The 988,376-nt window shown below is 41.4% G+C and overlaps 4 protein-coding genes, 1 non-coding gene and 1 pseudogene across 10 annotated transcripts in view; 5 read left to right on the top strand and 1 right to left on the bottom strand.

Annotated features, from left to right (window-relative positions):
* The first annotated feature begins 41,600 nt into the window (after positions 1-41,600).
* Positions 41,601-192,043, top strand: LOC126471111 (myotubularin-related protein 14). 2 transcript variants are annotated; one of them, XM_050099192.1, is made up of 10 exons: positions 41,601-41,762; positions 76,158-76,214; positions 101,753-101,994; positions 106,919-107,164; positions 119,866-120,088; positions 120,777-121,312; positions 135,527-135,688; positions 155,409-155,513; positions 166,091-166,177; positions 191,001-192,043. In XM_050099192.1, the coding sequence occupies exons 1-10, from the start codon at positions 41,676-41,678 to the stop codon at positions 191,161-191,163; spliced, it is 1,908 nt and encodes a 635-aa protein (XP_049955149.1). In that variant the 5' UTR covers positions 41,601-41,675; the 3' UTR covers positions 191,164-192,043. The 2 variants fall into 2 exon arrangements, with proteins under 2 accessions (XP_049955149.1, XP_049955150.1); XM_050099193.1 differs by lacking the exon at positions 41,601-41,762 and adding an exon at positions 53,767-53,900.
* Positions 192,044-284,560: 92,517 nt separating this feature from the next.
* Positions 284,561-284,666, top strand: LOC126472277 (U6 spliceosomal RNA). The gene has a single exon (XR_007586401.1). It is a non-coding gene; the product is annotated as a U6 spliceosomal RNA (small nuclear RNA).
* A 412-nt stretch (positions 284,667-285,078) lies between these two features.
* On the top strand, positions 285,079-366,208 carry LOC126471110 (adiponectin receptor protein). Of its 2 annotated transcripts, none has more exons than XM_050099190.1 (7): positions 285,079-285,262; positions 327,179-327,631; positions 344,370-344,640; positions 347,991-348,171; positions 348,478-348,665; positions 348,839-349,032; positions 361,486-366,208. In XM_050099190.1, exons 1-7 carry the CDS (start codon positions 285,239-285,241, stop codon positions 361,648-361,650), a joined length of 1,476 nt encoding a protein of 491 aa, XP_049955147.1. In that variant the 5' UTR covers positions 285,079-285,238; the 3' UTR covers positions 361,651-366,208. The 2 variants fall into 2 exon arrangements, with proteins under 2 accessions (XP_049955147.1, XP_049955148.1); XM_050099191.1 differs by lacking the exon at positions 285,079-285,262 and adding an exon at positions 322,546-322,670.
* Positions 366,209-393,714: 27,506 nt separating this feature from the next.
* LOC126471109 (filamin-A) lies at positions 393,715-925,618 on the top strand. Of its 4 annotated transcripts, XM_050099186.1 has the most exons (41): positions 393,715-394,084; positions 635,215-635,359; positions 635,892-636,001; positions 640,672-640,769; positions 641,082-641,209; positions 641,652-641,666; positions 653,735-653,873; positions 654,432-654,672; positions 667,039-667,239; positions 667,349-667,486; positions 677,401-677,658; positions 677,876-678,066; positions 678,247-678,351; positions 687,021-687,125; positions 687,311-687,473; positions 687,572-687,796; positions 691,931-692,497; positions 693,037-693,210; positions 693,621-693,785; positions 694,097-694,269; positions 694,897-695,053; positions 695,232-695,361; positions 695,472-695,628; positions 712,576-712,743; positions 717,038-717,168; positions 720,396-720,531; positions 843,270-843,405; positions 870,845-870,985; positions 871,739-871,867; positions 877,453-877,626; positions 887,808-887,972; positions 896,623-896,826; positions 898,315-898,487; positions 898,645-898,753; positions 902,465-902,629; positions 904,171-904,410; positions 914,189-914,382; positions 919,250-919,475; positions 920,808-921,023; positions 922,548-922,751; positions 924,559-925,618. In XM_050099186.1, the coding sequence occupies exons 1-41, from the start codon at positions 393,730-393,732 to the stop codon at positions 924,741-924,743; spliced, it is 7,236 nt and encodes a 2,411-aa protein (XP_049955143.1). In that variant the 5' UTR covers positions 393,715-393,729; the 3' UTR covers positions 924,744-925,618. The 4 variants fall into 4 exon arrangements, with proteins under 4 accessions (XP_049955143.1, XP_049955144.1, XP_049955145.1 ...); XM_050099187.1 differs by lacking the exon at positions 641,652-641,666; XM_050099188.1 differs by lacking the exon at positions 691,931-692,497.
* Positions 546,780-546,897, bottom strand: LOC126471766 (5S ribosomal RNA; annotated as a pseudogene).
* A 62,604-nt stretch (positions 925,619-988,222) lies between the features above and the next one.
* LOC126471106 (AP-3 complex subunit delta-1) overlaps positions 988,223-988,376 on the top strand; it is a 258,217-nt gene continuing 258,063 nt past the window's right edge. Inside the window, exon 1 of the mRNA XM_050099184.1 lies at positions 988,223-988,358. The gene's annotated coding sequence lies outside the window, so the exon portion shown is untranslated. The remainder of the gene's footprint in view (positions 988,359-988,376) is intronic.

The raw sequence follows: 988,376 nt of genomic DNA, 5'->3' as shown, positions 1-988,376 counted from the left end.
TATTTATTTACTCGTATTTCGTTCATACGGTAGACAAAAGAATTGTAGGTAAATGGAACAAGACAAATTTAACAAAGTATAAACAAAATAACCAAAAAAAAATTAGAGCTGAGATATTATAATCATAAATGTTAAAAGTAAACTGAATGTGCAATAACTATATATTGTGATATAACGTGAATATGAGAACAAAACACGGTTAGTATTGCAAACTTGAGCTTAGACTACAGTGAAACTGAAATAGAAAACAATAAAATAATAGATTATAGTTAATATATGGTATCAGTATATTAACAGTTGTAAAGTGCTAAAATTAAAGTACATCATTGAACATTTGCAAGTGGTAATAATAGATGTAACATATACAGTGTATCCTCCCTAAGCTACAATTAAGAAATAATTAAAATAACAAAACTGATTGAGACAGTAAAAAGTGTCTTTCAAATCACCTGGACCTCATGGCACCATCACGTCACAGAACCATCACATCAAGATAGGTACATTCACATTGTACGTCACGTCACAGTACATCAAGTCAATTCAAGTCATGTGATCTCAACGTGTATGGCTGTCTTCAACAATTTTTTTCGAGGGAATTGTGGTTTTTGTAAGATGATTTTCAACTGTTTTTACGCGCCAAGTGCACATACAGTCATACACAACGCGATATCCTGTATGCATGGATGCTGGACACCACATTTGTTCGAAAATGACATTTATTGGACTCAAATGGTCCGCAGCCTGCAGCTTGTACATTGCAGAAGGAAGACAGAAGTACAAAACAAGGCAAAAAAAAGTGTGGCTCCCAAAAACGTCATCACATGGTACAGAAGGGGAATTTCACACACTGTACAAGGGGCTCGAATATGAGGAACCTGCATTTTATGTTTTATGGAGTCAAAGCACTAGTATTATTCATTTCTTACGTCAGATTGCACCCAGAATTACTACCTACATCTACATCTACATCCATACTCCGCAAGCCACCTGACGGTGTGTGGCGGAGGGTACCTTGAGTTCTTCTATCGGTTCTCCCTTCTATTCCAGTTTCGTATTTTTCGTGGAATGAAAGATTGTCGGTATGCCTCTGTGTGGGCTCTAATCTCTCTGAATTTATCCTCATGGTCTCTTCACAAGATATACGTAGGAGGGAGCAATATACTGCTTGACTCCTCGGTGAAGGTATGTTCTCGAAACTTCAACAAAAGCCTGTACTGAGCTACTGAGTGTCTCTCCTGCAGAGTCTTCCACTGGAGTTTATCTGTCATCACTGTAACACTTTCACGATTACTAATGATCCTGTAACAAAGTGCGCTGCTCCCTGTTGGATCTTCTCTATCTCTTCTATCAACCCTATCTGGTACGGATCCCACACTGGTGAGCAATATTCAAGCAGTGGGCGAACAAATGTACTGTAACCTACTTCCTTTGTTTTCAGATTGCATTTCCTTAGGACTCTTCCAATGAATCTCAGTCTGGCATCTGCTTTACCGACGATCAACTTTATGTGATCATTACATTTTAAATCACTCCTAATGCCTACTCCCAGATAATTTATGGAATTAACTGCTTCCAGTTGCTGACCTGCTATATTATAGCTAAATGATAAAGGATCTTTCTTTCTATGTATTCGCAGCACATTACACTTGTCTACATTGAGATTCAGTTGCCATTTCCTGCACCATGGGTCAATTCGTTGCAGATCCTTCCGCATTTCAGTAGAAGTTTTCATTGTTACAACCTATGGATATACTACAGCACCATCCGCAAAAAGCCTCAGTGAACTTCCTACGTTATTCACAAGGTCATTTATGTATATTGTGAACAGCAACGTTCCTACGACAGTCCCCTGCGGCACACCTGAAATCACACTTACTTTGGAAGACTTCTCTCCATTGAAAATGACATGCTGCATTCTGTTATCTAGGAACTCTTAAATCCAATCACACAATTGGTCTGATTGTCCATATGCTCTTACTTTGTTCATTAAACGACTGTGGGGAACTGTATCGAATGCCTTGTGGAAGTCAAGAAACATGGTATCTACCTGGGAACCCGTGTCTATGGCCATCTGAGTCTCGTGGACGAATAGCGCGAGCTGGGTTTCACACGATCGTCTTTTACGAAACCCATGCTAATTACTACAGAGTAGATTTCTAGTTTCAAGAAAAGTCATTATACTCGAACATAATTCGTGTTCCAAAATTCTACAACTGATCGACGTTAGAGATATGGGTCTATAGTTCTGCATATCTATTCGACGTCCCTTCTTGAAAACGGGGATGACCTGTGCCCTCTTCCAATCCTTTGGAACGCTACACTTTTCTAGAGACCTGCGGTACACCGCTGCAAGAAGGGGGGCAAGTTCCTTCGCGTACTCTGTGTAAAATCGAACTGGTATCCCATTACGTCCAGCGGCTTTACCTCTTTTGAGCGATTTTAATTGTTTTTCTATCCCTTTGTCATTTATTTCGATATTTACCATTTTGTCATCTGTGCGACAATCTAGAGAGGGAACTACAGTGCAGTCTTCCTCTGTGAAACAGCTTTGGAAAAAGACGTTTAGTATTTCGACCTTTAGTCTGTCATTCTCTGTTTCAGTACCATTTTGGTCACAGAGTGTCTGGACATTTTGTTTTGATCCACCTACCGCTTTGACATAAGACCAAAATTTCTTAGGATTTTCTGCCAATGAACATTGTCATCACATCCTGTGAAAAACTGATTTGTTTAAGGTTAAGTTTAGTTGCCAATCCAGTGCAGATTTTTGCGCAATAGTCATATCTCCCTCAATACTCTTCCCTTAAAGATTTATAGGTTTTCTTTACATTTTGTATTTGGCTTTTAGTAGTTCAAGTGCGTCATTTGTACTGGGATTGGCTAGTGAAACCACATAAATATTTACCACTGATGCTTGCAACACTGTTTCACACACAATCCAGAGAGCTACTTAATATAAATAAGCCTGCCATGAACACATATTCAAACAAATAAGTTTCAGTGTCTGAGGATTTCAGTTCATTTCTTTATGAAACTACAAATCTCTGCCAACATTAAAATAAATTCCTCCTACAAATCAACCTGTTTCTACCCACACCACTTTTTTCACTTCAAGTAGGAGCCATATTGCAATTCATTTCATCATAAAATACACTCCTGGAAATTGAAATAAGAACACCGTGAATTCATCGTCCCAGGAAGGGGAAACTTTATTGACACATTCCTGGGGTCAGATACATCACATGATCACACTGACAGAACCACAGGCACATAGACACAGGCAACAGAGCATGCACAATGTCGGCACTAGTACAGTGTATATCCACCTTTCGCAGCAATGCAGGCTGCTATTCTCCCATGGAGACGATCGTAGAGATGCTGGATGTAGTCCTGTGGAACGGCTTGCCATGCCATTTCCACCTGGCGCCTCAGTTGGACCAGCGTTCGTGCTGGACGTGCAGACCGCGTGAGAAGACGCTTCATGCAGTCCCAAACATGCTCAATGGGGGACAGATCCGGAGATCTTGCTGGCCAGGGTAGTTGACTTACACCTTCTAGAGCACGTTGGGTGGCACGGGATACATGCGGACGTGCATTGTCCTGTTGGAACAGCAAGTTCCCTTGCCTGTCTAGGAATGGTAGAACGATGGGTTCGATGACGGTTTGGATGTACCGTGCACTATTCAGTGTCCCCTCGACGATCACCAGTGGTGTACGGCCAGTGTAGGAGATCGCTCCCCACACCATGATGCCGGTGTTGGCCCTGTGTGCCTTGGTCGTATGCAGTCCTGATTGTGGCGCTCACCTGCACGGCGCCAAACACGCATACGACCATCATTGGCACCAAGGCAGAAGCGACTCTCATCGCTGAAGACGACACGTCTCCATTCGTCCCTCCATTCACGCCTGTCGCGACACCACTGGAGGCGGGCTGCACGATGTTGGGGCGTGAGCGGAAGACGGCCTAACGGTGTGCGGGACCGTAGCCCAGCTTCATGGAGACGGTTGCGAATGGTCCTCGCCGATACCCCAGGAGCAACAGTGTCCCTAATTTGCTGGGAAGTGGCGGTGCGGTCCCCTACGGCACTGCGTAGGATCCTACGGTCTTGGCGTGCATCCGTGCGTCACTGCGGTCCGGTCCCAGGTCGACGGGCACGTGCACCTTCCGCTGACCACTGGCGACAACATCGATGTACTGTGGAGACCTCACGCCCCACGTGTTGAGCAATTCGGCAGTACGTCCACCCGGCCTCCCGCATGCCCACTATACGCCCTCGCTCAAAGTCCGTCAACTGCACATACGGTTCACGTCCACGCTGTCGCGGCATGCTACCAGTGTTAAAGACTGCGATGGAGCTCCGTATGCCACGGCAAACTGGCTGACACTGACGGTGGCGATGCACAAATGCTGCGCAGCTAGCGCCATTCGACGGCCAACACCGCGGTTCCTGGTGTGTCCGCTGTGCCGTGCGTGTGATCATTGCTTGTACAGCCCTCTCGCAGTGTCCAGAGCAAGTATGGTGGGTCTGACACACCGGTGTCAATGTGTTCTTTTTTCCATTTCCAGGAGTGCATTAAATATAGCACCATTATGTATAAAAATCCATTTTAGAAATGTAGTTGAGAGCAAGTAATTTAGTACGCTCATGTCAAAAAAATTAAGATGGCTACCTCACTGCTTCAATTAAGCTTTGGTTGTTTATTATAAATTTTAAAAAATTAATGAACAAAACAAAAAATTTATAACAAATAATGAACAACAAACAATAGATATCACCAACGAAAACCATGGTGAAACGAAATTTGGAAATCTGGGCATGGCCATGTATTGGATCATTAGATCAACAACAGATGGATGATGTCAACCATCAAAACTTATTTCCTGACGAACTTTGAAGGTGCTGTAATGTGATGGGATGGCCATTGTGGATGGCATCATTTGTAATGCTTTGCAGAAAGTTAGGAAGGGATGTGACATGAGGTGATGTGACGGCTAGTGTGAACTGCCCGTGGTCATTCAGTTTATTCTTAAATTGTGTCATTGCACTGGTAAGATTTTTATCCTCTATGGGAGTGCGCTGAACACCTTTGTACTTGAGTAATGAACTACCTTCTACACAAGACTCAAGTTTTTGCTGTCAATATGCAGGTCATGTCTAGATCTTGCATCGTGATTGTGATAGGGTACTATTGGTTTTGTACATGGAGTGGTTCGTAATTAAAAAGCACACAAGGGAAAGGATATACTGTGAGGTCATTGTTAATATTTTATGTTTTTTAAAAATATGTATGCAAGAATGATTTCTATTGACTTTACTTAGAATCCATCTTTGCATTTTTAGTGAATTCTAAAATGGTTGGTTCACATCAGTGCTTTAGACAGTTCATTGATGACATGTGGAAGTCACACATGTTGTGGAAAATTAGGACTAAAGTGTACGGTGATTAAGGTTACAGTGCTTTGATAGAGAGAACAAGAGTAGTTAACACTACAACAAACAGGGAAACTACAATTTTTTTTTAAATATCATTGTGGACTTAACACCAGGAAAATTATTATTTGAGGTTCTTTTGAGCTTAGAAATCTTTTACATCACATTCACATGCATTAGGATTTCTAACATACTTACATTCACTACTGTCCTATGCTATAATCCTTTGTGGAAGTGTAGATAAAATAAAAGTATTTATTCTACAGAAAAGTGCAATTAGAATATTGTGTTAAGTTGAAAAGAGTATCTTGCTGCAATATCATGAGGGAGAGAGGAATTCTTATACTTATATGTCAGTACATTTACATGAAATATGTGCTCCATAACAAGAGTGAATTAAATGTAAACTGTACAACCACAACATTACAAGTAAAACTTTTCAGTAGTCTATGAATCTTTATCTAGAATTCACAATCAATTTTTATACTCTGATGCAAAACTTTATAACTGGTTGCTGGTAGATTTTGGGGAGGGAATTGAAAATGTCCACATAGCAGTACCTCATTGCCCACTCCTAAAATTTATTAGAATATAAAGTGAAGCAGTCATTAATCCCAAATTTGTTTGGAACACCAGAGTTCTTCACTAGGCACGATCCTGTTGGAAGTGGAATGCTATTACATTATCTTCCTATGACCTTTGAACTTACTTACCCAGCCAGTTGTAAGAGGACCTATTATTTAATGTGGATTCCAAACCACACTGCAACTCAGCACTTCTCACGTCAAGAAACATTGCCAGAGGTGAAAGAAGTGGTAAGAGATAATATGGAGTTCGAAACACATCTAAAAATGTAAAAATTCTATCTGTAACTTTTCACAATTGATACATTAATTTACTGAGATACTTTCATTAAATCTCTCTTTGGACATTGTTGTCGAAAGTTTTAAACCAAATTAGGTGCAGTAGCACTGTTATAAACATAGTGACTTTTTATTCAGGAGAGTAGAGACTCCAATACTGTTTTAGCTTTCCTGTGGTTTCCCGAAATTACTTGAGGCAAATGCCAGTATGGTTCCTTCTACATGCTTACGGCCAACTACTAGTCCCATTAAGAGCAAGCATTCATACATACCTGTCCCATCCTTGTCATCTTAGACCTGTCAGTATTGGTACAGCATGTAAATGTTTGCATACATGTATCACTATATTTTTGTTGTCCGTAAACGTTAATATCAAGACCCGTCCAGTATCTTTGTAAAAGAGATCTACAGATGAATAAAACTCCTAAACAACAAAATCTTTGTAACTTCTTCCTATTGCCAGGAATTGCAGTGTCTTTATAAGCCATGCATATAGGGAAATTACTCTCCTCATACCAGTGTTAATAGATATTTATATGTCTCCAAGCCGATTTGAAAATAATTTTTTAGTCGTCAGGTTTGCTGTGTAAGTCACAAAGTAAATTGACACATGAAAAGTGACGTGGCCTAAGGAGCCACTGTCTAGGTCATTTAGATTGTTCTATCAGCCCATGGCATTTTGTTATGGCTGGTTGTGAACACAGATCAGAGAATAATTTCCTGTATTATGAGCTAATGTTCTAAACTGAAATTTCTTTTGCAAGAATGTAGCTGCCTGCTGCTGAAAGTTTTTTCCTACACCTGAGATTTGTGGTGATTTCTTGCATGCACAGGCATGTGCACAGGTATCAGCACAGACACATTGCTGGATGTGGATCCGCCTTCAGATGTCAAACACAGTCTGAATCGAATATATGTTAAAAAATGTTCCTTGTACAAACTAATAGGGTTCACACAAGCATTCATATTTATGTGCTCCACATTGGCAGTAAGAAAATTAGTAATATACAAAGTTAGGCTACAGTATCGAATAAATTCAGATCATTTCAGCATAGTAAGTAGTCACACCTGAAATAACACACAGTAAAAAAAAATCTGAGAAAGAATTCCATTCACTGTCTGATCATATGCAAAATACTTCTTTCAAAACTATTGTTTTGAGAGACATTAGATGTAGATATGAAGTGTGCTAATGTCACGGTTACTATATACCCGCATTTATACAGACATGTCCACATTTTTGACATTAAATGTAGTTTACACATGCATTTTCATATTTTCTACTAATGCCCAAATTTTCTTTTTGTTTTTGTTTTTCTCTTGTATCATCAACCATTCATATATATATTTTTACTTTGGTTATTGAATTAAGGCCAGTTCACACTGGCCTTCATGTCATGTCATGCCACATTACGTCAAAACATTCTACAATGCATTTCAAATCGTGCCATCCACATTGGCCATCCTGTCACACCATGTCTCAGATCCACAAGGTTTCTCGGGAAGAAAATTTTGATCGCTGATGTCATCCGTCTGCTGCTGGTCATGTGACCCCCAAGCTAATCTCCACCTGATATACAGCTATGTGCACATCTCCACTCTTTTCATCGTGGTTTTTATTATTGTTATCAATTGCTTATTGTTTGTTATTTGTTAGATATTCTTTTGTTTACTTATTTCCTTTATTAAAATTTATAATAAATGATGAAAGATTAATTAGAGTAGCGAGGCAGCAGTCTGAATCGTATGACATGGGTGTACTAAATTATTTGCCCTCTATTACATTTATAAATTGGGTTTTTATACATACCAGTACAATTTTTAATATTTTACAATGTATTGGATTGCAATATGGCTACAGCTGAAAGTGAAAGAAGTACTGTGAGTGGAATCAGAATGATTAGTAAGTGGAATTTATTTGTGCATTGTCAGGCATTTGTAATGTCTCATAAAGAAATGGACTGAAACCTTCAGAAATTGCAACAGTGACACAATGCTTTGTTGTGAAATATACAAGTAATGTATTGGATTTGTTTGTTTAAATCCATGGATTTTGGCAGGTTTATTTATTGCTCAGTAGCTCTCTGGATTATGTATGAAACAGTTTTGCAAGAAAAAGTGTAATTTCACTAGCTAACCCCACTACAAATGAGACACTTGAACTAATAAAAAACAGATACAAGGTGTAAAGACAACCTATAAATCTTGAAAGGAAGGGCACTGAGGAAGATATGGTTACTGCACAAAAATCTGCATTTGATTGGCAACTAAACTTAAACTTAAGCAAACCAAATTTTCACAGGATATTATGGCAACTTTTAACACTTGTTCCTTATAGCAATCCTGGGAGCAATCTGACAAAAAATGAAAAAAACTGGTATTTTGACACTCTAAAACATAAAATGGAGGTTCTCATCCTCAAGCTCGTTGTATAGTGTGTGAAATTCCACTTCTGTACCATGTAATGACGTTTCTCGGAATCACACTATTTTTTTGGGTTATTTTGCATTTCTGCCTTCCTTCTCTGATACACCAGCTACCCTGCAAGCTGCAGACCATAGAGGCGAATATTGTCATTCTTGTACAAATGTGAGCTCCAGCATCCCTATATATAAGCTACCGTATTGTGTATGTGCACTTGGCATGTAAAAAAAATATCTTACAAAGATCGCACGAACTTGGCTTGACGTGACTGACAGTGTGAATCCACCTTGACGTGATTGCGATGTGACATCATGGTGCTATGACGTCCAGTGTGAACTGGCCTTTGCATCATTTCTTATTTGATTTTAATCGATCTGTTGTGCTGAGAATATCGATTTATAAAGCTTACAATCAGTGTTTCTACCTTTTTTGTTTACAGATTGCTATAATGTCTACATTCCTTGACTGTGTTAGTCCAGTGAAAAGTGCACATTACCCATGGGTTCTAAAGTAATGTTAGTATGTGTGATGTGTGTAATATTTTTCATTTTGTTTGTTTCATATGTAATATAGTCATGTGACAACATAAAATTGAGCTAATAACCTTTCACTGTGCGGTCCTAAAGGGATTAGTCACGATTTCTATATGAAGATGACAGTCAGTGTTTGATGACAATCGTACTTCGCTATTTAAAACCAAGAAACATTGCAATGTAGTACCTGTTAGCTACATTATGCTACAGATAAGAGCTATGGCAATCATACCTTTTGATTTAAAGCAAAACAAAAAAAATCATTCTGGCACCACTATGTACCCTGCTGTAAAAAAGATAATACACCCTTTCAGAGGTTTCCAGTTCAATTAAGATTAATTATTGCAGCAGTGCATATAGTGTACATGAAATGATTACATTTACAGATCAATGGCACAAGCAGTTCTGTGGTAACAAGTATCGACCTATGTTGAAACACTCATATTAGTATATCGTGTAGCCTCCATGGGCAGCAATCCAAGTGGCGATTCTGGCATCCAGATTATCATACAGACGCAAATACTGCCCTGATATGTTATGCCACACCTGCTCGACCTGTCCACATAACCCTGTAAGAGTTGTTAGCTAACAATTCGCACAAGTCACTTCTCATCTAATCATATCCCACACATGCTCGATTGGAGACAAGTTCAGGAAAGATTCTGACCAGAGAAGTTCTGCACGTCTTACAGAGCATGTTGAGTTTCACGGGCAGTGTCTGGGGAGCATTATCTTGTTGAAACAACACATCACCTTTCTGTTGCAAGAATGTCAAAAGAACAGGGTAACAATATTCTGCATGTACCGAGCACTGGTTAGCGTCCCCACCAGAAACACCGAAAGTGAACGAGAGTTGTAGCTTATTGTACCTCAGACCATATGGCCTAAGGTGGGACCAGCGTATCTTGAACAAATGCACTACAAGACAATGCTCACCAGGTCTACACTGTATGCACAAATGACCGTCACTTGCCTGCAACCAGAATTTGCTGACATTGCTGAAGACCATGGTGTGCCATACCATTTTATATGTGATCCTCTGATGCAACCAGTCAAACTGTGCACGTCAGTGCTGTGGCATAAGTGGAAGATGAGCTAGAGGTGTGCATTCCCATAGCACCGCCGCGAATAACCGGTTTACGACAGTTTGCCTTGGCGCGATCCTGGCGGGCGTCTGTGCTGCATGGACATCTGTAGCCTCATCTACCAGTTTGAGAAAGTCCACTTGACTATTTATACCAGCATCATTGCAAAGGTGAAGCAGCATGTCCAACTTCTGTGGCAATGCTCCGAAAGGACCATACCACCACTCGGAAGGCCACACTTGAGCGCTATCAAACTCGCTCATTTGGCTGTAAGAAACATGAGTGCATCTCCATGGCATGGTTGCTTGTTTGCTTCACACACCTGCACCACTTTGAGCCTTCTGATTGTGAGCATTCCCTATTAAATGGTAGATACAAACAGCAATCTGGCAGTTGTTTCACTACGCTATCTGTTGGTGGACGATGTTGACACCATTATCAGTACATCCACTATCCCCCAGATGGCATATGCTGTCATCAGATCAAAATCGACATCATCTTTCCAGGCAGTGTACGATATGACACCAGCAATGTTTATCTTATTCCACCGTCTTATTGAGATCGAGAATAGAATCGTCCTAAAAACCTGTTGGTCAGTCCTGTTGAGGGTGTCCTTATTTTGGAGTTTCAGAATATGGTAACCCTAGCAAAAGTACTCAGTGTTTTACAATTATGAAGATAGCTACTGTCTTGAGAAGAAAGTGTCTGATTTCCACAGCGAATGGAATACAGCAGTTCAGTGTTTCACGTGACTGGAATGTCATCAGACATTGTACTGGTGGTTAGGGTGGCAGGTATAGGATAGGAACGACACCACGTGTGACCATGCCAAGGGGAAAGAGGGGACCGTGGGCCTCCCTAACTCTCAGGGAAAGTTAAAAATATAATGTAGTCTGGTATATTTTTCTTTCAATAAAATGATTTAAAAGTCATTATTTTGGAGGTTTTTAATGGAGTCAGAACTGAAACTTTTTGTAGTTACTTACAAGTCACCATTCATCTTCAAAAATATTAAAAATTCTCTTCATTCCAAGGCTTAGCCTCCTCCCCCCCTACAAACTATTGTATGGGTGCCTTTGTTGACAATACCTTATTTGATCGTACTTCATTACAGCCAAATCATGGGTGCTTGAGGCACACTTTACCTCTAAGCTTGGTGACTCACAAAGATTTTCATGTGCCACTGTGTGAGTATCTTACCTGTACAGTAACACAATGTAGGCGTCACAAACAAAGTCAGTTTAAATAGGCATGGGTCATCTATTATTTTAGCTGCAGACAGGAACATAGCAATGCAAATCACTCACCAATTCAGTGACTGACAATAACTTCTGGCAAGTAACCATAATTTATTTCAAAGGAAAATGGCATCACATATACCTGTGTCGGTACCTAAATCGTTTGGCAGAATTCGGTAATGTGTTGTTAACGGTATTAGATTATGTGCAGTAGCTTGTGTTAATCACCTCAAGAGCTTGAAAATATTTCTGCTGCTGCATGCACAATTAAAAGAGCTGCATCACGAGTTTCAATGAGAGCAAGATGAACTCCAAAAACATAATTAAATTAGCTAGTGTAAGCCAGATGGTTATGTGCTGGCAAACAGTTATTGCAGAAAACAGCATAAGGGCGGTGGTGTGACAATCTTTCTCAGCGAAAATATTCAATTTAAGAGACTTGCACTTATGGAACAGTGTAATGAAGAGGGAAGATTACAACCGAGTGATATTTTCATCCAAGTAAAAGAGCATGGAGTCAAAATAGAAAACATAAAATAGCAGAGGAATATACATCTTGCACCATAAATATTACGGAAATGGGAAGTGCTATTGATGTGCGGTTTTCGTGGAATGGATAGATAGTCGGGCTTGTATTGTTAGCCCATAAGCAGATTGTAATGACGCTTAGAAAATGTGTTTTTTTTTTTTGTACAAACACACACCATTTTAAATGTAAAAATGCCTGTTGACATTAACAAAGTAAAAGTAGGGTAAATTAGAATGTCAGTGATGTCTGTTGCAGGATTCTAGTGCCAGTCGTTTACGAGATATCCTATTCTGAAAAATTTCCACACTGACACTTGTTTGCGCCTTACAACCTGCGTATTTGGTAGATATGACGTTGTTATGTTTTATATGGAGAGTGTAGGAAGAATGCAAAAATGGTTCAAATGGCTCTGAGCACTATGCGACTTAACTTCTGAGGTCATCAGTCGCCTAGAACTTAGAACTAATTAAACCTAACTAACCTAAGGACATCACACATCCATGCCCGAGGCAGGATTCGAACCTGCGACCGTAGCGGTCGCTCGGTTCCAGACTGTAGCGCCTAGAACCGCACGGCCACTCCGGCCGGCTAGGAAGAATGCAGTTTGTTCTTGTACGGTGTATGTAGCAAGATAACCCAATAGACATCAACCATCTTGGCGATTATTTAGCAATTTCTTCAACCAGTTACGTGAGTGTGACAGTGTAACACCTAGACAACGTAACAGAAGTAAACAAGTGACGACAGAAGAAGGGAAAATTAATGTTCTTGCTGCCATTGCAGTTGGTTCGCAAGCTAGCTCCCGCGCAGTCACATGATGAAGTGGCATGAGTCCTACACATTTTCCATCGACATAGTTTCCATCCCTATCACATCTCTCTCCATCAAGATCTGTGTGGAAACGATTATGAGAATCGTGTTAACTTCTGTACATTGGCACTAAGACAGGATACTCCAGATATATCGTGTATCTTGTTTAGTGATGAAGCTGCATTTACCAATCTTGGCCAAGTAAATCGCCAAAACATGCGCTATTGGCCTGTCGACAGTCCCCATTGGCTTTATCAGATGGAATGTCAGTGTCCATGGAGTGTAAACATGTGGTGTGGTATAGTGAACCAAAAGTTCATAGACCCCTTCTTCACAAGCAGAACACTGAATGCGTACAAGTATTACAGTCTCCTAACAGACCATCTTTCACAGATGCTAGAAGACGTTCCTCTGCTTACTAGGAGGAACCTGTGGTACCAACACAATGGCTGTCTGGCCCATTGAGCACGAAGTACTACCGAATGTCTTCACCAATTGTTTCTCAGTATTTGGATTCGATGTAGAGGACCTGTACCTTGGCTGGCTCATTCCCTGAATCTGACGCCTGTAGACTTTTTTCTGTGGGGAAGCTGTAAGATACTGTCTACAAGGACATACCAACTACATCCAATGATATGCCACAATGTATTACTGTAGCCTGCTCAGACATCTCCACTGAAATGCTAGCATATGTGCAGCAGTCGTTCCATACCAGAATGGAAGTGTATATTACCACTGCTGGTGGTCATTTTGAACACAATTTGTGATGGTCAGCTATCTCGTTAATGGTCAGAATCCACATAGCTAGTATATGGACTTGTCTTGTTCTTTAGTGTGTGCCACCACAAGTACTGTATAAGTGTCAGTGCGGGAACTTCTCAAAATACGTAAACAACTTGCACTAAAATACAGCACCAAATACCACTGACATTCTGATTTACCCTAATTTTAGTTTGTTAATGTCAACAGGAATTGTTCCATTTATAAAAGTGTATGTTTGCACAAAAAACGCTTTCTAAGTTTTATAACAATTTGTTGATTCACTAATAGAACAAGCCTCTGACTACCAATCCATTCTGTGAAAACTACACACCGATAACACTTTTCATTTTCACAATATTTGCGGTATAAGTTTTAGGTGATTCACACTGTATAGAACATACTGTGCAGATATACTCCATTTTCTCTAAAGTTTCAGTGTCATGATTAGGCAGTCTGGTCCCAGTGACATTACTTTACTTGCAGACCTTAACACTGATGCAAACTACTGTAGCATAGCTAATATGAAACTTATAGACATATTAACTTCATACAATCTTAGAAAAATAGTTTCCATGGACACCAGGGTCTCAGATCCTAGTTCTACCACGATAGATTATGCAGTTATTAACAAAATTGCTGAAGATATTGTTAAGTATAGTAACATAGTCTTTCATTACTCAGGCCATCTTGCAAAAAATGTAGAATACTGAAAATCAGCTCCTAAAAGAATAATAAAAACTTTTGAAAAGAAAGGAGCTTTGAACAACAGTAACATCATCTCTCTTAAAATTAAACTAACTGAGAAAAGATGGGATGCAGTCTACTATGCAGAAGGGTGAGATAACAAACTGAATGAGTTTAACACTATGTTACTGAAACACTTTGACTCTTGCTGCTCAATTAAAGAAATGCAAACAGGGTCAACACACTTAGGGTGGAAGAAATAGCAGGTCAGACTTCCAACCAACCTTGTTACACTTGACCAGAATATTCATGATCTAGATGTACAAATCAACAAGGCTGCATCTTTTCAAAGTACTTATATATATAACACAGCAGAAAGTACCTTTAAAACAGACCTTGCAAACCTCAGAAAACAGGTTCAAGGCAATGTAAAATCACTGTCAACTAATGTAAGATAGGTTTCATGGAAACTGATGGATAAGTATCGAAAAACCTCTACAACTAAGGATAGCAAACTGTTATGCATTTCACAAGATGGTAATATTATAAAAGATCCACAAGCAGTATGCAGCCTATTTAATAAATACACTACTGGCCATTAAAATTGCTACGCCAAGAAGAAATGCAGATGATAAACGGGTATTCATTGGACAAATATGTTTACTAGAACTGACATGTGATTACATTTTCACGCAATTTAGGTGCATAGATCCTGAGAAATCAGTACCCAGAACAGCCACCTCTGGCCGTAATAATGGCCTTGATACGCCTGGGCATTGAGTCAAACAGAGCTTGGATGGCGTGTACAGGTACAGCTGTCCATGAAGCTTCAACACTATACCACAGTTCATCAAGAGTAGTGACTAGCGTCTTGTGACGAGCCAGTTGCTCGGCCACCATTGACCAGACGTTTTCAATTGGTGAGAGATCTGGAGAATGTGCTGGCCAGGGCAGCAGTCGAACATTTTCTGTATCCAGAAAGCCCCGTACAGGACCTGCAACATACGGTCGTGCATCACCCTGCTGAAATGTAGGGTGTTGCAGAGATCGAATGAAGGGTAGAGCCACGGATCGTAACACATCTGAAATGTAACGTCCAATGTTCAAAGTGCCGTCAATGCGAACAAGAGGTGACTGAGACGTGTAACCAATGGCACCCCATACCATCACGTCGGGTCATACGCCAGTATGGCGATGACGAATACACGCTTCTAATGTGCGTTCACCGCGATGTCGCCAAACACGGATGCGACCATCATGATGCTGTAAACAGAACCTGGATTCATCCGAAAAAATTACGTTTTGCCATTCGTGCACCCAGGTTCGTCGTTGAGTACACCATCGCAGGCGCTCGTGTCTGTGATACAGCGTCAAGGGTAACCGCAGCCATGGTCTCCGAGCTGATAGACCATGCTGCTGCAAACGTCGTCGAACTGTTCGTGCAGATGGTTGCTGTCTTGCAAACGTCCCCATCTGTTGACTCAGGGATCGAGACGTGGCTGCAATCGCGATAGGCTACAATCCGACCTTTATCAAAGTCGGAAACGTGATGGTACGCATTTCTAGTCCTTACACGGGCATCACAACAGGTCAACTGTTTTTTGTGTATGAGAAATCGGGCCGGCCGGATTGGCCGTGCGGTTCTAGGCGCTACAGTCTGGAGCCGAGCGACCGCTACGGTCGCAGGTTCGAATCCTGCCTCGGGCATGGATGTGTGTGATGTCCTTAGGTTAGTTAGGTTTCATTAGTTCTAAGTTCTAGGCGACTGATGACCTCAGAAGTTAAGTCGCATAGCGCTCAGAGCCATTTTTTTGAGAAATCGGTTGGAAACTTCCCTCATGTCAGCACGTTGTAGGTGTCGCCACCGTGGCCTACCTGGTGTGAATGCTCTGAAAAGCTAATCATTTGCATATCACAGCATCTTCTTCCTGTCGGTTAAATTTCGCGTCTGTAGCACGTCATCTTCGTGGTGTAGCAATTTTAATGGCCAGTAGTGTATTTCATACTACCAACAGGAAATCCAAAACGCACTAAAGACATGCACCGAGAAATACTGACTCACATCAGTCAAACAGAGGATTTTGAATCTGATGAGTTTAATGAAAATTAAATAAGCAAGGTAATCCTCACATTACAGAACAAACACTCAGCTGGATTGGATGGGATGTCAAATGCTGTAGTTAAAGAAATGTATAAAAAATAGCTAAACCACTAACCTATGTCATAAACTATAGTATTAGGGAAAACGTTTATCCTAGTAGTCGGCAAAAAAGTGTTATTAAGCCAGTGCATATGAAGGGAGTATGTAAGAGGCTTCAGACTACCGCCCAGTATCTCTTATCCCTATCTTTAGTAAAGTTTTTGAAGTGGTTATCCTTTCTCAGCTATCTGTACACTTAAAAAAAAAAGTCCGAACAGAAACACATCATGGTTTGAGGACTGCTTGTAAATGGCTTTCTTGGATGTGCCCTTTTGTTTTTCTCAAAAATCGATGATATCGAAAGTAGTTGAAACTAGGTAGTCAAAAGTATAGCGGCCCCCTTTTCGTACCTATATGAGGTGGTTTTTACAGACAAATACCGCGACACTGAATATAGACGGTGATCGCCAGAGTGTATATTATCAAACCAACAGTGCGGTTACACGTCGCCGACGCGTTTAAGCTCGTAATAAAATCAGCGCATTTAGAAAGTGATTCGACTAAGGAACGCTGTATGAAGTCAGTATTTACGACCATCTCATGCTGGACTTTATATTCTCCACTATTTGTAACGCATTCTGTCTCAATGTCACGTCAGAGGTTCTGCGATATATCCATTGGGCTATAGATGATGGTTGATTCAAAAGGACCACAAACAGTAGATGGTGTGCTAACTGAGGTCAGAAGAAATGTACACTAGCTTTTCAGATCTCTGGTGCTACACTTTCCGGTAGAAATGCTTTCTCTGATTTGGAGTCAACTCTTTAACCCCAACCATATACCTCCGTTGAAGCCTATGGAGAAGTGTTTTAATGATTACAGCTACTAGAGTATCATATTTCCGGCACACTCATGTCCTGAAACGAGTCACCTATTTCGAACCTATCTGCTACAGTAAAATTTTAAATAGTCCCTGTGCATCTTGCAACTGCACCTCAGATTCTGCACTGCCACCCTGCAGCTTTGCCCATGAGATCATTCCAATTTAAGTAGGAACTGAGTAGAAGTTGGAGAGAGCTATATTCTTTATTACCTCATTCTGCAGTCCGTGTAGAAACAGGCTAAGCTGAGTTAGTTGACAGGACCATGTTCTGACCATTCAATTGAAATGGGGAGATATCATAGTTATGCCAACACTGTATGATATGTAAGATCAGCGCCAAAGGAAACCCGCTCCTGGAACACGGAATAGTATAAAGACAGTACGCACAGTTAAGGTGGTATTTCTTGTCGGGAAAATTAGGAAGACTCATCATCATACAGGTACTGCAGTCTGAAGCAGATCCACGTCCCTCAGGGTCCATTCACGTCTATCATCCCAACATTCTATCATCGTTATTCCATACCATCCAATGGAGAAAATTTACGAACTATAAAATCTCAGCTAACTTCATCCGATAGAGAACTCGACAAAATTTTTACCGCATCTCTCTCTTCCCATATATCTAAAAATAATACCATCTGTGTGCTGGCATCGAGCACATGTGGCAGTCCTATTAAATATACAGGTATTGATCCACTGGAGCAGGCGGCCAGTGATAGAAGTCGCTTGCACAGACCAGAGCAAAGTGTCAATGCTCGTACTATAGGAAGATGACCGTATCCCTCAGACTATCTGTCAGTCTCAAGAGAGGCTCCCAGTGTCATTGTTTGAAACATTGTTTTTTTCTGCAGTAACACGCTTTGTACAGTGCCATACATTTTGTTTCCACCGCCACGACTTCAAGATCTGCGTCAGGTTCTAAACTGACATTAATACGTTCTGATCCATTGCCTCTCACAGAAAACTATACATCCCATGGTGTAAATCATGTTATTGCTGCTGCTACCACAACACACACACACACACACACACACACACACACACACACACACACACACACACACACACTGGATGATTTTAAATTACAGTTACAACATAATGAAACTGGAAGAGTTTTGCGGTGTTGTGGAGCGTTTCCAAACTGCTGTCCGAAGGTGATTGACGACCTCTACATTTAAACTCTTCTGTCACAGTGACAGGATAGCTGATGACTCTATGTTTCGTTTTGATTGATTCCTCATACTGCAGTCATGTATGTGATCACTGTTTCGGTGCTAGCCACCCCCGAAGGTGTTTCCCCTCCACCAAGACTGTTTCTCCATCTGAAACAAACGATGTCAGTCGATCATTATGTGCCTATCAACAGCATACCAGTGGACAGATAGGATGGAAAAGACACCATCGATGTACTGTAATAATAAGCATAACAGTTGATAGTGCGAATAATTTTAGCAATTTTACAGTAATTTCACCACCAACCAATGATGCGACAGGATGCTCCCAATTGCAGTACCTCCTCGACATGTGTGCATCTGGAGAAATCCTGTGCACTTGGATGCTCGTTTCGAGATATGAGAGTGTCAGAAAGACCATGTTCTGTCAGATGTACCTACAGACAGACGAAAAGTTCTGGATGTGAATACTGTTGTTGTTGCAGACTATTTTGGAAAAGCAACTGAACTGCGAGATAATATAAAAGTGAGGACAGCGTATTGACTGAATCTAGGCAATCTAAACTTGAAAATTTGAGTAGACTAGAAAGTTTTTTTGAGCACAAAAGTCTGGTGATGCGTATATAGGGGACAGTGTAGAAAAGAGCTGGGAATCCTTGTGTGATGAACAAGGGAGGACAACTGGAAGTGGCCTGGAGAACAGAGTTCCAGGGTAGAAAGAAGAGTGGCAGAGGAAAAGAAATGCAGTACTAACCTGACTATAGCAGGTGTTGAAAGTGACTACCATTCATCTCTTGGATCGTTTGGACCCTGGTCAGCAAGTTTCTGAAGGCAAATCGAAGTTGGGCTGTTGGAATTGCTGCAGTCTCGTTCTAAATGTTCTGCTGTAGCTCTTGAGGGTTTTTGAGGGTTGTCGAGATACACATTAGACTTGACAGCTCCCCACACTACGTAATTGCACAGATCAGGTGACCTGGGTGGCCAACTACGCCCACGATGATATTGACCTCTGCTAGAAACTCTGTCAGGAGTGAAAATTGTATAAATGTGCTCCAAAGTTCGGCCAGTTGTATGGGCAATTGCTCCACGCTATTGGAAGTAACTGTAGGTCTTTCCCTTCTGCGTTAATGCTTCCACAAATGGTTTCAAAACGTTGGCAATGTAATACACAGAAGTCAGCGTCTGATGAAAGAAAATGGGACCAATAATGCGGCTTGCAGATACTGCACACCAGCCCCAACTTTCTGATCACACATTCGTGTTTCACAGAACTTATGCAGATTCTTTGCTGCCGATTACCTGTGATTCTGTGAGTTGACACAATCACTCAGGTGAAGCCTGGCTTCAACAGACGTAAAGAACGGATCCATGAATAGGGCATTCAATGATGTCTCAGTGAACAGCCACTAACTAAGATGGAGGCACTTAGGAGCATCTGCTGGTTTTAATGCATGAGCAACAGACACCCGGTAGGATGCTTGTGCGCTTCCACGTGGAGCATTCATCTGCATGTTCGGCGTGATATGCCAATCTCTTGTGACAGGCGATGGATTGATTTGATAGGACTCTGAAGCATTTTCTGGTGAGCTGCAGCCACATTTTCTGGTGTGCGGGCGCATTTCCGAATGTTTTTTTTTTTAAATTTGTGCAAAGCAGATAGTGTTTGACACCATTTTTTACTCCATTGGTTATGGAGTAATATATATTATACTGCAACTTATAACTTTCTGAGCTGTTTAAACTGATACACCTACCTATTAAAGCTGGGGAGGGAAAGTGTGTGATAGTCACATAACACATAGAAAGTAGCATTAGCCGATTGGGTAGTGCTAAATAATGATCATCTTAATGAGCTTAGAGAAATGTGTGCATTTTTGACGATTTCTGGTCTCCCAGGTAAGGGAACTTCCAGTCTTCTATATTTCCTTAATCTCTATACATGATTCAGTGATTACGTTGGTCTAAATTTCTGCACATGCATACATTTAAGCTACTGGTAGCATTTTCCCAGAAAAATCATAAAATAGTGAAACAGTAAATTGAGTTTTACATGTGTGACTTTTTATTACCTTCTTATGGAATTTTATATTTTTGGACCACTGTACAATATTCAGATTTTATTTAACAAGTTACTTGTTCACAGAGCAGTATGTCTCACTTGTTCAAGTGATGAATGAATATTTCAAATTCCTCCAGTATTTAAAGGAAACGATTCTTTGAGGCTGTATGTATTATTCCCAAACGTTCTTCTGTATTTTGCGTCTTACGCTACACACAGTTTATGTGAGTAGCAAACAATGTTTTATTATTACTGTATACATGGTGCTTGAATTGTGTATGAAACTTAGGCCCTCTATGTCCTATGTAAAACTGATCACCTTCTGAACGTTTTATTTTATACTGGTAACCTATACCAGCTTTACACAAGTAGCTCTAAGCATCTGCACCAGAATAATTGTTTATAATATGTAGTAATATACACAAATCTTCCTTGTTAGTCAGTCTATATGTTAGTAAAATCGGTATAAATATCCCTACCATAGTTCCTGAGATAAGCCTTCACATACTAAAAGAAAAATGTGGCGAGAGTGATTTCTTCTATAACACAGGTATATGTACACTCCCGGAAATTGAAATAAGGACACCGTGAGTTCATTGTCCCAGGAAGGGGAAACTTTATTGACACATTCCTGGGGTCAGATACATCAAATGATCACACTGACAGAACCACAGGCACATAGACACAGGCAACAGAGCATGCACAATGTCGGCACTAGTACAGTGTATATCCACCTTTCGCAGCAATGCAGGCTGCTATTCTCCCATGGAGACGATCGTAGAGATGCTGGATGTAGTCCTGTGGAACGGCTTGCCATCCCATTTCCACCTGGCGCCTCAGTTGGACCAGCGTTCGTGCTGGACGTGCAGACCACGTGAGACGACGCTTCATCCAGTCCCAAACATGCTCAATGGGGGACAGATCCGGAGATCTTGCTGGCCAGGGTAGTTGACTTACACCTTCTAGAGCACGTTGGGTGGCACGGGATACATGCGGACGTGCATTGTCCTGTTGGAACAGCAAGTTCCCTTGCCGGTCTAGGAATGGTAGAACGATGGGTTCGATGACGGTTTGGATGTACGGTGCACTATTCAGTGTCCCCTCGACGATCACCAGTGGTGTACGGCCAGTGTAGGAGATCGCTCCCCACACCATGATGCCGGGTGTTGGCCCTGTGTGCCTCGGTCGTATGCAGTCCTGATTGTGGCGCTCACCTGCACGGCGCCAAACACGCATACGACCATCATTGGCACCAAGGCAGAAGCGACTCTCATCGCTGAAGACGACACGTCTCCATTCGTCCCTCCATTCACGCCTGTCGCGACACCACTGGAGGCGGGCTGCACGATGTTGGGGCGTGAGCAGAAGACGGCCTAACAGTGTGCGGGACCGTAGCCCAGCTTCATGGAGACGGTTGCGAATGCTCCTCGCCGATACCCCAGGAGCAACAGTGTCCCTAATTTGCTGGGAAGTGGCGGTGCGGTCCCCTACGGCACTGCATAGGATCCTACGGTCTAGGCGTGCATCCGTGCGTCGCTGCGGACCGGTCCCAGGTCGACGGGCACGTGCACCTTCCGCCGACCACTGGCGACAACATCGATGTACTGTGGAGACCTCACGCCCCACGTGTTGAGCAATTCGGCGGTACGTCCACCCAGCCTCCCGCATGCCCACTATACGCCCTCGCTCAAAGTCCGTCAACTGCACATACGGTTCACGTCCACGCTGTCGCGGCATGCTACCAGTGTTAAAGACTGCGATGGAGCTCCGTATGCCACGGCAAACTGGCTGACACTGACGGTGGCGGTGCACAAATGCTGCGCAGCTAGCACCATTCGACAGCCAACACCGCGGTTCCTGGTGTGTCCGCTGTGCCGTGCGTGTGATCATTGCTTGTACAGCCCTCTCGCAGTGTCCGGAGCAAGTATGGTGGGTCTGACACACCGGTGTCAATGTGTTCTTTTTTCCATTTCCAGGAGTGTATATTCGTGTCAGCTTTGCTGCTCTCTGCATTTGCTCTGGCTTTTAATTTGCTGCTTTTCCAGTTATATACCCGCCTCCTTTCTAGCTGATATCACTCCAAATGTCAGCAGTGCAGTCGCCGTAGTGTAATGGTTATGACAGATATTGAACATTTATGAGAGTGTATCATAAGTATGGAAGCAGCGATTAACGCTTTAAACAATGATCTAACGAAACTTCGAAATGAAAACACTGAACTGTTAGGTTATCTGAAATCGAGTGCACCAATCAAAACAAAACCTACAAAAACTGTAAACAGTGAGAAAGAAAAGCAGAATGAATGGATCAGAAGCAAAAATACTACAGCGGATACTCAAGTGCTTGTTTTATGAAGTGCCCTGATAAAACCAACACCATTAATACAAATGAAAACTGTAAAAAAAGCGATCGACCAGTGCCCCAAAAAATGATACACAGTGAAAACAAGAGACAGAACATATTAATTCTTTCTGACAGTCATGGTCGTCACTATGCAAATATTATGATCAGTTCTCAAAAGCAAAAACACTACATCGCTTCTGTAATAAAACCTAACGCACAGTTAAAGGACGTGGTTTGTAACATAGACGGGAAGACGAAAGAATGTACGAAAAATGACAGTGTCATCATTCTAGGTGGGACAAACGACATCCCATAGAAATTTCAGGATTTCAAATGTGCCTTAACAGATTCTCTTCATAAGACAAGCCACACAACAGTTATCTTGTGCACAATTCGGTACAGATACGATGTACCAAAACTGAACAACAGAATCTACGCTGCAAACGAAGTCACAATGAGGACTGCAAATGGAAGGCAAAGAGAAATTATGTAGACATTTACAGCTAGCAGTAGGTGCCAATCTGCAAATACCAGCTCTAACATACCGGGACATACAATGTGAAGACCTTTCAGAACATATGACAGTGAAAACACAAGAAAAATCAGCAGCAAAAACGGACTTATCCAACTCGATAGTTATGAAAGGTAAACGAGGAGCGGCAAAAAAGAATTGTACTACACCTTCATCACTCAACGAAGACACAGCGAAACAGAACTACCATCGACTAAACCAGGCTGTGATACCGGCAAAAGCATATAACCCAAAAAAAGCAGCAGAACCAAGTTCCACACACGAAGATATTCAAGATACAGCAAGAAGAACTGGGCACTGGAAACCAGAAGCAGTACCCATAGGAGACCCACTAAGGACATCAGCAGATCCAGTCTCAAAAGTATCACCAAGGACATCTAATTTTACATGTATTAGTGAACACCAATAATCAACTACTACCACCCCAGCAACAGGAGGAAGTTCAGCAATTCCAGTGAGAAGAAATGTAAGGCGACCATGTCATCTACAAGATTTTTTATTCCCAAAAAGCCTCAAGACCCAATTAGGATAAGTAGTGTACCTATCAACACCACCTCCAGTAGCAGTCCTTGCAGCATAAACAGAAATCACCTCAACATCGACCACACAAGTAAAATGACCAGAGAGGTGGAAAACTGCCCCTTTTCACCATCAGGACATTTTCTTATGACAAAGGAAAAAACCAACACATGCTTCTAGATGAGAATGAAGATTTCCCACATAATTTAGATTCAGGAATAAAGGTGAGTGGTCAACCAAGTACAATCAGAACAAAACTAAAATCTCACCAGGTCACTCTTCTTCATCAGAATATACAGTCACTGAGCAATAAAGTAAGAGAGCTTGAAATCTTGCTATCAAGTGAACTCAGATATGTTAATATACTTTGCTTAACTGAACACTGGCTAAAAGAAAATGAGTTAAAGTCAGTGAAAATAACTGATTATGTGTTAGCAGCACAAACTTGTAGAAATCAGTTTACACATTGAGGGAACTGCATATAAATAAAGAAAGATATCAAATTCAATAACTTAGACAATGTCGAATCCTCAAACACTGAGAAAGATTTTGAAATATCAGACATAGAAATTCCTGCATTCAAGTTAATTGTAATATGTTTATATAGATCTCCAGATACCCAACTAAAAAAATTCAACACTCAGCTTGATACTTCACTAAATAAAGTAGTAACAAATCGAAAAACAGTTCTTATATGTGGAGACCTAAATGTAGACTTTAATAAGCTAAGCAATTCAAAAGCTGAGCTAATGAACATATTAACAGCCAATAATTTGGAGACTATAATCCACTCCCCTACATGTGAAACGAATCATTCTAGTGCTACTATAGATCAAATGATAATTAGCTCCAAAACAAAATATAAATCATTTGTAATTAAAGCTGGATGGACAGACCATCATGCACAGGCTATAAGCATTTGTGTAAACAGTAATCAATCCTATAATTATATGAGGAAGACTACACACATGGGCAGAACTTTCAGTAATACTGCAGTACAGACATTCCAGAATTATCTCCAAGGATCATGGGAGCTAGTGTATAGTACAGAAAATATTTCTGATAAGTTTCAGACATTCATGAATATTTTTAAATATTATTTACATCTTGTTTTCCCATTGAAATCCAAATCACTAAAAGCAACAAGTGGATTACTAGTGGTATAAGGGAATCTTGTGCTAGAAAACAGTACCTTCACAATATTGCTAGAAGCTACACACAACTCAGGAGTTTGATAGTTACTTTAAAAAATATAAATCTATCTTAAATAAATAATAAAGGAGGCAAAGAAACGAGACAATGACAATTACATAGAAGATTCTTCAAACAGAACCAAAGCAATCTGGAAAGTTCTAAGGAAAGAAATCAAACCTTAGAAAAATAGAGTTAATAATATAGTATTAAAGGCTGGCTTGGAAAACATTGATAACCCACAGGAAGTAGCTAATATGTTTAATAACTATTTTATACATGTAACAGAGAAACTACTACACAGGCCTCTAATAGAAAACAGCATACAGAAACAGGGAAAAAAGTCACAAGCAGATCAATGTTTCGGTACCCAACAAATGTAGAAGAAGTACAGGTTACAATAAACAGTCTCAAAATGTAACACTCTGCTGGTGTAGGTGATATACCTGATTTCATTATAAAGAAGTGTGGGGACTTGATTACTGAGCCCTTAACCCACCTATGTAACCTATGTTTTGCTACAGGAAGTTTTCCTTCATGTTTGAAAATAGCAAGAGTAAAGCCATTATACAAGAAAGGAAACAAAGATGATATTTCCAACTACAGACCACTGACACTTCTGTCTGTTTTTTCAAAAATATTAGACAGGCTTTTCAATAAGAGGCTAACAGACTTCTTAGAGGCTAATGGCATTATGTCAGAATCTCAACATGGATTTAGAGCAAAGTGTTTAACCAAATCAGCAGTTCACTCCTTTCTATTAGAGGCACTGATAGCATCAGAGAACAAAAGACTTACCATGGGCATATTTTTAGATTTGTCAAGGGCATTTGACACCATAAATCATGACAAATTGCTACACAAGCTAGAAAATCTTGGCATTAGGGAAACAACTAACAACTGGCTCAGCTCTTATCTTAAGAACAGGGAACAATATGTGGAAATAGATCAAGAAAGGGACAATGTCATTAGGAAATATAATTCCAAGCTACTGACTGTTAAATATAGAGTGCCACAAGGATCAGTAATGGGTCCTGTTCTGTTCTTACTCTATGTAAATGATCTAAACATAAGCAATGACAGCGAATATTTCAATTTGTTGATGATACAAGTGTTCTAATTACAGGGAACTCAGAAGAAACTCTTGTAAAAAACATAAAAGAAGCCACTGACAGGTTAACATGTTACTTTGATGACAATGACTTAATAATAAACACTGAAAAACTGTAGCTATGGATATACACACATCACAAACAAAAAATCTGATATCACCCAATCTAGAGCCATATGGACAGACAATTGCCAAAGCAGCTCTACCAAATTTCTTGGACTTCATCTACAAGACAACTTGAAGTGGAATGCACACATTGAGCAAATGAACAAGAAATTAAGTACTTCTTGTTTTGTGTAACATACATTAAAAATTGTACCAGCTACAACACCCTTCAGTGTGTATATTATGCATTTGTACACTCACACCTCTGGTATGGGATTATGTTCTGGGGCAATTCTGGAGATGCCATCAAAACATTCAAAATTCAAAAAAAAAAATTATAAGCATAATGGAAGGGATAGATAATCGCAAGGCATGTAGACCATTGTTTCAAAAAAGGATGATCCTGCAACTTCCTTGCATATATATATATATATATATATATATATATATATATATATATATAGTTGAAAATAGAATGTATATAAAGCAAAATTTACGTACAAAAAGACCACTCAACACTCAAAGTCACACAATACACAGCTATGATACAAGACAAAAATTGGATGTACAAGTTCTAAGCGCCAACACAAAATTATTTCAAAATGGCCTTATCCATCCTAGTATCAAACTATACAATGCCTTACCAGATACCATTAAACAGATACAAAACATTGAACACTTCAAATCTAAATTGAAGTAGTTCTTTGTTGATCACTGCTTTTACACGATAAATGAATACCTACAAAACTAAATTTTTCTATGTTAACCCAATGTAGCCTCATTCAGAAGAACATTTGTATTTTATCTCTCTGTATACAGCATAACAACATTTATTTAAGTATTCATCATTAATTGGTATATTAATGTGTGTTATTATGTACTAAGGTATATTATATGTAAAATTGTTGATATTAACATAAAAATCCAAACATCTCTTGCACACTGTGCAGCTGTAGATGAAAATTGATCAATAAATCAATCAATAAATCGAAACTAGATTGTTGCATGGAGGGTCATGAGTTCAAAACTCACGTAAACTTAGACATTTTAATTTCTATATTCATTTCGAGTACATTCTAGAAGTATCCACAAATGGCAAGAATCATTGTACTGGGATGTTCTGTAGCTGTATATGTACCGTATGGGTTATGGTCGGAGGTAATTCACTCTTCGTTCTTGTATGTGCAAGTGCTGAATACACCTTCGTTAAGAGAAGTTAGTGTTCGTCATTCATCTACTTACACCTTCCTCTACGTGACATTATTCTGGTGGAGACGCTGGGCTTTGGAACTTGTGATACCGCACATTATCGACTACACAGTGGCTCCCATCAGGCCACGACAGAGTCGTCGTTTACGTGACGAGAAACCTGAGTTCGAACCATATTCAACAGATCGCAATACGTCGGAGACGGAAGAAGAAGAGGACGTCACGATGACAGCAACTGAGTGCCACCCCTTGACATATCCTTCCAGGTTCTCTGTGACGATAGCCAAGATCCAAACAAGTGGCTGACGCTATATGAGCGTACAGCAAAATTTAACAAATGGGATGATACTGTGTGTTTGACTAACGTATTTTTCTACTTGGGGGCACTGCCATCCAATGGTATGAGAACAACGAGGAGAAGTTCACAAGCTGGGAAGTATTCCAGATGGGGAAAAAACTTCACACGTGTCTGTGGAAGCGACTTAGATCACTGGTCGTTTGCTCCAATGGACCAATACATATATATTTAATGGGACCACCACATATGGTCGATTTCAACACACAGACGGTATTTGTTTCCCGATATATCGGAAGAGAGAGACGGGGTAAAATCTTATTGAGTTCTCTACCAGGTGAGGATAGCGAAGTTTTTATAGTTTGTAATTTTACTCTGTTGGATGTTACAAAAATAACGAGGAGAGACAGACTGAGAGAAACTGTGCTGTCAACGAGGACTTGGACACCATTACACGTCGTATTTCTAGCGTCGTAATCACTGAAACACAGTAAAGGAGATTAGGACATGTACAGAGTGATGTTTATAGACAGTCATTCGACTTCGATGAATTGTAGGTATTACGCTTCTGAATTTCATTGTCAAGTCAGAGGCAGCATGGTCCTCAATTTCCGCCTGTACGTTAGTGCGCTGTGATAGATTTCTACCTGTCAGTCTTCTAACCAATAAAACAGTGCTGTCGAAACGTGACGGGATTTCGAGAGAATTAGCAGCTGTCTTTGACTTGGAAGGGGACATGTCCTACTCGTGGAACTGATGTGGATTCAAATGCTATATATCGAAGACTGGAAGGTTCATGAGAATACGGTAGGTAAGCGATACTCTTACGGAAGGGGAGTTGAGCGGTGAGCTCTATACCGCATCTTCTAAGTGTTGAGGGCAAAAATATCACAACCTCTCACATACATTTAGCGAAGTGACTGCAACGAGAAAATTAGGAGCTAATACGAAGATTTTTACCGATAGACAGCAGCAGCATAAGTTCCGTCTTTTGTTTTCTCGTTAAATAAGAGACAACATTCTTCTGTGAGTTTTGTGTGCCTGTAAATGGATGGACTGACATCTTAATAGATAGACTAAATTTACATTTACATCTACATGCTTATTTCGTAAGCCATCGTACAGCGTGTGGTGGAAAGTACCCTGTACCACTATTAATCATTCCATTTCGTATTCCACTCGCAAACAGAGAGAGGAAAGAAGACTGCCCATATACATCCCTATGAGCACCAGTTTCTTTTATCGTGTCTTCGTGGTCCCTGTGCGAAATGTATGTTGGCGGCAGCAGAATCCTTTTTAGGTCAGCTTCAAATGTCCTTCTCAATAGTGTACCTCAAAACGAACGTCGTCTACCATCCAGGGATTCCCACTTGTGCTACCTGGCGAGTGCTAAAAATAAATAAATAAATAAATAAATAAATTACTCCCCATGCAAAGTGAACCTCATTATCAATGTAATTAATTAACCTATCAGTTTGATATCAATGACGTGCCACCTGGCCGATGGAGTCAATGGCTAGGATACCAGCGATACGATTCGAGGCCGGCCGCTGTGACCGATCGGTTCTAGGCGCTTCAGTCCGAAACCGCGCTGCTGCTGCTGCGGTCGCAGGTTCGAATCCTGCCTCGGGCATGGACGTGTGCGATGTCCTTAGGTTAGTTAGGTTTAAGTAGTTCTAAGTCTAGGGGACTGATGACCTCAGATGTTAAGTCCCATAGAAATTACAGCCATTTGAACCATTTTTTATGACTCGAGAATTGAAGCGATAATCAGGAGTTTTTTCATTGCGGCGATATCTTTGAACGAAATTTCAATCTCGCGCCTGCACAGGGAGAGATGACCATCGTAATAAAGTCAGATTCATTACCGAATTTATAAAGTGGTAAGTAGTATAAACATCATATTTACAACTTCTGTGTTGTTACCCTAAGAGACTTCATATGTGGCCAAGCATTTGGTTACTTTGAGGAGTTCGAAAGTGAGGAGCATCCTGTGACAGAGGTAGATCTTAGCACTCCGTCATGAGCAAAAAATGAGTTTAATACTCTAGTCCTGTGATGCAGGACGTAACAAGCATCAAGCTAATTAGAACAGATTTTTTTTTACCTAATGAGAGAATTCTCAGAGGAAATATAGCCTATGCCATACTGTTACAGTATTTTTACAACAAGTAACGATACTTAAGCGATGTGAAAACGCGTGTACGCCCCGATTTCTTTTGTCTTCGAAAATAAGTCGTACAAAATGGAGAAATCTACATTTCGCGCGAGGAATTCGAGGCGTGTGGTCAACAACATCCTTGTCTCGGATTGCAAAAGTGGTTTTTTTTAAAAAATGGGATGTCTATGGAGGTGTGAGGTTGCTTAGAACTACTGTATACATCCAAGTTGATGCTTGTCTCGCAGCGTGCTGCGGCAGGTGGCAGGAGTGGTCACGAGAAGTCGGTGGCCGGAAGTCACTGATTACCTTAGCCTGTGACAGGTGGTTGGGTACAAAGAATGCGCCGACCTGTGTGCTCTTGCCCGTGGCAGCATTGGCTAGCGAAGTGACCAGTGTGTTGGGTGAGCGGAGACAGAAGTGGACATGTGTGTTGCGTGAGAAGATTCAAAACCACGGGTGTTTGTGCTGGACGATGATTCATGTAAATTGATCAGTTGACTGCTTGGTGACAGTGTCTCTCCGACGTTGGAGGTGCCGACGTGTGGATGCCGGGGAATGGGCGGCAACTGCCGGCAAGTCGATACATGTGCGGTTCGCTCCTCACCGGACAACGAAACGATGCGATGTCCCTGCTGGCGGCTGCTCCCAGCAGTCAGCGGACGGCGCGCTCTTCACGATCGCGAGTGTGTGAGCAGTTTGATTTTTTCACATGATACTTTTTGTGGAAACATTGCGGTGGAGGAGGGTACTTGTGTTCTCAAATGTCATTACGTACAAGAGCTCAGAGATATTTAGCACTACGATCTATATGTGGCGGAAAGTTAATTACTCGATTTGTATAATGTTTGTGTGTGATAATCAAATGTTGAAAACATGTTTTTGTTACGAAGAAGGCTCATGGTAAGGTGGTGGTGAGTGTTTTAAGCGTTCTATTTAAGATCTGTAAATTGTTAACTAATTGACTTGCTAGGGAGGTGCAAATGGACTATTTCCCTCTATTTTTGATATCGAAATTGCATCAACTCTCCCATTGTCCCCAGCATTAACCAATAGGAACACATATTCTGACGAGAGACGAAGAGGCCAGATATCAGTTCCATGGTCGGTGGCATTTAGTATCATGATCTCTAATTAGGACATTGGACAGTTTTTTACCTCTGTGGCAGCACCCGAACCATAGACAAATGCGTGGGAGACCCCAAACAGTGGCCATTATACCGCACTTCATTCAATTCCCTGGTATTTACAGTTATTATGTTATGGCAAGTGGGAATGGGGGAGAGGGTGCAGACGAGCTCTACCCAAGTGGGGCAGCCCTGTCTCCCGCAAACTGATTAAAAGAACATGCATCGATATATTATTGACACAGATTTGAATTTTTTGTCGTCAGTTCCTTCCTCTCTAACACAGACTGACTCTTTTTCCCCCCAATTTTTTCTGGGAGGGTTGTGGCGGGAGGGGACGAGTGGTGAGTGGTGGGATATACTCTGGTGGAGGCACTGTACACGAACTCAGTCGATCCTTGCATGTCAAGCTGAGGAAACACAGGGAAATCTTCTGACAAGACAACACTTCCAATCTGCAGAAGTGTAATTATGTAATTAGGACAAGCAGTTGCTGGATGTGATCTTTTCCCATAAAATAAGAAGATCCAACACCTGGAAATTGAATTTATAAATAAGCAGTATAATCTCTGATATGTAATTGACATTGATTTCAATTTCATATCATCAGATCCTTCCCCTGCAAGACAGACTGAGCGCTTTTCCCTCCAGTTCCAAGATGGCGAGGGGAGGGGGATTGATAGATGGGAGAGAAGGGCTGGGGGGTTTCCCAGAGGGGAAGGGGTTAATTAATCGATCGACTTAATTAATTAGTCAATTAATATTACATCAAATGTGTGCTTGTATTGATGAGGGGGGTTAGGTATTTCCCAGAGTAGAGGGGGAGGAGGAGAGGGTGGAGGTGGGGGGTTTCTCAGCAGAACAAGAGGTTAAGGTTATAAATCAATCTAGTTTTCCCCAGAATGTATGTTGTGCCTGAATTATTGCAACCCGAACTAACAAAGAGGCTCAAACCACAGTTTGGCCCACTCTTCTTGCATCTAAAATCTTCTCCAGTACTTTCGACAAAGAGAGTAAGTAATGAGGCTCCTGCTTCCTGAATATGTCATTTTCCAGTTCAGATTAGTGTTCCATGTAACTAACTCTGATCTTGACAGAATACATGAAGAGCTTCTTCTGTTGAACAACCATATAATCTTCAAATGCCTTTCAGCTACAAGTTTCTTCACCCCAATCGACATTTCATCATGTATCTTACCTTGTCTGCTTTTTCTTTGTTTTATTGTATGAAGCAGTTCTATTGCTTTTTCTTCCAAACAAAGACCTAAAAATTTGATATTTCGATTACCTAGAGGATACACACAAGGTGATAACAGAAATACATCCAACAGTCTCAAATCGTTTTTCAGTACTTGAATCCAAGGTCTGACTTTCAAACTGAAAAAGAAAAACGGAAAATTTCTAGTGCCGAATCATTTTAGTTTTCTGTTCAAAATTGAGGTCTGTCCTCTTGATGATATTTCTAATTTTGACGATTTTTTCCTGACGTGTTGAAGTCTGGATTTTGTTTCTCACTTGATGTCATGTTGTTGATCCGAAATTGCACCTAAGTACTTATGGGAGGACACTTGTTCGAAGGTATTACGTTTCACTGCCATATCTGTTTGGATTTCCTGTTTACAAAACATCATGGTGCTTGTCCAGGAGAAGTCAGTAAAAAGAATGAACTTCTCACTGCACTGAACTGGGTGGTTTTCTATCCATTGAAGGGCAAATACAAAGTACGCTATGGCATCAGTAGTGTTTGAATATCTGATGTTATTAACCTTTCTATTTATTGTGATCCATCCAAAATCTTCTGTCAACACTTCCTTCAAGACTGCCTCAGATTAAATTTAGGACAAAAGAGGATATTATAAACAACTTTGAAGATCTTTAATGAATGAGGTCATTGGTCAATTTTGACACCTGTTATCTGATTGAAGCAAAGGGTAGTGATTATGTGCAGATCATTGTGGTGTCAAAGAATCTCTCTTAGATTTTCATGCTTGAGATAGACAAAGATCTTTTCCTAATTTATAAAGCAGTTGTAAACATCCATATTCACATTCTTGCACCACTGAACCGAAAACTTAACGAGAAACATTACTCACATGTCCCAATACCATTTCAAAAACTGAACTGACTGACTTATAAATTCGGGTGTGGTCTGCAGGAAAATTAGACATCAAACTAACCATAAATTCTGAGACAAGCTAAACATTTTTGGGATTGATATGAATGTTGGTTACAACCAAGCACATAGAATCACCCATAAGCTATATACATTATTGAATAATGATGTTAGATGATATAACCTGTAGATTCGCATACTGCCATTATTTTGAAATTTTAGCACAAGCTACATCTGGATCGGTGATACCACCTACCTTTTGATGTTTTGGAGCATGTTTGACTGGTCAGTAATTGTTAATATCTTTCTTACTGCTTTTCTTCTAAAGAAGTCTGTCAGTAGCACATCTCAGTGTGTCGGTAAATATCTTGTATGGTGAGCTAAGACATTATTACCACTGCCCAGCGTGAGACTTATTGCCACCATGTGGTGTTGCAGGCACATGATCGGCAAGTAAGGTATATCAGCGAAGGAGAGATGCTTGGGGAATCATTCTACATCTTCATCTGCATGACTACTCTGCAGTTCACACTTATGTGCGTGGCATATGGTTCATAGGATCACTTTCACACTATTTCTCAGCTGTTCCACTATTGAACAGCGCACGAGAAAAATGAACACCTAAATATTTATGTGCGAACTCTGATTTCTCATATTTTATTACAATTGTCATTTCTCCCTGTGTAGGTGGGGCTCAACAAAATGTCTGCACATTCAGTGGAGAAAGTTGGTGATTGAAATTTCGTGAAACGATCTCACCACAACGAAGAAAGTCTTTGTTTTAATCACTGCCATGCCACCTTGCATATCATATCTGTGACACATTCTCCTTTACTTCGCGATAATAAGAAACACGCTGATCTTCTTTGAACTGTGCAGCTACACTCCCAAAGAGGACACACAAGCATGATGCAAGTAGTTTCTTTAGCAGATTTGTTGCATCTGCTACATGTTCTGTGCCTTCCCTACAACGTTTGCTGTGGGATGGCTCCTGTTTATATAGTTCGTAATTGTAATCTATAGGTATTTAGTTGAATGGACAACCTTAAAACTCGTGTGATTTGTCCTGTAACCGAAATTGAAAAGATATCTTTAAATACTTGTCTGGTGGACCACACACATTTTATTGTTTAGGGTCAATTATAACTTTACATGGTGTACATATATCTAAACTTACTCATTTTACAGTTAGTATTGATCTTCTGATGATTTTAATAGACAACAAACCACAGTATGATTTGCAAACAACTTAAGTGGGTTGCTCCAGTTGCCTCCTAAATCGTATATACCATTTAGAACACGAACTGCAGTGGACTGATAACACTTCCTTGGGGAAAGCCAGGTATCTCTTCTGTCTATTCCAGTGAATTATTACCAATTGTGACGTTTCTGGTAGCAAACCACAAATCCAACTGGGAGGATACTTGAAAATTACACAATATGATGAGAGGCAGTTTGTATGGAACAATGTAAAAAACCTCCTGGAAATCTAGAAATATGAAATGATTTAAGGCTTCCTAACTATAAAACTCATCACTTCCTGTATGTGAAGACCATGGATCAAGGTAATGTGCCCCCCCAGTCATAAGAATTAAGTTTATTGTTACACCAGGTCAATAGTCATATCTAGATATGCCAAAGCATGCACCGCACCATAGACGCAGGATGATGTAAACAATTTGCTATTGGGGACATGTACTTAAGCTTTCATGGGACCTGTCGTGGTAATCAATAGCACCATGAAAACTGTGAACTACTTCTATGTCATTGTGGGTGACCCATATCCCATGTGGCACTTGAATATGTAGACCATGTTACTCTCTTAGAAAAGCTCACGTTTTATGGTACTGATGGATATACAAGCACCTGCTTTGAATAATACTAGACAAGGACAACACAAAAAGTTATAGTGAATAAGTCAAATAGTGTTGGAAAGGTAGAAAATATTTGTGACTAGAGAGAAATTACAAAGAGAGTCCCACAGGGTTAAATTTTGTGTTCGCCCCTATTCCTTCCATAAATGTGAATGACCTTAAGCTTAACATTCAACAAGAAGAAATGGATTTTTTTGGAGACTGTATTAGAGAGAAAGCAACAGAAGAAATTGTAAATGACTTTTCCACAGAATTATTAAATGGTTCTCAGAAAATGAACTCTTTCTTAAATTTTGAGAATACACACTATTCTCAGCTCTGTACAAAGAATAGAGTCATATCAACAATTCATACAGCACATAAGTAAGTGTAAGTAAAAAGGGTAGAATGGTCCAAATTTGTGGATGCACATGTTGATGAAATCTCTTCTTACTGAGGTTCTCAAACAAGTAAATTCAGCTACTTATGCTCTTCATATTATTGTTAATCATGGAAACAAACGAAGTAATCTTATGAGATATTTTTTTTATTTCCTCTCGATAAAGTCTTATGGAAAACGTTTTTTGGGGTTATCTCACCACTTAGCGAGATAGTAGTGATCGAACAAAAGCGAGCAGTAAGAATAATATGTAGTGTTCACACATGAATGTCATTCAGTTACCTCTTCAACAAGCTAGGCATTTTACTGTGATATAACGATACATATTTTTGATAATTAAATTCATCATTAATAACACATCACAATTTGACAAGAACAGTGAGATCCATACCTACAATACTAGAGAGAAGAATGACCTTTATTACCCATTATTAAACCTGTGGGTGGCTAAGGAAAGAGCTCAATATGTAGCAACATAAATCATTTGGCCAATAACATATACAATATTATAAATTCTAGATATTTGGGTTGATCTAGAATTTTACAATGTATAAATAAATGATTACTTTATTCTGATTTAACGATACCATAGCTAAAGTGTAATTATCAATCATTAATGTTGTTTTCCCACAGCCACTTGGTTCAATTATAGCACATCCACTACAATTTGGTAAACGTTTACCATGTGCATTTTTTATTTCATTTCTGGAATTCTAATTTTTGGTTTCCAATCAGTTTACATACAATTTAATAAAGTTTATTGATATAAAATCAGCTACTTACTTCAATTAAAAAGTAATTATCATTTCTCAAAAACGATTATCAGTTTCTACAGGAGTTAGTTACAAAAATGTTGCAGTAGTTGGTTTTCATTCAACTTTTTTAACCTGAAATGTTAGTGGAAAACGCAATAAACTGTATTGTGATGGAGAATCTCTAATTATTTATATTGGTGAATATAGCTTAAAAAGTGTAGAAAATTTATAAGAAGATGAAATTTTAAACAGAGCTATCATTGATAATGAAGTTAAATTATACATAGATATAAAATATAGTATTAGGGAAGTTGTAGGCTTTACAATCAAATTATTTAAGCTAAAAAAACCCATCACCAATAACTTACTGAAATTTGTTCAGTTCCAGTTAACTAGTTGAAAATTTAATTTAGCTGATGGGATGTATGTAGAGAAAGATAAATATCTTCATCAAGAAACTTCTTTTAAATGTAATTAAAAATTTAATGATCCTGTAATTTATAAACCAATATATCCCTTATTTCTTCCAGTTCATGACATACGAATTAAGGATTTGGAACTAAATATTGGTAATGAAAATGGTACCTTGTTCGATTTTAATGGTGCTACAGTAACAGTTAATTTAGAAATGAAGTAGTTGCAGATTACAGCCTGCTTTAGTTGACACTCACAGAGTTATTACTTTTAATAAATTTGTATTAAAATAATTAAAATTAAATAATTTATTAGTTTAAAATAAAAGTTTAATAAAATATAATCTTTCTAGATGAACAAAATTGAGAACCATCAACTTTATTCTTTGCAGTCAGTGGCGACTCCAAAAATAATGTGTGGATCATCTTACTCATGCGAGTTTACATGTAAGTTTTGAAATTATAGGTAGTCATGGCGTAGATTACCCTATATATGTTGGTAAACTTACAAAAGATTAATTGATAACTTTTTGGGAAAATTATTTGTTTTTGTACCTATAAAAAATGAAACCGAATTATTTCAATAATAGAACATCTTTATTTCTTCATTTGTTTTTATATGATCGACTTCATCTCTTGGTGATGCAATAGCTATGGGAGAAAGTATACACAATAATTGTAAATTGAAAAACAAATATTTAAGTTCCTTAGCCTTTAGAAATATGAGACTTTTTTAAAAGATTATAAGGAAATAATGTGGGAGAGAGATCTTGCTATATGTTTTATTTAGAGTATGATTTCAAATTAAGCTATTTTTTTATGGTCTTTGCGCAAATATAGTACAATTGCTATTGAAAATATGGAAATTCCAGTTCCTATTGCTAAATGTGAACCAAAATACGAACCTGAATTAGAGCAATAAAGATTAAAAATCCTAAAATACCAGTAGTTTCCCATGAATTAAAAATTATACAAATCACTGATTTGTGTTCTAAAAATAATTTTGTATTAGATATAAGAAATAGTTTTAATTGATTACAGCTTGATATGTGTCTTTTCATTTTTTTGTTTAAAAAAACGAGAAATTATCAGTAAGTCAATTCATCATTATTTGATAGTGTTAAAGTAAAAAATATTAATCAAAAAAATTGGGGAAATGGAATTTTCCTCAAGTAATCTTTACTTTATATCAACCAAACAACTTTTCAAAATCTTGTAATTCATTTTTTAGTTTAAAAAATTAACGCAATTAAAAGGCATTTTAATATAATAAATATAGTTTTATTGCAGATTATCATATTAATGTTATAACTATAAATCGAAGAAATTGTTATAGCATTACAAAAAACTGCTATGAAGTTACGCACTACTTTTAATGATACTTAAGATTATAAGTTTTTTATGGGAAAAAGAATTTCATTTATGATGTTCAGCACAGAATATTAACTGAGAATTTCTGAATTAAGAGAAAAATTTTTGGTTTTCATGTGGGAAACTTTTAAAAATGATGTATAAACATATATCTAATCTTTCATTATTTTTTGGTAAATTCAATATTCTTTTCAGTCATAATTTTAAAGATCGTGACGTTCATCCCCATAAAGCTATTTGTTATTACAATACTAAAATATTTTTTTATACTTCACAGATGTTCTATAATAATAGAATGTTTAAAACCATTTTTGCAAACATTACATTTAACTTGTTATTCTCTGTGTTGTTCAACATAAATTTTTGTGTCAAATTTAAATTTGGCACATGCATTATTCAGATTTAATTTAGAAGATAAAAATTTATTAGATTTTTAATAATGAAAAACAGAGTTAAAAACTTTTATTGGGTCTGTATTTTTAAAGCTTACAGTTTTTAAATCTTTTATATAAGTTGAATCATTTGTTAAGAAGTTCAAGAAGTCTACATCTGTCAAAAAATTAATGAGTTACAATTAAATCTGTATATAACATGACTGGTTGTGAATATTTAAATACTACATGTGGGCAGAAAATTTGTATAGAGATTAATAACGATCCTAAAATTAATTGCGTAAACAGATAATGAAATTTATTAATTGATATGGTTTTAATTATCTTGAAGAAGGTCATATGAAACTAAAATATAAAGGAATGAATAACTACGAAGATAGCGATATTTACAATATAGAATTTACTTGACGAATTTCATGAATATTATGTAGAAATATGATATAGAATTTTTAAACTGAAATTTTTTATCTCACTAGCTATGTGTGGGAAATTTTAAATATTTGTTAATCAAAAACATGAAGAATAATTCGCAATTATTGAAATCAGTTAAATAACCAAATAAAAAATTTAATCAAATTTTTCATGTGAAAGCATTTTATTATTTACAAGATGCAGTGATGTAATTGACGTTCAATCATTTTTTCATGTTATTTGTTTAAAATTTATCATTTAATGATTATAGTATTCAGATATCTAATAAATAAATGTGGTTAAAAATTCGTGATTTAATTAATTTTCGGCAAAAGTGTTCTCGTAATGCTATTTTGCATTTGCCTTACATGTAGTGAACGACTGATTTTGGTACATATAAAATAGGTACGATTTGTCGATCATAGATTTTCAGTTGTCAGTTTGCAAGTTTAAATGGCAATACCTGTGATTTTATAATATTGACCTTCGAAACCTGATCCTGGAAATAAGTATTTATTTGACTTAGCCCCTCAGTTGCAACCAGTGTTAACTCATCTTTTTGCTTACAAAAAAATAACAGTGAGGAATCATCTACATAGGGTACCTACTGGTAGCTGAGAAGTGACTGTCTCATTTATGTACACAAGGAGGGGCAAACAGCCAAAATGGAGCTAATTAATTCCACCTTTCTTGAGTGTTTCATATCTAGACTGAAAATTTATAATCTGATCATTGATTTGTTTATGTTAATTTTGTACACTGCTTACAGTTTACTAGGTATGTAGTTCACAAAAAATCTTTGGAATTATTTTAATTCGTGAAGCAAAGCAAAAAACCAGTGTTTCTTTAGTTGATTTGTAGAATATCTTCAAAATCATGTAACGGAGTTTTCTAGAACGTGTGTGTATGCCCGCTCTGTAACGATGTTCACAAGTACACTGGTTCCTACAAACTGACTTATCAGTTACACTGTTCCAGATAGTTAAGAAGAACCCCACTTGGCGATGAGATAGAACAATTGCATATGGACTTTCATATGCTCATATGTGCTCATTGTGGAACTTCGTCATGCATTAAGTGCCTGCAGGCAGAAAAACATTCTAGTGACTATCACTATTTTGAAAGCTATAACTCAAAGCCCAAGGTTTTGTAGACACATGTTGTAATGAATTTTTTTTACTCTCTATGTTTGCGCAATACATACTTAACTCTACAGTAGGCCATTCTTGAAACGGCCAGTATAACACATCATCTTTCTTCTTACACTCTAGATCGTTTATTACGCTGTGGTAGATCCATTTAGCATAGCATTAGCATTTCAGCATTACTAAGAAGTTCATAATGTAATTCATAAAGAATTAGTACAGTGAGAGACAACTCATATATCGAAACAATCTATGAACTCAATGGGTTCTTTGCACTTTGATATATGGTTTTTTAGAGTTAATATATCTGTAATGATTGTCATTGTAAGTATAGTAAGCGTAATGTAAAGCTTGTCTGTGATACTGTGAAACATAAAATACTTCTGAAAAAATTACTATGTTATGGCTTATTGGAAAAGACAGATTATTTATAGAGATAAAAACAGGAAAATGTGTGTTATTCCTATTTTCATCGCACTGAACATGGTTGTCTGGGCTTTTCGCAGTGAGGTAAGGTATTCTGCAGAGATACATGGAATATCGACCTACATTCGTCCACTTACAATGTTACAAAAAGCAAATTATGTTATCTCTGTTGATGCTCCATGAACAGGAACAAAAATTAGTACTAATTTTTCTACAGAAGATGTAGTTGACACTGAGCGAGGTGGCGCAGTGGCTAGCACACTGGACTCGCATTCGGGAGGACGACAGTTCAATCCCGCGTCTGACCTTCCTGATTTAGGTATTCTGCGATTTCCCTAAATCGCTTGAGGCAAATGGTGGGATGGTTCCTTTGAAAGGGCACGGCCGACTTCCTTCGCCGTCCTTCCCTAATCCGGTGAGACCTATGACCTCGCTGTCTGGTTTCCTCTCCCTAGCAATCCAAATGTTTCAAAATTTTTGTGTATATTTTAAATTTTGACAATGTCCTATAAATGAGTTTAGTACGTTTCAAGGATTCCATGCATTCAGAGTATAATCTGTTTAAACAATGGGATGCAAGGTGTAAAAATTGTTAAGTTTGGTTGCTACAAAAAAATGACAATCTCAACTGATAACTCGGCAGACTACGCGTATCTCCTTTGAAAACTGGTTGTTTTATAGCCTACACCATTACTACATATTCTAGAAGATATTCTAGAAGTTTTTAATGGGTCAGATATCAAATTAGTAAACTTCAAAAATAATAAGAAACATGAAAAACAGGGACGATTGATGACACATCAAAATAACGGCAGGACAGTAAAACTTAAATATTTTACAAAGATTTTTTAGAAGATTCCAATTTTAATTTCGGTTCTCAAACAGTATTCATTTATGGTGAAAATGCCGCTACCTAGTAGCTAGTTTGTATGTCATTTCTTAGAATCTGTTACCAGGAGATAAATTACTACAACATTCTCAACTCGAGACTTCCGATCTTAACTTTCTTTCTAAAGTCGATTTTGTAATTGAAATATATCGAAAACACATCAAATGACAGCTATGGTATAGTTGACTGGTTTCGTATAAATGCAGTAGACCTCTTTGGTGTAGCCTGTGTAGTGTTTTGTTTGTTGTGCACATGTTTTTTTCAAAAAATTGTATACACTATAAACAAGGGGTTTAATTTAAAATGGACTATATTAGACCTTTAGAACTGCAGCAATTGTTGGAGTACTTTTCAAAAAATACGTACCGTGCAAGGGAATCGGATCCGAAGGTGAGAAAGTTTAGTTTTCTTCTAGTCAAACTGGCTGTGTTTGTTGTCGTATTGCAAAAATCTGATAATTATAGAGAGCTATGCAGAGTTTTGTGATTTTTGAGATGGAGCTAACAGAATCGTACCGTAAAGTACGAGTGTATATGTAACTTAAGATTTATTTTTTCGTGGTAGGCATTATTTTTGTGTCCTGTGTGTGAAACAGTATGGTTCCCTTAAGTTTCTGCACTGTGTACTTGATGGTTTTGTTTGTTATGTCGGAAGATGGGGAAGGATGCAGATATGACCGTCATCTGATAGCACTGGTGAAGCGAATAAAAGAATTAGTTGGGGAGCACCAACCCGGTTATCCCTATTCTTATTGTGACAGAAAAATTCTGTACAATTCATTCACACTATATTAGGAGATAAAGACGTGGAAACTATGTGGCTGCCATTTTTATTAACACACAATTATTTCTCCACGTATTGAGAGAGACGTCAGGGGCATTTGAGCAGAATGTCACAAATGCACAAAACACTTTTTTATGACAAGTTTCGTGATTCTTAACACATGGTCTTTGCCATTCTCAACACATTGTCTTTGAAGTAAAAATTAATAAAATTCAACTCGTCAAAACGCTTGTTAATAAACTCATTATTGTTCATGATATGTCAACGTACAATTTTATTTGGGTACGTGATGTGTCAAAAGTTGTTTTTCTTAGAAGGACGAAAGTAGTCGCATTTAGTATGGTTTGGATATGCAGGATTTCGTTGTACCTTTAGCCTACTAAATTTCATAGACGGAAAAATCAGTGGTGTACTAATGTAACTAGATTAGTGATAACTAGGTACATGCTAGATGATGGACAATTGTCCCCTATTGTTTTTCGTATATCTTTCTTTCATCCCTATATATTCAGTCTCTTCCAAACCCCCCCCCCCCCCCCTTTCTTTTCCTCCCTCTGACTCAGTACCACAGAACACTTTTTCAATAGTTGCATTAACTAGTTTACAGTTGTGAAATATATATATTTGTGTATGTGTCTAAATGTACGGATGTATGGTTATGCCTTACTGTAATGTACCATTATGAGTGACACATACATGGCAATTAATAGTATTGAACCATTTTTGGGTTAGAATGTGGTGTTGGACACCCTACCTCCCACCCCAGTGACGTCTTGGTTGTGGTGACAGACTTATCTGTAGTACATCAAACGTTAATGCTAAGTTTAAAAGTGACAGTTTGTTTGGGAGTTTTTGGAGCCAGCGAATATTAAAGCCAAATAAATATTGTGGTAACAAAACACTACTGCCATTTGCAATCCCCTAGCCAGCCACTGTGGCTGAGCGGTTCTAGGCACCATGCGGCTGCTATGGTCACATGTTCGCATCCTGCCTTGGACATGGATGTGTGTGATGTCCTTAGGCTAGCTAGTAGTTCTAAGTCAAGGGGACTGGTTACCTCAGATGTTAAGTCTCATAGTGCTTAGAGCCATTTGGACCACTTTTTGCAATCCCCTGTCCATTTTGCTGACCAATGTCATGATTGTTTGCTCTCCAATTCAAGCGTGGATATTTCCCTCCCCTTCATCCCTTTCATTGTCTATGCCTGGACATCTTTGCATTTTTGAGCTAGGCTAGTTTGAATTCTTAGAATGAAGTGTTTGTGATATTGTGCAAATTGGCAAACAATCAGTGCATGTTTAGTTGATCAGCATTGTAGAAGCCATAAGTTAAATGCTCAGTCCCACATGGGATTTTACAATAATGGTTGACAGAAATTTATTGCTTTGAGTGTGATGAGAATGTTTGTATCACATTGAAGTGTACAAAATCAGTTTATGGATGGACCTATCTTTTTTTTTTTTGTAACTACACTGTATGTATTCATTGGTGTGGGCAGTGGTGATTTAATAAGAGGCTGTGCACAGCAATAGTTCATTCTGCTGCAGCCTTGTCTGCAGGACTGGCCACAGACTTGATGGAGTTGTCAGATGGAGATAAATCCATTGTGTGACCATTGTGACACCTCCCTACGGTCAGTGTGTTTGCAGTCACCAATGAGACAGAAAATGCTAGATTTTGTGTAGGTCTCTTTGAGAATCTGGAAAAAATTGAAAGGAAAAAATAGAAAGCTACTGTGTAGGAGAAAATTTTATAACTTGGGTCTTCACGCACATTGTGGTAGTAGACTTCATGTATCACAGTGCTGTTGAGCATTAATTGTTTCACCACATCAGATTGATTGTGCCATAAAATGTTCTATCTGTATATGATCTCATGGGCTTACACACAAAATATGCTGCAGCTTGCAGTCATAAATAAAGAGGGCAGAAGGAATGAGAGTTAGTTAAACATTTAGTAAGATGCTCATTGAACATATGGAATTCTTATAGAGTATTTGTGTTGTTTTCAGGTATCACCATTGTCTAGAATATGATTTGAGTTACCTTATTGCTGATATTTCTGATTGTTTGGGTCAGCCACACACAGTTTTCGAACTGCTTTGTTTGATCAACATAATTAAGCCTGTATGAATTTTGTACTTATATTAAGGCCACTGGAAGTTTTCTCACAGCATTTAAATTATGTGACATGAAAAGTAAATGATTAAAATATCTTCAGAAAATAAAACTTATCCCATAGTCTGAAATCTAAATTTATATTTTACTTTATTGTTGTAAGTATTGTGATGTAGACATTGATGACTGGAAGGGAGGCCAACAGATGAGGGCTAATTACACTTGGCATTGACGATTATTTAAGTTAAATGTGCACTGACCCTGAATGTTTGCATTTTACATCAGGTGAGATGCCTCGGCTATTCTTACACAGGCAATCATTTAATCTAAAGACAGTAATATAGATCTGTGGTTAATACATTGTACTGCTATTTTGCAGGGGAAGTCCTCATATTTACATCTGGCCACCCTGATAATAGGTTTTTCCGTGTTTGACCTAAATCACTAAGAGTAAATTATTTCAAGCTCTTGTACTCCCTAGAATGAAAGGATGTAAAAGGCCCATTATATGACATGAGACATCCACGTTTTATTCGCATGCACAACTAGATCATGTCCTCAAGGTTTTTTTGCACAACTAGATCATGTCCTCAAGGTTTTTTTTTTTTTTTTTTTTTTTTTTTTTTTTTTTTTTTTTTTTTTTTGTGGTATCCTTACTTGTATTTTTTGCATCAATGGCTGTATCTATATACACATTTTATTGCTGTGTTACAAAATGCAGAAACTTGACTTTTGAGATCTTCCCTGCCCAAAACACACCTATTCCTTTGGAGGCCCTATAATTTTTTGTCTTTTATTTTGATAATGTTTTGATATTTGTGTTATTAGTGACATCACCCATGAGCCAATTTACAAGATTAGTCAGTCACCATATTGAAATGTCATTGGTCTATTGGCATGGTATTATGTCATCCGCTAATCCTGGTGTACTCTATGTGTTTAGGATAAGATTTTAAAAATCTATTTGTATTATTTGTAGTGTACCTGTAGCAGTATTGCTAAATTCAGTGGTTGTTGAGTCCCACTTGTAGAATATCGTCTGTCTAAGGTGTTCTCAGAGTTAAAGTCCACTTGTCCACTGTGAGTCAGTGTATGGAATATTAGAGATCATTAGCTTCTCGCCAGTGCTTTTACATTTTTACACCAATATTCTTTCCTGTTATGATCTGAAACTGAATCTAGTGTCTGTACATAAACTTTCATTAGAACACCTTACCCATTCTTTTAATAGTGCTTTATGACATGCACAGTATTTCCAATTAATTGTTTTTTTACCTGAAATGTCTTTAGTGCTAAACAATTTTTCTTAAAGATTCTCTTTATTTCTGTTGCTAGCACTGAGAGGCAAATAGAAATTGATGGCATATTAACACCAAAATTTAATTTATTCTACATGTAGTTTACAAATTAGAGACAAGTGAAAACTTCAACTCACATGGAGGCTTACCTTATGGAGTCCTCAGATTGTATGTGGTAGAAACCGTAGAAGACTTTTAGTAGTAACATATCTTTAAAACTATCATCTGCACAGTATTGTAGCTCTAGGATTTTTTTTAAATTTCATCTATGCATCACAATGTGGATGAGAATTAGATGGAATTGTCACATTATTTAGTACATGATATTGCCATATTTGCCTCCAGAGGGCATGCTGCTGTACTGTACAGTTAAATCATGATGGCATTCTGTCAGGAAAATATTCTACAGGTGAAGTTGTCCCCCATGCGGATCTTAGGACAGGAACTACTCAGGAGGATGTTGTCATCAAGAAGAACAAAACTGTCATTTTGCAGTTTGGAGCATGGAATGCTAGACCTCTTAGTCATGTACGCACATCAAAAAAAAGTTTTGCATTGCTTTGGTTCCCAGAACTCCTGGAGATATATGTTGAATGTGTATATTGTATCACAGACACAGTCCCTTTGACTATTCAGAGATGTCACTAAACCCGCCCAAAGCTGTAAACAACCATGCATAAGCAGCGCCTATTAGACCGAGGGGGTCCAACAGCTAATCAGTTCCAGTAATTCCACCAGTTGTTGAATGTGTATATTGTATCACAGACACAGTCCCTTTGACTATTCAGAGATGTCACTAAACCCGCCCAAAGCTGTAAACAACCATGCATAAGCAGCGCCTATTAGACCGAGGGGGTCCAACAGCTAATCAGTTCCAGTAATTCCACCAGGAAGGAGGTACAAAGCTCATATTGTCTGTAGTTCAACCATGGCTAGACAGCCAATACCATGGTTTGATCGTGTCTGCAATGTTACTTTGTGCCAGGAAGGGCTCTCAACAAGGGAAGTGTCCATGCGTCTCAGAGTGAACCAAAGTGACGTTGTTCGGACATGGAGGAGATACAAAGAGACAAGAACTGTCAATGTCGTGCCTCGCTCGGGCCGCCCAAGGACTACTACTGCAGTGGATGAGGGTCGACAGAAGCGTCCGATCCCACGCGTCGCCTTTGACCCGTGACGTAAGGGTGTTGTCGTGTGTGACGTCATGATGGCGCAGAGTTTGGTTTGTGAGTGTGGCGTGTTTGTAGATGTCGTTGTGTTGTGGTTTGTTGTGCTCTCTGGTGGTATGTTCAGGGTTTTCGTTTGTGTGGTGTAATGGGCTCAGTTTGCTTTTGCTCATTATCCAGAATTGTTTGAGTGTTGGCTGTGTTTGTAGTGGAATTCGTTTCAGTGAGTTAACAATTTTTTGTGAATGTTAATTTAGTGTTGTTCGCTATACATCATGTGGTAATTTTAGTAAAATAAATCGGTTGTTGTTTTTGTTCAGGAATGGATATGACGGATAAAATTAACAGTGTGCAGGCCAAGGGAAGTGTTTGATCCTAATTTATGGGATCGGGAGCTGCTGTTGAGCTATATAGGTCAAGGGAAGTGTCAGATTCCAGATGATATTGTGTTTAGTGGTATTTGGGGAGTTTTGTGATTTCGGTTTTTTTCGTCGTTTTGTGTGGTTTTGTATGGGGGTGGGTGTCTAAATGTGTTTATATTTAGTTTGCCCCCACCCAAAAACACCCCATTTCCCGCGTTTGTCCCGTTAGTGCCATTAGGCTTTTAGTGGAAAGTTTCTGTGTTTGTTTTTCGATGTATTTTCGTCCTCATAATGTATACATACCGACTTTATATGCGCCATATTGGAATCGTGGTTTATGGTCATTTCCGCCATATTTGTGACGTCATGGGTCAAAGCAGACGGGCCAGGATCGGACGCTTCCGTATTTCTGTGGATGACCACTACCTAGGTATTATGGCTTGGAAGAACCCCGACAGCAATGACACCTTGTTGAATATTGCTTTTCGTGCAGCCACAGACCGTCGTGTTACAACTAAAACTGTGCGCAATAGTCTGCATTTTGTGCGACTTCGCTCCCGACGTTCGTGGCAAGGTCCATCTTTGCAACCACGACACCATGCAGCGTGGTACAGGTGGGCCCAACAACGTGCTGAATGGACCGTTCAGGATTGGCATCACGTTCTCTTCACTGGTGAGTGTCACATATGGCTTCAACCAGATAATCGTCAGAGACCCGATCATGCAGAATGCCTTAGACGCACTGTCCAGTGAGTGCAGCAGGCTGGGGGTTATGTGCTGTTTTGGGGTGGCATTATGTGGGGGCCAACGTATGCCGCTGGTGGGCATGGAAGGCACTGTAACGGCAGTAAGTTATGTGAATGCCATCCTCCGACTGATAGCGCAACCATATCGGCAGCATATTGGCGAGGCATTTGTCCTCGTGGATGACAATTCGTGGCCCCATGATGCACGTCTTGTGAATGACTTCCTTCAGGATAACGATATCGCTCGACTAGAGTGGCCAGCATTTTCTCCAGATGTGAACCCTATCAAACATGCCTAGGATAGAATGAGAAGGGCTGTTTATGGATGACGTGACCCACCAACCACTCTGAGTGATGTACACCGTTGAGGATTGGGACAATCTGGGCCAACAGAGCCTTGATGAACATGTGGATAGTGTGCCACGACGAGTACAGGCATTCATCAATGCAAGAGGACGTGCTACTGGGTATTAGAGGTACTGGTGTGTACAGCAATCTGGTCCACCACCTCGGAAGGTCTCACTACATGGTGATAAAACATGCAACGTGTGGTTTCCATGAGCAATAAAAATGATGGAAATGATGTTTATGTTAATCTCTATTCCAATTTTCTGTACAGGTTCCGGAACTCTTGGAACCTAGGTGATGCAAAACTTTTTTTGATGTGTGTAGATAGGTTAGAGATTTTAAAAAGGAGATGGATAGGTTGAAGTTGGATATAATGAGAATTAGTGAATTGGGTACCTTGGAAGGGCATGACTTCTGGTCAGGTTAGTGCAAGGTTATAAACACAAAATCAGGTAGAGATAATACAGGAGTAAGTCTGATAATGTGTAAGAAAACAGAACTTTACGTAAGCTGCTATGGAGACTATAATGAATGCATTATTGTACCCAAGTTAGACACAAAGCTAACAGCCACTATGGTTGTACACGTTTATTAGCCTAATAGCTCCGCGGATGATAAAGAGATTGACAGAATGTATGGTGAGGTAAAGAAAATTATTCAGCCATTTAAAGGAGATGAAAATTTAATTATGATGGGTGATTAGAATTTGGTAGTAGGAAAAGGAAGAGCTGGAAAAATAGTAGTCGAACATGAACAGCAAGAAAAGAATGAAAGCAGAAGCCACGTAGTAGAATTTTACTTGGTGTAAGAATAATGTAAGAATGTTGTATATGTGAAGGAGACCTAGGGACACTGGAAAGTTTCAAATTTATTATATGAAGGTGTGCTGAAAAGTAATGCTTCCAAAATTTTTAATGTGAAAACTTTTAAAACTTTTTCAATGAAACAAACATTATTAATAGTCTATGTCTCTGTTCTTCATGTCTACATATTTGCAGTTCCGTTCCACTAGAGATATCCAAATTGTGGCACATAACATGGCGGTGTGTAACCTAACTATGTAAGTGCAAGAGAAACAGTGTGCAGTAATCAAGTTTCAAATTTTAACAGTTCGTCCACACATGGAGCATCCTCTCCTCCAGCATACCAATGCCAGACCACCTTCGAGCAAACACTGCGACCTCTGCAACAATCTGATGCCTTGGGTTAACTGTCATCGATCATCCTCCACACAGTCCCAACTTGGTCCCATCCAATTTTTATCTGTTTCCTAAACTTATGGAACACCTTCGAGGACCTCAATTTGATAGTGATGAAATGGTGCAGGCAGAGGTGACTTTATGGCTCTGTCAACAAAGTCAAGTGACAGTATCAACAAACTGGTCTCTCATTGGGAGAAATGTATTCATTGCCAGGGCGACTGGTGAGAAATAAATATGAAGGCATGAAGAATAATGATGCAGAATATTAATAACAGATGTTCCATTTAAAAAGCTTTAAGAGTTTCCACATAGAATAACTGTATGCATTACTTTTCAGCATGCCCTCACAAAAGGTAGGAAAGAGTTTTCAAAATCAGCTGTGACAAAACTGCTCTACCTTGTGTGCAAGATAATATGACACAAGATATGTGCAAGATATATGCCAAACTAATACGGGCTCCTTGATGAAAAAGAATTGTGGGAGGGCAGGGGGTGGGGAACAGGAATGACAAAGATAGACCTCTCGGAAAGATTTGTCCAGTTTTACATTGAAACTTGTGTGACTAACACATCTAGATGAATTGAGGAAGCTGGTGTAGGGAAGACTTCTTTGTATTACTTTACAAGAAACCAATTTTAAAATGCCTGCCTATTAGGTTGCTATAACATATTTACCTTCACTGGTAACACGGTTCTCTTCATCAGACTAGATAAAGTGTGAGGAGGCACAGTATTGTTGTAGGGCTCCATGATGACTTTCCATCTTCATAAGACGTTACACATCAAATTATTCCTTTAGATAATTAATTTGTCATTGTTCTCTCTGGGTGAAAACCCGAAGATGTGTAAGTGAAACTTTTTAAAAAGTGTAATATGTAGTTGAGTCAGATTTAGAAATAAGCATGATGGTGGTGGGGCATTTGCTCATTGGTAAGCATTTAGTAAGAAAATGGTAGAATTGTTCAGCAAGAACTGATCCAGTCATTGCGGGTTGGAAATGGGTGCACTGAATGCAGAGTCAAAGTATGCCCATATGTTGCAGTGGCTTGAGCACCTGTGATGTCACAGCAGCTTGAGTATATAAGGGGATACCAACAGCCACTACATAACTGTCAAGCAGCGCTCAATCGAAAACCAGTTGACATGGTTGGAAGCCTGAGGACGTTTTATTCAAATTAGTGTATCAGTTGAGCAGATTGGCAACAAATGAACAACATTCCACCCCACCCAGTATATCATAGTGGGCTGTCTATAGCAGTCTGTGTTAGGATTGTTTATTAATCATGCACTTGAGCCCTAATAGAGGCTAGTGTGAAGAGTGGAGCAACTATACTCTACCTCTCATATAGACTGCAGCTCCCAGAGAAGTGCAGTAATTGAAGTAGCAATTGAAATTGCTTTATAAAGTAAAAGACCAGTGTAATGGCATATCTACTTATACCATAGATGCCAGTTTGCGTAAAAAGTATGAAGTTAAAAATATGTTGGGCAATGATGGTTGTTCAACCTCACAACTGCAGATTTCCCCCCTTCCCTCCCCCCACCTCTCGCCTCTGTGATTAGAAATGGAATTGAAATGCTAATGTTTCATAAACCCTGTGTGTGTGTGTGTGTGTGTGTGTGTGTGTGTGTGAGTGATTAAAGTGCAGGAGACTCGTCAAATTTGTAGTACAACTTCACCACTATTAGAGAACAGCTCACATTAATAACAGTATCATGATGATGATGATGATCAATACAGTTTTGTCAAAGGAAAAAATCTAATACTAACTTACACTTTGCTCAAATTATCAGTTTATCCTCCAATAATTCTTCCACCAAATAGTAGCATTTCTCTCGCAAAATGTCCTGCAGCCTTAATTTTAAGTGATCAGGCTTTATATTTAAAGGTATGCTTTTGCCTGTTAATTTAGTATGTAGTTTCATCACCACATACTGGGCAGACTGTGAATATATTTCAAGTACTGTGCGGGAAGCATAAATTCTTTCATTCTCTTGTTGTCTGTGTGCATAAAATGATTCTCATCAAATAATTTTTCTCTGGTGTATACTAACCTTAAAATTTCATAAATGTAAAAGGGAGGGAATAGTTAGGATTTGTTTTTACCAAAGTAATGGTTGGCAAAATTCATCTTGCTGTGCAGTACACATGTATCTGACAATTTTCTCCTATAGCTCCATTATCCAAGACACTATTTGAACTTCTCCTGAAAACTAAACCATACCTAATGACAAGATTCAACGTAACAGTGATATGGAATTTTTCGTGTGCTTACATCAATAGCATTTGCCGGTATCTGCATTCCAAATGCAAAACTCCTTAATTTATTTGATAGGAACTCAGCATATGTAACCCTGATTTAGTTCTTTTCCATATTTATTCCAAGGAATTTACCTATGACAACTTCTCCCATAGGTTGGTTGATATGCTGTATTTTAAGCTCCACACGTTTTGGTTGTTTGGGTTTAGTCACTGGCTGGTGTGCTGTGAGGTTCCCATTCAAACCTGACCACCAACAGTCATTTGTTATTTAGCTATTTATCATGTATGGAAAGTTCTTGAAATTTCTTATGTTTATGATGTTTCTATATTCTGGAATATTTGAAGTCTGTATAAATAGCAGCAATCTCCAGCCAGGAGTTCAGTTCTTTTCTGGCCGTATGTGCTTTTAGTACTAAATGTTGTAGTTCACTGATGAGCCCACTTTTGTATTTGGACTTGGGTGTGGTTATGACATGACATTGTCTTGTGGAGTTGCTGAGTACTTCAAAACATCTACATAACCGTGGCTCCAATTAGGCTATGTAAAAGGCGTCGCCTACATGGACAGGAACTGGTGTTCAAACTGTACATTGTTCCCAAAGCCCGTATACTCAGGATACCACAGGATTCTGAAACAGCAACAAGTCAGCTGCAAATCGGGCATCAGTCTGTGTTTTCCAGAGACACTGGCCAGGATTCGACGAAATGGCTAAAAAGATATGACTGAGTCACCAAGTATAATAGGTGGAGTGGCACTATGTGTTTGGAAAATATGTGCATTTACTTGGACAGCACATACCAGCATTGGTTAGAGGAATCTAGCTAGCTGGGACAAGTTCCAAGCCACACTGAAGAAAACATTTGGTGATGACAATCAACAGTAAATTAGAGTAGCAGAACAACACTTGCAGAATGGGACTCAACATTACAGGAAAATGATACAGATATACATACAGAATATTTTGGCCCTGTGCCACATTGTGAATCCAGATGTGAGAGAAGCAAACAGTCTCATACTTGACGAAAGGGGTTGCTGAAGACATGTACCAAGCTCTTCTGGTAAATGATGTCATAACAGCTGAGGAATTGATTAAGTGGTGCCAGTGCATTGGGAAACTGTAACATAAAAGAGTGACAAATGAAGTATTGTTGACACACAAATGTGGTCCCTATGGCAGTTGTGGTAGACCACCATGAACTCGATAGGTTGTAAGAGAAAATGTACAACACTTTTATGGCAACTAGAACTGTTGGACTGAGGAAGCGAGAGGTAGCAGCCATAACTGTCAGTGCCATACATCAGGAAGTAATAGAAGTAGTGCGTCGATCTTTAGCACCAATCTCTATCACCAGTAGAACATGCCAGGAAGATTGGACGTGGCTAACTCTGTCTCGTGTTACAGTCATCAAACAACAACATAGAACCTAGCCATGTAGGTTGAATCAACTCCACAAAGTATAATGCCACACACAAGGAGAGACATGTAGAGGATAGAGGACAATACGCTAATGCATTTCCATTGTGGCCATCCTAGACACATATATGCTAAGATGCTATCTGTTCTTTCGGACATGTCAGATACCATCGGTGACTATGCAGCTCATTAGAATGATATTACAGTGAAATGAACACCCTTAGCTGCTTCATGGCACGAAAGTCAGAGAAATGAATCTGTCCGGGCAGTAGCCGACTTGGGCCAACTTTTTGTAGTGTTAAATGTTTATCATTGTTAGCTAAAGAAGAAATCATTTTGAGGCACTGAGCACCCTGTGTGGTGATATCTGATTGTGGAAAAGTTTTCCAGTGGAGACTAGTATTGGAGGTGATATCGTGTTGCGACATGTTCTGCAGGATAACTACTACATGGTACCACAAATGAATGGTCCCACAGAACGCTTTAGTAAGATGTTGACAGATATGCTCTCGGCATACATTGGTGTTTGACAGAGATTTGGGTACTATACTGAACATCATCACATTTGTGTACAACACAGTGAGGCAAAACACCACAGGCTTCATTGCATTTTTTCTGCTCCACAGTTGCGAGGCTGAAATGACAAAAGATACACTGTTCCCGTTTCAACTAGATGATACTCAGGATAACTATGTGAAACACATCCACATCATCACTAAGACTGAAGGAAGGCAGCTTGCTTGCATACAGACCATGAATGCCCAGCCGAACGACCGAGAGTGCTGCGGTGTCAAACATTGGCCAATGGGATACTGCCCAGGATACTTGGTATGAATTTTTATGCCTGCATGGAAAGTGGGACTGTTGGACAAATTACTAAAGTGCTGTTTTGAGCTGTACCATGTCCTCCATTTTATATCAGATGTCACATATGAAATCAAGGATTATGACCCTTCATCAAGAAGAAAAGCACAGAGACATCACCCACACCCTCACAGTCTTGTGATCATGTAATCCTCTAGTGGAATTGCGGCAGTTTTTCCCACCACCTGGCTGAGCTATGGCAGCTGTTAAGCTTTACACCTGCTTTCTGCATTGCCCTCCAGGAAACCTGGTTCCCGGCAATGCGGACACCTGTCTTCCACAGTTGTAAGGGATATTACACGAACTGTAGCGACTATAATTGAGTGTCAGCTGGAATTTGTGTTTATGTCCTAAACTCAGTCTGTAGTGAACAGTACCCCTTCAAACCCCTCTTGAAGCTGTGGCGGTCAGAATACAGACGACACGGGAAATAACTGTCTGCAGTGTATATCTTCCTCCAGGTGGTGCAGTACCCCTGAATGTATTAGCTGCACTGATTTATCAACCCCCTAAACCTTTCCTACTTTTGGGAGATTTTAACAGGCATAACTCCGTGTGGGGTGGCGCCATGCTTATTGGCCAAGGCAGGGAGGTCGAAAATTCACTGTCACAACTCGACCTCGACCTCTGCCTCTTAAATACGGGTGCCCCCACATATTTCAGTGTGGCACATGGCACATATTCGGCCATTGATCTCGCAGTTTGCAGTCCTGGTCTTCTCTCATGTATCCACTGGAGAGCACATGATGACCTGTGTGGTAGTGACCACTTCCCCATCTTCCTGTCACTCCCACGGCGTCATGCCCATGGATGCCTACCCAGATGGGCTTTAAACAAGGCAGACTGGGAAGCCTTCACCTCCAGCATCACCGCTGAATCTCTCCCACATGGTGCCATCACTGTTGTCGTTGAGCAGGTCACTACAACTATCGTTTCTGCGTCAGAAAACGCGATCCCTCATTCTTTAAGTGAGCCCCCCCCCCCCCCTCTCCAATTCCCCGTGAAAGACAGTCCTTTGGTGGTAGCTGAAAGTTGCTGAGGCAATTAAAGAGCATTGGCGAGCTCTACAGCTACATAAGTGGCACCCTTCCCTAGAGCACCTAATAGCCTTTAAGCTGCTCCCTGCCTGCGTTCACCAGCTTATAAAATGATGCAAACAGGAGTGTTGGGAGAGGTACGTGTCAACCATTGTGTGCCATACGTCACCTTCCCAAGTCTGGACAAAGATCAGATATCATTTTTGGTACCAGACTCCAACGAGTGTCCCTGTCAGTAACATCAATGGCATATTATCTACCGACGCAAACGCGATTACTGAGCACTTTTCTGAGCACTATGCTCAAGCCTCTGTGTCAGAGAACTACCTCCCAGCCTTTCGCACCTTCAAATGGTGGATGGATAGGTAAGTCCTCTCATTCACTACATGCCACAGTGAACCCTATAAGGTCCCATTTACAGAGTGGGAGCTCCTCAGCGTCCTTGCACATTGCCCTGACACAGCTCCTGGGCCAGATCGGGTCCACAGTCAGATTATTAAACGTCTTTTGTCTGACTACAAGTGACATCTCCTCGTCATCTTCAACTGGATCTGGTGTGATGGAGTCTTTCCATCACAATGGCGGGAGAGCACAATCATTCCAATGCTCAAACCCAGTAAAAACCCACTTGATATGGATAGCTACTGGCCCATCAGCCTCACCAACTTTCTTTGTAAGCTGCTGGAACGTATGGTGTGTTAGTGATTAGGTTGTGTCCTGGAGTCACGTGGCCTACTGGCTCCATGTCAGGGCGGCTTCCTCCAGGGTCGCTCTACCACTGATAATTTTGTGTCCCTCAAGTCTGCCATCCGAACAGCCTTCTCCAGATGCCAACATCTAGTTGCCGTCTTTTTTGACTTAAGTAAAGCATACGGCACGACGTGGCAACATCATATCCTTGCCATATTGTGTGAGTGAGGTCTCCGGGGCCTGCTCCTGACTTTTATCCAAAACTTCCTGTCGCTCCGTACTTTCTGTGTCCAAGTCAGTGCCTCCCTTAGTCCCGCCCCCCTCCCCCCTATTCAGGAGAATGGTGTTCCGCAGGGCTCCGTATTGAGTGTGTGACTATTTCTAGGGGCTATTAACGGTCTAGCAACAGCTGTAGGGCCGTCGGTCTCACCTTCTCTGTATGCATCCGATTTCTGCATTTTGTACTGCGCTTCCAGTACTGGTGTTGCTGAGCAGTGCCTACAGGGAGCCATTCACAAGGCGCAGTCGTGAATGGGCTCTAGCCCACAGCTTCCAATTTTCAGCCGCGAAGTCGTGTGTCATGCATTTGTGTCGACATCACACTGTTCGTCCAGAACCAGAACATTACCTTAATGACGATCCACTCACTGTTGTGGAGACATATTAGGACTGGTTATCGACGCCCGATTGACTTTGCTACCTCACGTTTGTCTGCTTAAGCAGAAGTGCTTGCAGCACCTCAATGACCTCTGCTGCCTGAGCAACACCAATTGGGGTGCAGATCTCTCTACACTGCTGCAACTCTACAGAGCCCTTGTTCAATCCCACCTTGACTATTGAGTCTGGTTTACGGTTCAATGGCACCCTCAGAGTTGCGTTTACTCGACCCACTGCACCACTGTGGCATTCGCGTAGCGACGGGAGCTTTTAAAACGAGTTCGGTGACCAGTGTCCTAGTGGAGGCCAGAGTCCCTCCATTGAAGGTTAGGCGTGCACAACTGCTCACCAGTTACGTTGCACACATTTGTAGTTCTCCTGTGCATCCAAATTACCGTCTCCTTTTCTCAACCATGGCGTTTCATCTTCCCCATCGGCAGCCCAGGTCAGGGCGTACGATTTTAGTTTGCGTCCGGTCCCTTTGGTTTGAACTGGAGTCCTTCCCGTTACCACCCCTCCTTGAGGTCCATTCACGTACACTTCGATGGTGTACACGTAGGCCGCAGATTATTCTGGACCTTTCGCGTGGCCCTAAGGACTCCGTTAACCCTGCGGCTCTCAATTATAACTTCCTCTCGATTCTCAACATGTACCGGGGCCATGAAGTGGTTTACACCAATGGCTAGATGGCTGATGATCACGTAGGCTTTGCATGTGTTCATGGAGGACATATTGAACAGCACTCCTTGCCAGACGGCTGCAGTGTTTCCACTGCAAGCTGGCAGCCATATCTCATGTTCTTGAGCATGTCTGCTCATGCCCTGGCGAGTCATTTCTCCTGTGTACTGACTCCGTGAGCAGTCTGCAAGCTATCAACCAGTGCTGCCCTCACCATCCTTTGATAGCGTCCATTCAAGAGTCCATCTATGCCCTGAAACGGTCCCATTGTTCAGTGGTGTTTGTGTGGACCCCAGGACACATCAGAATCCCAGGCAAGGAACTTGCCAACAGGCTGGCCAAACAGGCTATACGGAAACTGCTTCTGGAGATGGGCATCTCCGAAACTGACCTGCGTTCTGTCTTACGCCGCAGGGTTTTTCGGCTTCGGGAGATGGAACGGCATAACAATATGCAAACTGTGTGTCACTAAGGAGACTATGAATGGGTGGAAGTCTTCCATGTGGTCCTCTCGCAGGGAATCAGTTGTCCTGTGCTGGCTCTGCATTGGCCATACGTGACTAACTCATGGTTACCTCCTCTGTCGCAAGGACCCACCTAGGTGTCGCGGTGGCTCACAAACGATGGTCGTCCACCTCTTGCTGGACTGCCCCCTTTCTGCCGCTCTGCAGTGGACTTTAAATTTTCCCAGCACCCTACCTTCGGTGTTGGGCAACAATGCCTCAACAGCAGCTTTAGTTTTAAGATTTATTCGTGAGGGTGGGTTTTATCATTTGAACTAAGTTTTAGCGCGTGTCCTTTGTCGCTCTGTGTTCTACGCCCTAGTGCTTTTAGGATGGAGGTTTTCATTTGTTGCAGAGTGGCTGGCTTCTCCTTTTTATTCTCATGGTCAGCCAGCCATGGTAATCTGCTCTCTTGTTTTGATCTCTTCTACATGTTTCTTGCATATCTCTGTGGTTTTCTTGTCCGATTTTGTCCATTTTAGTGTTTGTTGCCCTTCCGTCATTCGTGTGATTTTTCTCCTTTCTTCCAGCTGTGTTTTGTATGTCTCGATTATTTTACTCCCGCCTCTGTGGAATTATTTTAATCGGAATGAGGGACCAATGACCTAGCAGTTTGGTCCCTCCCTCTCTCTTTTAAATGAACCAAGCAACCAAACATGGACAAGATTTATATCAAGGGTGCTGTGGTCAGCTCCAACAAGAACTTCTGAAACAGTGGTTCGTTGTTTCTCCTAGAGAGGGAACAGTGGTGCGAGCTGTGTGGCGAACAGTGTGGCATATTGGTCAGTGTCTCTGGCTTGCATGCTGTCAGTCACCAGTTCAAATCTGACAACCAGCAATTATTTGTTATTTAGCTGTTATATTTTCTAGAAAGTTCTCAAAATTTCTATGTTTGTACTTGTATATTCTGAAATATTCAGTGTTCGAATAAATAGCAGTACTCTCCCTCTGTGTGGCTGTACGTTTATGTATTTATAAATGTGCATCCAGTGCTATGTTTCGTAGTTCATTGACAGCCCTGCTTTTGGATTTGGACTTCAGGGTGATTATGACATGACATAATTTTGTCTCAAAGGCATAGTCTGTGTTTTGGTGACAGACTTTCCTTACTATAGGCTGAACTCTGTGGTAGGTTGGAAGGTGACAATTTGGTTTGAGTTGGTGAAACCAGTGAATGTGAGTATGGAATCTATGTTATAGTGACAGTCTGATCTTTAGTGTAGTTTGAGGTCTATGTTAGGATGACAGTTGTGAGTTGTTGAAGCCAATGAATGTGAAAGTAAAATCTTGGTTGAGGTGACAGACTGATATGTTTCACAATTTGAGATCTATAGTTCCATTTTCTGGTATTTTTGTTTACTTGCACCCAGAGTCCAGTGGTACACATATCAGAAACAGAAATGTCAAGGTGCAGCAAAGTGTTTACTGCTGCAAACAGTGTTTTTGTCCAAAAATTGTTTGACACTCTAGTACCGAGTGCGTTAAGATTGTTGTGTACTGAGGATCTCTCCCAAGTTCAAAAGGAAAATATCAGATGTCATTGGCTATACACATCAGTTGTTCCACCATCATATCTTCTCATGACTGTTTGTGACAGGTGTTACCAATCTGTACTTTGATGTTAGTGTGTGGACAGCAACTCTTAAAGTTTTCAGCTGGTGACGCAATGTTACAGACTCCAACGCCTGTGAATTCTCCAGTTTCTTGATACTGTTATATCTGTTGCTGTGCAGTGTGCTCAGGAACTGCATGTGTGGCACAACTTCAAACAGTGTAAAACTCATTTCCTCTGTAACAACAATGCCATACTGTCACAGAAGGTCTGTTGGTGATAAGACCTGTCTCATCAAGCAACATGATGCAGGTATCTGGTCTTGAATTGTGCAGTGTAGTTATCATCAAATGAATGAAGCAGTTACACTGATGAGCCAAAACATTGTGACAACCTGCTTAATAACTTGTTTGTCCACCTTTAGAATGAAATACAGCACCGATTGCGTATTAGGGATCCGATGGGTTGTTGGTAGGTTTGTGGAGGTATGTGGCATTAGATTTCTATACTCAGGTCATGTAATTTGCATAAATAATGTACCGCTGATTTGTGTACGTGTTGATGGCTCCCGATAGTGACCATGGGTTCCATAGGATTTGCGCCTGGCAAATTTGATTGCTGACACATCAATGTGAGATCACTGTAATGCTCCTCAAACCACTGTACCACGCTTCTGGCTCTGAAACGCGGATAATTATACTGCTGAAAGATGACATCGCCATCATGGAAGACATAAAGCATGAAGGGACCCAGGTGGTTCATTGCTGTCAGTGTGTCGTCCCATGCAAGTGCAGGAGAATGTCTCCCTTAGCATAATACTGCTCCCACCATTCTGCGTCTGTAGCGCTGTTCATTTTGAATCGCCGTTCAGCTTCATGACGGCGTTTGTGGAGATAACCAGTGACCTATGATTCACCCGAAGAGCTGACACATTTCCATTGATCAACGGTCAAATCCTGATGGCCCCATGCCCAGTGCAATTTTAGTTGATGATGTTGCGTCAACATGTGAACACTTAGCGGTGGTCTGCTGTGGAGCTCAATGTTCAACAATGTATGGTGTACTATGTGCTCCGAAACACTTGTGCATGCAACAGCATTGTGCTATTTCATCAGAGATGTGACAGATCACCATATATCCTACTTTACAGAGCAGACAAGCCTCCGAACCCCACTTTCTGTGAAGAGTCGTGGACATCCAACCATTTTGCGCCTAGTGGTAGTTTCACTGTCATCCTACCTCTTTCCGTAGATGCGTATGAAAGTAGCACGTGAACATTTGACCAGCTTTGCCATTTTCGAGATACTCGTTCACAGGCTCTGTATTAATAATATATTAATAATAATATGGACTTTGTCAAAGTTGCTTACCTCAGTGTATTCCTCCATTTGCGGCCCATATCTTCACTAGGGTGATCCCCCATCCATGTCTGCTCCACTTACATACTTTTGTTACCGTGTCATATACCCAAAATGCCACCAAGGCGCCATCCAACATTGTGGTGGGCAGTGGTCATAATGTTTTGGCTTATCCGTGTACATACATAACTCATCATATATGCTCATTAGTTTATACAGCAGAATTAGGCTACCTTATGGTATGCTTGTTAACATTTAAAGCCACATGCTATTTGCCCAGTAGTCTAGACAAACCTATGTTTATGGCATTTGTAGGTGTAGGGAAAGCTTTTGATGAGGTGGACTGGACTGAAATTTTGAAAGTAGCAGCAATAAAATGCAGGGTCCAAAAGTTTATTTATGACTTGTGTAGAAACCAGACTACAGTTATGATTCGAGGGACAAGAAAGGGAAGCTGTAGTTGAAAAGGGTGTGAGGTAGAGTTATAGCCTATTCCAGATGTTATTCTATACATTGAACATGCAATAAAGGAAACCAAGGAGTTACTTGGAAAGGAAATTAAAGTTTAGGGAGAAGAAATAAGAACATTGAAGTTCACTGATGACATTGTAATTCTATCGGAGACAGCAGAGAACTCGGAAAAGCAGTTAAACAGAATGAGTATTGCCTTGGAAAGTAATTATAAAATGAATAGCATCTATAGTAAAACAAGGGTAATGGGATCTATTCAGATCAGCTGATGCTGACTGAATTGGATTAGGAAATCACAAACTAAGAGTAGCAGATGAGTTAGCTATTTGTCCTGGACATCCGTGGTCCAGATGAGAGCCAGCTGCCTTGATTCTTCGGTCTTGGTGATGATGTGTTTAATGTAGTTATTCTGAGTATCATTCGGTTTAAAAGAAGTAGTGTATCCATTGCTATTTCAGTCTTATGGCTGTGGAGCAGAAAGAATGGCATGATAGATGGAAAGTAGTTGATGAGTTTTGCTATTTGGTAGCAAAATAACTGATAGTGCCTTCAGTAGAGAGTATGAAAAAGGCAGATGGCAATAGCAAGAATAGAATTTCTGAAAAGAGAAATTCTTTAACATTGAATATAAATTTAAGTGTTAGGAAACCATTTCTGAAAGTATTTGTATGAAGTGTAGCCTTGTAGAGAATGCCGAAGTTTAGATGGATATGTTGATTAAATAATAAGGAGTTTTCTAGGTTTGTAGGCAGAGTGTGACAGAGTGCCCCACTGCTGACTGTCAGCGAAGGTCCGAGCATATGGAATAGGTCTTCAGATATGTGAGAGGCTCGAAGACTTCTTAAATGATAGTCCAATATGTTGTCATTGGTGTTCATCAGAGACAAGGGTATCATCCAGAGTATGATAGGACCACTCTTGTTCTAGACATGTGTAAACAATCTGACAAATAGGGTGAGCAGAAATTTGTGACAGTTTGCTGAAGACACAACACAGTGTACGGTGAAGTGTTATCACTGAGTGATTGTGAGAGGTACAGGATGACTAATACAGAATTTCTGTTTGGTGTGATGAATTGCAGCTTGCTCTAAGTGTACAAAATGTCAGTTAATACAGATAAGTAGGAAAAACAGTCTTTCACTATTTGAATGCACTGTAAGTGGCATGCTGCTTGCCACAAACACTTTGATTAAATATCTAGGTGTAACGTTGCAAAGCAGTGAAATGAGACGAGCATATAATAATTGTGTTAGGGAACCCAAATGGCCAACTTGAGTTTCGTGGCAGAATTCGCGGAAAATATTACTCATCTAGAAAGTAAACTGCGTGTGGAACACTAGTGTAATCCATTCTTGAGTACTGCTTGAGTGTTACGGATCACCTCCAGGTCAAATTAAAGGAAACTTGAAGCAATTCAGAGATGTGCTGCTAGACGTGTTACCTACCGGTAGGTTCAGAGTGAGTACTGTGAGTATTGTGGAAATGGTACATGATCTCAAATAGGAATCCCTAGCAGGAAGACAATGTGTTTTTTCACAAAACACTGTTGAGAATATTTAGAGAACTGGCATTTGCAGCTGACTGCAGTGATTCTACTGCCACCAATGCACATCTCACATTAGGACTGCATAGACAAGACAGGGTGAGAGAAATTAGGACTTGTATGGAAGCATACACGTGCTCATTTTTCCCCCCTTGCTCTAGTTCAGAGTGGACATATAAATCTGAGGGTAGAAATATATCTACAGGTATAAAAGCAGTAAAGTTCACAAACATGACTATTCACTTGCTTATTGACTATAGGATGTGAAGCTGAAAGATGTAATTATAATTGCCTATGAAACTAATGAAAAATCTATATATCATCCATTTGAGTTTGCTGCACTATTCTGGAACACATAAAAATGTCCAAATTTAATTTATGTTGGGATTAAACACCTCATTTCTTGAAATCAGGGCAGTGTCATAGTTCACAAAATCTGCAAAAAATACTATTCAAGTTGCTGGATAAGAACTGTTACCTGACTTTTGAAAGGTTTTTGATGAGAAAAATGTATTTGCTTGAAGATTATCGCTATGTAGTTAGGGATGGAGAGTCATAATAAAAACAAGTGTATCAATAGTACAACAAGTAGCCATTATTGGAACTCTACTGTTTGCAAATTGTTGGTGATGTCAGTAGCTTTCTAAGATTGTTGGCATGCACTACTGTCATTTCTTTAGTGAGTCTCCCTGAGAACCATCATGGTATTCGTTTCAGTACACAGTGAAGACCTTATGCAGTAGCGAGCAGCTCAACTGAATAAATAATGTGTGTATGTGTTCCTCATACATATAAATGATTTTCCATCTAATACCCAACAAACATAATTAAATCTTTTTGCAGGTGACACTAGTATTGTAGTCAATACAAGCATGCATACAGCAACAGAAGAAATGATAAGCAGTGTTCTTAAAAGTATCATGGACTGGTTTTATGTGAATGGTCTCACACTCAGTTTTAAAAAGAGACAATGTATTCAGTTCTGCACACCCAGAGGTGCCACATCAATGTTAAAAGTAACACATGGTGAAGAAATAATAAATAGGGCAGAAATGTCAACATTTTTAGTTTTACGTATTGATGAGAATTTAAACTGTTAAAAGCAGATTTTGGAACTCCTAAAACATCTTAGTTCAGCCTCATTTGCAAGTACAGTTATTGCAAATCCAGGGAGAAGAGACTAGTCAGTAAGTGGACATATTTTGCATATTTTCATTCAGTGATGTCATATGGAATAATGTTCTGGGTAACTCATCTTTAAGAGAGAAAGTCTTCATTGTTAAAAAATGTGCTGTATGATAATATGTGGTGCTCACCCACGATCATCTTGTAGACATCTGTTTATGGAGTTGGATATCTACAACATACAGCACTGGGTGACACATTGTGGAAGTCCTCAGCATAATGCAAAGACCAGCTTCTACATGTCTATTATAAGCAATGAGGCTTATTAATGTTGCCAAGTTATTATGTTTCAAGACTGAAAGTAATAGAATGAAATTAAGTATGTGTAGCATTAGTTGTTTGTTCATTTGCAGATCATTTTGCAGTTATATAATGTGAACCAGCTGATCACACCAATAAAATATAATTGTGATAACAAACACGCAGGTGTAAAATTACTTGAAGATATATTTAATTCTAGTGCTAATGCTACACAATTTTTTCTCATCACATTAAAAGTTGTTGCACTCGTCTCACACACTATGCACACATCCTTTTAGCTGACATCAGGGCCATGATGATACCTTTGATTCACCATTACATTTATTGTGTGTTCTCATTTTTCTGTCTGAAAAACTGAGTTAGCGTTCCCCAGTAATGGAATTTAACTTGTAATCTTAGGAAAACAAACAGCGGTTAGCATTTCCAGTGCAATCTTCGCACATACAATTTTATAGTAATGTGCATTTTTCTCTGAAGATACATGACACACATTTTTCATTTTCACCAACTTTTTATAACAGATCCTTGCTTTGTTTTTGAAGTAATCCTTTACTGCTTGAATAACTTACGGGAATGCAACTGGGTTATGTCGTCAACAACAACTGATATTTCGGTGGGTGACAGTCCTGTCATTTTCGAGGCGAAATGGCAGCAGTTAAATGCTGTGCCAGTGAACCTTGCTTTGCAGAGCAATATACATTTCACGGTGGAAATGGAAAAAGACAGCTACTTTCCCTTCCTTGATTTGTCAGTCAGGAGGAAGGTTGGTGGTACATTGGGACATTCTGTTTGTAGGAAGCCTACTCACACTGACTTGGGTCTGCAGGCAGATGTCACCAATGGCCTGGCATGTAGTGGCACTTTGTACCTTGGTTCACAGGGCCCACAGCATTCTGTATCCTGAGAGGTTGTCAGCTGATTTAATCCATTTTGAGGTCACCTTCCATCAGAATGGATATACTGAAAGACAGATTGGACATGCATTGGGCAAGTGATCAACCTTGCACCGATTGTGTGACTAGGTCTGCAAGACTGGTTGTATCTTGTGGAAATATGATGTGAAATGTTTTTTCTGCCTTCCATTTGAGATTATGGTCCTTTTAGGTTCCCTTAAGGATGATCTTGGTTTGCGTAAGGCAGGTGTCATATTCTTCATGGTCATAGTGAGTCATATATTGGTCGGACTATCAGGGCCACGGAGTACAAGTGTACTTGACCACAAGCATCGCACATGGTTACTACAACCGAGCAAATCAGCTATTGCAGAACATTGTCTTGCACTCGTCATCCTGTGTAATATAACAACATGGAGATTCTGGCATGTGCTTCCAGACATTGAGATAGTGTTATTAGGGAAGAAGTTGAGATTAACCCTCGAGCACACACACCTATGTATGAAGTGCACAAAACACAAAGAAAATTGTTTTACAGTGTTCCAATGTTGTTTCACAATTGCGGGCCCAAACCTATTCATTAATTGTTACTTCATTTAACTTGGTGATAAATTGTGTTGACATACATCCTTGTGAGTGGTAGTAATATAGAACAAACAGCAATCTAGGTCAGAAAAAAATTTACAATCTGTGCAGGAAAATGACCCACATTATGAGCTAGCAGCACAATCCCACAATGAGGCAGTTGCTATAAGATAATGAGCAATCAAAATAAGTGATGGGCTGGGATCTGATACAACTGCATTGTTACCGTGGGGTAATACCTGTCAGTGGCAACAGAGTGATATAATTAAAGTATATTTTGTTATTGTTTAATTAAACAGTGCTCCAGCTCATACAATGTATGTTTATTTTGTTTAATTAAACTAAGATTAGACTATGATTACACTCTTACATGTTTACTTTAGTAACATGAAGACAGTTATTATGTGTGTACAAAGTATGCAGATGCTCAAGGGTTAAATAACCAAGTATTCTTGTAAATAAAAATGGAGTTTTTTGCTTAAATTCTTCTTGGAATTCTGCTTTCTCCCCCTTGTCAAAAAACAGATGGGCAGAGTTAATGCTACCTCATCTGATGTGCTACCTCACCTGTTGTTGTAATTTTCAGTATCAATAACTTCTGGTGTTAGTCATTGCTGCTCATATGATGGTGCAAATTTTTACTGTGTGTTGTGTTGTGTTGCAGGAAATTCTCAGCAAACCAAGGTTTTAAATTCCCTTGCACAGTACTTACTTTCTACAGTTTGGCCTTGAAAATGACAGGGTGCTCACCTGTAGAAATGTCGGCGGTTGTCAATGATGTCACTTAGCTGCATTCCCGTACATTATTTGAACATTATATATGCTGAGAGAAACTCAGGTCTAATCCTTTACAGTATAATTATAATATGTACATGGGCTATCCAGAAAGTATGAATTTTCGTGTAGCATTGGAGGTAGTAGGAAAAGGGGAGGGGAAGGGGGGGGGGGGGGGGCTATGGTTGATCAGTTGCTCCATAGACTCATGCAGGTCAGTGTGCTTAAAGCTGCGGTATTGAGGGAAGCCACATTGCTATTGGTTGGCCTACTGTACTCATTGAAAATAAGTGTTGTAATTGAAAATCTCACCAAATGTTAAATGTATTCTGTAATGTGGTTTTTAGTGGCAAAGAACTCAAAACTATTGACATTTATTGCAAAATTTGTTGTATGTGGACCAGATGTGATGAGTGAAGATGTTTTACATTAGTGGTGTGTTTTGTGTAAGAGAGGAAGGGCGATTGTTCATTGTGACAGACTATAGATAGTCTGCAGTGAACCTGAACAGAAAATTGATTACAAGATATTTGAAAACCAGTATTTCATACCTTGAACAATCCAACAACTTTTCACAGACTTCTCAAATTGTTTGTGATGAGATTGTGGGTAAACAGTTAGGATACTAAAAGTTCTAAGCCTCTTGGCAAAAAAAAAAAAAAAAAACACTTTTCTGTGAGAAGCACAAAACTTGATGAGTGACTGCCTTTCTGGACATTGCTCTCCATAATGGTACAGAAGGGGAAGACCTAGGGAACAGAATTGTGGCTGATGACAAGACATAGTAAAACTGTGGAATATTGTGAAATAGGAGAATAGGAGGAAAAACCACCAAACATTCCCCAGTATAGCAGTTCAATTAAACGGAATGACTATAATGTGACTGATAATTTACAAATTGCAATTGGTGTTAATAACCACTGCATAACTGTAGCAACAAAAGTTAGGTCAAACTGCTCAGTAACAGAAACAAGGGGATATTTTGCAAATTTCAACCCACAAAAATTGAATCACATGCCGTAACACCAGTATCCTTCACTGAAATTAATAGATTTGTAGAAGTTCTCGTGGTATAAATGGAATTTTGAACAGAGTTTTGAAGAGTTGTTCTAATTAATCAAGTCACATCAGTGATGGAATGTTTAATGCATCACAGACACAGGGATTTTTTCAGAAAGATTAAAATATGCTGTTGTTAAACCTCTTTACAAGTAAAGTGACAGAAGAAATGTAAATAACTGTAAAATTTTTTTACTCACATTTTCTTCCAAAAATTCAAGGAAGTAATGTATTTTAGAGTAGTGTCACAGTTTACTCAGTACATCACAGTTTGGGCCCCAGAAGGGTTGCTCGGCTGAGAATGTCTTTTTATATGGCTATTCACCAGATTTTACAAGCCTTAATAATAACATATATGTTCCACTATGTCAAAGGCGTTTTGTTTGATAGATTATGACACATGTATAGAAGTTTTACAGAGCAAATAGTGTAACAAACTTCTTGTTTGAACTATGTTTAACGAAAATATTGCAAAAAGTGGTGATTAATAATTCTGGAAAGGGAGGAAATATTAGTGACTGGGAAAAATGACAAATGGAGTCATACAGAACTAGATTTTGGGCTGCCTCCTTAATGACCAACTTAACATACACCAAGCAGAATTGCTATTTTTCGATAAATGAAACACCTGTTATGTAATTAACTCTGAGACAGTAACAGAAGGAATCATTAATAACATTTTTTTCTTTTTTTCAAATAGTTGGGGTCAGGGAGGAATGTAGTCATCAGCCACATGTAATTAGTTTTTTAGGTACGACAATTATAAAGTTCCATGGAAATCTACAAATGTTTAAAAGAAAATAGAAACCTTCTTTGTTCTCTAAACGATAGTTTAATACTTTGCAAAGAGTGTAGTAGAACACTCAACTCTCTTTGTGCAATATAGTATTAATTTTAGTCATTTTAATTCAGATGTAATCAATAGTGACTTATGACTTGCATCTTGGAAAACAGTTCAGAATACGAATTGATAAGGATTTATGGTGAAATGCACTTAAAAAAGTGACAAGCATTTATAATTATAGGTTCAGTCATGGATAAAGCAGGTGGTAGATACTGGTAGAATACTGGGGAAGTGTAATCAGTCTACAAAGGAGATTGCTTACAAATCACTCGTGTGACTCATCCTAGAATATTGCTCAAGTGTGTGGGACACATACCATATAGGACTAACAGGAGATATTGAATGTATACAGAAAAGGGTGGCATGAATGTTCACAGGTTTGTTTAATCCTTGGGAGAATGTCACTGATATGTTGAAAGAACTGACCTGGCAGACTCTTGAAGACAGATGTAAACTATCTCAAGAAAGTCTGTTAACTAATTTTCAAGAACCGGCTTTAAATGATTACTGTATCACTTGCATAGGGATTGTGAGGATAAGATTACAATAATTACTGCATGCACACATGCATTCAATCAATCATTCTTCCCATGCTTGTTATGTGAATGGAACAGGAAGAAACCCTAATAATTGGTTCAGTGGGGATGTACCTCTGCCATGCACCTCATGGTGGTTTGCAGAGTATAGATGTAGATGTAGATTTTTACACATTTATGTATATGTAATGGATCACTCGGACTAATAAATTATTTTACAGTTTCTGCCCATTCATCTGTTGTGTATCCTATTGGACATCTGTTTGTTGCATACACATCAGAGCCCGATAGCAAGAGATATGTTGTATCTTTTGAAAATATCACCAGATGCAAGAGGTAAATCTGCAATTCTTGCCATCTGTTGAAGAAAGACTGAACTTTTTCAACAGAAGCTGAAGAGGACATTATTAAGTGTGTCTTAGCATGAGAAACTAAATTTTGAGAGAGAGAGGAAGGCTTATGACTATCTCTCTCTGACCCCATCAGTTAATAAGTGGGTCTCTTATTTAAGAACGAACTGTACCTTCAGATCTGTACAAGAAATAGAACAACATTGACAATTAATGTAGAATATGAAAAGCAGTCAGTGAGTAGGGTCAAGAAACACAATGACTCTCTCCAGATATCTGGAGATTTTAAATTGACAATCAATGCCCAGGCACAAGTTGAAACCTACCCTATACTATGTACATTGGGCCTCCTCAGGAGCCTTGTCAGAGGTGAATATTTTTCTAAGATAGACCTTGCCGACACATTTGCAGATCCTACTAGATGAGGACTCGCAATGCTTTATGGCTGTTAACACTCCCTTTGGCCTATACAAATACAAACACTTGGCCTTTGGGATTTCTTTCACTCCAGGGATGTTTCAGAGGTACTTGGAACACTTAACCATGTACATCCCTGCCTGTACCAGCTATCTTGACAATGTAATTGTCACAAGCCCTATGCATCAGGACCATCTGCACAACTGTTGTACCCTTTTTACTGCATTGTGTGATGCAGCGGTCAAGTGCTGCTTACACAAATGCAAGCTTCTTTTTTTTCCGCTCCAGTAGCAAGTGGAGTGAATACCTCCTTACACTTGTTCAACAAATACAGTATCCAGCCCACTGGTGACAACATTTATGCTATTGGCTCTTTTCCCCGCCCCCAAGATTTACAGGAACTGCAGGCTTTTTTGGGAAAGGAGAATTATTATTATTCTAAGTTCCTACTCCCACAAGCTATCCACATTATGCAGACGCTCAATCAATAGTCAAAGAAGGGCGTTCAGTACAGGTGAATGGCTGGCTGTGAACATACTTTCACATAGCTGAAGCATCTGTTGCACTTGACACCCTGCTTTATGCTCTTTTCTCCATCATGTCCACTGGTTTTGGCCGTTGATGCTTCTTCCTATGGCACTGGCGCAGTGCTGGCATATAGAAATGATGATGGTACTGAGCAGCCTATTGTCCGTGGGTGAAAGACTCTGACATCTGCTCAAAGAACTACTCACAAATTGAACAAAATGCTTTAGCTATCCTCTTTGCCAATAAGAAGTTCCATGTTTACCTATTTGGCACCAAGTTTGCCCTCATTAAGGACCACAGACCATTGTAAGCACTCTTTGGGCCTGGCTTCCAGCCTGGACAGCACAACAGGTCCAGTGTTTAATCTTTTTTCTCAGGTCCTACAATTATACCATTAAGTACAAATCCACAGTGCAACACGCAAATGCAGATGCCATTGCTCGTCAGCACTTGGGGCCCAACCCTGGCTTTTTATCCACAGGAAGTCTCATGTTTCCACATTTACGTGGAACAACAGCAAGCCTTGGACAGATTTCCCATTACAGCAACTCATATGGCTGCAGATACACGCCACTACCCTGTGTTATGGCACATTTTGCACTATGTGCTTCATGGGTAGCCCACAAATTTTTTGAAGTCCGCCGATCTGGGACTTGAGGCCTGGGTTCACCTCTACCACTGTTTGCCGGATGTCTCCAATGTTCTCCTGTTTGACACAGAGTTAGCTACCCATCGTGTCATCATCCCATCTACCGTGTACCCTCAGATATTGCAACTCCTCCATGGTGGACACTGGGGTATGTTGCAAATGAAAGCCCTTGCAAGGTGACATGTCTACTGTCCGGGACTAAACTAGGATGAGGTGGCCGTGGTGCACAACTGCTCTGCTTGTGCCCGGAACCAGATTGCTACTCCACAATCTTTCACCATTCCCCCCTCCCTGTTGTCCCTGGTACTGCATTCACCTGAACTTTGCTGGCACCTTTCTGGGCTCTATGTGACTTATTGTCGTGGACACTTATTCTAACTGCTCACATGTGGACAGCATAGCGACCACCACCACCACCACCACGAGCCCCGCCCCTGCTGCCGATGACATGATCCTCAGTGCCCTCATCCAGATTCTAGACATCTAAGGACTTCCCCGTAACATCATGTTGGACAGTGGGCCCCAAATTACACTGACAGCTTGTGAACAGTTTTGCACCTCCAGTGGCATCAAGCACCTATTTCATCTGCCGTTTCACCTGTCCTCAAATGGCAAATCGGAGCTTATGGTGTGTACATTTAACCAACAAATGTTAAAGGCAGTAGGCACTTTCCACTACCACAGCTGTGCTCACTGTGTTTCTGAGCACCTACGGGATCACCCTGCCCACGACCATAGCCTGGTGAAGCGCTCCTCTGTGGGCAGCAGCCATGTACTCTCCTCCATCTTCTGGCCCCACAGCCGAAAGAGGCCCGGACCCAGCACGCAAGGTGCTACTTGCCAGAATCAGCAGTATGGGCGTGCTCGTATGGGGCAAAACCATCATGGGTGTAAGGCTACAGTGATTGCCATCCACGGACAATGCGTTACCACAGTTGAGACTCAGAGAGGCTTGGTGCACCACTGTACTAATCAACTACATCTGCGCCAACTGACTGTACCACCATCGGCGGCTCAGTCGCATGTGGAACAGCAACCCTTCTCAATCCCGACACAGATGGGTGGGTACAACTTCTGCTGTAGGGCACCAGTGGTAGCTCCCATGAATGCGGGGTGGAGGTGGAGGCCTCCCTTTGTCACCCCCTGCCCTTGTGTGCCAGAACATTGCTACACACCCTGCCCTATAACTTCATCAAAATGATTATAATATCAGTGCTAAGTAATTCTTTGTAACTAGCCATGGAAAAAACTGATTGTGAGGGCACAGGAAGGACAGTTAAAAGAATTTGCAAAAGAAATTTTATGAAGACCCATAGGAAATCAGGTACTATCTGCATCAAATTTGTGTCAGTTTTGTAATGATAATATCGCCAAAGTTAATTTGTGTTTTATTTCAGAAGAGTCAGTAAGTCTGACACATTCTGGCCTTGCAGACCACTTTGCAGAATTCAAACCTTTCTTTGAAATATAAGTTTCCATAATTTTGAAGTGATTAGGCTGTTTAGAGATCTCGGGAGGAAGAATGATCACTGAGTGCAACTTGAAATATGATTCAAGGAGTAAATTGGCATCCTTTGAGAGAGATGAAAATTTAATTGCATCAAGATATGTACCTTGTAAATATTCCAATTTGTGCACTTTGGGGTAACCATTGAACTAAATACAAAAGAACATGGGGTTACTGAATAGTTTATGCATCCTTCAAGACTTTGCCACCATTCTGTTGGCCAAAATGAGAGAATGTTTCCTGATTCCCATTCCTTGTATCCTTCCTGTTATTCACCGTCCTAAAACGTGACCTTGGCGGGTTAATGTATGGTGTGGCATTATGGGAGGAAGGATAATTGGCCCCCATTTTATCAATAGCTATCTAAATGGTACAATGTATGCTGATTTCTTATGTAATGTTCTACCAATGTTACTACAAGATGTTTCACTGACATGACAGAATGGCGATGTACTTCCAACATGATGGATGTCCAGCACATAGCTCGCTTGCGGGTGAAGCGGTATTGAATAGCATATTTCATGACAGGTGGATTGGTCGTCGAAGCAGCATATCATGGCCCGCACGTTCACTGGATCTGACATCCCTGGATTTCTTTCTGTGGGGAAAGTTGAAGGATATTTGATATCGTGATCCACCGACAATGCCTGACAACATGCGTCAGCGCATTGTCAATGCACGTGCGAACATTTCGAAAGGTGAACTACTCGCTGTTGAGACAAATGTCGTATTGCCAAATGCATTGAGGTTGACGGACATCATTTTGAGTATTTATTGCATTAATGTGGTATTTACAGGTAATCATGCTGTAACAGCATGCATTCTGAGAAATGATAAAGTTCACAAAGGCACATGTATCACATTGGAACAACCGAAATAAATTGTTCAAATGTACCTACATTCTGTATTATAATGTAAAAAACCTACCTGTTGCCAACTGTTCATCTAAAATTGTGAGCCATATGTTTGTGACTATTACAGCGCCATCTATCACAAAGCGAAAAATGTGGTCCAACTAAAACATTCATGTTTCGTTATGTACTACATGAATATGTAATAAAAAATGGGGGTTACTATTTTAAAAAACGCAGTTGATATCAGTTTGACCTATGGCAGCACCATCTAGCAGGCTAACCATAGCCGTGGCATAGCAGTGGCATACTTCAGCAGGGTAACTGCCAGTGTTAAAAGGCTAAAATTGTGCTACAGTGATGTGAGGAGCATGATAGTGAACTTGTGTTGATATTGTGGTCACCAATTTTGCCTGATGTGAACCCTGTGGAACATATCTGGGACGCCAGCAGGCAATTTACGTGAATTATATGACTTGTGTTTAGACATCTGGTGCTAGATAACTGTGAAAAACTACCAAGGACTTGTCAAATCCATGCCACATAGAATCACTACTGTATTGCATTTCACACTTGGACCAATACACTATTAATATCATAATGTTTTGGCTCATTAGTATATATCAATAACAGAAATGCCTAGAGACAACAAAATCAGAATATAGCTTCCACAATCAAAATGTAAACATATTTACAAATGGTTCAAATGGCTCTGAGCACTATGGGACTTCACATCTATGGTCATCAGTCCCCTAGAACTTAGAACTACTTAAACCTAACTAACCTAAGGACAGCACACAACACCCAGCCATCACGAGGCAGAGAAAATCCCTGATCCCGCCGGGAATCGAACCCGGGAACCCGGGCGTGGGAAGCGAGAACGCTACCGCACGACCACGAGATGCGGGCCAAACATATTTACATTATTGTCCTTTCTGATCAGGTGTTCTGCCATCATGGCTTCCCATGACCCCTTGTAACAGGCACTGCAAACATAAATTTGGAGGTGAGAGTGTGGACGGCCCCTTGTGAAGTTTACCCAAAGACCTGTTAACCTTTAGCCTTAAAACTCTGATGTTGTTCATAATTTTACTTATGAGAAGGGATGTGATTTCAAAATAACTGTTTTTGTGATTTGGTTTGGATATGCTGTGGAGGTGGAAAGGTGGTCTGAATTGAAGATGAAGCTTCTCTGCTTCAGTCTTAGAAACTATGGAATCACTATCAGAAAAGATACTGCCTGCCTGTGGAAATAATCCAGTCATTCTAAACCGGTTGACTGATTTTCCCAATCTGCACTTCATTGGTAATAACTATCTTTGTCTCCAGATTGCCGTATATGGTTATATATAGTAGATATTCTCATTTTCCCAGTTCCAGAGTATTTTAAATTTACCTCCAAAGGTCCTATGTAAGGGTTAAAGTGCATGGAATCAATGGGAATAAGTGGAATAATATCAAATATATTCCTCTAGCCATACAAATACCACCACATTCTGAACACAATATCATATTTGCCTAAAGTCGACAGGACTGACATTCCTTCAAACAATACTTCACCAGCAAATTAGCGAGCCAATCTGTGACTAGGACAGCTTGCATGTTCCCTGACGGGTGGACTCTGATGACTGAACTACAAAGATCTCTCTTCATTAACATTTGACTTATGTTTGTGAGGGAAGAATGAGAACTCCAGAGACAATCGTGAATGTAAGTAGTTTTTATGGCATCTCTATCAACATAAAGAAAAACTGCTATCTTTAACTTCATGACAAATTAAAACTGTGTGCAAGTCCAAGCTCTCACTCAAAATCTTACCTTTTTCAGGTAATGTTCTTTCTAAGGTATCCAGGTGCACCTGATGACCTGACTGAAAGGTTTCAATATGTCCTTACAGTCTTTTGCACAGTTAAAATCTAACATTTTAAAGACGCCTTAGATTGTGGCTCAACCTGTCTTCACTATATCCTTTCTCTCTTTACTGCTAGTTCAACAAGGTAATCAGGAGTATATCTGTGGAGTCTGGAGACATGTTTAAAAATACTGGTAGACAAAGCTTTGTGTGTCCCTTTGTGGCGTAGCCTTAATGCTTGAGGGATGTTGTGCATAGGTGCACACACTAATCTTTATTCAGAAGAGCTGCTCATTGTCTTTCTCTTCAAATTACATAAGGAATTTTACCTTGATGTATAGATAGTCCAGTATCACCTACATTATGAGTACTGTCAGCAGAAAGTTGTACTTTAAGTTTTTTCGAAAGCCTTAAAAATTTTCAGTGATGTTTTCTTGGTGAAGCATGTTGTTATATTGATGAATATTTTAAAATATTTATGAAAACACGAATGACTCTTTTGATAGTTGAGACAAAGATCTGCCTTAGTTTTATGCAGCATTGCATTTTAAGGTAATATGTAGCCCACTTGTAATGGACAATGTGCTACAAATGCCTACTAGTGCACTCACAAAGTTCTTTTGTTGTACATCTGGTAAATGTGAGTCTATATCAATAAAAAGGAATAAAGTTTCACTATAGCTCGAACTTTATATGTTATCAGTAAAACCATATTAATGTAGAGAAGTAAAGCAGCAATTTATGGTAGAGGAGATGTTTGCTTGGCGCAACATTTAGCTTTCGTTTCCAAAATTTATTACATTTTATCTTTCGCCAGTATGTGAACAGAAAACTTTTCTCTAACATTTTCTATTGTGTTGTGTTTCCTGTCATGTTTTGTACGATAGTTTTAATGTTGTGGTAATCTCTCTCTGAAATATTCTGTTCAGATAACTAACTCCTCACTCTCCCCACAACAATTCACCCCTTTTCCCTGGCTGTGGGTCCCTATTGCAAATCCATATTAATTATCTTGTGTATTGTAAATCAAATAATTTCCCAGTAATTTTTGTTAAGTCAGTTTCATGTTGAAGCTCATTTATTTCTTGTGTATATATTCATTTTCACTGCTACTTTTAGGTAAACATGCTTTTTTTACGAAGTTTTAGATGCTAGTACACATACAGGGAGTTACTTGAAGTTGTGTAATATACTGATAATTAATTGAGGCAAAGATTAATGTGATGCTGGAGATGTCAGAAGTTTTCCAGACTTACCAATTGTTTTTGGACTCGTGTGTGTGTGTGTTGGGGGGGGGGGGTGCCCTTCAAAGAGTTTTCAAGATTCTAATTTTACTGGCATTTCTTTTTAATGTTTAGTATAAACATTTTTTTGTGACATATGTGCTTAATAGACCACCATGTCAGTTTTATTCATAATGAAATTTTGTCATTTTTTTCAGTCTCAAGAAATTTTGCAGAAGTGCCTGAAACTAATAGAGTTGGACTATCATTACATTGTAAGTTTTTCATGCATTTATGATAAAATTGTAAGTGAATTAAACTATGAATGTGTTCACAGCAGTATGTTGGCTTGCTGAAATATGTACAGATGTTGCAGAAATATTAGAGGCGAAGTATGATCTACTGTTTGAAATAATACTTTAATTTAAGGATACAGGTATTTGATTTAATCATAAAATTATTTGGAGTATGATACACACTGGTAAGCAACTGGAAAAGACCAGCCTCTCTAGCAGCTCATAAGTACACACTTTCATTCTGATCATGATTCATTATAGTAAGTGTTCTACAAGACACCAGAAGTGTTCGGGAGCTGTACTGATCAATGACTGCTTTATAACTGCCCACCCCTTACTGAGATTAATTAGAACAGTGCCAGCATTACACATATTTCTCCTAACAGCATTCCAGATATGCCAAAATGACTGAAGCAGTTGTCAGTTCTTTTTGTTTCCATTTGATTCACATTTGTCTGTTCTGTTGGTTACTCTGGGCTGTCCAGAGCTGGTCGACTTTATGTTGGAAGTTTTATTTGCCAATTGCTACCAACACAGTATAACTATGAAATGTATTGGGCAACTCGTGTGTCACTTTACGTTCACTATTATTTAGGCATGCATAAATGTGCTGTATGAAAGTTTGTCAGTTGAACAAAAGTTTAATTCATTTCTTCCTTTCCATCACTGTCCACTTGGTGTGTACAAAGTAGAGAAATTGCTTACAGATATTAACTGGATTAGAACTGGTATGGTATGCATGTGAAATTATGGTCTGTATAGTGTAAACAGTTCCTACTGGGTTCAATGTGGACCATGACTTTAGAATTGACATGCAAGTGCAGCTCATTGAAATGAAAATTATATCATTTAACAGTAATGACGTGTAAAAGGCTCTATATAAACTTCTCAAATAATATTTGGCATCTCTCTCGTAAGTTGCACAGATTGTATTCCTTTTATTGGAAAGTTGTTTCCTATGACCTCAGAAAATAACCATCCACAGTTACTTGTATAATAAGGGTGAAAGTAAACCTGTATTTTCAGTGAAATTCAGTATACACAGTGTGTCCCCAACCAAAAATGTCATGATGCAGCTTGTATACACTACTCAGTACGTCAGCATGACTCATTGTCATTAGGCCATATGTGCATTGTCACTTCATTGCAATAGGGGTTACCAAAACATCAAATTTCTCATCAAATGAGCATACACAACAGCCACATTATTCCAACATTCTGTCACTCATGACTATTCGCAGAGGTTCAACAACACCAGCTGATGATCGCTACATATGAATTGCGGCTTCACCTTAAGGAGAATGCAACAGTACTGAGCCCTGCATGTTTAGAGGTAATTGTGAAGGCTGTGGTGACTCAACAGTATCAAATCGTCTCCACATGTTCAGTTTGGCTTACGGGCATCCATTAGAAATAAGGGTACAAATACCCCTAGTACTTGGGTGTGTGAAAATTGTGGCTTAATGGAATATATCTAGTTCACTTCACTAACTAGAGCAGGATTTGTCTGAAGCCTCATTACAGCTCTAGAAGAGTGTACCAAGCTACTAACGTGTATGGATGTCAGTTGACTCTGATCTCTATAGAGAGTAATTTGTAAGCTGTACAGTATTAAGGATAGAATCCTCCAACCTATAGTCCACTCCTAAACTCAACATTGTGGTGAGGGTTCATATTTGAAACCCATTACATAAAAGCGCACTGCACACACTTTGTAAACACTTTCCTACAAAAGTTGGATATTGATCTAGTGGAATGGTCTGCAGTATCTGTTGATGTAACCCTGATTGAGCTTGTCTTTGACCAGTTGGAGCTTCCAGCGCATTATCGCAAGAACACTCCTTACATACTGAATGATCTCCGGAGAGCTTTTGTTGATGAGAGGTACAGGCTCGAAAAGCTATATCTTAAACACCTGGACAGTTTTTCAAGGAGGATACAAACATGCTACAATGCACAGATGGAGGAACAAGGTGTTGAATGTTACCCAGAAGCAGATTTTGATTTCACAGATATGCAGTTCCGAACAATGTGTGTTAGTTTTGGGTTTTGTTTCTTTTTATTTATTAGTGAAGCTAAATTTTACGGTTTCATAAGGCTTATTTTTTTATTCCCTGTTTCCCTTGAATGTAAGCCCCCACACATTTGCGGATATGTAGGTGGTGTAAAACTTATGAGCAGTTCACTTAAAACAGTGATTGGATTTTACAAATCGTCGCAAGGCAATGAAAACCTCGTAACTCAAATTGGTCAAATTTTACAGGAGGAACAAAAAACTCGTTATAGAAATCACATGGAGACCTGATTAGTCAAATCTAGTGGTTTCTTCTACACAATATGGATCCGGTCATTGGTACATAAGACTTTATTATGCACTTCAAATTGTGTGCCTGTTTTTGGAGTTACAAGGTTTTCGCAGTTATTTTTTTGGTAGTGATGGAGATAAGAGGCATGTAACGAGTGCACGCTTAAGAATTGAAATGAATGAATGTTAAATTTGTTTTAAAAAATACCTACTTAAACTACGCATTATTTGCGTGTCATGAAACATCTGTAAGGATATATTGTTGCAGATATAAAGTGAAATGAATAACTTGACAGCGATCAAAATATTGGAATCTGGATGTTAATAAATTACAGTGTTTAATTAAAGCTAACAACATTGTGTCAATGTATTTAAACTATTATTACTGTAAACATCTGTGCAGTTTATTAACATTTATTATTGTTACTATTACTGCTAGTATCACAATCACAGTCATAGGTGGCTGTAAACAAGTTTATTTTCGGCTGCATTTTTTTAGGCACGGCCATGTTCTCTCATTACAAATGTGAGGCAGTGTGTCATAAAATGAATGAACATCCTTAGGAAGGACGAGCTTTAGTTGTTGCAAATGCGTAAACTTTTCTGCACTGATCTTTAGTGGTGAACTGTAGAGAGGGGCACTGTAAATGAGCTGGGTATGTTTGACATCCTTCTTGGAAGTGGTTGCCGTGTATCGCTGAATTTCAATTTATATTCCATTTTTCCATAGGGATCATACTTGAGACACCGGATATCAGTCACCAATTTTGGATCATGCCCGAATAGGTGAAATTAATGAGAGTTTATCATAAGACTTGAAAACATGTGGTCCAAATAATTGACAACATAAGGCCTAGGACTTTGTCTTGTGGTAGTACAAACTTCTACATAGCCAGCAGGAGTATAAATGTGTCTGTTTTTTAACTTCCTTTCTATGGTGGAGTGTATAGAATCACACTCCATTTGAGAGTGACCTTTCTCCAGAAATTTTTACGCTATTATAATGCCTTTCTACCTTCACTCTCATGCCAAAGATAACAATAACCATCGTTACTTTTTAAATCGTAGATGGTAAAGTTGTGGACCTTTAGTTTGCTTTTATAGTACAGTGCAGATGCTTTTAGTCTGGAAGAAAGCAGAAGTGCTTGAAGGTCCATAGTAAACACTCTAGCTGGTCCTAATTTATCACTATTTTTCGCTTCCCTTGCCTCAGTTTTTCGTGCCATATGCAAAGAGTATTCATTGTTTGAGAGATTGCCTGTCTGGTGAGAACAATAAAGATCGCACTGGTCCTTTTAAGGCGAAAATAAGTTATTATTTTCATCGTATACCTCGCAGAACTGTTTGTATGCAGCTGGGATTTGTCTTCTTCTTCTTCTTCTTCTTCTTCTTTTTTTTTTTTTTTTGCAAACTTCTATGTATTCCCTATGTAGTTCTGATTTACTCTACCAGTTAGGTTCCAAGTAGAGTTTTGTGGAAGAACGACGGCAGTAATGCGATTCCAGTTTCGGCAACTCTGCAGAAAAATCTGATGGTGATTGTTGTCCACCTGAAACTTTCGTTGGTCTCCCCTGCATTTGAGGCCCTTCTGCAAGCGTTCTTCCTGCTGCACTAGATGCCAATGTTCTGACACTCCATTCACCTAAGCACAAAGTATTTAGAAACATAGTCTTGCAGACAGTTTTTCTCTGTCCTATTACAAAATTGTAATATAGTGTGTTAGAACGGTGAGATTTATTAGATTCTGAATTATTTCTGCGCCCTTTAATTGGAACGTAGTAGACATAGCTTCTAACAAAAAAATTTCGTTCACCCCAATACATATCCTGCCAGAAATGATTAAATATTAGCTGTCTCTGCTCTTCTGTAATATCCTTGCAATTCCTGTTCCGATTTAAGGAGTAATGTTTACAAGTACATCGTGGTTTCATTTCCCTCCTACTTCTGCTCGTTGTTGGTCTCTTTTTGCCAAATTCATCTTTCTGCATCCCTAAATAATTGTCCCCTCATACGTTTTTCTTTCTGCAAACTTTGAAGTGATTGATTACTTTTCCTTTTACGGCACTGCTTAGTACTTTTTACTCCCACATCAACTTCGTCATCATCGTCTTCCATGCTGTTGTTACTGCTATGGTCATTTTTGTTTTTATCTGGATCATATACATCACTAATGCCACTGGAGATGTCATCCTCGCTGCTGTGTTCGAAAAGACTTTCAAACTCAGAAGAGGAATTCGCCTCTGTATTGGCTTCTTTTTCCGCATTATCTATAGTGCAAACAATAATGTCATCAATAGTATTTAAATAATTAAATCACCTCAACTTTCAAACAAGGATCTTACTTGACGTTACAACAATATAAACTACGGTTCACCTTCATTTTGTAGGTATACTTTTTCTTTTGGTGCAGGACAAGGAGGAACCTGACTGGAATCTTCTTCCCGTGATTTTATACGATTGGACCCATTGTCGGCTTGTTTCCCAAGGTGACGAGTGAATTTACTTTTTTTACTCATAGCTGAAAACAAAGTACTTACTGTAGAATGTACACGATTCTGTAAAGTTCTAAAATTAAAACCTCATATGTACCGAAAGCAGTCTGCTTTATGCGCGATGAAAAACTCGTAAATCAACATTGTATTTAACGAGGTCATTATTAATTCTGTATATTAAAATACAGTACATAAATACCTAGAAATAATAACACGTACCTGTAGCAATAAAGCAGTGTTGGGTCTGTCAGTGAAAAAGGTTACTATCAGATCGAGAAATGTTTTAATCTCGGAGCATGTGTTCGCCCTGCACACTAACAATGGCGATTACCGGAGATGCGAGGTTTACAGCACAAGCTACATATCCCTGGAGATGTGAGTTTTTCATTATTGCCACTACATGGGGACACCGTACAACTCGAAGAAGGAAGGTTTCAACAGGCTATGTGGCATAATTGTCTACATTTAGTAATGGAGTTAAGTGGATTTTATTGTCAGATGGAGTTACGAGGTTTTCATTGCCTAGCGACGAAATTGTGTGTGTGTGTGTGTGTGTGTGTGTGAGAGAGAGAGAGAGAGAGAGAGAGAGAGAGAGAGAGAGAGAGAGAGAGAGAGAGAGAGAGCAGGTGGGGGGGGGGGTCTGGGGGCCTTCTGGCTCTGTCCCAGGGCAGTTTTTGCCAAGGGCGCTCCAGCATCAACAATTTGGACCACTTGGAGTCTGCCATTCGATCGGCCTTTTCCTGGCAACACCACCTTATTGCCAATTTTTTTTTTGACCTGTCAAAGGCTTACAATACCACTTGGTGACACAACATCCTCGCCACTCTGCATGCGTGGGGTCTGCAGGAGCCGCTCCCAATTTTTATGTGGAACTTTTTGTTGCTCCACACTTTCAGAGTTTGTGTCGGTGCTTCCCACAGTGCACTCCATATACAAGAGAATGGGGTACTGCAGGGCTGTTTCCTGAGTGTCCCACTCTTTTTAATTGCCAGTTTTTGTATTTCCTTCTGCTCCTCTTCTTTTGCTGTGGCAGAATGCTGGCTGCAGGGAACTGTAGGGAACTTAGTCGTGGGCCCTCACTCACGGTTTTCAGTTTTTGGCTGCCAAGACTTGTGTCATCCACTTTTGTTGTCGTCATACTGTCCAACCACATCCAGAACTTTTGCTTGATGACCAACTACTAGATGTAGTGGAGACTTACTGCTTTTTGGGACTGGTCTTCGACGCCAGCTTAACTTGGCTTTCCCAGCTTTGTCAGTTTAAGGGCAAGTATTCACGGCATCTTAATATTATTCGATGCCTGAGCAACACCAACTGGGGTTCTGATCACCCTACACTGCTGCAGCTGTACAAAGCCCTCGTACAGTCTCATATTGACTATGGGAGCCTGGTGTATAGTTCAGCATCCCACTGCATCTGCTGTACCCTCTCCCCCACCGTGGTCGGCTCGTGACGGGAGCCTTCTGAACGAGCCTTGTGAACAGCCACCTTGTGGAATCTGGCGTTCCTCCATTGTGACTGTGGCGGCAACTACTGCTTGCAAATTATACCGCCCACATTCATCGTTCACCTCATTATCCAAATTAACATCTTCTTTTCCTTAACATGGCGATCCATCTCCTACAGTGTCGGCCCAGAACTGGGAATCCCCTCGCTATCTGTGTCCAGTTGCTTCATACTGGACTTGACGCTTCTCTTCTACCACCTTTCCTGTGAGTCCACTTACGTACACCTACATGGTCCATACCTCAGCCACGGCTTTGGCTGGAGATATTGCAAGGCCCAAAAGGCTCCGCTCCACCTGAGGCCCTCTGCTGGCAATTTCCCTCCCTTCTCAGGAAGGTCGAGGGCTCATAAATAGTCTACAGAGATGGATCAATGGTCGACGGTCTTGTTGGCTTCCCTTATGCTCAAGTTGGCCATACTGAACAGCACTCTTTGCTGGATGGTGGCAGTGTTTACACTGCAGAGTTGGTAGCCATATATCGTGTCCTTCAGCATATCCACTCCTGCGCTGGTGAGTCCTTCATCATCTGTAGTGACTCCTTAAACAGCCTACAAGCTCTTGCCCAGTACTTCTGTCGACATCCATTGGTAATGAGTATCCCGGAGTCTCGTTATGCCCTCGGAAACAGTGGATGTTCAGTGACCTTCATTCGGATCCCAGGACATGTCAGGATACCAGCCAATGAACTTACTGACAGCCTGGCCAACAGGCTACTGGTAAGCCAGCTCCAGAGATTGGCATGCCAGAGACTTATCTCCGATCGGTCTTCCGCTGCAAAGTTTTCGCGACCTGGGATACTGAATGGCACACCCTCAGTTTGTTATCAGGGAGACAACGAATGTGTGGAGGTCATTCATGTGAGCCACTCACAGGGCCTCAGTTATCCTTTGCCAGCTCCACATCAGCCATACTTGGGTAACACATGGTCACCTCCTCCATCGCGATGACCCACCTCAGTGTTGCTGTAGCTCCAGCTCCCGTATGACTGTCGTCCACCTCTTGTTGGACTGCCCAATTTTAGCTGCTCTGTGGTGGACTTTTAACCTTCCCAACACCCTACCATCAGTGTTGGGTGACAATGCCTCAACTACTGATTTAGTTTTATGTTTTATTCATGAGGGGGGGGGAGGTTATTGTACAATCTGAGATTGGGAGTCTGGCCTTCTCTCCCAGGCCTCTACCCTCCCACCCTTTTACCTCTTCCTCACTCTTTCTTTGATTTTGTTTGCCTGGATGTTCATCTTTTCCCTAGGTGTGTTCTTCTTGCCTCGTATTTTAGGCTGACGATTTTAATATGTTGTTGAGTGGCTGGCTCATCCTTTTTTAATCCTTGTAATCAGCCATCCCAGGCCATCTGTTACACGATTTTAATACCTTCCTCTACCTTTGGTTTGATTCTTTCGTTCTCTCTTTTGGTGTGGTTCCTTGCTAGATTTTCATCCCTTTACTTCCCCAACTCCTTTGTTTTTTCCTTGAGACTTGTTTGCTTGAGGAAAAAGGGATTGATGACCCTGTAGTTTGGTCCCTTTATACTCCGAACCAACCAACCCATTTCGCCAGACTACTGAATGAGTGGGTGCTGTGTAATTCAGTTGCTGATATTGATTGGAACTGATCAGTTGATTGTGGAGCACAACAGCGACTAAGACTACAAACAGCTTCGACATGCTCAGAATCGTAAAACAGATCTTGTGCTGACAAGTTACTGCTTGAGCTTTGGCAATTTTTAACATATCACTTGAGGTGGGATCAGACACCTCTGAGCTTTCACAATAATGTCTCGATCCGGAACAAGGCAGATAATGATGTCACGGATCAAGAAGTCTGTATATGACACACCACATTGTTCACAGGGAAAGTCACACTTGCGTGCCAAGCCTTGTAAGTCAGCAGCTCATGCTGTGTAGGGTTGTTCTCGTTGCTCAACACATTGGTTAACCCTTGTGTCTATACTCAGAAAATTATAATTTGTTCTATAACCAGGTTACTGGGGTAAACCAGTGAATTTGTTGTTGTACGGTCACAGTTGGCAACACTCAGCTGTTGGTATATACGAAATCATCGCAACAAGGCATTCTACTTGTTGCTGGCTGCTGTTGCACAACATTATGAACTGTTCATTATTGTGTAAGCTTTGCTACTGTAAACCTCAGTTCTGGATTCTCATGGATAATAAACTCGAACTCTCCAAAACTGAATACAGCAGATTAAGCTATGAAGCGAAAGAAGAGTATATAAGAAAGTTATTGTCTACTGTTGATGCAGAAGAGGCTGACACTACAGATTTCAGTGCTGAAGATTCTTCAGACGAATGGATTCCAAGTGAGGAAGATGCTGCTACTTCAGATATTGAAGATGCTATTGGTGCTTGTAGTGATATTGAAGTTGAAAGTCAAAGAAGTGATGAAAATGACAGAGCTGATGAAAACAGTGAAGTGATTGTGTTTTCTGATGACATTGTACATGGTGAAGATGGAACTAAATGGCATGAGGAACATTTTGGGACAAGAAAGTTGCTGAAGCATAATATTGTGCAGGAAAGGGCTGGTGCGACAAGTACAATCACCACCCCCCTCCTGGGTCTTGCCTCTTTCTCTGACGGGTTCATGCTTGGTTACCACGGGACCCCACCCTTTGCAGCATCTTTTCCCTTCCGTGCTGGAAGTCTGTCCTCTTGTTATTCCTTTTCCCCTCCCTTGGGGAACATGTCTGCGTTGTTGTTGGAAATGCGTTCTGCATATTCAGTCGCCAATATCAGACCAGTCTCACCACTGTCTTTCATTCCTTCTTTCTTTTTTTCGTTCCCGTTTTCCTATCCTTCCTCCACTTCGGCATTTGACTTTCCTCTTTTTCTTCTTCCTCCCTGTGCGCTCCTGAAGGCCAGCCCATGTGTTTGACAGACTGGGCAACGCGCAATTGCCAGCCCTGGATTGACCGGTAGGGTTTGTATGTACCGCCTTGTAAAGGCCGCTCCCAAGGAGAGGTGATTGCCTGAGCTGCTACCTTCCTAAATTACCGATTGGTTCCTTTGTCAGGTGTGCAGTCGGAAGGAGCACGCCGTCATAGACGCTGGAAATCATGGGGATTTTCTCACAATAAGCCAGTCATCATCTTCGTAGTCCATGTCTACCAAACTTAAATGGAATGAAGCTCCCAATTCAAACACCCTCCCAGCTGCACCACAGTTCCTCATTGTTTCACATACTGAAGATGGTCAGTCCTTTACTACCGTAAATCCATTTACTATTCAGAAAGGTGTTGATGCAGTTGCTGGCCATGTGAAATCCTGCTCTTATTCACAAAATGGCACTTTGCTTTTGGAGACTACTTCTGAATCTCAAGCTCAACTGCTTGCAGCTTCACTCCTCCGTGGCTATCCTGTTTGTGTCGAGGGCCATCTAACACTATATTCTCCCTGAAATGTTATTTATGCTAGGCTTCTTGATGGTCTGACTGAGGCAGAAATCCAAACATACCTTTCTGATCAAGGTATCATTAAAGTCCATTGGGTGGCGAAAAAGATAGATGCCTCCTTAGTGCCAACACGCACGTTTTTTTCTCACTTTTGATAGAGAGGTGCTTCCGTCAAAGATCAAAGCAGACTATGAAGTTTTCACAGTACAACTGTACATTCAGAACCCGATGCACTGCTACCAGTGCCATCGTTACAACCACACTTGAGAGTCCTGTCAACACCCGGCTGAATGTGTAACCTGCGGTGGGGGTGCTCATGAGGACAATTGTTTTCTTCCTTCTCCCCACTGTATCAACTGCAATGATGCCTCCTCCCGAGATTGTCCCATTTATCTCATGAGCAGGCTGTCCAGGAGATCCAGGTGAAGGAAAAAGTGCCTTACCCGGTTGCTCGCAAGTTGTTGGCTAGTCGGAAAACGTGCTTTCTACCATCTGGCACTTACAGTACTGTTCTTGCTACATCTCGCTCCACGAACATGGCCAAGCAGACATGCAACCTCAGATTTAGCACTACAATTGTGAAATCACACAGCGTCATGGTAGTGTCCCCGTCTTCTCCTCCAGCTGTGCAACAAGCCACCAAACTTCCGCCACACGGAGCGAAGTCACCTGCTACACAACTGGCAGGACAGAAAGGACAGAAGGAATACTCCCACAAAGACGTCTTATGTCCCTCCTGCCAACAAACATCTGAGTCGTCCTGTGCTAACCAATGTAATACCCTCTCCCGGCCGACCTATGTGTCGCCAGTATATGCCACCAACCGTTTTTCTGCCCTGGACTCCGCAGACTGGCAGAAGGAGAACACTGATGCATCTATAGATCTCATGAAGCAGGATTCTGCAGCCTCTGTGCCCTGTAGCAGTAAGTCTTCTCAGGCTCCCACTTGCCAGCCGCCGCAGTGACACCTCTTCATTTTTTTGTCGTTGTGTGTCTCTTCCAATGGAATGTTCACGGGCTTCGATCCACCAAAGAGGACGTATGGCTGCTCTTAGAATTGCAGCATCCCCTTGTACTTTGCCTCCAGGAAACAAAATTGCATTCTTACGACCACTTTGAGCTCTCACATTTCTTTCCAGTCAGCTTTGACCTTTCCCCTGAGGACAGCATTCCATCTCATGGGGGATTCGTGCTGCTCATCTGGGACAATGATCACAGTCAACCCCTCTCCCTGACTACCTGACTCCAAGCTATTGCAGTCTGCATTTTCCTTCCTCACATGACCTTTTCCCTTTTTACCGTTTACATCCCTCTGTCAGTTGATTTGACCAGAGCAGACATACTCCAGCTTATTGGGCAGCTACCTTACCCCTTTCTGCTGCTCGATGACTTTAATGTGCACCATCCCCATTGGGGTTATCCCATAATCTGTCTGAGAGGTGCCCTCTTGGCTGACTTTCTCAGTCAACTTACCCTCATCTTCCTTAACATGGGAGCACCGACGTTCCTTCCAGACTCCATGCACACCTATTCCCATTTGGACCTGTCATTCTGCACTGCTCAGCTTCCCCTTTATCTTGAGTGAGTGGTCCGTTTTTTCTGACACATACGTGGGCGACCATTTCCCACGTGCTATCAGTTTGTTGACTCCTACCCTACGCCCGTGCACACCCAAATGGCAGCTTTTCTAGGCCAACTGGAGGCTTTACTCCTCCCTGGTGATCTTCAACGAGCATTATTTCCCCACTTGTGGTGACTAGGGACCAGTTAGAATATCTTGCAAACATTATCCTTACCACAGCAGAATGTTCCATTCCTCGCACTTCCTCTTTACCGCGCTGTGTCCCAGTCCGTTTGTTGACTGAGGCATGCCACGATGTAATTCGCACACAGAGATGTGCACTCTGCCATTTTAACCATCATCCTATGGTGACAAACTGCATTCAGTTTAAGTAGTCGCATGCACAGTGTCGTAATGTTCTTTGGGATAGCAGAAAAGCTAGCTGCATTTCATTTATTAGTTCTTTTAACAGTTCCACTCCCTCTTTCGTTGTGTGGACCAACCTTGAATGGCTCTCTGGGACCAAGGTCCATTCCCCAATTTCCAACCTGACCGTAGCAAACAGTGTCATAGTGTTGCTATCTCCAACACCTTGGGCCGCCATTTTGCAGAGATTTCGAGCTGCTCCCACTATCACCCTGCCTTTCTCCATCGGAAATGAGCAGACGAGGCTCAGGCGATACCCTTCTCTTTTCAGAATAGTGAGTGCTACAATGCCGCCTATACTGTGAGGAAGCTAGATCATGCTCTCACTTCATCCCAGTCCTCCACCCCAGGGCTAGATGATGATAACATTCAGATGTTGCAGCACCTTTCTCTTGTGAGCAAGCACTTTCTCCTTCAAACATATAACTGAATATGCGTGGAGGACACGTTTCCCAAACCCCCCCAGGGGGTCCACAACTCTTTCGTGGACACGTGCGTAGCGAGCACGGGACCCCAAGCTAATGTGGCCATCCTTCCTTTCCGGGCTGCATACCTTCCCTTTCCGCATCCTTCCCCGTCCCCCATCTTCGCCCCACCCCCCTCCTCCCTTTCTCCCCCTCTGGGAGTTTGGTTTGTGCCTACGTCTGGAGACGGACGCTCGAAACTGTTACAAATTCCTTGCTTTCTACACTTGCAAGTCTTCGTCCTTCCTCTGTTCTTCTCTTTTCCTTCCCTCTTCTCTTTGCCCTTTTCTCTGCTGCGGCGTTTGAGACCCCTCTTCTTTCCTTTCCCTTTCTCTTTTTTCCTCCCTGTGCGTGTCTGAAGGCCGACCCACGCACTTCCATCCGTAGCTGGTGACGGTGTAACGCGTAATTCCCCATCCCGGGTAGACAGGTAGGACACGTACGTACCCCCTGGTAACGGCCAGGCCCAGGGACGGGTGATTACCTGAGCTGATACCTTCCGAAAGTGCCGATTGGTCCCTCCGTCCGTTTGTCGGGAGGTGTGACCTGAGGTGTGAACAATCACCTAAGGCGGGAGTGCCCTCAGTGAGGGCCCCCCGGAAGGAGCGCGCCATTGGAGACGCCGGTAATCATGGGGGATTCTTCCGCAATGGTTTCCTCACCTTCCACTATGTCTGCTCACAAACGTAAGTTCACTGAGTCTCAGCCACAGACAGTTCTTCCATCGTTGCCACAATTCCTTGTTGTTTCTCGGTCTGACGAAGGTCACGACTTCTCCACGGTCAACCCTTTCATTGTTCAGAAAGGTGTCGACGCAATTGCAGGTCCTGTAAAGTCTTGTTCCAGATTACGGAATGGCACCCTGTTGTTAGAAACAGTCAGTGCCCTCCAGGCACAAAAATTGGTGCGTACTTCTCTGCTCCACACCTTCCCTGTCCGGGTGGAACCGCACCGTACCTTAAATTCCTCGCGTGGAGTCGTTTATACACGCTCCCTCGATGGATTGTCTGACGAAGAAATTCAGCACTACCTGTCTGACCAGGGTGTAACGGCTGTTCATAGAGTTATGAAAAGCGTTGACACGAACATCATTCCAACCCGCACGGTCTTCTTGACATTTGACAAAGTTCAACTCCCATCGAAAATCAAAGCAGGCTATGAGATAATTAACGTTCGCCCTTACGTCCCAAACCCTACGTGTTGCTATCGATGTCAGCGGTTCAATCACACCAGCCAGTCCTGTTCCAATCCGGCCAAATGTGTTACGTGTGGCAAGGATGCCCATGAGGGTGCTTGTCCACCTCCATCCCCTCGCTGCATCAACTGTATGGGTGACCACGCTGCTTCCTCTCGAGATTGCCCCGTTTTTAAGGACAAAAAGCTCATCCAGGAAATAAGAGTGAAGGAAAAGGTGTCGACCTTTGCTGCTCGAAAATTATTTGCCAGTCGACAGCTCACCGTGCCTCAGACAGGAAAATACAGCACTGTCCTTCCTTCTCCTCGGCCAACAAAGGAGGCAGCCACGCAGACTTGCGACCTCACCTTTAGTGCCACGGTCGTCAGATCGGCCAGCGCAAAGATCGCCCGTTCAACCTCACCACTTTCGCCTGCCCACTCAATATGGCTCACCCTTCATCGGGTTCTGCTAAATCTCGAGCTCAAAAGTCAGACATCAAGACTTCGAAAAAAGAGCATACTCGTGAAGAGTTTTTACGTACCGCAACTTCACAACCATCGTTTCCTCCTTCATCTAAACATCATACTTCCAAGAAGGCTACAAAGAAACCCAGTTCCTCTCCTTCTCCGCCAAGGCGTGTCCCATCTACAGTACCACCTGGCGGAAATCGCCCTCGGCCGTCTTCTGTGTCGCCGAGGCACACTGCTGGTGGCCGGTCAACCGGCCGATCGCTGGTGGCAGGAGCTGCTCCTGACCAACCTATGGATCAGGATCTTCTGCCTTAGGCTGAATGCCATTCCATGCTGTTGGTCGCAAGCTCTGAGCAGTCTTTGAGTTAAGGGCAACCTTGGTAACATTCTTCCATTTTCTGTCCACCCTATATCCATTATCCACTGGAATATCCGCGGTATTCGAGCCAATCGGGATGAATTGTCGATCCTCTTACGATCCTACTTGCCGGTCATCTTCTGTCTTCAGGAAACAAAGCTGCATCCCCATGACTGCTTTGTTCTCCCTCATTTTCAGTCCATCCGAAATGATCTCCCCTCTGTTGAAGGCACTCCAGCACATGGAGGACTCGTGATTCTTCTCCATGAAACTCACCATTATTACCCAATCCATTTAAACACTTCCTTCCAAGCTGTCGCCGTCCGTCTTTCCCTTTCCGGATACACGTTCTCTCTTTGTACTGTATACATTCCATCGTCCACACCAATGGCACGAGCTGATCTCCTTCATCTTCTTGGTCAGCTTCCACCCCCCTATTTGCTGGTTGGGGACTTCAATGCCCACCACCCGCTTTGGGGATCTCCACATCCTTGTCCACGTGGCTCACTATTGCTAGACGTCTTCCACCAAGCGGATCTAGTTTGCCTCAACACTGGGGTCCCTACATTTTTATCTGCCTCCACAACAAATTTATCTCATTTGGACCTTGCGGTCGGTACTGTTCCGCTAGCTTCCGCTGGTTCGCCCTTGATGATACACACTCAAGTGACCACTTTCCATGTGTCCTTCGACTGCAGCCTCAACTGCCATACATGCGCCCGCGACGCTGGAAGTTTGCCCAAGCTGATTGGACACTTTTTTCGTCTCTAGCGACATTCGATGACCGTCACTTTCCCAGCGTCAACGATGAGGTCACCCATATTACCGACATTACTCTTACAGCTGCGGAACATTCAATACCACGCACCTCCGAATTGCCCCGGCGCCCCCCAGTTCCTTGGTGGAACGAGGCATGCCGTGATGCAATACGTGAGCGGCGACGTGCTCTCCGCATTTTCCGCCACCATCCTACTTTGGCCAACTGTATCCGCTATAAGCAGTTCCGTGCGCGATGCCGTCGTGTCATCCGCGATAGCAAGAAGGCAAGCTGGAAATTCTTTATTAGCTCATTTAACACCTTCACTCCCTCCTCGGAAGTTTGGAGTCGGCTTCGACGGTTCTCAGGCGCGCCTAGTTTCTCCCCGGTCTCTGGGCTCACTGTCGTGCATGATACATTCGTGGACCCCATCGCAATTTCTAACTCGTTGGGTCAGCACTTTGCTGAGATTTCGAGCTCTTCCAATTACCCGCCAGCATTTCTCCCGAAGAAACGTTCAGCAGATGTGCGACCTCTTGCTTTCTCCTCTCAAAATCGCGAAAGCTATAATACTGTTTTCTCCTTGCGGGAACTTCAACATGCACTCTCTTCTTCTCGCTCCTCCGCCCCAGGACCAGATGGTATCCACGTCCAAATGTTGCTGCATTTATCAACCCATAGTCTGCGTTACCTCCTTCACCTTTATAATCGAATTTGGACCGACAGTACTTTTCCCAGACGATGGCGGGAAGCTATCGTCGTTCCTGTTCCGAAACCTGGAAAGGACAAACATCTCCCCTCTAGCTATCGCCCCATTTCTCTCACGAGTAGTGTATGTAAGGTTTTGGAGCGTATGGTGAATTACCATTTAGCGTGGTGGCTGGAATCCCGCAGTCTTTTAACACCTGCCCAATGCGGATTCCGAAAGCATCGTTCTGCAGTTGACCATCTTGTTGCTCTCTCCACTTATATCATGAACAATTTTCTCCGGAAACGCCAAACAGTAGCAATATTTTTTGATCTGGAGAGAGCATACGATACCTGTTGGAGGACAGGCATCCTCTGCACACTGTTCTCTTGGTGCTTTCGAGGTCGGCTACCCCTTTTTCTTCGCGAATTTATGGCAGAGCGCACATTTAGGGTGCGGGTGAACACTACTCTCTCCCTTACTTTCTCCCAAGAAAACGGGGTACCCCAGGGCTCCGTGCTGAGTGTTGTACTGTTTGCCATTGCCATCAATCCAATTATGGATTGTCTCCTTCCTGATGTCTCGGGCTCCGTCTTTGTGGACGATTTTGCGATCTACTACAGCTCTCAACGGACCAGCCTTCTTGAATGACGTCTTCAAGGATGTCTCGATCGCCTCCACTCTTGGAGCATCGAAACCGGCTTCCGTTTCTCTCCCAGTAAGACCATTTGCGTTAATTTTTGGCGACGTAAGGAGTTTCTTCCGCCCTCCTTACATCTAGGTCCTGTCAACCTTCCGTCTTCAGACGTCACTAAATTCTTGGGTCTTATGTTTGACAGAAAACTGTGCGGGTCCTCCCACGTTTCCTATCTTTCGGCTCGCTGTCTGCGATGCCTTAACACCCTCCGTGTCCTGAATGGTACCTCCTGGGGAGCGGACCGAGTGGTCCTTCTCCGCCTCTATCGCGCCTTAGTGCGCTCGAAATTGGATTATGGAAGCATAGTCTACTCCTCTGCTCGGCCGTCTATTCTTCGTCGTCTCGACTCTATCCACCACCGAGGATTACGTTTAGTGTCTGGAGCTTTCTACACCAGCCCTGTGGAAAGCCTTTATGCTGAGGCTGCTGAACCTCCGCTGTCCAATCGGCGAGCAGTCCTTCTGAGTCGTTATGCTAGCCATCAGTCTTCCATGCCTGCTAATCCAGCCCATGACATTTTTTTCGACGCCTCCTTTGATGTAGGGTATGCAGGCCACTGCGGGAGTCCGCTTCCGTCAACTGCTCCATTCTCTTTCCTTCCGCTTTCCTAAAACCTTCTTGACAACTTGGGGTACAGCACCGCCTTGGCTCCGTCCCCGGATCTGCCTGCTCCGTGACCTTTGTCAATTTCCCAAGGATGGTACCCCTCCACTTGTTTATCGTCGGGCATTTGCTGCTCTATGTGCACAAATGACGGACGCCACATTTATTTACACCGACGGCTCGAAAACATCGTTAGGTGTAGGGAGTGCCTATATTGTTGGCGACACCCCAAATCAGTTTCGGCTTCTCGACCAGTGTTCGGTTTATACGGCGGAGCTTTACGCTGTTCTCCAGGCTGTCCACTACATCCGCCGCCATCAGCGGATACAGTATGTTATCTGCTCAGATTCTCTCAGCTCTCTCCTCAGTCTCCAAGCTCTTTACCCTGTGCACCCTCTGGTCCACCGGATTCAGGACTGTCTGCGCTTGCTCCACCTGGGGGGCGTCTCGGTGGCGTTCCTCTGGCTCCCGGGACACGTTGGTATCTGTGGAAATGAGGCGGCTGATATTGCGGCCAAGGCTGCAGTCTCTCTTCTTCGGCCACCTATTCAATCGATTCCCTTCGCCGATCTACGGAGCGTTTTATGTCGTCGTGTCGTTCTTTTATGGCACGCACATTGGTCGACACTTCCCCATAATAAATTGCGGGACGTGAAAGCTCTTCCTTGTGCTTGGACCTCTTCCTCCCGAACGCGTTGTCGGGAGGAGGTAATTTTAACTAGACTCCGGATAGGGCACTGTCTTTTTAGCCATCGACATCATTTAAGCGGCGATCCTCCCCCACTCTGTCCCCACTGCTCTCAGCTGTGGACGGTAAGACACCTTTTAATTGAGTGCCCCTATTTTAATCCGTTACGCTCCCGTCTACAGCTATCGCCTGATCTATCGTCGATTTTAGCAGATGACACGCGCTCAGCCGACCGCGTTCTCCAGTTTATTAGTGCCAGTGAAATGACGTCAGTCATTTGAAGCTTTCTTTTGGGGACTACCAACCCCTTTCTGTAGTGGATTTTTAAGCCTTCCTTCTGCTTTTAGTTTCTCCAATTTTATGACTTTGTTCCCATTGCTGCTGGTTTTAAATTTCGGTTTTTTACTGTTTCCTAAGTCACGGGCTGGGTGCTAATGACCATAGCAGTTTTGCGCCCTAAAACCAAAACCAAAACAAACAAAACGTTTCCCAAATGCTGGTGTGAAGCCACTGACATACCCATACCTAAGCCCGATAAGGACAAATACCTTCCTTCTAGCTACCACCCCATTTCTCTCACCAGCTGTGTTTGCAAGGTGATGGAATGTATGATTCATTCCTGGCTGCTATGGTGGCTCGAGTCTCGCAATTTACTAACCACTGCACAGTGTGGATTTTGAGTGTGCCATTCTGCAGTTGTCCATCTCGTCACTTTGCCCACTCATGTCGTGAATCGTTTTCTGCAAAAATCCCAGACTGTGGCTCTGTTTTTCGGTTTGGAGAAAACCTATGTCACCTACTGGAGGACTGGTATCCTCCATACACTCTACACGCGGGTCTTCTGAGGCCGTATGCCTTGTTTCCTTCAGAAATTTTTATAAGACCATGTTTTCAAGGTACGTGTGGGTTCTGCCTTGTCGGATCCCTTTATCCAGGAATAAGGTGAGCCTCAGGGTTCCGTTCTGATCGTCATCCTCTTTGCTATCGCCATTAACCCTATAATGAATGACCTGTCTCCCACCAGGCATCTCCAGCTCCCATTTTGTTGATGATTTTGCCATCTATTGCAGTTGTCTACGGACTTGTCTCATTGAGCAGCGTCTTCAGCGATGTCTCTATCACCTGTACTCTTGGAGCATTGACAGTGGCTTTCGTTTTTCCACTGACAAAACCATTTGTATGAATTTCTGGTGGCACAATTGGCTTCTTCCAACATCTATGCATCTTGGGCCTGTTGCTCTTCCATTTGTTGAAACCGTGAAATTCCTGGGGCTCATGCTCGACAGTCAACTTTCTTGGTCCTCTCACATTTCTTACCTGGCAGGCCACTGTGTGCGGTCTGTCAATGTGATACGTGTCGTCAGTGGTACTTCCTGGGGAGCAGATCGAACCACACTCCTCTGTTTGTACCAGTCCCTTGTCCATTCAAAACTAGACTATGGATGTTTCATTTAGGCATCTGTTCGTTCATCCTTCGTATGCCGTCTCAATACTATCCACCATCATGACATCCGTTTGGCCACTGGCGTCTTTTACACTAGCTGAGTTGAGAGTCTGTATGCAGAAACTGCCGAACTACTGCTATCCTACTGCTGTGACTTTCTCCTCAGCAATTATGCATGCCGTTTGTCTGCCATTCATGGGCAGCTGTCCTATGCCGCCTCCTTCGATGACTCCTTTGATTACCAGTATGGGGCGTGTCCCTCTTCTCTGTTACCCCCTCAAGTTTGCTTTCGGCTCTTGTTCCAGCAGCTTAACTTTACACTACCTGCCACTTTCCCAATGAGTGTGAACCATTCACCACCGTGACTTTGTGTGGCAGCCCATGTTCACCTTGACTGTCATCCGCTTCCTAAGGACACTACTCCTATCTTGCTTTATCACCTTCAGTTTCACAACCTTCGCACGGAACTTTGCATAGTACCTTTGTGTACACTGATGGCTCTCGGACTGACCATAGTGTTGGATGTGCCTTCGTCATTGGGACAGATGTTTTTCGGTATCGGCTTCCAAAACACTGCTCAGTATTTACAGCAGAGCACTTCACCCTGTATCAGGCCACACAGTACATCTGGTGACATGGGTTTTTTCAATTGCGTCATCTGCTCCAACACTCTTCATTGCCCTTTGAAGCCTGTGGGTGCTGTACACCACCCACCCCTTAGTGCAACAGGTCTGGGAAAGCTGTCACTTGCTCATTCGTGATGGAGCCACTGTGATGTTTATGTGGGTTCCTGGTCACTTTGGTTTGCCAGGAAACTAGGCTGCTGACGCTGCTGCCAAGGCTGCCATCCTCGTACCTCAACCAGCTAGTTCTTACATTCCCTCAGATGATCTCTTTCTTGCCGTTGCCAGTGGTGGTATCACTTAGGCATCACCTCTGGTCCTCCCTTCATGGAACAAACTCCACGTTACTAAGCCTCTCCCAGTGGCCTGGACGACCTCCTCACCACCCTCTCGCCAGGAGAAGATAATTTTAGCGGTTGCATATCAAGCACTGTCTTTTTAGCCATCGCCATTCGTTAAGTGGAGCACCGTCACCACTTCGTGCTCATTGCCCTTAACCTTTAACAGTCTGCCAAGTCCTCACGGAATGTCCTTTGTTTTTTAACCACCTATGTTCTCATTTGTGTTTGGTGTCCGAGTTATCAGCCATTTTAGCGAACGATGCGTGGGCTGTTGACCACGTTTAACTTTTTATCCATCATAGCAACATGGCGAAGGACATTTAATCTTTAGTTAAATACCTTCGTACCTCTATGGTGTATTTTATAGACCTTTCTCAGTGTCCCTGTTTATACCTGTTTCTCTTCCATTGATTGGGATTAACGTGTATTCATTTTTAATTCCTCTCTTTTTCTTCGTGTTCTACAATACTGACATGGGCGCATATGCCCTAATTGTTCTTGCACCCTAAAACAAAACAAATGTACAACAAAACTTCTTTCTACAAGAGACACTTTGAGAGTATTTTTACAGAATATATGTGTGATATAATAGTATGTGAAACCAACAGGATGACAAAATAATGTTCGTTGAAGATCACCAGGGAGAAGTAAAGCCTCCAGTTGGCCTAGGAAAGCTGCCATTTGGGTGTGCACGGGCATAGGGTAGGAGTCAGCAAACTGATAGCACATGAGAAATAGTCGCCCAAGTATGTGTCAGAAAGAGCGGACCACTCAAGATGATGGGCAGGCTGGGCAGTGCAGAATGACAGGTCTAAATGGGAATAGGTGTGCATGGAGTGTGAAAGGAACGTCGGTGCTCCCCTGTTAAGGAAGATGAGGGTAAGTTGACTGAGAAAGTCAGCCAAGAGGGCACCTCTCAGACAGATTATGGGAGAACCCCAATGGGGATGGTGCACATTAAAGTCACTGAGCAGCAGAAAGGGGTAAGGTAGCTGCCCAATAAGCTGGAGTAAGTCTGCTCTGGTCAAATCAATTGACAGAGGGATGTAAATGGTAAAAAGGGAAAAGGTCATGTGAGGAAGGATGACCAATCAGGTATTCACAAACTATAATGTCAATTCAGGAGGAGCAACGAAAGTGGAAGCCATTGACAACTTAAGAATTTTATGCATATCTTGGTATACTGATTGCAGCTGGAGTAACATTCTCTAACACTGAACACACAAAGAAAATGTGGGAAACAAATGCATTCCCATTGTATCAAGCAAGCTTATCCCTCAACAAGTTTTCGCAGATTGGCAGATTTATAAGATTTGATGATGTGAGCACTAGGGCTGAGTGTGTGAAAAGTGACAAAGCTGCTGCAGTGTGTGACATATTTGAAATACTAAATTCAAATCTTCATAAAAACACTAAATATCTTCTGGTAGCCTCACTGTTGATGAGCAGCTTTTTCCTTACAGAGGAAAGACAAGATTTATCCAATAGATGGTCTGAAAGCCACCTAGATATGGCTCAAAGGTTTGGTGGGTTTGTGATTCATGAAATTCTTATCCAATAACTGGCCAAATTTATACAGGTAAATCTGCCTCCAGAACAGAAACTAATGAAGGGAAGAGGGCAGTAAAAGATTTATGTTACCATTTCGAAGGTACTGGCAAAAATGTAGTCAGTGACAATTTTTTCACAACTCTACCCTGAGCAAGGCTGTTGATGACTTGGGATTTGTCCATAGTTGGTACTGTGAAAAGAAACAAGCACTATATACCACCAGAAATGCAGCCTTCCTCATCACCCGAAGAACTGTCATCTGTATTTGGATTCAGTGAAGATAACATTTCTCTGTGTTCGTACATTCCAAAGAAGAAGGAGAAGAAGAAAGCAGTTCTAATTTTATCCACCATGCATTATGATGCATCCACTTCTGGCCCTCTCTCAAAGCCAGATTTTACACATCAATATAACTACACAAACGTGACATTGATAATATGGGCAAGTTGTGCTCTCATTACAGTGTAAAAAGAACAACAAACAGATGGCCACTAGCATTTTTTTTTACAATGCTCTGGATATGTTTGCTCAGCAGCATACATTATTTATACGGAAAACAATCCTCAAGGAAAAAAACTTGACTCATAGACGTAGACTGTTTCTGTTGGATCTGGGAAAACATTTGGCAATGTCTTCCATTGTCTCTAGATCAGATCCTAGTTGCATGAGAGAATTTTCTGTGAAATCGGGTATTGAGTGTGTGATAGGAGGACCTCAAATTCTGGTTCCTGAACAAGTGGAGGCTCAGCCAAAACAAGGTGCTTGTGGATGGCTGAAAATAGTTGGTGACTGTGTTGTATGCAAACCTCAATCAAACAAAAAGAAGAGCAAAACAAGAAAAAGTTGTAAGAAAACCAATATGTGATGAGCGTTGCATTACAACAACAACGTGTGGACTTTGTGAATAAATCATAATTCCAAGTTTATCTTCCCAGTATAATGAACAGCAAAATTTCATAGCTGTATAACATTAAGTAATTTACTCTGTCATATATAGTAAAAAATTGATATATTTTACACATATTTATGACTATACCTGTTGTGTTACTACTCAGTTATCTAAAAATTAATAAAACTATTAAAATATTATATAAAATATAGTTTTTTATTTATGAACTTCACACCTGTTCTAATGGAGATACGTGATTGCCTGGATAACCCAAATATAGATTAGAATGCATTATGTTCCTTCCCATTTAAATGCTGTTCTTTGAAAATATTTAACTTTTGCTTTTATTATGGTATATATGAACATGCAAATGAGGAATAACATGAGGCTTGTATACACTAGTTCCAGTACACCTGAAAAATTGGCAATGTGGATACAACAGTTAAACATGAATTTGGTGGCTATAATAGTCAGTCAACACACCACATACATCAAAAAAAGTCAAACTACTACGATCCAAATATGGGCAGAAGTTTTCCACCACTTCGTACAGTTTATTACTAGAAGACAGTAAGAGCACTCACTGATATTTCAGTTGCCCTCCAGTGAAGAACAAAATGATGTAAATAGACCTCCCAGGTCTTGTACGCCTCGTCAAAACAAGTGAAGGGCGGTGGGGAAGCAAGCCATCGTAAGCCTGCCGACTTCTGTCAGTTTTGCAGAAGCTGTTACAGCTGTGTCTGCTGTTGCTGTTGGAGTTCCCACTGCCTTTTTTGCTGTTGCTGCTGGTGCTGTCTCTGTTGTTGCCTTTGCAGCCGTGCAATACTGGAAGAGTTGCACGTTGAGAAAGTTGTCATCATCAATTTTCTATCCTTCTCTCTGTGGATAGAACAACAGTTTACAATTACTCTCACTAGGGTAACGAGGAGACTGGTGTAAAGAAACGGCAGTTCTAACGGTCACTGACAGTGGAGATGGTGAAATGAATTAATAACTAACGCAAGACCAGAGTGTATCTGAGTTGTCTAAGCATATACCACAATCCAGGGAAAAGTCCAAATCCCAAAATGTTAATCATGCAAGGTCAAAATACTCTGCTCTCCAACGGTACATACGTAAGGCGTCAGAACTAGCAAGAGGCTGGTTGTAATCGCTGGGCTGCATTAAATCGGTAAACACTCATCAGAAGGCGACACCACCTCACATGCTTGTTGTGGGTGCTGCACTCCACATAGGTGTGAGCTGCAGCTGTCACCTGGAGCTTAAGTATATCTGTCGTGTTCTGCCTATCAGTACTCGGGCTAGGCGAGGAATCCAAATCGCCCTCAGATACTAAGGTTTTCCTGTTATGGACATTTGCATTACTGATGGGGTGCCTTGGAATCCCAGATAGCCCTGCAATTCCCTGCTTATGGAGCTTCCTTTGTGTTGTTTTGGTGCTGACAGCTCACAAGTGCAACTCTGTTCTGTATTGACTTTTGCAGCTGTCATCATCTTATTTTTTGGCACTCTCCTCTTCAATGGCCATCAGAATCACTTAACACGCACATTGTGAATTAGTGAATGATGATTTTCTGCTTTCCCTTTATGCGGTATGTCTTCAATGTGGTGCCTCTCGAAAACACCAAACACTTCGGTTACCTTGGTTACGGAAGCACCCGTCGTATGAGTGGCAACAATTTTCTCACATTAGAATTCACTTAGCTCCAACATAATGCACTCACAACTACACAGAGCACTGCTCTGACCATGTCTGACAGTTGCGATTTATTGAGGATATTGCACAGATTCTGTTTGTGGTCAAATACAACAGTGCAGCCTGCAGCCTTAGCTACCACACATATTTATGTTCAATCATGCCTTTCTCACAGTGTTTCCAAATTTTTTGTCCAACCTCTGTATACAGTAGAATAAAAAAGAACCCTCTGACACACCCTTAACTTATTCTCAAAGTATAGAAGTGATGTGGCTGATCCATTTCTCCCTGCAATTATGATACATAATTTGTTGTCAGACATGTACAGGGGTTTCTCCTATCTAAAAAAACTCATATGCTCACACTTAGCTTACTCAACTAGTGACGTAGATGCTTCCTGTGTAGTGCATACCTGCTCCATTAAGGAGGCAATGCAGATGTTTTTGTGCAAAGTTATCCAATACCTTTCAGAAATAGAAAATGAGCACAAAATTCTAAGTAAAAAGACATTAAAGTGATGTGTCTGACTATAGACAGGGAAGAGGTTCACCTCTGGTGCAGTATGGCATGAGAATTCATTGATTTGTGATAAGTTTGCCATAGAAATTCAGCAAATATATAAGTATTTCATATTTATTAAACTAGTCTTATGTTTTCACATACATGAAAATTCTCTACCTTAAACACAACTTTCATGTACAAAATGTCAGAATTAGCTTTTTACATTTAATTGCTGTGTGATTAACTGATGGGAAACTGATATTGCTTTTTTACCAACAGAACTAATTCGAGAGTGAGTTTTTATCTATTCAGTTTTAAGATGAATCCATCTGCAGTAATGAGCTACCTGTGATGGATGTGAGTTATTGGAAGTGCTTAATTTAAATGTCACAAGAAATAATGCTCGTACACCCATACTATAGATTGCTATTCATAGTGAAAATCTAAGTAATTCTTCAGATTCTTCATTTTTAGATAACACTTTCTCATAATTGATTGCAAGAAAAATTGCCACTTTGTTCATTTATAACACTTTAGAAGAAAATTTTATGTTTGTAATTTATGTGCATGTAAGCTATGTAACACTTTTTAAGTGTATTCATCTGTTATAACTGTAAGTCATCTCATGTTTTTACATATCATTTGCTGTTAGAATAACATGCCTTTTTGTATATATATGCAAGTATTTCATGCAAGTGATTTGAGTAATTGATGTTAGAAGAAAAAGAAAAATTGGGATGTTTGCTGAATGACATCTGTGTTAATTCTCAGTATCATAAATTCATCTTTTTAGCAGACCCTTACACATTCTCTGGAACTTAAGGTTTATTTGCTTATTTTTCTTTGTCAAATTGTGCTTTCACAGGTTATCAGCAATGCTGGAGGTGAACTGAGTGCTCACTACCCAAGCCAGTTGATAATATTGGAATATGAACATTCTCAGAGCTGCAGCACATCAGCAAATGGTGTGACCCAAAACTCCACTATATATGAAAGTCTGTATGACAGTGCCAAACTGCGTGACCTGATAGGGAAGGCACGTTTTGCACGCTGCAGGGCACGTTTCCCACTACCTGTCATCCTCTATCATGGCAAAAACATTTGTAGGTCAGTCTTATAAAACATTAAAATTTTTCTTCTTCACAGCTCGTCATTTATTTGCCATGTACAGTAATATACTTGTTCAAAGAATGGCCTCAAGTTACAATTAAGTGGGTTGAGGAGAAGCTAATCATCAGTGAGAATAACATGTGGAAATCATATGCGTGTGGCTGTACCAGAGGTTTTTGCTTTCATTGGTATTGTGATAGAAAATAAGTGGCCTGCAGAAAAATGTTTTGTATTTGGGGATGTTGAAGAGTAATAGTTAAGAAAAATGATAAAAGAAGCAGCAGTGAAGAAGGAAGGAAATATAAAACTAGCTGATTACATTGTTTTTGTTTCAGAGAAATATAATTTCACCTTTGGAGTTGTTGCCAAGTGCATTTCAGCTTAGTGTATGTACTGTTTCTTGAAATGGAGTTCAGATATGTAATTGATTTTGTGTAGGTGAATTCACACTCGGCAAACATATTATATTATATTAAACAAGAAGAAGAAAATACTTCTGGTCATCAAAACTTAAGTGGATGAAATAATGTTAACAGTAACATGAATAAGAAAAGACAAATTGTTTAAAGTGCAGTCTTCATCAGAAGGTGAAGACAAGTTTGATGAAAGAGATGATATTGTGAAAGGTAAAACCAAAAAGAGAGGTTAGAAAAACATGGGTAAAACCATAAGAGTAATGAGACAGTGGCAACATCAGAGGTTAATAATACTCTGTGTAGTCTCAGTGATTACTCTGCATGATTCCCCCTAAGTGTTTAGTATAGATTGTCTGTTCACAGTTTCCATTTTTTCTTGTCAGTCACGTAGAGCATGGTGATGCAGGTTCTGTAGCTGGAATATCCCAAACCAATTAATTTAATTTATTTTTCTTTATTCTATCCAAATGATTACCTACAGATTGGTCCCCTCAGGTAGTTGCTTAATAACTGTCTTTTCCCAAATCTAAATTCAAGGGATGGTGTTAAAGCTTTAAATTACTACCTCAAAAAATAAATAAATAAAACTGTAACCATGAAACCTGGTAATGGTATTAATTCTCCTCTACAGTTCACCCTGCTATGCAAAACATACCCCAGCCATTTATGACTTTAGTTGCGAAGTCTGCATGTTGGCTGTTAAAGAAACATTCCGCATCCAAAAATCATGCTTCACCATTCTGGAAATGCCTGCTGCACAATGGTTTTTTTCATTTTAGGAAAAAGAAAAGTCAGTGGATTCCATGTCAGGAGACTATTCGGGGTGGGGCAGATATTTGCTGGTAGCCCAAAACAGCAGCATTTGTGTAGAATGAGCTGGAGTGTTGTTGTGGAGAAAAATCACTCCCCTTGGACAGCTTCCCACAGTGATTCATTGTGGCTGCCTCCAGTAATGTCATCAGGATATTTCAATAGTATGCATCTGTGACAATTTGCTCTTTCTGAGCATAATCTGTTAACACCACAGCATGCCAATTCCAAAATCACTATGCATCACGTTGGCTGCTGATATTTGGAGCTTTGTCCTTCTTGACAGTGGTGAATACATGTTTCCATTGCTTTGCTTTCTGTCTTTGTCTCTCTTATCATGATGCCCCCAGCACTTGTCTGTGGTGATTAGGCAGCTAAAGTAGTTGTCTGGATTGACCTAATGCAGCTGCAACATTTTTGCTGCTGTTTCTGTTAAAGGGCATTTTTGAATGGATGTGAGCAGCCATGAAACCACCACATGGGTACCTTAATCATGTTCAAAATATTGTATGAGATGTTGAAAATTGATCCTTGACAAATTTTTCACTTTTTTCTCCTATCACGTCAGTTGTGAAACACTGGTCTTAGAACACCAGGGCCTCCACTTCTCTTGCAGTTTGTGGTTCATTGCAGAGATAGACTACAATTACATTTTTCGTCACTCAACCTTGTTTGACAATACTGAAAACATCTGCACCACCTAACCCCTGTTTCATGCGTTGATACATCGTTGTGTACACTTCCACCAACTCACTACAGATTTCTGCAGCATTATTTCCCCTCAGCTGCAGAAAATGATTTACCACATGGTACTGCAGTTTGATCAGTGGGCTATACTAAATAGTTTTGGCTCCTCTAGCAACATTCTATGCTACTGTGGCACAGTGGTTTCACCGTGTACCAGGAATGCAGACATGTACCTGCAAACAAAGTATAAATTACATAACTTTATTTTCTTGAGATGATGATAAAAACCATATGACTATCCTTTGTACTTAATTTATGTTGCTGTTGATTGTATGAATATTAATATTGAGCTGTATTTAAGAAGTTCAGTAGCACTGATTGTGGAGCTCATTATCACAATTTTCCAGTTTTTACAGCAGTTTATTCAATAATTGTTTCTTTTCTTACAATATACTCCTCAAATCACTGTGATGTGCATTGTGATGGCAGTTTTGTTATATTCATGATCTACATTCTCATTTGTATTGTAGGTTGGGTGCCAGAATCATTTCTCGTGCCCATCCATTATAGGACGTTTGGTGACATAATCTCTAACACTGAATGTATTGTAGATAGTGTAAACTGTGCAGATAATATTGAGAAGATTTTTGAGTATTTGACATAACTGTGCAAGCATTACTCACATGTGAAGTCAGTCTTAAAATGCCTAGAACAATGACAAAGTTTGTATTACATAAGAGATAAGCAAACAATATTAATACTTCATTACAGTAGAATCACACTTGATCAGTGGGTGCTTCCATGAAGTGAAGGCAAAATGTAGCTGAAAAATGACTAATTTCAGGGGCAGCAATTATTTTTAACAGAATATTAATTTCAGCACCGGTGTTTGTTGGACATGCTTCTATGTGTAGATTTTTAATAATCTCACCCCACCCTTCCACCCACTCACTCACCAGCCCCATCCACCTTGCACGTAATCAACATTTGTGAATTCACTGAGACACATTAAATGTTACATTCATTTAAACTGTTGGCTTTTTGCCAGAATGATATTCTTGGTTTTATCTGACAGAATTATTTATTTAGTTACACATGCAGTCGTAAGCATTACTCATATCAGCAGTAGCCAAATGTAGACAAGATGAAACATTTGTCAAGCTTTCATTGATGGCAGATTGCTGTTGTGTTTTTAGTTGGATCAAGACCATTGGAAGCTGTCAGTTTTTCCACTGGAATGGGTGAGATACTGTACCAAGGTGGTCGTGACATACAGAACTCTAGGGAGGATTTTCTTTTACTGGATAACTCTGTATTCATGCCCCTCAGCCCCACGGTCCTGTTAAATAGTCTGTGGAAGTTTTTACCATGTGTACCCCTCAGCATTTGAGGGCCTTTCCATGAAAAGCAGCAAAGTCAGTAATCACACAGTCTCAGAAAATTGAAAAATAAGTTTTACTTGTATGGTTCTTGCACTAAAAATCTAAATTTTGAGTATCACATAAATTCTGTCCAGAGATTAAATTACTCCCAAACCCAAATAAGGTAGCAGTGTATATACATAGTATTAAAATCAGCATAGACACTGTCATTTCAATGCAAAGTATGCACTATTAGTTGTGTACAGTACGTCACTTTCTTAGGCATCATCTAACATTTCCTTGATGAACACAGTGTTCTCATTGCTATATTCTGCAACTATTGACACCTGTGCATGGTCATATATTCACTTCTAGATGCACATCACTTTGATGTAAGATCCAAGTAAGTCCAAAACTTACCTGTGTCTTGTCCCAAACCACAAGTCTATATTCTGACATCTTTTGGGCATACGTCCAGAACAGTGAAATTTCATCTTCTGATATTTTGGCTTTTAACAGTACAGTCATATTCAAGGTGAATAGGTAACTGAATTAAAACCACTTGATACAGTTATATATTCCACAGCATATAACACAAGACTTCACCAGCTTTGCATTTGGTTAAAAACTCATGGCAAATAAAGTAGTTTTTGATTGCATTATATTTCAGTTGGTCTCATTGAGAAAGTACACACAGTATGACAAGTTTAGAAAACTGTAAGCATGACTTCTTTACCAAGCTGCTACTTGACTTTAGGCAGTGTGCAACAATTACCAAGAAAAACTAAATTTCGTATGTATCAACTCCACTGCCGTACCAAGCTAAACACTCATAAAAGGAAAGGATGAACTAAGTGATATGATAGGTATTAATAACTATAACAGTGCAGTGGAGCCAGTTCAAAAAACAAAGCTGAAATATTGCATCTTGTGTTTGTCGCAAAATTTTCACTAGGTATACTTTCCCAATAAAGGTAAAAAAGTTTGACATAGCAGTAATTGTATATACTTGTTGTACATAATATTGATACTGAAATTATGACTCAAAATTGTTACCATCAAGAAAGGAATCGACAGACCACATGCAGCAAAGAAGTGTAGTTTCTCGTTTATGTGGTGTCTGTTGGCTTTTGTCCCTGGATCTGTGGCCAGCAAGATCCTGAGACAAAAGGCCAACAAGCAGGACACTAACAAGTGCCCGCAAAAACATCAAAAATGTTCTTTCTTAAATTTGTGTTATCTAGCATATGGATGTAACTTAATGAATGCATCCCTGTATACATTGTTTCTTAAACAATACCAGAGAAGGAAAGTTGCTACTCACCATATTCAGTTTCAGCTCTCCGAGACTGCAGATGTGTGTGCAATTTGCGTTTGCTTAAGTGAGTGTGTGTGCGTGTGTGTATGTGTGTCTACTGCTGACAAAGGCCTTAATGGCTGAAAGCTATGAGTGTGTTAATCTTTTTATTGTGCCTATCAGGATTCAGTGTCTCTGCTATATGGTGAGAAGCAACTTTCCTTCTCTGGTATTGTTACATTCCATCCTGGATTTTCCATTGTTTGTTTCTTAAAAACATAGTCAATATACTTACTGGCCACATCCTTTTGTGATTTGAATTCTGATGATTCTTTACGCCACATTTTTAGGTCAGCAACTTTGTCAGGAGGACCAGAAATATACGGTAGATCCGGACTTGACTATCTTTTCTCCGGAAGTGAAAATGCTGGAGATGACTTTACTTATGATGAAGTTGATCAGCCACCGCAGTCACAAAGTGACTGGCAGTTGTTTGACAGAGTGCGTAGTCAAGATATACGCCTACTGAGAGCGTTAAATGTTGGAACAATAGTGGATTTCATGGTTGAAAAGAAAAAAGTAAAATTTGGAGTAAAGTGAGTGTTTTCATCTTATATTTCTAAAGTTATATGTTATACCAATCAACTGTTTATATGTCGGGTGATATCTACTATTTCTCTTGCACACAATTCCTCAGGAGGTAGACTGAGTTTTCCTCTGATACAAGAGAATGAAATGTGAGGTTGACATTTTAGAGTTGTAGAAGGAAAAGTCAGAAATGCCCTATAGAGAAAAAAAAAAATTCAGAAACAGTGAGTAAACAGAAAGCAGTGGATGATTAATTTACTTTCAGAGATTTATGTACCACTTCATTCACACTTTAAACATTTAAAAACAAGCACTGACTTTGAATGCTGCTATAACAGGCTATCTGCAGTTGAATTTGGTTTTGCATGTGGAATTTTGATAGATTATTCTCTACTGTAGACTGATAATAAAAATCACTTTAGTAAATCTATGATACTTCCAATAGTCTTTTGTTAGTGCCAATTATCATTCATTTGTTTTGTGACTTGATGTTTGAGTTTGTGGAATACTAGTAGTTAACAAAATTCTTTGAGAAAATCCAGGAATTTGTGAAACAAGAATTGTAAGCTATTTAAATTATTTGGTATGGATAGTTATTCTATTATGTCCTGTATCTAATTTCACTTTATCAGTGTATGAAAAACATTTTCACTTATCCCTAATGGTGTATTTCAGGTTTCAGTTTGTGAGGCAATTATTTTATAGAATGTAGCTTTCACAGCTCGTATATGGAATATTGCTGATATTTGATTAACGGGTGTAATTCTCTGCCTAACATTTCATCTTCCAGTGCTGCAGGTTTCCTCAGAGGCTTTGACTCTGAAAGCTGTTGCAAACTGAAGACAAGCTGAACAAGCCAAACTATTTACATGTATGCATGTGATGGTTGGTTCATGACATCCTTCGATTGCTGCTTAATACCACGAAGTTGTGCCCACTAACACTAGGGCCCACAACTTGTCTAATTTCAATCCTCCTCCTTTTCTGTTGAAATGGTTTTTGTGCCATTGATTCTTTGTGACCTCTCTGTACATCCTAGCACAGTCATTAGATCTTGCTACAACCACAGTGTTGTAGAAATGAATTTGGTTGTTTCCTGGTCCTAGTGCATGATCTGCTATTGTTGATTTGTGTCTTTCCCAGGCAACAGTTGTTCTTGTGTCCCTTGAGGTGGGTGTTAATGCTTCTGTTTGTAGTTTCTATGTATACTTGGCCACAAGTGTATATAATTTTATATTCTACTTAAAGAGTCAGGCATTGGTCTTTTGCAGTGTCCAACTGGTTGTACACCTTCCTTGTTGGTTTAAACACTGTAAAAATTCTGTGTTTTCTGAGTACTTTACTGATTGCAAACTCTGATAGTCTTTACAAGTAGAAGAAAAACTTTCCCTTTAATTGCTCCTTTTTCATTAGGAACTCTAGACTTTTTAGGACATAGCACCCTATTTATCTCTTTGTCAGAGTAACCATTTCTTCTGAAAGCCGTTCTTAAATAATAATTGAGCTCATCCTCCAAGTACTCTGGTCACAGATTCTTTTAGTCCCATCAATAAATGTTTTGATCATTCCTCTTTCATGCTTGTGATGGTGATTGGAATTTTTGTAATGTACGTGTGTGATTGGGCTTTCTGTAGACTTTATGCCCTGAAGTTCCATCAGAGATGAATAAGTCAGAAAAAATTCCAAGAATGTTTGCAAATTATGCATAGCTGTGTGAACCATTTAATGATGATTGTGCAGTGAGGCTGCTGTTGAAATACAGTATTGTGTGCAATTGAGACAGTGAATGAGTGCTGCTAATGATCATATCAAGGGATCTAACGTGTTTCTCGTTACAATGAATATTGTCTAAAATATTGACTTCTTGGCCACAATTTATGTAGTCTACCCAGGGTCTTTAATGATATTCAACTGGGTGTTTTCCTTTTGCAATGGTGAGATAGTATTATCATCCTTATTTGTAAATTGGGCAAAAACTTGATTCCCGTTGACAGCTACCAAGTGATTAGCCTCATTGACCTGCTCTGAAAATTCCTTTGAAGTTATGGTAGCCCAAAGATTGTGTTGGGTCAAATTGTGGAACCTTTGGGCCCCTCAACAGCGTGGTTCCCACAAGCCACCATACAGTGCATGGAGGAGGGTACCCTGTACCCTGTTCCTTTCCTGTTCCACTCGCAAATAGAGCAAGGGAAAAACGACTGTCTATATGTCTTCCTATGAGCCCTAATTTCTCATATCTTATCTTCATGGTCCTTATGCACAGTATATGTTGGCAGCAGTAGAATCATTTGGCAGTCAGCTTCAGGTGATGGTTCTCCAAATTTTCTCAATAGTGTTTCTTGAAAAGACCATTGCCTTCCCTCCAGGGATTCCCATTTGAGTGCCTGAAGCATCACTGTAACACTTACATGTTGTTCAAACCTATCAGTAACAAATCTAGCAGGCTGCCTTTGAATTGCTTCGATGTCTGCCTTTAATCCAACCTGATACGGAACCCAAACACTAATGCAGTACTCAAGAATAGATTGCACCAGTACTCTGTATGCAGTCTCCTTTACAGGTGAACCACTGTTTCCTAAAATACTCCCAATAAACCAAAGTCGACCATTCACCTTGCCTGCCACAGTTATCACATGCTCATTCCATTTCATATCGCTTTGCAACATTACACCCAGATATTTAAACAACTTGACTGTGTCAAGCAGGACACTAGTAATACTGTATCTGAACATTACAGGTTTGTTCTTCCTACTCATCTGTATTAACTTACATTTTTCCACATTCAGGGCTAGCTTCCTTTCATCACACCAACTGGAAATTTTGTCCAAGTCGTCTTGTATCTACCTACAATCACTCAACTTTGACACCTTATGTACACCACATCGTCATCAGCAAACAACTGCAGATTGTTACCCACCCTGTCCGCCAAATCGTTGATGTATATAGAGAACAGCGGTAGTCCTATCGCACTTCCCTGGAGCACTCTGGATGATACCCTTGTCTCTGACGAACACTCACCATTGAGGACAATATACTAGGATCTGTTACACAAGGAGTCTTAAAGCCACTCACATATCTGTGAACTTATTCTGTATGCTCGTACCTTCATTAACAGCCTGAAATGGGGCACTGTGTCAAATGCTTTTCAGAAATATAGAAGTATGGAATCTGCCTGCCCTTCATTCATAGTTTGCATTATATCATGTGAGAAAAGGGCAAGCTGAGTTTCACATGAGCAATGCTTTCTAAAACTAAGCTGAGGACATAAGCTTCTCAGTCTTGAGAAAGTTTATTATCTTCGAACTGAGAATATGTTCAAGGACCTGCAGCAAATGGAAGTCAGGGATATCGGTCTGTAATTTTGCAGGTCTGTTCTTTTATTTTTCTTATATACTGGAGCCACCAGCATTTTTTTTCCAGTCACTATGGACTTTGTGCTGGGCGAGAGATTCACGCTAAATGCAAGCTAGGTAAGGGGCCAATGTCGTAGAGTAATCTTTGTAAAATTGAACTGGGAATCTGTACCTGATGATTTATTTGCTTTCAAATCTTTCAGTTGTTTCTCTACGCCAGGGATGCTTATTACTGTGTCATCCATACATAAGTCTGTCCGATGATCAAATGGCGGTATGTTTATATGATTTTCCTATGTGGACGATTTCTTGAACGTGAAATTTAAAAACTTCGGCTTTCGTTATCTTCAATTACCACACCAGATTGATCAACTTGTGACTGAATGTAAGCCTTAGACTCACTTAGCAATTTTACATAAAACCAAAATATTCTCGGGTTCTCTGCCAGATCTTTTGCTAAAGTGTGACGGTGGTAGTTCTATACTTCATGCATAGATCTTTTCACCGATGCATGAATCTCTACTAACCTTTGCTTGTCATCATTTGTGCACTCCTTTTGAACTGAGAGTACAACAGCCTCTGCTTCATCAGCATCTTCCAAATTTTGTTATTAAACCATGCTGAGCCTTTTCTGTCCTTTATCCACTTACTAGACATGTAACTCTAAGTGATGTCAGTTCACTGCCTAAGTGATAACATCTCCTTATCTGTCCAATCTAGCAGAAACACTCTCCTAGCCTTCTTGACTAATTTCTAACTTTCGTTATCTCATAGTTGCTATAATGACATCATGATCGCTAATCCCTGTTTCTATACTGACATTGTCGATATGGTCCAGCCTATTTGTCACTTCAAGATCTAAGATATTTCTATTGAATGAATGCGGGCTGCAGTGACTTATGGATGGTATAATCATGGGATACTATGTTTTTTTCATTTTGTAAAGTGCACAAATTTACATATTGGGACATTTAAAGCAAGTTGGCAGTCTTGGCACCGCTTTGAAATCTTATCAAGGTCTGGCTGAATATTTATGCAGCTTCTTTCAGGCAGTACTTCACTATAGGTAACTGCAACATCTGCAAAAAGTCTGAGGTTACTATTGATATTGTCTGCGAGGTCATGAATATGCAATATGAACAGCAAGGGTCCTGACACACTTCCTTGGGGCATCCCTGAAGTTACCTCTACATCTGATGATGATTCTCCATCCAAGATAATATGCTGTGTCTTCCCTAACAAAAAGGTCTCAGTCTAATTACAAATTGCACTAGGTTACCCATATGATTGTACTTTTGACAAAAAAATGAAGGTGTGGTACTGAGCCACTTTTCGGATGAAGGTGTGGTACTGAGCCACTTTTCGGAAATCAAGAAATATTGCATCTACCTGCCTACCTCGATTCAAAGCCTTCAGTAAGTCATGTGACAAAAGTGCAAGTTGGGTTTCACATGATTGAGGTTTTTGGAATCCACACTAGTTGGCATGGAGGAGATCATTCTGTTGTAAAAACCTTGGTATGTTTGAGCTCAGAATATGTTCTGAGAACAAATCGATGTCAGTGATACTGGACGGTAGTTTTGTAGACCACTTCTACTACACTTCTTGTAGGTGGGTGTGACCTGTGCTTTTTTTCCAAGAATTGGGCATGGTTTTTTTGATTGAGGGATGTATGATAGTTACAGTTAGAAGAGGGACTAACTCGGCCACAAATTCAGTATAGAATCTGATATGGATTCCATTGGGCCCTGTAGCTTTGTTCAGTTTTAATTATTTCAGCTGTTTCTTAACACCAGTGACACTAATACTTGTTTCACTCACTTTTTCAGTGGTACTAGGATTAAATTGGGGCAATGTTCCTAGGTTTTCAATAGTAAAGGAACATTTGAAAATGGAGTTAAGCATTTCAGGTTTTTCTTTGCTACCCTCAATTTCAGTTCCTCTCTCATTTGCTTGTGACTGGACCATAAATTTTGATGCTACTAACAGCCTTTACGTACAGCCAAAGTTTCTTTCAATATTACACTGATACTTCTGGGTTTCCTACAGCTATTGCTAACTGGATTGCATAGTGTGTCGACTAATCTAAAAATCACACAGAGTCAGCTACCAGAGTAGTGGCCTCTGATGTGTAGTGCACACTTGACCCATCTAAGGGGACCCTACAATTCTCAAACCTGTGGCACAGGTCCAGGAAGTCACAGCGTACCTTGTCATGGAACCTTTGGAGTGTCTCGTTCAGTCCTTCCACTCGACTCAGAACTAAAGGACCACCATCAGTTGTGGGGACAACGCTGCAAATTGTGAGCTTTGTGGAAACTCCTTGCACAAGGCTGATCTTCTCAACCTTCTGTGCCAGTTGCTAGAATGACCCAAGTACGACATCGGACCCCAGATAAGAGGCATTTGTTCCAACATGCGCCACAATCTGCAGTTGACTGTACCCTGTTCCCTCAAAGGCTGCCGGAATACCTCCTCAACATGTTGAATGAGGCTCCTGCGCATACACACTGAGTGCACCTGCTGTCCTTCCCTCTCCCTTGCTGCCATTTCCCTAAGGAGTACCATCATTTGCTGTACGTTTGAACTGCCATCGATTAATAGACCCTATCCTTTTGCATTTGCCTCCTGACACCAGACAAAACAGGTTTCCCCAAAACAGATGAAGTGAGTCCCACTGGCTCAGTTTCAGTGAAAGACAGAACCTCAAAGTTGTTGGTTTAGGGCTTGGTACAACACTCTTGAGTCCTCCCTGGTCCCTATCCACCTTGTAGAGGACACACAGCTCTACCATTGAAACGCCACTCAGTCAAATGGACAAGTAACAACAGGTGCCATACTTTCTGCCGAGGAGACAGGAGCGGACAGTACTTGAGTTACCCGTAGTACTGTTACCACAGGAACATGACTCTCATGAGCTCGCAGCAGCTACCAGATGTTTGACAGTAGTCAGGGGATTTCCAACTGCTTACAAATGTTAACCAACTCATTCCGAGTTCAAGAATGACACACACAGTGGGGCTGCATTTTAACTGGTGTGATGTACTGCAGGACAGTGAACAGATAACTTTAAATTATGCTCTCTGATTAGATTTTAATCGGTTGAGCTAAAAGGTTGCTAATTTCGTATAAGAACTGAAGCAAATACACAAAACAAGATTTCTGTTAAGGTAATAGAAAAACTTGTGGTAAAAATTATTAGTTTCCTAAAACTTTTTGAGGTTAATTATAGTTCTTAGCAAACTCTAAAGCAGTGTTAATTTGTGATAAATGTAGATAATATATAGGGCTACTCCTCTTTAAGGGAAAACTAGATGTAACACCATATGTTAGTTAGCATATCTACTATAGTAACTAAATCACAAATACCGATTTACTACAAATTAGATTTCGGGCAGGACAATGGTAGCTTCTGAAAATTCTCAAAACTGCACATTATTTGCACTGATATACAAGCCAATTCAGAGGTGATCTGTTCTTTGGCAGCTACTGTGAACCGCAAACGCTGATTTACTATGGAATGAGCTATGTATCCGAAACACTCATACCGGCAACTTACAAAAATATAATTTTGTGTGTGTGTCCAAAAATTCTCAAAATGACCTATTTCTCATGTATTGAGACAATGAAATTAGATAATGATTGTTCTGAATGAGGATGGGCCTACTGTTCTTAAAAAATTTAAAAGAGCACAAATAAGTTTAAGCCCACTATTGACGATAACAGTAAGAGTTTATTGCGGCACTCGTGAATGTTTGAAATTTCACAGTACAAACAGAAGTGATGCGAACAGTAAAATATGTGGATCTAGGATTTCAAATTGGTACATGAATCTTGTACAGCTAGTCTCACACAGAGGAAAATTCTCTTATATATAAATAAATGCACGAATTGAACAGATTTTTCACTTAGCCATTTCTGTGCCAACTTCTACACTGGAATGCCGAAGAATACTGCAGCATGAGTTTATCCCAGTCAAAATCGCTATAAGCTGCAGCACCAACAAAGCACATCTTGTGACTGTTGCAGCTTCAATGTCTCCCTTCTGTATGAACTGGTGGGGATCCCTGCCAAAATTCCTCCAATTAAACAATGTCGACCATTCGGCTTCTGTACTACCAACCTGATGTGCTCGTTTTATTTCATATAGCTTTGCAGTGTTATGCCTATATATGTAATCGGTGTGACTGTGTAAAGCAGCACACTATTAATTTTGTATTTGAACATTACAGGATTCACCTTAGTTCACAAAATTAGCACAATGACTACTATACGCACCTTAAATGGTTTTTTTTAATATTAGCACTCAAAAATTGTTGAAAGTTTCCTAAGAATTTGTGAGTAGTGCTCGTCTATTTGTGTGGTAGGTCGCCTGGCCTGGGTGCATGTTTGGCATGGATCAATGGCCGTGTGAATCACTTCTGGTTGCTTTTGACCTTGTCACTTGATTGGTCCCTATCATCTGCAATCCCTCATCTGGGATACCTCCTACTTTTTGCCACATGCACCACCTGTCTATAAGACTCTCACAAATGCAGGTATTCCTCTTCCTGGTCGAGCAGCCACACTTGCACTTACTCTCGTGTGCATAGCACTGAGGGCTATCATTTTACATGCAATTTCTGAACAGCCGTACATGACTAGTGCCTGAGGTGACAGACGTGTTTTTCATATGACCGTGCAAGATCCAACAACCACTTCATGTACCTTGAGTGAGGAAATCTTCTTGTTTTTGCGGCAAGACAGGTATCCGTGTTGGCAATGTAAAGATGTCTGGAGCACCACAGGGGGACATCATGGCAACTATTGCTCAACAAGATTACACAATACTGCATGTTTCCTATGCTATTCTGACCTACCTTGATGCAGAGAATGTTTGATTGTTGCCCTTGTCAGCACCTTCTTCGTATCTTTCATCAATTGAAAACATCTGGTTGTGGGCTGCTGAGAGACTGGTATGCGATCTCTCATTAGCCAGCTAGGTTAAACTATGGCATAGTGTTGAAACACGATGGAATGACACATCTGTATCTGTCATCTAAGCTCATTTTGACTCTGCGCCCAGCTGAGATAGAGCTGATGTTGCTGCCACAGGTGGCAGGACAGTATATGAAATTTTGCTTCCTGCAAACCCCAAATCACCTACAAATATGAATTTCTGTACTTCTTACTGTACTGTATATGCACCAGAAAGTAAAACTTCATTATTTGCTATCCTTCTGGGTGTTGCAATTCTACTAGCCACCAGTGAAAATTGAACATACCATGCCAAAGTAGTTGCATAATTTATGCTGTACAACTATATTAGCAGACAAATGTCTGCTTGTGTTTGTGTATGTGTGGATGGACGTGTGTGTGTGCGCGGGTGTATACCTGTCCTTTTTTCCCCCTAAGGTAAGTCTTTCTGCTCCCGGGATTGGAATGACTCCTTACCCTCTCCCTTAAAACCCACATCCTTTCGTCTTTCCCTCTCCTTCCCTCTTTCCTGGCGAAGCAACCATTGGTTGCGAAAGCTAGAATTTTGTGTGTATGTATGTGTTTGTTTGTGTTTATATCGACCTGCCAGTGCTTTCGTATGGTAAGTCACATCATCTTTGTTTTTAAATATATATTATTAATTTGTTATATAATGATTACATACATGATGTTCTAAACTTTGTACTTGCATGTTGTACATATATTCTCTAGCATTAGATGTGTGTTGTGTTGTTGTTGTTGTTGTTGTTGTTGTCGTCGTTGTGTATATGTTGCAGTGTCTACTTGAAAATGGTATAATGCCAATATTAGCAAATAGAGGCAAAACAAATAATTCAGTTGTTTTGGTGGATATGTTGCATGTAAACAATTCTATATGACTGTGGCACTTAACATAAAGGGGTAAAATCATTTGAGCTCCACTTTGTGTAAGGCATTCCCCATGGTTTTTTCCTGTGTTTTGAACAGCATCAGGAATGCAGTGCATCTGACATCACTATAACAATGCAACATATTTTACCAGAAAAGTTAGTTTCCTTCATTTGCCATTATTTTGTTTATGAAATTTATTCAGAATTTCGGAGTCTTCTTGACATTGGGTATGAAGGTATTACCTATTGATGACAAATGAAAATTTGTGCCGGGCCGGTACTCAAACCTGGATTTCTTGTTTGTCGTGAACTGTCACCTTAATCACTTCAGCTGTCCAAGCATGCTTCCAAGACTGACCCAAACTTCCGTATGTCCTACTGTCTACATCTACGACATACGGAAGTTTGGATTGGTCCAGGTTGTGTGCTCATATAGCTGAAATGGTTAAGGCAGCCATTCATGACAAACAGTAAGTCTGTGTTGGAGTGTGGTCACAAATATTCATGTTTCATCAATTGGTAGTATCTTCATACCTATGCAGCTAATGTCAGAAAGATTGCGCAATTGTGAATAAATTTCATAAATTTAGTACAGTTGCTAGATCATCACCAATGTCTGTCGCTTCAGATGTCAAAAATTGTTGAGGGATGATAACTATTTGAGAAATCATTTAAAATCTTTGAGTAGTGGTTCAGAAGGATATTCTGTGGAAATCCAGACCAGAATTGGTATTGGTTTGCCATGTGGTTGAGTATAATACTCCTTCTACATCACCTAAACTGAGACATACTCAAATTACATAATTTTCTCCTCATTTTTACCATTGTTTATTACATAATGATTGGTGGAAACATCAGTGTCAATGATTGTGTTGAGCCTGAAAGAACGATCAGATAGCCCAAGGGAGGAGGTTACTGGTCATGATAATCTGGAAATCCAGATTTGAGTCCTGGTCTGCCACAAATTTTCAGTTGTTGCTACATATTCAGTAATTCTATGTTGAAAAGTTACATTTTTAATGCATGTAGCACAGATCCATGAATAAGTGATCCCTACGATAGCTATGATTATTTAACAGACGGAAGATCTTGTAATGCCATGACTATCTGTGCCCTTCTGATGTTTTGTATTTCATCTAAAATGATGATATCAGCATCCGTTGAAATCAATTTACCTTAAAGTTCACACTTGTTATTCCTTATTACAACTTTCAGGTGCTGTATTTTCTAGAAAATGGCTAACAAGTTCTTAATTTGTAATATAGTGGAAGTAGCAACTACCGTAGTGGCACCATTTGCCCAACATATGTAATAGGTGGCAAGCTTTAGCCCTTTGCTGGGCACTTTGTTTTTTTTCTGATTTATTATGGAATTTATTTTACTATGACTAGCTTGTCAAGAAGACTGCTATACATATGAGAATTTGCTTCTGGAAGAACAGAAAAGGCACTTAGAGTTGAAATACACTGGACTGAAAGGATACATCCGATTTCATGTAGGACACACTGAGTGCATGGGAATGTGAGCATGTGTGCACATGTTGTGTGTGTGTGTGTGTGTGGGGGGGGGGGTATGGGGGGGCAGACGCGATGTTATAGTTTTTGTACAGTGCAGATGAAGGATGTTACGGGAACTTCGGGAATATTATATTTGAAACAGTTTGTGTGAAACTTAAAGCCAAGTGACAATGAAATTTCTCTCAGTAAGAGCTGTAATAATACTACTACCAGATCTTCAATAGAATTAAACTGAAATTAAGAAATGTGAGACTGATTATAGAGTAATTAATATGACAGGACAGAGGATCAAAGTTGGATCTAAGTTATTTCGTGTATGAAGGAAGAGTAGGATTTAACGTTCCAACGACAACGATGTCATTAGAAATGGCATGGCTTACAAACTTGGAGGAGAAGACTTCGAAAGGTCCAAGTTTATAAATACAGTCAGAGGTTCTTTTAGCCATACCATCGCTAGCATTGCATCCACCAACATTCATAAACTTTGTGTAAAGGTAGCACTTTTGTTGATTTCAAAATAAGCATTGTAAGTTGTATTTTGAGCCACCCATATGATTGTTAATGGTTTGATTTTAAACGTTGGACTGTAAATTTAACTTCCATCAACACTACTGCTTATATTGAATGTAGCTTTAAAGGTGAAATAAATTATGACTATTGCTTCCGCTTACTCCTCTTAGCTTTTATTTTCATATTGTCCCAGTACAGACCTAATTATGATCAGTGAATAATGCTTACGGAAGACTAGAATGACAGTGTTAGTCATGAGTTGTATAGCAACTTGTAAATATATTAACAATTCCCAAAAATAAGAATCTCATTCATAATCTCTTCTTTTGCCATCTGGCTGTAATTGCCACATGCTAATAGGTTCATTGCACAGGTAGTTATCCACAACCTAAATAGTTGCAGAGTTGGTTACATTATAAAATCAATATCTTAATAGTTTGTTGCCATACTAAGAAGGAGCATTTCTGTTATAATAGGGGCTGAAGTTTTGTTGTTTCTGCTGTTCCAGGCCTGATAGAATCTCCTTGTGGCCCCAGTCTAAGTCTGTGAAAACAGTGTGCCACATTGTTGTCCACCAACTAGTATAATATGGTTGTCCTGCAAGATGTTGCATTTCCTTCACTTTCTATAATTTCGTATCTTACTTGCATCAGACAGCACTGACAAACGTCAAACATTGCTGTCCACAGTCATCACATGTTTTGAGCTTGCCATATAAGAAACTCCATTAACTTTCATTAGATTTCATTAATGTTAGCTGGAATTAAATTTTGGGGCCTTTGAATCACCAGTGAAACATCTGAATTGCCTGATCCAGTAATCTGTTAAATCCTTTTGCTAATTCCTGTTGGCATGCTAGAAATCCTATTTTTTCTCTGTTACACCAAAATGTGGTGTAATTTATCTATTGCTAAAGTTGGTTGCAATCTGGAAACAAAGAAAACGTAAATTCCAAATAAATACAAATGTAAAAATTGTTAAGAAAATTATATATTTGACACACACTTAAAGACTTCTTTATTTGTCCAAAGACATGCTCCCCATTAAACAAAAATTAAAAAAGGAATTCACAAGCTTTATTGTCTGGTATGTTCTAGCAATAACTTTTGTCTCAAACACAGAATTGCTCTTGGCAGTTTAAGAACATTATTACAAATTGTTTGATCCTGGAGATAATCTGACACCTAGAGAAACAATGTCAGTAATTTGGTATTGATTTCTTAAATAATATTTGTTTAAGTCTAAAGGAGAAACATCCTTAGAAGCAACCATTTTCAGAAATGGAAATGTATTGTGTTATGAGGAATTAAATGCCATGTAATTTATGGCTATTACCTTCCTCTTTCTTTATTTTCTGTTGCATTGTTCATGTTTAATGCATTCATAGATTTGATTTTATTAATTGAAGAGAAGTTGCTGCCTATGCTTAGAAATGTGGTTTTACTCTTCCCCTTAGTTAATATTATTTTGCTAATTGTTTCAGTGTCACATCATCAGAAAAAGTGGACAAAGAAAACAGATACTCGGATTTTACGATTATTTCACTGCCATATCCAGGATGTGAATTTTTTAAAGAATATAGAGATAATAATTACGTTGCTAAAGGACTAGTCTTTGACTGGAGCCAGGCTCATGTAGATGCGAGTATTGGTGTACCAGATGATCAAGTTTCATCACAACTCAAAGTAGAGTGGAACAACTACAAGGTAAATGCTAAAGCATGGTGTTGTCATTATTATACTTAAATTGCATTCATAAACCTATTCTTTGACTGTGCCTCTTGACTAGCATTTTGAATGACTTGGCCTTCTCTTAACACCTTTACTAGATTGTTGTGGTAGTGACTTTAGTTCTTTCTTCTTAGTGTTTGAGGGAGAAACCTCTGGGTATATATGATTATTAACATATTTCCTTTCTTCTTGTTCTGCTTCTTTTTTTTTTTTTTTTTTTTTTTTTTAAAAAAAAAAAAGGCATGAGAGTTTGTTGAATATAGTCATTTTGTTGATCTTAAACATCATTTGATAGTCACTTACTATAATAATTTTCTGGAAATATTAACTAGGAGATAGGTCAATAATGTGTCAGTATACAGTGTCATTTTTGTACAATTACCAGTCTCAAATTTTGGTGACTTGAAAATAACAGTTTAATTGTTGTTATTTTGACATAATGCAAGAAAGTTCAGTTACTTGAGAAAATTCGATTAAATGAATTATTCTGAATCCTAGGTTCATGACACTATTTTGTAAAAAAAAAAAAAAAAAAAAAAAAAAAAAGTTATATGTATCATCGAATGGCATGTTTTAAAAATTGGCAAGATGTAAATGTAATTCATTTTTTGTAGTAGGTACCACAGTTTTCAGTCATTAACATTCTTGTTTGATGTTCTTATAGGAGTGGGACTTGGTACGACTTACTCAGAATTACCTGAAGCTGCTGTTGCGCTATCTGCAGGATAACAACACTGGCCTACTGATCCACTGCATCAGTGGTTGGGATCGCACTCCTCTGTTTGTATCGCTTCTCCGTCTCTCACTTTGGGCTGATGGGGTCATCCATCAGTCTTTGAATCCATACCAAATATTGTATCTGACAATTGCTTATGACTGGATGCTGTTTGGGCACAACCTCGAAGACAGACTTAGTAAAGGAGAAGAAATCTTTTTCTTCTGCTTTCATTTCCTGAAACACATGCTTAGTGAAGAGTTCAGTGTTTTGTCATCTAAGCCTAAGATCAAGAACATTGTTATGCGCAATGACTCTGATCTTCATCTTGATGGTGTCTTGTTTGAAGCTGAGTGTCCAGTTAGTTGTCAGGGATCAAATATAAGTCTGAACAGTTCATGCAGTTCGCAAAGCAGCAAGAGTCAAGATAACCCACCTGTGTACTTCCATACGCTTCCAGACAGCAGTGAAGATTCATCCAGTGGGTAAGCAAGTCCTACATCAAAAATTCATAAAATTTTCTCATGCTGTGGTAATACATTAAACTATTTTGTTTTTATATCAACACCAAAAGAAATTTTTTGTGCATCAAGGCTCACACCTATGACAATATTTACTGTTGAGCAGTAAAGATTTTGGAGTTTGTCGGCATACAAATGACGTTATCATTGGTGTGACATTCTTGGATACTGACTGAAATATCAGTGCATATATCATGAGCTTTGTAATTCACATTCACCATTGTATTACTTACCAGCAATAGTTCTAATTAAACATTGTACAGAGCCTTAAATTTTTCATCGAACATTAATTCAGTAGTAATTTGAGTCTTTGTTCTCGTACATCCTATACATGTGGCAAGGGTGGAATATAAATAACGGGAGGAGTAAAGGTAACAACTCACTGTATACTTGAGGCTCAGAACTTTTGGTAATAAAAATTGAAGTTGGTAGTCTTGTCAGCAATCACCAAATTGAGAAATCGCTCAGCACCTGAACTGACTATACAGTAACTGTCTAATAGCTATGGAATGATGTGAAAAGCATTTATTTCTCACCTAATAAATGTGTTCACCTTTATGTTATGTTATGCTTCCAATGTTCCCACACCACCTCAAATTATTGGCAATCATGTCAGTCTATGGCTTCACATACCACACAGTTTCTGTGATGCTGTGTAAAGCAACATCGTACCACCTTTGTACCTTTTAATTGGTCCAGTGTAAGTTATTAATTAAGCAGTTGAGACTGAAATGGCTTACTCCTGCATTGTCAGTTGGCAACATGAACTTGTTTTCACTACCTAATTCGGCCAGGCTGCCCCACGATAAATTGCCATTGTTGTAAATGATCATTGCATTTCATCTGCTCTACAATCTGCAGCATCTGAGATGGAGCTTTAAATCCTGCATAATTATTCTAAGTATGCACAATTGCTGTAGCAATATACAATCTTTGTTTTTGATGAAAACACATTGATTGGACCAAATGGTTGCTAGTATTGGGCACAGAGTGGTTGTTCAGTTAATGGTCTCATTGCAGTAGAAAGAGCTTCTTTTTGCTCTTATGGGTATTGTAGAGATGACTGGAAATTGTACATGCTGTTACAGGTGAAACTACAGTTGAAATTCTTGATAAGAGGTTTTCTTTAATAGGCTTCCACAACATGCAGCCAACATTGTGCGTGACTTCAGTGTTCTGCAGTAATTAAATGGCAAGAAGTGTGTTACATAGATTTATACATTGTGTAGTTCCTTTTACATAGTTCCTCTTATATCACAGTAGTTCTAGCACACAATTCAAAATTTCTTACATTTTTGAGAGAATCTTTATGCATTCTTACATAAATAGCTTGAACAAAATCAATTTTATTTTCAAAAATGTGGTATGTGGTCATGAGTATTTGTAAGTAGAAAGTTTGTCACTGCAATGGGTAGTGTGAACTTTTTATTTAGAAGTGACCTCTTAAAGGAATAGGTCATTGTACCACTTAATTAGCTGAGAAACCCAGCATTGCTTAGGTATTTACTTATAGCTGTGCCCAAGCCTTGGTATTTGTGGAATTTATTTCTGACTTACAGAACTTCGATGTATGCAAAGTTTGAAGTAGTGTGATTGGGGACATGAACAAAGAGCTCCTTTGCTTCACTAACACAAGATAGAACCACATTGAGATGCCCATGCGAAAACCAACTAAGACAAAAGTCCATGCCTGCAACATGAAGCACCTAGCCTTGTGCTTTGTTCATGATCACAGCATAACATGACCTCACCAAGAACTGTGCATATTTAAAGCGAAATGGTAAATTCTTGGAAATGAGTGAGATTTGGGGATGAAAACTCACTACCCATCAAAATTTCGATTTATATTATGATACATTGGAGAGAAGTAACTTCAAGCCTTTGTGAGTGAAGGGTTCTTGGGAGCAAGACAATGCATGATGATGCTCTTGATTGGAGTTATGTTGCATCTCGCTTTCGGTAGTAGTTTCCAAAGTGCAAGTTAAAGTGTGCCGTTTTCAAGCCTCGGCAAGTCTTGCTTCACGGTCTTCATTGGGTTCTTGAGAGTGCAAAGTCCCTAGCGTTTTAACTGTTCAGGTTTATTCAGAAAGACTCAATTTTTTCGTGATGTAGAGTGAGTAGCCACATAAATGACAAAGCAAACTTAATACATTTGTTTTTCATAACAAAGAATATAAATAAAACCTATCGAAAGAAGCTGTTGTGGGTTGATATTTGCAATTATAGACACTCTGACAATATTGGTTATACATGACTTGTATATTCCATGATGCATGTTCCTTTATGTGAAATAAATCATTGTATTGGAATCACTGTGCTGTGTGTCCGTAATATACTGATGCTGAAACTTGGTACAAATTAAGATTTCCTGCAATATTTCAACTCGCGCTGCAAGAAATGAGACAACATTGAACCACATCACAAGACAAGTCCATTCCAATATAATATAATCACTTAAACTGCTTGCTTCAGAACAATATTTGCAGCATGATTCAGGAAGTTTGCTTTGCAAATCTGAACTTTTGATCTGAGTAGCTAATTTGGTAACAAAAGTTTGTTTCATTTTATTTGTGTGCATACTGTCTGTCCGACATCTAAGCGATTCACAGATGCACTCGTAAACAATTTTGCATTAGCCATCTTTAGTAAGACATAATGCTGGACAAATTTGAAAAACAGCTAGTAAATTTCAAAAGAAAGCGAGCTGTGGAGAGAACTAATGCTATGCAGTTTTGTACAACTATTGGTGGACTTGCTACAAAAAGCCAATTTGATGATTGTCAACACTACAGGGAATGCCTTAAAGACACTTTAGAGAAGCTTGTTTCATTAGCTAACACTATTCATTATTTTCTCTGTGACTATGAATATTACGCACATGTTTCAAGCTGTGAGGAATGTATAGACAAACTAAACGCGCTGTGCAGAAGGCTACAAGTCTTGATTACAAGCTTTCGGCCTTAATGTCACAGATTAATATCATGTCACCTACAGTGTCCACACACCCCATTATATTCCGCTCTGTCAAGATACCAGCAATTAAGCTTGAGCTATTTTGTGAATATGTCAAAATGTGGACTCGCTTTTGGGAACAGTTTGAATCAGTCATTGATAAACACCCATCACTTTCTATAGAAAACAAATGTTTTCCTACGAGAGTATCTGTCAGGCAAACCGAAGCTGGTAGTAGTGGAATACCTGTAACAGCTAAGGCGTACAAAGGAACAAAGAAAATTTTATTGAACCGGTATGGAGATACCAGTCGTATTACACAGGCGCACCTCTATTATTTGGACCATTTTAGCCTGTACTCAGTGACCCCTGAAATGCCGAACAGTACATTCCTGGAATGTAACTGTCATATTCAAGCACTGCCCTAGGAGATGATGTGTAGCATATGTTAAAGATCTCACTGCAAAAATTCTGTGATTATTTCCTTCTGAAATGTGTCAGATGTGGATTATTGGTGCTAGAAGAACTGAAGTATTGGATAGAGATGTATTACAATTACTGAACTTTTAGGAAGTAGTAGTTCATGGTGCCCTTACTGTGCAAAAGATTCATTCAGGATATCTGCCATTCCCTAACTTCATGTGCACTGCAGCAACACTTCATATAAATTCAAAGCAAGCTAAAAACTCACTAAAACTTAAATGAGAAGTACAACCCTATTATGTGTTTTGCAAAGCTTGTACTCACAGGGCCCAAGGCTGCAACATAGTAACTGACAGCCAACAACATACCAAGACATTAAAGCATGATAGCACTTTCTTTCTCAGCATGTTATTAACTTCTGCTAAATCTACAGAGCAAGAACCAACTCATTTTGCCAACTTATTTATTAAGGAAACTACAATAAACCAACCACAACACACTCTTTAAAACCAACTAGACAATAAGGATTCCTTCTGCAGATCAAGCAAATAACAATTAATTCCTACAATCAGAGTTCCCTTTGACTATATACCCGTACAACTGTTCCACATCAAAGTCAGCTGTTAGCAGCTGGTAGATAGTGTAACACGACGGAAGCAATGTATCATAATCGCTGCAGAAGAGAGGATGGTTGAGGTGGCACACCACAGAACCGACCGATCTTCTCCACACTCAGCGAGTCAAGAACTGACTATTGAATGGCCGGGTGACAGTTTATCTAGCCCTGGGCGGAAGGATATTTCCGGGACTATTTGCACACACGATTGCCCGGAAATAGTTCATTGATCGTCACGCCCCTTTCCTCTGCTATTGGTTGATGCCCTCTGATGGACGGTGGCCACACCTACTTGTTTGTTGTCAACTGTGGTACTTGCTGGTAAACACTGTTGCGTCGGCCAGACTTCACAGTGGAGCCGGCAACCCACATTGCTGGCCTGTCTGCGGTGTTGCCGCTGCAGTAGGCGCCTGTGGTGACAGCAGCAACTTCCTTAGGGCAAATTGATGTATCTTCAGCAAATTTTACTTACCTTCAGACAACCTGAGTTTGGATCAGTGGACCTGGAGGGTCAAGCATACATACATGCTATGTTTTGGATAGTGGTAGTCAGTCAAGTTTCATTTCCAAGTTCCTCATTGATGAATTAGGTTTAAGAACTATAGAACACTGTGACCTATCTGTCAGCACCTTTGAAATGTCATCCGCAACTTCAAGGTGTTGTATCGTCGTTGAATTCAGGCTAAAGGGAATCTGGACAAATTCCTAGACTTCTGTAACTTTGCTTGACAGTGCATACTCATTTGCTGTGCACCCAACTGTACCTTTCAATATAAGAAAGCTATTTTACACCTGGGGACTTCAGTTAGTGAATCCAAAAGATGGTACAGATGGTCTTCTCATCAAGATTCTTATCCAGGCAGATTACTATTGGAAAACTGTTAAAGATTCCCCTCTGATTTTGCTAACACCATCCATTATATTGGCACCTTCCATTCTAGGTTGGATTCTTAGCAGGAACAAATCCTGCACCACGACAAACTTTGTGATTGCAAACTACATCAGTTTAGAGACGGTGACAACAACGGACGATATTGTGTGATCTTTCTGGATTTTAGAAATAATGGTGATCACAGAAGACTAAGTGAGAACCCTGAATCCGAAGAAATTGGCCTTATTACAAGATTTCTCAAAATCCTAATGCATTGAAGACAGAAGAAGAAAACCCAGTGTTATGGTGCCTCATAATCTTCAGCAAACTGAGAAAAGGTTTATTGCAGTGGAGAAGACATTTACAAATGACAGCACCCAGGAACACATTTACAAGGTGCAAATGATAGACCACATCAAAAAGAGACATGTGGAAATCATCGTTTCTGGACAGACATCCTGTGAGACATTTTATCTGCCACATCATGCAGTAAACAAAGAAAAGTAAGGTGTCATCAAATGGAGGATTGTATTCGATGGTTTGTCGCACAAGAAGAATGCACATTATCGAGCACACTGGACTAGTATTTGGGAGGACGATGGTTCAGATCTGCATCTGGCCATCTGGATTTACGTTTTCTGTGATTCCCTGATTTGTCCCAGGCAAATGCCGGGATAGTTCCTATGAAAGGGCGCAGCCGATTTCCTTTCCCATGTGTGAAACATTCCGAGCTTGTGTTCAATAACTTCGATGTCAGTGGTATGTTAAATCTAATCTTTCTCCCTCCCTTCCTTTAAGAATACAAATTCATTAAATGACGCTTTAGAAATGGGTCCTGATTTTCACCCTGATATTCTTTCAATATTACTGAGATTCCATCTGTATCCATTAGTCTTAATTGCTGATGTAAAGCAAGCATTTCCACAGTTAGTTCTTTTCAGGAAAGACAGAGGAATTTTGGTACAAAGTAATCATAAATCAATAATGAAACTATATTAGATCTGACGAAGTTATTACATACTGCTTCACCCAGCTACCTTTCAGTCTTACTTGCAGCCACACTGGAAGAACGTGCTACAATGCACAAAACAAATATTCCTTGAGCTGACTTGTATGTTTAAAACAACATTTAGCGGACTGATTTTGTAGCGGATGCTGAAGATGACAATGCCATGATTTACTTGTGTTATGAGCTTACATCACTCATGGGACATATCAGTCTGCCAGTGGCAAAGTGGGCCACAAATTCAAGCCCACTGATTGGAATCAGTGGTGCCCTGGTGAGGAAAACACAGTTGATCTGATCTCCAGAGGTAACACAGAACAACTACTTCAGCACACTGCTGTATGGATCCGTGGGGCTGCTTGGTTAATGAAGAATCGACCACTTTGACCACAATTTATGCCGACAAATGATCATTCCGTGCCAGACAAGAAGAAATCAACAGATAAAGTCTTCATGGTAAAAACACCACTCCTAATTTTAACAGCTATGTGGTATAGCATTAAATTTTAGGCCAGTTATGCAACGGGGTGAGGAATCTGAGCTACTGACACCTGCACATTTCCTTGGAGGTGACTGACTCTCAACACTACCCACAGGTCCAGAACCGCCAGTTAAAAAGGATTTGTCTAAGGAGTTTAAATGACAACATAAGATGGTAGGACACGTTTGGAACAGATGGAAGAAAGCGTACCTGTTTCTGCTCGAAAACTCCCATGAAGCTCGTCAACTGAGGACAGGTTCACGAAGGCTCCAGCAGAGTGATACCATTCTTCTACAGAAGGATGTTTGTCCATGACACTTGTGGCGGAAGGCACAGATTGTAGATCTTCATGAGGGAAGAGATGGGAAAATACGAACTGTAACCTGACAAACTTCTGAAGGGTCCATAATCTCGTGTCCCATTCAACTGGTCATTCCTCTAGAACTTTACCGGGTGGGGAGAGTGTTCAGGGTTATAAAGTAATTATAGACACTTCGACAAGATGTGTGTTCTGCGTTTCTGCAGAAGCAGAACTGACACAGGGTCATAGGTATTGCCAATCCCTTCTGTTGTAGAGTGAGGTTAGATTCTCTGTCATACATCAGGATTAGTGCCTCCTCTCATTTCAAACTAAGAAAAGAGTACAATGAGCAACACACAATATGTAGCAAAGCCGAGTATACAAAGTAATCCGTAACAGCTCCACACAAATGGTTGCTGAGATTGGCAGTGCTGAAAACAAAGCTGATCAGTCCCAGTCTCTGCTGGTATCGTACACAACCCTAGTTCAAAACACCTGACAATTAAACCTCCCACATTAAACAACCTTTGAACATCAGCTAGCGGACATACATACATTCATTTCCCCCTCCCAAGCTACTAGGTGCCATGGCTGAGTCCTATGTTGCCATACAGAGCATGTATCGTACAGGAACCATTCAGCATCCACAACTGACTTGGCACCAAAGCATAACTAACAAGCATAGTGATACATTGTTGCATTCGTGCAAATATGTGCTTTTTTATTTTGCACACGTATTCTTACCAGTAACTGAAAATTGGTTACTTTTGTGTACAGAACATAAAGATATTTCTAACTACATCTGATAAACTAGTTCATCCAGATATAATTCACTGTAGATATTGTGTATTAGCCAATTTTGCATTTTTGCATTGTGAAGCCAAATTTATATCTAGATTCACTTTTATCACAAATCCATATTTTTTCATGTTCCTAGTGGTGAGCATGTGGTATGGCAGTAGTAAGTTGTGTGCTAAAAACAAGGGGGTTTTGGCTTAACTGCCTAGATCACGAGAATGTTACAAACCTTTATCCAAAACATTCCCAGCAGTTTAGATGGGCCATTGGTCAGTATTAACATCCAACCCCAAAGAGACCTTATGGAGCTGTTCCACTTTAGAAGGCTCCCAATATCAGAAACGGCAGTAATAGTAACAGTCTATGAGGTGATACAAAAAAAAGGGAATTATTTTTAAAAGCTATATATTTTCAAATTGTTTATAAAACGACCATCTCCCCTTCTCAATACTCCCCGTTACAACTAACACTTTTGTCCCACTGGTGCTTCCACTGTTTGAAAAATTTTTTGTAGTCAACTTTACAAATGACTGACACCTCCTCCCTAACTTTTTTCTCAATTTCTTCAGCGCTTTCAAATTGATGTCCTTTCATATACATTTTCATGGGTGGAGAGAAGAAACGATCACTCAGAGCCAGGCTAGGCGAGTAAGGTGCGTGGGGACAACGGAACCATGGCATTTGTAGTTAAAAACTCTCCAACAGAGATGGCTGTGTGTGCAGGTGCATTGTCATGGTGGAAGAACCAATCTCCTGTCTGCCACAAATGAAGTCATTTTGAAGAACACTGTTGTGCAATCTTCTTAAAAAAAGGCTTGTTTGATGGTCTGACCTGGGGGAACAAACTCTGAATGAACTATGTATGCCCTTGGCATCATCAAAAAAGCAAATTGTTATTGTTATTGTTTTGATGTCTCATTGGACTTGGTGGTGTTTTTTTTGGGGAGGGGAAGGGGGGGGGGGCGAGATGACAATGGTATCGTCCATTGGTTAGACTGTTGCTTTGTATCTGGGTCATAACCATAGCGCCATGACTCATCATCACTAATGACCTTTGACAGAAAATTTGGATTAGTTTGAAGCTGTTGTTTCAAAACATGACATGTTTCAAATTGACATTTCTTTTGACTGTCAGTCAGAGCTGGAGGAACAAACTTGACAGCAACCTTTTTCATTCTGTTAAAATTCGATGAACCGAGCTCCAAGATAACCCACTAATCTGACAGTTCTCTGAGCACAGGCTTTTGAATTTGTTCAATATTTTTGTCGAGTCAGGCAGTTGATGGATGTCCAGAACGAGGTTTGTTATCAATCAACATGCCGCCATCTTTAAATTGAGCAAACCACTTATACACTTGAATTTTTCCTATAGTGTCACCTTGGTAAGCTTTCTTCAACGTCAAAACAGTTTCAGCAGCATTTTTACTGAGTAGAAAGCAGAATATCTATTTAGAGGCTGTGTAGCAACACCCTACTCGTCAAGGCAGTGAAGAGTACGCAAGTAAACACATTGGGAAGTACTAAATCTCGTGGAGAATTAGCTGTAGACAGTGAGTTACACACAGTGTCAAACTGTTGTAAAGGAGTTGTAACCTGCTGGGATATCACTAATATTGATGCCCAAGGACAACAACACGTATAGGAGAGTGAAGGTGTCACAGTAGTAAAAGCATTTCATGAAAAGGGAAAGTAGTGAATTTGGAAGACACCATAGTTTAGACACTAGGCTTTCTAAGGCTGCTCAAGTACACAGCAGCAGGCTTTATCTGCTGTAAAACAACATACAGAGTTAGGTATGTAGAGTCTAATTTTAGGTCAAACTTCAGTCACACAGCTATGGTTTGCAAAGAACATGCTATCTGCAGATGAAGCAGTTAAGGCACTCGATACACTGCCTCACTTCTGTGCATCAGTTGCTCTGTAACAATGCAATGTGGAATAAAGTGTGTCCATTATTCACAAATGGAAGAAAATACAGGTCATACTGGTTATGCAATGAATCTCTTACGTAAAGAAGGCATTTAAGGCCACACAGCCACCTACTTTTGTGGAGTTAGTCACCTCAGCATTGAAGCAGCCTGTACCAGAGACTAGTGACATTGACAGCTGAACAGAACACAACATGTACCTGTAAGTATAGCTGCAACCTTGCGTCACAGATTAAACCAACAGGCATGCATACAGCACAGACATTGATGGTGCATAATGCATTTTGCAAAAAAAAAAAAAAAAAAAAAAAAAAAAATAATAATAATAATAATAATAATAATAATAATAATAATACTCTCTCACTGCAAAGAGAATAACAGAACTAAAAGAAATGTTTCTGTTAAAGCAGCCTTACCAGCAACCACAGAATCCAAGTTTGGCATGAAAAAAAAAATCAGTCAAAAAGACAGGTCCAAAACCATCAGACTAACCAATCTTGGTCCTGCTTGATGAGTCAGACGATGACCATGCTTACAGTAGTAAGGACATTGATAACTGCTAGAGGAACTGGCAGCAAGTCCCTCAAGCATCCCCCCTCCCCATTCTTCCTTTCCTGCCACTGCAAATCCCAACCACAGAGAAACGACAAATGTAAATAAGAAAAACCACGCCACTAAGCTCCTGTCCTACAGTAGAACATAAACGGGTTCAGAACATGTGCTGGAAGTGAAACTCCTAGCGCAGGGAGGTCCCCTGTGTTTGCAAAACACACATTATAAATCTACTGATGCCTCTCTGCTTCACTGCAAGGGTGACCTTCCTGCAGAAAGGACCAGGGGAGGGCTAGTTTTGTTTGTCAGTAACACATTCCACTTCTCTGCTATATTCTGGTTACTGACCTACAAGCAGCTGCTTTTGAAATTGATGTCAGTTAAAGGATTGCCTTCCACCTCAAGAGACATTGGATTACAGGGCTCTCTCATAATACAACTCCGCTGACCGTATCCTATACAGGGAGACTTCAGTTAACATAATCTCATATAAGGTTCTTCCACTACTTACCCAGCAATTGAGTTTTAGAGAGCTTCAAGAATTTCAGGAGCTGTCTCTTCTCAACACGAGCAGTCTCACACATCACCAATGTTACTTGGATCATTCTCAGCCATTTACCAGATAAAGAAAATCCTAAAAGGAACCCATGATAAGTAAAGCAAACTGGACACTGCACTGCCTTCTGACTGTTTTTTGAGCATGGAGGCAGTGTTCAGGTATTGGTGGACCATATCACAAGTAAACAACATCACTGTTAATTTATCAATCTCAAAATCCTCAGGTAATATTAGGAGGCACCAGTAACATTGAATGATGAGTGATGCTCAGCAATCTGGCTCGATCACGCAGCTCTGTAACAGATTAAATACTGATCGACAGCAGAAAACTACGCAACCTTTTGGGTAGTGAGGGCTGAAGCTCCGATGTACAGTTCCAGAGAGCAAAAAAAATTATGACAAGTGTCTCTGGACCCTTCCACTTGTTCTGCAGAAGTTTGGGAAGCCATCAGTAAGATTTATGGTAAATGCAACTGGCCACCTGTAGCAACGATGCTGCAGCAGTGGTGTCTCCAAACAACACTGATGATCATCGCCAAGATAGTGGCAGGGCACATTGCAATGGCTGCTGCCACTGTGAGCCAGGATCGAGCATTCCACTACTACTTTGCAAACATGGAGAGGGGTGGATTGGACTTCAGATCCGACAAAATACCCTTTCTCCATATGGGAGATGGATTTGCCACTATTTCAGGCTTCTGATACGGCACCTTATTCACAATCACATCCAGTCCAGCGTGCTGTGAATCCTGTAAACAGAATCAACGTAAATCCTCCTAGAATGTTTTAATTCAGTATGACACACAGGGTAATTTCCCACACCGTGGAAGGAGGGGAATTTTGATGTGTGTGTTCAAACCAGAGAAGGACCAAATGTACTCCAGCAGTTAGAGCATTGTTCCATTAATGAGTTGTGTAGGAGAAACACAGGAGTGAATGGTCAGCCGTTTTCTAGTCCAGACATTAGAGATCAGGCATTTCTTTAGCTGCTCTCGGAGTAGGGTCAGGTGGTGTCGATGCACTATCAACAGTTTGACCTTACTAGAGGCAGCTATATGGCAGGCTTTCTTACATAATCAGCATCGTAATTGGCTATTTTTTGACATAAATAAGAAATACAAAACTGCTTGGAGGCATAATATTGTAGGACAGCTCCATTAATGAGGCTTCTGTTGGCATCCATCCACATTTTTGTATACATTTATGCATTTATTAATTCATTCATTCATTCCTGTGTGTAAACACCTTTTTTAAGTACCTAGTTGAAGTGCTGTTTAATGCTTCTGAGTAGGCTAATGATTTTTTAGAGGGAAGTGTTTTGTTATCCTCTTTTCCATAGCCATAAACAGTATAATGTCTAAAATTGGGGTCCTATGCATTGCTCCTTATGAGGATGAGTTTGCAGATTTTTTCCCCAGCCCTGAAACAGCAATTTGTTTGTTACAGTTCTTGGTTAGAAGTTGGAGGAGTGGACAATGGAGATAGGTTTCAAATTTTCATCAGATAAGTGTATGCATGTTAATTTTAATTGCTCTTGTTGCATTTTTTATTTACCCAATTTACAAATGAGAGGTGTCATTCTAAAGATTCAGTGAGAATTAAGGGCTCCATAGTTTATTCAAAACTGTCAGTTTTACCACACCTGAAAATACTGAACATCTTAAAGTGTCTTAGCCACAGGGCTTGGGGAGCTGACAAAGAGCATGTGCACTAGTTTTGTATGGCTTTTCAGAGGCTCCAGATAGACTGACTATAGGTACATAGTACTGTATTTACCCAAGTATAAGATGACCCTGGATTTAAGGCAACCCCCTCCCCCCTTTCCCTTTTTTAAGAGGCTCCTTGAGAAAAATTTGTTTTTAACATATTCTGACTAATCAAAATTACAAACTGTTTTATTGACATAGAGTACCTGCCAAAAAGTTAACATTATACCTACTCTAAACTTGTGTGATTTATTGATTATGTACATTTTGATAATAGTTGGGGAAATAAAATAAATGAAAAGAAATAGTTTACATTAATTTTCATGCCATTTTCTTTTCTACCCTCTTTGCTTACCAACCCTGTAGTCTGTGATATCACTATTTTTGATGACGATGTTTCTTCCAAATATGTTTGTATTCCTGAGGCTGCCATTGCAGCAGGACCTTAGAACAGAACCAAATACATAAATAAAAGATCACAAATACGATTCAGTCCCATTCTCGAAGTTTCGCTCATCCCACTATCTAGCAGCGTCTCCATGATGGGTCTTACTGCTGTAATTTATTTTCTTTGTTAGACATTCATTTTGGATTAATTTTCCTTCTTGTTTCAACGGAATGTCACCACCATGTTCTCAAGCTGACTAAAAGCTGGTAACGCTTTAACCCGGTATTCTAATACGTGAACAGCAACTGAATTTCTCATTTGTAATTCACTTTGTAACAATTTACTGTCTCTCATTATCAAATCAAATATTGGTCTGGGTTCTGAATCAACTAATGTCTTTTGAAGGACAAGATTTCCATTTTTCAATGTCACCTGAACTTAAAAAGCAGCATAAATGTTTTATACGGTATTCGTACATGTATGAGAACAGTTATTGCAAACCTGTTTAATTATAGCAAAAGTTTGTAATATTGTAGAATTTAATGCTATTTCCTCTTGTGTTTCACAAAATTGTCCAATTTTAATCAGAGCAATAGACTGTTGTAGTGGCTAGTTGATAGTTTCTCACATATGCCTGCACTCATGCCACATTAGTCAGTGTCAAATGATTGTTCGAGAAACATCGATACTGTATCTTCGGCTTATCAGGAAATCTCGAGCCTGTTGGACTGCGATTATTGTTTGCTGAGCCCTGCCCTTCCAAATTCTTCAAAATAAATCTGCATAACCTCAATGGTCAAAGCTTCCTCTCTAAATGTAAGATGGCCCCTATAAATGTAAGACTGTTCCTATGTACTGTACTAAACAATGTAAAAATGTTAACCTCGGCAGCAGAAGTTTAGTCTGTGAATATAAAATGACAAATTTGGGAAAAAACCTCATCTTACAATTGTGTGAATAACGTATATGGACCATTGAGACCTGAGTACCTCGAGATCATTGATGCTATCAACTATGGGGGGTCAGGCTGGCCACAGGTGCTCACAGGGCCAACTCCACACCCTCTCTCTGTGCTGAGGCTAGGGAGCTGCCACTTACTCCATCTGGGTACAGCTCCTCATATTGCATCAGGCATGGAAGGTCCTCACTGTTCCAAATTCACCAGTTCCCACCAATCTCTCCCTTCCCTTCCTAAAATCTGAGCCTATTTTTTTCTCCCTTTCAAAATGGAATCTACTTGATTTGTTGTCTTGGCATCTTGAAAAATATTATTAAAAAGGTCTGATAAAGCAACCCTAAATTCCAAAAGCACTAGAGAGTATTAACTTCCCCTCATACTCTTAAGCTTTCATGCTGTGAACAGGTTCTAGCAGAGCATACTTCTTTTCAGCCATGTACATAGTTTTGCTTTGGACATTGTACTTGATGCTCATATTTTTCTGAAGAATTAATTAATTGTTCGTTCATATTAATTGTTCATTCTTAATTAATACAATTTAGCAGCTCCTGCTTTCTGTATATTATAATAGTGAAGCTCTGATTAATGGTACTTACTATTTAGAATATTAATATTATGTGTTTGAAAACTTTTTATACAGCATGTCACAGCCACAGTGGCCACAGGCACAATATCACGTGTCCCAAATGCCTGAGCAGCCGCCTCGTTCACCACACCAGAGCAGGACAAGCCCAGTTGCTGTCCCTGTTTCCAGCCGCTTCAGACAGAGAAATGATTCTAGCAGCTCACTCAGTACTGGAAGGTAACAGGCAAACTTTGAATTTTCCCCCCTAATGCATTAAGTTGATGAATATCAAGAAGTAGAATATTTAAATAAGGATTCATAACGTTAAACCATTCATATTATCATGTGGGCAGGTATACCACAGTTGACACTAACATGTACTCCACAAAAAGGTAATGTACTAACAATGAGTAATTAATTAACAGGGCATTTGGTGCTTCTGTGAATTTATGTTGGATTGTGAAAAGAGAAGTGAGATATTTTTACATTTATCGTATACTTAACATTCAGAAAGACTTAACAAAACATCACAAAAATACTGATATACACAAAAGTCTTAAAAAACGAATGCTTTTAACATAAATTTGTACTTTCTCTCACCCGACATAGCTACAAAATGAGACATTTGCTTCAAAATTAAAACTACCTAAGTAAATGCTCAACAAGGCATATTTGAATGAGTTCTATGTTCAGTCAGTGTAAAAGCTTCCAGCTGAATATATATTACATCACCATTGTGAGCCATCAAGCTATTAATACAATCATAATGACATTGCCTTCTCAGATTTGCATGCAACATGCCTATTAGTGGAATAAAGCCTACCATATAACAATGGCGGGCAACTGTATAATGATATGAAGATTCAAAATCTATTAAAGTCGATAAAAGAAGTTTTCTATATAGAGAGAAATATTCGACAACTGAAAAATGGTACTTTAATACCTTGTTTACTTATTTAATGTTTCAGTATCACCATTATGTCATACTTAAGATATAGTTATTAACGGATTCAGTCAACAATCATAAATGCAAATAAACTTTATTGATTTGGAAAAGAATTATCTGAACACTGCTTATAGAAAAAGAAATTCATGATGATTAAGTTTGATGCCATTTCCAGTGTCACTATCATTTGTGCACCGTACACATGAAGCAACATGAGTGTTTTTTTAATCACCTCTTGAAATACAGCATTGTCTCTCAACTGATATGTTTTTGAGAATCTTCTCCTCGACATAAAATCACTTGCAAATATCTTTTGAAGATGCATTAATCAGCCAGAACATTATGACCACCTACTGAGCTCTGGTGCCATTTTCGATCAATCGCATCCCAGATGTGTTCGAACGGGGCCAGATCTGGCGAGTTGGGGGGAGGGGGAGGGCAGCATATATGTTGGAACTCACCACCGTATTCCTTGAACCACTCCATTAAACTCCTGGCTTGTGACATGGTCCATTATTTTGTTGAAAAATGCCACTACCATTGGGAAAAAATGGTCATCATGAGGAGGTGTACGTGACCTTCAACCGGTGTACAAAAATCATTTACCATAATGGTACCTTGCACCCATGGATAACCATGCGAATGCTCTCCTGAACATAATGGAGCCGATGCCAGCTTTTCTCCATCCCGCAGTATACGTGTTAAGGAGCTGTTGCTCTGGAAGATTACAGATTCACGCCCTCCCATCAGATTCATCGTTCCACGCAATACTCTGCCACTGCGCCAACATCCAGTGCCAATGGTCATGTGGCCATTTCAGTTGTAGTTGCTGATATTGTGTTGTTAACATTGGCACATGCTTGGGTCATCGGCAGTGGAGGCCCATCGTTAAATGTTCGGTGTACTGTGTGTTCAGGCGCACTTTTACTCTGCCAGCATTAACGTTGATGTTAGTTCCACCACAGTTAGATGCCCGTACTGTTTCACCAGTCTGCCCAACCTGTGACATCCGACATCTGTAATTAGGTGTGGCTGCCCAGTCCCATGATGTCATGACATGGTTTCATCTTGGTTGTGCAGTTTCCACAGTGCTCGTGCCAAACCTCTGGGCCATCACAATCTGCCCTCTGTCAGACTTAGATAGCTCGCGCACCTTCCCCTTTTACACACAGACAGCATGCACCCTGATACTATGTGCACCATGTGTGTGTGTGTGTGTGTGTGTGTGTGTGTGTGTGTGTGTGTGTGTGACCAGCAGTCATTGCTCACAAGGTAATGTTGCTATTGCCAGGACAGGTTTGTATTGATAGTAGGTCAGTGGTGGTAATGTTCTGGCTGATTAATGTATGTCTGGAAACAGCTTACACTGATTTCGTAGGAGATACTGAAAAACATGTGAATCATAAGGTGAGGAAACAGGTTGAGGATGGGGGCATAGAATATGGTCAGAATGCTAATTTTCAAAGGCAATGTGGCATGTTGTGCTATGCCCTCAGTGTACTATCACCTAAGTAAAACTGGAGGCTGGTAGCATATTCTTTGGTATGCAGATGTAGCTGTCCACATTAAAATGCTTAAAATTCATACTGTAGTCATTGACTTTGGGGAACAAAGAGCCACTGACTTGTCAGTGGTTAATTTAAAACAGTGTTGAAGGCATCTAAGAAATGATTGTGAAGTAATACTTTGTGTAAGAAATTCGTGGAATGCTTGTAAGGGGTGGTTTGGTTGGAGTTGTGGTAGAGTATTTGGGATAATGAATGACTCTTTGAAGGCTGGCTCTGTGTGAGGTTTATATAATACAAATAGTGAGGTTGGCAGACAAATCAAACTCTCAGTTCATTGTGAGTAAAAGAAAGTGAGTGCACTTTGGTAAACATCTGTAAGGTTAAAAGTGAGCTCTTCCAATAATACAGACAATCTAACATGAGGGAGGGCATACAGGGGCAGATTTGTAAGTCTATAGTGTAGCTGGCTTTTTGTGTTCTGGGTAGCCTCAAGTTCAAGTGTGTGTTAGTGGTTTAAGAATTAACTGAAACTAGATTTTCATGAGGAAGTGTGGATTGCTGCATGGTGTGTTATGTAGTTTGACATAGTGGGAAAGAAACCATTGTTAAGGAAGATAGAGTTGGATGGATATTTTTTAAAGATATGTTTGGTCTGCTGTAGAAATATTATTGAGTAAATAATAGCTTTTGAAATTTAAGAGGCACTCACAGACAGGTGTGAAACTGATCACTAAGTTGCTGCTGCTTCTGTGGCATATCTTCTTGTGTCAATATATAAGTTATCAACTGATTGATGCTGATAAGTTATTATACAATTACACTATAAATAACTTTATTATAGAATTTCATAACCAAATGGCAATAAAGATAACATGATTTGTAGGTTATGACTTCTTTTTTATATGAGGGCATTTGAAAATTATTTACAGTAGTAGTTTTTTTGTACCTTATTTATTAATGAACAGTGAATCAGTAGACTTGGGATCTCTCAATATACTCCCCACCAGTATCAGTACACTGCTGCCACCTTCCTGACAATTCCATTATTGCATCATAGAGCCATTGTTTGGGGGTACTATGCACACACTCATGGAGAGCTGCATGCAGCTCTTTGTTGTTGCGAAACCTCTTATATCACAGTGTGCCTTTCATTTTGTTGAGGAAATCAGATGGAGCGAGATCCGGGTGTCATATTACTCTCTGCTGTTGATAGTTGTTCATTGTGGAAGCCAGTCCATCAGCAATATGCCACAAATGTCTAAAGACAAAGATCGTCTGTTAACCTGTAGATAGAGCAACACAAAATTTCTTGGACCAGGGACTCCTGGCTGTTTCTGTTGCATAGATTAGGCTTTCTTCTCAGGTGTATGGTAGTGATACCATGAGTTGTCACCAGTCATTAGTTTATCAAACAATTTATATCTTCATTCTTCATTACAGTAATTGATTACAGACTTCAATTCTATTCTCCTTTTGGACCTCTGTCAAGTCTCATAGAACCCAATGTGCACAATTCTTTCATATCCAAATCGTCATTAATAATGGAGTGCAGAGTTGTGCGACTGAGGTATGTCTGTCATTTCAGTTCATCAAAAGTTATACATCTATCAGCCATAATAAATTGAAACACAACCTCAGTGTTCCCCAGAGTCCGCAATGTTGACAGACAACAAGTACTCACATTGTTGTATGCAAACTTCATTCCACTAGTGGACCCTGCGATCCGGTTGTAAACAGTCTTTTACATAGGAGCTTCTTGACATACTCCTCAGTTAAATGGTTTATGAATATCCCCTTCCTTCCACAAAAATGATGCTGTCCATCTTTGTCCATGACAGTTGGCTTCAATCATGTCCACACCTTTGCCTACTTGACAAGAAACAAGTACTAGCCTTTCACTATGACACTGTTTACAGATGCCATCTAGTGTCTGCATGGTCTACTAGAATCACTTTGTCGTTGTATGAGAGGATGTTGCCATAGCTGCAGCTTATTTGTAAAACAACATGATCGTAAACCAGCATTATCTGCGTAGTTCTCTATCTGTGAGGTGCATAAGTAGCAAAAGGTTGTTACTTTGAATACTGATGCGGATCGCTATTACATTCTCAAAAATCCTGTACTTACTCGTCTCCTGTAGTAAAACTAGCTATAAGTATATGAAGTGCACCAGGCCCTTGTACCTTGCAAACACAGGAGTCCATATAACTAGGTAGACAAAATCATCCAGGATTTTCCATTGTTTGATTTAGGTAGACAGTTTTTGTTAGATTGCTATATTATACTGTGGCAATGGCAAAATTTGCCTCATAAAACAATGCATATTCCTACAGTGTTGATTGTTACTTTGAATGGATGTTATTATTCCATTTAAATGTGGTGTCTGTTCCTCTATACATGTCTGAAACTGTATTTATATAAATTGAATACAGAGTGCTGTAGACAAAAGGCCCTGGTTGATCCCTTGTTCCTTGACATCTGGAATGCATTATATACAGTTCCTCGCCACCATTTAGTGAACAAAACGAGAGCTTACAAAATATCAGACCTGATTTGAGAGTGAATTCAGAACCACTTAGCAAATAGAATTCAGCACTATGTTCATAGTACAAAATTGACAGATGTAAAGGTAATTTCTTGAGTAGCCCCAAAAGTGTGTTATCAAGCTCTTACTGTTCATAGTATCTATAAATGATCTAATGGATAATATCAGAAGCTTCCTGAGGTGATATCTGTCAGAAGGTTGTATTGTGAGCAGGTGATAGCAAAATGAAGGATGAGAGCAGGGGAGAAACGATTGATGCAGTGACTTGTAGTCAGCAGCCATGAATATAAACCAACAAACAGAATGTATTGCATATAAATAGGTTAATTAGACAATCATGATTTGATTACCCTGTTGACGAAATACCGCCAGAAACAGTTACAACCATAAAATACTTAGGAGTAACCGTACAAAACTACCTGAAATTGAATGACGACATAAAACTGACTGTAGGAAAAGTCGATGACAGGCAGAGATTTGTTAGAAGAATCTTAACACATTTTGTAGACCAAGCCGAAGCATAGCTCGGGCCACAACTTGGTGTTAGAAAGACCACACCAGAGTATAGGTTTGGCCGCGATTTTCTCAATGTGTCATCCATCCATCTCTCTCTCAAAAACTGGACTTGTTTCATATGAGAACAATGTATGGGTGCATCACTACCTACCACTTGACTTGTGCTGCCTTCTGTTGTCAATTTGTGGAATTATTTTGAAAGAAACATTAGCAAATGTAACAGCTGCTGTTGCGAATGGTTTGGCCAATATGAATGCATTGACGGAATTTTGTCCGTGTACAAGTCTCCTACAGGTACAGTTCAGTAACTCACCTTGCACTTCTTTTTAAGATATATAATCATTATTTTAATGTTTGTAATTTCTCAAAGAACTAAAGTAAATATGAAAAATAAAACCTGAAGCTTGATATTTTTTAATATGTATTACTCTTGAAGATACATAGATTACATATGTGCCAGTAATGCTTTAAATAACAGCATAAATGGCTAGCTTCCTAGGCCTGATATTCTTGTAAGTGGTCGGTCTCCAAAATGTAATTCCATTATGAAAGAAGTGGCTTCCAAAACATTTACTTGACCAAGTCTTGAGTATTACTCATCAGTCTGGGACCCTCACAAAGTTGAACTAATAGAAGAGGTAGAGAGGCTCCAATGAAGAACAGCATGTTTTGTTACAGAGTCTTCTAGTAAGCGTGGGAGATTTACAGGAATGCTCAACAAACCCATGAGGTAGCTGATATGAGAGTGTCTTTTTGTATCACAGAGAGCTTTACTGTTGAAAGTCTAAAGGCAACCATTCCAAGAAGTCAGACAAAATATTACTTTCACGTATGTCTCTCGAAATAACTAGGAGGAGAAAATTGAAGTTCATTTGGAGTTATATATAAATTCGCTCTTCCAGTGCACTGTTCGTGAATGGAACAAAGAATGTAGAAATGATAATCGTACCAGAAGTCCCCTATGCCACACATCATAAGGTGATTTGCAGGGTATAAATATAGGAAAGGTAAATGATAGCCGGTGATTCATTGAATATGTTCTGTGATTGTGTATCTTCTAAGTCATATATAATTTTCATGTACACTGAAGCACCAAAGAAACTGGTATAGGCAGGCGTATTCAAATACAGAGATATGTAAACAGGCAGAGCACAGCACTGTGGTCGGCAATGCCTATAAGACAACAAGAGTCTGGCGTAGTTGTTAAATCGGTTACTGCTGCTACAATGGCTGGTTATCAAGATTTAAGTGAGTTTGAACATGGTGTTACAGTTGGTGCATGAACGATGAGACACAGTATCTCCGAGGTAGCGAAGAAGTGGGGATTTTCCCATACGACCATTTCATGAGTGTACCATGAATATCAGGAATCTGGTGGAACATTTAACCTCCGACATTGCTGTGGCCGGAAAAAGATCCTGCAAGAACAGGACCAGTGACGTCTGAAGAGAATCATTCAATGTGACAGAAGCGTAACCCTTCAGCACATTGCTGCAGATTTCAATGCTGGGCCATCAACAAGTGTCAGTGTGTGAACCATTCAACAAAACATCATTGATATGGGCTTTCGGAGCCAAAGGCCCACTCATGTACCCTTAATGACTGCACGACACAAAGCGTTGTGCCTCGCCTGTGCCCATCAAAACTGACATTGGTCTGTTGATGACTGGAATCATACTGCCTCGACGGACAAGTCTCACTTCAAATTGTATCGAGCAGATGGACATGTACAGTTATGGAGACAACCTCATGAACCCGTGGACCTTGCACGTCAGCAGGGGACTGTTCAAGCTGGTGGAGAGACTGAAATGGTGTTTGACGTGTGCAGTTGGAGTGATATGGGACACTTGATACACCTAGATATGACTGTGACAGGTGACATGTATGTAAACATCCTGTCTGATCGCCTGCATCCATTGGTGTCTATCGTGCATTCTGATGGACTTGGACAATTCCAGCAGGACAGTGTGACACCCCACATGTCTGGAATTGTTACAGAGTGGCTCCAGGAACACTCTTCTGAGTTTAAATGCTTCCGCTGGCCATCAAACTCCCCAGACATGAACATTATTGAGCATGTCTGGGATGCCTTGCAACGTGCTGTTCAGAAGAGATCTCCACTCCCTCATACTCTTACAAATTTATGGACAGCCCTGCAGGATTCATGATGTCAATTCCCTCCAGCACTCCTTCCCACATTAGTTGAGTCCATGCCATGTCGTGTTGCAGCACTTCTGCATGATCATGGGGGCTCTACACGATATTAGGCTGGTGTACCAGTTTCTTTTTGAGTCAGTCTTTCCGGGCTGATTCAAAGCAAGTGATCATAAAAGAAATTCTCCTTTTCCTGAGAGCATTAGATAGTTTTTTAGTTTGGATGTAGATTTCTCCATTACCACTTCTTGTCCATGTACTCTTAACTTTTCATGGCCTGAGTATTTTGTGTAGCAGCTTCCTTTCTTGTTTCTCCAATTCCTCAGTTTCTCCCTATCTGTTGAGGACTAAACATTCCAGAAAGGCACTTGATCTTTATGATAGTGTTGTAGCGTTGCAGTTAAGTTTTTTTTCTGAAAGTGATTTTTCATTGTATTTTTTCTTTGTTAACTGAAAACCATTTTCATTTCCTGGGCTGTATTTTTGTTTGCTTCTTTATACCATTTGTCCGTGTTATTTCCCCTCAGTACTTAAATTTATTCACGCTGCGGAAGGAAGGAAGGTGGGAAGATTGGGATTTAATGTCCCATGGCTGTAAAAGTCATTAGAGATGGAGCATAAACTTCGAACGATTCAAGGGTAGGGAAGGAAATTCTCTGTGCTCTTTCAAAAGAGCCTTCCTAGCATTTGCAAGGAGTGATGTAAGAAAATCACAGAAAACCTAAATCAGGCTGGTTGGATGTGGATTTAAACAGTCATCCTCCCAAATGCAAGTCAGTTGAGCTAACCACTGCACCGCCGCACTCAGTCACCCTCTCTCTGTTGAATCTTACTTATCTTGTGATTAGAAATTTTGGAGCATTTTTACAGTATGTTATGAATTCAGTCTTCTCAAAAGAAATTTGTAATCCAGCCTTTTCTGGTGTCGCTTCCAACAGGTTGATTAGCTCAGTTTTTGTATTAATTGTTTTGGAAAATATTGCTAAATCATTTCAGAGGCTAGGCTACTGAGTTTGATGTTAGAGTTTTTACATCCCAGTCTGATTTCTTGGATTCCTTTTCTCTTGATGTCTAAGATACAGTTCCGTAATTACCTTTTCCAAAATGCAATTGAAGATCTCTGGGGAGAGAAGGCCATCATCTTGCTTACACAAATTATTATTTCAAACAGTTCCAAAATTTCTCCATGAAATTTTCTTTGGGACACAGTGTTTCTGTGATTAAGCCAAAGTTTTCATTGTCCGTGTCAAATTCTTCTAGTGTATTGAAGAGCGTTTCTCTATCTATGGAATCATAGGCTTTCTTGATAAGTGTAAAGGTGATGACAAGAATTTTGCCTCTTGGACAGTAGCTCCTTATGATTAGTTTCATATTCACAAACTGTTCTACACAGTATTGACCATATCTAACTAAATCCCTTTGGTATTCACCGAACTGATGGTTGAATTGCTACTCCAAATAATTTTGAAGGACATTGGATAGGATTATGTATGTAACAGCTACCAAAGAAGTTCCTCTACAGTTGTTATTCACAACTGTCTTATTTCATTTCTTGTGTAAAGGGTGTATGACAGTGCATTTCCATTCCTGAGGATATTTTCGTTCTGTCGTTACAACTACAAGAAAATTTATGGTTTTGATTCTTTTTCCTTCCACTTCACTTCCAGCATCATCAGTGGGCTGTAATTAAAGATATTTACAAACTGATTTGTTTTTAAGTTTGAATGTGTTATATATTCAACACAAGATATAAAGAACACATTGGAGCATTGAAATACAGTGCAAACCATTCAGCATTTGCAAATCATCTAAAACAAGAATACCACATACCAAGCATTATTGAAAAAGATATGAACATCGTAAGAATCAGTAAAGCCCGACACCTCCTCCCTTTCCAAGAAAATTTTCACATACAGAAAGCATTAACACAAAATAAACAGCTGCTCAATGACCAAATAAATAGTGTAACAAGACACTATATAAAATAATTGAGAAACAATCACTTCTTGCTCGTCACCTTTTCCTCCAACTCACTCTCCATCACACTAATATACATTTATGCCCACTCGTTATTGCTTCTCCCTCCCCCAACTTAATAAAGAAAATCTCCATCATTATTCCTTCCTTACTTGTAGATAGTATATAAATACACAGCAAAATAAGTAAATGGAACAACACACATACACTTAACTAAAAAAGTATAGGTCAAAGACATCCTAGTGGCAATGTTATGTTGCCAATACTACAGAACACAATATACACTTAGAAGCATAAAAATAAACAGTAAACAGTGGTGTGCGAAAAAGTGTACTGTATAAAATGTAAGAAGTGCATAGTTCTGCAGAGCGATGAAAAATTAGACTAAATGTATCAGTGTGTAATGAAGAAAAATACCAAAGACGTACTAGCAGACAGAATTTCCTGATGTAGGCGAGAAACCGAGCAGAAATCACCATTAGTAATAACCAACACATTGTTAACAAACTGTTTTTTATCTTAAAAACAAATCTAATTATAAATATCTTTAATTACTGTCCGCTGATGATGCTTTACCTCAATAAAGCAAAACACGTCTGGTGGGGGGAACATGTTTTCTTGTAGCTGTAATGATGGAACAAATATGGACTCAGGAATTGTAAATCAACTATGGACAATACAGCCACACAAATGAAGCATTTCTGTTCTTTTGGTTTTTCTCTGTTATCCAAATTCCCTCTGGAAGTTTTTTGACATTCCTGTGACAGTTGAATCCTATCCAGAAGTGTAGTTATTTTTGAGTTCTTTGATTATAATCTGAATTTCAGTTTTATTTGGTTGTTTTGAATTAAGGAAAAACATTTTCATATTCTACTTTTTAAAAAGATGTCACTGGTGCGTGAGAATTGCAGAGCTTTTTAAAGTACTCTGCTGATAATTCAGTTTTCTTCATTCTTGATGACTAGTTCGCTGTTTCCTCTTTTAAAATGTTGGCTTGGCAGTTGATACTCTGTTAATTTAGTTTTGGAAGTTGTATAAAAATTTCTTGGGTTGTTTTTCTGGAAATTGCCTTCAATATCATGTAGAAGAGACTTTTCAAAATCTCTCTTAGCAGAACCCAAAATTTTTTGCCATTCACTTTATTTAGTTTATAAATTCCATATAATCAGCTTCTTTCATTGTAGAAAACCATCTCTCCACACTCTCAATATTTCCTCTATAGTGTCTTCAACGTCTTGATTCCACTGTCTGTGTTTCTTGTTCTTTTCCAGTGGAGCTGTTTCCTTGGCAGTGTCTATTATAAGGGCAGTCTAATGAAAATGAGACAGACTATATTACGAGCATGGTGCAGACATTGGTAGCACAGGTAGGTGTTGTATAGAAGTGCCCACTGTAGGGAATCAAGAAGGAACAGTGCAAACATTCACCAGTGTGGCATTTGTCTGTTAGATATGTTTCACTTGAGGTCAGTGAGTTGAATGTGTGTCCAACTTCACTACAGAGGCCAGGAAAGAGGAAAAGCATGGGGTAATGCTGTTTATGACTGCAGAAGGAGTGTCAGGAAATGAAATTGATGTCCATATGTTTTTGTATGTGGCAAACACAGTACATCACATGTGTGCATGGACTAAATGCTTTCAAGAACATTGGGTGTCATTGAAAGACAGCAATTGGCCAGGACAGGCTCATCATGTCATTTTCACTTCTGTCATTGCTGCAGTGGATGCTGCCATCAGAAATGATGGATGATGGACGGTAGAAGACATTCACTTCATGTTGGGCATCAGTTACGATACCGCTCATGCCATCATGACAGAGCATCTGAAATTCTGGATAATGTGTGCTCAGTGGGTTCCCCAGCACTTGACGGAGGAGTAGAAGTTCAACAGACTGTTGACAGCACTGCAGTACACAGAATGATATCATAATGAAGAATACCAAGCAAGTCATGATAACCTTTTTTCTTTGACTACAATTGCCTGCTGTACATTTATTTCCTGTGACATGTGTCATAGTTAACCCACAGCAATAATGGACACTTTGCAAAAATTGAAGCATGCCATAAAGTCCAAATGCCCAAGAATATTAACTGATAGCGTCATCCTGTTGTAAGATAATGCTTGCCCGCAATTTGCCAGCGTTGTATAGACTATGCTGTAGAAGTTTCGCTGGGATGCCATTACACATCCTCCATACAGTCCCAATCCCTCCCCATGCTATTTACATATTTCTTGGAGCCCTGAAGAAAGACGTTCGTGGCTGTCAATTTGCTTCAGACGCAGGGGTGCGTGCCTGGGTTCCATCGTCGTTCTGCGGACAGCTGCAAACAACTTTTTATGAAGACATTGACTGTCTCATTTCACAATGGGATAAATGTATTAACATTTCTGCTGATTACTTATGAAATAACAAATAGTTTTCTTACTTTTTTCCATCTGTCTTGTTTTCATTTGATTGTACCTTATATTTTGGTGCTAATGCTTTTCTAATCACCAGTTTATAAGTTCTTGAATTTGTTCATAATTTCTCTGCATCAGTCTTAAATATATTATTCCTGTGGCTTCTGGTCTGGCATTGGAATAAATTTTATTTTAATTGTAGGTACATAATGGCCTGTTCCAATGTTTGCTCCTGTCTTCACCTTGATGTTCATTATGTCTTTAATTTTCGTACTTGAAATCGCAGCAGGATCAATTTGGAACTATCGTAAATTTGGATTTGATGATCTCAGAGTTATTTGTGTTCTCTGGATTTTTTTTTTAAATATATGGACATCAGTTTTAAGTTGAAAGCTTTGCTCAGACTGAGTAATCTTTCACAGTTTCTGCTGGTTCTTTTGTGTGATGGGCAGTCACAAACGATCTTGGAAAGGGCCTTCTCTTTTCCAATTTGGATGTTAAAATCTCCTAGCAGTATTTTGAAATTTTCATTTGGGATTTTGCATACTTCATTTTCTGAGGTTTCCCAAAAATATTAATCAGGTTCTAGTTCCTGTTTCCAGCTCATAGTGGTGGAAGAAAAAGTCTTTCTGATGTAGAATAAAAATATTTCACAGATTCTATCACTTTAAAATTGATATCAAATGCTGTTTCTTGATGTGGAATACCTCATTTGTGACTTCTCCCTGAAAGGTGCGATAGTTCTTACATTCCATAGTATTTCCATAGTATTGTCATCTGAACCGTGTTTCCCTTAATACTAAAATATAAAGTCTTTGTTCATTTAAAGCTTTTGGTAGTTTTAAAAGGGAATTGGTGTTCAATATTCTAAGAAAGTACTTCATTTTGGGTCTGAATTTTGTTGGGTTTTTCTGAATGTTCAGACTCATTCTTGCATCCTGATTTAGTCTTTGCAGAGTCCATAGGCTCAGTTGCATTGTCTAAACTGACAGAGGATTCCATTTTCAGGACACTTCCTGGAATAGTTCTTTCCTGATAGTTTTTGACCATGCTTTCAAAATTTACTTGAACTTCAAATGGGGTAAATGAATTTCTTCATTTCAGTCATTGGGGTGTCACCTCTTCCCCTGCTATGACAGTGTAGTATTTATGGATTTAGTTTATTATTATTTTATTTATTATTACTATCATTCAGTCAGGTGGTTGTGTCAGCAAAATAAGGTCATTCACCTGGTATTTTTCAGGAAACTTGAAAAAACCCTGGCATAGCCAAAACAGCTATACAAATTTGAATTATCTTTCATGAACAGCAGCTATATGTGTCATTTCATTTTAGTGCGTTGCAACTACCATAGATGCATTAAATGGACTGAATGTAATCGTACGAGTAGTTTTGCATGCTATTCTTGTTGTTCCAATGAATTACAGTCTCATACCTGTGTTAAATGATCCTAATATTACAATAATAGAATGATGTGTGGCTCATAAACACACATAACACAGGAGAAAATTTGTCCGTTGTAAATCCATATCAAGTACTGTACACTGATGATGCCGGAAGAATTTAAATAAGGGTTGTGCAATTTATATAAAGTTTATGTGATTATTACAACTGGGATAATGTACAGAAAAGCAGTGTTTTGTTAGAACAACTGCTTTTAAATTTTTTGACAACCTGCTATCACAAGTATATTATATATATGTAACTTCAAATTATGAAAAATGACTATTCTAGTACAGGTTTGCCCCAAGTTCTGGAAATCAGAAAATATCAGGGAATTTCAGAGGTGTCAGGGAATTTTGAACAAAACACTGGAAAAATCTTATTTTTGTCTCAGTAGATGAAATGATTTGTGTACTGAAATGCTGTTGCTGGCTGGGCGCAGCTTAGTATATGCGCCACTTCCTACTCCCTCATTCTTACTGCTTCTTCCCTTTCTACCACTCCCTTCAGCTTGCAGTCAGTGCTGCCACCCCTTCTTGCCACTAGCCTAGCAGCTGCCGACAAGAGGCAGGGAGGCATGAGGAATGGTTTCTTTATATCTGATTCTCAGAGGCTGTTGATGCAGTGGCTGGAGATGGTGGTCATGTGTGAAAGAGTTGTGTCTGAGTGATATCGTGAATGTGTGTGTATGCTCTCGTTTTCCGGCAAAGGCTATGGCCAAAAATTTAGTTGTGAGAGTGCGATTGTCTTTTCTACGTGCTTGTCTGTGGCTCAGTGATCATTTTTACACGTGAATAGCCGACCGCATGAATGGATTTCCACAACAGACCAAAACCACAGGCCATTTCTGCAGGTATCTCCAGTGGAATCCCATCATTTCCCACTAATGTACAAGCCCTGCCCACCGGATCTAGTCTCACCGATCTGCCCGCAGGCGGGGTGTGTTTGTGTGTGGCATAATGCAGTGGATTTTCGTGGTTTATCCACGGTCCCAGGACTGTGGTGCTCCTCGGCAGGCCAGAGGCCATGGGCAATGGATTTCAGGAATTGCGACTGTCTTGCCGCAAGTATGGATGATAAGAAGAAGAAAATTGTGGCAGTTGTTGACGGTTTGTGCACTGTGCACTCATATATTTCCTGAAAGAAAAATCTCACAATACGTGTAAAATACTAGACATAAAACAGTAGCTAATAACCAACAATAATGAACAGAGTAGAACCAACATTTTATTGCTGGTCACCTATAGTGTTGGTTTACACAACTCTTCCCTGCCTTACACACGTCTTTCAAGAGGCCAACTTTTTTCTGAGGTGATTTATGAAATCAGTGAAGATATTTTAAATCTGCCTTGCAACTCCATGAAATGCATATTTTTGTCACCAAATGTGTTTTGTTTTATTGAAATAAAATAACAACAGTGGTCTAATGAAACACATACCATTTGGCTTGTTTTCTCCACCTAAAAACAGTTCGTTACAAAAGATGTTGATGTTAATACTTGAGATTTTTGCGGACATGGGGAAGAAATACAGAAGTTCTTACATTTTTGTCAACTTGTGACTTTACTTATCCTTAAGATCTCAAAATTTGTTAGGGAAAAATCCTAAAACTTGTCTGGAAATCAGGGAATTTCACTAGGCAAAACGTGTGGCAACAGTATTTAGGCATGTACAGAAACTTACAAATATTGTTTTCCTGTAAAGTATTGAAGAAGAAATTGTAAAAGAATAAAATGATGCTAATATGAAGTACCCTCCTTGAGTCACCGTGTGTGGTTTGTGAAGTATTACTGTAGATGCAACTAGAAATCGAACTTTATTTTTCCAATGGAAAGACTGTTAACTTGTAAGGAGGAGGAAATTTCGAATACGTTCAACCATACTGATTTAGCTGTTTCTGTATGTGCCTAATCCACTTCATACAAATACTGAGATGATGCTTTCAGCAAATCTATGGTCAGTTTCTTTCTCTATGTTTATCCTTTACCCTCTGGGGGCTAACAACTCATTTGTATGCACATGGCAAGCACAGGGCTATTTCAGCACCTGCTTCCTTTCTGGTGCTGCAGTCTCCTCTCTCTGACTGTCCTACTTCTCATACTCTCTGTTTTCTTTCATTTACATCTTTATACATTTGTTTTCCATCAGTTTTTTTGTGGTTGGAGACAGTTTTGGCCCCGTTTTGGATTTGACCACCATGTTTCTAAATATCTTCCAGTAATATGGTCAGATCAGAGAAGAACATGTTAAATAGCTCAAACTGCCTACTGCGTAAAAGATCCTATGTGTGTAATAGCTGTGTAAACTTGAATATGTACATACAAGCCAGCACTGTAACCAGCCTGATGTCGTGGGATCATTATGTACCCACTTCAAAGAGTCCCATGAAAACATAGGGATCACATTTTCATTGCTGAGCTTCTAGCTCGCCATACATGTGAAGGAGGTGCACATCATCTTGGGGCACCAGGATCCCCAGCAGTGGCCATTGTCCCAAATGACCTTCATTACGGTTCGGTGGCGACCCTGGGGAGAGCCCTTGATTGGAGTAGATAGCATCAAGACAGACGTTTTGCACATGGAACACGTCAAACACAACCAGCATAAAGGCCCTACTGCTCTGGCTCTCCCAGCAGATAGGTATAGACACTTCAGTGCATACAATTAAAATACAGCTACTTTCCTACACAGGCTACCTCATGTTAAGAAGGACAAACCAGAAATCTGGAAATGAAACAATTTATTAAATACTTGATGTGTACTAGAATAGATATATGTACTTGTACAATGACAAAACTGTTATTTTTCATGTAGCAAATACAAGATAAATTTGGAGAAGAGGAGCTATTAGAAGATGACTTCCTGAAGCTCATCTTTGTGAACAATTGCCTTTGTGTGTAAATTGTATGGCACACTGTCCTAGGAAAAGAAAATGCAATAATATAAAAAACAGACAGCCCGTTGTGCAGTAAGGCAATAAAAAAATGAGAATGTATGCATCTAGTCGATGTGATCACAAATTATCACAGCCATCACTCCCACACACCTCATACCTCAACATTTTCAAAAACAAATATACCATCTGCTATAAACAAAGGACATCCAACCAAAATGAAAAAAATATTTGCAAGAAATATCTCCACCCCTTGTAACTTTCAGTCTTACAGAGCCAGCTGGATCCTCCCAGCTGATTTCACAGGAGACACTTCATATATATTTGACAGCAAGAGAGAGGAAAACTCACTTCACAGCCACATCCTCCCAAAATGTATCAGACTGCAGAGTACCCAGCATTGCCTGGGTATATTTTGTTTTTATTGCAGTCTCCTCCACCTCTCTCTCTGTCCATCTCTTTCAACCCCTTTCTCTGTTCACCTCCTCCAAATCCCATCCCCTCGGTCCACATGCTCCTGCCCTCTCTCTCGCTGCCTATCAGCTTCTCCATCCCTTTTTCCAGCATCTCCAGCCTTCTGTCTCTTCACCACCTCGTCCCCTCTGTGTTCTCCACCACCCCGTCCCCTCTGTGTTCTCCACCACCTCGTCCCCTCTGTGTCTCCCCCCTCCCACCTCACTCCCTCTTTCTTGCCCCCCCCTCTGTCTAGCCCCCCCCTGACCGATGACTTTGCTGTTTGGTCTCTGCCCCCAAATCAACCCAATCTCCCCCAATACCTCGTCCCCTCTGTCCCCCCATGCCTCGTCCCCTCTGTCCCCCCATGCCTCGTCCCCTCTGTCCCCCCATGCCTCGTCCCCTCTGTCCCCCCATGCCTCGTCCCCTCTGTCCCCCCATGCCTCGTCCCCTCTGTCCCCCCATGCCTCGTCCCCTCTGTCCCCCCATGCCTCGTCCCCTCTGTCCCCCCCATGCCTCGTCCCCTCTGTCCCCCCATGCCTCGTCCCCTCTGTCCCCCCATGCCTCGTCCCCTCTGTCCCCCCATGCCTCGTCCCCTCTGCCCCCCCATGCCTCGTCCCCTCTGCCCCCCCATGCCTCGTCCCCTCTGCCCCCCCCCATGCCTCGTCCCCACTGTCCCCCCCCCATGCCTCGTCCCCACTGTCCCCCGCCATGCCTCGTCCCCACTGTCCCCCCCCATGCCTCGTCCCCTCTGTGCCCCCCCATGCCTCGTCCCCTCTGTGCCCCCCCATGCCTCGTCCCCTCTGTCCCCCCCCATGCCTCGTCCCCTCTGTCCCCCCATGCCTCGTCCCCTCTGTCCCCCCATGCCTCGTCCCCTCTGTCCCCCCCATGCCTCGTCCCCTCTGTCCCCCCCATGCCTCGTCCCCTCTGTCCCCCCCATGCCTCGTCCCCTCTGTCCCCCCCATGCCTCGTCCCCTCTGTCCCCCCATGCCTCGTCCCCTCTGTCCCCCCCATGCCTCGTCCCCTCTGTGCCCCCCCCCATGCCTCGTCCCCTCTGTGCCCCCCCCCATGCCTCGTCCCCTCTGTGCCCCCCCCCCATGCCTCGTCCCCTCTGTGCCCCCCCCCATGCCTCGTCCCCTCTGTGCCCCCCCCATGCCTCGTCCCCTCTGTGCCCCCCCCCCATGCCTCGTCCCCTCTGTGCCCCCCCCCATGCCTCGTCCCCTCTGTGCCCCCCCCCATGCCTCGTCCCCTCTGTGCCCCCCCATGCCTCGTCCCCTCTGTGCCCCCCCCATGCCTCGTCCCCTCTGTGCCCCCCCCATGCCTCGTCCCCTCTGTGCCCCCCCCCCATGCCTCGTCCCCTCTGTGCGCCCCCCCATGCCTCGTCCCCTCTGTGCCCCCCCATGCCTCGTCCCCTCTGTGCCCCCCCATGCCTCGTCCCCTCTGTGCCCCCCCCATGCCTCGTCCCCTCTGTGCCCCCCCCATGCCTCGTCCCCTCTGTGCCCCCCCCATGCCTCGTCCCCTCTGTGCCCCCCCATGCCTCGTCCCCTCTGTGCCCCCCCCATGGCCTCGTCCCCTCTGTGCCCCCCCCCATGCCTCGTCCCCTCTGTCCTCCCCATGCCTCGTCCCCTCTGTCCCCCCCATGCCTCGTCCCCTCTGTCCCCCCCCCATGCCTCGTCCCCTCTGTCCCCCCCCCATGCCTCGTCCCCTCTGTCCCCCCCCCATGCCTCGTCCCCTCTGTCCCCCCCCCCATGCCTCGGCCCCTCTGTCCCCCCCCATGCCTCGTCCCCTCTGTCCCCCCCATGCCTCGTCCCCTCTGTCCCCCCATGCCTCGTCCCCTCTGTCCCCCCCATGCCTCGTCCCCTCTGTCCCCCCCATGCCTCGTCCCCTCTGTCCCCCCCATGCCTCGTCCCCTCTGTCCCCCCCATGCCTCGTCCCCTCTGTCCCCCCCATGCCTCGTCCCCTCTGTCCCCCCCATGCCTCGTCCCCTCTGTCCCCCCCCACCAATGCCTCGTCCCCTCTGCCCCCCCCCACCAATGCCTCGTACCCTCTGCCCCCCCCCACCAATGCCTCGTACCCTCTGCCCCCCCCCCACCAATGCCTCGTACCCTCTGCCCCCCCCCACCAATGCCTCGTCCCCTCTGCCCCCCCCCCAATGCCTCGTCCCCTCTGCCCCCCCCCCCAATGCCTCGTCCCCTCTGTCCCCACCCATGCCTCGTCCCCTCTGTCCCCACCCATGCCTCGTCCCCTCTGTCCCCCACCCATGCCTCGTCCCCTCTGTCCCCCACCCATGCCTCGTCCCCTCTGTCCCCCACCCATGCCTCGTCCCCTCTGTCCCCCCACCCATGCCTCGTCCCCTCTGTCCCCCACCCATGCCTCGTCCCCTCTGTCCCCCACCCATGCCTCGTCCCCTCTGTCCCCCACCCATGCCTCGTCCCCTCTGTCCCCCACCCATGCCTCGTCCCCTCTGTCCCCCACCCATGCCTCGTCCCCTCTGTCCCCCACCCATGCCTCGTCCCCTCTGTCCCCCACCCATGCCTCGTCCCCTCTGTCCCCCACCCATGCCTCGTCCCCTCTGTCCCCCACCCATGCCTCGTCCCCCCTGTCCCCCACCCATGCCTCGTCCCCCCTGTCCCCCACCCATGCCTCGTCCCCCCTGTCCCCCACCCATGCCTCGTCCCCCCTGTCCCCCACCCATGCCTCGTCCCCCCTGTCCCCCACCCATGCCTCGTCCCCCCTGTCCCCCACCCATGCCTCGTCCCCCCTGTCCCCCCCCCATGCCTCGTCCCCCCTGTCACCCCGCCTGCCTCGTCCCCCCTGTCACCCCGCCTGCCCCGTCACCTCTGCCCGCCCCTGCCCCGTCACCTCTGTCCCCCCCCCCTGGCCCGTCACCTCTGTCCCCCCCCCCCCCTGCCCCGTCCCCCCTGCCCCTTCCCGCCTGCCCCGTCCCCCCTGCCCCTTCCCCCCTGCCCCGTCCCCTGTCTCCACCACCGCCCGTCCCCTCTGTCTCCCCCCCCCCCCCCTTGCCTCCTCCACCTTGTGGTTAATGTGCTCGATTGTGGAGTATTGTGTAATTAAATGCATATGTGCTGTATCAAGTGAAATTTTTGTTCTGTATGTTACAGTTGGCAACTCATTTCTGGCACAGGAAGTCTGCGTGGATCGGCAACATCCACAGTTGATACTTCATCTCTTCTGGCGGCACCACAAACAGGCAACCAACCACCATTGTAAGCAAGACTGTCCTTAAAAGAACATTACTCATCATGAATAAATTGTTCAAAATATTATCATTTATGTACACGATTAAACTTTGGAGAGAGAGAGAGAGAGAGAGAGAGTGAGTGAGTGAGTGAGTGAGTGAGTGAGTGAGTGGGGGTGTGTGTGTGTGTGTGTGTGTGTGTGTGTGTGTGTGTGTGTGTGTGTGTGTGAGAGAGAGAGAGTCAAATATGTAAGTGTGTGTGTGGTTGGGGGGGGTAGGTGGGGCACGTGCTTTGAGTTAAGAAGATAGCTTATTCGAATCACCAGTAAAAGAACCATGTGATGGCATTACGCGTATATCTGGTTATTGCACCTGGTTTCCTATTGTTCACTGTTATCATCTGTGTGTTAATAATTACCAGCAATGAGAATGAAAATGTGTTATATGAGGGCTATCCACAAAGTACATTACGCTTTGGAATTAAAAATAAATAAAGTATTGGAAAATTTTTTGATTATATACAGATGAAAGCCACACTTAAATACTACTATTCTACATAGTTGCCATTTAAATTAAGGCACTTATAGTAGCGATGGATGAGCTTGGAAATTCCTTCGTCATAAAATTCGGCCGCCTGCGCCTTCTACCACGTGGTTACCTCTTCTTGAAGCTGTGCGTCGTCATCAAAACGCTGCATAGCCAACCACTTCTTCATTGCTGGGAATAAGTGGACGTCGCTTGGTGCCAGGTCGGGACTGTACGGCGGATGAGGAAACAACTCCCACTTAAAAGATTCGAGAACTTCACGAGTGGCATTTGCTGTGTGGGCCCGGGTGTTGTCGTGAATCAGCAAGATCTTTGAGCCCAACTTTCCCCTGCGCTTGTTTTGTATTGCTCTTCTGAGATTGTGCAGAGTTTGGCAATACCTTTAAGAGTTTATTGTAGTGCCTCTTTCCTGGAAATCCACAAAAATCACACCTTTTTTGTCCCAAAAGACAGTCACCATTACCTTCCTAGCCGACATTGTCTGCATACATTTCTTGGGTTTTTGGGGGGAATTTGTGTGCCCCCACTGCATTGACTGCAATTTTGTCTCGCAGTTCACATGCTTAACCAATGTTTCGTCACCAGTAATGTTGCGATCAAGTAATGAGTCGCCATCTTTCTCGTAAACTTCCAAAAACGTTAACACTGCAGCCATTCACTGATTTTTGTGAATCTCTGTCAAGATTTTTGGTATCCATCTTGCACAAAACTTGTGGTAACTAAGCTTTTCGGTAATGATTTCGTGCAACAAACTTCGTGAAATTTGTGGAAAACTCATAGAGAGTTCCGTTATTGTGAAATTACCGTTTTCAAGGACCGCGGCATCGACTTTTTCGACAAGTGCGGCAGTCACTATGCTGGGTCTTCCACTTCGCACTTCGTCGTGAACATTAGTTCGGCCATTTTTAAATATTATGACCCATTGACGCACTCCGCCTTCAGTGATGATGTCCCCATACACTTCACAAAGCTGCCGATAGATTTCTATTGGTGTACAGTTTTTTGCAGGCAGAAACCTTATTACAGCACGCACTTCACACTTCGCAGCATTTTCAATTAATGCTGACATTTCAAACTGTCACAGTAAGTCAACGGAGTACAGCACGAACCTCTCACTAGCATGGCAGGGTGCCGACTGAGCGGCGGAATGCCATGACACCCAAGATGGCCGCGCTAGCATCGCCCCTAATGGACACAAACGAAAATGTAATGTACTTTGTGGATAGCCCTCGTAGTTCGAAGATACACAAAATTTATATAAAAGTAATTGATACAAAGTTTCTAGAATAATCCAGTTTGGTTATAGATTTGTGCTGAATCCACAAATGTTGAATTAAAAGTATTATCAAAGAGTGAGTCTCACTTGGATCCTTTGTGACAGTTCTGAGTAATTGCTGCAATGCGCTGAGCAAAATGTAGACTGCAATATTGCGCCGCCTCCTGAGAAAATAAAAGATCTCTTCAATGCTAATTACAACACCATGGATCTGAATCTCATCGAAGGTTTTATATCAGCAGTGCTCATTTGTCTTCACATTCCAGATTTGATCTCAGATAGCACCTTCTAGATAAGACAAAGATGGTCTTTTATTTCATGTGTGTCACCACTTTATTAATTTTTCTGATAACATGAGTTTCCTCATAGGCAAAAAAATATTGGCATGACATTATCAGATTCGTGTTTGGAATTATAATGCCTTTTGTTTTAATGCTGTATCATCTGTAATGATCTCATTGTTGATAGTGTATTACCCAAAGTCTTCCTTTCTTTCTCTTTGTTTGCATCCTAGGTCCTTATAAAAGCCAATGGTTTTGCTTTTTTTTGTTTTAGTGATGAGCCATGTCATGTTATTATTCTATCATCACCTTGAAATAGGATTGGGGTACCCACTGCATTTTGGTCTCTCGGCCATTCAGCAAGAAGACAAAACTGTTGTCATATTTAGATGTGATAGCCACAAAATTTTGTCAGGAGCAATATTATATTTCAGTCTCTGCTCATCATCATCATACGTTGGGACTATGCTTGTCAATGTCCCATTAAAACCTGCTTTCAAACGATGTATGTGGCAAATGTTGTAATAAAAAAATACCTCTGATCATATGGACTAAAAAACTTTCCCATGGTTGGATATAACTGTTATGTGGTGCTCTGAGCTTCAAATTCGTGTCTTCCTCAAGGGACTTGGTGATGTATAAAGATTCAGCAGTTGTTACAGTTGTGGTGACAGTGGAACACTCAGTTCCAATTTGATGTTCCATGAAGATGATTATAATTTAGTGGACTAGAACTACTGTAGTTACAGATGTTTCTAGTGTTCCAGGGTACCTGAGACACATGATTTTCTCTCTGGTAAACCCTCCATTGGCTTATGTTCTGCCTGATGGATCCATAGAAATTTGGTCAATGATACCTGCAGATTATTGTAATAAGATTCTTCAGGAATCGCAGCCGAACAAATGTTGTAGTGTGGTGGGAAAAAACCACAGGATGGTTAGTTGTGGCTGACCATGGATGACAAGTATCCATTCCTTACACATTGAATCATTATTCCTTCTATGGCATTAATCAGAATTCTCCTTCAGTGGCATTTTCCATTTCTAAGACCTGCACTGTCTTCAACAGTTTTGGGTATTGCATTTCTTTGCTACTGGAATCTGTTTATGCAGCAGTGATTGCAGTATCAACCATTCCAAGGCATTCCTTTAAGAGATCTATAAAATAAAGAAATAAAAAATCAGCAGCCTTGTATTTATGGCTGTTTTTGTAGGCCATTGTGACATTACATTCCATAAGTCCTAGAGCCAATCGTGCAAGTGTCCTTATGGATCCTTCAGGCTTCTTAGTCGACAAAAACAGTGGTGATCCTTTAAAAATGTTGAACAATTTGTCAGATAAATGGGATTGTAACTTACTAATTTTCCAAACGACTACAAGGTACTCTTTCTTGGCCATAGAGTGGTGTCGTGAGATTTGGGGAGTTCCTTGGGTACATATACAGTCACTTTTCTAGTATTTTCCTGAATTTGTACTATAATTGTGTTAATCCTGTAACTTCTAGTATCAGTGTATGACAATGTCTCAAAGGATCCTTTTTGCTTTTTGAAAATGTGAAGTTTTTCTGCAATAATTCTAGTGGTCATGCCTTGGTATATGAAGAGCCTGTCACAGAATCCGGTTCCAAGAAAGCTGTTCCTCTCACAAATCAGTTGGGAAATAGGAATCTCTGTTATGACTTATTTTTCCCAGATTAAGATACATTCCATCTCCACTAAATAGGTGTCCCAACACTTTGTCTTTTACTGATGTAGTACTATAAGAGATTATGACAGACTTCAAAGCATTAGCTGAAGTTACAAGGTTTTTATGTACTTTTACTGCAAACAGTTTAGCTGTTTAGTGATGGAAAAAACAATTACAACATATAAGTAACAATAGAAAGGATTTTTGTGAATGCTGATAGTGGTAGTCTTGCAAAAGTTGATGCATTTATGCTTCACCCATTTAGAGCAGGGATATGTACAACGATGGACATTCTTTTCCCTGCTTCCTGCAACATCATTAAACTCACTCAAAACTAAGGAATTGTAGAACTTCTGAAATGGGTCTGTATATTATAACTAGATTGTCAACTATCAGTCATGAGCTAGGATCCAAAGCACAAATTATTCTTAGTAAAACTTGGTGCTCGTTGCCTATGCAGAAGCCATTCGGCAGAGATAGTGCATCAATTAGGTGTTCCATGGCACAACGGACAGTGCATTCAACTGTAGGGCAAGAGGTCCCAAGTTCGAATCTTGGTATGGTCAAATATTTTTAAAAGTTTTACACGAAATACAAAAGTAGTGTTAGCAAGAATTGATTTTAGCAGTTTTGTCGATTGTGGTATGTATTATTCATAGCTTCACGTTAGACTAAGTGTGAGAAACAGGCGACAGAAGATAAATGCATTTACTTTGTGAACAAACAATTCACTTTTTTATAAGACATTGCTATTAGTGAAAATGTAAACATGTGTCCACAATACAACGAGGTGTAGGTCGATGAGGTTATACAGTGAGATACGAAGCTTGCGCAACATTCAGGTGACGCAAATGTAAGGGCTGTGATGTTTGTGAGTGTAAACTAACGTTAGCGTCTGAAGCAGACTTACTTCATGTAAGATGATGAAACTGGAAAAGTTTAAACAATAAGGGTCCTAATTAGACAGTGCAATGTTAAAAAGGTAGTTTCTAATATATTAAAAAGTGTGTGGTCACATTAACTAGACAACATCTTTTTGAACGCGATGTTTGTGAACAATGATTGCAAAAGTAAGTGCATGAAAGCAGCAAGGAAAACTCAATATTATTCTGTTTCTGATCGGTGTGGTGAAGTTTTGTGATTGTGATTTTGTTTTCATATGAGAGGACTGTTTACTCATTTTACAAATGAGTTAAAATGTTCTTTCAGCTTTGATTCAGACCAGCAACCTAAGTTAGTGAACTTGTGTTTCGATATGCTGTCAATTTGCCATTGCAGTGCAACCACATTTTTCACATCTTATCATTCTCTGAAACACTCAAAAACAACTTTTCATGAGTTTACGTAGATGTATTTTTACAATATTTGCGAAATCATTCCACACTCACCTTCTTCACCTGATCTTGTGCCTTCTGATTTTCAGCTTTTCCTCTCTCTATCAGACAACCATCAAGGAACTTTCTTGCCAGATAAAAATGTGCTCTGAACATGGCTCAATGAGTTCTTCATCTCGGAACCACCTGATTTCTACAGTCACAGAATCAAAAGTTACTTCAGTATTGGCAGACTGTTGTAATTGGCAAAGGGGACACTATTATTGATGACTAAAGTCTCTGTTGTGTTTATAAGACTTATGAAAAACACTACGAACTTATGAACCAACCTAATACATTAGTGATTAATCAGTGTGTCAAACTATCTCACAGTAAAAGAAAGAAGAATGATAATGCATGTTACGGTGCACCTTTTATTGGAAATCAACTGTTATTCAGTGCTTCAAGGAAATGTTTGCAATGTTTTGACTACTGTGTGGGTAAAACATTTGTGACAACCTAAGAATGTGTCAAACCTAGTTGCCTGTCTTTTCCAGATGGGGACCGTCCAAGTAAGCTATCTCCACATGCCCCAAGGATTTCAATTTGAAACTGATTATTTCCCTATGTCCCAAAATTCTCAGAGGACCCACCCTGCTATTGGATAAGAACATCTAGCAAAAGCGAGCACTAGTCTCATTTCATGTTCGGAATCTCCTCTGAAATCTGGACCAAGTGACGTGTGGCAACTGGAGTTACTAGTGAATCTTCTAGGACGGCACTGATATTTTAAAAGGAAATGCATTGGTTAGAAAGTTAGTAACTGATATTCAAGTTTCCATCTGATACACAGTTGTAATTTGCCTTGTAGTATTTAATTTTGTGTAAACTCTGAAGACGGGGAAAAAGAAAATGTGACAAAAACTATCCGGACACCTGGCTGAAAGTGACTTAAAAGTTCGTGGTGCCCTCCATCGGTAATGCTGGAATTCAATATCATGTTGGCCCACCCTTAGCCTTGATGACAGCTTCCACTCTCACAGGCATACGTTCAATCAGGTGCTGGAAGGTTTCTTGGGGAATGACAGCCCATTCTTCACAGAGTGCTGCACTGAGGAGAGGCATCGATGTCAGTTGGTGAGGCCTGGCACGAAGTCGGCATTCCAAAACATCCCAAAGGTGTTCTGTAGGATTCAGGTCAGGACTCTGTGCAGGCCAGTCCATTACAGAGATGTTATTGTCATGTAATCACTCCGCTACAGGCTGTGCATTATGAACAGGTGCTCGATTGTGTTGATAGATGCAGTTGCCATCCCCAAATTGCTCTTCAACAGTGGGAAGCAAGAAGGTGCTTAAAACATCCAGGTAGGCCTGTGCTGCAATAGTGAAACGCAAAACAACAAGGAGTGCAAACCCCTCCATGAAAAACATGACCACACCACACCATAACATCACTGCCTCTGAATTTTACTGTTGACACTACACACGCTGGCAGATGATGTTCACTGTGGGCATTTGCCATACCCACACCCTGCCATCGGATCGCCACATTGTATACCATGATTCTTCACTCTACACAACGTTTTCCACTGTTTAACCATCCAATGTTTACGCTCCTTGCATCAAGCCAGGTGTCGTTTGGCATTTACCGGCGTGATGTGTGGCTTATGAGCAGCCGCTCAACCATGAAATCCAACTTTTCCCACCTCCTGCCTAACTGTCATAGTACTTGTAGTGGATCCTGATGCAGTTTGGAATTCCTGTGAGAGGATCTGGATAGATGTCTGCCTATTACACATTACGACCCTCTTCAACTGTCGGCAGTCTTTATCAGTCAACAGACGAGGTCAGCCTGCACACTTTTGTGTTGTACGTGCCCCTTCACATTTCCACTTCACTATCACATTGGAAACAGTGGACCTAGGGATGTTTAGGAGTGTGGAAATCTTGCGTACAGACGAATGACACAAGTGACACCCAATCACCTGATCACATTTGGAGTTCCACGGAGTGCCCCATTCTGCTCTCTCACAATGTCTAATGACTACTGAGGTTGCTGATATGGAGTACCTGGCAGTAGGTGGCAGCACAGTGCACGTAATATGAAAAATGTATGGTTTTGGGGGTGTCCAGATACTTTTGATCACATAGTGTATTTCCCCCATCTACATCATTCTGCCATAGTTAGTATGTTTCAAAGGAATAACCTCAGTCTTAAAGGCATTCCACGGTTAAGTTGACCTTGTCCATATGCCATTGCATAAATATAGCTCCAATACAGAAAAACTGGGGGAGAGGGAGAGAGAGATGGGGAGAGAGAGAGAGAGAGAGAGAGAGAGAGAGAGAGAGAGAGAGAGACTACACACTCCTTTCCCCTTGATAGAGGAGAAAATGGCGCGTTATGTCCTATGGTGCAAAGATGTGCTCTCCAAATTCAAAAGTAATGAGTCTTGTTATTTAAACATCATCGTTATTGGCATTTAAACATGGCTTTATTACTGCAGTGTTCCAACTAAGTTCCAAAACTAAGTGTGATTGTTTGAAGATGTCACAGTCCAGTGGTCACAGGCTGTTGAGAAGTGTGTGGTTACTGTTTCCTTCATTTCCTTAAATGCAGTGTCAGAATTGGTTCTCATAAAAACACTGTATGTGCAGTACCATTGTCTTTAAGTTCCAACTTTTTCTGATGTGTGAATAGTATCTCAGAAATGGAGATACAATAATTTGGTGTTTCATCACACCACCAATCCAAGATATTAATGAGGAATGCAGGCTGACCAGCTGAAGTTGTACCAAAGATATTTTTAATTTCCCTATAAACTTGACCTTGCCCCCATATAACATGGCCTCTGTCCTGTAAGTGAAGACTGCCTCACCTGGAATGTCAGCATTTTTCTCTGTTTTCTTAATTCGCATTTCAAAAAAATGTTTTTAGTTACACGAGGATTGGAACTTTAATAATGGCAACTATTTATTTACAGCTCGTACAAAATAGATAAGTGTTTCAAAGTTTTACAGACATTCCAAGTAGTCACCAGCACTGTGTAAAACCCATTGCCAGTGATGTGGAAGTCGTAGAATACTCTTAGCAGTGCCAGTTGTGTTGACAGTTCGAGCGGCGCGGTCTATTGCCTGACGAATTTGTAGCAGTTCTGAAGCGAATGCCGTAAAGTGTTGCCTTCAGTTTAGAAATAGAGTTGAACTCACAAGGGCTTAAGTCAGGGGAGTGCAGTAGGTGGTATAACACTTAGCAGCCCCATCAGTCATACAAATGAGTAACAACTTGCACTTTACATGCTTGAGCATTGTCCTGCAAAATGATGTTAAAGTCCTGCAGAAAGTGTCATCACTTCTGTCTCTATGCTGTTCGTTTTTGGAACACATCCTACAACCAGCTTAGAGGCAGAAGTAATGACACTTTCTGCAGACTCTGACCATCATTTTGCAGGACAATGCTCAATCACGTACAGTGCAAGCTGGCACTACTAAGAGTATCCTACGACTGGCAGTGGGTTATACACAATGCTGAGGACTACTTTGAAGGTCAGTAAAACTTTGAAACATGTATCTATTTTGTATGAGCTGTAAATAAATAGTTGCCACTACTAAAGTTCCAACCCTAGTATAAGAATCAAAATGTGACACATATGATGTTGTGGGTTACAGTCCAGAGACTGGTTTAACAAGACTCTACACGTTAGTTATACTTTGCAACCTTATTCATTGCTAAATAACTACTGCAACGTGCATCCATTTGAACTTGCTTACTGTAGTCAAGGCTTGGTCTCCCTGTAAAATTTATACCTCTCACACTTCCTCCATTACCAAACTGAAAATTCCTTGATGCCTCAGGATGTGTCCTATCAACTGATCTCTTATTGTAGCGAAGTTTCACCATAAATTTCTTTCTCAGTTAGATTCATTATCTCTTCATTAGTTATCTGATCTCCCCAGCTAATCTTCGGCATTCTTCTGTAGCATATTTCAAAAGCTTGTTTTCTTTTCTTGTCTGAACTGTCTGCTGTCCACATTTCACTTCCGTACAAGGTTACATTCCATACAAATACCTTCAGAAAATACTCCCCAACACTTAAATTTATAATTGATGTTAACCACTTTCTCTCCCTCAAAAATGTTTCCTTGCTATTGCCAATCTGAATTTGATATCTTATCTACATTAAGTCATCAAAATTTATTATTTTTGCCCTAATAGTAATGCCTAGCTGCTACTTTTAATGTATAATTGACAACTGCTTCTTCTAATTCGCTCAGAATTGCTTGATTTAATCACACTACATCCATTACCTTTAATTCACTCTTGTTGATATTCATGTCATTACATCTTATGAAGAGAATCTACATTCTGCTCAACTGATGTTAAAGGCCTTTGCTGTCTCTGACAGAATTACAGTGTCACCTGCAAACTACAACTTCCCGAATTTCTCCTTCATTTCCTTTTCTGCTTGCTCAGTGTAGAGATATTCATTGTACCTGCCAGAACCCCGACTCACTCCTTTCTCAACTATTGCCCCCCCCCCCCCCCCTTCCTGTCTTCACATTCTGCATTCTGTACAAGTTGTAGAATGCCTATCACTCCCTGTGTTTTTGAGTCAACATTCACAAAAGATTTCTCTAAATTTACAAATTTTGTAAATGTAGGCCTGTCTTTCCTCTACCTATCTTCTAAGATAACTTGCAGGGCCAATATTGCTTCACATGATTCTGCATTGCTCTAGAACCCAAACTGATCTTCTCCAAGGTTGGATTCTACCAGTTTTTGCAATCTTCTACAAATAATTTTAGTTAGCATTTAGTAGTGACTTATTAAGCTTTCTTTGGAATTAAAATTATTTCATTCTCCTCAAAGACTGCAGTCTGGTATGTATTGCACCCCACGTGAAATAGATTTGTTACAGTTGGTTTCCTCAAGTAATGCCATCTATTCCAGGTGCCTTGTTTGCAACTTAGATCTCTCAGTGCTATGTCAAATTCTTCTCGCAGTATCATACCTCGTACCTCATCTTCATATACTTCCTCTTCCATTTTCATAATATTGTCTTAAAGTTTTTTTAGTTCTGTATTCCATTTTGCTTGCTTCATTTGAAAACTCTGAACAACCTTTGTTTCTCTTAACTTATCTGGGTCCTGTCTTTTTTATTTTCTATTATGTAGTATACATGCGAAAATAAAATAAAAGGAAAGAAAAATACGCAGCACACCATCACTGAAGATGCTTTGTTGAAAAGAGAAAAATGTGTGTAGTGCACCACTCTCATAAATTTCAGTTCACATTAGATGGGGGAAAACAACTAAACAATAATTGTTGTGTAAAAAGAGATCCATTATGTATAATAGACATTACATTTGAAAAGGAAAATAAATGCAACTGTGTGAAAAAATCTTTTCTTAGACCGTATGTACATACTTACATTAGCTACATACTCGTATATTGTTCATAAACTGTTGACCTAAATCTCATGAAATTTTTGTGTTTCTGTTTAGGTATGAAGAAACGACATCTGCTGATTCCAGTACAACTATTATTGATGATGATTGTTTCTCTGTCAGTGTGTCTTCTGATACTTCACTGTAAGTGTTTGAACTGTTTAATGCTATATATTTTTAAAAAATCATACAAATTCAGAATGGCTCTATAAATAAAATGTAAAAAAAGCATAGTTTACCAATCTCCAGCATTCAGGGGGGTGAATTGGATCCACAACTGTATCTTCAATGAAAGAAATGGTTGGAATACCATTGCAAGTTGCATTAAGAAGTCTCCTTTATTTATTAATAGTGACTGGTTTTGAACTTGCGTCAGTTTTCAAACCTTTTGTATTCATAAGTGACTGAATATAGTTATATATGCATGTGTGGAACAACTGTAGCAAATAATTCAAATAGTAATAAATATACCGTAGCATACAGTAGACAAGTTGCAATGAACAGTGCGACAAGATGTGCTAACCATTCCTTTCATGAAAATACTGTGTTATCAGGGGTTGTTTCTTTGGTGTTATAGTGTGGAAATAGTCTTCAGTTAGTTTTTGGTCCTTGCTTGCAGTATTATTCTTCACACTTTTTATGTATATTTTGAGTTTGTGAACTACTCGACTTCAAGAACATACAAGTATATTGGGCAAAAAGTTAAAGACCCTACCTTTAGAATTCTGTATATTGGCTGTTTTGAGAAATGTTGCATCTGGAAAATACTTGGTCATCATTCTGGAAATGCCTACCTCAAAATGATTTGTGCATCTCAGGAATGATGATGAAATCACTGGGTGCCATTCTAGGAAAATGTGGGAGATGAGGTAAAATTTGATACTCCAAAGGAGCTGCATGTGTGAGACTGCTTTGTGCAGAATGAGCTGAAAGGTTGTCATGGAACAAACACCTCCCCCGGCAGCTTCCCACAACGCTTCATCTTTCCATTATCCATAATGGCACATTTTATGACCTGTCAGAGGCATTTGACTGTGTAAATCAAATTATCCATTTTAGTAACTTAGAATATTACACTGTACAGAAAGGTCACAAAATGGTTCAAATTGCATCTCTCTGATGGGAAAGTAAATGTGTCAGTAGGAAAGAGTCCTGTGTTAAGCTATCAGTCTTTGTTGAACTGGGAATTAATTACATATGGTATCCCAAAAATTTCCATCGGAGGGCCCTTACTTTCTCTTGCATATATTGATGAACTTCCGTCAATAACTTATATGCCAAGTTTGTTTTGTTTTCAGCTGATGCAGTCATTGCAATAATTTGCAAATTAGTAGTAGTAGTAGTAGTAGTAGTAGTAGTGAGCTTTGAAAAGGAATTTCCAGAAGTACAGGGTGATCAAAAAGTCAGTATAAATTTGAAAACTGAATAAATCGCGGAATAATGTAGATAGAGAGGTACAAATTGACACACATGCTTGGAATGACATGAGGTTTTATTAGAACCAAAAAAATACAAAAGTTCAAAAAATGTCCGAGAGATGGCGCTTCATCTGATCAGAATAGTAATAATTGGCATAGCAAAGTAAGACAAAGCAAAGATGATGTTCTTTACAGAAAATGCTCAATATGTCCACCATCGTTCCTCAGCAATAGCTGTAGTCGAGGCATAATGTTGTGAACAGCACTGTAAAGCATGTCCGGAGTTATGGTGAGGCATTGGCGTCGGATGTTGTCTTTCAGCATCCCTAGAGATGTCAGTCAATCACGATACACTTGCGATTTCAGGTAATCCCAAAGCCAATAATCACACGGACTGAGGTCTGGGGACCTGGGAGGCCAAGCATGACGAAAGTGGCAGCTGAGCACACGATCATCACCACATCACCAAACGACGCGCGCAAGAGATCTTTCACGCGTCTAGCAATACCTCTTCCCCCCCCCCCCCCCCCCCCCAATAAAACCCCATGTCATTCTAAGCACGTGTGTCAATTTTTACCTCTCTGTCTACATTATTCCATGGTTTATTAAGTTTTCAAATTTATACTGACTTTTTGATCACCCGGTATGTGTGTCTGTATCAACATCTCACAAAAACAGATGGATAACAGCAGGTATTAAGAAGTCCTCCCAAACACTTAAACACCTCAATTCCATGAAAAAGATTCGCAATGATCCAAAATTCTCAAATTTCTGTCATAGATACAAAAGATCTATAGGAAGGTGCTGATTGTTGCAAGAAAGTCATTTAATGACAAAATAATGTATAATGCAGAGAATAAAAGCGAAGCAGTCTGGGATGTTATAAAAAAGTATATGTGGATAGGCAAACAAACACAGAATAACATACTGCTAAGGGAGGGAGAAAAGGTAATAAATGATCCACAACACTTAGCAAACTATGTAAACGAGCATTTTTCAAGTATTGCAGAGAAGTTACAACAAAAATTCCCCAAAACAAATGCAACACCAGTAAATAACGTTGCACTTAATACAATGATGTTACTTTCAACCACAGAGAGTGAAGTCAATAAAACTGTTCAAAAACTAAAAAGTAAAAAGCCAGTAGGCTTAGATGAAGTACCAATGTGTGAACTGAAACAATGCAGAGGGATTATACAAGACCCCTTAACAAATATAATACATGAATCCTTCACATCGGGGACATTTCCAGAGCAGTTAAAACAGGCCAGAGTTGTACCTTTGCTTAAGAAAGGTAATGCAGAAGACATAGAAAATTACCGGCCCATTTCCCTGCTGTCAGCATTCTCAAAAAATAAAAGAAGAAATTATGAAAGACAGATTAATGAATTACCTGAATAAATACAATCTTTTAAGCAACTCACAGTTTGGTTTCCGAAGTGGCAAAAAATACAGAGTCAGCAGTAGTAGAATTCACAAAAGTTGTACTTGATGCTCTTGATAAAGATGAGTGTGTCAGGCATATTTTTGAATCTTTATAATGCCTTTGATACAGTCAACCACAAGATTCTATTAAATAAATTAGAAGCATTAGGAATAAGAGGGGTAGCTAATGACTGGTTTCGATCGTACCTAACAGATAGGGTACAAAGAGCGGAGATAACACACACTTCAAATATATCTAAACACTTGGTAAAACACTTATCAGAATCAAAAGACATTAATATAGGGATTCCGCAAGGTAGAATATTAGGACCAATACTGTACCTGATATACATAATTGACTTTCCCGGTAGTGTTACTCATGGTGAAAAAATTCCCTTCACTGATGACAGCAGTATTATAGTCACTGAGAAAACAAGAGAACTCCTTGCCGAGAAAGCAAATGAAATTTTCAAAGAAGTTTGATTGGTCAATAAGCAATAAAGTGACATTGAACATAAAGAAAACTAATGCCATGAATTTCAGTTTGAAGAGGAAAAATAACGATGTTAAATTAAATGTAGATGGCACCTCTATAGACTGTGTAACAAATGCAAAATTTCTAGGAATGAATATTGATTCTCAATTGAAGTGGTGTGAACACACAAAGGTACTTGCAAACAGAATGTCATCAGCATGTTATGCCCTTGGGATCCTATAGTCAGTGTGTAACATGCAGTGTCTTTTAGTTACATATTATCCATATGTACACTCAATTCTTAGTTATGGCATTCTTTTTTGGGGAACGAACACACAAAATCTGAACACAATTTTCAAACTCCAGAAAAGAGCCATAAGAATAATAACCAAAAATACTAGTCGAGCTCATTGTAAAGATATGTTCAAAACACTGGGGATTTTAACTGCTCTGTGTGAATACATTTACCAGTCAGTTGTACGCATCAAAAATAACATTGGTAATTACTGCACAAACAGCACTGTCCATAACCTTGCTACAAGGAATAGACTCAACTTACATTTACCAAGAAAACATAAACATAAAACTCAGAACAGCATTTTCTACCAAGGAATAAAACTGTACAATAAATTACCAAAAGAGATTAAAGAAATTCCAAAAATACACTTATTTAAAAAGGCAGTTAAAAAGTACATGTTATGCAATCCATTTTATACATTGGAGGATTACTTAGATAAAACAGAGTAGGCATTTGATAAAAAATGTTAAAACATCCAACATTCCACATAACACCTTCACTTTGTTTTTTTCCTTCATTTTTCCTTTCTATGCATAGCACAATACTAACACCTCTTCCTCTTTCTGAGCTCTACATCTCACTCATTATGAAGGAATTCTAACTCAGTTTTTCAGGACAGCAAATGGGAAGTTGCAGTACAGAAAATGGCCCAGAGATCACCAGTGTGTGTGTGTGTGTGTGTGTGTGTGTGTGTGTGTGTGTGCAGTGACTGATGGTGAGATATTAGTGAACAGTGTGGCATTACGTTATTTAATAAGTTATTTGTAAAAAAAAAAAGTATTGTATACCAGGAGTAAATCTAATGATTGTCTCTAACTAGAAGCCTGTAAATATATATATGTATACAAATTAGCTTATTTTAAAGTGGTCTAAACTTGTAAATAATTTGACATGTCCTACATCCTTGTAAAAAGAGATCTACAGATGAATAAAGCTGCTGCTGCTGATACTACTACTACTACTACTACTACTACTAAATTAAGAATAGTTTTGGAGAGATTGAAATTTTCATAGACGTTAATAAATGGCTACTAGACAATTCTGTGGCACTAAACTTTGAAAAGACATGCAGTTCAGAAGTCAGAGATTTCCTCCCAGTATATGTCTAAAATATCTCACACCCAATTTCACTTACAATCTGTAGAAAAAACACTAGCAGTTCTTTTTTAAATATGTTTTGTGTATACTTTGGTTACAATGGGTTCCACACCCTTGGAGGATCGGTTCACTAAGAATCCGTGGAAGAAAACATACATATAACCTAATCTTTACAAGACACACTAGTCACTGATATTCAACCCAAAGGTAGGTAATGACTGCTATTAATCACTTCTGTGAAAAAAACTAATGGGACTGAGATTGTATGGAGCCCAGACATTCAGTTATTGAGTGGCATCATTTCCATTTAGGATCATGGGGAAAATTTACATTTCAAACCATGTAGAAGATTTACATTATATTACTTTCAATTCCTTTCAACTACAGAAATTAGATTAAGAAGGCAAACATCTCAAGACTTGATTCTGATTGAAACTTGGAGGTGATTGACAGGTCCTCTCCAATACTTTTGTCACATTCAGAGTTGGATTTAGCGAATTTTACAAGTTTTAATGATTTTATCTTCTTGTCTACAAAATGTAACTATGCAAACATTTTTGGATTAAAAGGGATCACTCGCCAAAAAGCAGAAGTGTTGTGTCAATGATAGCACATACGAAAAAAAGAAGTCTGCTAGCTTTTGGACTAATTCTTTTTTGAGATAGAGAAGGAAACACACACACACACACACACACACACACACACACACACACACAGAGAGAGAGCCAGCTGGACAAACAATACCATGCTGCATTTCCGCAGGTGGAGTAGGTTGTGCTGGGGATAATATCAGGTGGGGTGGGTTGAGGGAGGGGGGGGGGGGGGGCGGAGGTGGAATGCAAGGAGTGGATTTTGGGGTGGGTGGCTAGTGTCTCGGATGGAGGCAGCTGGTTTGCCAGCTACAAAGACGGAAGGCAGGGGTGGGAGATAGGCGGGTTAGGAATGTGATGCACAATTGTCGGAACCAGTAGGGAGTGGTGCACACTGAAGGCCATGTGGGAAGCTGAATTGAGGAAAGGTTACAGGACAGAGGAAGGGGAACCTGGGGGGACAGCGGGTTACCGGGCATGGAGGACAGGATGTTTACGGAAGCAGAGTGTGTGTCGTAAGGATAACTCCCATCTAAGTATTCAGAGAAACTGGTGATCGAGACATGGATCCAAATGGCCTAGGTTGTGAAGCAGTATTGAAATCGAGCATGTTGTGCTCAGCTGCATGTTGTGCCACTGTTGTGGTTGTCATACTGACATAAAAGACTGTGCAGTGTTCACAGCAAGGTTGGTATGTGACAAGGCTGCTTTCACTAGCGGGAACAATCTATCCTCAGTCTCAAGCTGTGCTGTGCACCAATGAGGTGTGTGGCTGTTGAGGTAGAATAGTCATTAGTGGGTAAATTCTGGGGAAACTGCCACACCTCAGTTGTAAAAGGCTTACTGAGGCAAGTGGGGCTTTGTTTGGTAGGTCCCTTGGTTCCCTAGCTGCTTGTTTAACCGAGCTGGAACCCTGGAACTCAGACATATCAATTGCTAGCCTGATGTGTGTACCATCTGAGAATACTTGCGGCCACTCATCCAAACAAATGAGGGAAGCTAGTCATCCATATAACCAAGTTTTGTTTAGTAACTGAGCTCAAGGAGTCATAAATCGGAATGTGTGTGAACTGATCAAGAGGAAAGTGGTAACATTTTGAAAAGTGTCCCCCTTCTATATTCATAAAGGTGTAGAAGGGTTTGCTGGTACCTCAAAGTCTATGAAGCGGTTACAAAATGGTTCCTTACTGGTCAAGACTTAAGAGGACAAAGCAATTGGAACTACTTAGTAAGTCATAAAAATTGAGTGACTATGATGTAATTGTTGTGTTGCATTACTTCCTTAACTCCAGCAAGGGTGTTGTCACATGCTGTGATATTATGGATGATGACATTGCAGAGCTTCAACAAGAATGGGAATCATAGGGTTTATTGAATGTGGAGCAAAGGTTGTGAAGGAATAGTGGAGAAATTGAGAAGGCTGCCACCTTCATTGTGACCTTAAATTCTCCATTGCTGCCTGAAGAAATCATGGTGGGTTCGGACACATACCTAGCCCTATGTACCGCTACAAATGCCAGGGTTTTGGTCATTTAACGCAGAGTTGTGGAGGTAAAGCAACCTGCAGGAAGTGTGGAAAGGCAGTCCATGAAGTCAGGGAGCCACACACTGTGGAGCCAAGAATGCCCTGTTTTTGCTGAGGAATGCAAAATTCGGGAACAAAAGTGACTGAGCAGATCCCTTAAGCAGAAGCCAGACAGGAATACAAGGTGACGAAACCACCTTTCCTTGCCACTTCTTATTCTTCCATACTGCTAAAACGTGTTCCCAAGGTGAACACACATGGTGTCTGGCATACCACTATTCACCAACAGCACCTGTGCTTACACCTGTACTTGCCAAAGCAAAAACTTTAATGCACGTAGTGCACTGTGGGTTTCTAACACCATATTCCCCAAGGATTGGACACTTGAGGATCTGACACGCACAACAGACTTCATATTGGTGAATGTGCATCAAGCTACACATTTTAGCACTGCTACTGGATTCATTTGTGGCCATAGGCCTCTCCTCCTGCATGCCTGCCCTTACAAACACTGCTCAGTTGGGAGTGAATGATGGCCTTAATGGTAGTGACTAGTACGCTATCTGGATCCATCTGCCAATGGAGCAGATCCCGAAAGGAAGCCATAGAGATAGCTGTTCAGAAAGGCTAAATGGATGCTTTACAGGCAGTTAGCTGTTTTCAAGCAGTGTGATGGCATCCTGGACTGGGTGGATCACATTACAGTTGTGATTCACCATGCCACTAATGCAGCCATCCCAATGTCAGCAGGAGCACCTAGGGGGCAGTGTGTCCCTTGGTGGAATGATGATTGCCGTTCTGCAATCAGGAACAGGAGGGCTACTGTGCACAGATTCAGTCAGTGCTCCACAGATGTGAATCTTGCAACTTTTCAAATGAAGTGGGCAAAGGTGAAGAGAATAATGCAGGAGACTACGCAGAGGTCTTTTCAAAAGTTCTGAACTCCATTAAAATGTTCACATCTACAAGTAAAGTACGGGAAGCCATCAGGAGGACCTCAAGGTGCAACTCATGACTACCAGTAACAGCTGTACAAGAGCATGGGTATCTCCTAACATCACTGAGTGTCATTTTGAAGATAATGGCTGCATTTTATAAGTCCCTTATGGCCGAATCTAGCTGGGATTCAGCTTTCCGTTAATATTAGGAGAGACAGGAGAAGGCTGATTTTGATTACCATTCCTCTAACACTGAGGAATACAACGAGCCTTTTTGTCTGTGGGAAATGGATTCTGCATTGACAGTAGCTCGTGATGCTATACCCAGACACAACCTGATAACTTACAGCATATTGAAACAGTTGGATCCATGGTCGAAGCAGGTCCTCCTTCAGCTTTTGGATGAAATTTGGATGACGGAGACTTTGCCAACTTATGGAAAGAATCTATTTTAACCTAAATTTGAAAACTAGGGAAGGATCAGATGAACCCCGGTGGTTATCGTAACATTAGCCTGACAAGCTGCATATGAAAGGCAGTGGAGTGTGTGGTCAAGCATCTAGTGAGGGTTCAGGAGGTATCACATCACACTCAATAACCTGACTTTGCTCAAAGCAGCAATTTAACATGGTTTCCTCCATAAGCAACAGCTTATTGATGTCTTCTGGGATTTGGAAAGGGCCTACGATACTACCTGGTGGTGTAATACTTTGTTGCAGCCCTATCAGTGGAGGTTCCATAGATGTCTACCCACCTTCACACAGTCCTTTGTCTTGGACATTTTAGATACAAGGTTGAGAATGTCTTGCATGACCACTTTAAACAGAAGAATGGTGTCTCTCAAGGGAGTGTTTTAAGTGTCATAGCATTTGCCATTGCAATAAATATGGGACAATGCAGCGTCCAATACCATGTTCTTTGTATGCAGATGACTTCTCCATCTTCTGTGAGTCCTCCATCCTTGCAAAGCTCACTCAGCAATTGGCATTTGTGGGTCAGGCAAGTGGAGGAATGGTCTTATACCATTTTTAAATTCTCTTTGGAGAAAACTGTTTGTGTTTTTTAATTGCTCCCACTCTCCTTTTTAATATGCCTATTTTAAAACTGGGGGGGGGGGGGGGGGGGGGGAATGCAGTTCTCACTTTTAAGGAAAAGGTGAAGTATCTGGCCCTCACTTTTGACTAGAAGCTAACATGGCTGCCACACTTTAAAGAACTGAAACTGAGATATCTCAAGGCCTTAAACATCCTTAAACACAAATGTCATAGGTCTTGGAGAGCCAACAGGCCACATCTGCTCCAACTTTATAAGTTCTCCGTGCAACCCCAGCTTCAATACAGATGCCGGTTTTATGGATCAGGAAAGCCTTCATGCCTCAAAATGCTTGATGCTGTTCACCATGAGGTTAGTGGGCTGTCAGTAGGAGCTCATAACATGAGGCCAGTTGCTAGCCTGTGTGCAGAGGCTGGTGAACCTGTGCTGTCTATTCGACGTCTTCTCTTCATGGTACCCCAACCATATGGAGCTTTGTCCATTCCCAGATCACTAGCATCCAGCTTTGTTGCACAGCTGCCACTTGAATGACTGTTCAGTCGTCTTACACAGGCAATGAGGCCAAAATCTGTGTGAGAGAGAGCCTCAAATTAACATACGTGAGGAGCATTAGGGCCCAACCCCCTGGCTATTAAAGAGACTTTTAGAGTTAACTGCTTACAGGGAGAATTGTACCCCAGAATATATTTTTAAAATTAAATTTAATTAGATTTTACATCAGCATCCAGATTTTATTAGCGTTTACATAAATGTGTGTAAGCAGGGACATCTTTTCGGCTGCTCTGTCATGTGCCCCAACATTGTCCTCGGAGCAGTTTTCAGCTTATTACACAGAACTGTTTACAGTCCTGAGGGCACTGGAGCTGCTGAGATGGCACCATGACAAGAAATTCCTCATATGCTCAGATTTACAAAGTGCCCTTCTTGCTATTGGTCAGATGTAGCCAACAGATCGGGTGATGTAAGAAGTACAGGACACACTCCTTCTCTTGCAAAGCAGGATGACAAAATACTTTTCTACTGGATTCCAGGGCACATAGGGATTCAGGGAAACGAACTTGCTGATACGGCTGCCAACGGGGCTTTCTCCCTTCCACCTCCTGCTCACTGTTCAGTCCCCCTGCTGGCTATCACCTCATTTTTGTGCCTAAGAAGACCATGTGTTTGTGGGAGGCTCAGTGGCTAGAAGTGAGGAATAATAAATTATGTTCCGTAAAACCTTCAGTACGACTGTGGCTTACTTCCATCCAATCACAATTAATTTAAGAAGTAGCCCTAACGCAGCTTAGAGTGGGACATTGTCCATTTACACGTGGCTTTCATTTATGTCATGAGGAGACCCCAGAGTGTCACAGGTGTGGGACACAGCTGTGAATACAATATGTTTTAACTGAATGTCGGGATTTATTTGGGTTTCCCATAGGCTGCCCTCTATTTTAACTGATAATGAGACAAGTGTGGTTTGTGTTTTAAGCTTTTGTGTGATGTCCAGAATTCTTCGCAAAATATTGGATGATAGATTGTAATATGTCATAGAGTGGCTTGGTTACCCATTATTTCTAAGTAGTTATCCCACCTGTCATCTATCCCCTTTTGAACTGTGCCTGTACTGCTGTTTTTTTCTTGATTTTATGATGGTTTTTCTGATGCTGCTGCTAAGGCTCCTACTGGTGTACCCTGCATGGTGGATCCACCCTCACAGCAGGGTGAATGATGGGTCGTTAATGCGATTGTGTCACTCAAGGCGGAGGGCCAACATGGAGGCTGACCATCTGGCCTCACCTATTCACCCTGTGAGTGAAAAGGTAGCTGTTCCTTCAGCAAGATCCAAGCTGACACACATGGGCATAGGGTATCTAGTCGTCGGGAGCTCCAGTGTTTAGTGCATTAGGGAGCCCCTGAGGAAGATAGTGTTCATAGCTGGAAAGAAGGCCAATGTGCACTTGGTGCATCTGCCGGGGATTTTCATCAGAGGTGTAAAGGTGGCCTTGCCTGTGACTATGACGCGTGCAGGGTGCGGTCCTCTGCAAGTTGTGGCTCACATCAGCACCAAAAACACCTGTCGCATGCATTCTGAGCCCATCCTTAGTTCACAAAGGCTGCTGGCAGAGGTGGTGAAGTCTGCTGGTCTCATGCGCTAAGTGCAAGCAGAGTTTTTTGGTTAGTCAGTAGTTTGAGCTATTCAAATGAACTCGTCAGTCAATATGCGGAAAGGGAAGTTAGACCGCATTCATAGTAAAGATACTTATTGCCAAAATTTTATCAGTAACATATCGAAGTATTTGTAACAAAGTTCCCAAATTTACAGCCCTCTAGAAAAGCTCTCATGCTCCCATTATTATTGGGATTGAGAGCTGGCCGAAACCTGAAATAGAAAGCTCTAAGAGATTTAGCAAATCATGGAACATATATTGGAAAGACAGATTAGATGCCATACAAGGGGGGAGTATTCATTACAGTTGACAGAAGTATTGTCTCTAGTGAAGTCGAAGTTGAGTGTGACAGTGATGTTAATTGGTTGCGTATAACAAGTCTAGAGGAAATCATGTTAATTTTCAGGTGTTTTTACTGGCCACCTGATTCCACTGTGACAGTTCTAGAGTCATTGAAAGAAAGTCTACAGTCAGTATCGCGTAAATACCCAGATCATGCAATAGTAGTTGGAGGTGACTTTACCTACCGAGTACAGACTGAGATGTCTGTGAATTCATTGCGGGGACTACGTTCAGTCAGTCTTCTAAAGCACTTTTAAACACATTTTCTGTAAATTGTCTTGAGCAGCTAGTTAGGCCACCCACACACAATGGAAATATCTTAGGTGTTGTAGCTATAAACAGCATAGACCTTATTGGCAGCATCAGTATATAGTCAGGAATTAGTGATCATGGTGTCATTATAGCAACTGCAAGAACCCCTGTTAATGGCTCATTCATCCGAGAACCACATCTACTCCCTCCACGAGGTACTGTTACTTTGCAGTCCAACACCTAGAAGAGCATTCCAGACATCACTTCCATAAATTGCCAAACCTGGTGACATCCTTCTCTCGCCTTGGGGCACCACTATCCATCAGCACCCATCCTAATCACAATGAACCTCTTCCTCAACCCCCCCCCCCCCCATAACATACAGACCCTGTGTAGCTGACATCTTCAATTTACCACATCCTCAAAAACTTACTACCAACACCCCACAAAACCCAGAACTCAAAACATTGGTGCTAACCTTTCCACCATAAACCTCAGTCCCACAGAAGTTTGTCTTATCCAAAGGCCTCGCCTTCAGACCCACACCTAATTTCAACCATGCTGGAGCCTTCAAAGACCTGCTCTTCTTCTCCGTATTCCTGTAGTGGAAACACTTAAGTGCTAAAAGTCCCTCCAACCAAAGCTAACCTAGTCTCAACACTGAACCTTGCCACTCCCAGTTCACATCATCATCCAACAGTGTTCTTTCCACCTCCCACCTAATCACCCCCTGGTCACCTCTCAGGATTTTCTTACCTGCATCTTGGCCTTACCATCCTACCCCAGGTCCTTTCCTAACAACACTAGCCTTTCAGCAGAAGAAAGGACATCCATACACACAGTGAAAACAGTTCATGACCTAATCATCCACGAGTCACAGCCTCTGCTTATAACTTTTGCCATGCTGATCCCATCCCAGAAGTCGAATATAACCTTCAATCTGTACTAAAATCCATAGGCCCTTCCTGGACGCCCCATTGTAAATGCTTATTGTGTTCCCACTGAAAGAATTTCCACTCTTGTTGACCAACACCTCCAACCAACTGCGTGAAACGTAGCCTATCACATCAAAGATACTAAATACTACCTTCATATTCATCACAGTTGATGCCACATACCTATACATTAAAATCCCTTGTGCTCATAGCCTTGCCACTATCAAATACTATCTCGTCCAATGTCTTTCAGGCTCCAAACACACCACCTCATTCTTTACACACCTTACCAACTATATCCTGACTCACAGCCCAGTATGCTGAGGGTCTCACAATGACCTTCACAGACAGGCACTAGCCTTCCCTCCCCTGCCCTCCACATATAGTCCACAGACAGATTGCCTGTACCATATCCCCACACCACCCCAATCCCCACACCACCCCAAAGAATCAGTTGAAGTGCAGGTCCTCCCCCTTGTCACCTAGTATCAACCTGGACTGGAACAACTGAACCATATCATTTGTCAGGGCTTTGATTCTCTTATTCTGCCCTGAAATGAAGGACATTCTACCTAACCTTCCAAGTGGTGTTATGTTACCCACGTCACCTACACATCATCATAGTCCATCCCCATGTCATTCCTACTCCCCATCCCTTGCTACAGGGATTATACCCTTTTGGTAAACCAAGATACAAGACTTGGCCCATCCACCCCCCCCCCCCCCCACCCACCTCACCCTCTGGCCCCCCAGTGCCTCCTGTTCCGGTCCTTTCACAGGCTTATCCTACACCATCAGAGGCCAGGCCACTTGTGAAAGCAACCTTGTCATATACAAACTCTGCAGCAAATACATGCACAGCTTTTTATGTTAGTATGACTACCAACCAGCTGTCCACTGGGATGAGTGGCCATCGCCAAACTGTCGCCAAGAACAAAGTTGACCACCTGTTGGCTCAACATGCAGCTGAGCATAACATGCTGAATTTCAATACTATGTCAGAAACTGGGCCATCTGAATTTGTGCCTCTGCCACCAGTGTTTCTGAATTACACAAATGGGAATTATCTTTACAACACACCCTCTGCTCTTGTTATCATCCTGACTTCAGTGTGCAGTAACTTGCTGTCCCCCAAGCTTCCCCTTGCTTTGCTCTGTAACCCCCTCCCAGTTCGTGTCTCCATGTCATCTTCAGTGTGCAGTGCTCCCCACTGGCTCCAACAACTGTGCACCCCACCTGCCTGCCTCCTCTCCCTTTCGTATTCCTGGCCGGCGAACCAGCTGCATCCCTGCAAGCCACTAGCCACCCATCACCAGTCCCACTCCCTGCCTCCTGCCTCTTTCCCCCTTACCACCCCAACGCTACCCCCACCATAACCTAGTCCACACAGTTTGGTACTGTTTGTCCAGCTGGCACCATGTAGGGGTGTATGCACGTTCTCACAAGTAATATGAAAAATTTTAACTGAACTGCCCTATCTAAAATTAGAATTTTCTTATACTTTCGCAAACGACATACGTTTCTGACTAAGTTTATTCTTGTTATGAAACCAACTACCTCTATTTCATTTTTTCATCCTACTACTTTGGTGAGCTTCCATGCAGTTTTCCGGATCTTTCTAATCACTTTCATTTCTTTATAAGCTCAGTGAACTAAATATTTTTCACTAACTTTAAAGAGAACACAGGTTGCTTTGAAATGCTGTGGATGGTCTATAACTGATACCAGGTGGTCATAGACCCTCCACCACTTTCATAATACATGCCAGTGAAGTGGTCTGTTCAGTGGTTAGTCATAAAGTTGTAATTATTTTTTCAAACAATAGAAAATCCTGGATGGAATAATGACATTATTATGAAAAGGATAGATTGCTACTCATCATATAGCAGAGATGTTGTGTCGCAGATAGACACAACAGAAAGACTGTTAAACAAGAAAACTTTCAGCCAAAAAGGCCTTCGTGTGTGTGTGTGTGTGTGTGTGTGTGTGTGTGTGTGTGTTGTTTTGTTTTGTTTTGATTTGTTTTGTTTAATTCTGATGAAGGCCTTTTTGGCCAAAAGGTTATTTACTTGATAGTCTATGTGTGACTCAATATCTCCGCTGTATGGTGAATAGCAAGCCATCCTTTTCATAATAATTAGACACGCCCTCACTATTCCAAATTTTAGAAGAGAGGGGATTAGATCCCAAAACAAGAGAAATCATAAAACAAACACTAATTAGCACAAAATCTAAAGTAAAATTTATGGGGGAGGTCTCAGAAACCTTCGACATTCAAACAAGTGTGAGACAAGGTGATGGACTCTCTCCTATTCTGTTCAAAATAGTTATAGGCAATGTTATGGAAGTATGGGAGAAAGAACTCAAGAAATGTGAGGTTTGCATGCCAGTCTGACTGGGCGTTGCCAAAAATAACCTCTACATACCATATCTTGCTTTTGCGGATGACCTAGCGATGCTAACAGAGGATGAGCAGACTGCAGTCAAACAGCTAGAAATATTCAAAGAATGTGCAGAAAAAGTATGTTTACAAATTTCATTTGAGAAAACTGAATTCTTTTGTTCAAAAACAGAAAATAAAAGCTTGAAAACAAAATATGTTAAAATTGACAGGGTTCCATAGTTTAAATACTTTGGAGAATTCATCGAACTGACAGGTATTGAAAAAATCTCGCCGCTAAATAACCTCCAAAAAATTAAAGAAGGAGCACGTTTACGGCAAAACCTCTACAACAAAAAATCCATATCAAAAGGGGCAAAAATTCGACACTACAGTACTGTCATAAAACCAGCAACCCTCGATGCAAGTGAAACACTAACCCTTAACAGAAAACAACTTGAAGACATCAAGAAAGAAGAGAGGAAGATCATCAGGTAAATTCTAGGACAAAGACCTAACCAAGATGGTTATAGGCTACAATCAGTTAAAACAACAGAAAAGTTTTCAAACATCGAAACTGATATTAGGAAAAGGCAAATGAAATTCTTTGGTCATCTCAGCTAACTACCAGAAGAGTGATTGATGAAGAGAATAATAGATTATGTAACCTCACGTAAGAATCCCACACCTTGGCTAGACGAAATTCGAAAGGGCCTAAATAATGCAAACATAAGACCAACTGACATTCTATAAAGAGACACCTTCAGAAAGAAAGTAGACAAATGGAAAGTTATATCAGAGCAACCAAAAGAAAAACAGTACATACCAAAGTGGTCAGATGAGCATAAACAAGCCTTTTTGGAAAGAATGAAAGCGTACTGGAAGAACAAAAAGACTTCAGAGAATAATTGATTGAATTATTTGCTTAACGTCTTCCATTTCTGGGGAGAATTCACCAGTAATAACAATAATAATAATAATAATAATAATTATTATTATTATTATTATTATTATTAATTTTTTGTTTGTTTTTCAGTTATCGTCATGCATATAAATGAATATCCAGTGATGTGATTTCTATCAGCCCACTGCTATGCAACCCCTCATGACAAAGCTTTCATATGGGTTTCCTAATCACTTTGCAGTACGGTTGTGTGATTATGCTAAATTGGTACCAGAGGATACCACCAAGGACCAATGATCCATACGGCAATAACTGCAAATGTAAATTAATACTACAGTATTGCAAACATTGGGAAACATGTTACTAGTGATGAGGCAGTCCTTAACACTTGCAAAATCAGTTTTTCATATGCTTAGGCTGCAGTCAGAGTGTCACCGATGACGGTCACTAAACATCATTCCCAGAGATTACCCAGTAACATCAGCTGACAGCTTAGTCATAGTGCGTCTGATCTCCTTTGTCAATTTTTGCCAGGGAAGAGGTGATTACAACCTATTCTGTCAAGGAGGTTAGAATCTATTTTAATATAGTGAGTCCTATACTCTTTTTTTCCGTTATTGGAGTAACGAGATGAGTTTTATAAATATGAGACAAAGAAAGATTTCCTATTATATACCAGAGATGATTTATGAAAACATTGAAATCCAAGATTACAAACATTTGGCAAAACTTCAAATACACCCAGCAAAACAAACTTAACCTTCAATGTCTGTCATGCAGTATATGTGTGAAACACAAATATAGATTTTTTTAATAAGATACTCTGAACATCTAGAGCACTGAAAAGTGAAAAGAAGTAAATCACATTTGTGCAAATTCAAGCTTTGAAATTGACATACACCACCCTTCTCACTTCGACACATATTTTTTGTGGTTACGATCTAGGCTTAAAATTTGCCTTCTCAGATTTCACCTATGTTGCAGATGACATGCTGCATTTTAATTATAAACATGAGACTGAGATGGTGTGGCAGCCATAGAGCATGTGTAGTGTAATATAAGGTAATGTGCAATTAATTTTGAAAATTATTATTAAATTTTTAAGTTGTTTGAAACTTTCACTTTCCAGGAAAGTTGCGATTTCAGACCATAGATTTTGAGACATATCCCTGTTGTTATATTTCTCATGCTCAGGACACTACAAAATCTTTCTTCACATACCAAACTTGAGAGTTTCTCACAATCCACGTTTTGCCTGTGTGAACATTGCATGATTTGACTGAAGAAAACAAACTGATTTATATTCAGCCAACTGTTGTCTAAAGCCTGTATGTTAGAGCATCAAAATGGGTTGCACTGAGACAATGCACATTCTAGCATACTGATTTTGAAAATATTGGCCGTCTTCAGTTGAAGCTGTTCATTGCGAAATCTCCTGATGTTGGTGCTATTGTGACTGCAGCCTTATTGACATTTCAAATATGTTACTACTCCGGTTATGATATGCTAAAGTAGCAGAGATGGATGGGCCTGTAATTCTATCACATGAATCATTCAGGGTGCATAGTCACAGCTATTATCATCGTTATTATTATTATTATTATTACAAGAGATTACTAGCATACGTACTCATGATACTCTATGATAAATCAAAGTATTCTTGCTCTTTATTAGATCTGTTGCATTTCAGCACCATTTCAGTTCCATTGCAGATACTAAAATTCTGTAAGCAAATGGGCTGTACCTTCGTAGTACAGTTCAGTACTGACTTCACCACAGAAGGCACAAAAGACGAAATCGAAACAAGTATATTTGTCTTAGAGTTCAGTCCCAGTATACTCATCAGGTACAAAGCTGCTGCAAGTGGTTACAGAAAAGGGACAACTGGCAGTCCACATGGGGTGCAACAGCTCAAGTTCTACAGTGTCACAAACTCACAGGGCATATTTTATAAAACTGAAATCATGAACAGGTGACGTATTTTATTCAGGTCATTGCAGAACTTTGGATAGTAGAGTTTAACATAAATTTGAGAACTGATGATGGTTTGTTCAGTATATAATACAAGGAATTAATCTTACTTCTAATATTTTTGTATTTTGCTTGGGATTTATGTTGTTTTACTGTTGTTGCTATTGTTATGTTCAGCTGAAACAGACAGCATAGAAACCCACCGTAAGAAACATAATAAATACGTCCTTTGGATCCAGTATTTTTTTATCGTACCTAAAGCATACACGAGTTGTGCCATTATTATAGTTAGTTATATGTTCCATAGATCATTTGAAATGATGTGGAACTAATCAGTTTACAGGATATTTATACATGATTCATGTTAGCATTAATGAACACATGCTGGCAACCAGTTTTTAAGTAGAAATTCATCACTGGAATAGGAGGAGTTGTGCAGGAGAAATGGTTTTAAATTACATTTAAAATTTGCTTCATACCCGTCACACACTTTGTTATTGACCAAATAATAAAAACATTTTTGTTGCTGTGCATTGAACTCCTTTCTAAGCCTCTGACAGCTTTAATAGTGGGTAATCATTTTTCTGTCTAGTGTTGTAGGCATGGACATCACTGTTCTTTTGAAATTGTGATGTATTATTTATGCTGAATTTCATTAGTGAATATGTGTATTGTCACAGTGCAGTTACAATGCGTAGCTCCCTGAAGAGCTACACGACATCCATGGGTGAACACCGCAATTCCATTTTCATGGAACCATGTAATAATTCTTTGGAAAACATCATTTACCATCTCTTCTGTTACTTTCTCTCCAATGGGATTTATTATAAAACTAGTATTGTCAGCAAATAGTACCAATTTTGCTTGAATGTTAAGTGGGAGGTCATTCACGTATATCATAAATAGGAGTGGACCCAAAATTGAACCCTGTAGGACTCCATTTGTGATCTCTTCCGCCCCCTCTCCCTCCCCCCCCCCCCTTTCCAAGATAAATAAATAAAAATTGTAATAATAATAATTCTACCTTTCCAACTTTGTCTGAATTAGTCAACATAATCTTTTGCATTCCTTTTCTTAAGTGTGATTCAAACCAGCTGTGCATAAAGCCATCAGTTCCGTAAGACTTCAGTTTTTCTAAGGGAGTAACATGAATGCCACTTGGCGATATTTTCTTATTTAAGGCTTGTACTATTTGATGATTAGTGGATGTATAAAGAGCATTTTCAGTTGAGTAACATTTCTGAAATCAAGCTGTGATATTCCAAGCAAATTGTTTCCACTTAATTGTGAGACTGCTCTTGAGTACATCAGTTTCTCAAATATTTTGGAAAAATATATCAGTAAGGAAATTGGACAATAATTGTTTAAGTCTGTCTTGTCACCTTTGTTATGAAGGGATTTAACAGTTGCATATTTCAACCTGTCTGGAAAAATTGTCTGTGCCAGTGATGCATTGCATATATCACAAAGGACATTACTTATTAAGTTGGAACAACTTTTCAGAATTCTGTCTGAAATTCCATCAATCCACATGAGCCTTTTTTTTTTAAAAAAAAAATATTGTAATTCTATTAATCTCATTGTGAAATGACATTTTTGATATATTCCCATGCTTCTTCAACTGAACCATTTAATCCTATGTTTGATGCTACATTTAGAAAGCGATTGTTAAAAGGACTTCCAACATGTGAATTATCAGTCACAACGTTATCGTTTAGTTTAATTGTTATGGAATCTTGCACACTGATGGGCTACCCTGTCTCCTGTTTGATAATGTCCCGTATATCATGAAACCTCCCTTTTACATTTTTCCATGGACTGAACCAAAAAAGTGTAAAATGCAGGAAAATGTAAAATAAGGGAAGCACAGGAAATGCGACAAGCAAAAATGAATAAATTACTCTTACTGTCATTCTTACTATAGTTTGAAATTAAAACAAATCAAATTTTGCCTATTTAAAAAAAATCTGAAATAATTGATTGTGTTTGTTTCTTTCTTGCAGCAGTTAGCTATAATTGTCTCCCCACAGTATACAAAGCATGAAACACATTATCAAATCCTAATGCACTACCAATATAGTGCCTCAAAATGTAAATAGCTTCCATAGATTCTCTACTGCTTGGCGCGACTGGTTCTTCATCACAATCATCATCCTCCTCTTCATCAATCACCTCTCTCTTCCCTTCTTCAAAATGTTTGGTAATTATGCTGTCTACTTTTGACACCTCTGAAGTATGACTGAAGCCTCAACACTAGCATACTTTTCAAATGTAGATGATGTGCCTATCACAGAAAAATCTTTAGGCTCTTCCGGTGGTTCCTGTGTGTTTTCTGGGAACTTAGATCCTTCTTTCATGAAACAATTCAAGAGAGTTATAGGAGTCGCATCTGTCCATGATTTGCTACATAATACATAGCATCCAAAAGCGATATGGTCATAGATTTTGAGTCCATGCCATTATCATGCATAAATACAGCCTTCTGGAGAAGCAATTTTCTAGGTTTCCATTAAAATGAGTGGATGATTCCCAGATCTAACGTTTGAAGCTCACTCGCACAGTTAAGAGACAGGAACACTAACTTAATATATAATAATAATAACTGAGCTGCAGATTGTCAGGCTGTGCTGGAGATATGTTATATAGCAGAATTATTTTCATATTTTATGCCCACATTTCAGCATCCAGTGCATGCATGTTGAAGGTGAAGATGGAATTGGTCATCCATGCAGTGCTGTTAAAATCCTAATTAGTGGGCAGAGTCCTCACATTTTTGAAACACATTGGCTTTTTAAATGTAACAATTACCAAAGGAGGTAATTTTCAGACCCATCAGCATTAACCATAAGTAAAATAGTTATCCTCTGATTACTCAGTTTCCCATTGTGGCATTTCTCACCTGTAAAACATAATATCTTATTTGCTAATATGTTATAAAGAAGACCAGTTTTATTAACTTTAAAAATATTTTTGGATCGTACTTTTTGAAGATTTTTGCAATTCTGTTTTTCCATTGATCCACATTGTCACTATCAACATACTTTCACCACACAATTGATTGTAAACAATGTCACAAGAAGTTTTAAATTAATCAATCCAACCATTTTATACTGCGAAGTTAGTGATCCCCATTTTTGCAGCACACTGAAGCGTCGTTTCTCTCAAAATGTTACCATGAAGTGGAATTCCCAATGCTTCCATGCTAACAGATAACTCTTCAATGAATTTACCCAAACAATCATGTGCCGATGACCAAATGTATTTATGCTTTTTTGCCATAGAACTTGACTGTCTCGCATTGGCTTCAGTGTTGGGCCAATTTCTCACAATCATGTTCAGGGTAGAAGTGGGAAGTCCTAGGTCCTTCCCTAACTGAACTCACGATGCAGCATGCAGTTCTGCATGTTGTAGAATCGTCATTTTTTCTTTTTTCTTCCTCAGAAATACTTTTCCTATCTTTTATTATCATTTCACTTGTAGGCACCGATTAAAGTTACTCCAGAGTGTGACCTTTACGAACACAGTAAAACAGGGATTTTGCTTGGCATGGATTCTTCAATGGATTCATGTGGCACCACATGTCTGTGCACGTGTCAAGCATCAAGCAATTCCCGCAAATTACGAGATGGTGGTTTATGGGCATGCAGTTGACATCTGATAAGTGTTCCAAAGAATACATATCAGACAAATCTACTGGCCAAGACATCAATGTGAGTTCACTGTAATGCCCCTCAAACCACTGTGCACAATTCTGACCTTGCAACATGGACAGTTACCCTGCTGGAAGATGTCATTGCCTTAGGGGGAGACTTCAAGCATGAGGTGTGATGCAGGTGTTCCACTGTAATGTTCACACAGTTCACTGCTGTTATGATGCCTTCAGTTACCACCACAGATCCCATGGAAGTCCAACTCATTGTACCCTGTAGCATAATTCTGCTGTCACCGGCCTGCATCTGTGGTGAAGTGCATGTTTCATGCAGCCATTTGCCTGGATGAAGGTGTGTAAGGACCAAACCATCGATCTGGTGTAACAAGAAATGTGATTCATTTGACAGACAATACATTTCTATTGATTCACGATGAAAACTCTGTGATGCTGTACCCACTGCTACCATAACTGATGATGATGTCGGGTCAACACAGGAACATACAGGGGTCGTGTGATGTGGACCTCCATGTTCAACAGTGGCCTGTGAACAGTGTGTTCTGAAACACTTATGCCTGCAACAGCATTGTTCTCTGTTATCAGATCTGCCACTGATTGCTGCCTATCCAGGATTACACATTTACCACTGCATTTACCTCTACGTTTTGTGATGAGATGTCCCACACCATATGGCCTATTTATTATTTCACTATCCTTCAATTACTTTCCATAGGTGCTCACGACAGTAATATGCTGACAGGTGACCAGCTTCGCTGTTACAGAGATTCTCATTTCCAGGCAGAGCGCCACAACAATGTGCCCTGTATCAAAACTGCTTATACTACTATTTTCACTGCAATAACTGCCCATTTGTCTTTCTGCTGCTTACATTCTTTTCTTACTGTATCATGTGCCCGAGGCACCACTGGAAGGCTTTCAGCTGTGCAGTGGACGGGGTCATAATGTTTTGTCTGATCATTGTAAATTTTACCCCCTACTGTTAGTGAAATTTAATCAAATAGTGCATTTTGACCAGAATTCGTAATTAAATATGCAGTAACCATTTTTATCTTTTAGCAACAAGATTATTTCTTGCCTAGTTCTTGTCATGACATGTTGGCACGATTTGGAACATCCCCTGTCGAACGTCTTCTGTTTTCATTTGCGCCAGCTTAAATGATGTGATGGTAATGACTGGTAACAACCAACATTCTGCTCATTGCATTGTGTTACAACTACTTTAATTTAATTTCATAGTCATTTATAAAAATAAACACTGCCTTTGAAGACAGCTGTCTCTATAGTAGGCTTCCACTAATCATTGTTACTTCCATGTAAAATACACTAGTCTGTACTAGGTGCGCGATTTTACGTTGTACGACCTGACGTCAGGCATAAACGTTCCTCCTCAAGATGCTCTGTAGTATGACGATGATTTCCACCCTCTTTCTCACCCAGGACATCCCTGAACAGTTCCTTGTAGGCAACAAGCTGTAGATTTCATGCCTATTGTTCTCTGTTTACGAAGAGTGCCAGCTTTAGTATTTCTACTAATATTGTGTCACAAGTTTTATAATGATTATCAGTTAAAAGTCTCACATTAGAGGACGAATATTATTTTAATGTGGTTTCGCAAAAGACTTTTGCTTCCTTGTTTCATTTACACCATTGGATATGATCGGAACAACGAAGGAAACGTGTGTGTGTGTGTGTGTGTGTGTGTGTGTGTGTGTGTGTGTGTGTGTGTGTGTTTTGATTTGTATCCTCATAGTGGCACTACTAGCACCAATTTTATACCATTGATGTCAAATTTCAATAGAAACCATCTCTCAGATATAGAAACACGCCTGCAAACTTCGTTTTATGTGGCATTGTAATTGTTTTTTCTTTCTTCCTGTAATGAATTTTTTCATTAAAAATATGTCTTGTTTTCAGACCAACAGCTCAGTTCATGGAATCAGTACTAGAAATAAGAATAATCTTCAAATTAAAAGTCACTTTCTTTGTTCCAGAAAGGTGTCCATTATTCAGGAACAATCATTTTCAGTATCTTGTCATCAGCCATAAAAAGTGTCACTTGTAATAAAAGCCATTATAGAGGAGTCTAAAGTATTCATTTGTGACCAACTCTTACTCCATTGATTAATTTCTTAGTAGAATCAACTGATGTTTGTGTGTTACTAATAATATCAAAAAATGCCATTATTAATACCACCTGACTTCAGTACAGATTCAGTGCAGTAATGCAATGGTTGTAAATAAGTGTTGCAAAACTATTTTTTTATTTGATGATGCCTGGCTACTAAAATAATGTAACAGTGATCCTAAACACCTCAGCGTATTGAACATTTGCATGTTTTGTGACAAGTTATCTATTAGCTTTTAAGTAGAAATGTATTTATGATTTTTATCAATTTATTCCACATAAGTGAGGACTGCTTCCTTGGGCTCTACATAATGTATATGAGCATATTTGTTTTTCATTGTAATTATTTATTGTGTATTCTTCTTTTTATACCTTCTACGTCCTGGAAGATCTCACTGTGGATCTATTGGAAAGGAAATCTAATCTAACAGAAAATGAGTGGTTGCAGTCCTACCTGGAACATAGGGTACAAAAGGTAGAGATAGTTAACACATCTAATGACTATAAATTTTTAGTAAAACAGTTGTCAGACAAAACACACACAAACATAGGTGTGCTTCAGGGTAGTGTATTTAGCCTGTCTCTCTCTCTCTCTCTCTCTCTCTCTCTCTCTCTCTCTCTCTCTCTCACACACACACACACACACACACACACACACACACACACACAAACCAACTTTCCAGAGAGCATACTTTGCTGATGGCGGCAACACCATAGTCTGTGATAAAGCACCAAAACTCCTAATAGAAAGGCAAATGATACCCTCAAAGATGTTTTTGCAGGTGGACAGTATATAATAAATTAACTTTGAGCAGAAAGAAAATAAACAGTATGAACTTCATCATGTAGAGGGTAAATCACTATCACATTAAGTATAGATGAAATGAACACAAAGTTCTTAGGGATGAATACTGAGTGTCAGTTGACGTGGAATGAACACACAGACATACCGGCAAATGAGGAGGAAAATTTTGAGAATGTGAGAGCATTGCTGACTCTTAGAATTAAAAACTGATATTGCAAGAGGATTTGAAAAACAAATTGACCAATAAAATTTGGAATAGCGAGATTTTTTTGTAACAGGGTAATGAACAATACCTTTGGAAAACTTTATTACACAGAAAAAGATTTTGCAAGCTGAAAGTCTCTGTGGATAGTAATTTTTTCATTGAAAGGGCAACAGAAAGACAGGACTAGAAATTATAATGCACATTGTTAAAGGTGCTGCCTTCATTGTTGGAGGTTAGTGAAAAAGCACTGAGGACTGCAAAGAAAAGGATAATTGTGAAAATATTTATTTTTATAGCCCTACTGAGGACTTGATTGCTGTCTAAATATTATTTTTCTTCTTCCTAATAAGCATAGTTTAGACTTTCCTCTATACCTTGGTGATTTCTGGTAATGTTTATTTTCAGGAGACGAGAGAAGTTACAGACAGTGCGCAGCTTGTTCTACACTGCTTACTGTTCAACAATTGGGTTTAAATTCAAGAATGGTTCAGATTCTGGACTTGGAAGTCTTTTAGGTAACATTGCTGAAAAGGTGGGGATTTTGTCTGCACAAAGGACGTCACTCTGATGGTGATTATATTTTTGTTTTCAATTTGTTTAATAAATAAAGTCTGAAAGAAGAGACATTATTCAATGTGAGACTGCAACAAGTGATAATATACATTTGTATACATAGACATATATATTATATATTTTTATATTTGTTGTGCGGGTAGAGTACACGTTCTAAAATGGAAATGTGGTATGATTTTCTCAACAAAAAAATTGTTATGGGAAATTCATATGACACCAGAGGGGTTGTGCATCTCATTTACTCACATGACCATCAGAAACCAGAGATTAAATTTTGAATGTTTTATGCATTTACTCTATGAAGACCTTTGCTGAAATATAGCAGTCCTTTTTCACTCCTTCACTGTGTTGTCTCTTTCTGTTTCGATATGATTGAGTCACACATCTGACTTGTCAAGTATGACAAACTGTGATCATATACAGGTCATTTAGGTCTTCAAGTGATATTAGTATGTATTTTATATTTCAATGTTGTGTATTTTTACGTAACATAATTGGTGTTCACAGATACTGCCATAATAATAATTATTATTATTTTTCTTTTCATGGAGTGAATGGATTATAAGAACACACATTTAGAACTGTTGCCAATGATAAAATAAAAGCTTTAAATTGGTATGTCAAGATTTATATTAGTTAAGTACCTTAAGCAGAATTTTATTCACATTTGTTTTTGTGCTTTATGATACCAACAAAAGAAACACAAATTATTAATCCTGAACTTAGCAAAAGGAGCAATATGAACTCTTTTTTTTTTTTTTTTTCACTGCATTATAAGAAATCAATTAATTAGTTGTGTTAAGACTGTCAGTATCCCAAACAGTTAAGATTGGACATAGTTCCTAATGAACAATAAGCAACTAAATGTACACTCACAATAAGATTTGTTGTTATTACAAGAGTTTATTTAAAGTAAACTGTATTAAATTGTGCGTTATTATACCTCATTTTAAATTATAATATCTAAATTGGCACATTAACCATAGTCTGTTACTTACAGTGCACCATCTGAAAATTTTGTGTTTTTACTAGTACAGTTTTAAAAGCTGTCTCTCTACTTTTGTATAATATTTTGATGGGTAAAGATGTTCACTCATTAATTGTCTGGATATATTTAAGCTGAAGAGTAGTTAGTTCTATATACTTAATGCCCTTTCTCTACCTCAACTCCCTCCCTCCCCCCCCTCCCCCAAAAAAAAAAAAATAAAAAATAAATAAATAAAATCCCTTTCTTCAGATGCGGATCAGATCCCAACACTGTGACTCATTCACTATTGGATAGGAGAGTGAGTTTTTGGGCTCCCATCATGTGGCTTTAATCTCTTGTCTTGCTTTTATCAAATCCTGTAGTAAAAAACAGCACCTATCACAGTTGTGAAAATATTGATCAATTTCTGCTGAGGGTACGTCACATTTCGTGTTAGTCTGCTTGCAATGCATTATGCAAAAAAATTGAATTTGGTATAACAGAATTTTCATTCACAACTTTCAGTCAAGTATTGAAGTACAAGACAAAAGTTAAACGTTACTTTTGTCATTTATATTTAAAAATATGACCTTTCATTATCAGTCTGATGTCTATATGTACAGTGTATACATTGAATTGTTTTTAGTAACTAGTTATAACTGTTGGTTTAACTTCACGTTTCATTTTATTTCTATTGCCAGGAAACAGAAGGTTAACATTTTGGAGTGTGCATATACTGACGTAGCTTATACTACTTAGACCGTATGATAAGCCAAACAATAAAATATTATTATAAGGCTGATCATTTTGTTTATCTTGTAAGGTTTTACTGTAGATGTGAAACCATCTTACTTCTCTATAGTCCTTCATCTTTCTGTTGACTTCCTTGTAAGTGATCTGTAAATTTGCAGCTGTGTGTATAGGGATTGGTCTAAAGGAAGTTTGTCATGGCATGAAACGTCACCCATCTTAAGACTCCTGCTTCTTATTAGGAAAATTATATTAGCAAACGTTCAGCAGGATTTGGAACTAAAAAAATAAATAGTTATTGGCACAGTGTGTTAAGTTAATTTTTTTTCTTTGCCTTATATTACATAAGATTTCATCCTTTATCTTAGTTTTTTCCTAAATGTAGGTCCTTGCAATGAATATACTTTGTGGGAAGTGAGTCGATAGCAACTTCTAATAAGTTGCTATGGATGTATTGTATTTGCAATGTAATCTTCATGTTTTGCATTGCATTATTCAAACCAAACACTAATTAGTGAATGTGCATATTCAAAGTATCACTGCACAAAAGTATTTTAATGTATATACTTAAAATTAATGGTGCTTTGTATGTTGTTAATTGAGGCTATGAAAGCAACAGTTCCCCAACTCACAGTGTACCTTTATTGAGACAGAGGATGTATTGTGAAATGTCTCTCTCAAACACTCATTAATCTGTCATATTGTATGATGAATATTAGATTTTTACAGTAGGAATAATGTGACTTGAACTTCACCAATGTTCAGTGCATTATATTGGCAAACATGAAGCACACATATAACAGCAGTTTGCTTTCGTGGTAACACCTACAGCAACAGAATGTGTGGTCTAGAAATAGACATGTTTGGTTTCCACAATGTTGTCAACTGGTTTTGGTAGATACTAAAAATCAGCATTGGAAATTATCAAGAGAATGCATTATAGATCCAGAAAATTTAGGAAAAAATATATTCGACTTGATAAAATTGTGGGAATCCAAAACTGTTTCTTTCATAGCATCAACTGATGGTGTAATTTATTCAGAAAATCTGAAGGTTAATGTGGCAGATAATTTTTGTTATTTATTTATTATAACAAATGTGAAAGAAGATAATTGCTTTATTACCAGTACCTTGAACTTTGTGCTGTGAAGAAGAGAGAAAAGAAAACTGAATTTAAAGAAATTGAGGTAATTGCTTGCACAGATGGTCAGAATATAAAAACAGAAAATAAGTTACAGTTAAGATGACAAAAAATTTCCTATTTCAGTTAAACATTCGTGAAAGATCTACATATATAGCTGTGTACACTAGTGTGCTTTCCAACATTTTTTCTTTTAGTATTCATGGAAAATGGGCATAAAAATAGTCAGAAATTGCTATAGAATGATTTCAACATCACACTATTAAATGATGAAGCCAAAAGGTTCACTAGTAGAACATATTACAGTAATAAATGATAACTGCATGTATGAGAAAGCATTTGGAAGGAGGTTGATGCCAATTGCCTGTATAAATATTGTTGGTTTTGTTGTTGCATATGCTGATTGTATGGGACAGTTATTTTGTATTCCTCTGGCTGTGTCTGCAGATAAGTGATGTACTTTTAAGTAAATATTCATTTATTGATAGTGAAATCAACTGAAATTTCAATTTTTAAAACTATGACTTACTAAGTAGGTTGCTTCTGTAAGGGGGAACTTTAAATTTTATTATTGTGAGAATTGGTGTTAATACTGCAGGACACCAGAATTAATATGTATTGAATATTTTAAAATTTTTTTCATTACTTCAAAAGATTTTCTAGAATCAAGGCCTTCTAATGGATATGTGCCTCCTGAAACTAGTGTTCAAATACTCTAATTTACAATATGATTTCAAATTTATTTTATAAAGTTCTGTTCATTTCTTCTTATGAGACATACAAGAAAATATTACATTAGTCAGCTAGCGGATGCCACAATTGAAAGTATAGAATAAATTGCAAGGGAAAAGAACATTAATTTTGGGATTTCTCTCTGACATTTATGTGATAAACAAATGTACTGGTTACAAACATAGGTTGCATCAGTTGCAGTGTGTGCTATCTTTTTTCTGTGTAAATAGAATTTGTTATATGATAACACTGATTATAGTCTATTGTTTACATAAAATGTTGAATTCTGTTACATATAATGATGCATAAATATTTTGATTTAACTGTCTAACAAACAATAGTTATTTACATGGAAAACAATGCAACTAGAAAAAATTATTTGTTATAATTGCCTCTTTTTGTACTTTTAATGCATGTATGCATACGTCATTGTTCTTTGCTCTGTGTGTATTTACAATTTTACCATTTGCATCTGAAAGTATGCAAATTAACACAGAAAGATTTGTAGACAAGCTCTGCTGTTGGTAGTTTCTGTTCCACTGAAAGAGTATGTTCCTTGTACATTGTATTGTTGTTTACATTTCAAACCAGAATCAATTTTGCTCAAAGATTTCTTCATTATGAGAAAGTTTTGTTCACTCTGAATGCTCCTCTCAATAAGGGATATTATAAGACAGTTAAAAATTGAATTTTTAATTCTATGCCATACAACATCTGTGTATGTTAATTTCATATTCTGATTGATTCTGTAATCTATTCCTGTCACCTAAACATGAGAGTTTGTTAGGTTTTCAATTTTGTACTGAGTTGCCAGTTTGCTGCTACTACTACTACTACTACTACTACTACTACTACTACTTATGCAGAGCTAGTGTTTGGAAATTTATTGGGATCTTTGATTTTAGTGCATCATCATTGCCCATTGTACTAAATATCTCTTGACATCTTTGATGTGATTGCTATTTTATAGAAGGAATTGTAGACACTATTTGGGTTCTCAACTGCTCCACATATACTGGAAATGGGTTGTATACAAACTCAAAATTGTATTGTATTTGTTTCCATACATCCAATATGTCCACTATTTTTGTGGAAGTGGATATCCTGCTCATAAATTTCCTAGTATGGAAATGAATCCCATTCATAGTCATTTGAACGATCTTCAAATGTTTCCATACCGCTTTTGTGTTCCAGAAATTTCATCATCATTCTTGAAATTGGAATGAATTCAAATTAATGCGTCACACATGGCAAATAATCCTAAAATGTTCTACTATTTATTGTGATTGTCTTAATTACATTTACTGGCCATCATTAATTTTAAAAGGTAAACTGTTCTATAACAGATTGAATATTTGTTGTTCATCATTCGGCATTGAGAAAAGAAGCATAGATTGCTATGAGAAGTTCAAGCTTTAATGTTAGTAAACTGTAATCTGTGATGTAAATACTAAAAACACTTTTGCCTCTGGATCTCACCAATTGTGCTTTTGCCAGGTGTTATGTCTTTTTGTGTTCTTTTCTGTATTTCCACAGATAAATTTACTCTATTAATGAATGTTTGCACAGTATAATGGGTTATATAATTGTATAAATGGTTGTCGTAGGAAACTGTTTGAAATAAGATAAGCTACACAAGAAAACTTGTATGTTTTGTCACATCAATGCGATAATGCAGTCGTGAATGTAAATATCCTATTGTATACCACATTTATTTAACTTCATGGGAAATAATCTGAATTTACAGTTGTACTACAATATTTTAAAATTTCACAGTGTTACTGCAAAGGAAGTTCTGCAGTTATTGTAAAAAGATAAATTCATATGGTTGTTACGTAGTAATATTATCAGTATAAAGTGTGTAGCTGAGTGCCTGACGTCATTGTGCAGTACATCATATTGTCATTTAACTTTGTTTTTTTATGAATTTGAATCATTGCAGCTGAGCAGTGGTCTAATTACAAGACAGAATTTCCATTGGTGATGCTACAGTAAAATGTTCATCAAATTAAAGTAGTTCATAAACTTATAAGGGGCAAGGAAATTTGAGATTGGAGGAAAGGCCTACAAAGGAGGGAATGATCAGAAATTTCTCTTTGAAAATGTATTGAAACTTATAAGAAAATGTGGATAGCGTGTGATGGCACGGTTCATCTTCGTACGTTAATAAAGTTGGGCGTGTCTGAGGGATAACATCACTCTAAGTGGAGTGAAAATGCTGCTGTATTGGTCCACACATTTACAATTTTCACAAGAATACTTGTACAGAGATGTATACATGTACATTAAATTAATTTTGTTTATTACATAAAAGTATTTAGCTGAAGTCACTATACAACACATTTCAAAATATGATATCTCTGTAACAGCTGACTTTACCATGTCTGCTTCTCTAATTGCTCTTGTGGGAATACCATGGTGATTGCCTAAAAAAGTAAAGAAGCTGTCCATGTTGACAATAATAATGAAGGTTACTGTTCTTTTTTCCTTATAATGACTGCCACAAGGAGAAGCAAATAAAATAGTATTAGAATATAATGAATAGAGTGCAAAGCACTTGAAAAGGATACAGAAATTTGGAAGACAACAGCAGTTGAAATGGATGGACCAACACAATGTAAGGTGGCAGAGAATGGCAAGAGAACAGAAAAGGAAATTGAAATAAAGAAAGTGGACTTGAAAAACTTATGAAGAGGAGTGTAACAGATTCTAATTAATGCGGAAACGCGAAAAAGTAAGTCTTTATTAGAGAATATAAAAACTGACCCAAAAGAAGACTGGATAATTACACCGATGAAAGGTAACAGAAGCAGAACTGTATGCACTAGACAGCATTATATGAGCAAATAAAGGATGTCACTAAGAATGTGCTTACAAAAAAGTGAAAGAAGTGTTTTAAAGAGTAATGTACAAAATATCACTGGTAGTGTGTTGATTACATGACAGATGGAAATATCCTGGCCTAGAGTAATAAAGAGTGACCAATATAAGCAATGATTTGAGACTTCCAGGATGGGATGATTCAGGTTAAACATCAGTGCAGGTATACTCAGATTAAAATTACTTTCCAGTTGACATTTCAGCGAGTTGAGTGGTAGGGACCGCCGTCCAACATTAGTTCTTTCTTGAGCACTCTTGTGCTGCATATTTTGTAGGTACATACAACAGCTGGCTGCTCACCAGCAACACTGCCTCTGCCACTGCAGTCTGTCAGTCACAAAGTAATTTTAATTGGACTGTAGTAGTAGTTGTTGTTGAAGGCATCTATCCTGGCTTCATTACTGCATCATCTCAGTCCCCAAGTCAAATGTCCTGTTGTTAAGTTATGAATGCATTTAACAGTATTTCATTGTTTCATTTGTTATTAATGAATTAATAGGAAACCCTATTTCCAACAATAAATCATAGCACAAATCTCACTGTGTGTATATGAGCTATACAAGAAAATCACATGGAATCATTTTGTTGAATAGAATGCTAACTCCAAAAATATTAGTGAACCATTTAATTGTTTTATATGTACTTACTGACACAAATTTATTCTTTACTTTGTATAAAATTTAGTGTGTTACTATATATAGTCTTCCCAAATTTTGTGTTATTAAGTGATTTTCTTGTGAAATGTAGTCTAAAATATTGGATGAAATTGTGTTTCTTTTCTTCTATAATAACAAGAGACATTGTCAATTATTGAGCTAAATGCTCAGCAGCTTCTTGGAAATGGTTGCTCACATGCAATAGGTTAAGCGACTCTTCTTCATTTAGTACAAAATTAGTTCTATGCAAGTACAGAATGTCAGATAACTGTTTGTCTGTTGTACAAGAATGTTAGCTCTGTTGACATAGATGTAGAGTCACCATTTGCAGGATGTTACATGTGACAGGGGTCTCTAAAGACTAAAAACATATGTAGTAGACAGTGTTATGCATTCTCTCTAACCTCATCTAGTGTAAGAACATTGATTTTAAATATCACATTATAATAAATCTCATGTAAATTGCCTTGGACATAAATGTGGGCTGCTGCTTTGTAGTAGTGCAGATGTGATTTTATTTTTTTGGTGCATGGGTGCTGCCATTTTGGTTGTGATGAGTGTTATCTATCAAAGTGTTTGAACATAATACTTCATAACTAACATTTCTGATATTGTGTGATGTGAATTCTGTGATTGTGCATAAAAGTGAGTGAAGTTACTGAAAATGAAAATGTCAGTAATCCAATATTAAGCGCACATGCAATCCAGTTTTATAATCGTGCAGATACAAAGAATGCTTTTATTGTGTAGAATGCTTTAGTGTTGTTTCTGGAGAAGTTATTAGAAATGTGTTCTTTGAAATATGAGCAAAAATGCTCAGTTGAATTCTCTTACCAGTGGAAGCCTCATTGGTAAAATTTATAGTTTGCCATTGGCCTAAAATCAGCATATCTAGTTTGATTTTGTGTTCTTCATTATAAGCTTCATATGATAGCACATACAAAAAGTGTTACATATTTCCTTCTTTAATATTTCAGGCTAGTTTAGAATTTTCTCCGTATGATTTATTAATTTCTTCGATGAAAAAAAAGTTATGCAAAAATGTGTTTAACAAGTTTCTGTCATTCACATGTAGTCATTTCAGTTTCTTTTCTGGTCTTATGAATTAAAATATTACCTGTGATTAAGAATAAAACAAACTGTTCCTATGTAGGACAAAATTTCTGGAGCTTCAGAAACTTTCCAATCTTTATTAAAGCAATACATATTTTAACAATGATTATATAAAGTGCCTGCCTATGAATGATCAATTCATGATGAAATGATACTTCAGTTAATGTTCTTTGTGGATTGAAAGGGGCAGTGGAAATATTGTTTGTTTCAATGTTCCTCAGCTTTATGTATTTCATAGAGGAAAGCTTGTCGTTCATCTTGAGTTGCACCTCAGAAGTATTTGTTTGGCAGGTCAGTATTTGGGAATATTGCCCATTATCAGTGAAATCTGATACAAAGAGCAAACAACAAATGTGTTCATACAATACGTTGATAACACAGGAACTCTTTTTGTACACGAAAGTAGAAAAAAAAAAAAAGGTTACTTACATATTGTGAAGGTCTACATCAAATGACATGCCTGTCAGATGTAAAATCATTATGACTGTATAAACGATGTTGCTTTAGAGAAAAAGAAACCCTGTGGGTACTGAAAAAGATAATTGTAATGCAGTAAATACCTATGCATACATGATCACATTAGTGTGTATTTCCTCATGGTAAAAGCAGTGTCTTATATCTGCAGTACATAGATCATTCTGTATAAATGCTTTGAAACTGTAAAATATTAAAAGGAGGTGGAATGATCATGTCTTTAAAATACACTTTGGAAAGGTCACCAACAATTTCTTCTACCAGGTTACATTTTACTCCTCGAACACCTGAAAGGAGAAATTGTCTGGTGATAATGTTTACATCTATCTTAAAGAGATGCCCACTCCCACTCTGTTTAGCATTTTACAGTTTTGTAACATGTGTGTGTATTGATCCATGTGCCACAGAGGTAAGACACTTTGTTTTTACTGTGAGATAATTTACCCTACTATGGTAATGCGTGCAGAGTTATGCAAAGGGTTATGATTATATTTTTAAGCATTCATGTGGTTTCTCTGACTTTAGATTGGCATCATTAATATAATCATAAAGATTTTACACTTGACAAGTGTGTCGTTTGAGGTAGACCTTCACAGTGTGTCAGTAATCGTATTTTTCATGGTAGTGTATGCCAATTGTGCTTGTGTTATTAACATTGGTATATATAGATTTGTTGTTTATCCTCTAAATCAGCTACCACTCTTCATGGGCTGTCTACCTGAATACTGGTCTGGCAAATAAATACTTCTGAAGTGCAGCTGATGCTGAACAACAATGTGTCCAAAAAGTGCCAGTATCTCACTTCACTACCTGTGTGGCAATAGATATTTTTCCACCCAATGAAAACCAACTTCATACTTACAATTCTCTTAGGCAATTATCAGTGTGTGCCCTGAAACAACCATTACAAAAATGGTAGGTCTTATCTGCAGTGATATACATTTTTTTCATATATTAATCTATGTTCAGTTAAAACTAAAAAGATGCCTGTATTACAGTGTCAGAATACCATGTAAATGAATTTGTAACTAAGACATGAAAAAGTAGTACCTTGTTTGTCTATGAATGAACTATTTTGACTTAAACATACACATGGAATGACAAATCTGCTGTTATGAATTATGACATAAACATTTTACACTATCAAATTTAATGTCTTATACAACTTTGGTATGAAATATAAATGTTTCAGCCCTGAAATTTTTTAACAAATAAGTAATTAATTTAGAACAGAATAACCACTTTTGAATGTGATGAAACATGTATTTGTTTCAGACACTTTATTTTAGTATCCTGATAACTGTGGGTGTTTTGTATTTTATCATCTGGAACAAAAACTTTGTGCCTTAATATATTCCTCCCTTTTCTGTAGGTTTGTTGTATGTTTTTGTACAATATTGTATGTAAAGATGTGTATTACGTAAAGTGCTAAACCATGGCATTAAAGTGTCTGACTAAATTGATTATTGTGCATGAGCTGAAGACCTCTTCACCTTTGTACCAAGTTGGTTTTCTTTCAGATAACTTGCTCAAATTTACTTATATTAAGATTTTGCTACCTAATAAGCAGCAAAGTGTTTTAGTTGAGATTTAGTATGAATAATTACGTTTCGGCATTTTTTATTTATTTTTTTGGGAGGATTTAGTTCCAAGTAGAATTTGTATCTGAAGGTGGTGACTATATATATAATCTGACCATTGTGAAACTAATAAACATTAGAGAGATTTTTTACATCTTCATAGTAATTTAATTACCTGCAGTTGCAGGTGCGTTGCATTTCAAATAAGACTGCATATTATTTTATTGTTTCTCTAAACAAGTTAATTACCATCATCCCACTGCACGCCTTAACAGTTGTTTTTGAGTCATTAATCTCTGTATAGGAGAGTCTTGAATAAAATGTATTTGTCTTTTGTGTGAAATCTGATGACCAGATAGGGAAAATCACCACCACCACCACCACCACCATCATTATTATTGTGATGTAAGAGTGTAAAATATTTTCTTCACAGAGAATATTACATTGTTCAGAATTAAAAACTTTGGTGCCCCAAGGTTTATTTGTCACTATGCCATTTTCCACACTGTTGGATTATTGGCTTTTTTTCTGTTTTATTCTTTTCATGAGTCAGGTGTTTTTATAAAATGTCAGTGGCGTCAAAGTAAACATGAATGACATAGAGACACACAAATATAATCATCATTTGTGATATAAATATGATAAATTTAAATAAAGCACAAGTTATATATATTATTTTTTTAAGAACTTTTTTATCTTGTCAGCCAAATCCGTACTTAAATTTTTAAAGAAAATCTGTACTTAATTTTAAAAGTTCTTATGGGCAGCTTATTCCAAGCATTGGCTAATATCTACTCTCATATTGTTTTGAATCCTGTGAAAAAATTATAAATAAAGAACTTGTCAATTGTAAAATTATTCCTAAATAAATGTAATTATTTTTGTCATTTTTGTTGTTTAGATAAATTGTTTCTGTGCCATGTTACACTGCACAGTTTTGTATAAACACAAGGTGAGCTACGTATGGTATATTGCTGACATTATAAGTAGGACATACGTATTCTTCTGTTAGCCAAATAAGAAAAGGCACTTACTGAAAAACGTGAGCAGTGACACCAAATGATACACAGGTGGTGATTCTGTGACCTTGTGGTTTGATGACACTACTTGGTGAACATACTAACAAGGGAACCTCCCCATCGCACCCCCCTCAGATTTAGTTATAAGTTGGCACAGTGGATAGGCCATGAAAAACTGAACACAGATCAATCGAGAAAACAGGAAGAAGTTGTGTGGAACTATGGAAAAAATAAGCAAAATATACAAACTGAGTAGTCCATGCGCAAGATAGGCAACATCATGAATAATATGAGCTCAGGAGTGCCGTGGTTAGCGTGAGCACCTGCAGAATGAGATTTCCTTGGTTCAAGTCTTCCCTCGACTGAAAATTTTACTTTTTTTATTTTTGCAAATTTATGACCTGTCCGTTCGTTCATTGACGTCTCTGTTCACTGTAATAAGTTTAGTGTCTGTGTTTTGCGACCGCACCGCAAAACTGTGCAATTAGTAGACGAAAGGACGTGCCTCTCCAATGGGAACCGAAAACATTTGATCGCAAGGTCATAGGTCAACCAATTCCTACACAGGTAAACACCTCTGATATATTCTATATGACACTGATGATGGCATGTGCGTCACATGACAGGAATATGTTGTCGACCCACCTAACTTGTACACTTGACAAATGGGTAAGAAGCTGCTTCTACTTTGCCCGATTTAGCTTTTCTTGTGGATGTGATAATCACTCCCAAAAAAGTGATGAAAACATAAGAGTTTGTCAGATAACAACTGTCTGAAAATAAAAAATTAAACTTTTCACTCGAGGGAAGGCTTGAACCAAGGACCTCCTGTTCCGCAGCTGCTCACGCTAACCACGGGACCACTGCGCTCCTGAGCTCACACTATCCATGATGTTGCCTATCTTGCCATGGACTAGTCAGTTTGTATATTTTGCTTATTTTTTTCATAGTTCCACACAACTTCTTCCTGTTTTCTCGATTGATCTGTGTTCAGTTTTTCAAGGCCTATCCACTGTGCCAACTTATAACTAAATCTGAGGGTGGTGCGATGGGGAGGTTCCCTTGTAAGTGCCATTGAATCACTGATAAAAATTAATAAAATTTACAAATGGATCAGATTTTTATGTCCTTGTTGTAGGTTACAATTATGAGTGTCATGAAAGAGAATGTAGCAAAGGTGTGGTGTGTACGGTATATTGTAGTTCATTTAAAAATGAAAATTCAACAGATGGCTTGTGGCTGGTTGGTAATGTGTATTACCTCCTGAGTGGTTCTCGGGCCACCAGAGAAAGGTTCCCAACAGTGATATTAAAAAAAAAAAAAGGAAATGTGAGACTTTAGCCAGTCTACACGTGGCTCTTAACCAATGGCCAATGACTCTAATCGTTTCCCTTATGTAGCAGCATTGGTGTGTGTGCTTTAAATGTTATGATATCGAGTAACTTTCTCTAATGTGTCTGTTTCAAGGACATGGAAAACCACACAGTTAGTGTGCTTAATTTTTTATTATATTATGTTCACTGCAAACAAATTATTATTATGTTATTTGAATATTACAGTTTGTAGTTCATTATTATATGATACGTTAACCTTATTTTTTATACAGCTTTTGAGCTGTTATTACATCTGGAATAATTTCTCAGACAACCCACAGTGTACATGCTGACAATAGTTACATAGATGAGGACAGACCTCCCCAAAAAGGATCAAATGTCAGGAGAAAGTGGCATTGTGTGTTGTTATATACGAGGGCAGTTCAATAAGTAATGCAACACATTTTTTTTCTGAAACAGGGGTTGTTTTATTCAGCATTGAAATACACCAGGTTATTCCCCAATCTTTTAGCTACACAACACTATTTTTCAACGTAATCTCCATTCAATGCTACGGCCTTACGCCACCTTGAAATGAGGGCCTGTATGCCTGCACGGTACCATTCCACTGGTCGATGTCGGAGCCAACGTCGTACTGCATCAATAACTTCTTCATCATCCGCGTAGTGCCTCTCACGGATTGCGTCCTTCATTGGGCCAAACATATGGAAATCCGACGGTGCGAGATCGTGGCTGTAGGGTCCATGAGGAAGAACAGTCCACTGAAGTTTTGTGAGCTCCTCTCGGGTGCGAAGACTTGTGTGAGGTCTTGCGTTGTCATGAAGAAGGAGAAGTTCGTTCAGATTTTTGTGCCTACGAACACGCTGAAGTCGTTTCTTCAATTTCTGAAGAGTAGCACAATACACTTCAGAGTTGATCGTTTGACCATGGGGAAGGACATCGAACAGAATAACCCCTTCAGTGTCCCAGAAGACTGTAACCATGACTTTACCGGCTGAGGGTATGGCTTTGAACTTTTTCTTGGTAGGGGAGTGGGTGTGGCGCCACTCCATTGATTGCCGTTTTGTTTCAGGTTCGAAGTGATGAACCCATGTTTCATCGCCTGTAACAATCTTTGACAAGAAATTGTCACCCTCAGCCACATGACGAGCAAGCAATTCCGCACAGATGGTTCTCCTTTGCTCTTTATGGTGTTCGGTTAGACAACGAGGGACCCAGCGGGAACAAACCTTTGAATATCCCAACTGGTGAACAATTGTGACAGCACTACCAACAGAGATGTCAAGTTGAGCACTGAGTTGTTTGATGGTGATCCGTCGATCATCTCGAACGAGTGTGTTCGCACGCTCCGCCATTGCAGGAGTCACAGCTGTGCACGGCCGGCCCGCACGCGGGAGATCAGACAGTCTTGCTTGACCTTGCGGCGATGATGACACACGTTTTGCCCAACGACTCACTGTGCTTTTGTCCACTGCCAGATCACCGTAGACATTTTGCAAGCGCCTATGAATATCTGAGATGCCCTGGTTTTCCGCCAAAAGAAACTCGATCACTGCCCGTTGTTTGAAACGCACATCCGTTACAGACGCCATTTTAACAGCTCCGTACAGCGCTGCCACATGTCGGAAGTCAATGAAACTATACGAGACGAAGCGGGAATGTTTGAAAATATTCCACAAGAAATTTCCGGTTTTTTCAACCAAAATTGGCCGAGAAAAAAAAAGTGTTGCATTACTTATTGAACTGCCCTCGTAATATTGTATTGGTGAACCATCTATATAAGCAAACATTGTTCCAAAATAATCATTGGATGATTCTGTCACTTGCAAATGTGCCTCAGGTTGTTCAGTTTTACAAGATAGAAATAAAGTATTTTTCACATGTATTGAAGTTGCCCACTAAGTTAGTTTCGTTGTTCTGTGTCCTTAGATATTTTTCATATACTTTATCTGATGGCTGTCAAAACAAATTCTTATGCAGAACTGGCCAGGCCATACAGCACTCAAAAAGGAAACTACCAAGCCACTAGGTAGTCTGAACTCTAGGACTTTCATAAATTGAGTAAAAATTTTGCAGTTTTTCAGTCATTGTTTGATGGAACCAGTCCTGTTACCATATATTATATGTTATTGGAGCATGTAGTTTCTGTAGGGAAAAAATCTTCCTTCTAATGATATGAGGGAGTCAATTCAAACTTCTGCTTAAGAATGGCAATTTGTGATTAGTGAAGCACCAGAAACTGAATAATTTAAAAACTGGAGGAAACCTATAGCTTAGTGTTGGTGCGAGAAGACATTAAGTTCATAGAGTAATCTCTGACCCCATTCCAAGATCAGCTACACATAAAGCAATATATTTCAAACAAAACACTCAAGTATGGAGTAAAAAAATTATGAAGTTATGACATAGTATTGAATGTCCTTGGAATTTCACAGTGAATGTGGAAAATGAGAGTCGAGGTTCCAGATGGTATTGTACTTGATTATTAAATAAAAGGGTTCATTTTTCTGGGGATAATTAAAAGAAAGACAGAATATTTACTAAGAGAAGTTATGAATGTGAATCTCAAGATAGAGAACATTACTGTTGAAGAGCCAGTTGCAAATTATTGCCTTGAAGTGGAAAGCTGAGATATGTATTCACACTCCCCAGCAAGGACGGGGATGAAATGGTAATAGGGAAAGCTGGGGGAAGAATAATGGCAAAACAAGTATTATGCGGACAGTATATTGTGACAGTTGGGCACGACTCTAAACAAACAAGAACTCGGACTGCCCGAGGGGAGAGGAGTGGCGCGCTGAAATAAGCCCTGCCTCCCTCTTGAAGGGCTGCCATCCTACATCCACAATTTGTGCTTCCACGAAATCAGAACTGACATAATGCTCGTGGGGCTCTCTGATTCCTGTTGTTGTGGTGAAAGTCGCAAATTGAATCTATTTATGCAACAGGATTAGTCTCTTCACTCATTTCAAAATAAGAAATATGTAACACAAGGCAAAATGGAGTAATAAAGCATTTGTTAGTGTCTACAGTGCAATTGTTTGCTGCGGTTGGCAGTGGTAGTTCAGGCCTGACCTCTACCGCTATCTTACGCAACCATAGTTCAAAACACTTCCCGCCTAAAACTGTCCAATATAGTGTCCATATAATAGTTGTAGTGGAGTTCAATATCTGATCAAATAAGCTCATACTATTCATTTCCATTAAAGAGTTTGAGTGCAACCAAATACCTATTAAACCTAGAACAATGTTGTTAAATAGCCACACACCATACTAGCTAGCAACCAAATAGGTGTCCATTATTGAGTTCAACAAAAATATTGTAAAATGTGAAAGAACAACTGTGTGGTTGCCATCTTATCAAAAAGTGTGTTACTTCTGCAGCATACACTAGCAAGAAAAGAAGGTAACATTGGAAAAAGATTGCTGTCCCTGCAACCAAAACTGCATTAAACACACAGTTTCAAAAGTTACATTAAAAAAGCAAGTAGTGTAGTGGAAATACATTTTATTATGTAATTGTTTCAAAGAGCTATACTGAACAGTTTGAGTAGTTGATAACAAACAAAATCATTTATAAATAAATGTATACATTATTAAAATATGCCATATTATGTTTCCATGAAATACAAGATACACTAAACTGTTTGTTTGAATGCAGTATTCTGACTTTTGTAGTTTGCACAACAATGAGGGAAAAATTATTTTGTTGAATCTTGTTTGTTTGTAATGGTTGCTATGCACAAGTAAGCATGGATTCAAATATTTTTATTTAAAGGAAAATCTTTAATGGAATTTAGCATCCTTAACAAATAAAATTCAACTAAAAGTGGGCAGCAGTTATTTTAACAGCTAATTAAATCTGTGCAAGTTTAGAATTATGTGGCGGTATAAATATTGATCATATTCTCTCTCTCTCTCTCTCTCTCTCTCTCTGTGTGTGTGTGTGTGTGTGTGTGTGTGTGTGTGTGTGTGTGTGTGTGTGTGTGTGTGTGTGTGTGTATTTTCAGAAATTCGTTATGCACAGTCCTTACTACTTTGATAAAGCAGATTAGCACAATGCTTAGGACAGTGAATTAATGTTCAAAAGGAGCGAGATTTAAATCTCTGGCTAGCCATTTAAAGTTATGTTGTCAGTGGTCTCCTTGAGTTACTTGAGGTTTGGTTCCTCATAAAAGGTCAGGACTGAGCTCCTGCTCCATTTCTTTCCAACCTGAGCATGTTCTTTATTTATAAATACTTTGGAAGGCGAGCGCCAAACTAGTATAAATTACTCATGTAGTAACTCTTACTTCCTTAGTCGGGACTACTTTAGTAAATTACTTCTGTAGTAGTATACTCTTGTAGTAACTTGGAAAGTTCTGTTTCTGTTTACCTCTTTAGTTGTAACTGAAGTAGTAACACCTTTTTACTACAGAAATAAGCCATTTCATTTCCTCCAGCAGCATAAAAGTACCATAGACAGACATTGAGTCATTCTCATCAGGTTGCTTCCCTGATTACCTAAAGCAGGCAAAAATACTTTCCATAAATAAAAAAGGTGACATAAAATATAGAAAATTAAAGACCTGTTTCATTACTGTATTCCTTTCCAAAAATAATGAAACTATTATGAAAAATAGACTTATTGATTATTTAAATAAATATCAGGTTCTGTGCAAAGAACAATTTGGCTGCAGTTTTAGAAAGGCAACAGAAGCTGCTATAGCAAAATTTACAAAATTAGTTTTAGAAGCTCTAGATGAAGGAGAGCAAGTAATAGGCATTTTCCTAGACTGCAGTGAAGCATTTGACACAGTTGATCATGAAATACTTTTAGGTAAACGTGAAGCACTAGGAATAAGGGGGATGGTAAATAAATATTTTAGGTTTGACCTAGCAGACAAGAGTGCAGAGGGTAGATACATCCCAAATTTTAAGTGACTCCAACTATATGGTGAAACATGTTTCAGACCCAGAATATTTGTTTGAATGTTGGAGTCCCTCAAGGACTCAAGGGGAGCATGTTAGGCCAAACATGATTTCTGATTATTTTAATGACCTCCCACTGTGGGTCACAAAAGGAGAAACCGTGTTATTTGCTTATAACACCAATATAATGGTTACAGATAGGACACCAGAAATGTTAGAAGTAAAAGCTATGGGGTATTCTGACAGTTCCAAGTGAATACATATTTCTAACTTCAGTTTTTACACAAAAAAAAGAGCAATATGCAGGAAACATCTCCATACAAGATCATCAAACCTGATACAGTGATTTCTTATATCTGGAGAGAATGAGTAGAGCAAAGAACGAAGTCACTATGTTTTACTGAGGAAACAAGATATATAATCAACTGCCAAAAGAGATCAAAAACATTAAGGAATTCTATAAATTTAAAACTTATCTTAAATATTTATGAAAAAATAGTTTTTACTCCATTAAAGAGTTCATGCTACATAAAATTAGTACAAATAAATACGCAAAAATAGACAGAAATGATGGAGTATGCTTGTAAGCATCATAATATATTCTAGTTTGTAATTTAGTCCATGCAATACAAAACCAAGGTATATTATCAGAGCAGTCTTAGGATTCATTTCTCTTGTTTGAAGCAGGCTCTTCTGCCTTACATAATGCAGTGCTAAATTGTGATTTTTTTGTGTGTGTGTGTATATTGTTATGAATTATCTTACATAGTTCTGTTATAAATTATACAATGTGCACACAGTTTGTATGGTTTGAGGACTTATTCAACTGATACCGACTGAGGTGGTGAACTGGATAAGGCAGTTGACCCACATTTGGGGGAATCAGGTTCAAATCCCCATGTTGCCATCCAGATCTATGTTTTATGTGGTTTCTGTACACAGATGAAGGTGAATGCCTGAAAGATTCCTCTGACAAAGACATAGCCGGTTTCCTTTCACCGTCCAATCCATTCATGTGTTCTGTCTCCAGTAATCTCGTTGTCACCCAACCAGTTGCACCTTACGGCCGGCATTGGGACATGAGCTCTTTCTTCTAGACTCTGAGGAAATATTTTGATCCTTTTGAGCAGTGACAGAGAATATTACACTGGCCAGTCTTTCTATTGGTATTTTGATGAAACTCCCAGTCTGTAACATTGGTTCTTGACTTAACTATGGTTTTGAGCTACATGGAAAGCCTGTACCAGAGGGAGATGTGATTTTTTTGGAAAGTTGGTTTACGACTTCTTATAGAGGGTGTTTCAGAAAGATTCATCCAATTTCACAAGACTCTGCCTTCTACATAAATGAAAATACGAGCTTGAATTTGATTTTAACATACACATTGAAACTAAAATCACCCAATTGAAAATTGTGGTTCATGTGGCTGCTGGTAGTGCTCTCCCTGCTGTAGCTAGCTCACTCACTTGACCCTTGCTCATTATCTGAAGTGCAAGATAGAGATAATGCAGCAACAAAAGGCGCTTTGTATTCTATATTTCAACAGGTTCAACTGAGTTAAAACTGTGCAGTGTGTTTTTTGTCGAGAGTATGGCACTGCACCTCCTCCAGCTCAAATCATTTAATGATGACACCAGCAATTTTCAAGGCACTTGTTTATGTGAAGGGAGATCCACAGGTCGTCCCCCTGTGTCATTCAAGACGTAGAATATAGAGCACATTCACCAGTTTTTTGCACATAGACCATGGAAGTCTGTCTATCTTGACATCTGAGAGGCATCTGTTCGGGCATCTATCAGTTTTGTTTTGTGGTGACATTTGTGTTTCAAACTATAGATCATTTAATTCATACAAATCCTTCAGTATGAAGGTGAATGAAGTGTAAACTTTCGTGAATTCATTCTGCATGTGGAGATGGAAAAGAACCAATTCCTTTCCTGTACTGAGGATACATTCCATTCAAGTGGGAAAGTCAGCCACCACAATGTAAAAATGTGGGGAATACAGCAGTCACATAGCACTGTCAAGCAAGAAAGACTGTCCAAAGCATCGTATGTTTTGCGCTGCTTTTTGAGAGAAGATTTACGATTGTTTTTATTTATTTAGAAAGGTGGTTACAGAAAGACTATCCAAAGCATCGTATGTTTTGCGCTGCTTTTTGAGAGAAGATTTACGATTGTTTTTATTTATTTAGAAAGGTGGTTACAGAAATTAATACCTGGATATTTCATTTTTCACTCTAGTACCTGTATGTTCCTTAACAATAACTGGTAGATTGGGCGTTCAAGCTTGTTACTTGTAAATTAACTCGACGATCCTACTTTCCGAAATGTTTGATTACGTCGTACAATTAATCTCATTTTTTTCAAGTAATCGCACTACTAGTTTTTCAACCGAAAGCGCTGATGGGGGGGGGGGGGTTTCTGGGACGTACTGTTCTTCAAATAAGTTTTTACGCGTTTAAGTGAAGAAAAACTCCTTTCAACTGAAGCACTTGTTGCACTAATGGTAGCAATTACACAAAATAGTTAGAAAGCTTATGGAAGAATTTGGACCATTCCATTCTCAGTCAATCTTTTGATTCCGTCTCCCAAGCTGACAGAGCGTAATGATTCTTTCCGCAGGGAAGAAAATAGTCTCCAGTTGCACACGCGACTGCAAGCGGCTGAGGACGCACTGTAAATTTGTAATAATGAATCCGCACCGTCTGAATGGAAATGCTGAGCGTAATTGGCGAACTGAATCGTATCCCCTATTCCAAGGAAGAGTAATTTGGTACAATGTGAAAATTTTGTTTCCATTTGTGTTACAATATTATCGAATACCTTGAAGTACACCTGTTTGTATTTTGACATTAATGGATTGCCCAGTTTATTCATCCCTCATTTCAGCTCTATTCATAGAAGATTCGGTTTGCGAATTAGTCGAGCGATTCGTGCAAATTAAAAAGTCGATCAATTTATCTTCATTTCTTAAGTTTTTCATATAAGTTGTGCATTCTGAGACAGCATTGTTGCAAAACTGCGCAACATTGTTCAAAATAGCCCATTTTTTCCAGTGTGCTTTCAAATCTTCTTTTCCGTTTAGCACAAGTTTAAAAATGGCTCTGAAATTTCCGGGATTCAGGGAATCTTCTGTTTCATAATCACCTCTGAAAGCTAGCTCTTGCTTACACAAAAGACTTGTGACATCAATTAGAACTGTCAAGATGTCTCTATTAGCTTTCACTTCATCGTTGTTCCTAATTTTCATCAGTTTGCGAACTCATTAAGTAGCTCTTAAATACTAAACGCTTGTTTGGATAGTTCATTATACGAAATAAAACTACTCAGATGATGGTTAGAAGAAGTGTGCCACGCTCAACCTCTAAACAGATTCTTCAGATTGTCGAAACCCTCAGTGAACCATACAATTTTCTTCTGCTTAATAGCAAACACGGCCGGCAGAATAATTTTCTTTTTCTAGGGCTAGCACATAACCACGTGTGCTGCTCATAACACAAGCTTTGGAATGCATGTATTTTGAACTTAAATTTCTGAAGAAGATGTAGCGCCAATGTTGGACACACTTTCTTCAAAGATTAATATTTTTCAGTTCCACATCTCCTTCAAAACGAAAGGTCTTGCAAGAAAGTAATGATATCCTCACTCTAAAGCATTACTTCAGTACTGCCGCAAGGCAGGGCTTTATCAACATTCGGTGCACATGGGACAACTAACGTAAGATATAACTAGAGAGGCGACATCGCAGCTACGGGCCGCCCTTGCCAGGGAAGTGCACGTCAACAAAGCAATGACAGCCCCTCGTGGGCCTAGTGTTCCTAGTAGTGACGTCATGGTTACCACAGCAACCGAGGTTTTACATGTGGTCTATTTATTTATTTACTTATTTTGAACCAACATCAAATGAATCCAAAAAAAAGTTTTTTTTTGTTCCAGTCTTCTGGATAAGTCAGAGCATTACTTACTAGGGTTACATATTATTGTGTGGCACTTTTATCTACACAACTTTTTCTAAATTTAGTTGAGAGAACGGAGTTCCATATATGAACTATACATAAAAAAATTGTTATTGCCATACTTAGATTAAGGAATCTACAGTTTGTGACAGAGTATTCATATCTTACATTCAAATATTTACAGTTTGTGACACAGTCTGAGATCTGAGTACGAGTGTACTAAATCTAGAAACTCATCTATTGAATATACAGGATTGTTTAGGAGCCATAATTTTAATTTCGTTTTTAGTTTTGTAATGAGCAATTCGGAGATATTAGGATGGAAGCAATTCAGTAGTTTTATGCCTGCATAGTGAGGGCTTTTCTCAGAAAGTGTTGTTCTATGAGATATGATGTGGGGTCTCTCTCTACCTCTAGTGTTGTGATCGTGTATTTCTTAATTAGGTGTTTTGTTACTGTTTACTGCCATAATGATTATCTTCAGTACATACAGGTTATGAACAGTTAGTATTTTAAATTCTTTAAACAAATTTCTGCAGGACTCACTGGCACATTTTTTCCCATAATTCTAAGTGCCTTACTTCTTTACCTTTACTTCTGGATCCCCATAGCTCAGATGGAATTCAAATAGTGCAAAATATATTAGCCTCAGAGTGTTGATGTTACAAAAAGGTGTCAGTTTTCTTAGGACATATATGGTACTACATAGGTTTTTGCAAATATCATTCACATGATCAGACCAGTTTAACTCTGCATCAAGTGTCAGGCCAAGAAATTTGGTTGAGTAAAGTTTTTTTATATATTTGGCACCCATTAAGATTTGGTTTTCATGAGTTTTTGCCTCCCAAGATCAAATTCAATGTATACAGATTTATTTGTGTTTAATTTTAGTTTGTTTTCATTAAAATATTGCAGAATTAAGCCTGCTGCAGTATTGGATTACACTTCGAGCTGTGAATAGCTTGGATTGCAGCATATTAACATGGTATCATCTGCATATAAGATAGCTGTTGCATGGTTTGTTATGGACTGAGTATCATTAACATAAATAATAAAAAGAAGTGGTCCTAACATTGACCCCTGTGGAATACCAAAATTTATGTCAGTGGTGTTTGATTTGTATGCTCCCTCTGTAGTGCTAATAGACGCAAACTGCTTCCTTTTTGTCGAGTAGGACTTATGGGCTGTGCCTCGAATGCCATAGTTCCACAGTTTGTCCAGCAATATGGTTGTATCAACACAATCAAATGCTTTTTGTAAGTCCAGAAAGATGCCACATACATGTTCTTTATTATCTATTGCTTGAGTGACACCTTTGATTAAGTTGGATGGCCTCCTTGCCACATGCTTCGCACCTCTCTGCCTTAGGTTAGGATTAAGCTTTGACTTACTCTTTAGTGCTGGCAGTTTAGACGCAATAACACAAGCTAACATCTTTTGCACTTGCTGACAAAGTTGCATAAAAGTTAGTGTATCAATAATTATTGCTGCTACGGCTACTAGTACTACTACTACTACTACTACTACTACTACTACTACTACAGAAAATGAGGAGATCTGGCCTCTCTTGCCTCCTCTAATCAGCCACCAGTGCATCATATGTGTTTCTGTGGATGAAGAGACCTACAACGCAAGTGCCAAAAGAAAGGAAATGTGATTTGGCAGAAAATTGCCTAAGCACTGAAAGGTCCAGTACGTGAGAAAGATGATAAATTTATTAGGTGGTAATGGAGACAATAAGCACAAGCTTCATACAGGAAAATCACAATAAATATCCTCGAAAGTAAACAAGTGCAAATGTGTAACTATTGTGCTGATTAAAATTACAAATACATGAAAAACCTGATTATTCTCGTTGCTTACGTTCTCGATATCGGTAATTACATGACTGAAGTATCACTATTTTATTGGAGATGTCTGACAATAAATAAAAACAGTTTACCCAGGGTCACGCTATCTACCCTCTAACAAACTGTTAAATATAGCAGATTTTATCAAGTAGCTTATGTGACATGTAGTATGCTGTATTTCACATTTCATTAATCATATTTTATTGGCATTATCTTCCTTAGACTTCAATAATTGCAGACACTAAAAACCATCTGATATATAGCAGCTACTGAAATGTGAAACAATCACGAATGTAAATGTCTCCAGTTGCTAATAACCAAAGTGTAAATACTAGCCTTTATTCCGGTTATGTTGTCCATAATCCGTGTTCTGCTTTTAAATTTCCACCTCAGATGTAATGAGAAACCAACGAAAACCATCAACCAACTTAAACTGAGCTAATAAAAATCACGGGATAGTGATATGCACATATATAGAAGACAGTTGCATCGCTTAGACGAGGTATAAAAGGGCAAAGCATTGGCAGATCTGTCATTTGTACTCGGGTGATTCAAGTGAAAAGGTTACCCATGTCATTATGTCTGCACTCTGGGAATTAATAGACCTTGAACGCAGAATAGTAGTAGGAGCTAGACACATGGGACATTCCATTTCAGAAATCGTTAGGGAATTCAATATTACAAGATCACGGTGTCAAGAGTGTGCCGAGGATCTCAGATGTCAGGCATTACCTCTCACCACGGATAACGCAGTGGCTGATGGCCTTCACTTAACAATCGAGAGCAACGGCATTTGCGTAGAATTGCCAATGCTAACAGACAAGCAACACTGTATGAAATAACCATAGAATACGATAAATGTATCCACCAAGACTGTGTAATGAAGTTTGACATTAATGGACTATGACAGCAGAAGACTGACGCCAGTGCCTTTGCTAACAAAAAGACATTGCCTGCAGCGCCTCTTCTGGGCTCGAGATCATATTGGTTGGACCCCAGATGATTGGAAAACCATGGCCCGATTTCAGATGGTAAGATCTGATGGTATGGCGTGAGTGTGGCGCAGACCCCATGAAACTATGGACCCAGGTTGTCAACAAGGCACTGTGCAAGCTGGTGGTGGCTCCATAATGGTGGCGGCTGTGTTTACATGGAGCAGACTGATCATTGACTGGAAATGGTTATGTTTGGCTATTTGGAAGCCATTTGCAGCCAATCATGGACTTCATGTTCCCACACAGTGATAGAATTTTTATGGGTGAAAATGTGCCATGTCACTGGGCCATAGTTGTTCGCAATTAGACGAACATTCTGGACAAGTTGACTGAATGATTTGGCCACCCAGATTGCCCGACACGAGTCCCATCGAACATTTATGAGACATATTCGAGAGGTCAGTTCGTGCGCAAAATACTGTACTGGCAACACTTTCGCAATTATGCGTGGCTGTAGAGGCAGCATGGATCAATATTTCTGCAGGGGACTTCCAACGACTTGTTGAGTCCATGTTACATGGAGCTGCTGCACTAAGAGCTGGCACAATGAGGTTTGACGTGATATTAGGACGTATCCCATGATTTTTGTCACCTCAGTATACGTGCAGTGTTTTGGACTAATGCTAAGGAAACCTGGAACTCTAGTTCAGTGTTAAATGTGCTACCTTCACGCACTTACGTTTACATACATATCCAAACACTTCAGCAGAACGAACCACACTAAAAACAACGCATTTTCGATTGATCTTTAATACTGCGTATCATTAAAACTGCACATTTTCGTAATACGCCACTGTAAATATGAAAAGCACCAAATAAAGCACATTCGCTTTGCAAACTGTGAAAGCAACTTGGTGGGAACTCAGTTATCTCATGTTCTCTTCCATTGGCTCCAGTGTAAATGCTTATTCACCAATAAAAGTATGGATACACGAAATGCAATAGCAGCGCAAATACAAACTACCATCACTTATCTAAGGAAATGACGACAATGAAAATTTTTGCCCGAGCGGGACTCGAGCCTGGATTGCCCACTTTATGCAAGTAGTCACCTGAAATACTTTGGCTACCCACGCATGACTCATGGCCAGACCCAAACTTCCATATGTCGTCGTTTCTGCGTCACAGCCTATACTCGTACCACGTTATGTAATTCCTGTACAGGGGAGAAAATTTTAATTGAAAGTTTTTACCCAGTATCAACAGATAAATATGATATTGCAGTGGCTCTGTTGTCAAGAAGAACGATGCAATGTTCCTTCAGATATGCATGCACATCCGAAGGAAGAGGGGCTGTAGCGACTACAGCAGTTATGAAATACGTGAAATGTATTAACACTTGTGACTACGAGCAAACATCAGCTATATAAGGAAATGATGGCAATGAAAATTCACGGATAGCCAAAGTAGTTAAGGTGACTGCTCATATAAAGCAGGAAATCCAGATTTGCGTCCCATTCTACACAAACTTTCAAGGTCCTCATGCCCTAATACACCTGGTGGTTGTTGGTATTCACTCCTGTGAATGCATTTCATAACAGCTATAGTTGCCGCAGTCATTCTTGCTGCAGATGTCCATACGTGTCCAAAGGAACATTGTATCGTCCTTCTTAACAACACAGGCACTGCAATATTGTACAAGTATGGATGGTACACACGTGCGAATCCTTGCACAATGTTCGTACATACGCTAATTCGCCTGTGTTCACTTATGATCGTTTCGATGTAAAGGGTGCTTTCTACAGTGAAAGGAGTGTGGGGAACCCAAATTCGTTTAAGAATGGCACAGGCACTGAATGTCCATGGGGTCAACAGACATCAGGAAATTACCGGACATGACCTACAGTTTAATCATTTGGCTAGCGTCCGGGGATAATTTCTGAAAAGTCCGTAATGTCCTACATTTTCAGAAACAAGTAGTGATCATTAGAAAATGAATTTGCAGCTGAAAAATAGAAATGAATAATTGCTTATTAGCCGCAACTGCAACTCGATGTGGCTAGACGGCTACAATCAAATATTCGTGCATTAATAACATTGAACGAGAGATGTGGCAACGTTGAATTTGGCCTCTGAGCCAAAGCAAAGCGATGCTTTTACTCTCAACCTTTTATTTGTAATTTGGTTGTCGATGAATAGGAGTGGGAAGTTAACAGTTAATTCATAGTGCATTTCTTACAAACGAAAATGCTGAAAAGAAAATGCAAGTTTAGTGATGCATTGTTGTTAAAGTGTCTCACGGCAGGAAGAAGCGAACACAAAGCACAATGCCTTATTTGTCCTCTAGCAACATATGTTTCTGTTACACATGAAGCGAAGGTTATAGTCGACAATTTTGGTAGATTATCATTATTTAAATACAATGAGCTTTCCTCTTATATGTGTACAAGATTTGGAAGTACGTCTGTCTTCTAAGAAAGATAAAACTACACAAAATTCTGCCGGTAATTCCGATATTGAAGGTTTATTTGCTCACCCCCACAGTCAGCATATCGTGTTAGTACAGCAGAGGCAACATTTGCATTTCACATTGTTCATCACAATGCATCATAGAAATCTGTGGACTGCACACCTTAACTAAACGCAAAACTACACTGCGATTCTGATAGTGTGAAGAAAGTTTTGGCCGCAAGATCAAAGGCTGAAGTGATTATTAACCAAGTGCTTGCACCAAATTCTCTTCATGTGACAATACAATGTCTTGACGAAATTTCATGTTTTGGGGCTAGCACCAAAAGTAGTAATAATGGTTCCCAGAAAGTATTTCCTTTTTAATACAATATTTTGACCTTAAATCTGGTGGTATGCACACAAAGGCAATCGAAATTGAAACTACTCCTAATGAAAATACTGAAACAATATCATGATATGTTTGAGATATTTTAGTTGAGTTAGGAATAGAAAAGGAATATGTAGCATTTGGAGCTGACTGTACAAACACAACTTTTGGTGACATAAGTCAACCAGAGGATAAAAATGGATTCACCAAACTAAAGTCATATATTAATGAAAATTTAGTTGAAGTGGATTGCCCAATCCACTTTCCTAACAATGCCCTTCAGCATGAGACAGATAGTTTAAGTGTAGATATAGAGAGTGTTGTTTTCAAGATGTAAATTACTTTTCTATATATACAGTAAGAGATGAGGAACTCAAGTGTTATTGTGAATTTGTAGAATTTAGTTACAAACGGCTTCTTCATCACAGTAAAATCAGGTGGTTATCTCTGTTCCATTTACCTGACACAATAATTGAAATGTACGAGGCTTTAAAATATTACTTTTTGTCTATATCCAATGCTCCTTAAGTTCTAAAGATGTTCCTTGTAAACATTGTGAATAAGGTTTATTTTTATCGCTTATGATAAATGATGCCTGTGTTCTATAAGAACATAAAACAGCTTGAAAGTGAATAAACATCTGTTGGTGAGAGGACTGTAGTATTAGGTAATGTGTGTTCTCTTCTTAGGAACAGATTGGAGATAATTTGAGTTTTGAGCAGGAGGCTGTTTTGTTGTGTGGAGGATGTCTGTGCTATATAGATAAATTGCGTGTGTCACTTTCAGAAATCAAAGATTTTAGTTGGTTAAACTTAAATGATAAAATGTGTATGGATGATGCATAAAAATGTGTACAGTTCCTGAGTGACAAAGGCTTTGTGACAGATGATGTAAAGTGTTGTCATGAAGCAAGGGTGCTGTTACAGTAGTTTACAAGGAGGCTAGACCTGGGAGTATGGAGAGTTTTTAATGCTTTGGAAGCTGAATGGTGGCTTGTAAGTAGCCATAAAAAGTTCCAGCTACATCCCTGTTAAAAACCTACGCAATACCTACTTTTAAATCATTTTCTTTAAAGAAAAACAATTGACCAAATTGCTACATTTTTTCCTTTCTCTGAGAGCAAGGACGGCTGTGGCCATCCCTTGAAGGAAAGTTTTGGTATACCACATGGGATGTAGTCTGGCATCTGTGTGTTTAAGTACTGCTATTTTGGTGCTCGGCTCCCGCATGCTATATATAGCCTTTGTGATAAGATATGCAATGTGAACCAGTTTTTGCAGCAGCATAGCTCTGAATTTGGGAAATAGTCCTGTAATGATAAGTGGGTTAGAGATTTTAGTGCTAGCAAGCGTGAGGACTGCCATTCTGACTGCTGAAACTAGTTCACCATTTTTTATATTCCTGCTCACAATGCTAATGTTGAAAGAGTATTTTCTGTAATAAGAGTGCAGTGCATAGTGTAAAGGAACAGATTCTCTATTGGTTCAGTCAAAGGTATATCTACCCTCTAACAAATTGCTAAATATAGCAGATTTTATCAAGTAGCTTATGTAACATGTAGTATGCTGTATTTCACATTTCATTAATTTTATTTATATATATATATATATATATATATATATATATATATATATATATATATATATATATATATATATACAGGGTGTTACAAAAAGGTACGGCCAAACTTTCAGGAAACATTCCTCACACACAAATAAAGAAAAGATGTTATGTGGACATGTGTCCGGAAACACTTAATTTCCATGTTAGAGCTCATTTTAGTTTCATCAGTATGTTCTTCCACCTACGCTCAATGGAGCACGTTATCATGATTTCATACGGGATAGTCTACCTGTGCTGCTAGAACATGTGCCTTTACGACACAACATGTGGTTCATGCACGATGGAGCTTCTCCACATTTCAGTCGAAGTGTTCGTACGCTTCTCAACAACAGATTTGGTGACCGATGTATTGGTAGAGGCGGACCAATTCCATGGCCTCCATGCTCTCCTGACTTTCATTTATGGAGGCATTTGAAAGCTCTTGTCTACGCAACCCCGGTACCAAATGTAGAGACTCTTCGTGCTCGTATTGTGGGCGGCTGTGATACAATACGCCATTCTCCAGGGCTGCATCAGCTCATCAGGGATTCCATGTGACAGAGGGTGGATGCATGTAACCTCGCTAACAGAGGACATTTTGAACATTTCCTGTAACAAAGTGTTTGAAGTCACGCTGGTACGTTCTGTTGCTGTGTGTTTCCATTCCATGATTAAAGTGATCTGAAGAGAAGTAATAAAATGAGCTCTAACGTGGAAAGTAAGCGTTTCCGGACACTTGTCCACATAACATATTTTCTTTCTTTGTATATGGGGAATGTTTCCAGAAAGTTGGCCGTACGTTTTTGTAACACCCTGTATATATAACCTTAAAATTATATATATATATATTTATTTATTTATTGCGTGTGGGTGTATATAGATAGCATTTGAATTATAACTTTAAATTATATTTGGATTGACCAATAATGTCCAAATATTTGTGAAATGTCCTATTTTTTTACCATTGTGTGTTATGTATCCAAAAAATCGGCAATGTAATGTAGAATTCAGATTGTGTGTCATCGACCAACGACATTTGTCCTTTCTTGAATCACTTGTATCACACCTTGACCTTTGCAATGGACATGTATTGCTCTTTGTATACATGTGACATTCTTTGATGTGTTTCTGGTCTCGGCACTCTTCATTGTCAGGAAAAGCGACATTTTTTGATTAGGCGAAACCTTAAATTCGGACTGTTTTAGCAGGTCACCTGGAGATGCCTCTCGATGTTCTGGCGGAAGATATGGAAGCCATAGCAAACAGTTTGCAATACAGAGTTTTCAGTGTGGAGGCAAATGACAAATGGTAGATGGCCACGGATTATCCATATTATTGGGGGGGGGGGGGGGGGCTACCCATTGGTCCTGGACTGCACATTACCTCTGCCATGCCTGTGGCATCAACTAATCTGCTGATGGCTAGCATGTGGGAGCCGAGTGCCCAAATACCAGTACTTAAACACGCAGATGCCAGACTACATCCCAAGTGGTGTACCAAAACTTTCCTTCAATAACAGTGTGACAGGGAACTGGTCTATAGTAGCAACTGCTTCTGGTGTCAGCAAATATTTGGCAGTAAAGTTCAAACACGTGTTGCATCCTGCAGTCACCAAAATGCAGCAGATGGCAACCAAGTGGTGCAGTGGCCATCACAGACATCGAACCGCAGTTATCCTCCATTCTAACCTCCACCTGCAGCTACAACATTGGGTTTTCAGGAGACATGTGTTTCCACTCATGTCTGTGGAGTGCAACTAGGACACCACCTAAGAAGATGTCTGCGATAAATTCGTTGTAATGACACCCCATCTGCACTCACGTCAAGACGCCAGAAGACAAGATGGCTACAGTTTCAACTGTTTCAAGAAATTTTCAAGAATAAAATGTAGGGACATTGGTTTATCAGTGAGCACTGTGAGAAAGAGGCTGATTGGCATTCTCAACATGGTAGTTTTCTACAAGCCGCGGAGGTGAGTGACATAATGTTCTGTTCAAGTTTTGACAGTTCTGCTACTTCTACTGTAAGTCCGAAGGTGAAGTTCACACACTGCCTAGATTCTGATGCCATTGTAGAGTTTGGAATAACCGAAAAGATCGATACAAAACGCCATTACCTCACATTTATGGGTGGGTTTGAGAACATAAGCTTCAACGAATTGTCTTTTGAAGACATCAGTACTTTGGTAAAATCTCAGCCCAAGTCGGCAGATAGATTGCAGAGAATTTGTTCACACATACTGCTGGGGACGACTCTAGACAATTGTATGTGAAGGACAAATTATCAGGGGCCACATTCCTAGTGGACACTTGATTGGACCTCAGCGTACTTTTGCAGCACATTTTCGAAGTTTAAAATACTTCTAATACACAGTTACTGACAGCTGCTAACAACTCGCATATTCATACTTATGGTAGGAAATATCTAAAATTGGATTTAGATATGAACAGGAAGTTTCAGTGAAGCTTCATAGTAGGTGATGACACAGAACCTATCATTGAGACTGACTTCCTCCATAATTTTCCATTCTACTATAGGAGACCTCTGTCATTAGCAGACATAGTTTCAGTGCACACTCATACCTTTCGACTGGATTGTACAGGAATTTCTATAGATCACTTCACAGAGAATGTGCAAACATAATTCAATGCATTATTTTCAGAGATTCTCTGGACCACCAGGTGCTGCTAAACCTCGCTGACTAGCTCTGGAGAAATTTTTGGCAGCACAGGAGGACATAATCAGGCAAATTCCGGCTGGTATATATGGTTGTGAAGAAAAGCAACATACAGCGTTTGTGTGGCGATTACAGAACTCTAAATACAAGGACAGGGCCCAACAGATATCCCATTTGGCATGTGATGGAGTTCAGCAGTGCTATCGAGAAGGCACAGGTATCTGGCTTTATTGATTATGAGAAAGCTTACTCACAAGTACTAATAGCTCCAGAAGATCTCAAAAAGACAGCTGTCACTAACCTGTTTAGCATGTTCAAATATTAATACATGCCTTTCAGTCTGAAGAACTCAGTGAAAACCTGGCAATGATTCATCCCTAAAGCCCTTTGTGGTTTCGATTTTGTATTCTGTGCCATGCATTATATTTTGGTGTTCTCTGCTTCATCAGAACAACACAATACTCCTCTCAGGCAGCTTTTCTAACGACTACGACAGTAAGTATAGTCATCAGCGAGGACAAATCCATTTTGGGTAGAAATGATGTGAACTTTCTCAGCTTTATTGCGTCTGCAGTGGGCATCGCTCCTACACCAGAAAATGTATCAAACATAAGTAACACGCTGGTGTCACAAACCTACAACGACCTGAAGCGTTTTTTACAAATGCTTATTACCATAGACGGCATATATACAAAGGCAAAGAATTAAAAGCTCCGCTCATTGGCATTTAAAAGGGCAAAAGTATACGTCAGGCAGACAGAGAATGAAGTGGACTCGAGAGCAGTTGATAACCTTGGATAAAATCAAGCTTCTCACGCATCCCTCGCATGATGCACCACTAGCATTAATGGTGAGCGCCAGCCAGATAACCACAGGAGCAACATTACAGAAATTGGGAAACGGAGCCTGGCAGCCTCTGGCTCCTTTGACCGCTTTCTTTTCATACGTCGTAGCACATGGCTCAGCTAGACAATGTCGGCAGGCAGACTGCATCTTTCAGTTCACCACCAGCATATCAGCGACAATACAAACAGTGTGGCTGGCGTCTCCTCATGCTGCGGTGCAAGCATTAAGGCTATTCCTCAGAAACTTATAGTGGAGCAACAACAGGATGAGAGCGTCTTATACCTGCTGCTTGCACAGCAAACGTCCAGCCTCAGTCTGTCACAGGTTTATGTGTCAGAGTAACAAAATTTATTGTGGCGTGATGCATCCCATAACTTGCAGAATGCATATATACCCAAACAGTTCTGGTTCTAGGTATTTGAGGCATTCCACAATTTAGTGTATCTGTAAGTGAGAGCTGCTGTCAGGCTGTTCACAATGAAGGTGATTTGGCCGAGTATCATAAAAGATTACTGAAACTAGGCTCAGTCATACGAGAAATGTCGGCAGTACAAGATTGGCAGGCACATATTGGCGCCATTAGGCACCATCAACATGCCTACAATGCGTTTCATGTATGTACACTTGATCCTCATGGGACCTTTACCGTGTTCCAGACAGTATGATTACTTGTTGACAGTGAAAAATTTATTCACTGGCCGGAAGCCATCCCCATCACAGACATAGCAACACAAACAGTGGCCAGAGCTTTTGTCAGTGACTGGATCGCAAGATCTGGGGTGTCTCAGGCGATAACAACAGATCTTTGGAGGCAATTCGAGTCACTTTTGTTCCATAAGCTTCTAAGCCTGCGAGGCTCCTCGCATATCAGAACCACCAGCTACCATCCTGTAAGCAATGAGATGGTAGAAAGGTTCCACAGTTATGAGGGCAGCTATAACATGCAGAAGAGACCAGTGGACGGTTTCATTACCACTGGTTGTGTTAAGGATGAAAACAACTGTTAAAGAGGACCTGGACTGTTCTGCAGCACAACTAGTGTATGGAGAACAACTACATCTCTCGGCTGAGCTCATTTCCGACAAACCAAGACATTTTCTGAGTGGAGAATCTACACCGAAATTCAGCCAACATCTACAGAGGAGAATCGCTCAAATTCGTTCAACAGCAGCAAAAATACGAAGAGACAAATCAGTCTTCTTCATCCACAAGCGTCTTCTGACTACAGCAGACTTCTGGCTGAAGGACGATGATATACATCCATCTTTACTACGTCCAACGAGGCATCAACACGCTCAATGTTGGAAAGATAGGACGAGACTATTTCCATTGAGTACCTCAAACTGACCCACTTAGAAGATGATACAATGGCCCAGCAGCCATCGGTCACGCGTCTACACACACAGAAACTGAAAACAAGATTTCCTTTCTGCCTCACAAGACAGAATTCGCAGGACGCTTTGGCATCTACTAAGGTCTATCAACTGATACAGACACCATCCCCACCGCTACCAGCGGTAGTCTGAAGGGCTGAAAGAACTGTTAAACACTAGTTCCCTGACATTCCTGGTGCTCCAGGGAAGGGGCTGATGTAGCGACCTCAGCAGTCAGTTTGTCAGTTATGGACAGTGAAACATAATTAGTGTGTGATATCTGTAGAAGGTCAGCTAGAAGAGTTCTGGTCCAGAGAAGATTATCAATGAATCAACGGATTTCACCAACCCTTCTCCTTCCACCCCTCTGGCAAAGTCAATTGTCCTATTTATAAAGTGGCAAGAAATTCAAAAATTGGCTGGAATTTCAAATATAACAGGGGTTTTCCCTCACTCTCATGATGTCACTGTGCAAGTGGAGCTAGTTCCAAGTATAAGATAGTGGGAAATTCAAAAATCGAAGATGACACATTTTCATGCTGGTGGAAGCAGGTCACTTGCGCTAAGTATAGAATACACTGGAATACAGGTTCAGCTCTACTATGATATTCAAATCCAAGAGGGTGATCCAAGATGGTTCACCTAGAATACTGGTGTAGCTGTATGGGGTCAGAATCCAAGACGATGGACCTAGGATACTGGTGCAGACATACTATGGCATCAGAATCCAACCTAGCTATCCATCATGGCGACCAGGGCATACTGGTGCAGCTCTATGACGGCGGAAACCGAGATCCTAGAACAAAGGGAAGTAACTTGTAAGGCTATTTATAACAGTCAAATCACTTGTTCTAAGTGTGGAATTCCACACTGCCTGTCCTAAGTCAAACAATTTCCCTCTGACATCGCCATTTAATTAATTGTTTTAGTTGTCATTCACCAATCTAAACTCGCTTGTACCCCTAAGTTAAAGTCCAAACTGTATGCTGTGTACTAGAACCAATTGAGTATTTAAACAAACGCCAGGAGAGAAGAAGCCCTCTCTGCCCCACACCACCCCCATGCCACACAGGCACTGGCGCCATGTTGCCGCCGAAGTGAGCAGTCCACGTATGCTGACCACCCACTGGAGGCCGGAGCTGTTACGCAGTGACCAGGTTACAGCTGGGTGCACCACCGAGTGCCTCGTGTGTCATGCGGATGATCTGGGCACGACTGCATATTACACTCCCCCTCCGCCCCACCTTCACCAAGACGCCATGGCCAAGTGGTCCAGATTCTATCTACACTATGCTAGCACCATGTCATCAGTTAGGAATGCAGACAGATACTTGCATATTTTCCATCAAGGCAGTGTGCTTACACCACACTTTGTGTGCTTTTTGGCATATGCCAAGACTACATGCTTTTACAATTAAACGTAGTCTAATTTTAGAACAGGATGGCACCCTGTTATGTTTCAGGAAGGCAATGGAACAGTTCTGACATTACATAGCTGGAGTAGCATAGCAGCCTGCTTGGAGCTCTGCATGAGGTCATGTGGTTCCATGTATGCAACAAACCGCACCATATTATGACTCGACAGGCCCGCTGGCATTGTACTTAACACTACAGGTGTCTGACATGAAGTGCACTCTGTCTCCAGTTGTGACTACCTGCATTCTCCTATACAGTTTGAATGCAAGCAAATGCTCGCCTGTTGTCCAATACAGGTTATGTATCCCTGCCACAATCTGCGTGCTCTATAGTAGGAGATCTAGTTCCAGTCCTGACATACATTCACCTAGGAAGTTTCTCTTGTACAGAGATCCAAACACAATGGTTGCAAACTTTAAGGCAGTAAAACTACTACCCAACACATAAAAAAAGTCGATTAAGCCTGACGCAAATCATTTACAGGTTTCTGGAGGAATGTAGCACCACCCACTTACAAAATCCACGTTGGATTGTGGTTCAGAAGTTAAGGTATGACCACATAATTCCTATACCACTTGTATACTGTTTGTGAGGCTGCTGCAGCCACAGCCTGATGTGATCTAAGTTAAAATGGCAGGGACATTTGTCAATGGAAGCATCACACATATGCTTTGAACTTTACTGAAAACAATGGCAAGTTCAAAATGATGTGTAGCTCACACACATGTTCTGCTGGAGAAATTTAAAAATCTGAGATGTGATGCGCACTTGTCCTCTTGGTGTGACTTGGGCAATGTTGTGCACTGTATGTTCAGATAAAATGCTTTCAAAATTCACCACAAAAAAGATTGTGTGGGATAAGTGCTAGCTATTGAAACAAGCAGTAATTGGTCTATGCACCGTTTGTAGCAAACACACAGTACTGCTATGAACTCATTGTTATTATATACAACCAGATATCAAACCAACATTTGACAATGAAATGCACTTATACTTATTTACAAGTCGAACAGTAATCATAAAAAATGTGACAAATACATGTGATGAGAAATACGTGAGTTGTGGGAAATACTCTAATTGTGCACCCCATTTTAAGAAGAAAGAACTGAACTGCCATCAGCAACGAAGCCCACCACCATCTGTTGTTGTTGTTGTTGTGGTGGTGGTGGTGGTGGTGGTCTTCAGTCTGGAGACTGGTTTGATGCAGCTCTCCATACTGCTCTATCCTGTGCAAGCTTCTTCATCTCCAAGCAACTACTGCAACCTACATCCTTCTGAATCTGCTTAGTGCATTCATCTCTTGGTCTCCCTCAACGATTTTTACCCTACACGCTGCCCTCCAATGCTGAATTGGTGATACCTTGATGCCTCAGAACATGTATTACCAACCTCCTTCTAGTCAAGTTGTGCCACAAATTCCTCTTCTCCACAATTTTATTACGTGCGCCCTCATTATTTATGTGATCTACCCATCTACTCTTCAACATTCTTCTCTAGCACCACGTTTCAAAAGCTTCTATTCTCTTCTTGTCTAAACTGTTATCGTCCATGTTTCACTTCCATACATGGCTACACTCCATAAAAATACATTCAGAAAAGTCTTCCTGACACTTAAATCTATACTCGATGTTAACAAATTTCTCTTCTTCAGAAACTCTTTCCTTGCCATTGCCAGTCTACATTTTATATCCTCCCTACGTTGACCATCATCAGTTATTTTGCTTTCCAAATAGCAAAACTCATTTACCACTGTAAGTGTCTCATTTCCTTATCTAATTCCCTCAGCACCACCTGATTTAATTTGACTACATCCCATTATCTTCGTTTTGCTTTTGTTGATGTTCATCTTACATCCTCCTTTCAAGACATGTCCGTTCCATTCAACTGCTCTTCCAGGTCATTTACTGTCTCTTATAGAATTACAATGTCATCGACAAACCTCGAAGTTTTTATTTCTTCTCTATGGATTTTAATTCCTACTCCAAATTTTTCTTTTGTTTCCTTCACCGCGTGCTCAATATACAGATTGAATAACATTGGGGATAGGCTACAACCCTGTCTCACTCTCTTCCCAACCACTGCTTCCCTTTCATGTCCCTCGACTCTTATAACTGCCGTCTGATATCTGTACAAATTGTAAATAGCCTTTCACTCCCCGTATTTTATGCCTGCCACCTTCAGAACTTGAAAGAGAGTATTCCAGTCAATATTCTCAAAAGCTTTCTCTAAGTCTACAAACGCTAGAAACGTAGGTTTGCCTTTCCTTAATCTATTTGCTAATATGATTCGTAGGGTCTGTATTGCCTCATGTGTTCCAACATTTCTCCAGAATCCAAACTGATCTTCCCCAATGTCGGCTTCTACCAGTTTTTCCATTTGTCTGTAAAAAATTCGTGCTAGTATTTGCAGCCGTGACTTATTAAACCGATAGTTCGGTAATTTTCACACCTGTCAACACTTGCTTTCTTTGGGATTGGAATTATTATATTCTTCTTGAATTCTGAGGGTATTTCACCCGTCTCATATATCTTGCTCACCAGATGATGGAGTTTTGTCAGGGCTGGCTCTCCCCAGGCTCTTAGTAGTTCTAATGTAATGCTGTCTACTCCTGGGGCCTTGTTTCGAACCGAGCGAGGTGGCGCAGTGACAAGCACACTGGACTCACTTTCGGGAGGACGACAGTTCAATCCCGCGTCCGGCCATCCTGATTTAGGTTTTCCGTGATTTCCCTAAATCACTCCAGGCAAATGCCGGGATGGTTCCTTTGAAAGGGCACGGCCGACTTCCTTCTCCGTCCTTCCCTAATCCGATGAGACCGATGACCTCGCTGTTTGGTCTCTTCCCCCAAACCAACCAACCTTGTTTCGACTTAGGTCTTTCAGTGCTCTGTCAAATTCTTCACGCAGTATCATATCTCCCATTTCATCTTCATCTACATCCTCTTCCCTTTCCATAACATTGCCCTCAAGTACATCGCCCTTGTATAGACCCTCCATATACTCCTTCCACCTTTCTGCTTTCCCTTCTTTCCTTAGAACTGGGTTTCCATCTGAGCTCTTGATATTCATACAAGTGGTTCTCTTTTCTCCAAATGTCTCTTAATTTTCCTGTAGGTAGTATCTATCTTACCCCTAGTGCTATATGCCTCTACATCCTTACATTTGTCCTCTAGCCATCCCTGCTTAGCCAGTTTCACTTCCTGTCGACCTCATTTTTGAGACGTTTGTATTCCTTTTTGCCTGCTTCATTTACTGCATTTTTATATTTTCTCCTTTCATCAGTTAAATTCATTATTTTTTCTGTTTCCCAAGGATTTCTAATAGCCCTCATCTTTTTACCTACTTGATCCTCTGCTCCTTCACTTTTCATCTCTCCAAGCTACCTATTCATCTTCTACTGTATTTCTTTGCCCATTTCTTGTCAATCGTTCCCTAATGCTCTCTCTAAAACTCCCTACAACCTCCGGTTCTTTCAATTCATCCAGGTCCCTTCTCTTTAAATTCCCACCTTTTTGCAGTTTCTTCAGTTTTGGTTCAAAATAGTTCAAATGACTCTGAGCACTATGGGACTTAAATTCTGAGGTCATCAGTCCCCTAGAACTTAGAACTACTTAAACCTAACTAACCTAAGGACATCACACACATCCATGCCCGAGGCAGGATTCGAACCTGCGACCGCAGCGGTCTCGCGGTTCCAGACTGTAGCGCCTAGAACCGCTCGGCCACCCCAGCCGGCTCTTCAGTTGTAATCTGCAGTTCATAACCAATAGATTGTGATCAGAGCCTACATCTACCCCTGTAAATGTGTTACAATTTAAAACCTGGTTCCAAAATCTCTGTCTTACCATTATATAATCTATCTGAAACCTTCCAATGTCTCCAGGCCTCTTCCACGTTTACAACCTTCTGTCATTATTCTTAAACCAAGTGTTAGCTATGATTAAGTTATTCTCTGTGCAAAATTCTTCCAGGGGGCTTCCTCTTTCATTCCTTACCCCCATTCCATATTCAGTTACTACTTTTCCCTCTCTTCCTTTTCCTGCTATCGAATTCCAGTCCCCCATGATTATTAAATTTTCGTCTCCCTTCACTATCTGAATAATTTCTTTTATGTCATCCTACATTTCTTCAATCTCTTCCTCATCTGCGGAGTTAATTGGCATATAAACTTGTACTACTGTGGTAGGTGTGGGCTTCGTGTCTATCTTGGCTACAATAATGCGTTCAGTATGCTGTTCATAATAGCTTACCCACGCTCCTATTTTTTATTCATTATTAAATCTACTCCTGCATTACCCCTATTTGATTTTGTATTTATAACCCTGCATTCATCTGACCAGAATTCTTGTTCATCCTGCCACCGAACTTCACTAATTCCCACTATATCTAACTTTAACCTATCCATTTCCCTTTTTAAATTTTATAACCTACCTACCCAATTAAGGGATCTGATATTCCACGCTCCGATCCGTAGAACGCCAGTTTTCTTTCTCCTGATAACGACGTCCTCCTAAGTAGTCCCCGCTCAGAGATCCGAATGGGGGACTATTTTACCTCGGAATATTTTACCCAAGAGGACGCTACCCTCATTTAACCATACAGTAAAGCTGCATGCCCTCGGGAAAAATTACGGCTGTAGTTTCACCTCGCTTTCAGCCATTCACTGTACCACCACAGCAAGACCGTTTTCGTTAATGTCACAAGGCCAGACCAGTCAATCATCCAGGCTGCTGCCCCTGCAGCTACTGAAAAGGCTGCTGCCCCTCTTCAGGAAACACACGTTTGTCTGGCCTCGCAACAGATACCCCTTTGTTGTGGTTGCACTTACGGTACGGCTATCTGTATTGCTGAGGTACGCAAGCCTCCCCACCAACGGCAAGGTCCATGGTTCATTGGGGGGCACAATCTACTGGGCATAATATGCAGACGAGGATGACGCATTCCAGGACAAGTGGATGCTGGGCACCTCTATAAAAATTTAACAGTTGTGTGACTCACACAACTGGCAACTGCTGACAGCTCACACCCTTCCAGCCACAGTTATGAATTGTGCTCATAAGTGAATGGCCTGGAGTGGGTGCTTCTATTAGCAATGTGGGAGATACACGCAAAATAGTGCGTATGTACAACGAAAACATGTCATAAAATTAGGATGCCTCTGTTTTCGATCGCCCCCGGATATCATGACTGCTTCTCAATCACTCCAAACAAACCTTTAGAACTGATTATACTAAGAGTCTTCTATGCTATTCCCTTTATAGTGTACAACAGCACCTCACTTCATATCAGTTAGGAAGACATCGAAACAATTTGGACTTCTGCAGATGTTCTTTTCACGAGACATTATTGAAAACGATTAGATAGTGAATAGGGACGCAAAAAGGCACAATCGACAGTTGCACACAAGTAATGCTATCTCACATTTGTATGGATTACAAGTTGAGCAATAACATAGATGCAGGAAGGGAGAACTAAGCACACAGCTCGCAACACACTCTTTCACTCATCCAGCACACTGCCAAGCCAAATTGCCCAACTTTGCGCTTAAATCGATGAAATTTGTACATAAAAGTGAATTTTGCTTCATACCGCTACCCATTCGTCTGAACTATGTATAATTGTTATTATCCTAGCAGGATGTCTATGATTACGTTTGATATCTACTGTCATGCTGTCTATAACTGGTCGTAGTAGCATATTCGTTTACAGAATACGTACTTATCAGTGTGTGTGTGTTTGTTGTAGGGTAGAACAGGGATGGAACGTTTATTTCTCTAAACAGGCACCATGTGTCAAGATCGCTACACCATCTACGCTGGCTACTGCAAAGTCCTGCTACACAGCCCAAGTTATTTTGTCATTTGTGTATAAAAGGATTTTTTATATATTTAAACAACTGGAGAGGACGTCAGCTGTCCGCAGCAGCCTTTAATGTACAGACACGAGATCGCCGCGTTCGTGCGTCGAATGCTTGCGGCCATAGGAAAGCTAACTTGGAGTGCCTCCACAGACGTCCTCTCCGCTGTTGCACGACAAACCGGCCGACGTCATCAGTCTACATCACATCGAAGCATGTGGCGTGGGATGCATTATAAATACCGATCCTATGTGTAATAAATACCTAGCTGCACCAAGCAGCTGTAAACATCAGCTTAATACTACGTTGTTTAGTCGAGGTAGTTAATAAATTCGATAAGATGGCTATAGAATCATAATTAGTGTTGGAGTCTTTGTAATCGATTTCCACGTAGTCTGCATATAACTTAACCACTATAGCAAATGAATTCTTGTTAAATATAGCTATTCCGCCAGTTATAAAATCTCTGCAATCTGATTCCCAGCTTCTAGATGCACAATGTGGTCTTCTTATAACCCAGTGGACACGCCACAGAACACTGTTACACAGTCTACGCCATACAGAAGCATATTACATAGGAAGAATTACAAATACTGCTTCTTAGTGTGAAAAATACCTAGCAGCACCGTGGAATTGCAGATGGCACCTTAATAATATGTTCCTTTTGTTATAGTACTTTATAAATTCATCTATAAACCGCGGTGCCTTAGTCTGAAATCAGGTCATAACACAGAAGCAGTATTGGACGACGGTCCTCTATGCTGGAGTGAATACGATGTAGTTGTTGCAGTAGCTATTTCCAGCAATATATATGTAGCTAACGCTATTTATAGTGCACAAACTTTCTATTGCCATGACCGTCTGAACAATTTTCATGTTCGGAATGCTACCCACTATTAATACACTGCTGGCCATTAAAATTACTACACCACGAAGATGACGTGCTACTGACGCGAAATTTAATCGACAGGAAGAAGATACTGTGATATGCAAATGATTAGCTTTTCAGAGCTCTCACACAAGGTTGGCGCCGGTGGTGACACCTGCAACGTGCTGACATGAGGAAAGTTTCCCACCGATTTCTCATACACAAACAGCAGTTGACGGGCGTTGCCTGGTGAAACGTTGTTGTGATGCCTCATGTAAGGAGGAGAAATGCGTACCATCACGTTTCCGACTTCGATAAAGGTCGGATTGTAGCCTATCGCGATTGCGGTTTATCGTATCGCGACAATGCTGCTCGCGTTGGTCGAGATCCAATGACTGTTAGCAGAATATGGAATCGGTGCGTTCAGGAGGGTAATACGGGACGCTGTGCTGGATCCAAATGGCCTCGTATCACTAGCAGTCGAGTTGACAGGCATCTTATCCGCATGGCTGTAACGGATCGTGCAGCCACATCTCGATCCCTGAGTCAACAGATGAGGACGTTCGCACTACAACAACCATCTGCACGAACAGTTCGACGACGTTTGCAGCAGCATGGACTATCAGCTCGAGGACCATGGCTGCGGTTACCCTTGACGCTTCATCACAGACAGGAGCGCCTACGATGGTGTACTCAACGACGAACCTGGGTACACGAATGGCAAAACGTCACTTTTTCGGGTGAATCCAGGTTCTGTTTACAGCATCATGATGGTCCCATCCGTGTTTGGCGACATCGCAGTGAACGCACATTGGAAGCGTGTATTCGTCGTCGCCATACTGGCCTATCACCCGGCGTGATGGTATGAGGTGCCATTGGTTACACGTCTCGGTCACCTCTTGTTCGCATTGACGGCACTTTGAACAGTGGACGTTACACTACAAATGTGTTACGACCCGTGGCTCTACCCTTCATTCGGTCCCTGCGAAACCCTACGCTTCAGCAGGATAATGCACAACCGCATGTTGCAGGTCCTGTACGGGCCTTTCTGGATACAGAAAATGTTCGACTGCCGCCCTGGCCAGCACATTCTCCAGATCTCTCACCAATTGAAAACGTCTGATCAATGGTGGCTGAGCAACTGGCTTGTCACAATACGCCAGTCACTACTCTTGATGAACTGTGGTATCGTGTTGAAGCTGCATGGCAGCTGTACCTGTACACGCCATCCAAGCTCTGTTTGACTCAATGCCCAGGCGGATCAAGGCCATTATTACGGCCAGAGGTGGTTGTTCTGGGTACTGATTTCTCAGGATCTATGCACCCAAATTGCGTGAAAATGTAATTGCATGTCAGTTCTAGTATAATATATTTGTCGAATGAATACCCGTTTATCATCTGCATTTCTTCTTGGTGCAGCAATTTTAATGGCAAGTAGTGTACAAAGATTGGTTGTCATACATGTCACCAAAACAGAATCTCGCCGGGTAACCCTTAAGTCAGGTGAAAAAATCTTATGGTGTTATCTGAAACACCTATTCAAATTTCCTTTGGTGTGCAGTGTATGGAATGTGTTTCAGGCATTATAAAACTACCTTATCTGAAGAATTGACGTCTTTAGTCCATTGATGTTTAACTAATAGAACACAATGCACTATACTGAATGGCGAATGTCACACATCTCACTACACATAAATGATTTAGCATACATGACGAATAGCACTAAAATATGTTCAGTGACAAAGCTGTTGTGTAGAGGGAAGTAGAATCATAGGAAGGTCGTAAGGAATTTCAGAAAACAAAGGATAAATTGTATGATATTGGCTATAACACGACCTCATATGAAAGTGTGAGGGATATGTTCCAGGAACTTAAATCGAATTCCATGGAAGAATGACAATTTAGCTCTCAAAAACTATGATGGGTAAGGCGATGTGAATATGAGGGTGGAACAAAGACACCACCTGTAGGAGTGACTCCAGTCGTACCTCAATGGCCGTACACATTATAGCACATGCAGCGAATTTTACTACACATTTACGAAATTTTATTGTATTTTCTCTGTAGTTTCAGTGGTATGAGCGTCAGGAGATGCGATGTCAAACGATCACATGTGTGGACTTCCTCAACGCTGTGCAAGTATACCTGATGTGATAGAGAAATGGTACAGTTTATATCCCCCCCCATTCGTTTTTTCACTTGGCAGACTCTAACTTCAGCAGGAAATGCAATTTGATTTTCCAATTTTGTGTTGAAACTCAAGGAATTTAACGTTCGAAAAGGTTTTCCAGTTGTTTACTTTAGGTGGGATACAATCACCTATAACAGTCCATACACTCGCTTTTCTAAGGTCATAGGTAGTAGCTTAGCAGAAGCATAAAGCCTCGTACTTATGTGTTGCAAATAGCTCTAGATGTGATAGATTAGGCTTTCTTATTGGTGAAATTCATACCTTGTTGCATACTAGATAAACAGGGATAAGTGTCATAGGTTTACAATAGGAGAAGACATACAGTTCAGAGGCACATCTCCATCGAGATGAAATGTCTCTCGGAAACACGAGAGTGACCAACGATGCACAGAACATAGCCACAATATAAAGTGAAACATGGACGATAACGGTTTAGACGAAAAGAGAATAGAAGCTTTTGAAATGTGGTGCTAGAGAAGAATGCTGAAGATTAGATGGGTAGATCACATAAATAATGAGGAGGCACTCAATAGAATTGTGGAGAAGAGAAATTTGTGGTAAAACCTGTCTAGAAGAAGGGATCAGTTGGTGGATACATTCTGATGCATCGAGGGATCACCAGCTTACAAGGGAACCTCCCCATCGCACCCCCCTCAGATTTAGTTATAAGTTGGCACAGTGGATAGGCCTTGAAAAACTGAACACAGATCAATCGAGAAAACAGGAAGAAGTTGTGTGGAACTATGAAAAAAATAAGCAAAATATACAAACTGAGTAGTCCATGCTCAGATATGTAACATTACGGATAGCTCTACCTCAGCAGCGGCGTGGTCGTGTGGTTAGCGTGAACAGCTGTGGAACGAAAGGTCGTTGGTTCGATTCATCCCCTATGTGAAAATTTTAACTTTTTATTTTCAGACAATTATCAAAGAGTGAAAATTTTAATTTTTTATTTTCAGACAATTATCAAAGTTCAGGCACACACACACACACACAATCAACTTCGTTCTCCAAAATTCCAGGACATGTTCATATTTGCTTGGACATATGCAGGATTTGACGGTCTACACACGGAAAAAATTGAAAACGTTAAAAACATATGTTTTGACAGAGCACGGGGAAAACTGTACGACTGTTGCAGTCATTTGTTGCAGTTTATGTGACAAACTCTTATGTTTTCATCACTTTTTTGGGAGTGATTATCACATCCACAAGAAAATCTAAATCGGGCAAGGTAGAAGAATCTTTTTACCTATTCGCCAACTGTACAAGTTAGGTGGGTCGACAACATATTCCTGTCATGTGACGCACATGCCGTCACCAGTGTCGTATAGAATATATCAGACGTGCTTTCCTGTGGAGGAATCGGTTGACTCATGACCTTGCGATCAAATGTTTTCGGTTCCCATTGGAGAAGCACGTCCTTTCGTCTACTAATCGCACGGTTTTGCGGTGCGGTCGCAAAACACAGACACTAAACTTATTACAGTGAACAAAGACGTCAATGAACGAACGGACAGATCATAACTGCGAAAATAAAGAAATTAAATTTTTCACTCGACGGAGGACTAGAACCAAGGATCTCTCGTACCACTGCTGCTCACGCTAACCACGGGACCACGGCGCTCCTGATCACACATTGTCCTTGATGTTGCATATGTTGCGCATAGACTACTCAGTTTGTATATTTTGCTTATTTTTTCATAGTTCCACACAACTTCTTCCTGTTTTCTTGATTGAACTGTGTTCAGTTTTTCAAGGCCTATCCACTGTGCCAACTAAATCTGAGGGGGGTGCGATGGGGAGGTTCCCTTGTTAGTATTGGAGGGAAGCATGGAGGATAAAAATCGTAGATGGATACCAAGAGATGAATACAGAAGCAGATTCAGAAAGATGTAGTTTGCCGCAGTTACTCGGAGATGAAGAGACTTGCATAGGCTAGAGTAGCATGGAAGGCTGCATCAAACCTATCTTTGGACTGAAGACTACAACAACATTTAAAAAAATCGTAGACAAATAATAACGTTAAAACTGTTGCTTGGTGTTACATTGCAAGCAGCTCCAAAAGACGCTGTTAAAACTAATCCATTAACACCCATGTTGGTGCAACTCTGCAGGAAGACCGGGGAAGTTCCGCAACCCAGGCCGCGTACTACGTGGGCAAGGGTGAAGGGTAGCTCCTAGCAGCGAATCGGGAAGAAAAGAAAATCATTAATAATCACATAAAGATTAGCCTTCACAACAACTGAACAAGTGAACACACAATTTAAAATTTCCATATTTTAATTAAAAAACACGCAAAATGTGCAGCACAGTTAAATATTTTCGTAAACATTATGCTTATTCAGAGAACAGGCAAAACTTCATTTACATGCACTACAAAACCATGCCTAAAACGTAAGAAAAAAGTAATTAGTAGATATTATCTTGAACAATAGAAAAATATGCATTTACACGAAAATCCGGCCTCTAGTTACAACAGCTGGCTATAGTCGACCTCTTTTCTGCAGTAAAATTTCAGATCACCAGTTAGGTATACACTTGATCCTGCAACTGTTATTACGAATGTTGCCACCCGTAATATCAGAACTAACAGACTTAAACAAGGGTAAAATAGGAACCAAAGGTCACGGATTTACTAGAAGCGTGTAGAAGTACTGTATCTAGTGTTATGGCAACGTACATAGTTCCTGGGGCTCGCGATATAGGAAGAATAACTAAAAAAGTAAAATCAAAACAGCAGATGCAACGTCTGATATATTGGAGCAGCACACAGAACTGGTTCTAGACGAGCCTTAAGATAGAATGGAGCAGGACATATAGATTGTTCTCAGACGTTGTTTTGACGAAACATGCTTTTTGTAGTCTGCATTCCCCTACATCGTTACTCTACAGGTAGTAACCAGCGTGAGCGTGTAGACTAAACCAGACTCACATTCTATCGCTTGTTGGAAGCTGTCTCGTCCAGCGCTAATAGGCCTACCATTTCAAGTCTACAGACACGTTTTTCACTCTCCTGGAGTGTAACACAATAAACCACAAAGCAGGGTAATGGTATTTCTATTATATTACCATACAGGAATAACCTGCACGGACCCGTTCCCTCAAAGTGTCATAGTTCCACTGTAATGACAGCATAAGTCAGTCTCCGCCAAGTGCACTTTAACTACTAAGTTAGATCAGCACTGCCCCCAAGTACACCTTGTAATGCTGCAGAATAAATCTTCAAGTATTCTGATAAATAATACCCAAGACGTCACTATATATGTGCTGTCATGAAACGAGAGGTCCAAGAGCTAGATTTTCTGGTACACCATCTCGCCGTTTATCCAACTTATGATCATTACCGGGTATTTTCCTGTCATATTCCTGCAGTGGTGAGAACAGTCTGCAACATTCGACAGTAAGAAGCTAAATTTCCGAAGAGGTAGCAAAAAGATGTTTGAAATTCTAAGAACAATAAGCATTGGCTGTAGGGAAAGTATTATACTAAACAACGTGTAGAAGAACCTATTGAAATGTAAGATCGATTTTAACATTAGCATCTCCAATTTATGCGGGAAGATAGCTGGCCTTTTAGACGCTTTCTTGTCAGTTAACCCAGTATTCCTCCTGCTATCGCATTGCCACCCCAAATAGAAGAATTGACAAGGGGTGAGACAAAGTTACAGCCCTACTAACCTATTGTTAATCATGTACATAGATAAGAATCGGGAGTTACTGTGATACTTCAGACAGTAGTTCCATCAGAACACCAATTTTAACATTAGCAATTCCAATTTATGTGGGAAGGTAGCTGGCCTTTTAGACGCTTTCTTGTCAGTTAACGCAGTATTCCTACTGCTATCGCATTGCCACCCCAAGTAGAAGAAATGGTTTTTCAGTCTTGACAGAAATGAACATGAAGAATCTGCCACACTGATCGATGTTAAATGTACCACACACATTTCAAAGCGTTCATCAGTTGGAATTATCATCCTACCAAGACGATGAAGGCTGTTACACACTTTAAAGAAGAACAAACATACATGACGAATCACACTCATATATAACTGGAATTATATGCATCCAAAAGATCGGAATTAAAATATGAACAGATGAACCATGCACACAGCTATTTGTGGCAGGGAGCTCAAACGTGATTCGAGTGAATTTGGCAATTACAATTTAACAAATGCTTGAGTATACTTAAATGCTGAATTTTAGCCTTATGACAACTAACAACAAGATTGGTGTAATGATGTATACAGCCTGCTTTATGATATGTATCTAAGGTTTAGTACTGCGTACCTTGAGAGTGAAGAGAACGAGAAATGCCCGCTTAGTTCAAAGGAACTGAAGAAGGTAGTTCCAGTTGTCATTATACACTGATGAGCCAAAGAAACTGATACACCAGCCTAATGTCGTGTAGGGTCCCCGCCAGCACGCTGAAGTGCCGCAACACGACGTGGCATGGACTCGACTAATGTCTGAAGTAGTGCTGAAGGGAATTGACACCACGAATCCTGCAGGGCTGTCCATAAATCCGTAAGAGTACGAGGGGGTCAAGATCTCTTCTGAACAGCACGTTTCAAATCATCCCAGATATGCTCAATCACGTTAATGTCTGGGGAATTTGGTGGCCAGTGGAGTGTTTAAACTCAGAAGAGTGTTCCTGGAGCCACTCTGTAGCAATTCTGGACGTTTGCGATGTCGCATTGTCCTACTGAAATTTCCCATGTCCGTCTGAATGTACAATGGACATGAATGGATGCAGGTGATCAGACAGGATGCTTACGTACGTGTCACCTGTCAGAGTTGTTTCTAGACGTATCAGGGATCCCATATCACTCAAACTGCACATGTCCCACACCGTTACAGAGCCTCCACCAGCTTGAACAGTAGCCTGCTGACATGCAGGGTCCACGGATTCATGAAGTTGTCTCCATACTCGTACACGTCCATCTGCTCGTTACAATTTGAAACGAGACTCGTGCGACCAACCAACATATTTCCAGTCATCAACAGTCCAATGTCAGTGTTGACGGGCTCAGGCGAGGCGCAAAGGTTTGTGTCGTGCAGTCATCAAGGGTACACGAGTGGGCCTTCGGCTCCGAACGCCCATATCGATGATGTTTCGTTGAATGGTTTGCGTGCTGACACTTGTTGATGGTCCAACATTTAAATCTGCAGCAATTTGCGCAAGGGTTGCAGTTCTGTCACGTTGAACGATTCTCTTCAGTTGTCGTTTGTCCCGTTCTTGCCGTATCTTGTTCCGGCCTCAGCGATGTTGGAGATTTGATGTTTTACCGGATTCCTGATATTTACGAATGAATGTGAGACGAAATCGTTTCCACCATTTTTCGAGGACGAAGAGTGTATTAATGAATGAAGAGAAGAGAGAGATGTATTTGAAATAACACAAAATACTTTTAAAGTGTCCATCTAAACCGATTAGTGTGTAAGTATCTAGACAGAGGATAAGTGAAATAAAAATAGGATATTTAACAAACTGTATACGCAAAATAAACTAACTTCAATTAAGAAGGAATCTCAAAGGAAAACTAACTCAAATTCTATTTTAACTTTTGGCAAGTGATTTTCCACTGGCTCTCAGTGAGGAAAAATAAAGAAAAAGACAACATAAGAAAACGGTTTAAGGACTCCAATGTTTTATTCAGACTCTCACATTATTTTACACTTTTATCATGCACCTTGGCAGAGAATCTATAAGCCGTCGGACGTAACAGCCGCCGGCCGTGGTGGCCGAGCGGTTCTAGGCGCTTCAGTCCGGAACCACGCGGCTGCTACGGTAGCAGGTTCGAATCCTGCTTGGGGCAAGGATGTGTGTGATGTCCTTCTCTGTACAGCATCACATTTTCGAATATGTGGGTGTACTGCTCGCTGTCGAGAGTTCCATCTATCTTGTGCAGAATTCCTGCTCTCTTGCAGAAATCCATCCCCAGCAGGAAACAGATGGCCACCCACTTCTTCTCGCCTTGGTTACATATTTGGGTCGATGGCGAGTCCCTTGTGGCCTGTAAACGACTCTTGGACAGTCGTTACTGGTGGAAAACACCTTCTCGTCAATGAAAGTGACGTTTTCCCATGACGCACTCAGGTGGATCTCCGCAAAAGCCAGCCGCTATAGAACCTTCTCCTTCCTGAGCTCTTGTTTCACGACGGATCATCGTGCGTACAGTGCAGCGACCCTAAGCCGTCGGCAAATCATGTCGCTGGAGTCAGGTGAGTTGGTCTGCCGCCGCAACTGCTTCACGTTCAAAAAGTGATTTTCTCTACTCTTACACACTAGCTCCCTGTCCTTTTACTGTGAGCTCACACTCTTCTTGCCTGAGTCAAGAGCTCTGTCGGTATTGCCTCTTTCGAGACAGTTCCTCCACTATCTCGCTGCAGTGGTAAGTGGCGCGCAATATCTTTTGTCAGCGTCTCTGATGTCCACCTTCTTCAATAAGAGCGCCGACTCTGTCTCGAGTTGATCTCTCCCATGAGCCGTTGCAACAGACGGCCTCATGTGTACACTACTGGCCATTGAAATTGCTACACCACGAAGATGACGTGCTACAGACACGAAATTTAACCGACAGGAAGAAGATGCTGTGATATACAAATGATTAGCTTTTCGGAGCATTCACACAAGGTTGGCGCCGGTGGCGACATCTACAACGTGCTGACATGAGGAAAGTTTCCAACCGATTTCTCATACACAAACAGCAGTTGACCGGCGTTGCCTGGTGAAACGTTGTTGTGATGCCTCGTGTAAGGAGGTGAAATACGTACCATCACGTTTCCGACTTTGATGGTTCAAATGGCTCTGAGCACTATGGGACTTAACATCTATGGTCATCAGTCCCCTAGAACTTAGAACTACTTAAACCTAACTAACCTAAGGACAGCACACAGCACCCAGCCATCACGAGGCAGAGAAAATCCCTGACCCCGCCGGGAATCGAACCCGGGAACCCGGGCGTGGGAAGCGAGAACGCTACCGCACGACCACGAGATGCGGGCTCCGACTTTGATAAAGGTCGGATTGTAGCCTACCACGATTGCGGTTTATCGTATCGCGACATTGCTGCTCGTGTTGGTCGAGATCCTATGACTGTTAGCAGAACATGGAATCGGTGGGTTCAGGAGGGTAATACGGAACGCCGTGCTGGATCCCAACGGCCTCGTGTCACTAGCAGTCGAGATGACAGGCATCTTATCCGCATGGCTGTAACGGATCGTGCAGCCACGTCTCGATCCCTGAGTCAACAGATGGGGACGTTTGCAAGACAACAACCATCTGCACGAACAGTTCGACGACGTTTGCAGCAGCATGGACTATCAGCTCGGAGACCATGGCTGCGGTTACCCTTGATGCTGCATCACAGACAGGAGCGCCTGCGATGGTGTACTCAAGGACGAACCTGGGTGCACGAATGGCAAAACGTCATTTTTTTCCGATGAACCCAGGTTCTGTTTACAGCATCATGATGGTCGCATCCATGTTTGGCGACATCGCGGTGAACGCACATTGGAAGCGTGTATTCCTCATCGCCATACTGGCGTATCACCCGACGTGATGGTATGGGGTGCCACTGGTTACACGTCTCGATCACCTCTTGTTCGCATTGACGGCACTTTGAACAGTGGACGTTACATTTCAGATGGGTTACGACCCGTGGCTCTACCCTTCATTCGGTCCCTGCGAAACCCTACATTTCAGGAGGATAATGCACGACCGCATGTTGCAGGTCCTGTACGGGCCTTTCTGGATACAGAAAATGTTCGACTGCTGCCATGTCCAGCACATTCTCCAGATCTCTCTCTCACCAATTGAAAACATCTGGCAATGGTGGCCGAGCAACTGGCTCGTCACAATACGCCAGTCACTACTCTTGATGAACTGTGGTATTGTGCTGAAGATGCATGGGCAGCTGTACCTGTACACGCCATCCAAGCTCTGTTTGACTCAATGCCCAGGCGGATCAAGGCCGTTATTATGGCCAGAGGTGGTTGTTCTGGGTACTGATTTATCAGGATCTATGCATCCAAATTGCGTGAAAATGTAATCACATGTCAGTTCTAGTATAATATATTTGTCCAATGATTACCCGTTTATCATCTGCATTTCTTCTTGGTGTAGCAATTTTAATGGCCAGTAATGTATGTGTTTACAGACGCGGGAGATAACTTTCACGCAACAACTACAAGTAATCTCGTTGTCTACGCTACGAATTATCTGTATCAGCCATCGCAAGGGCAATGAGGGGGCGATGAACGTTGCAGTTGGTCGCTTTCTCCATGAAAATGTCGACGCACTGTAAAGAGTAAGAGGCAGTAGCTCTCAGTTCCAAACTAGCGTGACAGTAACATTTTACCTCCTCTGAGAGAGAGCTGAAAACAACAATATCGAACTCCAAACGACCTCCTTAGAAATTTTGGCGTCATAAGACGTCTCGCTACGTTCAGTAACATGTAGATATAGGGGTAAGAAACATAAAATACTGCAGAACTGGTGCTGAAAATACACAAATCTGTTAAATCGTATCGCTGAATACTCTGTGTTAACCGTGTTCCACTCAGCAACTACTCTCACAGCCACATCGTCTTATTTACGTCGTAGTCCGATAAAGCTACCTGAGTATGACAAAAGACGTCACATTTAGTTATGATAGCCGTTCGTTGTTTGATGTTACGATGAGACACCAGTTGTATTAGTGTAGCGCTTATTAATAGCGTTTCCTGTTAGGTTTTTAAACAAAATAGACACAAATATCAAAAATGTTGTCAACAATGTATTCCTCCTCGTTATCGAAAACCGTCTGATGATGTGCAGGTAGTTTTTCAATCCCACGCATGTAGCGACTTACCGATTCCGAGTTAAGCCATGTTTAACACGCAGTCGTCAAAACAAAACAAACAAAAACAAACAGAAGAAAACAAAAACTAACTTTCTCGGTGGTTGTTCTATAGGGGGCGAGAAAGGTAAACACATGCGGGTGGCATGTTAGAAGACGTTTGACAACCAAGCTCCTTGGTGCCGTCTTCCAGGTCACATTTCTTACTCTGCGACTGCAGGGCATCTCATTTGTTGGAGACAAGTGTCAACTGAGTAGGACACATCCCATGCCGTGGTCGGTTGATGAATTTTGTCTCAATTCCCAACGTTTCGTCCCCGTCTACGGGAGATATCTTCAAGGGGGTCTGTAGCTCGATTGAAGGTCCAACACATCCGCTGGCTCCCTACTGACTGCCTCTGAATTCAGTGTCCGCGTGCTCCCGCGCCGCGGCGTGACGTCACGTGTTTTGAAAACGTCAGTGCAATTGGCCGCTGTCCGCTGCCGTCGAATGCCGTTGCCATCACCCAGTAGTGGACGGGTGGTACACATCTTCTTTAACACCGGTATCCATGTACCGTTTAATTTCACGCCCTCCTCCTTTCGATTGAAATTATTAGGGTGTTTAGCGATTTCGATTGCCTCCCTGTAGAGACTTTCGTAATATCCGCTTGTGGCAGCTAGTACTTGCGTCTCCTCGAAACGAATATGGTGGTTCCCTGGCTGAAAAGCATGCTCCGCAACAGCTGATCGTTCCGTTTCTCCTCTTCTACAATTGACCTTGTGCTCTTCCAAACGTTTTGAAACAGTTCTTTTAGTGGTACCCACATAAACATCTCCACAGCTGCACGGGATCCTACACACTCCAGCTTTTTCCAATGGCTTGCGAGCGTCCTTGGCAGGCTTAAGGTATTCCTGTATCTTCCTGGTGGGCTTGTAAATTACGGTAATATTCCGCTTCGTCAAGGTCTTCCCTATTCTTTCCGTTACATTTTTAACAAACGGCAGGAAAACCTTAGATTTTGCAGTAGTATGTATGTCACTATGATTTCTGCGTGGCTGTCTCAACGCACGTTTTATTTCGGCGGACGAATATCCGTTCTTCATTAGTGCATTGTGGAGATGTTCCATCTCCGCGTCGACCAACTCAGGTTCACAAAAAATTTCTAGCTCTGTCCGCTAACGTCTTGATAACACCCCGCTTCTGTTGTGGGTGGTGGTTCGAATCCCGGTGCAAATAACGGTCCGTATGCGTGGGTTTGCGGTATACTGAGTGACCCAAACTACCATTTTCGTTTCTAAAAACCAGCACATCGAGGAAATGTAATTTGCCGTCTACCTCCTCCTCCATTGTAAACTGAATTCTCGAGTTTATACTATTCAGATGTTCGTGGAACCTGCTTAGTTCCTCCCTGCCATGTCTCCACAGCACAAACGTGTCATCCACGTATCGGAACCATACATTTGGTTTTTTGCAGGCAGTACCTAAGGCCTGTTCTTCGAATTTCTCCATTAAGAAGTTTGCAATTACGGGACTTAGGGCGCTTCCCATAGCCACGCCATCCATTTGCTCATAAAACTGTTCATTCCACTTGAAGTATGTGGTCGTCAAACAACACTTAAACAGTTCTGAAATATCGGCAGGAAAAATTCGATCCAGCTGTTCCAATACATCATTAAGTGGAACCATGGTAAACAGCGATACCACATCGAAGCCGACCAATATGTCCTCCGCTTGGACCACTATGCCATTCAATCTGCTGATGAAATGTGTCGTATTCTTTATATAAGAGCCCGAACGGCCCACATGTGGTTTTAACAGCGTAATCAAAAACTTGGCTAACGAGTAGGTGGACGAACCAATGACACTTAGTATCGGTCTTAACGATACATTTTCTTTATGAATTTTGGGCAATCCATAAAACCTCGGTGGTAGCGCAACCGAATTGCAGAGACCTTTCTGTACACTCTCCTCAATGGAGGACTTTTATATCAACCGCGACACATTTCTAAGAACGTTGCTAGTGGGGTCCTTATTCAGCTTCCTATATGCTTGCGGATCCAGTAGATCAGTAATTTTACTCTGATAGTCGGCCACATCCATAACCACCGTTGCGATTCCTTTGTCAGCTGGGAGAATCGAAATATTATCGTCGTCATTCAGGAGTTTTAAAGCTCTTCTCTCACCCACAGTTATATTACTCTTCGGCGGTTTTGCATTGGCTAATATTCTCACTGTTTCAAAACTGCCCACGGAGCATAGTATTATATCATACGCAACGCTAAGTAATGTTATACTTGCTAATTTGAGCGCAGAAAAGTCGGCTGGAGATCTATGTCCAGTGCGCCGCAGTCATTTGGGTGGAGCCAGTCTGTATCAAGCGGCCGCTGGCTGATGGCTCTGAAATTGATCTTACCATGGCAGACACCCACAAGGTTTTTCGCAAACATGTTTCTGCAAGACACTTCTATTACTGGACGGTTAGAAAATGAACGAAATTGTTTCTGGCCTTCTCTCACACAGATGGAATACCGCTCAAAAAATGAAACGAAAAGGATGGGTTTGATATCACGGCTTTGTGTTCGCTCTGCATGCTGTTGACTACTAGACCACGAATAGCTTATTCACAGTATCAGCTCAAATGGAAGTCAACACTTCTCATACCGTGTGCTGCATACCCCATTATGACAGAAACAGAATGCTAACACATGTGAAATTCTCTGGCTCGTTGCACTGAGGCTAGCTTGTAATGGCTAAGGTGTGGTCTCAAGTCCCGCTCGAGGTACCAATTTTTAACAGCCACAAACATACCCTCTTTACCTCCAGTAACGCCAAGTAAAGAATGCAGGTCTGTGCTGTGGTTCCAAATCAACATTAAACATGTCCATTCGCTACTGACCGGAACAGATTTGGATTACTTTTGGCTGTCAGAAGCGGAAATCGCTGCTTACAGAAATTGTCTCTAGTAAGCTTTCTTACACTAGCAATTTTTTTGTTGTTCACGAATCAGTCATCATATGAGGTCATGGGATGTACATTTTTTATTTTAAGTGACCTTGAGATGTTGAAAAGATTGGCACTGGACTGGGATTCGAACTTCGATTCCAATTTTTCTCTGGATTTGAACCCTTCGAGATTACACTGCCCCATCATTTCGTTATCTCCTTACGATGTCAAATTCCTCCAGACCTCTACGAACGGCGTGATCCTACCTACTAGTGAAAGATAATTAGATAGTTGAGACCTCTTTGTGTGGGGTCAACAACAATGATACGCGCGGGGTTGAAATCCCAAGCACCACAGAACTATCCGTTGCGTTACCTCTAGCCGAACATGTGCACATCTCGCTACTAGTGAAGAAACAATAAATATTTTATATTTATTCGTAGCTATTAGACAATACCGGAAGGTACCGGGTTCGAATCCTTGCCTGGCAAAAATCATTTGTACGTCGTTTCAGGTTCCAGTATAACACTGTTCGCGAACATACACTATTGACCATTAAAATTGCTACACCAAGAAGAAATGCAGATGATGAACGGGTATTCATTGGACAAATATATTATACTAGAACTGGCATGTGATTACATTTTCACGCAATTTGGATGCATAGATCCTGAGAAATCAGTACCCAGAACGACCACCTCTGGCCGTAATAATGGCCTTGATGCGCCTAGGCACTGAGTCAAACAGAGCTTGGATGGCGTGTACAGGTACAGCTGCCCATACAACTTCAACACGATACCACAGTTCTTCAAAAGTACTGACTGGCGTATTGTGACGAGCCAGTTGCTCGGCCACCATTGACCAGACGTTTTCAATTGGTGAGACAGAGATCTGGAGAATGTGCTGGCCAGGGCGGCAGTGCGAACAAGAGGTGACCGAGACGTGTAACCAATGGCACCCCATACCATCACGCCAGGTGATACGCCAGTATGGCGATGACGAATACACGCGTCCAATGTGCGTCCACCGCGATGTCGCTAAACACGTATGCGACCATCATGATGCTGTAAATACACTCCTGGAAATTGAAATAAGAACACCGTGAATTCATTGTCCCAGGAAGGAGAAACTTTATTGACACATTCCTGGGGTCAGATACATCACATGATCACATTGACAGAACCACAGGCACATAGACACAGGCAACAGAGCATGCACAATGTCGGCACTAGTACAGTGTATATCCACCTTTCGCAGCAATGCCGGCTGCTATTCTCCCGTGGAGACGATCGTAGAGATGCTGGATGTAGTCCTGTGGAACGGCTTGCCATGCCATTTCCACCTGGCGCCTCAGTTGGACCAGAGTTCGTGCTGGACGTGCAGACCGCGTGAGACGACGCTTCGTCCAGTCCCAAGCATGCTCAATGGGGGACAGATCCGGAGATCTTGCTGACCAGGGTAGTTGACTTACACCTTCTAGAGCACGTTGGGTGGCACGGGATACATGCGGACGTGCATTGTCCTGTTGGAACAGCAAGTTCCCTTGCCGGTCTAGGAATGGTAGAGAGATGGCTTCGATGACAGTTTGGATGTACCGTGCACTATTCAGTGTCCCCTCGACGATCACCAGTGGTGTACGGCCAGTGTAGGAGATCGCTCCCCACACCATGATGCCGGGTGTTGGCCCTGTGTGCCTCGGTCGTATGCAGTCCTGATTGTGGCGCTCACCTGCACGGCGCCAAACACGCATACGACCATCATTGGCACCAAGGCAGAAGCGACTCTCATCGCTGAAGACGACACGTCTCCATTCGTCCCTCCATTCACACCTGTCGCGACACCACTGGAGGCGGGCTGCACGATGTTGGGGCGTGAGCGGAAGACGGCCTAACGGTGTGCGGGACCGTAGCCCAGCTTCATGGAGACGGTTGCGAATGGTCCTCGCCGATACCCCAGGAGCAACAGTGTCCCTAATTTGCTGGGAAGAGGCGGTGCGGTCCCCTACGGCACTGCGTAGGATCCTACGGTCTTGGCGTGCATCCGTGCGTCGCTGCGGTCCGGTCCCAGGTCGACAGGCACGTGCATCTTCCGCCGACCACTGGCGACAACATCGATGTACTGTGGAGACCTCACGCCCCACGTGTTGAGCAATTCGGCGGTACGTCCACCCGGCCTCCCGCATGCCCACTATACGCCCTCGCTCAAAGTCCGTCAACTGCATATACGGTTCACGTCCACGCTGTCGCGGCATGCTACCAGTGTTAAAGACTGCGATGGAGCTCCGTATGCCACAGCAAACTGGCTGACACTGACGGCGGCGGTGCACAAATGCTGCGCAGCTAGCGCCATTCGACGGCCAACACCGCGGTTCCTGGTGTGTCCGCTGTGCCGTGCGTGTGATCATTGCTTGTACAGCCCTCTCGCAGTGTCCGGAGCAAGTATGGTGGGTCTGACACACCGGTGTCAATGTGTTCTTTTTTCCATTTCCAGGAGTGTAGAACCTGGATTCATCCGAAAAAATGATGTTTTGCCATTCGTGCACCCAGGTTCGTCCTTGAGTACACCATCGCAGGCGCTCCTGTCTGTGAAGCAGCGTCAAGGGTAACCGCAGCCATGGTCTCCGAGCTGATAGTCCATGCTGCTGCAAACGTCGTCGAACTGTTCGTGCAGATTGTTGTTGTCTTGCAAACGTCCCCATCTGCTGACTCAGGGATCGAGACGTGGCTGCACGATCCGTTACAGCCATGCGGTTTAAGATACCTGTCGTCTCGAGTGCTAGTGATACGAGGCCGTTGTGATCCAGCACGGCGTTCCGTATTACCATCCTGAACCCACCGATTCCATGTTCTGCTAACAGTCATTGGATCTCGACCTACGCGAGCAGCAATGTCGCGATACGATAAACCGCAATCGCGATAGGCTACAATCCGACCTTTATCAAAGTCGGAAACGTGATAGTACGCATTTCTCCTCCTTACACGAGGCATCACAACAACGTTTCACCAGGCAACGCCGGTCAACTGCTGTTTGTGTATGAGAAATCGGTTGGAAACTTTCCTCCTTCAGCACGTTGTAGGTGTGCCACCGGCGCCAACCTTGTGTGAATGCTCCGAAAAGCTAATCATTTGCATATCATAGCATCTTCTTCCCGTCGGTTAAATTTCCCGTCTGTAGCACGTCATCTTCGTGGTGTAGCAATTTTAATGGCCAGTAGTGTATTTAATGTCTGATATCTGATTGTACTTGGTTAACAATTCATATAGATACTGGGTTCTACTCCCTGTCCATCACCACAACTTTACTTCATAGCAATTTTCACTTGGGCGTTGCACTTTATTACATACCTTTAGTGGTTACTTCTCACTGCAATATAATCTTTACAGTGTTCCTAGTGTAGTGCTAAACGTATCGTCATTTATTTCTGGAGGCTGACATTCGATCTTGTAAACTGGTACTGGTGAACACTTCGATATTTTACGTCTCTTTATGCCTAGTCGAGTCTTTATCAGACACGGAAGCTCTGTTTGGTTAAGAGTGGGTTCAAATACGGATCACTAACAACTTATCATGTCATTTAATGCGTGTCGTAAAACTTCTGCAGTGTCACTTATTGTAGCGAAGTTTAATTTAAAAACGTTAAAAACTGTCTCATATCTAATAACTTGTTTTCTGATATTTGTTGTACCACGGTATTAGTTTACATCTAGAGCAGTATTCTCTAGTGGTCTCTTGTGCTAACCATAGTGTGTAATCAAGCGACTGTACACTACAGGGTTTCGGCGTTTAGAGGACCTGCGACACAGCTATGTTATGTTGTTGCATTCAGCAGTGGCCCACTTTTTTGCTGTTAATTGTACATAGGTTTTATCCTATATTTTCTCAGTATGTCCTGCCACTCCTGTGACCTATGTTGTGGTCCGTTACCTAAAAATATTCGATCAACTCAACTCACTTGTGTGAAAAAATCTCTGCACAGAGACGACACTAGTACCTTATGTAGTAGCGAGAAGGTAGAGTATTTAGAGGTTAACTCAATCACTACCATTATGTAGTTAAAACCTCTTGATGTTTTTTTTAATGGGCCGATCGGGTCAAATGCCGCTTTTTGCCTCAGTTGGCACAGTAGGGTATGTGGGTGCATGTGTTCTAACTGTGGTCGGTTGTGCCCTCTGAGAGTCCTTACAGGTAGTCAGTACGTTTCAGATACGATTCTCCATATCTCCGAAGTGACATAGGCTCGTTAACTTAAAGAAACACTTCTTCACACTGAAATGTGCTTGGCTAAGATGTGTCTACTATATCACATTGTTTATTAGTACTTCTGACACAAACACACTATCCACAAGGAGCCGCCCAAATTTCTTCTGGAAAATAGGACGCCCATCCGCAAAACGTAGTGATCTCGGATATGTTCCTAGGTTTTGTCCTTGCAGTTCATTTTGATTGAGAGAATATGTGGATACTTATCTTGCTCCGTTCTTATGTCCTCAAAGGCCACCTTCTTTATATAGTATATTGAGAAATGTCTCTCTTCGAACTCCTTCCCACTATAGTCTGTCCCTGCTAAAGGTGAGTGGGACAACATGTCGACGATCACATTTGTGCATTCTGGTACATAGACAGTTGTGAAATTGCATTCTTGAACCAATGAAACTCATTGCCCGAGTCACCCGCGCGTGAGTTTAGCTGTCGAGAAACTTTACGGTCCTTGTTTGCCCTCTTTTTGCGTCCATAGAGGAAATAACGAAAGCTCTGGAAGCCTCAGACAACTACCAGAGAGAATGCGACTCCCAAATGCTATTGTTTTATGAGTCATTTGCCCATTTTATTCATATTCCTGAAATACCAAGACGCCAAGACCCGTCTTGGCGTTATTCGTTGAAGTCTTCAGAGAGGTTTGACTGTGATAGAATCGGTGCCGCGAGCAGTGCGGCCTTTAAACTGTGAAACTCCCGAACTGATACCTCATCCCTAACACATGGTGTATTCTTCCCCATCACTGTGCAGAGCCTTGGTGTGGCCAGGTTGTCAATGTAAATGAATCGCTTACAGAAATTCCTAAGAACCCACGCAGTGGCTTACATGTGTGCGGCATATCAAATTGCAATGTGGCATATAGTTTTTCTGGTTTGGAAGTTATTCCCTCTGCAGAAATAACATGCCCAAAGAAGTGAACCTCCTTCGTCCTGACACAAGATTTATTCATATTTGCTGTGATGCTGTGCTGTCTCAGTTTGTCTAACAGCTATCCTAACACATCATTGTGTTGTGCATACGAAATCTCCCCCATTAGAGTGTCACCCTCGAAACGTGTGCTTCTTTCTTTCTGTTTATCGTCCAGTATCGTGCCTAATCCTCCAGTTAATGCCGCTAGGTAGACACAGGACCGAAGGGTAGCCTTTTCAACTGAAAACACCTGCTGAAAGCTATGAAGGCAGTGTACTGACAGCATTCCGGCAACAATTCTATTTGTCAGAAACTTGATCTCAGATCGATCGAAGAAAATATTAATAGTCCATGAAAATTTTGTGGGTTCCTCAAGCTCTTCTAGTCTACCAAAATGGTTCAAATGGCTCTGAGCACTATGGGACTCAACATCTTAGGTCATAAGTCCCCTAGAACTTAGAACTACTTAAACCTAACTAACCTAAGGACATCACACACACCCATGCCCGAGGCAGGATTCGAACCTGCGACCGTAGCAGCCCTGCGGTTCCGGACTGCAGCGCCAGAACCGCATGGCCACCGCGGCCGGCTTCTAGTCTATCGATTTCCTCAACAACTACTGTATTAATCTGTCGTGAGTCACGGACTAACCGGATACTATAGTCCTTTTTAGCCACTACTAGGAATGGACTGTGGTATGCAGATGTGGCTTGCTCGGTTACTACATCATCTATCATCTTGTCCAGCTCCAGAAAAACCTTCTTTCTGTAAGCTAGTGGAAATGCGTATGCGGCACTCGGATAGGTCTATGGGGTTTTATCTTAAACCAGTACCAGACATACTTAACAGAGCCAGGTTTTGGCCAGAATATTCGGCGTTGCGCCACAGTATAACCTCCAGTTCCGCCTTCTTTGTCTCTGCGATCCTGGCAAGCCCGGCTAATTTCATATCTATTTCCTTGTGAAATTCTAAAAATGCCACCTTGTTCCCGTCACTCGTTCCGTTATGTCTCAGATGTTAGTCGACTGAGACTTTAACTGTGTTCTCGATCTACAATTTGATACAGCTCGAGCTCTCCTTTCGTAGCTTGCTCCTCAAATCAAATATTGATATTGCCCTTCTCCCCTAATGTGTCCTGGCCACATCCAATGTTCATTATTGCTTTTTTTAACTCAAGAAGTCCATTCCTATAATAATCCCTGTGGCTAATTTACGTTCCACGAAGAAGATTGCTTCTAGTCTGTGCCCTTTATAAATTCCAATCAAATATGCCTACTGATCTCAATATATTATCCTAATATTGTGCCATATATTTTGGTTCTCTGAACCTTTAACGTGGGCATGTTCATATTCTTTGAACATGCGTTATACACACATCAAAAAAAGTTTCGCATCACCTCGGTTCCGAGAGTTCCGGAACTTGTACATGAAAACCACACATTGCATGTTGTACCACCATACAGCGAAACCTTCAGAGGTGGTGGTCCAGATTGCTGTACACACCGGTATCTCCGATAGCCAGTACCACGTCCTCTTACATTGATGCATGCCTGTATTCGTCGTGGGATACTATCGACAAACTCATCAAGGCACTGTTGGTCCAGATTGCCCCACTCTTCAACGGCGATTCGGCGTAGATCCCTCAGAGTGGTTGGTGGGTACGTCGCCCACAAACAGCACTTTCCAATCTATCCCAGGCATGTTCGGTAGGGTTCATGTCTGGAGAACATGCTGGCCACTCTAATCGAGCGATGTCGTAATCCTGAAGGAAGTCATTCACAAGATGTGCACAATGGGGGCGCGAATTGTCGTCCATGAAGACGAATGCCTTGCCAATATGCTGCCAATATGGTTGCACTATCGGTCGGAGGATGGCACTCACGTGTCGCACAGCAGTTACGGCGCCTTTCATGACCACCAGCGGCGTACGTCGGCCCCACATAATGCGACACCAAAACAGCAGGAAACCTCCACTTTGCTGCGCTCGCTGGACAGTGTGTCTAAGGCGTTCGGCCTGACCGGATTGCCTCCAAACACGTTTCCGACGGTTGTCTGGTTGAAGGCATATGCGACACTCATCGGTGGAGAGAACGTGATGCCAATCCTGAGCGGTCCATGTTGTTGGGCCCATCTGTACCGCGCTGCATGCTGTCTGGTTACAAAGATGGACCTCGCAGTGGACGTCGGAAGACGTCCTGCGGCTGCACGAAAAGCATTATTGAACATAGTGGCATTGCTGTCAGGGTTCCTCCGAACCATAATCCGTAGGTAGCGGCCATCCACTGCAGTAGTAGCCCTTGGACGGCCTGAGCGAGGCATGTCATCGACAGTTGCTGTCTCTCTGTATCTCTTCCATGTCCGAACAACATCGTTTTGGTTCACTCCGAGACGCCTGGACACTTCTCTTGTTGAGAGCCATTCCCGGCAAAAAGTAACAATGCGGACGCGGTCGAATCGCGGTATTGACCGTCTACGCATGGTTGAACTACAGACAACACGAGCCGTGTACCTCCTTCCTGTTGGAATGACTGGAACTGATAGGCTGTCAGACCCCCCTCCGTCTAATATGCGCTGCTCATGGATGATTGTTTATATCTTTGGGCAGGTTTACTGGCATCTCTGAACAGTCAAAGGGACTGTGTCTGTGATACAATATCCACAGTCAACGTCTGTCTGACTTCTTGAAATTGCCCTGGTTATTGTAATTTCGCGGGTACGCAAAGGTTGCCTCGCGCTACGTCTATTGATGCCTGCCTGCTCCTCATTTAACACAAATTCTAGCTCACATTAAATTCCTCTGAATCCCTCGACATCTTCCCCACATCTGCCTATCAATACTTGTTGATATGGAAGCGGCAACTTTGTGAAGAACATGACAGATTTTTTACAACTTATGAATAACGCAATTTTCGGCCAAAGTATGCAAAATATCAGAGCATTACGAAATCACTTACTTGGAAGGGGCGTTCACGTGCATCAGATTATATCACCAGGCGAAGTTTTAAATGAGCCACAATCTTCAACAAAGATTTCGTTGCCTTGGAGGTGGCTGAGGTTTGCATAAAGTTCATGAAATCTCTATAAACGCATAGTAGTTAAACCATCAAAACACAAAGTAGGCATGTGTACATTAGACCTATCCCAACTGCACAAGTATCACTTCCATTATGAGTTTGCAAAAACTCATTTTGCAAATCAAAAGTTACTTTATATGGATACCGAGTGCTTCATCTACTGGGTGAAGGGCTGCAATCCATATTAAGTAATAAGGTGCCACCCCAACACACCTGAAGTGTCTGCCAACAATGAGGTTATTGGCCTGATGAAATACGAGGCGAATGGGTCACTGATTGTGGAATTTGTTGGTCTCCACACCAAAATGTATGTCTACCATACAGACACAGCTGCCACCCTTAGACGTGCTAGAGGTGTGTGGTATTTGGCATCAATGTCTCTCATGGTTTAAGACTACTTGAAGTGTCTGTGCAGTTGTGTTGGCAGTTCTCTGTCTCCCACTTTACATATACTATAGCAGTTTAGTATTCAGTTGTGAAGATATGAGGTGCACAGCGTATTGCAGCTGAGAATCAGCCTGTCATGACATGATTATAAGTGAGTCATTTGTGCTGATGGGACCGAAAAACTACAGTATTCCGACTATTCACTTGTGTGACAGTGTGTGTGTGTATGTGTGTGTGTGTGTGTGTGTGTGTGTGTGTGTGTATTTTGCATACAGAGGAGGCCAAATTATTATGGTAAAACTGCTTTAAACTCATTTTTATTGAAAATTTAGGTAACTACATGACAGTGTAAGATTACAAATGTTTTAATACTTTGTTTGCATTCCCTTAGCTTTTATTAACATCTCTGTTCTTTTAGGCATAGTTTCTAATAGTTTTCTACTGTTGTTGTGGTTGTTGTTGTGGTATTCAGTCCTGAGACTGGTTTGTTGCAGCTCTCCATGCTACCCTGTCCTGTGCAAGATTCTTCATCTCCCAGTATTTACTGCAACCTACATCCTTCTGAATCTGCTTAGTGTATTCATCTCTTGGTCTCCCTCTACGATTTTTACCCTCCACGCTAACCTCCAACGCTAAATTTGTGATCCCTTGATGCCTCATAACATGTCCTACCAACTGGTCCCTTCTTCTGGTCAAGTTGTGCCACAAACTCCTCTTCTCCCCAATTCTATTCAATACCTCCTAGTTAGTTATGTGATCTACCCATCTAATCTTCAGCATTCTTCTGTAGCACCACATTTCGAAAGCTTCTATTCTCTTCTTGACCAAACTATTTATCGTCCATGTTTCACTTCCATACATGGCTACACTCCATGCAAATACTTTCAGAAACGACTTACTGACACTTAAATCTATACTCGATGTTACCAAATTTCCCTTCTTCAGAAACGCTTTCCTTGCCATTGCCAGTCCACGTTTTATATCCTCTCTACTTCGACCATCATCAGTTATTTTGCTCCCAAATAGCAAAACTCCTTTACTACTTTAAGTGTCTCATTTCCTAATCTAATTCCCTCAGCATCACCCGACTTAATTCGACTACATTCCATTATCCTCGTTTTGCTTTTGTTGATGTTCATCTTATATCTCCTTTCAAGACACTGTCCATTCCGTTCAACTGCTCTTCCAAGCCCTTTGCTGTCTCTGACAGAATTACAATGTCATCGGCGAACCTCAAAGTTTTTATTTCTTCTCCATGGATTTTAATACCTACTCCGAATTTTTCTTTTGTTTCCTTTATTGCTTGCTCAATATACAGATTGAATAACATCGGGGAGAGGCTACAACCCTGTCTCACTCCCTTCCCAACCACTGCTTCCCTTTCATGCCCCTCGACTCTTATAACTGCCATCTGGTTTCTGTACAAATTGTAAATAGCCTTTCGCTCCCTGTATTTTACCCCTGCCACCTTTAGAATTTGAAAGAGAGTATTCCTGTCAACATTGTCAAAAGTCTTCTCTAAGTGTACAAATTCTAGAAACGTAAGTTTGCCTTTCCTTAATCTTTCTTTTAAGGTAAGTCGTAAGGTCAGTATTGCCTCACGTGTTCCAATATTTCTACGGAATCCAAACTGATCTTCCCCCAGGTCAGCTTCTACTAGTTTTTCCATTCGTCTGTAAAGAATTCGCGTTAGTATCTTGCAGCTGTGGCTTATTAAACTGATTGTTCGGTAATTTTCACATCTGTTAACACCTGCTTTCTTTGGGATTGGAATTATTATATTCTTCTTGAAGTCTGAGGGTATTTCACCTGTCTCATACATCTTGCTCACCAGATGGTAGAGTTTTGTCAGGACTGGCTCTCCCAAGGCCGTCTGTAGTTCTAATGGAATGTTGTCTACTCCCGGGCCTTGTTTCGACTCAGGTCTTTCAGTGCTCTGTCAAACTCTTCACGCAGTATAGTATCTCCCATTTCGTCTTCATCTACATTGTCTTCCATTTCCAGAATATTGTCCTCAAGTACGTCGCCCTTGTGTAGACCCTCTATATACTCCTTCCACTTTTCTGCTATCCCTTCTTTGCTTAGAACTGGATTTCCATCTGAGCTCTTGATATTCATACAAGCGGTTCTCTTTTCTCCAAAGGTCTCTTTAATTTTCCTGTAGGCAGTATCTATCTTAGCCCTAGTGAGATAAGCCTCTACATCCTTACATTTGTCCTCTAGCCATCCCTGCTTAGCCATTTTGCACTTCCTGTCGATCTCATTTTTGAGACGTTTGTATTCCTTTTTGCCTGCTTCATTTACCGCATTTTTATATTTTCTCCTTTCATCAATTACATTCAATATTTCTCCTGTTACCCAAGGATTTCTACTAGCCCTCGTCTTTTTATCTACTTGATCCTCTGCTGCCTTCACTACTTCATCCCTCAGAGCTACCAATTCTTCTTCTACTGTATTTCTTTCCCTCATTTGTGACAACTGTTCCCTTATGCTGTCCATGAAACTCTGTACAACCTCTGGTTTAATCAGTTTGTCCAGGTCCCATCTCCTTAAATCCCCACCTTTTTGCAGTTTCTTCAATTTTAATCTACAGTTCATAACCAATAGATTGTGGTCAGAGTCCACATCTGCCCCTGGAAATGTCTTACAATTTAGTACCTAGTTCCTAAATCTCTGTTTTACCATTATATAATCTATCTGATACCTTCTAGTATTTCCAGGATTCTTCCATGTGTACAACCTTCTTTTATGGTTCTTGAACCAAGTGTTAGCTATGATTAAGTTATGCTCTGTGCAAAATTCTGCCAGACGGCTTCCTCTTTCATTTCTTTCCCCCTACTATGTTTCCTTCTCTTCCTTTTCCTACTCTCGAATTCCAGTTACCCATGACTATTAAATTTTCGTCTCCCTTCACTATCTGAATAATTTCTTATATTTCATCATACATTTCTTCAATATCTTCGTCATCTGCAGAGCTAGTTGGCATATAAACTTGTACTACTGTGGTCGGCGTGGGCTTCGTATCTATCTTGGCCACAATAATGCGTTCACTATGCTGTTTGTAGTAGCTTACCCGCATTCCTATTTTCCTATTCATTATTAAACCTACTCCTGCATTACCCCTATTTGATTTTGTGTTTATAACCCTGTATTCATCTGACCAAAAGTCTTGTTCCTCCTGCCACCGAACATCACTAATTCCCACTATATCTAACTTCAACCTACCCATTTCCATTTTTAAATTTTCTAACCTACCTGCCCGATTAAGGGATCTGACATTCCACGCTCCGATCCGCAGAACGCCAATTTTCTTTCTCCGTATAACGACGTCCTCTTGAGTAGTCCCCGTCCGGAGATCCGAATGGAGGACTATTTTACCTCCGGAATATTTTACCCAAGAGGACGCCATCATCATTTAACCATACAGTAAAGCTGCATGCCCTCGGGAAAAACTACGGCTGTAGTTTCCCCTTGCTTTCAGCCGTTCGCAGTACCAGCACAGCAAGGCTGTTTTGGTTAGTGTTACAAGACCAGATCAGTCGATCATCCACACTGTTACCCCTACAACTACTGAAAAGGCTGCTGCCCCTCTTCAGGAACCACACGTTTGTCTGGCCTCTCAACAGATACCCCTCCGTTGTGGTTGCACCTGCGGTACGACCGTCTGTATCGCTGAGGCACGCAAGCTTCCCCACCAACGGCAAGGTCCATGGTTCATGGGGTGGGGTGGGGGTGTGGGGGGGGGGGGGGGGGGAGTTTTCTACTACTGTTTTGAATATCTGGGTCATAGAGCCATGTTTGTGTCAGCAAGTCTATCAAACCATTCTTTGTTGTAGCCTTACGTGTTTTAATTTTTTTCTTAATTCTTGCTCACACATTCATGACTGGCCAGGCCATCGAAGCACAGTAACACGATTTTCATCCAAAAACTTTCCCACACTCTTAGCTATATCACAGGATGCTCCATCATGATTGAAAACATAATCTTCACCTTTAAAACATCGCCTGGTCTGAGGCAGAAGTATCTCTTTTAGCACTTTGAAATATTGGCCTTGATTCATAGAACCATCAATAATGTACAGATTTCCTATACTCTTACAGGAAAAAACTCTCCAGTCCATAACTGAAGTGGGATGCTTCACAGTATGGCGTACACAATCGTGATGAAACTCCTCTGATTCGCTCCTCCACGCATACTGGCTACTTTCTTCTGTGACATAGAACATTGATATATCACTGAAACACACCTGGAAGTAAATATTAAGCCACCACACATAGTATTACTAAAAAATTTAGTGATATTCATGGGCAAATTTTGCTTGCCATTTTGACAATATCCACAAATTTTTCAAGAGCAACGTTTGGGCATGAGTTCATTTAATGAAATTTGTACTAATGCACATTCTTTTTGCAAATACCTTTCTCCAGTCCTCAACAGTCCACTGCTGTAGGGATTTTCCCCAGTTTAACCTTTTTAAGGCAATTCCTGGGGTGATCTTGGGCTTAGGATGGGGTCAACGAGTTGGAGGATCTGTGTTACACAGAACTCTCCTTACAGTTCTAGCTGACACTGTCACTCCATAATCCTCCAATTGTGCAGAGTTGCATACTTGTAGCTTTACGATTGGAAATGGCCATATTGTGTATTAAATACATACACATATGCACACACACTATCGCTCAAGTTAATCTACCTCTACATCTGCATGGATACTCTGCAAATCACATTTAAGTTCCTGGCAGAGGGTTCATCGAACCACCTTCACAATTCTCCATTATTCCAATCTCGTATAGCGCGCGGAAAGAATGAACACCTATATCTTTCCGTTCGAGCTCTGATTTCCCTTATTTTATCACGGTGATCGTTCCTCCCTATGTAGATCGGTGTCAACAAAATATTTTCGCATTCGGAGGAGAAAACTGGTGATTGGAATTTCGTGATAAGATTCCGTCGCAACGAAAAACGCCTTTCTTTTAATGATTTCCTTCCCAAATCCTGTATCATTTCTGTGACACCCTCTCCCACACTTCGCGATAATACAAAACGTGCTGCCTTTCTTTGAACTTTTTCGATGTACTCCGTCAGTCCTGTCTGATAAGGATCCCACAGCGCGCAGCAGTATTCTAAAAGAGGACGGACAAGCGTAGTGTAGGCAGTCTCCTTAGTAGGTCTGTTACATTTTCTAAGTGTCCTGCCAATAAAACGCAGTCTTTGGTTAGCCTTCCCCACAACATTTTCTGTGTGTTCCTTCCAATTTAAGTTGTTCGTGATTGTAATACCTATGTATTTAGTTGAATTTACGGCTTTTAGATTAGACTGATTTATCGTGTAATCGAAGTTTAACGAGTTCCTTTTAGCACTCATGTGGATGACCTCACACTTTTCGTTATTTAGGGTCAACTGCCACTTTTCGCACCATTCAGATATCTTTTCTAAATCGTTTCGCAGTTTATTTTGATCTTCTGATGACTGCATTAGTCGATAAACGACAGCGTCATCTGCAAAAAACCGAAGACGGCTGCACAGATTGTCTCCCAAATCGTTTATATAGATAAGGAACATCAAAGGGCCTGTAACACTACCTTGGGGAACGCCAGAAATCACTTCTGTTTTACTCGATGACTTTCCGTCAATTACTACGAACTGTGACCTCTCTGACAGGAAATCACAAATCCAGTCACATAACTGAGACGATATTCCATAAGCACCCAATTTCACTACGAGCCGCTTGTGTGGTACAGTGTCAAAAGCCTTCTGGAAATCCAGAAATACGGAATTCACCTGAAATCCCTTATCAATAGCACTCAACACTTCACGTGAATAAAGAGCTAGTTGTGTTTCACAGGAACGATATTTTCTAAACCCATGTTGACTGTGTGTCAATAGACCGTTTTCTTCGAGGTAAGCCATAATGTTCGAACACAATATATGTTCCAAAATCCTGCTGCATATCGACGTTAACGATATGGGCCTGTAATTTAGTGGATTAATCCTACTACGTTTCTTGAATATTGGTGTGTCCTGTGCAACTTTCCAGTCTTTGGGTACGGATATTTCGTCGAGCGAACGGTTGTATATGATTGTTAAGTATGGAGCAAATGCATCAGCATACTCCGAAAGGAACCTAATTGGTATACAGTCTGGACCAGAAGACTTGCTTTTATTAGGTGATTTAAGTTGTTTCACTACTCCGAGGATATTTACTTGTAGGTTACTCATGTTGGCAGCTGTTCTGGATTCGAATTTTGGAAAATTTACTTCGTCTTCTTTTGTGGAGGCATTTCGGAAGGCTGTGTTTAGTAACTCTGCTTTGGCAGCACTGTCTTCGGTAGTATCTCCATTGCTATCGCGCAGAGAAGGCGTTGATTGTTTCTTGCCGCTAACATACTTCACATACGACCCGAATCTATTTCGATTTTCTGCCAGGTTTCGAGACAAAGTTTCGTTGTCGAAACTGTTATAAGCATCTCTCATTGAAGTACGCGCTAAATTTCTAGATTCTGTAAAAGATCGCCAATCCTGGAGATTTTGCGTCTGTTTAAATTTGGCATGTTTCTTTCGTTGTTTCTGCAACAGTGTTCTAACCCGTTTTGTGTACCAAGGAGGATCAGCTCGGTCGTTTGTTAATTTATTTGGTATAAATCTCTCAATCGCTGGCGAACTATTTCTTTGAATTTAAGCCACATCTGGTCTACACTTGTATTATTAATTTGGAATGAGTGGAGATTATCTCTCTAGAAGGCGTCAAGTGAATTTTATCTGCTTTTCTGAATAGGTATATTTTTCGCTTATTTTTCGAGTATTTGGGAATTACCATATTCAATATCGCTACGACAGCCCTGTGTTCACTAATCCCTGAATCGGTTTTGATGCTCGTTATTAACTCAGGATTATTTCTTGCTAAGAAGTCAAGTGTGTTTTCACAACCGTTTACTATTCGCGTGGGCTCATGAACTAACTGCTCGAATTTCGGATGATATTTTGTGCGTACCTCCGGAATTAAACATGTATTTTCGCCAACATATCAAGGGTAAATTAAAGTCACCACCAACTATTATCGTATGAGTCGTGTACGTGTTTGAAATCAAACTCAAGTTTTCTTTGAACCTTTCAGCAACTGTATTATCTGAATTGGGAGGATGGTAAAAGGATCCAATTATTATTTTATTCCGGTTGCCAACAATGACCTCTGCCCATACTAACTCACAGGAAGTATCTACTTCAATCTCGCGACAAGTTAAACTACTTCTGGCAGCAACAAACAAGCCTCCGCCAACCGTGTTTAGCCTAGTGTGCGTTCAGTAGCATTTCGATCCTATCAGCACAAATGGCTCACTTATCATCATGTCATGACACCCTGATTCTCAGTTATGATACAGTGTGCACCTCATGGCTTCGCAGCTGAATACTGAATGCTATACCATATGTGGGGCGGGAGACGGAGCATCACCAATACCGCTGCACATGGGCTTCAAGTAGTCTTCAATAATCAGATCCACCAATGCTGCATACCACACACCCTTAGCATGCCTAAGGGTGGCGCCAGTGTCTGTACAATACGCATATATCTGCATGCGTACATGATAAGATAGCATATTTCGATGAAGCAACGATTGTGAAATACCTTGTTAGTACTGCCAAATCATCAGAGAATGCAACGAATGCAACGTCTTTAAACAAATAATGTCCGCACTCGTTCTGAAACCCCTCTGTTTCTGCTATGATCCTTGAACTTTGAGGCATCATTGTAAAATTCTCCGCGCATTGTGTAATACCTCTCCATTTATACTACAAGTTGTACAGTTCCTGTTAGCGAGTATTGATTCATATGCTGTAGTGCCTGCAGGGACGTTCTGCAGTGATTTGAATGCAATACGTACGTCCACAGTTCCAGGCATCACCACCTCATGTTGCTTTGAACAATGTATCAGCACTAAGGGTGATAGTTCCATAAACTACAGTGGGCTGAATTTGCATCCAAAAACATTGTAAGACTCGTAACAAGATACGTAAAACCTTGCACACGTGTTATACAATAGCCCATATGCGTTTTTTTTTCCAGCAAAGCTGTAAATTTTCGTGTGGGAAAAACTGGGAGTTTAGGTAAGCTCTAGCAATGGTTTGTTTACAATTGCCCAATATGCTCGAATTATTTTTCAGATTACCCTTCCTATCGGTTTACAGCACTAGACTAATAAAACAAGGTGATTTTAGTTGCACGGAGGTCTTAGTCGTCCATGCTTGGACGTGGACTATGGAGGGCTTGGATATTCAAACAGCTCACATGAACAGAAAGTTAATTGCTGGACTCCTGCAATCAGTACATATAAAATTTTCAGGTTCTCTTTGTTTGATAAAGTAATATGTGTTACTTCCCATATCAATTTATCCAGATCAATTTTATGTTTTTTTTCTCCATCTCCTACAATGTACAAGTTATTGTTAGTAGCACTTCGAACTAGAATCAGCTGCCGATTAACGTTTATAATAACACGATTTTTGTCTTCAAAGAAGCTCATTAACATTTTGAGCAGAATACAGTATAGAAACAGGACATGGGATAAGGCAGAAGGACCTGACTGCCCAGCCTACAAGCAACTGAACGAGAGGCAAATACAGTGCACCGAATATAACATTGCTGACAACGTTCACTAACACGGAGTACAACTACAAAGGTAAGACACTAAAGACCTCCTTAAATACAGGCGTAGATATGCAAAGGAACAGTAGATGCAAGCGCAACCATAAGTCACCATCAACTAAAAAGAGAGATTGGCGGCGTGCAGTCGTCTGGTGACTACATGTAGGCTGCAAACGTGTGACAAAATACAGCAAAGATATTTTAACATCATTGATTATGTAGATCCAGTGGGCAATCTTCCAGACCGGCCTTCTGCTACAAATGGAAGAGCTGGAAGAGTACGTTTTCTTCTGGTGTGGTGAAGAATGTAACACAACAATCAGAAAACAAACCCAAAAGGAAGCTCTAGGGCACCTCAGTGATCCCCACACATTTGCATCTCATAACCAGTACAAGAAACTCAAAAAAAATATAACACCTGTCAACAGTTCACTAGGTCAAAACACATTATTAAAATTACAATCAGAATATGACTAGAAAATGCAGACCGTACACAAAGTATGTACGTTTTACATATGGTGGCAGTACACACAGCACAGACACACAGAGAACAGCCACAAAGAAAACCCTCAGTTGACGGATAACCTCGAGATAGGCAAACAATACTGCGAAAACAGGGATACTGAAAGTCCAGTGCTAAATACAAACAATCTACCTAATAATACAGTTAAAAATACTTCGTCTACACACAATTCCCAGTGTGCACAAACAACAGAGGAAGACAAATGACAGGATGTTTCACACGACACACACAGAAACCCCAAACAACACAAAATAACGTAACTGTTTATGATAATCTTGAGAGTAACTTACGCATAAATAGGTTAGAAAATAGGGAAAATTTCCAGACTGCTCTGCGTCCGGTGATACGTCTCAATCACCTGGAAGGGGAAAAAATATGCTTCCCTACAACAGAGCAGACCCACAGAATGATACTTAGGATAGAGAGCCTGCCAACCGACCGTCGTGAGCCCTGCAGACTCAGGACAAGCATGCGCATGAAGAGGTGAAGGTTTAGACATAGTTAAAGTTTATAAGGACTGCATCATGGTGCATGGGTGCGTTTATTAGGACCCTAAGGAGACAACACTTAAGTTCTATGCCTTTACGAGATACCCACCGCTGTGAAGATCTTACAACTAAACTGAAAAAGGAGCACTTTGGTTGCAGTGGAAGTGGGTGGACTTCTGAACGAAATACAGGCAGATATAATCTGTCTCCAAGAGCCATATATGCATTGTGGGAGACTTCCAGGTCTTCCCAAACATTTCATAAAAATTACAATTTTGGGAAATGCCAAGGCTGCAATTGTAACAGTGAACATAAATTACATAGTCACAAAAATAACAAAACTTTGTTCTGAGCATGTAGGATTATCACATCCATGTATGCACAGTATTAATATGACACAGGACCTTTGGCTGACCAAATAAGGGATATAGTACAATTTTTTAGGGCCAAAAGATTACTCATACTTAGTGACATCAGTGCACAGTCGACTCTATGGCACCCAGACAGAACAGAAAATAGAGGACAAATCGTAGTTGACACAATAAATGAATGCAGCCTCTTTGTTCTAAACAAAGTAGGACAAAAACCTACATACTGCAACAATGCAGGAGGAGCCAGCAATACTGAAATCTCACTAGCAAATGCGAAGTCTAAAACAAATGCCAACAAATGCGAAGTACTAGAAAATACAACGCACAGTGACCGCAATATCATACTCTTCCACACAAATACATACACCAACACGAACACACAAACTTCACATCAACAAAAACAACGACTTCTTCTAAACAAGGCTGACTGACGAAAATTAAGGAACGTGGTTGAAGAACTTTCCCTCTTTATAGTCAATGGTAGCTATAAAGCTCACATTCTGACGGACCTGCTTCAAAGAACAACAGTTAGCTATCCCAAAGACCGAGCGTGCACCAAAACAAAAACTCCCCTGGCCCACTGAGTAAACAAAACTAAAGAAAGACGCTATAGACAAAAGGGAACATTACCAAAAAGGGGCACATCAGAGAAGCCTCCACGAAGGGTGTGTACCGACTACTAATCTCTACACCTATGGGCGTCCCCTGGGCGTTTAGGTATTACCTGGGCAGCTAATTCTCCCACATCAAACGCAAACATGCGAGCAAACAAACGGTCCTTATCATAGCCAACTTTAACTGTGATTTCTATAAATACTGAAGGCATATCATCAGCCAAAGAACATCTGTTATCCAGCCTATGCCGTGACAAAAAATGCGACGTCCTGTGCGTACAAGAGACCCACAGAGAAGAGCGACAGAGACGACCAAAAATGCTGGACATGGAATTAATTGCAGAAATACCGCACTCTCAGAACGGAAGCGCAATATTTTTAAGACCAGAACTTCAGATAATCAGTGCCCACTGCACTGTAGAAAATAACATCGAAGTTATTTCAGTGGGGCTGAGTTTAGTGTGTGGTTACTCTGTGTACAGGGTGTTACAAAAAGGTACGGCCAAACTTTCAAGAAACATTCCTCACACACAAATAAAGAAAAGATGTTATGTGGACATGTGTCCGGAAACGCTTAATTTCCATGTCAGAGCTCATTTTAGTTTCGTCAGTATGTACTGTACTTCATCGATTCACCGCCAGTTGGCCCAATTGAAGGAAGGTAGTGTTGACTTCGGTGCTTGTGTTGACATGCGACTCATTGCTCTACAGTACTAGCATCAAGCACATCAGTACGTAGCATCAGCAGGTTAGTGTTCATCACGAATGTGGTTTTGCAGTCAGTACAATGTTTACAAATGCGGAGTTGGCAGATGCCCATTTGATGTATGGATTAGCACGGGGCAATAGCCGTGGCGCGGTACGTTTGTATCGAGACAGATTTCCAGAACGAAGGTGTCCCGGCAATTGATCAGCGTCTTAGGGAGCACGGAACATTCCAGCCTATGACTCGCGACTGGGGAAGGCCTAGAACGACGAGGACACCTGCAATGGACGAGGCAATTCTTCGTGCAGTTGACGATAACCCTAATGTCAGCGTCAGAGACGTTGCTGCTGTACAAGGTAACGTTGACCACGTCACTGTATGAAGAGTGCTACGGGAGAACCAGTTGTTTCCGTACCATGTACAGCGTATGCAGGCACTGTCAGCAGCTGATTGGCCTCCACGGGTCCACTTCTGCGAATGGTTCATCCAACAATGTGTCAATCCTCATTTCAGTGCAAATGTTCTCTTTACGCATGAGGGAGGCTTCATTCCAACGTGATCAAATTGTAAATTTTCACAATCAACATATGTGGGCTGACGAGAATCCGCACGCAATTGTGCAATCACGTCATCAACACAGATTTTCTGTGAACGTTTGGGCAGGCATTGTTGGTGATGTCTTGATTGGGCCCCATGTTCTTCCACCTACGCTCAATGGAGCACGTTATCATGATTTCATACGGGACACTCTACCTCTGCTGCTAGAACATGTGCCTTTACAAGTACGACACAACATGTGGTTCATGCACGATGGAGCTCCTGCACATTTCAATCGTAGTGTTCGTACGCTTCTCAACAACAGGTTCGGTGACCGATGGATTGGTAGAGGCGGACCAATTCCATGGCCTCCACGCTCTCCTGACCTCAACACTCTTGACTTTCATTTATGGGGGCATTTGAAAGCTCTTGTCTACGCAACCCCGGTACCAAATGTAGAGACTCTTCATGTTCGTATTGTGGACGGCTGTGATACAATACGCCATTCTCCAGGGCTGCATCAGAGATTCCATGCGACGGAGGGTGGATGCATGTATCCTCGCTAACGGAGGACATTTTGAACATTTCCTGTAACAAAGTGTTTGAAGTCACGCTGGTACGTTCTGTTGCTGTGTGTTTCCATTGCATGATTAATGTGATTTGAAGAGAAGTAATAAAATGAGCTCTAACATGGAAAGTAAGCGTTTCCGGACACATGTCCACATAACATATTTTCTTTCTTTGTGTGTGAGGAATGTTTCCTGAAAGTCTGGCCGTACCTTTTTGTAACACCCTGTATAAGCCCTCTTCTTCTTCATTTTCCTTTACACCACCTTGGAACTTTCACAACAGCAAAACGTCTATAGTGATCGGTGACTTTAACAGCCATAGTCACGTATGGGATACTCTGAAGGTAATGAAAATGGGGAATCAGTCCTCTCCTGGGCTGAATCCTGCCAGTTGTCTCTTATACATGACAGCAAGCTACCCCATTGCTTCAGCAGTGTCAGGTGGCAGTGTGGATTTAACACTGACCTCCTCTTTGAGAGTGAAAACATCGCACAGCTATGCTCCAAATCAGTGTGCTTGCCCATACCAAAGACGCAACACAGGCCACTGCTGTTTCAAGTTCTCCCAGCAATAAGGCCACAGGAGGTGAGTTTCAAACAGAGATACAACTTCAAGAAAGCTGATTGGACGAAATTTTCTAACATGCTGGACAAGGAGGTTAGGTCTGTGCCACCCATACATGAAGAGTATGAGAGCATTGTTCAAACTGTAAAATACTGCTCCCAGACATCAATTCCGAGAGAGTGTAGGTCAATGTATCTGCAGGGCTTGACACATGAAACAGCTGCTCTGCTGGACGAATATTACCGGCTATATGAAGAAAATCCTTATACCGAGGAAACTTATCTGGCTACGAAGAATACTCTCTCCTCAATCTCTGAGACGAAGAGAGAACAGTGGATTAAACTGATGACAGAATGTGATATGAGTAGACGCAGCCAAAAGGCCTGGAGATTGTTATGACTTCACAACAACGATTTCTCCCAATCAAATACACATACAAATGTGAAGGCAGACCAGATTGCACACCAGCTCTTGAAAAGTGGTAAACCTGACTGTACCAGTAAAATCGGGAGACGAACCCTGGAAAGGGAGCCCGAGCAAGAGGGCAACTTTCTGTCTCGACCTTTCAGTCTGAACGACCTCGACTGGGCACTAAACTAGTGCAAAGTCGGAAAAGCAGCAGTGGTAGACGATATAAGAACTGAAATATCAAGAACTTTGGTCCAGGCGCAAAATACTGGCTACTCGAACTAATGAATAATTGTATCAACAGCTGCAAGGTATCTAAATCCTGGAGGAAAGCAAAACTCATAGCCATACATAAGCCAGGAAATGACCAGGATGATCCCAAAAGCAATAGGCCTATCTCCCTTCTATGCCACCTGTATAAGGTGTTGGAAAGGCTGATCCTCCAAAGAGTAATAGACATGATAGAACCACTACTTATCCCCCAACAAGCAGAATTCAGACAAGGGAAGAGCTGCACAGCACAGGTGTTGAAGTTGGCACAGCATATAGAGGACGACTTCAAAAGCGGCAGATCACAGGAGCTGTGTTTACAGATCTCTCAGCAGGCTACGACACTGTCAACCATAGACTCTCGTTGCTGAAGTTATACAACGTCACCAAGGACTACCAACTAACCTGCACGATTAGAAATCTACTGCAGAATCGAAGATATTTTGTGAAAAACGGGTTGCCAGAGAGCAGTGTGGTGGCACCCACTCTATTTAATATATACACTAACGACCCGCCGTTACTAGAAGGAACACAAAGCTTCATATATGCAGATGACTGTGCAATCGCAGCTCAAGGATATAGCGTTGAGAGTGTGGAGCAGAAGCTCACCGATGCTTTGAAAAAATTGTATGTCTATTACAGGGACAATCAGCTGAAACCAAATCCATCTAAAACCCAGACCTGCGCTTTCCATCTTAGAAACAAAGAGGCTAGCAGAACCTTACAGATAGATTGGGAAGGAACATCTCTAGAACATTGCAAGACACCAAAATATCTCAGGGTCACTCTGGACCGTGCTCTCCATTACAAGGAGCACTGCTTCAAAACAAAGCAAAAAGTGGCTGCCAGGAACAATGTTGTTAGGATGTTGACAGGAACAACATGGGGAACACAGCCAAATATAGTGCAGACATCCTCATTAGCCCTATGCTTCTCTGCAGCTGAGTATGCTTGCCCAGTATGGTGCAGATCCACACATACCAAGAAAGTTGATGTTGCTCTGAATAAGACATGTCGTATCATCACGGATTGTCTGAGAGACACACTCGTGGAAAAACTGCACTGCTTATCTGGCATAGTCCCTCTGGATATCCGATGGGATACACCAGGACAAAATGAAATGAGAAAGGCATTAACATCCAAAGCCTACCCACTACCTGGCCATCAACCGGCACAGCTAAGACTTCTGTCTAGAAAGAGCATTCTTCACAGCACAGAAGCACTCGCTTACACTCCACACCAACACCGGGAGAAGAGATGGCAACCAGATGCCAACATCTGGAAGAGTGGCCGATTCCACAAGAAGTTCTTCTGCAAGGCCACACAGAGAAATGGTCCACACGGAAATCACGCAATTGCCTGCTTTCCTGTGTCACAATATCGAATAGCAACCTGCAGAGGTGGGTAGGGCTTCCAGGTGGAATCTCTCAAGTGCTACTGTGGAGCTCACATGCAGACATCATCACATCTGCTACAATGTACATTACCTCCAACTGTGTGCACTATGGAAGATCTTGTAAATGCTACACAAAGTGCACTGGACGTTGCTAATTTTTGGGCATCCATTGCATAGTTAAATTAACCAACCAATGTTTGTTAATATAATCTCTCTCTCTCTCTCTCTCTCTCTCTCTCTCTCTCTCTCTCTCTCTCTCTATATATATATATATATATATATATATATATATATATATATATATATATAATTCTTTGACTGGTTTAATTTATAAACCATAATGTATGTAGTAATGTAATGCAGTAATGCATGCAACAATGTTTCTGACACGAATTAAAAAAAACTGAAAAGCAAAAACAGCACAAGAGAGGGATTTAAGATTGGAACTATACCGTGATGCAAGGCAAAAATATAAAAACAAATTATACAGGACCAAACAGGGTCACTGGAACAATTTTATCAAAATTCAGCAAAAACAGACGCAGACAGTACTGTCAACTCTTACACACGCAGACAGCACCACTACAAGGGGCTGGAGATGTTCAGCAGAGTGCCTGCTGAACAAGCTTCTCCCTGATGACGAAAAGGCGAATGACCAGCAACATCACACAGACTTACAAAGACAAATGGATGACACCTACACAAATGGCTTAATTACAGTCCCATTTGCCCAAGAAGTAGCGATAGCAATAAAACAATTAAAGAATAAGAAGACTCCCAGTCCAGATGGCATTCACTCAGAAACACTAAAAAATACTGTTGTACAGGTCACCCCTTTTGTAACAGAGTTACTGACTGAAGCAGTGCTGCAAGGTAGGGTCCCTGCCATGTGGAAAACAATGAATGTAGTATTCATCAAAAAATCAGAGTATCAGGATCCAACAGACCCAAAGACTTATAGGCCCATCTGCCTACTGAACACTTTGGCTAAGGTGCAAGAAAGGCACTTATGTAATCGACTGCAGTCACACAGGACGCTCTTCGGCCTTAGTGCACATCAGTATGGTTTTAGACCAAAAAACTCAATAGACGAAGCAATTAACTGCGAGCTGGAAATGATACGGGGCAAACAAGAAAAATATGCAGTAGCAATAGCAGTAGATATAACAGGCATCTTCGATAATCTCTGGTGGCCTGCCTTGTTCTCAAGGCTACGAGAGATGCAGACACCATCGGTCTTATACAATAGCTTACTCAACTACTGCAAAGATAGGGCGCTGCAATGGATAGCTGGAACACAAAAGATTATCAAGAAAATAACAAAAGGCTGCCTACAAGGCTCAATATGTGGGCCATTTTTCTGGACATTGCCATAGAACCGTTCCTAAACAATCTGGACGAAGATGATAGGGTGAAGGGTGTAGTATCCTATGTTGGCGACTTGCTAGTAATAATAACTGCAAACTCGAGTGTGCTTCTCGAAAGGAAGGCTACACATCTCCTTATAAAAATAAGTGACTGGTGGAGCCACACAAGCTCGCCATTGCGGCAAAAAAGACAGTATATTTACTGATCAAAGGGGCCTTGAAGAGAAACCCCACCATTAGACTGAACAACACTAACAAACAGAGGAAAATAACAGCAAGATACCTAGGGATTCACCTCGATGAACGACTGACATTCAACGAGCACATAAGGCTTACAGCTGAAAAAGAGACAAGTGTAATGAACAAACTCGCCATACTAAACTCAACTCACTACAGCCTACCAATGCAGACACTGTGAATGTATCACACAGCACTCTTTGAATCTATAATGTGTTTCACAGCAAGTGCCCAGGCACATCGACTGTCACTCATGACCAAAAAAACGATTGTGAGGTGTGGACAAAGAGGTATGTTGCTCAGAATATCAGGGGCATTTGGCACCACGTCCACGGAAGTCCTATGCATTGCACTTGCAACAAACCCAATTGGCATAACCATTAGACACAGACCAGCAGCATACTGACTCAAAACGGGGAGACTGGATAAGGTATATGAGATAACAGGCGAAAATATTAAAGAAAAACGCCAATTAAATCTTTGGAAGGCGAGACATGACAAAGAGAATGGGAAACATCTGACAAGGGCTGTCGGGTTTTTTCCTTATTCCCAAACATCCAGGAACGTTTGAGGCTCAGACACATTGACCCAAGTCTCAGTGTGGTACATTGCCTGCGAGGCCATGGTCCTTATTCTACGCACATGCACTACTTTGGCCTTAGCCAAAGTGATATGTGTGAATGTGGGCAACATGGATACCCCAAACACATAAGACTAAAATGTGGCACACATACACACATACACACACACACGTAAGGTCGACATCGAGCAAGCATTAAGAGACCATCCTTAACCACATCTCTGATGAAATATCAAAAGCACTACGCAACACTTATAAGTAGCAACGACCATATACCAGATCACGACCCGAAACACACCCTGTACCACAGTAGGATGCACGAGACAACAGAGATTCAAACACTGATTTGGAAACAGATGAACATGTAGACACAGATGATGACATGAACACTCCAATATCACCAGATACATATAGAGTAAAGTTGCAGATCACAAGATTGCGACAATACTACAAGTGATACATACATGGAATTTAGAAATAAATTAGTAATAGAAATAAAACAACGAATTTTACTGTTTGTGTAAGTAAAACAACTGATGATTTAGTTTTCTGGATTGTTATTTTCAAACATATGATTGTGTAATTTGTGAAATGTCTAAGATGCAAACTGTAAAACATGTGAACTTTATAAAACTGTGTATGTACCTACAATGCATTATAATAAGACGTAAATACACAAACACAAGTGCACAACATATGTAGATAAGAAGCGCCCTCCATGGAGACGAGGCACGATGTACCCTCTCGAGGCTCCTCTCCCGCTTATAGTGTGGTTAAGTGTAGGAAGCAATTGTAACAAATAGTGCTGTCATACTTTATACACAGGTCATGTAGAGTTAATACCACAACATACATAAACATAGTATTAGCTATAGTAGAACAGAATATGCTAATTCGGGTGAGACAGGCTAGAAGTGTTTACTGAAGCCCTCCAACTTGAAATACCTGAGCAAAGGGACCTCTTTTGCTATCTAAATCTTTCGTTTCATGTATTATTTTTTTCTTAATAATACAGTAAAATTTGTTTTTCCCTTCCTTTCCCAAATTGTACTGTACGTATCATGTGTTCTTTTATAATTAGTTTTTTTTCTTTTTTAATTAACAATTTAATTATGCAACCAACAAGAAAAATACTAAAATTCTGAAAATTGTCTACTTTGTTGTAGCAAACGATCCACTATATTTGGATGACTCTGTACTGTTAATTAATAAAACAAAATAAAAATAAATAGACGCACTAAAGGAGCCATCTATCGATCCATCTATGGACAATCCAGCGTTTTGTAGGGCATTCATATCCAATGATCAGATGTAGATGCAGAGACATACGTCTTGAGAGTCGATGTGAGGAGTCGATGTGATTTCAACATTTCTGATGCTGCCCATTTGAACGCCATTAAGTTTGTATCTTATTTCTTGAAACAGAAAGGCGAATGCATTACAGCTAAGGTGTGATGTTACCATTGTTGCTGGAATCTTCCTAGGTATAAATATCCCTTTCAAATATAGAAAGCTCTTGCTTGGAAGTGTCAAACCATTTTGATGTTGAATAATAATTCGTATCTGATCATTATTATAAAACACTGCTGAGGCAAACAGTTTGTGCGAAAAATACTCCTCACTAATGATATGCTCGTCATACTGAACTAGTGTTGTTACATCGAGTGATGTTATTGTGAAGTTTCAATTCTAGCAATATAAGAAATTCGTAATTCTCACTTGTTATCACGTTTTGCTTCCGCTGCAAAGTGGTCCTTTGGTGGCTGTGTGAGCAGTATTTATATTTTGTACCCAAAATTCTGCTTCATAGAAGACGTATTATAGTTATCTCAGCATGAAAATGGATTATATTCACGTTCTGATCTGTGATATTGGGCTTGAAATGGTCTAATGTCTGAACAGTAACTGGGAGGTATACTGGATTGCTGGGAACCTCTGCAGTCTTATAACCTGGACCCACTGCAGGAAAAAATGAGTATACAGTATGGACTAATCTGTCATTAAGGTTCAAATTCATCGTGATATTACACTCAGCATGAATTTTATTGATTGGCAGTATATCCACTGACTGAACTGACTCAAAAATTTTATCAATATTGTGCTCCAGCATTTGGCCCCTTGAGAAACCAAGTAGCGATCCTATTGAACCTTCATTGATAAGGTCCACTGTCTCTTCTATTGTTTTTATCTCTGCTTTAAACGTATTAACGTTTGTATATGACTCTAATCGTTTTACAAATAGTTTTATACAAGAATTTAAATTGTCAGTGTTATAGGAGCCAGGAGGTATTACCACAACTTCCCAACTTGCTAGATACAGTTTATTGTTTGCCTCGGTGACATATCCAGACTGTTCAGTTCAATACTTAACCCTCCCTTGCTTAGATCTATTGAAGAAAACTAGTTCGCTTTTAATACAGTCCAATGTTCTTTTAAAGTTAGAATACAACACATCACATCAAGACCTCAACTGATACATTGAAATGCGTACTGCTTGTTGTTATGCAATCTTCAGGAAAACACTAGGTATAGACGATCACAGAGATATGAATTGTAGTCTTTGTATTACCGAATATTGTAGAACACCTGGTTCTCGTCGGTGAAGTGACGATACGTTTCTCGTGGTGGTCTAAAATCGCCAAATGAATCAAACTAGTAGGTGGTTTTTTTTAACATACAAAACCCAGTGAGTTCCATTTCCGCCTGCAAGATCTAGATTGACGACCTCACATTCTCTGGTGTTTCTACATCGTCTTTGGCAATGTATCCCAAATAAGCATACCATGAAATCTTGAGATTTTGAACTTTTTGAAGAGTTTGAGTAGATCTATGAGGGGCGTTCAGTAAGTACTGCAATACTTTTTTTTTCTTGAATCAGGTTTGAGGTTGGTTTTATTCAGGATTCCAATATACCATATTATTCCCCACTCTTTCAGCTACAAAACTCTGTTTCTCAATATAATCTTTGTTTAATGTGACGGCCTTACACAACCTTATTGGGAGGGCGCCTGTGTGCCTACATGGTACCACTCTACTAGTCGACATCATAGCCAATGTCTTGCTGGATGAATAAGCTCCTGTATCATCCATGTACTGCTTCCCGTGAAGTGCATCCTTGATTGGACCAAACAGGTGGAAGACGGAAAAGGAGAGAACTAGGCTGTAGAGTGGCTGAGGAAAAATAGTCCAGTGACTGGTGGACGAGTGTGTCATCACTACCAACAAAGATGTCCAGTTCAGTGACATGTTTGATTGTGATCTGCAAGTCACCTCGAATGAGTGTGTCCTCACGTTCCAACATTGCAGAATTCACAGCTGTGTTGGACTGGCTGGCACGCAGGAGATCAGCCAGGTTTACAAGATCTTGTTGTCAGGATGACAGATGCTTCACCCAATGACTCACCACGATTTTGTTCACTGACAGACCTCCATAGAAGTTCTGCAAGCACCTATGAGTATCTGTAGTGCCTTGGTTTTCCGCCAAAAGAAAATCAATGACAGCTCTCTGCTTGGGACGTATCTCCATTACAGATGAAATTGAGAAGGCTGCATATAGCGCTGTCACCTACCGAAATTTGATGAAATGTTGGAGCTGAAGCGGGAATATTCCACGATGTCCTACAATAAATTCCGATTATTTTAACAGAAATTAGTCGAGAAAAAAATGTTACATTACTTACTGAACGTTCCTCATACACTATGTGATCAAAAGTAACCGGACACCTGGCTAAAAGTGACTTACAAGTTCGTGGCGCCCTCCATCGGTAATGCAGGTATTCAATTTGGTGTTGGCTCACCCTTAGCCTTGATGACAGCTTCCACTCTCGCAGTCATACGTTCAATCAGGTGCTGGAAGGTTTCTTGGAGAATGGCAGCCCATTCTTCACGGAGTGCTGCACTGAGGAGAGGTATCGATGTCAGTCAGTGAGGCCTGGCGAGAAAGTCGGCGTTCCAAAACATCCCAAAGATGTTCTATACGATTCAGGTCATTGTATTATGAACAGGTGCTTGATCGTGTTGAAAGATGCAATCGCCATCCCCGAATTGCTCTTCAACAGTGGGAAGCAAGAAGGTGCTTAAAACATTAATGTAGGCCTGTGCTGTGATAGTGCCACGCAAAACAACAAGGGGTGCAAGCCCCCCCAATGAAAAATATGACCACGCCATAACACCACCGCCTCCGAATTTTACTGTTGCTACTACACACGCTGGCAGATGACGTTCACCGGGCATTTGTCATACCCACACTCTGCCATCGGACGTCACATTGCGTACCGTGATTCGTCACTGCACACAATGTTTTTCTGCTGTTTAATAGTTCAATGTTTACGCTCCTTAAACCAAGCGAGGCGTCGTTTGGCATTTTCTAGCATGATGTGTGGCTTATGAGCAGCCGCTCAACCATGAAATCCAAGTTTTCTCACCTATCGTCTAACTGTCATAGTACTTGCAGTGGATGCTGATGCAGTTTGGAAGTCCTGTGTGAAGGTCTGGATAGATGTCTGCCTATTACACATTACGACCCTCTTCAACTGTTGGCAGTGTCTATTAGTCAACAGACGAGGTCAGCCTGTATGCTGTTGTGCTGTACGTGTCCCTTCAGGTTTCCTCTTCACTATCACATCGGAAACAGTGGACCAAGGGATGTTTAGGATTGTGGAAATCTCGCGTACAGACGTATGACACAAGTGACACCCAATCACCTGACCATATTCAAAGTCCGTGAGTTCCATGGAGCGGCCCATTCTGCTCTCTCACGATGTCTAATGACTACCATACTTTTTGTCATATAGTGTATACTTGTAAGTGGTCTGTCCAGTAGTATCATTACAAGCTTTTATTGTGTACAGTCCAAGACCTTTCCTGTATGGTTTTAAATGTAGTCCTTTAACGATATCGATGGGGTCAATTGACATATTATGTCTTGTAGGCTCCTGTAGTTGGTTCCCTGCATTTCCTGCATTTTTCACTGCTTCAGTTAGTGGTAACACCGGTTCCTATCAGATCACCGAAGTTAACCGATGACGGGCCAGGCTGGCACTTTGATGGATGACCATCCAGTCTGCTGAGTACTGTTGGCAAGTGGAGTGCACTCAGCCCTTGTGAGGCAAACTGAGGAGCTACTTGATTGAGAAGTAGCAACTCTGGTCTCGTAAACTGACATGCGGCTGGGAGAGTGGTGTGCTGAGCACATGCCCCTCCATATCCGCATCCAATGATATCTGTGGGCTGAGGATGACACCGTGGCCAGTTGGTACCATGGGGCCTTCATGACCTGTTCCGGCAGAGTTTAGTTTAGTTTTACTGCTTCAGTTATGGTAGCAGCTACCACTGCTAATGAGCCAATGGCTGACAGCCCAGCAAATACACAGATCAGATATTGGCAGAATGCTAGGCATTTCAACGCATCTTTTTCTTCTTCCTTTCTGCCTCAAGGCACCTTTCGCCGCTACCACTGCTGACTGGATGCTATTTTTAAACATCCCATAGTTTTTTGTTCTCTTTATTTAGTGTACCATTAGCTGTGTCCATAATTTTCTGGAAAGTTATTCCAGTGCCCAATTTAAATTTTACACACAATGGCTTATCAAACGCAGCAGTATGTTGTCCTGTACCAATGTCCTTTCTTTGGCACACTTGTCAAGCTTTATCATATAATATCCAGCTTGCAGTGTGACGAACTTTATTTGTAGCATAAGTGATATCGTGCTCCTTCCATGTGTCATCGAGGATATTAATTCCCTTATCGCCACAAGCTAAACACTTTTTCAGCTTCGCTCCAGGTCGACAAAGATTATATCCAAGGATATGAAATTTGACTGATATGTTCTCGAGAACACCATCCTTACCTGTGTTATGCACTTCCTAGCACCCATGCTGTGCTACTATTTGGTTTGAGGTTTCCGTGTCTTATAGAAAACTGCAAGCATTCACCCATCTGTTGTGCCATGATGGGAAGCCGAGCCATTTCACTAATGCCGTGTTCTCCTGACTTTTATGACCCACTCTTTGAGTAACATGTCCATTTCAGAGATTTTCTGTAATTCCTCTGCGTAAGAACTCTCTGCAGTTTCTTGACCATCACTGTCCTTTAAGATGTAAGTTGTTGAGCTTGAAAGCTGCACTTAGTCCCTTGAAAGCTGTAAATATCTCCGTTGACTAGTTTGGTAGGTAGGACTTCTCAAATGCAGTTTTGCATTTAGAAATACTTTTCGAATCCCCTATGTTGAACTTTTGCTTGTGTGAATGCATTGTATGCTGTAGTTAGAGGCCCATTATCATGAACAGCAATAGGTTTATTCTTAATTGTATGATGGTTATTGTGATCATACTCGTCGATGACTTGTGGTAGAACGTTTAGCTATCAATATGACCCTTGAAGATTCAGTTGCTTTCACAGCCAGTTTTGATCATCCTGTTCAACCGTTCAACAATACTAGCTTTCAAAGCTCCCAGCTTCAGGCAGTGTTGGCTTCGGTCACACAGCTTGAGGCTGTTGCCAATGGGCATCACTGTGGGGGTCCAGAAGGGGGTTTGTCGGGGACGGCCAGCTCGTCCCACGCATCCCCCGATCGGACTATGACTGTGGTTGCCCGGGATACTGGCCACATTGAGGCTGATCCCTCACCTGTGGTAGAGTGGGAGGTCACCTCAAGGTGTGGCAGGGGGCGAAAGACATTCCAGAGGGCTGAACGGAAGGCCTCTCCAGTTTGTCTGACGAACCGGTTTCAGGCTCTGTCTCAGGCTGATACTGATCTTCGGCCTGCTTGTCCTGTTCCAGAGGTTGCCCCTCAGTCTGCAAGATCCGGGCAGTTGCAGAGGGTGGGCTTACTGGTAGTTGGGAGCTCCAACGTCAGGTACGTAATGGGGCCCCTTAGGGATATGGCAGCAAGAGAGGGGAAGAAAACCAATGTGCACTCCGTGTGCATACCGGGGGGGAGTCATTCCAGATGTGGAAAGGGTCCTTCCGGATGCCATGAAGGGTACGGGGTGCACCCATCTGCAGGTGGTCGCTCATGTCGGCACCAATGATGTGTGTCGCTATGGATCGGAGGAAATCCTCTCTGGCTTCCGGCGGCTATCTGATTTGGTGAAGACTGCCAGTCTCGCTAGCGGGATGAAAGCAGAGCTCACCATCTGCAGCATCGTCGACAGGACTGACTATGGACCTTTGGTACAGAGCCGAGTGGAGGGTCTGAATCAGAGGCTGAGACGGTTCTGCGACCGTGTGGGCTGCAGATTCCTCGACTTGCGCCATAGGGTGGTGGGGTTTCAGGTTACGCTGGATAGGTCAGGAGTCCACTACACGCAGCAAGCGGCTACACGGGTAGCAGGGGTTGTGTGGCGTGGACTGGGCGGTTTTTTAGGTTAGATGGCCTTGGGCAAGTACAGAAAGGGCAACAGCCTCAACGGGTGCGGGGCAAAGTCAGGACATGCGGGGACCAAGCAGCAATCGGTATTGTAATTGTAAACTGTCGAAGCTGCGTTGGTAAAGTACCGGAACTTCAAGCGCTGATAGAAAGCACCGAAGCTGAAATCGTTATAGGTACAGAAAGCTGGCTGAAGCCAGAGATAAATTCTGCCGAAATTTTTCAAAAGTACAGACGGTGTTTAGAAAGGATAGATTGCATGCAACCGGTGGTGGAGTGTTCGTCGCTGTTAGCAGTAGTTTATCCTGTAGTGAAGTAGAAGTGGATAGTTCCTGTGAATTATTATGGTTGGAGGTTTCACTCAACAACCGAGCTAGGTTAATAATTGGCTCCTTTTACCGACCTCCCGACTCAGCAGCATTAGTGGCAGAACAACTGAGAGAAAATTTGGAATACATTTCACATAAATTTTCTCAGCATGTTATAGTCTTAGGTGGAGATTTCAATTTACCAGATATAGACTGGGATACTCAAATGTTTAGGACGGGTGGTAGGGACAGAGCATCGAGTGAGATTATACTGAGTGCACTATCCGAAAATTACCTCGAGCAATTAAACAGAGAACCGACTCGTGGAGATAACATCTTGGACCTACTGATAACAAACAGACCCGAACTTTTCGACTCTGTATGTGCAGAACAGGGAATCAGTGATCATAAGGCCGTTGCAGCATCCCTGAATATGGAAGTTAATAGGAATATAAAAAAAGGGAGGAAGGTTTATCTGTTTAGCAAGAGTAATAGAAGGCAGATTTCTGTTCTGACACTGACAATGTTGAGTGTTTATGGAAAAAGTTCAAGGCAATCGTAAAATGCGTTTTAGACAGGTACGTGCCGAGTAAAACTACTGCGAAAGCAAAGAGAGCTTCACTCCAAATTTAAACGCAGCCAAAACCTCTCAGACAAACAGAAGCTAAACGATGTCAAAGTTAGCGTAAGGAGGGCTATGCGTGAAGCGTTCAGTGAATTCGAAAGTAAAATTCTATGTACCGACTTGACAGAAAATCCTAGGAAGTTCTGGTCTTACGTTAAATCAGTAAGTGGCTCGAAACAGCATATCCAGACACTCCGGGATGATGATGGCATTGAAACAGAAGATGACACGCGTAAAGCTGAAATACTGAACACCTTTTTCCAAAGCTGTTTCACAGAGGAAGACCGCACTGCAGTTCCTTCTCTAAATCCTCGCACAAACAAAAAAAAAATGGCTAACATCGAAATAAGTGTCCAAGGAATAGAAAAGCAACTGGAATCACTCAACAGAGGAAAGCCCACTGGACCTGACGGGATACCAATTCGATTCTACACAGAGTACGCGAAGGAACTTGCCCCCCTTCTAACAGCCGTGTACCGCAAATCTCTAGAGGAACGGAAGGTTCCAAATGATTGGAAAAGAGCACAGGTAGTCCCAGTCTTCAAGAAGGGTCGTCGAGCAGATGCGCAAAACTATAGACCTATATCTCTGACGTCGATCTGTTGTAGAATTTTAGAACATGTTTTTTGCTCGGGTATTATGGCGTTTTTGGAAACCCAGAATCTACTCTGTAGGAATCAACATGGATTCCGGAAACAGCGATCGTGTGAGACCCAACTCGCTTTATTTGTTCATGAGACCCAGAAAATATTAGATACAGGCTCCCAGGTAGATGCTATTTTTCTTGACTTCCGGAAGGCGTTCGATACAGTTCCGCACTGTCGCCTGATAAACAAAGTAAGAGCCTACGGAATATCAGACCAGCTGTGTGGCTGGATTGAAGAGTTTTTAGCAAACAGAACACAGCATGTTGTTATCAATGGAGAGACGTCTACAGATGTTAAAGTAACTTCTGGCGTGCCACAGGAGAGTGTTATGGGACCATTGCTTTTCACAATATATATAAATGACGTAGTAGATAGTGTCGGAAGTTCCATGCGGCTTTTCGCGGAGGATGCTGTAGTATACAGAGAAGTTGCAGCATTAGAAAATTGTAGCGAAATGCAGGAAGATCTGCAGCGGATAGGCACTTGGTGCAGGGAGTGGCAACTGACCCTTAACATAGACAAATATAATGTATTGCGAACACATAGAAAGAAGGATCCTTTATTGTATGATTATGTGATAGCGGAACAAACACTGGTAGCAGTTACTTCTGTAAAATATCTGGGAGTATGCGTGCGGAACGATTTGAAGTGGAATGATCATATAAAATTAATTGTTGGTAAGGCGGGTACCAGGTTGAGATTCATTTGGAGAGTCCTTAGAAAATGTAGTCCATCAACAAAGGAGGTGCCTTACAAAACACTCGTTCGACCTACACTTGAGTATTGCTCATCAGTGTGGGATCTGTACCAGATCGGGTTGACAGAGGAGATAGAGAAGATCCAAAGAAGAGCGGCGCGTTTCGTCACAGGGTTATTTGGTAACTGTGATAGCGTTACCGAGATGTTTAACAAAGTCAAGTGGCAGACTCTGCAAGAGAGGCGCTCTGCATCGCGATGTAGCTTGCTGTCCAGGTTTCGAGAGGGTGCGTTTCTGGATGAGGTATCGAATATATTGCTTCCCCCTACTTATACCTCCCGAGGAGATTACGAATGTAAAATTAGAGAGATTAGAGCGCGCACGGAGGCTTTCAGACAGTCGTTCTTCCCGCGAACCATACGCGACTGGAACAGGAAAGGGAGGTAATGACAGTGGCACATAAAGTGTCCGCCGCCACACACCATTGGGTGGCTTGCGGAGTATAAATGTAGATGTAGATGTTGACTAGTGGTCCCAAATCGTTCCATTACCACTTTGAAGTGCCTATTCCGAAATTCCTCCATGCCATGGCCAGTTTTTAAGTTGTCAGTTGAATTCTCAGACTGCGCGTTAAAATCCCTTGATCAACATAAATTAGCTGCACTGTCAAAAGCCTTCAACGTCCTGAGCCATAACATTCTACTCGAAAAATTAAAAAGACGAGGAGTAAGAGGTGTAGCACACAGTTATTAGTTATTTGGTTACATTTTCCATAGATCATTCTGTATGACAGATTGTAATGATGTGGAATGAGTTAGTTTAAATTCACCTTGCAAATTAATTTGGACATATGGTTTTATTCTGCTCATTTCTTTTTTTTCTTCCTTCCTAAAAAAACTGCAAGCAGAAGGTATTACATCAGTATGAATTCAATAATAAGGAAAAAACAAGAAATAACTTTTTCCTTTCCATCGAATTACCAGTAAAATGTGGTGTACTGCAGGGATCATGCTCAGGTCAACTACTGTTCTTGAGTTTTGTGTACGAATTTGTTGAATATACGAGTCCCCAAAAAAATATTCTATTTGCCAATAACACCAGCATATTGCTTACTGGATCCAGCCCAGGTCCTTTGAAGTCAACGGCAGTAAGTTCCATGACAAGCGTTTCTGAGTGGTTCAATAAAATCAAGCTCATTGTAAATAATGAAAGAGCTGTGTGCATTAACTCTCACTTATTTCCTTCAGCTAATCAAATGTCTGCTCAAGCACGATTAAAAAAATAATCCCTTACAAAATGTGTCACAAATGTTATGGGTCTGTAGGTTCAGCAAGACTTAAGGTAGGACGCACATATAAATAACTTATTTACGAAACTCTCATCCACGTGCCATGGTCTAAGAATATTAAAGTCTACAACAAGTAAAACGAGAGTACTGCAGGGATACAATGCGCATTTCTACTTACTGCTTCAATATGGGACCATTTTCTGGGGACACTCAATTCACAGCATAAATGTTTTTAGAATGCACAAAAATAACTGTAAAAAGAATTCGTGGCCTTAAAAAGATGATGTCCTGTAGATCTCATTTTACTGAGTTTGGTGTTCTGAATGTTCCAAGTTTATTCATTTACGAAACTTTTTCACTAGAGACTACCTATTGAAAACAAGCAACTACTACAGAACGAAGATCTACACATCTACCGTACCAGAGAGAAATCAAACATACACCGAATTATCACACAACAATAGCCTATCAGAGAACCGTAATTGGTAGTGGTGTAATACTACACAATAAGATATCAGAGAAAATTAATATTGTTACATATCCAATATTTAAAATTAAATTAATGGCGTTTCTAATAAAGCGCTGTTTTCAGGGCGTAAAATAATTTCTGAATATGCGACAAAAAAGTTGCTAAAAATTAAAATTTAAAAATAGATACATACTTTTAATTTGCCTACTATGTACGGATACTATGCATTATTGCAACTTTTCTTTGAACTGTAGAGTATCATTTGTCCACTTTGTGCTATATGATAAGACTGGACCAATAAAAAAAATCAATCAATCAATCAAAATAGGAACTGTGACTAGCATTTATTCAGTACTCGCTTCGGCGGTATACATACTAAAATATGAACAAAGTAGAGGTGATTAGCATGGCTCTTGCGCAAGGAAGTCCAAAAAAAAAAAAAAAAAAAAAAATGCTTGCATGCAATGAAACTTGGGAAATTTCTGGATTCACTCATAAAGTTACAGGTACCTCTTGTGAGAGATTCACGTCGTTTTCAAATCTATATTCCTAAGGATAAATTGTTCTCATTTAAATATTGCATTATATACGTTGTAGCATACATACCTACTGATCGTACTTGACCCACAGTTTTTATAATAAAACTATGTGGGAATAACCGATTTCACCAAAACTGCCATAATGCCCCGTCTTACTTAATATATTTTTCATGAAAACCTTTTTAGGCAATGGATTACCATTTTAAAATAAGAATACGAGTATTTGAGATTACATGTAAGAATACTAATTACTTGAAAAGTGCTAAAAATAGTGCTACTTTAATACGCTTCACAGATGTTCACCTCTGACACGGAAGAGCGCATCACATGTCGAAGCTTGAAATTTGTTGAAGGGCAGAGGCCATCTCATCGCAGATACGCTGCTGTTTTTGAAGTAATTGTCTGTGATGTAGTTCTGTTCAGTGATTCCAATTGACATTTTTGAAATTGTAACTATTAAGTTGGGTAGTGGTGAGCAAAAGTAATCAAAATGCCCGATGGCAAAGAAAATAAGGTAGGGTGTCAAAAATCATTTGCCTGCGATTGTTTTTCCCGTAGTTTATGTATTTTTCCGTGAACGCTCACGTTATTCTTTAATTCCCTAGTTACGTAATTTCAGGTGACAGTGTTAACTGTTTTTAAGTTTTTCCAAACTAATTAATTCTGTTTTTCTTCGGTGAACAAAAAAATTAGTAGTCGTAAATAATTTCCAAGTGTTCGATTTTAAATGCTATTGTTAGATTATGATGTGCGTACACACACAAATAGTGTGTCCCAGTTGTTTCATATTTCTCTTTACAAATGTATGCAGTATTCAAATTCTTGAGAAGGTAGCGTTTCCTGTCAGGTTCCTGTTCTAGTTACGGAAGTGTTTCACTGTCAACTATGTGAAACCCATATGTACTCCTCGAGGATGAAATTATATGTTAACTTGGGCGAATAACACACGGGAAACGTATGTTAGGTTTGAATTTTTTTCTGCCTTTATTACAGAAAGAGTCATAATGTCATATGAAACATTGGTATGATTAACTGATTTAGTTACCGTACCTTACATAAACCATTCCGTGTGCTCGAATTCTACAACTGAACATCTTGAGAGATGGTTAGTTATGGTTTCACTTTGCATCAGATCTAGAAAGAATGTGCGCGTTGGTTAGTGTTACCTTGTCGAATGGAAACAGTTATGTCTACTGCACTAAAAATGTGTAACAAGTTTTCAGAGTTTTGTGTGTGTGTGTGTGTGTGTGTGTGTGTGTGTGTGTGTGTGTGTGTGTGTGTGTTTTAATAAATACTTTAACAAAGTCATTTTGAAATAATTATGTCCAGATAAAGAGAATAAATTCTGCGTGGACAAATTATCTTGCATGATAGGTTTGCAGCGTCTTGATAATTTTCTCGTTTATAGAAACCATTACCTGTTAGGCTTAAATATACACGTTCTTGATCACATATTATTCTTTTTCAATAGGCAGAAGTTTTATGGATTTACAGTAGCAATAGCTTGAAGCTGGTGTGCATGTGTAATGATATCTTATTACTCAGTTTGTATCAGGGCAGCAAGTGCAATTGTGTTAAATTGCTTTGTGCAATGATTGCTATAATCTTATTTCGTTATGTGTGTCATACAGTGTCTGTGTTATTGACTGCACCCTGCTAATACTTGTCAAGTTACTTGGCATCTTTCCACTTACAGCATGAGATGTGTAATAGGGGGTATTTGTACTTGCCCTATCCTCATTAAATAACTATGTATATGCATATGTCAGTGTAAATGACTCATTGGCGAAAGTATGATAGTGTACACCATCTTCCCCCCACCCGAAATCTTGGGTTTGGTGACATTAATTTTTAATGCAGCCTGAGTAAGTTATGTTGGAAGATGATCGCTTGGATGTGATTTTAATATGGAATAAAGGTTGTGGTAACACTGATCTGTAATGTAGCCTGATGTCTACATTCATGCTGTGTTTAATACTTTCCACCATAGAAACTAAAACTGTGAGGTACATTCCAAGCATGTGTATTACATAATGATCTGAGTATTTTGATGCATGCTAAGTACATATAATGTAAGTAAAGTATGATGCTTCTCATTGTAGCATTGGTGATGACAAGACACTGATACACGATTTATCAAGAAAACTTGCAAAACATAAGAAATTTACACAGTACTGTGCTTACAATTATGCATACAGCTGAACACACAGTACTAATGAAATTAAAAATGACTGGTAAATTAAGGAAGAATAAGAAACAAATTGATATTAAATTATGCTTAGCCACGTGTACATACTCGAGGCATGCAATGTAATACATACAGATGTAATAGACAGAAAATAGTGTAATAGTGTGTGCATGCAGTATATTCGTCAAATGACAGTGGCCCAACATACCATCTCTCTCTGAAATAGGTTGCTTCTTTGGGGAAAAGTGTCAAAGCATAGTAAAAATGACAGCCATAAGAAGGTTCTGACATCTATATCGACATGTGAAGACAGACATCAGAGAGAGCATTTATTTCTAAGAGTACAGTGGATTTATTTCGAAGGGTACAGTAAATTTTTAGAGTACATAAATACCTTTGGTTAATTTTATCATGCAGCTTATGTAAGGAAGGAAGCGGAGATAGAAACGTCAGTGATGTTAGCCCCCCCCCCTCCACTCCTAGTGTATATCAGAGCATACATACAATGTATGTGTGATACGCCCAAAAGTATTAGTATGGAAATGTGTCTATGAACTAATACAGACTTTAAAAAATCAGTACAAATTTTTATAACTCAGTGTAATCATACTGTGTGAACGTAGACATCGGGCTACACTAAAATCAATATTTTAACAAAAATTTTGCGTTCATATTTGTTGGCTTCATGAACGTACATTGTCATTTCACAACCTAAAGTAGAACTCAGGTTATGCTGCAGGTAACTGTCACTGCAAGCAACATTTCCACAAGGGGGCAGGGGAGGGGGAACCAACTAAGACTATTACATACATGTGTGTGTTGCCTGAAAAGTTCTTTTGCAGTTTAGTTTTCTGTCTGAGATATAAAGTTCAACAGCTGTTGGTTTGTGTAGGTATCTGGATTATGCTACATTGCTAGAATTACTGGTGTAATTCAAGCTGTAGCTTGACACAGTGGGCAATACGAGCAATTGTGAAGGCATTTACAATCACTACCATCAGCTGCTTTGCTAACCGTCAGCTTGGACTACGTGAATAGTAGTACTATGGTTAATTGAATGTTCCAAAATTAGAGCAAATTCACTATAAATTTATCAGCTATAGATAAGTCACATACAGTATTGGGTGACCCAAGTTATCAGTGGTAACAGAAAAGTATTCAAAGTACCACCTTAAGAAGTGCAAACAAGAAATAGTGAAACTAAGCTTTGGGAAATGCTTATTGCAGAGATGTCTTGTACATAGAAGAAAATATGTTCCATGGACATTGCTTAAGGATTTGATAGAACAATGTTCTTACTGTAGCAATCATTATTATTCATTGTTACTTTAAGACAGTCTTAAAATATATGGAATATCATGAAAGCTTTTATGCTTACGTTGCCACCTGTTTTTGTTGTAATGATAATTTGACTTGCAATCAGCTAAATATGTTAATACTGTGGTCTTGTGTATAATGACATCGCCTTAGGAAGTTTAGTTTTTATTTTACAGTGTTGTTTCTAAGCACATGCTACCTTTCCTGATTTGTTTTGTGAATTTTGTGGTAACACTCTGTGGGAACAGTGTTTGGTTTTATCAGAAGAAATGCAGTCTCATTGTATCCGTGAATTTCTCATTGCCCTGTAGTCAAAAACACACCTATCTTCATGCAGGCCTGCTCTTATTGGTCTCATAATGTGACTGCTTTATGTTTACCCATTTATTCCACAATTGAAATGTTAAGTCCATGACTTAATAATGAACAAAGTAATTGTGGATTGTCTTGCTGAGAGAATTTCATTTAGTCTTTAAAAAAAGTTTCCTTGTTTCATTTTCATGGAAGACTTTTCATGTTGCACAGTAGATCTTGCCATTGCCTTCAGTTTAAATTTCATTAGGTAATATACTCATTAAGTACCTTAATTATGATGGGTTAGATAAAGTACAGTGTGAACACATTTATTGTTGATCATACAGTAGTACTGTCTTAGAAACAAAGTGGAGAAATTTCTTTGTACTGCTGATACTTTGCCTGTCTTCAGGGATAATGTACATAGTACAAAAATTACTCCCCACTTTCATATTTTATTTTTACTTGATGAGGCCTCTGTCAATGGTATAAAGTTACAGAAAACATATACAGAACTTTTCAAGAGAAAAATCATAAAATTTTTAACTATGAAATTCCAGGATCAGTGTCAGAATATAACAATCCCAATGTTCCAGTTTACTTCATTGTACAAATCTTAGCGATGGCCAAGGAAGAGGTATACTGCCCACGGTCTGTGTGAGAACAATTCAGCCATTTATTGGAGCAGCTTACAAAACCCAAATTTATATGTCTGGACCAGTTATACAACGCTGAATACTATTTAACAAACAATATTCATGATTTTCAATGCCTTGTATTTATTTGTGCATTTATTTCACTAAGTTTAGTTATAACACTGAACTTGAAGCATTTGGTTAGTACACTGTTGTCAGCTATTCTGCTATTCAGTAATTATTTATTCATGAACAAGTTAGTGGATTTTAAGCATTTTTGCTGGGAATAGGTGTTTGCTGTCAGAATAACTGTCAAATAGGGTTTGAAAACTTGTTTTGTCAGTAACATAAGTAGCCTTTTGTGGAAGTATATTGAAAATGTACGCTTTAAAGTTTACGTAGGTAGTTGAAGAGTTGTTAGATGTATTCAGATCTTACTGCTCCAGGCACAGTCTGGTGTTCACAGAATTGACTCTACCTTTCTTTTTGAGGAAGTTCATATTGTCATCCGCAACTATCATTAGCTGGTAGATCCTGTTAGGCCAGTTGAAGAATTAACTTCTTAATTAGGTGTGCATAGGTTTGTGAATTAACATGTACAGCTTTGATGACCAGTCATTTTTGACTAAAAAATATTTTTATACCTTAACTGGTTTGACTCATAATATTATCCCATTACACATCAAGGAATTGAAGTATGTGGAATTGACAAGTTAGAGTATTTAACTACTGATGACTCAAGAATATTCTAATGATAAAGCTAGCTGCAGTTAGCATCCACAGGAGGTTTCGCCTACACTGTCCTGTGAATTCTGCTTCACTAATAGTGCCAACATTCTTGGAGAGTTGATTTTCAGTTCAAACAGAATTGTGATAAACTGGATTTTTACATTAAGGGAACCAATAATTATCTTTAGAATAAAATTTACTTTGTTTTCTGAGGAGACTCTGTAAGCATTACACTTTTATCACGTAGAAATAAACTTGAAACACAGTTAAATTTCAAGTGAGGAACTAGCATACTTGCACAGAGTTATTAACATTGCTCTCGCTAATCACATTGTTAGAAGTATTAAAATGCTAAGTCTGTTACTTTCAATTCTGCCAATACAGTGTGTGGTGGAAATGTACATATGATATGAAGTGGGGGCATAGAGATAGGTACCATATGAGTTATTAGTCAGAGGTCTTTAAATCACCCCCAGTTGACTTTGGCCTGTAATGACTAGGGGCAGACTTGGCAAACTCAGGCAGAGTTCCTGGGCAACGGCTAGTTTGGCAGTGATGCATCATTCTTTTATGAGAGTGAGATTGTTAGCATAACTACTTGGGACACAGAGGTGGTAGAAACCTTGCTTTATTTATGCATCACTGCATAAATTTTCTGTATGAGAGTACCTTTGTGTGCAAACACCAAGATCACACAATTTTTAATTAAAGACAACAGGTTTAACCAGTCTTAGCTCTCATCTTCAGGTCTTAAACATTTTTGTTGTTGTAAAACGTTCATTTTATGCTGAACCTCATGCACAAGATGTCAAGTAGATAAAACTCAGCATATTATAAATGTTTGTCTTTGCTAAAATATTTAGAAACACGCAGCACCTTGTCCAAAAGGCTGTCCATATACATATTCCTCACATATTAATCTTTACACAGTTTGAGCTAGGAGGGTCATTTTCTAGTGTCTTTGTCAGAATGAGCATGTAAAAAATTTAATTATTAAAGAACTGAAAATGATTGTGCTGACTGGAAATGACTGGTCGTTTGTAAAGAGTAATAAAGAATAATTTTAATGGTTAAAGTGGTTTCTTTTGCCAAGGTCTCGTGCTTTAATTTACAGAAGTCTGAGGCATCTTCAAAAAGTGTAGATTTTTGTAATTATAGAGTTGCAGGAAAGACTATGGATGAAAGGCAACAGGCTAATTCCATATTTCTAGATTTCTGAAAAGCTTGAGACATGGTACCCACTGCAGATGGTTAACAGAGGTATGTGAATACAGAGTAGGCTCCCAGATATGTGACTGGCTTGAAGATTTCTTAAGTAATAGAACCAAATATGTTGTTCTCAACAATGAGTGTTCATTGGAGACAGGGATAACATCAGGAGTGCCCCAGGGAAGTGTGATAGGACCGTTGCTATTTTCTGTATACATAAGTGATGTGGCAGATAGTGTGGCAGCAGTCTGGTTGTTAGCTGATGATGGTGTGGTGTACAGGGAGGTGTTAGAGATAAGTGACTGTAGGTTGATACAAGATGACCTAGAAAAAAATTTCTAGTTTGTGTGATTTACTCTTAATGTAGAAAAATGTAAGTTAATGCAGATGAGTAGGAAAAACACACACATAATGTTCAGAAACAGCATCAGTATCATCCTACTTAACACATGTTGTTAAGTATCTGGGTGTAACATTTCAAAGCAATATGAAATGAAACGAGCACTTCAGGATTGTGGTAGGGAAGGTGAATGGCTGACTTCAGTTTATTGGGAGAATTTTAGGAAAGTGTGGTTCTTCTTTAAAGGAGACAGCATAGAGGATGCTAGTGTAACCTCTTGAGTACTGCTGAAGTGTTTGTGATCTGCACCGGGTTGGACTGATAGAAGACATTGAAGCAATTCATAGGCGAGCTGCTAGATTTGTTAACAGTAGGTTTGATCAGCATGCAGTGTTACGGATATGCTTCAGGAGCTCAAGTGGGAATCCCTGGAGCGAAGATGATGTTCATTTCGAAGAACACTACTGGGAAAGTTTAGAGAACACTGCAGAATGATACTATTGCTGCCAACATACATTTTGCGTAGGGACCATGAAGATCATAGAAATTAGGGCTTGTACAGAGGCATATAGATAGCCATTTTTTCCCCCGCTCTATCTGTGAGTGGAACAGAAAACAAAATGACTAGTTGTGGTACAGGGTACACTCTGCCACACCCTGTATGATGGCTTGTGGAGTATGGATGTAGATGTAGACCCTTTGGTGTGCTTAGACAGCAAACACATTTCGGATGCTATGATTTGCATGAAGAAGCTAACATTTTTACATAAATGACCACCTCATTGGTTATGTGGGTGGAACAACGGTTAGGACCTGTTACCACATGTTTGTACTTCTTGTACTGAACTCAGAGCAGTTGTTGTTGTTGTTCCAATCTATGGCCCACATAGTGTTGCTGTTTACCAAGTTTTTTTCTGCCAGCTGTCAAGTATTTATCATAAGGGGTACCATGGAAATGATAAAGGTAGGTCCCCACCCATTTCTATGCCAAGGATAGTTCAGTATACGTAATGTACTTGGAATTCTTTGCACACCTACCCTAGGGACTGAGTCAGACAACAGACAGATGATTGTAGTCAATTCATTCGTCTCAGCACAGTAACAGTCAGCATCTGTGATTGCTCTTTCTGCTCTTTTACCCTCTTGTGTGCTATTTGATTGGAGGTGGCCGCTGCACACTCAAGAAATAATTTCCTTGCATGGATCTATCTCACTCTGAGCATTGTGACAAAAAGGCAGCTATTCGAATGCATTCTCTGCAAGCCGTCTGAACGTGTAAAATATCCCATTTGTTGAAATTTGAGTTCTGTAAGTTGAATACTTAGGTGGACAACTGTCCTTAATGTGTGGGGGTGGACAGTGGCCTGGCAAGTCAAAAATTCTGCACCATGGCATGATATTTTCCACTGCAGCACGAAGTGACAATGTCACCAGTCTAAGGGATCATCCTTGACTCAAGTAAAATGTAGAACTGTATTTATAGGAAGAAGCAGTAATGGTTGCTCTCCTGAAAATATTCAATCTTGAAACCTCAGTGTAATAATGGTCATACAAGCTGTTTTGGAAAAACTTGAAGCAATCATTAATCACCACCTCATGCAGTTGCTTCCTGTGTGACTTGAAGATAAGTCTAACCCTTTGCAACTTGACCATGTTGGAAGCATCCATAAAAGAACTTATTATTGCATAAGTGCCATCTGATGGCAGTATTTTTATTCTAAAAAGTTTATCACCTCATGATAAATTTAATGCAAACTGCAAACTTCACGAGTGGGTCCTTGGGGGAAGATATCCACGCTGTTGTGATCCTTCCTCACAAAACTCACATTTTTTACTCTAAAATGAGTTAGTTTTTTTTTTTTTTCCTTCCAAGATAAGTGTACCATTAGGAAATAGCCCTCAGGGTATCAGCATTCATTTGCTCAGTACGGGCTTGGTGACTCTGGGGTTCCTGAGCTGGGGACTGGTAAGCGCTGCCCGTCTCCTGTTACCGTAAGCTCTGGAGCGACCACTGTATGGTGTGGCAGTGGAATGTTGTGTGTTGCAGGGAATGGGGATCTTGGTTTGACCTCCCGGATCACACGTATGGTAAAACCCTCCATAAAAAAGCTCTGTCTCAAGGTGTGCTGCAAGCTGATGCATGGCTGTTTTGGTGGAACAGTCATTAGCAGGCAACCTCTGGGAACCAGCTGCACCTCAGTTATATAAGGCTTATTGAGGCACACGGGGCCCCATCTGAGTGGATTGTTCTTTCCCTAGCTGCTCATGGGACTGAGATGGAACCCTTGAAATCATCTTTTTCTCCTCCCAGTGGGAAGGGTGTACTGCCTGGGAGTATTCACACCCAATCCTCCAAACAAATGAGGGAGGCTGGACCTCCTGGTAACTTGCATAAGTTGAATTATAGTAACAGGGCTCAAGGAGTCACAAATCAAAATGTGTTTTTGGTCATCAAGAGGAAGGAGGGGACGTTTGAAAAAGTGTCCCTCTTCTATATTCTTAGATGGTTGGGGAAGGACTTGCCAAAAGCCTGACGTCTATGAAGCAGCTGTGGAATGTTTCCCTACTGATTGAGACTAACAGGGGAAAGCAGGTGGAATGACTTACGAAGACCAAAAAATTGGATGAATACGATGTAACTGTTGAACTGCATACTCCCTTAACTCTAGCAAGGGTGTGGTCACATGCTGTGACATTCTGGATATTGACATAGCTGAACTTAAACAGGAATAGGCATTACAGGGGATAGTTGGACATAGATGAAAGGATGCATAGGAATAATGGAGAAATTGAGAAAATTGCCACCTTCATTGTGACCTTTAATTCTCCAGCATTGCCTGACCACGTCATGGCAGGTTTCCTTCGATGTAGAGTTAGGCCTTACGTACCTAACCCAATGCGGTGCTGCGTTTTGGTCACACAATGATGAGTTTCAGGGGTGAAGTGACCTGTGGGAAATGTGGAAATGCAGCCCATGAAGCTGGGATTAACTGTCCATCTCCAGCAGTCTGCGTTAACTGCTCTGGGAGCCACCCAGTCTGGAGCCGAGAGTGCCCTGTTTTTGCAGAGGAACGAAAAATTCAGGAACTGTCACCTAGCACATCCCCTATGTTGAAGCCAAAAAGGAATATAAGGCAATGAAACCTCCCATCTTTACCATTTTATACTTCCATGGTCCAGTAACCTGTTCCTAAGGTAAACACCTCGACGCAGATATCATCCAGTGTACAACTATCCACCACCCCCACCAGCTGTACTTCCATGTGTACATGCCAAGGCAAAACAGGTAAGGATAAGCCAATCTAAGCAGCTGCCACAGGAAAGACCAGCAAGAGTTCTGTAGTGACTGTCAAGAAGGCGTACAACAAGCAGAGAGCCTCTAACACCCCTATTTCCCCTCATTCTTAAGGGACAGGATGCAGGGAAAGATTCACAACATTTGGGTCAAAAGCTGTTCAGAGTGCCATCAGATGTCATTCTTTCACATGTGACTGATGAGGACATGATCAAGTTAGTGGAGTTAGATGCCTTGGGTCCAGACAGCCCCTCCACTCTCCCTCGCTCTACAAGGGTTTCACTTCCACAGTGCAAAGAAAGGGGTAAATTAAAACCACATCTATGAAATGGCTCCCATCCTACAGTGGAACTTTCAGGGGTTCAGGATGCTTGCGGAGGAACTCTCTCTTCTCAGGGTAGACAACTGTGTCTGTGTCTCCTGGAGAATCATTTCCATTAATCATACACCCCTGAGCTACGAGGCTATGTACTCCACAAAAAGGATGAGCAGAGTGGAGAGATAGCTAGAGGAGGCATAGGTATTTTCATTAGTACTGACTACCACTAATCGCCTCTCACTTAAGACAGACTTCATCACAAGCAGTTGCTGTATCAGTGCATGTGCGTCATTCATTGACAATGTTCCCTTTACTTGTCCCCACATGATGCACTTGATGAAGAGGCCCTAATGGACCTTGTCACACAGCTCCCCTGCCCCTTCATCCTCTGTGGTGATTTTAATGGACTAGGGTGCCTAGGGGCTCTGTAACTACCTGCCCCAGGGGTAGAGCAGTTGAGAGGCTACTCAGGTCATCATGTACATACTTGGTAAATGCAGGACAGAGCACTCACTCCTGCACAGCAACTGGGTCGTTCTGCCATTAATTTCTCACTTCGCTGTCCCAATCTTGCTCTCATCACTCAATGGGAAGTGGTTGATGACTTGCACGGAAGTGATCACTTCTCGGTCTTGATTCACCTGCCAGATGGTGTGGAACCCTAAAGGAAACTGCTGCGATGGGTGCTCGGTAGAGTCAACGGGACACTTTGTAGCCAGTTGGCCCAGTTTGAACATTGTGCAAATGTCGAGGCATGGGTGGGTCGTATTACCAAGTGACCCACCACGCCACTGCAGCATCCATTCCACAGTCCATGGGACAACAGAAGAGGCAACTTGTCCCTTGGTGGAGTGCCGAATGCCACTCTGCATTCAGGACCAGGCGTGCGGCTCTGTGTAGGTTCATGTGTTGGTCAACTGCAGAGAATCTTGCAGCCTTTTGGGTGTCGAGGGCAAAGTGTTGCAGAATTATTCAAGAGAGCAAGAAGATGTCATGACAACAGTTGATGAAAACCATTAATCGTTCCACCAAAAGTTCCATTGTGTGGAAGAGCATCAGGATAATTTCTGAGAGAGGAGGTGGGTCACCCATGGCTGCTTTAATGGGGAACAGCACTCTCCAAACCAATCGATAAGACATTGTCCATAACCCCCTGTGAGTCCCAGGATTGGAATAGGCCCAGGTATTCCTGCCTGTCGTAAGAGGCGACTAAAAGGAGTCTCACTTGACCTTTGTGATGGTCCCCTGTTGGTTTTGACCTCCATTTTTCAATTTTTTCCCGAAGAGTGAGCCAATTGGGGAAGGGCGCCTTGCATAGTGCATCATGTCCATGGTGCCTTGATCTTTCGCCCACTTTCTCGTCGTCGCACTCCAGTCCAGCTCATTCTCCATCTCTTGGATGAGGACGCATTCCTAGGTGCATTTTCCACTGTGCACTATGCGGTGTCACTTTTTGCACTGACGATGACCATGGACTTCTTTGCACCTCATATCCAGCACGGTAGCCAGTGCGTTATGGTGGCACCACCATGTACCCTGTTGGTTGTAACCCCCTGACAAAACAGGAATTACTCTGTTGATGCCTGCGCTGTTAATTCCCCATGTATGACAAGGAGTAGATGCCTGTCACCCTGGGGCGTCTGGACTCCCGGCAATGGCCATCCGGCCAGGTGGTCTTTGCTGTGGCTGGGTGGCGCCTGTGGGAAGGACCCCTGGTCAGAGTGGGTAGCATCAGGGCGGATGACGCGTGATGAAGTGTACCACGTCATCACTTGCTGGTGACACCAGAAGTCTCTAAGCGTTCAAAGTCTCAGTACAATGCAAGGAAGTGTAATCCTAAATCATTACCCTCCCTGGCCACACACCATGGGAGGAACGCCAGCCTAAGGATGGCAGTGAAACGTATTTGCCCCGATACCTCACATGTACAAGAACTGGTGGGGACTCCTTTGTTTTGATGGAGCCACAGTTTTTTGTTGAGCATTTAGAGGACAAGTATGGGGAGGTGGAGGGCTTGTCCAAAATGCGATCTGCGTCAGTCTTCATAAAAACAGCATCCTCGGCCCAGTCACTGACTTTACTCGCTTGTAACAAGTTGGGAGATGTTTCTGTTACCATCATGCCACATAAGAGCTTAAATATCGTCCAGGGTATTATATTCCACAGGGACCTTCTTTTGCAGTCTGACAACGAGCTGCATGCCAATTTAGAGCAGTGAGGTGATCATTTCATGTGGTGCGTTCATCAGGGTCCAAGGGATAATCAGGTTGCCACTGGTGCCTTCATCTTGGCCTTAAAGGTGAAACCTTACCTGAGAATGTCAAGGTGATGGTCTACCACTGTGATGTAAAGCCCTATATCCCTCGCCCGATGCAGTGCTTAAAGTGCTGTAAGTTCGGCCATATGTCTTCTTGCTGTACTTAGAGCGTCACATGTCGAGATTGTGGACATCTATCACATCCCAATATTCCATGTGCCCCACCTCCCATCTGTGTCAGCTGTGGAGAGCATCATTCACCTTGCTCGCCAGACTGCAGAATTTTACAGAAAGAGAGGAAAAGTGTGGAATACAAGACCCTGGACCGTCTGACCTACACTGAGGTTAAGAGAAAATGTGAGTGCCTACATCCTGTGGCTGTGACCTCACGATATGCCACTGCTACGAGAACAGTTGTAGCCCCATCAGTTCGTCGAATTCCAGTCAGCTCTCGGAGCCAGTAGGCTACACCTGCCCCCTTCGTGGTGGGGGCCAGGGGACCATCCCCCCCCCCCCCCCCCCCTGCTGTTGCTCCTGCACAACCTACCTTTGGAGCACTGCACCCCACCTCCTCCCCCCCCCCCCCCCCCAACCATTGGGGACACTTGTCCCCACTTCTCAGCCAGAGAAGTGTAAGGCTTCTTCAGCTTCTCTCACCAGAAAGGGGTCCCTTTGGTCACTCCCTTCCCAGATTTCTGCTAATGGGAAAGATGACGCCTGCCAGTGGCTCAAGTGCCCAAAAGCAGCTGGTTGTAGGGCTTCACAATCATCCTCAGTTCCGGAGACTGATTCAATTATGTCCACCCAGCCAGGGAAACCCAAGGAACAGTGCGAGAAATCGAAAAAGAAGACCCCCAAGAACAAGGAACTTGCAGGGCACCCACATCACTGCTACCTACAAGCTCTGCATCTGAGGATGGGGTGGAGATTCTGGCGTCCGCTGAGGACTTGTATCTCGCTGGCCCCTCAAACACAATGGATATAGGTTGCTTAGGCAAAAAGTTGTTGGCGGCAGGTGAACCAGAGGTGTAAACTGCCTCATTGAATGTTCCATGCCTTCCCAGTCTCACGATGATGTCATCCTCCAGTGGAATTGTGGCAGTTTTTTCCACCACCTGATTGAGTTACGGCAACTGTTAAGCTTCACACCTGCTTTCTGCATTGCCCTCCAGGAAACCTGGTTCCCGGCAATGCGGACACCTGTCTTCTGCAACTATAAGGGGTATTACAGGAACTGTAGCAACTATAATAGTGTCAGGTGGAGTTTGCGTTTATGTCCTAACACAGTCTGTAGTGAACCGTGCCCCTTCGAACCCCTCCTGAAGCTGTGGCTGTCAGAATAGACGACACGGGAAATAACGGTCTGCAGTGTATATCTTCCTCCAGATGGTGCAGTATCCCTCAATATATTAGCTGCACGGATTGATCCACTCCCTAAACTTTTCCTACTTTTGGGAGATTTTAATGCCCATAACCCCCTTGTGGGGTGGTACCGTGCTTACTGGCCGAGGAAGAGATGTTGAAAATTTACTGTCACATCTCAATCTCTGTCTCTTAAATACTGGGGCCACCACATATTTCAGTGTGGCTTAAGGTAGTTACTCATCCATTGATCTATCAATCTGCAGCCCAGGACTTCTCCCATCTAGCCACTGGAGAGCACATGACGACCTGTGTGGTAGTGACCACTTCCACATCTTCCTGTCACGGCCCCGGCGTCAGGCCCATGGACACCTGCCCAGATGGGCTTTAAACAAGGTGGACTGGGAAACTTTCACCTCTGATGTCACCAGTGATTGTCCTCCACATGGTAACATCAATGTGACGGTTGAGCAGGTGACTACCACAATCATTTCTGCAGCAGAAAACACGTTCCCTCACTCTTTATGGTGCACCCGCCAAAAGACAGTCCTTTGGTGGTTGCTGGAAGTCGCTGAGGCAATTAGTGTCGGCGAACTCTCCAATGACATAAGCAGCACCCTTCCCTAGAGCATCTGATAGCCTTTAAGTGGCTCCGTGCCCGTGTACGCCAGCTTATAAAATGATGAAAGCAAGAGTGTTGGGAGAGGTACGTGTCAACCATTGGGTACCATACATCACTTTCCCAAGTCTGAACAAAGATCAGATGTCTTTTTGGGTGCCAGACCCCAACAGGTGTCCCTCACGTTACCATCAGCGGCGTGCAATGTACCGATGCAAATGTGATTTCCGAGCACTCTGCTGAGCACTGTGCTCGATCCTCTGCGTCAGAGAACTACCCCCCCAGCCTTTCGCACCCACAAACGGCAGATGGGAACTCCTCTCATTCACTACAAGCCACAATGAACCCTACAACGCCCCGTTTATAGAGTGGGAGCTCCTCAGCGCACTTGCACATTGCCCAGACACAGTTCCTGGGCTGAATCGGATCCACAGTCAGACGATTAAACATGCCTCGTCTGACTACAAGCACCATCTCCTCGTCGTCCTCAACCAGATCTGGCGTTGCGGCATCTTTCTATTGCAATGGCAGGAGAGCAACATTGTCCCGGTAAAAACCCGCTTGAAGTGGATAGCTATTGGCCCATCAGCCTCAACAACATTCTTTGTAAGGTGCTGGAACGTATGGTGTGTCAGTGGTTGGGTTGGGTCCTGAAGTCATGGGGCCTACTGTCTCCATGTCAGGCCGGCTTCCGCCAGGGTTGCTCTACCACTGATAACCTTGTGTCCCTCGAGTCTGCCATCCCAACAGCCTTTTCCAGATGCCAACACCTTGTTGTGGTCTTTTTTGATCTATGCAAAGTGTATGACACCAGCTTGCAACATCATATCCTTGCCACATTATACTGGTGAGGTCTCAGAGGCCCACTCCCAATTTTTATCCAGAATTTCCTGGCACTCCATACTTTCATGTCCAAGTTGGTGCCTGCCATATTTCCTTCCTTATCCAGGAGAATGGGGTCCTGCAGGGCTCTGTATTGAGTATATTACTATTTTTAGTGACCATTAACAGTCTAGCAGCAGGTGTAGGCCCATCCGTCTTACCCTCTTTGTATGCAGACGACTTCTGCATTTTGTACTGCTCCACCGGTACTGGCATTGCTGAGCGGCATCTACAGGGAGTCATCCACAAGGTGCAGTCATGGGCTCCCGCCTACGGTTTCCAGTTTTTGGCCGCTAAGTCAGAAGTCGTGCACTTCTGTCGCCATCGTACCATTCATCCGGAACCAGAACTTTACCTTCATGATGGTCCACTCACTGTAGTGGACACACATCGATTCTTAGGACTGGTTTTCGCCACCCAATTGACTTGGCTGCCTCACCTTTGTCAGCTTACGTGGAAGTGCTTGCAGCACCTCAATGCCCTCTGCTGCCGGAGCAACACCAACTGGGGTGCAGATCGCTCTACTCTGCTGCAGCTCTACAAAGCCCTTGTTCCATCCCACCTTCACTATGGGAGTCTGATTTATGGTTCAGCAGCACCCTCAGTGTTGCATGTACTCAACCCAGTGCACCACTGTAGCGTTCACCTAGCAACGGATCTTTTAGACAGTCTGGTGACGAGTGTCCTGGTGTAGGCCGGAGTCTCTCCATTGCGGATCTGACGTACACAACTGCTTGCCAGTTACGTTGTACACATTTGTAGTTCTCCTGAGCATCCGAATTACCGTCTCCTTTTTCCACCCACGGCAGTTCATCTCCCGTATCGACGGCCCAGGTCAGGGCTAACGACGGTTCGCGTGCGATCCCTTCTGTCTGAACTGGAGTACTTCCCTTTACCATCACCCATCCAGATCCCTCCAGATACACCTCCATGGTGTACATCTAGGATGCAGATTTGTCTGGACCTTTTGCATGACCCTAAGGACTCAGTTAATCCTGCTGCTCTAAGCTGTCACTTCCTCTCCTTCCTCTCCTTTCTTGACGTGTTCCAGGGCTCTGAAGTGGTTTACACTGACGGCTTAATGTCTGATGGCCAAGATGGCTTTGCCTACATCCACAGAGGCCATTTTGAACAACATCCAGTGCCGAATGGCTGCAGTGTATTCATTGCAGAACTGGTGGCCATCTCTCCTGCACTTCAGTATGTCCATTCATGCCCTGGGGAATCGTTTCTTCTGTGTACTGACTCCTTGAGCAGCCTAAAAGCTATCGACCATTGCTGTCGTCGCCATCCTTTGGTAGTGTCCATCCGGGAGTCCATCTACACCTTGGACTGGTCCCGTCGTTGAGTGTTTGTGTGGACCGCAGGACACATCAGCATCCCAGGCAATGTACTTGCTGACAGGCTGGCCGAACAGACTACACGGAAACTGCTTCTGCAGATGGGCATCTCTGAATCTGACCTGCATTCTGATTTACGCCGTAGGGTTTTTTTACTTTGGGAGACGTAATGGCATAATAGTACACACAACAAACTGTGTGCCATTAAGGAGACCACGAATGTGTGGAAGACTTCCATGCAGGCCTCTTGCAGGGAATCAGTTGTCCTCTGCCGGCTCCACATTGGCCACACTTGAGTGATCCATGGTTACCTCCTGCGCCATGAAGACCCGTCTAAGTGTCAGTGTGGCACCTGGTTGACAGTGGCCTATATTCTGGTGCACTGTCCCAGTTTGACTGCCCAGCGACGAACTCGTTGCTGCTAATTTTATCTGACAACTCCTCATCGGCTGATTTAGTTTTAAGTTTTATTCATGAGGGCAGGTTCTATCATTTAATCTAAGTTTTAGCGCATGTCCTTCGTGCCTGTGTCCTCCACGTTTGTTGCCCTTTAATCGTTCTTGTGATTTTTCCTTTAATTCCGGTTTGAGTTGTCAGTCTCGTTTGTTTCATTCTCACACTTTTGGCATTGTTTTATTCAGAACAAGGGACTGATGACCTCGTAGTTTGCTCCCTTTCCCTCTCTATTAGTCCAACCAACCAACAATTGCAGTTTGTGTCTGATCTCTTCTCTCTGAACTAGAGTCCTTGTCTTTACCACCTATACATGAAGTTCATTCACGAACACCTCCATGGTGTACACCTAAACCGCGGCTTCGTCTGGACCTTTAACATGGCCCTAAGGACTCTGTTAACGCTGCAACCCTCCGCTGTCACTTCCTCTGGATTCTTGACGTATACCGGTTCCATGAAGTGGTTTACATTGGTGGCTGCTGCTCACATTGGCTTTGCCTATGTTCATGGAGGACATACAGAACAGCTCTCCTTGACAGATGGCTGCAGTGTTTTCCCTGCAGAGCTGGCGGCCATATCTCGTGCTCTTGAGCGCGTCCCCTCTTGCCCAGGAGGGTGACCATCCGGGAGTCCATCTATGCTCTGGAACAGTCCAGTCATTCAGTAGTGTTTGTCTGGACCCCAGGTCACATTGGAATCCGAGGCAACAAACTTGCTGACCGGCTGACCAAACAGGCTACGCAGTAACCGCTTATGGAAATCAGCTTCTCTGACACTGACCTGTGTTTAGTATTAGGCTGCAATGTTTTTCGGCTTTGGGTGACAGAATGGCATAACCTCAGTACGCACAAGAAGCTGCGTGCCATTAAGGAAACCATGACTGTGTGGTTCACCTCCCTGCGTGCCTCTCGCGGGGAGTCTATGGGTCTCTGTTGGCTCGGCATTGGCCATATGTGGCTGACACATGATTACCTCCTCTGTCATGAGGACCCACCTTGATGTCACTGTGGCTCACAAATGATGGTCGTCCATCTGTTGCTGGACTGCTCACATTTAGTCGCTCTGCGATGGACTTTTAACTTTTCCAGCACCCTACCTTCAGTGTTGGGTGAGAGTGCCTCAACAGCATCTTTAGTTTCATGTTTTATTCGTGAAAGTGAGTTTTATCGTTTGCTCTAAGTTGTCCCTGTGTGTCCTCCACTGTAGTGCTTTCAGGGTGGAGGTTGTAATATGTTGCAGAATGGCTGGCTTTTCCTTTTTATCCTCATGGTCAGCCAGCCAAGGTAACCTGCTTTCTTGTTTTTACCTCTTCTACCTGTTTCTTGCATCTTCGTGGTTTTCTTGTCCCGTTTTGTCTATTTAAGTGTTTGTTGCCCTTCAGTTGTTGTTGTTGTTGTGGTTTTTCCTTTCATTCTGTTTTGTGTTGTAAGTCTCATTGTCTTATTCTCACCCTTGTGGCATTGTTTCCATCAGAACAAGGGACCAATGACCTTGTAGTTTGGTCCCTTCCCCCCACTTTTAAACCAACCAACCAATCATTGCCCATACTATGGCGGTGTATTTTGTTACAGTTACTGCAACAGCCAGTCAGGATCCAGGTTTCCAGCACCATAGAGTAGTTGCCGAGATAGGGTTGTTGGACGTCCAGTCCACCTCTGATAAAGGTTAGAACTGCCCATTTTCTGTGTGGAAGCTGGATTCTTCAGTGTCTGTGGCTCGTGATGCATGCCCTGGTCACGACATGATCCATTAGTGTGCTGTGGTGCCTCATAAAGCGAAACAAAGATATCCTCCTCGCACTTTTTGATCCCATTTGGGCATCAAGTCACTTTCCTGACTCGTGGTGTGAATTTCTCTTTTAACACCTGGGAAAGGCCGTACATGCCCAAGTAGTTACCATAGTGTTGCCCTCACTAGCTGCATGTGGAAGACCTTGAAGTGGATGGTCAGCTACCACCTTGTCTGGACCTTAATATCCAGACAACTCCATAGTCGCTTTCAATGTGGGCTCAGGAGATATCGCTCCATCTTTGATAACCTTGCCCTCCCAGAGGCGGCTACACGACAGGCTGTCCTATGCCAGCATCAACTTCTAGGTATATTTTTTGACATCGAGAAGGCCTACGATACTACTTCGCGGCATTTTATGCTGGAGCAGCTTCACGAATTTGGTTTTTGCAGTTGTTTTCCCATTTTTATTCAGTCTTTCCTTTCGCCACTATATTTTAGATACCAAGTCGGTGGTGTTCTGTCTGATCACTTTTAGCAGAACGGTGTCCCTCAAGGTAGCGTTTTAACTGTCTTTGCCATAGCTAGTAACAGAATTACGTCTGTAGTGAAAAGTCCTGTCCTGTGTTGTTTGTTTGTGGATATTTCTCTCTTCAAGCCTTGCAATGACAACATGTCAGTTGCAACTCTCTCTGCGACGTTTGCATGAATGAGTGCAGAAGAGTGGTTTTAAATTTTCCACAGAGAAGTCTGTTTGTTCTTTTTAACTGTTCTCGTTCCATTGTAAACTTTCCTGAGTTGAGTATGAGGGACACTGTCCTTACTTGGAAAGACACAGTGAGGCTTCTGGGCCTCATATTTGACTCTAAGCTTATGTGCATACCACATCTTGGAGATGGAAAAAAGTCACTTAAGGCTTTAAGTATTTTAAAATGTCTTAGTTACAGTACATGGGGAGCAGACAGGACTTGTCTGTTCCAGTTTACAGGTCATTTGTACGATCTTGGCTCGATTATGGGTGCATGGTGTATGGATCTGCGAGACCCTCTTATTTAAAGATGTTGGTCTTGGTGCAGCATGAAGGGATTCGATTGGCCACTAGGGCATTCAGAACAAGCCACATACCCAGCCTCTGTGCAGAAGCTGGTGAACCGTCATTTAACATCAGGCGACAGGCGTATAAAACACTGTCCACACCATACACACCCACCTACCATACTGTTGCTCAGCCCCACTGGAAAAGCTTTCTCGTAACAGGCAACGAAGCCCTTTGGGATTTGTGCACAGGATTACTTCTAGAGATGGGTGTGGCCGGTCTTCATGTTTTACATTGCGGTGGGAGCAGATTTCCAACTTGGCTTCTCCAAAGGGCCAGACTTGTTTTAGACTAGATGAATTCAATAGTGTGCACTGATGGCTCCAAGCAAGGGATTTCCCTTGGCTGCTCTGACGTGTTCCCAGACCATGTCACCAGGATTCGCCTTCCTGACGAGTATACTGTTTTCTCAGCAGAGCTCTGCACTATCCTGAAGGCACTGGAGCCGATGAGCCGTATTCGGGGCAAACGGTTTGTCATTCGTTCAGATTCCCTTTGTGCGTTACAAGTGTTACAGAACTTGTACCCAGCTGAGGAGTTGGTCTAGCTGAGATATGACCAACTGTATTTGCTCCAACAGCAGGGTAAGCAGGTGTCATTCTGCTTGGTGCCAGGTCATGTAGGGATATGGGGAAATGAACAGCCCTATCGGGCTGCCGAGGAGGCTTGCAGAGGACAGGATGTGGCACAGTGCCCTATTCCCTTGCAGGTTGCCATTTCTGCACTACACAGGAAGTGCATGCAGTTGTGGGATGAGGAATGGGTGGTGGTGACAGCCAATAAGCTGTAGTTGAAGTCAACAACCAGGCCGTGGCATTCCTTCTGCCAGTTGCTCAGGCGGGATGAAGTGACCCTCACGCGTCTTGGAATTGGGCACTGCCCTCTAATACATAGGTTTTTACTACGGCGAGAGGATCCTCTGTTTTGTGATGCTTGTGGCATGCACATCTCTATCCGCCATATTTTAACAGAGTGCACTTTATATCATGATGATGCAAAGGCAGAAGTAAATATTGGTGGGGATTGGCCCTCTAATTTAGCTGATGATCAGACGAGTGTAAGATTTTAAAGTTTTGTGATGTGCCTGGACTCTGGCCTAAACTTCTAGACTAGAGGTTTTAGTATGTTGCAGAGTGGCTGGCTTCTCCATTTTATATTATTGTGGTCAGCCAGCCACATCCATCTGCTATATTGTTTTAGCTCCTTATACCACTTTTATTACTGACGCAATACTTCGTTCCGTGGTTCTGTGCGGGTACACTCATAGTTGTCCAACTTTTGTTTCCTGTGTTTTGCGTGCTGTTTTATCTTCCTGTTTTGTGTATTTTACTGATACTTGTCTCAATCCGTTTTTGGGTGGGGGCGTGGGTGCTAAAGATCTTGCTGTCGTGTGCCCATACCAACATGTCCGTGTTAGGAAATATTCAAAGGTGCACTGCATTTACATGACCCATTAATAGCTTAATATCCACACTAAGGAACATAAAGTGCTGTTTGTTTATAGTTGAGATATATAGGTCGTACTCAAAATTTCACAGTTCCTTGTCAAGTGCAGGTAACAATCGGCATGCTGAACAATCACAGGGCAGGTGTTTTTTGTTCCACCCCCCCCCCCTCTCTCTCTCTCTCTCTCTCTCTCTCTCTCTCTCTCTCTCTCTCTCTCTCTCTCTCTCCAAGAGGCACTTGTTAGAGCTGAAACTGACTTGCTATACAGTTTGTGCTTCATCAAGACATCCTATTTGAAAATACTGAAAGTTCATCATGAGAGAGCTAAAACAATATAGCGGATGGATGTGGCTGGCTGACCACAATAATATAAAAAGGCAGCCACTCTGCAACACACAGCAGAGTAAACTGATGAAGCTGGTGAGGTGTCGTGTCATGCCTGTTAGTGTCAAATGCTGTTTGTGTAGCAAGCTTGAAAGTTTCTTTCCCTAATACACTGGCTCACTTGCAGGGACATTTTAGAAGTTTCTTAAGGTTGCTAACTGTCTTACATCCACAAAACTGAATTTGAGAAAAATAGTAAATTTTCGAACTGATTATGGTAAATATACAGTACAATCACAATGTGACCACTGCCTGTGTTAGATGTCAGTGTGCAATAATCACTCGGACAGTAGGTGGCGGTACTAGTGAAGTGCGTAGAGAGAGAGAGAGAGAGAGAGAGAGAGAGAGAGAGAGAGAGAGAGAGAGCGCGTGTGCGTGTGCGTGCGCAGTGCAAAAAAGAGTGCAATCGTAGACATAATGTGGAAACAGAGCATTTATCTGACGTCCGAAAGAGCATTATCATTCGCTTTCGGACCGATTGTGGGAGCATTTCCAAAAAGGCTAAGTTTGTAATCTGTTTGCATGTTCCCGTGGTTAAAATATGCTGTGCATGGCAAAATGGCGCTATCCAAAACCGGTGTCGAGGCATCTGTGGTGCACCATGAGCCATAGATAACAGGGGTAATGACAAGTGAAGAGAGGTGTATGGGTGAATACACCTGCAGCTGTTGAGAAACTGACTGCCCAGATCAAACAAGGGGCTACTAACAGTGTCTTCTCAAAGACTGTTCAGAAAACGTTGATGTGCATGGGCTTCTGCAGCACTCAGCTGGCTCATGAACTCATGCCGACTGCTGTTCTTCTGCGGTAATGGCTGGAATTTGTATTCCAGTACTGCAGCTGGACATCCACTGTGTGGCAGCAGGTGCCTTTTCAGATGACTCACATTTTATGCTCTATTGAACAGATGGACGTTGTTGTGTACAGCATGAAATGTCTGATAGCAAACACTGTAAAGCAATGGTTGGAAGCATTATGGACTGAGGAATGTTTTTGTGCCATTCACTCTTTGATATCGTCATCCTGAAAGGCACAATGTATCAATAAGTATCCGTCTATCCTTGAAGTTCATTCTACCTCTACATACAGTTTGTTCAGTTTGTTTTTCTCAGCACGATGGCATCTGCTAGCAGGATAATACAACATTTCACACAGCTCACAGTGTACATGATGGTTCAAAGAGTACTAGGATGAGTTGATTGTACTCGCTTGATCACTAAAACTATCCAGGTTTAAATCCAGTCAAGAAACCGTGGGGCCACATCAGTTGGGCTGTTTATGCCATTGACCTCCAATTGAGAAACTTAGCCGGCCGGAGTTGCTGAGCGATTCAGTTACATGCAGCATATATAATTGAGAGCTGAATACCATTGAGAGTACTCTGGAGCAGTTGAGAAAGTATTCCAGGAAAGTTTCTCATCTGCTGATCACTGTGAAAGAGCTGTAGATTACGTTTTGCGTTTGCGTTGCGGTGTTGTTGCATTTGCGTTGCGGTGTTGTTGCGTTTGCGTTGCGGTGTTGTTGCGTTTGCGTTGCGGTGTTGTTGCGTTTGCGTTGCGGTGTTGTTGCGTTTGCGTTGCGGTGTTGTTGCGTTTGCGTTGCGGTGTTGTTGCGTTTGCGTTGCGGTGTTGTGTTGCGTTTGCGTTGCGGTGTTGTGTTGCGTTTGCGTTGCGGTGTTGTGTTGCGTTTGCGTTGCGGTGTTGTGTTGTGTTGTGTTGTGTTGTGTTGTGGCAATAGCCCAAATTTTTGGAAGATCTTGTGTGACAAAGCATTATTTAAAAAATTCGTCAAACTACAGTTTGGTGCCGACATTTTTTGTTTTATGGAAAGCTGTACAAGAAAGTTCTCAAATCCAATGATGACATTATGACCAATTTGTTTAGAACTAAATAACAGATAAACTGTAACCTAAAAAAAAAGTTACCAGTGGAAGCTCCTTCAAAGTGCAACCTCACTTGGTGACAGCTGTTAAACAATTTCATCATGAAAGGCATCGCTATACTTTGATTTCTTGTATGCCTCAGGCCTAACCTCATGCCACTGCTTCTGCAATACCCAAAAGAGGACTCCAAAGGGCAAAGACTGTACTCTGAAAATCATGCAATGAATGGTTTGGCAGCAATTTTGAGGCACGCACAAAATAGGGAGGTTGTGTTCTTTTAGTGGATGAGAAAGTGGGGAAAACTGCCATCTCTCACACTGGTGATTCACAATATTGGTGGGGAAGGAAACTTCAGATTTTTAATTTGTACAAACAAAATACCTGTATTTGAAAGTTTATTAGTGACGATATTTACTAATTGTTGAATGGTAAGCAGGAAACCTTGCTATAATAACAATGTCATCTTCACTAGTTTTTCATAGGTCTTTTGTTCTAAGACAGCCATCAAAATTTGCTCGTTTGGAGTGTTCAGATTTTATGTAGTAAATAGCCGGTGGTTTTTGTCCACTAGCCACTCACTGTCACATTTTTGGGGGGAGGGGGGTTGGAGGGTTTGCCATTTTCAAGGAATAAATTGTGAGCTTTCATTTATTCTTTTGACTATTAAGATAATTGCTTGTCATATACATATTACACATGACCCTCCCACAGTAAGGGTGTTCTTAATATTTCATGGAATGTTTAAAGTATGGTAAAAAAGGAGGGGGAATATTTTGGTGTATGGTTTATATTACCTTTATCTAAAGAGAATTTCTTTTTATTTCTGTATGAGAGAAAAGTGGTGATATAGTTCACGAATGACATTTTCAAACTGCCAAAGCCTGTTATCTTTTATTTTGGACTAATTTGTCATAGAGTATCATCAAGTTCACAAGTACTGGAAATAAGGCATTGAAGTACAATTGCTTAACATCAGATAAAAGTGAGCCATGAGCCCACTATTTTGAGTGTTATGGCTCAACAAATAAGCCTACTTCATACCCAGCACAGGAGACTCATAACTCACTTAAATGTCTAATGTCAACAAACTGCCATACTGTGTTGTATTTAGAGTACTACATACATACCCCACAAGTCACCATACACCCAGCATTGGGAAACTGCTGTAAATAGTGGAGGAGAATATATTATTGATGACCAAAGTCTCTGTTAATTGAATCTGTTGTGTTTATTAAACTTACAGGAAAACACTATGAACTTGTACACCAACCCAATCAGTACTAAATAAATCCTTTCATGGCAGGCGAGACATGTGTCCCACATATAAATTTCTTGTGCTGAGTGGACAGATTTGAAAGTCGCAAATCTATGTGATGGTGCGATCTAGTGTTGCATGTATTACAATTTGGAGCCGGCAGGCTGATTGTTTCATATATAATGCTAGGGTTGGCGATTTTTGTGTGTTTTTGGCTATATTCTTTTTAGAATAGTAATCACTGCAACTTTCTGGTGACTTGTGATTATATTTGGTTAGTAAAAGAATTACTTGGTGGCTGATGATTATTTTCTTTTACTTGAATATAAATAAAGCAAATGTAAAACATTCCCTCTTGGGACATCATTGTTAACAATACTGATTGAACATATGTCGTCATCATGGGTGATGTTGCCTTATTTCATGACTGAAAAAAACTGACACTCTGCTACCAAAATAACAGTACTCCCTTCTTACTTGCACTGGTCTTGTATTATTTCTTGTCACAGCAAAAGTTAACTCCAGATCTCGCTGTCGTCACCTGTTGTTACTGAACTGACATACTAATTAAAAGTTGTATGTGCTGATGAAGAGAAGCAAAGAAATTGTGGACTGAGGGTTATGATTAGTGCACTTTCAAATTCATGCAACAATGGTCCTCAGAAAATATTGCCAAGAATTGGAAGCAGAAGATTACATATTTCATTAATTCTTCAATTGCGGTTCTTCCTTACATAATTATAGTTAAAGTAAACAACTTTACTACTAAATATTAATTTCACCTATAATATATAGTATTGTATCATTTGGCTGGCTCACAGATAGTTCACAAGATGCCAACAGCTTCAAAGAAGCCTATCGCAGAGTTTGTAGGAAACATCCATGCTCCCTCAAGACGGATCTGCAGAAGCATGCAACCAGGAAATCTTAAGTCTCAAAAATGAAAATCCCAGTACCCTCAAAAGGAACAGCAGAAATTAAATAATTTTGTATAAGTCATTAATGAAGCTGGGAAGAAAAAGTGTTACTAGTAGCTGTTCATATACCAGTGCATTCGTCGATAAAAACCGTTGATCGTCTAGGAGTCTTAATCAAGTGACTAAAGAAAACGCTAAGAATTCAAACCCAAATGCTGTGCTCTCATAAAACGTTATTGCACCATATTTGCTTCATGTTTTATTGCATGACATTGGTAATGAACCCCACTCATTAATTATAGATGAGAGCACCACTGTGGAGGACACAGATTATCTATGTATTTGTGAGAGATAGTCCAGCATGGGAAAAGAGACAATAACTGTAGACTTTTTTGGGTTACTAGAGGTCGAGAAATCAATGGCTGTGATTTTGTATGAAGCACTTAAGTTGTAATCACAAAAGTTGTCAACAGATGTAAATAAAATGCTGGTGATGGGAACGAACAGTGGTAGCAATTTATGTGGGATATGGAATTCAGTTTCTGCTGTATGCAGAAAAGATAATAATAAAATCCAACTAACTTGGCGCATTTGTCTTTTAGCTTACAATGCTGCATCACAGGCAGCTGAAGTGCTTCCTGTAAAACCTAGATTTCGGGTTCAGGGAAATTTACAATTGGTTTCATTCCAGCCCATTACAGAAACTAGAACACTAAATTTTATTTACATTTCTCGACGATGATGTTGATGATGATGATGATGATGATGATGATGATGATGATGATGGAGTAATGGACTCAAACATCCCAGAGCAAACAAACAAAGAACAACACTCATCAATTAAACGGTCAGAGGAAAACGAAATCTTAAGACAGCCACCAGAAAAAGCACAAATAGAACACGAAGTGACACACATGTTAGATATAGAAGAAAAATTTCAGCTGACATATATAGAATACAAAGACACAAATACAGACATTAGACCATTCTTGCATAGACCGCCAAATAACCCACAAGTCGAAACAACAATAAAAACTATCAACACAATCATACACAACTATGGAAGAGTTACAACTACTGGTTTATATAGGAGCACTCACTACACTAAATATACACTCTAGGCAGAGATCAGAACCAACCAACACACAGAAGAAACCCACAAAACCAGTATGGCAACACAGGCTACAGATCAGAATAGAAAAACTGAGAAAAGACATCGGACAGCTAACACAATTTATAAGAAATGAAATGTCAGAAAAAAACGAAAAAGGTTAGGTAAAATCTCACAACAAGAAGCGATAGAGCAATTAGATGAAAAGAAGCAGAAATTACAAGCATTGGCCAAACGACTGAGAAGATACAAAAAAAGTGAAAATAGAAGGAAACAAAACCAAACATTCAAGACAAACCAAAAGAAATTTTACCAGACAATAGATAACACACACATTAAAATAGACAATCCACCAAACATAAGACATGGAACACTTCTGGAGCAACATATGGTCAAACCTGGTACAACATAACATGCATGCACGGTGGATACAAGCAGAAACAGATACGTACAAGATGATACCACAAATGCCTGAAGTGATAATTTTGCAACATGAAGTCACCCAAGCAATTAAATCTACTCACAATTGGAAAGCCCCTGGAAAAGATAAAATAGCAAATTTCTGGCTAAAGTAGTTCACCTCAACACATTCACATCTAACTAAATTATTTAACAGTTACATTGCAGACCCATACACATTCCCCGATACACTTACACATGGAATAACTTACCTGAAACCTAAAGATCAAGCAGACACAGCAAACCCAGCTAAATATCGCCCCATAACATGCCTACCAACAATATACAAAATATTAACTTCAGTCATTACACAGAAATTAATGACACATACAACACAGAACAAAATTATAAATGAAGAACAAAAAGGCTGTTGCAAAGGAGCACGAGGATGTAAGGAGCAACTGATAAGATGCAGAGGTGACATATCAAGCTAAAACTAAACAAAGGTCGCTACACTATGCATACATTGATTACCAAAAAGCTTTTGATAGTGTACCCCACTCATGGTTACTACAAATATTGGAAATATACAAAGTAGATCCTAAATTGATACAGTTTCTAAACATAGTAATGAAAAATGGGAAAACCACACTTAATATCCAAACAAATTCAAATAATATCACATCACAGCCAATACAGATTAAGTGTGGAATATATCAAGGAGACTCATTAAGTCCTTTCTGGTTCTGCCTTGCTCTGAACCCACTACCCAACATGCTAAATAATACAAATTATGGATACAATATTACTGGAACATACCCACACAAAATCACACATCTGCTATACATGGATGATCTAAAACTACTGGCAGCAACAAATCAACAACTCAACCAATTACTAAAGATAACAGAAGTATTTAGCAATGATATAAATATGGCTTTTGGAACAGACAAATGTAAGAAAAATAGCATAGTCAAGGGAAAACATACTAAACAAGATGATTACATATTGGATAACCACAGCGACTGCATAGAAGCGATGGAAAAAACAGATGCGTATAAATATCTAGGATACAGACAAAAAATAGGAATAGATAATACAAATATTAAACAAGAACTAAAAGAAAAATATAGACAAAGACTAACAAAAATACTGAAAACAGAATTGACAGCAAGAAACAAGACAAAAGCTATAAATACTTATGCTATACCAATATTGACCTACTCATTTGGAGTAGGAAATGGAGTAACACAGACCTAGAAGCACTCAATACACTTACACGATCACAATGCCACAAATATAGAATACATCACATACATTCAGCAACTGAAAGATTCACATTAAGCAGAAAGGAAGGAGGAAGGGGATTTATCGACATAAAAAAACCTACATTATGGACAGGTAGACAATTTAAGAAAATTCTTTATAGAACGAGCAGAAACTAGCAAAATACACAAAGCAATCACTCATATAAATACATCGGCTACACCACTGCAATTTCATAACCACTTCTACAACCCTTTAGATCACATAACATCAACAGATACGAAGGAAGTAAATTGGAAAAAGAAAACACTACATAGCAAGCACCCGTATCATCTAACACAGCCGCACATCGATCAAGACGCATCCAACACATGGCTAAGAAAAGGCAATATATACAGTGAGACGGAAGGATTCATGATTGCAATACAGGATCAAACAATAAACACCAGATATTACAGCAAGCATATTATTAAAGATCCTGATACCACAACAGATAAATGCAGACTTTGCAAACAACAAATAGAAACAGTAGATCACATCACAAGTGGATGTACAATACTAGCAAATACAGAATACCTCAGAAGACATGACAATGTAGCAAAAATAATACATCAACAGCTTACCTTACAACATAAACTTATAAAACAACATGTTCCCACATACAAGTATGCACCACAAAATGTACAGGAGAACGATGAATACAAATTATACTGGAACAGAACCATTATAACAGATAAAACACCACCACATAACAAACCTGACAGCATACTCACCAATAAAAAGGAGAAATTAACACAACTAATCGAAATATCCATACCCAGTACAACAAACATACAAAAGAAAACAGGAGAAAAAATTGAAAAATACATCCAACTGGCTGAGGAAGTCAAAGACATGTGGCATCAGGATAAAGTTGACATTATACCAATTATACTACCAACTACAGGAGTCATACCACACAATATCCACCAGTACATCAATGCAATACAGCTACATCCAAACTTATATATAAAACTACAGAAATCCGTAATTATTAATACATGTTCAATTACCCGAAAGTTCTGAAATGCAAAGTAACATATACCGTACAGTTAAAAGGAAGTCACGCTTAATCAAGGTCCACGTCACCTTCCATTTTTAACCAGACACAACGTCTGAGACAAGAAAGAAATAATAATAATAATAATAATAATAATAATAATAATAATAATAATAATAATAATAATAATAATAATAATAATAATATGAAAACATTTCAGTTTTTTAGCTCTAAACGCAGCCAGGTGGCTAAGTAGGTATAACATAGTAAACAAAATATTAGAGCTTCTATGAAGAATTAAAATCACATTTACATACTGTGGTAGACAAAGAAAAATGTGTTATGGCAAGGACACTAAATGAGATGTTGCAAGATGGTGTCAGATATGTATATTTAACATTTCTAAAACACATTTTTTTGAAGTAACTAAAATGAATCTAATTTGTCAGCACACAAATATCAAAATTGTACATGTCTATGATGGTAATGAATGTCACTTGTGTTGATAGCTAGAATGGTTTACAAAGCAGTGCAAAATTGTTCACAAGAAATAATTGTTTCTGTTGAAAATGGTTTATTGTATCTAGATAATAAAGGTACTGACCTACGTTCAGAATGTTATAATGTGCTGTCAAAAATTTAGTTCAAAGTGAGTAAGTTGCTTCAATTGCAGATCAGAGCAAAGCAGTTTAGATATTAATTCAATAACTTCTAAAAAGGTTGCCCACAAACTTGAATACCTTTAAGTCCAATATTTCAGTCCTAAGATATGCTTGTCACAAGCATCAAAAGTGAATGTCAAAGATCTGCATTCACAGATATTTACATAACAAATCCTCACTGCAGTGTGGGGGGCTAGAATAGACTTGCGGTCCTTCCTGCCTGTCCCCCCCCGCCCCCACACACATTTTTTGGCTTTTTTCCTTCTGGTCCCTTTTTTTGGGTTTTGACCTAGATTTTTCAAATTTTACTTAGGATTGTGTAGCATCGGGGCAGATGATCTGCAATGAAAGGGATCAAACTTAATGGTGGCCATGCCAACACAGCTGTCTCATCACTCAGGAATAGTGATTTTAATGCAGGAGTTTATAATTGTAAGGCATTTATGTCATTGACCATGCCTCAGGATGTGAGCCCGGCAAGGAGAAATGGAAGTAGCCAGTTTGCTTTGTTCTGGGTGTGTTCCTGCACTGACAGTGGCTCTTGCTTCAATGAAGCCAATGTTTTTCATTGAATATACTGAAGATCAGTTTGGGGAGGTTACAACACTTCCGGCTTGTGTTAAGTTCTGAGGTATACCATTCACCATGTCTCCTCCTAATGAGCTCGGTAGAATTCAAGGTGTTATGTTCCATCAGGACCTAAAGTTATGAACTCATCAGTTCGTACTACCTAGTGCAGTGTGGAGTCGATTTTGCTTGCTGCGTCCAGAAGGTACCCAAGGATAATAGTGGACACTGGAGCTTTTATCCTAGCCTTTGATGGCAGCATTTTGCCTGAGAAGGTTAAGGTCATAGTTAGAAGTGTGATGTCAGGCCTTACCTTCCTCCTCTGGTGAGATGTTTTAAGATCCAAAGGTTTGGATGCATGTCGTCCTGCTGTTCCAATGAGGCTGTCTGTGGTGCATGTGGACGGGTGGCCCAAGAGGGCAGCCCTTGTGACCAACCCCCTCCATGTGTTAACTGTCCAGAACCGCACCATCTTTGTTACCGTAATGTTCATTGTTTAAGAGGGAGAATTCCGCCTATCTTATCAAGATACATGGAAAAGGTTTGAAGCCATTCTGTGGCATCAGGGATGAGCACACCTGTCAAGGTTCCCCCTCTTAAGACAAGGACCAGCAGCCACAGGCTGAGGGCTGAAGAAAAGTACAATTCTCATACTCCCAGAAGATAAAAATGGGGAAATCTTCACAGAAGTTGAAGTCTTAGGAGGACAAGAATGAAGGTAAATTACTTTCTGAGGCTTCAGATGTTCTGCTCCCAAGCCTTACAGTAGTCGAGCCTATGCACATGGATGACAGATCACACAATCAGGTGGACCACAACCTGGTAAGAAAGTAATCTTATCGATATTTTGTATTCTCAGCTTTCTCAGACCTGACACCAACACTCCTTCAATGGAACCGTAACAGCTACGATCGTCATTTGACCGAACTCAGCAATTTAATGGCTACTTACTCCATAATAGGCATAGCACTTCAGGAAACACTGTTTACGACAACATAACTATCTGTTCTGAAAAACTACCAACCCTACTGTACAAATCGTGTTAATGTCGAGAGAGCGTCCGTTGGGGTCTGTACTCTCATATGTACTGGTACTTCCAGAGAGCAGGTGCCCCTTACCATTGCTCTAGAGGCCATGGCCATTAATGTCTACATATCAATTCAATTGACAATGTGTAATGTTTATGTACCCCCAAATGGACCTTTCCAATTCCACGATCTGTTAGTCAGTGGAACCGCTATCTACCTTCCCTTCATCTTATTGGGGGACTTAAATGCCCATAATACCCTGTGGGGTAGTGACACTGTCTCATTGATGCGAAGATACTAGAACACCTTTCAGAAATGGATGTCTGCTTACTCGACACTGGAGCTGCAACCCATTTCCGTGTGGCCCACGGGACATTATCAGCTATTGATCTCACAGCTTGTAGCCTGAGTATCTTCCCCCAGATTCAGTGGCGCATCCATAGTGATCTTTGCGACAGTGACCATTTTCCTATTATTCTCTCGCTCTCCCCTCCCAGACATCTGGAACATGCTCAACGTTTGTTGCTTTGGAAAGCTGATTGGCGGGATTTCTCCTCTGCAGCCGCTTTTCCAGCCAGTTGTGTGACTGATATCAACAAATTGACACAGGATACTATTGATACTATTAATCATACTACAACAGCAGTGATAACCTACTCCACAGACTCATTGTGATGACCACTGGTGGTCTGAAGGTAAAGCCGCAGCTATCAGGAACACCACATGGCACTTCAAAAGCACAAGTGCCACCTGTCTATGGATAATCTGATAGCATTCAAGAGACTCTGGGCAAAAGCATGGCTTTTAATAAAGAAAAGGATGCAGGAGTGTTGGGAGCAATATGTCATTTATGTGATCCCACACCCCATTGCCCCAGATATGGACTAAACTCTGCTGCATTTGTGGCGGTTCATGGCATCCTTGTCAGTGGTAACATCTGCACTGATCCCGTGGTACTTGCCAAATGTTTTGTGGCACACTTTACTGAGGTGTCCATTTGCAGTCATTCCCAGCCTCATTTCGTGACCTGGAAACACCTTATAGAACACTGCCCGCTATCTTTCCATGCACACGGCTCTCTATGATACAGTGTCCCTTTTTGTGAATGGGAGCTTTGCAGCACTTTGGCAGAGTGCTGCGATACGGCTCTTGGACCCAACAAAATCCCCAACCAAATGCTCGAACATCTTCGTGCCTACAACATGAAACACACCCTCGGGCTTTTTAATAGCATTGGCGGGAGAGAGTATTTCCATCTCAGTGCTGGGAAGGTATTATTATTCCTGTCCTCAAACTGGTAAAGGACCCACATATTTTAACTAACTACTGACAAATCTCTCTAATGAATGGGCTGTGAAAGCTATTCGAACAAATGGTCGACCACTGTCTTTGTGGGCCCTTGAAGCCGGAGGGCATATATAAAGATTCCAAAGTGGCTTTTGGGCCCACCACAAATCGCCTGGTTATTTTGAAATCTGCAGTGTGCAATGCTTTTGTGCATCACCATCTGATTGCTGTGTTATTTGACCTACTGAAGGGATACTATACCACCTGGCGACATCACATCCTGTCTTCACTGCATAAGTGGGGTTTACGGGCAGTTTACCCACATTTATCCAGAAATACCTAGGTCTCCTTTTTCCTTTTCCTTTGGGTTCGGATAGATTAGACTCTCAGCAACCAATATGTACAGGAAACTGGAATTCCTCATGGGTTGGTTCTGAGTATAATGCTCTTTGCTATTGCCATCAATGATATTGTAAATGCAGTGGGCCCCAAAATCTTTGCATCACTGTGTGTGGATGGTCTGTGCCTGTACCGTGCCTCTGCATCACTGTGCACCACTGAGCACCACCTTCAGTGAGCTGTCTGGAGAGTTCATGACTGGGCCTTGAATCATGGCTATCAATTTTCCCCGGAAAAAAAGAATTATGCATTTTTGTCGACTCCAGACTGTGCACCTGCACCCAGAAATTGATCTTGCTGACCAGTTACTTGAACTTGTTGAAACTTTCAAATTCATCCTGTAGATCATGTGCTGACTCAAAATGCTGCTCCATAGATTGTGATCTTGTGCACTTTGGATCCAGTTGTCATGGACTCCTAGCTGGCAAAAGTCTTTCTGTAGCTCGTCCTCCCATCGCTGTCTGGGTTTTCCCATAAGTACGGCTTTTGCCCAAGCTTGTCACTCTCTCAAACACTATGTTGAAGAGTAGTGTGATAATACATCACCTTGTCATAACCCTTGGCTGACCTCAAATTCTTTAGAGTTTTCTTCACACTTTTACTTGGCATTTTGTGCTGGTGATTAGTTTATATGGGAATTCCATCTCCATTAGGCCTGATAACCTTTTTCCTTTTAACACTATTATAGGCCTGTTCGAAGCCTATAAAAAGCTGATGTTTATCCACATTACATTCATAACACTTTTCCATTATTTGCCTTACAGTGAAGATCTGGTTATCTGTTCATATGCTCCATCAAAACACACAGTGGTAGTCTCAAAGTACTTCTTCTGTAAGTGAAGAAAGTCTCATACAAATGACTTTGGCTAATGCATTGTATGCAGCACTGAATAAAGGGATACCATGGTAATTTTCACAGTTTGCTTTATCCCCTTCAATCGGGTAAAAAATGGTCAGGATCCACTGGTTTGGCATCACTTCCTTTTCCCAGGTTTCATCTGTCAGTTGGTCATATCTTGTCATATATTCACCTCCACCCCTGATGACCTCTGCTGAAATGTAGTGGTAGGCGAATTCAATGCAAAAATGGGAAAAGGAGCCTTTAGAGAAACAGTAGGAAATGAGTCTGCATGAGATGACGAATGAAAATGGACAGGGACTTCCAGACTTTGCAATGGGCAATACGCAGTGATAGTGAAGAGTATGTTACTACAAAGAAGGAACATAAGGAAAGCCACATGGTGCTCACCAGATGGCACTACTTTTAATTAAATTGACCATTTAGTAATTGAAATGAGACATGCGTCTGACATTGTTGAAGTTGATAGCTGCAGGAGGCTGCATGCAACTCGAACCATTATATGGTAAGAGTGACACACAGACAAAGTATAGCTGTCTTTAGAGCCAGAGCGAAGAGAGAAGCTCCACGAAGATACAATGTATCCAAATTAAAAGAGAAGGGAGTATCTGAAAAGTATGAAACAGAACTGCAGTAGTAGTTTGAAGCCAAACAAAGCTGGGCTGTGGAAAGCATTGAAGGGGAATATGATGAAGGATGTTCTACAAGGAACTGCAGAAGTAAATTGAGGTAGAGAAGAAACGGTGGAAAGGGCAGGATGGTTTGTTGAAGGTTGTAAAAAGGCGATGGCAGAGAGAATGATGCAAGAAAGAAAATGATAAACAGGGCAACAAGAGCTCATACGGCAGAATTCATGAAGAAAACGAAAGACGAGAATTATAGAAGAAATGGGTTGTAGAGCTAGAAGAAGAAGAAGAAGAAGAAGAATATAACGACCAAGAAGAGAGTTTAGGAATTGAAGAAAGGTTTTTAACCATGTACTGTATTCTGTAGAGATAAAGAAGGAAATTTTATTAGTGGAGAACAGATTTTAACCAGTGGTCTGAATATTTCAGTGAGCTGTTGAGCTTGGAAACGTTTGAACCACTCAAAAACTCGCATACTTAATAAACAGTCTTCGCAATGCACATCTTTTAGCAGGAGACAATTTGCGGTAGCAGTTTTTCCAAATCCCATGTGAAACTTAACAATTTGTTGCACATTTCTTTCCAGCAAAACGCAATAAGTCACATCCAACTGAGAATACACCATCGGTCGTTCATCTTTGGCGCACGCGTAGTTGCTCTGTAGCAGTATCAGTCCAGTTATTTTATACACACACCTCGTATGTGGTTTCAAACAGGCTACGTGTAAGGCAAACAGTACCAGAAATTTTTGCAATCAATAACGTGTGATTTTATACACGAAATTAAGACTTGTAAGTAATTCAAAAGGGGAAGCAGGTTCAAAGCAGTGTCGAACTGAATAATTTGAATTCAAATTTCCCCTTTTTTTGTTGGGAGCTTATAGTAAATTCCCAGTATCATCTCTGCAAAATTTCAGACTACTTCCTCCACAGTGCTGAAACTTCCATCTGCATACATCACTGTTATCAGCTGACAGAGTGGATGGAACAACTGTTTATTTTTGCTCTCCTGATAGCAATATTATTTTTCTTGCTCCACTCCGTAAAGTACTACCGCATGCCCTACTCAAAGAGTGTAAAGTGTACGTGACGCTGCCCGCGATAGTCCAGGAACCGCATCGTCATTCGTCAATAGATGTACGAGGGGGAAGTCAAAAAGTAAAGGGACTTTCGCAGTTTCTCGCCGTATGGCTTGTTAACACTGCTAGTATACAGTGCTGAAGTATTGTTGCCTGTAACAGTTCTCTTGTAACCGCATTAGTTGTCGTATTGAAGCAGACTGTGAAACATGGCAGCTCTATTGTCGTTATGCACTGAGGAGGAAATGAGGGCAGTGATTCGCAGTTTGTTTGCAGAAATTATTAGTCGAATACAAGCGCATTATTGTGACAGCTGCTTAAGGCGAAGCAAGATCTACGAATGGATAGAGCGCTTCAAACAAGGAAGAACTTCTCCATGAGACGAGGAAAGATCGGGCAGGCCATAGACTTCAGCAACTCAGGACAATTTGGAAGTCGTTGAGGATATGTCGTAAACATTTGGCCCGTTATCGTGGCGAGGAGATGGATTTTTACAGCAAATCGTTGCTGTTGACGAAACGTGGGTGCACCACCACGAACCGGAAAGTAATACTGCGAGCATAGTTCCGAAGCATCCATCATCACCAGAAGTTAAGAGTATCTAAACGTCAACCATCAGCTGGTAAGGTTATGTTAACGCTGTTCTGGGACACGGAAGGTGTGGTAGCCGTTAATTTTACCGCAAGGGGCGAACTGTGAACAGTGAGAACTATTGTGATGTGTTGCGAAGAAAACTGAAACCTGCAATCAGATCCAAACATCGAGGAAAACTGCGAAAAAGTGTTATCATACAGCAAGATGGCCGAAACAGAGAATTGAAGTGCTGGAAACACCCGCCATGCAGTCCAGACCTGGCTCCAACCGATTTCCACACATTTGGACCATTGAAGGAAACTCAGGGGAAGACGATTTGCAGCCGATGCAGAAGTCATTAATGCCGTGCCGTGTTACCGAATCAGATAATTATGAAACGCTGGACAAAGTACGTTGAAGCGCAGAGAAGTAAAAAAATGTATGTTTCAGTTTTCCATCATTGGAATAAATATTTCTTTCCTCGAGAGGCCCTTTACTCTTTGACTTCCCCTCGTATTAATGTGCACCACAATGCGGCACGAAAGTCTCTTTGCAGTGCCTGGGTACTCAAGGTTTTGGATTAGATCGCTGAGGTTGGTCCGTTAAAGTACCGCTAATAGGGCGTACCACTTCGGAAATCTGCGTTTGAAAAAAAAAGAAAAAAATTCGCGGTCGCTATATGGAATTAATGACGGAAAGGGATATTTAAAGTGTACAACAAAATACTGATACTTGCAAGTTAGTTGTGGGCTGAGATTATTTTTCTTACTGCCGTTTTTATCGCGATGATTTTGCAACGCCTCGAAATAATTGGCAGGCGCGTCCAAACAGTTAAGTTGCGCAGATCCGGATGTGCCCTGTGTACGGCAAGCTGGTCATAGTTCAGTAGGATGACGTGCACGTGTCCGTCAACAGAAACATTCAGAGAGCTTATCATGTCACGTCAGTTTCACATGTGCATATTGCAAGGCATTAGTAGCTCGCTGCATTCACTTCCTGACTTTGAAAGCGGTTGGATAATAGCTTCACATCAGAACAGTCTCACCTGCAGTATACTCTATAACCGGAGCACATGAATACAGTTGAGTTCTTTCAAGGATTCGAATTTGAGTGGCAGGAGCTAAAGCACAATAACCTATCTGGCCCCTACTTCTCCTAGTTTTATACAGTCGTTAGACTTTAAATATTCATATTTATAAATGTTCTGCAATTTCTAATTGCTAAGTTTTCCAGTGGTTATTCACCGACAGTATAATTAAACAATAATTGGTTTTTCCACGTATTTAGTGGAATAAATTACCTTTATGAATTTTTAGGGTCAGTTGGCTGTCACTTCATAGTGTTGATCCTCTGTAGGTCTCCCTGCATTTTAGTAAAATTGTGTGCCGAGGTCCTTATACAGAACAGTGTAATCTACAGACAACTTCTTGGAGTCGCTAGCATTAACCACCATAATAAATTATTTCATTATCCAGCCAGTTTCAAAGTCAGGTGATGTACAACATATTCAGTTCTGTACATACGTGGGTACTACATAAATAGTATGTGTAACACATGGTGAGAAAATAATAAATAGGGTGAAAATTTCAAAACTTTTTTCTCCATATATTGATGAGAATTTAGACTGGAAAAAGCACATTTTGGAACTCTGAAAACTACTACTTCATTCAGCCACATTTGCTTATGGTGTCATCGCAAATCTTGGGCCAAGAGAAATCAGTATGTTGACATATTTTGCGCATTTTCAGTCAACAGTGTCATATGGAATAATTTTGTGGGGTAATTCATCTTTAAAGAATTCTCCATAGTTAAAGGACCTCCTGTAAGAATGTGTGGTGCTCACCCATGATCACCTTGTTGACATCTGTTTGATTTGGGCATTCTACCTACTGCTTCACTTTATATTTATTCCTTCATTAAGTTTGTTATTAATGAATCCTCTGCAGTTCAAAAGGGACAATAATGTACACAATTACAATACCAGATGGAAAAGTGACATTCATTACTCCAATTGAAGGTTGTCTTTAGCACAAAAGGGTACAAAATGCTGCAACTAAAGTTTTTGATCACTTACCCAATGATATAAAATGTTTGACAGCAAAGTAAAATTTGAAAATAAACTGAAAAAGTTTCTTCTTGACAACTCCTTCTATTCCGAGAATTTCTGTTATTGTAATATTTAAAAGGCGGTGTGTAGGAAGTACTCGTGTCTGTGTAGTAGTAGTAGTAGTAGTAGTAGTAGTACAAAAAAGCTTATAAATGTTCTGCATGTGGCCATATTTATGAATTTATTTTCTATGTAAATGTAAAATGACTCACTCCACATCATTAAGATTTATTGTGCAAAATGATCTCTGGTACATGAAACAAACTAAGCCTATGACTCACTCTTGGGGTACAACTGTAGCAACTTCACGTCTGATTATTTCTCCTTATTAAGAATGATGTAATGAGTTGTGACTATGCAAAGAAAATTCTTATTGCAGTGCTGGTACTGATAACAAAAAGCCAAGCTTTGTTCTGTGTGTATTGAATGATATTCTTTACCATGTTTCTGCACTTTCCAAGCTTCAGATCATGTCACATTACTACATGTATGCACATTGTTCATTAATATTTATAGTTTGCTATATAAATTTTTAAATCATGATCATCCTCAGTGGGAAGGAAGTACAGATCAAGATACCAGTGTAAGAGCATTTCATTCAAGCAAAAACCCACTGGATGATTGAATATGTGCAGACTAATTTTGCAGTAGTAGTTAGTTGTCCTCCACACATTGGGCAATAAACGCTCCACATCTACTGGAAGTGAAACTGCAGCAAAAGTCTGTAGATGGCTATTTTTCAGTGAAATTACATTGTACATTCTAGAGAGATTAATATAATCTGAATGTTCACCTGATGAGCAGAAGTCTGCATAGCATGGTAAGATGTTAAACAATGTAATAAAATGCACATAGCATAAAACCTCTAATAGGCACTGGCATTTTAAGGAATATAAAAATTATTTAGGCTTTCCAATGGCCTGAAAATGAAATGGGTATCTATGAAATATCATTGCTTATAAAGAGAAAAGATTGTGAAATTGTCCTCACCCCAAAGGTTTTACTAGCTGTAGTCCTATGGGAAATTTTACGCTGTTGCCATTTTCTTAGCTTGGAAATGACTTATGCAGCCATTTGCAGTGGGACCTACAGTTTAACATGGATTACGAACCTCAATGTAGCTTCTCATTAACAAACATTGCCAGAGATGAAAGAAGTGAAAAGTGACACAGGACTCTTAGGACTGACTGGGGACGAACAAAAAGTCAGAAGTTGAAAATATTTTTAATAATCATTTTCTAAATGTTGTGGATATAGTAGGATCCAGGTGTTCATTAGAAGATGCTAGGCTGTTAATGGAAGAGGCCATACCTATGCAATTTGATACAATTGAAATCTCACCCACTTCTCCCTCTGAAATTAGGAAAATAATAAACTTGCTTAAAAGCAAAAACTCACATGGAATTGATGGCATTTCCAGCAAAATACTAAAAGCTTGTTCTCAACAGATAAGTAAGATTCTCAGACACCTGTGTAATAGCTCTCTGGAACAGGGCATTTTCCCTGATAGACTGAAATATGCTATTGTTAGACCTTTGCATAAAAAGGGGGATAGATCTGATGTCAACAATTACCGTCCAATCTCCCTTCTAACAGCTTTATCCAAAATTTTTGAGAAAGTAATGTATTCAAGAGTAGCTTCACATATCTGTAAAAATGAAGTACTAACAAAATGTCAGTTTGGTTTCCAGAAAGGTTTTTCGACAGAAAATGCCATTTATGCTTTCAACAGACTAATTTTGAATGATCTGAATAACCGAACACCACCCATTGGGATTTTTTGTGATCTCTCAAAGGCTTTTGATTGTGTAAATCATGAAATTCTGCTAGACAAGCTCAAGTATTGTGGCATGAGTGGGACAGTGCACAAATGGTTTAATTCGTACCTAACTGGAAGAGTGCAGAAAGTTGAAATAAGTAGTTCTTGTAACATGCAAAGATCAGCACATTCCTCAAACTGGGGAACTATCAAGAATGGGGTTCCACAAGGGTCAGTCTTGGGTCCTTTGTTGTTCTTATTATGTATTAATGACTTGCCATTCTATATTCATGAAGAGGCAAAGTTAGTTATCTTTGCTGATGATACAAGTATAGTAATCACACCTGACAAACAAGAATTAACTGATGAAATTGTCAATACTGTCTTTCAGAAAATTACTAAGTGGTTCCTTGTGAATGGACTCTCACTGAATTTTGATAAGACACAGTACATACAGTTTCGTACAGGGAATGGTATGACGCCATTAATAAATATAGACCTTAATCAGAAGCATATAGCTAAGGTAGAATATTCCAAATTTTTAGGTGTGTCCATTGATGAGAGATTAAATTGGAAGAAACACATTGATGATCTGCTGAAACGTTTGAGTTCAGTTACTTATGCAATAAGGGTCATTGCAAATTTTGGTGATAAACATCTTAGTAAATTAGCTTACTACGCCTATTTTCTCTCATTGCTTTCATATGGCATCATATTTTGGGGTAATTCATCACTGAGGAATAAAGTATTTATTGCACAAAAGCGTGTAATCAGAATAATAGCTGGAGTCCACCCAAGATCATCCTGCAGACATTTATTTAAGGATCTAGGGATATTCACAGTAGCTTCTCAGTATATATACTCTCTTATGAAATTTGTTATTAACAACCAAACCCAATTCAAAAGTAATAGCAGTGTGCATAACTACAATACTACGAGAAAGGATGATCTTCACTATTAAAGATTAAATCTAACTTTGGCACAGAAAGGGGTGAATTATACTGGCACTAAAGTCTTTGGTCACTTACCAAATAGTATCAAAAGTATGACAGATACCCAACAAGTATTTAAGAAGAAATTAAAAGAATTTCTGAATGACAACTCCTTCTACTCCATAGAGGAATTTTTAGATATAAATTAAGAAAAAAAGAAAAAAATATATTTAAAAAATAAAAAAAAAAATAAAAACAAAAAACACAAAAAATAAAGTTGTTGTATTAACTTAAGTATGTTGTTAAATTAACCTAATTATGTCATGTATTAGAAAATTCGACTCGTTCCACATCATTACGAAATATCGTATTCATGATCCATGGAACTAGTATTAATCTAATCTAATCTGAGACCCTTTCCATTGAGCTGTAGTGCCAGCTTATTTAGGAATTGTCACTCCTAAAATATTTTGGCGAAGGTATTACAACAATGTATGTGTCATAAAAGGAAATAATATTTAAAATAGGTGGAGGTGCGAGCAGCTTCAGGGTAGTTGGGGGGAGAGAGAGAGAGAGAGAGAGAGAGAGAGAGAGAGAGAGAGAGAGAGAGAGTGTGTGTGTGTGTGTGTGTGTGTGTGTGTGTGTGTGTTTGTGTGTGTGTGTGTGTGTGTTTTTTGCTTGCAGGTGTAGATTGATGTTGTAATAGTTAAGCCTTCCTGTTTTGTGATTTTTTTTAAATATTACTATGCTTTGTTATGGCAGTATGGTTATGAAAGAATTTGTTTAAACAGGACGGCAGCAAAATGTACGAGAACTTCAAAGGTGGAAATGGAAAGTGTTTCCCGGAAATAAGAGCTGGTGGTGACTGTCCTGTTTCACCTCTGGAACTGCTTCAAACTTCTGTTGCCCAATCAGAAATTTCATTTGGTTGTCCACCTGTTTTGAGAGACATCTCCAATAATTCACCAGTTACATCGCAAAGTACATCTCCAGGTGATGTGAGCAGGGTAGTTGCTGATCCGTGCAGTAGCTCGGATACAGAAGGTGAAGTAAGCCTCTCTGATGGCTTAAGATTGAGAAGACTGTGGGTGACTGAGAAAGATTGGTTGAACAAAGAGATCCCTGAATTACGAGAGGTCAGAGATTTGTTGGAGGATGATGCAAGTGTTCTGGCAGAAGAGGATGATGGTGCTGGTTGCCCTTTGCCAAGCACGCCAGAAGATGAACATCTTTTGGACTGTGAGGTAAGTTGTTAAGCTTCAAATAATTATGTGGGTAAGTTTAGGTAGTTCCACTATAAATTATAAGAAGATATCTTGTTCCTTCTGGGGTCTACCTGCATATATTTTCATAGCTACAAGAGCATGCTGAAAGTTTCTCAGATTGACACAAATATGATACTGATAAGAATGACTTAATTTTTGTGTTATGGTGCAAGTAAAGGGTCAATACGCAGAATATATTTGCCTATATGGCTTTCTAGTGTAGTTGCGGTATGTACATTTAGCTCAATTGGACGAACTAGAATAGTGTATGTTCACAAAAATAATTTTCTTGGAGGGCGGTGGTGTTCTTGCAAATGGCAGTTTGTTCAAAAGTTGGGAAAAGTTTTTAATGACTTGACTCTTTGCAGTAGTTCTGAGTGATGGAATTAAACAGGACTGTATTTATCATCAAGGTGATAAATGTGAGGTAATTCAAAACTGCAATGATACATGAAAAAAAAATAGTTCACAACATGGGAAAGAAAATTTGCAATATATTTTTGAATGCTCAGTATTTTAAGGTGTAAGACACAGCTGATGATATTAAGCATATCAGAGGAAAGAGTACAGTACTTTTTATTTGAATTATGTTACAACTTCATACAAGGTGGATGACAGGTTTCTTGAATGTTGACCAAAATGCAAATATGAAACAAATTTCATAGCAATGTTTGAGCTATTCAAAAGAAATTCAAATGATTTGTTACTGTAGCTTAATGATGGGACCACAGAACCATGTCAAAAATAAATGTAAATTAAAACACTGGCTGGAAACCAGTGGCCCTGCACAAAAGCTTTATTTCATATGCCAGAAGGTTATGGTCTTCGATTTCTGGGATACAGAAGTGTCCTGTTGTTACACTGCAAAGGATGAAACAATGACAGGTGTATACTTTGTGAATATGAATATGAGAGAAGAGGCCTGGGCTATGAAGATCAAATAATTTTATTAGAATAATAATGTGACTGTTAAGGTAATTTGCCAGTAAGAATATGGAGAGATATGAGTTATAAATTATTGGAATATTCACTGTATTTTCCAGACTCAACTATTCCTTCATCTAAAGAAATTTGCAGCTGGTAGGAGTTTAGATTTCAATGATATTATGGCAGCCAGAGATGGATATTTTTGACTTCCCAAAATTTCACTCCTGTGATGTAATTCATAGACTGGAAAACATGGAACAAAGTAAATAGACTTAAGAGGACTATGTTGACTAATCAGTGCATTTTTACATAAACGAATTTCACTGCTCAGTAAGGAATTTTTCGTCTTGGCTTTGTACTGTCAAAGTGCTTGATGATTAAACAGGACCAATCTTTCACTACTACAGGAGAAACGTGTAGGCTGTAGTGTTTTCAGACATCCCTGTTTGTTGAACTGCTCCATCTTTTTCTTAGTTTCCATTTGATTCAGCATTTGCTTTGGATGCAGGAGTCACATTGGCTTGTAATCAATCAGTCTGATTTTCGCAATAATTAAATGAAAACAGGAAAACAAGGGGCTACTTATTATGATGAAAATATTTTAGTTACCATTACAGTGTCCGTGGACAAGTCTCTCAAATTTGTTAATCGCATTGTTGGACTGTGAGGCCCATGAGTCAGTATAAAACAAACCTTTCTCAGAAATTTGTCAGATATTCATGTTACTGAAGTGTTATGTCACTTGCTCACTCTTGCTGGGGCGCCACTGTGAAGTTCATGTGGGTTCCTGATCATCTTGGTCTGCCAGGTAATGAGGCTGCTGCCAAGGCTGCAGTCCTCGTTCCTCAGTCCACTAGTTCCAATATTCCCTCCAATGATATCTGCATGCCATCTGTCAGGAGTTGGTGTCACTTTGGCATCGTTATTGGTCCTCCCTTCATGGGAATAAACACCGTATTATTAAGCCTGTCCCAACGCCTTGGACAACCTCCTCCTCCCGCCGGGAGGAGATCATTTTAACTAGGTTGCATATTGGGCACTGCCTTTTTAGCCATTGTCATTTAAGTGGTGCCCACCACAACTTTATACACATTGTGCCCATTTTTTAACTGTCCACCTTATTCTGATGGAATGCCCATGTTTTTAACCATTTACATTCTCACTTGGGTTTGCCGTGTGTGTTATTGGCCATTTTAGCAAATGACACGTGAGCTGTTGACCATGTTTTACTTTCTATCCATCATAGCAATATGGCGAAGGCCATTTAATTTTTAGTTCTGGACCTTGGTTTCTGTACAGAGTCTTTTATAGCGCTTTCTCCACTTCCCTGTTTTTAGCTGTCATACCTCACTTGGGATTGACGTATAACCATTTTTTAACTCCTCTCTGTCTTCGTGTTCTCTAGTTTTGAGTTGGGCATGTACGACCCCCAGTTGTTTTTGCACCACAAAACAAAACAAACTGAAGTGTTAATTTCCATGGGTGAATGGAAATTTAACTGATAAAATCACTAATTTGCACCTGTAGTAAGCTTTCAATAGCTTGTAATTGAGGAGTTATTTTAGTTTTATTCACTTATTACTCATAATTTTTGTAATAGAACACATGTAAAGATTTTGTATTGCAAACAAAAATTCAGCACTGTTAATTGCTTTATTGCAGATTCCAATTTATTGATTGACTGTATATATGAGTTTCCATTTACTGGACGAATGCTGTGGTGTTTGTGATTCTTTTGGGCAATTAAGGCTGCTGTTATAGAAGTATTAAAATATTTTAGTCATTATTTGCTTTATAATAATTTGAAATGTTGAGAAAGTGGTATTGTAGAGAGAAAAAGTATTTTCCACTTAGATACATTAGTAAAAATCACACACAAAGTGAAATGGGACAGACTGTAAATTCTAGAGCCTAAAGTTTTTGATGTGGTGGTGTCATCTTCAATCTGCAGACTGGTTTGATTCACCTCTACACGCTGGTCTATCCTGTGCGAGTCCTTCCATCTCCAAATAACTATTGCGTCCTGTATCTAATTGAAACTGCTTACTGTATTCATACCTTGGTCTGCCTCTACAATCCCCCCCTCCCTCCATACTTCCCTCCAACACCAAACTGACAAGTCTGTGACGCCTCAGCATGTGTCATATTAACCGAGCCTTTCTTTTAGTCAAGCTGTGCCACAAATTTCTTTCATTCCCAATTCAATTCAGTACCTCATTAGTTATGCAATCCACCCAGCTAATCTTCAGTATTTTCTGTAAAAGCTCCTTTTTTTTCTGAAATGCTTGTAGTTGACATTTAATTTCCATACAAGGCTACACTCCATACAAATACTTCAAAGAAAGACTTCCTAACAATTAAATTTGTTAGATGTTAATAAATTCCTCTTTCAGAAGCACTTTTATTGCTACAAGAAGTCGGCATTTTGTATCCTCCCTACTTTGGCCATCATCAGTTATTTCACTGCTAAAATAGCAAAACTCATCTTGTGTCTCAGTTCCTCACCTGCTCTCCACAGAATTGATAGATTTGACTATTTCACTACCCTATTTTTACTGTTGTTGATGATTATCTTATAACCTCTTTAAAGATACTATCCATTCCATTTAGCTTTTTTAAAGTCCTTTGTCTCTGAGAGAATTAAAATGTCATTGGCAAACCTCAGAGTGTCTATTTCGTCTCTTTGGATTTTAATTCCTTTTCCAAATTTCTCCTTCATTTCCTCTACTACATGTTTAATGTACAGATTCAGTAACATTAAGGACAGGCTACAACCCTGTCTCACTCTTTAAGCTGTAGTCTGCTTTCTGTGCAAGCTGTATATAACCTTTTGCTCCCTGTATTTTATCCCTGCTACCTTCATGATTTCAAAGAGTTTATTCCACACAAAATGTAAAGTTTCATCTAAATTTACAAATGCTGTTGATGTAGGTTTGCCTTTCTTTAACCTATCCTCTTAGATAAGGTGCTGGGTCAGTATTGCTTGCATGTTTCCTATATTTCTCTGGAACCCAGACTGATGGTCTTCAATTCTTCTGTAAATAATTTATCAGTATTTTGGAGCCATGATTAATTAAACTGATAGCTCAGTAATATTTACACCTGCCAGCAGCAGATTTCTTTGGAATTGGAATCATTACATTCATGAAGTTTGAGGGTATTTCACCTGTCTCATACATCCTGTACACCAGATGGAATTGTTTTCTCTCATGACTGGCTCTACTGAGGTCTCAATTCTAAGGGAATGTCACCTACTCCAGGGGTCTCATTTCCACTTAGGTCTTTCAGTGCTCTGTCAAATTCTTCTCACATTATAGTATCTCCCATCTCATGTTCATCTCAAGTTCATTTCCATTGTAGAGCCCCTCTGTATATTCTTTCTACCATTCAGCTTTCCCTTCTTTGCGTCATACTGGTTTTCCGGCAGAGTTCTTGATATTCATACAGTTTTTCTCTTTCCTCCAAAGATCTCTCTAATCTTCCTATAGGAAGTACATATCTTTTCCCTAATTATATATGCTTCTACAGCCTTGCATTTGTTCCCTATCCATACCTGCCCAGCCACTTTGCACTTTGTGCCAATCTAATTTTTTAGATGTCTGCATTCCCTTTCACCTCCACAATTTAGTGCCTTCTCCTTTCATCAATAAAATTCAGTATCTCTTGTGTTATAAAAAAAGTCTATTAGACGTTCTATTTGATCATCTGCTGCCTTCATTATTTCATATATCAATGCTAACCATTTGTCTTGTACTGTATTCCCTTTTCCTATTTGTCAGATATTGCCTAATGATCCCTCTGAAACTCTCCATCTCTGGTTCCTTCAATTTATCCTGTTCCCACCTAGTTAATTTTTTCAGTTTTAATCTATAGTTCATACCAACAACCCCAGGTCTCTTCCACATACATAACTTTATCAGAAATATCAATGGTGGTGATTAAAGTATGTTCTGTGCTATGTTCTACCAGGTGACGTCATCTTTCATGCTTTCCCCCAGGTCCTTGTTCTCATACTATTTTTCCTTCTCTTCTTTCCTACTATCAGATTCCGGTCTCAGTGACAATTAAATTTTCCTTTGCCTTAACTATTGGAATTATTTCTTTTATTTCATCATACATTCTTTCAGTATCTTCCATCTGTGAAGCTAGTTGGTGTATAACCTTATACCATTTTGGTGGGTGTAGGCTTCTTGTCTGTCTGGGCTACAATAATGTGCTCACTTTGCTGTTAGTAGTAGCAGCTTACCTGCACTCTTATTTTCTTATTTGTTATTAGACCTTCCTGCAACCACAGTTCACTAATTCCCGCTTCATCTAACTTCAGTATAACCATTTATAATTTTTAAATTTTGTAATCTCCCTACCCAGTTTAGAGGTCCAATATTCCACACTTGGCCTGTAGAATACCAGTTTTGTTTTTCCTGATGACTGTTTGCTCTTGAGTAGTCGCCTCCAGGAGATCTGAATGGGGGCTACTTTACCTCCAGAATATTTTACCTAAGAGGATGTCATCATTTAACCATATAGAAGATCTGCATAACTCAGGAAAAATTGTGGGTTTAGTCCCCCCTCCCTCCTGTCCGTCTGTGTTCTGCCTTGTTGGACACCTTTATCCAGGAAAACAGTGTGCCTCAGGGTTCCGTCCTGAGTGTCGTCCTCTTTGCTATCACCATTAACCCTATAACGGCCTGTCTCCAGCCAGGCATCTCTGGCACACATTTTGGTGATGATTTTGCCATCTGTCGTATTTCTCCACGGATCTGTCTCTTTGAGTGGCGTCTTCAGTGATGACGCGATCATTTTTACTCGTGGAGCATCGACAGTGGCTTTTGTTTTTCCACAGACAAAACTGTTTGTATGAATTTCTGGCAGTGCAATTGGTTTCTCCCACCATCTTTACATCTTGGGCCTGTTGCTCTTTCATTTGTTGAAACTATAAAATTGCTGGGACTCTTGCTGAATAGGAAAAAGTCTTGGTCCTCCCCCATGTCTTACCTGGCAGTGCACTGTACATGGTCCCTCTGTGTCCTACGTGTCGTCAATGGTATTTCCTGGGATGCAGATCAAACCACCTCCTCTGTTTGTATCAGTCCTTTGTACGTTATTAAGCCTCCCCCAACAACTTGGATGATCACCTCTCGGCCCTCCCACTGTGAGGAAGTCATTTTAACTAGGTTGCGTATTAGGCACTGCCATTTTAGCCATCGTCATTTGTTATTGTGGCGCTCCCCCGTCACTTTATACATATTACGTCCAAGTTTTAACTGTCCACCATTTCCTGATGGAATGCCCATTTTTTAACCATTTACATGCCCACTTGTTTGCCATGTGAGTTATTGGCCATTTTAGCAAATAACACGCAGGCTGTCAACCGCATTTTACTTTTTATCCTTCATAGCACTGTGGTGAAAGCCATTTCAATTTGTTCGGGACCTCTGTTTCTTTATGGTGTATTTTATAGACCTTTCTCCACTTCCCTGTTTTTAGCTGTCTTCTCTTACATTGATTGGGATTGATGTGTAGTCTTTTTTAACTTCTCTGTCTTTGTGTTCTATAGTTTTGACATGGGTGTGTATGACCCTAGTTGTTTTTGAGCCCTAAAAACAAAACAAGCAAACAAAAACAAAATCCCCAAACATGTAGACAAAACTTTTCTAGTTAATGATTGTCACCTGAAGAAAAACTGACTATTCTAATGTCCTATTACCACTTCAGTTTTGAAGTTTAGATTACACTTTCAGTTTGTCAAAATACTTTTAGAACCACTTACTGTGGCCACTATGTATAACGGGTTCACATAAATGGGACTTTGTGCTTTTGTTAATGCAAAGAAAAATAACTGTCTCAGTATGCTTAAGTACGGTGAGCCAGAATTAAGGTGTGAAATATAAGGTTGTCTTAACCACGGAATAATATAACATGTTTAGCACAATGTCCATACGCCATACAGGTGCACATTTATTCACCGTGTGGACAGCACCAATATCCCATACAGGTACAGCTTTTCCTTTTGCTGAAATATAGGGCCCTGCATGCTGAAAACTTTGTCTGTAGGATAGCCCTAGTAGTAATTATTTTGTCCTCTAGCCGCAGGAGTAGTCTAGCCGCAGGAGGAGTTGATTTACAAGTGTGACTGTACTGAAATTGTTGTAGTAACATCAGAAGACTAGCTGTCAAAACTGTCATACAGAACAGAAAGGGCCTTGCAACAAGCTTAAAAACAAGAAAGCTGAAGCGAAATGATTTTTTGGAAAGGTTGTTATTTGAGCATGAAGATAGAAAAACAAACATGATGTATATTGCCACTCCATAAAACATCAGGCAACTACCAAAGAGGTTTCTATATTATAGTGACCCAGGGGTAAAGGGGCAATGCTGAGGTAGTGGAGTGATGGGTTGTGGAAGTGTTGATTGGGGGTGGCTAGGAAGACTCTGCTGCAAGATAAATAATATTTTATTTGTCTTGGATTACAACATAGGAGTGCTGTGGCATCCTTGGATAAGCCCTCTGCAGGTAATGCCAATGATGTCGGAAAGCCACATAGTTGCTACAGCAGATTGACGTCCATGTCCTGCTTTGCTGACACTGTTAACCTGTCTCAGCAGCGTGTGCCTGAATTAGCACTATGTGGCCCCGAATGAGCAGTATCAGTGAAGTGTTGTGTGTCTGCTGAGTTCCTGTAAGCAGGCACAGCTACTGTGTTAAGAGCTTGCCCTGGTGTGGAGGGATGGTAGCAGTACTGCTCTGGCTGTGAACTGTTCCCTCAGAGGCAGAACTTCTGCACTGCTGTGGGCCCTGAGGGATGGCTTCCCATGTTGTCAAAGTCTGCCGTCATGGAATTGTGCCCAAGTCTGGCAGAGTTGACTGCCCAGAGTGACCTCTGCTGCTGGCTGGCCCGTAGTATGCTGGAAGCCATTGTGGACCTATTGTCATAGAGGGTGCTGCCAGACTGCGCATAATTTTTCTGGAAGGTGAGGATATTTATAGCGATTACCAGTGCACTTGTTTTGCTGTTACACTGATTCCAGGCATGTACAGGTCAACTCCTCGGTGTCCCAATGGTGGGGAAATACACCACAGGCCAATCCATTGTTGCAAAGCCTTGCTATCACATTACCATGATTGCGGCAGCTTAACCTGGCTGGCTTGCTGTGTACAAACAAGCTCACGTGTGGAGTTGCATATCAGCCTCTCTGTGCCCATCCGTTTGCCTCACACATGGCTGCCATGGTGCTGCTTCAGTTTAGTAATGCCCAAAATTTAGTGATGGTGTTGCATACCTCCCCTCTTTGAGACGACCTGGACCACAGGTCTAACCCATGCATGACTATTCTACAACAAAAGACTTCACCATAAAGTTAAGACATATGTTATTTACAGTTTTTCCTCATGCATCAAACAACAGAACTCTGAAATAGGGCACATTCTCAGCCTACTGGCACCATTGGCCTTTACACTACTCCATAAAATCTCCATTCCCACTGAGTTACCCCTTGAACATTCAGAAACCATTCATGTGAATATTCCCTTATCACACCAATTTCAACACTACCTGAGACTTCTTGTCTTTCAAATCACAATTAATTAAATTTTACAGTAACTCTCTCTGATTACTATTTCTAGTTTTTGCACTCACCGCACCCTGTTACGTACAAGCGGTTAACCAGTCCTGCAGTATCTGATGTACCGAAGGATCACACAGTTGAGTGACCCTCCACCTAAGGTAGATGAAGGATGTGTAAAACAGTTAACATTAACATGGTGCCTGTAGTTTTAACACTTGCAGTCTTGATCATGTTCTGCTGCTCCTCTTGAATTGTAGAACATGTGAAAGCACTTGTTCCACCGAAACACTCCTCTCTTGTGTGTCTGAGTTGGTTCAGGGACAGGATTAGATTAGGATTCAATGTTTCCTTCAGGTAGGTCAGATTTTTCACTCAAAGGGTTGCTAGTGGCTTCTCTGGCCAGTACAACTGTGGCTGCGTAATGTTCAGCTTGGTTTCCCTCGTAAAAGAAGCTGATGGGTGAAACATATGCCCGGTGACGTCACAGTCTGTTCCATTAATGAATATTCCACTCCTGTATAAATCCATATGTTCAACTCTCCCGAGCTTACTATGCTCATAGCAATTTGTAACTACTACTTCAGTACTGTTTACAGAAAATAACTAGTGTGAACCTGTTTGCTGAAAATAGGGTCGCAGCTCAAGTGTGACATATGAACAATCCTGACCTTCTGCTATACCCTTTTAGAACTCTCTCGCATGTTGCTGGTACCCGTACGTGTCTACCACCCAGGTCGGGGAGATAGCAACGTTCTCCCTATGACAAGGTTGGAGTTAAGTTACGGACATCAGCACATGACTGCCACCATCTTCTACAATCAGTAGAATCTCCTGTGTTTTTACTTGCACAAATTTCCCCAAGTTCCCCATTTAGTAGGTATGTATGTATAGTGTAATATTTGAATCTGCTAATTGGAAACTGTATCAGTAAATACAGTCATGCTAGGTCTTTTTCTGTTCTCAACGGCTGCCGTGTGGTAATACAGTGGTAGATTAGATTTGTCTGGTTCAAGTACCAGTTCTAATTCCAGCAGCAACTCCTCCTGCACTTCCTATAGGCCTACCAAAACTGTAACTCCCCTCATCTTTTGCTTCAACCCACGGCAACATGGGACAGGGAACTCCCCATCACTCCACTCCCCTTAATTCTGCAGTTACATAGACATGCAAAAGAAAACTCAACATAACTTACATAAAAGACAAAACTTCTCCCCCTGTTTTCATTTTGTATTGGAATAATAATCACCTATGTTTCTAAAGAACATGTACACACTAATCCAAACATACATTATTCACTCTTACTTCTGTGACTTTAACCTACACAACCTCCTGTACGGATTGTGCAATATTTCTACACTTCCTCTCTTTCGTACTAATCATACTTCCAGCATCAACAGACGACACCTGTGTCAACACATCTGGAGCACCTCGAAAACTGCTGCAGATGCCCCACAGGAACAATAATTTTGCGAGTCAGTAAAACAGAAGCATGATGTTTACCAGCAGTGTTGTTTCAACTACGTGAAATTGCCCTTAGTAATGAGTTAAAGATCTTTTGGTCTTACCCTTCGGAAAATATGGGTTCAGTAACATTAACATCTGACTGACTTCATATAGTGGTAACCTGGCCACATAATTCCCCAGCTGCTGTTGGCATTTACTTCCTGCGCAAATTTACCTCAGTTTTATATGGGTAGCTTTATTCATTCATAGATCCCTTCTTACAAGGATAGAGGACATGTCAAAGTATTTACAAGTTAAGACCAATTTAAAATAAGCTAATTCATATACACATACATTTACAGATTTCTGGTTAGACAATCATTAGATTTACTCCTGGAATACAATACTTTTTATACAAATAACTTATTAAATTATGTAATGCCACACTGTTCACTCATATCTCTCTATCAGTCACTGTGTGCCCCACACACACACACACACACACACACACACACACACACACACACACCGACACCCCCCCCTCCCACACCCCTCCCACACCCCTCCCACACACACACACAACCCCCCCCACACACACACACACAACCCCCCCCCCCCCCCACACACACACACACACACACACACACACACACACACACACACACAACCCCCCCCCCCCCCACACACACACACACACACACACACACACACAACCCCCCCCCCCACACACACACAACCCCCCCCCCCCCACACACACACACACACACACACACACACACACACACACACACACAACCCCCCCCCCCCACACACACACACACACACACACACACACACACACACACACACACACACAACCCCCCCCCCCCACACACACACACACACACACACACACACACACACACACACACACACACACACACACACACAACCCCCCCCCCCACACACACACACACACACACACACACACACACACACAACCCCCCCCCCCACACACACACACACACACACACACACACACACACACACACACACACACACACACACACACACAACACCCCCCCACACACACAACCCCCCCCCCCACACACACACACACACAACCCCCCCCCCCACACACACACACACACACACACACACAAACCCCCCCCCCCCACACACACACACACACACAACCCCCCCCCACACACACACACACACACACACACACACACACACACACACACAACACCCCCCCCACACACACACACACACACACACACACACACACACACACACACAACACCCCCCCCACACACACACACACACAACACCCCCCCCACACACACACACACAACACCCCCCCCACACACACACTCACAACACCCCCCCCACACACACACTCACAACACCCCCCCCACACACACACTCACAACACCCCCCCCCCACACACAACACCCCCCCCCCACACACACACACACACACACACACACACACACAACACCCCCCCCCCCACACACACACACACACACACACACACACACACACACACACACACACACACAAATTATGTGAGATGTTGAGCTCAGAAAGAGGAAGAGGTGTTAATATTGTACAATGCATAACTTGGGGGTAAGTTTGTCTAGAAAAGGAAAAAGCATGGTGTGAAGGTGTTATGTGGAATGTTGGATGTTTTATTATTACTGTTTGTATAATTTTTGTCTTTTAGCAAAATCCTCAAGACTCCATACCATTGCCATGACTCAGCTCTGTTATGTCAAACAGTACAGCATATGCCTCCCATAAACAACCTTTTATGAAGAGACTTTTGAATAATATGCATTCACAACAAAGGATATAAATCAGTATGGTGAAGGCCCACATAGTCTCTCAGCAACTTTCTCACTGTGCATTGTACACTTTTTCCTACTGCTGGCAATGGACTCATCCTTAACTTTTTAAACTTCAGCAAATTACACATTTGCTTTAACAAATCGGACATAAAGTTTGTCCCTTGATCAGTGGTCATAGCTTCTGGCACCCCAAATTTGAGCACCTAGTTATTGGACAATGCCTGTGCCCTGTTGCTGCCAGTTATAGATTGCAATCATTTCCACATATCTAGAAAAATGATCAATACTGGTTAACACATATGGATTAGTGGCTGGAGTCTTGTTGAACTGCCCATGGACATCCAACCCAATCATTCTGAAAGGCTCTGTTGCTTCTGATAACCTCTGGAAAGGTATTAACTTACAGCTCATATCTGCCCACTGCCCGCACTGCACGTAACTCTTCACATGCCGATCCACATCCTCTTTCCTGGTCTTCCACCAGTAGTGCTCTGCTGCTCAGCTATTCATTGTTCTACAACCCCAGTGTCTGGACAACATGTGGCCATGTGCTTCTTTCAGCTTTGCAGGCAACGCTACTGGTAGCCCCCAACCTCACTGTCTTACAATAATCTGTCCCACCCAGTGAATTGCGGTTGCAATTTGTACTGTTTACGTTCCAAGTCAGCTCATTGCACTGCTTGCCATTGTGCATGGTGTGACCCAGTGTCTGTGTCACTGCTACTTTACAGCTTAAAACTATCCGCTTTTGTGTGTCTTTTACCAGGTGTGTGTAACACTTCATACTCGAATTCCCTTGACCTCAGTGCCCATCTAGTTCGTCTACTAGACTAAGCCCAAACAATCACTTATGGACTGCATAGTCTGTTACTACTTTAAAACTCTTTCCATATAAATAACACCTGAAATGTGTGATTCTGTAAATCACACTAAGCATCTCTTTCTCTGTTTTGCATAGTTTTCCTCTACTCTGCTCAACTGCTTAGAAACGTATGCTGCCAGATTCTCCTTACCCTGACTGGAGGTGTCTGTTGCCGAGACACTGTCTTTCTTGTAGTCCAGGAAAATCAATTCAGGGCTTGATGTCAACCCTGTTAACTCCTTGAATGCGTCTTAACATTCAAACTTTACCTCATTTTTTTAAGTCACATAAATGATCCTGCTATATTTGCAAACCCTTTCTTGAATTTTCTACAACAATAATTCCCTAACCCTGGAAAGATGGTAACTCCTTGGTATTACTAGGAATTGGAAATTCCCGTACTGCTTGTGTCAACCTTGTATCTGTGTTAACCTTTCACCCTAATAACATGCCGTAAATATGTACCTTCTTCTAATACAAAATGAAATTATTCCATGTTTAATGTTAAATTTACTGCTTGTACTCTTTTAACACCTCTTGCAAACATTGTTTATACTCTGCCATACCCTTCCCAAAAATGGGTACACCATCCAGGTACACCATGCACTGACAAGGCTTCAGTCTCCTCAGTACTCTGTCCAGCAAATGCCAAAACATTTCTGGGGCATTTTTCAAACCAAACGGCATCCTGTAATATTGAAAATGGCACCAGAGGGCTGAGAACACTGTTTTCAGACTGCCCTCCAGATATGGTACCCATTCTTCAGATCTAAGGTAGAGGACTACTTGCACTATCCCAGATCATCAGTAGTTTCAGTAATGTTTGGAAACGGATAGGCATCAGTTGTAGTTTTGCTGTTAAGATGACTATAGACCCAACAGAATCTGTCTTCTGGCCCCATCTGGTGACCCTCCCCCCCCCCCCCCCCCCCTCTCTCTCTCTCTCTCTCTCTCTCTCTCTCTCTCTCTCTCTCTCTCTCTCTCTCTTTTTTACAACTTCGATGGGTGCACTCTATGGACTAGGGCTTTCCTCTGTTGCACCATCTGCTAACTGTACCACAATTATTTCTTCTAATAATGGTTGCATATAATGCAGTATATGATGAGGCCTATGATGTACCAGCAACTCGGTTACAATGTTTTGTTTCATGCATTGCTGGTAAAGACCCTTGAGGAAACAACAAATCCTCAAATTCAAACAATAATTTCTCCATTTCCAGTCTACCTATACCTCTAAGATGCTCTAACTTTCTAAGCAATGAAGTTTTATTGACATTTTCCACATTACCCTGTTGCAATCTGACCAAGTTTCTACACATATTATACAAGTCTTCCAGATTAACTACCAACATTCCCTTGGTGAACTGTACTCCATCAATGCCTAAAACTGTGTAAATTCACGGGCACTACTTTCCTGTCAAATTCCTCTTGTACGTGTGTTATGCTTCGCCATACAAAGCAATGTGATGTGTCTGATAATAATATTCTGCTAGCAGTTCTACCAATCACAGTGCATTAACAGACCATTCTGGTCCCACATTTACACATACCAACATCCCGGTACCTTGCAGCACAATAACATGCAAATTAATCTGTAGTGTTGTTGACTGTGATTTAAGTGGTTCCACCCACTTAAGATTTGTGCACCTTGCATTCGTACGACATTGGAGACTGTCTCCCCTGGTTGGAACGTTGCACACCTCAGTTCAGCTGTATGCCACGTAAGGTCAATTTTGACATACTGTGTTATCAGAAAGTCCAGTCCCAGGATCGTGCAGTAACTATCCCACACTCAGGGCACAACTCCTACACATTGCTAAAATGCTGCATCCCCACATGAAAATCTATCATTGCTGAAACCAAAGATTCCACATCACTGTCTCCAACACCACGTAAAATTTTTCATGTATGTAATATTTCCTAATCTGTTCAGTTTGGGGTTTAAAATTATGCTAGACTGCAGTATAATTATTCTTTAAGTTTGCTAGAAAATTGCCAGCTCATGTACGCAATTGAAGAGGGGCGATAGCAGTGTTCAGTGTGTAATATACAAGGTGTGCAACTTTGCTTCTGCCATTTTTCCCCAATATTTGAGGCTTTAATGAAACAAATTGGTTGCACATGTAGTATTCAAAGTATTTTCCATCGCTGGCCATTACTTTCTCCCATCTTTTGGACAGTGTAAGAATCCCGCGTCAAAAAAATTATTCATCTTTTGAAGCGTTCCATGAATCAATCCAATTTGCGACTTCTTCATGAGATCAGAAGTGTTGGTCAGCCAGGCCATGTGCTATTGATCTAAAACAGGTGATAGAGGGAGCAATGTCTGGAGAATACGGCAGGTGGGGTAGGACTTTCCATTGTAACATTTCCAAGTACGTTTGGACCTCCTTTGCAATGGGTCGAGCATTGCCGTGCTGCAAAATCACTTTATCGTGCATCTTGCTGTATTGCGGCTGTTTATCTTTTAATTCTCTGCTCAAACGCATTAATTGCATTCAGTAATGAGCACCTGTGGTTGTTTCACTTGGTTTTAACACCTCATAGTACACGACGCCGAGCTGGTCCCACCAAATGCAGAGCATGATCTTGGGGCTGTGAATATTAGATTTGGCCATCGACGTGGAAGCATGGCCGGGATATCCCAATGATTTTTTGCGTTTAGGGTTACCGTAATGAACACAATGAGATGCAGAAATCCATTCCGTTTTTTGCCTCTGAAGCAACTGTTCAGAAACACACAAATGCTGTTCGATGTCTCTTAGTTTCAGCTCTCACAGGACCCAAGTTCCTTCTTTCTGAATCATGCCCATAGCCTTGAGACATTTTGAAATGGCTTCCTGTGTCACTCCCACTAATTGTGCCAATTCTTCTTGTGTTTGACGTGAGTCTTCACTCAGCAATGTCTCCAATTCTGCATCTTCGAAAACATTCTCTCTTCCATCACTATGCTGGTCTACAACATTAAAATCACCGCTTTTGAAGCATTGAAACCACTCGAGACACATTCTTTCACTAATAGCGTCCTTATTATATGTACTTCAGAGCATTCCATGAGACTCAGCCGCTGTTTTCTTCATATTGAAACAAAACAGTACCAACTCCCGCAAATGACGAGAATGAGGCTCATAAACTGACATTTTCAGTCAAGAACAACTTTATGATGCCAACACAAATAGACTAATGTTTGAATGAGGTTATGTTGATGGAGATCCAAGCTAACTGCCTGACATCAGCAATCTGTTTCTATCGACCGCTACTTACCGTTGTCGCCACCTATCGGCAAATGGCGGAAGCAAGTTGTACACCTAGTATTATTTGTTTTTACTGTCTGTGGAAGTCCATATTTGCCTTCATTTACCCCTCGAGCAGGCGTGCCTCTGTATAATGTGCATCAGTCACAAATAACATTGTCTTCTTCCATTTTGTTAAATGTTTTAAAAGTGTGAGCCTGTACCTATTCCTTCATTATTGCTTCAGCTAATACAGTGATATGTCCAAATGAAGAGAAGTAATAGAAAATAAACATCGAGCTAGGGGGAAAAATATTCGATCTGTGCAAAAAACTGACCCAGATTCTGAGCTAGCAGCACAGTTCCACAATGAGGCAGTCATCTATGAGATAATTAGGAATCAGCTGGGAGCTGATGAAACTGCACTATTTAATGCATAGTTGTTCATTACAGTGGGGTAATACGTGTCAGTGGCAACAGAGTGATATAATGGAAGTTCATTTTACTATTGGTTAATCAATCAGTGAGTTAGCTCATATAATGTATGTGTATTTCATCATTGTTTAATTAAACTAAGAGTAAACTGTGATGTTGCTCATACGTGTTTAGCTTGCTAACATAAAGGCATCTATTTTTTACATGTGTACAAAGTATGTCGCACACCCTCTTGTATTGTAAAACGCAGCATGCCTGTTTGGGGGTTAAATATATAAAATGTAAAGCACTAGATTAAAGGAATACAGCAGGCTGTAAATGACATCTGAAGTATTGTTAAGTGTCCTTTGAGAGACAGATGTTAGCTGTATACCAATACCATGACACCAAATGAGAGTAATTCTTTTGATAACTTGCAGATGACGGAAGTTCTGAAAGCTGGTGTGCTTTCAGATGAAATTGATCTAGGAGCATTGGCGCACAATGCTGCAGAACAAGCAGAGGAATTTGTCCGAAAAGTATGGGAAGCATCATGGAAAGTATGCCACTTCAGAAATTTACCCCAATGGCTACAGGACAATGACTATTTACATGCTGGACATAGGCCACCCCTGCCAAGTTTTTATGCGTGCTTCAAGAGCATATTTCGCATTCATACAGAGACTGGCAACATCTGGACACATTTATTGGGCAAGTAAACATTATTTTTGCTTAAAAAGATGAGCAACCTACTGAATGAGATTCTTTCATGTAACTTTTGTTCCTTGGTATTTTATTCATAGGATCTGCAATCTCATTTTAATATATTGAACTTGGGGCAACAGAGACTTATGTATTGAGAGTAAAGTCATGGAGTGGGAATAGCTTGCAGGTTATAAATCCTGAGATGAGAGTACATTGATAAAAGGAATAGGTATGAAAAGGTTTTCCATGCTCCCTTGTATCACTTACCATGCTTTATTTTTTCGTGCTTCTAGGTGGTACATAAGTCATGCTCAATTTGAAACCCATCAGAACATGCCTTTGCACCACGGAGTTTACGCGCGCGCGCGTGTGTGTGTGTGTGTGTGTGTGTGTGTGTGTGTGTTTGTTTTTTGGGGGGGAGGGGGGGGGTGGTGACAGTCCTCGAATGGTTGTTCTGAGAATGCTAAATGTGTTAGTCTTGTGGCATTCTACATTTAGGCCATTGTAAAATTAAAATTTCCTCTATATTCAGTTAACTTTAGATTTGTTTCTATTTCATTCAGTTGTGATCAGCATTTCTATGGAATTATAAGTATGTGATCTTGTGTATTTGAAATGCAAGGGTCATTCAATCATTAAAGAGACAAATTGCTCTGGGGAAAAAGCTGTTAGTAGGGCTCTGGGGAAAAAGCTGTTAGTAGGGAAGTTTGGTACTGTTATGGCTTTAAGTTGGCATCACTGGAATGAGCCCTGATCAGCTGATATATCAACAGTTTTGTTTATAACCTCAAAACTACATTTCGAGATGGCGAGTCCACTTGAAACGTCAACATTAGTTGAACAGTGTTCTGTTGTTTGTTTTTTACTTGCAGAAGGCGAGAAACCAGTGAATATATACTGTAGAATGTCTAAAGTATATGGTGAAGGTTGTAGGAATCATGTAAATTTTTACAAGTCGGTAGAACAGTTCAAAAAATGGCTACACCTCGGTGACTGACTGACGAACACCGTTCAGACCAACCAGTTGCAGTTTCAACTTCCTCACTTGAAAGTTGAATTGATGACATTATTTGTGCTGATCATTGGGTGACTGTGGAAATGACAGTTGATAAGGCTCAAGTTAGTACTGGTACAATTCATAACATTATCTTTCACAAGCTGAAGTACCACAAAACGTGCAGGATGAGTCCCAAAGGAGTTGACATGGCTACACAAGGAAACGAGGTTGAAAGTGTGCACAGAGTGAAAGGAATGTTACGGAAGAGAAGGTGAGCACTTCAACAAAATTGTAATTTGTGATGAAACTTAGGTTCACTATTATGAGCCAAAACCAAAAAGAGAAAGCATGAAGTGGAAGCACACCAACTCACCTGTCAAGAAAAAATTCAAAACCCAAGCATCAGCAGGAAAGGTCATGTTGACGGTGTTTTTGGATGCTGAAGGTCTAGTTTTTTGTGATTATCTTAAAGAGCAGCATACATTGAACAGCCAATACTACTCGGATTTGCTTTTAAACAAGGTGAAGCCAGCCATGATGGAGAGGGAGAGACACGTCATGGATCTTGGAGGAGAGGAGATCCTCCACAAGACAACACACGCCCTCATATTGCCCAACTAACCCGTGAAATCATCGACAAAATGGGCTGGGAAGTACTGCCTCATTCCCATTACAGTCCTGATTTAGCACCTAGTGATTTCTACTTGTTTGGTGCACTGAAGGAGGCATTATGTGGGAAGAGGTTCCAGGACAACAAGGACGTAAAAAAGTTCATGCGAAATTGGTTCAAACATCAAGATAAGAGTTCTTTGCAGCCGGAATAAAAAAGCTTGTAGCCCATTGGAACAAGTGCATAAATGTTCAAGGGGATTATGTTGAAAAGTAGAAAGTGTCGTTTTGTAAAAATAAACACTTTTTTCTCCAGGCCAATTTGTCTCTCTAATTATTGAATGACCCTCGTATTACTTCCTACCTCTGGGTTAAAATAACTTGTGTAAGTAGCTGTGTAAACTACTTAATTTTTTTGGTATTTGCTCCAAACTTTAATTGGGGAATGTTTCCAATATCATTCAGACTGGAGTCTGGTATGGCACGAACGCAAATATCTTCTGCCTTAAACTGACCCATTCCACCATCTTTTGTTACATTGAAGTGCAACTTGTTCCCATGGTTCACAAATGCCCTTTTTAATTTTTTCTTATTCCTTCCCCACAGCTGCCTCTTCTTCTTTTTCTTCCAATTGATGAAACTAAACAAGCAGTAGTTGTTACGGCACTAGACTAATTTATGAAGAGTGAGAAACAAATCCCTTTTCAGCCATAGTGATGTAGGTCTCCTGCTGGTAAGCTAAATCACTTCAGGACAACTTCAGTGTGGTCCTTTCAAAAGGACTGTTACCCATTTCCTGTCCAGTTATAGGTTGCAGGAGTGGCCATATGGTAGTTTGTTTGTAGGGGGGGGGGGGGGGGGACGTGGAGCTGGGCGTATGAGGTGTTTTTAATATTTTGGAAGACGAATGGTGTCTGGTAAGTATCCATAAATAAGTTCCAGTTCTGAACCTGTTAAAAATCTGCGTAATACTGACTTTTAAGTCATTTTCTTGGAAGAAAAACACCTGACTACACTATAATGTTATATTGTTTTCCTGTGCCTGAGAGCTGAGGGGGGGGGGGGGGGGTTTACGGGTGTCCTCGATAGTTCATAAATTTTATATAAAAAATCAACAAGATATTAGACCCAACCTAACAATTGTCATTCCTTTTCTACTTGCTTTTTTGATAATATTAATAAAAACATATTCCCATAACAGAATTTGTTCATTCATTAAAATTATCAACTTCAGATTGATCTCAGGATGTAAGATGTCATTCAGTATTGTCTTGGAAAGTAGATCTCATCAATAATAAGATCAAAACTAGAAATAGTGGATGCATACTTAATGGAAAGAACACTTGTGCAATACGGTATCCCTCTTCCATTTCCTCAGGCTGGTGGACTAAAATCAGTACATTGTGTTTAAACAAAAACTATTGAGGAAAATTTAAAACAAAAATTTAGTGCACAACTGATAAAAAGTCGTTCCAGTGAGTGTTGGATAACAATGGTAATCCCCTTAAAAAATCTATTTTCACTAAACCTTCATTTGTATTTGTATTGGAGAGCTGACTGGGAAAGTCCATGGAGTTTGGACACATCCTTAATCCAATTGCGTTCCTTGATTGTGGTAGATAACTGTCGCATTTTATAAAATTTCTTTACACAGTGTCTTTATAGTGTGGCATTTGATTTAGAATTATAACTTTGTTTAGTTTAAATGGAATTGAACAAACTCGTTTTTACACAGTATTTGTACTTTCAGGTTGTGTTGCATTTATTGGGGTAGCCACATACTTTCTTACGCGACCTTCAGAGGAAGTTCCGCTTCAAGAAAAACTTGTATTTGCTGCGTACTTTGCTGGTGCTATAGTCTGCCTTGGAATGTCATCTGCATTTCATACTGTGCACTGCCACTCGGAGTGTGTGGGGAAGCTATTTAGCAAGTATGTATATGCTGATAACCAGGTACATACTTCATTTTAACATTATCAGTTGACAGAATGCTGCTACTTGTCTGTGTTATTAAAATAATTTAATACAAAAGTTCAAAAACACTGACTTTAATTAAGGAAAGAAACTATCCAACAGAACCTAGATTTTATAAGTATAATATTTTGTTCGTGGTGCACATTCCTAGAAACAAAACCATTGATTCCTTAAAAATATTAGGTAATTATGATACTCTTTGGTCATAAAGAAATGAAAATATACTTTACTTAATTGTTTTTTTTTTTCCCCCCTCTACCTAGGCTCGATTATTGTGGCATTGCAATGCTAATAATGGGATCATTTGTTCCCTGGTTGTATTACGGCTTCTACTGTGATTTCCAGCCCAAACTAATCTACTTGAGTGTTGTCATTGGGCTGGGTGTAACATCCATTGTAGTATCCCTATGGGATAGATTTAGTGAACCTAAATACAGATCTTTACGTGCAGGTAAGTGTACTGCAGTCAGATTTGAAAGATGAATATTTTTTTAAAAAAATCAGACTTTTGAATAGACATCTTTTTCCTTCTTGATGTTAGGGTTCCTTTAAAATGTATTTGTAAGTGCGTGAATTTTTTTAGATGATAATCTGTAATTTATGGAAAGAACACCATTGTTACAGGTGTATTTATGGGCTTTGGATTGAGTGGAGTTGTTCCTGCTGTCCATTACGCTGTCTCTGAAGGATGGTTTAATGCAATTGCTCAAGCATCATTAGGGTGGTTGATACTTATGGGATGTTTATATATCTTGGGAGCTATGTTTTATGCTCTGAGGGTACCAGAAAGATTCTTTCCAGGAAAATGTGATATTTGGGTAAGCAAATCATCATTTAATAAAGTATTCAGTGACAGTTATTGACTAAATTGAAGTAAGTTACCTTTTTCCCCACAAAGCTTGTGTTCCTGTTGATTTTTAAATAAGTTGAGAAAATTCTGCTGGGTTGCATAATTGCACCATGCAATTATTTACTTTTCAGACTAGAGTTGTTTGAACATACAAATTTTTTTAATTACAGGAAAGTATATGATTCAGTGAGATGCTTGGTATTGCTTATCTTAAATAATGTCTTATATTCAGTTTGGTATTGCCCAAAGCACGTTGGAAATTATGTGCAGAGTTCAGTCAGTTCCTTGTTTCTGTTTTCATTGCCAGTATAGCCACAAATCCACTTTCACACCTATATGCCGCTGTGAAAAGAATCACTATTCCCAAGGTTTTTTTTTTATTATAATGGATACTTGTTACAACTATTTATCCTAAATTTGACTCGTTCTGTTTTAGAGAAATCTGTTACCAGTATGTCATCTTCATGTAGTTGAGAAATCTTGCATTGACTTGAACTTCACTATCTGAAAATTTTCTTTCATTTACTGAAAATGCTCTTAAAACTCAGGCATTTACTAGTTGATTCTGCACTTCAGGAAAATAGTTACTTATACAATTTATTATTGATAATTGCTGCTGTATTTCATGTGTCAAGGAGCAGTTTCACCATTAGTGTTAAGCATCACTATCAGTTCTGGTAACAGCAAAATGTCTTTACCTTCAGACCTGCACTGGTAAAGCTCCAGTCTGTGAAGGAAATTGGCAACTTCATTTTGTGCTGTCAGAATATTCACACAATTTCATTGCAAGCTGATGTTATGCTTGTTTATTTCTGCTGAGAAATCTGCGAGATGTGCCATTCTGAAAATACATAAATAAATAAATATACTGCATAGAAAAATGTTTCTTGTCAAACATTCAAACAATCAGGTAGAAGTGTTCCCTGCAGAGCATCATAATCTATAATCAAGTGGCTGAACATTGCATTTGGAGCAATTTCATTCACCCGTGTATCGAATCCAGAGTGAACACCGAGTGTGGAAGGTGTTAAGTCTGTACATTCACCTACCAAGTTTGGTGTGCACATCTCATTTTTCTCAACAAAATTCTTAACCGATTGGAAAACACCGTCACTGCGTGTAGTATTGTCTTAGTGATTCTGACAAGTATTCTGCTTTCAGGTTGTTGTCTGTTGCGTATCAAGCATCTGGAAACAAGATACATCAGCCAATTCATCTAACTACAGTGCTGTGTGCAAAATATCCAAACTCTGGTCCTCGATACACCTTCTAATTGTGTTGTTAGAAATTGAAATCTTATTTCTTTTCCACATTTGTTTTCCTAGCTGACTGACAGCTAGTAAAAAAGATTTGATGAGAGCTGCTTCTGGTGTATTATGTTTCTTGGTTTTAGAAATTCAAAGATCAATTTGGTATGAAGTTTAAGGACCAGCTACTGTATAGACTGGGAATAATTGCCAGATGAATCCATGTGTGAACATTTCAGTGCAGCTACTTGGAGTTTGAAGAATTCAGTGCACTTTTTCCAACAAACTCTGCATGACTCTTTCAAAGTTGTTTTAAGTTGTTGGGTTTCATGCTCACTGTTCTTTGAACTTCACTGCACCAAACACTCTGGAGCTTTTCATTAGCTTTATCAACTACCATAGTAAAACCCCATTGCAGAAAAGCATCTTTGTATGTTTTTGTTTGTTTTTTCTTTTGCACGTGGTGTAGCCCCTGAAAGAAGAAAAATCTGTCAAAAGTATTAGCACTTAAGAGCAGGAAGCAAATGATGCGTTTTTGAAAAAAAGAATATTGCAAAAATGTTACATTATTAGTCAATAATATAATGCACCTGATGTTTACTACTAATACACAATGACAATCATTGGTATACTTTGTATATATTGAACAGTTACGAACTAGTAAAGGAATCTCCAGTTCTCAGAAAGTGCAAAGTTCTTGCCAGACTATCTTTGCAAGATATTGCGCAGCTGTGCAATTTATGTCCATTATTTGCAGTTCAGATAAAACAGAAGTTGAAACTCTTCGAGCAACATCAGATAAAAATTTTCAAGTTGTCCATTCTTGCCAGCAAGCAGTTTACTGAAAAATGATTTTTCCGTAAATACCACAGCAGATAATTTTCCTTGTATAATGTAGTCTTCATTTTATGTGCAAAACGTGACATCCTCTCATGTTAAATATCCAGAAGTGAAATAGTCTCCCACTTAAGATCTCCAGAATGGTCAACTAGAAAGCAAGCACAATTCCAAAACGAGTTTGTACCTGGAATGTTAGATCACTGGTAAAAGTAGGAAAACTATAAAACCTTAAAAAGACAGAGGACAAAAAATATGAACTAGGTAGAAACTGCTGGGAAAAGATGAGATGGACCTGGAGAACTGTAGTCAAATGAATACATAATGTACCACTGAAGGGGACAAGTGAAAGGAATGCGTGGAGTAAGAGTGTTTGATAGAGGAATTGTCTGTTGTGTGGGAAATGTAAACACTGCGAGTGACAATGCAATAGGTGTATATCAGAAAGTAGTAGAAAATATGTATTAATTATCCAGGTCTGTATGCAATCTTCAGAATGTGAAGACCAGCTCATAGAGGACACATACAGCATAATAAAGTAATGGGTGATAGTAGAGGGTACTGCAAAATTGTACTGGGTGATTGGAATGCCTTCGTGAGGAATGACAGAGGTGAAAAGCTTCTGGACTTCTGCAGGGAAAGACAACTGGTAGTGGTAAATGCATGATTCAAAACTCACAGGAGGGAGTGACATCTGGAAATCACTAGGGAATAAATATAGAAACCAAATTGATTTTATATTGGTAGAATAAAGTTACAGAAATGGCGCACTCACTACCAGGTGCAGATATTAGTGACCTCAGTTTGCTTATGGCAGAAATAGAAATAAAAATGAAAACAGCTGGAAAAGGCTACTGTCATGAAAAAGTGGGACAAAGAGAAAACACTTGGGAAAGAAAGAATTACGGAAATGCTATTGCTTGAGCTTACTAACATGTTAAAAGACAAAGAAGGGCAGAAAAGTGTAAATGGAATAGGGCAAAAACAGCCATCGAATGCACAGGAAATTGCTTTGAAGGTGGAGAAGATAAGGTAACCCTAAAACAAGAACAATTAATATGCAAGAAACATGTACCAAAGGCTGAATAACAAACTGTATAGAGAAACAGAGCACGCTAGGGAAAATGGCTAAAAAGAGTGGTATGGTGCCTTTGACAGGAGAGGAAGGGAAGACACACTTTACTGTGCACAGAGTAGATTACAACAGGGGCTCAGAAAACACCAGCAAGTGCTGCAATGGAAATTCTCAGTAAGGACAAAAATGTAGTATACAAAGATCATGACGATATTCTGTAGAGATGTGAAGACTATTCAAAAGAACGATTTACACATACTGCAAACTAAAAATTCTTGGACCAGACTCCTTGAACTCTGTGAATGATGAGTAAGAAACAACAATCATAATGGAAAGAAGTAAAGAGTGCAATAGCAGCAGTGAAAAATAGTAAAGCAGTATGTATAGATATGATACCAGGAGATGTACTAAAATGCTTGAACCAAGGAGGAAAAGAAATAATGAGCATATATAACGAAGTATGACAGTGCTGAATGGCCAGAGAACTTTTGACAGCATTGATTCAAGTACAAAGAAACAGTGAACCAAGAAATGCATTGAACATGGGAAAATTAGCCTCATTTCACATGTAGCAGCCAAAGTTGTTAAAAACTATTTTAAGACTGTAAAAAGTAATGGATGAGAATCTAGCTGAAGAGCAATTTGGTTTTAAACAAAGTGCAAGCACAATAGATGCAATAGGACGTGTGTGTGTGTGTGTGTGTGTGTGTGTGTGTGTGTGTGTGTGTGTGTGTGTGTGTGTGTGTGTGTGTGTGTTTGTTTTTGAGGGGGCAGTTTATGAAAAGGGGAAGAGACCTAAATCTGTGTTTTATATACCTTGAAAAAGAATTTGATAATGTGGCTTGGGACAAGCTCACAACCATGAGGGAAGTGAGTAGACAGGAAAACCAGATGACTTACACACTAATTACATTTAAATCAAACAGCATCAGTGGAAGTCAGAGGAAATGTACCAACTGGAAATTTAGATTATAATGGTCATTTATGTTTATCTTTTGGTTGCTGCTTACACACATCACAGTTACAAATAACAAACTAACTTACATGCCAACTTTGTCTTATCAACACAGGCATTCGTGTCCAACAGTAAATGAACATCAGTGCTGTAAATTAAGAATTCCTTACCAAATAGTTGACACTTGAATCAGATAAATTTCTGTCACTTGGGTCTATTTCTCCTCTAACAATCCGAAATAAGTTGTCATGGTACTACTCATGCATTCTACTCGGCACAGTGGGTGCTGAGAGCGACTATAAATGGGAAATGGAATTGAAATTGAATTTTTTATTTGATCTTGTAGGATTACATGGTGTACAGTGAATGTACATGTAATATAGGACATTGTCAAAAATATAAAAACCCTCATTATCACATACTTTCTAATTATCCTAACATCCTTGATTGTAATTTACAAATTTAATGTGAACAATACTCAACACTGTAAAATTCATTTTCCACCAGATACTCTTTTAAATTCTTTGAAAACTTAGTGTCATGTACATTGTCACACAGTTTTTTAAACAGACTTCTTAGTAATTTGATACCTGAGTGTTGGGGTCCTCTTTCAAGCATTGTCAGTCGGTGGGGTATACTTCATATATCATTCTTCCTCTGTGTGTTGTGGGAGTGTACACTAGCATTTGTAGTCCACTCCGCACTATTTTGTGAGATATGTAGTATAGTTTTATATATTTGCAAGGCGGAAAAATGTTACGATGCCTAGTCTTTCTGCATGTTTAAGAAGTATTTCTTCTTAATGATTCTGACTGTTTTTGTTGTAATGTGAAAACCCTTTTTATTTCTTCAATGTTACAGTTTCCCTGCATTAGTGCTCCATACTGCAGGTATGGTTCAAAGAGTCAATGGTACACTGTGCACAGAAACTGTTTGCATGCTGTGCTAAGTTTCTTACAGACAAAGGCACTGACAATGCATTCTTGTTACATGTCACTAATGAAAAAAAACAGTGCATGAGTTGAACTTAGTAGAGCCAGTAATCAGCGTGCTGCAGCAAACAAGCCCCTGCTGAGGTTGGTTGTCATTTCTAATTCCATCCCCCAGCGGGTCCGGAGGTAAGAATAGGCCCGAGGTATTGCTGTCTGTTGTAAGAGGCGACTAAAAGGAGTCTCATACGTTTCTGTCTTCATGTTATGGTCCCTGTAGGGTTTGACCTCCATTTTTCAAAATTTTCCTGAAGAGCGAGTCAGTTGGGGAAGAGCGCCTTCCGTGGTGCATCGTGTCCATCGTGCATTGAGATCTGTAGCCCACTTTTTCGTCATGGCATTGCAATCCCACTCATCCTACACCTCTTTAGCGAGGATACCTTTCTGGGTGTGTTTCCGTCCACCCACTATGCAGTGTCATTTTCTGTGCCGACTTCTTTGTACCTCATATCCAGCAAGGTAGCCAGTCCGTTGTGGTCAGGCCGCCATTTATCCTGTTGGTTGTAGCCCCTGACACCACAGGGATCACTCTGCTGGTGGCTGCGCCGTTAACTCTCCACATATGCTGAGGAGTAGGTGCCCAAGTTGTTCCCCTCCCTCACTACATCATGGGAGGAACGCCAGGCCAAGGATGGCAGTGAAGCTTATTCATCCTGGTACCTCACATGTACGAGAGTTGATGGGGAATCTTTCTTGTCAATGAAATCTCAGTTTTTTGTGGAACATTTGGAGGACAAATTTGGGGAGGTGGAAGGCTTGTCCAAAATGCGCTCTGGGTTGGCTTTGATAAAAACTGCATCCTCTGCCCAGTCATGGGCATTACTCGCTTGTGGCAAGTTGGGAGATGTTTCTGTTACCATCACACCTCATAGGAGCTTAAATATGGTCCTTCTGCAGTCCGATGATGAGCTGCACGCCAATATAGAGCAGTGAGGTGTTCATTTCGTCCGGCGCATCCATCGGGGTCCGAGGGTAACAAAGGTGCCACCGGTGCCTTCATCTTTGCCTTAGAGGGTGACACATGGCCCGAGAAGGTCAAGGTGATGGTTTACCACTGTGACATCAAGCCATATATCCCTCCCCCAATGCGGTGCTTTAAGTGCTGGAAGTTCGGCCATATATCTTCCCGCTGTACTTCGCCCCACCTGTCGAGATTGTGGACGTCCATCACATCCCAATACTCCATGCACCCTGCCTCCCATCTGTGTCAACTGTGGAGAGAATCATTCACCTTGCTCACCAGACAGCTGGATTTTAGAGAAAGAGAGGAAAATGATGGAATATAAGACTCTGGACTGACTGACCTACACTGAGGATGAGAGGAAATTTGGGCACCTACATCCTGTGGGTATGACCACCTCATACACCTCCACTACGAGAACAGTTCTCGCCCCATCAGTTCCTCGAATTCCTGTTGCCTCTCAGAACCGGGAGACTACACCTGCTCTCTTGATGGTGGGGGGCACTTCCCTCCTTGTTGCTCTCGCCCCATCTACTTCGGGAGCAACAACCCCCCCCCCCCCCCCCAAACCATCAGGAATTTCAGTCCACACATCTGAGCCAGAGAAGCATAAGGCTTCTTTGGCTCCTCTCACTAGGAAGGTGCCCTTTGGGTCACTCTCTTCCCAGGTTTCTGCTAGTGGGAAAGATGACAGCTGCCAGTGGCTGAAGAGCCCAAAAGCAGCTGGTTGTAGGGCTTCACACTCATCCTCAGTCCTGCACACTGATTCAGTGAAGTCCTCCTAGCCAGGGAAACCCAAGCAACAGTGCGAGAAATCGAAAAAAGAAGACCCCTAAGAACAAGGAACTTCCAAGCTCTGCGTCTGAGGATGGGGTGGAGATTCTGGCATCCACTGAGGACCTGGATCTCGTCGGACCCTCAGTCACAATGGACATAGACTGCTCAGGCAAACATTCAGTGGCAGCAGGTGACCCAGAGGTGTAAACTGCCTCATTGAATGTTCCATGCTTTCCCAGTCTCACGATGATGTCATCCTCCAGTGGAATTGCAGCAGTTTTTTCCACCGCTTGGCTGAGGTACGGCAACTGTTAACTTTACACCTGCTTTCTGTATTGCTCTCAAGGAAACCTGGTTCCCGGCAGTGCGGACACCTGTCTTCCGCAGCTATAAGGGATATTACAGGAACTGTAGCAACTATAATAGTGTCAGGCGGAGTTTGCGTTTATGTCCTAAAGTCAGTCTGTAGTGGACTGTGCCCCTTCAAACCCCTCTTGAAGCTGTGGCTGTCAGAATAGACGACACGGGAAATAACGGTCTGCAGTTTATATCTTCCTCCAGATGGTGCAGTATCCCTCAATGTATTAGCTGCACGGATTGATCAACTCACTAAACCTTTCCTACTTCTGGGAGATTTTAATGCCCATAACGCCTTGTGGGGTAGCACCATGTTTACTGGCCAAGGCAGAGATTTCGAAACTTTACTGTCGCAATTCCTCTGCCTCTTAAATACTGGGCCCACCACACATTTCATGGTGGCTCATGGTAGTTACTCATTCATCAATTTGCAGCCCAGAACTTCTCCCATCTATCCACTGGAGAGCACATTACGACCTGTGTGGTATTGACCACTTCCTGTCACTGTCCCGGTGTCAGACCCACGAACGCCTACCCAGATGGGCCCTAAACAAGGCAGACTTCGAAACTTTCACCTCTGATGTCACCATTGACTCTGTGCGACATGGTAACATTGATGTGATGGTTGAGCAGGTGACTACCACAATCGTTTCTATGGCAAAAAATGCGTTCCCTCGCTCTTTAGGGTGCCCCTGGCAAAAGACTCCCTTGGTGGTCACTGGAAGTCGCTGAGGCAATTACAGTGTGTTGGCGAGCTCTACAGCAACATAAACGACACCCTTCCCTAGGACATCTGATAGCCTTTAAGCAGCTCCTAGACCATGTACGCCAGCTTATAAAGTGATGGAAACAGGAGTGTTTGGAGAAGTACGTGTCAACCATTGGGTGCCATACATCACCTTCCCAAGTCTGGACGAAGATCAGACGTCTTTTTGGGTACCAGACACCAACAGGTGTCCCTGGCGTTACCATCAGCGGCGTGCAATGTACCGATGCAAATGTGATTTCCGAGCACTCTGCTGAGCACTATGCTCGATCCTCTGCGTCGGAGAACTACCCCCCCAGCCTTTCGCACCCACAAACGGCGGATGGGAACTCCTCTCGTTCACCACATGCCACAATGAACCCTACAACGCCCCATTTACAGAGTGGGAGCTTCTCAGTGCACTTGCACATTGCCCCGACACAGCTCCTGGGCTGGGTCGGATCCACAGTCAGATGATTAAACATTTCTCATCTACCTACAAGCACCCTCTCCTTGTCATCTTCAAGCGGATCTGGTGCGATGGCATCTTTCCATCGCAGTGGCAGGAGAGTACCATCGTTTCGGTGTTCAAACCCAGCAAAAGCTCATTTGATGTGAATAGCTAACGGCCCATCAGCCTCACAACGTTGTTTGTATGCTGCTGGAACATGTGTGTCGGCAGTTGGGTTGGGTCCTGGAGTCATGTGGCATACTGGCTCCATGTCAGGGTGGCTTCTGCCAGGGGTGCTCTACCACTGATAACCTTGTATCCCTCTAGTCTGCTAGCCGAGCAGCCTTTTCCAGACGGCAACACCTTGTTGCTGTCTTTTTTTTATCTATGCAAAGCGTATGACACCACCTAGCTACATCATATCCTTGCCACATTATATGAGTGGGGTCTCGGAGGCCCACTTCAGATTTTTATCCAGAATTGCCTGTCGCTCCGTACTTTCCGTGTCCAAGTTGGTGCCTCTTATAGTTCCCCCCCATATCCAGGAGAATGGGATTCCAGTGCTCTGTATTGAGTTTCTCTATTTTTAGTGGCCATTAACGATCTAGCAGCAGCTGTAGGGCCGTCCATTGCACCCTCTCTGTATGCAGATGACTTCTGCATTTCATACTGCTCCACAAGCACTGGTGTTGCTGAGCATCGCCTACAGGGAACCATCCACAAGGCGCAGTCATGGGCTCTCACCCACACCTTCCAATGTTTGGCTGCTAAGTCGTGTGTCGTGCACTTCTGTCGGCATCGTACCATTAAACTGGAACCAGAACTTTACCTTCATGATGGTCCACTCACGGTAGTGGAGACATATCGATTCTTAGGACTGGTTTTCAATTCGCGATTGAATTGGCTACCTCACCTTTGTCAGCTTATGCAGAAGTGCTTGCATCACCTCAATGCCCTCTGCTGCCAGAGCAACACCAACTGGGGTGCAGATCGCTCTACTCTGCTGCAGCTCTACAAAACCCTTGTTCAATCCTGCCTTCACTATGGGAGTCTGATTTATGATTCGGCGGTGCCCTCAGTGTTGCGTGTACTCTACCCAGTGCACCATTGTGGTGTTCGCCTACCAACGGGAGCTTTTAGAACGAGTCTGGAGTCCTCCATTGCAGATCCGACATGCACAACTGCTCGCCAGTTACGTTGCAAACATTCGTAGTTGTCCTGAACATCCAAATTACCGTTTTTTTTTCCACCCGTGGCAGTTCATCTGCTGCATCAGTTGCCCAGGTCAGGGCTAACGATTGCAGTTCAAGAGCAATCCCTTCTGTCTGAACTGGAGTCCTTCCCTTTACTACCTCCCATCCAGGTCCATTCGCCTACACCTCCATGGTGTACACTTAGGCTGCAGATTCGTCTGGACCTTTCACATGACCCTAAGGACTCAGTTACTCCTGCTGCTCTCCGCTGTCATTTCCTCTTGATTCTTGACGTTTTCCGGGGCTCTGAAGTGATTTATACTGACGGCTCGATGGCTGATGGTCATGTTGGCTTCGCCTACGTCCACAGAAGCCATTTTGAACAGCATTCCTTGCCCGATGGCTGCAGTGTATGTACTGCAGGGCTGGTGGCTATCTGTCGTGCACTGCAGTATTTCCATTCATGTCCCGGGGAAACGTTTCTTCTATGTACTGACTCCTTGAGCAGCCTACAAGTTATCGGCCAGTGCTACCCTCGCCATCCTTTGCTAGTGCCCATCCAAGAGTCCATCTATGCCCTGGACCGGTCCTGTCATTCAGTGGTGTTTATGTGGACCCCAGGACACATCGGCATCCCAGGCAACAAACTTGCTGACAGGCTACGTGGAAACTGCTTCTGGAGATAGAATGCAGGTCAGGTTCAGAGATGCCCGACTTACACCATAGGGTTTTTCGGCTTTGGGAGACATGGCATAACAGTACATGCAACAAACTGCGTGTCATTAAGGAGCTTATGAATGTGTGGTCTTCCACGGGGGCCTCTCGCAGGGAATCAGTTGTCCTCTGCCAGCTCTGCATTGGCCACTCTTGGGTGAGCCACGGTTACCTCCTGCCATGAAGACCTGCCTGAGTGTCGGTGTGGCACCCGGTTGACAGTGGCCCATATTCTGGTGCACTGTCCCACTTTGACTGCCCAGCAATTAAATCTTGGGTTACCACAGTTGTTGCTTCTAATGAAGTTAGACTAATGAGGTTGGGATATTTATCATTTAAGACAATTTAATTTCGCAACAAAACTGTAACAGTCTCCCCCCCCCCCCCCCCCCCCCCCACACACACACACACACACACACACACACACACACACACACACACACACTCTCTCTCTCTCTCTCTCTCTCTCTCTCTCTCTCTCTCTCTCTCTCTCTCTCTCTCTCTCTTTTCATTTTACCCATCAAGACATAATCATAATCGTCAGGTTGGGAACCATTGGTCTAATGTTTCTTAACTGTATACAGGTTTAAGATGATTGAAATTGAGAAAAATATGTGCCATGCCACATTTGAATATTTGTTCCTGTCAGATTAGATTTGAGTTTGCTTGTGTCCTTTATAGAATGATTTAAGAGCTTAATATTTTGAATAGACAGCTGTATACAGAAAATTATAAACTATTTTTTGTTATATTGTCCTGTTCTTCACATTACCTTTTTGTCATTTTATTCGTGAGGTTATCTGTCAGCTGACTTCTCTGCTGTTCTTCACTAAAGTTTCAAAAAAGCCATTCTTACTACTATAAATTTGAGAATGATTATCTGCTTGGTGCCTAGTGTCCACTACAGTGGACAGCTGTTAATGGTTGCTTTGCTGGCATTTTCAATCATTCCTATATTCCTATGCTGCAAATGCACTCCCAACTGGTGATGTGCCCTACATGCATTTGGAGCCTCATGACTGACTGAAAACACCAGAAAAGTGACCATTAAAAGCTGTCTCCTGTAGTGAAATTCATGCACCATGGGGCAACTGCTTTGTATTTGCATTGGTCTTCATTTTTATGCTGATTTTAAATATGGGACAGTGTCTTAAATGCTGTTCATAGTATTTTAATGTTCGCTGTCAATGCTGAATCAGTAATAAATCTTACGTCAATACTTGTTGTCTAAACGGTGTAACAGAATTTACAGATTTTGATCTGTAAAATACTAAAGTACAGCTCTTATTCCAATCAGAATATTATTTATAAAATACAAAAGCAAGCAAGGGGATATATTCTGTGGCTAGACAGTTACTGCTTGACTAAATACTGCCTTAGGATGATTGATGCTTTCATTAAGTAGAGCATAATGGGACTCTGTAAACTGAATAGGATGACAGTCAGATTTCTGAACTGTACATATTTCACTCCAGAAAGAAAAGTGGCAAGAGTTGAAAAACATCAATTTTTAGTTTGTCAGTGAAAAATGTTGCTCCAACATGTGCAAAAAAAAATATAATGGAGTGTATTGCCAACAATACTTACTTGAAATTTAAAGGAAGCTTGTACTATATCAATATAAGTTTTATAAGATAGTCTTTAAGTTATTTTTCAAAGCACTGTATTTTTGAGTTCTCTCTGTTATTGCCAGTGTGTGATGTTAGCATTAGATATCAATTTCAGCAATGAAATTCAGTTGGAAGATTTTTACGACATGCTTGACAAAATTTGAGATTTCAGCTACAATCTTTGGTGTAAAAATGTGCATCTAAGACTGAGAGCTTCAGAGCTTGAGTTTCTCTGTGCCATCTCCATTATACGGAAATGCAACTTTAAAACTGCTGTTATTAAAAATTGTTTTCAGATCAAGCAACTGCATGCTATAGTTTCCTTGATAATTAAATATTGATGTTTCTTCATTTATGCAAAAAGTTTAATTTTTCTGATTAAAAATAACTGTGAGAGTGTAATAGACAGATTTTAGTTGTATTATAAACTTGCAATATGGGGGTAATATAATCTTGTGAACTAATCCTTGTTCCTTAGAATAGGTAGTAAGTCAGATATTTGTCTTTCAGTTTCAGTCTCATCAGATCTTCCACGTATTGGTCATAGCTGCAGCATTTGTCCACTACCATGGTATAACAGAAATGGCTATGTATAGGCTAAATGTTGGAGAATGTCAAACTCGGGACACGCCACTTGATTCTGAAATTCATAGTATCAACAGGCAGTCATTGTAATTGATGGATGTGTGAGACTGTGAAAATGTGACACTAGACAGTTGACATGATGGTCAGTATTCTACATGTGAGATTGGTTAATGAAAATGATTCAGAAACTAAGTTGCTGAAGATCGTGTTATAAAGAGAAAGATGGTGCTGCAGTCATGGGAAAGTACTTCAAGCATAACAGCAAAGAGAGTTGTCATCATAGTAAGCTGGGTGACCAGTAGTGGTCACTGTTTGGGATTAAGACTTTTCACCTTCCAATATGTTTGTGTAATAAGTCACTTGTGATGAATATGACCATACCTAGTGAAACACAATGTCTCTTTTGGTAAGTTATCAAGGCTGTTATGCAACACTTAGCATTGCACATGTCTGTGTAGCATTTTAAATTATCACACCTTTCCCTGTTCGTTTGCGCACAAGCTTACTTTTGCTGAGTCAAAGAATTACCATGTCAAATATCACATTGTTTGAAGCTTTATTGTAGGCTAATATATATTACCCTGCAAGATCTTTGTGCGTGTCTTTTAAATCTATATGTTTTGCTTTGGTGTCTAAAGAAATGTCATTTGGCCCTAAAACTTAAGAATGATTTACTTTATTTTAGTATACAGAACCATTGGAATTGTAAACAGATCAGGAGGTATACCCAGTAGATGTTAAAAATTGTCATGTGTATGTTCTTAGTATAAACACTTACTACTTTACTTTTACATGTTCGCCATCACCATTGTAGTTGTAGTGGTAAAGTGGTATTACATTCACTACATAAAACTTAACAAAAATATAACTTTGTTTGAAACATCAACATAAAGACTGAGAGATCACACAATATATGTGCTCAGTGTGTGAAAATGTAACAAAGTATATATATATATATATATATATATGCACACAAAACATATCTAGAAGAGCGTATGATCTCTGAGAGAAATACCAGCAGTGTAATAGGAAATAACCCTGCAAAAATAAGTGGCACATTTGTCAAACATATATATGTGGCTGGTTTCCTTCACCATCATTGTCCATTCTGAGCAAGTGCAGTGTGTCTAATAAACTTGTCATCAATGAGGTATTAAACTCTAACCTTATTTTTTGTATGAAGTAACTGTAAAAAAAAATATGAATACACTGCTGTGCTTTCCTAGAATTAGTTCCATTGGAGGTGGTTTGTCTTTGTCTTCCTCCAATCTCTGAACTTAGTGACCCTGCCATTTATAAGGTGACCTACATTTCCACGTGGACTCCAGACCACAGTGCAGTTTGCCGCTCTTCACATTAATAAATCTTTGCAGAGGTGCAAGAAGTGACAGGAAAAATGCAGGAGCAACTGGGGATTGAACCCAGCACCTTTAGATATTTAATACGGGATTTACTGGGCCAATGAGACTTATGCCCTTCTTGTAGAAGACCGCAAAGATCAGGAGAAAGAAATACTTAGTCACTTATTTATTGAAATAAAGTACTGTTGGACTATTATCTTAAGGTACATTACATGAGTATCTAGGGCTATACTCGGCATATCACTGAAGTACATGACAGCGTGGGCAGTCAAACTGATCTGCAGTGTCAGTTTGTAAATTTCTTGTATGCCATTGTTCAAGTGTCCTGTAATTCTGTATCTGCTGTCAAGTGTGTGTGTGTGTGTGTGTGTGTGTGTGTGTGTGTGTGTGTGTGTGTGTGTGTGTGTGTGTTTGGGTTGGGGGGCGGGGGGAGAGGGGGAGGTTGACAAACTGCTACCTTAACTCAGTGAACTCTAAAGAGAGGCAGTGTGGCACATGTGCCAGGGTAGAAAATACGAAAACCACTGCTAAATAAAGCACAGTAAGCTAACAGGGTGTGAAAGTTGTAATGCACAGACAAACATAAAGTGTAGGTGAAAAAATTCTTTGGGTTAGGCCATTCAAATCAGATTACGAAATAACACAAACTGGCATGTGTATTGGCAAATCTTGGAACTAGGCTGTTTTCTTCACAAGCTAATTGTAGGGCTGTAAGATGATCATTTATGGTATTTAAAAACTGCATATTAATTTGACTTGTTTGTGAAATGTATTGTCGAATATTTGGATAAACAGAGCTAAATAAGGTATTTTTGTTATTTTAATGGAATATAGAGCTTGATGGTCTGACTTTTAATTAGTGAAAAATTTTAAAGAAAATTTTGAGTTCTGTGCGTCCTTCTAATCAAACCAGTTTCTATTGTTCACTTTAATGATTTAGATTTTAAATTTAGCTCGAATAAATATTCCCATTATACTGCTTGATAACAGTAAATTAAACCTTTTATCTGCTTCAGAGTGGAGAATGTTTCTTAACTTATTCAGAATTCAAACACACAAACTAAAACCGCTCATAAAACAAAAGCTCATAAATTCGTTCTTGTTATTCTTAGAACTTCTTTATCAGGACAATGGCCTGAGTTTAGGGACACTCGGATACGATGTGAATGTGTAATTAATGCTATTGGTCCTGAGAAGACAATAGGGTAAATTATTCTGAACTCACAATAAACAAAAGAATCAATTCGCACAGTTTGTAATCAAACCACTCCATGTGGCAAGCTACATCCCCAGGCCTCAAATTGCAGTCTGTTGTTGTGAACAGGTCTTTCAGAGTAATATGATTAGAGTTTGCCTTAAATGCATTCCTAATATTAATTAGTGCAATACACTGCACTGAAGATGGAAAAACATCTGTGCATAGTTCAAACACTTTGTTTGTACTTAAACTGTGAATTCATGGCCCAGAGAACCTCTTATTGACTTTTATACTGATTTTTGTATATAAATGTGTGTTTCAGGAGGAGGAGGAGGGGGGGGGGGGAGGAGGGGCATGTTTTCCAGTATAAATGATTGTAAAGGATATAACTGTTTTTGACAACACAATTTCAAGAAAAGCTGATATCTTAACGTGCCCCTGGTGTTTTGTTTAATTGTCGTGGTTTCTCTGCAGTAGTGTGGCATTGAAACCTTTGTAATTTTAACGTTAGTACAATTAAAAAGTGAAACATGTATTCTGGTTTCATCACTATGCTGCCCTCCACAATTTGAGTTTGCTTTTGCACATTTTGTTTCACTAGTTGTGTTTTCTGTGCTGTAACTGTTGGTAATGACCCAGCTAGAATGGACAAATTAAATTGTTTGCAGTACTACAATATTTCATATGAGCAATGATTGTGTTGCATGACTCAAATTGCCATCACAGCAAACACAACCAGTGAAACAGATGTTCATGTTCTTGTTGTAGCCTGTGATAGTTTGGGTTTTGAAATAGGAATGCTACATTTTTTTTGGTACATCCTCTGCAGCTGAGTCATTACCAACAGTTACAGCACAGAAAATACAGCCAGCGAAACAGTGTGCATAAGTGAACTCGAATGGTGGAGAAATGTGTAGTAACCCAACTTAAATGGTTGTCTACTGAAAAGCATCCATGTGAATACCAATTACTTGAAATGTGTATGGTATCTCAAAAGAACATTTGACATAAAATGATTCTTTCCTCAGAATTTGCCTAGGCATTAACAGTATTTACACTTACAATAAAATAAACAGTTCTCAGAGAGAGAACAAGAAATTAGTAAAATCTTGATGTACTGCTGGATTTTTGCCACAACTCATTGCATTGAGAACAAACCCGTAAAAATTTCATACATAACTGTATAGTGTATTATATAGCAACTCCCTTTATTATTCTGTCTTACATATTATTCTGATGTAAAATTCTGTATATGTGTGTATATTGGTTATGAAAGAGGTGTTGAATATTTATATTAAATTCTGTAATGTGCAGTGATATTTATTTAAAGTTATAGTGACACTGTTCCAACAGTGAAACTGAAAAATATTGATTGTAAAGTACTTAAAAGTGCTGTAATTTTTGTGCTGTGATGTTTCATGAGATGCTTCTCATGTCATATTAATGGATATTGATTGAAAAGACAAATGTGCCACAAGACGGACTGGACTACATTAAAATTTATCTTGCAGTTGCCAGATTTTGCCAATTCTAACACAACAGTTCAATCTCACTTATCACTGTGAATTTAAAACCTAATATTGTGCAGTTGTGTTGAGTCAAATGCATAAAATTGAAATTTGTGATAATTAAATGCAAGATCTAAGAGTAATTTTTTTACATAGCAATATCCTGAAAGTGGAACTTGATCTCCAGCATTACTGACGATTAGTGCTGTATCTTGAGGTGTAATTCAGAGAGACTTATTTTTTCAGATTTTTATGTATGGAAATACTTATTTTTTTAATACTTCCCAAAAGTATTTGATTTTAAATCAATTTAGAAGTTGTTTAGCACACTGGTTTTTTAGTTAAGTGGTGAAGTATATACATACTTGTAAATTGTAGAGTAAATGTTCTGTTATGTCAGTATAGCTGCAACTTTTTGTTTATAATATTTGTAATTGTAAATGTCTTCTTTAATGTAATGTTGAGAAAGAATTGTTTGATTGTTGGAAGTAGTACATGTTGAAATATAATTCGACAGTTATATTCTTGTTTAATGTTTGGGCTGTGCTCTAGCATATTGGAAATAAAGATTTTTAAATATTTTTTTATTTAGAGTAATTGTTTACTCCTTGAATTACACCCTATAAGTGTCCTGTGGTACCTGAACTAGCACAGGTAATTTTTGAATGAATGAAATCCCATACTTCTTGACAGTGTAGGGGAACAGTGAGGGAGACCCACACTGCCATACTACCATAATTTTTAAATGCTTTTGAAATATGCGTGTGAATTATAGTAAATTTAAGATGAAATACGTAAGAATTTGGAACAGCACCCACTACCACAGATTCTACATCCTTAAATTTTTAAAATTTTTACTATCAGTTGGTTATGTTTTTTTTTTTGGGGGGGGGGGGGGGGGAGGAAAGATTGTCAGGCTACTAAAGTTGCTGTCACTGCAAAAGTGTTGTGACAACCTTGTTTGTAGTCAGACTCTGCTGTGTAAGATAATCATTATCTGCATGAAGAAATAAGTCTAAACTCTTTCCTCCCTCGTTCCCATTGCCAGTTAATATACTGTAACTAACCTTTCAATAAAGAAAACATGAAGTCAATCAGATCAATAGAACAATGTGTGTGTGTGTGTGTGTGTGTGTGTGTGTGTGTGTGTGTGTGTGTGTGGCGCACATGTAATACTACCTTGGATCTCCATTGGTGGAAGTAGGCATATTATTTTTATTCTATAGGCATGCAGCACCATTTTACTACTGTCTGAAATAATTTAGAATAGGTTGCACCTTTTGTAAATAATCAACTGGTTTCAAGTGTCCTGGGTATTTATTATACAGATAGTGCAAACTAAAAAGTAACATGTTAATTACATGAAGCAGATGGTATTCTGTTCACATAAATACTACAAATAACATCCAGTATATGTGTGTGTGCGCGCGCGCGTGCGCACAAACACAGTAAATATTCCTAACTTTTTGGGTACACTTCTCTAGGAGTATGCCACCAATTTTACCTTGGTATACCACTGCAGTGAGTTTTCAGATTAGTTTTTTTTTAACACAAAGCTCTTAATAATTATCAATGTCAATACGAAGGCCAACACGCAGCATCTGTTGCAGCAAATGCAAAGCATTTTTCCTCATGTCATGAATTTATTTATAAAAACCACCCATCCAGAATGTGCAGCATGTGCATCTACCTGTAACATTTATGCATTTTGTATATGTTGTGTAAATAACAAGCTCCCCTATCAAAGAATTGTTCATTCATTCACAGATACGCATCTTGATACACTTGAAATAAATTGGTATAGATCATACTTTGTGTAATTCATCATCTGATTTTGAATGTGCTGAGTGTGGAATTTTAACAAAATGTAATGAGTATAAAATAATGGTATATCTGCCTGTGTTCATACCCATTGCTATGCCTCTCTTTCCAAACAGCAGATCTCTCAGAGTAATCTTAAAATTTGTCCAATTACAAGTCACATGTCTGTAATAAAATTCCCACGAAAGTATGTTTCATATAGTCTTACAGGTTTCTTATCACAAATTCTAAACCCGTCCATAATTTAACTACATTGCCATTTGTTTCACGAACTAGAATCTGAATCATGTCCTCTGTAAGCACTGGGCTTAATATATTCCTCCCTACTTTGAATAAATTTAATTTTTTTTTTCTTTCGTGAACAGAAGTTATTGCATACCATGTGGATTCTTATCTCACTCCATTTGCTTGCTTGTGCCAGTGCAGGTTCTTGATCATCATAAATTTCATCAGTCATTGCACATACTTCCAATTCTTTAATGTCACAAAATATACTTGAAAGTTGCACTGACACATCATCGTTATGCCAAATTTCTGCATTTTCAAAATTTTAGTTTTCCTAGTCTGTTTCCCTTCATCTGAACTCATAATCACTATCTTGTGATGCATTTAGCAGTTGATCATCAGTAAATTTTTCATTGTTCCTCCCTTAACATTATTGTGCCAAATGTTGTTTGGCCACCATTTCAAATAAGAGATATATCAGACAACTAAGGACAAGGAAACAAAACTGTAGGCAGGAGAATGTTCTCTAACACTGTCAGTTGCTTGCATAAACACGTGTGCAGCTAGGAGAATATGGGCTCAATAGTAGGAATGAGAGAGGAGAAAGACTTCTTGAGGTCTGCAAAAAACTTCAGCTGGAATTAGCAAATACAGAAGTGCTAGAAAGAAGGTACACTTGGAGACATGGAATGATACCAGTTGGTTAACACCATCATGGTGAGACAGATTCTGAAATCAGACACTGGATTCTGTCATACCAATGATCACAGTTATACTGAATGGGCTGAACTTTGTCAGTAATAATCAATGGGTAATGAAGTTGTGTTTGAAGTTGTCTGAGGCTGTATGCATTGTTATAATGAATAGCTCAGCTGTACTGCAGGTTTGATGGCATCATTGGGTCAATTAAAAAATAAGAATTTGTATTAAAAGAATGAGAGGTACCTTGCCCAATAATACATTCTAAGCAGTGAATGAAATTTTCATCTATCATGACTACATTGGTAACAAACAAACCTGACTATATAATGAAACAAATTGTCATTTCTCCTTTTCTACAGGAGAATAATCTTTATTTACTTTTGTTAAGTGATTCTGTCCACATTCCATGGGTTTCACATGCTGCCAGGATATCCTCATTACAATCATTGGTATTCTATTTCAGTACTTAATTATTAGTTTATCCTTTTTTAAACTTCAGATCTATTTGTTAATCTGTTACTGGGAGAAACAAAGGGTATTGGGCCAGCATTACTTAATAATGTACAGTGCTCACTTTATTAATTTTACAAATAGGAATATCCCCGTTCTAAATGGAGAACATGGCATGTACAATGTAATCAGTTTGAGAAGGTCATCTGTAAGCATGTCTTGCTCACAAAAGTGATTTGTTGTGATCAATATTGACACATTTAGTGCAATTCCTTATCCATTAAGAAAGTTTCCTTCATATGGTTGTACGATATATTCACAACAATAGGTCTCATGTTATAAATTTCGCAGTTGTGCTTTTGATTAAAGTAGCTGCAAAAAGTATGTGGAGATCAATAATACACAGATCAATGGAAGAAAAGTATCCTATTGCCTTATTAAAGTTTGTCATCTTTATATTGTGGTGGCCTGTAAGAACCTTTCAATACCTCAACTGTTGGGGCAAAAAGAATTGGACAAATAAATGGAGGAAACAGTATTTATATTGTACAAGACCAACAGCTTGCACATGGATAGTCATAGTGATGGGTAAAGAATGAAATGTATCACTACCATTTCAATTGTAGCTCTGTCTTTCATTTCATTTAGTCAGTTTACATTGTATAAATGCTGTCCAATATATGTATGGATGAAGTCCAATAAATAAGTTTCCCTATTCTATATATAAAAAACATTACACACAATTTATCATACTGAAATGATTTTATTGGCATTGTACAATGCTGCTGTTACTTTTCTACATAGTCATGTTTTTCCAAACATTTTTGGTAACATGACAATTTTTTTCCTAACCAGTGCTGTACCAGGTCAAATCCTGTGCTCGTAACCAGCTGTTCACTGTTGATGGGACTTCATCATCAGCTGAAGTGCTTGAGTTGTGTGAACACATGTGAAATTGCTTGGGGGCAAGATCTGGTGAATATTGAGGATGCAGGAACACTTCCCAGTTGAATCTTCTGATCTCAACTTGGGTCATTTGAGGTAGATGAGGCTACGCATTGTCATGAAGGAAAACAACTTAGCCCGACAAAAGTCCAGGGCATTTTGTTTTGATGACATCTTAGATTCCTCTGCATTCATTGTGTTATTGCCATAACTTTTCCTGCCAAATGTGTGACCTTTGCCCATTTTGGGACACTTTCGCCACATTTCTTCCACACCACACCCGGACATTTTGTCTCAGAAGTCAGACCGTGGATCAACGTCTTATCCCCAGTAACAAACCATTTGACGAGCAACTCTCCCACCCTCTGACGCATTTCCAGAAACATTCGGGCCAAACCTGTCCATTGCTGCTTGTGGATATCACTCAGCAATGTCACACCCATCTTGTACAGACTTTTCAGTAGTGAAAATGGTCTGTCAGTATCTGTGCAATGAATGAGCACATACAATTGTAAGCCCCAGAGGTAATGCGACAATCTTCCTCCATAATACTGTGATCGCTATAATGGCATCATTACATGTCACAGTAGAGGGCATCCCTATGTGCTGTTCATTGTGCACATCTTTACACACTTCCACAAACTATACCCACTGACATCAAACCAGGTGAACTCATACTGCCTCCCCCATAGATAAAAGTCAACTCCTGAGACACATCAACAGCGAATGCTGTGAAAAAACGCAATGTACTTGTAAGACAGAGTGAGCATTGTCAGCACGTACCAGTCAAACTTCCAATCCTCAGGTCATAGGTACAGTTTATTTTGCAGAGAAATAAAATTGGGAAACTTGCTTATTGGATGGCCATCATACAACAGATATGTTTCGAGTGACATACAAAGACAGAAACCAGAACATACTTTTACATTGGCAAAATAATTAAATATTATGACAAATTTACAACATATGCAGAATAATATTAAATATGCATAATTAAAAATCTTCAGGCTCACTGCACTACATCATTCACATCATATGATTTTTTTTTTTTTTAATTCTATGGCAGTAAGAATTTTAGTATACTATATAATAAAAGTACCTCTGCAACAGTGATATTCTTACACAAAACAGATTCTTCCCATGCCTTAATGTGGTTATGTCACAGCATACTATTTTGTACAGAAACAAAAAGTTCTTCCCAATTTACAAAAACAATACTAATTGACCAGAACCCAGAGAATGTGACAAGTTTTTATTTTACATTTAGTCTATGAATCTGGCTGCAAAGATTCCTTCACCTTACACCAACATCTGGGGATAAGGTGATCCTTCAAAATGCTTATGTAAGTGGTCATTTCTTTTATGCTCTTTATGCTTAGTGGCAGTCTGTTAAAAAATAAGCTCCCTGTGCTTATTAGGTCTTTATCTGTTACTTTCAGCCTTTTGCTGCAAATGTCGTAATTGTGTTGTCTTCATGAGAGTGTCTGTCTAATGGTGCTGCACAGTTTATCATTAAAGCAGAATTGTCTCATTATGTACAAAAGAGCTACAGTTAATATTTTAAATCCTTTAAATTTATTTACACAGCACCTCAGCAGTGTTAGTTTCCTTATGTATATTATGGCTTCTTTTCAGAGTTTAAAAATTCTTTTAATGTGTGTGATCCACTGCACCTCCCCATGTTGGTATACAATACAATACATGTGGGAAGATAAGTCCATAGTACACTTTAAGTAATATTTTTGTATCCACTAAAAAAGGACATAGAAAAAATTACAGACACAATCCATAAAAGGTGGGTACGATTTTATGGTCACGGAAGTAGATTAATCAAAAATATATTTCTCTTTTTTGATTCAAAACCAAAAACTATGATGCCATGGTTTAAAAACCCCAAAGAAGACCTCCAGATGCTACATATCAAACCCGAAGATGACAGAATACTTTTCCAAAAGAAGATAGTGACAAATGGAATAACCAGAGCCAAGCAACCGAAAAGAAGACATGGTGTCCTTTGGACAGAAGAGCACAAGCAGGCCCACTCACAATGAATGAGGGAAATCTGGACTCAGAAAAAAGCCAGGCTCAGTGCGACAAGACTTTACATTGTCCTAGATAGCCCTCAACAAATAAACAACAACAACAACAACAACAACAACAATAATAATAATAATAATAATAAAGGACATTTTCTTCATCAGAAATACGTCTGAACTTATTTTTGGGCAGATCTTGCCAAAATGGGTTTTCCATGTCAATAATGTTTCTTTTACTCTCTAGCAACAATTTTCTATTTTGCCTTCTGGCTATTGGTTTCGATACACAGTACCATCCTGGGGCCACTCAGTCATCACACTCACTTCTGAAGTAAGTGTCTCAGATACTTCTATTCCTCCATCCTCCATGCTAAGAATAAAATCCTCTGTTTTTCTAGTTCCGTTTGTTCAAAATTTTGTGCATATAGTTTTCTTTTTATTTATGAATTGGTTATTTCCTCTGAAATATCTTTCTGCCTTTACCATTCCTCACTGGCTCTCCTTACCAAGTGCTTTACCATATCACTACACACTAACAAGAGTTCCCGACTGTATATAGTCACATTTTCATTCAAAGCAGTGTGAATTTATTTTACGTACAACACAAAGAGTAGAGCTCCTAGAATCAAATCCCAAGCTACTCTGTACTTTACTTCCAGAAAATCGGTCTAGACAGTGTTTTGGTATTATAAGATCTATATTTTACTTTTAAACACTGCTGTTTGTTTTCAACAAAAGTTTTTATAATGTTAGCAGCTTTCCCTCTTATGACATAGCAGTGTAATTTCTCTAGGAGAATTCTGTGGCAAACACAACTGAAAGCTTTCTAAATGTCTAAGAATATGTTGGATACTTCCCTCTTATCATCCAAAGCTTTAATTATGATTATTAGGAAACTTACCACTGCTGTCTTTGTGGATCTCCACTTTCTAAAAACATGCTATGATACCATTTTTCTATGATAATCATTCTGTCAGTACGGACTGCATCTACTATTTTAGACAGAACAGTTGTAACAAGTTATGGGTCTGTAGTAGCATGGGTCTCCTTTAAATATTGGTACTACTTTGCTCCATTATGAGCAAACTTCTTCATTACCAGGTTTATCAAAAATGTCAGAGGTTTGGAAGACATTTATCACAGTATTTAATCATTTTTTATAATATGCCATCAAGTCACACTGTAACTTTTTTAGTGTCCTAATAATATTTGAAATTTCAAGTCACCTGTTGGAAACAGAAATAAACTTTCAGTCACCCTTTTGGGTCCTCCCATGCTCTTTGGTACTGCAATGTTGTGTTTAAGCAGTTTCTCAACTATTAATACACAATGCCGATTGAAAGTATTACATACTTCTCATGGATCTTTCACTTCCTTCCTCTCTCCTGTTAATATTTTAAGATACGATTCTTTCATATTGTCATTGATTTAATTCCAGACTGTTTTTAGAGAGGTTTGAAATCTACTTCCAGTTTTTGGCAGCTACATTTTGCTTTTCTTTTTTATTGTAGTATATGCTTTCCTCTTCCTGCTGTAAGCCTCGTGACTGGCCTGTCTTCTATCTTTTAAGTAATTTTCATGTACCTCTATCAGATCATTTTTAGCTTTTTTAAATTTCCACAGTGATTCATTTCTTGTTTTGTTTATCAGTAAAAGTTCTCATTCAGTCTGTCCTACCAGTAAAGATCATAACCGCTTAGCGCAGGTGAGTTGGATGTGTAGATCTCCTGGTGGGTTGTGTGTTTCCCCCCCTCCCCCAGTAATAATAGGGAAGTTGATATACTCCATCTGTCCAGAATGTTCTGAGACTGGTTTTATACCTGGTGTATAGACAACAACAGCCCAGTAACTATGGTGGCAGCTTGTGTTAACAACTGTAAACAAAGGATATGCTTTCAAACAGTCCACTGTGAACAGACTGTGTTATTTAGTGGACACAGTGCTGTAGTGTGGCAACACTGTGTCACTAATCACACTGGAACAATGAACTGAACATCTCAAAATCAAATAAGTGTAAAGGACATTCTCCAGAATGTTTCAAAGAAGATAAAAGTGTGTGTGCAGTTCGTCCCACACACCTTGACTCCTGAACATAAATGATGATGCATGGATGCCTGCCACAACTTGATTCAAATGCAACATGTGGAATGTTCTTTTATTGAAAAAGTTATCAGATGTGACAAGATTTGGTGTTATCAATATGAACCTACGACAAACGACACAGTACAGAAATTCACATGAAAAGTCAAAGCTTTGACTTCATAACCAACATTAAAGCTAATGGGATGCCCAAGTTGAACAACATCCTAAACAAGGACTTTTCTGACAGTTTTACTTAGTTGTACGAACATTGCGTGTGTTGTACTCAGTGAGGGGGAAAGACTATGTAGAACACTTTAAGTGTTAAAAATACCAAGTTAACTTTTCTTTGTTTTTAATGCAATTTTATTAGGTCATTTTCTTGTCTGTCGATTCGGTACAAATTTTGGAATTTATTTTGAACTAACTAATTTTAAACATAGCTCAGAACTGGATGGTAATGCAATATGAACTTCCTTGCTTTTCTGATGTGTGGCCATTACCTCCTTTTCCTGTTCTAGTGGGAAATAGTTCACAGGAGGAACAATTGCAGACAAGCCTCTGTGTGATCTCAAAGCTCTCTTTTCACGAGATATGCATAGGAGGAAGCAATGTGCTGGTGAAGCCAGATGAAGAGAAACTGAAATAAATCTGAAAATTTACCACAGGTTTCTGTTGTAATCTCATCAAATTGTTTGAAATTAATTGAATAGTTCATGAACATGACTAAAATGCAGAAAATAATTATTTAAATAAAAACAAATTTTTAATATACCACATTTTAAATCAGACTATGCAGATTCCTGACTCCATACAGGTAGCCCTGAAAATTTGTGACTGTGAATTTTAAATAACTATGGAAAGTCTTTCATGATTTCAAACAAGAACTGTGGGGCACATGCAATACATAATTGATGCATGAATAGTTCACCTCCTTGCTACTATCTATTGCTCGCACCTCACGTTTCTCATTTTAAATCCTACAAGTAGTTACATAGCTATTCACTATCACAAATTTTCACGACTATCTGTATGGGGTTAAGAATCTGTATGGGGCTAAGAGAAATTATTTTATACTTTCTACTCTGATGTAAAAACATGGTATATTAAAATTTCATTTTTATTTAAATAATTTTATTTATACAGTCTCAAAAGTTTGTGGACTAACAAGATAATTGAGTGTTTGGTGATAACAATGCACACAGTACTGAGTGCATGCTTAAATATGAAGTTTATGTTTATGGATTACTTTGGTCTTTGTTGAATGGCTTCAGTACTTGGCTGAACAATGTTTTATGGGGAGGGGGCTGAGCAGCTCAAACTGCTTTCTTGTCTTTGCACAGCTTTCATCATAAATTATATTTCTTTCATAAGAAATGGGCACTCATTTTAAAATAAAATGACTGCTTGAATAATTGGCACATATCTTACTTGATAAATACAGAGCATTTGGTTGAAACAGGCTTCAAAATTTCCACCTGGCTAAACTGATTTAGGTTTCCTGTGACTTCCCTGAATCACTCAGGGAGGATGCGTGAATATTTTTCTAGAACATACCACAGTCAATTTCCTTCCACATCCTTATCCAACTGAGATTGCGCTCTGTCTCTAAGGACCACTCCATCACTGGGGCATTGATCTGTAACCTAACTTCCTTTTGTTGTGGCGAACAAGGTGTTTCTGTCCTTACTACAGTGCCCATGACTACAGTGGAATTTGAATCCAACAATTGTATTCCTACATTTTTGATACTAACTGCAATGGATAACTATCACTATGACAGTGGTGAAAGTACGTATAGAGACAGCTGTTTCCTGCAAAACATCACATTTAACTTAACGTCATTGACAAATAGAACAGCCTGACTTACAGTATCTCATGCTCAGTGACATTTCACTGTAACACCTTTGCTTGAATTAAATCTGCTGTGTTCTTTTGCAATAACTGGATACTCACCAAGCTGATTCTCTTTTATGGAACATGCAGTGGTCAAAAATTGGAGAATCTGACAGGGGTATTGACATTTCATGGTCTTGTGCACCTCTTAATTGTGTTAGCCACTCCCTCTAATCATATGAGAATAATTTCTCAGAAATTCAGTTACCAATTTTGTGTGTAATAAAAACGTTTTTACTTATGGTGGATAGTATTTTATTAGTTTTAATTGCTGATGTACCATCAAGAATAATTACTCACATATATATATCTATTTTGTTAAGTGGAGAGAGACATCAGTAGTACACACATGAACTAAGAATTTGAGATATTAGGTGCCTCACACAACTGAATATGCCCAATATGACTGTCACATAGAAGGTACACTAGAAATTGCAAATGCAGTGAAACTTGGTTACAGTACAGACACCACCTCAGCACATGCCTCAGCTTTAGGCTAACATTTTTCTTTTAAAAGACTTATACTGTCAAACTGCGCAAGTTAAGCCATATGACTCGATTTGTGTAATCCAATGTTTTTCACAGCCTGCCAACAATGTTTTGTAGTAATATGGAACTGCAAGCATGAACCAGTCTGCAGCTCAAAAATTTTGCAGCTGTTTGTCCCTCGTTCATACTAGAAAGTTTTTACACTATTACAAGATTTTGTCATCCCTCCCTCCTGCCCCCTCCCCTTGCATCGTTGAGTGGTCTAGCCTTCAGGGCACACACAAACTTCATATTTGAATCAGCAATTAAAAAAAGACTACCTTTCTCTTTTGACATTCTACTCTTCATTTATGCATGTGTGTGAGTTTTGTATACATCTGATGAAGGACTTTGTCTGATAGCTTATAAAATCAAGCAGTCTTCTTTCAATATACCTGTATGCCATTCAACACCAACTCTATGTGGTGAGTAGCAAGCACTCTATCCTATTCCATATTATTGTATACTGTCCCAGATTTTCCACTGTACAACATTAAAGTTTTGTTCTTGGTGCAAAAACTGAAGCAACTGCAACATTAGACATCTTTGGAATGTACACAAAATTTATTGTGTTCTTCTTGGGTGTGCATCAATTTACTCTTTACATCTCCCTTCAACGCTGCACTATGTTTCCTGTTGGTTAACTGCAACAGATAGTAATACAGATAACCTTCAAGTACCTAATTTTCTCAAAAATCCTGAAAGTGCCAAGAATGAGACTGCATTGCTTTTACTGATATGTGCACCACTGTTTTTATCACATTTTATGGGTGAGTACACACTCAGTTTTATTATTTCAACCCACATTAAAAAATTGAAAAATACAGAACACCTTAAAGTGCGTCTTTTTTTATTTACCTATAGTACTTTGATGCAAGTGTGTCCCTTTTCACCATCCAACAATAATTACTTAACATAGAAGCATTCTATTTCCCTTTGTACTTTTACTTCATCAGTCAAATGTCACAGTAAAGTGTTCACCATCTGTATTACTAATATCATCACAATTTGGTAGGAAGAAATCCATGTGCAATTACAATACATGCCTTTTTAATGATTGCAGCTATTCATACATGCGTATCAGTCGTCTTGAAGTTACTTGAAATTTTCTGATTTGAAGTTTTCTGGAAAACCGTTTGAAAGTCTTAAAGGTTTTCCTTGCTGCTGCTCCGTTCCCTTCAGATCTAATTAAAATTGAGTGTCTTTACAAAACTCTCTGTTATATGGACTGAAAAACACACGTCCTTCCACTTTCTTAAAACTGAATTGAGGAACTTTTGCCACAAGTGATTGCAAGCCATTTACAATTAAAGCTTTTACAAAATTCTTCATAAGCCCCAATTTTATACATATTGCCAGAAACAAAACTTTTTTAGACTGTATCAATGGTCCATGTACAACATTTTTCATTCCAAATGTCAATGACTGTCTCTTTGGCCAACTTTTCTTACGATTAGCATTAAAAAACTCTAGCACAGCCACTCCACTCATACAGCAAAAAGTACCTGGTGTATTCAGATTACAGTCCCAATAATGGTACAAACTTTAAATCCCCACAAACCTATTCGCCATATTCAATGCTTCTGTCAAACCATCTTTGTCTTTGCAGTATACGAGGTCCCTTTAAATTTTAAAGAACTGTTCCAATTCTTTAGTTGTATTGCAAAAGTTTAGACAAACACACAATACAGCATATGTGCGGTGCCCCAAATTTTGTACTGATCCCTCATCTTGCAGCCAAAATAAAAGAACAGTTCTTTTTTATAGAAAGCATAAATGAAGACCCTTCCCTGCCCATGACACTACTCATCACTTGATGAACACTTGCAGAGCATTTACCAAGCCACTTGATAATATGCTCTGAAAATCATGACATGCTCACTTGGTGCTGCCAATTTCTTATATGTGGGGCCTGATATTAAGTGAAATAAGCTGCAATTTCAAAACTAGAGGTAATATGAAAATTTTAACTTCAGCTTTAAATTTAGTTTCACCAAATTAGCAAAGTTTAGCTGTTCTGATTTTCATATTTTTTTTTGTATTGAACAATGCTTTGTAATATTTAACGAAGGCTCATCTTATGCTTGGTGCTGCTGATAACAAATGCATTTAACACCATGCATGCATAAAAACAGATGAATGCATAATGAAGATAGGAATGACCTGGGTCATACATCAAAGAACAATTAAGTCACAGCTAACTACAAAGAAAGGAGGAGGAAGAGGAGGAGGAGGAGAAGTGTTTGTTAACAGTGCCTAATAGATATCACTTTATCTTTCATACACAGCAAAAACCTTTTCTGCATCAGACAGAATAAGACTGATAATTGATTAGTATATACCACATCAATACACTTAACACATATGCCACATCTATGATAAGTTATTTGTCTTACGTGACAACAGGTTCATCAGGTAATCAGCCACTGAGAATGTTTGTAATTTTTTTAAGCATTTGCCTTCCTAGAGCAAGGGAGTCAGAAGACAAAAGATCACCACTGTTTCTTGCATGTGTTGAGAGTTTTTGGGCGTTCAGTGGTAAGGTTATCAGCATCCAGGTCAATGGAAGCGTCCGATTCCACCCGTCCGCTTTGACGTGTGTGTGTGTGTGTGTGTGTGTGTGTGTGTGTGTGTGTGTGTGTGTGAATTTAGGTAGGGATGTTTGAGTTTTTAGTTTCTCAGGTGTTGTGGTTTTGGTTTCGTTTTTTGTAGTTGTAGATGTTGGTTTATTCTTATCAGTAGTTATAGTTGACCTATATAGATCAAGGGAAATGACCAATTCCAATTTTCGTAATTTTATATTGTTGTGGACTGGCAAGACAGCCAATCCACAAGAACGGGAGGCCGAAGGGCACGCGTTTAAGCTCACGCAGGCTGGCGTGAGGTCTGGAACAGGTAAAGTAATTATACTAGCAAGAAAAGTATGTAGCTGCCGGAATACTTTAATTCATAATTGGTGAACATCGGTCTGACGGTACATGCATCACAAGATAAATAGCAATTGATAATGGCGCCTTGCTAGGTCGTAGCAAATGACGTAGCTGAAGGCTATGCTAACTATCGTCTCGGCAAATGAGAGCGTAATTTGTCAGTGAACCATCGCTAGCAAAGTCGGCTGTACAACTGGGGCGAGTGCTAGGAAGTCTCTCTAGACTTGTCGTGTGGCGGCGCTCGGTCTGCAATCACTGACAGTGGCGACACGCGGGTCCGACGTATACTAGCGGACCGCGGCCGATTTAAAGGCTACCGCCTAGCAAGTGTGGTGTCTGGCAGTGACACCACATATATGTAGGTATAGGTGTTTTGGCATCATTAGCTGTGGTCAAGGGAAATGTCTAATTCAAATTTCTGTAGTTTTTGCTGTAGGCGTTGGTGTTTTGGTATTGTCAGCTGCCGTTGACCTATATAGGTCAAGGGAAGTGTCAGATTCCTGTAGATATTGTAAATTTTTTTGTTCATTTTGTGCGTTTTGGGATTGTGGTGTGTGTGTGTGGGGGGGGGGGTTTACTGTTATATTTAGCTTGTCCCCTCCCTAAAACCCCCAATTTCCCGCGGTTGTCCCATTAGTTTGATTGTATTTTTGGAGGGAGATGTTATTGTCTTATTTAAACGTATTTTTGTGTTTTTTGCCGTGTGTATGTAGTGATATCATAGGCGCCATATTGGAGAGGCTTAGAATAGCTCTATGCTTAGTGGCTCGAAGACTTCTTAAGTAATAGAACCCAGTACGTTGTCCTCAATGGTGAGTGTTCATTGGAGGTGAGGGTATTATCTGGAGTGCCCCAGGGAAGCGCAGTAGGTCCACTGTTGTTTTCTATCTACATAAATGATCTTTTGGATAGGGTGGATAGCAATGTGCGGCTGTTTGCTGATGATGCTGTGGTGTACTGAAAGGTGTCGTCGTTGAGTGACTGTAGGAGGATACAACATGACTTGGACAGGATTTGTGATTCGTGTAAAGAATGGCAGCTAACTCTAAATATAGATAAATGTAAATTAATGCAGATGAATAGGAAAAAGAATCCTGTAACATTTGAATACTACATTAGTATTGTAGCGCTTGAAACAGTCACTTCGATTAAATATTTGGGCGTAACATTGCAGAGCAATATGAAGTGAGACAAGCATGTAGTGGCAGTTGTGGGGAAGGCGGATAGCCGTCTTTGGTTCGTTGGTAGAATTTTGGGAAGATGATGTTCATCTGTGAAGGAGACCGCTTATAAAACACTAATACGACCTATTCTTGAGTACTGCTCAAGCGTTTGGGATCCCTATCAGGTCGGATTGAGGGAGGACATAGAAGCAATTCAGAGGTGGGGTGTTAGATTTGTTACTGGTAGGTTTGATCATCGCACTAGTGTTATAGAAATGCTTCAGGAACTCGGGTGGGAGTCTCTAGAGGAAAGGAGGCGTTCTTTTTGTGAATCGCTACCGAGGAAATTTACCACCACGCACCGTATGGTGGATTGCGGAGTATGTATGTACATGTAGCCATTTCCGCCATATTGATGATGTCATGGGTCAAAGCAGATGGGTGGAATCTGACACTTCTGTATTCCCCAGCATCCTTACAAAAATTAAAAGAAATGAATGTGGTGATAATGGCTAAAAATATTGTTACACAGTGAGGAGTAAAACTACAAAATGACACACACTCACTCACACCCACCTCACTCGCATTGACTGACACAATCACTCTAACTCACAGGCTGTGAGACAATGGAGAAAGGATAAAAGGTGCTATACCTGGGATTAAAACATAAGTAAAATGACAGAACTAAAACAACAGCACAGAGAAATGTGACTAGCTGACCATTTACAAAAACCTTGGGTGAGCCAGTCACCCTGTAAACACATTAAGAACATTCCCCTAAACATTTAGGGAACAAGCTGGACATATCACAAAACCTTAAAACTTGAACCACATTTTTTTGAATGCCACTTTAAACAGAGGGCAGATCTGTCAGAAAATCTGCTACTGCCCTCTGGACCAAAAATAAAACACAGTCTAGTAAAATGTGGTGCACAGTGACTTGTATGCCGCAAATACCACACAGCGAAGGGTCATCTCGCTGGAGCAAGAAATCGTGCATCGAAGGGCTGTGCCCTATGCAAACATGAGTGAGAACAACCTCACCTTACCTGCATGGCTGGAAAGAGGTACACTATGGTCACATTGTGGGCCTTAGCAGAGGCAGCTTATTGTCTGTCATTCCCAGCCACTCTTCTTCCCACCTACATATGACTCAGGACCTCAACAGCGCGGATTGCGAGGGGGTACCACACTGAACTAACTGAGGATCGCGACATTCCTCCTTGGCTGCTACATCCAACCATTCCTTCCTGCAATACCCTTGTGCACTTGCACCCAGTAGGAAGACACCTCCTTTCCCGGGTTTTGTAGTTGGAGGAGGGTGTTCTGGATATTCTGGACTACTAAATTATTTGCTGGGTACAAGCATTGTAGAGAGTACAGGGCATTCAGAGAATCAGAACAGACAAGGAATTTAGCACTCTAAACACATCTCATCTACTCCAGTGCCCACAAGATGGCGTATAATTCAGTATCGAAGACAGTAAAGTCTGTAGGCAGTCAGATCTTCAGGACACGATCAGGGAAAATAACAGAGCAACCAATGGAATACCCCGCTTAGATCCACCCATAAATACAGTTAGAGAGTTGTGGTGCTTAGTTAAAGTGTTATAAAAGACTGTATTAAAAACATACACAGAAGTGCAGCCACTGCACTAAATCTAAAGTTACTCTGGGCCTCTGCAGTAATCCGGGTGACAGGCAGTTACAGACCAAGATTTGGGGTGCTATGTGATCCACGCAAAGAGACTCCAGCACACACTTTATGTGAACTCCAAATGGCTTCGTTTCCCATTGATGATTGGTAAAGAGGCATTCCATAGCTAGGCAAGCAATGGTACATTATGCTGGTGAATTTGGAGTAGCGAAGAACTTACATGTCTGACACACCATGAGAACACACAGACTGAGTATGGGCCTGGTCCAGCAAGCAGCCATGGCCACCCGGATCCTTTCATGATGTATAGTTTCAATGATCTTCAGGTAATAAGGCCTCATTGATCCATTGTGGCTCAGGCACTTCAAGATATTCAGTGCCTTCTGGGCGCTGGCCTTTCAGGTTCTTTAGGTGTGGTAACCACAACATTTTGGAGTAAAAAATTTGGCCCAGAAACCTCAAAATGAGTTTAAGAGGGAGAATGGTGTCCCACATATGTGATCCATATAAATTAAAAAGACAGTGAGAATGATTATAGAGAACACACACATAGTTCTCGCAGAAAACGTAAAACCTTCCTTTGCAGCCCACTACTCCAACCTCTTCACCGGAAGTTGCAACTGATGACTCGCTGATGCAGTACTGGAGGAAGAGCAGAGGACTGCAAAATTGTCCACAAATAAGGGGCATTGGAAGGGACTCCTTATTGTGGACATTACACTGTTAACAGCTACGGCAAAGAGGGTGGCACTTGAAATGCTACCTTGGGGAACACCATTCTCCTGCAAAAAATTATCTGACAAGACAACACCAATTCTGTACTTACAAAAGTACCTTAAAAAGGAAGGGCCAAATAAAAATAACGAGGCGGCCACCAAAGCCCGATGGGTGCAGCTGTCTGGGAATATTGTGCCTCCAAGAAGTAGACTACACCTTATTGATGTCAAAAAATACCCATAGACAAAGTTGTTTACATCTACATACATACTCTACAAGCAACAATGGTGCATGGCAGAGGCTTTCAAATCTTCTTCTACTACTACTACTACTACTACTACTACTACTACTAATCGTTTACTTTCCTGTTACCCTCACAAACAGAGCAAGGAAAAAATGACAATCTATATACCTCCATTTGAGCCCTAATTTCTCTCATCTTATCTTTGTGGTCCTTACACGAAATTTACATTGACGGCAGCAGAAGCGATCTGCAGTCGACCTCAAGTGCCAGTTTTCTAAATTTCCACCACAGTGCCTCACGAAAACAGCATCATCTTACCACCAGGGATTCCCATTTGAGTTCATGAAGCATTTCTGTAATACTTGCATGCTGATCAAACCTACCAGTAATAAATCTAGCAGCACACCTCTGAATTGCTTTGATGTCTTCCTTAAATTCGACCTGGTGGGGATACCAAACACTTGAGCAGAACTCAAGAATGGGTCACACTATTGTTCTATACATTGTTTTCTTTATAGATAAGCCAAACTTTCCCAAAATTCTCCCCAAAAAATGAAGTTAAGCATTCGCCTTCTCAACCATCAACCTTACCCTTGCCTCTGATGAACATTTGCTATCAAGGACAACTTACTCCGTTCTATTACTTAATAGGTCTTCATAGGACAGCCAGCTGGATTCCTGCCTCTAGCAGGGTAAGGTTGTCAACAGTTGACAGACATCTCCAGAATCCACACTGAGAGCAATTAGGAAGCTTCTGGTCTCCAATATTGAAACCAGTCAGTTAACTATGCACTCCAAGGACTTCCTACACAGCTTGTAAGGCACCACTCTGGTAACTACTGGGATATATTCAGCCCTTTCCTGGTTTGAGGAGAGGTATCGGAATTGCCTCTTGCCATGAGTCAGGAAATTAGCCTGTCAGCCATATCAAATTAAAACATTGTAAGAGGATCTCCTTTCACGCCATTTGCAAGTGCTGCAGCATGCTGTACAGGATTTGGCTGTGACTGGGTGTCATACTGCAAGCATCGTACAGTGACGAATCCAGCTTCCACACAGAGAATGGGCAATTTTAGGATTCCAAGTTGGTGGACAGCAAGTCCATCCAACTCGACCCTCTCCACAGTGGCACAGTAATGACAGAACATTGGATCCTAGCTGGCAGAGGCAGTAGTCAGTGCAATATGCACTGCCATTGTCTGCATAATGTCTCCAGATGTTGTTTGGAGATACCCCTGTTTCCACAACATTGCTGTAGATAACTGACTACCTTTACTGGAAATCATTCTAATGGCTTCATGTACTTTTGTAGAACAAATCGAACAGTTTAGAGACTCCAGGAATGCATACCATGACCTTTTCTTGCTCTCCTTGGTGATGCATCAAGCCTTGGCCATTACTTATGGAAAGGCTGCAAAGTTTTCTACCGTTTGGGGGCACTTGCACCGTTGCAGAGCTGCACACCTGACCTGGATTACTGAACAGCACTCATCAGTCCATCAAGAAACAGAGTGCCTCGTAAGATGACCTGAGGGCTTCAGGACGAAGAAGTCAGCACCATGGTGGATAACTCATGTGATGCAGTTTACCCATCCCTGTATGCTGCCACGAAGTTCAAAGTCAGCTGGCTGAGCAGCGTCCAGTTGGCTCTGTTGATCATCCAACGTCACTGCATCCTTTCAGAGAGAGCTCCATCCAGCAGCTGAGTCTGGAGAGGCAAGTGGTTCCTGGAATGTAGGCCATCAGTGACTTCCCACTGAATGGAGTCCATGAGGACTGGGGAGCAGAAAGATAGGTTAATGGCTGAGGACGACCCAGTAGCAGCACAGAAGTGAGTGTGAGAGCCTGTGTTGAGGAAGCACAGCTTGTGAGACATCACAAGGCTCTTTAAAACCCAATCCTGGTTGAGAAAATGCTTGGGGGGAGTTGTTAGATCTGTGTGAGCTTCAGAATCTATCGCATCTTGTGGAGGTAGCCTCTGACATGTGTGAATTTCAACTGCAGCTGCTTGCTAGTCAAATAAGTAACCATGAGGAAAGCAGAGGAATGGCACATGCTATTTAGGAACACAGAGACCCCTCCCTTGGCCCTTTCCTCAGTCGGGTCATCCCTGCAATTGAGGATATAGTCCCATAGTACTGGGGCATCACACACTTTAAAATGTGTTTCCTACAAACATCAGCACAGGGGGTGTACCTGTACTAGGACTTTCACTTCCTCCCCGTGTCCTGAACCCACTAATGTTCCACTGTAATATGGGAGTCACTTCTCACATGGGTCACATTTTCACACTGTCTTTCGACCAAGGACCAGTGCCCTCAATGGGTGAAGGCTCAGTCTTGGGGCAAGATGAGTGCCCAGGCTGACAGTGAGGTCCATCAGCTTGGAAGACGAATCATGAGAAACATTGAGACATCAGAAAGAAGGACGTTGACATTGTCTATTTACTTTGCAACTTCATGAGCAGTTGAGACTTTGCCTTTGATTTTGTGGCCTGGAGAGGCTTCACCCACAACTGTGGCACTGGTAGTCACAGTGCCGAATGATACCCCAGACTTAACCTTAGTGGAACGCAGCTCCACTATGTCAGCAACCACAGCCTTTTCCGATGTTCTGGTGGGAGGTATGGGTTAAAAAATAGCTCGAGGAGGACAATTGCACTGATAAATGCAGATACTAGTGTTGAGACTAGCAACCACTGTCTGTGTAGTAGCATCAGTTTTCTGGACAAGTTTTTGACGAGCTTAAGCAAAAGGAGCAAGTGAATGTGAGAGACAGCATGGCCTTATACATCTTTTTGACCTTACCATACAGGATACACTTCTTAGTTTTAAGTTCTTGTATCTACCATTCTTCAAGATTTGCACTGAAGTTCCTACCCCAATTAAAGTGCTCCCCAGAGCAATTCACATACTTCAGAGGAGATGAACAAATGACTCCTTTGTGGGCAGCCTTACCACAGTTACCACAAGTCCAAAAAAAAGTGTGCCCAAAGTGCATTTAAAACAGCACGTTGGGTGGGAACATAAGGCTGCACATTTAAATGAAGAAAACCTACCTTGGCACAGTCTGGTAGCTTTTTGCCATTGAAAGTGAGGATGAATGAGTCAGATTTGACCAGATCATTGTCCACTGTTTTCACGATATTCTGCACATCAACAATGCCTTCTTGGGACCATTCAACTTTCAGTTCTTCTTTGGGGATGTCCACCAAATCCCTGCAAAACACTATCCCTTCACTGTAGTTCAGTTTCAATGGCATATTCCCAAGGTTTTTCACTTTCTGCAAGTTTGGCACTTGGTAACCAGAGGTTTCGACTGTGTCCCCTTGTGCAAAATACTCGACAGATTTTAATGTACCTGCTATGCTCTTTAGACCCTTTTGAATGTAGAAAGGGTACTTTCTCAATTTCTCTCCTGTCATTTAACTATTAAAAACATTCTGACCTGCAGCATACATTCTGTCACTAAGACTGAATTACCCTGAATAAACTGAAAATCTGGAGTACTCATCACACGAGGCATCTTGAGAAACTGGGTGTTGACACCTACCAGCGACACAACCATTCCACTGGGAGGTGGAGGAGAAAATTTCAAAGGTTCCATCTGTGTCCCACAGGCAGATGCGGAAAGAGTCCATTCAGACAGAGCCCTGTTTGCCTGAGTAACACCAATGCAACTGCAGTGGGGCAGTTTCCACAGAGATTGCATGCTAACGACTGTTCCACCTCAACAGCCACACATCTCATCACTGCGCAGCTAACCTTGAGATTGAGGGTTTTTTATAGAGGTTTTTACCATCCTCGCAATCTGGGTGGTCAAGCCATAATCCCTGTTCCTGTGGCACACAACATTCCAAGCATGCCCAGAACTTGGTGACGGAGGACTGGTGGCACTTACCTGTCCCCAGCTCAGGAACCCACAGGTCGCCAACCCCATACAAAAAAAAAAAAAATGTTGAGCCTCTGAACCACCAATGTTTCATCTCTGCCCACTGCCAATCTTAGTTGTCAAACAATATAGCACACAGCTGTTAAAAATGCCATGAACTGGACTGGACAATTTAGAGAAATTAGTGCTATTACTGAGCACATCAGCAAGACTCCTTCAGGTTCAGTTACATGAATCATTACAACTGCATTTAATTTCTACTTACATAAACGCTCAGTACAAAGCACAAAACATATTTTATGGTGATAACACACAGAGAGGAAGGTGAAGCTGATTCCCAACAATTGTATCATCAATACTGTTCTGCCCAGCCTCTGCTTCTTATACTTTTAACTTATTTTCTCAAGCAACAGTAATCACAAAAGAAACTTATTCATATCCAATTGCAATTGATTATGTAACCTTGACAGACAACATTAAAAACTTAATTAGTCACAACCACCTATGTTCCATATAGGTGCTGCGTAGACGGAGAGCAGTCCTGTTGCCGTGGCGAATGGAACATTTCTGATTGTTACGAGACTGAGGAGTCATCAGACTTAGTACTCTGTCAGCATAACAAATAAGTGCGCAATACAAAAGATACAAGGGCATTTGATGATGACCAAGGTATGGGTGCCCAGTTCTCTCCTTCTAATAGATCTTGCAGGCTTTCCATGCGCCACAATGCCAAGAGTGTATTGTGACTACTTCAAGTAAAGGAAAACTGCTTCCTCCAGAATAATTTGCCATGGACAACAATATGCTGATAACGTGTTGCTCTTGATCTTCATGGATTGTAAGAGTGGACAATCTGAACACACTGCAGCAAATCACTCACCAATTCCAGGCTATATATATGGTACAAGAAGCCACCTATCCGCACATGTACCTTTGCTTACAGCATGTCACAGGGTATAGGCATAGGTACAAGAACACTGCCCATGGATACTTTAAGCATTGAAAAAGATCGCCTGGACTAATGAGTCATGGTACATACTGGAGCTTGACTGGACTAACGAGTCATGGTACATACTGGAGCTTGACTGGACAGGGTACATACTGGTACCCACCACCGGCAGGTGGTAACTAAGCTGAAAACCACATGAAGAAACGAATCCCATTTGCCAAAGGGCACTGTTCAAAAATTAGTGGAGATATTCTCTGGTGGTGGATGCTGATGGGGCATGAACACTCCAACATCCCAATAATTTTGAGATTTCGTAGTATGCATGCGATTCCATCGATAGCAGAAAAACAGGCAGCAGCACTGCAATGTATTGAGCATTCTCTCTAACATGGTACGTTGTACATATTCAGCACAGTGCTCAATATCCTGGTTAATATAATGTGTAAAGCTATGTTTTCCACAGTTCTTTGGACAAATGTTGTGTTATAATATTGGAAACCTAACTGTAGCCGAAATAACCACGACACATGTTAAATCACTGATGAGGAAATATGATATCCAGTAAAACAACGCTAAAGTTAGGTTAACTACCATTACAACATTTCTGTTGATGTTTATTATATACTTTATTATCACTACTTTCCACAGATACAATATCAGAGGTCCCAACAAAACCTGTACTATTAAGTGTAGGCTTTCGTTGTTGGCGTCCAGTTCAATAAAATTCTGGATGTGTTGTATGAGATACAACAATAAAATCTGACTAGTTATTTGTTGAGAAACTAAGTATTCCTCTATATTTCCATGCTTGCTTCTTGGAAATGGACACTGTGGCAATGTATATTCCTGGCAGTGCAGACAATGAACTTGTTAATGACTGTCTTTTTGACCCAAAATATTATATTAAAGTGCACTTGTAGCATTAACTATCAAATGAGATTCAGTGTTAATTACTCTACATTAAATTTGTTGGCAGAACAGCTCAATTTGTCTGAAGACCGCTCTCTGATAGTAATTTAAAATATAAACTTCAGCTTAACTTTCAATGTGAGACTGAAAATCATGGAACATGTACTGGAGCTGTTAACATGAGGAACTATTTAAAAGTTGTTCTGTATTTCAAACCACCAACTGTGGTCTCTAATCAGTGTCATCTTCTATACCTTGAAGTCCAAAAATGTTATTACCTGTGTCATCCAACCAAAATATACTTTAGGATTGTTAACAAAGAGGATTCCCCCCCCCCCCCCCCCTCAACGGAATCGCCAATCCGTGAGATACAGGTACCGGAAAATAGATTAGCACTCATCAGATACAACAGTTGCGGAGCAGCAGACAGACAACTAAAAAGTACACACAGTGTTATGATTGATATGTATTAAGCATAAAATAAAGAAAAATTTTATTTGGTCAGTGACTGCTTCCAATTAGTTTCTTATTCCATCTTCTGTAATGGGTAATCCCTAGCGCAATTTGAAAGTTCTTACTTATCCACTACTAAAGTTATGTAGTAACTTATACAGCCATGCCAAATAACATGGCAGCAGACACACACTTCCTAACAAAAGTTCATTCTACTATTCACACATAACGAACTGGCCATAGCACATGACGAATCATCCCACATCTGCTAAGGACTATAAATTCTGAGTGAGTGTCATACTAATCCACAGGTCCAAGATTCAATCTTCATTCAGTCAAGTGACCTTTTCTGTCATTTCTTTCACCTCTGACAGCTATTACTTAACACTGAAAATGTCAAGCTGCACTGTGGTTTGGAGCCCATGTGAAACTGTAAATTATCCTATAACTATATGGATAAGTTAGCCTGGAGGAGAGAAAGGACATACAACTTCCAATATACAGGACCACAATTGGCACAGCAAAGTGGTGTTCAGAATACCTCTGGACTGAGGAAAATTTAAGTCAAAAAAGTTGGACTGTAATTAGAACCTAACTTCTACATTACATCTACATTAAATAATTTTGCTCACTGAATCTGTTGTTCACTGAAACTGAACAGCAAGAAAAATTCAGTAAAATCTATTTGAGAAGAACTAAGACTTTGCTTTTTGAGATAACACTTGACAGTGCTTTCTAACAAACAACGTTATCACAGTCCATAATATTTGTCAGTCTTTCAAGTGGTTTGTGCTTCCACCAATTTTATCCAATCTCTTCATAGCTTCTACACCCAACAACATCAATAATATTTTGCACATTCAAGATGTTGTCCACATCTAGGTACAAGTTTTCTCCTCTATTGCTCCTTCCTGGATGTTGTGTTATATGCCCTATTAACCTGTTAATTCTTATACAAGTTTCTGGACAATTATCTTCCCATCTATACTATTTAGAAGACATAACACACAAACTAAAGCATTCTACACATTTTTAAAAATTAATGTGACAAAGAAGAAACTGAAGCACATTAATCAAGTTCACATTTTGGCAGGTTTTATTCTGTTTTTGAACTTTAAAAGACGGAAAGCAGTTTAGGGTTTAATGTCTGATGGTTGATTAGATCTTTAGAAATCCACCACAATTTCAGTTAGGGAAGAAAACTGGCTGCATTCTTTTCAAAGTAACCAGCATAGTAATCACCTTAAGCAATACACAGAAACCATGGAAAACCTAATGCTGGATAGCTTTATGGGGATTTTGAATTGCTGTCTTCCTGAATGAAAGTTGAAGTCTTACCATTGCACACCTTTCTTCGTTTTTAAACTGTATATTTTTTTAATTTTTTATATGTAATAATGCATATTTATATAGTATTGATTCCTTGTCCTGAAAGAATATATTTTACACCTCCTTTGGAACCCCGGATGAAAGTACGGAAAAGTTACTCAGTATCAGAATGCAAATTACAAAGTCATGTTTCGTCCAGCTATAGCACATTCGCATATATGGCTGCAGGGGGGGAAAAAATTATCGTTATTATTATGACAATATGAAGGAGCAATAACCTCTTCCACAACTATACCATATTCTACTGGTACGTAGTGTAGAATGCACCTCTGTCAGATCTTTTCAATCTGTTTGCTTTCCTCATAACATACTTATGTTGTTTGGCAAGACAGATAACATCTACATTTCAACATTTGTGTGTTACAAAATTTGTGCGATCTGAATATTCAGTTGCTGAGAAAGGTCAAGTTAGTTTCATCAGCGGAAGGGTACTTACAATACATTACTTCTAACTAATAATTTGCAAATGCCGTTGCTTCCACATGTAAATGTACACATTAACAGCACGCAGCTGTTAGTAGTAATACATAGAAATAACTGCAAACATTTCTCAAGCTTCAGTTTTCATTTTTATTTTCCCAGTGTCAGATAAAATTTTATCTCTCACTTTCCTACAATGTCTTTTCTAAATATCACAGGGTTTCAACACAATATGATATAAAATATCCTGTGGACCAAAGAGTACTTACATGCGACCCAAGTTGCTTCATCTCAAAACCTTTTAATATTTAAAATTGCTGGAGAACTAGCCAATGTTGTTAATATGATAAAGCGCACATAAGCTTTCGGCTCCTTTTTTGCCCAGTTTTGAAACACTTACATTGCAGTAGCTCCTATGTAATTTTAGATTTACACAATCAATTTCGTTATTACATTTCACACTATCTGCAAACATTTGCTTTTCATATAATATTCTATTGGGCGATAATTTGGTTAAATTGGCAGTTAATTTGGTGTGTTTGAAGGATTGTCTACATACTTACAATATATGACTTCAAATATTTTTGACTACCCATAAATACGGTCAGTGTTGTGTATAGCATTTGAAAATACCGGTTGTGATGGCAAACTGATCTGAAGGGCTAGTATGTGCAATCACCCCCCCCCCCCCTTTTACACACACACACACACACACACACACACACACACACACCTCTAACTCTCTCTAATTAGTTAATAGACAATTCTCTGAAACGTATCTCGTACAAAACTCGTGTAATTACGAAAAACGCAAGGGGAGAGGGTCCTTACGTAACTTTTACCAATACTGATTAACATTATATTTGTGTATCAGCTTCATAAATATGCTAAAAATGTCACTTCGTATAAAGGTTTCAGAAGACTTTCATTGCAATTCCTACCGGAACACAGAAAACTATTATTCAATAATGTAATTGAGCGACTTGCTGAAAGTAGGCACCTTAGAAACATTTCGCCACCAAACTATCAATCTATTAAATCTATTTCGGTTAAGCCAGGAACACTGACAGATTCAAAATGAAGCCTGGAAGCTTTACTAATGCCAATGACAGTTTTACAATTTACAACGATAAGTCTCATTCAACCACGCCCAAGCCAACGATGTACAAGTAAGCAATGAAACATTAGACAATGGAGTTCTTCTCCATAAAATTCGCAATATACAGTCACTTGTAACGAATAATATGTCTTTATTTGAATTTAGATCTAAGTACTTAACAATTTACAATACAGCCGGTCTTGTGATATTATTTACTACCGAGAAATTTTTTTTTAAATGAACAGTATTTTAAAAACTACATAATTTTCACACAGTTTCAAATAACTTAATACACGCAAACGTAGAAACACACAAATGTACAATGCTTTCAAATTTTCTGGTCATATTTACTGTTGCAAGGTTTCTGCGCTTGAACCCGTTGCGAACCCCTATGACTCTAGCCCGCGGTTTTCGAATTGCCAATACTTCAAACATTCATGAGATTTTTTTTTTTTTAGTGAAACTGGCCTGGGTTACACTCATGTGTAGCATGGTTTCTTTTCATTCAGCTAGATGTTGTTGTACATATCTGTACTAAAAAGCATTCGTAGTCACAGTAAGTGTAACGGAGCCAGTTGTTAACCTGTGGCAAGGAACTTCAATTTGTGCAGACAATCTTGTAATAATATTTTTGCGTTGTTTTGTAATTTTTTATTAGAAGAAAATAGGTTTCTTCCCAAATTATTTCTCTGCTTTGATAATAAAAATCTCTGCATAGAGCCTGATGAAAGATATCTGAGATGAACTAAATAATTCTTTTTCCAAATAAATTTGTAGTCGAATGTATAAAATAGTGCATTAAAAAGTATAATGCTTCAAAGGTTTCAAATAAAAATGCTATATTCTGAAGGCTACAGATGTGAAACTAAGATATATGTATTAGGTTTATCACATAGACATTCAAAAACTAGAGATAAAATTTGACGAAATGAAGAAATTACTTAAAATCTCTGATAGAAAGTGGGGATTCTTTGTATTTTGCTATATAAAAGTCCCGAAATGGACGTAATTCGTTAACATGTGGCGGTCGGTATGACTAAGTATCCCAATAAGGGAAGTAGGTTGTGAACAGTGAAAGCACGCTAGAGTAAGACGTCAACACCCATATTTCCTCTGCAGGTTAACGCCTTAAAAGGAGCAGTGTTTATGGTAATTTGGGTGGTGGGGATAAGGGAATGGGGGCGAGCTTACCTCGTTCGAGACACCGCAGTCTTTATGCAAGTGGGGAGTAATAACACATTGCCTACTTCTCCCTACTCCAGTGGTATCGTGTCCTCTCGAAAGGGGAAGAAGATCTTCAGCTATTTTTGGTACGGTGTGATTCGTGCGCCTCAGTCACACTGCGGGAGCCGAGGTGGAGGGATCGCGCTCGCTCAGACTCCCGTGTTCTCGTCCATCGGAACGCAACACGACTGAAGTGCTTTGCTGCTGCTGCCTTGCGGGCTGCATACATCAGGGGAAGCTGCAACCTTATACAGTTTACCAGCAGGACTGAAGTGCTTTGCCGATACTGCCTTGCGGGTTGCATACAATAGGCGCAGCAGAAGCTTTTTGTGGTTCTCACTTTTCCTCGCTAGGTAGCACTCTACAAGTGGCACGATGAATAACAATAATGACGCGGGGCCGGAGCCGGGCAGTGTCAGTGTGGAAGATCAGGACGAGATGGTCGCGACGGAGCGCGAGCTTGCAGAGGACGCCCAATGGAAGCGCATTCAACAGAACACTTTCACGCGCTGGGCCAACGAACATCTAAAGACTGTCAACAAACACATCGGCAATTTAGAGACGGACCTGTGTGACGGTCTTCGGCTGATCACGCTTATAGAGGTCCTTTCGGGGAAGCGTCTGCCAAAGCACAACAAACGGCCGAACTTCAGATCACAGAAGTTGGAGAACGTCTCTGTCGCCCTTAAGTTCCTGGAGCATGACGAAGCTATACGGATCGTGAATATCGGTGAGTACTTGTCAGCCGCTATCGATCTCCGTACAAGCTCGGAGTTTGCGCGGACGCCCGTGCTACGTTGTTTCTCACGTGCGCGTATACTCGCAGACAGTTGGCTTTTCGCCTGGTCAAAATGAACTGGCATCCTGACTTCGGTGCTATTTTTGAGCCCCCGGTATACCCCTTTACTGGCCCATTGCCACAGCCTCCGCGATGCCCTACACAGCGCATGTGCGCGACTGCGCGATCGGAGGGGCGTGGCTGTCAATTCGATAATTAAAAAGTTCAAAATACGCACGCGTTTGCAGCGTTTGACTATTATTCACATTAGTTTAGTTACATTTCATTCACGGTATAATCGCTTTAGTTCAAGGCTTTCGAAGAACTTGATTTTAATGTGATACTACTAAATTATAGAACATCGTTAAGATGTTACTGGTTGAAGTGATTGTTAGCGAGTGTTAGTGTAAATGCATCTACTGAAAATAATATTTAGGTCATTCGCGCGGGGTGTCTGTCGCTGATCGTTGCAATTTTTAGCAATTGCGGGAAATCAAAATGTCGCGTTTTTTAATTTTTAGACAAAACCAATCGATGCTCATTAATTTTTTTATTTGTTTCTCTGGTGTGTGTGTGTGTGTGTGTGTGTGTGTGTGTGTGTGTGTGTGTGTGTATTTATTTTATAATGTGTTGGTAAGTTCAGAAATTTTCGGCCGCATAGATTTTCAGATATCTTTTTGCACATGTTTGTTTAATTTAAGATACATTATACTACTTGACCTTAAACTATCGTCGAACAGGCGAAATGTTGCAGGACTGAACATAAACACGTAAGACTTTTTGCTTGTTTGCTATTTATATATACTCTTGATAAAATAACGCTCAATTTTTCAATATGTATCAAAATTTCAGCAATGTTGAAATCGTAAGTACCTGTAATCTGATCTACAAGCGAATAAAGTAAAAGCGGTGATGATCATTCTAGGAGCTTCGACAGTAAATAGCTGCTCTCGTGCAGACATTTCTCATTTTTTCACCGTTTAGTTTCTTGTAACAGTTTTGTAGTGTATACAACATACGCGCGCAACACAGTGACGCCCACGTAGAAGCATCACAGCTACTGATTTTTCTCGACTGAGACTCATTCTGTCTCGAAGTGCGCATCGCAGTTGTTCCGTGGTGATCTTGAAGATGAGTGTTTCTGTGGCAATACTGCAACAATATACAACAGAAATGTTGAAATTATTGGCGTTTCTGTCTCAACGCTCCGAATACCACAGTAACGTTCGCACTTAGTCATTATATCAGGATTCATGAATGTTTTGAGCAATCATGCTAATGGGAGCCGTATAGTGCTATCCTTGCTGTGGTCTTTCGTCAGCTACATCTACTGATTCGGGCGGGTGGAGGCAGGCCCTTAATTAGTTAGAATCTTATCGAGGCACAGTATGGTGCGCTTGCTTCCCTTTTCAGCGATGGCCAACAAATATCAAATGCTGCAGTGCTTTTATTAACTGGTACTTTGAATCGCTTAATCAGTCGTCCACGACCCGGATGATGATAGGCTTTGAAACATTCCCTCACTTCGGCGCAGTCGAAAACCGTAGCTACTACTCGTCGAGCTGTCTCGACGTTGGTGTATTTCCTGGCGGACTGATCAGCAGTATTAGTGATCGCGGCTTGTTTGATTGCACAGTTCTTCCAGCGAAGGAAACTCTTTTGTCCAGAGTACTTGAAAGCACAAGATTATTACTTAGTTTCTAACTCGCAGGTGAGCAACGCTTTTATTTTATTTTTGGTCGAAGCAGTTATCCAAATTAGACAAGGATGTGAGAATTAGCCTTATTCCAGGACCCCCTCCCTCCCTCCCACCTAGATTAATTTGAGAAACGAAAATCAGAAGTCGGCCAGAATTTGAATCGCAGTTCTTAGACTGAAAGTTCAAGCGTTTTATGGCAGCGATTGAAGGTAAATGTTCTCTTATTTACTTGACCTTAGGGGTCTGTCAGTTTTTTTCCCCCTTACTTTAGTTTCGTCTGAAATGCGATTCGTACAGTGTAATCACGCCGCACGGTGGATGAAAAGGTAGCGGTATTGAAAATTTAGCTAACATAGTCTTTGCAACAACATATTCTAAAAAAAAAGGAAGCCGCTTTACATCTTAGCTAACATAGTCTTTGCAACAACGTATTCTACAAAAAAAGGAAGCCGCTTTACACCAAGTTGTCCGATGACATGCTGTGTATCTTCTGTACATTGATTCGCTTAAACTTAAAGCTACACGGACTGTGGAAGGACATGAGTGAGCGTGTGTGTAAACAGCAAAGACTTTTTCTTCAGTTCATCACATTGGAAACTTTAATCCTGTATAATTTTCTTATGCATAGGAGAGACTATAAGAAAAGAGCGGAATTTCAGTGCAGCTCACCGAAGTTAAAGGCCACGAGCTGATGAAGTTAACTGTAAAACGTGACGTTTATAATTGAAAAACGACACTTCACAAATAATTCAATGCGTTGTCCGTGTCTTACTCCCTGAAACTCATTTTTACCCGTTTTTGCGATGTGTAAAAGGAGGCGCAAACGCGGTATGTCATCAGAAAGTGTGGGCGTCAGGTTGTTTCCTTTTTACAAAGAAAATTGTTTTTGAAATACAAGGAATAAGCAGTACTCCGGCAATGACAGAGTAGCATTGCCCCGTGCTTTCTGCCAGCGCTATGCAGCAGCGCTTCTTAGTTGCTGCTGGAGTACTGTATATTCTTCGCATTTTGCTCTCCCTCTCAATATATATCGACAGAACAAATATCTCACAAGACTAATTTAGGTCCGCTCTATCGAATGGGCACTCTAAACTGCATTTTAAAAATAATTTTGTTTGTAGTGGGAAACTGAGGCTTTCCGTTAACACTGGGACGTGATGAGCAGTATTTGTTTGCGTTGGCTCCGACTACATATTGCAAAGACAAAACTGCCTGTCTATATGTGAAAGACAATCTCTGGAACTACTGTAGGGATTTTGATACGGTTTTCACTAATAGACTGATTCGCGGGGAAGGTTTTTGTATACAGGATGAACCAAAATTCACGCACCCGGAGGGCACAGCTCAATTCCTTGCAAAGTGACAGAACAAAAATGTATGCACATTTTAGGTATAAAACGGACGTCAAAGGTAAATTGGAAACTACGTAATCCCATGCCTGCCAAGTATCTTCATTCAATAAACACAGCCATTGTGACCAGCAGTTAGAACTCAGCGTTACAATACTCAGCGTGCTAGATTTCGCAAGTTCGAATCCGGGTCTAGGTGTATTTTTAATTTTGTACTTTTGATCTGCACATTAATGCTGCAGTATACGTTGTCTATTAAACGATACGTATCTTACAATTACATTTTATTTATGTCGAACATAATTATTAGTCAGACACGACGGAAATATTCATGAAGAATAATAATCAGTTAAAAATAAATTATTTGTCAAAGTATTAAAATAATTGCAAAACTTGCCATTGTGAAGCTGTTAAACTTACTACAATTTGGTAAGAGCTGCCAAGTGTAACATTTTACGAACGCTTCCAGTGACAGCATGTGTTTCGCAAAACGTACATAGTCTTCAGAGCAGATTCTCGAATCGACCCTCTGCATCAGCAAACATATAGGAGAGCTCCTGTAAAGTTTGCAAGGTAGGAGGCGAGGTACAGGCAGAAGTAAAGCTGTGAGGAAGGGGCGTGAGTCGTGCTTGGGTAGCTCAGATGGTAGAGCACTTGCCCGTGAAAGGCAAAGGTCCCGAGTTCGAGTCTCGGTCCGGCACACAGTTTTAATCTGCCAGGAAGTTTCATATCAGCGCACACTCCGCTGCAGAGTGAAAATTTCATTCTGGATATAGCGATTCACTCTACCATTTTCTCTCTAAGCTATTCGCTAAAAAGATTGTACTCTCATTTCTGTTGTTAGTACTAAATAACTGCATGCGTTTTGATAAGGACCTGCTACAGTTACTGTATAACGATTAAGAAGCCAGATACCATTTCAGGCAGTCTAAAATTTGAAAATTTAAAAATGCAGCGAGAACCAGAATCTAACTCGCAAATTCAAACATTCTAACGCAATACTCTACCTGCTACACTAACCGGCCAGCATAGCTGCAGTAAGAAGATATACTGTCTGATCTGAAGTATCCAGACACCTACTAGTGGACATCAATATGGGATGCACCCACTCTTTGCCTTTATTACGCTTTGAACTCTGCTGGAGACGCTTTCAGTGAGGTGTCCGAATTTCTGAAGGAACGGCAATCAATTCTTCAATAGCTGGAACCAGAGAAGGCAGAGATGTTGGACGCTGGGTTCTGGAGCCAAGTTTTCGTTCCACTGGACTCGGGTCGGAACCCTGGGCAAGCCAGTCATTTTCAGGAATGTTGCTGTCCACAAACGAATGCCTCACAGATGCTGTTTCATGACAGGGTGCACTTTTGTGCTGATGCAAACAGTCGTAGTCTCCGAACTGTTCCTCTGCGAGACTCAATACACAATACTGTAAAATGTGTTCGCGTCCTTCCTCATTTAGCGTTTTCTTAAGCGCAGTAATGGGCCCCACACCCTAACTGAGAAAAACTCTCCCATACTGTAACATCACTTCCTCCATACTCTACTGCTGGCTGGTAGCGTTCTCCAGGTATTCGCCAAACCCAAACCCTTCCATCGGACTGGCACAGGATATACGGTGGGCGTTTGAAAAGTCCGTGCAAAAATAAAAACTACTTACGTGTTTGGGGTAAACCTTTTTTATTTTTCGGCGTAGTCTCCTTTTCGACTTACACACTTCGTCCAACGCTGTTCTAATTTGTTCATTCCTTCCGAATAATAGGAATTGTCCTAGCCTCCAAAATAGCTATTAGTTGGTGCAGTCACCTCCTCGTTTGAATTAAATCTTTGTCCCACCAACCATTTCTTCAAATTGGGGAAACAAATAGTAGTTCGAAGGAGCCAAGTCTGGAGAATAGGGGGGGATGTGAAACGAGATGGAATCTTATTTCCATTAATTTTGCGACTACAAGTTCTGAGGTGTGTGCTGGTGCATTGTCGTGATGGAAAAGGACTTTTTTGCGGTCCAATCGCCGGCGTTTTTCTTGCAGCTCGGTTTTCAAACGGTCCAATAACGATGAATAATGTGCACCTGTAATAGTTTTGCCCTTTTCCAGATAGTCAATGAGGATTATCCCTTGCGAAGCCCAAAAGACCGTCGCCATGACCTTTCCGGCCGAAGCACTGGTCTTTGCCTATTTTGGTGCAGATTCTCCCTTGGTGACCCATTGGTTAGATTGTTGTTTGGTCTCAGGAGTGTAGTAATGTATCCATGTTTCATCCACAGCGATGAAACGACGCTTAAAGTCCTGCGGATTCTTCATGAACAGCTGCAAACCATCCTAGCAACACTTCACACGATTCCGTTTTTGGTCAAGCGTGAGCAATCGTGGAACCCATCTTGCGGATAGCTTTCTCATGTCCAAATGTTTATGCAAAATATTATGTACCCGTTCATTCGAGATGCCCGCAGCACTAGCAATCTCACACACCTTAATTCTTCGGTTATCCATCACCATATCGCGGATTTTATCAATGATTCCTGGAGTCGTAACCGCCACAGGGCGTCCAGAACGTTCAGCATCACTTCTGCCCATATGACCACTCCGAAAATTTTTAAACCACTTATAAAATGTTCCAATCGAAGGTGCAGAGTCACCGTAATGTTTATCAAGCTTCTCTTTAGTCTCCTGAGGCGTTTTGCCTTTCATAAAGTAATGTTTAATCACCACACGAAATTCTTCTTCGTCCATTTTTTGACAATCATTCGACTTCCTTGATTCGCACCAATGCCAAACACAAATAAATAGACCAATATGGCTTAAACGTGGTGTGCGTTCTTTCCAAAGATGCTACTAACTGAACATGACCTCGATACGCGCCGGTGGTGCCATCTCTTGGACTTTGCGTGGCCTTTTCAAACGCCCTTCGTAGAGCGATTCGTCGCTCAAAATCACTCTCTTCCACTCACCCACTGTCCTCTCTTGACAACCTCAAGTGTCATTTAGCACTCACTACAGAAATATATGGCTTATGAGTAGCTGCTCGACCATTGTAACGCCGCCCCACCCCTTCCTCTTTCTACCTCTTTCTAACTACCTACCCACAGCCACTGTGCTAGCTGGACTACTGGTAAGCTCTTTGAAACTGACGAGTGATCCCTTCCGCCGATTTGATGCTTTTATTTATTTATTTATTTTTTACAACCGCCCTCTGCAGTACTCTACGGTCGTGCTTGTTCCTTTGCGTTTCCATCTCGGACACGTCACAAACAGCCCATTTGGGCAGCTTCAGAAGGGTCAAAATGTCACTGATGGACTTTTTACTCAGATGACAGCTAATGACTAGTCATCGTTCAGTCATTGAGCTCACCTGACCGACCAATTCTGCTGTTAACTGCTTCTCTACTGACAACTCACACTCACTCGACTTTCAAGACTGCTATAGCCTTGTTTATTCATAGTATAGGCACTCTAAGTACCTTGCCTGCGTAGTGCTCTGATTTTTTGTTTTTTGTTCTTCTCGGTTAGGTTTGTCATAAATCGTGTCAATCAGTTTCATGCAGTTATTCTGTTACTGGGTGCATTTAACCGCGCATTAGGTCCGGCCACCGCGTGTTCGGTCGCGATTCATCTGTTCTGACTGCTGCTCCAATGCATAGAATTGACCCACTTCCCTTTATACTTTAGGTCCGCCTTTCGTGACACCTAGTGGACAGTTCCGCATTGCATAGTGGTGTCCGCATACTTTTGATCAGACAGTGCACTTATACCCCTGATTAAAGTGTTGCCAACTAGATTTTTTTCGACGACCATTTTCTATCCAAAATATACACTGAAGGGAATTTTGTTACTTTTCTTGTACTATTAGTATGAAAGGAATCGCACTGTGACGCTCGTGTGCGGGGATTTTGGTTCACCCTGGGTAATTTATAAATATTGCGAGAAAAGTGGCTGAATTGTGCTCAAGTTAAAAAAATTAACCTAAGGACATGACACACATTTTTTTTTTTAAACGAAATAAATTTTTATTTACAAGTTAACAGTTACATTGGTACAGATGAAAATATACCTTTACGTTGCATGTTTACAGTTTCCGTGTAGTTATCGAGAGTCTTTTTCTTTTCTTTTCACTGTGGTTTGTTTACTGAAACACAAATTTTGTTTTTCAGATACATATTTTGTTACATTTTGTTCGCTTGCAAATTGATTTATAATGATAATGCGATTTTGTTTTAATTCTAGTGTTTTGGGTATCTATGGCAAGGTAACAATGAGGATTTTTTCAGTGATTTTGTTTGTGTTTTTGACATTGGAGGATATATTGTTTGAGTTTGTTAATGCTGTTTTTTTTTTGTTTCAAAATTGCTGACATTAAGGGAGAGTGATTTTAATCTGGTGCCATAAGATCAGTGCCCGAGGCAGGATTCGAACCTGCAACCGTAGTAGTCGCGCGGTTACGGACTGAAGCGCCTAGAACCTCTCGGCCACTTTTTTTTTTTTTTTTTTCATTTTATTCGTTAATGATCGTTGTGTTTGGTCGTTGCGGACGTCGCAAGACAGCCTGTTCAAGTTCGGTGGTTGATCGTTCCACTCAGTTTTTTATTACAGAGGCCAACCGGCTCTCTGACCGAACACGCTGAGCTACCGTGCCGGCTACCACTCCAGCCGGCTGTGCTGAAGTCGCCTGCGCGTTTATCATCTGTACTTGAAGGCTAATCTCAGCAAACTACAGTAGGGATTTTGATACGGTTTTCACTAATAGGTCGACCGACTCATGATTAAGGTTTCTGTGTATGGTTTATTACCGATATGCAATCGTCCTCCCGCAGATTCTTAGTGTTCCTGTGCGAAGCCGGGCAGGACGCTAGTTAAACATAAGTCCATCCGAGTCTTTGGTGGACTCAACTATCAAGTCAACTAGTGTGGGCTTCCTGCCGGGGGCGCTATGCTCAAGTCATATCCTCAGTTCTTTGAGCTGTTACTACTAGAAATGGGTACACCACGTAGCAGGTGCTTCACACATAATGCAATGCATGCACGTTGTATATTTCGGCATTGCAATTCCGTGCATATTGCAACAGATGTACTGGAAGATGTATCTGGTTACAGTACATGACCTCTTTCAGCTTGAAGTCTGTTTGATTATTTTGTTCAGTGGACGGAAGAAAATATGTACTACAACCAGAAACTACAACGGTCCCGGAATCGAGGACGAAAACTACCATTTTTTTAAGCAGTCTCCTTTGCGGGCTGGGTATTTTGTTACAAATGAACAAAAGTCTGCCACTATTGTTACCTACGATTGAGCCTAGAGCCTATGTGATCATCCCATTTCACGTCCCTAGAACCTCGATTGGTGCCGGTGTACATTGTATGATCAAAAGTATCCAGACACCCCAATTAATGCGGAACTGATCACTACGTACCACGAGGGGCCGGATCCGCCAGTATAGAAATGGGAGAGGAACATTTTGTTGTTAGTAGAGGATTAACAGAATGGGTCCGTCAGGTGAGATGAGTGACTCTGAATGTGGACTAGTCATTAGCTGTCATCTGAGTAACAAGTCCATCAGTGACATTTAAACCCTTCTAAAGCTGCCCATAAGGGCTGTTTATGATGTGACTGATGTGTGGGAACGTGACGGAATGACCACAGCTAACCCGAGACCAGGTAGACTGCATTTAACGAATGACATGAGCCCTCGAGCATTGCGGAGGGTGGTACTAAAAAGTGGCATGAAATCAGCAGAAGGAATCACTCGTCATTTCCAAAGTGCTTGCCAGCAGTGTAACTAGCACAATGGCTGTTGGTAGGGAATTAAAAATAATGGGGTACAGTGGTTGCGTAGCTCGTCATAAGCCACACATTTCTGCAGTCATAGCTAAGCGGCACTTGAGGTGGTGGGAAGAGCGACGATACACGACAGTCGGTTAGTGGAAGCGACTGATTTGGAGTGATGAATCGCACTATACCCTGTGGCAATCCGATAGAAGGGTTTGGGTTTGGTGACCGTCTGGAGAAAGTTACCTGCATCATGTAAGGGGCCAATAGCGAAGTATGTATAGGTGGTGGTGTTACGGGTACTGAGGTGTTTTTCTTGGACAGTGTGTAGTCACCTTATTGTGCTTAAGAAAACGCTGAATGCAGAAAGATATGCACCGACCTTACAGCATTGTGTGCTGCGTACAGTAGAAAGGCAGTTCGGAGACGATTACTGTGTCAGCATGACAGTACACTGTCATAAAGCAGCACCAGGGAGGCAATGGTTTGTGGACGATAACATTCCTGAAATGGACTGTCCTGTCCAGAGTCCCAACCTGAACCCAATGGAACACTTTTCGATGGATTGGAACGCCGACTTCACTCTAGATACCATCGACCAACCTTCGCTGGGTTCGTTTCTTGAGGAAGAATGGTTTGCCATTCCTCCATGGGCATTCAGACACCTCACTGAGAGTCCCTGGCAGAGTTCAAGCCACCGTAAAGGCCAAGGGTGGACGCCCCTCACATTAATATCCACTAATGGGTATCCATATATTTTTCAAATGTTCAAATGTGTGTGATATCTTATGGGACTTAACTGCTAAGGTCATCAGTCCCTAAGCTTACACACTACTTAACCTAAATTATCTTAAGGACACACGCACACACCCATGCCCGAGGGAGGACTCGAACCTTCGCCGGGACCAGCTGCACAGCCCATGATTGTAGCTCCTCAGACCGCTCGGCTAATCCCGCGCGGCTCCACATATTTTTGATCAGATCGTTTAGTCTTGATGAGTTTAGGGCAAAGTTTACCTTGCAACTCTTCAGAAGCTAAGAGAACAAAGTAAGAACGAAAGATCAGTGTCTAACATCTCGTCGTCCGTGAACTACACTGGTCTGCAAAACATAAGGATGAGATAGATTAAGTAACGTAACATATGAACTGCTCGGTGGCAATGAATGAAAGTACCGGGGGGGGGGGGGGGGGGGGCGGTTGTTGCCAAAGGTTTCCCAGTCGCGCGCAGAACGCTGGACGTTAAATGGGGTGAGGTCAGCGTGACCAGCGCCGAATGGGGTTTGCCCCGCAGCGGGAGGCAGTTGAAGGAATGTGAAAGACATTGTGTGACAGTCAGTAAGCATTTACGTTGCGCTGTATCGGTGTTCATGATAACATGGCCTGGGGCAACATTTTGGTGACTTTACATGGGAAAAATCATCGGCAAACTGGAAGGAAAATCAACTGTGACGAGTGTAGCCAAGGAGTTTGGTATTGCTCTAAAGTGTTCCTCTCGCATGTGGCTATTCCGAACCACATGCAGCATTGTTGAAAGAGAAGAGGTGGTCGATCACGATCAACTACAACAGCAACATTGTGCAAAAGGCAAGAAGGGACCCCCGTCAAACAGCGGTCGCAACGACAACCACATTTAACTGGATTGCAGAGCGCGCTATCTCACGCTCCATAGTGGTACGGCGATTGAATGGCGGTAGTCTCTCTGCCCGATGACCAGTACATTGTGTTCAGTTGGCACGTGCACATCGGCGCCACCTTTTGCAATGGTGACATGAGCATGGGAACTACCCTACTGGCCATTAAAATTGCTACACCAAGAAGAAATGCAGATGATAAACGGGTATTCATTCGACAAATATATTATACTAGAACTGACATATGATTGCATTTTTCACGCAATTTGGGTGCATAAACACTGAGAAATCAGTACCCAGAACAACCACCTCTGGCCGTAATAACGGCCTTGATACGCCTGGGCATTGCATCAAACAGAGCTTGGATGGCGTGTACAGGTACAGCTGCCCATGCAGCTTTAACACGATACCACAGTTCGTCAAGAGTAGTCACTTGCGTATTGTGACGAGCCAGTTGCTCGGCCACCATTGACCAGACGTTTTCAATTGGTGAGAGATCTGGAGAACACATCTGAAACGTAACGTCCACTGTATAAAGTGCCGTCAATGCGAACAAGAGGTGACAGAGTCGCGTAACCAATGGCACCCCATACCATCACGCCGTGTGATACGCCAGTATGGCGATAACGAATACACGCTTCAAATGTGCATTCACTGCGATGTCGTCAAACACGGATGCGATCATCATCATGCTGTAAACAGAACCTGGATTCATGCGAAAAATGACGTTTTGCCATTCGTGCACCCAGGTTCGTCGTTGGGTACACAATCGCAGGGGCTCCTATCTGTGATGCAGCGTCAAGGGTAACAGCAGCTGTGGTCTCCGAGCTGATAGTCCATGGTGCTGCAAAAGTCGTCGAACTGTTCGTGCAGATGGTTGTCGTCTTGCAAACGTCCCCATCTGTTGACTCTGGGATCGAGACGTGGCTGCACGATCCGTTACAGCCATGCGGATAAGATGCCTGTCATCTCGACTGCTAGTGATACGAGGCCGTTGGGATCCAGCACGGCGTTCCGTATTACCCTCCTGAACGCACCAATTCCATATTCTACAATTCCATATTCTATTCGACCAACGCGAGCAGCAATGTCGCGATACGATAAACCATAATCGCGATAGGCTACAATCCGACCTTTATCAAAGTCTGAAACGTGATGGTACGCATTTCTCCTCCTTACAGGAGGCATCACAACGTTTCACCAGGCAACGTCGGTCAACTGCTGTTTGTGTATGAGAAATCGGTTAGAAACCTTCCTCATGTCAGTACGTTGCAGGTGTCGCCACCGGCGCCACCCTTGTGTGAATGCTCTGAAAAGCTAATCATTTGCATATCACAGCATCTTCTTCCTGTCGGTTAAATTTCGCGTCTGTAGCACGTCATCTTCGTGGTGTAGCAATTTTAATGGCCAGTAGTGTAGATCCAGGAGAGTGGTCGCGTGCTCTCCTCAGATGAAAGGAGATTGTCTGAGCAGTAATTCTGGACATGCTGTCATACGGCGAAGTGTTTGAACATGTAATGCAGCCAGGAACGTTGTCGAACTTGATGGTCTAGATATTAGGTTGTTGGGAGGCACAATGTTTCGTGGGCGTACTGACCTTAAAATCTTACAACACGATGCGCTGACCATCAATATTATTGTGGCCCTGTATTCCTTCCCTACGTACGTCTTTTCAGGGGTGCATTCGGCCCCAAATTAATTTTTGTGGGTGACAACGCGGACTGCATCGAACAGCGCAGGAGCAAGATCTCGTGGAACGAGAGGATATTCGGTGAATGGACAGGCTTTCCCGTTCCCCCGACTTAAAACCCATCGAGCACTTCTGCGTCGGGGGAGACGTATTGCGGCACGTCCACATGCACCGATGACCATACAGCAGTTATCAACATCCCTGGTGGAGGAATGGAACGCCCTACCACAAGAACTCTTTACCATCGCTGTGGTAGCATGGGAGCACGTTGCAGAGCATGCGTTGGTGTCCGTCGTAATGACACACCCCATTGAGAATCGTGCCCGTCTTTCGTGATGTTCAGCGGACCATCATAACTCGCCGTGACTTCAGTGTAATTTCCTTTGAATAAAAACGTCAATTTTTCGTCTCATTACTTATTTCTTTCTGTTAACTTCTGTGTTGTACTGTAGCAGTTCTTTCTATGTGTGGTCCAAGCTTCATCGAGCTATGTTAGTTGACAGTAATGAATCGTGTGAAATTCACTTTCGTCCTTAAGTTTTGCACATCAGTGTAATTGGAGACTAAGCCCAAATTTGGACTTCCACTTGGGGGGGGGGGGGGGCGTCTTTGTGGCGTTCCTCTGGATCCCAGGACATGTTGGTATCTGTGGAAACGAGGCGGCCGATATAGCGGCCGAGGAGGCAGTATCTCTTCAGCCTGCTGTTCGCATGGTTCCCTTCGCCGATCTACGGTGTGTTTTATGTCGTCGTGTTGCTCTTTTATGGCAAGCACTTTGGTCGACACTTCCCAATAATAAATTGCGGGACGTGAAATCTCTTCCCTGTTCTTGGACCTCTTCCTCCCGAACTCGTCGTTGGGAGGAGGTAATTTTAACTAGACTCCGGATAGGGCACTGTCTTTTTAGCCATCGACATCTTTTAAGTGGCGATCCTCCCACGCTTTGTCCCCACTGCTCGCAACTGTGGACGGTTAGACACCTTTTACTTGAGTGCCCCTATTTTAATCCGTTACGCGCCCGTCTGCAGCTGTCGCCTGATGTATCTCCCATTTCAGCAGTTGACACGCGCTCAGCCGATCGCGTCCTCGATTTTATTAGCGTCAGTGAGATGACGTCAGCCATTTGAAGCCCTTTTTGGGGACAAGCAACCCCCCCTTCTATAGTGATTTTTTAAGTTTTCCTTCTGTTTTTAGTTTCCCCACTTTTTTGAGTTTCGCTCCCAATGCTTCTGGTTTCCAGTTTGGTTTTTTTACCTTTTCCTCAGTCACAGACCGGGCGCTAATGACCGTAGCAGTTTTGCGCCCTAAAACCATAACAAAAAGAAGTTCCGACTTGACAAGAATAAGGACAGGTAACTGGCTGCGGGCTTTTCAGAGGAATCATCCCAATATTCGTCATAAATGATTTACAGGAACCAAGAAAAACCCTAACTTGATTGAGGGAATTGACATTTGAACACCGTACCCCCCAATGCGAGGTTGCTCAGAAGTTCAGTTCCAGGTAAGCTAGTGGGTGCTACTGCTTTAGCATGCCGAGGTATTCAGTTATCCTGTCAATCAAATCTTATTTTGAATCACAGACTGGCGTTATGTCCAGTTCGTGCCTGTGTTAGATCCTCGTCCATTCGTTAAGATTTAGGTTTACCTGAAAGAATCCAGATGGCGTCCTTTAACAAGGACATGGACCCGGTTTTTCTATCGTCTTACCCGAGGTGAGCTAGTCCTGGCCGACGTCCATGTTCAGCGAGGATATTCCTCCGAAGAATCTAACAAGGGAATCACACACCCAAAGGGTCACCGCATGATCGGATTGCGCACTTACACGTAACGAATGCTGCTCTTGTACGATGTGCTGATCTCGAGTTTTCGAGAAATCAGTGTTCAAAGTTTTGCGAGGCTGTTTAACACAGTACGAGAGCGCCAAACGTCCAGCATCGGTGTTAGCGCAACCGACTAAGGCGGCCGGCGCTACAGATTTTTGAACCGCGCGACCACTACAGTCGCAGGTTCGAATTCTGCCTCGGGCATGATGTGTGTGATGTCCTTAGGTTAGTTAGGTTTAAGTAGCTCTAAGTTATAGGGGACTGATGACCTCAGATGTTAAGTCGCATAGTGCTCAGAGCCATTTGAACCATTTTTTAAGGCGGCTGAGTAAACACTTTCATCGCTGCGACAGATCACGCGTCTTCTGGAGGAAATTTTGGTAAAAACTTAGGAAAAAACGACGTGATTCGAACAAAGTATGGGTAGACTTGGGGCTTGCCGCCTTGTCGATTGCGTTAACGCAGGCGTTCGACGGCTAGCGCTCTCCTATGGTACTGAACAGACCTGCCTCGCGCATTACACCTAAGTAAGTTGGCGAATAACCGTGTGGTCTAGGCGCGTTGCCACAGTTCGTGCGACTCCCCCGTTGGAGGTTAGTCCTCCATCGGGTATGGTTGGGTATGTTGTCCTTAGTGTAAGCTAGTTTAAGTCGGATTAAGTAGTGTGTAAGACATGGACCGATGACCTCAGCAGTTTGGTCTCATAGGAACTTAACACTTACCACCACCAAGGTGAGCACAATCGGTGTCCTGTTGGATGTGTGCTTTACTTGTAAGCTGTAAGTTATGAAGAGGTGGCTAAAGTTAATAAGATGCCAGCCCGCGTGGCGAGCAGATGTTGTCCAATAGGAAACTTTTACTGTGCGCTGAAGTGCCCACTATAATGAAACCGCGATAGACAGAATAAAACTGTGTAGGACCGAGATTCGCTGACTGACATTCGCCGACCGCGGGCAGCGATATCACCACCTAAGTCTGGCGAACACGATCCATGACTAAACCCAAAGGGCTCAGTTGCTAACAGCGCTCCTTACGAAAACGCCGTGCTGGATCCCAACGGCTTCGTATCGCTAGCAGTCGAGATGACGGGCACCTTATCCGCATAACTGTAAGAGATCGTGCAGCTACGTCTCGATCCCTGAGTCAACAGATGGGGACGTTTGCAAGACAACAACCATCTGCACGGACAGTTCGACGACGTTTGCAGCAGCATGGACTATCAGCTCTGAGACCATGGCTGCGGTTACCCTTGACGCTGCCTCACAGACAGGAGCGCCTGCGATGGTGTACTCGACGACGAACCTGGGTGCAGGAATAGCAAAACGTCATTTTTTTGTATGAATCTAGGTTCTGTTTACAGCATCATGATGGTCGCATCCGTGTTTGGCGACATAACGGTGAACGCACATTGCAAGTGTGTATTCGTCATCGCCATACTGGCGTATCGCCAGGCGTGATGGTACGGGGTGCCATTGGTTACACGTCTCGGTCACCTCTTGTTTGCATTGACGGCACTTTGAACAGTGGACGTTATATTTCAGATGTGGCTCTACCCTTCATTCGATCCCTGCGAAACCCTACATTTCAGCAGGATAATGCACGACCGCGTGTTGCAGGTCCTATACGGGCCTTTCTGGATACAGAAAATGTTCGACTGTTGCCCTGGCCAGCACATTCTCCAGATCTCTCACCAATTGAAATCGTCTGGTCAATGGTGGCCGAGCAACTGGCTTGTCACAATACGCCAGTCACTACTCTTGATGAACTGTGGTGTCGTGTTGAAGCTGCATGGGCAGCTGTACCTGTACATGCCATCCAAGCTGTATTTGACTCAATGCCCAGGCGTATCAGGGCCGTTATTACGGCCAGAGGTGGTTGTTCTGGGTACTGATTTCTCAGGATCTATGCACCCAAATTGTATAAAAATGTTATCACATGTCAGTTCTAGTATAATATATTTGTCGAATGAATACCCGTTTATTATCTGCATTTCTTCTTGGTGTAGCAATTTTAATGGCCAGTAGTGTATTTTCTTGCTGTACTCTGTCCAGTGAAGTTATACTCAAACACGGTTCCTCTGTAACTCAAATAGAAATATGTTCCGATGTCTCCATTCGGCACTCCATTTTCTAGCGCCTACAGCTCCATTACCTATTTCCAGATGACAAAATGACGATATGTAAACTCAAATAGCAACAATGAACCGTAAATAAGACAATCGATAAATAAACCGATAGGTACCAGAATACAAAAACGTAAACAAAATCGCTACGAACTCATGCATCAACCTAATATCATGGAAAAACTCCATTTTTGGTCTAACTGAAATTCCAAATGTCTCGCCGGGAGCCAAACAACGACCTGCTGCTGACTCTGGTTCATCAGAATATCCTTAGACATTAAATGCCTCGTAGCTCGTTGAGAATACCTTTCCCCATTACATGTACATCGACACTATTATGGCAGTATCGAGCGTGGTGACGCAGTGATGAACCCACTGTACTCTGTCGGAAAGACGACAGTCCAATCCCGGTCCGGCGACTCAGATTTAGCCTTTCCGTAGTTTCACTAAACCGATTAAGTGAAATACTGAGATGGTCCTCTGAAAGGGCTCAATCGATTCTCTTCCCCGTCCGTTCTAAATCCGAGCTTGTTCTCCATATATAATGAACTCGTTGTTGATGGGATGTTGAACCCTAATCTAATTATTGACAGTAGTATCGCTGCTAGCATTCCCGAACTTCATTACGTGGCGTCCTGTGTTATGGTACAAAGATTACAATTAGCGATGATGATGATGATTGTCCTCCTCGCCGTGTCCGGCGACAGCGACTCCGTCAGTCGTTTAGTCCGTACTGTGGCGGGCTCGGATATGGCTTGCAACGCCGAGCTTTGCTTTGAAGATCCGGTCGCACCGAGAGCAATATAGTTGCCCAGTGGAATTATACGTATAGATGTAATTAGGCTTGGGCTTAGATTTACGGAGCTTTCATCTATCGTCCAGGTTCTTTAGGCGGATGTGCTCGAATTGTTGCACACTCTTGTGTACAGTTGAGAGCCACTCTGATCGGCGCAATGCAAGCTCCTCCCAACGTTTGCTCGGAATGCCACAGGCTGTGAGGTGGCGTTTGATGGTATCTTTATATCGCAGGTGTTGGCCACGTAGCAGCCGCTTTTCCACACGACAGTTCTGACAAGGGAACCTCCCCATCGCACCCCCCTCAGATTTAGTTATAAGTTGGCACAGTGGATAGGCCTTGAAAAACTGAACACAGGTCAATCGAGAAAACAGGAAGAAGTTGTGTGGAACTATGATAAAAATAAGCAAAATATACAAACTGAGTAGTTCATGTGCATGATAGGCAACATCTAGGATAATCTGATGCCAGGAGCGCCGTGGTCCCGTGGTTAGCGTGAGCAGGTACGGAACGAGAGGTCCTTGGCTCAAGTCTTCCCTCGAGTGAAAATTTTAATTTTTTATTTTCAGATAATTATTATCTGTCCGTCTTTTGGGAGTGATTATCACATCCACAAGAAAACCTAAATCGGGCAAGGTAGAAGAATCTTTGTACCCATTCGCCAAGTGTACAAGTTAGGTGGGTCGACAACATATTCCTGTCATGTGACGCACGTGCCGTCACCAGTGTCGTATAGAATATATCAAACGTGCTTTCTTGTGGAGGAATCGGTTGACATATGACCTTGCGATCAAATGTTTTCGGTTCCCATTGGAGAGGCACGTCCTTTCGTCTAATAATAGCAAAGTTTCGCGGTGCGTTCGCAAAACACAGACACTAAACTTATTACAGTAAACAGAGACGTCAATGAACGAACGGACAGATCATAACTTTTCGAAAATAAAGAATATAAACTTTTCACTCGAGGGAAGACTTGAACCAATGACCTCTCGTTCCGCAGTTGCTCACGCTAACCACGGGACCACGGCGCTCCTGAGCTTACTCTGTCCTTTATATTGCATATCTTTCACATGGACTACTCAGTTGGTACATTTTGCTTATTTTTTTCATAGTTCCACACAACTTCTTCCTGTTTTCTCGATTGATCTGTATGCAGTTTTTCAAGGCCTATCCACCGTGCCAACTTATAACTAAATCTGAGGGGGGTGCGATGGGGAGGTTCCCTTGTGAGTAGAACACCGCTTTGGGAAGTTTACTGTCGTCCATGCGTATGATAAGACTACAATAGAAGAAATCTACACAGAGGCGACAAGTCATGGGATAGCGATATGCACGTATACAGGTGGCGGTAGTACGCGTACACAAGGTATAAAAGGACAGTGCATTGGCGGAACTGTCATTTGTACTCAGGTTATTCGTGTGGAAAGGTTTCCAACGTGATTATGGCCGCCAGATGGGAAATAAGACTTTGAACGAGGAATGGTAGTTACAGCTAGACGCATGGGACATTCCATTTCGGAAATTGTTAAGGAATTAACTATTCAGAGATGCGCAGTCTCAAGAGTGTGCCAAGAATACAAAATTCAAGCATTACCTCTCACTACGGAGTGACAGACAGCCTACCTTAACGATAAAGAGCAGCGGTGTTTGCGTAGAGTTGTCAGTGCTAACAGGCAAGCAACACTATGTTAAATAGCCGCAGAAACCAATGTGGAACGCTCGATGAACATATCCATTAGGACAGTGCGGCGAAATTTGACGTTAATGGGCTATGGCAGCAGACGACCGACGCTAGTGGCTTTGCTGACAGACGACATTGCCTGCAGCACCTCTCGTAGGCACGTGACCATATCGGCTGGATCCTAGACGACTGGGAAACCGTGGCCTGGTCGGACGAGTCCCCACTTCAGTTAGTAAGCGCTGGCGGTAGGCTTAGTGTGACTGAGACCCAACGATGCTATGGACACAAGTAGTCAAAAAGGCACTGTGCAAGCTTGTGGTGGCTCTATAATGACGTGGGCTGTGTTTACACGGAACTGACTAGGTCCTCTGGTACAACTGAACCGACCATTGACTGGAAATGGTTATGTTCGGCTACCAGCAGACCATCTACAGCCATTTATGGACTTCATGTTCCCAACGATGAAATTTTTATGGATGACAATGCACAATGTCACCGAGCCACAATTGTTCGCAATTGGTTTGAGGAAAACTCTGGACAATTCGATGATGATGTTTTGTTTGTGGGGGCGCTCAACTGCGCAGTTATCAGCGCCCGTACAAACTCCCAACCTTTGCTCAGTCCAGTCTCGCCACTTTTCAGGAATGATGATGATGAAATGATGAGGACAACATAAATACCCAGTCATCTCGAGGCAGCTGAAAATCCCTGACCCCGCCGGGAATCGAACCCGGGACCCCGTGCTTAGGAAGCGAGAACGCGATCGCGAGACCACGAACTGCGGACTGGACAATTCGAATGAATGATTTGGCCACGCAGGTAGCCCGAAATAAATCTCGCCAAAAATTTATGGTGCGTAATCGAGAGGTTAGTTTGTGCACAAAATCCTACGCCGGCAACACGTTCGCAGCTATAGGCGGCTGTAGAGGCAGTATAGGTCAGTATTTCTGCAGGAGACTTCCAACGACTTGTTTAGTCCATGTCACGAAGAGTTGCTGCACTACACTAGGTAAAAAGGAGGTCCGACACGATATTAGGAGGCATCCCATGACTTGTCACCTTAATGTACAGAGCGATCGTACCGTGTATTTTACCAAACCCAAACCAGTTTCATGGCAACGTTTTCATCGATTAAATACTTTATCGTACAGTACACAATAGCGTCACTGAAAGTGAGAGCTTCGCTGGTAGTCTCTCAAAGATGTTACCTGAGTCAGTACTGACAGGAATTTACTAAGACAGTGACGGGTTTGGCGGCCTAGTGGTAAGTGGAAGCCTGGAGACCATAAGGTTGTGCGATCGAGTTCTGTTCAGGCACTGAAATTTGTCAGTCTGCCTTTAAGGTAGCCTTCACCTCTCAATTATGTGAAGACGAAACGTGCTTCGAACTCCACGTTAACTGTAGGTTCCCTTTCCCCCATAGGACTACTAGCGTCGCCGGAGTGGCATCCAGTTGAAAAAACTTGCAGACAAACGGCTGAACGTCAGACTTGGACTTCCATCCAGTCATCCCATAGGACTTTAATTAGAGTTAAGACGGTGGTTCCAACTGAGGTATGGTGGTAGCATCTGCTGTACTGAACCGAATCTTTGCTGCAATAAGGCAGGTGAAACAGCTTAAGCTATTCAGAGTACCATAGTCTGTTATGCCATGACCACCAGTCTTTAAATAACCAGAGATTTTTCTCAACTGTCCACGTACAATTTACTGGAAATATCTCCAATTGATGACCTTTTCCAATTCGCATAAGAATAAAAAATATTCTAACAGTGGCGCTGTGTGTAGTACTTAAATTGGAAAAGCACAAAGGTGATATAAATTATTTTGATATCGCGCTGTCTCTAGTGATGAAGTTATCGGAATATTGTCAATTCCCTACAAAAAACGGTATAAAAAGGAGAAGTTATAAATTATATTATGAGAAATTACGACTTCATCCGCCTACAGGCATTGAAATAAATCAGTGGTGAAGACTGAAAACTTTTGCTGGATGGGGGACTCGAAACCAGATGCTCTGCTTCTCTAGAACTGTTGCCTTAACCGCCTTTCAAAAAATGGTTCAAATGGCTCTGAGCACTATGGGACTCAACATCTTAGGTCATAAGTCCCCTAGAACTTAGAACTACTTAAACCTAACTAACCTAACGATATCAAACACACCCATGCCCGAGGCAGGATTCGAACCTGCGACCGTAGCAGTCCCGCGGTTCCGGACTGCAGCGCCAGAACCGCTAGACCACCGCGGCCGGCTTAACCGCCTTTCTTATCTCATTTTGTTCGTTATTGGTCGTTGTATTTGTTCGGGGCGGACGTCCCATGACGCTTGTTAAAGTTCATCGTTGATCCATTAACTCAGTTTTTTATTACAGAGGGCAGCTAACCCTCTGACCGAACACGCTGAGCTACCGTGCCGGCAACCGCCTCGGCCATCCGGACACGCCATGCCTCACCGACCGACATCCATAACTCTCCTCGGGGCAGCACTCCGTGAAGAATGGGCTGCCATTCCCCAAGAAACCATCCAGCACTTGATTGAACGTATGCCTCATAAAGGCCAACATCATATCGCATAGTGTATAATTTAGGGGAAACGGACGTGGTCTTTAAGGTGGACTGGCTCGGTAGCTCAGTAGTAACGTGTCAGTCTATGAATAAAAGTGTCCTGGGTTTGATTCGCAGTCAGTGGATTTATATATCATTAGTTCCACTTCTGGCAATGTTAGTTAATGTTAAATTGCAACGTGGTTCAGCATCTTTGCTAAACTGTAGGTCCCTCTACAACTGGTTGGATAAGTCAATTGCATTAAAGTCATGATTAGTGAAGCACTCGCGCCTCTGTAGCCGATGTCGCTAACTTACGACTGTGCGGTTGCGCTACTGTCAAGCGTTAGCGGGTTTGAATCCTGGTAGTGGAAAATTTTCACTGCCAGCATTTGGCTGGCAAGGGGAGGAAAGGTGGTGGCTTAAAATTCCTGATCACAAGTATTTGCGCTAATGTCAGGGATTAAATTCCAAAGCTTTCTGCAGTGTCTCCGGAAGTGGGGGCATGTGACAGGTACCGGGATTGACCCTCTCCATCCCTTCATCCATATCAACACGAACCCATCACTACACAGTACAAGCACTCATCAGTCATCCACACCTTACAGATACACACTTGACACTGCGTAACAGGTGGGAAGAAGGCAACGACAAATCACCTCCACTAGGATCTTGCTTAGAACGGCAATGCAGGATTCCCCTATCTGCTCCCCTACGCCCATTTCCCTTAGTGTGGGACTATCTGACTTGACTACTAAAGCACTTTGGTATTCAGACTAACCCCGTGGTTGACAGCTTTAATTTTAATTCAAGTAACAGCGAATTTAAATTTGGTGGAATGCAGCCAAATTGCTTTACCTTAACTACAGAGCTACTACAACCTGTTATGGTTCAAATGGCTCTAAGCACTATGGGACTTAACATTGGAGGTAATCAGTCCCCTAGAACTTAGAACTACTTAAACCTAACTAACCTAAGGACATCACAAACATCCATGCCCGAGGCAGGATTCGAACCTGCGACCGTAGCGTTCTTGCGGTTCCAGACTGCAGCGCCTTTAATCGCACGGCCACTTCGGCCGGCTCTCGGAGGTGTTCTTTAAGTTTTGGAAAGAGATAAAAATCTGATGGAGCCAAGTCCGGACTGTATGGAGAATGATAGACGACAATGAATCCAAGGCGTCGGATTGTTAAGTTTCTCATAGCGCTCGTGTGTCGTCTGGTATTGTCATGCTGAAAGAAAGAGTGCTTTATGTGCAGAAGAACTCTTCGAATTCGAAACTTTATTACAGCTGTTTCTCACGCACTGACATAGTTAAGTAATACTTGTGCGCTACAAGTCGAAGCCCTCTAGCAGCAGAGGGCTGCAAATATGTAGAAATAACGAATAAAGCTGTAGAACGTTTTATTAGAAAAGCTTTGAGTTTTCACATAAATTAGGAGCCATTACTTTTCAGAACGCCCTCGTAATTCACTGTAGTAATCATTGAACGTTCCATTTGTTGGCCTTCTAGGTATGACAGGAAGTTGTACTGGTGTTTATCGTGGTGTACAATATGGCCCCGGGGATTGGATGACTGTCGTCGGAAACTAAAGCCAGACGGAGTGGCATGACTTCGGCGAAAGCCGGTTTTCATCCGGCGGCCTACTCTGCTGGCTTAGGCGGAAGCTGTCGGTGTTCGCTGTTGAAACCTGTTTCTCCTTTTATGCGACCGATTGAAACAGTCTTCTTACTATCATCCAGCGGATTGTTTAGCAGTAGCTGCTCTTTAACATGTCGTTCTCTCAGCCACTGTTTCTAATTAGCTTTAGCTGATGCAGTGTCAATGTACGCAGAATACCGAGGTAAAGCTGTCGTCAACCCTGAAGTTGGTTTCACCATTACAGTGTTTACTAGGCATGATCCCACTGGTCGTAGTATGCCATCAACTAGCTTCCTCACAAGAGGGCCACACGGCAATCGGATTTTTGAAATTTTTTGTGTTGTTGGTACCTGAACTTCAGAACTCTAATACTAATTCCTTAAAGCAGTTCGATGCAACTCTCAGAATTCCTCGAGAAAATAGCTAAAGCAAGGTCAGTTTTCGTCTTCAGGTCGTGAAGACTGTGAGATAGAATGTTCGCCTACCACGTGTGTGCCACGGGTTCGATTCCCAGACCTACCAAAATACTGAACAAATGTGCATGTACCATGAACATTTCCATGAAGAGGAAAATACTCAAGCTTGAAAAAGAATTTAATTTATAATACTGTTCAATGTAAACAATCTTTTATTAAAAGCAGTAATTAAGAATTTACATTTGCAATGAAAACTGGATTTTTGTGTGGGACATAATTAGGAATAAGAAGAGTGCATTTTTATAAAAATCACAATTAGATAGCTGTTAATTAGTATATATTCGATGAATTTTGTGTTTAAATGACTTACGGATTCGAACTGAACAGAAAAAAACCGAAACGAGACTCGAACCGGCGATTACCAGTCTCGACCACTACTGATTTTTATTTCCATCTCTGGGTATTTTAAACTTCGCTGAACTGCTAGTAGAATATGAACCTCTGTTTAAAAATATGCATCAGCCGGGAATGAAACCTAAAACACCTACTTGGCAGCCGAGCACTCTACTACACCGCCTGTCGAGAAAAATCGACCTTGCTTTTGCATATTAAAGACGGTCGTAAAACTTGAAGTCGATTTTCTCGAGAATTTTTTCGAGTTACATCGAACTATTTTGGGGCATTAATATTTGAGCTCTAACCGCGCGACCGCTACGGTCGCAGGTTCGAATCCTGCATCCGGCATGGATGTGTGTGATGTCCTTCGGTTAGTTAGGTTTAAATAGTTCTACGTTCTAGGGGACTGATGACCTCAGAAATTACGTCCCATAGTGCTCAGAACCATTTTTGTTTGAGCTCTGAACTTCACGTGTCCCAAATACAAAAAATTTCAAAAATTCGATTGCTGTGTGGTCTCTGCTAGCGTTATAGCGGGACCTACAGTCTAATGTGCACTCTGAACCATGGTGGTACTCGGCATTTTTTACGTTGACGAACGCTGTCGGAGGCGGGCGACATGACAAGTGAGAGGTAAAATCCTAGGACCGACCCGGATGCTTATTGCCTACCTGCTGTCGACTATCAAGCTACATTCAACAGCACCAGTTACGTCAAAGGGAGCTGAGGAGTTAACTGGCAAAGCAATTAAAACACAATTTTGCGCTTATTAGCCAAGATGCGTTTCAGAGGCTTAGCTCCATCTATGTATGTGTATCTTGGATATTTGTTTGCTAGCATGCTCTCATCAAAGTAACATTATTGAAAATTAAAAGTTAAAATGTATCCATTTCCCGTTGAATGAAGCAAAACAACACACGACAGTAACAAGCTGCGTTTGAAGAACTGCTGCAGAGGTACAAGCAGCTCCTGAATGAGCCGCGCCTTATAGTCGCGCGGTCTAGGCGCCTTGCCACGGTTCGTGCGGCTCCCCCGTCGGCGGTTTGAGTTATCCCTTGGGCATGGGTTTGTGGGTTGTCCTTAGCGTAAGTTAAAGTAGTGTGTAAGCCTAGAGACCGATGACCTCAGTAGTGTGGTCCTGTAAGAACGTTCCCACAAATTTCCAATTTCTCCAGTTTGTGGGGGTTAATGTTGGTCCGAGACGGCAAGGATATCCGAAAAGCACGGATAATTCGAATAACACGTGGTTTTATATACAAGGGAATTACATTGGTCGTGAGCGGGAACTGATTTAAATCAAGTAGAAAATTTTTGCCGAGCCAGGATTCGAACCTGGGTCTCCTGCGTGCTAGGCAGATGCGCTGGTCATTCCGACATCCGAACATAGTGGGCATTTCGGAAAGAGCAGACACCACATACATCCTTTTTTACCGGAAACTTCTATTTACTTTATTTATAAAAAGTGCCACACGTCACAGTTGAAATCCCACTGCATTACTCACGCGTTACTTGCTGGAAGCAACAGATTGGACATAATCGACCTTTAGCTGCCAGAGAAAAGGCTAGGCATACACAGACAGGGAATAGGCAGTGAATATGTTAAAAGGGTAGAGTTTATGCATGTACCTGAAGATGAAATGCGAAGCAATGGAAAAATATTCTTGTGGTGATCGATAGTGTGATTAAAGCCCGCGTCTTCTTTTGGAGGCAAAACATGACAGATGCATAATACTGTGTTCTGCACAAAAATATTCGTTCCAACTATAAAAGACTACTCCATTCTTTGTTTTATTTTCTTTCAGATGTTTCCGAACTGTGCACGTGTAATTCGCACCAAGTTAACTGGGAACTTACTGTGCGTGGAATTGCAACATTTTCGCTGTCTAATTATCGTAGCGAGCCCTGCAGGCGAGCTGACTGATTAGTATCGGCGATGATACATAGCGCACATGGGAGAAAATTGCATTTACCTAATTCACATTTCTTCAAAAGTGGCGTATTTCTCTGTCATAAATTAGTAATTTTCTTTGTTCAACGATGAATTCAATTATTTTACATCCTGTAATAGCTATACATTACCGTGAACAATATTGGAAAAAACTGAAACAGTTTTATTACCACGTGAAGGCGTAAAGTCTTCGAAATGCATCGTGATTAATGAAAATAATTTTAAATGGCTAGGTAGGGAGTGGTTTTTTTCCGTTGATTTACGGTTCAGTTGGATCTTGGTATAATATTTTATACATTTGAATGAAAATCATATGGAATTTGTGAAATATTCTACAATATTTATCACTTAACCTGTTTTTGTCTGTACAAAGATAAATGTATGTGGCTGCTAATTTTGTAGAACAAAGATTTTAAACTAGGTGCATCCAAAGAGTCTGTTGGCTTTCAGAAATGACTATTATTAAAGTTAGATGTAAGATTAAAGTGAGGAGAATTATTTAGATGAAATATTAAGTAATACTGTCTCTTAGATAAAATATTGCACAGTGAGTTAATGAACTACATGGACAAATTTTAACAATTGTTCAGAGAAGGAAAATTAAACAAAATACAGTAAATTTTGGTAACATGTTTCAAGGGCATGACTAAGAAAGATAATATTTTCTTCAACAAATATAATAGTTAAAGTCAGGCGCTTCATGAAATTTGAGACTAATCTAGTAAGCGAAACAATTGTAACTGTGTAAAGTAAAATTACAGGGCAAGTGGAACTGTAATAACGGAAATAAAGTAAAATCTAGGGCATATAAGCGGGAGAAGTAATTTACAAAGTACTCTGAATGAGTTCATTTGCAGTATCTACGGATAGAAGCGGTGAGAAGGGAACTGTTTCCGATCATTCAGTATAAAGTTTGGCCAAGTAGCCGTTTGTTCATAGACTTCAATTATTTTAAGGTATATGAGAAAAAATACCACCACCGCTATATCTTGAGAATGACTGTCTCACACGACTAGTTTCGGCGGCACATTACCGCCATTGGCATTGGAGACAAGACTCCGGCCGCTGTGGACGAGCGGTTCTAGGCGCTTCAGTCCCGAACCGCGCAGCTGCTACAGTCGCAGGTTCGAATCCTGCCTCGGGCATGGATGTGTGTGATGTCCGTAGGTTAGTTAGTCTCATAGTGCTTAGAGCCATTTGAACGATTTTTAGAGACAATACGGTGACGAGTTAGACTCTCCTGAGGAAAGCTAGCCCACGTGCGATAGTAACATGGACTCAACAATAAGTGTGCCAAGGAAATCTAATACTATTTTGGCTGAGGATGGCGGTAATGTGCCTCCGATACTAGTCGTGTGAGACAATAAAGTCATTCTAAAGATTCAGCTGTGGTGGTACTTTCCTCATGTACATCATCAGCTGAAGTCCCTCGTCCATGCAACAGGATGGACATCCATATTTTTTAAGGTAGTTCGTCTTTCTTCCTTAGTGGGCGTTGTTTATAACTACGTTTTGCAACTTGTAACTGTGGCGTTCATTAAGCAGCTGTTCTGCAAAGTTAGTCTCCTTTTCTAAGTCTCCAAGTTTTATGATTCCTTTCAAGGAGACGGCTATTGTCCTGCCAGAGTAGCCTATATAGCTGCAAGTGATTTTGCATATTCCATTCTTTTCCCGAAGTTATGGGCTGTCTTTATGATTAGAAAAGTGTCGAATGTTTCTCTTTCATACTAATTTTGTTACTTCAGCAGTTCAACGTGCAGTCCGGGACAAAGTTTTTACAATGTGTTTAATGTGTAGAATGTGAGAGAGCAGTCAGTCATTTTGATCCGTTTGCAGAATATTCTGCTCAGCCATCGTCTCTAGTCACACGACAGTGGCTAATGCTTCACTAAAATCCTACCGCATAAGTGGAATAGCAAAGCTGTTCACCAGGAAGTTGTTGCTGAGAGATTGCAGCAGCTTCCGGTAGGAAGCGATTGTTAGCTGGAAAGTGCTACAGTTAGAACCGACAGACCAGCAATTCCTCTCTCCAGAGCGGCAGAAAAAGCCCATCGCTACTACAGAACTGCCAGTAATTGTTGACTACTCTTATCTCGAATGGCAGCCATAAAAAGCACTATTAGTTTGTCTTGTCAGACACAACGTCGCGTTACGCCCTTTGCAAGCAGATACGCGAAGCGCGCTCGCGCATGTTTCAACTGCACCAATCCACGTTCCTTATTTTCACGCCTCTCTTGTATCCAAACAGGGTGCGGAAAGTGTTATACTATTTGAAACTTAGTGGCTTGCTTCCAGACGTTCGGAGTTCCTGGAGCACTGGCTACTGTAATACTCAGCGAATTTCAGAAGCCAAGTTAATCACTGCTCCCCGTCCGGCCAACTGGGTTTAGGTTTTCCTTAGTTTCTCTAATTCGCTTAAGATAAATGTCGACATGATCCCTTTCTAAAAGACGCGGCGGATTTGCTTAGTCTCTAATGGCTTCGTCGTCGACTGGAACGAAACCCTAATCTTCCTACCTTTCTTCATAACTGTCACCAACACAGTAATTTGCCTACGACTGCCGAACATTTCCAGATTCCTAGACTGTGAATGAATCTCAATCCCCACGCATCCTCACTCCGATTCCAATGCGCTCGGTCTATAGTTAGAATTTACGCATCATGCAGTGGGCGAAAAGTGGCTACGGCAGATCACACCGCCCACCGCCTAGTTCTCAAAGTAATCGTTCCACAAATCGCGTCAAATAGTGTCTTTTATTAGGCTAGTGAAACCTACACTTGCGAACAACTTCAAACAGGCGCAATGCTTTTTCACGTAATGGCAAACTGCCCGTGGTTTGCTGTACGCACTCATATTCGAGGCGTGATTGGTGGCGGCAGCAGCAGCTGCTGGAGTGTTGCCCTCAGCATTTGCTGCTGCTCTGCGATCTAGTATGTACAGTCTTTCATCTGCATGTATGGGGACACAGCTGGTGTCTGTGACCACACTGATTTAAAATTGGGAGTCTAGTAGCTGCAAGTGGATGGTTTAAATACTGCTGATATTGGTTCCGTACGTCTTCTAAGCTGGCCAGTATTACAAAATTCAACCTACAAAAGAATCGCACTGTACGCGTTAGATGATCTGATGCCAGGGACGCTGCATTTTAAGGCAGACGAAGCTGTTTCTTTCAACACCTTTTCCCTTGCGAGTATCTGCATATCTCTAATGCGACGTTCTCAAGAATGCCTCCATACCTTTCGCAAATGTTTCGAAATACTTTTCCGCAGTCATGAATCTAAGAGCGGAGACACTTTCCTGGAAAACTGATACCTGTAGAGTTTTCATTTAGAATTACATGTAGAACTTTCCAGTCTGCCCTATTGTGCTGCATAGCATTAATTGATAATCGTGAGTCAGGTGACTGCAGTTACCTCAGATTTTTCTTCGACACAACATTCCTCAGGCAAAACGGGTGCTCCAAATCTCTTGGGACACCTCTAAAGAAAAGTTATCTTGCCCGCTAAATGTCGAGCCTCCTGGAGAAAATGATGTGGCCTGAGATGGCTCTGAGAAGCGCTAATAGATCATTTGGCAGCGCTAACAACCTCCATCGGTTAGTGAATAACGTAACTGTAATTTCCATTTCTGGTAAAATTGCCGATGCAGTTGTTACCTGTCGAATAGGTGCTCATCGTTATTTATTCTGTACAAACTTAATTCTTGTGTTGGAGAAATTGTAGTCTTATAGCGCTAAGTGAACGTCGCATTAATTCACGTTCGTAGACAAGTTCTAAGTGTATAACATGAAATGAAGACGGCAGTGATCCTTTACGCGACAGATATCTTATGTGCTGAAAATGAACAGTTAGCTTGGAGGAAGAAGAGGAAGAGGGAAATAAACAGGTTTTTAGTTCAGACTCAGCAGCGTCCAAAACTTAATGTTTTTCTTCAGCGTCTACAACCTTTAATAGGGATATGCCTCACTGTTACCTCGTCTGCTCTCACGAGAGCAAGAGACTTGAAACTTCAACAGAAGAGACGAAAGAGGCTCTCATGACAGATTTTCTCAGTTCTTATTTTCCCGCAGCTTTGTATTGCTTCTTTAATTATGAAGTACACAACGATTCAGCGCAGGGCCTTTATGGAGAACCCAAATAAAGCTCTGTGGAAGCTTCTTCAGTTAAGTGTCAGGTGCAGGTAGTTTTGAAAGCTGAAACACCTGTGATCGGACGCTGTTAGTACACGATAGTATTCTGCTGAGCCAGTCAACAAGCATTTTACTGATATGACCACCGTAGATAAGACAAGGCACATAAACATGCCGATGTTAACAGGAAATTCCTCGCTGCGACCTGAAATTGTGAAGCTATTGTCAGTACTAGCACATTCCCGTTAGTAATCCCCTAAAAATATACCCTGTGTCTTTTTTGTCCTTTATTTCCAACATAATGTAAGAGCAAGGAAAAATTTAGATAAAAAGACACATTTACATAGGTGTTCCCGTAAATTCTCGTAGACACATACAGTATTGGTTGCATGTGTTATCCATATTCTAAGTGGTGTCTAGTGAATACTTGCATTGATATTGTGGATAAATACTTAATTCATCATTGAAAACGTATTTTACTTCTGAAGAGGCAGTCTGCAGCAATATTGCTTTCGGTTTCATTAAAGTTGCAGGTCATAACAGGTAGTAGTAGTAGTAGTAGTAGTAGTAGTAGTGAGGTAAAAACCCGAAAAAATACCCAAAAAATACCCATATGCAGCTACTGTAAACCTTTCCTTCAACGACTTTTCCTGTTTCGTGTTTTCAAATGGGTGAAAGTTACGGGGTTCCAAACTGGTAAATAAAGCAGATATTCCAACACTTTGTACTTCAGATCGACAGCGTTCGCACTGCCAAAGAAACTTTCATTTACTTGATGAAAGCTGATACTTTTTCTTTCTGCTATTCATTTGTCTTCTCATTTATTCATTCAGTTGATTCACAAGCATCGAGTAGTAGTATTCTGTAGTTATTGTTGTACCTTTTTCCCGGCAATAACCAAGAAGAATCCCTTTCACATCACAGAAAACGATAACTTTTACAGTAAACGAAGTCTATTTCATCTGCTTTTGGCACCGGCCTACCTGCTTCCATCAACTGCTCTGCTTGCCGTTTCACTGCCTCCGTAGTAACAAATCGGCGCACATCAGTTGTGTTTTAAGCAGGAAACAGTTTTTGATTTCGTCTGAATTCAGCAAATTCAGCACCCATCCCACACAGAGGTCTCATAGTCAAGCATTTAATTAAGATTGAATTACCGATCGTCCATGCCATATTGTGCACTTTCTCAACGTTTACAGCTGCGGATACATTGAATTATCGTCAAAATTACGGCGAACCATTTCTTAATTGCAGAAAATATTGTATCAGACTTATTATAAGCCTTCACACAGTGACCATAGTCCCTCCAAAACAGAGACCTTTGTGATGGTACAGTATTCAGGTTTATCCATTTCAACAATTCACATGACTAATTCAAAAAGTCGAATAAACAAAACTGTTTGGCAGATAAAGTTGAAACGCAATTTAAATTATCGTGCAACGTGTACCAACATGACAAAAATTTCATTAAAGTTTTTGGCATGCTGGCATCGCAGTGAAAGACCTTCCTTAACAAACGGAGTCCTAACAAGGGAACCTCCCCATCGCACCCCCCTCAGATTTAGTTATAAGTTGGCACAGTGGATAGGCCTTGAAAAACTAAACACAGATCTATTGAGAAAACAGGAAGAAGTTGTGTGGAACTGTGAAAAAATAAGCAAAATATACAAACTGAGTAGTTCATGGGAACATATGCAATATCAAGGACATTAGGAACGCAGGAGCGCTGTGGTCTCGTGGTAACGTGAGCACCTGCGGAACGAAAGGTCCTTGGTTCAAATCTCCCATAGAGTCAAAAGTTTAATTTTTTATTTTCAGTTTATGTGACAAACTCTTATGTTTTCATCACTTTTTTGGGAGTGATTATCACATCCACAAGAAAACCTAAATAGGGCAAGGTAGAAGAATCTTTGTACCCATTCGCCAAGTGTACAAGTTAGGTGAGTCGACAACATATTCCTGTCATGTGACGCACATGCCGTCACCAGTGTCGTGTAGAATATATCAGACATGTTTTCCTGTGGAGGAATCGGTTGACCTATGACCTTGCGATCAAATGTTTTCGGTTCCCATTGGAGAGGCACGTCCTTTCGTCTACTAATCGCACGGTTTTGCGATGCGGTCGTAAAACAAAGACACTAAACTTATTACAGTGAACAGAGACGTCAGTGAACGAACGGACAGATAATAACTATGCAAAAATAAAGAAAGTAAAATTTTCAGTCGAGGGAAGACTTGAACCAGGGACTTCTCGTTCTGCAGCTGCTCACGCTACCACTGGACCACGTCGCTCCTAAGCTCACACTGACATGATGTTGCCTATGTGGTCCATGGACTACTCAGTTTGTATATTTTGCTTATTTTTTCACAGTTCCATACAACTTCTTCCTTTTTTCTCAATTGATCTGTGTTCAGTTTATCAAGGCCTATCCACTGTGCCAACTTATAACTAAATCTGAGGGGGGTGCGATGGGGAGGTTCCCTTGTAAGTATGAAACTGTGACTTTTAAATGTACGTTGACGAGGGAAAATGATTTTGCAAAAAATAGCCACTATGGCTACCATGAGAAATGTCGTTGATATCAACGCCATCTCAAATTGCCAGGAAAAATTTGTTTGCCCCGTAATTGTTGTAGTAAGGCAGATTTGCTGGCCATGCGGTCTAACGCAAGGCTTTCCGGCCTGGAAGGAGCACCTGGTCCCCGGCACGAATTCGCCCAGCGGATTTATGTCGAGGTCCGGTGGACTGGCCAGTCTGTGGATGGTTTTTAGGCGGTTTTCCATATGCCTTGGCGAATGCGGGCTGGTTCCCCTTATTCCGCCTCAGTTACACTATGTCGGTGACTGCTCCGCAAACAAGTTCTCCACGTACGCGTACACCACCTTTACTCTACCACGCAAACATAGGGGTTACACTCGTCTGGTGTGAGACGTTCCCTGGAGGGGGGGGGGGAGGGGCGAGGGGGGGGGGCGGGCGTGTCCACCGGAGGTCGAACCGCACAATAACCCTGGGTTCGGTGTGGGGTGGCGGAGGGGTGAAGTGGACTGCGGTAGTCGTCTTGGGGTTGTGGACCACTGCGGCTGCGGCGGGAACGGAGCATCTCCGTCGTTTCTAGGTCCCCAGTTAACATACAATACAATACAATACATGCAAGGCAGACTTGCACGCAACCCGACTTATACAGCGTAGCCGAAAACATTTTTCAAAGCAGAATGTCTCCGTCCACCTTCCAAACAGCTTGGACCCTTACCGCCCCATTCCTGCATATGGCCGATTTTACAGTCCACTGTTGAAATGTAGAAACAAAACAATATCCATGACATAATCTATTATTATTATTAAATGCAAGACTTTTCAATTAGAAGACACTTCGTGTACTTGAGTGTCTCTAATCTACCCTAAGAATCGAGCGGGGAAGAGGGACCTACAGAGTGACGTCGAATCCGAACAACGTGCTGTTCCTGACAGCTTTTTCACATCCCTGAGAGATTGAGTCCAGGTTAAAAGCAGACTGAAAATTTAAGTGGTCAGATCGGGGTTCGACCCCGTGAACTTTCGGTTTCCAGGCACGCACTTACCACCAGGCCCAGACATTGGAGAGCTAGAGTCAGCTCAAATGATTGTTCTAGTTATAGTTAGCAAAATACAATAAGCAAATGTCGGATCTTAATCTTAGGCGGATGTTGTAAATCGCCTTGAAGTCTAACACTTGTACAACACGGATATTTACAAGCAACTATAATACAAGGTTCCATTTCCCAGTGATTTGTTTGTGGACAGTACCACATTTCATGACTAAAAAAAGATGTCTCCTTTATTAGAGATTGATTTTTAGCGTGTAAACTATAAAGCTTCCTATTTTTTGGTTCTGCGTGGAGCAATACAGTCCAGCGTTATTGAGTGCGTAACTATCCTCTCTTTCAGTTGCTAATTTTAAGTTCTAATTTTAGCAGTCCCCTTGGTGAGTCTTTCAAGAGCTTACGTGAGATAAAACGCAAAATGAAAAACACAATATGGGTTTAAATTGTGTTTGATCAATCTTGTACTTGTGAATAATGCTGTGCTTTGTCACTGTACATCTTCAGATCTTTCTACATTTGATGTGGCACTGATGTGATTCACAGCGTTCGAACGCTATACGAATAGACTACACGCTCGCCGATTTTCCTTTGCTCTTGGAGACTGCGACGTATTTTCACAATTGTACTACGCTTAACATGAAACGCATTTGACAAAGGAACTTCCTGGTATGTTGCCATCTGTAAACCACAGCGGCCATCGTATGGTTTCATTTGTATTTCATACGGAAGTTTGTATTCCAAGCGGATGTCTGTGTTTGACGTTACGTAAATTTCGGAAGACTATGATAAGATAGTGTTTTGTTTGGCAACTCGTCAGATAGTGACAGGAATAAATATTAAATTACTGTAGTTCACATACAAAGAAAAGTGCGTAACATATCTGAGCGAAGTTCGTGACAGAAGTGCTACATCAAAGATCAGCCAAAGCATTGTCAGCCTTATTGCTGATATTACGGAAACTGAAGAGAGCATTTTTCTTTTCTGTCGAATGTGAAGTAGTATAACTGAAAAGTCCGTGCCACAGTTACTCTCTAGACACGGAGAGCAAAATGGCGCAACGGCTGAAGTAATGAATCTGCCATTGGAAGGGAAAAAGAGGTTTTCCGTTCTGCCGACGACGAAATGAAGAGAAACCTTAGTTTGGATAGTCGGGCGGGGATCTGAACTGCCATCCGCTGGAATGCGAGACCAGTGGCTTAAACCCCCTCTCCGCGACCGCTCATGCAGATTTAGCTTTTGCTTAGTTTCAGTTAATCGTTTAATGCGAATCCCGAGATGGAAAAGGACAAGGCACATTTTCTTCGGTATCCTTGTCCTATCAGAGCTTTTTAGTTGTCTCTAACGACCTTCTCTTCGACGGAAAGATATACTTATCCTCCTTCATCCGTTGGAAATTCTAGTGTAGGAGGGAGGGTGGTAGCTAGAGATGAAGCGGTGAATAACATTAGTTTTGGAAATGACAGCTCAAGTTTTTGTAAATACAGTATATGCTTGTGACCATTCGCGGTGCTCTTCTATACACTTGACGTCCAATCGTATATGAACGTCACAACTTGTGCAGTGTTAAACTTACGAGCGTACAAGTGTCTTCCTAGTAGTCTCTTTTAGACAAACTAACGCTTTTATGAAAAAAATACTGTCTATTTCACATATTTTATTGCTATTGTCACAAAGTGCCCTACAAAACAAAAGTTAGCAGAGAAGTGCCAGGAGAAACAGCGAGCTTGTTTAATGATTTCATAAACAGAATGCAGCCTATATTACGGGTTATCGCAATAGGGTATGTGATGTAGGCTATGCTTTGTTTATAAAATCACAACAGAAAATCACTGTCACTCCTGTCGATACCCTCTGTGAACTTCAGTTTTTCACTATCCTACCAATGAATACAAGGTTTTCTCCCACCCTCCCCACATTTGCTTCGCTTAGAACTGAACCTGTGTGATGATTTCACTATTTTATTCACTTAGAGCTGGTGATTCCACTTCAAACGAACATACATTGTTACTCTCGATATTTGTCTAACACGACGGACTCAAATAGCGATTAACACTGCAGTCCGAAGCTACTATATTGATAAGTTTACCGGCCGGAGTGGCCGTGCGGTTCTAGGCGCTACAGTCTGGAACCGAACGACCGCTACGGTCGCAGGTTCGAATCCTGCTTCGAGCATGGATGTGTGTGATGTCCTTAGGCTAGTTAGGTTTAATTAGTTCTAAGTTCTAGGCGACTGATGAGCTCAGAAGTTAAGTCGCATAGTGCTCAGAGCCATTTGAACCATTTTTTTTATAAGTTTCGTGTAACACACACATTTACATTTGCCAGTTCCCAGTTTCTGCATCAGATTACAATCCTGTCGTTCTCAATATTTAATAGTACTACAGATTTTATAGGAAAGAATTTTCTCGTAAATAACAGCGTCGTCTGCTAAATGTTGGCGGCTGCGCCTACTACTAAACATTAAGCCATTAATACAGTTTTGTAATTGCTGACTTACTCGGCAGGACGAACGCTAACTGCGTTGCTGCCTGGTTCATCCCGATGAAGTGTGACAGCGTCGAAACACTAATTCACGACCGTGTTGTCTGTTAGGCAAATAAGCAGAGAGCGGAGCCAATGGAGCTGTAGCCGGTAAACAAAGGGCGCATTGTCGCCGCCAGGGTACACGCTACCGAGTCGCTCCGATTGGCTGCCTTCCATACGGCGTTATATTTGTCTGAGGCTATTCATGTCTGCACGTACTGCACTATGATTCACACTACTATGGTAGATGCTGTCGTCTCTGATCTTTCGCTCTTCCCAAACGCAAGTTTCTTTGTTTCGCTTTCTGGCGTGCTCTGTATCTCGTTTGCCTCTGCCCCCGAGAGCTGTTAAAGCGTTATGTTGAGCGACGGACGTTCAGTTAAGTGGTCCCCGCCGAAGGGAACTTGCAGTGGCTTGTGTAGACTGCGTGATCACTATCCAGTAAAACTTTAGATTAAAACACTTAGGGAGTGGGACACCGAAATTAGTAGATGGGTTTCGTTATTTGGGTGGCAAAGTAACTGATGTTGGCCTAAGCAGAAAGCATAGCAGACTGACAACAGCATGAAAAGCATTCCTGAAAAAGAGGAATTCGTTAACATATAATAAAAATTTGTTTTAGGAAATGTTTTCTGAAGGCATTTTCTTGTACTATAGCCTTGTAACAAAGTGAAACGTGGACAATACACTTCAGACAAGAGGAGAATAGAATTTTTGAATTTTGGTGCTACAGGAGAATGCTGAAGATGTGTAGATCGAATAACTAATGAAAAAAGGAAAAAAAGCACTGTCTTCAGGCCGCGAGTGGCCTACCGGGACCATCCGACCGCCATGCCATCCTCAGGGGAGGATGCGGATAGGAGGGGCGTGGGGTCAGCAAACCGCTCTCCCGGTCGTTATGAAGGTATTCTTGACCGAAGCCGCTACTATTCGGTAGAGTAGCTCCTCAATTGGCATCACGAGGCTGAGTGCTCCCCGATCAAATTCAGAAAACAAATTTATGGCATATGTTGGCTCAAACGGCCCTGAGCACTATGCGACTTAACTTCTGAGGTCATCAGTCGCCTAGAACTTAGTACTGATTAAACCTAACTAACCTAAGGGCATTACACACATCCATGCCCGAAGCAGGATTCGAACCTGCGACCGTAGCGGTCACGCGGTTCCAGACTGAAGCGCCTAGAACCGCACGGCCACACCGGCCTGCGGCATATGTTGACTAAGAGGAGAGATGCGTTGACCAGACACCTTGCACCATCAAGGAATCGTCGATTTAGTAATGGAGGGAAGAGTGTGGAGGGGCGAAAATTTGTCTACAGCAGGCAGGCTGAAATAAATGTAGGCTGCAGCAGTTATGTAGAGATAAAGAAGGTTGCACGATACTGACAAGCATGGACAGCTCCAGCGAAGTTATAGCCAACTATTATTAACTGTCAAATGTTCAATTGTGTGTGAAATCTTATGGGACTTAACTGCTAAGGTCATAAGTCCCTAAGCTCACACACTACTTAACCTAAATTATGAGGACAAACTCACACCCATGCCCGAGGGAGGACTCGAACCTCCGCCGGGACCAGCCGCACAGCCCATGACTGCAGCGCCTTACACCGCTCGATTAACTGTCTAATCGGCGTTTAATGCAGAGTGGAAAAATGGTACAATGAGCCTAGAGGGATGTGGAACACGGAACTAAAACAGCGCTTCAAATAACCACATTAATCTTCTGTGCTTGCTACGTCCACTGTTATCCAAACGGCTCGAATCTAAGCAGACCATCATGTTGATCTAATTTTCTGATAGGCGACACATCGTATACGTGGCGCATCTGACACGAAACTTGGGCACATCCTGACTAAAGCTACGAAAATAATTCGGAACCTCAGACTATTCACGTCTGCCTGTGTCCATTTCGTCGAGGAATAGAAGGCGTGACCCTGTGTTCTGTTTTGGAGTGAACCGATGCAAGGGCATAGTGTAGCCTGGCGGGCTGATGCTGAGCAGGGGTCCGTCATGCGCCAGGAGGCAAGACGCCTCCTTGTGTTTGCCGAGGCAGCGCCCATCACAGCTCAGTGTCCTTCACACTGACGTGTGACCTCGCCGAAACTCCTCCACAAACAATGTGCTGAAATTTTATCTGTGTGTACAGTCTGACCAACAAGTATTAGGATAAACTCGAAATTGCATAAAATCCTAAACAATTGTGTGTCAATCACCTTTTTCATCTACGACGCGTTTCGATACCTCACACCTTAATCTTCATGGGTATCAGTCGATTACACGAGAATTTTAAATTCTCGTGTTATCCACTGACACACCGGAAGATCAGGTTGTAATCCCTCCAAACGTGTCGTGAAAGGAAAGTAAAGTGACTGGCACAGGTAGTAGTTTTCATTTGTCTTTTATATAAAACAGTGGCAGTTTTCAAATCTCATTCAAATATGGATTACATAACTTTCGAAATTGCATTTTTTTCTTATATTTGCTCATTTGTAACCCTACACTAGTATTCGCAGAAGCCTGCCTTGCGTTGGGTTTTTCCGTACCCGTTCAATGTAAACAACGGGTTTCGCACTATAACAACAGCAGCATTGAAATCGTACACGACATGTGTGATAGCTGGTACAGGCTAGCAAGCTACTGGAATAGCATGCGAGCAAGATTTGTTGCATAGATTAAAACTCAAATGCACTTAAAATTATACCATCAAACTGTTCGTGCTAGAGCTAAAGTGTTTTTCCTCTAAAATGTGTAGAATTCAGGCTAAGAACGTAGTAAGGGCAGTCCGTTATGTTAACCTAATGGTGGTGATTCACATTTCTGGCCTTCTCTCAATAAACCGAAGTCGACCATCCGCCTTCCCTACCACAACCTCACATGCTCATTTGATCTCATATCGCTTTGCAACGTTACGTTCAGATATTTAAACGACGTGACTGTCAACCAGGACACTACTTATGCTGTATCTGAACATTTCGTATTTTTTCTCCTACACAACCTTATTAGCTTACACTTTCCTATCACATAGCGAAAAAAGTGGCCCAACTAAAATATTCATATTTCTTTACGTACTACACGGATATGTAATAAAAATGGGGGTTCCTATTAAAAAACAAACGCAGTTGATATCAGTTTGACCTATGGCAGCGCCATCTAGCGGGCCAACCATAGCGCCATCTGGTTTCTCCCTTCAAGCTACACCAGTTTAGTTCTTTGTAGTTTTTTCGTTTGACGCTTATTTCATGAGATATTTGGCCCGGTCACGATCAATGGACCAAACTATAGATGGCTCTGAGCACTATGGGACTTAACTTCTGAGGTCATCAGTCCCCTAGACCTTAGAACTACTTAAACCTAACTAACCAAAGGACAGCACAAACATCCGTGCCCGAGGCAGAATTCGAACCTGCGACCGTAGCGGTCACGCGGTTCCAGACTATAGCGCCTAGAACCGCTCGGCCACTCCGGCCGGCTGTGTATATAGTGAACAAGAAGCGGTCCTATCACACTTCCCTGGGGAACTCAAGACGGTACCTTCGTCTCTGATGAACGTTCCCGACCAGGACATCATACTGGGTTCAGTGTCATATGAAGTCTTGGAGCCATTAGACATATATATGACGACCTACTCCGTATGCTCGTACCTTCGTTAAGTTTGCAGTGTTCTATTCATCTGCATTTAATTAGCAGCCTTCCAGTACGTAATGTAAAGTTACTAAGACGCTCTTCATTTGCTTAAAATTATCTTGTGTGTGTGTGTGTGTGTGTGTGTGTGTGTGTGTGTGTAGCGAGGTGATACACCAGCGTAGCTTGTAAACATTTAGGATTGGCTGTGGTTGTAATGTTACGGAATGAGTATTTAATGATGTGAGCTGGGAGGCCACGCAGGCAGGAGGCTGTGGAATGCGGGCAGTGTTGAACAAACAACGCCACTAGACTAGCTGCTGCTGACGCACGTGCTCTATTGTTCCCTCTATCACCGACCTGCCCCGGAAACAAACAGCTCATCTCGCCCACTCACAGCACCCTCCCACATTCCCAGAAAATTCTATAATGTTGTAAAATAACAAGTTACCTCCACACGTAAAAATCACTCATCCAACCATTGTTATCGAGAAACATAAGCGATTCACTACGTAGTATAGCCACTGGCAGTGGACTCTGAACGTAAATAAACGTAACATATTACTTACAAATTGTCCAACAATCCTAGTACTGTTAGTTTATGCTACTGGTGAAAAACCATTGGAAATAGTAGCCGTCCAAAGCGACCTGATGTAAACTGACCGCGTAGAACTACGTGGGACTTCAAAAAGTAAGTTATAGGTGTCGTATCACGCTAAGGAGGAGACAGTGTGTCGTTGCTGTCACAGATTTGATTCCAACTGACAGGGTGCATAGTACACGACTAGGAATTCAACATATGTGAAGAAGACGACGCTGGTCTCAACTGTTTTCGAGAAAATGATTTGAAATTTTGGGCGTTCTTATATACTTTGTCGCAGTCGAGCGAGTAATTTCTTAATTTCATAAGCACGAGGTCTCTGAATCGAATCTCCCAGCTGGCACTTTTTCGTTCCCACGTAATTTTAACAACAAATATGTGTGGTGTGCCACGAAATTTTGTGATGACAGCGAACCGTTTGTCAATGTAAAGCAAGTTTATTTTGCAACAGACACATTGAAAAATTCACATTTAAAAATTCGGCGTTCATTACATACTATGTACGCTGCAATAATTGTTTTCTATGTTTCTACGACCGAGCGAGATGGTGCAGTGGTTAGCACACCTGACTCGCATTCGGGAGAGCGACGGTTCAAACCCACGTCCGGCCATCCTGATTTAGGTTTTGGGTGATTTCGCTAAATCGCTTCAGGCAAATGCCGGGATGGTTCCTTTGAAAGGGGATGGCTGATTCCCTTCCACATCCTTCCCTCATCCGATGGGACTGATTACCTCGCTGTATGGTCCTCTCCCCCAAATCAGCCAGCCAGCCAACCAACCAACCATGTTTCTACGGACAGTGTCATCTTGATCCGTGCAGTACACCATAGGTTACACATTATACTTTTCACAAATATAGATACAACAATATAAATAAAATGACTGTATTGATATCGCGGAAAGTTCTAGCGCGCCCCTTTATTTCCAATCTCTTCAGGAAAAATTTCTGCTTTTTACGGGATGAAGATCATTAAAATAATAAATGAATCGCTAAATATTAATAATTCTAAACAACCATAGTAAATCTGTTGTTAGAATTACGTTGGAATGAGAGAAGTATCTGCAGCGAGATGCGCTCCAGAGACCTCGCACGTATGAAACTAAGCGCGTATTCGCTCCGCCGCAGACTCCTTAAATACTAGCGTTCATACAAGGTATATAAGCAATCGTAAAATTTTCGAACTCGATTTTCTCGAGAACGGTTGAGAGATGCATCTTCCTATTCACCTATGTTGAATTCCTAGTCGTGCCCTATACACTGTCAGTACAGAGTGAGTCAAGAGGAAAGGTGGATGCTTTGAGGGGCGTTAGTATTAGCGTTTCTGAACAAACAAGTTATATGAACAGCTGTACTGTTCTTAAGTTTCCGATGAAACTAAACAAAAGAATGGGCAACAGGAAAAATGCAGCGGATAATAAATCAAACATTGTGATCTAACGTTTGGTTTAATTGTGTAATTTCCTCACAAAAGATGTTCAAGAATTTTAAATGTTCCCATAAAATGAGGTTAAAAAGCCGTAAAGAATTTTACGAAATTCATTTTAACCATGAGCCGACTAATGGGACAAATAAACAGCTGATGGTTCAAATGCATCTTATAAAAAAAAAATTCAAAAATTCCACTGTCAGCTACAATCCAAGCTGCTGTACTGCTGATCAGAGCTCGTTCGTTGTTTCCATTCTCCATTGTAGACTCCGCTCTTAAGCTAACCCCAGAAACAGTAACCTAAACCGAGCGAGGTGGCGCAGTGGCTAACACACTGGGCTCGCATTCGGGAGGACGACGGTTCAATCCCGCGTCCGGCCATCCTGATTTATATTTTCCGTGATTTCCCTAAATCGCTCCAGGTAAATGCCGGGATGGTTCCTTTGAAAGGGCACGGCCGACTTCCTTCCCCTTCCATCCCTAATCCGACGAGACCGATGACCTCGCTTCCTGGTCTCGTCCCCCAAACAAATCAACCAACCAACCAGTAATCTAATGGAGAAAGATCGGGTGACCTAAGTGGCCAAGATATGACTCCGGCGACCGACCTAACGGCAGGGCTACATTTCAGCGAAATACGGTGTTAATCGCCGTACGGAGTGTGCAAGAGCTCCGTCGTGCTGAAAGTACATACGACGGCGTGTTACCGAAGGAATATTCTCCAATTATTCTGATAACATATTTAGAAGGAAATCCATTAAAACGGTTACGTAAAACAATTGGACCAACGAGTTGGCCATCAATAGTGCCGCACCACACGTTCACGGCGAAACGTCGTTGAAAATTTGTTTCCGCAGTAGCGTGCAGATTTTCATCTGCCCACACACACTAGAGTCGCGCGTGTTACTGCGACTGTTGCAGGTAAATGTTGACTCATAAGTGAACAGAATACGTGGAATACAGCGTTCATGGGCGATGATCCATTGACAGGATTCCTTTCGTTTGGCATCATCTCCTACACTCTGCTGATGATACGGATGTATACCCTGCTCGTGTACTGCGTTCAAATGGTTCAAATGGCTCTGAGCACTATGGGACTCAACTGCTGAGGTCATTAGTCCCCTAGAACTTAGAACTACTTAAACCTAACTAACCTAAGGAGATCACAAACATCCATGCCCGAGGCAGGATTCGAACCTGCGACCGTAGCGGTCTTGCGGTTCCAGACTGCAGCGCCTTTAACCGCACGGCCACTTCAGCCGGCTGTACTGCGTTCATCACTCGTGTTTGTGGAATGACAAACTAAGTAGCAATTCTTCTACAGCTCATAGGCTGCATTCTACCATTTCAAGAACGTTATAGACCTCACGAAGGTCTTGTTGGTCGGAACGTTCAGATACAACATGTAATCTAGAAAGCGTACCATGCTCACACAGTCAGTCATTCTCTGCCTTACGGAACTGTGGAATTACGAAATCGTAGTTCGTATACGCGAACAGCGTCTGTAGAATTCCCATTGCAAAACTCGTAGACAAAGGTCATATCGCCATACTCGGCATGTTCGAAGACCTGTGGCATTTTTACTACAGTGATCCATACGGTTTTGACAGTACACACAACACTGTGGTACGCTGGTGCAACAACACCAGTATCGATGTGTGAGGTAAACATGTACACCTGTAGGACCCGTCGCCATACCAAGCGCAAGCGAAGTGCGCTTGAGTCTCATTTCAAATAAGTACCCCACTCATACAGTTATAGTCTAACCTCGATATGCTGGAAAAATTATACGTTTAAAGCCGGCGGCAGGCATAAAACATCATCCGAAATTTTACTGAATGCTTTCTCAGAAAATTATTTTGAACAATTAGTTCATGAGCCCACTCGATACGTAAATGGTTTTGAAAGCACGCTTGACCTCTTAGCAACAAATAATCCTGAACAAATAGGGAGTATCATGACAGATACAGGGATTAGGTACCACAAGGCAGTTACTGCTAGGCTGAATACCGTAACACACTCAACCATCAAAAAGAAACGCAAAATACATCTATTTAAAAAAAACTGATAAAAATGCTTGTAACGCCTTTTTAAAAGGCAGTCTCCACTCCTTCCGATCTGATCATTTAAGGGTAGAAAAGATGTAGAATGGTTTCAGAGAGATAGTATCGACGGCAATTGAGAGATATATACCACCCCCCCCCCCCCCCCCCCATGGTACACAAAAATGGATCAGATCGCTGTTGCAGAAGCAACGAAAAAAGCATGCCAAATTTAAAAGAACGCAAAATCCCAAAGATTGACAAAGTTTTACAGAAGTTCGAAATATAGCGCGTGCTTCAATGCGAGATGCTTCTAATAATTTCCACAACGAAACACTGTCTCGGAATTTGGCAGAAAACCCAAAGAGATTCTGGTCATACATAAAGCACACCAGTGGCAAGACGCAATCAATACCTTCACTGCGCGATAACAACGGTGAAGTCACTGATGATAGTGCCACTAAAGCAGAGTTACTAAATACGGTTTTCCGAAATTCCTTCACCAAAGAAGACGAAGTAAATACTCCTGAATTCCAATCAAGAACAACTGCCAAGATGAGAAACATAGTAGATATCATCGGTGTAACAAAGCAGCTTAAGTCACTTAATAAAGGCGAGGCCGCCGGTCCAGATTGTATAATCAGGTTCCTCTCAGAGTATGCTGATAAAATAGCCCCATATTTAGCAATTATATACAACCACTCGCTCACAGAAAGATACGTACCTAAAGACTGGAAAGTTGCTCATGTCACACCAATACCCAAAAAGGGAAATAGGCGTAATCCGCTAAATTACTGGCCCATATCACTAATGTCGATTTGCAGTAGGGTTTTGGAATACACACAATGTCCTAACATTATGAATTACCTCGAAGAAAACAATTTGCACATAGCCAGCACGGATTCAGGAAACATCGTTCTTGTGAAACACAACTAGCTCTTTATACTCAATGAAGTAATGAGTGCTATCGACAAGGGATGTCAAATTGATTTTATATTTTTAGATTTCCAGAAGGCTTTAGACACCGTTCCTCGCAAGCACCTTCAAACCAAGCTGCGTGGATATGGAATATCGCGTCAGTTGTGCGACTGGATTCATGATTTCGTGTCAGAAAGGTCACAGTTTGTAGTAAAAGACGGAAAGTCATGGAGTAAAACAGAAGTAATATCCGGCGTTCCCCCAAGGAAGTGTTATAGGCCCTCTATTGTTCCTGATCTATATTAACAACATAGGAGACAATCTGGGTAGCCCTTTGCAGATGATGCTGTCGTTTACCGTCTTGTAAAGTCATCAGATATTGCAAAATGATTTAGTTTGTATGATGCGAACAGTGGAAACTGCCTCCGAATAAAGAAAAGTGAAATTATTCACATGAGTACTTAAAGAAATCCGCTAAATTTCGATTACGCGATAAGTCACAGAAATCTCAGGGCTGTAAATTCAATTAAATACTTAGGGATTACAATTGCAAATAACCTAAATTGGAACGATCACATAGATAATGTTGTGAATAGAGCAAACCAAAGACTGCGATTCGTAGGTAGAACACTTAGAAGGTGCAACAGGTCTACTAAAGAGACTGCTTACACCACGCTTGTCCGCCCTTACACCACGCTTGTCCGCCCTATCCTGGAGTACTGCTGTGTGGTGTAGGATCCGCATCAGATGGGACTGACGGATGACATCGAAAAAGTGCAGAGAAGGGCAGCTCGTTTTGTATTACCGCGAAATAGGGGATATAGTACCACAGACATGATACGTGAATTGTAGTGGCAATCATTAAAACAAAGGCATTTTACATTGCGACAGGATCTTATCAGGTAATTTCAATCACCAGTTTTCTTCTCAGACTGCGAAAACATTGTTGGCACCCACCTACATAGGGAGGAATGATCATCACGATAAAATAAGAGAATTTCCTGCGCGCCGTTAGAGGATGAACCGGTAGAGAGACAGCTTGAAGGTGGTTCATTGAGCCCTCTGCCAGGCACTTTGTGAATAGCAGAGTAATCACGTAGATGTAGGTGTAGACGTAGAGGTTGAATTGGTCGGTAAAGACAACATTATATAGCCTTATGTCGCTTCAGTTGTATTAGCATGCGAGCTCTGGCGGAGGACATGCGACTGACGTGAGTGATTTTCAAACAGCTGCATGTCGGATACGGTCAAGAGAAGAGCACATGTTCATTTGAAGTTTTTTGTCCCGAATCACCAGTACCATCGCCCTTCAAAGCATGTACCTGTCCTGCTGACTCACCCTGTATGAATCAGATTGGTGAGGGGGATGTTCGTCCGGCCCCGATGAGAGAGAGAGAGAGAGAGAGAGAGAGAGAGAGAGAGAGAGATGGCACGGCAACTGGGTACATACACCCAATCTTATGTACGCGGGGCAGTACGTGTAAACTGCACACATTCACAGTGGAATTCTGGGTGTATATGGACCACGTGCAATGTTTAGTCCTGCCGCAGTGAAATTGTGCCAACAACTTGAATAAGGCCTTACAGACGTGCGAGATGGAGATCGGGAAAGGAGGCTACAGACATCGACCAGAGATGAAAATTTTCAGGCAATCGAGGAAGTGATTCGCAACCATCCTAAATTTTCCAACAATGAGGACGGTCACAGGAGGGGATTTCTACTGTAAAGGCATCGAACGATCGGTAGAATGTTCCGATCATTTTCTACACTGATTTCATTTGTCTGTGTCACTTTGAAGCGTAGTGCAGTATTCAGTAAAAGTTAATTGGCGTGCCATAATAACGTTTAACTTACTTTTTGAAATCCCCTCGTAACGGGAGGGAAAGCGGATGTCAGGCTGAGATTAATGGGAAGCATCTTGAGGAGAAGCAATTCATCCACGTAATAAGTGGCTTACAAAACACTCGTAAAATCGATCTTTGAGTAATGCTGGGCAGTCTGGGATGCGTGTCAGGTTGTATTAATGGAAGAGATTGAGATGCTTCAACAGTCCTGCGGCGCATTTAGTCACGGGTTCGTTCAGTACGCGCGAGTGTGTAACGGAGATGATCAACAAAATCCAGTGGCAGACGGTAGAAGGGAGACTTTGTGTATCACGGAGAGGTTGATATTCCGCAAGTGAAAGCTCTAAGAAAAGTTACGAAACGTGTTAGATGATGCATACGAAGACTGTAAGTCTTACACTTTTTACGAGCATAATCCTAATTCCGGACATTCCTAGCTAACCCATTCACATCAAGGTGACAGTAGATGGTTTCATTATCTTTTTAGGAAGAATATGACATTAACCATGACGCATGCGATACTACTAAAAATTCTAGATGAAATTGTGGTTTTGGAGATGAAGTATTGTTTGTTGTTATGCACTTCTTTAGCCAGTCACATTACTCCACACATTTGAAACCTTGCTCCTTCTGATTAAGAGTTCATTGATAAATTTCACGATAGTTCGAAGGAGGCACGGGGGGAAGGGAGGGTGGGAGAGGGCAAAAAATCTTACATGCTTTCACTTAGCATCTGTTCAGATGTGTTAAATGTGAGGCCTTCTTATTACTCTCACTGAAACTGACTGTGCATCCTTGTGCCGATAAAACAACCTTAACATGAGCTGCACAATATTTCAAATCAAATTTCTACTGATTGTTATATCGATTTGACAAAGGATCCAAAGCAGACTAGCGGTACACCAAAGAATGGTGTACACGAGCCTTCTGTTTCGTTACGAAGGCACACGCGAAATCCTCGAGGTGAATCGTAAACTACACTCCTGCAAATTGAAATAAGAACACCGTGAATTCATTGTCCCAGGAAGGGGAAACTTTATTGACACATTCCTGGGGTCAGATACATCACATGTTCACACTGACAGAACCACAGGCACATAGACACAGGCAACAGAGCATGCACAATGTCGGCACTAGTACAGTGTATATCCACCTTTCGCAGCAATGCAGGCTGCTATTCTCCCATGGAGACGATCGTAGAGATGCTGGATGTAGTCCTGTGGAACGGCTTGCCATGCCATTTCCACCTGGCGCCTCAGTTGGACCAGCGTTCGTGCTGGACGTGCAGACCGCGTGAGACGACGCTTCATCCAGTCCCAAACATGCTCAATGGGGGACAGATCCGGAGATCTTGCTGGCCAGGGTAGTTGACTTACACCTTCTAGAGCACGTTGGGTGGCACGGGATACATGCGGACGTGCATTGTCCTGTTGGAACAGCAAGTTCCCTTGCCGGTCTAGGAATGGTAGAACGATGGGTTCGATGACGGTTTGGATGTACCGTGCACTATTCAGTGTCCCCTCGACGATCACCAGTGGTGTACGGCCAGTGTAGGAGATCGCTCCCCACACCATGATGCCGGGTGTTGGCCCTGTGTGCCTCGGTCGTATGCAGTCCTGATTGTGGCGCTCACCTGCACGGCGCCAAACACGCATACGACCATCATTGGCACCAAGGCAGAAGCGACTCTCATCGCTGAAGACGACACGTCTCCATTCGTCCCTCCATTCACGCCTGTCGCGACACCACTGGAGGCGGGCTGCACGATGTTGGGGCGTGAGCGGAAGACAGCCTAACGGTGTGCGGGACCGTAGCCCAGCTTCATGGAGACGGTTGCGAATGGTCCTCGCCGATACCCCAGGAGCAACAGTGTCCCTAATTTGCTGGGAAGTGGCGGTGCGGTCCCCTACGGCACTGCGTAGGATCCTACGGTCTTGGCGTGCATCCGTGCGTCGCTGCGGTCCGGTCCCAGGTCGACGGGCACGTGCACCTTCCGCCGACCACTGGCGACAACATCGATGTACTGTGGAGACCTCACGCCCCACGTGTTGAGCAATTCGGCGGTACGTCCACCCGGCCTCCCGCATGCCCACTATACGCCCTCGCTCAAAGTCCGTCAACTGCACATACGGTTCACGTCCACGCTGTCGCGGCATGCTACCAGCGTTAAACACTGCGATGGAGCTCCGTATGCCACGGCAAACTGGCTGACACTGACGGCGGCGGTGCACAAATGCTGCGCAGCTAGCGCCATTCGACGGCCAACACCGCGGTTCCTGGTGTGTCCGCTGTGCCGTGCGTGTGATCATTGCTTGTACAGCCCTCTCGCAGTGTCCGGAGCAAGTATGGTGGGTCTGACACACCGGTGTCAATGTGTTCTTTTTTCCATTTCCAGGAGTGTAGCTTTTGTCCGCCCCCGGTATGATTGTGATCGTCTGTTGCCTTGAACGAGGCACTTGACAGACTTCACGGCCTGGACTGATTTATCGCCGATTCTGTATTCAAACGATGTACCGGCTTCCCATCTACTTGTGTGCATTACATTGCATTCGCATATATAGTGCCAACTACCAGTCTCTGCACGATACACTAGTTTCCTAGAAATCGTAACGACTCCTGGGACTGTGGGTAAAGCTTGCACTGCTGAAAGTTCTGATTATCTTCACGCTTTGCTGCCACCTTCGGTCAATATTCTTGTATTGAATATTGTTTGGGCTCGCGAATGTTTTTCTTTAGATAACATTTTGAGTGTACTGTCAACTGAAACACTCTACCTTTTATTGAGACTGGGTGTCGCAGAAGAAAGTTTTGATTTAGATTGACTTTAACCACACATCGCAAAAAGAAATAAAACAAATCGTAGGAATAGCAGAGAAATGTGGCATCTGAGTAATTCCTGCCGACACCATTTGTACTTGCGACCTGCAAAGGATCGATGGTCGGTGTAGGGACTAGTATTTGATTCTGAACATAAATGAATGTAACAATGGCGCGTAAATAGGCGAAGAGATCTATTAATGTTAGATTACGCTATTGGTGAAAAAAATCATTGCGAAAGGTATCAAGAGTAAAGTACCTAGGAGTAATCGTCCGCAACGATCCAAAGTCGACTAGCACCCTGAAACAACTTTGAGAAATGCATGGTACACAACGTGTTGTCTTAAAATGTATTTATTAACAACCAGTTTCGATCATTCATCATCGTTACAGTGGAAAAATATTGTGACAACTTCACATGTCATACATGCTATTTAGCCAGAAAATACACCATAGCTGACTTGCAAACTTCAGAAAGAGTACTTTGCGCCATTTGTTGTCGGACCTGACCAATGGTGCTTAGCACTTACTGCTGTTACATGGTTTCATGTTTTCAATGTTTTCTTCTGGTTTAAGCCGGTATTATGGCGTAAAGTACCTTTTTCTTAAATTTACAAGTCTGCTATGGTGTATTTTCTGGTTAAATAGCATGTATCACTCGCCGCTTTTCGCACCATACAAATGTCTTCTCTAACACAATTTGCAATTTGTTTTGATCTTCTGATGACGTTATCAGATTGTAAGTGACAGCAGAGTATGCAAACAAATCTCTGACGGCTGCTCAGATTGTCTCCTACAGATCAGGAACAGCAGGTGGCCTATATCCCTTCCTTGGGAAACAACAGATATCACGTCTGTCTTAGTCGATGACTTTCCGTCAGTTAGAAAGAACTGTGACCTTTCTGGCACGAAGTCACGAATCCAATTCACAACTAAGGCACGCAATTTGATTAGACGTCTCGTGTGAGGAACAGTGTCAAAAGCTTTCTGGACATCTAGAAATGTGGATTCAATTTGAGATCCACCATCGATAGCACTCGTTACTTCGTGTTAATAAATAGCCAGTTGTTTCACGAGGACGATACTTCCTGAATTCATGCTGGTTGTGTGGCAGTAGCTCACTTCCTTCACGGTATCTCAGTGTTGGAGCACAATGTGTTTGAAAATATTACTGCAGATACACGCCAGGGATATGGATTTTCGTCCAGTGGATTACTCCTATTTCATTTCTTGTATATTTTTGTAACATGTGGAACTTTTCCATCTTTAGGTACTGATCTTTCGTTTAGCGAGCGGCTGTATGTGATTACTAGATGTGCAGCTGTTTCATCAGCAGACTCTGAAAGGCAACTATTGTTATACAGTGTAGACTGGAAGACTTGTCTTTATTATATGACTTAAGTTGCCTCGTCATACAGACGACACGTCTTCATGTTGCCAGCAGTTCTTAATTCTATTTGTGGGATATTTACTGCATATTCTTTGGTCAAGGAATTTCGGAAAACCGTGTTTAGTAACTCCGCCGCAGTGACGCTGTGGTCAGTAACATTACCATTCCGATCACGCACTGAATGTTCTGATTTTGCCTTTCCACTGGTATGCTGTACATACAACTATAATTTGTTTGTATTTTCTCCCATATTTCAAGACAGTTTCGTTTTGGAAACTTAAAACTATCTCAGACTGAAGTCCGCTCGAAGCTTCGAAGATATGGAACCTGTTGTCAGTCATGGATATTTTGCATTCTTTTAAATCTGCCATTTTTTTTCGTTGCTTCTGCAACAATGTCCTGATGTGGTTCGTACATCGTGGGAGATCTGTTCTGTCTCTTACTAATGTACTTGATATTGCACTCTAAATTGACGTCAACATTATTTCTTTGAATCGTAGCCACATCTGGTCAACGTTCGTACAATTAGTAATGGAGACTGCCTCTTAGAAAGTCGTTAAGATAATTTTTACCGGATTTTATACATGTATTTTGTGTTTATTTAGGGAGATTTGAATGCTACGGCGTTCAACCTAGCTGCAACAACCTTGTTGTACGAATTTCTGTATCCGTCAAGACGATTTCTTTGTTTAGGATTGTATGCTGCTGAGAGATGTAATATGTTAACGCAACCATTTACACTTCGTGTGAGCCCCTGAACTAATTGTTCAAAATTATGTTCGGGGAAAGCACTTAGCATAATTTAGGACGACGTTTTAAGCCTGCCATAGACTTTAACATATGTTTCCACCAACATCGATTAATACGCGTGAGAGCATCATGGAATTATCAACAAATTCTAGTGGCAGTCGTTAAGAGGCGTTGAGTATCTCGAAGAAGGTTAGTGTTGAAATTGAAAGAGCATTCGTTCGGGTTGTGCAACATATTACTCTCTTCCACATAAACTACCAGTCAAGTTTTCGATCACCCATAAAAAAATTACATACTTTATTTCAAAGCCGGCCGAAGTGGCCGTGCGGTTAAAGGCGCTGCAGTCTGGAACCGCAAGACCGCTACGGTCGCAAGTTCGAATCCTGCCTCGGGCATGGATGTTTGTGATGTCCTTAGGTTAGTTAGGTTTAACTAGTTCTAAGTTCTAGGGGACTAACGACCTCAGCAGTTGAGTCCCATAGTGCTCAGAGCCATTTTTTTTATTTCAATGTACAAACACGCTGCTCAAATATTTCCTCTCTCTCTCTCTCTCTCTCTCTCTCTCTCTCTCTCTCATTAAGCACAATACAATATGGTTTAAATTTTAGCCTCTTAAAAGCATCCATCCTTTGCCCACAGAACAGCTGCACAAAATCTTCGCACTCTGGAAATATTTTGTACTGTTTTTGCAGGCCTCCACGTCCGTAAATTATTCCATAGATCTTCACGATTAGACGGCCTTAGTTTTTTAACCTCCGTATCAAGTTGGTCTCATAAGAATTCAATGGAATTTGCCAGGTGACTGACTTGGTCATATCATATGCTTCAGTTTCCCAGATCTTTCTTTACTACTGACATACCCTCTGCACAACTTAGAAACATGTTGAGGATCATTGACGTGCTGCACAACAAACCCACTGCCAATACAATCAGAAATTTAATGATGGCTTCCAAATACTTCAGACTTATTTCTGGGATATTTCGTCGGTTCTTGGAGCAGCATAGACATATTAATAACTTGTATTAACAGTATTAACGTTCCACAATAACATCAATACTGTTTATTAAAGTTATTAATACTGCAGACTTAGATTCGTCCGCGAATAACACCTTTGACCATGCTGTAAGTTCCAGTTTCCACGTTACTGTGCCAGTTGGAATCTTTTCAGCTTCTTTTGTTTGCGTAATAAAGATTTTTTGTCCGCTATGCACTCCTTTAACCCTAGATTATTAAACCTTCGCAAAATTTAATATTATAGTACGGAATAAAACATTTTTTACTTAATTTGGTATGTAACATACTATTGGAGGTTTAATAACTGTAATCAACTAAAACATAATCTATAAATTACGACTTTCTTTGAATAAAATTGGAGTAATAAATTTTACGATGGTTTAGTAGCAACGTAAGTTTCCCCATTTTAGCGTTCTAGGGTTAAACCTTGTTCACGAGGACGGCATTGCACTATTGACATAGAGATTGGAGCTGCTCTCAAACTTTTTACTTCCTCGCGAATTTCAGATAGGATTCAGGTCAAGAATGTGCACGCCAGTCCGCCACCGGCCGTGCATTATGAACAGGTGCTGGATCGTGTTGAAAGATGCAGTCGCCATCCCCGAGTTGCTCTTCAATAGTGGGAAGCAAGAAGGTGCTTAAAACATCAATTTAGGCCTGCGCTGTGATAGTGACACGCGAAACAACAAGGAGTGCAAGCCCCCTCCATGAAAAACACGACCAAACCATAACACCACCGCCTCCGAATTTTACTGTTAGCACTACGCATACTGGCAGATGACGTTCACCGGGCATTCGCCATACCCACACCCTGCCATCGGATCGCCACATTGTGTACCGTGGTTCGTCACCCCACACAACGTTTTCCCACTGTTCAATTGTCCAATGTTTACGCTTCTTGCACCAAGCGAGGCGTCGTTTGGCATTTACCAGCATGATGTGTGGCTTATGAGCAGCCGCTCGACCATAAAATCCAAGTATTCTCACCTCCCGCCTAATTGTCATAGTACTTGCAGTGGATCCTGATGCAGTTTGGAAGTCCTGTGTGATGGTCTGGATAGATGTCTGCCTATTACAGATTACGACCGCCTTCAACTGTCGCCGGTCTCTGTCAGTCAACAGACGAGGTCGGCGTGTAAGCTTTTGTGCTGTACGTGTCCTTTCACATTTCCACTTCACTATCACATCGGAAACAATGGACGTAGGGATGTTTAGCGGTGTGGAAATCTCGCGTACAGACGTATAACGCAAGTGACACCTTGGGTGTTCGAAGTCCGTGAGTTCCACGGAGCGCCCCATTCTGCCCTCTCACGATGTCTAATGACTACAGAGATCGCTGATATGGAGTACCTGGCAGTAGGTGGCAGCACAATGCACCTGATATGAAAAACGTATGTTTTCGGGGTGTCCGGATACTTCTGATCACATAGTGTAGATTTACATTTTCTGTACCTTGCCTAATTCGCTCTAGTGAATTCTGGGATGGTTTTTCCGAAAACACCACAGCAGATTTCCGTCCCACCCTTGATTTATACGAGGATGTGCACCGTCTCTAATGACTTCATCTACAACAGGACGTCAAATTCTGTTCTTATTTCCTTTCTGTGTTCCCTATAGAATTAAATATCTTAGTTTGGAGCTCATACTGCTGAGCAACTGTCTCTGCGTGCGTGCTAATGATTCAGCTTCTGGTCACAATGTACCTCAACGGAAGTTTCTGCAGAATTATTGCAGTGTAAAGGCATTTTAGTCTGAGCTCGCTCTATTTCTTTTTCGCTGAACCCAGAGATTCGCGCAGGATGTGGCCCAGAACAATGAGCACGCTGTACCAGGTTACAGCAGCCTAATTCGTATGAAGAGACGCATCTTAAGCATTTTCCGAGAACGCTTTCGTGGCTGCTGTGTTAGAAGCGGTATACCAAGCTACTGGGAATCTGTCCAGTAAAGAAAAAAGGAAGCTTTGGTGTTCGTTGAAACTGCCCGTCAAGTCATTTTTCAGCTTTAAGATGGAAACCATGTAAGCTTAGAGATTAGAAAAGTTCGCTTTTTAGAGCACAGTCTGAGTGCTTAAAGCAACGATGTCGACAGAAAAGTTCTTTCACCAAAAATAGCATAGAACAAAGCGGAACACTGATTGAGATAACGGACTCTGGTTCGAGAAGGACGAACTTCAAATCTTCACCGAGCGAGGTGGTGCAGTGATTAGCACATTGGACTCGCTTTAGAGAGGACGACTGTTCAAACCCGCGTCCGGCCATCCTGATGTAGGTTTTCCGTGATTCCCCCTAAATCGCTCCAGGCAAATGCCGGGATGGTTCCTTTGAAAGGTCACGGCCGGCTTCCTTCCCCGTCCTTCCCTAATCCGATGAGACCAATGACCTCGCAGTTTGGTCTCTTCCCCCAAACAACCCAACCCCCCCTTAAGTTGAAATGCAGCGAGGTTTCTTTCAGCGAGACTGTGACTGAGTCCTTCTTCTGTTTTTTTTTTTAACTGCTGACCAATTATTCTGTCAAAATGGTTCAAATGGCTCTGAGCACTATGGGACTCAACATCTTAGGTCATAAGTCCCCTAGAACTTAGAACTACTTAAACCTAACTAACCTAAGGACATCACACACACCCATGCCCGAGGCAGGAGTCGAACCTGCGACAGTAGCAGTCCCGCGGTTCCGGACTGCAGCGCCAGAACCGCTAGACCACCGCGGCCGGCAGTATTCTGTCGTTGGTGTTGTTGTAGTCTTCAGTCCTGAGACTGGTTTGATGCAGTTCTCCATGCTACTCTATCCTGTGCAAGCTTCTTCATCTCCCAGTACTTACTGCAACCTAGATTCTTCTGAATCTGCTCATTGTATTCATCTCTTGGTCTCCCTCTACGATTTTTACCCTCCACGCTGCCCGCCAATACTAAATTGGTGATCCCTTGATGCCTCAGAACATGTCCTACCAACCGATCCCTTCTTCTGGTCAAGTTGTGCCACAAACTCTTCTCCCCAATTCTATTCTGTACCTCCTCATTAGTTATGTGATCTACCCATCTAATCATCAGCATTCTTCAGTAGCACCACATTTCGAAAGCTTCTATTCTCTTCTTGTCCAAACTATTTATCGTCCATGTTTCACTTCCATACATGGCTACACTCCATACAAACACTTTCAGAAACGACTTCCTGACACTTAAATCTATACTCGATGTTAACATATTTCTCTTCTTCAGAAACGCTTTCCTTGCCATTGCCAGTCTACATTTTATATCCTCTCTACTTCGACCATCATCAGTTATTTTGCTCCCCAAATAGCAAAACTCCTTTACTACTTTAAGTGCCTCATTTCCTAATCTAATTCCCTCAGCATCACCCGACTTAATTCGACTATATTCCATTATCCTTATTTTGCTTTTGTTGATGTTCATCTTATATCCTCCTTTCAAGACACTGTCCATTCCGTTCAACTGCTCTTCCAAGTCCTTTGCTGTCTCTGACAGAATTACAATGTCATCGGCGAACCTTAAAGTTTTTATTTCTTCTCCATGGATTTTAATACTTACTTTGCATTTTTCTTTTGTTTCCTTTACAGCTTGCTCAAGCTACAGATTGAATAACATTGTGTCCTTAATGACGTAAATGTCTATGGGACGTTAATTTTCTATCAGTGTTTTTCCTTCCTTCGCTCTTACGAGCCCGTTTTCTGCTTGAAACCTAACAAGCGGGGATAACACTGCAGCTTGTAGTTTATCCTCCTACCAGTTACCAGTTAACAGTTAACGTGTTATAGATAACATAAGTTTCATCATAGTTCGTTTAGGTAGAAGGACTCAAAGGGAAGTGGAATTTCTCCTCCGTAAGAGAATACAACAGCTTCTGTTTTTTCAACTTGTAACAATGTTGCCTTGACACTATCTTCTACGGGCTTAGCGTAGGCTATAAGGTGATAATGTATGAAATGATGACGTTATTATGATAACTGCCTTCTCTTTTATCCTTCCAAGAGATAAAGAGTACGCTTTCGCCTTTATCTATAACAAGGGACTACTCACCAGCCTTATTTTTCTACCGGAAAGAGTATTTTTTTTTCCGTGGGATGCTGCTCGCATAATACGTTATCATTATGTAGCTTACATGCTCGCTGAAATAAAGAAAAGGGCGTGGAGACGTTATTTCACGCAATTCAGTTTCTAAAGTTCTTTGCCTAGTGTTCTAAATTTCTAAATAGTATTATGCCTGTATGGTGTAGTACGCTGCAACTCTATTTGATACAATCTTAACAAGTCTGCTCTGTCCCCACCTGACGGATAAGGAGATGAATATTATTTTGTCAGTTCTTTCTGGTAAAACTTGCCTCACCACTTTTTCCCTTTCATTGCTATTGAGAGACTTAATAATATACAAAGACAGAATTTATTGAGCACAAAATACGCTTCTCTTCGTTAAAGGCAAGCTATTGAAGAAACCTTAGATGCCAATGTCACTTAATACAGTCTCGGCTCGGAGGAGGACGCGAATGCTGAAATGATTACTTCACGAAGGTTATAACAGATTCCCTCTGTTTCCTTGTACAGCAATTAAAGTTCTAACGTTCCTTTTACATTCTCTTTGACGACATCACTGTCAACGTAGTCGTAAGGACAACAAATCTGCTATAGGAGAAGGGTCGTGAATGAATTTATAGAGGCGCTATTTCTTGCATGGCCGTGCTCTCCGGCAACAGTTATTTAGTAGAATGCGGTAAAACAAACTATAGGTGCCGATACGGCACCATAATCCCCTTTATCCCGTTTCTTACATCTGAAGTTCATACTCGAGGTTTACCCTTATCGCTGGATAGTTCGTTCCAGCTCAAGCAGCGAAATCCTCTTTGCCGTGTCTGTAATGTAATCCAGAATCAATAATCAATAGTCCCTCCAGCTCTTTCGTCTACCGGACCTCAGTGAAATCTAATATCTCTCTCTCTCTCTCTCTCTCTCTCTCTCTCTCTCTCTCTCTCTCTCTCTCTGTCTCTCTCCCCCTCCCCGCTCTTTCAGAGCACCAACTGAGTAACGACACGTTTTGCAAAGCGCTTCGTGTTCGCCAATCAGAATATTGCAACTAATGACAAGGTCGTAGCTTGGAGGAAAGGTAAAGGCACACACACGTCTTCGCTGTTAATGTGATAGCGTAGGCAAGGCGTGCCAATATTAATGGGACAGGGGAGTTTATCGCGACCGCACTGTGTGGTGCAGCAGTATTACACTGTAAAAAATCTCGTCTATAATATCATTTATAAAAACTGCAGCGTGGTCCTAGTTCTTATAAAGGGTTGGTCAAAGGTGTTTAACACTGTGATATGTGACTTAAATATTGGACTTTTATGCAGGAGGACGGCGGCTCGAACCCTCCATAAAGATTTAGGTATTCTGTGGTTACCCTAAATTAAAGTAAATCTGGGACTGTACATTCCAAAAGAGACGGTCGACTTGGACTCCCATCCGTGTTGGTGTTGTCTTTTAATGACCTTTGTTGCCGACGGTTTTTAACCTTCCTTTTTCAGAACCGATATTAATTTGCGAAACCATTACTTTAGTGACCTCTTCTGTAGTTAGTTAGTTAGATAGGTTTGGTGAGTACTGAGAGATGTCGGGCTTAGGTTACTGGAAGTACCTTTGATAACTTCTGCATGTGGTGCGCGGCGATCTGAAGAGAACCACTACGCCACTGAAAGTGAGCCGTCCTTGTTATTCCTCCTCCTAGCCTTTTCCTGTTACTAGCAGCAGAGCTCCAAAATCGATACAAAAGAAACGTTAGGAGCATTTCTGTAAGTGGGATCGTAATCACCTTTATTAGAGAGTAAAAAAAAGTGTAGTGACAGTCACATAAGCGTGTGTACGTTTCAAAAGTGGAGAATACGATACTACTTTTCTTATTAGTTTCTTTGAATATTTCATGTGTAGCGACAGGAATATCGTTCAACCTTGAAGAACATGTACGTCGTTCTCTTCATCAAAACACGTATTGGATTAAACTATTGACATCCTCAGGTATGAGATTTCTTACAGTATCGGTGGTGATGGTTCTCTAAAATAGTTTCCTGTTCGTAGGTTCTACGAACTTGACGTGCCTCACGGATGCGTCGAATTTTCTTCGGTGTGCGTGAGTATTCCCCGCGCCACATGGATGACGTAATATTTACTCTGGATCCAGTTTCCCTTGGAAATCCTTCTTCCGATTCGAAAACTTTTTGATGGCTCGCAGGAGCTGTTCTACTACAATTTTAAATCCTTCGTTTCTTTCCAAACTGTTTCCGTCGTCCAAAGCTAAGCATTAGCTGGTCGTCATGGTATGTTCTGGTAGTATCTGCGGTAAGGAAACTGGCACCTCATGACACAATGTCGCATAGACAGGAATGTAGTGCAGCTGCTGTCTTCATTCTGTAAAGCCTTCCTACAGTGACATTCCAGTAGTACGTGATCAGGTATACCCATTCTTCAACAATCGCAGTTGGTGTGCTGCCTAATTTTAAATGTACAGGCTATACATTCTGGACAGAAACCATGCCCTGTCAAACAGAACAGTTCCAGCGGTTGGTTCTAATCATTGGTATCACTCTGACTTTCTGACACACTTCCATTACACAATTGGTGAAAAATCACTGGGAAGAGTAACTACCGTAAAATACCTAGGAGTGACCGACTGGAGCGTCCTAAAGTGGAATGACCAAATAAAACTAATTGTAGGTAAAACAGAATCCAGGCTCAGATTCATTGGGAGAATCTTAAGGAAGTGTAATTCAGCCACAAAACAGGTGGCTTCAAAAATACGCGTTCGAGCAGTTGAGTATTGCTGCTGTTCTGGGACCCTCACAAGATAGATTTAGCAGAGGAGGTAGAAGAGCGACACGTTTCGTCGCGTGTTCGTTTTTATGTGCGAGAGCGGCACTGAGATGCATACGAGACAGCAGTGTTATAGGCGTTGTGTATCACGAAGAGAATTACTTTGAAAATTTGGAGGGCGTAGGTTCCTAGGTTCCATAAATCAAGCAGCATACTGCTTCCTCCCATAAATGTATTGCGGAATGACTATGACGAGAAAATCAGAAGTTAGAGCTGAAATTTCCCGACAACAATTCTTCCCACGCACAGGTCGTGAATGGAATGGAACGGGACGGCGGGAGGGGGTGTTCAGAAAGTGTTACCACAAGTACCCTCCGCCACGCACCGTTGAGTGGCTTGTGGAGTGTAGATATAGAGAAGTAAAGCTGTTCCGCCAGTGTCATTATGTGCCAGAGCCTTCAGCGGGAAGAGTTGACTGAAGCCGAATCGGCCTCATGGTAAAGTGCGGTGGCTCGCATAGGCTGAAGAATCAGTAGCGGCACTTTCCATTCCGCGTGATCCGCCCGCCTCAGTCACAGAACTACTTTATTGTTCTCTTTTTACGACTCTGGGTTATTGCGTCGCGCGCTCTGTAAGGCTAGGGCGATCTTTCATATTTTGATTGCAAATAAAGGTGAGCCAGAACGCGTTGATATAGTTAGCCCCACAGGCAGATGACATCACAACAGCCCTGCTCTGCTCCTTACTAACGCCAGCACGCGCTGTTGTAAATGAGTGTGTTGTTCTGGTGGCGACAGTCCGTGTACCAGCCATCTTGTATATTTTGCGCATCTTCGTTTTCGCAGTGCAGTTACTGATCCATTCAATTTCCGGTGTGCAGCCACATAACTATATTTCTTCTAATATTTCTGCTGTACAGCCTTCGGCCTACTTCGCCACACACCAAAATGTAAAAAATGCGCTTACTACATTACGACACGGAAGCAGCGAAAGACAACAGCGGTCATCGTGGCGTGACAGTGAACTTCGTATGCGGGGAAAATGCTTCACTAAAATCAGCATTCTTGCTTTGCGAAGTACGAGTATTAGAGGATAATATTTTTCATTTATATTTATAGTTGGGCCTCGTAGTTAGTGGTAACGTTCATGCCTGGGAACGTTTTTGTGGCCTTGTAAAGTAATACGTTCGAGAAATCTCAATCAAAAACTAAGATTACCCTCTCGAAGCTGGGATTTACAGTAACATAATTTTTTTAGTGACGTTGTGGTCGTGTTTGAGTGTGGAATTATTTATTTTTGGAATCCCATATTGCAGTTTAGACCATGTGGAAATTATCAAGTGCAAATGATGGAGCTTTAGCACGAGTCAAGACCTAAAAGTCATATGACCACGACACGACACAGAACCTGGTTTTATTGGATTTTGTTTCTGACTACAACTTGCTGTGTGTGTTGCATTGTATGTTACTCGAGCTCAACTTGATTTTTGCTCGCATTCGTAATATTCGCTGAAGTAAATGATTCCACAATATGTATTTATGTACACTACTGGCCATTAAAATTGCTACACCAAGAAGAAATGCAGATGATAAACGGGTATCCATTGGACAAATATATTATACTAGAACTGATATGTGATTACATTTTCACGCAATTTGGGTGCGTGGATCTTGAGAAATCAGGTCCCACAACAACCACCTCTGGCCGTAATAACGGCCTTATTATGCCCGGGCATTGAGTCAAACCGAGCTTGGATGGCATTTACAGGTACAGCTGCCCATGCAGCTTCAACACGATATCACAATTCATAAAGAGTAGTGACCGGCATATTGTGACGAGCCAGTTGCTCGGCCACCATTGACCCAACGTTTTCAGTTGGTGAGAGATCTGGAGAATGTGCTGGTCAGGGCAGCAGTCGAACATTTTCTGTATCCCATACAGGACCTGCAACATGCGGTCGTGCATTATCCTGCTGAAATGTAGGGTTTCGCAGGGATCGCATGAAGGTTAGAGCCACGGGTCGTAACACATCTGAAATGTAACGTCCACTGTTCAAAGTGCCGTCAAATCGAACAAGAGGTGACCGAAACGTGTAACCAATGGCACCCCATACCATCACGCTGGGTGATACGCCAGTATGGCGATGACGAATACACGCTTCCAATGAGCGTTCACCGCGATGACGCCAAACACGGATGCGACCATCATGACGTAAACGGAACCTGGATTCACCAGAAAAAATGACGTTTTGCCATTCGTGCACCCAGGTTCGTCGTTGGGTACACCATCGCAGGGGCTCCTATCTGTGATGCAGCGTCAAGGGTAACAGCAGCCGTGGTCTCCGAGCTGATAGTCCATGCTGCTGCAAAAGTCGTCGAACTGTTCGTGCAGATGGTTGTTGTCTTGCAAACGTCCCCATCTGTTGACTCAGGGATCGAGACGTGGCTGCACGATCCGTTACAGCCATGCGGATAAGATGCCTGTCGCCTCGAGTGCTAGTGATACGAGGCCGTTGGGATCCAGCACGGTGTTGCGTATTACCCTCCTGAACCCACCGATTCCATATTCTGCTAACAATCATTGGATCTCGACCAACGCGAGCAGCAATGTCGCGATACGATAAACCGCAATCGCGATAGGCTACAATCCGACCTTTGTCAAAGTCGGAAACGTGATGGTACGCATTTCTCCTCCTTACACGAGGCATCACAACAACGTTCCACGAGGCAACGCCGATCAACTGCTGTTTGTGTATGAGAAATCGGTTGGAAACTTCCCTGATGTCAGGGCGTTGTAGGTGTCGCCACCGGCGCCAACCTTGTGTGTGTGTGTGTGTGTGTGTGTGTGTGTGTGTGTGTGTGTGTGTGTGTGAATGCTCTGAAAAGCTAATCATTTGCATATCACAGCACCTTCTTCCTGTCGGTTAAATTTCGCGTCTGTAGCACGTCATCTTCGTGGTGTAGCAATTTTAATGGCCAGTAGTGTGTTAAGTTACACTTATACGCTACAATTCGGAGCCCTCTAGCGGCAGAGGGTTGCAACTTGCGTCAGCGGAGCGGGGAAAGGAAACAGTAATATGCGTGACATGTAATACCTCAACCGACATTAGAAGAAAGAAGATAATTCGGAGGCTTTACTTTTTAATACGCCATCGCATATCATTTTCATAAAGCTGGTATTGGAATCGAGGTGCTGTGAAATGCTGACAGCGAGAGAAAGAACAAAATAGCGCAGGTGTGAGAGAGTACCGCTTACTGCTGGCAGCGTGCGGGCTGACAATGGAGTGGGAGAGTATGTAGGGCGGCGCTTGGTGTGGCGGAAGCAGCGCGCCAAAGCAAACAGTCTGCAGCCAACTAGTGACGCGCCGCGCCGCCCGACTACAGCCCTAAATGTCTCCTGCACGTTCTGCCCGGCTTCTATCCCAGCGAACCAGCCGCCTGCGTATCCCACTTGCCTGCTTAGTGTGTCTTGTCTCACTAGATGCTCAGTTTTCGGTCGAGTGTATGCAACATTGTTTTAGATAAACTCACCACAAAAGAAACTTTAGTCACCTCTATAAGAGCACTTTCGTCGCTTTGGAGCTTTGTGGGTGGTGTAAAACTGGTACCAGGCGGCCATGTGACCCTAGACCGTTGATGTAAGACTTGGCAGTGAAGTGATGTTCGTGCCAGTCGCTTGTATGGAATCAGCGCAGTAAGATGGGCTGTGGGAGGAAACAGTTAGACACCGCCGGCCGGGGTGGCCGAGCGGTTCTAGGCGCTACAGTCTGGAACCGCGCACCGCTACGGTCGCAGGTTCGAATCCTGCCTCGGGCGTGGATGTGTGTGATGTCCTTAGGTTAGTTAGGTTTAAGTAGTTCTAAGTTCTAGGGACTGGTGACCTCAGCAGTTAAGTCCCATAGTGCTCAGAGCCATTTGAGCCATTTTTGAGTTCGACACCGTACGGAGGATATCGTTTGGTTCACCGATGGGTCGAAAACAGACCAAGGCGTTGGGGTAGGGTTGTACGGGTTTCAGCCAAGACTAGAGAGCATCATATTTCTAGGGAAACTGGCCTCTGTATTCCAAGCCGAAATTATTGCAATAAGGGCATGCTTGGAGGAGAATATGCGTAGGTGCTACAATGACCGTAGGATCTACATCTATTCAGACAGCCAGGCAGCCCTGAAATCATTGGCAGCTCCTGCAACAAGATCTAAGATTGTTGCAGATTGCTCTGGTGGAGCTAAGAGGAAGCAATAGCGTGTACCTAGTGTGGGTCCCTGGCCACTCAGGGATCTGTGGCAATGAACAAGCCGATGATTGGCTAGGATGGGGGCAACAACTCCATTTATTGGGCCGGAACCTGTCTTGACAATCACCAAGGCTATCATCAAATTAGAACTACGGAACTGGCTTAGGAAACAGCACGTAGGATATTGGACCAAGGTCCATGAACAAAAACATGGTAAGGTAATGATGCCCAAGCCATGTTTTAAAAGAAGCTCTGTAATCCTGGGATTGAACAGGAAAGAGATCAAACTCATGACTGGACTGATGACCGGCCATGGAAACTTCAAAAAACACCTACACACAATGGGTATAACGGAAGAGGACCCTAAATGTAGGTAGGAGCTGTGATGAGGGTGAAGAAACTGCATCACACCTGATCTTCGAATGCATGGCATTCGAGAGTAAAAGACACAGAATCTTCGGGACAACTAGAAAATTGAAGAAATTTTGTCTAACAAAAAACTGGTAGAGGGACTCCTTGCACTATTTAAGGGCACTGGTTGGCTTTACTAGACACACATGGAGCGATACCGCACAATAAACCTAGTTTCGGTGCGGGCAGTGGCGGGTCAGACCTAAGCCGTTTCAGCTCTCCTGTTAAAATCAATCAATCAATCAATCAAGATGGGCTGACGTGAACATCCACGGTGCAGTCACATCCATGTCATCACTGCATATGTTCGGCGTCAACGTGCCATAACCCACTCACAGACATCAGACGTCGGATGCCAGCATTGGCAGTGGACGGTATATAAAGCATGTGGGGGGGGCGGCAGGGGAAGCAGTGCAGTCGTTGCGGTAATGCGGAAACAGAGCGATTTATGTGACGTCCGAAAAGGCATGATCATTGGATTTCGGCCCAAGGGTGGAAGCATTTACGAAACGTTTTTTAACTGTTCACATACCGCCCTGGTTAAAGTACACCGTGCATGGTTGGTTGGTTGGTTTAAAAGGGGAGGAAAGGAACCAAACTGCTTGGTCATCGGTCCGCTGAGCATGATAAAATGGCGCTATCCAAACGGGCGCAGAGGAAACTGCGGTGCACCACGGGCCGTAGATGAGAGGGGTGAACGACGTCTCTGGAGATGTTTACAGGCGGATAGACGTGGACCTGTTGAGTAACTGATCGCCCAGATGAATCGAGGGGCTACAGTGTCTCCTCGACGATAATTCATCTCACGTTGCTGTGTATGGGGTTCGACAGCAGGCGGCCGGTTCAGGCACCCATTCTGAGAGGCGGCAGGTCGCTTTTTGAGATGAATAGTGTTTTATGCCCCCTCGGACGGGTAGCCGTTGACGTGCGCGACGTGAAACCTCTGAAAACAAACCTCCTGCAACAACCGTCGGAAGAATCCAGGTCGAAGGGCATTCCTTGGGTGATCTCGTCATTCTGGAAGGCACAGTGGATCAACGCAAGTATGTGTCTGTCCTTGGAGACCATGTGCATCCCTACGTGCAGTATGCTTTCCCTTGGCACAATTGCATCTACCAGCAGAACAATGCAACGTGGCACAGCTCGAAGCATACATGTGTCCTTCGAACAGCACTAGCATGAGCTTACCGTACTCCGCTGGCCACCAGACTCCCCCAATTGAAACCCAATCGAGAATCTGTAGGATCACTGCGATTGGGCTGTCCGCGCCGTGGATCTTCTACTGAGAAACCTAGCGCATCTGGCCACGGCATTGGAGTCGTCATGGCTCTACATTCTTGTCGGTACCTTCCAGAACATCGGCAACGGCCTTGCCGCAGTGGTTACACCGGTTCCCGTGAGATCACCGAAGTTAAGCGCTTTCGGGCGTGGTCGGCACTTGGATGGGTGACCATCCAGGCCGCCATGCTCTGTTGCCACTTTTCGGGGTGCACTCAGTCTCGTGATGCCAATTGATGGGGCTACTCGACCGAATAGTAGCGGCTTCGGTCAAGAATACCATCATAACGACAGGGAGAGCAGTGTGCTGACCCCACGCCCCTCCTATCCACATCCTCCCCTGAGGATGACACGGCGGTCGGATCGTCCCGGTAGGCCACTCGTAGGCTGAAGGAGGAGTGCTTACCTTCCAGAACCTCACTGACACTGTTCTTGCGTGTCTCGCAGTGGTCCACGCTACAAAAGGTGGTTATTCAGGCTTTTGACAGGTAATCACATTGTCACTGGACAGCGTATGACGTGAATAACAGAAAGGAGCTATCTTGTTTGGAAGTATACATTACTACACCGTGAATGATGTCCGATTTGTTGTTTTATCAACGCGACTGCCCAAGGTCTCAAGGCATGGGGTCGTACTAGCACCCATGCAACGCGGCGTAAGAATAACGATGATAAAAGAAATTGCAACCGAGAAGGACTGGCGACAAGTGACACCCTTTGTCAATGACGGTGAACTACCGCTGACAGTGAATGCAGTTCCATACCTGCCAGGGTAGCCGAGAGCGCTAACGCGCTGTTTCCTGGACTCGGGTAGGCGCGCCGGCCCCAGATCGAATCCGCCTGGCGGACTAACGACGAGGTGTGCCGGCCAGCCTGGATGTGGTTTTTAGGCGGTTTTCCACATCCCGCTAGGTGAATACCAGTCCTGTCCCCACGTTCTGTCTGTTTCACGTCTCGTAGACATCTGAACACGTTAGCACTCTTCTATGGCTTACACTAGACGAAGACAGCTGGGGTACACTTATTCCGTTCCGGGGGGGGGGGGGTACAGGGTGGCGGTAGGAAGGGCATCTGTCACCCCCTTAAAATTAACATGCCTCGTCAGTTTAACCATAAAAACTGACCCCACACTGTCGGGATTAATGCTTAGAAAGAGAGAGTGACCGAGCGAGGTGACGCAGTTGTTAGCACACTGGCCTCGTATTCGGGAGGACGACGGTTCAGTTCCGCGTCCGGCCAACCTGATTTAGGTTTTCCGTGATTTCCCTAAATCGCTCCAGGCAAATGCTAGGATGGTTCCTTTGAAAGGGCACTGCCGACTTCCTTACCCGTCCTTCCTTAATCCCATGAGACCGATGACCTCGCTGTTTGGTCTCTTCCCCCAAACAACCCAACCAACCCAAATAGAGAGTGAATGCAGATCCATCTGAAGCAGTTCCGGAGTGAACATAGCGAAGAGAACCTGTTGCAGTGGACATTTGGATTCTATTACCTCGCAAAAGGCCATTGCTCACCGCGGCACATAAGGCTGCATGCGTTTAAAGTGCCGAGCAACACACAAACTGGCCAGAAGTCAACTGGAGCTATGTAGTGTCCTTCCACGAGTCGTTATTTTTGCCTCTTCCTAAATGATGAAAGGCGTCGAGTGCAGGCACTGCACAACGAGGCTTTTGACCTCCACTGTGCGCAGGGTGGCAGTGACTTTTTTATTTTTTTTTTTTTTTAAGGACTGTGACTTGGGTCCAGTCTTCGTGTTACCGTGACCACGAACCAGGAAATTTATTTCAACATTCACGGTGTCCAAATGCTGTCTTCACCTCTACGTAGTTATGATTAGTATGCTGTTGAGTTCCTGTCTTCAAATGTAGCGACTGTATTAAAAGGGCTGCAGGCACACGTTCCTGGTTCGACAAACATTCGGACGTCATATCGCATCTTGACTGGCTCGCTTAACGATCACAAGATCTTTATCTCAAAGAAAATTTGTGGGATTATTTGGAATAGCGAGTGGAACGTAGTAATTTGGTGGCTCTGCAGGATCCAATCATCAATGATTGCAGTCGTTAAAACTGAATTCTCGTAATTTTGGGGACCAGTTAATACGCCGTGAGAACATGAAGATACATCATGAATGAATGGCTTCAGCTGGGCATATCTGATGAAACTTCTGGAAGTTTTTTCCCCGTTATCAAGGCTAGAGGCGGTATTAGCGTGATATCTCCTGGTGTTGAAGAATCTTATGTTCGGTGTGCTTATTTGTCTACAATCTTCCAGTCACTTCCGAAATGAATCGCGATGTAACGCTTTACTGGGAAATTGAAGACGCATATACCATAAATGACATAATCGTCACAACAGCGACACAGTCCAAGCAACTGGAAAAACTCCACGACAATCCCGTTTTGAGATGTACATAATTATAGTCTTGTATCGCTGATGTAAGCCTTTCTAGAATTTTGGGAAGCGTTTCATTTTCGGATTGCGAGAAATGCGTGCTTGAATATAAATGCAGATGCTAGCCAAGCCTGCAGGTTGCCCTGTTGTATTTGACCTCAAACAGCACATGTGCAATGCACTCAATACGTTGAATCTCCATCGTGGTCATAACAGTGAGTGCATTACGTCGGAGCTTAGTGAATTCGAATGTGGGTAAATTGTTGATGCTCGTACGGTGGGTGCTAAAGTAATCAGCAAACACTGTATCTAATATTTATACCGCATATAGGGAAAGCGGAAAAACATAATCAGCTACGTCGCAATGCGGGCCGAAAGTGTATAGAATGATCATGAAAGATGGTCACTGAAGAGGATTTTGACGAAATATAAGAAAACGACAGCTACAAAAATCATTGTAGAACGGAATGTAGCACTCGCGGACAGTGTCGGCACCAAAACCACGTGAAGGGATCTGTTTAAGCAGGGAACTGCAGGGAGAGCTGGACTTCAAAAACAGTGATGCAAATACTCGTAACAGGAAAACATCTACATACATACTCCGCAATCCACCATACGGTGCGTGGCGGAGGGTACTTCGTACCACAACTAGCATCTTCTCTCCCTGTTCCACTCCCAAACAGAACGAGGGAAAAATGACTGCCTATATGCCTTTGTACGAGACCTAATCTCTCTGACCTTATCTTTGTGGTCTTTCCGCGAAATGTAAGTTGGCGGCAGTAAAATTGTACTGCAGTCAGCCTCAAATGCTGGTTCTCTAAATTTCCTCAGTAGCGATTCACGAAAAGAACGCCTCCTTTGCTCTAGAGACTCCCACCCGAGTTCCTGAAGCATTTCGTAACACTCGCGTGATGATCGAACCTACCAGTAACAAATCTAGCAGCCCGCCTCTGAATTGCTTCTATGTCCTCCATCAAGCCGAACTGATACGGATCCCAAACGCTCGAGCAGTACTCAGGAATATGTCGTATTAGTGTTTTATAAGCGGTCTCCTTTACAGATGAACCACATCTTCCCAAAATTCTACCAATGAACCGAAGACGACTATCCGCCTTTTCCACAACTGCCATTACATGCTTGTCCCACTTCATATCGCTCTGCAGTGTTACGTCCAAATATTTAATCGACGTGACTGTGTCAAGCGCTACACTATTGATGGAGTATTCAAACATTACGGGATTCTTTTTCCTATTCATCTGAATTAATTTACATTTATCTATATTTAGAGTTAGCTGCCATTCTTTACACCAATCACAAATTCTGTCCAAGTCATCTTGTATCCTCCTACAGTCACTCAACGACGACACCTTCCCGTACACCATAGCATCACCAGCAAACATCCGCACATTGCTATCCACTCTATCCAAAAGATCATTTATGTAGATAGAAAACAACAGCGGACCTACCACACTTCCCTGGGTCACTCCAGATGATACCCTCACCTCGGATGAACACTTACCATCGAGGACAATGTAATGGGTTCTATTACTTAAGAAGTCTTCGAGCCACTCACATATTTGGGAACCAATCCCATATGCTCGTACCTTAGTTAGGAGTCTGCAGTGGGGCACCGAGTCACCGCTTTCCGGAAGTCAAGGAAAATGGCAGCCGTCTGATACCCTTCATCCATGGTTCGCAGGATATCACGTGAAAAAAGGGTAAGTTGCGTTTCGCAGGAGCGATTCTTTCTAAAGCCGTGCTGATGCATGGACAGCAACTTCTCTGTCTCAAGGAATTTCATTATATTCGAACTGAGAATATGTTCGAGAATCCTGCAACAAACCGATGTTAAGGATATTGGTCTGTAATTTTGAGGATCTGTCCTTCTACCCTTCTTATATACATGGTCCTGAAACTATTAAATGTGGACTGTGGAACAAGGAAGAATATCATTTGGTCGGATGAGTCTTGTTTCACACTGATTCAAGCTTCTGGCAGAGTTTACGTCCCAAGAGTGAAACACTGTGGGGGTTCGGTGAGGATTTGGGCAGCCATTTTGTGGTATCCCACGGTCACTTTGCAAGTTCGCATTACTGCCAGGGATTAGTTTATTATTTTGGCTGATCAGGTCCATCCCGTGGAATGTTTGTTCCCAACTGGTGATCCTGTGTTCCAAGACGACTGGGCCTCTGTTCACTCAGTCTCGTGTCCGGAATTGGTTTTGTGAGCACGAGGATGAATTTCGCATCTCCCTGGCCACCACAGTTAACAGATGTGAATATTATTGAGTCATCGTGGTCTACTTGGGAGGGAAGGTCGCTTGCAATATTTTGCACAGTATGGAACAACTGTTCCCTTGAAGATCTACAGGACCTGTATTTATCCATTCCGATATGACTGGAAGCTGTTTTGAATCCTTCCTTTGCTACTGCCTTTATCCCGCATTGTGTGCAGGGTCGGCAGGGTTAAGTACGGATTTGACATGGTTAATTTTAAGGGGTGGCCGGATGCCCTTCCTGCCGCCACCCCATACCCCCCTGGACGGAATTAGTGTACCCCAGCTGTCTGCGTCTAGTGGAAATCGTGAAATAGTGTGAATGTGTTTCAAATGTCTGCGAGTCGTGTAACTGAGGTGGGACGTGGGGACCAGCCCGGTATTCACCTAGTAGAATGTGGAAAACCGCCTAAAAACCACATCCAGGCTGGCCGGCAAACCGGCCGTCGTCGTTAATCCGACGGGCGGATTAGATCCGGGGCCGGCGCGCCTACCCGAGTCCAGGAAGCAGCGCGTTAGCGCTCTCGGCTATCCTGGCGGGTTGGAAGCTGTTTTGAATATCAACGATATTTCAAAATGATGGAGCACAGCAATCAGTCGTCCTTTTCTTTCAAGTTTTATTAAAGCAAATTTAGATTTCGGCTAGTGCCTAGCCATTATCAATGCACTATTTCATAGTTCTCCGCAAAGTCTACCTTCATTATACAGTAGTCTTGAAACAACTGTGACAGAAGCATGATTAACAGGGGACTCGTGTACTAGGACAAATATTGAAACTATGAAATAGTGCATTGAAAATGCCTAGGCAGTAGCCGAAATCTAGATTTGCTTTAATAAAACCTGAAAGAAAAGGACGGCTGATTGCTGTTCTCCATCATTTTGAAAGTCATATCTCAGTCACTGGGCGCATCCACATCGCTAATGGAAGGTAACTGGATAGACGGTTCTCCTACACCGTATTAGGCGTGTCTGTGATGTTTCCGTATTTATACTATCTGTAGATGCAAAGCGGTTGTTCATTTCTTAGCATTTGTATTTTGAACTTTTAATTTCATAGGTTTTCGGTTATCTTCTTCTTATACGTACAAATACCTTTACACTGCTGAACTGTAGGTGAATACGGTGAAGCCACAGCAAGGTAACGCGGAAGTTCGCTGAGCCCCCATCTTACTCTGTTACTCGCTCCTGTGAACGGAAACGCGTTATGCAGATCTTGGTGCCTCTCGCGACCATCTAGAAAAATAACCTGAAGATGCCTAAATAAGGCGAAACGCGTCGTTGAAAAATAAAAAAACTGAAATTGCAACCGAGACTGTATTTAACCAATTTCAGGACTTTAATGCTGTATGGGCACCTTCATTATCCACTAAGTGTTCCCAATAACGCATACTTGTGATCGTTTCATAAGCTTTGGTTACTGATAGCTTGACACCAGTGCCTATGAGTTTAATTTGTACTCCACAGCACTGAAGATGATCACTCTGTGATTGAAAATCGATTTTTCTGTCAATAAACCATCAATATTACGGCCAACGCTGACCTCTCTAATTTCACGTATATGGTCGTTGTGCACACAGCACTCTATGCAGTCGCCAGTCAATACTCCATATAGGTTATAATGGAATATAGTGTAACTGGCGAGAACTGTGTACACAATTTTGAATCACTGAATCAAATTAATTTAATTGGAGCATTCTCGCAGTCGAAGTTACGGCTTGTGCCGGAGCTCATTCCAGTTGACTCGGCGAAGTAGGTCAAAGGTTAGTCACTTTTGCATTCGAGAGGACCGAACTTCCAGTTTCTGACAGGTCATGCCTAATTAGGTTTACTGTGGATCCTAGAAATTTTGGGCGCATAACAGGATGGGTCCTTAATAGAGATCGCGGCCAAATTTCTATACCGTCTTGTCCGACAGATAGTGTCCGGTGTTTGACATCGACAAGAGGTTTAAGTCCACCCTTTTTTTTCTTTCGTTATAACCCCCCAGGCTCCTCAGAGAATTAACCTCGTTCCTCAGCTTTCGCAGACCCTTCTCAAATGTGACCTGTTTCGCTGAGTAAACACGAAAAGAAAAACTTGCACTTGTAGGGGAATGTGCTGGAAACGCAACTAGAAGCGACAGCGGAACGGAGCAAGCAGTTTCGCAAGAGAGGGAGGAAGACGTGGTCCGCATCCTGTTGCCAGACACGCCGCAAGCTATTGCAACGGCGCCTCGTTCCGATAAACGCTCCATCAATGGTTACACATTGAGTGCCCCCCCCCCCCCCCGCCCATCACTCTCTCTCTCTCTCTCTCTCTCTCTCTCTCTCTCTCTCTCTCTCTCTCTTTCGCTCGCTCGCTCGCTCGCTCGCTCTGTCTCTCCCTCTGCAATTTCCATAGCGGAGATTGGTGCTTTCGGCGTCGGTTTTCTTCCCACTAAAAATGAAGAACACAGAACGGCCGCATCCTGACACGCGTTTGTTAGCGTTGGGAACATATTAAGATTATACTTTTTACGAAGAATTAAGTTATTAAAAAAATAAATGCGAACATTTCTGACAAAATAAAGCTGATCCCGGCTAATATCTGCGTATACTACACACACCACTCTAAAGCATATGGCGGAGATTCGTTGCCCTGTTAAATTATCTCAATGAGCGCGGGGAAAATTACTGTCTAAACGCCTTTGTTCGAGTCGTAGTGTGTCTCATCTTTTTTAATGACTTCTGCGCGAGATATACGATGGTGGCCACAAAATTGTCATACCGGCTTTCTAAACTTAATCAGCAGGGTTTCGCGAGAACAACTTCGCTCCCCTGTCAAAGTTTTCCATAAAAATTTCCAGGGTATTTCTGTTACACTATAATGTAGACTATGCTGAGCCATTATGATACTGGAAGCACGTCTCTGAATTCGTTAGAGGTCTGCTGTCTTGAATACTGGATATCGATTTAAAATACCGGAACACCGGAACAGCATTGTCTAATCGGTCGCCCTAGCGTCTTGTACGCTATTTAAAAAAAAAAAAAAAAAAAAAGTTCAAATGGCCAAGCGGTTCTAGGCGCTTCAGTTTGGAACCGCGCGACCGCTACGGTCGCAGGTTCGAATCCTGCCTCGGACATGGATGTGTGTGATGTCCTTAGGTTAGTTAGGTTTAAGTAGTTATAAGTTCTAGGGGACTGATGACCTCAGAACTTAAGTCCCATAGTGTTCAGAGCCATTTAAAACTCATCTGGCGTCGCAGCAAAGCGTATTTTCCAGTCACACGATATCGATAACCCAACGAGGGATCTTAGTATTTAGCTACTTGTGGTACTTCCAGTTTTCAGTTTAACTAACATTCGTTCTTTCATTTCATTCATTCATTTCTGAATATTACGAGTATTAGCCTCAGGTATACTTATAGCTTTCTCATTTTTCTGTTGGCTCAATAAAAATATAGAAACGCGTTTGGATGGTTATGGTTATGTTTGCAGCATCTGTTAGACAGTCCCCATTACATTGGTCGGTTGGTGCTGGGCGTCGCGCGCTGTTTGTGGTTATCTGCACGCAGCGAAAGCGAATGTTTGCCGTTGCACTGCACCGGAATTTGATAAGATGCCGTGCGTCCGGCTCCACTGACACACTCCCTAGAAAATTCTGTTACCATATACCTAGTTTCACATACAGCTCACAGCACAGAAAACGATCGTTTAAACTGACAGTACAGCCATAGCTTTCGCCACAGCAACGGCCAGTGCGTTTATGATATGCTTTTGCGCCCGTCTTGGACACTACTACTTAAATGCACTATGCAAACGATTCATTAGTCACTCATAAATATAACCTATAATTACTGTAAAATAGTGGCAGCCCTTTTTCAGATAAAGCTGTTTTCTGATTCTCAAGCCTACAGTTTTGTTTCCAGGATGTAATGGTGGAGGACCGTCGTCTATGCTGGCAGTTTACCCTGAACGTAAACAAATACAAACGGCAATCAAAAAGTTTCGTTTGAGGGCGCTGCTGCAGCGTACAGGGTGTTTCCATATGGGCAAAACCTTAACAGGACATAGAGGATGCTCCATTGAACAATTTGAGACAATGAACCCGGGGTCGGAGAAGCCAGCTTAAGGAGATAATAGGAATAAAATCAGTTACTGTGCACTTTATTTACGTTAGTTACAGTTAACTGCAAATACCATCATTGACACAATAGTTCAAATGGCTCTGAGCAATATGCGACTTAACTTCTGAGGTCATCAGTCCCCTAGAACTTAGAACTACTTAAACCTAACTAATCTAAGGACATCACACCCATCAATGCCCGAGGCAGGATTCGAACCTGCGACCGTGGCAGTGGCGCAGGAATCACCTCACAGGCAGCTACAATTCTGGTATTCATCGATCGAGAGAACTAAACATCCGTCGTGACGGATGATGCCTGCTGGGAAATCTTTCCCTGTGCAGCCTTTCAACAGAGAACATTTCAACGTACACAAGGTGAATGTCAGTGAGTACTGCGAAACTGTACCAATACTGCTCCATCGTATTGTACTGTACGTCTCTGAATAGCACTGCATAATGAAGGGTCTGTCGCTGATCCTTTTCACGTTCTGTCATGGGACAATATAAACAAGATAAAACAGAACCACCTTATGAACAAGTGAAGTATACAAAAAAGCATCGTGACGTCCCAGTAATCAGGCTCGTCCTTCTTGTTTCCTTGCAGGAAATAATGTACATATAAATAAACAGCACAGTACGTGTAAACTTGTACTCATGTTACTTGTAAATAAGCTGGAAAACAGTAATGCGAGACAAAGCTGTAGACGAGTTTACTTCCATATCTCCTTAAGCTGGCTTCTCTGACCCCTGGCTCCATGCCTCAAATTGTTCACTGGAGCATAATCACGTCCTGTTAAGTTCTTGCACGCTCTTGCGGAAAAACCCGTAGCGCGATTCCGGTGCGGGTATATAAGCACCGGCTTGTAAACAAGGGATTAGTGTGGCATTCGTGTCTTTCCGACGCGCGTACTGTAAATGCGGCAGTCTGAACTATGACGACGTTATTACTAAATGCGTCCAAACAGGACCAATGTGCTGTTATTCTTTTCTTCGCTGCCGAATCTTTCTTTCCCTGAACAATAAGAGACTTGAATAAAAGGGAGAACCGATAGAGGTACTCAAGGTACCCTCCGCTACACACCGTCAGGTGCCTTGTGGAGTATGGATGTAGATGTAGAACTCGTCCCACACCCGTGCACTCCATCGGCTGAGGAGGCGATTATATACTGGCGTTATAGAGAACACCATTTACATTTACAGAAATCTGAAGGACTTCAACCGTCTTGCTTCTCGTGACGTCCTAGTCGCACCAAGGAGTATTCGCACAGTTAAATTTTAGTGGTTGTAGGTTAAACGAAACATACATTTCAGAATAGAATCAAGATACGTGCCGCCTTACATTACATAGGTTACAAATATGTCCAAATCACCTATCCGTAAAGTAACATACAGTGTTAAGAAAATAAACATCGCTCTTCTGCATCCAAAAAAGTATTGGCACACGCGTATGACTCGGACAGTGTGTTCGTTTTCTGCATTGATGTTCACCTTCTAATACACTCCTGGAAATTGAAATAAGAACACCGTGAATTCATTGTCCCAGGAAGGGGAAACTTTATTGACACATTCCTGGGGTCAGATACATCACATGATCACACTGACAGAACCACAGGCACATAGACACAGGCAACAGAGCATGCACAATGTCGGCACTAGTACAGTGTATATCCACCTTTCGCAGCAATGCAGGCTGCTAGTCTCCCATGGAGACGATCGTAGAGATGCTGGATGTAGTCCTGTGGAACGGCTTGCCATGCCATTTCCACCTGGCGCCTCAGTTGGACCAGCGTTCGTGCTGGACCTGCAGACCGCGTGAGACGACGCTTCATCCAGTCCCAAACATGCTCAATGGGGGACAGATCCGGGGATCTTGCTGGCCAGGGTAGTTGACTTACACCTTCTAGAGCACGTTGGGTGGCACGGGATACATGCGGACGTGCATTGTCCTGTTGGAACAGCAAGTTCCCTTGCCGGTCTAGGAATGGTAGAACGATGGGTTCGATGACGGTTTGGATGTACCGTGCACTATTCAGTGTCCCCTCGACGATCACCAGTGGTGTACGGCCAGTGTAGGAGATCGCTCCCCACACCATGATGCCGGGTGTTGGCCCTGTGTGCCTCGGTCGTATGCAGTCCTGATTGTGGCGCTCACCTGCACGGCGCCAAACACGCATACGACCATCATTGGCACCAAGGCAGAAGCGACTCTCATAGCTGAAGACGACACGTCTCCATTCGTCCCTCCATTCACGCCTGTCGCGACACCACTGGAGGCGGGCTGCACGATGTTGGGGCGTGAGCGGAAGACGGCCTAACGGTGTGCGGGACCGTAGCCCAGCTTCATGGAGACGGTTGCGAATGGTCCTCGCCGATACCCCAGGAGCAACAGTGTCCCTAATTTGCTGGGAAGTGGCGGTGCGGTCCCCTACGGCACTGCGTAGGATCCTACGGTCTTGGCGTGCATCCGTGCGTCGCTGCGGTCCGGTCCCAGGTCGACGGGCACGTGCACCTTCCGCCGACCACTGGCGACAACATCGATGTACTGTGGAGACCTCACGCCCCACGTGTTGAGCAATTCGGCGGTACGTCCACCCGGCCTCCCGCATGCCCACTATACGCCCTCGCTCAAAGTCCGTCAACTGCACATACGGTTCACGTCCACGCTGTCGCGGCATGCTACCAGTGTTAAAGACTGCGATGGAGCTCCGTATGCCACGGCAAACTGGCTGACACTGACGGCGGCGGTGCACAAATGCTGCGCAGCTAGCGCCATTCGACGGCCAACACCGCGGTTCCTGGTGTGTCCGCTGTGCCGTGCGTGTGATCATTGCTTGTACAGCCCTCTCGCAGTGTCCGGAGCAAGTATGGTGGGTCTGACACACCGGTGTCAATGTGTTCTTTTTTCCATTTCCAGGAGTGTAGATAGTGTGCATCCCCGTAGCATCTATAACAGCACGTAAACGCCTAGGAATGCTTTGTGTTAAATTCCGGGTGATATCAGGGGTAATTTTCGACCATTCCTCCAGGAGCACTTTCTCCAGGTCGTTTTTACCGGACGGACGCCTTTTTCTGACTTGTGTGTCAAGATGAGCCCACAGGTTCTCAATAGGGTTCAAATCAGGGCTCTGATGTGGTGTTAGAACCATTCTGGGGGCATTGTACAGTAACTACTCCCGGGTTTTCATGGCGGTATGTTTTGGGTCGTTGGCTTGCTGGAAATGGAAACGCCCCAGTAAGGCCCATTGTCTGTGCACTAGCGTGTAAATTACCTCGCAACACGTCGATGTATCTCATATGAGCCATTGTACCGTGGATTACAGCTAAATTTCCAACGCCGGACGTCGACATACAGCCCCAGACCATGATATCGCCCCCACCGTGTTTGACTGTGCGATGCATGTATTTGATAAGGAGGTGCGTATTCGGCTTGCGCCAAACTTTTTCTTGCATCAAATCCTAATACACTGAACTTCGATTCGTAGCTAAATATCACAGTATTCCGAAACTCCATCGGCTTGCTGATGTAGTCCTTGGCAAACTGCAGGCGTTTCTGCCGGTTAATTTCCGATATGTATGGCTTTTCCTGGGAGAACGTCCATGCATGTCAGCCTCATTCGACACATTTCGTATAGTTTGAGCATTAAACGTTTTGTCGGACGTTGTCTGAACAACCTCAGCAATAGTTGCTGCACTCGCAGCACGTTCCTTCCGAGCAAGTGCGATGATACGGCGACGCTCTCGTGTTGTAAGCACTTTTGGACGTCCAGGACGACATTTATTCACTGTTGTTCCAGTCTCTTTATATTTATGAATGATGGCTCATACCGTGGTGTCGCTAACAGACACCTCTGCTCCGACTTGTCGATAGCTTCTCCCTTGTGAATGGAGCAATACCACTCTCTCACGCAATGCCACTGAATGTTCCTTCTTCTTCGGCCCCATGCTGTCCGTCTATTGCGTCAGCAGATGGCGTTCCAATACCTGAAAACCCAGCAATATACCGAGAAGGCACGCTCCGTGCCAATACTTTTTCTGTGCAGAGGAGATACATGTTTCCCCTTAACACTGCATTTCTTTGTTAATGGTAGGCACTGTGGGCAGAATTGTAATGTCTGTTATGTGAGATAGCACGTACATGTGCTGTGTACCGGAAGGTGCGGCGTTTGTAAACAGCAACGATAAATACGCACGTGTGGCAATACTTTTCGGTGCGATTGTACATCTGAGAATGAAGAGTGCGTATGGGGCAGCATATTCGCCGAGAACCACCGTCGTGGAATGGTGTGCCAAGAAGTGCTACTGCTTGATCATAACGCACATCTCCATATTGTAAATGTCGTAATGCAGACGCCAAGTTAACTGGCACACTCGAGCACCTGCCCTATAGTCCTTGCCGGCCGCGGTGGTCTAGCGGTTCTAGGCGCGCAGTCCGAAACCGCGCGACTGCTACGGTCGCAGGTTCGAATCCTGCCTCGGGCATGGATGTGTGTGATGTCCTTAGGTTAGTTAGGTTTAAGTAGTTCTAAGTTCTAGGGGACTGATGACCACAGTAGTTAAGTCCCATAGTGCTCAGAGCCGTTTGAACCTATAGTCCTTATCTCTCGCCATTCGATTATGACACCTTCTGTTCCTTAAAGGCATTGAAGGGTCGGCGATTCCTGTCAGACGGGGACGTGCAGGAGGCAATTACGGAGTTCTTCACGCAGTGCGACTGTGTTTTACCAAACGGGTATCTTCAACGCCTCGCGGCAGTTTTGCGTGATAGGCATACGGATTCTGGGATGTACGGTCTTCGTACGGAAAACTTTTTGATCGCCCCTTATATAAAGTAATATGCATAAATAGGCGGAAAAATCTACTATTAGATTGCACTATTGACAGAAAATCGCTAAAAACAATAACTACCGTAAAATACTTGGGAGTAACCATCTGGAGTGACCACATAAAGAAAACAGAAGGGCATCAGATCTCAAGCTGAGATTTATTGGGAATAACTTAAGGGATTATAAATCATCCACGAAAGAAATGTCATATAAAACATTTGTAAGAGCAGTTCTTTAGTCTGTCAGTCTACGAACCTTATCAACTTTCTTTAAAAGAAAGAGATGAAGCAGATTCAACGAAGAGAGGCACATTTCGTTACGGCATCGTTTTGGCTGCGCGAGAGCGTTCCGGAGATGCTCAGCAAACCGCAACGGCAGATACAACAGGACAGGCGTCAGGCGGGCAACGTGTTATATCCTCGATACATATACGAGGGTTAGTTAAATGAAGACCATAAATATTTTTTTTAAATATTATTTATTGTGCAGAAGTGGTACAAAGCTGTATCACTTTTCATCATCATCTCCCCCACGCTCAATGCAAATACTCCGGTGCTTACAAAGTGCATAAATTCCTTTAGAAAAAAATTCTTTTGCTAGTCCGCGCAACCACTCGTGCATTGCGTGGCATACCTCTTCATCACAACGGAACTTCTTTCCTCCCATTGCGTCTTTGAGTGGTCCAAACATATGGAAATCACTTGGGGGCAAGGTCTGGTGAGTATGATGGATGAGGAAGACACTCAAAATGCAGGTCTGTGATTGTTGCAACTGTTTCGTCCCCAGTAAAGATTCTTGCAAGGAAGCGGTCACAATCTCGTTAAAAGCGCCGAAGAAGTTCACAAGCATCAACACGTAGTTCTCTCATTTCAGGAGTCAGCTGCCGTGGCACCCATCTTGCAGACATTTTGTGAAACTGGAGCACATTATGCACAATGTGGTGTGCTGACCCATGATACAGTGTCACTCGGCGGTTTTCCTTCACTATGGCTACAACTGCTGCAATGTTCTGTGGAGTCACAACTCGTTGTGCCTGACCTGGACGAGGAGCATCTTCCACTGAAGTCACACCATTTGCAAAATTCCTGCTCCATTCGCAGACTTGCTGCTGTGACAACCATGCATCACCGTACTGAACCTTCATTCGTCGATGAATTTCAATAGGTTTCACACCTTCACTGCGCAAAATCCGAATAACAGAACGCTGTTCTTCCCTGGTGCAAGTCGCAAGTCGGGTGGCCATCTTTATACTGACGCTGCAACGGTATGTCTGCATTTGACCTATGCTGCCACCTACAGGCCATTCTGCACGCTGTTTGCAGCAAGCTTACCAACCTACAGGATAACGGCGCGAAATTTCGATTTGTTATTACAAATTTAAGGTTTTCATTTGACTCACCCTCGTATTTCGCGGAATGACAACGACAACAAAATCAGAGAAATGAGAGCTCCTGCGGAGGTTTACCGGCCGTCGTTCCTTCCACGCGCCACTCTCAAGACAATTGGGCGGGGCGTACAAAATAGGGGCCACACAAGTACCCTCCACCACACGCAGTAACGTCGCTTGCGGAGTGTAGGTGTAGGTGGAGACGAGAAGCAAGACGGTTGAAGTCCTTCAGATTTCTGTAAATGTAAATGGTGTTCTCTATAACGCCAGTTTATAATCGCCTCCTCAGCCGATGGAGTGCACGGGTGTGGGACGAGTTCTACATCTACATCCATACTCCACAAGGCACCTGACGGTGTGTAGCGGAGAGTACCTTGAGTACCTCTATCGGTTCTCCCTTCTATTCCAGTCTCGTATTGTTCGTGGAAAGAAGGATTGTCGGTATGCCTTTGTGTGGGCTCTAATCTCTCTGATTTTATCCTCATGGCCTCTTCGCGAGATATACGTAGGAGGGAGCAATATACTGCTTGACTCCTCTGTGAAGGTATGTTCTCGAAACTTCAACAAAAGCCCGTACCGAGCTACTGAGCATCTCTCTTGCAGAGTCTTCCACTGGAGTTTATCTAGAATCTCCGTAACGCTTTCGCGATTAAAAAAATGATCCTGTAACGAAGCGAGCTGCTCTCCATTGCATCTCCTCTCTCTCTTCTATTAACCCTATCTGGTACGGATCCCACACCGGTGAGCAGTATTGAAGCAGTGGGCGAACAAGCGTACTGTAACCTACTTCCTTTGTTTTCGGATTGCATTTTCTTGGGATTCTTCCAAAGAATCTGTCTGGCATCTGCTTTACTGACAATTAATTTTATATGGTCATTCCATTTTAAATCACTCCTAATGCGTACTCCCAGATAATTTATGGAATTAACTGCTTCCAGTTGCTGACCTGCTATTTTGTAGCTAAATGATAAGGGAGCTTTCTTTCTATGTATTCGCAGCACATTACACTTGTCTACAATGAGATTCAATTGCCATTCCCTGCACCATACGTCAATTCGCTGCAGATCCTCCTGCATTTCAGTACAATTTTCCATTGTTACAACCTCTCGATATACCACAGCATCATCCGCAAAAAGCCTCAGTGAACTTCCGATGTCATCCACCAGGTCATTTATATATATTGTGAATAGCAACGGTCCTACGACACTCGCCTGCGCCACACCTGAAATCACTCTTACTTCGGAAGACTTCTCTCCATTGAGAATGACATGCTGCGTTCTGTTATCTAGGAACTCTTCAATCCAATCACACAGTTGGTCTGACAGTCCATATGCACTTACTTTGTTCATTAAACGACTGTGGGGAACTGTATCGAACATCTTGCGGAAGTCAAGAAACACGGCATCTACCTGGGAACCCGTGTGTATGGCCCTCTGAGTCTCGTGGACGAATAGCGCGAGCTGGGTTTCAGACGACCGTCTTTTCGAAACCCATGCTGATTCCTACAGAGTGGATTTCTAGTCTCCAGAAAAGTCATTATACTCGAACATAATACGTGTTCCAAAATTCTACAACTGATGGACGTTAGAGATATAGGTCTATAGTTCTGCACATATGTTCGGCGTCCCTTATTGAAAACGGGCATGACCTGTGCTCTTTTCCAATATTTTGGAACGCTACGCTCATCTAGAGACCAACGGTACACCGCTGCAAGAAGGGGGGCAAGTTCCTTCGCGTACTCTGTGTAAAATCGAACTGGTATCCCATCAGGTCCAGCGGCCTCTCCTCTTTTGAGCGATTTTAATTGTTTCTCTATCCCTCTGTCATCTATTTCGATAGCTACCATTTTGTCATCTGTGCGACAATCTAGAGAAGGAACTACAGTGCAGTCTTCCTCTGTGGCACAGCTTTGGAAAAAGACATTTAGTATTTCGGCCTTTAGTCTGTCATCCTCTGTTTCAGTACCATTTTGGTCACAGAGTGTCTCAACATTTTGTTTCGATCCACTTACCGTTTTGACATAAGACCAAAATTTCTTAGGATTTTCTGCCAAGTCAGTACATAGAACTTTACTTTCGAACTCATTGAACGCCTCTCGCATAGCCCTCCTCACACTGCATTTCGCTTCATGTAATTTTTGTTTGTCTGCAAGGCTTTGGTTATGTTTATGTTCGTTGTGAAGTTCCCTTTGCTTCCGTAGCAGTTTTATAACTCGGTTGTTGTACGACGGTGGCTCTTTTCCATCTCTTACGATCTTGCTTGGCACATACTCATCTAATGCATATTGTACGATGGTTTTGAACTTTGTCCACAGATCCTCAACACTAGCTGTACTTGAGATAAGACTTGTGTTGAGCTGTCAAGTAATCTGAAATCTGCTTTCTGTCACTTTTGCTAAATAGAAAAATCTTAATACCTTTTTCAATATCTCTATTTACGGCTGAAATCATCGATGCTGTAACCGCTTTATGATCGCTGAGTCCCTGTTCTGCGTTAATTGTTTCAAATAGTTTGGGTCTGTTTGTCACCAGGTCTAATATGTCTGTACCGAAGTACGCTGGCTCAGTCGAGCTAAAATGCTGAAAAGATTTTTGGTTTGTGTTTGGCCGTAGTACATTTATTATATGAGAACGGAAAGACTGGACCGAAATTGAAGACCTTTGCTGGATATCACACCTTGCATTTTTCGTGGCCATAACGTCTCAGATGAACAGCCTGAAAGTTATTTTGCAAGGTGAAAATAATTTTAATTTTTGACATGGTGGAAAAAGTAAATGATTTTGAAAGGAAGAGCCAACTATTGTCTCAAAACACTGGACATTTCCCTACCCTTGGTTTGGTCCACGAAAGTGCTAGATTTCAAGAGTACGTGTCAATAATCGTAAAAATAAAGGAGCAATTTGGAGCACGATTTGTGGATGTTAGGAGTGTGTCTCCTATTATTATTTGCTTTGCACGGCCCTCTTCAACATCAAAGGTGCTCCGAATCATCTACAGATGGAACTGATCGACCTGCAGTGCAATACACGGCCGAAGGAAAAGTTCTTTGCACTAAGAAACGCGGAAATAACTGTACGAAAATTTTCCACAGCAAGAATTTAAACGCCTGAAACTGCGAGAGGTACGTCCATGTTCGGATCTACTTATGTGCGAGAGAGATCATTTCTCCATAATGAAAATGAACAAAACAGGGTTTCGATCGAGTATTGGTGACGAAAATCTCAGTAACTGCATGCGTTTGTCAGTGTACCATGCTGTTGCGCCTCCCGACATTGACGTCGTTTCTCATCACCAATGACAAACGTGTTTCGCATATCTTTTTATAATTTAAAATTATTTACTAACTGTGCCTTATCCTACTTAATGTTACATAGGCGAACATTGTTACCTGAAAACTTTGGTATTAAACTGGTTGTTTAAGGTATGTTTACGTGCTTAAAACGTATCCTTTAATTGTTGAGAGACATGTTTGATTCCTTGCCATTAAGAGTGAGTAGGTAGGCCTACCTAACGTGGGCGTACAACCAACCCGGTATATTTATGCGCCATTTGTTTTTATATTTTGTTTTGGAACCACAGCGTCTGTATATAGGGCGAGAGAATAACCCGATATCTTCCATGGCTGCACTGCACACTGTGAAAAGAGCACGAGAGTGCCCTAGTGCAGCGCACGAGACTACTTAGCCTTTCGCTCGGGTTTGACCCTTACTACTGTTAAAAAAAATTAAAAAAAAAGGCTCTGAGCACTATGGGACTTAAGTTCTGAGGTCATCAGTCCCCTAGAACTTAGAACTACTTAAACCTAACTAACCTAAGGATATCACACACATCCATGCCCGAGGCAAGATTCAAACCTGCGACCGTAGCGGTCACGCGGTTCCAGACTGAAGCGCCTTTAACCGCACGGCCACACCGGCCGGCCCAGAATTCATAAGAGATTTTAGGGGAACCACAGAAAACATAAACTGCGAATCGTAGACAGGTCAGAATCTCGTTGGCATTATCGTTACACTGTGAGGAGGAAATCTGATGCAAAATCACTCATTCCTATTTAAAGAATGGCGATGATGAACTAATGCTACTCAACCTCTGGAGGCTGTGGCCAGTTGGAAGAGGAACTGACTAAGGAGTGACGTAACGTGGTTGTTCTGGAATCTGAGGTGACGAGCCGCTGACGATATGTTGAGTCACGCGTGGCACCCACTTGCAGGCTGTGCTACGTGTGCACGCACCGCAGCTACTGGGAACGTGACACATGGACCAGGACTCACAAGCGAAATGTCACACCGGCTTCGTTTTGCTATTTCATTTCTCTTCCTGAGGCGCTCATCTGAAGCAGCAAATGGGAAAGCGGCTAATTCCGACGACGATGGATTGATTCATACCGCAGACGTTCCTTTTATCGCTTGTTCTGTGTCGTGGCATCATCGTCATCATTAGGGAAGTAATGAAATAATTTGTCTCATTACTTGTCTTAAAAGTGAAAGCAGCTCTGGAGCTAAGTTTTTTTTCGGTTAGTTAGCTCATTAGGCAGTCGTGCCTGCGTTAAATCATTCAGACGCATCCGAAGGAGGATCTCTCTCTCTCTCTCAAATGAGGCACGCAGTCCTGTATACGATTAAAATATTTGAAATATGATACTTAATATGTGGTACGGTCTCATTTTCAGTTGCAGTTATTTAAAAAAAGCGATTTCGAAGTCTTTCTCAAATGCATTAAATTGATTTTTACTAGCAAAACGTGGTCGTACAGTAATTTCAGATATTGTCACTTTTCTACGAACCTGTAGAATTGAATACTCTGATAATGAACAAATATTTACTCATTTGTGTAATCGCAACATTCATAACTTAAGACAGTCGGAGAAATACAGTCTACAGCGACGAAATATTTCGGAGCCCATTAGCCTACCCAATTTAACAGTAGATTAGAGGAACGCTAAAGTCGGTCATCTTAGGAAAAAGTAATTCGTGATGAACAACTTGATAACTCAAGAGGAGAGTAATTTAGACACGTAAGCAATGGTACTGCCTAGAGTTTCCTCAGCTTATACTGCTCGTAACGGTATATTTATAAGTAAGTGTGATTTAACGGTAAATGAAAGATTTGCGTAACTGGTATTTGCAAGACAGTTATAGAAGCACTTCACAGAGCTTGCCCTCAGGTCTGCGCATTGTTGGCCGAGATCACAAATTGAGGCGGATTACAAAACGCATCGGATCCCAGCGGAGCACAGACACCAGAAGAAAACTTTCGCCTCGCGGTTATATTCTAAACGCTTCGTAGGCGATGAGGTATGTTGCACATGCCAGTCTGTGGGTGTTCTCGCGAAATGCTTAATTATAAAGTAATATTTAGTTAAAATTAATAAACTTAAATACGGAAAAATAGTTGTATGCTCTAAAATTACTTTTTATGCCTTACGAGCTGGCTTTCTTCGGGAAACAATCATCGGCCAGGAAGTTTAAATTCGGTTCATAACTTCAGTACCTGTAGGACATCGCATTTCGTGTCTCCATTATAAATACGAAATTTTTCTACCAATAAGAGACAGAAAAAGAATGCATAAATAATTGTAACTGCATGGAACTTCGTTGCATACGACGCCAGATGAACACGGTTTCTTGTGATACGTGGAAAGGCTGTTCTACAGAATTTACAGTAGACAAGTATTCTTTCCACTGAATAAACGAAGACTTAAAAATCAAGTACCCGTAAACACCAGCCGTTCATATTTCACAGTGTACTCAGATGAACACAAGAACTTGCTGTCCTTCAGCACATTGAGCAAATTGTATGTTTTTCGACAGATACGTTGTGAGGAATTCGCGGTTTTCGCTGGGCATCGTTTAGGTGGGAGAAGTTCGTGTACCAAACTGTAACAGGAGTGGTCTCCCTACTGACGTAAGTTTCCCTCCAAGTAAGAAAACACAACGAGAAGTGGTCACACAGCTTCTTTGAAGAAAGGAAGGCGGCGCATTTTTTTGAAGGGAAGGAATGTCATGAAATTTGAGTGAAAAGTACACTCATGAGCCAAAACATTATGACCACCTACTTTAAAACGTTTTGGTCCACTTCCGGAACGCAATTCGGCAGTGATTCTGTGTGCCATGCATTCACTGGGTACTTGATAGGTTTTCAGAGGTTTGTGCCAGCAGATGCCTATGCATGGGTCACACTTCCTGTAAATTACGGGCGTTGGTTTGTGGGCACGGAGCTGGTTCCCAATAGCGTCCCCATTTGGGTTTCGTCGGATTCAGTTAAGCTGAGTTTGATGGACAAGACATCAACTTGAGTTGTCAATTGGTGCTCCTTAAACCGTATCAGCACGATTCTGGCCTTGCGGCACTGACAATTATCCTACTGAAAGATGCCATCGCTGTTGAAGACATAGAGCATAAGGGGCTAGAGGTGGTCCCTAAAAAAATGTTTACATAGTCCACGGCTGTCATTTTGCCTTAGATTACTGCCACAGGACTCGTGGCAAGACACAATCAATACCTTCACTGCGCGATAACAACGGTGAAGTCACTGATGACAGTGCCTCTAAAGCAGAGTTATTAAACACGGTTTTCCGAAACTTCTTCACCAAAGAAGATGAAGTAAACATTCCTGAATTCCAAACAAGAACAACTGCCAAGATGAGAAACATAGTAGATATCCTCGGTGTAACAAAGCAGCTTAAATCACTTAATAAAGGCGAGGCCTCTGGTCCAGATTGTATACCAGTCAGGTTCCTCTCAGAGTGTGCTGATAAAATAGCTCCATATTTATCAATTATATACAACCACTCGCTCACAGAAAGATACGTACCTAAAGACTGGAAAATTGCTCAAGTTACACCAATACCCAAAAAGGGAAGTAGGAGTAATCCGTTGAATTACAGGCATATATCACTAATGTCGATTTGCAGTAGGGTTTAAGAACATACACTCCCCCCAGGGGGTCCACAACTCTTTTCTCTTTTGTGGATACGTGCGTAGCGAGCACGGGACCTCGAGCTAGTGTTGCCCTCCTTCCTTTCCGGGCTGCATACCTTCCTTTTCCGTATCTTCCCTATCCCCCATCTTGGCCCCCCCCACCCCTCACCGCTGGCTCTTTCCTTCCCTTTCTCCCCCTCTGGGAGTATTGTTTGTGCCTACGTCCGGAGACGGACGCTCGTAAATGTAACGAATTCTTCGCCTTCTCTGCTTGTATGTCTTCATCCTTCCTTTGTCCTTCTCTTTTCCTTACCTCTTCTCTTTACCCTTTTCTCCGCTGCGGCGTTTGAGACCTCTCATCTTTCCTTTCCCTTTCTTTGTTTTTCCCTTTCTTTGTTTTTTCCCTTTCTTTGTTTTTTCCCTTTCTTTGTTTTTTCCCTTTCTTTGTTTTTTCCCTTTCTTTGTTTTTTCCCTTTCTTTGTTTTTTCCCTTTCTTTGTTTTTTCCCTTTCTTTGTTTTTTCCCTTTCTTTGTTTTTTCCCTTTCTTTGTTTTTTCCCTTTCTTTGTTTTTTCCCTTTCTTTGTTTTTTCCCTTTCTTTGTTTTTTCCCTTTCTTTGTTTTTTCCCTTTCTTTGTTTTTTCCCTTTCTTTGTTTTTTCCCTTTCTTTGTTTTTTCCCTTTCTTTGTTTTTTCCCTTTCTTTGTTTTTTCCCTTTCTTTGTTTTTTCCCTTTCTTTGTTTTTTCCCTTTCTTTGTTTTTTCCCTTTCTTTGTTTTTTCCCTTTCTTTGTTTTTTCCCTTTCTTTGTTTTTTCCCTTTCTTTGTTTTTTCCCTTTCTCTGTTTTTTCCCTTTCTCTGTTTTTTCCCTTTCTCTGTTTTTTCCCTTTCTCTGTTTTTTCCCTTTCTCTGTTTTTTCCCTTTCTCTGTTTTTCCCTTTCTCTGTTTTTCCCTTTCTCTGTTTTTCCCTTTCTCTGTTTTTCCCTTTCTCTGTTTTTCCCTTTCTCTGTTTTTCCCTTTCTCTGTTTTTCCCTTTCTCTGTTTTTCCCTTTCTCTGTTTTTCCCTTTCTCTGTTTTTCCCTTTCTCTGTTTTTCCCTTTCTCTGTTTTTCCCTTTCTCTGTTTTTCCCTTTCTCTGTTTTTCCCTTTCTCTGTTTTTCCCTTTCTCTTTCTTCCTCCCTGTGTGTGTCTGAAGGCCGACCCACGCATTTTCGTGCGTAGCCTGTGACGAGGTAACGCGTAATTCCCCGCCCCGGGTAGACAGGTAGGACACGTACATACCCCCTGGTAACGGCCAGGCCCAGGGAGGGGTGATTACCCGAGCTGATACCTTCCGAAAGTGCCGATTGGTCCCTCCGTCCGTTTTTCAGGAGGTGTGACCTGAGGTGTGAACAATCACCTAAGGCGGGAGTGCCCTCAGAGAGGGCCCTCCACAAGGGAGGAGCGCGCCATCGGAGACGCCGGTAATCATGGGGGATTCTTCTGCAATGGTTTCCTCACCTTCCACTATGTCTGCTCACAAGCGTAAGTTCACTGAGTCTCGGCCACAGACAGTTCTTCCATCGTTGCCACAGTTCCTTGTTGTTTCTTGGTCTGATGAAGGTCACGACTTCTCCATGGTCAATCCTTTCATTATTCAGAAAGGTGTCGACGCAATTGCAGGTCCTGTAAAGTCTTGTTCCAGATTTCGGAATGGCACCTTGTTGTTAGAAACAGTCAGTGCCCTCCAGGCACAAAAATTGCTGCGTACTTCACTTCTCCACACCTTCCCTGTCCGGGTGGAACTGCACCGTACTTTAAATTCCTCGCATGGAGTCGTTTATACACGCTCCCTCGATGGATTGTCTGACGACGAAATTCAGCACTACCTGTCTGACCAGGGCGTAACGGCTGTTCGTAGAGTTATGAAAAGGGTTGATACGAACATCATTCCAACCCGCACTGTCTTCTTGACATTTGACAAAGTTCAACTTCCATCCAAAATCAAAGCAGGCTATGAGATAATTAACGTTCGCCCTTACGTCCCAAACCCTACGCGTTGCTATCGGTGTCAGCGGTTCAATCACACCAGCCAGTCCTGTTCCAATCCGGCCAAATGTGTTACATGTGGCAAGGATGCCCATGAGGGTGCTTGTCCACCTCCATCCCCTCGCTGCATCAACTGTATCGGTGACCACGCTGCTTCCTCTCAAGATTGCCCCATTTTTAAAGACGAAAAGCTCATCCAGGAAATCAGAGTGAAGGAAAAGGTGTCAACCTTTGCTGCTCGAAAATTATTCTCCAGTCGACAGCCCACCGTGCCTCAGACAGGAAAAGACAGCACTGTCCTTGCTTCTCCTCGGCCAACAAAGGAGGCGGCCACGCGGACTTTCGACCTCACCTTTAGTACCACGGTCATCAGATCGGCCAGCGCAAAGATCGTCCGTTCAACCTCACCACTTTCGCCTGCCCACTCTATGGCTCACCCTTCATCGGGTTCTGCTAAATCTCGAGCCCAAAAGTCAGACACCAAGACTTCGAAAAAAGAGCATACTCGTGAAGATTTTTTATGTACCCCAACTTCACAACCATCGGTTCCTCCTTCATGTAAACATCATATTTCCAAGAAGGCTAATAAGAAACCCAGTTCATCTCCTTCTCCGCCAAGGTGTGTCTCATCTACAGCACCACCTGGCGGAAATCGCCCTCGGCCTTCTTCTGTGTCGCCGAGGCGCACTGCTGGCGGCCGATCAACCGGCCGATCGCTGGTGGCAGGAGCTGCTCCTGAACAGCCTATGGATCAGGATCTTCTGCCTTCGGCTGAATGCCGTTCCACGCTGTAGGCCGCAAGCTCTGAGCAGTCTTTGAGTTAAGGGCAACCTTGGTAACATTCTTCCATTTTCTGTCCGAATATCCGCGGTATTCGAGCCAATCGGGATGAATTGTCGATCCTCTTACGATCCTACTCGCCGGTCATCTTCTGTCTTCAGGAAACAAAGCTGCGTCCCCATGACCGCTTTGTTCTCCCTCATTTTCAGTCCATCCGATATGATCTCCCCTCTGTTGAAGGCACTCCAGCACATGGAGGACTCATTCTTCTCCATAAAACTCACCATTATTACCCAATCCATTTAAACACTTCCTTCCAAGCTGTCGCCGTCCGTCTTTCCCTTTCTGGATATACCTTTACTCTTTGTACTGTATACATTCCATCGTCCACACCAATGGCACGAGCTGATCTCCTTCATCTTCTTGGTCAGCTTCCACCCCCCTATTTGCTGGTTGGGGACTTCAATGCCCACCACCCGCTTTGGGGATCTCCACATCCTTGTCCACGTGGCTCACTATTGCTAGACGTCTTCCACCAAGCGGATCTAGTTTGCCTCAACACTGGGGTCCCTACACGGCAAATTTCTCTCATTTGGACCTTTCGGTCGGTACTGTTCCGCTAGCTCGGCGCTTCGAATGGTTCGCCCTTGATGATACACACTCGAGTGATCACTTGCCATGTGTCCTTAGACTGCAGCCTCAACTGCTCTATACGCGCCCGCGACGCTGGAAGTTTGCCTAAGTCGATTGGACACTTTTTTCGTCTCTAGCGACATTCGATGACCGTCACTTTCCTAGCGTCAACGATCAGATCACACATATTACAGACGTTATTCTTACAGCTGCGGAACGTTCAATACCACGCACCTCCGAATTGCACCGGCGCCCTCCAGTTCCTTGGTGGAACGAGGCATGCCGTGACGCAATACGTGAGCGGCGACGTGCTCTTCGCTTTTTCCGCCACCATCCTTCTTTGGCCAACTGTATCCGCTATAAGCAGTTCCGTGCGCGATGCCGTCGCGTCATCCGCGATAACAAGAAGGCAAGCTGGAAATTCGCTATTAGCTCATTTAACACCTTCACTCCCTCCTCGGAAGTTTGGAGTCGGATTCGACGGTTATCAGGCGCGCCTAGTTTCTCCCCGGTCTTTGGGCTCACTGTCGCGCGTGATACGTTAGTGGACCCCGTCGCAATTTCTAACTCATTGGGTAAACACTTTGCTGAGATTTCGAGCTCTTCCAATTACCCGCCAGCGTTTCTCCCGAAGAAACGTGCAGCGGAAGTGCAACCTCTTGCTTTCTTCTCTCAAAATCGCGAAAGCTACAATACTGTTTTCTCCATGCGGGAACTCCAACATGCACTCTCTTCTTCTCGCTCCTCCGCCCCAGGACCGGATGGTATCCACATCCAAATGTTGCTGCTTTTATCAACCCATAGTCTGCGTTACCTCCTTCGCATTTATAATCGAATTTGGACCGACAGTACTTTTCCCAGACGATGGCGGGAAGCTATCGTCGTTCCTGTTCCGAAACCTGGAAAGGACAAACATCTCCCCTCTAGCTATCGCCCCATTTCTCTCACGAGTAGTGTATGTAAGGTTTTGGAGCGTATGGTGAATTGCCGTTTAGCTTGGTGGCTGGAGTCCCGCAGTCTTTTAACACCTGCCCAATGCGGTTTCCGAAAGCATCGTTCTGCAGTTGACCATCTTGTTTCTCTCTCCACTTATATCATGAACAATTTTCTCCTGAAACGCCAAACAGTAGCAATATTTTTTGATCTGGAGAGAGCATACGATACCTGTTGGAGGACAGGCATCCTCCGCACACTGTTCTCTTGGGGCTTTCGAGGTCGGCTGCCCCTTTTTCTTCGCGAATTTATGGCAGAGCGCACATTTAGGGTGCGGGTGAACCCTACTCTCTCCCGTACTTTCTCCCAAGAAAACGGGGTACCCCAGGGCTCCGTGCTAAGTGTTGTACTGTTTGCTATTGCCATAAATCCAATTATGGATTGTCTCCTTCCTGATGTCTCGGGCTCCCTCTTTGTGGACGATTTTGCGATCTACTACAGCTCTCAACGGACCAGCCTTCTTGAACGACGTCTTCAAGGATGTCTCGATCGCCTCTACTCTTGGAGCACCGAAACCGGCTTCCGTTTTTCTCCCAGTAAGACCGTTTGTGTTAATTTTTGGCGACGTAAGGCGTTTCTTCCACCCTCCTTACATCTAGGACCTGTCAACCTTCCGTTTTCGGACGTAGCTAAATTCTTGGGTCTTATGTTTGACAGAAAACTGTGCTGGTCCTCCCACGTTTCCTATCTTTCGGCTCGCTGTCTGCGATCGCTCAACACCCTCCGTGTCCTGAATGGTACCTCCTGGGGAGCGGACCGAGTGGTCCTTCTCCGCCTCTATCACGCCTTAATGCGCTCGAAATTGGACTATGGAAGCATAGTTTACTCCTCTGCTCGGCCGTCTATTCTTCGGCGTCTTGACTCTATCCACCACCGTGGATTACGTTTAGTGTCTGGAGCTTTTTACACCAGCCCTGTGGAAAGCCTTTATGCTGAGGCTGCTGAACCTCCGCTGTCCAATCGGCGAGCAGTCCTTCTGAGTCGTTATGCTAGCCATCTGTCTTCCATGCCTGCTAATCCAGCCCATGACATTTTTTTCGACGCCTCCTTTGATGTAGGGTATGCAGGCCGCCCCTCCTCCATACTATCACCGGGAGTCCGCTTCCGTCAACTGCTCCATTCTCTTTCCTTCCGCTTTCCTAAAACCTTCTTGACAACTTGGGGTACAGCACCGCCTTGGCTCCGTCCCCGGATCTGCCTGCTCCGTGACCTTTGTCGATTTCCCAAGGATGGTACCCCTCCACTTGTTTATCGTCGGGCATTTGCTGCTCTATGTGCACAAATGACGGACGCCACATTTATTTACACCGACGGCTCGAAAACATCGTTAGGTGTAGGGAGTGCCTATATTGTTGGCGACACCCCAAATCAGTTTCGGCTTCTCGACCAGTGTTCGGTTTATACTGCGGAGCTTGACGCTGTTCTCCAGGCTGTCCACTACATCCGCCGCCATCAGCGGATACAGTATGTTATCTGCTCAGATTCTCTCAGCTCTCTCCTCAGTCTCCAAGCTCTTTACCCTGTGCACCCTCTGGTCCACCGGATTCAGGACTGTCTGCGCTTGCTCCACCTGGGGGGCGTCTCGGTGGCGTTCCTCTGGCTCCCGGGACACGTTGGTATCTGTGGAAATGAGGCGGCTGATATTGCGGCCAAGGCTGCAGTCTCTCTTCTTCGGCCACCTATTCAATCGATTCCCTTCGCCGATCTACGGAGCGTTTTATGTCGTCGTGTCGTTCTTTTATGGCACGCACATTGGTCGACACTTCCCATAATAAATTGCGGGACGTGAAAGCTCTTCCTTGTGTTTGGACCTCTTCCTCCCGAACGCGTTGTCGGGAGGAGGTAATTTTAACTAGACTCCGGATAGGGCACCGTCGTTTTAGCCATCGACATCTCTTAAGTGGCGATCCTCCCCCACTCTGTCCCCACTGCTCTCAGCTGTGGACGGTAAGACACCTTTTAATTGAGTGCCCCTATTTTATTCAGTTAGGCGCCCGTCTACAGCTGTCGCCTGATATATCGTCAATTTTAGCAGATGACACGCGCTCGGCCGATCGCGTTCTCGAGATTATTAGTACCAGTGAAATGACGTCAGTCATTTGAAGCTTTTTTTTTTTTTGGGGGGGGACAACCAACCCCTTTCTGTAGTGGATTTTAAGCCTTCGTTCTGCTTTTAGTTTCTCCAATTTTTTGAGTTTCGTTCCCATTGCTGCTGGTTTCCATTTTCGGTTTTTACTGTTTCCTAAGTCATTGACCGGGCGCTAATGACCATAGCAGTTTTGCGCCCTAAAACAAAAAAAAAATATGCTGTATTTGAACATTATGAAGTACCTTGAAGAAAACGATTTATTGACATATAGTCAACACGGATTCAGAAAATATCGTTCCTGTGAAACACAACTAGCTCTTCATACTCATGAAGTAATAAGTGCTATCGACAGGGGATGTCAAACTGATTCCATATTTTTAGATTTCCAGAAGGCTTTAGACACCGTTGCTCCCAAGTGTCTTCTAATCAAACTGTGTGCCTACGGAGTATCGCGTCAGTTGTGCTACTGGATTCGTGATTTCCTGTCAGAAAGGTCACAGTTGGTAGTAATAGACGGAAAGTCATCGAGTAAAACAGAAGCAATATCCGGCGTTCTCCAAGGAAGTGTTATAGGCCCTCTATTGTTCCTGATCTATATTAAAGACATAGGAGGCAATCTGAGTAGCCGTCTTAGATTGTTTGCAGATGATGCTGTCATTTACCGACTTGCAAAGTCATCAGATGATCAAAACGACTTGCAAAATGATTTAGATAAGATATCTGTATGGTGCGAAAAGTGGCAATTGACCCTGAATAAGAAATAGTCTGAAGTTATTCACATGAGTACTAAAAGAAATCAGCTAAATTTCGATTACGCGATAGGTCACACAAATCTCGGGGCTGTAAATTCAACTAAATACTTAGGGGTTACAATTACAAATAACCTAAATTGGAACGATCACATAGATAATATTGTGGGTAGAGCAAACCAAAGACTGCGATTCATTGGCAGAACACTTTGAAGGTGCAACAGGTGTACCAGAGAGACTGCTGACAGTACGCTTGTCTGCCCTATTCTGGAGTACTGCTGTGCGGTGTGGGATCCGCATCAGGTGAGACTGATGACATCGAAAAAGTACAAAGAAGGGCAGCTCGTTTAGTATTATCGCGAAATAGGGGAGATAGTGCCACAGACATGATACGTGAACTGGAGTGGCAATCATTAAAACAAAGGCATTTTACATTGCGACGGGATCTTCTCATGGAATTTCGATCACCAGTTTACATTGGTACGCAACATATTCCGACGTAATAACAACAGTTTCATTGGTTTCGACGTAATTTCTGTGCGAGGTCGAGAGTTTTTTCTCGTTCCCGTAGAGCCGTAGGTTTGAACCGAGACGACACTCGAACCATCCTGGAATTGACTAGAGCGAAAGACGCTCGGCTGCAGTGTTGATATGGTAAGAATGGTGGCGAGATAATTGGTGGCGTGGCGGCGGTGGCGAGGGTCACGGGGACGCGGTGGCCGGGGTCAGCGACCGCTTGCCCGCAGCCTCTGGCTCGGACTAGCGCTGCTAGCTGCTCGCTTCTCCGCTCCGCCAAGCCCACCGGCGAGCGGCCGGCACGCAACCGCTCGTCTCAGCTGTACCGTTAAAAATATCTTCGCTATGTGTTCAAACTCTAGCTCTATGCGGGTTCTACTACCACGCAGGAGTGCCGTAGGAGTGGAACGATTCGGCTGTGGCCACACTAAGATGCCATCACGGCACACGACTGAAATAATTACACTGTGACAAAAGTCACGGGGTACCCCCTAATATTGTGCTGTGCAGTGCAGTGCAGTGCAGTGCTGTACCTCGACACGGTATGGACACAAGTAGTTAGAAGTCACTGTAGGAATACTGAGCCATTCTCCCTCTATAACCAGCCATAATTGCGAAAGTGTTGCCGGTGCAGGATGTTGTGCACGAACTGACGTCTCAATTATGTACCATAAATATTCGATTGGATTCACGTCGGGCGATCTCGGTGGTCAAATTACACAACTGGCCGTTAAAATTACTACACCACGAAGATGACGTGCTACAGACGCGAAATTTAACCGACAGGAAGAAGATGCTATGATATGCAAATGATTAGCTTTTCAGAGCATTCACACAAGGTTGGCGCCGGTGGAGACACTGACAACGTGCTGACATGAGGAAAGTTTCCAACCGATTTCTCATACACAAACAGCAGCTGACTGGCGTTGCCTGGTGAAACGTTGTTGTGATGCCTCGTGTAAGGAGGAGAAATGCGTACCATCACGTTTCCGACTTTGACAAAGGTCGGATTGTAGCCTATCGCGATTGCGGTTTATCGTATCGCGACATTGCTGCTCGCGTTGGTCGAGATCCAATGATTGTTAGCAGAATATGGAATCGGTGGGTTCAGGAGGGTAATACGCAACGCCGTGCTGGATCCCAACGGCCTCGTATCACTAGCATTCGAGATGACAGGCACCTTATCCGCATGGCTGTAACGGATCGCGCAGCCGCATCTCGATCCCGGAGTCAACAGATGGGGTCGTTTGCAAGACAACAACCGTCTACACGAACAGTTCGACGACGTTTGCAGCAGCACGGACTATCAGCTCGGAGACCATGGCTGCAGTTACCCTTGACGCTGCATCACAGACAGGAGCGCCTGCGATGCGATGGTGTACTCAACGACGAACCTGGGTGCGCGAATGGCAAAACGTCATTTTTTCGGATGAAGCCAGGTCCTGTTTACAGCATCATGATGGTCGCATCCGTGTTTGGCGACGTCGTGGTGAACGCACATTGGAAGTGTGTATTAGTCATCGCCATACTGGCGTATCACCTGGCGTAATGGTATGGGTGCCATTGGTTACACGTCTCTGTCACCTCTTGTTCGCATTGACGGCACTTTGAACAGTAAACGTTACATTTCAGATGTGTTACAAGCCGTGGCTCTACCCGTCATTCGATCCCTGCGAAACCCTATATTTCAGCAGGATAATGCACGACCGCATGTTGCAGGTTCTGTACGGACCTTTCTGGATACAGAAAATGTTGGGCTGCTGCCCTGGCCAGCACATTCTCCAGATCTCTCACCCATTGAAAACGTCTGGTCAATGGGGGCCGAGCAACTGGCTCGTCACAATACGCCAGTCACTACTCTTCATGAACTGTGGTATCGTGTTGAAGCTGCATGGGCGGCTGTACCTGTACACGCCATCCAAGCTCTGTTTGACTCGATGCCCAGGCGTATCAAGGCCGTTATTACGGCCAGAGGTGGTTGTTCTGGGTACTGATTTCTCAGGATCTATGCACCCAAATTGCGTGAAAATGTAATCACATGTCAATTCTAGTATAATATGTTTGTCCAATGAATACTCGTTTATCATCTGCATTTCTTCTTGGTGTAGCAATTTTAATGGCCAGTAGTGAATTTCCTCGAATCGTCCAGAATGTTCAGACATGGCACATTGTCATCCATAAAAATTCCACCGTTTGAGAACATGAAGTCCATGAACGATTGCAAATAGTCTCAACGTAGTCGAACATAATAGTGGACCAGTCCAGTCCATGCTAACACAGCCCACACCAGCTTGCACAGTGCCTTGTTGATAACTTGGGTTCATGCCTTCGTGGGATCTGAGCCACACTCTAACCCTACCATAAGCTTATACCAACTGAAATCTGACCTGGCCACAGTTTTCCTGTCCAGTGTCCAACCAATATTTAGAGGTGGTGCAGGCGATGTCGTGCTATTAACAAAGGCACGCGCTTCGGTCACCTGCTGCCATTAACACCAAATTTCGCCGCACTGTCCTAACGGATACGTTCGTCGTACGTGCCACATTTATTTTTGAGGTTATTTCAGGCAGTGTTACTTGACCGATAGCACTGACAGGTCTACGCAGACGCCGCTGCTCTATGTTAAGTGAAGGCCGTCGGCCACTGCGTTGTCCGTGGTGAGATGTGACGCCTGAAATTTGTTAGCCTCGGCACACTATCTACACTGTGGATCTCGGAATACTGAATTCTCCAATGATTTCCAAAATGGAATGTTCCATGAGTCTACCTCCAACTACTATTCCGCGTTCGAAGTTTTTTAAATTCCCACCCTGCGGTCATAATCACGTCCGAAACAGTTTCACATGAATCACCTGAGTACAAATGACCGCTCCACTAATGCACATGACTTTCCTCACTCCAGTGTAGTGGTTTACAGCTATCATGAAAAAGCTAAATGAGATTGTGTGGAAGGGACTTGGATTCGTATTCGGGAGATGGTTCAAATGGCTCTGAGCACTATGGTACTCAACATCTGAGGTCATCAGTCCCCTAGAACTTAGAACTACCTAAATCTAACTAACGTTATGACATCACACACATCCATGCCCGAGGCAGGATTCGAACCTGCGACCGTAGCGGTCGCGCGGTTCCAGACTGAAGCGCCTAGAACCTCTTGGTCACACGGCCGGCTATTCGGGAGACTCGTGCTCGTAGTTCAGTCCAAAATATTTCACTCGATCCATAAAGCATCTATAAGCTTGTCACTGTAACATAATTGTGGGAGGAAAAGCACATTGCGGTTTTCAAACCACTTCTAGTCTAGTGTGAAAAGATGCTGGGAAGGAAGGAAGGAAGGAAGGAGAACTGGGGTTTAACGCCCTATCAACGACGGGGTCATTAGAGACAGAGCACAAGCTAGGAAGGGGAAAAACTGGCCGTGTTCATTTACAATTGGATCATCGTGAATTTGCCATGAGTGAGGGTAATCATGGTAAAACTGAATCTGTATTTTCTGACCGGGATCTGAACCGCCGGTGTCCCAAATATGACTTCAGTGTGTCACCATTGCTATACGCGGTGTCCGAGGAGGAATGGTCAATATTCGGGGGTATAACAGCAACGATCATTCGATGCAGAAAAAGTCTGGTAAACATGGGCCCTAAAATAAATATCTTGTAAGCTATGAGCACTTAATCTTCGATACTACGAAACAGGTCTCTTCCACTGAAAAAGTGCTCATATCTCGTAAGCTATGCGTTTTAAAGACCATGTTTACTAGACCTTTCTGTATCGAATGTTCGTTCCTGTCAATCCTTGAATATTGGCCACTCCTCGAGGCACCCCACATAAAACAGTGTAGAAGTGTAACACGCCAAATTTTGTATTTTAAATTATATATGCGAGTAGCTGTATTTAAAGACTGTCATAACTAAAATGCCTCACATCAGACTTATTGTTAAAGTATTCTCGAAAAGCTCTTGGGCTGGTTCGGCGGAGGTTAAAGTCCTCCCTCGGACATGGATGTGTGTGTTTCTCCTTAGGATAATTTAGGTTAAGTAGTGTGTACGTTTAGGGACTGCTGATCTGAGCAGTTAAGTCCCATAAGATTTCACAGACATTTGAACATTCTTTTTGAAAAGATCTTGTTAGTGTTTTAAACATTCGCCACTGTCGTTCGCCTTAACTTCGACTGTTTGTGTTAGTTAAATAAGACGGTTGCTATTAAAATGTGTGCTTTGGGCAATCTGGTCAGCTTTTTTCTTGCGGTATGCAGTAATACTGTCAATGAGTAAAATTGGTTGATACGCATTATGACTCTTTTTTAATATTTGTAGAGGCAGTGTACGACAAATTCGCTACACTTCGCATAACCTACATCTACATTTATACTCCGTAAGCCACCCAACGGTGTGTTGTGTAGGGCACTTGACGTGCCACTGTCATTACCTCCCTTTCCTGTTCCAGTCGCGTATGGTTCGCTGGAAGAACGACTGCCGGAAAGCCTCCGTGCGCGCTCGAATCTCCCTAATTTTACATTCGTCATCTCCTCGACGAAGAAATTGAAGAAATGTATGATGAAATAAAAGAAATTATTCAGATCGTGAAGGGAGACGAAAATTTAATAGTCATGGGTGACTGGAATTCGAGTGTAGGAAAAGGGAGAGAAGGAAACGTAGTAGGTGAATATGGATTGGGGCTAAGAAATGAAAGAGGAAGCCGCCTGGTAGAATTTTGCACAGAGCACAACTTAATCATAGCTAACACTTGGTTTAAGAATCATGAAAGAAGGTTGTATACATGGAAGAACCCTGGAGATACTAAAAGGTATCAGATAGATTATATAATGGTAAGACAGAGATTTAGGAACCAGGTTTTAAATTGTAAGACATTTCCAGGGGCAGATGTGGACTCTGACCACCATCTATGCGTTATGAACTGTAGATTAAAACTGAAGAAAGTACAAAAAGGTAGGAATTTAAGGAGATGGGACCTGGATAAACTGAAACAACCAGAGGTTGTACAGAGTTTCAGGGAGAGCATAAGAGAACAATTGACAGGAATGGGGGGAAGAAATACAGTGGAAGAAGAATGGGTAGCTTTGAGGGATGAAGTAGTGAAGGCAGCAGAGGATCAAGTAGGTAAAAAGATGAGGGCTAGTAGAAATCCTTGGGTAACAGAAGAAATATTGAATTTAATTGATGAAAGGAGAAAATATAAAAATGCAGCAAAGGAAGCAGCAAACAGGAATACAATCGTCTCAAAAATTAGATCGACAGGAAGTGCAAAATGGCTAAGCAGGGATGGCTAGAGGACAAATGTAAGGATGTAGAGGCTTATCTCACTAGGGGTAAGATAGATACTGCCTACAGGAAAATTAAAGAGACCTTTGGAGATAAGAGAACCACTTGTATGAACATCAAGAGCTCAGATGGAAACCCAGTTCTAAGCAAAGAAGGGAAAGCAGAAAGGTGGAAGGAGTATATAGAGGGTCTATACAAGGGCGATGTACTTGAGGACAATATTATGGAAATGGAAGAGGATGTAGATGAAGATGAAATGGGAGATACGATACTGCGTGAAGTTTGACAGAGCACTGAAAGACCTGTGTCGAAACAAGGCCCCCGGAGTAGACAACATTCCATTGGAACTACTGACGGCCTTGGGAGAGCCAGTCCTGACAAAACTCTACCATCTGGTGAGCAAGATGTATGAAACAGGCGAAATACCCACAGACTTCGAGAAGAATATAATAATTCCAATCTCAAAGAAAGCAGATGTTGACAGATGTGAAAATTACCGAACTATCAGTTTAATAAGCCACAGCTGCAAAATACTAACACGAATTCTTTACAGACGAATGGAAAAACTAGTAGAAGCCGGCCTCGGGGAAGATCAGTTTGGATTCCGTAGAAATACTGGAACGCGTGAGGCAATACTGACCTTACGACTTATCTTAGAAGAAAGATTAAGGAAAGGCAAACCTACGTTTCTAGCATTTGTAGACTTAGAGAAAGCTTTTGACAATGTTGACTAGAATACTCTCTTTCAAGTTCTAAAGGTGGCAGGGGTAAAATACAGGGAGCGAAAGGCTATTTACAATTTGTACAGAAACCAGATGGCAGTTATAAGAGTCGAGGGACATGAAAGGGAAGCAGTGGTTGGGAAGGGAGTGAGACAGGGTTGTAGCCTCTCCCCGATGTTATTCAATCTGCATATTGAGCAAGCAGTAAAGGAAACAAAAGAAAAGTTCAGAGTAGGCATTAAAATCCATGGAGAAGAAATAAAAACTTTGATGTTCGCCGATGACATTGTAATTCTGTCAGAGACAGCAAAGAACTTGGAAGAGCAGTTGAATGGAATGGACAGTGTCTTGAAAGGAGGATATAAGATGAACATCAACAAAAGCAAAACGAGGATAATGGAATGTAGTCGAAGTAAGTCGGGTGATGCTGAGGAATTAGATTAGGAAATGAGACACTTAAAGTAGTAAAGGAGTTTTGCTATTTGGGGAGCAAAATAACTGATGGTCAAAGTAGAGAGGATATAAAATGTAGACTGGCAATGAGAAGGAAAGCGTTTCTGAAGAAGAGAAATTTGTTAACATCGAGTATAGATTTGTCAGGAAGTCATTTCTGGAAGTATTTGTATGGAGTGTAGCCATGTATGGAAGTGAAACATGGACGATAAATAGTTTGGACAAGAAGAGAATAGAAGCTTTCGAAATGTGGTGCTACAGAAGAATGCTGAAGATTAGATGGGTAGATCACATAACTAATGAGGAAGTATTGAATAGGATTGGGGAGAAGAGAAGTTTGTGGCACAACTTGACAAGAAGAAGGGATCGGTTGGTAGGACATGTTCTGAGGCATCAAGGGATCATCAATTTAGTATTAGAGGCAGCGTGGAGGGTAAAAATCGTAGAGGGAGACCAAGAGATGAATACAATAAGCAGATTCAGAAGGATGTAGGTTGCAGTAGGTACTGGGAGATGAAGCTTGCACAGGATAGAGTAGCATGGAGAGCTGCATCAAACCAGTCTCAGGACTGAAGACCACAACAACAACAATCTCCTCGGGAGGTATAAGTAGGGGGAATCAATATATTCGATACCTCATCCAGAAACGCACCCTCTCGAAACCTGGACAGCAAGCTACACCGCGATGCAGAGCGCCGCTCTTGCAGAGTCTGCCACTTGAGTTTGGTAAACATCTCTGTAACGCTATCACGCTTACCAAATAACCCTGTGACGAAACGCGCCGCTCTTCTTTGGAGCTTCTCTATCTCCTATGACAACCCGGCCTGGTACGGATCCCACACTGATGAGCAATACTCAAGTATAGGTCGAACGAGTGTTTTGTAAGCCACCTCCTTTGCTGATGGACTACATTTTCTAAGGACTCTCCCAATGAATCTCAACCTGGCACCCGCCTTACCAACAATTAATTTTATATGATCATTCCACTTCAAATCGTTCCGCACGCATACTCGGAGATATTTTACAGAAGTAACTGCTACCAGTGTTTGTTCCGCTATCATATAATAATACAATAAAGAATCCTTCTTTCTATGTATTCGCAATACCTTACATTTGTCTATGTTAAGTGTCAGTTGCCACTCCCTGCACCAAGTGCCTATCCGCTGCAGATCTTCCTGCATTTCGTTGCAATTTTCTAATGCTGCAACTTCTCTGTATACTACAGCATCATCCGCGAAAAGTCGCATGGAACTTTAGACACAATCTACTACAACCAGTTGTCCCCTGAAAATGAATAAAAGACAAGGGTTCTCAGCGGGAGATGGAGAAAACCCTCGAATCGTTTCGTGAAGCAAATGGATAAGATTATTGACTGTGTGCAGTGTGTTACACTTACTGCTTACACTCGCTCAATGGAACAAAGTTTGATCATAAATAAGCCACTACTCGACGTCACAACTAAGCCGAGATTGCTTTATATACCGCATAGGTCGCGCGATCCGCTCAGGTTTGTCACACACATCGGTTTCTGTCGCCGAAACCGGTTTCAGAGGAGCTTGGATTTTGCGGCGAGGGCAGGTAGTCTCGCCGCAGAACGCACAGTAGCGACACACGTGGTGCTGCCTTGTTTTGTAACGAATCTAATACTGCTAGCAACGGTGGTACCAGTTAAGCAGCTCTCCGCCAGTCAGTTTTTCCTCCTACTCAAACGTTACACCGAAACATCCTTGTACCCAAGTCCTTTGTTTTTCCATTGACGAGTCCTAGCGGCTCGTAATTGTACTCTATGGAAATAGTAAATCAGTAGAGTTTATTTTCATTTGGAGTTTTTATCGATATGGTTGGTAGTATGTATTCAGACTTCCAGCCGAGGCGACGTTTCGATTTTTGCGGATAGTCTCTTTCTCACCAACGAAAGCCGGCAGCGGTGGCCGAGCGGTTCTAGGCGCTTCAGTCCGGGACCGAGCGACTGCTACTGTCGCAGGTTCGAATCCTGCATCTGGCATGGATGTGTGTGATGTCCTTAGGTTAGTTAGGTTTAAGTAGTTCTAAGTTCTAGGGGACTGATGATCTTAGATGTTAAGTCCCATAGTGCTCAGAGCCATTAGAACCAATGAAAAGGGAAAGAGCTCAGTTTTTATAATCTTAAATAAGATCTCGCTACTTGAGACTCCGACAATAGGATGTACTCATTATTTAGCACCAGTGTGGCGTGTTTTATGTGGAACTGAATAAATTAGTTGTCGTTGAGCACTACGTAGAGTATGATGATGTAGCGAGATTAGTATTGTGATAAGATTAGAAAGATTGTCAGATTGTTTAATGACAATGCCGTCGTCTACAGGAAACAGCCGCGCGGTCTGGGGCGCCTTCCCACGGTTCGCGCGGTCTTGGGCGCCTTGCCACGGTTCGCGCGGCTCCTCCCGTAGGAAGTTCGAGTCCTGCCTAGGGCAGGGGTGTGTGTTACTTTCAATTAGATTAAGTAGTGTGTAAGCCTAGGGACCGATGACCTCAGCAGTTTGGTCCCACAGGAATTTACCACCACAAAATCTACAGGAAAGTGTAACGTCCTTGGGTGATCGTAAGGAAATGTTGAAGGACTTAACATTTCTGCTTGGTATAAGAAATCTGTAAATGTGTATCAATGCAAGATAATGGCTATAACAAAGTAAAACAGCCCGATTGCATCCGGTGCAAGACTGGAGTGGGAACACCTTGAGGGCATCACATAGCTTAAATTTTTAGGCGTAATACTGGTAAGCGATAAGAAATGGGCCATCACCTAGTATCAGTATTAGGGAAGGTGGTGAAGAGAAGACACAGTTTTGCAAGAGTTCTGGAAAAATACTCTGCATCTGAATAGAAAATCGCGCACGCAGGCATGGCCAAAATTTTGGGAAACATTCCTCAAACGTAGAGAAAAAAAAATTGTATGGACTTCGGATCTGAGAACTCTTGAATTCTGTGTTAAAGCTCATGTTCTACTTCTCTTCATAACACTAATCATTGGAAACTCACAGAAATATAAAGTACCAGCATTACATGAAATGTTCAACATGCCCTCTTGGTCACATTATAAAACACTTTCCCTGAATAAAATATTCAAAATATGCCCTGTCAGCAAGGATACATGTATCGACCCGCCGTTGAATCCTTGATGCGCTAATATTTCCCTGGAGAACAGTGTACTGTTCCACAGCCTTCCACAATACGAACACGAAGACCTTGTACAACTTTATCGGGGTTTCGTACCCAAATGCTTTCAGGTGCTCCGCAAATGAGTCTGGTGAGTTTAGGTTCGGAGACGGTGGAGACCAAGGAATTGTCCACCTCTGCGTATCCACCCGTCACGGAATCTGTTGTTTAGAAACCTACGAACATGCAGTGAAATAAGGAGCAGGTTCGGAGACGGTGGAGACCAAGGAATTGTCCACCTCTGCGTATCCACCCGTCACGGAATCTGTTGTTTAGAAACCTACGAACATGCAGTGAAATAAGGAGCAGTACCGTCATGCATGATATACATGTTTTAACAGAACAGGTATTCTCTAAGTTACTCCGTTGAGCCTGGGCGAAAGAACATAAGGCCTAACAGTCACTAACAATTAAGGACCAAATACTGACAGAAAATCTTTGTTGATGACGTGATTCTCCAGGGATACATCAGCGCATTAGGCATTCAATGCGACGGCAAATTGACGCATGTATCCTTGCTAATAGAGGGCATTTTGAACATTTCGAGTAGGAAAGTGTCTTATATTGTAACAAAGAGTGTATGTTGAGCATTTCATGTATGAAATCGTTTCATCTAATGCTGGTACGTTCTTTTTCTGCGTGTTTACCGTGATTAATGCGATTATAAAGAGAGATGGAAAGTGAGCAGTGACATGGAAATTGTGTTCCGGATCCATGTCCACGTACACATACAAATGAAATGACACAATTTCAGACACTTTTGATTTTATGTACATAGACTGAAGTGGAGAATGAAAATTTGTATCGAGGCCAGGAATCGAACCCAGATCCCCTTGTTACTACATCTACATCTACATCTACATCCATACTCGGCAAGCAACCTGACGGTGTGTGGCGGAGGGTACCTTGAGTACCTCTATCGGTTCTCCCTTCTATTCCAGTCTCGTATTGTTCGTGGAAAGAAAGATTGTCGGTATGCCTCTGTGTGGGCTCTAATCTCTCTGATTTTATCCTCATGGTCTATTCGCGAGATATACGTAGGGGGGAGCAATATACTGCTTGACTCTTCGGTGAAGGTATGTTCGCGAAACTTTAACAAAAGCCCGTACCGAGCTACTGAGCGTCTCTCCTGCAGAGTCTTCCACTGTAGTTTATCTATCATCTCCGTAACGCTATCGCGATTACTAAATGATCCTGTAACGAAGCGCGCTGCTCTCCGTTGGATCTTCTCTCTCTCTTCTATCAACCCTATCTGGTACGGATCCCACACTGCTGAGCAGTATTGAAGCAGTGGGCGAACAAGCATACTGTAACCTACTTCCTTTGTTTTCGGATTGCATTTTCTTGGGATTCTTCCAAAGAATCTGTCTGGCATCTGCTTTACTGACAATTAATTTTATATGGTCATTCCATTTTAAATCACTCCTAATGCGTACTCCCAGATAATTTATGGAATTAACTGCTTCCAGTTGCTGACCTGCTATTTTGTAGCTAAATGATAAGGGAGCTTTCTTTCCATGTATTCGCAGCACATTACACTTGTCTACATTGAGATTCAATTGCCATTCCCTGCACCATACGTCAATTCGCTGCAGATCCTCCTGCATTTCAGTACAATTTTCCATTGTTACAACCTCTCGATATACCACAGCATCATCCGCAAAATGCCTCAGTGAACTTCCGATGTCATCCACCAGGTCATTTATATATATTGTGAATAGCAACGGTCCTACGACACTCGCCTGCGCCACACCTGAAATCACTCTTACTTCGGAAGACTTCTCTCCATTGAGAATGACATGCTGCGTTCTGTTATCTAGGAACTCTTCAATCCAATCACACAATTGGTCTGATAGTCCATATGCTCTTACTTTGGTCATTAAACGACTGTGGGGAACTGTATCGAACATCTTGCGGAAGTCAAGAAACACGGCATCTACCTGGGAACCCGTGTGTATGGCCCTCTGAGTCTCGTGGACGAATAGCGCGAGCTGAGTTTCACACGACCGTCTTTTTCGAAACCCATACTGATTCCTACAGAGTAGATTTCTAGTCTCCAGAAAAGTCATTGTACTCGAACATAATACGTGTTCCAAAATTCTACAACTAATCGACGTTAGATATATACGTCTATAGTTCTGCACATCTGTTCGACGTCCCTTCTTGAAAACGGGGATGCGTGCGTTAGCCACTAATCCATCTAGGCACAGTGGCTGACACAACTGCACAGGTTAACCTGGCATGCCTCACTCCTTGAGCCAAATTCTCCCGCCCGCATCTCGTGTTCGTGCGGTATCGTTCTCGCTTCCCACGCACGGGTTCCCGGGTTCGATTCCCGGCGGGGTCAGGGATTTTCTCTGCCTCGTGATGGCTGGGTGTTGTGTGCTGTCCTTAGGTTAGTTAGGTTTAACTAGTTCTAAGTTCTAGGGGACTAATGACCATAGATGTTAAGTCCCATAGTGCTCAGAGCCATTTGAACCAAATTCTCCCCGCCGCCCCAGTCTACTTTAAATCCGCCCCTCACACGAACAGAACTGCCGAGCCTCTCCATGTGTGACCGATGACCGTAGCAGTCTGGTCCCTTTAATCCCCCAAACAAACCAACCAAGCTCTCCATGTTCTGGAATAGCACCTCACCATCCAGGGTAATCCGTGCAGTTGTGTGAGCTGCTGTGTCAAGTGGCTAACGCACCTGACTACTAAGCAGGAAACCCGGATTCGACTCCTGGTCTGGGTACAAATCTTCACCCGCCGCTTCAGTACATATACATGTAACACAAAATGGTTCAAATGGCTCTGAGCACTATGGGACCTAACTTCTGAGGTCATCGGTCCCCTAGAACTTAGAACTACTTAAACCTAGCTAACCTAAGGCCATCACATACATCCATGCCCGAGGCAGGATTCGAATCTGCGACCGTAGCGGTCGCGCGGTTCCATACTGTAGCACCTAGAACCGCTCGGCCATCCCGGCCGGCCGTGTAACACATTTTCTTCCTCTAGTAATGGAGTTTTGATATTTTTGGAGCAAAAACCTGATGATGGTCGAAGTAGAGAGGATATAAAATGTAGACTGGCAATGAAAAGGCAAGCGTTTCTGAAGAAGAGAAATTTGTTAACATCGAGTATAGATTTAAATGTCAGGAAGTAGTTTCTGAAAGTATTTGTATGGAGTATAGCCATGTATGGAAGTGGAACAAGGACGATAAATAGTCTGGGCAAGAAGAGAATAGAAGCTTTCGAAATGTGGTACTACAGAAGAATGCTGAAGATTAGATGGGTAGATCACACAACTAATGAGGAGGTATTGAATAGAATTGGGCAGAAGAAATTTGTGGCACAACTTGACTAGAAGAAGGGATCGGTTTGTAGGACATGTTCTGAGGCATCAAGGGATCATCAATTTAGTATTTGAGGGCAGCGTGGAGGGTAAAAATCAGAGGGAGAGCAAGAGATGTATAGACTAAACAGATTCAGAAGGACGTAGGTTGCAGTAGGTACTGGGAGATGAAGAAGCTTGCACAGGTTAGAGTAGCATGGAGAGCTGCATCAAACCAGTCTCAGGACTGAAGACGACGACGACGACGACGACGACGACGACGACGACGACGACAACAGCAGCAGCAGCAGTTACGTTCAATGTTTCCTGAACGTTTGGCCATTCCTTTTGTTTCACTCTGTATGACGTCTGTGTTTGAAGTCCTTATCAACCAGGTGCGTCAGAGGACATGGAACAAAGTGAGAGACGTTGCTGATAATTTTAATAGTGCGGTATAGCGCATGAAAAAGTGTAACAAAACGCTCGAGGAACTTAAATGGGAATCCTTGGAAGAATAGAGACCATGAGAATAGGATAAGAGAGTAAGACACGTACAAAGGCCTTCTCCCTTGCTCAGTACGCAAATGGAACAGGACAGAAAATCGATAATACTGGTATGAAGTATACCCTGCCATGTACACAGTGGCTTGCGGAATATACACAGGATGCAGATGAAGGTACTGGTTACAAGCTTCAGGGACAACGTAATTAAAGAATCTATAGAATTGTGTCGAAAAACAAGCACGCTTAGGATTTTAAATTCATACGTGACCTGGGATCAGTCACTCGATTTGCTATGACTTCATTGGCCATCTTATTTGTCAGAGCCGGAAAATATCAAACTAGTGTTTTTTTTTCTTGGAATAAAGGCACGACAAAAGAAAAGAAAAATGTCGTGAGGAACATAAGGCGTAGCAAAGCGCGGGGAGTCTGAATCGTTCATAATAGGAATGCAACTGCAACAATACCTCACTTCATTTGCGCTCCAGTATGGGAGCACACGCAAGTCCACTAGTAGCAGGGCAATGGCCAGAATACTGTATGCGATACAGTTTCGTGCTGTTTCACCATTATAACTGACTATTCATCTGGGTTTGTCATCCCACTAGCTGCAGCGTGACGCGCCTCTACGTATTGGACGCCTGCACTCACAGGCGCCGAGTGACTAATTCGAGAAGGTGACTTGCGTTGGCGGCGTTCTAACGAAGCGTAATTGGCGGTGGGAGTAGCTGCCGCCACCGAAGGGGCAGATCTGTGCCAATGCAGCTTTTTATCTCCTATCCATTAGTATCTTGACGAGCGCTAATGGAATGAACTCTCCCACGTGTTTTATCAGTGCAGCTGGGTAAGAAAAGATAGACCACTGGCCTCAGACTAAGACTTGAACTCTGGGCAGACGATGACCTCATGTACTGTTCCCGGGTCACTTTTCTCATTGTCTTCTCAGCGAGGAGACAAAACCAGATGTGAATACTGAGCGGCGTGGCGGACTGTTAACACGCTGCACTCGTGTCACGATAAACGACTGTGCTGGGCCGAAATTCGGAATCGGATTCCTGCCTACCTGTTACTCTACCAGAGTTCGTGTCATGTTGTTTGGAATACACAGAGAAAAGAATGGCAAGCTGAAACGTGAGGTCGATCTGTGAGGCGTTCTCAGTTAATGTGGTTGGTACATACGGGATTATTATAATTAAAGTGATGCTACTCACAGAGTTCCAGTGTGGATTGCAATTACCATATGATTCCAGAAGTTGGTAAACATGCAAATGCGTTAAAGCGGAACCGATTTACGCTGGAAAAATTACTTTCTAATTTTCTCCACCAGGTGCAAATCTGCGCTTGCAGCATCTCGTCGTCTTCCCCGGTGCGCATATTGAAAATATTGTGTTAGCGTCGGTTAATAGCATCAACATTACACCTTTCTCACTTGTTTGACCTTTCCTGACCACGTCCCGTTCCTAATCCATCACATATGGAAACATTTCTATGCGTCTGTTGAAGCTGAAGAGTACAATTAAATGCCATCACAATTTCTTTAAAAAAAAAGATAAATTACGAGGGTGTGCTGAAGAGTAATGCTTCCGAATTTGTGGAAACACTTAAGGATTTTTAAATAAATATGCCCCTCTCCTTTCTCACCAATCTTGCAACCATTTACACCGCTATCCCCTCCACTATTCTCAACAATGGAAAACATCCAAACCCCTAATTTACCTCAAACTCCCACAAAGCACCTACAGATACCTCCACCTACCGCCTCATCTGCCTGACCTCAGCGTTTAGCGAGGTCTTCGAATACATCCTCTCTCGACACATCCATCAACACTTGAACCAATTCCACTTTCTTTCCGTTAACACGTGTAGCTTTAGTCTGTTTCTCCTCTGATGACTAGCCCATGCTTCTCACCCATCTCCTATCCCACCAACTCAACTCCCGTAAATCCACTGTATTCAACTCCCTCAACCTAGGAAAAGCCTACGACCGTGTATGGCATTCTGGTCTCCTTTTCAAACTCCAGACATGCACTTCCAATTAATTATGTTTGCCTTATTGCATCATTCTTATCTAATCGCCCATCCTTTGTCGCTGTTAACAATACCAATTCCCGTACCTTCCATCCCACTGCTGGAGTGCCCCAAGGGTCTGTCCTCTCCTCCCCTTTATCTTCTGTACACCGCTGATATGCCCAAACCACCCCCACCCATTAATCTTCTTCAGTATACTGATGACACCGCTTTCCTCTTCCTCTACTCTACACTCTAGAAATCCCAGCTATCCCTTCAAATTCACCTTAATCGGCTTACCTCCTTGTGTGACCAGTGGAGCCTCAAGATCGACCTCTCCGAAGCAAAGGCAATAATTATAGAACGAATCATCTGCACCTTCAGCCCCCATGACTTCCACCTTACCATATACAACTTTACTATTCAACTAACACACTAAAATATCTTAGACTAATCGTCGACAGGCAATTAACGTGGAAACCCCACCCACTAACCGTCCAGCAGGAAGCCCACAAGAGATTAAACCTACTAACAAGCCGAAATTAGGGCTTACATCTTTCCACTGTTCTCCACATCCGCAAAATCCTATTCCGATCCTTCCTCTGCTATGCAAATGTGGCATGGATCTACGCACCACCAAAGTTCTAAAAGTTCCTCCAAATCTTCGAATGCTATGCGCTCAATCTCGCTTTCCGCATCCGTTTACCTTCCCCCACCTGGATGCTCTTTCATCTCATCTAATTCCCACCTCTCCTCACCTACATCGAACACCTACGCATCTCCTAGACTCTCCGCAAACTAGTTTCCAAAACTCCATTGTCTCCCTTCCGTTCACCAACCCCGGTATGGTGCTGCGCCTTCACAAACGCATCCCTCCGTCCCTACACCTCGACACACTATTTATCCCTCCTACAAACTTTAACTCTTCCCCACCTATACCCCTCAATGTCAGGGCTCCTCTCTAAACTACTCCTCATCCTCTGTTTTCACACCGACTGTATTTCCCACTATTCACCCCAGCTCCTACCTCTCATCTCCATAATTTTCCTATCTAATAACTCTAAAGAATAGACTCTTATCCAGCAGTACTTCACACCCTAGTGCAGGTCCTTAAGCATTTACTTGAAAGTGCAGTGCTTCAATGCTTTTTATACGAGGAATTTCACTTTCCTGCAGTGTTTCTAAAATGGATACATTTCCGTTGTTTTTAACCGTCGTCTTCGGTTTTTAATTTAAAATAGGAAACAGCCTTAAATTTTGTTTGTATTTATTGTTGTAAACCTTAAGTCGCCTGGCTGAAGAGCGGAAAACTGTTGCGCTTAGAGCCCACCCGCGACCCATATGGGGTGGGGAGGATGAAATAACAACAAAGTAAAGAAAATTATGGATAGTACGAAACACACTTCAATAAGTGAACTCTGTACATTTGAGCATATTGCCATTGCACAACTTAGTCCTTGGTGAATTCTTGTCCTGTGTGATTCTCTGTTTTTTGTATGGAACGAGAGCGGACACTGTCTGGCTGTAGTATCCTGTTTGTACCCTTCTGAACACAGGTTAGCTTATTCAGACTTTAAACAGGCAATTGTCCTCCCGACAGAAGATCGGGGCAAACGAGTCATTTGCTCTTTGGAGAAAAAATTGGGTAGGGGGGATTAGTGGACCTTTTCTGAGTCGTAAAGTTCGTGTCAGCATTCTAGAGCGAGGGTTTTGCAAATGTTCACTACCCAATGATCTGACGCAGCAATCGTGCAGGAAATATGTGAGCTTTTGAAAAGAGCTTAGGTGTCGAATTCGGTTTAGCCATCAGTTTCAGTGATCACTGGATTGCTATAAAATTTAGTGCTGAAAGTGATGTTCTCGCAGCTGCTACCTGCCAATAACATGATAGATTTCAACAAAACAGCAAAAGTAATCCTGGGAACACCTACAGTTTACATTCTGGGAAGTCAGAGCACTGTCAGATACATTTCTGGCTGTTAAAACTGCAACGCAAGGGAGGATGGTAAATACAGAAATTTTACTAAACGTGCCTATGCGGTATAGCAGGTATAGTAGGAAGAATGTATGATTAAATTTAGCAAGTATACAGGGGAGAAATTTAGTACAGGGAGATGCCACCTCTGGCGGCAAAAAAGGACCTAACCCAGGTGGGCATGGAGCAGAACTGAGGTTGGTTAACAGATATGGGGTCTTCATTCCATGCCGATTGAACTCTTCGCCATAGTTTATTAATCGTAGTGGCTGGCGATTGGTGGCGTGCCAGTCTCTCGGCAACTCGTGACCGACTGTGCTCAATGGGTGAGAGATCTGGAGAATGTGCTGGCTGGACCAACATTTGAACACACATCTAGATAGATCAGGGCAGCAGGTGAAACGCATGGTCTTGCGTTATCTCGTTGAAAGATAACGTCACGCAGACCTCGAAGGTATGTCATCGAAATGCCGTACGCAGAACTTAGTCGCCTGAAGAGACGATGTGGTGCTACTCCTACACCCGGTGATATCGTTGGAAACGCCTGTCATCTCGGCGACCATCGTTTCGGCAGCAGTCAGTGGCGCTCCAGGCATCGTCACACTGCTGAGCGAATACTTCTCTTGCTGGGAACATGCCTATTTTATGACTAAATGTACGTGGCGTAGTTGGCTGTAAGCACAGCTCAGCAAACAATACACTAGCTGATCAAAAGCATCCGGACACCCCTGTGTAAACTGACCTCTACATACCGCAAGAAGCGGCCTCTCTCGTATAAAAGGAGGTGGGGAGTATTGTGTTGTCAGTGGAGAAGTAACGGCAGAATGGTACTGTCGAGAGAGCTCAGTGACTTCGAACGTGCTCTAGTCATTGGATGTCACCTGAGTAACAAATTCATCACGGACATTATATCCCTCCTAAAGCTGCCACAATCGACTGCTGGTGATGTGGCTGAAGTGGAAACGCGAAGGAACAGCAGCTAACAGAGTCCAGGCATATCTTATGCTCTGAGGAACAGGGACCGTCGAGCACTGCGGACTGTAGTCGTAAAAAATGACATGACGCCAGCGGTAGGAATCACTCGTCAGTTCCAAAGTGCTTACCGGTAGTCTAGCTAGCGCATCGGCTCTGCACAACGAGTTATAAAGAATGGATCACAGTGATAGAGCAGCATAGCATAGGCCAAATATTTGTTAGTCACTGCTAAGCTACACTTGAGGTGGAGGAAAGAGCGACACCATTGAACCGTGGATGACTTGAAACGTGTGATTTGGAGTGATGAAGCACGCTGTACGCTGTGATAATCCGGCTGAAGGGTATGGGTTTGACGAATGGCTAGAGAACATTACGAGACGTGTGTAGAGCCACCAGTGAAGTACGGAGTAGGTGAAACTTTCTGGCAGATTAAAACTGTGTGCCGGACTGAGACTCGAACTCCTTTCTTTCAAGAGTTCCTCGCAGGTTCGCAGGAGAGCTTCTGTAATGTTTGGAAGGTAGGAGACGAGGTACTGGCGGAAGTAAAGTTGTGAGCACGGGGCGTGAGTCGTGTTTGGGTAGCTTAGTTGGTAGAGCACTTGCCCGCGAAAAGCAAAAGTCCCGAGTTCAAGTCTCGGTCCGGCACACAGTTTTGATCTGCCAGAAAGCTTCATATCAGCGCACACTCCTCTGCAATGTGAAAATCTCATTACGGAGTAGGTGGTGGTACGGTATGAGGCTGTTTCTGATGGTTAGGGTGTAACCTCCTTATTGCACTTAAGAAAACGCTAAATGGGGAAGGATATGAACACGTTTTACCACATTATGTACTACATACTGTAAAGGAATGCTGTTTGTAACAGCATTGACAATGTAGTCTGTTGTAAAGCAGTATCCATGAGACAATGGTTTGTGGACAATTACGTTCCTGAAACGGAGTAGCTGTCCCGACCTGAACTGCGCCCATCATTACTACTATCGCTGGATTCGTTTCTTGAATGAGAATGGTCTGCCATTCCTTCAGGCATTCAAACAGCTCACTGAAATTATCTTCAGCATAGCTGAAGCAGTCATACAGTCGAAGGGTTGACTAAGCCCACGTCAATGTCCAGTAATGTGTATCGAGATATTTTTGATCAGATAGTGAATGTCTAACTCTCGGGCGCTAGTCCGCAGCTCGTGGTCTCGCGCTCGCGTTTTCGCTTCCAGAGCACGGGGTCCCGGGTTCGATTCCCGGCGGGATCAGGGATTTTCACCTGTCTCGATATGAATGGGTGTTTGCGTTGTCCACATCATTTCATCCTCATTCATGAAAGTGGCGAGATTGGGCTGAGCAAAGGTTGGGAATTTGTATGGGTACTGATAACCGTGCAGTTGAGCGCCCCACAAATCAAAATATCACCACCACCACTCTCGGGCGCTAGTCGCGAGGTTCCGTTAAGGAAATGCATGGCGTTGATTATGGCTCCCCGAATCCACAGGTCCCGTACTAGAATGGCTGTCGTGCAATCTCTACCAACGCTAGCAGTGACATCGCGGAACGATAAACTGGTCTCGATAGGTCACCATCCTGCCGTCGTCGAATTCCAGAAGTGCCACTAGAAGTTTGTCCCTTTGACACGAGGAATAACAAGAGCTTCTCACAAATAACAACGTTGAAATGTAATTTCTTAATGAGAAACCCTCTGTGTTACCTTCCCTTGCGCACCGAACGTAGACGGCGTTACGTACTTCGTGTGGTTTGCTCAGAAATGGTGATCATCTGAATGTCCTAGCATATAAATCATTTAGTGCCAGTTTAACCTTTGTTGCAAGCAGGCTTCAAGGCCTAAAGAGTTCGGTGGCCTGTAGCGTAGGAAGCAGGGAGGAAAACACGGGCTGTGCGTAAGCGTGACCCTACGATGTATAAATGTTGGTGCAGAGGCGGTTGTAGGGACGCAACCCACGCTGGATGGCGCTCGATTTAGAAGGCCGCGCCGCCGTGGGAGCGCATCGCCTCACCTCGCCACGCCTAGCCTAGCCTCCAGCGCCACGCTCCAAATCGCCTGACGCCTTCATTCACACTCCTGGCCGTCGCTGCTTATTTCAGTCCTACTAATTTTGGAGGGAGGAAGGGCAGTGTTCAGTTAACTGGTGGGATGGAAAGTTTATTATTTAAGGGTGACATCTTGAAGTAAAATGACAGTGCCGCCATCGTCTGACCAGGATTCTAGTTTCATTGATCCGTGCCACGGAGAGAGGTGAAAACGAATTTAAGCATACATCAAAGGAGAATGCGGTGAACTGAAAGGTTTAAGCACAATCTGAAATGTCTGTTTGCATAGGTTAAGCGATTAAATTATGCAGGACGTATCTTCTAAGATTCAAGCACAAAATTGCTCTGAGCACTATGCGACTTAACTTCTGGGGTCATCAGTCGCCTAGAACTTAGAACTACTTAAACCTAACTAACCTAAGAACATCACACACATCCATGCCCGAGGCAGGATTCGAACCTGCGACCGTAGCGGTCACGCGGTTCCAGACTGAAGCGCCTAGAACCGCACGGCCAACACCGGCCGGCATTCGAGCACAGTTACAGTATCTTTTGTTAGGGTATATACGCTACCTCACAAAAACAGCAAAGTGCCCAGAAAGAGGGGAGAAAACTAAATGAAATTTCACTGGTTTAGTTGGTATGCGATGTTATTTCAGTGATCACATTTACAAAGAACTTGGCGGTACGGGCCCACTTAACAGTATGACGTTACACCCCCTCCGACGTAGATGCATGCACTGACTTCGTTCCGAAGGGTGTCATAAAACCATTGTATCCCCTCGTGAGCCGAACTGGCCCACAGCTGTAGTAACCGGTCCTTAATATTCCGAACACTGTCGCTGGATCTCTCACGTCCTGTCGGGGGGACAGATCTAGGTATTTTGCTGGCCATAGGAGTACCTCGCCAAACTGGGCGCAATATTCATACATCGTAGACGCACCCTAAGTCTTTAAGCAGCGAACTTTTGGTGCCATCCAAGGCTGAAGCTAGGAAATCTGGCCCTGTGGCGGTTATTGTGGTGTTCCTTTGGTGGCGATCAGCCCCTGGTCCATGCGTGTTTCACAACTACATTTGTCATGACTGACGAGAGCATTTTCAGTGGTCATAATATGCACATACCTGTGAAATGCTGTCTAAGCCTTTAGTCATAATTCCTTCCGTCAGTTCAGAGTTTCCATTCTCCGTAAATCCCCTCTTACACGACCGCCTGTCTTGTCTAAATCGAATATATGTAGTGGGTGCGCGTCACACGCCAGCATACAAATCAGGCCGACAACCACGTCGCAAGTAGGTCAGTGACGCCAGTTTAATTAATTAACCAGTTGTGGCGGGCGTCGTGTTCTATTTTTTTTTTCGGAGTATGCTGAAAAATGTACACATGCAGTGGCATGTGTGCAATACATACGTATGAGCCCCACTTAACGGTATGAATCGTCGCGGGTAGCCGCGAGTTCTAAGGCGCTTTTCATGGTTCGCGTGGCTTCCCCCGTCGGCGGTTCGAGTCCTCTCTCGGGCATGGGTGTGTGTGTGTTGTCCTTAGCGTAAGTTAAAGTTAGATTAAGTAGTGCGTAAGCTTAGGGACCGATGAACTCAGCAGTTTGGTCACACAGGATCTTAACACAAAATAACGAAATAATAAATTACGGTATGACGTTACACTTTGCCTGTCCTAAAGCACTCGCTGATTCCGTTGTGAATAGTATCATAATTTCGTTGTTTCCGATCGTGAGCCAGGTTTGCCCACAACTGTTGTAATTGCTGTTTGTCCAGTGGCAGTATCAAGAGTTGGCTGAGCTGGTCCCATACTTGCGGGAACAAAACTGTTTTCACAGGTCTTCAGAGCCCCCGTAGTAGTTGTAATTATGTCAAAAAAATGGTTCAAATGGCTCTGAGCACTATGGGACTTAACATCTGAGGTCATCAGTCCCCTATAACTTAGAGCTACTTAAACCTAACTAACCTAAGGACATCACACACATCCATGCCCGAGGCAGGATTCGAACCTGCTACCGTAGCGGTCGCGCGGTTCCAGACTGTAGCGCCTAGAACCGCTCGGCCACACGGGCCGGCTGTAATTATGTCTTTTAGGTATTTCGTGTCTCCGGAAAAGTTGTTCAATCAGAACCACACAGTCAGTTGAGGAAATGTAGCCATCTTTGAGATTGAAAGCTGCAGAACGTGACGTGTTACCCTGGCTGTCGTGAACGTCAGACACAGCATAAATTTCAGATGTGTCTTTGAGGAGAATGCTAGGATCTGTACTGTTCATGTTCAGATACTACTGATGTGACGGGTAGTATCATTTGCGCGGATCGTGGTCTCGCTATTTTTAAGACAATGAGGCTTAAATCCACGAACACCACACAGATTATTTTAGTTTCTCGCGTTTTCCTGAAACGCTTTCGAAATTTCCGGGATGTTTCCTTCTTCAAAAGAATCATTCCAGCAATTTTCCATTATTTTGAAAAGGAAACACTTGATTTCCTTCACCAAGCACAGCTTCGGCGTCTCCTACTGAAATTTGAACTCTGATATTCCTTCCTTTACATTACTTCCTTATGCAGACCTTTCACGGATGACGCGGCTATCTGTGAAATAGTAGCCATAAATATAAGGGGGCGATTAAAAAGTCGCCGTTTGAGGGCATTGCTGCAGCGTATAGGCAACGTAGCGCGACTCCGATGCGGATGTACAGAGTGGTCAGATACAGTCTGAAAAGCTCGTAAGGGTGTTGCAAGCCGCTGCGAATTCAAACGGCCCGCCGGATACAATTAGTTTCAGTTGTTCCTATAGCGTAGAAGATAGCGCGCGACACTGTTCAGCTTTTGGCTCGGGCTCGATCCTTACTACAGTCCCATGACCAATTTTTGTATCGATCTCTTGTTCGATTTGAGGAAATAAAACGGAGGACACGTTTGGCGATAGTCTCTCGCGGACCGCTTGATTCTGCGTGCGCAACGTCCCGATTGGCTCACTTCCATGATAATTAACATGGAAACGGCAGAACGTATCGAATTTTTTTCCACAAGTTATTTCTCAGCACGACCTACCCCGCAACACCTTGACAAGGATTTCAGATTGTTTCTGGCCACTCTGTATAAGTCCCGACATATAGGCAAGGGATTAGTGTTGCTTTCGTGTCTTTCCAACATGCTTGCGGAAAATGCGGCCCGTGAATTACGGCGATGTTATTACCAAACACATCCAAACAGGACCAGTATGTCGTTACTTTTTCCTTGGCTGCCGAAGGACAAACACCGCTAGACGTCCATCGGAGAATGAAGAAAGTGTGTGGGGGCAGCCTGTCCGTCGAAAAGCACCGTTGTGGAAGTAGCCAACTGGTACAAAACCTGTGAAAGGAAATAAGTGAAGGCTTCGTGAATCGTTAAAATGTAGAAATATTTGAGACATCTGTAATCTGACAAGTTGTAAAAATATCCAAGGCAACCATGTGTAGCGATTCGAGGTGAAACAATCAGTTGCAGGCTTCATTTTACTGGTAGGGTATTGCGAAGCGGCAGTTTGTATACAAAACAGATTGCTTACAACACCTCCATAGTAATTTCACTCCTTGTGACATCGGACTATCAAGGAATACCGAGCGTATACCAAGGTACGTATTTCGGTATGCAGACGGTGTAACAGGCTTGTTGAAAAATTGTAACTGACATGTTGGTATCTCGTAAAAACAATTTAGAAAACTTCAGGAATCGATTTTCAGTTCAGAATCCACAATTAATGTTCTTCATCCCCCTACATACCGCTCTTAAACACATCGCTAAAATAAACCCGCTTGCACCCGATCGCCAGGTGCGTTCAGTACCCCTAGACGTTCTGATTGCAAGATAAGCTAAACAACAGCGCATACAGAGGCATTTGCATAATTTTTTCCACTTGTAAAATTTAACTGGAAGACATTCTACCAGTAAAGCTCGATTCTTTCAAGAAACTAACTCCCATGTATAAAAAAGGCTTCCGACGTCAGATTACTTCAGAAATGAGTTATTGCGTTAAATATTTGATTTCAAGCATGTAAGCGAGAAATAGTGCTTAAATTGTCTTGGAAGTCACTAAAATCTGAAATACTGGATGAAGGAATTCTGGGTATTTTCACCATGTCAGTTACGCTGCCTGAAGAGTACAATTTCTAAGCGTAATATTTGTCTTCATGTGTTAAAATTTTAAAATAATAGTTACACCTATTTGTGAGTAGATTACGAAAGCATTTTAAATTTTTACATTCGGTCAGTAATTACGCGAAATATTGAAATCAGAATTGCCGTTACACTGGCAATCTGTTCCGGGATATTTGCTTAGTAATATAGATAAGATTGTGATAAATAAATGAGCAACGTCTAGTAATCAGCTAGTGATACAATCAAACGTATTCTGGTGTTGCTGACACATACTGTACCTCTTTCTAGAACTGAAGATCGACTATTTCGAGTGCTTCGTAATGCTAAAGGAAAAAAAGAGCAAATAAGGAAAAATGATGATTCAACATGGTCGCGTAGATACTTGACATGTCTGCACACGTCTCGATAGTATACTGGAAAACCAGTTCTCTGGAATGTAGTTACGATGCGAACGTCATAAGGAAGCTTAACAGACCAGCTTATATAAACGAAGTCAGATTCGATGATTAGTATTCTGAGAGTGGTTGGTTGCCTGCAGCGCTGGTATCTGTAGGAGGAGGATGTCACTGAGACTTACTTATTCAAATATCCCGGCTTTTATGTCGTGGTCCGATGACTTTAATTTATTTTTTGTTAGAACACAACGTTTCGCCCCGTCTGCGAAGGATGCCTTCATGGGGAGGGGGACGGGGGGGGGGTGTAGCTTTCTCGAATGGACGACACACACCTTGGTTCGCTACTGACAAGCAAAATGCCGTTTCCGTGTTCTCTTGAGCAAAGGCGTGACGTCATGTGAGCCAGGATGTGCATCAGACCTTCCAGAAAGCTGCAACTCCAGCTGAAGATGTCCTTCGTAGACGGAGAGGAAACGTTGGGTTTCAGCAAAAAAATTCATCCAACCACGGAATAATGGTCCCGAATATTTTAATACGTGTGACGTTTCCGGCATTGAACGTTCTCATTTTACACAACGAGACTGCAAAGAAATCTAGAGTATTGCTAAAAAAATCCGACGGGAGTAATGAATAAACAGCAACAAAATTTCTCTAGTTTCGAATTATGTTCATTAGGTGGTGCTGCAAAGCTTGTAGATACTAATTGGAAATCAAAATATACTGTCGAAAGGTATGGAAAAGCTTTGGTATTGCTATCAGTTCAGATTGTCGTAGTTAGGTCCTCGGCGGCGAATGTTCATCTGAGAAGAGGGTATCGTCAGGAGTGCCCCAGGGAAGCATGATGCAGCCGCTATTATTATCTATATAAATGAATGATCTGACGGTCAGGATGAGCAGAAATCTGCCACTGTTTGCTGGTGATGGCGTGGTACACGGGAACGCATCGTCGTTGTGACTGTAGGACGACGAAAGATGACTCTGGAAAAATTTTAGTTGGTGTGTGAATGGCAGCTAGCTCTAAATCTAGAAAAATGTAAGTTAATGCAGACGAACATGGAAAAACAATCTCGTAGTGCTCGAATACAGCATTAGTAGTGTACTACTTAACGTCTAGTCGGTTAAATATCTAGGCGTATCGTTGCAAAGCGATATGAAGTGGAACGAGCATGTAAGGATTGTAATGGAGAAGGCGAATGGTCGACTTCGGTTTATTGGATTAGTTTTAGGAAAGTGTAGTTAATCTATAAAGGAAATTGCATGTAGAATACTAACGCGACCCATTCTTCAGTACTGCTACAAAGTTTGGGATCCCCACCAGGTCGGATTAAAGGAAGACACCGAAGCAATCCAGGGACTGGCTGCTAGAGTTGTTACCGGTAGGTTCACTCGACAAGCAAGAATCACGGAGATGCTCCGGGACCTCAAATGGGAAACCGTGGAGGGAAGGCGACGTTCCTTTTTCGAGGAACGCTATTGAGAAAATTTAGAGAACTGGCCTTAATTGCTGACTCTAGAACGATCGTACTGGGACCAACGTACATCTCGCGTAGGGATCACGAGGATACGGTACGAGAAATTAGGGATCTTTGGAGGCAGCTAGACAGTCATTCTTCTCTCACATCCATTTACGAGTGGAACAGGAAGAGAGAAGACTAGTACTGGAACAACGTATCCTCCGCCACGCACCGTACTGTGGTGTGCGTAGTATGAATGTAGATGTAGCTGGCTCTTTGGGCTACCGAGCTACATTGCTAGCTTTTCGCATCGCCAAATTTTACCACTTAGTGGACTCCCGCTATCGTAACATCAGGGGCCAATAGAACTTCGAAAGACTTGAGATAATACACAAGCTTGTAAATTCTTTGACTAAGGTCAGTGTCTCACCCATTTGTAATAAGGCCATGCGACCGTGATCGTGGCCTCTAGGAACCTCGGCGGTTTTGGCGGGCAACGCGGCCGAAGGTCGCACTGGAAGTGGAGTGAATGAAACGTGGCGCCCACGTCGCCGTCTTCCTTGTGTGGAGGAGCCGGTTGCCACAGACACAGACTAGCCTTCCTGGCGGTCGGGATAGCAATATCAAGGTCTGTCCCCTCACCTTCCGTAACCGATACTGCTCAGCTCCAACGCTGCGCGAACCAGCACGTCTCGCTCCCGGGCACAGTTATTCCTACTTACTGTTAGAAACGCCAGCGAGGTTTGACATAAGTCGCCTGCAGCCATTGAAATTGAGCGTATGTCTAAACCAGACGATGTATGTACGTGTGTTGTTGCGGTTTTCTGTCCGAGGACTGACGCATCTCTACATGCTAGTCTACCTTGTGCAAGCCTCTTCATTTCTGTGTAACTACTGCAACTTACATCCATTTGGACCTGATCATTATGGTCAATCCTTAGCCTGTCTTTGTCTTTAACTCCCACGCTCCTCTCCCTTACAATACTGACGATTCCTAGACGCTTTCCTACCAACCGATCCCTACTTTGTCAGGAAGTACCACGAACTTCGTTCCTCCCCTATTCATTTCAGTACCACTCATTACTTACCCGATCTACTCATCAAAGCCGGCCGCGGTGGTCTAGTGGTTCTAGGCGCGCAGTCCGGAACCGCAGGACTGCTACGGTCGCAGGTTCGAATACTGCCTCGGGCATGGATGTGTGTGATGTTCTTAGGTTAGTTAGGTTTAAGTAGTTCTAAGTTCTAGGGGACTGATGACCACAGAAGTTAAGTCCCTTAGTGCTCAGAGCCATTTGAACCATTTTTCTTTACTCATCAAATTCATTAGAAAATTGCAGCGAAATGCAGGAAGATATGCAGCGGATAGGCACTTAGTGCAGGAAGTAGCAACTGACCCCTAACATTGACAAATGTAATGTATTGCGAATACATAGAAAGAAGGATCCTTTATTGTATGATTATATGATAGCGGAACAAACGCTGGTAGCAGTTAGTTCTGTAAAATATCTCCGAGTATGCGTGCGGAACGATTTGAAGTGGAATGATCATATAAAATTAATTGTTGGTAAGGCGGGTGCCAGGTTGAGGTTCATTGGGAGAGTCCTTAGAAAATGTAGTTCATCAACAAAGGAGGTGGCTTACAAAACACTCGTTCGACCTATACTTGAGTATTGCTCATCAGTGTGGGATCCGAGCCAGGTCGGATTGACGGAGGAGATAGAGAAGATCCAAAGAAGAGCGGTGCGTTTCGTCACAGGGTTATTTGGTAAGCGTGATAGCGTTACGGAGATGTTTAGCAAACTCAAGTGGCAGACTCTGCAAGAGAGGCGCTCTGTCGTTTCTGGATGAAGTGTCGAATATATTGCTTCCCCCTACTTATCCCTCTCGAGGAGATCACGAATGTAAAATTAGAGAGATTCGAGCGCGCACGGAGGCTTTCCGGCAGTCGTTCTTCCCGCGAACCATACGCGACTGGAACAGGAAAGGGAGGTAATGACAGTGGCACGTAAAGTGTCCTCCGCCACACACCGTTGGATGGCTTGGGGAGTATAAATGTAGATGTAGATAAAATATTCGGCACTCCCCTTTAGCATGGTATTTCATCTACATCCATACTTCGCAAGCCACCTTGCTGTGTGTGGCGCAGGGTACTTTCTGTACTGCTGTCGCCCCCCCCCCCTCCCCTTCTTCCTGCTGTCCCGAATATTTCGCTAGAGGAAAGACTGCCGGTAAGCGTCTGTGTGGACTCGAATCTCTCTCATTGTATCTTCATGGTCTTTTGGTGAGACCTACGCAGTAGAATTATGATGATGATATTTGGTTTATGGGCCGCTCTACTGCGCGGTTATCAGAGCCCGTACTAATTTCCAACCTTTAGACAGCCCAGTCTTGCCACTTTCACGAATGATGATAAAATGATGCGGATAACAACCACACACTTCCCGAGCGCAGAAAATCCCAGACCCGGCCGGGAATCGAACCCACATGGTGATGCAGAACGCCTTTTGCAGCGTCTGCCACTGGAGTTGGTTGATTATTTCTGACGCTTTCGTGCTTACTAAATGAAGCGGTAATGAAACACTTCATTCGTCATTGGATCTTCTCTTTCTCCTCTACCTATTCTGTCTGCTGTGGATCCCAGACTGACGAGCAGTATTAAAGTATTGGCAAAACGAATGTTTTGTAAGGTACCTCTTGTTGGACTAAATTTCCTAAGGAGTCTTTCAATGATCTGTCTAGCATCTACGCTGAAGAGCCAAAGAAATTGGTACCTCTGCCTAATATCGTGTAAGGCCAGAGCGAAGACGCAGAAGTGCCGCAGCACGACGCGGCGTAGACTCGACTAATGTCTGAAGTAGTGCTGGAGAAACTGACACAATGAACCCTTCAGGGCTGTCCATAAATCCGTAAGAGTACGAGGGGATGGAGATCTCTTCTGAACAGCACGTTGCAAGGAATCCCAGATATGCTCAATCATGTTCATGTCTGGGAGTCTGGTAGCCAGCGGAAGTGTTTAAGCTCGGAGGAGTGTTCCTGGAGCCACTCCGTAGTAATTCTGGACGTGTGGGGTGTCGCGTTGTCCTGCTGGTATTGCCAAAGTCCGTCGGAATGTACAATGGACAGGAATGGATGCAGGTGATCAGAGAGGATGCTTACGTACGTGTCACCTGTCAGAATCGTACCTAGACGTATCAGGGTTCTCATATCATTTCAACTGCACACGCCACACACCATTGGAGAGACTCCACCAGCTTGAACAGTTCCCTGCTGACATTCAGGGTCCATGGATTCGTGATGTTGTCTGTCTCCATACCCATCGTTCACCGATCGATACAATTTGAAACGAGACTCATCCGACCAGGCAACATGTTTCCAGTCATCGACAGTCCAATGTCGGTGTGTTGATGGGGCCCAGGCGAGGCATTTTCTTCTTCGTACCAATCTGCTGATTTGGCCTTCACCTCTCTCTCTCTCTCTCTCTCTCTCTCTCTCTCTCTCTCTCTCTCTCTCTCTCTTTCCTTTTTTAAAATTTAAAGTATTCCATACATCAATGGGTAAAAACTAAATTCTTATAGGATCACTTCATATCTGTCGTACTGTTAAATTCATTTTTTTTTCAGAAACAGATCCACACATCATGTTGAAATTTATACCATATACTAAGGTCTACGGTACCATGGCGGTGTAAAAATTTGAAGCTTCAAAGGCAATGCAGTCAAAAGATACGGCCCTTTGTCACATATCTAGATACTTGACGCATAATATGAAGTTTACCAAGAATCAAGGTTTCACAGTGCAAGTAGAGGAAAAATGTGAAAACTGTTAATTTGTAATTATATCACACAAAAAAATATATCTTTTGTTATTTGTTATGCAACTTCGAACATTAACTTGAAACATTCTCGAAAGTCTTTGAATTCCCGGGATCGACATCCTGTGAGTATCAATATCGATAACAGACAAAAATCGTAGAGATAATAGATTCCAGAGATGGAGGAATTGCCTATATACATAATTAAGCTCGTACGGAACCAGCAGAGTGCAAGTCCTATTCGCACCTGACTTTTTTGTTTGTTCATCGTGACGATGTTACGTTCCCATCTACCCACTGCCGTCCCTGGTGGTCATGTTATGTCAAAACACAAAAGCACCTCTTGCAATCATTTGAATGGCTGTAGGAGCCAAGTGTCAACTACCTATCATGATTTTAATCCCTTTAACGATGTTCGGTAGCTATTATTTTTGACGACCTTACGTGATTCTATTAGTTACGAGTGATGGTTAAATCAAGCACCACTGACACTATTTTATAAAATTTCCTTTTTAATCATGCTACAGCCGAATTGGTCAAACATGACAGTCTTCATAAGTACCACCTTGACGAGTTACTACATGGCGAAGTGCATGATTAGTCATTTCGTTGCATAAGAAGCGATGAAAATAATTATAAAACTAATTGTTACAGATGTTGTCGAAATATAGTGCGAAAGGAAGCTGTCAACTCGGCTCCAAACTGGGATATCTGAAGATCTCTGTTTCTCCGAGAAAACACGTAAAATCGCGGCAGTTGGAATTTCGATTTTACATACTACTTCCCTTGAGATTTTCAGGTTTATCGACCGCAGATGTTGGTCGTTCTCTGTCGGGAATCTAACCACTCTCTGAATTGCAAAATCTGCTGCTTTAATTGCGATTGTCAGGGTACCGACAGCATTGCAACGTCTCGCGTAAAACATATCACCGAATCTGATGGAAATGATACGTGAAAAGTCGCTAATTGTTACGTAATATGCACTTCATCTTTTAACTCTGCGGTCCTCGTATGTTGCGCGATTTTTCTGACACGGGTAAAGCAAAAATATAACTCGCTACCTTTTGGTCTAGTGACAGGATCTTAATTTACTTGAAATGTGATAGCAACTGTGAACTCGGGCTTAATCTACTCACTTTCAAGCCTACTCAGAGTTTCAAAATACTTAATGACGTATGTTCACTCCGGATTATGTTTGCTGCTGCTAGTTGTAATTGGGGGCGGGAAGAAGGCGTCGGAGTATCTTATACTACGCTGTTAATATCCCTGGAAACCAGCCACGTTTTGGGCGCACTCTGACTGGCTCCAGCTCTCATTAATTATTTAGTCACACAGCAAGGCATTTTTACGAAATAATTTTTTACTGCTTCACACATTTTTACTAATGTTCATTAGCACGACGTGTTTCAGTAGCATGCAGCCATCTGAAGGTGCGTTACAGCTACATGTTTGTTTATCTGAAGTGTGATGACGAGTAATGTACATGTAAATGTAATGCCTCTGGAGATGGCTGCACGCTGCCGCACCGCGCACCGTGCTAATCAATACTAGCAAAAAGTAGCTAAAGCGGTAAAACAACATTTCATAAATTCATAATACAGTGGCTGACCTCAACAGATTCCATTAAACACGGATAAATTAAAGCTTTTATGTATTGCCGCAGGCTCAGCCCTTGCTGTCCATTTTATGATTAGCGAGTGGAATTAGAGTACGCTCGAAAAGTTCAGCACTTTACTGACGCATGAATTCTCTAATATAAGCTGCTTTGTACACATTAAAACTCATTATTTTCCCTGGCGATTATCCTGTTAGTACCGGGTCCGCTTCTTCAGCGTTCGACAAATTTCAATTGATAACTTAACTTTCTGCCCGGGTAACTTTCCTGCTGCCACAGTTGATCTAAGGGAGGCAAAGTCTTGTGCACCACCAATCTGTGGATCGTGTAAATTTTGTTCTGTGTGTCACTGTATTTTGATTGACTGCGTATCGTCTTCTCTTAGTGGGAATTTGGTGACCATTTGCTTTAACAAGCGTGGGAAACCGCCTCAAACAAGACATCCAGGCTGACCAGCTTACCAGCCCTCCGCGCGAAGACGTTCTGGGTCTGGCTGACATTCTTGTGTCGGGATCTGTCGCGCGGCAAGTTACGCTGTAAAGAGCCGGTTTTTAGTACACAAGCGAATGCGTTCAATACGTAATGCAACACATTTTTTTCTCGGCCAGTTTTGGTTGAGAAAATTTAGAATTTGTTGTAGGACATCAAACAGGTTAAACAAAAGGTTTCGAACACTTCGCATATTTTCTGATTTAACTAAGGCATTTGATTGTGTTGATTACAAAATATTGCTCCAGAATTTGGACCATTACGGAATACGGGGAGTAGCTCACAATTGGTTCACCTCTTACTTTAGCAACAGGCAGCAAAAGGTCATTATTCACAATATTGATAACGGTTGTGATGTGGGTTCTGAGTGGGGTACTGTCAAGTGGGGGGAATGGGGGGGGGGGGGTGCCCCAGGAATCAGTGTTGGGGCCACTCCTGTTCCTTATTAATATAAATGATATGCCCTCTAGTATTACGGGTAACTCTAAAATATTTCTGTTTGCTGCTGACACTAGCTTGGTTGTAAAGGATGTTGTGTGCAACATTGGCTCGGTTTCAAATAGTACATGACCTCAGTTCATGGCTTGTAGAAAATAAACTAATGCTAAATCACAGTAAGACTCAGTTTTTACAGTTTCTAACACACAATTCAACAGAATCTGACGTTTTAATTTCACAGATTGGCCATATGATTACTGAAACCGAATAGTTCAGATTTCTAGGTGTTCAGATAGATAGTAAGCTGTCGTGGAAAGCTCACATTCAGGATCTTGTTCAATGACTTAATGCTGTCATTTTTACTATCTCGAACGGTATCTGAAGTGAGTGATCGTTCGACACGAAAATTAGTCTACTTTGCTTATTTTCATTAGCTATTGTCGTATGGTATTATATTTTGGGGTAACTCTTCTCATTCTGAAAGGATACTTTTGGCTCAGAAACGGGCGGTTCGGGCAATAAGTGGTGTTAGTGCACGAACCTCTTGTCGACCTCTGTTCACGAGTCTGGGTATTTTGACATTGGCCTCTCAATACGTATATTCCTTATTGTCGTTTCTTGTTACCAATATTAGTTTATTCCCAAGAATAAGCAACTTTCACTCGGTTAATACTCGGCAGAAATCAAACCTGCATTTGGATCGGACTTCGTTAACTCTTGTGCAAAAAAGTGTGCATCCATTTTCAATAAGCTGCCACTCGAATTCAAAAATCTTAGCTGTAATCCACGCACTTTCAAACCAAAACTGAAGAGTTTCAAAAATGGTTCAAATGGCTCTGAGCACTATGGGACTCAACTGCTGAGGTCATTAGTCCCCTAGAACTTAGAACTAGTTAAACCTAACTAACCTAAGGACATCACAAACATCCAAGCCCGAGGCAGGATTCGAACCTGCGACCGTAGCGGTCTTGCGGTTCCAGACTGCAGCGCCTTTAACCGCACGGCCACTTCGGCCGGCCTGAAGAGTTTCCTCACGGGTCACTCTTTCTATTATCTCGAGGAATTCCTTGAAAAATTAAGCTGATTTTTGTTGTATTGCTGATAGCGTTTACTTAAACTTGTGCACTGACGTTTTTAAGGTTCATGAACATCTATTTTTATGTTATTACGTTTATGTTGTAATTTCATGTACTGACACGTTCCATGACCTTGGTGATTTGCTCCTCAATTTGGTCCTACGGTACTTGACGAGTAAAAAATAAATAAATAAATAAATAAATAAATAAATAAATAAATAAATAAATAATATTCCCACTTCAGCCCCTATAGTTTTACGAAGTTCCTATAGGTGGCGGCCCGTACGTAGCCTTCAAAATGGCATCTGTAAAGGTGTTGTTTTCCAAGCAGAGAGCTGTCATTGCATTTCTTCTGGTGGAAAACTAGAGCATAGCAGATATTCATAGGCGCTTGCAGAATGTCTGCAGATAACTGGCAGTGAACAAAAGAACGGTCAAGCGTTGGACGATGCGTCCGTAATCCCAACCAGGTCGCGCAAACCTTCCGATCTCCCACTTGCTGGTCGGCAGCACGCAGCTGCAACTCCTGCAATGTTGGAACGTGCGGACCCTCTCATTCGAGGTGACTGAAGATTTACAAACAAACGTCTCACTGCACAACTGGACATCTTTGCCGGTAGTGTTGGCACACTCGTCCACCAGTTGTAGGGCTGCCATACGTCGCGGATTTCGCGGACAGTCCGCGATTTTATGCTCAAAGACGGGTGTCCTGGACGAAGAGGAAAATGTTCGCGAAAAAAGTGGCTAGTAAGAAAAAAAATTACGCAAGTTTTGCCACTGGCCACCGATAAAGTGTTCCTTACCTCCTGCAAACCTGACGATAGCCGTTAAAACCTGTGCTGATATTCCGTGTCACTTCAGAATCGCTCGGCTATTTTCAGAACAGACTGTGAAAGCAGTGCAATAATCGATTCTTTCCGATTGTTTCAGTTTTCCGCTGTTGATTTACAACGTCTCGGCTGCTGGTATCTGATATTCTTAGGTCGTGTAAAGTTAACATTCAGCTGTACGAAGTGTACAGATTGCACAGATTTTCATAGACTGATTCAGAATCGGAGCGAGTTTCTTTCTTCTGTCCAGGGCCCAGAGAAATATGACTGGTTTAAAGCGTAAAGTGAAAGATATATATCAATTGTAGTAGCATGATTGTGTACACGTTAATAATTTGTGTTCAGTGCTTTAATTAAAAAGTTATTTAATGTCAATTGCAATTAATTTTCTTCATCATTGATCACTCCTTTATAGACCATTAATGCTTGGATTAATTTTCCTTGTGAATTACAACTTCTTTGCTGACGGAATTATTGTTTGAAGCCGGCCGAAGTGGCCTTGCGGTTAAAGGCGCTGCAGTCTGGAACCGCAAGACCGCTACGGTCGCAGGTTCGAATCCTGCCTCGGGCATGGATGTTTGTGATGTCCTTAGGTTAGTTAGGTTTAACTAGTTCTAAGTTCTAGGGGAATAATGACCTCAGCAGTTGAGTCCCATAGTGCTCAGAGCCATTTGAACCATTTGAACTGTTTGAATTATGGTAATTATGAAGATTTGGCTGACGTGCAGAAAGGTGAAAGGACATTGTGTGATTCCAGGTTTCACCATAATTACCACTGTAGAGTAATGAAGAAGATTCAATTGAAATACAAACCAATGGTCACTTGCAGAACATATCGGTCAGTGTTTCAACCACATGTTTATAATCACCGAATTTTGTCCTTGATTTTCGTCCTTGAATTATGGCAACCCTAACCATTTGGGATACTCGAAGGTGTGTGCCCGCTGGGTACCCCGCGGCCTAATAGACCACCATAAAGACCAACGTACAGAATCTGTGAGGTATTGCTTGCGCCTTACGAGGCTGGTCGTGACAACTTTTCGTCAAAATCGTCACAGGCGATGAAACATTGGTTAATCACTTCGAACCGGAAACCAAACGGCAATCCGTGGCGTGGCGGCACACCATCTCTCCGTCGAAGAAATAGTTCAAAGCCGCACCCTCAACCTGTCATGACCACGGTCTTCTGGGACTCTGAAGGTGTCATCCCTTGCGGTGCAACGATCAGCTCTGAAGTGTATAGTGCTACTATCAGGAAATTGAAGAAACGACTTCAGTTCGTTCGTCGCCACAAAAATGCAAACGAACTTCTCATTCCCCATGACAACGCAAGGACTCTCATAATTCTCATAATTGTTGGTAAGGCGGGTGCCAGGTTGAGATTCATTGGGAGAGTCCTTAGAAAATGTAGTCCATCAACAAAGGAGGTGGCTTACAAAACACTCGTTCGACCTATACTTGAGTATTGCTCATCAGTGTGGGATCCGTACCAGGTCGGGTTGTCATAGGAGATAGAGAAGATCCAAAGAAGAGCGGCGCGTTTCGTCACAGGGTTATTTGGTAAGCGTGATAGCGTTACGGAGATGTTTAGCAAACTTAAGTGGCAGACTCTGCAAGAGAGGCGCTCTGCATTGCGGTGTAGCTTGCTGTCCAGGTTTCGAGAGGGTGCGTTTCTGGATGAGGTATCGAATATATTGCTTCCCCCTACTTATACCTCCCGAGGAGGTCACGAATGTAAAAATAGAAAGATTCGAGCGCACACGGAGGCTTTCCGGCAGTCGTTCTTCCCGCGAACCATACGCGACTGGAACAGGAAAGGGAGGTAATGATAGTGGCACGTACAGTGCTCTCCGCCACACACCGTTGGGTGGCTTGCGGATCATAAATGTAGATTTAGAAGTCTGCGCACACGAGTGGAGCTCACAAAATGTTATCGGCTATGTTAAAAAATCGGCTTTTGTAGCAAAAAGAGTGGGGGGTGACGTGGTGTATTGGATTCCTGAATAAACCTAACCTGTTTCCAGAAAAAAAGTTCCATTACGTATTGAACTCCCTCGTACTTCGAAATCGAGCTACTCTTCTTCGATCACGTACAAATAATACCTTTGAAGTCGAGCAAAGCTGCCCAGTGATCAAGACCCACGACTAGTATTCGGGAGTTGAAATGTTTCTCCCGCTAACACCTGCTTCGAATTACACTAACGTTTGTGAAAATTGAGAAACAGGTCGGGAGACATCTAACTAATAATTAATATTAATTATTACAGAATTATACAGGATCTTTGCTTCTGAAGTTAGAGTAGTTTTTTGTGTTTGCTTGTCATAACTGAAGACATGCGCGGAAAAACGGGATAACCCTCAAATGTAAAAGCTTAGAGATAAGTGTTGCCATCTGTTGCTGGGTACGGGAACTATCAAAACTGACATTGGTCTCACCCGTAATTATCCTACTGTGATATTTAGGGGTGAGACCAATGTCAATTTTGATAGTTCCCGTACCCAGCAACAGATGGCAACACTTATCTCTAAGCTTTTACATTTGAGCGTTATCCCGATTTTCCGCGCATGTGTTAAATTTCGGACAAATGCTGGGATGGTGTCTTTGGTAAGACTACGGAAAGCCCAGTTTTGTCCACAGTCTTTCTTCAGCGCTGTTCTCCACCTACCTTAAGGAGTCAAAGTGGAGGGCCGAGAGTGTCGTAGGAGAGCATTTAGAAGTGTGTCGGGCGCCGGCGAGATAAGACCTGCATTCCTGCGCTCCCCCCTGGTGATAGAGGCTGGCAGCTGACGCCACGCGCTGGCGCTCTGCTCGGAGCTTCTGGGAACTGCGCGCAACGTTGAGCTATCCCACAGGTTGGAGCCTTCTCCGTCGCATCCTGCTCCTTAGTGCCCAGTTCGTTCTATAAATCGTTTGTGGAATTTAGCGCGCGTAAATCGCTCGTCGCCAGTAGGACTGTTGATAAAATATCGCGAATCCGATATATCGATATTCATATATCGAAAAAAATTAGACATATCGACGGAAAAAATATCGACATACCGGCCAAAAAAAGTCGGCTGCACATTGTAAATACGGAGGGATCCAAAAAAATGTATCCACTGTTTAAAAGTCCGTAACTGGCAAACTAATTGACGGAGTTGGCTCATCTTTGGTAGTGTGATGGTTTGTAGTTCCGGCAATCGCCACACAAGCGTTGTATTGCGGTTTTTTTTCAGATGACAGTCGCCAGATAGTGTTTTGTTCTTAGTTGCACCTATTTACTCGAGTAAACATGGCTGGTACAAGGCTTACATTCGATGAAAGGAAGTCAGTTTTGAAGTGGTATTTCAAGAACGAAAACATTAATGAGGTTCAACGGCAATGGCGAAATGAGTATCAAACAGAGCCACCGACACGTTCAACGATTCATCGCATTTGAGACAAATTTGAAGCGGAAGGCTGTGTTAAAGATGTACACAAACAACGATCTGGACGACCTGTAACAGTAACAAGTCCAGCTAACTCCCGTCGTGTGTTAAAATAATTCACTCGCTCGTCACAGAAGTCTGTGAGACAGTGTGTCCGTGAAACTGGATGAGTCGCTCCAGTGTTCGGCGAATTTTGAAGACAGCAAAGTGGATGTGCTACATCCCACGATTGCTACACGCAATGAACGAGGACGACCCAGATCGTAGAATGAAGTACTGCGAGTAGTTTACTAACATGGTGCGCAACGATGAAGAGTTTGCAGAGATGATTGTGTGGTCTGACGAGGCACAGTTCAAACTCAATAGTACAGTAAATCACCACAGTTGCATCTACTGGGCCGCCGAAAATCCGAACGTCCATGTAGACAAAGCCGTGAATTTGTCAGGAATAAATGGGTTGTCTTACTGGGGCTTGATTGGGCCATTCTTCTTTGACAGTACAGTTACCGGTGAGGTGTACCTTCAGAAGCTGCAGACATCCATTTTACCTGCCATCCTAGACTTGCTGAAAGTAAACTCTTCAGTCTCCACTACCTAAATCGTGTTAGGGCCTATCTCACGAAAATCTTCCAGGAAAATGGATAGGCTGTAGAGGTGCTGTGGAGTATCCACCACGTTCGCCAGACCTAACTCCTCTGGACTTTTCCCTGTGGGGAACACTAAAGGACGACGTTTATCGACAAAAGCCACGCACATTGGATGAACTTCGAGAATCCATAGTACATTCATGTGCAAATATCCAACTTAACACGTTGCAGTCAGTAGTTCGTGCTGCAGTTCGGCGGCATCGTTTATGTGTGAATGTTAATGGTGACCATTTCGAACACCTACAGTGACATCTTTAAGTTGGACTTTAAGCTACACTTTCACCAAAAATGAGACAACCCCGTCAATTAGTTTGCAAGTTATGGACTTTTAAACAGTGGATACATTTTTTTTGACCCCTCTGTATACTACCAGTTTTAGAGCTGTATATTTAGGTATCGATTTATAATTAGATATCCTGTATATCAACAAGCTAGCAGACTGAAGAACTGAAAGCAAAACGATGCATGGTGATAAACACTTTGCGAACAATTTTAACTGCAGGTAAGTGGTACAATAAAAAGTGTAACATGGGTCCGTCGTTCGGTTTCGTCTCATATAGGATTTGTCTGGAACATTGTTTTTTCATTTCTGCAAACGCTAAAGATCTAGCAGTTGTAGTGTCAAAATTGCGTGGTGAAGTTAAACGTTGCAGTTTCTGCTGGTAGCACGGAGCGCTGATTATGTCCGTATTTCCCCCTCACACGTCTTCTCCCATCGCAGAAACCAATCTTGCCACTTAGATTTTTGTTCATCAGTTTCAGTAACTGTTTTTGAAGCATGCCGATGTGAAGAAATAGCACACTAATTGTTTTAAAAATTGTTTTTATCGCAATTGGTGCACTATTTCTTCACACCGCCATCCCCCAGTGCAATCGGACTACTTCTTTGTGCCATCTATATTTGCTTCACATAGTCGAAGAGAGAGACTGAACGTGATGAACGCTCAAAAAGTGGGAAGACGCCTGCTCTCAGTGAAAGTAAAATTATTTTAAACTAACAACTTCAAATATTTATCGATAATTACAGTATTACCGTTTCGTTATCGATTATTCGCCATAAATATCGATATACTTTTCCAAAGAAATATCGGTATTTTACGAAGAGCTCTAGTCGCCATTGTGAAAAGCTTCCATCTAACATACGGGTAAGGCTCTAGATTATAAGGCCCTGACTTCAACGAAACATTAAACGGTTATAAACTGCAGGTTTGCGAGGCCGGTATTTATTTTCTTGGTCATACTTTGTTTCTGGGTCTTAGGCCTTGGTGCTAAGCATAAACTGGTGCCTGACGTCTCGTCTCCACGTCGTAGCATTGAATCTAACCAAAAAGGTGGACCTACTAGCCAACAAGTATGTACAATCTCTATTTACACGAATACTCTACAATTCGCACCTAAGTGTCCGGTAGAGGTTTCACTGTACCACTTTCACACTACTCCTTGTAAGGACATTATACATTGAAAAACGAATTGCACTTACATAATGCTTTTATTGAGCTGTTCTGATTGCTATGAGCTCATTTCGAGCCCCATTCATTTTCAAGATCCTTAACACATCGTTATTTATGGTGCTGTCGAAATGTTAATATACGTGGAGATGCATTAACCTTTAATTTATACAGGTACTGCAAACTATTTTTGAAATGGTCGATTATTTTTGTGTTTGACAGCTTCTTTTGACAGCTGTCAAGTACAAAAAAGTAATGACATGGCGTTCTTCGTATATATAACATTCTCAAAGGTGAACGAAAAGATGACACGAAAACTCCATGGTCATGTCCAGTCTGGCTGCAGATATTGCAGAATAGACACAATCTCTTACTAAGACTTGTAGGTAGCATGCAGCCTAAGTACACAAGATCAGCGCCATGACTAATTACATATTAGTCTGTCATCTATCAATCAAGGAACATAAGTTTGAGGAATGTCCGTTTTAAATAAAATTTATGATTCTTGTCGTGTGTATGTCCCTGACTGTTAATGGCTGTAAGTTCCCAGTGTCAAAATTATGTCAATAAAATGATGATAAAATAGTTTGCTGCTGCGGGAAACGACGTCAGAGGCTATTGAAATCGATACGTTATTAGGTTTTCGAAGCTGTGTGAAAACACTGAATACTGCAGTCGTAGCGATAGCAACAGCACTTCGACTTACGGAGTATACATATGTGAATAAGCGCGACAGGCACCGCATTACGACCTAATTCGAATACTGTCGAAAATCGCCAAGTCGACTGGTGGTTGTGGACCCTGTAACCCGTTAGGTGGATAGGAGACCGTAGAAGCTTGTACGGAGGCGTAAGCAGGGAAGAGACAATGTCCAATATCAAGAAGTGGAAGTAAAATAATAATAATCTAAGGTTGTTAGCTGAACTGCAACACAGTGCAGAATACGCAGTTTGGTGAACAATCTAAACATGAATACATCCGCTGGCCGGTGTGGCCGAGCGGTTCTAGGCGCTTCAGTCTGGAACCGCGCGATCGCTACTGTCGCAGGTTCGAATCCTGCCTCGGGCATGGATGTGTGTGATGTCCTTAGGTTAGTTAGGTTTAAGTAGTTCTAGGGGACTGATGACCTCAGAAGTTAGTCCCATAGTGCTCAGAGCCATTTGAACGATGGTAACATCCATGGTAACAAACAATATGTGTAAGTAAGTGTTTTGTCTAAAGCTATAAAATTGTTTAAGATTAACACTGTCCCATAAAAGACACATTCTGTTTTAGAAAATGTTTTCACTATTGCAACTGCTTTCTGAAAATGGCCTCGTTTGTAAGGAAGCAGAGCAGCTGTTTGCTCCATCTTCACAGTTGGCTGGCATCAGTCACGGCCTTCACGTAACGGGACTCCATGCGCAGCAAGTCCGCTCTTTCCTTGTACTTCTCTTCATTTCTTTAAGGTATTACAGTTGCTGTTGCTGTTGTTGTGGTCTTCAGTCCTGAGACTGGTTTGATGCAGCTCTCCATGCTACTCTATCCTGCGCAAGCTTCTTCATCTCCCAGTACCTACTGCAACCTACATCCTTCTGAATCTGCTTAGTGTATTGATCTCTTGGTCTCCCTCTACGATTTTTACCCTCCACGCTGCCCTCCAATGCTAAATTTGTGATCCCTTGATGCCTCAAAACATGTCCTACCAACCGATCCCTTCTTCTAGTCAAGTTGTGCCACAAACTTCTCTTCTCCCCAATCCTATTCAATACCTCCTCATTAGTTACGTGATGTACCCACCTTATCTTCAGCATTCTTCTGTAGCACCACATTTCGAATGCTTCTATTCTCTTCTTGTCCAAACTGGTTATCGTCCATGTTTCACTTCCATACATGGCTACACTCCATACAAATACTTTCAGAAACGACTTCCTGACACTTAAATCTATACTCGATGTTAACAAATTTCTCTTCTTCAGAAACGATTTCCTTGCCATTGCCAGTCTACATTTTATATCCTCTCTACTTCGACCATCATCAGTTATTTTACTCCCTAAATAGCAAAACTCCTTTACTACTTTAAGTGTCTCATTTCCTAATCTAATCCCCACAGCATCACCCGATTTAATTTGACTACATTCCATTATCCTCGTTTTGCTTTTGTTGATGTTCATCTTATATCCTCCTTTCAAGACACTGTCCATTCCGTTCAACTGCTCTTCCAAGTCATTTGCTGTCTCTGACAGAATTACAATGTCATCGGCGAACCTCAAAGTTTTTACTTCTTCTCCATGAATTTTAATACCTACTCCGAATTTTTCTTTTGTTTCCTTTACTGCTTGCTCAATATACCGATTGAATAACACCGGAGAGAGGCTACAACCCTGTCTTACTACCTTCCCAACCACTGCTTCCCTTTCATGTCCCTCGACTCTTATAACTGCCATCTGGTTTCTGTACAAATTATAAATAGCCTTTCGCTCCTTGTATTTTACCCCTGCCACCTTCAGAATTTGAAAGAGAGTATTCCAGTTAACGTTGTCAAAAGCTTTCTCTAAGTCTACAAATGCTAGAAACGTAGGTTTGCCTTTTCTTAATCTTTCTTCTAAGATAAGTCGTAAGGTTAGTATTGCCTCACGTGTTCCAACATTTCTACGGAATCCAAACTGATCTTCCCCGAGGTTGGCTTCTACCAGTTTTTCCATTCGTCTGTAAAGAATTCGCGTTAGTATTTTGCAGCTGTGACTTATTAAACTGATAGTTCGGTAATTTTCACATCTGTCAACACTTGCTTTCTTTGGGATTGGAATTATTATATTCTTCTTGAAGTCTGTGGGTATTTCGCCTGTCTCATACATCTTGCTCACTAGATGGTAGAGTTTTGTCATGACTGGCTCTCCCAAGGCCATCATTACAGTGTAAGACGATAAAGTCAAGAGAATGTAATATCATCGGAAAATAGGTTTTAGCTAATTGGTACTATTAAAGCTTCGTTGGTACTGGCAGCCCTTGGTTATCAAAACGTTTTTGCACACTGAGTGATGATGTATGCAGCGTAATTTGAACAGGTGTATCAAGCGAGACGGCACAGTGGTCAAAGCAATGGTCTCGTATTCTACAATAATACAGCGAAATTCCCATGTAGATTTAGGATTCACTTAGTTTACTAAACTCACTTGAGGTTGCGCTGAAATAATTAGATCCCAAAGACCACGCCCGAATGCATACCCGTCCTTATCCAGTAGTGTTCGCCATCGGTATTTAAGGACGTAAACTAAACTCGAGTCTTCCTTCGCTAAGAGTGGTGACAGATAAATGATAATGGTTAACTCGTATTCTACTCGCCATGTTGTTAGCGTCTCTGTACTACGTGAACATATCAGTGTAACTGGTGTGTCCACTGGTGAAGATCTGGTTAATTAAAAATGTGAAACTTGAGCAGGACAGTTGTTAAACTAAAATTTTCAGACTTAAGTACTGAGTTGGGATATCGTATCTGAAGTCACCACACAATGACGTCCGTATTTACATCCATACGCCACAAACCACGATTTGTGACGGAGGGTACTTGAGGCACCACGACAGTTTCTTTCCGTCCTTGTTCCATTTGCGCATTGTGCCTGGGAAGAAAGATTACCGTTAAACCTCTGAATGAGTTCGAATTTCTAGTGGTGGTCATTTCACGACGCACACATGGGAGGAAGTAATACCTTGCCTGACTCTTCTTCGAATCTACTCTATCGGAATTTCGGCAATAAACCTCTCAGGGATACAGAACGGCAGGACATCATCATCGTCTGCGATAAGTCTCGTACAGCTTCACACGTTACCCCTAGATCATTAATATGAACTGTAAATAGTAACAGCCCCATAACACTCCTCTGGGTTACGCTTGAAATTACTTTCCATCAATGGGGCCACTATGACCCATTTATACACTATGATAAAAACAAAAATTCTCCTTGATTCTTCGTTCCACAAAGTGATTTTTCCTTTATATTTGTTTTTGGCCATTAGCAAAGGCATTGCACCTCCATACATCAGACCTTGGCACTCACTTCTGATATCAACTTCATTATTACTCTACCGTAGTTTTAACTGAGCAAGAATATACAGGGTGATCTATTGATAGTGACCGGGCCAAATATCTCACGAAATAAGCATCAAACAAAAAAACTACAAAGAACGAAACTTGTCTAGCTTGAAGGGGGAAACCAGATGGCGCTAAGGTTGGCCCGCTAGATGGCGCTGCCATAGGTCAAACGGATATCAACTGGGTTTTTTTGAATAGGAACTCCCCTTTTTTGTTACATATTCGTGTATTACGTAAAGAAATATGAATGTTCTATTTGGATCACTTTTTTTCGCTTTGTGATAGATGGCGCTGTAAAAGTCACAAACGTATAATTACGTGGTATCACGTAACATTCCGCCAGTGCGGACGGTATTTGCTCCGTGAGACATTACCCGTGTTAAAATGGACCGTTTACCAATTGCGGAAAAGGTCAATATCGTGTTGATGTATGGCTGTTGTGATCTAAATGCCCAACGGGCGTGTGCTATGTATGCTGCTCGGTATCCTGGACGACATCATCCAAGTGTCCGGACCGTTCGTGTTCCACGAAGTCTGCGACAAGTGGAACATCAGCGACCTTGGCGGGTTAATGTATGGTGCGGCATTATGGGAGGAAGGATAATTGGCCCCCATTTTATCGATGGCAATCAAAATGGTGCAATGTATGCTGATTGCCTACGTAATGTTCCACCGATGTTACTACAAGATGTTTCACTGCATGACAGAATGGCGATGTACTTACAGCATGGTGGATGTCCGGCACATAGCTCGCGTGCGGTTGAAGCGGTATTGAATAGCGTATTTCATGACAGGTGGACTGGTCGTCGGAGCACCATACCATGGCTCGCACGTTCACCAGATCTGACGTCCCCGTATTTCTTTCTGTGGGGAAATTTAAGGATATTTGCCATCGTGATCCACCGACAACGCCTGACAACATGCGTCAGCGCATTGTCAATGCATGTGCGAACTTTATGGAAGGCGAACTACTCGCTGTTGAGAGGAATGTCGTTACACGTATTGCCAAATGCATTGAGGTTGACGGACATCATTTTGAGCATTTATTGCATTAATGTGGTATTTGCAGGTAATCACGCTGTAACAGCATGCTTCCTCAGACATAAGTTCACAAAGGTACATGTATCACATTGGAACAACCGAAATAAAATGTTCAAACGTACCTACGTTCTGTATTTTAATTTAAAATACCTATCTGTTACCAACTGTTCGTCTAAAATTGTGAGCCATATGTCTGTGATTATTACTGTGCCATCTATCACAAAGCGAAAAATGTGGCCCATCTAAAACAGTCATATTTCTTTACGTACTACGTGAATAAGTAATAAAAATAGGGGTCCCTATTTAAAAAAAAAAAACGCAGTTGATTTCCGTTTGACCTGTGGCAGCGCCATCTAGCGGGCCAACCATAGCGCCATCTGGTTTCCCCCTTCAAGCTAGAAAAGTTTCGTTCTTTGTAGTTTTTTCGTTTGACGCTTATTTCGTGAGATATTTGGCCCGGTCACGATCAATGGACCACGCTGTATATGTGGCTGTGTGTATTGAGGAGAAATAGTCTGCCGTGCTCTACTCAAAGGACAATTCAAGCATATGTCCGGAGTAATTCACTGAACCCACGGGAAATTTGATTTTCAGTGTCTACACAGAGATCTGAATTCGTTCCCTCCAATGAAAGTCCACTATATTAAAGAACGCAGCACATAACTCCATAATTACACAATTCTGAACGCAGAATCATTAGGTTATACTTCACGCTTCAGGGTATGTATGTATTTCAGCAGAGATAAAGAAGAGTCCCTACAAGTGCAAGAGATACCTATCTTCTTCTTCCTACAAAAGTATGTATCGCGTTAAAATGCTTCCATTAGATCGTTCACCATGTGTGGCCGTCAATAAAGTTTGGGTCGCGAGAGAGACAGCGCTGTGTAAAAAGTAGTGCCAAAGAAGGCCAGTCGGTGAGAAGTGGGACGCTGCGTAAGATGGGGTCCTTGGCGGCGGGAGCCGGACGGCCACTGCCTTTCTCTCGTCGCCCTCAGCGACGTGGAGATACGGACTGGCTGTTATGCTCTCACATCCCACCGACACCAAGGTCATCGCAGGCGGAGAACGGGCCAGATCGAAGGGGGCTGCGGAAGGAATGGCCGTCGCCATTGCTGAACCACCACATTCTGTAAGCACGTAGAAGAAAACATCTCCAACTTCACTCCAGTTAAAGCGCAGTGTCTCAAGCACTGCAATACCTCTCCCGGTACATTAAGGCTTCCCGTACAGGGTACAGAAACAGCCTAATAGTCACGGCAGGGTGGGCGACGTCGAATAGAGCGAACTTTTCCTGAGAACTACAGTTCAGAAGTGCACCGTAGTAGAGCTACGGCCGTAAAATGACAATCAGTGACGAGATGGTGGAAATTTGTCCGGTACGCGGAGGGGTTTGGGTTAGTCTAGCAGTAAAGTTGTTCAAATGGTTCACTTGGCTCTGAGCACTAAGGGACTTAACATCTGAGGTCATCAGTCCCCTAGACTTATAACTACTTAAACCAAACTAACCTAAAGACATCACATACATCCATGACCGAGGCAGAATTCGAACATGCGACCGTAGCAGTCGCGCAGCTCCGGACTGAAGCGCCTAGAACCCCTCGTCCACCGCGGCCGGCAGTACAGTTGTCTGATTAAACTGCACTTATTAGAATAAAAGCCGTCCGCGGTGGCCGAGCGGTTCTAGGCGCTTCGGTTTGGAACCGCGCGACTGCTACGGTAGTAGGTTCGAATCCTGCCTCGGGAATGGATGTGTGTGATGTCCTTAGGTTAGTTTGGTTTAAGTAGTTGGGGACTGATGACTTCAGATGTTAAGTCCCATAGTGCTCAGAGCTATTTGAACCATTTAGAATAAAATTCATTCATGCTCGTCTTCGTCTTCAGTCCGAAGACTGGTTTGATGCAGCTGTCCACTCTATTCTATCCTGTGCAAGCCTCTTCGGCGTCCGAATAACTACTGCAGCTTCCATCTTTTCAGCCTGTTTACTGTATTCATCTCTTGGTCTCCTCCTAAAATTTTTACGTTCTACGCTTCCAATAATAAATTATGATCCCTTGATATCCCAAAACATGTCCTATCAACCGATCTCTTCTTTGAGTCAAGTTGTGCCACACGTTTCTTTCCTGCCCAATTCTATTCAGTACGTACCTCCTCGTTAGTTAAACGACCTACCCATCTAATCTTCAGCTTTCTTCTGTACCCCACATTTCAGAGCTTCTCTTCTTGTCTGAGCTGCTTATCGTCCGCGTTTCAACCTGCATACATGGCGGCACTCGAAACAAACGCCTTCATAAAAAAAGTTCTCAACACTTAAATCTATATTCGATGTTAAGCGTTTTTGAAGTAGAGAAACTGGTTTCCTTGCCATTGCCAGTCTACATGTTATACCTTCTCTACTTCAGCCATAATCAGTTACTTCTGCTGATGATAACATTCTCCTATGTAGCCTCTGCCCGGATATCCGAATGGGTTCTGTTTTACCTCAGGAATATTTTACCCAAGAGGATACCTCCTATACTTAACCGTACAGTATAGTTGCACGAACTTGGGCAAAATTACGGCTGTAGTTCCCTTTGCTTCCATCCGTTCACTGTAGCAGCATAGCAAGGCAATGTTGACTGGTGTTAGAAGGCCAGGTTAGGCAATCATCCAGAGTATCGCCCCAGCAATACTGAAAAGGCTGTCGCCCCTCTGCAGGAATCACGTGTTTGTCTGGACCCGTACATTACGGGTCGGTGGTTTGTGAGTGCGAAGCTGGCGCTTTATAGCTCGGCTTCAGATCAGGCGAATTTGGAGGCCAAGACATTGGGAGTTCACTATCGTGTTTCTTAAACTATTGCAGCACGAGTCTGGCTTCGTGGCACGGATAATTATTCTGATGGAAGATGCCATGGTGGTTGGGGAAGAAATGAGGCATGAAGGGATACAGGTGATCAGCAGTAATGTTCATACATTCCACAGGTCCCATATAAGCCAAAGTGAATGCTGTCTCCACAGGCCAGCGTCTGTGGCGCGGTCCATGTTGCGAGCAGCCGTTCGTACGAATTACGACGTATCTGGACATGAAAAAAATGGTTCAAATGGCTCTGAGCACTGAGGTCATCAGTCGCCTAGAACTTAGAACTAATTAAACCTAACTAACCTAAGGACATCACACACATCCACGCCCGAGGCAGGATTCGATTCTGCGACCGTAGCGGTCGCTCGGCTCCAGACTGCAGCGCCTAGAGCCGCACGGCCACTCTGGCCGGCTATCTGGACATGAACATCGCTCTGGCGTAACAAAACTTCATTAATCCGACCAGATGACACGATCCAATCCAGATGATCCCATTCCCACTGCAACAGTAATTGCGATGTCGTTGGGTCAACATGGGACACACAGATATTGTCTGCAATGTACCCCCGTTTTCAACAAGGTCCGTTGAACAGCGTGCTCCGAAACAGTTGTGCCTACACCAGCACTGTAGTCTGTCATTACGTCTGCCAAGGATCGCCGCCTATCTTGGTTAAACCAATCCAGGCAAGCCTCTGGCCTCCACGTTCTGCGACGAGGCTCGGACGTCAAACACTTGCCTACTAGCGGGTTCACCGTTCTTCAACCACTTTGTGTAGACACTAAAGACACGTGAACAGAGATTCTCGTTCCCAGGCGCGGGGCCGTAACAATCTGTCCGTTATCAAAGTCGCTTATGTCAGTTGGGGTCTACATTTGACATCCGTGTCGTCGCTATAATGATACCCCATTCGCCCTTGCTCCGCTCATATATACTCTGTTGTTGTTGTCTTCAGCCCTGAGACTGGTTTGATGCAGCTTTCCATGCTATTCTGTCCTGTGCAAGTTTCATCTCCCAGTACCTACTGCAACCTACATCCTTCTGAATCTGCTTAGTATGTTTTTCTCTCGGTCTCCCTGCACGATTTTTACCCTCCACGCTGCCCTCCAATAATAAATTGGTGATCCCTTGATGCCTCAGAACATGTCCTACCAACAGATCCCTTCTTCTGGTCAAGTTGTGCCACAAACTCTTCTCCCCAATTCTATTCTGTACCTCCTCATTAGTTATGTGATCTACCCATCTAATCATCAGCATTCTTCAGTAGCACCACATTTCGAAAGCTTCTATTCTCTTCTTGTCCAAACTATTTATCGTCCACGTTTCACTTCCATATATGGCCACACTCCATACAAATACTTTCAGAAACGACTTCCTGACATTTAAATCTATACTCGATGTTAACAAATTCCCCTTCTTCAGAAACGCTTTCCTTGCCATTGCCAATCTACATTTTATATTCTCTCTACTTCGACCATCATTAGTGATTGTGCTCCCCAAATCGCAAAACTCCTTTAGTACTTTAAGTGTCTCATTCCCCAATCTAATTCCCTCGGCATCACCCGACTTAATTAGACTACATTCCATTATCCTCGTTTTGCTTTTGTTGATGTTCATCTTATCCTCCTTTCAAGACACTGTCCATTCTGTTCAACTGCTCTTCCAAGTCCTTTGCTGGCTCTGACAGAATTAAAATGTCATCGGCGAAACTCAGTTTTTATGTCTTCTCCTTGGATATATACACTCTCTCTCTCTCTCTCTCTCTCTCACTCTCTCACTCACTCACTCACTCACACTCAAACAACGAAGGAATTTTCCGAATGGGACGGATATAGATTGATGCGGTGTAAATCTACCGACAAACAAATGATTACAGTTTAAGAAAAACTGGATGATCTATTCTAGAGAAAGGGCTATACATTTTGAGGAAGTCAGTAACGCGTTTGTCCATCTCTGCTCCTTACGCAGACAATTATTCGGCTTGGCACTGATTGTTAGAGATGCTGGATGTCCTCCTGAGCGATATCATACCAAATTCTTTCCAGTTGATACGTTACAGCGTCAAAAGCTCGAGATAGTTGCAGGGCCCTGCTCATGAGGCACCAAACGTTCTCAGCTGGAAAGAGATCCGGCAAACTTGGTGGTCAAGGTAGGGTTTGGCAAGCACGAAACAAGCAGTAGAAACTCCCGCCGTGTGCGGATTGGCATTGTCTTGCTGAAATGTAAGCCCAGGATGGCTTGCCACGAAGGGCAACAAAAGGACGTGTAGAATATCGTCGATGTAAATAGTTTAGACAATAAAAGAATAGAAGCTTTCGAAATGTGGTGCTACAGAAGAATGCAAAAGATTAGATGGACAGATCACATAACTAATGAAGAGGTACTGAACAGAATTGGAGAGAAGAGAAATTTGTGGCACAACTTGGCTAGAAGAAGGGATCGATTGGTAGGGCCTACTGTGAGACATCAAGGGATCACCAATTTAGTATTGGAGGGCAGCTTGGAGGGTAAAAATCGTAAAGGGAGACCAAGAGATGAATACACAAAACACATTCAGAAAGATGTAGGTTGCAGGAGGTACTAGGAGATGAAGAAGCTTGCACAGGATAGAGTAGCATGGAGAGTTGCATCAAACCAGTCTCTGGACTGAAGACCACAACAACAACCGCCACTGTGCTGTAAGGGTGCCGCGGATGACAACCAAAGGGGTCCTGCTATAAAATAAAATGGCATCCTAGATGATCATTCCTCGTTGTCGGGCCCTATGGCAGGCAGCAGTCAGGTTCTTATTCCACCACTGTCAAGACGTCTCCAGACATGTCATCGGGACTCAGTTCGATGTGAGACTCGCCACTAAAGACAATTCTACTCCAGTCCATGAAATTCCAGACCCCAGACATCCCAACAACTCCGTAATCACCAAGCCAATTAACTGCTTGCACAAGGGCCAGAGGTGGCCCAAGGCGTAATTGACTTGCTCACTTCGTGACGCTCCTTCTCTTGAATAAATCGTCCAATTTTTCTGAAATTAGAATCGTATGTTCACCACATCTACAGCTTTCCGTCCCATTCGGATAGTGGCTTGTCCTTTTTTTTATTATTTTTTTTACCTTGGAGTGTACCTTCCTTATTGCATTATGCGCCCGCCAAGCCACCAGACGGCATTCACTATCGCGGTGGGCAGTGGTCATTATGTTTTGGCTTATCACTGCGTATAGTGGAAACATTGTCGTCTCTATTACACTACCCATCGCGTTCAGGAGGATGACAGTTCAGATGTCCACCCAGCCGTCTAGATTCAGGTCTTCCGTCCTTTTCCCTAGCTCGCTCTGCAAATAAGGGGATCTGAACGGCCGCACACCCGGCTGCAAGTCTTCCGCGCTCGGCAGGAGGCATAGACTCTAGTCAGTTCGAAAGTGGTGGTTGATGACGTACTTGGCCAAATGAAATTGATAGGCACAACAGACAAGGACACTCAACTTTATGCTTGTCTATATTTATCTGTATGATGTGCTATACGGTTGGAAATTATAATTTTGACACGCTGTAATACCATCTGGCCTTGGAATAAACGTAATTTGCAAATTAGTCACGACGACACGATATAGGAAGTAGATGTTTTTTGCTTCAAATTAATATACGCAAATGAATCATATTCAGACTCCTTCACTTCCTCAAGCAGCGGTCTGCATAAGTGACCCACTACCTAAGATATAATGCTTGCTTGCTTGATAGAACAAATATGCAAAGCATTGAAGTGGAATTCCTCTTGCTTCCATATTATTACGCAGTGTTCCAAATGTAGCTAGCATAACAAGTTACGCCGCCCACATCTTCTGTTGCACAGTATGTTTCAGTCGATATGTCTCTTTATTTTTATACAGTCTACTCTTATTAACGCACGCACCTCACATTAGCAATTTTCCTTCGTCAGTCTACGTAGCATAGCACACATTGTGAAAACACTGTGATAAACAGTGTCGAAAACGGCGCGAACAGCTTCGAAAGAGATGGTAGACAAAGTGTCGGAGACACTCTGTGTTTGACCTTCGATGCAACTCTCACAAATACTCGAGAGTATCGACTTTGAAGTTTACCGACCATTTTTAAGATGCTAAACTAAGGTGGCGGTCTTTAGATAAGCGGAAGGGGGAGGAGGAGGGGGAGGAGGAGGAGGAGGAGGAGAGGCGGCTGGGTTCGAATCTTGCCGGAATCAAGGTTTAAGCAAAGGTGTATTTTGTAGGAGCGTTGACGTGAAGCGTAAAAATACAAAAAGATAGTAACAATTGAATTGATTAATTTTTTACTATACGATCTTGATTAACAATCTTATAAAAATCGGTAATTTAGAATTTTCTTTTGCAATGAAAACTATTTTTTGCGTGCAGTATATGAGACATAAAAACAATTAGATGCGTTGATTAGCATATTTGATGATTTTTATGTTTAAATGATGTATGTGTTTGAACGGAAAAAGAAAACCAAAGATCGAAACAAGACTTGATCTAACGATTACCAGTCTCGTGCACTCCATGTACGCTACGCTTCACAGGAATGCTCTAACAACGTGCACCTTTGTTCAAAAATTCCATTCCACGTGGAATCGAACCCAGACGCGCCACAGAGCGAGCGAGCACTGCCGCACAGCCACAGTTCCTCGAAAAATGTGCCTTATTTTTGCGTATTAAATATGGTTGGAAAACTTCGAAGTCCATTTCGTCGAGAATTTTTGAGAGTTCGTCTTGAAGTCTACATCTACATCTACATACATACTCCGCAATCCACCGTACGGTGCGTGGCGGAGGGTACCTCGTACCACAACTAGCATCTTCTCTCCCTGTTCCACTCCCAAACAGAACGAGGGAAAAATGACTGCCTATATGCCTCTGTACGAGCCCTAATCTCTCTCATCTTTGCAGTCTTTCCGCGAAATATAAGTTGGCGGCAGTAAAATTGTACTGCATTCAGCCTCAAATGCTGGTTCTCTAAATTTCCTCAGTAGCGATTCACGAAAAGAACGCCTCCTTTCCCCCAGAGACTCCCACCCGAGTTCCTGAAGCATTTCCGTAACACTCGCGTGATGATCAACGTATCAGTAACAAATCTAGCAGCCCGCCTCTGAATTGTTTCTATGTCCTCCCTCAATCAACCTGATAGGGATCCCAAACGCTCGAGCAGTACTCAAGAATATGTCGTATTAGTGTTTTATAAGCGGTCTCCTTTACAGATGAACCACATCTTCCCAAAATTCTACCAATGAACCGAAGACGACTATCCGCCTTCCCCACAACTGCCATTACATGCTTGTCCCACTTCATATCGCTCTGCAGTGTTACGTCCAAATATTTAATCGACGTGACTGTGTCAAGCGCTACACTATTGATGGAGTATTCAAACATTACGGGATTCTTTTTCCTATTCATCTGAATTAATTTACATTTATCTATATTTAGAGTTAGCTGCCATTCTTTACACCAATCACAAATTCTGTCCAAGTCATCTTGTATCCTCCTACAGTCACTCAACGACGACACCTTCCCTTACACCACAGCATCATCAGCAAACAGCCGCACATTGCTATCCACCCTATCCAAAAGATCATTTATGTAGATAGAAAACAGCGGACCTACCACACTTCCCTGGGGCACTCCAGATGATACCCTCACCTCCGATGAATACTCACCATACCGAGCGAGGTGGCGCAGTGGTTAGCACACTGGACTCGCATTCGGGAGGACGACGGAATCCCGGGATGGTTCCTTTGAAAGGGCATGGCCGATTTCCTTCCTCGTCCTTCCCTCACCCGAGCTTGCCCTCCGTCTTTAATGACATCGTTGTCGACGGGACGTTAAACACTACTCTCCTCCTCCTCCTCCCTCCAACACTCACCATCGAGAACAACGTACTGGGTTCTATTACTTCAGAAGTCTTCGAGCCACTCACATATTTGGAAACCAATTCCATATGCTCGTACCTTAGTTAGGAGTCTGCAGTGGAGCACCGAGTCAAACGCCTTCCGGAAATCAAGGAACACGACATCCGTCTGATACCCTCATCCATGATTCGCAAGATGCCGTGTGAAAAAAAGGCGAGTTGCGTTTCGCAGGAGCGATGTTTTCTAAAGCCGTGCTGATGCATGGACAGCAACTTCCCTGTCTCAAGGAAATTCATTATATTCGAACTGAGAATATGCTCGAGAACATCGAACTGCTTTGGGAAAGATAGATTTGAGTTCTGAAATTCGCGTACCATAGATATAAAAAATTACAAAAATCCGGTTGCCGTGTGGTTCCCTTCCCGACATAGGAAACGACGTTCCGCTGAGTGTTGAGTGACTGTGGATAGAGTACAGCAGCCCGGTGCTCAGAAGAGCACGTAGGCCGGGCTGGGCGTGTGTACGGCAGGCGGTTGAGAGTTGGCGCGTTTTGGCGGGTGTCCTTCCCGGTAAGGCAGTTGCGGGCGCCGCATTTAGGAGTGAAGTCAGCGGCGGTCACCGTTGCGCAACGCGCCAAGCGGCGCGAGGTGAGCGGCTACAGCTGCGGGCCGCGCATCTCTCTCTCTCTCTCTCTCTCTCTCTCACTCACTCACACACACACACACACACACACACACACACACACACACACACACAAAACCTTATTCTCTACCCAAAATTTGACTCATGTAAACAGCCTAAAAGGTGGTGATATGATCTAAAGGTACAACACACTACTGAGGTGACTCCTATGCATAACGAGGTAAAAAAAATAATACGCACTAAGTCACCCAGCAAGTGTTTAGGTCTGTAGCCGCCCTTGACAACACGAACTTCAACTGACTTCAGCAGACAGCCTCTGTGAAATGAAAGACCAATTCTGCGATTAAAGTTGGTCGATTGTGTTATTGCCTTAAAGAAACCACACACGTTAATGCAGCCACCACGTGTGCAGTGAAATGCCGCTCACTCACGCGCAGTGAAATGCCGCTCACTCACGCGCTAGCTGTACTAAAACAGGTGCGCGCCCAGCAAAACTGTTCGCAGATTTGATGTGGTTATGGCAAACATTATTGGCAAAACTGCTCTTTCGTCTCCAGAGCTTCAGGTGAAACTCATTGTAGTGCGGACTGTAAATTGTGGTTACGATTACGGATCACTGTACCGCTTCCATCATATGTTACCTGTGCCATTATGCGCAAGTAATCAACTCACAGCGTTTCTACCTATATTTCATAGCTACCTGCAGAAAGACCTTCGTCTGTGAGGGTACCGAAGTCTCGTTATCTTCAAATTCCTACCTGGCAGTAGGACGCAATGGTTCAAGTGGCTCTGAGCACTATGGGACTTAACTTCTGCGGTCACCAGTCCCAGAAAACTTAGAACTACTTAAACCAAACTAACCTAAGGATATCACACACATCCATGCTCGAGGCAGGATTCAAACCTGCGACCGTAGCGATAGTCGCGGGGGATTAGACGAGCGGTCTAAGGCGCTGCAATCATGGACCGTTCGAATCCTCCCTCGGGCATGGGTGTGTGTGTTCGTCCTTAGGATAATTTAGGTTAAGTAGTGTGTAAGCTTCGGGACTGATGACCTTAGCAGTTAAGTCCCATAAGATTTCACACACACTTGAACATTTTGAACCGTAGCGGTCGCAGACTGTAGCGCCTAGAACCGCTCGGCCAGTAGGACACAATATTCATAATGTTGATGTATCGACCTAGCTATATAAACCACGCGAATCTAAGTTAGAATTTAAGCTGCCGAGGATCACTTTTACAGTTTTGATCATCAAGTAGTGAAAATGAGTACACATAACAGCAAATCAAAATACGAGGGCGTGCAGGAAAGTAATGCCATCGTAATTTTTATGTGAAAATATTAAGGTTTTTTAAGTAAAACATTAATACTCGATACTTTTATTCTTCACGTGTACGTATTTGCAGCCTTCTGCCGCTAGAGGGTTCCGAATCGTAGCGTATAGCATGGCGGTGTGGAACGTAACTATGTCGGTGCGCGAGAAACAGCATGCTTAATCGAGTTCCGACTTAGGCGACTTCGTCCATACTTCGAGCACCTCCTTCAGTAGAACAATGCCAGACCACACACGAGCGCTCAGACATCTGCAACACGTCGGGTTCATTGTCATCTATTATTCTCCATAGAGTTACGGCTCGGCCACATTCGATTTGCATCTGTTTCCAAAACTTAAAGAACACATTCGAGGACTTCACTTTCATAACGATGAAGCGGCGCAAACAGAGGTGAGGTTGTAGCTCCGTCAACGACGTCAAACATTCCAGAGTGACTGTATCAACAAACTGGTCTCTCGTTGGATGAAATGTGTTCGGCGCCAGAGTGATTATGTTGAAAAATAGATGGGTAGATGTGAAGAATAGAGATGTAGACTGTTAATAACGTTTGTTTTATTTAAAAAGTTTTGAGGTTTCACATAAATTCAGATGCATTAGTTTTCAGCACTCCTTCGTGTTACTAATATTCACTGTCGAAAGCTTGAATTTTTAACTTTGATTTCACACAGCTTTTATAGCGAGAACAATGCGGAACTTTGCATGACGTCAACTGTTCACTCAATTATATTTTTTATTAATACACTACTGGCCATTAAAATTGCTACACCAAGAAGAAATGCAGTTGACTAACGGGTATTCATTGGACAAATATATTATAGTAAAACTTACATGTGATTACATTTTCACGCAATTTGGGTGCATAGATCCTGAGAAATCAGTAGCCAGAACAACCACCTCTCGCCGTAATAACGGCCTTGATAACGCCTGGGCAACTGAGTCAAACAGTGCTTGGATGGCGTGTGCAGGTACAGCTGCCCATGTAGCTTCAACAAGATACCACAGTTCATCAAGAGTAGTGACTGGCGTATTGCGACGAGCCAGTTGCTCGGCCACCATTGACCAGACGTTTCCAGTTGGTGAGATCTGGAGAATGTGCTGTCCAGGGCAGCAGCTGAACATTTTCTGTATCCAGAGAGGCCCGTACGGGACCTGCAACATGCGGTCGTGCATTATCCTTCTGAAATGTAGGGTTTCGCAGGGATCGAATGAAGGGTAGAGCCACGGGTCGTCACACATCTGAAATGTAACTTCCACTATTCAAAGTGCCATCAATGCGAACAAGAGGTGACAGACATGTAACCAGTGGCACCCCATACCATCACGCCGGGTGATACGCCAGTATGGCGATGACGAATACACGCTTCCCATGTGCGTTCACCGCGATGTCGCCAAACACGGATGCGACCATCATGATGCTGTAAACAGAACCTGGATTCATCCGAAAAAATTACGCTTTGCCATTCGTGCACCCAGGTTCGTCGTTGAGTACATCATCGCAGGCGCTCCTGTCTGTGATGCAGCGTCAAGGGTAACCGCAGCCGTGGTCTCCGAGCTGATAGGCCATGCTGCTGGAAACGTCGTCGGACTGTTCGTCCAGATGGTTGTCGTCTTGCAAACGTCCCCATCTGTTGACTCAGGGATCGAGACGTGGCTTCACGATCCGTTACAGCCACGCGGATAAGATGCCTGTCATCTCGACAGAAGTTTCCTGTCGTAGATGAAACAAAGGAATAAATCACTAATCTTTGAAACTGTATTTACACAGTTGCTGAAAACCGAAAATAGCGCAGTGTTTTGTAGTCAGGGAGGCTTTTTACAATATTTCTAAAGCACAGGAGCAATGAGTGTCCTCCTACAGGGAGAGAGAGTATAACTAAACTTAACTCGACCCGAACAGGCAATAAGGCCAAACAGTATCGACCGGCCGCCGTGTCATCTTCATTCCACAGGCGTCACTGGATGTAGCTATGGTGGGGCATGTGGTCAGCACACGGCTCTTCTGGCCGTACGTTAGTTTCCGAGACCGCAGTTGCTTATTCTCAATTAAGCAGCTCCCCAGTTTGCATCACAAGCGTTGAGTGCACCCCACTTGCCAACAGTGCTCGGCAGACCGGATGGTCACCCATCCGAGTGCTAGCCCAGCCCGACAGTGCTTAACTACGGTTATCTGACGGGAACTGGTGTTACCACTGCGGCAAGACCGTTGGTCACAGGGAGAGAGATTACCCAGCAAGATACCAACATCGTAATACGATAACTGACCAGAACAAAAGCTGCAATATTTGGGCTCTCAAAACTCGTAATTTACGATCGTAGCCTGAAAGCTTTTGAAAATGTCTACACGTTTAAGAAAACTAAATATCTAATGGTACTACTTTTCATCTTAAACGTATCTCAGTATGAGAAACAGGACTGCGGGAAGCTCTGTCGGGTTAAAGCGATAAAGTGTAACACTAGACGAGAGTGCAGTGGTAATGTCCCGGGTAATGCATCAGCCGTAAAAGAGGACTGGGATGTGGCTAGTGGAGATGTCTGCGCTGCGGTTTTTGCGCTGAGGTTTGTCGTGTGCGGCTTGGGCGTAAGCCGAGACGGCGACGGCGCTAGGCACAGCACGTGCCACGCTGCCGGTACTCCACAGCTCGCCGTGCTCTTTTTATGACACCAGCCGGCCCTTCGAATGTCTCGCCACTTAAATGCGAAAAACCTGTCGCTAACGCAAACGGTTTTTCTTAAAATTTTCACGATTATCAGAAGTTTGGCTCGCAAGGAAACATGCTCAATATGACCGAGCGAGATGGCGCAGTAGTTAGCACACTGGACTCGCATTTGGGAGGATGACGGTTCAAACCCGCGTCCCGGCATCCTGATTTAAGTTTTCCGTGATTTTTCCCTAAATGACTTCAGGTAAATGGTTCCTGTGGATGGGCAGGGCCGACTTCCTTCCCTAATCTGATGCGACCGATGACCTCGCAGTTTGGTCCCCTCCCCCGATTCAACCAACCAACCAACCAACCAACCTAAGGAAGGAAAAGCACAATTGCAAGATATCAGCCCCAACGATCCATCCTCCGTCACAGTTTGTGGCTTAATTCTGATAGCGCGCAATTATGACCTCCTGAAAGTATAACTTTTACCTTACGCGCGCATCAGTTATTGTCACCCGCTCCGCCACATTGCAGTCACCTAATGCCCGCAGGCGAAATGGCATTGAGTGTTGAGCCAATCATTCCACCGGCGCACCAGATTGAAGATATCCGTTTAGTAAAACACAATGTCCTGCTGCGTGAAGAAGTTCTGAACTTCCTGATGCATATCCTCGTACGATAGAAATCATCGACTCTTGAAGCTGTCTATTTTTTTTTGGGGGGGGGGGGCCGAAGGTGTGATGATCGCATGGAGAGAGATCAGGAATGTAGGACGAGTTCTCGAGTCTCTCCCACTTGAGTTGGCCTAGCTTCTGCATTACGACATTTGCTATATGAGGACTTGCGTTGTCACGATTCATAGATAACATAAGCAACATTTCAATGATATTTATATCTGTGGTAGTTCTGTAAATGTCTTCTTAGTAGTTGTCTTCTTTACCTGCAGCATCCCAAAACATTTCACTGTGTTCGATATCAAATGAACAGTAACACTTGCCTAAAAATCTAACGATGTAAACATGCGAAGTTCGCTTTCACGCTCCTCCACCGCTCTTACGTTATGCATTGAAACACCCATCCCAGTCAGTTTACAGAAGAAAAACATGAATTTTCTCAATTGTCAGAGTTCAAAACAAATTTACCTCCGAAGAATTAAAAAACTTAATATTAATTTTTAGTTTGCAAAATTTACAATGGAACATATATCCTCGTTTATTGTTCCTTGGTGTCCATACGGAGTTACCAAAAACTGTCCTGGTTGACGTATTTGGAGTGGAGTCGGAGCTGACGCAGTGGCTGTCACACTGGACTCGCATTCGGGACGTATGGGGCTTCAAATCCTTGTCCGACCGTCCTGATTTGTAGTTTCCTAAATTGAGGCGAATTCCGGACTGACTCCTTTGAAAAGAATACCACTGATTTCCTTCTCTATCTTCGCCCATTTCTAACAAGCGGCAAGTCTGACTCCTTCCTTACCCTTTTTTTTTTCGTAGTGTTGACAACGCCTCTCATCTAGGTTGTTGCGTGAACACACGAAGCACACAGTGTATCAAAAGTCTTCTCCCGCAAGAAATGAAAAGATGCTCTCAATTCGGGAAGCATGCGTGTCAGTGCAAAATTACCATAATGTAACCCGTGGTGCTCCGAATATGGAACACGAATGTGAATGCAAAAAGGCTGTGAAAAATTTTGAACGTTTGTTATTGTAAACCGAAGAGAGGCATATGAGTTCTTTTGAATTCACTTTCATGTAAGAAGATTTTTACGATTAATTTTGTGCTTTTAAAATATTTTTGTTAAAAATTGGAATTGCTGTAGGATGAACATTTTGTATTATAGCTCATACATAATGGTACGAAGTTTGATTCTTTCCTTAAGTGTCGTTCAGCACATCAGCATCGGCAAAATGTTTTTGCAGTTCGCCGTAATTGGTTTGCCTCAACACGTTTTGCCGTAAAGGGTACACACGAACTATTTTCCCAAAAAGTGGTTGGCCGTTTGGTCTATGATTCGCAGTATGCAAGCTGGTCACAACAGTCTGAAAAGCCTGTAAGAGTGTTGCAGGGTATGTTGTGCTGGGAAACAGTTGTTAATAAAAAATTAGATATATTGCGCTGTTTCATAGTTAATTAGCTTTGAAGTTATGCAATCATGGCGTTGTGAGCGCAAATTCAAAAATCCCGCCATATTCAGTTAGTGTCAGTTATCATACAGTAGGTCATAGCGCAGGAGACTGTTCAGCCTTTGGTTCGATCCTTACTAACGTCCCAGGTCCAATTTTCGTATCGCGCTCTTCTTTGGTTTTAGGAAAAGAAGCTAAGAACACGCTTGAAGAAAACCTCTCTGCCGGTCCGCTTGAATTTACGCGCGCAACGGCCTGATTGGCTATCTTCAACGTTAATGAACTCTGAAACGACGCAACGTATCGAATTTTTTTTCCACACAATTATTTCTCAGCGCAGCCTACCCTGTAACACCCTTACAGGCTTTTCAAACTGTTTCTGATCACCCTGTACAGTGACCTGATCTATGCGAAAAGTGGCGGTTGACCTTAAATAACGAAAAGTGTGAGGTTATCCACATGAGTGCTAAAAGGAACTCGTTAAACTTCGGTTATACGATACATCAGTCCAATCTAAAAGCCGTGAATTCAACTAAATACCTGGGAATTACAGTTACGAACAACTTAAGTTTGAAGGAACACAGAAAATGTTGTGGGGGAAGGCTAACCAAAGACTGCGTTTTATTGGCAGGACACTTAGAAAATGTAACAGACCTAAGGAGACTGCCTACAGTACGCTTGTCCGTCCTCTTTTAGAATACTGCTACGCGGTGTGGGATCCTTACCAGATAGGACTGATTGAGTACATCGAAAAAGTTCAAAGAAAGGCAGCAAGTTTTGTATTAGCGCGAAATATGGGAGAGAGTGTCACAGAAATGATACAGGATTTGGGATGGGCATCATTTGAAGAAAGGCGTTTTTCGTTGCGACGGAATCTTCTCACGAATTTCGAATCACCAACTTTCTCCTCCGAATGCAAAAATATTTTGTTGACACCGACTTACATAGGGTGGAACGATCACCAAGATAAAATAAGGGAAATCAGAGCCGGTACGGAAAGATATAGGAGTTGATTCTTTCCGCGCCCTATACAAGATTGGAATAATAGAGAATTGTGAAGGTGGTTCGATGAACCCTCTGCCAGGCACTTAAATGTGATTTGCAGAGTGTCCATGTAGACGTAGATGGCCGTTTATCTTCAGCTCACATCATCCCATAAGACCTGATAAAAGAAATGAAAACAAATTAGTTACGGCCATCATGAACAGATCATACAGACCCCTTTTTGTATGAATTGTCGCCTGATGTTGACGGTTTGTCACCCGAGCGGTTACTGCGCCCACCACGTGGTAAAGGGTCTGCTTCCACAGCTTAGCGCGGGGGGTACTGCCACCATTTGATGGACGCATCCATTAATAATTAATAAATATTTCTATAATAGGATATTTGGCAGATAGGAAGTGTCGGTTGTTTCCCCCGGAACGGCAGCATATAAATCTGTGAGGAGAAGCTGGCTTGGGGCGCCGTTAATAATGGCGCGTACAGCGCTGATAACGCAGAGTGGGAGCGCCGGCGGCCGGCTAATGAAGGAGGCCTTTCATTGCGGCACGCGCCACTCTGACGTCACGGCCCCTTGTGTCCATTATCACGTTCCATTAATAGGCCGGAATCCCGCCGCACCTCGCCTCTTTGCACCAGACATCCGGCCGCTACAAAAAATTCGCCACCGGTCGCCGGACGCAGCGCTTGTGTGGGCGCCCACCTGCTTGGCCGTTCCCTGCTTGCGTCACCGGCGGAATAATGCAAACGGCTCTAGCTGACGGATGCGACTCGACAGACTTAACAGCGGGAACAGATGCGGTACCCGGCGTTTTGACTTTTTTAGTCTTTACTCTTCAAATCTGAATCGTTTACAGACACGATGTCAGCTCGAGTAATAGTTGACATAAGGCAATTCCACAGGTGTGCTAAGATAAAAATTATTACAAATGTGCACAAATAATGGGAAACAGCATATCAAAATTAGTGTTATCACGTCAAACGGCCTCTTGAACTACTACTTTATTGTGTAATCCAGCAAATCAGCGTAACGCGCCCTTCTAAAGCCCTCATTGTTACGATAATTCTCATTTGTATTACTTGTTCCGCAGGCAACAACAAAAATAGACAGAAAAAGCAAACACTTGCTTAAGCTTACGCAAAGCGACTGCAAACAATGTAGTTCCGAAGATAGTCAACTTGTAAGTTACTGTTGGTAACAGACATGATATAAACGATTTGGGAGACAATCTGACGAGAGCCGTCTTTGGTTGTTTGCAGATGACGCTGTCGTTTATCGACTTATAAAGTCATCAGAAGATCAAAACAAACTGCAATACGATTTAGAAAAAATATCTGAATGCTGCGCATAGTGGCAGTTGACCCTGAATAACGATAAGTGTGAGGTTATCCACATGAGTGCTAAAAGGAACTCATTAAACTTCGGTTACACGATAAATCAGTCTAATCTAAAAGCTGTAAATTCAACTAAATACCTAGGTATTACAATTACGAACAACTTAAATTGGAAAGAACACATAGAAAATGTTGTGGGGGAAGGCTAACCAAAGACGAGATTGGAATAACAGAGAATTGTGAAGCTGGTTCGATGAACCCTGTGCCAGGCACTTAAATGTGCTTTGCAGAGTATCCATGTAGATGTAGATGATCCAAGAATGGTGTGTCAACAGAATAACGAAAATATTTTCACGTGCTGAGAGACATAGTACAGTAGTTAAGACACTGACCAAAATTTCAGAACAACTAGAGCAAAACTGTTCGCGTGGCCATCCAGATTAGGTTTCCATTTTACAAAATTGTAAAAGTCGAATAATTGGATGGATCCCTTGAAAAGGACACAGTGTATTTCCATCACCCATCCTCATTCCGACAGAATTTGAGCTGTCGCTAATGGCTTGATAGTTGACTGGACGTTAAACTCCAGTCTTCGCGTCATCTCACGTACTCCCTAGCACGAGATTTGAAAGGCAAGTTCGTTTTTCCTTTCTCCCCGGAAAATTTGCCCCCAATTATCCCCCTGATGGTACTGAGCTGATATTTAAATTAAGCGGTTGAAACCTCAGATCATTTAAGATGCTGATAAGTGCAAAGAGTTAAATAAAGTGGCAACCTGTAGTAAGCTTACTGTAGATACTTAGGATTCTTTCCTGGAACAATTTCTCCGATAGCCAGCCCACTGGAGAGGCAAGCCCGTGTTCACTCATCTACACCTGCCGGACGTACGAATACTTAGCGCAGATGTCTCCACGCGGCGGAGACGTACAAATTGCGCTGAGGCCTTTCCATCGAAGGCGTGCTGTACTCACATTTCACGGTTTTGACGCGGAAGAAAGTTTCACCTTTAATGCAACTCAGTAGATGTTACGCGCACCAGAAAGCGAGTGTTACAACGAAAAATAAAATCGTGTCTCTTTTTTTTAAGCTTACTCTTCTGCCAATTAAATATACGAAGGGTGTCTCTGAATCCTTTTACAAACTGCCGTAGAAGGCAGCGCATGGATAGTGATACGATGAAGTATACAGGGTGAGCACAAAGTCTTGCCCTGATTATAATAATTTATTACAGAATAATTGTTTGACATAATAATTTACATTTGATGCCGTTACATAGGTTAGTGTTAATAGTTTTTTTAACACCACTTACGTTAGTAAACATCAACGTGTGCTTCCTTGGTAGCTCGGAGAATGTCGAAGCGGTATTCCAGTTCCCCCCATGTGCTCCGTAACATGTGTTCTGTCACAGTACCCACAGCAGCTTGTATCCTAGCCTTCAGTTTGTCGTCGTCAGCAACTGGTGTGACGAAGACTCTGCCCCAGAAAAAAGGCAAGGGACATAATGTCTGGAGAGCGGGTGGCCAGGGTGTTGGACCGTTCCTTCTAATCCACCGATACGGAAATGGTTCATCCAGGAAATCGCGCACTATCATCTCCATCTTGCTGGAAAAGTATCCATGGTTGATAGTGGTGCAATGAACTGTTGCAAAACTTCTAAGTAAATGTTAGCGGTAATGGATTTTTCCGCGAAGAAAAACGGTCCAAAAACATTGTTATGCATGATGCCGCACCAAAAATTCACTTTTTCGCTGTCTCACTGTAACTGTGTGGAGACTCTGACCCCACATACGGACACTATGCCTATTTACCAGTCCACTGACATGAAAGGTGGATTCATCGGTAAAGCATATGCGATTTAAGTAATCGTTAGCACTATCAACCCTGTTGTGAATCTCAATTACAAATTCAGGACGTGTCAGCGAATCATTCGGTTGCAAGGCCTGCACGATTTGCACTCTGTAAGCATGCAACCTAAGTCTTCCACAAAGACTCTTCACCACACTTGGTTGCGGTATTTGAAGTTCACGTGATGCTTGACGAGTTGATTTAGACGGACTCCGTTGAAACGATTGCCGAACACGTTCAACAGTTGCATCACTCACACGAGGCCTGCCACTGCGAGAACGATCTTCAACGCTGCCTGTTGCGTCAAACTTTGCATACCATCGCTTTATTGATTTAACGTCAGGAGGGCTGCGTCCATAAGAAGCCTGAAATTTACGCTGAACACTGATGGGCGATTTTGTTTCGTGAAACCATAGCACACATTGCGCTTTCTCCTGCTTCGACGCCATTTCTCCAGCAACTAACGTGACCTAACAGACCGCGTCGGTGTTGTGGAGCACTAGCGCCATCAACTGGTCACAACAACTAGTAACACAAACCTATGTAACGGCATCAAATGTAACTTATTATGTCGAACTGTTATTCTGTTAGAAATTTTTATAATCAGGGCAAGACTTTGTGCTCACGCTGCATATCTCTGGAGACGAAGAGCTTGCGTTTTACAGGACGAAAATGTAGTCATCTGCCCCACTCTATCGTATCTGCTGGGTGGAAGAAAATAGTTTGCGGTGATTCTGGTAATTACTTCGTTTGTAGCTCATGCGGTAAAAATAGAGTACTAAGGTACACACGAAACGCCGGGGCATTTGAGAGGCCAAGCTCGTGCTCACTCAGGTACACCTGCCGGACGTAGGAATAATCGCAGATGTCTCAGCGCGGAGGAAACGTACAAATTGTGATGACGTCATACAGCGAAGGCCTGCTGGGCTCGCATATCAGGCGTCGCATTACCGTCGTTCTGGGCTGATGACAGTTCCACAACAATAGCGGTTAGCAGTGAAATTGTTGCCACGTTAGTCAGCTACAATTGTGAAAATTACGAAGGTCGCGGAAAATTACTGCAGCTCATTCATACAACAGACGCGTGAGAGTGGATGACACTGCGTTTGAGGTTACAGCACGGAAACGGTACGTCTCTACATATAAATTTACAACCAACAAATGACATTGATAATTTCCAAAAGCGAATGGTGCGTGTGAAGAATGGCTGGCTGTGAGCCTCCGTAAGAGTTCCAATTTCTGCGATATATCCTCGTCGTCGTCCTTTGGCGAGAAGTATGCGGGAGGAAGTAATGTTGCCCGAATCTTCCAGAAACGTGAGCACTCAGAATTTAAACTGTAAACGTCTCCGTGATACACAGCACCGCTCTTGTAGCACATTCCTCGGCGCTTGTTGAGCAATTCCGTGACGCTCCCGCGCATTCTAAACAAACACGTGAAGAAACGCGTCGCTCTTCGTTGAAACTTGTCAATTATTCTATTAATTCAATCGAGTAACGGTCGCAGACAGATGAGAACTAATCAATAATCGGTCTTACAAGTGTTTAATAAATAATTTGTGGATGAATTACGCCTCCTTAAGATTGTCCCAATGAATCTCAGCCTGGCATCCGCTTTCCGTATAATTAATTTTCTGTGGTCAATCCACTTTAGCCAGCTCCTACTCCTAGATATTTAACCGTTGTTACTGTTTCCAGCGGTGTGCTACCAATTGTGTAATCGAACATCAATGAATATTTTCAGCCATTTAAGCGCACCACCTTACACTTATTTATGTTGAGTCAACTGCCAGTACCTGTACAAATAGTCTAATTATTTTCAACCGTAAGAAGCTAAAGCATACGGCACAGTCACATTTATTTCTAGAAAATCACAGGATTCGGCCGCTCATATCTCTGGAAATAAAGGAGATGATGCCGGATAGTTATTTTCAAAATAATCACTCTAGTCTCCCATTAGACAGAAATGACTTTCTTCCCTCCCCAGGTGTGCCTGCATTTCGCCACAATCTTCCTACAGACGACAAAAATATTGTCAGAGAATGGCCTGATGGACCTTCTGACTGCATCCATTAGGTCATTTATTTGTATTTAATGTAAACTGTAAAGCCCTATAACACTGCCCTGGGCTACTCCAGAAGTTAGTTTTACATCTCCGAACATGACATCGTATTTGATCATTATCTGCCCGGAACCTTCTGTGAGTGCCAAATGTTTGCAAAGGGAACTGAAGCACGCTGTAGACACAAACCAGCATTAATCTAAACTTTATTTTCGCTTTGAGTAGCAAAGATCAGACAGCCAGCAGTAGTTTATGAGAGTGTGAAGAACAAAGAAGAGTTCGTTATATAAATTAGAAAACACACAATTACGACCCATAGCTCGAACCGGGCCGGTTCGAGAGGATAAAGACATGCATAGAAACTTGTAACTGAAAGCTGGTCAACGGCGTCGTTAAGAAAGATAAGTGCTTACTGCAAAGTAAAAAAAAAAACAAACAGACGTCTAAATTTTCTAACCGGGCTGGTTCCATGGGAGGAAAAGTTCCACATAACTTATATATCAAAGCTGAATATCGGCATCTTCGGATCGGCTGCGGTGGCCGTGCGGCTCTAGGCACTTCAGTACGGAACCGCGTGACTGCTACGGTCGCAGGTTCGAATCCTGCCTCGGGCATGGATATGTGTGATGTCCTTAGGTTAGTTAGGTTTAAGTAGTTCTAAGTTCTAGGGGATTGATGACCTCAGATGTTGAGTCCCATAGTGCTCAGAGCCATTTGAACCAGCCAACCGGCATCTTTCAAATAGTCCGCGAGCAAATAATATATATCAAAACCGGTGAAGTAAAGCAGTTACGCTTCTAAGGAAGGAGTAATCCCACAAAATCAATTTTTTTTAGAAGATCGCCTGTGCTGCCGAGTATTTGCTGCATACCAAAATGACGTGGTTCAGATCCGCCACCGCCGTTGTGTCCTCATCCAGTGTCCAGAAGCGATGACTTTCAATCAGTATAGGTGGGCGGGGTAACACAGTGTCCCAGCCCAATGCGGATGAGAGGGGTCTCCTGATTTCTACTAAGCTTCACCGAGGTTAATCATGGCCGCGAAGAGACGTTCAGTTGGGTGGCAGCCAGAAATGTAAACAGTTTCACTAAATCGAACGCGATCACACTCACTTTCTACGAGTTCTCCATACTCGGGCGATTTAATGACAAGTATGAAAAGGTTCTCAGAGTACCACTACCAGTCGGAATACTGACTACTTAAAGTTGTTGGATTAGCAACATATTTACAAAAAATGGTTCAAATGGCTCTGAGCACTATAGGACTTAACTTCTGAGGTCATCAGTCCCCTAGAACTTAGAACTACTTAAACATAACTAACCTAAGGACATCCCACACATCCAAGCCCGAGGCAGGATTCGAACCTGCGACCGTAGCAGTCCCGCGGTTCCGGACTGAGCGCCTAGAACCGCGAGACCACCGCGGCCGGCCAACATATTTACGGATTAAGCACAATCATCAGGCTACAGTGGGAGTACAACAACATTTAGCACCAGTGCTCATAAACGTTAAAGTTCTTTTGTATAGTCTTCGCATGTACTGCGGTCGCCTTGTGGAGAAAGAGGAAGATAACCCAACAAAACACACTAATCACTCTGTTCATATGAAGTGGCTGTAATTGATAAGAAGACAATCACGTTTTCAGGTATCTTAATTTATACGGATCTTTTAAACACATTAAGCATCGTTCAGACTTCTAAGGTTACTTGAAACACGATACAACAAAAAATTCAACTGTGCAGAAAATTGTCGACATGTCGATCGCTATGTTGTCGGTCATTTGCAATGCCCTCTGCACGCCTATCTTTAAATTGTTTGACAATCGTTGATATGCATAACTTGCTGCAAGAAACAAAACAGAAGACCCATATTAGACCCGTCCTAAAAGTCTACCGTCTCTGGTTTGGCTGCAAGCCTCCGCTCAGGACGGAAAAAACCTAGTACTCACTCTTCTTATCTCTACAGTTCACGAAATACGAAACACACCCACCAGGGCAGCAGTTCGTTTCATCGCCAGCTAACGGACTCGCTGTTAACTCCACTAACAACTTTGCGAGATGGTGCGGTGGTTAGCCTACTGAGCTCGCATTTTGAAGGCACGGGGATCGAGCTCTCAAGATGCACGCTTTCCGCCGGTGCCCTAAAACTCGTAAGGCAAATGTCGATATAGTTTCTTCAAAGAGAAATTTATCATTCTCACCGTCTAATGACTTCAGCAATGAAACTTCCTGGCAGATTAAAACTGTGTGCCGGACCGAGACTCGAAATCGGGACCTTTGCCTTTCGCGGGCAAGTGCTCTACCAACTGAGCTACCCAAGCACGACTCGTGCCCCGTCCTCACAGCTTTACTTCTGCCAGTACCTCGTCTCCTACCTTCCAAACTTTACAGAAGCTCTCCTGCGAACCTTGCAGAACCATCACTCCTGAAAGAAAGGATATTGCGGAGACATGGCTTAGCCACAGCCTAGGGGATGTTTCCAGAATGAGATTTTCACTCTGCAGCGGAGTGTGCGCTGATATGAAACTTCCTGGCAGATTAAAACTTTGTGCCGGACCGAGACTCAGGCTCGGGACCTTTGCCTTTCGCGGGCAAGTGCTCTACCAAGCCCCCGAAAGGCAAAGGTCCCGCGTTCGAGTCTCGGTCCGGCACACAGTTTCAATCTGCCAGGAAGTTTCATATCAGTGCACACTCCGCTGCAGAATGAAAAACTCATTCTGGACTTCATCAATCTTCGTTCCTCCTTCCACTCAGATCATTAGAATGAAGGAGACTGTACGATATAGGGACTGACGCTCCTTAGCGAAATGAGACACGCTTCATATGACGGACATGTGATTGTAATGCGTTTTCTTGCGTTCGCTGTCGCTAAAAGGACGATTTCTCGTGAGCAGTAGTGCACACGTGTCAGGCATAGTATTATTAGCTGCGCTGTTTAGTTCAGAGGGTGGAGGATGATTCACAAAAGTATTTTCTAGTGGTGTGATACAGACTATGTGGGCGTTACGAGCACGGAGGCTGCCGTCAGTTCTGGAAAGCGATGTGCAGTGCGCTTGTGGCGGCGACGCTAATTGGCAAGGGATCTGGGCTGCGAGGGGCGTGCCAGACAGCCGATCTGTGCGCTCGCCGCTGCAGTCCAGCCGGCGAGCGTTTCAGGTTGAACGGCCCCACGTGCTCTGGGTCAGCTGCAGTGCTGCCAACGTCCAGGGCGCGCGCGCGCGCCAAGACGCTCCATCTCGACGTGCGCATTTTACGCTCTCAACTCTCTAACCTCATTACGCCTCTGGAGGCTCCCGCTCACAATCTGTTTTAATGTATTTTTATTACAATTTTTATTTTACAGTTATCGACACCTTTATCCCACACTGACACGGATTATTTTACGATGATTCCTGGTCCCGATAACCAAAGGCATGGTGGACATGTAGTACGATTTATCCTTGTCGCTGTTATACACTTCACAAATCTGAGATGTTACAGTGGCGATGACGTCACAACTGTTAAACGATTCAAGCCCTGGTACTTTCTACTTTAGGACCACGTACTACCGCGACGGTAGCCCAGCCTTTACCCTTACGAACAATGATGCTGCACAGCACGGTAAAGTTCAGAACACCACCACAGAAAACTGAAGGCCCACGAAGAATTAATTGTGCGCCCATATAGTTCTCGGTATTTATAGTATTATCGATGGCTTAGTACACTGTAAGGCGGCTATGGTTCAAATGGCTCTGAGCACTATGGGACTCAACTGCTGAGGTCATTAGTCCCCTAGAACTTAGAACTAGTTAAACCTAACTAACCTAAGGACATCACACACATCCATGCCCGAGGCAGGATTCGAACCTGCGACCGTAGCGGTCTTGCGGTTCCAGACTGCAGCGAAGGCGGCTATGCCTTCTCCTATAATAACGTAGCATCTTTCGTGTGAGCGGTTGGTCTTGGCGTTTTTATGTTGACTGTAACGATAAAATATATCTGACATGAGTAAGTTTGGAACAGCGCGACCACTGCGGTCGCAAGTTCGAATCCTGCCTCGGGCATGGATGTGTGTGATGTCCTTAGGTTAGTTAGGTTTAAGTAGTTCTAAATCTAGGGGATTGATGACCTCAGCAGTTAAGTCCCATAGCGCTCAGAGCCATTTTTTGAGTAAGTTTGTTTTCACACATAGGTTTAATGTATAATCTCTTTAGCTTCGGATATCATGGTTCAATGGCTCTAAGCACTATGGGACTTAACATCTGAGGTCGTTAGTCCCCTAGATTTAGAACTACTTAAACCTAACTAACCTGAGGACGGCACACACATTCATGCCCGCGGCAGGATTCGAACCTGCGACCGCAGCAGATGCGTGGTTCCAGACTGAAGTGCCTAGAACCGCTTCGCCACCGCGGCCGGTTCGGATATCATGTAAACGCGGTTAAACATGCATCCAGGACTAGCTATGGCATGAATATTGCCGCCTCCTACCGACCTCCATAACTTTCCTCATCGACCTACCTCTCTGTTCAAACAATTACGTTGAGCTACTTCTCCTTATCGTATAAGTGCCAGTCCTGGAAACAAAACTAGTCAACCTCATGACATTTTGGACGTTTCCACTCAATAATGTCTTACGGAATGAATTTCTGGCGTAAGTCATCAAACTGATCGCGCAAAAGCGAACAGCAGGAATAATCAGTGGTCGTCATGTAGGCACCATCACAGTACATATATTAGGTGACATCCGTCATAAATAACCCACCACAATTTAGGAACATTTATGTGCATACCTACAACACCGAGCGAGGTGGCGTAGTGGTTAGCAAAAATGTTCAAACGTGTGTGAAATCTTATGGGACTTAACTGCTAAGGCCATCAGTCCCTAAGCTTACACACTACTTAACCTAAATTATCCTAAGGACAAACACATACACCCATGCCCGAGGGAGGACTCGAACCTCCGCCGGGACCAGCCGCAGTGCCAATAGACAGCTCGGCTAATCCCGCGCGGCTAATGGTTAGCACACTGGACTCGCATACGAGATGACGACGATACAAACACGCTTCCGGCCATTCTTATTTAGGTTTTCCGTGATTTCCCTAAATCACTTCAAGTAAATGACGGGATGGTTCTTGTGAAAGGGCACGGCCGACTTCCTTCCCTAATCCGATGGGACCGATGACCTCGCTGTTTGGTCTCCTCCCCACAACCAACCGACCAACCAATCATACCTGCAGCATTAGAGAAAAATGACCTTTATTACCTATTATTAAGGCTGCCAGTGTCTGTGTCATAGGTTGTAAAGCCAGTTCTAAATCTGACCTAAAATAATTTCATCTGGATATCTCCTTCAGTTCCATTGACGAATTTTTATTTAAAAACTGGGAGCCCGTAAGAAAAAGACTTTGCTATTACATTCTTCTAGCGCACTTATCTTTATCCACCGTGAACAAATTCCGTGTCTTCGCGGTTCGGAACATTTCCGTTTCCCCGATGACATTATGTATGACAGGTAGGAAAACAAATTTTTAATTTAGCCTTTAACCATTTCTTCTGGCCAACTCCTATTCCATAGATTATTTTTTTGTATAAAAAAATGGCAGCATGTATAGGAAAAACACCTAAATTGAAAGTATGAAACTAACTTGTTAATTCTTATTAAATTTAAGCCAGTGTGCAATTTTGTAACTTGTAAATGGACACCGTGATACTGCACTGTCAAATAATTTATCGTATACACGTAGCACGTAAACTGACTCCTTCCACATTGTTTCGATGGAAAAATGTCGGAAATGATTTGCAGAAAAACTACCTGTTGTGTAAACAGCAGGGACATAGCTCACAGAGCCGTTTCTCGTAGAAAGGTTACTGGAATCCAACAAATATCAACTTTCTAACACAGTCGTTACAAACAAGTTAGAGAATACTTAGTTACAAGCAAGGAGGAACATATAATAACAGGAAGAATGCTGTCCAACGCATACCGGAAAGCGTTAAACAGTCTGTCTTGAAAAAGCGTTTTCCCAGCGCTTTATTGGGCAAAGATGCATTGTAAACCGTAAACCTCTTCCACCAGCTTGACGTAACATAATTATTTTCTACGTGAAAAGGTAAAATAGGTGCTTTACTACACCACATGATATGAAACACTGTAATCGAGCAGCCAGTACGGACATCTTGTATCGAATGTTACACAATGGGTAGCGAGCGTTTCGATAATGACTAGGAGCATGTATCGCAGCTCACAGTTGCCTCTTGGAATCCAGTCTGAAGAATGGTTTTATTTCGCGAGAGTAGTACAGAAACTTCACAGTTAACAATGACTGTGGCAGCTTTAACTGTTTCCTTCACCTATCGTATTTTGGGTGGGAGCATTGCTAACTGTTTGAAACACTCTTCATGCACTGTTCGTAATATTCAATCAGTTATAAAGCGGATTGATTGCTCGTGCTGTACGTTTTTCTACACAGCTACAAACTATTAATGGAGACGCCGCAGTGGATAATACCCTGGAACACTTGACTCATATTCGGGAGGCTAAAATTCCTCGACTGAGTATCCAGATTTAAATTTCCTGTGATTCTTCAAAATTTCTCCAGGCGATTTCCAGGAGTGTTCTCTGAATCGCTCACGGCCAAGTTCCGTCACATTCGTTGTGAAACTGAGCTCGTGTAATTAATTAAATTGGTGGTAGAATGTGTCTAGAATAATCTATGTTGGTGCGACATGTGCCCTCATAGTGAAGGCCACATGCCAGTTACGTCTGTATCATCAGGTGTATGACGAAATAGTTCTATCAACAGTTCCATCCCTTTTCAAGTGAGTTTGAGCTTTGTTTTCAGTTACCTCGCTGTTGATGGGCCGCCCAAGTGCTATATTTCTGTCTCCCTTCTTAACGAGTGGAATTTAATTCTGCGAAGTATTTTTGTTCCTTACTACGAAGCCACAAACGTAAGACTAGTTATGGAATACACCGCTGCTGACTCTCCTGATTATAAAAGAAAACTACGCTTATTATTTTCCTTTGCGTATGACAGATGGAGGACGAAACAAGCACAGAAAACGGGCGTATGGCCAAAATCAGCGATTTTTTTTTTCGTTTCTATCACTAATACTAAATAGCCATTGTATTATCTGGTGCACTCAAGTAGCAATTATGTAGACAAGAAACGAACACACTTACCATTCACGATCGATCTAGTCTCAATCCAAATTAAGACTTCCTAACACAACTGGGAGTATTTTACATTTTATGTAATTGTGGCTCCAAAAGCGCTAGAAAGAACAAATTCTGATCTGAGTAGCTGTCATGGTTTCACAAATATATTATGATCTCCGTTATAGAATTTAAAGTGCTGTATGACTTATACATGGGACAGCAGATCGATAAATACTTCCCTACAATTGAAGCAAAATTAGGTGACTCGTACGTAGCTGTGAACGTAATACGACACGTTGATGTCGAAATGTTTTTTGAGGTATAAGATACCATCTGAGCTATTTTCGTTTGGCTCGAAGAAACAAATGTTCTTTAAATACGCGTGATCATATTTCTTCAATGGAAGTGCTACGTTCGGTTGCTTCGCGGTTCCACGGAGTAAATATTCTTCAGCAGGGCGTGTTCTGTGCGAAACCTGGAGCTGCACCGTTGTTTGTACTGATATGCTTCGCAGCACCTGTGAGCACCTGCAAGTTCTGCGAAATACACTCTGGTGCGTAACCGCCGTTCACGTCTCAGTGGGTAGTATCTGTAAGCAGAATGATTGCCGTCAAGACCGTGGACTGAAAATTTTACTTAAAAAAAAAAAGGAAAGAAACGTTTTAGGAAAACACATTTTTATATCTCGGCGTAATCTCCCTTCAGTTCACTTAACTTGATCCACCCAGTAAGATATTTTCCTCATTCCCTCTGAAAAGAATTTTTTTCCAATTCTGCAAAGAACTTCTTTACAATACAGGGAACATCTTCATTCGACGAAAAATTTTCCCCCGTGTATTTTTTAAGTTAGGAAACGTAAACGCTGTATAGGGTCAAATCTGACGAAAATGGGGATTGCTTCGCAGCCCAGCTTATACAGTGTTACCATTGTAACGGCTTACACGTGACCAGCCCTATTGCACTGCTCTACCATGAGGCGTCGCTCGCCTCTACTTCACCTCATGATGTAAAGGGTACAAAGTGTTGCATAATTAAGAGCCAGTCACTCTTACCCTGTCATAATAATCAGTAATGGAGGTGTCCCAAGAAAAGGTACTAGTCATCATTTTCACCTTCGCCATTGAACAGTTAGACGGTAGTTTAGTCTCCTCGCTCTAGTCGCGACTCTCCCATATTATCATAAGACATCTTTTGCGAAACGCAAAAAAATTTCGAACACGATTTTTTGTGTCCGTCCTTGGTTTTTGTCTAGAGAAAATAAACTCAATACCTATTGCAGACGCAGCTTCTTGATATGCGGAATTTCATTCAGGATATTATGTATCCCGTAGTACGAGATGCCTAAAAAACTTCAGTCTCTTGAATCGTGAGACTGCGTTCTTCTACCGAGCGAGGTGGCGCAGTGGTTAGCACACTGGACTCGCATTCGGGAGGACGACGGTTCAATCCCGTCTCCGGCCATCCTGATTTAGGTTTTCCGTGATTTCCCTAAATCGTTTCAGGCGAATGCCGAGATGGTTCCTTTGAAAGGGCACGGCCGATTTCCTTCTCAATCCTTCCCTAACCCGAGCTTGCGCTCCGTCTCTAATGACCTCGTTGTCGACGGGACGTTAAACACTAACCACCACCACAACCACCACTGCGTTCTTCTATTCCGACATCACCTTGAACCATTCAAAAACTGCGCTCAATTTTCTTTATTGGTTACTAGTATCGAGTAATGAGATCATAATATAGTACACACAGTATAGTCAATATAGTGGGGGTTTCAGAGGAAGTTCGTGTGCGGCAGTCGTGGCAAAAGGAGATACTGGGAAGTTTCAGACGTCGGGGAACTATTCTTTAACGATAAGATTATATCGCCAGCATTACGTAAATCAGATCATATATCACTGGTCGACCCTAGCCGTCATATTTTCATTGATTCAACCTTTTGGCGGTTAAAGATGTGATTGTTTTTAAATATATGGCAAAAACTAAAAAATTCTGTCAACCATTTCTCCGGTAGAAACCTTAATTTGACATTCGATGCTTTACAGTCCTGCAGCTCCCGTGCGACCGCGTTTCAAATGGTTCCCTGCCAGTGCAACGTCTCCACAACCTGTATTTGATGCGCAGATGGCTTCTTAAATAAAAACGATTTATCACTAATGAGACTCGTAGAGTCCATTTACACGAAAGTACGAGACAACTGTGAATGGGCGGTTTCACCCTGCAGAAGTTTGAAAGTTTGAGGAAGTGCGGCAGAAGTTCAGCTTATCAATTGTCAGGTCGGTTAACAAAATCTCCCTCTGTTTCATAGAAATGTTAGCCTGCTTGTCAATCGAGATTTGGTTTTTAGAAGCCGCCCGCAACAAATATTTGCAGTACAGTAGTTCCGCATACGGCTCAGTGAGTGTTCAGCTTCGCACGTTAGCGATAAGTTGAGAACCAGCTGATAAGGAGAGACTTACAATGCGCCTAAGAGTGACTATCATTTGTTCGTGACGTCAGAACGGCACCGTAAATTTAATTCGGAAGCGCTGTTCCTGGACTGGCAGTAGCGTGTGGTAATAGCAGAAAGTCGAAATGCTTATTCCATGCAGGACAACGAATACTTCCGTGAACACGTTTTACACTACACTACACTACACTATACTAGCTTGGCGGAGATTATCTATACGGTAGAGCAGTAAAACCCATTTACATGTTTTATAAAATGGTTCAAATGGCTCTGAGCGCTATGGGACTTAACAGCTGCGGTCATCAGTCCCCTAGAACTTAGAACTACTTAAACCTAACTAACCTAAGGACATCACACACATCCATGCCCGAGGCAGGATTTGAACCTGCGACCGTAGCGGTCGCACGGTTCCAGACTGTAGCGCCTAGAACCGCATGTTTTATATTTAAATTTGTGAAAGAGTGTTCATTTTAAGGATGCAAAAAGACGTTTGGTATTTCTTCGATAATATACTGTCCATAGCTTTTCTAAATCGACATGGGTAGTATACTCGCCTCTAACAGAGCTCGTTAATTCCCGATTGTCCGGTGATATTCGACTCGGATGTAGCCGATCAACACCCAAGAAATTTCATTGGCAAGGGGAACAGGTGTGTGTGTGTGTGTGTGTGTGTGTGTGTGTGTGTGTGTGTTTAGAGGGCGGGAGGGGGGGGGGGGTGGTAAAGTTCCTGATCACCACTTTATGCGCCAACTTTAGGAGTTAAATTCTGAAACTCCTCACAGTTCTTATTGAAGTAAAAGCTTACGACACTATTGATAAGCTTGGTAACCTCGTTGTCGCTATTCCAGACGAGTAGGGTGTACGCAGGCACTACTTTCGTCGCCGTCCTCTCTCTCTCTCTCTCTCTCTCTCTCTCTCTCTCTCTCTCTCTCTCTCTCACCTCACACACACACACACACACACACACACACACACACACACACACAGTAAACGTCACAAATCCGACACTACACTTCACACACTCTTCAGCTTCCATACGCCGAGCACATAAGATACGCCGGCCGATGTGGCCGTGTGGTTCTAGGCGCTCCAGTCCGGAGCCGCGCTGCTGGTACGGTCGCAGGTTCGAATCCTGCCTCGGGCATGGGTGTGTGTGATGTCCTTAGGTTAGTTAGGTTTAAGTAGTTCTAAGTTCTAGGGGGCTGATGACCACAGCAGTTGAGTCCCATAGTGCTCAGAGCCATTTGAACATAAGATACGGGACAAGTAAGTCAGCGAAATGGTATTAAAGGACTTGTAAGAGGCAATAATCAGTCGTCATCGACGACGACGGCTGTGGTACGCAGTGTGTTCTTCAGCTCAGTGATTCTTGATTTGCAATATCAACGACGAAACTAAGGCAAAAAATATTACTTACGCATTCCTCAGAATTTTATCTCGTCGTCGATACTCTATGCTCAGAACCTAGTATAACAATAGTGGTCTCCGTAGTATTCTCACCCACTAGCACCGAATATTGAACTGAACTGGTTCTAATAGTCAGCGCTAACGTGAGGAAAAAATAATTGTTTAAATAAAAATAAATTTTTAATCTAACGCGTTTTTAAATCTGACTTAAAAAGTATGTTTCTCATAGCCCTGTACAGATACCTAACCCCTATGCACATAGTCCTAAACATTTTTGCTTGCGAATTTTAAGTACCTATGACTGTTCTTGCAAGATTTATAATGAAAAACGTGGGGCGCATGCAATACGAAAGTGATGCATGAATAGTTCACATCCTATTATCGATTTCATTTGCCCCACGTTTTTTGTCATAATTAGTACCAGCATTGTCATAGTTATTAGCCGGCCGGAGTGGGCAAGCGGTTTTAGGCGCTTCAGTCTGGAACCGCTGATGACCTCAGATGTTAAGTCCCATAGTGCTCAGATCCATTTGGACCATAGTTATTAAGAATTCACAAGCACAAACTTCGAGATTGATGAGTGGGGCTAGGAATCTGTATGGCGCTATGAGGAATTGTTTTATACTTTTTAGTCAAATTATAAATGTGTTATATTAAAATATTTTTATTTAAATAGTTATAAATTGCAAAATTTGTACTGAATAGACAATAATGCGGCATAATAAAAACGTATTAATAAATTGGATGCCACATATTAAACAATGTGATGGTGTGATGAAAGAGCCGTGCTTTCGTAACGGTATTCCACGCGCAGTCATTTTCTTGTAAAGCGGAGAGCGGCGCGCGCTGCGCGGAAATACTGGAAGGGCGACGTCATCTCCTGCGACGCGTTTGGCGCCAAGTAACGTACCGGTACCGGCGCGGCTGGCGAGTCCCAGGGTCGCCGGGTCATCCGCTGGCGGCAGCTTGCCCACCACCAACCGCCACCACCGCTGATCCGCAGGCACTCACTGGGCTTCCCCTGATCGCCTTACCGGCCACACAATCTCCGAAACCGATCTACTGAATGGACGGCGTGTTACCGTGCACCTCCGTCGTGTCACGGTCGCTTCAGCCTCGCGAAACTTGCCGATTTGTTTTTTTCGTCTTTAATAATCACGACATACTTCTCAAAAGTATTACTAGCTTCGACCATAGATAGTAGTAGACTGGCCTTGCTGTGCAGAAGCTATAGGGTCGGTGTGGCTCCAACATAAACCACGTGACTGTTGGCAAAACGTGGCGGGATTTCAAATCAGCGGTTTGCCATCCTATGTTTCTATCGTATTTTACCCACATTTCTCAATTGACTGCCAAACGCTTCCAACAAAAATTACTTTTTTATTTGCGAAAAATTATGTCAGAACTACATTTGACCTGGATTGGTTCACAGTACCATTTATAAAATCTAACAAATGTATCGAACGCCCCTCTGATGGGCAGCGGGACGAAATTACTATAAACTATCAATTAAAGTAAAATATCGTTAAAATTCTTTTAAACAGTAAGAGTGGGCTCGTGTCAAAACTTTAAACATTGGATTCGCCGCGTTTTGAGCTCTAGTCACTTACAAAAGAAAATGGGATATGAGAATTATGTCAACTATCGGGGCCAAAATTGTAGACTTTAGGAGCACGTCCATTTTAGAGTATCAATTTTAGGGGCACTTCAAAGGTTCAGTTCCTACTATTTTTACAAAAGTTTAAATACCAGTTTAAAAAAAAAATTATATTTTAAAGGTGAGACTTTGAAGTTTCAGAAAATAATTTTGGAGCCTACATTTATTTAATAGTATTAGAAGTTACAAAAAAAATTCTCTTCATGTGTCGACTATAGGTGCTCTTACGTTATTATAATCTCAGTTGTATATACAAAAAGGCGCGTATGTGCAGATGGCTTAAAGTTTTTCCGTTTCCGGGCCTGTATCCAAAAAAAATGGTTCAAATGGCTCTGAGCACTATGGGACTCAACTGCTGTGGTCATAAGTCCCCTAGAGCTTAGAACTACTTAAACCTAACTAACCTAAGGATATCACACACATCCATGCCCGAGGCAGGATTCGAACCTGCGACTGTAGCGGTCGTGCGGTTCCAGACTGTAGCGCCTTTAACCGCTCGGCCACTCCGGCCGGCCCCTGTATCCAAAGCTGCTTCGGTTTTCATCCTTTTGGGAACCTATGAGTAGGAACGGGAAACAGTTATACTAACTTCTGTAACCGAATTGTCACAGATACTTTCCAAAATGTAATATGAGTCTGACTTTACGGGCATCACTTTCAACACTTTAATTTTCGTGATACTCTACTTAAAGTGTAAAAGAAAACATATAAAAGTCATGTCAGCAGATTTCAATAAACGCAACTGCACTATCATAGAAACACTTAACACGTGAAATTTAATGCCATTTCCCCCGACAAAACGCTGAGTACATCCATAAGCGCAACACGAAACAACCATGTTTTGCCAACATTCACGTGACTTTAGCCCAGAGATGTTGGAGCCACGAAAATGACGTCAGGGCCAGTCTATTATATTTATGGTCGAAAATTAATAGGGAAAGTGAACGGTAAAGACGGCCGTAGTGGAAACTAATCTCGTCACGTGACTAGGTACAGCAACGATCCTGTTAAAGCAGCACGCGTTCATACCAGACAGTGGAAGCTCGCTGTTAACAAAACAATGCATTGCCTATGAGGAAGAAACTGTGACGGAGCAGGCAGAAAAGGAGACGGAACGTGCGAGCAAAAGGTTAAAGCTGAGCTAGTTCATGTGCAATTTATGGCAGGATGGACACGGTGCTGAGGCGAGTATTATTGAAGTATTTACCCAAGGAAAATCAGTGAAGTGCACACCGTAAATATGCCATTGACGTTATGGGTAAATGTGTTGTTTGGCAGCAATACTATGAACAATGCAAGGAAATATCAACTTTGCGAAAATTACACAGCTTACGTCATACAGAAATGAACATCACAGATAGCAAACTCTGGAGAGAAAAAGGGGTGTGTGGTGCAGGGGGTGGGAATCGGAGAATCGACTGCATGATGATGTGGCTTAACATTTGAAGTGTCAAAATACCTAGCCAGCAGAACAATGAAACTGTTGCCTAAGAATCCTACCTACTCGGTTCGCTAGACAATCAAACAACCAACTCGTATTAATGAGCTTTATTACAAAAAGGCAATTACATATACTTAACTTTGATGGGCAGACAGATGTGTCGCGAGCAAAGGGCGACGTACGAAATAATCAGTCTTTGCAGTGACTGCTGATCTCTGACAAGTCTTTCCTGAACTACTACCGAAGTGCCTAACGTTTACGCTGCTCTCGAAGTCGCTAACGAAGTGGGTAGTCTTGAAGTATGCAATCCAAATGGGGCCCCAACAGTCGGTAGCGGCGCTTACGTCCGTTCACTCTGCGTAGTAATACTTCACCTAGGACCGCTGCTGTCACGTTGTCATCCTGGAAGGGAGGTCAGTCAGCGTGCGATTGACTGACTTCTTCTCATTGCCTTCTCCTCCCTGTCATTCCCAACTGGCGTGCCGGTGCTTGACTTTACGCGGTAACCGAAACAATCAGAAAAACTCCTAAATTTATTATGTGTATGCAATGTGTGTTGCCTATAAAACGGTCATCTGCTCCGACCGAAACTGACTAGGCCGACCAAACTTAAAGTTCCTAATTCGGTTCTAAAAAAACTTCCTCCGCTCAGAAACACCCATTCTTAAGGTTTCCTTGTTGAAGATTACTGGAGTAGGCAGTATGCAGTTACAGCACACACAGTTGGCAGCCGAGCGGGATTATCCGAGCGGTCTATGGCGCTGCAGTCATAGACTGTGCGGCTGGTCCCGGCGGAGGTTAGAGTCCTCCCTCGGGCGTGTGTGTGTGTGTGTGTGTGTGTGTGTGTGTGTGTGTGTGTGTGTGTGTGTTTGTCCTTAGGATAATTTAAGTTAAGTAGTGTGTAAGCTTAGGGACTGATGACCATAGCAGTTAAGTCCCATAAGATCTCACACACACACACACACACACACACACACACACACACACAGTTGGCAGATCCCGCTACATCGATGAAATCTCGCCGTCCCTGGGTCGGCGAATTTCGAAGTCTTTTTATCAAACATCTGACGCTTTTTATGAAACATCCTATATAGATTATTTATCAGATAGCGTCAGCAACACTCACATTTCACTGGTGTCTGATGGCAAGTGTACATTTTCAGAAATTCACAAGCTGACATTTCCCTTTATTAAGAGTTGGTTGTCCTATCTTACCACGCCTGGCTGATACTTACCATGATCTGTGCCGATATTTCGACAACTTTTGTCAGACAATACTTCCTAATACACAACAGCATCATCTACGAGAAGTCTACAGTTCCAGTTAATATTATTCACTACGTCATTAATGTAAAACATGAGTAGTTTGTCGTGTTACATGTTCCCGGCACACGCCCGAAACTGCATCTGTGTTTATTGATTACTCGGCAACAAGGACAGCGTGCTATGTTCTGCGTATCAAGTTTTCGGTCCATACCTGGTTTTATAATATTTACGAAAATGCTTTATTTAAAAGACACCGGTGTGGTACATGTCAAAGATCAGCTAATAGTCATTGCAAAAGACTCTGGTTATTTTAGTCTTGATGCATTTCGTAACAATTTTCTCACGGCATGATCTCACAGTGAACCACAGTGCTGTCTGCGAACAGTCTCAGGTCGCTGTAAACGTCTTCTTCCTTCCTTTCTTTATTCTAATTTCAGAGAGATGGAAACAATAAAATTTTCCGCTCTTTTTCTGAGAAATTTTATAGTGTGTTAAAAGCACAGTTTGGAAACACTACAGAGACAAAATATTTACAGGAGTTATAAAATTATTAAAAATGATTGTTACATTGAAGTCGTTAAACTATTCGTATTTTGAAACGTACACATTGATGGTATAATAGAATCGAATCAAGTCAAATGGTTCAAATGACTCTGAGCACTATGGGACTCAACTGCTGTGGTCATCAGTCCCCTAGAACTTAGAACTACTTAAACCTAACTAACCTAAGGACATCACACACACCCATGCCCGAGGCAGGATTTGAACCTGGGACCGTAGCAGCAGTGCGGCTCCGGACTGCAGCGCCTAGAACCGCACGGCCACCGCGGCCGGCTCGAATCAAGTCACTTTACTGCACTAATTAGTATACCTGCACCTGGAAAGAAAATAAAACATTGAGCGTAAGGGGGGGGGGGGGGGGCAGCGGTGGCAGCACAATGAATCTTTCCTTCTTCTGTGGCGTACCAAATTTACATTACTATTAAAAAATCAGCAATATGGCGATATGCATCATGTATAAGACTGTATCATATACCTGCAAATATCAGTTATGTGCCAGGATCCTGACAGGGTCCATAAATTGTTTTTATCAAGGAAAATATAATCACTAAGTTGCAGTTGCATGTCTTGATTGTCACGACTTGTTAATTCTATAAGAAGCAGTCAAATGAGAGATGGAAAAAGTGAGTACACTGTTCATTTCTTCAAAAGTAACTTTTAATATACTGAGAGACAAGAAGTTCAATGTCTTGAAGAAAAAAGTTTGCGGTTATCTAGAGAACCATGATTGTACCCAGGCGTTTAGCTCTTCGTCCGAAGCAAATCTACGACCTCGAATGTGTTTCTTCAGGACACCAATAATATGGAAATTGTATGGGGAGATATCGGAACTATGTGAAGGATGTGTAAGGGCTTCCCAGCGAAACTCCTGCAGCGTACTCCAGACAAACCTGACAAAAAGTGAGCCGCCCACTGTCTTCTCCCACATTAGGATAAATGTATTAGCTGTCGTGCCAATAACTTTTGAAACAAAAAACAAAAGACAGTCTACTTACTCTTCTGCCATCTGTGCAGTTTTCATTTCACTGCCCCTTATGCCGTACATACTCGTTACCTAATATCAATTAGCTTCGCTTTTAAGTTAATGTGCTAATAAATAAGTTATGTACAACTTTTCGAGAGGGTGTGTTAGTAAGAGAACTTACTTGGCTCGTTTCCAGTGCCCTTCACACAGCCAACGTCATGTCGGGACTGTTACGGTTCTTCTCAAATTCTGCGGAGAACCAACCATACTATTACATAGGCTATCATTATCATGAAGTCGCCACTATCAATAGCATTTTAAAGCTACTGCCAGCTCCTCCTTTCCTTTTCCCGGGAGGCGTTCGTATACCCCTTCCGTCTGTGCCTAATGGTCCAATGTTAACATAGCTTTTAGCGCATCATGTATCTGAGGCGGGACGTGGAAACAGCCGGACATTTACCTAGGTGGGTGTGGGAAACCGCCTACGAACCACAGTCAGGCTGACCGGCATCCCAGCTCCCCCCTCCACCCCCCACCTGCTAATCCAAGATGCGGATTCGATCCGGGGTCTGAGCGCATACTCGTGTCCCGGAAGAGGAGCCTAACACGGTCAGATATCGGGGTTGGTGTGAACAGTGCAGTATAGAAACAAATTAGGGATCCCTAACGATATGTGAGAGACGAAGCTACACAATACACTGATCCAATCATATAAATGAAATTAGCTATAGTGAAGGTGAACTTCCGTTGGGTTGTATAGGATTAGGTATTAATAACACAACACGCCCACAAAAATTTACTTAAGAATGTGTATTAACAAGATACGTAATCCAGCTTTATGGCTGTTCACAAAGAAGCCATGTTATTAAGTCACCTAGAGCTACCACCCCCCTCCATTCCATTATTTTCATCGCCCCTCCCCCTCTCTCTCTCGAGCGCGCGCGAGCGCGCATGTCTTCGAAGATGTAAACAAAGGAAACTACTTCAGCGAAAAATTCATCACAAGAGCGAAGTGCCAGAGATGGGCCTAGTTACCATACTGTCACAGGATATGAGAACTAGGCTGCCCTCTCCGCCTTCCCTCTTAATTAAGAATCAGTTCCCGGGTGACTAGCAGTCTGCAGGGCAGCTTCACGCTGGAGAACAGACGGACAAATGTATTTTATCCAGGAGTCTGCAGAGAGATGGAAATGGGCTTTCCTGTTCTTCAGTATCAGAAGGTCAGGGATGGTTCCGAGTGTTTCGGGCTGTTGCCTTGGGGATGGAAAAATTTCTAAACGAGACTGTCGGTTGCTGAAGCGAGACTTTGTAATACTCCACGAGCTGCAGATGCATCTCGCTGTCAGTGCGGAGGTGAGCGGCTGCACTACCTACTGGTGCTGATAATTCTTGGCACGTGACGTCACACGCGTGCTGTTGGGGGCGAAAGGTCGCAAGGTAACTGCTATTGATATTTGTGCTGGGGCAGCGACCCACACGGCTGCCCTCTCGACCCGTGCGTGACCTCGCCCAAACCTAAGTCTCTGCACCGTTCCTGCAGCGCGTCTAACTGTCCACAAGTTCCGCAAATGTGAAAAGCGTTGCGTGTACGGGTAGTGATAAATCGGGAATTTCAAACGTTTTTGCTATCGATCCTTTTGTTTCTTTAATCGTCTGACATGCTCTTTCAATAGGAATTATATTTCCAATAATGTAACAACTTCACAGATATGTCATGTTGCGTGAAACTGAAAATAGTCAAATCCACAGTGATAAATTATAAAGTCTGGTAGCTGGCTGGTTTTATGTTGTCGTCATTGTCCTCTTCGGGGGATGATTGTTGGCACAGTATTTGTCAGTTCCAAGAAATTAGTTAAACTGAAATTAGTTAAACTGAAATTAGTTTAAGTTGAATTAAGGGAACTCTTATTATTTACCAGCAAGAGAGACTTTAACAAGTTGGTCTTCTATATTTTTTATAGTAAAGAAGCAGAATGTTTCACAATTATAAACATACTTTCAGAAAAATAAAACACTTTAAGACTGCACAAGCATGTCTGTTGTATAGCCGACTCCACACGGCTCACTAATACAAAAACTCTTCCCGCCAAGCGTGAGGTAGAACAAATATACTACAGCTGTAAGTAAGGTGTCTAGCCATTTACAGTGTCAGCGACAAAGTATTTACTTTATACTTGTGTATACGTTAATATTACAAAATTTAGCGAAAACATTAGTGTAAAATCTTTATAAAATTAACTTATACTTTTCTGTTAATTAACTGCAAAATTGTTAAATTCGTATCAGATGAAAGCATTAGATGAAAAAGTATACTGCTTACCTAGAAGTCTACTTACTCAGTTACTTTTGCGTATAAATGAAGTTATCGATACCCACTGTTATCGAAGAGTTCCTGATATGCATTAGGCTTCATTACATCAAAATAGTGACTTAAGGTGTCTCTTTAGTCGCAGATAGACTATATTCAAGCTGTTGCAATACCTTGAAAGGAAGAGCCAAATGGCTAAATAGTTCCGTTACAGTTGAGATAATAGAGGGTTGTTTATGGCTAACTTCTGTGGTAGCCATGAATCGTAAAAAATGTTGAGCTTTCTCTTTCTCACCCTCCCCCCCCCCCCCCCAAACACACACACACACACACACACACACACACACACACACACAAAACCTGGTTCCGCCTGTGGAATTGCGCGACCACGAAATACGGCGTATGAAGATTAACTCAGAAAGTTTCACGTTATTTCACGTCAGCGGGCGTTGTCTACGTTTAACTACTATTTCTTCAGGCGAGGGAGGAGGGGAATAAACAGAGGCGGGATGAATGCAAGCAAGGCAACCTTGTTAAAACGGTATTTGGAGAACTGACAGACTACTCTCATCAGTGCACGCAGTACTTCCCGTTTATGATACCACCCGAGAGTTCAGTTACTAATGCAGACGACGTAAAAGCAACAGCCTTTTAATTGAGACGCATCTCCTCTACCATGCAGATCAACAAACAGAAGAGTACGACGGCGAAGGTTGCGAAATGCTAGTGCTTGCTGCGAGATGGAATAGCGGGAACGGGCGGAGAGAAGTGCATTTCCATGTATGAGAAAGGGAGCAGGTCGTCACGTACTTCTCCACGAGATTCCCGATAAGGCAGTCCCCGCGGCACCGGCTGCAGCCAGCTGTCTTGTCTGTCCAGCCACGAGGAAGTGTCCTTATCCAAACGCAGCCTCTCAACAGACGACACTCCTTATCTTCACACTCGTCGCACACAAGTATGCACAGGCACGGCGTTCCTAGACGAGCAAAGGGCTTTCTACGCGCTCCCTCTTTGCGTCTAATAAACGTCAGACTGGAAATTTGACAGACTGAACAGGAGCTTCGTTATGTGGAGCAAGTAGTCTTAATAAATGTAACGTCTATGGCCAGGTTTGTCTCGTTCGTAAAGTCTAAATTTTATAGAAATTTACAATAACACGTGAAGCAAATAAACAAATGCCTTTTTATTTGGATTACGAAGCTGATATTTAGTTGAACCATATCCATTAATGATCGGGTTTTTCTAATTCAGACTGATTTCCAGGGTGAATCACTCAACTCGCCTAATATATCATATTCCGTTCAAAACTCGAAACTGTTTTCCATAGATGATAGTAAGAAAAAAGATGGAGGCGAATACTTAGCTGCCAGATTCATCCTCCTAAAGTTTTTATCTAGAATATGTGGAAGAAACTGCTTGACTTGCAGAAACGGTGTGTTTTAAGGTAATCCAGCAGCTCGTGGAAAGAACACATTGACAGAGCGTATGTAAACTAAAGTAGTAAAACATACAAAAAACCGTTTCAGTTGTACTTGTAGTAGATACAGCCTAACACGACTGAAACAGTGTTGTGCTAGCTACGCTTTACACATTTTGTTTCACCATGAAAGTTTAAAAGTGCAGTACTACTTTATGCTAAGTATTCAATGCCTTCGAAAAAATTAACCTCTTTCCATACGAAACGACTTCGACAAAATTTCCAGTTGGTGTGATGACAGCTAGCCCTAAATGTGGAAAAATGTAAGTTAATACGGGCGAGTAGGAAGACCAAACGAGCACGTGAGTACTGCGGTAGGTCGACTTCGGTGTATTGGGAGAATTTTAGAAAAGAGTGGTCCACCTGTTAAGGAGACCACATATAGGACGCTGGTGTGATCTATTCTTGAGTACTGCTAGAGTGTTTGGGATCCGTACCAGGTCGGAATGAAGGAAGACATCGAAGCAATTCACAGGCGAGCTGCCCGATTAGTTATCGGTAGTTCGCACAAAACGGAAGTGTTCCCGAAGATGCTTCGGGAACTCAAATGGGAAGCCCTGGAGGGAACGCGACGGTTTTTTTTTTTTGGTTGGGGGGGGGGGGGGGTCGGCGGGGGCGGGCGGTCGTTTTCCACTCACTCTATTTGCGTATGGAACAAGAATGGAAATGAGATGCCTCTATAGTGTGAACCCGAACTCCAACAAAATTTCGGAGGTCGTTCAGGGATATTTCCCAAGTATTTTGGAACAAGGGACCGTGGTCTCCAGTGCCTTCTCAAAGAGCAACTGCATTTCGTTCGATTTGGCACTCCCATTTATCTTTGTATTTATCTTTGCTTCTGCACAACGATGCAAATGTCGACGGTATGTGGTTTGTCTTTCTTGGAAACAAATTTGTTTCATTCGCTTGCAGTCTTTTTTTGTTTAATTTATCTTTGTCGGCTTGTCGGCTTGTCGGCTTGTCGGCTTGTCGGCTTGTCGGCTTGTCGGCTTGTCGGCTTGTCGGCTTGTCGGCTTGTCGGCTTGTCGGCTTGTCGGCTTGTCGGCTTGTCGGCTTGTCGGCTTGTCGGCTTGTCGGCTTGTCGGCTTGTCGGCTTGTCGGCTTGTCGGCTTGTCGGCTTGTCGGCTTGTCGGCTTGTCGGCTTGTCGGCTTGTCGGCTTGTCGGCTTGTCGGCTTGTCGGCTTGTCGGCTTGTCGGCTTGTCGGCTTGTCGGCTTGTCGGCTTGTCGGCTTGTCGGCTTGTCGGCTTGTCGGCTTGTCGGCTTGTCGGCTTGTCGGCTTGTCGGCTTGTCGGCTTGTCGGCTTGTCGGCTTGTCTTTGTCGGCTTGTCTTTGTCGGCTTGTCTTTGTCGGCTTGTCTTTGTCGGCTTGTCTTTGTCGGCTTGTCTTTGTCGGCTTGTCTTTGTCGGCTTGTCTTTGTCGGCTTGTCTTTGTCGGCTTGTCTTTGTCGGCTTGTCTTTGTCGGCTTGTCTTTGTCGGCTTGTCTTTGTCGGCTTGTCTTTGTCGGCTTGTCTTTGTCGGCTTGTCTTTGTCGGCTTGTCTTTGTCGGCTTGTCTTTGTCGGCTTGTCTTTGTCGGCTTGTCTTTGCTTCTGCACAACGATGCAAATGTCGACGGTATGTGGTTTGTCTTTCTTGGAAACAAATTTGTTTCATTCGCTCGCAGTCTTTTTTTGTTTAATTTATTGAGTTTCGGTACTTGCCCATACAACCATTTCAACAGAGGGAAGACGATACGACAGTGTGCTTGGATAATTCAGAACATTCATTAGGGTCAAGCCGTACACTGATACGAAGTGTGAAGCAATGCAGACGATTTTCGTGTCAGTTATGAAGAATACGGAGAGAAGGACAAAACAATACCCAGTCCCTGGGCGGAGAAAATCTCCGACACTGCCGCGAATCTAACCTTGGGCCCGTACGGTTAGCAATCTGCCACACTGACCCCACTCCACCAAGGCGAAGTTTCTGACGGTGCTTGCTGTTAACAGCACTTGCACTTAGTACTGCTCTGGCCTGCCCCGGGTGTGTTTTATGCCAGTGTTAGTTGTACGTTAACAGTGATACATGGCAGTACGGGAAAGTTTATTGATGAAGAGCTGACCGATACCCACCTCATGGATGTGTTTGAGTGCAGTGGAAAAGCAGCAGGAGGAGTCTACGCTGTTTCCACAGCGACAGCAACCGCGTCACACTACTTTCGCACATGGAGTTGTTGCATTATTCTGTGATCCTTGTCCTACGTTTATGACGGCTGCATATTACAGGATTTCGCTGTTTTCATAGAAACAAAGAGGACTGGAGTAATACATCAAATAAATCATAATCAAATTTTCAATATGTGCAGCCATTTTTCCTCAGTTGCAGCTTTAGTTGTTCATCATACAGATAAGAAAAAAGTCCGTCTTTTTAGAACTGACCTTAGGCAGCGTGCTGCGGTGTAGGGTGTGTGCAGTGAAATGCTTAAATACGACCTATCGACTGGAACACTGTACTGTGTGCATCTAGGAAATACAGAACGACACCGGAGACCTGAAAGGGACATACATATTAATACCACTAAAGATGCTTGGCATGAATGAAACTGAATTTTTTTTTGTGTGTGTGTGTGTGTGTGTGTGTGTGTGTGTGTGTGTGTGTGTGTGTGTGTGTGTGTGTGTGTGTGTGCGCGCGCGCTCCAAAGAAGAAACTTTTTCTTAGCTATAAGGTAAAGGAGAATAATTACATTATTACTGTGCATAGACTCACTGGAAACTAGGTTTCTTATGCCTAGATACAAAGAAAACATCCCTGAACGACATTCGAAATTTTGTCTTTATTTCGGCTTCAACGCTTTAATGGTCAAATGGCTCTAAGCACTATCAGACTTCACTTTGTGAGGTCATCACTCCCCTAGAACTTAGAACTACTTAAACATAACTAACCTAAGGACATCACACACACCCATGCCCGAGACAGGATTCGAACCTGCGACCGTAGCGGTCGCGAGGTTCCAGATTGTAGCGCCTAGAACCGCTCGGCCAACCCCGGCCAGCCCAACGCTTTAATCTCTATTGATAAGAAGTTAGGGACATTAACCATATATCGAAACTCCCGTACGTGGTATACTACGTAGTGTCCAAAACCTTGTTCAGATAACTCATTCACCTATATAAAATATTTCCACTTAGTACAGTGAATGAGAGCTCAAGGGTGTGAATACATGCTACTCAACATTCGCAATGAAAAATCATTGATAAATTTCGATTTATGAAATCTGTGATATAGCTCTGCATAAGGTTACTTCGGTCAAATACTAATTGTTCAACGTTTCCGCACCTTAGCTAAATAACGATGAGACGCACATTTATTGGTTTTCACCTCGGTAACTTGCAATTACATTGGTTCGCACGTTGTAAGAGTAGACAAATCGGATCGCGTAAACGATGATTATGGAATTACTGAGGCTGAGCATGTAACGTGCGGTCCACACCCGCAAGCTGTATCGACGTTCGGGTGAGCTATCGCAACGCGGCCCGAGGTGGGCGTGGACGGCGGGCGGTTAGCAGAGGATCAGGAAATGGTGGGCGCGGCCGGGGGACGGCGCTGTACTAAATCTGTGCTGACCCGCGCCGCTTTTCCGAAAGGTCGCTCAGGCGCAAAGCGGCCGTGACCGCCGCAAAGCCGCGCTCGCTCGATCATTAGAGCTCGTCTCGCAGCTCGTATACACGTAGCGACAAAGTGGCTTTAAAAACGGAAAGAGTAGCTACAAACAAAATCTACATCATGGATAAATGTTCCTTGCTCTCCTACATTATGATACCAATCTCGGATCACAATTTTTATTTGTAATTAGGTTATTAAATTCGGAGGGTAATAACCATCTTCAGACCTGCAGAGCCGGCCTCGGTGGTCGTGCGGTTCTAGGCGCTCCAGTCCGGAGCCGCGCTGCTGCTACGGTCGCAGGTTCGAATCCTGCCTCGGGCATGGATGTGTGTGATGTCCTTAGGTTAGTTAGGTATAATTAGTTCTAAGTTCTAGGGGACTGATGACCTCAGATGTTAAACCCATAGTGCTCAGAGCCATTTGAATCATTTGGTTATGAATAAACATTGTGGTCCAAGACTGGAATTATAATAAAACAAATATTTTCCATCGTTGTGAGTTACCTGTCGTATTAATAGGCCGTCAAGTACTTTCGTATATAATTTGCCGGATGACATCATGGAATCGTCACGAAAACACGGAACCTGAAAAGATTAAATCGATATTTGTGATCGAGAAACATTAGTTGTGATGCTTCATCCGTAAGATGGCAGATAACTCAGCACATTTCTCTGTACGAGATGATTCTTACGAAAGAAAACAGTAAGTATCCACTGCGGCCGGTTGCTGTTGTCTTTTGTAATCGGGCACAGTCTCAAAACGGCAGTTTTCCAAAAAAAAAAAAATTTGTCTAAAGTTTATGAGCGTCGGGCGCAAGTTTCCGTGCGTCACTAAGGTGTAGTCACGGCCCCAGTTGAAGTTGTTGTTGCACATTCTGAACTCCATGGCTTCTTTGACGATAGAATCCCAGCAGGTAGATGCATAGGAGAATAGTTTCGTCAGACATAGTAATTATTTCTTTATGAGGCTGACGAAACTATTCTCCTATGCATCTGCCCATGGCATTATATACAGTCAACAGTACGGGAAGTTTTGTGGTCTATTTTACACAGGTATCCGTACAAGATCTAGATGGGACAGCAACTTAAACCTCATGATCCGTACCAACGTTGTGAATTTGCTCTTCGGTTTCTGGCACGAATCGAAGTTGATGACATGTGGCTGGATAATATTCTGTCGAGTGACGAGGCACATCTTACACTACAGGCTGCATTGAATACATAGAACTGGCGAATTTTGGGTATTATCAAACCATGTGCACTTTCTGTTGGTCCGTTCTTCTTCGAACAGAATACTCCCAGAGGGCCTGTCAGGTGTACCGTGACGTCTGCACATAGACACTTCCTTGTACAGCATGTGATTCCTGCTTTGTAGGACCTCAGTTGTGTAAACCATGTTTTCATGCAATATGGGGCAACACCCCGTGTCGCTTGCCCAGTGAAATTTCTGTTTAATGCAGCCTTCCACGGACGTGCAATCTCCAGAGGATTGCAATGTCAGCTGATCTGAATCCATGTGACTTTTGGCTCTGGGTATATCTAAAAGAACACATTTACCAGGGACTCGTTGGGTCACTACGTAATTTGTTGGCCAGTGTAGAGTAACACACTGATCAGATTCCATCGGAACTGTTGTGAACAACTGTTGATCATGTCGTATTACGGTTGCAGCACTTTGTTGTCTCAGGTGCTCATGTTGAACAAGCGTTGGTTAATACACTCTTGGCCATTAAAATTGCTACAACAAGAAGAAATGCAGAGGATAAACGAGTATACATTCGACAAATATATTGTACTAGAACTGACATGTGATTTTATTTTCACGCAATTTGGGTACATAGATCATGAGAAATCAGGACCCAGAACAACCACCTCTGGCCGTAATAACGGCCTTGATATGCCTAGGCACTGAGTCAAACAGAGCTAGGATGGCGTGTACAGGTACAGCTCCCCATGAAGCTTCAACACGATACCACAGTTCATCAAGAATAGTGACTGGCGTATTGTGACGAGCCAGTTGCTAGGCCACCATTGACCAGACGTTTTCAATTGGTGAGAGATCTGGAGAATGTGCTGGACAGGGCAGCAGCCCAACATTTTCTGTATCCAGAAAGGTCCGAACAGGACCTGCAACATGCGGTCGTGCATTATCCTGCTGAAATATAGGGTTTAGCAGGGATCGAATGAAGGGTAGAGCCACGGCTTGTAACACATCTGAAATGTAACGTTTACTGTTCAAAGTGCCGTCAATGCGAACAAGAGGTGACAGAGACGTGTAAGCAATGGCACCCCATACCATTACGCCAGGTGATACGCCAGTATGGCGATGACTAATACACACTTCCGATGTGCGTTCACCACGACGTCGCCAAACACGGATGCGACCATCATGATGCTTTAAACAGGACCTGGCTTCATCCGAAAAAATGACGTTTTGCCATTCGTGCACCCAGGTTCGTCGACGAGTACACCATCACAGACGCTCCTGTCTGTGATGCAGCGTCAAGGGTAACCGCAGCCGTGGTCTCCGATCTGATAGTCCATGCTGCTGCAAACGTCGTCGAACTGTTCGTGAAGATCGTTGTTGATTGTTGTCTTGCAAACGTCCCCATCTGTTGACTCAGGGATCGAGACGTGGCTGTACGATCCGTTACAGCCATCCGGATAAGATGCCTGTCATCTCGACTGCTAGTGATACGAGGCCGTTGGGATCCATCACGGCGTTCCGTATTACCCTCCTGAACCCACCGATTCCATATTCTGCGAACAGTCATTGGATCTCGACCAACGCGAGCAACAATGTCGCGATACGATAAACCGCAATCGCGATAGGCTACAATCCGACCTTTATCAAAGTCGGAAACACGATGGTACGCGTTTCTCCTCCTTACGTTTCACCAGGCAACGCCGGTCAACTGCTGTTCGTATATGAGAAATCGGTTGGAAACTTTCCTCATGTCAGCACGTCGTAGGTGTCGCCACCGGCGCCAACCTTGCGTGAATGCTCTGAAAAGCTAATCATTTGCATATCAAAGCATCTTCTTCCTGTAGGTTAAATTTCGCGTCTGTAGCACGTCATCTTCGTGGTGTAGCAATTTCAATGGCCAGTAGTGTATAAAAAAAATCAACATTATGCCTTTCTCACTTGTCTGACGTTTCCTGCCCAAGTCCCGTTCCTGATGCTTAACTTGTAAGAACATTTCTGTACGTCATTCTTGCATTTACAGCGCCACATTTGCGCCTGGTGGCCAACACTGGAGCTAATATTTTTTTGCAGCGTAAATCAGTTCCGCATTAGCATATTTACAAAGTTTCGTTAACCATACGATAATTGCAGCCGACACTGGACCTCTGCGAGTAGCTGCACTTTAATTATAACCACTAGGAGCGTGTGCGCCACTAGCCAAAAACCAATCTACATTGAATACGTTCAGTCGCGGAAACCTTTCGGAATAGGGAATACGTCCATATTCAGTTTTTTTGTTTCAAATTAACGTTCCAGTCATGTTCCTGGATATTGACCATTCCTCTTGGGACATGTGTAGTTGTTATCGCGTCATTGATTTGCGAAGCTTGCGACTGTAGACACACGTTCCAGCAATGCAGAAACCGTTGTGATAAGCAACGGCGAGTAAAGAGAGAGTCGGCGAGTAAAGAGAGAGTAGGTGGGTTTTGAAAAGACAGAGGAGGAAACAGAAGTTGGTGTGTTGTGTTGCGGGGCACGCTAGGCGGAGCGCGTCGCGGCCGCTCCGGTTACTGTTTGCGCGAAGGCTCTGTCACCAGCCGCAGTGCACCTCCACCCCCAAAAACAACAGCACTTTTCCTGAAGTCTCCGGATATTTAATGGAAAACATGTGGTTCTCAAGTGACTAAATCTACACTCCTGGAAATTGAAATAAGAACACCGTGAATTCATTGTCCCAGGAAGGGGAAACTTTATTGACACATTCCTGGGGTCAGATACATCACATGATCACACTGACAGAACCACAGGCACATAGACACAGGCAACAGAGCATGCACAATGTCGGCACTAGTACAGTGTATATCCACCTTTCGCAGCAATGCAGGCTGCTATTCTCCCATGGAGACGATCGTAGAGATGCTGGATGTAGTCCTGTGGAACGGCCTGCCATGCCATTTCCACCTGGCGCCTCAGTTGGACCAGCGTTCGTGCTGGACGTGCAGACCGCGTGAGACGACGCTTCATCCAGTCCCAAACATGCTAAATGGGTGACAGATCCGGAGATCTTGCTGGCCAGGGTAGTTGACTTACACCTTCTAGAGCACGTTGGGTGGCACGGGATACATGCGGACGTGCATTGTCCTGTTGGAACAGCAAGTTCCCTTGCCGGTCTAGGAATGGTAGAACGATGGGTTCGATGACGGTTTGGATGTACCGCGCACTATTCAGTGTCCCCTCGACGATCACCAGTGGTGTACGGCCAGTGTAGGAGATCGCTCCCCACACCATGATGCCGGGTGTTGGCCCTGTGTGTCTCGGTCGTATGCAGTACTGATTGTGGCGCTCACCTGCACGGCGCCAAACACGCATACGACCATCATTGGCACCAAGGCAGAAGCGACTCTCATCGCTGAAGACGACACGTCTCCATTCGTCCCTCCATTCACGCCTGTCGCGACACCACTGGAGGCGGGCTGCACGATGTTGGGGCGTGAGCGGAAGACGGCCTAACGGTGTGCGGGACCGTAGCCCAGCTTCATGGAGACGGTTGCGAATGGTCCTCGCCGATACCCCAGGAGCAACAGTGTCCCTAATTTGCTGGGAAGTGGCGGTGCGGTCCCCTACGGCACTGCGTAGGATCCTACGGTCTTGGCGTGCATCCGTGCGTCGCTGCGGTCCGGTCCCAGGTCGACGGGCACGTGCACCTTCCGCCGACCACTGGCGACAACATCGATGTACTGTGGAGACCTCACGCCCCACGTGTTGAGCAATTCGGCGGTACGTCCACCCGGCCTCCCGCATGCCCACTATACGCCCTCGCTCAAAGTCCGTCAACTGCACATACGGTTCACGTCCACGCTGTCGCGGCATGCTACCAGTGTTAAAGACTGCGATGGAGCTCCGTATGCCACGGCAAACTGGCTGACACTGACGGCGGATGTTGCACAAATGCTGCGCAGCTAGCGCCATTCGACGGCCAACACCGCGGTTCCTGGTGTGTCCGCTGTGCCGTGCGTGTGATCATTGCTTGTACAGCCCTCTCGCAGTGTCCGGAGCAAGTATGGTGGGTCTGACACACCGGTGTCAATGTGTTCTTTTTTCCATTTCCAGGAGTGTATTATTACACCAAAATTTATAAAACAAGTCAATCACCAATATCTTGAAATACACAATGTTTCTGATGGACTGCATACTGATACTGCCTCTTTGTATGGAGTAGCCTCTGCAGACGGTTGCGCAGCTGGGTTACGAGGCATCCTCCAAGGCCACATTATGGCGGGTTAGTCTAACGAACAGGCGGAGTCGTAGCGACTTCAAATCCATTCGTCGTTTCGAGGAAAGACGTGGGGGTCTCATGTGTTGAAGAATTTTAGTTCTGAGCATCTTGGAGAGGACACACTGTGCTGATCTTGACAGGTTATTATACCCGCAAGGCAGCGATGGCTGACCTGTCACGCTTAACAAGTTATGTTGACATTTAGAGTCATTCAAGCCCACAGAGAGCTGGTGAAAATACATCTGATTGCAGCATGGGTTCCTGCACATAGGCAAAACAGCAACAAGCAGTAGTATAACTACACACGATATATAGCTATAGTGGCACAGTCTACAGAAAGGAACTGTAAGAAAAGAAACGACTTGAGGAAAATCCGATGGAATTTCAAACCACCCTCGAGGACGATGATACTCCTTGCTCGCGAATACTGATAGCACACAGCAAGACGGTAACAATCATCATAAATATACTTGAAATTCATTAAGATGCTAAAGTACCAACTGATCACAACAGATCTTGCGATCAATGAAACACTGCCTAAACTTGCTGATTTTTCTGTCTCTCTTCAAGGACTCTACTACGAAAGATTGCGTTCCGATGGCCATTGCTTCTTAGGCCTTCCCATATCCGTTTTTCACTTCCGATTCTCCTTCCTGGCTGCTGCTTAGTGTATTCAGGCATCCTTCGCAGATGCTCTGTTATTTTACTAGGTGATAGTTTCACTTGTACCTTTTTTCCCCCATAGAATAACTGAAAATCTATTTTCGTTTACTTCGTACATAGGTGTATCTCGATTCACAACAAAAAAGAAATGACTGATACCAATTGATATAGCCAGGAAATAGGTATAGAAACTATAATGATGGTGTTAATAACGGTCGTGGCACACTCGACGCTGCAAAAACCATGAAAGCCCTAAATGCAATAAATTACCGGTTGCCATCCTTTTAGGTACATGGCAGTACTAAATAACTGCCATATTGTGAATCGCTTTTTCTGTATAAACTACGTAGAAGGTATTTGTCATAATTCGTATCTTGATATGTCATACGATTAAGATAGAGATATAAATAATAAATTAGGAAGATACCGCGAAATGTGCGGGCTGGAAAACAGTTGAAGCTGTAAGAGACGATCGTAGTGCTGGTTATTCTATGTGTCAGTGAAAGGTGGACATTAAGACAGAAAGGCCGCAGCCGTATAAAAGCCACAGAAATGAAATGGCTTAGGGCGCTACAGAGACACACACGCCTTGATTAAAAAAGAAAAATCAGGATATACGAAATTAGTTGAAAATATTTGCAATACGGGATAAAATGGACGAATGTAGAAGCGAGTGGGAAGAGCATTGAAATCTAATTATCAATGTTGCTAGTTTCCGTTTCACCTCACTGCTGTTTAATGCGTAGTTTGCCACCAACCTAACCTATGCTGCTCCAATATCGGAGACATTTTGCTGTCCCCCACTTTTCCAACTGAAATTCAAAGAATTTTCTCTCTCTCTCTCTCTCTCTCTCTCTCTCTCTCTCTATCTCTCTCTCTCTTCCAGATTTACTCTGTTCGCTGGTACGTCCTTAAGTAAAAAACCCACATCAGTCTTTCCCGCTTTTTCCTCGGAAAGCAATTAGATCCACTCCCAACGAAAACCGTTTCAAAAAATGTTCAAATGTGTGAAATCTTATGGGACTTAGCTTAGGGACTGATGACCTTAGCGGTTTACACACTACTTCAACCTAAATTATCCTAAGGACGAACACACACACACACACACACACACACACACACACACACACACACACACACACACACACACATGCCCGAGGGAGGACTCGAACCTCCGCCTGGACCAGCCGCACAGTTCCGCTTGTCCGCGTCCGTCTTGTCTAGCTGTTGCACCCAGGTCCCGTGTCGTAGTGAAGACGGCTGGCGAAACTCTTCCTGTTCTGCGCATCATCTTGACTAACGTTCTGGCGCAAGTTCATCGCAAATTACTAACGTACCCTTCCAAGATGTAGATTATAAATGTTTTTCAGCACTCTACTCAATGTTCGTACTCCCGACTAGGCCAAGTTACTTGTGCGGATGTCTCCGAATTTCTTGAATCTTCAAGCTGCCACACAATGGTGGTATGAACACCATAGTCCGCTTTGGTTTATCTTATCTACCTGTCTAACAGCGCACAAGGGCTTTCAGACGGTCCTGTAGTGAAACCATTTCATTCCGGCTTGCTCTTTCGTGTGCTCGCAAATTCCAGAGACTCCAATAAATGCACTCGCCCATCACTCTCTATGAGTCATTAAAATCTTTATAATAGGCTGTTCTTGACATATGCGTTGTATAGGAGTAGGGAGTATGAGGAATGGAATAACTCTGAGCCAGCACACACAGCGGATATGGTTAGATTTCTCAGATAATGTGTAATGCAATTAACGTCTCCACTGCGCCGTGGTTTCCGTAAATCACAACAGGGGAAATAGGTGATGGTCCTTGATTAATCTCTCTTGGCTCCCGCCCTTTTTCACTCTACATCCGAGCTACTGTTTGCTGCGACGACGTCGGTGTGTATCACACTTACGTTTACAACCTTCCATGCTTCCTTTTACCAGTATACGTAATAATTTTTTAGCCTTGAAGACAGCCCAGAATATGGAATTTGAAGAAGACAGGAAATAAATCTCTAGTTACGTGAAATAAAGAACTGTTGTAATAGACTTCACTTCTCAAACACGGAAGACATGTAAAGATACTTGCATGCAGAACCAAGAACTGTCTGGTTTCTTGTTGCTCCAGCTCGTTTTGCTGTCCTCGCTGCGATATTAGGAGGCTCTGCTTACTCACGTATCTATTTTTCTTCGCGCTAAAATTAGTTTGGCCCCGTATATTAGTGGACTCTTCTTCCACGGGAACAAATACTTTTTCTTGATCTGATACATGTTAAAGATGCTTCGAATTATGAGGCACATATTATCGTCTTTCTGCAACAAAACATTTTAGACGGTAGTGAATTTTTTGTCAGTAACCTATTAAAGACCAAAATGTAAAGTTGTAAGGCGCTTAGTTTTCTATTGAAGTATCACATAATCGCTAAAACACCTCTAGATTGGATATAATAAGAGATCTCAGTAAGACGGTAAACTCCCTTTAGCAGAGAATTAGCATGATGCTGGACCAGCAGAATAACTGGAAAGCCTGTGTGGGGTTTGGAAGGCATAGAGAATAGCTAGTGCCTAGGTCAAACTTAGTTGATTGCTGAGGCGTGCATAGATAGCGCATTTGATTGCGCATTCCTCGAGAAATGCAAAGAAAGAGTACTAATTTGCCGCTAATAAATTTAGTATTTCGATATTTCTTTAATCTCGGCACAGAGTATTAAAGACACCGTATTTATAATATGAGCAACATGGTTCTGCAGACATTTAAAAGTGTTAAATTGTGATAATTACAGTTACGGAAACTTACATGCGGTAACTAAAACGTGCGCAACAATAGTAACAGAAGTACAAATTTTATAAAACTTCAGATACTACTAACTGGAAATAGAATGAAATTAAAGAAAAGAAAGAAGGAAAAAGAACAGGTTGTTATCATCCCAAGGTTGGTGAGGTGGGAGCCTCGGAACGAGCAGTCTCGGTCTTCTCAACATCAGTCTACAATCCTCTCAGTAGTGTGGCCCATATTTTTCATATTACGCGGCTGCGTCCCCTGTACGCCGTTCCGGTTCAAATGGCTCTGAGCACTATGGGACTTAACATCTGAGGTCATCAGTCCCCTAGAACTTAGAACTACTTAAACCTAACTAACCTAAGGACATCACACACATCCATGCCCGAGGCAGGATTCGAACCTCCGACCGTAGCAGTCTCGCGGTTCCGGACTGAAGCGCCTAGAACCGCCCGGCCACCGAGACCGGCTACGCCGTTCCGTGTAGATTGGAGAAGCGACCACTATGATACGATTTGTTTTGGATCCATCAACTATATTGGAATTTGACAGTTTTTAATCCATGACGTACCGTCTTTTAGCGGTTTTTTGTATTTGACGGACAACGAATGTTGGGGAAAAAACATTCTGAGCTTTTCCGCTCTAATGTTTTAATCATCTGTCATCTGCAAATGTGGCTTTAACGCCACGCAACCGGTATTGGTACAGTAATAAAAGGACCAAAATACAGCTGAAGCGGTTATTAATACCCAAGGTTTCTAGAAATCGTTTCGTGTATATGGTGCCTACAAAGTATGTCTTTTCCAAAACTTTTCGATCGAAACACACGCACCTATAAAATACTCGTATTTAATGCTGTGCCAAAAACTGTTTTAATTTAAAACAGATAATCCCATTCAACGAGAGTTTATACACAACATTTACATTCTCTTTTCCATAGTAAGTTAAAACGACCGAAATATGTGAAAAAATGTCCAGTTTTGCATGTACAGTTGATTTTATTTTCAAATACATGAGTGTGTTGAATTTCATTTTTGCTTCATTCTTCCCTCTTCACGGCTACTCCTGCTTTCTCAGAAGTTCTCTTTTTCAAACAACTAGTTACCGATTACATGCATCAGTATTGGCCCTTCCTTAAAGCGTTAATTCAATGTCTGGGTGGCTTCTTCAATGGTTGTAATATTCAAAGTAAAGCTTTAACATCAAGTTTACTTTCGCTTACCGTCCGACGATCTTCCAGCATAATTGTATAGCGTCTTCATCGTTGATACCAAAGTTTCTAACTTTGGTATGCAGTATCTCAGTTCCTCTGGCGAAATTCGTACTTTTTTGCAATAAATGATCATTCCTACACAACTAGTGTAGCACTTGTGTGAACAGTTTAGACATCGAGAAACTGTAAATGCCTGTCTGGCAAGTGACAAATTATTGTTTTTCGTAGGAGTAATGCCCTCGGTACAGCGTTATCTCCTGTAAACGAACTGCAGATGATAATATTGTACGTGCTATGATTGGTACCTTGCCTTAGAAGTGAAAGACTACTGCTGTAGACCGCATCTGGGTCATCAAAAGGAACAGCACAGCACAGCACAGCACAGCACGGCTCGGCTCGCCTAGCTTTGCCCTCTCTCTGCGTGTCTTGGGATCATTAACCCGTCACGTCACTCAGCGAATGTGACCTGTGAAATGGGAACGCATTCGTTTAAGGAAAATAAACTTAACGTCCAGTCTACATTAGTTAATAAATGAATTTCTTGTGAAGGAGTAATATGTTGTGAAGTTAGTTTCCTTTTCTTTTTACCTGATTTTCTTTCCGATTTTGAAGTCATAGGTGCACACTTTCCCTTTATCATACAGAGCTCAAATCTCACGCAGGTTATTTTTACATGGAATGGGATTAAGCTGGAGGATATCCAAAGGAAAAAATTGTCAGAAATTTAGAAAAGACTCATATAAAAGCCACCACAATGCCCAGTTCGTAATTTTTAACTTCGCCACTGCCAGCACGGCATCTCATCCATTTCAAAGGGATTCAGTCATCTGACAAATTACCATCACTGCTAGATCGCAAATGTTCAGCTGAATCCTTTCGTGCTATGGAACCGTCTGTGAATTGATCTGCTCGTCCGATCAGCACACCGTTGATGCAGCAGCAGTCTTACGAAAAATGCAGGTTCAATTTTTCGTGGGGTGTTGCTGGTGAACTAAGAATCGCCGAGGCAGCACTTCCCTTGTACTATAAGCTGTTTCAGAAAGCCGATCATAATTTTGCCACCATTTACGAGCTCTTTCACATAAAAAATTGGCGGATATTTTAAAGCGTGGCTTCACGAAGCAAGCAATCAAATTCAGTGGTCCTGACGACAAATTGTTATTTGGCACCGTTCCCTCTGAAATAAATGTTACATTATAGTTTTCTGTCCGTGTATACAACAATGTCTACATTGAAACGATTACTGAGACGGCACCAACTCGTTTCGAATAGAAAACATGGACTCTGCCACCGCCGTAATGGAAGAATGATCTGTACATTCGTTCAGACTGGCTCGGAAGACACTGTGGAACTTAAAGACGGCAAGACAGTAATTTGCATCTATATTTGTCGAATTCGGTATGCGGAGAAATGAAACTGAGAATAAAGCTGTAGAAGCGCCAGTTGGTGTCTTGACTCGACTCTAACACAAAAACCTTATGTTGGGTTATCTAGTGAATCACAGACAGCGGCGACACTGATCCAAAAGTTTTCCAAGTAAAACTGCGAATTTTTCTCTAAATCGATACCCAAACTGATTCTGCATGTGTTTTGGGATGATTGGAAACTGAAAGATCACTATTGAAATTTTGTATTAACAGAGTGTGCGGAAGTGGTCCACCAGTTTCGTGACTAGCATCATGGTTGTAAGAGGGCTGTTCAATAAAGAATGATCATAATTTATTTTTACAACATACCTTTACTCATCATCATCATTTTGATGGTCCTTCTCAAAGTAGTATCCCATGAATGCAATGAATTTGTCCCAGCGTTTGTGCCAGCCTCCAAAAACATGCTGGAAACCATTTTTTGAGAGGTCCTCCAAAATCGCCTCCGCAGCCTTCACCACTGCTTCTGATGATTGATAATGCCTCCCACGAAGGCGTTTCCTCATGTTGGCCGATAGAAAATAGTCACAAGGGGATAAATCCGGACTATAGGGAGGGTTAGGGATGCACTTCACGTTGAGTTTTGCAAGATATTCAGCAACGACGTTGGCAAATGCGGCCACGCATTATCGTGGTGCAGCATCCAGCCTGCTTCACCGAAATGTGGTATTTTGCGCCTGATATGGACTTGAAATGTTTTCAGTACATCCCTGTCGTATTGTCCAGTTACTGATGTGTGTACTGGTACAACATGCTGATAAACTATTCCATGAATATCAAAGAACGAGATGACCAAACTTTCCCAGCAGAAGCAACCAGTTTTGCTTTTTTTTTGGGGGGGGGGGGGGAGGGGGGGGTTGATGATGGAGAGATTTCCACACTGAGCTTTGCTGTTTTCTCTCAGGATCAAGATGATGTAACCAAGTTTAATCAGCAGTGATTACATTTGAAAAAAAAACTCAGGATCTTCCTCTAACATCAACTTCACGCAGACCTGCACGCGAATGTCCTTTTGTTCGGGAATCAACAGTCTTGGAACCCATTCGCGCACAAACACGTGTCATGTGTAATTTTTCTGTCACCAACGTGTAGGTGGCACCCAATGAAATGTTCACTATTTCAGAAAATGATCTTAAGGTAACTCGTCGATCCTCTTTCACAATGACAGCAGCAGTGATGATATTTTTTTCTTCCATAAGAGCAGTAACTGTGACACCGGGTTCACCTTACTTTGAAATTGTCTACCTTCTTTAAAAATTTTAAACCACCTTCGAGCTGTGCTTTAGGGAAGAACAGCCTCTCCATAGGCCTCAGCTGAAGATTTGTTGAGACGAAAGCAGAATTTCAAAGCCGCATATTGTTCCTCGCGTGTTACCTCCATTGCAGCGGTAGGCGATACTGAACATTAGACTTGGCCACTGTTTCTATGTTTCGATACAGTGTATCGATACGTGGAACTGTTTCAGTGTTTCGGAACGGCTGTGGTTCACTGTTTCGAAACAGTGGTGTTTCATTCCGCCCCTGTCTCGGATAACCGCACCAGATTCGATCTCGAGCCAGACACAGAAACTGTATCGTTGTTTCAAAATAAGGCTGTTTCAGTCCACCTGTGCTTGGAACGGACTAATTGTATCGAAACAGTGATGTTTCATTTCGCTCTGTGTTGGGCGAGATTCGGGCTCGGCACAGGTACTGAAACACAACATACCACTTCGTGAAACACTTTCAAGAGTTTCGAAATCTTTTTGACAAGCAATAGCATGAAGCTTAAGTTCTCCGAAAATAAAGCTTCGTTTCTAGCTGACTGTCCTATTCCGAAATGGCGTGACATCTGCTTTGTAAACACTAACCAAACAATAAAACAACGCATATTATTCACATTCAAAATAATAAATATGTGAAAATCATTCAGTTAAATTTCACTTTTTTTATAATATACGCTTCTCTGAGAATGAGATTTTCACTCTGCAGCGGAGTGTGCGCTGATATGAAACTTCCTGGCAGATTAAAACTGTGTGCCCGACCGAGACTCGAACTCGGGACCTTTGCCTTTAAAGGGCAAGTGCTCTACCAACTGAGCGACCGAAGCACGACTCACGCCCGGTACTCACAGCTTCACTTCTGCACTTGGTAGAGCACTTGCCCGCGAAAGGCAAAGGTCCCGAGTTCGAGTCTCGGTCGGGCACACAGTTTTAATCTGCCAGGAAGTTTCATACGCTTCTCTGTTCATGAGAGTAATCATATTAAGAAACGCAAGTAAGCCTACAACATTTCGAATAAAACAAGGCGTAGAGTGACAGTTATTAGACATATACATAAATTTGATGCAGGTATAATTGCAAGCAATCTGTTTGACATATCACTGATAGTGTAATGGTGAACAGGAAGGGCTGGCAAGCATGGTGAATTTATAGTAACGGTTCGAAACACCTTGAAAGACAAAATTTTTTTCTGTTATATTTTGTTATTTATTCGAATTATTTGGCATTATTTGTGAGACTATAGGCACTGTGCCTATTATCCACAATGATTCCCTTTGTGTGCATGGAAATTAGCAGGATGGGTATATTACCCATACTAACGGAATGTGGGAATCCCAGTAGCATATCCGTTGTTTCTGCAGTTTGCTCCCACCTCCAGTTCCGTTCGTGGTGGTTCTTCTGTCTTCAGCTACGGCTGTCCTCAGCCAGTTGAAAAGTATGAAAGTCACACGATCACACGACACGAAAGCAGCGCATTTGCTGCAGATATACGAAACTGCCAAGACGCCTAAGTGATAGTTTCATACTTTCTGCGATATGATTAGCGCTCTCGCACCTCATTTGTGTTTATATGGATATACTTATACAGTAGACATTCAAGATGATAAAATGTGTAGGTTTATTAGATAACAAAACACAAACTGTTTCACTGTTTCGGAACAGCGTATCGAAACATTACATTGTACTGTTTCATTTGTTTCGAAACGGTTACGTGTTTCAGTTTGCCCATCTCTACTGAACATGTCTGACCTTGCCTGCCTCTCACAGGCGGGAACCAGGAGTCCCAACAATGAAACAACTACGCCGTGTTTGTTGCACATTAAATGGTTCAAATGGCTCTAAGCACTATGGGACTTAACAGCTGAGGTCATCAGTCCCCTAAACTTAGAACTACTTAAACCTGACTAACCTAAGGACATCATACACATCCATGCCCGAGGCAGGATTCGAACCTGCGACCGTAGCAGCCGCGTGGTTCCGGACTGAAGCGCCTACAACCGCTCGGTTGCCGCGGCCGGCTGTTGCACATTAATCTAACAAAATATCATAAGATTAACTTTAAGCGCGAGAAATTATGACCATAAAATTATAATAATTCTTTATTAAACAGCCCTCGTACTCATGAATGAAATACATAAACACACAATACATACTGCAAAGTGAAGCCTGTGTAAGTGTTAGAAACTGGTAGCAACTTTGCAGTTGCATTTGACGTCCGCGGCCATATTTTGGATTGTAGCTGGTGGATCCGCGGTTCCAGTACATAAACCGTTAGCTCTCTGCCTTCTGATGGGCGTTTGCTGAACAGAGCGTGTGCTCCGGCGTCACACGATGTGCGAACGAGTGAACGATCATTTACACCACATTGTTGTAAGATACCTGGCGCGTGAACTAGGCAGTCGGCGCGTGGAGTCTTAGAATGGTTTGCGTATTTGTAATTTTACTACCCAAATGTGGTCTATACGATCTATCACTTGTTAGCTCCTTGTGTAACACGGTCTTACGGCACACCAATGGCGGGAGCGTCGTTGATGGGTTGAATAGCGGCTACAGGGTACGAATCCGTCCGGTGCAGCTACTAACTGAGGTCCAATGTGGGCTGTAATTATCGGACGGCAGCGAAACTTGATAGATATGCTAATGCGTTAATGCGGAACCGATATGCCCTGAAAAAATATTAGTTCAAATTGTGGTTACTAGCTGCAAATCTGGCGCTGTACACTGTTTGTATGCGGTACGCCATCCACGCTGTTTGATAATTACAGTATTGCATTGAGAGAGTATCGCCGACTGAAACGTCTGAGGATGAGCCCAATGTCATTAAGTGGTGGTGGTGAAATTAAAAAACACGGGTGATCTTGGTGTGGCACCCGAAAGAGAGATGCATCCTATACCGGCGGAAGTTACTGTTGTAACTGTATTTGATGATCGCGTCGTTTTACCGACGCAGCATCTCGAGGACTTCTCCGGTGATCTAATTAAACAAATTGTGTAAGCGGCGGTTAATAATAGAACTAACATCACGCCTTTCTCACTTGGTTGACCTTTTCTGCACGTGTCCCGTTCCTGATCCATTACATACGAAAACATTTCTTTACGTTTTTCTTGCCTTCATAGCGCCGGCCGCTGTGGCCGAGCGGTTCTAGGCGCTTCAGTCGGGAACTGCGCTACTGCTACGGTCGCAGGTTCGAATCGTTACTTATACCTAACTAAGCTAAGGACATAACACGCATCTATGCCCGAGGCAGGTTTCGAACCTGCGACCGTAGCGGTCGCGCGGTTCCAGACTGAAGCGCCGAGAACCGCTCGGTCACTGAGGTCAGCCCACTCTAGTCGAGCGATGGTATCTTGAAGGAAGTCATTCAAAAGATAAGCACGATGGGGGCGCGAATAGTCGTCCATGAAGACGAATTGCACTATCGATCGGAGGATGTAATTCACGTATCGCACAGCCGTTACGGCGCCTTCCATGATCACCAGCGGCGTACGTCGGCCCCACATAATGCCACCCCAAAACAGCAGGGAACCTTCACCTTGGTACACTCGCTGGACAATGTGTCTAAGGCGTTCAGCCTGACAGGGTTGCCTCCAAACACGTCTCCAACTAGTGTCTGGTTGAAGGCATTTCCGACACTTATCGGTGAAGAGAGCGTGATGCCAATCCTGAGCTGTCCATGCGGCATGTTGTTGGGCCCATCTGTACCGCGCTGCATGGTGTCGTGGTTGCAAAGATGGGCCTCGCCATGGACGTCGGGAGTGAAGTTGCGCATCATGCAGCCTATTGCGCACAGTTGGAGTCATAACACTACGTCCTGTGGCTGCACGAAAAAGCATTATTCAGCATGATGGCGTTGCTGTCAGGGTTCCTCCGAGCCATAATCGGTAGGCAGCGGTCATACACTGCAGTAGTAGCCCTTGGCCGGCCTGAGCGGGGCGTGTCATCGACAGTTCCTGTCTCTCTCTATTTCCTCCATGTCCGAACAACACCGCTTTGGTTCACAACGAGACGCCTGGACACTTCCATTGTTGAGAGTCCTTCCTGGTACAAAGTAACAATGCGGACGCGATCGAACCGCGGTATTGACCCCCTAGGCATGGTTGAACTACAGACAACACGAGCCGTGTACTTCTTTCCTGGTGGAATGACTGGAACTGAACGGCTGTCGGACCCCCTCCGCCTAACAGGCGCTTCTCATGCATGGTTATTTACATCTGTGGGTTGGTTTAGTGATATCTCTGAACAGTCAAAGGGACTGTGTCTGTGACACAATATCCGTAGTCACGTCTATCGTCAGGAGTTCTGGGAACCGGGGTGATGCAAAGCTTTTGTTGATGTGTGTAAGATGGCTTGGGAATACTGAATTAAATAACTACATCCACTGCTCGAGACTCTAAATTCGCGTGCCTAACTTTAGCGCAGGTTACAAAAAATACCATTTGATTTTTAACTTACTTAGTTTCAACTCTCGAGGGGGGCGATCACGCTCCCCGCCCCATTTAATCTGCCTCGTTCCTGACACCCTCTAGCCACGAAACCCACGGGAAAGAGCGTCAGAAAATGATCCCGGCGAGACAAGAGCCAGGTGGCGTGTGACGGACGTGGAGCGTGGCACGCATTCTCGGGGTCAGCGTCTGCGCCCTTGGCAGTCACCTTGACTCTGCAGCCCGATGCCCGCGCGCCGCGGTCCGGCACAACAGACACAGTTAGCACGCGACGCATCTACTGCACTCACCTTCTGTCTGTCGCAGTCTACACTAGCTGCCTTCTCATCTCTCGAGGGAAGTATACAGCCAAAGGGTCTCCAATTCTACTCATCTTTCGCACGGTTTTGTACATACTTAGAGTTAACGAATGCTGCTCCAGCACGATGCACTTCCAACGCATTTAAGAGAAATAGAGGTTCAATGTTTTACAAGCAAGATGAATACCGAAGAAGAGCGCCAGAGATCGAGCAGCGGGGTTAGCGCAACCGTCTAATGCGGCAGGGAATAGAAGCTTGCCCGTACTGCGTTAGTCTCATACACTCCCGCATAAAGTCGCGCGCGCACTCGCACACAATATAATGAGGGGGAGTCAAATGAGAACCTTAAATATTTTTTTAAATAATATTTATTGTGCAGAAGTGGTACAAAGCTGTATCACTTTTCAACATAATCTCCCCCACGCTCAATGCAAGTCCTCCAGCGCTTACAAAGTGCATAAATTACTTTAGAAAAAAATCCTTTTGGTAGTCCACGCAACCACTTGTGCACCGCGTGTCGTACCTCATCATCAGAACGGAACTTTTTTTCCTCCCACTGCATCTTTGAGTGGTCTAAACATGCGGAAATCACTTGGGGGCAATCACTGGTGAGTATCGTGGATGAGGAAGACACTCAAAATGCAGGTCTGTGATTGTTGCAACTGTTGTACGGGCAGTGTGGGGCCTTACATTGTCATGTTGCAAAAGGACACCCGCTGACAGCAATCCGCGTCGCTTTGATTTGATTGCAGGCCGCAGATGATTTTTCAGGAGATCTGTGTATGATGCACTGGTGGCAGTGGTCCCTATAGGCATGTAATGCTCCAAAATGACGCCTTTTTCGTCCCAAAAGAGAATCAACATAACCTCCCATGATGATGGTTCTGTTCGAAACTTCTTTGGCTCTGAGCACTATGGGACTTAACTGCTGAGGTCATTAGTCCCCTAGAACTTAGAACTACTTAAACCTAACTAACCTAAGGACATCACACACATCCATGCCCGAGGCAGGATTCGAACCTGCGACAGTAGCAGTCGCGCGGTTCCAGACTGTAGCGCCTAGAACCGCTCGCCCACACCGGCCGGCAAACTTCTTTGGTTTGGTGATGAGAAATGGCGCCATTCCTTGCTCGCTCTCTTCGTTTCCGGTTGGTGGAAGTGATTTCAGGTTTCGTCCCCAGTAACGATTCTTGCAAGGAAGCCATCACCTTCACGTTCAAAGTGTCGAAGAAGTTCTTCACAAACATCAGCAGGTCTTTCTCTCATTTCAGGAGTCAGCTGCCGTGGCACCCATCTTGTAGACACTTTGTGAAACTGGAGCACATCATGCACAATGTGGTGTGCTGACCCATGACTAATCTGTAAACATGCTGCAATGTCATTCAGTGTCACTTGGCGGTTTTCCTTCACTATGGCTTCAACTGCTGCAGTGTTCTGTGGAGTCACAACCCGTTGTGCCTGACCTGGACGAGGAGCATCTTCCACTGAAGTCACACCATTTGCGTACTTCCTACTCCATTCGTAGACTTGCTGCTGTGACAAACGTGCATCACCGTACTGAACCTTCATTCGTCGATGAATTTCAATAGGTTTCACATCTTCAGTACACAAAAACCGAATAACAGAACGCTGTTCTTCCCTGGTGCAAGTCGCAAGTGGGGTGGCCATCTTCATACTGATACTGCGACGGTATCTGTGCATCTGCACTATGCTGCCACCTACAGGCCATTCTGCACGCTGTTTGTAACACGCTTACCTACTTACAGGATAACGGCGCGAAATTTCGATTTGTTATTACAAATTCAAGGTTTTCATTTGACTCACCTTCGGAAAATAAGGGGGGGGGGGGGGGGGTAGTATCACGTACACAAGTTATGAAAGGGCGGTGCATAGGCGGAGCTGTCATTTGTACTCACTTGATTCATGTGAAATGGTTTCCGACGTGATTATGGCCGCTCGACAGGAATTAACACACTCTGAACGCGGATTGGTACTTGAAACTAGACCCGTGGCGTGAGGCATTCCGTTTCGGTAATCGTTAGGGAATTCAATATTCCAAGCTCCACAGTGTCAAGAGTGTGCCGAGAATAACAAATTTCAAGCATTACCCCTCACCACAGACGACGCAGTGGCCGACGGCCTTCACTTAAAGACCGAGAGCAGCGGCGTTTGCGTAGAGTTGTCAGTGATAAGACAACCAACACTGCGTTAAATAGCCGCAGAAATCAATGTGGGACGTAAGACGAACGTATCCATTAAGACAGTGCGGCGAAAATTGACTTTAATGGGCTATAGTAGCAGACGACCGACACGAGTGGCTTTGCTAACAGCACGTCGCCTGCAGCGCCTCTGCTGGGCTCGCGACCTTATAGTTTTGACTCTAGATGACAGTAAAACCGTGGCCTGGTTCGATGAGTCCCGATTTCAGTTGTTAGGAGCTGATGGTAGGGTTAGTGCGTGGCGCAGACCCCACGAAGGCATGGACCCAATTTGTCAACAAGGCACTGTGTAAATTGGTGGTGGCTCCATAATGGTGTGGGCTGTGTTTACGTGGAATGTACTGTGTCCTCTGGTCCAACTGAACCGGTCATTGATTGGAAATGGTTATGTTCGGCTACTTGGAGATCATTTTCAGCTATTCGTGAACTTAAAATGTTCCCAAACAACGATATAATTTTTGTGGATGACAATGCGCAATGTCACCGGGCCCCAGGCGAACGGTCTACCCGACGGGAGGCCCTAGCCACACGACATTTCCATTTTTACCGGGCCACAGTTGTTCGCGATTTGTCTGAAGAACATTTTGCACAATTCGAACGAATGACTTGGTCAACCAGATCGCCCGACATGAATTCCATCGAAATATGGACGGCCATAGAGGCAGCATGGTTCAATATTTCTGCAGGGGACTTCCAACGATTGGTTGAACCCATGCCACGTCTAGTCGCTGCACTACGCCGAGCAGGAGGAGACCCGACACGATGTTAGGAGGTATCTCACGACTTTTTTTCACCTCAGTGACTATGTATTTCCTGGTCTTCCACCGAACACTTTTATCGCTGTGACAAATAGGTATATAACGAATCGTAATGAATTGAGCAAACACATTCATGTGCCTGTCGCGAATACAGTGTTCATTATTCAAAGCACGTAAGGCGATAAATGAAGTCGCTGGAGAGACAATGACGGTAGTCTGTAGCACATCTGTTGCAGGGTGTGCAGAGCCCGTGTGTATCAGCAGCAGCAACGGTCGTGTTCGCTCTGCGGACACACCTACGTTAGTTTAGAGCCTGGAGATTTAGGCGGTTATGGTTAAATTCTTTCAACCACTGACAGACTTCTCCAACGGGATAAGTCTCAGTGTCACTCAACGAGCATGATGACACAGTGGTTAGGACACTGGAATCGCGTTAGGGGTGGCAGCGGTTTAAATCAGCCTCTGGTCAATCTGGTTCGGGTAGTCCGTCGTTTCCCTTACTCGCTTAAGCAAAATAGTAAGCTGATCCCTCTGAAAAAGACATCGCCGATTTCCTTCCCCGATCCAAGCCTGAGCAGCGACTCTGGTGACGTTTTCGTTGACGGGACTTTAAACCCTAATGTTCCTTTCGATGTCTCCACGGAAGAGCTCGTAGACTCCCGGAAAGAGAAATATGCTAGGAGAGATTCATAATCCAATCGATTGTGTGCTTCTATGAAGACAAGTTGTCCTAGGTGTTCAAAATGGTTCAAAAGGCTCTGAGCACTATGGGACTTAACTTCTAAGGTCATCAGTCCCCTAGAACTTAGAACTACTTAAACCTAACTAACCTAAGGACATCACACACATCCATGCCCGAGGCAGGATCCGAACCTGCGACCGTAGCAGTCGCGCGGTTCCGGACTGAAGCCCCTAGAACCGCTCGGACACCGCGGCTGGCCGTCCTAGGTGTGTCAGAATAATTATTCACAGGAAAGTATAGTCGTTTCAAGAACTTTAAGCTCGTAAACAGGACACCAACGGCTTCTTGGACATTACTATCATGTGAAAAAGTGATTAGGATTATTTAGGTACGGTGTTCGACGCACCATATACTAGATGTTAAAATGTGGTTATCAGTCAAGATAAAGTTTGATACTTAAAGAATATAGTGCATGACTAAGTCTGAAGTTGTACTTTGCAATCGGGAACAACAAGGAAAATGAGCTATAAATGTGCAGGACTGTTGAAAGGCAATTTACCAGAATACTGTAAGAAATTTCGGAACATAGATAAGGCAATAGATAATACCGCGTCAGTAAAACTGTTCAAGCAAAATATGCTTCTATTCGTGTGAATGCTGACAAATTTGAAAAATTCTAAGTCTGTAATAACTTTCGTGCCGACAGTGTGGTTTAATCATTTGGGAGTGAATTTCTGATTAGCTTAGTTTCTATACCAGTTTATGTCGTTGCTATAAGTCGTTGAATATCGGAGTTAATTTAGGAAACACTCCGAATCATACCCTGTCGAGGATCTTAATGTTTCTGAGGATAACAAGCCAGTCTAAAACACGCACTCGTAGACAGTTGTTGACGCGAAACTTCAGAGACACAACTTGCTCCCCCCCCCCCCCCCCCCTCCCCTGCGTCCTGATCGTCAAAGCTGAAAGGGAACGTAAATCCTGAGGTGCTCTTCGTAAAAGCGTGTTTGTGATTTACTGAAGAAAGTGATTATCACTATGCTCCGATAAGCGGTCCTTTATTAGTCATGCATATGCTGCTGCGACCACAGGACAAATGCTACCACACAGTGTTTAAATGAAAAACTGGATCCATTTGTTGTTTTTGGCGACACAAATACTGTTGTCTCCCTTGACATCTGTCCTTGAAGTGTGGAAATGTGTATATGAATGACTTAAACACGATAGTGGCCTGCTCTCCACTGACCTCATGCTTTCGTAAGTGCTGGAAATAGGTGTGACGTAGCGCAAACACGGCGCCGCGGTAAGTCGTTGCACGGGAGAAGGAAATCTGTATGCAGCTGTAACCGCTGCGGCGTTCTCTCCCCACAAGCGAAGCTCGGGCGTTGTAAAAGTTCTGCCTGCAAAACTCCGATACGTGTTGTAACTCATATCTCATATCGCGTGTTGTGACACACGATACTAATTTATCTCTATCAGGTCATAAAGCAAGTAATTGTCAAAAGCAAACTAATAAACGACGGTGCATTGTAACTTCGTTATTTAGAGAGGATATTAGTTTGCAGAGAAAAAGATCCTCTCTGTGACTTTCGTTGTTCTTAAATCCACCATCATACTGAGCGTTTTCCAGCGGACTGAGAACGGAGGACTCGGTATGGGTGGGCTCTATCAGCTCTAAGGATCTGGCCAAATCTTTGTAGCTTCTTGTGACCAAATATTCCACCAATATGTAGGTTTTCAAAACGCTGGTACAGGTCGTCTTCGTTCTTTGCCTTCCATGGTACTGTGAACGGGTTCAAAGATCTTTGGAAGTACCTTCCTCTCGAAGGCACAGATTGCTTCTTCAGTTGTTGCTGATATCGCTCAGGCTTCACAACTATATTCTGGCGCTGCAGTCCGGAACCGCGGGACTGCTACGGTCGCAGGTTCGAATCCTGCCTCGGGCATGGGTGTGTGTGATGGCCTTAGGTTAGTTAGGTTTAAGTAGTTCTAAGTTCTAGGGGACTGATGACCTCAGAGGTTAAGTCCCATAGTGCTCAGTGCCATTGGAACCATTTCACAACTATATCAAAGTACCGGCCGCACTAGTGTCATGTATAGTTGGATCTTATTCTTCTGTGATATCAGCCGTGACTTGAATAAAGGGTTCAGACTAAAGAACATCCGTTTATCGTTTATTATTCATTGATGCACGTCTTTCGTCACTTCACTTCTTAGTCAGCATGGTTTCCAGGTACTTGAGTACTTGAACTCGATCAAGGGTATGGCCGTCAACAATAATGTAAGGACAGTGAGTTCGTCGGTATGACACAACGATATATTTTCTTTTATCATCACTCACCACTAGCTCAATTTTCTTTGCACTGTGGTAAAATCGGTAAGTATCAGCGCATACATGCTTGTCGCCAAAAATCTCACCATCTTCAGCAAATGAGAGAATTGTATCTGCTCCCAGGTTCTCCATTTCTCTGATTCGATCAGTGTCACGGCTTACCTTTTCCAAGGCCAAGTTGGATGGTACTGGTGCCAATGGATCTCCTTGTCTCAGTCCATTTCGAATAGTGAATGATAGCGATAGATGGTTGCCCAACTGTATTTGACAAGTTGATAGTAGCAAGCTGCAATTAGTGGGATGCCAAATTCATCTACCGTTTTCTGTAACATGGAGCGGTCAATACTGTCAAACTTGTCGAAAATTAATGAAGATAAAGTTTAATTCCCGATCGAAATTATAAATTTTTTCTATGAGCTGCCGCGAGGTAAATGTGTGGTCGGACGTCGACCGTCGACCGTCCACGGACGAACACAGATTTATAGGTTCTTAAAATCGCTTCAGCCAATGGTTTCATGCAGTTTAGCAGCAGCGTTGTTAAGTCTTTACAACCAGTTTCAAGTAATGAAATCCCTCGGTAGTTCGATACTTTTGTAGCACCCCCCTCCCCCCTTTCTTGAAGATGGGACACACAATTGCCCCACTTCCATTCTTCAGAAATTATTTCTGCAGTCCAAATGGTAGATATTAGTAGTTGCAATGGAAGAGGAGCATATCAGCTGTGATACCACTACCTCCTGGAACCTTGTCGTTCCTGAGGGCCCTTAGCACAGCTCTGATTTCTGAGAGTTCACGGTCTTCCACTCTGTCAAACAGCGTCCACATCTGTATTATATGGTTCAAATGGCTCTGAGCACTTAACTTCTGAGGTCATCAGTCCCCTAGAACTTAGAACTACTTAAACCTAACTAACCTGAACCTGCGACCGTAGCGGTCGCGCGGTTCCAGACTGTAGCGCCTCGAACCGCTCGGCCACTCCGGCTGGCCCATCTGTATTATAATAAGCTCTTCTATCTCGCTGTCAGAACAACATAGCTCCACACACCATTCAGGCGTTTCCAAGACGAAGGGAAGCTATCTATCAGCATGTGACGTACAACAAAATAAACTACAAATTCGGATATGTCCTACACTGTTACTGTTGTAAGATTTGAGTCCAATACAGTCACATTAGAGTTGCCAAATAGACACCTTGTGAAGCCACTGTGAGCTGGAATAATAAATTTTCTGTGTTGTGAGGCCACCAACAACACAGAAATGCAACAAACATGCATTCAAAATACGGAAACACATGGAACATGATACAGACTGTCCGCAGATAAAGGGCGTATACTCCTTCCACTCTTCGCTCAGAGCGACGTTATGGAGGCAGAAATTGCATACGGCCACAGTAAAGTCTTGAAAAAACTAAATTCAGCATAAAAATCGAACACACGCCGATCGAGCAACTGATACCAGGAAGGATAAATGCGTATTACTTAACACTTTATTTAAATCATGTAGATAAATGTGTCTAATAATTTTGTATGTGTCCATCACCGTCGGGATACATCGAATGATCTGCGTTCCAACAACGAAGAAAAAAGCCAAATTAACCAGTTAATGAATTGGCACTTGAAGATATGAAGACACACAGAGGCTCGCTTACGTCTTACATAGATCCTTAGTAGTTAAAAATCCCCTGATTATTTTTGCGAAATCTACGTAGTAGAACCTCCATACTGTGAAGTTACAGGTATCTGTATTGAAACAGTGACACACACACACACACACACACACACACACACACACACTTACACACTTATCTTGTACCTTGACGCCGGCCGAAGTGGCCGAGCGGTTCTAGGCGCTACAGTCTGGAACCGCGAAACCGCCACGGTCGCAGGTTCGAATTCTGCCTCGGTTATGGATGTGTGTGACGTCCTTAGGTTAGTTAGGTTTAAGTAGTTCTAAGTTCTAGGGGACTGATGACCCCAGAAGTTAAGTTCCATAGTGCTCAGAGCCATTTTTTTATACCTTGACGGTTGTTAGTCATATCTTCAGTGCGGATGCACACTACGCCCAAACTTCTGTGGGAATCAGGTAAAGCTGCGAGCAGTGGGGGTAAAAGATAGTGAATGCTTCATATGTAGTTGAGAAGTTGGGCTGAGAGGGAAGCGTTCTGGGATAGCAAAAGCTGTTAAGGCGACCACTCGTATAAAGGGGAAATCCGTGTTACCCCGGCCAGCGCTTGTCGGCATTAAATTCATTTCAATTCCCACTTGCGGCTGATGTGTTTCTCTTAAGCTGCAACAGTAACACTCAATAATTACATCATTTGACGGAAGAAATCATCTGTCAAAGTACAGGACAGTAACTGGTTTATCATACACAACTGCACAGGATTAAGAACAGAGCGAAAACAAACAGAAGGTAGTTCGCACTTAATTTGGAAGTCAATATTGCTTGCAGCCTGCTTTTGGCTCCCTCCTGGCTCCAGTGAGGCTCTGTAGCGATGTTTCTGTGTGTTTAAGGTATTTCAGAATGCGTTTCTCATGAGGTGCGGAGGGCGCTCTGTGGGGTCTGTGAGCTGCCCGGCGACATTCCCCAGTCTGAGGGACACTGCCCCCTCCCCCTTCCCCCCCCCTCCCTGGCAATCCCACACCGCCCGCGCACTCCTTAACGCCGACTCTCCCACGCCGCGCCTTCCTGTTGCTCTAACAAGCTTACATACACCACCAGCACTTAACGGCCATCGCGCCTAGGACCTTCTTCACGAAGTTCAGACCGCATACTAAATCGGCACAAATACTTGTTCACTGTTTTTCTTCGAGATAAGCTTGGATCCAACGGTAGAAAGTCTTCGTTCCATCTTCAGCTTGCCTACATCAGTACTAACCACTGAAGCGCCAAAGAAACTAGTATAGGCTTGCGTATTCAAATACAGAGATACGTAAACAGGCAGAATACGGCGCTGCGGTCGGCAATGTCTAATACAAAAAGTGTCTGGCGCAGTTGATAGATCGGTTACTGCTGCTACAATGGCAGGTTATCAAGATTTAAGTGAGTTTGAACGTGGTGTCATAGCCGGCGCACGAGCAATGGGACACAGTATCTCCGAGGTAGCGATGAAGTGGGGATTTGCCCGCACGATCATTTCACGAGTGTACCGTGAATGTCAGGAATCGGGTAAAATATCAAATCTTTGACATTGCTGCGGCCGGAAAAAGATCCTGCAAGAACCGGGACCAACGACGACTGAAGAGTGGTTCAACGTGACAGAAGTGCAACACTTCCTCAAATTGCTGCAGATTTCAATGCTGGGCCATCAACATGTGTCAGCGTGGGATCCATTTAACGAAACATCATCGATATGGGCTTTAGAAGCCGGAGGCCCGCTCGTGTACCCTTGATGACTGCACGACACAAAGCTTTACGCCTCGGCTGGGCCCGTCAACACCGACATCGGACTGTTGATGACTGGAAACGTGTTGTCTGGTAGGAAGAATCTCTTTTCAAATTGTATCGAGTGGATCGACGTGTTCGTGTATGGAGACAACATCGTGAATCCATGGACCCTGCATGTCAGCAGGGGACTGTTCAAACTGGTGGAGGCTCTGTAATGGTGTGGGGCGTGTGCAGTTGGAGTGATATGGGACCCCTGATACGTCTGAATACGACTTGATAGGTGGCACGTATGTAACCACCCAGTCTGATCACCTGCATCCATTCCTGTCCATTGTACATTCCGACGGACTTGGGCAATACCAGCAGGACAATGCGACACCCCACACGTCCAGAATTTCTACAGAGTGGATCTTCTGAGTTTAAACACTTCCGCTAGTCACCAAACTCCCCAGACATTATTTAGCATATCTGGGATTCCCTGCAATATGCTGTTCAGAAGAGATCTCCAAACCCTCGTACTTTTACGGACTTGTGGACAGCCTTGCAGGATTCATGGTGTCAGTTCCCTCCAGCACCTACTTCAGACATTATTCGAGTCCATGCCACGTCGTGTTGCGGCACTTCTGCATGCTCGCGGGGGCCCTACACGATATTAGGCATGTGTACCAGTTTCTTTGGCTCTTCAGTGTAGATTCCATTAAATGTAGCGGTGGTGCATGCTACGTGTTTACCCCCATATTTTTGGTAGCCGATCCACAAATCGGGCGATAGAATTTTGTGAAATGTGAAGGCATAAGTTTCAAAAGTTGAATTTGCAGGTTGTACGGGAGGATTTTAAAATAAAGATTGGAGAAGTTTGTAAATGAAGCGGAAGAACGAAGTGGCTTTAGAAGAGGCAGGTCATATGTAGATAACATCTTTGACCTAAGACTGATCATGGAGAAGAGATTGTAAAGGAAGTCAAGGAGTCATTTGGTCTTCTTAGATATTGAGAAAGCATATGGCACAGTGTCACTAAAGCAGTCCCCTGCTGCCTAGGGTTTGTTTTATCGACAGTGCGGACGGGTTTACTGACGGTTGGCCGACATGCACCTCCTGTGTGTGTCAAGTGAATAAAGTGAGCGCGCAACACGACGACGCTATGATGCTTCCGCAACGACGGCAACCGCATGGCACGTAGGTTTGTTGCATTGCTAAGTTTTGTTCCTATACGTTTGGGTGTTGCGTATTGCAGGCTTTCACTGTCAAGAGGGTATTTTCACAGCAAAAGAGTAACTGGGATAACAAACCGAATCAATCATTCTGTTATTAATCTGTAAAAAGTCCCCAGAGACCACGGTCATCTTAGATCAAAATTATCAAGAATATCCCTGATAAACCCCACGTGTTTTTGTTTACTCTGAAAGAACCATAAATAACTTGAGACTGCTGCTGGCTGGCATGCTGACTGGGGTGGCATATACAGGATGGTCCATCTGCAGTTTTGGATGAGATATTCTCGAAAACTATACATCGGGCAAAAAAGTGGGTAAGAGAAGTTCGTATGCTGAAAGGGGGACATCAACTGATACTACACGTGACCCCCAGCACCCTCCCCCTTGGGTGGGGCGGTGGGCAACTTTTAATCTTAAATGGAAACCCCAATTTTCATTGCAGATTCGGATTCTCCATAAAAAAGTAATCAAGTTTTGTCTGAAACATTTTTAACCATTGACAGATGGCGCTGAAATCGAGAAAAATTGAAATTGGGGAAGAACTCCGATTTATTCAGAATGATCCGAGGACGCTGCATCAAATCGATACAAAATGTGCACCAATTCTTTCATTACGCCAAATTAAGCTCTTTTCTTTTTACAAAACGTATCCTACCCGCCACAGTTTTTGATGGAGGGAAGTGGAATGGTGTTAAAATCTCGTTAGGGAACTCTTCACAATTGCATTACTCATCCGACTGTGGCGCTACCGTGGCCAAACTGGCAACTATGGCTCAGAATAAACTCGGTGCTATGCGATCAGACGTCACTTCACTTTCAGATTGTGAACTGTAAACATCAACTGACGAAAGTAAATGAATCTTTAGCGAAACATGGCTCACTATCCTCCTACAGAGATTGTTGATATGATGTTAATTTTAGGTGAATGCCATAACAATTACCCTGCAGCTGCGCAACGGTATGCGGATCGTTTCCCAAACAGACGACATCCAAGCGAAAATATTATTCGAAATTGCACTAAACGACCTCTAAATGGATACATACACCGTCCACCTCGTCATCGCGAATACAGTCAAAAATGACGCTCGTGCCCTTACCGTTCTCGCCTGTGTTCAACTGGATCCCAAAATGAGTAGTCGTGCGATTCAGAGACAAACTGGAATACCGAAATAAATTGTTTTGAGGGTTTTGAAGGCACATAAATATCATGCTTATCATATCACACTGGCACGGGCATTAACGGCTGAAAGATATGCAAATACGCGTGCATTTCTGCCAATGGGTCTCGGAAAGAAGTGACAATTTAAGCTTCCTAGGCTCAGTTTCACTGTCCTCGTAATCTTGAAATCAAAAACTGACTGTTAGTTTGTGCCCCTTTCATATACCTCTATCGAAACAAGCCTTCACCTGCGTTTGTAGGTGTTCTACAGCAGCCAGTGATATAGGTTTTCATAGGAAGTTTGATTCGTGACCAGTAAGTGACTACCTGTTATGTTTCAGCCCCTCTAAGCGTTTTTACTGGGTCGTTGTTCTCTCTACTGCTACTCCACCCCCAGAGCACTGGGTATAGATTATGCTTCGCATTATGACGTTAAACATTATAAGCGCATATGGGACTTCCACAAGCATTCTTTCACGGATTTTGGTTAATAGCAAAATGCCAGACTTCAGACCAGCTGATTATCTTCGCTTAGCTAGGGTTCAGTCACATAAAATTCTGTAAACATGGATGCCTTTTGACTGTAAAATTATTCATTTGTTCTACCCACTACTAAAATTTAGGCCGTGTGGCTGTTATCAAGTGAAAATAATTGTGGTTTAAGATATTTAAAAACCTAAAATTCATCTGACTTATAGGCATTTCATCTTTACATAGCTAAGTTGGATCCTGAGGTTTTGCAGTGTTAGTATCTTCTACACGAATCTCATCAAATCACTATTTCTGTACACTGTCAGTTGTCATGTACACAGTGCCACGAGCAATAATTTGATGGGACTCATCTAAAAGATGTTAACAACGCTTAAATTAAGGATCCCACTTACCGATGTGGCCATGAAATGCATGTAAGTCAGATGATTTTTAGGTTTTGATGTGTGCTAAAGCACAATTATTTCGACTTTATAGTGACCAAACAGACTAAATTGCAATAGTTGGTTGTACAAATAAAGTGTTTTACAGTCGAAAGGCGATCATGATGTCATTTTCAAAATTTCACCCCAGTTACTTTGGTACTCTGTTCGTGTATCCCTCAAAGTAACGAGAAAATTATCCCCATGTGTAAGTGCGTGTAATGTGCGATCTGATACGGCGTGTTTCTCCTTGTCCTCTCACTCATTAGTCGGTCTTCCTGCTTGGTCTAAAAGATCGCAATGGGGCGCAAGGGAACTAACACGACGCCGAAAAGCGTCACCTTGGCATCTTTCACTGTTTGAAGGGTCGCAGACACAGGGATATTGCTAGTTTGGTGTCTATGCCCAGAAATACGGTTGGGGATATTATAAGACCATTTTAGGAGGCGGATCGCATAAAATCTTACCTCCCAAAAGGGCAGCCACGGTTGCTAAGAGAAAGAGAAATCTGATTAATCATAAGAAAAGTTAAGAGTAATCCTTGGTTAAGTACGCCTAAAATTGCTAGCCAGTTGGTGCAAAAAATGTAGGAAGCAAGTAAGTGAATCAGTTGGCCGGAGGGAAGAGGAGGATACAAAGAAAGAATGACAACAAAAGGGCCTTATGCGAACAAATTTAAGAGAGACAAAGACTTCAGTCCGCAAGGGACCGCCTTGGACTGATTTTATGTTTGCTGATGAGAGCAAAATTAACGTCTTTTCAACAGACGGACGATGTATCGTGTGGCGAAACCAAATAACGAGGTTCAGGCTAAACATTTGCAACCTGTTTTAAAACACTGCAAGACGGTGGTGGTGTGGGGGCAGGAGGGAATGTCTTGATAAGGGCTTGTATTTCGTCATATACAGTGGAGAGTTCGCAGGACAAACGAGGTTTGAAAACCGCTGGTGAGGTTGATCCTGACAGTGATCGTGATAAAATGGACTATCTCTTTATCAAAAAATGGCTCTGAGCACTATGCGACTTAACTTCCGAGGTCATCAGTCGCCTAGAACTCAGAACTAATTAAACCTAACTAACCTAAGGACATCACACACATCCTTGCCCGAGACAGGATTCGAACCCGCGACCGTAGCGGTCGCTCGGCTCCAGACTGTAGCGCCCAGAACCGCACAGCCACTCCGGCCGGCTATCTCTTTACCATTTACTTGTATGAATGAGTGCTTCACCTCGTTGAATGCCATTTGCAAGCCGTTGAGGCAAGTACGCAAGCTGCAAGATACTGGTGAGTGCACGTATGTAGCAACAAGTGCCGGAATGAGACGGGGAGTAGTTTCGAGCGGGGGTTCGCCAGTCCGGTCTCCTTGCAGCTATCATACGACTCCTGTTGCACCGCGTCCCTGGTAAGCACATGCGAATACAAGGTGTCAGACGAGAATGTTCGCACACATTGACACCCACGAGGTGTGTGTAGCATATCGATGAGCACAAGAGTTAATTACGGACAAGAGGTTACCACGTTTTAGTTCCTACCAGACAACAGGTTTCGGTAATTTATCAGTTATTTGATAGGTTCAACGAAATCCATGAAGTAGGCTCAAAACAGCGAAATAGTTCGCGTTACAGCAGCCAAAGTTTTAACTATTTTAACTATATAAAACTATTTTAAATTGGTCGTATTTGAGATGTATGACAATAAACGAAGCTCCGAACTTTCCAAACAAAGTTATACTTCTTTCAACAGTTAAGTGTTTGTATTTGAAAACAAACTTTTCTCCGTGCTTAGTTCATTACTGTATTTAACTCTGCTATAGTGCGTAAAGTTTGCACGATACAAGAGAAAAGAACTGCTCGTAAGAGTACACAGCGCACAGAAAACTGACAATGTCGATAACACGAATGTACGAGGGCCATTCGGAAAGAAAGGTCCGACTGGTAACGAAATGGAAACCCCAGTGACAATCAAAATTGTTTTATTTGCAACAGTTTGGTACACTACATCATAGCGTTCTACCAACTTTCCAATACCCTCGCCATAGAAGGCAGAAGTCAGTGCTTTCCGCCACTTTTCTACGCTGGTCTGCAGTTCGTTGTATGTGCCAAAATGTCTTCATAGCCATCGGTTCATGCGAGCAGAGGCGAACATCAGATGGAGCCAAGCCCGGGTTGTATGGTGGGTGATCACACTTCCCATCGAAAAAGCTGCAGGGGCGTCGTCATTGCCCCTGCTGTGTGTGGCTGTGCGGCCAAGAATAGTCATGAAGAGTTAAATGCATGACAGGTACGTTGTGTATGAAACCAGGTGAAACGTCGCAGCGGGCACCCGTACTTCCCGGGAGACACTATTGTTCTAGGCATCTTCACGAGCTCACTGTGCACTCAGAACCGAAAAGAGCGATGTGACGCTGTTTACAGACATGTTAGAGACATTGGCCGACACATCTGTGCACTGCTTCATCGGATTTTTATAATCTTTTTCCATTTCGCGACTTATCGGACCTTACTTTCCGAATAGCTTCAGTAATAACGAACAACAAATGAACCAACAACTGTATCTGCATCTCCAATTTATTCCACAAGCAACCGGTTTCTGCATTCAAAAATGTTGTTCAAATGTGTGTGAAATCTTAAGGGACTTAACTGCTAAGGTCATCAGTCCCTAAGCTTACACACTACTTAACCAAAATTATCCTAAGGACAAACACACACACCCATGCCCGAGGGAGGACTCGAACCTCCGCCGGGACCAGCCGCACAGTCCATGACTGCAGCGCCGAAGACCTCTCGGTTAATTCCGCGCGGCTTTCGGCATTCCATTATGCCATCAACAGTTCCTGTCGTACATGGTAACATAGTGGCTGAGAAGCCAGACAAAATATCTTGCAAAAACGAACCAGCATCTACACCAGCGTGTATAACACGGCTATACACTCAGAACCAGTCTGAGTACTCAGATACGAAAAAAGTGTGTCCAGGACAGAAAAATTTTGTGTTTTTGTATGTGAAGTCTGCAATCCCACACTAATTTGGCATATTCGTTTTCGACGTCTTTTTCTTACTTTTTGTTCCAGCAGTCCCTAAAGCAGGAAACTGAAAAACTGGTTTCTGCTGCACAGGAAAAAGCCACCATAGCTAATACTGTCAAAGCCAGAATAGAGAAATCAGCGAAAAACTCAAAGTGCAGACTCTCCAAAGAAGCTGCCGAAACAATTGATCAAATCTTGAGCTGTTGCAAAAATATCGCTCAGACTAATGACAAGCAGAGGAACAATGATGTGGCACAAATTATCAACTAGAACGTATGCCAAAATTACTAACTGCCGATGGCAAGAAACTGCTGTGACCACGAGCCTTATTGCAAAAACTTTTTATTGTTGACGTAATTAAAATCATGGGCATCTGTAGCGCATTAATAGTGGGGCTGGTGGAAAGTTATATTTGGTGGCTACAGATGAGGAGGAGGGAGGAGAGACGGATCAGACTGCGGGATTCCTCCTCCTCCCCCCCCCGTCCCCCTCTTCCCCCTCTTCCCCCTATTCCCCCTCCCTCCCCCTATTCCCCCTCCCACCTCGCCCAGAACCGTATTCGGGATCCGCGCCCGGTATGTTGTGTGCACCCTGTTGCTCCTGCTTCTGCACAATTTCTCGACAGCAGTATTACATTAACGGTCCAATTTTTTTTACGTTCCCGTTATGTGATATGCTTCAGTAATAAACACCTACGCAGCCTTACGAGCTGGTCTGAACCGCACCGGTGTTGGTGGATGATCTATCGACCTTCTTCCCTGAGTTCTTACCTCACGCATACGTGACCGCTTCACCGTCGCCATCTCGTTTGGAAAACATGGATACACTCCCGTGACACGATTAAAGAGAAAGCGGTACATTTGCCGGTGGAAGAGGTCAGCCTTTTTTAGAAAGAAGATATGGAAAGTAGGCGGCCAAGTTTGTCAGCCGGCTGAACCGCAAAGGAATTCTGCGCACCATTCCTCCGCAGAAGGCAGCTTCCACGCGGCTGGAAACCGGCCGGTGGAGGTTCTCTTACCGAGAAGTGCGCTACTACGGAGACCGTCCCTGAATACAGATGGACAGGAATGTCGCCCATTAACCTGTCCATTGTTATGTTGATTAATAGGTCGAGATGGCAGGTTTCTGACGGAACCAAAAAAAATCGGCGGAGCCCGTTAGTTGCAGATGTGGCCTATTGAGGCCCATAGGAGGCAGCCGGGGTCGAGCAGACTTTCCCCATTGCGCAACAGACGTCCCAGTTGAGCTGCGTTTGCCCGTACAAGGCCTTGGCCGGCCAGGCTCTGCCTGACTCACGCCCACACAGCCTCCTCACACCTGCTTTCTTCTTCCTCTGCTTAAAAGTGCACACGCCCTCCACACGCATATTGTGTTCAGAATATGTCTCGCCCTTCATGAAAATGGTGGGCTCGGCAGAGCCCTGACAATGACAGGGGTCTCACCTGCAGAACTCGTGGTAAAACTTTGAGACGCCTTCCTTTGGGGTCGTACATGGCAGCTCTTGTTAAACACAGCTAAATTCGCCGTAACACACATAGCATTAAGAAATTTCGGGTACTTTTGGTCTAAGACTTCAGTGAAGGTCTTAAGGGGAGGTTCTGGTTGAGAGGCATGAAAAGTGGGTGAAGTTAAGACCTTTTTCATACAAGAATTGTTCTTATTAAAATGGGAATTTTACCTTTTCATTGTACATACATTCGTGTATAAAACGTTTTTATCTCCTAACAAATTAGAAATGGCAGCTGCAGCCCTTGTTAAAGTCTGCGTGTCGCAAGGTCCTAGTTTGCGCAAAGTGTTGTACAAACTCGTGGCTATTTCGGAAACTTCTAAAAATTGAAAATTTTTGAATTGGAATGAATTTGGGGGTCATCACGATGAGGTTTTGAAAAATACACCGAAAAAGACAGCTATTGAAAAACCATGTAAATTTCTTGGCAGGTTTTTCTGAGTTCTAATGTTTTAAAAAATATTTAAATTTCGAATAAAAATTCTCGCTAAGGCCTAAATTTAATTATATTTAATTTTAAAAAAAATCAAATGGATCGTTTAATCTGTCGAGGCTCTAGAGCGCTTCGCACACCGAAAAGTGTTGTTTCGAGAAAAAAAGAGTTTAAAGACTGGAGTAACAAAAAAAAGTTGGTTATAAACTTGCGGTTAACCTGCCATCCCAGGACCACAGTGGCATCCTTCCTCTTCCTCAAATATGTTCTGGATCTGAATCTGGTGTCGTATTTTTTGTTTCTTTGTTTTCAATCCTGGTTCTTTTAACAAATGGAGACGTTACTTGCTCAGTGGCGGCCATGCCTTTCCTGTCAAATAACTCCGCGATATTTTTACTGTTCGTCCCTATGATGATTCCTGACACGTTCATGGTCTTCAGAATAGATGAACAACCTTCGCTGAATATACCTGCAGCTGCATATGCTGCAGTTGCAACAGTTTTTGCCCCCCAATGAATATGCTTCGGTACCAGTTTCCAAATAATTGCGCTGAAGCTCTCGTTATCATTTTGTATATTGGCACCGGTACATCTTTTAAGCAAATCTTCATTGGACGGAAATTCGTATGTCGCATCTTTTCTTGAACTCATTCATCGAGCGCCTATAAGTGCCTGTATTTCGGTCAGCGCACGCTTCCATTCATCACGCTGTAACTTCTAAAATACTTTCACAATTAAAAAAATTCTTATGCAGGCATAATCTTGTGTACTTCATGGATGCAAGTTACGTAAACAATCCGTTTATTCATCTGTCTCGACCAAACTAAACTGCTGTCCTTCCGTAGAACAATGGCCTGTCGATCTGCATCCAAGGAGTTCCTAAACAACAAAACGGGAGGAGCATGACCACTACTACTTCGTTATGGAGATGAAGTAATTCTAAATGCATTTATTATTAATGACATTCACGTTTTTGAAGAGCTGTGCCAAATTTGTCTTCGCCAGCTGAAATAGTACAGGTTTTACCGATCAACGCCTACCCACGCGGTGTATTATTGCATTTCTCTAATAATCATAATCTTCTCATCCTCATCGACACGCAAGTCGCCGAAGTGGTGTCAACCGATAAGACTTGCACCAGGCGAACCGTCTACCTGATAGGAGGCCCTAGCCACACGACATTTCATTTCATTTCTCAACATTGATTTCTTTCGTCAAGCTGTACGCTTTCCAAACGTAAATAAGTAAGCTTCCCTGAAGATTAATGAATAGAAAATGGAGCCAGCCATGCACGATGTACTTCGGGAGTAACAATGCCTTGGGATAAGGACTCTAACGCTTACACAGCCTCAGTTGCAGATAAGACAAGCGGCGTGCTTGTACTGAGAAACTACAGCGCGTCTTCAGATGAGTTCGCAAATAAAGCTCTTGCGCCGCCTATGCTGGGATATTGCTGTAACGTGCGAAGTCAATATTATGTTTTACTCTTACATGGGGCATATGCAAATAATGACAGCGTGAATGGTCGCAACCTTGTTTGTTTGCGAAACAGTGTAACATAAAGGTTGGAAAATCTCAACTGACAGATACGATATTTTATTTACAAAATGGTTTTACTCTCCGGAACAATCTCACGCAACTCCAATAAGAAATTGCAGATATCGGCTGTGTACGTGAAAGTAAATTCGCGTTTTCTTAGACAAAGCCACATCTCGAAACTTCCATGGGCTAATAACGCCTGAAACAGATTATAGTCCTAAATAAGAAGTAAAAATGGACCTAAAATTTAATAATTTTACATCAAAACTACCTACTGTCCCAGTGGTTTCTTTTCGATAATAGTCATTGTAACATAAACTATAGTTTGTAGTATTACTTTCATAACTTGTCAGAATCTCCGCGCCGACTGTTACTTTGAGCGCTGTTGAATGGCAACTACGATGAACTACATTCATAGAAGTACCTCAGTGTACTGCTAGATGTCTCTCTTACAACAGCGTCGGTGGTTTCAGTTAGAACCCGCTGGTACTCAAAGGGTTAACTAATATGCTGTGTTTCCTAATATGTAATTTGTGGTAACAGTGTAGAACAGCTCTATTGCCATAATTTGGACTTCTTTTAATTTATATTCTGGAGCTTCTGAAAAGAATAAAAAAACTAAATTCCACTGCCCCAGGAGCTTACCACCAATCTTGTAATCGGGTATGATCCTCTTCCCTGCTTTGATTAGTGTCCGCAGCTCGTGGTCTCGCGGTAGCGTTCTCGCTTCCGGACCACGGGGTCCCGGGTTCGATTCCCGGTGGGTTCAGGGATTTTCAACTGCCTCGAGATGACTGGGTGTTTGTGTTGTCCTCATCATTTCATCATCAGTCATGCACGAGGAAGATTGGACTGAGAAACTGTTGGGAATTTGTGCGGGTGCTGGTAACCGCACAGTTGAGCGCCCCACAATCCAGACATCATCATCCTTTGACTGGTATTTTCTTGTGTTTATCAAAATTTAAAGAGAGCTGTCATTGGTGCGCACCAGTGGGAAACTGACTGTCAGTCTTCATTTCCTTACAAGCGTTTGTAGAGTATAGACCAGGGCCGGCCAGAAATTCTGCACGCGTGCGGTGCTCCTGCACATGTGCAACTTTCGGGTCACAGTGTGCACGCCGCAGCCGTCAGCGTTCATGTAGTGCATGTTTTTACCCACAGATGTCGCTTTATCCATTTGCTGGGATACTCTGTAGCGGAGCATTCTAGTGATCTTTTCACAGCTTGCAAGCCAACCATGGGAAGGTATTTCGCGTATTAAACATTTAAAACACTGTCACAGACGTCTACTTTTATGTTAACAGTTTAACCCAGTAAGACAAGTAATACAGTTAACAACCGTGGGTTTTTATTAAGGCAGCTTGACTGACGGCACGTAAATACGAGTAATGTTTTTGATCTAGTATTTTAGAAAGAGAGCACTTAGCGACTTCCAGCGAACCTTATTCATGATTTCAAATAACATTAAACTAATGCAAGGTTTCCTACAACTAATTCTCGGTGCCCTCAGTTACACCCACATAATTTCTGTCTCACTGACCTCTGAACAGAATGATAACCGCAGACCTCTCGATGATCACCTGTTATTTCGATACCATTATTGCTACATCTTTCATCAGCTCCGTCTGAAATCTGCATAATAACCGACAATTAGATGAATGTTACGTTTTATCGACTTCAGCTGAGCGCAGCCCTTCACACATTAAAAAAAAAAAACCCTAAATGTAAGTATACATTGGAACAATCGGTTTAATGACCAACTTGCCTGATCATAATGTAACATGGAGCAGAATGAGGCACTAATGCGCAGTTAGTAAACAATAATTTTTAATTATGAAAGGAATAAATCCAAACACGTCTATCACTGGTCATGAGAAATGATAATCGAGTTGATGTGTCTCATCCATTTTCTTAAGGACATTTAATTTTGCTTGCCGTTCTTCACTCTTGAGTACACTACACTCGTCTTTGTGATATGTTTTGTAGTGTCTTTCAATTGGAAACTTACGCTGGCCGCCTATTATCCGGCGGCATAGTAAACACTGTGAGTTTTCACCAACGGCTACAAAAAAGAATTCCAGTTCCCAGTCATTTTTAAACGACTGAGAACATAGATCTCCCGTCCTTTGCTTTTTCACAGTACCTGCCATTTCTCAGTACTTCTCTGTCAAGGTTACGGTTAGCAGGGGTAAACGAGACTGGGTATGTTGCGCTCTTGCTTGTACCACATAAACAGGGAAGTGGAGCCGCCGCCGTTCATTTAGGACACATGTCTAATAACAGATGTCGCTGTCGCACACGTGCGCACATGTGCAGCACCTCCGCACGTCTGCACACTGTGCAGCGTTTGGCCGGCCCTGGTATAGAAGAAGGCATAATAGGTTTCTAATTGGCTGACTAGTAGAAAATGTGAGGCTTGACGCTAGGTGCGTTTTAGACACAAACAGAAAACTTTTGAGTGCTGTTTCAGTTAAATTTTTACTACGTGCAAATAAATTAAAGTTTCTTATTTTCCCCTTTATTCCTTAACTGCAAGATTGCAAGATCGCCTGAGCCACCATAGGTTTTAGATTAGACATCCATGCGACATAATGCGGCGAGAACGCCTTTGTATCTGTTCCCTACGCTAAACAGAAAAGAACTGCGGAGCTTTCCTGCAGTAGGGAAGGCGAAATACCGGAGGAGTGTGCGAGATACGCCGGCAGCGGCGACCACCACTTCCAGGAGCTGCGGCCAGCTTTCCGCTCGCTGGCTTCCGGCTGCACAATGTAATTACACAGCACACTGCCGCAGCCAGGCGCCACGCGCACTCCCTAGAGGCGGCTCGCTTTTCGCAAAGCGCCGTCTAATTCAACTTCTGTCCGTACCTCGAAGTAATCACTGTTCTGTTAACATTCGTTAGATGTGGTGGTGGTTAGTCACACTCATAACGTATGGATTTAAATCATAGCATCCATAGAATATTTGAAGAGAGATGAGAATGTCGCCAGAATAATTGACCAGAAGTTGAGATAGCGAAATAAATTGACACTTTCCACCATACTACAAATATGATTCTCAATGTCGTAAAAAATGAAAACTCAAAATTTACCATAACCGTAGCATAATAACTGAAGAAACAATTCGATGCTATTGACCTAACAATGATGAATAAAAGTAATTCGCCTTATTCATACACATCACAATAATCAACACCCACGCTCTGAAAACCACCTGAAATGAAAAGATGGCATAAGTTAAATTCTATGTAGAAATGTAAGCCTGTCTACGTTGTCTTTGTGGTAATACTGGACTACGACGTTATTAAAGGATGACAGTTCTACATCTACAGCCATACTCCGCAAGCCACCTGACGGTGTGTGGTGGAGGGTAGTTTGAGTACCTCTATCGGTTCTCCCTTCTATTCCAGTCTCGAATTGTTCGTGGAAAGAAAGATCGTCGGTATGCCTCTGTGTGGGCTCTAATCTCTCTGATTTTATCCTCATGGTCTCTTCGAGAGAGCCGGCCGAAGTGGCCGTGCGGTTCTAGGCGCTGCAGTCTGGAACCGCGAGACCGCTACGGTCGCAGGTTCGAATCCTGCCTCGGGCATGAATGTGTGTGATGTCCTTAGGTTAATTAGGTTTAACTAGTTCTAAGTTCTAGGGGACTAATGACCTTAGAAGTTGAGTCCCTTAGTGCTCAGAGCCATTTGAACCATTCTTCGAGAGATATACGTAGGAGGGAGCAATATACTGCTTGACTCCTCGGTGAAGGTATGTTCTCGAAACTTCAACAAAAGCCCGTACCGAGCTACTGAGCGTCTCTCCTGCAGAGTCTTCCACTGGAGTTTATCTATCATCTCTGTAACGCTTTCGCGATTACTAAATGATCCTGTAACGAAGCGCGCTGCTCTCCGTTGGATATTCTCTCTCTCTCTCTCTTTTCTATCAACCCTACCTGGTACGGATCCCACATCGGTGAGCAGTATTGAAGCAGTGGGCGAACAAGTGTACTGTAACCTACTTCCTTTGTTTTCGGACTGCATTTCCTTAGGATTATCCCAATGAATCTGTCTGGCATCTGCTTTACCGACGATTAATTTTATATGGTCATTCCATTTTAAATAATTCCTAATGTCTACTCCCAGATAATTTATAGAATTAACTGCTTCCAGTTGCTGACCTGCTATATTGTAGCTAAATGATAAAGGATCTCTCTTTCTATGTATTCGCAGCACATTACGCTTGTCTACAAGGAGATTCAATTGCAATTACCTGCACCATGCGTCAATAAGTTGCAGATCCTCCTGCATTTCAGTACAATTGTCCATTGTTACAACCTCACTGTATACTACAGCATCATCCGCAAAAAGCCTCAGTGAACTTCCGATGTTATCCACAAACTATTGTAAACAGTAACGGTCCTACGACACTCCCCTGCGGCACACCTGAAATCACTCTTACTTCGGAAGACTTCCCTCCATTGAGAATGACATGCTGCGTTCTCTTATCTAGGAACTCTTCAATCCAATCACACAATTGGTCTGATAGTCCATATGCTCTTACTTTGTTCATTAAACGACTGTGGGGAACTGTATCAAACGCCTTGCGGAAGTCAAGAAACACGGCATCTACCTGGGACTACGTGAAATAAAATAGTCATAATTTCTGAACGGTTTGCGTTAGGACGTTCAAGCTGCACGGTTGGCCACGGCGCGTGAAGGGTATTAGTGGTTTGATTTAGCGACGAAGCCCTCTTTCATTTCGATGGTTTCGTTAATAAGCAAAACTGGTGCATTTGGGGGACTGAGAATCTACATTTCGCTACCGAGAAATCTCTTCAACCTCAACGGGTGAATCTGTGGTGTGCAGTGTCCAGTCACGGAACAATCGGTGCGATATTTCTTGAAGGCATGGTGACTACAGAACATTACGTGAACGTTTTGGAAGATGATTTCATCTCCATTATCCAAAGTGACCCTGATTTCCACAAGATGCGTTTCATGCAAAACCGAACTAGACCCCCACAGAATCAGGAGTGCGTGTGATGTCCTGGAGGAGCACTTTGGGGACGGCATTATGGCTCTGGGGTATCTAAAGGCCATCGGCATGGTTCTAGATTGGCCGCCATATTCTCTTGATCTGAACACATGTGACTCCTTTTTGTGGGGCTATATTAAAGACAATCTGTACAGCAATAACCCCAAAACCATTGCTGAGCTGAAAACAGCCATTCAGGACGTCATCGACACTTCAGCGGGTCATGCAAAATTTCGCTATTCGTGTGCGCCACATCATCGCCAGTGACGGCAGGCATATCGAACATGACATAACCTAAATCTGAATATCTGTAGTGACGTTTACATGTTGAGGAAAGTGTGTGCACGCCGTAGTTTGTACTTAATTTACCTATTTTTTCATATGGTTCTGCAATAGTCACTTTGTAGATAGCGGACTGTGGACGGTTTACATGGTCTAAAACTACATCCTTCGTTATGTTGCCAACTCCAGAAAGCAGTTGTGCAGAACACCCGCAGAATACGTCGTCGGATTCTCGAAGAATTTAATTAACTTTCTGATAAGTCATTGCTTAAACTGTTATTATATTAACGCACGTAAAGTGAGTGTGCTAATAATATACTGTAATCTCATTCTGCATAGTTATTACATCTCAATATCTTTATTTATTTATTTATTTATTTATTTATTGATTCATGCTATTGGATTGCAGTTTTAAGGAGTTCGTTCCTTTGTAAACCTGTCAAGTTACTAAATTCCAGACGCATACGAGTCTGAAACATAGGTAGTTCATAAATTTACAGAGCTGCTTTTTGTTTATTGCAGTATTTCAGCCTTAGCCGCAGTCATTCTGTTTATGTTCAGAAGTTCCCTGAAAATATACGGATCAACAAATTGTATCGATCACAGAAATCTGTAATTGTTTTTTTGTCTTTAGTAAAATTAAGATAATATTCAGATTGTGTTTCACATTACGATTTTACCTGCGTCAATTATTTGTAGCTCACCAAAGTCCATTGATCTTCTGTGTGCTAAACCATACTAAAGATTACTTAAGCCAGACATCAATTTGTAGAATTTTAATTATCTAGCATGTCAGCTCTACTTTCATTTAAACCAATTTAAAATCACCAGTTTAATAATTCTTAATTGTCAAAACTTTTCTTTTTGAATTTCACATCTGTTCGACCAAGGGGCCCAGAAAACGCGTGCAAACTCTTCCACTCACTTTTCTGGTTTTCCAGAATGTCTGTTAATGAGATTGTAAGCAACCCAAAGTAATAACTTTGTTAATGTACATACTCTTTTTTTATTCTCAAATTTTTTTTTATAATTTAATGGATCGAGAAAAGAGAAAGTACAAACGAGGCTACATGTTACAGCGAAACTTTAAAGAGACACGACTTTCATGCACTTTAATGAAACGGCTGTGTACTGTGATTAATTTAATTTCTTTTCTCTCGACTAACAGAACTACAGAGTATGCGGGCAGTAATTGCAGCTACTGGCTCTATTACAAAGAGCAGTGCAACCGATTTTGCGTAGATTTTATGCGATTAGCCTCAGTGTAATTCGGAGTTATAGCGGACACGGACAATAATGGAAACGAGGCAGCACACTGAAACCACGAGAATGCACAACCTGTTGCAGAAACCGCAAGACGCAATTTGCAGTGGAACGTACAGACAGGAGAAAGAAGTAAGTAGCATGGGGTGGTTGCGCTAACTAATCCTGGTGGAACTGGCTTGCTGCAGTTGCTAGATAGCGAAGACAGAGTACATTTGCATAAATACGCCACTGTGACGAAATGAGAAAAATAAGAGTGAAATTTCATTACAATGACCGTTCCTCATTACGTGTCGTAGAATTTCTATCTTAAGGTTTATCGAGCTAGGCATTAGAGCCCAGGTACTCGAGCCATAAAGTCTGCGATTGGATTGAAAATGTCGTAGCAAAAAGAACGCAGTACGTGATTCTTAATGAGACAGTGAGAAGCGAAAGTAAGAAGTGTGTTACTACTGCTACTATTCATTACTTATGGGGAATTTTGGTGATGGTAATGGTCATAATGACTTACAAGGGAACCTCCCCATCGCACCCCCCCCCCCCCCCCTCAGATTTAGTTATAAGTTGGCACAGTGGATAGGCCTTGAAAAACTGAACACATATCAATCGAGAAAACAGGAAGAAGTTGTGTGGAACTATGAAAAAAAAATAGTAAAATATATAAACTGAGTAGTCCATGCACAAGATAGGCAACATCAAGGGTGATATGAGCTCAGGAGCGTCGTGGTCCCGTGGTTCGCATGAGTAGCTGCGGAATGAGAGGACCTTAGTTCAAGTCTTCCCTTGACTGAAAATTTTACTTTCTTTATTTTCGCAAAGTTATGATCTTGCCGTTCGTTCACTGCCGTCTCTGTTCATTGTAATAAGTTTAGTGTCTGTGTTTTGCGACCGCACCGTAAAACCGTGCGATTAGTAGACGAAAGGGCGTGCCTCTGCAATGGGAACCGAAAACATTTGATCGCAAGGTCATAGATCAACCAATTCCTCCACAGGAAAACACGTCTGATATATTCTATACGACACTGGTGACAGCATGTGCGTCACATGACAGGAATATGTTGTCGACCCACCTAACTTTTACACTTAGCGAATGGGTAAAAAGATTCTTCTACCTTGCCCGATTTAGGTTTTCTTGTGGATGTGATAATCACTCCCAAAAAAGTAATGAAAACATAAGAGTTTGTCACATAAACTGAAAATAGAAAATTAAACTTTCACTCGAGGGAAGACCTAGGACCTCTCGTTCCGTAGTTGCTTTCGTTGACCACGGGACCACGGCGCTCCTTGACACCCATCGTCCTTGATGTTGCATATCTTCGCATTGACTACTCAGTTTGTATATTTTACTAATTTTTTTCATATTTCTACACAACTTCTTCCTGTTTTCTCGAGTGATCTGTGTTCAGTTTTTCAAGGCCTATCCACTGTGCCAACTTATAACTAAATCTGAGAGGGGTGCGATGGGGAGGTTCCCTTGTTTGGAGGACAATGGATAAGGCAGATGTATTAAAAAATCTTCTTGAAGCTGTGCTTCACAGCTTTTTTATAAAAGACTTATTAAAGTATAACCGCCATAACTATAAAATTTTAGGAAAAATAAGTAGATGAAATAGGATAATCAGTTATATCACTAGGTAATTAAAACATTTTAAAATGAACACCAAATGCCTATTATTTTAAAGCAAATGCTTAGTGATATAACTGATGATCGTATTAAATCTTTCTTCGTAAAATATGCTCTCATTATGTTTTATGTCCAGGTCGGTCAGACGACGGAGTACTGTGGAAGCTAGTTGCAGAACAGTAAAATTACACCAGCTTTGTGGTGGTTATACATCAAAATGGCAGATGTATCAATTCGAGATAGGGATCCCTAGTATGAGAAAATTTCAAAAGGGTCATTGGTTTGCTGCTAACGATAAAAATCGAAGTACAGTTTTGTAGCAATTTTACTTATCTGCTCAATCAGACACTTGTTCATGTGTGGTGCAACTGCAAAAAGCTAAAGACTAAGGCGGCCGAGGAGAGGACAGCGGAACAAGCCAATAATCTCGACAAACATAGATCCGGAAACCAATGGTGCCTCCGATGAGGCGTATGTGAAAGTACAGTCATGGCGATGTTAAAACACTGTTAATGTCTAAGACTTTTTTTCCGAAACACCGCGAGTCGGGTGTAAATTACAAAGTGCTGAACTGCTCTCGTTTGATTTTATCATTGCGGCTAACTGTGAAGCTGTAACTAGTGTTCAGGCAAGTATATCGGTCGTGGCTCGCCAATACAAAGACCTCCCTGGTCCCCGACTTCGGCACATTGGAATTTTTTGTGTGGGTATATTTAAAAGATTTAGCGTATTTCAGCCCTGTTTACAGTCTCAATGAACTGGAATGCATTGTGGATGCTTGTCAGTGTATTCAGAACACGCTTGGGGCTTCGGCGCCGATTAGCAGACATAAGACCTGCCCTCACATGAACGGCGGCCATATTGTAATGTATTTGTTCTAAAGTGCTTATCTGCAATTTGAATCCGTGGGCACTTTGTTATAAGGTGCTCGTGTACTCAGTCGTAATACCTCTCGTAGTTTATTAGGATAATGTGCTTTTTTCATGGTCTTCTACTTACCACACTGGACTCGCATTCGGGAGGACGACGGTTCAATCCCGCGTCCGGCCATCCTGATTTAGGTTTTCCGTGATTTCCCTAAATCGCTTCAGGCAAATGCCGGGATGGTTCCTTAGAAAGGGCACGGCCGGTTTCCTTCCCCATCCTTCCCTAATCCGAGCTTGTGCTCCGTCTCTAATGACCTCGTTGTCGACGGGACGTTAAACGGTAATATCCTCCTCCTCCTCCTCCATGGTCTTCTACGCGCTCTTTTTTTTTACCAATAATGTTCAAACACACTGTATACTTCACTTGTAGATATGTATTCAAAGTTTGTGCCCGTTGACGACTATGCCATGTGTAACTGTGTGTGGTATGTGATTTATGTTTTATGCTACTTACAAATATCACGTATTCACATCTATTATCCACTTGAGAATGAAGACATGAGCTAGTAGTTTGAATAAGGCACTCACTTAAAGTAACAGATTGGCAGAAGGAATCTCATTCTTTGAGTTTATGGAGGCCGTGGCGCTAGCCTAGAAGAAGTCGGTCTACCTATCTTTCGTGACAGTTATTTAACTTGGCGTTCCCAGTTTCTACGCATGCACTATATCGTCACGCAACATTCTGTAGTACCGGTTGAAACAACTTCGGTATCGTTTTAACAATGTCACAGGTAACGCGAATCCTTGCCAGTAAACCCTGTTCATTCTCGAGAGGCGTCTTATATACAGAACCCCACATAAAGAAATGGTGCAGGGTTGGATTAGGTGAAAGAGTTGTCCACAAAACCGAACCACCTCTTATTACGGTAAGCCATTCTCCATCAAGCAACAAAAACTAAAGAATCCGCCTCAGAAGTACAAAAAAAGGTAATTTCAAACCTCAAATGTGGCGGAAGAGATTTCTAAACTGCGGCTCTCCGTTGTAACTGGTAAAGACAGTACACCGAATTGTCTGATGGTGGTGTCATTCCATCAACAAATTAAACAATTGCCTAAGCAATGCTGGTGGCCTGACAACTTCAATTTGATAAAACAGACCCCCCCCCTCCCCCACCCCTCGTGGATTCCTCTTGGTCGTCCCTGTAATACATTTGGTGGAAAATTTATACAATTCAGGAATTCCTCATGGCTTAGCTTTGCTGTCTATAACGCTGATACACTAATTTGACATCACAATATGGAAAAATTTGAAATTTCATATGGTTTGCTGGATTATTCAGCAGTGCAGAACAGTATTCCTATTGCAATAAAGAAAAATACCAACTCCTAGGGATGACCGCAGGTTTTTAGAATGGCTAGATAAGTGGCAATTTTGCTCATAGGCAGTCTGATCCACTCAACCCTGAACACACATGACTTCGAACAAAGCCAATTCAATGAACAGTGGCCAGTTTTACAGCAGTTTCAAGTCAGTCTGCCGAGAGGTTACTCACATTCTTCATCAAACCTGCGGGCTTCGTTCGCTTGATCCAATGCAGTCTAATCTTCCCTTTCCACCCTTTTTCCTCCAGACACGTTCAGTGTGGACCACAAACAGGGAAACTGTCACATTTTTTCTTCGTTGTGTTACAATAGCCAGTGTCTAAACAAAAAGGTGTGATCGTCACGTAATGGAGAGACGCACAAGCACATAATGGTGTCGGCCAAAATGGTTGAAATCAGTTACTTGAATTAACCGAAGACGACAAAAGTGACAGTAGCTACTGACTTTAATGTACGCATAGCAATCGTTTAATCATATCCAGGCGCTTGGGTTTCAGATGAGGAACGTCATCATTACTCTTATACCATGAAAATCACGTAGTAGAAGTGTTACTGAAATTAACAAAAAACTGACTAATGAATATAAAAGTAAAGCATAACAGCACTCGCTCTGTGCCACCTTGGACACGAGTAAATATCTATCCTCGCTAGATCCATTAATGTAAGAAATGTTCACGTTTGTGTGTAATGTAATGGATAAGAAGAGATAAAGTTGATCCGTCTCAATTGTTAGGTGTCAATTACAATATAAAAACTCTTCCCTGACAATCGGTCATGTCGTCTTTATTCATTGAGGAGTGTGCAGGACTCCATCCGCTGCCCATTCGCGTAGACATTCATGTGGTGACTGTTACAAGCTGAGGTGGTGAAGGCCGCGTGGTTTAGTTTCAGGCGGAGAATATAATCCGAGGGAAATAAATCGTAGACCAGCTGCAGTCTATGGAGAAGGTATTCAAGTTCGGCCATTGCTGCTTAACGTTAAAGAGTTATGCGATGTGTCTGAAGGAGCCTCTGTCATAACGGAGACACTGAAAGAGAAGGTGGACGACAGCATTTGATTGCGCATATTCGTCACTGCGCCTCAAAAGGCACTCCGAGAGACTTCCAGTCGCTGCTTTCAGGCTCAAAACTTATAAGACAGCACGTAAACAGCTCCGCAATAGCATATGAACTTCAGTGATCTCACACGACCAAATGCCAACAGCTTCTAGACAGCTGCACGTGGCCTATGCGCAAACGATCTTTCCTTTTACAGAGAAACTCGTGGTAGAACTCTCCATATTGTGTCCAGTTACATACACAAGGTTGTCACAAACACGTTGAAATGATTGTAAGCTTGTAAGACTGTTGCAGGTTAGGTTGTGCCGAGATACAATTAAGGAAAAAATTAGATGCTTTGCGCCGTTTGAGTTAATTAACATTTAAGTTAGCCAATCAGGCCGTTACGCGCACAAATTCAAGGGTTCCGACAGAGACGATGTCAAATGTGTTGGTTCGGTTTCCATAAACGGAACAAGAGAGACGCACAGATTGGACACGGGTCAGTAGTAAGGATCGAATCCGAGCTAAAGTCTGAGCTATGTGGTGCGCTATCTTCTACACTATGAGAGCAACTGATACTAATTTATTTGGCGGGCTGTTTGAATTCGCAACGGTCTGACTGGCTAGCTGTAATGCTAATTAACTCGGAAACGGCACAACGTATCGAATTTTTTAACAATTGTTGACACGGCCTACCCTGAAACACCCTTACAAGCTTTTCAGACTGTATCTGACCACTCTGTATATTTCTCGTGAACTCACAGTAAGTATACAACATTAGAAGTTAGGACGTTCCAGTAAACGCGATTCCGCAAGGAAACCACTTGTGAGGTAATTGTGAATTACGAGCCGCCAGTGACTTCATTGCGAAATATTGTCATAGTTTTCACAAATATGTTTTAAATGTAAGTTCTTTAAGTCCCCATTTAACGCGTTGACTAGGGCGAGACCGCAGGCAGACACAGTAGAGTTTCTCTCGTGACGCCGCGTGCCCCGCCGTTCCCCCACGCTCCACTCTGTTTACTACAGCACATCTTTCGATGGAGTGTAAAGTTGCGAAAAAAATGTTCAAAACGTTGAACAAGATATTGTACCCGATTTCCTGTACACCCGCGTCAACTGAAACAAGAAAAATAAAATAATGCACGGTACCTTACTAAACAGAGTAGAGCGTGTGAACACCGGCTGGCGTTCGGGCACGACCATGTAATCAAATGAAACTATTTGATTACAGAGACCTTCTCAAGTCTCAAACATCTATGATGTATATATGCAGACTGAAGCGACGAATGAAACTTTGTACCAAGGCCGGGACTCGAACCTGGACTCCTGCTCACTAGACAGATGCGGTAACCACTATGCCACTGCGGCACAGTATGGTCCAAAAATGGTCAGATAGAGCAGGGCCTTTACCTCGGCCTACAAGATCAACTCACATCAATCCTCCGGACGTTTTTCCGGGCTAATAACAAATGTGAAGTGTACAGCACGACAATTGAAGAATTGGAGCATCGAGCTGTAAAGTATTCTCAAGATTTACGAGATAATGTGAGGGTATTGGAAAGAATCCTTAGCTCATTGCAGAAACGAGAGCAGCATGGCACCAAAATGCCAGGACAATACGTGGAACACGTCCTTTAACAGGTGCGAGTGAACAGTAAATTGTAATACGTGACAAACTCAAGCAATATTGTATTACTTGTTAAAGCAGCCCAAGGGTTAAACTTGAGCCCAACGAGGCTAATTTGGAAAGTATACATTTTAAATACAATCGAACTGAACAGTACAATATTTCGTAATAATTTGTATGAAATAGAGACCGAAGAAAGGACGGGAAAGAATGGGTGGGAATTCGTGACTTCCAGCCGCACAGGGCATTGTGATAATGCAGTGGCGAAACTTGAAAATTTGTGCTGGTCCAGGACTCGAACCCAGATTTCCCACTTCTTACGAGCAGTTGCTTAACCTAGCCGGCCGTCGTGACCGAGCGGTTCTAGGCGCTTCAGTCCGGAACCACGCTGCTGCTATGGTCACATGTTCGAATCCTGTCTCGGGCATGGATGTGTGTGATGTCCTTAGGTTAGTTAGGTTTAAGTAGTTCTAAGTCTAGGGGACTGATGACCTCAGATGTTAAGTTCCATAGTGCTTAGAGCCATTTTTTTTGAAGTTGCCTTAACCGCTTAGACCATCTGGGCACGGAAGTCACGAATTCCCACCCGTCCCATACCGCCTCTTTCTCCCCCCATTCTCTATTTCATACAAATGTATGCACCAACTGAGTCATCACGAGTGGTGTCTGTTCTGTCGTATATGTCCGACAGAGCAGACACGACTCAAACATACATAAATTTCGTAATGAAGTCGGTGGTTGCTGGTAACCACATATTCACAATTACTTCGCAAACTGCTTTTCTGGAACATTCTTGCCTCTCTTACCGTATATTTTCACTTGAATCAGTTTTCGCTATTATCAGACACACTGTATTGTATGATTATTACATGAAGACAATTAAAAGTTTGACTACAAAAAAGAAATAAAACTAGGTCCAATAAGGTTTCTTCTCTTGCGCTAGTTGGCCCATCAGACTAGCGACAGCTCCAGAACAGCTTAAGAGAACAACATGGGAAGTGCCACAACCCGATTTCCAACAAACTCGGCTCAGTGGAAGAGGAGTCAAAATAAGCTAGCGAACACGTGTCTTGGCTTGTCGGTAGATACTAGACCGTTTCGGAGAAAAACAGGGTCAAAGATTTCGGCGTAACTTGGATGCCTTTTAACAGGCCAGATTATCAACTGCTATGGTGGCACAGAGGATACGGTCGCAGCCTTTCGCTTTTTGTGCCCCGTATTCGAAACCCGATTATTGTTTTTACTTCATTCTTTTTTTTCATTTATCTATCCATGTCTGTAGAAGGTTACTACACGAATGTTTCTTATCGAGTTGTAAAATTACTACTGGGTTTGACAATAAGTGTCATACATTTACTATAATACATGTGTGTATGGTATTTCCAGAGGTTGCACTCTTTTTAAATTCTCATACTCCCCTATTTCATTTTTATACCAGTTCCTACATTAATTCTTACATTTTATTCTTATGTTTATCCTTCATGAAGATTTGGTGCATCCCCTTGGCTAATACCGACCGTAGAAACATTCGTAACATCAAAATCCCGAGCATTGCGCAAAGGTAGGCTTGCCAAAGTAAGATTTCCTCTTATGACTTGCACTCGGGAAATAACCGTTGTTAACAGTACTGAAGCTTTCACGCGTCAACAATAATTTCGGGCAAACAAATGGGAGTTGCACTTGATTATTAATCAAGATACGCGACAACAATTTCACCGAAAAAGATTTCAAATTAACATGGGTAGATAAATTTAAAAAAAGAATGGAAATAATAAACAGGTTCGATCACTGGGGCGCAAAAGTGTGAAGCCGCCTCGCTAGCGACAGTGACACCACGTCTATTGTACTCTTCAATCGCTGTCAGGCCACATATAGTATCTCAAAAACTTTGACCGCCGTTTTCTCAGTAACGGTCATCTACGGATAAGCCGAGACACGTGTTAGCTTGTTTCGACCCCCTCTTCTACTGAGTGAAGTTTCTGGGAAATCGGATTATGGCACTTGTCGTGTTCCCCTCTTTGTCTCGAACACTCATCGGGCAGTCTAATCTAATATTACTCTAACTTAAATGGATCTTAGCGGTATTACTTCTGTCTCTGCAGAAATTAGAGCCCCCAAGGAAATTCATGGCCTTGGCTTTTCTCCAGTTGTAGTAGCTGTGATTAGTAGTCCACTTGCAAACATTTGATTACAATTTTCCGTATGCCTAATATCTGAAAGTTATTGGCTCTCATCTGTCGTTATCTTCCAGAGCTTCCGCTCAATTTCGGGACGTCAAACGACAGGACTATTTTTTAAATTTTTTTAGGGTTGTACAGAGTTACGAAGGAACTACTAACAATCTTTCCTAAATAAAAAATTAGTTAACAAAACCAGATTGTTTTCTTCTTGGAAATGGGACAGTTATTGTAAGAGGGTGTACTGGAACGCCGTCCACGTTTGTATGGAGGCCAAAAGCTTCCAAGGCCGATTACACACCGTGTAGATGCGGTAATCGCAGGCAGTTGTGAAACTTCCGCTCCGTTCAGCAGTGAATGCAGGTTACTATATGCTCAGCGACACTCACTACTTTGCTCGGCATTGCAGGGTGTTCCCATAACCAAAGCCCAATACTACATTTTATGTTACTCATTAAAGTGTTCTATACTACTGGCCTTCCTACAGTTGGTTGTAAGCAGATTTAAGAGACACATTTTGCTTAGTTCTGACCGGTCTCTCGGTTAATGGGTTTCTGTAGGATACTTCAGCGACTATTTCAGTAGTCTTGGCAGGCTAGTTGGGTACCACAGACAAGATGCTTACGATGACATCAAGTGACCCGTCTGTCTACCCACTGTTGACACTAGCCGCGCTTACATTGTGTGTCCACACATGTGCGCAGTGTTTATAAAAATAAATGTAAACGTTTGTTGAGGGCGTGATACTAGAGAACAACTGAAATATCTGTAGCTACTAAAGCTACTGACTACGCAAAGTCTTCAGTTTTCCTCACAGGTGTTTTGTAGAGTCATTTCAGGGTTGCCAGCGTATTATACACTGAAGTAATTGTAGGAATACGAATCACCCGGAAGTTATACGAAACTCTGTGTTCAGAACTTACTGGACTTACAAGTCATTGAGATCCCACTTGGTGACAAATTTGTCTACTTCGTCTCCGTGCTTCAAAGCTTAAACCGCACCCCATTTTCTGTCTGTTTCAATTAACTGTTGGAGACGGGTCAATAACTGAATTGTAACTATTGAAAAATTCTTACATGTTTGTTACTGTAGCGTGGGATTGGGTAAGTTTACAGGTACATGATGATTTGACCAAGAACCCTTCTATTCTTGCTTCTTGACAGTTATCTGGACACATACATAGCCTACAGATGACGTAGTCAGGCGGCGCAGATGTCCCTAGTTCTTTGATGAGATTTTCTCACTTCTCAGCCATTTCTTCATCAGTATTTCACATCTCCTTCACAGGCAGTTATGATAACTAGACATTCTGTTAAGATCATTTTCATTCAGTAGTTTATACTGAGAAACTGAAGTTGCGAAAAGCCGTTGACCTCTGTTTGCGCGAAACTTTGAACAATGCTGTAATTTTGTAACAGCAACTTACTTAAATTGTTGAAACACTTATGGGCTACTTTCATTGGTTTTATTTCACTCTAAACACGAATGGTGTAATAATATTATTTTATGTTAAAGATTTCGACGTTTTTCTGAGTATCGGGAAGTCCGGCGCAATCCGTTGCTCAACTGTGCAAAGTTCGATACAGCTCGGGAGATGTCTGTTGCGGTTCACGGTCACCGGGCCACCAAAGCTTTTGCGCAGCGAACCTGGATCTGTTGGTTTGAAATCCGCGAACATCCGCTTTGTCAGGCTATACAGTTAACTACTTAAACACTGCATAAAATATCCTTTCGTGGTTGCCTTGTCTGTACTGAAATCTAGAAGCAGGGTCGAAAATGACACGCCTCTTCAAAAGGACCATAGACGACATGGGGGGGGGGGGGGGGGGGGGGGGAATTGTTGTCTCACTTTGTCTTACTATTCCCATTAGAAACTATAGCTCCAAGCTAATCGATAAAGTGCGGACATTGGTTCAAATTTCCCATTACCTGTTCTACCAGGGGTTGCTATTATAAGCAAATTGCCTGAGGTAGGTATGGTACTCATGATACTTTACTCATCATGTCTTGGCTTTATCAACTCATTGAACAATAAGAGGAAAGTGCAATTTATTTAAACTGAGTAAGGCTAGTAGGAATGAGGAAGACATTTACTACGAAGATGTTTATATAAGGCAAATGGATACGAAACTGAGGATTGCAGATGTATTACTGTGATGTCTCTCTCATTATCAAAGAGGTGAAACTTATCATTTATCTTGAATGGAAGCAAAAAGGTTCAGTTTTAGTACAAATATTTTTATTTCCCTAGCCAGGCAACATTCCAGACAACCAACAAACAGCAAACTTCGGCAGAACATAAACATTGGAGATCAGCAAATTATTTAGGAAATGTGTTGGAATGTCATATGTCTCAGACCTATGACATACATCAGAAACAATAAAACTGAATTATCAGTCTTCGGTATAACCAAATATCTCCGCATCAGAGTTCAGAAATACGTATTTGTGTTTCTGTTACTGAATGTCTCTAACAAATCAACAGACATCTTTCAAAATGATTACACTTTATTCCCAACTGATAACCAGAAAACACACATGGTGACAATTATTTGTTCTAAAATCAGTCATGAATTATGTTGTATTTCTGTAAGACAGATAAATCTCAGCTATCATAAAAAGATAAGAAAGATAATGATTTTTACAGATCTCATTTTATTATTAACAAATGTTTATTGAAAGAGGACAGATTGTTATTTCCCTGAAATTTCTTTTCTGGTGATCCATAATGCTCTGTAGACATGCAAATGAACATTTTTCCAGCCTGTTTGCAGCTGCATGTCCTTAATCAGTCAGTGACTGTAATGAGAACTTTGGAGTGCAATGCTGATTTCAGTCAGGCTGGGAACTAAAGGTTGTGATAGTACATGCAACTCACTCCGCTCTAAAGAGAGAGACATTTGGCTGTGTCACCTTAAAGAATCTATTTTGATTTTGTGTGTGTGTGGCTGTCTGTCAGTGTCCACGGGCACATTGACAGTATCAGTTGTGGGTAATCTGAATCCCCCTGCATAAAAGCTGATGGATCCTTTAACAGTACATAATACAATTACTCCATTTCAGTGTTAACTATAAAGGTGTTACATGCATTCATTGCCATCACTAACATTTTGCTCACAAAAAATATGTATCCATAAATACAACTTATAGCACAGTACATGAACTACTTATTAATTTACAAATTTACGTAATGTTTTGTTTTATCTTTTTTTCAGATTCAACAGATATAGTAGACTGTAAATTAAAACTCATTCTCGGATTGATATGGACATTGATCCTCCACTACTCAATCTCCCTGCCTATGTGGGAGGGTGAAGATGATTCACAGCATGATGGAAAGGGTGCAACTCCAAAGCAAAGGTAAACATCCAGTATTGTCTAAGTGCCTCATGAATTTGACACCTAATGTGTTAAAATATTTAAATTGATCTTTGTGATAACTGAGGCAATTAAGTGCTTCTATTGTTTTTTGAAGTACTGATATTTTCCCAGTGGACAGAATATTTAATCATCTTTCACCGATGGATCCAGGACAAAATTATTTCTTCATATATTGTGGCTAAAAACTGTACAGCTTTCAAGGTCAGTCAGTGGCAGAATTAAAACCACATGATGCAAATATATCCCATAGTAAATTTGCAGCAAGTGGTTTTAATTAAGCAACCAACTGGCTGTACAGCAATGAGCTGAAATAATGGAAGAAGAAATAATTTTGTCTCAGATGCACACAGAAATGGTAGAATAATGCCTCATATCTTATGCTTCATATTTAATCAGTTGGTGATTGGACTGGCTTCATTTCATTCAGGTCATATATAGTCATGTATGATATAAAGTTTGTACCAGTGTTCTCTGCTGACAGAAACAGTTTCACTCAACATGAATTTTCTAGGTTACTGCACTGGATTCAGAGCAAAGTTCCAGATTTACCAATTACAAATTTCACTTCTGACTGGAATGATGGCCGAGCAGTTGGTGCTTTGGTTGATGCAGTTGCCCCAGGTAATTTTTTACTACAAGTGTTCTCTCTCTCTCTCTCTCTCTCTCTCTCTCTCTCTCTCTCTTTCTCTCTTTTATTTATTTATTTCATGTTCCATAGCTCCAGGTATCCAGGTAGTGAGTGAATTGCAAGAATGTGGAATGTGTCAAGTTGTATATAGTTTGCCTGTAACTAACATAAATACTATAAAATATATGATATAAGTAAGATAACAAATAAAGAATATATATCAAATTAACAGAAGATTGTGTTACATTGAAGAAGGATCGGTAATGTACACGGGAAGCAAGGTTCAGCTAAACATTACAATCAATAAATATAAGGGGCATTCAAAAAGAAACTAGCCAGAGGCATAATTACAGAAACCAGTACCTATCTGTTAGAAGTACTTACCCTGGCTGTTGAGACACTTGTCCCACTGTGACAAAAGGCAGTGAATGGCTGTCTCATAAAATTCCTGGGGTTGCGATATTAACCAGTTCCACACGTACAGCTGGACATCATCGTCTGAGGTAAATAGTTTGCCCCTCAGATCCATTTTAAGGGGACTAAAAATGACGTAATCACAGGGAGAGAGGTCCGGACTGTATGGAAGGTGGCAGACAAGCCCCCATTTGAATTTCTGTAGGAGTGCCATGACTGTGTTGACCATATGCGGCTTGCATTGTTGTGGAGCAAAATGACCCCAAGAGTGAGATTGCCTGGTCGTTTTGACTTGATGGCTTGGCGAAGGGTGGTCGAGGTTTGCAAGTAATGCTGGGCATTCACTGTTGTCACGTACTGCAGGAAGTGAATCAGAAGGGGGCCCTCTTGGTCAAAGAACATCAACATTACCTTTCCTGCACTCATGTGGATGGCGACGTCCAGCTGTACGTGCGGAAATGGTTAACATTGTAGCCCTGGGAATTTTATGAGACAGCCATTCACCACCTTGTCACAGTGGGACAAGTGTCTCAACAGCCAGGGTCAATACTTCTAACATATAGGTAGTGCAAAATTGTTAAGGCTTTCGTGGCCACTTGTTGACAAACTGCCTATTGGCTTCTGTCTCGGGTTCTTCGACCGACGTTCATCTAATGATTTTTCTGACGTTTCGCCAGCACGAGTGGCTGGCATTGTCAAAGCTTCACCCTCCATTGCCGGTGGTGAACTGAAGCCGAGCTCGCGGCCGCAGACTATATGTACCTGGCGCGCCAACGTCCGAGGGCTTCTCCGCGGTCATTTCCGGTGCGGTTCTCCTCTTGTACCTGCGACGGTCTTTCGCTGCAGTACGGGAAGCCAGGATCCGTTTACCTTAAGGCTTTCCTCTATCTTGTTGAAACTGTTCGCGTGTTTTTGTATTTCTACAGCTTCTCTGAACAAGCGCATGTGATAGTGCTTCTCTACAGCCAGAACTTCCGTGTCGGCGAATTTTATTACGTGGTTGGTCTCATTCAGTGCGTGCTCTGCCACGGCCAATTTCTCCACCTGCCCCAATCTGCAATGTCGCTTATGCTCTTTGATCCTGGTGTTAATTGACCGTCCAGTCATTCCGACAAACTTTTCCGGATGTGCATGGTATACGGTATATTCCCGACATTGCAACTGGGTCTCTTTTTCTCCTTCACTGATCTAAGACACTCTTTGATCTTCCTTGTCGGTTTGAAAATCGTCTTTACGCCATATTTGCGCAATATACGGCTGATTCTGTCAGTCACTCTGGGAATGTATGGCAGAAAGGCCGTACCCGTTATTTCTTTTTCTGGTTCCTTACCTCGCCGAGTTTTTGGCTCTGTTACACTTCTAATATAATTTGTGGAGTACCCATTGCTTCTCAGGACAGTTTCCAGGTGTTGCATTTCTCGTTTGAGGTGTTGCGGCTCACATATTCGTCCTGCTCTCGTTACGAGCGTACTAATCATGCCTTGACAAACTGTCAAACCACCACCTGAGCCAGAAAAGAGGCAAAAGGTAAGGATATCTGTGGGGTTCTGTTGCTGAAAGCTATCTGTAGAAGAGCCATTACCTCTGTTACCTCTATTAACAAACTGGACTCGAATTCGGGAAGACGATGGTTCAAGCCTACATCTGGCCATCCTGATTCAGGCTTTCTAAGGTTTATCTAAATCACATAAGGCAAATGCTGGGAAGGTTCCTTCGAAAGGAAATGGCCACTCTCCTTCTCCATCCTTCCCTAATCCAATCTTGTGCTCCATGTCTAATGACATTGTTGTTGACAAGACATCAAATACTAATCTCCTCCTCCTCCTTATTACTTTATTACCAGTTCTATGTCATTCATCAGACAGTGTGAAGTTTACAATAATATAACTACAATAAAATTAATAAAATATTGTAATTTAAACTATGATACTAAAGTGTGTACTACACAACATAAATTTAAGAACCAGATTACAATATACATTACAGTACTGAGAAAATCAGTATTAGAACACAGTGTAGTAAAATAGCAGAGCTGCTACTGTTTTCATTGGCCCTGAGTTACAACTTGGGTGGACACTGTTCTATCACCAGAGAAGTATTCTTCCACATTGTTCAAAAGGTTGCTCATTTCGTATACACAAAATTTTCGTTTTAAATTTTTTGATTGGTAATGGCTGAGTATCCTTAAGCAGAGCATTAAATAACTTTGGGACAGCCATTGCGAAGCTGTTCTGAGTCTGTTGCCTAAGACATCTTGGCCTGTCTGTACTGGATTTATAGTGAGTGCTGTGTTGATGAACTTCTTTTCTCTTTCTGTAGATCTCATGATTTGTCTTTGTGTGAACAAGGCAACAGAAAAATATATTGACTGAAAACAGTCAGAACTCCTAATCTGGAAAAAATTGGTTTGCAATAGTCAGTTTTTTGCTTAATGTAGGATCCTCATTGCTTTCTTCTGCAGTAAAAGCACGTTCTTGCAGCCTGCAGAACAGCCCTACAGTATCAGCCCATAGCTGATGGAGCTGTGGAACATTGAATAGTATAGTGTTAGTAGGTTGTGATATAACACTTTTTAGTTTCCTCAAGTGGTATAGAACCGATGAGTATTTGGAATGTATGTGTTTAGTGTGCTGTTGCGAGGTTAACTAGGTATCAATGAAGCTGCTGTGTCTCCCAGTGCTCTAGCATCACTTAGACTGCATATCATCTCCTCTGGTTTGTCTTCATTAATTTTTGTCTTGTTGATGATGAACCAGGCCTTGGCCTCACTGAAGAGGACATCTGCTTGTTGAACAGCTTGAAATACATTCCCCCCTTTTGAAAAAAAAAGCTGTCATATGTAAACTGCAATGTTTGTACATTGGAGCCTGTCATTAATGAAAATGAAGAACAGGTGGCGTATTACGGATCCCTGTGGCACATCATGTTTTAACTTCATTTCATCTGAGTCTGCTCCTTGCACAAATACTATTGTCTGTTAGGTAGGTAGCATTTGAGTGTGTAGAACAACTCCTCCAATACCATATCATTGTGTGGGATACAATCAATTTCTGTCTGTATCATGTTCCCTGTTGTTCTGCCAGTTTCCCTCTTGATTACATTCCAGATTGATTTTATTTTGTTTTCTGACTTCTCAGTTTCAGTTTTCATGCCATACTATGCTTCATTCATTACCTTGTTCAGAGAGCTACAGTAAAGTTTTTAGTGCTTCTGTTTCTCTTGATCGCGAAAATTTATGAGAGAAATATATAGCATCCTCTTTGTTCTGTATGTTTTTTTAAAATTCCTGCAGTGAGCCATGTCTTTTTATCAGTGGTTACATGGCTGTTTCTAATTGCTTTTGGGGGGAAAGGCAGCTTCAAAGAGACATGAATTCATTTAAAAATGTGTTACACTTTTTATATACATCTGTCTCACTGAAAACTAGACTCCAGGCTGTAGTTGAAATTTTTAGGGTCTCAACATTTATTATCATAAAAGATTTCCAATAATGCTAGATATTTTGCCCAGACTGAGGTCAATGAGTGTGAGAAATTGACCATTGTGGTAAGAAAGGCCATTTACAATTGGACATAGACATGTTATAAATCTACTTTACTATTGCTCTCATTTAGAATGTTTACATTAAAATCACCTGCAATTATTAATTTCTTGGGCTTTGAACAGAGTTGACATAAAAGAAAGTCTAGTTGCTTCAGGAACACCTGTGGAACTATTTCAAGTGTTAACACACAAACTGGCAAGTCATTCATAGTAATCTCTACTCCACATATTTTGATACATTGTTCTATACAGTGATTCTTTAAATCTGATTCTCTGTAACATACATTATTTTTTACGTCAATTACTACACCACCTTTCCCCAAGATAGTTCTAGAGTAATGTGTTGCTAGGCAGTAGCCACTCAACCGAAACATTTCAAAGTCTCTCATATGATGTTCACTAGAACATAATGTATCAGCATCTTTTATCTCTTATGGATCCTCTAAGAGAACACAATCTTCATTTACTTTACCTGCAGGTCCCCTTACATTTTGCTGGAAAAAATGGCATTGCTTTGCTATTTTCTAAAATGCATATATTTCTCTCTCTCTCTCTCTCTCTCTCTCTCTCTCTCTCTCTCTCTCTCTCTCTCTCTCTCTGTGTGTGTGTGTGTGTGTGTGTGTGTGTGTGTGTGTGTGTGTGTGTTTTTAGTTGCTTTCTTAATTTTTTGATAGTAATTTAAATTGAAGTCTAAAATCTGTCCCAGGTTTATGCCCAGACTGGCAAGACTGGAATCCAAATGATTCTGTACAGAATGCTGCAGAAGCTATGGGGCTGGCTGATGACTGGCTCAATGTGCGACAGGTAATTCACCATCTTACTAAATTATTGCAGTAAACTAGGTTTTATGGACTAAAGGTAGGGAAAGGTATCCTTAATTCCACAATGGCTCAAACTGTATGTGTGTACCTGGTGTCGTAGAATCCATGTGATTAATTTCATAGCCAAAATACTGGGTCAAAACTATAACGTGGTTGTATTAAAATTTTCTCTTGTGAATTTTGGCATCTGTAGCAACAAAACTGAGCTTTAATAATTTAACTCAGTATCTTTTACAACCAAAAGCTTTTAAAGGGTAAACTCATCAGAATCACCATTTGACTATTTATTTTTCAGCTTATCAAGCCAGAAGAAATGGTTAATCCAAACATTGATGAAATGTCAATGATGACTTATTTATCTCAATATCCCAATGCAAAATTGAAGCCTGGTGCACCCCTGAGACCTCGCACTAATCCGAATAGGTAATCCTTACAAAACTACTACCATAGCTAATTTGTAGTGCATTCAATGTAAGTTATTTGTATTAAGATGCAGAGTACATTAAAATTAAAGTAATTTCACTGGAAATATGCTTAGAAATAAGTACAGCATAAATATTTTTCTGAAATTTCAATCCCACCATTGAGATTCCTATTGATGAAAAACATGTTTCCATGTCAAAGAGATGAATAAGCATTGTAGAGGCATAAAAAGTGGTGACTTTAAAGCTACCAATAAATATTCATGACACACTTCAGAATCTTTTGAAACAAGCAGTGATCTTAAGTTGTATATTGCTACCACTAAATTCTCCATTCATTAGTTTGTTATATTGAAAGTATGGAGACTCGTTCTCAAATTCTTATCTATGATTAATTCATTCTTGCTATCTCATTGATTGTTTTCTTTGTTGTGCTGATGCAGCATTCCTCCTCCTCGGTAAGTTGGGCATCAGAAGTGTGTAGCTTAGCAAATAGATCATAGTTCACTTACATTTGTGTGTTATTGATTTACCAGATTTTTATCTAACAATTTTAATATTATAAAGAAACAACAAGTCTGTTGGAAAAAAAAAGTAACTTATTTACATTACCTGTGAGGAATTTTGTGGACCAATTATAGTCTGCTGATTTAATAATTCTTGCTGAACCTCACTACACGGAATGAATACTACATGATACACCATTACACCACTGGGCACAGGACCGCTGCATGTGAAATGATGCATCAGTGAACACACGACAGAAAAATTAACAGAAAATTAAAACTAAATCTGATTATACAGCCACAAGTTTCCTATTAAATTGGTAATATATTGGTATAGAGAGATTTCAACATACCTGTAGCTTTTAAAGCTAAAGTGCAAAGCTCTGTGTGTAAAACCAGTGAATGTGACGCCACTTTTTTTTCTAAAATGCTCTGCAGGACAATACAAATGAGAGATTTTCAATTTCATCACCATTGTAAGTCCCTGTATGAAGAAGATATCACTTGGAACAGTAAAAGTGCTGAGCATAAATGTTACTTTGAATATGTGCAGTACTGAGTAGACACTACATCTGCATCATATAGATGTGCTATCTTAGTTTTTAATTCTTTGCTAATGCAGGCTGTGATCTTTTACTCTGTTAAGATGGTGCTAAATATGAGAGCAAATATTCTGTCTTTGAAATGTTGTTGGAAAAGACTAATTAATTGTTCTTGTGCCTAAGGCCTTTGCTGGAAAATGAAAAATAAACAATAAAATGGAACTTTCATTGGCAGTGCCTCATTTCATTAAGACATTTCTTAAAGTGTGTTCCACTGGAGCTTATAACTCGTGTAGACAGATAAGAGTGTAGTTACGAATCTTTACTGAGTTTCAGCTGAAGCTTCACTGCAAACCTTACATACATTTAATTCTTTTTGACCATCTTCAAAAATGTACGTAATTTTTGGCCGATAACAGCAGAAACTGAAGCCAAAAGACTTCCCGATTTAATGATTAAATTCTGGTTGCCATTAAAATCTTAATGGAACACAATGAAGATATAATGATTTCTGATTAAAGCTACTGTTCACAATACAGACACAATTTATATGATGAAATTTCCCAAATTTGGAAAGTTTGACATTGCCACTATGCTAAAATTGTTGAGGTAATGACCCATGATTGACACTGTGGGTTGTCAATGCAAAATATGAAGTATTTCGACTATTTATAAAAGAGACTCTTTTTACGATATGCACAAAGCCAAAAGATAAATGCTACCATGATTTTATACGCCATAAATGTCGTAGGTTGTCAATAATAGTTCATTTAACTAGTTTCACTTCAGGAAATTGAGAATACTAAAGTAATACCAGTAAACAAATGTCATCCTCCCATTCTATAGATAAAACTGGTACATGTGACTCAAAATAAATTGTTTCTTATCTTAGGTTGTGCTCTCCAGCATTGATAGCTCTGAAATGTCAGATTTAAACATTGTTCATTGCTTTTACACATGCATGTTTTGCTTTGATGTCTTGTCGTACTTACATTTGAACTTGATGTTTGCATGAGTAACAGAACATAATTTTTTTTTTTTTTTTTTTTTTTTTTTTTTTTAAAGAGGAGAATTTCTGTCAAAGTTGAAAATAATCTATCATAAGCTATAATATTTGACAAATGCCAATTAAAACAATCAACATAATGTGTAACTTCTCTTACATATACTAGTATAACATTTTCTTGACATCCTCAACAGTGACTGAGTTTCTCATTTGAAATGACTTTGAGCCAAATTATTTTTAAAATGATAGTTTTAGTCTCTCTCGGAACAATTTTAAATGAAGCAAATGTACAAACAAATAAATATAACACTGAAAGAGTTGAGGAAGAACACTGTAATTAAGCTTACCTAAGGGATCAAGTTTGTTTATGTATCTGTTAACTGCTTATGCCGCAACTATAAGGCGAGTAGTTACATTTACATCTGTCATTTGTAAACACAAAGATGGGAAAGAAAGTCTGACTCATCAAAAGGAGATGAAGAATGCATGTACAGTTTAAAACTGAGCCTGCAGATTGCAGAATGAAATTTCCTTTCTTTTGGCACCAGAAAGAAAGAAAGAAATAAAGAAAGAAAGAAAGGAAAAGAGAGAAAAAAAATTGTCCTGGAACAGCATCAGCAAGAGTAGATTTAATTGTTTGTTTAATTTATGAATAAAGGTTACGGTTACTGATTTACTTCACAAGCAAACTACAAAGATCATTAGCATATCATTTTATGAGCTGTACACACCCTGCTCCATCTCCCCTCTTGAGCAGACTTATTACAGAATTTCAAAACTCCAAGAATTCTAATCCAACAACATATGATTGCTGGACAATGCCTGACGTTCCCAATGTAGGAGAGAGTAGTGTCAATTGGAAACTCAGAGGCAAGCTGTGGATTGTGCCTTCATAGCTTAAGAACATGGTCCACGAAAGATAAGGCATCAGGTATGAGTCACAGTCAAGTAAGGTTTGTGATTATTTCACACATTTATTTGTGTTATTTGCTGCAAAACTTCCTGGAGAGTGAGCTACAATTGAAACCATAAAATCATGTACAAAGAAACATGCTGATAAAATATTACTTCAAACCAAATCCTGCCCCAACAAGACATTATTGTATCTGCATATTTAAATCACATGTACTATTCACTGTATGTTCTGATTTACTTGGAGGGTTACTTTCCGTGATCTTTATGACATCTTAGGCTCATTAAAGGCAACAGCATTTCTTGATTTCAATGTGTTATGATCTACTGTAAAAAATATAACTATATATTATTATTTTGGTAAATCTGTCTTTATATTAGTAACTGTGTGAGGTCATAAATCAATTCTGAGAGCCTGATCAGTTTTCATCTATTAGTAAAGTGTGGGTTTCCATTTTAAGAAAATGGTTCCCTGGTAATTGTAAGAATTTATCTCATTAATGAGCATTTCAGTCATGTAGTGTTGGGTGATATTTGTTTTTCTATCTGATTTGCCTGTCGGTTTTGACTGACTTTGACCAGCAAAAGGCAAACATCCTTGTTTCGGCTGTATGATTTGCTATGTCTAATTATATATTGTCATTGTTATTGCAAAATTGCATTCCAACAGTTGCATCTTAGTCTTGCTTTAAAAAAAAACTGTCTTTAAATTTTTTCTGTCTTTTCTTTATTTACGAATGTATTGCTACCTACATCTGGTCATATTGATTTAGATTTTCTACAGTCTCTCGTAAGTTAATGTAATTCCCGGGGTCGTTCTCTTGAAAAGCACATCGCGGATTTCCTTCCTCTTCCCTGACCTATCCAAACTTGCACACTGTCTCTAATGACCTTTGTATCTTCAGGACATTTAACTCTAAGCTTCCTTTCTTCCATTTGGCATAAGGATAAAAGTGTACTGATATGCCTCTGTATGCACTCCAGTCCCTCCTAACTTACTCTCATTACCCCTAAGCAAGTTGTATGGGTGAAACAGTAAAATTGTTGCAAAGTCTACCTCACATACCATTTCTTTAAATTTACTTAACAAGGTCTTGTGATAAAATCATTCATTTCAAAAATACCCGTTTAAGTTCCCTCAGCACCTCTGTTGCACTTTTGTGTGGTCTGCATCCATCTGTTCCGATCCTACCAGCACATATCTGTATTACTTATACATCTGCTGCTAGCCCTACTTGAGAGATCACCCTAGTATCTTGTTGTTTCCTTAGCAGATACACTGCATTATCACAAAAATCATTCCAATACATCTTATTCTTTCATTTGTCTTGTGTGAGTCTGATTTCATATGTTTGTTACATTTCATATCCCTTTGTAATATTACAGTTAGACATTTAAATGATAGAACAATAGAACAGGCTACACAAGTTTACTACTATTTTTATTACCTTATACTAACTTATTCTGCACTTTGTTTACATATTTTTGAAGAGAGCTGCTGCTCAGCACAAAGCGTGGAAAATCAAAGTTGTTATTTACTTCCTAAAACTGAATGCATTGTTGGGGAAGGAAGGGTGGAGAGGGGAGGTGAAGAGTGGAAGGAGGGTGGGGGAAGGATTGGAGAGTCCTAATGGCCCTATTTGATAAACTGTTTATGAAAACTGTTCAAAACAATGTTTCCTCCACCTACATATCTGTGAACTTGTGTAGGTTTAGTCAAGGTGTGCAGGATTTGGAAAAATAAGCCTTATGAAGCTAAAAAATAACATTGTTGTTGTTGCTGTTGTTGTGGTCTTCAGTCCTGAGACTGGTTAGATTAGTCAGTAAACACACCCATAACCAAAATAAAGCTTTTGCTAGAAGATATAAGTCTGTGAACATCTTTGAAATATAAATCTACTGGTGGATGACATTTAATAACATGTTTCTTCACATGTAACGTGCTTGGATCCTCCTCCTCATGCTATCCACAAGGTGATACAGATGTTGCTGCTCAAGTTCATCTCACTTGTAAATGGCATTTCACCTGATGTCATCCAGTGTGTGAGGAGAGTTTCAGCAATAACACACTGTGGGGCTCATTTGATTTCACATGCTCACTGGAGCACATATCAACATATAGCACATGTCATTTAGTTTCTTTAATTCCTGAAGCTGCCAGAGGCTGTTGACAAGGTGGATGAGCAGTGCTTGTGCATTATCATCTTGAAAGATGAATCCATCACAAATATGTTGACTGTAAGACTGGTCAACAGATACTGCACAGCTCTCCAATTATCCACAATAGTGGTGAAAAGCATCCAACATCAATTTATGGCAGTGGCCCAAAACATGACTGATCCTGCTCACCATGTGGGATGCATGCCCAATGAGTGCACTGGTACTCAGTCACCTCCAAACACTTCCGTGAGGATAATGAGACACTGGACAAATCCTACACTCACTGGCTAAGAGAAGCTGACGTGATAGAAAAGTACCATTCCATGTGTTTCTTTGCCTTCCTTCTTAGCACTGCTGCAAGGAGAGGGTCATACTATTGTTTGTGAGAGACACCTAGAGGCGAAATTGATAAGAGATGGTTGCGTACTGACTGGGTCAACACAGTTCTGCCAATTGCCTCTAGAAATTTAATTGCATTGTCTATACGAATGAGTCTTTTTACAGCAGTGAGGACTAAGCTGCTGCCCACATTATCTTTGATAAACATTCCATATTTTGTTGAAAATGTCCCTACTGTTTTCTGGTATTATGTTAACATGACTGCTTCCTCAGGATCTGAGAGTTGTTAGCAAGGTTTAGGCAGTTAACTACTAGTATTTCAATATCAAATGTATAACACATTTTGCACGTACCCTGCTACCTGAATGCCTTGCTGTGGTCCATAGCGTACGCCTGACCTTCAGGGCATGAAATAACAGAACAAGAAACTGGTGTAAAAACCATCTGGTTTAGACTCTTGAAATTGGAGCAGAGATCCACAATCAGTCCTTAGTACAACTGTCTATATGCAGTGTCATTCCAATATCTTCAGACTGAAATAAAGCTGTTTTCATTGCTTCTGCCAGTCTCTGGAAGGAACTGAGAAGAGTCTAACTCCAGATGACGCACATCATTGATGCCAATGTCATTGTCAGCCTGCAGTTGACTGCAAGTCGTGCTTTTGATCATCCTTGAGTGGCATCAATTCCACCCTACATGCATATACAGTAGAGTTCGCATAGAATTATTTTCCCTCCTGTGATGCTATTTACTGAAGAGGCATCTCATTACAATGGAGGATGAAAATTAGAAACAGAATACTAATTACAAGTGGTCCACATAACCTGAACATACATTTACACTCTGAAAATATTTACAGTAGTGATTGTTTCCCATTTCAATAGCTGCTTTATGTCAGATAGTTTCTGATGTGTGCTGTGACGTATGCAGAGCACTTCAAGGATTTTATTAAAGTATGTGTAAGGAAATAATATCAATAAAATATGACTGACATGGACATATGACTTGTTACATAGAGTACTTCATAAAATCTTCTACAGACTTTGTTAGAGGATGGACAGCATGAGCCAGGGTAAACCATTTTTATTTTACAAAAAATCTCCAACATTTCACTGCTGCATCAAACATATAATTAAACGTCTTTCTTATATTTTTGATTTTAATCTGCTTGAAAGATGATTGTTAACTTTCAAAAAACATTTACTCTCCTTTTCCTTTTTAATAAAAAGAAGTATGAAGTTTGGTCTTATGTACTCTCTTGATGTGAGCATCAAATGAATTTATAGACTTTCCCATGCCCCCACATTGATTTTCCTTTGGCATTTGTGCTTTGGATTTCTTCGATTCCCCCTGTCACCAAAATTTCATTCTCTTCGGATCACCCCATAGCTCACATAACTCATGTCAATAACAACAAACCTGCAAAACCCCTTGCAGAGATTATCAACACACCCTTCATGACAGGAAACTTTCCTGATTGTCTTAGAATTGACATCAACGTGATTGCTATTCATAAAAAAGGTGAAAAGGCAAATTTGGAAAACAGTAGACCAGTCTCTACATTATTAGTTTTTACCAAACTTGCTGAAAGAATCATGTGTAACAGTTTAATGATATTCCTGGACAAGAACAAAATCGTCCCCAATGCCCAGCATGGTTTTCCAAAAAATAAATCCATGACTAGTGCCACTAAATTTTTTTAAAAATATGCGCTAGAAACATTGGACAAAAAACAAGATGTTGCTGGAATTTTCTTAGATGCAAGCAAAGCTTCTGACATCTTTGACGACAATGTCCTAAGGAAAAGCTCCAAAAGTACAGCATTAAAATGCTTCTCCTCATCTAATAAATTTGTAACAGAAAGTAGTAATAACACACAAACTAAGTGACAGCACTGGAACATATTTTTCAGATGCAGGAATAAGGGGAGTCCCTCAAGGATCCATCTGGGACCTATCATTTTCCTTACATGCATAAATGACATAGATCTAAGCACTGAATCACAAAAAATACCTTGTTTGCAGCAGACACTACCATCATTCTTACAAGGAAAACCCCAGCAAAACAGTAAACATAAAACAAGCTACAGACCAGCTAAGTGACTCATTTGGAAGAGATAAGCTAATAACAAATACATCTAAAACAACTGTTTCAAGTTTCTGTTACAATAAATGCCAGTGGAATCACACTATCATTGGAAACAAATTTTTTTGTTATATGGCTTCAACCCAACTTTAAACAGCACACACATAGCAAAAAACACTGCAGAAAGTATGCTACATCTTATGTTTACATGTACACAAAGCAAGCTTCCATACTGCTCAAATTGCGTACTTTTCACAGTTTCAAAGCATGTTACAGTACGGGGCTACATTCTGGGGTGCCACAACTGACAGCTTGGTCATCTTATTGCCCCTCCCCCCCCTCCCCCCCCCCAAAAAAAACAGCAATGCACCATGCAAGACAAATTCCTGCAGGCCCCTCTTTCAGAAGTCTTTGATCCTCCCACTCATCTGCATTTTTATTCTAGAAACATTAGAAACATGTAAATATGTGAGAGAGACTTTAAAAGAGAAAAATAAAAACTTTGATGTACATGAATGTGACACCAGGCAAAAACATGAACCCCATGTCCAGTCAGTAAGGTAAACAGCCTTTAAAACCTGCACTACAAATAGTGTTATACAAATGTACACGCTCTGCCATAATTTTCACCGTTTTATAAATTCCTAAGTGGCATTCTTATTATATCACTGCTTCTATCCGGTGGCAGAATTTTTAGACCATGTGAAGTGCAACAGACTTAAAGCAATAAAATGCAAAAACTGCTAGTGCTGCTACAGAAAGATTGAATAGAATTAATTTATTGTACTAATCAAAATATATTTGGATGTTATATGTAACTTGTTGGAGAAAGGGGTGGAAGGAAGCAGGCAGGGAGGGGGCTGGTGTGCACTTGTGCACAGATTACATCCCACAGTCTGTAGAGATTTTCTGCATGAAGGATAATGAAAGCAGACGAAAGCTTTTGGTACTCCTGGTGCCACAGTGGAGCGGACATGAACCTACTTGGATGGTTCACTGAAAAACTGACCAACAGTGGACCAGTAGCAAACAGCTGCAAATGCAAAACACGCCTATGTGCACACCTAGCGATTACACCAGAGGGAATTCTTGCTCACTGTTGGACATTCACTTCAATCTAAAAGAGTCTTTATGATTTGCACTGTGAAATACTGTAGTTGCAGACCTGGGCACTAGCCATCAGCCTCCTTAATATGCTTAGTGTTCTAGAACACTATGCAGTGGCTGTACAAAGCCATGTGGTTTTCCCGTCAGTGCAGACTTTAGCTGTATCATCCGGTGAAGGGGAAGGGGCGGGGGGGGGGGGGGGGTAGAGGCAGGTGTGAAAATCTACCTTTATCTAGAGTTATGAGGTGAAATGCGAGCAACTAACTTGACACATTAGGTTTACACAAACTATGGCATGAGACATCCATCTACAATGAATGAGGCTCATCTGGTAGGCAGCTTGTGCTATAGAAAACTGTATACTGCTAATTTCTAACAGTAGCAAATTCTCTCACAAAATGTCGTATGTACATACACCAAAGCAATAAACCAGACTCTGAAGACTGCTATCCCGTATGGAAAAAATAAACAGAAGCTGTGACTTTACTGGACACAGTGAATATGCACTTAGTTTCTGGAAATTTAAACAAATAAAAGTTACTAAATTAACGTTATTAATAAATGAGATTGGTCACTTAAGCAGCAAAAAGTAAATACACACGTCAAAAAAAGTTTGGAATATCATAGAGTTTACTAGAGTGACTTCTTACAGAACACCCACTGAGATTTGTACAGTACCTTATTATCAAAATAAACACAATTCCTTATGAAAACAAGAATGATTTTGGTTAGTTACAAAAAATCTTGGGTTAGTTACAAAAAATCTTTACAAAACAAAGCAGGCCCACTCCTAAGTGTACATTTTGAAAACAAAAACAGTGGTGCTGATTATGTCTTCAGTAGTATGTCCTCCCTGCACATGGAAGAGTTCTTCGACTTGGTGAGGCATGCTGTGGGTGAGACCATAAAGTTTGTCTTGGGGTATGAGATCCCACTACTGAATTGCAGCTTCAGTGAGGTCTTGAAGATTGTCAAGTGGATTTGGACATTGTGCAATGGCCACCTTAAACAGGTCCCATGCATGCTCAATTGAGTTTATCTGTGGGGACCGTTCTGGCCAATACAGTCAACTGATGTTGCATCTTAGAAGATATTGAGAAACTTCCACAGCACAATGCAGTCTTGGATTTTCATCAACTAGAATGAAACTGTCAAAAACTTAACATCTGTAGGGCCTTAGAATCATTTGTAGGACTTCTCGGAGGTATTGGGCACCTGTCAAATTGCCGTAGATGGGAATTAGAGAGGTCTACCTTGCCATCATTGTTGCCACCCAGAATATTACATTTCCACCTGTAAATGGATGGACTTCCTGAATATAATGGCGTTCCTGGTGTTGTCTAGTACTTTTCCACACCCTAACATGTCTAGTATCTGGTTGTAAACCAATCCTGGTCTTGTCAGCAAACATGACATTACTGTATTCTGCAGTGGTCCACTTCTATGCACTGTTTGGTCTGAGATAAGAATCCCTGTTGCCTGGGTTAAGTCATTTCCAAAATTTCTGGCACCTGCAAGCTGACCATTGGAGGAAACGATCCTGCATCGATTTTTCCATATGAGGATGAACACTGTGAGGTCTATTATTCACATTTTCTATCTAACAGTACTTTCAGCAGACCTTACACACACCACTCTCAGTGCCACATAACTGACTGGTAACATCCCGGTGTGTACGACCTGCCGAAAGTAAAGCAACTATCCTGACTCTATCACTGTGTTGTATGCCTGTACGTGTCACGTTACTGCAGTGCTGAATACAAACTGAATGAAGCTGTTGTCAACACTGGCGGCCGGAGTGGCCGAGCGGTTCTAGGCGCTACAGTCTGGAGCCGCGCGACCACTACGGTCGCAGGTTTGAATCCTGCCTCGGGCATGGATGTGTGTGGTGTCCTTGGGTTAGTTAGGTTTAGGTAGTTCTAAGTTCTAGGGGACTGATGACCACAGCAGTTAAGTCCCATAGTACTCAGAGCCATTTGTTGTCAACACTGGGTTGCTCGCAGTGTGCCGCTGTGGCTGTGAAATGGTCACAATGCAGGCCAGTAGTAAACACCACCCAGTATATGGGCTCTAACTGGATAATGCATGAAGTGTCTAGGTCAGTGAGACCTGTAATATTGTAGACTACATTTTTCAATAGTATTCTGAACTTTTGTTGAGCAGTGAAGTACGAAAATGGCTCAGTACTACCACTGCTCGCACACAACAGGTTCCTCAAGAGAGATGAAATGTTGATGGCCTATGCTGTTAAGAAACTACTCATTGTGTACAAAGGTAGATTCTTTTATTTACTAAAATATGGGTCACCATGTTTTGTAGCATGTCGTGTACCAGAAGCTGGTTGAGTGGATCATACCGAAGGCCATAATAAATAAAAAAGAATGCCAACTCGGCGAGGACCAAGGAAGTACCTCTGCCCCCTCCTCCCCCCCTTCCGACCTCCCTCCCCCAGAAAAAGTTACGACCTTAGCAAGTATACCCCACCAGACAAACGTATCAGTTGGAGCTATTTGTCGTAATATCTAAAAATTATTTGGCCGTTCACCGCTTTTATCGTTATAACTGATAATTCCAGATGACTCTGGGTTCTAGACAGACTCATGAGCGTTGTACCTACGATTTGTGGAGTTTTTTTGCGTATTTTTAATAGTCAGTGACAAATACTATGGGAATATGGAAAGTATTTTGTAGTATGTCGTGTACCTACACGGTAGCAAAATAATATGTGGTCAGAAACAGTGTGAAAAACTTGCAAGGGCGTTGCAGGGTAGGTTGTGCTGAGAACTGTTAAGGAAAAAAAAAACTTTCATATGTTGCGCCGTTACCGGGTCAATTAGCACTGAAGTTAGCACAGGCCGTTGCGCGTGGAAATTCGAGCGGCCCGCCGGAGACGGTGTCGCCAAACGTGTGCTTCGTTTGGTTTACTAAAACCAAACTAGAGGGCGATATAAAAACTGTACATAGGACGGAAGTAAGGATGGAATCCGTGCCACAGGCTGAGTAGAGTGCCTGGCTGAGCTGTCTCGTGCGCCACCATCTTAAGCTGTGGGGACAACTGACACTAATTGTCTGGCGGGCTGCTTGAATTTGGGCGCGCAACGGACTGATTGACTAGCTTCAATGTTAATTAAATATGAAACGGTGGAAAGTATCTAATTTTTTTCTTAACAATTATTTCTCAGCACAACCAACCTTACAACACCCTTAAAAGCTTTTCAAACTGTTTCTGACAACCCTGTATATCTCACCCTGTTAACTACATTAGGTACCTGTTACGAACTGGTAGAATTAGTTTGTTTGGTGCCCAATAAACACATTTTCAGTAATTTTGATATTTTATGCTATAAAATATCTTAGTTTGATTGCTACATCCCTCCCCTAGCTGCGAAATTGAGTGCTCCGTCTCAACCCCCCCCCCCCCCTCCCCGCGTCATCATACCTGATACCCTGGACACACTCTGGGTTGTATACCATATCATATTTAGTTGCATATCTTGTCAGATTTATAGAAAATGCACGTTGGGACTGATTTAGAGACACTGGTATGTATTAAATACCAGTCAGCTTTGTTACAGAATGGCTCACATTCGATATTAATTTAATCTTTCCCTCTAAGTGCTCCAGTGATGTTAACATCTGTGACAAGATTTTAAACTTTCAAGGAATTGTGGGTACAAAATACTTCTGAGGACGTTGGTGGTTCAGTTGCACGTGGATGATTCAAGATGGAAGTCGAATTTCTTTATGCTCCACATATGTAAGAAAATTTAGCTGTAATATGACCTCACTTATGTTCATTTATAAGAAATATCGATGTACTTAAGTTTATAAGGATTGCTGAAATGAAAATGTTAAAAATTGTTTCACAGGGTCCGGGCTTATGGGCCTGGTATAGAGCCCATGGGACCAGTAGTAGGCGCACCAGCAAATTTCACTGTTGAGACCTTCTCAGCAGGAAAAGGCAAAGTAGAAGTTACGGTAGAAGACCCGAAAGGCAACAGAGAGCCAGTGAGTACACATTTTCCACTAATGATATGTAATCTGTTTTTTTTCAGTAGAAATGCTTCCGATAAAATTTGTCGTTAACGTGTATCTCATTGTTCCTGTGTGTTATTTTTCTCGTATCCTGTTTTTTCCGTCCCCCTTCGCGACTTTTCTACACGATTATTTCGACATTTTCCCGCGCACTTCTCGTTCTTTTTACCACATTGTTGTAACTTTTTTGCGCATTCTCATGACAATTTTTTGCGTGATTCGTTTTCTTTCGCGTGACATTGATTTTTTTTTTTTTGCCTTACGTTAACGGTTTTTCGCTTGTGACTTTTTTAATTTTAAATTTGAGTCTTTCATTTTTGCTTTGGTACTTACTTTTATGGTAGCTAACATTAGTAGCTGTAAGGGATATTAGCTGTTAACTGGTGATAGCCTTATTTTGTGCTACATTTATAAATTACTGTATTTAAAAATTATTATGGCTCTCATAGTTAATGTTTCTAGAGAATATTTACATTTCATCACTCATTTATGATATAGTTGATGTACAAATTTGATTCTCAAAATTTGCAGGTTGATATTAGATTCAACAATGATCGTAATCTCACCTACAGTGTCTCGTACATTCCAAAAGTTGAAGGTAACCATAAAGTTTCTGTTAAATTTGCGGGACGAGAAATACCAAAATCGCCTTACAATGTGCTTGTTGAGGGTCATGCTGGAGATCCAACCAAAGTGACAGCATCAGGCCCTGGTTTGCAGCCAGAAGGAGTCATGATAAATAGACCTACATATTTTGATATTTCAACAAAAGGTAAGTACTACTGAAAGTGTTTTGAAATTGTACAGTTTGTGCTATGTGAAAAGTCAGATTTATTATATGAATGGTTGTACATTCTCCTCTTCTATTTTGTTGCATGCTTGTGAATATATTCTTCTGATATTCAATCAAAATCTGCAGTTAACTTGTTTAGTATATAGTTTACGCACTAGTAAGTACTTCAGTCGGAAAGCTTTGCTTCGTTCATCCACCTACCAACCTGGTCATTAGAAACGTATATTTATATTGTGTGTAAACTAGTGTACAAGATTATGTCTGTATCAATGATATGCAAGCATTATTTGTCAAAACATAAAATGAATGTAGAGACTAGTCACCAAGCAACGTTTCTTGCATGTGAAGAATAGGGTAGCAATACTTAGTGGTGTGCACATAAGAAAAGTTGTGGGCCAGTGCACAGTGGTAAGGGCACTATACTATGTAACACCTGAGCCAATTGTTTAATTTGCCACATCTGTCTGTAGCGTGCAAATTGGCACAGACATGAAACATTTAGCATTGATATTCATGGTAGAATTCTAAGAAATATTATCAGTATTTCTGTGATTTGGACTTAGGAGGAGGATCTAAACGGGACATTTAAATTCTTCTTTGATGTCTATTGCTGCAGATTTCTTCACCTGTGTTGTAGATGGGAGATGAGCCCCTCCAAAATTTAGAGAAGACACAGAGTCAAAATTAGGTACTTGGAAGCAATGAAATTATATTTGTTTATGTATGTCGGAGAGTAGTTAAACTTCCCAGCAGTTAATTTGACCACAGAATTATTACTTCCCAAATAATAAATTCATCTTACCCGTTAAGCACACTGGTGAAACAATTGCAAGTTCAGCCCAGATAACAAATAAAACTGTCCTCAGTCTGCAGATTGGTTTGGATATCACAGTGATTTTCTAAGCACCATTCTATGGAAATTAGTATATCCTTGCCTATCCTGTGAACTGTCACCTAGCCACTTTTAGGGTAACATACCGTTCAGTGTGGACTGCTAATGATAAGCAACTGTGCATTTTGAAATATACTAAGCCATTATCATAATGGATAACGTGTTGTCGATTTTCGAAAACAATCCAGTTGTAAAGGGGACCTAAGACATATCTGGAATGTTCTGGATGCTATTATCTTGTCTGTATAAGGCACACCATGCTTATCCTACCTGTCAGTAGCTTTGATGGTAATAGTTATGGCTGTCAAAAGCTCGAGAATTTTGTCTAGATTGACCTGGCTTGAAACTGACATTTTATGAAGTTGTGATGTAAAACTGCTTCTGAGAGCATGCAGGGACACAGTGGGATCAAAGTACATATACATATTCTGCAAGCCACTGTATGGTGCATGGCAGAGGGTACCCTGTACCACCACCAGTCATTTCCTTTCTGTTCCATTTGCAAACAGTGAAAAAATGACTAAAATGACTCTCTGTAAGCCTCCATACGAGCCCTAATCTCTCTAATCGCATCTTCAAGATCATACATGAAATGTATGTTGGTGGCTGCATTCAGCCTCAATTGCTAGTTCCTAAATTTTCTCAATAGTGCTCCTTAAAAAGAACAAATGTTTTCCCTCCAGTGATTCCCATTTGAGTTCCTGAAGTATCTGCATAAGACTTGCATGTTGTCTCAGCCTGTCAGTAACAAATCTAGCAACCTGCCTCTGAACTGCTTCTACATTTCTCTTTAATCCGACCTGGTGCGGATCCCGAACACTCTAACAGTACTCAACAATGGGTCGCATTTGTGTCCTATATGTGATCTCCTTTACAGATGAACTGCATTTTCTCAAAATTCTCCTAATAAACTAAAGTTGACCATTTGCCTTCCCTACTACAGACCTTATGTGCTTATTCCACTTCATATTACTTTGCAACATTGTGTCTAGATACACTGTGTGATCAAAAGTATCCAGACACCTGGGTGAAAATGAGTTAAAAGTTTGTGGCACCCTCCATCTGTAATGCTGGAATTCAATTTGGTGTTGGCCCAACCTTAGCCTTGATGGCAGCTTCCACTCTAACAGGCATACGTTCAATCAGGTGCTGGAAGGTTTCTTGGGGAATGGCAGCGCATTCTTCACAGAGTGCTGCACTGAAGAAAGGTATCGATGTCAGTTGGTGAGGCCTGGCACGAAGTCGGCATTCCAAACCATGCCAAATGTGTTCTATAGGATATAGGATTCAGGTCAGGGCTCTGTGCAAGCCAGTCCATTACAGGGATCTTACTGTTGTGTAACCACTCCGCCACAGGTCGTGCGTTATGAACAGATGCTCAATTGTGTTGAAAGATGCAGTTGCTTTTCAACAATGGGAAGCAAGAAGGTGCTTAAAACATCAATGTAGGCCTTCAATGTGATAGCCCAATGCAAAACAAGGGGTGCAAGCCCCCTCCATGAAAAACACAACCACGTCTGAGCCTCGTGACTCAGTAGTGTGTTTACATTTTGTGGGGTGCAGTGCAGCTGTAGTGGTTATAAAGCTAAGTACCGACAAACTTATTTGTGCACTGTTATACAATTATCAAATTTAATGGTTTTCAGCGGTGTTTTGTGCTGTTTGTGGTGAAATAAGGATTTAATAAACTTTTGGAAACATTCACTCGATCTGTTTTTTAGTGTTTCTGTGCGCTGAAGTCATTTGGTAAATTTTGTGCATTAGTTTTCAGTTGATGTGTCTTATTGTTCCTAGTGAAATATGTCAGTAAAATTTTCATTCAATGTTTTAACTTTGTTGAGTGTTCCAGTGGCCATTTGAATTTTTGATTTTAGCTAATAATTTTGTGAAGTTTTGTTGGTATTGGTATTAGCTGTGGTGTAGTACTATTAATACAAGTAGTTGCTTTCTTAGTAGACAGAGAATTTCAAGACCGCTATTGTTAGTTCTATAAATAGTTCTACTGGTGTAACTGAGCTTTGGTAGTGTAGAAATATAGTTTTTTCAGTAACTGTAAAATTTTATCACGAGTGAGAAGTGTGGGCTCTGTCGTAGGTTTGTGAGTAGTGGGTTACAGTGTGGGATTTGTTCAAAGTATTTTCTTTGGGGGGAATGCAGTGGGGAAGCCAGTGGGCATTCTAGTGAGATCTTCTCCTGGGAATGAATAATCTGTAGTGGAAATAAGTTGATAGATGAGCAGGAACATAAGATCTGTGCCCTTCAGGTGCAGTTACAATGTGCAAAGGAGGAACTAGATAGGTTGAGGAGGGTGAAGGGTGGTGGGGAATGGGAACTGGCAGTTGGCAAGAGGGCAGGTAGGAAGAGGAGGTATTCAGACAGTTATACTTTGCGTATATGCAACAGATTTGACCAACTGTCAGAGTTGGCTAGAGAGGAGCCTCGTGTAGCTGTAGATGTAGGAACATGCAGCAGTCCTCAGCAGTTAGGAGGCCTATGTCAGCTGCATAGTCTAACAGAAAGGAGGTGGTTCTGCTGCTAGTAGTTTGCATGGTAGAGGTGTGGGCCAGCAGTTGCAGGAAGTGTTGGGGAGTGAATACCAGGTCACCAGCGTTGTGAAGTCTAGTGCAGGATTGGCTCAAGTGACTGATAACATAGGGGAGCTATGTAGGAATTTTACAAAGGAGGATCAGGTAGTTATAGTGGGTGGAGCCGAGAACAGTCTTGATAGGGTTGAGGAATATGATGTGGGTGGTGACCTGATAAAGATAGCTACTCAAACTGGTGGCACTAATGTGTATTTCGTGCAACTGTTTCAGCGTCATGAATGACCTCATCTTAATGCAGCTGTTAGGAGGGTTAACGTGGGGCTGGGGAAGGTGCTGTTGGCAGAGGGCATGGGTCACATCTCGGTGGTGCCAGTTGGGTCCATCGCTAGATTGGTATTCACTAGGCATGGCCTGCACCTCAATAGGTATGGGAATGGGAGGCTGGAATAGCTTATAGGTGACAGTGTAGTGACTGGTGGTGGTGGGATCACTCGGGGAAAAATTCCTGTAGTAGTTGGTGTTAGAATTGCGACTTTTTTAGATTGAAGTCAGCTGGTAGGTATACTTGATTAAAGGAGGTTCCTGTAACTAAGGGCTCACTTTCAGAGGCTGTAATGTTTCCAAGTTGAGAAGGATTTAGCATATAGACGTTGACTCTGAAATTATTGGTATATCAGAGCACCACTTAAATAATTTGATAATTCAGAAGTTTCCTTTACCAGAATACAGATTAGCTGGCTGTTTTTCAAGGAGTTTCTGGGGGGGTGGGGGAGTGGCTATGTACGGAGGAAAAAAAAAAATAAAATAAAAAAAATAAAAAAATGAGTATTCCATTTGAGTCCAGACATTTCACGGCACTGCACTGAACAGATATTTGAATGTTGTGCAGAGGCAGTTGAATTTAGTGAAACTAAACTTCTAATTGTTGTTGTTTATAAGTCCCCTAACTCTGACTTCCGAGCATTTCTGTTCAAGCTGGAGAGGGTTCTTGATTCACTTTGTAGGAAGTACCAGAAATTATTTGTATGTGGTGACTTCAATATAAATTTTGTATATGATAGTGTAAGAAAAAGGATGTTGGTAGATCTCATAAATTAATATGATCTGATGCAGATTGTGTTTTTTCCAACTAGGGTGCGGGGAAACAGTAACACAGCCATAGACAATATTTTCATTCCATCTTCATTATTAGATGGGCATTCTGTTAGTAAAAGGGTGAATGGCCTTTCAGATCATGATGCACAAATTTTAGCACTAAAAGGCTTTAATACTCAAACAAATGTCACATTTAATTACAAACCATGTACGAAAGTTAATCCAACAGCAATAGGGTTTTGTAAACCTTTACATTTCTCATGCTCTTAGAGAGTTGCTTTCCATTAGAATGTTCTAAACAGGGTACTAGCAGTAATAGGCAGCTTGGATGGCTGACTAGTGGGATAAGGATATCATGTAGAACAAAGCGGGAATTACATCAAAATGCTAAAAGTAGTCACAATCAGGCTACAGTAGCCCATTACAAACAGTATTGTAAGGTGCTTAAAAATGTTATTAGGAAGGCAAAGAGTATGTGGTATGCAAATTGAATAGCTAATTCACAGGATAAAATTGAAACCATATGGTCAGTTGTGAAGGAAGTGTCTGTTCGGCAGCACTAGGTGGACGATATAGTCAGTCCGCAGTAAAAATATTTCTGTTACTAGTAAATCAGATATATGTACAGTATTTAACAACCATTTTCTGAGCACTGATGAATTAAATAAAAATTTAGTTTCTACAGGAAATCGTAAAACTTTCTTGGCAAATGCCTTTCCGAAATTGATGTCTGAAATACTCCTCAGTGACACAGATAAGAGAGAGATTGAGTCAATAATTAAATCACTGAAGACTAAGGGCTGTCATGATTATGATGGAGTGTCTAGCAGAATGTGCTGCACATTTTAGTCCTGTATTTAGCCATGTTTGTAATTTTTCTTTTAGCAATGGTCAGTTTCCTGAGCGATTAAAGTACTCAGTAATAAAGCTGCTTTATAAAAAGGGAGAAAGGGATAATGAAGATAATTTTAGACCTATTTCTATGCTATCAGTGTTTGCTAAAGTTATTGAAAAGGCTGTGTATGATAGGATAATTATAATTTTAGATCACAAGATTTGCTATCAAATGTACAGTTCGGCTTTAGAAGTCGTTTGACAACTGAAAATGCTATATTCTCTTTTCTCTGTGAGGTAATGGATGGGTTAAACAAAAGGTTTCGGACACTAGGCATATTTTTTGATTTAACTAAGGTGTTTGATTGTGTTGATCACAAAATATTGCTCCAGAAGGTGGACCATTGTGGAATATAGGGAGTAGCTCACAATTGGTTCACCTCTTACTTTAGCAACAGACAGCAAAAGGTCATTATTCACAATGTTGAGAATGGCTGTGATGTGGGATCTGAGTGGGGTACGGTCAAGTGGGGGTTGCCCAAGGGATCTGTGTTGGGGCCACTCCTGTTCCTTATTTATATAAATGATACGCCCTCTAGAAGTACGGGTAACTCTGAAATATTTCTGTTTGCTGATTACTAGCTTGGTTAAAAAAAAAAAAAAAAAAAAAAAAAAAAAAAATATATATATATATATATATATATATATATATAAGCTAATATTGTTAAGAAGAAATTACAGTGTGTGTCTATATATATATATATATATATATATATATATATATATATATATATATATATATATATATATAAGCTAATATTGTTAAGAAGAAATTACAGTGTGTGTGTATATATATATATATATATATATATATATATATATATCACACTGTAATTTCTTCTTAACAATATTAGCTTATTCCCAAGAATAAGCAGCTTTCACTCAGTTAATACTCGACATAAATCAAACCTGCATTTGGATCTGAGTTCCTTAAGTCTTGTGCAGAAAGTTGTGCAGTATACTGCTGCATCCATTTTCAATAAGCTACTACTCGAGTTCAATAATATTAGCAGTAATCCACGCACTTTCAAATCAAAACTGAAGAGTTTTTCTATTCTGTCGAGGAGTTCCTTGAAAAATTAAACTCATTCTTGTTGTATTGTTGCATTTACTTAAACTTATGGACTGACCTTTTTCGGGTTCATAAACATTTCATTTTATCTACTGTTACTGTTATGTTGTAATTTCATGTACTGCACGTTCCATGACCTTGGAGATTTGCTCCTCAATTTGGTCCTATGGAATTTGACGTGTAAATAAAATAAAACCATAGCACCATCGCCTCCAAATTTTACTGTTGGCACTACACACTCTGGCAGATGACGTCCACTGGGCATTCGCCACACCCATACCCTGCCATCAGATTGCCACATTGTGTACCGTGATTCTTCACTCCACATAACGTTTTTCCACTATTCAGTCGTCCAATGTTTATTGCTCCTCACATGAAGCGAGGTGTCGTTTGGCATTTACTGGTTTGATGTGTGGCTTACGAGCAGCCGCTCGACCATGAAATCAAAGTTTTCTCACCTCCTTCGTAACTGTTGTAGTACTTGCAGTGGATGCTGATGTTGGTATGAGAACGTAGGAAATATTGCAGTGAGGGTTCTCGGTTGCATAACTGGTAACTGAGAAAAGCTGTTGTTGGTAAGAAGGATAAAGATGACTTAGACTGTGAAGCAGTCACTGAGGTTCAGCACATTGTGTTGGGTAGCATATTCAGCAGTTGGTCGTCCAGCTGTCTCTTGGCCACAGTGTCAGTGGGCATTTGTGAGGACAGACAGCTTGTTGGTGGTCATGCCCATGTAGAAAGAAACACAGTGGTTGCAGCCTAGTTTGTAAAGCACATGACTGCTTTTACAGGTAGACCTGTCTTTGATGGGATAGGAAATGCCTGTGATCGGACTGGAGTGAGTGGCAGTGTATGGAACAGGTCTTTCATTTAGGTTTTTCAAAGGTATATGAGTCATGGGGCAAGGGATTGGGAGCAGGGGAGGAGTAGGGATGGACAAGGATCTTGTGTAGGATCGACGGGTGGCAGACTACCACTACAGCAGGGGTAGAAAGGATAGTGGCTAAGATGTTCCTCATTTAGGGCATAAAGAGAGATAATCAAAACTCTGGCAGAGAATGTGAATCGTCTGCTCCTATCTCTAGTGGTACCGAGTCATGAGGGGAATGCTGCTTTGTAGCTGGATGGTGGGAATGTGGGTGTTGGTAAGGAGTGGAGAGACGAGGCATGGAAGATCTATTTTTGTGTAAGACTGAGAGGATGATATTCGGAGTGGGACTGCTTGTCACTACAGATAAGACAGCCTCGAGTGACTAGGCTCTTTGGAAGGAGATTCTTGGTATGGAATAGGTGGCAACTGTTGAAGTGAAGGTATTGTTGGTGGTTGGTAGGTTTTATATAGATGACGGTACTGGTGTAGCTATCTTTAAAGTGGGGGTCCACATCGAGGAAGGTGGCTTGTCAGGTTGAGGAGGACCAGGTGAAGAGAATAAGAGAGAAGGTTTTGAGGTTCTGGAGGAATGTGGATAGTGTGTCTTCACCATCAATCCAGATCACAAAGATATCATCAATGAATCTGAACCAGGTGAGGGGTTTGGGATTCTGGGTGGAAAGAATGCCTCTACCTGGCCCATGAATGGGTTGGCATAGGCTGGACCATGTGGATGCCCATTACTGTACCATGGATTTGTTTGTCATGTAAAGTAATTGTGGGTGAAGATAAAGTCAGTGATGGAGCCTTTGTCAGCATGTTGTACAACATGGTTGGGAGCAGTTTTAGGTGGTGGATTGTTGTTCTTTCTGGGGGTGCAAGATTAGATTCTGTGTCGAGGGATTTGGGGAATGATGGTGTGGTGTGATTTGACTTTGAGATAGTCTGGAATATTAAAAGGGGGTCAGTTGGGGGGCTGTGGGAATGCATCACAGTTGGACAGAGGAGTGAACTTAGTCAAACAGGTTTCAGCATTGGCTTTATCTTGAGTCTGGTAGTGTTGGTGGCGAAAAAGTTTCCACTGTAGGGACCGGGAGATGGAGAGAAGGTCTTTAACAAGTCCAGCATGATTAAATTTGGTAGTGGAGCAAAAGGCTTTTGGAAAGGACTGATACTTCTCTGGGACTAAGGATTTTGGAGGAAAGGTTCATGACTGTTTTTTAGGTCTGTGTGGGTTTGGAATACTGTATTGTGGTGGGAGTGAGTTTCTGAGGTTGTGGTACATGTAGTAGGTGTGTAAGGCATGGTTTGCTGACTAAAAGGATGTGGAGGAGCTTGGGAGGTTGTTGTTGTAGAGATGGTGGATGCCCAAGGTGGGAGTAGAAGGTAAACAGATTGGAGAGTATTTGAGGTGGCATTATGCATGCTGCTCTAGTTCCTGAAGGGCAAGAGTGTCAATGTGAGAGATGGGATGCAGGAATTTGGGATTGCAGAGCAGTAGTATTTTATGGATGGAGATGAGGTATTGTAAGGAGGTTTGGGCCCGAGTTACATGGTTTTTCAGGACTAGGTTGGGGAGGGCTATGGCTTGGCAAAATTTGAACAGCTATATGTCATTGTGGTAGAAGAGGTTGCAGCTGGAAATGGGTAATTTGATGGTAAGGCCTTTTAGGGACAGGGGGGGGGGGGGGGGGGGGGGAATCCATGAGCTAAGTAACAATGCAGGAACAGTATGTGGGACTGGTTTCTGGCTAGAGTTAAGGAAACTTTTCTGTATTGGTGCAGATGGAAGGAGCAAGGATCCATGGTGGAAGATACAAAGGTGTAAAAATATGTGCAAAAAAACTCTTAAAATATTTACAGTATCTAACAATATGTGGGTAAAAATCATAAAAACGAAGGAACATACGAAGTATTGGGGAAAAAAAGATGAAACCTGAGGGAGTAGGGCTGATAGTGAAAGGTGAAAATGAACTAAATTCAGCAGGAAAACACAATGCGATCAAAGAGACAGAGACAAGAATGCGGGGTGCAGGTTGGTGCAGGTTCATGGGTGGATGTGTATAAAGAGGGGGGACAGCAGATATGAGTGGATTAGGCAAGGTTAGTATGTGCGTGCTGGAATAAGAGAAAAGAAAGGGGGGAGGGGGGGTTTGAAGGCTTAGGTTGAACAAGTTCATGTGGCAACATATGGAAAATAATATGTGAAAATACAGGAGTGAGGTAGGAGTAGTGATAACTTTGAAGTTCTAGGGTTAATTATATCAGCAGGAATAATGTGGGAAATGAGTTGCTGTACCACAATCAGCATGGTCATGTAGTTATGTGTTGTGCACTGATGAGCCACACTGTATCAAATGTCTCGTTAGTCAAATCCTGTGGGGGTTCGGAAGGTGATAGGTAAAACACAGGAAATAAGAGAAAGAAAAGTGTGGACACTGAGTAAAGAAAAGAGAATAGTAACAAAGGAAAACAACACTGGGTTGTGGGATGGAAGAGAAGTTGCTAGTCAAAATCAAACACTGGAAAATCCAGGATGGAATAACGACAGTATTATGAAAAGGATATATTGCTCCTTACCAAATAGGGATGTTGAGTAGCAGACAAGGACAAGAAGAAGACCCCCCACTCACATTTTGCTTCTCCCATCAGGTGCAGTTGCTCACAGTCCAGCCTTGGTGAACAGAGACAATGGTCATATGGGTGCAAGTTATGCTTGCGTGAATATGTGTGTGTTTTCTAGTTCAAAAGAAAGCATTTTGGCTGAATGTGAAAATGTGTAATAGTTTTTTTCATTGTGCTTGTCTGCAACTCAACATCTCCTTTATACGATGAATAGCAATCTATCATTTTCATAATATTGTCTTTATTCCATGCTGAATTTCGCATAGTTAAAACAATTTTGTGTATGTGAGATTTCAAACTTTCCCGGGGTACATACTGTTCCACAAAATTTCGGGAGAACTGCCGGATGTTTGTAACTTACTGCCACAATATTTCGGCGCAGAGTCTTCTGGCCATCTTCAGATGATACTGACGAAAACTCCCTGAGCTCGGTATTTAAGGCCTCCCCAGTACATGTGTGGTGGATTCACTTGGCATTTTGTGTGCGCTACTTGAGTGCATTCGATTCTGCTGCGCTGTGCACCCTCCATGGTGAAAACTTGTTGCATCGATATTAATTCAATTGTCTTCTTGCGGTTTCATCACAGGCGTACTTGCCTTCTTCAGCCTTGTAAGTCCGCCATCGCTGAACACTGTATTTCCACTGGTCATGTCATGAATTATTGTTGTTGTTGTTGTGGTCTTCAGTCCTGAGACTGGTTTGATGCAGCTCTCCATGCTACTCTATCCTGTGCAAGCTTTTTCATCTCCCAGTACTTACTGCAACCTACATCCTTCTGAATCTGCTTAGTGTATTCATCTCTTGGTCTCCCCCTACGATTTTTACCCTCCACGCTGCCCTCCAATACTAAATTGGTGATCCCTTGATGCCTCAGAACATGTCCTACCAACCGATCCCTTCTTCTGGTCAAGTTGTGCCACAAACTTCTCTTCTCCCCAATCCTATTCAATACTTCCTCATTAGTTATGTGATCTACCCATCTAATCTTCAGCATTCTTCTGTAGCACCACATTTCGAAAGCTTCTATTCTCTTCTTGTCCAAACTATTTATCGTCCATGTTTCACTTCCATACATGGCTACACTCCATACGAATACTTTCAGAAATGACTTCCTGACACTTAAATCAATACTGGATGTTAACAAATTTCTCTTCTTCAGAAACGCTTTCCTCGCCATTGCCAGCCTACATTTTATATCCTCTCTACTTCGACCATCATCAGTTATTTTGCTCCCCAAATAGCAAAACTCCTTTACTACTTTAAGTGCCTCATTTCCTAATCTAATTCCCTCAGCATCACCCGACTTAAATAGACTACATTCCATTATCCTTGTTTTGCTTTTGTTGATGTTCATCTTATATCCTCCTTTCAAGACACTGTTCATTCCATTCAACTGCTCTTCCAAGTCCTTTGCTGTCTCTGACAGAATTACAATGTCATCGGCGAACCTCAAAGTTTTTATTTCTTCTCCATGAATTTTAATACCCACTCCGAATTTTTCTTTTGTTTCCTTTACTGCTTGCTCAATATACAGATTGAACAACATCGGGGACAGGCTACAACCCTGTCTTACTCCCTTCCCAACCACTGCTTCCCTTTCATGTCCCTCGACTCTTATAACTGCCATCATGAATTATAGTGAGACAAAAATTGTGTCCCATACGTCTAACTTTTGAACTTCAATTATTAATGAATCCATGGAAATATAGCTGTACGACAATGAGTCTCTTATTAATCGTGACGGCGGTTTCCAATTGAATTTGGCATGGAATACAATCGTCGAAAAACTTTGTGTCCTCCATAGCTGATGTAGTTCTGTGCTGGAACCATGGGAAGACAATCGAATTGGTATCGATGCGGCGAGTTTTCACCACAGAGGGTGCGCGGCGCAGCAGAATCGAACATGCTCAAGTAGCGCAAGCGCAATGCCAAATGACTCCACCATGCATGTGCTGATGTGTCCTTAAATACCAGAGCTCAGCGAGTTTTCGCCAGTATCACCTGAAAATGGCTAGAAGACTCTGCGTTAAAATATTGTGGCACGAAGTTACAAACATCTGGCAGTTCTCCTGAAATTTTGTGTATGACTCATAAATTACCCCACACACTGTGTGCACATGAACAGATATAGTTTATTTGCTGGGGTGAGGGGTGAATTCCAATGCCAGTTATACATCTGAATATGCAGTATGGTGTTTGTATTTATCTCAGACTAAAATCTTGCTTCAAATTGAAATAGTGCCATTTTTAACCAAAACTTTTGGATGAAATCTTGTGCTGTTAAAGTTTTCATTAATTTCTTGTTAATGGAAATGGTTTTGTTCATCTTTACCAAATTTATCATTCCAGATGCAGGTCGTGGAGTTCCAGAGGTTATTATTCTTGACCCTGCAGGTGCTAAAAACTCTGTGCCTGTAAAGGTTAGACAGATTTCACCAGATCTTTGGAGGTGTGAATATGTTTCATCTGCAGTTGGTCTGCATTCTGTGAATGTGTTCTTTGCTGGGAAGCCGATTCCGAACAGTCCATTTGGTGTAAGAGTTTCACCAGGTATGAGTGATGGTTTAGAATTGTTTTAAGATAAACAATTTATTAATAAACTTAAAGTGAGCTTCTGTGATTCTTGTTTACATACTCATTTTATTTGTTTTTTTCCCAGTTTCTGATGCGAAGAAAGTAAGGGCATCTGGACGTGGACTGCAGCCTTCAGGTGTAAGAGTGGGGGATGATGCAACATTCAAGATCTATACAGAAGGTGCTGGGGAAGGAACACCTGCAGTTCGAATAATAGGACCAGGTACTTCCATATGTTTTCTTTGAGTTACCTGAACAAATTTTTTGATCATGACCACTGATTAATTTATGTTTAACAATTTCCCTGTAGAATAAAAAAATATTTTTTCAACATTGTAAATCATTTATAGTGCCCTCATAAACTTCAAGCTATTTGAAATTAATTTTCATCTCTGAGCAATAACAAACAACAGCCAGATGATATTCCTGAAGCAATCATCAGTCAAGAATTATTGTTCCTTTTATATTGCTATGTTGATGCAGATCAAAATTGTCAGTCTTATTACAGATAAACAGACTTTATTTATATTAAAGAAAAGGTATTTATAGTGGAAAGAGGGGGAAAAAAGAACAGATTCCTTTTGGTTTAATGCTGTTTTGCTCTCTTAAAATGCTGAAAAATACTAAAAGTCAACATTCTTGGTTGACCTGTAAACTTCATTTCACATAATCATTCATCTTGTGTTTCATCACTTCTATTATTCGTGTGTTCATCTGATATCCGTGATTGAAGTAGAGTTGGTGTTGTGTGGTCTTACAAACTCTGTTATGGTAGAACTAAGCAAGAAAAATCATTATGTTGGCATTTTCCGTGGCCTTGCCAAGTCCTTTGATGGTAGAGATAATAAAATTCTACTAGGAAAACTAGAACTGTATGGTGTTATTCTATTGCATGGATGTCGCCTTATACAAACGACAAAAAGCAGAGGGACACATTAACAGTGATGTCACAGGAGTAGGAGTAAACTGGGAGTCAGGAAACATTAAATGTAGTGTCCTGTAAGGCTCGGTATGTGGCATGCTCCTGTTGTTGACCTACATAATTGATTTACCCAGTTCATTGCAGGACTCTTCAAAAACTGGTGTTTGCTAATGACTGGCTGATACTGATAAAGGGCCCAAACTCACCCACACCATACACAACCAGGAGAATAGTAGAACAGGTTTACAACTAGTTCACTGTAAACAATTTAATACGTAATCTTACAGAGACACATGTCATGCAATTTCAAATAAATAAAAATGACTTGTGATGATCAGATGTAGAAATTAGATGAGGCTCCGTGTGTGAATTTTCTAGGCATCCAGATGGATAATATTTGGAGGAGGCACCGGCACCTGGATAAGTTAATCAAAAAGATTGTTCTGCCTGCTTTGCACTTAGAAATATCTTTGTTTTGACATACAGACAGGACTGCTAGCATAATTTCACTCATTACTGTTGTGACAAAACCCCTTGGAGCAATGCAGCTAAGGTGAAAAAGTATTGATTCTACAGAAGTTTGCACTGGACGTACATTAGAGAGGATGGTGCTTCAAAGTTTTCCACCAAATCACTTAAGGTAAATGTCAGACTGGTTCCTGTGAAAGGACATGGCTGTATTCCCTTCCCCATTCTCATCCAATATGAATTTGTTCTGTGTAATGATGTCATGATTGATGAGACATTAAATCCAGATCTTTTTCCATCAACCCTTCCTTCCACCTGTTAATGTATAGCTTGACTAATTCCACAGCCTTTGAGGCTCTTTCATTAGGGAATTAGTGAAACACATTGAATGAATGAATGAATGAACGAATGTAATAAGAGTAAAAATCAGCAGTCAGAATGAAGACACCATGTGTGTGATGTATGCAAATTTCTCCTTCTTTGTCTTATTATTGCATTTTACTTTTCTTTCATTGTGGCAGCAATGTGGATGTGAAAGTGGTGAAATTAGTGCCTGTTCATAATTATATAATTAAAACCAATAATAAACATTAATAGTAAGTGAATAGCTTCTTTGAACCTTCTCTATACCTCTTCTATTATTCCAACATAGTAATATTCCCTAACAGACAATATTTCAGAATTGCTTGATAAAGGGTTTCTAAGCTACCTCATTTTTGGGTGAATTATGCTCCCTAGGATTCTTGCAGTGTATCTGTATAGCATCTGCTTCCTTTAACTAAATTTATGTGGTTATTCCACTGTAAATCACAGGTCTTTTCATATGTTTACAACATTTTACAGCAGTCAAAATAAATGTTGCATTGTGTTTCATTGTTGAGTGCTGGACATAATAGGAAACAAAACTCATTTACTAGATAAACACAAATAAAAAGAAACCTTGCAAAAAATTCCACTACAAGCACTAAAATTCATTCTCACTGTTGCCTTGAATACACATTGTTTATGAAAAAGTTGGCCATCCTCGTAGTTGGAGACACTTTCGGATATAGTTAGGCATACTACTTACCAGTTTGTCCAGGTAAGCCTGTGAGATATTGGCCCATTCTTCCATAGTGGCCTCTGGTGGGACAGGATGATTGCTAACTGATCATTTTAGCATGGCATGTGCATGGCATGGCGGTGTAGTTGAGATCTGGAAAATATTGAAGTAATTCCATCCAGCAAATTCTATGCTCCATTGGGAAGATGTTCACAAGATTGTGATAATAGGGGCATACATTGTCATCCATCAGCATGAATCCTGCTCCAATATGTTCACCAAATGAAGCCACAGTGCATGTGAGGATGCCATCCTGATAATTCACACCAGTCATCCTGCCACGTATTTACACAAGGGGTGTTTTTCTGCCATATGAGATTTCACCCCAAAACATGGCTGAACTGCCCTGATAAGGATGATGGTGTATGGTACTATTAGAGTGTAAATGTTGTACTCATTGCCTCCACACATATCAGTATTGTCAGTGTAGATACTGATAAGATGCTTATCAGACAGAACATTGTTCCGCTGGTGCCTATTCCACAAATTGGTTTCATGCGCATGCAGCATGAGCCCCTCTACAAACTCAGTTTAGAGGAGCCTTGAGAGGAACATTTATTTATGTTAAGTCAGCCTCCTCTGTTTGTACTAACTGCAGGTAATCTTTCTGCATTTTGTAAGGATGTAAATTCCCTGTGAACGGTCAGAGTGCTAAATGTTGTCTTTCCTATCTATACAGGATGAATCACTTAAAACTTGCATCACAAATGTTACAGAAGTGGAAAGTGCTGTTGATGTGCAGTTTTAACAGAATGGATTGGTAGTCAGGGGCTTGTGTTGTTAACCAATAAACAGATTGTAGTAATACTTAAAAAGTGTATTTTTTGTGGAAGCATACACTTTTTAAATAGAACAATGCCTGTTGACATTAAGAAACTAAAATTAGGATAAACTAGAATATCAGTAGTGTTTGTTGCAGAATTCTAGTGCAAGTACTTTTAGAGATATTATATTTTTAAAAGTTTCTGCACCAACACTTGTTTGTGTCATTCAACATATGTAGTTGCTAGGTTTGATGTTATCACATTTGCTCACTATGTGATCATGGGTTCATTGAGTGCACTGTGACTTGCTGGTCGTTTAGTGTGTGAAAGTCCAAGCAGTTTATCGTGAGTGGATGATGGGAGTTACCAGTGCAGAAAAAGCAGAGTTGCTCATGGTATATGGAGAGCGTAGAAAAAATGCAGCTCATTCTTGTATGGTGTGTACAGCAAGGTATCCCAATAGATTTCAACAATCTCGGCTATTATTTATCAACCTCTTCAACCAGTTATGTGAAAGTGATAGTGTAACACCTAGACAACATTACAGAAGGAAACAAGTGATGACAGAAGAGGGGAAAATTAATGTTCCCTCTGCTGTTGCAGTTGATCTGCCCATTAGCTCCAATGCAATCACACAAGGAAGTGGCAAGAGCTGTCCAAGTGTACTATGTATTCTCCAATGACATAGATTCCATCCCTATTACATCTCTCTCCAGTAAGAGCTGCATGGAAATGATTGAGAATCATCTTACCTTCTGTACTTGGGCATTAAGCCAGGATACTCCAGATGTATCATGTATCTTGTTTAGTGATTAAGCCACATTTACCAATCATGGCCAGGTAAACTGCCGAAATGTGCACCATTGATCCGTTGACAATCCCTGTTGGCTTTGTCAGGTGGAACATCTACGTCCGTGGAGTGTAAACATGTGGCGTGGGATAGTGAACCATCAACTCCTGGGCCTGTTTTTCATGGATGAAACACTGAATGCAGTTTATCAGACCATCTTCCATGGATACTAGAAGAAATTCCTCTGCAGACTGGGAGGAACCTGTGGCATCAACATGATGGCTGTCCAGCCTGTAGTGCATGAAGTACTACAGCATGTCTTCACAGATTGTTTCCAGATCTTTGGATTGGACGCAAATGACCTCTACCTTGGCCGGCCTGTTCCCCAAATTTGACACCTGTTTACTTTTTTTCTGTGGGGAAAGCTCAAAGACACTCCCAATGATACGCATTGACATGTTACTGCATTCTGCTTGGACATCTTAGCTGAAATGCTAGCATGTGTGCAACAGTCATTCCATACCAGACTGGAAGGGCGTATTGCTGCTACTGGTGATTATTTTGACTGACACTTACACACACACACACACACACACACACACACACACACACACACACACACACACACACACACACACATTGTGTGCAAATGCAACTTGCACACACTTGACCACAGTATCTGGCTGCCAAGGCCAGAAGAGGGGCACCAGTTCATTCTTGTATTTGATACAGTATCTAACTGGTACATCATCAGGTGAAGCAGCCATTTCCATACCTAGTATCTCCAGTTGAAGAAAGGAGAAGTAAACCAAATAAAATAGATCCACATTTAACTAAATTTTAAGACACCAAAAAAATAGCCAAATTGGTGTAATGAAGTTTAAATTAATGAAGTTTTATGTATAAATATCACCATTGGGTGCACTTTTTCTCTTGTCGTGAGTGTGCTCTATTTTCATGACCTCTAACAAAAAAATAAAAATAAGAATACTGTGTATTTATAACAGTATTTCTGGCCTTTGTTATATGAAAGTATGTGTACGTATTGTCAGATGCCTGTCGTCATGTTTCTTTCATACAATACAGATATGTATATATTTGGAACACTATTGTACCCATTTAATTAGTACATCATATAATGCAATAAATGATAATCTTAAGAAACACTTTAATATAGTGTTCTGTAACACACCAAGTTTTAATCGGAACACTTGTTTTAGTTTATAACAATTCTTACCCCTGACACATGTTATTTCAGTACATTAATCTGAAAAAATCATTAATTGTCATCAGACTGTTGGATATAATATTATCGCACACACTGAAGATATCACATCCAGAGCACCTGAAATGGCAACAATCTCTCGAGAACAGCAATTTTATTTTGGGGTGGTGGTGTCATATCTTAGTGTTCCTCCACAGACAACAAAGCATTAGCATTTCCTTCTGCATCAGCAGAATTGATGACTGGTTCTTCAGCGGCACAGATGATGATGTCTGCCTGTGTCCATCCTTCCATATTGGTGGCACTAGAGGGCACCAACTAGGTGCAAGCCTGTAAAAGAGCAGCATCAGAATCCAAGTTGTATCTGTCTTATAAGTTCAGATGTAGAATCATATGTTCCCTCTTCATTTTCAGTGGTGATATCAGTTGCTGTCCAGATGTTCTTAAAAGTTAGATATAGTATCTGTTGTAACTTCATCCCAAGCAGCAGACATGTTGCAGGTAGCTTGCAGTATGTTCCAATGTAGTCTTGCAGTTCGACTGAACTGATGCCAGTCTTCATAAGTTGGCGTCTGTAATTATACTTCATTGAGGTGATTATTCCTTGATCCAGTGGCTGCAGACAGCTCATGTTGTCAACTAGTTAGAAGACATCTTTTATGTTCAGAAGTTCTAGGTCATCGAACTGATGTGTCAAGCAGTGGTCCAAACTTAGCCAAATAATTATCTCCTTCACAGCCATTTGCTGTTGAACCTCAAAGAGCCAACTACAGAAGAGAGGTTTGGTCATCCAAGCTTTGTTATTCTTGTAGTGGCATGGCAGACTAAATAGAATGATATTTTTAAAACAATGTGGATTGTTTTATTTTCCAGTTGGTAATGGTTTGAGATTTTTAGAACCATCTGAATTAAAACACAACAGTTCCAACAATCTCTCCTTGCTGCGTTTTCCTGACATTTTTTGCCCTTAAGATATAGTGTTGTTGCAGGCATCAAGTTAAAGAAAATGCAAACTTCATCCATAGTAAACATATCTCTTTGGTTTTTTAAATTTATTTATTTATCCATCCTTAAACAATATAAATTGCTTGGATATCACCAGTGAATGTTCAAATTATGGAATGAAGTCTAAATATTTTCTTAACACATGGCATTTACATTCTTTAATAAGCATAGATATTTTGATGTAGAACTAACAGACATAAATACAAAGACCTGCCTACATATTGCATACATGAAAAAGGATAGTTTATATTGTTTAAATAAATATGCTAGGTGTGTTGATGTGGAACTAGCAGACATAAATACATAATATGTGAATGGAAAAAAATGCTAGGTGTTCCCAACAATTCTTTGGTTTTCATTGAAGATATTCGTCCAAAGTGATAATGATTACAGAGTAACACTATTTACATTGTGTTATCATAAGTGCAGATGAGCCATAACAAGGAACAGTTATATCTCTGAATAGTCACATAAGTCAGTTGAAAGTAATATTTTAACACATGCAGTAAAATACATTACAAAAATTGTTTTAGATTACTATTCATAAATTCTTCCACTGAATAGAAGCAGTGCTTCTGTAGGATTGACTTTATTTTGGATCTGAATCCTTTCTGGCAAGACCTGACATTTTCAGGTAGCTTCTTGTACAGTACTACTTCCCTGTGCCTTACACTACTATGCCCTTTATGTAGCCGTTGATCAGCTATGAATATGTCATTGGAATGACAAGTATTATGATAGTGAACATCTCTATTTTTTGTAAGTATATGGAGATTTTCATGAATAAAACACACTGTTTCATGAATATAGATACAAGGTACTGGCAAAATACTGAGCTCCTTAAAGAGATGTTTAGTGGTGAAAGACAGGGGTACTTGTTTCATTGTCTTAATTATTCACTTCTGCATAATAAATACATTCTTATGGGAGAAGCCCCAAAAGGAAATGCAGTATGTAATTATTGAGTGTACTAATGCAAAGTAGGCACATTTTAGTGTTTTGATATCACAGATTTTACTTAAAATACTAAAAGCATAGCACAAACTGTTCATTTTACTTAATAATTTATCTTAATGTATGTCCCACTGTAGTGTGTCATCTATCCACACTCAAAGGAATTTTGTGGCTCTTTCTCGCTGTATGGGCACATTCTCAATGGAGGAAATGACTCAACCTTGTGTTATGATCATGAATAGTGTTATTCAAGCTATAATGGTAAAGATTTTTTCTGATATACATTACAGTCTGAAAAATAAACTCTCAAGGAACAGTCAGATGGTGTAGGTTTTTAAATAATACTTTGCAATGAGCCCATCTATTGTGTTTTGTCGTTATTCTTACAGCTCTATTTTGTACTCTGAAAACTGTTTGTAGATTCTGGGTACTATTTCCCCAAAAGATTATTCCGTACCTAAGGATGGCATGCACATAACCAAAGTAACCTGACCTTACACAGATGACATACTGGTGCAAGAACTCTAAGCACATAGCATACTGTGGAGACCCTCTTTGAGATAATCATGACATGTTCATTCCAATTTAGTTGGCTGTTATTGAAGTGTTGTGTTGTTTTAAATGTATGGACTTGTGCTTCTTGTTTATTCTAAATTACACGCTGTTTGTTTTCTTAATGTTGAGAGTTACTCTGTTCTCTGTAGACAATTGGTAAACATCTGCTTAGTGCTTCATTGGCTTTTTCCAATAGCAGGTGAGATGTCTTGCTGGTAATCAGTATATTACTGTCATCAGAAAAAAGTACTTTTTCTCCATGCTCCACACATTGTGGGAAATAATTAACATCAATTAATAACAATATTGAGCCCAGAACACTTCCTTGTGGGATGCCTATATTAACATACTGTGGGTCAGATAAGTGATTCACCACGTATTTGGATGTGCTATGTGACATTACTACACTCTACACTCTGCATTCTGCTATTTAGGTATGATTGGGACTATTTTTTTACCACTCCCCTGATTTCCAGAGACTCCAACTTTTGTAGAAGAATGTTGTGATCAACAGTATCGAAGGCCTATGATAGGTCTAGGAAAATTCGTTACATAACTGTCCTTGTCTAGTGATTCCAGAACAATTTTTGTAAACTGAGCAATTGCAGTTTTAGTGCTTCTGCCCGGTCTGAAGACTTGCTGTTCCTTGCAGAGAAGATTATATTTATTTAAGTAACTGATAAGTCTAATTTTCATAAAGTCTCCACTATTTTGGAAAATACTGGAAGTAAAGCAATTGGCCTGTAATTTTCTGTTTTCAACATCACCATTTTTGTGAAGAGGTATGATTTTTAGCTAGTTTCAGGGAGTCAGGGAAGCAGCCAGTCTTAAGACTGGTTAATGATGTCCATTAAAGGGGCTTTAATACTGTCTATACACTCTTTTAACACACAAACTGGGGACTTGGTCCAGTCCTGTTGAGGATTTGTTTTCTAATTGTTTTATGGTACTGCTTACTTCTCTCTCAGTAGTGGGGAGCAGAACCATTGAAGTTTTTATGTAATTTTGCACTGGAATATCAGATCTTTTTGGAAATTTGCTCTGCAGGTCTTTTGCAATACTGGTGAAGTATGAGTTTATGAAGTTGATCACTGATTGTATTGCCTGATTTCCAGTCTCATGTTTAACTGAAGTCCAAGCAGCTTTACTTTTGTTATTTGCATTTTTTATCAGTTCGTCATTAGCTGACTTCTTAGCTGCTTCAGTGGCTATATAATCAATAGTAGAGGCTGAGTGACATAAATGAGAGAGCTTGGTTTGAAATTCCCATGCTCACTCAATGAAATATTCCTTGTTTACTGGATGTGCCTCCCCACATATACTGATAGCACTGATTTTATGGCTTTTCTAAAATCATCATAGCCAGCCTTCAGAACACACAAACCTAGGAATTTTCTTTTACTGGGCCCTTTCACAAGCCTTTTCTTGAAGACTGGGGCCAGACAACAAAATTTGCTGTGGGTGCATGTGCTGAAACCACTGAAACAGCACGTCCTCCACTTCTTCATGTTCGGCTGTCCTCATGTGTATGCTGTTGCTGCTAAATGAACAACTTGCCAGACTTACCTCTGTTTTCGATCTTCGGACTGATCAATGATAGATCAGACATTGGGATCTGAAAGTGTTCTGCAGCCTGTTATTTAGACTTCTCTCCACTGTTTTGGCAGCATATGCAAGTGATTGGGGGGGGGGGGGGGGGGTCACTGTTGACAAACAGACAGAGCTCTCTGGATGGTTGTGTGTTGCACACTCTGTGCTGTCTGCTGACCAACCCCTCTCTTCCCCCACCCAATCACACCTCCCACTCCCACCTCTTCCCGCTCTTGCGTCTTATGCTGTGGAAGTGACACGTGGGCAGCAAGCAAGCTATCAGACCATTGTTGCAAAATGATTGTAGTACCTTATTGAGAAAAGTTATGGAAAATGCATAATGAGAAGACTGTAGAGCACAGCACTATGTAATACAAACTTACTCAGTTTATATGAAAAACTAGATGTGGAATACGTAATGTCGGGATCAAATTTTAGTTTGTAGTACTAACTGTCCAAAATTCAGTTCAAGCGAGCAAGTTTTTGATGTAATTTGACAGTGACTGAACAGCTAGTACAGGTTAAGAATTTTCAGAGGGTCTGCTGCTGTTGAATGTGTAAATTTTATCAATGCCAAATGTGATTGGTTATTTAGAATGTAGTGTATGCATTTATGCCGTAACCAAAAATGTTCATCTCCTTTTAGAATGGAAAAGGTTCTACATTAAGACAGAAAAAAGCAACTCTCTTTATCATACTTCCATGTTACATAAATAATATACTTATGTCAAAAAATTGAAAATGTTCCTAAATATCTTCCAGGTGGGGTTAATGAGCAAGTTAATTTGAGGAAGGTTGATGGAACAGTGTATGAAGCAGTTTACCATCCTCGGAAGGAGGGACGTTATGTAGTGATGGTGACATTTGCTGGCCAAGAGATACCGCGGTCACCTTTTGAGGTGAATGTTGGTCCGTATAAAGAGACACAGATACGAGCATATGGACCTGGTCTTGCTGGTGGTGTTGTTGGGTATCCAGCTCTCTTTACAGTTGAAACAAATGGTGAAACTGGAGCATTAGGTAGGAACATTAAGAAATATCTTCTTTCCCTTTTCTCAATTATGTTTCCATAAGAAGAAAAATTTAGCGTTATTAATTGAAATAATTTCTTTTTTAATAGCCTATAAAAACTCAACTTTAAGAAAAGTTTCTCTTGGACTGTTTATTACGTACAGTAAGGACTAAGTTCGTTGTACTAGATAATAAGAAAGTAATGTTCAACAATTAACTTTTACAGGCTTCAGTATTGAGGGCCCATCGCAGGCCAAAATTGAATGTAATGACAATGGTGATGGTTCTGCAGATGTTAAATATTATCCTACAGCACCTGGTGAATATGCTGTACATATTTTGTGTGACAATGAAGATATTCCAAAGAGTCCCTACATATCGCAGATATTGCCAAATACTGATTATTTCCCAGAAAAAGTGAGTCTTTTAGCTTAATAATGGACACTTCATAATTTGTCATATGAGAAAAGTTTGTAATTTTTGTAATATTTTAAACAGTAATTTTTATGTAAACGCCCTGAATAATGTTGAATATGCTTTCTGTAACACTGTATACCAGGGCTGAATGATCAAACTACGTTTATTTTTAAAATACAGGTTGAATGTTATGGGCCAGGGCTTGAAAAATCTGTATCAAAAGGAAAACCAGTGGATTTCACAGTGGATACAAGACGAGCAGGATCTGCACCATTAGATATACAGGTAAACAGGGGCATGACAATAAAAGGAAAAACTGAATTATTCATAGTCGGTAATTCCTCTAATTTATGTAACTAAAACCACCAGCAAAATTATTTTAGTTTCTAATTTTATTTTCTGTTTTTGTCAATCGCTAGATTGCAAGTGGAAAATTAATATCCCTATGTATTATGCTAAGTAAAGAAATGAAATAACATTAGGCTAATTTATAAAACTCGTGTTTCATCATGAGAGTTCAGAAGAGAGAGGAAAAAAAAACGAATAGTAGCAATTTTGTAGTTCCCTATCTTTCAAGAACTTTCAGTTGAACGGAATCTAAGATGGGGAATAGGGGGTAACCACTCACTTGTGCACACAGCTAAACTATCTCAGCACAGTACAAGATAGGGCTGCAGTGCTGGGACAAGTATAAAAAAAGAAAACACTTTCCTGATGTTATGAAACTTCTTAGGCCATCACCAGGTGATAGTTGAATGTTACAACCATAAATGTAATGCTGTGTGACTTACACAGATACAAAACTACGCTACATCTTAATGGAAAAACATTTTTGCTATATATCTTGCTGACAGATTCAGCAAAGAAGTGGTATGGCTATGGTATCTTGAGATACTGCATTCATACAGTTAGTTAATGGATGAAAAATACTTAGTTTTGAAGGTGCCACTGAATATGCAGGTTTCATAACAGCTTGATTTGCAATATAAGCATAAGCTCTGATCGAGGGAAAGTGTTCAGGCAGCACAAACTTGTTTAGGAAGAATGCACTGCAGTCCACAAAAAGGCATTAGAAACACAGTATCGCACTTTACAAGAGACACGTAGAAATGAGCTGACTTTGAGGGATGCTGTTCTCCTGGTAGGAGATTTTTGACAAATTTTTCTAGTTATTCTATGGCCTATAGAACTGTATGAACTTAATACCTGTATTAAGGCTCTGAGCACTATGGGACTTAACATGTACGGTCATCAGTCCCCTAGAGCTTAGAACTAATTAAACGTAACTAACCTAAGGACATCACACACATCCATGCCCGAGGCAGGATTCGAACCTGCGACCGTAGCAGTCGCGCGGCTCCGGACCGAGCGCCTAGAACCGCTAGACCACCGCGGCCGGCTGTATTAAGTCATCAACCTTATGATAACATGTAAAAAATGAATCTCGAGATGAATCTGATGGTACACAAACGAAGTGAAACAAGAGCACAACAATTTGCACTGCAATTATTATTATTTAGAAACAAAATTTTCTGTCAATCCAGCTACTAGCCTACACCTATATCCACATTTTCAGCTAGTAAGAATCATCTTTGCCTCTACGTACACAGTTCATCCTAACAATGGTCATAACTCGTCACACTTTTTGATAGCTAACCTGGAAGTGGCCATGCCACTACTTTCAGGCTGTATTTGCAAATGTATTTAATCAATTCAACAGAGTTGCAGTATGCAATATTGATGTGTACATGAAACATTTTTGAAAGAGGGTGGCCAGCCGGTGTGGCAGAGCGGTTCTAGGCGCTTCAGTCTGGATCTGCACGACCGCTACGGTCGCAGGTTTGAATCCTGCCTCGGGCATGGATGTGTGTGATGTCCTTAGAACTACTTAAACCTAACTAACCTAAGTTCTAGGGGACTGATGACCTCTGATGTTAAGTCCCATAGTGCTCAGAGCCATAAAGAGGGCAATAAGGCACAACCTGTCTGTCATCAATTATAATGTCCATTTCAGTTTCTAAATTAAACTGCAGTACTTGCTGTGGAGCCCCCTTTCTTTGGTTTCCATTTTCTGTATAACGAATAACAATTGTTGCCCGATTCTGTATCATCAATGAAGAGAAAAGGATAGTTCTTCATACATTTGGCATCTTTTGTGGATAATGTCCTCCAGTTTAAAGATCTACATGTGGGATGAATCACATTGTTTGACATTACTTTGGATCACACTGTACGCTTCTGAAGATTTGGCTGCTCTGTGGAAATTTTGTTGCCTCTTTTGATTGGTTTTTGATTTTTATCCTGGTATCCACAGCTGCCCAGAATTTCGTGAGAGTGGACTTTTTTATTTAAATAAACTCTTTATTTCATTTCACTAGCAATAAGATAATGAAATGAAATAGTGTGTAAGTAAAAAACAGCCCCATGAAGTAGTAGCAACACTTCTTTTTGCAAAGCCTTAGAGATCAACACATATGACTGTCCACTGTCATTATGAACAAGAATCATACCTTTCCGTATAGCAAGGCTATGTTGACATGCAAAGTATCAGCGCACTACAGAGTTCTTTACACTATTCAAAGAGTGAGGCCAAGATGTGCGAATGTATGTTAGCAAAATGTTCAAATCTGGATCAGCTTCTGTGGCCTGTGCAATTTTCTTAAAATTCAGCAGAAAACACTGAAGCAATTAAGAAGATGCAGCAGAAGTGTCAGTCTGTATCAGGGCCAATTGGAAGGCATGAAAGCACGTCTGCATTACCTTGTTGAGCTGCCGGGTGAAACACGATCTCATACTGGTATTGAGACAACAACAAAGCCCATTGTCGAAACTTTTGGGCGGTTCGAACAGGAACCGGTTTAGTCAAATGAAACAAGGTATACAGAGACTTGTGATCCATTACTATGTAGAATTTTCTACCAAACAAATAGTGATGGAATTTGGTGACACCATGCACAATAGCCAATGCCTCTTTCTCAATTTGTGAATTGTTACACTGAGCTTTGGACAACACTTTTGATGTGAAAGCAATAGGTCTGTCCTTATCACCAATCCTGTGCGATAACAATACATCGATTCCATAAGAGGAAGTGTCAACTTGCAATACAACTAGTTTGTCAGGATCAAAATGAACTAAACATTGTTCACTGAGCAATGCATCTTTAAGTTTTTGAAAAGCTTCTTGGCACTCATCTGTCCAAACAAAGGGGACATTCTTGCGATGCAAGCAACGCAATGGATCTGTGATGTGTGCAGCAATTGGTATGAACTGAATATAATAGTTCATGTTCCCTAAGACTGACTGCAACTTTGTGATATTGCGAGGAACTGGCAAGTCTCGTATGGCTAATAAATGTGACTGAAGAGGATGTACACCTTGACTGTTTATGATATGACCCAGATACTGCAACTCAGGTTTAACAAAATCACACTTGCCCAGTCTACACTTAAGTTCTGCATCAGACAACACATGAAACAAAACACGCTAATTTGAAATATGTTCTTCAGGTGTACAACCTGCTACAAAAGGCAACCAAGCAAAGAAATTTTCTGCAACACCCACCTGAAAACACTGATTATCAAAAACGACAAGAAACTGTTAAAGCAAAGAAAAGCCCCTGCAAAGTAAAGAAAAAGAGAGAATTAAGGCACCAGCAAAAAAAAAAAAAAAAATAAATAAATAAATAAATAAATAATGGCCGTCTGGCACTGTGTTCGGTGGATACTTGTTGCCAAATGTGGGGTCCTGCCCACTCGTCTCGTATAGGGTGCCTAAAGGATGCTGTGTTCTTGGAATGCTATACAATGATTCAAGCAAATCACATTAGGAGTTTTTATCACAAATAAGCAGATTGACAATACTTAACTTTGAATTTACAATGGTGTCGCAGGCAATGGGCAACATGTAAACAATCCGGGCTATTGGCTGATGTTGTCTAACCACCTTCTTTGCTCTTATGATCTTCATTTTTGTGCTGGCGCTTGTCGATATGCCAGAACAGGAACAGATTTTTGCAGCTAAATCACGTCAATGTGATGTCTCTGCAAGCTGCTTTATATAGCTGTTGGTGTCACTACCATTTTCCTCTTATGTTGTGCCATTCATCTTGGAACAGATATAGCTGACCCAACTGTATGCTGCCTTAGTGTAGTGTTTGTTTTGTTATATCATTAGTCAAAATGTATTATCTGAAGGTAATGGGTCATATTTCTTATGAAAATTTTTGAAATGGTATCATTTATGTGAGCTTGTCATTTTGATTGTTGTTCTTATGGGTGTCTAGTGTTTAATCACTTGTAAGATTTCCAATAATGACATAGTTATTCTGTCTTACAGTGCTTTCCTCCATTTATTGGTGGTTAAGACTTGTTTACTTTTTCACTGGCATGGTAAATGACCTTATATTTTCGTAATTCCAACATTGTGTTGGTATCAGGATCAGTAACTATATGTATTTGTAATTTATTAATTAAGGTTTCCCTCAGGGTTGTTTATAATATTTTTATTAGTGACTAGTTTTGAACATTCTTGTTAATTTTCAAATGATTACCTACATTTGTGATGTTTGACTGTAGATAATATATTTATTTTTACATCAAATCGAAATGATAAATGTTATTTGACTGTTTTAAGATTGTCTTTGTACATTCAGAATTTAATAGGCATCTTCAGTGGTTTGCACATGGAAATATAAATAAAAAATATATTTTATGAGACAGAAAGTTGCTACTCACCATATAGTGGATATGCTGAGTCACAGATAGGCACAATGAAAAAGACTCACAATTATAGCTTTTTATTGTGCCTATCTGTGACTCAGCATATCCGCTATATCATGAGTAGCAACCTTCTGTCTCATAATATATATTTTTATTTATATTTCCATGTGCAAACCACTGAAGATGCCTATTAAATTCTGAATGTACAAAGACAATCTTAAAATAGTCAAATAACATTTATCATATCGATTTGATGTAAAAAATAAATATATTATCTACAGTCAAACATCACTATATATATGTGAAAACATTCCACGTGGAAAAAATATATCTAAAAACAAAGATGATGTGACTTACCAAACGAAAGTGCCGGCAGGTCGATAGACACACAAACATACACACAAAATTCAAGCTTTCGCAACCAACCGTTGCTTCGTCAGGAAAGAGGGAATGAGAGGGAAAGATGAAAGGATGTGGGTTTTAAGGGAGAGGGTAAGGAGTCATTTCAATCCCGGGAGCGAAAAGACTTACCTTAGGGGGGGAAAAAAGGACAGGTATAAACTCGCGCGCGCGCGCCACACACACACACACACACACACACACACACACACACACACACACACACACACACACACACACATATCCATCTGCACATACACAAAGGCCCATTTACAAGTGTGTGTGTGTGTGTGTGTGTGTGTGTGTGTGTGTGTGTGTGTGTGTGTGTGTGTGTGTGTGTGTGTGGGCGCGCGCGTGCGCGTGTATACCTGTCCTTTTTTCCCCCTAAGGTAAGTCTTTCCGCTCCCGGGATTGGAATGACTCCTTACCCTCTTCCTTAAAACCCACATCCTTTCGTCTTTCCCTCTCCTTCCCTCTTTCCTGACGAAGCAACGGTTGGTTGCGAAAGCATGAATTTTGTGTGTATGTTTGTGTTTGTTTGTGTGTCTATCGACCTGCCAGCGCTTTCGTTATACTTGGACTGAACTCTTTACTAGTGTGGGTAGTTCTGTTTAGGAGCAGCTAAAGGCCTTTCATGTTGTCAGTGAGTATCACAGTGTCGTCTGTGTAAACTGTGTCACTTAAACACGTACCATTGACCTTTATTCCTTTGTTTACATTTTCCAGTGGTTTTTGAAAAATAGTTTCAGAATGTAAGTAGAATATTTATCTTACACTGACATCCATTAACATTATGTTGTCATGGAAATAGGGTCTCCTGCCTAATTGTGGGTCATTTGAGTGTGATACACTTTCTTAATATTGTTGTGTTTGCTGTCAATCCCTGAGAGTTTAAGCTGGTCAAGTCAATAAAGATAATGTTTAACAGTAGCAAATGACTTTTCACGAGCTGTACAGAGGACATTTTTGTACCAAGATCCTGGTAGAAAACAAAGCACCTTTATTTCTGAGACAACTTCTAATACCAAACATTTCTGCTGATGTTGGCCTCTTCTGCGCAGGTGGCTATTAAGAAAAATGTTCTCGGAAATGCTTTCAGATTCTTTCTCATTATATGGATTAATTTTCAGTCACTGCAGCATTTATGATTCGGCATCTTTTTCAAGTTTATAAAGGAAGTGTGTTCTTGGTATTGTAAATACAGCTGGAAAAACTTCAGTAGGATGTGCTCATGTCATCTGGTGCAATTACTCTTCAAGATTTGTCTTTGTGCACACATTAATTCCTTTCAGCAATGATTGGTATTTGTTGGTTGTCATTAAAGAGGTCTTACAGAGTATTTAGTAAAAACTTTCATTTTTGCTGCCTACTTGCTTCAAGAATTTTGCCACTTCCAACAAGTTGTGCTGTGGCATGTTTATGAGAAATGTCTTATAATTTGCTTAACATTTAGTGCAGATTGAAACAATCGTATAATTGTGCAGGCTGATGCGGCCAGAGTCAGTTAGCATGAAACTTTTCTGGGCATGTTATCAAATCATATTGTAAAGTGATACATATTCACAATATGTTGCACTACCATACCCAGAAACTTGTATGTTAAAAGTTGTTTTTCCTCTTATGCTTCTTTTGCTTCTCTTTTTTTCTGGTGATTTTTTTTTTTGAAGGTTATCATAGGCTGTTTTATTATTTTTATTTAGTTTTTGTTTAATTAAATATGTAATGTCACTGACAATCCACTATTTTCTCTTCTCATTGACTTGAAAACGTAGCTGATTCACTCTTGTTTCTAAGATTATGAACAGATGGATAGATGGATTGTTATTACTATTATTCTTATTTTTGTCACAGGTTTTCTTCTGGCTACACCATCCTTTTCCTCGGTTTCTTTTTATTTAGACAACTTTTCTATAATACTTGTTTTGGTTATTTAAAAACTTACACTTGATTAAAATAAAATAGTGAAATCTCTCATGTCTTTAAAGGGGTAAATGTGATCCCATTTTAAAATTAACTCTCACTATTATTGTTACGGGGGTATTGTGACCAATACCAAGTGTAGTGGCACCGTGGTAAACCACTGGACTTTTCTTTGGGATGATGGCAGTTCAAATCCCTGTCTAATCATCCAGGTTTACATTTTCTGCAGTTTCCCTGAACTGCTTAAGGTTAATGTGGTGCGGTTCCTTGGAAAAGGAAACAGCTGAGTTTCTTCCTCATTCATCCCAAATTCAAGCTTGTGCCTTCTCTAATGACCATGTCAGTGATGGAATGTTAAACCTTATTCTTCCTGTCTTCTTTCCTTCCTCTTTCCTACCCATCCAACATCCACCACCACCACCACCACCACCACCACCTCCTCCTCCTCCTCCTCCTCCTCCTCCTCTTACGGACAGATTCCTCTTGTGTGTTAAATGAAAACTTTCACACTGGCAGATACATTATTCCTGTGGTGTTATAAGTCAATTTTTATTTCATTTCAGTAAGTAAATAACCCATGAATTTATTGGTGTCATTTGCACATATTTTTAGTATTTTTTAAAACTTAACGTTGTTACAAATGAGAGAAGTCTTACTTCCAAACTAAGGACATCTTGATACAGCTTCTTAATATTGAGTTCGTTTTGTTTTCCCAATATAATTCAAAGAACTGTTTGTAAGGCCCCTAAATCACAATAATTGTTACATTCTGCACACTTTATAGTTGATATCACAGAAATTCTTTTTGTGAATACCTTGTATCATGTTTGTTGCATGGTTTGTACTAAATTAAGAAAAATATTTTGCCAAACATTTTTCGATTATTCTAAAATGCAAGATGTATTTCCTAACTTTGAATGAGGCTGATTATTCCAGTCTTTCATACATTATTTTTGACTTGCCTGGTTTCACAGTCATGTGCTGTGGGTAATAATTTTAGATATGCTTGCCTCTAAATGTCGTGGACAGCAATGCACTAGTGTATATGGGCATTCCTCCTTTATATTCCATCTCTCCTCCATCTCTGTATTGAAATAGGGCTATCACTACTGGTTTTTTTTATATTTTAGGGTTGTTACATCTACACTCTATTCCTGTTTAATTTGGTGAATAACACACATGTGCACACTGAGGGGATGTTGCTGAGGCCTGCCCCCCCCCCCCCCCCCCACCTTCTTCTTAAGAAATGTTTGTTTTTCATTTTCTACCACATGTAGTGATCTACACCATTCCTTTCCTGTGCATTAGTTATAAGGTGGAAAATTTTGTTCACTGTCACTGAAATAATATTAGATTTGCAGCATCTTATGCTGCCTTGTTCTATTAAACTAACATATGCATTACCCTTGCACTGCTCTTATCTTTATTTGCTTACATACAATAGTCCGCAGTATTCTTTGTTGGGTCAAAACATAGGCACTGACTTAACAAAATTCCCATAACACTTCATCAATCAGTGCTGATAACAATGAAAAATCCAGGATGGAATAATGACAATATGATGAAAAGGGCAGATTGCTAGTCTTCATACAGTGGAGACATTTTGTTGTTGACAGGCACAACAGAAAGACTGCTAAACAAGTAAGCTTTCGGTCAGAAGGCCTTCTTCTGAAATGGACAACTTGAGACTCTCTCTCTCTCTCTCTCTCTCTCTCTCTCTCTCTCTCTCTCTCTCTCTCTCTCTCTGTGTCTGTGTGTGTGTGTGTGTGTGTGTGTGTGTGTGTGTGTGTGTGTGTCCAATTCAGGAAGAGGCTTTTTTGTCGAAAGCCTACTGGTTTAATATTGCCAATGATAATGACAAAGTGTACTATTAAATTCCTTCATTTACATAATTTTTTTCCTATGTTCATAAACAGGTCCTTGATGCCAGTTGCAAAAATGTTGATGTTAAAGTAAAGGACAATCACGATGGGACATTTAAGGCAGAATATGTTCCAAAAGGAGGGAAAAATGTAGTACAGGTAAAAAATATGAAGTACATTTTCTCATTATTTCTTTCTTTACTATCTTCCCTATCAAATGAATGATAGGTGTTCATAAAACAAAAAAAAAAAAAACTTCATCTGGAATCTTTGTGTGCTTTTATTTGAGTGTGGATAAATGTCAGTATTTGAAACACAAACTGAGACTTGCAATATTTCCACAGGTGAATTATGGTGGTGTTGCAACAAGGAATAGTCCTTACAGAGTGTTTGTTTCAGAGCCTCTTAATCCATCAAAAGTGCAGGTCTTTGGACCTGGTGTAGAAAAAGGTGTGAAATCGAACACCCCTACCCATTTCAACATTGACTGTAGAGAAGCTGGTCATGGTAAGAGTTAAAAGAATGCAGAAACTAACCAATACTCAGAGCTCCATTTGAAGTTTGTTTGCCATAGCATAAATCTTAACATAAAACATGTATTTTAGGTGATATACAGCTGGCTCTTAAAAGTGAGACAGGAACTGATGTGCCATTGGATATCACTGACAATGGAGATGGTACTTTCACTGTCGACTACTGTGTGTCGCAGCCTGGTCAGTATACTGCAACAATAATGTATGGTGGACAGAAGATTCCTCAGAGTCCAATAAAAATACAAGTTCAGCCCCATGTTGATATTTCAAAAATTAAAGTGGATGGACTAGAACCAAGTAAGTCAATTAAAGTTCCTCTTGTTCCATAATTATATATATATATATAGTTGATAATAAAACACATTGATCTTGCCTGTTAAGCCGCCAAATAGTGAAGGCCAAGGAAATTAAACACGGGTTTTTCTTTTAATAATAGTTATTCCTTGGGTCAACGATAACTGCATGAATGTGACAAATCAGTTCAGACTGTCTACAGTGTTGAAATTACAGCTAGTATACCTTTGGGTTTCTCACTGTGTACCTCCACTCATAAATGAGTTCAGTTTGCTTTAATTGTGGTCATTTCTTTCCTCTCCTGGAAAGATGAGGGCGGTTTAGATTGCTGGTAATTGCTCTTGTCCCTTATTGATCATTTCACGTAATTTTCTAATTTTGGATCTGCAGCAGATTTTTATCTAATATAATTAAGTTTCATAGACCAAATGATTGTTCAGAATTAATCTTGCATACTGCTGGGGCACTAGTTGGAAAAGAGTAATTAGAAATTTATGTTGTTACACAAATCCTGGCTAGAGCCAGTCAGACATGTAGATCCTTTAGTAAACCTTAGAGTGAAGGCAGGGGGGAGGGGGGGGGGGGGGAGGAAACATATGTAAACACAAAACATAATTAGCTATGTTTTCCTCATGATGAAATTCACATATAAATTATCATTTTGAAATGAAGTTACTGTATCAACTTCAGGAACATGTAGAGACTTTGGAGCGGGGATTATATGTTTACAAACATTGTGTCCTTGTGAAGTTTTGTGTAACAGGGCGAACTGATAAGATACTACAAGAAGCAGATATTTTGTCCTTTGTGAACTAAGGTACTTGATCAAAATGATGACAATAGTAACTGACTTTGACATAATCAGGGTTGCCACAGGTCTTGGAAAAATCTTATTTTCATGACAGTAGATGAAACAGTTTGCTTACTGGGGTATCATGCATCATCACTGGGTGGGTGCACCGTTTCCCTACTCCCTCATTCCTACTGCTTCTCCCCTTCCTATCACTCCCCTTTGCTTGCAGTCAGTGCTTCCACCACTTCTCGCCACTAGCCTAGCAGCTGCCGACGAGAGATGAGGAGGCACGAGGAGTGGTTTGTTTGGATCTGATTCTCAGGCACTGTAGACTCAGTGGCCAGAGACGGCATGATTTGTGTCTGAGTGATTGTGTGAATGTGTGTGTCTGCTCCCGTTTTCTGACAAAAGCTGTGCCTGAAAATTTAGTTGTGAGTGTGTTTGTCTTTTCTGCATGCCTGTCTGAAGCTCAGCAATCATCTTTACGGCGAGTTCCTACTTATTCTCATTATTGATTCTCAGAGTATTTGAACAAGTTATCTGTTTCACGGATTGATGACAGAGGTCTCATTTCATCATCTGTGGCTCGTGAATTTCTGGCCAGGCGAGTGGGTTTCCACGACGGGCCAAAACCAGATGCTGTTTCTGCAGGTACCTGTAATGAATCGGACCTGCTGATCTGAAGCCATTCCGTTCATATTAATGTCCAGGCTTAGCCCGTAAGATCTAGTGTCGCCGATCTGCCTGCAGGTCAGGTCTGTTTGTATGTGATGCCATGCAGGAGATTTTCATGGTTTATTCGTGGACCCAGGACTGCGGTGCTCCTCAGCAGGACAGAGACTATGGGTGATGGATTTCAGGAATTGTGAGTGTCTCACCACAAGCACGTTGTACAGTGTGGCGTTTTATGTACATTTTATTTGTTTTAGTACATTTTGGCACTTCAAAAGTAGTTTTGCGTGTTAGAAAGTATGGACTATAAGAAGGAGAAAATTGTCAGTTGCTCACGGTTTGTACACTATGCACTCCTATATTTCTCGAAAGAAAAATCTCACAATACCTGTAAAATAATAGATATAACACAGTTGGTAATAACTGACAATAATGAACATAGTAGAACCAACATTTTATTGGCGGTCACCTACAGTGTTGTATATGTGACTGTAGGCTTTCCTGTCATAAACTATTGATGAAGGTTTCTCGGGTCTCCAGCCAGGTGGTAGCGTTGATATCTCCCGACGTTTTGGCAAGTGTCATACTACCCATCTTCTGGCAAAGTGTTGGTTTACACAATTCTTCCCCGTTTATACACTTCTTTAGAGGCCTACTGTGTTTTGAGGTTATATATGAAATCGGTGAAGGTATTATAAATCCATCTTGTGACTCCAAGGAAATGCATATTTTTGTCACTAAATGGGTTTTGTTTTATTGAAATAAAATAGCTTCAGTGGTCTTAATGAAACACACATACCATTTTGCTTGCTTTCTCCATCTGAAAACAGTTCATTACAAAAGATGTTGATGTTAGTACTTAAAATTTTTGCTAAAATTGGGAAACACCATCTGCTTGCAAGTTTATTTTAGATATTTCCTTGTTTTCACTTTTGTTTCTTGTACTGTAGCTGCAAAGACAGATTGTCAACTTAGGTCTTAACTTACCCTTGAGATCTCAAAATTTGTCAGGAAAAAATGCTAAAACTTTCTGGAAATCAGGGAAATATCAGGGAATTTCACTTGGGCAAACTTGTGGCAACCTTGATAATGCTTTATAAAATTCTGCATGCTCATTTTTGAAGGATTTTGTACTTTTAAAGTTAAGGCCCCCTGGCTCTTAAGTATCTTGTTTTATATCTCCTTAAACTTACATGCTTCATGTTTTTGTCCTTCTGTGTCTCCTCCTTCTCAGTCTCCTCCTCCTCCTCCTCCTCCTCCTCCTCCTCCTCCTCCTTCTTCTTCTTCATTATACACTTAGTAAAAAATTATTTTCTGGGTAATAATGAACCTCCACAGAACAAATTTTAACTCCTTGAAGGCAGGTGTCAGTACAAAATTTCTCCCTAGGCAAATAAGTCTCTCTTTATTTATATAATATTTGTGTTTTCTCATATCTTGCTCTACAACATGTAGTCTCACTAATGATAAAGCGTTTTTGGTTTTCATATAACCATTGTAAGCTTTAATGAAACCTGTTATTTGCCTTCCAAAGTAATTGCATTCAATTTTCTGGTTTGATACAAACTATAAAGTTCCAGATTCATCATTAACGCTAAATACTGTCCTTCATAATCTCTGAAATATTTCCTTTACTATTCTGCTGCTGTGATGACAATGTATAGCCTCACTGGCAGTGAGTTTTTGCATTTAAGAACTGTTTAAACAGGCCTGTGAATTTCTCATTAGAGTTTGCATAAAGTACGCACCACACACTCAGGGCACAACTGACTAGAACTTTTTTTTTTTTTAGCAATGTATTAATCCTGTACATGTAATCTAATGTCATTATATGAATTTAAAGGCATAATACTTCATGGAAAAACTTCTCTTCCTCTCATCATTTACAGTATTTGTGATCACAAAAATTTTTGTCACTAAATTTTTTCAGTCTCAAGGAGGAGAGATGACACATGATCTTAATATAGTACAGCAATATCCTGAATTAAATGCTGCAACTTTGAATGGCATTCTATGTAATGAGGTCATAATAAAATTTTAGGATCTTATTCATCATGAAGATGGAACATTCAAAATGGGAGAGGTTCCAGCAGTGAAGATTATAGAAAAGCTATCCAGTTTAGTCACTTAACTACCCTGACATTTGTTTAATTTTTATAGACTAAATGATTCATGTTAAACAATATTGCATACTACTAGGACACTAGTTGGTAAAGAGTAATTAAAAATTTATTAGAAATTTCTTTTTAAACACTTTCATAATACTATACCATTCTCTGTCTGGGTTGTTGTTGTTGTTATTTTGACTCCTTTTGTCAGTCATATGTATAAAAAAACTATATTAACTTTAATGTTTGGTTATTTCCTAGTATTCTTTAGTTATCTGAGCAGATCTTAATATAAAGCAAACGAATTTTAATCTGTTAGTACCTGAGTTAAATATAAACAGTATATTATGCTATTGAAATGAAAATGATAGTCAAATATTTTGGAAGTTAGTTAGCTGTTAGCATGTGAATATTATATATTTAAATGTAGTTATCACAAAAAACTTCTACTTTTAATAGATTTGTTTATCATCAGTTTGTTTCATTGATGTTGTTGTTGTTCTTATCTATTATATACAAGAGATATTTGTTATGTTTGTTGAGAAATCCAAATTGCTGTTGTAGCGGCTCCTATCAACAGTTTGCAGCAATTCAGAGTGATAACACAAGGTGCTGGAAAAGCAGACTTTGCTGTTGCTATTACAAGTCCTTCAGGAAATCGTGTGAAGGCTCATGTTATTCCAACACATGAGGGTTTTCTTGTAAATTTCACTCCAACGGAACTGGGAGAGTACTTACTGAGCATCTCATTTGGAGGAGAGGCCATATCTCCAGCACCATACAGATTCATGTGCATGCATGACAGTGACCCAAGCAAAGTGAGAGCCACAGGACCTGGACTAGAAAGGGGGGTGGTGGGTCGACCAGCAGAATTCTGTATAGATACTCGAGGAGCTGGCCAGGGAGGCCTTGGTGTTACAGTAGAGGGACCTTGTGAGGCAGCTATCAACTGCAGGGACAATGGTGATGGAACATGTTCTGTGGCTTACCTTCCTACAGAAGCTGGTGACTACAGTATCAACATTACATTCAACGATCAGCATATACCAGGCTCTCCTTTCCAAGCACTAATTGTCCCAGAAGCTGATTTGAAGAGAATCAAAGTGTCTGGAAATGGAATACAACCACATGGTAGGCAGGCTTTGTGTGAGCCTGCTTGCTGTTAATTGTTTCTTTTGTGTGTTTGTGAGTCTCCATAGAATAGGTGCACGTTGAAAGATGCAAGTTGTGTTACTTTGTATTTGTGGACAACCTTCTCTCAGCCCTCTGATGAATGCTGTTGAATGATAAATGTCATGAGATGTTTTACAATTCTAATTGGTGTTTAATTTTAGTTAGAGCTAACGGACACTTAGAATAACTCTGTGCTGTTAGTGTGTTAAAATTGCTAATGATATTATTAATTTTCTTTATTTTAAAGTGTTACAGCTTGCTTTTTGTAGGAAGTTCACTAACTGCATGACTTTTTCAATACTTAAGTTCCAACTTTTATCATTTTGATTTTAATGAAAATTTAGCTACTTGATTAATTCCTCTCATAACACTGATTCTATTTCCATTGATGAACTCTTTCAATCATACAATTATTGTTATTCAAGATGTGTTGCTGCCATCAGAAATTATTGTAGACATAACCCAAAAAATTATCATAATTTGATATGTGATTTTAGGTGTATTTGTGGATTCGCCAACTGATTTTGTGGTTGATTCACGTGCTATTGCAAAGAGAGATGATGGAAAGGTCACCTGTACAATTACTAATCCATCTGGAACAAAGACTGAAAATCTTATCACTCCAATGGCTGATGGAACATACAGAATCAGCTATACACCATTTGAGGAAGGTAAGGCTGATATAATTCCTCCTTATTCTCATAGTAAAAGAAAGCAAAAATTGTATAAATATCGCACAGATGAGGGTTTCACATGTTAGTGAGTTGCTTTTACAGAAAAAATTTCAAAATGCCACTGAAATTGAAGTATCATAATCTGCTGCAATAAAAAAGTAAAAGTATTTGGAAATTTATGTTAAATCGGTATTGTGAGAGGGATTCCTGCAAGCACCCAAGATGAGGACAATTACACAAGGAAGGAGTTTTATTTTAATAAAGTAAATAAAGTAATGGAGACATACTAGTCTTTAATAATAAAGAAGACTGCAGATTTTTCATATTTGATAAAGAGCAGCCTACTGTAGTAGGTTCTCAGTGTATGTGGATCAGGAAATAACTAAAAGCTTTCTAATTTTGTCTAGGTCGTCACACAATTGATATATTATATGATGGTTTACCAATCCCAGGATCACCATTTGTTGTTAATGTTAGGAGAGGCAGTGATCCAAAGAAATGCAGAGCATTTGGCCCTGGTCTTGAAATGGGTTTGGTTGATAAACCTAACGTCTTCACAGTAGAAACTAAAGGTAAGTTTAACTAGCATACAGGTGCAAACATTCTTCACATCAAGCTTACCATTAATTGCAAGCAATGTTTCTAATACCAAAGAGAATAAGGGAAGTGTATTATAAACTTTTCATATATACTTAAGTTCAGAAGTGTTTCTACACTGAACTATATTAACATATGGTCTTTCAATTGCTATAGCAGTAGATGATTCTAGTGTGGACTTGCAGCATAGGCAATTCTTCTGTTAGTAGTAAAAGAGTGCCACCATTCCTTTTAGTTGATGTTTTGTTTGTTTGTTTGTTTTTTTTTTTTTTTTTTTTTTCATTAGGAGCAGGAACAGGTGGTCTGGGTCTAGCTATAGAAGGGCCTTCAGAAGCGAAAATGACATGCAAAGATAATAGGGACGGATCATGTTCAGTGGAATATATACCATCTGAACCAGGAGATTATGATGTCAGTATTAAATTTGCTGATCAGCACATTCCTGGCTCACCCTTTAAGGTAAATTTAAAGTTTATTGTCATTGTCAGAAACGAGAAGGTCAATGCATTAATTTTGTCCTCGATTCCATAGACAAATTACAGCTACACTTTTAAGGAACAGTCATGTATTTTTTCATCAGAAGTGTGTTAAAAGTAAATTTATTGTTAAAACAGGATTATTTCCTTGTTTGGTTCTTGCAGGATGAGCATTACAGCATTAAAAACTTTTTGTTCTATTCTGAAGTTGGTAGCCTAGTGTAAGATTAAAAGTTCTCGTTACTTTTTTAATATAGTGATGTCATTGGAATATCTGATAAGTAGCTCTACTGTATAATAAATGGAAATGTAGATGCCTCTCGTCATCTTTGCATTATGAAAATACTTTCTAATTGGATAACAGGATCCCACTATTGCTTATTTCTCATATTTTGCTCCTCTTGTGTTACAACCCCCCTCACACAATGTCACTACAAGACAATGAGAGGAGAACTACAGCGAACACACATTTGAGTTCGCTAAGAAATGACAACATACTAATAGTAAACATTTTAACCAAATCTTTAATGTCAGGAATTGACTTCATTTTTATTTTTGAGATGGCTGCAAAATGATGTAAAGATGTGAAGAAGGAATCTACTGTTTGCAGGTGCCTGTTGAGAAAAGTGTGGATGCTTCTGCTGTGAAAGCTTATGGTCCTGGATTGGATCCCAATAAATGTAGGGCTGATATCCCAGTGTCTTTCAAAATAGATGCTTCAAAATCTGGTAAAGCACCTCTGGATGTTAAGCTGAGGTCAGAAAGAGGTAAGGGGACAAGTATATTTCAGGGGAGAAAAATCATACCTGTGTTGTATTTAAGGTCATCAAACAGTATTCATTCTGTATTTAAGACAACTTGATGGAGCAGTTAAGTTTGTTTTTGTTTATTAAATTAATTTCCAAATTCTAAACTAGAGTATGTAATGACTTTTTTTTTATCAAGGACCCTTGCAACACCAGCCAGTGATCACAGATCTCGGAGGTGGCATTTACGAAGTCACATATCTGCCACCACCAGAAGGAAGCACACTGAAAGGCAGGATAACGTGGGATGGAAAAGACATTCAAAACAGGTGTGTTAACACAGATGTTGACTATTAAGCGTAATGTTTTTTGTTTTCTTATACATTTGCTTTGGGATAGTGATTATCTTACTTATTAATGGTCTTCGTTAAAATTGCAGCCCCTTCCAGATTAAAGTGCGACCTCCTGCAGAACCAGAGCGTGTGAAAGTAGATGGTCCTGGTGTGTCAGGCAAAGGAATTCCAGCATCAATTCCTGCAGAATTCACTATTGACACTAGTCAAGCTGGTTATGGTGATCTTGAAGTACAAGTCAAAGTGAGTAACAATAATACAAAATGATTTGTCTTCCAAAATGTGAGTCCAGTGTGTCCACTGTGCCAGCCCATTGTGTTAAAATGGAAGTAATAGGTTCTTGAATGAAATAAACTGAATATTAAAGTTTAATACTGTTTACCTTAGAAAATTGTAATACAGTAATTTTTAAGGAATGTTCAAATGAAAAGGCACAGAATGCAGTAACAACAGAACTGGTTGAAATTTGTGTCTGCCACTTTTGGCTAGTGTAGTAAGACATGTTTGCAATTGAAGCACGTGTTGTGAGGCCCGAGTTTCTCCCAGAGTATATAATGTTCATGTAACTTACAGGAAAGCAACTGAAGGATGTTGTTGACAGCATTGTCAATTGTGCCACACGACTGCATTCCCATAAGTTATTTGAAGCATGTGTCATTGCCTACCCCCAAAAAATTCAAAGCTGTGTCCTCAGCAGGCAAGGGGATGCTCACCATCTTTATTTATTTATTTATGTCCAGGGTCCAATACTTGTTGAATTCCTTGAACACGGAGAAACCGTTAACAGGGAAGTGTAGCATGAGACACTCCATAGCCTACGTGAGTTCATAAAGAGCAAACAGCCTTGGCTGCTCATGGAGTGAGTCATTCTGCTACACGATAATGCATATATGCACATTTCCAAGTTCACACGCAGTGCAATGACTAAGTTCAAGTGGGAGCAGCTTGAGCCCTGATATATCACCCTGTGACTTCCATGTGTTTTTTTTACACCAAACAAACATCTCAGAGGGAAGCGCTTAAACTCGGATGATGAACTAAAGGGCATAGTGAAGGACTAGCTCTTGTCACAGCCATGGGAATTCTGGTAACAGGGAATCCTTCGTCTTTTGAAACAGCGGGATAGTTATGCTCAGGTTTCTGGTGATTATTTTTGAATAAAGATAACAATTATACCCACAGTGTTCTTTTGTGCCTTTTCTTTTGAACACCTCTCATAAATTCCCCAGTCTTCATTGCAATTATATTATTTGCAATAATTGGTCCTTGAAAGATGTCCAAGTGTACTACTAATCAAATACATTTTCCTGGTACTGGGTTTTCCCTATATGCTGTATTATGGGTGAGAAATTTCAACATTAATGTAATCTTTCTACATTTTTAGTTGTTTTATGGAATTTAATGTCTTTCATGACCTTGTTGAGATAGTGGGCTAGCATTTTAAGAATGGAAAACCTTAGGTTGTAAGAATATATAAAGAAAAAGTGAGCAGTATTTAAAGCTAAATTAATTTACTCAACAAGAAAAACAGCAGCCTTTTAAAGGTACCTGCTCCCCTAAAATATTCAGATTGTAACAATTCTCACAATAATAGAGGTATTGTATTACTTATCATAGGAAGTCTAGATTTATTTAAAGAGGAAGCTGAACAGGGACTAAAACACACATGAAATATTAGTTGACATCACTAAAACACTTCAATATTGAGTACTTTACTTACATGCAGTCAGCGTCCACTTCAATGACTCAATGTATTTATTACTGTCACAGAAGACAAGAATAACTGTTATAATGTTGAACACTACTAAATGACAGTCACATATTAATGCACATTTAAGTATAAACTTTGGTACATAGTTATGATTAATAACACTACCACTGCTGGATCTGAGCTACAATGCTGCTGATCTCCTAGTGGCTATCACTAAGTGAGGCGAGTGGTGCTCCACTCTGCTGTAGGTACATTTCTAGCAGCAGCTGCATGTGGAACCTCTTGAGTGCGTGTCTTCACCAGTGTCTCTTGTCCACGACTCTGTCTAGCAGCAACTGTCTTTAGCCTATGGTTCTGTCATGAGGTACCAGCTATAACCTGGGATCCCACTCTTCAGGCAACACCACATTCCTGCCTGTCCCCCCCCCCCCCCCCCCAAACACACACAAACCTCTGCATTGTTGTCGTGTAGTACAGAGTCGTGACAACAGTGGGGGGGGGGGGGGGTGAAGGGAGGCCTGAATGTGGACGATTAGAAGACAGGGACTGTAGCAGCAGCTGGTGGAAGCTCCCTGTCTGCACCCTGGTATCCACCTCTTGTGAGTGACAGGGAACACCTACCAAAAAACCAAACTGGTCGCAAGGTGCACACCTGCATCCACGGATGTAAATACTGTGGTCAGTAGGACAGTCGATGGAACTCCCTTCTGACAGCTACCTGGAGGCAGCACCCTCATGGGCATTGGCTGTGGTTGCAGGACCATCTGGCAGTGGCCAGACATTGATCTCCATTGGCACTGCTCTGGGCGCACTGACTGCGATGGGTGGAAAGGCAGATATGCTGGATCTGTGGGCAAAAGTTCTGCAGCAGAATCACTGATCAGCTTGTTCTGGTGGTGCCAGTGCAGCCCAGAGGAACCTTAAATAGCTTCAGATGAACAGTTAAACACTTGTGTGATGACACTGTGCATTCAATGCTATTTCTTGCCATAAATTTTGAAGAAAACGTCATCCAATAGCTGAAGCTTTCTGGTCTGGCGGAGCGAACGGTTTCTGTGGTGGCTGTATGAGATGCAACAGGATACAGTGATGACCACATAATAATTCTACCATGATTTCCCTTCTCATGGAAAGAAGCCATCTTTAATCTTGCTCCCATGTGTGGGAGGAATGGAGTTTTGCTGTGTGCCTTTGGAATATTGAAATGAACCATTCATCTTCACCTTTAGACTCTGGTGAGAAGTAGTAGAAGTAGTAGTTACATTCTGTATGCTGTTGTCAGCACAAACTTGAAAATTGGCTGACGTGAACTGTGGTCTGTCATCCGAGACAAGGACCTTGGGAATACCTTAGAGATGACAGAAAATAGAGGAGAAAGCTGATAAAGTACTAGCAGTAGTGACGAATGTCGTGGGGAATACAAAAGGAAACTTACTGTATGTGTCTACCACGAATAACCCTTGCATGTTCTAGAATGGACATGCAAAATCAATGTGTATACTTTGCTATGGTCAGAACAGATATTTTCACTGCAAAAAGCATTGTGACAGAGTGGACTGCTGCTCTGGACAACCATTGCGATGAGAGGTTATCTGCTAAATCTGGGCATTCGTGCCGCGCCAAATACAATGGCATTCGGTGAGTTGCTTTGGGTGAACTATACGCCAGTGACCTTTGTGTGACAATGACAACACTTCCTTCTGGAGTGAGTGAGGAATTACAACTGATGCATTGCCATTCTCTGTATGTAACTGCAGAACATCTGACTGCATAGACAGTGCACGATGGTGCAAAAAGTAGTAACGAACGACTGGTTGGAGAATTTCTTTCAAACTATGTGGCCACCCATGATGCCTGTATTGCTAAACTACCCATTGAGCTGGGTCAAAAGCATATGCTCCAGCAGTATGCCAAAAACTGAGAGGAAAATTTTGAAGAATATCAAAAGCTTGGGAATAAATTTGATAATGTGATTTCTCAGACAAATCAAATGGTCTGTTAGTATTAACTAGTATCAGAGACAAGAAGTTGGCTTCCCAGTGTTGAGTAATGGACCTGTGCAACAACTTGTATTGATTATTTGACAATAACAGAGCTCAATGTTGCAATTTTTTCAGTGTAAGTGGAGGGACAGGCATGGTAAGATTGAAATGAGCTGTTAAAGGCCAATGATCTATAATCAAATAGAATGTTTGGCCTTACAGATATTGCTGAAACTTGGTAATACCATAGATAATGGTGAGTGCTCTTTTTTCATGTTAAATGTAACTGCACTGTACTTTGTTGAAAGTTTTTGAGGTAAAAGCAGTGGGACTATTGGATGAACCAGTCCTGTAGGAGGGCACAGCTCTAATCCAGTAAAAAGATGCATCTCCAGCTGACACAACAAGCAAAGCTGGATCAAAGTGAATCAGACAATGATCACTGAACAATGTTTCCTTTAACTGCTGAAATGTATCCTGACATTTATGGGATCACACAAAATAAACCCTTTTCTGGTGCAGGCAGTCCAGTATAGCAGAAATTTGTCCAGCATCTGCAAGAAAATTAACAGGTTAATTTCCCCATGATGGCCTGTGACTCTTTGATGTTATGGGGCACTGGCAGATCTTTTAAGCCAGCCGCAGCAAGCATGTTAAACGAACACTCTGAATTTGACAAATGTTCATCAGGCATACAAACCTGTGACATTATTATCCAAATAGTTGATACATGAAAAGACTTTGAATGTTAAGTTTTCCAGGAGCCATTGAAAACCAACAGGAGCTGAAACAATCCCAGGTATGTGTTGATCTCAAAATATTATCTGGATTGCTTGTCCAGTGGTAACTCCAAACATGTCTCGTGTAAATCAGTCTAGGAAAAGAATTTGCCCTGTCCCAATCTGTCCATCAATTCTTCCGCTTGTGAGGGAGGAAACGAATCTACGGTAGTTTGTGGGTCTACCACAGCTTTGAAATCAGCCCACAGGTTTAAACCTCCTGATGGCTTTTTAAGTATGTTCAAGGGAGACACCCACTGGTTTGCAGAAACGGGTTGATCCTGAGCGACCTGCTCACATATAACAAGGGGAACAGCCAGTTCTGTATTTAGGTGATTTTATGCCCATAGGTCCAATAAATTTTTTTGAAACCCCAACAATAAACCTGGCCAATTCTAAAGAAACATTTAGCAGAAAAATTGTAAACAAGTTATTTAAAATAGGTTGTTGTTGTTGTTGTCTTCAGTCCAGAGACTGGTTTGATGCAGCTCTCCATGCTACTCTATCCTGTGCAAGTTTCTTCATCTCCCAGTACCTACTGCAACCTACATCCTTCTGTACCTGCTTAGTGTATTCATCTCTTGGTCTCCCTCTACAATTTTTACCATCCATGCTGCCCTCCAATACTAAATTGGTGTTCCCTTGATGCCTCAGAACATGTCCTACCAACCGATCCCTTCTTCTTGTCAAGTTGTGCCACAAACTTCTCTTCTCCCCAATCCTATTCAATACTTCCTCATTAGTTATATGATCTACCCATCTAATCTTCAGCATTCTTCTGTAGCACCACATTTCGAAATCTTCTATTCTCTTCTTGTTCAAACTAGTTATTGCCCATGTTTCACTTCCATACATGGCTACACTCCATACAAATACTTTCAGAAAAGACTTCCTGATGCTTAAATCTATACTCCATGTTAACAAATTTCTCTTCTTCAGAAACCCTTTCCTTGCCATTGCCAGTCTACATTTTATATCCTCTCTACTTCGACCATCATCAGTTATTTTGCTCCCCAAATAGCAAAACTCCTTTACTACATTAAGTGTCTCATTTCCTAATCTAATTCCCTCAGTATCACCCGACTTAATTCAACTACATTCCATTATCCTCGTTTTGCTTTTGTTGATGTTCATCTTATATCCTCCTTTCAAGACACTATCCATTCCGTTCAACTGCTCTTCTAAGTCCTTTGCTGTCTCTGACAGAATTGCAATGTCGTCGGCGAACCTCAAAGTTTTTATTTCTTCTCCATGGATTTTGATACCTACTCCGAATTTTTCCTTTGTTTCCTTCACTGCTTGCTCAATATACAGATTGAATAACATCGGGGATAGGCTACAACCCTGTCTCTCTCCCTTCCCAACCACTGCTTCCCTTTCATGCCCCTCGACTCTTATAACTGCCATCTGGTTTCTGTACAAATTGTAAATAGCCTTTCGCTCCCTGTATTTTACCCCTGCCATCTTCAGAATTTCAAAGAGAGTATTCCAGTCAACATGTCAAAGCTTTCTCTAAGTCTACAAATACTAGAAATGTAGGTTTGCCTTTCCTTAATCTAGCTTCTAAGATAAGTCATAGGGTCAGCATTGCCTCACATGTTCCAATATTTCTATGGAATCCAAACTGATCTTCCCCGAGGTCGGCTTCTACCAGTTTTTCCATCGTCTGTAAAGAATTCACGTTAGTATTTTTGCAGCTGTGACTTATTAAACTGATAGTTTGGTAATTTTCACATCTGTCAACACCTGCTTTCTTTGGGATTGGAATTATTATATTCTTCTTGAAGTCTGAGGGTATTTGGCCTGTCTCATACATCTTTCTCACCAGATGGTAGAGTTTTTTCAGGACTGGCTCTCCCAAGGCTGTCAGTAGTTCTAATGGACTGTTGTCTACTCCCGGGGCCTTGTTTCGACTCAGGTCTTTCAGTGCTCTGTCAAACTCTTCATGCAGTATCATATCTCCCATTTCATCTTCTTCATCTTCATCTACATCCTCTTCCATTTTCATAATATTGTCCTCAAGTACATCGCCCTTGTGTAGACCCTCTATATACTCCTTCCACCTTTCTGCTTTCCCTTCTTTGCTTAGAACTGGGTTTCCATCTGAGCTCTTGATATTCATGCAAGTGGTTCTCTTTTCTCCAAAGGTCTCTTTAATTTTCCTGTAGGCAGTATCTATCTTACACCTAGTGAGGTAAGCCTCTACATCCTTACATTTGTCCTCTAGCCATGCCTGCTTAGCCATTTTACACTTCCTGTCGATCTCATTTTTGAGATGTTTGTATTCTTTTTTGCCTGCTTCATTTACTGCATTTTTATATTTTCTCCTTTCATCAATTAAATTCAATATTTCTTCTGTTACCCAAGGATTTCTACTAGCCCTCGTCTTTTTACCTACTTGATCCTCTGCTGCCTTCACTACTTCATCCCTGAATGCTACCCATTCTTCTTCTACTGTATTTCTTTCCCCCATTCCTGTCAATTGTTCCCTTATGCTCTCCCTGAAACTCTGTACAACCTCTGGTTTAGTCAGTTTATCCAGGTCCCATCTCCTTAAATTCCCACCTTTCTGCAGTTTCTTCAGTTTTAATCTACAGTTAATAACCAGTAGATTGTGGTCAGAGTCCACATCTGCCCCTGGAAATGTCTTACAATTTAAAACCTGGTTCCTAAATCTCTGTCTTACCATTATATAATCTATTTGAAACCTGTCAGTATCTCCAGGCTTCTTCCACATGTACAACCTTCTTTTATGATTCTTGAACCAAGTGTTAGCTATGGTTAAGTTGTGCTCTGTGCAAAATTCTACCAGGCGGCTTCCTCTTCCATTTCTTAGCCCCAATCCATAGTTCACCTACTACATTTCCTTCCTACTATTGAATTCCAGTCACCCATGACTTAAATTTTCATCTCCCTTCACTATCTGAATAGTTTCTGTTATTTCATCATACATTTCTTCAATTTCTTCATAATCTGCAGAGCTAGTTTGCATATAAACTTGTACTACTGTAGTAGGTATGTGTTATTTAAGGAAGAAATCGAGAGAGAGAGAGAGAGGAGAGAGAGAGAGAGAGAGAGAGAGAGAGAGAGAGAGAGAGAGAGAGAGAGCGGGCCTTTCTTAGCATTTTATTTAAGACAGGCAACAAAAGTTTCTCATGTCTGGAACTTAAAGGGAACCTTTTGAGATGAATAAGTTTTGTTCCTAAAGATTCCCCTATATCCTCTGAGAAAAACATGCTGCAGCTGTTGTGCAGCATTAAAGACTATATCAATGAGCATTTTTTTCAAACTAGGTAAGAATGAGAACTTTTCAGAATATCCATTGTAGACATGAAGATGCTTATTGAGCTCTGTGGGCAGTCTGACCAGTATAATTAAATTGTTGGTCTTCAGCATCAATTTGCAAGCCACAGTTCCATTTTATGACTGTCTGAGCCATCAAAGAACTTCTTTAATTTCTTTAGTTTCATTGAGTTATGCAAGTTGTTGTGTAACTGCAGGTATGTCAACTCCTTCTGACTTTAGTGTTGTACTCACTGCATTGAAACATTCCAAAATACTCCCCCACATTATAGACATGAAAGCAATAACTTTAGAGATAAGCTTTTGCAATATTCGTGTTCCTTTTGATTTAATCATAGCTTTCTCACTTTTCTCTTCATAAATGCACTTAAGAGCTTTATTGGGTGCTTTCCAAATAGGCATTTTCTCATGCTGACCATCTTGTGATGCAGAGAAACATTAAATTCGAGTTACAATCTTCAAAAAGTGAGTGTAGAATTTTCCAGCATTCTGTAGATGCAAAAATTTGTAAATTGTTCATATGTACAACAAATGTAGTAGCCATTTTACAGCATGTGATTGCACTTGATCCTTCCAGATTCAGGGAATGAGTGGAGCAAGGAATGAAAAATGCTAAAGAATTGAAGGACTTGATTTGGGCTTGTAGACCAGAGTAGATTCCCACCATATTTGCAGCATTATCATAACTTTGATGATGGCAGTTGCTTATATCTAATTCATGGGATTTGGGGAACTTAAATACCGTATCTGTCAATTCTTTCCTGGTATGCCCAGCATTTCTCATAAACTCTACAAACTGCTCTTGAGGTACACCATCTTTATTCACATGTTGTACAATGTAACTAAACTGATAACATAGTGAAAAATCTGGGTGAAACTGACAACAATGGAGAAATACTGTTCATCAAATATTGCCTTTATGATTTCTTCTGTGGTATTCTTAACCATAATATTTATAATTTCATCATAAGTGCTAAATGATAAATTAGAGCTGCTTCCTTTACCTGGGTTTCTTTATTTAGCTATATGACCTGCTAAGAATGGATTAAATTCAGCTATCAGCTTTGAACATATCATGAAATTACCATTTCTTAAGGAACCAAACTCTTATTTATCTCCCAAAATGGCAATACCCTTGAAGAAAGTTTTTTTGCTATAGCCATTACTCTCTGTAGTACATTTCACCAATACTTTACTTCTTCTTGTAACTGAGTAATAAATTGTTTTTCAACTCTGCATAGAGTATTTCCCCTATCTTTGAAACTTACAATCCAATCATGATGTTTACTGGAATTTTCATATTTAGTTACTTTATAATTAACATGGTTTCCAATCATTAAAGCCATTTCTACTGGACTGGGATGAACCACCAAAAAGTTTATATGGTGCACTGTAAAGTAATCCCTGACTGGAGAGTAAATAATCATGTTGCACGATGTCTCCAATCGGCGATTTCATTTCAAATAAATCCTTGGAAATAAATCTTCGTTTTTCAGGATATGCTCACTCTGACTTAACAAAATCACAATGTCTATTCTGAGTAGTTCCATTTCATACTGTGTAATCTCAATTTTTTTTCACTGAAGGTATTTATATCAACTGTGAAGTCTGATAAAACTTCCCCTAGACATAACCATGGTTCACTTGCAGTGGATTTGTTCGTATTTTGGTTATCAATTTGATTCACTAACCTTTACCTTTCCACCACTGCACTGTGAATCATTTGTAAGTTTCATGTCCTCAGGAAAGGAAAAACTTGCAGCTACAGAATCTAATCCTTTGTTAACGAACAACATGTGTAACTTTGGCATTTTATGTAACACTTCTAGCAATCCACTGTTTTAATAACTATTCAGGCTGCTTCTGAAGATGAAAAAATTTAAATCTTGCCATGGCAGCACGAGTCTGTGCCTTGTAAGGCTCTCAGAGTTTTTGAACTAGTTCTCAAAATTAACATGGTCTGGAAAAGTCAGGAAATAATTTTATATACAGATGATAAATACCAACTCTGACAGTGGCACCTGTGTACGTTAATGACCTCTCATCTGTTACATTGGGAAATGCTAAGTTTGTTTTGTTTGCAGATGATAAAAACATTGGAATAAGTAGCAAGTCAAGTACAGATTTAGAAATTGCAGCTAATGAAATTTTCACTGGCATCAGTAAATGGTTTAAAGCTGATTCACTGTTGTTAAACTTTGAAAAGACCCACTATATGCAGTTTAGAATATCGAAGAGATTTCCTTCCAGCATGTGTATAATATATGAAGATATGAAGTTCAAAGAGGTTGACAGTGTTAAATTTCTGGGATTACAACTCGATAATAGATTCAATTGGGAAGGGCACACCACAGAATTGCTGAAGCACATGAACAAGTCTGTATTTGCAGTGAGAATGATGTCAGATGTAGGAGGTATAAATATAAAAAAACTTTCGTACTTTATTACTTACTTTCTTTCTATTATGCCATAAAGGATCATATTCTGGGATAACTTGCCAAACTGAGCAAAAGTTTATAGCATGTAATAAGACTCATTTGTGGTGTAAATTCGAGAACACCATGAAGAAACCTATTTAGGGAACTATGTATTCTAACTGTTGCTTCTCAGTATTTTTGTTCCTTTATGAAATTTGTTGCAAGTAATATATATCTACTTCCAACCAATAGCTCAATTCTTAGTATCAATATCAGGAAAAAGAACAAACTGCATAAAGATCTAAAATCACTTACCTCAGTCCAAAAAGGGGTCCAATATTCAGGAACACACATTTTGAATAAATTGCCAGCAACCATTAAAAACTTGGTTTCAGATAAAGCACAGTTTAAACAGAGATTGAAAGACTTTTTGATAGGCGATTCCTACTCCATAGATGAAGATTTTAACAGGGACTGTTTGATCAGCTTAAATAAACATGTCTGATACATATCAGTTTTGACAGCATTTGGTCACAAGTGAAGATAAGGTGTTTGTATGATACATTTATTAAAACTGTTTATCTGTGTTCCATTCTGACAGTATATTAATTCTGTAAATATTAGCAGTTCCAGTTCAGTGTAATATACTCACCTATTTGACAATCTCCCGACAAATGATCAGGTTAGTGAGTATTATATTCAGGTGTTTTAGGTTTTTTATGTCATATTTTTTGACTTGTTCGACACCCATGAGAATCTTCTGATTTTTGGGTCTTTGGAAGGAAAACTGAATCTAATCTAATCCAGTCCAGTCCTCTTCTTTGATATTAAACTGGTGACACTTGGGTGCAGCTACTGGCTGTGGTGCTGCTTGTTGAGACAGTAACTTTGTCGTCTGTTGTACGCTGAGCAGCAGTTGTTCAGTCTGCTGTGCCTGAAACTGAACAGCTTCATTTAGAGACAGTGCTAATGGGGGCTCAGATATTGTGAAACACTTAATACTAGATAGAAGAACATAACAATATTGTGGCCACTGAGACTAGCTGAACACAAAGAACTCCCTCCACTTAGGAAGGTGAGGGAAGTCTCTGAAAACTGGAACAAATGTGGGAGCAGCATTGTCGCCTATTTTTGCATAGCAGACAATGGATAGCATGAAGAAAACCACATGAAACTATTTCTCTCATCACCATTTGTTGTGTCTCTTAGAAAGCCTGCATATACTTCAAGAGCACGTCGAGAGAGTGCTAAAATGCACATAAAATATTAACTAACTTTAGTAAAACACTTTAATATTGAATACTTAACTCTGATGTAATCTATGCCCACTTCAGTGACAATGTACAGGATATTTGTTTTATCTTGAGATAGCTAAATATCTCAAATGACACATCAAATGAAAAATAAGTTGTAGCTGAAAAGTTAATGTTAGTAAAGAAGACATCTATCTGGTGGAATAGGCAAGAAAGAAAGGAGACAGATTGTGGGAGTTGGTTGGAGAAGTGACAGATGATTGGGAAGGAGGCAGCAGGTGTACATAATAGGAATGGGACACAGGCACTGGCACCAGTGAGTTCGTGGAGCATATGATGACAATAACAGGGAGGAGTGGATTGGGAAGGGAGACAGAACAAGGAAAAGGGAAGACTGGGGGCACTACGAGTGAAGATTGTTATGGTCCTAGGACACGGTGGAGGTGGGTTTGGGGCAGGGGGATAATGGAGATTGAGGCAGAGAGGATGACAGGAATAAAGGATGTGTTGCAAGGAAAACTCCCATCTATGTAGTTCAGAGCAGCCACTGTTGGAGGGAAGGATCCAGATTGCACAGGCTGTGAAGCAGCCATTGAAATCAATAAATTTGTGCTCAGTGGCATGTTTTGCCATTGGGTAGTCACTTTGTTTGTGGCCACAGTTTGGCAGTGGCCATTCATATAGGCAGTCATGCAAACATAGAATACTGTGCAGAAATTGCAGAAGAGATGGTATATGATATGACTCCCAGACAGCAGTCTGTGACATAAGTGGATGTGTGACATGGGTGGATATATCGGGCAGAGGTCTTGCACCTGTGTATTTTATAGGGCTATGACCCATGTGGCAAGAGGTCAGGTGTGGGTGTGGTTGAGGATGGAAGAGGATACTTTGTGGATGGGGAGGGAGGTGGAATACCATTTTAAGAGGGTTGGGAACATTTGTGGGTAGGAAATTCATTTCTGGATGCAATGATAAATAGTTGAAACCTTGGCAAAGGATATAATTCAGTTATTCCATTCCAGGATAATACGCTATGAGGAAGGGAGTGGTACTTTGCAGCTGGTTCTTTGGAGTGGGGCCAGGGCAATAGGTGTGTGTAAGGATAGGTCATGGAAAATCTGTCTGTGAACTATGTTTAGGACAGTGCCTGTCTGCAAATCCCTTAGTGAGACCTTCGGCATCCTGAGCAGAAAAGGCTAGATTTCAGTTGCCGTCACAACCTGTGGCATATGGACCCTTGCTGCCAAACTCCAACCTCTCAAAACTGTGTAGATGGGAATTTTTCTTGCAACACATCCTTCATTCCTGTAATCCTCCTGACCGTGATATCCTGTAGCTCCAGCGCGACACTTGTCTCTATCCTACACCAGATATCTAATGTCATTCACCCTTAGTCAGTGCCTCTACTATTCAGTTGTTACCTTTACACCCAAAATATTTACACTGTACCAGAACTTTCTATTAAAGTGTTAATACACTTTGGATATCACTTAAATATTTGGATCATTGAGTCTCCCAGAAGATACTCCAAATGAATGGAACACACAGAATTAATTTTTGGTAAGACAAATCGTCACCACATGAAAAAATGAGCAGTGTGGTTTGACAATAAGTTGTCTCAAGCTTTATTGAAGTTGGTGTGATGCTCCTTATAAATCTTGCTGTTATTTTCGAGGAAATATCACAAGTAAGCAGTTCTGAAAAAGATTATCATCTTGGTGATATTATTCAGTATGTAGTCAGATAAAAAATAAAATAAGTTAAAATTATGCACATAGTGCTCATGTAGCACAAGAAATGTGATTCTAAATTCTCTGTTTAGATATCACTGTAAGGGACAGTCATCAGAATGAAAATCCAGCTAAGTAAAATCCAGTTTGTGGTAGAAAAGTATTGACATTCTGATAATTCATCTGTGATAGGAACCGAGAGAGAAACTCCATGGCATCTGTCCAAAATAATCTCTGACACACTTAAATAAATAAATGATGTGAAAGCCTCCACAAACTGTTTTGTATGTCAATTTAGTGTGTGTGGCAGCAGACAGTTGGCATTCTGCCTGTGTGTTCATTCCACTGAAGTTGTTTGAAACTTACAGTGAGTAGTATAAAATTTCCACTTGAGCAGTACGTTATAACTCTGAATGCAGTAGCTGTGAAAGCTTTATGCTAGGAACCTGGCACTTAACATTATTTTTAAAGTGTCATATTCATTATTTGTAACAGCTTGTGTTATTAAAACAGTAGAACCAACAACAAACTTGCAAAGCTAGTCACATATCTGCATTTTTGCTAGGTGGTTAATATAGAAGACTGCACACACATTTTATCACGCAGAAACAACCCTCACATATTTTTCAAGAAAACATTAAGAGTACATGCTAGAAACTTCTAAGTAAATGTGTGCAAATGCAAGTGCACAAATCAAATGCAGCCTCATAATTTGCCTGTGAAAGTTCATATCAACTATTTTTTGGTTATAAACTTACACATTTTGTGCAGCGTTTCCCACTGTTTTCTATACTTAAACAAAACACATTTCCATTCTCCTGCAAAGGTACACTTTGGAGTCTTCAGCAATTTTATCATGTTTTTTGCTTCATTTTCTGCTACAGGTTCTACTTGTAACTCTAATTCCTCTACTTGTACTATACTGGTGAAGTCACAGCACTCAATTTAGTGTGTTTTATTATTTTAATTTATTAAAATCTTGAACCAATATATATCTACCTTACTTCCAAGTAATTTCATATTTTGTCTTTCTCTAAGATGTTCACATATGTTCTAGCACCTAGACTAGATGCTGCAACATTTTAGTATTTTGCACTAAAACTGCTTTTTGTTTTATGAATTTTTTTCTCTCTTCAGTTGCATTTTACTTTTTCCTAAAGGATTTTAAACTATCTTACAGTGGCTATTTCTTCCTCTGGTGATGTACCTTGTGAGAATTTGGATTTAATTTTTCTTATATATCAATTGGAGGACACACTTTTTTTGTGTGAAATACTGTCATGTCAGTAGACTAGTTTAAGAACCCTGATAATTCTAAAAGGACAATATTAGATTGCAAAATTCTCAGTCAAGATTACAATTACAACTGAAAACATTTGTCGATAGTATAATGGTGCTCTCTTATGGTTGACAAAGTGTGAACCACTTTTAGTGAATAAAGTTTCTTCAGTGAGACACTGACTGGTGTTAGTGGCAAATATCAGCCACTCTGCAATAACTACAAAATCAGTAGACTGATAATAGAGAAATGTTTTTGATAATTTGAAAAACCCAAAAAGAATCATAGGAAAAATCCAAACTTGAAGGACAGAGAGAACATAAATTTGGTATATAAGAAGATCCAGTAGTGCCCCTCTTGCCTGGCCGAAAAGTTCATTGTTACACCAATGAAGAGAGATGGAAAAAAAAGCAGAAAGAAAGTGTCAGCATGATTTGTTGATTTCAAACGGCTTATTATAAGCTTGTGAAGATTTTCGAATGGGGAACAGGAGCGGTCCCTTAGAAATGAGTTTCTCACATTGTCACTTTTTAGCTTGTATGAGACACAATGCTAGAACAATGATGTGTTTGGTGGAAATAGTGGGTAGAAAAAGACTTGTTTTAGTGATGAATGGAAACTACACCACACAATGTGATGACTGCATGTGATGACCGTCAAGTTGTCCACATGAGGATGAGACTGTAGAGCTATGTCCACAGTATTGGCTCAACATTGAACAATACAAGGGACACAAATCTTTCTGTGTCAATGGTTCAACACAGCCTGTTCTGGTCAGGACTTATGCCCATTTACCATTGTGCTGCCTTTCATTGTCGAGAAATCACTGGAGAGGTACTGCTGCCCGAGGTACTGCTCCTCCTTCAAATCAGATGAGTGATTAGTTACACTTCCATTAATACTGTTACTTTTTTGTTTTGATCTATGTGCAAATGTACACACAAAGTGAAATGAAATTGTTTTTGAAACTAAGGTTTCTGTGGTGTCACCGCCAGACACCACACTTGCTAGGTGGTAGCTTAAATCGGCCGCGGTCCATTTAGTACATGTCGGACCCGCGTGTCGCCACTGTGTGATCGCAGACCTAGCGCCACCACAAGGCAGGTCTCGATATACGATAGAGCACTCGCCCCAGTTGTACGACGACATTGCTAGCGACAATACGGACGAAGCCTTCCTCTCATTTGCCGAGAGACAGTTAGAATAGCCTTCTGCTAAGTCCATGGCTACAACCTAGCAAGGCGCCATTAGCCTTACCTAGTTTGAGAGTTATCGTATAAATGTCTCAAGAAGAACGCTGTATTCATCAAAGAATAAAAGTTAAGTATAAAGCAGCTACGTACTTTTCTTGCTACCATTCAATAGTTATCCTGTTCCAGACTTGACGCCAGTCGGCGTGTGTGTACGCGTGCCTTTCTTTCGGCTCCCTTCCCAGTGTGGCGTAGCAAGCTTGTTACGCCACAACAGTTTCCCAGTTCGTAATATTCATTAATTTGTTTTGTAGGTTTCTTTTTATAGTTTTCCATTGTCATATCTCCCTCGGAAATCTGAATTGCTAGATTTTAAAATTAACTACATATATTAGTTTGTGTTTGAGTGAGTAGTTTGGTATGCTCAAACAGTGCTTTATAATGTCTCACATTACCTTTCAAAGAATTTCTGCTATGCAATGACTGTGGCATATTGAAGGAAAGTGGAGTATTACTTAAGTTAGTTCGGGCACAAAGATACGAAACTTGAATGTTCTGGGGAGAATTTTATTTCTTTCAGAAAGTATCATAATAAAGTAATAATTTGAAAGGTCACTGAAAACTGTAAATGAATGTGATCAAATAACTGATTACATTGTAAGTATTAAAAACAGAAAATAAAGTAAAACAAAGGGTGGAATATAACATTTCACTGATCAACCACCTAGACATGACATATTATTTTAAGATACTTGATATTTGTCACTTTAGTCCATGCAGTTTCCTTATTATTTTTAAAGGCAGAGTTTTAATATAAATTCAGTTCTTCTATATTGCTTTTAATACTGATTCCATGAGAACTACAATGTATCGGTGGAGCATAATTAACATTGATGTAATACTACACAATAAGATACTGGAGGAAATAAAAATTGCTACGCATCCAAAATTTAAAATTGAACTAAAGGCATTTATAATAAACCACTGTTTCTATTCTGTAAAAAAAATTTCTGAATATGTAATAAAAAAGTTAGTTAAAAATTAAATTGTAAGAATACGTACCCAGTTTTAATTTGCCACTATTTGCGAAGACTGTACTACTTCAACTTTTCTTTGACTTGTCCAATATCAATTGTACAGTTTGTGCAGTATGATATAACTGGCCCAATAAAAAATTAGTCATGTTAAAAATATGAGTATCAAATGTAAAACTCATTGTGAGGCTCTTTTATTAAAAATACATCCAATCACTGAACTATTGGAGCAAAAGAAATGGGTAGATAAATGCTTCTTCGCACAGAGAAATTTATCCTGCCTGATATTATACTTCAATGATGTGAAGAAACAACATTTTTTTATTAATGTGTATCATGTATTGGTGTACAAAATATTTTGTAATATATTCCATCTGAGTATTATTCACTGCATTAAATGTAATATATTTCCATCTGAGTATTATTCACTACATTAAATGTAATATATTTCCTTAATTTTGTGGAGTACTGCATTTAGTCTGAGGACAAACAAACTGATTCGGTTACAGGGTCCTGATGGTTATCCAAGAAAAGTTAAAGTAACTGAGAATGATGATGGTACATTCAAAGCTGTTTATGTACCGGATGACTGTGGCAGGTACAAGGTGACTGTGAAATACGATGGCAAGGAGGTTCCACATTCTCCATTCCAAGTTCAAGCATATGCAACTGGAAGTGTAAGTAGTGTCATATGATAAGGTTATTGTCAGCTCCATGTTTTCATAAATGAACAAAAAATCTCAAAAGTTTTGCGCAGAATATTTAGATCTCTGTAAAGTCTATAATAACAGAACACCATGAATAAAACATGTAAACATAGTTCCAGATGAGCAACTCATGTTTAAAATGAGAATCTGTTTTGAATGTACAAAACGGATGTACCACATTAGCATCGAACAGGTAACAGCAGTACATTACATACAATGATTTATGTGGCAGATAATTATAAAAAGTGAATTCCATTCTTTTCATAATTTTAACTTTATATACACATCAAAAAATTTTCTACTTCAATTGTTATATGTGTGTCGATTTCTCTGTCATGACTTCCTTGTTCGTCAAATTCTGCATACCATTGCATTGTAGACATACAGTTTGTAAAGCATCTCTTGTAGTTCAAGGTTATTGTGAAATTTTCTGAGGAAGGCTCATTTTACAAGGCCTAAACTACTCTAATGGAAGGTTCTCACACATCCATACTACTTTTAACAAGAATGGCTTTTCCGTTATAAAATTTTATGGGCAGGATATTTTCTGACAGTTAAATTTTTGTCTATAACCATCTACTAATTACTCACACTTGTAGCTTAAGCAGCACTGCAGTAGTATAGCCTGGTTCATATTTATTATTTGTGATAGACTTTTTTATTGATAATACTGTTCCACCATCAGTATCGTGTACGTAAAACCTTTACCCAACCAATCTGTCGTTTACTTTTTTGTTTCTCCCACCTCAGAATTTTTTATGTAGGCTCCTTTTTAATAATCAACAGTAATGTTAAAAACACTGTAAAGATGTCTCTTACAGTTATGTCATCTTAAACAAGATGACATTTTTCATATCTATGTCTAATGTCATTTGTAGCATTGGATACCAGTTTAACTCATACTTTCCCACTATATTGTGTCATTTGATAATTTATATATCTATCTCCACGGTAAGGAGTTTTTTCCTGCGTGTAGGAATTTCTGAAAATTACAACATTCCACCTTAATATGACTAATTTGCAAGTCCCTTTTTTTTCCTATTTGGTTTTTTGAGCTAATTTTTGTCATGGTTAAATTGTGATTTTAATCTGTGTGTGCACTTGGGAACACTTTGCATTTGACGCATCATGCACAAATTTATACTTCACTTTGACGTAGCAGAGTTTACACAGATTTAAAGTAAAATGTTTGCACAGTCTGTGTGTCCTTGGTTAAGTTTGAGTTCAGAGTTCTGTTTCTAGTTGTGACATATTGGCCACGGACTCAGGCATGAAACTCCAAGTCAAGGAGGATAAAAAGTAAACAAAAATTGTATTCCTTTAACCCACCCTTCCATAGATTATTTGAGTGTTTGAATTCATGTACTGAAAGTTCCTGTATTATATTGTGAGGTAATAAGTCTGTAGGTTCACAGTATGAAAATAATTGTTTTGTTTCAGTGATTATTGGGATAGATAAACTTGAAGCATGTAGCAGAGAAAGCTGCTTTAAGTAACAGATTTACTTAAATTTGTTAGAATTAACAAATGGGGTCCACATTGCATACAAACTGTCTGGTCTGCATGCACATGTCTGTTACCCACATTCATGTCTGTATCCACAAAAATATAATTTTGTAAACCGTTTTGGTACACTCAAACTCTGATGGCAGGACTGCCACTGGCTTATATTTTTGTGGAGTGAAGTCAGACCTCGTAATTTACATTCCGTTGACTTAAAAAAAGGGGCTGATTGTAATCAAATTTTTATACAACATAGGCTGTCGTATATTTGATATATTCCATAAGGTGCAACTTGCTGTCATAACTAATGAAACTGAGTATGTGTAATTTTCTTCATGATATTTCCACAATATTGGGAAATCAAATAATCATTTTAAAAGTTTTCATCACACATTATATGCTGTTTAAAGTCAGCCATATAGTTAGTTTGTCAAATAAACATTACCTCACAATAATGTTTAAACATGTTAATGCTCTACACTTCTTAGTGTAATAAGTTATGCATTCAGTACCTGCAAATATATTTAAAAGGAACATTAATACAGTTACTGATTTTATACCAAACATTAATGTAAACAGGAGCCAGGCTATGAAGTGAGGATTTCAGTGGATAGAGTATCATAGTAGAGCTGTTGGCTAGCTTTGTAGCAGCTTGTGGTAACTGCACAAGTGATTGCTATTCCCATTTCATGTAAAATGAAAGAAAAGTCATAATTTAGATGCTGGTATGACAGAAGCAGGATGCATGTGCAAATGTGTGCAAAACTAGGAAGAAGGGTGTGTCTTCATATTTAGCCCTTACAGATGTCCACAGCACATCTACCTTTCTCAGGACACTGTGCATTGAAGCCAATATAGGGTGACTCCATCCCAAATGGGTAATAGTAGTGATTAAAAAGAAAAATAATTATTAATGTAGATTGTGTATAACCTTAGTAGATGAAAATCGTAAAGCTGACACTCTGCTTTAATTTTAGTGACAAAGTAATTATTATTGTAGATGTCCATAAATAGACCCCTAGATATTCACATCAACATGGGTTCCATGAAGTAGCTCTGTCTGCAGAATATATCCACATCTGTGCAGACATCTACTGACTGTCTTTCTTTTCCTTTGAGAGTTATTGACATGGCTGAATACTGTAGAAAGTTTAAGATATCCTATGTATCTTCAGTGTGTAATTCACACTACTATTATAGGCCAGATTGTGTGGTAGAATGTGTAGGACTTGAGCTTTGCACCAAAGGGAGGTGAATCAGATCTGGTCTCAACTCTGACTCTAGATGAACAACTGTTAGTGTGATACTCCAGCTAGTGTGGGTATGGTATAAAAGTAATGCAAAAGTAGGCAAAACCAGATACGTTGTTCATATTAAAAAGCAACTGAAAGTCCAAGAACACACTCAACAGATGTTACATAATTGAGACACATAGGATTCATTGTTTTACAGCTACATCCTTCACCACTCTCCTCTTCTGCACAGGTTATGCATATATATGCATAATATAAAAATTAGTAACAACTATACTTTTACGAATATGTAAAATGTATTTTGATGAAGCCGATTTCGTGGTAAACACGCTAAATGGCCAATATATAAACGTATACGCATATACGAACATATAAACAGAAACAATGATAAAAAATAGATCTGGCCACAATCAGGGTGATGAAATGCCAGTTGTGAGTCAATATAATAATCAGAACTCAATGTAAAAAAAAAAAGGGCATGTTTCACTATCTGATGATAAAGTCGGAACACACACATTTACAAGGTGCATGGAATTCTTGATAGTGACTACTATAAAAAGATGCTTATAAAATCTCTCCATCCTCTACTAGACTGCATGTGTGTAGTATATAGGAGTTTAATCCCCTTACAATCATTGTGGTAATGTTTTTAATGCTGCAGTGCAGAGTTTACCTCAAACAAACTCACTCTCTCTTAATTGCTTCATAATGATGTATCTTGACTTCTCGAAATAAGTTTGGTATCTCACTTTTAATAACTTGAGGCCATACTGGTTCCTTAATATGAACAGAAAAGGATAGCTTTTACTGATAATCATAACACGAATTGTTGTATATTCTGTGATATTTTCACTTTCAAAATGTATTGTCAGTTTATTATATTATGCTGTGAGTAATCCAACTACAACTGGCTTTAAATTTTGCAGTGAATAGGGAAAATACTGAAGTCAATCAAATGATTCCCTGTATCATTAAAGATTTCTGTCAGATACCATTTCCATTTTTTCTTCTTTTGAGAATACTCAGTGGCTATCACTAATAGCATTATCTGTTTCATTTCTGAATATATTTTATGTAACTTTAGATTATGCAGTTAACTGGCTCTTAACAGTACGGTGCACACATAGTTACTCATTGCTTTACTTCTTTATTGGTAACAGGTGGCCCAATTTACCCTTTAGCATTAGAGAGGTTGAAATCGGTTTTATTAAATGTGGTATCCCTTTAAAAGCTAAAACCTTGTATTACTAACCTTTTAATATGAGAGAATAACATGACCTTAATATGACAATTATTCTCAAACATTCATCAGACCACTATACTTCTACAGAAGTAATTGTGTTGAAAACTATGCAGTTTAAATTGTGGTGAGAGATTTAAAGTTGCTTTTATACTGCTGACTTCATCAAATTCAATGATGTTTATTGTGATAGTGGTGTATGTTCTAGAAAATTTATAGTTGTTTATTTCATATATTATTTGCCTTCATTCTTATTTTTGTGGTGCAGGCTGAGAAATGTAAGATAACTGAAGGCATTCAGCGAGTCCTGACAAGTGGAGAAGAGTACTGCATAACAGTAAATGCTAAAAATGCTGGATATGGTGCAGTAACTTGCCGTATTCGCTCAACTTCTGGAAGGTAAGTACATAGAATAAAAATAGTTCCTTTAGTTCAGAATAGAACTGTGCTCTCAATGCATAATGCAGAAGGGAGAAATTGGATAGGCTGTACAGAGGTCATCCTAGAGAAAACAGTAATAACTTTATTTGCAGTATCCAGGAAATGGTCATGTGCCATAATTGTCACTGTGTGATAAATATCTCTTACATGATACAGAAATCGGTGTACTTGTTACCATCTGGGAGAAACTCTTTATTTAAAATGTAAATTATGTGTTACATTGTATATACAAGAGTATTTTACATAATGTAGTGACGAAACCATTCCAACTTTAGTGTCACTATATTCTGAGAATAACTCCCTGCTTTTTTTTATTAGCACTAGAGGGATTTGGCTGATGATATTTCCCTATCTGTACACATAGGGGATTCTTGGTATACATTAACCTTTCTCCTCGGAGGGAAATCACGGATCTGGGAAGTGCTGAATGTTTGAGGCAAGATGTGGAGAACTGCCTCACTGTAGGCAGAGGCAGATCTCAGGCTAAGTTGGCACTGCTGAACATGACTAAGATAGCACATCCAGATTTCTGTATCATTCCTTCACAAGCTCTTCCGTGCTGGGGCTATTAATACTTTCTCCCACTACCACCTTGCTGACTGGTGCTTTCTTTTTAGAATAACTTAACTTTATATTCACCTGTTCTGAGACTTTAGTTTTTATTCCTTTTTTTCTTTAGCTCCCTGCCTTGTACACCCAAACTTATTTCATGATATTTAGGAATACTTCCTTGAGAGTTTTGAGTGGATTACTGTTTTCGTGATAAAAACGATAGAAACTGTACATTTTACAAAGTGAGACCACAATTGGACAAATGCTATTTTTTGCTGTGTTCAAAGCAGTGCAGGTACTTCATATGGAAAAAAAAAAAAAAACTGAACACAGCAAACATTCCAACTGAAAATTGCAACTAAGCAAATTATGTAATCATAAGTTATGGTTGAACTTTAAAGCTTGTTTCCGTTCAGATTAGGATTCTGACAAGAAACACATTATCAGACATAATAAATATGAACATTAAGCAGTATATTTCCTGCCATACATAAATTGTGCCAGGAGAAAGTGACAAAAGTGCAGAAGTATGTTGTTTGTACCGTAGGTACATTGACTAATTGTTTTGTGTGTTAATGTGTTCAATTTCCACCTCTGTTCTATCATGAATGAATAATATTACTGGCCATTTACATCACATAGTGATCCGTTTTTACCACTGAAGAGATCTGAATTTCGAAGTAATGTTCAAAAGACCCAATCAAAAAGTGCTTCGTGGCATCAGTAACTCACAACATAAATTTCTTGATGCATTTATGTAAACTGCTGTCATATGATTGAAATATAGTTGTATATAGTACAATATTCATCAGACAAATTTCCCATTGAGATACGTTACTAGCCAGTGCAAGCATTGAGAATCGTCTTGACTTGGGAGCTTGAAGTAATGCAGTGTAAGAAGGTTGCCAGTTTGTAGAATATGAGACAACTGTACTGTTGAATGGCAAATTTAGTAGTGTTTCATTCTAAATTGGACTGCATGGCTAAAGTTGCCTTTTGTTACTTAATGACTGCTATTATTCACTGGGAATATGATGTGTTAATATAAGATTGTACCTGTTTTACTGTTTTGTCAGACTTTTCCTCCAGTTACTTCAAAAATAAATGAAATATGCACTTTTCTGGGATCTTCGCAACAAACACTGGCAAGCATATGAGCTTCTTGCTTGGAGTGGTTAGCCATTGCACTAAGAATCATCTAAACAGAGAGACATCATTTTACTCTCATTGTTGCAGTTATATTGTAGTGTACTTAATAGAGATAGAAAATAGTTATTTGTGCTTTTAATAGAATCTTCCTGATTTTTAAGATGCTGATATTGAAAGAAATGTAACTCATTAGCATTTATGTATTAAGTAAAATTGTAGAATAGTATTGATCTTAATAGTGGATATGTTACATCTAACAATGGTAATAATAGTAAAGTGCAATTCTAATGCACTGGCGGACAGAGATCTTGTACGCATTTTAGAAATACGTGAACCACTTGACTTCATCTTCAGAAAATAGCGTAATGGTTTTCGTACTACTGGAAGGAAGGAAAAGTCTGATCATTTACAAATAATTTAATGAGAAAGATCACATATACTACCAGTGCAATGATAGTAGTAAGGATATTTTGATAAAATAATTTTTCTTCATAAGAGAGAACATAAATTATGGATATCATTAATCTCGAGCTATGGGATTGTGCTATTGTTTGCAGCATATGATTACAGACCAAGTGAAGTGTATTAATTATTTTTGAAGGTTTTTAACTGATACTATTTAATAAAGTAAGACTGAATGTAATATACGAGAGTTGGAACTTAAATAGTGGCAACTATTTATTCACAACCGATACAAGAGAGTTACATGTTTGCACCTGTTACTGTCCTTCAGAGCAGTCACCAGTGTTGCGTAGAACCCATTGCCGGCAATGTGGAAGGCATAGTACACCGTTAGCAGAACCTGTTCTGTTGATGGTGCAAATGGAGCGGTCTACTGCATGTCGAATCTCTGGAACAGTTCTGAAGCGACTGCTACGAAGTGGTTCCTTCATCTTCGGAATCAAATCAGAGTCATAATGACTTAAGTCCGGGGAGTATGGTGGATGGTAGAGTACTTCCCAGTCCCATCGACCGAACAGAGCAGCCACAGCTTGCGCTGTATGCGCCCGCGCATTGTCGTGCAAAATGATGGGTGGGTTGCGCAGAAAGTGTCACCACCTCTTTTGCACAGCTGGTCGCAGGTGATGTCCCAAAAATGAACAGTAATACTGTGCATTGACGGTCTGCCATGGAGGAACGTAATGCGTTAGGATAACACCATCACAGTCGTATACGAGAATCACCGTAACTCTAGACCACTCCATTCGCACCATCAACAGAACAAGCTCTGCCAACGGTATACTATGTCTTCCACATCACTGGCAATGGGTTCTACACAATGCTGGTGACTACTTTGAAGGAGCAGGTGCAAACATGGAACGCTTTTGTATCGGTTGTGAATAAATAGTTGCCACTATTTAAGTTGCAACCCTCGTATATTCAGAATTTTATCCTATTATGTTGACATTTTTGATGTTGGCTTGTATCTACGAAAATGTACTTTCTAGGATACCTTCTGACCAGTTAAACTGAATATGTTACAGTGACTTGGATATAGACATTGAGGATAATGGTGATGGAACATTTAGTATCTATTACACTGTAAAAGATGCAGGGGATTATACACTCAGTGTCAAATTTGGTGGCCAGCCTGTTCCTGATGGTTTCTACACTTTTACAGTAAGTACACTTATATGTCTAATTTTGGGTAAAAATAAAGACTGATAACCTATGCATTTCATTCTGTGATGGTGAAACAGTTTCACAAAGTGTGGATAAGTAATGACAAATATGAGCTTGGTTTTCTGAATGTCTTTGATTTAACAAAGTAACTTTCTCAAGTGAATTGTAATGGCAGTGACTGGTAACAAGGCATGTTTAAATGATTAATGATGAATCGAAGCATTGTTCCTGATTTAACATAACAAACAGGAAGTTCATCACTTAGGTACTTATTGTGATGTTTCGTTCTTAGTGTATGTCATAAACAGTTCAAATAGATAGAGAAAGAAGCAATTTTTACCTTTCTGCTTCTGCCTCCTGCAGTCTTCCAGTATGCAGTTCCATTGTTTGTAGCTTTACTGTCTATTGATGAAACATAATGGACAAATACTTATAGATAATAAGTGAATATCAAAGAAGTTTTTACTGTGAATTTTTCTCCTGTTTCACAAAGTATTGGATTTATATTTTCTGTGGAAGTATAGGAAGGGTTTAAATGTGTAGGGCGAAAGGTGTTGATTTGTAAATACAGGTGAGGCCTTTTAAATGGCAGTAGTTCATAAAAGTTTAACAACTGTTTACAATTTCAGGGCAGACTGGACTGTGGTTTTTGATAATAATGACATTCAATAAACATGATACCAGCAATAGTCAGAATGATGTAGCTTGTTAATCACAACCTGCATTTCAGGGTGCAATTTCTGTTTTTAAACAGTTGTTACTTCACATCATTCATGAATGCGCAATATAGAGGTTTACTGTAAAGACACCTAACGGTCTGTTTTCTCCCCCTTGCTCTTTACTTTATGGTGAAAAGACCACAACTTTCATATATTTTACAGGTATTTATTTATTACAAACAAGTTTTGTTTTGATAAGCCACAATAATGAAAACTGGTTCAGAATAAGAGTGTAGGATAGTAAGTATTAAGGAAATTAATGTGATTTGTTTGCTTTTCACAACTTATTCTCTCACAGAGTGATTGAATATTTCATTAAGATAATCTTTTTGTCTGCTGGTTCCAGACAGTTGGGGAACTAAATATTTGTCAATCACACAAAACAGCAAAAAAGTGTAAAAATGTTAGTACAAGATCTCTGTGTGCTGGAAGAACAGAGTGACCCTACAGTCTCACAGTTAGAAAATTTAACGACTGAAAATAGTGACGGTGAGGGAGCTATCTGAATATTGGTGATTACTTTGGTTCCACCTTTGTGACAGTGGATAGTTTTGTCATGACTGCCTTTATATACAAAAGGACAGTGCTTGATTTGTAGAAAATGTAGTTCTGGTATTGTGGCCTTCCAGGGGGTGTTTTCGAAATTTATGTGCCTTAAAACGTTATTTTTAACACTTTTCTGAGCATTTTAAAAGTGTGAAATCAATGTTTGTTTTACATTGCTTCAACTGCAGCAAAAGTTCTAAAATACCTCGTATCAAAATTTGCGGTTCTGATTTTATTTATTTATTTATTTATTTATTTACTTTCATCAGAGGTACCAGTACAGCGTACTGACGTGTACCGTCACAAATTGAGCACTGCAAAAGGATACTGATTGTCATAAAATTGTCAGTGATTGAGCAGTTATTTAAACGGATCTGTGCAAGCCTTAGGAACACACTTCAAACATCAAAATGAGAGAATTTTTATACCTATTCTTATGACAAGCTAACAAACTGGCATTGAATAATGTACAAAAAAATTTATGTAAAGGTGCAGGATTTGATGAGAGTATTCACGTGCCAATATGTAGTACATATTCTGGCTAATTATATTTACTAGTTAGATAGCAGATTATCACTCATTTCAAATTTATGTTGTAATGTCTCAGACAAATTGCAAAACTGTTTCGTGTCACTGTATCGGTGCAGTTTATCGGAAGTGGCGAGTAGAGATTTTACGTGCACTGCCCTTGTCGTGCATCGAGGTACTGTACGTGTAGGACAGATCATTTCGAAATATTAAACAATACACAGTTGTGTGATGAGCATTTATTCTGGAACCGATCACAGTCGCAGTTTCACTAAATTAGTAGTAACCGATCGATCGCAGTCGTTTCCGTCAAAGCTCGGATGTCGATAAGAATTACACGGGCACCCGTTTAGTCGGTCACCTTACAATGTTAGAATGTAAGGAAACGGTTCACCAATCTTAATGCTATTTCGTTCACTGCCGTGGCGGTACAGCTCCGTCTACCTCCACCACGGGCACCGCCCGTGCCCCGAGTTACGTAGAAACTTGCGATTTAACGTGAAAGGCGAAACGTGTTGTGTCGCTAAGTACGCAGGGCTTGTCAGGAGTGGAAATATTGCCGAGTACGAGAAGAAATCGTGTGAGCAACTAGAAGCCGAACCCCGAGGCCTTCGAACTACAGGAGAGAAGCCTGTGGCGAGAAAGCTGTGATGGAGTGGACGCTAGTTTTGCCGTGCGCTGAGTGGTGGCGAGGGCCACCTCGGCTGTCGCGATGTGCACCGACGACGACGTCGGCGGCGGCGGTGGCGCGGTGGTGGTGGCGGCGGCAGCGGCGGCGACGTTGGTGGCTGGTGTGCCTCCCGGGTGCCCCGCCCTGTGGCGCGCGGATTCCTTGCGCATATAAGGCGGGCGGGCGTGTCTCTGGCGGCTGCCGGGAGGGGATCTTTGTTTCGTGATAGCGCGATTGTGTGCAGTGCGCCGCCAACCGCCGCCGCGGAACCAGCTTGCTTGTGAGTACGATGCACGTGCTGCCGCGCGAGCGCGCTTTTCAAACACTGCGCGCTCCGGCCGCCGCTCGCGCACTTGTCTACCCCACTAGCACATTTTCTCGCACGCGTGCATTTCGCTCGCTGTGACTTGCGCGCGCTGCGAACCTTGGAGTTTCATTGTCGTAGAGACGACTGTGTTGCTGTCCGCCTCTGTGCTTAAGAGTTTCTGGCCGCTCCACTAAGTACTACACGGGAAAGGGAATCACAGTATGCCACAACCTTCACGCTCTACTGTCAAAACACTTGGTGTACTTACATACGGAAACCGATCTTCTCTCTGCGGACACGCAGTTCGCTACTGTGCCAGTCTGCGACGGAATGTGACGCGTGTTGACCATCGTCGTGTAACCCTGGGGAGAGTGGCGAAACTGCGACAGTACGTCGTTCTTTACCTTCTGCGTCAAAGCTTTTAACCTGCAAAAATAGTTTTACATACACGCTCACAAACATACACGCACACATGCATGTACACCAGCGCACGCCTTCTCCAAAAGCGGCATTTTACACATGCGGCCGCGCTGGCGGCGTATTTATAAGTGTGTGCACGCGTGGTCCCAGTAGCGTCGCCCGTCGCCCCTCTTCTAGGGGGCTGCGCCTCGAAGCGTGCGTGCTGGCGCCCCCCCTACCTCTGTGTATCACTTGACAGGTGCTACTACTCATATCTTGACACACTCATTCTCCCCATTTTTTCCCTGCGCGTTCGTCTACGGCATACTTGGCTCTAGCCGCTGGTGGCTTGGCTCCGTGTCACGGAAAAGATAGCGCGGCTATCCCAGTCAGCAACTCGTGACGCTCTTACTCGGGAATTCGAGTTTTATTCGGTGTCCAGTGCCAAAGGGCCAGGAGGGGAGCTCTTACTCCACCTGAGATCTGCGGCTGTTGCGCACTGTTGTTTCAGTTTAGTTTAGTTCAAACGTTGCACCGGACCAAATAATCCTGTCTTTGAGAGTAATTCGTGGAGCAGCAGAAGAAAAAAGGAAACGAAAAATCATTTCGCTTTTGTCATGTCACGACCATGTACTCAGTGGAGGCAGTCTACGTGAACTAAAATCACAGAAAGTAAAGCAATGTGCGAAGTCCTACACCTTTTTTTTCTAATTGTTTGTCATGTCATATCAGTTTACTGGTAAATAAATGAAAGGCCTAGTTGTTGCTGCGGTTTAATATTAGACACTAAGGTCCGTTTTACGATTCCCGTCATTCTCAGAATTTCGCTGATTTTAGAAGGCGTGGAATGGGGTCCTGCTAGCTTCGTGACGTCAGATAAGTTGCTCGAGAGAATAAGCAGCGACAAAGTGAAATCGAAACGAAAGGCTTGCATCAAATTGGACACTACGCTGCAGTAATTTATGTTTTAGCTTATTCACGAACGTCGTTGAGATGACTTGTGGGGAGGGATTTGTGTAGAATAATTGGAAGAACCGCTCAGAAGCTACATATAAGGCGGCTACTGTTGAACAAACATGTCGCGAAATCACTAGTTAACGGCTTTTCTCAAAAGATCGGCATCTTGTTTTATCTGTTCGTGAATGAGTACTTTACTTTTTTCGAAGGAAAAATGTTACGACGACCATATTTTATTCTGCCAAATTAATTAGAAAATAAGAATAACAGTAGAAAGAACTCTCATTCCGTTCATTATAAGATCATCTGTCAGAAATAGCTGACCAAATTTTGTTACTTAAGGAGTACTTGTGCTCAAATTCCAGCCCAGTTGTCGTATTTTAGGCTTTTCCCAATCTCTCAGCAGAGTGTTTAGATAGTTATCTCAACAATGCCATATGCGATAATATCTCTCAATGTCGTAATTTCTTCCAACCGGACTTGCATTTTGACGATCATTGATAAATAATTAGCTCATGCTTTGCAATTTATACTCTAGCCCAAAAGGAAGCAATGAGGCACGTTCTAAAACGTTTCGTTTGCAATTTATTACTTCCACAGGGTGGGTCTAAGTGTAGAGAAACTGACTTGTTAGGTAAATTGTTTGACACATTCTCAGAATCTCTGTTGGATGAGCCCCAAACCTGTTGGGATTTTTTTCAGCGAAAGGTCACTCGCAGATCTCAGCTAAGCAGATGATGATCCTGAATATGTCTAGTAGTGAGTCAGAGACTAGGGAGAAAATGCAATTACGCAACGCATTATTCTGGAATGCAGCACAGGTGCATGAAAGCATCTTTGGTACAACTTGTGCTGACATACATGTTATAGGAAGTGTTACTTTCTTACCACATGATTTGTAACGTGACACTTCGTCTTCGATCGTCAAACCTGATTATATCGTGTATCTTACGGTTTTTCTGAAGTGCTACTACCTTCTTTAACAAAACAGAACATATTTCCATAATTACAGCGAAGGTAATCATCGGACATAATACTTGTGACATAGAAAGCAGAACGTGGAAGGCTGGGGAATTTATTTTCTTGTCGACAGAGATCAAATCACGTTGCAGATTAATTGGATTTATTGGGCAGGTGTTTGATTTCTATAGATTGTCTTTGTAACCCTGCTGTGGTGAAGCAGTGTGATCCAGCATTCCCTCTACCCACCACGTCATTCTCGAAAAGGCGAACTACATGGACGTCTCTCTCTCTCTCTCTCTCTCTCTCTCTCTCTCTCTCTCTCTCTCTCTCTCTGCTATTCCTCCAATGTTCTGATGTCTACATGCAAATTGATATGTAGTTGATGCCCTTTTAAGACACGTATGTTGTGTAGATATACAAGATGGAGACTGCTGTTTTATTGTTGATAATTTACTATTTTTAATCCGTAAAAAATTGTTTAATATACTCCCGTCCGTTAGATGACGGTCAATTAGGAGAGCGGCTGTCGTTTCTCCGTTAATCGGAACCTGTAGACGTACAGACGACGCTATGGAATAACGGAGGGAATGAAGGAAGACTTTAAGTGTAATGTCCTGTTGATGATGTCGTTAGAGCGTAAGCAGAAGCTCTGATTGTGAAGGATGAAAAGGAAACTGGCCGTGCCCTTTCGAGGGAACCATTGCGGCATCCGTCCTAAAAGATTTAGGGAAATAACAGGAAACCTGAATCAAGACGGGCGTACGGGGATTTGGACCGCCGGCCTCTAGAATGCGAGTGCAGTGTCTTATTACCGCGATCGCCCTATAAGGAGATAGTAGATAGAGGTGGTCTTGCATCACTCGAGGAAACGCTCCCCTATTCCTCACCTGCCATAATGTTCTACTTCATACTAAGAAAATTCTACACCCTTTTGAACACCGTAGGTTGCTATCAGTAAAGTCTTAACTTACAAGGCAACCCTTGTCGGCATAATCCACGGTTGTCCTAGCGGAAATGTTATCTTTAGAATCTATTTGAAACAGCACTGTTTTTTGCAAGGCTTCAGATATTGAAAAAAAGTGGAAGCCGCGCAATTCTGTCACGTGGTAAGGATTGATAAAGAAGTAATACTATCCCGGTAACTGTAGATTCTGCTCGTGAGTCTTGTCCTCCATTATCTTTCACAGAGATGAATCGTTTCAGGAATATCAGCAAGGCGCGGGGTTTGAAGCGCCTTGTCACGGATTGCGCGGCGCCTCTCGCCGGAGGTTCGAGTCCTCTCTCGGGCATGGATGTGTGTGTTGTTCTTAGCATAAGTTAGTTTAAGTAGTGTGTAAGTCTAGGGACCGATGACCTCAGCAGTTTGGTCCTTTAGCAATTCACACACATTTGAACGTTTTGGAACGTATTTGGCAGTCAAGAGAGCAATGGTTGAAGCCTTCAATGACCACCGTGGAACATTTTGGGAAGATCTTTCACAAAACGCAAAGAAATTGTAGTTGTGTGTAAAGTCTTAGTCGCACCAAAATTAGCGTCCAGTCACTCGTGGACGAAGCAGGAACTGGAATTGAAAGTAGCAAAGCAAAAGTGGCAATGCAGAAGTCTTTTGAAAGGTTCCTTTAGGAAGGAAAATCTAAGAGTATTGCCCCAGTTTGATTCTCGTACCACTGAAAAGATGAGTGGAATAGATATCAGTGTCAGTGGCGTTGAGAAACAGCTGAAATCGTTAAAATTGAACAAATCCCCAGGGCCCGAAAGAATCTCTGTGAGATTCTGTACGCAGTTTGCGTCTATAACGTAATATAGATGCCTCGAACAAACAACCGTGCCGATTAGCGGGAAGAAAGCACAGGTCACACCGGTCTACAAGAAAGATAGAAGAGATCCACAGAACTATCGTCCAATATCTTTGGCATCGATCTGTTAGTAGAATCTTAGAACATACTATGAGCTCAAACAGAATGAGGCATCTCGAATAGAACGACCTTCTTCATGCCAACTAGCAAGGTTTGCATTTGACTCAGTATCCCACGTAGCCTCATTACCAAAAGTGCGATCATATGGGGTGCCAGCGAAATATGCGACTCGACTGAGGATTTCTTGGTAGAAAAGACGCAGCATGTTACCGTGGACGGAGAGTCATTGACAAATGTAGAAGTAACTTCGGGTGTACCGCTGGGAAATGTGTTGGGTCGCTTGCTGTTCGTGTTGTATATTAATGATCTTGCGGACAAAATTAATAGTAACGTCACACTGCTCGCAGGTGATAGTTACCTACAACGAAATACGGTATAAACGAACATGTACAAATGTTCAGTCAAATCTTGATAAGATATCAAAGTGGTGCAAAGATTGGTAATTTGTTTTAAATGTTGAGAAATACAATAAAATAATGCACTTCACAAAACGTATTGTTCAAATGTGTGTGAAAATCTTTTGAGACTTAAGCTTACACACTACATAACCTAAATTATCCCAAGGACAAACACACACATCCATGTCCGAGGGAGGACTCGTACCTCCGCCAGGATCAGCCGCACAGTCCATGACTTCAGCGCCCGAGACCGCTCGACTAATCCCTCTCGGTGAAAACATAGTATTCTGTGAATATAATATCACTGTGTCTAAGTTGTAATCTGTAAACTCGTGTAAACACCCTGGCGTAGTACCTGACACATAGGCTCGGTTGTGGGTAAATTTGTAGGAGACTTCGGTTTATTGTTAGAATACTAGGGAAATGCAATCGGTCTACAAAGGAGACTGCTTGCAAATCACTAGTGCGATCTATTCTAGAATAGTGCTCAAATGTGTGGGACCCATACCAAACAGCAGTAGCAGGGAGTATTGAACATATACTGAGAAGGGCAGCACGAATGGTCACAGGTTTATTTGACCCGCAGGACATTGTCACACATGTTGAAAGAACTTAAATTGACACACTCAAGAAAATAGGTGGAAACTATGCCGAGAAAGTCTATTAACAAAGTTCCATGAACCGGCTTTAAATGACTCTTAGGAATAAAGCATACTACAACCCACCACAAATCACTCCCATAGGAATCGTGAGGACAAGATTAGGTTAATTACAGCACGCACAGAGGCAATCATTCTGCTCCCGCTCCATACGTGAATGAAACGGAAAAAGCCCTAATAACTGATACACTGGGACGGAACCTATACCATGCACTTTAAAGTGGTTCACGGCGTATAGATGTAGATGTACGCCCACTTTAGCTTCCCGCAAAGATGTTAAGAGACTTATTATAGGTCGTCAGACTTTCACCCATTCTGAATTCTCAAAACCAGATATCGTGAACTGTACAACAATTCTAAACATATTAGCATTGTTTTGTACGTAATTTGTGATAAAAAGTTCATTTACAGCTCTGCATCGTGTTATAATACTCACAAACAATTAGTTTCTGCCTTGTATGGATTGTTCCACTTATTTCAAGTGATTTAGGAATAACATCTTGAAACCGCCAGAAGTTGTTATATCAATAGTTTTTTTTGTCGCGACTAACTTCAATCGTAGATTATCGTTAGATCGACAGTATTATGTAACATGAAAGGGCAGCTGGTTTATATCACACATACAAGCTTTCTGTCAATGCTTTTTTTTTTACAATATATGCATGTAGAATTTGCTTTTAACTAGAGTATTCACAAATCGAAACAAATTTTTTATACCTTCTTGACACATGTGGTTTCTGTAGATTTCCGTACCTTATAATGTAGCTGTTGTTTGCAGGAGTCGGGAATGATCAAATGAATTTATATTCTCACTAAAAACAGTCGGCCAGCCGGAGTGGCCGAGCGGTTCTAGGCGCTACAGTCTGGAACCGCGCGACCGCTACGGTCGCAGGTTCGAATCCTGCCTCGGGCATGGATGTGTGCGATGTCCTTAGGTTAGTTAGGTTTAAGTAGTTCTAAGTTCTACGGGACTGATGACCTCAGAAGTTAAGTTCCATAGTGCTCAGAGCCAGTTTTTAAAAACAGTCATTCATAAATGAGTGATTTTTGTAAGACTAGACAAGTACGCTGAAAATTTTCCTTTTGGAGATGCGTCTGGTTTTGAAGTGTAGCAGCGTTTGTTATTTCGCTCGTATTCCAGCACTATTGTTGTTTACATCTACGTAATGCATACATGAAGTAGCAGGGGCGTACTGATAGGGTGTCGAGATAGACCCAGATGGGGACGCAAAAACTGATGGAAGAAAAACGAAGAATGAAAGACTGCCTAAGAATGAACCAGAAAACGTGCGGGAGTTCTCCTACCCCTTTTGTTCTTATGCCTAAGATAAGAAACCTTTACCTGGACCAGCGACTTAAAAAGGCACGCTGTTTTCACTGTATCGTTTCTACCGAACAGACGTCTCAAGGTAGACAGAAATTTAAGACGACGTGCCTCTAATATGGGTTATGTGGCAACGAAGCGCTTGGTTCACACAGCTGCTGCCAAACTTCGTCCATGTTCAACAATGGAGTTCTTGCTACTATTTCACTGCGATATTGTTGGTTCTCAAAGATCGGCGAGCGATGCTGGAGCAGAGAATATGCTATTTGAGCGAAGGCTTCCGATTTTTGCCGATTTCTGCCGACTGAGGACCGGAGTGCGACTGTGGCATCTAGTGACTGCAGTTTCAGCAAATTAATGATAAAGAACTACTTAACGTCAAGTGTGACTGAAATCAGAGTGTCAAGTTAGGCCTCTCTGTCGCATTAGATCGATAAGATACCTAAATTTCGCATAAATGACGTGATCAAAATAATTTTACTTTTAACATAAATTTAAAGTATACACACTTTTAGATTTATTTACTACAGTTGAAGGTTTTTATCTATAAAGTTCATTTAAGTAATATTTTCAATAATACTTCATTTTTATTAAAAATGGTTCAAATGGCTCTAAGCACTATGGGACTTAACATCTGAGGTCATCAGTCTCCTAGACGTAGAACCACTTAAATCTAACTAACCTAACGACATTACACACATCCATGCCCGAGGCAGGATTCGAACCTGCCACCGTAGCAGCAGCGCGTTCCGGACTGAAGCGCCTAGAACTGCTCAGACGCAGCGGCCGGCTCATTTTTATTAAATCTACTTATAAAATTATAAAATTTTCTAAACCTACGTAGAAAAAAATTGAAACTGTCGGGGGTGCAGTCTTAGCTCGGTGCGGCTCTGTGCAACGGTACAGCATTTGGCCACATACCTAGGTGTCCGTGAGGTGTTGGTGGGAGCAAGAGTCGACACTTGGTCCTCCCTCCCTCCCTCCCTCCCTCTCCCCCTCCTCCCCCCTTTACCTGGAATCTGGAGCATAGAGCTAGAATCATTATAGAACTTTCTAGGAGTGAATGAATAACCATCTGTTCTCTGGGTTATAAGTTTTTGGGCACCTGTAAAATTTAGTTCTGCAGACACCCATGACAAATGGTAGAAAAAAGGTTAAGCTTTCATAAGTCAGAAGGTTGGTTTGAACCCGACAATGCTTTACTAGGTCCTGATGGAGGTGGTGTGATTGTCTTTGTCCGACCTTTGAACTGAGGTACCCAGCCATTTTTAGAGGGACTGCAGCATTACGTGGCCAACGAACATGGCGTAGCTCTGCATTTTTCACTTCAACAAACTTAGCTAGCAGTGAAAGAAGTAAGCGACGTGTAAAAATCCTAGAACTGACTGGAGATCAAATCAGAGTCGATGGTACCGAGCATGTATTTTACATACCTACATTGACTGACACTGTCCATAGTGGATAAATGGTTCAAATGGCTCTGTGCACTATGGAACTTAACATCTGAGGTCATCAGTCCCCTAGAACTTAGAACTACTTAAACCTAACTAACCCAAGGACATCACACACATACATGCTCGAGGCAGGATTGGAACTGCGACCGCTGGCCTAGAACCGCTTGGCCACAGCGGCCGGCTCATAGTGGATGTTTTTAGAGAAACCTAAGTACATAGTCTTCATAGATTTCGATGATCTGAACACGAATATGCGATTAAAACTGTCTTCTAGCTCAGGGTTAGAAGTCAGTTGGGACTGCACATTTCACGTAATATCTGTATGTCCACCTTTTCACAACAGGATGTCAAATCAAACACCTTTCAGCCGTCTAATTTCCAAACTTATTTTATTTGGCTTCAGTTTCGGCGATTTACTACGCCGCTGATCTAACAGTCGGCAGTTGATGGTTGAAGTTATTGCTATAGCAAACAGAAACCTACATGTCTAAATGTTTTGACTAGAACCGAGGTGTAATCTTCGTACACGTTGGTCAGGGGCCTGAAGAGTGAATTGCCGAAACTGGTAGTCTAATAAAATAAGTTTGGAAGTTAGACGGCTGAAAGGTGTTTGATATGACATCCTTTCACGCACATTGCTACTGTAATCAATAGGATATGTACATTAACTGAAATTACTTAGTTTATTCGCGTCTTTTCCTTGCATTTCTGTTGCGGGTGGTGTCTGGAGCACCTATCTGTAGCATCCAACAGAAATCAGCTAACATAGTAGTATTTCACGGTCCTATGCACCACAGTTCTCACGGGACACATCGAGGTGGGAGTAAAGGAAGTGCAACTGCAGGGTCATGTTGCAGCCAGTGAAGTTACAAAAATGAATGAGTTCGTCCACAAGGTCCCTATAATTTTCGGATCTCGGAACAATTTTGTCACGTTACGAAAACAATGCCACGCACGCAGCTGATCAGGGGTCCAGAGTGGGCTCAGTGTGTGTCCAAGAGCTGGCTTATGTGGACCAGTGAACATGCCGTTTGTAATCTTCTCTGTGCTGAGTCGTGGCAACTTCTTACACAGATACTGAAATGCTGCGTTATTCTTGTGCACAACCTTGCTTTCATGAACCCCACATTAATTTGCAATGGTGAGAGAACAGTTTCGTTTTGATTCACTAGAGGTTCTTCAGCAATATTTTTTTGACCCAGGCCTCAGAGCTGTTTGTGGAGGCCATTCCCTCTGTGTGTAGTATTTTTCTCCTGCGCGACTGTCCCACCCACACAGTTAGCAGCAATAATTTGTGAAACCCGCTTGCAAACACAACAGAATCGCTATAACTTTGCCATACATGCTTATTGTAATCAGCACAATTTACAACTGATTTCAACATGGTATAACTTTTTTTAGCTAAGGCAGAATATGCGACAGGGATGCGTGGTCTTTCATTACTATTGTGTAAGAGTACTGCCTTCAGGCTTGTTTTTTGAGCCGTCTGGTTAACGTTCAGGACATCCAACAAACCGTCAGTGTCACTGCAGCTTATAATATTGCCTTCAGTACTAAAACGACAATAAAGGTTTTTTGACGCTCCCGAAACACAGACACACGCACTGTCAGCGAGGAGAGTCCATTGCTACAGTCGTGGGCCGAGAGCTCGGCCTTACGCTTTGGAAGGTACAAATCCCTAATCAGATCACTGCGTTCACACTGTGCGAAATAACGCAGCACAAGAGCACGCAGCCATGACAAACGACGATTATAATTTTCTCTGGTTTCTACATACGACAATGCTTACTAAACTGGATGGTGCGTATGCGAGTCATGGTGGAAAGCAGTGTTGCCAAATTATACGGCAAGCATCTACTCTTGCACCTTGGCATGCAGCAATTAGATCATCACATAAGTGTGACTGTGAAACGTAAAAACATTATTTACTTGTTATCCTGAACCAGGAGACAATTTTAACCTTGATATTCGTGTTCAGCACATCTAAATCTAAAAAGCACTACTACTGCCGTTTCTGTTAAAAATTAAAAGGTGGAGTTTGTAGAGCAGTGTAATCATATGCTGTAGTCCCTTCTGTAGTTTGTTATATAATTTACGTAGTTTACGTAGATGGCTTGCTGAGAATTCGGCTTCACATCTTCCATACAGAAGTCGGCGTGGAGGCGGTTTCCAAATGAATGCTCGACGTCGATAAATTTGATACTTTTAGCTCCAGAGTGTAAGCAAGCCTCGCTTTATCATGGTGTCAGGGTTTCGTTAGCGAAGCTCAGCCAAACAAGCCTCCGCAAACAAACATTTAAATTAAGCACCCGAAGAAAAACTCGACGGTTTCATCTATAAAGTCAATTATATTCTCCCCGTCTTGTGTATTATTTTCAGTGTTCTGTGCTGCATATTTTAGACCACAGTGGGCGAGAACATCTTAATTAATGATCCTGTTCTCGGAAATAATCGAACGGATTAAGAAGCATCGTAGTTACTGGAAGTGACGTCGCTTTTACCTTATTTTCTGTTTCCTAAAATTTATTTCTGAAGTTGTGTGATGATAGTGCTCATTTCAGAGGGCGAAAACTGACATCCGAAGCACGCATATTCAATACCTGAACTGATCGAAATATTGCTGGAAGTTTCTCCATGTAAAAGAAAAGTTCTACCGGTATCAATTCTGGACAGAGAATGACAGAACGGAACATTCTTCTCCCTGGGAACTCGCAGTGCATAGTACACTGTATGTTTGTTGTCTAGCATTAGAAAACTAAGCTAAATCAAAATTAATCGACTCATATTCGTTAAATGAAAAACCGTAACTGCAGTTTTCAGCATGATGTATTTGTCACAGTAACGCTGTACATGCAAGATGTTATTGGTGACCACATTAAGTTGTTCTCCAGACAATAATCCGTTTATTGACTTTGCAAATCGTCTGCAACTAAAACGTTTGGTGTCCTTGGGGTCATTACTTTGGCAATATAAATATGACGTAGTAGATACCAAGAGCACTGTAAGATCACTTAACGTATGATGCTTTTATTTAAAGGAAGAATGGTACCCTAAGAGAACTTTTTTAAACCAGTAAGATAACAGACAGTTCCACGTAACTTATAATTAACTGTCAATTTAAACACGTATATTGTAAGAAGCATAGCAAAAGAAAACCCCATGTTATTTCATTACGATATTTTAAGAGCAAATCAAATATACGTATCGATGGCTGACGATTCACAGCAAGATTGATGGGAGATAGCATGAGTACTGACTAAGGAGGCAACGCCCCATTTGAACTCCATAACTTATTGAAAAACGGAAGGAGTTGCGCTAGCAAATAGTTATTTCGATCGTTATTGACTAGCTCTGTGTCTTGGATCCTTATAACTTCGAAAGTAATAGTCCGCTAGCGACGTCGTTGTTTACAAAGAAAATGTTCAAATGTGTGTGAATTCCTAGGGGTCCAAGCTGCTGAGGTCATCAGTCCCTAGACTTAAACACTACTTAAACTAACTTACGCTAAGCCTCCGGCGGGAGGAGCCGCGCAATCCGCGACATGGCGCCTCAAACTGCGCTGCCACTCCGCGCGGCCTGTTGTTTACAGAAAGAAATCTACTCTGGTTGATTGGAAGGAAATGTATAGTATTTCCACTTAGTGTATTAAATGGGAGCCACTTTTAAATGTGGATGGATACAAGAAAAGAACCCGATAGTATCTTGATTACAAGATTATTTTAAAGCTTCTGTAGCGTGTAGCCTGTTATGTGGGATGACTGGCTGGGGGTTCCCCGAGAGGGATGTTCGGCGGCCTGTTTGCAAGTTATTTAAATTGGACGCCACTTCGGCAACTGGGCGCCCATAACCTACCCCAGTATCATTATCAGGGAAAAGGGACCTACAGTGGAATCTGAACCGCGTGTCGCATATCAAAGTATCATTGAAATATAAAATTTAGGGTAAAGGCAGACTGAAAAAGTCCGGTGTCTGACCGGTATTCTATCGCACGACCTTTCGGTTTCCAGGCTATCACTTCACCACTAGATCACAAAGCCCGACTACTGCTCCAGAGTTTGGAATCGTTATCACTTGACTCTGACTGGAGGCTACTGGGTCTGATAGCCTATTCGAACGTGGGACGAGGATGATTATGGAATTTAAATGAGCCTTTTGGAAGAAAGACTCAGTTGCTCTTGCGAAATCCTGTTGGATAATGTTGTGAAAAAAAAAAAAGTTTTCGAGGTAAACAGCGCAACAGTTCCTTCCCTCCGTCGTGTATCTCCCATTAGAATTATGGGAATTAGTTAAGAGAAATTAGGACACACACAGAGTGTCATTTTTCCTCCATATCGTATACAAATGGAATAAGATAATGGATGGGTAATGATATCGCACAATTCCCAACCTTGTCGAGAAGGGAACTGGGTAAACTTCACTTACTACAGGCTGCATCAGATAGATTGTACTAAGATAGTTGTATTACATTATAATTAAAAATATTAATCGAGATAGTCTTCGCTGCCTCTCATACTTTACTCAGTAAAATCCAGCGCCAGATGTTTCGTCGTATAATTAGAGCAACTGCGATTTTGGTCCACCTTGCGCCAGCTGAAATGGAATTTCCTGTTTACGAGTGCTGGTGCGTGTCAGGGGCGGTACACTCGTAACCTGATAGGCGGAAGCCAAAATATTTCGAAACGACAGAAATGTAAAAGCATTAATGTCTCATATATCCTAACTATCGCGAATATAATATTTCACAGCTCCTTCGTGGAGAAGCAGGAATTAAAAACACTGTCGTGTGGGAAAGTCTTCGATAATATGTGAAAGCGACAGCTGTGAGCGTTCAGTACGCTAATATTACCTGCTGCAGCGCTTATTTCTCGCGGCGATGGTCGATTTCGGTGCGATGTGTTTTAGTTTTTCGGTAAAAAAATGTCACATTGGTAGGAGACCAGAAAATTGCATGAAACGTTTAATGGAAGAATAAATCTGAAATTCTGTAAAACGTTCTCCATCACAATTAATGGACACTGTTTGAAACTTGGGAAAAAGTATGGCTATGCACGGAAAGCTTGCAAATCATATCAGTCGTTATCCCTTTTTGAAGCGCTAATATGATAAGAGTGAACTGGCATTGTAACGATCCATAAGTAGACTGACGAAGCCTCCCGTACTGGCAGGTTATGCTGAAGAAGATTCGTCGTAAAAGTCACGATTAAAGCTCGTCCCCTTTCTTTGTAGATTTTCAAAACTGCATTCGATACATCACACGAAATAAATCATTTACGTGTTTAATCCCAATTTAGTTCTTTCTCTTAGTTGTTATTCAGCTCAGTTCTGGAACCCTTTGATATTGACAATACCTGTTTTACTGCACGATTTTGACTTTCGTCGTAAATGTAAAGAACACATATCTAGTTAGGAAACTTTGAAGTAAACGGGATTTTTTTTTCGTGTGGTGCTTAACGTATCTATGACGAAAAGACTATCATGGAGGATCACTTGTCTCGCAAGTGCGACGTCATTAATCTATTGGTACAACTGGGTGGCTTCAGTAACTGGTCTCTGGACACAAGGACAGGAGTCAGACGTGAAGGGGTTTTGCTAATCACCGAAGGTATAAAATCGTCAATCAACCTAATTTCAGGCGCTTTCATAGCTCCCTGTGCGAGAATGCAAGGTTTGCTGCCAATTACCCCCCCCCCCCCCAATCTCTCATTTCTCAAAGACGAAAAACCATAAAATTTTCACGCATACGATACTTCTAGACTTTCCACCTGTGACTTGAAACTAATCCTACGATCTTGCTGTGTATAAGGAAGAAGTTTCGGTCACCTGGACGTACTGAGAACAGGTAGCGTGGTTCAACAAAAGGTTATTAATGCTCTGGAGTGGGAATAATACTATGTTTGGTCTAGACAATAGCATCGCTGTATTGTTCATTGACAAGAAATCATGAAAAATTAATTAGGAAGAGGATTTGCATTTTCTGAAAAAGAGTCACAAATCGAAATTGCATGTAAGAGAAACGCTGGCCTTCTTTTAACCGCCTCATCGGTTATTATTCTACATCGTTACTATAGACCACTGTGATTAGGTTGTGCACGTTCAATAAAAATTTCCAATTACTATTTCTTCTCTATAGACAGTAAGTAAGGATAACAAATACATAGTGATGCTTTCCTGTGAATTTTTATGTCTTATGTTCAAAACCTTGACCAGTCACCAGTATATCGTTTGACGTAAATCTGCAGAGTAAGCAGCTGAGAAATAATAACAAAGAAGCATTTCTCGTTTTTTGATTTTGCTGCTCCTCGATGATGCAAGATCTAAAACTGGTTCCCGACTTTTACGTGAACATCCCAATGCTGTACACACAGTTCAGAAGAATCGTGAAACATGCCTCAATTTCCCAAGTTCTGATCGGTAAACGGAACGCGAATTCGTATGTTGCGAACACATTCTTCAAGCTCGCCTTGGCATATATTCTATCACATCAGTTACCGAATTATTCCACGTAGAAACATAACAACGAAAAAGCTAAAGTAAATATGGCTGAATTGTAGAAAGGCACTGCACTTTAGCGTGTAGGATCCTGTTATTTTCCAAAGAGATTATCATACATAATTCTTTGTTAAGCTTAATCTGCTAAAACTCACTGTGGCTTGAAAATAGTTTCCTATATCAGTGCTGTGCAGTTAACCTTGCAGTGCATTTATTGAATGATATCTCACGTCAGATCATTAAGTGAGAAATGATAAATACAATTCTTCCATTAAACTGCAGAACTTCTCAGCCTCTTCTACACTACTCTAGCCTTGGTTACGTTCCCCCTTGTTCTGGCATTGCGTTACCTCTAGTTTATAACAGTTCATAACCACTGTGATCGTGCAGCCTTCCGTTACAGAACACGGGATGTCGACTTCTATGCCCTCTCATATACAGGGTGGCTGTAATTAAACTTCCACTACTTCAGGCAGGGTAGAAGGAAAACTGTTTACTGTATGGGTACCGAATTTTACAAGAATGGTGCTCAGACAGATGCCGATGCTGGTACGGCGACTCGTCCTGCTGGAATGCACAATGGACATGAATGGATGCAGGTGATCAGACAGGGTGCTTACGTACGTGTCACATGAGAGTCGTATCTAGACGTATCAGGGGTCCCATATCACTCCAACTGCACACTCCCCACACCATTACAGAGCCTGCACCAGCTTGAACAGTCTCCTGCTGACTTGCAGCGTCCATGGATTCGCCAGGTTGTCTCCATACCTGTACACGTCCATCCGTTCGATACAATTTTAAACTAAACTCGTCCGACCAGGCAACATGTTTCCAGTCATAAACAGTCCAATGTCTGTGTTGACGGGCCCAGGCGAGGTGTAAAGCTTTGTGTCCTCCGGTCATGAAGGGTACACGAGTGGGCCTTCGGAAGCCCATTTCGATGATGTTTCGTTGAATGGTTCGCACGCTTACACTTGCAGATTTTTGCGGAAGGATTGCAGTTCCGTCACGTTGAAAGATTCTCTTCAGTCGTCGTTGGCCCCGTTCTTGCAGGATCTTTTTTCCGGCCGCAGCTATGTCGGAGATCTGATGTTTTACCGGATTCGTGATATTCACGGTACACTCGCGAAATGATCGTAAGGGAAAATCCCTACTTCATCGCTACCTCGGAGATGCTGTGTCCCATCGCTGGTGCGTTGACTATAAAACAACGTTCAAGCTCACTTAAATCTTGATAACCTGCCAGTGTAGCAGCAGTAACCGATCTAACAACTGCGCCAGACACTGTTTGTCTTACATAGACGTTGCCGACCGCAACGCCGTATTCTGCCTGTTTACATGTCTGTATTTGAATACACATGCCTATACCAGTTTCTTTGGCGCTTCTTTGCATACTGTAAGGTACTGTCAAATTCACGAATTAGTTGTAGCTTGTTGGCGTTTCGGTACGAATAGGAACGTTGTTAGTTACTGAAATGCACTGCAGCTGTCGTTAAGAACTTGCTATCCTTGCTTTTTGTAGGGACGGCGGTCACCCTTAACGACTTACGGTGGAGGGGTAATTATGCTTTCGAGATAGATTAATGTTGTTCACTCGTGAACAAAAAAAAGAAAAAAAACAAATGTGTGAAATCTTATGGGACTTAACTGCTAAAGTCATCAGTCCCCATGCTTACACACTACTTAACCTAAATTATCCTAAGGACAAACACACACACACACACACACACACACACACACACACACACACACACCACCCATGCTCGAGGAAGGACTCGAACCTCCGCTGGGACCAGCGGCACAGTTCATGACTGCAGCGCCCTAGACCGCCCGGCTAATCCCGCGCGGCTCACTCGTGAACAGTTTAACTGACTAGAAACTTGTAGTCCACCAAGAATCAGGCTGAAGCACCCAGAGTACCTATTCCGTGGTGTGTCGTTCTGCGCGCCGTCAGATGCCCGTCTGGACCAATGCGGTTCCGAACCGATGGACGATGGTCTCTTCCCCCCCCCCCCCCCTCCCTCTTGTTTTAGTGATTGCGTCAGCTCTTACGGCGACGTTCGGAGCGATTTCAAATAACTTAAATGATACGTATTTTTAGATTAACTACCACAGCGCGCAGCCGTACGGCATTAAATTCCGGATGTATTAATACGAGCGAGGGCGGACTTACGGGTGGCCAGTTTTTTTCTCTCCTCCTTTTTGCCGGTGCCTCTCGACACGCTCCCGCCGCGATACGAAACGAGTTCCGCTTCCCCGCGATACGAGCTTCGCATACGGACAAATTAATGCGAGATTCATCCGGTGGTCTTACTGGCGGGCGCGTTCCCAATTAATAAATATCATTTCAGGAGTCGTGGGGGTCCGCTAGCCACGGTCAAGGAAACACGATACACGGTGTAAGAGTTGCAGGCTCGCCCCGCCCCACCCCCACCCCCACTATTTCTGCGTCACCTGAAAATAGCGGCGTTTCGGGACATTAAGCTAGCGGCAGCTGGCGCGCCATCCATCGGCGCGCTCCCATTGAACCAGGGGTAGGGGCAGCGGATGCGGCCCGGCGCTCAATGGCTCGTGCAGCTGTGCCCGTGCGCTCCTGCGCCGTAAGAGTATTTCTGGACGCCGCCTCAAAGTTACTGTCTCCCCGCGCAGAATATTGCTATCTGCGTACCGTACACCTTCTGCCTCCTTTCCGCACAACGTAAATTTGAAGCACGCACAGACACGAAAGATTGTGCTCACCGATATGGAAGACAACGTAAGAAGTGTCGTGGAGGGTCCATGAGCGCAACGGACAAAATATTGGAAAGTTCCTGGCAGATTGAAACTGTGTGCCGGACCGAGACTCGAACTCGGGACCTTTGCCTTTCGCGGGCAAGTGCTCTACCATCTAAGCTACCCAAGCACGACTCACGCCCCGTCCTCACAGCTTTACTTCTGCCAGTACCTCGTCTCCTACCTTCCAAACTTTTCAGAAGCTCTCCTGCGAACCTTACCCTTTCTTTCAGGAGTGCTAGTTCTGCAAGGTTCGCGGGAGAGCTTCTGAAAAGTTTGGAAGGTAGGAGACGAGGTACTGGCAGAAGTAAAGCTGTGAGGACGGGGCGTGAGTCGTGCTTGGGTAGCTCAGATGGTAGAGCACTTGCCCGCGAAAGGCAAAGGTCCCGAGTTTGAGTCTCGGTCCGGTACACAGTTTTAATCTGCCAGAAAATTTCACATCACCGCACAGCCCGCTGCAGGGTGAAAATCTCATTCTGGACAAAATATTAGTCACCCCTCTTAAGAGCACACGGGTCGTTTTGGAGCGCTGTAGCTGGTTCAGAGTTGGTACCGAGCAATCGTATTACTCTCCAAAGTTAGCGGGAGTAACGGTTAGTTGGTTGGATGATTTGGGGGAGGGGACCAGACAGCGAGGTCATCGGTTCCCTCGGATTAGGTAAGGATGGGGAAGGAAGTCGGCCGTGCCCTTTCAAAGGAACCATCTCAGCATTTGCCTGAAGCGATTTAGGGAAATCACGTAAGACTTAAATCAGGATGGCCGGACGCGGGTTTGAACAATCGTCCTCGCAAATGCGAGAACAGTGTGCTAACCACTGCACCACTCGCTCGGTGGGAATAATATTATTGGAGCAGTATGCATGTACCAGTCAGTTGTATAGAATCAGTGCAGTAATATGGGGGCGACGTGCGGACGTTACAGAATTGCAGAAGGAAGCTATCGTCAAAGGACTAACCCGTGACTACTGGATGAATGGAAATTTTGGAACATAGATCCCTAAGCGTACGCACTACTTAATCTGACTTGCGCTAAGGACAACATACACACCCATGCCCGAGGGAGGACTCTAAACTCGGACTGGGAAAGCCGCGCGGGCCGTGAGAAGGCGCCTCAGTCGGCGCGGCTACCCCGCGCGGCCTGGATGAATGAGGCTTGTTGTACCAGTGAGGACTGTCCAATATGTCTCCAAAGGGAATGAAGCACCATTTGCAGCCATGTAAGACATCAAAAACAGTGTTAGTAAAAAGATCCTAAGCGAGGACGACTTCGGTTTGATGGGAGAATTTTGAGGAACTGTAGTTCATCTATAAAGGAGATTGCATATGGGACGCTTGTGCGAACTATTATTGAGTACTGCTTGAGTGTTTAGGATCTGCACCAGGTCGGATGAATGGAAGACATTGAAGCAATTCAGAGGTGGGCTGCTAGATTTGTTACCAATAGATCTCGGGCAACTCGCAGGTGTTACAGAGATGCTTCGGGAGCTCAAATGGGAATCCCTGGAGGGAAGATGACGTTCCTTTCGAAGAACACTATTGAGATAATATAGGGAACCGGCATTTGAAACTGACTGCAAATCAATTCTACTGCCGCCAACATACAACTCGCATAAGGACCGCGAACTCCAAGATAAGAGAAATTAGGACTCATACTGAGGCATGTAAACAGTCGTTTCTCTCTCTCTCTCTCTCTCTCTCTCTCTCTCTCTCTCTCTCTCTCTCTCTCTCTCTCTCTCTCTCTCTATTTGCGACTGGAACAGGAACGGAAATGACTAGTAGTGATACACCACGCACCGCCACGCACCTTACAGTAGCTTGCGGATTATGTATGTAGACGTAGAGAAAAGTGTCACCGCCTTTTCAGTGAGAGTCAGAAACAGGCTGCATTTACTGCAAGTCTATTTCAGCCTGTTTCTGACGAGCATTGCGAAGGTAACTGCTCAATGGACGTATGAGGTCGGATACCTCGCTCTCAACAGTCCATTGCAAACAGTGACACATCCTCATTGGGATAAAGAGCACGAACACGGTGTAGCAGCTAACTGGAGGCGTGTATCGTAATCCGAAGATTCTCAATTTTGCATCTTCTCAAATGATAAAAGGCGTAGAGTGTACCGACAGCCCAATAAAACATTTAAGTCATATTGTGTGAAATGTGTAGTTCAGGCGAGAGGCGGTTCTGATCTTGACTCCTGAACAAAAGCGACGCATGGGCGCCTACCGCGACTTGATTGAAGTTCACATCTACATCTACGTGATTACTCTGCTATTCACAGTAAAATGCCTGGCAGAAGGTTCAATGAACCACCTTCAAGCTGTCTCTCTACCGTTCAACTCTCGAACGGCGCTCGGGAAAAAACGAGAACTTAAATTTTTCTGTGCGAGCCCTGATTTCTCTTATTTTATTGTGATGATCATTTCTCCCTATGTAAGTGGCTGCCAGCAGAATGTTTTCGCAATCGGAGAAGAAAACTGGTGATTGAAATTTCATGAGAAGATCCCGTCGCAACGAAAACCGTCTTTGTTTTAATGATTGCCACTGCAATTCACGTATCATGTCTGTGACCCTATCTCCCCTGTTTCGCGATAATACAAAACGTGCTGCCCTTCTTTGTACTTTTTCGATTTCATCCGTCAGTCCCACCTGATGCGGATCCCACACCGCACAGCAGTACTCCAGAATAGGGCGGACAAGCGTGGTGCAAGCAGTCTCTTTAAGTAGACCTGTCGTACCTTCGAAGTGTTCTGCCAATGAATCGCAGTCTTTGGTTTGCTCTACCCACAATATTATCTACGTGATCGTTCCAATTTAGGTTATTTGTATTTGTAATCGCTAGGTATTTAGTTGAATTTACAGCCTTCAGAGCCGGCCGGAGTGGCCGTGCGGTTCTAGGCGCTGCAGTCTGGAACCGAGCGACCGCTACGGTCGCAGGTTCGAATCCTGCCTCGGGCATAGATGTGTGTGATGTCCTTAGGTTAGTTAGGTTTAATTAGTGTTAAGTTCTAGGCGACTGATGACCTCAGAAGTTAAGTCGCATAGTGCTCGGAGCCATTTGAACCATTTTTTTGAACAGCCTTCAGATTTGTGTGACATATCGCGTATTCGAAATTTAGCTTATTTCTTTAAGTACTCATGTGAAGAACTTCACACTTTTCCTTATTCAGGATCAATTGGCCACTTACCGCACCATACAGATATCTTATCTAAATCATTTTGCAAGTCGTTTTGGTCATCTGATGACTTTACAAGACGATAAATGACATCATCTGCAAACAATCTAAGACGCCTACTCAGATTGCCTCCTATGTCGTTTATATAGATCAAGAACAGTAGAGGGCCTATAGCATTTCCTTGGGGAACGCAGGATATTACTTCTGTTTTACTCGATGACTTTCCGTCTATTACTACGAACTGTGACCTTTCTAACAGGAAATCACGAATCCAGTCGCACAACTGAGGCGCTACTCCGTAAGCACGCAGTTTGGTTAAAAGACGCTTTTAAGGAACGGTGTCGAAAGCCATCTGGAACGCGGGAAATTCTTTTCTAGAAGAAACAAAATCGTCACGTGTGACGAGATTAGGTGTTAATAAATATGGACCTACTACAAAATGTAGAAATTCATATGAAGATTTAACACTCCGACGACATAACCGACGTTCAAACCAATGTGAGGCGCGAGTTGAACATGATCTCAAAGGAGGACTTCTGGCAGTTTCGCGTTCTGTGCGTTGTTCTCAAGGAGGGGGAGAATATTTACAACACTTTAAGCATTAAAACGACAATCTTAACTTTCCTTTTTTTCTAGTATTATTATTATTATTAATCCAGTCGCTGAATTTGAACTGACGGGGTAAGTTCCTGGTTTGAACTGAGGCCATTTTAAACGGCGGGAGAAACGTAGCAGTTAATATCCTCCCAATTTGATAGCTTTGTGGGATCTGATAATCGATGAGTGTCTTCTGCCTAGAAACTTGAGGACTCCCTCAAAGCCATTATGAAGTTTGGAGGCGGTGTTACACGGTATTAGCATGATGTTTGCTGGGGTTAATAAATTTTTTGTCCGGAATGCTTACGAGGGTTGGACCTCATGGACCAAGGGTAGAGAGAACGCTCTCGTGGTGCTTGTTTCAGAATTTCTCTTTAGTGTTCATGTACTGTGACTTTTTTGAGCTTTCAGTATTGCCAGAAAACATAACTGAAGTCAAAGGCAGAATAACAGCATCGCCAGGTTTACGCGCGAGGAAGAGACAGAAATAGCAACAACATACGCTCAGATTTTACAGCTTTACAGCTGCAGCGCTCTTAACTTCTAGAAACAAACCAACATTAATCGGCACTAAAGTTCGACAAGCTTCTCTGATCACTATTTCTTGCCCTAGTTTTATCCACAGTTTAATGTCTGTGATTGCACATTTTGCATATTATACGTGTGCAAGGAGATCAAATTATCAGTTCCCGCTTGGGTGGTACATTCGTGAAATGTCTCAAATCAAGAGGGGTTTATAGCTACTGTAAGCACATCGTCTACTAGTACAGTAGGGGCAAAAAAACTGCTGACAGACAACAGGGAAATGGTATCTCAACTGAGATGATCATCGCAAGAAAAGTGATTACGAAGCTCAGTATGCCTCTAGAGAATAGCATCAACCAAATGTGTAAAATTTTGACAGCTACTATATCTCAACACACTGGACGTAAAGGCGCTACCTCCGAATCTTGAAGAGACCAGGCGAATTCAGTGGAGAGCCTTAGGTAACGCGAGGAGGGCAAAACCTGAACTACCATCGAATCGAGAGGTGTAATGTGCTCCGACAGGTTTATATCGCCGTTCCTCCGTATTGCCGATCGCCTTTACATATGGAGAACACCAGAGGAAGCTTTCAACCTGTACTATCATCTTCCATGCATCGGCTGAAGCAGGAATGGTTTCGGTGGTCATATCGTTCTACTGGTACTCTCAAAAAGAGGTACCTGGTTAAGTGACATAATTTTCATTGTCTCCGGCACTTCTCGCGATGGCAGCACACGTGATTGGAGGCCTCAGTTGTTTTGGTTACCACGATGACGAAATAACGCATCATTTCTCTTCGCAACAACCATAACATTTGAATATTATCGAACCGCTGTGGTCTATATTGGAAACAATTAATGGCCTGTTACCATCCTGCAGCATCTATCAAGAAACTGGAACAGTTTCCCTGAGAGGACTGAGGCGAACTCCCATAGAATGCGGTTCACCATTTATATACATAGAATCCGAGAAGAGTTCAGAGATTCATACGTGCCGGGGGTGGTCCTAAATCGTATTAGGTGTGCGTTCTTATTATATCCAGTTTATGTATTGTACTAGTGCAGTGGTTCCCAGCAGGTGGTCCGCGGACCCCCAGGGGTCCTCGAGCTATGCCAGGGGTCCGCAAGATACTATTAAAATAAAAATGTATTAAATATATTTCGTATGATAACAGATTTTTTTGTTTTGCCCGCTTCCTGCATGAGCAGAGCTTTAGCGAACACTAACTTCTGCGTCTAGCGTCTTCCTAGAGCCAACTGACACATAGAAAACGTATAAAAAGACTTAATTTGGCTTTTTTAAGTACTTGATACTGTGATATGACAAGGTATCAATCATGCTCGATAAGGGGGGGGGGGGGGAATCCTCGAGAAAATAGTGCATATCCCTCCTTCACCCCCAATCTTCACTCCGTGCTTGCTGTGTGCGGAATGTTAGTTGGAAGACACTATAGCTACGACGCCATATAATCCTGCTGCCGTAATTTTACGGCCATGGCTCTTGCGCGAGTGTATGGGTGAAGTGGTATGTTTGTCTCGTCTGGGGACCCTCTCGAAATTTTGACACAAAGCCTTCCTGCGTTCAACGTCATTCTTGCTCGATTTCTCAGGGGGAACAAGGATTTCTGTGACAATCTCAAGCTGCTAAAAAGCCGTATCTAAATGTTGAGGCTTCCGTGGTCTATTGGCTTCTGTCTCTGTATATCGGCCGACGTTGAACGATTTTCCTGAAGTTTCACCAGCACGAGTGGCTGACATTGTCAAGGGATCACCGTTCACCCAATCACTGCAGTGGAAGTTCATAAAGGCGCTCGCGTACATGAACGTGACACTGCTATAGTTAGCAAAATTCCCCACTTGCGTACGAAAGGACAATTCGTTTGCGGTATGTAGCATCTCGTTGATGTCATTATCACCGTTATCATTTGACGCCCAGACAGCATGTGCGCTTGAAAATATTTGTCTGTACAAAAATGGTCCAAATGGCTCTGAGCACTATGCGACTGAACTTCTGAGGTCATCAGTCGCCTAGAACTTAGAACTAATTAAACCTAACTAACCTAAGGACATCACACACATCCATGCCCGAGGCAGGATTCGAACCTGCGACCGTAGCGGTCGCTCGGTTCCAGACTGTAGCGCCTAGAACCGCACGACCATTCCGGCCGGCCCCGGCTGTACAAATAGGAATACCGCATGACTTACTCTTGTAACACGGAGACTTTTAGTCAACACTCGTGGTTTAATTTCAGCGCTAGACGTCCTGCAGGTTTTGCCACATTTACTTCTTACCCAAATAGTTGGAGACGCATATTGCTCTTTTACAAAAAATCCAAAGTTCAATCGGGGAAAAAAAGAGGACATGCCGTGAGATGACATAGGACGGTGATCATAGCAATTATGCTTTGCATGTAACTTCCAATGTAGATCGTTGGTAGTTCCACGATTCACTCCATATGGGCGCTGCTGTCGTCCGTCCTTTAGCAGCTCTTAGAAACAATCCTGAAGATACGTAACTTAAATATGCCATTTTTACCCATCTCCCCAATAGTTTCCATATCGACAGGATCCGTATCATATTCTCGTAGCAAAAAGGGACATATTAAAGCTCTACGAGTTTTGTTACACGCAAGAAAGGAGTTTTTTGAATAAAAATAAAAAAGTGTCATTGTGCCGCATTTATTTACCTTATGAACAGGTTTTCAGCTGAAAAGGCCAGTGTCAGAGATTAACTGCTTGTCGTTGTCGAAGAAGGTAGCAAACTAGTGAAAAACTTTGGGGATTGTGCTGCATAAGGAAGGCGTGTTTCGAATCACGCAGAGTAAAAGCCATCTTTGACAGAACGATCGTGGCGTAACTAAAAACATTAAAACGAAGCAATGAATAAATGCAAAATAAGAAGTGAAGTGAAGTGTTGGGTTTGCACAGGGCCAGCAAAATTATATTCTAATCCAAATTACGGTAGAATCAAAACTATATTTTGTGTGTAAAAACTAAGCTACATGTTGTAAGTAATACGCAAATTGCAAGTATGTCTGTATAAATAGACGAAATTATACAAAACTGCAGACATGGTGTGCACATGGTGAAACAACATAATATTGAACAATTTAAGATAAAATGACATGAAAATAAATACAAAGCAAAAGGAGATAGTAGGATGAAACAGCATGTGAAAAGCATAGAAATATTAGACACATAGATAAAGTTCAGCTATGTACTCCACTACTATCAAACCTCACATAATCTTGTCATCTCTACTCTTTCCACGCCCTCTGGCCCATTTAACAAAGATAAAATGGTCATCTGTGTCACTTCACTAGCACTTTTTTTTTATCTTTATGGCAATGCGTACCCACAGACATAACGGTGGTCGGCTCTGTGGAAAGTAGTTTATTTCGTATTTTTATTAAATTAAGCGTGGAATCACACACACACACACACACACACACACACACACAAATTAATACTTCACCGTCGGGGGTCCTAAATTCCATCATCTTCAGTGACGCCAACTATTAACAAATATCTCTAAAGGTATTAACGCCTCTCCAATTATGCAGATCAACAGTGATAATGGGACGAAATTTAAAATATTAACGCTTAAAATTTGCAGATGATACCACCTAACATATCAATAATTTCTTAGAAACGGGGTGACAGTTTACAAGGAAGCTATGGAAAATTAATGAAACCATATTTTTCAGGTTGGCTCTCAGCTATGGAGCCATTGAGACAGCGCAGTATCTTTGAAGGGTACTAGTGCTATTGCTTAGGTTAGTTGCTCATATGTACGCAATCACACACATGTACCGGGTGATCAAAAAGTCAGTATGAATTTGAAAACTTAATAAACCACGGAATAATGTAGGTAGAGAGGTAAAAATTGACACACATGCTTGAAATGACATGGGGTTTTATTAGAACCACCCCATATTGCTAGATGCGTGAAAGATCTCTTGCGCGCGTCGTTTGGCGATGATTGTGTGCTCAGCCGCCACTTTCGTCATGCTTGGCCTCCCAGGTCCCCAGACCTCAGTCCATGCGATTATTGGCTTTGGGGTCGCAAGTGTATCGTGATCGACCGACATCTCTAGGGATGCTGAAAGACAACATCCGACGCCAATGCCTCACTAGAACTCCGGACATGCTTTACAGTGCTGTTCACAACATTATTCCTCGACTACAGCTATTGTTGATGAATGATGGTGGCAATATTGAGCATTTCCTGTAAATAACATCATCTTTGCTTTGTCTTACTTTGTTGTGCTAATTATTGCTATCTGATCAGATGAAGCTCCATCTGTCGGACATTTTTGGAACTTTCGTATTTTTTGGTTGTAATAAACCCCATGTCACTCCAAGCACGTGTCAATTTGTACCTCTCTATATACTTTATTCCGTGATTTATTCAGTTTTCAAATTTATACTGAATTTTTGATCATCCGGTATATAACTACACTGGTGTGCAGAACTTAGGGACGAAAGTAACATTTTCATTATGTAACATAGCTCGATGAAACTTGGACCATAGGTACAGCGAACTGCTGCAGTATAGTACAGAGGGTAACTGAAAGAAAGACGCAATGAGACGAACAGAAATGACACTTTCATCCAAAGACAATGACATGAAACCACCGCGATTTAATATGGTCCCGTGGACATTACGAAAGGCGGGACAAGGTTCGTAATACGGTGTGGTATTACCACTGTCGGCAATTCTTGCTCTGGAACGTGCTCCCACTAGGCTAGTAAGGACATTTGTGGCAGGAAAATGATGATGATGTTTGGTTTGTGGGGGCGCTCAACTGCGCGGTTATCAGCCCAATCTCGCCACTTTCATGATGATGATGATGATGATGATGATATGAAATGATGAGGACAACACAAGCACCCAGTCATCTCGAGGCAGGTGAAAATCCCTGACCCCGCCGGGAATCGAACCCGGGACCCCGTGCTCGGGAAGCGAGAACGCGACCGCGAGATCCCGAGCTCCTGACTTGGCAGGAAAATATTCAGTGTCCGAAGACTAATGTGTGCCAACTATAGATGGGTATGTTGCAGAGTCGCAGCTCGGAAAATAATCTAATGACGGAAAATAAAAAAGACGGGCAACGTCCATTGACCTTGAAGGAGACTACGCTGAAAAATAAGTGGCTCATAAACATGGTCTTTCGTTACCAGGCCGAAAAATGATATTCTTGCTGTCGTACAGTAGTTGTAGTAGTGAGTGTAATCGGTTCGGAACCCTGAATAGAGCAGCATACTTCAAAAATACGAGTTGGCGTTGTAATTGGAGCATGGCCACGGTCACAATGAGTGCCAGGTTCCGCCGCTGCGAATGATAACTTTGCGGTGCGTTTATTTTCGCTACAGATATATATTAAGCTCACCGTTACCGGGTCTAATTAACTGTCTAGAGCGAGAGGCAATAGCACTGAGTTTGACAGAGTAGGCTGCTATTACAGCTCAAGCTTCATTCTGGCGATTCGCATTTAGATAGCTAGGAAATTTGGCGACACCAGGTAACAACGCTAAACGCACTACGAGGCACACACATTTCTGGTTGGCCCGATCCACTCTAACTCAATTTGCTTTTCAGCAGAAGTTAATATTTCATTGAGGAAAATGATACACAAAATAATGGAAACGTCAGACTAGGGGTATTAAGCTGGACTCGCTGATTGACATGCTTTAGTTGTCTGTTCGTATATGGCATTTAATGTTCTATCCAGCGCATACCTAACTCTACAGTGAGATACATCTCAGGCCTTCTGGCTAAATATGGGGAACGTTGCCTTTGTGTGGCTTGAGTGTTACTGTGGGATTCTCGTCTATCAAGAAAAATCACTAGTAATTGAAGCATATTGTCGCCGGAAAGACCGCCCGTGGAGTATAAAACATGGACCACTGGTGGATGGAAAGTAGTCATCTAGGGATTTTTCCCAACAAGAGAGTATTATTAATCGAGGGAACTCAAGTTGTGACTGTGGTGCTACCACCGAACTGAGCGTAGGGGTTAGTACACTTCACTCGCTGTGGGAAGGACGCTACTTCAAATCTAGATTCCGCCATCCGGTTCAGGTTTTCCGTGGTTTTCAGGAATCTGTTGGAACATTCTGGGATGGCTCCTTTGAAAATTACACTGCCTTTCCTTCTTCGTATTCTAGCCTTTTCGAACTTGCGTTACGTCTCTAATGTCCCCGTCGTCGATAAAACGCTGAATTCTATCCTTTGTGTTCGGTTTATCAATATTACTTCACTGTAAAACACGGAGGCATAATATTTCTCCGGCAGTATTTTAATATTCTCGTGGTAATATTAATATGGTCACTGACTGTATAGAATGTATTATGGATCAAGTGTTCCGTTAACAGACACACCGTCGGGACATGAAAACTCCAAATGAAAAGACAGAATTGTCTTGGAATCCTCTTTTCAGCAAACACTTCGTTTTTTACTACTCGCATTGTTCAGTCTGGGACAACTTGTCTACCGGATTTCCATTTCTATTGCCGTCATAACAACATTTCTAATAATTCCGTAATATTGAAATTACAGTACTGGAGATTTTTAGGAGTGCCTGCCGGATTAAAGCTGCAATAGGCAAGAAATGGCCCAACACCTTAGCAACATGTATAATGTTTGTGTTTTTTAAATGGTTTCCGTTATTTTTCGTATCTTGATATTCCTATAGCGCAAGGTTTCCGTAAATGTGTTCCGCGGGTAGCGAATAAGTGCCCCGCGCAAAACTGTTAATAACATCTACATCGCGTTATTCCGATATTTTGGGGATACTAACTTTTTTTAAATTATGATTTCTGCGTTATTAGTTATGGTTTAAAATGGAAGTAATCACTGAATAAAACAGGTTTTCCTCTTTTTTTCAAATTTAATTAACCCTCTAAATATCATGGTGTTCCAGCAGAGTTCCAGGATTCTCAAAGTGTTTTGTCGAAGGAACTATCTGATAAGAAGTATCCAGACACACCTATATATTGCCAAATGAACCACTTCATGTAAGAAGAGCACCATCCGTCAGTATAAAAGGAGCTGAAAGTATTTTGTTGTTAGTATATCAGCAGTAACAGCAGAATTTTCTTTGAACATTTTTATTTTTAAAATAATAAAGGATGTGATGGCCTATTCCATTTTGTAAGTGTTTTATTAAATCACAAACTAATGAGTCAGTGAGACAATTTATACTGTTAATTATTAACAAACTTTTTTAATAGAATGACGAACAACTACTAAGTGTGTTGCAAATGACACCTACAACTCCTCGTCAGGAAAGGAAGTTAACTGTCCGCGTTGAGGGTAGATACATAGCATGATTCTTCTGCACTACAACTGTCCCTAGTGATACCTGCCTCACCCACACCCTGCACCTACATTTACAACCAACCAAGTTAAAATGTGTGCGCTATAGCCGATGTGCTGTTTGTAAATCATTTGATACAGAACTCCTTAGTTTTGAACTGGCAGTAATTGGAAGTCTTCGGGCTGCCGAAGATGTCTGTCTGAGCACAGCCACTGTTACTACTATTATTATTGTGTAGACCCTACAGCAGTGTGGTACAGACATTACGTGGTTACTGTTGGGTTGTGCTGTGCTGTCCGTCAGTTCACTTACAGTTGCGAAGTGAATAATTAAGCAGTTTATGATTTATTGTGGGAACTACCTACAACTTTGAGAAGGAACTTTCATGAGATATTTAAGCATACGTGAGACATATATATTACAGGGTGGTCCACTGATCGTGACCGGGCCAAATATCTCACGAAATAAGCATCAAACGAAAAAACTACAAAGAACGAAACTTGTCTAGCTTGAAGGGGGAAACCAGATGGCGCTATAGTTGGCCCGCTAGATGGCGCTGCCATAGGTCAAACCGATATCAACAGCGTTTTTTTTAAAAAAAGGAACCCCCATTTTTATTACATATTCGTGTAGTACGTAAATAAATATGAATGTTTTAGTTGGATATATCTCAATTTTTCTGTCGTATATGCTCGACACGAAGTACAAAGTGTATTGAGTGAACTATGCGAGGAAGATGTTCATACATTCGGTTCGCAAACTGTCAACTCCAGCACAGATTTTAATGCTAGTTTTTGAAATTTCAAAAGCTGTAATTATTAAGTTACGTAATTAGTAGTAATATCTAAGAAATTGGGATGACAGTAATGATGATTTGAAAATAGTCTTGTAACCGAAACTCAGTTGAATCTTTTTGTTTTTACCGCTTAGAAAAATTCATTTCACCCCTCAGGGTAATTACCCCGAGGTTGGGAGCCACTGACCTATACTGATGGACAGGGACCGTCGAGTACACGCGGAAGATGGTTGTAAGAAAAGCCGCGTAGAATAAGCAGAAGGAATCAGTGCTACCAGCAGTCCAGTTAGCACAATGGCTGTGCGTAGCGAGTTAAAATGAATGGGGGTAAATGGTCGAGCAGGTCATCATAAGCCACACATTTCTGCAGTCATTGCCAGACGACGATTGAAGTGGTGTAAAGAGCAATGTCACTGGACAGTGGAGGACTGGAAACGACTGATTTTGGATGGAAGGGTTTGCGTTCGGTGACTCTTTGGATAACGTTACCTGCAATCATGCGTAGCGCCAACAGTGAAGCATGTTGTGGGTTGTGTTCCGGTAGGGAGATGTTTATCGTGGTTTGAGTGTTGTCCCTGTATTGCGCTAAGAAAATGCGGAAGGATATAAGACCATTTTACAGAACTGTGTGGTGCGTACAGTAAAGGAAACCCGGGTCCGAGCATCCTGATTTAGGGTTTTCGTGGTTTCCTTAAATCGCTTCAGGCAAATACCGGGATGGTTCCTTTGAAAGGGCACGGCCGCATTCCTTCCCCATCCTTCCCTAATCGATGGTTGGTTGGTTGTTTTGGGAAGGGGGGGGGGGACCAAAAGACCTCGCTCTTTGGTTGGTTGGTTTGTGGGGTTAAAGGGACCAGACTATCCTCGCTCTTTGGTCTCCTCCCCAAAACAAACAAAGAACGTTCCTGAAATGGACTGACCTGCCCACAGTGCCGGTCTTACCCCAGTGGAACGCCTTTGGGATGAGTTAGATTGTAGACTTCACTCATTCAGGCACCTCATTAAAAGTGTCTGCACCAGAGTTCAGGCTGTCATAAAGGCTAAGAGTTGAATATTAATGTTAACTGATAGACGTCCAGATGCTTTTGAACAGACAATGCATATGATGTCGCCGTCGACAGAACGTTGAGGCTGTACGATCTGAACGGCGTGTGGATTCCGGACGGCAGAGTTTGTGTTGGGATCCAGTATCGCGGGGATAGAAGGTAAAAATAAGTGCAGGCCCGCGAGGTACTGGGCCAAGTCGGTTATTGGCGAAATGTCGGGCGCCCGACTTGCCGAGCGTTTCTGCGCCAGGTGAGCCAAGCAAGACTGATGATCGACCTCCACCCGGCCGGCAGATGCTCCCAAGATGCCCACCTCGGCCCACAAAATAGTCGCGCCACTTTCCGAAGACCGCTGTTTTATCACAGTATCGTACCGTTCAGATGATGATAGTTTACACAACTCATTTTGTGGGCTTTCAATTTCTGCAGGGAGGGATGACTAATACAGAGTGCAACATTGACAACTTCCACGATGGCGTAGCACAGCGCCGAAGTTAGTAGAGAGAAGACTATTCCACACACAGTTTCTGAGAACGTTCCTGATAGTATTAGGTAGTCGAAACAACTAAACGAATCTGGCAAGTACGGAATTCCACTACCATCAGTCTGGTATACTGCCACAATGCATCGACAGAATAATAGCGCGAAGTGGCCGTGCGGTTAAAGGCGCTGCAGTCTGGAACCGCAAGACCGCTACGGTCGCAGGTTCGAATCCTGCCTCGGGCATGGATGTTTGTGATGTCCTTAGGTTAGTTAGGTTTAACTAGTTCTAAGTTCTAGGGGACTAATGACCTCAGCAGTTGAGTCCCATAGTGCTCAGAGCCATTTGAACCATTTGAAGAATAATAGCGTTAAGCCACCAGAATTACTTCCAAATAAATTTTGCTCCATTCATCACGCCTCCGTCGCTTCTGGACAGCGTCGCTGCCACGCAACACGGATGTAGAGGGTTCGTGTATCGCGTTGGGAATAGACGCCGTTTTTAAGTGGGCCATTTTTATGTCGTGCCTAATAAGTGAATGCCGATGAAAAAATGTTACTCTCCGCGATCATGCCCCCTCTGCCTGAGTTATCGTTGGAATCTGACATTGAGGAGGCATGTGAACGTACAGTTCACCCGATGGTCAATGTCCGCTTTCGAAACCAGAGCCACTGTTTCTCTTTAAGGTAGCTCCTCAGTTATCCTCTCAGAGCTGAAGTATCATCCTTGTAAGTACCGCTTATCGATCTCGGATCGTTCGTATGATTGACAGCCATGCTAACTCTTCAGCTGCAGGAGGCGACATAGGGCACATAAACTCACCTAAATGAATTTTCAGAATCCTTGGTTGACACTCTTCTTTGAAGAGTAACAGTAGTCTTAATGGAACTGTCACAAAACCGTGGTCCGCACAGTCGTAGCCGCTACTACATTTAGCGACAGATAACAGATTGACTCAGAAGTTATTGCCTGTTCTTCCGCGAAGGGATACAAAAGAATGAAAAAAACATGCCCTTAGAATGTACAGGACGATTCAATTTGAGTTGACTTTGGTCCGGAAACAAGCGAATCTAAAATTATAAGAGAAAATTGTCCTGAAACCTCAATGAACATCTTCCATTGCAAGCTCTTTGCTTTCTATATTTTGGGAGAAGGTAGTGTGGACCAAAATAAGAAAAAAAAGTGTAGCAAACATGGACTCTAAAACGCATACCTTAAGAACTATTAGCACTTGTTCACCTTTGCTACTACGAAACACATCTCTTGTGCTGAACGAATGCTCATATCTCTTAAGTTATGCACTTTAGAGCCCATATTTACTGGTCCATTTTGCCTTGTTTTTGGTCCATACCACCTACTCCCAAAATGTGGCAAGCGGAGACCTTGCAGTAGAATAGGTCCACTGTCAGATATCTGAACGATTTTTCGCTTACAACATCCGACTCGGGCTTTTCCGGACCAGGGCCCCTTACCTCGAAATGATGCATTAGCCCCCTCCCCCTTCATCATCCCCGAAAATTTTTAACATCATCGGGGAATCACCCTATAGCATCCCAAAGTAATTCCAAATGCAGCCCTCTCCTTACTATAAAGTTTTTTCTGTAGCTACTTGTCCTTGTTGTGTGGTTGTTGAACAGTTAAGTCGTCATAATATTATTGAAGATCAAATGTTTTGAAATAACCACTCAGACATACATCATCATTAAGCGTAAAGGACTGTGATCACAGGGGCAGGTTGTTAGAGAAGCTGTCATTGTCACAGTCAGTTGCTGCTATGGCTGTATAGTTGTTTGTAGCACTCCTGCTCAGTGTTTAGCTAGGTAATTGGGCATTGCATTTCATGCACTTCAGTCCTGGTTGTAATATCGTCACGAGTACCATATGCTTTCATTCCCGTGAAGATAGTCTAATCCAGTACACGTAGCATATGAGCATACGATAGAACTGATCCAACTAAGCGTGCTGTAACGAATTTGCTCTGTTTTTTGAAGATAAGAAGTTTCCCCATTTCGCCCTACTTGAGGTCCTTTGAGCGTGTGGATGTATCATAGAGCTGAAGTGTTTTACAGAACAAGTTTCTTCACTCAAATCACTTACGGCGATCACAGCAAATAAACGTGCTCCCTGCCATTCCTTTCCAGCACATTAACTTCTTTGTCTGGATTACCTGTGCCAATATTACATTCAGTGTTTGACGATAATTTGTTATGGCCCGTCGCTTTTGTATATCTCTGCTGCGGAAGCTAATGGAATCTCTCTCGCTTTGTATAGCCCTAACTGCACCAAGTTTCTCCAGTGCCTGTGCAAAACCACAACTACGCTTCTTGCACTCACTGGGTGTAATCAAACACATGAAAATGGTTTACGAATACGATGAACATCTGTTTGCTTACATTAATATATTTCGACGAAGTAATTTTTTTCCCAATTCCCCATGTTCTTGTTCACAAAACATTTATCCACTTGGATGTTTATAAAAAATAAACAGTTGGAACCACTTTTATGAAGAGAGAAATTTTTTTATGTTGGCCTTCTTCCACTGTTACTCTCGGATCGCGTGTTCACACATGTGATAGCGCTATGGCGTTAATCGTTTCCTGCAGATGCCGCTTCTGCTGCAGTCACCGGAGCCAAGACAGCTTGGCGCTGTGCGCGATCGCGCGAGGTTAATGGACAATGTGTGGTGTTTAGCTGTAGCCAGTCATAACACTGCGAGCCACTGGCCAGCGTTCGTCTCGCGCAAGAGCCAACTCGTCACCTCACCCTTGGCGTCAGCTTGCGTGCCTGTGTCGCGTACTACGCCAGCTCGTAACACTTTCGATCTCGTGCAACTCTGACAAATGTTTTGCGGTAAACTACGTCTTCCTTGGTTACCTGCAAGATCGTCACATTAATCATGAAATAACAACACCTCAGCTTTTAATTCTTTCCTTTTTTATTGTCTTCCCTGTCCGCCCCCCGGTAGCTGAGTGGTTGCCAGCACGGTAGCTCAGCGTGTTCGGTAAGAGAGCTGGTTGGCCTCTGTAATAAAAAAAAACTTGAACGGATGTCATGTGACGTCCGCAACGACCAAACACAACGATCAACAACGAACAATATGAAAAAAAAAGTGGTCAGCGCGACAGACTGTCAATCCTAAGGGCCCGGGTGCGATTCCCGGCTGGGTCGGAGATTTTCTCCTCTCAGGGACTGGGTGTTGTGTTGTCCTAATCATCATCATTTCATCCCCATCGACGCCGAAGTGGCGTCAAATCGAAAGACTTGCACCAGGCGAGCGGTCTACCCGACGGGAGGCCCTCGTCACACGACATTACTATATTGTCCTCACTACCCGCCTCCTCGTGAGAAATTGATTCCTTACACTCAGGGGAGGATCCTGGTTGGACTCGGGGGGGAGGGGGGGGGGGCTGAAAAATCTTTGTCATCTTAAGATGTTTTATATTCCCGCTTCAACAGTTTATGGTGCTTTTCGTTACCAATAACCAGATTTAGGGCTGCTCGAAAAATCGAGAGAAGCTAATTATTTTTAGACTGAGTTACGTGAAAAAAAATTAGTAAAAGAGTTCGATCGCGCAGTCATTTATTAAAAAAAAATCCCGGTTTCGTCCTCTAGTTGTGGCCATTTTCAGATAATGTACTGTAAAGATAAAAATTAAAAGTTCCGATTTACACAGGGTAGTCAGAAAACAGTATAAAGAATGTACATTAAAATTACGATCGTTACCCATCCGGTTGACGATGATGGAACAGCTGTGCAGACCGCAGTCGCAAAACTGTTGCTGACGGCTCAGCAGCCATGGGTTAAATAGAGCGAAAGAGGGCGCATATGAGCCACATGACGTCAGTGTCAGCCAATGGGAAGCAATTTACATGTATGCCAAGATCTGAACGTCCATCTTTAAAAAATGTGTACGAGTTTAAATGTAAACAGGAGTTTCAATATGCTACGAATAGCGTGTGCGTTAAGATCAGTTTTATAAACATTGAACAATGAGCCAACGTGATAGATTAAATTGTAACCCACAACGCCGTCTGGGAGCAGTAGTTACCATTAGGAAGACGCTGTTTCCATAGCAACTGCTATTAATGTAAATCAGCACTTTTCATTTTTATCTTTACAGTGCACTATCTAAAGATGGCCTACTATTTTTAATAAGTGACTGTGCGATCAAGACAGCTTTTTTAGTAATTTTACTGTACTAAAAAATCGCTGTACCCAACAATGTTATCTAAAATTATGAATGAGTTAAGAGGACCGGAGCTTTTTCAGCACTGTTCCCTGTGCTGTTTGGAGCGGACGACTACGCTTACCTCCCCTCACAGATCCGGCTGTGCTTACATTTCTCTTGCAAGTATATACAACAGAATTATCCTCCTCGTCAAATTGGTAAATCATATATAATTGTGTACCGGGCTAAACGCCATTGGATTACACTGTGCAGAACAACTTTCTTTGCTAATTTCGGTAGTTGTCTCCCTTTAGTGTAGTCAAACTCCCCCATACCCTAGTCTTTTTCACTGAACTAGTAGTAGTAAATGATTTGGTTTGTCATTGGTTTAAAGATTCTCGATGTAATTACAGCTCAACACACTCGCGTTGTCTTTCTTAGCGGATAAAGTTTCACATAGAAGCATAAATCCAGATGCAGCTGTGGTGCATACTATGTCTGGACTATCTCCTCCCCTTTGTTTGGAAATTCTTTCCCGATTTCCCTTCTGTTTATACTTGGACCGCTTTCGAAAGACGCTATTTGTCAACGTCTGCAGGCAGCCGCGATCAGCAAAAGAAATAAGTGTCATCTGATCGGTGACCTTAATTGCAACTACAGTTAATTTTGTACTTGCGAGACGTTCTATACATCAGTTACAGGCTACAGAGATTTGAGGTCACCGTTTGGCACAGTAGCTCCCTTTCCCCTTTCGTTGCCAGCTTACACGAGTAAACGATTCTTCGAACCAACTACTTTGAGATGGCTAGCAGCCAGCACACTGTGTTCCCTGTGAGCCTCCTTGACGTTTTTCCTTTGATCAGTAGGTGAACTATACAGTCACTATCCAAGCCAACTTAATCTGTTCTCACAAGCAAAAAAAACTGAATTTTGATAAGTCTGAAATATGTTCTGATTGCAAGCGACATTACTCTTACTCCATATTGATCTTGCGTGCCTGAAAGCACGGACGATCATAGAAGAAGGCCGTATGATTTACGCTTCACAACTTTTTGTTCACACAGCAGCACACTTTTCCTTCGCCGGCCAGAGTGTCCGAGCGGTTCTAGGCGCTTCAGTCTGGAACCGCGCGACCGCTACGGTCGCAGGTTCGAATCCTGCCTCGGGCATGGATGTGTGTGATGTCCTTAGGTTAGTTAGGTTTAAGTAGTTCTAAGTTCTAGGGGACTGATGACCTCCGATGTTAAGTCCCATAGTGCTCAGAGCCATTTGAACCACTTGAACACTCTTCCTTCACGCAGTGGGAAGTCCACAGTTCTTGGTTACAGGGAATCCCACCAGCTCTTCTTAGATGCAGAGGAAGATGGGTGTCTTTTCGTAGATGTCTCCAAATGGACACCATGTCCTTTGTCTGATGGTAGTCAAAAACAATTGATAGTTGTTTCTGATTTTTCCAATTTGCCTCAGACTGTCTAGAGAGGAGGCTTATGAGTCTCTTACCTCCTTAAGGCGTGTATGGAAAAGGCTAGCGTTTTCCTGTGATATTATTTGAGACGTTAGTATTACAGTGATTTATTTTTGGAAGAAATCTATTTCCATGTAACAGCACTTTCCATTCAGAGACTATAAAATGAAATAATCACCAGTCACTTTAAGCAGTGTCTATAATGATGATACTTTGAGAGTATTTGTTTATCGGTTTCTGATGTGGCATATGGATCGGTATTTTATTCCGAAATTAGTGAACGTGATGTACAGTGGGAGGGAATGCATGCGAACATCATGAACAACTTCATTTCCTTTTTAGTGAGTAATTACTTTTTTACGAGAGACTGAACGGAGAAACGTGCCTTTGACATGTTCTCCCACTCCATCCAGGAGTCACTGATAATAATGAATTATTATGATGACTACGTTTAAAGTTTATGGGAAGTCGCGAAATGTTCTCATAAATACTGGATGAGTAAAGGTCGGTACAGTTCCACTTTCTAGCTCTAGGCGGGTTAGTCATGCCCCGCCCTACTCCCGACCGCCGTGTCGTCCTCCGCCAATGGCGTCATCGGATGAGATGTGGAGAGGCATGTTGTCAGCACACAGCTCTCCTGGTCGTCACGGGCTTCTTGCCCTTGAAACGGCTCCTACTCAGTCAAGTAGACTCTCAGTTGGCCTTCCATCCAAAGTTAGCAAACGGAATGTGTTAATGGCGGCGAATCCTGTGCACGAACGCTCTGTATGCATTCGGCAGTCACGCAGTACGGTTTTCCACGACGGTGGTTGTGGAATCGATCAGTGCGACATACCGTGTGATACGTTAACGTGTGTTGAAGACGACATGCTTACGATGGTGAACGAGCAGTTGGACGGCTCGAAGCTGCTCAAAATGTCAGTACTGTGACCACAGTAATGGGTGTGTCCGAAAGTGTCACTTCGCGATCAGAAAAGATCGCTGAACGTGGAAATGTTATGCGAAAGCGTGCTGGTGGTCGTAGATGGACCATCACACCGCAAGAGGATCGATACGTAGACGCAGTGGGGGAAAAAGGAGCAGGCATCTTTCCTAGGCAGAACGCTGCCGAGCTTGAAATCGATACCAGTAAACGTGTTTCTGCTAGAACCATTTCGTGGCGGTTAAATCAGGCAGGTTCGTATGTTCGGAAGCCTATTAAATGCATAACTCTTAAACCACGCCATCGCCGAGAAAGAGTTCATTGTTGTAGGGCTGCATGTTGGTTGGGACCAGCAACAGTGGTCCAGAGTGATGGTCTCCGCTACACTGTGGCAGGTGATTCTGGCCACCAATTAGTGTGGAGAGAGAGGATAACATATTACACACCATAGAATGGCCATCGTCATCGGTATGGCGTAGACGTTACGGTGTTCGCAGGCATGCTTGATGGCCGAACGCCACTGCATGTCTTTGCGCGAGGTACCGTTATATCACAATGGTATAGCAGGGGTATTATTCTGGATCGTGTCAGTTTGTTTAGGGGTGTGGTAGGTTCCAGCTTTCTGATTATGGACGGCAATGGCTTGATGCAAATGGCTCTGAGCACTATGGTCATCAGTCCATCAGAACTTAGAACTACTTAAACCTAACTAACCTAAGGACATCACACAACACGCAGTCATCACGAGGCAGAGAAAATCCCTGACCCCGCCGGGAATGGAACCCGGGCGCGGGAAGCGAGAACGCTACCGCACGACCGGACGGCAATGCCCGACCACACAGGACAGCTGAGGTGTGGGACACACTGGAGAGTGAAGGTACTGAACTTCTTGAATGCCCTGCGTATTTCCGAGACCTAACACAATAGATGAGTACTGGGATGCTCATGGAGAACTTGTTTGCAACAAACGCCCCTTCCCCCAACTCCTCAACAGTTGGTAGCCAGCATGAATAGCAGGTGCAAAATGTGCATTAGTGCCCGAAGAGGACATATTCCTTACTGAGAGTCCGATATCGACCATTATGTTGGGAGTCTGACCTTTGTCAAACACGAACGTTATTTATGTCTGTTATCCTGCTTTCTCATGTGCTAAAATGTGTACCATATTTCGTTATAAACATACCACTCCACCTCTCACGCATGCACTGTTTTATGTCACCCTTCATCGCTCGTCATTATTCCTGTCCAACAGTGTCTCTCTTCCTTAGCAACTGTCAGTGTATCAACTTAAGTCTAAAAAACGAAACTCCGCCCGAACAGGCCACGAAGCCTAACGGTACCGACAGACCGCCGTGTCATCCTCAACGGAAAGCGTCACTGGATGCGGATATGGAGGGACATGTGGTCAGCACACAGCTCTCCCGGCCGTATGTCAGTTCACGAGGCCGGAACCGCTACTTCTCAGTCAAGTAGCTCCTCAGTTTGCCTCAAAAGGGCTGAGTGCACCCCACCTGCCAACAGTGCTTGGCAGACTGGATGGTCACCCATCCAAGTGTTAACCCAGCTCGACAGCGCTTAACTTCGGTGATATGACTGGAACCGGTGTTACCACTGCGGCAAGGCCGATCAACTTTAGTTTGGTAATAAAATATTTTCTACACCCTTCAGCAGAAGTCAACAAAGTATTGCTGGACGTAACTAGAAAATTAGCGGCCAGTCAGGTGGCGAAAGGGTGGCGAAGTTGAAACACTGTACAGAAAGCAGCGGCGTGGTGGTAGTAATACAGCAGTGGAAACCATGCGCCGAGGCGTCCCTTTAACGTGATGGAGACCACCTCTCCCGCCATTGTAACTTAGTTACCAACATCGACGCGTTCAGAAACTCATTTTGGAACTTTCATGCACTAGACTGTTTTTAAAGCGAATCTGTTAGCAGTGCCCAAAAGTACATACATTTGCCGTCCCGCGTGAGACGTACACGGGACGGGCAGTGACATGCCTAAAAATCGGGACACCCCGCGGCAATCAGGTCACCTGCCAACGCTAGTTTAGAAACTGCACACTCAGAGTCATGGGATAACTAAATGCACATTTACAGATGGCAGCAGTATCGCGTACACAAGGTATGACCGCAATACCACTTTCAGGTATTACCTCACCGCGGACCACGCAGTGGCCGATGGCCTTCACTTAACGACAGAGAGCAGCAGCATTGGTGTAGAGATGCCAGTGATAACAGACAAGCAACACTGCGTGAAATAACCGCACAAATCAATGTGGGACGTACGACGAACTTATCCGTTCTGCAGCGCCTCTCCCGGTCTCGTGACCACATCGGTTGGATTCTAGACTGGAAAACTGTGGCCAGGTCAGATTAATCCCGATTACAGTTGGTAAGAGCCTATGGTAGGGTTCTAGTGTATCGCAGACCCCACGGAGCCATGGATCCATGTTGTTAACAAGGCGGCTCCATAATGGTGTGTGCAGTGTGGACACGGAATGGACTGGGTCCTCTGGTTTAACTGAACCACTCATTGACCGGAAATGGTTATGTTCGCCTACTTGGAGAGCATTTGCATTCGTTCCCAAACAACGATGTCACTGGCTCACAACTGTTATGGATTGATTTGAAGAATATTCTGGACAATTCGAGCGAATGATTTGTCACCTAGATCGTCCGACATGCATCCAATCGAACCTTTCTGCACCAGCAGCCCTTTCGCAATTGTGGGCGGATATAGAGGCAGTATGGCTCAGTATTCTACATCTACATCCATACTCCGCAAGCCACCTGACGGTGTGTCGCGGAGGGTACTCTAAGTTCCTCTGTTGGTCCTCCCTTCTATTCCAGTCTCGTGTTGTTCTTGGAAGGAAAGGTTGTCGGTCTCTGTGTGGGCTCTAATATCTCTGATTTTGTCCTCGTGGTCTCTTCGCGAGATATACGTAGGAGGGAGCAATATACTGCTTGACTCCTCGGTGAAGGTATGTTCTCGAAACTTCACCAAAAGCCCGTACCGAGCTACTGAGCGTCTCTCTTGCAGAGTCATCCACTGAAGTTTATCTATCATCTCCGTAACGCTTTCGCGATTACTAAACGATCCTGTACCGAAGCGCGCTGCTCTCCGTTGGATCTTCTCTATCTCTTCTATTGACCCTATCTGGTACGGATCCCACACTACTGAGCAGTATTCAAGCAGTGGGCGAACAAGTGTACTGTAACCTACTTCCTTTGTCTTCGGATTGCATTTCCGTAGGATTCTTCCAATGAATCTGTGTGGCATCTGCTTTACTGACGATTAATTTTATATGGTCATTCCATTTTAAATCACTCCTAATGCCCACTCCCAGATAATCTATGGAATTGACTGCTTCCAGTTGCTGACCTACTATATTGTAGCTAAATGATAAAGGATCTTTCATTCTATGTATTCGCAGCACATTACACTTCTCTACATTGAGATTCAATTGCGTGAGACTTCCAACGGCTTTTTGAGTCCGTTCTACGTCGAGTTGCTGCACTGTGCCGGGCAAAAGGAGGTCCGACACGATATTAGGAGGTATCCCATGACTATTGTCACCTACGTGAAGAGCGGTCAACGTTCCGTCGCCAACGGCGCGCGCGAATCGGGAAAACGTCGATCGGTTGGCTGTTACGGCGACGACGCGATGTCATTGTGCGCTCGACTCGAGGCGTCCCGGCGATTGTCGTCCGAAGTGGGGCGTAACAATTAGTCCGGGCATTTTCCGGCTGGGCGGCTATTCCTAGAGACGGGCCGTTGTGCGGCGCGGCGCGGCGGCAGAGCGTGCCCTGATAGGAAGCCAGCCTCATTACCTCCGGCGGCGGGCCCGCTCTGCCCCTGGCTGTTTTTGCCAAAGGCCGCTTGTCGGCCCAGACAAACGGCGCCGCAGGTGCCGCTGTTGGCCGCCTGCCGCGGGAAAAAACGAAGTCTGCCTCTCGCTGCCCTCGTAGTCACGCGCCCAGCGTTTCCCTCAAAAACTGCCGTTGTCCCAATATATTAAGAACGCGGCGAGCTTTGAAATATGATGAATGGCCTGGCACGAACGAGTAATCCTCCTTTGAGTGTCTTTCTCTCTGTTTGCTGTGAAGAATGTGTCGTTACAAATGTATTGCCAAAGTCGTTACTCGTTCCACAGCTTCAGAGAAATGCGGTTTGATGTTGACATCTCGGTCACTGCTAGCAGAAATTGTCAGGATCGGCGACAGCTGTTTCATAGGAGGAAAAAAAAAAAAGAGGTTAGATTTTAACGTTTCGACGGCGACATCGAAAACGTTGAAACTGGAGCACTGATTCAGTTGGAGGAAGATGCAAGCGTTGTTTATGTAACAATCCCAGAATTACACTGTAGCGATCGCGGAAACCACTGGAAACCTGAGTAGAGATGAAAAGAGAATATGAGGCCCAGTCAAACCCTTTCCTAATTCCGCCATTTGCTTTAAACATGTTTGGGTGTTAAACAAAAACAATAATTTGTGGACTTGTAGAAAAGCGGACCTATCCTTAATTCATTATTATAAACACCATTGTTTTGACACCGTTGGGTTGTTTCGGGGAGACCAGACAGCGAGGTCATCAGTCTCATCGGATTAGGGAAGGACAGGGAAGGAAGTCGGCATTTGCCTGGAGCGATTTAGGGAAATCACGGAAAACCTAAATCAGGATGGCCGGACGCGGTATTGAACCGTCGTCCTCCCGAATGCGACACCGTAACACAGCGGGGACATCTTTCTAGTGCCGTCGGGCTCCAACAGGCGGCAGCACAGTGTGTCGGCTTCCCAACATCCGGTAAATTCACTCAGTGACACGGGCAGAAGTACCGTCCTTCCTCAGGAAAAATGCAGTAGAACCCAGACTGAGAGTTTCCAAATGGCACTTAAAAAGGTGAACGATATTGCTACAGGAGATAGTAAGAGTCAAGTTTAGCATGAAGGCCAATGAACATACACCATCCGTCCAAAAAGTTCCGGAGTATAAGCGATGTCAGCTCCGTAACTTCGGTGGGAGCTTGAACTAAAAGGTGTAAACAATAGACGTGCATTCGACTAGTCAGTTGTGAGCAGGTAGTTTTAAGCAGTGGACGTGCCATCGTAACGTGTCAACGTCGTTGTCACACATCGCAATGAAGCGACATCTTTAAATCAAGTACTCAAGACATCCTCCAGAATGTCTTGAAGAAAGCAAAAGTGTGTGGAAAGCCTATCTCGCACATCTTGCCTCCCGAACGACGACGCGTTGACGGTTACTGCGACTTTATTGAAATGCAGAACGTGGTCAATTACTATTTTCTAGAAAAAAAAAAATCTTCACGGTTAACGACACTCGGTATTAATACAAATCTACCACAAAAACAACAAAATGTAGGTACTCACCTGAAGGATCAGCGCTTGGACAACATAACCAGTATTCAGGCCGATGTGACGTACGTCTTGAACATCACCTCAAAGGAGGGCTTTTCTGACAGTATCACGCGATTGTGTGTATGATTTGAGCGTTCTGTTTAAACGGGGGGAGCCTATGTAGAACATCTTGAAGCATGAAAAGCAGGATCTGAACTTTTTTTCTCTTGTTTATTAATCCAGTCTCTACGCTTTTTGGACTGGTGGAATGTCTGGAAACAAACATTAATTGAAATATGGACCATTTTACTCGCATCGAAAAAGTTCAGATTATTTTCCCGTTAACGTTCAGTGTTTCTTTCTTGTTGATTGTCTCTGTCTATATTTAGTTCTGTAATTGTAGTGCTATTGTTAGATAAAGCTTTACAGTTATCTCCTACCTCAGTCATTCTTCACGTATCGTTCAAACAGTGTGCTGGCATCAGAACACGATTAGCGGTTCCGTGGATTGTGATTGAAGTAAAAAGTGACATGGCGTCGTCCTTATTTCGTGAGAGAAATGGTGGCGAATTGCGTGAAACTCCAGGAACGAATTATTGTTTACTACATTCCATTTGAGCAGGACGTGTCCAAAAGAACAGACACCGCACGTATATAATAGTGATATCCGATATTATGAGGGACAGTAATAAATAATAGCGTGTTCTTATTTTACTTTTATTTGATAGTAATACTAGCAAAATACTATATAGTTTACAATTCATATTTAATGGCATAAAAATATAATAATCACAAATAATTTGTAAATTTTGTCATACAGAGACATGGTGCAATCTGCTTCACTTTTGAGAAAGAGTTTGAAGCCATGTTTTTCTTTCGCAAGACATGTACTGCTTACATTTTTATACACCTTCAGTTCTACTATTGCACTGCTCATATTGACATGTTCGTGGTGACAAAATGTCATCCACTGTGGTCCAGTGTTTATACCCATCGTATCACCTGTCCAGGCAAGTTTTTGGGTGAGGGCTGTATATTTTTACCCAAAAAAATGGTTCAAATGGCTCTGAGCACTATGGGACTCAACTGCTGAGGTCATTAGTCCCCTAGAACTTAGAACTAGTTAAACCTAACTAACCTAAGGACATCACAAACATCCATGCCCGAGGCAGGATTCGAACCTGCGACCGTAGCGGTCTCGCGGTTCGCGGTTCCAGACTGCAGCGCCAGAACCGCGCGGCCACTTCGGCCGGCTATTTTTACCCTTTTGACGTGCCAAACTCACGCTCTAACAGTGCCTCACACTCAGCTACCCCCCCCCCCCCCCCCCCCAAAATTTTTTTTTTTTTTCCCCTGGACAAGTCTGCTAGTGACAGACATCCTAAATTTTAGAAGAACAATAATGTTCTTTCCCGCAGTCTGGTGTTCGCGGCAGTGTTTTCTGTACAGAAACCAGCACTTGACAACTGAAATATCTTCGGAGTGCAGTAAACACTGACGGAACGCCACTCAAATCAGAATACTCTAACAGAGAACGAATCTGATCTTATGTTAGAACCTACTTATTCCAAAGCTAATGTGCATCAAAGCTTTTTCATTAAAGAAATGTGCAAAAAGCTGTGATAGTGTGTGCACACAACTGTGTCCATTCAAGGCTGAAGTTAGGCAGTAAACACTAACCCTCACAATCGTGATAGTACAAATTCAATGCAGGTTTACGATCCATAGGTAATGAGATTAATAGTTATTGACGACAGTACAACATCACATACTCCTTTTCGAGAGACAATACCTAGCAGATCACTGAATAAACTCAATATAACGTAATTACGAGCTACTGACGGGGCGACGACATGCTGCTTTCGTCTTGAGAAACCTGTTACATGTGCCGCGGTATACTGGCGTCGGATGACAGCATAAACAAGAGAAATACGTAGCTCAGAACAAGCACAATCATTGAAGGTCAGTTGGAAGCTAGGTAAGAGACTGTCTGGCAGAAAAAAAGAAATAAAAACTGAACTCGGGCGATCGTGTGGGCTCAGGTGGAAGGGTTCTACCCATAGGCTGAACCTGTGTTTCGTGGACTACTAGGGTAAATTTTGCGATCAGTAAACAGAAAAAATAACCTTTTAGAATAATTTCCCAATTAAAATACTGTAATCCAGCATTTTTTATATTGAACTTTACTACACTATTTATAGTTTAATCAATGTGTTACTGAGATTTAAAATATGAAAAGAAGTGAAATCATAAAAGTATAAACTGATGACCACAGCATTTAAGTCCCATAGTGCTCAGAGCCATTTGAGGCATAAAAGTATTAAAATCGATTTAGTAACATCTCTATAAACAAAAATATTAAGAAATAACAAAATGTTAAGATTTATGTTCATAAAACAATCAGTATTTCAGTTTTACAAATAACATTATAACTACGCTGCCGGACGCGGTCGTATGTCAATGTCACCTATACACACCGTCGGAGGTAGGTAGGTGGGGAGAGGGTTTATGTAAACGATGATAGTTGCAATTCTCTGAGGCTGGTAGAATTTAGTTGGTTGGTTAATTCGGGGGAGGGGACCAAACAGCGAGGTCATCGGTCCCATGGGATTAGGGAAGGATGTCGGCCGTTCCCTTTCAAAGGTCCCATTATTCAAGTGTTTTGGAGAGGCATGAGAGGTACTACTCCCGGGATCATAGTGGGGAGCCATTGGGTATGACATGATGATGATGATGATGATGATGGATCCAAATCTTTTCACTGTCCAGTCTCGCCACGTTCCTGAATGATGATGAAATGAGGACAAAGCAGACACTCAGTTCCCGAGCGGACAACATCCCCGACCCGGCCGGGAATCTAACCCGGAACCCCGTGATCCAGAGGCAGCAATGCTAACCACTAGACCATGAGCTACGGACGGAATGACTTCTGGTCACGGCTAGTAGTGATTTAGGGAACACTGACGGCACAACAGTACGTGACGGGCACCCTGCGGCCTGGTGTGTTACATCTCGTGTGTCAGTATCGTGTTGCCGTTCTTAAATAGAACAATCCTCGTCCACGCGTTCACGTGTCCGTATGAACCGTCTGCATGATGTTGAGGAACTCGCATGACCAGCACGATGCCCAGATCTGTCCCCCATAGGGACCATCTCGGACGTAAATTCCGTCCCAGTGCCAGGAGCATCGAGGATATCGCTAAAACAGTTGTGAGTCAGATTTCCTGGCAAGACAATACAACGGTTTTGACACGCTTCCAAACCGAATCAATGCATGCATACAGGCCAGAGGGAATGCAACGCCATAGTGATAAGTGGGCTCATACTGTAAAGTTCTTTGCCAATTTGACTCGAGTGCGTAATCACTGAAATAACGCCATGCACCCTCTCAACCCGTAAAGTTTAGTGTCGATCCTCCTCCCGTTCTGGGAGCTTCACTTTTTTTTTTGTCAGGCAGTGTATGTGCAAACATGTTTGTTAGGCAAATGCTAGATAAAAAGAAAATTTTACTTGGGTTTAATTCAAATATAGTGCTTTCATAACCTGTCAACCATAAATTGGATGCTTCGTATAATCTTACTTGCGTTAGAGTTTCTGCTTGCACGGATAAGTTTTAAAATTACTTAAAATCATCATCAATACTGAACGAAGATAGAATTTACCGCTGAAACGCCCAAGATGGTCGCTTGACCTTGTATGTTTTCATGACTCAGAGCGCAATATCTCCTTAACAAATAAAGGTTGGTTGGTTTTGGGAAAGAGACCAAACAGCGAGGTCATCGGTCTCATCGGATTAGGAAAGGATGGAGAAGGAAGTCGGCCGTGCCCTTTCAAAGGAACCATCCCGGCATTTGACTGGAGTGATTTAGGGAAATCACGGAAAACCTAAATCAGGATGGCCGGACGCGGGATTGAACCGTCGTCCTCCCGAATGCGAGTGTAGTGTGCTAGCCACTGCGCCACTTCGCTCGGTAAACAAATAAAGTTATCTGAAAATAGTGTTCCTCAGTTTCAAGGGCACAACCCATGTCTGGCGACAGGAAGTGTGAAGTAATTAAGGGATCTTGGGTTGAATGGAATCGGGTTTAGAAGAAAGTGGCCTTCCGTGAAAACGAACTCCTTCACAGTGCCAAAATTCCATTAAGCATTCTTTCAAAAGTCTTGACTATTTTGCCAACTAAGTGCCACGTGTTTGAGCGGGCGCCAGTAAGCATTTGACTATAGCTATCTCGGTATTTAAGAGCTGATTGGTGTCGTAATTAAAATAAAGTGCGGGGATCACGCGAAACGTGGGCCTCGCAACAAACTCGTGACGTCACAGTAGTAGGCTTCTCCGCCACACGTCGCAAGTGCTCGGCTCCGTACAGGGCCCACAGGAAATCAATATGTAATTGAAAAGGTACCCAGTAAAGGTCTGAACTTTGTCATGTGTTATCGAAAGCTTGCCAGCATTTAAACACGCAATCAAGAAAAACTTTACTGAAATACCCTCATGTTCAGAAAAAAACAGAACGCCTTGAACGGCTAGAGATAGGACGTTCATATTCACAGGACATGTACATTAATATGCTCTGCAGAAACGATTAGCATTTGAACCATGTCGTGTAGCGTGTTAATGGTAAACATTGATATCACTGGTCAACAGCAGCCTGCAGCTGTGAATGCAGCTCCCGTTGTCTCTATAAACTGAAGGTAATGTATCGGTGTGACTTGAGCAGGCGTGCAGGATGCTTCGCAGACGTACCGGAAAATCAGTGAGTTTGAAAGAGGGAACATTATTGGAATAAGAGAAAGTATGCATCCATCCAGGAAACTGCTGCTCGTCTGGGACGAAGAGTTACGGCAGTGCAACGGGTGTGTGTAGGATGGTTCAGGGAAAGTCATATAACACGACGAGATGGGCCAGGTTGCACCACCGAGACCACGCACCCGAGATGATAGCTCATCCGAATGGCATTGCAGGACAGGGCTCCCTCGTCCTCGGCTCTAGCACAACAGTGGCACACATCGTACACTATCAGGGCTGACAGTCTTATTACGGCATGGGTTACGTGCGTATCATCCACTTCTCTGCCTACCTTTGACGAATGTGCAGAAACATGCTAGACGGCAATGGCGCATGGGACGACATCACTGGGGACAGGAATGGCATCAGATAGTGTTTGCTGACGAATTCAGGTTCCGTTTGCTTGAAAATGATGGCTGCATTTTCGTTCGCCACAGACAGGGGGAGCGGCATCGCAGTGACTGCATTCGCACAAGACATACAGTGCCAGCTCAAGGCCTTATGGTATAGGGTGCCACTGGGTACAACCGCAAATCACAGTGTCGAGGGCACTGTGGTTCAAATGGCTCTGAGCACTATGGGACTTAACATCTATGGTCATCAGTCCGCTAGAACTTAGAACTCCTTAAACCCAACTAACCTAAGGACAGCACACAACACCCAGTCATCACGAGGCAGAGAAAATCCCTGACCCCGCCGGGAATCGAACCCGGGAACCCGGGCGCGGGAAGCGAGAACGCTACCGCACGACCACGAGCTGCGGACTAGGGCACTGTGACCAGTGTGACCTACGTGAATAACATCCTGCGACCTGTAGTCGTACCCTTTCTACACAACACCACTGACGCCATTTTTCAGCAAGACAATGTACGACCACATGTTGCTGCACGAACACGTGCCTTCTTGGTGCCACAGGATGTCAGCCTTTTCGTTCTGGCCCACGAGAGCATCAGACTTGTCGCCAATCGAAAATGTCTGGGATGTGGTGAAATGATGGGTGCAGTGCCACCTCAGATGAACTGGGGAACCATGTGAAAGCAGCGTGGTGGCTTCACCACAGGACGCCATTCACGCCCTATACACGACGACGCCATCACGCATGGAACAAGTTACCAGGTCCCATGGCAGAACTTGTGCCTACTAGACAATAGGACACATGCTGAACCAGGGTGTTTGAAATGCTAATCATTTCTGCAGAACTTACTAATGTACATGTCCTATGAATATGAACGTCCTATCTCTAGTCGTTCAAGGTGTTTTATTTTCTTCTGGACATGAGTGTAGATACTCTCTCCCTGCTGGAAACGGCTGCTGACACTTGCGAGACCTGTTGTGTCACGTGCTGTGACGTACGAGCCACGACCTGTCTTTCTTGTGAGCCTTGTATCAGCTGTCCACTGGGCAGTTCAGTCGAATAAGCCTATACAAAAGAATTAAATCTGCGTTTTTTATAATTACAAGAGAGCTCCGTAAAGCCTTGCTTTGTTAGGCTGCACGCTTGATAGCCTCAGTGCAAAAGACAAGCCATATTTTTATCGAGCATCTTCCCATGCTGTGTTTCCTGTGGTGATTTGTACTAATGTATCGTCTTATTTTCCCCTCTTATATAGTTAAAGATCTAGAGACTCCTTTACGTAGTAAATGGAAATAAATGCTGTGCGAATAAGACGGAGTTGATACCTTAAGGAAGGCAGTATTCGTAATGTTTGTGATGCGCCTCGTGTTGGAATATTTTCTGAGAAGAAATAGAACAGTTGGGAAGGTTACCTCATGCTCTGCACAAAAATCAGAGGCCTCAAGAAACGGTTGCCAAGTCGGGCACACTGTACTAATGCTGAAAGCTGCTGACAGCGTGTCAGGCATCATTAGCAAAACACGGCAACACAGCAACCTGTTGCTGAATGCCAAAAGGTTTCTTCATTGTGTCCGAGACTATAATTATAACGCTTACGTAATTTTACCCTGTCCAGGCACAGGTTTACAAATCAAGAGATGAAGTCTGTGTCTTCAATTGATATACAATATTTATCGAATTAAAAACTTCGGCGTTTCGTAAGGCTTTTAGATCTCTCAGAAACTTGAAAGATTAGAGTTGTAACAATTCAGAACAACTGGCAGGAGCTATAACGTAACATTAGTTTCTTAAATTACACTAGTGGCCATTAAAACTGGTACACTACGAAGGGTGACGTGCGACAGACGCGAAATTTAACCGACAGGAAGATGTTGTGATATGCAAATGATTAGCTTTTCAGAGCATTCACACAAGGTTGGCGCCGGTGGCAACACCTACAACGTGCTGACATGAGGAAAGTTTCCAATCGATTTCTCATAAACAAACAGCAGTTGACCGGCGTTGCCTGGTGAAACGTTGTTGTGATGCCTCGTGTAAGGGGGAGAACTGCGTACCACCACGTTTCCGACTTTGATAAAGGTCGGATTGTAGCCTAACGCGATTGCGGTTTATTGTATCGCGACAATGCTGCTCGCGATGGTCGAGATCCAATGACTGTTAGCAGAATATGGAATCGAAGGGTTCAGGAGGGTAATACGGAACGCCGTGCTGGATCCCAACGGCCTCGTTATCACTAGCAGTCGAGATGACAGGCATCTTATCCGCATGGCTGTAACGGATCGTGCAGCCACGTCTCGATCCCTGAATCAGCAGATGGGGACGTTTGCAAGACGACAACCGTCTGCACGAACAGTTCGACGAAGTTTGCAGCAGCATGGACTATCAGCTCGGAGACCATGGCTGCGGTTACCCTTGACGCTGCATCACAGACAGGAGCGCCTGCGATGGTATACTCGACGACGAACCTCGGTGCACGAATGACAAAACGTCATTTTTTTTTTTTTCGGATGAATCCAGGTTCTGTTTACAGCATCATGATGGTCCCATCCGCGTTTGGTGACATCTCGGTGAACGCACATTGGAAGCGTGTATTCGTCATCGCCACACTGGCGTATCACCCGGCGTGATGGTATGGGATGTCATTGGTTACACGTCTCGGTCACCTGTTGTTCGCATTGACGGCACTTTGAACAGTGGACGTTGCATTTCAGATGTGTTACGACCCGTGGCTCTACCCTTCATTCGATCTCTGCGAAACCCTACATTTCAGCAGGATAATGCACGACCGCATGTTGCAGATTCTGTACGGGCCTTTCTGGATACAGAAAATGTTGGGCTGCTGCCCTGGCCAGCACATTCTCCAGATCTCTCACCAATTGAAAACGTCTGGTCAATGGTGGCCGAGCAACTGGTTCGTCACAATACGCCAGTCACTACTCTTGATGAATTGTGGTATCGTGTTGAAGCTGCATGGACAGCTGTACCTGTACACGCCATCCAAGCTCTGTTTGACTCAATGCCCAGGCATATCAAGGCCGTTATTACGGCCAGAGGTGGTTGTTCTGGGTGCTGATTTCTCAGGATCTATGCACCCAAATTGCGAGAAAATGTAATCGAATGTCAGTTCTAGTATAATATATTGGTCCAATGAATACCCGTTTATCATCTGCATTTCTTCTTGGTGTAGCAATTTTAATGGCCAGTAGTGTAGTAATGTCCAGGACTGTATAGTGAATGTGTTGGCTATAGATTCTCTGCGCTGGCAGCACCTGCTCGTCGTCTATCGAAGGCAATGTGTAGCGTGGGCGACTGGCAGATGCCGCAGAGGCAACCGAAAACATCTCAGGTGTCCGGCAGTATTTGTCCCGTGGCGTGCAGCTAGCCTCTAATATACTGCACAGCCGAGTTTCAAAGATAAGAATTGGCACCTCATTCTGCGCGCTATGTACAGAAATAGCAGCCAGTACTCTTAATTGAGAACACGTGGCCGCCTCTTACAACGCCCGCCGCCATGAGTCTCGAGGCAGCGCGGTGTTAATAAATTTTGTCCCAGTGTGCTATGATTATCTGCCGCAATTCGAGTTCCCTGTTCTCTATTTGTTTCATTCAGAAAATCGCTGCTGTGAGCACTGATACACTGACTGAGTCTGCCGAGCGTGAGGCTTAGTCACAGGTTGAAAATAGTGCTTCATTATTATGTGAATATTTTACGGTGGCCGTAATGACTTTTCTTTGCTACCCGAGAAAGTGAAATAAATGTCAAGCTCTAATGCATAACAACAGCGTACTTTATTCGCCGGAGTACATTTGGAAGCACAGTTTCATCCCCCTACAGCTGTGTACTGAGAAGCTCTCATTGCGTTGCCAAGACTCCAGTAAGTCATAATTGTATCTGGTGAAAGCGGAAGTAAAACGAAGAAATTACCGAAAATGTTGTTGGCGCACACAGCGAATATTTAAACTTTCATGTACCAGTGAATGATGCGCCGCTGCTGCTGCTTCGCATATGAACTCAGTTTCTCCGTTAGGTCACTTCAACTTCCCACTGATACGCGCTTCGTTATGTGAACATATCGGAGGGTTTCTCAGTAGTCCGTTGAAACCCCCCTCCCCCCACCCCTCCCCAATTAGATCTGCTATGTAGAGTGCATTGGTTCAAATGGCTCTGAGCACAATAGGACTTAACTTCTGAGGTCATCAGTACCCTAGAACTTAGAACTACTTAAACCAAACTAACCTAAGGACATCACACACATCCATGCCCGAGGCAGGATTCGAACCTGCAACTGTAGCGGTCTCGCGGTTCCAGACTGTAGCGCCTAGAACCGCTCGGCCACTCTGGCCGGCTAGAGTGCATTGGGAAATAAGTTATTGTAAGATACGACGGGATTTGTTATTCACTTTTTCAATTTCTGATAGCTTAGTGACAAAGTAAAGTATTCGCGACGCGCCGGAGGTGTGGAAGAGCGGTTCTAGGCGCTTCGGTTTGGAACCGCGCGACCGCTACGGTCGCAGGTTCGAATCCTGCCTCGGGCATGGATGTGTGTGATGTCCTCAGGTTTTTTACGTTTAAGTAGTTCTAAGTTCTGGGGGATTGATGACCTCAGAAGTTAAGTCCCATAGTGCTCAGAGCCATTTGAACCATTTTTTACTCTCGACGCTTTTGTTTTCTATATGTTAGCATTTATAACACAACTTTGACATTATTTTAATTACAGTTTCAGTATTACTGCCACGCATCTCGTCTTGCATTTTTTCCTGTAGAGATACGATTATTTCTTAGAAGTCTCCTGACGTTCTGGCATTTGCAACAATTTTGAGTAGGTTTAGTGTGAGCAAATAAGCCCGCTGGGGCAAATTTCAAAACGAGGTAGTCGTTTAGCAAGGGGTTGCATGAAATCCTTCGAAGGTTGCGATGTATGGGGTGAAACGGAGATTCCTTAACTGAAATTCAAGAGCATTGCAAAAGAATTAGAAAATGACTATTCTCTAAGATTTTCAATTAACAATTTATGGTTCCACAACTATCGTAGAGTATGTACTCAGAGCATAACCATAGTGTGGTAGTCACCAATGAACATTAGTACGGTACTTCCTGATTCATGTGATCCTACGTGTCAGTGTCCTGGCCAGAGCTATATTGCAACGTGAATTTCTAGGAACAGGTAATGCGTATCTACTCTCGCGTATGCAGACTAGATAACAAAATGCCTTTCAGCCATCTACTTCCGTTTTCAGCCATTGTGTCAAGACAAATAAGGTTAACAAGAACATGAAAGAAATTGTGAATATTTCCGCACGCCCGTGTAATGATAGAAACCTATCTGCACTTCGTTCTTCCGGTAAGATTACCAAATTTGGTAACGGCTACATGAGCATAGTTGTTTTTTCTTTAAGCTGTGATAGCATATCTTTTGTTTCGTTGCAGAATAATTTGCGCTAATTCTTCGATGAGCTGTAACTTACTTTCTTTGATTTCTTACAGTCTGCTCACAGATTAAGTTGTAATCAAAAGGCGGCAGTCTTAGGTGGGGATGTGGGTCTGTGAACACAGTAAGGAAGCACATTAGGCAGTAAAAATTGTTTAGCGCTTATTTAGTTAGGCTCCTTATGTAATTATCTGTAGATCATACCTGCCAGAATTTTTACGCATGGCACTGCTCGTAAATTCAAGCAGTAAGCATGTCAGCCGACACTGGAGGTTGTCAGGAAACGCGTCAATGGTATCGAAGTACTGGAGTGTTGCATGCTTGTGTGAGACATGGTACGTGGCTATCGTGAGGACACCGAGCTACGGATATCTTTCAGCAGTCATGGAAAGCCGTCGGCGGCACTGAGGCTGCATTCTATTAGAGACCCGGGACATGGTACTAGAGCAGGTCCTCCTCTGCAGCGAGATGCACTTTTTGGAGAGTGTCCCGGGTATTTAAGCTATTGGCGGGCGGCCGACAACTGATGTAACTCTTTCACAACACCGTCTAAACAATCCAGGAATTTGGCCCTGCTCGGCTTTCCTTGTGCACCGAGCTATTCACTAGATGTGCTGTTGATTGTATGACGGAGGCTCCCCTTCTCACAGTTAGTGGATGGCAGCGCGCGGCACGTATAGAACGGTCGTTTTCACGGGTGTTACCAGCTCAAAGCGGTAAGTGGTTAGGATTATACCGATCCGTCGCTAATTACTTCATTGCCGACAGCTTTTAAATGCTAACGAAATGAACAAGACTTTGAACTAGATAAACGACATTCTTATTTCTTCTTGTTAACTGAGCATTCGTGATTATTTACCTCTGTGTGACCTTTCTGCTTGTTGTACGGATTGTGATGTGTGCGTACAAAATGGTGAGCTTTTTCCGAGCAGTTTGTTATTAAAACATTTGAAAGCTAGTTTTAGATAAGTAATAGCAGTTAATTATACTGTTACATATCAAATGTGATTTTTATTAGGCATTTCCGTGTGACACGCTACTATGGAAATATCATTAAATAACCAGCGCCTTTAAAAAATCGGGAATATGACGTAAAGCAATAAAAAGTTGAAATAATTACTACGACGACGATAATTATTATACTTTACTTAATTTTTCAAACTATGGGAAACGAACTTGGGAAAGTATCGGTTATTGCATATTGGTAGAAATCATTCAGGCACCGATTTAAAAATATTTGGAAAATTAATCGGAAGGAAGGAAGGTTGGGTTTAACGTTCCGTCGACATCAAGGTCATTAGAGACGGAGCACAAGCATGGATTGCGTCAGGGATAGGGAAGGAAATGTGCCGTGCCCTGTCAACGGAACCATCCCAGCATTTGCCTGCAGCGATTTAGGGAAATATCGGAAAACCTAAATCTGGATGGCCGGACGCGTGCGTTAAGCGCCGTTCTTCCGAATGCAAGTCCAGTGTGTTAACCACTGCTCCATCTCGCTCTAATAATTAATCGAAAAGCTGGATCAAGACCCGTATAAGAGATAAAAAAACTGAGCCTTCTGTTCTTTTTAGTTGGTTTCAGTGAGAGTTTGCGAAGAGAAAAGCCTTTAACTTGGGTTTCAAGTTCCACGGAGTGTCACTAGCTCTCGTGTGAGATTGTTGAAAGTGTGTATTGCAGAACACTGCACACTGCTGAAGCGTAACTGAAGATGTGGACACACGATAAATGTAGATCAACTGTCCTGCGTTCACTGAATGGATGCTCTATATTTGAAAGAAATATATGTAGTCAACCAGTAGAGGAACGTGAAAAAATCTTCAGTATAGTAAATGGAGACGTTGGTGAGGTACCAGAATTAACACCACAAAAGACTTGATCGGTCGCTTTTGTGCTGTAAACATTGCTTGTGTCCGACTTAGGTTTCCCCTAGGTTTTTATCCTTTACTCCGCCGAGGAGTGAAAGGCTGTCAGTCCATTTTCACTGTAATAATAATGATGATAATGATAGTATAGAGCCTCATAATAGCGAAGATGTGCTTACGATGCAGAAGGTTAGAAATTTATGATGGCCACATCACGTTATCAGAGAGCCCAATAAATCCCCGTACTCAAAATGTGTCTTGACTGAGATATTTCAAACTGTCGCAGCTTTTGAAATGATTTGTAATGTTATATGAAATGTAGATATTGGTTTCTTTTATACGTCTAATTTTAGACCTGAGTAATGTTAAAGAGTTCGATCGTGTGCTACAACAGATATGTCGTCTAAACATAAGACTTTGTCTCTTTTTCACTAACGACAATTTCCATACAATCGTCGATCGGTTATTTGCTATTAGCGACACTTCGGTGCTAGGTTAGCGTTCAAAAGTAGTTATATTTCTAGACCATAAGATTATGTGGAGATTAATATTTTTACCGAAACTTGTTTCTTGATCAGAGTAAAAGTTCTGTAGATTCAGTTGGCCATCATGTTAGAATGATTTCCTGGAAACATCTCTTCGCTCTGACTTGTCCAATCATTAGAGAAAGCTGTTTGTCACCATTTAGCTCACAAATACCTACCTGTCTGTATGAGATGAAATTCAGTGACTGAGTATGTTGACAATGCGGGTGTCCACGCACCTCATGTTTCTTTGTAGACGGTCTTAGTGGAGGGCCTTTCTCATTGCCTGTGAGTCAGAGAGGTAACTGTGTCATATGGTGTGCCATTAGTCGATTTAGCTCCGTCTCCATGGAGTCACTGAGCAAGGTGGTCAACTCATATTTAAGATAATGATGGTTCAAATCCCATCTAGATTTTTGTCGTGTGGTTTTCCTGGATAACATAAGACAAAAGCTGGGAGTATTCCTTTGATAAGCACAAGGCCGATTTTTTTTTCCTGGCTCTTCGTCAATCGAAATTGGTGTTCCGTTTCTAATGACCGCTTCGTCGACGGGATGTTAGTATAATCTGCCTTTCTTCAAGCTGGAGTCGAACCATGTGTTCATCTCAGTTTCACTTTAGTTCTTAACGATCACCTGTAACTTCTGTGACGAACGGGCAGTTCTTACCACATTTTTAGGTTCTACGTCTGGCTGTTAACAACAGAAAATATTAATTAGTGTTCATTAGAAGTTTGTTGGATAAAACGCAAAGCATGATATAAGAATCCAGCAACAGTTGGTCATCATCTTCGTTTTATAATCTCTCGACGTTAACAGATGGCCACGGAGACGTGCAGAACAAGAGCAGCAGGTGGTGTCGAGGTCTCACCCTTACAAAACACACTCCGCTTTACCAGTCATCAGTTTCGTGGTATGAGCTTAGGATAATATCCTAGCTTACGCTACTAATAGACGACTATTCAAACCGATGCTCAGTGGGAAAGATTTGCTTCTTCCCTCACTGTGTTCACATACTGCTATTAACGAAATCGGAAAGAAGACTGGTCAATCTCATCGGTGGGCTTAGTATATGAGGGGCCGACACGAGTTTAGCAAATTGGCGCGGCCGGCTCGAGTGGCCGTGCGGTTCTAGGCGCTACGTTTGGAGCCGAGCGACCGCTACGATCGCAGGTTCGAATCCTGCCTCGGGCATGGATGTGTGTGCTGTCCTTAGAACAGAACAACAACATAAAGAGAATGACGGTAACCCGCTACTTGGGCGTATACATAGATGAGAAGCTGAACTTCCATGAACATATCAGAATAACAACAAACAAGGCAGAAAAATTACTACATAAACTGGCAAGGATTAATTCAGGACAATACAGACTTCCTCTGTCAGTCACACGAACTTACCACTGCGCACTCTTCGAATCAGTGCTAAGCTTTGCGGCCAGTACATGGGCGCACAGACTCAACCTCGTCACAAACAGAACAGCGGTTAGGCGAGGGCAGAGAAGCGTCCTTCTGCGACTATCGGGAGCCTTCGGCACTACATCAGTTGAAGCACTGTGTGTCGTGCTAGGAATTTTCCCGATAGATATCACAATCAAATATCGGGCCGCTCTGTACTGGTTAAAGATGGGTAGACTAGACCAGGTCAACATATTGACTGGTTCCCCGCTGAACAATAAGCGGGACCTCAAAAAATGGAAAATCGACACATGGCAACAGGAATGGGGCACAAGTGATAAGGGACGGAGAGTCTATACATTTTTTCCGAACATAACGGAAAGATTAAGAATGAAACATGCCGATCCTAGCCGCGGCATGGTGCATTTCTTGACTGGCCACGGACCTTATCCCACGCACTTAAATCGCGTGAGTCTTAGAGACACATCAACGTGTACATGTGGAGGTATGGGAACCCCCGAACACACAATCCTATTCTGCGGGAAATACAGACAGCACAGGAACACACCTGGGATACAACACTTACAGACAGAGGAACACATATACGACGCGATCAGAACACCTGAACTTTGGGACATACTGAACGCACTAACAGACAAAATTTCTGACGAATGCCACAAAGAATACAGGAACAGAAGACCACACAGACAATAAACCTATATGCAGCACCCAGACAGACACCATAGTGTGGAAGAACTAAACTAAGTCTCAATATAAAACAACTGACATGCAATAGACTTACATAAGTAGACCTAAAACTGACAATAGATTAATGTATAAAATTAGACATAAACAGTGTCGGCGCACCGTCGCAATTGCCATCAGCTACCACGGCACTCTAAACCTGTATACAAGTAACCAGATAGAACATAAATAGAGATATCAAACGCCACAACTAGAATAGAATAGAACTTCCTAGGCTAAGGTTAGGGGACTGAGGATCAGAGGCTTGAAGATAAATCCCAAGACGCTCATCCTCAGTCCCCTACGGTGGTGGGACTATCATCTCTTCCTTTCCTATCGTCTTTTCTCCTCTTCAGACTAAACTATTCCTTGTATTTCCTTCTTCCAATTCAAAATTAATTTTTGTAAAATTTTTGTTAAATCGGTTTTGGGAAAGCTGCCAAAGTAAAAAAAAAAAAAAAAAAAAAAAAAAAAAAAAAAAAAAGTGTCCTTAGGTTAGTTAGGTTTAATTAGTTCTAAGTTCTAGGCGACTGATGACCTCAGAAGTTTAGTCGCATAGTGCTCAGAGCCAGAGCCAAATTGGCGCCAGGAGGCTTGAACCGGATGTCCTTCCCTCCGCGCTTTGTTGAAACTGGTGATTTCGCGACTCGCCAAAAAAATCTGTCATCTATGCCCACAAGAGCTCTGGCAGCCGCTACCCAACTGCATTTTACCACTCAATGTCTCAACACGCATACATAAATCTGATTAATTACGCGAATAAGCACAAGTAAATGAGGAGCTCTGAAAACAGATGGAGCATGTGTAATTTTCCAGTATTGCTTATGAATACGGAAGTAACGTGAAGGGAAAGAGCCGACCCCTGTGGTTGGGCGTAGCCCCGTTGTGTCGAAGCACAGCAATACTCTCGTTCAACGAGTGAATGACCATTGGCAGTGTGCTTTCTCTTGCGGGCATAATCCAGTGATAAACATTCCTTGCTCCCCCAGGATTTTACCTATTACCTCAAGGTCCCAAGGTAATAAGCGACTCACATGAGTACATATCATCTGTATGGCGTTCCTATCATATCCTCTCGTCTTTTTTTCTCAGTCTGTCGGAGATTTCAAGACTCTAAACTTCGGACGTAACTCCGTACTTAACTGACGCCGTAAATCGGAAGATGAAAGTAAGAGGATCACTCCAAAAGAAATGCACACTATTTTTTTTAAAATCCATCTTTTATTCTACATGTTTGAAAGTTTTACAGTGTGTAGATACATCCCTTAGGAACAATATTTTCATTTCTCCACATAATTTCCATCTCTCTCAAATGCCTTACACCATCTTGGAACCAGCGCCTGTATACCCCCACGGTAAAATTCTGGACCAACCTGTTGGAGCCACTGTTTGGCAGCGTGCACAAGGGAGTCATCATCTTCAAATCTTGTTCCACGAAGTGAGTCTTTCACTTTCCCAAAGGGATGATAGTCACATGGAGCCAGGTCAGGACTGTAAGGCGGGTGTTTCGGTGTTGTACATCCGAGTTTTGTGATCGCATCCATGGTTTTTTGACTGACATGTGGCCGTGCATTGTCGCGCAACAGCAAAACAGCCTGCTTTTGCCGATGTGGTCGAACACGACTCAGTCGAATTTGAAGTTTCTTCAGTGTTGTCACATATGCGTCTTTCAGTAGTCACCAATTCGTTAACTCTGCACATTGTCTGGAGTGTGTGCAGTACGAGGCCTGCCGCTGCGAGGACAATCCTCAATATTGCGGTGCCCGCTTTCATCACGTAACCTGCTTGCCCACCGACTAACTGTACTGCGATCGGCAGCAGCATCTCCATACACCTTTTTCAACATCTTGTGGATGTTTCCCACTGTCTCGTTTTCACAGCACAGGAATTCTATGACAGCACGTTGCTTCTGACGAACGTCAAGTGTAGCAGCCATCTTGAAGACATGCTGTGACGGCGCCACTCACCGGAACAGGTTGAACTAAGCTTGAAAACAAGCGGGAAGGATGTATCTACACACTGTAAAACTTTCACACATGCAGAATGAAAACTTATTTTTACAAAAATAGTGTGCATTTCTTTTGGAGTGACCCTCGTAGGTGTACAAAGCCGGGAAACCGGGCAATTTAACTTTCATTTCGTCGTGCGTCAGTGCTCCGTTAAAGGCCAGCACGTCATGTAGTACAAAAGTGAATGCACGACTTCGTTTTATTGGGAGAAATTTGGGAAAGTGTAGCTTATCTATAAAAGAGACGGCGTAAAAAACGCCAGTGTGGCCCATTCTTGAGTACTGCTAGTGTTTCTGCGATCCTCACCTGGTTGAATTAAAGGAAGACATCGAAGGAATCCAGAGTTGTGCTGCTAGATTTGTTATCGGTTGGTCAATCAACACGTAAGTACTACAGAAATGCTTCGTGACCTCAAATGGGAATCCCGAAAGGAAGACGACGCTCTTTTCGCGAGGCTGTATTGCGGAAATTTAGCTAACCGGCATGTAAAGCCGACTGCAGATCGATTCTACTATCGCCAACGTATATTTCGCGTAAGAACCACGAAGTTAAGATCAGAAAAATTAGGGCTGGTACGGAGGCGTATAGATAGTCATTTTTCCCTCTCTGTGTTTGCGAATGGAACAGGAAAGGAAATGACTACGAGTGGTACGCGGTGGTCTTGGCCATGCACCGTACGCTAGCTTGCGGAGTATGTACCCAGATGTCGATGTAGATGTATCACCTGAACTTATCCCCGCGCATTTTACTTTGTCTGCTTCTCATCTCGAGCATTTGGACTTCGGACAAGTTGAGTGTGCGCCTGATCTGTTGTAATGCTTCTCGCAAGACAGGTGTGTCAACGATGTGCCTAGAGGTCCATTAAGGACAGAATATGGGAAGAGCCGGCTTTTATTAAATTAATTGCAGCGAAGCTCTAAAACGGGTAAAAAGTATAAACTGAAAAAGAAGACATTAGTCCTGTCGTTCTTTCTGTTCCGACGTATCCCAACGTCGTGGTTGTAACTAAATTTTTCTGACACTACACAGTAGCTGACCAGCGTGTGGTATTCCATTGTTCTGGATTGAGCTCTGGAAGTCTCTGCAGTGATCCTGTAGCTTGGCAAGACACTGTTGGCGTTGATGTTTTCACGGATAACATTGTTAGTATCTGCAGCCTTATTACTCGTTAGTGATTATAGTGATATACAGAGTTCAGTAAAGGCTTTCTTTCACTTCCATCTTAATTCATAACACACAGATTTGCATAAGTCTTACACACAAGACAGCTCCACTGCCATATAAGGGCTTCGACGTGGAAGGTATCCTAAATCAAAAAGAGGACGGCATGGAAGAAGGAAACGAGGAAGTACTTGCAGTAGGAACTTGATACACCATCACTCTAATAAGTTATAGAACATTTCACAAACAGGAACTCTCTCAGCTACTGGCGGGCTGCTTGAAAGTATAAAGAGAGAGACTGCTTTCCGCTACATCATTTATCACGAAGCCAGACACGTTAATTTTGTCTCGTGTTACGTCTGAAACGGATCCTCTCACCATAATGACAATATACATTATCGTAGCTAAAGACTGCGTAAACCAAAGATTTGGTGATAGTGTAGCAGCTCCCACATTTATCTCACGGGAAAAACATCTGGAGGTGTTTTTTCATTGCAGGGCTGAGGCATGTATGTTAATAATGAAGTTAAGTTACATGAAATGAAGTTTAATATTGTCTTCCGTAGTTTAGAAGGATTAAGAGGGAAGCTATAGCTAGGGAAGAGAGCTCGACGTTGTTATCTGACGTAGTTGTATCGAAAAGCATGGTTAGGATTGCCAAGCTGAAGGTCACATTCCCGTCGTGAAAGACTGTCCGTGTCGTCACTCCAAAGGAAAGTGGAATTTAATCCACACATCCGCATTCTATTAAAGGGAAAAAAACAGTGTCGCACGTTTCGTATGTCGAAATTTGAGCCAATTATCATAGTCGGGCGTCATCGTGATACAGGCTCGTGGTTTTTTTTTTTTTTTTTTTTTTTTTTTTTTTTTTTTTTTTTTTTTTTTTTTTTTTTTTTTTGGTCAGTATGAAGTGTAAGTCTAAATATTTACAGTGAATCCAATAATGACTGTGGAATATAAATGTCCCGATAGTACTATGTGTTGGACAAGAAACTGCTTCAGTGTGGCGCTTTGCGATAGTTCTGATGTTATAATGAACTAGCTTTATTGTACCGTGCGATTCTTCCGACCAATGTGTGCTGCAGCTTTCTAACTTATAATCTGATTTCTTTGGAGGCAGCTCGGGTGGCTGCCAGTGCGGGTGTAGCTGCAGAGATTTTAAAAGCGGCCAGCGCCGGCCTCCAGATTTAGCTTCTGCCATCGTGTCCCGTCGATTCTGCTGCCTCGCTTCCTCGACGCGTTTGCAGGAAAAGCTCCGGACGATTCTCTCAAAATGAAGCTTAGGTTACCGTCTGAGTAAGCAAGGAAAACAGCTCGCGCCTTTCAGTATACGAGTAACAGGCATACGATAAAATTATGTATAGGTTTTCAACTTTCTGAAGACTTTGAAATATCTGGAATACTAAAAGTCGGATCCAAACAATTTATGGTTAAAATATGCTCGCATCGGAGGTGGAAATCCATTGATATCAAACTCGACCGCCCACCTCATCCTGTGTGTGGGGCTGAGGGGAGGAGCCAATTTTGAAATCTTAAATCGGAACCACTTTTTTTTTTAAATGCAAATTTGGATTCTACGGAAAAAATATAGTTTTTCGTTACGCGACGGATGGGGCTGTAATCGGAAAAATAAAAAATGGTTACAAAATCGTATGTTTCAAAATGGTATCCATTGAAACTTGAATTAACTCCCACCTACACACTGCAGGGTAGGACAGCAATTATTTCATAACTTTTAATGGGAAACCCCATTCTCAGCGTTGTATTTCTCCGAAAAAACGAAAAGCGGACTGCTTGACGCGTAACTGTGGCCGTGTAGCGAGCTAAGACTTATCGTAATAGGCCATGCAATAACATTAAAGGTTGTGAAATAATTACCTGTCCTGCCCTCGCACCGTGGAGGTGAAGGGTTAATGCAAGTGCTACTGGATAGCATCTTGAAACACACAATTTTCTACCCATTTTAATTTTTTCGATTAAGGCGCCATCTGTCGCGTAATGAAAAAAATATTTCAGACAAAACTTAAGTGTTTTTTTCCGTTAAATTCGAATGTGCAATAACAATGGAGGTTCACATTTAAGAATTCAAAGTTGCTCCCTCCCCGCCCCTACACACGGGCTGGGGTTCAAAAATATTAGTAATGCGACGTACATATTTTTAGCAATATGTAAATGTTCACTAATACCAGAGAATCACGAGAAAAAGATGGAATGATGCATATACTACTTACTTTTTGACTCTTCCATTTAAACGAGCAGTTACATCAAAATAAGTATTTAAATCGACCGCACAGAGAATCCTACTTTCTGAACAGCATTATGGATAACAACGTCCAGACATCAGAGCACTTTCAACAAGTATCACGTAAAAACTTGCCTATCGTCAGACTGGTTAGAAGTGTAATCCGCGATCAAGACTGTATCATTAACCTCAGTAAATCGCTGTTATACGGCTCCGTGACTAAACGCCGTACAAATTTGCCTTTCATATTTTTCGTTTATGCAGACATTAAAAACATTAATTACCAAAGAAACTCCTAAGTTGCATCGTTGTGCCGTTTCTGCCACCAAGAAACTGAAAAGCTGAATGAACTATTTTCTTATAATTTACATTATGGTAGAGGGTTAAGACAGAACAGAACACTCATGTCTGCTGCATTGTGAAGTTACTTCGGCACAAAAGAGTGCAATTCACTCTTCGAGAATCAAGTGACCGTTATTTGAAAATGTAACGACCAAGTCGTCCTATAGTGAACGAATATCCGAAATTTCAAAACACTCATTTATGCATGTCATTCATACTTCCCACGTTATTTCAGCAAAGCTGCAGCCATTCATTGTCTAGCGCGCAAAGATCCTCATTGTGTTTCAATGAAATGTGATCTGTCTCGAGGTACTACTTGTTAGGGTGCTTAGATACATAAAACGGTTCAGATTTTACTTTGTTTGACGGTGGGGTGTTCAGAAGCTGTTGTTATAGCACAAAACATTTTTAGAAAATATCAGCTTTGTGGTAGTGACATGTCTGTATCGTTCTTAGACTTTAATCCTGTAATTAGATCAGTACTCGTGGTACGAATTGACAAAAAAGCGCAAATTGGTTAAAAATGAACCGAAGTAGAAATAATCTGATGAAATAACTTTACTGACCGAAGTTGAACCATTACAATTTGTCTCTGAAAACATGGTAACATAAATTTTTCAGAAGTTCTAAACTACGCTGAATTGGCGAGATTAAAATCTGTCTGTTTATAAATTCGCTTCCCACGTTTGTTAGCCCATGTTTGGTAGCAGAATTCCGATTCCAACCAGTGATCGTTTCCGTTCAGTTCTTGCACGATCTGTGGTTTTTACGAAAGAAACTTTACATCTATACAGGGAGTGTGCCGAATGCAGCCTTGGGAAACTTGGGTCACAGTTGGTTGCTTACGCAATGACACTGTGAACTGCGTGTGAGTGAAATGTATACAAACTCGTATTATGTGGAATGCGCCAGTTTCTGAATAGTCTGTGCTTTTTTCTCCGCAAGGCCGAGCCAATGTCTTTAAAACTTACCATTAAACTGTTGATCATGCATTTAGAACCAGCCTGATCTCGTTACCTAACTATAAAAAGCGTCGTAACGCCGTTTGCGCCATCTCGAAACAGTTACTGTACTCTTTCCATAAACAGCTCTACAAAAACAGTGTTACTCCATTTCTCCACGGTGGCTAAATGTCAAGGCGATGTGCAACTTATTTTATTAGCTCATGGACATTTCTATATTCATTTTAGTTCGTTTCAACTTGCTCTTAAGGTCCGCCTATGTGGCTGCGGCGTCAACGAGGCAGTTGGTTAGCTTAAAGAGTCCGGGTTCGATTCCCGTCTAGGTAGATCTTTTTTACACTAAGGGAGTGGGTGCTGTGTCGTCCTTATCTTCGTACTGTCGTAACTGAGACGGCTATTGCCTACATGGCGTCACATGACAAGTCTAAACCTACGTAATGTCGTTCCGGGGTACGGCTTGGCCATGATGAGTACTCTTAATTGTTGAAATACACTGACTTATCTTCTACTGTTGAAAACCTTGTCTCAGAGCTATACTTTTTAGGCGGTACTTCTTTCGTTTTGTAACTCGCGGTTCCGCAGTGCTGCTAATTACAAATGGCTGCCATGACGCATTCTGAAGGAGTGCGCTTCAGTTCGCCTTGTATGTGCCTTCAGTTTTCGAGCACTTTACAATTATTCAATGGCGATAGAGCTATCGTGTCTATGGGGTACATATGGTTCAAATGGCTCTGAACACTATGGGACTTAACATCTGAGGTCATCAGTCCCCTAGAAATTAGAACTACTTAAAGCTAACTAACCTAAGGACATCACAAACATCCATGCCCGAGGCAGGACTCGAACCTGAGACCGTAGCGGTCGCGCGGCTCCAGACTGAAGCGCCTAGAACCGCTCGGCCACTGCGGCCGGCTATGGGGTATATATACTAACGGAAATGGTACTATATATAATGAAGCAACAATGCTATATTTATTAAACTTTGTGGAGATCTTCGTCAAATAATGTAAATTACATAATTCAACTTGCATTCCATTCTGAGCTGATGTCCATCATCATCATCATCATCTTCATAAGCATGAAGCGTGACCACCCCCCACCGCCACAGGGACACGAATACACTGTTGTTGTTGTGGTGGTGGTGGTGGTGGTGGTGGTGGTGGTGGTGGTGGTGGTGGTGGTTAGTGTTTAACGTCCCGTCCACAACGAGGTTATTAGAGACGGAGCGCAAACTCGGGTTAGGGAAGGATTGGGAAGGAAATCGGCCGTGCCATTTCAAAGGAACAATCCCGGCATTTACCTGAAACGATTTAGGGAAATCACGGAAAACCTAAATCAGGATGGCCGGAGACGAATACACTGTTGTATTCTAGGCGCCGTGGAAGCAAATAGCCTCCGAATGGCGTCTTTAGCAAATCCCTATCATGCTTGAAACACGACCTGCGTCACTCGATGCGGATTATAGCTTGGAGTGTGGTATGAAAGTACACCTGCCCATCGTATTCCAGACCTGCTCTGAGTGACTGATCATGACGCAGGGCAAGCCAACGACGCGTACAATCAAGACGTTCGTGGTGGGAACTAGAAGGTGGGGTCTTGCACTATCCTGCTGGAACATGCCATTTGGAACCCTGATCAAGGAGGATATGACAACGGAATTTACCATTCATGCCACAAACTAGCGAACATTTGATCGCCCTTCAAAAGTTACCAGATTAGTAGTGCTGTCTTATCCAATAGCTCCTCACATCGTAATTCCACCAGCTGAAGATATGTGTTTCAAGAATAGCTGCTTCCCGTGACTTTTCTCCAAGTCGTCTTTGGACACGTTGGGATCAGTCTGACGGCCACAAACAGCAGGGAGACCAGAGAACGCCGCTCAATGTCCCAGCTGACCCAGGCGCTACCCCACGGAAGTATGACATGCGTGTATGGTGTGTGCGGTAAACGACGCAAACCAACTTTAGATATCAATTCAGCTACTAGTAATGTGTGCCAGACACTACGCCTGTAACAACTGCCTAGATTTCACCTGTTGTCATCCGTATGTTCGTCAGAATCAGTCGACAAATCCTACGATCTTCTCGTGGTGTAGTCATTCTGGAGGAACCCGTGCCTACTCTCCTTAGCACGCTGTCGTCCTGAGTCCATCTCGTGACTGCTCCTTTTTAGTCATTGGGCTACAACGCTGTTTATGGGATCTGTCGGTATGATGCTCCACTGTCCCCCATGACAATGATTCGGCCTTTCTCAGTGTCCAGAAGACGGCGATATGTTGTACGTGTACAGCCTCAGTGTATGCTGTGTTGTGGTCTCCGCGTCAAAAGTTCCAGTAACTTTGGACGCAGCCAATAGCCGTCATGCACTCCCACCATTCTTCATTTGTAGTAATGGGTTTCTTCTGTACAGAAAATAATGAAGTTAAGCTATCATAAGGATGAAGGAAAAAGACGGAAGACTAAGAACGAAGGGTGTAAGAAAGGGATGTAGTCTTTTGACCCGAACTGTTCACTTTACACATCGAAGAAGCAATGACAGAAATAAAAGAACGGCTCAGGAGTGGGATTAAAATTAAAGGTGAAACGATATCATTGATAAGAATCGCTGATGACAGTGCTGTCCTCAGTGAAAGTGAAGAAGAATTATACAGATAGTGTTGAATGGAATGCCCAGTCTAATGAGTACAAAATGTGGATTGAGGGTAAATCGAAGAAAGACGAAAGTAATGAGAGGTAGTAGGAATGAGAATTGGTGATCACAAAGTAGATGAAGTTAAGGAATTCTGCTACATGGTATATCCGCAGTTCGTGGTCGTGCGGTAGCGTTCTCGCTTCCCGCGCACGGGTTCCCGGGTTCGATTCCCGGCGGGGTCAGGGATTTTCTCTGCCTCGTGATGACTGGGTGTCGTGTGATGTCTTTAGGTTAGTTAGGTTTAAGTAGTTCTAAGTTCTAGGGGACTGATGACCATAGATGTTAAGTCCCATAGTGCTCAGAGCCATTTGAACCATTTTTTGCTACATGGGCAACAAAATAACCCATGATGATGGACGGACCAAGGGGGACATAAAAAATAGACTAGCACTGGCAAAGAGAAGTCTGATAGTATCAAACACAGACCTTAATTTGAGGAAGAAAAGTCTGAGAATATAAATTTGAAAAACAGGATTGAATGGTGGCGAGACGGGGAGCTGGTAAAGCCGGAACAGAAGAGGAGCATTTGAGATGTAGCGCTACAGAAGAATGTAGAAAATCAGGCGGACTGATAAGGTAAGATGTGGGGTGGTTCTCCGCAGAGTTGGCGAGGAAAGATATATATGGGAATCACTGACAAGAGGGGACAGGACGTTAGGGCATTTGTTGAGACATCAGGGAATACTCCCATGGTACTAGAGGGAGCTGTAGAAGACAAAAGCTGTAGAGGAAAACAGAGATTGGAATACATCCGGCAAATTAGTTTAGGACGTAGAATGCAAGATAGAAGTTTGCGCAGGAGAGGAATTCTTGGCTTCCGCATCAAACCAGTCTCAAAACTAATGACTCAAAAGGATAAGAAATAGTAGTAGATGAAATTCATTTTCACAAATGAGACAAGTTTGTCTATTTGTTTTAAATTTGGCTTTCGGACAGCATTCATTAAGATGTTCGATTCCAATGTGCTGTACGATTTACTTTCTAGTTTATTTAAGGGATAAGTGCAGTAACATGAGATTTAGAACTGACATTTAATTCCCAAGGTGGGTCTCGAACTCACAACTTCCGCTTTACGAGGCAGCGATACTACTCGAGCTCAAGACCGGTGTGTCTGGCTAGATGAAAAGTTCTGCCGTTGGGGACTTCAAAGCATTTTTCGTGGCCCTGTAGGTTCTGTGTCTGCTACACTCCCAATCCAGTGTTCGTACAATTTTCGGGTATACCCATTGTTTATAGTTGAAGACTAGTGGAATAAATTGTAACTTAGAAAAACATAACTGTGTCGATGAATGCACTCGGCAAAAAAGTAAATTCTGTTTGGTAATAGGTACGATTAGTGTAGCTCAGTCAATGTTGAGAAATGTGTAGGCCCAATAGATCAGTTTGCTCCGTGTTGGTTATGTTATATTTTTGTCATCATTAGCGGTAGTGGAGGCTACATGACGGGCTGCGCCAGCTCATCTCGACGGATATATGAGCGCCATCCGTTCTAGCCACCTGAACCTGAGACTGTGATTTATGCCTGGCCTGCGCCGTATAAACACTGTAACCAACGTATTTGAATCCCGTCGCGTCGTTTAACTGTCAGAGCAGCTGGCTACTGTACGTGCGTGATAAAGATTTAGGCAAAGCATGTCATGGAAATGGATGCTGCAAGAGCGGTAATTTACTGCAGAGCCGAAATGGCGGACTCTTGAAAGCATTTCAGTGTTTTTCCGAAAATAAAATGCTTGGAAAAATGTTAGTGCACGTTAAGCGTACACGGTCTTGTGTGCAGTACTTGCGATCAGTGTGTGGTGTACGCAAAGAGTTTGGTTTCCAGAGCCGCCTAAATACAGATAAACTCTGGGATCTGTGTGGGTCTTAGCCTAGGATTTACGTAGTAATAGACAAGAGCTTGTGCGCCAACAAACGTCTTGTTGAACTTACAGCTCGAGTGTTCATACATTCTTGACTCTGTAGCATCTGATAAACAGTGGGCGGTATCTGCTCTGTACAATTTGCCCTCTAGAAGTTTAGCATATTTACGGGTCTCCGGTACCAGGAGTGAGTCTAAGGTGCTGTGGCAAGAAGTTCCAATGTTGAGTTACTTAACCTGTATCTGCAATTGTTTGTGTTTGTCGTAAAAGTTATTCAAGGTGTTCGGTCTGAGGATGCTAACCGACGGAAAAGGGTCATGCCAAAATGTGACTTCCCTAAGTTCACTCCGTATTTTGCTTAATCTTCAAAGAAAATGGTGGAACGGTTCCTCCGAGTAGGCCTCCACCTGTTTCATACCTAACCTCTCTGGAATCTGGACTGGCGCCGCGTCGTTTGATGACGCAGCTATCGAATGAACGTTAAACCATAACATACAAAACTAGATTTTCTACGAAGGTCTCACGTTCCATTTACCACGATTTCTTCAGATCCGAATGTTAAGCCTCCTGTACGCAGCTCTAAAAAACTTAATTCCGCGCACTGCACACCCAATACAAACTCGTGAACATTTCAACCACACCGGGTAGTTAGGCTCCCTTACAATTGTGGGTGAAATCTTATGGGACTAAGCGTACACACTACTTAAGCTAAATTATCCTAATGACAAACACACACAACCATGCCCGAGGGAGGACTCGAACCTCCGCCGGGATCAGCCGCAAAGTCCATGACTGCACATTACAATTCATGACCATTACCAGATCAGCGAAGAATATTGCCTTGAGGCTTTTGCCGCAAGTGCAGTTTTTTTTTCCTTTTTTCTTTTCTTTTTTTCAACTAGGGAGCCGTGTAATTGTGTGTCAGAGAGAGCCTAAATATAGGCACGTGGGAATTAATCGTGTAAATTAATCTGAGTCACGCTGAATGGGGTCAAATAGTTGAACGACTGGAAATGGGGTGGACCCAAGGGGAAGTGGCTAGCGAATCCATGCGGAGGTGACGTGTTCACGGTACATTACTGTTTGCGATTGCGTTACTGTCACGGAGAAGGCAGACATTCTCACTTTTTCTGCAATATACAGTGACAAAAAAGGCGTGATCTCAACTGACAGCTCGTCACAGGGCGACATGTGAAGCTTCTCCCAGACTTAGACAATGTGCCATTGACCTCCGCGAGGTTTTGCGTGATCCCCTGCTCAGCTGGAATGTACCTGTCAGTTTTCCCCATTAGCGTTTTCAGACGTTATCTGCTGACTTGATGAAACTTTTTTGGAAATACCGTCCTCATGTTCTCTCAGAAAAACAAGTGGTCAGCGTTGCTGACCGGCATGTGGGGGACCTGGATTCGATTCCCGGCCGGATCGGAGATTTTATCCGTCCCGAGCTGGATGTTGTGTTGTCATCATCATAACCATCGACACGCAAGGGGGCCGAACAACCTCAGATAGGGTCTCCCGGTTAAAAATTTCATTTAATTTGAAATACGTTGATCAGTTTGCGTTGATACGCCAAAAAATCAGGCAACTCAATTCAGACTACCTCCTTTCTGCCATTCTGTTGCTTCTCCGCGTCGACAAATTTTACTGTGCTCATTCAGGGCCTAATGTTTCGTCGGGTGAGATTGTTTGTTGGAAGACTGTAGGAAATACAGTGCCTGACAGGACTCATCACGCGCTAGGGTCGACGTCATTGCAAAGAGAAACGGTTCGTAGATGTGTCGTGGTACCGATGAATCCAAATAGGCGTACTTGACAGCTCTTAAGGCAAAATAACAGTAGCTTCGGTGACTTGGGAGTCGAGAAGGTGGTTCCCTCGTTAGCCGAGTAACTTTACGCATGAAGATACAAAGAGTCAAATTGAAAATGCAAAAACAGAATGAGTGTCCATGTACCGGGTGGCGCAGTGGGCCATAACACAGTGTGGTCCATAGTGTTCTCATGGCAACATCCCAGTAGTGACTGCAAGTGCTCGTTGCAAACTTTCAGTATTGTACCTCAGTTTTAAATCAAATTGTTAATTGATATTCGTGACTGATACTCAACAAGATTTGTTGACACAACCACTGCGGCTCCTTTACACGTTGCTCTCGTGCCATGTGCAACACAACAGCCGTCTCGTCGTTCTGTCGAATCGATCCAGCTCCCAGTGTGAGGCATCATACTCACCTACCACGCAGGGTACGTTTAGTAGTCTACTTCATTCAGCACCTCAGTTAAGAGTGTATCTTCGACTAATATATTAGCAACATACAGGGAGTCCCAGGACGAATAGTCAATATTCACGGATATGACTGGAGTGATTATTCGAAGGAGAAGAGTCTAGTTAATATAAGCTCTAAAATGCATACCTTAAGCGCTATGAGCACTTACTGCGAAACACATCTCTTCTTGTGGAGGGGGGGAAAAAAATGCGCATAGCTCTTAAGGTACGCATTTCAGTTCCTGTGTTTACTACACTCATCTGCTTTCGAATGATCACTCCGAAAATGTTCCTAAATATTCATCATTCTTCCTGGGGCACCCTAGGCTGACTGCCTCATACCTTCACCTGACTGCTTACAAAGCTTTCGCTCAGTGACAAAGAAAGGAAGAAACTGATGCTTTGTCTAGCGATACAAAGTACGCGTAGGATCAAATTGTCAAGAGAGCTTACTAGTGGTATGTATGTTTCACAGTGTGAGAATATGTGCGGCCAGGTCTTTACCGATCAACTCAAACTGTGGCAGACATGAAAACGTTGGTGACTTTGCCTTTGACCAGCCGTGTCTTTTCAGAATAGTGGCTGTATTCCCGGGCGTAAAGCCAGGCAGCCTTTGTGACCGCGGCCAAATTTTAATTTCTGTAGACTGCAGCCTGTTGAGCTGTGTACCTATTGTGTCACCGTATTGCGCCACCAGAACATTCGGATCAAGTGATTCCAACAACAGTACACCCCCTTGTCTCCTAGTACAATACAGATTCGATGGAAGCAAAATTGACACAGTTATCAGTGCAGATTAGGTCTTAGCGCCCCGTCGACAACGTAGTTGTTAGGTGCAAAGTAAAAGATCGGCTTGGAGAAAAGAAAAAAAAAGTTCAAATGTGTGTGAAATCTTATGGAACTTAACTGCTAAGGTCATCAGTCCCTAAGCTTACACACTACTTAACCTAAATTATCCTAAGGACAAACACACACACACACACACACACACACACACACACACACACACACACACACCCATGCCCGAGCGAGGACTCGAACCTCCGACGGGACCAGCCCCACAGTCCATGACTGCAGCGCCTCAGACCGCTCGGCTAAGGCATGGAGAAGGTTGAGGAAAGAAATTGACGTAATACTTTTGAAAGACCCCATACTGGCATTCCCGTTCCAAATGCGTGTCCAGTGTCTTACCCCACCGCACCAACCCGCCCAGTCATCGCAGTAATTATGGGACTATATCGTTGACGTCAATCTGTTGTAGAATTATAGAACATACTTTATGCGGAAGAATTGTGACGGTTTTGGAGAACGAAAATCTTTTCTATAAAAATAAAATTGGAGTCTGCAGACAGAGATCTTCAGAAACTCGGCTCGCTGTGTTCCTCCACGAGATACATATCGCTGTAGACAACGGTGCTCAGACTGATGCGGTGCCTTTGGTTTCAGGAAGGCATTTGACGCCGTAACGCACTGCCGTTTAACGGAAAAAAATGAGCTTACCGGGTATCTCACCAGATTTGCGACTATATTCAAGATTTCAAAAAGTGTTCAAATGGCTCTGAGCACTATGGGACTTAACATCTGAGGTCATCAGTCCCTTAGAACTTAGAACTACTTAAACCTAACTAACCTAAAGACATCACACACATCCATGCCCGAAGCAGGATTCGAACCTGCGACCGTAGCGGTCGAGCGGTTCCAGACTGAAGCGCCTAGAACCGCTCGGTCACAGCGGACGGCTTAAATATCTCCTTGCAAATAGATGTAAAGGTAATTTCGGTGGGACCCGAAGGAAGGGTGATAGGACCGTTACTGTTTACACTGTGTATATATGATCTAGTAAAAAAGCGTGGGATGCTGCTTAAGACTGTTTGCAGAAGATGCGGTTGTCTGTAAGAAAGCAGCAACGCCAGATGCAGTATAGCTATGCAAAATGACCTACAGAAGATCGGTGAATGGTGCAGTCTCTGGCAATTGACTCTGAACGCCAATAAAAGTAACATACTGCGCGTACGCAGGAAAAGAAATGCGCTACTGTACAACTATACTATTGATGACATAGTGCTGGAAACGGTATATACCGTGGAATATCGAGAAGTATCTATCCAGAGCGACCTTACGTGAAATGACCACATAAAACAATTAGTAGGAAAAGCAGATGCCAGACTGAAATTCATAGGAAGAATCTGAAAACTCCTCCACTAAAGAAGTGACGTACAAGGCACCTGTTCGACCAATCCTTGGCTATTGTTCATCAATTTCGAGAGAGCACTTTCCGGGGAGAGTCGGACAACATGTTACTTCCATCCACATACGACGAGAAAATTCGAGAAATTAAACGTATTACAGGTGTTTACCGACAATAATTCTTTCCACTCGCCATTCGCGAGGGAAGGGCGGATCAGGTAAAGGTACCAAAAGTACCCTCCGCCACACAGATTCAGGTGGCTTGCAGAGCTGTTGCAGACGTAGATGAATTTATGGAAAATGTTGCGTGTTTATCATCACGTAAAATTCTGGACTTACACTCTTTACTCGTTAAGCGATGTGTATTACTCTGATACTTCCCTCTGCCTCAGGAAGAGGTAAGTTGCAATTGATTTGCTCTGCCGCGTCCAGCAATTGTTGCTATTACCTACAGCTCCAGTTGTGCGATACTATGAGAAATTTGTCACTGTCAGAGGTCACGAAACGAAATCTTTTCGTGTTACGCGTTCAGTGAATAGTTCAACGATGTTTTAACTTCTGTAACTTGACTACCTTCCTTCGAAAGCGCAGATAACATCCTATTTTCTCCGCATCCCGCAACTGTTGGCTGGAACACGAAAATATGCAGCCGGCCTTTTTGTAAACATCGGACGAAATAAAGCTGGGACCAGGATCCGGCTGCGAAGGGACACCAGCGCTGCCAGCAGTCAAAGCACGAGCTTACGGCTGCCGCCGCTAGAGGGCAGCAGCGTTCAGTGCGTCTAAGCTGTATCCGTCCCGCTGTTGTAACAAACATACGGACGCTCTGCGGCTGGCGTTTTTCTAACAATAGTCTCACTGTTTAGTCGGCTGCGGTTCATAAGGGACCTAACGGTCGGGCAAGAATTTTGTCCCATAGTTCATTCTGCTGCTTGCGTTTCGTGGACTAACTAATACATTAATTTTTTTTTCTCTGAAAGAAGAGCCATGTCACACACTTTGATATTTGACGGAAGAACGTGGCAAAAATGCTGCAAAATATAAACGGACACACTAAAAAAACATCATCACCTGGAAACTTAAGTAAAAATTTCCCAAGGACTTTTTACACCCGGGATCTACATATCACTCCCGATGTGGAGATAAAACTCGATTTGCAGAATGTAGATGCCATTTCTCTCTCTCTCTCTCTCTCTCTCTCTCTCTCTCTGTGTGTGTGTGTGTGTGTGTGTGTGTGTGTGTGTGTGGGGGGGGGGGGGGGGGGTTGGGTCGGGTCGGGTCCGGACTTGAGATTTCTTTATTGATTAGGTATGAAAAAGCTAATAGTCTGTTCTGTTCGCTTTGGAGCCAAAAACACACGAACGTGCGCGCTGCTTGGACGCGAAGGGTCGAATTAGCGTTGTAAACAAATTTCCATTGCTGGGCTGTCATCACCAACCGACGAAGAGTGCCGAGGTATTCTTTCCTTCCTTTTCTCACCACTATGTTATGTGATCGCTTCATTTCGTATTTCCACACTTCATTATTCCCAGATGTTTTTACGACGTGAACGCTTTCAGCTACTACTCATGACTGCGAATTTCTCACGCTGATTCTGCAGACAGTGAACCACAAACGTATCGTAATAAAATCATCCATGCTCTATAAACACTGGTGAATGGTGAAAGAATAGAATCCAGGAGGGATTGCTGAATCTAAACAAAGCACGCTTAACCATTTACGCATTAGACGCCCCAAAATTTGAGTATAATTTTGATTCCATATTGTTTCATATATCGTTTTGGGGTATTCTCACCGTAACATTCGTCCAGTCTCGATTAGACGTAACGTTCATTAGTGGTACTTGTACGTTTCTTGGGTATATAACTGGCAGTTTTGTAATGTGATTCCGTAAGACACACACAGGATAATCTCCGTCTGATATTCTTTCGCTGGTACATTAGACAGGAAGGATGGAACATACGTACATGTTCTGCACCCGTATCACCGCGTGGTTTTCTCAAAATCTAGATAGGTGAAAAAGTTAAGAAATCATACCTAAAAATATTAGCCCCCTTCCTTCGAGACAAATAACGTATCGAAAACTTTATTTCGATTTCCTGATCTCTTTACGAAATATTAAGAGTGCGCGTGTTGAGTATTAGTTTTCTGCCTGGTTACGGAGAAGCAGGGTATACTAAGGCGGCGCATTGCAAGGTGGAAAAGTGGTTAGCACACTCGACTTGCGTGCCCAGAACGGCGGTTTAAACCCCTGTCCGCATATCCAGATTTAAGATTGTTTTTTTACTGAAATCAGACCAGGCAAGTTCCGGGATGATTCTTTTGAAAGGGAAAGTATGTACGCAGTCTCTTAACCACCCTGTCGCGGATGGGACGTTAACCCTAATCTTCCTCCGTTCCCTTTTCTTGCTCAGTGGAGTCAAGTGAATTAGCGACATATTCGTTACTGCTGATACATGTGCTGTACGATGCTCCAGAGCGAATACTGCAGCATGAACTTAGACACCTCTAGTGGCATAAATACGAAGCAGACTGGCAGCCCGACGTGTTTTACATAGCGTAGTGCTGTAATCTGGACTATGCTGATGACCACTTGTGCACTAGTAGACGATATCGCGCTAAGCAGCAGGCTCCAAGTGCGCTTCGGACGATCAAACAACAGGCGCAACGTATGGAGCTCAGAATAACCCAACTCCTTCCTCAATGCAATAGGTTTTCTAGCTTCCCTGTTCGCCAGGTTTGTTGACAGTTGAACTCGTGCTTGATATTGCCATCTTGCAACACTTAGCACTGATGAGCTACAGGCTCGCAACGAGGTACTGTCGCGGTAACGTACATTCATGTGCAAAACATAAGAACGAAAGTAACATTAGCTTGCTGTGTCATTGCCAACAAACGTAGCTCGATGAAAATTGGACCATGCATGGAGAGAACAACTGCAGTATAGTACAGAAGTAATCGAAATAAATACACAATGAGACAAACAGAAATGATAGCTTTATTGAATGGAAATAAGAGGGCTGTTCGAAAGTAAGGTCCGATGGGTCGCGAAATGCAAACCACAGTGAAAATTAAAAATTTTTTGTTCGCAACAGCTAGCCACTCCTTCCAGCCACTTCTCTAAATAGCTGCCGCTCCGTCTTAGACATTTATCGTGGCGTTGTACAAACTTTTCAGTACCCTCGTCACAGAAAGCAACCGCCCCTGCTTTCCGCCAATTCTCTACGCTGGTTTGCTTTTCGTTGTTTGTGCCAAAATGTTGTCTTCGTAGCCAGCGGTTCATGTGAGCAGAGATGAACAACAGAGTGAGCCAATTAAGGGCTGTATTGTGGGTGCTCACACACTTCCCGTCGGAAACGCTGCAGCAGCGTCATCATTGCCCCTGCAGAATGCGGTAAGAAAGAAACGCAGCCGGCCGCTGTGACAGCGGTTTTAGGCGCTTTAGTCCGGAACCGCGCTGCTGCTACGGTTGCAGGTTCGAATCCTGCCTCGGGCATGGATGTGTGTGGTGTCCTTAGGTTAGTTAGGTTTAAGTAGTTCTAAATCTACGGGACTGACTACCTCGGATGTTAAGTCCCATAGTGATTAGAGCCATTTGAACCATTTGAAAGAAACGCATGGCAGTAATGTTAAGTGGGCTGCATATCTTCAGGCGATATCTTTCACCAGATCCACATATGCTGTTGTTTCACGCATTTCTACGTGATCACTTTGCGCTGTGAACTGAAAAGAGCGACGTGAAGCGATCGACAGGCACATTAAGGACGTGCTCAATACATATGCGCAAAGTTCCATCGGATTTTCACAGTGGTTTCCATTCCGCGCCTAATCGGACCTTACTTTCCGAATACGCCTCGTAATTACACTGTACTCACCGTGATTTGTGATAGTCCTCTGTAGTTACAAATGGCGGGAAATGGTTCTTAAGAGGGTGTGTTGTCATTACAGACAGCAATTCGTCCTCCGCAGTGTAGTCAAAAAAGGTCGGTAAGGAGTTCAAGTAGTACAGGGTTTCACTCTTTCATTAGCGCGGTTTATAACTCTATCATCGTTGGTGAACGTAGACATGCTGCAATAGGTCTCCGCCACACAGGTCATACGTGACTGATGGGATTTAAGTCGGGGGGAACGGGCAGGCCAATTCATTCTTCGAATATCCTCTTGTTCTAAGAGCTCCGCCAACTGCGCTGTTCAGTGCGGCCGCGCGCTGTCATCCATAAAAATGAAGTAAGGGCCGAATCTACTCCTGAAAAGACGTACGTGGGTAAGGAGTACAGTGTTACAATAGTGCTGATGGTGAGCGTACTCTGTTCAAAGATTTGACGGTCTGTACGCCCATGCAACGCCCTAACACCTGGACCACTTAGACCATCTTGTTCGACAATGTCCCAGGGTACGTTATGTGTCGGCACCAATTGCCATATGAGGGTACGCCCGGTACTGTCGAACATGATCTTTCTGGAGCTCCAGATGTTACGGTGTGGCGAGACATTATGTTCCACGGGTCTACGGACTTCAGAATCTTTGAACACGGTAGACTCACCGATCAAAATTATTGTGACACTGTGTGCCTTCGCCATGTACGTCTTTTCATGGGTGCATTCGGCCCGGAATTCATTTTTATGCACGACAGTACTAGACTGCATCGAACTGCGCATGTGTAGGAGCTCTTGGAACTATAGTATGTTCGTCAAATAGACTGGCCTGACCGCTGCCCAGAGTTAAATTCCATCGAGCATCTGGAACGAATGGGACGCCGTATCACAAGAACACAATCTTGAGGCCAACATGGGAGCACACACCCGATTAAGAACCATGTCCAGAGAATCGTCATAAATCGCGGTGACGTCAGTGAAATTATTGTGTTTGAATAAAAGTGTCATTTCTGTTTGTCTCATTACATATTACTTTCAGTTACTGTGTGCCCTGTACTGTGGCAGTTCCTTCGAGGTGCGGTCCAAGTTTCATTGAGCCGTGTTACTTGGCAATGACCCGTCATGCGAAAGTTGCTTTACACACCAGTCTATCTACCACGTATTTGACCGTATACAAGCATCCATCACTGCCAACTAATTCAGCTACTACGTCTGAGAACTTGTTCCGGTCCAGGATTACCGTTCCTCTGTGCTCCCCAAAATTTCTTTGCCTGTCGGCCAGTAACCAATAGTTTATTTTGGTTGCCGCGTACTGCCCTTTCGAAGGATATGGTGTACCCGTTTTTGCCTGCATTCTTCCCATTTTTTTCTAGTATTGAGAACATCTTAAATTCTCTTCTGGTGTCTTCATTGCTCATTCGGTCAATTCTGCTACAACTTTAGAGTCCTCTAAAAAATTTCAGTCCTGTTAACGTAAATTAGACTCTTGCTGTTGGCCCAAGGGCCCACACTTCGCCGCGATACAGAAGACTTCAGGCGACCATGTCTTATAGAATTACAGATGGGTTTCTGTGTAACAGGTCTTTGACAGTGTTCATCTGATTTGCTGCACGTCCGTGAGAGATTAGTTAACTTTTGCTCGATGCCTCGTATTCATATGGGATATTGCAGCGTATATAATGAAAGTTTGATGTTTGTTCAAACATGTATTTGATCTTATAGTCTCCTATCGGTTAAAATTCATAACTTTGGTATTAGTTTTTGAGACTTCAGTTACATTTTTTTGGCCATGTTATGCAGAAAATAAGACAGCTTTCTGTAAATTACCTTCATAGCGGACTATAATAGCGTGGCTGTAAGCAATTGTGTTGTTGGAAACCAATACCTCTAGAAGAAACTGATTTCCGTGGGTTGAGCATGTCGTCTGTGTGCAGGAGGAACGAGATTGCGGTTTATCGTATGGCGACATTGCTGCTCGCGTTGGTCGAGATCCAATGCCTGTTAGCAGAATAGGGAAACGGTGGGTTCAGGAGAGTAATACGGAACGCCGTGCTGGATCTCAACGGCTTCGTATCACTAACAGTCGAGATGACCGGCATCTTATCCGCATGGCTGTAACGGATCGTGCAGCCACGTCTCGATCCCTGAATCAACAGATTAGCAAGACGACAACCATCTGCACGAACAGTTCACGACGTTTGCAGCAGCATGGACTATCAGCTCGGAGACCATGGCTGCGGTTACCCTTGACGCTGCGTCACAGACAGGAGCGCCTGCGATGGTGTACTCAACGACGAACCTGCGCGCCCGAAAGGCAAAACGACATTTTTTCGGATGAATCCAGGTTCTGTTTACAGCATCATGATGGTCGCATCCGTGTTTGGCGACATCGCGGTGAACGCACATTGGAAGCGTGTATTCGCCATCGCCATACTGGCGTATCACTCGGCGTGATGGTATGGGGTGCCATTGGTTACACGTCTCGGTCAGCTCTTGTTCGCACTGATGGCTTTTTGAACAGTGGACGTTACATGCCAGATGTGTTACGACCCGTGGCTCTACCCTTCATTCGATCCCTGCGAAACCCTACATTTCAACAGGATAATGCACGAGCGCATGTTGCAGGTCCTGTACGGGCCTTTCTGGATACAGAAAAAGTTCGACTGCTGCCCTGGCCAGCACATTCTCCAGATCTCTCACCAATTGAGAACGTCCGGTCAATGGTGGCCGAGCAACTGGCTCGTCACAATACGCCAGTCACTACTCTTGATGAACTGTGGTATCGTGTTGAAGCTACATGGGCAGCTGTACCTGTACACGCCATCCAAGCTCTGTTTGACTCAATGCCCAGGCGTATCAAGGCCGTTATCACGGCCAGAGGTGGTTGTTCTGGGTACTGATTTCTCAGGATCTATGCACCCAAATTGTGTGAAAATGTGATCACATGTCAATTCTAGTATAATATATTTGTACAATTAATACCCGTTTATCATCTGCATTTCTTCTTGGTGTAGCAATTTTAATGGCCAGTGTATGTTTAGCTAAAGAGTAAACGACGTTGTCGCACCGCTGCGACGCACACGAAGTAACACAGTGTAACTGCAGGACAAAATTTTCCGCTCTTTTAACATGTTCACTCGCATGTAAATCCTATCTTCTGTAGCGTTTTGTCAGAGCTATGACGAGAATTCACGGTTCGCCTTACGCTTACAGAGGTGTTTACTTGTCACGGGAAAACTAGTTTAGCAGCCATTGTAGAGACAGACCAAGCGTACGTTGGCAGTATTTAAAAGCAACTGTGTAAAAATAGAAGAGCCATCCATAAATTCGTCCAACTGCTTGGAACGTCAGAGCAGCCCGTTGACAGGTGGTTTAGTGGGGAAGTGTCTCGGAGGGTGCTGAAGTGATTCAGTGTGTGGCAGCGATGGTGTGAATGGACAGGCGCCGAGCTATGCCATTGTAGCGCCAGCGTCCTGCCAGGCGAGGCGCGCCAGGATTCCGCGGCTGCTTCTAAGGCGTCTCATTACCATCGCTGCGCTGCCTGGCCTGACCTAACCCAACCTAACGACCTGTGCACATTCTTTCCCCGCTTCCATGCGCTTTTCGTATCTTAGCTCTACAGTTGTTTTAACTGCTCATTCCCGAGATCACAGGGGTGGAATACCCCAACGCAGGACAGCCAGAAGCTGGTCCGAGGCAGATCAGCAGTTCTTCCTATCCTGTGTCGTACTCGGCATTCCCGCGTGCCCGATACTAACAACAAATATGGAGATAAAGTTTACGGCCACAGGACTCCACTATTCATGGTGCGATTGAAGTTACGGGGGGTGGTCAGAAATATGGAAACACTGCAAACATTACCATGCCTTGTAGTGTCTAGGAAACGCGCTGGCTGTCAAAACCGCCTCCCGTCGTCTCAGAATAGATAAACACAGGTCTTGTATGGTTTTAGAGGTAATCTTATACCATTCGTTCTGCAAAATAATGGCAGGTTTAGATAACAACGACAGAGATAGCTAGTGATTATGCATACACAAAAAGCACTCCGCCTTCAGGCCAGAAGTTGCCCATCGGGACCATCCGACCGCCGTGTCATCCTCAGTTGAGGATGCGGATAGGAGGGACGTGTGGTCAGCACACCGCTTTCCCGGTAGTTATGATGGTTTTCTTTGACCGGAGCTGCTACTATTCGGTCGGGCAGCTCCTCAGTTGGCATCACGAGGCTGAGTGCACCCAGAAAAATGGCAACAGCGCATGGCGGCTGGATGGTCACCCATCCAAGTGCCGGCCTCGCCCGAAAGCGCTTAACTTCGGTGATCTCATGGGAACCGGTATGCATACACGAAGGCTCAATAATATTGAGATTTGGTGGCTGTGGCGGCAGGGGAGATGCGACAGTTCACCCTCGTGCTCACCGAACAAGCCCTGGACAATGCGAGCAGGTGTCGTCTTGGAATACAGCACCACCATTGGGGAACAAACATTGTGTCATGCGATGGGCATGATCAGCCAAAATGGTCACACTCTCCTTGGCATTAATGCGACCTTGCAGAGTAACCATGAGGCCCATGAAATACCAAGATACGGCTGTCCAAACTACCATCTTGTTTCACTCGTGGCAGCAAGCAGTCTGCATCGTAGCCTTGAGACGCCGTACGCCAGACGTAACCTCGGCCAGAAATTGGAAATAGCTTCAAACAAGACTCGTCCAACCAAATGACTTTCTTACGTTGCTCCATAGGTTTTATAACTTCGGTACCACATTTCCCTGTTCCCGGCTTTTGCATAATTGATGACTGGTTTTGGAATTTCAGCTCGTCTTGCAGTTCCGAGCTTATGGAGCTCTCTTAATGTTTCGTTCAAACGTGGCTCTGAGCACTATGGGACTTAACTTCTGAGGTCATAAGTCCCCTAGAACTTACAGAACTACTTAAACCTAACTAACCTAAGGACATCACACACATCCATGCCTGAGCCAGGATTCGAACCTACGACCGTAACGGTCGCGCGGTTCTAGACTGTAGCGCCTAGAACCGCTCGGGCACCCCGGCCGGCTAGTGTTTCGTGCCGACGGGATTCGCGAGTGCAATATTCAGTTCTGGAGTGACTTTTGCAACTGTCGTCCTCTTACTTTGTGCCACAATCCTCTTCAGTGACTATCCGTCACGATCACTCGACACACAGTTTGGTCCACGATGTGACTTTGCAGATGTTTATCCGCTTGTCCGTGATGTGGTATAAATCCTCGATATGGTGCCTCTTCAGACACTAAACACTTCGGCTACCCTGATTACAGAAGCACCCACAGTACGGGCGCAATCGAATTTCTCCCACATTCGAATACACTTGCCTCCCGCATAACACACTCACAACTACGAAGGCGTGCTGAGAAGTAATGCCTCAGACATTTTTATGCTGCTCTCAGTATCGGTTGAGATATTTCTTGTTATGCGTGTTACTTGGTCGATTTTCCCGCCTCGCTGACGCAAGTTGTAGCCCTCTGCTACTTAAGGACTTAGAATTGTGCCGTGTAACACGGAAGTGTGTAACGTAATAGTCGATGCGTGAGAAAAAGTGCGCTGTAATAGTGTTTCCAACAGCACCAAAATTTGTCGTAAACGAAGCATAATAAAGCCAAACTACACACGAGCACATCATCATCTGCAACAGTCCCGCGCCTTGTGTTCACTGTCATCGATTATCCTCCATACGGTCCCGACTTGGCCCCATTCGATTTTCGTCTGTTTTCAAAACTTACAGAACACCTTCGAGAACTTCGCTTTGATGGTGATGAAGCGGTGCAAGGAGAGGAGGGGTTGTGACTCTCTCAACAAAGTCAAACATTCTGCATGAATGGTATCAACAAACTGGTCTCTTGTTGGGAGAAATGTGTTCGTTGCCATGGTGACTATTCCTCGTGTCTACATTTTTTTATCAACCATAAAGATGCAAAATGTTTATAACATTTGTCTTATTCAAAAAGCTTCGAGTTTCCAGATAAAAAATTCGGAGGAATTACTTTTCAGCGCGCACCCGTACACAGAAAATTGTTCTGACCACCTCCGATACTCGCTGCGTATTGAGGAGACTGCACAGGTGCCATTCGTGGTCTAATAAAACAGCGTAACCTGCTGGCTTGGCTATCATCTGCATTTGTGCCTAAGCATGCATTTTTCGCAGTGTTTCCCTATTGTTGTCCAACCCCTGTAATACACCCCTACCGTACGCTGACTTGTGAATCTCCTCCAGGTGTATACAGGATTTTCCAAAAATTCTATATTTTGAGAGGTATGGACCAAAACAAGAAAAAAGTTCAGTAACGATGGGGCCTGAAATGCATACCTTAAGAGCCATGAGCAGTTGTTTATCTTCCCTGCTGTGAAACACATTTCTTCTACTGAAAAATTGCTCGTAGCTCTGACGGTATGCATTTTAGCCCCATGTTTACTGGACATTTCTGTCTTGTTTTGGTGACTACCACCTCTCAGAATGTGGAATACTGTGACTGATACGAAGAATGTTTTAAATGATGGAAAGTAATACATTACACTGTACTAGATGTGAATGATCAGCAGAAACGAAAGTAACATAGGGTGTGCTCCAGAAAAGCCTAATAGGATCACCAATGTTGTCAAAAGTACATAAAAAATTATCGGACAGCGTCAGCAGCATTCTTATATTGCTTCTGACGAAACTATTGCCTATGGAAAATGCAGAACGAGTTAGAAACTGTTTGATCTTGTTGTAATGAATAACATATTCGAGATAGCGTCCACAGAAAACAAAGTGAACCCAGAAATCTCAGATTTCGGGATTAGTTTTAAACTTTCGGAGCATGTCAATTGGTGTAACGCGTTCGCACCTTCGTGTACGGTCGGTGTCTCACGCTCGACTCTACCAGTTATGCTACCAGCAGCACTCTGACGTATGAAGTGTAACCATATCAGCCAGGCGTAACGAACATCCGTGAATGCAACTGTGTGTGACATTTCAACGAGAGCGATTTCTGAACAAATATCACTTAATTTGTGATTAATTTAGTGTAAAATTATTTTGTGATCTGGTTTTTTTAAAGAACAAACTTAGCCATTATGAAATAAAAGGTTAGCGTATTAAAATTCTAGCCTAAGGCGTTAGATTACGACCGCCGCACAACGGCGAGAAACAGGAAAAGCTGTGCCGCTAGATGATGTAAAGCGTGAATACGTGCGCGTCGCCACAGCGGCGAGATACACAGTTCTCAGCGCCGGCTTGAACGCGTTGAACACACAGGGGTAACATTAGGAAGGGTATAAAATATAATGTACACGTGAGACCAGTATTTGGTGGAATGCCTCTGTTAAGGAGACAGCAGGCTGGGCGATATTACGCCTTGTTCTAAGACTACTGAACACTTCAGTAGCGCCGCATCTGTTCTAAGGTACAGCATTTGTAATATCTCAATCGCAGTTGATGGAAAGCGCCAACGAAATAGTGTTCAGCAGCATGTGGAATGCGCAAAGCTCACACAGAATAAGAATCTACAATGTGACAGCATTACGGTAGTGGATTACTGGCATCCCAAAGTTCGAAAAATAGCAAAAATTTCTTTTTAATGGCACACCTGTGTAATTTCTAATCGTGTTTGGAGAGGTATACTCGAAAGAAAGGAAAAACAGTCCTAAATAAGACGAATCACAGCTGATGATTCGTATGTGAATGTAGGTTTCGCCAGAAGACTAGTATGAAACTCTTCCAACTGTTGCCGTATTACCATTCGTCTGGAAACCCGAAAGCTTTTTCACCAGCAGATGCTGAACAAGTGGAACTCACGCTTTTGTTAATTTCTTGAAGAAACAGGTAGTGCATGTCATGTGTGGTGACCTGATAGAGTAAAAATGGATGAAGTATAGACATTGCTCACAGATTAAGCTTCTAAAATGTTGCATGCACTTTCCTACCTCAAGTCCGTTACGTAGCTAAAAACACATGAACAGCATTGCGCGCGATGTTCATGAGGTTTCTGAGATATGAAAAGAGGAATGCTCATACATGAACAAATTTATAAGCCCATCAAGAAAATGTTGAGAGAGAAAAAAAAAGGTCCCTCCCAAAATATGAAGGTACATACAAATTACAGGATTTACTTTACCATCTTTCCCCATCGCTACTACACACAGTAACCGGTTGAAACTGCAGTGTGTATCTGTAGTAATAGTCAGACTTCGTGTAGGTTTTTTGAAGTTTTGCCGAATAAGAAAATTAAAACACTACCGGGTAAATAAGACCTAAGAGATGCGGAAATTGGAAGAGGAGTGTATTCATAAAAAAGCACAGTGGACCATTTTGGCACGTAAAGCATGCGCTTGAAGGTATTGGAAAACAGAAATTCGAGAAAAGCTTAGCCAGAAAGCCTAATGTGGAGGACGTGGCAATGAACAAGCATACAGATAACCGTTTAAAGAAAGTCAGCACCACTTAGTCTGTTAATATAGAACATTCCTTTTCTAAATACACATTCGGAAGGACGACGGTTCAAACCCGCATCCGTCCATACTGATTTAGGTTTTCCGTGATTTCCCTAACTAGCTTCAGGTAAATACCGGGATGATTCCTTTGAAAGGGGACGGCCAACTTCCTTCCCCACCCTTCCCTAATCCGATGGGATCGATGACCTCGCTGTTTGGTTCCCTCCCCCAAATAAACCAACCAACCTTTTCTAAATAAAAGTTTTGATTGAGTGATTGCAGATGCAGTCTCGTTTTAAATATTAGATGTTATTTCTTTCAACAGTTTTCTGAATGAGTGAGTGAATTCAGTGTGTTCAGCGATGTGTTTCACTAGAATTTTCAAGTCTTGAGTAAATTAAACTTCCTGACAAGAAAATGAAGCACCGAGAAAGGAAGGAGGAAAAGAAGTGAAAATTCGAACTTGAGAAGGCATGTGATGTCACTGCAGTGGTTACAAAATCGAATGCAGTTGGCAAAGAACTTGTCAACATGAGCCCACTTGTCACCACGTATGACGCAGCACCCACATGGCGTAGATGCATGCACTGGTTCGGTTGGGAACGGTGTCGTAAAGCCGTTGTATCCTTTGCTTCGGCAGCTGGTCCACAACAGTTGTGACTGGCCCTTCACAGTCTGCCATCGAGATGACGTCAGAGCTGCTCCCACGGAGATCTTTCTGTCAACGCTAGTTCCTCAACATCACGCACACGGCTCAGACACGCGCGCAATGTGTGGACGAGCATTGTCCTGTTGAAAAATGACACAATGGTACTGTCGCATGACAGATAACTTATAAGGACGCAAGATGTCCGTGACGAGCCATTGTGCCATCAGAGGTCCCCCAATTACTCTAGTCGTGACCCAGAAGCCATACTCCATGACGCTAGAGTAACACCGCTGTGTCTCCAAAACATTGGTAGAATGGGAACTGGTTCCCATTTCTCCGCCGTACACGCCGACGATAATCATCCGGGGTAGTGCTGAACCGCGATCCATCCCTGAACGCTATTGCGGCGTCATTCATAAACAGTCCGTGCTTCCCGAACACAGCACCACTCCAAATGCAGCCGTTTGTTCTGTGTTAACAGCACCCTGTGCATGAGACTGTAATTCCCTAGTCCGGCTACTGCTACTACTCTACGGCCACTGATGCGGGATGATGCAGGGAATCCATTAATTGTTCTAGGATGGCAGGCGCAGTTGTGAATGGGTTACTATGTGCTTGGTGCAAATTACTGCGATCCTACCTTGCGGTGGCCATACGTGGCCGACCAGAACCTTCACGACTAGTATGCCCGCCCTCACATTCCAATGCAGTCCAATGTTGGACCACTATCACATCCGAAAACCTCGCAAATTTGGACATTGCACAATTTGGACATTGCACAATTTGGACATTGCACAATTTGGACATTGCACAATTTGGACATTGCACAATTTGGACATTGCACAATTTGGACATTGCACAATTTGGACATTGCACAATTTGGACATTGCACAATTTGGACATTGCACAATTTGGACATTGCACAATTTGGACATTGCACAATTTGGACATTGCACAATTTGGACATTGCACAATTTGGACATTGCACAATTTGGTCAGCCAGCCAAATGGAGACGCACAATGAGACCCGTTTCAAACTTGTGTGCTGATAACTCAAGAGGAGTGCATGGCATCTCCGTGCTCTTCAGTGATCACTCAACATCGAACGCTGTTCGCCCCCCCCCCCCTCCGCCCCCTCTCCCTCGCTCCCTTACATACCCTACAAGGCCTGGTAACAACACTAAACGCGAGCAACACTAACGCACTCTGGTGGCCTGTCTACCTCTCAGAGAACTGCAGCTCTAATCATTTGCATACCGTCATATGGAGTGTACTTGTACCAATTTACATTGACATCCGATCCTGTCTTCTGCTTCACTTTTTTTGTCAGTTAGTGTGTTTTAGGAAGTTAGTGATTCCATGACTTGTACATGCGTTTCGTAATTTCTATTCTTTGAACTGGTACCATTGTGACACCATTTTTGACGTACTTTTTGCATTCAGCTCTGCTCATAAGCCTAGTATCGATGGGCTCTTAAACTATATCCTTTCATCTTTTACCAAAGTTACGATGTCTTAAACCACTTACCGAGCGAGGTGGCGCAGTGGTTAGACACTGGACTCGCATTCGGGAGGACGACGGTTCAATCCCGCGTCCGGCCATCCTGATTTAGGTTTTCCGTGATTTCCCTAAATCATTCCAGGCAAATGCCGGGATGGTTCCTCTGAAAGGGCACGGCCGACATCCTTCCCCATCCTTCCCTAATCCGATGAGACCGATGACCACGCTGTCTGGTCTCCTTCCCCAGCCAACCGTAAACCACTTGACAGATTCAGATTGCGTGACTGGCTTCTGTTGGAGGGAAACGGACTTCACGTCCCAATGTGGCCTTTCTGGTTTACTTCTCGCGATTTTCCAAAGTCAAGCAAGGCAGTTGTCAGGATGGTTCCATCTCAGCATTTGTCAGCGATTCCTTTGATGAATATGTTTGCTTAGTCTCGGACATTTTTCGAGATACTTACTGGCTTTTCACCTATGTAACTGAGACATTTTCTTGTGACTTGTGTATTTTTTTATCTGTTTTTCCCAGTTTCACACTTCAACAGCGAATATAAAAATAAACAAGAAAGCGTGCTACGTTTGTTTAGTTTTTAATTGTTGAATGTGTATCAGGTGATAACACGTTCCATTAAAACAAATTACAGCAATAAGTTATACGTAATAACATTCCACAGTTAAGGAAATGTTTTTATAATGGAAAGGAAATGTTATATAATTTTAAATGTTAGAAAACGTTTAAATAATAATTTTCAAGCATTAGCAACATAAAAACGTCAGCAGCAATACTTTCCTGCAAGAAGACTTTTCGTACTGTTTTATTAAATTTCTTTTAGCTCAATGATGACTAGTTGCAGCACATAAAACTATCGGTGAAGCTAAAACTGCCTGATAAACCGGCGGTACTTCGTACACCAGCGGTCTGGAGGATCCTCCATTTATCTTAAACAAGAGCGGGGATCCGAAACGGTTTGCAGTTTGTCTTTGACGGCCGAGTATACGGCTTTCAAGCGTTAGCCGAGGCATTTTGTTAACTGCAATAGCCTGAACTAGTTTCACAGGCGCATTCATGTCAATCAACGTGCCGTCAGAGAGAGAGAGAGAGAGAGAGAGAGAGAGAGAGAGAGAGAGAGAGAGAGAGAGAGAGAGAGAGAGAGCTGAGGAAGGTTGAGTAGATATTCCTTCATAGTAAGGGGGGAAGGGGCGATGTAAGTCAAAACTTATGTATGGTAGCCACTGTGAACGTCGCTGCTGTGTCTCCTGAATTATTGGCAGCAATTTTCTCGTTAATTGGAAGGTTCATTTCTCGGTCAACGATCTTCATATGACAATGATGTAATATACAGTAAGATTATCTTCTGGAACGAACTTACGGTCCGCGAGACTCGAGCCTTCTGGTTGCTTCGGTGGTCTATTTTTGATCAGCGCCCGCTGGGACTGCATTAGAGTGGTCCTGGCGTATTGTGGGTAATTCTGGCGCTATATTTGTGACTGGGCCAGAGGCTATGTTCGCACTGTCTCAGCACTAAAAATAAATAATTGTTGTTTCTCACTGGCTCCTTTCGTTCACCGTCTCCTGGCACAAATCCTGGCCTTGACCGTGGTTTTACCTCGGTGGCCAGCTGAGGACCGGTACCGCGGTAATCCTCGATGGATATCGGGATGACGGTACTCCTGCCAGCCATTGTTTTCGTAGAGAAACAATAGAATCGGGATAAAAGAGGGCTTAAAACGCAACAGGCCTACCGAGAAATGTCGAAGGGAAATAACTGTTAAGACACCTGCTATCAGTCAGTCTACAACCCACTACACATTTAAACAGGAGCATGGCCACTTTACAGCCTCAAGAGCGTGCCATGAAGGACAGCGATGCATTTCGTAATTACTTGAGTAATATTACAATCGGAACGTGTTTGCAGAATATCCTCGCGTATTCTTTCTTCAAGAAACTGAATAACACCCCGTGAGAGAGGCCGTACCTATTATTCCCTTATTCATTTGATCACACCACAGGAATAGCTCGATTTTCGTCTAAAGCGCAACACTATACTATATTACTCTCATCGCGAGGTACGCACTTCCTTGGTGAGGTTATACATTTCGCTGAATGGAGGATACAGAGGGGGAAAATGGAAGAAGAACTACCCTCTCTTTTTGCTGCCACTGAACCACCTAAGCAAGACTTGCACCGATTTCCATAGAGGCTGCAAAGAGCGTGTGCTGGTGAACGTGATGAGTCCTCCCAACCGTTACACAAATTTCAGTTCCTTAAATAGTAATGGTCCCCCACAGGTAAAGGGAAGACTGCTAGTGGATTGTAGACATCTTATAACAACAGTTTGACATCTAGGTTTCGTTGACTTCGTTTCATTCTTCATCCTCCGCCCTGCACTGTCGCGTCGAAATACACTCCTGGAAATTGAAATAAGAACACCGTGAATTCATTGTCCCAGGAAGGGGAAACTTTATTGACACATTCCTGGGGTCAGATACATCACATGATCACACTGACAGAACCACAGGCACATACACACAGGCAACAGAGCATGCACAATGTCGGCACTAGTACAGTGTATATCCACCTTTCGCAGCAATGCAGGCTGCTATTCTCCCATGGAGACGATCGTAGAGATGCTGGATGTAGTCCTGTGGAACGGCTTGCCATGCCATTTCCACCTGGCGCCTCAGTTGGACCAGCGTTCGTGCTGGACGTGCAGACCGCGTGAGACGACGCTTCATCCAGTCCCAAACATGCTCAATGGGGGACAGATCCGGAGATCTTGCTGGCCAGGGTAGTTGACTTACACCTTCTAGAGCACGTTGGGTGGCACGGGACACATGCGGACGTGCATTGTCCTGTTGGAACAGCAAGTTCCCTTGCCGGTCTAGGAATGGTAGAACGATGGGTTCGATGACGGTTTGGATGTACCGTGCACTATTCAGTGTCCCCTCGACGATCACCAGTGGTGTACGGCCAGTGTAGGAGATCGCTCCCCACACCATGATGCCGGGTGTTGGCCCTGTGTGCCTCGGTCGTATGCAGTCCTGATTGTGGCGCTCACCTGCACGGCGCCAAACACGCATACGACCATCATTGGCACCAAGGCAAAAGCGACTCTCATCGCTGAAGACGACACGTCTCCATTCGTCCCTCCATTCACGCCTGTCGCGACACCACTGGAGGCGGGCTGCACGATGTTGGGGCGTGAGCGGAAGACGGCCTAACGGTGTGCGGGACCGTAGCCCAGCTTCATGGAGACGGTTGCGAATGGTCCTCGCCGATACCCCAGGAGCAACAGTGTCCCTAATTTGCTGGGAAGTGGCGGTGCGGTCCCCTACGGCACTGCGTAGGATCCTACGGTCTTGGCGTGCATCCGTGCGTCGCTGCGGTCCGGTCCCAGGTCGACGGGCACGTGCACCTTCCGCCGACCACTGGCGACAACATCGATGTACTGTGGAGACCTCACGCCCCACGTGTTGAGCAATTCGGCGGTACGTCCACCCGGCCTCCCGCATGCCCACTATACGCCCTCGCTCAAAGTCCGTCAACTGCACATACGGTTCACGTCCACGCTGCCGCGGCATGCTACCAGTGTTAAAGACTGCGATGGAGCTCCGTATGCCACGGCAAACTGGCTGACACTGACGGCGGCGGTGCACAAATGTTGCGCAGCCAGCGCCATTCGACGGCCAACACCGCGGTTCCTGGTGTGTTCGCTGTGCCGTGCGTGTGATCATTGCTTGTACAGCCCTCTCGCACTGTCCGGAGCAAGTATGGTGGGTCTGACACACCGGTGTCAATGTGTTCTTTTTTCCATTTCCAGGAGTGTATTTACCGAAAATTGTGAAAAAATATAATATAAAAATATCGGTACTCGAGATTGCCATTTTGATGTAACTGTATTGTGGATGTAAATATCGCATATATATATATATATATATCGACGTATCGATATTTTATAAACAGTCCTACTTGCAACCTATTACTCGGAAAAGTAAATTTTGGTGGCAACCGCAGAGGGGGCAAGCATTTTGACGAGGTACAGCCACGTTCTTACTTAAATGAGCAAGCCTGCTACTCAGCAATCGTCAGGCTGCTAGACTTTCCGTTCAGTGCTGATGAAGAAGGCAACAGAACGTGCATGCAAATTTTTAAAATTAGTTAAATGGATGACACAAAAAATTACGGAAAGAAAGACGCGATGCGGATCGTCTGTTATACAGAAGCAGCAATAAAACCTTCAGGATATGTGTAAATAAATTGTTAGGCAAAAATTTCTGTCATGTTCGTCCAATCGTTCGGTTTGTTCGATTTTCAGTACTATATTCATCAGGCTCGTATTGTGTGTATGTTGCTAAAGCGTCATTGGCAACGAGGTGGGAACACACTCGGTGTTACTTATATCCTTTTTGATTACATTTCTGATCAGCTGCGGTAAGGCTATCAAGACACCAGGCACGTCGCTCGAGGTGAGTAAAATTACTTTGCATCATAAAAAGGACTACAGCGAGAGCGATGCGATAAACACGGAGCAGCTGTACTAGCAATGAGGTGTTGGCCTTGTGTACGTACGCGGGTGCCGTCAGAAGCGGTGTTTTGGTCGGGTCGCCTGGCTGTGGCTGCCGTGTGTAACATCTGGAGGTAGCCGAGTTTAAACTGAGATGAAAACAGTGCACGGGCCCCGCCGCTACCTCCTCATTCCGAAATCCTCGTAACTTTTCCACTTGCCAGCTTCTTCGATGGCCAGTAAAAGTACCAAATAACTCTGGAAAAATCAGTTATTCCATTGAAGTTCAAAAATGGTTCAAATGGCTCTGAGCACTATGGGACTCAACTGCTGAGGTCATTAGTCCCCTAGAACTTAGAACTAGTTAAACCTAACTAACCTAAGGACATCACAGGATTCGAACCTGCGACCGTAGCGGTCTCGCGGTTCCAGACTGCAGCGCCTTTAACCGCACGGCCACTTCGGCCGGCTCCATTGAAGTAATTCATCCAATTCAATATACATACACATTCCACATCTAGTCGCTAATAATTTTAAGTGACGTATACTGCTGTTTCGTATCCTATTATCTATTATGAGGAAAGAAAGCATTCATTAAACACACGAACTGGCAGAACAACGTGATGTTAGTACATTTATTGACGAAAAGCGTGAATTCTGAGGGAAAAGTAGAGGGGAAACTACATTAATACAGTGATAAATTTTTATACTTTCCCTACGTTAGACGACAGGGAAAGCGGTATGTCTGTCTGGTAATATGTGATGACTACTGGAATACACATGGTTTTATAGTCACTGAAACTTAAAATACAGTAATCCGAAGCTGATATTTGAAATTGATTGTCATTTACGTAGACTCATTGGATGACGGTCCACAGTCACAGATGCAGAAGATACCCATAAGAAATAATTGCAACACCCCCCCCCCTCTCTCTCTCTCTCTCTCTCTCTCTCTCTCTCTCTCTCTCTCTCTGGTGTAGACATGATGATCTTGTTACTGTCACCGGAACCACCTAAGGTTCAAAATGGCTCTGAGCACTATGGGACTTAACATCTGAGGTCATCAGTCACTTAGAACTGCTTAAACCTAAAAAACCTAACGACATCACACACATCCATGCCCGAGGCAGGATTCGAACCTGCGACCGTAGCAGTCGCGCGGTTCCAGACTGAAGCGCCTAGAACCTCTGGGCCACCGCGGCCGGCGAACCACCTAAGGACTTGGTGGCTAATATGTAAATCAGTCAAATGCACGTTTATGGTTGCTTGTCTACATATTGCACACAGTTACAGCTGCAGTGTCGTGATTGGAAGCAACACGTACTGCGTTTTACCAGAGTGCGTAAGGGGGGCGTAGAAGTACTGGATGGAAGTTAAATTATTTATGATGACTGACTGAAACCCTCAGCTGCCGACAGGTGTTGTTGATATACCTCGATGTTAGTCATCATTTATTCCAGGGAAAAGCTGCACGGTCATCAACTGTATCCGTTCTTTCGAGAACAGTTACTGTCTTCATATATAAATTATTTATAGTGTAATTTTAGGTCAACTTACGAGCTAGCTTCTCAATGCTAAAAATATAATTTAACCCACAACTGACAGAGGAAGCTGCGTCAAAAAATGCTAAAGGTTTACTAATATTTTTTTATTATTCTAACTTTATTGTAGGAAAATGTGTATAAACAGTGAAGCTTAATGCATAGTAGAGTGTAATGGCTATTTCCTAAACCTACCAATTTCTATGAAATCAACCTACATTCACAAAACCATGTCCTCAATTTAGCTGGCTGTGTAAGATTAATTTCAGCCGAATGATACAACAGACAGCTCATGTTATTTCTAGCTATCAATAGTACATCTATTGTATGGAAAAGATACATATTGCCAAACTGCTGATCCTTCACGAATGTCGATGTTTATAGAACTGTAAGCGTACAAAGTTGTATTTCAGTTTGAAAGATGCACCGGAAACTATACCCTAAAAACACAGCGTGGAAAAAAGTTATGAATGTTCTCTTGTTCTCGATTCAATATACGCTCGCGAATTCGTTCCAAAATTAAACATGTTGTAATGAAAAAAACTACGTGAATTAACATACTGCAGAGAGGTCATTGGAAGTTTTCTGTTTTAATGGAAAATGAAACACAAATTATTTTACGTCAGGACAGTTCATAGTCACATCAATGAAATATGTTCTACATCTTGAAACAAGTTTTACTTATTAGAGTGTATGCACCAGGTAGCTGCTAATAATAAGTAATCTTTATTTACGACAGACTGTTTTGGCTTTGTCGCCATTTTCAAGTACCTTCAATTACAATTTTGGCGAGAACAGGTATGGATGCCAGTGTCATTTATATTAAAGTACTGTGTTGTAATCACGTCTAGTTTGATGTGACGTCCATGTTACGTCGTTAGTGGACTGTTTTATAACTGTTACTGCTCTAATAAGATGGTGAATGATAACAAGATGTTGAAAATGAAAAGTTAATTACGACGAGACAGCAGTTTGACAGTTCCACTCTGACGACGCTGTATGTTTACAAAGGTTGTGCAGATGGACAGGGATATTATTTTACTAACTAAAATTTGTTCATATTGTCTTCGATTGTTGCGTATGTTACATTTGCAGAGAGACGTCTACAGACGTTAAAGTAACCTCTGGCGTGCCACAGGGGAGTGTTATGGGACCATTGCTTTTCACAATATATATAAATGATCTAGTAGTGTCGGAAGTTCCATGCGGCTTTTCGCGGATGATGCTGTAGTATACAGAGAAGTTGCAGCATTAGAAAATTGCAGCGAAATGCAGGAAGATCTGCAGCGGATAGGCACTTTGTGCAGGGAGTGGCAACTGACCCTTAACATAGATAAATGTAATGTATTGCGAATACATAGAAAGAAGGATCCTTCATTGTACGATTATGTGATAGGGGGACAAACACTGCTAGCAGTTACTTCCTTAAAATATCTGGGAGTAAGCGTACGGAACTATTTCAAGTGGAATCATCATATAAAATTAATTATTGGTAAGGCGGGTGCCAGGTTGAGATTCATTGGGAGAGTCCTTAGAAAATGTAGTCCATCAACAAAGGAGGTTGCTTAAAAAACACTCGTTCGACCTATACTTGAGTATTGCTCATCAGTGTGGGATCCGTGCCAGGTTGGGTTGACGGAGGAGATAGAGAAGATCCAAAGAAGAGCGGCGCGTTTCGTCACAGGGTTATTTGGTAAGCGTGATAGCGTTACGGAGATGCTTAGTAAACTCAAGTGGCAGACTCTGCAAGAGATGCGCTCTGCATCGCGGTGTAGCTTGCTGTCCAGGTTTCGAGAGGGGGCGTTTCTGGATGAGGTATCGAATATATTGCTTCCCCCTACTTATACCTCCCGAGGACATCACGATTGTAAAATTAGACAGATTCGAGCGCGCACGGAGGCTTTCCGGCAGTCGTTCTTCCCGCGAACTATACGCGACTGGAACAGGAAAGGGAGGTAATGATAGTGGCGCGTAAAGTTCCCTCCGCCACACACCGTTGGGTGGCTTGCGGAGTATAAATGTAGATGTAGATGCATCCATACCTGTTCTCACCAAAATTGAAAATGGCGATGAAGCCGAAACAGTCTGTCAGGTGCATCCACTGTAATAATCGGGTCGTTATCAGACATATATTACGCTGCTGGCCCTAAAGAAGAAAAAAGTGTTTCACTTACGTCGAGGTATGTGACTGAATTACGGTGAGGTGCAATAACTTAAAAATAACTGAAATCCAGTTCCAGATGTATGTCGTACATAGAGCCATGTCGGCTTTCTAGCTTTCGTCATTGTAAAGCACAATGTTCAGCCAGCAGATTTATGTGGCTAAATGTTACGCGCACCGCTCTTGTACCACGCATGCGGTTACGACCCAGCGATTGGTACCTGGAAATTTTGACTGAAAAGTTCCGAAGTTGAGGGGGTGAATGTCTGGCAAACGGCAGGTGGTTTTTACTGCAAAGAGTCGCGCGAGATAGATCGGGTGTGTGCCACGCATTCTTTACTCTGTCGACCGTAAAGAACGGCCAGCAGCGTTCGTGGACGGGTGCGTGCGGTATGTCGCAATCGTGCGTGTGCTTTACGCGCGCGGGGTCCGGCAGAAGGGAAGCCTTCCCTTCCCAGTGGCGCGCCCTGGCGGCAGGCGGCGACCGGATTTAGAAGGCGGAAGGGAAGGCTTGCGTAGCGCACGTGGCAATGACAGGAACAGTGCGCGCCATTGAGCGGCGGCGACCAGCATGCGCTGCACCAGGGTCAGCTTCCACAGCCGCCAGCGGCCGCCCAGCTTCCCCTGGCGGGAGCCGCCGCCCGCTTTCGCCTGGAACTGGCCGCCCTCGGTGAGTCTCCAGCGCCTCTCCACTTTTGCTCGCCTTCCGCACGGTTGTATTTCAGCCCCTTTCACACGAGTCACTTCTCGTCTCAATTGACAACTCGCGGCAAGTTAGTCTACTGCACCGCCCCTGGCGTATTATTCACGTACTAAACTTCGTCACTTCTGGCCGTATTTAGACTTAGGCGCCAAAATTGCGTGTGTTCCGAGTGTTGTGTGCTCTCAAAGTGAGGGACCGTTCTACTTCTAAAAAAAAAGTTGGAATACAGAAACTAGTAGTGGCACAGTTTGTTAATAATCGAAGCCAAATTCGTAGTCAGTGTTCCTCAGACTGGTGTTTCTTAAACACCCCCACAATGCTGAAACCTGAAATAATCTGAAAAGTGCTGTCCAAACATTACAAAAGATCATTTATTTCCTCGAGAAAATAAGTACAAACAGGAACTGCAAACAGCTTTCAGAAGGCAGTACGTAGCATCTTTTTACTTTATCGTTCGTGTCTTGTTTTCTAAGTGCCAAGTATCATCAAGGGCTATTTCTCCTTAAATAAAGCTGACTTGTTCACTGTTGAAACAATTGCCATTAAAATGTTTGTCTATTTACGTGTTTGTCTGCGCACAGTGTAGGCTTCTCCTCTGTCCAAATATTATAGAATTTAAGTGAGGTTTCGCTCTCAAATGTTAGCTATTTTTTGGGGGCGGATAACTTGCGCTGCTTTTTCGCCACCTTTGAATTGCGGGTATATTCTAATCAAGGACTGGTCCTTTCCTAAACATATAACAAAATCCCTTTTCGCAGGGAAATCTTGACCATAGAGTATAGCGATTACTTTTCTTTTCTTTTCTTTTCTTTTCTTTGCTTTTTCCATTTTCATCTTTGCTAATCATGTTTGACACGTAGACACTGGCGTATGCGCCCAGTTACTGCCGATTAAAATTTTTTAAAATTGTAGGTGGCTCTTCTTTGGTCCCTGCCCATTCCCACCCATTTCCACTCTCTCACTGTATGGTGATGTGTAGTTCAAATGTTTGTAACTCATGCTTGTGAAATGTACTACTTCTGTTACCAGGGCAGCCGGCCGGAGTGGCCGAGCGGTTCTAGGCGCTTCAGTCTGGAACCGCGCGACCGCTACGGTCGCAGGTTCAAATCCTGCCTCGGGCATGGATGTGTGTGATGTCCTTCGGCTAGTTAGGTTTAAGTGGTTCTAAGTTCTAGGGGACTGATGACCTCAGCTGTTAAGTCCCATAGTGCTCAGAGCCATTTGAACCATTTTATTACCAGGGGACAATATGGAATGGAAAAAAATGATATGGAATTGATCTAGACGGAGTACTATGAGCGTCGTCTGTCTTACCACTCACCAGAGACTGATTATGCCTTTACATCGGAGATCATATTATCGCCACTCGGCCAGCTCAGTTGGTTTTTATCGATACCTTCCAGTTGTCGAGCTCATTATTCGTTGGTACACAATCCCGCATGCTCACTTCTGTCAATTTTAATTCTGTGTATGTGCAAATATACAGTAGCGACAAACGTAAAACCCACACCAACGACCGCGACTTCAACATTTTTGAAGTAGCGATGTTACGCTGTGCCACAGATGCCAGGCTTCCGAGAGTATGAAGGGTAGTTTCGAAATATAAACTGGGACATCTCACAGTCTGATGGCTAGTGATCACCGCTCACTTTCTCCTTGTGCGGCAAACAGCTATGATGAGATGCCAATATCAGTTATTTCCAGACATACCGGCATCGCGTCGCGATGCGTGTCTGCCGTTTTGGCCACCAGGGCTAGTATTCACGATATTACTTTATTAAGGTAACTTAACCTTCATATTATATTTTTTAAGTTCATTATGCTCCCTCTGTTGTGCCATGTTTACTTCTAATGACGTCTAAATTTTCCATTTTGTTCAGCTGTTTAGAGCTGCGCGTTCAATGTCTTGTTCCGTAGTTAGAGAACTGTTATGAGACATGAATTAGGCAGCCGAAGTAACATTTGGATGTCTGAACCGAACACGAAAACAAGAGAGAAAAGACTGAAATTATTCGCTTGAATGACCGAAAAATGGGGATGGGCCCGTGACTGATTTCTTTGATTTGTACAGCCAACTGGGTGATGATATTCGTACTCTATTTACATAGTTAGTGTTGTATCTTCGTCGTCAATTTTAATTTTCTAGAGCCACTGTTGTTACGGTGATTCCGTGGTGATGATTATGCAAACTTTCAGGCTTGACGGAGAAGGATACATCTATGAACTGGAGGTAAGATACGCTTGTCCGGAAACGACAGAATCGAACGGTATAAGCGAAAATCTACTAAATACCCCATTAGCCTCGCGCAGCGTTCAAACAGAATCTCAACTTCGACCTTGATCGTGACGTACAGAATTCCCGCTCAATACACCCAAATCATCTGTCAGTGACTAGTAACGGCGCACGTAAATTGGTGCCAGAGAGACCGAAAATACTAAGTCTACGGTACTGTGATGAATTCCATTTGCCTTCACAATTTTGATACTGCTACATTTACAATAGTTACCCAAAATGGCGTCCCTTAGCGTCAATGCGGACTTGGCAGCGTCTCACAAAGTTCTGTCGTACCCGTTATAATATGCGCATTGATGTTTGAACAGTGACAAGGGCAGCGAGAATGCTTGCTAAGAGATTCTCTTCAGCCTCGTCAGGCTTCTCGTACCCAAAGATTTTTCATATGGCCTCACAAGAAGTAAAGTAGCGTGAGATCAGGTGAACGTACTGGCCACGAAACAGGACCAGCTCCGCCTATTCACTTTTCAGGGACTGTCTGATGCAGGTGTCCACCAATCCTCAGACCAAACTAGGTGGGACTCCAACGTGTTGGAACGACATGCGTTGACAAGTGGGATTCTTTTCATAAACCTTTTGTGGTACTCGTTTGCCTCTGATAAACACTGTGTACACTGGTACATTTAAGCAGGGAGGAAGAATTGCATCAAAAATGGTTCAAATGGTTCTGAGCACTATGGGACTTAACATCGTAGGTCATCAGTCTCCTAGAACTTAGAACTACTTAAACCTAACTAACCTAAGGACATCACACAACACCCATGCCCGAGGCAGGATTCGAACCTGCGACCGTAGCAGTCCCGCGGTTTCGGACTGCAGCACCTAGAACCGCACGGCCACCACGGCCGGCTAATGGGCATCGTACGTAGTCATTCACTATACCGGCCCTCACATTGACTGATAATCTGTTGAAGGCTCTTCACAACTGTTACGTGGGAATTCTCATCGGCCCAAACATGACGAATGCTACTATTTAGGATTCCGTCTATAGTGAAACAGGCTTCATCCGTGAAAAGTACACTCCTGGCCATTAAATTTGCTACACCACGAAGATGACGTGCTACAGACGCGAAATTTAACCGACCGGAAGAAGATGCTGTGATATGCAAATGATTAGTTTTTCAGAGCATTCACACAAGGTTGGCGCCGGTGACGACACCTACAACGTGCTGACATGGGGAAAGTTTCCAACCGATTTCTCATACACAAACAGCAGTTGACCGGCGTTACCTGGTGAAACGTTGTTGTGATGCCTCGTGTAAGGAGGAGAAATGCGTACCATCACGTTTCCGACTTTGATAAAGGTCGGATTGTAGCCTATCGCGATTGCGGTTTATCGTATCGCGACACTGCTGCTCGCGTTGGTCGAGATCCAATGACTGTTAGCAGAATATGGAATCGGTGGGGTCAGGAGGGTAATACGGAACGCCGTGCTGGATCTCAACGGCCTCGTATCACTAGCAGTCGAGGTGACAGGCATCTTGGCATCTTATCCACATGGCTGTAACGGATCGTGCAGCTACGTCTCGATCCCTGAGTCAACAGATGGGGACGTTTGCAGCAAGGACTATCTACTCGAGACCATGGCTGCGGTTACCCTTGATGCTGCTTCACAGACAGGAGCGCCTGCGATGGTGTACTCAACGACGAACCTGGGTGCACGAATGGCAAAACGTCATTTTTTCGGATGAATCCAGGTTCTGTTTACAGCATCATGATGGTGTTTGGCGACATCGGAGTGAACGCACATTTGAAGCGTGTATTCGTCATCGCCATACTGGCGTATCACCCGGCGTGATGGTATGGGGTGCCATAGGTTACACGTCTCGGTCACCTCTTTTTCGCACTGACGGCACTTTGAACAGTGGACGTTACATTTCAGATGTGTTACGACCCGTGGCTGTACCCTTCATTCGATCCCTGCGAAACCCTACATTTCAGCAGGATATTGCATGTCCTGTACGGGCCTTTCTGGATACAGAAAATGTTCGACTGCTGCCCTGGCCAGCACAGTCTCCAGATCTCTCACCAATTGAAAACGTCTGGTCAATGGTGGCTGAGCAACTGGCTTTTCACAATACGCCAGTCACTACTGTTGATGAACTGTGGCACCGTTGAAACTGCATGGCAGCTGTACCTGTACAGGCCATCCAAGCTCTGTTTGACTCAATGCCCAGGCGTATTAAGGCCGTTATTACGGCCAGATGTGGTTGTTCTGGGTACTGATTTTTCAGGATCTATGCACCCAAATCGCGTGAAAATGTAATCACATGTCAGTTCTAGTATAATATATTTGTACAATGGATACCCGGTTATCATCTGCATTTCTTCTTGGTGTAGCAATTTTAATGGCCAGTAGTGTATTTACGTTCATGGTCAACTGCCAGTCCTCGCAACCATCATCGATCCTGCACAGGTATTAACATAGCACGAGCGAAAGTAACATCTCCCTCTTAAAGCTGGTAAGCAGAGTAAACCTAACATAAGGTAAGATGCTATACTCACGGGATAGAGCAAAGGTGAGAGTGTTATATATCATGAGTAGTTTTCAGTTTCGTAAACAACAGCTGACGAGTTTAGAGGAAGCTTTAGATACGTCAGCGATTTTTATCGTCGGTGTGATGAAAGGAGACATAACAGAAAAAGGTTCGTGCGTATAAGAAGCGATCGTGGGCACAGAATTCAAAAAAATGCATAAGAATCGTACTGAAGCGTCAGGTCTCTTCCCGAATGGAACGCTACACCTGCTTCCGTTTGCGTTCTTTTCGACCACTGGGCTCTTATACCGATTATAATAGAAAACGAGCCCAAATTTTTAATCGAGCACGAAGAGAGGGTAGCAATGTGGCCTACACGATTGGTAGCAGAGCGAATCGGCGCGCACATCTTGGCAGAACACGAACTGCGTTCAGAAATAACCCGCAGGCGTCCCGGCTCGCGGGCGCGGTCCAGGCAGAGGTCCGCCTCGCCACATCACACTGTGGGCCCCATGTGGACGGAGCAGGCTGGTGACGGGGCTAAAACACCAACAAACGCTTTTGTCGTAAAGGATACAGCCGTCAGTTTGCAGCAGCTGGAACGCTATTTTCGGATCAGGGAATTGGAAACGAAGTATTAGAGGACTGAGAAGCACAATAACATTGGGGGGATTTTCTAAGTTACTGGTCCTGTAAAGATATGACTTGTAAGAGCAGTTGCACGGATTGGAAAGGGTGTTAAAAGATGGATATCAACAAAAGTAAAGCAAAGTTAATGGAATGTAGTCTATGCTTGGAGAGTTTGATTAGAAAATGGGACACTGAAAGTAGTAGAGTTTTAGAATTTAGGCAGCAAAATAATTGACGATGACCGGAGTAGAGAGGGTATAAAGTGCAGGCTGGCAATAGGAAGAAAAGCAATTCTGGGAAGGAGGAATTCGTTAACACCGGACATAAATTTAATGTTCGTAAGTCTTTCCTGAAGGTGGAGTGTAGCCTTGTACACTAGAGATACGTAGACGATAAATAGTTCAGACATGGAGAATACAGGCTTTTCAAGTGTGATGCTACAGGTGAATGCTGAGTATTAGATGGTTAGATCGGATAATTAATGAGGAGGTACTGAATCGAACTGGGGAATAAATAAATTTATGCCATGGTGACTAGTGGCTAGGACACATCCTGCGGCATCAAAGAATAATCAGTTTGGTATTAAAAAGTGTGTGTTGAGGGAGGGAGGGGGCCCTTAAAATTGTAGAGGGAGACCACGGCCTGCTTACGGTAAGCAGTTTCATATGGGTGTTTGTTGCAGTAGTTATGCAGGGCTGAAGATACCGTACTTACACAAGACAGACGGGAGCGGATAGCTGCATTGAGAGTTTTCGGATTCAAGACTAAAACAGCTACAAGAGCAAAAAATATATGAATGTGACAAAAATGTTAGTTTGCTCGAAAGTAAAAAAAAAAGTTCGTGGGAATTCATAAAATTGGATTACGAACTGTGATAAAATACTTGATTGTAAATGGCTGAACACCAAAGAATATAAAAGAGGTTATAAAGTCGACTCTTGAACTTCCTTTTGAACCCTTAAATAGTGGATGTCTTCGTCGTCGTTTTCTAGATCACCAAAACTTGCACGTCCAATGATAATGTAGCAAAAATGTCAACATCAAAGATCGCCAATTGAAGGTACAGGACTTTACCGACATCTGAGTCCACCATATTCCCTACGAGGTAATGTGCATGACAAAACTTCTACTTAACCATCCTGAAAAAACGAAATCGAATGAACATTACCAAAGTGTGTCCACACTTGCTTAATCGCAAATCCTGTGCGTTTGTCCACGTCTAGATAACATTAGAGGATGACTTAATCATGCTTTGGACAACAGGGAAAAAGGAGCAGTGGGAACAATGACTGAAAAAATTTAAAGTGCACCAAAGAAATAAAAGCTGTTCCATCTGCAGGAAAAAGACATGACTGCCATTTTCTGAGACTCACTTTCTGTCGTGCTCACACACTACCACCGCGATAGCAAAATATCTCCGGGAAATATCATGTCTCACTACAGAGCAGCCTGAAGGGCCGTATTCCTGCTACACGTGCGCGTCTTGCAAAGAATAAACTTCTGTCATCGCGACAATGCGCCCTCAAACTCGCCTTGAGTTTTTGCTACAATACTGCACAACCTTTTCTTTTCAGTACTTCCACATCATTTGCGTTTGCCGGATTTGGCTCTCAACTCTTGAATCAATCACGTTCCTCAACTATGCTGAGTTAATTTTGGAAATTTGTGGTAAGATCTTATGGGACCTAACTGCTGAGGTCATCGGTCCCTAAGCTTACGCACTACTTAATCCAACTTATACTAATTTACGCTAAGGACAAAACACACACACACACACACACACACACACACACACACACACACACACACCCATGCCCGAGGGAGGACTCGAACCTCCGACGGGGCTAGCTGCCCGCGCCGTGATAAGACTCCTTAGAACGCCCGGCTACCCCGCCCGGCTGCTGAGTTAACCTCACAAAGCGATATAATATGTAAAACAAAACATTAGAGAGGATGAATAGAATAATACTCTTTATCTGGGGGAATGGAATATCTGCAATAGAGGCAACGCACAAGATTATTAAAAAAAAAAAATCTACTAGATGCTGCGTGAAGGTCTGGAACCCTCATCAAATGGCCCTGACTGGTGAAGAAATTTAATGACAGGAGACATATTTAATCGATGTGAACATTTGGAGGCGTGGTAAAGGTATTTAAATGCAGATCGCTGGAGCTAGGTAGGTCATAAAATATTTCGAAATTTTAGTCGCAGTTGCGAATATTCGTAATTTTGATATCAGCCGCATTATGTACTGAAAGGATCCCAACTGATGATACATGGAAAATTTGTGCTGAGCCCAGGACTCGAACCGCAAGCAGCCGCCTTAACCATTCGGATATCCGTGCACGCTTTCAGGACCTATCTAGACTCCATATGCCACAGTGGTACGTCCCCTTAGTGCTCGCAGCTTTAAGACAATACGAGGCCTACAGTGAGTTGTATTTCATCCGCCCTGTAATTACCGATTATACTGGTTGTTTTCCTGTTAGCGTTGAAAATATCTTTGGAGTGAATATTACTTCAGCCCAATTTGAGGTCATTTGGCATATAAAATTAAACTTTCAAAGAAGCGAATTTTTCGTAATGCAAAGCAGTATGTCGTTCTCCTTCGACTTACAGCGCCCCATAGAAAATCGTACGATCAGTTATCTCTTGCGGAATCCCTCTGCAAATCCCAAAATTTATCGAACTGACACGACGTTACCCATTGTTTCCCATGAGAACTCGCCATTGAAGATTTCGTAGATGATTCAATCCAAGTACTCTTGGAGGCAGTTATATGCATCGAAAGTGTAACTTCACATTTTCGTATTTTTATCAGTAGACAGCCCTGAACGAGGAAAATGTTACTACATATGATCCAGCAGAAGTTTTTTATAGCTGATTTGGAATACTTGGTAATACGTTGATGAAAGTCGTTCTCGCTTTCAGGACAGCATAGTTCTTTTTAGATTACCTGCAAGGTCTCTCGCGGGTGTTGTTTTGTTGCTGTGTGTATCTTCATTGGCGTGATCGTTCAAAGAGACCTTTAAGTAATGGAGAAACTAATTAGGTTGAAATGAAATGTTGCTGAGACCCTCCTACATACTTCGGCCGAGCCTTTGGTTGCCCGTATCACTGAAGAAGCGACTGCGTAGTTTCTATAATCAGTGTCGAATTCGCGGAAATGTGTTGCAGATCCTTCTGGCTCTACCATATTGAACATTGACCTAATAAATAAAATTTTCTAGACGATTTCGTTCTAGTGGATACAATAGGAATACTTTTTGTATTTCGGTCAGTTAAGCAAATTTTAGCGCGGCCTTTTTCTGTCGACACCTGCAGTTGTATAATAGCCTTCCGGCTCTCGGATATTTTAATAGCTTGGCAAGCGAAATAATTGCTGATTCGCTATCACGATTTGTTTCCTCAATCTATAGATGTCGGATATAATGTGTCGCCCAGCCAGTGCGCGTCACTTCACTTCTGAACGCAAGCCAAGAGTAATAGGTCAGAAGTCGTGCCAGTGCTAGAATATTTAAATACGAAATTGGCCTCTAGGATGGCGCCAAGTAAATCTGGCGAGAAACTCTGCTCTTGCTTACGATCCCGAGGCCGCGGTACTCTAGGAGTGCACTGCTACACGATTTACTCTCCCGTACTGCGTCACAAACCAGCGAAAGTATTACACGCAGCGTTCTGTTTACGAACTAAATACACGTTGTTAGTAACCCACTCCATCCATCTCCCCTCCTCACACCTCTTACTTCATTCTCGCAAGATACACAATGGCTACATAAACCAGTCTCCATCGTTAAAAGCCACCCTGACATTAGGCCTTGAAATAAGACGACAAGGTTTTCCAGATGCATTAGACAACCATTAATTATCGAACTCTGCGCCTGTTACATCACATCCTCTTCTAAATACGAACCACAAGCAAACAAATCGGCGGCAGCGTGCCAAGCAACGGGTGGTTGTGTGACTGCTACTAGAGAATTTTAGTCCTACCTCCAGTGATTCATTCTCTACACTCTAAAACTGATTTCTGCTTTATGAACGTCCCACCGAATCTATTCGCATGTTTTCGGAAACTGAAACAAATTTTGGAGCGTATCGATTTTAGGTAAGCCTAAAACAGGTAGAGAGAAACGCAGCAAGAAATCATCTAAAAGGCAACCGATGCTTGGCATTACACATTGGGGTGCTTGATGTTATTGGAGAACACTGTTGAGATCTAGATTGTTTTGTTGAGTCTTACTTGTTTGCACCACGTTTCCTTTGCTTGCGCTTCGTGTCAGCCAACATAAAACTGCAAAATGTAAACACATTTAGAGTTGATTAATGTAATTACTAAACTGAAGAAACAGGCAAGTGAAATATATTTTGAGAACTAATTGGTCGCAATAAAAGTAGAAAAATATCGTGGACTTGTTTATTTATTTATTTATTTTTAAGATAAGCTTAAAGCAAGATTGACAGTTTATCATAATTTTTGTTCAACTTTTATGTCGAAGAAGTAATGACGGGGTGGAAAAAAATTTCAGAACAGCGAAGGGGTTCAGATAGAAAAACTAAGATTCGCAGGAAATATAGCACTTACAGCCGAAAGGAAGTATGACTTACAATAATTGTACGGAAGTGAGAGCTTGCTTGACACACAAAAACGGCGAGAAAAGGTGTGACAGTTCAGTGGGGCAATGATACAATATTCAGATGTAGTATAGCACAGGCAGGAGTGTCACGGGGCAGACAAAGACCAGGTTATCGAACACGTTAGACGTAATAGATACGTAGAAATTAAAAAGATTACCTTCACGAGATAGAATAGATGTAGGACAGCATCAAACCTGACCCACTTAACCATCAGCAATGCTTAATTCTCTTAGTCATGACTATGTCTACCCCATTGCAATAAGAGCGGCAGTCGTTAGACATATCCATGTTCACTGCCACTAAATTCGTGTGCCACTTAGGTCGTGAAGTCTAATTTTAATACTGCTCGTCGACAGTTAAATCGGGCGAGTTATTAATGACTGCAGTAGTAGTGAAATGATACTGAATACATATTACGTAAATCTTAGCCGCGGGAGTAGTCTTGTTGTATGCCACATGAAAACAGGATCTTTTTCGCTGCATATAAACTAATTTAACACTACTGTAAGCTATATATTGACATTACAGACCTGGCTGAAATAGCATTTGTTACTGTCGAAGATGCTGATGTTTTGAATGGAACAAAATTCGTGGACTCTGATTCAAAGACTGCATCTTTCTGAAGAGTTTCAAAGGTTTTTTTTACAAAGATTTTGCATGTTGTTAGTGCTCAACAAGAACGTTAGTTCCACAACAGTCCATCATTTTACAGAGTACCTCCGCCTTTATTTTTAGTGGTGAAAAGGCTGACCTGATACCATGTTTTTGCTGGATGTCGAGAACGGCGTAATAGCTACATGAAAGTGATTTTACCGAATATCAGCTTGTCTGCCCGCTACAGCAGAGAACGCATTTAACACACACAGCTAATCCAGAGCGTCAGTGGAATGCGCTAACTCCAGCTCGAGACAATGGAAACGGCAATCCCTCAGAGCAGCATTTCTAATTAACGACTGCAGTTCAATGCAGGACAAAACAAATGTTACCATTTCGCTCATGCTGGGACAATATGTTCACCGATTGGACACAGTAAGTTAAACTGGTAGACTCCTTTCCTTCATTTTTTTCCCATATAGTTTTCCATTTCTAATAGCCTCATCTTCGACGAGACGTTAATCCATAAATTTATTCATTTCTAGTTAGATCACTCTGATCATTGTTGTCACTGGCTACTTTAGATTAGTTTTTTAGAAAAGTTTAGAAAAAAATTGTTCAATCTAGTTAGAATCAAATAACCACATACTAGTTTTCTGATACCGATTGCAGCTAGGTATACGAAATAGTTTTGGGATTTTTGAGGGTGTGTTAATTTGAGTTTCCCTTTTAAAATGTTTTCTCTCTGGCTCTGATTCTGTTGTTCAGCTTGAACACCTACTTTTTTTTTTCTTCGATGAAGCCTGTAGGAACTGTATTTTTTCCAATACCAAATGCTTCTGGTCCTATTATGAATTTTCACCCTCGGGAAACCTCAAATATTTACATATTTTTCGTGCAGGTTTAACTATCGCCTATACACTTGTTTCTATGGAGGCCTTACAATGCGATCAATTATTTTATTCACGAAAATGTTTCCTTCTCTTTGACTGCTCATTACTGACCAAGAAAAGTAATTACATATTATTTGCACTTCAGTGTTAACGTCAATTCGTTGGTTGTATACTTTTCAATGGCAGTCTGTTTCGAAATGATTAAATTGCCTCTTGCAACTGTTTCAGGTCACACATACCCTCCACCCCTATGAAGTAAGGTCTTGATAATTCCCCCTCATTGGTTCTATACAGAGGTTACGATCTATGTCCAAATGTAGGGCTTTCCTGTAAAGTGTATGGCATGTTGTACCTCGTATTGTTATCACAACCACTTATTGAACAAAATGAGTGAATGGTTAAGACAGTGATTGAAAGCTCTTACTTAGGGGGAATGGGATAAAATGCACCGCTGGTTACGCTTATTTTGGTTTTATGTGGTTTCACAAAAGCACTGTATGTGTATGTAAGGACGATAAATTGAACGATTGGCTGCTGTTGGTAGCTTGTTTTGACGGTGGAGCGCTCGAAGTTAACATCTTCTCGACGTGTTCACTCTTGTCATAGGAGTGGATTTGGTGTAGTCTTAATTTTTATTTTGTTGTATGCTTTGTGCCCGTGACACATTTCGAAGGTTTCGCGAGTACTATTTTTTCTTTGAATGTTCTTCGTCAAAAGCGACCTGATATCAGGGAGAGAGGAAAAGAATTGAGTTTTACGATACCAGGACAAAAAAATGGTTCAAATGGCTCTGAGCACTATGGGACTCAACTGCTGAGGTCATTAGTCCCCTAGAACTTAGAACTAGTTAAACCTAACTAACCTAAGGACATCACACACATCCATGCCCGAGGCAGGATTCGAACCTGCGACCGTAGCGGTCTCGCGGTTCCAGACTGCAGCGCCAGAACCGCGCGGCCACTTCGGCCGGCGATACCAGGACAAAGAAAGAGTCTACATTCTTAGTAAATGAGAGATATAGTTTTCTTAAATAAAAATAGCTTCAACAATGAAACACTGAACTAGTGAGTGAGAAAAATACAGTAGAGTTTATTAAACAGAATCTGCACTTTGCTGGGATCTGATAATCATCTATTTTCTCGAGAAAATATATACTTACAGACACAACAAAAGACATTTAAAAGGCTGTAAATGTCATCTTTTTATAATCTACCATTGTTTTCTTTCTAATTTCCAGATAATTAAAAAATTATATTTTGCTTAATCTTTATAACTATTTCACTATCGAAGCTATTTTCATACAAAAATTATCCATTCTATGCTAGTAGACTGCACCACCGTTAGACCACAAGTCTAAATTGTGAACAAGCCGGCCGCGGTGGCCGTGCGGTTCTACGCGCTCCAGTCCGGAGCCGCGCTGCTGCTACGGTCGCAAGTTCGAATCCTGCCTCGGGCATGGGTGTGTGTGATGTCCTTAGGTTAGTTATGTTCTAGGGGACTGATGACCACAGCAGTTGAGTCCCATAGTGCTCAGAGCCAAATTGTGAACAACAACAGTTAGTCAGCGAATGAAACCGGCCTATCGCGATCCGCCCGTGATATCTTCGCCGTGGCCTTCAATTATAAGGAATCATGACCGTTCAGCGGGGGTCTTTCGCACCACATTTAATCCACACACTAAATTGAAATTCGATAACTAACTACCGTGGAAGCCCGATCTCTACTGATTCGGTAAAAATGTATTAATACTTCATACAAGGTGGCGACTTACCTGGAAAACGTGGAATTCTCAGGGAAATTGAATTTGCTGCAAAAATCACGGAAATCTTACGGACTTCATAAATACACAGACAATTCACAGAGTTAGGACGCAGAAGTGCTAGTTGACGGAAATAAGTGTCTAGATTCCTTTCGTAACAAGTCACTGAGATTCTGTTTCGGAAACAATCTCTTTGTAGAGTGACGTAATGAGAGACGGAGAAGTGCTTCGAATTGTTGCAATGCTAGTTACTCGAACGCGGCTACATCCGTCGCCCGTGCGACTTCAGTCACCTTCGGTATTGTTCGTCGATTCTCAAGCTCCAAGATCGTTTCCTATTTTAGGGTTGCGTGCGTGACTGAGTGTATCGTGCACGTGAGAATTTGTCCTGCAGCTGTAAACTGCTCATCAACACATAAGCAGAAGTGATCGTTTAATATACGAGGTGTGGTCAAAACAGTTTTGTTTTGGTTTTTGGAAAGAATTTTGTCTACATCAGTGTTGACACCGATATAACAGTTCTCGTTAGATATTATACCCTTCTGCCAGCGCTTTTTCCAATCCCCGAAAAACTTCTGTCTTGATCTTTGGGGCCGGCCGGGTTGACCGAGCGGTTCTAGGCGCTACAGTCTGGAACCGCGCGACCGATACGGTCGCATGTTCGAATCCTGCCTCGGGCATGGATGTGTGTGATGTCCATAGGTTAGTTAGGTTCTAGGGGACTGATGACCTCAGAAGTTAAGTCCCATAGTGCTCAGAGCCATTTGAACCATTTGTTTTTTTTTATCTTTGGGATAACTTTTATCTGTGTCACCGATGCGGTTTTAATCTCATCTATGGTTTGAAGGATTCATATAGTTTTGGGAACAAAAAATATACATGATGCCGTGTCCTGCGAATATGGAGGCTATGACTTCATTACAGTATTGTTTGTGGCCAAAAATTCACGGACATGCGATTTAGCGTGTGCACGTGCAGTGTCATAGTGCAAAATTGTTTCATCATAAATCCAGGCTGCTTTTTTTTTTTTTTTTTTTTTCAGACTTTGTTCAAGCAAACGCGTTGAACTTGTAAGTTTTACTCTTTACTGATCAGTTGGCCTTGTGGCAAGAACTGAGTGTGTTAGGCTGTTTAAAGCGAAGAACAGAGTGAAGTCTCCTCATTTGGCCGCATTTGTCAGTCTTTTCTCGGTCCTGGCGATAAAGAATGCTTGCTTCCAATGGAACTATTAAGCCTTAATTTGGAAGTCCGTGTACCCTTGTTTCGTCACCTGATATGACAAATTTCGGTAGTTCTGTATCATTCCTGAGTCCATCTAACGACTGCTGAGCAGCTTTCATCTGCCGCTGTCTTTGTTCGACAGTCAACAGTTTTGAAACAAATTTTACTGTCCCTTGTTTCATACCCAAAACATTTGAAAAAGTTTCATTTGCAAGAACCAGTTGATATGCGAACGTTGTCAGCAACTTTTCTAATTCTGATTCGGCGATTGTTCATAGTAATTTCTTCCACTTTCTCCACGATTTCATCGTCTGATAACATGCAGGGGCGTCGAGAGCGCTCGTTATCTTAAAGGTCGTCACGGGCTTCGTCGAAATGTTTGTGCTACGAGTTAAATAAGGGTTTCCCAGTAGTACACTCGGAAAAAGATATTTCTAAAGCTTTACTTCACTTTATTCCGCCCTTGCAGCAAAATTAAATGCAAATTCTCTGATTAATTTTTCAAAGTACATGTAACCTTTTTAAAAGTTACAGACTAAATATCCGATGTGGCTAATACTGTCAGACATGTTTATCAACACGAAAACGAAACATGCTAATCGCACGAATCGGACTAACACAACATGCGAAATTCCAAAATTCGCATTATCTTTTGAACATATCTCGTAAATACGGGTACGTATGTGAACATAAATTAGCAATAAATATTCAATCTTAGGTCCTTCTTCACTAATTTCAGTGGAAAGTAGTACTTTGCCGATTTTCGCTGTGTCATGTTTCAAGTCAACAACGACCATAGTGTGAAGAGCCAAACATAATGCGTCGTTGCCATGAAGGTCTATTGAGATCAAATTGACAATGGTTCGAAGCGTGTTTCTGTGAGGATTTCTCATATACTTGACGGTATCGCAAGGTACGGCACTCCGTGGTATCGGATGACGGCAACAATGGGATTGCCGGAAGTGACAATAGCTTATTATAACTTACAAAATATTTGATAAAACAGTAAATCGTACCATAACTTGAAAAAAGTATCGTCAGGGTTGTCCCAACGAAGTGTGATAGGACGGCAGTAGTGTATATATATATATATATATATATATATATATATATATATATATACTCCTGGAAATGGAAAAAAGAACACATTGACACCGGTGTGTCAGTCCCACCATACTTGCTCCGGACACTGCGAGAGGGCTGTACAAGCAATGATCACACGCACGGCACAGCGGACACACCAGGAACCGCGGTGTTGTCCGTCGAATGGCGCTAGCTGCGCAGCATTTGTGCACCGCCGCCGTCAGTGTCAGCCAGTTTGCCGTGGCATACGGAGCTCCATCGCAGTCTTTAACACTGGTAGCATGCCGCGACTGCGTGGACGTGAACCGTATGTGCAGTTGACGGACTTTGAGCGAGGGCGTATAGTGGGCATGCGGGAGGCCGGGTGGACGTACCGCCGAATTGCTCAACACGTGGGGCGTGAGGTCTCCACAGTACATCGATGTTGTCGCCAGTGGTCGGCGGAAGGTGCACATGCCCGTCGACCTGGGACCGGACCGCAGCGACGCACGGATGCACGCCAAGACCGTAGGATCCTACGCAGTGCCGTAGGGGACCGCACCGCCACTTCCCAGCAAATTAGGGACACTGTTGCTCCTGGGGTATCGGCGAGGACCATTCGCAACCGTCTCCATGAAGCTGGGCTACGGTCCCGCACACCGTTAGGCCGTCTTCCGCTCACGCCCCAACATCGTGCAGCCCGCCTCCAGTGGTGTCGCGACAGGCGTGAATGGAGGGACGAATGGAGACGTGTCGTCTTCAGCGATGAGAGTCGCTTCTGCCTTGGTGCCAATGATGGTCGTATGCGTGTTTGGCGCCGTGCAGGTGAGCGCCACAATCAGGACTGCATACGACCGAGGCACACAGGGCCAACACCCGGCATCATGGTGTGGGGAGCGATCTCCTACACTGGCCGTACACCACTGGTGATCGTCGAGGGGACACTGAATAGTGCACGGTACATCCAAACCGTCATCGAACCCATCGTTCTACCATTCCTAGACCGGCAAGGGAACTTGCTGTTCCAACAGGACAATGCACGTCCGCATGTATCCCGTGCCACCCAACGTGCTCTAGAAGGTGTAAGTCAACTACCCTGGCCAGCAAGATCTCCGGATCTGTCCCCCATTGAGCATGTTTGGGACTGGATGAAGCGTCGTCTCACGCGGTCTGCACGTCCAGCACGAACGCTGGTCCAACTGAGGCGCCAGGTGGAAATAGCATGGCAAGCCGTTCCACAGGACTACATCCAGCATATCTACGATCGTCTCCATGGAGAATAGCAGCCTGCATTGCTGCGAAAGGTGGATATACACTGTACTAGTGCCGACATTGTGCATGCTCTGTTGCCTGTGTCTATGTGCCTGTGGTTCTGTCAGTGTGATCATGTGATGTATCTGACCCCAGGAATGTGTCAATAAAGTTTCCCCTTCCTGGGACAATGAATTCACGGTGTTCTTATTTCAATTTCCAGGAGTATATATATATATATATATATATATATATATATATATATAAAGATCTCAGTGAACAGCAATCTGCGATTGTTTGCTGATGTCTCTTGTTATGTGCGGGAGAGAGACTACTTTGAGTGACTAGGGTGATACAGACGAACTTGGATGGAACTTACATTTTCCCACAGTTAGGGCAAGCTGACGTTCCTCACATGAAATAGAAGCCAATGAAGATGAATAGGAATAACTATCCCATAATGTTAGACTACAGTGTCAGTCGCGTACTGCTTGACTCAGCCACGTCGATTAAAAATACAGGATATCCCAGGAGGGATGGTCAGTATTCAGGGATATGGGAGGAACGATCATTGGAAACAAAAGTCTAGTAAACATGGGCTCTAAAATGCATAGCTTAAGAGTTATAAGCACATGTTCAGTAGAAGAGATGTTTTTTTAGAGCATATGTTTACTATAGCTTTTTGCTTCGAATGATTGTTCTTGTCATATACCTGAATACTGACCATTTCTCCGGGAAGATCCTGTATTGCCATATTGTTTCAAAGGAACACGAAATGGAGCAAGAACGTAATATATGACTAATTTGTGGGACGCTCAACTGCGCCGTTATCAGCGTCCGTACAAATGCCCCGTCTGTACATTGTCCAGTCTCGCCACTAACTCGACTGATGATGAAGTGAGGAAGTCAACACAAACACCTAGTGTCCGGGCGGAGAAAATCCCCGACCCGGCTGGGAACCCACGATCTGCGGACAAGAGCGAAAGGTCGTTTGTAGGAAAGTCGAATTGTCGATTTCGGTTCATTTGGAGACTTCTAGAAAAGTGGAGCATGCAGAACACTTGTGCTGCCCATTCTTGATTACTGCTGGTGTCACCGGGTCGGACTAAAGGAAGACATTAAATTGTAACAATTGAGGCGTGTTACTAGATCTGTTAACGGTGGGTTCGATCAGCACCCGACTGTTGCGGAAATACTCCGTGAACTCAAATGGGAATCCCCATAGGGAAGACAACGTTGTTTTCGAGAAATGCTATTGAGAAAGTTTATATAATCGGCATTTACGACGGCCAACAGAAAGATGCAACTGCCGCCAGCATATACGCCTCGCGTAAGGACCGCGAAGACAAGCTAAGAGAAAACAAGGCTAGTACGGAAGCATATAGCATCTTTCCCTCGCTGCATTTGCGAGCGGAACAGGAAAGAAAATGACTAGTAGTTGTACAAGATACCATGCACCATATGGTGGCACGCAGAGTATGTACGTAGATGCAAATAATCAGTAATAAACGATGTGACAACTTAATGTAAAACTTGCTGTCACGCACAGTGAAAATAGGTTCTGGGAAATTTGGAATTTTCAACCTGGGAATATCTGGGAAATCTTCCGATGGAACTAAGTCGTCGCGCTGTAAATCGTAAAACTGGCCGTGCACGGAGGCCGCGAAGGTGTGGAGAATTTAACCTCGAAACGAACGCTGAAATGAAATGAGCGTACGGCATTGTAGGCCGGGAGTCCCCCATTCGGGGAAGTTCGGCCGCCTAGGACAAGTACATTGCATTCGACGCCACATTGGGCGACACGCGCGCCGAAGATGAGGATGAAATAACGAGGACAACACAACACCTAGTCCCTGAGCGGAGAAAATCTCCTGCCCTAGCCGGGAATCGAATCCGGGCCCCTTGGCGTGGCATTCCGCCGCGCTGACAACTCAGCTAACGGGGGCGGACGAAACGAATGCTGAAGCCACAAGAAAAACGCGTTCTCCACTTCAGCCCCGGTGTGTGGCTTTACAGACCGCGGCGCCTGCCGCAACACAGGTGCGAAAGTCTGGCAGCCGCGGTGCCGGAGAGCGAAACAACAGGCATTGTTTACGAGTGACGTGCGCGCGGCTCGGCCGGGTACAACGAACGGCCTTGCGTTGTATCCAGGCAGCCTTGACAATGGCCCGCTGTGTGGGCTGGCAGCCGCCGCGTTGGCCGCCTGACAAATGACTCGCGCTGACGGGCCGGCCCGCCGCTCCCATTGTTTACGCAGTCCGATGCTCGCTTCCGGAACCCTTCGCACCTGCCAGGAGGCCCTAAGGAAAGAGCAGTGCTCGGTTCCTCCCTCTAAAGCTACAGGAATGACTGGGGGCGTAACTCCTCGACGTGAGCTCGTTAGGCCCAGCAGTAGCTCAGCACGGCAAGGACAGGGGAAGAAATCGGTCGTAAGCTTAGAGGACTCGCCGGAAAGTCAAATCAAGAAGGCCACGTGAGAATACGGCCTCTTTCGAGAAGCAGATCAATGTCTTCACAGTCCTGTTCAGTCACTCCAAAAACTGATGCTAGAGTTACAGTACCGCGGAAGAAATGGGATTTTAAGCCAAGTATTCAGAGTCTGGCATGAAAAAGCCCCTCCTCTCTGCCACACACGCCTTAACACTACGTTATAAATAAGCTCCGCTAGCCGTTGTACACTGTATGCCGGAGGGTACATCGCACCAATATTATCCACCTTCTTTCCCATTCCATTCGCGTACTAAGCGAAGGAAAATGACTGTTTATATGTCTTTGCAGGCCTACGGCCTTGTCGCAGAGGTAACACCGGTTCGTGTCAGATCACCAAAGTTAAGCGCTGCCGGGCTGGGCTAGCACGTGGTTGGGTGACCATCCGGTCTACCGAGTACTGTTGGCAAGCGGGGTGCACTCAGCCCTTGTGAGTCAAACTGAGGAGCTACTTGATTGAGAAGTAACGGCTCCGGTCTCGTAAACTGGCATACTGTTTGAGAGCTGTGTGCTGACCACATGGCCCTCCATATCCGCACCCATTGATGCTTGTGGGCTGAGGATGACACGGCGGCCAGTCTGTACCGTTGGGCCTTCATGGCCTGTTCGGGCGGAGTTTCGTTTCAGTTTTTATATGCCTTCGCACGCGCCCTAACCAAAAAAATACTTCAAGAGCACTATGAAACTTAACATCTGAGGTTATCAGTCCCCTAGAACTTGGAGCTACATAAACCTAACTAACCTAAGGACATCACACACATCCATGCCCGAGGCAGGATTCGATCCTGCGACCGTAGTGCTCGCGCGGTTTCAGACTGAAGCGACTAGAACCGCTCGGCCCTAAAGGCCGGCGCGCTCTAACCTCTCTTACCTTAGTCTCATAGTTCTTATGCCAGGTATACGATAATAGTTGCATAATGATTGCAGTCTTTATCGATTACATGTTACCTAAAATTATCCAACAAGTTTCGCGAGAGCTACTTCGACTTTCCTCCAACGATTCCCATTTAAGTTCCCCAAGCATTTGGCACTTCCGTATGGACTATAACCACCAGTTAAGGTCCTTGTAGCAAATCTCTCTATCATTCGATATTTGCCAGGCCTACTTGATAAGGACTTCGTACATCACAAGAAAGCCGGCCGGGGTGGCCGAGCGGTTCTAGGCGCTACAGCCTGTAACCGCGCGACCGCTACGGACACAGGTTCTAATCCTGTCTCGGGCATGGATGTGTGCGATGTCCTTAGGGTAGTTAGGTTTAAGTAGTTCTAAGTTATAGGGAACTGGTAACCTCAGATGTTAAGTGTCATAGTGCTCAGAGGCATTTGACCCATCAGAAGAAAATTCTGGATCGGTAGCAGATTCTTTGCGTTTTCCCAGACAGCTTCCAACAAAACTAAATATTTCATTCGTTTTCACTTACATTGATTTTACGTGATCGCTCCATTTCATATCGCTTCTTTGTGTTGCCTCTAAATATTTATTAGACGTAACGTGCTCAAAATGTTCACATGTAATACTGTTTATCTCTTTGTTAGAGGCATTGTGTTCTATTGGGAAACAAGCAAGCAAGCCAGACCCAGATTTTATGGCGCTGCCGAAAAATGATCGTGGTATACACGCTCTTCTCTCTCGATGTGGCTTCTAATCGAAACTTTATTCCGAGTTAGAGTACTTATAACGACAAGAAACTAGATTGGCCAAAGAAACCTGCTATGCACCTGTGAATGACCTAAAAATAATAATTATCTAGGGCTCTGACACGCTACAGCGTCGGACAAGCAAATTTAAAGCAACCGTAAGCTCTTCATCCACGATCGCTTAAAACGGGAATGACCTGTATAACTGACACAGTTAACTATAACCCGTTTCTGAGGCACTCTTAATTCTTTTTTCTCTTACCTTCAGGGCGCCTGATTCTCAGTCACAGTGCTTTTTGCCTTCTAGGAGTGATCAATTTTTTCGAACATTGGTAGACACACGCGCCATTTCGATCTCATGAGTTAAGATGGTTCATTGCCTTGCGCTCTTTTCTTAAAATAATAAACAAGTAATTTGCAAAAAGTCTATAGCCACCTGACCATGAGCGTAGACTCCAAACTACATACGTCGGAAACAATGGCCCGTTGTGACTGGCCAATAGCAAAGTTCTGAAACCATAGTTAATAGAATAACCTCCTTTATTCCTTTCAATGACTTTCACCTACACGTCCATATTTTCCATTACAATCTGACGGAGAGTACTTGACTCTTTCTTCCAGTATTTTTCTTTGTCGGTGCTTGATTTCTGTGTCTGTTTAGGATAGAACTACACAATAACTTGTACCTTTTTCTTTTCCTTCTGCTCAAAGCAAAGCCACACCTCGACAATATTATCCGCAATACTTGCCTTAAACCGTTAGAGATGGTGGAATAGTTAAGACGCTGGACTCTTATTCGAGAGGAACGTGGTTCAAATTTCCGCCCAGCCATCTCGATTTGAGTTTCCCGCTGTTTCCCCAAACCACTTCAGACAAAATGGTTCTTCCATGATTGTCATAAAAAAAACTACTGTCTTTCTCCAGAAACTTCGTTGTATAATTTCTGTTTCATCTTATTTCCCGATGACAGCCGTTGCAACGAAAGCTACGATGTGACTTCCGTTGGAAGGATCCGTCGCTTCCACATTATCAAATGGAGAATCATGAATAGGGACTTTCTGGTTATTTTTCCGACGTATGCACAAACAGCAGCTTTCTGTTTTTTATACACAGTGCCTGCGGTTCGGTGTGCGTCCTGTCATGACTATTAAATTTTGAACAATCGGAATAAATTGAAACTTGGCCCTCTAAAACTGTTGTAAATAAACCAAAGGTCTTCCGTTTTCTTTTAATGTCGTGAGTAAACGTGAAACATTTGTCACATTGAGGTAATAGTTGTTAAACATGAACATTAAAATCAAACTGCACAGTATTTAAATTTAATTGCGAAAAATTAAAAATAACCAATTTTTTAAAAAGCGATACTGTATAGGGGGATCCCATAGTTTTAAACGAGGAATGGGAAAAGAAGATATTTTAAAAGGCTTAGAATATAGGATATGACTGTCAAATAATGGTCTCAAGGGCGCACCGTGCGGAACAGTGTTTTAGTGTCAGGTTGTTCTGAGTGACCAGATAGATGAAATTTACGAATGTTGTTTGTATAAGTGGAACTTTATAGGGTAGGGGAGAGGCTCTAATTTTTGTGAGCGAAGCCATTTGTTTTCTTGATATTGCCAGGGTTATGCATCGTGGTGTGTTTCATGTGTTTCAGGCGGGCCCCGAGGACTACGTGAAGCAGACGGTCGTCCAGGAAACACAACGTGTGCAAAAGACCACCACCAGCCAACAATACAGATCTGTGCAGTTGGACAACATCCCTCTGCCCACAACAGGTGGACACGTCACAGGTAAAAAATCCTGAAATATCTTACTAATGGCCGCTGCCATTACCACTACCCCCCCCCCCCTCCCCTCTGTTATATAACATTTCATCGACGGTCCACTATTAGCTATACCTGTAATACTAGCACAAACAGTTGATAATACAGGGTGACAGTTACTGAACTATATTAAATAATATCGTCATAACTTCTGAACGGTCTGCGTTAGGACGTTCAAACTACACGGTTGGCCGAGGGGCATGATGGGAATTAGTAGCGCATGCATGGTTTGATTTAGCGACGAAGCCCACTTTCGTTTGGATGGGTTCGTCAGTAAGCAAAATTGGCGCATTTCGGGGACTGAGAATCCGCATTTCGCGATCGAGAAGTCTCTCAACCTCAACGAGTGACTGTGTGGTGTGCGATGTTCCTAGATGGCACGGTGACTCCCGAACGGTTTCGGAAGATGATTTCATCCCCATTATCCAAAGTGATTCTGATTTCGACAAGATGTGGGTCATGCAACACGGAACTCGACGCCATCGAAGCGGGAGAATGTCTGATATGCTGGAGGAGCACTTTGGGGACAGCATTCTGGCTCTGGGGTACCTAGAGGCCACTAGTATGGGCCTCGATTGGCCGCCATGTTCTCTGGATCTGAACACATGCGACTACTTTTATGGGGCTATATTAAAGACAAGGTGTACAGCATAACCCCAAAACCATTGCTGAACTGAAAACACCCATTCAGGAGGTCATGTACAGCATCGATGGTCCGACACTTCAGCGAGTCGTGCTGAATTTCGCTGTTTGTCTCCGTGACATCGTCGCCAATGATAGCAGGCATATCGAACATGTTATAACCTAAATCCGAATGTCTGTAGTGACGTTTACATGTGGAATAAGGTGTGTTCACGGTGCAGATTGTCGCTAATTTACGTTTTTTCATATAGTTCAATAATTGTCACCCTGTACCAACCCTTTTCATAAGACTACGTTATTATCTCACAAAATAAAAAAAATCTGAATTGCAGTGTTCACTGATACAAAGTGAATAAAGTGAAACTAAAGACAGAGGAAACAACCGCAAACTTGACGATGCTGTTGTGATGTGGAGAAACTCATTTGAATATTGAAATTTAATAACGTTTGATACAACGCTATTTTTTCTCTTCGTATGTTACTATTTACAATATATGGACAAGTTACTTTTATACTGTGCCTCTTTACCAAGATTTACGTTTGGCTGTTCTTCGCGAGACAACATGAGCAAAAGGAAAATCAGAGGAAGACGTTAAAAGTAATAAGATAGGAATACTAAGTGACCTAAAACTGAGATACGTTAAGAGTCTTCACGATCTAACTACGTGAATTAGGAAGCATTGGTGCCTTTCGCACCAGCACTGATTCACCGGGTAAAAAACTGTGGACAACGTATTAAGAAGCACCTATGGTTTCATCTCATACACTTTGATTAGCTTCGGTTGATAAAATTACTCTGTTTCTCACTCCCCCAACTCTCCCCGACAAAGAGAAGAGAGAAGCGAACTAAGTGTACCAAGTAGTTCCTCGAGTGCCTACTAGCTATAAGTCTACGATAATTTGGCATGTGCAGTGGTACTTGGTACCCCACGAGGGAGAAAGTAAACAGGATTAACGATAGCTCAATTAGAACTCGGAAATCAGTGATAGATTTTTCAACTGTAACGTGTTCTTCCTTGCCAAATGAGAGTGAGTTTTTACACACGCAGAAACTGTAGTATGCTTATTTTTGCTACTACCGTAGCGAATCCGATTATTCGGTTTACCTATACCTAAGCGTTTTCTGTCTCTTGTCCTAAGAAACCTGCCGGCCGAAGTGGCCGTGCGGTTCTAGGCGTCACAGTCTGGAGCCAAGCGACCGCTACGGTCGCAGGTTCGAATCCTGCCTCGGGCATGGATGTGTGTGATGTCCTTAGGTTAGTTAGGTTTAATTAGTTCCAAGGCGACTGATGACCTCAGAAGTTAAGTCGCATAGTGTTCAGAGCCATTTGAAGCATTTGAACCTAAGAAACCTGCGAGAGCATTAGGCAGTAAGACTGTAACAACACTCTCAAACATTCCCCGCAAACACAATCTAGTAGTTCATTTCGTACACAGACAGTACTGAAGCTATCAACTAACAGAATTTTAGGCCCTCCTGGGAAAGCTAATGTCAGTATATTCTTCAATCACTGATGAGAGTCGGTTACTGGGCTCTGTTAACTCAGCGTGCTTCCAATAATGTTGTTACCCCTCCATAACCCCCCCCCCCCCTTTTCCACCAAACTGGAAAAATAATCTGCATGCAGTGTCTTAAAGTCGTTACATCACATCTTTCTCCGTAAAAAAGAAAATACCTATATGTGAATATAAACGATGACCTCACCCCATTTTTTTTCTCTCATATTGTGTGTGTGTGTGTGTGTGTGTGTGTGTGTGTGTGTGTGTGTGTGTGTGTGTGTGTCACGTCATCAAGCGGTAGATGGAGGAAATAAGAAATGCGCTAGCCAGAATAGCCGCTGATTCCCGCTGGGTTTGCCGTTTGCAGGCCGAATGTGACGCATTTGTTTGTCTCCTCTGTCCCATTAATCAGTTTCTTAAAACAGACCACGGTTTGCTTTCCTGCGGAAACTGGTATGTTGAGCGGTAAAGATAGAGCCGTAGCAGGGTTCAAACAATCAGCAGCCTGGCAAACAGACTGCCCTATTAGTGAACATGTGTTACATCTCTCAGCGCGTTGAGACCTATGAACCTGCTGGCTTCTCCAACTGTGTCGCAAGCTTAGATTCTCATCTGTTGTAGTATACTCACTAACGACCCATACTAACAAAGATGTTAAATGTCCATTGCTTTACAGAGCGAGGTGGCGCTGTGGTTAGCACACTGGACTCGCATTCGGGAGGACGAAGGTTCAAACCCGCGTCTGGCCATCCTGATTTAGGTTTTCCGTGATTTCCCTAAATCGCTTCAGGCAAATGCCGGGACGATTCCTTTGAAAGGGTACGGCCGACTTCCTTCCCTCATCCGATGGGATCGATGACCTCGCTGTCTGGTCCTCTCCCCCGAATCAACCAACCAACCAACCAGTATGCCATCAAAATGTGATTACGGAAAGAGATCATAGCTAGGATAACTTTTTAGTCATTAGAAGGAATTCGGATCGGAATCCTACCTAAATGCAGCACAAGGACGTAGGGAAATATTTCAGCTTTCGACCAAGTATGCAAATTTGCCGTAAGGCTAACGGCAACGTTACAATCTGTTTATGTCGATCACAGATAACTCGCACTTGTTAATGTTGCTTTAGCATTGTTGTAAACTCAATAGAAGTTGAGTTCTCGTTATTAAAAAAGTCCATTTGCAGAGCTGACTCACACAAAAAATGGGTAAATAATAATCTCTGAAATAGACTGCTGTACTAGGAAGGGCGTCGTTCCCCAGACCTCGAAGGGTGCGAAAGTTAGCAGTTACAGAGAATTGTGATTCGACATAGTCGGGCAAGATCGTCTTACAGCACATAACCTTCAACCGCTGATACAACGATTATTATTATTATTATTATTAATGTATTAACATCGGATAGGTAAACAAGTAAGATTCTTGCCGTATAACATGTTAATTATTTCTCAAAAAGTAAACAAATACAACATGAAAACTGAAAACGCTTTACGTCTCATTCCTTATTACACAACTAACCGCACCTAAAGTTAATTGTCTGAAATCGCATTAATGCTTAACTGTGCACAAGCACTAGCCAAGAGTTACGGTCTTTATCACATCACTGTTCATTATGAGACACATTGAGTTCACGATATGTGAATACACTCGCTCGTAGGCCAATGTTACTAGATATTTCAGTCTGGTACTATGACTGATGGAAAGAATTGAATCCAAATTACGCTCTTATCATAATTTATTTTTCAAAGAGTCTAGCTCTTTTTTTTTTTTTTGCAAATACACACGGGAATCTGAAGAGCAGGGAGGGTTTTCACAAATAACAGTTGCACCGCTGTTCTTTTCTTTTTACACCTGTGTAGAGGGCATTGGGGCTCTAATGACTTTGCAGATTTGCGATTATTTGACACATTATTTATTAAAACGCGTGTTTACTCCTGCAGATGTGTAATACCCACATCGCAGAGGTACATCTAATACTCCGCAAGGCACTGTTATGAGGTTGCCGGGAGGAAATCGAACTATATATTGTTCCATTTGTGTACTGTGTATATACGCCTCTGGGCGTGCGCTAGTCTCTCTTACTTATTCTTATGGTCCCTACACGAGATAAAAGATGCTGTCATAATGAACCTCCAACCTCCTTCGAAGACAAGTTATTTTTTCATGAACTCTATACTGTCTTTCTTCCAAGAATTCCTATTTAAATTCCCCGAACTGTTCTGTTACACTTCTGTATGAACTAAACCGACCTTTCTCGATCCTTCCAGCGGCTTACTGAATTCATCTTGTGTCTTTTGTCATGGCTACTCGCAGCAACTCCAAACCTTGGACCAATACTGCAGAATTGGTCACATTATCACCTTGTATATCATTTTCCTTTACAGACGCACTGCATTTTCCCATTACCCTTCCGATTAATACATTCTTAATATTAATTTTACATGATCATCCCACTTCATATCGCTTCTGAGTGGCAGCCGTAAGGACTTAACGTTTTGACTTGCCCAAGATGTTCACAGTTAATACCGTAATTATATACTTTCGGGTTCTTTCTGTTTTTGTAGGTATCATATTGCATTTGTCCACATTCAAAGAGAAAAAATGGTTCAAATGGCTCTGAGCACTATGGGACTTAACTTCTGAGGTCATCAGTCCCCTAGAACTTAGAACTACTTAAACCTAACTAACCTAAGTACATCACACACATCCATGCCCGAGGCAGGATTCGAACCTGCGACCGTAGCGGTTGCGCGGTTCCAGATTGAAGCTCCTAGAACCGCTTGGCCACAACATTCAAAGAGAACTGGACTCTACTGCACCTAAGCCGCACGGGATTAGCCGAACGGTCGGAGGCGCTGCGGTCACCCGGACTGTGCGGCTGGTCCCGGCGGAGGTTCGAGTCCTCCCTCGGGCGCGGGTGTGTGTGTTTGTCCTTAGGATAATTTAGGTTAAGTAGTGTGTAAGCTTAGGGACTGATGACCTTAGCAGTTAAGTCCCATAAGATTTCACACACATTTGAACATACTGCACCTAATGTAAACATTGTCAGTCTTTCTGTAATTCCGTACCATCGTCAAATAACGATGCCTCTGTGGCCAACGGAATCTTCAGCGGGAAGTCTTAGAGTGCAGATGATTCTATCTGCTCAATCGCATGTGTGTATTCAGGACATTGGAGGTCCTGTCAGCTTCCATGGGGCACACCCGACCTACTCAGCTTCCCGACTCTGAAGACTCACATCCTGCGACGTGTGTACGCCAGTCTTCTCTTCGTCCAGTATTAGTTCTATTCTCAAACTGCAAGTGTCCCGATGTTCAGATGGGTATTGAGTACAAAAGTGGGAAGGCGATGTGAAGTGTTCCCGTTCGAATCTCGCGCAGGATCGAGCGCTAGGGGATGGGTGTCATTAGACAGAGAAGCAGTTCCCGCTGCCGTGGTGTGCTCCACTCCCCCCATTCCGGCAGGAATGTGCGGCCTGGCCTCGGGTGTGACCAAGTCGGCTATATATATATCCGGGGCCTCTAGGCTACCGCGGCAGCGGAGGCGGAGGTGCTGACTCAGCGCCGAGACTCCCGCCCTGCCTCTCTGTACATCACACCTTACACAAGACGTGTTTCGCCTCTCATCTGACAACCACGTCTGCCTTCAGTAATACACCCAGTAGCGCCACGTTCCTTCACAACGGCAACAATTTATTCTGTCCAGACATATTACACACTGAAAGTCGTAATTTGATCTAAGAGATGTGCGAATCTGCAGCAGTTTCTGTGTGGCCAGGACAGAGGCTGAGAACGCCAATAAGAAGAGCATTTCTGGCGTACGCCGTTCTAGGTGCAATGCATTTCATTTTTGAAATCACTGTCTCACCAGCAGCCTTGTTGTTACTGCTGGGTTACAAACATATTTGACATTAATATTAAGAGAAAACGATATTTCCGAGAACTTCAGAATTCTCATAAAAACGTATCTAGTAATAGTAAAATCCAGTAAATTATTACTTCTCTTGGCTTTTACACAAACAGTGTGATGATTGACGTGTATACTCCATATAATAGATTTCAGATTTATTTCTAAAAAAAATGGCTGTGAGCACTATGGGACTTAACTTATGAGGTCATCAGTCCCCTGCAACTTAGAACTACTTAAACCTAACTAACCTAAGGACATCACACACATCCATGCCCGAGGCAGGATTCGAACTTGCGACCGTAGCGGTCGCGCGGTTCCAGACTGTAGCGCCTAGAACCGCTCGGCTACGCCGGCCGGCGCTACCAACAGAGACGTTCAGTTGAGCAGCGAGAAGTTTGTGTGATTCGTCGATCACCTCGAATGGCTGTATCAGTACGTTCCAACGACACGACCTCCAAATTCTAAAAGTATAGAAAACAGTACTGCTCTGTATACATTTAGAATTCAAATGTTTGCCTTTAAAGTTCTGTCTCATATGTTTACATTCATAGCATACACTACACATTTTAAGCAATGACTAATGCAGTATGGTGGCTTAAACCATTTTAACCCTTCACCCATGAATATGGTCAAAGACCGAAACCGGTAGAGTTTCGGTTTAAAATAAAAATAGCCGATGGTTCAAATATGCATTTTTTGCATTACTTACCGGCTGTTGGCAGTCATCTTCCAAAAATGTTTAAATTTTTTTTTAGTCGCTATTGGACTGGCAAGTAAGGAAGAGATTCTGCGCCAAATACCGTAGTGTCTCGTGTAGTGATAACTCGTGATCTGTTGACGATATTTGTCTCTCGGATGGTTCGGTTACCCACTTGACGCTCTGCCAGACAGGTGGACACTGGATTTTGTCCTCTTCCTTCTGTCAAAAAATGGTTCAAATGGCTCTGAGCACTATGGGACTTAACTGCTGTGGTCATCAGTCCCCTAGAACTCAGAACTACTTAAACCTAACTAACCTAAGGACATCACACACAACCATGCCCGAGGCAGGATTCGAACCTGCGACCGTAGCGGTCACGCGGTATCAGACTGTAGCGCCTAGAACCGCACGGCCACTCCGGCCGGCTTCCTTCTGTCATCATAATCAATAGCTAAACAACACTCGACACTCACTTGTCACAGTCATCGATACGGTAGAGTTTCGCATGTTACGCGACGTCGGACGTGCTAGCTGTCTGAATGGCGTCTGCTTGAAAGTCTTGAAACAGGCACAGAGCAATTTGGAAAGTAAAAGAGGTCGAAACTTTCCATTTTTTTCTTTCATTCTACATTTCACACCAGTTTAACAACCACAGTTTCGTCCTTGAGCTTATAATGTGATTGCATATCTCCTATAACGAAAGTGAGACCCTACTGCGAGTGACGTGTCTGCCAAAGGCCGGGCCCCGTACAAATCTAATTGCGTGGCCTGAAATATGAAAAAGATGGTGGCTGGGTGTTCTATATGCGTCTGGGACAGGAAGCTAGTGGGCGAGCTCTCGGACTCCTTCCAGAACGGCCCTGGCGTCTCATTTACCTCTCTGCTAGCGGCGCCCGCGTTCGCCCTGTCCCGTGACAACTGACTCATTCGCGAGGCGCGCGCAAAACGACTCATTTGTCAAAATGGTGTGATGGCTGGTGCCTGGACAGCTCTGCTCTGCCAGCGTACTGCAGCCGTGTCGTCTTGACTGTGCGAGCGGCCTCGTCGAGATGGCAGGATATTTCTGATGTACATTTGGGCACTTGATGACGGTGCAACGGCGCGCTGCCAAAGTGCCCGGAGTTCTGGCTTCAGCTCCTCTTCAATACCGAGATGACTTTACAGCAGGTTTTCATCGCCATTCTCTCCAGTTTGCTGCTTCCTGTTCAGTTTTGTGTGGAGATAGCACTCTAGGACTCAGTTCGTCCGTACACATCATCTTCGGCCCGTCTCTGTCTGGCTGTCTGGTTTGTAGTTAACCCCACATGCCGAAGTAAGTGACCTACTCAGAATTCGCGTCATGGACAACGGTGTTCCATAGCCACGGTACGCTCTCTGTTCGCTGAAGAAGCTTTTCATATGTTAGTGTGGCTCTCTGTGGTGTATTAAGCATCCGGTGGTAATTTTACATCTCCAAAGCACCGATTCTTCTCATCTACCGTACTTAAAACTGTCCCACATCCGTAAACATTCGAGCTATAAGTCGTAATAAACTATTTACTTAACTCGATGTTGATGTTATTTGATGCGAAAGCTTAAAAAGAAAGTTGCCGTTTATGCGGTGTCTCTCGACTCAGGGATTAGCTGGTTTGAATTCTGGTGGTGGAAAAATTTCACTGCCAGTATTTGTTTCGCAAAGGGAGAGAGTAGGTGGCGTAACGTTGCAGCGAGTAGATGGAGTAACGTTGCTGATCACCAGTCTTTGGGTCAGTGTCCTGGATTAAATTCCAAACCTCTTTGCAGTGACTCTTGAAATGAGGATATGTGATGAAGACGGTGATCCGTCTGTCGGATGAGAACGGTAAACTCGGCGGTCCCATTGAGTCGGCTATGTGCCGGTATCGAGTTTCAACCTTTCCCTTCCCTTCATACATAACAACACATACCCAAACACTGTACAAGTACTTATCAGTCATCCATGCGACACTGATACGACACTTCGTAAGAGGTCGGAGGAAGCCAATGCAAACCACGTCTTTTAGGACACTGCTTAAAACAACAATATAGATTTCCTGCGTCAGCTCCGCTGCGCTCATTTTCTGAGTTGACTTTGCAGCCGAGTGTATTGCGCAGGTAAGATCTTTCAGGTCTCATTTTCTTGCCGTTATCGTGCTTTTGCCTTAAGTGAAATTCTTCAGTCTGGTCCAGCCGTTCACTGTCAAATGGTTCAAATGGCTCTGAGCACTATGGGACTTAACATCTGTGGTCATCAGTCCCCTAGAACTTAGAACTACTTAAACCTAACTAACCTAAGGACATCACACACATCCATGCCCGAGGCAGGATTCGAACCTGCGACCGTAGCAGTCGCGCCGTTCACTGTCGATAATTGTGGTAAACCCCTGAAGGCGTTGTGGTAATTCACTGGACTTGCATTCGTGAGGACGCCGCTTCAAATCCCCCTTCGGTCAATCAGATTTAGGCTTTCAGTAATTTCCCTAATTCGCTTACGGCGAATGCCGGGCTAATTCTTTGGAAGGGCACGGATGATTTCCTTCCCCGATCCGAGCTGCTTCCCAGTCTGTGACCTCGTCGTAGATGAGACTTCAAACCTTAATCTTCCTTCCTTCCTTCCTTCCTTCCTTTACTCACTGCAAATTGTTTAGATTTTCCATTGTCCATTTTTAGGCTGTATTTAGTGCTAAGAATGGACGTAATTACACTAAAAATGTCTGATGGTTCTCTTTCACTTTAATCGAGAACTGTGCACTAACGACAGAAAAAGTATTATGGCTATTCTGCACTTTCATTCCTAGTGCGTCGTCCAGTTTTTACTGCCTTTCCTTAAAACTTACTGGCAGAATGCAATAAGCTGTGTATATGAAAGTAGGCACCCTTCTCGCATACGACGGATGCCTGCCGTGAAATTTACGGTGGCCGTCGAAATAATCTCGATGCGTCATTGTTTTAGGTAAGTTTTTACAACGTGGAAAATCAACGTTGTACCAGCATGAGGTAGTTTAACGTCCTGTCAAAGAAGATACTATTAGAGACGGAGAAGAATATCGGATTGGGGAATACGGGGTGATGAATTCAGCCGTGTCCCGTCAAGGGCATCATTCCGGCACTTACCTCCAATAAAGTGGAGGGATATCGGCAAACTTAAATTCAGGTGTCTGGACGGGGATTTGAATTGTCGTTCTCCCGAATGCGAGTCCAATGTATCACTGCGCTACGTCGCTATGTCGACGTTGTAAGTCGCTTTCATCGCACCTCTGTTATCGGAACTGTATTAAGCAAATGAGTGCTGTTATCACCTCAGCTACAGGTTCGCTTTTCCTTTCGTGCTGGTGAGAATAACATCCCATCGAGACAGAGGATACTGGAAGCGGAAGGCCAGCTCAGCCGTATTGAAGGAAAGAGATATTTGAATGTCTCCTCGAGAGTGACATAATTAGAGACGTAGTATCAGCACATACGAGAAAAATGACAATAGAATTCCGCCATTGTCGTGTTGTAAGAAACATATCAGCATTCGCCTGAGATAATTTATGGGAAACACACGTCAGGATGACCAGACCGGGATTCGAGCTTTGCTCGTACCAAGTATGAGTCCAAAGCCTTGACAACGGCGCCTGCTGACTTGGTTAGATGGACAAGAGTGAACTTGTGTCGTTTCATAAAAAAATGTACATTTCACTTGATAAATCTTGAACATTCATTACTATCAACAAATGCTTTTATGTAAATTACTAAAATTGAACAAATTATGGAAGAAGGAAGAACTAGGGGATTAATTTAAAAAAACTAAATCTACATTTCAATAATTCTGTAAGGTTTTGTTACATACGTCTCTTTAAAATAGTCTCTTTACTTTTACAATACTTTGCTGTTACTCGATTTACTCCTTTTCATTAAAAAGTATAAAGAAGGTATCAACTGTGAGCGCAAATAACTAATTTAGTCTAGAAAAAATGCATTAGTCTTGAGAGTAATAGTGCGAATATGAAGAACCCTACTCTGCTGTCCGCTGTAGCATAGTAAACGAAAACAGTTATCAACCCTAAATTTAGATTGAACCTGCAACTGTTTTACAAGACAGGATTGTATTAGAGATAGTATGTATGTTACCTCCGGCCTGTGGACCGACGTCTAGGTGGCCGGGGGGGGGGGGGGGGGGACACGTATAGTTTAATATGCTTCCAAGCGACAGTACAGTACGACCTTTTACACGTTCACGAGGTATTAAAAGAGAGAGAGAGGGGGGGGGGGGGGGGGAAGAAGTGTTACATCAAAGTAAAAGGCCTTGGATACATTCGACGACGGATCACACCCTCCGTAACAGTGTACAGTAGCACCGAACAAATTGGTGTAGTGATCTAGCAGCGGGGCTCAAACTCCCGAAGCCCATACAAGTTATCTGCAGTATCCATAAACAGATTAACCGAATGCCACGATGGTTCCCCCGAAAAGCAAAAAGCGGATTTCCTTTCGCATTTTAAACTTCTCTGAGCCTGTGGTCATCTCTAACGATTTCGCCGTCGAAGGTACGTCAAGCTAATTTTCCTCCATTCCTTCGTCTTCTGCTGTTCCCTTTAGTCATACAATGCGACTGCCCGAAGAGTTTCTTGAACACGCCACGGCTGCTTCTCTCCTCAGCCGAGCTAATGCTTTGTGTCTGATGACCTCAGTGTGGCGAGATGTACGCATCTTACTTTGATCATTATTTCTCATACCTGCGCGAGTACTTTGTGCAGTTCCCTATGAATGGTATTTATACCGTTATTTGTAGCTCTCTCCCACTCCTCTTGCGAATAGAGGATGAAATAAATTTGCTTCTGTGCACTTCCATCCGGTAGCTCACTTGTTCTCTCTTAATTTGTTAAAATGGGCCATAGGTCAAATATATGATGGTGGCAGTGGCTTGCGGAGGAAACATTTTGACAGGAATTTAAGTCTCCCATACAGTTGTGTATGCTCTCTGTTATAGTAAAGAGAAAACATCTCGGCCTGGCAAAGAGATGGCGTCGATATCAATGAATCCCTTTTTGCTATGTTTCTACACTACCGCAAGTGAAATGGCAAGTTAATCTACATTTTTTAAAGTAGTTAGGCTTACTTTAAATCGATAAGCTGGGATACAATGGTCTCTCGATGTTTTCGGTTTATCATCAACCGAAACTTATCTCAAGGTGTTGGATGGTTTACAGGTGGTGTGCTCCTTCACGTTCAATTCTTATGAAATTAGTTACCGAATTCAAATATGGTTGCACTTGTCATGAAGATTATGTTATTTCCAGACACGCTAAAACTGCAAACACTGATGAAAACGCAGAGAAAGTGCAAATGTGTTGTTGGAGGTCGACGATTAAAAGGTGAATGAAGTGGGTGACACCATAGGTAAATCAGAAGAAAGTGTGCGATACGTATTAGACGAAGAATCAATTTTGAGAAAGCTTTTTGCGAGTAGGGCGTCGCATTTGTTGAAAGCTTTCCGGAGGTTCTGGAGGTAAAAGTGGAAACGAATTTCCAAGAAATATTTCGAGCACTACAAACGATTATGTGCACAGATTTGTTATCTAACATGACACTTGAACCTACTACTTGACGACAGAAAAGAAACAACGTCTCGAGCAGTGGGTAGAAGCCGGTGGTACTTCACAAAAGTAGCGGCCATGTCGAATTCCTCTGTCGGAAAGGTTATGACCAGTGTTTCCTGGGATGCAATTTTCCATATTGATCACCTTCCAAAGAAGGAGATAATATACTGCGCAAGTCTTCTGCCCCAGGTAGTTGCTAATATACGTGGTCAGAAGCCTGAACGCAACGAGAGAGAATAATCTGTTATCTGGTCTGTGCACTTGTACACCAAGATACCGCGGCAGTGGGAGAACTGAGGGATTCGATGTCAGTTGTCTGGCGCCCACCGATCCCACGCGTGTCTAGGAAACGTTTGGGTTTCAGTGTAGAGATTGTCAATAATTTGCAGGCCAGTCAGGAGTATCGCATCAGGGATGCTATGTGCTCTCCGGAATGTCTGTATATTTATTCCGAAAGCCAATGGATACTGCATGGCGGAGGGTACTTCGTACAAATACTCTTCAGTTCTCAGATTGAGCTAGGGGAATAATGATAAATCAGTGCGCGTCCTAATGTTTCTTACTCTCACGATTCAAAAGCGAGAAGTAGGACGGTAGTGGCGGAATCGTCGTACTGCCTTCGTCGAACACCGGTTCTCTAAGTTAACCGAACACAGTTTCGCGAGAATCACGCCACCTATCTTCCAAAGATTTCAATTTCAGTTCGTCAAGTAATCTGTTACACTTTCGTATGGTCTGTACCGAGCTATGGCGAACCTAGCACCAAAGTAGGTGGTCTATCTCGAGCAATATTCTTGGAAAAAATGTCCAATAAAGTGTGTTAATCAAAAATATGATTAAGTAGGGGGGAAAAGTCATATTGGGTATCCTTTACCATTACTAGTCGTTTCGTTTCCTGTTCCACTTGCAAAGAGAGCGGTGGACAAATGACTGGTGATATGCCTCCGTATGACCCCGATTTTTCGCATTTTATCTTCGTCGGGACCCCGGGTTCGATTCCCGGCGGGGTCAGGGATTTTCACCTGCTTCGAGATGGTGTTTGTGTTGTCCTCATTTCATTTCATCATCATTCATCAAAGTGGCGAGATTGGACTGAGCAAAGGTTGGGAATTTGTACCGGCCTTGAGGGCCGAGCGGTTCTAGGCGCTACAGTCCGGAACCGCGCGACTGCTACGGTCGCAGGTTCGAATCCTGCCTCGGGCATGGATGTATGTGATGTCCTTAGGTTAGTTAGGTTTAAGTAGTTCTCCGTTCTAGGGGACTGATGACCTCCGATGTTAAGTCCCATAGTGCTCAGAGCCATTTGAACCATTTTTTTTTACGGACGCTGATAACCGCGCAGTTGAACGCCCCGCAAACCTAACATCAACAACATCTTATCTTCGTGGTCCTTACGCGAAATGTACGTTGGCGGCAGTAGAATCATTCTGAAATAGCTCAAATTCCGGTTCTGTAAATTTTCTCAATAGCGTTTCTCGAAAAGAACGTCTGTTTCAGTCCAGGGATACTTGCGTGTTGTCCGAACCTGCCAGGAACAAATCTAAGAGTAGTAGCCCACCTCTGAACTGCTTCGATTTCTTCCTCTAATCCGACCTAGTGTGGATACCAAACACCCGAGCAGTACTCAAGAATAGGTCGCCTCGGCGTCCTATATGGGGTTTCCTTTGCAGATGAACCACACTTTCTCAAAATTCTACCAACAAACCGAAGTCGACCATTCTCCTTCCCTACCACACTGCCCACATGCTCACGCTATTTCATACCGTTTTGCAACGTTACGACCAGAAATAATGTGACTGTGTCAAGCAACACACTACTAATGCTTTATCCGAATGTTAAAAGTTTGTTTTTCCTACTCATCCGCATTAACTTGCATTTATCTACATTTAGAGCCAGCTGCCATTCAACTCACCAACTAGAAATTTTGTCTAAGCCGTCTTGTCCCTTCCAAAAGTTATTGAACTTCAGCGCTTTCCCGTACACCACAGCATCATCAGCAAACAACCGCTGATTACTGCCCACCCTGTCCGCTAGATCATTCACGTATATAGAAAATAATAGCGGTCCTATCATACTTCCCTGGGGCATTCCTTGTCACATTCTCGAGGACAACGTACTGTGTTCTATTTCTTAAGAAGTCTTCGAACCACTCGCGTGCGTGGGAACCTATTCCACATGCTCTTTACCTTCGTTAAAAGTCCACAATCAGTGTATAACATAGGACTAAAGTCGTGGACACAGGTCAACAGACAATGGTTATGCGAGTATGTCATTTCCGCCTACGTACGACGAAGCCAATCTCTTTTTAGTGGAGCGTCATTTCCCTTCTGTCTTGCCTTACTGAACAAAATGTTGTTTGCTGCTTTCACCTGTGGACTCGTGAACCATGTTAAAATTCATTGTTGGCAGCCAGTAGGGGCAGGCTATGAGGGCACGCCATAAACCAACCCACACGGGCTATCTCTTAGGAAACTGAAAAATACCCTGTGTTAAAGGAAGATTAAGTTTTTAGTGCTTCGTGGCATTTTCAAAACTCCATCTCCGAATAGCTACTACAACCTATATCCTTTTGAATCTGCTTACTGTATTTGTCGCTTATATATATATATATATATCTCGCTCTCGCTCCTCCCTCCCTCCCTCCCTCCCAATCACTCACTTCCCTCCAATACTAGATTGAGGATCCCTTAATGTCTTTGAATGTTTCCTATCAACCAATTCCGTCTTTTGCTCAAGTTGTGCCACGACTTTCTTGTCTTCCCAATTCTATTCAGTACCTCCTCATTAGTTTCATTATCTATGTCTCTAATCTTCAACAGTCTTCTATAGCACCACATTTCAAAAGCCTGTATTCTCTTCCTGCTAAACTGTTTATCATCCAGGTTTCACTTCCATACATGGTTACACTCCAGACAAATACTTTCAGAAGACTTCCTAACACTTAAATCTATATTCCATGTTAATAAATTTCTCTTCTTCAGAAATGCTTTTCTTGCCTTTACTAGTCTATATTTTATACCTTCTCTACTTCGGCCATCATGAGTTATTTTGCAAAACTCATCTGTTACTTAAAGTGTCTCGTTTCCTAATCTACTTCCCTCAGCATCATCAGATTTAATTCGACTACATTCCATTATCCTTGTTTTGCTTTCGTTGAAGTTCATCTTCTGTCCTCCTCTCAAGACAACGTCTATTCTGTTCTGCTGCTCTTCCAAGTTCTTTGTTGGCTCTGACAGAATTACAATGTCATCAGCGAACGTCAAAGTTTTTTCTTTTCCCTTTTCCTACTCCTAATTTTTCTTTGGTTTTCTTTACTGCTGCTCAATGTACAGATTGAAAAACATCGGGTATCGGCTACAACCCCTTCTCAACCAGTGCTTCCTTTTCATGCTGCTCGATTCTTACAACTGCCTTCTGGTTTCTCTGCAAGTTGAAAAACAGCCTCTCGCTCCCTGTATTTTACCTCTGCTACCTCCAGAACTCCAAAGAGCGTATTCCAATCAACATTGTCAAAAGTTTCCTCCCGGTCTACAAATGCTGTAAATAGAGGTTTGCCTTTCCTTAACCTATCTTGTAAGATAAATCGTAGAGTCAGTATTGCCTCTCGTGTTCCTACATTTCTCCGGAATCCTAACTGATCTTCCACAATGTCGGCTTCTACCAGTTTCTCCCATTCTGCTTCTGTAAAGAATTCGTGTTAGTATTTTGCAGTCATGACTTACTAAACTGATAGTTCGGTCCAGAATGAGATTTTCGCTCTGCAGCGGAGTGTGCGCTGATATGAAACTTCCTGACAGATTAAAACTGTGTACCAGATCGAGACTCGAACTCGGGATCTTTGCCTTTCACGGGCAAGTGCTTTACCGTCTGAGCTACCCAAGCACGACTCATGCCCCGTCCTCACATCTTTACTTCTACCAGTACCTCGTCTCCTACCTTCCAAACTTTTATAGAAGCTCTCCTGCGTCTCCCGAGTTCGAGTCTCGGTCCGGCACACAGTTTTAATCTGCCAGGAAGTTTCATATCAGCGCACACTCCGCTGCAGAGTGAAAATCTCATTCTGAAAACATCCCCTAGCCTGTGGCTAAGCCATGTCTCCACAATATCCTTTCTTTCAGGAGTGCTAGTTCTGCAAGGTTCGCAGGAGAGCTTAAGTTTGGAAGGTAGGAGACGAGGTACATCTACATTTATTCTCCGCAAGCCACCCAACGGTGTGTGGCGGAGGGCACTTTACGTGCCACTGTCATTACCTCCCTTTCCTGTTCCAGTCGCGTACGGTTCGCGGGAAGAACGACTGCCGGAAAGCCTCCGTGCGCGCTCGAATCTGTCTAATTTTACATTCGTCATCTCCTCGGGAGGTATAAGTAGGGGGAAGCAATGTATTCGATACCTCATCCAGAAACGCACCCTCTAGAAACCTGGACAGCAAGCTACACCGCGATGCAGAGCGCCTCTCTTGCAGAGTCTGCCACTTGAGTTTGCTAAACATCTCCGTAACGCTATCACACTTACCAAATAACCCTGTGACGAAACGCGCCGCTCTTCTTTGGATCTTCTCTATCTCCTCTGTCAACCCGACCTGCTACGGATCCCACACTGATGAGCAATACTAAAGTATAGGTCGAACGAGTGGTTTGTAAGCAACCTCCTTTGTTGATGGACTACATTTTCTAAGGACTCTCCCAATGAATCTCAACCTGGCACCCGCCTTACCAACAATTAATTTTATATGATCATTCCACTTTAAATCGTTCCGTACGCAGACTCCCAGATATTTTACAGAAGCAACTGTTACCAGTGTTTGTTCTGCTATCATATAATCATACAATAAAGGATCCTTCTTTCTATGTATTCGCAGTACATTACATTTGTCTATGCTAAGGGTCAGTTGCCACTCCCTGCACCAAGTGCCTATCCGTTGCAGATCTTCCTGCATTTCGCTGCAATTTTCTAATGCTGCAACTTCTCTGTGTACTACAGCATCCTCCGCGAAAAGCCGCATGGAACTTCCGACACTATCTATTAGGTAGAAGTAAAGCTGTGAGGACGCGGCGTGATTCGTGCTTTGGTAGTTCAGATGGTAGAGCACTTGCCTGTGAAAGGTCCGATTTCGGGTCTCGGTCCGGTACACAGTTTTAATCTGATAGTTCGGCAATTTTCAGGTCTCTCAGCAACTGCTTTCTTTAGAATCGGAATTATTTTATTCTTATTGAAGTCTGAGGGTATTTCGACCGACTCTTTAGAGAATAACCGATGTGTCCTTAACGGGTGGCTTGCGGAGAATAAATGTAGATGTAGATGTACCTCGTCTCCTACCTTCCAAACTTTACAGAAGCTCTCCTGCGAACCTTGCGGAACTAGGACCCCTGAAAGAGAGGATATTGCGGAGACATGGCTTAGCCACAGCCTAGGGGATGTTTCCAGAATGAGATTTTCACTCTGCAGCTGAGTGTGCGCTGATATGAAACTTCCTGGCAGATTAAAACTGTGTGCCGGACCGCGACTCGAACTCTGGAGACGCAGGAGAGCTTCTGTAAAGTTTGGGAGGTAGGAGACGAGGTACTGGTTGAAGTAACGCTGTGGGGACGCGGCGTGAGTCGTTCTTGGGTAGCTCAGATGGTAGAGCACTTGCCCGCGAAAGGCAAAGGTCCCGAGTTCGAGTCTCGGCCCGGCACACAGATTTAATCTGATAGTTCGGTAATTTTCAGGTCTCTCAGCACTGCTTTCTTTAGAATCGGAATTATTATATTGTTATTGAAGTCTGAGGGTATTTCGACCGTCTTACACACCAGATGCAAGAGTTTTTGTCACGGCTGGTTCCTCCGAGACTATCAGTAGTTCTGACAGAATACCGTTTTCTCCGGGGACTTATTTGGATTTAGATCTTTCAGGGCTCCTAGGATTAATGCTACTACATTCTCCGGAAGTTATTTGAAAAATTTTGGAATTAATATATGTAAGAATATTTTTTTAATTTAGTTATTTTGCGGAGAGGGAGCAGGACCGTGGCACTCGTAGCGCCCCCTCCAATCCCCCCGCCCTCGGATCCACGCCTGCGTATTTCAAAACTCTTATTCAATTCTCCTTTTCCGGAAGAAAGCTACGGTATTGCGGTATCTGAAAATTCCACGTCGGGGGCCGATTTCCGCCACCCGAATCGCGAATGCCGGGCATCGGAAGAGCGAGGTGTGCGAAGTAATTGGCCACGGAGGAGTGGCAGGGGGCGACGCGTCTTTTCTGGAACAAGATGGCGGCGGAGCTGCCCCCTCTGGCGCGGCGCGCGCGGCCCGCGGGCTCAGTCAGTATGTTCGCCTGGGACGGCGCGGAGGCCGGTGCTCACGACCAGTGCACGTGGACCGAGCTGTCGCAGCTCTTCCGCGCCTTCTACAAGCGCGTCACCATCAGTGAGGTGGACCGCGAGGAGCGACCCATCTGCTTCAGCGCTCCCACCGCAGGCATCCGCCGGCCCGACCACCTCGACTTCTCTCCACTCAATTTCCTCGCCTGCTACTTCGTCAGCTCTCACAAAGGTTCTCTTTTCTACACGCGTCGTCTACTGGCTCATTTCCCGCAACGCCCTCGCAGCGGTTGCTATACTGGAGTTCTAAGAACTCCCTTTTGGTACCTTCTTTCACAGTTTGTTCGTCTTTAGAGATTCCAGAGCTTCTATTTTGACGATTTAACACTAAACTCCCTATAGGTAGTTATATGATTACCGTAGACTAGCATATGTAAGTCTTCCACTCAGCGAGCACTGTCCTGGAGGAGAACTCGCACCGCCGCTTTAGCCCCTAGGCGTCGCCCAATCGGTTCTTTGTTCCTATACTTCCCTTGGACGTAAGAGACAAACTACATAGTTTGCGTTCTAACCATTTTACACAATAACCTTAGTTTTACCTTAATGAAAGTTCATATTTACTAGTTTACTTAAAAATTCATGTACCGAGTGTATTACGTTTTGTTGCATTATTACACAGGAAAAAAGTAGTCGCGGACCTATGTATTCGATCGGTATGAGAGGATTGAGGATCTAATAACTGTGTACTGAGACGCCTTTAAAATCGCAATAATCATTATGGAGTTCTGGAGGAGAGGTTGCTAAATAGAGTCGAGCAGATTATGATAGTTGTCCCAATCTGAGATGGCAAAGGCACGGCAGTCACTCATTGAGACACGTTTCTTATGATATTACAACTCCCCGCCCCCTTTTTTTAAGAGATTAGACATTGTTGTCTTACAATGGAAACAAACATTATTACAGTGTAGAAAGAGCGTCTTTATTAGGTCCATTAGCAGAAAGCATTACACTACAATGAATATTTGTAGGGCAACGCTCCGTGGTTTGTGGGTAGTGTTGTTGCCTCGTGGAGGCGTGGTCATGGAGTCGAGTCTCGCCTAGGCCATGCATGTGGATTTTTAATTGGCATCACTTTACGTGTCCTACATAGCCAATGGATTTGAAGTGATGATATGCAAAATAATCACAGTAAGCTATCAATATATGTAATAACAATGTCTAATTGTGTTGATGCATAAATAAAGGGCAACATTGAATTAATAATTGTTGGGCTACAAACTATAAACAAAGGAAGTAAAATAGCTGGATGGACATAAAAAAATTTGCACTTTATACTAAAAGTCCAAATCGTAAGCATACATTTCCAAACTTTTACGCCTAGAATGAACGGTAAACTTAAATGAACTTTTTTTCGGGCTTATATTAAAAAGCCCGTGAGCTGCTCACAGCAATGAAACTACTCCAAAAGTATCACTAAATTTAACAAACGGTTCTTAAAATTTAAATATAAACACAGACCATAGTCTCCAAAAACCTGCACTAGCTTTCTGGTGCCGCGAGAGCTTCGGTGCAAGTATAATTAAACAAAGTATTATTATTTCTCGTTAGAACCATAATTGATGACACTATGGATCTAGAACGTTTAATCTCGTGAACTATTTAGAGAATAACCGATGTGTCCTTAACGGGTGTTAGGCTATAAATTTCAAAGGTTCGGTCATAACATTCTGATCCTTACCGTCTGGTAGTGAACGTGGCTTCGTCCTCCGATGACGTTTTGTGTACATGAAAACTGAAAACTGCCAAGTGGCAGCATGATCTGTATGGCATGTGAAGCTATACGAGATACCCTTTACAATAATTGGCTGCCGGCCCCTGTGGCCGAGCGGTTCTAGGCGCTTCAGTCCGGAACCACAGGGCTGCTACGGTCGCAGGTTCGAACCCTACCTCGGGCATGGATGTGTGTGGTGTCCTTAGGTCAATTAGGTTTAAGTAGTTCTAAGTCTAGGGGACTGATGACCTGAGATGTTGAGTCCCATAGTGCTTAGAGCCATTTGAATAGTTGGCTGGGTAAGTTGGTTCGTACTATGATATTACTACGCAACCACACGTAGGACCGCGCCTAATAAACATCTGTGCTGTTGAACTCAATCAAGTTGATGCTCTTGGTTGGTTTCACTAAAGAAAAGCAACACCAAAAATTTCATCCACTCAGGCTGTTCTACATGATGATATAACTAACAGCTTCAGGTGTACACAGACAATAATTCACATTCCGTTTAAGAAACTGAGAAAATTGTTACGTCACTAGGGTGAAACCCGTATGGTATGGCAGACTTGTTGCAGTAGTTTTGAGCTGTAGAGAGATAAACCAGCCAAGCAACCGCCGTAATGTCGTAGACTTTTCTGCTTCTATCATCAGAAAAATGAGCACGACACCCCATATTTCTTCAAATATCTACAATATATTCGTTTTAACCAAAATGAAAACATGTTCTTTGAGGAAAGTAGTGAGGATGGACACGATAGCTCTTTCCTCTCGCCTTCTTCAGCTTCTATAAACTCTAGGGACCACTTTGATACACATGGCAGAGGGTAATTGGCATGGTACCACGTGTTACGATTTCTTGCCGTTCCAACCGCACAGGGAATGCGAGAAAAATGGATGCTGAAATGCCGCTGTGCGTGCTGTAATAGGTCCAACTCTGTCTTCATCGTCCTTACTTGACATGTACGCTGGGGGCTGAAAAATATGTTTATACTCTTCAATTGATACTGATTTTTCGCTCGATGTTTTACTTCATCTTCAAGAGTCTGCCAGTTCTGGTTTCTCATTATTTCCACAACGTTCTTACGTGAGTCAGGCAGACTTGTGACCATTCGTGCCCGCCTCTCCCCCACCCCCCCTCCCCCCTGCTGAGCATACGTTAATAAATGTTAGTTGATATGATCCCCACGTACATGAGCAATATTTTAAAGTGATTGGTAAGCTGTCTCCTGTGTAGCCTGTCTACATTTTCCCAGTTAATTGCATTGAACCGAATCGAACCGAAGTCTGTGCCTTACTTACAGTTCAGCTTGTGTGATCATTACTTTCTTCTCTCTCTCTCTCTCTCTCTCTCTCTCTCTCTCTCTCTGTGTGTGTGTGTGTGTGTGTGTGTGTGTGTGTGTGTGTGTGCGCGCGCGCATAATTCTACATTTCTGTATTTTCAACCTTTGCACTACTTTGAAATCTTATCAAGATATCGTCAAATATTTTTTGCAGCTCTTTTCAGACCGCACTTTGTTATAGACAAACTGCATTATGTGCGAAAAGTGAGGTTTTTATTAATATTGTCTGAAAAGTCATTTTTATACAACACGAACAACAAGGGTATCTTTCCAAATGACTGAACTTCCCCCATCTGAAGCTAATAGCCCGCCTACAGAACTAAGATATTTTTGCGTTGCTCGCGTACTGCAAGAACCATTGGCGACGTTAAACGGAATCATTCGCGAAGCACTTGCTTTAGAATGAATGAGTACATAGTCACTTGCGTGAGTACTGATGTCCACGGAGTGGGTTGTGCTAAATCCACATAGATTAAATATAAAATTATCTTAATCAGAGACGCATGGGCTCTAATTTCAGAACCTATGATTTGAGTAAAGGTATTTGCTGCTGACAGTATCAGACTAAAAAAGTAAAAGCTTCAGGAGTCTACTCTTGGTCATTATCAGCAGCATATTTCTGACACTGGGAATTTTCACGTGCACATAGCACTACAGAATTTCACGGCAGTTCAGAGTCTACGTGACACTCCATGCTCTGCTGCGACTGGCTAGGTAAGCCAGTTCACGTGTCGTAGAAATGCAAGGCCATTACACCGTCTAGAGACCACGCCTAGTGAAGCATCGTCACAGAATAGGGAGTACCAGGGAGCTAGTGATTCAACAGGCCATTCAACACTGCCGGTCCTCTGATCAAATGGGACCGAGCCGCATGGTGAAGTGGTCGAATACTGGGATCGAATTAAGAGAGTAGAGGAGCGCCGATCGATAGCCACAGTGATATAGACGCTAGTCATACGTATGCGCAAGCATTGTCTACCTTGCTATGTATGATGGAAGGGGCGCATCATTTTCTCCATCCCATCTGCCCCCTCCCCCGTTTTTCCAGTTGCGAATGGTCCGCGGGAACAAAACTGTTTTGTAAGACAATTTTTCTGATTTTTAGCGACATGATCATTCCATGAAATACATGTGTGAGGAAACAGTACTTGCGCTGGGATTACTGTGATTCAATTCACGCCTGACAACACTGATCTAAACTTCCACCTGGTCCCTAAAAGCACTTCACATGACTAGTAGAATGCTTCCTTGAACAAGGCCACTGACAATTTCCATCCCCATCCTTGCCCCCTCTACACTAGCGCCTAGTCTGTAATGCCCTCGTCATCGAAACATTAAATTTGACTTACTTACCTCCCTTTTGAGAGAAGTGTGGTTGCATTCCTAATATGACCCTCCGACAGTTGTTTCCAGAGTGATTTGTTCAAGACAATGAGAGCACTTTCTTTCGTTTGCTGTCCACTGAGTGATCTGCCTGGAATAAATTTTCTGTCTGCAGGAGGTTTGTGATAATGGAAAAAGGAAGAGGGAACAAAATCAAACACAAAATAGCTAATGCTGAAAGCATTCTCAAAATATCAATTTCGTGGTCTAACTTAAACAGGTTGTTTGTACTAAAGCATGGGTATCAGATGAATAACTTGTTTTTTAAAGGTTGCCTCGTGCAAGATTTAGATTAGCTACTAGGAAAAAAAAGAAGTGTCTTAATCTGTGTGTGTCTACAGGTAGAGCGGCACTCACAAAAGTCTCTCTCTCTCTCTCTCTCTCTCTCTCTCTCTCTCTCTCTCTCTCTGAAATTAGTTTGTTTATTGTTAAATGATTTTATGAACATAAAAGGAGTAACTCTTAGTGCTGGTTTGCGATAGTGAAAATGAGAAAAACGGTACTGCCAAGGCTGAGACTGGCAGCTGATGATTCTAGTATAGCATTGATTAAAACAATGGAACTTTAATTAAGTAAGAGAGAACTAAGAAACATCATGTTCTTTTTTCTCTTTTCTTGATACACAGACCTACACATTTACATTTTGACTGAAGGTATACCAGATTCTGAATGCACACATCCATCTTCTAAAACATGCCACGAACCCCGTTATAAATGTCACTTAACAAAAATATTAGAATGCATATGCTTAAACACTGTTGATCAGTAACAATTTAAATTAGATTTTCATGCAGAATATGTATCAATAGAACAAGTAGTTTGCTGCTACACCCTAACATACTTTTGTTCCCCTGATGTTTCTTCTGCTTAAAACTTAGTGCTATTGAAATACAGAACTTGAACACAGACCCTTACCCCTGTCTCCGTCACTCTGTACCATATACTTGTCACATTGATGATTATATAGTCCAAGTGATTGTATAAATCCTATGCTGTTGGCGAGTGAAGAGGTCGGACCTTACCAAAGGAGACATTGTATAAGGGTGAAGTTAATAAAGAAATTTAAAAACCTTTGTAAAATGGTATTTACTGAGGATTATGTTTACATACATGAAGAATGACTGGGACGGGTATGCAGTTCACTTGTAGTTGTCACCACCTGTGTTGTGACTTATTATACATAAACTACCAGTTACCCATATCACTGCAGAGTTGACTAGCATCTATATATCACTATTGGCGTCATTGAAAAACTGCTGAATTCATAAAACTTAATGAGGTCGTCTGTACAGAATTTATAAATCTGTTGTCCCCATTTTCAGCCGCAATTTGCTGTATTACCCTTGAGCAGAGAGGTGTTCACACAGACTGTATAAGACTGCAGGTCATATCAGTCTACAGGAATTTCAGAAGATCTGATCCATTTAACTATCACTCTGCATTACTGTCTTCAACTGCAAGATATCTCATTCACAGAGGGAGTCATTTCTGTCATACAAAGGCTTGGATTAACAGAGAGTGAGCATACGAAGTGAAACGGCCATAGTGTCTTACCTACGGATAAAGCAAATAAATAGCAGGCTCCTGTGTATAACTACAGTTCTGTTTTAATAATGGCACTACATCGCAAAAATGAATCATAAACTGTTTACAGCGAGTAGTCAAGGGATATCCCACAGCCCCCTACATACCACACCTTCCAGATGACACTGGGAAATATAAGGATAACCCCACCATTTCGAATTTACAAATGACTGATAACAGAAAAACCATGATTTGTAGACTATAGATATGTGCACAACTGTTTATCAGTGTGATTTCTCTGTGGCAAACCAAGCTGTAAGCCAGCTCCACACTTTTCTTGGTTTATAAACTGCTTTGATTTTTCATGACAACAGCGTTTCAACCATTTCCATTAAGCTGTAATTGTGCTTCCTTCAGTCCTATTTCAGAAACTTTGAAAAGAAACTGTGAAAATATTTAGCCCATATATGTCCTACAAATTGAAATTTTAAATTTCTTGCATTGAATCACACAACCTCCACTGCTTCCCCCCCCCCTTTCTTCCCCCCTCCCCCTCTCCACTCTCCTCCCTTACCTTTCTTCCAAGGCTGTCCAAAACTCTGAAAATTCATTATCATCCTTGAGCCTCCAATTGGGTCTTAATTGTTCACATGTATCGAAATTCAACCTTGTTTTACTGATTACAAAATAAGGAAGTTGTTTGAATGAGTCCTGTGGAGTTATGCATGAGGCACTAACCTCTTATCAAAAAGGAGAGATTTTATAAATCAGTGGAGGCAAATGCCAGAACAATTGATGAAACATTTGCCATGTGCTTGCTTTACCTAAATTATGTATTTATCACTTAGTGCACCTGTTTTACATCAAAAGTCTGATTCAGTATATGTAAGTTTTTTGAAGACATTGTTTGTATTAATGACTTGCCAAAAACACATGGCCAATCAAAACTGGAACCAGGGACACTATAAACACTCAACCTTACCCAATATAAGTTGAACAATTGGTATTAACTTTCTTTAAGGTTGCTACTAATATCTCCTTTCTAAGACACACCAGCTTGACCAGGGTTCATGTTTTGCAGTTGTTCATATTTAGAGGTAGGCTTGTGTCTAGGAGTTTGTAATATTCATTTCTCTGTTGATTATGAAAGGAAATTTCCCTGTTTAACTGCCAGTAGATGGATATGCCTAATAATCCACTAGAAATAGAAGTTCTAATGGTGTAGTTCTGAGAATGAGTTGCATGAACAGAGTATCTGGTTGGAATATAATTTATAGTGTTTTAGGGACCATCTAGATGAGCAAATCTGACGCACAGAAGCAGCAGTTCTTAATAATGAGGCAATCTACAATGACAAGGGAGGAGGACGAGCACACAGAATCACATTTGATTAGTGAATGTGATTATCACAACTTGATTTGTTGTTGATAGATTATAAAAACTCTGCTTAGACCTGAAGGTTTATATTGCAGAACAAAGCAATTTGAATACATTAGCATCTACTCATCATATGTCATCTTGGGATAGTAAAGTCATTTCAGTTGTTTATATGAGAATAACAGCCCCTTTTATATGAACAGACTTTGTAAATGCAAGCAGTATAGCTATTGCAATAGATGTTTCTAAAACGTTAGAATGAATTTTGAGCTATTGTTATGGTTAATGAGAATTCTCTGTTTGCCACTGAGTCCTTGTATGACAGATGCAAATTGTGTGTGTTCCTATTTAAAGTGGTCATTATTTGCATTTATGTAAACAGAACAGATTGAAATAATTTTCTTTTACAGTTCATTGAGTCTATAACGGTGTGTACAATCATAATAAACAGTACAATAACTGTGTTTCTTAGAGTAAGAAGTGGTGGATAGTTGACAAACTTATGATATCATCTAAACTGATGTAAAATAATAATAAAAATGGAAATAGGTTGCCCATTGACCATTTTTCTTTGATGCCATGTTGAACTGGTCTGAAACATTGCTCATTTTACAAAACACACATGTCATACTTTCATTTAATTTTTGACAGTTATTAAAATTCAAAATCATAGTAGCACACTGTACAAAAAAATGTGTGTACTTGTCCTTCGTCGTGATTTGACATTTAATTGCCACGCCCCCCTTAATAAGGGAGCCAATTATGAAAAAGTGAAAATATGTTGTAGGGCATCCCAAATTCATGTTTATGTAACTTGAAAATTTTTAATTGTAATGTGGGCAACAAATAATATGAAGTCAATGTTTGTAAAAACCATCAAATTTACAAATGTTCAAAATTACTGCCAAAAAGTAGCTATAATTTTCGACGAACTTTATTTATGGGCAACTGAATCTCTTATACCACCCAGCTGTGTAAGGTTTTGTGGTATACAAAGCGTTTTTCAGAGTACCTTGAAGATAAAAAAATCTAATGTTAAATTAGCACCCCTTGGTACACGTTCAACACCACCTAGACCAGCCCACCATCAAACAGACCAACCAGTTATCCAGAAGTGACTCTAATGTTCATAGTATTGAGACAGTGCATCTTCCTGTTTTGAAAAATAGAACTAGAAAAATGACTACCTGCACTTACACATATATTATCAGTTCAAAAATAGACATTTCCATCCGCATCTTCATATTTATTAATATTGATAATATTCAAAGAGTGTAAACATTATACCAGAATGTGTGTTCGGGTGGGTGGAATACTCTTGATGCTAAACTAATGTCTCTCATAACCACCGCACTTTCATATTACGTATTAATTTGATGTTCACAGCTGAGATAAAGATGCCGAGTGGAAATATTGACAAGCCCATCATTGAAGACAATCGTGATGGAACAGTGAGCATAAAGTATGATCCACGTGAGGAAGGACTGCATGAGCTTTCTGTGAAATACAATGGAGAACATGTCCAAGGTAAATCAATATGAAATGAAATAATTAAACAGGAGCAATCTTAACCTAGTACATAAATTTTCTTTGCATCTTAATTTGATAGTGCCTACACAAAAAATCTGTATTAAAAGACTTTTCTTTTCCACCTGTCAATAAATTTAAGAGTAATTTTCATGAAAATGCTTTGTAATAGTAACATTGTTTGGATCCACATTTAAACCTGTAGCTGTTTGCTTGTGTAAACTTCCATTACTCAAATGTGTGATATTATTTTAATAGCAGAACAAACAAATTGTAAAATTTGAGGACTGTGAAAATGAAATAAGAAAATTATGAAATTTAATACTGGATATTTAAAATTAAACATCTTAGTCAAGTAAGTCCAAGAGTTCTGGGAATTATGATAAGAGGCCCAGCTATACGGACTTAAAGACAGACAAATGAAACAATGTATCTGGGTTCGTTTGTTTGTCTTTAAAATTAACTTGTATTTGACTGTGGCAGACAAATACATAATTTAATTTTACTGAGCAAGGTTTTGGCATTGGATTTGAGACTCTTAATCATATGAAACAAGTTTCTGTGTTCTGTTACTGAACATTTTTATGTATGTTGTAGTTGTAACTAAGTTAAAGAAACAGCAAAGACAAGACTTAATACCAGTCGCTGGACATGAACCATGTGGCCCTTTTCTCCTCCTCTTTTTTTTTTTTAGTAGCGAGACAATAGTCACCAGAACAAACAAAAATAATGATTTTTTTTTTTAATCTGCAGGATCACCGTTTAAATTCCATGTAGACTCCATTACGAGTGGCTATGTCACAGCATATGGACCAGGACTGACACATGGAGTCAGTGGAGAACCTTCAAATTTCACCATATCAACAAAAGGAGCTGGAGCAGGTAACTCATCTGATAATTTTGCTAAAGTGAAAAGGAGAAAATACTAGAATCTGCATCAAATAGACACACACAAATGACCATTTTATACAGACAGCTTCCTTGTTTCTCATCTTCTTGCCATTGCAATACTTGTATAGTTATGCTGCAAAATTGTTATTGGCCTTGCATTTCAGTGGTGTTTCTATTTCTAAATTTCAACTGTAGAAATAACTTTATTTTTGTAAAAACAGTTTCATTGTACTTCCTGATTATTTTTTTACAATAGAACAAGTAACTAATTTGTATTAATACTCACTACAATTCAATAATTATTCCATATTGCTCACTTAAAACAGTTTTTTTAGATTACTTACCTCAGGTGGCCTCAACATTGTTTTGCTGTCTAGGCATCCAGCTCTCAGATTTTACATACTTTTTGAGTAAAGTTGTCACTTCCATAAATTTCCTCTTAACAATATATGTAAATGGCAGAAAACATTACATTATTTCTCAGCTTGGACCTATCCCCTCTTGTAATTTCAAACAATATTGAACTGTCTACTGCAATTATAATTATCTGTGCATGTGAAATCCATTACCAAGATGTGTTTATGCCTGCAGTTAGGTCCCAATAACAGCTGTGCAGTAGGTAAAGAACTTTGATCCAGAATTCAGCCAGTTGTTGTTGTTCAAATTTGTAGTTTAAATCCTGTTTTTAACAAATCAAATTTTAGTGACTACACGTAATATTGTAACACTCACTTTAGGGCCATCAGCATTTATTGAACACAAATAAACTTCTTTAACAACAGACTAAAATTGTCTGTTAGTTTACAAAACCAAACAGTAATAGTTAGGCAGAGTCTGATAAAGTCCAAACACTACTATTTTGTACATATTTGTATTTGTGGTGTCTTTTCTTCTGGACATGTCTGAAAGAGCAGACATGACACATATAAATAAGTACATATAGGGACGAAATGATACCTTCTGTGTGGACGCATTTATTCATCCAAACCGTTGCAGTACTCAGCTGAATAGCTGTGAGCAAATAGGGGATAATTAACAGAGAACACCACATCTGCATTTGGGCTAGATGGGAGGCATGCTCAGATGGCCTAGGCAGTTCAAGCAACTATTCTAGAGAAGTGGAGCATCTAGGTTAGAGTTGTGGCCGGCATAGATTTTCACACGTCACCATTGCATTTAATGCATGTGTGTATGCAGCTGAGATGTGAAAAATTTCTTTCATCCTACTATTTTAATATGCATGTGTTAGGCATGGCAGTTGTGGAAACCACACATTTGTAAGTTGAGGCACTATGCAACACAACTATAAAGAGCATTAGTAGTAATTATTCACTCGTAGAGATGTAAAGTGAGGAAACAGCAACTGAGAGAGTCCACCACTGAGCAACCTTATATTTGCCCTTTTGGGAATTTCAAGTCACCAGACTGTGCTATTGGTGGTGGTCACATCACAGGGGCCTTTGCTGCTTGTGGGTGATGTTGCACATACTGATTCATCCGTATTTCCCATTTGCATGTCTGGCAGAGTTACTAAAAATACTTTAGATGCAAACATTAGCTCTGAAATACCTAAAATTATTTGGCCCCTAAGATGACCAGCTCATATGGCATAATGCTCTTTGATCGAGCTTGAGACACGAAGGTGATAGAGACTCAGGTCAAATTCAAGTGGCAAACTAATGACCATCGGTTGCTACATCAGTCAGCATGAGTGTGTTTTTAAGGCAGTTTCTCATGCTTCTTTTGGCAAATGCTGGGCAGGTCCCCACATTCACCTCAGAGTATACGATACAAAAACGGTAATAACATGATATCACACAGAACTAAGTTAATGCAATTCAGACAGATGACACACAGGACTTACATCACTTAGGTTACTTTGACAAATGTGGTGTCAGGAAGGGGATCCAGCTACAAAGTTAAATGATAGAATAAGATTTGCTGAAGCCTGAAAATGTGAGCCCCATATTAAATGGGATAAATGCTACAAAAAAAAGTTGCAGAATGTATATGTAGGCATATATAATGCAGTTCGTGCTCAAACTAAGTCTGCTGTTCAGTGGTTGAATTAGTATGTATGTTCTATATTTTTATATCATTCGTTGAATAGCAACAGGCTTACTGATGCTATAAATCAATATTTTGTCAGACTTCACTATGAAACTGAGTAAAAGACCTGGTGTTATTGTTTGCCTTTACTCCATAGCCTTGGCATTAATTCACATTTTGTTCAGATACTTCTAGCAGAGCAGGACAGCATGAATGATGGTTAAATTGATATCACACCAAGTCTCACCTCTCCCGGAGGAGGAGGAGGAGGAAAAAGAAAACTTGAGAACTTAGTGTAGCTGGTTCAGGACGATTTGCTTATAAATAATCAGTGAAATATAATACATAAAGTAGAGTAGTTCCCGTAATGAACAGTCTTTGGTGATGTGAACTGAGTCATCTACTTGATGGTCACACTTTTTTCCTATCTTGTTTATTGATAAGTGAAAAAATATATTTGATAGAACTACAACAGAAAGTAGTAAGGTTTTGCTTGCCTCAACACCTTGTTATCAATATCAACTGCTTCTGCACATGGTTTTGAGTACTCCTTCACTTACGTTTAACAAAAAAAAAAAAAAAAAAAAAATCAATACTCCAACTACTCGATTTAATAAATTGAACTGATATATCTTGTGAGATGCTTATGCTTATTTTTACATACCACTTGTTCCCCAAGTTATGGTTCATAATGCAGTAAAGTAATATGTTTTCAAACGTAAATGTTTTATTTTATACGAAGCTCTCGCATTATTACTATAACTTTTCCTCTGCTCTTTATATTATTTTTTAAAATCAAGTGTCACCTCACCTCTCAAGAAGACGAAGAAGAAGAAGAAGAAGAATATAATTATAAAATATTAGTCCTTCATGGATATTTAACAGCTTATAATATACTATCACTCTTTATCAAGATGCACTTAAATATCATTTTCTCTTGAGAAACCCCTCGCATTATGTGCAAATCCTTAAACAGTCTCTATATATTTCCTTTGTCTACAAACTTTTTATCAAATGATAATAAAGCCTGACTGACTGATTGATGCACTATTATTAGGGTTACAATAAAAGCAGTCTGAAGATGCAGATAACAAACATAATTTAAGGAGTTTCAGCTAACATCTATCTCCTTCTTGCTTGCAAATGATTTGCAGAATCTCCACATGACTTTACCACTTGAAAGTTCAAAAACTTAGCTGTTCTCAAATGCCAAAGACATTCAAAAGTAACAGAAGCCATTCAGGAAACAACCCCTTTGCAAGGAAGGTAATATGCCAGAAACTGATAAAAAGTGAAGTAACTAGAGTTGCCGCTGTATATCTTGTATTAGTCAATTTCCCCCTCCTGCCCCCTTCTCTCGTACCAATTCCCCCTCCCCATGTCTCTGTTTATCTGCTCCACCCCCCTTCTCTTTCCACATTATCACCCCAGCCTCAGTAGGAGGTTGGTGGTTCTTACCCCCACTCTACTTCATTCCAGATGTTAAGTAATATGTGTACCAAGTTAGGTTGAAATAGATCCAGGGATTTAGGAGGCGATTTTTCATCTGTGCACATACACATCAAATATATTAATATATTTAACACACATTTGTACATTTTTACCTGTATCTCTAGCGAATTTTGCCCTGCAATCCTCTCTCTCTCTCTCTCTCTCTCTCTCTCTCTCTCTCTGCCCCCCCCCCCTCTCCTCTCCTCTCTCTCTTTCAGCTTACATTCAGTCCTACTGCCCTCAAAATGTGCTGCGAATAGAGTTAGAAGAAGTAATAATTTTTTCCTTTCATCATTTTGTGGGGGGTGGGGGGGGGGGGGGGGGGTGGTTGCAGTGAGAAAATAACTTGTGAAAGTTCGAAATTACATGTAAAGTTTGTTGCAAGTCATTAAGTGCGCTCATTCTCAAAGTCTGGCTATTTGTGCATTGTGAACTACACTTCTCTTTCACCCCCTCCCTCACCACTTTTAGAGGTAGGTGGTTCTTACGTCCAAAGTGATTCTTCCCCAGACTTACCCCTTCTTGAAGGTGCTGGAAAAGATCATGTACTGGTATGCCAGAACATAAAATAACTTTCTCAAAGTAAGATACTTAATCAGTCTTAATTTGTATTTCAAAAGGTTCTCTGCACTGAACATGCCATTTTCTGTAACTTGTCAAAAGCATTTGATTGTGTAGTTCTCAGTATTCTCCTGTATAAGCTCAAATAATATGGTACCAGCGATATTATTGGTAAGTGGTTTTCGTTCTAACTAAAAGGTTGTGGAGTTTGCATTAAGAAATGTTGGGAGTGTACACAATGAAACAGCATCTTTAAAATGAGTATTGGTAATCACTACAAATGTTCCATAGGGATCAATATTGGGTCTGTGTTCTTCGTGATTTTTCATGATATATCCAAGAAATAGAATAGAACTTTACTGAAAATGCAAGCATTATAATTAAGCCAATTTCAGAATGGAATTTCTTGAAAATTAATAAGTGGCCACTGCAAATAGACTGTCACTGAATTTAGCTAAAATGCAATACATTCAATTCTGTACTATGCAAGACCAGACCACACCTTTAGGAACTATGCATGAGGATATTTCAATTACTGAAACACTATATTCTAAATTATTAGGTGTGTACATTGACAAAAACCCAAACTGGAAGACACGCATTGCAGATCTTAAACATCTAAGCTCTGCAACTTCTGCTTTCTGGATAATAATAAGTTTTGGAGATGAAAATATCAGAAAGTAGACTTGTGTTTTGATTTAATGATATAATATGTGATGTTCACTGTAAAAGCTCCCATAGACCCCTCTTTAAACAGTAAATTTTGTTGTAGAAAAGTTCTTGTCAAATATAAATCCTTCAGGATTAAAGGAGACTCTGAATACTTCAGGATTGAAGGAGACAACTCACCAAAAAACAATAAATGTTCTAGGAAAGTTGTTGTAGATGCTCTTTGGTGAGTTGTCTCCTTTAATCCTGAAGTATTCAGAGTACATTTTCTCACATAAGTTTTTTGTCAACAATGAATCACAGTTTGGAAACACCACCACCTTTCTTCAGTATAATACTACAAGGAGGAGAAGTGATTTACATTGTCATTCACTCAGCCTTATTGTGACAGCCTTATGAATATTTGACCACCTACAAAGTGATGTACAAATTCAAGAGATAATAAAACTAACTTCAAACCAAGATGGAACACAGTTACATAAAAATCTCTGTATGACTGGAGCTCACAGGGATACCATCTATGTACGCAGATGAGTTGCTGTAATATTTAGAAAATAGGAAAAAATTACTGATGGAAATAAAGACTTGTAGATAGGTTGAGTTGTGCCTGGATAGCTCAGAGTCTCGTTTAAGTCCTGGTCAGTTCAGTTTTCATCTGTCAGGAGATTTCACACCTGGGTAGCAGTTTTACCATTGCCACTCAAATTACCATACACCTTACAGTTTACTCTTTAATGTTAGTGGTGTGGTTTTAAGGTTCTATATCACAGAGATTATCATCATAATCATATTCTTTATTGTTTCAGGTGGACTATCATTGGCCGTTGAAGGACCAAGCAAGGCAGAAATTAGCTGTCATGATAATAAGGATGGCACAGTTTCTGTTTCTTATCTTCCGACCGCTCCTGGTGAATATAAAATTTCAGTCAAGTTTGGAGAGAAGCACATAAAAGGGAGCCCTTATAATGCAAAGATCACAGGTACTGTAGCACATAGTTAATATAGATATTATTCATAAAGATAAAGGTTCTTGTTACCATATTTAACTGGCTTTTAACTTTTACTGTGTATAGACAGTTTATAGTGATCTCTGTAGTCCGTAAAGTCAGTCTCTCTCTCTCTCTCTCTCTCTCTCTCTCTCTCTCTCTCTCTCTCTCTCTCTCTCTCTCTCTCTCTCTCCCCCCCCCCCCTTTCCCTCCTATATTTTTGCTCATTAAAATTGCAAAACCGCCAAGGATAGAAAATAATGAAAATTCACTTATTATGTGTGTACAGTGTAGTAGGAAATAGACAAAATAAATTTTTTTACCATTTTTGGGGGTATACATGGTGCAAAATTTAGTACACAGATTTGCCATCTCTCCAGACTATAACTGAACTAACTCAGCTGGGCATAAATTTGAACTGAGTGAGGAGGACATAAAGGCCAGTTATTCCGTGTTGCTTCAGCCTTATTTGAGAGGTCAGCAGTCACAGTGGTTAGTGAGCGGTGGTGAGCCAGTTTTTCAGCAACCTATGTCCAGATGTTTTCACAGTGTGAGAGGCATGGAGAAAATTGTAGCCAGGACAACAATCACACCTTCTGTATTGAGACATGTGAGGACAGCATGGGCAACCTACTTTCTTGTGTTACTTTTTTGAAAGATGATGTAATGGAGACTTGTAAGATAAAGCATAGCCATCAACCTTTACATGTCAGAAATGAGATGATGATCATCCTGTTGTGTACCCAGTGGCTATCAAGCCAGGTCTGGGGCCTGTATGATGACGGCAAATATAATTTGGAAATGTTTGTTCTCCTCAGAGCCTCTACACGTAGATATATCTGCCTTGATGCAGTATACACAACCAAGACTCATACAAAAAGATGTGGTGATTCTGCTCCTTTGTCAACTATAGTTGTTGGGGGCACCACTGTCTCTCTGCTGCTGCATCAAATGTAGTTGTTTTAATGGTCACTGTGCGGGCAGTCTGTGGTGTTTTACAATCCTCACACTGTCTGTATGGATACTTGTCTCGAAGCAAACACCTTTTTTGACTCAACGTGTGTGATGCAGTGCTAAGCAAACAGTGTGTAGTGTCTCTCAGGAACTAGTCATGAGGGCAGCTGAGATCCTGCATGACATTGTGACCCTCCTGAAACTATTTATTTCATATTCATGTGACAGCCATAGGATCCCAACTGCTGTGAGCAGTAATGTTGCAGAATGATAAACTGTAGTTTTTGATAGACCATTATCTTACTGCTGCTGAAACCTGATGTGCTAGTACATGTTTCTCCTCCCTGTGTGAGGCATAGCATGATATTCTCACAAATAACCAACCAACATCCAAATTTCTGAATACGAATCTCATCTTGCAATCGTCCCTTATATACAAAATGTAAACAGCATTACTCTTAACTAATTTGTGTGGGTGCGCTAGATGGCATTCATTTGCATATCCAGCCATGCAGTAAACTCCATCCAATTTAACTTCTGTTGTATGCCATCTTAAGGGTGCTATAGTTCTGGATTTTACGTGAATTTCTGTATTCTGGTGCCAAATATTTCTAACATCTTTATTGGCAACCTCCAGCAATAAATAAGAGCTAAAAGGCGTGCCACATATATTTGTACTATAAATTAATTGCTGTTAATATTCCAAGGACTATCTATTATCTACAAGGTGTGACAGAACTGACTAAGCAGTTTTAAGGAGCAATAAAAAGTAAATCTGGATGTATAGAGAGAAAATGTTTTTATTTTATAAATTAGTACAATATACCATTTTACATTCATTTAGTTTTGAAAATAATGTCCTCAAGATGGCAGCCGTTAGCATCAATACATTGTTGTAGACGATCCATGAAGTTCTGAGCAGCTCTTGCACACACATCACGAGGTATGGAATTCACTTCATCAATAATCTGCTCTTTTAACTCTGATACAGTGTGAGAGTGGCTTTTGAAAACCTTTTTGTTCAGATATCCCCAAATAAAGTAGTCACAAACTCTGAAATCTGGTGACCATGCAGGGCACCCAACATCATCCCTCAAAGAGACGAGGCATCCCGGAAACATTTCTGTCAAAACATCAAGTGAAATTCGAGCTGTTTGAGCAGTAGCTCCATCCTGTTGAAACCACAAACCCCCAGTCCTTGTTCTTCAACAATCTCTTCCATTCTGGGATGCAGAAAATTTTGCAACATTGAAACATCATATGTGGAATTCACTATCAAGGTCGCTCTTTCCTCCTCAAAAAAGTAAGGACCTATGATGCCAGATTGTGATATGGCACGCCACACTATCACTTTAGGAGAATGTTGTGGGTTCCAGGACCGAATTGTGTTTGCATTAGGAACGGCATTGTTGCGTGGAATGTTGAACTGTCGCCGAAAAACTCGTTGTGTAGTGATCACAAATCTGTTGTTTTTATAATAAGGGTGAACGGGAAAACCACAATGTGCACCTGTCCAGACCATATTGGCTATTGAAATGGGGTCAGTGATTGAACAAAGGCAGACCATGTGCAACTACCTAGCCCTACCACAGCCCCAGCAGTAATCGATAGAAACTCGTTAGTCGTTTCTGCTGCTCCCTGTACTAATATTCTTGTGTGGATCATCAGGAGAATAATAGAAAAATTGTGGAATAGTAAGTGCAACATTAAGTGGATTACAGAAATCAAGGAAGATGTGGATGAGCTACAGATTACATTGGAAGACCTAAGAAACAAAACTGACAAAATCAGGAAACACACACAAACAAACCAGAATGCAAATGAGAATCAACAAACAGTCAATAGGAAGGGTGATATCCAATGAAGAAAGAAGGATGAGATCCAAGAGAATGAAGTAGTACTCGGCTGACAGGAAACTGAAAAATTGTTTGTATAAAGTTGGTTAGAATGGTCCAATGAAGGCCATAAAATGTAAATAATAATATTCTTGTGTAAATTTTACATAAAAATTACAAGATACAGTAATCGCAAAGTACAGTGGTATGATCTGCAGCTGATACAAACTAGTTTTTCCATGTATTAATTATTATTATTATTATTATTATTATTATTATTATTATTACTTGTAACCATTGTAAATATGAAAAGAGTAAAGCATATGCCTTTAATTTTAGTTAAGTAGTCTACCGTAAGTGATAGTAATAAGTGTACCTTGCAGACACTTCTGTAAAGAACAGTTCTCCTTACTGATGGTTTTTCTTGATTCATTTTACTCTCCTCATAGTTCTCTTTCTTGATGCAGTGTAAAAGTATGGCTTTAGAATAAAGCATTTCACTATCATAATGGGTCATTCCAAGTCAAAGGGACCAATATTTAAAAAAAAAAAAGTCTGAATGTGACCATCTCAAAATCTAATAAAATTAAGTGTGAAGATTCTACTTGGTATTTCAGTCCAGTATCTTCAGTGGTTCAATTTTTAGGGGCTTATAAAGAGAGGCAACTCACCTTCGCATCATATACGAAGGTGCAAATGTGTCAAGTTTGCTAGGCTTTTTTAAAAGTTCTAGCACACATTTGATCATTTGCTTTACCATACATAGACAACTTTTTACACTGAATTACACCATGGCAAAATGTGTGATTTAACCACATCTATATATAGGTACAAGCTTCTAAAATGGTTAAAAAAATTTGTCGTGCTATTCTGAGAGCCAAGGTTTGACAGACTACTGCTACTTTTCATATGAACCAATCACACCAAAAGTTCAGGAGGTTATTCCTACCTATGATGTCTATATATGGATCAGATTTAACAAACATTGGATACTTAGAAGAAAATATATGCATCTGCAAAGTCAGCCAAAATTTTCTACATGCAAATTTTAGGATTTTTTTTTTTTTTTTTGGGGGGGGGGGGGGGGGCAATATCTCAACTGTGTGTTGTTCAATTCTCTTTCTCTTGTCATAGCTGGAAAGAGCATGCTTTAAGCTTTGAAAGCTATATTGTTTAATTTCTGGATCTTGCATATTGATGAGTAAGGATACCTATTCAAAAGTAGGGAAAATGGGTTATTAATAAATACAAAAAATTAATACAATTTGAAGTAGTAAATCAAAAAATGTGTAATTGTAATGGCTTTTAATGGTATAGGATTTGCCTGTGGTTTAAGGAATGCAACTGTGCTAATAAGAAGTGTTTTTACATTATTTTACAGTATAGAATATAAAAAAAACCTGAGAAAATGCTCTTAAGATTATAAAATCTAGAAGGTCATAATGGAATACTATGTTGCTTTAGAGCCTTTTAGCCCTACAAAGCATGGTGGTGCATATATGCCCTGTCATTTAGTTTCCATCAGCATTATAAAGCATCAGTAGTTTTTAAGGCTCTATCCTCGCCTTTGTGATACATTGCTGAATCACCACTTTCAGTAGTTGCTTTCATTATTGGCAATTTTCACTGTGTCAGTCTTCTGTGTGGTATAATCTTTGGCATTGACATTGTACAATCTTAGTGTTGAGTACTGAGTGCTTGAATAATCAATCATCATTGTTGTTGCTGAAGGTTAGCAGTAAAGCAATTTGTTTTGATGGCTCAGTTTCTATATTTTGGCCCAGTTTCTGTATTTTATATACAAACAAGACTGAGTCTTCTGTGCTTCAAACCTGGATAGTCATGAGCTTTCAAAATTGCTCGTTATACCTTAATAAATTATTGTATAAAATGAACGAAGAGTCCCCTTCACCCAATTACTTTGGTGAATCAGATGGAACTGATTGTCGTATGTCATCACCATTCTATTATAACAAAAGTTAACTACAATCAGTCAAGGAAATGTTACCAATGGACAGGAAGCTTCTATGACATAGGTCTGTGCTTGATTTTACTGAAGATGTCCAAATCTGTTCATAACATAATGCCTTGTTGATGACAAAATTTTAGTGCCTGCAGAAGACTTGCTGCAACCCATTTGGTAAAGAAAAACGTGTAACCGAGAAGACTTTAATAGCAGTAACCATTGGAATGTCTGATAGGTTGAAGTTAATGACTAATGAAGTTTTTAAATGTGGTCAGAAAATTTGTACCAAATGTAGAAACGAAGTGGCCCAAAAATAATTGTCCCACCAGGATAAGCAGGAATCACCATCCACTGAAGACATGGATGTTGTTGATGCTTGCTTTACTGGTAATACTTCATTATCATCACTTGGAGACTCACCATTACAGCTTCAATGGATCAGCAAAAGCAATTGAATGAGATACATAAAACACAAAGTTCTGAAAGCCCAAGGCAGCATTACTAAGGTAATTGCCACAGCTGCTGCTGTGAGCCAAGTAGATATTGCTCAAATACAAATGGAAGAGTGCTAAAAATATAAAGATATGAATTGAAGAACTTAAGATTAAGCTTCAGGCTTCAAGAAATGGCAGTAAAGTTCAAATTTTGACCCTGGCCCCAAATAGCTGGACTATTCAAAAAAATGGCTAAAGAATTTGCTGTTTCGACTAAAATGGAAAATAAGTCTAGGAAACTAAAGATGGAAGATGGGATTTTAGCAGCACCTGCAGACCGAAAAAGGAAAAAGCGCAATGATGAACTAAACCAAAATGTCCTCACTTTTTTTTGGAGATGTTGAGTTTTTTGTTTACGGCCAGACAAAAAGGACTGTGTTGCAGTAAGAGTAAATAGGAAAAAGATTCACAAGCAGGAACACCTGCTCCTTTGAAACCTGAAAGAAATGTTCATTGTGTATTGTAAGCAGTATGAAAATCAACTGAGCTTCTCAAAATTTTTTGTGCTCAGCTCAAAATGATGCACTACATAGGTGCTTCTGGATCTCATTCAGTATGTGTATGTGCAGTTCATCAAAATGTCAAATTAATGTTGGCTTCAGAAACATGGTGTGAGGAATGTCCAGAAAAACTACAACTAGAGGCTTTTCTTAAAGACGCTTTGAAAGACTATGACCTTGAAGAAACAATGTAATATCACAGCAATGGGTACACACACACACACACACACACACACACACACACACACACACACACACACACCTCCATTGTGATACCACTGCTGTCCATGCCTTTCAAATAAAGTTAGTAGCATATTTAAAGACAAATATTGTGAACATTTATTACTTTAGTGATGGTTCAGTTGCTCAATATAAGAATTCCAAAAATTTCACCAATTTACGTCTGCTCAAAGTGATTTTTGGCATCCCTGCTGAATTTTTATTTTTTATTTTATTTTTTTAAAAAACAAGCCAAGGCAAATCACCTTGTTATGACATTGTGGGAACAGCAAAAAGACTAGCAGCCTGTGCTAGTTTGCAGAGGCCCTTAGACAACCAGATACTGACTCCATATGATTCATTCAAATTCTGTGATGATAGTATTCGAGGCATACACTTTTTTTATATACCAAAATAAGAGTTTGAAAAAATTCCAGCTTGAGAATTGAACAAAACACAGTTGAGATATTGCCCCCCAAAAATACTCAAAAATTTGCGCATAGAAAATTTTGGCGGACTTTGCAGGTGCATATATTTTCTTCTAGGCATCCAATGTTAATTAAATTTTATACATGTATAGACATTATAGGTAGGAATAACCCTCTGAAGTTTTGTTGTGATTGGTTCATATGAAAAGCATCAGCAGTCGGTCAAACATCGGCTACCAGAATAGCACGGCGAATTTCTTAACCACTTTAGAGGCTTGTATCTATATATAGGTGTGGCTGAATCACAAATTTTTGCTGTGGTGTGCTTCAGCATAAAAAGTTGTCTATGTATGGTAAAGCAAATGACCAAATGTGTGCTAGAACTTTTAAAAAAGCCTAGCAAACTTGACACATTTGCACCTTCGTATATGATGCGAAGATGAGTAGCCTCTCTTTAAAAGCCCCTAAAAATTCAGTCATTGAGGATACTGAATTGAAATTTGGTATATGACCATCAAAGACCATACAGAACCTTCACAGCAAATTTCATTAGATTTGGAGATGGTCGAGTGGGAACCTCTGGTCCCCTTGACTTGGAATGACCCCAATGTTATTGAAAGTGTTAAAAATAAATAAGGAACCACACCCTTGTGGTATTCATTCAAGGCTTTACATTTAGTATATAGTGAAATTCTGCACATTTTTAGTTTGAATTTATTATGGATCTTTCAGGAATCATCAGTGATGTAAAACATACAGTAAAACCCCCCTTTTTACACTTTTCAGCGTACTGACCAAAAAAAAGGTATAAAATATAGGATATCACAGGACACCCAAGTGAAAATTAATAAATTACTCTTACTGCATTCTCTTTATATTGTTCTAAATATGAAATTAATACCATTTAACTTTTGCTTTTGGAAAAAAAACCTGAAATAATTGTTTTTATTTCTTTCCAACGGTTATTAGCTCTACTCTTTTGTGAAACCACATTAAAAAGATATTTGTGCTCTAATGTGAGACTTTTTATTGGTATCATTTTAAATTACAGTAAATGAAGCTTGTAACACAATATTTGTTAAAACACTGAAGTTTGCAGTCTTCATAAATGGAAACAATGGGCACGAAATCTGCAGTTTATTGCCAACAAGATCACATACTTCAGACCATCCTGGGAGAGGAAGAGTGCAGAAATTGCCATCATGTTATGGAGCATCTTGAGGAGTAATGTTTTGTCTGACATCAGGTCACACCAACCTAAGACTGTGTGCCTAGTATGGATTAGCATATTTCACACAGAAGTAACGATTCGTGAAAGCTCGTTATAGAGATGGCTGTCTTCAAAAGCGGTGTTTATTTGTATAAATGACTGTGAAATTAATTTAAAGCTGTTGTAGTAAAACACAGTGAGCAGAAGGAAGGTTGTTACTAGAGTCAGTACTGTTAGATCGCAATTATCATTAAGGCAGTGACTCAGCATATTTCCCACCCTTATGAACACTGTGAATGTATAACACAGGCAGCTCTGATCCAACACCCTGAAAGTGAAAATCTTGCCTAACTGTGGTAATGTTATGTTACACTATCAGCAACTTTGCTTATAGTCTGTACTTCCTGCTTTGTTCCAAGGCTGACTTTCAGCAGGAATATAGTACACTCTTTGCAGAAATCTCTGTTAAAATCAATGTGAAAGGTTGGGATAACACCAAAGCAAACTTGGTGTGGGAAATGTGTAACACAGAATTATTAATGATGGGAAACTATTGCATTGAAAGAATAAGACTTCCGTTGGGACTGAAAAAAATGACTGTAAAAATTGGGAAAACGTAAAATATGGAAATGTAAAAACAGGTGTTTTACTGTAGCTTGTTGTTTTTGCTTAAGTCATCCTACCAATTATGGATACACATAAATAGGTGGATGGCATAATCATAAATTTCTGAAGATGTTTGGTACTATATCACTCTTTAAAATGATAATACAGATGTTAACGTAAAAAACTTTCAACACGTGTGGTGGGCTCACTTTCTTAAGTTGTAGAACTGAGTATATTATCTTAAATAGTAAGTGTTCATCAGACATGAATGTGATGTTAGTAATTCCTCAAGGAAGTATGGCAGACCCACTCTTATCTAAGTAGCATATATGGTGCGATCACAAAACGTGGTGAATGATTTTATCAGAAACAAAATAAGCTTATATGGAATTTTATTTAATCTCCTTTAAAGTACTGTCTTTGCAAACAATGCACTTACACTAATGTGGAGTCAATGACAGGAAGCATTTCCGGATGGCTCCGTTTGGAAGAATGTTCAGCTGCTGTGTTATGACCCTCTCAATGTCACAAATGGTGGCAATATGTTTTTCTTTAAGCACAGTTTAAATTTGTGGGAAGAGCCAGAAGTTGCACTGTGCTAAACCTGGTAAGCAAGGTGGATGTGGTCAGACAAGAACACTTCATGCAACAATTCGTGAATAAAAAGGTGTTGCATGGCACATTTTTATTATGAAGCAGGAAGTCAGTGGGCCATTTTTTGTGGTCTTTTTCTTCGTACATCGTTTTACAAACATTGCAGTACACCTTTGTAAAATTCCGCATTTACATTTATTCCACTTAAAATGAACTCTGATCACACTGTGCCCTCATTGTGCGTGTGTGTGTGTGTGTGGGGGGGGGGGGGGGGGATATTATATTAAGTTTTCGAATGATGTGCCTTTTAAGAGTGAATAGAGTCATTGGTTATCCATAGTGAACTCTGAATTTTGTACTCAGGATCATACCAATAGCCCCAAGTTTCATCTCAAATTACAATTTTGGACATGAAGTCCAGATCTGAATGAAGACTGTCCTTCAGCTCCATGCAAACTGACACACAATTTCCCTTCTGTTTGTCACTCAAAAATCTAAACTAATGGTAGTACCTCTGACAGAAATTGATTAGAAACATCTCCCCTGAGACCATTGCAAACATATTCATTCTTCGGATTTTTAATTGTTCTTATTCATAAACTTGCTTCTTAACATCAAATATTGGATACTGGTGCATGTTATGGTTGTCGGACATCCTAGTTGAATATTGTCAATGTTCAATCAATGAATAAAAATTGTAGACACAGTCTAAGAATACCATAGTAATGAACATTTGACCATATGATCATATCTGTCTGCTTTTAACCTGTCTCCAGTCTGACAAGGGTTTCCGATTGCAGTTTTTCCAGTGATATTGACCCTGTTGGGCCAAGTTGGCTATTAAAGCCATCTTTCAAGCTTGTCACTCTCATAACACCAATTGCATCCTGCCCTTAAACAAATAGTTATCTGTCAACTGTGGATGACTTGAATGGATTACAATGCTACTTGTTTAAGATGGTTTTGTGCTACACGACTGTGATAACATGCTTAATTCTTGTCAGTCACTTTGTGATCTCCTGAATTGTCTAGTTACAAATTTTCCTAACATAAGTGGATAGTTACCCCTATATTTTGAGAATGAATGATTAATCTATTATTTGTGTAATTCCTTGCTGTACTGCAAAATATTTGTCAATCCAGAATAATTTGTACAATTCATAAAAGTCCTTGAAATTAGTTGAATAACAATCTCTGTTTTTCTTAGAATCTGTAATACGACAGTCTCCATTTTTTTTCTGTTGAAATTTTATGACAACAGTGTCATTATACTTACATGACTTAAATGACAGAGAAATGGCTGTAATCTGTACTGTACTTGTTTGGATATGTTAATTTTTGAGAGATTTCTTTTTATTTTTGCACACAGGTGAAGGCAGGAAAAGGAATCAGATTTCTGTAGGTTCGTGCAGTGAAGTGTCCTTCCCAGGTAAGGTGACTGATGCTGACATCCGATCTTTGAATGCGTCAATTCAAGCACCAAGTGGCCTTGAAGAGCCTTGCTTCTTGAAAAGACTGCCAAATGATAATATCGGTAAGTGCCTCTGAAACTATAATGTCATTTCTGATGTTAAATGACATTTGTCAGTTAAATATACATTTTACTGAGTACTTGAAATAAAATTTCTTCAATTATCATATGTACATTAAGCTAGATCAAACAATGGAAAGCCGTGGTCAGAATATCAACAGCATTGTGAAAAGGATAGATTGCTACTCACTGTAAAGATGACACACTGAGTTGCATTTTAAGCTAGACTACTTAAATTTCAAATGTGTAAGTACTTTAAAAACTATGACAACTCATGGTGATTTCATGTGGAGAGGGTAAGTACAAACTGATTTTTTCCCCTTCTAAGACATATTCAAAAAGGATCCTTTGAGTGACAAATATCTCAATGGAGCTGTGTCTCATAGTCTCAATTTCTGAATCCAAATGCAGCCAGTGGATTAAATTAATGGAAGAACTGGATTTGGGAAGAAACAGCTATAGTGCCTGGATGTTACTTAGACACCTCTGTGATGACAAAACTAAGACCTCAATACATAGCAACATTTACACAAATGAAATTGCAGGTCCACTTGTGGTGAGCAGCATGATCTGACCAGAGTACTGAATAAAAGCAAAACTATGGAGAAAAGCAGAGTCCTTGAACTATTCAAGCCATGCAAGAACACAAGTGATACCAACAACTACAAGGACTTTGTTGTGTCATTTATACAAGATCTTAGGATGAATGTTTCTGAATTGACTGTCTGACGGGGTAGACTCATCGCTAATACCAGAACAAGAAGACTTTTGACCAGGAAGAGGTACTTCCCAATTACTGCACCTCTTCAGTGGGCTAGCTTTTATTGACTTGACATGGGCCTACAACACAGTGCCTTGCTGTACACTCCTTAGTAAAGTCTATAGAGTGACAAACAACTATTAACTCATTCAAATGATTTAGTGCTTTCTGAAGAACAGACATTTTTTCATTGAAATGAACTTGTTCCTATACTCTGTAATATCTACACTATTGATAAGCCATGCCCACAAGATGCAAAGAGGTTTTTTTGTAAACATGGTGTTGCCCTATCTGCTTGAAAGGCAATGTTTGAAGATGCTGAAGGTAGGTTCAAATCCAGAGGAGTTGTGCAGATTGTTTTCTTACTCTCAAAAGAATCATGTAAATCAGTACACTGCTTTGCTCCAAAATATCCAGGAGTAACTCTTGACTGATCACCCACCTATAAGAATCACTGCTTAAACACCAAAAGGAAGGTATCAGTAAGGCGCAATATTCTCTGGAAATTATCTGGAACAACCTGGGGGCCACATCCTCACATCTTAAGATCTTCAACCGCAGCTCTTTGTTATTCAGCTGCAGAATACATCTGTCCCATTTGGTGCAGATCTAACCAAGTGAATCAAGTAGATGTTACCTTAAATGAAATCCAGACTCATTACAGCAGATGTCTACTATGAGTGTGCAGCCAGACTGGAGAAATCTTAAGACACTGAATTTGGGGACCTATTCTTTATATGGGTATCAGTTGGCAAACCCAGAGGACCAAGTTAAGAAAGAGCTTCCTTCATTTGACAGAAAGCCTCATTTAACCATCTTCATACATCAGGCAAAATACATGGCTTGCCTGATCCAGCTATCTTGCAGTATGGATGATACCTTCTGATAACTTCCCTTCAAGTCACAAGAAATGTTGGTCCATATGGAAGATGATAAACAGGCTGCACCCTGGCATTGGCAGAATGAAGATAAAATTGAGAAAATGGGGATTTTTGTGCAACTTCTCATTATGTGAGTGTGGTGAAGAACAGACAAGAAACCACCTCGTCTGCAAACTGTGCCCAAGTACATACTCTCTGCAGAATATGACTGATGTCACCAAGGGATCATGTGAATTACCTACATACTGCTCACACCATATGCAATATGTATTTGTGTAGCATATAATTAACTGATGCCATTACATGTTAGTAGAAATGTTAATACTTCTGGTATCAATTTGTTTGGAGTATTTTTGTTAATGTTTGTGAAACTGCTGTAACTTAGTGTGTGTTTCTGACATGATTAAACAAACTTCCAATTTATAGTTTCTAAAAATGGCACTTGTATACCTGATCGTTATTGGAGTTTGGATGATTGGATCTAATTTCCACTAAATATTGAAGCAAGACATTTTCATAGCTATATTTAATTTTGCAAATAGTATCTGAAACACTAAAAAAAAGTATTGGGTTTATCATGCAGATTAAAAAAAAGTTTCTCACCATTTGCTTGCATGCAATGGTGGTTTGATAAGTCTGGTAAAAAAGCAAGAAAAATTTTGTTTCATAAACAACTGACATTACTTCTCGACGTAGCCCCCTGTGAGGGATACGTGCTTGGTTCAGTGATCCTCCAGCTTTTTCATCCTATCAGAAAAATAGGTGCTGCCAAACTCTGCAGAATACTCATAGACTGCAACTATCATTTCCTCATTTTGTGAAAATTTCTTTCCTACAAGCCAAAGTTTTGAGTTTGGTATTGTGAAGTAGTCACTTATGGCTAATTCTGGTGAATAGGCCAATAGGGTAGATGAGGAACCAATTAAAAGCCCAATTCATGGACTTTTGCCATTGTTATCCCTGATGTTTGGGATGGGCATTAGAATGGTGATAGAGCACCTTTTTGTGTACCAACCTTGGTCATTTTTCAGCCAGTGAAAGTTTCAGCAATCCAACAATAAAGCATAATAAGGTCCACTTATAGTTCCACCTTTTTCCAAATAATCTATGAAGATTATTCTTTGGGAATCCTAAAAAAAGGAAGGGTGGCCATCACCTTACTAGGTGAAAAACATGGTCTTTGCCTTATTCTGTGCATTTTCACCAGCACTTATCAATTGCTTTGACTGTCGTTCTGACCCAGCTGGCTAATCATGGAACCAGGTTTCGTCAACAATCACAAACCAATGCAAAAAGTCTTGCAGGTTGCAATTAAACATCACCGGACATTGTGTTGAATTGTACTAGATGCACTTCTGGTCTACTATGAGCAATCATGGCATCCACCTTGCACACAGCTTCTTCATAGCCAATTCTTGTGCAGGATATTATGCACTTGCTCAGTTGAGATGCCTACTGTCTCAGAAATCTTACAAATTTTAATTCTGCAGTCCTGCATTATCGTATCATAGATCTTGTCAAGGGTTCCCTTTGTGGTGACCTCATTTGTAGGGGCAGAGCATACTTCTTCGGTGCTTGCCCAACCACATTTAAATTCATCAATCCAAAAGTAAATGGTCTTCAGTGATGGTGCAGAATCCATGTGAACTTCATCTAAATCTGTTTTGATTTGTGAGGCTGTCCAACCCTTCAAATGACAATGTTTAATAACAGCACAAAACTTGGTTTTCTCCATTTTCAGTTGCAGTTAACACACTGACCAGTTCAGAATAATCAAGCCAATCAAACATGAAGGCGCCTCAAAAATGTTTCATCCTTTCATGGAAATTTACCAGACTTATCCAACCATCCTTGTCTGTTTTTATTGTTAATTATGGAACCACATAACAATTATAAGATTTTAGGGGGGCAGAATGATTTTCGCCTATAAACATTTTGCAGTGGAAAAACTTTGCATGAGTAAAGTTACAAAAGAATTTAATTGATAATTTGAGCTAATTTTGTGTCCAGCCAGCTGAAATCTTGAGACTTGTAGCAAATAAAGCCAGCTAGGCTGAGTTTTTCCTCAGTTTTTCAAAAGAGTTTTAGATACCAATCCCTAGGAAACAAATTTTCCAGTACTCCTAGGTATTAGAGATAACAGATAACAAGGATTCAAATTTTACAAACAGCTGGACTATAAAATTTGAATTACAGTGAGCATGACGAAAAAATTTCTTAATAACAGACTCCAGAAGTCAAGTTGAGACTAGCAAATGTGTAAAATGAATTAAATGCTCTGAAATTGAAAATATCTTCTCATTTATATTCCTTGTGGTAGGTTTGGAAATCCTTGGTGGAAATATCAATGACAATGTTCACATCAGGTCTGGACATGCACAGATAGACTAATGATAAAGATGATGCCTTGTGATAAACAGGAAATTTGGGTTAGCCCCAGTCTGGTACAAATTTTCAGTTGTCCCTACATAACAATTAATATGAAATGTGTTCAGTGGTACTGTAGAACATAGGGCTGCTTACAGAGAGATATCTGGTAGAAGGGAGCTTGGACAGTGGACAGGCCAAAGTGGAAGTCTGTAAACCAGTTGACAAGAAGTTGTTGTCAACAGTACTGTCACACTCAATCCATGTAACATACACTGCAAACATAATCCAGATAGCACAGTGACATTTTCTGTATCTGGGTGGTGGATAGCTTTAGTGAGCAGCATGATGGCCAATGAAAAAAGTAAAGTGCTCAGGCTGTGATGCCAGTTTTTAGTGGCTACATGATGCCACAGATTATACCTACCATACACGGTATGGCCACTCACACTGGTCGGCAGTGTGATACCCTCTTGGCCTGGTAGATAATGTTGGAAGTGGTGTGTACTGTGCTTTATGGGTTATTGAGGGAGTAGAGCAGTTGCCCTGGTGTCCAGTAGCTAGATATCAATGGAGTTGACTATCCCGATGTCCTGCAGACATAGTAATGGCCGACCTATGTTGCATGTGGCATCTGCCTACTCGGAGTGCTCTGCTGCCAATTGTTATTGCCCAAAATACACCATTCTATGTCCAGTATATGCGATAGCTGAGGCCTGGTGAAGAGTACCGGTGCTTGGTAATGCATCAGTCATTGATCCTGCAGAAAGCTGGGTCTGTAGCAGGTGATCAGGCAGCTGTTGTGTGTGTGCCAGGTGGGATTGGATGGGGGAGGCAGAGGCACCTGTGGGACCTCCCTGGTGGTGGTTTCATACACAAGGTGGAACTGGGATGCTGCCACCACAGAACATGTCCAGGACTGAGCTTTCATAAAGTTTCAAACCCACACCCGCATCCGCACCAGGGCTCCAGGCAAGAAGGGCACTGGAAGAGGTACTCGCAGTGGTCTTTCTTCAGAGTGTAGCAAGTGGAACAGTATTTGCTGCTGGTGGCTGCGCATGGTCTCTGCTGGGATGCTCCTTTTATGTGTGTGGTCCATTATGTTCTAAGAAACAGGGGGCAGGAGGCTTAGAGGTATTCTCTCAAACTGTTTCCAAGACAGATAATGCTGCATTTATTCAGTTGTGTATCCTTTGGCATTTCCAATGGTTAACCTATTTTTATGCACTTAGTTGCTTCAGACAAGGTTTCATCAGTGCTCATTATCTGAGCTGTGATGTGTAGCACTTCCAGAATGTTTTAATGAATTCCTGCAACCCCATGTGTAGACTGAACAGACTATTTTTATCTTTATCAAATGCTAAATATTTCCCCATTGGAAGTTGTGACGGTGGACCAGGATTCACATATTTACTTGCAGACTTGTAATATATTATACAATTGTAGGAGCTGAGATATGGAGCCCATTGTTGTAAATGTGCTGAGTGGTTTTTCTGAAATATTGACTTACGGGCCAAACAACAGAAGCAGCTTGTGGTCAGTTGATAAGTGGAATTTTGTTCTGCATAAATAAAAGTAGAATTCCTTTGTGGCAGAAACTATAGCTAAATCCTCCTTTTCAATGAGGGAGTAATTTCTTTGAATTGCTATCAAAGAATTGGATGCAAAGAGAATTGACTGTCCTGATCCATCTGTGCCAGAAATGCTCCAATGCCACATTGTGAGGCATCTCTTTCCATTACAAGTATCTTTTCAGATACACACCCTAAAAATGATGGAGTATCTTTCCAGATGCATAGGTGGCCAGGGCACGATTCTGATCTTGGTTTTTTCTTATTGTCTGAAATGCTTTTTCATATGCCTTTTAACTATGAGTGTAATGCTCTTCCATTGTAAAAGGTTTAAGTAATGCAGTATATTGCCAGCTTTTTGGATGAATTTGACATAATAATTTAGTTTTCCCAAGACAGTGTTTTGTTCTGGCTGATTCTATGGATGTGCTAGCATGTGTATTACCACTAGATACTTTGTGCGTCTGATGGCTGTTGTGTTGAGGACATGACCTAATTACTTAATCTCTTCTTTCAAAATAACTCCTGTTTTTCCAGCCTGCATTTCACACCAGAGATAGCTCACAGTAATGCCAATTTCTAGTAAACTTAAGTGTTGATTAATATTACTGCTGCAGTGATCTGTACTTGAAATGATACTGTGTGCTTTTTGGCATAAAGTGTCGTTAGCATTTTGCAAAGTTGATTGGTTCCAAGGGTAGCACTGAGCTTCTTCATGTGTATTTCCATTGCAACAGTTTCCTCCATCGATTAATTGTGACACACCCTTGGCAAACTTCCAAATCTGCTGCGTTGCTGGTAAACCTCATTACCAGAACGTCAATGTTTATTTACGACCAATACAACATGGTGCAGAGCAGTTTATGGATTGTTTACAAAGCTTGCTGTTTGTAGATGGAGTCCCTGCTCAATCCAGTAGTGGTCATGTCGCATGCCTGGGGCATCATTGATGTGTGTCTTTGTTTCTGTCTAATATGCCAGATGACTGTAATGCATTTAATGCTCTGTGCACCGTACTATTTCCAGTTGATGTTTTATCTGAACTTTAGGTTGATGAGCAACTTTAATGCTTTGAAAATCTATAATATCTAATCTAATTACCTGTACAGGAATTAAGTCTTGTCATACCTCCTTATTTCACAAATGCTGCACAATCTTATCATGGATAAGAGAGACCAGACATGATGGCTGACATTGTCAACATGTAAAGCCACATTTACATCCCAATCACCACAAATCTGTTACCTCGACCTTATAAGATTGATTCTCACTTCTGCATGTTTGATGAAATCTTAATTTCACTGTCACAGTTTGCACATGCTGCCTATAGTATGCTGTTATCAAGTTGCACATTTCCACAAATGACAAAGTGACTGTGTCTGTTGGCAGGAGTTACAGAGTGGAATAAACCTTTTTAGTCATTTAGATTATGACAGTGCATCGACAACCTACAGGCACTCGAAACAACTGAATTGCAACAGAACTTGCTTCTATAGTTCAGTGACACACAATGTTTAATTTTATTATACCTGTATGTTAAAGGCGTAGAAAACTCGTCAGCCAAGCAAACAATGCATGATACTGCCAAGGTTAGTTAAACTTGGAGTATTTTGCGAAAACTGAAGATCATGGTTTTCTTATGTTGATTACTAAGGTAAAGAGGATGGGTTGCTAAGTGATAATCTTTCCTAAAAGATTATTATGAGAGGTTGTGGTACGCGAGGAAATTTGTTGCTTCAGAGAACTAGAACATGAAAAATCTGAATTACAGGTAAGAGAGATCTCGTTCTAGGAAAAGAAAACAACTGAATGATGAAAGGGAATGTATTTTGATAGCACGTGTGGAATTTGGCTGTCTCATAGGTTTAACTTGTCTGATTTAGACTATGTACATTATTAGACAAATAAACAACAATTCACAATTCTCAACTAGAGAAGTACATGGGGAAAGTTGGGTGCATCAGAACATTGCAAGGAAGCCTAAAGAAAAGCAGTGAGATTAACAAACTGTGAAAAAGGTATCCTTCTATTACCCACTACACCCCACTACACACACACACACACACACAGGAGCATGAAGAACCTCGACTAGCTCTTGCATCCTATCCACTAATCTGCTCTCTCTCTCTCTCTCGCTCTCTCTCTCTCTCTCGCTCTCTCTCTCGCTCTCTCTCTCTCTCTCTCTCTCTCTCTCTCTCTCTCTCTCTCTCTCTCTCTATATATATATATATATATATATATATATATATATATATATATATATATCCTTAGATGTACATGTTTGATTGTCATTGGTTCAAAACATTTTGGCAAGTTACAATGCTTCATACTTTTCACTTAGAAGTAATATATTTTGGAATCATGTCTTTGAAAATAATGTTGAAGCATAACATTTCACTTCTGTTAAAACACAGTTTTTCCTAATTCTAAATCAGATAAGGATTTTCAAATGCATCCTAATATTATTACATTTGATGTGGTGTGTGATAATTATTTCTGTATGTTCCTGTTGTCCCTTATTAATAAGGATGTATATTGTGCATATTGTAAGGGTTTCAAAATTCATCAAGTTCTTTTCCTAAAGAGCAGAACAACTCAAATTAGAAACTCTCATAAATGAATTTTATGAAAGAGGTGGCCTTCATAGATGTGACAACACTGTTTTGTGCGCTTGGTACTAATATTCCAGTGAGGAGTATATGTGCTATCAAAGCAGAACTGTAAATTTCAGCTTGCGAAGGATTAAGTTGAACTCACAAATGACAAAGTATCAAAGAAGTGAATTACTTTCTTACAGTTCAGATGAATTACTTACAAACAGGAAATGCAAACCGATCTAAATTCTGGATATTCAATTGCGGCCTTAGTTTTTATTCCTTGTGATAAAATGAAATTCTCAGTACATAAAGTTCTGATATGCTTGAATGGTACTGTGTTTCTGACATTGTACTCTATAGATGGATTCCTGTGAAATTAATTTATTCTCTTTGAATTGTTTATTAAATTAGTTAACAACCTACTGTTTCCCACTTTCAACGTGTGAAGTAACTGCACTTAGAAAATGTATGTTACAGGTATTTCATTTACACCAAGAGAAGTAGGTGAACATGTTGTCTCCGTAAAACGCCTGGGAAAGCACATTGCCAATTCACCATTCAAGATAAATGTTGGTGAACGGGAAGTTGGTGATGCAAAGAAAGTGAAAGTAACAGGTGCAGGTCTTACTGAAGGGAAAACTCACACAGACAACTCTTTCACCGTTGATACAAGAAGTGCAGGTAACTATCATTATTTAAAACAATCTTTTTCCTGTTGTATCCTATTAAAATTTCTCCATTAAGTCTCCCAACATCTGCAAAAGTCTTCGATCAACTAATAAAGAAACTCATTAAATTGCAGCAATTTGGTTTTCATAGGTTGTCTTTTTAAATATTACGTTCCACCAATTAGTATAACGTATGTATTCTGACGCTCTGTATTTTACATAGATTGCAAATGATTTTTCAGATTAATGTTTTCATCAAATAGTTAAAATGAACACTGTCACTAGAAATTATGCATTGTAATTAGTGAAACTACCCCTCTTCATATAATCAGCTTTTTTATTATATTCATCTTTCACAAAAAATCATGAATTATTTTTTGGGGTGAAATTTTGGCTGTACTTACACTGTTTCTGTAGGGCAATCAAAGGTACTGATCATACTTAACTGTCGTGGAGCACAACTATCAGGCTCACACCTTATTATTTTTATTAATGTGATAGCAGTTATTCTGAAGGAGTGGGAATTCTGCAGTTATTCGTCTATTTCTGTATTTTGACAGACATATTTCTGAATACAGTAATGTACGGTAATTACTAATAAAATATGCTTAGTGTCATACGGTTGTCACTTTCTATAAAATTATTTGGTTATTAGACCACATCATGTTTTAAAATGTTAAAACGTTTTTGCCAGTATTGCATATGGTCTTCATTAGCACACAATGTGACCCCATATATTTGGTAAATTTAGTAGTACAGAGATTCAAAGGTCTGAACTTACTGCTTTAATTAGCTGCAGTATTTTTTGTAGCATTTTAAGTGACTTCCGTGTGTGCCGAACTACTGAAAAATAAGTGTACCATGATCTGAATTCCTCAATAAAATGTGGCTCTCAAACTAAATACTTGCCGGAACAAGTTCTGAATTTGGAAGGAGGTAATTGCATTCCACCACAATAGAATAATGTCAAATGCAGCAACCTTACATACTTTCGAGGTAAAAATAATAGGAGGAACCCATGACTGCCACTTTCTGGGATGTGTATTATTATTATTATTATTATTATTATTATTATTATTTAATTAGCATTACACATTGCTGTCATCAAAGCTTCAAATATTGTTAAAAAATATCGAAGCAGCCACGTGATACCAGGCCACTGCATAGGACTGTGCCCTATATTATATGTACTGGTGAAACCAAACATGCTGTGCATGGTATATTATTGTTGGTACCAATTTAATCTCCAGCTGCAGTGGGCACTGCTACATTTGTTACATTTATGTGGTTCCATTAATCTCTGGATGATAACAGTCTCAGATATTGTTGAAATCTCAAATTTTATAGTGAATTAACGTGAAAAATGTGCTGAGAACATTTAGTGCAACAAATCTGCCTCAAAGACTTCAAAGTTCTATTGTTAACAGTTGTCTATTTTATTTAAAAATGGCAAATTAACTGCTCACTTTCTGATGCTTAATTATTATTATTTTTTACTCAGGGTACGGTGGTCTGTCACTGTCAATTGAAGGTCCAAGTAAGGCAGAAATACAATGTAAAGATAATGAGGATGGAACCCTGAATATATCGTACAAGCCCACAGAACCTGGGTACTATATTGTGAATCTCAAATTTGCAGACCATCATGTAGAAGGCTCACCTTTTACAGTAAAGGTTTGTATGTATGCTCATGAATTAACTGAAGCAATTTCTGAAAAAAAAAAAAAACTGGATATTATACAAATGATGTATTTACACTTTGTTGTCTTAGAATACAATATTATGGTGTATGGGTTTGAATTCTCACTATAACATTTGTTTTGTTGCTTAGGTGACGGGGGAAGGATCGAACAGGCAACGTGAGAAAATACAGAGACAGAGGGAAGCTGTTCCGATAACAGAAGTTGGTTCTGAGTGCAAACTGACATTCAAAATGCCAGGTAATTTGCTTATTGCTGCAAAACTGAAGTTTTATGACCAGATTACTGCATTCCTTTGAGAACTTTGCTACAGTGTGTTACAGCAGATGACATTCTTTTGGCTGCCATTACAATAGTGTCCTCCATTGAAACAGGAATGATTAGGGAGATAACTGACATATCATGTACACCGAAATCATCTGTGTACATGCATTTTCCAAAGTTATGTTTACTCTAGATTTTTCTCAACCATTTTATCAGTAATGTTCCCATTTCATGGAACGGGCACAGCAATTACAAAGGACACCTTCTGTGTTCGTTTGCTGCTTAACAGGACCAGACTAAACAGCTGTTATGGGTAATCTGTGTATTATCTTTTATATTAGAAATGTTTGCTTGCAAGTTAAGTTCTTGTGCACCCAGTTGGAACTATGAGTTAATATACTCCATAGACTGAATTATTGTATATTTCAGTATGACAAAGACCTTTAAGATGACGTTACATGCTTTGCTTTTGGGTGTGTTTTAAAACAGTAAAAGCACATACACATCTCATGTAGTCTCATAGAGCCAGTGAAAAAGCGCAACTGCAAATAGAGTTTTGCAAAGGAAAGTAGTATCAGTTTCAGATTGTTAAGGAGTCATTGTACAGATTGATGTATCAAGGAGGTCATTATCATCATTGATGTTATTTGACACAAAGTACTGCTTTCGGGAGAGGCAATTCTCAGTGCTCTGAACAAGATGGATTCCTATTAGCCTGGATTATGAGTGAGCTATCCCTGCCCCCCCCTCCCCTTTTTTCCCCTCTGCATCTGCATAGATACTCTACAAGTGACTGTATGGTGCGTGATGGAGAGTACCATGTACCTGCTTGTTGTTTCCCCTCCTGTTCCACTTGCAAATAGAGTGAGGGAAAAACAACTGTCTGTACGTCTCTGGGAGACTTGATACCTCGTATCTTATCTTCATGGTCCTTACATGCGATGTATGTTGGCAGCAATAGAATTGTTCAGTAGTCAGCATCAAATGCTGATTCTCTAAATTTTCTCAATAGAGGTTTTCAGAAAGAACATCGCCTGCCTTCCAGGGATTTCTGTTTGACTTCCTGAAACATCTCTGCAACACTTACATGTTGTTTAAACCTACCGGTAACAAATCTAGCAGCCTGCCTCTGAAATGCTTCAATGCCCTCTTTCAATCTGACCCAGCACGGATAACAACCACTCTAGCAGTGCTCAAGAATAGGTGCCACCAGTGTCCTGTAAGCGGTCTCCTTTACAGGAGGACCACTCTTTCCTAAAATGCTCCCAACAAACCAAAGTCGACCATTTGCCTCGTCTCCCTCAGTTTTCACGTGCTCGTATCACTTTGCACTGTTATGCCCAGATATTTAAGCGATTTGACTATGTCAAGCAAGACTCTAGGAATACTGTATCCAAACATTACAGGTTTGTTCTTCCTACTCAACCGCCCCTTTTTCATATTTAGGGCTAGCCCCAACAGATCTGCTCATTCCCCTGAATTAATTTATGATTCTAAAAACTGAGAATGATGATACTTATATTAAAGTTTTTCTTTCATAGGTATTAGGAAGTGGGCTGTGTTAAGCACTGGGATAGTCCTTTTGAATATTTGTGGATTTAATAGTTTTCTGAACAGACCTTTTTTTTTTTTTAATACACACAAAGCTGCCTGTTTTTACCTTATCTGGCTAAGGGAAAGGAGAAAAGATGCCTCTTGGCAATGAGACAAGGTTTTAAATAAAAAATAAACTTTAGTTCTGATGTTCCATTTTAAGTTAATTCAAGTTGTCATTTTTTTTTAAATTTTATTTAATTTTTCTTTTCCCAATAGGTATATTCTACTTCTGATGCACGATTCCAGAGTAGAAAAAGGTGATACAGTGGTAAACACTGGACTCATATTCATCACAATTGTGGTTCAAATTCCTGTCCAGACATCAGATTTAGGTCTTCTGTTATTTCCCTAAATCACTTAATGTTGAATACATTTGCAGGGGTCTGGCCAATTTCCTTCCCATTACAAGCTCTTGCTCTTTCCCTTATGACCTTATCACCAACAAAACTTTAAACACTAATTTTCTTGCCTCCATGTTGATTACAAAATTTCACATCTACAAATTTTGTTAGCTATGGGAGTAAGTGGAAGTGAGAACATGTCAAATCTTTGGATCTGGGAGGATGTTCCAACAGTTTTTACTTCAAATTTCTCAATTTTTTGCCACTGATTAAAAACTCTTCATGAGTAGATGTGTCAGTCTTACATAAGGTGTTCCATTTCTTTCTTTTTGCAGTTGTGGCAACTGTCGTCACTTTTTGTTTCAGCCATTTGGTTCAAAGGACTTCGGTAGTATTTGTTGGCTGTTGTTTTACTTTTTATGTAATCTCTCAGAAAAATCCATTTTACATCCCAGAAACCATTTGACCTTAATCTTTTTAGGCAGATGAAATGAACTTTGCTTGTTTTGGTGCATGACCACTAACTTTTACCTACTGTTTTTGATTGCTTTTTCATTACTGGTACTAACTGGTAGTACTCTTTTTCATTTAGAGTTACAAATTGGGCCACAAAATAAGATGTATTCTGTTTAATATGTTCATTACTATCATTTTCACATTTTTTGTTGTATTTCTTTATTGTTCAATACCACATTGAGAAAATGTACACAGTTTTTGTCTACGGTCACTGTCTTCAGACCTCAATCACATGGATGAACTTAAATATAAGTACACCAATGTTCAAATTAAACAGCCTGTTTCTTAACTGCTACAAAAGAAGGCAATTACTCTTTATAAACTCTCATAAATTTTGCACGAGTTTCCATTGGTAACGAACTGTTCGTAATGAAGAATTTTATGAAAGCAAGGTGTTCCATTTTATATAAAAAAAACTATTTTGCAGAGTAAATTAACATTTACCTTGCCTTTTGCAAGCTGTACTCTTTTCCTGCCAGACTGGAAAATTTTAACTTAACCCTCACACCACCCATGGTCCCAGTGGAAGAAACATTCCAGCAGTTACTTGCAGAAATTTAGGGAGGCCGCAGATATTGTAAGTGAATTCCACTGGAATTTGAATTTATCAACTGAGCAATGTGGTGTATTGGTTAAGGCAAAGAAATTAAATTTAAAGCATGACTGCACAATCTTGTTTATGTTTAGTGTCCTTTCTGTAAATTGTTTCAGACAAAAACTGGTCTTGACCTGTCAATAAGGCCATTAACACTTTATTTGCCCATCCTTGACCTAATGAGAAAGTTTCCATCTTTAATGACCATTCCGTCAGTGAGGCAATGAAGTTCATTTTCCTTCAGCACCCCCCCCCCCCCCCCTTTTCTTTTTTTTAACCCACCTCCTCAATTTTCTGTGAAGTATCGCCACAGTTCTGCCTCATTTACTAATAAAGTATTTAATGAATGATGACAAATTGCATGAATTATTGGATATAATTAATGGGACAATGAAATACAGCTTCTTTAAAATATTGTCAGGAAATACCTGTCTGGTCACTTCTCTCTTCTTTGATTAATAAATGCTTTATGAAACCCACAAAAAAGAAGCACCATCATTATCAATTATAAAGTTGCCAGCACTCAATTAATATACATCTCTCAACTAATGTTAAATATTTCTAGCATGTCTGCCAAAATAAAGACAATAGCTGGGTGATGAATTGTGGCCTCCTCCTAATGCTAGTCTCTCCTTTCAGGAATCACTGCTTTTGATCTTGCTGCTACTGTTACATCACCAGGAGGAGTAACTGAAGATGCTGAAATAAATGAAGTTGAAGATGGCTTGTATGCTGTACATTTTGTTCCAAAAGAGCTTGGTGTGCACACAGTATCCGTAAAATATAAGGAAATGCACATTCCCGGTAAGACTCTTCAAATACTTACTACGTTTTGATCTGAGATGCCTGTTGTTGTAAGACTCTTTGCTGTCGGTAATATGTATCATATATGCAGACATTTAAAACAATATTGTCCATTTATGTAAAAAATGATGGTAGACAGACATCTGTTGTCACACTTTCTTCTATTAAACATGTTGCATTTATACAGAATGTGGAGAAATGGCTTATACAAAGGTATTCAGAGGGTGATACAGTAAATGAAAACAGACTACTTTCAATTAAAAAGGAGTGTTCAGAAACAATTGGTCTATAAAGACCTTAACGTATCAGATAAAAGTAAATCAATGCTACCCAATACAAGGAAAAAAAATCTCTTGCAAAGGAACTGTCAGCATTGACCAAATGTTCCTGCATTTGGTTGACACGAGTCAAATGTGCCAAATTCTTCATTGCCTCCTTTCCTCCTCAAAACATTCTGCAAATGTCAAACATTGTGATTTTGAGGCTAATAACTTCAACTTTCAGGCATTTGTTGACATTAGATATTTTGATTAGTTTTCACTGCCAATTCTAATAAGTCGTTTTCTTTTCATATTTTACATAAATCTGATTTCTAAATTTCACATTGGTGGCTATTTTCTTTTCAACTCGCAACCAGTGAAACCATGTGAAAAATGAAGTACCAACCTCAGTACCTCTCTATAGTAAAACATTCACTTGTATTCAATTTTTACAGAACTATTGCTCCCATTTACATGCTGTCAGTAGCTCAGTACAAGAAACATTACAAAGGCCTCACAACAACATATGGTACACTTTTTTCTTATTGTGAACATTTCTGAATGGAGATGTTAAGTGTTCTATGGCACATGCCATTAAGAAAGATCTTAGCAGTGAAATCATTTTCAGTGTGATGAGTGTGATACTTATTGAATTAAATAATAAAATTACAGATTTCCCAACAATATCTCAGTTAATATTATTTACTGTTTATTATGGCAAATTGCATATGTTAACCAGTAGTGAGGATGTAAAAGGATAAATAACTTGGGGTGATTGGGGGGGGGGGGGGGGAGTAGTAAGATAATATGCCCACTGTCTCCCATATACAAGAATTCACTGTACACAAATCTGAATAGTGCTTGAACTCAAGAGAATGATGCTTCCTTTACAAGGAATGTGAAATTTCCTATGACATCAAGTCTTGTCAGCAGAATTAATATCTCTAACTAGGTCTGTTAAAATTGTTTGAAAACACTTGGAAAATATTGTAGTGTATTATCACTGTGGTACACTCAGTGGGCAGATTGTGGTTTGGAATGAACTGTGCTGTAAGAAGTATATCAAACTATAAATAAAAACAAATTATAGTCTTAATGTACTGAATTTTCAAATGGTCCTAATGTGACTGCCATAATCTATTTATTATCCTTTTTTATACTTGGCATGTAATGACAAATGTTAAGTTTCACTTGTGTGCAGGATGACAATACTGGCAGTGATAAATACTTTTCTGTTATAAATCTGTCCTGAAGACTTATTCCAAATATTTCTGTTTGCAGGGTCCCCTTTCCAGTTCACTGTTGGTCCTCTGAAGGATGGTGGTGCACACAGAGTTCATGCTGGAGGCCCAGGTCTGGAGCGTGGTGAGCAAGGCCAACCGTGCGAGTTCAATGTTTGGACCCGTGAAGCTGGTGCTGGCTCTCTTGCCATCTCAGTTGAGGGACCAAGCAAAGCTGAAATAGACTTCAAGGATCGCAAGGATGGTTCCTGCTATGTCAGCTACGTTGTCTCCGAGCCAGGTGTGTACAGTAAATGAGTATTAAAAAGAGGTTAGTTTTGTACAACAATATTTAAATGAACTCCACATTTTTAGTCAACTTTTTGTGGCAGCTTTAAATATTACATGGTAGGAAGGAAGTTTTAATGTCCATTTCAAGGATTTCAAAACAACTTCCAATAAATGTGAGAACACACTCTCATTCCATAACGGTCTGGAAAATGTTTCTTAAACACCCACTGTCTTCCCCATCCCCTTTCAAAGGATTATGCTTATCACAGATGTTTTTCAAATCTACAGGTGCGATATTATCATTACAAAAGTTTCTGATCCTCAATAAAGTACTGTCTTTCAATGATAGTTACACACCTAGATAGTTTCCATTTTCATTGCACTTACTGTCAAATACAGTGTAACTGTAATAAAGTTGTTCTACAACTGAATTTTTAATGTAGTGGCAAGCATCTATTACAGTCTGTTGAGTGTTACAGAACATCATTTGGATGGTACATGTATTCTAAGATGAGAACAGTTCACCTGATGTAAATAGATGTTTGATGTTAGCATACTTTCATTTAGTTAATTTATTGTGCTCATGTTGTTATCACTGGATAATCATTATGAGTAATATACTAGCACTTTTTGTGACAATTTTACCATTAATAACTGGTAAAGGAAGAATAATTACTTCCTGAAAAAGCAGTGTTGATGTCTTTTACATAAACATCTTTGTTGCATCAAATTTATCAGGGTTTCTTGTGGAACCCATGATTTGTCTAGCATAGCCCCTTATACACTGCAGTTAAAGAAGAACTGAACAGTCCTCACCCCCCCCCCCCCCCCCCCTCCTCCCCTAAAGAGAAAAAGTCTGGTGCAAGTGCAAATTTTCATATTCAGAACTCTATACTGTTTTGTATGATGTCCTACTTCTGCCAATAGATGTATGTTCTTCTTAGGTAACTGGAGATAAGTCATGGAATAAACTTCTGAATGATACTTCTGTCAAAAGCCAACATAAGACAGTTATGTATTTCTCCCAAGCCATTGTTTCAAGAATTTATGTACACAGTATCATACAACATTAAAATTTGCAATGTTTTTAATACAGCATCAGTCAGGATGTTTGCAAATATGTATTGGAATACTGGATATAAAAGTTAAGATTGTCAGGGTTGTTGAGGAATTCCATAACTAACTTGGGTAAAAAAATATGTTTTCACTTGATTGTATAATGTCTGAAGACCTAATTTAGAACTCCAAGAACTCAATTTTATGCTTTTGTTGGCCCTATGATGCAATGTGGATGTTCTATTTTTGTGAATGGGCAGTTCTGAATATAGCTTTTAGTATGAATGCCATAACTTGTCAGAGTAGAGGGGAAGAGCTAGAAAAAGCTACCACCTCCACAGCCTGTTCCTTTTAGAAAAGATCTTTGGGTTCCAGCCAAGTAGTCCCACCCATTTCAACATGTGCAACGTTGTCAAAAACTTGTCGAGATGCCAAGAATAATTATCTTGGTTCTAAATTTGCACCGATGAGCAAAGCACAGATTTGTGGAGAAAGAGCAGTGCTGGAGAGGCAACAGCAGCACTCTTGTGGAAGGTGCAGCAAGAGCAGTCTTCAATGGGGGAGTATAATAAAACTCAGCCATTCCATACATACAAAGTATGTCAAGAAATAAAGCTGAACACAAATAGTGGTGCAGCCGAAACAAACCAGAGTAGCTTCTCACAAGTTCAACCAGATGGTAGGAAAATAAATAGATTTTTTTACTTTATTTTTAATTTTGCATGGTAATTTATAAATTACTTTGCTTTGATTCTTTGTTCCTGTGTGTGAAGATCCATTGTGAAAACTTAGTGTTTTTAATGGTCGTCTTTGATCTCATTGGTGAAGATCATCTTGCTGGGTGTTTCACTTCCATGCAACTTTGTATAATACTTTCGTCTGCAGTTTGCTTTTCTTTTCTTGAAGTGTTTTGTGTAGTGAACTGGAAAGTGACAGTGTAAATATGGATGAGTTTTTGAGAAAATTGTGTCCATTAATGTGGTTTACCACATTCTTTAGGTACATAGATCAGTCTTGGAGAATATAACATGGCTTCAAAAGAAACATGAGTGGGAATATTGTGATTATATCAGTGTAGCTGATGCCACAGAGCCTTCAGTATGCTGTGGAAAAATGTTGTTTAATTTCATTTGTGTTGTTTTATTTTTCTTGATTTGTAGACTTCTTCTGACAGTTTTTTTTTCTTATGCATATTAAAGTGAGAAAAGCTTTCATGTCCTTGCTTCTGCAGATTGACAGTTTCTTTAAACATAGTCTTCCATTGCATTCTATGTTTCTTCTAAAGTCAAGTATTCTATACACATCTTAGCAAGATCACTATTGCTTACTTGAAAATCTTTTACCATCCGTTACTGGTTCACATAAGAGACTTCTAAGCAATGTTTACTTAATTTTACCAGTGTACTGTATGCAGTTTAGCTATTCATGCTAATTTTATAAACTTGTTAGGTTTATTCCCCTAGATGCTTAATATTTATAATTACTCATAATGAAGTGGAATGCACGAAACTTTATTTTTGAAATGCACTGAAACTTCTCTGCTCATCTATTGATGTTTTTGCATTTATCTTCATAATATTCTTTCTATCAAACTCTGATCTTGTGAATTATTACAAAGCACTGCACAGTATAAGTGTACAATTAGCTACGTTCTAAAACAAATGTGACAGTATAAATGTGACCATTCCATACAAATGTTATCTACAGATATAATTAACAATATCGCTGTCACGATACTATGTTGTGCATCCACTAATATACTTTGTTTCTGCTGCATATGGCCACTTTCTGTGCTTGTCATTTGTATTCACTCATAAAGAATTTTTAATTAATGGTGCAACAGCCCTACTTAACTGTCTCACAAATAAATGAAATTATTATTGTATTTTATACTGCAAGCTGTGACAGTCATTGTTCACCTCATTTGCTTGCCTCTACCACATACTGCTTAAAGCTTTAATACAAAAAGATTATTGTTAATGAAAAGGGTAGTCGTGCAGTGATCAATATCCATAAAAAATTGATTTTGCTATTTGTGTATTTCATTACATTGGAAGGGTACATAAAATAAAACAAATTTACCATGAAAACACAGCAAGTGATTTATTAAGTATAAGGCATCTGTGATAAAAGTAGTGAAGTTAGGGTACTTTATTACACTAAAATGATCTTCATTTTTCTTTTTAAAAATTTAAAGTAGCAGTTTAAAGAGACTTCAGATTTAATGTTATCGACATGTAATTTTGTTTTAAGCCTAAACTATTAATCATCATTTTCTATTTTGTTTTTCCTCCTTTCTCTCAATATGAAATGAACTCATGTATCACAATGCAACACTTCATCAAAAAGAAAGAATCCAATGATCCTTAGTTGGAAAATGGAGATTTGAATTGAAGTTGACAGTGATTGATCGACTGTGGAAATAGCACATGGAGATCAAAATGCATATTGTACACCAACACTAGCATGAGACATCTCAAAAACTATGAAATGCGAGATAGAATTGTAAAGAAATATTGTGGAATGCACTCTACAGAACTGTAGCAGTGTGATAATCCTAGCCCACAGAGCAACTGAGAGATGGCTGTTGTAACAGTACTGTGTTGTAGGGGTGGGGTGGGGTGGAGGTGGGGGGGGGGGGGGGAGGGGAGAAAGTGGGTAGCTTAGGTTCAGCAGAGTGATTTTTTTTCATTGCTTGTCATTTCTCTGTGGCATTTTCTAATTCAAATTGCTAGTTTATTGAATTTGTACTTGTCACATTGCTTGCCTTGTTGTAACTTCCTTTGCACACTTTGCAGCTCTTTATTGGATACAGGTGTGAGGAACAGATGCAGTTTGTGGGCAGAGAATTTGGATATTAAGTTATTCTACATCTAATATCAAATAGTAAAAGTAACACATCTTTGTTTGCTGTAGTTACAGCATCAGTTGCTAACAGCAGATTAGGATGTAGAAATATTTCATTTCATTTATTATCATCCTTTGCATCATTTACATGATATAGGACTTGGCATACTACTGTCCATAATATGCACAGCAGAATATTACAAATTTCTATCAAACACACAAAACTAACATTACGTTGAAAATTAAAACATTGAATTAAAACACACAAAATTAACATTATATAATATTTTGAAAATTAAAGCATTGAATTAATGGGGTGTTCTTTTGCATGCTCTTTTAACATGTACCGTATGTGATGAATTTATATATATTTAGTACATTTTGGAAAAAACATATTACACCTAATTTAGAGTTAAAAGAGTATAAACAAGACATAGAACTAACAATGAGAACAACATGATATTGACAATACAACTATCAGTTAGTGATTTAAGGATTCAAAATATTCCTCTATGCTATAAAAACATTTATTTATCAGAAACTTTTTTAATTCTGACTTAAATTTTTCTGCATCTTCTGTTCCCCTGATGCAGAGTGGCAGAACATTATAAAGTTTTATTCCATAGTGGCTCACATGTTTTTAAGTTTTTGTTTTTCTTGTTCTTTCTACATGCAGATTCTTACAGATATGTGTATTATAGCCATGAAGATCTGAATTTACATGTAAACTACTCAAGTGTGTTCTTGTATGCATTATGCTTTTTAATATGTACAAAGATGATACTGTAAGTATGTTCAGCTGCATGAACAAGGGGTTGCAGTGTGATTGTGGAGAGCTGTGTGTAATAATTCTAATGGCCATTTTCTGGTATTTAAAAACTTCCCTCAATCGACATTTAGATGCACCCCAGAATATTATTCCATAGGATATAATAGAATCAAAATAAGCCGTATACACTGATCTTGTACACTCTGCACTGCAAACTCTAGAAATTATTGTCAGTGCAAAACATGCTGAATTGAGTTTTTTTGGATATGTGTGTGACATGGTCTTTCCAGCTCAAGTGCCGATCAGTGTACACGCTCAAAAATTTTGCAGACCAGACCTTCTCTATTTCATGGTCACTCAATGATAAATGGTGATCACCCTTGTCATTTACTTTCCGTACTGTATGTAATTTGTTTTATTTAAATTGAGTGTTAACTTATTAGCGTAAAACCACTGTTGCACACTCTTCAGAACCTTTTCACCTGTAGTGAATAAGGACTTGCTGCCATCACTTATAATTGTGCTTGTATCATCTGTAAATAACATAATTTTGATGATCTGTTTGGCCTTTCAATGTCATTTATATAGAGTAGGAATAATAGGGGGCCAAGAACACTACCCTGAGGGACACATACTGCCACTTTCGTAGCATCAGATACCCACTTTAATTTTTGCTTATTCTGAGATGAGGTGAGTTCCACAACCTGAGTTTTATCTTGGCGGTAGGATTCAAACCATTTCCTCCCAATTCCTCTGATGCCTATTGCCTCCAGTTTGTCAAGGAGAATTTGATGATCTGCTGTATCGAAGGCCTTGGAAAGATCTAGGTTGATTCCTACCACACGTTTGTTATTGTCTAAATTTCTAATTATTTCTTCCGTATAGGCCTGTATGGCTGTTTCTGTGCTGTGACCTGTACAAAAACCATGTTGATTACAATTTAGAAGACTGAAGGTGTAAAGGTAGCTTATGAGTCTAATTTTTGTCAGTTTTTCAAAAATATTTGATAAAGATGGAAGGAGGGATATAGGTCTATGGTTTTCTATCTTATGTATATCCCCATTTTTGAATAATGGTTTAACCTTAGAAATTTTCAGCCTTTGGACCTTCATTGAATGATAAATTGGCAATAGGTACCAGTGGTTCCAAGATTTGTGAGGTGACTTTTCTTTATTGTTGTCACTGGCACTTTGTACAGTCCTGCAGACATTTTGGGTTTCATACTGTTAATTACTTTCAATATTTCATATTTATTAGTGGGACTTATTATCATGCTACTGACTACTTTTGGTGCTGTTGTTTTCTCTTCTTTGGTAAAGCTTTTGCTTAATTTATCAGATACACTTAGAAAGTAATTGTTAATGTAATTGGGCAAGACTTCCTTCTATATTTCAATGTTATCACTAGATTTAAGTACAATATCCTGGTCTTTAGAGCTTTTTGCTAGATGAACTACCCTTCTATATACTTTTTAGTAGTTACTAGCATGTTTTTTGAAATTAGGGTCAGTATTAGATTTCATTTCAGAGTTTAGTCTTTTCGTAGTCTTGGAAGAGTTTTTAATGCCAGATGTGACCCAAGAATTTGTGTGTCTATGGCTAGATTAGTTAAAATTAACTCATCTTTTTGGGAAGCACATTTCAAAATTTGTCATTAAAAGAGAGGAGAAAACACTGTATGCAGCATCTGTATCATTTTGTGACAATACTTCTGCCCAAGATTCGTTAGTCAGCGTTATACCAAACTAGTTGCAGTTTTCAGGAGAGAAAATTCCCTTATACCTATGATGTACTGTTTTTGTATGTATTGGAACTGTGAGCACTTTAATAATAAGTGTGTTATGATCAGATATTTCTAGGTCAATATTCAAAACTTTTGTATCTGGGCTTTCTATATTTGAAAATATGTTATCTATAAGACTTTTTGAAGCGTTTGTTACCCTTGTAAGACTGTTTATATTAGGTTTAAACTGTGTAGAATATTGAGGAATTTAATTTTAAATGAACTATCTACCAACATATTGACATTAAAGTCCCCACATAACAATTATTGATGAGAAGTCATCATGTAAGATGCTCAGCAGTTCTTCAATCTTTAAAAAAAAAAAAAAAAAAAAAATCTGGGTCACCACATAGTGATCATATACACTGACATGACTGTTATTTTGCTATTTTTTTTACATTCATTTGCACTGCTGTTGCCTCAATGTTTTTCTATGATCAGGAGTTCAGCTTCAGGCCTGTTTTTCACTTTAATATCTGATTTTACATAAATGCAGACAACCCCATTCTTGTCTTCTTTCCTAGAAAAATGACTAACCAAGGTATATGGGGAAATATTAATGTTTTCTAATTCATAATTTTTGCACAAATGCTCTTGAATACAAATACAATCAACACAATAATCACTGGCCTCAATCTCGAGATCTAGAATTTTATTTTTGAGACACTGTATATTAAGGCTAAGTAATTTTAAGCTGTTGCAACTCGGTTAAGAGGAACTCTTACTTGTATTGTCTGGTGTCAACGGTTTCTTCATGTTGAGGCTGGGTACCAAAAATCCTATGCTGGAATTCCTGTTGTATCTGATGACTCGCTGGACGTAAGCACATTTCTTGCTAATGATGTTGCTGTATAGTCTGTAGCTGCTTCTGATACTGTTGGAGCTGTTGTGGAGGCTTCATTTGCTTCAGCTACTTTTGTGGCAAGTGAAGATTCTACTGCTTGATCTGTTGCCAGTGAATCAGTTTCATTTTCATGTTGGAAAATTTCAGTTGCTGTGATGGGTGGTGGTAGTGGTATGGTATGGCAATTCTTGTCTTCAACGGCTAACACTGCATCAAGTGTTTCTCGACTAATGAATGCTTTTCCAAGATTATTTCTGTGTAGCCCAAGCCTGGTAAAATGACTTCATTCTGAAGATGGTACATTCACATATGTGGCACTTGGGAAGCTTCAGCATATTTTTTTCAAATTTTCTATTAGTAACAGCGATTTCTTTGTTGATACAAGATTTTCCCATCAGGTAATGTCTTTTTGGTATACTTGAAACATAGTTCACATTTGTAAGTTTCTGTAGTGTGCTTCGTAGCACTCTTGTGGCAAGTTTACTCTCATTCCTATAAACGTCATTAGCACCCCCGATTATTAAACAGTTTCTTCCAGGCTCCAAAAAATGTTCACAGTTTTTAGAATTTCACTCAAGGGAGCACCTGGTTTTGTTATTCCACTAATCTTAAACATAGTTTGCATGTTACACATGATACCAGCTAAGCCCTTTCCATGACTGTCTGAGAGCATGTAAATATCTTTGTTCTCCCTACATGCGGTTGTCATGTTCTCATGATATGTATGTTCCCTGCTAATTATAGTACAGGTATTTCCTTGCTTGTTATTACAAGACTTCGTACTTGACTGGTTTTTAATCTCTGCATACAGTCTCTGATATACAGATACAAAGATTTACAATTCAGTCAGTCTCAGTACAATGAATATTCTGTAGGTGATGAGCCCTGACCGCTATGAAAGTTTATAAAAGTTTATAAATGTTATGAAATGGCATATACATAAAATGGGGCTCCGTGCATTGATATTTGAAATTGAGTAGATCCATTGTTGGAGCTCTGGAGAAGGGGATGCTTGCATATCATTGGCAGTGGTGTAAGCATTTGTAGCAGTGCCCTTGTGCCATGGTGGCAGCTGTAGGAAATGCAGCAGCGTGATTGGTGGTCCACGTTGCCATCTACTTCTGTAGTAAAATGCTCAAATGGAAAAACATGCTTCCATGCAAACAACAGTGACAATGAACTCCTTAACAGCAATGACATGTATGAGGGGGTACCCAAAAACAAACCAGAAGTATTTTTTAAAAGCCTGCATATTTTAAAATTGTTTCGAAAGCAACCTTATCCCCTTCAAAATACTCTCTATTACAACTAATACATTTGTCCCACCGGTGCTTCCACCGTTCGAAACATTTTTTGTAGTCACCTTTAGAAGTGGCTGGCAGCTCCTCCCTAATTTTATTGCTTGACTTCTTCAATGTTGTCAAATTGGTGTGCTTTCATGCTCCTTTTCACGTGTGGAGATAAGACAAAGTTGCACAGAGTCAGGTCAGGTGAGTAAGGTGTGTGGGGCAGCGGAACCATGCCATTTCTTCTTTCAGGCCCAAAAAAGATTTATGCAAGTGGCAACTGAAGAAAATTTCACAAGTAAGGGGTTCTAAAAAAGTGTTTTATTGGATGACCAGTTTTGACAGAGCTATGCTGTCATCAGCTCTTATGCTTTTTGAGTTTTGACAACTTATTGTCCCCCTCAGTGTTAGGAGTTGCTTCACATTGTATATGTACATCTCACTAACATGAAGATCACTACACACACTGTCAAAAGTGCTCATCCAGTAAAATACTTTTTTAGTAATTTGGCATATAAAGTTTTCTTAAATTGCCATATATTGCAGATTGCCCCCAGACTGACTGTGTCGGGAATATATATTTATGAGAGTTTTGCATGGCATACAGGAAGTCTGATAACATTAGCAAGTAGCAAAAGAGTGACGAGTATCACTTGCACGAATTGGAGAAGAACCTGGAAAGAGTCAAAAAAGAATGTGATAAATTGAATCTAGACACCAATGTGATTGTTTGGATGCATGATTTATAAGCAGCACTTCCTGCACCTAAAGGGGACATCTCAGTTTTCTATTACAAAAGTAAACTGTCTATTAAATCTGACAACATTTGACTAAAAAATGAAATGAGGAACTTGGTTCATGTGGTATGAGGGAGGTAGAAGCAAGGCAGCCATTGAAATTGCCATGTGTGTACAAATTAAACTATAGTTATGGTTGTGATTTGCAAAGAAGACAAGTACAAAATTACATGTAACAAAGTAATTGATTTTTATTTAGGTACTTCATTGCTGAAAAAGTATAAAAAGCTACAACTCGTAACCAGGTTCTGATAGCTAAGAGCACTTCAATAACTCCAATTCATTATGATTAACAAAAATAGTTTTAAAAACATATAAAACAGACATTGATTTAACACTAACATTTCGATGCAGCAAAACAGGTAACATTGGGCTACTTTTAAACAGTACTTTTTTCCTCAATGCAGGTGAATACCGTGTGGGAATCAAGTTTAATGATCAGCATATACCAGATTCACCTTACAAGCTGTTCATCTCTCCAGCTATGGGAGATGCCCATAAGCTTGAAGTTTTCCAGTTCCCCTCATCCGGTGTGCAGGCTGATAAACCCACTGCGTTCCTTGTCAGGAAGAACGGAGCTAAAGGAGAATTAGATGCTAAGGTAAAACTTATACTTCTTACTGAAAATTTTGAGTAAATTGTTATTGGTAGTTAACCCACATTCTGCAGATCTGAGAATGTGTGATGACCTATGTAGGTAAATGTCAAATATTTTGTTTGAAATAAAAGGAAATTATGCATCTGATTTGTCAAATGATAGCAAGTCTACCACTGAATATGTTATTGAAGCTTTATCCTATCAAAACTAATCTTTGTAATTCTTAAATTGTGTGTACCATTGGAAGTCGAGAATGTCAGTTTCTTTCTTCTGCGAGTCTTTAACCTGATTGTTGAAATTTCCCCCAGACATGTATTTGACATCTTGAAATGTGTAGCTGTACCTTTTGTTAATAATAATAATAATAATAATAATAATAATAATAATAATAATAATAATAATAATAATAATAATACTGTTTGCCATTACTCAAGGTGTCAAAACTTTGTTCCTCTACAAGAGACACCTTTCAAGTTTACAAACAGTGCTATCAAGTTGAGACATTATTACTGTTTTTAAAATTTATCTTTCATCATTGTTTAAACAATGGGATGTAAGAAGTAGACTAAGTAGTTTATTTATGGTGAGTGTTTAAAGAAATAGTGTTGTGGAAAAATGGAAATTACGTATGAAGATTTCTGTCTGATGAGAACATTGAATCCAATTGCTCTGCTCAGCTGTTGGTAATCAGTCAGAGAAGAAAGGACTGTTTACAATGGTTTTACTGGATTTGGTGATGGTGGTGGTTCTGATGACTTTCATGAAGGTCAGTCAAAATTGGTTATTAAAAAACCTCAGTGCTGTGCACAACAAAATATAATTGGAAAGCATCAGCATGAAACTTAGCATGAGCTCGGAACATCCTTAAGCATATTAAAGACTGCAGTACATTCAATTTTGCCTGGACATTCAGTTACGTACATTTGTGGCAGTAGAATCTTTCTGCAGTCAGCTTCAAAAGGCTGTTTCTCTAAATTCTCTCAACTCTGTTTCTCAAAAAGAACATAATATCCCCTCCATAATTCTTGCATGTTTATCGACCCTGCCTGTACCAAATCTAGCAGCGTGCCTCTGAATTCCTTTCATGTCTTCCTTTAACACAGTCTGGTGGAAACCCAAATACTTGAGCAGTAGTCCAGACTAGATTGCACTAGGGTTCTAGACATTGTCTCTCTTACAGATGAAACACACTTTTCTAAAATTTTCCCAATAAACCAAAGGTGACCACTTGCCTTCCCTGCTACAATACTTACATGCTCATTCCATTTCATATCCCTTCCATTCATTACACCACCTAAAAATTTTGTCCAAGTCATCTTGTGTTCTCATACAGTCACTAAATGACACCTTTCCACAACCCACAGCATCATCAGCAAACAGCTGCAGATTTCTATCCATCAGATCATTTACGTGTATAGAGAACAAGAATGGGCCTGTGACAATTCCCTACATTGCTCCTGAAGATAACCTTGTCTCTGATGAACATTCACCATTGACAACAATGTACTGCGTTCTATTACTTAAAAAATCTTCGAGCTGCTTACCCACTTACTGAAAAACGCCATGAGGAGTTCAGGTAGCACCTATACCTTGTCTTCTGTGATTTCAAAAAGGCCTTTGACAGAGTGCCACACTCTGGCAAAAAATTGCAACTTGGACACTACTGTATGGTGATGATGTGGCACTGGCTTCTGAAGGTAAAATTGACTTGCAGTGTCAAGACAAAGCCTGAAATGACTGCTTTTCAGAAATAGGTCTGTGCCTCGACATAAGGAAAATACAGTATCTCACCACAGATCTAAATGACTTTGATGCCATCAGAATGTGTTGTCAACATCCCTATAACAAGGACTTCTAAGTACCTAGGTTTCACAGTTGCTGCTGATGGAAATCTCAATGTGGAAATCTATAAACATATCTGAACAGCACTTGGCACAAATGTCATTCTGTAACTGGTGTACTCAGTTTCAGATAGGCTAATGGAAAAAGTATACCAATCTGTAATCCATTCTCTTGCACTGTTTGGTGCTGAATGTCGGCCTTCAACAAAATAAAGAAGTGGAACAACAACTTGTTGTTGTGGAAATAAAGGCACTCACATGGGCACCTGGATTAGCACTGCATGATCATGTCACAGATGATTAAGTTTGTCAGTCATATGGAGTTGTACCAATAGTAGGCAAGATGAGAGAAGCATAGGCATGTTCTATTAGAAGACACAACAGTGACAGACTGGTTTTAGTTGGAAAGTAAATTGTAAATAGCCTGTAGGACAGCCTAGAAAGTGCTGACTTTGATAACCTACACAGAGGTCTCAAGATCTAAGGTCTGCATCCTGATTAGGCACAAGATTGGATGAAATGGCAACAGGGAACCAAAACAGCACATGCCACCAATATGTGGCACAAACACTAAGGAAGAAGAAGAATAGGAGGAGGAGGAGGGAGAAGAAGGTGGTTTAGCTATGAAAGAGTTCTGTCCCTAATGGATTCTGCACAATTAGTCCAAAGCTCAAAAACAGGCTTGTTAGTTGGTGTAAGGAAATACTAAAGCAATATGCAAAAGAGGAAATGAAAAATCTGTATACAACAATGTAACAAGAGAAAAACTGTAGATATATTTGCACAAGCCAGAAACTAAGCTCCAGCCAATGCTTTGAATGTTTAGAATGAAACAAAGCCAACTAAAGTCGTTGGCTCAGAAAGCACTTTCAAGAAAACTGCATATTCCTGAAATTACACTGGACATGTCACATTCATTGCTTTAGAAAACCAAAAAACAGTTAATATTGAATTGTGTAAAACAATTTGTTTCACACAAGTCATCAGTGAAAGGGAAACCAACTAAATACATCGCATCATTCTTTCCAAAGTAACTTGACCTGTTTCACAATCTGTCAAACTGTTGATTATTTGGTGGAGAAAAACACGAAAATAATATTTCATTACCCATATTAACTTAATTTATCTACTAGTGACTTCTTTTCAGTCCCTTGTGCCAAACAAAAAATATGTGGAGTGTAATTTAAATCACCTCATGAAGCCATTGAATCTTTCCAAAACCATATTTTTGAGGCACCAACATTAGAGTTGAAAAAATGTGTCCAGGATTGGTTCTACCACATGAAAAAGTGTATAAATTTGAAAGGTGAACATTTTGACAAACAGTAAAAAGATTTGTGCCAAACGATATTTTCCTTCATTGCTTTTGTCATAACTCTAAAGGTGGCCATGGTAGTGTTGCGATGGATCTCTGTAGTGCTGTGATTCGTGACCTAATGTGCAATAAAGTCAACTATTAATGGGCTCCCAAAGAACATAATGAATTCTCTTGGATGTACAGCATATTTTGCTCTCAGCATGCTGTCCTAGCTATCTGGGACTCAAAATGATGGGACAAGCTAAAGTTCGGAATGAAAGTACAAAATAAACTTCTCCATGGTATCACTGAAGGTGAGGCTAGGTTGCAGGCTATGATGTGTAGTGTACCTCTGAGCTATTTAGGTGGAAAGGAAGGAAACTGTCACCTGTATTTTACACTTCTGCAAACTCAGAAGCAACTTATGAAGGAACAAATTGTTTAATGTGAGTCAGGCCATCTTGACAAATTAAAATTAATTTTTCTTTGGAAACCAACTGAATGATGCTTTCATTTTGGAGTGATGTTTTAACAAGTTTCTAACCTGACATTTTCTGATGGAAATAATACATAAGGAACTTGTCAGTATATCACTTCAAAATGAACAATATGGCTAATTTTGTGAGAAGAAACCATCAGATTACTTACATCTTTTGTACTGTCAAAACTAAAATATTATTTCCACAAATTACAAAATACTCAGATACATTCCTAGCACAAACAGTATTACTAACAAAGCCTCAGACACTGTGGAAACAAGTAATTACTCACCACATTGTACAAGCTCCTCTACTCCCAGTGGGGCAGACTGATTACAAGCAAAAATTTTAATAGACTTTTGACACTTTCTGTTCTATGTGTGCTAAATAATTTTTGTTGTACTGCTGTTATCACTTTTAAGTGTTGAAGAGAGAAAAGCTTTAATGTGTTTTACCTATACATGTAGAAAAATAGTAGTAAGGAAACAGAGCAGCTCTATAAGAGACTATTTTATTTATTTATTTATGTATTTATTTTATTATTTTATTGTGAATTTTTTCCAAACCAATAGCACTTTCACTGGCAGCCATATTTTAGTAATATTATCTTTGCACAATATCATCTAATGTACAAACTTCACAACTAGAACCAAAATGTGATGGAGATTAAACTTTTTTGCTATGGTAGAACACAACAGAAAAGATTTACACCATTTTGATAAGGGAGTACAATATGACCAGCATGGAATCTTAAGTTTTATCACAACAAAAATGTAATTGGGTTACATCACCCTAATAATTAGTAAAGAAGTGTAATGTGTTACATTAGCTTTCCACTTATCTAACTCTTTGTTAAAAATTCAGTTAGTAAAATGAATATGATTGGTTAATAATTCGCCAGCCGGAGTGGCCGTGCGGTTCTAGGCGCTACAGTCTGGAACCGCGAGACCGCTACGGTTGCAGGTTCAATTGCTGCCTCGGGCATGGATGTGTGTGATGTCCTTAGGTTAGTTAGGTTTAAGTAGTTCTAAGTTCTAGGGGACTGATGACCTCAGAAGTTGAGTCCCATAGTGCTCAGAGCCATTTGAACCAAGCCAGTTAACAATTCATCAGTGTTTGTCATCAACTGAAAAATCCAAGTGAACTATGAAGTAGTACTCTTTAAGTGATCTAAAATAACAGCTAACACTAAAATCGGTGCTCGTTTTCATTAAAAGTTACTAGGTGACTGATTTTCACTTTTCTTTTTATAGATCGTGGCTCCCTCTGGTATTGAGGATGACTGCTTCATACAATCAATTGATTCAGAAACGTATTCTGTGCGTTTCATGGCCAGAGAGAATGGAATTCACAACATCCATTGCAAATTCAATGGTGTACATATCCCAGGATCCCCATTCCGCATAAAAGTTGGCAAGGAGGATGCAGACCCTGCAGCTGTACATGCTCATGGAAATGGGCTGGCAGAGATAAAAACAGGTATGTGTATAAAATATTTACAAAGTAATAAGTATCTTAATGTTTTGTTTAAAAAATTTCATTGTGTCAGCTGTACTTCTCACCCATTCTCCAAGAATATATACAATTTATACAAGCAGTTTAGTGAATTATTGATGTGTGGACTATAGAAATTGACATGGGCAGCAATATTCTGAATGGAGAAGGTGTAAACTATGGGAGAGTAAAGTTTCGTACAAACATTTTGTGGAATATGAAGGAACATCCGGTATAGTGGTTGAAGTAAAAAAAAGGATAGTAAAAACAGAGCAAATAAGTACAGAAATAATTGAACAAATCTAGAAAATTGAAGCACATATAAATGGATAGTCTTCTATGAACCTAAAGATGCAAACATAATAAATATAAGAAAGCTAACTGTCATTAAACTGAAGATTGTTTAAATAGTGCAATAGTGCTCTACTAGCAATAAATATGTGACTTGTGGTGTGGGTTTGTCTTAATCCTACCTGAAACGTGGCTTGCCCAGTCAGCTGTTGGTGAAACCATAGTTTAACAATGAATTTTTGGTGGTGGTGGTGGTGGTGGTATTTAGGACGTCCAGAATCATGATCTTCAGCACCTAGCAATGAATCAGACCTACAGTGCAATAATTTTTAATCACATACACAAAGCACTGTTGGATTTGAAATTCATGAAATGTTCCAGAAAAAGTCTTGGAACAAATGAGAGATTGAACACTGAACTTTTCAATATGCAATGGACCATCAAGCCACATCTAATGAAAACATTAAAATAACACCCTCAAAAAATGGCAAATGCCATGTGGCACCTACATGTTGTAGCTCTCCCTCAAATTACACCCATATTATTATTGGATGGCTAGAAATACCTCAGATAAGCACAATAAAGTAAAGTATTGATATTAATAAGTGTCAAAGTATAAAATAGAATATCACCAAGACAATGAAAGAGAAGATGCACAAGAAGAGCTTTTGTGAGAACACTTCACTGACAGACCTTCTACATCCTTGGAAGACAGCATACGATTCAACTCAATAAATTTATTCATGTAACACTGAGCTGAAATATAGCCAGTGAGTAGTTTGAAACTTTTGCAATAGCAATACTATTAAAGGTTTCTCCTTTCCATTCCTTTGCAGAATGATAAAAAGAGGTAGTGTAAGGAGTGTTGTGTGACAAATGTTGTGGCATTCAAGTAGTTAATTTATTGCATAGAAGACGAGAAATGAAAAAGCTCTTATTTTTTAATTTAGTCGCTAAAATTAAAGTTCTTGCATTATATCTAACAATGTTCACTTTCTGTGCTTCACCATTGAATATCATTTCCAGGCCAGAAGACTGATTTCTTAGTTGATACGTGCAATGCAGGAGCTGGCACATTGGCAGTAACTATTGATGGGCCTTCAAAAGTATCAATGGACTGCACAGAAGTAGAAGAAGGCTACAAAGTTCGTTACACACCACTGGTTCCAGGCGACTATTATATTAGTATTAAGTACAATGGGTACCATATTGTTGGATCACCATTTAAAGTTTTGTGCACAGGTAAATAGTAGTGTAAAATTAAGAAATTTAATGTTATTAAAATTATTGTCTCAGATCAAGGCTATTCTAGAACCCATGGCTGCATAGTGAATATAAGTACATAAAACTGCAATCAGCTACTTTTGAAACATTAATTTATTCCCATAAACTAGGTTTCATACCTATTCAAGCTCATCTTCAGATGGGACACACAGAAGTTACATGTTTATTTCCATATTGTGAAGTGGCAGTAATGGCAGCTTTGTAGTTGGTATCCATCTGGTAGCTTCCATTGTGGCCACAGAGAGCCCATTTTATAAATATAAATTTATACCAATTATCATAATAAAATTGGAAGAATGGTTTTCTGAGAAGGAAATATGCTGTACTGTTGCAAAGATATGAAGAAAGAATGAGAAGGCATTGTAAAACAGAAACTTGAGTTTAGTTCATCCAAATACCCAGATGTTGTAGACTTTGCAACAAATAAATGCGATCTAAAAACTAAAGACACAACTCATATAGCCATTGATGTAAATAGTTCCTTGTGTATACTGACTTTTCTTGAATGATCACCGACACAGTTTCACGAAAAAAAAGGTGAAATATTGAACATTATTTGTCCCAACAGTTTTCTAGATCAGTGACTGAAAGAAGTCGCTGTGTTCTGTAATGTGTTCAGGAGATGTTTCTGTGGATTAATGACTTTTCTTGCAAGGTACAATGTGACTACCGTAAGTATAAAGTTATGTTCATAATTTGTTTTCCTTTTTATAGTAGTATCTTATTAGCACCATTATCAGATAGAATGTTGTGCCCCTGTTGTTCCATTATATGCACCTTTTTGCCTTATTTGTGCATCTAATTTTCAGCAGTTAAAATACCACACTAGTAGTGGCATAGAGCCTTAAAAATATAATTCCTAACCCATCCACAAATGGTTTCTCATTAAAAATCTGTAAATGTACACTTTTGAGTCAGCATAAGAAAATCTTCTTCCAGTTTCTTTGGGAACTTTGTTTCCATAAAATGACATAATTTATGAGCATCAATGCATCATCAAATACCTTTTGCAACAACCTATAGATTAGTCTGCATACCACCAATTTAGAATACCAAAATGATAAATTCTTCACTAGGAGTTCTGGAGAAATGTAAGACTTTGCAAGGCTATCCTGACCCTACAACTTAACTTAGAAGAGAGTTTAAAGAAAGGCAAATCTATATTTATAGCATTTGTAGATTTAGGGACATCTTTTACAATGTTTAATCGATTACACTGTATGAAATTCTGAAAGCAGCAGGGGAGGGTTACCTACAACTTGCCCAGAAACGAGACTAATTATGAATTGAAGGACTGGGAAGGGAAACAGGGTTGTAGACTATACCCATTCTGTACATTGAGCAGACTGTGAGGAAATTTGTGAAAATAGTTGCTACAAATATTTTTGTCATCATTTTCATATCTAAATATCTGCCTGCCTGTTTTATTACCCCAGTTGAGCATTTTTCCCCTTGACTTAAAAAGTTTTCATTTTGGTACAGGAGAGGATTTGGCTGAAAGAGGAGCACAAGAAACATCATCTGTTGTTGTAGAAACAGTGCAGAAAGTATCGAAGAGCAAACACACTGGACCCGTCCTGCCACTATTCAAGTCTGATGCTTCGAAAGTAACAAGCAAAGGAATGGGTCTGAAGAAAGCATACCTACAAAAACAGAACATGTTTACTGTACATGCTGGAGAAGCAGGTGAGAGTTTTGATTTGAAAATAACTGCATTAATTGTAATGCAGTTTCTTGTACAATATGAAGTCTAATTATAAGTTATCTACATTTCCACATGAAATAAAAAACAAGGAGAGTATAATTATATCAGGTGTCCCTCTAAAAACTCATCAGGTGCATTTCCTCCAATGTTTCAGCAGATATTTGCAATTTCATTTCTACAATGCATAACTGGAAATGGCCCAAACAAATACTGCTCATCACATCTTTCATGTGATGCCCAATGTTGATGGAAGTCTGTTGTCTGTTTCCCAATACAAACAGAATGATTTTTAAAGCAGAATTTTACATGTCCACAAGATAGCCATCCCAAATGAGTCTAGTGCTTTTTTTTTTTTAATTAACAATGACAGTAGAACACACATAATAACCAGAATTCTGGCAGTGACTGAACAGCACTGCTGCATGATGGTTAGCAGTTAGCATGGGCCAGACTAGCGCACAAGTCGCTGTTGGAGTTTTTTACTCTCTCTGTTAATACACTTCTATAAAACAAATACTTCACTAGACTAATTTGGGACAACTTCATCAAATAGGCATGTAAACTTCTTTTAAAATCATTTTGTTTGCAACAAGGAAACAATGAAAGACTTTGTCACCACAGAGCATCACTAAAAGTTGTTATGAGCAGTATTTGTTTTGGCCGACTCTGGCTAAGTATCGCAATTCAAATATCTTCTAAAACACTAGAGAAACTGCACCTGATTACTCTTAGAAAACCGAGGGAGGTGGCACAGTGGTAGTACACTGGACTCTCATTCGGGAGGACGACAGTTCAATCCCACCTCCAGCCATCCTGATTTAGGTTTTCCGTGATTTCCCTAAATCACTCCAGGCAAATGCTGTGATGGTTCCTTTCAAAGGGCACGGCCGACTTCCTTGCCCGTCTTTCCCTAATCCGATGAGACCAATGACCTTGCTGTTTGGTCTCTTCCTCCAAAACAACCCAAATCTTAGAAAGGACGCCTTTTATAGGAGAGAAAGGAAAAAGTATTCCGTTACATAATCAGTAAATCAGAAATTATTAGTATTTGGAATATTTTTTGACTTAGACAGTGCTTTTATTGTGAGGTGTCCTAATCCCTACAACAGTATTTTAAATATTGTGGAGTAGTAGATGCAGCAGTTTCGTGCTTATCACCTTACCTGCATGACAGAAAGTTGATCACATAACAGTAGGGACATGAAACATGAAGTAGGCATGGGATATGGGTACCACAGGTTTATGTTTGGTGTTCTTTGTTTCTTCTAAGACACATACATGATCTACTTATAGTAACAGAAAGTGATAGATGTATAGGAGTACTAGGAAACAATACCTATCTCCTTACTGGAAAGCCACCTAATGAATTACTTTACTAGACCTGTTTCTCAGTACCCATATTCATTAAAGCACTTTGTCGTTACCCATAATTCTCTTTTCTCAAAGAATAGTGCAGAGAATGAACATAATATTAGGGCCAAAACAAATTTCTATAAATGAACAGAAACGGGTCGAGTATGTGGGTACACACATGTTCAACAATGTTTCTGAACTAGGTAAATGTCTTATGGGTGATATGGTGAAGTCTTAGTATGAATTAAAGAACTTTCTTTTTGGCTCCTACTCCTACTACTACTCCTACTCTTACTACTACTATATTGACTTCTTTCCACACCCTCAGACACCACTGCATTGAATCCGTGAAATAATGTGAAATTAACATGTTTCAATAAGCTGTTTATTTTTATATGTACAATTTTGTAATTCATTAAATTGTAATATCCACAGGTAACAATATTCTGTACGTTGGTGTTTATGGCCCCAAAAGCCCGTGTGAAGAAGTATTCATTAAACATCTTGGAAGGAATAACTACCAGGTGAATTATGTTGTTCGAGAACGAGGGGAATATATTGTAATTGTGAAATGGGGAGATGACCACATCCCAGGCTCTCCCTTCAAAGTGGATGTGTGATTTGTGAAATCCTCTTGAAAGACACAGTTTCTCACCAGTTGGTGCTTCATCATAGCAAATCAGTAATCTCAGTAATTGGAAAGAACTGGAAAACAAGTTTTGACAATCTAAATCTATCCAGAAACCCAAATGGATAATTTTATAGATCTCTTGAGTGCATGCAAATTGAGGGAGCAAAATATTTGTGAACTATGGTGCCATACTGCCTGCTTTCAAGGAAAAAGACAAAATGAATAGTGTAGTTAGATACCAAATGTAAATTTTAAATTAATATGTTGTAGGTAGCCTTTTTCTTTACCGTAATATGTGTGTACTTCAGGAGTGTGATGGGACATCAGTCAGAGGTAATTATATTTCAAAATTTGATTTACTGAATCATTCCATTTGTAATCACCTAGACCTCATAATCTTCTACCTTTGTATATGCCTGGCCAAAAGCTCTCCATTTGGGTTTCTGTAAAGAATCAATGCATTCTGAAAAAAGTGAAAGTGTGCCTTAGAAAAAAATGTATTTCAGTTTTGATTACATTTGTCTGGATCCAGTTTGAATGTCATGATGTGTCTAAATTTGTATCACCCATTTTACGTGTCAGCACCATCATAATTCTAATTTATTTTCCCATGCATTATTGTTATTGTACTACCTGTTTCATGAAGACACTGTAACTTTTAATGGATATTTTACTTGAAATTTCTGTAAATATCCATTTGATTCATTACAGTACAATAAAACTGAATGTGCCTTATTGTAGCTTGTAAGTAAATGACAAAACCAGTACAGCAACTCGTGCAGAATTTTTATAGATCAAAAAATCTTTGATTACATTTCCATATAATGTATTCCTCTCCAGGAAATAAACTGTACATATATCCAATTTCTTGTTTCACTTTCCTTTTTAATCCCATAATAGTAATTTCCTATGATATTAAACTTAATAGAAAACTGACACACACATCACTATTACATTCAAGAATAACAATGGAAGAAAAATTGCTCTAAATAAGAAAATACGAACAGTTTAATGAATTATTGATGTTGATTATATAGTTATATTCTGAACATATGTTAAAGAGGAATAACTACATGTAAAATAAAAAATCTGATTCAGGTATCTAAGTCAACAGATTTTAATTTTTTATTATATGTGTTTGATCAATGTTATAAGTAATTTTCACTGATATATCAGTCATTAAACAAACTAGGGACAACAATTGCAAATTTTGATGGCAGTGATTGTACAAACAATTATCTATGGTTGATATCAGCTATTGATAGGATGGCAGACATAACATGTATTGCTGCTAGTTAGGTTTGCGACATTCTGCACTGAAGTGATTGCTATGCTTGGCTGCAAAATGTTGTTTGCGATGATCTCAAAAGAGGTTACTAAGAATGACTTTACTTGACACAATCATAACATATGCTAGAACATCAATCATTTTTGCCATTTATTGGATATTCTGTCTTAACTACCTAATTTTTTACTTTTTTATTCACTCTCTATGTACAAACATTTTTATATCCCCAGCATTAGAAATATTAAAAAAACAGGTAGATCATATTTTGCCTAACACAGTACTTCACTGTGCATATAGGTAGAGTGCAGTAGTGAGTTCGATGGGATCCCGTGTATCTCTTCTTAAAAATTTCTTATGTTCTGACTATAGCAAAGTTGAAAAGGATATAGAATAAAAAATAAAAATTGGGCAATCAAGACAGAATACTTAATGAATTTATTTAGTAATCACACTGAAATTACTTTTATAAATGGTCTACAAATTATAAAATAATATTTGGCAAGTTGTTTTGGAGTGTAATCTCATTTACACAAAATAATAATTGCAATCAGAGGTTGAAAAAAATATGTTTAATGATGTGAACACAAATTTAATGAACAAAAAAGTAAAATTTTACACTACAGCAATTGTGCATATTGATCCTTTAGACTAGCTGAGAGCTAAAGCTATGGCCGTGCGGTTCCAGGCGCTACAGTCTGGAACCGCGAGACCACTACTGTCGCAGGTTCGAATCCTGCCTCAGGCATGGATGTGTGGGTTGACCTTAGGTAAGTTAGGTTTAAGTAGTTCTAACTTCTAGGGGACTGATGACCTCAGAAGTTGAGTCCCATAGTGCTCAGAGCCATTTGAACCAGCGAAAGCTACAGCTGCACTACTGTCTAATGAAGAATGTAACACCACTGGAAACAGATGAAATATCAACCACAAATGACTTTCAGTGCTCTTAATAACTTACTGTGGTCTTACACCAATAACGTAACACCACTGTGTCAATACACAATTTATTAAACAAAATAGTATGACCACCATTTTTAATGGCAGGTTGTCCAACTTTGGAGCCCACTTCAGTAGTGATTGTGCTTGGATTCTGGATATGACAAGTTCTTGATAGCTTTTTGTATGTGGCACCAGGTGTTTACATGCAGGTCAACCAATTCCTATAGGTTATGGCCTGGTGGGTTGTGGACATGGAGGTGTCAAACAATAGCACAGGAAGTGTGTTCCCTCTTCTTTTTTTTTTTTTTTTTTTAACCAGGTGTAACAAGAAATGAGACTTGTCCAACCAGGTAACACACATCCATCGAATGACAGTCCAATCTTGATGATCCCATGCCCTCTGCAATTGTAATTGATGATGTCATTGAGTCAATATTGGAACAAGTAGATGTTGCTTGTTCCAGAGCCCCATGTTCAACAACGTGCACTGAACAGTGTTCTCTGAAAAACTTGTTTCTGCACCAGCATTCTACTCCATTGTCTGGTCTGTCACAAACTGCCACCTATCCTGCTTTCCAGAGTGAGCTAGGCACCAAACTCTTAATTTTGTGATGAGGCTTGGACATCCAACACCTTGTTGCCAACATGTGGATTCTCTGCCCTTCCAACACTATCCATAAATGCTCAAAACAATAGCACGTTTACAACCAAACAGCTTCACCATTTGAGAAGTGCTCATTTCAAGATGATGGGCCATAGCAATCTGTCCTTAACCAAAGGCACATATATCAGTGGATGCCTCACTTGCAATCAATATCATCCTTTTAGCCTCTGCTCCATTTACATAGCTTCCTTACCATGTCACAAGCCAGCAAGGAATGACATTCAGTCTCTGTTGGCAGTGTTCATAAGGTTATGACTCATTAGTGTAATTTTCATTAACCTGAACTACAATAGGACCTTTTAAATGTTGTGCCTTTAAATTAGGGAGGGTTTTGTATGTACAGAAGAATATGATACCCCCACCCACCCATAAACATTAAATTCAAATCTTACCTACCTTTCAAGAAGCAACTGTAAGTTACATCAAAAACACAAAAGATAATGACATTACGTTGTCTACTGGAGTCTCGTGCTGAGACTGCTTTTCCTTAATCCAGTGTTTCATTATAAAGTTCATGGTCATGAAATAATGAACAGCAATGTGCAGTAGGGAAATATTGCTTCACAGAGAAGGTTAATTTGTTCATAATTAAACTTTGTATTCATTTGTGTGGCACACTCAGGAGTTCATAAACAGCTGTTCTATACAAATCTCCAGGTAAGTTGCAAACTCAGATTGTAGTAGTAGTAGTAGTAGTAGTAGTAGTAGTAGATGTTTTATTTACCCATGGGTCACTTACTGAAGGAGACTGAACATGTCATGATATTACAGATTAAGAAGTGTTTACAAACTTACAGGTATAGTTTGTTAGGGAGGTGACAGGTAGTTGGCTCTGGCCTTATTACTTTTACTCTGTATTCTAAAGTCTTTACACTGTGTTTTTAGTCTGCATATGCTTTGTAACATCCTGATCATTTTTCACGGTGCAATGCTTTTGAGTCAAATCAGAGCAATTTTTATTTGGGCTAGGAGTGTTAACCATATCTCATTACATTTCTGTTCACTGGAAAATATGCTGATCAGTGCATACAGGGTGATTCAGAAAGAAAGAAAGAACAGATTTTGATTGTTTATTACAAAAGAACTGTGAAAGATAGAAACACATTGCACATGCCCATGGATACAGGGAGGTTCAAAGTTTTATGTTCGCATAGACATTATACTACACCCAACATGAGCATCATACTTTGCTCGAGAAACATCAAAACGGTAGTTCATTTCATTTCACATATGAATCAACAGGTCCACCAAATTGACAACTTCAACAATTTTGTCTCAAATCTTGAAGAGTAGCTTCCAGAGTTAGAACAAAGACTCTTGTCTTTTATGTACAACCACAGAAAAAACTGCAAGGTGTGAGGTCTGGTGACCTCTTCCAATCCAACACGAGATGAAAGTGAGGCATAAAAATGAAATCATTGCATTCTGTGCAAAGTTGAGGAAACAATCAATTTTGTAGCATGTCCAGGTATGACATTCCTGTCATGGTTTCCTCTGCAAAACAGAAAGGTCCATGAACTTTGTGAAGAGAGATGGTAAAAACACATTGTTATGGTGATGATGATGATGTCAGAGTTTTGTGACCCCTAGTTTCTTACATTGTGGCAGTTTACTTTACCCAATAGGCAAGACAGAAATGTCGGTTTGTCTGAAAAGGCGAGTCATTTGGAAAGTGACCTCTGCTATATCCCAGAGTATACAAATGCAAAATTTGTACCTTCTGTCATGATTGCCAGGACTCAATTGCTGCTTTAGCAGCAACTTGTAAGGCTTCATTTGCAGGTATCATTTCAGAACATGCCACACCATTGTTTGAGAAAATTGAAGTACCTGGCCTGTCTGTCGTCTGTCTTGGGGACTTCTGAGGGCTCCTTGGGAACACACCTCAGATACACTCGACATTTTCATCAGTCATGCGTGGCTGACTAGTGCTTTTCCCTTTGCATATACAGCTAACTTCCAGGAATGTTCAATGCCAGTCATAAATCTGCTTGTGAAGAGACAGCTTCTTGCTGAATTGACGGCAAAATACACACCGCTCTTTAACAACATGAAAATTCCAACACACAAAATGATTTCTCTTGTGGAGTAGTCACCACGTTGCTACAAACAAACAGGACAGCTGTGTAAAAACTTTGAACCCTCCTCTATCCAGTAATGTGTGCTTGTGTTTCTATCTTTCATAGTTTGTCTGTGATAAACAATTGAAATTGGTTCTTTAATTGTGAATCGTCCCTTATTTCTTCAGTTTTCCGTCAATGGTTTATCCAGAGAGTGGCAGAGAAGAATACTGGCAATATGTTTGAATCTCAGGTCACCTTTTCTTTCCAAAACCATCTTCCAACTAATTAGTAACTACAGCCATCAAAGGCGTAAATAAGAACTCCTAAAAGTTCACAAGTCAGAGACATATATCTGAGTGTTTTCAATAAAATAAATATTCTGTGTTTTTGAAAACACCAACGAAATTCTGATTTTGTCTAAATGTTTGTTGTACTAAAACATATTTTTCATTATGCAATATCATTGTTTATTTTTATTTAAATTCATCATGATAAATATTAGGATGATTACCTTTGTGTAGTCAACCTACTTCTTATGTAAATGCTTGCATTATTTATAAAATAGGCAGTGATATAGCAAAACAGGTTTACAGTACAGAAAAACTGAATTAAAAAAAAAAAAATTAAAGCTCACAAGAATTTGACCAAAAGTTTATAAGATGATTCGTATAGTAAGATGATGGTACCAAACAATTTAGTTTAGAGAATGAGACAGCCTTGGGTTGGTGTAAGCTGTAGAGCTTAATGATCTCAGTTGGTAGATATGTCACAGTGAACTGACCCATACACTCGTGCTCAGCTATATACTGCAGAGGAGTAGGGTTAAGAAAATAAAGCATGGCATCTTGGGGGTGCCAAGAATTTCTTGAACATATGATACGTGGTGCAGCTTATGAGTAGAACTGGGTGACTATTTCCCCGTGTCACACTCTTACTATAAAAGGTGTCACTGAACTAATTTGGTTTATGAGCTTTGTGATTTGCTATTGTGAAGTGAATGTCTTTCACTATTGAATAAAAATCATCTTAAATGCAGTATTTTGTGGTTTAAGGCTTTTTCAGTTTATTCAAAAATGAATTTATCTCCAGCCTTACTTTTCTATATGTTGCTGAACATAAGTTAAAGTATTTTGGCACCAGAAAAATTTGGTATTCTAATTATACTGAAAGAGTACAAAAATAAAAGTTGTGTCACCAACACATCACATAGAATATGGCGTGTTTTGTTCTAAAGTTTCATAATACTGTAGAAAGCACAATGAACATGATTTGCCACTTACAGTTACACAATGAACTGCCTAATGAAGTAGTGTTTTCCATAAATAACATGTGCAATGTCCTCTAGAACTGAAAATTTGGCAATCTATCCAGGTAAGTACTTTTAGAATAGGCAATAATGTTGATTTAAATTGTATCTCTCCCTTCTGGCAAGCAGGTAGGAGCAGCAACAACTCGATGCAGTATTAATGTGCATGATCATAATCATAGATGAATCCTTCCTGAGCATTTGAAAATGCAGAACTTTTTTTTCAGAAAAGTTCTGAATACATACACTTTTTGATTGACTTAGATTGAATGTCTAAAACCGTGTCCTGTTCAACATTTGTAACCCTGTAGTCTCCACTACCACTGCCTAATAACTTACAAAACATACTAACTAATATAAACTGAATTGTGATACTGTTCCCTTTAAAAGTTCTTGAAGGAATTAATGCATCTAAAATAGATGTTGAGATGCTCCACACAACAAATAACTTTCCCTGTTGGGCAAGGGGCATAACTACAGTCATGGTGTTCCATGGGAAGGTTCCTAAAATGGGGCCCCCTGTTTCTCCTGCAACCCTGCCCCCATCCCATTCTGAACTCAACAAAACATCACCCTCACATTGTCTCTCTCAACACATTCTTGCAACATGTAAGGTGTCTTGCTTTCAGTTCTGGCAGTTAAGATTTTACAAAATTTCAATTATGCTCATTCTGTAGTCAGTCAGTCCTTTGACCATATGCACTGTTCTTCTCCTATTCAGATAACCATTCCTTACTTGTGAGGGGAAGGCATCAGATATGACCAACCCATTTGGCTCATATTTGGCATGTGGTTTGGGTACAAACTAAAATAAAACACACAAGGATATTTTGTTTAATTCCCCCCCCCCCCCTTTTCCACTGTTTTGGAGAAAACCACCCCTAAAGTTAATGTCATGCAAAACTCAAAATTGACAGGATCATTAGCTAACTGAAAACTGAGCATTTTTCCATCATCATATGTGGGTCCCATAAACACATTTTGTTTCCTAGAAACTGAGGGGAAGAAACTGTTACTACTGCCATTGGTGTATCCATAAGGTAAATGCTGTCCAACAAAAGCACCACTGGTGTAGCAACAAAGACATCTGGCTGGGGAGGAGAGAATGTGGGTTCAATACTATAATGTATTTTGCATTCCCACCTCCATCATGTCGAAACTGGTAGAAATAGCAGGGCTAATAAGGCTATCAGAGCTAGGCAAACAAATTTCTCCTATGATTCAGATTCATAGAGAATTAAAACTTTAATCCTGGTTGCCTTACAATGGCTCCTTCACTCACTGTATTGCAGGTCCTCACTTTCCTTCGAACAACTAATTGGATGGTATTTGTTATATAAACATTCAAGAAAATAGACCCACAGCACCAAGAACATCTATTAAATTTGTTTCTTCTGAAGATCTGACAGAAAACATACATAATTTATATTTAAAAATATTTCTTGTTTTGGAAAATAATTTTAATGCATAATGTGTAGCATCACTTGAAAAACTGGCATTGAAATTTGATCATGAATGATGGTATGAATTGTTGTACATCCATGTGGTTATGCAATACCTGCTGCATTTCCAGAAGCCCATTGCAATTCTGAAACTGCCAACTTATTCTGCATCTCATTGCAAGCGAGCGCCACACAGTTGGCTGTTTGTGGTCCCTCATTATGATTTTGCAGCAGTATTACTCAGAATAGTTTTCATTCAAAAAGGTTTAAAATTTTAGTTATGTTCTAATAAAAGTGATTTGAGAATTTTATTTACTTGTTTGCATATTATTCCTTATTGATCACCTCATTAACACTCCTATCCCTACCAATTTTGGTACAGGAAAAATACAAACAAAAACAAAACTGCACAACAAATTTGAAAATGGAACACAGGTGCCATGCTCCCTAGCCAGAGTCTTGGTCTTTGTGCCAGCAGCATTTTTGTTGAACAGTATTTACCTTATGTGTACATAAGTGACATTTGTAACAGTTTCTTTCTTTAATTTCTATGAAATTATGTATTTGTGAACACCATATACATATGATTATCAGTTTTCAGTTATCGATAAACCTTGACAAGTTTGAGTTGATTACACATCATGATATTTAGGGGCAGTTTTCTTAAAAACAGAGGGGCACTGAGCTAAAATATCTTGGAGGCTTTCATTTTAGGTTGTACACAAGCAACCTGCCAAAACAGCTTGTCATGTCTGAGGCCCTCCCCTTGTTACTGTAGACTGTAAGTCTTTGAGGAATTAACTGTTTTGAAAAATAAATCATTATGGTCAATGAAATAAAGGATCTTGAAAAAAAATCATTTTGACTGTGGACCCTAAGTACCAAAAGCCATTTTTTAAATATTTTTTAGCTTAGAAAAAGAATACTCAGATTTTCCAACAGCTGTATAGGTCATGTCAGATACATCATGATGACTGCACATATGACAGGGTAGCTCAATATCAGCTCCATTAAGTCTTATCACTGAATATGCAGTGATTATTTTCACATGTCCTAAAAGAGTAAACAACAAACTTTGATGTGACACAGGTCCCAACAACACAGGGATCCCTGCTGCAGCCCATGTTGTTGCTTAGCATAAGTTTTAGTTGAGGTGATTAGCAGACAACATTAATGTGTTCATCCTCAGTGAGCTAAATCTCAATAATCTCGCTAAAAAGAAAACTGTATGAGCTTAGAAGTACAAATGTTACTGTTTTTTCAATGCCACACCATTATGACCAGATAGAATGGTCATGTGTAAATAAAGAAATCGAAACTGCAAATAAAGAGATGCAAAATATTTGCAAGCGGTTTGAAAATGTAACATTTGTGAACATCAGCAATTTAGGGAAAAGATTTCACACAACACACGGTTCTCATCTAAATGTACTTGGAAAAAACGTAACAGTAACAAAAATTGTAGAACTAGTAAATAAAATCTCAAATGTGCAGTGTAATGATAGAAAAGTCATACCTCTCATGGGCAGGAAGTGTGTGTTACCTGGAAACTCAGATGTGAAATCTGCTGTCAGTGAAGCTACACCTCTCCAAGACAATGTGAAATTTTATTAATGTAAGTGAACACCCCAAATGTTAACAATTCACAGAAAGGCACAGCAGTTGTGGAACAAAAAACCACCAGAAATAAGTGAAACAGCAGCACCACCATCATTATCATCAGAAGCAGCAACAAGAACAGCAGCAGCAGTAGCAGAACCAACAACAACTGGAGCAGCAACACAGCAATGCTTAAGGAGGAGCCAAAGGAAAAATAAATCTGTATCATTCAGTGATAATTTTTTATGGTTTCAAGCCAAGAAGAAAATAAAAATGTGAAAAACCAGCCTGCTAACTCACAGATAAGTCACAGCAACATCTTATTTTTTAACATTCAGTGTCTTGAAAGTAAAGTTGAAATTCTGGAGGAGTTATTGCCACAGAATAAGTATTCTTTCTTATGTCTATCTGAACATTGGCTTAAACCAGAACAAATACAATACTTTGTACCAGAAGGTTATAAACATGGAAACAGTTTTTGCAGATCTCAGTACTGTAATGGTGGTACTGTTATCTATGTTTCAAATGAAATAGATTGTAGAGCACTAGATCGTAGTTGGGCATGTAGAGAGAAACACTTTGAAATTACTGGGATCACATGTGATATAATGAAACTCATCATAGTATGTATCTACCATTCCCCTGACTCAGATGATAAAACTTTTTTAGATAATTTAGACAGTATACCATGCTACATAACGAAGTGGAAACAATATGTAACTGTAATTGGGGGAGACTTTAATTCAAGCTTTGATGTAACATGTAACAAACCCAGTGTAAATAAGTTACTGAATATGCTAAGGCAGCACAACTTCCATCATGTAAATTCAGAACCAACAAGACTAAAAGCGTGCTTGGATAATGCTTTTGTCAACTGTACTCATGATATGTACTCCACCAAGGTAAAGGAATTTGTTCTCTCAGATCACTCCATGTTAACAGTAGAGTTAAGACATTTTATAAAAGGGGATGAGAGCAAGGCTGCGCAAAAGTTAACAAAATCCAGTACCTCAATATCAACAAAACACAATCTCAGAAAACTAACACACCAGCTGAGCATAACTAACTGGACAAATTATTTCAAAACTGTGATTCCAGTGCCTAAACAGTTTATGAAACATTCCACAATTACTTAATAGGTACTATAAAAGCCCGTCTTGTTCAGAAGAAATAACATAAAACAAGAAAGGGTAAATTGTGGTACACCAAAGAACTGGAGAATCTAAAAAATAAGCTACTGCTGTTGAAGTGCCTTCGCAAAGTAATAATTCCAATGAAATTAAGGATCTCAAAAAAACCACTAAGAAACTGTATAAGAAAGAGGTACAATTGGTGAAACAAAGATACAACATAAATCTCATAAAAAAATAGTAAAAACCAATGCAAAACAGCCTGGTCAGTAATTAATACTGTTAAAGGTGAAGTCAGAAACTTTGATAAGACAGTCCCAATACCAGCAGATACATTCAGCAAATATTTTGTAAGCTGTGCTGATGATATCAAAAAGTTGATCAGTAAACCCAAAGTAACATATATAGATTATCTTAAGAGTGCAAACATAAATCATAATAGGGCCAGATCATCATTGAAACACTTTAAAGAGGTACGCCAACCTGAAGTTCTTAAAATAGTCAAAGAAATGAAAAATTCATACAGTACAGATATTTTTAATATGTCAAACAATCTATTGAAAGACATTATACATTACATTGCAACACCATTTACATATTCTATAAACCTGTGTCTCACAGAAGGGGTTTTTCCTGATCCTCTCAAACTATCCAAGGTGACTCCAGTCTTTAAGAAGGGTATCAAATCAGATCCTGCAAACTACAGACCAATTTCACTAATTCCAATACTAGGACAAGTCTTTGAAGGCATAATATATCAGCAGATGTATGAGTACCTAGAACTAAATGATATGTTAAGTGCATCAAAGTTTGGTTACAGAAAAGGAAGGTCAGCTATATATGCCATAGAGCTCTTAGTCAGAGACATTTTAGCAGCATTTGAGGACCATGCTCACACACAGGTAACCTTACTTAATCTGTGCAAAGCCTTTCACTGTGTTGACCACTCACTTTTGCTCTCTAAACTTGAGTACTATGGAATATGTGATAAAAGTTTAAAACTCATCAAATCATACCTCAATAAAAGGAAACAGGTGGTGAGTTCAGGAAGTCATCTGTCAAACACACTCGAGGTTCAAGATGGAGTGCCACAGGGATCTAAATTGGGACCAAGATGGAGTGCCACAGGGATCTAAATTGGGACCACTTCTCTTCCTTGTACACATAAATGACTTACCAGGAAATATAGATGTAAAGGTGTATATGTATGCAGATGATACAACTTTTCTATTTATAAACCATGTATTTGATAACCTTGTAAGTGATATGAAATTGGCAAAAGAAAATTCAACATCATGGTTTAATGCAAATGGTCTACTATTAAATGAGGAAAAGACCCAGAATATGTGGTTCAGTCTATCAAAGACTACAAAAATAGAAAAACAAAAGTCAAAGTTTTTAGGTATCATACTTGACAACATTCCAACATGGAACTCTCATGTTGATCACATAGTGTTTAGGTTGTCAAGAGACTGATGTGTTGTGTGACATTTGAATACATAAGTACAGCATACTTGGCCTTTTTCCAATCGGTTTTAAGGTACGGATTAATATTCTGGGGAAACAGCAGAAAAATTAATGAAATTATGGTGATCTAGAAGAAAGCAATCAGAGTAATGGCTAAGGTAGATAATAGGACACATTGTAAACCACTGTTAATTAAATACAGAATTTTAACAATTATTGATTTATATATTCTTGACAGCATTAACTACATACTTGCTGAACTACCTAGGCTAATTTAAGTGTAACAAATCAAAGGCATGACTACTATACAAGAACCTGTACTTCTCTGCTGTTGCCACAAAATAGATTAGTTAAAACTAACAATAGTCATAAGTATATGGCAATTAAAATATATAACAAATTGTCTAAAAATGCATCAATCAAGCCTGACAAATTATTTAAAGAAAATGTACATAACTTCTTGTTAACTAATCCATTCTATTCATTAAAAGAATTTTTAGAAATGCCCAATATCAACTTAAATATGTAAAAAATTATTTTGTAAAATTAATAGGTTAAGTGAACTGACAAGGTCTATTGCATTTAATAATGCTGAATGACCAATAAAGAACCTGAATCTGAATCTAAAATGAGGAAATGCATTAAGAGTATGGTGCAATGATAGTAATCAGAAAGTAAGCCATCAACAAACATCTCAGTTCTGTCAATCTCTGGCACACAAAACACAGGGCTAAAATTGACTGCACCATTCTGCGGAGGTGCAACATAAATTATTGAAGGTGTATATATGTAATGGATAAAGAGACCTTAGACCTAGCAGTTACATTCAGGGTAATTTGATTTTGCAAACTAGTCTTCCAAGCTGTTTATCTCAGCTTGTCTGAAGCAGTTTGCGCTGCAGAAGCCTGAATTTTATAAATTTTTCAGTTATAGGAAAACTGGACTACTATAAGCTATCTGGTCTCTTAAGAAGCTTCCATACAAAGTGCACTTATGTATTAGCTTGCATACGAGTAGACAATATTGAACCAGGTGAGTTTATCCCCTTACTGTCTTGAAACACTTTTTCCATACATGTATCATAAGAAATAATGTTTTTTAAAATAATTTCTAACTGGTTCTAGATGGATTTCATGCATGAAGCTCTATTTTTCCAGAAAACTAATTTGCCTTTTAAATCACAGACATCTTGAAAAGTTTGGCTACTAAGGGAAGGAACTGTGATTTGAAATTGTTGCTTCTGCTTGTGTCAATGCAGTCCTTATCCTCAGTCCCAGTACACACCTATTTCTTCTTGGCATCATGTCTCCCTAGTGGCATTCAGTCTGTGTATATCGAGTAAAACTTAGATAGCAGTCCCTTGACTTATCGATAAGACTAATTCTTTCAGTTTTGCTCTCTGTTTTAATTTTTTCTTTTTCCTTCCTTTCATTAAGCAGGTCCCAGGAGATCCATGGGTATTGGGCCAGCTGCAACAGCCTATTTTTGCCAATTATATAGGAGCAGTTAAATGTGAAGTGCAAATCATGGTGCAACTTGACATTCATTTTACATACACAGATCATTTTCTAGGTAAAAGTCACATTAATCACTAGAAAAAAATCATAGGACCAATCGTGTATTAAACCCTGGAATATAACTTCAAGAGAATTTGATGAACAAATTGTGGAAATATACACTCTCTTTATTAAAGGAAAAACAGAATTTTTTTATTTGTTTGGCTATATTTGTAACAAGAACATAAATACATTATCTGTGTGCAATAGCAAAAGGGGCTACTACTTCACTTACTCTAGCAATTCTTTTAAGGAGTTTAAATATATTGCAGTTATGTATCTTTGAAAAAAGCTGCTACAAAGATTATTACTGGGTCCATTATTAAAATTATGCTGTTAACATTGTGCTACATAGGTATCACATTCGTCTATGGTAATGGAAGTATAATCATGATAATATTCAGTTCACTCATAATTTACATTTCAGAAGTGATTCACAATCAAAGATATAATGTACAAGGGAGGATCAGAAAGTAAAACACAATGTTTGTTTCTTCGTGGGTTTTGCTGCTGGAATGTTGAAATTACATTATAATATAGTTTAAAGTTTGCACTACAGAGTGTATTTTGTTTTCATGTGTAGCTCTAGCAAGAGAAGCTTGAACTACGAAACAAATATAGTGCACATGTTACTGTCTTCAACTTGTGAAGTGCAGCGAAGTGTAATTCCATATTTGTGGTCCAAAGGGCATAAATCAAGTAAAATTCACAAGGACATGTGTGATGTGTACGAGGACAACTACATGGACCATAGCAATGTCTCCATGGGGTGTGCATTGTTCCGAGAGGGCCGTGTGGACCTTAGTGCACTAGTGCACGCTCTCTGCAGCCAGCAATAGCTACAACCCCGCAGAATGTTGGAGCCATTGAGGCAGCAATTTTGAATATTTGCCATGTGCAACTGCAAACCTTATCACAGCAGTTCAGCATTTCCTATGGTACAGTGTACAATATTGTTCATGATACACTGAAATCTCTTAAGTTAGTGCACATAGGGTGCCTTAGAACCTGACAGACAACCACAAGGTCCAGCAAATGGTGACTAACTGAGCTCACTTAATGCATTATGGTACAGAAGGTCATGACTTTGTGGAAGGAATTGTCACTGTTGATGAGTCACAGATGTGTCACTACACACCTGAAATCAAGCAATCCTCTATGCAGTGGAAATATGCTGATTCCCCTGTTAAAAAAATCAAAGTGACTCAATCTACTAGGAAAGTGCTTGTGACAGTATTCTGGGATATGCATGGTGTGTTATCAGTGGATTTTGGTGAACATGAGACCACTGTGAATGCTGCACCCTTTGGTTAATTTCCGTCACACCCTTCATGACAAACGCCACAACATTAATGTTGACAGTGTCAAACTTCTTCATGACAATGCTTGTCACAAGGTTTCTGCACCTGTTAATGAGAAAATCACCAAATTTTGGTGGGAGGTGATCCATCATCCACCATACAGTCAAGACCTAGCACCATATTATTTTCATCTGTTTAGGCCCATGAAGAAATTCTTAGCCAGCCAACACTTTGCGACAGTTACAGAAGTGAAATCAGTAGTCCACAGATGGCTGCACTTCAACAAAATGGACTTCTATAAAGGGGGCATATTGAAATTGATACCACCATGGGAGAAATGTGTTGAGAATGTTGGTGACTAAGTAGAAAAGCTGATAAAAGATGTAAGTTCATTTGTTATGTTTTTTATTTGTTACCTATTAACCTTTTTGATGATAAAATAATTGTGTGTTACTTTCTGATCTCACCTTGTAGGCATTTGAGAAACTAGCTGGTTGTGTTAATACATAAAAAAACCACAGATAGAAGGTATCCCTTCATTATGAGTTCTACTTGTTGAACATAGTACAAAATGGCTCTGTCCTTTTGTGTGATTTACCAGTAAAGTATGATGTATTCCATGATAAATTCAGATCATTATCTGAAAATAGCTTTCTGCATAAGATAATCAGAAAGGATACTCAACAACCACATAAAACACCATGGATTACTACAGGGATTAAAGTATTTTGTGAAACGAAAAGGGAAATGCTTCTTTTGGCAAGAATAAGTAGGGATCCCATAGTAGCTGCACACTACAAAAACCGCTCAAAATTACTAAGAGAAGTTATTAAAAAATCAAGGAACATGCACATTATATCAGAAATCAGTAATTCCAACAACAGACATAAGGCTATATGGAATGTAGTGAAACAAGAGACAGGACAACCAGCCTCAGAATAAGATGAAATCATTATTGACCTGACTGGAAGGGTTACAAATGATGAGTCACAGGTAATAAATGTATTTAATAATCATTTCTTAAATATAGTAGAGACAAACAGTTCAAGAGAAAAATCACAGCAGTATCTTGAAAAAGTAACTCTCATAAAATTCAATCATATGAATGTATCACCAACTACTCCTTCTGAAATTAAGAAAAATATATATTCTCTCAAAAATAAAAGCTCATTTGTTTTGATAATGTTCCCAATAGAGTACTAAAGATTTGTTCCCATATAATAATGCTGATCTTATCCAGAATATATAATGCATCACTGACTGAAGGAATTTTTCCAGAGAGACTGAAATATGCTGTTGTTAATCCACTAATTAAGGAAGATGATAAGAAAGATGTCAATAACTACCAACCTGTTTCACTGCTGCCATCATTTTCGAAAATTTTTCAGAAGGTGGTGTATTCTAGAATAGTTTCTCACCTCAGCAACAATAATACCCTCAGAAATCACAGTTCGGGTTTCACAAGGGCTGCTCATTGAGCACGCCGTTTACATTGTCAATAACCACATTTTACAAACATTAAATAATAAAATAGAACTGGTTGATATTTTCTGTGACCTAGCTAAGCCATTTGATTGTTTGGATTACAGTTTTCTCCTAGATCAACTGAAGTTTTATGGGATTGATAGTATAGCCAACAAAGGGTAATGTGATACTTAACCAGAATAATGCTTAAAGTTGTACTTAGTAATTCAACAAATGTAGTCTCAGAACATAATTCTGACTGGAAATAAATCATGTATGAAGTTTTCCAAGGCTCAAACTTAGATCTGCTATTGGTCCTCATATATGTAAGGGACCTTCCATCCAATATATAACAAGGAGAATAAGTTTTTCGGCAGATGACACTAGTATTGTAATCAATCCAAGCACACATAAAGAAACAGAAGAAACGGTAAACAAAGTCCTTATAAGTATTATTGACTGGTTTTCTGTGAATAGTCTCAACCTCAATTTTAAAAAGACACAACATATTCAGTTCTGCACATTTAACGGGTTACTACACAAATAATAAGTGTAATGCATGATGAGGAAATAATAAATAGGGTAGAAACATTAAAATTATTATGTGTCTATATTGATGAGAATCTAAATTGTAAAAAAAAACATCTTGGAACTCCTAAAACATCTTAGTTCAGCCATGTTGTACTTAGAATCAACACAAATCTTGGTGAGAGAGAAATCAGTGAGTTGATATATTTTGCATATTTTCATTCAGTAATGCCATATGGAATAACATTCTGGGGCAACTCATCTTTAAGAAAGAAAGTTTTCATTGTGCAAAAAATGTGCTGTAAGAATAATATGTGGTGTTCACCCACTATCATCTTGTAGACATTTGTTTAAGGAGTTGGACATTCTGACCACTGCTTCACAGTATATTCATTCCATCATGAAGTTTGTTGTAAATAATCCACTACAGTTCAAAAGGGACAATTATGGAGATAATTACAATACCAGAAGGAAAAATGACATTCATTACTTCACATTGAGATTGTTTCTGGGACATAAAGGGGTGCACAACGCTGCAACAAAAATTTTTGATCACTTACCCAGTGCTATAAAATGTCTGACAGACAGCAAAGTAAATTTGAAAACAAACTGTGAAAGTTTCTCCTTGACAACTCCTTCAGAAGACTTTCTATTACTGTAATATGTAAAAGGTGGTAGGTAGGAATTACTAACACAATCTGTATATCGTTTTTCTTTTCAAAGAAAAAAACCTAGAAATGTTCAGAACGTAACCATACGTACAAAGTAATTCGTGATGTGACTGTAAAATGACTCATTCCACATCATTACAATCAATTGTGCAACATGGAACATGTAACTTACTAACTAACTAACTACTAATTGTACTTCATGGCTCAGTACTATGGCTGTTACTATTCTTAATTTATGGAGATGACCTTCTTCGACATCAGTCCCCCAAAAAAATTACCCTATTTACTAGTGACACCAGCATATTGATCATTATATCCAGTCCAGAAACTTTGCAGTCAGCAGCAGAAAGTTCTATGAAAAGAATGTTAGAGATACCCACCATATAGCCAAACATCTATTCAGACAGAGTTAAAACATTATCCTCTAGAAAATCTAAGTTTGGCAAAATTTTTGTTTCTTTGAACTCATCAGAATCTGAAATGGAGCACACACGTAAATAACTTCACAAAGAAAACCTCATCCATGTGCTGCAGTCATACTATGCACAGTTCCACTCACTACTTAGATATGGAATAATTTTATGGGCAAATTCAACTCGTAGCACTAATGTTTTATAATGCAAAAAATAGCTCTAAGAATAGTTTGCGCCTCAAATAAATAGAGTCCTGTATACTTCACTTTACTGAGCTTGGAGTTCTGAATATTCTATGCTTATACATTTATGAAACTATGTTATTTACCAGAAGCTACCTGATGAAAACAGGCAAATCATTGCAGAATAAGGATGTACACAACTACTGTACAAGAGGGCAATCCAATACTCATCAAGCATATTCCAGAATATATTTTGAGAGGAGCACAATTAACATTAGTGTCCTACTACACAATAAGCTACCAGAGGAAATAAAAATTGCTACATATCCAATATTTAAAATGAAACAAAAGGCATTTCTAATACAGCACTATTTTCAATCTGTACAAGAATTTCTGATTATGTAAAGTAAATTTGACTTACATAATTAATAATAAATTTATATTGTAAGAATAGGCACCTAATTTTAACTTAACTACTTATTTTTCTGATACTATTTATTTAGAGTTCCCTCAATCCATATGCAAACTGTTCACTGGATAAAGAGCAAGTAAATTATTACAAATTATTGTTTAGTACATTAATAATAATTATCATTACTTATACACTAAACAATAATTTGTGATGATCGACTTGTTCTATATCTGTCCTCATGTGGATCTAAGGGAATTTAAATAAATGAAATACGTAGTGTCAGCAAAATAAGTAGGTTTATTAAAGTTAAATACCTATTCTTACAATCTAAGTTTATCAGTAATTGTTTAAGTCAGTATATCGAACTTACAATAGTTCAACATATATGCTACCATACATTGCTTCACTTAGGAATATAGAGAAATACATAAATTTTAGTTTATATTATGGTATAGGTAAAAGAAGAATAGTGAATCCACCATTTGGGTCACAAAAATATGTTTAAGCATACTAAGGAGGTAAAATATACTTAAAATGATTAAGTGAATTTATGCAACATACATCATCTCCACAGGCAAAATGGCATTTTATGGCTAAATAGATATTTTCTTTTGAAGTTCACTTCTTACAATTGCAAACAACCTAATACTATGATGTAAATTCATGTCCTTCAGTTCAAATTTGCGAACTCCATATACTGATTGTTTCAAGTTATGAAATAATTATACAGTAAATGTACACAAAATCATATGTCTCATTTTGCATCACATTCTGTGACTATCATCATTGTTAAATCACCTGTTACCAATTCAGGTGTGTAAGGATATCATCCATTGTGGCTAAAAAAATTCATTTACAAGATCCATGTAAAAGTAATTGTCTCTGTTTTTCTTTAAATTCAGCCATGTTTCCAATCAAATGTTTAAGTTTTGATGGGAGGGCATTACGAATTTTGGTGCCACTGTACAGAACTTTTTTTAGATCATAGTGAATATCAGTTTTCTTCAGGTGCTAATTTCTGATATGAACTGTTGGTTTTAAGTAACAAAGAGCACTAGGAAAAAATTCACAGAGAATTTATAGTAAAGGTTTGAGAATTTCCAAACAGAAACACACACAAGTGCCTAGGATGGACTGTGCAAATAATACTTCTGTGCATAGAACACTTTTTATGCTAGCTGTTGATTTCCCCAGAATATTATACCATAAGCCATAGGTGGGTGAAAATAGCCAAAGTATGCTGTTTTTATTGTGTTCGTGTCTGTACTGTCAGATATAATTTTTAAGTCAAACATGGCTGTGCTTAGTCTTTTGCACAGATCTTGTACCCAGTGGTTATAATTAAAGTACAGCTACTCACAGAGGTCCAGTGCCAGCTGAAATTATTTTATGCCTGTGAAACTTGTTAAAATAAAATAGTGGAAAATCCAAGATGGAATAATGCCAATATTATGTAAAGGGTAGCTTGTTACTCACCATACAGCAGATTTTCTTATTATTATTATTATTTTTTATTTATCTCTTGTTCCGGTGATCCATGTTGTGACACTATCACAGGATGGGGAACGTGTCAATTTTACAAGCTTTTGGCCAGAAATTATGGTAATACATAAAACAAAACAAAAACAGCAAACAGTAACTTAGGTCCCACTACAAAAAATGCATTTTAGAGATAGATAAAGCCTACAAAATAATAAGTGTTACAGAGAAATAAATATTGCAAAATATATGTTTACAATAAAAATATTCAGTATTACAAATACAAATTTGGTCATACATTTGCAATTTACAATTCAAGAAATATAAAACAATGTAGTTCAGGAACTCTTCTATTGTATAAAATGATCCTTGCAAAAGGAACTGCCTTAAGGTTTTTTTAAACAAGAGATCGTCATCTACCAAACACTTAATTCTTGAAGGGAGTGCATTAAAAATCTTACTGTCACTGAAATGGACTCCTTTCTGCACCACACTTAGATTTGGCTGTTCACAGTGGATATCATGTTTCCTTCTAGTATTGTGACTGTGATATGCACTATTCAGCTTAAAGATGGATTTTTCTTTCCTTATGAAGCACATCAAAGAGAGTATATATTGCGCAGAGGATGTAAGTATTTCAAGCTTCTTAAAAAGATTCTTGCATGTGGCTCTAGGATGGACTCCACACATAATCCTTATGGCTCTTTTTTGGACACACAGTATTGTTTTAGCCAGTGGTTGACTTTCCCCAAAATATAATTCCAAATGCCATAATTGCATGAAAGTAACCATAATATGCTGACTTCACGGTTTCCATATTTCTATAAGAAGAAACAATACACAATGCATATGTTGCTGAACTTAGTCTTTTGCATAGATCCAGGATGTGGTTTGACCAATTCAGTTTGCTATCAATATGCAAGCCTAGGTATTTTCAGGAATCTACCCTGGTTATTGTCTGCTCACCTATTTTTACTACTATTTCCTCATCTTTGGATGTTGTGTGGAACTGAATGTAGTTTGTTTTACAGTAATTTAGAGAAAGGCCATTAATGCTAAAACAGTTCACCGTTTCATTTAAAACCTTATTTGCTGTTACCTCAAGTTTATCTATGGAATTATCAATAAGTAGTGTAGTGTCATCAGTGAAAATGGTGAATCTACAATATTCTGTCCAGAGAGGGAGATCATTTATAAATATAATAAAAAGTAGGGGGCCCAGAACTGAGCCCTGCAGCACTCCACATGTGATGTTACCCCATACTGAAGATAATGGGACACAATCTTGACTATCTACTACAACTTTTTGTTTCCTGTTTGACAAATATGAGTCAAGCCATTTCCCTGCTGCACCACTTATACCATGACGTGCAGCTTTTTGTAAAAGAATTTGGTGATTTCCACAGTCAAATGCTTTTGTTAGGTGACAAAATATGCCAATCACTTTCAGTTTTTTGTTGATAGATTCCAAGAGTTTGCCAGTAAATGCAAATATTGCATCTTCTGTTGACAAACCTTTCTGAAATCCAAACTGACTTTTGCTGAAGAAATTGTGTTCACTGAGATGCTTAACCATCCTGGCATGCATTAGTTTCTCTAAAACCTTTGAAAAGCTTGTCAGTAATGATATTGGCCTATAGTTAGCAGTATCCGTCTTATCCTCCTTCTTATACAGCGGTTTTACAACTGCATACTTAAGCCTCACAGGAACTATTCCTTGCTTAAGTGACGCATCAAAAATGTGGTAAAGGACTTTACTTACATGGCTGGAGCAGTATTTTAATAATTTGTTAGAAATGTTGTCAATTCCAGCAGAGTTTTTACTTTTCAGGTATTTAATAACTCTTTCAATTTCTTGAACAGTGACTGTTTTTACCTTCATGTGTTGTACTGAACCAGGTACTCTAGCTTTCAAAAGATTGATGTCTTGCTTCATGGACCCTTGTAAACCTATTTTTTCTGTTACTGTTAAAAAATTGTTGTTGAATGTGTCTGCAACTGTTTTTGGATCGCTAACAAGATTACTCTCACTTTTGATTTGGATATTTTCACTACAAACTGCATTTTTCCCCATTTCCTTCTTTACAAATTTCCAGATAGTTTTTATTTTATTGCTCAAGTTGTCAATTTCTGCCTTCAAGCACATGTTCTTTGCTGCCTGAATGGTCTTATTCAGAACTTTATTGTTGATTTTATAGTGTGTAATCCTACTGTTATCATTTGAACTCCTGGCTGCAGCATATAGTTCTCTTCTTGTTTTACAAGAGATTTTGCTGCCTTTAGTAATCCACAGCTTGTTTCCAGATTTGAACAGGTTTTCTCTCACTGATTTTTTAGGAAATGCTTCTTCAAAAAGGCTTGTAACTTCATTGATAAATATATTAAATTTTGAATTAACATCAACTGTAGCATATACAGGAGACCAGTCCACAAGCTGTAATTGCTGATTAAAGGTTTCAGTGGTGTGTCTGTTTATAATCCTAAATGTTTTCCAAATGAAATTTTCTTTTCTTTGTACATTCATTTGGTTTAGAGTGAGGAATTACCCTTCATGATCAGAGAGACCATTTATAATATTTTTCATGGTTAAATTATTGCAAATATCCTTATCTACAAATACATTATCTATTAAAGTGCTAGAGCTAGCAGTTAGTTGGACTGTCCACCACTGGTACTAAATTGTAACAGTACATTAAATGTTCAAAGTCTATTTTGTTTCTATTTTCTGTTAAAAAGTGTGCTACGGTCGCAGGTTCGAATCCTGCCTCGGGCATGGATGTGTGTGATGTCCTTAGGTTAGTTAGGTTTAAGTAGTTCTAAGTTCTAGGGGACTAATGACCACAGCAGTTGAGTCCCATAGTGCTCAGAGCCATTTGAACCATTTTTTTTTTGTTAAAAAGTCCACATTGAAGTCACCCATAACAATGATAGATTTAGTTTTCCTACATAGGGGGGACAGACGTTATTCAGTTTGTCTTAGAAATACATTTAGATTTCCAGCAGGTGCCCTGTAAACAGCCAGAACAATAACAATTGCACTGTCTGCCATTAACTCGATGCCACACACCTCAAAATGTTGTTCATCACAATATTTGCTTAAATCTAGGGATTTATACACTATATTATCTTTTATAAATATTGCAGAGATGTTGAGTTGCAGATAGGCACAACAAAAAGACTGTTAAGCAAGTAAGCTTTCGCCCAAAATTGGCTGCCAGCCAAAGCCAGTGGACAGAGAGAGAGAGAGAGAGAGAGAGAGAGAGAGAGAGAGAGAGAGAGAGAGAGAGAGTGTGTGTGTGTGTGTGTGTGTCTAATTGAGAAGAGTGGGTTTTGGCTGAAAGCTTACTTGTTTAACTCTTTATTTGGAAAATGGTGAAAATAAAAACAAAAAAGTTTTTTTCAGTGCTTATATTTATTTATTATGCTTAAAGAAATACAATTCAGTCAGTTTTAGAAATTTTTGACAAAAATTATGAAAATTATGAAATGTTGCTTACAAGCAACATTGCCAACAGTAGACCACATTTATACATATTATAGAAAAAAAGTGTTTGCATTTAACCTCAAGCAAAAGGTTTCCCGTACATGAATAATTTAATTTATAAACACATTTATGCATTCCTGCTGTGTAATAGAACTGTTTCATTTTCCCTTCTAGTTCTTCTTGCAATCGAATTTTTGGAAACAGTTCCTCTTTGGAATGAAGCACAATACTAGATTGCATTTTGAACACATGAGTGTAGAAAATCCAGATGGACAATAACGACAATGACCTTTGGGACCGTATACAGGCCAATGCTCCATATTATCAAATCGGACATCTTGTGTAACAGTCGGAGCTGTTGGCTTCCTCCTCTTCTTTTGTGGTGGTGTTACGTCTATTCAGCGCCTTCCTACTTTCCTTTTCCCTGAAAACATCAAACCATTAGCAATATCTGCCCTGAATGACTTCAGTGAGGTCTTCTTGTCCAGAGATTATCTTCGAAATACCAGCCAGGCATTTACAATATTCAGATCTAGCATAAATCCAAACAATCTCATGTACCAACACCTAGTTTTCATTGGTACTCTGTAGAGCTCTATCAGCATACCAGCAAGATCAACTCCTCCCACATGCTTGTTGTACTGATGTACAGTACTGGGACAGGGCACATCAATTCTTGTTTTTTCATTGCTGTCCCATCATTTTACTGTTGAGAGTGGTTGGACATGACAAAATGAGCTTGCAAGTGTCACGATTTTATTGTTTTGAATATCCGCCATAAGCATATGTAATATACTAATGACACATGTCCCAACTATGGGCAATGTTGCTCACAGGCAACATTAAAGTTTTATACTATTTACGTAATTCAAAACAATATTAGATTGAAATATTTCTGCTGTAAACTCACCTCTGGGTGTTTCTTGAAGAAAATCTGCTAAGATTACTGCCAATTTATTGAAACCCACTCTTTCAGAACCAAAATAAGACATCCCTGTTGCTCACACGAGGAGATCTCTGTAACACCACTGCACAAACTGCCATCTTGTGTGGAAAACCTTGAATGATTACAACAACAGTGTGTAAAGGAACGTTGCCTGGAGGCAACAATGCCAGTAAAAGGCACTGGGAAGTGTTTGTTGTCCCATAAGGCCAATGTAAATTTGATTTACCTTGAGAGCAACACTGCCAAATAAAGGGTTAACAGTCTTTTTGTAGTGCCTATCTGTGAGTGAAACTTGTTAGATATTATATTACGTTAATGCGGAACCAATTTATGCTGGAAAAAGAAATTAGTTCCAATTTTGGCAAACAAGAGCAAATTTGGCGTTGTGAATGCAAAAAATACCTATAGAAATGTGTACATATATAATGGATTAGGAATGGGATGTGGGCAGAAGAGGTCAAACAAGTGAGAAAGGCATAAAGTTGATTTTTTTATTAACTGCCACTTACACTGTTCAGTATGAGCACCAGAGACACAAACAAGATGCTGTACAGTGCCAGATTTGCCCCTACTGGCTAAAATTGCAACAAACTTTTTCCAATGTAAATTGGTTCTGTTTTAATGCATTACCATATTTATCAAGTTTTGCTGCCATATGATAATTACAGCCCACATTGGACCTCCATGAGTAGCTGCACTTTGATTATAACCACCCAGTATATGGTAGTGCTATTTCATTTTGTTGTCTATATGCAGATCCAAAACCTTGAAGACCTCAACCTTTAAAATCTTGTGCTCACACATATTTAGATTTATTTCATCATATTAACTGAAAGGCCATTAATTTTAAACTAGTTTACCACCTCTTCAAATGCTTTATTTACTACCTCACTTAATATATTCCCTGTCACACTATTAACTGATACAGTAGAGTCATCAGAAAACTTGGTGACTTTTCCACATTCTGTATGTAGGCACTCCGATGGCAATGGAGCCTTGGTCTCAAGATATATATATATATATATATATATATATATATATATATATATATATATATATATATATATATATATATATATATATATATATATATATATATAGATATATATATATATAGACACACACACACACACACACACACACACTCCTGTAAATTGAAATAAGAACACCGTGAATTCATTGTCCCAGGAAGGGGAAACTTTATTGACACATTCCTGGGGTCAGATACATCACATGATCACACTGACAGAACCACAGGCACATAGACACAGGCAACAGAGCATGCACAATGTCGGCTCTAGTACAGTGTATATCCACCTTTCGCAGCAATGCAGGCTGCTATTCTCCCATGGAGACGATCGTAGAGATGCTGGATGTAGTCCTGTGGAACGGCGTGCCATGCCATTTCCACCTGGCGCCTCAGTTGGACCAGCGTTCGTGCTGGACGTGCAGACCGCGTGAGACGACGCTTCATCCAGTTCCAAACATGCTCAATGGGGGACAGATCCAGAGATTTTGCTGGCCAGGGTAGTTGACTTACACCTTCTAGAGCACGTTGGGTGGCACGGGATACATGCGGACGTGCATTGTCCTGTTGGAACAGCAAGTTCCCTTGCCGGTCTAGGAATGGTAGAACGATGGGTTCGATGATGGTTTGGATGTACCGTGCACTATTCAGTGTCCCCTCGACGATCACCAGTGGTGTACGGCCAGTGTAGGAGATCGCTCCCCACACCATGATGCCGGGTGTTGGCCCTGTGTGCCTCGGTCGTATGCAGTCCTGATTGTGGCGCTCACCTGCACGGCGCCAAACACGCATACGACCATCATTGGCACCAAGGCCGAAGCGACTCTCATCGCTGAAGACGACACGTCTCCATTCGTCCCTCCATTCACGCCTGTCGCGACACCACTGGAGGCGGGCTGCACGATGTTGGGGCGTGAGCGGAAGATGGCCTAACGGTGTGTGGGACCGTAGCCCAGCTTCATGGAGACGGTTGCGAATGGTCCTCGCCGATACCCCAGGAGCAACAGTGTCCCTAATTTGCTGGGAAGTGGCGGTGCGGTCCCCTACGGCACTGCGTAGGATCCTACGGTCTTGGCGTGCATCCGTGCATCGCTGCGGTCCGGTCCCAGGTCGACGGGCACGTGCACCTTCCGCCGACCACTGGTGACAACATTGATGTACTGTGGAGACCTCACGCCCCACGTGTTGAGCAATTTGGCGGTACGTCCACCCAGCCTCCCGCATGCCCACTATACGCCCTCGCTCAAAGTCCATCAACTGCACATACGGTTCACGTCCACGCTGTCGCGGCATGCTACCAGTGTTAAAGACTGCGATGGAGCTCCGTATGCCACGGCAAACTGGCTGACACTGACGGCGGCGGTGCACAAATGCTGCGCAGCTAGCGCCATTCGACGGCCAACACCGCGGTTCCTGGTGTGTCCGCTGTGCCGTGCGTGTGGTCATTGCTTGTACAGCCCTCTCACAGTGTCTGGAGCAAGTATGGTGGGTCTGACACACCGGTCTCAATGTGTTCTTTTTTCCATTTCCAGGAGTGTATATATATAGCAGTAAATAAAATGTAAAAAAGCAGCTCTGCATTTCATAAAAATTTTTGAGGCTGCAGAACAGCATACACAAGAAATTTTCAAAACTGAAAATAATGAGATTGATTAATAGTTAATGATATGAGGAACACTGATTCAAAAACTAAAATTAATAATGTAGAGTTAAGTATAGATAATGATAATTTTTCTGATCCTTATATAGTTAGCAATATATTTAATGATAACTTTATAGATGCTATTGAAAATGATACTTGCATGAAACAGGAGAGGCAGTTTAAATATGATAAGAAAAAGGAACGGGACTCTTGTAAGCTACCTACAGTAACCATCAAGGATGTAACACAGCTAATTGACAGCCTAAAAAATAAAAGATCAGCTGGATGAGATGAATTTTCTCCTTTTCTACTGAAAAAAATGCAAGGGTGACTTAGCCAGACCATTAGTCCGTCTAATAAATTGTGTACTTGAAGAAGGTGTGTTTCTGAAGAAACTGAAACTTCCTATAGTTAAACCTTTATATAAAAAAAGTGGAAAGAAAACAACCACAGAACTACAGACCAGTTGCCTTAACCTCAGTGTTTGGTAAATTAATTGAAAAATTAATGCTAGAAATCTTAAATGAGCACTATAATATGAATAACTTAATAGGAGACTTCCAACACGGCTTTAGAAGTGGTCAGAGCACCATATCTGCAGCAGTACATTTTGTACATTGTCTGATGGAGAAAATAAATGAGGGTTACGAAATGGCAGGAGTGTTTTTAGATCTTTCCAAAGCGTTTGACAGAGTCCACCATGGCGCTCTTTTAAGTAAACTTGCTTATAATCGTGTCAGTGGGAAACTGTTGCTTTTAATAGAATCTTACCTTAAAGATAGACAACAATGCACAGAAGTTGTATATGATAATGGAGAGGTAATCGAAAATAGAAGATCAAAGATAAGAAATATAAATTTTGGTGTGGCACAAGGCTCTATCTTGGGCCCCTTCTTGTTTATTTGCTGTGTGAATGATTTCCGAAAAGTATTAGACACCAGTCATCATATTACTATGTATGCTGATGACATCTCTAGGGTTTGCTGGGCACGTAGTAATGATGACCTAAATTCAGTGGTACAGAATTTTGTTGAAGAAGCCCAAACACATTTTGAAAAAGAAAACCTGAGGGTCAATATTAACAAAACTAATTTAATTCATTTTAAGACAAGTAGTTCAAATAAAAATACTGTTGTAAATGAGGACATTCAGGAAAATACCTGTTCAGAATGTAAATTTCTGGGGATATATATAGATGACAGACTTTCGTGGAATCAGCAAATAGATCATGTCTGTGGTAAAATAACATCTAGTCTGTATTTACTAAGGAGATTAGTTCAATATTTAGATATCGAAGCAATAAAAATAGAGTATTTTGGGTTGGTGTATCCCCATCTACCTTATGGAATTGTATTGTGCGGTGGGTGTAGCCAATACAATATAAAAAGGGTATTTGTATTGCAGAAGAGAGTAATAAGAACTATGGCAAAAGTAAGACCCAGAACTTCATGTAAAAACCTGTTTATTAAGTTTAATATTATGACTATCTATGCAGTATATATGTTTCAATCAATATTATTAGTGAAAAAAGACAAAAAAGTGACAAACAGGAATATGGAAATCCGCAATTACAATACAAGACAAAAATCAGACATTCATATGGTGAGCAGACGATTGAATCTACCCCATTCATTAAGGGAGCAATATTTTATAATTCTCTGCCAAACAACCTGAAACAGCTTTCTTGTAGAATTTTTAAAAACGAGTTAAAAAAAATGGCTTATATTGAAGTGCCCATACAGTATGGTGCTGACATGATTTGACCTCAGGAATGCTATGTTAAATATACTTAAATAGCTTGTAGCATCTGTCTTTTCTCCCTTTTCATAAACTGATTGTGTAAGTCCATGTTTTAGTCTGTCAAGACCTACTTCTTGCTCGAGTGACATATTAAAGATATGGCAGAGGACTTGACTTATTTCCCCACAAAAATATTTCAATAATTTGCTGAAAATGTTGTCAACTCCAGGAGAACTTTTGCTTTTTAAAGACAGAATAATTTTTGTCTGTTTCCTTCACTGTAGTTTTCTCAACATGTGTCTCATCTACACTTATGCCCATAAATTAAGGATAATTGCAGAATGCATTGGCACTAATAGCATAGGTACATAGGGAACACACATGACACAGATCTGTAAGTCCACGGTATTGGTGATAAGTTGAGAAAACCTTCCTGAAACACTTGCTACAAAACATCATTCTTTCCTGCGCATGTACCCCGACATCAATATGAGATATGATCACCACGCACACATACACAGGCTGCACAATGGGTTGGCATACTCTGGATCAGGTGGTTCAGCAGCTGCTGGGGTATAGCCTCCCATTTTTTCACCAGTGCCTGTTGGAGCTCCTGAAGTATCATAGAGGTTTGAAGACGTGCAGCAATACGTTGAATGAGAGCATCCTAGATGTGCTCGGTGGAGTTTAGGTCTGGAGAATAGGCAAAGTACTCCTCCATGATGGGAGCTCAGTGGGGCAGTGTGTTATCATCCATCAGGAGGAAGGTGGGACCCACTGCACCCCTGAAAAGGTGGACATACTGGTGCAAATTGATGTCCCGATACAACTGACCTGTTGCAGTTCCCTCTGTCAAAGATATGTGGGGGTGTACGTGCACCAAACATAATCCCACCTCACACCATCAAACCATGACCTCCATACAGGTCCCTTTCAAGGACATTAAGGGGTTCATATTGGTTCCTGGTTCACACCAGATGAAAACCCGGCAAGAATCACTTTTCAGACTATACCTGGACTCGTCTGTGAACATAATCTGGGACCACTGTTCCAATGACCATGTAATGTGTTCTTGACACCAGGTTTTATGGGCCCTCCTGTGACTATGGCTCAGTAGAATGCACCTTTCAGATCTCCGGGCAAATAAACCATGTCTGTTCAGTCATCTGTAGACTGTGTGTCTGGAGACAACTGTTCCAGTGGCTGCAGCAAGGTCCTGAGCAAGGCTACCTGCAGTACTCCGTGGCCATCTGAGGGCACTGATGGTGAGATATCAGTCTTCTTGTGGTGTTGTACACTATGGACGTCCTGTACTGTAGCTCCTGGACACATTTCCTGTCTGCTGTTATCATTACCATAATCTTAAGATCACACTTTTCGGCGCATTGAGGGCCCGTGCTATGACCTGCTGTGTTTGACCAGCCTCCAGTCACCCTAGTATTCTACCCCTCATAACGTCATCAATATGTGTTCTTTGAGCCATTTTCAACACACAATCACCATTAGCATGTCTGAAAATGTCTGCACACTTACTCACTGCACCGTACTCTGACATGTACCAACACACCAACACACTACTGCCAGCGCCACCGTGCGATGACTGCAGATTAAATGCACCACATGGTCATATCCCGAGGTGATTTAAATTTGCAAACTGCCCACCAGACTGTTGTTTCACCATGAATCAGCATTATGCTTAATTTATGAGCATGGGTGTGTTTTGTGGGTTATGGTGTTATGTAAGCTTGTGTAGTTTTAGTTACAGAACCCAAGCACCCTGCTGGATTTGTAACCATTCTTGAAAATATTTGGCACCATTTCAGGATCATCCACTATATGGCATCCATTTCTTAAACTAGTCATTTCTTTGGTAGCTGAACTACTTCCTGTCTCATTTTTTGACTTATTTCCATTTGGGTTTCATTTTGTTATTAGATTTATCAATTTCCTCTTTTAAGCACACACTTTTGGATTTTTGTATCACCTTCCTTAAGATCTTAGAGAACACTTTGTGTATGGTACTATGTATTACTATTTACTCATTTCAACCTGTCCAGTGTCAGTTGTAAAATTTGTGCTGTATGATAAAACCATCAAATAAAATATCAGTATATCAACAATGTTCTCAAATAGTGAAATAACGTCAATTTGGATTGTTTCTGGGCCACTGAGACATTTATAACAATAGAACTAAAATGTCGCACTGAAATAAAAGTGAAATACATAAAATGATCAGGCTAAGTGCAGATGTGTAACTGTTTACATATTATCAAAGATGAGGTGACTTACCGAACAAAAGCGCTGGCAGGTCGATAGACATACAAACAAACACAAACATACACACAAAATTCAAGCTTTCGCAACAAACTGTTGCCTCATCAGGAAAGAGGGAAGGAGAGGGGAAGACGAAAGGAAGTGGGTTTTAAAGGAGAGGGTAAGGAGTCATTCCAATCCCGGGAGCGGAAAGACTTACCTTAGGGGGAAAAAAGGACAGGTATACACTCGCACACACGCACATATCCATCCACACATACAGACACAAGCAGACATATTTATTTTTATGGAATATGTCTGCTTGTGTCTGTATGTGTGGATGGATATGTGCGTGTGTGCGAGTGTATACCTGTCCTTTTTTCCCCCTAAGGTAAGTCTTTCCGCTCCCGGGATTGGAATGACTCCTTACCCTCTCCTTTAAAACCCACTTCCTTTCGTCTTCCCCTCTCCTTCCCTCTTTCCTGATGAGGCAACAGTTTGTTGCGAAAGCTTGAATTTTGTGTGTATGTTTGTGTTTGTTTGTATGTCTATCGACCTGCCAGCGCTTTTGTTCGGTAAGTCACCTCATCTTTGTTTTTATATATAATTTTTCCCACGTGGAATGTTTCCTTCCATTATATTGTTTACATATTATATTATGTACTGTTCTACATTGAAAAAGTTGTTAAAATTCTTGAATAGTACTTTTGATTTGGGTGTATCTGAAAATGAAATTTAAACCATTTGGAAGTAGTTATGAAGGGAAACAGAGAAATCTGCCAAAGCACATGATTATTTAATTATGAATGAAAGTAACAAACTGATAGCTGCCAACACACATAAAGCAAAAATGAATAATAAATTTGTTTTTAAAATAACAGAAATTTTTTTACAGACATAAAGCAAAAAAGCACTCAGTTTAATTGTAGTGCTATTTCTTTTAGAGAAAACAATTCGCTGTTTTAAAAGTAAAAACTGTAATGGGGTTCATAACATTTCAAGCAAAATCTTAAAAAAAATGTGCTGCTTATATCACGGCTATACTGAGTTTATATGTGTAAATAATTACTTTTGTAAGGCATATTTGCAGAAGTAATTATGTATACAATTGCTAGAAACCTCTACAAGACACTTGTATTAAAATGATGTATTACGTACTTTTCAATTGTTACGATATTCCAAAAAATTTTAGGAAAAGGAAATGCATTCAGCAGGTTTGAGTTCTTTTCTGTAACACATGGTGAGTGATCTAACAATCAACACTGCAAATCCCTGTTTTTCATATCCAAAATACATTTGTGGCCAGTTTCATGTCCTGTCAGATGATTTCTCACTTTTCTTTTGTAATCAAGGCCTCTTCTCACAGATATTCTCTTCTATTTGGTCCAGATAGCTTGCATAGCCTTTGCCAGTTAATGTTTTACTCTTGAAAGGGATATGACTAATGTATTTTGCATCCCAGCAAACACTAGTCTTAATCTTCTCTGGCATATGAAAGTGTTTCACCATTTTTGCTGTGTGGCTAGTAGCTTCCAACCACCTCTTTGATTACCATTTTATTTTTAAGGTAAATTGATGAACCAGACACTCATTAACAGTGACAAGTTCACACACAGAATCTATTTTATTATTTCTAAAGTGTGCCAAACACTGCTGAAAAATTAGTTTTCCTATTTGTATTTGGCAAATTTTAAATTTCAAATTTAAGAAAACATTCCTGCAGGAGAATCATACAAACATACCATTGTTTGACCAATGCAAAACCTCATATATGGAGAACACAGTAATAAGCATTGCTGGTGTAGAGAAACAACTGAAAGATTTGAAAGCAAATAAGTCACCAGGTCCTAATGGAAGTCCAATTCGGCTTTACAAAGAACACTGTACAGCATTGGCTCCTTACTTAGCTTGAATTTATTGCAGATCTCTTGCCCAGTGTGAAGTCCCAAGCAACTGGAAACATGCACAGGTGACTCCTGTATATAAGAAGGGTAAAAGAACAGATCCACAATATTACAGACCAATATCTTTAACATTGCTTTGCTGCAGAGTCCTTGAACATATTCTCAGTTCAAATATAATAAATTTTCGTAAGACCAAGACACTTATGTCCACAAATCAGCCAGGTTTTAGAAAGCATGACTCATAAAAACTCTCACATGAGATCCCGTGAACTGCAGATGAAGAGCAACAGGCAGATACCATATTCCTAGGTTTCCATAAAGCATTTGACATGGTGCCACACTTCCAACTGTTAACAAATGTACAAGTATACAGATTAGGTTCCCAGTTATGTGAGTGGCTTGAAGACTTCTTCAGTGACAGAATCCAGTATGTTGTCATCGACTGTGAGAGTTCATCAGAGACAAGGGTATTGCCAGGAGTACCCAAGGGAAATGTATTAGGACCAGTGTTATTTTCTATATACATAAATGATCTGGTAGAGAGGATAAACAGCAGTCTGCTGCTGTTTGTTGATGATGCTGTGGTGTATGGAAAGGTGTCATGGCTGAGTGACTGTAAGAGAATACCAGATGAGTTAGAGAAAATTTCTATTTGGTGTGATGAATGGCAGCTAGCTTTCCCATTTTATCCACAAAACTAGTAACTATGGAGATGATAAATAATACATAGTTTCTCTAATTTAAGAATCACTTCAGTTGCATTTCATTGACTAAATCATTTAACCCTTTTAAATATTTTATAAATTACCAATAAGCATTGAAAGCAACAGTACATGGACTGAACAAATCGAGTTTTACAGAAGAGGGATGTTCATACAAATAATTACTAAGATGGATTATACCACTTGTGGAAGCTGGACTTGAAGTTCAATACCAAGCCTTCTTCCCCAGGTGGTGCTTGTGAAGGTATTTTTGTATCTACTCTTTCCTGTCTTCTTTTATTCTCTTCTTAAATTATACCATAAATTTATAATTTCCTATTTCCAAATTCATGTATTTTTCTTTAAGAAATAAGTTAATTGCTGTAAGTAAATACTGTAAAAAATAACAGCAAAGTGCAGAAAACTCCATGCAGCCCACCAGCACGGGGTGCTGCATGGACAACAGTGCCCATGGCTTCAAGTGCATAGCACAATTTTGCTGCACGATGGTGGCCATAGGTCTGTGTGGAGCACTACAGCTTGCATAAAGTAATAAGATGGCAGGCCCAAGTAGTCATGATGCGACTTGAAAAAAAATATATGTGTTCTAAGAATTGCATGTCACATTGGAAGAAGATACACTTGTCTTTGTTACATCTCAAATTTGGCACTTGCAGAATTTTAAAGGCAGATTCCAAGTTATGTGAGAGTCCTTCCAGGATTTTTCCTGAGACAGTTATGTTCTCCAGATAGTTCATAGCATTTAGAACTTTCTGAATTAATTGTTCTAAATACTGCTGGAATAAACTTGGTACACTGGCTATTTTGAATGGTAACCTTTTGTAATAGTATAGAGCAAAAGGAGTATTTATTGCCATAAATCTCTGTGTGTCATTGTCCAAAAGAATTTGTAAATAAGCCTCTTGGAGGTCCAATTTGACAAAGTACACACCAACAGCCAATTTTGACATAAGCTCTTCTGGCTTGTGAATTGGATAAGAATCAGTAATAGATTGTGCATTAACTGTCACTTTGAAATCTTTGTAGATTTATAATGAGCTTTCTGTACAATCATGACTGACATTACCCATTAGCTACTGGTTATGGCTTCTCTTCTGTAACCACATTCAGTTCAAGATGGTTGAGTTCCTGTTTTACTTTATCTTTTAATGGAAAGGAAATGTTGCATGCTTTGCAGAATTTTTGCACTGCATTCAGCTTCAGTGTAATCTGTGCCTCGTAATTTTTGATACTACTTGTTGCATCTGAAAAAAATATCACATGTTTGCAACAGCTGTTTTAACTTCCCATTCAAAATAGTCAGTCTGAATCTGATTCACTCCTTCATGAACTGTGAAGCCTAAACTATTGAAGGGATCCATTCCCACCAAATATATTGCTGTATCTGAAATGGCAATTACAGATGTGCCCTATTTCATAAACTGCTTATACACAACATCCAAGAAAACTGATCTTTTACCAGAATCTGCTGCTTACTGCGACTAACAGTTACTAACAGTAACTCTGCAATCCTTTTAACTTGAGCAGTCCCAATTCCCAGTGTGCATGTACAGTAATGTTTGAAATTAATGATCTTGTATAAATTTGAAATTTTAGGAGCACTTTGGTAACTTGAATAGTTACAGATAAAGCCTTGTCATTCACAGAAAAGATTGCATTCACGGTATGTTTTGTCTGTGATAAGATTGTTAATTTCTACATGTTCGTTGTGAACATCACTTCAGTTTTCATTATTAATCTCTTTACTATGCCTGAGTGTCTGATTGTTGTGCCTTTTGTTCTTGCTCGGTGTGCACCTCTGCCTTATTTTCAGTCTATTTACTGTAATTGCAGTGTGTGTTGTGAGAGAAACTGCTTTGTCACATGTCATTTATGTGACAGCACGCACAAGTTTTAATTTAATATTACTGAACTTGTTTACTAATTGTTTCAGTTGGGTAGTTTGTATGTCCTGTGTTTTACAGGTATGGCCACACTGATAGTACAGCTTCTAACATGTTGAGAACACATCCACGTCCTCAAAATGTATCGCCTCAGATGATACTTACATCTGTTCCTGTGCCAAAATTAATGATGAATAGTCTTGTAAAAATGGATTAGTTAAGTAAGCAGATCTTTTTTTTAATTTATTGTCTGATGTGTGAGTGATAAGCATTTATTGAATTAGAGAATGTGCATAAGAATTTTGCAGTTGTCTTTTTTGCACTGAAATTTACACTCTCTTGCTAGATCCTGTAACTGTGCAATCCACCCTTTATAGCCTTATTTGGTTTCTTGAAACGTGGAAAAAATCAATGCCTGGTTGCAGCAGCATGGAGTTGTGGCCAATGGTGTTTTTCTATTGTCAGCTGTAGCTGGGACAGCTGCACTGTAAACTGTGGCAGTTATGATGAGGGACTCCTCGGTAGTGAGTTGGGACATCAGTTCTGCCGTGTTCACATTGGCCAGTGAATGCAAGGTGTGGTGGTAATGGTGCAAATTCGTGCTGGCCCCAGATCTCGTGTCTTCATACTGAGTGAAGACAATCAGGTTTTTGTCAATGAGAATTCTTGAGGAGAAAGTCAGAGAGATTGAGCTGCAACGTGAAAGGGGTAGAAGATGATTGGTTGGGTGCAGGGCTAGATGGCAGCTGCAGTGACCATTCTGTGATGGTACAAGCTGGCCTCAATCTATTACCAAATACTATCGATCGTTTGCCCCTAGTCATGATGTTGAATGTGTTCATGCTGTGAGGAATTACCTTATGAGGGCCTGTATATGGCAGTTGCAGGGCTAGTCTTACAGCATCAAAGTGTAGCATCACATGCTAGCAGGTGGACAGGTCCTTATGGATGAAGACCTGTGGTGTTGCATGGTGTGATTTGGGGTGGAGTATATGCAGATTCTGTATGTGGCACATGACGCAGGTAATGAGATCTGGCAGGTCACAATTAGTAGGGGATATAGCCTGTATGATGAAATCGGCAGGAAGAAATAATGTCTAGCCATACGGGATCTTGGCTAAAGATGCATCAAGGTCTTCCTTATGGGCAGTGTGGACGCCGAGCAATACCCACAGAAGGGCTTCTGTTCATGGTTCAGGATGGCACATTAGTGCCGCTTTGAATGTGCAGAGCCATCTTTCAGTGAGACCTTTTGACTGCGGGTGACATGTGGTGGGATGGAAATGATGGCAGCTGCAGAGATGACACAGTTAATTGAATGGAGAGGACTCAAATTGCCTGCCCTATGAGCGACACAGGGCAGCCAAAACATGCAATCCATGTGTTGATGGAAACTTTGGCAACAGTCTCGGTAGATATGTCAGCAGTAGATGTGGCCTCGACCCATCACATAACTCTATCAATCAGTGATATAACGTAATGCTGTCCATCTGAGACTGGAAGTGGGCATGTTATGTCCATGTGCACGTGTTGGAACCTCTCCCCAGGGATCAATAATTTGCCAAGGGAAGGGCTGAGCACAGCAGCCTGTTATGCTCTGTTGGCGTGGGATGCCTGCTCTGGTCCATGTGGCACAGTCTTTCCACATGTGGGTCCACACAAAACATTCTGTTGCAAAATGTATAGAGAGCCGTACCCTGGAGTGTTTGAGATTGTGGATGGGATTGAAGATTTGTTTACAAAAAGGTTTCTGGATGACTGATTGGACTCAGTCATGGGACATGTTGCACCGAAGTGGTTTGGTGAATACAGGAAAGATATGTTGATTAAGTCTGAGGCCTGTGTTCAGGTCGCAAAGGAAGTTCTGTACATCCTGATCCAAGTCTTACACCTTGGCAATCTGGTTGCAATCGATCTGGGTGGAGGAAGAGGTGATGTGCGACAAACAGTCCGTGACAATGTTGTCAGCACCTTTGATGTAGTGCATGTCGGTCATGAACTGTGAAATGAAGTTGAGGCATCGAAAATGCCTGGGGGAGAGGTTCTCAGATAGGTTGCATAACGCATCACCAGGGGATGGTGATCTGTGCAAACAGTAAGAGGTCTGCCCTCTGTCTCTTCTCGAAAGTAGCAGATGGCCTCGTAGATGGCGAGTAGCTCACAATCAGAGGTTCACCACTTATGCTCCATATCTGAAAGTTTATGAGAAGAAAACTGCAGCACCTGGGGAATGACAGCTACCTCCTGTTGTAACACAGCACTGGTATTGAGGTCACTCACATCCACTGTTATAATAAGGTGGGTGTTGGAAGACAGATTAGTCAGTGTAGTCATGTGCAGTAAGTCATCCTTGATTTTATCAAAGGCAGATTGCATAGCATGTGTCCATTTGAGGTGGCATTTTCCCACAATATTCTTCCCATGCATTTGAGCAAAGTCCTGTAAGTTAGCGACTGGATAACTGTCTGTAATAGTTTGGTTGCTGAGCCATCAGTAGTACCAACACAGTCACCACGATTTGTCTTTTTTTTAAATGAGCTTTATAGGAAACGCCCAGGGCTGTCCATTAGTTTGTTCATGGCATCCCTTGTTGTTCTGAGTTTGTGGGGATGGAGGTGTCAAGCTCTACATTGGACGGGTGGACCGGATGTAGTATTTATATGATGAACAGTAGCATTATGACACAAACTGCATATGGCCTGATAGTAGGCTGCACATCTGTGGCTGGAAATATGCCGTGTTGTGAAGCAGGGCCAATGGGCAAAACAGTGGGTACACCATCAGAATCACGCACTGAAGTTGGATACAGCACTTCACTAACCTGCTCTGATTCCTTACAGACAGGCTCTGGAAGTATGCTGACGTCCTCTGAAGAGGCAGACGTGACATGGCTGTTGCAAACGTTGAAGGACAGCAAGGGGGTTGTGCTTGGCAGCATGAAATAACGCTGAACTGTCAGCAATGCGCTGCTGAAAATCCATGTTTTAGCATCTCTTGATGTGATTTGGGGTGCATAGCAAAGAATAGTTGGACATCAGAGAGCAAAGTTTGCTGAAGAGCGCTGAGCACTTGAGGAGGAGGTCCAGTGATTTATCTCTGTGTGATGAAGAGGTGGGAGGTAGGCAGGAATGTTCGGAGAGAACTTTGCTGATAACTCCAATATTGGCTGCTGATCATCACAGTATAATAACAAACCACAGACGTGGTCAGGAAGCAGGTGATAGTGATGCAGGAAGTCTGATTCCAGGACCAGATCAACCGTCTCGGTGATGAAGAAGATCCAGTGCATGTTGCTCTCTGCCCTCAAGTCCGAAGTGATTGATGCAGTGCTGGCAACCATGATGACAGTGTCATTCACAGCACATAATTGGAGCCATGATGGTGAGATAGTAATCGGAGCTCAAGCTGGTGGTAGGGTGCTGACATCAGCGACCGTGTCGACGAGGAAGTAGGTTTGCGTTAGATAATCATAAACGAATAAGTGTGAGCCTTTGGAAGGACGATGTGAGGTGGCATAACTGTGCAGGTCCAGTTGATTAAGGTGTCTTGCGGTTGTAGAATGGCCTAGTGCACCTACAGCAGGCTGCTGTGCTCATTTGGGTAAGCACAAGGCACTCCGCAGTTGCTAGCCTCCAATACAAATCTGATATGGAGCCAACAGTACCGCTCGGCCACCGAAGGGCGGAGGCAAACAGCGTTGTTCTCTGAAGTCATTTCTGTTTGTTAACAGTGCTTGGGGGTGGAGGGGGGGGGCAGTGGGCTGCGGAGGTGAGTGTATTTTCTGTATCGTTCAGCGATTGTTATCCGTCGGCACTGTTGAGGTCGTGCTGTGTGGCAGTGGGAGGGGATGGGCCCAGATTGGGGGGCATGACATGGCTGCATGGATCAGAGGCAGTGATGGTGGCTGCCAGTGTGTGGGGGAGCTCAGGCCGGCTCAGCAGTGGATGGTTAGCCTCAGTCACCTTGTAGCCAAGTGGAGCGACAGCCTTGCTGATATCAGAGTAGCTGTTGACAAGGGTCTGACTGTGCACCAGGGTGTCAATTTGGTCCAGGAGGTGAAGTCAGGAGCATTGTGCTCTCAATGTGTGTGGAAACTTTAAATGGCCACAGTGTCCAGAGCGTGTGGTCAGGCATTAGCGTTGGATCAGTCAGCAACCGTAGCCATCGCCAGGGTGAGGTTGGTGGGTTGTCTCCAAGGGTTGCTTTGTGCATAACTAAGTGTAGTTTCTGTTCCAGGGAGTGTGAGAGGCGCTGGAGCAGCAAAGCCTTAGTTGTCTCATACTTGTTGTGAGTGGGTGCTGCCAGGAATAGGTTGCTGATTGTGTCCACATCGTCGCCGAGGTGGCTGGGTAAGGTCAAAAACCTTGCTACTTCATTGATGATCCCATGAACAGACATCAAGCACTTGCATAGAGTGAACCACATTGCTGAAGGGTTGGTGCAGAAGGGGGGCAGATGAAATCAAGGCCAGGTGGTGTGGAGACTGTCCATGGGTTGTACATGTGGGACTGGTGAGAGTATGGCATTGACAAACACAACTGGCATGGGAGCAACAGAGAATGTAGTATGTGCTTGCTGCATCTCTTAGAAGTACCCATCTGGTGGCAATGCAGAGCACGCAATGTGGATGGCTCAAATGACACATCATAAGGAGCATAGACCTTGGACAAGGTACCGTGCTGATGAGGCAGTCGTGGAAGCATGGCGTTGTGTGGCTCAGAAGCCGACGTGGCATTTATGGGATGTATAATGCTCGATTGATTGAATGGATGTGTCCTGTCTCCATGAGCGGCAGACGAGAGATCAAAAGCACGCGCTGTGGCTAGGTTGATGCAATGTAGATGAAAACTGAAGCGGTGAATGCTGAAAAAGTTCAGGCCGGCAGAGCATGTATGCAGAATGCACCTGAGAATTGTGTGACAAGAGGTGTTCCGCAGTGGTTAGGTTAAACACAGTACGTGGCACAGGAGACGTGGCTGGAACAAGCATAACATCACTTTTCAGTGCACTGTGATCACTTTTGAGCAGAACGAACGTTGCAGAAATAGTTGTACCATGAGACTCAGACACCATGGTGGGATTGGCCATCATAATTTTCTGTCCGTTCATCAAAGTGGTAGATGATATAATGGCAGGATTATGTGACAGAGTCCATTGTTGAGACATTATAAAGGTACCATTAGGAGTGTCTGTATAGCATTGTGGCTGTAGAATATCACTCAAAAAGTCACTGGAAAGATTTGGAAGTCCACAGGTATGTGCAGGAGCTGGAACACAGGAAGAACTAGGAGCACATAAGGTAACAGTTGCAAGATAAACAGGATACCATTGTTTGTTACTCCATTCAACATTATCTGCATCTAATTCACTGCACTGAAGTTCTTCTAGTCCAGGTCGAATTTTACTTTGTAAATTGTCACATGGAATGTTCACATCAAATTGTGGCACTGTCTGCAAAATATCCTCAGCACCATCATTGATGTGGTGAGGCAATACAGTGAACAATGGCAGTATTGTTGAGTATCCACGTGGCATGGCAGATTTGCACAAAATCATGACACAATGCACCAGATGGGGTCACCACTGTAGGAAATGAGGTACCAGTAGTAGTACATACATAATAAACAGTACATGGAGTGCGGTAGGCAAATCCCTACTTTATTTGCTAAACAGAATTACACTGTGGTCTACACTTGTCAGATACACTGTGGTCTACACTCATCAGAGGTTCGACTCATACTAAAGTGTCACAGATATTATTGTTCACTCTACTGCACAGGTCAATGATGTTTGTTTTGTCAGTCAGAGGTGACATATAATCACCATGCTGCCACACATCCAATGTCTGATAAATGATGTGTGAGAAAATGTTGCTCCAAATGTTGTACGTAACTCTGCCAGGCCTCAAGTTTCTGGTCTGTGGCCACATTCCTTGCTTTCTTCAAGTTTGTCCATGCATGCCACCATCAGCTGCAGTAGGTGGATGATGGTACAGAAAGTGCTGATTGGATGATGTCTGAAAAATACAACTCAGAATAGTTGACAAAATCCTCTAAAGTCTTCCTGAAAATGAAATGAATAAGCAGTCCTAGACTCTAACAAACACAAAATCACAAAAAATCAGCCATACAGTAAACAATAAAGTGCTATCACAAAAATAAAAGACAAACATGTACTCATAATAAGAAATTGAAAATGAGAATGCCTACTTATGTTCTTAAATTTTGAGACTTTTCCTGTCTCCAGCTAAAATTTATACCCTTGGTTGGGATACAACCCACAGTGATGTACTTACTGAAGAATACATAGTGCACACAATTGATGTCTTCATCCTTGGTATCAATCTGCAAATTGAGAGAGAAGTTAAGATAGCTTCTCCCACCTCATATCATGAAGCAGTCCGCTTGCCATTAATATGTGAGGAAGCCAGATGCTTCATTGCTGCCCCAGTGCATAACAATGAGCAGCAGTGTATGTTTACAAACTAATCAGAATGTTGTCTATGCAAACACACTGGTCGTATGGCTGATACCTATCTAGGACCTTACTGTCCTAGTTGCCAAGAGTTCAGGCATTTAGGAATGCAATGTCCACAGAACCAAAGTAGATTATTCTGTGGCCATGGGGAATGCTCTTTTAATCAGGGAAACCACAGGACGGCTGGCACAGCCACCCAATCCTGACCTCAGAAAAGTTAGCTAACCCCATGAAATAGTGAGGTTTATACAAGGTGGCGAACCTGTTGTTAGAAGAGAGAATTATAGTGGATATGAGTGCACAAATACATCTAGTGTTTCTTTCTACTGGTGAGAAGCAGCCATTGAAACTATCCCAATGTCATGTCAGTGGTTTGAGTCCTGAAGTTATAAATCCTGCAAGTGTGTGTTAAGTTAATCTGAAAATTGGCAACACCACCCTAAGGTCTGATTTTGACATTATACTTGGGAATGATTTCCTACATCAATAACAGGGCAAGGGACCCATTCTCCATAATTCTGACACACCATATATCCTTGTGTGGAAAGCAACCACCCCTGTGATAATATCTGGCAGCACCAGAAGAGTTCTCTGATTGGATTTCAAAATTGGGGAACCTAAGGGGAATGTGCTTTTGAATGACCAGGTCACTCAAAATAATGTCCTCGGCCAAATGCAAGTACATGTGAAAGGAAGCCTACACAGAGTAGAACCCATAGGAGAGAAAGTCCAAATTCCTGTTTTTGTGGATAATTTTGAAAAGCTGGCTATAGAGATACCCAGAGGAACCATATTGGCTGGTATATAAGGGATGGCTGAAAGTAGGAATTCATTTCTGAAAAGAAAGTTAAGAGAAAGTGAAAACCGTTACCAGTCTGAGAAGTATATAAAACATACCACTCATGAAGCAGGAATTGCAGAATAAGTTGTCCATTTTATCAGACTCTGAGCAGAACTTATTGTACCCAGTTTTTGAGCATTCATGGCTATTCAAAATGAAGCAATATTTGCTGGCTACTGACCTTGTGTGCCATGAGATTCCTACTGGAAATGCAAGGCAATTGCCCAAAAACAGTGTAGAATCCTGTACTGATTACAGTTTGTTGTGGAAGAGAAATCCAGCAACAGCTTGATGTCAGAATTATTCAATCATCAGTGAGTCCCTGGTCAAGTCTGATTGTCACTGTCCCAGAAAAGTCAATTAACAGTGAGAAAACCTACCACCTATGTGTGGACATGAGAGCTGTAAACAAAGTCACCACTCCTGACATATATCCCTTGCCACGTATTGGTGATACATTGGATACATTAGGAAAGTGCAAGTTTTTTTACTACTCTTGATATGCTGTCAGGCTATCATCTCATCCCTATAACTTCAGAGAGCCATCCTGAAACAGCTCTTGTTGTACCCAGACAAAAGAATTTAGCTGTTGACTGGGTAGGAAGAATTCCTATGGAAGGCTCATGCCTTCAATAGTAAAATAATTGTGGGGCAGGATGTGGTTGATTAGAAGGATGGGGAAAGAGGTTGGGGAAGTCAGTGTTCCGTGGTTCTAAGGCCATTGGCATGGCAGATGTTGGTGTATAAGGATGTTGCAGCCACAGTGACCAACAAGGAGTAATGGGACAGGAACTCAGGGAGTTGGTGAAGGAAGTGAGCAATGTTTTAGAAGTAGGATGAGAGGTTATGGTCTATAGTTTGGAAGTGTTGGTCAACAAAGGCACAGGTTTGCTGGTTATAGGAGAGATATGGATTCAGGTGTCAGGTTTTTGGATGGACATAAGGCCTTCAGGAGGTGATTAAGTTCATGTTGGACTCCTGGGATGGGATCAAAGTTGTAAGGTTTGTATGCACAGCTGTGAGAGAATTAGCAGAGAACCTCAGCCACATAGTCACTATGATAAATAATGAGTGTAGTAGAGCCTTTGTCTGCAGGAAGGACGATAATGTCGAGATCATTGTTTAGATTATGGACAGTAGTGTGTTCCATGGTAGTGATGTTAGACTCACCAGGGAGGTATTTAGGAAATAAAGGTGAGGCCAGGTTATAACTGAAGAATTCCTCAAAAATTTCCAGAGGATGACTGTATGGAAGGGGAGAAGGATTGCAGTTGGAGGGAGGTTAGAACTATTTCAAACAAGGTTCTATAAGGGGTTTTGGTTGGCTGTTGTCAGTGTGGTGTGTGATGAAAAAATGCTTCCACTGCAAATGGGTACTCACACTCCACCATCCTATGCCAACTTATTTAAGTGCCTTCTGCAGAATCCTTCCTATCCAATCAACATCTAAACCTCTTGTGTTGTTCTGATTCATTGATGACATTTCCATAGTTTCATGACTCATGCCAATGACAACTTTTGCTCTTTCCTACATCTACATCTATAGATGTATAAGGATGTTGCAGCCACAATGACCAACAAGTAGTAATGGGACAGGAACTCGGAGAGTTGGTGAAGGAAGTGAGCAATGTTTTAGAAGTAGGATGAGAGGTTATGGTCTAAGCCACTCAACGGTGTGTGGCGGAGGGCACTTTACGTGCCATGGTCATTACCTCCCTTTTCTGTTCCAGTCGCATATGGTTCGCGGGAAGAACGACTGTCTGAAAGCCTCCGTACGCGCTAAAATCTCTCTAATTTTACATTCGTGATCTCCTCGGGAGGTATAAGTAGGCGGAAGCAATATATTCTACACCTCATCCAGAAACGCACCCTCTCGAAACCTGGTGAGCAAGCTACACCGCGATGCAGAGTGCCTGTCTTGCAGAGTCTGCCACTTGAGTTTGCTAAACATCTCCGTAACGCTATCACAGTTACCAAATAACCCTGTGAAGAAACGCGCCGCTCTTCTTTGGATCTTCTCTATATCCTCCGTCAACCCGATTTGGTACGGATCCCACACTGATGAGCAATACTCAAGTATAGGTCGAACGAGTGTTTTGTAAGCCACCTCCTTTGTTGATGGACTACATTTTCTAAGGACTCTCCCAATGAATCTCAACCTCGCACCCGCCTTACCAACAATTAATTTTATATGATCATTCCACTTCAAATCGTTCCGCATGCATACTCCCAGATATTTTACAGAAGTAACTGCTACCAGTGTTTGTTCTGCTATCATATAATCATACAATAAAGGATCCTTCTTTCTATGTATTCGCAATACATTACATTTGTCTATGTTAAGGGTCAGTTGCCACTCCCTGCACCAAGTGCCTATCCGCTGCAGATCTTCCTGCATTTCGCTACAATTTTCTAATGCTGCAACTTCTCTGTATACTACAGCATCATCCACAAAAAGCCGCATGGAACTTCCGACACTATCTACTGGGTCATTTATATATATTGTGAAAAGCAATGGTCCCATAACACTCCCCTGTGGCACACTAGTGGTTACTCTAATGTCTGTAGACGTCTCCCCATTGATAACAACATGCTGTGTTATGTTTGCTAAAAACTCTTCAATCCAGCCACAACCTCTTCACCTATTCCCAAATCTGGTGCACCTGGTCCTTCTCAGTCCATCTGGCCACCTTCCTACATGTTGATCTTCACCTCTCAGATGGATCCATAAACAGGTCTGTCAATATCAAGTGCACCAACCACCAGCAGTACCTTCACTTTGACAGCTGTCACCCATTCCATGTCTCTTCCTTACAGCCTCACCATCTGTGAATGCCACGTCAGTAGTGGAAAGCAGGAGTTGTCAAAATATACTGACAACCTTACCAGAGTCTTTACTGACAGACGATATCCTATGTAGCTCATTCATAAACAAATCTCCCATGTCATCTGCTCCTCTGACATCAGTAATCTTGTTAATCAGCCACTGACTAGCACTCTGCTGATCATCCAGTATCACCATTGCCTTGAAAAGCTCAACCACATCCTCCATGAGGGCTTTGACTATCTCTCATAATGCCCTGAGATGAGGGATATCCTACCCAAAATCCTACCAACATCCCCCAAAGTAGTGGCCTGCTGTGTACCCAACCTACAGAATATCCTTGACCATCCCTGTTCCAATCCTGCTCCTTTTAGTCACCCAGGTGCAAGACCTCTCCCATACACCCACATAACACTGACTGCCACAGTCCTGCCACAAGCATTTCCTACCTAGTTAAAGGCAGGGCAATGTGTGAAAGCAGCCACCTTATATATCAGCTATACTGCAGTTACTGTACAGCATTATATGTGGGCTTGACAAGTACCTAACTGTCTCCTCACATGAATGGCCTTTGCCAAACTGTGGCAAACTGCAGACTTCACCACCCAGTTGCCAGACATGCTGCACACCACAAAACAAATGACTCCACCAGCCACTGAACTATGCAGGCCATTTGGATACTCCCTTCCAGCACAAGTTCCCCTGAACTACACAGATGGGAATTGTTTCTAAAGCATGATTTGCACCCTCACAATCCCCTGGTCTAAACTTCTGATAACCTTATATTCCCTTCTCTCTTCCATCCACACCACTCCTCAGTCCAGATTGTGCACTGCCTTCTTCCACCATTATTCCTTCCCTCTAGTTCTCTCTCGCCCTGCCTCCCTCCCTCCCCCCTCCTCTCCCCCCCATTTCAATCCACCTCCCTTCTTTGTCCCCTATCATTCTCCCTCTTCATCTTCACCTTTCTCTCTTCCCCCCTCCCTTCCATCTTCCCCTTCTTCCTACATCTATTTCTGCTCTACTCTCAGTACTCCTTTCATCTTGTTGTGTGGCTGCAAAGTCACCTGTCCAAAGACCTGCCTCTTTCACACTCTCCTCTCCTTGTGTCTTTCCCCATCCCCTCTCCACTTCCATCAGCACAGGTAAGCGCTTTCAGTAATATAGTATCGATAATTAATCTTGCTGTGGCCATGGGGCTGTGTATTTGGGTGTCTGCATAATTGTGTGTGTGGATGTGTGTACTTTTGATAGGAAAAGAGCTATTGGTCAAAGCTAGTGTGAATGGTGCTGCAGTCTGTTACATGTTTCTGTGCTCCACATGGTGATCTGTTATAAGTGAGTCATTGCCTTTCCCTTATTATAAGTATTTTTCTATCCAGGAATTTACATTATTGTTATCTAATGCAAATCAACATGTATGTGTCACTCTGTGTAGACAGCATCCTGAAAAACATGCACATGTTCTTCCATTGCAGGTGGTGAACATGAGACAGCGGCATGTGCCGAAGAAGAAACTTGGACATAATATTATAAGGGCACATGTAGTTGAATGTCATGAAATCCTCCAGATCGGATACAAAGAATTTAGGTCCTGCATGATATCCACTGGGCATCCCAACAGTTGTGTGATGTGCATGCTTAAAATAAAATGGTATTTAGGCATTAAGTTCTCTGTCTGGACATACTGGAATAATCTTTTGGATTTCAAATATTTTGAAAAGTGCAAGGAGTAAGCTAACTGTATGATACCGCTTGATGAGAATGCAAATCATTGGCTGCCATTAATGTTATCACTGTGGCAACCCAGCAGCAACTGTGTGAACTACTATAGCAAAACTCTTGGGTAAGCAGCATAGCTCTCTTCTACAGGACTGCATTTGTAGAACTTGGCCTGAGCTTGTGTTGTGTGCACATGCATCTTCTTCATCTACTGCTACTGAGCAATAACGTGTATATATTTAGCAGTGTCTGTCTCAATCATTTGACCAAGAGCATCCTCACCTGAATCTTCCCCACACTACTATGTCAGAATATTTTCATGTCATTTTGTAGTGGTCAATGTGGCTGATCCCCTATGAATATTGCTACTACTGGCTCTGTTGCTGTCAATGGCAGATGGTTAAGATGCTTGTTGTAATTCATCATGCTTTCCCGGTGATCTGTTGACATCTTGGATATTCAGGAATCCACCCAGATGTTCGTGTCGTTCTCACATGATATTTCAACAGCGTGCCTCACTGTCTTCTTCAGGTGCTACCTGAGACTGGTCCTTGGGTTGATCGAGTCCAGTATTTATGCCTGGAAGGAGCTGGGCGTTCCCTAATCGGTCTGCACCGAGTTGAGTGTTCTGTCTGTGGTCCGCGCCCGCCAGACTCGGCTTCAATGGACCCCTCCAGTCGTGGATGTTCCGACTGCCGTCTGTGCTCCTTTTGGCCATCCTCAACAGTTGTGGTCGTCATCTGAGGTGTGTCAGATCCGATCTGAGATGTTGGGTACTCTGTATAATTACTGTTACTACGATTTCCACTTCTGTTTCATGCTGGGCACTCCATAATCGGTCTGTGCCACATCGTGTGTTCCGTCTGCAGTCCGCACCCATCAGACGCAGCTACATTGACCCTCTCTGGTCGCTGGTGTTCTGACCGGCGTCCATGCCTGGCCAGGTCGTCTTCTGAAGTCGAGTTCATGATCTGGGGTGTGTCAAATCTGGTCTCTAATGTTCGACACCTTGTCTCACAGCTGTTCTCTCAGTGTCCATTTCTATTTCTTGTAGAATCCTGGAGTGTCCTGAGTTGAGTTTTCACAAGCTCAAGCACTGGATTCCAGGCAGTGCTGATTTGGTATCCTGAGTCACAGTTGATTAGATTGTCTGTGACCTTAATTTCAATGGCTTCTTTAATGACACTGTCCCAAAATCTTGAGGTCTGTGTCACAATCTTGGTGTCATTGTAATCCATTGAACAACCAAATTCCAGACAATGCTCTGCTATGGCTGATTTAGTTGCCTGTCTGAGTCTGGTATGTCTCTGGTGTTCTTTACACCTGATGTCCACAGTTCTGGTGGTCTGGCCAATGTATGACACCCCACACTGGCATGGTATGTTGTAAATACCTGGCTTGCGTAGCCCCAGGTCATCTTTTACATTCCCCAGCATAGCCTCAATTTTGGTGAGTGAGCAAAATATGCTCTTGATGTCATATTTCTGGAGAATCCTGCTGATTCTGGCAGAGATAGGTCCAGCGTATGGCAGGTATGCCATCTTCTTTGCCTCTCCTAGTTCTTCTTCTGGTTCCTTTGGCTGATTGGCAGGTTGAAGTGCCTTCTGGATATCTCTAGAGGAGTACCCATTTCTGCTGAACACTGATCGTAAGTGTTCTATTTCTGTGGCCAGACTATCAGGATCTGACAGAGTTTGTGCTCTGTGGACCAGAGTTTTGAGCACTCCATTCTTCTGTGCCAGATGGTGGCAACTGCTGGCTTGTAGGTATAAAACAGTGTGCGTAGGTTTGCGGTACACACTGTGTCTAGATGTGCCATCTGCCTTTCTCTTCACTAGAACATCCAAGAACGGAAGTAGTCCATCCTTCTCCATTTTCATTGTGAACTGAATGTTCAGATGGCAAGAGTTCAGATGTAGCAGGAATTCATCTAACTTCTCCCTATCATGGGGCCAGATGACAAAGGTATCATCCACATACCTAAAAAAAGCACTTGGGTTGAGATGTGGCTGAAGAGAGTGCCTCCTCTTCAAACCTTTCCATAAATAGGTGATAGAGGGCTGCCCATCGCCACCCCTTCTGTTTGTTCATAAAATTGACCCTCATATAGGAAGTACATCAAGGTCAGTACATGCCTGAATAGGTCAAGGAGAGCCCAATCGAACTTCTCTCCGATAAACTCAAGTGACTCCTTCAGTGGTACCCGTATGAAGAGAGACACCACATCGAAACTAACCATGATGTCTGTGTCTGTGATGTGTTTTACTGGCTCAGCCGTTGCAGGAAATCCTCTGAGTTCCGAATGTGATGTGCAGATTTACCCACATGTGGTGTCAACATCTTCTTCATGTATTTTGCAGTAGGATAAGTTGCTGCACCAATATTGCTGACAATAGGTCACAGAGGAACCCCATCCTTGTGAACCTTGGGGAGTCCATACAGTCTAGGTGGTGCTGGCGCTTTGGGACGCAGCTTCTTGATGACTTGTTCAAGCAGGCCCATCTCCTTCAACAGAGCCCTGGTCTTTTTGTCCACTTTCTCTGTATGGTCGCTTCCTATTGACTTGTATGCAGGATCCTCCAGAAGTTGTTGCACCTTTCTGTCGAATCGGCGCGGACCGATTAGGGAACACCCGACTCCTTCCAGGCATAAATACTGGACTCAATTGACCCAAGGACCAGTCTCAGGTAGCACCTGAAGAAGACAGTGAGGCACGCTGTTGAAATATTGTGCAAGAATGACGCAAACATCCAGCTGGATTCCCGAATATCCAAGATGTCAAGATGCTTGTTTCTTAAAATCTCCATATCTTTTTTATTGCAATTTGCTCAGTCACAATGTCTTTGTTGGGGCAACTTGGAGTTTAATTGCACCCCACATGTGTTGTTGATGTACAGGCTGGATGATTGGAATAAATTTCTTGGAGAACATACATTTGCCTTAACATCTGTACCATATACAATACTCTTTCTGAAATGTGCTGATGGATCTTGTCACCAGTATACAAAGGTCTCCTCTGATGCCACCCCAAATCATTGTCTAGAGAGAGTGTGGAGATCTGCATGACCCAAAATTAGTTTCTGTCTGCCTGTGATTTGGCTTTGATGTCTTTCTTGAGACTGTACAGCAGCAGTCTCATCTCACACTTTCCTGTAAGTTATTACTCATGATTAAATTAAGTTGCAACTTGATGTATATGCAGCGGTAATTGCCTTGTGTTGCTACTCAGTATTTGGTGCACTGATGGCCGAGCCATTGAGGGTGAAGTCATGATGCCTGTGGCTGATAGCACTGTCTTGGAAATCTCAAATAAGCACATTGATTACTCTTCCTGAAGCCATGGTTGATGTTCAGGTTTCCTGTAATAAAGTTTTATTGTGAATGATGACTATAGTAGTGCTGTAGAGTTCTTAAACTGCAGAATGTCTTTGGGTAGGTAAGATACTGTATTGGATGTAATTTGAGTGTATAAAGTGCCCATAGCAATACCATCTTCAACACGAGAAGATGTGTGTTGATGACATAGCTTGCTGTCCATGCAGACTGCACCATTACCACTCATAGTGAATCTATTGGTATGGCTGCAGCTGTAATTCACAATGTTTACATTAAAACCTGGTTGAGGTACATTGTGAAGAATTATATGTCTATGATGTATATGCAGCAGTAATTGCCTTGTGTTGCTACTCAGTATTTGGTGCACTGATGGCCGAGCCATTGAGGGTGAAGTCATGATGCCTGTGGCTGATAGCACTGTCTTGGAAATCTCAAATAAGCACATTGATTACTCTTCCTGAAGCCATGGTTGATGTTCAGGTTTCCTGTAATAAAGTTTTATTGTGAATGATGAATATAGTAGTGCTGTAGAGTTCTTAAACTGCAGAATGTCTTTGAGTAGGTAAGATACTGTATTGGATGTAATTTGAGTGTATGAAGTGCCCACAGCAATACCATCTTCAACACGAGAAGATGTGTGTTGATGACATAGCTTGCTGTCCATGCAGACTGCACCATTACCACTCATAGTGAATCTATTGGTATGGCTGCAGCTGTAATTCACAATGTTTACATTAAAACCTGGTTGAGGTACATTGTGCAGAATCATATGTCTATGTCCATGTCATCAAGAAATTAGTGAAACTCTCCACGCATGTGTGGTAGGTTTACCACACACACATATTTCACATAGCTCTGAAGATTATAGCAAACTGGGTAATGAACTTTGGTAATTATTCAAGGGCAGTTCAAATGGTGATTGCTATGTGCTGCAGGTGTTGAGTAGGATTTGTATAAGCATGGCCAGCATTCATCTGAATTAAACAGTGCTGCATTGACACCTTCTGTCATTGCCATCAAACTGCACTTTCTTGGTGGTAGGATTGCACTGAGCCTTAGCTGGAATGTTTTAAGGCTATTAAAACCCTATTGGCACAAGTGGCTACAGCTAACACTTCTACTGACCTCTGAATTGTCAGAAGGCATTCTCACTGCTTCAAGTAGCTTTTGGAACTTACATTATGTGATCAAAAGTATCCGGACACCTGGCTGAAAATGACTTACAAGTTCATGGTGCCCTCCATCAGTAATTCTGGAATTCCTTATGGTGTTGGCTCACCTCTAGTCTTGATGACAGCTTCCACTCTCACAGGCATATGTTCAATCAGGTGCTGGAAGGTTTCTTGGGAAATCGCAGCCCATTCTTCATGGAGTGCTGCACTGAGGAGAGATATCGATGTTGGTTGGTGAGGCCTGGCACAAAGTCAGCGCTCCAAAACATCCCAAATGTGTTCTATAGGATTCAGGTCAGGACTCTGTGCAGGCCGGTCCATTACAGCGATGTTACCATCATGTAATCACTCTGCCACAGGCCGTGCATCATGAACAGGTGCTCAATCGTGTTGAAAGATGCAATCACCATCCTCGAATTGCTCTTCAACAGTGGTAAGCAAGAAGGTGCTTAAAACATCAACGTAGGCCTGTGCTGCGATAGTGCCATACAAAACAACAAGGAGTGCTAGTGCCCTCCATGAAAAACATGACCACACCATAACACCACTGCTTCTGAATTTAACTGTTGGCACTACACACACCTGACAGATGATGTTTACCGGGCATTCACCATACCCACACCCTGCCATCAGATCATCACATTGTGTACTGTGATTCGTCATTCCACACAACATTTTTCCATTGTTCAATCGTCCAATGTTTATGCTCCTTACACCAAGTGAGGCATCATTTGTCATTTACCGGCATGATGTGTGGCTTATGAGCAGCCACTCGACCCTAAAATCCAAGTTTTCTCACTTCTCACCTAACTGTAATAGTACTTGCAGTGGATCCTGATGCAGTTTGAAAGTCCTTTGTGATGGTCTGGATAGATGTCTGCCTATTACACATTGCCACCCTCTTCAACTGTCGGCGGTGTCTGTCAGTCAACAGATGAGACTAGCCTGTACACTTTTGTGTTGTACATGTCCCTTCACGTTTCCACTTCACTATCACATCAGAAACAGTGGACCTAGGAATGTTTAGGAATGTGGAAATTTCGTGTACAGACATATGACACAAGTAACACCCAATCACCTAACCATGATCGAAGTCCATGAGTTACATGGAGTGCCCCATTCTGCTCTCTCACGATGTCTAATGACTACTGAGGTCTCTGATATGGCGTACCTGGCAGTAGGCAGCAGCAAAATGCACCTAATAAGAAAAACATATGTTTTTGGGGGTGTACGGATACTTTTGATCACATAGTGGATATCACACAGCAGCGCTTGTCATTTGGTTTGACACTGAATGCTCTGATTTTACATGTAGAGAAGGGAATTCCTTCAAGATTAGCTGTTTGATTTTCAGCAAGATTTTGTCCACACAGTTCTCACTAGCCCAAGATTGACTGGATTGCTTCTGCATATCTGCCCACACCGCATACACCCATGCATAGCACCATGATTGGTTAGTGCTGCTGCTTTTCTTTCCATCTACAACACCAAAGAGGCTCCTAACTGTTCTAGGTTTCCCCTGTAAGCTACAGTGTGCAGACTTATTGGCTTCTAGAGGTCTCGCATCAGATGATTCTGGGAGATGCAGTTTTATCCGCAATGAATGGTGGTTGGGTTTCAGAAGGAAGCAAAGTAGGGAGATTAGTGTCTCATTGCAAATGAGGTAATCTGGAATGGAGCATTTGCTCAGTTGGTAAAGGAATCACTTGTAGTATTATAGGTAGTGGTGGCTGATGTGCATTTTTGCTGATAGGGCCCAGATAAAAATTCAATAAACTTTATAACATAACTATTCTGAATTGTTTGTTATTGTTGCTTGTGCTCAACAATGGAGTTTTCTATCCTATTTCACTACAGTATTGTAGGATCTCAAAGGTTGGCCACCACATCTTCAAGCAAATAATATGCTGTTTAACCAGTGGCTTCCTGTTTTTGCTGATTTTTGCCAACTGATAACTGGAGTGAAACTGTTTAAGCTAGACTGCTTCAAAGTATTTGACAGAATAATAACTGAAATGGGAGAGAGATATCACATATAACACGCAATTTCATCTCACTTCAATTTCCAGTCAGGAAATCATTAAATGAGAGCTCTGTATCTCATTTCAAAAAATATGCAGAAGATGTTGGTGCCAAATATAACAGAAATATCAACACAGCAGAGCTAGATAACAAAACAGCTTTTTTAGATTTCAGTAGAAAGAGCTGATGAAGTAGTATGGGTTATGAGTTGCTTATCCAAACATAGAGTTAGCTTTGAGGATATGAGGATATTTATGACAATTTCAGCGCAGTTTCAGCAAATTAAATATGATAAAAAACTCCTTAAGGTTAAATATGGGTGACACAGTCTGTCAAATTCAGCTATCTTGTCGAAAGGATGCAACACAGCTGCTAAATTTGACTTCAGTGACAATATCAATGCATTTGTTACACTCAAAACAAGGAAATGAAAAGTAAAATTACAATAAGAACACAATTCTTGGAAAGAAATGTGTTCTTGACAATTATTTATACCTCTTTTTCTTTTATTTCCCATTAATGATTCATACACTGTGAATAATTTAATAGGAGCAAATAAAATCTGCTCTTTGTTACAACTCATGATAAAATCAATGTACAGTAGCTACCACAAGGGATAAGGCATAGATTTTGTTTTACTTTCATCTCTTTTAGAAAGTTTGTACAATCTGTAATTTATTTACTGCAATGATACATTTAATTTGTTGTATGCAGTATTTCTTGTCTGTATAGCTCATTTGAGAAATATTTTCCAATAATGCTCAATTTTTATTAAACCTACCTTACAAATTATAAAATTTCCTATATCTGTGTAGAAAAAAGTACAGAAAGGTATTTTGTGGGGGGAGGGAGTGCAACTGTGTCAATTCTGCCAGGGGTGCAGGGTCACTCTGGTATGACTCTTTCTACAGGTCCAAGCTGGCTGGCCTCAAACATTATGTAGGCATGTGGATAGATATCGTGTAGGGAGAGAGAAAGCAGGATTTGATGGGGTGTGGGGAAAGGGGGACATGTGTGAGCTGGCCATCCAGCGAGCCTGCTCGTGGTGGCGCTTAGCTATGTTATGGTGAGGGGCAAGGTGGAGAAAGGGAACCAGCTTGGTCACATGATTGGGACTGCAGTTTTTGGAGCTGGGAGTGTGGAGTGAGTATGGAGGGAGTATGGACCACCTGACACTGGCCCTCTCTGTTGAATATGTCAGGTGGAGAAAGGTAAAGTTCATTACTGTGGAAGGATGTACTGAGTGTAGAGGTGAGAGAGTGGCAGTGGCAAAGCCTGGCTTGAACTACTGGCAGCTCAAAGTAATATCATATATCTGTGACAGAGCAGTGGTAACTGGGCCTAGTTACCTCTGGTCTCTGTTACTTGTACTGCACCAGAATCATTTCATATTCAGACTGTTTGATATGACACTGAAACATTCACAGAATAAAACTGCATCACAAAATTTCTGGTGGGGCTGGGCCCTTCTGGCATTTAAGAATGAGCTGCCTCTGAATGTAGGCATTTTCCATCAAGCATTTAGAGATACCACAGAAAATCTAAATCAGTATGATTGTATGATTGATACGGGAATTTAAACTCATTTCACTTCATTTCTGGTGCCTTAAGTACTAAGCCACCTTGTACAAATGTGATTTCTGCTAAGGTAGCAGCTGCATACATTCCTCTGGTTCTCTGAATGGTCATCTTCCATCTGGGATGAAGCCCACATTATCAAAGTGCAGTGTTTTTTAATGCATTGTGTTCACTGAAGTTGGCAAAATGCTTCAAACCATAATTCACTCACATTAATGTGGTCTTTCCCCTAATCAGCATGCACTACCAGGTGGTTGCCTCATTGCACTTTTCACTAGCTTCCCCAATATCAATGAAGATATAAACAGGGCTAGTTTTTCAGTCTTCAATCCAGATGTAAATTTTATTTAACTGGATAGATAAAATATCTACTCACCAAGCAGTGGCAGACCACACACATAATAGACGGTTGTAACTGGCAAACTTCTTCAGACAGAAGGGTTGAAGGGGAAGGAAGAGGTGTGTTAAGGAAAAGTACTGGAGAGGTCTAGGAAAGAGATACATTTTGGGAAAGTCACCCAGAACTGCAGGTCAGGGGAGACTTATCATACGGGATGTTTTTTTGGACTGCTTCGGACAAGATTTGAAAACCAAAGAGCTTAAATGTGGAAGACAGGGTAATATGCAGAGAGATTACTGTTTAAACATCATGCATGAGTTAAACCCGTGGTTGTGGGTGACTTTCCCAAAATATATCCCTTTTCCTAGACCTCTCCTGTCCTTTTCCTTCACCACTCTTCCTTCCCCTTCAACCCTTCTGCCTGAAAAGGAGCCACTGGCTCCAAAAGCTTGATGTCTTTTATGTGTGTAGTCTGCCACTGCATGGTGAGTAGACTTTTTATCCATCCAATTAATTAATTTTGTCAATAATTGATTGTTTTCACAGATATAAATTTTGTGTAATATGGTACAGTACCTCATATGACAGTACTATCTTTAATAAGCATTTTTGGATACTGAGTCAAATATGTTTTTGGAAGTGACGAAAGATTGTATCCACCTTATTGCATGCTCCAAAGCTTTCAGGACATTGGGTTATAAAATGTGATTCAGGCTTCACAATACCAATGGTTTCATTTTTGTTGGCTTGGAGGAAGTCATTCTGTTTGAGATGTTGGTACCTCATTAAGTTTCAGCTTAGAACACAGTCTAAAATTCTACAACAGATGGATATCAATGATACTGTGTGGTAATTTTGTGGATCACTTCTGCTATGGTACCCTTCTTCTTGACGTATGTGATCTGTACGTACTTTCAACCACTGGTTGTAATTTCTTTCTTTGCCTCTCCCAAGGGTATACAGTACAATCTCACAGGGTTCTATTGGGTCATGGAGCATTGTTCAGTTTGTCATTCCAGTTTTTTTCTATTCCACTGCCACAAATATCTATATTGCTCATCTCGGCAGCACTGTGAGAGTTAAACTGGGTGGAGCAGTACTCTTGGAAATTCCTTTATAAAGAAATATTTGAAAACAGATTTCAGCTTACAGTTTTTTAGTTTAGTTTGGTCCTTAGATCATATTTGACAATAGTATTAGAGTGTCATGTTGTCAGTTTTATAAAAAATAAGCAAAACTTCTTACAAATGTATCATTAATACATAAAAACAAACTTTTTAAGTAATAATAGTGACGACAGATAATCAGTGACAACCAGTTATTGTAAATGATGCAAACATCTTTTAGTAATACACAGTAATGATAAGTACTGACAGCCTGCACTAATTCACATAACGATCTTGCACACATAAGAAAAGTTGGAAGAGTTTACTTATATCCTGCAAAATACTAAAACATTTTTATAGTATTTGCAAAGATCCACAAAAACCAGAAAACTTTGATGAATATTATAAAGCTTACAAAAAGACTTACAATAACAGACATAACACATTCAGCACTGTGCCCGTATACCACACAGGCGCACATGTAACAAGCATGTGAATGATGCCCTTATCCCGTATGGGCACAGCTTTTCCATTCATTGAAATGTGTTTTTCCACATGCTTCACGATTGCTGGCTGTAGGATAGCCATAGTAGTTCATATTTTGACTACAAGATGCAATAGGAGTCAATTTACAAATAAATGTGCCTTTACTGAACATGGTCCGGAACCGCGCGACTGCTACGGTCGCAGGTTCGAATCCTGCTTCGGGCATTCATGTATGTGATGTCCTTAGGTTAGTTAGGTTTAAGTAGTTCTAAGTTCTAGGGGACAGATGACCACAGATGTTAAGTCCCATAGTGCTCAGAGCCATTTGAACCATTTTACTGAACATGTTGTAGGAACATCTGGCACTAACTGTCAGAACTTGTGTGAAGAAGAGAAAGGGCCTAACAACAAGCTTCAAAACATGGAATTTGAAGCAAAATGAATTTATTTTCTCTCTTTTTTTTCTTTTCAATCTTTACCATTTCAGTCAGCATTACAGTACTACCCACTCTCAAGAAAAATGATGAAGAGGTGGGAAAAAGATTTTCTTTCAAGTTTTCATAGTGTCTACTGTGAATAGTTTTATTTAGTATAAGGATGTCACCAAACAAAAGATGACTCTAGTGGAATGTATAAAAGAGGTTAGCATGGAGGAGAGAGATATTTGGTCATTGGAACCACCACTAACTACTAGACCAGACAAAAATTTTGGTCGTCATGTTCCAGAAATGGTACCATCCACTGCCAACAAAGTAAATGCCACATGCTACTGTAAAGTTTGCTCTGAAAAAGGAAAGATAGAGACTGGAAATCACATAAGGAAAGAAAGTAGATGGTAATTCAAAGTCTGCAATGTTGGACCGTATGTACCATAATGTTTCCAAGACTATTTGCAAGAAAAATAACATATAAATTACATGTAATAAACTTTTGTCACAAAATATGAAATAAATAAGAACTTGTGAAGCTATTTTTTTGTTTTGTTTTTATTTCCATACAAAATCGTTGTGAGCAAATGTAAAACTTTTTCCAGGGAGCAGTTTTTTCACGTTTTTGGCAACTCTCATACAGCAGTACTGATGCGAACATATGTGTAAGCAAGCGTATTTCCGAATCTATTCATTATGGGGCGTACAATGATGTAATATGTGTGCCTCTAAGATGCTTGACTTCTGTGTGATTATTCTTTAAATTTTCTAGAAAAGTGGCTGAAAAAAAAAAAAAAAAGAAAGTTGTGGGGAACATCATTGCTCAGTCATCAAACAGTTAGGGGTACATGAAAGATAACTAACAAAGAAACAGGAAAACTGACAGACAATAACAGGAAATGCCTAAACTCAAAGTAAATAGTAGACTAACAGAAGATCCTTTAGCTGCTAGCAGTGCTTTCAACAATGGCTTACACAAAATAACAAAGGCAATCCTCTGCAAGCTCTGTGTCTGCTTAAACATAAGCAAGACACCACCATTAACTCATGTTATTTCTATCCTAAAATAGAAAAGAGGAAGAAGTAGTAATGCAATTTGATAATTGGGCTTTCATGTAAAAGTTTAAGGCTAATGACGAATGAAATGGCCAAACCCCTCTGCCACCTATTTAATTCATGTCTGATGGTAGTCTTCCAAATACGATGAAAACAGCCAGTGTTTTACCACTATAAAAAAAAAAAACGGAGATCCATGCTGTTCTGGCAACTATAGACCAGTTAGCCTACTGTCCATTTTCTCAATTATATAAATTAGATTTATGTCATGTTTTGAAAGAAATTGTATCATAAATAGTAGAAAATTTAGATTCCAGAAAGGAAAATCAACACTTTCAGCAAAATTTGAATTTATAAATATAATCCCACAGGGATCAGATGAAGGCCAAAATCCTTTTGGTATATTTTGTGACTTACTGGAAGTTTTGAACCTAGGTGACTATGATATTTTAATAAGTAAACTTGATCACTAGGAGATAAGGAAAACAATAGTAGAAATACATTTTGAACAAAAGAGAATTTTTATTAGAATTTCAACAAATAAGTCATGGTGTATCACAAGACAGTATACTGTGACCACTGTTGCCTCTCAGCACTGAAAGCAAAATGATTCTTTTTGTAGATGATGCCACTAGCACAACTGTTGGCACAAATTTATGTGATACTATTAGAAAAAGCAAATTGAGTCTCGAGTCTACCACTCATTGGCTAGGAGCCAATAGGCTAATTCTCAATAAAGAGAAAACTAAAACAATACTATTTAGGAAGGCAAATAGATGAATTGCCACAATTACAAGAATTGGATATTAACGTAATTCAAAACACAAAGTTCAAGCAAACTACGTTCGGTTTTATTTGTTCTCAGAAACATTAAACCACTAGTAACAGATGATGCTATGTGAATGGTGTATTTCTTATATTTTAATGCTACCATGACCTATGTAATACAAATATGGGGTCACTTGAGTGATGTAAAAAAATTTTTCAAGCTGCAAAAAATAACCATCAGAATAATGCCTAATGCAAGAAAAAGAAATAGCTATAAGCCTCTATTCAAAAACATAAAACTTTGCCCTTTTACAGTATGTACATATATAAAATACAACTGTTTGCATGGTAACATAAAAAAAATTCAATAAAAATTAAGATATACATAACAGTGCTCAGCACTTGAGTTGTAAAAAGAGAGGTTCCAAAACTTCTGGGTGTACACATCTTAAACCAGCAGTACTGGTATAGCATACTGACATGTACTGTCACATATCAAGCATTGACTACACTAACTAAAACAGCATAAAGTTAAGAGTTTCACAACAAAACACAGCTAAGCTAGAAAGAAGTACAGCAAAAAAACTGTACAACTGTAACTGTTTAGCATTTCATATTTCAAACATTATCTTGAAAGAGAAATTTAAGCATACAATAAAGCTGTTGCTTATAGCAAGTACTATTCCATCAATGTATATGTATCAAATGCAAAAAATTGGAAATAGGCATACAGTAAAATGGAATTAAAATGTGCACAGATAGATATACGAGGGTTGACTGAAAAATTATGCCTCCACCTTCATAACTCTTCCACAGTTGCCAGCATTGGTATGCGGCAGATACTGGCTTGTTCCGTAGCCTCTTCTCCACAGCTCCAGTTGGCGGGAGGCATTGAACAGTTGTGTTGTTACAGTGTAAAGTATGGAACCCTGTACAGATGGTGAGTCAATGCGATTTAAGCAATGTGCAGTCATTGAATCCTTAACAGCAGAAGGTGTCACCCCACAGGAGATTCATCAGAGAATGAAAACAGTTTATGGTGATTGTATTGATGTGAGTACTGTGCATCATTCGGTGAGTAATTTAAATATGTTTAGGTGGGAACATCTGACCTGCATGACAAACAAAGAGTTGGATGGCCTGTGACAGCAACCACTGAGTTTCACAAGCAAAACATTGACAGATTGATTCAGGATGATCGTCGTACCACTCAGGCAGAAAATGCCATTACAATTGGCATTTCACAAAAGCGTGTGGGTGACATTATTGCTTTGCTTGGCTATCGGAAGATCTGTGCACAATGGGTACCCTGGATGCTGACTCCTGAAATGAAAGCGTACAGACTTCAAATTCGCCAGGAACTCCTCTCGTGTTACGAGAATGAAGGTGAAGCATTTCTCCATTCAATTGTGATATGAGATGAAACGTGGGTACATGATTATGACCTGGAGTCGAAATGTCGGGGTATGGAATATCGACACAGAGACTTGCCCCAGAAAAAGAAATTCAAGGAGCAGCCCTCATCTGGAAAAATCATGCCCACAGTGTTATGGGACACAGATGGTGTTATCTGTGTTGATTTCCTTGATTGTGGAACAAAAATAAATTCAGAGCGTTACATCACAACGCTGCAAACTCTGAAACGATGGCTAACAAGAGTCCGAAAGGAAAAGGGAAATGTTTTCTTGCAACATGACAATGCCAAACCACACACTTCATGTGCCACCACAGTAGAACTTCAGAGACTGAATCTCGCCACCATACAGCATCCTACGTAGAGTCCAGATTTAGCACTGTCTGACTTTCATCTGCTCCCTATAACAAAAGATTACCTGCGGGGACATCATTATGCTTCTGATGAAGACGGTGAGATAACTGTGAGACTGTAGTTATGCAAACGGAGTGTCAACTTCTTCCGTGACGGCTTCAGAAAACTTGTTCATTGTTGGCAGAAATGTACCCAATTGGCTGGTGGTTATGTGGAAAAGTGAATATTGGTAATTAAAGATCACATTCTAAGGATTATTTATGCATTTCATTTATTAAAATATTCCCATCCAAACCCAGTTAATGAAGGTGGAGGCATTACTTTTCATTCAACACTCATATGTAGTAAATTCAAGATTTGTTATTATGTATGGTACAATGGAAAAAAAATCTGTGTTGGTAGACTGTAGGTGCAAAATGTGCAATTACAAATGATGCTATTATATTTAAAAATAAAGTACAGTGATAATTAAATGGTGTATGTGACAATGCAACTATGTGCTTGCATCTGGTCCACATTCATGCACCAAAGCTGCTAAACAAATAAATAGATAAAATTATATTTTTATGTCATACTGCACAAAATACTAATTAAATTTATACAAAGCGAAAACTGCTTAAAATATTGCGCGTAAACCATACTGAAGAAAGTATTTAAACGTTTATACATTTTGAAAACTATTTAAAATCATATTTCAACTAATACCATACACAGAATCAGGTACACAATTTTCCTGTTAGTCCGTATATTCTACTCTGTATTTTCAGTGTTACACTTGGTCTTCCTTTTTTCTGCTTTCAGGAAATTATTTTCCACATGAAAAGGAATTTTTTTACTCCATTTACAATATTAAATTTGTTTGTTCTATGATTTCACCTGCAAGCACTGCTTCACCTTACACCGGTAATCACCCTGCATTTGTAACGCCCCTGTCTGTTATTTTCAGCCTTTTGCTACAGATGTAGTAACTTTCTCTAGTTCTTCTGTTGTGGTCATGAAAATCTCTGTTTAGAGGCACTGTGCAGTTTACCATTAAATGAAGTATTGTCTCATATATGTACAAACTTGGCTACAGTTAATACTTGAAATTCTTTAAATTTATTTTTGCTGTGGTGTTAGTTTCTGACTTTGCATCTGACAGCTTTCTTTCAAATTTTTAAAATTCTCTGTGTAAGTACGTCTGCTGCTCCTTCCCATATTGTCATACAGCACAACATGTGAGGCGGAATAAGTCGATAACACATGTTTAGCAGGATTTCTGTGTCCATCAAGAGAGCATTTTCTTCGTTAAGAATATATTTGTGGTTATTTGTGAATGCATTTCATCAATGATGTTTTCTCATGTCAGAAATTCGTCCACCTCTATTCCTACAAACCTTTTACAGTCTCCCTTCTCTATGTTTGCATCTCCAATGCTCATAATAAAATTGTCTGAGCCGTTAGTTTTGTTTGATTCACATTTTGTACATGTCTGTTGATTAATAGATTATTTTCTATAAAGTACCTTTCAGCCATTTGCATGTTCGCGCTGACTCTCTTTTTCAAATCTTTCACTGAGTCACTACATACTAGTTAAGTTTTGTCATCAGCATCAGCAGTGGGCATATCATTTATTTACAACACAAAGAGCAGGGGTCCTAGTACTGAACCCTGAGCTACTCTCAGCTTGTCCTACATGAGACATGGCTGCGGGTCTCAATTGGATTATAATGAAAGGCAAGCAGTATTTCTTCTGTTTAGCCTCACAGAAGCGTTCTGAAGCAGAAGTAATCAATCAAAGTCATACCGGTTCGTGTTAATGGTGAATGTGAACATATATAAGTCTACAGCTTTGAGGAAAATGTGCGTAGCTATTGAGTAAAATAATATACTTAAAAATTTACTTCGTGAAAATGTTATATAAAACATATTACTGAAAAATTAGTTAACATGATTTGGTAATAAATCTGCAAGCGGCGAAAGCTTTATAGTGGCAACACCATGGGCATTATTCTATTAGATACCATCGACCTTTGGCTCTCCTATCCGTATGAGTGGAAGTCAAAATATCGTTTATACACGTAGTGGCTTATCTTTAACGGGTCAATGGATTGTGTCTTACAAATAAAATCTTTGGTGTCAAGTGTGTGTGCGGAGTGGCGGGGTGGTATGCATGTGTGTGCGTGCGCCAGGTAGTGTGTAAGTGTTATGAACGTG

The sequence above is a fragment of the Schistocerca serialis genome, chromosome 3, assembly GCF_023864345.2.
Source record: "Schistocerca serialis cubense isolate TAMUIC-IGC-003099 chromosome 3, iqSchSeri2.2, whole genome shotgun sequence".
NCBI lineage: Eukaryota > Metazoa > Arthropoda > Insecta > Orthoptera > Acrididae > Schistocerca > Schistocerca serialis.
Note: the sequence above shows the minus strand (reverse complement) of the source record. Positions and strands in the feature narration are given on the sequence as shown.

Excerpts from the sequence above, each read along its gene's own strand:
- LOC126471110 (XM_050099190.1), top strand. The coding sequence starts at position 285,239 with ATGCCCGATGGCAAAGAAAATAAG. Across the intron at positions 344,641-347,990 it reads CATCTGGACACATTTATTGG|GTTGTGTTGCATTTATTGGG; the intron begins GCAAGTAAACAT and ends TTGTACTTTCAG. Across the intron at positions 348,172-348,477 it reads GTGGGGAAGCTATTTAGCAA|GCTCGATTATTGTGGCATTG; the intron begins GTATGTATATGC and ends CCCTCTACCTAG.
- LOC126471109 (XM_050099186.1), top strand. The coding sequence starts at position 393,730 with ATGAATAACAATAATGACGCGGGGCCGGAGCCGGGCAGTGTCAGTGTG. Across the intron at positions 687,797-691,930 it reads AGTGGATGGACTAGAACCAA|CGGCTCCTATCAACAGTTTG; the intron begins GTAAGTCAATTA and ends TTGCTGTTGTAG. Across the intron at positions 904,411-914,188 it reads CTACGTTGTCTCCGAGCCAG|GTGAATACCGTGTGGGAATC; the intron begins GTGTGTACAGTA and ends TCCTCAATGCAG.
- LOC126471111 (XM_050099192.1), top strand. The coding sequence starts at position 41,676 with ATGGACTATATTAGACCTTTAGAACTGCAGCAATTGTTGGAGTACTTT. Across the intron at positions 41,763-76,157 it reads CAAGGGAATCGGATCCGAAG|TCTCAAGAAATTTTGCAGAA; the intron begins GTGAGAAAGTTT and ends CATTTTTTTCAG. Across the intron at positions 121,313-135,526 it reads AGTGAAGATTCATCCAGTGG|CATGTCACAGCCACAGTGGC; the intron begins GTAAGCAAGTCC and ends CTTTTTATACAG.